At 40.2% G+C, this 1,095,551-nt stretch overlaps 11 protein-coding genes and 4 long non-coding RNA genes across 42 annotated transcripts in view; 6 read left to right on the top strand and 9 right to left on the bottom strand.

The window, feature by feature from the left end:
* The window catches only part of ARB2A (ARB2 cotranscriptional regulator A), a 270,189-nt gene extending 153,146 nt beyond the window's left edge, over nt 1-117,043 (bottom strand). Inside the window, exons 1-6 of one of the 2 annotated variants that reach the window (XM_080372365.1) lie at nt 116,898-117,043; nt 95,930-96,053; nt 93,040-93,141; nt 90,293-90,393; nt 63,666-63,731; nt 55,699-55,890 (exon numbers count right to left, since the gene is read on the bottom strand). In XM_080372365.1, coding sequence (XP_080228491.1) covers nt 55,699-55,890; nt 63,666-63,731; nt 90,293-90,393; nt 93,040-93,141; nt 95,930-96,035 — 567 coding nt within the window. In that variant the 5' untranslated portion in view covers nt 96,036-96,053; nt 116,898-117,043. Of the gene's footprint in view, nt 1-55,698; nt 55,891-63,665; nt 63,732-90,292; nt 90,394-93,039; nt 93,142-95,927; nt 96,057-116,897 lie in introns of those variants that run through there. The other variant, XM_080372366.1, reaches the window with a different exon arrangement.
* A 5,588-nt stretch (nt 117,044-122,631) lies between these two features.
* KIAA0825 lies at nt 122,632-378,072 on the bottom strand. 3 transcript variants are annotated; one of them, XM_080372342.1, is made up of 22 exons: nt 377,991-378,072; nt 366,965-367,058; nt 356,495-356,603; nt 343,336-343,475; nt 332,610-332,778; nt 326,831-327,500; nt 304,830-305,000; nt 294,148-294,242; nt 292,189-292,416; nt 290,909-291,174; nt 289,525-289,675; nt 284,230-284,420; nt 281,865-282,047; nt 275,163-275,273; nt 269,874-270,013; nt 259,699-259,887; nt 257,945-258,178; nt 255,799-256,207; nt 251,721-251,877; nt 247,325-247,480; nt 243,298-243,392; nt 122,632-131,719 (listed from the first exon to the last, which is right to left on the bottom strand). In XM_080372342.1, exons 4-22 carry the CDS (start codon nt 343,464-343,466, stop codon nt 131,605-131,607), a joined length of 3,861 nt encoding a protein of 1,286 aa, XP_080228468.1. In that variant the 5' UTR covers nt 343,467-343,475; nt 356,495-356,603; nt 366,965-367,058; nt 377,991-378,072; the 3' UTR covers nt 122,632-131,604. The 3 variants fall into 3 exon arrangements, with proteins under 3 accessions (XP_080228468.1, XP_080228467.1, XP_080228466.1); XM_080372341.1 differs by lacking the exon at nt 356,495-356,603 and adding an exon at nt 352,414-352,461; XM_080372340.1 differs by lacking the exon at nt 356,495-356,603.
* On the top strand, nt 367,082-417,389 carry SLF1 (SMC5-SMC6 complex localization factor 1). 8 transcript variants are annotated; one of them, XM_080372344.1, is made up of 18 exons: nt 367,082-377,949; nt 378,652-378,780; nt 378,924-378,999; nt 381,345-381,588; nt 384,322-384,484; nt 389,207-389,338; nt 390,807-390,860; nt 394,610-394,768; nt 395,320-395,486; nt 396,845-396,982; nt 397,644-397,809; nt 404,589-404,736; nt 406,871-407,016; nt 408,977-409,152; nt 409,643-409,776; nt 411,761-411,853; nt 412,242-412,424; nt 414,844-417,389. In XM_080372344.1, exons 2-18 carry the CDS (start codon nt 378,652-378,654, stop codon nt 415,323-415,325), a joined length of 2,790 nt encoding a protein of 929 aa, XP_080228470.1. In that variant the 5' UTR covers nt 367,082-377,949; the 3' UTR covers nt 415,326-417,389. The 8 variants fall into 8 exon arrangements, with proteins under 8 accessions (XP_080228470.1, XP_080228473.1, XP_080228469.1 ...); XM_080372347.1 differs by lacking the exon at nt 367,082-377,949 and adding an exon at nt 378,077-378,183 and having other exon boundaries at nt 378,652-378,765; XM_080372343.1 differs by lacking the exon at nt 367,082-377,949 and adding an exon at nt 378,077-378,183.
* Nucleotides 417,390-431,082: 13,693 nt separating this feature from the next.
* On the bottom strand, nt 431,083-709,066 carry MCTP1 (multiple C2 and transmembrane domain containing 1). 5 transcript variants are annotated; one of them, XM_080372354.1, is made up of 22 exons: nt 620,760-636,056; nt 604,675-604,789; nt 586,114-586,256; nt 582,789-582,868; nt 582,068-582,173; nt 575,318-575,356; nt 561,325-561,495; nt 559,610-559,740; nt 547,574-547,760; nt 542,493-542,586; nt 530,348-530,450; nt 528,128-528,230; nt 527,644-527,745; nt 527,220-527,294; nt 525,298-525,417; nt 485,079-485,198; nt 472,016-472,117; nt 470,003-470,056; nt 441,184-441,293; nt 437,935-438,044; nt 434,299-434,396; nt 431,083-433,170 (listed from the first exon to the last, which is right to left on the bottom strand). In XM_080372354.1, the coding sequence occupies exons 2-22, from the start codon at nt 604,733-604,735 to the stop codon at nt 433,099-433,101; spliced, it is 2,181 nt and encodes a 726-aa protein (XP_080228480.1). In that variant the 5' UTR covers nt 604,736-604,789; nt 620,760-636,056; the 3' UTR covers nt 431,083-433,098. The 5 variants fall into 5 exon arrangements, with proteins under 5 accessions (XP_080228480.1, XP_080228478.1, XP_080228477.1 ...); XM_080372352.1 differs by having other exon boundaries at nt 620,910-636,056; XM_080372351.1 differs by lacking the exons at nt 472,016-472,117; nt 620,760-636,056 and adding an exon at nt 708,108-709,066.
* Nucleotides 709,067-741,686: 32,620 nt separating this feature from the next.
* On the top strand, nt 741,687-775,566 carry FAM81B (family with sequence similarity 81 member B). Its single transcript, XM_080371074.1, has 6 exons — nt 741,687-753,211; nt 756,905-757,023; nt 762,417-762,546; nt 766,109-766,215; nt 772,345-772,562; nt 774,976-775,566. Exons 1-6 carry the CDS (start codon nt 752,756-752,758, stop codon nt 775,080-775,082), a joined length of 1,137 nt encoding a protein of 378 aa, XP_080227200.1. The 5' UTR covers nt 741,687-752,755; the 3' UTR covers nt 775,083-775,566.
* A 5,426-nt stretch (nt 775,567-780,992) lies between these two features.
* On the bottom strand, nt 780,993-832,197 carry SKIC3 (SKI3 subunit of superkiller complex). 3 transcript variants are annotated; one of them, XM_080372337.1, is made up of 42 exons: nt 832,064-832,197; nt 831,771-831,866; nt 831,226-831,323; nt 830,602-830,745; nt 829,477-829,568; nt 828,746-828,821; nt 826,578-826,718; nt 823,415-823,513; nt 823,210-823,318; nt 821,300-821,440; nt 819,502-819,603; nt 816,474-816,607; nt 815,716-815,802; nt 815,526-815,629; nt 815,297-815,417; nt 813,963-814,142; nt 813,048-813,172; nt 812,339-812,592; nt 809,234-809,336; nt 808,264-808,440; nt 807,182-807,326; nt 806,948-807,026; nt 806,770-806,831; nt 806,595-806,651; nt 805,389-805,457; nt 804,350-804,424; nt 803,611-803,752; nt 802,372-802,465; nt 801,740-801,817; nt 799,732-799,856; nt 798,746-798,869; nt 796,310-796,531; nt 795,391-795,463; nt 794,603-794,656; nt 794,381-794,492; nt 792,974-793,102; nt 792,222-792,343; nt 790,245-790,403; nt 787,583-787,735; nt 785,676-785,806; nt 783,872-783,995; nt 780,993-782,297 (listed from the first exon to the last, which is right to left on the bottom strand). In XM_080372337.1, the coding sequence occupies exons 3-42, from the start codon at nt 831,313-831,315 to the stop codon at nt 782,220-782,222; spliced, it is 4,686 nt and encodes a 1,561-aa protein (XP_080228463.1). In that variant the 5' UTR covers nt 831,316-831,323; nt 831,771-831,866; nt 832,064-832,197; the 3' UTR covers nt 780,993-782,219. The 3 variants fall into 3 exon arrangements, with proteins under 3 accessions (XP_080228463.1, XP_080228465.1, XP_080228464.1); XM_080372339.1 differs by having other exon boundaries at nt 796,310-796,528; XM_080372338.1 differs by having other exon boundaries at nt 831,226-831,320.
* ARSK (arylsulfatase family member K) lies at nt 832,177-857,727 on the top strand. 7 transcript variants are annotated; one of them, XM_080372361.1, is made up of 10 exons: nt 832,365-832,449; nt 834,324-834,420; nt 834,886-835,020; nt 838,366-838,495; nt 840,505-840,664; nt 846,954-847,236; nt 850,695-850,866; nt 852,296-852,520; nt 855,493-855,717; nt 855,804-857,727. In XM_080372361.1, the coding sequence occupies exons 4-10, from the start codon at nt 838,417-838,419 to the stop codon at nt 856,076-856,078; spliced, it is 1,419 nt and encodes a 472-aa protein (XP_080228487.1). In that variant the 5' UTR covers nt 832,365-832,449; nt 834,324-834,420; nt 834,886-835,020; nt 838,366-838,416; the 3' UTR covers nt 856,079-857,727. The 7 variants fall into 7 exon arrangements, with proteins under 7 accessions (XP_080228490.1, XP_080228487.1, XP_080228486.1 ...); XM_080372359.1 differs by lacking the exon at nt 832,365-832,449 and adding an exon at nt 832,507-833,550; XM_080372360.1 differs by lacking the exon at nt 834,886-835,020.
* Nucleotides 835,027-866,683, bottom strand: GPR150 (G protein-coupled receptor 150). 5 transcript variants are annotated; one of them, XR_013924903.1, is made up of 3 exons: nt 862,058-866,639; nt 860,023-860,073; nt 857,868-858,685 (listed from the first exon to the last, which is right to left on the bottom strand). XR_013924903.1 is itself a non-coding variant. In XM_080372367.1 (2 exons), exon 2 carries the CDS (start codon nt 863,440-863,442, stop codon nt 862,393-862,395), a length of 1,050 nt encoding a protein of 349 aa, XP_080228493.1. In that variant the 5' UTR covers nt 863,443-866,469; nt 866,555-866,683; the 3' UTR covers nt 857,868-862,392. The 5 variants fall into 5 exon arrangements, 1 of the variants encoding a protein (XP_080228493.1); XR_013924900.1 differs by adding an exon at nt 835,027-837,981 and having other exon boundaries at nt 858,528-866,639; XR_013924901.1 differs by having other exon boundaries at nt 860,023-866,639.
* A 109-nt stretch (nt 866,684-866,792) lies between these two features.
* Nucleotides 866,793-869,554, top strand: RFESD (Rieske Fe-S domain containing). The gene is made up of 4 exons (XM_080372368.1): nt 866,793-867,022; nt 867,905-868,085; nt 868,176-868,210; nt 868,552-869,554. Exons 1-4 carry the CDS (start codon nt 866,945-866,947, stop codon nt 868,843-868,845), a joined length of 588 nt encoding a protein of 195 aa, XP_080228494.1. The 5' UTR covers nt 866,793-866,944; the 3' UTR covers nt 868,846-869,554.
* Nucleotides 869,555-871,241: 1,687 nt separating this feature from the next.
* On the bottom strand, nt 871,242-885,403 carry LOC308056654. Its single transcript, XR_013924906.1, has 2 exons — nt 885,287-885,403; nt 871,242-883,231 (listed from the first exon to the last, which is right to left on the bottom strand). It is a non-coding gene; the product is annotated as an uncharacterized lncRNA (long non-coding RNA).
* Nucleotides 885,404-886,106: 703 nt separating this feature from the next.
* On the top strand, nt 886,107-919,626 carry RHOBTB3 (Rho related BTB domain containing 3). Of its 2 annotated transcripts, none has more exons than XM_080372356.1 (12): nt 886,107-886,258; nt 890,417-890,633; nt 899,400-899,592; nt 901,946-902,097; nt 903,980-904,091; nt 904,898-905,266; nt 907,458-907,570; nt 909,128-909,239; nt 912,473-912,646; nt 913,828-913,994; nt 914,828-914,924; nt 917,776-919,626. In XM_080372356.1, the coding sequence occupies exons 1-12, from the start codon at nt 886,113-886,115 to the stop codon at nt 917,889-917,891; spliced, it is 1,968 nt and encodes a 655-aa protein (XP_080228482.1). In that variant the 5' UTR covers nt 886,107-886,112; the 3' UTR covers nt 917,892-919,626. The 2 variants fall into 2 exon arrangements, with proteins under 2 accessions (XP_080228482.1, XP_080228483.1); XM_080372357.1 differs by lacking the exon at nt 886,107-886,258 and adding an exon at nt 889,964-890,206.
* A 5,134-nt stretch (nt 919,627-924,760) lies between these two features.
* Nucleotides 924,761-930,104, top strand: LOC308056653. The gene is made up of 3 exons (XR_013924905.1): nt 924,761-925,019; nt 928,453-928,567; nt 929,865-930,104. It is a non-coding gene; the product is annotated as an uncharacterized lncRNA (long non-coding RNA).
* A 4,898-nt stretch (nt 930,105-935,002) lies between these two features.
* LOC308056652 lies at nt 935,003-940,106 on the bottom strand. The gene is made up of 3 exons (XR_013924904.1): nt 939,849-940,106; nt 936,540-936,654; nt 935,003-935,242 (listed from the first exon to the last, which is right to left on the bottom strand). It is a non-coding gene; the product is annotated as an uncharacterized lncRNA (long non-coding RNA).
* Nucleotides 940,107-964,260: 24,154 nt separating this feature from the next.
* ELL2 (elongation factor for RNA polymerase II 2) lies at nt 964,261-1,019,503 on the bottom strand. The gene is made up of 10 exons (XM_080371073.1): nt 1,014,159-1,019,503; nt 1,006,455-1,006,502; nt 994,557-994,678; nt 992,288-992,530; nt 990,368-990,692; nt 987,489-987,613; nt 987,257-987,350; nt 977,083-977,679; nt 971,116-971,409; nt 964,261-970,298 (listed from the first exon to the last, which is right to left on the bottom strand). Exons 1-10 carry the CDS (start codon nt 1,014,285-1,014,287, stop codon nt 969,873-969,875), a joined length of 2,403 nt encoding a protein of 800 aa, XP_080227199.1. The 5' UTR covers nt 1,014,288-1,019,503; the 3' UTR covers nt 964,261-969,872.
* Nucleotides 1,019,504-1,074,858: 55,355 nt separating this feature from the next.
* Nucleotides 1,074,859-1,093,277, bottom strand: LOC308056655. Its single transcript, XR_013924907.1, has 2 exons — nt 1,081,890-1,093,277; nt 1,074,859-1,081,282 (listed from the first exon to the last, which is right to left on the bottom strand). It is a non-coding gene; the product is annotated as an uncharacterized lncRNA (long non-coding RNA).
* Nucleotides 1,093,278-1,095,551: the final 2,274 nt, after the last annotated feature.

Genomic DNA, 1,095,551 nt, shown 5'->3' with positions numbered 1-1,095,551 from the left:
AAATTATGTGAAAGAAAGTTGCCTATCAAAACCAAAAAGATGCTAAATGGCAATCTGCATGAAACGTGAGCGACGATGTGTTTTGGGATGGATGGCACAGACCGAAGCCTTTCCTTTTTCACCCTGAACCCTCTGCTGCACCCATTTACAAAATTCATGTCGACAAAGTTGTTGTTGTTTTTTTAATCAGAGGATTCCACAATTTAAATATGACTAAACTCTTTCTAAAAATTCTAAAAATACATGTGTGCATGCACCATGGCAAAATTCTGCAGAGCTGCCATTCTAAACAACACATTCAATTAGCTAGATTTTATTTTTATATGATATTTTAACACGGAGCCCTATACAGGGTTGAAACGCACCTTTTAACTATAGGTCTTGTGCTAGCGTGCTTCTCTCCGTTTAGATGTCATTAATCTCTATGAATACAATTACAAACACAATTTACTAATTTATCTCTATAATTACATTTATAATTAGAACACAATAGATGTGGAAGTATTTACATAAAGAACAGAGTTAGAAACAGTGAAAATGTAAACAGTTTGGGGTTTCCTTTTAGTTTTATATTTAATTAAACTTATGCCTTATCCTGATGCCATTTCTTTGTTTTTCCCTTAAAAAACCCAACAAAAAACCCAACAAAAAAAACCAACAGAAAAGTGCCCAAACATTTCTGGTCTTCCAGTAATGCATTAAAATGTGTCTCAGCTCCTCTGTACACAGTGAAATGCTTGCTGAATGCAAAGTGAGGGAGGGCGAATTTCTCCAGGTTCTGTATGTCTGATCTCTCAAAATCTTCAAAATCTATCCTTGATCTCAGCAAACACAGCAGAGCACAATGTTATTTATGCATTCATTTATCTTTTCATCAAGGGCGGCTTATGTGGTCTTTACTGACTTTGGTTTCTCATCATCATCGCAGATCAGCATCTGCATTGTGTGCACTTGTAACAGGGATAATGGATCTCACTTACAATACCTACAAACTCAGCTGAGAGCCGTGCAAAGCAAATGGCCATAAATGCACCCATCCTGGCCCAAGTCCTGATGAATAAAAATGAAGATCTTGTCAAATAATAAAGTGACAGGTTAATTTACAGCATGGAATAGTGTGAACGGGGAAAGCGCCGCTTTCCCAATCTGTATGAACGGTGCCACCTATCTGCAGATTAGCAGAAAGCCTCAGATACACTAATTCAGAAATCGGGATAAACACATGTGATGTTGCTTAGTTTTGTAAATATCAGAGGAATGGAATTGATGATAAAGGAAAATGTGAGATTAGACACACACAGTTGCTTTCGAACCTAAAAAAACAAGATTTCCAACAAAGGACTGCTGTATCAAACAGTAATAAAGAGCCTCAAGCAGTTGTCTGTGCTCATGCCAGTTTTCATGCTTTAATTCTGCTGCCCTGTGGTTCTTAGCTTTGACATTGAGATCTGCACGGCCACCAGAGATAATTATTTCAACCTTCAGGCCATCAGGCGCTCATTTTTGATCATGGATATGTAAGAGATTTTTTTTTCTTTTTTTTTTCCCCCCCTTCCCAGGCTTGCCAAGTGGATATCAATAGGAGGGTAAAATAAGCAAAAATGGTAAGCATTTTAAGAGAAATTAAGATGCTGGGCTGTATGCTAGCTTTTCTACCATTTTTTTAGGCCTTACTATTGTTTAACATTATTCAGTACAAACTGAAAATACCAACAGAAATATTTGAACTGGTTTGAATTTTCCATTGCGGCATTGTTACAAACAGAAATTAAAAAATTAGCTTCGACTTCATAATGCTGCTGTCAGTAGCGCTATTCCAATACCCTCTAATCCCCTAACACAATTTGCACACCATGAATCCACATTTGATACACATTTTTATGGTAACTCATCAAAATTACAGTAATTTTTCTCATCCACACTTAACACACGTAAGTTAGAACACATGATTTGTGTTGTGACTGCTCTATGGTAAAGTAATTTTTGAAGAATACTGATTTCAAGAGTTGCGTTATTAAAACCCACTCTGCATTGCCACCCATATAAATTATCAATTATAAATCAAATCTGTCCGATTGGAATTTGGGGATTGGCATGTATCAGATGTTAAACATATCCCCAGAGTACAAAGCTGGCATGCTATTTAAATAAGACACACAACCAATGATATTTGCCACTAATGTTACCTCTGCCTAACATTTTAATACATGACATTTATTTTAGATCAATGTAGTTTCCAGTTACAGGTTAAGAGATCTCTGCATTTCTAAATTAACAGCATCAGATACTAATACATCATCTCATTTTACATACACTGCTTAATTACATGTTTTATCATTTGAGTCACTTATGTCCTGCTACACCCATTTTACAGATGTACAAAGCAAAAATGGTGTGCTTAAATGATCAACCATAACAAACCAATAGATAGATCTGAAATATTTTTTGGTATGCTGCATTACTCCTCTCATATGCAATGTTGAAAGAAAAAAACCAAAACCCCCAAACCAAGCAATAGTATGTTAAATCTATCAAACTTTTCTCTGAAACAGATTTGCAGCTAGGAATATCTTTCCTGAGTTTTGCAGTGCTCCAAATTAAGTCTGAGACTAAAAATCTAAACGCATGCATATTCTAAATGACACTATTTTGCAGTGTGGGAAACTGATAAACTGAAGTGGTTGTGCAACAAAAAGCCACTGGAGATGTTCCTGCCAAAAAGACAGTGGGTATTTTCGCCTGAAATATATTTGACTTGGTCTTGCAATTACAGCTGCACAGACAGGCCACAGGTGCAAGAGACACCAAACAGAATGTTGTTCACTTTTGAAGAAACAGTTTTACATGAAAATACTGGATTGTAGGAGCTTGTTTTTTTTTTTTTTTTTCCTTTTTTTTTTTTTTTTTTTTTGTGTGTGTGTGTTTTGTTTTGTTTCCCAAGAAAGCAAACGAAATATAATAACTGTACAAAAGAGATATATGAAATGGTCTACCTTGGACATATTCCAAAGGTACAAATAAAATGTATTGTCTGTGCTAGTTTAATTGTATGTATGTTTACAGAAAAATTTGGAAAGAAAAAATACATTTAGAACGTTTGTCCTTGACATTTTTTAAATTAAAATTTTTAAAGTAAAATTTCTCATATTGTTTCAAGAAACATATTTAAGAAAATGAGCTAGCTTTCGGAGATATCATGTTTAATGGTTTCTGCCACAGCTCTAATCTACATTCATTTTCCTTTATGAAACAGCAGGAGTCAAAGTTAATGCCATCCCTGGGCAAAGTAAACTTTCATACCTTCAGTTTTGCAAAACATTAATTTAATAAAAATACAAATTCCTCATACCCGAGCATAAGCCACTTCTCAACTCCAAACCCCGTTAACGCTTCTGCTCTCCTTGGATTTCTCACTGCCTTAGAGGTACTTCAGCAAACCGAATTCAGAGATTTTAGAGGTGTCACTGGCTTTTGTCAAGAATAGGTACGTTTTTTGAGAAACTGCTATTTTTAAAAGTCTGGAGTACCAGTGAGCATTAAAGCAGTTCACTCCAGGGTGGGAATGGGCATTACCTACAGAACTCACAAGGAACTTGCAGGGATATCTAGTAATGGAAGGAGAAGTAAGAAAGGTTGAGATTCCCAAATGCCTACACTGCAGCAGGAAAACACCAAGCCACAGTTAGCACTATGTAATAAAGTAATAAACTAAAAAAAGATGTATTTGGTGCCACTTGGGGTCCTTTCTGTTAACAGCTGTACCAAAAGGCAGGTCTTCAGGTTAGCGGCTGTGACTAGGCAGGGCAGCCAGATACCGCAGCTTTCCAGAGGGCAAGGCAAGCATCTTGGGTCTAGATGCAACCCTGCCTGTCCCAACAGCTTCCCCTGATCTGCTTCTCTCTGCCGCTCTCCTCGGCAGCACAGCCCGCGCAGCCCCACGTTTTCTGCTAGCCCAATATGGCACACTCAGCAGTTGCTGCTTTTCGCTCCTTTCCAAGTGGGCACTATCCCGAGAAGCACGGATAGTGCTGAAGACAGTTTCCACGTCCTCAGCGTTGGCTCCCGGGGATGATGAGCAGTCAGTGTGGAAAATTCTTCACAGACCTTTGCAAGCAGAGCGTTTCAGTAGAGCTGCGAGTATGATGGGAACAGAGAAACTTTTGAATGTTCTGCCCACCACAAGACAGCTGGCACACAATTATCATTCCTCCTATTCTACAGATGGAAAAAATGAAGCTCAGAGAATTGCCTAAACTCTTACAAGAATTGTGTGACAGAGGTCTGAACACAATCCAGATCTCCCAACCCTACTCTTTAAGTAACTATTTGGAGAATATGAACAACAAGACAAGTAGGGAGGTCTAATTGGATTTCACTGTCAATAACTCCGCGAACCACCCACCAATAGGCAGACTGGGTAAAATGTTTATGGTATGAAAAAGAGCCAATGGTACTGAGAAAGAATATGGCTTGAATAATCTATTCTACTATTTTATTTTTTTCTTCCCCTGCACCCCCCACCCTGTAGAAATTCTGAAGCTCGGTATGGAATGAAAAGAAAGGGGTAACTCTGATCATGCTGTGACACTTGGGAAGCATGGGCAGAAAACTCACAAGAGTTAATGCAGTCACATTTGACTTAAAACTTTTTGATATTGAGATATTCAGGCAAGCAGCATAGGAATAATGAGATAAGAGAACGCAAGGGTGTGAGTGCTATGGAAATATACATGTTAGTATGCAGTATGAAAGAGCACCCTCTGTTGTTTTTGGTTAACAGAAGCAAGTCTCCCGATACCTCAAAATAATATTTCAGTTCCAGAAAAGATTGAGATAAATCATCGCTACCGACATACAGATATCTGCAAACACTTCCCAGGGAGTTCAGGCACTGCGGTTTGTTTGGGAAGCAGGGTTATGCATGCTGAGAGTTACTGTATTATGGAAGGAAGAATATGCTGTGCCCTAGCAAACTCTAGTTGCCTAGACCAGAAGCTTTTTTATAATATAATATTGATTTGTTTATGCAAAATTAGCAAAAATTTAAATCTTATTAAGATCCTAAATCTGATATCCTGGGTGATTTTTATTTATGATTTTTACAGGGCATTAAGAGTTTTAGTTAAGGGTACACATCATCATTAAATAAAGGAGTCGCCAATACTAATTAAACCAAAGCACAAAATGTCTGATGACAGATTAGACATTCCAATCAGTTAAAAAGATGTGAGATGTGGCTGCATGCTAATGGAAGATGTTAAATATATCAATGACAACAGCGGAACTCTTAAGATGCAATTTCTGCAACCAAGACTGTGTTTTCCTTATTTAGAGCTAAAAATCTCACAGAAATTGAAAGTTTTCATTAATCTATTTCCTGCTACCAGAAATTACTGATTCTCTTAAGAACCTAGAACTTACAGAGATGGATGATGATCCACATGATTCAATACCAATGATATACCAGTGATGATGTAACAGAATGAAAATAAATTGTGATGTTACAGGAATAAAGTTGGATGCATCAGGTGCCTTCCACGGGTTCTGCTCAAAGTAAAGAGTTTAGATATGAAAAGATTTTAAAAATGTACTTTCCATCCGGGTCTGTACATAAGTGACTTTCAAAATTATACCATTAGTTAAGAGACCAAATTGAGAACCTTAGAAATAGCCAATAAAGTTTAGGTAAGATTATAAGAAATATTATATTGCAAGGTTGTAAATAATGGTTTGTAAAAAGGTATGTGTTTTGTTTGACAAGAGTTCTCACTGAAAAAACGTGCTATTGAGAGTTTGTAAGAAAATTAAGTCACAATTTGATTGAGTATTGAGGTAGTGAAAAATCCTCCATGGTGTATTTTACACACACAGTTTCCATGAAAAAATGTGAAATTTTGTAAATATGGAAAACCACATTGCATATGTATTCAGAACTATGCAGCTTAACAGTCAACACTTTCATGATTAAGCTTTGCTTTACATAATGTACAGGGAATGAGAGAAAAGTAAAATTTCAAAGAAAAAGGTTCCTTCCTGCAGATTTCAAAGATGCTGAAGCAAAGAGCTCCTCTAATGCATCTCCTGTCTGTCGAGTAAGATTTTTTTCACTGGAGGTAGTATGAATATGTCAATTACAGAATCATTTAACAGTCCTACCTTGAAAGAAGCTGCTTGCCACAAGACCTGACAACATACAATCTCTTTTTTCTGCTTGTACAGATTCCTGAATATTGAGGGCCAATCTTGAAAGGGACACCCAAGAGTTACTATAGTAATAACAGCTTTTCCTTTTACTAGTTCAGTTTTTCCAGCCAAACAGAAAAATCTGTCCCCAAAAGTATTAAAGATATATTTTGCACAGTAGCTGCTAAAGAAACCCAAAATAAAAATCAGGAAGTGGCAATATCTGAATTATGGTAGCAACCTTCACATGGCCCCCATCGGGCAATATACTGTAATGATCGATTACAACAGTGTGTATGGCAAGTTCCTGTAAGAGTTCCCAAACAAGAGTGGAAAATGCAACGTTTCCTAAGCAACTTCTGAATGATTCTATGCGTGTCAGAGAAGGGTCCATCAAAGTACAGCATATAAGAAATAAAACTATTGATTAGTGCTTAAACAGGAACTGATGGTTCTACATTTTTATCCATCATCTTATAACTAACATCCAATGTCATTAAAATTGCAAGAGACTGGAGAAAAACATTCCCACCCTGCATTTTTCTAACAGGTTTTCTCTGTGTTTTAGACACCATTCTGTGCTGTGTATCATCTGTTTCTCTGACTTCCTTCGTAAATACTCAGGTTCCAACGTAACAGGTATGTAGGCAAATGCATAACTTTATACACAAAACTTATATATGCAGAGAAACCACGCAGCATTCGAGTGTTTGCATGATCAGATTCCCTCTATAGATTCACTGAGATTTTGAAGAAATGAGGAAAAAACCATATTCATTAGAAAACATGACTACAGAGCCACTAAAATTGGCAAGCACAGTGTGCTGTGTTTTCTATAAGTATCTAAACATTTTTTGTAAGTTGACTATAGTCCAAGCTGGCAGTCTCCCTTTAAATAAAACAAGAGCAAAAATTACATTAGCCACCTAAGTTTGCAGCTTCATTAACTTCATAGCTACCTTAGTTACCTGTCCCCTTCCCCAAATCACACCTAAGAAACACAGCACTGCACATCCATGCAGTTAAATTAGCTTCAGAATCAGCTACTGCATCTTCCAAAATGCCCTAAAGGAATATTGTTCTAGCTGGAAAAAAATGCCTGCATACTGCATGTTCCCAATCCCTCTGCTGAAATCATCCCACTTTTTTACCATCAGCAACATAAATTACATAGTTATGAGACACAAATTCCTTTTAATTATTTGCCTGTTTTTTCGCCTGACGCTTCACACGCTTGTTCTTCTCTCACCCCTCCTGCAGCACCGTTAAAACCCACCTATTTTACTCGGGCAGAGCTGCAAGAGGCAATTCTGTGTATAAAGTCTTCATGTGCTATGTTTCTTATGCTAGTTTAGGTACTGGCTCGGAAATAGGTGTAAACATGACATACTTTTTTTCTGCCTACAGCGAACAATTATCGCAGCTGTGGCACAGCCTCAGAGGCTTCAAGCACACTGCACCGAGCGAGGACCCCAGCCTGAGCCCTGGCGTGCTGCTGGACCCCCTGCCCCATTGCCAGCCCACGCTCCCTGAACAGGGCACAGGCGTTCACTCGTAGCAGGATCTCAGGCCATTCCCAGCCTCCCTTTGTTTCGGAGAAGTGCAGAGAGAGGGAGAAGTTTACCTGCATGTATGAGACTTATGCCATTTGCCCTCAGGGTCAGGGAGCGGACTGAACTGGCTGTGTTTAGTTTCAGAGTACATGTCAAAGTACACTGTGCCCAGGGAAAGCAGGGAGGGAGGGATGCATGGGGAGAACACTCCGTAAAACAGAGACAGACTGGTCCTGCCCCATGCATGCTGCCGCAGGAGGGACACCTGGGACCTGTGTCGGGGTGCTAAAGCATCAGATATCTCAGGTGAGGTCTCTCCCCCTGCCCCTGCATCTCGCCTGCGAGCACAGGAAAGCAGCGAGGCCAGTCCGATGTGGACTCGTACGAGTGTTGGGTGGACGACACAGGCTTCCCCTGAAACTTGACTTTTGACACAGCAGTCAGAAAAACAGAGGCTGAGCTGTGGCCAGCTGATGGGCTGACTACTCTTGGCCTCGGTGTTTCCTCAAGCATACAGAAGACTGGCACATCCTGCTCCTTCTTAGGTAAAAAGGTCACTGCTTTTAAGCCAGGTGTTGTTAAAATCTGGTTTGGAGTTTTGTTAACAGTAAGTGCAAGCTCACGGCAATGCTGACATGAGCCTAGCAAGCAGAATGTATCGGGCCACGTGAAAGAGATGAGTAGTTCTCCCCAGAAGCGATAACAGACAAAAAACTTAAGAGTGGAGAAATATTTAAATACTGTGCTTCCACTCTGAGAGCTGCCAATATTTGCTACTTAAAATTTAAACACTTTCCTTGAATCCCTTCAGGAAAGCTGCTGCATTCTCTGCTGTGTGAAACATTCATGCCTCTATGTCACCAATGAAGACTTTCAGTACTTTCAATAATGCATTCATTATGTGGCTTTACGCTACTGGCTTGCAATAGAAAAGTAAATTGAAAAGGAAAAATGAGATGGGAGAGAAGGTATAAAATACAGCATATGTTGTTCTTAGGTATGTGTAGAAGTTTAATACAATATTAATCTACACTGCAATTTTAACCATTATGAAGAAATACAAATTTTGTTAAGAAGTAACTAGCACAATGGTAACTGCGCTCAGAATGTACTGTTTTTTGTGCGTTTCTTAAAGACACTGCAATCGCAGTTATTCTGAATATGAACTTTAGCTCAATATGAATGGTAACTTTCTTGGATTTGCTACACAACTGCTTCAATGATTTCCTGTTTTGCAACCTTACAGTGTATTCCATACCACTAAGAATAGGAGAGATTACCTGTTTTTTTCCGTTTTCTATCACCGACTTCTTTTACTGGTAAATCTAACATTTTCAAGATAACGTTCCTCCAAAGCCTGCTCTGGCATTTACAGAAACCTGTGTTTATTTTACCACAGCTATGCCTGCCTCCTGCCAGGTGCAATTCAATGAAGTCAACAAAGAAACCAGGGACAATGCTGACCCACCCCAGAACTAGCCATGTGAAGAGGGCTCCCATTAGCAGGTTGGCATTAGCCACTAGCGCAGCCCAATGGCAGGGGCTTGGAGAGCAGAACTGCTGATGCTGAGGATCTAGCATCCACCACGCCACCCAAGTTTGAGTGAACTGCACCTTCTGACTTGGTTTCATGTGCAACAAATCCAGTTTGCCTGCTCTCAGATGGCTCTGGGATGACAGTGGAAGCACGGTGAGGACAATGGGAAGATACACTACAGAAGCACGCTACTGAACCAAGCTAAATCACTCATCAGATGCACTCATCAGCTCCCCTTCTCCAGCTGTAGCTCAGGTCCCAAAGAACTCATGTCCTGAACAGATTTTCACAAACTGATGAGAACCATCAGAATAAAGGAAAACGATGAAGATGATTTCTCAGCCTCACCATCAAAGTCACGGATGCTGTATGCCCTGTGCACACCCAGTGCTCTGCAGTGAAGAAAGGAGATGAATAGGAAAGCAAAAATCACCCCAAGCTGAACAATTTGGAAAAGCAGAAGAGGAAAATGGGAGGGCATAGAGTTACCGTAAAGGATGGAGGCAAGGAGTAACAGAGACAGTGAACACCTGCGGAATTAAAAAAGGAGAGAAACAAACAAGAGAAACACTGCAGAACATGTTCTTGAAGATCCGGGAATAAAATAAACATACTTCTGAGTTTCACATACTGATTTGTAACCGATTTTTGTTGTTGTTTTTGAAGAAACACCCAGCTCAGGACAGTCTGGATTTGATTCTCTTTAAATCTATGAAGAAAACAATCCCAAACTACTCTAAAAGGATTTGTGAACACACTACACCTCTCAAAACCAGACCCAGCATACCAAATTCAGGATTCACAAACATGTAAGTCCCCTCGAATCAACAGTGACTTTGATAAAATACCAGCTTTATGTGTGTGTCACAGGTCAAAGCCTCTAAAAGCCAAGGTAATATTTTACTACACAATAAAAGAATAGCTTGAATAAGTGTACTGAAACCTGCAAATGGTAGCTGTGATATATACTTTGGCACAGAGTACAGTCAGCAGGTTAGCAGTAAAAGCAATAATAATTATTTATGCACAATGGCATTGTAGCAGAATGCCAACAGGTCACTGCATTCTGTTTTCAACCTCAGAGAAGACAACAGTCAGCTAAACGCTGCACCTCGAGGCTTTAAGTTCAAAACATTAACTAACTTATGCTTTTTACCGAAATCCTGCCCTGCTGCCCTTCAATCAACAGACAGAACAAACCCAAATAATTTACTCAGTAAACCCACAAAATTGCAATCATGTTGTTGATGTTTCAGCACTAAAGACAATCATTCCAGCTTACAGAACTGACAAACTTGGAGCTAAATTTTAAGTTAAAAAACCTGAAGTAACTCCTGTCTGAATTAATTTTACAAACCGACATGTATTACAAAATTCAAGCATGCAGGGAAACGTTTTTCCTAATGGTACTTGAACTTCTCCATACCTTCTTTTAAAAGATTTGCCTCTTTCCTTTCCACTATTCTGAATTGAGTTAGGCAGCAGAAAGAGATATATAATACTAATTAAATGGTCATGAAAATGTGGATTATCACCTGATTTGAATTTCTCACTAATCATATATAAAAATATCGAAGAACACTTTAGATGCAAGAATGTACAACACTTTACTCTCTGAGAATGGACAGACACCAAGGATCAGTGACGTGAAAAGATGCCAGGGACCTTATTTTAATGTAGGTATACTTCATTTTAGAGATCTTTAACTGCTGGCAAGTATTTGCTGGAAGATAACCCTTTGTGAAGGATAGACTCTACTTGCCTGGGAATTGGTGTTCTGGGATGGAGACTGAGCTATAAGAAAATGAGGTCTCATTTAGAAAAGCTCCATTCCTGACTCAGTTCAGGGCATCTCGGCACCACGAGGTACCATATGACTCATAAATCTGTGGTGAACCATTTTCAACATGACCCTGGCAGCCTCAAACAAGGGGATAAGTCCATGGGATACTAGAATCACAAATAAAATGTGAGGTAGATTTATGAAAAATAATAAACAAATGAATCAATACAAAAAACCCACAGGAGAAACAACTCAGCTGAATTTCAATAAAGACATCTTATGATACCATACTGTTAAAAATAAATTTGTCAACAAAGTAATGTCTTAATGTTGTTACAACTGCAAGAGGATAATGACTACATTAACAGGATCAAAGATGGAAAATCCTGAACTGGCCATAGATGTAAATACCAAAGAGAACAGACAAATAACACAAAAGAACCTACAGGGCTTTCAGATTCAGATCTCTATACAGAAAAATATAAAAAAATGAGATTAGGATCAAAAAAATAACACTGAATAAACCAGGGAAAATAGCTCAAAGACCATACGTGTAATGAAAGAAATAAATTCAAAAGGCAGTAAGTGACCTTGGGATTATATCCGCTGCTAAACTTATATTAAGTCTGCAGAATACTACGGTAGGTTTGCAGAATAACAAGGGTAGAATTGAGGAAGAAAAAGAAAAAAAGGTTGGGAAATCTCAGGTAATAGACCTCTTTTATATTCAGTTCTGTAATCTCCCTATCAGTTTCAATATCAGGATACTGAAGTAAGAGGTCATTAAGAGAAAAACACACACACAAAAATATTAAATGCTGAATCACCAGTAAATTGTTACATTTAGCTGAGAGGTAGCTACGAGGAACACTTGAAATGTTGAAGTATATGGTAAGAAAGACAAATATTGGAGCGACGGAAATATAACTAGGAATAGTCAGATTAAATAAATAAAAAAAAAAACACAAAAAAGAAAAAAGAGGGGAAAAAAAAAGGAAAAATGCATGCTACATATCAGGAAAATCTTCCTGATGGCGAAATCGTGGAATAATTTCGCAACAAACTAGAAGAAACACTCAGTGGCATAATGAAGGGAACAATGCTGAACTAGCAGGGGGGCAGACCAAAAGATTTAAAAAGTATTTTCTCCATCTAATTCTAACGGACTATTAAAGGAGACAATCAATAGTCAGGGAGGTAAGTTATTTTGATAAGCTCCATGGTTTTCATTCTTTCAGAGGTTGAAGTTGGGAGAAGAAAAAAAGAGGAAACACCAAGCTGTGTGCTTTCTTACAGTTACTGTTTCCCATTGTGGATGTTACCATTACCTTTACATATGAAGAGAGATTGAAATAATCTAGAGAGGTCCCCCACACTACAACACTGAGATAAAGAAGAACTTAAAAGAAACACCACATGGTCTGGCATCAAATTAAATGGGGAAGAACAGAGTCATGTTTCCTGGGGGAAAGAGACTGAATATTATGAGGTTAGTCACACTATTAGTGGGGCCAATAATGTCACTTAGAAGAAAAATAAGTGTGATCTATAACTAAATTTTTCACATCGTTTTCCGTTTGGCAGAGAGACATACTGCTGTACTGAAGTTAAAGAGTAACGACACAATTCTATCAGGTAGACGCAGTGAGACAGGAATACCAGCCATTTGGGCAGCTTTTTTCAATAATTCAGCAAAACAGCTGAACAATAGGTGAAATTAGAGACTAAGAGGTGGCTCTTGTCATTAAAAAATATAAGCAAACCCAGTATTTTATACTTATTTTAAAGTATAATACGATGCCAGAATATACTTATATTTGAATATTGTATTCACATTATATTCAACACATTTTTACCCACAGCCAGAGCACTAACAATTTAGACTGAATGGCTCAGAAAACAGCAGGTTTTCTTTATTACAGATGCTCTTAGTGCACTTAATGTAATCAGCTGCTTCAGGAACAGTGTTAAACGCATGAGCTAGAGGAAAGCAGTTTAGAAATAGACTGGTTAAAAATACTGCTTACCAAAAGATGCAGGAATACAAGCATGGTCAAATGGCTTATGCACAGAACTACAAACAAGCAAACTCTTAAATTGTAAACTAGCTGTGTTACTTTTAGTCAAGTCACAAGCCTGTTGTGTCTCAGTATCTGTAGCTGTGAAAGGAGTATAAATAATATCTAACTTTCACTTCATGAAGCTTTGGCTGGAAACCCTTTGGGGCAGGTAACAGGGGTCTCAACCTACTCTTCTAAAGACCGAGCAAGTGACAGACCCCCAAAAAACCTATTCAGGATGCTGCAAGAGGAAAAATTATTTGAGCAATACATTAAACAAAGTTCTAGATACGTGTCAAGCATCTAGCACTAGTACACTGTGTTGTACTTGATACCAGTCTTTTCTATTGGTTTTGTTCCATGTGACCAGTCCAGAAATTAATGAAAGAACATACCCACTTCCTGAACTTTTCTAAATGCTTTGTAATGGTTAAGTACTTTGTAGACTAATAAAGGGCAGTAATTTCAGGACACTGATTATTAAACGAGCCAACAGCCTCAGGAAAGTAACTTCTCAAAAACCAGTGATGAGATGAGTTTGGGGGGACAGGAAGGACAGCACAGTTTTCAGTGAATCCACAGAAGTGGGACACGAAAAACAGGGGGGAAAAAAGGAAGGACAAGTTCCTATGTGAACTGCGAAGCTGTTTCACCACGGCCTTCCAAACCACCTCAGCCAGGACGGATTCTGCTGTATGTCTGCATGTACAGCAGGTCCAGCACCCTTTGAAAGTATCCCTGCTCACAGACACTGTAGACCTCCTTGTGTCCTCCCCTGTGATGGTAGGGAAGGAAAGATCCCTGTGCCAGCTCCTTCCTAGTTCAATGGCAGTTTTGGGAAGGCAAAGAAGGGTTGGTTTGGGGGCTTACCATCCCTACAATACTTTGAAGAGCTGCAGTTGCAGCATGCCACCTTTCCACTTTGTGCATACACCAGTATGCTTGCCTCTGTAATGGGCAAGTGCCTCCAGGCAACACCTGTACTGTTCAGACAATTACTTGCTAGCCTGAACTTGGCATCAAAACCAGTCCTCCTATCACAGGCTAAACATTTTATAAAAGTATGCAGCTTGCTTTTCTTCATGCTTCACAGACTTCACATTCTGGCATGTTTCTGAAGCAAGCAAAAGACAATGCATATTGGAGTATGCCTGGATGTTTGGATGGAAAGGTTCACCTTCTAACTGATAACAGATGGGAGACACAATGCATAACCCACTACATGATTCATTTAAAGACTCTCTCTCTCTCTCACTAGGCAACTTAGCTTTTCAATAATCAAACTACACTCTCAGGGAGCTGGGAAGGGTATAAAGGGTTGGCTCCTTCTGAGATAACAATGCCAGACTCTGCAAACAAGGTCAGCAATGAAAGTGGCTTTGGAAAGAATACCAGTAAGTTAATTAATGGATTCAGATAAAACTCTGAGCTCATCTTAGAGATGAACTTATGCTGCCAAGTGTCAAGAAGGGAATGCTTTCATATGTTTTCTGTGTTTAGCTACCTACCATTCCCAAAAACTCACAAGACCTATCACTGTTTTGACGGAATGCTTGGATGAAGAGGACAGAAGGCATCAGCTATCAAGCCACACACAAAGTTTGACAAATGATGTCACATACACGCACAACACTTACCTAGCAGCTGCAGACACATATACACCACTGATATTGGGTTCAAGCCCTTGTCAATAACTGAAGGTAGCAAAGCCTGTTTTTTGGCAGGCATGAGTTGATCAAAGTTCCTATGAGCACTCTCATCTGAAATGCTGTTAGAGATTATTCCTTTGCTCACAAGGAATTCCAGCTGAGAGGAAAAGATAGTCCACACACAGAGGGACCGATGCATACTCTACACGCTACCGTCAGTATCCTCAATTTTGCAAATATTCCCAGTGATGTGACAGTGCTGAAGGGTGGTAGCCTGTATGAGCAGGGCACTACCACAACTCTCAGATACTTCATGTGGGTTAGAAATATTGAGAAGTTAAGTCAAAACCAAAGAAATAGCTGTGGATATGGGATGGTGCAGGCAAACGTGGTAATCTCTATGGGTTGAAATATTTGTTGAGTTCAGGTATAGGATACAATGAAGACTTGCATTTTTTCTTTGGAAAACTTCTTCCCCTGAATTATGATGGCAACTCGTCTAAAGAGTCTAAACAAAGCAACAAGGCCACTTCTCTTGTAAAAGGCTCTCATGAGAAGTGTCCTTCAAGAGGAATGTGGAAGAGAGGTGGATTAGGGGTAAAAAGTGGATTTACATAGTGCAACAATAGATAATGAACGTTATACTACATCAGATAAATGGGGCAAGGTGCCTTTGAAGGCTGTGCCTTTTTCACATCAAATCCCTTGATGAAGCATATGCGCGGTAGGCGTTGCTGAGGAGGAAGAAAGCTGGTAACTTTTGTTGTACTTTGGCTTTTCTGAAGCAATTTACCTGGAGAGACAATATCTACTTCAGCTGAGGGCAGCTGAGTTCTTACTTTTCAAGCAAGTATCTGTAGGTACTCTTTAATTTATATCAGGAACGAGCCTTTGTAATCCCTGGTCCTCAAAGCCTGACTATGGCATCCACTTCCCTGGAGATGTCATTATGTTGAGCACATGATCACCCAGACACCACTCATCTGAAAGTGGTGAAAACAGTAACCCTTGCCACTTCTACAACCATTTTTGCTACCAACTGTCCTTCTTTATTTCCTAGAGTTTCTCCTTGATGCTACAAAAAAACCCCAAAACCAACAGCATAAGTACCACTTAGCCTCAGACTAAAAAGAAAATTTGGCACAGAAATTGCCTTAGAAAAGGAAAGGAATACAACCATTTCTGAAAATATGTCCAGCTCTGTATCGGTTTTGCAGTTGAGATACTGCCGAGTGTTTTCTCCCCCTCCCTTCTCTTCTATCCAACCTTCAGCCTGATGCCGAGTTAGAAAACTGATCTTGATACTTGTGAAAAATCATAGCTTCAACAACAGAATATAAATTCTAACATGCACATATAGATATATCTGTACTACGCACACAGAAAAACTATGTGGCTGGATTTATTCACTTTACTGTATTATTGTCTCTTTTTTACACAATGTATACATTCTCAGTTATGAATTTGAGCTTTACAGGCCTACATCTTCATAAAAATAGACATGTTTCAAATTCTACTAATAAACTTTAAGGAAAATCCCTATAACTACATTATTATTGTAGTTTGAGATAAACCTTAATGTGCAGTTAAGAAGAAGTGACATAAGATAAAAACTGTTGTACCAGCTGCTTGTCTAGTCAGAAATCCCACCATCTTTATCTCTTAAGAAAGATATATTTTTCATGTAAAAAGAAACATATCTCTTTAATAAAGCAAAGATGTTATTAAAAGTAAGCCCATGTCAGCAAAGCTTATCGACTATGTGATATAAACCTTAAATGCAATCGTAACTATTTCAGAAAGAATACAAAAGCCACATCAAAATGATACAAGACTAAGACTCACAAATGTAAGGAAATTATTTCCAACTGGCCATAGAATATGGAATTATCTTTTTCTGCAACTCACCGCATTTTACCTAGGTAATGTGGCTCACATGGCAAAGTACAGTTCTAAAATAATTCGTTGTTCAGAGACCCTTATCAGCTGCAAAGCCAAAGCTGGAGCAGGGCCATATCAGCTGCAGAGCCAACACATAACAGAGTGAAGAGTGGAAAGGACAGATTGCAGTGTCTCCCCATTCTACTGCTGCTATTGCAAAATACAAACCTCCGAATTTCCATCCCGTTTGTTACATGAATGTCAGTTTATTATTCAAATGGAACTATGGCATATTAGTATGAAAAAGAGTGAATCAGAAGACAAATTTAGAGATTCTGCTACAAAAAGCCTTTTTGTCCTTTTAGAAAGGTTCATTTTTGAACAGTTCAAGGTTCACCTTGCACAGTAAGATTTCTAATATTATACAAAGATAAAAGAGCACGAGTAGTCTCAGTACCATTTGTTTTTTTTTAAAAAATAAAATAAAATCCCAGAAGGACATGGCATAAATCCTTAACTTGCATTTAGAGCCTGAACAAAACAAGCATGCACACCAAACAAGAAAGCGGATGGCCCCAAACCCCAATTCCCACCTCAATGTCAATCAAAACTCAGCATCTGTAATGTGTGTTTTGATTTTTTTTTAAATGAGGAAGGAATGATGCAAATGGTAACATCTAGACTTGTCAGCTGTACACCAAAGCTCCCATTCAGCTGAACATATGCTGAAATTGAAGCATATTGAAACAAAGCCCATGTCAGCCAAACTGAATTCAAAGTGGCTGAGATACTAAGGCCACACTTCTGCAAGACATACATGCGTATGATAGAACTGAAGCACAATCTTAATCTTCCATTAGTACAAAAACATGTACGACAGCATCACCTTCATAGTAATACCTGTTATAACCGTTGTTTTCATTACTAAGACCTCAACACAATTTTACAAGGAAAAATGCTAGCTATCCTTCCGTAACAGGGAGGTGCTGGGGTCTGCCCCAATCACCCAATCACCAATCTGCCCGTGCCCTCTGAATGTCGTTCAGACCACACTGCGATGGCGTGGGATGCCTTTTAACACAGACGGCGCTACTCTGCTGAACCCAGCTCCAAGTACTGCAATCAGAGTTACAAAGGAAAAGCTGACGCTGCAAAGGAATGCTGTATGGAGACAGTTTGGTTCTAGAAACTGCTTACAAATGATAAATGCAGGGGCTAATGTACCTGTGTGAAAAGAACAAGCAGACTCCCCCTAGAGCGGGGATCACCCCAGGCATCCCATGCAAGGGTAAACCTGACTCTGGGTGGACCCTGCACCAGTTCAGCCATGCAGGATCAGGCCACGCTTGCAGAAGTTAGGTGAAGATACACAACACCAGCAGACGAGACTCTGCAGAGTGTGGCAGCCGCTTTCTCAGGAACGTAATGTGAACTTTCAAACGAACACAGTGCCTTCTATTTATAGGTAGATGCAAGATTTGGCTCAACTAAGTAATAAGATTTTAAAGTGCAATTTAACAGTAGCAACTTATTTAGATAGCGCCTGTATGCAACAGCATTTTCCTTTCTGTTAAACACTATGTAATTTTCTTATTAGCTATGAGAAACGCATACTACTAGACTGAAAATACAAACTGCACCTGACATTCCCAATCCATCTGCCTAATACATGATGCCTGTATATATTTTCAGATATGCACACAGAAATGACTTTCCTGTAAAAGAGATCTTTACTATCTGCCGCTCTTTTTGGAAGTTGGTGAGATCTCACAGTGTAATCATAATGAAGTAATGTATTTTCATTTAGATAGCTTAATATGGGTTTGGCATCTATGTTTACCACATGTGTCTGAAAACGCTGATCTAATCGCATACAACAGAGCATAAACCTTTGCTAAAAAACCCCGGACTAGGTATAGTCTTTATTTATTTCAGTCATTTAAATTATAATTCAAGCTGTGTATCACAAAAAGCACACATATGCATGATTGGCAACCCCCCTCTGTATTTATAACTACTTAAAAAGATTACATATATAATTTATAACTAATTCTAGAAATACAATAACTACTTTAAAAGTAGAAGATAGAATAATAAAACCACTGAAAATCACTAATTGCTTTAGATGTTCAGTGTGTCTGAGCTGCACATTTTAAGAAGCACTCACGCCAAACAGCAGCTACAACCCCGCTACAAAATGAGGGACCTCTGAAAACACTGGCAAACTCCTGGCAAAAGCAGGGCTATGAAGTCACATTAAAGTGACCTGTCTCCTCTCCTTTGGGATCCATCTGTCCTTCCCCAGCACCGCTGCCAACCAGGGCTGCCCTCTGCCGACCACCCTCCTTGCTAGGTCCCCAACTGCAGCAAAAATTCATTAGCACAGGGGGTGGCAGATGGATTAGATACTCTGAAGACAACCAGTTTGGAAACAAGGTGTAAGGTTCCTCTTCAAAGATGCAAACTCTTCTAGCGTGTTTATGTGGAAAAGAAAATTAAGAATTTTAATCTGTTGGAAGGCATCACACCTGATTAATGGCTCTACAGTCACTGAGCAGGTATCACCAGTTTATCTGTAGCTGACCGTAAGATATAAACCTAATTTATGGAGGAAATTTGTGTATGAAGAAAATGAAAACAGCATGAAAATAATTTAGAATTATTAAAATAATCCATAAATTAAAATATCCAGTAAATGAGCACTCGAAAGATAAAAGGTGTTACTTTATTATTTTACCAAAATAATGTTAACCTGCATTAAAAAATCCCTGTTCTATTACCATGTAGAAATGGTAATAGTACATTTTAGCCTCATATTTAGAAATAATGCATACAAGAATTCACAAATAAAATTTAAAATATACGTTATCAATGTGGTATAATTCACAAAGGTAAATCCAAATAAACATTATGAAAATAAATTATTGAAGCATATTCTGAAATATATACATGCTCCCTACCTTCAAGTTACTCTTTATTACTCACTCTCTGGTAACAGTACATTTCCCACAGGGATCGATTATGTAAATCTATACATATCAAAAAATGTATGAAGCACATTTGAAACAAAAGACCAGACTGAGACTCAACTTTAATGTATCTGAAAGTAAGTTATACCAACTACCATTTTCCCTGCTAACTTCCTTCACTCTCTAATTATATGACAACAGCAAAACCTATGAATATAATTTGTGAAACTGTCTACACTTTAAGACTCTTAATAGAACTGTAAATTGAAAGAGCAAACAAAAATTCTCCCACAATGTGTCATACTTTGCAGTAATATTTTAGAAAGAAATATTACATGGTAACAGATATAGGTTCTGATATTCTCTTTGGAGCCAAATTCATCACATACATTTGAATATTCAATATGCTGACAAACAGTTATGACAACATCCTTGTTCCTACCACAAACAATTTTTGAAGATGGTGGTCTTACCATTCAACTAAGAAAGTAAAATTAACAACACGGCATCTTGCAGTCTGTGTTCTTACCAAAAGTCTCTGTAGTTTTACGCCTGAGGAAATACACATCAAGTATTCCTGAAGTGTGTTTCCATCTTTCACGCATCTAGAACTTGGTAAACCTGTTAACGTTGATCTGCACCGTGAATACACACATTCACAAAGACCCCATCAATAGTTAATATATTTATTATTTGATTATTGTCTGCACGCTGCAGTGTGTCAATTTTCAACCCTTTAACATCATTTGGGTTCTTCTTTACAGACTGAATATTATTTTTATATATGGGAAGGAAGTGGTGAATCACTGCCAGCAGTGATACAAAGCACAAAAAATGAGTTCTTTCACTTGAAAGATTTTTATCTCCTCCCTACTGCCTTCAGAGGCAAGAACTTATTCAACAAGTACTATCAGTGCTTCTTATGTTGGAAGTAAGGTTGCTTAAAATATTAATCTGATGAGGAGTTAAAACCGTAAGCTTACACACAAAATGCAGGAGCCAGGCTACTTTTCTTTTGTACCTCAAATAAAAAGCAACCTGTGTTTATCTTGAGAGATTTGAGAGATTTTCTTATCTGGAATTTCTACTGTCTACCTTATGTGTTTTGATATATAATCCGGTATAAAAATACTTCCCAGCATCCATCTGATCTCAAATGGAAGTAACCTTAGTCCGTATACGAACCAATGTTTTTAACTTCTCATCAGATTAATATATAGTCATTTTAGGGAAGACCTCTCATGGTTTCAACATGTATTATACACCTGGAGGTGGATTACGCAAAGAAAGAAAGAAAGAGATATGAGTGCACTGGCTACCCTAATGCACACGGAATCTGCTGCAATTTTCCTTTCCATTGTACGAATTACAAGCGAAGAGATCTGACAAATTATTGTCTCATTTTCTGCTGCTGAGAATTTGTTACCATCTACACAAAGCCACGTGCCTCAGCCTCACAGTCTACCAATGTGGCTGCAGAACCAGCATTGCCCCCATCAAGACAGTTCCCATACTCCCATTTCTGAGTTTAGTTTATTTTACATTGCTCTTCCCTCCCTTTGATCCTGCCTGGTACGCAGCTGGCTCTGAGCTACCCTGGGTGGTCTCCCGTCAGATCCCAGCGATCAGTGTCTCTCTCCACCGGTTGCCTTCTGGGGGGACTCCTATCAGCTGTGCTCTTACACGCATCTGACAACTTTATTAGCTGGCTCCGATAGCACTTCAGAACATCTACACGGCACGCACACCCTTCCTCAAACAATCCCACCTTTGTAGTTGACTTAGAACAAATAATTCTATGAACACTTCAGCTTTTATACTCAATAACAAGGTTGAAATGAAGAGAAATTTCACATTATGTGCAAGCCGGGGGTTGGTTTTCATGTTTGGGCTCAAAAAATCAATCCTGGATTGATTTTTGTGTATATATCGTTATTGTCAGAGGATTAATTGATGAATTTTTCATTTGATGAGTCAGGTGGAATAGGCTCCAAGGCACACAGTGAGGAGAATTTTAATTTACTCTGCTTCTCGGTGCTAAGCAGCAAAATTATCAATTGCGATACTTAACCCTGTTACGATATTCCTTGCTCAAAAACAATGTCTAGAGTACGTCTGAGTGCAGAGCTGAATTCCTGAGTGTATGCACATCCCACATTAAAACTGGCTGAAATTAGAAGTTTCTGAACAGATTTTAATTTTGGTTTTTTGAAAATACCCTTTACTTTTAAATCTTCTTTGCAGATTTTCACACTTACTATCATTAAAACATACTTGGAATTCGGACTTTGGAAAAAAACAAGCCCAGATTAACACATGAGTTCTCAATTCAACAGAAGGTATAACCTCAGAAGTTTCACTTGCACTGTACCAGAATATTTTTTACCATGGCTTTCAAATAAAAAAACCCCACATTTTAAGATTACCTTTCTGTTTTAAACTCCACAGCAGAAGTCGATCTTTTCACCTATGACGTGCCGGAGCGCTTCAGTATAAAACCGCACAACTCATGAAGTTCCTAAAGCTCAGAAAAAAAAGCCCTTCTTGCTCACCTGCTGAACACAAAGGGTCAGAACCTTTGTGTACAGGTACGGAACACACAGCACCTATTTGTGAGCTGGTGCAAAGGTGTCACAACACATTAGACTCCCCCAATCCAGCTTGGCTCCATAAGAAATACTGTTTTTGAAGCAGCAGAAGGGTACACTGCTTGGTCTGGTTTCCAGGCCAGCCTGCAAGGCTTTATTCAATACCTTGGCGCCTCTGGGGTACAGGAAGTGCAACTGTGTGTTCCCAGGCTAGGGAAGGAGGCAAAAAAGTGGCACGTGAAGTACCCTTGTATACTCCAGCATGGAACCTCTTGCAAAGTTTAGGCATGTTTGCTTGAGCGTTAGAAAACTGCACAGCCTGCAATCATGGCCGAACACCAGCGAGATAAGGGTGTTCAATTACTGTGGATGAAAGGATAAACAGAAGCAAGGATCATCTTATAGCTCAGACAGAGAGCACATGAACGTACAGATCTTTCCCAAACTCTGCCACCAGTTTTCCTGGAGTGTGTTCTTCCTGCACTCATCTATAGAATGCCACACACACTGTAGAGACAGCAAACTGCTCTTCTTAATTGGTATTTAATACGGCCATTTCAGCAACACTCAGGAAGCCGCACCAGAATCAATGCTGCTCCATATGCAGTGCTGTAGAAGCACACCAGAAGTCTTTTCTCCTAGAAAACCAACATCTGAATTTGTGCTGCAAAATCCACAGAGGAAGTATCATTAAACAAGGCAAAATGAGAATGACCAAGGCAAACAAAAGAAATGGAAGAAAAAGGCATAAAAGACAAATGCAATCATGCTCTAGGGCAGGGGTCCTCAAACTTTTTAAACAGGGGGGCGGTGCGCGGATGAAGTGGCAGGAGGTCATCTGTGGCTGCTTGGTTTCCCCCTCCAAAGCCCCGGCGGGGGGTGGGGTGGGGTGGGCAGGGGGGTTCTGTAAATACCGGGGGCCGGATTGAGGACCCTGGGGGGCCGTATCCGGCTGAGGACCCCTGCTCTAGAAGTATGACCAGAGTTCAAAGATCAAGCCAAGAACCGGTCTGCAAGTTAGCATGGAGGGAAAGCCATTAATGGGGATGACAAAAAGACCAAAGTACTTAGTGCCTTCTTTTACAGAAAACTGTCAACACTTTTTCCACAGCATTTCACCTCTGCAACATGTTTAAATAACCACTCATCTCCCTCCAACCAAAATGTCCTATTGGCTCATCTCAGTCCTGCTGTTACTTCTCAGACATGTTGAATATGGAACTGATTCTAGTCTTCAATCTCTTTTTCTGAGTGCTCTTTTTGATCATTTTACTATCTGGCTTCTATTCCTCCACTGAAACTGTTCTCACTCAAGATACTCAAACAACATATTGCCATGCCAAATCCCAGGCCTTGTCTGTACTTCTGCTGTGCATGACAAATTAAATCAGACACTACTCTCACGGCTCTCCTTTCACTTCCCTAGCAGCCCCCTTCATGTCCCCTTTTTGGGTTATACTCCTCTCTTTTGCAGTGTCTCACTATTCCATTAAGTCTACCTGCACCATCCTCTCCCACCAACGTCCAGCCTCATTCACCCCCACATTATTATCCCACTCATAATGACACCCAACTCTGCATTCCTTGACTTCAGCCTCACACGATACAGGTACTTGTGACTACTCTATTAAAAACTCTGTGCATCTACCAAAGGTCCACGTGACAGCACCTAAATTGAATAACCTAAGCTCTTCACAGAATCAAAAGGAATTTCCAGAGACAAGTTTAAACCCAAACTTCTTAAGTTACACAGTGAAAAAAACTTGCTCTCTCTCTCCTAATTCACACTCAAATGATTTCTTGTCCAGATGCTAGCAATAAAGCCTAGCTTATGAAATAATGTCTACCTTAGTTTTGGCTTCATCCACAGATTGGTTTCAGCATCATCATGACCAGTTTATTTACAGTAGTTAATGCACTCTTAAAGAACAAACAAAGACAAAGTTATGGTCATTAAATCCACAACCATCATGACAATGTGTTCACTCCTTTTATCCATCCTCTCAAAGACTTCGACTCTTTTTGCTTTGCCTACCTACAACCTGCTGGTTTTGGCCATCCCATCAATCCAAAATACCATTTTTCTAGCTCTCTGATTGCCACAGAAATCAACCCCAGCCAGAACACTCCTGCCTCTGAGATTTCGCTTGATTAACAGTTTTCTGTCTTCTGACCTCTTTCTTCCATATTCCCCTGCAGCACCATCCACATTCTGCTCCCCTTGAAGCCTCCCCTCACTGTGCTCTGACAGCCAGGTCATTTTGCTTTTTTTCATGTACCTCCTGACAATGTCAACGCTCACCTAAGTAAGAAAATCACTTTGGGTAACGACATCATGCAATCACACACTGCACGTATTAAGTAATCAGATCTACGTAGGCAGCCAACACACAGTCTTCTGATCCTTTACATTATTACCCTCCAATTCATGTGTGTACCGTCCTCTCTGTTTTAACCTGGCCTGTCACATGTTGACTCAACCGTGTGTCTCAAAATGCACAAGGTAGTAATGGTGTGGGTGATTTCCCAATGAGAAACAGATATGTATACAAGTTATTAACATGGCTGAACAGGCCTTGGCATCTTAGGATGTAAATTCTTTTGCAAACTGGACACCCATTTTCTGAACAGGGATAGACTTAATGTATGTCTAGTTCTTTATAGTTATTTTTAGTTTTCTAGTAGTTATTACAACATGTCTATAATAATTACATAGTGCCTAGTAAAAAAAAAAAAAAAAAAAGAGAGAGGAAATGTACAAAGAAGAAATGCAGATGCGCAAGATGGATCCCAAGTACGAGGAAGTTTTTACTCCATGAGATGTGTGCTGATGGGAGACTGAAAACCTCTCATCTTAACAACACCTACAGTCCGGAAAAGAGCTGCGCAAGACTTTTTACTTTTTTTTTTAGGTCTGGAATGACCACACACAGGCATAATTAAGACAATTCATTCTTCACAATCATTCAATCCTTTGTAATAAAACTGCTACCAAGAGTGGTATCTGGGGAAGCCCAGCGCGCTGTTCCCATTATAGTTGATGAAGGGAGAAGTGAATCTCTGGAAGGTGATTCAGAGCACCCGATATTGGGTTGCTGCTCTGAAGCGCTTTTGAAAGAGACTCTCTCTAACCACAGGGAAGATTAGCCTCCACCACAGGGGCCGTCCAGAGGCCAAAACCGACACAACTTCTGGCCACCACGGTCCCAGGCCACCTTCCCTATTCCTGGGCACGCTCTCGTGTCCCCTTCTTTGTGCTGGCTTTAGCATCCATCACTAATGTACAAAGTTATCCGGTACAGTGCAAACCTGAGAGAGAGGAAGGTACTGCCAGAGAGTGGGGAGAAGAGCTGCTATCTGCATGGGTAACATCACAAATACTAGAAACAAAATCGATGGTGGTTCAGTTCCTAAAACTAGTAGCTATAAAATATTCATAAGAATCCCTTCATAAATATTACAAGTATTTAAAAAGCAGGTTTTGCCCCTTGTAAGCATCTCTGGAATTTCATTTTCCACAACAGATATTTTGTAATTATTTTTCACTATTAAATGAATACTAAGAAGTACCCAAAAGTAGGACAAATATTATGGTACTTCTCACAAAAGAGAACTGAAGCAATTGAAAATACTCTGTCAAAAATGTCATTGAACTTTTATACATAATACAAATACCAGTAGTGAAGGTGCAACCTGATAAAACTGCGATTTTAATGAAAGTACTACTCTGGTACTTATAATTCAAAAGAGAGTGACTTCGTGAAGTTAAGCTGCTTGTTATATAAAATTGCATCAGATCAGCATGGGATTTCATGCAGAATTTTCTGGAGCCTAGCTGTAGAACTTTAAAATCCACTACAAAATTTTAACTATGGAAATTAACTAGTATTAATGACCTGATTAAATTTCAAGAGGCTGTTTGGGGTTCAAGCTTTCAGACCTGTAATCCAATTTTGAGGCCAGGCATTTGTCCCAGATGTCACCTCTGCGGAACAGGACACTTGGAGACAAGCTCCTGTCTTTGCACCCTTTTCAGCTGAGGGATCCATTTGAGTTTTAACCCAGGCTGCTTATTTTCCTCCATGAGCACAATTGACCAATCCATTTGAACTGGGTCTAAAGGGATGGAAACTTCAGGGTGGGAGGAGAGGGGAAAAGAAAGGAGAAGAGGTGCCTCTTGGATAATATCTAGGTAAAAAGAATTGCCACCTGGGAGAAAAGTATTATTTAACAGCCTTAACTTAAATGTCAAATGCCATAAACCATTTTTTAATGTATTCCCACAAAGAAATCCCAGTTGCCCCTTTCAGACATACAGATGTCCTGTGGCTGTGGATCTTCACTGACTGTGAGGGCAAAACCAGTGACTTCGTCATTACTGACAGCGAATAGGAAAATGGTGAAAGAAATGTGCCATTTTATGAACTGAAGCACAGTTTGAGCTTCAGTGCCTTATCCTTCATCCTCTAAAAGCTACACTTCCTAAGAGACCCCCAGACTCAAATCTACACTTAATGCAAAGATATAAAGGAAAGTAATTAATATAACTCATTACATGTCTCAACAGAACAAAGAAATGACCATCATAAACAATAACTATGAGAAGATAACAGGCTTGACACGAATAATGCCTAAATAATCCCTAAACCTGAACAGCAGGACCGGGAGATAGAGTACCAGTGTTCTCACCTCCTTTAAAAAAAAAAAAAAAAAGAAGAAGATATAAATTGACACTAAATGCTGGCACTTGAAAGAATAAAAACATCTGTATTTCCTTCACAACACCACTACTTCTAATGACATTATTAAAGTCATCCTTTGTAACCCTGTTCTCGGAAAACTCCTTCCCAAATCCCCTGTCTGGCGCCAGGGCTGCATGTGCAACCTACCTTCTCAAATTGAGCCACGGATCTCTCTCCCGCACCAGGTGAGGGCAAAAACATCAAGCTGAGAGACAATAAGAGACAGAAACTAGGTGAGGGGAAATACTAAAGCCAACAGGTAATGAAAGACTGGGGAAAAAGCTTTCAGGTAAAATAAGCTTTACAGGGGTTTGAAGAATATATGGTTTTAATGATAAAATTAGGAACTTTTTTCTTGGGGAGCTGTGTGTGTAATCTTTTTAAAGTTTGTTACCTCCAATGGCTCAAATTTCTTAAATACCACAATTCTTAATTTTTGTAGAATGATAAAATTGCTATTAAAAAAAGCGCATAACTTGGAAATGATATTATTTCTGTAACTGTAAATGAAAACCATTTATCTTTTGTATTTGTTATCTGACATGTGTGTTAAACTATCCATTAGTAATTATGACATCACTGTATTATCAGTAAAAAGTTTTGCAGTCACTGGATTATACTACACAAACTCAGCACTTCAGAAGAAAAATGCAATTTCCAATCATTAGCATTACCCATTACCCATTAACTTTTATAATTTAATTAAGAGGAAAATCCCCTGGTATTTCCAAATAATGAAACCACTGTTCCACAATCTCACAAAATAACCTGTGCTGATTTTAACAATCATGTTTCAACCTGCAAAAAAAAGGGATTCTTTTCCAGAAGCATCAATAACTGCTCTCACTCTTCCATTGCACAATCTGTTGTGAGGCAGACATCCAAAGTCATCTCAAAACACCGCATGAGTGTTGATTTAAAGGTTAACTAGTCATCTTTTTTTTTTTCCTTTTTTCCCCCCTGCTTTTCCCATGTCTTCTGGTGGAGTTGCTCAATTAACTTCCAAATATCATCTGATATGCAGACTCAGAGTCAACTTAGAGCATAAAATATGCAACCGCTCCCATGGTAGCATCGACTTTGATTCCCTGGCCCCTGAACCCAACCTCTGGTAGAATGCAACCGCAGACTGGGTTACTCTGAAAAGGACACCTCAAAAGGCACATCTGCAGATAGTCCAAACGGTACTATCCGGACCAACCTAGTTGGACGCTCTGGAAGCCGTTCAACTCCATTAGCCCAAGCCCCGAATTTGCACGCCACCAGCTCCGACCATGGGCAGAGGAGCATCCATCTGCACCTGTCAATCTACAGACCACTTCATTCTGGTCTTCAAATTCCTTGGCAGGTCTATATTTTCTCTCCCACACTAAACTTTCTGTACCATTTGCATCTAGCCGTATACACCAGTCATGTTCTGGACCTGTGCCTAAAATCCCATCTCCAGAGTGTTCCTGTTGCATGGTACATTCCCACCAAATACAGAAAGAAGACACTGGCCGGATCCAGGATTTAGTTAAAATATTCACTGATAACAACGTGTTACTTTTTTCCTCTGGGTACCTTATTTCCTTAAGTTTTTTTCTGGTCCTTCACAACAGAATCTCTGCTTATCACCTATCTTCTTTTTTATTCACTTACTGCCTATCAAATCAGGTGAAAAAAGGTATGATTCCAACTGGCTATAGATGCATCTTCTTGATCGCAGGGTTTCCTTAAAACACTGTCAAGATTTGGTTTGCAACTGTATTTGTAGAGTCATACCCATAGAATCATAAATTTAGGTCGGGAAAAGACCTTTAAGATTTTCGAGTCCAACTGTTTACCCAGCACCGCCATGCTCACCACAAAGCCATGTCCCTAAGCACCGCAGCTACGTGTCTCTTAATCCCTCCAGGGATGGTGACTCCAGCACCTCCCTGGGCAGCCTGTGCCAACGCTTGGCAACGCTTTCGGTGAAGACATTTTTCCTAATATCCAACCTAAACCTCCCCTGGTGCAACTTGGGGCTGTTTCCTCTTGTCCTATTGCTAGTTATCTGGTGGAAGAGATGGACCTCCACCTCTGAACAGCGCTAGAGAGTGAGAAGGTCCCCCTGAGCTTCCTCCCCTCCAGGCTAAACATCCCCAGCGCCCTCGGCTGCTCCTGTCCCCCACGGCCCTTCGAGCCCCCTGGCCCAGGCCTGCAGCACTGCCTGGGGCTGATGTGACCCATGGGCAGGGCCTGGCACTCGGCCTCCTACCAGTGGCCTCAGCCCCTGGGCCCAGAGGTGAATTTACTCCTTCATTTGTGCTCTAACAGAAAAGCTCATTTCTCCTGCCTCTTTCTTCTCCTTGGAATGGGCAATGACAAATACTTTGCAGATTGCTGCTGGTGTTTTTCCATTCCTTGCTATTCAGCACACTTTGCTTTAAACAGAGGGATTTTAACCTACTAGTGAGAAGCTACTTCTCTTTTTTCCTTCCATAGGCTTCTGGATAAAGATATTTAAATATGATGTGTGATTATAATGTCGTTGCTCACGTATTGGATCATACTAATATTCAATATTTAACCTGAAGCCCAAGCATATGCAATTCTGAACATGCTATGCTAAGTAGTTAAAACTTCAGCTTACGTCCTGGAGTAAGCTTTCTTCTGTTTTCCTCTAACTTGCATCCACCGCTTCTCTCCAAAACTGAAAACACTGAGAACATTCGTGACCATCTGAGCAGAAATGTACTGCCAAACTATTTGTTTTCATTTCCCACACAATCACTTGGGAATTATTTAGGCCATCGCCCCAGTGTAAAGTTTATGCAGGTAGTCTTCTCCTAAGATTTCCATAATAATTTTCAAAATTTCTAGCATCTACCTCTTTTTGTCTTTCTCATCCACTGCCTCTCCAACTCAAAACATTTTTACATACATTCAGTATTAGTTTTATTATGTAATTAACCAACCAGTAAATACCTGAGGAAGAGCAGAGAGGAGAACAACGGAGGAATATCAGTACTGGGTTTTGGGCTTTCCTTTATTTCTGCTCTGTGCCTTACCCAACCACTTACAAAACCACAGCAGCAGATCTGGGCTTTTCATGTTCTTGAACAAGGCGCACCAAACCATTTTTTAAATTCAGTTTGGCATTTATCATATATAGCTACAGCAAAAGAAAACCGACTTTTTAAGCCTTAAGAATAAAGCTTCTAATAATTCAGTATATTTACTAGTCTTTGTTTACATGGGACTTTGAACAAAACAACTTTTTTTATTCACAGTGAGCAGAATTTTTCTATGAAAATGGCTGCTGATTACAGCATTTCTCTAACAACATTTGGCTTGAGGTTTGGAGATTTTTGCAGTTCAGCATAACTAAACTCTGGCTTTGGGCAGCCACCTTCTACGATTCAGGATTTCTGTATCCAAGAGGTGAACCATTTTTGCACAGTAAATTGGCTGTAAAATCAGCAATTGGTGTCCGGGAACAGAATAGAGCAGCAATTTTTGCAGTAATTTTTAAGCCATGGAAGCATACAGCACCGAGTGAGTGAAATGCAAAGGACGGCAACTGCTGATCTAGCTTGTCATCTATACAGAATACAAAAATTGAATGACAAAGTCCTGTACTAAACAGAACTTAAAGCAATACAGTACATTTTATTTCAATAATCCCCTTAGTCTGGCTGTGGATTTTTAAAAGCGATAGCTACAGTCCGAATTATTTTAAGTTATTAGCTCTAAAAATATTCCTAGGTGTTCATAGGGATTACAAACCTATATTCCCCCTACTGTTTTTAAACCCAATCTTTTATTATTACTACAAATAATCGCAGCTCAAAAAAATGCAAAGAACTTGATGGGAAGGAAATGTAAAACACATAGTCCAAGGGACCCCCCCCCCCCAAAAAAAAAAAAAAAGACAATCAACATCTATATTTTTAATGAATGTTTTAGGTTAGAGCCATAACAAAATAAAAATGTTAAAATAAACTCTTCCTGAATTTTGCTGAAGATAGAAGACAATTTGGACTACGTGTAGTTTCTAACTTCATAGTTTAAAAAGCGAAATGCTGACTTGAATGCAATACAGAATGTTAAAAAGGGAAGATTACGGATGTTAAAGGTGAGGCTGTCCTCTGAACTGTAACCAGATGCAAATGGAGGCTTTGTGTAAATCGCCTTTTGTCTGTTTGACTTTCCAACATTTCTGACAAATTTAACAAACTTTTCAGCTGTTTTGGCTCTGCTGAAAGTAGGATCAAGCAAGCCAATTCCATTCTACTTCATATACAGAATCCATAATTCTCTATAAAAAATTTTAGTTACTAAGTGCAACCTTATATAAAAAAGATAAAGTGACTGCCAGCCAACTATTAAAGAATGGAATTTAACAAACAATCGTCCAGCCTTGCTGAAAGAACCACTTTGAATGGTGACAGTGAGCAGTGCAGGGTAGTAAAAAAAGTTGTACCTCTATGTTTTGCATGAGTAGTAGCCAGCAAAGAGAGTTAATTATAACTTGATTGTACCTGAATCAACAATCATTCAGGCAGCCAATATATAGCCTCTCAATGAAACTTGCTTTTTCAAAATAAGTCAGAATTTTGTAAAATCCTATTATTTTCAGAGTAACCTTTTCACTGATCAAACATGTACCTGTATGTGTATCACCATCACATAATTTCGAAGTATCTACCTGAAAAGTTACCCATATATAGGCTTTAATTAATTTCTATTTTAAATTGTAAATTTCTGATTTGACTGTTTTCAAATAGATGATATATTCTTGAAAGCTCTCCTAATAAAATATGTTCTATTCACCTGAATGGAACCTGCATTTTCTGAGATCTAATAAAGACTCGCCCCACATTTTCTAATATTTTGCTGATACTTGATTCTCAAAAACACTAGCTGGCAATCAGGAGACTGATGTCAAAGGCTATTCCTCATATAACCAAGAAGAACACACACCAGACCAGAAGTCCTATAAAAGAATGGATATATGTCCTGTCTTCTTTCCATAACGAGACTTTTCTAGACATTTCAGAGGGATTAACACCTATCACGCAAAGGTTGGCCTGCCATTCTTTTGTCAAGAAAAGCCTACTGATACTAAAACGTGTCTTGCATAGAATGCTGTAATAAACCACTTTTTAATTAAATATATTAAACTCAAGTGAAAAACAAAGGTAGTCTTTCCAACACTTGCTGAAGAAATGCCAAAGACATTTGCAGTGCAAGCTAAAATTCATTTTACAGAAGTTACCTATTCTGCTAAGAAAATATACTCATAAAATCAGTCTTGCAACACTGCTGAGCTAAAAGTTGGTTCCTTCACTTGTTAATAGGATGAATATTCTAAAATATATTTACTTAGCTTAAACATACAGAAACATACAAGTAGTTGCACTGCAGAGGTGTGCTAATATTTGGCAGATAATTACATATAAATTTCCACCTTGCCAACAAGGATGAAATTTTTAAAAGAATGAACACTTAACAGTTCACAGTGAAAATGGAAAAGCACAATATTATGATTAAGTTTGTACAATGAATTGCAGATATGCAATACAAGTTATAATAACTGGAAACACCACCACCAGTATGCAAAATCTGGGGCTGTATAAGCAATTACCTACATTTATGATGAAGCATCATTGTCATCCTCACAGTCAAGTCAGCCACACCGAGACCTCCATGAATTCAGAGCACACTAAGAGCATTACTCCTACTACTGTTGAGAAGAGTTTTCAAAGTTCCCTCTCAAGCTTTTTCACAGCGCTGAGTGCTCTGTTTGAGCTACGGGTTGGAAGGGGGAAGCTGCGGAAAAGGCAGTGCCCACAGGATATCTCCAGTTTCCTCCATAAATTCTACCTCGCAACAGTGAAAGTTTTAAGATGGAAAGGAAGATAAAGAATCAAAACAAAGTTGTAAAGCGCTAATGTAAGAATTAGAACAATAAATAATATGATTTTAACACTCATCTGATAAGGTTTATAATTCCTTAGACTGCAACAAAATTATTTTGGTACGGAAAGAATCTGAGCAATGCATACACTCTTCCTCACCCTTTTTACTGCTAGTACTGCTTCTGGTTATTTTTGCTGGTACATTTACACAAAGAAAAATTACCCATATCCATTTTAATACTAAAATGCTGCTGCTGCTTTAATTTTTTAAGCGTCAAAAACCAACACTGATAAAAAAAACCACAAAAATTACCCACAGTTGGGCTTATGTGTTTATACAAATAAACAAACAAAAAAAGCAGTGGCACAAAGCATTTGGGAACCCTTACGGGACAAAAGCTGCCTTTGTAGTTGGACCGCAGCAGCCCCACAAGTCTTCAAGGTGACACAGTTGCAGAGGGAAGGGGAAAGGACCGCATCAGCGGCAGGTGCAGAATGTTTAATCTAGCGTTGAAAGGCCACCATTCCCAACACATGGCAATTGGGCTAACAGGATTGACATCGGGGGACTCGCTCAGCAAGTACACCAACCTCTGAATGGTGGGGGCTTCTCCCAGCAGCTGCCTGGACGTCAATCAGCTGAAGGGGAATGTTACAGGGGTCACAGTTTGGGGCTGGTTCTCTATGCCTGACATTTCTATCCATTAGTCAGAAAGACAATGAGAGAGCCACAAAGCCCAAGCATTACCATAGTCCCATTCAACGGCACAACAAAATTGAGGGGAGTGGGAAAGGCCTCCAAACACAAAATGATCAACAGGAGAACAACTCAACCTACGCTCCTCAAGGGAAAGATCAGGAGAGCACCACAGCACAGAGCAGTCCCAGGCTACAGAGACACCGACAGCTCCGCCAGGGAAGGTTAATCCCACACAAAGACATCATTTTTCAGTTCAACACTGAAGTTTAGTAAAGCTTATTTCTAAGCAAAACTGAACGTCCACGTTTGACCTTGTGGGTAATGCCCTTTCAATGTGAACAGTCCAGGTTTTTAGGAAACTCTGGAAGGTGATTACAAGTCATAGGAACAGTTGTAGAACGTTATAAATGAAGAGATTCACAATTTTCTTGTACAAAATAATTAACATTATAGATTAGATCATCCACTAACCTGTAAATGCACAGCAAGATGAGACAAGCTTATCTAGGAGATAAACTCTCATATCCAGGGAATAACTCTCCAACGAAACTTCAGCTAAAGCAGCCTTGTCTATAATGTAGGTTGACAGTCTTCACCTTTCTACAGAAGGCAAGTTAAAAACAATGAAGGATGGCAAACAAAATTTGCAAGATACCAGCATGCAGATGGGGAGCTGGGTTTAAGTAACCTAAATGCAGCAAAATTATTTGAAATCTGTTTTCGGCTTTGAAGTTTCTCCAGCGTTAAACAAATTGCTTAACTTACTTTGGATCTACATTTTGCCTTGAAGAAAGTATTTGTAACTCTTACTAAAATATACATACATACAAAAGGATGGAGGGTCACGCATGGTGCAAGTGGTAGCCTAAACCCCACGGTTAATACAGGTATATAGTTTAAGAATAACTGCATAAAAAAATTGAGTACAAACTGACATCAAAAGTTTAATTACCTACGGAGACAGAAGATCAGGATCTAAAAATAATGAGGAGATACTTGTGAGGAGACCAGAGAAACTGAACGGTGGCAACACAGTTTGTCAGGAGTTGGAACTCCAATTACACTGGAACCGTACGTGCAGAAGAATATCGTGACGTGAAAGCACAGCTCCAGCCCTTCACTTAAAGGAAGGGAGGACCACACAGGTCAGTGCCACTCAGGAATAGCACTGACCAGTCTATCAGCACGTCCTCATCCATAAAGAAAATAAAATCTAAAGAATTGTGCTTTCACTTGAAAGCACTGAGTCCCTACATCCACATCTCCTTGAAAAAAATGAATACAGCATATCCTTGTGCATAATGGTTTGTTTCTGTGTCTGGGCTTCTAGGTTTTGTTCAACATCGTCCCTCATTTGTGATGATTTTTACCCTTCAGCCTCTCCTTTGCAGTAAGAAAAGGGCACTGAAACTCATGGTACCCAAGCAGATTTTCCCTTAATTCAGAAGCTGAATTAAGCAAAAATGTTCATAAACGAAAGTCACGAGACATTACATGCTGGAGTGTGAACGTTTTGTGGGAACATTTCTCACACAAACTAAAATTGGAATTCCTAACCTTTTAACCTAAAATTCAGACAAATAACTTACAATTCAAATAGGTGAAAGAAAAATCTCCTCTCTAAATATACACTGACACAAACTCACAAAAATATCAAATTCTGACTAAAAGAACATGTGAGAAAACCAGAGCAGCTCATTTACTGCAGATTTGTTCCTCTCTGTAAGATTTTACTGCATATTCCTTTTCTGCCTGTGCAGTGGCAAATAAAGCTTTAAAGGTCTGAAAGCATGGCAGAAGTGATGTGCTGTAAAAGCAGTGTCTTCACAGGGTTCGAAAGGTGGAGGTTTCTGCTTGCCTGCACAGTCAGATTTTTTTTCAGGAAACAATATTCTGCCAGTCTTTCAAGAAATGTAGGGAGGGCAGAGGCTTGCACACCCCCATAAGTCAGGGTTATGGACTTTGCAGGTCAAAAAAATATCCTCATAACTTGTAACAAAAAAATGGAAAGCCGGTAGGAATACTTTGGATTAGCATCTATTACAGATAAACACTACGGTAAGTTTTATACACAAATGAAGTTGTTAGAAGGTATTTTTTCATCTGTTATGGGTGACACAGGATGAGCCAAGTTAAAGAATTAAAACAAGACCCTGAAGTGATGGAAATCAAAAGAAAGGCTATATTGCAGCTATTGGTGTACCATACATTTACAAGGATACATACAAGATCCACGTGTGTACTCTTATGACCTCTAACCATTTATGATTTAAAGACATGTTTAAAACAAAGAGAGGGAAAGATCCACTTGTATTACAATGAATCTCACATACAGAAGAAATTAGGTCAGTATCCTTCATCTTCTCACTACTAATAAATATAAAAGATTAAGCTCCTATCTTTCAAAAATGCCACAAAATAGCTCTCAAGCATATTAATTTGTTTAGGTTTTCTTTTGCCTTAATCATACTATCTTATAATCTTTTATCGTATTTTTCAGTTAACTCCTCTCTGAAAGACTGTTTTCAAACTACGTAAAAGTATTTTTCAATAAAGTTGCTGTAAATGACAAATTCTTTGAGCCTAAGAGAATAAATTATTATATTTGAATGCTATAAATGTTACTCGGAACAGTTACATTAGGTGAGATTAATACCTAGCATTCACAAAGTAGTACTAGGAAATGTCAAGGAATAACTTAAAAGCAATCCAGGTCAAACAGCAATGCAAAAGTGAGCATTATAAATGAGTACCTTCATACTGCATAAAGTGAATAGTCTGTAGCTGGATATGAAAGAAAGCTGGACTAGACTCTTCTGCACAGTTCATTTTTTACAGCTGACCTTCAGTTTGCTCAAATATATAACATCACCATAGTCTATTCATTTCCCTGTAAAAGCAGATTTCTCAAGTATAAGATATTATGTGTCTGCAAAAAGTAAATCTTCTTTAGTTAAGCACCAGGCAACGGAAGAAAATTATTTAAGAGATCACTCATAAAGGATGAAATCAAAGCATGAAAAATGACTGGCTACAAGCTAAAGCAAACCTATATCCAGTAACTTCTCACATGAAAATATATTGAGAAAAATAGAACTTCAGCCCTCGTCTTTGGTAACTTTTGAACACTATTACTGTTTCCTTCACTGCACACTCTTCTGCAGAACTGGGCATTACAAATCTTGAAACCATTTCAGAGCCACCCTGTTTCACTAAAATGGCAGAGCGCTACCTGGAAACAAACTGGTCACCTTTCAAAGCTGACCCATTTCAGTGTCTTGGATGTTTAGGGTTACCTAGGCAAAAAGATGATGTTGTCCTTTGAGGCTGGAAAGCAGTTTCACAGTCTTATCCTAAGAAACTCAAAAAAGCATATTATCACTTTTAAATGATCCTGTTCCCCATTAATATTAAGACAAATCTTGCATGAACACATGTTCTTCCACAGAAGTTCACCGGAAAAAAATATTTTTTTCTGATTCTGGACAATGAAGAATTTATTTTCATAAAGCAGTCAGAAGACTCTAGAAACTTCAGCTGCTGCTTTAATAAGAGCAGTAGGTATAAAAAACCCCAAACAACTATGGACCTTTTCAAATATCATTAGTACTCAGTGTTCTTTTCCACAAGACAGAGCAAACTGTGTAACACTACAGATGGGTGAATTACAGTATCTCGAGGGGAAAATGTAAAAAACAACAAAAAGTCATGTTTCCCTATCAACACCCACAGTTTTTGTTTAACTAAACTGGTATCTTGAAAAGAGTATCAACATTGAGACACTGGCCAGGGTGTCAGGAGAAAGAAGTGTCATTTCCAGGCTTGCCACAGATTTTCTGCATAGCTGGTGTAAGAGGCTTAATTTCACGGCACCTGTTACTGCACCTCGGTTACCACTGCATGTAAAATGTGTTTAATTCCTTTTTTCTCCCCCTTGAAAGTCTTCTCAGAAGTGGGGCTATATGAACCCATTGCATTAAGCACAGCGACTTTTCCTGCCTTGGCTGTAATCGCTCTACCAGTGTAACACAGGACAAGTAAAATACTAAAAAATGTACTTCGAAATAAAATGATTCAGTTTCAGATTCACAATCACTAGATCAAAATGGTTTAAGCACCATCATTTTGCAGAGCTGGTCAGAAAGACAGAACCTAGCTAACCACAGAACATTTCTTTTTCACTCAGCATTTCCAAAGATTTTTCTTCAGTCAAAAAAATTTAACCAGGCCTGACAAAAGTCAAACTATTTTGAATCAGAAACGTTGACAGTAGGAAGGGCATGTTATCTCTTCATGGTGGCATCTTCTGACAACAGTAGACTTTCTCTTTAAAGACTATGACCTCTGCTAGTTCAAATAGGCGCTTCAGCACGTACAGTTTGGATGTCATCCACAAAAGACAGTACCAAGTACAGCAAAGGCTTCTAAACGTAACCCTCCCCGGGTCAGCGGGGGACTGCAGGGCTTGTTTGCATCACCAGCCAACTGGACACAGCTCTCTCACATCCCTTTTTCTCTCTCCAGAGCTCTGCCTTTCTTCCTGCTCCTTCCAAAAAGCAATGCCGGCAATACTTTCCTCTTTCAGGCAGCAACATCCGGTCACCCGAGAAGGTAGAACAGATCTCAGTGCCGACTATTCTTGGTCGGTCAAGGACCACACTTTATAACTCCATTTCTTCTTGCACTGATAGACAAAGCATTGCTCTCTCCCATCAAATTTTCCTCTGCATCTGGGCAGGTTGCATTACATTCTTCAAAAATCAGGATTACCTGGCCTCCTCCAGTGACTTGTCCCTAGGCTCTGCTGTTCTATTACTTTCCATCACCATGTCCTCATTCTTCTGGCTTCATACTACAATCACACAACAAAGTGCAGTTCCTATCTTTTCCTCATGTACAAAGGGTAGTGGCCATGCCCATCCATGCACTCTTTCATGAGTGAAAAATACACTCTTGGTTCCCAACTTCTTTAACTTGCCCTTCATTTGAGCAATCTGATTTTTACAATCTCTGGAGAAGCAACTTTATTCAAAAACTGATTCTTCAGGTCTCTTCCTACCACAAGGTAGCTATGAGGTATTACACAAGCCCGCCTGCCTTTCTACTAATCTTTATTAGAATGTCCTCACCATCCGTCTCTGTGAGTACCCATTCAGCACATTGCATATGATAGCTGGTGGAGTTTGTAAATCCCATAATTATACTTGAGAGGTTCAGTGGCATGTACTGCCTTCCCATTAGCACACCATAATCATTTAATGTAACAGCTTTAGGCTTAATTGCCCCTCAAATAAGAGAAGTCCTCTTCTGGGAACTGTGGTTAGATAGGTCAGCACTGAACTATTTTGGGATAAGACTGGAAGTGCCTAGGAGCTGTGAGTCAGAACTGAACCTGAACGCCTTGCTTTCCATGATTCCAGCTGAGATTAACCAAGAACCGGACACCAATCAAGTTGTGGCAGCACTGCATGATTTTATGTGATCAAATGGCAAGCCACAACGTAAGAGGAACTGCACAGCTGAAGGACAAGCGACCCTTAGTGACTCATGCTCAATAATCCACATACTTCAGTGATCATCTCCTAATGCATGTTTTAATGCTTAGTCTCTATCCTCAGACCACTGGATGTTCCAGCAATTCTCAGTCTATGAAATATCAAGGTATATGCACATTTGGGAAAAAAAAAATATCAGAAGAGGATACAACCCAAATTTCCAGAACCTGCTCAACAGGAGATGTCACAAAGCTTCTCCTTCTCACAAAGTAGCTCCACCGTGTTACTCAGAAATTGACATAACCTTCTAACAAAAAATCAAATGATACGAATGAATGTGTCAGTCTAACTCATCAGATTAATAGTGAACAGCTCCCCAACACAGAACTTTCATAGTTCAAGGCAGAAGAATTTCTTCCTGCTGGTCTCTGACTTAATGATTAAGGATTAATGATGATAAAGTTGTACTGCAATGAGGGATGGCTGGAAATCAATTAATTGGCCAATCATTAAGGCTGACAAAATTTTGAATACTTCCTTCCTACTTATTTAGAACTTTACCAAAATTTACCTATACTTTATAGCAGGTTTTGCCTCAGACTGAGCTGTGTCGAAAATTTCACAGCAAACAGTTCATCTATATCCAAATGAAAGTCAAAATACGAATGCATTAGTTCGCCGACTTTATGAAAACCTAGAAAACTTTGCTATGAAACACTCTAGTGCTCCTGGCTTTTTGAATCAGGGATTAGAATTGGCTGGGATTTACTCCTCCCATCCCCATTAAATTCTACTCCAAACTGGCCAACTTACAAGCTTCTGAAAGTTTACACATTCTCAATATATGCTTCTTATATTTTAGCAACTGAAGTGTACAGAGACTTAATGAAGCTAGTGCTTGCTATGCAGATGAAGGTTTGCACTTGTTAAGTTCAGGTCTGGACACATGAATGAAAAATACGGAGACTGTGCTGCTGTGTAATCAATGCGTCCCCTGTGCACCAAAAAATACATGGCAGAAGAAAGCTATTCAATATAAATTCAAGAGGAAAGGAAAGAAGAGAGTAGGAGCGAAGGCAGGCAATCATTTGGATGTGGGTATTAGAACACAAAGCAAAGGTCTGGAAATTTGTGGAAGGGAATGGAAGACAGAAACAGCTTGGGGGATTTACATCTAAACCAGTATCAAACTGTCCAGAAACAAAAGTATGAGAGACTATACCTCCATAAACTGCACAGAGTCACGCTTTCTGGCAAGAATTGTGATGCTCCAACTTCACCCTCAATCCAAAATGCTCATTTTATAGATAATTCACCACACATCCCTTACACAATTTTCAAAGAAAAGTGGAACTGAGACTACTTTCCAAATTATCACCTTCTACTGCAAGCAATGAACCTGTCTATGCACTTCAGAAACTGGCTGGGAAAATGCCTACAATGGGAGGTGTTCAAAATAATCGTAATTCACTTTGTAAGAAAAACAGCCAGCAGTACTGCAAACCTTAACATCCTTAAATCAAAATATCTGAGCTGAAATAAATCAGCCTCTTTCTTTGTATATTTGTGACTATATTAATAAACTTTTGTTTTCCTAAATAGGTCAGTGTATGATGCAAATGGTACAATTGTATTTATTGACAACATGTAAGAGGAGCACTGCAACTTTTTTTAGCTGTTACCTGTTATCCCCCAAATTTATGTCAGAATATCAATATCGAGAATTTGATTTCAAGATATGAATACAATTTCATTAGCAGCTCAGAACATGGATCAACACTGTACTAGTCACTCTGCAAAGGTAAGGACCTTCCCTGCTCTGGGAAGAAGTAGTCCATATCTTTCAAAGCACATTCATAGTGTTTTCACCGTACACAAAACTAGTCAGGAAGCTGAAAGAGCACCATACTTTATAATTTCAGTAAAGGGATGCACACAAAATAGTAAGGTAGAGTATTCTAAAAGAGATGCAAAATCTGATTACGTATCATTCCTCCCAATTCTCAATGCTTTATTTTGCTACCTGAACATTTATTAAACTGATTATATTCAGCATAATTTTAACTTATTTTAAAAAATGAGATACATTTAACATGTATCAGTAAGAGTTATTTTTAAGCAACACAACACCACAACTTGTACAAAACACACATAAGGACTGATCCAAAGTCTGCATCAGAACCTTATCAGCTTCCATCATGTACTGATTCCTAGGGGCATGTGCCTTCCCACCCCTAAAACCATGATCATAATTACAGTAAGACATCATCAGGGTGAGGGGCAGAAGCAGTAAGTCTGTTCCAACACTTAAAAAACACCCCAAACCCCACTCCACCATCTAAACATCTTCTCTTTGTGTCAGAATTTTTATACAGCTAACCTACTGGAGCCTCCTTTTTATTCCTTCCCCAAAGGCTTGAAGACTTCTCTTCTTAGTACAAAAATTAAGAACAGTGAGGAAAATTTCCCATTAAATCTGTTGCCAGAATGGATTTAAATACTACCTTCCTTCAGACTTGCGTTACTCCAGAAGGAAACAGTGGAAGATAAAGGTGAGGAATATACACTGTCTGGTTTAAAAAAGGGTAAAGAAACCCTTCCTGGTAGGATGGTAGAGATGAGGTCTGGAGTCCTATAAATGCCAGGAGCCAGGGGGATACAGGGACAGAGCAGACAGCCTTGTAATACGATTTTACTTGTCTTGACAAGCAAAAGTTTACAAGCCAGACCTAAATGACTCACTCAAACTTAGTTTGGACTTAACTTATACGGGAGAAGGACAACTGTGCAAAGCTTGCATAAAGCTGCTTTACTGCAATTTCTAGAAAAAACAATCAACCCAACAGCAAGCCTCACCTCATGGTTGCTAGCAGTCTCACCGCAGAGAAGAAGGACTGAAAGCCTTCCAGAGTCCCCCCTTACCTCCACAGCTGGTCCCTGCAGAACAAGGCTGGGGAAAGCTGGCAGGAGATGCTGCCCGGGGGTGCTGCTGGGAGCCTGGGCTGCCCTTGCCTCTGTGTACCATTTCACAAGCATCTACTCCCCAGGGCTGGTAGTCTGCACACCTTTCAGAAGCACAAAGTTCTTTTTAAAAGCGGATTAAAAATAGCTCTACTGCCAAACCCAGCATTTACAGCTGTGCCTTAACACCAAATTCATAAAAAAATCAAAAGTAAGTATGTTTCAATGTCACTATTAGCATAAATGTCTTATGACCATATCTCAGAACATTAAAAGAAAGTCAAGACATTTGCAAAATTGATAATTGCTGTCTTCTCTTTAAATTTTCGTTTTTTATGTGGACATACTGCATTAAAAACCCCCAGACTTATGAGTACTAGCTCAACAAATATAGATGCTGAATGTCACCACAGTAAATACCTCAACCATTTTGACACTGATCCAGTACTCTGCTATATAGGAGAAGTAGACAGATTTCATTTAACTGAGCACATGGTGCAGCAAACATATTTCTCCAGGTTCTATATAGTTTTTATAAGACTATGTCAACTGTCATTCTTATTAATCTTCTGGTTTTAGAAAATTATTATCTATCCCTAACGAGTTGCTTACTTAAAGTCTTTCAATAAGGATGTCCAGAGGAAATAAATCACACAACAGCTACATCAAATTAAATCACAATGCAAGTCAACCTGTATGACATCTGAAATACTACTGAGGAATAGTCAGTACAACTTATTTCTAGTATGTTGTAAATTACTGGGTTCAAAGAGAACACTAACCTGAAACAGTATTTTTTCAGTGCTGTAGAATACAATAAGCATTTCCAAAAAAAGAAAACTCACGCGCAGCTTCCAAACCCAAAAGATGTAAGAAATAAACTACAATTTTCCCTAAATGCCACGCATTTTAACATCTATACAACTGAAAATAACAAGCAACTAGACAATTAAGGTGCATCACTCTTTCTCTACATACACACGTATATACTTCCATACATGCACACAGAGGCACTTCAGAAAGCAACTGTTTTAATTTAAAAAATGTAAAGTAGAGGGAAGAAAGAATGAAAAATAAGTATTTGGCTAGCTGTAACTGTAAAATGATCACACCATAAAACTACTACTACGAGAAAGTAGAAAAAGGTAAAAAACTAGGCTAAGTTCTTAATTAACCTCTTGAAGAGGAACACAAGGACTTGAGAGAGCAGAATAATGTTTTCAAAATATTAATTACATGCAATTGGTAACAAGTCAAAGTAACAAATACTTATTCTGATTGTCTTTGGTGCTAAAGGATTATTTTATATTTGAGCTCTTGTGAAATCCTACATAACCTCCCCTCCCAAATTCGATACAAGGCTAGAAGTGAGACCTCCATTTCCAGCAGAAAAACACTAAAATGTTTCTTTTTATCTGAGAAGGGAGCTATTCCAGCAGTTCAGTCACACTTTTACACATACTTCTTATTTAAAACTTCCTCTACTCTCCTTTCTGCACACCTGCATGAAACTACATTTAGAAAAATAAATTAAACGTACAGAAAACCTCACATGACACCACAGGTAGAGAAAGTGAAGACAGGGTATGGAGTGCAGGAGGGGCAAATTAATCTGAATGAAAAACAGCTGAACATTGTTATTTTAAGAAAGAGTCTGTTTCAAAATAAGGCAAAAAGATGAAAATACTGATCTAACACAGTGAATACAAATACAAAGTACGAAGAATGTCAACATCAATAAAAAAGATCAAATTAATGACACTCTTGACACTGCTTACATAATAAAAGCCAGTAAATGGTTGATTCAACAAGAGGTATGAATTAATAAATGGTATTTTGACCAGCTGTTAGTAATAACTGCTTTCAGTATTTGACAATAACAACACTGTATCATTAAAATGAAATTCCAGAATCACTTATTTTTAACATCAGCAGGTATCAGCTGAATATCAGCACTCAAGGCAGTTCCACATTCAATATAAATATCATTGTTCATGAACCAGGGCTGTCAAGTCTCGAAAATCCTGTATCTGATCTCAACCGTGCGTGATGTGGAAGGTGCATATTCCACATGAGTAGCTTCTGTATTTCATGGAAAAGCCTCTTGTTATCAGCATTCAGGAACTCATTCCAGAAGACTCAATCATATTACTCCCGATGCTGGAGGAAGAGTTGGGATTCAAAACACAGGCTCAGTTACCGAGGGTCAGCACAAACTCAATCACCTGTGCACTGAAGCACCATGAACATTTTCTGCCTATATTTTTCAAATTTAATAGAGCAAAAAGAAAATTTATTTATCGGCTAAGTATATGTGCTCTTAACAAAAACTTAAAATGGCAGTTAGTAATGTCTAGGAAACAAACTTTAAAATAAATGATAATATTTAATACCTTCACATTTCTAAGGATTCCTATTCATCAGAAGCAAGCAACAGTGTAAGACCATAGCACTATTAAGTACAACTCTCTTTCACAGCTAAAAGAGCAATTAAAATTAATCACTAAAAAAAAAACCACACCAAAACAACAAAATTAAGTTGTTTTCCCTCATGTATCAGCAATTATTTACACCCAAGCTTCATTATCTGTTCTACCCTCCAAAGCAGTCTGAAGTCTCACTGCCTTTGGCATAATAAGAGATGGAGGCTGCACGTAGCACACAATAAAGCAGGTTAAGCTATCTGTGCCTATCTCCCTCTTTCCTAGGAGGATTAGCGCTGCAATATGGTATAACAAATGGTTGTGAATAAGCAAGATGGTACACCTGGACTTCCCCAAAAATAATCATCTGACTGAATAGCCTCAGAACAGGTCTACTCTTTAAATGTTGCCAAGGTGAAAGGAACGTAAATTCATTAATGTTCAGAATAAAAAAAAAATAAAATTCACCTATGTTATGGCATGTTAAAAAAATTCTTAATATTTTCTAAGTTTAAAAAAAAGTTAACATATATTCTCACTGTTCTGTTTTTCTCTAAAGAAATCACTGAAAACGGAACAATTCAATTTTCCTCACTATCAGTATCACCCTATTGCATGTACTTTCACTGTTTAATTCTGCATAGAAGCAATTTCTTTTTTTTAATAAACACACCCTATGCAAGTCTTCTCCAAAGGGAACACAAAGCGAATTGCCTGGGATGGGTGACAATAAAAAAAGCAACACCATTTATTAATTTTGTATAAGTTATCTGCCACCCTAGAGATTCCTTGGAGGGGAAGAACATGTCTGAATTTCACCATACAGTGCCACAGGCACAAAGTGAGAGAAACTAAGCAAGCACATCCTGAAGGGAGAGAAAATGCCTGCAGCAGCAAATGACCTACTACATACCTCACACTCAGATTTTTTGATGTTATAATTTGTTAATTTCAGGGAAAAAAAAGAAAATTACCCACAGTTTTAGTTTGTTCTAGCAGAATTATTAAACTTTTTAAAGTTTTTGATCAAAAGCAACATACATCGTTCAAAAGATCCGTGTATTTTCAAAAGATTACAATCCTGAGTAGATCTGTATGACAAAGTCTTTGCTGTATCCATTTCCTTGTTACCTGAAGCAGCAATGTGCATTATTAGAACAGTACTAAACTATTTAAGGATGAAGCGTATCAATTTTTTATTTGAATTCCTATGCATTAAAGTTAATATTTTCTGGCTAAATGCACAGTAAGCAAAGGATAATTTTATGCAAATATGCATTTCATGGTATGAATAAGGAAGTGTTCATCTCCCCATTGAATTGTTAAGTCTTTTAAGTAATGATTCATTTGAAAAATCAACAGGGTACTGGCAATTTAGTGTAATATTAAATATATACACATACCATACCTATACTGACACACATGTAATATTGTTTCTATTTATATTTATCATAAAGAATACCATTTACACATTATAATGCATTAAGATAAGTTAGGTGACAGTTTAACCATCTGGACATATAATAAATAAGACAAAAGAGAATTTTAGATAAGCATTACATATTTTTCAGTGTGTTACCTTCTTTAAAGGATACAAAAAAACATGTATGCATATTTCTTGCTCCTGAATTAATACGCTCCTGAATGATTAGAACAAAAGTGTTGCCTACTGATTTTCTTTTCGTAAAGCAGAATGAAACTAATGACTTAAGATTAATATGTCAACTAATGAACAATTAGCAGGTCACTCCAACCCATATGAAAGCAATATAATAAGTTAAGATTATCCTTTGAAAATTAATTTTTTTGAGGAATTAAAAAAAAAAAAAAAAGGTTTGTGTGCATAGTGCTGGAGCGTGTCCAGGGACGGGCAGGGGGCTGGGGCAGGGGCTGGGGCACCGGGCCTGGGGGGGCGGCTGGGGGGCTGGGGGGGGCAGCCTGGGCAGGAGGGGGCTCAGGGGGGACCTGGTCGCTCCCTACAGCTGCCTGGCAGGGGCTGCGGGCAGCGGGGGTCGGGCTCTGCTCCCAGAGAACAAGGGACAGGGCCAGAGGAAACAGCCTCAGGTTGTGCCAGGCAAGGTTTAGGTCGGGTACCAGGAAAATTTCTTCACGGAAAGGGTGGTCAGGCATCAGCACAGGCTGCCCGGGGAGGGGCTGGAGTCACCGTCCCTGGCGGTGTTTAAAAGACCTGTAGATGTGGCACTTAGGGACATGGTTTAGTGGTGGGCTTGGCAGTGCTGGGTTAATGGTTGAAGATCTTAAAGGTCTTTTCCAACCTAAACAGTTCTAAGATTCTACTTAGCATGGTACCACTCTCAAAAATCTGTATTGATATAAACATTGCGAAGATCACCCCAACAGAAAAAGTCACCCCAAAACCTATGAAATTATTTTAACACCTTTGCTCCATGATCATACTTACAAGTATATTTATGATGCACTTACAAGATAAGCATATAGTTAATTAACACACACACACAAAACCCAATCAGCAAAGTTTCCATCCTAAATTGTATCATCCTGTGAAAGCACGGGGGTGTTGTGTGAGCTGAGATGCTGCCCTACTGCAACTTTACTGGACCATCCCACCTTGAAATCTGAGATACAACTGCTCTACACCTGAAATATAGTTACACCTATGCACTGCTCTCAAATAAGTAACAACAAAGCTAGCGTACTTCCACAAACCCAAATTCTCTGAATCAAACCAATACTGGATTACAACTTTATTTTCTCCTAAACAGGATTCTTACAGAGTGGCCTGTACAGAGTAACATCCAAGCCACAAGTAACTACTGTATTTACCCATTTCTCTTAAAATGCTATGTGTATCACAAATTTAAAATAAACAATATATTGAAGACCCATACCACAACAGAAAGAGCCTCATCACAATTTCTGAGCAATTAAAAAGGTCACAGTTCCACAGCCAACCTGCCACCGGCAGATCCTCAAAACTTCTTCATACAGTAATAGTAGTACGTTGCTGAATTGAGACTAGTCAATATTTTCTTGCTGTATGTTTTGTGAAAACTCTGCATGTGGAATATTCCCTACCAAATAAACTCATCTGTTCCGGTGGTACAGATCTCACTTCAATATACCTATTAGAAAACAGAATAGAATGCTGTACTTCTGATAAACATTGATTTAGCAAATTACGTATTTGTTAAAGTCTTCTTCAGTTACTGTCCAGAGTGCTGTCAGTGATTTTACTTTCCTTTAAGAAAAATGAAAAGTGCAAATAAGTAAATAATTAAGGAAGGGTAACGAATCTTTAACTCCAAAGCCATTCATGCATTATTTATCAATATATTGTATGGTGTGAATATACTACATTGTGTATTGAAAGCACTATTTTTAGTCAGGTTTTGCCTTTCAAAACAGCTGCTTTAACAAAAAATGATGATACAAAAACAGTCAGGAATTTTTTTTCTCATGAAACCTGAAATTCTGAAACATAATTAATGTAAAGTGAGATGAATTTAATTTCATAGTAAAACTGTTCATCTCTATAGAAATCAATGACCCTATGTACTGGATGTTCATTTAATCCTATTTAAATCTGATTTTTTAAATGAGTTAACATATATTATGTTTTAAGCTTATTTAGTAAGGTTCAAAGTTGCAGATGTTTTCTGTTAGCTAAAATGACTGTTTGCAGAATAAGTGTATGGGTAGGAAAAGAGAAAGCCAGCAAATCTAAAGTTACTTTTTTATGTAGAGTTTAATCTCAGTTCTCACAACCATCAGACTACTCAGACAGTAACACACTACAGAATTCATGCACTGCCTTAAGTAGATGACACTATTTCTGAAGCAGACTGATTCTGTAATACTGCACACATTTAAACAAAAGCTCACAGTTTAAAAAACAAAAGGGATGGAAAATACAATAGAAGTGCAAACCTGACCTATCTCTAATCTTTTCTTTTCAATCCTAGGCTACTCAAGAATCTTCAACTAATTATTCCATTTTATTGATGGCGTTTTTCCCAAGGGAAGTTATTTAAAAAGTTTAACCCCTGAGCAAGTCATGGCTTCTCCTGCCTTTGAAAGTGTCAAGTGCATTGATTATAACTGCAGGAAGTGTTACCTTCTACCCAGAGAATCTCACCCTGCACAATCTTAAACACTGTCTCTCTCCCAAAACGGCTTTGATTCAGCAATTCAGACCGCTTCAGCTGATATTAAAGGCAGAAGCACCACAGAAAAGGGATCAGCAGTTAAAACGAAATACAAAGAGGAAAAAAAACCAGATCTTGGATATAGTACCACAAAGCTTGAGAGAAAAGCAGATTTGAAAAAGACATCAGAGTGACTAAAAAAAGAACAACATGACAGAAATTAAACAAGATTTTTATGTTCGCCTTCTATGCATTTAAACTCATCTCAACCTCTATTGAAATTCCGATCATACCCAAACCCCAAGGCTTTTGACATACTTTCAAAAATCCACACCCCCTCTTACTCTTTTCTAAGTCTCCAGAGTCACTGTTAGGTATCCAACAAGTTGAGCAGGGGGGTGGGGGTGGGGGGCGGAAGGAAAATCCTTATATGCATATGATAAAAAGGCCATTTATACTCATATTAAACTTTGCTTCTTAAATGATCGTGATTATTTTAAATATTCAGTGTGTGTTCTTAACCCCGTACTGAGCCAGTGAAAACAATGCTCAAACGGTTTGGGAGGAAAAAAAAGAGATTTCCAAGCCACATCTACCCAAATATCTTGAACAGTGATTTTCTTAGGTCGGTGACAAAGAGTAAACTAACCCAGGGTGCTACAGGGTTCTAAAATATCACGACCGACAGAATAAAGGAAGACAAAGCAATCTGTAAATATCTCTACATTATCAAATCAACGTGGCACAGAAAACCCTAAGAAAGTAATGCACGCAATTAATACAAAAGCGGTAACACGTCTCTTGGAAAGGATGCACTAAATTCCAAAGGGTAATTGGATTTTCAGAACTGCAAGTGGGTTTTTTTCCAGTTCAGTCATGACAGGGCCAGAAGGTAATGATACATCTGCCATGATGCAACAAGCAGACCTGTCTTCTGTCAAGAGTTGAAATCATAAAGGAATAAGCTGTCGTTAGCAACCTCTCTCCAAACAGTAGAGCTGTCATCTCATTGTTTTCCTTTGCTGGCATGGGGGCTGGTGTGGGCTTATATACCCTGTCAGTTCAACATTACTCTGAGCTTTTAACCTTTCCTTGAATTTCTGACTTAGTAATTATTAACTCCTATACAGGTTACTATGTATTATTATTATTATGCATTCTGTGATCAATTCATATTGCCCTCAACAAACTGTGTGACTTTTCCTTCTATTTGCCTGGTGATCAGTATTTGAGAGATTATCAATTCCCCATGAAATGTTTTAGAAGGAATTAAATGAATTGGTTTTTAAATTTATTACTACTACTCTTCAGAGTATGGTGTATTTTATGCCAATAATATGTGAAAAATTCTTTAGTAATACATTTTAATTTGTGTTTATATTTTTAGAAAGATCTGAAAAGATCATCCAATCAGCTATGCAACCTAAGTTTGCTTAATATTGTCCCCACAAAAGTAGACTTCTAAATACAAGTTTTCTCCACTAAGAAGTAGTTTATAAGCAATGTTTGATCTAACAGAATGAGTAAAACAAATACATATACTGAAGTCAGAAAATTAATATTTGAAAGAAAACAACATAGCACCCCACTGTCCATTTTAGTGAAATTTTACTTTGAGTAATACATTAGAATGCCCAAATAAGACTATGATTACTCTGTCCCTAAAACTGACCGTTAATAAATAAATGAAGCATTTTAGCAACTTTCTGCAGTAATATACTTAGGAGACATAAAAGATACATAAATACTAGTATTCTGCAGAGGAACTGTAACTGCAGTCCGTGTCAGCTCTGGTTGGGTTTTTTGTTTGTTTGTTTGTTTGTTTTCCAGAAAGTGTCAGTTGCTCATCTTACCGAAATTATGTTAAGCAATCATAAACTGTAAGACAAAATTTTAAATCTTAGGTTCCAACAATATGACCACTAGAATGAAAAGGATGCTGTCTAAAAAGATATTCTATGCTAAACAGCGAGATAGAAAGTTTTTCAGCAAGGATTCTTGTTAGTGTAGCTTAAACAAAGCATATCTTCTTGACAAAAATGTGTAAATAATGACCTTTGAAACTGGCTGGTTTTACAAAATGGAGAGATTGAAATGTGTTATCATACCAGTTACTAACCAGTAAAGTTGCTAAATCACATAAAATCTATGTCAAGTATGTTTACTACTGTTACACTGAATGACCCCGTTCCATTCAACTGAGTCACAAAACTAACGATATCTTACTGCATGCTGAAGTAAGCGCCCTCAGCAATTCTCAGTAAATACTGCCAACCTGATCAGTATGAGTGAATAAACCCAATATTCTGACCAAAAATTATTCTTAAAAACAGGAATTGTTAAGAAAATGCAGTAAGAAGAGTAGAATAAACACAAGAAAAAACTGAAGCTGAAAATCATGTTTTATAAGCCACTAAAGAAAGATTTCCGCAGCTGATGACCATCTCATACAAAACTTTTTTTCATTTGTTCATGGAAACGTCAGATTTTTGGGTGCTGCTGCATTTCTTCTGAAAAACTCATCCAGGTTCTTTGAAGAAGCTGTTTCTCTGCTGCTATTAACCCTATGTCAAGTACTAATACTCCTTTAAGTAACAATAAAAATATCTAAGCTATCTTAGAGTGCGCTGAATTAGAAACCAGGCAATGAGTCTTGGATGGTTTTAAAAAAATTAATAATAGTTTTTAAATAAAAATCAAAAATTTTTTTAGCATCCTCGGGACCACAGCTATCTTAGGTAACAAATGTGCTGAATTCCTAAAGATGCAGAAAACAACAATTTCGTTGTGCTTGTGCTGATGTCCTCTTCACTCCTGGGAGGAAAGGTATCAAAGAGAAGAGCGCTCCAAAATTCTTCTCCATGTCCAAACGTGGGTAAGCTGAGGTCCCATTTCCCCAGGAACAAACTACCTCCGTAAGAAGACCACTTTCCACTTCTCCTTGCCTAACACTCAGGAGACTTTTAAGCCCTGAATCTGCTTCTCCAACCCCTACAGAAGGAACGCTATTGCAGGAAGCAGTCGCCAACTTTTGCACCCCTCCATGCCTGTTCCTCCATATCACTGGTATCATGAAGACACGTCCCAACCCAACCTTTTGGTGACCATCCACACTGTAACCACTCGGCAATGTACCAGGGAAGCATACCTCCTCAAAACCTCCTCCTCCTAAGGAGCCCAGTGACCAAGGTCACCATAGGGAACACGGGAGCCCCTGAAGTACCTAAATCAAACCAGGAATGAAAATCCTTAACTCTTGATGCCCCAAGTAAATGCCCTCACCACAGAATTAAAGAATTTACCTCTGTCTTTGACCATCTCCTCCTGGAGCTGCTTCCATCACTGCATCTGTGACTAATTAACTGATCTGAGAGGAGCCTGACTCTATGGACAGTCAATGAGGAATTTACACAAAATGCAGAAGAGATGAGATCAAAATTCCTCTTCTAATTTACATGCATGTATTTATAAAAATGTGGAATAGCTTCTGTGTGGGATTATCATTATAAACGGAAAAGTCCCTTATTCCCAGGGGAGGGACTTGAACTTCAGTCTCTCACATGTCTGATGACTGCTGCTGTCAAAAATCACTATTTCCCACTGCAGAAAGTTTCAGTAGAGAACTCCAGCATCAACAAAACAACAAACCTATGCAGTATTTATTTCATACCACATTTATAGGAAACTGCCACCTCCTTTTGTTTTAAATATCTTTATAATATGTATTTATTTTATTGTAATTAAGCTTTTGATACAGTCTTACTGCTTTATATGATCACATTTGCCTTTTTCATACTTGTTTTTCTAAAGTAGGTCTTTTCCTACCGTGTTTTAACGTATTTACACATATCTGTCTCTCACATTGTACACACTTTTCTCCCTCCTCCTTTTCCTACAATCTGTTCTCTATCTAGTTGCTTGTTTGTTCTCCCCTTTTTATATTTCAAAATCTCTTTTACACTATCAAGTTTGAATTTCTGAACTAACATAATCTTACCTCCTCATATTGTAACTAGTCCAAATACCTATTATGCAAAAGATTGAATCTACACAACAGAGGTTGATACAGAAGATGGAAGGAGCAGCATTACCCACAGGAACCACCCAGATGAAAAGAAAAAACACATTTCTAGCTGCTCAAATTCCCACCAAGATATTTCTCCTTGGATCTTTTCTTTCCAATGTGTGTCAGCCCCAAGCCACTAGAAGCATAACAAATTTTAAGCCTTTACGTTGTTTTCTTATTCCACACATGCTTAAAGAGAAAAGTTTTATTTTTTTTCCCTTGAAAGTATTGTACCAGAGAGAAACACTTTCCTTTTTCCCCTTAACTTCCTGGTTAGGAGAGCGGTATCTGTTCACCCTGCTCAATCCACTGCCCACTGGTAACTCCCGTTCTGCACTCCTGTTTTCAGTTTTTCCAAGAAATGAACTGAAACTTGCTTGTGGTAATCTCATCAATCTTCACAGAGGAAAGCAGTGCAGAAGAAGATGCAGTTTTGACCGATCTAGAGGGTTTTGCTTCTCTGTCTGTTTGGTTTTGTTTTAAGGAAAGCAGAGGTAATATTTCTGAACTAGTTTCTGCACAAAAGACATTTAAGAACTACTTTTGCAATTTTTTTTTTTTTTTTAAATGAAAACCTTGTCTCCGGCAAATGTTTTAAGCTGCCTGCATATGTTTCACACCCACAACAGATCAGTGGAATTTTCAAATCCTAGAGACTACTATCCAGCTCAAATTGACATAGTCTATCAGAAAAAAAAAATTCCATGTTCTCCTGTCATCAGCACTGTAATCTTGTACTTTGATAAGGTCTGCTGGTTTCATTCAAGACCTCTTCTTAGAAGAAACACTGGAAGACCAAGGCAAATAATTCCTTACTTCAAGCTGGCAATGTTGCATGAGGAGTTATCACAATTTTCATTCAGGCCATTTACTGTCTAGGCCAGTTACTTTCATTTCATAAGAGACAGAAGTGCGTAAATCTGCTAGAGGACTGAACACCAGAAAAGGATGCATAATAATAATAATAATAATAATAATTATTATTATTATTATTATTATTACTATTACCATAATCATCATCATTATTATTATTTAAAATTGGAGTCCTTATACTCACTCTACCAAAAACTCACCCTACCATAATTTCCTGCATTTGGAAGAGTAATTTATACAATCTGTGGGTGAAGTAGGCATGGAACCAGCATGTAACTATCTGTATTCTCCTTTTAGTCATAACATAATGATTCCAAATACCTTCAGTGGGGTTTGCCTTCCATAAAATATTGCTTTATCTAGCCAGATATACACCCAATTCCCCCTACAGTGAGTACAGGATACAAAAAATAGCAACATATTTAATATAATACAATTGAATATGATCTAATCTTCATTTTGCATGAAAAAAACCATTGCAAATAGTATGTGTTCTAAACACGTAGTGCATTTACCAGAATTTCAAGATGCACAACAATGGAAAGGGCATTTTACTCTGGCTGAAATTACTCAACTAAAGTGAACTTTTGAATTTAAAAACCATGATAAGAAAGAAGGAAGTCAAAAGATAAGAGCACAAAGTCTGATGTCCCAATGTGATGGAATGATTACATTCTTAAAAAAATATATTCTCTTATCAAATGCTTTGGTTTTTTTCCCATGTTTTTTTAAAGCAGCATTCAAAATGCAGAAATACATAACCTGTTTTTAAGCATAATGACCATTTGAGGGAACAGAGGTCTGGTCTCTGTCAAGCTGGCACAATGATTGCGTAATTAAACAAAAATAACAAAACAGGAGAAAGATCTGTAACTCTACTAAAAATAGTCTCTTAAAGATTATCTCTTAATTTAGGGATAGCACCCCAGCTTTCAGTACTCAGCCTCTCATGTCAGCCAAGACAGTAGCATCTCTAGGAAAGAACAAAAATGCAGGCATGTAAGCACTGCTATGAAAATTTAAGTAGCTACAGCTCTTTGGGTTTCTTCGGAAAGGTTTTGGAACTTGAGCTCTAGAAATTAACCTCCTATGCTGAACCCACCATACACATATATTACATCCAAAAGTCGTAAAGCACTTCTTGTTCTATCTCTGAGTCTTGATTTAAAATGAACAACAACTTCATGTTAGAAGGCAAGCATCACTTTTCTCAAGACTAGGTTTCTTCTTCCACACAAAGAGTAGTCTGGTGCTTTCTCAGTGAATTATACAAAACAAAGTAACTTAATAGCCTAACATTTTAATATGTTTTCCTTCTCTGCTTTACTAAAAAAAAAACAAAAATGTTTGAACAGAACCATTTTCTATACTGAATACTTCACAGCCAACTGCAAAAAATGAAACTTCTTTTAGCAGATCATGTAACAATCACAGTGACAACACTGATATTCAGAGTAGAACATTAGCTGAACTTGGTAAATATAATAGAAATGGTGAGTCTTAAATAGGCTTTTCTAATGTTTACTACAGGAAGCAGTTAGGTAAGCAGAAAGCAAGAGATGAATTACACCTACAAAGTTCCAACGTTAAAAACATTACACAAATTGTGCATTGTCTCTCACATAGATGTAAATGTAACAAAATAGTGTCCATAAAATGTAAATGTTTTTTACTGCCAAGTATTGATAGGTGAATCAGAATGAATCAGTATTCAGTGCAAAACTGAAAAAGACTGTGCCTCTAATAAATTCAGTACAAGCCTAGCAAAAAAGCCTGCTGTTACTATGAAAGCTCATGTTATCATGAGATTACAACAGACGTTGAGTGAGAATACGTACAAATTTAATGAAATGTAAAAGAAAACACTTCAAATCATAACAAATTTCTGTAGTGCCTTCTATTGCATCTCATCGCCTGCTAAGGGCTCTTGTCACGTTAGCTGCCATATTAAACTACATGGCAGTGCTGCCACAACAACATGACATAAAACTAATTTTTTTTTTTACTATAAGGAAGAAACTTGGTTCCATTAGAAAAAAGTTTGGGGGTGGGGTGGGGTGTGCGCGGAAAGCAAGTATTCCCACCATAAATAAAATACAGGGAAATACTGAAGGGTGAATAACAAATTAAAACATCGCAGATTCACAGCTCTTCATACACTAGCGCACACACACACATGCATACGCACACACAGCCACACATATATGCACTGTCACTTACCTCAATAGCTCTCTTTATATATGGTATCTGCGTGCCGCTGTCCAGATCTTCGTTAATTATAAGTCTCCTAGCCCACTGACCTGCTCTGACAACACCATTGCCATGAATTAGGACCAACAACTTGTTGGGATTTGTTAATGCATCTTCACTCATAAAGATAAAGCTCTTTGGTTCACTCTCAGTTGCATCAACCTGCAATTACAGACAACATGCACATGTATGCATCCATAAATTTTTTTAAAAGAACATCTGTAGTTATAAAGTTAGCCACCATATTGATATAAACACTTTCACCATTTAACAACTATTTGTATGAACGTTGTAAGGACTAATATGTGCCCAGTACTAAATAAATGTAAAACTTAAGCTGGTATCTGTGCAATGTAATACTGAAATGTAAAAACACACCACAGTTTAAAACAGTAAACCAAGGGATTTTTAAATTAAAAAAAAGGGTTAAAAGTATGCTAAAGCTTTGAAACATCAGCTGTTTACAGAAATTTACTGGCAAACAAGAAAGTCTATAAAAGAACAATGTGGGGCAAGCGGAGAATCAAGTAATTTGTCACCTCTGATATGCCTGAAGCAACAATAAAATCCTTACGTAATATGAAAAAAATCCTGGAGAGTTCCATCTCAGCCACTTCAACATAAATACCCAATAAGCCATGTAGGAACCAGCATTGTAAATTTCTCTATTATAAATTTAATAGGATAGGTCTAATAAAAATATAGAAACCCAATTTGGGTCTAAATAATAGGTTCATTAAGAGTCCTGCATCTGGGTCAACGCTAAGCTACTCTGCTGTAGGAACAGACCCACAACCAGCTTTGATACCCAGTAAACCATAGGCTAATTCCATGTTCTGTCCCTGCTCTAGAGAGCAAAGCGGCACTTTTTGTTCCATAAAAACATATGTTCTATGAAAGAGGTCTACGCTTGGTTTAGCAAGCCTGGCTCAAGGTAAAAGAACTGTGCTGGTGTAAACACCATGAGAGCAGAAAAAAAGGTCATGCCTACTCATTCTTTCCTTTCTACCATACAGATACATAGAAAAGGACAAACAGAGCAAGCACATCTCCCCGTCCTATGGTACTCCACACCCCATGACCTTCAGGAAAAATCAGTTCAGCATGGATCTCCCTATTTTTTTTAATGCAAATCCTACCAAATATTTTTTTTATGAAGTCAATGAGGCTGCTTGAACAAAAGGAATTGCTGACTGGAAAAACAGCCACATCTCTCTTCAGCATCTGCCATAGCACTTAAGACTTTATTCCATGCTCCAAACTGATGTAACATCTCATGTGCCATAGCTTGCACTTTCTGCATTGGGAAACATACTTATATTCTTCCACACTCTGTGCAAAAATAGGAAACATGGTAAAAAAAAAAAAAAGTTGAGAAGAGTTTGGAATGTAAGTACAACAGGCACCATTCTGGGGCTGCGGTCAGATCGTGTCGCTGCTTCTGAAGCGGCACACCTTAACATGTAACATGGCTTAGGTAAAAAGCCATACAACACAACTTCAGACAGTACTTGGCAAGATGCAATTGACTTTTGCAAGTAAACTGAATACTTATGATACTGTAATTAAGGAAAAAAATTTGTGAATTTGTATTTCAGACAAAGACATAACTTACCTGTATGTTTTACTATTTATAACTAATTTTTTGTTTAGTATTTAGGAAATACTGGCACTTAATCATATGTTCTACATGTACTATAAGATATAAGCAGTTCACACCTCTGGAAGTAAATTAATTGAAAAAAGTTAAAATCATCTACCAAGATCATGAAAAATAACTCTTGATTCTCTTCTTCAAATTTATCACATTTAGAAACTTTCCTTCTCGCTAATTCATCTTCAGACAGTAGTAATTCATTAGATCAAGCTTTCACTAAAGAATGCACATAAAGGTCACTCTGCACAACCTTACTTTATTGACAAATCAGCGCAGAATAACATTTAATGCTAGACACACTGAGTCTGCATAAAATAATTTGTATTTATTAGCCACCTTCTCTTTTGGACCTACTCATAAACACTTACTTCTGATCCTTTATTTAAACAGAAATTGAATAAATACAGTAACATCCTGAACTTCAATTAGTTCAATTTAAAAATTCAACATTGTTATTCAGAGGCAATAACAAATCTTCCAATAATCTGCAGCTAGGAATGTTGAAAGAATCTAAATTCTGATGATAACTTGCACTTTAAAAGTACTGTTTGAAGCTTAATTTTCCTTTCCTCAGATTTATTTTTCCAACACACAACTATACCTTAAGTTTTATGAATGTATGCAGTTACGGTGAATTCTCTGACTTAAGCACTCTACATATATTATGATGTTTTTAAGGTTTTCAAACAGTGAATTACTTTTTCCGTATGTGTTCTGTCTCAAATGAGCTATCACCTCATACAGTAGTACCAGTCTATAGAGTATTTCAGCAGCATACTAGTCTGTGTTTTGCACAGCTGCTACCGATATATAGGGTAAGATCAAACTATACTTGAAATCTAATCTTACTGACATTCATGCCACCACACTGACATTGACCTAATTTTCATTTCGCAGCCATTACCAACCCAAGATGCACGAGACCTGAGTAGGCTCTAGGGGTCTTTTATTTTGTACACTGGAAGTTTTTAACATTGAATATTAAATTTTTAGAGGGAAAAAAAAACCCCACTATTTTTCTTATTCCAGTTAAGAAACACAATAAAAATTATGAGCCTAGAGCCTACTAACAAGTGAACAGGTGTAATTTGTTTGGGACTGGAGGAAAGAACATGGCAAATAAATGGAATTGAAACTGAAAAGACTCGAAAAGACTGTGAGAATTGTGAGCAGCTGGTGGAGAGAGAAAACTGCTCATTTGCTTCGCAAGATAAGAATGTCTTCTGTTACGTGGTTCTGCATAAAGCTTGCTAACTCCCTTATGTTACAGTCTTCACAATATTGAATATCCTGATTTATAATTTTTCACTCAAAATTGCAAAAAATCAAAACTGATGATCAATATTACAGGCAGCTAATTAGCATTTGGTCATTACCACAACTAACTTAAACATAAAATCGGTGGTATTTTTACAAAATGAATATTGACTGGTCTTAGGTAATAAAATAGCCAAAAGGAACACGCAGTGGAGCTAACAGACTGTTGTTTCTCAAAGAAAAATAGTTCTTGGCTGTCTAGTAGATCAAGAGAACTACTGAGTGAGGTTTTACCTATTGAACTGAAAGAGCAAAGCATTGGTAAGTTAGAAGATTTTGCAAAGTGAGACCTTTCAATGCCATTGTCAATAAAACATTTTAGTAATTATTTAAACTTCCATCTCAAGCCTTCCCAGAAGCCGTTAAAGATGCACTTAATTCAGAAGCACCCTCTATTTGTCCTCAACAGCTAAAGAACAGCAAAGATCAATCACTGATTATGCCATTAAAACTAGAGAAATACAAAGACTTCATCTGGATAAAAAAAATTGCAGTCTTCTTTATATTCATAATATAACCTTCAATGGAGCACAAAATGAGAAATCTAAAAGAAATAATTGAACGGCTTCTCCCTGAATATGGATCTCTTAATTTAAATTTTCAAGTCCAGTAGTGTATGCTGAACACTAAGACAGCTACAGTACTTTACAGTACCATTAATGCAGGATGCACCTCAGCCTCCCTGCGTAGGAAAAAATGTTTAGATTTATGTGTTGTCAGAGATGCTGACATGACAAAATAATAGGCAAGCTTTCCTGATTTCCAGACTGCTCTTATTTTCATATCTGAAAAGGGATTTACAAACAATCGTGTCCAAAACTGAAGCTGCCACCTGAGAAAGCAAAATAAAGACAGCGAGTTGGACTTTGCGCACGAGGTTGAAATTAAGAACAGTGAGAGAACATGAAATGCTGTCATCCTAAACCTCTGAAGCATAGCATTTCTGTAACTACTAAAATTATGCTGGGGCAGGGAAGAAAACAAAAAAAGTACTCCATTTAAGACAGTCCTGAAACACATTTCATATATTCAAACATCATTACACCACCTACTTCATTATCAGCTGACAGAGAAAGGAAGGTGAATACACCAACTTTCTCATCGTCTGTGACAAAGTACAGAAAAACCATGTTTTCGTATGCACCTCAAAAATGTTCATATGATAACGCCATATTTGTAAGGGCCATCTTGGTCCAATCAAGGTCCAGCACCTTGTTTCTGACAGCTGGCAAGCTGCTTCGGGGAGCAGCATGAGACCAGCGTGCTTATGGAGTGACTCTTCCCTGGGTTGGGCAAACAGTAACTCTGGACAATCCCGAGCCAGTGTTGATAAGTGGACAAGCAGGTACCATAGTTCGATGCACCTATCCCACCTGCGTATTGTCAAACGGGGTTTTTTGAATGCATTTATACCTCTCTCCTTGATAGTATTCTGCAGCAATGAGTTCCACAATATAATTGGGACGTATATGAAATAGTACTGCCTCTTTCAGTAGAGATCTCCTGCCTGATAATTTAAACTTGATGCCCCTTAGCTTCTCTGTTATGAAAAAAAGTGAAAAACCATTCCCTATTCATCTTCTCTACACCTTTCATGATTTTATAGATTTGTCGTATTCCTTCCTCAGTCATCTATTTTCCAAGCTGAAGAATCTTTGTCTAATCTTTCTTTGTCTGAAAAGCATTTCGTGCCTCTGATCATCCTTGTAACCCTCCTCTGTATTTTTTTTTAATTCTTCATATCCTTTTTGATATGGTGTCCAGACTCCATGCAGTGTTCAAGATGAAGGCCCACATAATGAGTGGAACGATGATGTTTTTCTGTTTTGTTCTCAACACCTCATAATTCCTAACATCCTATTTGCTTTGAGGGTTTTTGACTGCCATTGAGCACTAACTGATGTTCTCAGAGAACTATTCACAATCACTCCAAGCTCTTTCCTGAGTTGTAACAGCTCATTTAGAGGCCACCATTGTGTTTACAGAGTGAGTTATTTTCCCCATAATTTCACATTTACCATAATTGAATCTCATGTCATTTTATCATCCAATCATTCAGGATTATGAAATAATTCCCTGACTCATCGCAATCAGCTTCAGATTTAATATTCTGAATAACTTAGAGAAAACAGCAAAGTTTGTTCGTTTCTGTTAATTCCTTTTTTCCTTTTATTTACAGCTATGTCAGTGCAGGCCTCAGTAACACTGCACCAGTAACAAATGATTTCATCTGTAAAATACGAACACCTTTTTTACCTTTTAACCAATTCTTAACTTATAAGAGGACTCCCTTATAAGTTATAAGGGAGTTATAAATCCTATGCTTTACAAAAATATTTGGTACACCTCTTGGCAGCTTGTTGGAAAGCCATGTACTTTTCCTGACCAGATCTTTCTTTTTCATGTGATCTCTGACTCCTTCAACGCCTTCTGACAGGTTTTTAAAAAAGAAACCTGTACTGACTTTCCCCCCAGTACATCATTCCCTCCTGATACAGAGGAATCACGACAAATCACTCCTGGAGGCCTTTCAAAGACCATCACATTTACTCTTTTCCCATTTCTCTAATGAAAATAGCTGATTCCAGCAGTAAGTTACATACTAGTTGGTTGTTCTGCAGCTTCGTATTTGACTACTTACAGAACTTAAAAACCATCTCATCCTGGAATTTGATTATTGTAAGATACATCAGTTTGTCCTAAGATCTCCTCTACTAATAAAGTGAAATTACAGACAGTTCTTCAGAATTATAACCTGCTTAAAAAGAATAAATTAATACTAATCAAGTGTGGAAGCTGGACAAATAATATTCGAAATAATTATGTGAGATTTTCTTATTGGAGCTGAGCATTCCTTCTGCGTGCAGTTCATCTATCAGCCTCATCAGCTCTATTACTATTAGCCTCTACAACTGTAACAAGATCCTCAATTTCACTTTTTGGTCATCTTACAGTATTTTTATACATGACTTGCCAGCATTTATACTCTTTCCTACCTTTCCCATTTGCACAGGAAAGTGAACTTTTGCTACAAACTTATTACTTCTTTCAGTTTCCTTTACTAGTTTAAACGAGGTTTTTCTGTGTTGTTACTCTGGAGTCTGTCAGTGGTGATTCCATCTTCAGACAGCTTTAATTTTTCAGCTTCCGCATGCATTGTTTCATTTTTCTCATTTCTGTAGGCCTCTTCATAACCTATTTCTGACTGTGGTGAGGGCTTCCTACGCATAATACTCATTACTAAAGGATGGCGCTCATACCTTGTGCCAAATTTTCCACACTGCTCACAATTAAACAGCTGCATAGATTTTGCGAGTACTTACTTTGTTCCACAAGTGCAATTAAATTATGACACTTTGCAGAAGCTGGAAATAATACACTTGAGAATAGCCTAAATGTACTACTGACAAACTGTATCAGTACATCGGTGGTTACTACATAATTTATAAATCAGAGTAAACACAGATTAATGCAACAGTGGGAGCTAGACAGAGCCATTTTTCTCCCAGGCCAGACACCCAAATCTCACAGCCGTGCAGATGAGTCCCCACTTGTGTGACAGAGGTGATGGAGGTATTGTGATACTTACTCCAAGTTCATTCATCTCCAGTTTTGAAGCTCACAGATCAGCATTACTATCACACTAATTACATGCATATTCCTTTCTGCAAAGAACCTTCAAAGAAAGTTCCGTAGCCTCAAAATTCAGGCAGTTGAGAGTTTATAAATGACAGCTTCCTGCCTTCAGAGGGAGGGTGACATGGCTTGAGGAGGTCTTTCAACACATCACCCATTGGAAGTACTCCCTGGACCAAAACTTCCTCAACAAAGAAAACTAGTTGTGTACAGAAGTTAGAATCACAGCTTGTACTGCACTGGGGCAGACTGCCACGGTGAACCTGATCGTCTCTGTCTACACAGAGAAGTCTGAAGTGGTAGATGCTTTCTCAAGCGGTCTCGGGTCTGGGGGCATTGGTGCAGCCCACATGGCTCAGCAGGCTGGGAGAGTGGTGGAGGGCTGCTGGTCGCCCTTCGGCTGCTCCTCAGAGCTCCTAGCGCAGCTCCTTCTGGCCTGGCCCAGAGACACTTAGGAAAGCCTGGCTGGGGAACCTTCAGTAGTTTGGGCATGTTACCAAAACATTCCCTAAATAACATTCAAGGAATGGAGACAGGAACTGTGAAACGTTACAGAACTGTGAAAGCAAAGGACTTTTTCCTTCCTTAGCCCAAACGGGTTTTCCTCAGCTGAATAAGAAGGACTGGCTGAGAACAACAGTAATGCAAAAGCTTCTCAAAATTCACAAGAATCCTTTATGATATGATGGACATCCTCCACAGCCCTGGCACACTACAGTCTCCCCTACACGTTCCAGTATAGAGTACAAAAATAGCTACACATCATCACAGTATTGCAAGTATTCACAAACACTCATATGTGTTCTTTGGGGAATGCTTCATCACTTCCAAGGCTTGATCAAATATTTTCTCTAAACAAATAAGATGCTGCAGCAGCACCTTATATTACATACATGTTACAAGTTACTGAAAAAGTGTGTTTTCAGAAAAAGACTTGGAGTAGTTTACTGAAAATCAATTTAAGTTTATTCCTCTGCCTGTAAAAGCATGTTTATTCTCTACATTCAGCTGCAGAGGTCTCAAAACATTCACAAATACTCCTCAGAAAGCTTATGGTTCCTCTATCAAAAACTACCACATTTTGAAAATTCTGCAATCTGGTAAGGCAAAGAAGGCTCAGCTGGAGAAATCAAACATGCGAGAAGTGAGGTGGAACACCGTCTCCAGATGCAGGCATATGCTGCATGCAAAGGCAGCGTCCTGAGAGAATGCCCTGCACAGAGCCTTGGCACACCTTGCTTTTATCTGAACCCTCGACTGCAGGCTATGTTTCTTGCAGATGAAAAAAAAAAATACAATACCCAGGAAAAAATAAAATATTACTTACTGGGAGAGTTACTTTCTTCAAGTGGCATTCCTTCTGCAGTAGTTCATAAATGTATTTAGTAATGATCTGGAAGAAAACAAAAGAAATGCAAATAGATATTAAACCACTTACAGTAATGACATATCCAGGCAGACAACTTAAAGGCTAGCTGGTGAAACTTCTAAGCACTTGTATATGTTCTGCCACTTATCTGAATCCTTTACTATACAACTAATTATAGAACTTGGAGCTTTACACAAAAAAGTCCTTGCTGTCCCTCAGAAAAGGCTGCTTGCCAGTACAAAGAAATTGTAACTGTACCTGTGAATCCATCACGTGCTGCTGTGTGAATAATTATGTGCCTCAAAACTAAGGATTATAACCAATTAATATATACTCAGGGGTACAAGAAAGGCTCTCTTTTGCACAGAAATACTTTAAAAGCATTTTTTCCATAAGCGGGACTCCTGAAACCCTCTCCCCTGCAGGTTCACTTCATGAGCTACATGGAGAGCAGATCTGTAGTCACCCTCAGCACAAGTTGCCTTGCCATTTCTATTCACTGAACAGGGGAGGGATGGGTCAAAGGTTTCTAAATAGAAGAAAAACCCTGACTGATTCCCCACTATGGGGGAGTTTAAGTCTCTTGTCTCCATGTAGAAATAAAATTGAAATTTTAGACCTGAAACAAAAGGAATTATTTCAAAGAGAAGCCCCCCCCCCCGAAAAAAAAAAAACAAAACCAAAAAATCAACCTAGTCACAACGAAACACTTTCCCTCTCAAATGTAACAAAGTTGTTCACACTTCAAAGGCTTGACTAATATCTGGGGAAAGTTTTTTCACCTTAATATATTCTAAGAAAAATGGAGATGCAGATGTAAAAACTTTCTAACTATTATTAATTTGGGAATTAAGCCGAGGAACAAACTAAAGTGCTTTGTCCACATGGGGCTGTAAAAATGGTTTGGAAGTAACTGCCTGGATTTCTCTGGCTACAGGAGTTTAAAAAAAAAAAAAAAAAAAAAAAAGGAAAATTAAAGAGGAAAAAAAGTGCTCATTAAGAGCCTCAAATGGTGCTTGCCTTCCCTTTAAAGCTCGGGGAACTATGTTTAAATTCCAGACAGGACAAGATCTAAGTCCCGAAATATTAATCCAAGAATATCTGGGTACAAAACCCAGCTGGTATTCTTTAGTCCAACCCCTCAAGGCCACAATTACAGCCATCTGAACCCACAGCATATTAAGCCAGAACAGAAACGTCGCTGTAACAAAGCTTGCAAGTGATGGCATCTTAACAACACGCTATGAACTGAGCAAGTAGGAGCCAGGGTATCATAAACTTCAATTTTAATTTTCCAAATGCACAATTACCAAATAAAGTTTCAATGAAGTCCAAAAGTTTTCATTATGTACATGTGAGCAAACATAATACGCAAATGTTTGGAACACATTTGAACAAATTAGAGGTACTGATGAAAGCTAATTAAAAATGTTGGCGCGTGCCCCTGCCTTCCTTTCACAAAACCCCAAAATCTTTATTAGGATTATGTGAATTCCTTGCTACCCTGCTCAAATATGTTTATTGATAGAATTATGTTCAAAAAACTTTATGGTTTAAAGAAAATCAGTCTTACTGAACATTACTATCTGCAGCGAAACTGCATTTGGAGAAGGAATTTAGCTGTGAGCGATGAGTTGATTTAAGACATGTTTATCCCCAAAGCAGTATGTTAGGAACATGCATACAGTGTAATTTTACCTTCAGGGCCAAACTTTTTATGGTTCACCGAAATCAACTTCAGTGTAATGCCAACAAGTAAAGCAGTTAAGTTCCTGCAGTCTCAGATGCTGATGTTGTACAGACATTAAAATGAGTATAATGATAATATGGCCTCAAACATAGAAATTTTATTTTTCACTCTAAATCCAGGCATCTACTAACCATCAAAGAACACTTGGAAGAGAAAAAAATTGCTATGAAGGAAACAGATTTTAGACACCACTTGCAAAAACCTACCCTGTTTTGCAGCTATGTGTATCTATTTCTTCTATTCTCTCTCATCTATTTAGGCTGTGTTGTCTTTAGGGCAGAAGCAAACCTTCACTCATTTTTTCCGCAGCCCGGCTCAATGGGGCTCTGATCCTAACTGGCTCTTTATGCGCTTCTCTAATATAATGAATAGTTGTATCAGCCTTAAAAATGGGACTGTTAAATCAGCAAAGCGCTCTGGTACAGCAGACTTAACCTAATGAATGCTTTTAATAAGAGTAAACATAGAGAAAGATACAGGAGGTTGGAGGCTCAGATGCAAAGTGTCAGATTGTGATCCTCAGGCAGCTCAGCTCCTGGATGGTCTCCACAGCACAGACAGACTTGAGGGAAAACTGCCGTGAACTGCCCAAGTATATATGACCACAAGAGGTATTTTTTTGGCAGCAGAACACCAAGAAGTTCAGGGATACCCTAGCAATGGCTGGTACACGGTCAGCTTTAAAGGATGGATGGTGATACACAAGATTTGTGCATTTGAAGCAGCACAAAAAAAGCCCCAAACTTCCCAATTTGAAATCATCATCATAACGGCCAGGTTTCCTGCATTTAGCATGGAGGTGCCTGAAAAATCTAGCAAAATACTCTCCTACCCAAGAACACAGCTGCATGTTCTGAAAATGCTGCTGATCCAATGTTACTTTTGGAATTTTATGCTTTTAGTTACATCTCGTGATTTTATGGCTGTTCTGTAATTTTGAAAAATTAACTGTTAGAATATCTTTTCTATAGGCATGAAAAAGAGAAGGGAACTGTGCTACATTATTTATATAACACTAGTTAGGCTTACTAATACAAATCTATACCGTTTAAATAGCCCCCACTTCTTAAGTAGTAGCTTGTGCATGCTGGTATCTTATCTGTAAGATGTGAAAACCGTTGTAGGATGTTGAAAACTGTCTTGTGATGTCTTGTGATGAGAAGGTGAGTATGGTTACACTCTATGAACTCTTTTAGACTAATCATCGGTCATATGGTTGCTCATGACCACAGGTATTTAGTGACAAAGGCTGTTCAGTCCAGTCTGGTGCTAACAACTCATCTGGAACTACCAAGCAACAAACTGTCCACTGCAAGCCATTCTCAAGGCAAGCTGCAACACTTGCTAGAGCCCTACTCGTGTTACTCACACTAACTTGAGATATTTATGCTTTTCCTAAGGCTCTTGCAACAAATAAGGTGTGCCAGCACACTAAGCAGTATGCTGGACTGTAACCGAAGGCAATAAGGTGTCTGGTGAGCGGGCAGCACCACGTCTGAGATGGGAAAGGAGAAAGAAGCTTGCCCAAAGTGTGTGATATTTATTGCCTGATGAATGGAGGAAAAAATGGTAGTTCCGTACTTCTTGCATGAGACACTGGAAACTTAACCCCACTTTACGGTTATCTCTGCTCTTCATTCACTTCTAATTGCAGTCCACAAGGAAAACACATCCCAAAATATTGGAAATAGGGTAAATATTGGAAACAAGCACTATCAAGGCATTCTTCTTGCCTGCTCTGAGAACTGGGGGGAAAAAATCAGACACAACCCCAAAATACTTCCATGCCTCTCATCACTTAACTCTGATAGCAAGGGAGAAATCCTTTCCAACCACAAAAAAGTACTTAGCCTAACACTTCCACCCCTCAAAAAAGCTCTATTCAAACTGTGGGATAGGAGAAACTTTCTTCCCAGCACAAAGTGGCCCTCCTCTTTGGAAGGAAAGTAAATGGCTTACACTTCAACTTGCTGTCAGTGAGCTGAGAAGCCAATGTCCTGCTTTCTGCAAGCCTGAGGATCTTCCACCCTAAATGAAGTCACAGCTTTTCTTATTTTTGTTGGACTAGAAAAACTCCCAGAATGAAGGGGTGCTGATGACAGCAGAGACCACAGCTGAGTGGATCACGTCCTGAACAGTAAAAACAGTGGATTACCCTGGGCATTTAAAAACACGAGTACCTAATCTCTGCTGCCATTTCCTCATTACAGTTTGCCTTCATCTACTATGGACAAGGCTGAGAGTAGGAATACATACGGTTCAGGACAGGAACCAAACTTCAGTGCTCACAAGTGCCCTTCTGAGGAGCTTAAAACAGTTGGCCTTCTGGCTAATGTTGGATGTAACAGTGTGAATACCTCCAGAAGAACGTTTTCAACGTGCTAGTGGCCACAAATACGACATCGGTGAAGTTCAATAGTCTTATGGGTAACTGGGGGATAGACCTATGTCATGAACAGTCATCCTTCACATGTATCCAGAACATAACCTCTTTTAATTACAGAGACATCAAAATGGATGTCCAAAAAAATGGATGGACAGCAAAAAGGACAGATAGAGAAGACCACACAGAGAAAAGAGAAGCATGTTGTCTTATGACAGAGCTGAGATATTGCCCATGAGTTGCTAAATGCTCTGCACAATGGTGGCCGAGACTATAGCGCTGCATGCAGTCTGCAGAGCAAAACTGAACCTCCAGGCAGAAAGACGGTTCTGCTACACATAACTGCAGTACACATTAATTGGTACAGTTCTAGCTTCATATGGCTTCTGTTCTTTTAAAATTACATTGTTCATACAGAGGACTTTCTACAGAACTGTTTTCAACTACCAAAAAACACTGAAAAGTTCTGTTAGCAGCACGATTTGCGGAATCTTTGCAATACACCATCCTGAAGCTATGTGATCAAAAGATCAGCACCTGCATACAACTATGTGAAAAGAGAAATTAAAGATGAAGAGCCACTAAGACCAACAAGCCTAAATTTACAAAGATCCTGAAGGTACTGAAGCCTAAATGTGATAAGTGGAGACAAATACCAAAGAGACTCTTTGGTGCGCTACATACAGGAGGTCTTTCAACCACAAAAGTCTGGAAAAGAGGACAGACAAAAGCATGCCCAAAGAGCAAGAAGGCAACTCTAAAGCTACTCAGTTTAAAATAATATGCCTCCATTTTGTCTGTGAGGAACTGAAAGAAGCCTTTTAAACTGTATTAAAAACATCAAGAACCAGCCTGGCACACATGAGGAAGAACAGAACCGCAGCTGACCCACCGGTGAACCTTCCCATAACAGAGATAGCCAGGTACACAGCCAACAGATCACAACTCAACGACTTGTTTCATAACACCTACATCCTAATCCAGAGGAGCTGCGTCAGTACATACCACATCAAAAACCATGCTGGGACGCAGTGAAGTGCACTGAGCCTTGCTCGTCGAGCCCCTGCCCCCCTGCTGTGCTTTACAACCCAAGTCCTCTGAATTGTCTTTCCGCTCCCCCCGCCCCCGAGCGTGCTCCCACTTTCAAAACCAGCCATGGGTAACTCTACCCACCATCAGACTACGTGTATGAACAGAACAGCAAACCCACTGCAGAGGGAAGAAATGAAAAAAAAACAAAGTAAGCTACTCGAGCTTGCAAAATGTTTTCTAGGGAGTGAATTGTCTGCTGAAAACATATTAAAAGAAAAGGCACAGGCCCGCCTGATTTGCAGCCGTTCACTTCTAAACCGGCACCTACCAGTAGGCACTGGAAATCATTATCACACGACGACTGTTCATGGATTCACGACAGATGTGAGGAACCCTTTGGTTAGTGCAAACCACAAAGTCCCTTTGAAGACAAATGAAATGCCACATGTCCCTCTTTTCTCCCATATGTGCATCCCTCACGACCAGGACGCCAACAACCCTGTTGAATGGCTGGTGTATGAGTAACGCATGATAAAGAATAAAGCACATGTGACATGGCAAAAGGATAAAGCGCATGCGGGCAGTTGATATTATGACCACTCACATGACAGAGGACGGATTGCAAAACCTTGGAGAAAGGATAAGGGAGTGCAAGCTGTTAACCCAAGTTGTCCAGACCATTGCCTGCTCCTACACACCTCTAGCAGACTTCTGGGAAAAAAGGAAATGGAGCAAATTACTGGTTACATATATTTTTCTGGTGGACCAGACCCAGCTGGGTGGATCTGAGATTTCCCATGTCATGTTCCTCATTTACAGCTATTCCAAACACAAACGGAACCCCATCACCACTACTCCTCCTCCTCTTGTTACCACTTCCCACTACTCTAAGGACTAAATGCGGATGGACACAGAACCGCTCTCTCAGAGTTAACGGAGGGTACTTCCCATCAAGAAAGACGTGTTGGCAAGGATGTGCTTACTCAGCAGATAGGAGGCTTCTGCCTCCAAAAACGTCAACTTGTGAAACAACACTCCTTAAACACCTTATTAGATCACTTGTTTTCATTAATTTTTAAAGACAGTTCTCAAAGTACATTAAAGTGCAGACAGTAAAAGAATCTAATAGCAATAATTTTGCTTGAAAGTTTTTATTAGTGGCCATTATTCTATTACTTTAGAATAACATAGATATTACATTTAAAATCAAGGAGATTGTATCTAATAAAACATAGGTGCAATGGCACTTTTCTTGCTTGACTTCCTGGTTTTTCATTAAGTACTATCATAAAAAGGGTTAGTACATTATTAGTGTCATTAGTTGTTCATTATTTCTTTATTAATCTTACCTTATGAGCTAACTATACTTTAACCTCAGTTTAATCCCCCACATAAACATATATTACAGAAAAAAAGAGAAAAAAAGAAGGGAAAAAATTTCAATTAAAAATATTATGCTCAGAAACCACTGAAGTCTGACCACCTCTGTGTTCCACAATAACTCACTCAGATATAATTTGCTGTGCTTTGAGCTGAAGTAGAGAAAAATGGAAAGGTTTTTATTTTTCTTTAGAGAATGCAGAAATATTTCAACCTTAGGTTCACTTGTCAATTCCCACCCTGTCACAGAACTGCACTTAAAATGTGTAACAGCTGAATGTTATGAGTTTACCTGACAAATCCACACACAGGCCAAAATCAACCTCATTTGCCTTTCTGTTCTTTTTTACTAAAGTGATATGTTTGACCTGACTTCGCATGGTACAGCAAGAGATCCATCAGCTCCCCAGACCTCCAAAACACTTTTAACTATCAATTTAGGCCTGACATATCAAGTTACAATCTCTTGAAGCTAACATTCTCAAAAAAAAATGGATCTTTCATGGGCATAGAACGGATACTATTTTCAAATAATCTAAATTCAGCCTCAGAGATTTAGCCACTCAGCACTAGTATTTCCTAAGAACTTCAAGGCAGTGTACACAGGTTGGAGGTTTTCTCACTAATCTTAAAAATAAACAAGCATAAACCACTAGAAGCGATGCCATTACGAGTAATGGATTTTCTTGTTTTATAAGGTTTGCCTCTACATTGGTAATAAGCACTTTAATGCCAAAAGAGAAAATGAGCACAAGAAGGAAACGATCCTTGTAACATACAGTAGCCTACCCACAACTTTTTCATCTTTGTAGTGTAAGAGCAGTAACGTTCAGTGAAACAAATGCAAAATTAATTCCAACTGACTGCCCTGCGGCAAATCTCAAGTGGTGGGACTGACCCTAGGCTTGCTACTGTGGCTGCCATAGCTTTGGTTGAATGAGCTTTATTTTGACCCTCAAGTGACAAACCTGCCAATAAGTAACAATGAGAGATGCAAAGGAACTTTCTGACATACTGCTCTTGGACACAGACTTACCTAGGAACTCGGACAAACAACCAACCAAAAAACCAATCCACCATCACCACACAGAACAAAAAATCCTAAAACCTGAATGGGCTTTCTAAAGTCTCTGTTCACTGCAAGCTTAAAAAAAAAAAAAAAAATCAATAGCATTTTAAAAATCCACAAAAGACCTCACTTGGATTATAGTGTGGGAGAGCAATTCATTAAGATGGAATTGACATTACCTCTAAGGGATTTCTTGAGTTTTCTACTGAAAGCAATTCAATTCAATCCTAACACATGGGTGTGATATTCTGGATTTGGAGTTGACTGATCACAACTAGGACCTCAAGATCTTTTGAGAGAATTAAATGAAAAACAACAGGGATTTGTCATGAATGCAGCACATACTGTTGATGTAATTTGACCCAATGTTTTGTTACATGGTCTTTGCTGACACCTGTTGGTTTATTTTTTGTTTCTCTTCTTTCTTTCCTTTCCTTTTTAAGAAAAAGCATCTCTGATTTTAGAAACGGCTTGACAATTACTTGGCTTCAGAAATGGCTTAATTACATATGCCATCATATGAAAATTCTCTGTTCTTTTGAAGTATGCATACACACACGTATATATGTATTAGTACCAAGCAGAGGCTTCAATCAAGCACCTTGCACTAGAAGCAATTGAACACCAGCAGAAGGCATGACCTCTATCCCCAAGCTAAGTAAAGAAATAAAGGATGAAAAGGTTGCAAAACAAAGAAGGAAACTACGAAATGCCCAAAGGAATAACACAGGAACAAATATAAGTAAGCCTTTTAAAACACATTTTAATATACCAATTCAAGAACTAAAACTTAGGATTATTATTTCTAAATTTTGTATTAGATACAAGTTATGAAAAGGGATCTGGAACAAAGAGCAAGAGCATTTTGATTATTCTGACTATTAATGAAAAAAATTTAGTTTAGGTGGAAGGTGGTGCTATGCAGTTTTGAAAGGTTAAAAACACGACATATCAGATTTACATAGTTAAAGCATACCAGCTTTTGTAGTTACAGACAAAAAAGTCAGTGATGTGTCAAGCATCTCATTTTGCCACCTTTGATTCCTCAGCAGAAATGACCAGATAAATATTCACAGATGGACCCAAGGCTTAACGTTATGTAAATCCAGAGCAGAACTTAAATTAACACCTTCTTTTCACATAAAGATGTCTTAACCATTTTGCCACCGTGCTCCAGCATAGTAGTGGGTCAACACAAATTGGATTTACATAAATTCAGCTGAAAAGGACCATGGCGCTAAATGTTAGCAGCATTTCTTTTTTCTTTTCCTGGCACAAACAGCAGTTGATATTCTCAAGAACACAAATCACAGAAATGTTTATAGTTTCACTATTAAATAATACTTGCACCTCTTTTTACTAGGTCAAGTAAACCAAATGGATCATGCTGGGGTCATTAACTCATTGCATTCTTAGGCGGCAAACTCAGTACCCTCACTTGCTTTGAGTAACAGACAAAAGCTAGCAGTTAACTTCTGAGAGAAATGGCTAGCTTGCCTTCTGCTTTTCTAGTCCACGGTTATGGTACCTAGCACTCTGAAAGAAACTTCCCCTTAAGGAGAGAAAAACTTGCCCTGAAGGCACTGCGTCTTCTGGGGGTATCAAGCTGAAGGCTAAGAAAACACCCTGGATGTTGATGAACCTTTTTCCAGCCTTTTTCATCCCTTTTTCAAGACAAGATTTCCTTTTCCTGTTCAACATGGCTGAGCCCACCTAACTTAGCCTTGTGTTCTGCTGGCAGGCAAACTCAGCGAGGGAGCAAACTACAAAAAACTCGAGGTATGGCAAAAACCAGGAGAACTTTCGACCAAGAGGTAAGGCTGATCCTTCATATGTGACACTTTTGCTCTTGTATAAAATACAAGAAAAAAATTAATTTAACAATGAATTGTTATTTAAAATGTCTTTATTAGATCAAATTTGGAAAGGTTAACATATGCTTTTTCTACTTTATTTTTAAAACTATCCTTCCAGGAAGAAATGTTCTTGGTAATGGAGATTTATAACATAAACTTCATAGCCCATACTACTTATAACAGAGTACACAAATATAATAGAGCCCATACATACATAAAAAGAGGAGAGTATGAAAGGATATTGTTAGTTGCCATGACTATTTATGTTGATGTTGTCCAAAATTCACAGCAGATCCTTTCTTCCTATGAAATTATGGCTGAAAAACTAATCATGCAGTGCACACATGTCCAAAGACAGCCCATCAGTGTAGTACTTCTCATTACGCTACGTGGGCACAAGTATTGGCAGAAGAGGAAAAACAGCAAATAGTGAAGCTCTGTACACTACAAATTACTGTGTTTTAATGAATTTTACCTGTATACTTCATTTGGGAAGCAATCGCTTATTTCCCAACCCAACCACCAAGATACAGGCCAATTACATATAAAACACGACAGTGACTAAGAAAGATCACAACAATTAATGATTTTATGCAAACCTCAACTATAGGCTTGTGTCTTCAACCTTCTACTGAATACAAATACTGTGAGAAGAAAAGTTTTGGGGTTCTTTTGTGTCAAATGGGTGATGCCACAAGCTCTGATGGAAATTTTGCATTAAAACAGTAAAATGCTTAGCACGTCCGACTTAATAAGCAATTATTTCTAAAAAGTCTGTGAAGCTACGAAACAGACGGAGTCAGGAAATACTGTGTAAAAGCCCGTACCAATGTCCATTTATAAACCATGTGACAAGGACTGGGGCACATGTTCATGTTGGCGTCTGGCAGTTTTCCAACAGAAGTTTGCGTGATGGGATCCTCTGCTCTTTTGGAGGGCTGGGGCATGCAGACATACAGCTATGTTTGATTAGACAAGTGGTTCAATTACAGTAGTTACCAGTACAAAAATGTATCAAGTAGGAAGCAATGACAATTCCCACTGAACAATGATATCAAAATACTGTCTGAAAAGGAAACTTCTTCCTAACATCCGGTTTATGTAGTTTTCGTAATATTTCATAGAAACATTAAGTAGGCGATTTTATCACCCAGATACACGTAAAGAAAATGGACATCCACAACAGTCAGCAGCAAGCTCGTGTGCAACTTATAATTATACCACAGCCGCTAGCCTGCAGAGTTCTGTGCAGAGTTCTATGTTCGGTGAAAGGGTATTATAAAACAGAAAGACACATGAAAGACCTTTAAAATTCATCATGTATCAGATAAAATAAAGTGACCCCAAATAACAGTCAAAAGAATACAATGAAAAGGTGAGATTAGGAATCAGACAGATCTTTTGCCTGAAAGCAACTTGCTCTATGACAAGAGAATCTGTCACAATTATCTGTATGCCATGAGAACAAAGCAGAGAACCTGCACAGAGGATGACCTGTCCTCTACCAACCACCAAACCATATTTATTGTTCTACATGACACACGGTGCTGTGACCACATACCGACTAAGCGTCTTCGTTGCCACTGCTATCTTCTGTCAATAATGTGGGCAAAGGGCACAGAGGCTGATGGATGCTCCCCCTTTGCTCTGCTCAAGGCCTAATCCTGACAGAAGAGGCAGGAGACCAGCACGTCACCGCAGAGCACGGCAGCAAGTAGGCTGGCAAGTGACAAGTCATCGCATTACCATCTACCACTTGTCTATAGCCTTGTTTTACATCTGCTGCTTTTCCAGTTTCCTCTTCTGCAAACTGAGACCAAGCTGTAAACTTCAGAAGGCTGTGAACCTCTAGTCTGGTTGAGTTCCTGGGCATGTCATCACACACAATGGCAGGTCACTGTGCTCGTGACTCAGGCTTGGGAAGTGGCTTTTGCCGACTGCTCCGGCATCCAGGAGAAGCAGAACCTGCAGAGGGCCAGCAGCTACCATAGAGGCACTGGCAGCTCCTGGCGGCACCCGCAGCGATTCACGGGCAACGGCATGGCGCAGGCAGACAGTAACCTACAGCTTGCCATCAGAATCCCATTTTTGTCCCCTAATTGATGGCAGAGCCCAAGACTTTTCTTAAGTTAATGAAATGGAAGCTTTGGGTTTTTCAAACAGTAAAATGCCTCCACTGATACTGGAAACAATTACTGCTGCTCCTTTTGATACTCAGCCAAATAATCTGTTTTTGGCTGGGTTGAGGGGAAATGAATATTGTGGCTTCTCCTGCTATTTGGGCTGCTGGCTAATGTGCCTTATTTTCACAACACAATATTCCTAAAATTATGAGTTGTAATGAAAGAGCAAGAACATATGCACTCCTGAATATTGGAAATCAGCCCCAAATTACGTTACTACACATCTGAGTTAGGACCCCTTCTGTTACTGAATGTACCCTGTCCAAAAAAAAAATCTTTATGAAACAGTACTAAAAATGTGCATCAACCTTCACTTCCCACTTGCATTCATCTTATGATTTACTTTCCTTTTCACTTCACCCATACTATCTCCAGGGTTACAGGCTATTTTTATGTCAAAAATTATTAGTAGGTCATGTAATACTGCAGCCAAATGAATTCTGCTTTCTAATGCATCTGACACTATCCTCAGTTGGTTTCCCGTGCAGGTAGAAAGGTAAGCCCAAGAAACCGACAAATACAAAAATCTAGTGAGCATTTTACCAAAGATTTTAACTTTCTAAAAGGCAGTGGAAGAAAAGATATTTTTAAATTCTTAGGCAGACTGTGAACTGAAGTCAGATTTGTCTTACAGACAGATCAACGAACACCATCTTATGGATTTACTTCGGAATTATCCAATCGTACTGTGTCTGTATAAACAAAAATTTGTTCCAGAAGGAACTATTAATGATGCTGTTTATTACTTCGCAGTTTTAGCGTACTGATGTAGAACTGATCAAACTTGAAGCCATATACTTGCAACTCAATATGCACCTTGATCATTTCCACAAGCTGATTTCAACATACCTGCTCCGAAAATTATTTGAATTTTATCTACCTGCAACTATACACATCTGGAAATATTTTTGCATACTAGGCATCACCGTGATGAAGAGCCTTGAATTATGCTGACATATGCAAGAACTGATCAGACCTCTCACTTCCAGATTAATCCCTGCAAAGTCCCTAGCAAAGCAGCACCCAGTGCTCTCTTGACACTCCCAAAAATACTTCAGTGAGAAGAGGTGTGACACTATAAACTGAACAGTAGATCGAAACCCAGCACAAATGAGAGCTCTGTTCCTGGCTGACTGCGATGGATACAAGCTCACGTTATCAAACAAGCTGTTCTCTTTTCTATTATAAATTGATCTCAAGGCACACACTCTCTTAAAGTGCACTTTTGCCAAACACAATGGAGTTGAGCAGGGGTATATACGCTATCAGGGAATAGTTTTTCAAGTGTATCATGACACGTGTCTTGAGCATCAGTTGGTGGAAGGCAATGTATGCTCTCAAACCGAAACCTCGAATAACAGAGGAACCTGGGAGCAGGTGGCAGGATCCATACCAAAAGCAGCACTTGACAGAACCATCGCTTTGATACAAAAAGAAGCAAACAAAAGAAGTTTGAAAGCAATTCTTTCTTCCCTGAGTCCATGTCATACACTGGCTGTAACAGTCTGACACTCAGGACCCTTTCTGAACAACCACTTAACAGTTGTGTGCAGTTTGTGACGCTCCTTCTGAAGTTTTCCTACTGTACTTCATGAAACCTCAGTGAATTGTCACAACTGACCACCTTACAAAACTCAGAAACCAGCACGTTTTTCCCTTTAGAAGTCAGCTTCACAGCAGGATGAGCCTACTCCCATCCACCATGGTCATTCCTCTCACACCTCTGTCCTGCTTTCGGCAGGGGTAGAGTTAATTTTCCTCTTAGTACCTGGTGCAGTGCTGTGTTTTGGATTTGGTGTGAGAATAAGGCTGCTAACAGGTGTTTTTAGCTGTTGCTAGGTAAGTTGGGATACTTTTCAGTTTCTGGGGCCCTGCCAGTGAGAGGGCCGGGGGGCACAGGGAGCTGGGAGGGGACACAGCCAGGACAGCTGATGCCAGCTGGCCAGAGGGACAGTCCATACCATGGGGCATCCTGCTCAGTATAGAATGGGGGGGTTGGCCGGGGCCAGCCGATTGCTGCTGGGAGGCTGGCTGGGCACCACTCTGCGGGGGGGCAGCAGCTGGATGTGCATCACCTGGGTTTTCTGCCTTCCCTTCGGATTTCATTCCTCTCGTCTTCTCCTTCTTTTGCATTATAATTGTAATTTATTATTAATGTTTTTAATTTATTTCAATTACTAAATTGTTCTTATCTCAAACCTTGAGTTTTACCTTCCTTCCTGATTCTTCTCCCCATCCATCAGGGCAAGGGAGAGAGCAAGTGGCTGCACAGTACCTAGCCACCAGCTGGGGTGAAACCACGACAGCCTCACAGGAGACAGTTTCATCTAGGGTCTCCTGTCTCCCAGGAAGTTCCACCACCAGAGTATGCAGACAGAACCCTGTAGAAACCAATTACAGTTAGGGTCAACTACAGTCTGCCATTTTTAAACTCATCAGCCTGATGTAATTTTGAAGCTGCCTATGCTTTGAGTTGACTGGAAGTCGGTTGACTGCAGAATGCCCAGAGATGTAACAAAAATCATCCCGTGATTCTAAGACAAAAATCAGTAGCACCATTAGGACAGGAGAAGGCTGCGCTGCCCTTCAGTCAGACCGGGGCAGGCTGGACGGTTGGGTGTGGAGGAACCTCATGAAGTTCAACCAGGGCAAGTGTAAGGTCCCACAGCTGGGGAGGAACAGCCCCACGCACCAGCACAGGCTGGGGCTGATGGGCTGGGTGGCAGCTCTGTGGAGAGGGACCTGGGAGTGCTGGTGGGCAGCAAGATGCCCATGGGCCAGCAGAGTGTCCATGTGGCCAAGAAGGACAGTGGGATCTTCGGGGGCATGAGGAGGAGCGTGGCTGGCAGGCAGAGGGAGGTGATCCTCCTGCTCTGCTCTGCCCTGCTGAGGGGACTGGGGCACCTCCTTGAGTCAGCAAGCTGCTGTGTGGTGCTTGGCTGCTGGCTGGGGTTAAACCATGACAGTCCTTTTTGGCACCCAATATGGGGTTCAAAGTGTTTTGAGGTAACAGATTTGATTGGAATGTGCTAGATCAAATGTACAGCTGTTATTGCTGTTTAGCTATTAAGAGGCAGGTTTCTGTGCTTGCCATGGGGCTGCTTGCCTTACTGTACATCACAGTTCAGTGCTCATTTAGTGGCTGCTTCTTGCTTTCACTGCTTGCTGTACTACTTATCATCTACTATGCTGTGCCCAGGGACATTTTGACAGTCCCCTCCCCATTTTGTGTGCCCCTACAGCCCTCTCACTGGCATGGCCCCAGAAACTGAAAAGTTTCTGACTTTGTATAGGCATTACCTAGCAACAGCTAAAAACATCTGTTATCAGCCTTAGTCTCACACCAAATCCAAAGCACAGCCCTGCACCAGCTACTAAGAGGAAAATTAACTCTATCCCAGCTGAAACCAGGACAAGGGGACACAGCCAGGACAGCTGACCTCAACTGACCGAGGGGATATCCCATACCATATGACATCATGCTCAGCATATAAAACTGGGGGAAGGCAAAGGAAGGGGGGATGTTCAGAGTCATCTTCCAGTAAGACACTTGCCTTCCCCAAGTCACTGTGTGTATGACGGAGCCCTGCTTTTCTGGAGATGGCTGAACACCCACCTGCAGGTATAAAGGCATACAAGACTTCAACACAAATGTGCTGAACTCTAGATGCATAATTTTTGACTGCCTGGGTATGTGTGCCTCTCCTCTAAAGATGAGCCACACAGGTTTCTTCATCCCTCGCAAAGACCTCTCCCACTGAGACATCAAGAGTTAAATGGAAAAAAAAGACATCACACCTTTTCACATTAATAGGTTTAGCCACAAGGTAAATTCTTGTAGCCCTTTGCTGGAGACAGTGTTACGCCCACATGGATACCCAGAACAGAAAAAATATGGTCCTTGGCCATTACCATAATATTGCATGAGCTTCACAAGCACAAGCCTGTATGGATTACAGTGACTGATCTTGCCCCATACACTTTATACGTATGACAGAGAGACTTGCTTCCCTCCTCCTGCACTTGACTCGGGTAGATAGCACATGTGATATTTACTGTATCAGTATTTCAGGAATGTGTATGACAGTTATCAGTCATTTGGCTGGCAGAAACCCCCAAAAGGTGCACTCACTACACAGGCAGCTGTAATCCTCGACTTATCAAACATAACAACAAACCACTGTAATACTGGAAAAGGATTCATGAGTTCCAATATATCTTGGTCACTTATTTAAACGATATTCTGGCCATTCACATCTTTTACACATGCTGACTTTCAGGGTAGTTGCTTTCAGAGACATAGCAACATTTGTACACATACATATATGGGTGTACACACTGAAGGAGCTCAGCTAGTATCTCTTGAGTGCTGGGTACGCTGGGTACACTGTTTTCCAGTCAACACTTCGACCTCTGTGAAAAGCATACCCTCTCTGCAAAAAAAATGACAAATCTTTCCCTCAATTAAAGATCTATGAAGTTTTAAGGTGAAGAAAAACCACAAAGAACTTGTGCAACTATCAGCATTGTGTCCTGACATCTTTGACACTTCATTCTGCCTCAACAAAAGCAATTTCTACCCTAGAGTTTCATCATTTCTATTTTGCTGACAGCTATTTTAGCATTATTCTCCACCTCCACTGCTACCTGCAGTTTCATACAGGTTTTTAACTAGTACACACAATATTTGTTTTAAAACTTAGAAGCTAAAAGCCTCTGTAAGTCAGCAGTACCGGAAATGTTCACTTCAAAAATTCAATTTGCACTGCCACAGTATCAAGTAAAGCAGGATTAAAAAGTTGTTTCAATAAAAAGGTAGGGTGGTTTGGCCCTGGCTGAATGCCAGGTGCCCACCAAAGCTGCCCTGTCACTCCCCTCCTCAACTAAGCAGGGGAGAGAACATACAAGGGAAGGCTCAAGGGTCGAGATAAGGACAGGGAGATGGCTCACCAATTACCATCACAGGCAAAACAGACTTGGCTTGGGGAAAATTAGTTTAATTTATTACCATTCAAATCAGAAAAACACCTTCCCCCCACCGCTCCCTTCCGCCTGGGCACAGCTTCACCCCCAGTTTCTCTCCCCGCTCCCCGCCGGCGGCGCAGGGGACAGGGCATGGGGCTGGGGTCAGTCCCTCAGCTGTCCCTGCCGCTCCATCCTCCTCACACCCTGCGCAGCCCCAGCCCGGGGTCCCCCGCAGGGCGCAGCCCCCCAGGCCCGGTCGGCCCCAGGAGGGTCCCCCTTGCCATGGAAACCCACGACAAAATGCTAAGAAAACACAAATATGTATTATTTTTTTTTTTTACAAGATTTGAGATCAGCTGCAACAATCAATCTTGATACATTTAATGGCATAGAAGAAACTGAGTATCAAACTCCAGATGATCAGGCAGTAAGAATGCTTACACTTTGCAACTATCATTTAAAAATTTCTTCTGGTTACCTGTCCTAAATCATTTCTTTTGCTTGAACCTTCTGCCTTCTTATAATCTTAATAAACTATGAGTAAATTCCTTCTTTCATTTATGTCGTTACCTGAGATGGCAAAACCAACTATAGCAACACTCCCTTTCTTATGCTTGTTTTATCAATATTACGTGAAAATAAAATACTTAGTCTCCGTTTTAAGTTTATATTTTTTGTATAACCAACTTCACAGAGTCAAAAGTACTTACAATATCCAAAAACGTACCTCACCTAGAACTGCAGCTTACAGTGGACAAACATCCCCTTTTCTTACATTTAGTATTTTCCCATCTTGCTTAAACATCAGCTTTAAGGTCTATTGCACCAAAATCCTTTTATCAGCATATGACAAAGACACATGACTAATGCACAAAAATTAATTATGTCTAAAACCAAGTTCAGGTTATAGAACTTAACAAAATCACTTTCAGATATATTTTACACACTTATTTATACTTTTATGTGAAACTATCACATGCATTCTGACTGGGACAGACACATGTCAAGTTTCAGGTTAAAAAATACACTTAACAGAGCCATATATAGTGGAAATGAGGACAGAGGCTTAATTCATTCTTCTAGAAATCAAAAATATTTTAATGTAATTTTTCCAGAATGTGTTATGTGGTGTCAGATCTGCATGGAACTAAGAGAAAGTTACTGTAACATCTATATAATTTACACTGCTGGAAATAAGGCAAAAACATATGTACACACCCCCCACTTGCAGTTAAATCTGTGAATAGAGGCAAATTCTTGGTTTTTCTCCTTAAAGATCTTTCTTATCTTATTACCAACAATATACTCAGAGGAACTCAAGGATTTGGCATATATACAGGAAAGAGTTAAGATGTGCAATTACCCAAAACACACAACAAGCAAATGTGGAAATGGACACTATTTGTAGAGGAGCACGATGCTTTCCTGGATCATTATGGACAGGAAAGTGCATGAGTTAAGATAAACAGCTATGTATCGAGCCTTTCAAAACCCTAAGTAACCGACCTACTGAACTGATCTTCCTTTATAGTCCTAACTGTATCTAACAGCTTCAGGCATGCTAACTGGGTATTTCTGCTCCAGCGATGAACAGAAGATAACAGATACCAAAATTCAGTTGTGATTGAGTTAATGAATTGAGCAGCTGGAGCATCTTAAAGTAATTTTAGGTTGTTTGCACATACAGAAATACAACGCTCTATTGATTTATAATTGAATTTTTTTCCTTTCAAATTATTCCTATTAAGGACTGACACAGCTGATACAGCTTTATTAAAAAATACCACTAGTCTGCTGAATTTTAATAAAAATATTCCCAGAAAAATGAATTATATAGGTCTCTGGTTGAAAACACAGAAAGTGTTAAGTTCTTCATCTTGGAAAGGCTGAAAATCCTGTGAAAGAGAAGTAACTCTTCTAGAGTTCTGCAACTGAGGTAAAATAAACATATTTTAAAAGGGCTGCTTGATGAAGGCAGTAATCTACATATCTCTGGTTTTCAAAAAACTCCTGCTGAAACAGTGGAAAAACACTTTGCCTTTCATAGAAACTTTTAATATCACTAATTGAAACAAGAATGGAACATTCACAAGACAAGTATGAACCAAATGGTTTCATCACATAGGCTGATCTGTATTCTGCCAAAGCACTACTTAAATATATACTTTTCTAGTCATCTAGTTGGCAAACCCCAGTTTTTTTTCACCACTCCTTTAACAAAAAAATAAGCCAACTATACCCCATCTCACTCCCTTGCTGCAAACTCTGCTGATTTTGGAGTTCACTGTTCATTGTTTTTAGGTGGGAATGATTAATAAGACCAATGATAATCCAATTTTGTTCTGCTGTGCAATAAATCTTGTTTTTTTTCCTAACAAGAAAAAAAGACAAATAAAGGAATGGATACGTTTAGATAAAAGGTGGGTTAATTGTGTTTTTGATTTCAGCTACATGAAAATGGTTGGTACAAAAGTTTATTAAGAACTGAGAGTCTAAACTTCTGCATATAAACTCAGGATGGCAAGAATGGTTCTAATTGAACTAAAGCTGCTGAAGGTTTTATTTTTAAAAAGCTCATGATTAACTCATTGAAACACTCCCCCTACTCCAATTTTTGTCTTCTTTTTAACAATTAGTACCATTCTTTGAATTGCAGCAACTTGCAAGTGCTTTATAAACAACCATCTGCCTTATTGTATCTTCTCTGCTTTTCACTGTTTATCAATTTAAAAATGTAAAACACATTTATCAACACATTTATCAACAATGTAACAAATTCCCATCTGGGTTTATGAGATGCTCATCATTTCTTTCAAGAATCATGCTAACAATAATTACGAAACTATCTCTGAACCTTTCGAGTACTGTCATGTTACTGTGATAAACCAACCTACTGCCAATTGCTGCCTACAAACTAGAAGAGTTCACTGAAGCACATCTGACATAATCATTCCAGTAAAAAGTCTTCACAAACAGCAGATTTTGAATGCAGATTTAGCATATGCAAATGAATATACTGCATGCAAAAAAGATTCATATTTAAATTTAAATTTCCTTAGGTACTATTAAGTAGTCTTCAATCCTTGCTGTCTGTCCATCTACTTCACTCACCTAAATGAAATGCTGAAGATAAATAGATTGTTAAAAGCCGAAATCTTTCTAAAATTCTAAAGACAATACACATACATGATTTAGATTATTTTTTTTTGTGCTGCCCCTACCAGCATTTTCTCTATCTAAGGCATTGGTTAAACATGAATGAAGTAAAAGGACTGGAACCTTAAGAAATGTATTACTTAGGGCTTAGGAACTACCATTACAGAGAAACTCAGTATTCTGCCCCAATATTAGGTGCTTTATCCAGTTGGCGTGAAGTTTTCTGACATCTTTGTTTCACACTTGCTTATCAGAAACTGAAAAAAATCAAGTTAGCATAAAAATAACCTGTAATCAATAAGCCATAGACTCCTAAAGAACCGCATTTCTAATAGACTTTGGTGTCCAAAAAGTGATTGGTGTCATTTAGGCTCTTCCTGCAACTGGTATATTCAAAAGTATTCCATGTGGATTCTTCTCTGTCTAATAAGAAATGAGATCACACTTCATTGCAAAGATCCTGCTCAATCTTTTTCTTCTGCTCAACTGTCTATTTTTGTCCAAACAGTATGACTCTAAATATTTTTCCAACATTTATTCCATGGTAAAGTTTTGCTAAAGCAAAAAACCTTCTGCAACATTCATTAGTAGATGGGGCATGACTTGCACAGAAATAGCACTATCAAATTGCTTCCAAAGACCACCTAAAATGGGATTTAACCACTTTAAGTGTGGTGGAAATATTTTAGTTAGGTGCTTTCACTCTATCTTTGAAACAGCACATAAATTTAGGAAGAGTTTGTTAGGTTTTCAGTGAGGATTTTTACTATCCCCATGAAAGTTTACCCTTGACTGTAATACAAGACACTGAAAATCTTCAATTCACACACACACACTTAACAGACACCTGTTAACTATTTGGCATCTAATCTCTTTGAACAGAACAACCTCTTCCATGGCCCTAGCCAAGCAAGCATCCCAGGAAAGAAAATGTCCGTGAACCTGTCAGTAGATGACATCTCTATCTATTTATTTTGTCCTGTTAGTAAGACAAAATTTTCCAACCACTAAATAACTAACAGCAAATACATAATAGTAAGTCAAGGTACACAAAGGTAATTTTGCTTAATACATGGTGTGCAGCACATACTTTAATATATTAAAGTCTCACTAGCCAGAGAAAATCTGGAATGTTTAATGATAAACTGTCTGTGCAAAGAAACTGAAACTAGAGTGTAAGGATTTCTACTAATCATCTGCAAATTTTATTTGGAACTTGATCCTGCAGCCCTTATTCACAAGATCAGACCTATTGAGTTTATTCACATGAGCTTCGGCTGCAAGATTGGACCTTAAGTACTATCAGGTGCACGTGCAGCCTATCATCAGATTTTGGGTTATTCATGTAAGAAGCTATCCTTTCAAATGCAGACTACTTAATGCTTCCTTCTTCATTAACTTACATGTCCTCTTCTGCTGCTCTATGCTTTCATTTGTGCTATGTAAATAGCTTCTTTCTCTCAGTCATCCAAACAAATAATGCTCTTTGCAACCAAGGAGGAAATTAGTAGCAGGTGAACGCTTATTTTTTAAATTATGTTGAGACCAAGCTGTTCTTTAACTTAAAGGAGATCTGGAAAAAAAAAAAAAAAGTATCTCATTTTACTACTTAGCAATCTTAATTATGGGTTGTCATTGTCAAAATTCTACATACTCATTTTTTTCCCCCCACACAAACATTAACCTTGATGGCTAATCTACTTTATGATGAGTTGGACCTAACATTGTGCGCATCCATTAAAGCCGTTTATTTAGTGGGACGAGACTTCTCTGATTATGTAAAATTAACTGTATCTTGTCATACACAAAACATGCAAGATATTTCTGACTTAGGTGTTCTATTTCATTACTTTCCGTATCTGTTCAACATGAATATAAGGTGTTTTCTTGTGCTACAGTGTGGTAACTGTAAAAAATAACCACAATTCTTCTGCCACCTGCTTATACGCTTCTGTAGGTCAGACAGCCTGCAATTACAAGAGATGGCATACACTAGTGCTTGAACAGGACCACAGCAGAGGCATTTACATCACAGTCCACATTATAATCCACATATTTACAAATTCTGTTTGACTGACTTAAAGACATGAGTAGGCGAGCTGTCAAGTACAGGTAAGTCTCTTCAACAGTGATGGCATTCACAAAAACCTCTGCAAATTAAATGGCCTCCAAGAAATCACCAAATTATAATTACCCAGTGCTAGAACTGTAAGAGACATGCAGAGGGACAGACAGTAACTGCCTACTGATGCTAGGGATACTCTGCTTACTGTACAACTATGGAAGGAGAATGTCAACGTAATTTTTTCATATGAAATCTTGTTATCAACACAAACGGCATGACTGGCAAAATGCAAGGTAAAATCCCAATAGCAGATTTTACTTTTACAGTTACAGCTAATTTCAGTGTCATGATGAAGCAGAGGCTGAAGCTGACTGTTGGCAATTTCAGTAGCTCTATATCAATTGAAAGCACGGTACAAACAATGAACATAGACATGTACTTAAAATGCAAGGAGACATATACATCATGTGAGTCTAGTCTGGAGTTTAACCTAGAATCCAAATCTCTAACTCCTGGCCAGGGGAAAAAAAACCCCAAAAAACAACAATCAACCTTGAATGGGAATGGTATGTCTGCAACAACTGAACTGTTGTCACAAAATTGTTCTCAATCGTACTTCAAACTTGCCACATGGAATAATCGGCAGTTAGAAGCAGCTGCAACACCATGTTCTGTGCACTTCTGTTGCCATTTTAATTTTTAAAAAGCAAATGGAGAGGCTCTCCACGAAATTCAATGCCGCAATAGCAATGACTGAACCAGAATCACAAAATTATGAACAGTTCACTAAATTGTCTATTAGGAGCACATATCAAGAGGCTGCAGAACAAATTGTATGCCTGAAAATAACAGATCAATGAATGAAGAATAAAGAGATGTAAGAAGTGGAGACGTTGACGAACCATTGTAATTTGTGAAGAATCAATTTCCATACAGCCAGAGTAATGGCAGAACATCACAGATAGCGTATTCATGACTTTTAACAGCAAAAAATCATGGATTACCAAATGGAAATTTATTAATGCTCCAAGGAAGAGAGAATGATGCTGTAACAAGGTCAGGAAGTACACCCACTCCTTAAAATTAGCAAAACACAGTAAAAGCAGACCACAATATATATGTACAGTGAAAAAAAAAAAAAAAGATGCCTTGGGCGGGATGGCTATATCCTTTAAAAATTAGAAAACCAGCATACAATGCCTGAGCTAACAATAGAAACACTGAATACATCAAACACTTTTGTCTGATGATACAAGTCGAGCTACTTTATCATCTCACTGTATGTCCACCTACATATATTTCAGCAACAAATACATATCAGACAACTCCTAAAGCCAAAGAATGACGTTTCAAAGCAAAGGCCTAAGGCCAGATTTTACTACACCACCTTACAAATTACAGGAGCTGCTGCTTCTTACACTGTTACAGTTTGCTAAATGCATCCTACCCTAGACTACAAAATCAGAGGGCAATATACTGTTTCTGTACTATTCAACATTTGCATCAGTGATCCACCAATCTATGGCGGAAAAGAAGGCTTTATCTATGTGAACAAATGCCAATGGTCTTGCTGGTCAGCGTCGCCTGTGTTCTATATGAACAACCATAGTGCCAAAAACAGACAATGGAGCATTTATAAATTTGTAGCTTGTTGGAAGAACTGTGTAGTATCAAGCACCTTACAAACAACAGACAAACACAGATGTGTTTCTTTTTTCTCTAAACCCACAAAACAAACAACTGAAAACAATTCACCCTGTCAGATTCCTGACCTCAAACCTTCCTTCCTTTTTACCTACCAATAGAAATTAATTGCACTTTCAGAGATCACTCAAACCTGGACTTGGAGAATGATAAGGCAAAATGCACAAAGATCACAGATGTAAGGCACCCACTTCATGAACACATCCACCTCCGGGTTAACCGAAGATCACAAAAAGTCATTCGTTGACGCAGAAGGCTCAGACACAACTTATACAATCAATGTGATCAAGTTAGTGCCACTTTATTAAGGGATACACAGCAATTTATACTCTACAGGTGCTATTAATAGACCCACACCAATTTATACCCCCAGCTAAAAATACACACGCTACGCAGGCTTTGCTATGTAAAAGGTGAGAGGTTAAAACCACTCGTTCACACGCTTCCACCTCCCCCATGATCGGTCCCGGCGTGGTGCCCACATGCTGCTCCCTCCTTGTGCAGGCATCCTGGTTTTTCTCATCTTTCTGTCCAACTCTCTTACCTCTCCGCGAATACACGGTTTCTCTGTCTCCCTTGGCCTTGCATATGTCCTTCACAACACCGGCAGCCTGTTACAGCTTCGGCCTGCTATTACAACAAAGTTACTTGGTCTGGATTGCTCATAATATGTCCGTTGTCTTCCAGCCACTCCAGTCATTCATACTACTATGGGTGGAAGCTGTGGCACTCACTACTCATATGCACAGAACGAGAAATTTTACGATGTTGCCAAACACATACAAGAAGGTGCGGTCGCACAGGAACCCGTACAGAGACATACTAATCCTTACAGGGGTCTCCTGTCCAACTCATTTATTTGGAAAATGGGGATACTGGAACAATATAGGCACACACAAAGCTCTGCACACGCTGGCTGTGCAACAGGTGCCAGTCTGCTTCCTGCTAGAAGAAACCTGTATCAAGTAACTTAGACAATGCAACAGATTGGGTGATAGCACATCCCCTGTTTTGGAAAAACATATAGCTGAGGTGAGAAGTAGCAGTCCCCATCATCCCCTTCCCCGCCACAGTCCTTACAGGAACAAGGAGGAGGAGGTAAAAAGCAGGGTTCTTCAATCCATGGCAACAAAGCTCTAACAGGACAAAGCGGTGCTGAACAGCTGAGCAGCTCCAGCACAGAGCCCAGGCTGATCCCTGAATGAAACAGAGGGGCTCAGTGAGCACAGAGCACCAGATCACCACCCCATGGAGGTTAAGGACAGATGGCATGCTATTCCTGTTAATCAAGACAGGCAGAGACTTCTGCTGTGCACTCTTTTCTTGAGCCTGCATGCTCAGTGCCTACAGAAGTTCCCAGAGCCTATCCTGCTATACTTGGAAAAGGCCATGTAATTAGATATTTCTTCAGCTTTAACAAATGCACTCTTGGCAGCATGAGAAACTATATGAAACTGTTTGGTGATAAATTTAAGTATATACTTATTTATCCATCCAAGAAACTCAATCAAGATACTTTACACTGTTTACTTCGCAATAGCGTAGGACTGGCTGTCATTTCAGACATTTTAGTCTTTTTACTCCAGTACAGAAGTGTATTGACTGGGAGTGCACAAGAACCTGGGAGGGGGGCACAACTGAGACAGCTGACCCCAACTGACCAAAGGGATATTCCATGCCATGTAATGTCATGCTGAGCAATAAAAGCTGAGGGAAATGCGAAGGAAAGGGGGACATTTGGAGTTATCTTCCAATAAGGTATTTGTCTTCCCAAGTCACCATTACACATGAAGAAGCCCAGCTTTCCTGGAGTTGGCTAAACATCTGCCTGCTGATGGGAAACAGTGAATTAATTCCTTGTCTTGCTTTGTTAAATGCATAGCTTTTGCTTTACCTATTAAACTGTACCTCAGCCGATGGATTTTCTCACTTTTACCCTTCTGACTCTCTCCCCCCTCCCACGGTGGGGAGCAAGCAGGAGGCTGTCAGGGGGGCTGAACTGCCCTTGGGGTTAAACCATGACAAAAAGAAAGTTTAAAAGACAAAATGTCTAACCATGTGCAAACAAACATATCTCCAAGTATCTGAATTACTGTGACAGGTATAAGTGGGGAATAAAGTGTTTAATCCTTACTAAAACAATAATACTAATGAAAGTGGACAAGCAATGGGGCAAAGGCAGTTCTGAATGACATGCCATGATGATTCCAACAGAAACCGCCAGGCAATATCATGTAGTCTGTAAGAAAAAAAATCCCTACTTTATGCACAGAACTGCGCATCCCCTTTCTCCAACAGCCACTCTGATGTGAACAGCATTACTTCCTGGAAGTCAGCGTGCTGAGGCTGTTCTTTCTGTTGGGTAGGGGAGGTTGTGACAGTGCAAGGAAGACCTCAGTACACACTGGTCTGCATTCACTGACATCAGCTGCCTTTCTTCTCCAGTCAGTGCTTTGACTCTTAACGCATTACAAAAAGCATGGCACCGAAGCTGAAGTAAATTCACATAGAAAAGGAACTGTGGTCAGTCACTTTTACACCTACTACACTCAAAACATGCCTACAAAAAGCCTAGGGAGTACCAGTAGCACCTAAATATTTAATACACCAACAAATATTCAATCATCAGATCTCTACTTAACCAATCTAGTGACTCCTGGTATCTCCTGGTAACATAAGAAAACCAGCCAATGCATTTATTTTCATCTAGAAAGTAAAATGCTACAGTTTTACACCCAGTGCTTAACCCTGAGGAGAAGAAAGTTAAAGAAAATACTGCACTGTAGAGTATTTGCTGATTTGTATAATCTAGATGATATTCTATTTTGAACATATACTGAAGTCTGAATCACATCTCAAACTATACAGCAAATAATGGAAATTACTACTACAGCATTAACACACAACAAATCATGAAATACCTTTTATTAAATGACTGCAGCCTCACTAGTATCTACAAGTATCACTCCTACAGAGAAACACAACAAAAAGCACAACACACTGATACATATATGCATGCATACACGCACACAATTTATATACCTCTCCAAGAGCTTCATAGCGCTTCTGGTTCCACCTATGCAAATCTTCACGATAATTAAAAACAAATGGCTCTCCAGTTTTTATGTGTCTTAACTGCCCTTCTGTAAAAAAACCAAAATAATTACATTTTGATATACTTCTTCATTAAAAGACACATTTAATTACTGGAAAATTAAATGTGAACTTTGCATCTAAAAATTGGGCTATTACGAATTTCTTCTCATTTTTGGTTATATTTCTGAAGGAAAACAACTGTAGCTTAACAACAAAATTCATTCCCCTTGAATAGTATATATTACTAGATAAAACTAAAAGACAAGTGATGACTGTGAAATTACATGCAGGTATCAAATGCCAAACTGCTCTGCAAGAAATACTTCTGTCTCAACTGCTTTGGATTAACAGTGAAATGTAAACGTTAGCAGTTAATATTTTATCTGCAGTTGTCAATTAAGCGATCAAATCATAGCTACAAATCCCCTACTTCAAAACCAACAGCATTTATGAAGAAAAGTAAGTACAAAATCGGCTGGAGGCTGGAAGGAAAGGAAAAATTTATTTTCAAGATTAATAACACTTTAAGTTAATCAGCAGAAACCTCTTCCAGAGTTAAGGTCAGTATCTTAACTCACAGGCATGCTGCTATCAAGAGCTCTGAGATTCAGGGTACAATGAGATTACAACAGTAGAATAACGCGGAATGCTTGATCAGAGCAAAACCACATGCTATTCTTAGATTCCAGTGTAACTTTTTGTAGTTGGCCCTGTTTACAGCAAAAGTCTAGTAGCGTACCCAACCACAGATAAAGATATGGACTGAGTTAAAATAACAGTAGTAATAAAATGGAAACAAGCAGGAAGCAAACTGCAGAAAATAGGTATCTTACCCGTAAAGTTTCAGCTTATTAAACAAACACAGGTTATGAACTTAGAGCATCACAAAATTGCAGTAAATCAGAGAAACATTAAAAACAGGCGTAAGAACAAGTATCTCCTTAAAAAGTTGAAATGTCTGCATGATGGAAGTAAAGTTTCTCAGCAAAATGTTTCCTCTTGAACAGCAGGAAATTGCTAACTTAGTTCACACCTTTTCAGGATCTCTACAGTTTGATTCTTGATGTATTGAGTAAAATATATTTAAGATATGGTATCGCTAATAGTTATACTTACCTGCTTATTTGACTTTTTTTTCCAGAGCTGTCTTACCTCATGTACTAGACACCAGGGAAATGTTTCTCCCCAACTTCATATCTCTGCCTCCGGTCCAAATACCCTTCCTCTCATATTTTCATCATAAGTCTACCTTCAGCTGTTCCTTCTCAGCTAGTTATTCTTCAACTATGCCATTCAATAGTACATAAAGCTGCTCCCTCCCCAAGTAGAGTGAAGCAAATATTTGGTATATTTTTTCTCTTGCTTTCTGGAACCCTTGCCTTCTTCAGAGTCTTTGAATCTGATAAAAATCTTCCTTACTATTCCATCATAAAAAGAAGCATGATTTGACATAAGAGTACATGACTGAACATCTGCATTAAATGTACAAAAGCAAAATGGAGACCTTTTTTGCTTTGCTGACCAGTAGCATACTTAATAGGTTTTGCTGCATTCCATGGAAATCACTCAGGCTGTGAGGTTAGTGATGGAATATTCAATAACATCATTCTAAAACATCATTCCCCAAAATTGAGATTTCAGCCCTTTTTATCAACCACATATGAACCATTAACTCTGAAGTCAGTAAGGAAGACAGTAGACACTGTGCAGATCTAAAAATAAGGAGCTGAAAAGTGACAGAGCTGAACCCCTCCCATCAAAGAAAGAGCATCACTTTCATGACACTTTTAGTCTCTAAGTACCTTCCTGTGAAAGCCATCAGGGTATTAAAAAGCTAAGTGTTGCATAAATGACTATCATTTAAAGGAAAGCTCTTTTTTTTTTTTTTCTTTAAAAGTGGAAGATGTTAGACAGGCAGATTTAGAAACTAAAGTTCTTCTGTTCACAGAACAGTCACTGCAAAGAAGTAGAATGTAAACATCCCCATTTGTCCTACAGGTTTCAAACAATCTTGAAAGAGCCATTTCCTGGAGTCTGGTATTACTTCAGCTCAGAGGCTTATTTTTCAGCTGGATTTTAAAATGTATGCACTGGAAATCATAAATACTACTAACTCATTTAACACACAGATTCAGCTAGCTGGAAGTCCTTGTCATCAAACACTTAGCTGTAATGCAAAACTATGACCCACACCAGAAGAGTAAGAGACAGTCTATCACACTGCTCATCCTTCCATCAATATAAATAGGTGTTTTCCTATTGGTATTAATGAAATAGCTTGGATAAATTATTACCTGAAGTGATACCTTCTTTTGTATCCATAAAAATGAATCACTAAATAAAACTTTTCTTAAACGAGTGACCACTTTGATTTTGCTTTTTAATGCTAACGTTACAGAAATTTCTTTCAGAATTTTTGTATCAACAATTCTGTATTAGAAAACATGGAGCCATAAAGTAATCACAGTACAAACCTACAGTATTGTATAAAAATGAGGGATTTTTGTGACAATTTTATGAAATAAAAAAAATCACTTAGCTAGATTTACATGTCTGTTAACAATAAGGCTTAAAATTTTATTCTTAACAGCAAAGTGTGAAATTCTAATAGGGATTTGTAAGATATAATAAAAGTTCTGATAACCTCTCAACATTATTCTAAGTATAGCCTTTAGAAAGCATATACGACTTACTTTCATTAAAAACATACTCAAATCCTTCCAGAGTATCAGGAAATTCAAGTGGTGGTTCATCTTTTTTCATTAGTTCATCCAAGTCTATTCTAGACAATAAATCTAAAAAAGGAAAAGAAAAATTATATAATGCATGCTATGTCTTTTTTTATTTCACTATATGACTGACAAAATTTGTTTGTTCAGATTTGTAGGACTTAAGGGCAGAAGGGCAACCTATATAATAGTAAACACAGGACTTTGTTATTCCAGATTCAAAAGCCGGACCTCATTGTCAGTACATCTTCTTACTTATTTACCTGTCTTCTCTAATGTTGATCAAAAAATGTCCAGGGACAGACAGGCCACCAAAGACATAGTGATTTGTTTCACTTACTAATTACCCTCAATGTGAGAAAAGTATCTTTGGTATGCATCACGGTTTTAACATGAACTTACCTAGCTTCAATATCAAGTCACCGATACATTCTTGTTTGCTTTCCTGAAGACCTCAGATTACCAAATGCACATCATCTCACACGCATTTACCAGCTGTGTGATTACAACACTCCCTAACCTTCCCTTTGATACCCAAATATCTCTGTATCTCTTTATACTCTTTATTTAGAGTTATCTGAATCCTCCTCTCAACCATCCTCTCTTAAAAACATTCAAGGTAGAGAAATCTGCCATGTGTTTTATAGCAAGCCATGACATACATTCCTCTTTCAGATTAGGATGGTGTAACCTAGTACAGCCTGCATTCACTAAGGCAAGTACACTAAAGTAAGAGTAGTCTGCATTCTTTACGCTACATTTAAGGGTTTACATTTAACCAGAGGCAAGCATACAGCAGTATCTTTTGCTTACATATAAATACTAAACAATTAAATAGTGCACAATCGTCTCTCCTCTCATTGCTCATCACCCACACAACCCTGCACTAGCGTTCTAACATATTCTGTGATTATTCGTTAAAAAACATCAAGAACTTAATCAGCAGGGTTCCACTGATATTCTCCTACCTCCTCACAGATGAATTTGAAGACCACACAAACATTCAGTTCAATGCTGAGTCTTGAATTATTGCTGTTTCATAAATTAAGATATGATGTATTACCAAGGAAACACATTACGTATTCTAAGTACATTGGTTTATTACCTTTACCATCCAAAGTTGTAGCTCAAAGGAAAGAAAACAGTTTGAAAAGTCATTTTCTTTAAACTTGCTTTGTTTGACATTAACTACATTTCCATCTTTCAGTTACTTAGAAACATTACTTGAATAGGTTTTGTACCACTATTTTTGCTTAGTCTTGTTGCCGATGACAAGCCTCTAGGTTACCCATGTTACCAAAGCTTAGTACCGGTGCATTAATCCTGTGAAATTTCTAGCGTTCAAAATCTACTGAAGACTAGCTTCATCATTCTTGAGAATTCCTTGGCCTGCTCTTTTATAGCTCTTCAGTTTCACATGACATTCACTCAAGCATCCGCAAGATTGTCTCCAGCTCCTCCTTCTCTAAGTGATTTCAGTGAAACGAAATGAGTGATTTCATGAAGTGAATGTCAATTGCAGCAGACTGCAATTGGTCTGTGCTCCAACCACCTACACAGCCACTTTCTTCCTGTGCAATTTTTCAAGTTAAAATTAGCTAAAGTATTCTTGTAATTTTGAGATTCGTTCAAGATCTGATCCAGTATTCTCACCTAAGACCTTGGACTCTCCAACTCAATTTGGAACTAGCTCAATAGAGGCCAAAACTGAGCAATACACAGGGGTCCTTCTATAACTCAATGGGAGTTCACTACATTGCATGAAGAAAACAATCACCTCAGAGGAAGTTTTCATTATGTGGAATATTTCTTGGACACTAAACCTTCATGAAGATCAAACAAATGTTAAATATAAAATGGGAGTTCTGCTTTTCCAAAAATGTAGTATAATTTCCTCAAAATATACTAATTTGACAGAATTAGTCCAAGGTTTGAAAAAAGCACCACAGCTTTTCACCAATCATGTCACAAAAACCACAGTTGTAACTGAAGAACCACCATCTACCATCACGGTATAACAGAACATATAGTTCTAATAATACTTCAGTAAAAATCAGGTTTTTGCACTAGAGTTGCAAAGCACGTAATTTTTTCTCTTTTGAATTTAGAGAGTAAATGTGTGATGCAAGCACTTCAAATCCAGTCCTTGATCAGCTTACTTGTAGGTCTAACCAACTTTCAAAATTGAATAACACTGTCCAAAAAAGATGTTTTATTACACATAGAAGTATACCTTTTTTAATAAACTATAATCAGTTGGCATTTCACACAAGTCACATAACACATTTTCATCATTTTTGTATTTATCAGATGAGTACAACAAAGGAGCAAAATGTCAGCTTCAGTAAAGTCTACAGAATTATTTGTTTTTTCCCTCAAGAAAGTTACTCTAAGTCACTTAGGTCCATTTATGTCTTTACGCAATACAAAGAAAACTTCATAAAATCAACATGGAAATAAATCAATGGCCTGAAAATGTTTTCCCTGCTAACATTCCAGTCAAAGAGATTTTAAAAAGCTGTAATATGGTTGCATAATTATAAAACATAAGTAGCATACAAATTAAATGATAACTCCCAGAAACCAAGAACACAAAAGCACCAGTCAACTTTTTCAAAGGATAATTATGAAAATTTAAAAAAAAAATAATGGATGCCTTATTCTGTTACTCCTTACCACAGATTTTTTATCATATGAAAATACTGAAAACGGACACACCATTAGACAAAAAGCATTAGCACAGATGGACCAATAGTCTCTTCCAGTACTGCAATTCCCCGACTCTAACCCACAGTTAACTCACATTGTTTCTGAAATGTCAATATATGTAAAAAGAAAGCAAAAAGACTCACACCCTTTAATGCAGTAGTCTTCTCTTTTTCATCTGGGCCTCCTTGCTGAAGCTGAGCCATCACTACACAAATTGTCAACAGAATGGAAATACTGAGGAAAACATACATTAATCTTCAACGAACAATCTGAAAAATCAACAAAAGTTGGAAATTAAGTTCAGCAGATCTCATTCGCTACTGTTTTTTTTGTTTAAGCAGAACTTGTTCCAAAAGCAAAACTTCTCTGAGTATTATAATGCCCTATGATATGTAAGGTAATATTAAAATCAACTTCTTCCTCTTCTTCAAACTTATATTGGACAGTCTGAAGTCCCAACACACTATCCTGGATTAAGATGTTTTACAACAAAGTATGACACACAGTCCACTATCAAGTTTGGTCAAAGAATCAAGTTCACAAAAATGCGCACTAACCTCTCCCTAATCCTAAAAGGACATCTGTCTAATTGACACATTTTTTTGGTGATTCTAACACAACATCTGTAAATGGTAAGTCTTTTAGCAAAGCACCACACCTGTAAGTCCGAAGTAGAAGATAAAAGAAAACACAAACCATAATCAACAGAACTTCCAGAATCTTTGAGGACTTTCTTCATCAATTAACCCGACTTATCCTGTTCTTACTGTACTATAGAATTTTGTTTTAATAAAACTAAACCGAGCACACAGCTTTAAACCACTGCGATTTCTACAGTAACACATTATCAGCATTGAAACGTATAAAGTAAATGTCCAGCTAGAACAAACCTTAATATATTCATGGTGAGAATTTACATGCAAAATGTATTTCTAGATTTCTCCTCTCGGACAGAAGACAACGCAAACATTCAAAACTGCAATCTCTTTCATCTTGAATGTGACACCAAGGGAGCAAACTACCACGTCACAATCAGTGCTTCTTCGTTCTCCATAAAAAGACTTCTGTACAATGAAATCTTTTTCCCTTAATCTTTTTTGGTTCTTTGTTTTATCTGTCAGTCATTACCAGTTTGTTTTATTCTTCTTCCTAATATACTTAATCATAGATGAGTTTGCACGAACTGTATCCCTGTAGCGATTTGTAACTTTCAAACAAGGAGTAACAGGAGTCACCAAATGTACTACTGGCTTCCTAATAACTTACACTTGTAAGAAAGAACCCCTCTATGGTTTATTTTATGCAACAGTAGTTCGTGTAAAAGCAACAGGGGAAAAAAAAAAAGTAAAGCATAATAAAGACTATTTTTCTATTGTCTTTAGAGAAAACCTGTTATGTCTAACATCATCTTTTACATTAAGGATAAATACAGCAATTTAAGGGGGTGACAGTTATAAACTAAGAAGAGGGTTTGAGGTGGTGGAGGTTGTTTGCTTGTCATTTTAAGCTGGGGTTCCAGAAAGCCTGATAATTCATTCCACAAGTTGGACGGGAGTCTATGGGAGACTATGACACCTTCCTTTGCAGAAGGCTGTTCAGATTAAGCTGATGTGAAATAACAGTACACTGCCAAAAGTCTTTTTAAAAGACAACTCCACCAGGAAAGCTCTGCTTAGATTATGTACTTTCTAAATTAAGACACAACAAGACATGATTCAGTTAAAATGTGCACCTTTTGGCTAACGCTTCAATCACATTAGCACTAATAACACAAGCGATCAACAAAATTAACAGCAAAACCACAGAGACTTCTTTTGCATTTTCTAGCATATAACGTAGTCAATGTAAATATTACGACTCAAATGTCACACTTTTAGATGGTATTAAAGATTTTCCTCATCAGATGCTTCCAAATAGTCCACTGATAGAAGGTAACTAAGCACAACTCTCATCTGTCATCAGTTTGTACCATGTACATTCTAGGAAATCACTTAGAAACTAACCCGTTCCAGTTAAAATTATTAGCAGTGCTAGAAAACGACAGGATAGTGTTCTGTGACAACCCAGATGAAAATTATTGTAGTCATACAAATTGAGTAGTCCTCCCTACACAACATTTGAAAATTCGTAATTGGGTATAGGTAAGTTAATGCAGTTACAAAATACATACAGGTGCTCGAAGACTTGTTATTACCCAAGGGGAGAAACATAAAATTTACCTTAACGGATTTACCTTGTTAAATTAACCCCCATTCCCTAATCAGATAAATAAATGCTGAGACCAAGAACTGCTGGCATCCTTGTCTCTACAACAGCTACCCTGCTTCTTACTAAGACCCTGCTGCTGAGGACACAGCAGGTAACAGGATCACTTGCCAAGCTAGAAGCACCAAAATAAATAAACAAATAAATAAATCTGAATTTAGCTTTGAGAGAGAGAGAATTTCCAGTTCTTTTTGACAAAGCAAAAAACTGTTACAGCAGCCACTGGAGGGAGGACTTGATATTAGAATGAGGATGAAAGCACAGAGTATTTTATACATTGTTTGTGTGAACACAGCATTTTGTTGACTCCCTCACTGATATTTGTTTAAATGACAAATAGAAGAAATTAGATGAGAAGGTTGGAATCCCTTTCCTTGACAGACAGATGTCGAATCAACTATAGCCTGATGATGCAGAAATGAATAGCGGGAAAATTATAAAGCTCTCTCTGAATGGTTGCTTATAGGCAAATGCAGGAATTGCAGTTTATTCTAGGCATCAGTTTCAAGCCCCAGTGATCTTCTACTGCATACACTGACCTGTCCACATAATTCCAAAATACCATTATTTTCTCATCATAATTACAGATTATTTACAATGTGTTATTCTACACAATTTCTTAGATTATTCTTTTGAAAACATCTTTTCTGTGATTGTTTTTTACATTAGCTACAGCAAGCATAATTCCTAAAAAACAAGTTACTATTTCACATGAAGAAATACAGGATATAAGTTTATTGCCAAGAGAACGTATATTTATTTGTATGTATGCTTTCTCAAACAAACTTCAGTATTCTATCACAAGATGTCTTATGCATACGCTTTGCCTCTTCAACTCAATACCCAGCAATACATAAAATAATCTGACAGCAGAAATATTCTGGTTTCATGGTTTCACCTGAGACAACAAGGCTGCATTTTATCATACCCCTATTAATGCAACTACAGAACTGGTGGATTTGCAAACATTAAATTAAAAACAAACAAACAAACAAAACAAAACACCCTCCCCGCAAAAACGACCAAACCCAACAGACTTTTGCTCACTTAAGGGTATACATATTCCATGGTCTTGTCTATGAAGTGGTATGAGAAGTGTGGACCACCAAGCTTGTGATCGTGCAACAGTGCTAGTCTTCAGATCAGACTAGACACGTATCATATATTCTGACTCTGAAACAAGTGCACACATACACAGATTTCTACAGACTTCAATTATTCTTCTTTGTGTAAACGCAGCTAGAAATGTGGCAAAAAATGCAGTATATGATTTTGCTCTAAATTAGCAATACCTGAAGTTGTCATTGCTACAAATGTTCCAAATAAAGACTACAAACAATTGTAGTGCTAACCCACCACAAGTGCAACATAAGAAAACACACAAGCATTTTCAAACAGCACAAATCCATCAAATTTATCTGGACATAATCCAAACTGGTTTGTATTGCACCACTTTATTACAATACAGGTAAACTAAGAGTTTTGTTCTTTATAAACTAACATCCCAAGTAAGCTAGGGACAAATATGGGTTAGATTTGTGCAATGTGGCTGATGACTAAGACCCAGTTTTTCAAGAGACGGCTGTGACAGTTTGGCTCTAGTCCCTTCTCTGTACTGGCTCACCAAAGAAAAAAATACATACCTTTAATCTGAGTACTATTTCCTGCCTAATTAGATTTTTATCTATTCCTGCTTTTAGGGTGCTACAGATGACATCAGTAACAAATATGTCAATTAAGGTTGTACTTCACCTTCTTTAACTTATAAGACCCTATTTTCAACTGCTTATAGGTTTGCCAAACTTCAGGTCTGAAAGCCAATTATTTCCAGTCTGCTTTAGAGTAAATGGTTTTGAAAAAGTTCAACTAAAAAGTCTACCTCTTGTATAAGAAGGTTCAGAGACAGTATCTTCTGCTTAGTTCTGCTGTTAATGAGCAGCTACAGCAACTCCATGTTGCAGAGATCAGAAATTTAGCCAGAGGATCAGCTTAGCAGTGTGTGCCTCTTGCCATTACGCTTAAAGCTTGCCCAGATACGCTCAAGTTAAAATTGCTTTTTGCACACACTTAATATAGACTTATTAAGACTTATCAGGATTTCCAGAAAATTTACCTATTTGCCCAGAGCATGCTCCATACAGCTGCTAAAAGCCAGAGGGAACATGCACAGAAGGGGAGTAATAAATGCCAGAAGAGCAGGATCTTTAACCACTACAATACAAAGAAACTGGCAAGAATTCCAAAGTCCCTGAATCTCAGTACATCTTCACATTCTAGCAAATGGTGGTGGAACTTGCTGATAAAAGTATGTGACTGCAACCGACATTAAAGGTTGATTTATTTGCACAGCAGCTACCTTCCAGAGTTATTTACCCCATAAGCTCAAAAAGCAGAGGACTATGAGCTATATGCATTAGCATCCCAACCATGTCAGCAACTCAGTTGTTTACACAAGGCACAGTCAACATGATTCCACACACTGAAATTGTAATTATTTCAGTTTAACTTTCTTGAAATGCTGGAAATGACCTTCATAAAAATATGCATGTAAACATGATCAAATAAACATGTCAGAATAATACAAAAAGAGGCAACACAACCTCAACACAGCCTCTGGGAGGTTTATAACATGATGGTATTATCACCCAAACATGAGGTTCAAAATGATCAGCAACAAGAAGAAAGCTGGGAGGGACATTTGGAGCTGTGGTGTTTGTCTTCCCAAGTCACTGTTAGGCACAATGGAGCCCTGCTTTCCTTGGGATGGCTAAACACCTGCAACTCCTTGTTTTTGCTTTGCTTGCATGCATGGCTTTTGCTTTCCCTATTAAACTGTCTTTATGCCAACCTACCAGTTTTCTCACTTTCACTCTTCTAATTCTCTCCCCATCCCACCAGAGGGAGAGCGCGTGAGCAACTTGTGGGGAGCTTGGCTGCTCACAAGGGCAAAACCACAACACATAATGCAACACTCTCTTAAATATGCAGAATATCAATAATTAAAGCACATGGAGAACACTACCTCTATTAAGGCAGACAGATAACTATCTAACGAATCAGGCAAGCAACTCTGGGTATAGAAAAAGTGATCCTGCAGTGAAAGCAGGAGAACGCCACCTGGAGAACTGTGTTCACAGGAGGAATTCACAGGTGTTCTTATGGAATATTGCTTAACTCTTGAAAATCAACATGTTTTCAGATAACCTCTTTTTGTGTATTTCCCATATCCTGGGCGTTCAGCCTTAATTATTTGCTTCGATGCTCAGAACTATGGACTGTAGGATTCCTGCTTTTTAAGAGCTTTGAAGAACCTTCCCTAGCTTTCCCAACCTCAGCACCCAAGATGAATGTACATGGATAAGTAGGACATCAATTTCAAGATGCCCTTCATCACCGCCTTCCTCTAGAAGGCCAGCAAGTATCCTCCACAAACAGCAGTTGCTAGGGTAAATTCAAGGAATTAAAATTTATGAAGAACTAACACCCTGCAATTGAAGCCTCAGAAAAAGCCCATGTAACATGTAATAATGCTATATTCAGTGCAAGATTTGTATTGTGTTGTTCCATTCGTGCATGGGGCTACATCTCAGCTGATGAGGACAAAAAGAAATGTTGAAGCTGTACAATTATTTGGAAACCAGTTCTGTGACATGCTCTTTAATTACAGAATCAGATCTTCCTGTCACTGTACATCGCAAGGATAATTCACAAGGACTTGGCACAGTATTACTCCATAATATACCTGAAATTGCCCTGTGATAGTTTATAAAAAAACCTGCTTGGATGAGATTTTAAGATTATTGTACTAGTCTGTTTGTTTTAATGGGATTCTGGCTTGAAACATGGGGTGGAGTAGACCGAATCTCAATAGCCTCATCTCTGTATGTAGCAAATTACAGGACAAAGTCAGAATTTTTAGTCTTTTTTTAATGTCATCCTCTCTCAAGAAATCCCATGGGTCTGCTGGGAAAGAAAAAGATCTGAACACAGAAAAACTCAATGACTTATCAAAAGAGCCTTCTCTTAGGAGACACACAAAAATCATTTGCAGGACAGCCGCAGAAGAGGGAAGGTGAGAAACTGTCCGGATCCTCATATACAGCAAGGTATTTCTAATTCTACTCCAGACTCCGTGCTGAAGACGTGCACAAGGAGAGACTACGGAAAGGTAAGAGGTGCACCTGTTGATGCAGAAGGCTCAGACACAACTTATACAATCAATGTGATCAAGTTAGTGCCACTTTATTAAGGGATACACAGCAATTTATACTCTACAGGTGCTATTAATAGACCCACACCAATTTATACCCCCAGCTAAAAATACACACGCTACGCAGGCTTTGCTATGTAAAAGGTGAGAGGTTAAAACCACTCGTTCACACGCTTCCACCTCCCCCATGATCGGTCCCGGCGTGGTGCCCACATGCTGCTCCCTCCTTGTGCAGGCATCCTGGTTTTTCTCATCTTTCTGTCCAACTCTCTTACCTCTCCGCGAATACACGGTTTCTCTGTCTCCCTTGGCCTTGCATATGTCCTTCACAACAGCTGCAGCTTGTTACAGCTTCGGCCTGCTATTACAACAAAGTTACTTGGTCTGGATTGCTCATAATATGTCCGTTGTCTTCCAGCCACTCCACATGCACCCAGCTTTCTGTGACATACCTGTTTCCTCCAACACCTTCCAGAATGTGCACATGCAAAGAATAATTACCACCATCCCACCTGACTACTCTGTATATAACGCTGATGACACAGAAATACCCAAAACGGATGGATGCTATGTGGAATCAAATCACGAACAACTCAAATGAGCATGTAGGGCTACTGAAGACATCACTTCACCATTAAGATACCTTATTTCAGAATCAGACTAAAATACCCCAAATTCCCATAATCTACACACCACCTCTTTGCAGCAGCCTCAAGAAATCCGCCTTACAGCTCTGCCTACAGCTTTTCCTGCTGTAGGACATCTGTTTCTTCGATTTTATCATTTTTCCCAGCTTACTAATATAGAATCTCAAATGTCTTTGCTCTGCCCTCTACCTGAGATAGCACATGCTATTTGGCCAGCCGAACCAAGTAGTATCGCTTCATTTCAACTATCTGGAGGACAAAGCAAATAGCCCTGTGAAACACATGCAGTCCACAGATTTGCTTCTGCTGGATTGTCATAAAGCAGCACTATATTGCAATATATATATGTATAAACAATGTGAATAATGTAAACACATTAGCCTTTTAGCTTGATAATTATATGAACTCAATCTTAAAATTCCGACTGCATCACACTTGTATTTTTAATTTTACTTCAGTAGATCTTTTTACTTTCTATTACAAAATAATAAAAAGAACAAAGATTAAAAAGCAAGACAAGTAAATTTAATTTTCATTACTGGTTCAGCTTTAAAAATTGAAAAATTTAAAATTTACATTAAAAATATTCCATTAATTGCCTAAGTCAGTAACTGTGACCAGACTTCTTTAGACAGCTCTGCTACTGCCTCATCTACAACCTTGCTATCTCTGCCCAGAGGCAAGACTGCCAAACAGCTCTAACCCACACCATCACAGAGCAGTCTATGTTGGAAAAGACCTCTGGAAATGCTCTGGTCACCAGCCTTCTCCTAGACAGTACTTCATTAGGCCTCACATCAGGTAAGCTGGGGATCTGCCAAGGTAAGCCTTTAATATTTCCAGTTAGGGAGATTCTGTCATGCCTCTGAGGAACTTACACCAATGATTAACATTCCTAAAAGATTTTCTTACACCCAGATTAAATTTCTCCTCTCATCCATGTAAGTAGAGAACAACTTCTTCACAACTACCTTCTAGGTATCATGTAACTGATAAAATCTTCCCAAGCCTTCTCTCCTCTACAAACTTCCTTGAACCTTCCCCAAAATTTTGAGTTCTCCAACATGCTAATCATCCTTCTAACACAGTAATCATCCTGGTGGCCACCTACTGGTCCTTCTCTAATATTTCAGTGTCTCTCTTGAAATCAGAGGACAAAACCAGACACAGCACCCAATACAATGGAGGACCCCGTTTGCCTTCATTGCCACAAGGGCACAGGGCTGGCATTGCCATCCAACAGCATCTCCTTCCAGCTCCTTTTAAGCAAAGCTAAATCCCAGCCAGACATCCCCTTGACTGCACTGCTGTTATAAAACAAAATGGCACTAGTAACAATTCAACATTGTTTCTCAAGTTCACTCCTAAGCAGTATTTACAGGAAACTACCACTCCTAAAAAGTGCTACTTAAAACTTTTCTAGAAGCACATTAGTGCCTCATGACAGGGCTATTTTACCGATACTAAACAGTCTTGAAGCTTGAATGAAATTTATCTTGAAGTACTCCCTTTACAAAATATTTACAATCTAATATTTTCTGGATTGAACCACTCTCTTCTACCAAGTACAGACACACCATCAGCACTTCTCTCATCTTCTAAGATTTCCTTTATCATTCGAAGGACTTCCTTTAACACCTCTTTTATTGTTCTTTGCGTTAACTTTAATAAATAATCACTCTCAGGAAAGACAACGACTAACCATTAAGTTATGGGAAGTAGTGGACTCTTTGGACTCTTCATAACTCTTTCAGACTGCGATTAGGTACCTTTTTAGAAGGAATGCTGCTGTTAAACACAACTTAATGGTTTGAATAGTGTGGTAATGGAAAAATGTAACAGCTACAACAGTGTTTATTGATAAAAGAACACTAATTACAGGACAATGGTAAACAACCTATTGTGTTATTTCAACTTCATGTCACCTTATGATCAGATTAATAATGTCTAACCCTAAAAAGCCATGTAAACAGAACACATCTACTAAAGTCTAGCCATGTTAAAGTTCTTATTTTCATGTCAACATGTATAGCAGTTGATTGTATTGCTTCCCAATACTACACAAAAATTAACACAAGCAAAGCAGAGACACATTATACAGTTGTGTCACATGGAAAAAATACGAACAAGCATCAACCTCCCAAGTGTGACAAGACTCGTGAAAAGCCCACTGTAAGCAATACAAACATTTTCTCATGGCACCAAGTCTAGCAGAGTTCAAGGAGTATCTGGACAATGCTTAGCCACATAATTTAGTTTTAAGTACTTTCTGAGGAGCAGGGAGTTGGACTCGATGATCCTTATGGGTCCCTTCCAACTTGACATATTCCATGATTTTGTAACTGTCAATTTTCAATGAAATCTGCACTGAAATAGCACCACCTTGAAGTATCCTTATGTAAACAAGAATATTTTTGTAATTAAATGAAAGCTGTGCTGAGCCTTTGAAGGTCACATGAACAGTATAAACACAGGACAAAGTGAATTTGCAAAGAGAATTATCACATCAACTACCAAAACCAATTACAGCACAGCAAAAATTATTAAAAGAAATGGATATGCAAAAAATGTGTGTACATGTATGTATTTATACATAAGTTGGTCACTTCCCACAATAGCAACAAACAGCTTATAGCAACGGCTGTGAGAATCATCATGAGCAGCATGTGGTTGAGCAAGAATTAAGAGCTCATGGTCTCAGCAGTTTGTTTCGTGTTGTTAGGAATTTCTTTCTGATTCTTCAATTTGTGTGAAACAGCCAAAATTTATCATCATAAAACTGTCAAAACCATCAGGGCCACAGTCATGACAAATTTGTGAAAGCTGACAACACTGGATATTACTCATTCTATTGGTAACTATTCTTTTAAGTGCATTAAACACCTTCAAGCTGGTTAAAATCACCCTGCAGATGAATAAAACCTTAAAAAGTGTCCATACCCTATTTCCACAGATAATAGCATACGCTTAATATATGTGCCTTCATCACCCACAGACACTACCAAAAGACTGTCAAGCCTACAGGTATCAGGAAATATCAAAATTAAGGTTGCCTGCACAAACTCAGTTCAGCGCCCATGCAGTCTTACACAAAAAGAGCAATGTGGAGAAAATAAAAACAAAGAGGAAGTCACCTCATTCTCTCCTACTTCTCTAACTTAGCGTCATCTCTATCTAAGTTTCTGTCCAGTGTGGTCTTGCCTAACTTCTTTTAAATATTCACAATGAACACTCCCCAACCTCCTCATGTTGTTAGGCTAAGTTCATGCTTGAACCTCATTTTGTGCCCGCCCCAATGGGCATCCGAACCGCCAGACCTCCTGCCTTTTGCTCTGCTTGCCCCAGCCATGGTTGACAGCCCTGAGGAAGGGAAGACAAGGGGAAACCTCTGACACCAAAGCTGAAGTTCTCCTCTCCATGCAAGGTGGGTGGTTGTGCAGAGGCTCCAGCAGCTACAGGGAAACCACATCCCCCAGCATTAGTGACAACTAAACTAAACATCTGACTCAGTAGGAGTATTTTGGCTGTAAACAGAAATCTATTCCAACATTAAACTACTCTTTTCAGGAGAATATTTTTCCTAACTTTTGCCACAGCATTTTACTTCTTGACACTTAGAAAGTTTATACCCTTTCTCTTCGTAGCATCCCTTCCTGTACCTGCAAACTGTTTTCATATCTCCCTCAGTCTCCTCTAGTCTGAGCAAACTACTCTTTCTACCTTTCCACATTGCACTTTTTTTCCCCCTAGACTTCTGAAGATTCTTGTAGCTTTCCCCTAGCCGAAATCAGCTCAAACCATTTCTTAAATGTGATACCCAAAACTGATGAAGCCCAAGCAATGTGGAGTAGAATGAAATCACCATGTGACATGTTTAAATATGTCCCTTCTAACTATACATCCGAGAAGAATGATTACCCTTATTGCAACAGCAGCGTGCTACTGACGCATGTTCAGACTATGATTCACCTAAAAATCTGGGATTCTTTTTTGTAGAATAACTGCTATTTTGTATTTATGTAGGAAACTATCTAATATAAGCACAGCACTTAGCATTTGCCCTGTTAAAAGGCATTATTTCTTTTCCATTGTTTCTCTAATTTTTCTAAGCCATTTAAAATTCTAAATTTATTCTTCAGAGAACTTGAATCCCCTCCCAGCCTGGTATTCTCTGTAAAATCAATAAATGTACTCTCTACGTCATTTACAAAATGAAAGCATGTGGGGTTGATTCTGGCTGGAGGCCAGGTGCCCCCCAAATCCACTCCATCACTCCCCTCCTCAGCTGGGCAGGAGAGAGAAAGTCCAACAAAACGGCTGGAGGGTTGAGGTAACGACAGGGGGATCACCCACCAATTCCTGTCATCCGGAAGACAGACTCGGCTTGGGAAAATTAGCTGAATTTACCACCAATCAAATCGGAGTAGAAAATAAGAAATAACGTCAAACCTTAAAGGCACCTTCCCCCCACCGCTCCCTTCCGCCTGGGCACAGCTTCACCCCCAGTTTCTCTCCCCGCTCCCCGCCGGCGGCGCAGGGGACAGGGCATGGGGCTGGGGTCAGTCCCTCAGCTGTCCCTGCCGCTCTGTCCTCCTCACACCCTGCGCAGCCCCAGCCCGGGGTCCCCCCGCGGGACACGTTTCTCCAGGAGCTTCTCCAGCGCCAGCCCTTCCCGGGGGCCGCAGCTCCTCACCGCCGCCCCAGCCCGGGGCCCCCGCGGGGCGCAGCCCCCCAGGCCCGGCCGGGCCCAGCGCGGTCCCTGGGGGCCGCAGGGCCGCGGCTCTCACACGGTGCTGCTGGAAGGGCAGCCCCGGCTGCACGGGGCGGGTTTTCCCCCTTCTTAAAGCCGTTACCCCGGAGGCGCTGCCACCGCCACCGACGGGCCCGGCCTGGGCCAGCGGCAGGGCCATCCCGGAGCCGGCTGGTGTCGCCTCCGTCGGCCATGGGGGAAGCTTCTGGCAGCTTCTCACAGAAGCCACCCCTGCAGCCCCTCACTGCCAAAACCTTGCCAGTGTTTTGTACAAACCCTGTACAGATGCCATAATCACATTTAATTTTTTTCGTTGCACTTCTGCATCTGTCAATGCGTAGAATACAGGCACTCACTTGATAAGGAACTATTCAATTTTTTGTCTGACCTTCCTCTCTTGAGCCTTCAGTATGACCTTACAGTTTCTCCCATCCTCAGTTCCTCATCCCCTGTATTTAAGTGCTTCTCAATCATCTTCTATGACCTCTCTCACAAGCTCCTAGTCCCACTTGGCCTCATTGTACTCTGAGAGCTCCTAGTGCCACTCCAACCCTCTCCCCAAGCTGTCTTCACTCGTACTTTCAAGTGCTTCCACAAAGACACTGCCAGCTCAACTCCTCATTCCAAACTTCCCCTAGTCTACTCCGCTTCAGTCCCCAGGTTTCATTCATCTGGTCATTACAGAACAAGCATGGCAATAACAAAGCCACTGAACGTTCTCCTCAGACCAAATTCCCTGCTGTCCACTTCCAACTGTCACCCTCACCACAGCCCAGTAGCAGAACAAGCACACTCTGTTGTTCTATGGCACTGGTAGATATGTCCAACCAACCAAAAGGGCACAGTATGTCTTGTACAGGTAGAACCACTGGAGATTTTTACATACTAAACCTGAAGTTGATACCAGACACAAACGTAGACCTTGCCAAGTGCCATGGTTTAACCCCAGCTGGTAATAAAGCACCACACAGCCACTCCGCTCACTCCCCTCTCACCCAGAAGGATGGGGAGGAGACTTGGAAAGGAATGTAAAACTCAGGGGTTGAGATAAGAACAATTTAATAGTTGAAATAGAATAAAAATGTAAGAACAATAACAATGATGACAATAACAGTTATAATGGAAAGGGGGAGGGAAAGAATAACATCCGGAGGGAAAGGCGGAAAGGAACATGCGGTGCACAGCACAACTGCTCACCGCCTGCTGACCGATGCCCAGCCAGTGCCCGAGAATGCCCTGCCTGCCCCGGCCAGCCCCCCGGGTACATATACCAGGCATGATGTCCCACGGTACGGAATCCCTCTCTGGCTAGTTGAGGTCAGCTGTCCTGGCTGTGTCCCCTCCCAACCCCTTGTGCCCCTCCAGCCTCCTTGCTAGCAAGGCCTGAGGAACTGAGCAGTCTCACACCAAAGCCAAAGCACAGCACTGCAGCAGCTCCTGAGAAGATAATTAACTCCATCCCAGCTGAAACTAGGACACCAATTATTATGTTTCTTACCCAAAAGAAATAAAAGACACAAAGGTACTGCACCACAGCATCACGCATACTGGAATGGACCTTTGGTGGCCAATTTGCCTAACCTCCTGAAAAAGCTAGTCTTACCAGAACAGGTCACTCAGGCACTTGCCCAGTCAAGTTCCAAACATGTGCAACTACGGTGATTCCACAATTTCTGAGCCTCATTCCCTTGTTTGACCACCCCCACGGTAAATTTTTTTGAGGGGTGTATCTACCAGCATTTCCCATAATATAAAACATTAGAATTTATTTATCTACTATCCTATGCTGCTACAGAGAACAGAAGGTAAATGCAATTTAGTACTAGCAAAACAAAGAAAAAATGCTAGATTATCTACATCATGCTCCTTTTCTGGAAAGCTAGAGTTTACTACCACATGTGTAAAGTTTCCTTATATTCCTGCTGGCAGTACTCTCCAAAGATTGTCGTTCTCAGGAATTTTCTAAATAATGTTCTTTTAAATGTTTCCTCTGGATATCTCTGGGTAGGCAAAATCTGAGCTTCTCAAAGGAATGTGCTACTAGCTTTGAAAAATTCAATTTCTATCTGATACAAATGAAGTAACAGCTTTCTCCCTCATCTGAAGAAAATGCAGGTATGGGTTGGTATCAATAAGGAACTGGACATTCCATCTCAGTGTATTTCTATTCCTTGCCTTATGCCTCAACCTACTACCTCACACATGCAAGAATTCAAACTGCTGGTTATTTTGGTGTGGTCCTTTCACATTTACTCCTTAGGGAGTTACCCTAATTTTTATGACTACTTAAATATTCACCAGAAAGAAAGACAAGGAGAATAGAACTAGCAAAATAAAGAATTAAAAGGCAATTAAAAAAAAAAAATCTTTTAATTACCCACAGAATGACGTTGGGAAGATATTAACAAAAACTTAGAGCATTCCTGCAGGAACATACATTCAACTTATCTGATATTAGTGAAGTTGGTGGGATGATTCACAAGAATGTAATGCTAGAATCAAGAGATAAAACCTATTTAGGAAGGGCAACAATGGAGAACAAATGGCACTGTGTGCCAAAAATGTCATTGTACGTTTCTGAGTCACTGACAACAGAAAACCATGTCTTAAGAAATAAAGTACTAGTCAGGATACTAGCTGGGGTTTGCTACAGATATGAAATCTCCCATAGCATGGTGGTTAAGCATCTATTGCAACTTGTTGGAAATAAAAGTTCCATTATCACAGTGGACATAACACTGAGTGAGATAACCTGGAGCTTTCATGCTGCCATTATCAGAACAAGCTTGAAATTTCTAAAAATTGAAGACAATTTCTTATGCTGAGAAATGTTAAATCCAACCCAAGGGAAAGCTGTGTTCAACTTCATCCGGACAGATAACAAGTACCCCACTGTGTCTTAGAGAACAAATACAGAACAAAGACCGTTCCTGCCCCCAGGTCTTAGAATCAAAGGACATATTCCCAAACACATCTTTGCAAAATGACTTAAGCGGTCCCACCCCCTACCCACGCTACCCCCTCAGCTGCACTGACAGAACTGTATGTAGCAATGCATAGTGAACCAGTACAGAGAATCAGATCTGAGTTACACCAGAACAGGAACCTGATCTGAGTTAAAACTATCTTCCTTTCTTTCCCTCCTCTTTTTTTTTTTTTTATTTTTTTTTAAGAGTATATTTTTAACTTATCAGTTCTCAGATTTTGTTCATTACCTGGTGCAACCAAGGTGACAGAACAAGGCTGGAACATACAGCTGCCACCTGAAAACTCTTAGCCTGATTTGCCAACATGGGCAAGAAAGATATACAGACAAAGCAAAAGAAGGACTCAATAAATGATTATTGTGATAGGCAACAGTTTACTCTTCCAAATTTCAAACTCTGCTGTTCCAAAACACAAACATTTAAAATAAAGTATCAAGAAACCTCCACTAATTTTTGACTTATTGACTACCATGTATCAAATAAGAGCTTAAATTTATAATTGCTTTACTGATTTTGATGGCTGTGCCTGCCCTGAAATCTTTCCCCTTGGCTTGGGTGGTGGGCCGCTATGTTAACACAGTCTTGCATCTCGAGAGTTATCAATATACAGATTCAGATTTTATTCACAGAATTTAATCATATGCTTCAGTGGGGAGCTACTCTTTCAGTACAGGGACTATTATTCTTCAAGAGAGATACAGATTGTGTGCATGAGCACACCTATTTATCCCTCATTTCACCATCTTTCCATAATGCCTTTATATAATGGCTCTCTCACTACCAAGTCTTCTGTTAACATATTTTTCCTCTGAAAATACTTTTGGTTGCATTTTTACTGTGGTGCCTGTTTTTACTTAAATCTAGTGCACTTACTCAACATCTTATTTCTTGAGATGGGTTTATAGTACACATGTTCTGCAAGAGGAATTACATGCTCATTTGTTTAAAAAAAAAAGCTAGGTGGTTTCAGTGTTGCTTGGCTATACTCTAGCGCTTTGGATATGAAGGAATAAAGCAAAGCAAGAATATGGTTTAGCACAGTCTTCAGTTAAACAAGAAGACTCAGATTTGTATTGTTATACGCTAAAGGTGCTACGCACAAATATGACATTCACTTAAACGTGCATTTCAAGGCTTTGTAAAGCCTGGTTTGCAGAACTTCAAAACAAACTATAACCACTACCTTATGTGTTGGGTTTGGTGTTCAATGGAATGTTCAAGACAACCTGGAGAGTACTACTTGGCAGATTAACAACATGATCAATCAGAATCGCCTTGTCCATCTTCTCAGACAAGCAGTTATTACTCTAAAAACCATGATAGTTTTCCTTCAAGCACAGAGGTACAATGGCTGCAAAATGCAACAGACCTGCTAGCTCCCAGCATGCAGCAGAAATAAAACAAGAATGTGGTCCGTTATGCCTGTTCCTAAGCCAAAATACACCTCAGTTAAGGGATGATGAGAAACAGAAGAACCCATTTTTCCTGTGACCTACCAGAGGCTTTTGTCATGCACACCACATAAAGCTGACACAGTGAAGAAAGCTCAGTAGGCCAGCAGAGTATGTACCTTGCAGCTGAAATGTCCAGAGAATTCAAAACAAATATTTTAAAAGATTTAATTGCAAATGGAAAATGGCAACTTTATGAAGCTTATAATTCAGACAAATCCAGACTAGCTGTCTTGGGAAATAGTTTGCAATTTCCAAAGCTATCTTCCTATTAAATTTCATATTTCTTATCTACATCTTGGAGATGCCTAGGGGTACTTAAGAGTAATCAAGAATATTTTCATACAGTTGAAAGCATTTTTCAGTATGTCCCTCTCAAAAAACCCAAATACTTAGCTTAAACTTTTACTTGAAATTGGCAGTAGACAGAAAATCTTTCTTATAAACAACTGATAATGAAAAAACTACACCCACCACCACCAAAAGTAGAAACTTGAGCGATGTAACCTGATGGGCCTGACTTTAAATGCATAAGCATCAAGAAACACAAACACTAACATTCAGTACCACTGCTGCTTCAGGCATGGACCTATTGCCAGTCAACAGTGGAACTGGTTAATCTGCAGTCCAACTGACGATGTGTACCACTAATTCTTATTTTAACCATCATCTCTGCTTCCAGAGAGATGATAAAGGTGATAAAAATTTTCTTTCGTTTACCTGAGAAAAAAACCCTATTTGCTCACAGATGAGTATCCTAAATTTACCACCATACTAAATATATTGATTCAGCTAATACTGCAGTTGCTAAGACAACACTTATTTCAGATAAGTATTAAAAATGACTACTTCCAAGCCTCAAACGTCTGTATTAGCAGGCTTAGCACAGGCTGGTCCCCTTCAACTTCTGCTGGGCAACAGGAAGTCAGGATACAGAAACTACAATAACTGTAAAGCAGAAACACCTAAAATTAACCTGATAAACTCTACACAGTTCATCTTTCCTCCTTGGATACCCACTCAACAGAATACAAACTGCAGTACCAGAGAGGCTCCATCAAGCTGGAAGCTGAGACTATCCAGGAGAATGAAACCAGAATACAAGTGGTTGCATGAAGACTGCACTACGCCACAGAGCGGGGTACCATCCTCAGCAGCAGTATCATTAATAATTAATTAATAGGAGCAGGCTGCTCAGGAAGCTGGTAGAGGGGCTTTCCGCACGGTAAGTTCAAGTGCAAGGCAACACAGGCTGCAGATTCACGATCCACGTCCCTACAATACAACACTTTCAGCCCTTCTTCCAGTCTCTCCACTCCCTACTACAGTCTCACATTGTTTCTTATGACGGCACTTGTACTAGTGAGCAAGCTGCTGCAATGAGAAAGGAGCTTTTTATATATCTCTAGTTTTGTATCAGCTGGATCAGCTTCCTTACCCAGCTCACTATGCAGCCAGCTGATCTCTCCTACATCCAGGAGGGATGGGGCAGGAAGAAGAGAGGCATGCTGCCCCTTCCAGCAGTGGAGATGTAATGTAAACGGGCTGTGAAACTGCACCCTGGGCACTCTGTCAACAGAGCAGGTCCTGAGCAGGACGGAAACAACTTGTGGGTCCCAGTCTAATTCCTAGAAGCAGCCATAAAACAAAAATCACTCCAAAACTAGCATTAGTAAGTACATGATGGTGAGCTGAGCAGAAAGGCAAAGATTATACAAAATTGAACACTCTACCTTTTCACCTTCCAGTAAGACTCAGTCACATTATGAGAACAGCGTAAGAAACACTGTGAGTAGTTAAACAGTAAGTTCACAGAGTCATCACTCCAGAGCCTTCCTCTCAAAAAATGAAAAGGTGTGTGCATGTATACACATATAACACATACCATAGCCACAGCACTTAAAACACAACATCCATGAAAAAACCCCACATTTTAAACCCATTAAATTATAGTTCAGGAATTCCACCCAGTGCAAACCTATGAAACTGATCTACAGGCTAAGTAGATATATGTATGATCACACTTAGAAAGAGAAAAAAAAAAAAGTCCCTTCCAAAGCACAAAAAACCACCCTCATAGGGCAGCATTAAATTCCATAAGCACATGTTTTCATGCCCACTGTTAACCAATCTGTTTCAGTAAGCGAGTGGAAAAAAATAAAAAGAGATATCAATTCATTCTTTGTATGTATGCTTTACTTCAAAGAATTCCAGGAATCTATTGTAAATCTAAAAAACTCCTCAGTCACCACAGCACATTGTTCCCCAAAGGAACAGTGGGTCAAATTCAAAGTACCAGCAACAGAGTTGCATTCAGAACTTTTTCTATAGAGCCTGGAATGGACAAAACCTCTAAAGTCAGCATTGAGTCTTCGGGGCGGGGGGGGGGGAAGGAAAGAAAAAGTTGTGAACTTAAAAGAACAGAGACCAACAGATAAATCCCCACTGAGTAATTATAAGGAGAAGCTCTTCCAAACATTAGCTAACCAGTACATAAAATGCAATTCAGTAAAAAACATGGTCAAGTCAACTAGCAGATTAACATATAGTCATAATTGGCTACCATCACTGAAAAAGCAATCCAAAGAAAACAGACAAAATCCAGGCAGCGGTGAGAAAACTCAAATAATTAAAGGTATTTCAGTAAAGCAGACAGCACTCCGAGTGTGCACGATGCCTCTGAAATGATGATGCCCTTGTCCGCCTCCAGCTGCTCAGTACTGCTGGCCTGCTGGAAGTTTTCATTTCATTCCTATGCCTACCAGCATCTGCTAACCTATTTCAGACAAAAAGAGTCAGGTCAACTTAACACTATAAATATTACACCTGTCTTAACCCACCGTGTTTTGACTGAGGTGGGCAGGGGAGTGCCCAGCCCAACACCAAGGGTGGCACACCAGACCTCCAGCAGACAGGCACGCAGTAACTTCAGCCATCACCTGGGGCTTCTGTCTACAGCTATCCTGTGAAGACCAGTACTCTCGCGAGCATATAATGATTATTACTTTTTTGGAAAGACACTGAAGATCTGAAGCACTCAGAATACCAGAACTGTTCACTTCTAAATGCAGAGGAGCATATAAAGACACGCTTTCTGTATTTTACATTGCTATCACTGTGATACCCTTTACACTGTTCAGTACCTTCAGTTGCTAATACTGTAGCCTTCCCTACAAGAGAGCATTTTTTCTTTTTCCTACATAATTACAAATAGTCTAATGTTAACATCCTACAGGCATTCTCTAACCAACAAGCTATCATCAGGCAGCTTTACCATGGGCAGCACAACAGGCTGCCACCCTCCTTCACTCACAGTCTCATTAACAATTCCAAGAAAATATTAGCAGTTACTAAAAGGACCCCATCTTTTTTGCTGTACAAGTGGTGCTTATGCTTCTTCAAAGGCAAATATTGCCACCACCCTACTCTTCAAGGCATCACCAAATCACCACGCAGTTAAACCCAAATACATCCAGTTAGCTCTGTAATTACTATTCATGTTTATTATTCATGTAAGTTACTATTCATGTAACATCTCTTTGGCCAATGATGGTGTGTCCTCACCAAGGTCTGTTACCTGCTTATTCAAACTTAATACCTTAGCCAAAAACTTCACATAGAAATAGTGCAAACCAGATGCTACATTTTGTGAAGACTCATTAAACTGGCTTGCAGGAGACCTAGCAGCTTGGCTCAGGTAATGCCACAGAAGTTAACTATCTGGAAGGAAAGCGGTACATTCTCCATCAAAAGTGTCAGTAATTAAGCTTTAAAAGAAAAAAAGAAGCCAACACTTCTTTAAAAAGCAAAACACTTGTTTTTTTAAAAGGTACTAGAGATGTGTAACATCCGATGGTTTAGAGTAACAAATTTTGAGTTACTGTCAAGCCAAAACCAAGTAACAGCAACAGTTTAAACTGAAAAATTATCTCCCTACATTTACACCTGGATAACTCAAATTACAAACGTTTCATGGAGGCTTCTAAGCTGCCAGACCAACTAGGAGAAACTCCACTCCAGAAAGAAGTTTTCAGTCACGTATATCCAGGAAAGCAAAAGCAGGAATGAAAAATTACCACTCATGCCCACCTGTATATTACCAAGTCAGGAGAATTATGCTCACACAATAACTTTTTGTCATTTATGACCGCACGGAAAGCTTGTTAGGTAACAGGGAAAACTGACAAGTCCTGTTTTGTGGAAGCAGCTGACAGCACCAGAGGGCTGCAGCAATGACTGTGAGCGAGCATTTTGGGGACGGGAAAAAAAAAAAGAAGCTTCAAGTTATTTGGAAAATTGGAAATTATAGTTGCTTTCTGGTTCGTCTGCCCCTCTGGTACCGAAGCGCGGCGTAGAAGGTGCAAACACGTGGAGCTGCTGCGGACAGAGCGCGGGCCGGTCCCGGGGAAGGTGACACGGTGGCGGTCCCCCGCCGGCGTTCGCACGGGGTCTGTCGTGGCGGGGGGGCTCGGGGCACCACGCTGCCGCCAAACCCGCCCCCCAGCGCCGGGACGGGGCCGGCGCGGACAGCCCGGGACCCGACCGCAGGCGGCCGCCGCCCCCCTCCAGCCCCGCCGCCGCTGCGGGCCTGCCGCCGCCAAGAGGCCAGGCCCCACGGGCCCGGCGCCTTCCGCCGGGGCAGGGGCTGCGAGGGAAGGCTGGGCGCCGCCGCCCCCACCCGCTCGCCGCGGCACCGCCGGCAGGGAGAAGGCCGGCCGCCCCCCTCCCGCCCCGGCCCCGCCGCGCCCCTTGGTCCCGGCGGGAGGTGGCGGGCCGGGCCCGGGGCCGGGCCGCAGCACGTACCTGGCGCCCGTCGCCGACGGGGCGGGGCGGGGCGGGCGCGGCGCCGTTACCGGGGAACGCCTCGCCGTCTTGGGGTCCTGGCGCCGCGCGCGGCGCCGCCCGCCCCCCTCCGGCTCCACTTCCGGGGTCCGCGCGCGGTGACGTCAGCGCCCGGGGGCGCGGCGGGGAACCCGGAAGTGGAGCGGGAAGGGCGGCGGAGGCGCCTCACCCCGTCGTCCCCTCACCCCCTCGTACCCCATCCCCTCATTCCCTCAGTCCCGCACCCCTTTATTCTCGCGTCCCCCCGCCCTCTCATCCCTGTATCCCCTCACCCCCACGCCCCGCATCCCCGTGCCCCCATCGCCCCCGGCGCCCTGTCCCGCAGTCCCCTCAGCCGCCTCCAGCCTGGGCCCCGGTGTCGGGCGAGGGGCAGCGGGGCTGAAAGACGCGTTCGGTGCCGGCGCGGCGGCAGGCCGCAGCCTCACGGGGAGGCAACGGCCACCGCGGCACTGCCCCGAGGCCGCGGCTGCTCCCGGGAAGGGGGCTTGGGGGAGGGCGGTGGGAATGAAGCCAGCGTCGCGCTGTCCCCGCGGGGCAGGCGGCGACAGAGGAGGGGCACCGAGCAGGCAGGCATCGAGAGCTGGGGCTGACGCTTGGGGTGTGCCTTGGGCTGGCAGATCCCACTGGGAAGGTCGTGTTTCCACTCCAGGTTTCCATTTTGATAGCTTAGGAATTTGTAAAGCGAAAAGATTTGGGATAAAAGTTTCCACAGCAGGTGTTGTGGGTGGCTTCAGGAATTCATGAGGACTGACTGTTGCGTTGGCCTATATTAGAACACCGACTGCCATGAGCCTTCACAGCACCCTCACTCTGGCATAGCAAGAGGAAGCACATTGAGTTTCATTTCAGGGGTGTGTTGTCTTGCTCCCCTGAAAAGCTTTCCAGATTTGACTGCTGCTAACATGCATCACACAGATGCTCGGTGGAGGTTTCCACCTCTCATAGCTCTGTCTGCACGGGACAGTTGCGAGCTGTGTCTGTCCCAAGGACAAGCGAGATTGGCTGTATACCATGCATGCGACTGAAATGTTCCACCGTCCCTTAGCTCTCGGTCATGCCTGATGGCCAAATCGAGCGAATGAGAGCCATGGATGGCTCTGGCTCTGTGGGAGAAGAGAAACTGCTTCTCATCCAGGTTGCTCCCAGCTGCTCTCTCTGTTATGACCGAAAACAGCAAACTTGTGTGTTTTGATCTCAAGAGCTTTCAGCAACACCCAAGGAAGGAATGAGTGAAATTTTTCCTTCTCCAATGCAGAAGATATTGTAACACCTTGAACAACATTTCTGTTTACATTTTACAAATTATGTTTGGTATTTTGAGCTTCTCATATTGAGACAGTATTTTCCCTGTATTTTCTGTGTTAGGAAAAAGTGGTGCTTGGATGTCGGCCTGTTGATGCCACACATTTGGGATGCCCTACAACAGTGCTGTGATCAAGGTCTAGACTACCAGCTTTGACTTGTAGCAGAACAGAAGTCAGGGTTGGGACTCATTTAATGAATGTTTTTGGGTAACATGTAAGCAACCCTGTCCTCTCACTCAAAGTTCATGCCCTCTCTTTTCACAAGTATTGCCAAGTTGCAAAGTGAACCTGGTTCAGACTGACTTAAGTGTTTTTTGTTGGGAGTCTTAAACTGGTCTGTCATCATTCTCTGTTTCCTGAAGTTCCCACAAAAAAACCTCAAAAACCAACCCACACCAAAAACCAAACCCAAAAACCAAACCCCCAAAAGCCAAACAACCAAAACATTGAACGTGCAGAATGTAGGAGACAGGAACCGGTTTCAGGGGTGGCATGCCTGAGCAGTACAGCTAAAAAAGTGCCTTGCCCATGATCTTGATACAGCCCTTTACAATTGCAGGTCCAGGGAAGTATCGAAGAAGGAAAAGTTTATCAAAACAAGGGGCAGAGGGTTGGTGGTTTTGGAGATGCTTGACCAGAAAAGAACTATTAACCATAGATTTGAAGCTCTTCATATTACAGAGAGGCAGCAGGTTCAAAGGGGAGGTCTCCAAGTCTAACTGACTTGGACTGGGAGGGAAGGGCTGACTGGGATGACTGACCCCAAAATTCCAAATATCAGCAGTGAAGAGGAAACAGGTAGTGTGCGTTAAATAGTTATTGGCTGACTTTTATCTTCTGTCTGCGTGTAGGACTGTAGACTTCTGGTGTCCTTATAGACTTCTGTGTTCTACAGTAATACCAGGAATACGAGCAAAAATACTTATCTGCATGCTTACTGTTGTACCTAAACTGAGTGTTTTGATTCTTTTTCAAAATCTGTGTCTTGTTTTCTTCTTTAGTCTTCTATTCCTCCTAATGCTAGAGCATTCATAGGTGGCTATGGATATGTTAATTAAGTTCAGTGGTTTAGACCTGTTTATTTATTGCCTGTTGAATGTCCAGTAAGGTTCTTGCATTCAGTTTTCAGAAATAGGGAGTGTGAATAGTTACATCTGAAATAGATGGAAGCTGCAATTTGCCTACACAAATTCTACAGGGTGCTGTAGAATGCCTGATGTGTTAAAAGTTCTGTCTGCATTATTTTCAGTTAAACATCCAAGATTATTAAAACTGTTTTGTCTTAATTTCAGTTCCCAATTTAAGCAAAACTGTCATTTGCTTGTGTGGATTATGTAAAGGTAAGCTAAATATTCAAACACTCAGATGCTGTAGAAATGGGTTCCATAAAATATCTTCAAAAACTAGGATTTCATCCATGTCTGGTAAATGGAGCTGCATTTCAAAGAACATAGAGAAAACAAGGTATTGAACTGCTGGTTATGACATGAGTACTATTCATCCCATGTGGCACCTGAAACAACAGTCCCCTGAAAAAAGAATACATGGTTGTGTAATTAAAACTATCTTGGGCTGCATGTTGTTAATGACTGCCAGTGTGTCTTGAGTCTGTAGGGGGTTACAGACCTAGTTAAAGCAGATGGGTGGATTGAACATCTGTTATGTTGTCCTTCAAAGCTAGGTAGCCTCCGTGACTGTAAGGGAAGCGTAGGGAACATGAAGAGGTTAAAACTGTATAGAAAAAAAATCCTTTTGGTATAAATTCTTTCCAAGTAAGCCGGATTGCACCAACTCATACCCAGCTGGGATGACTACCCTTAAACTGCACGGTTACTCAATACTATGCAAAGTTAGTTTTTGACGTAGTTGTGAACATAAATACAAATAGAAAGTGTGGTAAACTGCGGAGTGGTGCTACCCAGAACAGATCGTGTTGTTCCAGTATGACTGCAATCTCTTACACAAGAGTAAATCAACACCCTGGTGTATCTAAACTGAAGTAAGCGAACTGATTCCCTATGGGGGATATTACTGGAGATGGGGACGATGGTAATTCAGACCAGAATTACCTGGTAGGGTGGATGTGGAGTGGCCAAGGCGGAGACTGCAGAAGCCTGAACTGAGAGGCAGTTATCAGGTTAGACAGAAATGAACAGGAGCACTCTTTGGGCATGGTGATTAGTTTTTGGACATAGTATCTGCAATGTAGTCATTAATGAGGCAGAGGTAAGAATTTGATGTGCAACCATGAAATTTGCAGATGACGCTAAGTTGAAACATAAGTAATGACTAGAGTGAGAGAAATGTGATGAAATCTAAGAGCATGAAGTTCAAAATCAGGCACTGAAAGAACAGAAAACTTTTCCTATGAATTTATCAGTCAGGGTAAATGAGGAGGAAAGAGGTCTTTTTTAGGGACATTAGGATTTCTTGAAGACCTTGTGAGACCTTGTTTTCTGTGTCTTGCTGTGATGGTTAAGCCAGTAGTCGGATGGTCATGGATCTGCAGGAGAGACGCATTTCTCTTTTTTCTAGTACGAACTAGACATCTATCATGTGTCTGCCTGAACTTCATCCCTAAAGGAGTTCTTTCTGTTACGAGGCCTTTGTTTCTTCCTTCGCAAAATATAAATAATAAAACAAAGGCCAGAGACTCTGTTCCTTTCCCATGAAACAATTAGGAAATTGAATTTGAAAGAGAGGGAGTTTCAAAGAGAAAAATTGTCAACTGCTAGTCATGTGAAATAGCAGTGACACTGCACTGACAACAGCACGGGGGGTGGGGATCAAACTTGGAAACAAGACCCAGAGACTTTCAAGAAAGCCACTATACTAATAATACATTGGAAGGAAGGGCCCTGGGATACGCTGGGAACATGAGATAAGCAGGCCAACTGACGCAAGGGAGGCACCGACCTCTGCAAGTGGCTCTGTGAGTGTCTGTCTGCGGCACGGAGGTCAGAAACGCTGTTCTCACCGAGGGCTGCAGTCTGCATGACACAGCATGAAAATTTCAGGGCTGTCAGTATGAAAATACATTGTTTTTTTTTTTTTTTTTTAAATTTAGAGGCAAAAAAAGTAATTCAAAAGAACTGTATTGAAGACAGGATAAGTTATTTTAAGACTTCATCATCATATCTAAAGAGCACACCAAGGGAACCAAATATTTGTCGCGTCTATGACAAGTGATCATGGTCTGAAGACAGTTCTTATTACAGTAACATAAATACTGCTTTAACAAGGCTTATTTCAAATGGCTGAAAAAAATGTCAAGTCTTATCAACTCAAAATACTGAACAGGAAAGCTGAATGAAAATATTATGAATGAAACCATTCTGAACCCCAAAACACGAGCTTCTGATGTTTAATACTGTAGCTTAGTGGAAACGGGGAAGAAGCTTTTAATGTCATAATTACAAATGCAGAATAAACAGGCAGAAAGGTAATTTGGTAATGGGTACCAAGTAAACTAGGAGTTATTTGAAACTTAGGTGAGAAAAGAGTCAAAGCATATAAGGGAAAAAGCTGCAATACACAGTATTTTTTATTCCCATTCTCTGCAATGCATTCTTCATGGTGTGCTCTTTGTTGTCCTAGATATTATTTGTTTCTATTGATTTTATTTATATTTTTTGTCTTTTTAAAAGCTGCCTGCAAAACTTCAACTGGCACAAACCCACTGAAACAGCAAGCAAGATAGGACAAGGAATTTGGAATGACAGAAGGCGCCTTTCTTTTTTTTCTATTTTTTTTATACCACCCGCTCACAATTAAAACTTTATCTCCTCCAGATGACACACAGAAGGTGGGCAGGATTTTAGACGCAGCTGATAGATGATTGTAGCAAGTAGGATGTCTGATTTTAATAGCTATCCTGCAATGCAACTTTCATAAGCAGTTGTTAAATCCTCCTGTGGTTCAGTGCTGTTAGAACATCACAGCCCTTTCTTCAGAAGTACCTACGTTCCTGCTTTCAGCACCTGGCAATGTGAAGTATTAACATCTTTAGTTCTCAGTCGGATTACTGCTGGTTGAGAGCATGCTAAGCCTCACAAACGCACGTTCGCAACAGGGGTACCCAAGTATGCTGAGACTGATCACTTTTATTGTACATAGGTTGCATTTACATTTGCAATAAATGTAGTCTGTTTATTCCACTTGAGCTTTTCACTGAGCCCTGAAACTGAAGGATGCGATCCAGTTTAGGAATCCTTTGCTGTGACAAAACGATGGAAAGGGTATCAGGGCAGAGAAAAATTCCATGAAAAAATGCATTATAGTTTTTTGCTTTGTCCTATTGACCATCTCATGTCACCTACTTTACAAAAATTGTGAGTATTTATTTAATGCTGAGCACTGTCGCGACGGAGGGAAGACACAGTCACTCAATATGAGTGATCAGCAGACTTCGTTTATTGTCCCTTACAGTTGCCTTTTATGCCTTGTTATAATTAGCTCATACATATTACAAAAGTTAAGCTCATTATTGGTTAGTTGCCTAAATACCAAGTCCGCCCCTAGTTTCTCTTCTGTAGTTTTCTGTTCCCACCTGCAACATTCTTTTCCCACCGAAATCTTCCTGTTATTGTGTAACAAAAACAGCCAAAGACAGTGTATTTTGCTTTACTTCAGATAAGCTGAGAGCGATGTGCATTTTTGTCCAGCCAGCTGGACTATGTCTATGAACTTTTTCAGCTAGCCAGTTATCCACAGAGCACTGTGTTTGCACAAGAGAGACTCCACTGTGGAGCAACTTCAACCCAGCTGTTGTCAGACACAGATCTGGGAAACATATCAATTTTTTTCAATCTTAAACATTTTTTGGGCAATGACAGCTGCTATTTCCACAGGTTAAAAAGATAAATAAAAAAAGGCATAGCCTTCTCATCTAGCAGTTGCATTTAAGAATAGCAACCTTTAGGGTGTGTGATTCTGGGGAAAACTTTTTCGTGTGTCTTTTGGGACACAAAAATTCCTACTGAGACTAAGACCAAATGAAAAGATAGTGGGAGAAAAAAAAATTATCTTTAGAATTCCCTTTGTAGTTTAATTTATTCTTTTGGCTTGACATCGATGGAATAGGCTTTTTGTGTACCATGTATAGTGCATAAATACAGAGAGTGTGTTTCATGAAAAATAAAAATGTTAGCTTTCCTGACAAAGATGATGTGTTACCTTCTGAGAAACACTTTTCACAAGAATTAAATTAGAAACTTTAGGGGGAAAAAAGTGAAATACTGAAAACTCATGAAAAAGCAACAATGTTCTTGAGTGCTCTGCAAGGCTGAAAAAACTCCTTTTCTTTTGGCTTGAAAAGTTTGCTTTAATTCAAAATTCTTATTCAGCTTGTTGTTTACACCCTGAATCTGTTTCTTATGTCTTATTCCTGGATAATTTATTTTGGTTGCTGCTATTGTGCCAGAAGTATGATACACAAATATTCTCAAATTTGTCTTCAGCAGTTTTTGCTGAAACTGGAACATACATAAATCTGTCGTGACATTCACTCTTATGCTTCATTATATGTTCTCAAGAGTTTTTACAGTCTGTTATGTCTTTGTTTTTCACTTACTGCTTTTGCATTTGTTGTAAAGATTAAATATACATGATCTATATTTCAAGTTACCACTCCTAATTCTTTGGTCCTGTGTATAGTTATAGTTGTTCAAAAAAATGCCAGACTGATATGAAAAGTTTTGGTGGAATGAAACAAAGAAAGATTGAAAGCAATGCTATTGACAGAACTTTATGGTCTGTGTTCTACTATTTACTCTGTAGATATATGGGTTTATGATGTAAACCTTGCAAAGTCATTTCACTGCTGTTACATGTGCAAACAATTTAATTGTACTTTGAATTTTGAAATATTTGATCTCAATATATGATTACATGATTTATTTTTGCAAGAGCATACTTAGCATACCTATAATTTTTCTGTTCCAAACTATCAATCCCTCAACTCCATGAATGATTTTTGAATAAATTATGCATGTTAGAGCAGATGACTGCTCCAGGGTATTATATAACTTTTTAAAAAATTGTACAACTGTCATCTAAACAATTTGTGTACACATAAAATGGAAAAGCAAATACATGTACCTTTTCCGTTACATAGTTTAAGTGCACCTTTTGGAACTTGAGTTGGAAAAATGACATCCCTCAAAAGGCACAGCATGTAAGATACCAGCATTTTTCTGTTCAACCCATTTCTAACCGCAGAAGGAATACTGTGGTTATCAGGGAGAGACCTGACAAAGCTGAACTAAGAAATCATGTTAATGATAGACCATTTTAGTACAGAGATTTAGGTTGATTTAATTCCTATAGTGCCTGTTGGCATGACAGACACTTTTTACAAAGACTATGCTCACAAATTACTTCTGCTACTGGCAGTTACCATGACTTTATCAATGCCCAAACTACTTAAGCAGATTGCAACCATCAGGTATTAACCAGTCATCCATCCACATGGAAAGAAACCAAAACAGTAACAAACCCAGTAGAATTAACATAACAATATAAAGATAATAATAAACTAGCAATCGCTTCCCTTTCCTCTCCTCTCAACAAAACCAACACCAAGCCACCAGGCTCCTACAAAACAAGCGGGCATGTCTCACCTTGGAGCTTGTCAGATTGGAGATATGCCCAAAGACTGTAGGGTTAAAATGCAAAAGCTTTAACTACCAAGTGTCTCACTACTGGGCCTGGAAACTCAGTAGTACGTATTTACTGGATGCTCTTTGAGACAGCTAATCGCTTTGTATGTATTTTGTACCCTGCTGCGTAAGATGGGGCCATAGCCTCATCTGGAAGCAGCGGGAATGACCATAAAACTGACAGCTCAGCCAAAACTGGGGAAGGGTGAGAGGGGGAGGGAGTGGAAATGAAAGGTGCAGGACTGGTCGGTTTTGGTTCACAAATCCAAGAACCACACCAGGCATATACAGCACCTTTAAACATGAAAAATTCAACCTCATTATCCAATTTATCAGTGTGGAGGGCTCTGTGGTTTGATACCAAAGTCTGGCAGAGGTACGGTCTTGCTCAGTAACATTGATCAAGACCGTGCATAGTTGTCGGAAATAAAGAACAGCCTACCATGTTCTGGTTAATTATTTGTCTGGAGAGAAGAGGAGGCCAGATGATTAACATTACACATTTGTGTTGTATTAATGCAATGGCCTCCATCGATCTGTCCATTCATGAAGTAGATGGGCATGAGTGAAATTTGGGAGCCTGCAATAGAAACTGTTGCTATTTGAAGAGATATAATCCCTTTGCCTCCGAAGAAAGTCTCCATAGCACATGTTCAGCTGTCAATTTCCTGAAGTTAATACATACCTGCAGGTAGGATTCCTGCCAAGATAATTTCATTCCCAAGGCCACATCTGGCTTACTGTAGAAAGTAATCTGTTTGCTAGTCCATACGCCAGAACAAAAAACACCTGTCATTTCAACCTTTTACCTTCTGAATGTTTGTTCCATTCTCCAAAGGGAATGTGTAATCTTAATTTACATAATAAACCCCATTTAAGACATGTTTATTATATAGAATAGAAGATACCCATAAACTGCCCAGAACATAAGCAAACAACTCCTTAAATCTGTTATTTCTAGAATATACAGAGAGGTGAAAATCCAAGTGAAAATGACTACTGCGTTTCTTGAATGATAACCTTGCAGGTGGTTGGTTTGAATTTTACATTTAATACATTCTTGGTTGCCTAAGACTCTGTATTAGGTTTGAGAAGGCATAGGCTTTGCTGATAAGTATTTAGGTGCTTGTGGATTATGAAAACAGATGTGCTATGTATTTCCAAGTGTAAATTAAAAGTTCAGAGAACCTAAAGAAAATAAAACCTGGGGCAAAATACATCAGTTTAAGTAAAAACCATAAATAGCTCACAAACAGGAATGCATAAAGATATCTCCAACTATCCTGGCTAACACAGGTAGCTTAGAACAATGGAAAAACAAAGATATTTCAAAATGCATATGGGACATGAGGAGCAGAAGTCTTCAGACAACCCTAAACCTGAAATTATTAGCCATGACTTCACCGCTTTAAGTCTGTATGACATTAAGTCTAGAAAATGAATTATCTACCCATGTATAACTGAGTGGCAGCAGTACCCACATTCTAAATTGTAACAAACATTAACCAGTACATTTTTCCAGGATGCCTGAAAGTCAATATTGAGGTAGAAAACAAAACAGAGTCAAGATGACACATGAAAAGCTATGTGAAACTATTTCTTTATGGACAGCAAATGTCAAAAGTTAGTAGACTCTTTACATAGAAAACACAGATTATGGGACAAAAAAAAAAAAGAAAAAAGAAAAAAGAAAGTAGTTGGATATTAGGTAATTACAAATTTACCAAAGTTGCTTGTGTTTCAGCCCTCTAGCAAATTCATCTAGGGACAAAATTTATATGATCATGTCATTAACATTTAGCTTATGGAACACACTGGGTGCATCGGTAACTATTCATTAGGTGTATCCTAATGACTGAGTGCTTGTTCTATAAGAGGAATTTTAATCAATGTCTTTATGGGGAGAGCTGAAAAGATTTTTCTAAAAATCTGTCCTGAAAAGAACAGTTATGTGCTGTTGCAGCAAACCTCCAGCATGAGCTAGATTTGAAACCTGAGTTGGTCATGGCAGACACGGCATGCTCTTTGAGCTGGTGGCTGGAGAGGATCACACCTGCTGAGTGTGATCACCATTACCCAGCTCTTTGCCTCGTTTCTAGGTAGAGAATGGATGTGACTCAAGGCTGTGCAGACACTGAGACTGTTGTCTGTTGGAGCTTGGATCAATTTACTGCAGAAACTGGATAGCTCATAGCTATTTTAATGTTAACACTTTCTTCAGTAGGAGGTATTATAAAGTATCTCCTCAGAGATGGCTGCAACCTAACAGCTTAAGTTGTCATGGATCTAAAGGGCTTGATCTGGTAGTCATCAGATTTGCACTAGCCATGACCTGAGTGGCTCCTTGTCAGCTTAGGGGTAGTTGTCTACTAAACTGACACACAATCTTAATTTGGGTGATCACTTTATGTTATTAGTGGTTGGTAATCACTAGTTCTTCCTGAGGCACTTGTTATAGAACCACTTTTTCAGGAAAAATAAAAGAGGGTTGGGATTTTTTTTTTCTTGTTTGCATGATTCCTTGCTTTTTTTGGAGTGTTTCTTGCCAGCTCTGTATCATTATTTTACTTGCTGCTGTAATAGCTAACAGTCTATTCTCAGGTGCTGTTGCCAGAGAGGAATAGTCTGACTCCTCCACAATTTTACTGATGGGTCTTACAAGGTCCTCAGCAATACCCAACCTGCTCAAGACCTTGCATGCTTTTCTGGTACTGCCTGCCAGACAATGTCAGTCGGTTTAGTCTGCTTCCCAAGTGTTGGAGTCCACAGGCAGAGGGAAAAGCCAGCTCACCCTTGCCCGTTTCCTAGGCCTTACACTAAAAACAGTTTTAGAGCTTCTGCTCCCACTCATACCACTGTTTACAACATGGACAGTTACTACAGAGGAGCGGCTTTGCAGCAGCCAGGACCTCCTCAAGACCCATATGCTTGCTTAGAAATCTCCCTGTTGCTGTCAAGTTACTCTCCCGTTTCATGCCTAATTAGGCCAATAGGTCTAATTCCTTAGTCTTTCGACTGTTGCCTTGAAAGTTTGGATATTGTCTGTCACTGAAAATGACTGCACATATTTTAAGGAGTTTCATAAAATAGTTTTATATCAGCACATAATTGGTATCTTCCTGTAGGTAAGACTCAGTATATTTTGTGAAGACCTCTCAGCTGAGAGGGAAATGGAGTATTTCTGTCAGAGGAAGCTAACTGGAAGAAGGCAGCCTCACGCCTACCTTGCACTGCTGCGAGGACGTAGAGATGAATGGGAGAACATCCATTTGCCCTCGTGCATATTTCCAGAACAAAGAGCTTTGTTACCTGTGGTCTCTACAAAAGCCCTCTCCTGGAATGAAGCATGATCTATGGGAGACTGTTTGTCAGGAGAGCAGTCACTAAAAGGCAGGGCTACGTCTTTGTGCCTGTCTTTTCCCAAATTTCTCTCTCTCTCCTGTCTTTCTGAGTTTCAGTGCTATTAATGCTATCTCAGTTTTGCCCCGCTTCTAATTTTATTAACTACCTTTCAAAAGTAGCAAGATGTTAAGATATGGCTGGATACTAAACTGATACAATTAGAGATATTCCATGCCATGAAGTCTCCCATGTAAACCTGTTTCGTAAAAAGGCCTAAGCATATTAAAATGTTAAATAAGAATTAGGTGTAAGCATTAATGATAATGCATAGTTACCTAGTTTGTTCTATCTGATCAAATTAATTTCTTTAAATATAAAAATTTCCGTTTACACTAACTCAGCTGAGCCAACAAGGCCCACTTTTGCCTGTTCAGAGGGAAAGGTCCATTGTACACAACAGACTTTAGTCCTTATTTTTGACTACCTTTCCAGGAGCAATTAAGATAGTCAGATTGCAGTGGTCGTGCAGCACAGGTCCCACACTGCAGCCAGCAAATCTGGCTCCTGTTGCCTTCATTTATTGAGGATAAACATAAATGTGAGACGTTCTTGGATCACCAAGTCGTGACAAAGAGCCACAACATAAAATACGAAAGCAAAACATTGCAGCTTTATGAACCCATCGCTCTCCAAAATGAAATGACTCTTAAGTCAATTTTAGCATCAGCAGAACTTTTTTAAGAATACAGAACTATTGTTTTATTAAGAAAAGCCAAAGAAAGCAGCAATCAGTTATACAAGTACTAACTTTACACACCTTACAAAGTAAAAATGATCAGCTCTTTGAAGTGTCAGTTAAGGGTTTAAGTTTAAAGTAAGCAGTCTTGATAAATTAATGGTATGTGATTTAGCAATCTTAGTTATACAGCCCTTACTATTACTGTAATTTTTTTGAACAAATGTTGATGTTGCAAAAGTATCTATTCAGCATAAGTGATGTTGCCAAGATGATGTTTCTTTCATACCCTGAAGGTCAGTTAATAAGATCACTACATTGCCAACAAATTGTGCCCTGCTGTTTCTCAGTAAGGACTGAGGGACAAGTTCAATTTCAAACACACATTAGCTTGCATTCAGATGCTCTAAAAGACATATATATAGAGATAAGAAATAAGAGATAGAGATGGATAAGAAAAACATCCAAATAAAATATTGTGCAAAGGTTCAGCTTTTTTTCAGGCTAGTTATTCTGTCTTGTCAGCTCCACATTACTAAAGATTATAAATATACTCTTTCTAAGAAAGACAGAATTGTCCTGATGCTACCCAGTGGATTCCTGCTGAATTAATTTGGCAGGGAGGGAAGGGAAGAAGGGGCATAACGATTTTTTTTTCTTTTTTTTTTAACATGACTGTTATTATTCTAGAACCAGATGTGTTGTGAATTTAAAGGATATTAACCAATTTGGCATAACTCCCCATATGGACATCCCCATTTCAGACCAAGTGAGGGCTTTTATTCTGGGTTAGCTTTTTCCACTTGCAAAGTTTATCCTATTCAGAATAAGCGTTTCCCAGAAGGGGAGCTTTTTCCACAAAAAACTATTTCAGTCAGTTTCACCACATAGAGAGAAATCCACTTTATGTGACTATACAAAAAGTTAATTATGTACAATATATTTCAATAAAATAGGAAAGAATATTCTAAACTCCCATCTTCCATGTGCACTAACACATTATTAATATGGCTTGGAGCCTGTGTGCCTCATTTGTCAGAATACCATACCTGCCATCATAGGTAACCCCTGTAGCCACGTTTTAAGCCTCAAGATCACAATTAATCTTCAAAGGTGAAATACAAAGCGAAGACAAATTGTTTTTACACTTCATCACTTCTTTATGATCTGAAATGACTGTATCAGCAGCACAGGAAAAAGTCTGGTTTATTCTTTAAATAATATTTTTAGCATTTTTGGAGCATCAGTGCCTCACAGCCTGTTTGTTGATGCAGTGTTGTAGCAAGATCTTTGGAGATTTGTAAGATGCAGTGGTCCCCATTTTCATTTTAAATGGATTGATATCTTTTATGAATGATACCAAAAAAAAAAAAAAAAAAAGAAGTAATTAAGCAGGAAAAACTGCATTTCAGATTAGACCCTACAGCAGCACTAGCATTACAGTCACCCATGCTGCTACTGAAGTTTTTAGGAAAAAAATGTGCCTTCCTCCTATGCAAGTGGTCTGAGTTACGTCCCTAATAGCATCTGTGAGATGTGGTGGGAACAGGAATAGCTGCAGCTCAGATTGCAGCCGTAACAAGATCTTGCCAGAGCCCTTCATTAGGCAGGGGAAATAGTTGCCTTGGACTTCCAATGCAAGGAACAAATAGAAAAATGATGGATTATTTCCATAGAGCTAAGGAAATATTAACCAACCTTCTGTATGAAAAATATTGTCAAAACACCCATGTGCCTAACTCAGCTATTTTTAGTCTTTGAGGAAGAACTTTTACTGAAAAGAAAAACATATAATATTTGGAAAACCTGAACATCAGACAGGGCTTACTTTGAAAATGAAATGTTATTGTATTTATCAGAAATAAACATTGAATTTTTTATAATTTTCTCTTCTCAGTTCACTATTAGGACATTTCTTTGAGCACTGCCAGTGAATAATTCTTTTAAATAAAAAGATGCCACTCAAATCTTTAAAAGCTGCTAACAGTTTCTCTATCATGTGCCTTTTAAGCCATATGACACGCTGGTTGTTAAGTTAGGATTTGCGAGGGCAATAAAGCTGGTGCGGTTTTGTTTGGGAATAACAGCCAAGCATACTCATCCTGGAGCAACTCACAGAGGACTGCAGACCTACGGCCTATATCTGTCCTTTCTCGTAAACTCTGGGTGATTTCATGGCAGGACTAACTAGAACACAAGCACCAAAGGAGAGAAAGGTCCTTGAGCAACACGAGCCGGGGGCAGGCTGGCTCCACAATGGTCGATGGAAGCATAGCACGGGTGTTTGCCTCGCACGTGTCCCAGATTGCATTATTTTCAGAGCAAGTTTTATACTTTTAAAACAGTTCTCGGTTTGTCATTCAGGTTTATGCCTCCGCAGCACTGAGATACACCCTCCTTGTTTTGTGACATTGACATTTTCATATATTGTTGCTCGCCTTATGCATGTGTGAACAATTGCTGCCTGGATGGGGTGACTAGACAATAACAGGGGAACATTCTTTAGTTTAAAACTCCTACACAAGATATATATTCCTGAGCTTTCTAGTCCTGTCAGTTATAACTAAGCCATTAAGTTAATCATACTGAATTCAGAAAAAGGTGCTACCCGAAACCTGTCAAGGTAATTATCCTTCTTTATCCTCTGAGGTAGGAGTGCTCTGTGTCAAATAAACATTTTTTAAGCGTTCCACCATAACTTTCTCCTCATCTTCAAGATATGCACCTTCTTTCATCTCCCACCTGAAAGAAAAAGAACTTTTTATTAATTTTTTAATGTGTTTTAAACCAGTCCTTAGAACAAGCAAGTCAATACAAAACTCGTTACTACCAATTAATTGCCTGCCCTGCACCCCCCCCCCCCCCCCCCCCCCCGGGGTGGGGTACACCAGTTGAGAATACTGCGTCACACAAAATACAGAAGAATCTTGCCCCAAGAATCTTGCCCCACACAACCGGCATGACAAATTGTAAAACCTACCAAAAAATCTTGCTTATATTTATTGTGGTAATACTCTCTTTTTCTGTTTTGTATCACACACGTTGGTAGAAGTGGAAACCTTGTAAAACTAGCAGAAAAAAAGTGGAAGATTGAACAGGTGTTTTGGAAGTTAAGCCACTGCTCCTGAGGCTCTGTAAGTCTGCAGTGAAAACTCAAACATCACACGATGTCCAGCTCAAATAGTTAATCCGAATGGCCATCATTCTCTTGCAGTGATAATACTATATTAAGAAATACCACAAAACTGACTGGCTGTTTGTTTCTTTAACCAGCAGGCATACCTATCACACCAGGAAATAAACATACCGTATTCTCCCCTTTCTCTATGTGAATACTCAATTCTAGTTTAGGATGAAGATTAAAACTGAAAAATGAAAAAGTAAACGAATATGAAGATGATTTTGCTTTTGTTTGGTAGTTAATTAAATATAAAACCTTAAAGGTCATGCAGTATTCCCTTGCAGAAAATCAGGATAATAAATGCAGAAATAGTGCTAATACATAGTCAGCTAAACTTTGCATCACTCTAATTATGCCTACATAATACTCAGTAATGTGGGTCTATCTCTTTTACAAATTCTAGGGATATTTAAGGGTTTGATATCCCTTTAATATTCATCTCTTTCTGTTCTAAGTAGATAATAAAGTGTAGGCTCCCAGTTCAGACCAGCTGAAGACAAAAGGTAAAGCATGAATACAGAAATCAGATTTTCAAGTATTAAATCCAGTAGATTATAAATGAGCCATAGGATGATCCTGTAAAGTAGGAGACATGTAGAGAAGCAGCAGAACAAAGACTGCTTTTAGGAAACTAATGTCAAGAGCAATGCTTTAATCCTGTCCCCACACTTCTTAGGTCCTCAATCAGACTGCAAAAACCAGAAGCCATATACAAGTTTAGATTGGTGAATAAATCAAATATAATACAGAATGGTGGGAAGAGAACGTTGCATTCATCATATTTTCAAAAAGAGGACAGTTGTTATTGGCAATAGAGCATGGCGTGCACTTTTTGTAACTGTATTTAAAAGCTTACTAAAACCAGAATAAGAACAAATGCTCTGTAGTACAATCCGATCGTTAAAATACAGTTAGGAAAAATATATTCAATGACCATGCATAAATTAGCATATCTCTATCATACCTTTACTTTTAAAAATGAATCTGACAACACACATTACTGCCTGAAGTGAAGAAGTTATCAGAAGAAGCAAAGTGTACTATGAGTAAAGTTGTAAATGCTGCATGTCCATGATCAAATTTTTGCAATAATTAACCTCCTATTACCCCACTCATACATGACTACAATGATACTTAACCTTACCTGAATATCAACATTAGGTACAATTAATTGCTGTTATGTCTGCCTGCTTCATTCTTTGGTTTATGGTATGTTTGTAAAATCTGGCTATACGAGCCCTCAGCACAATTAACTTTCGCAAGCATCCCAGCTGAACACTGTTAAATAGGGTGACTGTTTTCCCTTTTTCCTTTTGCTAACGTACCACGCACCTCTTCAAACCCAGGAAGGAGTCATGCAAGCCTTAATTTGAATTTATGGTCCTCAGAGTCATTCTGAAACAGCACTTTACCAGTTCAATTGATTCATTTTAATTAATTTGATTTGTTGCATATTTTTAAGTAGAGGAGCTGTTTGCTTAGAAGGACGACAACTAAAAATGCTAAATGGAATATGTTCAAAACAGTTATTGCTGGAGGTATAACACAGAAGTCTAGCAGTCTTGGCTAATGGAAGCTTAAAAATAAATCAGCAGATTCCTTTTAAAGACAGTGACTTCATACTTGTCAGCACATTTCATTGAACCTTAAACATTAGTGTTGGTAAAAATCTTCAATGTCATCCAGTTTGGACATTCTTTAGTGTTCACTTTATAACAAGTTATTACTAATACATTACATTATCATTTTATCAAAAAGCAGTCTATTTTTAAAGCATTTAAGCAGGTCCAATGAGGATAAGAATGTCTTCTATGCATTTGCTTAACAGTATCCATGAATTAAAGATCTATGAAATGAACTTGACAAACACCTGGTCCCTCATCTAATTTAGACATTTTTCCACTCTTATGCTTAAAAGTCTAGGGATAATGCTGTTTTTTGAAAGACTACTGGACTGTAAGCAAGGAGGCCACAGCACGTCTTTGCTGTTCTGCATGAGATGAGAAACCAGGTGTTCGTGTTCAAGTGGAAAAAGAGTCAACATTTACTATTCAAAAATTTGTCCAAAATAGAACATGTTTTTACTAGCATATCTAAAATGTGTGACAATTGTTTTGGCAATAGTAATTGGTACAAATCCAACTAGCCAGTTCAAGTAATGTGAATGTGAATGAAATTACCATCACAAATTACTTTCAAAATGCAATCTTCATCAGCTGAACAGCCAGCCTGCACACCTCTGTTGTTCCAAATCATTAGTAACATAGCTCCTAGAGAAAATTTCCAAATACATAGGCGGTGTATATTTTATTTTAGTCTGGCTACATTGCTGTATCTTGGAAGATAAAATAAAATCAGCTTTTCAAAACGGTACTGGAATTATTTGAACCAATCCATCATATCACCATCTACATTTTGCTTAGAGTTCATATAACCATAATGAGTCCCAGTGTCCAGAAAGACCAACTTTCAGTATATTCTTTATATTTAAAAGAAAGCATATGTTTAAAATAAACTGCCATCACCTTTGTAACCTTTAGGGTGGCAATGCAAGTTTTCAGGCCAATACTACTTGTGCACTTACAGAATTAAATATTTGAAATATGTTTTCAAAATATGCTGAAGTATCAAATAATGTAGATGACATATTCAGTGCACCAGAGATGAACTGCCTAAAAACTTTTCTCCCTGTGTTGTTCCTTTACTATGTTGCACATGGCTAATCACAGGGAAAAAAACCTTGGCAGTATATTTTTTCAGGCAGATACAGCAAAAGACGTCAGCACAGATAAATAGAGGAATCACTGAAGTTTTCTGCTGGTCATCCTAGACCTTAGATCATGAGGTCAAAGAGGATACCTAGCACTGGGAAGGCTTCTGTTTCTCTGCATAAATAAGGGGCAAGAGAGGAAAAAGTCTTGGCTTGCACATCCACAAGCTAACAAAGTGCAAGGGGCGAAGTATTCCATGCTCCCGGCATATCCAGTGATTCCAGCTTGTTTCCTTGGCAGTGTATCCATGTGCTAGCCTTGCTTATAATTAGCATCATTACATCTTTTCATATAAACAGGTATACAGGACTATGTTTTGTGATACTTTTTTCTCCCCGCTATACTGAATTACCAAAAGTAAATTTGTTTGCAAAGATGCAGAGAAAAATCTTCTGTTAAAAGGCATGCTAGACATTTTGGCAGGGCTGGATTTAATAGGTGGTGATATATTTGCTGCTTTGATTCCTGTTGCAAAATTGCATATATTTTGTAAATCGTAGATATATTCCTATGAAGCCACTTTTTAGAAACCATAATAGGGACTATATATTACATTTAGGTGCTTGTTACAGACCAAGAGGAAGTTGATATCAAAGGAGTAGTATATTAAATCAGAAATACAACATGGTTTACATATAGTAGTATGCATATAGGAATTATGAAAAGTGACATAGATTTTACCTGTAGCAGATTATCACATTTTAAGAAGTTTACTTTAGTAGGTACTCTTTGATTAGTTACTAAGTTTGTTCATTACAGTTCATTAGTTATAACAAGTCTGTAAAGATCGGAGGGAAAAATTTATGTGAAAAATTAACAGCAAGAAAAAATGAAGAAAACTGAACTAAAATGTAAGAATACTTTTCAAGATGTATTATGAACTTTGAAAAATCTCCTTATTTGTATTGTCAGAGAGACTAACCATGCCGTTTTCTAAAGCTTATACAAAACAACATCTAAAAAGTGGACAGTTTACAGAAAGGGTCACACAAACATAATTTTTTTAGTGGTATTCTATGTTTTGCTGAGAATGCTTATGTAATATTTTGATATCTGTTGTGTTTCTTAATGTCCTGAAAAATGTTACATCCCATGTAATTCTACGGATGGAAGGGGGGGGGGGGGGGGAAGTATTTCCTATGGAAAAAGTAGGGGGAAGTATTTCCTATGGAAAAAGTAATATCTCAGGTCCCCTTGTAGGGAAGTGTTGGCAAATGATGAAACATTAACTGTACAGTTGTACATTAGATAGCTGAAAATATGCATTTTCATATTGAATAATAGCTATACTTAATAGTTGATGAGTATAAAAAAAAGCAATGTATTTGATACTGAGCTAAGAAGATGACATAATTCACATCTAATCTAAATCAGACACAGCCAGTGCCATTCAAACATCCTAACATGGGTAAACATTCAGACTTCAAGCACTGCAAGGTCTTAAGCTTATCTATTTTTAATGTGGTGAATTACCACTGCAAAGCTTTACAGACACACTATTTTCAAGGGGAATTTTGATAAAAAAAGTGAGCACAAGTTGAGAAGGTCTTCTTTTGCCAAGTGTTAGGTAAGAAGGCAAGAGTGGGAAAAGAACACAAAAAAGGTGCTTAACTTACATTCCCTTTTACCTTTATGTGACTTGAGAGTCATTTCACGTAACGTATGTGAAAATATTTTTCCAGATATTCGCTTTTGGTTTCTTCAATAAACTGCTTTGATGTAATTTTCAAACTTCTCTCTAAATGCATTTATTCATAAGTAACGCTATAAACTGAAGGAGGCAAAAGCAAGCAACAGTGTGTGCATCAACAACTTGTCGATGCAATTTTGTGAAATTGAGATTAAATTCATGCCATTGTTTAAGAGGTGCAGGGTTTGTTGGTTTTTTTTGCAAGGGACTTAACCCTAATAATGTGCACTGCCAGCTGTGGCATGTTCTCTTACATTGTGACCTTGCAGCTGCGGCACCCTCCCAGTTCAGCTGGTCCGGGGGTCCCTTGCTGTTTAAAGAGTATTTTTCATTTGCATGTACTTCCTGTAGCCTTTTAAACTTGAGCAGATGTGAAACCATTAATTGTATTTTCTCCAAAAGAAGTCTTTATACTTGTCCTTATGCTTGCTCCTCGTACAATATAATTATGATAAATATTATTAGCGGCTGAATGAAGATGAGACTGACCATTTGTTTGCCAGCCGTTGACAAAGGAAGAGGAAAGTGACAAAGCAGGCATGAAGTCAAGACAGGTAATTTGGTGTTTTGTTTTTGCCTTTTGCAGCCTCCACACTAGTTACAAGCCACCATCACACAACCTATTCTCACAGCTGTGCAGGGCCTTTAACTGAACTCAAACGCCTTTGGTTGAAACAACCATTATCCCTTTGTACTGGATTATACTGGCATATTTATACTCAAGATGGAAAATACATGGAGTTTAGTTTTTTTGTACAGTTCTTGATATTTTGTATGATAAATCATAAATTTAAAATGTGCATGTAAATATTTATTTTAATCTAAAATAAACATATACGTTTAAATGTGTCAGAACACTGCCAATAAAGTCAGTAGGGTTCTCTACACTGAGCTGGAATGGGTAGAGAAATCATGCAGTTAAATAACATACCATGTCTTGCTACCAGCTCATGGAGCATTTTAATGAATTACCTTTTTGCTTCCTGAAGTTCACGAGAGACAGAGCTGTGGATTAAGCTCTTGCAGGCAGAGAAACTATTGTTTGTTATCGATGTCTAGCATGCTATACTTCACCTCGACACAAGAAATCTCAGCAGCTGGTACCTTGTTTGCCATTTTTAAGTAATAAAAGAATATACATCTCTGTAAGTTTCATTTCGTATTTCAGTTGCAAATGCACTTTTTCTAACAGGAGAAATCACAAACCATGAAATGCATTTTACATCAATGTTAGGCAGCCAGCTCAAGCCCAATGTTTATCCATAACCTCAAGTCCTGAAAAGTCTTTCAGTTTCTACTTGAGGCAATGCTTTATTTTTCTAATGGTACTATTAAATTAAAAGGGAAGCGTCTAGCAGTTTAACAAGATTGCATTTGGTTAAAATAATTTATTTAATACTGTGACTAATATTTTAACTCCTTAAATATCAACTGTTCAAAAAATGTCTCTTTTGTTCCAGTCATTTGTGTAGTAATCTCAGATCTTTTAATCACTCTGAAATCTACTAACCACTCTCCCCTGAAAGACATGAAAAAAAGAGGGAGGTGAGGAGCTATGAAATATACAACTACTGCGCTACTGAACAAGACCCAGGTGAACAATGTGATGCCTGTAAAGTTTCTGGTAGCGATATTCACCCTGAAATCACGGCAACAGGGACAACATCTCCAGGTCTACCTAATGCAAAACAATTCACTGTTTTTCTTCACCCAAAATAAACAATATCTCCTCATAATGGACAGATACATTGCTGTGAGGACAATCTATGTGAAAATCAGTATCTTTCATCACATTCAGATATAAATTAAACCTCAACATTTCAATACAATTTTGCCAAATTCCTGCCTCTCAAAAGTACACAAACACCATGAAAAATGCCCTCCTGGAATTTTCCCAGTCAATAAAATAAATTCATTTATTTCCTAGAGGATATGGAGGAATGCGCCATGAGAATTATTATTTATGGTTTTAATTATCTGTATGCCACAAGAATGGCAGCAAGGGAAAAAATATTTAAGAAAGACACCGCTATAAGAGATCAACAGAGTTATGCTCCTGCTTCCAAAGAGCAGACCCAAAGAAGAGACAGTATTTTGATGTACTGAAAAAATAAGCACATGGGGAACATTGTAGAAAGTATGTCATGAGAAGAGAGGAGAATAGAGCTCTGACTCATAGGTTAACCTGTCCCAGCTATGAAGTTAAGACATTAGAAGGATATTTAAGAAGTTTTGAACTGAAATAGAAACTTCACAAGTGTTGGAATAAAATGATGAAAGACCCTTTTCCAGGGCAAGAACACAGCTACAAAGGATGTTGTCAAGGGCAGCGGAAGGCACACAGCAAAAATTTCAGAAGCTTTCCTGCTGCAATAAGAAAGGAGAGGTAGCATTTACGCAGCCCCCTGTTATTGGTGTTTGCTGTCCCACATCTTTGAAAAATGGTGACTCAAGCTTCACAGACACCAAGCCATGCGTCGCAGACAGTGGGAACAACAGGATGAAGCTTTCTCCTAGGTCTTTTTAATTTGACTTTTTTCATTTGCAATTCTAACACAGTACAAAATGGGCAAGATCTAGATCCTCAACATTTCAGCTGGTTCTTTTTTTTAAAAAATGATTGTTAAATTTCCATTTTTCAGTGCATTCTTATCATTCTTTCTTAAATGTGTAGCTTTAAATAACAGACATTTGAAAGAATGAGGCTCACACTGACCCAGCTTTGTTGAAGTTGTCACCATACTGTGTTCTGAAGATAGTCCACTTTGTTAGGTCGCTGCAGCAGCAGGATGTCCCTTTAACCTTATTTTCAGTTTTCTGAGATTTCTTGGTTTATACACAACTTGTATACCGGTCCTTTAGTCCAACACCATTTACATGGCAATAATGTTGATGTCATAGTGTGCCAAAAAATGGAAAGATGTGCTTAATAAAGGTTTGGTAAGTGTTTTCAACTTGGATAGAAAACATTTATATGTGTATACATATATGTATGTATTTGACACTTCTAACTAATTAATGATAACAATACAAACTGATAGAGAAAAGGGAATGTACTAAATAATTAACATAAGTCTAATTGCACCCTTCTGAGATTGACAAGCTGTCAGGAGATGAACACAACTAGAGTGAAATGAAACCAGAAATTTCAGATACCTAGATATTTACTCCCAAGAGTAACTTGGGATTTTAGTTTGCATAAATCCCAAAGTCAGAAAGGGATGCAGAAAAGAGAAATCACAAATCTCTTAATTTTTCTTCCATGCTGATTTAATCCACTAATATTCCTCTTGGATGGAAGCAACTAAATTCCCACAAGGCTTCTTGAGTCCCAGACCCCATCCTGCTGGCTTTCCACCACTTCGCTGTCAGTCATGGAGCACATGTCTTCTCAGACGGGGACTTGTTATTGCATCTAAGTGGATTCTGCAGTGAATTACATGCTGGAATGCATAAAGAATAAAAGGCCTATAGAAATACACACATATTAGCAGGATCCGAGACCTACAGTGCTTTTGTGAGATGAAGTCGGCAGGTATAGGGAAAGTGCCTGTGACTCTCTCCTTTGCATATTAAAAAATATGGTTTTTTGTCCTAATTGGTGAAAAATTTTGGTTGAAAATCTTGAATAACAGGGCAGATTTTAAAAGATCTGTTCATTGTCAAGTAATTTTAATTAAGGTGAGCCTTATAAATGTAAATGCAATGTGAAAACATTTGGTCTCAATGTTTTTAAAGTAAATTACCTGAGTTTTAATTAAAAATAGTATTTCATTATGGAATGCTATTTTTTGTCTTAATGTCACAATTTTTTTTTTTTTTTAACCCAAACTGATATTCTCAGCTTTTAAGGAAACCAAATACATGTAAAGTATTTTATGTAAAGCATTTTGATTTTTTGCTGTTGCTTTTTAAATAAGTTACAACAAAAATATCCCAAACCCTAATAAAAATAATTCATACAGCTTCAGCTTCAGTTTGCTGAACAGCTTAGAAACTTAAGCAAAGTTTATTCATAAAGGATAATTTCTTTTAATGGCATTCACAGAAATAATTGTGCTAAGATCACGTGTGCTTATTGCCTGCAGATTGTATCTTGTCCCCATTCTTTTATTTCTCCTTTAACTATCCCAAAAACCTCTACTGTATGCATGCAGTTGCTTATCTGACTCTGAATTACGAACACTGTATGCTTGATTGTGCAAACACATATAGTATTTCAAATATATATGCATACAGCATATCTATATTTACCTACATATATACATACTTACCTACACATCCTCATGCAAGTAACAGACTAATGATGCGGGCATTCAAGATTTTATGGAAGAACGGGTTCAGTAACACTGTGTTTGAGCAAAGTGCTTGGAGGTGAATATTCAAATGATTTAATATTTTCACCAATTTTAAATAACTTGGTAATCATCACATAAAATTAATTTAATTATTTTAAACATCAATTTAATTTTTCAAGAAAATCAAGAGACCCAAATTCACAAAATGAAGTTATCTTAGATTACAGTGCTGGCAATATTTCCATTCAGTAAATGTAAGCTATACGTGCATATGATTATATGGTAGAGCTTAGGAACCAAAAATGTATCTACTAAAAGTATCCTGCTCTTCAGATCATGCACTACCTGTTCCTTCTCTTCACCCCTCCCTTTTTTATTTCAATTTACAAAGGCTTTCCATAATGAATGCTGAAAACCCAATGTAAATACTTTAAAGGATTAAGCTTTCAAATGTGGTTACTGTGGCATATGTATATGTTCTGTAAATACAAACACAAGATAGATCTGCTGAGAAATTATATTTGATAATTTGACAGCTTTGTGGCTTAGGAATATAAAAAATTCATATTTTGTCAACAAGAAACTTCCTCCATTTGTTAAGAAGGGGCTACTATGGTAGTATAGAAAGATGAATATTTTGAAAACACAGATTATTATGAGAGTAATATAATCCCCTACTTTTCTTAATGCATTGGATTTTTAACAAATATTCATTTACATTGTATTTCTTTTAGAAGAACTCCACTCAGTTCAAGCCTTGCAGAAAAAAATGTGCAATCTAAGGAGAACATTTAGGGGGGCCGGAAAGCTGACTTTTATTGGTACTAAAAGGTTTTATTCAAATTTAAGCAAATGGTGAGCTGCTGAAATAACTTTATGTTCACACCAAAGAAAAAAACACTCCCTCCTGGCCTGCGGCCAAAATCCCCCAGTCTCTCGTGAGGACCTGGCATGCCCATCCTGTGGTATCATAGGCACCTGAAGCTGGTGTCCACCTAAGGCAGGGCCACCTGGAGCAGGCTGCTCAAGGCTATATCCTGTTGACTGTCTCCAAGAACAGAGACTCTTATTGCTTACTTGGGCAACCTGGTCCAGGGTTTGACCACCCTTGGATTAAAAAAAAGGGTTTTTTCTAATATTTAGACAGAATTTCCTGCATTCCTCTTGCACCCATGGTCCTGTCACTGGGCATCACCGGGAAAAGGCCATCATCTTTTCTCCCTCCGTCAGGTGTCCATACGCGGATAAGGTCCCTCTGAGCCTTCTCCAGGCTGAGCAGCCCCAGCTCCTCAGCCTCTCCTCGTTTCATCATATTTCACTGTACCATGTGGAGCTACCCCAGATGGCACACAAATGCCATGTCTCCTTCACACCTATAGCAATCCTAGCAGGCAGCCTCACCAACGGAAACATTAGCCTCATCATTAGCGCTGTCCCATATGGCATAGTTGTCCCTCCTCATGCATGCTGCAGCTGCATCTAGCTCTGACGACTACGCGTTCGGGTAACTAAAGATGGTATCATAGGATATTTCTACACGGCACGGCAGAGTGCTGTAGATAAATGCCAGCAACAGCGCTCGGCGAGCTGCTCGCTGTTCTGCAAGCTGCACAGTTGGGTTCGCATTGTATGGGCTCAAGTGAAGGGGGCCATACCTGCACTGGTGAGGGGAGGCTGTAAATTGCTCAGGTGGCCTCAATTTTGGCATCTTACACTAATCCAAACCTGCAGCTTGCCATGCAAATAATCTTTGAAGATCGTACATTTATACTATCTTAAACGTAGAGAGCACCTTATGGAAAATGCCAACAACAATCCAACACAGAATATCACAAGATGGTACACAATCAAAACTGCATTACGTGAAATATAATCCCAATGCTACAGACAAATAAAATAATTTTCCTTTGTTGGTATTAAAGGCACACCTACGTATGTTTCAATATAATCCAACTGCCGCCAGAATGTACCGGTTTCACTCCTGGCAGGTCTATTTCTTGGCATGACTGTGTGTTTTCCAGTAGGACTCCCTGGGAAGGTGTAGTTTCTGAGGGAACTGTCCCAGACTTAGTGGTGTGGGAGATGGGGTTCCTTGGGTGTCCTGGCCTCCTGCCCAGCTCATGGATTTGGTAGGGGAAAATCCCCTCATTCAGACGTCAGTAGTTGCGGTTCTTCTGCCATGTGTCAAATGCTCCTACTAGTGAATGAAGTCCCTCAACTTCCCAGGCTATGGATGAGCCTGTAGGCACAACATCTAACCACTTCACTGAATTATTTACTTTAAAAAAAGAAAAAGAGAGGGGGAAAATATATAAATATCTGTAGTGAAAAACAAGACAGAATATGAAAAACTGATGATGTTCGTTAAACCCTTACAAACAGTTAATAGAATGTGGCCTTGGGAGAAGGAACCGACCATAAATATGCCAAATGGTTAATGAGACTAAAGAAAAAATTATTTGAACTATGTGTGAACTATCCTAATTATCACACTAAAAGATTGACCCTCGAGCAAAGAGAGACTCCTGCTAACAAACCCCACAGAACATGTTCTGTGGAAAGAAAGGATGCTGCACCTTTCAATGGAGATGAGGCTTGCAAGAACCAAGGAGAGTTAAGGGTGACCAAGTGTCACTGTGAGCAGTTGTTCAAAGCGCACAAAGTGTTCTACCGTGTGGGGAGAGGTGTGCTAGCTGCGTGGGTTCAGCGCCCAGCACCCATCTCTGCACAGACATGCGATAACCCAGCATCGTGACTCGCTGTGTGATTGTTCTGGCATACCGGGTGAAGAACCCAGGTTTGGGGTAACAGCTTGTACCCTGAGAAAAGGAAGGATGTTGCCTTTACATCCATTATCTGTGCAAACTTGTCCCTGTGTAGAAAAATCAAAGTGATTGTAACTTGTAATAGCTGAAATACTGAAGTCAATTGGCCAAATTCAGACATCAGTACTGTATATCAGTACTTCATTTCCCTTTCTGATGCTCACAGGGTCAGTATGGTCCCTCCAATAAAGAACAGCGTGTGAGTAGTGCTGTATGTTCTTTCCTATAGAAAACAGATGTCTAGTATAATAAAATCTACAACCATTTTTTTAGCTCTGAAGTACACGTCTGAAAGGCTACTCTGTGGCAACTGTGCACTAAACGGCATGACCATTAATGGCTAATACTGAGTCAGGATGAATGCTTTAATGGCAGAGCCTGGGAAAGAATATGCCAAAAGTGAAACAAAAAAAGAGATGGAAAGGTCAGGATAAATTGTCTGGTTTCCATTGTTAGATTAAAAAAAAAAAAAAAAGAAAAGAAAAAAAAAAAGAATTCAATGAGCCTGGAAGCCTGGAAGATACTTTCATTTTCAAAACTTAGTAACTGGTTGTATAACCCTGCCTCACTCTCCCTGAGGATTACCAGCACCAAACTGAAAATGCAACAACCAATTGAGGCAGAGATACCATCTCAAATAAGAATAAAATAATCTGTAGATAAAAATCTACGTAGCCTAACAAATCAATTTCAGACTAGCATACAGGTGAATAAACAAATACAGAAATGGAGATGAAGATATATAAACAGGATCTCTGTCCACAGTATGCTTCATTGTTAGTCATTTAGGTATTTCACTGCTGTATATCAATCCTTTACAGAAAGGTTCATGTAAAATAAATAAATAAATAAATAGAGTATTTGTTTATGTTTGGAACTGAAAAACTAGTAATTTTCCCCAGTTCACTGAATGCAAGATAATGTTGCCAACACCAGTGTAACTAATATTTACATCCAGAAATGCGAAAGCCACAAATGCTGAGAAGAGAAAGGTAAGTGAAAAGAGGACTGAAAATATTGGAAATCAGTCATGCAGACCAAAATCTTGCAACCAAGGTAAAGGAGAGAGCTGGAAGAAATTGCCCAAGAGCTCCCCTGAATAAATTGGCAAAGGGCATTGCTTTTTCTGCTTAGCTCAGGTCCACCCCTTAAACTTGTTAACTGGAAAAAGATGAATAAACAAAAGCAAACTTCATCTGGTTTTCACCCATAACAAAGACAGGTGAGTCTAAAGAACAGTGTGCTGGGCTCTGGTACATAAAACTGATCTCAAGGAAACCATCTATAAAAAACATCATAAATCTGTGTATTAAATACATTTTAAAATCATGTTGATGAATTAGCTTACTCACCATGCATACACATGGAAATTCTTTAACTGTAAATAGTGTTTACCATATTTCAAGATACATATTTAGAATAGTTGCTAAACAGGGGGTTGATTAAACAGAAATACTACATGATGAAATGTCTTAATATACCTCATATTTACTGTAGTTTTTTTCCACTCCTCCATTCTTTGGGAAGTTAAATACTATTGTGCAAATATTGTTTTAAAGATTATAAGGCTCTGGTTTTCAAATTCATCCAGTAGAATAATTTAAATTATAATATTGGCTTTACTAATGCAAGCAGTGATTGATGAATTTTCCTCTACGCAATATAAATACTAAAGGAATTGGCCTATTAACGTTATTTTTCATTAATCTGTTAGTGTTGCAATAGCCAAAACCTAGTTGAAGAAGAAGAAGAAAAAAGAGAACATAATATGATAAACCTTAAATGATCTGAGCACAATATATTGAACCTCAATTTTGTATGCCCTCCAGTGAAGATTTCATTAATTGCCTAACAGGCTAGTGAGAATAACATTTGGCAAATTAATTGCCAAACTTTCTGCTGGCATTATTTTGTAGGGTACATAAGCTAAGGACGGCATTATTCAACAGTTAAAGCAAAAAGGCAGTTTCACAGCTTGTGTAAGACATATATGATGTCAGGAGTTGAAGTCATTAAGCAGGGAGGAGATGCATGAAAAAAAGACACATAAGAAAACAGTAATACCATGCAAATACTTGGTTGAGACACGTAGATTCAGTTGAACTGCACAGGTTTGTTGTTGCTATCATCTAAATGATATTTATTCCCACTGGTTGTTGGAACTGGGAACTTGCTTGGGATTACGTGCATATATCCGCAACCAGGAAACTCATAAAGACATATGTTCACAACTTTTACTGACATAGAAAATACCAATTTGGTGAACATTTTTTATGGATGTATACCCACTTTGACATTATCTTCAAAGGGAAACACATTTCAAAGCTAGAAATCAAGAAAATACCTTCAGACAGTTTAACAGGTTGGCCTTTGCCAGCCAGGAACAAGGGTCACATCCCTACTCTGCTGCCTTGGTCAAGGAGGTGGGGAGAACAAGGGAGGACGTGCAGCACTCCACCAGGCTGCATTGCAGTGCTTCAGGGAGGATTTTATTAATTCCTTAACACAGGAGAAAGAAAGAGTCGCTGTGGGACGGTCTGTATCTTTCTAATTCAGATTACTCACAGGAGACGTGCAAGAGTGACAGGGGAAGGGTCTCCCATGCACCGGTGAAATCCCCACCTGCCAGGCTCCCGGCTTTGTGTCTCTGCATGATGAACTTTAAAAGGTTTGGATTTCATCTTGATGCAGGATGGGAACGTTTTCTAAATCTCAGAAATCTTCTCATGACAGGAATATAATTTCCTCTCCTTTACCTGCCAAGTATACTGAAATCAAGTCGATGAAATCTATATATCATCCAGATATCACATATAAAGATTTGGAAGATGCCCCAAAAGGCAGATACAGGTGGAGACTACAGTAACTGGCAAAATGCCTATCAATTAATGTCATTATCAGCATTTGAAACAGGAATTTGTAGCCTATTAACTTCTCTGCAGCTGCTTACACATTTCAGAAAATATGACGCTAAGCAACAGCATTTGATCAAGCCTGATTAGGATAGAACTGAGGTAGTAAAGAGTTAAAAAATGTAATAATTCATTGCCATATTTGAACTCCCGGTAATGCGCTTTTTATTTTTAAAAACCAGAAATCAGAACAAAGTTCAGTGCTTTCAGAAAAAGAATAATTCCTGCATAAAGAGCTGCCAAAGAAATAAAGAAATGATGGATATTACAATAAATGAGACCATGAAGCCAAAGTTAGTGCAATGTATCTCTCTTTTTTGAAATTCTAATTTTCTCTATATTTCTGCTCAAGGCAAACAGCATTCTTACTACATATTTGTGGAGCATCATGTGAACTGTATTGTAGGATAAAATATTAAAAGAATAAATTGTTGAAAATGTATTGAGATGGTTTTAATTATTCAGTATTTTTAATAAGAATGATAGATTTAGAAATTACAAAGAGCCTTAAGATCATAAAACTTAGAGCGTCTGCTGCAGCTGGCACTTGCGATGTCTATTTCATCCAAAGCAGCAGTTCTTCTGTTCCTGTGGTATCTGAGGCAGCCAGAGATAGGGCTGAAACCTCGAAAACAGAAGTGGGCACCACCTAAAACTATGCTTTTTCTGTCGACTTACTACTTTTTTACGGACAGTCACTTTGGAGGAGGAGACAATGCTTGTAATGGCTACATTATGACTTTTATGAGTGTAAGAACATTTGAGAGGACAAGCACAAAATTACTATAGGCCTGGCTCATTTTTACGCTATGCTCATAAAAACTGTACTTAAATAAACGCCACACCTACTTCTTCTACCTCACACAGCCACTCACCACCGATCTTTTAACATCCCAGTTGTGCTTCTTGGATGCATACCCACTGGAGCATCAGTGCTTAAAACCCAGCCGGTTTGTCTGCAGGAAACAGACAAACATCTCCTCCTGTCAAAAAGACTCTGACTTCTTGCTTGTAAAAGATGGACAAAAAGGACAAGCATATTTGTGTAGAATTTCATTCCCTCCCTTGAAATTTCTTTTCACTGTAAAGCTGCACACCCTAAAATCAACATAGGAAGTCTACTAGGAGATTGAGAGATATGGGTGTCACGGAAGAGATTAAAACTGGGCAAGTATCTGTAGAAAAAAAGTACAGTGGAGCCTGTGTAAAAAGCCTTTAAATAGTTTCTTAAATTTGACATCAAGCCAGAATAGAAGAGGAAAGGCTTTCGTATATTGCGCTACATAATTTTTGCCCATGTTTGTGCCAACCACAAATAAGCTCCTAGCCCCTCTCGTCCTCAGACCCATGGCTACTGCTGCAAATTCTGATTTGGGCTGGCAGCCGTGAGAAGCCAACATGGAAGGGACAGCATCAGTGACAATGCAAAATGGGAAGGAGGAAAAGCTAGAAAAGTGGAAACAGGCACACTTGAGCAGTCCCCTTCTTTTTGGCCAAGCTGCTAGACCTGCAAGCAAAGCTATCTTGAAAAATGTATAAACTAGGAATATTTACACTTGGCAAGAAACAAGGTGCAGCTACTCCCTGCACAATATAGCACCACCAGTGAAGGAAAAGGGGATTTCCTTGTGGAATCCATTCAGCAGGCAGATCTCCCGAGACTGGGCTACTGCTGGGATAAGTAGGTGCTTAGTTAAGTAATTTGCTATTTAAAAAGTTGGACACTGGTTTAAAGGTCAATGTAATATCTGAAGATAAAGGGTTAATAAATAAAAGAATCACAAACAGGTAAACCTTAGAACAGAGATATTGAAGAATATTTATCTTGGAAGGATGTTTTAAATAGGTGGGAAGGTAAGTAAATGGAAAAAGTAAATTATGCAGTTATTTCAAGGATGAAGATACTCCTGAGAGCATTTTACAACCTCATGGCATTGGTGGAAATCATAAAAAAAGGTGGCTTGAAGATAAAAAGAACAAGACCTATGGACACAAAAAGCCGAATGAAACAAAAACGTAAGAAGAGTAAAGGAGTTACCAGAAAAGTTTAAGAAGCTGTTCATGCTGTTTAAAAGCTTGTTTTCAGAAAAAAAAAAAAAAAAAAATTGTTAAAACATGTGAAAGAAAATAAAGGAAGAAATCATTAGATACTTACATTTTGATCTTAAATATGTTCACGGAAGCTTTATAATAATGATATAAATCAGCACAGATGTATTTGTTTAAGCCAGAAAAAAAATTATGTGATAGTTCTGGATTACTATTCTCAATATCCAAAAATGGTATTGCAGATCATAAAGCTGTTGAGCATGTAAAAATCAGTGTTCACTAGACAGACATGTCAACTGTGGAAATGACAGGTCATAGGCTACAATTTGATTTAAACTCATAACAATTTTTCACAAAACAAATATTATTTTAAGTCCAAGGGAGCCACAACTAAATGGGTCCATGGAAAAATGCTATTAAAAATCCACACATTAAAGTGTGCTTTAATGTGAAAAAAGGAGAAGAAGTTGTAGTAACACATCCAGAACTATATTTGGTACTACTAAATTACACAGCAGTGCATGGCAAAATAGAATTAGCACCTGCTGGAAAGTTGTGTAGAAGTCTGAGAACTAGACTTGTTGGCTATGTAATAAATTAATTTCAAAACAAAATGTTTAAATACTCGTAAGAAAAGTCCAACAGACATCTCCCATGACAGAAATTAAAGATCTTAAGTCTTCCCAAATGACAGCACGTACATGAGATACGAAGATGACAGTACATATACGACGTTACACAAGTATCCACTTGCAAAGCGTAAGTGCAAGTGAAGTTTCTCCTTACACTTAAAAGATGGACAAGAATGAACAACAGTCACTTAACAGAGGAGAGTACGTTTTCATATTCTTTCGCAAGAGGAGGAGGAAAATTTCTGAACCTAGCGTTGCTGACAGAAAACAATTTGTCTTATCTGCTGGCTAACGCTGCAAGATTGAAAACCCCACGCAGATCCATTTAAAGCCGGGAACTATCAGCTCAGATTGCTGGATGTGGGCAAATATGTCGAACATCATTACATGTTTACCCTTCTTTTACAGCCTTTTTCGGGGTAAGACACTAAGGTTTTGCGCTGATCAGGCGTGGCTACCTCATGGTCAGCGATCTACAAGCTAAAGGAGATCAAATTGGGGAATGTGAATTGCGGAATGTGTGTTACATTATAGTCATGTATTTTTTCCCTGAGGTACTAATTCAGTAAGTAAATATAAAGATCTGAGGACTGTGCGGAAATGTGACCCTTCTGGAGCACTCCAGCAGAAGATATTTGGCTGATTTTGATGATCTTAGAGGTCTTTTCCAGCCACAAAGATTCTATGATTCTGTGATTTGCAGAGAGGCATTACAGTCCTGAGAAACAGTATGTAAAATTCTTGTTCACTGCTTTCTTTAGGCTGGTTGTGCTAATATTAGCTTATCTGTTCTGTATTAAGGAGTCGACTTACTATGAGGCTCAGTTTTCATTAATAAAAATATATCCAAACACAAACACACACAACAAAGCAATGTATCAACAATTTATTAGACATGCAGGAGCTAACGTGTACTGCTTCTGAACAATGAATTGTAAGGCTCAGCATATGACAGTGGTCTTCATGTAGGTTGTGTGATAAAGTACATGATGCATTAAAAAGCCCATTTTTTTTTTTCCCTTTCAACTGCTAGTTCCATATCCTCCTTATTTTCCTAAATTTGCTGAGCCTCTCTTTCTTTATTTTGTGGTAGTGAAGCAGATTGCTGATAGCACAATACCTTGTGCAACATGTCTTCTGTGGCAATTTTGCAGGTAATTTCCTCAAACACAAAAGAGACAAGACATATAGGACAGAGCTAGTCTGTAATTTACTTCTGGATAACAAATTATCAATTTAGTCACTTCCCTAACAAAACCAAAATAATTTTCCTCTCAGATTGATTTTTAACTATGCTATTACAATATTATCCAATACTAGTAGTATCATGCATATTTAATTTTATTTCAGAGATAAAACATTTTGTGGAAGGAAGAGGAGGATAAACTGACAGAAAATGAAACAATTCTTCATGTTAAAAATAACTGGCATGAAAACACAGTTGCGAGGAAGGTAAATTATAAAGTATGCATTTATCCAATCATTTTAAATACCATAATTACACTGACTGCTCATCAAAAGACTTTTAAGACTCATTAAAATTATAAAACATTTCTAATTAAATCCATATTTAAATGAAGTTTCTATAACGAATCTACATGGTACTTTAAATTAGACAAAAAAGTTCTGGTGAAAAATCCAATTAATTGAAGTTTTTCTGAGAATTACAGCTTAATGATGGGGGCACAGCAGCTGCCTTTTAGTTACAACTGAAGATTACTGGGTTATATCCATCTTTAGCTCAAACTTGTCCATAAAATAATCAATCCACATGAAATTTCACATGCCGAATATTATTCTCGCATACAATACATTCTTTTCCCCCTGGAAAAAGTAACTTTCCAATTTAACAATTGATGCCAGTGGCTCTTCAGGTTAACACTACCGTATATCTGATTCAAATGATGCTATTAGAGGGGGAAGAGAACCTGTGTTTTTGTTAATCAAAACCAGTCTGAAGCACCAGCTCACACACGCTCCTTATCACTTCACCAGTTTCAGACACGGGTCCCCGTCTGCCAGCCAAGGCACCGGGCAACTGGGCTTCTGTCCAGTGCATTGGGATGGTACATCAATACTCATGTAGGGACTGCCCCAAAGTACTCTTTCAGATTGCTTCAGTCTTTTAGGATTTACAGTAGGCTGCTTCTTCAGATCTCACATGGCTTTACGGTTTCTCAGTTTTATCAACTGCGTCGCTCTTTCTCTTTCTTACTAATGGCGTTGCACCTTTTATTTTTCCTAGTGGTGTCACTCTGGTGTGAGATTAATTGTCTGCTAAAGCTCTTTATTGTCTTTTGCTTAGGACTGACAAGACACCTGTCTTCAGCTAGGTTCAATCTTCTAAAACTGCTCAATACCACAGGCAAACAATCTCCATCGGAGTCAGAACACATTCATTGCTATTCACCATCGAAGTTGGAAGAGACCTCTAGAGGTCACCAAGTTCCAACCCCCAACTCGGACCAGGTGTAACTACATCAGGTTGCTCAGTGTCCAGTGAAGTCTTGAACCCCTCCAAGAATGGAGAGTCCACAGCATCTTTGGGCTTGTGTCAAATCAGTGTTTGACCACCCTCAAATCCAGCATAAATATGTGCAGCTGTCCCCACCTATTTACAGTCTTTGCTGAACTGCATATAATGACTTCTGAACAAATTTCTTTTTTAGTTGTAGATCCAGTTCTACCAAACTAGACAATACACAGCTGTGGAATAACTTTCTATAAGTAAAAAAGAGAGATGTGGCAAAGTCTGAGTTTTTCTCCACGTATTTCAAGTGAACACCAGCAATTCAAGCTGTAGTTTTACGGATGCAGAAATCCAGTGTGGAAGCCCTCACTGGCATTTGGTGATGCTCAGGAACATGAAGGCTCCCTCCCACGATCTGATGAAACAATGGAAACTGCAGGGAGTAAAGTGTAAACAAGAAGCAGCTTGTTGCTACTCTCCCCTATGGAAACATCACCTGCAGGAGAGGTGAGGACATCCTTTTGCAAAAAGAAGAACCTATTCAAAAGAGGCTGAAATTCAGAGAGCTCCAGAGTTATGGGAGGAAATCACGTAGATATGGCAAAGGAAGAGTGACGAGCTAACATGAAAAAGGAAGCGGATTCATACACAGGTGAAGGCAAAGCTACACTGATCTGTGAAAACAGGAAAGAAAAACATACGTTCTTGAGGAGCTCAGAGGAAGGGGATCCAGATGAGGGACTAAAAACTGCTTCCTTACAAAGAGCATTGGAAACGCATTGGAAACGCAGTTCTTCATCCTTCTGTATGGAGATTTCCAGTAGCACAAGAAACCCATCCAGCTGAATTTTTTTTTAATATATTCTTCTCAGAACAGCCACACTGAGAAATTTATCTCTATTTAACAGACTGTGAAAACAAGGCACAGAAAGATTACAGTGGCCCAGAGTACAGTCTTCTAAAAAGTGCACTATTGTTTTCACAGAAGAAGTAAAGGAAGGTGGTAATCCTTCAGTTCCATTTTTTTCTATGCATTCTACTTACTCTCTTTGCCGCAGATGATGAACGAGACATTACATGCCTTAGGATCAGTCTGGGCAGTTTTAATCTGTTAGGATCGTGATAAAGATATGCTTCCTCTGGCTTCCCCATCCCTCCTCGTCACGGTGCCAGGTAAGCTTCTCTAAAACTGAACCATACTTCAGCAGGGGGGAAGCTGGCCTGGCACAGACTCATTTCCAAACCTTGACTTCAAAAGAAGGATTTTTAATAAAGAATCTCAGTACACGGATATTGGAAAAGGTCAGAAGTTTTCTCCAGCTTTCCTGGCTTTTGAGTGCCTGTACTCCAGCAGCAAGAGCTCTGCCCAGCCTGAGTGAGAAGGACACCACCTAACAGATCTTCCCAAATGGTCCTATTTACCAGATTCTGACATTTTAGACAAAGTAAGGTAACAGAGAGAAGAGTAAATGATATCTTGAATTATTTTGCAGGATTTTCACTCTACATTGTTTGCAAACCCTATGATTGTTGCTTTCATATGGGATATTTATTTTATCATTCCCCTCCCTGCCCTCAGTATGTCCATGTTTGAAATTGCCGTCCTTGATATTCATCTTTTTCCTTTTCCTTTTCTTTTTCACCAGTCTTTTTTCCGGATGCTCCAGGGGCAAACAGGCAACAAGTTAAACATCTCCCTCTGTACACACCTTCTCATGTTTGTGTTTACAAACAGGATGATAAGAATGGTACAGTTTAGCACAAAAAGAACCACAGATCTGAAGAAACAAAAATGAGCTGCAGTTTTAGCAATCAACACTTGTAATAGTCTACATAAATTCTACTGTACACAGAAATAACAAGACCTTCGTGAACCCTCCCAGTGATTAATTAGAAAGCCTGTCTTACAGATTTTTCTCTCAGGTGTAGTAACCTTGTAGACCTTACCATTAAGAACTAATAAATAAATGCTTGGTTAAGCACAAACTGGTTGATAGGCAGTGAAAAAGAGTGATGATCCTGGTTTTTATGCAAGACAGTTATCCTGTCATGTTACCTTAGAGGACAAAATAATACCAAACAGAAATAAAATTTTCAAGTGCCTGGTATAATGAATTATTTAGAAAAATTCATTACTGTATTTCCAATATTAATGCAACATGCAGGAAGTGCAGAGCTGAAGTTTCATACAGGGTACACTGTCTTCCTACTATTTTTAGATTAGCTGCGCTAAAAATATGAAAGACATGCAGGAAACCTACAGAAATTATTAACTAAATAAACCACATGTATTTTATGTCATAATATGTCTGTACATTGAAAGATAATGTTATTTTTTTACCATTATATCACTGTATTTAACACGTGCTCCTAAGGATTGGTGTGATATAATTACCTTAAAGGAGGAAAGCATATCGAGATGTCCCTTTAAAGGAAGCTTGACAGTATATAAAATACACTGACATAATTAACTCTTCTCACAAATTACCTGGCACATTAAATGTTACGTATTTGCCTTTGTATTGCACGTGTTATGATAATAAAGCATCATTGCGCTTCACCTCTTTTTACACAAGCCTCCTGATGTAACATACAAATAGGAAATTCAGGATTACCTAAAAGATGTAACAACTCTAGTTCTGCCCCCTTTGTTTTGCGTTTTCTTAAATAAGTTATAATTTAAGATGATTAGAAGGGAAAGAAATGCAATTCCTCAATTCCTAGACATTTAGATTGCCAAGTGACTATTTGCTCATTAAATTTGGGATCACTTAATTGGTATTACCAGATACAAGAGCTTAAGACTCGTTCTGAGTAAATAAAAAAAATAATGTCTTAATAAGTGAAATAATAGAACGATTTCTTAGAGGTGCGACACAGGAAAGCCTTAATTCTGTCATCACATATCCTGTCATACACAGTCCTTACTTGCAGAAGCACAAATTATTTTTTGCATGTTTGGCAGGGCTTGAAGATGGAATTTGCAGTGCCATGGCAGAGATGCCCGCCTGAGCAGCAGTCCGCGCCTGCCAGAGCAGCAGGCTGCTGTCGCCTGTGGGCTGCTCACCCCCAGCCCCCAGGTGAGGAAGGTGTGTGTGGCGAGCGGTTCCTACCCGGCAGCCCTTTAGGGATGCGGGAGCTGGGGATGCCCACTGTGACAGCCATCGGGAAGTGGGTGATGCAGAGGAGTGTGGTATTTGTGGTAACACTGAGACAACTCCCGCTCATTTACTGATTTCTGAAGCACTTCAGAGATATTAGCGGTTTCCCCCTCAAGTATTCTCCACTTTTCCAAGTTAACAATGGAGGGAGACACAGGAGGCAAAGGAGGGGGCTACTGTGGGAGATTTTGTTCCAGCGCATTCCAGACAGGAAAGATGTCTACTTTACAGTTTTTGTGAAGATAAAAAGAACTTTGCCCTTTTGGTTGTCTCTTCCCTCTTTTCTCCCTCCAGGGCAATGGACAATACAAGAAGAAAGTGCAAAGCCCTGCAACATCTGAAGCAATGCTTAGCTGGTCAGGTCTGGATGCTTCCATCCAGAGGATTCAAGGATCACTGCTTAAGAGGTTATCTGACTTTAAATGCAGACAGCAAAATCATATTAAAAAAAAAAAAAAAAAAAAAAAGTAGAGAGTCAAATGAATGCAAAACCCTTAGAGTCAGAGCTAAATATTTTTTTTTTCTACAAAATAAAATATAGAGTTGGTAAAATAAACGGGGCAGGCTTTTCATATCCTGCAAAATAAAATATCCGTCTGCATTCTGAAACAGCATGAGATGTCAGATGCTAAGCACATCAGTGGGCCTTGGCAAAAGTAAATTTAAATAAGATATGAACTGTGTTATGCACTGGTAGGAAGCACATAAATTATTTTGACCTGTCAGCTGAAAGTTGAAGGGGGTGTGCCCAAGCTTAAATAAATCCGCATGCTGCTTCTACTAATTAACATCTGCAGAAATCTACCCTTACTGAAAGCACCCTTGATATTTCCTTAATTCTTCTTCCAAGCTCTTTTCTGTACCTGGAGTTATGTGATGGAAATTATATTCCTGAATTTCTGACGTGGCTGCGTTTTAATCCTTCTTGTGTTTCTTAATTTTGAAACCCACGTTTTGACAGCTCACCACCCCCTGCTTGATTAATGCCTTGTAGGAACCCCTGCATGCCTGGACTGTAAGTGATCTAATTTTGTGCGGGAATGCCTGGGCTGGTATGTTGAACCATTCACCACCCAGGTGGCTACATTTGGACTAAATGAGCTGTGAAGAGCTTCATCTAGGGCCATCGCAGTCTTTCTTCATGTAGCCCCACAGTATGCAGCCACTGCTCCAAACGTGATTTGTCACAACCCATCAATAGAAAATAAATTATTGCCATTCTTGCTTGTCAATGGGCTTGTCTTCACTTCGGCTGGCCTAATGATTGGAAGCTCAAAGGGAACATTTCCAGCCTTTGTGGAGCATGATTATGACTGAGCACACTACTCCCCTATGCATCCTGGCCAGTAAAAACATGTAGGGAAAGCAAATTATTTCAGTGTTTTGCACCGATGATTAGAGCATTACCATGAATGCTGGAGAAGCTTATACTTGACAGTCAAGACTTGTTCCGTTCTGACACTTATTTGCTCATTTTAATGCCACTAGTGAGCACAAGGTTGCAGCATACATGTATGTGCAAAGAACATATTGTAATGCCTGAGCGCAAAAATATGAGTGAGGACAACAACTTTGGGAAGATTACAAACCTTTACGTTAGAAAGCTAATTTAAATTTGTTTTCACAGTTGCAATTTTCTCAGACATCCAAACACATCTGAATAAATATGGCTGCAAAATGTTGAAGTAGAAGCTTACTTCTTAGAATTTTTCTGCTGAATTTAACAACAATATGGAACTAACCTCTTTGAATGAACACTGTAATGCTACATCGGCTTTTAAAAATCACTGTCTTCCTGAGGCCACAGAAGAGAGAATGAAATGGCTCAAACAGATGGCATCAATTTGGATTTTGAAATTCAAAGGTAGTGTAGGTCAGAAGGTAACTGCTGTAACCATGTAGGCAAAAGAATGGATAGGATGTTCTCCATTATGGATACATCTGGATCACAGTTGAAAGATGCCCCAAATTATCTGTTCTTATCTGCAGTGTATAAATATTGTGCCTTGAGACCATACCCACTATTATTTTACAGTTGAAATATTTTGTATAAGAGGTTGACTAGTAGCAGTATTGAGAAAAGAGGGAGAAATGTCTCCGGTTCATCTTTCTAAAAAAGGCACTCAGCTGCATTCACTAAAGATGCATAAGACAAAACGGGATATTTCCTTAAACAATTTTCAACAATGGCCACCTAAACTGTAGTTTAAAAAAAGGTGGATATTCAAAACCCCAACTAAGGTGTCAAGTTTTGGTAACTGAGCACTTGGAATTATTACGGAAGAAATCACTGTGTAAATGACGTACTTAATCAATGGTTACTTGGGATATTTCATAGAAATGCAGGCTGCTTTGGGGTTTTTTGTTTGTTTCTTCTACAGGCAGCAATTCAGGCAAATGTTATGCCTTTACACTACAGCCACAAAATATTTACTATTTTTGTTAAAGCGGTGGCAGCCTATAACCTGTCAGCCATTGTACGCCACAGAAGTAGCACACCGAATGGACGCTAGATGTGTCAAAGGGCTCGGTACGTGGTAAGGTATATATATGCCTGGCCCTAGGGACACCTAATGTATAGTGGATCAGTGGCATGACTCTCACCTACAATGTACCACTTGTACTGTTCTGGCAGAGAAAGTGAGCACTGCTCACAGAATTCTGCTCCTTGGAGCGGTAAGGCTGCGTAACACAACCATAATCTCATACTGTGCAGAAAGCGGCTGAACGTGTGCAGGCTAAAGACTCAGCAATAAGAAGACAAGTTAAAAGAAACTAAAATGAGTTATTCCTTTAAATCTCAATATACTCAACTGCTGCTTCGGACTGCAAGTGCTTTAGATGCTAAACAAATACATAAAATGGGAATATAGAAGGTCTTTATTTTGTGTATCTGTAAGGCTGTACAGATACATAGCCTGTTGCGGAATTGGAGACAAAACCAGCTAGAAATTATATTAAAGAGCCAGATAAAGATTACAGAGATAGATGTTACCTTATACATACCAACTATTTCAGTAACCTGAGGTTGTTGAAAACAAGGTATGCAACACAAAGAGAGAAACAGCTAGACAGAAGTTACATTAAACAGAAAATAAATCATTCTCCTGTTCTATAGACACTTTCTGAACAGCCTGTCCAGTATTCAGGGTCCTGGTTTTGAGTCATCCTACAAAATGGTAACTCATTTAGAAGTGCTTCCCCCCCCCCCTACTCAATAGGGCTACAGTATAATCAGATGTGTACAAATTCTCTCACAGATACAAAAAAATTGTTAAAAGGTTTAAACCCAGGTACAGAGAAAGTTGGAAAATGCTGCAATTGAGGTTAACTATGAACTTCAATGATTTTCATACATTGTTTTTCTACTGACCTCTGTCTCTTTGGGGCACAGAACAGCGACAAATCTTTTACTGTGTAATATTCAGTACTGTATTTTCTACTAAGCATTCGATGGATATATTCGATGGACCTTGTATCTAATTTACCACGCACTTCAAAGCTTGTATTATTATCATTATTATTAATTTTCTCTTGGGCTTTTCTGTTGCAGGCATCACTCTCTGAATGCTTCACAAACAATACAGAAAATATTTATACAACATACTTTGAGATGAACAGATGCTACCCTATTTGACGTATTGCCAAACCGGGACAGAGATTAAAACCAAATTTCAGCTCCGAGTTTGAGAAACTGCTAACACACTCTTGCAGAATACTGAGTACCGCGCAGCGCTTTCCTTTCTGAAAGAACATCTTCCAGTGATTTAGTCTACAGCTGTGAATGCTCATGTCTGCTCCAAGCGACATGTCACATTCTCCACTTCAAGCAACCTGCTCTGCACCCTGCATGAACTCTTTCCAAGAGGCAACGGTGAAAGAATTCGGCGCATCAACCAAGCGCTTGCACCCTCTCTCTTTCTGCAGCAGCCTGCCCAGTGACACGTTCCAACACTGGTGGTTATTCGTACAGTAGCTGTGTTCGCTGTACAACCACGGTCCGGCACCAGCACAGCCCATGCTCGTCACAGAGCAAAGCCGTACTTGCATGAAAAGCAGGAAAAAGCATTGAATCCTGTAATTAAAGGTCTCCCGCACTGTAAGCAGGAAACACTTATGTGTCCTGGTAACAGCTTTGCAATACTCATCACAGATGTATGTATCTGAGGATAATGAGATTTTTCTTAAGAATATACCAGGGATATACCAAATATCTAGTTGTATATTTGGGTGAGCATTTAACTTTAGATGGTAATCAGATGAAGCTGAATTTATAGCTTAATATAGCAAAATTTTGTACAAATTATCCAATAACAATAGTTACTCTGTCTCTTGACATAACAAAACAAAATGTTAGATATTACTGTTCCTATTAAATTTTCTTAATACTCTGCTATTGTCATTAAAAGCATAATAGAAGAAGACTTCACTGCATACATTATTTTCTTTTGATTAAACAGGTGCAATGGAATTTCAATCATTTTAGATCATAATTAAATGCCCCGCTTTTTTCATTGCTTTTTTTTTTTTTCTAAACACATTTTGGCAATTAAATTCTGAAAGGAGATTTTTTTTTTCCCCTCCTCCTTTTAAAAAGTTATATTTCTAAAGAATTAGAATAGACAGATTATTCAGTCTGGAAAGGTGGCAGACCTTACCTAGAGTGATCTGATTGTACTATTCATAAAGAGAATTACTCTTCCACATCATCCTTAGTTTTACTTTACAACTTCACAATAGTTTTAAGTTGCTTAAAGTTGCTCATCATTTACAGGCTCCTAGTTCAAATAAGAATGAAAGTCTAACGTACTGAGGTGAAATGACAACACATTAATATCCACATTATGAGGAAAGTTTGTTTATCAGAACAACCTAGGTAAAGCACGGCTAAATATTATTTGGGTAAGAAGCTGCTGCAGTAGAATATGATATATTTAAATGAATCTAATCTGAGAAAAACCCAACAGCCTATATGTTCAGAAATTACTATGGAATTTAGAAATTCCAAGTGATATTGCAGAACGTCTGCATTCTGTGCTAGATGCTCAACAACATTTTCTCACAGGCTCAAAGTCAAGCCTTTTAAAAGCATTTAGAAGGTAACACAACAAAAATTCAACAGGGTATTATTCGCATTTAAAAGGATGGGCCATCATGACAGCAATCTAAGCACAAAAAAAAAATGGGAGCACTCTCACATTTTGTATTAAGATGACATGCAGTGGCTCTGGAATGAGTTAATGCAACCGATGTTCAGACACCATGCTCATAAGGATACAGAGTTTAAACACTTGAATAGTCTCTGGTTGGCTTATTTTTAGTGCCCTGATGTGTATTATAAAAAGGTAAAGAAGGAAAAAAATGAAATAGCTACCACTGAAGGGGTGCATGTGATAATACCTGTTTCAGTTAATGAAGAATACCTTACATTTTTATCACAAAAAACGTGTTCCACCCCCAGCAAAAAATAAATTTTGGCTTTAAGCTTTGGAAGGAGGCCATCATCTTACCTTCTCTAACAGCAAAGGTTATTATGTCTGTGTGTTTGGCTATACATGTGGCAAGTTTCATTCACCTGCCTTTGGGTACCAAGCCACTTTTACATTTTTCTAAGGTGCACTATTTAGGACAAGAAATGAAAGTGAAGATTAAACTGGAATAAATAAATAAATTACTATTGGCATCAAAACAAAACATCACTGGGTTTTGTAGAAGTGGCATGGTAAATCTAATAAGGATAAATAGTCAAGAAAACTTTTGCTTCCATATCCAGACTTCAGTAACACACTATAGGCTAATAGTGTGCATAAGCATATGATAAACACACGGCGGTAAAATTCACTGGAGAGGATGCACTGCTGCTAGCATAGTGGTCTAGAAAACCTCAGGCTTAGCTATCCCTGTTGCTCAGACAGAAATGAACTGGTTAATCTTTCACTGTGTTAAAAAGGTCATCTTGATGCTTAAGATTTTAAGAAGTAACACAAAGGAACTACAGCAGGTTATTTACAAGCATGCAGTAATCACACTGAGAATGGCATTTACAGAGCCACCAAAAAACATCCCTTCACTGTAACATTTAAGGCTTCTACTTCAAATTTCAAGTTGCGAAAGGTGTAAGTATGTGTTTATACAATAAAAACCTAGTCCTGAATAAGTAGCTAAAAAAATTACATTACAAAGATTTCTTCTTGCAGTGTTCAGGTGGTTTTCAAAGAAACAAAAGAGTCCTTGAAGAACAGAATGCAATATTCAGCCTATGGGTGTTTTCCTGAGTAGATTTTATAAGGAAACTATTAAATTATTCTTCTCAATGTAATGAAATGTAATGGTGCATGGATGCTAAATATCTTACACCTGAAAACTGAAGACGACCATGTTGTTGATATAGATCTCTCTATATATGTAATACAAACATATATTTTAAATAGTCATTATATAACATTCACTTGTAAAAATACCTTGGGTTTAAGCAAGATCAACCTTTTTATGATTTGAAGAGGTACCTACAGTATTCTCAGTAGTTCTGAGCAAGAGCTGAGATATTAAGACAAGAGTTAATCACAACTCTCTTTTAAAGGATAAAACTACCTTCTTTAATTATTACACTGAGGATTTTGTAATTCAACAATATAGTCCTACTAATAATTCTGTCTAGAAGAAATTTGCATGTTTTAAATTGGAGACATTTTAAAATACCATAGTTAAATCCTGACTGTAAGAGAAAGTTCTTTTTTGGATTTATTTCAGCTTCTATTCAGGTGGCATTATTTTTCCAATAGTCACCAACTCCATACATCTCATTTGAAGCAGCTATGTCCAACCTATAATTATTTTCTTCTAATTAGAGTAATTCATGGTTAATTATTCAAAACGATTCTTCTTCAAAATCAAACCCATTTCTTGCCATGGCACTTTTAAAATGCAAGATACAAATAAAGTATGCCTCAATGCAAATTTTTGCAATAAAAGAATGTCTATATTGCTTTCTTAAAATAGCATTAAAATCTTTGTATAGAAGTAAGGACTCTGATAATACCAAAACCATAGACAAAATTATTTGCTGCTGTACAAGACCATATCTTTGCATGCATACAGTGTCCTGCATATGATCAGTGTCTTTAAACTGTAGTGACTGGCTAGAGCATTTTTCTGCATGTAAGAAAATGCCCCAACAGCGGCAAGGAATATCCTGAGACCTCAAAAACACTGCAAGAACCCAGACTTTCCTACAGTCTTGTGCAAGAGCTGATCAAATCTCACTTAACTGTGGCTTTGCTTATTCATAGCTGCGGTAAACTTAATTTGATGTAATACAGTCACACTGTACATGTTTAAAGCTCCAGAGAGACATTATAGTGGCCTTTCGTTATGTAAAGGGGGCTTAAAAGAATGATGGAGTGAGACTTTTTACCAAGGCTTTTAGTGACAGGGCAAGGGGAAATGGTTTTAAACTGAAAGAGGGCAGACTTAGATTCGATATCAGGAAGAAATACTCTCCTGTGAGAAAAACCACAGAGCAGCTGTGGGTGCCCCATCCCTGGCAGGGCTCAAGGCCAGGCTGGACGGGGCTGGGAGCAGCCTGCGCTGGGGGGAGGGGGCCCTGCCCGTGGACTAGATAATCTTTAAGGTCCCTTCCAACCCAAACCATTCTGTGATTCTATACTGATGTGTGTCCCTCATCATGATAAGTCCGAATAGTTACTTTCTCCAGAGGGATGCTCTTGTGACAACCTGTAAGAATGAACTGAAATTATTCCTTCAATCGGCTAGCCCTGCTGGTGAGTGCTGCCCATCCTCTCCTGATGTGCAACCTAAATACTCCTGGTTTCCATGGCTAAGTCCATCAGACAAAATTGAGTAAAACCAGTCAAGAGTTTCCAGAGCTCAGTCTTGCAGGTTTTAGTAATTAAAATGACTGGTTGAAATTTTTTACTGTACTCCAGTGCACAGTCATCTCTAAATTTCCAAGGATCTCACCACTTACATCAAGAGATAAAATTAAGCACTGATTTAAAAACTTTGTTTTGACAATCAAGCACATGTTACATTCCCACAAGGTATTTTTGGACTGTATGTTGCAAAACAGCGTAATTTGCATGACCAAGGCTAAACCTGTTGAAAACAGTTTAAAAAATGGGTACATGAAGCAGAAGATAAAACCTGCAAAACCGTATCATGTTGCATTTAGTAAAGTAACTTTTCTGACTGATTTTTTAACAGATTGAATATTTTATCACATCAGTTCCAAAATTCAGAAGCAGCATGCTCCGAGGCACTTTTGATACTGTATTTCTGCTTGTTTTACATTTCATTTCACCTATATCTCTCAAAGGAGATCAGATTAGTCATGAAGATCCAAATTTCAGTAACATATGGAACAGCATTATTACATGGATGAACTTCTAGAGGAACTCGGTGACTTCTGTAGAATGTAAGATGATTTCTTTTTTTTCAGCCAATTTTTTCTCTGTAAAGATGATGTTATAGGAAAACTACTTGTAGTAACTTGTTAGTTCAGTGCCATGACAACTGAATTCAAGGAGCCATGGCTCTGTTTTCTGAAAGTGTTAATGGTGTTCACAGTCTCATTGACCAAATCTAATGCAAGCACATAAAAATCCACATTCATAAGCACACACAACAAACCAAAGTACTGCATTAACAAAAGCTATGAAGAAAAAGAGTCTGTATTATTATCTAGTCAGAAAGCTCCTGCATTGTCTGTTTATTTATGGCTGCACAATAAAACACAGTGATAAGGCAGTCCTACACATTTTCAAGATAGGTAATATATTAAGAAAACCAGTCAATCTCTTGTCCCAGACCTCAGGTAAATATGTGCTGGGTTTTATTCAATGTAGCTACATGTATCTGAGTTATCTAGCAAATAAAAATATTACTAAGTCCTGTAAGTACATGCTGCAGAACAGAATTCACCACATCTTTTTGCTGGAGCAAACAGAACTTTTAATGCTTTTCTTGTGGCAGAAATACTGTTCATTTTGAGAGACAAGGCACATCCCCCTGATTTTAAACCTCAACTTCATATTACGAAGACCCAAGAAGGTATTTCTTGGCCCACACCAGAACCTACCCAAACCCAGTAACCAAAATATAATAAAAGCTACCTTCAGAATTCACCACAGTAGTATCAGTATAACATTTTCCTCACAACTGTGAAGCACAGATAAAAGCCAGGGCTTGTAAGGCCCATATATTGGGATTATTTCTCCATAATTATGCACATGCAAATAATGTATATGTCCACCTTCAAATCTGGCCTTAAATCCCTAGAAAAATCTAGTACATTTTTAGCAGTCTGTAGTGTAGCACTTTATGGTAGCCAAATAAGAGGACTTGCTAGTTATCTGCTCCTTCTTTCTGTGAGTGTGGGGCCTCAGTTTCCCTCCAGCCCCCAAAATGCTTGTCTGAGGCTTTTTCCAGTGAAAGATTCCCAGTAACATAGCTTTCCCACAAGATGCCTTACACAAGCAGCATGTTTTAAACAAAGTTGTTTGGCTCCTTTTTATTACTGGAGTTCAACTACTGCAGGAAAAGGAAAAAAAAACCAACTTTGTAGAGTTTGTTTGCTTTAACATTATGTCCCATTCTCACCTATTTAGCACCTGAAACTCTTCCATTACTGTGCTATTTATGTCATTGCCTCACATTTAGCCTCTCTTACACCCGTGCTCCCCACCCTGCTGGCTGCACCCTGTCAGAGGCTCTGGGCTTGACCATCCTGTAGAATTGCCTATGTTCCTTACCAGAATCACACACTATGAAAACAAAATGAATAAAACGGCCTCTGTCACTAATGAATCAAAACAAAGAAGCGACACCAGATGTTTCCAAGGACAAGGCTCCAAGAGAAAACCTCCCTGAACTGCTGCTGTCAGCTCTTATTAGATCCTGCCTGGAAAGAAAGCTCTGCAACCGAACACCTGGCCACAGTCAGTGCTGCTGGAGAACACGCCATCATCTTGACTAGTGGGTTAATAACGGCCAGGTAAACAACAGCTGGCTGCTCTCCGCTGTTCACCACGGCACAGGCTGAAGTAGCATTTCTGTTTAATGTTACCTTCTTGGCCCTTACTCCCACCTGCCCACCCAAAGTTCTGTCCTAATTGATCTTCCTCCAGCCTGGAATCTTCTGGTCCTGTAGCATGTATGTCCAGGAATCTTTTGCCTTACACCAGCCTCTGATAAAAGTTTTCTACCTTATCTTTCTGTCTGATACACTGTTTGGCTTCTCCAGCTTCCTCACTCCTGACTTCCATATTGCTTGGACCCTTGAATCATGAGGAAACTTTGGTTTTTTTTGTTGGTAGTCACAAGATTAGAAGGGTTTCTCTCAAAATCAGATCCATCTCCCTGTGCGTAAAGAAGAAAATCACTCAAAAATCCCTAAGGAACATAAAACACCAAAAGTCTTTGCATTGGTTCCTTTCTACTCCCTGAAAAAGGCTGCCAGCAGCTAAAAAAAATAGCATGCTTATTGTCCAGAATACAGCAATCTAGACTCAAGGAGAGAGAAACTTATGGAGGAGCTCTTAAGATTTTTTTCATGCAGAAACTGTCTATTTAACAGCATGTGCTGTACCGTAGTGTCTCTCACTGTTTGGGACATGAAGTCTAACAGTGATAAAGAAAAATCCTGATATTTCTCTGTGGCTTGTTCAGTTTTCTGTTCTGTTTTCCATTTGGCTTGTTGTCTGTTTGTTTTTTGCAAGGAGGTTAACCCAGGACAGCTTCTGGAGGAAGTCTCACATCACTGACATGCACCAACACAACAGTGTGAGAAGCACGGATTTGGGAAGGGGCAGAACCCCCAAGTGGTGGTCCCCTTAGTGAAAGAAATGTCAATGGAATCGCAGGTTTGGAACAGCAGGAAATCATTGCAGGTGATTTGCAGTATCCACGGTAAATAAGCCTCACAAGAGTTCTCTCAGCCCTGCTTTCTGCTGCTGATTGTCAAAAGTGCTGATTTACAGGTTCAGTGGTTGATGGTGGTCAGGGAGACAACGCAGACAACTTCCCAACCAGCCTTTCTTCGCTATCAGATAACCACTGCTTCTCACACTCTCTGTCACAGTCACAGGTAGAAATGATACTGCTAATTTTCGGCTACCTGAAAATATCCCTCCAGAGACCTTTTTTAAGGCTTGACTAGTCATTTGACAACTTGCAAAGAGGCAAATGCATACTGATTTGAGAGCTGGGTGTTGTCCAACGGTAAATGAGTTTGGCAGGGAAACAGAAAAATCATGGCAAAAGGTTTCGGTTACAACCCAAGAACAAGCAAAGATGCTTGGAAGAGAGCAGGCACAGGCTTGTCCCTTTCAAAACATAACAAGCCACACTACAAGAGCAGTGTTTTAAAGAGAACTGCGGCTTAAAACTGCACCTCCAACATTTTAAATATAAAACAAGTGACAGATTAAAATAGTGGGTTTTGACTTAAGGCAGATATAAGTATACAATAAAACATATGTTTTGTAAATATATACCCACACACACACACACACACAATGTTTTCTACAACCTCCTTTCATTAGAATTTAAGATTATTTTGCTGGACATAAAATTTCATTCCTGCTCAAACCACCACCACTTTGCATGTGTCACAGTGATCTTGGATGGCATGCACAAATTTTGTGACCAGTTCACAAGATTCATATCTAAACCTACCAAACCGATTAGCTGTTGGCTGCTAGCAGTCAGGGGCAGTAAGTTTCCAGCTAGAAAAGCTGACCGATAAGGAAGTCCCACACTGACTTCATGACACAGCAGCTCCTGGGAAATAACTCCACATGCTTCAGCAAAGTGGTCTCCAACCAGCCCGGATTCCATTGGCACCCGTGCTTGTTCTCACTTAGCTCAGTCAACCCAGAAGCTGTGGTTCATCAAGTAAATTTACTTCACATTTTTTCCCCCGCTCTCACTTAGCCATCAAGGCGATGGAAACACAGAGCCAGACCCATGTACTTGTCTGCTATCCTAAGGCACATCCATGGCTGTTGCATTCATCAATGAGACCAATAATGCTTTGCAGAACATCTGTAGGTTTTGGTAAGTATCTTGCAATACACCATAGGAAAAGTCACAGGGACTACTGTTACGGAAAGGCACATTGCAGCATGAGTTAACTGCTCACCATAGCAAATAGTTAATAATGCAAGAGCTCGCCTGATGGATTCAATGATTAACTGATCCAATGATCAGTTTTGTTAGCACAATGGAATGGAAACAGTTCTCTTTGATACAGTTAAAATGCTGCATTTGAAAGAAAAACACCCCAACAGATGAATGGTAACTGATCTCAGTTTCATGTGGGTGGATGCATGGTGGTCTCTCATTGAGACTTTCTCCAGTAATACTCCTAAACCAGAACTTTACACAGTCCAGAAAGACCAACAGGAATCAATGAAATCTGCATAAAATTCTGAGTACTGTATTTTCACTGGCTATTTACCCAAATTGATGGACTATGACTTTTAGTAGTATTTGAGAACCTTGTGTTACTAAACTGTGTTTTCTGTCATAGCCAAGTTAGATGGTATATAACAAGTCTGGATCAAACAAAAGTTTGAGTCAAAACCAAGATGCCACTCAGTTCTCACAGCAACTGGTAATGCTATACTGTGGTCATTAGAAGGAGAGAGGCTGTGCAGTCTCCATCTGTAGGGGTTTTCAAGACCAGACTAGATAAAGCCCTGAACAACCTAGCTGGACCTTGTAGTTGACCTCCAGAGGTCCCTTCCTTCCAACCTGAAATATCCTAGTCAGTCTACAAGTACTTCAAGTACTTCACATATTATTGGTGGTTTAGGCTACACACACACACACACACACACACACACACGTACATATATATGTATGTATATATACATATATATAGTTTGGTACATGATATTACTTATTTTTCCACAAGTCTGTTATTTAACTCATTCTTGCCTTACTAAGTACTGTGCCAAACAGAAGGCACATCTTTCTATGTTAGCAACATTCATTCTCAAGTACTTACAATGATCTTTACATTTCTTCTATGCTAATTAGCCCACGTAATCCAGATACTGATTCCAAGTGGTGGGTGTGGGAGATAAGGGAGTTGCCATCATTTATCAAAGGTTAAGACTACATTCTGAGATAATTTGGCTTGCTCCTTTTAGAAGAAAGTTACTGCACAACTAAAAATTGTTAGTGGTTTGTAAGACATGGAAATAAGGAATAAATAATGTACTCTCCAGTTTGAACTTTAGGCTAGTAATAAATTATTGAAGAAAGCTGTATTCAGCAGGGTGCAGTATCCAAAATGTTCTTGCTTTTTCATGTCATGAACCATTTACAATTATTGCCTACTGGAAATTGATTATTTCAGACAATAGGTGATTCTAGAGATTCTCCCTGTTTTGCAGAATTCATATGCACCTTTTTAACCTCTCTGCTAAAACGGACAGCCAGTCTATGTGTCCCTCTAGTTTCTCTCAAAACCAATGTGTACCAATGAGGTGCCTCTTTGCTATCTGCTGCAATTTTAATTTATATTTAAATATAATTAAAGAATCAACAAGCTGTATTATGAATTACTTTTAAAGCACCATTCTAGCTCTTCCAGCAACACTAGAATAAGGTTCTCAAGCTTTTAAGATACGCTATTTTAATTTGCTTTTTAACCATTATGGCCAAAATGACTATTCATATATCAAATACAGTTCCAAATGCTGCAAAATTTTAGAAAGCTACTGCAATTTCTGTTTCTTTACTGAATCACTCTGTATAAATTAACCTCACCATATTTGGCATTTTGGTTTAGAGAGACAAAACAAAGGAGGTAGAACACCCCCCACCCCCCCCCCCCCCGCCATTTTTACAAAAGAAATATAGTAATACAGACAACTGTTACAATTTCTATGACTTTTTCATCCATAGAATTTGTGTACCTGTTTCTTAAGGATAGTATCACTTAAATTGTTCTTTATATTTACTACTACTGAAATACTATACTTTGTTAAAAATAAAGGTCATTAAAATAATCTTGATGCTTGATTTAGATTACAGAACTAACCTGCAAGTTGTAAAACCTTTAACTATGTTCCATTTAATGCATTTCATAGATGTAAAAGCTCACAAGTGATGATATAAAGGATAATTTACGCTTGCAATGCATTTTTGTCCAATTAATAGATTGCCTGTGTGTTGCATATTTTGCATGACAAAAGAGCAGAATATTAAACTGCCATTCATAATGAAAATGCACTTTGCAAATTAAAAGTGCCGAAACAGAAATTTTTCACCCTGTTTAGGAAATAAACAGTCCTTAACCAATTAAACTGCATTGTAATAATTCTATGATTTATTGCAAGTTGTTTAACTTTCAAAACTCGGCTAACCCATATTAAGGTCACAATCCATCATGTCTTGCTTGGAAAGCCAGCAAATAATGGCTGTTGTATTAGCTGCTTTTGATGATAGTATGAAAGAAGTATTAGCACTTGTCAACAAAACTGCTTACAACATAACATTAGCATGCATGGGCTGCTGTACCTATTTATTATTCTGGCAGCTTCACACATATTGTTACAAGCTTATAAAACATTTTGTCGGGTGGAAACCGAATGTACACTGTTTGGTTTTCTGATAGACTGGCAGCATAAATGTCTGGGCTGACTTAGTTTAGTTTAAGTGTAAATAGAGACACAAATTCTTCAACCTGTTCTCTTATTGATACTGAAAAGTGCTGAATTATTCAGCATCCAACTCTTCTGTTTGTGTCTATCACAGTTATCAATTACCCATCAGTCTTCTTGTCAAAACAGAATGGATTAATCTGGCTGAAAACAAGACAAATAAGTGGATACTATAACAGGGGTGCAGGGTTGCCAAACTGTCAAAGGGAAATCCAGGCAGTGACATTTACCGTCAAAAGTCAGATATCTGGCTTAAGTGAGCAAATGATTTCCCTTTATGAGCCAAGAATGCACTTAGCTTACCATGAGTAAATTAATCTGCCTACTTTGCCTACTAATGCATTATCAACGGTGATAGTCACAGCAATTTTGTACTTGCTGCTCGTGTGCCTTTATGGCCCAGTGCTTTGTCTGCAAGTTGATACTTAAATATGAATATACACAAAATATTGGTTTATTTTATAGATTAAAAGACAATTACTTGAATACGTGAACTTCTTAGTGTGGCTGCTTGTGTTAGTTTGATCCATTGTACACACCAGTTGATAAGAGATGAAGTAAATCTTTGAACAGTGGGTTTGTGGAATATACCCAACTTCTGTTAAGTCTAATCTTTCATTTTTCTACTGAGCTTTAAACTCTGAAATCTTGCTTGGGAAACTCTAGGTCCACCTATTACTCTGGAAAAAGCATACAGATGCACGGGATTTAATTTATGCTTTTAAGATCAAATATTAGTAAAATGGCACCCAATTTGGGACAGAAGTTTGGCACCCATTGACTCACGTCCTGGATTCCTATCAGAGGTTTCTGGTTTGATTGCCACCCGCTCCCCCCCCCCCCCCCCTCGCCCCCCCCCCCCCCCCCCCCCCCCCAGTAGTAGTATCAGAAATGACTCTTCTAAACTATTTCAGGTAATCATCACTCATGCCTGGAGCCTTGCACCCATGGCAGCAGACATCAAGAGCTTGCTGTAGCCAAACTCTTCCATTATATACTGCAGTAAAAGCTTTTGTATTTTATGTATCTTGCACTTATTTTGGAAACCTGTCGCGACGGAGGGAAGACACAGTCACTCAATATAGTGATCAGCAGACTTCGTTTATTGTCCCTTACAGTTGCCTTTTATGCCTTGTTATAATTAGCTCATACATATTACAAAAGTTAAGCTCATTATTGGTTAGTTGCCTAAATACCAAGTCCACCCCTAGTTTCTCTTCTGTAGTTATCTGTTCCCACCTGCAACATTCTTTTCCCACCGAAATCTTCCTGTTATTGTGTAACAAAAACAGCCAAAGACAGTGTATTTTGCTTTACTTCAGATAAGCTGAGAGCGATGTGCATTTTTGTCCAGCCAGCTGGACTATGTCTATGAACTTTTTCAGCTAGCCAGTTATCCACAGAAACCTATCTGCTACCCCATTTAAATTCCTACATAGACATGTATCTTTAAGTATCACATTCTGGACTTTAAGATTCAGGGTAAAAGTTGCCAGTATTTTCAGGTATGTACGAAATAATATCAAGAAATTAGAGTATTCACAGACTCTTGGACAAAACTTGCACTGTCTGTTAAACCGTTTGATAGATGAAAAAGGTTATATCCACGCATTCCTATGTCAATTATCGGAATTCCCAAAAAGTCAAAATATGGGCAGGAGTACTATAAGGTTAATGAAATAATTTCTGTTCCTTCTACTGCTAAGTCTCCATTTTCAAAAAAGAGTCAGAAATTAGTAAGGGCGTTTTACAATCATTTCTCCAACATGCCTGATCCACTGCTGATCTCTTTGAATATTCACTAAAAATACAATGAAACCCACTGTACGTCACATAGTTTCAGTAAAGGAGCGAAATTTACCTGCTATACGTTAATTTCCAATTTTTTCGTTTCTATTAAGCATGAACAGTACACAGCTGGCTCGGTTAACCACTTCATATTAAGCATCAGGATTTACTGACAGACATTTAACAGTCAAGAAAAGATTGCACTGGATCTGCTAGTTATAAAAAGTTATTCAGACTGTATAATTCAGCATTGCTAGACATCTGCTCAGTTCTTTGACTTTTAATAACTCTAAGACTGCACTGTCAGAATTGATAAAGAATATATATATTCTAATATTTCTTGTTCTTCTTTCTGAGATACGCTCATTGTGATCTGTGAATTTTTTTGTGAAATTAGTGTCAGGTCCGTGTCTGATTTAACTCTCTTGATCAGCTCTAAGTGAAACAGTGTGAAGAGATCTCAGACATCTTTCAGAAAGACCTTACCAGTTCCAACCAGGAAACAATATAAACCTACCCATTACTTAATTCTTGACAAAACCATTCTGTTCTCTAGCAAATTAAGGAATAATTTTTTCCCCGTGATTGGTGAGAGCAACTATTATTATTATAAAAGATACAAAATAATTTAAACAGAAGAAATGGGTTGCTTCATGTCAAAGGTTTTAAAAAATAGTGACAGAAATCAATCATTACAATGGGAAGAAAATTGCAGCAGAAACACTGCTTCTCCATTTTGGATATGTCAGAGAATAATTTTCATTTTAATATGTGCTTCTCTGTTTTGATTTTAAGATCCAGCGTATTTATTTGTTTGCCTATAAGTTTATTAATTATGACTACCAGACCTATCTTGATGCTTGAAAGGTGCCTAATTTTTTCACTCAATGTCCAATGGATTTCCAGCAAAAAGAAAACAAATGTTCCATTCCTGTCTGTCATATGAGAAAATTAGGAGAATAATAATGATATTATCAATCTATTGAAACACCAGCCAAGATTTAACATTCTTTTAAGGTAAAATTGCACTTGTCACCATCACTCCTATAACGTCCTAAGATAGTTTCCTATGGTAAACGTCTTTCAGTTCTAACCTCACTGTTCTTCCCCAAAGAAAGGTATGTACCTGGCTTGGCTAAGGGGGTGAATTTTTTCTTCTAATACGTCATCATGATAAAGATTGCTGCTTTTGAAGCATTGTCTAGATGTGAATATCAAGCAACAAAATGCCTACACCTGTTCATCTTTTTTTCTGCAATTCAGAAAAAAGAGTTAAAAGCTGAACTGAGGGATGAATGCGAGTCTGTCACTGCTGTGCTTCTGCTATGGAAGCCGAAAACGTGGCATCAAGAGGTGCCTTCAGTGGAAGGAGTGTCCTGTGTGGTGGTCAGTAATGGGCCTTTGCATCCAAGATAGGGATGATGAGACCTAACAAAGCTGCAGAACACTGTGATCTGACCAAGTGCCTTCACAAAAACACAGGAGAGTTAAATAAGTATCAGGGCAGTTGATGGTAGGTGGACATGCAATATAGCACACCTTGCTTGATGGTTTCTTCCACGGATTTCCAAAATGTCTAAGTTAAAGCACATTACTTACTAGCCACAAAATTAAAAAGAACTACTGATGCATATCATCAAGCAGCATTTGAGATCATCAAGCTTTCTATTTAGATACTGCAAAATCATATTTTGACTTGCGGAGTAAGACTATGCAAAAATACGGAAGAGCATTTGTGCTGTTTATCATGAGGTTTCAGAGGAATTTTCTGAACCGGGAAGATAAAACAGAAAGCCGAGGTAATCCCAAAGGCTGGGATGCTGCTAGAAGAACATTTTCAGAATTCTCAGGTACTTTTATTATCCCATTTTCAAATCTAAGCAAAATTAAATTGTATTACCTTTCCATAGCTTTAAGTTTAGTTAAGAGCTAGCCTCTCCAAAGAATTAAATTAATTATGCATGAAGTAGGGGTGTCAATGTTAAAAAAAAATTCTAAAATGCTGACAGTTCCTAAAGTGAAAGATGTTACTGTGTACAGACTTTATAGTATTGCTTGATATTAGAACTGTTTTCATTACAAACCTACCAGGTTAAGACAGTGTTTGATTTACTTTGGATTTACTCAGCTGCCCAGAATACCTGGTCCTGTTATTTCAGTTTCTTGAACTGCTTGTTTCAGTATGGTAGAATCTGTCTTATTTAAAGCATTACGCCAAGCAGAGTGAGTATCAACTAGTTAGTGTTTGAAAAGATTTGTGGACTCACAAGGCCAGAAGACATTTTAATTTTTTTTTTCTTCGTATTTTACAGTGGTCTAATGTGTTACTGCAAGTTAATTCTATGCATTTACTGGGGGAAAAAACCCCCAGCAAGTTAAAGAAAACAGAAAATAAACTACCATGAAGTAGTACAGTTGAATGGTGCTTTATAATAATTTAGTCAGTGTACTTCTGCCAGATCTTCAGACAGGTGATTTCCTTTCTGAATCATCCATAAAATGATGGGGACTCCCTCAATGATCAGGGCTTATTCTGGTTTTTATCCTAAAAATATTCATCTCTTACTCCTCAAAGCTTGCATGAAAAGAAAACCATGACCCCTTCTCAGACCTTCAGCATGTTATAAAAGATAAAAACAAGACGCTGGCTAATTGCTGTAACAATGAGATACATGACCTCAAAATTACTTTTAAAAAGTCAAACTGATCACCTGATCGAAGCACTTTAATCTGCAAGTCAAGGGATCCTTTAGGGAAATGGTGGTAAGCAAAGTTTCTCTTTCAATCCAGAAGAAAGTCTACTTAAAGAAAGGAGACAAAACAACTTCCTGGTGGGAATTGGAACTTCTGGGTTCTTTTCATCAGGATCCTGCATAGCTATTAATACTGCTGGTTTCATTGAGTCAGAGTCACAAGTCTCTGGAACCACATCGTCGTCAAACTCAATAGGAAGGTCTGTTTTCTCCTACTCATGCTTTTGACTTTAAATGTTTTATTTTGAGCTATTTTCTTGGCCAAGAGGGGAAACAAATACCAGCCTTTCTAATTAGCACTAACTTTTTGAGAATGAAGTGTCTGAGATAACATCATCGTTATGAGTAACTTGCTTTCAGAACACACCTACGGGTATTCAGTAGTACAAGATCTGTCTACTTTTGATAACACTGTTACACTTATAATCATGGAAACATTCCAAATTTCTCTCAAAATGTCACAAAGAGCTACTTAGAAAAATATCATTGAAATGAACAGCAAGTTAAAAATTACAATCGTTGATCAAAATGAAAAACACTGATAACATTAACCATCATTAATGAGCAGAGCTGACATGGAACTTCACAGTTTCTATTGAAAATGTATCTTGATGGAAAATGTTGTTTAAGGAAAAGTTATGCCCTTCACAGGAAACTTTTTTTTTCCCCCACTGCAATTTCTTACTTTTAAAGTGAAGAACAGAGCTAAAAAAAATAATCCCATTTCTGTCCATTATTTTGATTAAACCCAACTGTTTCATCTTATGTCAGTTCAGCGATAATGTAAGCTTATTTGAGCTGCTCCCTACACTTTAGATGGACTGTGAATTGAATGCCTCATATCTCTCATTATTTCTTATGGGAAAGGTTTTTATGCTGAACGTGAATCTTTGGGTTAGTGAACAGGAGAGTGAAGTGCAACATTGCTAAAATGAACCAAATTAAACATTTCCATTTAAGTCAAAATAGAGCAGGAGCCATGCAAAGATCAGCTCTGAGACGCCCTACACTGAACTGTGCTTGAAAATGCTTCAAAAACTTCTGCTTTGGAAAATGAACAATTTATTTCTCAGTGTTGATAAAAAAATGTCTAAATAAAGATTATCACAGATCAGAAAGACTAAGCATTAGAATAGTTTTATGTGTGAGAATGGACCTACATTTCATTTCTCAGCAGTTCTGATTTTAATAAACCTCCTGTTTGGAAACTGATTCTGACAGGACCCTTCAATTTATTCTTGCTCAAAACCAATCCAAACCCTTATCCCTGGGAAGCATCATATTGTAGTGAAAATAAAACCCAGTCCATACAGACTTTACAGGCTTCTATGGTTCTTTTGGATCTGTACAGGTTATGCTAAGTTTTATGTAGTATGATACTCAAAGCTGAGAAAAGTTCCAAATACATCACTGAAATCTGACAGTGTCTTCATTTTTTCACCATTGCCACCTCACAGTCATTCTTAGAAAGCAGGCACATAAACAAATATACAAAACCTCAAAATCCTTAACCCTATGTGGACTGAACTTTTTTCTCAATGGCTCATAAGCTGACAAAAAGCAGTCACACTGAATTTAGTAATATTACATTTATAACTATTTAAACTTTTAAAGTATATTACAGGTAGCTGATTATTTGCTCTATCTACCTAGCACTGATCAATTTTTTTCTTATCTTAAATTTGTCCTTATCAACGAGAGTCCAGCAGACAAGAGCTAAACCCCATTTTTCTTTATCCAAAAGCTAGGCTTGTTTTAAGCTGAAGTCAAGAGGTATGATGATAGATTGCATAGTCATAGGCGAGCTAGATTTCAAATAGATAGCACAAGTATCAAAAAAGCACAATCATACTGGAACTTAGCAAGACGTAAAAAAACCTATGGGAGAACCTCAGCAAGGACAGCAACCCTCATTTCTGCCACCGAGGCAACGCCACTGTCAGTGACCACTGAAAGGAGTCTAGAATGGCTTAGAATATGGATGATATGCAAAAATATTCTTACTTTGGGAGTAGAAATATAAACTAGCAAAATTATATGTATGAAATAGATACAATATTCTGCACAAACTGCAAACGGTTCACAGTTTTGGAGAGGAGCAGAAAATACATAGCAGGGGGTACAGAGAGGGCAGTGGGCTAGCCAGCCACAGAAGACAGGCATGGTGCAAAGCTCTACACTGCATGAACATGCTTTAGAGAATGAGTATCTTTTGCAAAAATTTTCTCAGAAACATTTTAAAACAGAGAATCTGGAAGGAAGCGCATGAAACCAAATGTAGGGTGCTAACATTCTTTCCCACAAAATACTTCTTTCAATCGTAGCTACTTAGAGAGCAGTGAAAGGCTGCTTTTCAAACTTAACCACTTCTACCTTCCTTATCACTACCTATTAAAACACATGGTTCTGAAGAAAAAAAACTTTCTCTCCTTCCAAGACTTAACTTGCTTACTAAAACTACTGTGTGATGAATACCTTCAGGCTAGTTTTGTGCTGCACAAAAACTTACTTTATACCAGTTAGGAATTTGCTGTGTTTCCATTTCCCTTGTGTTCTCTTCCAATTGTGAGAACAGAAACTCTGAGTATAACCTTCATACATTAGTTACACAGATATCTGACAAAATACTGTTTTCAGGTACAATACAAACTTTCCAACCTTGCACCACTCTTTCTGAGCTCTCCGTAGTCTCCACATCCATCATAAGAAGGGTATCCACCACGGGAAATAACATTCAAAGTGAGACAGAGCTTCTTTAATGATATTTCTGCATTATTCTCTAGCCTATTCTTCTTACATACTCTAATTTCTTTTTGACAGCAACCTCACTTTTAACAGAAATTTCCATTCTTCTTCTAAATTAATATTGCTAATACAGAATGAATTGAGGAAAGTATATGAATGCTTCACATTTTTCTCCTCCTTTACTTTGCACTTCATCTGACACTGTACCTGCTATTCATTTAACTTGGTCATGACTCTCCTCTGGACTCAACCAACACAAAAAAAAAAAAATGGAAACAAGACCAGATCCCCACAAACAAAACAAGAGCAAATCCAAGCTCATGAACATCAGGTAAGTTTAAAACCTATCATCCAAGAGCTGAATAAAAGTTTTATTTGAAATTGTCAGCAAAAGCATTTTGTAATCAATAGATCTTCTACATTTGGAGATCCACAGCATAAAAACCAGCTGTTAATACCTGGCTCAGGAGTAAACTGCAGTATTGTATTACTTTTGTGATGACTGCAGTGGTATGTAACTCACACACAGATGCCATAGGACTAATCCTGCCCTCACGGTAGCATCACTGGAACTGGGCCAGGCCCACCATCGATGTAAAGCCACCATGCAGGATCTTAGAACAGCTGATAAAATTTCAAGGTACGATTTAAACAAAAATCCCTTTGGATTATCTCTTTCCCAGGTTCCCTTCTCAACACGGAGCACGCTCTATTTAATATGACATGAAAGCCTGAACCTCATTCTATTGAAATTAAAAACAAGACCTTCTTCTTTATTCCTAAAGGCAGTACATATCAACACGTATATTTTTAAAAGCAACAGTATCTAGTGCCAAGACCACTTATCAACTTGATACTGGCACTAGGCATCTTTAAAAACTCAATTAAAAAATAATGAAAAAGCACATAGCTGGATATTTCCTGCCATTATTTCAAAAAGTATAATTCAAGTTATAATCTTCCTCACTGGACTAGAATGAACAATACTGCAGAGCCTGATTAATCTGAGCTGTTGCTTTTTAGAAATCATGAAGTTTAACTTAAAAAAAAAAAAATTGCAAGTTTTATTTGAGAATAGACAGTTGCTTTCATACAGTAATAATTTGCTGAAAGTGTACAGTCACACATTATACGCTGACGCATAATCTAAATGCTTTATCTAATTAAATAACACGAAATTGAAATAAACATATAATTACATAAAAGGTAAGAGACCTGCTTCCTCATTGCCACTAAAAAGATAATTGTGTTTAATTGTGAATTAACTCATAGCCCATTTCAACAGATAAAATCCTTCTCAATTTAAAAAAGATCAGTTGAAGAAAATAAACATTTCCCTTCCAGTTCTTTCAGACGCTTATATTCTGACTGTTTCAGTACTCTGTTTGTACTAACTGTATGCCTGTGAGTTCCCAGGTCCACTTAACAACTAGAATTAACAAAATAAACACTTAACTGCCTGAATAAATTCAAGATATCGAATGTGATATTCTGCACGAACTAAACTGGAATGTATTTGCAATCATAATGAAAATGTAAAGTAGTAGTTCTGCTTTATTCAGTATGGCAGGTTAGGGATCCCTGTGAAGCTACATTGAAGCAAAGAGTAGATTAATAATTTAATTTGGTTCAGAACTGTGCAAGTGGGGCACCGTGAGCTTTTATTCTGTAACCAGCTGCTGACCCTAATATGGATCAACCAATTAGACATCTCTATTTAATTGTTGGGTGACCCTTCTAAAACTCACTAGGAATTTTCATTATAAACAAAACTCAGTGGCCTAAAAGAATCCCAGTTATCCCCCTGGTGGAGACAGTTGGTTTGATAGAGGCACACAAAGGAGCTCAGCAAATGAAAAAATTGCAAGATCATTTTAGGCTGTGTTCTATGAAAGAACACCTTAATATAATGAGCCTTTTTTCGATATCCCTTGGCGAAGCATCAGCCCTCTCAGATAACCCCACACAAAGCAAATACCATTCGTCTGAAGTTACATTTGCTCCTTGTTATCACAACTTATGCCACTTAATTCATTATTCAACGAATTCACTTTCTTGTTTATTAGATGCAAGGTAGCCGCTCATCCCTAAAGGCCACGTATGCAAAAGACTGCTTGTAATCCTGTCACTTCAAACCTCTCCAGGCTTTTACATTGCTTCAGGAATTAGGAAGAAAGAAGCAAACAATTTAGATTTATTCATGCTGATATTAAATCTGTATATGATAAAGGAAACGAGAGAAATGTTACATAGCTAACTTAATATCTAATGATACAGATCAACAGAATATGTTATCCCCTGTATTTCTGAGAGCTAGTACATTCACTTCTGTAGCATAAAAAAACCCCATATACTGTATCTTATGTCTTTAAAAGATCTGATTAAAAAATAAGAAAAAAAGTATTTGTTTCTCACATTCCTTCCTCCCACTGAAAGGTATCTCGGTGTCTTTCTTCAAGTGCATTTGATATATTCAGTCTACCATCACTACCAGAATTATCTGCTCAAGTGCTGAATGCTTGTAGTGAACATACTGAAATCAGTCATCAAATGCCACAGATATCAAATTCCAAAATGTTTTAAGTATCCTTTGTTATACCATGGGCTTTAAGATGTATTGCAGCTGATTCTGGCAACTCATTGAATGTGTGCTCTCCAATGTTCCTAAATCTGAATTTTGCTAATGATATATTTAATAGATTTAAGAGCAGAAAATAAGAGCTTCAACTCTTTTCACACTGCAGTAACAGTCAAGGAGATGTTTCAATTTTACTCTGTAACCTTATGCTGTTAGGATCATTAAAATGCAAATGAATTACTGAATTAAACAGACTTTCAGTACACTCTTAGCACAATTAATATTGTATAAAATTATCTGCATAATTATACACACTAACGTTTATATATGGCATTGTAAAAAGCCACAAATCAGAAACTGGATGTAAAACTGGTAAGCACTGGAGAACAGGCTTCTACATATGAAAATGTAATTGGTAGTTTACTGTTAGTACTCTATGTGACTGCAAATAGACTCGTACATTTCACGTTTCAGCTATTAAAATATTTAAAACCCGTTATTTTTCTTAGTGTTAGTACATAAATGTAATGCTGCACGCACTACTCGGAAAAGTTTATAGCAATTATTTTCTTGATATTAACTGTAATTTAAAAATTATAATTAGTGACCTGGCATTACATAAACAGTAAAAGCAACAAGAAAAACCTCAACTTAAAACCCCTTGCAGGTATGCATCTCAGAACGTGGTTGAATGACTCAAAATAAAACAGCATTTTAAATACAGTAATTCATGGTTAAAATTACCAGGAAAAAAATTGCTCTTGAAAAAACTGTTTTATACTTTTCTAAGCATGTGTTATATGGATTGCCACTTTAAAAATAACACGTGTGTTTCTCGGTAATCCTGCTCCTATTACAGAGTACATGCACTATGACCGTCACAATTCAGGAACTGATTCACCTGAATAATTAACCTTTTACTCTAGCAGTATGCAAGTACAAGATGTATGCCTTTCATTCAATTTAAAATAAGGCAAGTATAGAAATCATCTTCATAAAATGCAATGCAAAAGCCAATTGTTTTCTCCACATCACACAATAGTGTCAGTAGCTGGACTGTGTAGGAATCCGTATTCACACTCAACTGACATTCTGTAATAATTCTGAAAAATTAGTACTGAATAATAATGAATGGAAACTTTTCTGTTAATATACAGAGAGTCCTAACTTTATCCTTTATTGTGCAATGTTTGCATTTTTGCACGTGGGAGATTTTAAAAGTCACCCAGTGATTTTTATAGTGCAACCGTATGCTAGATAAAGATATTTAAGCTGTCAGTATAAACTGCTTCTGTTTTCATTTTGCATTTAATTTCAATGCCAGACTCAAGGCATAAATTTTTCATCACCTGCAATGCTATGAATAAAAGATTAAAAAAAGAACTGAGAAGAAATTCTAACACATGCGGTGCATGCAGCACATTGTGCAGACACACTGTGCATAACTAGATGTTTAATTTCCATCACTTTTTCCTACGTCAGGAACACTATTATTTGGGTTCATACATCATGCAGCTAATTTCCAACATTTCAGCTCTGTGGAATTTAAATTTATCTAGCTCTGGACAATAATCCATTCAACACTCTTGAAATCTGGAGTTTATACACATATTGGTAAATTCACATAGTACTTTCTTAAAATTAAATAGAATATGTCTCTTGCCATCTAGTGTTGGCAAGTTAAGTACTATTAAAATATTTCAACAGCACATATTCTTGCCTTACTTCTTGAACTAGCAAATGAATTACTCTTTTCCTAAGTTCAAAGAAGTAAGAATTACTAAAAATTTCCAAGCTAATTTCAATTCCTCATTAATGCTCACTTCCTATTTTAAGCCGAAGGATGTGATCAATCCCAAGAGGTGAAGTTATGGGCTCACTCTGACAGAATTTTTTATTTAGCACTTAAGAGTGTTTTTAGTAGCACTATGCATCTTTGGTTTTACTTTATTAACACTCAGAGGGCCTTGGATGAAATTCTGTTTATCTCTCCAACAGCCTCTGCTGGATAAAAAATATGCTGTGGAATACACCTTTTTTAGCATCAATGGTAGTGTTTGATTTATCAGAAAATATTTGAGATTCATAGTTTGACTTTTCTCTAGCAGCAAAATCTAAGGTACACCATATATTCAGTCCAGTCAAAAGTAAAAATATTTTTTAGTTTTGTGCCATCTCTGAAAACATACATCTGTAACTAATCTCCACACATTGAGATTAATCTAAGGGAGAAAAAAATGACACCACACAAAACATAATTTGAATTTAATAATTTGTCAAAAATGTGCAAAAACATTTGGAAAATCACTTCAGACAATGGTTGGTAGTGGTTTAGCATCAAGGAGCGCTGAAACACCTGTGTAAAGGCAGTATTGTACTATTCCAGTTCCTGGTGTTTTCAGACTGGGGTGAGCATTTTCATTCAGAAAGATACACTTGATGGATGGTAGCTGGCTTAATGTGATTTACGGCTGCCAGGACAGTGGGGAGGAAAATACCACATTTTTCTAGTTGCTTCTTTGACTTGTGGCAAAGCTGGTGCAAGTCACCACTACTGAAGAACTTTCAGAAGGACTGCGTATGCTAAGTTGTAAACCATTTCTAATGCTTCTACTAAGAGTTTAAGCAGATAAATATGGTAGAATATGAATATTGAACTATTTTTACATCCATTGAAGAGCTGTAGATTTCTAACAGACCACGTAGTACTGGTGGAGCTGTGTGACACCTGCACTCATGGCACGCATTTGCACTCATTCTGTACTTCCTCTGAACAAACAGAGTTACTTTCAGCATTTCAAGCTGGCAAGGCACAAAAGCAAAATTAAGTATTTATTTTTAATGCAGCAGCACCAATGGCAGCAATGTAGTTATCAGCAACTTGCTTCTCAGTTTCTGGCACCAGCTTTGCAAGGTGCCAAGTACTTCAGCCTTGATCCAGCAGAGACGTTTACTTTAGTTTCTTAGCTTTACTTCACACGAGATGAGAAGGCATCACCTTTGAGGATCTAAGCTCTCTTTTAATCAAATTAAATAGTCTGCAGTGACTGTACCACATCAGTCAGCAGGCGATGGTCAAATGTGAAAATGTGGTCACTGGCATAACCATTTAAATTTGTAGAGTTCCACACATTTTGCCTTTTTTGACTTAATTTGTGAAGATGACAAGAGATGTAGCTATGTTACAATCTCATTTCATAACTCTGTTAAAGTATGTAAGTAACCTGGGCATGGTAACTTCGAGCTTTTATATATATATATATATATATATATTTATGTATGTACTTACATGTGTGTATATATATATGTGTGTGTGTAAACAGAAATACAAAAGTGCAGACACAAAAGTGTTTTACTTTAAACACCCTTAAGAATGTAGGATTTGAGGAATTAACAGTAGAAGTATCAGGAAGTAAGAAAATCTATCCTGTAAAAAGTATCTAAAATCATCTCTAGTTCTTTACACTGCTATTTTAAATCAACAGGGGTTTGAAAACTAATTGACAGAAGCTAACATGCTTTTTGCCACACCACATCCTTACAGAAGCAACTTCAACATATACTTTTGGATCTTAAGAACATAGGCTCTTTCCTAAATTCACAGAAAATACTAGAATTCAGAAATAGGAGGGAGAAGAAGAAGGCATTGTAAAACATTTAGGAAGAGGGATGTGAGCAGTTGAAGAAGACCATTAGACTCAAGGCACTTTCTCTTTCGAATCATTTCTCCATCACCCGGACATTTTTTCCCCCCAAAACAGGTAAGCACAGTGTGACTATCATAGCTGTATCAATGGATGAAGTCACAATGGGTAGTGCTGTACACAGTGTGACCACCCTCAAACTGAATGTATGGCCAACTGAATATACACGGGCAACATGTTCCTCCCTCAGATTCAGCTATCAACACCACATTCAGAATATGAAACCCACACAGTTTAAAACAAAAAGTAATGAGCTACTGATGATTTCCCACCATATGCGGTGTGCAGTTTGTCTTCTTTGCAAAGGATGTTGAGAAAATGAAACTGTGCCACATGTCCCTGTGATGACGGCTACCATGCACCTTCCACTTTCTCTTCATTGCTTTAAGGTGTTACTTAGAACTCACACATGTGAAGTATATACAGACACCCGCCACCTTTTATAAGAGTGATGTAAAAGTTTGCATTATTCTCTTGTTTGTCTGAGGAGGTTATTTTAAAGTTGCTTAAACATCATTCAGTTCTGAATTTTCTAAATATGATATTGGGAAAGTTGGAAATTTTATCCATCTTCTGAATGCTGATGTGTAAGGATTTGTTTTAGATGAAGATGTTACAGATTTATCTGTTTATAACTTTAGAATTACATTAAGTATTGGTACGCAAATAATTACACATTATCATTTAATTACAGCATAAGCACTTAATTCTAGAACTGCACAATATAATAAATCTACAGACAGTGCTTTACTGTATTCATACACATATTACATCAGCTGGGTACTCATTTTAAAACAACGGCTGAAGGTCTGCCTTAGAGTTTCTGGGCTAAGCAGGATGAATTTAGGAGCTAACCTGTGATCTCATTATGAAGTAGAGCCACAGAGCTTCATGGCTTCTGTTGTTTTGAAACAAAGCTTACAGTGCACTCCTTTAGTTTACAATGCTTTTTAGTTTTTACTTCTTCTTTGCAGAAGTTCAGCAAAGTTCCAAGCTTTGATTAGCAATTTCAGCAAAACAATGATTCCTTTTCTGAAGCTCCACCTTATGTCATTGCTAAGTTTTACTTAAAACCACTATACACTGAGTTTGTCATACATTCTAATATGTAATTAATACTAATTTAAATTGATAATCTAAAACTGCAACATGAAGTGCTAAGAAGTTGAGAAAATTCATTTTTCGGTGTTCTGAATCTGCTTGCCTACCTATAACTCAAAGATTTTCTTTCTTTCATAATACACTATAATATGGTTACAAGTGCATTGAAATTCATCTTGTTAGAATGGTAGTAATATATCCCACCAGGACTACTGTTCCTAGTAGCAATTTAAAATAATTATTGTGAGACTTGATGCTAGACATCAGGTTTGCAATAGAATTACAATGAGGGAAGTGTATTAGAGACAAAACATTGCTGGAAGAAAACTTCATAATGGCGCAATTTGGAACTAAGCCTCAATTTTACAGTAATAGATTCTCTTTATGATGGCACAAAGGAGTAAATGCACTTAGCAAATTTAAATCTATTATTAATCACACTTTGTGGATTGCAGTGCAGAAAGGAGAAAAGAAATTAGCTTTTTAGGTATGTTTCTTATATAAAACAAGTTCTACTATAAAGAACATCTTACAAAAATCTCCTTGTTATAGCTTAGAAATACAGAAAGTCTTCATAACTGCAGAGAGTTAGAGAGGTTCAGAATCTTTCTAAAATAGTTTGGCATGTCTTCATTTCAGATTAGAAGTTACTCAAGACGGTGTACTCTGTATCATCAAAACACCTTCACTTCTAGAAACAAAACATCCAAAAGTGAAGTGAAAAGTGAAGAAAAGTGACATAAATTCAATAATTCATGCTTGCTTACTCTAATCACTCTTCTTAAATAGAAGGAGATACTGGCACTGTCCTTGCTTTTACTACATCACAGTTATAGCAAAGCAAAGTATACACATTTAAGTATCTATAGACTGGTTCACATTTTCACAAATAACTGGATGCTCTCAAAAAGATATTTCAAAGAAAATTATGGGAAGTGACCCAGTATGGATTTTAGGGAGTTGTCATACAGCAGTGGAAAATAATATTTCTTATGCCATCACTGTGTAAAACTAGTTTTTATAGCCTACGTTGTAATTTTACATCTAACAATACATTCAGTGCCTCTTTTATTTCATGAATCAAATTTTTAATAAAAATTGATACATCAATATATTAAGCTGGCAGATGCAGGGTTGCTTGTTGTTTTGTTTTTTTTTTTTCTATCACTGATCCTTTCAATAAACAGAAGTCAGGCATAGACAATTCAGATGAAAATAAAACTTATAACTTCAGCACAAAGCAATGTGATATAGATATCTACCAAAACAGCAGCACATGAAAACAGTCATTGTAAATGTTTGTTTTAAGCAGTACATTTAGAGTTAATTGGACATTTATATTACGGTTAATAAATAAAAACCTCAAAATAAGCATTTATTATGTTTAATAAATATATATCTGTTATCTTTGAGAGGGAGATTACGTTTATATTCAGCTGCGTTTTACTTTGACCATTTAAACTGTGTCTAAAATTACCAATACGCAGAGTATCTTCCGATCCTTAACTATTTCAGTTCCACGCATGCCCCAGCCATCGCCAGACAGTAAATGCAAGCCCACATGGCAGCTTGCAAAGAACAGAGTTTCCAAAGCTATTTTTAGATTAACTAACTTGGATACCAAAAGCACTCTACTCTCAGCAGCATAGGCTTCAGGTGGGCTAATTGACTCTGCTTCAGCAAGGAAAATTAGCCCGTGAGCAGCTTCAGACTACTTAATTTTCTGGTACCTAAGGTACCCGATTTATCATATCCTTATACTATTTTTGCTGTCTTGCAGTCTGTAGACTAGACATGGCTGAAGACACTCAATGGGTCTATGAGACAAAAACCACAAAATGGTTCTGTGTCAGTGGCTTAACATGAATGAACACACATTACTCCATACTTCCCCCACCATCTTCCTGGAGATGCTGCACATTTATTGAATGTGCACAGATGATCACAATAAGACCTGTAGCATATTACATGCTACATTATGAACGAAAGGTTCAATTAGTCAAAATGGCTTTCTAAAAGAGAAGAGCTGAAGAGAAGCAAGTCTACTATTTTTTCCACTTTCATCTGCAGAAGATATCACTTAAAGGAAATAGGGGACAGATGGAACCACCTGTTCTCTACCCATCACCTAGAAGAGTGGTATCGCCTTACTTGCTTCAACAATTATTTGTCAAGTCCTGAGATTCTACCAAAGGGAAGAAAAATTATTTTCATTTTATTTAAAATTTTAAACTAACAGGAAAATGTGACTCATGCACATCTGCAGACTTAAAAGCAATCACACAAACAAAAGAAAAAATAATCATAAATTAACATTATCTTTAGATAAATTCAGTCCTTTGTGGGGTCTGATTCAAACTGTGAATGTTGTTATTGTCCTTATGCCTTTTCAGAGTCCATCTTAGTTTAAAACAAACTACACAGCTGAAATTCTATTGGGATGTTAGAAATTCCAAAAGTTATCTCTTGCTATCTTTTCCTTTTTTTGTGCCAGGATGTCAATGTCAAATGATCATTTTGTTAACACAAACAAACACTTCCTATGCATATCCATTTAGCATTCCTAAAAAACTAACTGAAGATTTTGTAAAACTTCACAAATGGCCAGAAATACACACACTGATTCCTCATGATGGTGAGATAACGTGTAGCTGACACAAGTTCTTAAAAAAGACTCGTAGTACTGTGTGAGTCAGTAGAAGCAGTTTCGTGCTTCTATTCTCAGGGATTCCAATGAGAATACTGCTGTCGTGCTGTTTATTGTCTTTGCCCAGTCTATACACAGTCATTAGTACAGTTTATGGCACAGGCAATGATAATGCATCTGTGCAATTATAAAGCCACGCCTTATAGCTACTGGATAGCCTGTTAGAAGGTCTGCAGTCTTGCAATAGTCTTTACATTGTTAAAAAGTCCAGCACCAAAGCGCCCTTAAAAAATGCAGAGCTGACCACAGCTGGTGCACAATGTTTTAAAGTCAGCCTGTAGTCAAGGATTACACCCATGCTGTGTGTCACACTGACTCCATGAAGCATCTCTTCATCAAAAGCATCAAAGAACAGCATTTCTCACAGACTTTCATTCTCTTTTCCTCTGAAATATTCTGCCTAATGATCAGAGGTCACCAAACCAAAATACTTACTAGAGAGAAAACAAAAGCCCATCAGTTTCTCAGGGTAATTTATGAATTACATAATGTTATGCTAAAGAACAACAAAACCAGAAAATAAAATATATTGCAGTGGCAGTTCTCAAGATTGCTGAAAACAATTCTGATAGTATGCAACTTTAAAGCCCAAAAGTGCAATCTTCAATAATACAGCAGAAAAACATTCCCATAGTGTTCACCTGACAAAATCTGTTATAACAAGAGCATATCCTTAGAAGACCATCTTATGCAAATTCAAGACTAACAGTGCAATCATATAGTTTCAGGACGTTGCTCTGAAATTCCATCTTTTGTCTTTTGACCTGTATTATTTTCAAAACAAGCAAAGCAGAATTATTTCCATTTATACAATAGCTATTCCAGGATAGGAATAGTTGCTCTGATTGTATCTTCTGGACTAGACACATGGCCATCCACAATGTAGAAAAGGAAAAAAAATAAGTTAAAACTGGTTTAATAATTTATGTAAGCTTAGCATATGTTGGTTCCACTTGAAATCTCCAACACTGGTTCAATGACAGCACAAATTTCTTTTTCATAATTAAATAATCTTGGGGCAAGTCCAAATTATGTGAAGCAGAGAACCTCACAGAGTAATTTCTGCTGCAAATGTCAGAGGTATTAGACTCTATATCACTTAGACAAAGGGGTGTGATACATGCAGATTATTAATTTCTAATTGGACTAAGAGCAGGAAACTTTTTGCCTCACATTATCATAGTTTCCAATTTTTAATGTAGAAGTGGATCTGCATACTTCCCACAGCACCATGAACCAGCGTATAAGGCAGGACAAGGAAGCTTTGTCACACTGAGTGATGCTCCTATATATCTATGAAAGTTGTAAACATCTAGAGCAGACACCAAAATTAGTTTGGCTTTCAGGTGAAACAGAGTGCAAAACTTCTTTAAACAGGTTTCATATTTGCGAGTTCGCAATGCGGAAAGTTGAGAGATTAGCTTTGCCCCCAAATGAACAAGGCTGAAGAACTGGAGAATTACTGGCTACCTATTCAATATTAGCAGACGACTTCAAGAAATACGCAGACTGCAAAGTAAGTCATCCAAAACTGCAAGCCTGTGATACAGTAACAGTTGTAAGTGCAAATTAATTTACCATCCTGAATACAAGAATGAAAAGGCACACAACGGCTTCAACTGGCTTTCAGTTTAAAACTCTAAAAGGAAAATAACTAAGCAGTCACCATGAAGCTCAAGACCATAAGATAACTGACACTAATAGATTAGTAAAATTTTAAAACAATAGATACTGCATAAATAAAACAGCAATTGAAAAAACAAAGTGTAAAAACTAACTATTCTACACAGGACTACTGTGCTGTGGGTTTCAATGAACCACTGTCTTCACACCCAGAACGATGCTTCCCCTATAATCAGATTGTCCTTCAATGTCTCCATGGTAAAAACACACATCATATTGGCTTTGCTGAACCTAGGCTCTTTGCCATAGTGGATCACTAACCTCTTCCCTTCTGACAGTTAAAAAAATTTCTAAAATATTCCTGTTATGTGTTCTTGCATCTCTTAAGCTATACAAATTGTACATAACACTCCTAAATATATCCACTGTATTCCTCCTACTCCCATCTCTAGCACCATGATCTGCTTATTCTTCTCCAGCGTCCTTTCCACCTTTGCTGCCATGACTATCTTGTCACAAGCCTTTCCACTAATGAATGCTCTTCTCCGTTAACTTTAGCCTGTATCTGTAACATCTTGTCTCTTCATGCCTTCCTCTTCTTTCTTTCATAGTTGTGTTTCTAATTTAAAACTTCATCACTCTGAGCATCATTCCTCTGCTCCCCCTCTCATTCCTAGCACTCAGTTTTGACCACTGCCTCAAAAAAAACCCCCTTGCCTATTTTCTTTTGTGCCTTCTCTGAAATTGTCCCTTTGCTATACCTTGTCCTGAATGTCATGTTATTATCTTGGAATTCAGGTTAAAAAAAAAAAATCCTTCTATTCCCTACAAGAAATCTCTCTCCTTTTCAAAACCACCATTCTGTCAGCTGGATAACTAGCCAGCTTTATTACCCCAGCATCCTCTAAATAATTCTTGGTGTTTCACTGTTTCTCATCCAGACTGTTACCTGTTCCTGATACACAGCACTTGTATCATCACCAAATCTTTCTCTTCCATGTCCACGACTGAAACAAAGTACAAATTTTAGCACACATCTCACTGTAGGAGGGCTGTCTCATGCAGTGATGTGCCCACTGGTCACAGTGCCACTTCCTTGCATAGACAGCGATGACTTTTTCACTCCAGTGGCCCCTTCCAAATTACTGTGTTCCTGGTTCTCCTAACCCTCAGGGTAAACTCTTTTTACTGCTCCACTCTTCCTTAGCTTTGAGTCCACAAAATGGTGCCTCCTTCCATCCAGTTACACTTCTTTCATCCTAATTCATTGCTATTAAGATGCATATCAACATTTTAATAGCATCAGTAGTGTTTTAACCCCTTGGCTAATCCCATTCTTACCATCTGAATAAGAAAGCCACATGTAAGCACTTGTAATGCTTTTAAAAACTTAATTATTTGTAGGGCATTTTCTGAATTTGACTGTAAGTGCCAAGATGGGGATGGTATTTCAGAAGCATTCTCTGTTCTTGTCTGTGAAGTGCCATGTTCTTGTTTGTTAGTCTATAAATGAGCAGGAACAGCAAAAGTCAAGCTTCAGGTGCTGGTGGTTACAACCAAGAAGAGGATAGGATAAAGCTTCAGAATACATCTACTTTTATGGATACCGCAGTTAGAGAGTTTTGGAGGGATGCTGAAAATTCAGGTTAGCTGGGATATTGACTCAGACTACTTAGAGAAACCAAACACATTTGGTCTTGACTGCAGCTGTCTGAAGAAAGACAGATCCTCTAATGATTGAAATTCAAGACCTAAATGGGAAAAACTTAGTATTGGAATGATGTTGCTGACTGCCTGACCAGCACTGGTGACACTGCCTGTGATACGCCAAGGGACAGCAGACAGCGAGGATGCTGTAGTAATGGGAGACTCAGGCTACTCTCTCATGCTGTGGATTGGAAAAAATACCACATTGTGACCTGGTGATATGACTAAATTTGTAGACATGGTCAGCAATTGATCGATGGAGCAGTCTGTTTAGCGGCCCATAAAAGAAGCCTTGGTTTTGAGCAGAACAACAGGCTTGATTTGAAATGTTATTAAATCGACTCTGTAACAGCAGCCACAATGCACGGGAATTAGGCCTTCTTGGGCAAAGCCCCAAAATACCACGCAACCATGCCTCACCTCAAAAAGCTGTGCTCAACAGCAGCAACACTGTGACTCTGCTGTGTATGAAGACTGAAAGTGCTATATACCTGAGAGAGGCAGTGGAGAGATCTAAATCCCTGTAGGCACTGCAAAGACATGGGGCATCTTGTTGGAGGCAGAAAGTGAATGGTCACTTCAGAGAACAGAGATGGCATAAAGCACTTAAAATAGTCAGACAGGAGGGAAAAGCAAGACGAGATCATTGCAAAATTTCAAAACAATATCATAAACTGTGGTAGGTTAGTTACAAAACCACAGTGAGACAGTCCAGAAAAGAGTTTCAGTAACAACACACACAAGCCGTTAAAATCTTACAATAAAATAATTTTCAAATACATCAGTAGGAATTCTGCTTGAATGTTCACACAGCTAGAAGACCATCAGTGTGCCAGTGTCACAGGTTTTTTGCTGTTGTTCTGGGGTTTTTTATTGCTTCTGAATAAACTGTGGAAACCTTGAGAAGGTTCCTACACTTTAAGCTTTCTTAATAAAGGTCTCAGCAGAAAATCTATCTCAAATTGAATGTCAGTAGAAAACATTATGTGACAAATAGAGGGGGGAAAAAAAAAAGATTAGCAAATTGCCAGGACCAAACACTATTCACGTTATCATTTCAAAGGAACTCAGGAATGTAATAGCTGAACCACTAATTGTAGTGTGCAACCTACCACTTAAAACCACTTAATTAAGGACTGGAATGTGGTAAATGTGCCACCCATTTTTGAAATGTGTTCCAGGGAGTATCTGCAAACAGGTAAACTTCAAGAGTGCACCAGGCCAGTCAGTGGATACTGTGATAAAGAGCAGAACTTGTGTACAGCTAGATAAATTGCTATACCAGGTAAGAGTCAGCCCACCCCTGTTAAAGGGAAGTAATGTGTGACAAAGGCATTGACAACCCAGTTTGTAAAGGAGATCTGTCCAACATAATCTCCTTGGGTTTTCAAAAGCTTCTGACAGTCTTTCACCAAAGCCTTGTAAAGAAATTAAGCGGTCACACTGGAAAAGAAAGAGTCATGACATGGATAAATAGGGATAAAACACAGGAGACAGGTAAGGATGGATGGTCAGTTTGCATGGCGCATGCCCGAGAAACTCCACAAGGACCCACACCGTTGAACTAATTCATAAATGATGAGGAGAGGGTGAGTGAACTGTGAGATGACAAAGTCTGCTGATGATACAACACACTTACAAGTGGTAAAGTCAAGAACTGATGGTGCAAACGTTAAGAAATGACTCTGAAGTACGGGGCGTTAGGGTCACAGATGAAATTCAGCAAAGACAAATGTGAAGTGATGTACCAGGAAATCTCATTCCTAACATTACAGGTAAAGTGATGGGCTCTGAGTTGGGTATTACCGACCATGCATAAAATCTTGAGGCCAGAAATAGTTCTGGCAAAATGTAAGTTCAGTGATGAGCAGAAAGGGGGGTGGGGGTGAGGAGTAACCTTGGGATTCAAGCATTTAGATTTAGTGGAAAATAAATAGGAGTATTGCATGATGCCATGGATATAAACCCACGGCTTGCTCACATGTTGAATACAATTATGCATTTCTGACTCCACCATCCCTCCATCCTAAGATAATGGCTACAGTATAACTGAATAAGGGACAAAAATAGGTGACATTGGTTCAGGCTGGAAAAGTGGTGGCAGAGCAGGATATAAAGCAAGTCCACAAAACCTTGAGCAGCATGGAATTAGAGACAAGGAATCTACTGCACCATCTGTGGGCCTCAAGCAGAGGGAACAGCAGCAAAACCAGAGGGTTTTCTTCATGCAATGTGCAGTGAAACTATGCATTGCTGCAGATGCTTAAAGCTCATGTGGATTCAAGTGAAGAATGGTCAAGTTCATGGAAGAGGAATGCTTCATTACATATTAAATATAAAGACACTTTATAATGTCTGTTTAAAGAAAGCCTTGAGTCAAAGCTCTTGGAAACCTGGTGAATATCCTGGAATATTTCCATATTTCAAGTGGCTTTCAAAAAGCATGCCACACCTGAACATTTTTCATTGTAGTAATGAAGGATGAAGTTGAAAAAAACAGACTCAGTTTTGAAATAGTCTGCTCATTCAGTAAACTATACATGGGAGACTTTATGTCCTCAGTTTTCACAGTAGAAATGTGTCACTAAGTTTATTGTGCAATATTCCGGACGGCGTCTTATTATTATCTTCATTTTAATATACGGAGAGGTATTAGTGGCATCTACTTTGGCTGCTTTAGGCATCTAATTTAGATTGAGTCAGAATACCTAAAATTAGTGCTACCTACATATAAAGGAGCACAAGTAAGGGTTTCCAGATGGACTTAAATTAAATGCATAAAGAGAGAATCCATAAATATTCCCTCCAGTGTTACTTCTATTTTACCTAGTACTTGCTTCCTATTAATGTGGTCAGAGAGAATAAAAAAAATAAATCTGAATGCTCTCCACATATACACCTACTCAATTATTAAGAAAAAAAATTCTTACAGTCGAGTATTGGCATTTTTTAATGCCTTCTGTTGACATTTCCATTACAGATCTATCTCAAGGCTAAACTGATCCTGACAATGCCATTTTATGAGAGAAATAAATTGCACTTTTGTAATACTTTGACTTCCAATATATTTCCTCATAAGCTAACTAAATTAACAGAGTACTTAAAACATCAGTTTAAACAAAATCTTTACCTCAAAAAATATAAACCAAACCCCAGCTTTCATACAGTCTTTTCTTTTTCCGTAACTTCTCAAATAGAATAATCTGCACCCCTCAGGTTGTTGTGAGGCACATCAACAGCATCATTTACATGACATATATAACTTGAAATTATAGAAATGATGCTCCACTTGGCATCTGCTACAATTTTAGCTTAAAACAAAGTGCAGCTTCTCCCACATAGCATCCTGATTAAACAAATTAACTATGGCGCTGACTGCAAATGTACACACCAGAGTGTAAAAAATGAACAGATACAATGGCCAAGTCTGTATTTAATTTTAATTAAATTTCATTCTGTAGCTCAATTAATCCACAACTCCAAATGTCAGCAGGACTTAGGCAAATGGAATGACATCTGCTGCACTGCACACTGACTATAAAACCCTCACTGCATGCTAGAGCTCTGGAAATGTACCAGAAAGTAAATAATGAAATGTTCCTATTAAATACGTATCAACGTATAGAAGTCTAATTTCAACAGAACATGGGAAAGATACTTGAAAGAAAACTTGGGAAAGTGTCTTTATTTCACAACTCTTGCTAATACTATCTAAAACTGAATACAGTGGCGTACATGGAAAATGACTTATTTATAATGGAGCTGTGTTATTTTTAAGTGATCTACTAAGAGAGATCTTGTAGCATACTGTGTGACTAAAAAAAACACATACTGTAACACACTACGTTATTATTACAGCTACGTATCTGCATAGAAGTATTACCCAGAAGCTTCTGCTCATGCTTGAGTGCCGTAGGAAGACATTATTTCTGTCACAGAGGAACTGATGCACACTTTTAACGGCATTAAGGTACTTCAATGGTAATCTGACATCTAAATATGTTTACAGTGCCAGCCACATGACAGGTGGATTAGAGGAGGAGCTGAAGAATTTGAGGAAGGGAACATAAAGGACACCAACAATGAGAGTAAGTTCACAGACTTTGAGTCACACCACCACACTGATATCCATGTTACTCTTTAATTATTTTTTTTTTCCTTTTTTCTCTTTCATTCTAAAAGAATGGCCTCGTTTTAGACATCAGTTTTGATTGACTTTTATTACAAATGACAGACAAAGCAGGTACGGATGAGGGAGCTGGGGACAAGGCCTGCGCATCTCAGATTAGGGAGACGTTTCTGCAATAACAGACACGAGCTAAACAACTGATTTTTAATAAAACATTAATACCCATTTCAATGTACCTTATTTAAAATACACAACCAAGGCAAAAAGGAAAAATGAAGGGAAAAGCCTGCATGCATTTTGCACTACCTTATGCATGTATTAAGAGGTCTCAATTTTCAAAATACTGTCCGCAGTTTAATTCAAAAATATAAAATAATGTTGAACTTCATGATAACAGCTGCTTTGCCGTAAGACCTTGGTTCTGTAAATGCTTGAGTCAGTTAGATACTGTGTTTACAGGACCAGAGGCTGCCACCTATTTTTCAACTTAATGATCTCTATAATTGTTTCCTCCCCCTATTGATAACCAAGCCATTGAACATGCTAAAAATGAAATAAACCCCCATGTTTCTCCTAAAAAACAAAACAAACCAAAAAACAAACAAAAAAATAATCATTCCAAGTCCTTTCAGCATTATTAACTGTCTTTTGTGCAGCTCTTGCATATTTTGGATGGTTGTAAAATTATCAGTTGAAGCAAGGAATGTACAAAATCATGTATTGAAAATTGAACTTTATTCCTCACACACGTATTTTTATTCAGGTGAGTAGATTAAACGACTTTAACCAAAGGGCTTACCTATAACGTAAAAATAAAAAAAGAATATACAGACATTTTCCAGGACTACAGTCCTATCAAAGAATTGATTATTTGTATTCCTTTTCCCACCATGAATTCTAAGCTTATCTTAAGCCAAATACATCCAAGAGATATATTTAAATTTTAATCACTGCACTAAACAAATCTAAATGTGATTATACTAAATTATGATGATTACAATTATATAATTAGCTAAAGTACTCTCTAAAGTTCCTTAATTCATTTTTTCTTTCCTTTAACATTGCTTTCTCAAAGACTGCTCTCATGCCTAAAGAAGACATTTCTCCAAAATATGAACGTGCTTTAGAGGCAGCTGTTTCTGTTGATATTGTTCAACTTTTCAACTGCAACTTCAGGATCTCCATCTAACAGAACAGTTGAAAATGGCCTAAAATTTCCAAACAACAGCTTCACAGTACTGTATACATATATTGACAACAAAAGACTGTATTTTTATGACTGTATGCATGGGTAGTATCTCCAAACATCGTAAAGAAATACCTTTTAAATAAAATATTAACATATACTTAAATATAAACAATATATTCTTAAAACTGGAGATCCATATAGAGTATTTAACTACAAGGATTTTACCCTTAAGGTTACATAAAGATGTTACATCAGTTCAGAGTTTTCTCTATGCAGTTCAAAAGAATCCCAACAGTGTCGAAGTCAATGGCAAAATAGCTATTCATGTAAATTATGTTAAGATTTGACCCCAGATGCCGTAAGTTTAACTTTCAGATCTGTCTCAGTGCAGTTCTAGCCTGTAAATCTACCCCCTCATATCCACCAACAATATGACAGACGATAGTGCTTTGATTATTGAACTAAACATGCTGATTATTTTTTTTTTTAGAAGGAAATCAACATGCTTTCATGTAATTATCATATGGCACACCTCTGAGACTGAGAAAGTATCAGCTTTTGCGTAGAGCCCAAGAAAGGATCTCACTGACACTGATTTGGCAAGTGATGATACACACTTTGCTGTGTGATTGTTTATTCTGTAATTTTTCTTCCACTGTGGTTTTGCTGTCATACTCCAGTCAATTTTATTCTTGGTATTAAATTTCTTCTACAGTCTTTTCTGATTTTTTTTTAGAGTATTGTCTTCCTGTCTTTCTCTTTTTAGGGTTTTCTTTTAATCTTTTGACTTCTTGTTTCTAATAATATCTGCAACTACCTCTTTTCAAAGTTCAATTTCAGAATTGACTTAGTCACTTTGGAAGCATTTTGTTAGTGCTATCAAACAAATTTTCCATTGTTAGGAATTCAGGGAAAATTTCATCTGAAAATTTGTAAGATCTGAAATTTCATAGAGGTCCTGTTCAGAACTCAGAACTAGAAAAACTTAGTGAAAACAGAAGAAAACAAGCATAAATAAATGTATCTATCTCCCACTTTCTTCCCAAGGATGTCCAGGTGCCTACTACTCGTTCCACTGAATATCCAGAAATTCCCCAGCTTGAGCACCTTGGTGTCACTGCGCATTTGCATCCAACTGGATCCACCCCTCCCCACCCCCCACCCCCTTATAGATCTCATTATATTCACCCACATTAAAAACTGCCTTCTGTAAGAATATAAAGCTTAGAAGTACTTATTTTATGGACCTTAGTGTGTTTCCCAAACTGAAAATCAATATACATGGCACAAAGTAAGTTGCATTACTGGAACAGCAGCTATGGTAGGGAACAAAATACTTTCATTTTTACCTTGTGCCACTACGCTGCACTATACATAAATAAACATGTTCCGTTATTCAGCCTCATCTATGACAGTCAGCAAGATTGCTGATTAGTACCACGCACCAAGCATACACTTCAGATGTGTGCCTAGTTGTTCTCTTACCTAGGAACGAAAATTGCAAGCTGAGTGACAGAAAAACCTGGATGATATCCATCCACGTTGCTCCAGCCATCAGCAGTCACGAGGAAGAACCTATTAAATGCTACAAGATCTGCAGTGTCTATTCAAGCGAATACTCCCAGAGCTTATACTTTTGATATCCAAAAAGCTGCTCCACTACATCCCCTGCTGTTGGTGTCACTGTAAAATTTCAGGTAATGAGGTAAGGGGCACACATGGGTTCTTCATATGCCAAGATGAGGAAAATTAATTTTAATGCTAAAAAGATGGGAGTACTGGTACAGACGGCCACTAAACACTTCCAGCTGCTCTACAGTACTAGAATCTGGAAGGGCAATCCTGTTACAAACACAAGTACAGAACAGTCCCTTACATCCCATTAGTGCAAAAGGGGCATGGAGTATGGGAGGAAGAGGGGTATAGGGAAAATAAAATATGCACGAAAGCAAGGTATGTCTCTATGATAGCTGCAACAAATATAAATTCTCAGGGGGAAAAAAAAAAGTTGAAATAAAAATGTTTTTGGAAAGAACTGTGGTAGAAGTTCATCATCATCATCATCATCAAGGTCAACCCCCAAAAGAGTTTTCTGTTCTTACAGTACAGTTCTACTTCCTACTTCATAGCTGATCAGAGAAGATTTAATCTGTCAACAAATACTAATGCTTAATTGTTATTTTTGTTTATTCATTGACTGATATGTGTGGACAATGGAGCTCACTTAAAACTGGACAATAAAAACTTTTGAATTAAATGTACTCCTATTCTTGGTCTTTTCTCAATTTTTTTTTTTTTTTTTATGACAGAAGAGAAATATAGAGATCATGGATCTGGGTGGTTATTTTTCCTTTGCAAATATTCTTCCTTGATGCTTTATATTCTGATTGTACTTTTTCAACAGAAAAATGTTCTCTATGGTTACTCTGAATGTAAAATGTTTTATTTTCAAACTTGGAAGCGCGTGATTTTGGGAAAGCTACAGCTTGCTATTAGTTATATATCTACCACATCGTTATTTTTATTGATAGGATGGAATATTTTCCTTCTAGCCCCTATCATTCAATAATGACTCCAAAACCACTGCATCCCTTAAAAAACTTCAGAAAGACTGTGATATATACCAATGAACTCAAGTTTTAAAAATTAAAATAACAAAAATGCAAAGATCTTTTCAGAACTTTGCTGCTACCAAGTTTTATAATGTTGGAAGGAAAATATTAAAACAAAGGTCTTATAAAATATCAGACTTCTCTTAAATTTTTTCATATAAAAAACAACTGATCTGTAAAAACAACAGTAAACCAAATATATTTCTCAATTACTAATAGTAACATTGTGGACTAGCTAAAAGTTACCACATTTAGAATCCAAAAAATACATACTAAAAAGATGTAATCTGCCTTTTGTCCAATTTCACCATTATTAGCAGTAATATTAATAATACATTTGTAGCAGCTAAAGTTTAGTAGAAAGGAAAGAAGTTTTTACAGAGTATGTAAAAAGCCAGGTATAAATTTCAAGCCATGAAAGTAACCTAAACTACATTTACAAGCACATTTGTACAGTCTTCTCTGGTTAAAATGTCACTTTTCTGCATTTCTACTCTTTAATTCTCCTTTTTCCTCCAAAATTTAAGGTACAGAGGAGTGGTTTTGATTTTACTCTTTGAGTCATGTTCTAAATCAACAAGCTGTGCGTATTTCTAGGCAGAAAACAGTGCTGCTACTAATCTGCCTGCCACGGACTGTCAAACTTCTGCCACTCTCAGTGTGAAACTTGCAAGGAATATCACAAAGTGATGAGCAGACAGGTAAAATTAACACCTGATTTTTCAGTTTCAAACTCACCACCTAACCACCATTATTTGTCTTGTCAAAAAGACTTTTACACTAAATGTATGTTAAAAAAAAAAAAAAAAAGGAAATACTGCAATGCATTATGCGAAAACTATGCAAGCTATTCATGATAGCTCAAAAATGTGAAAGTCTCATTTTGACTCCACAGGCCAACTCTTAAATTGGGATACTGTCCTGTTTCTACTGTAAGACCTCTAAAAGGGAAAAAAAAGCAGAAAGGAAGAAGAATGAAGTTGTATTCTACTATCTGTTCTTTTCCTAGGAACCGAACCCAAATAAGCACATGTGAAAATCACTGAATTGCGGTATCGTTTTCATGAAATGACGGTTCCCGTTTGACTAGCAAAAGCCTCACAAGTCTGCCCAACAACTCAGCTGGCTTTTTCTTGGACGTGCCAAATTTGTGAAGTCCCATTCTGGACTCCAAGCCCTGGTGGGCCACAGTGCCCCCAGATACTTCTGATCCTATAAGCCTGTTTTCCAAAGAAAGATTCTGCACTCTGACTGCAAAATGATCATCCCTTTGAGAACGTGATGGCCACAGAGGCCACACAGGGCCACGTCTACCCAAAAGCCCAAACCCACACATATGAAATTTGCAAGCTAAGACAGTTGTTGGGGTGGGGGGGAACCTGGGTGGAGACTGAATGCTTCACATCACACAGGACATGAGAAGAGCCCGAAGCAGAGCACACTGAGGGAGATCTCGACCAGAAACCATCGATGTAACAGCAAAGATACAGCAGGTTTTACCAGCAGACATTTCAAACTGACATTTCACTCGGAAGTTTAAAAAACATAAATTTTCCATAAATGTGATCAAATTATATTGATGTTACATTACCTTGAGTTTATTTGTGACTAGGTTTTGTTACTATCACAGCTTAATGGAAGTTACTTTCTTCCTCGCCCACTGGTAAGCAGTGGTTTTGAAAAGTTTCTCAGCTCTGTAGAGCCAAAAGTTTATTGCTGTTTTAAGGCCAAATTGCATTCTTCATGCGCCCAATCCCTGTATGTTGCAGACACTGCTAATATTACTCTTTTCTCCTCATCCAGGAATTATCTTGCTTTTTTATTTGCAAGAAGAGTATCAGATTCAAGTGAATTTTCACAGTGGACATCATGTAAAGAGATACAGTTCAACAGCAACACATTTAGTCATTGGATAACAGATAACTTACGACAGCTGTCTTCTTTAAATATATATGTATGCGTGTATATATGCGTGTATGCATGCATATATAGTTCAAAGGCAGCAGGAAGCTATTCAAGAGTCATATACAATGTCTTAAAATAGTAGTAAAATGAGACTGTAAAGCTGCACAGTAAAAGAGTCAGAAGGATCATCAGCACGAAAGGAAATTGAAGGAACAGTAGTACATGGGGCAGAGCTAACTGATGCCAAAAAAACGCTTTACATTCTGGTTGCCCCTGTGACTTCTATGTTTCTCAGCTTTTATTTCCGCTGTACACTTTGAGCCTTCTGCTCTGTTTTGAAGCAAGCTTCTTATCATCACATCTCCTGTATTTCATAGCCTTGACCTCCTACGTGTGCTGGAACAGCTACCCATTTGTACTCGTAGTAGACCATTATTCAGGCTATCCCAGTTAAGTGAATGTGAAGATGTTAAATGTTCTTGCACCATAGTGTTTTATTCACAAGAAATTAGTTATTCATACTTAGCATAACGACACTAATGGATGCAGGATCTACAGACTGCTAGGAGGAAGTTGTACAGAGCTGGAACAGAGGTGAAAACATGAGGTGAACTTAAAACACTGTAAAAGTGAGGAATAAAAAAAATACAGCCTGGTCACACTAGCATTTTGATCTGATGTTGCAGACTTTTTAAGTAAAATACTTCCTTCAACATGTTAGAGCCGTGGCCTGTACAAAGAAGCTGCCATATTAAGACCTCTGGTCCATTTGTAGGAAAGGTTTTTTCAAAGAAGGCCACAATGTGAAAGAATTTATGCAATAACCCATTTTTTATGCACAGGTTCTGAGGACAAAGACCTTCTAAAACCTCTGTGACCCCAATCCTGCTATCAAAGTGATGCAGGCAGACCTGTCCCATCCCCACATGGAATCTGTTGGGTTATGAGGATGCCCTACATGAAGGTATTGGTCACTGTGAGTCTGGCTAACAGGTAAAAGTCCTCTCTCCAGTACAAAAGTTCATATGCTGGCCTATTATGCCCATTTTTTCTCTTTCTTCTGAAGAGCTGAGAGGAAAAGTGTTAATAACATTTATTCTAAGCTTGAAACTCATGGCCTAAGAGATTGTAAAATGCTCATTACGCTTCTGTGTACCTACAGTGGCCTAAAAAGAAAATGTTTTATACAGAACAAGTAGCTTGCATTACAGAAGCTATCACTTGTCCACATCCATAGCTGTAACGACAAAAAAATTGTTCTGTCTCCAGAGATGAATTGTCTGAAGAATGTTTCTAGCCACACCGGATCCTAGCAAAACGTTGGATACAATTAAATTCACAAGTAAGTCTGCAATATGCTCCTCGAGTTCTGCTGGACATGCTACAGGGTATTCACATGCTCTTTTACATCTGAAAGTGAGACCTGTGGCAAGAGTCAAGTTCTTATTAAAACTACCACAAATTTTTCCTAAATAATCACTACTGAATGTTGATTATGTATCATGCACTATATATATGCCAACTTCTTGCTGGGCAATAACTGAAAAAAAAATTACTTTTCTTAAAATTATGGTTTTTTCCTACACTAAAAGCAAATTATACACAAATACAGACTCCCTGAGGACTCTTTCAGTAATAAAATTGTTTACAGCATTACAGATAAGGACATCATCAAAACAAATTCCCCTCAAAACTAACAAATATCTTTAAAAGTATAATCTCAGCCGATAAAGATGAACCTTGAATTCAAGAAGAAAAATACAATATTATAACAAAAATGATGTAAGGAAAAACTGGTTCTGTTACAATTGTATGTTCAATGTGACAAAGGATGTCTCAACTGTAAATGCGTAGGTTTCATTAAAATAACAAAGTAAAATTAAGTAAATTTTAAAGTATTTTCAAATCTTGTTTATATCATTAATAGTACTGTGAAACTAATGCTATTAAACATCATATTTCATAAAACACATTTAAATGTCTGAGGTTTAAAGGTTATTACTCATTTATACCTTATTAGATGCTTCCCTTTCTTCCGTAACACTGTTCATCTGGCTTACACTTCATGCTCAAGTCATGCAGATTGGAGCTGACTCTCAATTACACAAAGTCTTTCTCCAAAGATGACAGTCCAAATACAGTAGAGATAAAATACATCAAGGTTTAAAATAGGTCCGTTCAGCCCCACTGCCGCTTCATCATGAAATGATATAATTCACTGATGCCTCTGCCTAGCCTAACATATGTTCTATTCACAGCCTGCGTCACTCTTCATTTGTAATTATTTCCCTTTTTTTCCCCCCATCTTGTAATACTTTGCTTGGTTGAAGACAAATACTGAAAGGAAAAAAGAGTATTATCATATGATGACCTGTTCCAGGGTGTTAAGTCCCTGTCAAGGTTTGATTTTAACATGGGGTATTGATGACAGTACATCAATTCAGGCATCATGTCCAGAATTAGACTATATTAATTATCACTTGAGTGCAGTATGCATGAAAGTGCTGTTTCATTGACTAAAAGGATTTGACTGAATAAAAATCCATTTCTCATCTGGTTGCTTATGGATAAAGACATTTTTTCTCTTTGCTGTGGATTGTTCTTTATTAAATATGATATTTATAAGATTGAATAGACTGTCTCATTCAACAACAGAGATGAATATTTTTAAACAAAGAATATTAAATCCATTATTTTGTTGACAACTGCTTAACAATTTATCAAAGTTTACAGTTTAGACATTACATAGCAAAACACAAAGAGTATACATAATGTATATGTAATATGTATATGTATGGGATCAAAATGTTATTTTAAACCAAACAGGATTAAGAAAAAATTAAATTTTATAATGATACATGGTTGAAAAAAAATCCTGTAATTTCATTTCCACTTAGTAAAAAAGTATGTTTTAATGTGGAGAATTGCTCCTGATTTTTCATTTAATAAAAAACTGAGGTTCAAGATCATGGATAAAAAAGCAACCTAGTTACTCAGAAAAATTCTACTTTATAGTCCTTACTATGTGAACTATGAGTTAGCTGCAGAGTAACAAGAAGGAGATCTGAACTTTCAAGTGTAAGTAGCCACAGAGATAGGTAAACCAGCATATGGTAATATAGTAACACTCAAAATTTAACCTGTGTATTTTTTTTCCAATTTATCATTTTCAGTCATCATCCAGAAAAATTAGTTTCCAGTCCTCACTTTATATTAGGTGTTATCTGCTTTGTATATGTGCGCTGCCATAGTGAAGTGCCATAAAGCATCACTACATTAAGTCCATTGCACAGATGTTGCTCATGGTATCTAAACTTCCTCGAGCACACCAGGGATTCTTCCACTTTTTTCTCCCAGTATCATCTCCCAGCACAGCTGGATGGTGAAAAAGAGTTGTATTTACTGCACAGCCTTGTACTTAACTGTTAACACAAGCTGTTGATATAGAATATAATTAGATTTATGAATATTTTTATTAATTACATTAATTTGTTATGCCATTTGTATCTATCTATTGATCTGCCTATATCTGTATTTAGAGTTTTCCTTAGGAACACCAAACAGAAGAGAGCCATATCATGCTGTTCATTTTTTAAACCCATGTTACACAGCTAGAGATCTATGGAAATGGAAGAAACTAATTCTTAAATTAGTCGGTATGAGTAAAGTTTGGGTAGACCCTCCAATTAACAGCATAAACAATCATATCGAAATTAAGAAGGATACATTCCCGACAGTTTTGTAGTCCTTTATCACAGTGCTCAACTACATTCAATCAGTTTTAGCTAGTTTTAAAGAATCACAAGGATTAAAAATCATAGCCAATCAGAGAGGTACACTAAATTATACCTTATCTGATGTTTCAATACACAATGAGTTTCAGTAACGGTAACTTTCACTTAAGGGGTAAGCTAGAAGATGATGCTGATCATTGAGAAGGCATCAGGAAAGGCATTCACAATTCCCAAAGATCTTCCCATCAGCTAGGAGATAGTATCTTGCATTGCCACAGGAAATGACACAGAGATTTGTTTCGCTTATAAATCAGGTAAATTTTACGGAGAATATTGAACTTCAAACAACAGACCCTGTGGGATCAACAGTCAGTACTCTTCTGTGTATGGTAGGAAAGGGGAAAGGATCATCCCATTTTACACTTGCCCTTCCTACTACTTGACTCCCCTTCCCTCTCCAGGCCACCAACAGCAGCATGCAGGAACTCTTTCTTGCTCTTCTCTGAACGGGTCATGATCACTCCCTCTGTTCCCAGCAGCCTCTCCCTTCTCTCACTCTTACTGTCTTTCCCTGAGGATCTCACTCTGCATTCCCCTAAGGGATTTCCAGGTTGTGACTGAACCTGAGCTACGTGAGCATGTCTAGGTGTGGTAACAGCTGCAGCAAGGGTGACGGTATCCAAGAACTTGAAAAATTACCAGAGGTTAAAACTTAAAATCTTGGCTTCTTCCAGAAGAAATAAAAAAATGAAAGATGTAAATGTGTAGGGCAATGTTTTCCTAACTTCTGAATACTGAAAGACAAAAAAGTCAAGATTGCTGTCCTCTACAGAGGAGCATGGCACGACAAAGTGGCAGATCCATATGATTATGCTTGCTCTGCCTTCTGTGTTGCATGCTCCCTGGTGAAAACTTCATTGCTTCTAGCTGATGGGCCTGTAGTAGCAGAGGTGAAATTAACAAGTCCCCTCCCTTCTTCTCCTCCACCTCTCATCTGGTTTGCATGCATCCCAAATTCCTTAACTCCAATGCCTTACACTCGTGCACACCAAAAGCCAACTGCTCAGTCCTCACTTCGGAATGCTATCTGCAGGAAAGTAAGATGTGAATGAATGGCACCATTCATTCAAGTCAAAAGAGAGCCGGCGAGTTTACTGTACAAAAATGAGGTTGATTGACAACGGAACGCTGCATAGGTAATGAAAAACCAGGGAGGCTCCAACGTGGGAATGAATGAACAGGAGCTGAGTGCTGAATGGGTGACTCACCACACCTACACCCTGCGGCGAGGCACTTGCACGTATCTGAGGAACAGCCTCAGTAAAACATCATTATGCCAATGGTTAAACTCCATCAAACCCTAGGAAACTACAGAGATTATTTTAATACTTTAAAGTGTTATTATGGGCATTATTTTAAAATACTTTTCCTGATTAAATAGCAACTGCAATCTGCTACCTCAGAAAAACTGCCAATAGAGCTGCATGCTTATTTGGATGACTCAGTGATCAAATTAAATCACATTATCTTTGATCTTTTGGTTACGGTGATGTAATCAAAAAACTTTTGATCTGGGGGTAACATCTTTTAGCTTGCAGCTGTCTTCTATGAATATTTGCTACATAGCCATCTTTGTATGTATAATACAGTCATCGCTTCCTGATGAGAACTAACACTTTTTCCTATCTTTCATGAAGCGAAAGGGGCACGATACTCAACCAACAGTTCTACAGAAGCTGAGGGAAGAAGACAACATGGTTTGGGGTAAGAGACAAGAGTAAACACCCATAACAGACAGGCTACAGGAAAACATATTCTGACTGCTTCAAAACGTTGGAACCCTGCACCATTACAGTTCTAGACACATTGGATTAAGAAAAGATCAAAACAGGAATAAACAAGACCGCTCACAACTTGTTCTCATGGGACCCTGCACTAGAAATTAATCTGAACTTGAGATCTAAATACACCAGAACTTTGGGGTCATGTACAAAATCGTGCACTTGAGAAGTTAATAATCCAGACTGCACTAAATATATTAATATTGTTATTAATATCACTACTAAACACACATTATAAAACTGAAGAACTGTTCAGATATATAATAGAAGGGAAAATGTGCCACCAGTGTCCCACCTGCAGCACAGATCACTGACTACTCCGACTAGCAAGGAAAAGTGGAGCTGAAACAGCCCACATAGTTAACTTTTTTTCTGACTTGTTCTCCTTGATCCCAAAGACATCGCTGCTTACCTTCCAACATTTTGCACTACAGGTGACCACTTGAAATCAAGGAATATACAACTGTGTAGAATTGTTTGTGGGAGGGTCAACAGAGAAGAAATTAAGACACTGAGTACCCCACTCACACAAAAACTGCTGGCACATACACAGGTCTTTTGTCCACCGTATCCTATACATTTTACTTTGCATGATACAGAAATGGTATGTTTTTATGGAATTCAGCTTCACGGCAAGTTTCCTTTCTCATGCTAACATTATAGTTATTTAAAGTTGCTGTTTGCTGTAGAGGCTGTTTGTAACTTTTTATTATGATTCAAGGCAGCCTCATTCATCCCAAAATATTTCTGTACTGTGCGGGCAGTTTGCAGACACCTGTTCCTCTGTCATTTCTGACTTCACTGGTATGGTCTAAAAATATAAAACTTGAAGAACAATTACATTATCTGAAAACTGTAAATTTTCTTATATTCTTATAAAGGCTTCTTTACTGGCTAATGACAGGAAGATGGGGATGATTTTTAAAAAAGAACATTAAAAGAATATTATCTCTGGACCTGACATACTTGAATCTCTAGTGAACAGGCAACATCGCAAGTTGTAACAGAAACCTGAACAAGTATAAAGCCTACATTAGGGACATTTTGAACTCCAAAACATAAGCTGAAGCTTATTAAAAGTTTGGGTTAACCATTTCGCAACCCAAATGAAAATATTTGGCCTGTTTTAAATTTCTGTCATAAAACTATTTGCAAGCTGATACTATTACTCAAATTTTTCCCTAAGTAGTTCTAAAAAAATGCACTATTTTACTGCTTTGCAGTGAAAGGAGAAACTTCAATTTTTTTTTCAACTAAAGTGAAACAAATGGTTAAGGCCATGACAATTCTTCCATAGTTATGAATAGCAGAACAATCACATAGGAAAAGAAGGAACAGAAATTGAGCTGGTTATTCAAGAACTTATTGCATACCTTTGCATGACTAGGAAAGACTTATGACCTCACACAGAGGTAACCAAGGTAAAATTGCTGTAGCAAGATCAGGTTGAGACACTGCATATTTTTACCTAAACTATTCCTACAAAGGTTTTGGGAAAAAAACAAAAAAATCCCCCCAAAAACCCAACATCAGAAGAATTTCCATCATCTTCTACACAGTTCAAATACTTCAAGACTTTGTTCTTTGTATGAAAGCAAGCATCCTTTATATTCAGATCCTTAATATTAAATCATTGATCAAATCATACATAACTTTAGCCATGAGAGTTCTATACCACTGAGAATACCAGTGCTAAGGAGCTGCCTGGTTTTGCAAACAAACAGTTCTTCTCAAGAAGTTTATGTATCTGCATTCTTACTTGCTTGCTTGGCATCTTATGACTTTATAAACTAACTTCTGAGTCAAAGCAAGCAGGCAGCTGAACTCTAGATCAAATCCTGATTGTAGAGATCATGATTCAGGACATTAGAATCCAGCCACTTTTTTAAACAGATTATTTCCATACTACAATAGTGGTCAAAGATTGTCCTCCTCCAAGATGAGAAAATCAATTACTGAATCTGGCTTGACCAGAAATCCCCAATTCCAATACATCCTGTTGACTGCTACAGATAAACAGCGTTAAGCCCTTAAACTAAGGACCACGGACCTACTGAATAAAGTAACTCTTGTACACTGGCCTCAACCAACACTCTATTAACCACTTTGTATGTATTTCGCGGCATTTCATAAGCAGATAGTTTTTAATTACTGATCTTCAGCATCGAAGAGAAAATGTGACAAATTTGTGCACAAACAGCAGAACATAAAAGCAAAGATGCAGTCATTTTCTCAAAGGCTGTGTTGAAGACCAAGATTATTTTTTATCAGTCTCATTTCATCTGGCAATGTCTACATCAAGGAGTTAGACCCAAACATCCACCATTATGTGAAACTATTACTTTACTCTAGAGTAGAACAGTAAAAGAGTATTGAGGAAGACTTCCGAAAAAATTGTTTTTCTGTGAGCTAGTGTTTTTCTAATTCTTAACATTCACTCTTCGGGTAGTATTGTGCAACAAAAGGATTTCGGTCCAATATTTGTCAACCTCACTAGTCTCTTTCTGCTTTACATCTGAGTAATAAATATAAATTGTCAGTACTGAAATACCATCAGTACTGGAGTAGTGAACATACTTCGTCAGGAAAAAAGCTTCTCTTTCTCTTCCAAAAATGAAGGAATGCCAGAATGAAAGTTTGGCAAAAATGGAACAAGATTATAGCAATTCATGTTAACGGTTGCTCACCATTAACCTTCCCTTTCTCAAACAAACTGTTGGAAAGCTTACTGAAAAGCCAAAAGAAGTGGATTTACTGCATAATGTTACAGGCTCAGTACAAATGGGACTGGTTATGGAGCTGATAGTGGCACTGCTGGGTAATTTTCTCTACCAGTGGATGGGGATTGACATTCATTTTAATCTTGGGATGTCTCCACAGCATTAATGCTATTGCCATAAGTCATAATAGTATTGACTATAAATAATGGCTATCCCTCTTAGGAGGGATGCATGAATTCCCAGTTAACTTACTAAAATGAAGTAAGTCATTCCTCAGCGTGCCTCCTTCTATTACCAGACAATATACTGAGTCCCAGTTTTCTGTTCCTTTTCATTTCTGCATGCACCCATTGAATGATCTGGAAGAAATATCACAGAAGGAAGGACCAGCAGTATATTGATGATGCTACAGTGCTACCTATCCATCACCACCTACAGCTATATCAATATAACCTACCAGCCAGTCAATGGTTGAAATCAGATCAGAAATAAAGAGAGCGAGGTGTGTGAAGGGGAATGAAGAGCATGACAGATGAGGAAAGAAAAAGCATTTCAAAGGATTCACAATGAACGTGCAGTTTCCTTTGCTTTAAGGAAGACATACGTAGTATTTGTCAATTCAATTAATAGATTAGAAGTACTCTTGGATTTTTCCCTGACACTAAGTTTCATCCATTACTAATGCCTTCAATTTCTTGTTGCTAGGAAACTTCTTCCAATCCTGGTGGACAATCATAAGATCATAGGAAAATTCAGGTTGGAAGGGACTTTAGGAGGTCTTTAGTTCAACCTCCTGCTCATATCAGGGTCAGCCATGAGGTCAGACCAGGTTATGCATAAAATGGCTGAATGAACGATGTCCTAGTCTCATTATGTCTACATGGCTGCAATATATGCAACTATTGGACAAATTTCCATTCTAAAAACTTGCTAGTATAGTGCGTTTTTCCTTAACAATATGTGCATTCTTAGCATTAGGGTTCTTAGCTGGTGTGTTCTTAACTCTGAACATCATCTCTACTTGCCACGGTGGCTTCCCCTAGAGTTTAAGTGATGTTCAAAGTCTGTTCAAATATTAAAAAGATGTCAGCAGCTTACCTGAAAGACTGACTAAAGCTAGACAGTAGCCTATGACCTAAAGAAACTCTCACAAAAGGGAAAAAAGCTTTCTTGGGGTTAGTCTGAGACTGTGAAATGCCTTCCCACAGGAGCTACAGATTATCAGAAATCCCACCACTCCAAGTATAAAGTTCACTTTTGCGATGCCACATTGTTATAATTAATATGTACACCTATATATATATTTTTCTATATGTAACAAATGCTATCTGTATTTCTTGGTACATATCTCTTGCTTCATAAATTCACAGAGCCTATTACATTTTTAAACAAAAAGACCCCAAGAACATTGTAAGTATTTAGCTATTCCAGTGAACACACGTTTCCATTTGTAAAAGAATGAGAGAAGAAACACACTTAATAGCTTCACAGACTGATACAGTACTAAAATGTTCTACTTTGGGTTTCAAAGCCATGATCTTCAGCATATAAATAAACGTGTATACATATATATAACGTGACTCTTATTTACTTTCAGATAAAAGCCCCCATTTATTAGGAAATAAAGATTTCACAACTGCAACTTAGAAAAAATGTGGCAGAAATGAGGCAAATTTCCAAAGAGAAGCATCAAATAATGAGGATATTTAGAAAAAGCATATCTGGAACAGAAATGCACAGAAAAATATCAGCTTTTTCTACAGTGGAATCACTCAGAGAAAGAAGACGACTTTCTATGAAGACCTAAAATATATAACTTTGTATCCTAAAATGTACTGTTTTAACTTCTTCTTTACATATTTTGGTTTTGCAGTCATGATGTTCTAGATAAGGAGTAAAACACTGTGAAAAAATGAGGAACTCCTCAAGTATTCTTCAAGTGAAATTCAGGGCCAGATTAAGGTAAATTCTACCTGTACAAGTGATTTATTCACATACTGAATAAAACTACCACTGTAATGTCTTCAGCATTTTTGATAAATCTGATGTAATTAGCTGGCATGAATGATAATGACAATGCATACTTTATTTCTTCATATTTTTATGTGTCGTTAATAATGATAGATCTTTTGCAAAAATAACCATGTAGGTTGCCACACAGACTGGTTAATAATTAAATCAATTTCCGCCATTATTGAATATTTTTGTTACCCCTTCCTTATGAGTTTCTTCATTGAGCAAAAAATCTAGTTTATTTCAACATCTGCCATTTATTACTAGAGTTTCTCTCATCTTAAATTCATAGACTAGCTCCATTCTGTTTTAAGGGACCTATTGTCTACTCACATCAACATTTTTACTTCCAATTATGACAATTACTCACTGAGGAGAACATAATTTAAATTGTGTATTATAAAGACCGGAAATAACTCAAATATTGGCTAAGGTTTTTCATGTTAGTATGAAGGGAGAACTCGGAGTAGCTAAAAATGGATTTGATGTCATCCACAGCTTTTTGATGTGCTATGCATCATAAAATGACAAGTACCATAAGAAACACATCCCTTTAAGTTTTCATTTCTCCTCATTATCACAAAAACCCCAAACTGATATTTATCTATGAGATTCTCGTTATTTCTTGCTGTGATGCAGTAAGTCCCATTTATAAAGACATGATAGGTATCTCAGAAGTGTCCTTAATATGGCAGATCATATTGTCATGGAATATGAAGATTCTGTATGCTGTCTTTTAATTTTTTTTAAAAGGCTACAAGAACTAGACTCCAGTCTATTTTCCAATATTGTGGGTATACTGTTGATTCTTCCACTTTTCTAATTTTTACTAATTGTGTATATCTGTTGTCTCTTCCAAGTAAGAATACAGATTGACAGCATGTCTAGAATACAGTTTATTTAACTGTGTTACTTGTCACAGATTTCATTTTGGTTTTAGGTATGACTCAGTGATCTCAATTTGTTCACAGTTTTAAAGAAATTACAGAATAAAAATTTTACAACTGGTTTACTTAAATTCATACATTGAGATATTGTATTTTTACAGATCTTATGTAATCTCACCTTCTGAACTCATTCTTTCATGGTTTTTTGTTTTGTTTGTTGGTTGGTTCAAGTCAAGTAAAAAAAAATAAAAAAAAGTCATTCTCAATAGTCTAGGACTCTTCTGAAGAAACAGTTTGAACTGTGAACACTTTCACTGGGCCATTACTTCGTTTTGGCAAGGAAATGGACTGGACTGCTTTAATTGGCATCTGGGAAGCCTGACTCGCTCATGCTGGCATGCTGCCAGAATATTAAAAAAAAGTCCTTGTTTGGGGAACTGGTGGGAAGGAGTGCATTCCTGTTTCTCAGTCAGTGACAAATTCTCCTCCCATCTTCCACCTCTTCATTATCTGTTCAGTTGATGCTGCTGGAAAGGCATCTTCTACTAATTGATGATGATAATATTACATAACATTTACAGGCCTCTTTCAGAATTGTGACTTTATTGTTCCATCCCAACAGGATAAATTCATGGTAAAATTTTACCTTGTTAGTGCAACGGTGTTTACAATATTTTACACTAGCACATCAGCTACAAATCAGGACCAATTTTATCCTCCAGAAGAAAAGAGTAACTGTGAACTACGGTGAGTTAGCATAAAGCAGAAAAAAATGACATTTTACTTATACTGCTTGTATGCTGACAGTTACAGGTTATGGTATTACAAGTCTTAAATAAAGTCATTTTACTACATGCTTGAGCTACTGACAGCTCCAGGTTTCTTCTACTTCTAGCTCCTGGCTAAGCATATTGAGGGGGGCTGACCACACGTTTTTCCTGAGCTACTTCAGACTGTTCTGTCCTTGTCATTCTGTCCAGCAGTGATGGTTTTTTCTCCTGGATGTTGGTGGCTCCAGGATTGCAGGTATGTACGTGGGACTTGAAGCTCACTTGTGAGGAAGCATTCAGATTTGCTGCTAAGGGCAATGGTGGAGTCACCATCCTTGAAGGTACTCTGAAAGACGTGTAGATGTGGCACTTAGGGACACGGCTTAGTGGTTACTCTAAAAGACATGTAGATGTGGCACTTAGGTACATGGCTTCGTAGTGGGCTTGGCAGTGTTATGTTTATGGTTGGACTCGATGATCTTAAGGTCTTTTCCAACCTAAATGACGGCTGTGATTCTAATACACAAGCCGGGTCTTTAGAGTTTAGCACTTGCTACCCTGTAAATACCACCATTAACAAAGTAGTAAAACACTACCTGAATTTGAGCATTTTGATGATAAACACAATTCAAACTTTCAAATAATTGTTCCAGAAAGTCCAAGATATAGTATGATATATGAGAAACTGCATTTTGGCAACTGATGTAAGAAGTACAGTTTGAAATACATAGCGGAGGGCAATGAGTAACAGGGAGACCAACACTGCCAGAATAATCACCCAGTGTATGAGGAAATAACCCTTTAGGTTCTGCAATCCTACGTAGATTTTTAGGCAGAATGGTTTAAAGTAATGGGTTTAACTGTTGCAAAGGAAGAGCAAATCAATACTTTGGGACTACTTTGATCCCTTGGCCTTTACTTTTCTATGTGGCCTTCCAAGTGAAGGTGACTAGTTAAGACCCCATCTAGGATTCATCCAGCATTATGGAAAAGCACAAAAGTGGGATATTCAGCTCCTACACACCCCTTCACACAGACTATTGCAGAGTGGAAGCATCATGTGGAGCAGCATGAAAAGTCTGGATGACAGGTGTTGAGTGATTAAATATCTCCAGCTGGAAAGTCCACAGGATCCAGAGCTAACATGTGCTAGGAAAGACAAATGACTGCCTTTATTGTAGATTAATTTATAAGACATGCTTTGTTTACACTAGAAGTTCTTTGTGGGCAGCTATTTTTTCAAATTTGGATTGCAGTCAAGAGAGTACTAACTGGTGGTGCTGGTAGAATGCTAGTTTTCTGCTCTTCCTGATGGGTTTTGATGCGAGAAAGGAGTAGGCAATATTTTGTTCTTGGCTAGCCCACCCAGAGACTCAGAAGAAGTCTATAACCTGCTCTCTCTGAGCCTTAAAACCCTTGACAGGAATGGTGCTACACAGCACTCATAGCAGCTATCACATTATAGACATTGGGGAAGCTGCTAAATTGCTAGGGTAGGAAACAGCTAATTCTTTTGACTGCATCCAACCAGTTTAGAGGAATGTAAGGCAACTGTGTCCTTACTTCCTAACAAACAAAGAAAAACCTAGATGATTCTGTTTAAAAATCACGAGATTTTCCAGTAAATTTGCAATACATTTGCAATTGATCTTTCATTATGGCAAACTTTCCCTGCCCCCACCCCCAACCCCCACCCCCCACAATATTTCCAAGTATGAAAAAGATCTTGGAGAGCCACAGATGGCTCCCTGAAAATTACTCCTGCTCATGAGCTCAGGCCAGTAAGCTTCAAAACCTGGGTTATAATCTTGAATGTCACAATATTTAAATCAGTTATTTTTTTAGAATATCTATCACAGCTTCCTCTGAAGTCACTGGAATCAGAAACTGTTAGAGATGAGATACTGGTGCCATGCACACGAGCTGTGATTCAGCAAAGCACCTCCTATGTGGTACGGCCAGGCAGGCTTTCCCATGTTGTACTACGTACTTTCAGCTAACAGGTCACACAGCCAGACGCTGAGGAATCTGACTTGGTCTTAACCTGAGCTTGTGAGTTTCACTCTCCAAAGCAAAAAACGCTTGCCACAAAACACCAAAGAATTTTGCAAAGTTTTGTGGGGCTTTGTCCATGAGTATTTGTTAAGTGTTGTATCTCCTCTATTGGAAGGCACTACACAACGTTTTAGTAGCAAATATTTGTATTAGATTTGTTAGACATGAGTAAGCTGGACTTTCCATCATTTTAGATTTTTCTGTGAGTGATAAGCTTGTCTCTCATATGATGGAAAAAGAGACTATTTTGCTTTAATTATTTTTTTTTTGTTCAACTCATAAAATGTAGGTTCACAGTTTAAGACATTGCTTTGTTTGTAAGCTGGAGAACACACCATTTGCATGCTGATCTATCAGAAGTATTTCTGACATGGAAAAGACTGAAAATATAAGGCCATTGATTTAATTTTAAACTTCTCCTTTGAGACTCCTATGGCTATCGTGGACAGGCTTTCTGAAGACCTTTCAGCTCTGTTCTTATGCTAATCAACGGTAAAATTTGCACGTTGCTCATCAACTGAATAAAACATTTAATTGTACCTATCTTAGGACGTAACAGTTATTTTGATGGCAACTTAATACTTCTATACAGCTATGGTTGGGTCCTCATGGTAATCTAGCAAAGTAATGGCAATTTAGCTAGATGTCCTAGAACCAGCTTTAAACTCGCTTTCCTGGACAGTGATATAAGCAATTGCCAGTAGCAGAGGTTTCAATGCAGGGCACAGAACCCTCATGGGACTTTAAATAAACACACACCCCAAAATGTTTTTCCAAAAGGGCTATACCTGTATTGTATACTGCTTAACCAATTAAAGAGTTAACAGAATCCCAAATATATACTTGCTTTGTTGCTTGAAGTATTTTAAAAAGCTTACTGTACATATTAAAAGATATACAGGCTGCTTTTTTTTTTTAAAAAAAAAAAAAAAAACAAAACATAAAAAAATTTGGAGTAGCAAGGGTGACCTCCAGTGTGCAATAAGTTTATGTCATTACATCTTATATATAACAAAACACTTCCTTGGTCTACTATTAATTTTGATCTTCCTACAAAACCAAATATTTACTTTATTTCTTGTACACAACACAGAAATTCAAAACATTGCCTTCTGCTTTGAACTGTGATTTGCAGATAACATTCTAAGCTTCTCTGTATTATAGGGAACTATATAAAAAATAACTGGCTAAACAGAAAAATTACAAAATTTGTTTCTTCCTCCTCTCTAAATGCAGGTGATCATAGTCTGAATTTTTCTTCTAGAATAGGAGTCATATAAATTAGTAAATGTATTACAGAAGCTTTTGTATTTTTAAGAATACAAGAGCATTACTGATTAATAGTACAACTACTGTGTACAAATTACCTCAGCTCACAGTTCAACTCTCATGTATTTCATTGCAAACCTGTGCAAATTTGAGAATATTCAGGAATTCAAAGAAGCCAAAACTATCAGAAGAACTTATGCAAAAGATATGCACATGTATCTTAGTAAGCTAACCATTTGGTACAGCATCTAATAAACTCCACAAAAGCCTATACTAAGTATCATCTATTCAAGAAAAAAAGTAAAGCCCATGTTCCAAAAGGTAAATTCATTATATTGATGAGTTGTGTCAGATGGATATCTTTGAATGAAACCTTTAGTCAATGGGGTGTCTTTAAACAAAAACCTAATGGACGTCATCATAATGAATGCAAAACTAAGAACATTATTTTTACATTCCTTTTTATTTTCATCGTCAGTACACAACTTACCTTTTGATGATTAATTTTGAAATAGTTTTTTCTAATAAACCAGGGAGCATTTTTTAGCTAACTGCAAGCACACAAAAGATCTAATTATGGGTGCCTAGTGGTGCTACTGTCTGTCAACGTAAGTGTCATTCAGGGTCTGTCAGTGTTCCCATTATACATCCCTACTTTCAGAGGGTTATAATGTGAATGTTAAAATTTGCTTCAGGCTGATTCCTGGCATATTGTGCACGGTATCAGGCTGGGACTGTTTTTTTCTTTTTCCTTTTTAAATAATTTTTTAAAATTATCAAGTTTAGACATTTTAACCCATACCTACAGAAAAGGAAAGAGCTAGTGGGAGCATATGCTTTTCCAAATGACAGTAATATAAAAGCAGCTTATTGTTTTAGAAACTTGAATGCTGCATACTGATTATCCAAACGTAGAAGAAAGACCACCATTGCAGCATTTAAGTCAAATCATTTCATTTGCCTTCCTTACTAAACTAATCACACTACAGACAAAGAACCCAATTTCATGATTAAGGACAGAGGGAGTTGGCCTTATGTTTTCATTGATCAGCAGATTAAGTATTTGTACATAGTCTTGGAAATACTCTACTTTCTAATTCTTCCTTTGGACTTCTTTCATACTCTTGTATAAAGTATCTTCCCACATCACCAGAGGTATGTAAATACTCTATACGATTATACTGTAAACCCTGCACTTTACAATGTTTATAAAGTGGATTACCATAAAAATCACAAACTTTGACTGTCTCTACACTAGAAAGCAGTGCGTCATAAACTCAAGACATTGGTAAAAGCACATAAACCGTTCCACACTTGCATCAAATATGCACATTATCCACAGCGCATACTAAACGCTAGATGGCTAAAGCAAAAAGCAAACTGGTCACACAAGGAGCTAGTGCAGGTTGGCTGGTGCTCCGTGAAATCCTCTCTGAGTTTACTGCACGAGAACATGTAGAAAGACCTTCAGTCTCAGCAAAAGTAAAAGGAATGTTGATTCAACATATTATGTCAATTGTAACATTGTAATCAATCGTAATAATATTGTGAATGACAGCACATGAACAAACCTTTTCTTTCTCTCAAAGAGAGATCTATTGGCATTTTCACTATGGAATTATAAACTCATGATTTTTTGTTAAAAGTATGGTTTCCTGAGCCCAAATAAAGTGAAAAGCTATTAAAATAACTAAGAATGTCTCTAAAGGAGTGTAGTTCTCGTGCATATTTCTTATAATAATACCTATTTATAACAGGGATCATCATGTCTTTGAGGCTGGGAACCTGATTTTTATCTTTCACAGAACTGGGACTTGAACTTGATGGAGGCCTCAGTATTTCTACATGTAAAATAAAAATGCAAGTACTTGTACTTACATTTTGGTTTTGACACCTGAGTGTTATTTATTTAGACGGTAACGAGGGTAGAGAATGCAAGAAAACACATTTTTTCTGGTGTCTTTAAAAGCTAGATATCATTGCTTAGTCTACAGTTTCTTGAAGTGTTTTGACACCACAGAAACACTATAAACCAATGGCACAGAAATGTAATAGCCTATAGTGAACTTGGATACTGGTTGCTTTATTTTTATTTTACTAGTTTCTTTAGTGGACATAGATCTACATACATCCACAACATCAAACAAAAAAGCACGGAATTCAGTATGTCACAGGCCTTAGATAAAACCAAGGCCCAGTTCAAGCCATGATGAGTGGCCATACAGTAACAGTTGTAAGATTAGGGAGTTCTAATTTCATGACACTGTAGACTGCAATTTCTTGTTGCATCACAATTAATACCTCTACAAATAAATGAAAATAAAAGGTTGCTCAAAAACATAGCTGAAGTAGCAGCAAAAGATGTCCTATCAACAAATTTAAAGTACTGTGTTAAATTTAGTCACATTATGTACTCAGGCGTACCAGTATATAAATACCTACAACAGTTTTTGTGCATCTGTTTTTCAGAGAAGAAAAATTCCTGAAGTAAGTTTATGTCTACCCATTGACTTTAATGCTGGGCTTTTGCAACCTGCAGGTTTGTTAAGTGAAGACCTCCCCCCTGCCCTCTCTCTGTGTATCAGGAGACCATTTTAATTCACTCGCCAAGAAATCTCAAAGGGGCCGGTATATGTGGTAACATAGGAGCCAATATTGCAGCTATCAGTTTTCATACAGCCTGGCTGGACCTTTACATTACTGCTGCCCCACATTTATTGTTCTTTCATTGCAGCTGTCAGCATTGCCTGACAGCGTATTATGGAGTACACGGCTACAAAGTCAGTATCAATCAGGCCACGATCATGCAGATAAAAGTAGCAGACGATTGATAATAGGCCTTAAATCAGATCATCATGACTTAAGTATAAGATTCTTAAAAGCCAGCAGCCTTGCGGGACTTCCCTCTCACTTCCATCTGCTATAAAACAAACTAACTTGCATAACGCCCACAAACTTTACAGGAGCGTGCAACGAGCCACACCAAAACCTGGTAACAAAGCCCTACCATGCTCTGTGAGTCAAGGTGGGAATTAGCAGAGGTTTCCGCTAACTGTCTTCCAAGTTACGTGCGCAGAAGGAGTACACAATACCTGCCATTAAACCAATGCTCTTTGCTCTTCCCCCCCTGCCCCCCCTCCCCTCCACGGGTAACAGCAGTTTTGTTGTGCTTTGAAACTCTCTCACTTCAAAAGCACTTCAACTTGATATGGCCATTTAACTAGAAAAACGGGAGAATGCGTAGAGTTTAGCGGCATACTTCACCAAACTGAAAGCGCCACGTTAAAAACAAAACGATCTAATTTGTCCTAGACATAAATAATAAAACAAAACAAGAGTCGCATGCAAATTTAGTAACATAAAATTTTAGGTGATAAACAGAATGGAGCCCGGCTTCTTGTTTAGTATTCCTTAGTTATCACCATAATTGCTGCATGTCTGTCATCACCAGGAAAAGAAAAAAGTGTCTCTCTCAGCTGCTCCCCTGCTTGTTTTGTTCACTGTATTCTTGTAAAGTGGGAGAAAATAAGTGTCATTTAATGAATAGTGCTATTCTTTGTCTGACAGCTTCATATCTGTTAGGTGTAGGAGGCCTAGTACTTTCCTTTTCTGATAATGTTTTTGACAGTGTGCTAAATTCCTCCCCCAAAAGGCCGGCGTATATATTCTGCTAAAAGAGGCTTCATCTATCCTGAATGGATGCCCTCTTTTAACCCCCTTCAGCTTCTGTTCTTACATTAATTGAGCTGATCAGATTGAGCATATGAATTTGTCTTTGATGTATTCGTATGTTTAGTTGACGCTGCTCGCGCTCCCATTGGCAGCGGGCAGAGCTCTCAGACAAATAGGGCTGTTGCCATAGTAACAAGCGATAGCTAGGGATCTCTTGAAAAATATTTTTATTTCAAAATTCAAACTGGAAAATTCTCACTGGATATGGTTCTCGGTTCTAAACGTGTCATATCTAATGATGAATGCAATTAGGAATCCCACCAGTGTTTTAAATAATAAATTAGGCTAATTTTCTAGGCCTGGCATGATGACATACAAATACTAAAAAGGAATCTCTCTTTTTTTTATCCGTGACAAAAGACTTATTAATGACTTTTGTTCTTAGGATTTCAAAATTAATTGAATGGTGGAATACTGATATAGCCGCCTATGTGCCGAAGAAGAGAAGCCTAAAGGTAAACTTTTTTTTTTTAAAGTACTTCAAGCTGCTCCGATATTTGGTTGTTCCATGTAAAAGCAGGTGAAGAAATCATTCTACAAATGCTATAGCAGTTGGTAAATCTCAAAGGATGAAAAATGCCCATAGCCATTTTTAATTACTGAGCATGAAAAAAGGAGAGATGTTGAACATAAGTTTTGTAGGCCCTTACAATCTGAGAATGCCAGGATTTCAGCTCCTACTAAAATCCTATTTGAAATACAAGGAAACAATAAAAATACCTAACAGTTAAAAAAGAAAGAAAGAAACAAAGGAAGAAAGAAAGAAAAAGGAAAGAAAGAAAAAGAAAAACAAAAAGAAAAAAGAAAAAGAGAAAAAGAGAAAGAAAAAGGGCTTCTGATGATTAGGCTATGATGGTTTGTAATTAAAATACATATTTTGTATTAATCTGTCTACTACTATTTTCCCTGGAAATTAGCTTCCTGACTTTGGCTTTTAAGATACTGCCTGTCAATGTGCAGTAATAGAGTTTCAGGGTTCTGCTTCAACATATAATTATGCTACACTGAAATCCATTGATATTATCATCTTTTATGCTACTTCCAATTAGATTTGTTCTATCTTGAGGGGTCAATCCCTTGTATCTCAGCATTCAGGAAAATTCAGTTAAATGTTAAAATTTGACAATTCCCTGAGAAATGAGGTTATATTTTAAGTACTTCACTTGAAATCTACAGTATATCTGTGGTTGTCGTAAGAGGAAGACAGTTTTAAGAAGTCTCAGGGTTCTGCTCACACAGAACGAGTTACAATGTGGTGAGGAAAAAAGAAACTTAAAACCCCTTTTTCACTATACTAATTCTGTGAGTCTTATGTATGGATTTATGTTCTCAAGATGGTGCTTACTGGGAAGAGAAAGCAAGCAAAAAAAATACTTCCTATATTTGCTGAATTGTCACTATTCCCTTCTCTGCTTATTTTACACCTAAGGAATTTTATATATTCTAAATGTGTACTAGAGTTTCAAAGAAAATTTTTACAATGCTTCAAATGCTAAAAGGAGAAAAGAAAAAAATTAATAATACTTTATCGCCTGAGAGGAAATCATGGCCTTACTGAAATTTTGTCATTGTCTTCATTAGAGTCACACTTTCAGTCTGGGAATGCCTCTTATTAAATCAAGGGAAAACAAAGTCCCAGGGCACTGTGAAAGTCCATTTAAGAGCAAAGCATTCTGCTTTAACAGTCTGTTGTCTTCTAATGGTGAGATTACAAAATTAGGCTCTGGATTTGCTTCAGATAATGCATTTTCAGTTCTTAAGGCAGATTCCTAACATAGCTATTTTTTATTTTATTGCCTTAAAAAGAGACATATATGACATTATAAATCACTTTGTTTCAATTTAATAAAGTGGTGCTTGTTTTAGAAATTTCTAGCATTACACTTTCAACCATGGTCAATTTAAATTTTTTACTTCTATACATAGAAATACCTAGTCCATCGATAGCTGTGAATTATAGATTCTGTAATTTTAATAAAATAGGGGTTGCTTTATCTCAGCAAAAAAATATTTTGCACAACATGCAGTGTGAGGCAATAGCTGACCTGGCTATCGTTCCAAGCATCACTTATCAGACAGAACACAGTAAGACACCTGATTTCTGGTCAATGTAAACATTAATAATAGTTAACAACGTGGACAAGAAAATGTAATTTATTTTATCTTCATTAGTAGCGTTCATCAAATTGCACGCTATAGCCATCTGACTGGATAATGATCATTAGGCTGGAGGCAGCCTCAATGTTGACCAGAGAGTTTTGCGGGCTCGTGTGTCACAGGACTGGGGCACACATCCTGCCAGGTAGCGCAAAGGGGTCCGCATCCCCTCAAGCCTCATTAGGAACACACTGTTACAGCCCTTATCAATCTGATTCTGAAATCAGGCAAATTTATCTTGTCATGGTACAAAATCCATCAGTAACATTATAAGCACATGAGACTGGAACTGAAAAGGTATCTGAAGCCATAATTTATTTCATGAACATAGGACTGCATATGTATTTTGTAAGTCTGAATCAGATACTCCTCCTCCACAAGAAAATGAATCTCTCAGTAGGGGAAGAAATACCTTACGGCAGTCAAAAGAAGTGTTCAAAAATACATTATGCTAACTATTAACAGCAATAGTTCATTATACTTGAAAGGTATTTCAAATAGGATGGAAGATTAAGGACTGATTCTGTATCAATGAAATCAATGTGTAACCTGCAAAAAATATGTACATGCTTAATTAATTAAGGCTATTCATAAACCAAAAATATTTGTTTTAATTCAGCAGACATGAAAATATTTAAATCATTGCAAAAGTAAAAATAAAACGAGCATATATATAACACAGGAATGGATGCTTTGGAAAAAATGCAAAGCACCGGATTGATGGAGAAATTTAGATTTATAGATAGTAAAAGATTATAAGACATGTGGTGATGATTCTGTTTTCTGGACTTAATTTCTCTAATTTTATATTGCTATTTTGTTTTAAATCAGTTCCATCTTGAATTCTCCCACTGAAGAAATTCCGTAACTATTAAAAATAGTAGAAGATATTACTGTAATAGGAACTGTGAACTATTCGTCCCAGAATACAACTACATAATTAAGATAAAAGCACTGCAATTTACTTCTTTCCAAAAAGATTTTGTAGAAGATTAGAATGTGTTTTAGAAGTTGCTATAACTTCTGCCTTAAGCATGACCTTGTACTAAGACTACACAGCCTATCCTATTTTCAGAAAAATCATCTAATCCAAAGATTAATGGATTTAGTGAGACAGACTTTGGACAAGAGCTGGGGTGATGATCTTGTTACAATGGAATAAAAGATCCATTCACTATTAAAATGAATCCCAATCAATATTCAGTACTATAATAAAAACAAATGGAAAGAATTTCCCCTTACAAAGAGTAATCAGTGGAGAATTTAAATCCATAACTGAATTAATTTCACCTAAAGAACTTTACGGAATTCACACAGTCAGGAAAGAAACTAAATGACACTAAGTGCAGAATGCTTACAAGACAGTCCTGCTTACGGCCCTTTTAAACAGGACAGGTTTTAAAAAGCAAAAATAAAGTTCACTGGGTAAGACAGCGTATTGTGCAAGGCTGAAGTTACTCCAACGAGCCACCGATTTCTACTGATGCATACTGAAGATAAGTAAATTAATTAATGAATTCTTTGACATCACGTTAAAAAGATACTGGGTTGCAGTATTTATTAGAAGAGCACAGAACTGCAGGAGACACCATCCTTAGACGATGAGCCTGTTAACTGCTAATCTGGGTAGAACTGCAGTGTTTTTTTTCCAGGACACATTTACATTCAGTTATAATGTTTCAAAACAGGAAAAAAAAGACCTCAGAAGTGCATTCCAAGGCTGCTTCACTGACATTTGAACTTGGATGTTGCTGCTCATTCCAAGAATAGTTAAAAGTATGCTGAAGTGATGAAACAGAAGGGATGGGCACTGCAGAAAATTCTTGAAATTAGAAGTGCATTTCATCGTATGGTATTTTCAGTTCAGTGCAATTATATCATCCTACAATTTGCCTAAAATTTATTCGACCTTTTTATGATTACCTTTCCAATTTTCTTAGGGTAAAAAATAGGTGTAAGCCAGTCGGTTAGCTCCAAATACTTCTCTTAAACCCTGAAACAGGCTCGAGATCCTCAATTCAGCAACACATTTTTTCCATGTGATTAAATGCAAACGCACTAAAGTTACATGCCTGAACTTTAATCCAGAAAATATATTAACTTGGTATCAACATAATTAAATACGTGTGTTAGGTTAACCATCTGCTTAACAGCTTTCTGGAACTATTGTCTTATAGAAACCCTCAGCAGGGGGGTAAAGTTATTCCTTAATATTTCTCAAACTTTTTTCCATTTTATAATGTGAATTCATATAGATTGCAATGTAACGTATTAAAATCTTAGTCTATAAATAGGTCAAGATCTACACAGTATTTTTAAAATATACTGTGTAACAATTATAAGTTTTTATCTTTACATCAAACACTTACTTCCTGGAAAGTATTTAAAGCCAATGGGAATTTTCATTCTGGTAGACTATGCAACAACCTCTATAGTATATAGGCACACTTTGCACTCCAGCTGTAGCAGTAAAATTACTGAAACTGTAATTCTCTTAATATTTAAATAATATATTAAAATTTAATTTTCAGCACCTGGAAGAATCTGTTTGTGTGCCAGCAAATGAGGTAGTTGGGCCTGGAGCTCCTATACATATGGGACTCAAAAACAACCTATCACAAATAATTACTAAGCTAGAGCAGCTGTACTCGCTGTACTCACCACACTAGTCATTTAAAAATCAGGTCAAAGTTGCCTCAATTCTTTTCCCATTTTCAAGGATTTCTGCAGATCAATTCTCTAGTTTTCATATTTTTGCTTTTTTTACATATTGGAGTTATTTTTATTGTTAATTATTACAAGGGAAATACCAGATAGTTTTAGCTTTCCCGATATTCCTGACATTAAATAGATGTAGGTTTTATCAGAAATTGTAAAAACATGCAATGTTCATTTTCCAGGCCATCTTCCAAAATCCTAATAGGACTATGAGCCAATACTGCAATATGAAAATGCATTTACTGATAGAGTACATACATGCATTACATGCATATATGCACGTGGTTCCACAGCAGAGTTCACCACACACACACACACACACACACACACACAGAAACTATATATACATATATGTATCTGTATCTACATGTGCATCTTTTAAAAAAACTAAATACGCCTTCTGGGTCACAAAAAACCATGTACTGTAGGCTTTCATTTATTTTTATGTTGGCAGTTTTCACGTGGAAAGTAAGTATTTCTTTTAAAAGCATTTTCCAAATTATGTGCTTTCAGACACTTTATTTTCGACTGATTTCAAGAAGTTGCTTTCTAGCAACCACTACGAACTTCATGATCATTTGTGAAGAAAAGGCCTATGTGCCATCTTTTTTTATCTCCTACCTTTTCAGAATGTATTTAGAATAACATAATCTGAGATCACATTTTTCACCACTTATATAGAATTTATAATGTTTGCACTGGATCTGAAAATTTTAAGAAGATTTAGCTAGAAATCTTTCTATTCATAGTTTTAAAATATTCTAACCTGCATTCCTATACATGAAAAGACCCATAATGAAAACCATATATTTTATAATGACATACATAGAAATAAAACACATTCAACTTCAGGGGGAGAGACCCAAGCATTTATACACTATTACCTTCAATCACTTGAATGCAAGTCATTCATACCACCACTATTGCTAACAAGGCATCCAATTTACTAAACAATGAATATTGAAATTACGTTTAAAAGGTACAAATGACTGTCCAAAGAATGACACTGAAAAATATTAAGTAACAGCTCTACCTCAAGATAAGCCTCACAATTAAAGAGTTTTAATGAAGAGAGCCTTCAAAGGCTAAATCAGGAGGCATTGATTAGATTGCCTCTAACTTTGTGTTTTGACACCTTCATCTTTCATGGCATTATATTGTCTCTGTGCATCTTACAAAGGAAGCATTTTACTAAGCCCACACATGAACAGGAGAGAGCAGTGCTTATAAAAGAGACTGTCAAGGGTGTGAGCCAAAATGGGTCTCATTTGGATTTCAAGTGAAGAAAACTCCTAATGCATTTCATTACAATGTATGTGAACCTCTGAAAAGAACGATGGATTGGGATTCTCATCCCTATTAATTTATTGAAATGGATTCAGTTTTTTTCTTGTGTATCAAGAGGGACCATGTGTTTCAAGCAAGGTAACAATATTATAGTACCAAATAAAAAAATATGCTACGATGCAGTATACTCTTCTGCGAGATAAAGAGGATGCAATTTTCTTGATAATTGGGATTTGAGTTCAGAAATAAATCCTACAATAGCTTGGCAACAAATAAATATTCTTTGTTACTATCAGGTTTAAAGATATGATCAGGAAGCTATGCAACACAGGGATGGATTCAGTCTTTGTTACCATAGCAGGTTTTTACCATTTGAAATCCTGTGCCCCCCGCCCCCCCGCCCCCCCCTCCCCCAATGTCATTCAAGTATTGACTTTTTATTTCATTGAGGAATTGTGTGTATGATGTAATTAGGATAACACCTATATAAGTCATATTTTATTAAAAGATAGCAGAACAGGATGGAGAAAAGTAAAAACATTTCAAAAAACTGTAATACATTCCAGATCAACTTAGCTCTAGAAAGATGCCATAGCCACCATATCACCAATTATCTTATTCATAGTAAAAAAGTTTATATAAATACTTATTTGTCTTTTTTCCGTCTTCAACTTTGACAATAAAACCTGTAATCTGCTACTCAAAACCTGTAAATCCTGATTTAACACAAAGAACAGGATACAATTTCCTTATCTATGCTAAATAATTTTACTAATATAACAGTATTAAAAATAAGACATATGTTCTCATTGTTTTTAACACCATTAACCTTTAGAAATGATTGATTGTGCTACACCAGTAACATTCAGTGAGTTCAAAGCTCATCTATTTTTTATGGAAATCTTACAACCTGCTAGTTAAATTAAAGGTTAAATATACATAAAGTCTTAGAACAAAACACAAAGTATTCCATATGTATGTAGCTCATAACCAGAGTACACAAACACACACATATATAAATCCACCTCCATTTAAAAACCCATGACCAAAAAACACCCCCCCCTCAATTGTCAAGCAAAGACTTCAAAGGTAGAGGTAAAGAATTTTATATCCGTGGAATATTACGCAACTATGTCTATTAAGTCAGGAACTGCCAATTAAGTTAAGAAGTCCACCGACATCATAATTATAAAAGACAAATGTTATCAAAATCCTAATCAGAGATAAAGACGTGCTTGCTTCCACAGATCAGCTCTCAACAAGCATTTTACTTGAAGTTAGGGGAAAGTCCAGGGCCTATTTAATTTGTTTAACAACAATTATGTATATGCATAACTAGATCATGAATTTATTTTCTTTATGTATATGATGGGGAAGAAGAAACTTATGTTAAGTATACATACGAGCATTCACTATAATTTTAATTGACATTTTGAACATCTTCAATATTTGAATAAACATAATTTATGTATTTATATGTTGTGTGTTTAATTGGTGTACATACATATACCAGAGCAACAGAGAAATTAGCAAGAATCATACACAACAAATTTAAATCCGGTCTTAGCAATAAAGATTGCCTATTTCCATGTACAACACAAACACACACGGACACATACTTATTTTATTTTTTAACAATAATCATAATTGAATTAGAATGATGCATGTTACATATTTTATCTTGATAGGTTCTGTATACTCAGGCAGAGCCCATTAAACGCAAGCGTACAGCAGGTTACTTGTTGAATAATGTATTTCAAGTACTTAAAATTACTAGGGATTTGACTAAGATCTGCACATGAATACATATTTTGGACTTAATTTTCTGCGCTGGCATTTCTTCAGCTGAATATACTTTAAATTCCACAATGAACTCAGTTAATATTAGGCTTTTCCAGGACATAACAAAGGTAATAACACTTTCTTTACAATATAAACTTTATGTCATTATGAATAAAACTGACAAGTGTAAAATTTGATCCATAAACTGATATACTTATGTTAATTTACTTTTTAAAAGATATTATGTGTTGCTCAGTTTTTTTGACAGGGCTTCCATTCATACTGAAGACATGTTGAAAAACACTATATTTTCTCTCAATAAGGAAAATCACTTTATCCACTATCATTCTCATTCTGTCTCAATAAAAAATCAATCATCAAATACTTGTTTCCAAGTTCTACTTGTTAAACTGCCAGTTTATGCATACTGTTCAACTCAGTTCACATTATTTCAAGACGACTTGTTATTCTTTTTAATGTTTTTTATAGTAACCAACTTTTAAAAGACCAAGGAGAAAATAAAACTATATACATATTACAATAATTTTACATTTAGAATTTTGTGTTCTGATGATGTTCAAAACCTTCAGTTTTATAAGAGAAAAACAAAACTAAATCTTTTATGTGGTTTTCAAAGTAATAAAGGTCTGATTGATCCCACTGACTAAGGCAATTGCATCGGTTGTCTAAATGGTAGTAACGTCAACGTCAGATATGTGGTTATCTTTTCATCTTGGCCTATTCTCAAATGTAAAAATCAAACGTTTGAAGGACATTTCACTGACCTGTTATGGCCTTTGCAACTCTCAAACACAATACTAGTATTCCTCATATAAGTGCCACATTTTGGATAAAAAACCACTTCATCAATGATGCCTTTGCGACATCTGGCGGTCCTTATTATACATAAACTTCAGGTTTGTTTCTTTGTTGGGTGCTTTCAGTTGCTGTTGGGTACTTTTAGTATATTATTTTTATGCCATTTATTTATTTATTTGCAAACCTACCAATATGTAAAACTTTAGTCCAAAAGGCTTTGATACCCCCTAGCGGGGGGACAAAAGCAACCTAGCCTGCAAAAACACAACGAGGTCTACCATGAATCCATATGGAGCAAAAGGTCACAAATCTTGAGATGCAGTGACATCATGACAATAAGACACTTTTGAGACAGAAGGTGGCTCATTTTGAATATAAAAAGGACACTGATCAAATTCTCCCACGCATTTAAAACTATAGGGAAAAATAAGCATGCAAAGACCTTGATATAGATGCTTAACAGAGGACAGTTAAAGCATACCTTTAGTTTTCACAATTATAACATGCCACTGAGAACTTGACAAGTCTGCCTAAGAAGACACAGAACCTTTATTTTTATGTTATTATCCAATGTTCAGAAAATACCATTAAAGAAAAAAAAAAAAAAACAGTTTACAGAGTACTTGTTCCCTGTAACACCCCAGCTCTTTTAGAATTAATTCATTTATACCAAAGCTTGTTCTACATGTTTCAGTCTTATTATTTATCGTTCCAATAAACTATGAGAAAAGTATTTTAAACAACAGAAAAATTATCTTCCTTTCTTCATCCATCTTTCTAAGCTATTTCAGGGCAGTAGGAAAAACCAATTCTAATTTCTTTATTGCATTAACCACAGGAATATTTGACATCAACTCTGTGAAACCATGACTTTGCTAATTCATAGCCCAGCGGGAGGAACGAGTATGATCTTTAAACTCTGTTTTTAACTTGTTCTGTGCAATTAGCATTAAAAACAATAGATGATACAATAACCAAAGATTAAATTTGTATTAATAGATGGGGTTTTTTTTTCAAAAGTAAACAGAATATTTTCTTCAGATTAAAATAAAGCACTTCTATATATATTTCTTGAGATGCAGAGCACCACCTCCTTAAGTTGTTTTGCTCATGGTAAACATTCACTTAAATACTTTACTGTTCTGAAAATAGTAACACAGTACCTTGTACAGACACAGGTTTGTCCTCATATGAACAGACATGTAGTGTGTGCTACTGACATTCAGGAATACTTTCTAATAAATCATAACTGAATAAAATTAAAAAAACCCGCATCTCTCAAAACTGCTCTTGGGACTGACTAGATTTAATGGATAGTCTAATGGTATAGTTCACTATTGTCTGGTTTTACAGAGCAAAAGAGAACTGCACCCTCAGAATACCTAGCAGGTCCTCATAAAAGCTATAATTCAACTTTAAATTAAAGTTTATATAGCCTGTATTTTCAGGGTACTTATATGGACCAGACACAGACCATGTGTGGGGCAGGCAAACGGCTGTTTGCAGACCACAGATATGCAAACACAAGACAAACAGATGACCAAAGAAACACTGATAATTCCAAGTAGTCTCCTTCTCAAGCCCCAGAACTGCGAACATGCAAGCTAGTCTGACATGATGAATTCCAGTTATTGTATTGAAATCACAGAGACAACTCACAAGATTAAGGATATGAATAAGTGTCTTCAGGATTATATTTTAGCATGGAATAAAAAGATTAATCACTCATAAATTCCCATATGGGTAGGAAAATTCTGCATGTGACAGCAAAGATTAAAATCAGAAAACTAAATTTGACAAAGTTAAGAAAACACAGTAGAAAATGTCATGAAAAGGCCATCATGAAAGAGTTTTCTCCTAATGGCTGCAAATAAGACTGTTAACGCGAAAAGAAGAAAAATACATTTAGGATTGGTAGGAGCTGTAAAGTCAGCAATGTAAAATTCAGGAGTCACATAAAAATAGAACCGAAAAATAAAGCAGTCATGTCTCTATAGTCAATGAACTTCTATACTCAGAGAAGAAAAGGGAGACACTCCACCTTACCACCTCTCCCGATATAAAACGTACTACAGAATCATAATGGAATGGTTCATTTTTTTTGAAGACTGAATATTCACTATAAACTACATAGAATAGACTGATTATGTTGAAAAGGTGAACATATGGTGATAAATCTAACAGATTTCACAAATGGAAAACCATTCTAGTTAAGACTATATGGACAGATCTCTAGAATACACATTTCTAGAGCTATCATATCAAATCCAGATTTACCAACAAGGATACTGGTGACCCACAAGAATCAGACTAAGATGACAGAGTTAATGAGAATGCTTGTTAGAACGATTTTAGGTATTTTCATATTAAATGGTTCAATAATATAGTGGTAAATAGTTTGGAAATACAACTTCAAAACTTTCAGGGATTGTTTTGTGGAAGAATTGATGGCACAGCAAATAAAAGGGAAAGTTGTGAATATAATTAAACACAAGAAGCTGAAATAAAAATTAAAAAAGCTAAGAACTAAGAAATGTGGATTGTATTATAATGCAATTCTATATTCTACAGGAGGAAAAAATACATCACTCAGTTTCAGTAGATGATATACTATCAAAAGACTGAAGGTCAGAAGATCTTAAAATGAAAACCTGAAAAGGTAGCAATTTATCAAGGCCAGAGCGAACATGCATGAGTTTCTGAGAATTGTAAGGACAAAATAATCCTTAAGAGGAATAAAAAGTAGTAAGATTGATTTCTTTTGAAATGCAAAAGCTTTGGGGTTTTTTTTGTTGTTTTTTAAATATGACTGGAAAACTACTTGCAAAAACAAAATAAATGGATAAAAGAACTAAAAGATCATGGTATTAGAAGCATAGTTTCTGCAAAGGAAACTCAGTCCTCACTGATCTGAGCATCAACAAGTAAGCAACATATTGACATTTATACTTCTAAATGCATTAGAGCAACTCCTTCATGTTGCTACGAAATAAACTGAAGCATGGTCTCAAGACCTCAGAATCTGTTAATTTTCTACCAGATATGTTTACCAATAATGAGGACACTATGAAAATTCTGAAAGTCTCATCACACAAACTTTGTTCTAGGCTCACTACCTTTCCTGGTAGAAAAATAGAGAAAAGTAGCACCCTTTGCCAGCTGACCATCACTGAATCTTTCTTGCTCAGAAAGTTATAGCCTGAAGCTGGTTAATTCGGACCAATTAGCATCAAATCATTCGGTTTGGGGCATGATGTCGGAGAATGACTTTTGAACCTAGCTTCAGAATATCTGAATGTCACAGTTCACCTTGAGCTACGACAATTCTGGGTTGTAGTTTAGATAGACAGAGGTCAATGATCTCTTTATGACACGCAGAGAACAAGTGTCCAGAGAACTGCTTCTGTATCTGCCACCTACATTCACTCCTGAAGACACTGTTAGGCTGTTTGCAGATACTGGCAAAAGTGAATAGAACTGTTCTCTGTAAGTGTAATACATCCAGTTTTCAGAGTCCGTTTAATTTTTCAGTGTCTGATAGTAACTGTAATTACTTCTTTTCCTGGAGAAGCCTCACATTTGGAATCCCATAAAATGCCATTTTGTTATTGCTAATCTTCAAGGCACACATGGAAATTTTTAGGAGGTTATTAGAAAGAGGAGAGAGAGATATCTTTGCTGTTGGCACTGGCTACATATATTTGAAAGACATATGATCATGTGTCTTTCACTTGTCTTTGCTTAATATAGGTTGATGCTTCAAGTAATGTTGAGTAGAGTTGGGGCTGGATCTAAAAAAATGAGCCTGGCCTTAGCCTGAGTCGTACGTATGATTTATTCTGAACAGGGAGCTTCTGCTTGCTTCTCTGAGCCAGTGTTCGGTGGTTGTGGAAGGGAATAGCTGGCGAACATGTTTCAGCTTGTGGCTATAATACTGAACAACTAGAAAAATGACACTTGCAGCAAGCATCAATTCACTTAATGAACAGAGTATAAGCTTATCACATGTTCTGCGATCACCATGAAAGCCCCTTGGTCTGAGGATGAGTTTAAGGTGCTGACTATGACCTAATGAAAGTAATAAATAAAGTGTGCTGGAGGAGCACCTTTCCCTCTGAGAACTGCAGTTGCTTCAGTGCAGCAGAGACATGCCAGAGAAGAATCTCTTAAAAAACAAACTAACAAACAAAACCCACAAGAAAAAAAACAAACCAAAAAAGGAAAAAAGGAATTAAGGAACATCTACCAGATTAGATTGATTTCTGTACATGGGACAACCACAGCACCTGATGACCAGCATGCAAAGGGTCAACACGGTATCAAAGACCTGTAATACCGTATTACCATGTTACTGGAAAGTAAGCCCACATTTGAGAATGTGGCTTACTTATTTTGAGACAGAATGCTTGTAAGATCACTGTCTCACATATCTTCCCCAAATTCACGTATTTACTATTCAAATACTATTCTTTTTTTATTGCTAAAATTCTGAAAATATTGTATCAAAATTTCTTACGCAACAACCATTTTTCCACTGAGCTATGCAAGAGCACACTCAATTGTCTATGCATTCACTTTGAGACTGGTAATACATTAAATGCTATTTCTATAGCATGACCTGACAGTCACTCCATACGAAACAATAAATAACACAATGCTGAAAATACGAGAGAAATGAAAGATAAATCTACTTTTTAAGAGGAGCTACTACTTAACATTTTTAAAGACTTCTTTTGTACTTGAAAGACAATAAGAAAGCCTTTGATTTTATACATACCATTTACAGAGGTTTAACTATATATCACATAAATGCTTTCAGTTTTTATCCAAATGTGCTGTTAAATTACCCATGTAATTATCCCAAGAGAAATCATTATACTTTTTTATTGATAATTTCATTAACACTTTAGAGGGAAGAATTTGGTTGTATTTAAATTCAGCTGTCACAGTCTTTATTAATACAATTAAAGGGATCATTTCTGTATTATACTGGAGGGTGGGTTTTTTTGCAGAAGTGTTTAATTACTGAGTTAAAGCAGCAACAGAAAGTTAATGAGCAAGGATATAGGCAATAATCTACGGTCAAACTTGAAACAAAATACACTTCTCCCTGATCCCAATAGTAAAACCTGTTTTAAAATACACTGCCATTAAAATGAAATTACAACAGTTCTTTCTAAAATGGGTGACATGACATGACAGCTGTATATACTTTAACAAGCCCTCCAATAACAAGCAGTAGCACTACATTGAGTAATCAGATAAAATCTGTTAGAGATATATCTTAAAGACAGGTATATTCAAATATCTGCTTACAGAGCCTTGTAAAGGCAAACCAGATATCACTTTTGATATACCACTATTATAATATCTTATTACTTCAATAAATGCAGCACCATTGCTTCCTTGCCTTTTGCATGCATTACAGTGTTGCTGAGCCAGCAGGCATTATATTTATATACAGTTCCATTGATTCAAATTGAGTAGGACCAAAATAAATTTGCAACTGGCAACCCAGGCATAAAAAAGTGGGGAATATGGACTGCAAATTAAAATTAATTTCTAGATATGAAGTTCAAAACTAAGACAGATGTGCTAAAGAAGGAAACATAAGATCAGAGTACTGTAAAGAAATTCCTCATCCCAGGTGAAGATGGGACTGTTCTCATCTGCTTCAGATATTAAAGAAGAATTTTTATTATCTTGAGCATCCATACTTGGAAAAAGATAGGAATTAGGGAGATCAAGAATTAGCAAATATAAAAATCCAAGCAAATTCATATTTACTGCTTTTTGACAGAGTAAATTAATTTTTATCTACAGGGAGTTTATCAATTTAAGGACAATCTGGGGGGAAAAAAATTAATGGGGAGGTGTAAGACCTCTGACTAGACTCTTCTTCATTCCAGGAGATCCACACAGTTTAAGGAAGAATGATGTGGAAAAATTGTATGGAGACTTCATTCTTTGGCTTCTTATCATGGTTTTTTCCCATCAGTGCAGGTGAAAAGTCCAGTGCAGGTTGATTAAATAATAAAACCTTCACTTTTAACACTTTACGACTGTCTAAATTGCAGCACTACATCATAACTGATTCCTTGCTCCAGATAATTTTTGTACTAGAGGACAGGACTGGAAAATCATGAATGGCCCATTCATTTATACGCAGAAAGTCCCTGTATTCATTTCTTCTATTACAGCTTTGTGCACATTTTATGTGTACAAAAAATTGTAATATTCAAACTATTTACAATTATCATTGTAATCAAATCTGTGTGTCCATTTAAATGAACTCCTTATTGTATTAAAATGAGCATAAGATGAAAACAGCATCAGATTTTTGGTTTGCTTCCTAAACTGAACAGTATTCACTGGAAAACAAGTAAGTATTTTTGTTTAAAAAAAGTTAAATCAAGAATGGAAACATGCCAGGGTTTTGTTTTTCAACTCAAACAGAAAGACAAAAGTTTAAGAATGTTTATAGTTGTGTCTAGTTTAACAGTTTCATGTGTTGGATGTGACTTTCACAGTCTGTTGGCAGTTTGCAGAAAAGCCATCACACCTGTGACTTGGTTGTTGATTAATGAGTCTTTCAATCCATCGCTACCATCTGAAGAAGGGCCGTGGCCTTTCTAAGCTTCACTGGTTTATTCGCCTTCAACTGTAGTCCTACCAAGGTATCTTCCATAAAGAAAATCACACCTGGTTAAGGCTAATGAAAACCTCAATATGTCATTTTCTAGACAAGTCAAAAAGCATGTAAAACTAGACAAAAGATGTATTCAAGCAACATGAATGCAGTTTTGTCATAACCTGTCAATCTAAAGACTAACATAAAAAAAAGCTTTCTTCAATGACATTTTCCAGTGTCAACTATTAGAATGACAATTCTGAATTCCCTCTTTGCTACATGATGCAGGATGCATAATGGTTTCCCACTCTTAAGAAACAGTAAATTTTCTTGTTAGATCCCAGAAAAAAGTTTACAGGGGAAAAAAACCCACACCAAAACCCAAACAACAAATAAACAGTTTTTCTGGGCCAGATGATCAGTCAGCATCAGACACCCCCAAATCACAGTACCTATGCAGATTTTAAACTGACTACTCACATCACAGTACCTTTTAAAAGCACATGTGGAACTGCCTGGCTCTGCTGTATCTTCAAAACTGTATCATGACTGTAAAACTTTCAAGCCCAGTTTGACTTTGACAACTGGGCCTGGGAAAGAGGCAGTAAGATCTTTGGGACTTGTCACCCCTTATGAAGCAATTAGCTGTTGAACCACGGTAAGCCAGGCAGGACAGAGGAAGTTCATCCAGGAAAACCACGTGACAAAGCCAATAACCTGTGGGGACACCATCGCTCTGAGACTACAATGGTCTGCCAGCACCGCAACAGCCACCAGCCTTTACTACTTCCTCTGTGCTAGCAAGAGCAAACATTTCAAGTCAAGAGAAAGCATTCTGTTGTTACGTATCTCCTTCAGAAGAAAATTATGGCCTTACCAGTTCCTAAGAAGACTGTAAGGTAATTCAAATTAGCTAAGCAATTAAATGGAACTAAAGCTGAGCCCCTCCCCTCTGTTGACACCTAGGACTGCGCACATCAACAGTTCCCACAGATCAGCTACTATAAGGCATCTTAAAATTTAGACAAAAAAGCTAAGTTCTGCTCTTGGCTTTGCTACAGACTAATTTTGCAGTGTAGAAGAAACCTTAAAGATGACTTCCAGGACCAGATTTTCCATCTGTTCAACTTTGATATTAATACTTCCTCCACTACCTTACAGGGGATTTGAGTGTTTCAACTCATTACAGCTTGCAAAGAAACTGAGATCCCTGTATGGAAATTGAATTACCATGGATTACTAGCACTTTGCTTGAAAATACCTTATCTAAAAGAAGCAGAAGGAAGAAACAACGGGTTGGTGGGCATAACGGACTTCTAGCTTGTTGGCTTGTGTCTTGTAGCCTCTTCCTTTGTAGGCGTAGCAAGAAAGCCTATAGATGAGATGAGTAGCTAAGCCAGTGTGTACAGTTAGGGCAGTCAGTACTCTGCAGGCATTAATACACACTCAGAACTTCTGTACACACTTACAATCACTTTTTATCCATTAAGAATAAAAACTTGGATCAGAAAGGTTCAGAAGAGGAAGAAGAGAAGATAAGAAAAGAAACATGATTATCTCCACTTAATCCTTAGTGAGCAACAGGATGCAAGACAGAGTTGAAAGGAAGCCAAATTATTTGCAGATGAAAGGAAGTATCTATTTTAAAGGAAAGCCAGCCAGGTCATGGGATGCCAATCACCAGGTTAATTAGATAGTGACATAAAATGTTGAAGTGTCACACTTCCAAGTAATGATTTGTGGTTGCAGTATACAAAAATATCTAGTTATGTAGAAAAGATATATACTTTTAAAGAAACCAGTGAAAAGTGAATCCTAACAATAAATGCATATATGCATTATTAATACTAATACATTGCATTTACTTAGCATTTTTTCCATCAAAACATTAGCAAAGGATATAAAAATGTGGATAAATGTTACCTAATTATAAATGGGGAAATCACGGTACAGTGAGACATCATTAGAAGAATGGGCTTTAGCTCACAAGCCTATGCTCTAGCCAATAAGCTGTGCTTAATATGCTTTTGAATGCAAAACATGTATCACCAATACTTTTTTTTTTTTTTTACTTTTTCTAGAGGCCAGGTTTGAGCAAAGGAAATAGCATCAAATTAAAATGAAACCTTATTAAAGTAAAGTTACAGTTGTTACTTCAAAGAGAGCTGATCAGCACATACTTCCATATCCTAGGTAGGCAAAGGCCTCATCGTAAAGGACTTAAGTATTAAAAAGGAGCTCACATTAACTAAGGTTAACTGGGATATGGCAGTCCATTCCTTTTTAGCATCTTTTGTTGGAGGCTGTTGTTGGAGAATATTGTTTTATTCATAGGATTCATCAACATGTCTGCAGGAGAGAGAGACTGCTAACAACCAGAAAAGTCTAAAGTATACTGCATATGGGAAGTCTCACCTTTAGCCTCACTTACTTGTGAAATTCCTGCTACAGCTGTATACATAATAGTGGCTGCAGTGGCAGTCAAACATGTATGTAATACAGGGTATACCGTCTTCCCTCTCACTTACTGATCTACATTCTGCCATCAATGCTTTAAAACTGCCAGGCAGGGAACTAAGCCTACCTCTGACAGATCCTTTAAGGTCAGAGTACAGTTTCATTAGCTATGTCAGAAGAGGATAAGCAGATGGAGGATAATCCTCATGTTGACGGATGTGACATACACCTTGCTATTGACCAACTCATTTATGGAAAAGGGTCCTTGCTTGACCAGAAAGGTCAAAATCAGGTTTTCCTCAAAATCCCAGTGGCTTTTTTTTTGGTACATCCAGCACTAGGGTTTAAACCTGACTCTGTGACCAACCAAGAGCAGCGCAATAATGGATTAGTACCTTTCACCTGCTTCTTTTGATACAGGAACAATGGGATACTGGGATACTGCCTTTTATAGCCTCCCATGCATTTTAGAAAGCCTGTTCTCACATGCATTGTAAGGGCATCCGTTATAATCTCACCCGAGCAGGTGGTGATTACTACAGTATTAATGGGATCCCAGTTCTTCACCAACAACATCATTAATAGTTGACTTGTAGCTGTAACAACAACATGGGTTTCCAGTACCCAGCAATTTGGATACAAAAGGTCTAGGAGCATTGCAGTTTAGAAGAAGGACTGACTAACACATCCAAAAGTACATTAGATGTAACAGTGGCATCCTCTGCCACGCAGATATGGTCTCTGTCCCGCCTGGCATCATGCCAGTAACTGCTCTTCCACCATTTGTTTCGTCTACGAAGAAAGTTGTTAGAGAACTTCCTACCTTTTAATATCCTAGGTATTTTCACTCATTTCTCAGACTCAGGCTTTTGTGGAGTTAAATAAAAAAATCCTTTCACAGACAACAAAGCACACACAGTTTGCTGACATTCTTTTCAATTTCAAAACTACATAATACATTTTTCCATGTGTTGATAAACTAGATTTTAAAGGAGCACTTTCTGGATATCTAGATAATCAACAACACAATGAATATAAACATTTTCTATAAATAGTTCACCATATGGCTACCATTCTCAACAGATGGTGTCTGTGTATCCACTAGAATATACAAGAGCTATGCAGATTTTGCCCTGCAATCATTCAAAATTCTAAACAAGAATTTTTTACTTAATTTCAGTTTTATTAAGCTTAATCAATGGCAAAATTTTATCACGTAACTCCAGTATGGGGAACAAATGCCACAACTACATTAACAAATCTATTTGCAAAAGGCAAGTAGGCAGCCCTCACCCAACACAGTCAAAAGCATTTACAAAAAAGAGAGACTAGGTACAAGATCAGCTTCCAAGATCAATTTCCACAGTATAGAAGGACCTTCTTAATCTTAGGGCAGCATCCTCCTGCCAAGGACAGTCTTTACCTTCCTAAAAAGCAGTTTCACCTGCAAACAGCCCAGTAGTTTTTCAGGTAGAATGCAGTCTGGGCTATTCTGAGAAAATCTTTTGGCATCTGAAGGACTTGAGAGCTTGTGTGTATTCTGCAGTAAATACTACTAGAAAGCCTACATATTTTCCCTAGTTTTAGTAGAAAACAAACTTATTAATTTTTTATCGTTTCCTTAAAGCCAGCTTATAAACAGTTCCAGGTTTTCTACTCTGCTTTGAGAAGCAGCTGGGCAGTTAGGAATATTTGTCAAAGGCATACGTGACTGGAAGTAACCCACTTGGTCAATCCTGTTTCAGGTTAAAACTACTTAAGCTCGTATCACTGTGCAAAGACTTTCTGGAAAAGTCTTCTGAGCTACACTGCTTGATCTGTTGGAAATCATCTTCTAATTTCCAGTCTACATGCTTTTTGTGGCAATTCTTAAACACCTGAACAAATATTGGTTTTGATTTATTTAATTTTTCTAATTAAACAAATTTTAATATTTTACTGTTCCTCACCTGGTCTGTTTATGTAAACCAACATAATCCCCTCTCAGTTACTAATCTGTTACACCTCCTAGTCTTAAGATATTGTACCTCACTGTCACTGGCTTTGCCAGTCATGAATTCCTCTCTGTCTGTTCCTGCAGCTCCCAGCACGCTCCTGCTCGCACGCACACCACCACATTGTTCCAAGCAAATCACTACTTACTGCCCTGGGCTGGCACCTGTGCTCCATGAAAACTCCCTAAGCACAGCGGAGGGAACCCTAGCCGCTCCTCCTCTGAAAAGCATATTACTGAAATATTGTAGAATGGCTTCACATGTTCCAAAAATGAGTTGTTTCTCATGATTATAGTGAGTGGTATATAGGTATTCTCTATAGTAATGTGTCCAATGCACCTGAAAGTCCTGTAGAACTGCAGAAGGAAGGTCACATCTCAAAACCCAGAAAAATATTAATATCTTATAACTATGTACAAGATATATTTAACTTACATATCAGTATAAAGGAGAGTACACAAAAGAGAAGGGCAACGTACGGTACTGTGCTTTAGGTTTGTGCCTCAGTGTCAACAGCACACCAGCTTTTTGGCTACTGCTTGCACAGCACCAAGGCCTTTTTCCCACAAAAAGTGGGCTGGGGGCATGCAAGAAGCTGGGAAAGCTGACCCAAAATGACCAAAGGGATATTCCTTGGCATATAAACATCAAGCTCAGCAATAAAAGCTGGGGGAATGAGGAAGAAAGGGGAATGTTCAGTTAAAATGTCTGCCTTGCCAAGTAACCGCTATGCCTGATGAATCCCTGCCTTCCAGGAAGCAGCTGGACATCCGCCTGCTGATGGGAAATAGTCAATGAATTCCTTATTTTGCTTTGCTTCACTTATTAAACTGCCTTTACTTGAACCTATGAATTTTCTCACTTTTTCTGTTCCAGTTCTCTGCCCCATGCCATTGTGGGGCAGTGGGTGACCAGCTATATGGACATGGAGCGGCTGGCCGGGATCAACTCACCACAGTCACTAATGTATTTCCAAATGTGATAATATGCACAAAGACAGTGGCCAGACAGTTAAAAGGAACAGATTATAGTTGATACATTAAACTGCAGAAACAGTTTCCACATGCTGATTTAGCCAAACAATAACAATTTTTCCTTTATGAGCAGGACAGTGATTAAAATTTGAGATACATGTGAATTAAAGAATAACTAAAAGCACATGGTCTTCTTGTTTTAACGCAGGTGTTAGAGGTAAGAAACTCCCATTTGGTACTGAAATATCTAAGGATGTACAAGTGAGTGCCAAGATTTGAAAAAGCAGCCTGTATTCATGTATGTATGCAGGACATTTTTTAAAACTTGAGTAAATCTAAATTAGCTGAATGTTAATGGGCTTATTGCTAAAAGATGTTATTTCAAATATAATTGAAATCTAGGTTTTAATTTCTATTCTTCCAGCTCAAACTAAATGGAAAAAAAAAAAAAAAAAAAAAGAAGTAAAACTGGAAAGGAAAAGGAAGGAATCCATCTATATGGATCCTTTTTCCTCCTGTAAGGAAAACTTTGCAGTTTCTAAAGGTATGAACTGTAAATAGGGATGAACATTAAGTCTTCTATGTTACTGCTTACTGTTCAACTTCAACAGGCTTTTCCTGATAGCATTCTATATTTGATAACCTTGAAATAAAACAGCATCATTAACTATCCACATCTTTCATTTGCAAAGTTTCCTAAGTGCTTTTACTTTGAGGATCATAGGAGTGTGTGGATTAGATTCACATGCCCACTTGGAGCCAACAATGAGTAGTACACAGCAATTCATTCGCTTTTTAACCAGTCCTAAAAGCCTTTTACTTTCCTAAAAGCCTTTTACTTTCCCCTAACCACCAACCAATTAATTTGCCTACCGCTTGCTGGCTCTGGGACAATGCTCCCATAACCCCCTCCCACCTACTTCAGTCATTAACTAGGTTAGGGGAGCATTTCCCTTGTAAATGAATCCCCTAAGCATTTTTACTTTTTTTCAACCAAAGAGAGAGCACAGCACACTTACTTTACTTAGTATGTAACAGACACTATATCTTTTTAAGACTAAAAAAAGGAAATAGACCCCAATATCACCATGAACAGGTAAAGATATTTTTGCCTGCACAGAAGTAGTCGACAAGGGAAAGCTTTAGCATCTGATAAGGAAAAGAGTAATTAACATATTATGGCACTCCACTTTATGAACTGGATAGTTCTGACTCTTTACTGCCCTTAGTTTTGTTTGACTCTTCTCAGGAGGCAAACAGTAGAAACAGAATGGGTCCACCATACACAGGAGGTCAAAATAATAACAGATGCATTCAGCTTCAGCCCTAACTCCTGAGCACAAGTAAGCCAGAGGTTTATGCAGCCTTAAGAAGGAGTGTGAAGAGTCACCTAAAGACAGGGCTCACTCAAGTCACTGCAAAGCTTGCTAGAGTAGCCATGAGACCAGTGAGAATTGGCCTAGCCAGCTGGAAAACACGAGCAGACATTCTTTAGCTATGCTAAAAATTCAGTCACGTAAAGACAAGCTGTGTTGGAGATGTTGGTCGCTATGGCAGACACTGGATTAGCAAACCTACTTAATGATCACAACGTGTTTAAACAATCTGTTGGTCTGTAGAGAAGAGTGGTTTAAATAATAAAGCCATAAGCTAATCATTAATGGCTTGCATAATGTCACTTCTAGAAGAGAATTTCCCTATCATGTAGAAGGGCAATGAATGGAGACATTTTCAAATTAGGAAGGATGAGAACAATTAGGGCACTTAATAATAAAAAAAAGAAAGATGCAACAACAGATGATATGACAAAGGCATTAAATACAGAGAAGGACAGTGAAGGCATATAACACGATTTCTTTCTAAACTCTATGAAGAGATCAAAAGAAAAATGAAATGCGTTTCAAGATATCAGAGAAGATGAAATGTCCACAGAAAATGTTCCCTCTGAAATCACAGCAGTCCTCTCTGCTCCCTTTGGCTCATATTGATGACATCAACATGAAGGGAAGTTCAAGACCCAGCTTGAGTCTAGGGCTTCCTGGGAGAATCACTTTTAAAAGAGGAAACGACTTCATTTTTAATGAAGGACAAGTGTTAGCAATCAGCAGGAGAACTATCAAAGAAAAAAAAAATTAGTACTGAATTGTCTCTGCCATTTAACATAAAAATGACTTGACTGGTACAGACCAAAAAGTCCGTGGGTCCCATATACTGACTGGTAGTGGGTAGAAGAAGGCATCAAGAGGGGAACAGAATGGCAGATTTGCATCAGCTTTATTTTTTGTGCAATTGCATTAAAAATTGGAAAATAACAGTTTGGGTGGGGAAAGAATTAATAATAGCAAAATTAAGAGAGAAAACTAGAAATAGACTGTATATTTTATATGAAATGAAGGAAGAATTAAATGTTTAATACTAACTGCTAGCAATAAATTGAGAAAAAGGTATAAAACCCCACAAAAACATTTTTGACATGCAAGTTCACACACTTTTGAAACTGTAACTCTAAGTTTTTAAATACAGAAACAGTTCAGTTTAAAAGATGAATTATATGACCATATAAGATATCATCAGGAGGATTCAGAATTAAGAAGGGAATGTCAAACTTCTTAGTTTGCAACATGTAAGTTCTATAGTTTTCACAAGGATATGTAGCAAGTATTTTAGAAAAAAATACTTATCTTTTCCACCCATAATTTTACAAATTTTAGAAACTGCTATTTCTGAATTTAACAAGTATCAGTATTGCACTAAATACATGTACTTATCAATAAAGCACTTAAATTTTACAAGTAAAAAAGTGTGAAAATATTAAAATAAGTTCCATTAGTTAAAAACTATTAAGAAAATGCTTTCTATTTCTAGCTACGCTTCTCATGCCCCCAACTGAATTTAAGATTCATTGCAACTTGAGTAAACATCCCCTAAGTTCTGTGCTATACAGCTGAAATTTCCCTGAGCAGTACAGATTTGCAAAAGTTACTGATCTCTTTTTAAAGCACTATTTAAAGTCAACATCAACATATATTCAGGTCTGACACAGAAAGAATGTCTTAGATTCCTCAGAACAGGAATTGAAAACCATCTCTGTATGGATCAAATACATTAGACAATAATATCTCCATTTAAAAAATGCCTATTTAAAAATAAATGTATGATTTATTTTATAAATTTCACCAGTAAAACCTTTGTGTATTGACTATCATAAAGTAAAAAAGACAACAGGGAAGTTCAATTATTTGCCAAAATCCCATTACCTGTGTGTCAGCAGCACCCTGAAGGTCATCTGATTCAGTCCCAAATAACTTGGCAGCAAGTTTGACCAATCCCAGTTCCATTCAGTAATGGTTGACTGTTGATACATGGCAAGAAGCTATTGTTAGTTATTAATCAGTGTTAATATGATCAGTAAATTAAAGCTCCAGCTGTGATATACTAACCAAGAAGGAGGGGGGTCTAGAACAAGGACTTAGACAGATGATATCAATCATGTCCACAGAAGAAGGTTTTTATTCCAATAAGACAGCAATTAATTTATAAATCCATTTGGGGATGTAGCCATTATTTATAAAAAGATAAATCAATTTTTTGAACCGTTATTCTTCCAACTGTTAATGGCATTCTGCCCAACTACTTTGTCTGAGAGCTTGACTCTTTGTTTGAAAAGCAAAATAATTGGCAACTTTTTATGTAACAGCAATTTACATTTTCTGCTGTCAGCAAAAAGTTTGTCATGAAAAACTTGGTGTAGCTGGAATTCAAGATGTAACCTGTATCATAATTAGAGCAATGGTTTACTTCTCTATTGTTTTGTAAGGCATTCCAGTCACCAGATGGTTATTATAAACAGCATTAAGTCTAGACAATATGAACAAATATAACACCATATTGCTTATTAGATAAATAAAAGCAATCCACAATAATGGTGGGCAGACAAAAGACCACACATAACATTCTTATGTTTACGAACCAGTAACTCCTGTTGCACAATACCAATTTTCATTGTCAGTAATGGTCAAGTAGTGACTACAATTCAACATTCTTGGGAGGATATAATTCAAAAATTATTGCTGTAACACTAAACCAGACTTTAGCAGTTTTAAAAAAAGATGAACCAAGTCAAAACAATGGAAATAAACCTAAGTAAGAAGAGTAAAGTATGTCCTGCAGTGCATCTTTTTCTTCTCACAGACAACACTTGGTTCTTCTTGGAGAACAGAATCAGTGCAATCCCTCCCCTTCCTTCCATCGTTATTTTTTATCTCTTCCTTCTTTTAATGTAATTTTCTCCCTAACCATCATCTTTGGCATGCACTTAAGCATAATGTAGAAAAACAAACGTGAAACACAGAGTGAGGAAGGAAGACAAGGACTAGCTAAAGAAAGAATAATATAGTTTGAAAGTGGAAAGGGAACAAACAAGTAACACTGAACATCTGATGAACTGAGAGAACAGTGGGAGAACACCACCACAGGGGAGAAAACAGGCAACTGTTCTATACACTACACTGAATTAAAAATAGATAAATAAATATGGAGGAAGCACTTGTAAAATCAGGAGGGATAAAACCGAGAAGCTAAACAGCCAGTAGCAACAGTAAGTATACCAGATAGAACAGATAGTGATCAGTTCTGTGAAAAGATAAAGGATCAGTTTGAAAAAAAAAGTCACTCCAGGAAAGGAAAATAATTTCTTTTTAGCATTTTTCTTCACTGATACTGTTGAAGAGTTGCATAGCCTAGACTTAATCTTATTAGACAATAGTGGAGCAGCAGCACTGGCAGAGATTAAGGTGTCAGGACAAATTGATAAAATCAAGTGCAACAAGTTACTAGGACCAGATGGTGATTATTCAAGATTTTTTACAGGAATGTAATAATGAAGTGGCTGAATTGTTAACAGAAATGACACACTTCCTAGAATCAGCTACTGAACTAGAGGGTTGGAAGGTAAGAAATTTACATATCATTAATAAAAATGCTAGAGTTGATCTCAGAATAGTGGTTCAGTGGCCTTTGTTTCAGGAGCAGTAAAATTTGTAGAAATGACGATTAAGTATTTTGCTAAATCTGATATGATAGGGACAAATTAGCAAAACTTCAGAAGAGTAAACCACCCTAATGTCCTGCAATTTTTACATACACCAACAAACAATACATGGAATGTTTACTACAAATTATCATTCAGTAAGCTTTTGAAACAATTTATTTTAAGAAATCCTTTACTGAGGAAGCTAAGAGTATATCTATACTGTGTAGCACAGACATGTTCTTACATTGTTATATATTATGGGTTTTTATATTATAAAATGTTTTATAGTGTAGTGTAACGCAAACATTCTCTGTTTGGAGCTGAACCAGCTCTCTGGGCTCACAAGCAGTATTGCCATGCCCATTCCAATTGGCCCTTCTGAAAGAGAAGTTTTTAAAAGCAATATGCAATTAACTCACTGACAAAATACATTGTGAAACCAGTTTCTTGGGACTTAGAATTTATAAAAAGAATAAAATGTTAGCCAATGCATTAAATACACATCTAGTTACAATAGGTTTAAAGAAAATCAAGAAATTAATCATGGATTATGTACTCCTAAGCTTCATGGCAGTTGCCAAACAGTAAGAAATAGGTTTAAGAAGAAATATATCCTTTGAGAAGAATAACTGTTCCCTGCCAGCGCTCTGGCATCTTCTTCAGGCACTGGTAATAGTCTTCACAGGAGACCAGACACTGAGCTATGCTGACCACTATTTTATAAACAGACAGTCCTACACCACTAAATAAATGTACAATTGTATGGTAAAGGGAACTAAATTATTTAATATTATTAAGCTCAGGAAATAAGTCTGTCATTATCAACAACAGGGTTGGCACATGGTACTTTAAGGTCCATGATCTGCTCTTTTTTTCTTTTAAGATACTTTTCCATATTCAAGTAATAGACCTTATGCCAAAAGTTTACAAAATCCAAAGCAATTTAATATGAACTATCCCTTGTCATCTGTTGATTAATAGAGCACTGCAAGCCTGTCATGTAGCAGAAGAATTCTGCCCTGAGTTGTCAGTACTTGAAGGTCTTATTCTATCTCACTATTAATGAATCGAGAATTGATGCATGGTAAACTATCTTCTGCATTTCAAATTGGAGTAAGTGATTCTTTAGCCCCCTAAATTATATCAGTTTAAGATACACATAAGGGAACTAGTGGAAGAAAACAAAGACACTTTTAAGTATGTTCCTTTGGATTGAGAAGCCTTGTGATATTGCAGTAATCTCCTTTTTTCGAGATATTAACACCTTTACTGCAACAGGATAATGATTAAGTATTCATTAAACAAGTAAGGAAAAAAAACCACAACCCAAACCAGATATATTTACAGCAATACAACTGATGAAACAGCCCCAAATCCTCGAAACTGGGAAAGAAGATTACACTATTTAAAAGCAGGGCTGTGCTGGAAAAGGATGTCTTTCTACCACAAGTCTGTAAAGTGAATTTCATACCCACTGTAATACCATAGTTCCATTGTTTTTTAAAACATTTGCGATTGAGGGGTAGAATCAAAACTGTAGATAATGGATTAGGGAAGACTTGAGAAACAATGATGTAAGATTTTTGTAAAGTGTTTAAGCAGTATTAGAAACTACACACCATTTTGTGTAATGAATTGGTCACATGGCACTCTGGCAGACATTTAGGCAAGAAGATCTGTTTTCTTTAACCGTTACATTATCACAAAACTACTTTCTATAAGTAAATTATAACCCTTTACATATCACTAATATAGCTTAATGAAAAACAGAAATGGATGCTTGCTTTTTTTGTTGTTGTTTCTTTCACTGTTCTTCTAAATCTCTGTGTTTCCAAAGCAGCCTTTCCTTTACTGTTCAACTTTTCTGTAAAAGACTCATCAGAAAGATTCTAAATGTGCACTTGGAGTTTCACCGTGACTTTTCAAAGGACTATGACTATCCCTATGTACCATTACACAGATGTAATAAATGTCCTTGCTACTAATGGGCTTTCCTTCTAAGTAAAGGCAAATTGCTCTTACATGCAATAATTCTTATAAAAGAACAGGACAATAACGGCTTTTTGAAGACATGTTATTGTAGAGGGTGCCGTCATTAGATTCCTGAGTAACAATATTCCTTTACATTTCATCGAATGCAAACACACACATAATTAATTCCATTTTCATTATTTCAGTCTCTGTCATTATCATGATCACAAGATTGACAAGTAAAAATTACACTGTAACCAACATTTCAGATTTTCACGAACCTGATTGAACACTTTTGCACAAGATTGTCTGTACACCTGGAAAGGGTTGAACACAGGCTGTTCTTCTCTGCCCTTCAGTGTCAAAGGCAGGTACTGACTGGAGGCAACAGTATCTTCAGAGGAATTCTCACAAGACAGCTGCTCTTTCAAATATTCCTTTTAGAAGAAAAAACAACGACAAAACAGTATATGTCACTTAGTTTTGTAAGTAATATTTACCTAGATTTCAAACATGACTTTACAGTGTGCTTCATAGAAGTTCCTTACATTAAAGGAGGTAATAAATAAGTAATCTTTTACAAAACAGAAACCGTTTTAAGAGTAACACCATTTTACAACAAACAATAAATAATGTCCATGAACATCCGTCCAACTGAAGTAAATCAGAACAATCTAAGTTTTGAAATTGTCATCAAATTATGTGTATCAGATCTCATTATATCTATACATATGTTAGGCATCTGTGGAAGTGAAAAATAAATATTTTCTATGAGTTGTGCTAATGTAGAGATGGCTGTTACATGATTTATTTTACATGATAAACTCTATGCGAATATTTAAAGTTATTTTTTGGACAGACTGAATATATTTTTTGGACAGACGGCTATGAATTGTTTGATGAACGTGTTCAAACCAGTTATTTAAACACAGGAAATAAATACTCTCCCACTCTTGAAAGACATTTTTAATTCTTTAAGCATTCAAAGACTAGAAGTCATTTATGATTTACATGGCAATTTTAGAAACTATACTGTAACAGATGCATGATTATTTTGGCCACAATCTTCTCTGTTTTCACTTCTTAAACTACTATGTAAATAAATCATCATTGCATGCCAATAAAGTGTTTTGATTAAATAGAACCATTTTACCAAGAGCTAGATAATGAAACACTTACAGATCTATTTGCTGAAAGGACTACTGTGATTAAATGCTTTATTGTTATTAAAACAAAGTCCATAAAGATAGGATTGCCATAACATTGAGCAAGTACTCAAGGTGAGTCTTCATAAGATGGGAGGGTGCAAATGTTCCTCTTTGCAGTACTACTGAGATGATAAAAAAATTCAGCTGCAGGTGAAGGAACAGGTAAACTACCTGCCAAGGCACCCTGTGCTTCTCCCTGGGTCTCTCTAAAACAATAGTTTCACCATCAGTTTTAACTGATCCAGCTGCGGTCTCTGGCCTGAAAGGCGCAAGTTTCCTCCCAGTGCACATAGACTGTCTCTGTTTCTCCCTTGTGGTGGCACCAGCATATGTTGTGAAATCAGCCAGAAAAAAGCAAAGGTTTCAGCCAGATAAACAAGCTGCATGACTTCTAGTACTAATGCAAAGGGGGACCTAGGAGTAGGACAGCACAAGGGCAAGGGACAGAGCAGAACTGTCTCTCTCTGCTGGTCGCAGCCAGTTGTCAGGGCTCCCTAAGAAAATCACAAAAACATCTAAGTGAATTTAAAAAATAAAATAAAATAAAACTCACGAGCTTTTTTGGTTTAAGACAACATCATAACCCAGCTGTGAAAACACGCCCCAAGTCTCTTACCTATATATTCTCAGCCTACAAAAATGTTTGGGTTTTTTTCCCATTCATTCATGACTTCATGCCATAACAAAGATTTTCAAGTCATGGTGAAGGGGGTTATTTAAAAACTATTTCTATACATTTACCAATTTTTCATAAATGTACGTACTGCCTTCCATGCATGCATTTCCATATAAATCCGTAGGCAGCTCTGAAGTAACCCAGCCCCTGGGTGTCACAAAGCCAGCAGAAGCAGGTTCTGTTCATATTTTTAGTAGAGATACTGGCAATCGCTGTCCGTGCTGGCCAGGGTTTGAACATTTCGAATGGTACCAGCTCACCTCCCAGCACAGGTGTTTTTCTGTCTTTGGAATACCGTGGATTTATGTTTTGACAAAGACATTTATTCAACAATGGTAAACGCATTACTTTAAGAACTCCTTTGGTACAGTACATATTGCAGACCCTGGAAGGGTCATGTTTCAAAAATGTGAAATAGAAACAAAATCAGATTTGTAAATACATGAGCTATGTCCTCACTGTAATTGACAGGCATGAAACCAAGCAGACCGAACACTATTGAGCTGGACAGCTCAGGACAGCTGGTTTCTCTTTGGTAGCCATTAGTCAAAAATGCTTTTTAAAATAATTATTCTTTTTGATAAATACATGAAGGACTGTAGTCTGTTTGGAGTACTACGGTACCTCTTACAGACCTTCATAACATCATAGCTCCATTTCCAAATACAGTGTCTAACAATCTATATCCCCTTTCATCTGCTTTTCTAAGGAAAAGTATTGAGAACCACAACTTTCCATCTCATCATCTTGTTCTCTACTCACGCAAAATTATTAAGCGGTGTAGCATAAAGATCTCCAAACTAATTTTAAGAACGCAATCCCTTGATAGTCCAAGGAACCTCCAAACAGAAGGATGGACCTTTGAGCAGACAATAAAGTCTGTTTCTTGGTAGCCAAGCACATTAAACATAATATAACTTCTGAAAAATAATATTGAAAGGTGCAGTATCATAATGCCATGCTAAGCATTGAAATGTTTTGTAACGGTTTCAAAGGCAATTTGAAGTAACACGATTTGAAGTCCTTCTTCAAGTCAAGCCAGTCAGGATTTTTTTTCTTCTTTTTTTTTTTAAAAAAAACAAGACAGTTTTTTCCACTGAGAAATGTTCTATATTTAACAAAGCTTTTACTAGCTGCAGAAAGTCAAGGAGAGACACCTGGGATGTGGAAAGTCAGGCTAAAGTCCCTCTTCCACCTAATTCTCCCAGCCTCTCACCTCCTATTGGAGCTGCTCCACTTTGTATAAATAACCAAATACTCACAGGAGCCCTATCTTGGATCAGGGTCTCCAGAACCCAATCTGGGCATTCTACCCCTTCAGCTAGAGTATGATTCTATTTTTGACCCTAGAAGTTACAGAATGGATTTTTACAGCAATTTCTACAAGGCGAAACAACTCCACCAGGGGAAAAGGACAGAGTTCCATGCTGGTAGCTAATGGTCTAGCGGTTTAGGGAGTTAGTTCAGATGTGGGAGATGCAGATTCAATTCCCTGGTCTGAACCAGGCAGAATAAAGATTCGAGCCTGCATATCCTGTCCCCTAGGTGACTGCCCTAACTACTGGATTCTGTGCTATTTTTGGAGATCTTGCTCATCATCTTTTCCTCACTCCGTTGTACATAGAGAGTAATCTTGAATGTGCTCCAGGTGAAAAGGTTTTGTTTGACTGTATTACAGTAATAATTTCCACATCACTTCCTGAGCCATTTAATTGTTTGAGGTAAAACTTGAACAGATTCTGTACTTTATTAATATTAGGTTGCCATCTTTATGTATATGCTTACATTGCTTCTAAAGCTTCCAGATGAAGATGCATAAAGGTTGCTTTTAAGCCTATACTTAGGAACTAAACAGTTCATCTGATTTTCAGTGTCAGTACTGAGCTGTTCCCTATTGCTTTCGTACAGACATAGCTGCCTCATTGGGGTTTTTTTTTGCTATCTTTTTTTTTTTTTTTAAGAAAAACCTTGGCTATGCCTATATTTGCATTATTTTGCATTTTATTATAAACACTTCTGTATGCTTGCAATGATCTTAACAGCACCTGCTTATGCATTCAAGGAATAGTAATTTAGTAATTAAAGCTAATAAACAGAACTTTCTTAATTAAGCTGTGTAGATCTGTGTTACCATACAATTTAAACAAACCTGTGTTTATTTCAGTGTATAAAATCTGAATGCTTTTGGTAACTTGGGGCAATTTAGTACAGCCTTAGAAATAATGAGATAATTCTTTTACATTGCCCAAATTCCATGTGCAACAAACAAAACTGAATTTGTTTACTGTAATTTCAAAAGCATTCTAACTGAACAGAGTTATCTGGATTAAGTAAGGTTTTCATGTGGCTGCACTTACTACCTCAGTACAGCCATAGCGTTTGTTTGTGGTTGTTTTTTGTTTTTTTTTTAAATCAAGAGAATTGATTTACCACATTTAATTTTACTTCCTGTAACACTCAATTTTTCAATTGCTGATTTTTTATAATTTTTTTTTTTACTGCACTCAAACTCCTAAAATGTATCTATCGTCTACAATATGAATCTGAAGGAGGTTTATGAGCCATAGTACTGTTTAAGTACATAAATAAAATCCACATTGTTTCCCATAAAGTAATCTTTTCTGTACAAATGCAGAAAAGCCTATACTGAATGGATTCTATTACAATACAATATAGGATTTCATATTGACTTTAAGAAGCATTATCACCTCCTTGACTAACCCTTAGCTGCCAGCAGATGCTGCCTCAGGCCAGTACACACCTAATTGCTCGGTAAAAAGGCCGTTTCCCTACCTCATTGAGCCGGATGATGTGATAAATTTGCCTCAGGTACTCACTGCCACCTGGTTTGTGGCAGATATCCAGGACCATCATGTTTATTTTCTGCTCAGTGAATCCAAGTGCAATACCTCCTTCCGCTAACGTTGCACCTTCTACTGTGACTGAGGCACTAGAATACAGAAAAGATGCAAATATTCTTAAGTTAAATTTCTAAAAATCAAAGTATTAACACAAATTCAGCTAAAACTACACGTTACAAAATCTTACAAAGATTTGGCTTGCACAAAAGAAATGTTTCCGTAGATGTATCTCATAAGCCTTTACAGAAATATATGATAAATGATAAGCAAAATTTTTTTATTATACACATTTTAATTGTTTTAAACTGAAAGATGAAAACATAAAACATTCTTTACTCTAAGGACATACAAGCAGCATGCATTTTTAAAAATTTTCTTTTCCACTAGAAAAGTACCTTTGCTACTAGAAATGACATTTGCATTTGATATTTTTACATTTTCCTTTGCCTGTGGCTGCACATATTAAAGCCTAATTAACATGTCAGAAAGGTAGCCATTTCTCTAAGTATAGGTTAGAAGTTTTAAACTGAAGTCTTTTTCTTCCCACTGGTATGGTGGTAACCATTTCAAAGGTACCTATTTGCCACTTGTTGCGCCTTTTGCCCTGTACTGTTCCTTGTTTTTCTTCTTAAAAGCATTTGTGTGAAATTGCTAAAAAAAATATCTGAAGGTGACTGCCCCAAACGCCTTGAAAAACATGCACTGAGAACTCTGAACATTGTCAGACTGTTCTCTCTGCATACCAACGGAAGTCACCGGTTTAGTATTGCACGTTGACAAAGCCTTAAAAAAAGAAGTGCTACAATGAATTATTTTCCTCAGATATTAGAGCTGCAGAGATATATGCTGGCACCTTGACACACAGATGTGTCAAGAACTCGAGAGACCAACAAGAACATGCTTTCTCTATTCTACAGTCATTACTGGATTGATTTAAAATCTCTCAAAGAAGCATGCTGAATTATTAAAAACAAATAAATAAAATTAATTTTTTAGAAGTAAAATAAAAAAACTCCCAAAATACTTTGGTATAGTCGGCTGTAAGTTGCAGTTTACTGTTGAAAGTGTGCCATGATTACAAAGTTAGTTCTGCTGAAAGTTGCTGTTTGACCTGCAGGCTCACTTAAATGCTACACAGCTGCTGGACATTAAAGCCGATACTGCTTCCACATGCAGCTTCAGAACGTCCCACAGAGCAAATAGCTTCAAAATATAAACTATAATTTTGTTCTTTGCTGAATGGAAGTAAGTGATACTCTGTTATTATGGTGTATTTTACAGAAAAGCCTCAAAGAAATTGATCTTTAAAATCAAAGCACACTTAAGGCCGATTGTTCCATGCCACATATAGATACAACCTGAATTTCTTGTCAAACTTCTTAGCGACTGACATTGAAAAAGTTGAGGACCTCTGACAAAGGAGTTTATCAGTGTCAGTGCCCAAATTGTATCCTTTCCTGTCCGTCACTGTGCAGGTGAAGCAGATGATTGGATTCAGTCAGTGCAATGATTAATGAGTTCCTCTCTGGATCCGGGACTGCCTATCAATCATGTCATTAGGAAGAATGTGCCCTGAAAGAGGCAGACCTCAGCCAAGGAATAACTGCATTCATCTTAATCTGGATATGCACCCAGCCAGCCAAGTCAGGGTCACCATGATGAAAAACAATAATCTTCAACTCAACAAATTACTTTGCAAAGACAGATGTTTCTTTTCTTCTCAGGATGCGTGTTCTTCAGAATCCAACGCAACTGTTTACAGCTCTGGTGCTACCACAAAGTGAAGGTTATTTTAATAAATAGCAATGCTTTCAGGCAGTACATGAGACTGGCAATGCCTACAACTGTCACTTCCTGAACCTTTCACTGAAGATTTTTTTTTTTTAATTTTCCTAAAAACTAAGTTGAATTTCTGTGCCACAATGGAAGAACCTATGTAGCTAGCAGTCCTGATAACAATAATGTGACACTAAATCAAGCATGACTTTTGCTTATGAAAATCCAGTGCACTTCAAAGATGTTTCCACAACTGGGTAGGTGAATCCCAAACAAATTTTTGAGATTTATGGTTTTTATTTTCTTCTGCATATTGTATCTATTAAAAGTCTATAAACATTTATGAATATGAATATATATATATAAACGCACGTGCATACAGTTACCCACAGAAATCCTTTAATTATGAAAAGGTTTTTAATTATGAAAAGGTTATGAAAACAAAATTTTACACTAACTCAGATTTTCAAGTATAATCATTCCTATTTCAAACAAATCACGTAAACATCACAAGTCTCCTCTTGAAAGATCTGCTTTTAGTTTAGTGATTATGTGACCGCTACTCAACTGATATCTGAATTTCACCTTTAATTTATTAGTCTTATAATTTGCATTTGTAGTATTTTATCTCTACATTGAGTATGTCAGCTATTTATTAACTAGCTCGTTTTTCCACCCAGAAACTGACTCATGATATTTGAATATAAAATGGAAAAATAACATCTATGCTAGACTTTTGTTGCAGAAATCCTATTGAAGTCAGGGGACTTCGCTTGATAACTGCATCATATAGGTACTCCCTTGGAGACCAGGTAATGCATTCTTCAGTTTCTTAAGCTTAAAATTAGGGGCCCTAGTTGCAAACCAGTCCTCACTTCGGTTGACACTGTACACGTACAGAAAACATTTTCCCACATTCATTTCCTGCAGTCTGATACCTGATGGATAATACAGCATTTTTGTGGTATGCTAGAAAGAATAAAGAGTAGCATATTATTCTAAAATTCGCAGCTTTGGAAGTGCAAATACTGAACTTTTAGTTTTTAGAGGTTATCCACAATACTGTCTCACCTTGCAGTTCTATTTTTTTAAGAAATACCTAGTCTCTCAGTGACATTAGAAATTGTATTATGGAACCATTATATTAAGTATCAATTTACACATTATCATTATGGGGTTTTTATTCTATGACTCTTTCAGTCACTGGCATCTGGCTTCAATCTTTTAATCACTGGATTAGAGCTTGTAAATTAGTATTAAATGGAAATGTAAAGATTACAAAGGTCAATGTCAATGAGCATTTGTGTGACACTATTACTGCTTAGCGCTGATCATGGTAACTGACTACTCGCAGAAACAGGATACTGTCCCTTAAAGCACTGCATGAGATCATGTTCACTGGTATCAGTGACTTCGACCTACAACCACTATATCCTTTGTTTATATGGACAGTTACTGTCAGGATAGCAACGACTGCAACCTTCAAGAATAATCATTAAAAAAAAAAAAAAAGAAGCAATCTTACTCAATAAATTTGTTGACTGCTGAAAGTAAATCATGTAACTCCAATAAATCTAATATTGGAAAGCCAATGAATAGTATTTTTACAGAACAGTACACGACTTCAGCATTACAACAGACTGGACTAGGAACGCACTGACACGTATACAACTCCTTAAAAAATCATTATAAGGACTTAAAACACTTGGACCTTAATGTCAGATCTGCAGGGAAGGTTGGTATTTCCTCAGAAAGGCACAGCAGGGTACTCTCCCTGTCCTGTTTTGATACATCCTACTTGCCTTCAGGGTTGTTATGATTTAAAACAAAGTATGCTTACTTTTTAATCACAGATGAACACTGAAAGCTTTTCATAGTCCCTCCTAATTTAATCACCATAGCAAAATTAATTTGTAAATATATTGTGGTCCCTTCTAGCCAGTGTATCAGTTCACACTCTGAAAGATACACCAGCTAAATTGTCCACATTTTTGGACGATCATGAAAATATCTAAGTACCATGAAGACACTGTTCCAATGAAAAAATCATGTTTCAGCAATACAATTAAGTTGCAAAAACAGGCTATAAAGCCATCAATACTAAAGAACTAATACATTTCACATAAGATCACTGTTCACTCATTTTTAAAAAATTGAACAATAGCCATAAACGTGCCAATAATCCAGTAAAATAAAGAACAAACAACAGCATCTGAAAACTACCACATTCTTACCAGTCTGTGCTCAATTTTCTTGCCTTCAGCAATTGGCTTTCAATCCAGTTTGGTCTTTGCTGTTCTATGCTTTGTATAACCTTCTGGGTTACTTGCTTAGGACCACTTTTCTGTTTTCCCATAATACTTTCTAAGCACACACGAACTAAACTGAGTTTTTCTTTGCTCCATCTGTCAAGTGTTGCACCTGTTAAAAGTTCTGCAGTATTTCCATCCTCAAATATCCGACATATAATTACAATCAAGTTCCAGACAAGCAGACCAGCTTTCTTCAATTCAGCAAAGTTTCTTGACATTTTTCTCTCAGCCAGAAAAAAGAAGTACTTAATTGGGGGAGGCAAACATGCAATCACTGTAGGTAACTTGCTGATTACAATAGATACTGCCTGAGCTGCAAGCCTTGTGAAGCCTTAAAAAAAGAAAGAAAAGAAGATATGATTAACATTAACATTCTCGTTCTATCACAGCATGCTTCTGAATGTTGTATGATAATTTCTAACTTTCTTTTGTACTGAAAATGGGTAAAAAGCTCAAGTACTCAACACTGTAGCTTGACTTCTATTGTGCTTCCTCCACATAAATCCCACAAAATCTAAACAATAACATGAATTAAAAACAGAGAACCTAGAAAATTTAGAATTCAGACTGTGATTCTCTTAACAATTAGTCCTGCTGTGCACAGTTATTACAGGCTAAATGAAAAAGGCAACTTAATGGCTAAAAAGTTTTCTACAAAATTTTAGGGTAATATTTTTTCAACTTCATGAGTGGAACATTGCACCAAGTGTCTCAGGATATTAGATACCTTCATAATTTTTAATTTTGTATCAATCCCTTTTTATGTTCAAACCTGCAAAACTTCAGTTTATCAACTTTCATATAAGTACACATGCTATATAACACTGTATTTTAAGCATTCCAGATCTTAAAAGTAGCTAGAGTAGTAACTACAGAAAATATCCTGCTCAAAGCCCAAGACATATCTAAGATGGAAAAATATATGAAAAGGTGATCCTGGAGCAGAGTCAAGATCTAAAAAAACCCCACTGAAACAAAACCCAAACAAACCAAGAAAACCCCTGACTCATTGCAGGGGTATTCTCAACTTGTTTGGAAGAAAAAATAAAATAAAAAGCAAGCCAGGTCTCTTCTAGGTGTCACACAGCCAATTTCATTTGTCACTAAATCTGAGCCTTACCTCTCAGCTTGCACATCAGTTCAGGCTTAGCAATAGCCTAAAAAAGCCACACAAGTGCTAGATTACAGTGAGATTGCAGCGAGACTGCAGTGAGCACACTGCTGCATAAATGTGCCTCAACATGCAGAAGAGAAGATACATGGCAAGAATGGATTCATGCCATGGCTTGCCCACAATCCACCTATTCAAAACTTCATGCCAGAATATACTACAGTGATACTACTGTATTGAAAATAATCAGGTAATACTTTGTGGCAATAAATTTATGGTGAAATGTTTCCACAAGTTAGCCTTTTGAAATTACAGATGCTTTAGACACTGTAGGCTATGAATGTATATACCAGAAATTAACTTTACATGTAACCACCTTCAAAACATACCCTATTATGTATGTTATTTCTCTTTATTCAACAACAAAGCAGTAGCATATTTCACAACACTTTCAGTGCTATTCAAACATCAGTTGTTGGGATATAAAGTTGGGATGAATAAATTGTAATCATTTCAGTCAGAATTGCGCATCTAAGTCTAAACAGTCCTGACTAAAAAGATGACTAAGGAAGAACTGGTTACAGCCATTAAGACAAGACCATAGGCACCATGCTCTGCTCTGCCTTTAATCCCACCTTAATACTGCCAGATGCTAAAGATATATTCAGTAATACTACTAGTATTAGCATCAGTACTATTACTAGCATCAGTACTAGAATGCTGATTATTTTGAAAAGTTTACGTATTCATGGGCATAAGTCTCAAGAAAGAATAACTGAATTTTAACGCCAAGTACTTAACACACCCCCCCCCCCCCCCCCCAATGTTTGGAAATTGATCTGTTCGTGGTCAAACTGCAACACTCACAAACCGTAACTGCTCAATTCTGTTATGTACTCATTAAAGTCGTAATGACCTCTTGTGACAAATTTATAAAACAGAATAAATTTCACCCACATTTCCCAGATTCTTTTCTCTTCATTTCCCGAGGAGTGTAATTCCATTCCTTTGGAACTGTTTTCAGTAAACTTTCAGGAACTATTTGCTTGTGCTGGTATGTTCCATAGTTTTCTGTTGCCTCCCATGAATGCATCAAAGAAATTATCTGCTTCACTATACCCTTGACTGAATTAATCAAAGTCAACTTCAAGCATCTGATAACCTCTGGCTCCGGCTCACCACAACTGGAAACTTCAGAAGGAAGAGTTATTAAATATTCAGTACGTGTAGTAATTTGTGTAAATCTGTTTCAGAAAGAAGTGTTTCAGAATTCTTATGGAAAGAAAAGTAACGATGTTATGATTCATAATAACATAGACTTATTACTCTGTTACAAATTAAAGAAAGGCATATAAAGCAAAACAATGTAGCATCTTGTGCCATCTTAATATAGTACTGACAAAAATACAATGTAATTTATTTCTTTCATCCTCATTTCTCCATTAATATGTTTCTAAAAATTTAATTTAAGCTGATTGATGTCTTCCTTTTTATATGGAATACATTAAATTACTTGTTAGACATCAATGAAGCAAACAGATATACCTATTTTTTTCTACTTCCTTCCTTGTATTGATAGTACTAATGAACTTCCATTTGTTAGATACCCCAACCTTTACGCTAGAGCACAGCAGAGAAAGAAAAGCTATTTTGGAAGCAAAAATGCATAGAAATTATAGTCATCAACAGGGAGACAGCTTGTTACCAGAGATTGCATGTTGAAAATGGACCATCCTGAATACAGTTATTGACATTACAAAAAGTATCAATCTTCTCCGCATTCTTAATACCACAGAGAATTGCAGTTTCTCCATCACCACAGAGTAGCAGTTCTCAGGCAGAGTGATGCAGGACTCATCCAAGATGTCTTTTGACATGTTAGGTCCTTTGCTCATAGTTTTGCTTGTCTGTACTTTCTGCCGATCTAAGTTTTAGTCTTCTCTGCATGGCCTTTCTGGACGTTTCCATGCAACATTTCTGTATTTTTCTTCCTCTCAGACTTTACTTTTTGCAATCCCATTTTTCCCTGAGGAATACCTGAGAACTTTTACCACCAGTGTTTTCAACTTCATGATGTTCATAATTCTGTTTCCCCTCTTACATATCCCATTTTCTTCTTTTTCTTTTGAGCTTTCCTGCATTTCAGCCGTCATTTGCAAGATCACCCTTCTAAACTCACCTCTCTTTTCTGGTTGAATACTGCTTTTCCCTGGGGGCAGAGTTAGTTGGTCTAATTGTGAGGGCAGCTCTCCCTCCGCTTGGAAAATCAGGAGCCCGTCTGCCTGTTGACAGCAGAGCCTATATGCCCATCAGACTATATCTCCCTCAACAGGAGTCCTTCCTTTTCTTTTACCACTCTCCTTTAATTGTTTCTTAGTTTTCAATTGTGGCAAAGGTCTGGATCTATTACGTGCACAGAAACAAAGAACCTGTATTGGTAGAGAGCTACAGAAACCATCTGCTGCCAGCCTGCTGGTAAGACAGATGCTTAAGGAAAGCAGACTCTTGGTTGACCACACTGCTCCATAACCTCTGCTTTCTTCTAAATTTTCACCAGTCCTGCCATGAACTTGCTCAAAACACTTCGATCACATATAATTTTAAAGTAAGCTACCATCATTTCATCTGATTTAAAACTGATATGCTCTACGTGTCTGAAAACTGACAATGTTTAACATCAGATTTTAAATACTTATTAATAAATTAAATACCTGTCATATTGTATAAGCACTTCCACAACTGCTCTTTTTCCATGTATGACTCAAAAGCAATGCCAAGAGATTTGGGTGATAAAGTGCAGTAAGACAGTACCATGAAGATTGTTTCGATCAGAGTAGGCTCTTTGTTATTTATTTGCTCTAAGAGAGAACTTTGTTCATCACGACTCAGTACTTCATTTCCTTCAAAATAAACAAAAAAAAGGTTACAATAATTTCCAAGTAATTCAAGTTCACAGTAATAAACAGTATTAATCAAACTGCAAACTGTATCTGAGTAATATTTCAAACAACAGGAATACAGATACTGAAATCTGATTTTCATTTGCATAATGACATTTCACTGTCCTCCTGAATTATATGTAGCCGTTAAAAAAAAAGACTCATACATGTTTACAAACTATGGAATATGCCTACTTAATTAAAAATGCACACAATATATAATGGGCATTTGATTATTTACTAAATAGTGATCTGAAGTAAATTGTACCACTTCTGTAGAATCACAGTCAAAAAGTTATTACTGCTTAACTCCTCTTACCAATGTATTAGTCACGTGAAATAACAGAACTCTAGTTATATAAAATAAAGCAAAGTAGCAGCTGCATACTGCCCAAAATGCGTTTGCTTCGTTTTTCAGAAGATGAAATGAAGAAATCAGTTCTGCAAAACAAAACCTCAACCCTGCTAAGACACAGATAATTGTGTCTTTACAGACAACTAGTGAATTTCATAGAGTTGTGAGGTAACAGCTTACCTAACATGTATTTCTAAATGTTTTTCATAACCATTAAAAAACATTCTCCCAGCCAAAAGATAGTGATGTGGCTAAACCTCTTTGAACCAATGCAACTCAGTGGCTTTGACTTGTGCTAACGTCAAAGACCACAGTTTCCTACCTAGCTGTGGAATATGGTTTTGATGTGAACAGCCATAACATATGACCACAGCCAGAGCCAATTAAACACCTCTAATTTAAATTTCTAGTTTGCAAAACAGAAAGTTTCTATACAACCGATACAGATAAAATTATGCTTGAAAATGTCCCTGTTTTATGTCAGTCTGGCTGCCCTTATCTTCACAATCTGTGCAGGAGAAACATAGGAGAGACTAAATTTCTAGGGTGCCTTTTTTGAGTGGTTCAAACAGTCTCCAAAATCCACCACAGTGGAAAACTGCTGTTTTCTACCCAGCTCTGAATGACTTCAGAATGTTGTAAAACTAAAAAATATCATTTTACTCTCCTCTGAAATGCTAAAATCAATTCCACACATTCTTGTAAACCACTCAGTCTGGGCAGCCCATAGGATGTAGAAAGCTGAAAAACAAGACCAGTGATTTCACAACCAACAAGCTCTGCGTTTTTCTCCCAAAGGAAGAATGCAGATCAACAAATCACAGCATAGTGGGGGTCGGAGGGGACCTCTGGAGACCACCTAGGCCAAGCCTCTGCTCAGGCAGGCTCTCCTAGAGCAGGTCACACAGAATTGCCTCCAGGTGTGTTTCAAGTGTCTCCAGAGAAGGAGACGCCACAGCCCCTCTGGGCAGCATCTTCCACTGCTCGGTCACCCTCAAAGGAAAGAAGTCCTTCTCAAAGGAAAGAAGTCCTTCCACGGATTCAGATGGACTTTCCCGTGATGCAGTTTGTGCCCGTTGCCCTTCGTCCTGCCGCTGGGCACTACTGAAAGGGGCCTGGCCCCCTCCTCTTGACACTTGCCCTCAAGCGATTTGCAGACGTTGACAAGATGCCCTCCCAGCCTTCTCCTCTCCAGGCTAAACCAGCCCAGCTCTCCCAGCCTTTCCTCAGCAGGTGGGTGCTCCAGCCCCCTCATCGCCTCTGCAGCCCTCCACTGGGCCCTCTCCAGTGGCTCCCTGTCCCCCTTGAACTGGGAAGCCCAGCACGGACACAGCACTCCAGATGCAGCCTCAGCAGGGCAGAGCAGAGCAGAGCAGGAGGATCACCCTGCAACCACAGCCCTACAACCACACACAGACCTCTAAATCTTCCTCTTTATTCCCCACGCTGCATGTGTTGGTGTACAGGCATTTCAGACATGTAATGGAGCATGCAGGTTTCCCAGGGGAGCAAAAGGATCCACCATAGCCACACGCACCCCTGAAGTGGCTGGCTGCCTGGTACTCATCTTGGGAGGTGGCTGAGGAACACACATCGCTGCTTTGGTTGACCTGTCTTATTCCTCAGTTGTATGCGATAGCGTGAGCATTGCCACACTGGACCACTTCCCCTGAGTCCTTCGGTTTAAATCCCACCTCACCAAGCTGGCCAGCCTGCAGTCAAAGAGTCCCTTGCCTCTTCTAGACAAGTGGATCCCATCCCTCCCTAACAGGCTATAGTCAAAGAACATCCCATTGTCACAAAAGGCAAACTCCTCATGATGGCACTGGCCACAATGGCAGAAGTTGATGTGCATTATATGTCTACTTCTGTTTGCATCCCTTCCTCTTACTTGTAAAATGGAAGACAAAATAACTTGGGCACCAAAATGTTTCACTTGCACCACCAGGGTTTTATAGTCTTCCTTGCTTGATTCTGCCCAGGTTCTGGCTTGTGGCATCATTCGTGCCCATATGAAAGATCAGAAGAGGATAATGTCCATGCTTTTGACGAGGTGCAGCAGCCTCTCAGCAATACCTTGGATCTCAGCTCCTGGAAGGCAGCATACCTCACGTGCTTCCCTGTCAGGCTGGCAGATGGGTGCCTCAGTGCCCCCATAACAGAGAGTCACCCACTGCAAGCACCTGGCATTTCTTTTTGCGATAACCAAGGTGAGCTTATCAGCAATAAGAATTTTTTTTAGTCAGTCAGCTATGAGCTGCCATATTTTGCTGAGACACCTTCCAATGTCAAATGCTTCTCAGCAAAGAATCAAATGAATTCTGCTAATTCTCTCAAACCCGTGATACGTTGTCTAATATGGATATGACAAAGAAAGAACCAAGAAAGCACAAAAAGCAGTTCCAGAAGGAAAACTCAGAGGTATTCAAATTGTGAGATGAAAATCTGAATTGAACTTTGGTTGTATTACTATAAGGTGGGTTTTTTAAAAAAATTACTTTAATCAAATTCTAGGGAGGAGGGTTTACTGATATTTTAAATACTATGTAAACTTTCTTTGCAGAATATGATGGGAAATTGCTTTGTTTAAAGGGGCTTTATGACTTGAAATTAAGCCTAAATTTGCTTTATGATCTTGCCACTTGGAAAGTTTCAGTCACAACTTATAAATAACTTTTCTCATCAACTTAGTGCTACCGATAAATGTAGATAAATGGAAAGAAGTATAAAGGAATTCCGTAGGGGGTTACATATATATCTTCTTATAACTAGTGTATCATACAAGCCCTGTGCTTTTAAGCAGAGATCTTCAGGAATCCACTGGGAAACCATTCTGAGGCTAAACGTAACAAGATATGTAAGCTTTCATCAGCTTTTTCTTGTTCTACCCTGAAGCAAATGTTGCCCTTGTTGTAAGAATATCTGACCCTTCAAAGCTCAGGTTGAAACGAGTTTTCTGACTGATGAACTGGCATGGATCATAGAATCATAGAATATTTTGGGTTGGAAGGGACCTTAAAGGATAATGTCAGTTGGTTGAAAGGTTTAGCCAGTTGATCAGTATAGCTAGCTAAATATTATGAATTAGCAGTCTACACAAAGATAAGTAGATTTCTCTTGCCTTAGAATTTTTCTTCAACATTTATTAGCTCACCTGTCATAACATTAAATATTCATCTTACTTTGAACTCTAATGCAGCCTTCTTGTTAATCCTCACATAAGAACAGTATTTATGATAGGCATCATACTCATTGCCCACCGATGCTTCCCTATATACATATACATATACATATACATATACATATACATATACATATACATATACATATACATATACATCTTCCCTCCACTCACTGCATTTGTGTATCAAAAGCTAATCTGTGAAGGGAATCTAAAACTCCTATAGGTAGCTCAAAGGAGATGCTTCTTTCTCATTTTAGCAGGACTTGCATCATACATAAATATGGCTATATACTTATCTTAGGTACCTGTTAAAGAGAATCTGCTATTTGTTATTTCCATATAGCATAATGTTCCATATTCATGGAGGATGACAAAATAGATAGAAAATGTTAATATTATTAAATAATATCTTTATAAGAAAAGTATACATCTAGCAAATAACAGCTATGCCCTAACCAGTCACAATGAATCATTCTTCCTATGACAAAATAATGCACTTAACCTCCTGGGATAGTACCATGTATTTTAAAAACATATTTTCAGAGAGGCAGACTTACAAGTGTAATTTATCCGTATTTCTTTCTTACTGATAGAAATACCTCCCAGTAGCTTGCTGACATTATCACACTCATCCAGCTCTTATCTGCCACTGGTTTAGCCATGAAATGAATCTTACTGAATTTAGAAAATCTTCTGTTATTGACTCTAGACTTCTCTTTCCCTAGTGAATCCTTACAAGACAGACAAGCTATAAATAGTTATGCTGTCTTTTTTGACCAAAAGAGGTAGTCAAAATTCAAATTTATACATGCTGTTTCATTTAGGAAGAGAAAGTGAAGATGGAACCAGTTATTTCCAATATGGTACTTTTACTTCCAAAGAGCATAAAACCTCTGCTTTCTTTATAGTTTAAATCACAGCAGCTGATGAAGAAATAAAGAATGCAAAAAAGATATACTTTATTTGTTTATGGAACCAAACCTTCCGGCAGGCACTCTGCACTACTTGCTTCTTTGCTCTATATTCTCAGTGCTTCTTCTGTCACTGGCTTCTTTCCTATTCTTTTTCTGACTGTGTTCTGGTAGATCATTTTACTTGTCTCTCATAGAGTTGCTCCTCTCCAATGCAATCATCATTTCCAATCAGTCTCGACAGCTAAAATCTATTGTAAATTTTGAATATGGCTTCATTTTGGCAGAAAGTCTATTATTTTAGTTTTTAATTCCAGAAAGAAATTTTAGATCATATTACTTCTATACTGAACAAAATGCAGACCTTAACCCTACGTAGTCCAATTTAGTAAAACCCAGACAATAATATCCCCTGTATTAGCTGCCACCTGTGAATCCAGTGACAACTAAAAAGCTCAACACAAGACAAAAAGACTGCCCATAAATTATTAACATACAAGCAAACTACTTCTGTGCCTATATATTTATACATCACCAATCTTGTAGTATTTTACTCTCATTCAACTCCCTTTAGAACTTTTTCTCCATAAGCATTTTATTTTCAACTATCTGAGAAGATACTTCGATGAATGAATCTCTGGGTTAATGGCTTCTGTGAAATCTATCTTACTTTTGTCAAACAGAAAAAATCATTACTACCAGAATACCTCCAGCATTGATTTTATGGGATAGTACGTTGAAATTGTGACATTTTGATAGCCAAAATTTGAGGAGGCAATATTAAATTTAGTCCTATGGCCACATTACCTCCTTTATATTACTCCATGTATTGGGATCGATACTGGAACAGGTTACCCTCTTAAAATGTATTCAGCGTAGAGCTCTACTGTAGCAAGAACTTCCTACCAGCAATGACTAGGTCTTTGACAAGCTACCCATATGACCATATATTACAGTCACAGAGATACACAGATATATCACAAAGACTATCTTCACACTTTGTCAAGAGGAAGAATATAATTATCAGCAGGGCTCTGTAACAGTCCAAATGGAAATTACTATTCAATATTTCAGAAACTCCATAAAATCTGTTTACTGTTTTCTTTAGCTTATCACTGGAAAGTCATCGAAAGGAATAGGGTACCTGATTAAGGTTGCTTTTCTATCAATCTTCCAGTGAGATTTACATTGTGCCAGTAAACCCTTCTACCATTTCACCACATTGGTTATGCAGGTAGAGTATCTAATAAGTTTATTGGTCTGATGAGTATTTTGAGGAGACACCACTTTTAAAATAAGGTTCTGACCTTTTGTTGTTAGGCTACCATGATACAATTTGCTGTCATGAAGAAGCTAAGAGAAGTTTCAGGTGTTCTGGAGTCTGTACTCACACACCTCATCCTGAATGATCCGCAAATATCTGGAGGACAGAGCTATCTCTGCACAAGCATATAAATTCCTCTAAGAGACTTACCTGTGCTCTCCTAATGAAGACAGTGTTGCAGATCAATCCCCAAGCTGGTTTGATTTTTGGGATAAAACTATATTTCCCCAAAACTGTGTGTGCTTGAACCGCAGGACCAGCTCAGTTGCTAGTATTTCCAGTTGCCTGGTAGATTGTGTCTCAGGATTATTAAATCCATGGAGTTTTTACAAGGAAGTACAAAATTAATGACATTCAAGTACTTGAAACAAAAGATTTAAATTGCTATACAGTTTAGCTAATGCCAGGATTTTAATGGAGATGGTGATTTATTTAAGGAATGTACATTTTCTTTCATAATAACTCACTGCTGTCACTAAAGGTTTAGTCTAATTCCTAAGTGAGATCAGTTGGTAAAGTCTGACTGTTCTTTTAGGGTAACTTACAAAAAACCTGTGCTATTTACCTTTAAATTACTAAAATTTAATTAATTTAATGAAATATAATTACAGTTTAATTAGTGCCTAAAATTTACTTTAAAATGCCACATCACACATTGTGGCAGTTAAAGAGCTCTTCACAAGGAGCAAAGAACTGGAGTGAGGAAAAAAAATAATCTTTCCATTCTATGATATATTTTCAAGTAATTTCTCTTGCCAGGAATTGGTTTATAAAAGCACAGTCTTAGAAAAATCTTTCTATCTATTAATGTGTAGGGAGTTGGCTGTACTGCGCCACAGAGTTTTACCCTCTCAGTAGGAAAACCTCCCTTCCCCACCCTGCTTATGTGTGCACAATAAATTATCCCTTTTTGAAGCAACTCACATTTCTTTGGGTCAATTTTCAGATTTGCAGCTTTAAACTTATCACAGAACATTTGCAAATGCTACTATCAGTTCTTATTTCAAAGTTTTAGTGGGGACCAGGATATCGTCCAGGTTTAATTGTACAGGTGACACAATACCGTCTTCATTAGTCCCTCAAATCTGCATCGCGTAAGCCAAAAGTATTAGGTGAAAGTGCCAATGGCCTTGTCCTGCTGTGAAAGCAGTTTTCTTCTAGTTTATCTCCACATGCCAGTATTCACTTTAAAGTTGTGTGTAGAAAATGAAATTAAATCTCTGTAACAACTGGAGCCTCACTTACTTATTGTAATGAATATGATTTTTTTTAAAAAAGGAATACATTGCTTTTTTTATTGTACAACATTAACTTGGTGCTGCCATTTCTACTCCTTAAACGAAGTACCTATGAGGCCCAAGGACCAATGGAAGGCCTTGGATGTGTGCTTCTGACAATCTCCCAGAGACCTCTTTCTTATCTGCTGTTGGTAAATTGTGAGGTGTCTGTTGACTGCTGAGGTTGCCTTTGGTGTTAACCCTCTGTTGGGCCAGTGTAATCGAATAAAGCTATTGCTTTTTATTTTATTATGCAAAGAACTCCTGGTTCCTGGAAATAAAGGCTCTCAAATGAAAAGTCACAGACTGTTCTGCTGGTATGTCATGCATTTAGAGCAAGTTTAGCAGAATTTCTCAGAGTTCACTTTCACCCTTCCTGTTTTCTTATTAGCATCTGCTGGATTCAATGACTCACATTATGCAAGCACCACTTTCTTTATTCCTCTATTATTTGTTGCTTGTCAAAATAATCCATTTCTGTTTCATATCCATGGGTGATAAAGCAATTCTGGTAAAAAATTCTGCCAAGAAAACTGCAAAACTGTTTTTTCAGAAAACTAACACAGTACCAGCTACCCTTCATTATTTCTCACTGCAAAGGCACACCCTTCACTCACTCAAGAACATGTGTTTTAAGAAATTTTCTGAATGCTGGACCTACAGAAAACAACTTTAGGACTATATTACACTGTAATTAACTGTAATTCTATTGAATAACACCTTGGTTATTTAGACTCGTAGTTTAAGTTATAGAGGTCCAATATGCAAATCTGATTTTTCGACTGTTTTTTTCAGTTGCCTTTATGCAGCAGCCATACACAATGGAGACAAATCAGCAGTTCAGTCTTGCGTATCCTGATTTATTGCCTTTAGTATTTTTGATGCGGTAACTTCATATGTGAGGAGCATTTTAGTTTTTACGTACATTATATATATACCACATCATTCAAAAAAAATACAAAAATCCAAATCCTGCCACCTCACTGTTCAGACAGCTTATATAGAATTTCAAGAGCTTCAACAAATATGGTAACCTTCTAGTAATATTTAACAACAGTAAACCATGCATACATGCATTCCCCCCAAATACTCCTCCTGATGAGAAAACTTTGCCAATCCCAACAGTAGTCCCTACTATGACAGGGAATATATGGTATTTCTGACCCTCACCAAGCGACAACCATATGAGAACAATGGGATTGGCAAGTAAATTAAACGTGCTTGTGTGATGCCTACTGTAAGTATCCCAAAGTATTGCTACAATAAAAAAAAAAAGTTAGCGTTATCTAAAATCATCTACATGTAAGCACCTATTTAAAGAAAAATCTTGCCTTCCGGCCTGCTTTTCAAAGAAAAATGGAACAACTGAATGTAAAAGAAAGTAAAATGTGAGAAGGCTTTTCCTATTCAAAAAATTCTTATCATCTAGTTAAATACCAGGGAGTTTTGTTATCACTAGGGCAAATCACTCAAAAACTATGGTATACTTAGCTTTTTATCTGTTTTCATGCATAATACTTCACATTGCAAAATTTTGCTGTTGATGAGCACGTAATTCTTTAAGCCTTTTATCCTACTGAACAGAAGAATCCAAAACTGTCATTGCCAGTAGTATGGTGTAGCTTATTAGCCCAACTTCCCTTGTACTAATACATAACAGCTCATGTGCTAAAAAAAAATAATTAGATTATATAGCATCAGAAAGCTGCTGTATAGGAGAATGAATACAGAATACAATAATTTTATCACTAGGTAATTAACCCTATTGAAATTAATTTAGAAGATATGGATCATCACAGGTTTTAACTTTCTCTAAAATGGAAGTTTATTCATACCAATATTGTAATTACATTAATGAAGTCTGTACAAATAGCACATTTTCTAATTCAAGGTAGCATATATTTCCCCGAAACTCAAGAGGTTGGTCAGTCAATAGATTAATACATTCTGTCACTTAATACCTGTGATAATTTCAGCAGCTAGTGAAATTCAATACTGGATAACACTAGGGTAGGAACATGATCCTGATAAAACATTTGTCAGTCTTTGTAAAAGATGACAGGTATTTGAATAGGCAAGTGGATGTAGTGCAGCTTTTAGTAAGCTGACAGAAGTGGAAGCAATGTTGTACCCCTGACAAATGTTAGACCACTTTAAAATGACAGAATCAGAATTGTGGTATACCTAATATTATGTAGACCTAAGAGTTTTTCTGCGAAGTAGGGAGAATTCCTTTGCTAAAGAAAGATAGAAACTGAGACCCTCATTCGCTATTACTGCAAAATTACATCAAACAGGTGATTATACTATTAGATTTTCAAAAAAACTGATCATTGGATCCAAAAGCTATTAAAAGGAAAGATGTGATAAAGTTTGCTGCTTCAAACACAGTATTAGCAGAATGACAAGAAACCATGTAGAGCCATTCTTTTATTTGTTCTACTTTCATAACGGCATTAACGAGAGTATTAACAACAGGAAGAACACAAATGTACTTCTAGAATGCCTACAATGATAAACATGCAGTTTCCTAAAGAAAACCTCTAGAAGCTTTCCACTGTTGACCCATAATTTTGAAAGTGATCTTTCAGACAACTAATCCACACTTTTAAAAACCTGAGTAAAGCAGTTGTGGTATCAGAGCTCTGTTAAATTCAAATTCACTTTGACACCTCTGCATGTACTAAAGCAGCCTATTTTATCAAATTGTAGTCCGCTCTGAAACTATGAATACTCAGATTGACTGCAAAATGTTCTCATTAAAAGTGTTGTACTGATAACTGAATGGCCACTGATACACCCAAAAAGTGGCTGACAGCCTTCCTTCACTATTTAAATAGTTAAAAATGAATTTGCGTTTCTCACTGATGTAAGGATTGAAAGTATAAATACTTACTTGAACTTCTCAGTAAAATTTTCACTAAGAGACAATCATGATGTAGCAATGTTTCCAAAAGCAAGTTCCAATTACAGTATGGCTGGGATAAGAGCAGTTTCAGCTGACCCTGGGCTGCCATTGCTCTGGCTGATGGAGTCCTTTCAAAATATAAGATAAAGACAGAATAATGTAGTTAATTTATCTATGAAATTAATATCCTTAAAGTGCAGATGTAATGCTAACTCCCTTAAATGTCAATTCCTCCCAGATTACTCTGAAAATACTTTCATGCTTGCTTACTTTAAGGCAGCTCAGGGTAGGAATTACATTTAATCTCAACTAGCTAAAAGCAAATTAACATTTGGTAGTCTGCCAAATTTATAACTGATACAAAGCAACCTCCCTTATCTCTTTCATGGAACCATGTTTGCCTTGTTCTACCACGCAAAAAGGATTTTTTTTGTGCACTTGAATAAATTCAAGGCTATTATTCTTTAGTTCACTATTACACTAATTTTTTAGTAACAGCTCTGAAGTGTCCTTGATGAAGTATATGAAGCTCTCAATTAAAAAACAGAGAGAATGCTCAAAGGGGCTGCAAGATTCCACATCAGGTTGACCAATTCTTACATGTCCTGAAAAATCCACCTGACATATTAGACCAGTTGGATAACTGCTTTGACAGCAGGGAGAAGTGAGAAAGCATAGCAGTACAAATTCATTAGCTTTTAAGGAAATTGCAGTTTGTTTTCTGTTTGCGGTTTCCGTTTCCATAAAAGTTTAGGTTTCCCAACAAAAATATTCCACGGCTTCTTCTGAACTCAGCCAGTGACCCAACACCAAATGCTGAACTCACATTGGAGCAATTAAATAAAAATTAAAAAATAATGCTAAAAAAATAAACCTTGTCCTGCAAGATATTTATCACTTATTGTATTTATTATTTTCTCCTTCTTGTAATGTTTTTAAAAAAGAAGTTTTCAAAATCAGGTTTTGGATAATCTTTTTCTTTGAAAGCTTAATTTTTCATTATTTTGAAGGCTTTACTAAATTTCAACTGCTTAGCCATTGTATTTATTCCATTTTGGCTTCAAGTTTATACAATAGTTGCTAATGCTGAAATTTTATGCACCGCATACGTAAACTTTTATGCACATAAATTTTACATGCACCAGTGTAAAAACTACATATGCACTGATGCGTTAACTATGCAGGCATAGACATCTGCCAGTACACACACTATACCTTCAGCATCAGTTGAAGTCTTCTTCATCAGGAGCTACATTTTCCTGTCAGACTAGAGAAGGATTTATATGCCCCTGCACATATACTTCATGTGCCATTTACACACAGCTACTGGGACAGAGCTAAAATGGATTCATGCATCTGTTCTAATGGAGGGGAACTTCTCTGTTATGTTGCACACTTCTGTGACCATCTGACTCAGCCAAGTGTGCCATCACCCAGCCTGGCTTGCATCACACATGAAAAAAACCAGAGATGACTACACAAAAATGCTGCTCTTCAGCCAAGGTTGACATACAGACAATACACCTAATACAAACCTACAATGCCTGGAAATGAAAATGCCAGCTGATGTACTCCTCTAGTTTAGTCTCTCACATATGGATGTTTACATTACCCGAAAAGCAGTATGCCACATAACTTGCAGGACAACCTTGAAGTAACCTAAGGAAACCAAGCTTCCATAATCCCATTTCCCAGCAGGACCTTCACATCGTGCATTTATGTCAAAACTTCACAGTTAATACTCTAATAGCCGTTTTCGTAAAGAAGGATTGTACACATCACAGCTTTAGGGGTTTTATCAGTAAAGCAAATACCTATGAGTTAATAGCAATGTACATGCCATGAAATCCTACGTACAGCTTTTGTGATTTACACATGATGACGTAACACTGGCTTAGCAATTACATTTTTCCATTTAAGTGCATACTAGATTCTGATATTATTTATCAAAAATATATACATGTGTACATTTAGATCCTGACAAAACTTGCAGCCAAAATAAAGTTTCCATATTTAAAACACATCTTGCATTCAAACTTTCAACATTAAGGCTCTGAGTTCTTCATAGTATTATCTTCATTTCTGTGTGTTCAAGATTAGCTACAGATTATATAAACTCTAACGCATGTTAAGAGTAGCTAATTAATGTTTAAATTAAAACAATTACTGTATTCACACTAGAATTAGTGCTGTGGCTGAAGGCAAACTCAACACTTTGCTAATTCAGCTAAAATACATGGGCCAGTTTCATTTTCTTTCTCCCTTGAATGCCACATTATCATATCTAATAAGGTCATTCATTGTCTTCAAAATGTAGGAAAAGGGACAAGTTTGGTCAATTAGATTTATGAAGGACAATATTTTAAATTACTTTAGAAATAAATGCCATTTTTAGAATATTTGAGTTGAAATAAAACTTGTCTGTCATTGACCAGATGGGAAGTTATCATGTTGTAATATACACCAGTTCTTGGCTCTTTAAGCCTCTTGCAAATTGAAATGTACAATGGTGTGACTCACTTGGAGGAAAAATAAAATATAGCAGACATTCCCTACAGCCATGAAGCTAGCACCAATAAATGCACTGAGAAGTTTTGTAACGTGCATATGGAGAGGCATATGTTCTCCCATCCTCATAGCTCAGTACTAGTGAAAATAAGACTAGCCTCATAAAAAGTGACAAAAGGTGAAGTACATATAAATATCACACATATAAATGTTCAGTTTTGTACAGTGAAGGAAAAAAACCCCAGAACTCTGATTTGCAAATGGTATGATTATAAACCCAAATAAAGCAACAAATGAATCGTAATTACCACTAAAAGGAACTGTAATATAAATTATCAGCAATTATTTAATTTAATAACCAGCTATGTTATTTTGGTTGGTATCCCAGACAGAAAAAAAGAAAACTTCAAATGGTAAGTTCAAGACTTTATAAGGCAAATAAACATTAACTTAAGTTCTTGTTAACCACATTGACAAAGATGTTGAAGTCAAATAGATATAAGAAAATAGACAGTAGACATTTTTAGGTATGAAAAATAACGTAGTAAATCTGCTTAAATAGTAAAATTGTAAACAAAATAATTTCAGGAACTAACAAAATTTTGTCTTGAAATACCATGCTTAGGAAAAGCAAATACCTAACATGCATATTTATGCCAGGTTAGAGTCTTCTGTTAGAAATTAGGCGGGAGGTGTATAATGGCCTGTGCTTCCAAGTTTGTTACGGACAGTGAACACACATTTTTATTAGATGCAAGAAGTAAAACTATAAAACTATTCAGGAAGAATTAGGATGCTCTAAAAATAGACTTTTGCAATACCTTAACATAATGTGTCTTGCTAATACTGCAAATACATTATTTCAAGAAAGAAAAGCTTCCATGACATAAATATACAGTGCAAAACCAATAAAAACACATGAACACCTCAGAATATGTCCCTCAAACTACTTCATTACATACAGGATCTTTAATTGTTTTTTCTGAGCAGCTGAACGATGTGTTGTTAAAAGAAAACATAAAGTACTTTATTCACATAATTTACTCATTATCACCAGGACAGGATACATAGCTTTATATACCTGGAACATCCTCACACAGGTACACTAACCGTATCTTAGAGATATGCTTTCTTTTGGACTCCTCACTTTCCCATTTGGTGATCAAGAAGATGTATATTATCTCACCTTTCACAATGGCAAAATATGTAAATGCTGGATAGCTCTGGAATAGTTTTATGCTACTTATTCAAGACAAATCTGTCCTAAATAGCATCTGTAAAATCCTAATTCCACTTCGAAAAAGAGAATCGTGTCAGACTGAAATAGCACCAGCATTTCCTTTACGTATTTTTTACACAGCAGAGAGTACTCACTTGTGAAGCCATTTCCTACAACTCATAATTCGCAGCATAATTTAAATTTTGAGTACTGGCCTTGGATTAGGGCATCAAAAAGCTTATAGTCTTTTCTACAGTAAGTCCTTAATGAAGCATAAATGTTCCCAGAAATAGAGTAGATCCCTTTTTAATTGATCATGCAGTCATTCCCTCTCCTATAGCCCCCCTCCTCCTCTCCCTTCTCTCCACCCATGCATAACTTACAAAGCCACTGGCAAATTTCCCTCAGGCTCAACTGAGAGGTAAAAACACATGATCTTTCAAGCTTCAGAAAAACTGAAATTACTATTTCAAGCAGGGAAAAGGACATTCTGAATTCAACAGTTACCCACTCTGTTTGGCACTTTGGTTAGCCAACCACACAACTTTGATTCAGTCACAGCGTTATTGCCTCTGGTTTGGCAGTTATCAGAGGCACCAGGGAAGAGATAACAGTGCTACTGGACATGTAGTCAGGAGTGAAGGCTATGGAGAGAAATCAGCATGTTTTGTGTAGCATGGGGCAAAATCAGAGGGAAGATATTGTGAAGTACAAGGTACAACATACTGTGCGTACAAGATAAGGGGTAATAAATCCACAGTACATTGGTCATCAATAGGTCACCACTCCTATGACAATGTATTCCTCCAAAATATAAACATTCTTTCTCAGAAAACAAAATAGTGACTCACAAAAGCAGGTCTTCATGAAAATGGAGAGTGAAAATCTCCCAGGAAATAACTGTTGAAGAGGAGGAGGAGGTGAAGGGGTTAGGAGAGGATCTACACTGGTGTGGGAGTGCTTCAGGTTCAAAATTAGAAAGGGAATGACAGCACAGCTGGTAACATATATCTCATATGAAACTTGTCATTATATGCAGTGATACAGAAAAAGAAATTAAGCTTTTGCCTCTAATCATGCAATGATCTCCTAAAAAATCAACTACGATCAAGCAGGATATTTTTCAATGAGTTATTTATATATCAAACGGGGTTTTTTTGACTAGCAATCATAAACAGAGAGGCATACGTTCATTATCCTCTCTTTAATTACAAGTCTTTCAAAACAGCAACTGTGCTGAAACACATTATTGTCAAGAGCTATATACCCTTATAACTAAAGAAAGAAAACCTTACAGATTATTCAAATATCAAACAGAAAGAATAGATTAGGTAAAAGCTACACAGTAGACTGCTTTCAGCATGACCTTTCTCTGAGAATCTTAAAGTTTAAAGAAATCTGCAATGAATTTAGAAAATGTTTCTGTTTTTTTAATCAGAATATTAATTAGATATTTATTCAGATACACTCTTCTCAAAATGTTGTAACAGTATTTGATTAATATTGACCATCTGCTGATACTTTAAAAACCATCGATTTCTGATACTCACTTCAGTAAGGAAGAACATGATGACTGTATGAAAAATAACCAGTGTAATGGATGGTAAAAGACTTCTGAAAAATCTTGAGGAAGATGTTCATCAGAATTGTTCAGGAATGTCCTGAAAAAAACCAAACACTTCTAAATTACATGGAAGACTGAAAATCTCTTTGGATCACTAGTACTAAATATATATATTTATGTATGTAACTAGAAGACAAAAAATATCTTTAAGATAAATAGTATTAATACATGTATGAGCGCAAGTAATTTCAAATTTATTTATCTTATGTACTGTTAAAATTTTCATTCTGTATCTTATTTGCTTTCACTCTTTGAACCTTGGTATCTAGCACTGATAGCACCGTTAAAGCAGTATGCTTCATATTTTTATTCCTATATAGTGCGTTTTCAAACTATGTTTGAAAATGCATGGAATAAGCAATTTCCTTTGCTTTCAGTCATTCATTTCTATAGCTCTTTTCTTTCTGCATAATACACGCATCATATTATCAACACTTTTATCATAAGTAAAATATCTTTCAAAATTATAATGGTTCTCATTTGAATAACATACAAGGATGTATATACTTTGGATTAAACTGACAAAAATGTGAACCAGAAGCTTTGGACCTTCACTGGCTTGTGAGAAATAGAATACTGCCTGAAAAAAATGCTGTCTTCAAGTATAAAGACTGGCAAAGAATTAGATAAACTAGTTTTATGTCACTTCTGCATTACTTCTCTTACCTAAATGATGGGAGAGGCAAAAATCAGGTATGTCCAATCCACTGGTACTAAAAATTAACTATTTTTGTTAACTAATGATATTATATGTTTATAAATACCTATAATTATACAAACAGGATTATAGAATTTAATATTTTACTTTAATTATTATATATTTATATAAAAAATAAATGTATCAGTATCTGTACAATTCTGTAGCCACTACACAGCTGCAATAATGTGTGATAGGAACGGATGCTCCTTGGCCTCTTCCCTTTTTACTCTCACTTGCAGTGAATACAATTCCAGCTGAGAGGACACAAGTCTGTTATAGCCATCCCCCACAAGCCATAATCAATTATCACTTCTTTTGCACCTTACTTTTCAGCTTACTTGGCTGTGAATTTTTCATCTTAATAACTTTCCTTCTCTGAAGCTTGTTTCTTTATGTATCACGGCTGGGATTTTCTAAGTTAGATAAAGACGATAACTACCTTTAAAGATGCCACTTCTACAGAACTCATTTATGGTATATTTGCTTTACTTTCTGGAGTGATTCAATGTCATTCCCACTTTTGAGTCAATACTCTTTCTATTGCAGTAAGAGTAGAAGGACATTTAGAAATACCTCAGGAAAAGACTTAAGGACTTTTGCAGGACAAGAGAATCTTTGTACAAGATATGAAAAAAGCCACTGCCAAACATGGAAACAGTGAAAGTGGACCTAAACAGAAGTGGAGACGTAACAGAAACCCATTCGAATATAGCCTTCAGGAGCCTCTAACCTAAAAAGTAAAATCTCCTCCTTCTTACAGGATGCTTTGTCACTATGGCATTAATAGCACGTGTGTTCTGCTATTTAATTATTTAACACTACTTTTTAACTCTTTTTCACAGCTGCATACAAGCAATTTACAAGTGTAGCTACGTGTCTGTGAGGCAACTGTCTGCCTGTAAGACCCCATATGAAAGAAGAGAGAGAATTACATTTTTTCAACAACAAAGGCAGGTGTATAGCTTCTGAGCTTCTTCAAAAGATAGGGTGATTTATTTGGAAATTAATTTTACTATTAAACCAAAATCATAGGAAGAATTTACTACAGACTTCAAAATTATCTTAGAGTAAGCAATATCTGAGCAGAAGGATTAGCACATAGTGAACTTGTGCTCTTTGTGAATTCATGTAAACTTGAAGATTAAAAATAAAGCTGAGATTGTAATATCGAAAAAGGAGAACTTAAGCTAGAAAAATATTTCAGCAGATGAGAGATAGTAAGATTTTTTTTTCTCTAATTTTCTCACAGTGTTTGAATGGCCGTCTTTAAAATAATTATTTTCTAACTTAAGTTCTCCTTTTTGGGTAGTAATGTAATACAAAAAGGCAGCATCTTGTCTACTGATAGGGTATGAACTGTTTGAGGGACTTCAGGGCTAAAGCAGCTTGTTAAGCATGGTTTCTTAGCTGTCTCCTAAGGACAAGCACAGGGCAGACTTTTGGACTCTAAGGCTTATAACAAAACCTCTACAAGAATTTTTAAACTGAGATGGAGATAATCTGAGTGCTTATTGCTTAAATATTAGAGTAACTTCTAATACTGTGAAAAAAATAATCAAGTGTCAAAGGATAATACAATAAATCTGGTGCCAGAATTTCTCAGTGTCCACTGCTGGCTATGTAATTCTTGCCAGGGAACCCCAACTCTGTTCCAGAGAGTTTTTCAACTATTCTTCTGAGAGAAGTATAATAATAGCTAGTAGGAAATTTATTTTGACTACAAGTTATGTTAAAGCAGCTGCCTATAGTCTCAAAGCAGTGGATAGAATCTGTGAAAGTATTTAATACTCCAGCAAAAGTCCAAAGTTATAGTAGTTTTATTCTTCAGTAGAGTGTGACAAGGTGAGAACTCATCTTGTAAGCCTCAGTGCAGGTGTGAAAAAATGAGATGCCAACAAGATACATCCTAATGATATTTCCTTGTAGACTTTGAAGGATTTAGCTCTGAATACGGAATAAACATCACTACAAAGCAACTTCATGAATTACAACCCTTACATATGAAAATCAAGAGAAACACTTTCAGTTTTTAAAATTGAATGACAGGTATTTTTACCCAATAGACAGCAATTTTACCAATAGAATCTTTACATTCTTCTTTCAGCATTTAAGTCATTCACCTGATTTCTTGTTAGGAAAGTAAGATACAATAATTCATAGTATAAAACCACAAAAAGTTGCATCCACCTTACTCATTATGATCTTCCCTAGCAGAAAGTTTGTCATCTCCTACACAGGACAAAAGATTAAAGGATATAGAGAAAAGCACAAGAATGGATCTGCTCCAACTTGAGCAACCTTCAACCTCGTGCAGAAGACAGTGTCTACTCTGAAGTCATAAATGGTTCTGTTGTACTGCACATTGACAGCCTGCTTCTCCTGGCTTTCATTCTGTAAAAAAACATAAATGAAGAACAGCACTGGATTCTCCTACAAAATCCACAAGCAGCATTGAAACTGTTAGATCCACTGCACAAAATCCCAGTTACTGGAACTGCATAACTGACAACAGCCTTGCCAGTAAGACTATGATGACTGGAATTCTGAGAGATGAAAATCCTCTTTTTTCAGAGGTTTGGGTCAGCAGCAAGAAAATAGCAACATCTGGTAGTTTTGGGGAGACTGCTGCTCAACAACAGCAAGGCAGACAGAACACACATTAAGGACATCTGCAGGTAACACTGTAGTGGGGGAAGTGGGCACAGTAGGTAAAACAAACAGTAGAGTGCCAAGTCACGGATGACTGGGCCAACAGAAACTCACAAAGTTCACTGAGATAAAGTATAACTTTTTGCCCCATCCACAGAATTATATTAAGGTAGGCTGCGGACTGACTGACTGAGTACCAACCCTACCCAACCCCAAGCCTGGGGTTTATGGCCAGAAGGGCGTTGAATACAAGGCAAGAGGGTATTGTCACTAGAATCCATGAGTATGGCAAGCAAATTAAAGACGCTGACTTGCTTCATCAACTTGGCAACAGCTAGTCCTTACCTAGAATATTCTGTTGCAGTGTTTGGCATACAGCCCAAGAAGGATGTGAGGAAACTGGAAAAGACGAGACTGCATCACCTATGACAAGAAGTTGAGGGACCTAGGCTCCCTCACTCTGGTGAAGAGGTGGCTAGAGAGTGGAGTCATGTCATGGCAGCCTACAACTACCCAAAGGGTAATTACAAAGACAACAGTGACAAACCTTTCTCAGTGGGGGCTGGCACGATGCAGCAAGCCACAGCCAGCAGCTTTGAAGGTTCACACCAGGTATCAGGCAATACCTTGCACTAAGGCAGTACAGCTGTGATGCAACTTTCCCCACAGAGACTGTAAAAGCTTGGTTCCTGGAGGTTTATGTGGGTGAGCTAACACAGTCATGTCTGACTACTCTTGGTGATTGACCTCCTTTGAGCAGAAGGTTGGGCTAGGTGACCTCAAGCTGTCCTTTCCAACCAGCATTTCTGTAACACTGAAGCTACTTCAGGAAGGCCAGAGAAAGGTGGAGGAGAATGAAGCACAGAACAATGGGTGAGTAGTAAAACCTGATAACCCAAGATTCATAGATGAACTTAGGACAGGGTCTAAGCAGCCTTGTCACACAGACAAGAAACTCTTGAGTGACAGCAGAATGCCCAACATTTGATCACAGAATTAGGAAGGAGAAAGCATATGACAAATTCACCCTATTTGAAGTATAAGAATATTATTAATTTTTCAGTACCCCTACTATTTTGTTGCATTTCAACAACATAATAAAGAGTTTTGAATAATTGTAACTCGCTGGAAGCAATAGTTAATATAGCATCTCTAGTAAGCTGGAAATGAGCCAGTCCTATTATTAGAGAACTCCTGGAAAACAATGTTCTGTCATCACTGCTTTTATGATTACACAAAACCTTCCTGAGCCATCTAAGGATTAATTTAAACCTAGCCCCTGCAGGGAAATCTTCTAGTACCAGAAGAGAGCATGATAGATTTAAAAGAAAAATCTTTATTTCACTTCCAGTTAATTGTACCAAAGTTTTGAAAGATACAGAGCCAAGCTAACAGATGGAGATTTTGATTATACAGCTGTAATTGTAAAGAGAACTGATGAAGGATTAGTATTCCTTTGAAATCAGGCATAACTTCTGAATTTGTTATTGATAGATTCCTAACGTGATGAACTATGCACAATTCAGTAAATAACAGAGCTTGGAATTCAACATAAAATTCCATACATGAGAGTGTTTCCAATTGGACACAGTCGTTCAAGAAGCTAATTTGGTAAATCTGTTTTTTCTTTGTATTCTGGACACTGAGTTAGGTTACCTGACAAATTCTGGCTGTAATGAAACACACAATATGAAAGAACTACTTTGATAACAGAGTCTCACAGGTTTTGAAAACAGAAGTTCTGGATACACATTCATAAAGAATATCCCTTTTTATTTACACAAAACCAAGCATCACCTCTCTAACAATTTTTTTTTGGGGGGGTGTGTGAATATTATTTTTGTAACTATATAACAAAGTACAACATTTTCATATTCTTCTTAAACAAAGATGCCAGATTTTGGTTATGATTTGCAGAGTACTTTGTATTAAATTAAATGAGCTGCTACCTCCTGCACATGTCAAGTTTTTGATTTCTAGAAAAGCAAATTAGCATACTGAAATTTATATCCCTAAATATGAAACCTATATGACAAATTTGTTAATCTGTAGCACTTTACATAACACACAAAATATGCTGCCTCACTCTTTCCACTGGCACTTTGTTCTGAGACTCAGCCAGTTCTCAAATTAACACAATTTTTTTATGATTCCAGGTACAGATAAATCGGTAAACAGTATGGATTAATGGAGGAAACTAGAATAGCTAAAAGGAACAGACTACGCTATGTATTTATTTTAGTCCATCATTATATAGTCTTTCCTACAGAAAAGATGAAATGTCAAAATTGACAGCAGAAGCAGTTACAGTTCCACAGTGTCCATTCCACAGCAGGACTACCTAATCTGTTCATAAGTCACCTCCTTAATTGCTATTTTTTCATAAGCCTGCATTATATAAGATCAAACATCCAGTACAATCCACTTTCGCATGTTCCTCAGAGCCCACAAACACCAAAATGAGCCCACGTGACAAAAAATATTTAGTTAAAGAAGCTTAAATGCAGGAGGTCACCACCCTCCTAATTGTACCATTAGCATTACCCAGAATGCTCTTATTTAGAGTAATAAAATAAAAGCCAGTTTAATAGGATTTGGCTCTCTTAGGTGGTTTTTTTTTTGGCGGGGGTGTTTGTTTTTTTTTTTATTTCAATTTGAGATCTCACTTTGTGTTGTCTCTTACCCCAAACTCCAGCAAAACTTTTAGCATGAAAAAGCAATGAAAGTCTCGGGCCCAACTGCAGTGCAAGTAACATCCTTTTGTTTACAGCTGTGACTCGTGAAGACATAATTTTATAAAGACAGGCATTTTATACCCTTTCTGTTTTAAACTGTGTTTAATATGTGTTGAAGCACACTGGTCATGTAACCAGATGGTAATTTCAGACTGGTAAGAATGTGTTTCCAACAAAATGTGTCCTAACTGAACAGCGAATCACAAATTTGGGACAGTAATTATTAATGAAATTCTATTGCTTGTGTTACAGAAGACATCGAACCAGACATTCATTATGGTCTGCATTATCACCAGACTAAAAGATGTGCAGCACAGGAGTTTGATCCAAAGCTATTAAAAGCCCAGCAGATATAACTGAGCTTCAGGTAAGACCAAGGAAGTTCACGACCATATCAAGAAATGGCCAAAGGTAATGAAACTGTGTCAACTATGTCAACTATAGATTGTATTTGTATTTCAACGCAGTTAGTCACCTTTTAGATCTATCCATGTAAGCTCAATAACCAATTTTATCTCAAGTTGAATGTTTCTTTCATACTCACACATACAAATTCTTCAGTGGTGAAGTTAAAATAGCCAGCACAGAGAGCAGACTATTGCAGTGGTTATGTATTTTATAGATCTTGAGATCTCTGTCTTCACGTGGGTTCAGAAACTCCTCTACAGAGCTGCAGACTGACCAAAGCATATCTTCAGTGGACATCAAAATGGCTGCAATATCAATTCTGTAATGGGTGATGGAGGGCAAGTGAAAACATTACTTAGGACATTAGGATTGTGGTATATTGCAGTGAAACACAGCTTTCCTCTGACAATATAAAATACTTAAATCATAGCATGGACTTCAAATTTCATCCTCCACCAGTGGTGTAGGATTTCTAAATCCATTACGCTTTGAAAAATTCAGTGTTTCCACAGAGAAGTTGTTACTGAAACTAGTCAAAAGAAGACTTAAGAAATACGGAGATTTCCTCTTCCAAAGGACAATGCCACTAGGCAGGAACAACTTACATTCTAAACTACAACTAAATAAAAATAAATGTAGCTTGCTTTACGATAAAGTATAATTAGAATATACATATCTATTTTCAAACCCAGGTGGAGCAACATAGTAACGACAAGTGAACTAAATCTTCCATTTGCAAAACTTTTAACTGACAGGCAACATATTAGATACAGAACGTGCCTGAGCCAGTAATCTGTTGTCTGTTGATACTGGTTGGCAGAGCACCACGAGCCATTGGCCTAAACGATAGCAAGAACCTGAACTACAGTGACATAATCTCACAGGACTGTGCTGACACAGAACATGCAGGAAACAGATGGATAACACAAAATATATGGTGAGCATGAAGTCGGACTGAAAAAAAAAACTTAGTATTTAAAAGCCAATGGATGCATATGCTATTGTCTGCATTTTTAAGGATCATCTTGTTTGTGGAACATCTAGGCAAACACACATGAAGAGACGTTTGTCTATATTACAGATCAGATCTCTAACATTCCAAGAACCGCTGGGGGAAAAGAGACTCCCTACCGCAAAGTAGTACTATAAAAAAAAAACCAAAACATAAAACCTCTGTGATAAAAAATACTGATTGTTATTGATTAAAAATTGTTTTTTTCAGTGGTGCATGACTGGATTGTTCTATTCACTTAGTGACAAAGAATCGCTTTACTAAATAAAACAGCTTCTCTACAAAATGACAGTGTAAAAAGTTTTCTCTTGGTCAGTATTTTGAAGCAAATTATTACAGAATTGACTAATACTATGTTTAAGAAATACTGTATCAATAAATATTCATATATCAGGGCATTTTTTTCCCAAGAAACTTCCAGAAAAGTCTGCAGGACACCTCTCTATACTGAAGTACAGAAGGGCCTAATCATGGTCAATTAGTTCAGGAATAGACCATACAAACAGGTATTTTTACACACAGAATAAAACTTTGGGGTTTTTCCCAATTATTCCAAGACTGTGAACTTCTGCAAATTACTTAAGCTTCCATGACACTGCTTCTTTTCATAATAAAACTTAGGTTGACAGCACATAACTCCTAGCTCACAGAGACCATATCTCTGCTGAGGGTCTGTCATCCCCTAAAAGTGAAAAGCGGTTAAGTTTTTAACTTGCATTGCCACCACAGACTACATCAATTTCAAAATCTAAAAAGAGGAACATAATCATGTAAAGAAAGATACATAGCAAAGGGACAGGATGAGAAATATACTGATTTCTTCAGTAAAACAAGACAATGGATAGAAAGAGAAAGGATGGTGGTAGGGTAAGCTTCCACCTTGAGGCACCTGCTTCAGTATTCCTTAATGAGACCCTCCACTCTGGCAAAACACAAGAATCCCAACAAGAACGTCCAGCTTTGTATTTCCTAAAATGACAGCAGAAGGAATGGTCTTTTCCTCCTCTCTCCTTCTGCACCACTGGCTTAATTCTGGCAAAACTTCTGATGCGACCTCACAGCTCTTTGATTTGAAAAGCCCTATGAAAAGAAAACTCACATTCCATTGGAACACATGGAGTTTTCCTTGTGAATCAAGGGCTTGACTTCTAACCTTGATGCTGCCAAATCTGCCCACATTTTTTGTTGCACCACCACTTCTCAGGGCACTGTTCATGAGGCTTTCAAACTAATCAAGCAGTTTATGGAACAATTTCACCAAGAGTTCGAAAGAGGTCTTTGATTCTGCGTGGTTTAGTATATGACTACCAAATACACTTAAATATACAAAATATATTGAATTAAAATGAACATCAAAATACATAAATTGTGCCTACCCCTTCTGCTGTGTTCATTAACATCTAAATCTGAATCAATACAGTGTGTAACAGAAAACCAAGATTTACTTATTTTATCCATTAAAAGTATGCATTAAATATATAATCATTACCTGATTTGTGGTGTTCTCTTGTAACTGGGGCAGGCCTGACAATATCTGGAGGACAGCATCGCCAAAGATTGCTCTAGTACATCTGTAAGAATCTCCTGGGCTGTCTTGGGAGGTAGAATAGTCCACAGATCATGATGAAGAGCACAGCAGAAGTAATGCCACATCTGGACAGAGAATGAGCATCTTTCCCCCTGGCAAAACCACCACACATTAAATAATAAAAACACACCTTCCAAAATGTCAATTTAATTCCTGTAAATCTAATTAATGAAATCTGAAAAGAAACAGCTGAAGTTTCAGGTACACGATGACCAAAAGATGGTCCTTGACAAGATATGAAACATCTTTATTAGTCAGGAAACATGTGTTCCATTTCAGTTACAAAACTAGGGTTATGCCACAAAACCAAACCACAGCATTTGACCTCTTAAATCCTTAATTAACCTGTTCTCAAAACTCATAGTCTTACAAGTGTAGTTTGAAAACATATACGGTATTCTGTACTCACTATAAGAGTCAGATGAATTTAATATAACAGTTTCTGTGTCCTTGAAAGAAAATAATTATGTAACCACTTAAGCATGTTTTCCCCCAGATTCACCAATGCCACACATAACCATGATTACGAAACTTTGGTTATATATCATCGATAGGCAACAGGAATAGAAAAAAATAACAACTGAACAATTAAACTGGTAATAAGAGATACTGAGATTTTTTTAGTTGGGTATTTTTTTCATCTCATAATGGTAACTCACTGAAATTAAATATTTCCAGCGAAGGAATCTGGATTGGTATTAATATTTCATTGTCTATACAGAATCACCTCTATAAGACACAGAGATAAATCCAAAGGAGTCAAAATCACAGTGATTAATCTGTAGTATCTGTAAGTACACAGTTCAACTCACCTTTAAATATTTAAACTAATACCTATTCTGAAGATAGCCTTGTGATGAAGCTGTATCAGAACAAAGACTTGAATCTTCACTTCCCACATTCCAATGGAGTTGAGGAATACTTTAAGAATTTGCTGACATTTTATAATTATGAGAAATATAAAACCACCCCGTGATTTTTAAAACACTCTAAGAGTTTGATAGCCATTCTCTAATAATTATAGAACAAAGTAATCTGGCTTCTGTTTAAACAAACCGCATTAGCAGATTATTAGAAATTGTCATTATTTAGTATTTCTCTGCCATAATATTTGAAGTGTATTTTATACTAAAAAGTGGTTAAATTATGACAGAGAACAAAAGTACCAAAGTACCAAACTTGTGACCACTGCTCTAGGCATTAAATTTATGATTGGCATAGGAATCTCTGAAATCTCATGTAGGAAAAAAACCCAAACAAATCACTAAGTTGTCAAACTTTCCACGTTTCACTAATGCAAAGGAGAAAAACGTAACACAGATAAGTTGCGAAAGAAAACTATATGCCTGATTTTCCTTGTACATACAACCATGGACGTCTTATAACTGTTTTAAGCATATTTCTTTCAACTGACAAACTGCAAACAATAACTCTGGTATTCTGAACAATCAAGTACTTGACAAGTGTTTCGACAGAGGTAAACTAGGATTATTTTATATTGACCAAAAATGGACCTAATAAAATTATGGACATATTAAAAAAATACGCTATTTTTCTTATATGAAATAAAATTACAGTATTATTGCATGAAATATTGAAACATCATCATAAGCAAGTACAAGTTTACTTCATAACTAACTCATAACTTCATAACTTCGCATAACTCAAGTGCTAAAACAATTCTCTAAATCTGGTTTTGTTATATAATATTACCATGACTAGTCTTGAGGTACATTGCAGTAGAACTTAGCCAGAAATAAAAGTCTAACTCTACCTTACAAACATCTTACTAATATTTCTCTTTCTTTGCAAAAATATTTCAACTGTTACAGAAGCAACTTACCAGGTAAAAAATAAATTACTTTGAATGCCTACTGTGAGCTAATTTATTTTGGTTGTATCTTTAATTTATAAAAAAAACTTCATTTTTTTCAAAAACTTAATCAGAAATACAATTCTAAACTGACTTTGTAACGTAGGCTATTTATTTTTTTAAGTAACTGCACATTGGTGAGTTTTACTGTTTAACTATGTAACTACAAACACAAATGGCTTGATTTTCTCCACTTTGTTTAATTTAAAGCACTAAATTGAGTAATACACCTTTTCTAACATCATACCTCCAGTGCAGAAGCAACAGTTTTGCTGAAGATTTAGATGAGATCGACTCCCCTTTTCTGACCTGTTTTTCTATTTGTTGCCGTTTCTAGACAATTCTATGGGTAAACATCTGCTATTTTTGCAGGCTCCGTATAATACAAACAGATGTGAGCTTTTATTTAGCTTTTATATCAGGAAACAAGCAGCTGCGCTTTATTACATAAGCCACTCAATATTATCTTTGAACAGACAATTCTTTATTCTTTGACTATTAGAAAACAGAAGTTCCCAAAGCCTAGCAGATGTCTGCTACACTAAAAGCTCAGTTTGAAAATGTAATCTGGAGAACTTGCCCCGTGGCACAGTGGGTGTTCAGTGCACTCTACCAGTGAGATCCTGAACCCAGGGAGTTTCACTCTCTGGCAGCTCAGACTCTGCTGAACAAGAACTGCACTTACAGCTCTGCTCAGACCCCACATTACCACAGATTTACTCCTTGCACCTCACAAAATCTCTGCTTAACTTTCCTGAAAGACATGCAAAACTTTCTGTGATCTCACAGTGATTATAATCTCTGTGTTTACCCTCTAATCGTAATTGGTCTTTTGGTTTTTCTTCTAATTGAGGTTACCACTGTTGGTTTAGGGGCACTTCAGAGGGCAGACGGGTGAGCAGGTACTGAAATCGGTTATGGAAATCCAAACATATTTTAAAATACATTATTCTTATTTTAACAGTGTAGAAAATTCTTTTACAGAATGTAACAACCATTTGCTAACAATCTTGTTCTCCTTAGATGTTACCACTGTACAAATAAATGAATATGGAAACTGCAGCTCTGTGTAATCAAACACAGACACTGTCCTCTGCCCCTTCCTCCTTTTCCCTTTGTCTTTCAGTCGTTTTGTCTTCCCTCTGGATGACTTACACATCAAGTAAGTCAAGCAGTTTTATCAGTCAATATCACTAGTTGGGAATGGAAAGGAAGGCTATCACATATTCTTTCTAATACCACATGAATGTCCTGTATTACTGGGGAAAAAGAAGACAGCAACTTCACGTGACCCCTGACGTCTAGGATTGCCATTTAGTTTGTAATTAAGTGTACAATACAAGAATGAGGAAAGAAGGGTTTCTTCTTCTTCCTTCTGCCCTGCTCATGCACACAAACCCAAAGGACAGGCAAGGTTTTGCTTGTTTTGTGGCAGTACATGGGATTGAATATATTTTCCCTTTATGAAACTGCATTCAGGAGTTACAGATGAGGACTGAATCTTGTACAGTTGCATATAATACTCAAATCTGGCCGGTGAAGGGGCAAGAGTAGCGAGGGTCCTGACCTAAACCAGGTTTGAGAGCGAGACTGCCCAGGAGACAAGCAGAAGCAGAACGCCAAGTGCAGCTTCCCCTTAAAGAAGCAAGGTCATGATGCTTTTGACTATGAGCCTCTGACTTGCACAAGTGCGAGAGTGCTCCCACTGAGAGAGGGGGAGCTCATACCAGCGCCTGCTCTTGATGACTGGCAAGGTCTGCTGGCACCTGGCTCCAAGCTACTCTTGTTTTCTAAGCTCAGCAACTACTGCAAGACTTTAGAGGCAGAGCCCACAGCTGCCGCTGAGCTGAGGTCTTGGAAGGAGCCACCTCTCACTGCTGGCAATTTCAGCAGATGTTGCCTCTGTAACAAGAAATAGGTCTTAAGCCAACCTCTTCCACTTGGGATGCCTAGAAGAGTGCCATGGATGTAGCAGCTGCTCAGCATCATATCTCCTGAAGGCACTGAGCAAATCACAGTCTGTCCTTGGGCCATGGCCCAGCAAAACCAGTACAGTCAAGACGTAAAATTGCATACCTTCCACCTTGAGTCCTGCAAGTGTATGGAGCTGAGATACCAGCTTTCTTCATCCCTTCCTACACACAGCAGTTCTGATCAGTTTATGATAAAATTGTTTAGTTAATCCATATTCTTCTTGAGGCAGCTATTTCTGACAGGTTTCCTCGATGGTGAATAAGTTACTGGGTCACTAACAAACAGGACTGCAGACACTGAAGTTCATACCATGATTTATCAGTTTCCAAGAGCCACTAAATTTCTTACTTTCTTACCAACTCAGGACACCTGGGCTCACATTCAAAAAAAAGTAAAACACTTATTTACTTGTCTTTTAGGGGTGGGCATTTTGATAGAGTACTCATATTAAGGTCTGCATCACCTGTCCAGTATGGATGTTTATCACTGACTCAGCAGCTTCTGACACTACATCTGTAGAATACACATATCACACAGTTTTCTTTCATGTAAGAATTCTCGAAAATGCTTAACAAAACCACTCTAATTCTCTCATACCGCAAATGAGATAAGGAAGGGCAGGACTTCAGGGGATCTCAGTTACTATTGATAAAAATCATACGATACTTTTCACTTATTAAGTAAAAATAATTTTAAACAGTATATGTCAGTCTATGTCTGCATTAACTGAGATGAAGAAAAATCTCCAATAAATGATAACAATTTACTTGATCCTTAGGGGTTTTTTTTCATAGAATCATTAGGATCACAGTTTAAAAGCAGACCTGTGACTTCAAAATGCATGTGAAATGACACTAGTTATTTCAGAAATACATTGTTGAATGCCTAAGGGGAGTATTGTCCACCTAACTTTGTTACATCCTTTACTCACAAAAGCTAAAAAGGGGAACCAATTGAAAGTAAAAATCAAAGAATCAGATTAAAAATCTCCAGGAGAAAAATAGCTGTCTTTCATTTTTGTATGTCACACTTTCTATAAGAAGAGTTCAACTGACAGTGTCTTCTTTACCGAGTTCTATATAAATGTCTTGAACCCATCACACAATATTTTATTAAGCAATTGACACAAACACTACATGGTAATGATTTATCTAATCTTTAAATAACTACGCTTTCCTACACCACTTCTACAGAGACATTTGCCTGCAATAACAGATATTTCAAAATAGCAAATTCCAATAATCTTTATGTAAAAATAATGCTGATCTTATGCTTCTAATTAGTCAGAGAGCTGGCAAACAGTAAAACACATTTTGTAAAAGGGAGGCACAGTAAACTTAACCTCACACCTCATAAAAAGCTTTGTAGTCATCCCAGTGGTGGCTCTCAGCATCCTGTAAAATGCTTGTAGCACAAACTCTGACGCAGTAGTTCGTAACTTGAAACTGGAGAACGTTGATGAATTCCTGATATTGTTGGACAGGCACTAGGAACAGGGGTCTGTTCAGAGAGAATGATCAAAGAGGCAAAGATTGAAAGGCTGTGCACTAGGAGGTAACAATCCCCAGCACTGCAAATGGTTTTGATTATTAGGTATCAATCATTCATTTCCTCTTGGTCCTGCAGCCTGAACCTAGCATTCACTTTCGAAAAAATATCTGGTCTTTGTTTCACAAGTTCTTTAAATATATGCTCACCTATATCCTTTAACCAAGTCACTGAGAAATATATCACTTCATCCTATTTTCTGAGATAAAAGTACATTTGTCATTCGGTTATTGGGACACTCTGGGTTGAAGTGTAATTGCATCAGCACTTAGTGTGATAAAGAAAACATAAACACAGAGCCCTGGGAATATTTTTGTCAGGTATGTGAAAACTCCTTCATAATAGACTTAAGTAGAATTTTTGAACAGTAGTTTGGCCCAGACTTCCCATTCACAAAGATGAGCTTCATGCAGGAGAGAGTAAAATGTCAGAGGGAAAGTATCTCAACAATGCATACAACCGCTTACAAATCATACATTCTGTGAAAATTGCTATAGTTCAGGTGTCCCTCCCAGAACGCCCAGTATCTACTCTTGAATTAGATATGGCCAGAAACACAAGGGCCAATAAAGAGATATCTTACGTCAAAATCTCCTAAAAGCACAGCAAGTGTAGTTATTGTCCCCCCAGGCCAAACACTGCCTTAGACATTACACTACTACTTCGTATCTTCTCTTAAGTTTTATTCTGCATGCAGTGAAAAATAAATTCTAAAACTGCATTGGATGTATTTTTTCACATTTCTGAATACAGATTGTGTAAGGAAAAACTGCAGGAATGTACGTTTATACTGTCCTCTAAGACTGCTATGTGCTAAATCAAATTTTATGAAAATCCAGCTATCGCAAAGGTCAGAAAAGGAAATTAAGGCCTTGGCCCCTTATTTATATGAAAGCAAAGTACGTTCAGTTCACTGGACAATCCTATTTACTGAAGCTTAATAAATAAAAAATATTGATCTGCAAATCAAACGCAGATCTTAAACATAAATAATTTGTTTTGTAATGGCTGCTTTAGATTATCAATAGCTTTGATTCAGGTCTTTCCATAAATAGTACATGCAGTGCATGTGCTAAAAAATATGATGCAATTTGGAAAAATACCACCGCACTGTATCACCAAAATGGAATGAGGTCCTGTATTATTTATATTTGAATTAAACCATTATAAGTAAGCGGGACTCACTTTTTGCTTGTTTCTCTCATTAAATTGCTATACATTGTAAAATGCTGAAAGATGTATATTGCTGTGGAAAGGGCAGCATACAAGTCTTGCAGGGGAGCCTTGGAGGGGACGTCTTTGCTTTTCTCCTCTAGTCTTGCCAGGACAGCTGTTGCCACTTTGCTGCAGGCCTCTACAAAGTTTGCTCTAATTTCCTGAAGAGAATCATCTCTGCATGCCAGAGCCAGTGGAAGCAATGTGTCAAGTTCTTCCATGATGTCAGAACAAAACTGAGAGAAATAAATGTGCCATCAAGTTATTTGTATTCTGGCAGCGCTGTTTAATTTACACACGCTAGGGCCAGATTCTTGAATAATGAAACTGGCATAAAACATAAATACATTAGATCAGCTTTACAAACATTTCATTCTGTTATATAGGGAAGAAACGTTTATCTACAGTAAATGAATTATTATTTCTTTCCTTGCTTTAAAGCTGCATAATACATATTGGGGAGAAAAAACCCAAAACCATCTTAAGCTAGTAATGCCTTAATTTTGTTTATGACTTCATTAGATGTGCATACAAAGGATAAGGTTAATTCTCTGTAAACAAAGATAATTTTCTAAACTAATCTATTTTGAAAAATATACAAACACATTTCTTAATACTGAATTTAATACTGAAAAAACAAACTTGTCATCTCTTAGTAAATTCATACATTGATCTTTCTAAAATTATCTCCCAAAAGCTTACGTGTTATTTTAAGCAAACATTTATTAAGAGCATTCCAAATTTGCCAGAACAGTTGCAAAGCTTACTTAATAAAATAACTTTCCAACACACATTCCCTTAGAAAACCAATTTAATTAGTTGTCATAAATGACCTTTCAGCCAAATCAAAGAACTATAATTTGGCCGTATTATTGGTTATGCTGATTAGTTAAATGGCATGTCTAAGGATATGAATACAGGAAATCCCTTTATAGCTATGCTTCAAAGCTTTCAGCATTTTCCCATCGAGACACTTGGTAACAGAGCAGATACAAATCAGAATGTTTTAGAACTTTTTGGATGAAAAAGAGAATGCCAGCGAAGTTTAAAAGTTAATTCTTTCAAGTATAGACTATGGGCCATTGTATAAAGCTCTGTTCAGTCTCATATTGTAATGCCTCTCACTTTCTTCTTAATTCCATTTATATAAGAAATAGAATATTAATGGTACTGTAAGTACTTCAAAGTGTAGATGGCGAACAGCCCTGGCATTCTGTCTCCCCTCAAACTTCAGATCTTTTGATACCTGCCTTAGCAATTCGTTTTGGTTGCTCCTCCTGTTGGACTGCTCCGCATGACTCCCTCATTTGCTGGTTGTTTACAAGACTCATTGCATAGCCTGCAGCTGAAAACTCTTCTTTCTGCTCATGTTGAAGAATTTTAGTTGAAAAATCCTCAATTGCTATTGTTACACAGTGCGCCACAGAAGAACACAGGTCTTTAAATGCATTTCTCCAGCCAAAATTCAGTAAGATAGGCTGAAATACATATTTATGTTAAATCAACCCAAATTCATTATTCAGTGTTATTATTGTCTGAAACATATGCAAACTTATGTAATTAAACGACACCACCACCTTTTGAAATTAATTTTAATAACTTAAAATATACTCTGCTTGCCTTGAAATCATATTAAAAGCAGTATATACACTCAACAAAAATGAACACACGTAACTATTAAATTTGTCATCAAATTTTTAAGAAATAAATTTACAAAACCCCCTGTTTAAACAAGACTGCTTTTTAAAAGCCATGCTTCAACTTCATGTTATTTTTAATCTTTAACAGAATCTATTTAACAAAGGAAAATACATTTACAACTATTTTCAATATTTTAACAAATAATCCAGCAATTGATACCCTGTAATAATTTTCACAGTAAGGTAACAACTGGAAGTTACTAACCATGAATATTAATGGAAAACATGTAGGGAAGCTGGTTTTAACACAGCCAAACTGGATTTCACTTCTCAAGAGCTCGTTTTAGCAAATATTAAAATGTTTAAATAGAGATTTCTTGCTTTTAGCCAATGCTGGCTTTCACTACGGTTTACATCAGCTCCCAGCCTTCTATAAACAGAGACTTCTGAAGTTATCTGAAGCATAACAGTTGTGAGAAGAAGACACAGTAGGACATCATTACTTTTCCACTAATCTTACTTTGCATTGCTCACATGACATACAGCAGACAAACCTTACCAGAAGTGGCCAACTGAGAATTGCACCAAGAGGAATACTTTAACAGCATAAGATGTATAGTAAAGATCCCCACCATGAGGGCATAGCAGGAGAAAAGAAAAGAAGGATTCCTAGGAAGCTGCAGTTACAATAATAACTTGGAAGACAAAGAAGGGCTACGAAGTTAATCCCTTCCAGGTTACTTCAGTCTAGAAGATGCCTCCTCCTTCCTTTCCTTTTCCCCACTCCCAGCACCCAACCCCAGTGAGCACAGAGACAGCGCCCACAGGCACCCATTCTTGCACTCTCTCCTTTTTTAAAATTTTTTGACCTTGGGTCAAGTAAAGCTCAATCTTCTCAAAATATTGTTCTTTGTAAACTATAAAATATAGGAATATTCATTTCACAAACTGATTCAAAGCACATTTTAAAAAGTCATTTCAGCATTACAGTTGAGCTATTAGGAAATTAAATTCCACTATCACAAAATAGCAGACTCGTTACACAGCATTTAGGTCCCATAAATTCAACAATAAAAATCTGCTTAGTAGTAAATGGGACCCAGACTAAAACTTAAATCTTATACATACATTCTACAAAGCATAGTGCTTACTACACAGTAGTTTGTTGGCATCAAAGAAACTGGACATTGTGTGAGTACTTATCCCTATAGGAAGCATCATTATGATCAAATGTTAAGAACCTGACAGATTTTTTAAGATTCTGCTGTACTTGAGAATATATTTAACACTGAAGAAAACTATCATATTTTAGCATTTTTACTGTTTTGTTCTGAGATATCTTATACTTCTGATGTTAAATCCATCTTGTTATTAAAACTTAAATAACAACCACTTCTTCATGAATACTGTAAGATTTTATTCCATCTTACCTGCTCCAAAAATTAATTGCAGTAGCTAAATAATGAAACTATGGCAATAGGTGTTTATAATGAACATGGTGAAAGACTACACTGGAGACACAGACAAAAGAAAATCCCCTACAAAGTGTAAGACTCTTTTCATACTCACCTCTTCTACCTGAAGTAACTGTTCAGGAAGCACACTGGTTTCATTTGCTCCAGTTTCTCCTATTAAAAGCTCCCCACTAGCTTTCTTCAGAACTCCTGCACAGTATGATAAAAGGGATCAAAGTTAAGATTAATTCTGTAGAAAAGTCAGCAGCCTAAAACACCTTCTGATATATCAATATGAAGCATAAAAAAACCCTCAACAACATGTAGGGGAATACTAATGTTATGGTAAAGTCAAATTCAGGTTATACACAGCTCCTTTTATATAACATGATGAAATCCACATCCCATTGTATTCATATTTTATACAAACGCACATGTAATGTGTAAAATATAGTTTCTTTTGTCATTAATTCATTTCTATACTGATTGTGCAGTCACCTGTTCCTAGGGAGAACAGATAACGTTAGAACAGCTGTGTAGAAATTAATTTCTATTCTTTGTTCAATAAATTATATGAATTGCACACTAATGTATTTTTATAGTTTTTACTTATTTGGAAACGCCAGTATGATAAGAATAAAAAGACAGTTAATTAGTACAGTTATTATAAGCAAAACAATGGTGACGGGAACAAGAACAAGTGAAGCTCCTTAAGAAGGGCTGGTAGAAAGCTCACTCATAAATCTTGGGAGTAATGGGAATATTGCCCCAGTTTTGACAAGGACAAACCACTATCTGGGGTAGATATCACTTCCATCAGTGTTTCAAGCAACCCAGGAGGTGCTGGGTATGCATTAATGGTACCTTCCTCCTCCAAGTGTCAGAGGAGCCAACAAGGATAGGTGCTTTGCTGGATCTCATACTCACCAAGAAGAAGGGGATCAATGGAGATGTAAGGATCAAAGCCAGCCTTGGCTGCAATAACCATGAGATGGGGGATTTCAGGATCCAAAGGGCAGGAAGGAGGGTGGAAAGCAAGCTCACAACCCTGGCCTTCAGAAAAGCCTATATTAGCCTCTTCAAAGGTCTGATTGGAAAAGTTCCATGGGATAAAGCCATTGATGGAAATGGAGTCCAAGAAAGCTCGTAAATATTCCAGGATCACCTCCTCCAAGCTCAAGGGAGTTGGAAAAAAAAATGCCAGGAGGTCTGCACGGATGAACAAGGAGCTCCTAGCTAACCTCAAACACATATGAATACAGAGGGTGGAAGCAAGGGTGGGCAACCTGAAAGGAAAACTGAAACAATACCTGAACATCCAAAGATGAAGTTAGGAAGATAAAGTCTAAATGCAACTAAATCTGGCCAGGGATGCAAAAGACAACAGGAAGGGTTTCTGTAAGTACACAGGTGACAAATGGAAGACCAAGGAAAATGTGGACCCATTGCTCAATGAGATTGGGAACCGGGTTACACAGACATGAAAAAGGCTGAGGTACCAGATGCCTTGTTTGCCTTAGTCTTTACTAGCAAGACTCGCCTTTGGGAAATCCCATTTCCCAGAGACTGGGGCTAAGGCTGGAGCAAGGAAGATGCGCCCTTGGTGGAAGAGGATTTGGTCTGGGAATACTTCAGCAAACTGGACATATGTAAGTCCATGGGCCCTGATGGGATGCACCCGTAAGTGCTGAGGGAGCTGGCAGATGTCATTGCAAGGACACTCCCAATAAACTTTGATCAATCATGGCAACTGGGAGAATAGTCCAAAGACTGGAAGAAAGCAAATGTCACTCCTGTCTTCAAGAAGAACAGGAAGAAGGAACCAAGGCATCTCAGACCTAAGTCAACCTCACCTCAATCCCTGGGAAGGTGACAGAGCAGCTAATTCTGAAAACCACTTCCAGGCACATTATGGACAAAAGAATAATCAGGAGTACTCGGCATGGTTTCATCAAGGGGAAGTCATGCTTGGCCAACTTGATAAGCTACTACAAGAAATGACTGGCCTGGTAGATGAGGGGAGAGCAGTGGATGTTGTCTACCTGGACTTCAGTAATGCCTTGAACACTGTCTCCCCTAAGATCTTGTTATGGGACAAGCCACAGGCGAGCTCTTGATGTATGGGCTGGATAAGCAGACAGTGAGGTGAGTTGAGAACTGGCTGAATAGCCAGGCTTGAGCATGGTGATCATCGGTGGCAGAAAGTCAAATTGGAGATCAGTAACTAGTGGTCTATCTCAGGTCCAGTCCTGTTTAACATTTTCATTAATGATCTGGATGAGAGGGCAAAGTGTACCCTCAGCAGGTCTGCAGCAGACACCAAACTGTGAGGAGTGGCTGATACTCTTCTTGAGGGTCACATTGCCATCCAGAGGGACCTCAACAGGCTCAAGAAATCGGCACACAAAAACCTCATCAAGTTCAACATGGAGAAGTGCAAAGTTCTGCACCTGGGGAGAAACAAACCCAGGCACCCATATATGCTGGGGGCCACCCAGCTGGAAAGCAGCTTTGCATAAAAAGGACCTGAGGATCCAGTTGGACACCCAGTTGAACATGAGCCAGCAAAGAAGGCTAATGGTATCCTGGGCTGCATCAGACAAAACATTGCCAGCAGGTCAAGGGAGGTGATCCTTCCTCTCGATGCAGCGCTGGGGAGTGCTGTGTCCAGTTCTGGGCTACTCAGTACAAGAGAGACACGGACATACTGGAGAGCATCTAACGAAGGGTGATGAAGATGATTAAGGGAGCAGAGTACCTCTCCTATGAGGAAAGACTGAGAGTACTGGGACTGTTTAGCTTGGAGAATGGAAGGCTCAGGCAGGGATGTCAGTAATGTATACAAGTACCTGAGGGAGGGTGCAAAAACGACAGATCCAGGCTTTACACAGTGGTGCCCAGTGACAGGACAAGAGGCAACAGGCACAGATGGAAACACAGCAAGTTCCCTCTGAATATCAGGAAACACTTTTTTTACTGTGAGGGTGACTGAGCACTAGAACATGTTGTTCAGAGAGGCTGTGGAGTCTCCATCCTTGGAGATACTCAAAAGCTGTTCGGAGATGATCCTGGGCAACTGGCTGTGCATGGCCCTGCCTGAGCAGGGGTTGTTGGACCAGATTACCTACAAAGGTCCCTTCAAACTCAACCATTCTGTGAGTCTGTGAGTCTGTGCTTCAAAAGGAAAATGAGAATAGAACCAAACAATATGGTACTTCTAATATCTGCCTCCTAGCATAGAGCTGGTAAACAGCACAGCTGCAGACAGTCCTTATTTAATGCATCTTGTGAAATTAAAAGCAGTAAATTTTAAATGATTAGGTGCCTTCAAGCATTGTTAAAGATTATCTTCTAAGCATAAATTTATAGGTCTTCAGTCACCTGAACCTACTGATAGTACACATGGCAAAGGTTTAAAGAGGTTTTCTCTTTCTATGAAATACCCAGCATTTGCATATACATAGGATTTCATATGCCCAAACTGGATTTTACCTTTCCCCTAAACAATTCACCCTCCGAAAATGAACAGTCCAGTTTTCATACATCTATACAGCATTCTAAAGCTTCAAGGGGTTTGGTTGTTTGGTTTTTTGGGGTTTTTTTCCTCTAGTGCTGTTTTTGTTTACATTTTCAAAATATGTTAGGGGAAAAACAGATTTGAGCTGGAAAAGACTAAAAATAAAATGGTAGACTATAGAACAGGAAAGACTAAGCAGGTCATCTAGGTCCCTGATCAGCATTCATTACAGACAGCATCATAAACTTACTGCTTTTTTCAATATGTTTTGATGTATTTTATGATAAGCTTACCTGCAGTTTTCTTCAGAAATTACTGAAGAATTTAAAAAGAAACCCTAAATGACTGGGTATTTTCCCTTTTCTCTATTCTGTGCTTTTAACCTCAAATTTCCCTCATTTCTCCTTTTTTGTAGATAAAACATCTGATTCTAACTATAAGAACAACTGAATATCTATATATTCACATCCTCTTGCTGTCACTACTTAGATCAGCTATTGTAATTTTTTATATCAAGACTTTAAAGAAAATCTTTAACATTTAAACTAAAATCCTTCTGTATTTGTGTAATTGCTGCGTTACCTGTTAAGAACTCATATGTGAGATAAACAGGTATCGAGCTGATGGTAGATTTCTGCCTCCAGGACCAGAGGCAAAAGAGCCACATGCTGATTCCGCCAGCATCAGCCATTTTAAATTTTCCTCCATTTTTAAATTAACAGGTTCTACTAGATCTCCCCACTTCCTTTTCTAACTAACTGCCAGGGCACTCTTGCCCTATATCTATGCGCATGCAGGCTCACACATATATAAAACCCTTTCTGGTCTTCCCAAAGAAGCCTTAGGGTCAAGTCTCCTATCTTTTACTGAGTTCCTTTGGTTTTGCAAGTTTTTACTCTTCCCAAATTCCATGTAGGTAAAATTGGCCTCAATCTTCTCCAGTTTAACCTCCAGCTAGCAAGGGCTCCCTTCACACTCTTCATTGATCATTGCATGCTGGACACAGCCCCCGCAAAGCCTCTGCACTTCAAATGACACCACAGCCTTCCTCTCAAACATTACTTCCACGGAGACACATATCAGACTGCCCTCCTCCTGTCCTGCTAATTCTTCATGGGTCTTCTGGCAGTCTTGCCCTAATCAGCAAACTCCCATGGGAAATAACAAGTGCAGCTTTATTAGGAGACTGGTACAGCTGCTGTAGTGAAGCTACTCAGCCCAAATTAGTTTGCCATTGCAGACAGGAAGGCAGACAATGGGATGGAGGAAGCATCACTACCAAGACAGACATAGTTTGCTGCACTAATTCTTTGATTCCTCTCTTCTCCCAAACTCCAAACCTCAGATTCCATTTGCACAAACAGAAATGTATGCGATCCTTCTTATATGGCTGCTTAGAGGAGAGAATTTCCAGAAAGGGCGCAGAAAGAAGCAAATGTCATGACAGGAGAAGATGGAGAATGAAGGAAAAGTCTGTTTTTCATACTTGCTCCCCTTTCCAGAGTACATTCTACACTTGCAACCTTCTTGGTTATTAAGGAAGACTGGATTAATCACAAGTCCTTGCTGTATGTTCCACAAACTTGATAAACTGCTCATATTTTGTGTACTTCCTTCAGTTTACTAGCCAGGCAGCTTGAATCATTGTCAGTAAATATTCAAAACCAAATTAAATCAAGTGCTTCACTAACAATCAAAACTCTTCAGCCAACCCTCCTTATGTGTATTAAAATTTCTCTGGGATTATTCTGTTTAAAGCTAATATTTTTGCATATATCCCCTTTGTCTTCAATGTAATTTATTCTTTCTCCAATTCAGTATTTTTCTGGTTTTGTAATAATGATGACAGTGAGACCTCTTGTATTGTTAACATAATTCTTTTTCTTCCTTATAAGAAGTTCTATTAAATTATTTTTTTTCTACAGAATTCCACACCTTTCCTGTTCTTTTTGTAGTATTTAGGGTCATAAGAACAGTCATTGTGACATCATCTTGCGTGCAGCACAGTATAGCAAAGCATCAAGGAAATGTTTTGTATGACAGCTCACTAACTGTGAATAAGGTAACAGCACAATCAAAGCTGCTTACTAGTTGGATTCAGCCAGCTCAGCCAGAACTTTTATTGAAACTCTACTGGAAATATTATGTCTTGCAGAAATGGGAAATAACACTCCACCACAAATATAAATAAGCAGAAGAAACAAAAATATTTTATTATCTGTAGATTAAAAACCCTTCTGCTTTCTTTCTTCAATAATGGACTTTTTATTTGTTGTACTATACTGAGCAAACTGCATAACACACATACAGAAAACGTACATCCGAAATCAAACTCTCTCCTAGTGTAAATTCCATCTTCAGTTTGGATTGATCTCTTCAACCTACATATTTCTTAAAGAAGCTACCTGAACATTTTTCTTTGAGACCAAAGCAAAAATCACACCGTCCTTTCTTGATTTGTTACAACTTCAAAAGTCCATTAAGAAGATGCACCCCATAAATTTGACTCCATGTTCCTTTCATTTCACTTTCCAAAAATGGATATAGAGTAAAGGATTTCTTCTTATGCTGCGAAGGAAAGACCTTTGCAAATCTTCCCAGTCCTCTGAGACAAAGCTTGTAAACCTAAGGGCGTGACAATTTTGCCCACAGTGTTTTCAAAGAGCTCCACTGGAAAAAGCTTTTCTTGGTACTCATTATCTGATCTGTCCAAAGTTCACCTTTCTCACTGGAATGCGGAAAAAAAAAAAAAAAAGTGAGAGACAGATGAAAGTACGTTAGAAGTTTTTGATTTTTTTAAAGTCTCAACAAGAGGCTTCTGAAAAGCCAGAGGGAAGAGAAATCTACCTTAAAGATGGGAAGAGAATGCAATTTGGCAGAATCCTAACCCAAAAACTCTTACTTAACCCCCGACTGCAGCTGAATGTTCCAGATTCCTTCAAAGAGAGTAACTCCTGTGATGCTGCATGTACTAGGTATGTCAGAACATTTCAGGAATTTCAACTGAATGTAAATAGTGAAGTAGACTATCTCATCACAGTAGGCATGACAAGATAGAGTCTTGTTTAACCCTGCAGAAGAAAGGGTTAAACATCTGGTCAAGAAAAAACAGAAGGTGGTTACTTCTTCAATTTTCTGAAACCTATTGCTTGTAGTGGAACAAAGTGGGGTTATGCAACACTGAGAATAAGTGTTCTGTAAATGTTTGTAGAAATATGGATATCTTTCTTCAGAAAGGTAGAGTAGCAGTCTTGTCCAGATGCCACACTAAAGTTCAGAGATGCAATGAAATCACATCATCATTTATTTGTTGGAAAACTTCTTCATTATTTTCTCCTTTTATTTAAGAGAAAACTTGAACACTACACTGGCACTAGATAAAATGTGTATTTATACCACATTTATTTTTTTTTTTAGATTGTGCTTAGGTAATGCTAATGTAACTCGCAATGAAGCACAAAACTTGGCATGTACGTACTGCTCACTAAGGAATACATGCTAAGTTAGGTCTGGTAAGGGAAAGCCAAAAAATAAAACCAGGAAGAACTGGATGGAGAATAGTGAAAAGAAGTTAGAGTGGAAAATGCAATTCATAGAAATTTTTTTCAATCTGTGCAAAACAACTCAGGAAAATGATGATCCTGATTATATTCCAGAAGATGCTGGATACAGAACTCTCAAACTGAACTCGGAGAACTATCCGTATCACCTAAAAAAACTCTCTACATCCATCTCCCTACAGAGTTCACTCTGGTTCACTGTTTCCTTTGGTGCTATTGTCTGCCATGGGGTTACCATCAGAGAACACTGGTAGGCAGTACTTCCCTCTAACATCTATTTTCAACCGCCTAAATTGGTCTTCATAGGATTCCATTGTGCACACTGCAAAGAAACTTGTCTTGTTGCCAGCTAGAACTGTGAACTACATGTCTTTCTTTTCTTCACTGTTCTTTTTTTGGTTCACAAGCAACCTCCTACCAAAAGCAGAATCCGCAGAAGAGACTACATCCAAGCAATAATGCAATGAAAAAGTATGAAGAGAAGCCCAGGTGGCCACCTTGCAAATTTCCAATGTGGAAGCCTTCGACCTCTCCGCCCAAGAAGCAGCTATAGTCCTAGTGTAATGAGCTTTACAAACCCTGGGAGCCTCTTTACCCTTAACTACATACGCCTCCCTAATACAATCCCTTAACCATCTAGCTAAGGAACTCTTAGAAGCCGTTTGACCCCTCTTAAGACCCCCTAAGAGTACAAACAATCTGTCAGAAGATATGAAATCTTTGATTCTTCTGTGATAAACCCTAAGTGTTCTTCTTACATCCAATTTATGCAGCCATTGCTCTTTGTCATCGCTGGGTTTAGGGAAAAATGAGGGCCAAGAAACCGTCTGGTTTAGATAAAACTCAGATGCCATCTTTGGGACAAAAAAAAAAAAATTAAAAGAGGAACCATCCAAAGAACTACTTTGTTTCTGATGGAACTTTACACATGTTCTATATATCAAGATCGAAGTACTAGGGAATATGCTGAACAAAAATCAACTCAAACTGCCATTGAAACAGCTATACACATAAACGCAACACTTGACACAAGCACATGAAAAAACATTATTTTTGTTGCATCTCTGCATGAGTTACATAGATAAAAAGGCTCCCATGAATACTAAAAGCAACCAAAAAGAAAAGGAAGCAAGTGCAAAGTTCCAGTCTATGTGATGCCTAGGGAAACTTTCGCTCACTTGGATATTAGCCTACCTTTTATGAATTGGCCAGCTTCCCTTAATTTGTCACAGTACTACTCTCACAGCACTGATACTTGGGATATGCCTACACTGCAGTGACAGTTTGGGTACACCCAACCTAGCTTTAAACCAGTGAGAGAGAGTACAGGTAACTGTCTAGCAACAGCCGCACATGGTTCAGTCTGGGCTAATTTGCTCTGCTGCTTAGGTTGGTTCCGCAGCCTGCACTGCATTGTAAACCTGCTACTGGTACCCTAGTTAATTTAAAGCTGCTTTGGACAGATCTGCACTCTAGATTCTGTTAAATTAAACAAGATTTCTAGGAAGAAGGTTTCTAAATAAGTACAGAGGAGAGCCGTTACATTTTCCAGTCACATATTATAATGCATTTTGATGAAAATAAAGCAAGGATTCTAATCAATCCTTCTTATGAAAACTTAGTCTTCATCAGTGAAAAAAATAAGATTATCAGCCCAATAAAGGACATTAACAGAGAAAATCTTAAATCCCTTTTGGTAATTAACAGAACCTGGAACTACTGGGAACATTGCTCACATTCTCCCATATCAAATCATCTTTCACTTCATCACTAGATTTGAGATTTCTGACAATATGAAGTGAAAGTAACAAAAATAACACAAATAAACCCTTCTTCTAGTCAGACATTTATTTTTTTTTTAAATTTCTCTGGCCGTACCTCGTCTTCATATATTATCCAGAAACCAATATAACTGAGCAAAGTTTTGTGAGTATAACCACCTGATCAGAATAGCAACACTGAAAACAAAGGTATGTTTGAGGACCTCAATAACATCCACTTGTAAAAGTTTTACCTTCAACTATGATTCAGTGTAAAAGCAATTTTATGTTTTCTTTAGAACAGGCCTTCTACCCAGAAGACTGACTCCTACAACAAGATATAGTAATACTTCCCATTCAAATTTAAGTAGAGGTACCATTGAAGAACTGACTTGCTTTAGACATGATTAGCTAGCTAAAAGAATATTCCTCGAAGAAGGCTTAACACACTTCTGAGAAACAGTTCTGAAAGTAATTAAGCTTGGAGAAATGCCTGTAGGATAAAGTGCTATATACACTCCTGGAAAGCAAAATCTTTCTTCTTAGCATTGAAATCATTAAGTTATCTGAATTATTGGAGATCACATGTCTTATAGTTAGTTAAAATATGTCAAAGAAATTTCCCATTCAAGAGTTCTTCAATTTTTTACATTTTATCACAGAATATACAAATAAAAAGAATGCTTAAAATTACCCTTAATGAATGTATGCCCTATCCTCCACACTACCCCTATAGGAAGTTTACTGCAACACCTCTATGTAGTATCAATGCCACAAAACATAAAACATAGTGTATAATAGGTTAACATTTCTTGAGAATTAGTAGAACTGAGAGATTGGAGGCAGAAATACATTGAAACCAATAGCAAAAATGGAACTTGAATGCAAATTTTATTTGAGCTTTGATGTATATTCTAAAAATACATAGGTTAACCTGTATTTCTTTATTTCAGAGTGTCAGTATTTCAGATGAAGAATCCACCAACAAAATGTGTGCCTTACAAATTTTATTTAATCTTTTAATTATTATTATTTTTTATCAATTTAGCATTCTGAGACTACATTCCCAAAACACCTTCTCAGCCTGCAGCTTGACTACAGAGATACCAAGTATTTGACTCCACCTATCCCCTCTCCCTGAGCAGCCTGGCCTCATTTCTGGTCTGATCGTTTCCTGCAATACAATCAAAGCTCTTGAAATCACTTGCTCTCTGGTGACCTGGAGTCTCTCTACTGGCAGAAGTAGCAGAGCAGAAGAACATTTATGAACATACTGTGACCTGGAAGGTATTATTCACCTGAATTTTCAGGACTTTGTGTTCTTGTCATATGACATGAATGCAATTAAATGAAAAAGTAAGTGAGCTTGGAATCTAAAGCAAATGCAGACCTGAGGCTTGATTGTGATGCAGTTTACTTTATTATGTAGAGCCTACTTCTACAAAATACTCACTGAAGCCAGTGGGATAAGCACAATAGTAAAGACAGTACATATTAGTGAGAGCTGTGTGTTAAAGCAGGGCAGTGTACTAAAACATTTAGTTGCATATGTATGTTCAAGTCAGTGTTCTCCCTCGAAAAAGGCAGCTTTCAAGGCCAAGTTCAGAAACAGTCACAGTTTCAAGGAATTTAGGCTCCATGCATTGTTTTGTCCTACACAAAACACAGGATTTTATAGATAATTCAATATCAGAAATTATGTTACAGTGTTTGATAATTTTTCATTATAATTCTCTAACAGTAGCTACCATACATCACAACTTTACACAACACTATCAGTTCTTTTCCACAGGTCATTGTGCTCAAATGTAAATCTGCATATTTCAAAAAGTTTTTCAGTGGATATGGCAATACACTTGTTTACAAAAGATGATGACATAACGTAGGTAATGTTGAAAATCATTTAAAATTATCCTTTTGCATAAAGTAGAATCAATAAATAAGGAAAAGCTTTCATTACCTTGAACATTCTTACTCCTCTCCATAAATGAAGGCACCAATAGAATTTCCACAGAGAGCTCTTCAATTTTTTCTTCCATTAATAAAAAGAGTTTGATAAGTTGAGAAAGACATTTGAGTTGATACAATGTTAAGCAGAAGTTCCTTCCTTTTTTGTGGTATTCTTGGGAGGCTGTTTAAGTAAAATCATAAAATACTTTTTACTATACCTTAAAAAAATTATCCTGCAAAACTGATTATGTAAGAAACTAAAATACATCACAATATCATGCTGTAGCAAAAATGAAACTATCTTTTTCTCATTACAAAATACAGTTACATTAGTTCTTCCTAAGTCTTTGGCATTTCTCAACTATCTGGGAAGTTGCAACTGAATTCCATGTTTTGTTATTCATTAACTAGGATTTTCTCCAAGCAACAGATCTACTCAGAAACCTTCTCACCTGTGTTTTACAGAAAAACCACTGCATTGCAAAAACTCATTGAACAAAAGGAAAAAAACACGTCATTACTGTATTTTAATGGTTTGGGACATCACATCACTACACTGTCACTCTGCAAGTCACCTTGTCTGTTTAACAATCTGCTAGCACAATACAGTTGATGAATATGACATTTGAGTGAAAAGAAACATCAATCTAACACTCCACAACTTTAAATATGTGAGGTTTGAAAACAAGCGAGACTGTCAGTGAACAAATATCAGCAAGTATTATACCTATAAGCATTTGGTATTTAAAAGAAGAAACTGAACATTTTATTTTGAAAGGTTAACACTTGTAATCATAACATATAATCATGTCACATCAACGAGGGAACTCTGATTTGAGCACAGTCAAGACTATAAAAGACTGTGAGCTGCTTCCAATTCACTATTACCAAAACCACATGGTTTTAAGTATTTTAATTTTATAACTTCTTTAAATGTAAAAAATTTGCACTTCTATGCAAATTGCAGTGAGTTGATACCATGTTCCTATGCAGTTCTGTTGCAGATGTAACATCAGCAGAACAGTTTATGTAGAAAGTGTCAGAGTGAGAGCCAGAGTAGTTTGAAAGGGAAGCTCTAAAAGACGAAAACAAATAGAAATTGATTGAAATGTACTTTTATGTGTCAAATCTCTCTTACCTTTGCAATTTTGAAGTACTCAGTACCTCCCTTTTTCCTCAAAGTTCCTAGATATTTTTTTTAGGCATTCACAAATCACTTTTAAATAGACATAGATCTAAGTAGCAGAGCTGAGCTCTGAATACAAATTCCCTAATTTGCTATTCCAGTTTTGCAGCCTTAGAGATTGAACTGTGAGTTTTGCATCCACATCTGAATTTTCTCAAAGTTCCAAACAGATGTATTCATGCCAGCCCCTTGAATTTCTAAGAATGGCAAAAGAAAGTGTTATGCATAATTGCCTCTGTTAGTGACTTTCCTCTCTGAATAACAAGTAAATAATATCTGTATCACTGGGTTTCCAATGTTAAGTCTTAAACTTCCAAAAAAAAAAAAAAAAAAAAAAAAAAAGACTTTCTGCTATTCGGGGAATTTTTCTCCTTTCCTGAAAACTAAAAAACATAAACTGAGTTTAACTGACATGAAATGACTGCCCGAGTCTGCAGCAAGCCAGAAATGACAGATCCAAGATGTAAGAACCAAAAATGACATCACAAAAATTGATGGAATGTTAGCTCTGTCTCCTATAATGTGAAACTCTACCCCCTCTCTTGAGGAACAAAGAAAGCTTACAATTATTTGATTGCCCCAAGCAATACTGTCCTCATTAGATCAAAAGGAAGTGGACATAGAAGCCAAAGGTATACCACAGTAATATTACTTTTAGAACACATTACCAAACTCAGAAAAAAGTCAAAATTTACATTTTTAATTTCAGTGACCATTCAAAATATATTTCAGCTGGAAGCTAAAGATATTAAGTTCAAAGATCCCTCTTTATTCATGTCATTAAGAAGTTGAGAGAACACTTTAATATATGACAAAGCATATCACACTCTATGCAAATGAACACTTACATAATCATCAGAGCAAAGGCTTACTGGTTAATACTACATATGTTCTACAAATGTCTAGAAAAGCCCTTCAGAATTTTAGGTTGTAAAGTATACACAAATTTCTAGATGCTTGAAGGTAGTGGAAAATACTGGGTTAATTTCATGGCTGACATAAATCTCTGATATAAAATTAAGGAAAAAAATGGAGGCAAGCATACAGTAAGTTCTGTCTTTGATTAAAAAGCACAAACATATGCACCATGACAAGCAGTCAACCCTCAGACAAAAGGAAGGAGGTAAAAGAACAGTGGTTTAATTGCACTTATCAAAGCCTGAAGAATGAAGTTGAAACCCCTTGAATCAGTCATATTTGGAACTCATCAGAAACATACAGACATTTAGAACATGTGATGTGACCAGGTGATGGTCAATATAAAGGCATTAGAAAACAGGAAGGAAAGATGAGACCACCATGTAATTTCCTCCTAGAGTGGCAGACACTAGGGGAAGAAGGCTAAACAATCGTCTTTCACTACAGCTGTAAGGCACAGAACCCTTAAGATAGGATGCATTGCACAATCCAGATCCTAAGACTTCTCTGGAAGTAGAAAACCAAGCAAGCAAGCAACCAACCAACCACCTCTATAGGATTTATAGAAAGTTCCATATACTATGGGTAACACATTCTTAAATTTTCTTTTGTCCTTTGTTAGGCTTTTTTGTGGTAAAGAAAATGTAACGTGATTAAATTTGACATGAAAATATACAAAAGATCCAGATATGACAAAAATTCATGCATCATTTACACAAGCTTTTTCTTACAACACTATGGATGGGTAAAGCCATACTCTCATATCAGCACAAATCATGGTGGTGTATCACTGAACCTGGCTATCAACCAAAATTGATGGTAATAATGCAACAGGTATTTGAAACAAGTGCTGGTCCGGTAACACCTCTCAACTGCTGACCCACACAGCTTACATAAAGTTGTGTATCATTCTGCACAGCTCACAATTTTTGAGGCTCTTGGCTCAGGGCAGTCACCTTTAAACTACTCAGCTGAGCTACCCAGAACTATCACCGCAAGGCACTGTTACATCTCATTTTACTCATCCAATAACCACGGGTTTTACTAAAGAGTGCAGTCTCTACAGCTGCAGAAGCATGCCAGGAACACAGACACAGACTAGTTTTTACATAAGACTGGTGCTATTTCTTGTGGGCTTGGATAACAAAAGCATGTTATTGGACAGTCCAACTTTTGGAAGAAGTTAGCTTGAACTTCACATGTGCTTAGTTCATCCACAGCCGTTTGGAAGAACTGGACAGGGGGAACCACCAGAAGTGAATTTCCTTTCACATATGGTTATTTCTATATTCACAGCTTTATTGTCTCTCAGAAATGACAACTCATTTATTCAGTCCCTGATGACCAAATGGTATGCACACATCTGAGTATCCAAAGCTTGATTGAGAGATATCATATATATCCCACAGTTAGGTTTCAAAATACTGATGGCAGCATTCAGCTTTGAAGACCACTGACCAGGCTGCTTGAATAAGCACATCACTGTCCATTTTTCAGCAGAGGGATATGAAAAGGCATTTCTCCTCAGACATTGATCTGACTGGACAACCACAGGACAGAAACATTTCAAAGCTGTGTAACAGCAAACAGTTTAGCAGCCAATGTGGTGACCTACAGTAAATGTGGAAACACGTTTGCAAGTCCTGTAGAATGCTGTCATGAAGAGTACAGGCCTCTAAGTGAACAGATGTGAAACAGACATGATGACTGTTCCTGGCCATGGCAGGCAGGTTGGAAATAGATGATCTTTAAAGCCCCATCCAACCCAAACCATTCTGTGATTCTACAATTCACTGTGATACATGTTCCACCAAATCTTAGTGTCACGAAGCTGTCTGGAGGAAAATCGGTCTACTCACAGGGTAGTGTATGATTGCTCTGAAGAAGTTACTGAATGGATCATGACTTACGATACTAGGCCAGAGAACTAACATAACTCATTTACACAGGTGACAGCAAGAGAGACACTCCTCTGTGATGAAATGGTCTAAAGGTGCTGCCAGCACCCTACGCAATCCACAGAGGACCATGCACAGGATGACTGGAAGCATGTGAAGCTGATCTCAGCTAGCCACAAGTCAGAGGTAGCAATGGCATTCCAGCCTCACTGCAGAATAGAAGGAAGCATGCAGCAAGTTACATGATGCAAACAACTTCTTTCCTGAGCCGCTTGCAGTTTGCGACTATCATACTTCTAAACCTGATCTTTTCTGCACGTCCGAGTTCCATTCATGTAGTCCCTGTACGAGGAAACAGCTGCAGCAGAATCTTTAGCTCCCGGCATACATCAACAGGACCTCCATAGTGTGTCCCAAAAATATGACATGTTGACCTCTGTTAAAGCACTACCTTTTGAGACAAATTTCTGAGAAGGTACAGAAAAGACTGGCACAGAGGCTACAGAGAGCCAAAGTGGACCATACAGCCATTGTCAATGTCCTAATGAGCCAATGCTGCACATACTGCTCTAAAGAGAGGTGAGGTCAGAAGCTAAACAGACACAGAGGAGTAAGAAAAGGTTCTGAGCTCCTGAACATACACTCAGGCTTCTTTCTGTGCAGCAGAATCACGAAAACACCACTGTACAAAATCATTGCCTATACTGACGATTTCTGAACTGCTATGCAGGCCGGAACTGCCACCAGAAAAATCCTAAGCCAGTATGATGAGCTATCTTTAGGCACAACAAAAAAGATCCCAACCAAGCACAGTGTCAGGGATCACCAAAGGGTGGCTGCTCCCTGAGGGGCAGAGAGCCAAGCACAATGATATGGCCATCCCCACAGTCCCTAAGTAAGGCAAGCAAGGCAGACCCAGAGGTGATAGTCAGATTTCAACCAAGAGTCCAGATCATCAGCTAAGTTCATGGTGATCACATAAATCTTAGGTCAAGCCAGGAAGATGATTCACAGCTTTGGAGTCAGGATCAGGTCTGGTGAAGGTAACCATGAGTCAGGCACCGTTCCGTGATCATTAGGTAAGACCAAGGTGATAAGGCAGGTGCAAACTCAAACTAGAATGTCTGAATCAATGGGGTCCACAGCCAGTCAATGACATGGCTCTGGTGGAGACAGACATTAGGACACCTGGGATATAGCTCAGGCAGGGACCGAAGACCCAGGCCTTGGCTGAGAGGTCTCTTGGGTAGGCCACATGGAGGACCCAGAAGAGGCTGGTCAGGGCCATTAAGGTCCACTAGTGCACCCAGGGTTTTGCTGCACAGCCCTTAAGGACCTTCAGTTTTCAGAAGCTGTCCTTCTGTCCTGCTTCACCAAGGACCCGCATAACTCTTTTACTAAAAGGAAAGAAGAGAAAGTACTTCAGGCCTCTTCTATCTAGACTGGTCCTTTCTGGGAGGCCTAGAGGGGAGAAGAGGTGGAAAAGACAAAAAATTTACTTGAATTAACTTGAACCTGCACTGCATTTATTTGTAGCAAGTAGATAAATCTGGATGGTTCATTACACAAAACTGGAAGGAAGTAAAGGAAAAAGCTCAAAACTCTCATCAATTTAGCATCTCTACATTTAGAAAATCTATACTCCTGATTTCCTGTCACACAGAGGCAAAGGGGGCATGAAGAGTACTTCATGTCCTCTGGCATGCTGATTTACCACCCCAGCCATCAAATGATACGCAGTAGTAGTCTGCCATCCCAAACAAGGTGATTCTCCAAGAGCTTTCCTGATAGAAAAAGAAGCCCCAGGTAAAATTAATATGGAATATATATCAAACTGTGCAAGGTTTGCCACACTATGCTGGTACCAAGGCAGCCAATGCAGTCATACAGCATCAGAGAACTGGGAGTACTTATTTTCAAGTTTGGCCTTTCACTTTTAGCAGAATGGACTTGAAGCTGAAGAAATTTTCCTAAGATCTGAAAGACATGCTATCCTGTTTGAAAAATGAAGCAGTTCATCTTACCAGAGAACATCTGGCTGGTTCTATCTGGACAAAAGTGTACTAATTAGTCTTCAGGAGGTAGGAATGAGCACTCTGACCTAGCTGATCAACAAATCCACTAAACTAGGGGTTAGAGACAGACTACGTTGGATCTCAGGTTTCTCTTCAGATCTCATCCATGCCTCATGGCATAAAACACATAATCCTTTCCAGAGCAGAAGGAAAGCCTCAAATGCTGGCAAATCTAAGGATAAAATATGCTCATTGTAAATATTAAATAGTATTATATACCTGAAAAGAGGCCCTGAGTGAAGGCATCAATGCCACAAATATAAGCAATAAAATCTATTGATGAAGGGGGTGGGGTGGAAACCTGGTAGTAAAAAGTGTAAAAATACACAAAACAAGCAGAATACTCCAGGTCCCACATCCTCCAACTAAAGACAATGTTATGACAAACATACATCAATCATAAACCACAGATCGAGTTGGATCTACTTTTTTATACACCTTTCAAAACAATCTAGGCTTCTGTTCCATCCTTGTCTATTATGCAAACTAAATACTAATTTATTTCTCAAAATCCTCACAAAGGTGTTTTAACATCTTAACATAAAAAACATGGGTCTTGCATTAACATGCAATTGATCCCGGCTCTTAGGTAAATTCAAGACAAAACAGTTCTACCATCCATATGGAATAACTCTTCAGTTGCACTTTCAAACGCTCTAAACCCAAATGAGCTTAGTCAGCTACTATGCAACTTAGAACACAAGATCCACCATAACCTAGGTTATGGGTCTACTTCACCTATGCTGACTTGCTGAATCTCTCAAAACCTGAAATTCTTGCAATGGTCACCCCACAATTTCTGGCTTTTCTCCCTCCTTCCTCACACTGGAACATTCTCCTGCAATTGGAAGAGCTATACAGAAAAGATTATGAAAGAACCTACATAGAAAGAGCATAGATAACACCCAGAATCAAATTTCTGCTGAAACAGTTAAGGATCAGTACCTTAGGGTTTTGCTTTTTCATTGCATAAATTGTGAGTGACATTTGGTTAACACTAAATATTTAGGTTCAGGTGCTGATAATTTGATATGAGCATGTAGTGCAAACACACCTTTACAAAATGTAAGCACTCATCATGATTTTCAACAATCAGGCTTAATGATACAGTTACAAAAATGATTAACTAGAAAACAGCAAAAATGGCATTTGTTTTCTGCAGATGAAGTTACACATGCACACTAAATTCAAACAACTATTTACTTAGACTTTTGATAGCATTCTAAGGCTTCAGAACTTCTAAACGGCAGATGAGCATGCTGCCTTAAATTATTTTTATTATTATATCTTAGGCTTGAAATGTTAGATTGAAAACAATTTATCTTAACTAGCTGGCAAAACACTCCTTTTACCAATAAACAATAAAAATGCATGACAACACTTTTCTTGAAGTATGAAAAACACAACACTCCAAACAAGTAAATGGTAACTTTACTGAAGTTTTTATTATAAAATTCTGAGACTAGAGAGTAATTAAAGACGGTTTTCACTTAAACTTATAAAAACTTATAAAAAATATTAATGCAGAATACATCTAATTTGAAAAATTACAAGCACCTCAAACAGGGGTGCTAAGAACTGAGTGTCTATATCATAAACATAAGAACATAAAATTGTAAGAGTAGCTATATTGGGTTCAGCTACAGCCTTTTATCCCAGTATCCTGGGCTTGGACTGTGACTGAAATAAGATTAAATAAAAATGTAACAAGGAAATCATATACACGATGTTTTTCTCAAAGTGTACCTAGTTCTTGACCACTTGCAGTTGGGCAGCTTCCACATATGTGACATGCATTAATAATCTGTAGTGGGTTTCTATTTCACCAGCTTATCCAGTTACCCTTTCACCCCACCTGAATTTTCATCATCCATAACATTTTGTGGAAAAAAGCTCCACACTCTACTTACACACTGGGTTAACACATGTATCATTTTGTTTGCTTGAATATTTCACCTTCTGGCTTTGTCTGACGCCAACTAGTTTTAAGAAGCAGTCAGCTACTGATGCCTCTTCATTTTTATAATGCCTCCCCTCATTTTATAGACATCTATTGTATTCTGCCATCTTAATTTTGTTTTCAAACTGAAGAGTTGTGGCTTGCTTATATCTCCTTATATGGAAACTGTTCTATGGTTTTTTATCACCTTGTTGCCCTCCTTTTAAGTCTTTTCTGCTTTTTCTTCTATATACAACTGAATTATATGCACATATAGGATATAGTTTAGTGAAATAGTATCAATACTATAAAAAGAGACACATAGGGATTACTAGTGAAATCAGGGACAAGTTTGCAATACTTACAGTTAAATTAATATCCCATCTTCTAATGACACAAATACATTGTAGAGCTATTTCTATTCAAAATTAATTGTAACAAAAAAATCAGCATGTCATTCAAACGTCAAGGTTAAATTCAGTGTTGATGCAGTATGTCTTGAACACTGAATCTCATTCTTCTCTTATGCATTTGTATACAAAGCTATTTTCTGCAAAATAACGTGACCACTTGGGAACTCTTAGGAACAAAAAAAAGGCGGTATTAGAGAATTTCACTTTACCAGTGATGAACCTGAGAAGTGCCCATATGAATTCTAAGCCAGCTAGTACGTTAATTAAAGCATTTTTCAAGCAACGTAGAGCAAAAGACACACGTTCAATAAAGCACTTGATCATAGCACCTGAGTTTCTCCTAAATACTTAAATTCAGTAGCAATGTACCTGCCTTTATCTTACTGCTTAAAAAGATTTGCCTTCATCTCTAAAAATGAAGCAGCATGAGAAATAAGGCTGTGCTAGATATCAATGACCTGTGTATACCCGCTAACTTGTGGTTTTATAGCAAGTTTCAACCGTGGTACTTTCCTCAAAGCTGTAGCTCTTGAAACCATTAAATACAGTGTTTCCAATTTCCCTGGTTATAGCCTGGAAGGATTTAAAATCTCAGAAGGCATAAGAAAATATGTATATGAATGAATCCCACAACTTTTAACATAATTTTTGTGAATTCTTTTAAAAAAAAAATTGAGAGTGACATCTTACATTTTTTTAATAGTTTGGCATTCACCACATCTCAAAAAATTGAATGGCTAATTCTGATCATTTCAACCCACCCAGGGATGTGACACAGTAAAGTGTGGTGCAGAAATCCCTGCATCATAGGTGAGCTGGCTGTGGATGTTCAAGAATAGCTACATTACGACAGTGTTGCTCTCAGATTAATTAGCCTCACTACTCATTGTACAGAGCCACATGGCTAAACTGCTTCTGAGACTCATGATGGAATCCTTGGAAAGCAACCTGATGACTGTCGTCTTCAGTGATTACAGTGGGGATTTCTCCCTCAGCAGGAACCAAGGGTTTAAAACCCTTTTAATCAATTTTACTATAAAATACCTTCCCAATACATTAAATATCATTCCCTTGCCCCTATTTATAAGGCTTAATTTCATATAGGAGAGATCTACAATATCATTTTACAAGGGACACAAGAAAGTGATGTCAGGGATTTCATCCAATAAAGCTATATGAGGAAGAAAATCAAAAAAAGTGTAATATTAAACTTAAAATCAAACTACAACCTGCATACGAACAATAAAACCTTTTCATAAATGGAACTAACATTTTGTTAAAAACTGAAAAGAAATAGCCTAATAAAGCAACAGAAACTCAGCTGCTGATAGTCACTGTGTGTAGGGATATTTCAAGGTATAAATTTTCAAAGCAGTGCACAGGGAGTTACATACATAAATTCCATTAACAATAATGCGTTCCTCAGCTCTCAGCAATATTAACTTTTAAGTGATGCTATAACTATTATAACAATCTTGCATTTATGACAGCGTTCATCTGCACACTATCTCCTAAACAGTGCTTGTATATAAACTATATTATTCCTTCACTTGTATTTAGTAATGATATATTCAATTTTTATGGACATCTGCTCACAGTTTTCTCAAACTGCATGTTGGTGTATGTTTTTTAATGTAACTGCTAGGTTTAAATAATTAGTATCACTGGATATAATCACTAATTTCCTCATACTGTAAGAGGCAACTTAGTATTTCTGCATAGCAGATGTAATACACAATATTACACAGAACTAAATTATTACAAACAGTGCCAGCAGTTTTCTATACACAGTACTTAAGATAATTATAAAAAATCATCTTCATTACTGCATGCTAGCATTTTTTTAAGAGTTTAATTTGGATAGGTTACAAGATACATTCAAATCACACAGATACAATTACTGCAAACCCAAGAAGCTATAAAACGTTCCCAACCAAATCCCTTTAACCCTGTTAATGTCTGTTTCTTGTTAATCTAAGGCAAACACTGTTTGTAGCGTGCATTTGTTATGGAATATGAAAAAAAAGAAAGGAAATCCCTTAACAGTTGTTATTGATTCCAGCATTTACTGACTGAAAGTTAAGTGCTGTTTACAAAACAGAACAGATGCAGATGCTGACAAAAAGGTAAACAATTGTTGCATGGCTTACTGCCAGATTCTAAGCCAATATATTAAACTCCAAGTGAAGCACATTTCCCCTATAGATTGCACTTATTGCCACTTCATTTCCTATGTGCTCTGTCTCTCTATTGCTGTGCCCGGCACTAAGCTATTTTCAGTTCTTTGGTGACCCCTGAGGCCTAGTGCTACCTCACATAGCCATTAGTGAAGGGAATTGCATGTGTCTGACATGGCCTGAAACCAATTATTTGATATTTTCTTCAGAATGATGCCCAACTCTGTTGGGAATGAGCAATCATGAAATAATTTACCTCCTGATTTAATTTTTTCCTCCACAAATTAGTTGTAGCCTGAGCTAGCTATACACAGCTGCCTGTGACATATCTCTGTCTTATCAAGATTCTACTTGAAATGATGAAAAAGGGAAGGGGGGGAGGAGAGTTAAATAGAATAGGTTGAGGAATCCTGCTTTAAAAAGGCGTTGACAAGTTTATCAGATATACTGATCACATGTGCTCTCTGCTGATTGAAACTGACAGACCCATAAAGAACTATCAGTGTAGCAGAGGAAACCACATGGACGCAAACTGTTATCCCAGTGTTTAAGGTTTTTTAAACACCTGTCTTGCTCTGCAGCTCACTGTTAGTTCCAGTGAAACCCAGGAGTGCCAGGAGAATCTGATAAAGCAGCTTATGCAGACAGACTACATGTTGGCTTATTTTTGTCCCTTTTTTAAAAAAAAATTGGTCACAGATCTAAAGATAGCAACCTTTTTTTTTAATTACACATCACCATTAACTTGTGGCTTTGGTAAGTGCTTATATACTATACATCCATACTGTGCACGTGTCAAAAAACCACAGTGAAGTAAGGGATCTCAACTTATGTATAAACATGGTAAGCATGTATAAATTTGCATATATTTAATCAAGAGAATGTGTCTGTCATAGAAAGAGATATGTCACTGCCAGCTATTAAACCACCCCAGTGAAGGATACGCTAACCTTCTGAAAGAGATTCGCTATATGCGAGATTTTAATCAAATCTGCTCCCTAATGTCTTCCCACTTCAATGAGATCAGTTTTCATCCCATTGTGAAGGTTGATTCCATATCAGGTTGCTAAATGTTTGCCTCCAAATGCCTAAGTTGTTTGTTAACACTGAGTGCATAGGCCTGTCAAAATTAAATCTTTACTTGAAATCATGTTCACTGACCAACTGATGAAAGGTTAGACCAGTGCTGGAAACACAGGTTGGAGAGCAGGAACATCTGATCATGTACTGACACCAAACTCAACGTAGTAGTCTCGAGCAAATCATCTCACCAATCTAACTGCTTGACAGCACACAGCTACTTGACAACTCTGTTGAAGAAATTCCAGACACCCCTTCATGTGCTTTGAGGACCAAGTGCCCTGTAATAATGTTTAATAAAACTACTTTATACATAGATACCTATCTTAGCTTGCTCTTAAACCAGAGACTCAACTTGCTCCTTAATTTTCAAAAACACAGATCCGCTAAGAAATTACAGGATATTCTGATTATACACTGTGACTTCTGGTAGACAATGACATTTTAAAGAATTCAAATGTAAACAAATTAACCAGTCTCTGAATTAAAACTAATTAATGATGGGTCCATTTAAGGAATTTAGCAGCTGGTATCCAATCATTTTCTGATAATTATCATAATAATGAAAAAACAGACATTCTTTAAATTCCCCTTTAATTAAAATGGTCATAAAAGTTGTAGATATACTGTATTTGCAGTTGTTTATAGCATTTGGGGGGAGTAGGGGTTAGGTGTTATTCTAGAAATGACCATTTGTTCTGAAGTAGTGACTATAAGCAGAGTCCTCCTCAGAAAACTGCAAGAATTACCCTATGACAAAATGCTATGCTTTGTAATATTTCTCAGTAGACCTGAAAGCATATTCTGGGCCTCGCCAATGGCAGAAACTGGTTCCACACACATTTTTTGAATTTTATGGCCTAAACTGCGGGCTGAGGAAGTCACTGCATTCCCTGAAGTCTTCACACACATGGCACAGAAAACACCAAAGCCCAGTGTTTGAAGAAAGTGTAAAAACTGAGGCAGCCTGTAGCAAACTGGAGATTGCACCTATTCTGAAACACAGGAGTCCTTGAAGAACTCCAAGTTGATTACCTTCTTCAGTCTTTGCTGAAAGAGAAATGAAGTACCGCCAGGTCTGTCAAACTTTCTCATGAATTCTAACTTCAATAGGACTTGCATCTTTCCCTGTAGACCATTTAAAACACTTGGATGATAAAAGACAATTGTAATTTCTATTTGAAAACAGTAATCAATGTGTTTATTATAATCTGATTTCAATTCCTTTAATGTCTGCAAACATAAAAATGTCTGCTAGCTTTGTTTCTATCCTCTGCATTTACACACTTACAGTGGAATGGTTGGTGTCTCCACAGATCAGTTCATTACATCAGACCCATTCCATTAAAATTAGATTGTTAGGAACTTTCAACCAATCAGGAATTTCTATCAAGTGTTCATCATTCCTTTGTGTAGTCTACGCATGATATTATGTATTTCCTTAAATAATAGATTAAAGTGCCTCTGTCACTTTTGCTTCTCCTACTCCTTGGAATTCCCAAGATAGAGGCAGATAGTGACAGCTTTTGTTCTAATAAGAGAAAACACTCAAAAAATTACATATAAAGCTGGAGTCAATACTTATATTTCTGCTTCCTACCTCTTTATATTTCAAAACCCCAGCTACGCAAAGTCACCACAAAGTTCTCATGATTACTTTTACGAGGAATATAAAAATCAGAACTAAGTCTAGGTGTACAGAAAAAAGGCAGACACTGCCCTTTAAAAACTTCTAGAGAAATTAGTTTGGAAATCCATAACCTTTCAACAAATATTTTGGAGAAAGGCTAGAATACAAATGAAGGATTAATCATACGTCAGCATGGATATACATATATCTATAGGTTCCTACTCACTGAGCTGAGACAACACTCTTAAAACACCTCTTTATAGCTGAGCTGATAGTAGTGTATGTAACAGAATATCTAATTTGTGCATTACAGAAATTTATGGACTTTACTAGCACATGAACAGCAAATCAGTATGCCACCCATTATACTTAAATACAAGGATTTGGATCTCAGCCAGAGGATGATCAGTGCATGATGCTACTGAGGAAAAGGAAGCTCTTCTTGAAAGCATGAGAGCAGTAACAGATCCAATTCCAGAGAGCCTGCAATGTTTAGTGGTACTAAAAACCTCCAGAGCGCTAACTGCTAAATTTCAAACTAGAAAGTTAGACTGTGTTATAACCACCCTTAATCCCTCTAGATCAGACAGCAATATCTCCATTGTCCTGCTATATTCCGTGAATGTAGTGAACAGCACTATAAAATGACTGACAGCTTTGTTTTTCAAAACCTCTGTGGGTACAGCAGCCCCTTGATTGAAGACAGAGGGTTTTAAAAAATTTCTAAGCCTAAGGCACAATAGAAAGGGGATTCATGTTCTAACATAGCATGTAACATCCATCTTGTGGATGTGACACACCCTCAATTTAAACACATATAATTTTTCACCAAAATGACCTATTGTGACTAAAATAATTTTGCCTTTTAAAAATTAGATTTCCTTTCTGGATACACATTTTGTGACAGAAGAGGTTCCCTGTCCTGACAAAAATCACAGCCAGGACCATCTAATTAACTTGTGACTATATGACAGTAGATGCATATACTGAAAAGACTCCTACAAGAACTTTCCAATCAATACTGCGGGAGCCTCTCTAAAAGAGATTTTTGAAGTCTTGTCTTAACTGCCATAGTTCTACATACTTTTCTCCACACAGGTCTTTACTCTGAAGTAAAAGAGAGCCTAGCTTACTAATTCTTTCTCAGATTTTCACATTTTTTATTACTAAACAGAATACTACAGTATATAAAACTCAAATTGACCTCTGACCACTCACAAGCTATCAGACTGGAAAGTAGATCACTTCCACCTTTTAAACTTGGGAGAAGAATGCATTAATTAGAGGGCACAGTGAATTAAATGCTCTCTTCATGCTGAGGAAAAAGACGCAGGTGTGCTGAGAGAGCAAAAGTAAGAAAGTAAGTTGTTGTTTGCTAATTGTGGACATTTTGAAAGCAAATAAAATACCAATAATGGAAACTTTTCAACCTCTACAGAATTCAGAAAACTGATTCAAGTTCCTATTGGAAAAGATGAAGCGGAAGAACTTCTTCAGGGCACAACAGTCTAAAAAAAATGTAACCCAAGAAAGCAGCAAGAATTTGATGTTTCAAAATATACAAATAATTTGAAAAGCAAACTTAGTGATTACTTATCTTATTAAATAAACAACATGGTAATAAAATTTCAGAATGGGCACCTTTTCAGTATGACAAAAAGTCAAGAACAAGATTTTACTGCCCGTCTTCATGTTATGGTCTTAGTAAGTAATTTCAAGCAACTGCTCTAAAAAGAAGGAATGTATTCAGGCATGCTAACAGCTTTGAAATTCTGTCAGTTCAACTGACATTTCAGTAACTTAGATACTGTTATCTTACCCCCTGCTATAAGCCTAAGAAGTAACAAGCTTAATGCTTTTGTAATCTTTATAAAAATGGCATTCTCCCACTAGAAAAACATTTGTGGTCCTAGGGTATTACGCTCATATGGCCTTTAAAAAAGTACCTCTTTTTTATTAAAACTCCAGCTCTGTATGTTCAAACAGATGGTTTTATTTTCTCCTCAGTACTACTCATATTTCCATTTAATATAATTGTGCAGTAGAAATCAAATACAATACTTGCAAGGATAAGAAATAAGTAATACGTGACAAAGAGGCTATGAAACACATTATTTCCTATATTAAAGGCAAAGACATTTATTTTGTTTCCCCTGAGTAATAGGATCTTGTCTTGGCTGTCAACATTTTATAGGCTTCTCAAGGAACAAAGACAACTGCAGAAATCTGCATCATATCTGTATGTCCACAGGTTTTCAATTTTAACTTTCTATTATAAATTCCCACCAACACTATTTGCTCCATTATTTTAAATAGGTGAGAATTAAACCTATTGAATAACTCAATACCGATTGGCTCATAATACAAAATCAGGCATCTTTGGTATTTATAAAGTAAAAAAACCCTAATGATTTTTACTCAATCCGTAGGTAGTATCCATGCCATTTTTGCTGATGTCCTCATGTTCTCTGTGAAGGTTATTATATGCGTAAAAGAGAAGTGCTATAGTTTCACTTGATCTGCTACTTCCCCATCTTTCATGGATGGAAACTAGAATTTTACACTCCAGCTGTGTAAGACATGGGGAAGACTGTGCCATGCATCACCACATAGGGTGCAGCTCAAGGATTCAGTGGTTGCAAAGCCTGTTTGCATACAAGTACCATTCTTTCCAGCAGCTGCTCCATACCTTGCTTTACACAGGCCCCTAAAGCCCTGTTCCTATGAAAGCTGTATTACCAGGCACTCTGCAGTGATAGAGGAGAAATGGAAGAGAGAAGGAGATGCCAAGCAGGCAGAAATATAATAGAAACACATCAGCTACAGCCATCAAGTAGAAACAGAAACAGCACCTCCCATCGATCAGAAGGGTTGCGTGGCTGTTGTAGGCTGGCCTGGTGGAGTAAAAAAAGAGAAAGACATGCAAGGAAGCAAGTAGGGTGAAGTTCCAGTTTCTGTTATCATTCCTCTATTTTTGTATTTATAATGTCTGAAAGTCACTAAAACAGGTATGTAGGTCTTGAAATATTTTAAAGCTTAAATTAATAAAAATACACCCTTGAAATAAACCCCCATAATTAAGTTTTAAAATTTTATATTTCTAAAACGTTTGGCCCTTAACAACACATTATAGATATAACTGAAAACTTGCTTGTATTAATGCCAGGATCTGAGCAATATAATGAACTTGAACTGCTGAGGCAAGATGTGATACTGGATATTATAATCTGTAATCCATGTGGTCCACTTTACATCAGAATGTCCTACCGGCACTTCAGAAAGACACAATAGGATTTTGTAGGCCAGAACAGTAGTAAACCAACTGACAGAGAAACTTCCCCTCTTCCTCCTAATACTTCTAAAAGCATAAGGGACAACAGATAAGAAAACATGATGGAAAAGCGATCGTAACTACAACATAAATATTGTAAATTATCAGCTATAGTTCTTTACCTGGACAGAAATCTCAAAAAAGGTGTAAAGATATAAATATTAATTAAATGAAAACATGTCTGGAATTAACTTTAATTTCCAGATATAAATTAAATTATACTAAAGAAGTTGAGTCCTAATTATGCCCAGACACGAAAACCTGTTTTTTCATCATTCTAAAATTTGAGTCACTAGACCAGGAGGTATCAATACTATTTTAGCTGTATTTTTGATAGATCAGATGAAGATCATAGACGATTTCTTGTAGGCAATAATTGCAGCTCAAGAGATCACAAACTGACTGAATTAAAATTAAATGGGAGGATAAAAGCAACCCTGAAACCTAAGGTTCTTTATTTCAAGGGGCAGAAATTATAAACTAGGGGAAACAGCCATGTGCACATGAATGCAGAAGAGAAAACAAATTTAAGTCAAATGTGCAAAACCCAAAACTCACGTTTCAAGTGAGCTGGACAGCACACTGCTGGAAATACATAAGGATAAGTGACTTCAAAATAAGATTTACCTTACCAAGTACTTTCATTTAAGGTCCCAAACTTACTTTCATTCAAACAAATTACTGCAAGGCCTGTTTCTCTTCTCATTTTCAACTCTACTGCACAAATGCAGCTCCTCTAAACAATATTAAGTCCTTCTGTTCAAGTTTAGATATATGCCACATTGAAATTAGGTGTGCCATGAACACAATATATTCTTGGGAACTCATGAATATTTAAAGATAATGAATTTAAAATATCATAATTAAAATCACAGTTTGCATTTGAATATATCTTTAGAATAGAATGGAAGTTGGTCATATTCTGGAGAAACAAAAGACAAAGGAAGCCTGCTGAACACATAATTAAGAGGATGGTATACTGGGGTAAAAGTACAAAATATGAGTATTAAAATAGATCAGTGAAGGTGACTTAATTAGTAGCTAAAAATATACTTAGTCAAATATGCATCACTTCAGTTTAACTGCACTTTGCAGTAATACTTTCTTAAAAACAATAAACTATTGATTTTGAAGAACTACATATTGCCTAAAAGTTTAAAAACAAATTTCACTGAAGATTGTAAAAGTTATTAATTATATAATAAAAGTATATTTCATTAGCAAATGCCATTAGATTTGAGAGTCTATTTAAGGGTCTCTGGCAAGTTTGTGATTAAATGAAAATATTAAGTCAATGAATTTGAATGTCACAAAAAATAAAATTCAGAGCTCTAATCTCATTTTAGTTTTAACCACAGGAAATTAAAAAATAGGCTAATTAGTCTACACATGTATTCACACTCTCTCTCTCTCTCTGTATATATATGTAATTATATAAATAAAACCAAAGAAAACCTTCCACTAATATATAAAATGTGTATAATTTCATGGGGTTTAAGGTTTTTATTGGCTAATGTCTTACCACTTTTAGACGAAGAAACAGCTACTCTTATAAGAGATGAAGGATTAAGATAGGTTAGTAATGCCTGATTAAACTAGATTAACATTTTTGTAAATAAAGGAACACAAAAAAGGTTCAAAAGGTAAAAGTACAATCCACATTTAATAGACTTACCGCAAATAATTTCTGAGAAATATGACACTGGAAATTGAAGCAAAAAATCATAAGATATAAGCTGAAAAACAGCTGTCTGCATGATTCTTTCCATGCTAAATATGTTAACAGATATATATATAAAGTACGTTTTAAAATGCTTTAACATTTAAATAAACTTTCGCAAGACACATATGATTAATATGATACAAAGGCTGAAACATCTTACAACATTCCATCAAAAAAGTATTTGGGGGGCAGGGGAAACATTCTCCAAATATTGTTTTAGCAGGTTGGAAACATAGGTGATGTGCTGAGAGTACACAGAAAAATTATGATCACTGTAGATAAAAACCTACTACAATAACGTAGCCCAAACACTAATGGCTGAATCCTGCACTGTTAATTGTAAGGAGTCACAGATTTAACTGGACACAGGATCATGTTACAACATAAACCCACCTCCCTCCACTAGAGCTGGCAACCAAAGAAGCCAAGTTCCAAAGAATTTGCCTCTTTTCACATACCATTTTGTCAGCTTCCCTCTCAAACCATGCTCATCCTCAATCCTGATAAGCAGATACAATTTCATTACAGTACTTGACAAATAACTGTTCTAATACAGTGTGAAAACAAAAATGTTAATTCCTTACTTCACAAATAGAATGTTGTCTATGAAATATTTTAAAGACTTATAACTCTGTTAAAGCTTGTTATAGACAACCTATATTTTCCTGACAGAAGTAGGTCATCTATATAATGTTTTCTGAGGTTCTAGCATTATTTCATTATTTTCTTTCATTTTTTTCCTCTCCTATATAGTAGGATCAATTAGAGCAGCTCTTACGAAAAAAGACACAAAACCCAACAAACCAAAAACCATATTTCCCCGAGGGTGGACAAAGTAAACAGGAAAACTTTTTTCACCTCTGGGATAAGAGTCCCAATTGAACGCCCTAGATTAAATTACTTTGCTGTTCTGAAATGTGCTGGTTCCCAGAGGGCAGAGGGAACGTGCATCAAAAAATAAGAAGCACATAGGTGTTAACTGCCTTACAGCCAAGAAAAAAAGTTTCTTTCCCTTTCTCCCCTTCCCTCCATACTCCAGTATGCTTCTTTGGTTTTTTTTAATACTCAGCAAACCAGGTATTACTGTCAAGGCAACCTACTAAAGCCATCTTTTAACCTAACGTATGTATAAATACAGATTTCCACTCTCAATTATGGGAGGGCAGCAAAGGTATCAGAATTTAATAGGAATTCCATGCAGGAAAAGTCACTTGACACTAGGAATTTGGCTACCATTATAAATATCCCAAAACGGTTATTCTGTAGGGCTTTTTTCCCAGAATAGTTATTTCAGTGTGAACTGCCTTGTGAACACTTTAATTCCAATGGAAAAGTGCCTTTTTCTGACTTTGTGTGGTATAAAACCAGTATATGCAAGTGTTTAGAAGAGAATAATCTCTTCGAAGAAAATTTTTTCATGTATAAGCTCACATACAATAAACTATTCAGTTATGATTGTTTTGGTGTAAATTTTGCTTGTACTGATGAATAAAACCAAAGAACAGGCTATGACACGTCAACAAAATGAAAAAAATAATCCTACGTAACTTCACAGCTCTGACACCCCGTTTTGCTCTAGCCTGCTGACTTCACTGTTGTTGCTTTATCCTTTGCCTGCCTGCAGTCTGTAACCACAGACTGTCTAGAACAGTCTGATATGCCGAAAACTAGTAAGAGAGACTGAAGGTGAATCAATGCTTGCCTCCCATACCAACCCTTTTGACGTAAAATAATATGAAGTATTATACAGTGATGAAGATATGAAGAGGTCTGCCTGTATGAAGGAAGTAATTTTAAGTATTACATAATATTAACAAACATGGCTTCTAAACACATTTTCTGGGTGCTAAGGGGACAGCTGCTGCACATGCAAATCTGATCTTTAATACATTTTGAATCAAAAATCTTCCGCGGGATTTATGAAATACAGACATTTTTAGTTTTCTAAAACTAACTGCAGCAACTGTTTTAAAAGTTGCAAGCAAGTCCCAAGATTTATGTTGTATACCTTAATCTTCCTCTGTTCTTCTGAATAGACAACAGAACTGTGCACTGAAAATCTGTCTGGATAGATGCGCTGGCACAAAAACATGTAAAGACATATCCTGTGGCAAAGAAAATTTAGGCAGAGGAATTGCTGTCTTAATGAATTGAAGGACTGTTTTCCTTCTTGTAAAGCAAGCAGTTAATGCGTGGGTTTTTTAGACAAGCCACCCTTACAGTCACTTTAATTTCTAGGTCTTAGATGGCAAATGGAAGTAACAACTTTCCCACCTTTGTGAGCTGTTTGGAGACTGAAAGAAAAATTAAGTTACAAACTTCCAGTTCCCTACCAGTCATTTTTTTGTCAATGAATCCTTTCACTGATTCCCATCTCACCATGTAATTCAAAGATACATTTCTTGTCATTTACTTCACAACTCAACATCACTCTGTCATGACTTCTCCTTGTTTCCTACCAACATTCCACCCCACTAATACATCAGCTTTACATTGAACTTCTCATCCTTTCAAATTATTTGTCTGCATGCCTTTTCCCTTACCTTACCTTTCATGTGTTCTACATATTCCTCCGTATTTCAGCTCCTGTTGAAAAATTCTTTCTGCATTTCTTCCAGTGGAATTTCTAGTTGACTTATATTAACATGTATATTGATTTTAAAACTCACCAGAGTATAATTTTCTTCTGCACAGACCTGGCAAATCACCTCACTACCTCATCCTTTGTGTATGTTGTACAGCCCAAAGATCTACTTTCTGTTTCTGTATTTTTCACGTGATTCTAAACTTTTAGTATTTTCTGTCTGCAAACTACTTCACCTTTATGGAAGGCTATGTTTTAAACAAACAGCTCTTGCATAGAGGAGCTGTGTTCAAAACTCTGCTTTGAAAAAGCAATTACATACAATCATGCAATTATGTTATGAAAGTTTCCATTTTGTGCAATTTTTTTCTAAAGCTCTGCTTCTTCGCTTTGGAAATCAGCATGTCAGACTCACCAAATGTAAAAAGAAAGTACAGAAAATACCCCATTTCCTTGGAACAAGAAGAAACGGCTAGGTAGCATTAACTCTAACTCACCAACCATACTTTCACAGTCCTAGAAAACGTTTCTTTTTTTTTTTTTTTTTTTTTTTTTTTTTTAATTAGAATCTGAATAGTGATCTTTTGGTTCAGCTCTGATGTATGAATCTGTGTCTATTTCATGGCCACATTATTGTACAGACCTTCCTATACTCTCCATTAAACTTCTGACAATTCAAAAACAGTGGAGGTAGAAGACTGAAGAGTTTGTGGTATTTTTAAAATCTGGATTAAACAGTTCTTATTCTATTATGTATTTCAGCAGTTGGAACAAGTTAGACTAAAAAAACCCCAACTAAGACACGACACTGTTATCCACTGAATTAAAATGGGGTTTCTACATACATAAGCGTAAGATACTCTCCCTTAGTTTAAACCTTTTTAATCACAATTCTGAGACAGTCTATAATTTAACTGCAGTAATATGGCTAAAACATAAAGCTGTAATTAATAATCTCAGGCCTCTCTCTTCACAGGAAATAATCAAGCATATTGGAAAAAAAGCAGTATAACTCAAATAATATCTAACTACAATAACATAAAATAAGGCTACTAACCCACAGCATGAACTGTTCCTCTATGCTTCTTTGAAATCTTGTTTGCCTTAACTATATGTAGAGCATTTTCTTTGAACTGCAGCTCACAAAGTCTTTCAAGGAGAACTGTCATTTCTTCGGTGATGGTATCCAGATAAGTTTCATTAATAAACTTCAATGATGAAGAAAGATCAATAGTTCCACTTAGTATATACAAATCCTCTTTTATCATTGTGCACAACGTGGGTATAGAACTTTGGTAACCATGAACAACCTTATCAAAATTTGTTTCACCACAACTAGACAAAATACAGTTCTGTAGAAGATCACTAACCAGTTTATTCTGCATATTTTGATACTTTACTAAGACTTCCGATTCAGGATAAAGAAACAAAAGTTGCTGTATGCACTGAGTTTTAAACTCCATTTGTTGTTGTAAAGCATTAGGATTTGTTTCTTCTTGACTTTGCAGCCTATTTACTAGAAATCGTCGAAGATGCAATCTCACATCATCCCAGAGAGATTTCACATCCATAGCTGAATCATCCTCAATAGCATGAAGGGAAGATGTTAAATCAAAAGACGTCCCACTTGGAGTACAGGGAAATGAGACACCACATTGACTAGAGAGATCCAGCAGGAAGTGAAGTATCATTTCTTCTTGATTTTGCTCATTCTTCAGCAAGCTTTGCTAACAAAGGTAAATCAGACAGTATTTTAGAAAGGTTTTGTTAATTCTGGTTCATAAAATGAACAGCTTCATGCTACGGTACCAACTTTTTCCAATGCTAGTTATCTTACCAGCAAGTAAGAGACTTAGACAAATTGCTACATAAACAGAAATAACAAAGCCTGTTTTCCCAAGGATTTATGCTCCAATCCATCTCCTTGTCTACCTGCTCCAGTAATTCACATTCCTCTTCCCATCTTTCCCACATCCTCAACCTCTTTCCTCAGTTCTAATCCACAATTCAAAGGAAAGGTTTGGAAAGCTCGTTAGGTAAGCCTTTGCAGCCTGATTGTTGTGGTCCACACACCTCTTTTAAAGAAAATGGTATGAAAAATTACTGAAGAATTACAGATAATGGCAGGTTCTGCTCATAGAACCAAGACAGGAATTTATAAAATGAAACATTGTTGCTTTCAATGTTGTGGCTCAGCAGGCAACCAACAAAAAGACCATTCCAAGGATGAAATAACCTCCCCAGGACCCCCTTAAAGAACTAAAATGGAAAACTTGGTAAGAATTGAACAGGCTTAGATCACACAGGGCAGAAGAATAAGCAGCTGCGTGCCCTGTCAAACCAAGATGCAGACTGATACATGTATAGCGACCTCTAAATACATCTCAGCTATGTGAGCTGAAGCAGAAGGCGGCAGGCAGTTAACAAAGCAGGTGAAACCACACAGATGCATGCGCTCTTCCTACTTCATCTGAGCCTAAAGAGCTCTCTCTTGGTCCAGGGCCAAGATCTCTGACCTTAGAGCTGCTTCAAGTTCAAGAGGCCACACAGCAGATAGCAGGTCCTTTTGTCACAGCTCAATGCTCTCTACTTGGCCCGAATGACACAAATCTAAACAGCACTCTGCACTTTCCTTAATATGTATGAGATGAATCATTTGCATGAACAAGGCATGTCCAATATATGAGTAGAAGACAAGTCCCATGGTCACTGGACACCAAAATCTCCTTCTCTCAGACAAAAAAAATCTTGTCTGTTATAAACCCATTTCCCAAATCCTCAACATTTTCCCTTCTGCAGGCTGGCTTTGGCCACAGTCCTAGGCCCATCAACTTTTTATTTATAAAGACCTGCTCTTGATCTTCCAGCTACAAACAGCTGGCTACAGATTCCCTCCCCCTCCCCAGTCACAGGAAAACTGAGTGAAGCTGGTGGTACTCTTCTTTTTCTGGGTTTCAGGAACCAAGCAGGCAAGCTTTATGTGAATCAGGATTTAGAAGCCCACTCAATTGGTCCCCCGCCTCCTGTCACTTCTCTCCAACAGAGGAAAGCGTTGTGGCAAATGACAAAAGGGTAGTTCTTTTCACTTACGTGCTTTATCTGGGTCTCCTAGCTACACCCCATCCTACAAAGCAAGGCTGGTAAAGACACTGTTGGCAACTTTTTGCCTTCAGAAGTACCAATTTATTAAACCTACAGTATCAGAGGAAACAATTTTATTTCTTTTCCCATTTTGAAAGAGAGAAATAAATTAAATTTGAATATGGTATTGCATAAATATAATAATTTCCAAATATAAAGTTCAATTTTTCAACTGTAACAAGCTTTAATCAATAAATAATTTATAAAACTATAAAAAAGATCAAATTTAAAACAAAAACTTCAGTGGGTTGTTTCCCCCCCCTCCATTCTTTTAAGTCACAAAAATATTCAGCATCAGAACTCCTTTTTTCTGGGTGACTCAAAACTTTTGCATTCTTATGAGAGAAAACAAGAGTTTAATCTTCCTGTTGCCCTCTACTCTGGAGTGCTTCCTGATGAAAATTAAAAAATTAAATGCTTGCACCACAGTAGCCAATTCTAAACAAAAGACAGAGAGCATCACTGCCTGCCATAAAGGAAAGTCTTAAAAATAACAGACTTACTATTTTTCTTCCAGTTTACATCTTTATTTCAGAATGTTTCCTATGAATCTTTTTACTTACAAGCAGGAAATACATGTGGAAGACAGAATAATAAGGGGAATTATCAGCCAAATATCATCCTATAAAAGCATGTGCATGTGATAGAAATACCTGTAACTACTTCAAATTTTAAATCATACATATCAATATGCATATACATAAGGCAGATTTTATTTTCTTTTATTATCTGCTGAGTATTCTATAATGTTTTGTGGCCACAAAAAGAATGTGTTTCAGTGTGTAAACTGAAACCCTATTCACTAACTGATGTGTTGCAGAGCTGAGTCTCCATAGGTAGACTCCTGAAATTTAAAGGTTACTTTTTTTTATGAATCACGCTCAAATACTAAATTCTGAAATTAACAGAGCAAGAGAAGCTGTCAAAACAGTGAATGTAACTGATGCCTTTAGATGATGAACCCGAACTGCCTTCCAAGCAATTTCCTCTGCTATTTTTTAAGGTTAAGCAGAAACATTTTTATTCATGAAAGCCGGTAAGAATCCCAAGTATTGTTTCAAGCCCTTTGCAACTTAAACTAAAGCATTAAAAATAGGGAGCTTGCAGATGCCATCTTAGACTTAGTGTTACTCAGAAAAAGAGCCCCTGAAGTGAACTTTGAAGCTCTGAAAACAGTGTCATCAAGTCTCTTTGAACACTGCCTCTATTGACATAGGCTTTTCTATTTAAAAATTAACCTGTAAAAACACTTCAAAAGATGATGCCAAAACTATTCAAGAGAAAAAGATCCAAATTAGTATCCAAAGGTTTTAGAGAAGCATGGAAAGTTCTCTTATAAGCATAGAAATTTAGTGACAATAATATACAGGAAAACATCTGCAGTCTATCAACTGGACTACTACCTACTAGAGCCTACTACATATTAAATAAATTAATAAATGCAGCAAGATTAAGATTTTGTGGGGAAAAAAGATTTTGTCATTAGTTTAGCAGGGACAGAATTTAATGAAGATGTGTTCATGTATATATTCAGCTTTTAGATATTCATAATTACAAAACAGTACACATAATGATGGCATTTCACATAACGAACATTTCAGGCTTCATGAAGAACCTCTCAGTATTCCCATGAGAGTTCAGAAGTGCAGAAGAACAGCACGCTAACAACAAACCTAAATACAGCACCGCAGCCAAAGCACATACAGAACTTTGCACTATTTTTTAGATTGTTCCAGCAGCTTAAAAGATAAAAAAAATCCCTAACAATATAAACACCCATAATAAGGGACAACAATGAACAGGGATATTGTTCTGAAGTAGATGAAGTAGAATTACTGTTACTGAAGATGTATTATATGATATTTAACTAAAAACTTGCAGGTGAGAAATTAAGCCAACTGAGTAGTTAGATCAATGGACAGAGATACACATTTAAGAAAGGTCACATCATAGTCTCATTAATGGTGAATATTATTGAAAATATTTTACTGCAGACCTGTTTATGGTGCTAAAGATTATCTACTGTGAGTGTAACTTTTTCCAGATGGATTTTCTATGCTAATATATATACACTTTTCATTTGTAGTCTCATCTACACAGCAGGCTGGATTATCTAAGAAGCCATGAGCCTGGAAACAGTGATGTCCAAGTTCCTGAGCTCCACAGACGTTTTCCTGATAAACTGTGCAGAACTGAGACTTTAAGGCTTCTCACACTTTGCGATCTGTTTAGCAGCCTGCCAGAGCCATTCTCAAGGCTTAACTTGACTCTACAGCCCACAGCCAGACTGTCATGCAGTCAGTAACCTCCTGGGAAGCCAAAGAGCTAGAAAGCACATTTTTGCAAGATACAGCCAAAGTATTCCAGAGATGGGGACATTTTGGTGTTTCCCAAACAAATGCCGCCACCTGGTGTTCAGGTATATGGTCTGAATAGATCCTGAAGGAAGAAAGCAGGGAATGGACACAAGTCATCATTGCCGTGCTCTCTTCTGAGCGGGTATAAGTAAGGCTCTAACTGGACTAAAAATAGTAACAAAAAACTTCCTAAGACAGCATTTGTGGGATTCTCATTTGGTCTAGATCAAGTAGCATGCAGCAGTCTCTGACACCCTTGAGTGTGATGATTAATAGCAACATTCATACTGATCACCTGTATTAGAAGGGGACAAAAAAATCACTTCTTCACCACATGAACATGAAAGACCTGGTGTTTCTAGAGGTGACTTCCTCATTTGACACAGCTTAATCCAGTGGATTCAAGGGTGATGAAGATCAACAACCAGTTTTAAGAGTTAAAAAACAGAAGAGTTTTGATGAACCTTGATCTCTAGGCAGGAGATAGTCCCGAAGGAGAAAATACTCCATTTCTCCACAGCAGTTTTCCTCTATTGATCCAGTCAATCTTAGCTTAAAGCTGTTCATGGCGTATGATTAAACCATGACATGGAAGTGACAAAGAACAACCCACTGGATACTGTTTATTTGTTTCGACACTCATATATGTGTACAACATATAAACACACACATACATAATTTATATACAAACTTGCAGGTTGTCATTTATTGAGGTATCATCCTTCACACAGTTCAATTTTCCAGACTTCCATTTCCACAGAAACATTCTAGGGATAACCTTTAATATCAATTTGGGATAAAAATGCCTTCTAAAATGATGGAATTTCTCATTGAAGTGAAATTTGATTTTTGGCTATGTCTAACTGTACAACTTGCTAGGACAATGGATGTAGCTCCCACATTTCTAGTTAGAAAAAGTAGATAGCAAGTTAATGACTAAATAATGCATAAAGGACAATAATCTGTATTAGATGAGTTAAACTCACACTGAAACAACGAAGAACAAGCAGTAACAGTAACAGCCTGGGTATAGACAGTAACTGCAGATGGTTTTTACCAACGTATTTCTAAAACAGCCCTAGCAGTACTGAGCATGCGGTAATATCAGTGAAAAGACATGGTCCCAAGTTTGTCTATTTAAGGCATGATCAAAAGGAACATAACTCCCCGCTGTGGACATCAAAACAGTACTAAGCCTTATAAATAAAATTTCTGAACTATCCTCACCACACTGAAGACTGAAATGAGAAAACTAATTAACCTCAAAACACAACCCAAGCCCCCCCAGCATATAACCAACTTCCTCAAACATTAAAGTCTTTAGTAAACAATTTTTACCAGGGTCCTAAGGAACTCCATCAGCTCTCCGTGGTGTGTAGAAGAAGGCCTGAGAGAACTAAAATTGCAGTTGTTTAGCCACTGAAGGCAGTCAGTTGTGCTCTGTAGTATTTCATCGGTACATATTTCATTTACTTCTGATTGCAGGTCTTTAAGACACTGTTCTATGCTAAAAAACAAACAAACCAACAACAACAAAAAAATCATAGGGTCGTTTTTTTATGACTTGGAAACAGAAAGCATTTCATATATTTCATATTTCAAAAAGAAAAACTACTTCAAATTAATGTAACACTAGTCCTTCTTCACGGATTAAATTACTCTCACAAAATAAGGCCTGAATTTGCAGGATTAGCATTTAAATACAGTGGAGCTAGGGCTAAAATAAATTTCCTTTAGGCCAGACTGCCATCCTCAGTAAAAGTAAGTACTGCCCTGCTTCTCAAACAACCTTGTACTTTTTTAATAAAGTAGTTAGTGAATAACATCATCCAGCCTAAGGTCTGGCCCTTGGTGCTTAATTAGCTAAAGCAGAGAATATAAACTGAATCAACTACCATATTCAAAGGTGAATGTGTCATTTTGCTCCTTTAGCAATCAGCAGTTGTTTTATAATACATAACATATATTAATGACTCCATAAAGACCCACTGACATCACAGAAAATGCTGAAAAGAATTTTAAGAGTCAGTTATGCTGAGAGAGTGGATCTTTTCTTTTTGTTTTTGTTATTAGAATATGTGAAAGAAAACAGGAGTTTGCTTCCAGTGAGCTGATCCACTCCTTAACGTTCATCTAGAAGCATAATCCTGTTCATGAAATCAAATGTGACTGGTATGGTTATTACAGGGATTTCAGTTGCAAATAGCACAAGAACAACTGGATATCCTAAATTATTTTATTTCTATTTGTGTGGACAATTATGTGGAAAAAAAAAGAAAAAAAGAAAAATCCACAATCTAATTCTCTATCTTTTCCTACAAAAACACCTTTTCAGTATTTCAGAACTATATTTTTTTTAAAAAAAAGTAATGCTTAATATTTTATATAGTTTCAGTTAGAAAAACAGTATTGACTAGATGTAGGCAGATCTAGGTTTAATACAAACAGAACCAACGATAAGACTGATGCCAGCTTTGGTTTATTGAAGTGCAAAGTGATTCTCGCTACTATCTGAATTATATTTTGGAGTATATTAGTTATTCCATTTATATTCTTAAAGCTGATAAGGGATGCAAGGTTTAGCACAAATTAAAACTTAGTTCTTTCTATCTCTGCAGAGTTACAGGATTAGATGACACTCAGCTCTTTACAGGTACTTCCAGTGTCACATACTTTTGATCTTTGATATTACTTTCTGTTTTCACGACATCAACCAAACAACAAACTTGCCTATTAAACTGCCACTTGTCTCTATTTTATAGAGAGCAAGTATGGCTGTTTTTCTTTAACTGCTCTCTAACATTTTCAAACTTGACTAGCTTTGTCAAAAGAAGACAAAAGAAGATGAGAAAAGAGGTCAGGAAGAGAAGAAAAGGAGAACGAGAGGAGAGGGAAAAAAAGAAACTGGAAAACAAATTAAATCCTTACATATATTACAAGCCATGACAAAACCAGCAAATTAAAGACCTCCAGTTTTCAAATCAAAAAGGAAAGAAAAAAATTGGGGTTTTTTTTCTGCGTAACTTCTCTGTGTAAAATGATTCATTTTCCAAGAAATGTCATCTTTTTCGAGGAAAATATTTTTCTTAAAATACAATCTACTTTGAACATTTTTTTTTAAAAAAAGCTTAAACACTACCCCATATCAATTTGTAACAACAAATCAGAGATGAAAGGCCACTTTGCATATCACCCATTGACTACACTTCATCATTTAATTCTGCCCGCAGTACTGTTCTCAGGATGTGGAAGTTTTTATTTGATTTTCTACTGGGTTTTCTCCTTTATTGAGTGATTTGCATTTTATTCTTTTACAGATGTTATGCAATGTACCCTGAATTCCTATTAGCTGCCTCATTCTAATCAACAGCAATAAAGTAAATCAGTGTCATCCATACCTTTGGGAACTGAGTCTGTTAGTTTGAATTGACTTTTTTTAAAAAGTGGGAAAAAATAAGCTAACGGTCACACTAAATTAAGTTCAGAGATAAACAGTAGTCTGCATTTTATTTTAGTTATGCAACAAGCACAAAAGGGAAGCCTATTTTTTCTGAGAATGCTGTCAAGACTTATGATCTGTGATAGGTTCAATTTGTACCTTTTGTTTCTTTAAAATACAGTATTAAATAATAACAAGCTGAATATGAAAACCACATCAACTACAATTATAGAATGCAAGGACAATCGTAAGAATGCAAGTGCAGAAGTGTAGCATTTTGAATGTCAGAAAAACAACTCCATAAATGGTTTCCAAAACTATGACTATAAACTTCTAAAAAAAATTTCATCAAAATAAGTACATCATTTTGAACAGCTTATTTTCCCCTATTTAATTGTATTCATGATATGGGTATATTTGTTTTATACTTAAAAGACATAAGGTAAACCATTTAAAGTCTATCTACTCTATCAAAATGAAGTCACCACATTTTACAGCTGCATTATATTCAGAAACCCAATTCAGTAGCTACAATTAATGCTAAAATACGTAAAAACTTTTAAAACTTAGGAATACACAGGTGGCCTATAAAACACTTCCATAAAATTGGTGCTGAAGACTTTCCTGGGCATGACTGAGTTCAAAATGAGTGCACTGAAACAAGTATCTTTCCATCATCAAAGAACCTTATCAGGAGCACAAAGCACCTCCACAAAAAACAATCACTCTCAGCCTGTGGCCCACTTAGGTTCCAGATGGGATAGCCCAGCCATGAATACCAATTCTAAACCCGACAAAAGATTGGCATGGATATTTTTAACTTGTGAAACCTGCTCTCAGGACTATGAAACTAATGCCTTGTTCATACACCTTGACTCCTGGGACACTATCAAAGGATTTTATTGTGGTGTGCTGATGTGTCTCATTCAAACATACCCAATAAATTACAGCATTGTGCATTGTAAAAGGGACTACTGTTGTTACTCTGTGCCGATCTGCTTCAATTACAAACCAGTTTTTACACTCATCTTTGATATATGAATCTGTGTAGCCAATAGGCTACAAACTAAATAGGCTACAGCCTTCTCAAGGCCAGATATTTTGGTAATTTGTCCCAACACTGATAAGAGGATTAGGTGGATAAATTTCAGTTGTACCTCCCTGTAGGTATAAATCATGATAGGTCTGTTCATTTTATTTAATCCTTTTATCTCAATAAAATAAACACTGAATTAGGACTAAAACTGGTTTTGATTGAATAAAAATATTTCCATCCTGTTTTCTTACAGTATACTGTAGGTAATCATGGTCTCAAAACCACTGTTATTTCTTTTAAGATTTTTGTCAACACTTAATATTACAAGAATGCGGTTAATTATAGGTACTTAATCCTTTACATTAGTTACTTCATCAAATTAAATATTCAGGAACTTGGTTACCTCTGAAAAAACCCCAACATTTTAATGTGTATTATCTGGGTTTAGAAAGCAATTGTTTTAAATAAAATACTTCTGCCAAATAGGATTAAAATTATTCTCACCATGTAGGTTAGTATTTACAACTTTATAATTTCTTATCAGTGTAGGGAGAACAAGATTCTGATTCCCTTTTTTAGAAACAAAATTTGCTGCAGCTTTAAAAACCATAAACAAAACATGATTTTGATGTGAAAACTGTGCTTAATGTATTGAATGAGTTTGATTCTTAAAAGTATAATTACAAAGAGCCATATAAAGCGCTACATTCCCTTTTTCCCCAAAAAATAAACCTTTTTTGATTAACTGCAAATATATTTTATTAAGTTCAGTGCAGTAAATAAGCTCCTTTTTTTGAACAAATTGAGGCATCAACCCAGATGATGTCAACTGACAGTACACATGTATGATGGAGTGTAAATTGTCTTAAAATCATGTGCAGTCAATGGAAAAATACAACCGTGAGTGTGCGCCACCCTCTCTAAATCAGGAATACAAGATCTGGAGTACAACGAGGAAATCAGACATAGCTCAGTACTTGATGCTTTTTCCCTGTTTACTATTTTTAATTGGTTCTGTGCTCCATGTGTATGCTGTTGGGTTTTTTTTAAAACATCCTCTGAAACACTAAACCTTAATGATAAGGTCAGGCAAACAATTCATGTTTTAGGGGCTCAAGTACCAATGCTGAGACATTGCTGAACCTAACCAGCATGTGCTGAATTCTTCTGTTGGAAATTAGCTTATTTGAACTATATTAGAAGAGTCGTTCCTGGTCAGATGGAAGGTCTCCAGGTCTCTGACAGTGGTCATTAGGAGATGCTAAGGAATAATAATAATTATAAAAATAAAATAAAATAAAAAAAATTAAACAGTTAAGATTTCTCAGAAGATACTGTCTCTAGCAGTTTGTGACACAAGAATTTCAACCAGTGTTGTACTATTTAACAGCCCTCAATTAATTTTTCTTCCACAGATGATTTTACTTTTCTTTGAACCTCTGGAACTGTTCAGGCGTAAACAGAAAAAAAATAGTCACCAAACTACTAAACAAGGAGTGGAATGTAAAAGCTCAAAGAAAAAATTAACCTTCCTCTGGAGCAAAGAAACCTGATAGTTATGCTCCTAACGATTTTTGTAAAATTGACTGATTTTTCAAGAAAAAATCTTTAGTCCCACACAAGGAGTATCTTGAGCCTTTGTGGGCACATAAATGCTTGCAGTTAGTACTACTGGTATACCATTATGCCCGTGAAAATGTTTTCACTGAAACAGCTTCCCCTTTTTACAGGTGAGGTATTTGTTGGGGTTTTTTACAAACAAAGCAAAGTTCTTTTATGTTATCTGTGTCCACAATGGAGTTTTTCTGGAATAGCATGTTGATACCATTTGGTAAGTATTCCCACTGTAGACAGTCTCAATTTGAGAACTCCTAGGTGCTCTTATTTATGAAGTTAATGACAGTTTTTAGGAATAACCTAATCATGTGGAGAGACTGCTTTTTATGGGGCTGCATCAATGGACAAACAGTTACAAACCATGATGTATAATGGAACTGATAGTGTAAGCACTGTCATACTGATACACCATTATTTTGAAAAGCACAGTATCAAAATGAGGGTTGCTGTCTCTATATATCATTTTCCATTGCCTAAGATTACTATGAGTAAGCTGAAGGATGATCTTCTAACTCCTTTCAATTTCTAACAAGCACTGTTTCAATTTATTTCATATAGCATATGGAGCAGCCATAAAATGACAATGAGATTGGTTAAATTAAACTACTAAGCTATAAAGTGAAATTATCTTTAAACCTCATGTTACTTATGCTTAAGATCATCATACTCATGGAGATCTGCTTTTAGAATCAGTTTACATGTCTTTTATTAATAACAGACAGTTTGTTTTAAAATTAATAGTTGTTTCCACTGTTTTTTTGAAGATAGCAGCACTAACATAATACTGCTTTGTTATTATCAAGTTTATTCATTAAAAAGCTTGACTGCTAAGGGGCATTTTGCATAAAATCAGTCATATAATTTGGAAATGTGTCTGTCAGAGGACCTGCTGTACACTTCCATAGTAAAAAAATTCTGAGAAAGACCTTTACTGTATTATTCCCACAGGAATTTTCATTGTTACATTTTTGCCCATGCTGAAAACTTTTCTTTTTTCATGAAAGCTGACCTGTCAAAAAGGAAATATTAAGAAAATTTCCCATGATCTGCAGAAAATTTCATCAAGTCACTGCTGATGTCTCAGCACTACTGTGTTAATAAACTAATTTAACCAAAATATAAATAACTTACTTCCTAGTAACTTTTAAACTGCTTTTTTTAGATACAATCTAAATGAAAAAAAAACCCAAACAAACACATATATAGATTCATGCAAAGAATATTTTGATAAACTTATCTTGAACAGAAAAGGTTTGACTAAAAGCGGCTATTTATGAACTTGCATGTTACTGCAATGCTTATCATAACCTATGTAACAGTCATGGTACAATGTACCTCTTAGGTTTCCTAAAAATGCTGAAAAGAAAAAAAAAGAAAAAAAAAAAGAGAGAGATTACTCTAGTTCTATAATGAGATTATTCTAGCCTATAATGGTTATGCTGTTCTATTCTAGGCTACCTGACCATAAGCTTATTCTTTCTGGCATGTCCCTGTTCTTATTCTCATTAACCCAACTCCATAAACTCCTTTTCATATTTTATGTTCTTTGCAGTGGTGATCTCAACAGCACAGGAGAAAGCCAGAAAGTAAAGCTGCTAGTGCTAATAATACAGGTTTTATAATCACCTCATATTTGTGTGTATGTTAACATTTCTCTTCTAGCTTGACTATATTACTCTCTTACTCATATTTTGTACCAAAGTTCCATTGAAAATATAACCAATAAGAGTGAAGTTAAATATTATTTTGTAAGCAGCAATAAAAAGCTGATGGAAAGACTGAGTATAGTCAACCTCTTTACAAAAATACTGCTAAGACAAATATGTGTTGATACTTGTTTTTAAAACCAGCAATTCCTTAAAATATGAGACTGAAAGTTACAGGATTATAAAGGTAAAAGCTGTGAAAAAATTAACTTTCTCAAATTCTTCTTACAGCACCTACCTCAAAGACTTCGCAAACTACTTCATATCTCTAATTTATTTACTTACAGAACATACTCACTGGAACTGCAAAGTAACAATACCACTGAAACCATAAAGACATAGAATGGTGGTGATGACTGCTGTACCTCAGCAAGAGAAACTTACTCAGCAGCTTAACCATATGAGAATGATCAGTTTAACTGAACCACCGCCTACCTTTAATTTCCAATCTTGTTTTAAAGACTTGAAATATTTCAGTCCATAACATGTAAGTTTTGCCTTGGTAAGTTATTTCAGAATACTGGCAGTAAAACATAAATCCATTGACCAAAACATTATAGTGACAAATAATGGCTAAAAAACCCACTATCTCAAGTATTCTTATATGAAATGAATTGGGATATTCTGCAGAGCAGTCAAAGATCTGATCACAGGTTTCTGTGTATGTACATGACAACTACATACCTACCCAAGATACAGACACAATTATAATCACCATATATTGGAGTAAAGAAACTGCGTGTCTGTTAAAATAGCCACCCTCTGAGAAACTCCGTGTTGTCCAGCTAGCGCAGTGGTAAGAAACAACTATACCAAACTCAGTGGTCATGAACAGACAGCACAGGATGAATAGGAATAAAATTACATTCCTTCCTAAGTTTTATTACTTATTCCTAACAAACAGTGCAGGGCAGTGAGTAGAGAGATACTATTTTGACAGAGATTTTAGTTACATTATACTAATATCTTTATAGTTACTAAATTGTCAAATAAATACTACACTAATTCACTTGTACTGCAAGCAGGACACATTCACAGAGAAAAGTCAAACTCTTTTTTTAGGTCTGAACAAAACTGAAAAAAATGATCAATTTTATTCCTCTACTATTAGCCCTGGTTTAAAATTCTCCCAAATACTCAACTATTACTGGAATTTTGGATGGAGATGCCAAGATTTTACTAATTCCTTTGAATAACAGGAAAGTGAAGTGTAGCTGCTTCCTGAAAATTCCAGAGAAGACAAAATTTTCTTCAAAACAAAATATAAAGATAACTCTTGCAGCACATTTCACTTTAAAAACACGAGTCCTTGCACACTCCAATTCCAATACAGGAAAATGGATTGAGACAGCAGTGCTCAATACCCTGGTTGAAACTCATCCATCCCTTTGCTGTGAGGTATTGATAATGGGGAGTATTGCTAATCAAATCAGCAAAGTTATGATGAACAACTGGAAAATGCCATACTAACATCCTTATTGAGGTATGTTCCAAGTTAAGGATCTTGTTAGTTACTCAAATAAAGATTACAATTTATATTGAATAGTTGTGGGACAAGATGCAATACTACAAGCACTTACTAGTATTGACCATGCTGCAGCCTTCAAAAAAGACCTTCATCAAAATCCCAGGTGACTAAATTACTACTAATTAGACAGAGGGTCCAGTTGAAGTTTATCAGACTGAAGTCAGATTAAGCCTTTGTGAAGGGCCTCACAAAGATACAGTCTCCAGTGTATTGTGGAGCTATCATTAGTAAATAATTCTGTTGAATTCTGAGTAATTGCTCTGCTGAAGAAGACCTAGAATACCTCACATTGTCCTATAGTCTCATAGAATCTATCACCACTAAAAGGCAGCCAATCACTCACTGAAGAAAGAAGTGAATACACACAAAAAAATCAACTGAAGAGATTTCATGTTTAAAATCACTTTCAAGTTATGCACTACAAGCTTGGTTTCAAGCTCTGTACCTTATTTTCTGCTTAGAAGTATTAAGTATCAGCTGAAAGTTTAGTTCTGTGGATTCCTCACAAAATAACTAATTCTTAATCCTCCAATTAGGAAAAAACAATAAAAGTCAAAGCAAATATGAGGGCAAAGACTGAAGACAAATGGCTGTCCTGATGAAATCATGAATGAAACCACACTTCAGAATAACCTGAGACTATCACTGCACATAAAACTGGCCAGCAGTGACAATAATTATGAGAGTTCATACTCACTTACTTCTATAAACTGCTGTAAAAATAAAGTTAACGTTCAAGTGTGGCAAAAGCTGTTATATAACAGTGAATGAATGAAACTTACTCCCTTAAAACTTACAAATTAAACAATTTTACACAGATGGCCTTTTTTTTTTTGGTTACAGCATCAAATAGAATTGGTACAAAACAAAAATACTGAAGTTAATGCAACTGCTGGAAAGCATATCTGATTTGTCGTGTCACAAAATTTTATAAAAGCTATTCAGTTGGAAGGCAATAAATGAGCATTCAAGTGATTTATGCACTTGTGGCTCATAATTTTTTTACACAATGTTTTATTTAAAAATATATATATATATGCTGTATACTATTATGTTTATTCTCTGTGGTATAATAAAATCATAAATCTATCTGATGAAAAATGGATTGTATTCCAATTGTATCACCGTAGCGCATAGAGCTGCTCTTATCATACCACTTACAAAGATCAATGGTAACTTGAAAATGATTTCATTCCATGCTACCTCTAATGTATTAGCAATAAAAGGACTCTTTTTAATTCAAAAGTCACATCAGCTGCTGTCCATCTTTTAAACTCCTCTCCATTTCTGAAACTGACATATTACAGGAACAAAATATCCCTGGTAACTACAGGGCTGCTTTCTGATTTTCCTTGTGAAAATTAGTTTAAAAACTAGCTTAAGTGTCAATTCAGCAGAAATACAAAGCTTTTCCTGACACGTGCTGCTGTGTACCACACCTTAATCCACCTTCCTTCTTTCCTTGGATAAAATCCCATTTGGATCCTACAAAACTTACAGTGAAAGGCCCTTCTAATTTGCAGGGCTCTGTATCTAAGACAGTGACAATCAGCCTTCTTAAAAATGTACAGTTTCACTGTGATGTTAATGTAAAATGTAACATAAAATGTTAACTGATAAAAAATAATATAAAAAGGAACAAACTGCTGGCCTGCTTTCTCACAGCCAAAAGTTTTCTCAACCAGCAGCATACCTTTTACACACATTAAAAGCAAAAATAGCAGTAAAGCATGCATTCCAAAGACTGATCTTTATGAGAACATTTCTAACTCTCAGGCTGGCTCTTTATAATGATGACAAAATCACTTTTATTTGGTAACTGAAGAGGTGACAACATATCTGCCAGAAATGCTGGTGCTGTTTTTTTCCCCAGATATACAAGACCATAGCAACTCAAACTTAAGTACCTGTAGTTATGTTATGACATCAACTAAATCTAAGTATCTACATTTCACTAATGTCAACAGCTGGAAAATTGTAATATGAAACTGCACTATGCAGTGGTCCGCAATAGTATATTTCCCAGATTTTCAAAGTATTTCAAAGGTACTAAAGAGTTTAGCCACAACACACTGCCACCACTTCTCAAATAAGGTACAAAACTTTGAGTTGATTTTTTTGTACTCATGCAAAAAATCCACATCAACAAATAATTCTTTTAGTACTCCACTGTTTCTATAGTACTGATTTTTGGAAACCAGTACACTACAAAGAAGTGAACAATAAAGTATATTACAAAACAAATTCCAGTTAGAAACATCTATTGCAGCATAACAGTTTTAACTGAAATAGGTAAAATAATGGCTTATATAAGAAAGATTATATATATCAACTTACTTGCTTTCTCTACTTCCATTAGAAATGCTTAAAAAACATATCAAGTTCAAATTTTGATTTTCTGTAAAATTCTGTACTCTTTTAGTGAATAAAAATTCTATCTCATAGCTGTAAGAAATATAGCTGTCATGGGAGTACACAATTTCTTCATTCACTAACACACCTACTGCAACGATTCCTGAGATTAAGATGATTCAACTGTTAAAAATATCAGAGAGAGACTATAACACAAAAATTAAATAGCATTTAAGAATTTGTTAAATGCTCAAGAGGTTAAGGTAAAATGTCTACTGAAATAATTATCAGAATTTTACCCTACAACTAGAAAAGAAAGAAAAATTATATTTTTTCCTAAATGTAATGACTTTCACTGGTATTTCAGATAATAGATTACTCTTTACCTAGAAGAGTTCTTCTTAATTTTTTCATCAAGATCATTAAGAATTTGTTGAAACTCCAATTCTCCAGGAAGGATATTTAACAAACAGTCTAAATTGGAAGAATCAAGAGAATACTCTCCTCCCCATTCCATTTTCAGAATCTGTAAAATACACAGAGAAAAGTCGTTAAATATTGAAAAAATTCAGACTATAATGAAAAATTTCAGACTACAAGTACCAAAATATACAATATTTTGTTCTTTGGAAGTACTTTGCTTAATAAGGATAGCATTTATGTAGGGAATTACAAAACCAGTGTTGAATAGTAAACCTTGTCCATGCTTCTGAGCACAGTGCTACAGAGAGGAACACCTGTAAAATAAAAACAGAGATAAATTTTGTATCTTGCGTATTCCTGATTTAAAAGAATCAGTTCCTTTACCTTAATCAGATTAGTAGCTTTCTTCAGGTTTTGGTGGGTTTTTTCTAAGATTTAGAAAGAAAATTCTCACTATTATAATTGGAAAAAGAGATACATAGAGGGCAAATTTATTTTTTCTGTGCTTATAATTTCTGTCCAAGGAGGAATTGCTTTTTGAAATTAAGCAATCACTGCAAATAACTAGAACATAAAAATCCTGACCAAACCACTACAAACTACCAGCAAACAAGTGTCATCTTGCTTTGTACACATTTTACTCAACAAAAACTGTGCCAAAACACAGGTTAAATCCACTGGTGTACTCAAACTAGGCCACTAAATCCAAGGAGTTTTTATATCAGAAGCAAAGCATTAACAGAATTATTTTTTCTCTTTTTCTGTATTCTCTCTTTTTGAGAAATAATGACATTGATTTTACAACAAGTGATGACTTACTACTGAGGTAAAAGAAAAAAATACATAAAAAGTGGTTAACTTTTTAATAACCAGTGTATTTCATGTCTACTATATAGTATTTAGTAATACTATTCATATTGCAGTAACAGCATGAGGAACAAACATAACTATTCAGATGCACACTATGTCTGGGCAACAAAATATAACAAATAAATACACTATTTTTCTTAAAACCAATATTCTTTTATGAAGCAATTACAGTTGGAAATTTACTTAGAGGCAACTAATAGAGAAACAGATCGAGAGTTTTTCTAAGTCAACAGTCTACAAGACACATGCTCCCAAAGAACATCAGATTAAGATGCATGGTCAAGATGACTGTTTTTGGTCAAATACAAGTATAAACCTAGAAGCAGCAGAACTGTACATTTCTTCAATAGAAATGACACTGGTGATTCTGGTTGTGCTCTTTCAAAAAAAAGTCAGAACTAACACAAAAGTCCTTTGAAGCCTACTATCTCACACATCTGAATTAACAGCACAATACTACAAAATATTTCACGGATATAGTGTTTTCTTAAATTCTCAGAAGCCACAGAATACTCCTGTGCAAATAACAACTCAAAGGCTTTCAACATTTCAAATGTAGCTGAAACTCAAGTCACTGTTCTGGTTAAGAAGTCTGGATGTAAACCAAATATGTCATGTAATACAATGAGGGAAGATCAGTCTTTGAATATAGACTCAAAGTACCTTAACAGATGCTACTGCAATTAAAGACACTGTAATTAGAAGTTAAATGGAAAACATTAACTAGTGCTTTACAGAATAAAAGGAATACTGAAAATACAGTTGTTCACTCATGTATGATACTACTTGTATTCAGACACGGTCACACAAAATTTCTCTTCAGGAATATCTGAGCTTATACAGATTGTGTTGCTAACTTCATTCAACACCTGTACCTCAAACCCATCTTTTATTCAACTATACTTGTAGAACAGTCAATGATTGGTGTAAAATGTACTGTAGAATAGATACATGTAATGCAAATATAACAACAGCTTGGAATGATTCTGAGTTTTCATAAAATAGCTGCACAATCAAAACTTTATTTTAATATTTATTCCTACCTCTTTTCCTTACCAGATAGCCAAAAGAAGATTGTGCTCCTCAGAAAAATATCGGTATAGTTTACAGACCACTTACTGTTTGAAAAATTCATCATATGAAAAAAATCACCTTGTAAACATGACAGCCTAGTTTTCATGTATGCATTCCTGTAAGACTTCTGTGTCAAAATTCTTCAGTTCACTTGTCAAAACAAGGTAATTACTCCTTTCAGTCTTGGTTTATGGGGGAAAAAGTAAGACCTGATTGTTCAGTTTTCAAATATTGGTTTAGATGGTCAACGGGAATTTGTTCTTACGAAAATCTAAGAATTTCTCTAATACAAGACTATCACATGAACAAGCAAAATACAAAAAAAAACGTTTCAGAAGGAAAACATCAGTACAGCAAGATACAGATTAATACAGATTGCACAGAAACTCTATTGTTATTTAGTGTAGCCAGTGTCAGGGCCCTGGGTACACTAATCAGATTTAACTGCCTGATGATCTGGACTCTCAGTGGAACTACTGTCACTTCAGTGCCTGCCCCACTTGCCTTTCCTGGGGGCATTAGGATGGGCATCAGGTGGCAAGGCCTCTCCCCTGCCCTTTGGGTTATTCCCCTTCTCTCAAGGCCCTCAAAGAGCAGCCAGTCATTGCTGCTCCCTGATAGCCTGTATCCCACAGCCCTCCTCTGACAGTAAAAAAAATAAAATTGTTGTTAAGATATAAATCCATATCTTGCAGTTCTTATTATTTGTAATAATACAGCAGAAGAACTCTTTGTTTTGAAGCTCCAAACTATTTTGAAGTATTTTGGACAGTAATAACCCATTTCTTCTGCAAAGGAGATTAATTCAGCACTTCTTATGCTGTATAAAAGGTATCATTCCATCACCTTTCTTTTTACTATTACGGTGAGATACTGTTATGTTTTGAGACAAATAGTCTTAGAGAACCTGCTTCAGATGCAACTCTGTGTGTCCCTATCTGTAACAGGTATAGTTTTTTTCAAAAGATATTAAAGGACTATTCCTCACCATTAAAATTATGTAGCTGTCAATCTTTTTGGTAGCTACTCAAGAAACTGAACCTCTGTACAGCGTACCTAAGAAAGAAATATTTTTCAGTCTCTTAACTCACAGTATCAATGCAATTTAACTTCACTGTAAGAATTTGCCACTTCTAAGCAGCCTAGAGTTAAGAACCAATTTTTATCAAAAACAATTACATGTATCTGAAAAAACATGGAACATTCAAGTTGATAACACAGATATTTCTTGGGTTTTCAGTTCATATACTGTTTACCGCTGAAGAGCACTTTTTCTTTTTTCTTTTTTTTCAAGGCTTTCTTCTTCAATGTTAGTCAAAAGGAAGCAATCTTCTTATAGAGGTCCTATATAAAATGATACCTAGTTCAAATTGGATACATTCTGATACAAAGACCCAATAAACATCACTGTGAAAACCTTCCACTAAAAACACACATGGGAAATTCCACAGCATTTCCAAGATTAATCTGTAATGTTTATATTTACTATAATAAGCATTTTGTTCTCAGACATACAGTTTGTAAAAGTTCTGTGGACCTAAAACTTGCATAGATTTTTGTATGAGCACTTTTGTTGAATTTACACATGTACAATAGACCTACATTATGTAATAAATCACAATATTTAACTATAGATTCATACTCTAACATACTGTAAATATGCAGTTAACAGACATCCCACACTTTTAGGCACAAACACTATTATTTTTAAATTTAAATTAAGAGTCCTTCATTACACTGGGTAAAACATTATTAGGTAGTGTTTATGGCATACAAATCCATTCTAGCATTTTTAGAATATTTTTAAATGTTAACAGATTTACTTATCGGTAAATACTCAGTACTGTTACTCCTTTATTTCCCTATGGCACTTCAGTCAGTTAACATTCTTGTTTTGACTTCAGTGGGTTTCAGATATCAAAGCACAGCATCAACCATGGAAAGTATCAGGCAAATTTTGTGTTACACTTACACAGAACACCTGGGGGGGGGGGCACAAAAAAATCTAAATACAGTTTCAAACTTTAGTTTTCCTGAAGTTCTTGCTGAATCAATTGTCTAAGTCTAATGGAAAATTAATCAGCTGGGCTGTTAGGCCCTTTGAAAAAAAAGATTATAGTACATACATATTCAAGATCCAAGAAAATCATTACACAACTAAACCAGTAAGTAGAAAGTTAGACATGGTTTCTCAAAATTATTGATTGTACTTTGTTAAACTTCCAGTTGAACTTTAAACTTTCAGGGGTTTTCAAATACCCTGTATACATTTATGCCTAAGAAGCTTTAGGCAGGATACCACTTCATACAATGCAAATCCGAAGAGATCAGTCTTTGAGCACTATAGCCCCTACTTGAGCAAATTACACAGTAGGTTTTCAGAAAAAAAAGAAAAAAACAAACCATTAAGGTTTCAATAAAATTCAGAGGTAGGCTTTTATACAGACAGTACTGTGTATGAAATAATCTAAAGAAGTTATCTAAACCTAAACAGAATCTCCTGCTTAAGCACTGGCAGATATTTAATGGAACCAACAGTTTATGGGGTGTCACATTAAGTAAATGATATATACCTGGGTACAAGGTCTTAATTCCCAGTATTTCTAACCTGCTTGTTAAGGCCAGAATATGAGGCAATATATAACAGATTTATTCCATGAGACTGAAAACAAACAATTTAAAAAATCAAATGAACCCCAGTTAATTTGAACATAAATGATTGGACACAGAGAATTAAATACCAAGTTTGTGCCTAATAGCTGAAGAATGAAAAAAAACCAAAAAACAACCAACCAAACCTCTTCGATTTTGTTATGCTAATTTATATTCCTGACTTATTACAGCAAAAATTTTTGGTAGTATCATAACTTCTGCTGTTCACCACAACCAGCATACATATGTAAACAAACCTCTTTAGTGGGTAAAAAAACCCAGCACATTGATATTTTGTTCACTGATTTCTAAATCAAGATTTGTATAAACCAAATCTCATTATTTTACAACACCACAATTCAGTCTTTAAAAAGTCATTCAAGATTTAAGAACTCATGACCTGTCATTAATTTCATTCAGCTAATGCCAACGTACTTCAGTTCTTATATGAGACAATTATTTCCAAATCCTTCAAATACTACCTTTGGTATATTTCAAGATAACTTAAATAACTACTTACATTTTGAATTTAAGCAATAACTTGCACATATAAAATATTTAGACACTATTACCTAATATATTTATTAATTTAACAACATTTTCCCCACATACAATATTCCACACTTCAGCAAAACATGCTTTGTCTAAGTGCAATCCAAGCACCATGGCAATCAAATTTTCTGGACTGTTACTTTAGAGCCTATCTAAATACTGAAAATTTACTTTAACATTATATGAGTTTTACCCTTAGAGCTCTCATTCCACCCACACCCAGGACAATAAAAGAAGATTGTTACCATCAGCACTATTTTAAAAAGAGGATGTCAATGTACCCATGATTTGAAAACGGGGATATTTCAAACTGCAGCAGTGTATGCACTGAGGGCTAGCCAAATCATTGAAGTTTTTTTTTCTGATGCTGCTTTTTATCTTACAGGAGATATCTTTATTGTCCTAGCATCCTTGCAAAACTAAAAGGGGATGAGAGAATTGACAAGATTTTTCATCACTCAGCTTACACTTTCAAACCATCATCTTAACAATGATTTCCTTTATCTATCTTTAGTTGCACAACTGTTCCCAGCCGCTTTACAGCACAGAAGATGTCATCTGCAACTGCACAGCAGGCAGTAACTGTGATGGCAATGGCCTGAGATAATACCATTCAATGTGAAATTCCTACTGTTCTGGACTCCACATTGTCTGAATATTTAAAGTTTTTTTGGAAACCACATAGAGCTTACACAAGATATACATTTAAAAATCATAATTTCTTGAGCTCTGCTCTGACACAGTAAAAGCTTCTTACCCAATTTTCTGTGGTAAAAATCCTTTTCAAAACTGTATCACTGTTTAAAATAAAGACTAGTAAAAGAAAAGGAAGAAATTAAAAATTCTTTCTATAAAAGAACACAACTTATTTTTGGTTCTGCTAATAGGCAGGTATTGAAGATCTCTATTTAAATTTTCCAATTAACCTTTCAGATTCACCGATTTCCCACACTTCGCTGAAACGTGCACAGTATAATACAGAAAAAGAATATCGTAACATTCCAGTAAAAAAACCCCAACATTTAATGTATACAAAAAATAGTCTTCATGAGGGTTGTACTTACAAAGTATTCGGAATACCACAAATAACTCTGAAAAAAAGTTTTATTAAAAACGTCTTATAATGTTCCCCCTTCAGACTTTCCACGTTTGCTGTTGTCATGAACTTGCATTTAAATGCTACTTTTATATTTATCAGCTATTATTCACCACACACAACACATTTTCCTTTATATCTTTCACACAGAGATTCTAAGTATCCATAATTAAATATGTAACTGTACTGAACACAGGTTTTCTCCCAGATTCTGCCACTCTTAAGAGACAGCAAATAAGAGAGCGGGAATAAGATACAATCCACAGTGGGACTGAAGAAACATAGTCCTCACTGTGGATGAAATAGAAAGCTGTGCCTTCTACCTAAAGTTGCAATATCATAATGCAGTGCTCTGATCTATGGCAGCTGTATCAGCCACTGAATCATCAATACTGCCTAAAGCCTTGAAAAAGGACTGTAAAAATGCAATTTCTGACAAATAGCATATGCTATTATTTTTAATATCTGTGGGTTTTTCAAATTATGTTGCTTAATCCTGTTTTCTAGACATATGTACATACAATAATTTAACCCTAAGATCCATGAGTTCTTCCTATTTCCTCTCCCCCATTCTTTCAGCCACAGAGAGTGAAATGTTATGAATATAAAGCAAAAGAATCAGCACTGCTTTTTCAGATTTCCTGCTACTTGGGACTGGTAAGAGACATTCAAAGACAAGGAGAGAATTCTCATTTACATAAACTTAATCAAACACTACTGGTCAAAGGCAACGACTTCAAACGAGGAAGATGCCATCTGGAGTTGCAAGGAAACTCCTGAGGAGTTATGTCAGAAGAAAGGAATAAAGCCTAACATGATTTCATAACCTTCAGAAGAGAAGAAATGGCTATTTTCTGAGTAGCTCTTGAAAGAAACAGTCCTATATCATCTTTGTCTCTCAGCTAGTTATCCCATTGCTGGAATCCCACAGTGTACAACATCCAAGATTCAACATTTATAAATAAGCCATTCCTAAATAAGAAGTCTACAAACATTAAGCATCCTACTTACGAAAACTCAGTTGCTTCTCCTACCATATTAGTCTTTACAGTTACTAAAACCACAAGTGCAACAACTCTTTGTATACAAGTGTGCCTTTTTTCCCTTTTTTTCTACACCCCTCCCCACCCACCCACCCCCACCCCCGGTTTCCTTTAGTAGAGATAAAAGAAGGATTCAAGATCCTTATTCTCAAATAATCTTTTTTTGTGTGTATTTGTAGTTCCGTTACATTTGATAAGGTAAAAAAATGGATAAACCTGGTACAATGTTGTCTTCTTTGGATATGGTTTAAGGCCTTACCAAAAAAAATTCTGTAACTAACTTTTCTGCCATTGCCACATAAACACAAACACAGCATAAAATCCTCTTCTGCCATTTTCCCCAATGAAGACTACATCAATCAATCTCATTGTCAAAAGGATATGCTTTATGAATGATGGATGTTTTAAAAATACTTTTCAATTACAAAAACAATTACCAATCAGTAAAGTAATCACTAATGCATAGACAAGAGATTCTTCGAAGCCTGGTTAGAAATACCTACTCTGTTTTCTTATCATCCTGGGTTTATTTGCCAAGAAAATATACAGTAACTAGAATAATTTCAAAATGCATATAGTATCTAATTTATTTTCTACAGCTACAGCTGAGGATTGTAAGTATTCAGTAAATTTCGAATACTGGTATGAGAAAATGTCCAAGATCAATAATTACTTTCCCCATATATAGACTGCACGGCATTGTGTTTTTTCCCGAAGGACAAGAATACAAGTGCAAGACTAACAGTGCATCTACCGCAGAATTGTCTTTCCAATTGTGGCAATAAGAGATGCTATTTAGGGATAATATGCAAGTTTTCTCATATGAAACTCATGTGAAACTTACAAACTCAGAAAAAAGAGGCAATACTTTATAAACCCCCAAATCCCTCTCAGAACGACGCTCTCAAAGACACCTGCTACAGCCTTCCCATCTTGCTTGTCACTAATGTCTAAAACTGCACAGATTTATAAGGACTGTACTGAAGGAACTGATCTTTTAACACACTGGTAAAGAACCTAACATATACCATTTTCAACCAAAAAAACTTACAAATACATACTAGCTACCTCTATACTAGACGATAAAAGCCTTTTCTCTTCTTGTTTATTGCAAAAATCCTCCATCCTGACACAATACGCTTTGACGACAATGGTATTTAAAGGAAAGATATTTCAAGACCTTTGAGGTCTTGTAGTTCAGTAGATCAGATACAGAGTTGTTAGAATTTTAACAGGAAATAGCCTTCCAATGAAACTATTATATTTTAAAAGAATTACAAAAGAAGTCTGTGACCACAGCTTTTAAAAGGTAGGCTACATTTCAGTCCCTTCACTCCCACACATTCTATTTTCTTCCATTACTTCTCAATTTAAAGCTGTGAGCTCGAAAAATGCCAATTTTATAAAAATGAAATACAGAAATTCTCCATAGAGATGTCTCTTAAGTGTGTCCAAGTTTATAGTCACGCTCTTAAAGGCTTGTTCAGTAGTATAAATGTCATGGATTTTTTTCTTCTCCAAATACTATTATTAAAGCTTCTTACTAAATTCTATACAGGGTCATATGAAACATTTTACTGACAACTGCAAATGTCCAGCAGATTTTATTTTTTTTTTTTAATCTTTCACTTCTTAAATAAAAAGTTTAAATTAGTTCTTGCTGGCACATCTCAACTTGTAAAGTTTCATGCCATACATGCCCACTACATCACTAAGATACCAGAGGGTAATGCAGTCACATACTACTTATTCACCTACGATTTTCAACTTCAAAAGCTCCCTTCAACTCCTGTTTCTTTCTCCTTCAAAAAAAAAATACCACAAGTAAAGTAATGACACTCTACTTCCTTTCACCATTTACGCTGGCATATATATACTGGAGTACACACAATCTAGAACAAGTGAGGTATTTTCAAGCTTGCAAGACAAGGTGTTTGAATAAAAAGCATCTGCTTGCTTCCCCCGTACTCCACATCCAGGAGTGTGCAATGGAAACATCAAGCTTCTCAGTCTCTCACCCCAACCTTCAAAGCAGCCGATAGATGAAATCAGACTTATCTTAAGGATGCAATTTCCATCTTTGAACTCCTAAGAAAACTTCACTGCTGTCCCAGGTGCATGCTCCTCTCCATTTCAGCCAAGTTTTGCAGAGGGGTAGCAGACTAAGGGATAATTAAGTTATATAGTAAGATTCAGGGAAATAGTTGCACAAATGGAAAAGAAATCCCTGTAACTGACTGCTGAACATGCCCAGAATTTGTAATCCAATATGAGAAAATGCCTTAAAACATTAGGTATTGCTAATTAAAGATGCAGTCATGCTGTGATGCTAGAAACATGGAAAGTGATGACCCTAGATCCTTAAATGTCAGGGACTGGATGAAGTTGGTACTTCAGAAGTATGTATGGCAAACAACAGCCTTCCTGGAGGGGTCACACAGCTGTGTCTTGATTTCAGCATTCAGTGATTACAGCTAGCACTTTCTGTGTAGGTAATCTTCATTCTGATTTGTGCTATCTGGAGATCTTGGAAAGCAGGGAAAAAGTCATGTCTCCAAAGACTTCCTGCAGAAAGGAACTTGATGAAAATGTGAGTGAGAAATGAGCACAAAGTGACATGGCAAAAGCATCTACCAGCTAGGGACTGCTGAGACATCTAGAAAAGGCACTTGGAGAGAACACCTTACCAAATATGAGGACACATCTCTAAAAGTATTGTTTAACTGAAGAAAAATTAATTGATTATAGGATGCTTGCTGTTTGGCAGATGAATCACACCTTCCAAGTGTTTTAAACAGGAAATATCTCATCTCCAATTGGCAGAAGCAGAATAAGCAACCTGATAGAGACTCTGAGACACTTCACCAGCATTTACACTAAATATATTCAAAGTGGGTTTAAGTACTGAGGACTAACCTCTGTCACATCCAGGAGCATCTGCTTGACTCTTCTCCTCCTTGTACCAAAGAAAACTACGACAGGCTACCTGTGGTCCTTCAGCTCACTCAGATGCAAGTGTTGACAAACCATACTCAAAAAACAACCAGTGAGGCTGGGGAGACCTCAGCTTTAAAACAATCATCAAAGGTATTTCCTCACATCAAACCTCTTTGAAAATGTCAGCTACTGCACTCAGAATGGTCTGATGAAAGTAAGGACGTGGACATTGCCAGAGCAATGTCCCAAGGCAGAGTTTCAGGACACAAGTTATGATAAAATCCAGAGGTCCAGCTTCATCAAGCAGTTTTGAAACCTCACTCAGAATGAGAACCTAACTGAGCAGCATACAATATACTAGTTGGAAAGATGTTTCTCCATTGAATCTCAGAACTGTGTAACTTCTATGTCTGCCTTTCTGAGTAAGTTTTCAAAGCATTTATTTGCATACTGCTGCCTCATGTTGCATAAGAAGTTATTCAGAAACATAGGGGCAAAGGAAGGAAAATAAACAACAAAAAAGTCAATACAACAATATTGACGTTGATATATGTGGATTCCTCTTGAAAATAATGAAACAATAATTAGGCACCAAAACTGCAGAAGATGAGACACTCATGACTATGATGTGTTTGAGAACAGCACTGTTCCACGTAACAGAGGAACTGAAACAATGTGCACAGTAGCCTAAACATGAATACTAGAAGTGTGAGAAAGGAGAGAGTGTAACTGCAAGGGATATTGCTTTTCACAACACCATTTGCAAACTATTGCCCTCCAGGTCTCTCCCACAAGAATTCTACCTCTTTCAGCTGACAATCAAAAAAAATATTCAGGTTCCTTAACAAAAAACATTGACTCAAGGAGTTCTACCTTAGTCATCACTGAAGTTGGAAAATACGTGATAAATAGCACAATGATCTGGTCAAGGCCTATATGTTCTTCCTCACAGAAATTCCTGTGCCAAATTAGATAAATTATCAAAATCAAAATGTCATTCTGTGACAAAGGTTGTTACTCATTTTCTAGGTGTTTGAAATGAAACATATTCATGTTACATTTCTAAAAATTTCCAGATGACTCGCTAATACTTGGCATACAAATAGGATCTTAAGAAGTATATAAAAGGTATTTTTGGATTTACTATTCATTAGTTTAATTAATGAATAGACAGTTTCAGTCACCAAAACAGAACAATATTTCTTTCATTTTTACTTTGAAAGATGGCTATTAAAGACATTGTTTACAACTTCACTTACATATATTCTTCAAAGTAAGTTTTCCAAGATCTTTGTAATTAAGCGGTACACAAAATGGGGAAGGGAGGAAAAGGGAAAGGGAGTTGTATATCCTGATTTGTTCCTGTTGCTTTCTTCTTTATTCCCCCTTTTAGTTAACAGAATTCTTAAAGCCTACTTAAAAATCATACTAGAAAGGTTGTATCTTGTCACCTTCAATTATATCGAATACATTATTGATTTTATTGTGAATGTTTTATCTAATGCTTTCCACATAAAATTATTTAAATAGTCAACTTTTTGTTCTCTTAAGAAACAACATCTGACTACCAATTTTTCAGTTTTCACTTTTTTTCCCCCAAAAAAAGTTGAAAGTGAGGCACTGAGAGTAATTCTTTAGATAAGGCATTTTTTCTTTAAAACTCCTGTATTACAGAAGAAATAGTGCACTTGTCATCACATTCTCTCTTCATAAGCAAATGCTGCCACACTGACAGAACTATCCAATTACACCCAGTTCTTGGTGTTCCCCAGGACTATGGAGTCTTTTAAAATACACCATGTTTTTCACCGCCTGTGTTCCCCACATCCAGCTGCAACTCTATTGAATACAGCAGGCTGGGCAAGCAAATCCTCAAAACCCCAGTTTTCTTGCTTACTGTTTCATTCTCACCTACCACAAAACGCTATTGCCTAGACTGAGATATTAGACAAGGTACAGGTAAGTAGGACAACAGACTACAGTTGCCGTGCCACGAACAATACAAAGTGCTAAGGTCAGATGTTCCTGTGTTGGGCTTCTGCATACTGAAAGTCCTTTCAGACATAATCTGGGTACAATACTTACTAGGGAAGGTGTAAGAACAAAGAAGAACCAGATAAATTATAACTTCAAAGAACAATTACATAGGTTTTAGAAAAATGACTATACATTAATAGTTCGCAAATACACACTTTTTTAAACTTACACAACTAAACACATATTTTCTTACACTTGTACATTTACACTTTCTTAAACTGTTTAAGTTAAAGAGCTGAAGAAATAAATTTTTGCAGCATTGATTTTTTTTAAGATTATTTCATAAAGGCATCTGTGTTATGTTCATGTTCCAGTCAGATCACTTCAAATAGCTGACTAGAAAAAAAAAACAAAAACCAACAGGAGAGGGAGTTCTTAATAAACTTGTGAATTCCATTCAAGCCACTAATGTAGTTTTATATAGACATCTGAAGTAAAAAAATACAGAAATTATAGTATTTCCAAACCTAAGTTCACAAACTTCCTTGTTCTTATTTTCAGATATATTTATGACAAGTCTATTTCTGTTTGAGGACATATACACAATAAAAGTAATTCTCCTGGCTTTGCTGAAGTAGCACAACAAAGGCAGAAAGAACACAACTATTATGAATCTCCTAGCTTGGGAAAAAATAGCTAATAACTATCAAAAAGGAGGAGGCCAAAAAAGATACATAAGTGGTTCTGAAAAGGTATTTGTTAGGTCTCAAAACATCCAGACAGAATTTCTACCTTGGAATAGCTGCTGTATGACTGAATCTCAAGATTTTTCATAAACAATCATATACTCTTGTACTTAAATCAACCATAACTGGAATCACTTTAAAGAAGGAAGGCTCTATGATTCCACATGTAATTTACCTTGGCTTCCTAGATAACAAAGCAGTCTTCAGCCCATTGTTTTTCAATCTGCGGGCCTATTTCAGCTTCAGAAAGCAGTGCAGAAGGTCACTGTCTACAACTGAATGCCCTCAAGGACATGGAAAAAGATGGAAAAGTAAGATAAACAGAAGCAGAAAAGACAGGTCTTGACAAACTTTACTAATACTTACGTTACTTATGTGGAAACTCAAGCTCCTTGTCCATTTAAACTTAATCTTCCAGCCCCAAATATTAATTCAACACAGATTACAGTATTTTTTGTGTTAGGCTTAAATTCTATTATTTAAAGTTCAGCTTTTAGCTGTCATCAGCATAAAATATACAGAAAGTATCTGTAGATAAACAGAAAGTATTTGTAGATAAAACAATTCAGTTATTTTCCAAAATATACCATGGTGTGGTAAGAACTGTACACGGAAAAGAAGAAAATCGAGGCCTTTCTCTGTTATAGTCCAAAGGACTTCTTCCTTTGAAGTTTAGTCCATTTACTGACAATAAATTCTACCTTCATTTGAAGCAACTTTATTTCTTTATACCATATATTCATTGTCAACTTTGTTACAAATTTTACTGTTGATTTTGATTCAGTTTTTAGACATTTATTTCTCAGCTCTAACTTAAATTACCCACAGTTTCAGGCTCCTACTCCTGATCCCTTCTTAATACGCAAGTTAGTCATCATGCTTGCATTGTTGTAACGGACACCAGAATAGGTGCCAGAAAATGCCTTGTGTAACTGGTCAAAAAGATGTGATTAGTGAATTTGAATGTTATTCATACTACTGAAGATGAACATAATTTAGTAAGCCAACACAGGAATCCCTTCTTTCAGATATTTATTTTTAGAGCTACTCAGTGTTTCAAAAAAATCTCAGTTCAAAACTATTGAATAGGTCTCGCATTTTCTCAAAATCCTTGTGACAGATATAGGAGTCCCTGCTGTATAAATAAGAAGCAGATCCTGTATGGTATGAAAATAATTATGATGGGACAGTAAAATTTAGTACAGAAAAATAAAAAATGCTGATATTTTTCATGTACTTTTTACTCAAACTTCATTTAAGTGAAATTTCATTTATGTGACTTCTGAAATGTTGAAATTTCTTTCACTTTGACAGCCTACCAACATGTTTTAAAAATACTGAAAAGGCTTATTTAGTATAACACCATTGCTTTAAAAAAACTTTGCTGCTCATATTACTTTTCTATTTCAACAACCTTCTAACAGCTGGTATCACAAACAGGCAGGAAATTAACATGTTACTTTTCCAAAAATACAGCATTCGTTTCTAGCTCCAGTGGTACTGGTATCAACTGCCACCACATACTATCAAAGTAAACGAGTCCTTTACATAAAACTCTGACAGAAGAGTAAAGGGGAGATTATCCCTTAGAAATCAAAAAGAAGTGTTTAATCACTGTGTGCACTAGATTCTGCTGACCATGCCCACCAAAAGCCTTTGGTGACCTGTATCTTCATCTCTTAGGAGATGTCTTTAGGAAAAGATTCCAGGCCCCTTCCCTTAAATTTCACTGAATAAACCTTTGTGGGGAGGAGGGGGTGGAAAGTGAACTTCTGCTAATCACAAGACTGGCACTACATTATGATTGTGTCTTTAAAAAAAATAAATTAAAAAAAGACACACCTTTGCCAGAACTGAAAGCCCAGCACTAAAAATCAATTATACAAGGAAAGGTGTCTCAGCTGATAACTGAGCTATACATTTCAGTAGGAACTGAAATGTTAAATTACATCTTCATAGACTAACCTATGCCAAAATGTAAACACATGTATTACACTTGCAGTAAAAAAACTATGTTGTATAAATTGTGAAATGTATTTGTGTTGTTTATATTAAGAATAAAAGTCAGTACAACCATTACGCACTAACATGAACAAGCAATGAGGAATCTGAAATTAACCATGGAACTATGCAAAATAATTCATATTCACTTTTGCCAGGAGCGTCTACTCTGATCCACTGTGTGCTGAATCTCTAAACAAATATCTTACCTTTTGTATTTGAAAACACTGTAAATACTGAAATGCTAGGGTTTGTGTTTTTCTCTCGCCTTCCTCTTCAGACTAATTCCACAGACAGCCATTAGAAGATGTAGCCTGATACAACTAACCTCCCCTTTGATAAGTACCACACAGCAGGAGACAGAGGTGGATTCTAACAGGTTTAGGATATTTTCAAAATTATAAGCGTTTTGCTGAATGCTACGGTAAAATCTGCACATTCAGGAAGGGCAGGTGTACCAACCCTAACTGCACGTGGAAGTAGTTGTGCACATAATGCATTTAAAGAATACCACCACTGAATGATGACACAGAGATACAGAAGTAAATATAAAGATGTATAGTTGACATTTATCACTGTTTGCCCCCAAATGAAATGCATTTGGGGGGGGTGGGGGCGAGGGGGGGTGTCTTCAAATTTCTTTCAAAGGGACTGTCTTTCAGGCACACACTTTTATACCACAATTCATAGTTAACAATAGGCTACATAATACACAGGTATAAGAGTATAAGATAATGCTGTTTACAATGAATTACCAGTTATCAGTACCTACCCTCCTATCAGTAGCTGAAGGAGGTAACAGAGTATGTGTATCTCTAAGAACCAATCAATGCTTCATCATGAATGGCAGATAGCTTGCTTCTTCCTCTCTCTGGGTACTCTACTTCTTCATTATTGCTTTTTGTCAGGTGATAAACTACTATGGCTCAAGTGTACTCTGTCACCTCCCATTCAGTATTAACATCAGAATGCCATCTCACAGCTCCAATTGACTGCTGAACCCATGCTTCTAGGCACAGCAAATCCATATCCACCATTTTAAGTACGACATAATTAATATTCCCTTGCACTGAAAAAAGGACACAAGGTCACTAAAACAGCATAACTGCTGAAAGTGCATAAGCATCCTATATCACCATAATAACTACTAACAACATAACCTGTGAAAATGTGTAAGCATTTTGTAATTCAGCTAAACAGAAGCAGGAACAAAAAACCCTTATGGTACAGTTGCACAAAATGGGCTCAAGAAAACATGGGCAGACAGGAACACATGCAAGACTGGAGAACAATATACAAATAAAGCAGGAAATATGTCTATTGGGACCAGAAGAATCCTGCAGAATAAACAGAAAAGATGCTTGGCAAAGCCAGAACAAGTCCTGATCTGAAAAAATGAAATCAGTTGCATTGAGGACAAATGAGATCCTCCCTATCTTTTTGAGAAGAAGCATAAATTACAAACAAAAAAACCTGGGAGGAAGTTGCTTATTGGGTTTATTCTCTCACTAAGAGCTTGAGGCTGGCTACTTCAGTAACTAAGATCATCAACTAAGAATCATCAGATTCGGTAACTAAGGACCCAAGCCATCAGTGGTAGTTATGCTGCATCAGCATTGCGGTACTGTATACTAGCAGTTTAGGAAAGCTTGTTAAGGACTAACTTTTAATCTCGTGTGGTAATGACTGATAACAATTAGTAAAGTATTGCTTTGAAGTGTGAAACTGGCCTGATTTATCTGCCTGCTACACATGACCAACACAGCAGTGGCCAGCTCCCTACAGGACACATACTCAGTTGCAAGTGTCACACCCTTGTGAGTAGAATTTGATTCCTAGTTCTACTAAACACTACTAATTCCACTATAGAACAGGAGTTGGGTAAATCACCTACCCCTATTAAAACAGGAATACTATCTCATTCCTCACTTTTCCTTATCCTAAGGACTGCATTTTACTACGTGAAGTATCAACCACAGCTGAGACAGCACCTCAGGCTGGTAGGTACTATTTTCATCAAAACAGAAAACTCTAACGTTAATCTAACTTTTTGATAGTACAAATATGTGCTTCTGCAACTACAGAACTATATATTTCATTTCTTACATAGGAGTAGCTCATGGCTGTGTCTTTTACCTCCCTCTAAGATTGTCCTGTAAAGACATTTTCAAACCACTCTTATTTCAGGGTGGTGGTCTGTGTTTCACATTGTCCCTTCCAGCTCACATCAGCATTTGGCACCCTCTTCTCACAACATGAGTTTTATGTGCTCTGTTACTGGAGTACCTCCTTTACCAGTGTCCCCACCATGTTTTCAACACCACCCTCTTCTCTCATGACAGTCCTTATTTTGCAAGTGTGTGAACAATTCTGTATAACCTCTTTTCCCTCAGTCATTCTGCTCCCTTATCTCTTTTGTTCTGGGAGATAAATCACTCTGGATGCTAATACGCTTCACTCTACTGCACAGATAGGTGAAGATGAGAGACAGGACTTGCTATACTGGCATGGCTTAACTGTTCAAACGTTGCATGACGTTTGAAAGGTATGAAGCTATGGCTATGCTAAATAACAGCAAAGACTTTCATGTGTCACCTGTTTTCCTTTCAGTTCTCTAATTTCATATAAAATCGTAAGACTCTACAAGGAAAATTGCCCCAAAATAGAATTTTTCACAACAGTCCTGTACTGGAGAACAAAAAAGGAAACCACACAGAAATGAAAGCAACCTTCAAACTTGACTAATCACATGTCTTACTTATGCACTAAGTTCAGATGCCTATTCAAAAACTGAAAGTTTACCTATACAACCAGGAGATAAAACAAAGGATTAAGATTAAATAATATATTGTATATTCACTAGACACCAAAAGATGCAGTGTACAGCTAATATATTTTCAGCAATTAAAAATTCAGCTATATGAATATTGCAATAATTTAATTTTTAAATTATTTATCTCAAAGTGGCAGAAAAGATCACTATTTAAAAATAACATGCAAGATGCAAGTCATGAAAAATTGATGCGAAACAGCACTCTTTAAGACTTGAGCTCACTCTATGCAAAACTGTTAATGCTAAAAAATTCCTAGCAAAACTCAAGTAATTGGAAAAAGATATTTTATGACCTGTTCCATTACTTCTTAATCCTAAGTTATATTGCTGCTGTAAGTATACTAGCAAGCTTTATGAACTCAAAGAAAGGATAAAGAGTTGTTGAACTGAATCACAAAGGAGAAAAATTCTTTCTGAACCACTCCCTTTTTCTTTCTATTTGCCCCTCTGGTCTTTCATTTTCTGCTACACTCCCTCTCTCAGGTTTCCCAAGGAAAATAAATGCTGGATGGCTTTGCATTAAGTCAGAAAAATCATCTATAACTGCATTTTACTGTATGTGCTGCTTAACATATCCCAACAGTGAACTTAACATTTAGAATCTATCATATCAACATAGTCATCATGATCCAAGCTGCAAATAATAGAGAGTGTCACTGTCAATTTTGCTTTCTCACACTTCCTTCCCTTCACTTCATCTGATTTTAATAATTCCTGTCAAACCACAAACAGTCCAAATTACCTTCTTGACACAGAAGCTTTCAAGGAAGAGACAGAATCTCAACTTTCATTTAGCAACTACAAAAGCAAGCTGTCCGACTGGACAAATATTATTTCCACTCTTGACAACCTCTACAGTAAAGCATGCTTTTTAATTTTCACTGAAGCTGCCAAGGATTTGAGATAAGCTTCTTGTTTAGTGCAGACTGACTCACAGGATTAGCAAAGCAACAACTGTAATTGTGTGTAAAGAAGCCGGCACTTTCAAGTTGAAGAAAAAATTGCTTGCAAAAGGTGACAATTGCATGTCATAAGCTAACTGAATTAAGAAAAAGATTATACAAATAATTTCAATTTAGTAGATCTCATAAGATGTTTCAAGATCATTTTACATTTCTAAGATTGACCAAATGGTTGCTGCTAACATGTAATATAAATCAGAATTTCAAGGAGGGCAACTTTATATTCAACTACATCAGCAACCGTCTGAGAAAGGTTACCGTTTGACAACAGGAAATAGGTTCAAGGCAAATAAGCTTCCACAAAAGGATGTGATCTGTAATCATTTTCCTCTCTGTTGGCTTGTCTTCAAAGTAAGCTTGATAACATAACTCCCTGCTTCACATATATCAGTTTAAAAGTAATTGATTTCTCTGATGAGGCACAGTATTGTATAATTAGCATTCTATTTGAAGTTTATGTGGATTAATCAAAGCATAATACATTTTTATGTAAAATACTTTCTCCACATAGACACACCAGTTTCTATAATCAGCTGAAAGACTACTGCTTCTTAGTATTTTGACTTATTTAAAGTTACAGTCAGGTACTGAAATATTACTTGCTCTGAAAAAAGAAAACAAAATAACCAAGATGCTTTGCATCAGAAGCCTCATGTTAAGTATTTGTTTTAAATACCTCAGATTGCTTGTCCCATGTACAGGCCTAATTTAAGACTAATCAAGTAGTTTTAAAAGATTCTTTGGTAACTACTCAGAATACACCAAAACAATAAAAGCCTGTCTTTAAGGAATCCATAAAATCACTATGAAATGCAGAGGTATATGTCTAGATGGTGGTCCGAGTTCCACAGCAAGAGAATTACACTTTCTACTAATATAGCAGTGGTTTAGTGTTCTTTTAACAGTTTGGGCTGGCAACTGTCTCTCCATGATCACTCATCTTCGTGGCCAGATATCCTCCTGCTTGCCTTTTTATTTTGGTTTCCTTGAAGAGTAAGGGTTTTAACATTTCACTGTATTTCTCTCTTTTAGCACTGCTGCCAAAGCACAATTTCGATACTCAGCAGTATATTGATTCTACCACAGCTCTGCATCAGATTGGACCTGTATGTTCTTTTATTCCAAAAAAAGGATCTGATCAAAAGATCACTTAAAGGAGGGAAAAAAATTGTATGAGTAACACAGACACCGATGGTATTCCCAGTTTTAATTAAAAGAACATTGGTTTAAGCCTACTTAAGTGAAGTACTTAGTCTTGACTATGTCTTGACTGCCACTAGCTAGCTGCATGCATTCAAAAAACACAGATTATGTATCATTTAGGGTTTAAGCACTAGCAAACACAATGGAAGTAGTAGATAGGAAAGACATCTGTAGATCAGTACAAATATACTGACTGAAATGAAAGTATGACTACACCATGTCTACTTAATAGTAATCAAAATAGTACAAAATTAAACCTTGTGTCTCACTGGTTTGCAGTTCTGTAACTATCAGGGAAGCTAAAATTTTAATATTTGTATTTTTTTTAAGACAGGAGCTTCTTCCTAATTCATTAGCCATATATAAATTACTTTTTTGACTAGTAGCCCAGAGAAGGCCTTTATCTTCCCAGAGCATCCTCTCTCTATTTTGATCCAGCTTTGTCTCACTTGATAACTTACATTATCAGATGTTACATCTTTATTTCTTGGCAGGAAGTGCAAGTCATCAGAACTATAATGTTACAAAAGCAAAAAAAAAAAAAGCAAAACCAAGTGGCACTTCTAAAGAATATTTATCCACAATAATTTTCCATTGCTGCTGAAGAAGAAAGAAAGGAAAATAAAGGAATAGTTATAGTGAAAGGAACTTCCTTCTTCCCAAGGACCTTTTAACCTATACTCTCACTCCAGCCTGAAGCTCCATATCAGAAGGCAACGAAGAGACCTGCAGTTGTCAGCTCAGGAAAGAAACACCTCACACTTCATGGTGCAGTTCGTTTACCTCTATACTGTTTAAATCATATATAGATACACACACATATATGTATATGCCATGGAAATGCCACGTCAGTATGACTCATGAATACTCAGGGAGAGCCCAAATACATTCTACCATTGCTTCTGAGAAGATACTGTGTGAAGGATACTATTTCAATGATAGAGGCAACAGTGTAAAAAGGTGGGAGAGGGAATCATAACTAAATGCACTCACACAGGCAAAAATAAATGCCTCTTTGGAACCAGACCAGGTCATAAATTACTGTGTAAAAAGGAAAGACAATCAGCTGATTTGTGATGCAGAAAGGGGTCCTCCTCCCTATCATCTTAAACTACTGTAAAGATATATTAAATTCTCTAGTGCAGAAAGCACTTAGCCTTTGGTTTCATGATTAAGAGGGCAAATGTTTATAAATATCTTAAAAGTGAACACCATGCACTGTGTTATTCCTTACATAATTACAAGGCTCAAATGAATTGTGCAACCAGCCAAGAAGTGGAACTACAGTGTAAACAATGTGCATTACTTGCCTATCATATGAAATAAATCTTTTGCTTCAGAACAAAACTGGACTGAAAATTAAAGATTTAAGGGGTTTCTGTGTTTTTTTTCCCCCAAACAAAGGCTACATTTCAAGTTTCTCAAGAGAAAGAGAGAGGAACATCACAGACAAAAAAAAAAAAAAAAAAAAAAAAAAAAGTAAAAACTTTTTTCCTAGGGTGTCCTAATTTCAGCTGGGATACAGTTAAGTTTCTTAGTAGCTGGTGCAGTGACATGTTTTGGATTTGGTGTGAAAACAATGCTGAGAGCACACTGATGTTTTCCAGTTGTTGCCAAGTAATGTTTACAATATGTTAAGGACTTTTCAGTTTCTGCAGCCCTGCCAGCAAGAGAGGGCTGGAGGGGCACAGGGAGTTGGAAGGAGGCACAGCCAGGACATCTGACCCAACCTAGCCAACAGGATATTCCGTATCACAGGACATCATGCCAAGTGGTGGAAGAAGGAAGTGGGGTCTGATGGCATTTGTCCTCCCGAGTAACTGTCACATGTGATGGAGCTGCCTTCCTGGAGATGGCTGAACATCTGTCTGCTGATGGGAACTGGTGAATTAATTCCTTGGTTTGCTTTGCTTGCATGCACAGTTTTTGTTTTACCTATTGAACTGTCTTTATCTCAGCACACAAGTTTTCTCACTTCCACCCTTCTGCTTCTTTCTCCCATTTCACCAGGGTGGGGAGTGAGCGAGTGGCTGTGTGGTGCATAGTCACCACCCAGGGTTAAACCACAACATGGGGTCACATTAGCATTTTAGCATACTTCTTTTTTCTTATGTTACTCTTATAACATTTTACAGCTTTTTAAAGTTAAAAAGTAGTAAGCCATATAAGAGTCAAGCTGGAAACGTACACTGCAATCAGCTTTTAAGGTTCAATCTATATATTTTTTAACTTAACTGCCTAAAACTGAATTAGCAGAATACCCTTCAGAAGCATGAGTGATCAAATCTATTTTTATATAAGAGTTCTACCCTGAACCTTTGAGTTCCAACTCTTTTCTACTGATCTGCAAATTACGCTTGCTGGGACCACCTGTTTTTGGCTGGGTCACAGCACAAGCTTCCATTCACTGGTACACCAACAGGAAACACTATGGAGAATGCTACAAGCACAAACAAAACATCCAATGAGAAAAGTAGTTAATGTTATGTATTCTGAATAATGATGAAAGAGTTCAGGGATAGAAAAGGGAGGGAGCATATATTGAAATGATATTTTTTCCCTAGTTTATCTACTGGTAATAAATGTCATTACAATATCCTGCCTCAGTTGGAGCTGAACTTTATTCAGAAACTTTAAGTTTGTTCCAAGTTAGTCTATTACTTTGCAAGTGTGTGCCATGGAATGGGATTAAACAAATAATATGATTTTTAATATCAAGGCATACCAGAATGATTTTTCCTTTTTTTTTTTTTTCCATCACAGTGAGCACCAGAGATAGGTGTATCAGAGGAAAAGAAGTAACTGAGCTGTATTGCTTACCATCCCCTGTATCTGCATTACCTGATACAACTCATGTGCTTCCAGTCAAATTGCATGGTAAGAATCAAAACAATGTAGAGCCTACTATTCATATTTCAAATAATCCACTGTACCACTAAACCACTCAGTCCTTCTTGGAATGATTACAACTTTTTATTCAAGTTAGATTTTTGTACTACTATGCCCTAATGACAAGGCAATAAAAAGAGTGGAGAGAAACTGACTGATTATACAGATAAAAGAGATTCAGGCAACTTGATAGATAGGCCACATTTTCTGACCCCCTCTTCACAGGGTCGAGAGGTTATTAGGGGTTTATGTATATTACAGAACAGACTGTATTCTGCTCCAAATGTAATAAATATTAGGAACTGTTGCACCTAAGCAAATGCTACAAAGTACAATATGCATTTCAAAAACAGTGACCTCAACTAGCTTCCACAATAGCCGTGTAAGTCCTTACTACAACAACATACTTTACTCAAACTTCTTACAAAACTATACTAATCCAAAGTTCATACCTTTCCATTTCTTAATAATTAAGAGCTAGCCATTTTTATAGCTGTCATAAAGAAATAAGGATTTATAAAACAGTCAATTTAAGCAAAGTTTGCTTAGAACTTCTTACTCTTCAACTTAAATGTAGCATACGCTAGATTTTCTTCAATCAATAAAAATTCACATATATTCTTGATTAGTACCAATAAGCATGTTCTATGAACTTCACAGGTCTCATTAACCACCCCGTTAGAACTTTTTAAGCATTTATAGTTCATAGAAAGTCAATTTCAGAACATAACAATGTACAATTTACATAAATACATACCTTCAGTCAATATGTTTTCTCTGTAACTGGTATCTTCCTGTTTTCAGTTGTAAGAAACCATGCATAAGATTCAGTCAATAGTTCATCAGTGGTCCTATGTAAAAAGAAGGTATTAAAATTACTGATAGGGAGTATTTGAGGAACTAACACTTTCATGGATAAAAATCATAATTGCTTAAGTATTATATAAATTGCTCACACAGTAGGACAGTATGCTTCTTAATTCCAACTGGTAAATAACAGTCCAAGTTCAAAATGTTAAAAAAAAAATTAACTTTAGAACCTCCATTTCTGTTCATACTTATACCAACAATGGTGCTACATAACACTTCATTTCATTGTTCCAAAGGTATGAAAGCAATGGAGAGAAGATATGCAGAGAATGGGATATAAGAAGGCCACAGAATCACCCAAAATAGCATATGGCAGCTCTAAGCAATGCTTAGGGAAGATCCACATAGCTCAGTAGTGTCACTAAGAATAATGTATGTTGTTGTCACACACTTGCAGAACAAGCATCTTACAAAAAAGAAGAGGTGGAAGATCCAGATTAACATTTCATATTGAAACAGAGCAAGGTCTTAAAAAGATTGGTCAGGATGACTTTGGTACAATGTTCTGGGTGATGCTCTGTGTTGAGAAAGGAGTGTACTCTGAATAATTAGAAAAGGTTCCATTGTCGATGTTAAAGGAATGTACTCTGAATAATAAGAAAAGTACTCTGAAAAAGAAAAGATTCCACTGCCAATGTTAAAGGAATGTACCACTTAAGATGTTAAAGTAAAGGAATGTACTCTGAATAATTAGGAAAGATAAGGTGGGCACCTGAAGGAGATAAGGAGACCTTGAGTCAAGAAATCTTTGAACAAAGGTTTACTCCACCCAGATCCCACCTATTATGAATAGAATGATTAGATGTCAAAATCAAATTAATATGTACGTAAAGATGTTGCAACCTCTCACACAACCTGTGTAAGTTACCTGACTTTCCACTGAAAACTTTGGAGCTAGTTTGTCTGGTGTGAATCAGCTAGCTCCACAATGTTGCTCGAAATAAATACCTTTGCTGCTTAAAGACGAAATTTGTCTCTGAGCAGTTAGCCTGTGCCATTTTGGCATCAATATACAAAGGGAGCTTATAAGAAAGATGGAGAGACACTTTTTACCAGAGTCTGTAGGAACAGGGCAAGAGGTAAGGGTTTTAAGCTGAAAGAGGGTAGATTTAAATTGGACATAAGGAAGAAATTCTTTACCACGAAGGTGGTGAGGCACCGGAACAGGTTGCCCAGCAGCTGTGGATGCTCCATCCCAGGAAGTGTTCAAGGTCAGGTTGGATGAGGTTTTGAGCAACCTGATCCAAGGCAAGATGCCCCTGCCTATGGCAAGGTGTTGGACGAGGTGACCTTTAAAGGTCTATTCCAACCCAAACCATCCTGTGATTGCATAATTCTATGACTGTTACAAAAGAACTAAAGATTGACTGCTGCATCCAGTAGCAGTGAATCAAAACAGGCAGCCAAGAAGTAGTTTGCCAAAAATGTCCTACCAAACCTATGTACCAGCCACATACCCTGTGCAAGCCCATTTATCGCCATTTACCAGGCAGCTGTCCAAGCACTGATGGTAGCACAGGGTAGGCGAGTGCAGTGAGTGGCTGGTGCAGGCCTGCCCACTTGGCAGCAGTGCCAGTTTATGGTAGATTAAGTTGACAAACTATGATGAAAATAAGATAGTCTGCATTAGACTTTAAGACCTTGAGAATTGTCTCTACAGAGTAATTGAAAGGACTGCTTTGACACATGCATGCTAACATACCTGAATAGAAAGTTCCATTATGTTTAACAGCAAGAAAATGGGAAAGTGTATGTAAGAAGTAACAAGAAGTATCTCACTCACCTGCTTTTGTTTCACAATATTTTAAGTAATTAAAAATATTTTTACAAGGCTTTCTACATTTATGAAACTCCTGTTTTGTTCAGTACTGTTTATTAAAAAGAAAGTGGTTCTTTAAGTGGAAAAGAATTGGGAACTCTCAGAACTTTCCAGGGTTTAGCTGAAGTACCCCAGGACTAAAGTCCCTGTAACTCGGAAGTTCTGTACAAGAATCAACAAAGACAAGAGAAAAGGAAGTTTAAAAGAACTGCATGTATGTTTGACAACAGACTAGCCCCTGTTCTTTGACCAATACTTTCACATTTGTGTTTTAAATTAAGAACAAAGCCAAGAAAGCCAGTACTTTTTCCACTGCTTTCATTATTCTTCTGAAAACAGAGCCTATGCAAAAAACTATATAAAAAATGACAGTAAGGTTGTAACTCCAGCCCACAAAAGCCAAGAAATTTAAAGTTAGTCTGACATTCAATCCTTAAATCATGCAATTGTGCTTCTTTTTTAAAAAGCAACAATGCCAGTTAATGACAAGTTGTCAGCCCTAACTTTGAATTGCCTGAAGTTTGTCATTTGGTGTTTGTGTCACAACCTTAATGTTATTTAAATGTAGTTTTTAGTATCTATTATTTAAAAAGGTCTACTTTACGACAGCAAAAAGCTTTGATGGAATAAACCTCAAAGTACACTGTAGAGCTGGTATGCCACTTCATTAGAAGTAGTGCATAAAACATATGCTGTTGACAAATCTAATTCATTAAAGGTGAGGTAGATGCACTTTAAAACAACTGGATGGCATCATTATCTACAGTTCCTTTTATAAATTATTCCTCTTCTCCCTTTTGACTGAACTTGTCAGTGTTCCCTTTTCAGACTGTGACTGTTTTTGCCTTAAAATTCAATACCTTCAACATGTTTGGACAAGTTAAATAAGTAGCGCATTTGCTAGAACTGAAATTGTAAGCAGAAACATTCACACTGATTATTGCACCTATATTAACGAACAAGAAATAAAATTAAGCAACAATATATAAGAGTTTCAGCTTTATCAAACGTAAAATTTAAAAATTAAGAGAAGAGGAAATTACAAAGTACAACAGAGTAACATTCTGGCAGCGTTTTGTATTGCTATTCAGATGACTTGGATTTGATATTGAGTTGGATTCTGCAAGAGAGAAGATCAGGCACATCACAGAGCTGACAGCTAGCTGACATACTTAGTTATAAAAGGAAGAATTGCTAACTATATTATTCAGACTTTTAGGTAAAGACCAATGTTGGTATAGGAACTAAAGGCTATAGAAGGGTCCATAAATAAAGTTAAGCTGATATTTGAAGCACGGTCCAACAGAGTGGTGAATCTCTTGCACAGCTTTCCAACAGATAAAACACATAAAACTAGACAAAAACTGATCAAAATCCATCTTAGAATACTGTTGCCTGTGAGAACATGTAAATTTTTCTCCTCAGCCCAGAAAGAATAAAGTCCTTCACTGTGGTCTTTAAAACCTGAATCACAGTGCAGGAGCTTCATTGAATCAATTAAAAAATAAAGTGAAAAAATGTATTTGAGGACTAAATGTAACACAAGTTATGGTTAAATTCCACAAATCACATATTCAGCAAAATTCTAAACTATGCTCTATGCTATAAAGAGGGGGGGAAATATCAAAGATTTGTAATCAAGGATTCTTTCTGTAACAAAATTTCCCTTTTAATTCCTTATAGTGTCCTAATTATCTGTTTTAAAAAAAAACTGAATTTTTTGCATAGAATGCATAATCATACTTTAATTTATTAATATTCTGTAAAAATATTTTGTAATGAATTAGCTGGATTAGGAAAGAAACATGTTTTGTTCAAGAAAAGCCCATGTGTAGCACATAGTACCACCCTATATATTTCTATACAGACACATGTACACATATGCATTAACCAGATGCAATGTCTCTGATTAATTCTATATTGTCTTTTGCAGCAACAAGCTCATTCCAGTATAACACTTACTCTAAAAATTTCAGAGGTGGATGTTTTGCTTAGAAAAATATGGTGTATGGGTAACTTAAATATGGAAACACCTCCAAATATAATTCACTGAGGCCTAATTTATGCCTCCACGGATTGCAGCAAATCAGTTTCTGCAAGCAACTCTAAATGTTTAAACTAAAAACTGCCAGATTAATTTACCACATTTCAAACAGCATCTACCATTTACCTCAGAAGATTTACATCATATATATGTCCAATATGCTACACATGCAACTCTCCTAATTAGTGTCCCCATTAATCCTCATCCTGCTCTTTTTTCAGTTTAGTTCCCTCTCCAGCCATATTGTCTTTACAATCCTGCAAGTGGAACAGCCATTCCTTCACTGAACTGGTGGCCAGGCACTGGAACAGGCTGCCCAAGGACATGGTGGAATCACCACCACTGGAAGTGTTTAAAAAGCACGTAGATATGGTCCTTAGGGACATGGTTTAGCAGTGGACTTGGCAGTGCTGGGTTGGACTTAATGATTTTAAGTCTTTTCCAACCTAAATGATTCTGTGATTTTATGATTTGTTTAAGCCTTCTGCCACCAAAACATGGAAAGAGTTAGCTGCAGATGGACAAGAATATAGTGATATCTCCACTCCAGGAGACAGATCTCAAAGGCCACCTGCGCCCAGAATCTCTAGTGAACCAAATTAAAAATCATTCCTACAACATTCTTATTACTGAAATGATCCATATCCTATTGACCACTGGTACTTGCAGCTCCTCTTGTAAAGTCATTTCTTCTTATGTTTACTTCTAAACAACATGGAAGTACGGCTTTGGGTACTTAAATTCTACTCTGGTCTGCCTAATAAACCCCTGAGGATGCTGCTGGGAACGGGGAGACAAGAAAAGGGAGAAACAGTGCTGGCATCTTTAGAGAGTTTAAGCTTATACAGAAGATATCCATAATGCCTTCCCAAAGGAAGCACTCATGCTCCCTAGCATTTTGTGAAAAGATACTCTGTTCCCAGTCAGGATTTCAGTCCTGCTCTTACTTTAGCCCTTACTGATGAACTTTATGAGCAATAATGTTGCTAACCACACAGCCCTTCTGTCAACACTGGCACTCCAGATGGGAGAAACCGCTGACAGCAAAAACCTTCTACACTAATAAATGTCATTGCTTCATTGGGAAAGTGAAAGAAAAGAGGGAGAGGCCTTATCTATGTCATTGCTTCAAAGGAAGTCTTTTATTCTTCGGTGCATAAGGGACTGCCAAAGTGCCCCTTCTGTAAAAAGTCTAGCTACTTTTTCTGCAATCCTCAGAATGTTTTTAAGAAGCTATTTGGAGGACTTCACCAATTCTCAAAAAGCTCCTCAGATCACAAAATGGCACTGCTGTCTCTTTACACTATTTAGAGCGCATTTCCCTCATAGCATATAGCAGCATCTCTGGATGCAAGAACACTTGATTGTCCTATATCTGGGTGTGCCAAAGCCAAGTAGAGAATCACACAGTAATGTTTTCCATAACAGAACTCCACTTCTCTTAACTTCCAAGTCCACAAATGTGACGGGAAACAATCAGTTGCTAAGCAAAATTTGTTTCTCTAAATGAATTCTTCATAAGACTTAGAGAAAAATAAAAATTATGGATGTTAAGCTTATTTTGCACTGAAACAGCCTCAAAGCCTATCTGAAAAGAAACCCGTTTTGCCATGGCAATAGCTTACTACATTAATACAATCGATTTTTTGCTATTACTCTGACAGTTAATTTGTATTTATTATTTGGTAAATGCTCTTTGCTTTTTGAGTCCAGTAGAAAATTATTTCTGATAAAATAAACACACCAATGAACACATTATTTTAGTACTGAATGCTTCTACTAAAATATCCACGAGACACTAAGAGACACTGATATCCCAAAGCAACAACCTGGAACTCTTAGGGAGGGCTCACAAACAAAGTTGTAAAACCACGAAAATTACTTGCCAGATCTGCTGGTAACAGGGGTTAAGCTACCTTAACTTAAGGTACAACTAAACAGTTACAAGGAATTGCTACAATCCTCTGTTAACTCACCTTAAGTAGCAAAGCTATGTCTGATACCTGGATGTCACAATTTTATACAATCATCCAGCTGTATACTTGTAAAATGCATAGTATTTTATAGAACTGCATACTTGTATTATAGTATTTTATAGAACTGTAACATACTGTCAGGTATTTTGATACTAGTTTACTCTTGTTGCTACTTTCATTATCTGCCCTATTATAATTTATGCCATACTTTCTCCTAACTTCTTTCTAGTACTTTTCTTTTCTCCTTCCATTCACAATCATCTACACCTTTTGCCTACCCTCTGTACTAACCTCAAGTACAGCCAACAGCATAAAAAGTAAAAGGCGTACACGCAACATGTTAACCTACTGGTTACATCATGCCTGACTTGGTTTTCTGAGGTCCTGTGAGCCAGGGTTCATGTTTTATCTGCATTGCGGGGCATCAATCATGCAGTTTGCAATTGCCTAATAAGAAATCAACACTGGGCAGAGATAAGGGTTGTTGCAGAGAAGATATTATTGAACATTCTGAGTATATACATTGCTATTTAACATACAATCAAGAAAAACTTATGATTTCTGCTAACGTTACACTCATTCCCCATTCTGACTGCAGTCACTTAAGAAAGAAGAATATATGAAAGACAAAGAAATATATTTTAGAACACACACACACACAATTAAAATTCAACAAACAAAATCTGAATGAGCTTATGTGGATTCTCAAAAAAAAAAAGGTGAAAGGACTTTGATGAAGGAAAATTTGCTGATCATATCAGAATGGAACTCGTATGTAGGAGAAAATATTCGAGGTCAGTGGGGGAGTTAGGTCAATTAAGTATTCCAGGCAGGTATAGCAGATTTAGGTCAGGGCAGGAGAACAGTAATATGATTAAGAAAGAAGGTCCAAGCAGCCAGGGACTAACTCATGTCAGGCAAAGACAAGAAATGAACTTTACGTGGTAGGGAAGGTTAAGTATTAAAGGCAAAATAAAACCATTCCACTACCTATATTTTAAAAGAAAAAAGAAACAAAACCTTATTGCAAGTCATGAGTGACTGGAAGTACACTAATGAAGTGCAGTTCGCTAATTCATTACTTGACACACAAGGTATATAGCTTGGCATCACTTACACAACAGTTACTGAACCAGCTGCTGAACACTGTTCTGTGCTCTCCCTAACATTTGTCCCTCAATACTGATTCACTGACACACATTAATGGAATGTGAGTCAGCAGAAGGGCAGAAGAATGCAAGGACATAAGGATATAGGCTGAGCTTAGAAAAATCAGAAAAATGTTCTTCATAAGAAAAATGGTTAGACAAAAGAAACATAAACAACACCTCCAAAAAAGACCATAAAGAAGTTTTAAAATATAAATACAAAGTCATGACAACTGAGAGTTTACACAATCATCAAGGCTTGAAGAAAAGCAAAAATTTTAATACTTGTTCTGCCATTCGTTTATTCATGAGCTCATGAAAGAAACCACAGGTATGTTTATAGCAGACCAATTATCATTAAGAAGATATTCTAGTTTCTGTGGATTTATATTATGTTGGTACTGTTTCTAACTCTTATAATCCTTTATCACTATAGAAGAAAATTAAAATTCCTTCACTGTTTTCAACAAAGCCAGAGTCATTTCGAGCTTTGTACTACGAGAGACTTATAAAACCGACTTAAAACAGGGCAAAAAGTTAGATTTTTCTCCACATGAAGGCAGTGTGGAGACATTTCATACTGTTTTAGCTTTTACAACTGACTTTTCAGTGTAGCTTCATGGGTTTTTTTACAGACCTGTGATTTCTAAATGTTTGACCAAAATTTGGCTATGCATTGTGATTTCAATTTTGCCAAATGATACTGCTTAAACAAGCATACACATTTATGTTGAGACAACAGAAGAGCTCTAATGAGTAATTTTTAAACTCTGAAATTGTTAATCAGTCCACTGACAAACTTCTCTGCATGATGGCAAGTCTTTTAATAACATACGGCAAAGTATCTTCCACTAAATAAAAAAATCTGTAAGATCACAACAGAATAGAAGTTAATGATGGATTGTGTCACTGCCACAATTACCGCAAGGAATTACATAAAATTTTCAACACAGGAAGTCAAAAGGCTAATGAGGGACAAAAAACATGGAAAAAAAAATTCCCCAAATCCTAAGTTGCAAAGTTAAGGATAAAGAGGAGAAGGCTTGCAGAAAGATGTTGTGAGATTTAGGGACAAGGTTCAACCGTGATCACATTGATCGTGGCAACAGAAGTGAGGCCTGGAGAAACACAACCCACACATATTACATAAAGTATAATAGCTGTCCACAGGAAAATGTAAGAAGTGAATTTTCAAGGCAAAAGACATCGTGGTAATACATTTATGTGTAGAACATAAAGGAAACAAAAAGTATAAGGTAGAATGCTAGATCAGTGGGTTGAAAATGAAATACCTTTTTTTTTTTGTCTCTCTAGGAAATAAAATTAAGAAAGCAGCAGTCACTGAAATCTGCAAGAGACAGGCACCTGAAACACTGCAAGTGAACTCTTCCTTGTGAAAGAGTAAAAGAAATACTTATTCCTCTGATCTTGATTTGTTGAAGTGCTGAGGACATCAGAGCTATACAGCCATCCTTGATAGTCCTTAAAACTAATCAGAAATTTTATAAGTGAAATTCCATTTGTGTAGCACTGAAAATCACTTGTGAATTTTTATAAAGATGTTACATGTACTGTAAAAGAGAAAGTGTAAAAGTGGTTATCCATCTAAAACACAAACAGCTTAAATATAATTTATAATACTGAGCAGCTGAACCATATTTTTGACAAACACATAAATAGAACAAATAAAACCCAGAGATACTGAAAAGTACGCCAGTTAAAGAGACTGCTCCCTAGACCTGAGACCTAATATTAACTCTTGTACATAAGAGAAAAAATAATGAATTGAGAGACATTTAGCTACTATAATGAGATCACAAGGATGGAAAAAAAGAAAATAGTTTTTTATGACAAAAAATGTAATCAATCTTTTTGAAAAAATAACGAAAAGGGTAAGTGAAATCCAAACTTAACAGACATGCCTAAAATTAAGGTCAAAAGCTGTTCTTAATTTCTTAAAGCTACACTTAATGTATTTTAAAGCAAAAATAAATGTACAATGTTGGAGGTCTGTTATTTTGATTCCATGTATTATGTGTCAGACACAAGAAAAAAGAAATAAAAACTAGAAAATATGTGTGCTTGTATGCTGAAGACTTCTCCAGCCTGTTAAAAGCCCTGTGGCATAAAACTATTAGTTACCAGTTAAGTAATGGTTAGTAGCTAATAGTAGTTAATAAGAATTAAACTATTTACAAAAAAGCCCAAGTTTACAAAAATTAAAATAACTACTTTACAGTGCTGACAACTCCACAGTGAAGGTATACATGTGCAACAGGTATTAATAGAAAATGCAACTTATGTTCATTGTCCATCTAGAAATGCAAGTGATAAATACAGCCATTTAACTCTGAATACTCAAGTAGATATTTAAAGATTTTTCAGTGCCACTATCAAAACCTAGTGATAGAGGTTGCTGATGGTTACTTCTTCATGCTTGCATTGAAAAAGACGCAGAAAACTTCAGTATGCATTAAAGGTACCAAAACAAACAGCAACACATGACCGATCTGAGGCCCAGCAGAATTATTTTTCCAGTTTTATTTTTAGGAAACTCAGATTTAAAACCAAGCATCCAACAGGCTGCCGAACTTTAGATGTCTGAAGCTAGGGGTGGTTTTGGTTTTCTTTCCACAGGAATACCTATGTTTTGTAGCACTGCTGAGTTCAAAGCATTGCTTCTATTGATCTAAGCTACAGTGACAAACACTCAGCACTTGTGAGTTTTGCTGTACACATCTCAGTTTACAGGTCTTACATATGAAACAGCTACCTCAATGAGTACAAAGTGAGTTGTCCACTTTTGCATAAGAATTTTATGGAAGGGGAGAAAGTAGCATTAAGTTTTCTAAGGAAGCAATTCTGTCATGTCTTTTTTTTTTGTTTTTTCTTGAATCAGGACATGTGTCTTCTACTTTCCAACTGCATAAAAAAGGAATTGAAGTGTTCCACAAAGCTAGTTTTATTCATTATGAATCACTAACAGACTTCTTGTGTACTATCCATTCAGTGCGTTACATGACGCAGTAATGACAAGTCAAATACATGAGGGGCCAAAATAATATTTTGCAAAGAACCATCATCTTGGTATTCCTACATTTCTAAATTCTAAACCGAGTGCTTGAAGTACGAGCTGAGTATTGTTTTGACCTTTTGATGTTGCTTTGTAATCTAAAGAAAAAAATCAAACCCTGATTTCCGTAGTAAGAGTGAGTACCAACTCGATCAGCGGGGCAGGAATCCCCTCACCAAAACATGTGGCTTGACTATTTGGCTGCAGCAGTACCTGGCCATCTTCCCTGAGGATCAGCCATCATGTGGCACAAGACACTCTGAAAGTTTCTCTGAGGCACAGAGAAAAGGGCACCGAGGATCAGCAATCCCTGGTCCTTTCCCTGACTGCCACAGACAGCCCGTTCCAGAGGGGAGACGCTCCAGCCTGCGCCGCCCGGCCCCTCTGCCTGGCTCCTCCGCCCAGGGAGCTCTCTTCCGTCCCCCAGCACAGCCCCTTGCCAGGCGGCTTCTAACTCAGCCAAGCAACAGAAACGGTGCTTTTCCAGAGACTCTGGGGAGGGGCCAGCGCGTTTCCCAGCCTCCCCCCGCCTCACGCCAGCCCGAGGGACCCCGTCCCCTCGGCCTGAGGGAAGACCCCCGCTTCCCGCCCCGCTCCGAGGCGCCAAGCCGGGCCCGCCACGCCGCTCCAGCGGGGCCGCCTCAGAGGAGCGCCGGCACCGCCCTCCCCGCCGCGGGGGGGGGCGCCCACAGCCCCTCGCCGCCGCTCAGGGAAGCCTCGGCGCTGCGCAACGCTGGGCTGCGCCGCGGGGCAGAGCGGCGCGGCCGCGGGGAGCCCAGGGCCGCAGCGGGCCCCCTCGCTCGGCGCGCACGGTAAGGGGAGGGGAACGGCGGCCCTGCCGGGGGCCACTTACCCAGCCCGGGCTCCCCCCGCGGCTCCGCGCCCAAAGCCCCGGCGACCGCGGAGCGTCAGTGACAACGTCCCGGAACGGCCGCGCCGCCACATCCGGGGGCGGGGCGGGGGGGAAGGCGGGAACGCGCCGAGGGGCGAGCGTGGGTCGTCCGGCCCGGCTGGGGAGCGAGGAGGTGCCCACCAGCATGGCCTGTGTACGTGAGTGCACCGGGCTGCCCCCGCCGCAGAGCGGGAGGCGGTTCGCTCCCACCCGGGGCCGCCGGCCAGCCCGCCGCGCCCCGGGGCACTGCCCCACGGGGCCTCCCTGAGGACGGGAAGCCCTCCCGCCGGCGGGGCGCGCTCGGTCGCGGAGCGGGGGCCTGAGGGGCGCAGCGTCGCGCCCGCGGGCCCGGGGGCTGGGCTGCGCTCCCGGCGGGGGGCGCGGGCCGGTGCGGGGGCTCTGGCCGCGGTGCGGGGGCTCTGGCCGGTGCTGCCTGGCAGGTGGCCGGGCTGTGGCAGGCCGCGGCGGCTCCGCGTGTGTCGTGCCCCCCCCTCGGGTAGCGTTGATTTCCTCGCGCTCTGTTTTCCCTTTTTATCGGAAAACCGGTAGGAGTTGCTAGCAAGATCATGGAAGCAGCTTTTGGTGATGCCTGTTCTGTGTGTTTATGCTTTTCTTTTAACAGATGGCAGGTGGCGGCCAGAAACGGATAATCCAATTAACCAGATTTAATAAACAAGAGAAAAGGGCACTACGCAAATGGCTTTTGAAACTGGACTGTGTTTTTTTAGATAGTAAGGTATTGTTCACTAAGGTACCTGATGCTTAGAGCGGAAAGTAAAAATGCAAGCCTTAAAAGAAAGGACTATGCAGTAGTTTAGAGTAATGTGTAAATAGCTAGGGAAGTTAAACTGTTTCTAGTCACACAAGTGTGTTGTTTTGTCTTTGTTTTATTAGGAGTACAGAAATTGTACACATCTTATAGCAAAAAAGCTGTGCAGGAGTGAAAAGTTCTTAGCTGCCTGTGCTGCTGGTGAGTAAAAGCTTCACTGTAAAATGTCATTGGATCATGACATATGACTGGAAATGACCCTTAAAAGATTTCTGGTTACCTGTTTTCATTTTGTGAACCTTCTTACTAACCCTCATTCTCCTTGTTCCATTAACCTTGATTTTTACCGCAGTGTTATATTCAAATTCTGATTTACTACTTTTTGGTTTGGATTTTTTTTTCTAAATGATACTCCTGCCATCTTCCTTTATGTGATCTGCATCTGTTCCCAGACAGAAAGCTTTGTTATATGTTAGTTAGATCATGAAGTCATACCCATAAGATTGGGACACTTAAAAATGGATCGCTTGAGAAGGTGACAGAGGGACTATGGACACCGGTAATCAGCATGGATTTTTGACACCAAATTTGCACGCAACATTCACTGGTAAAGGTCACTGTCTGTAAGTTGTGGTTTATGCAGCAAGAGAAAACTCCAGGCTTTTGCCATTCTGACACAAGCCTCTGGCTTTCCTCTTGCTTTGCTTTTACCTAGGGCCTGATGCTGAAATCCCATACATAAGCAACTAAATGCTTTTAGAATGAGAATTCTGTATTTTAAGATTTTTTTTATGGACAGATTATGTGGAAGGATTTTATGGTGAGTTTAGAAAATCTTGTGGAGTTACAAGACTTCACAATACCAATCTATTAACTGGTTAAATGTGATCTTTATTTTCCCTATATTGTATTATACCAAAGCATTAAAGCAATTTTTATGAGGGATAATCTTAAATTTAAGAAGTAAGAGACAGAAATAACTAAACCTAGATCTGTGTTTAAAGATACATGTGTATTTCTTGATTCTGTATTTATACTTACATACTATATTAGTAGACATTTTCAATTATCTATTGCTCTGTATATGTGTGTGTGTATATATATATATGATTTCTTGTACTAATGTAAAATTCTGATCACATTCTAATAAAAAAGGAAACAGATCAAAAGTTTCCATGGGGGAAGCCACTGAAACGCAGATAGATTTGTGGCATAGCGCTTTGCTTTAACTATTATAAACTTTTGAGTTAATGTTTTCTTAGTTTGGGGGATTTAAAACATCTGGAGATGCTTTCTTGAACTGAGTAGAAATGATAAATTACTGTCCCCATGGTAATGCAAAACTCTGCCGTGTTTCTGTACTTTCAAATCTTCCCCCACATCATGTAGTAGTTCTTAATCCTGGGAGAGATGCTGTTTTTACATTATCATTGCTCTTGCCCTTGATGGCGGAGAGTGTGCTCATTCCTACTGCAGTTTTTTCCTGAGTAAGTGTAAAAAATCACATTTAAACCCATTTAGAACGCCTTAGAGGTAAACAGAAATAATAACAAGGATGCCAGTCTTCATGGACTTCCTAGTTGACAGAAGTTTTGAGATGGAAACTTTGAATGAAAGTGATTTTAACATACAGGTTGTGCACAGCATACCTTTTCCAGTCCTAAGTCTACTGGTACCTATGCTAGGTTATGTAGAAGTACCATCTGTGCTCCTGCACTGAGACATTTTGCCAGTCAACCCTGCTGTTCTGTGAAACCAATTAGGTTCACACAATTCAAGTCAATTTCTCTCGCAGTGTCTTCTGTAGGTACTGTTTCTATACAGGAGCAGGGTACTAACCACGGCTCTTGACCTGAACCTGTAAGAAGAGAGAGACAGAGAAAAAGGGGAAGATCATTACATACAGTATCAAAAGCATACATGCAGAAGATGAAAGAGGAGAGGCGGAGGAGGTGGAGCCAAAGGATGAGAGAAAAGGATGTGAAAAGAAGAAAGGGGAAAGACAAAAGTCTAAACCCATATCCCCCTAATATTGGTATTCACTACACTTGCAGTGCAAGTAATACTAAATATATAAAAGAAATGGCTTGGATGCTAAAACCTTGCTTCCTCTTTAATCATTGGTGGTAAAATATTTCTTCATTTTACTACATTTCCGTACATTTGTAAAAGTGTCAAATTATATTAAAAATAAAGGGTTAAACAAGGTTCTGTGGAAGTGACAAGAACAAAATCTGGGAAGCTGAAAAATTCCATTTGCAAATTTTTGAGGAGATAGACAAGTATTTTGTCTGGGAAGGGTGAAAAAGTACTTCATCGCTAAAAGAAAACAAAACGATCATTTTCAGTGGTATTGTGAGACTTCTGCTTCTAAAGTGTGAAGAGGAGAACTCTTGTAGGAGGAAGAAGTTTTTCAAATGGTACTTACAATTGCAGCTTTTATTTGCACAAGAAAGGTTGAAGTTAATTTTGTATTAGATCTTCAGTTGATTGCCATTTGTCTGCACAAAAAATCTTTTGTGGTTGACAGTTCATTTGCTTTTTAGGAAAGTGGATACTAACTAAGGAGTATGTAATTAATAGTGCCGAAAGTGGCAGATGGCTTGATGAAACAACGTACGAATGGGGATATGAAATTGAAAAAGACAGCCATTATTCACCTCAAATGCAATCTGCACCTAAAAGATGGCGCAAAGAACTGACACGCTGTGGTGCTCCAGGGGCCTTCCACAGATGGAAAGTTGTCCTCTCTGTTAAGAAAGGTGATAAACGAATGGCATCTATTACAAGGTAGGAGGATATGTCTTGGACCTCAAATAATGAAAAATGGAACTCTTATTGAGTGGTTGAACACATTTTTGTTCTTCCATCTTAGCTAATTTTGTCCGTAATAACCTCCAGCTCTTCAAACTCTTGAGTTGTTTCCATTAATATACTTCGATACTTTTTATAATAAAATTGCTTTAAATCTTTAGCCTACTGCTTTTCTTGCTTTCTTTTAGTGTAGTCTCAAAAATAACACACATTTGCTTACATTTGTGTCCTGGTTTCAGCTGGGATAGAGTTAAGTTTCTCAGTAGCTGGTGCAGTGGCATGTTTTGGATTTGGTGTGAGAGCAATGCTGAGAGCACACTGATGTTTTTAGTTGTTGCCAAGTAATGTTTTACAGTCACTCAAGAAATTTTCCGTTTCTGCAGCCCTGCCAGGAAAGGGCTGTAGGGGGGCACTGGCAATTGGGAGGGGATACAGCCATGGTAGCTGACCCGAACTGGTCAAAGGGATATTCCGTACCATAGAACATCATGCTGAGTATGTGAGCTGGGGGAAGAAGAAGGAAGTGCGGGATGTTCAGAGTGATGGCATTTGTTCTCCCAAGTAATTGTTGCATGTGATGGAGCCCTGCTTTCCTGGAGATGGCTGAACATCTGCCTGCTGAGGGAAAGCACTGAATGAATTCCTTGTTTTGCTTTGCTTGCTTGTGTGGCTTTTACTTACCTATTAAACTTTGTCTCAGCCCTTGAGTTTTCTCACTTCTACCTTTCTGATCCTCTCCCCTGTCCCACTGTGGGGGGAGTGAGCAAGTGGCTGTGTGGTGCTTAGTAGCTCTCCAGGGTTAAACCACGACAGTTTGCATCTGAAGTAAACTGCTTACAGAAACTTTGTTCATGAGGCAAGGCACACAGGCTTACACTTTTTATGAGTAATCATATATTTTATGTGGATGTTACATTTGAATAGTAGCTGGAACAGGATGCGTTATTTTGCTTGGGTGGGTAACCTGAGCCAGCTGTGAATGCTGTTACAGACCTGGGCCACACTGTGAGTGACCTTATGGGTTTTTGCATCACATCTATGTAATAGCTTCTTGTAGTTCTAAAGACCTAAATCTTTACTGTAGTACATGTTTCTGATAAGATGTAAATACAGGTAGCTCGGAGGGGAAAGGAAAAGCAGGGAAGAGGAAACAATGGAAGTGCAAGAATTGTGGGACAGCAAATTTTTTTCCCCATACTCTTCCTACACATTTGTTTTCCATAGTTTAAATACTACATTCAACTGCAAACAAAGCATATTAATAACATTTGCTTCTGGTACGCTAAAAGCAAACATCCCCTGATGCTGTTGTAGTTTCACTGCAGGAGCAGATACTGTCCTACTCTGTTGAAATCCCAGTTAGGAGTACTCAGGTCAGGCACAGATGCATAGGCAAGAACAGAAGTGCTGTACAGGGATGCATGCTGCATCACAGAATACCTGTCTGTCTGTAGTTCATAAAGACAATGCGAGGTATATCTGAAGTTACCATGTTCTGATTTTCCCAACTGAAGACATTGTAAGTATGCTGTTTTCTTGGCTGAGCAGGAAAGTTTACTATGTGCTGTCTTGCAGAAAGGCGCACCCATCCTGCTACACTTGTGAAAAAATGCTGTTTCTTTTTCTGTAAAAATTGCTTATGCAGATCTTCATGATAACATGATTAAAATGATGTCTTGCACAACTCCCTTTGCAATGGAAGTAACCTTTAACAGGAACTACATCAGCAAGACAGGGGAACAGGCAGTTTTGTGCAAAGAATCTTTTTTTTCCAGACTGTTACCCATACACCGATATAGGTATCCTTTTACTCGGTCAGAAAACACTGAAAGGTAGATAGTTTTTGTCTCCAGCAAGCGCTGTTTTCAGTCATGAAGGCCACTGTAGCTTTGGGGAAAGACGGATTATTGGTTTTTTCCCCTCTAATCTTTAAAAACACTGTGCCTTTTTTCCCCTTCTGTGCTCTTCCTACCTTTAGTGCCTAGCTGTTGGATGGGTAAGGATGAGAGATCAACATAATTTTATTTTTACATACCTGGATTATGAAAAATAAAACATATATCCAGCATGTCAAAAGACCTTATTTTTTCCACCATTTTTTTTTTTGTCTGGCATCTCTTCTAAAAGATGGGAATTGTTGCAGCAGTACAACTCTCAAAATTGTCCCAGGGAAAAATTAACGTGTAATGGTGTCCCAAAGACAAACAAATCTGTTTTCTGTGTGATATTGGACAGCACCAAACACTATAAATGACTCCAAAATCAAGTTAAAAAGTGTATTTGTGTTATGAAAATACCATGTTATGGTTCAGAAAAGCAGGTTCCAGTTCTGGTAAACCACTAAATTTATTGCAAAACTTACTTGAAAGACCATCATGATTGTGGGCGACATAAAAATTGTAGCTGCTGTCACCAGATTTGATCTCTGAAAAACTGCACAGGTAAAGCTTTGTGTCACATATGTAAGAGGTACATGTAGATTTTAATTATTAGTGATAAATTGTGAAGAGAAGAATTTCTTGTGTCACTTCCTTTTCTGAAGGATTTGAAGTGCCCTTTTATCCTCCAAACGAAGTTTGAGCAGTGCCATACATCTAGAAAACCCTTATTCACTTGCACTTGCATGCTTGTAATTTGTGAATGATAATGTAGTTTTCAACAGTAATACTACAATGCAGTAAATACATCTTTCCTGATATGTTTATTTAGAGTTCTTGAAGCTGGAAAGGCAACCATATGTTCATCTGAAAATGCAGAGCACAATGTAACTCATATATTGAGCAGTCTACAAACTTTCCCTATGCAAAAGAGAAAATGCCTCTCTGAAGTTCAATATTACCCTTTGCAATATCTAGGAGATTACCTTTTTGAGGTAAGTAAATTAAGAAAAAGAATCTAACATTAATCTTTCATTGTTAGCAATTTTTGTCAGGTTTACTGGTTACAGTAAATGATGCAGCATTAATAATAGGGATTATGATCAGCCTGAGTGTTTTGTAATTTAGTTAAAGGCAATACAACTTCCTGATTCAGGGACTGCTTATCCAAGGGAAGAGAAAGGTTCTTGAATATATATAAATACCTGAAGGGAGGGTGCAAAGAAAACAGCCAGGCTGTTGTCAGTGGTGCCCTTGACAGGACAAGAGGCAGTGAGTACAAACCGAAGCACAGGAAGTTGTATCTGAAGGTCAGGAAACAGGTTTTGTTTTGTGGGTTTTTTTTTTTTTTTTTTAATGTGAGGGTGATGAAGCATAGGAGCATGTTGCCTGAAGAGGCTGAGAAGTCCCCATCCTTGCTGATACTCGAAAGCTGTGTAGGCATGATCCTAGGCAACTGGCTTTAGGTGGCCCTCCTTGGGCTGGGGCTTTGGACCTGATGATCTCCACAGATCCATTCCAACTTCAACCATCCTGTGAGCCTGTAATAGAAAAAATGTCTTTCCAAAAACAGTGTTTTGGTTTAGACTTTTAGACCAGAAGAGATAGCAGCAAGGAAACATACATTATTTCTTCCTCTTCGTGTTCTTCCTTGGCTCTTGCTTTGTGCTACTAAGAAGAGGTCCCAGTGTAGATAACCATCAGCTAAATAGTTATTCACAAAATACCAAGAAAAAAGGTACTATTTTTCACTTATATTCTCTTCATTTTGGTAGGGCTTTCAAATGTGTATATGTATGTATGTATCTGTCTACCTATGTATGTGAAGGTACATATTTTTTTACTGAGTTTGGCTATATTGTATCTTCATGATTCAAGATCAATGAAATTACTTTCTTCTCAACTAACCTCAATTCTACCTTTTTTTCTTACCATTATAGATAAACTATTGTAAAAAAGTCTGTAGATTGTTAAAATTCAGATTCTGAACTCAAATCAGTTTGCTCGCCATCCTTCATGGCTGGGAAGAACTGGAGGTTGCAGTGTGAATTTTGTGAGGGAATGGTATACTAGGCAGAGAAAATTCACTTACACTATTTCTATGGTAGGAATCTAACGTAAGCTCATCACCTGTATTCCCTTTTCAGCGCACTGAGCTTGATACTGCAAGAATTGTAATTTCTTAAAATAATTGTAAGAACCGTTACCTGAGCATACCTTTAACTCTCCGTTACTGTAGAAAGATCAGTCCATATTTGTAAACAGTTAAAATGAATTTAAACTGAAGAATTCTATAAGCAACCATATGTTTATAGGTATGGTTATGATGCTCAACTCCATGTGAATATATTAGCATGCAAAGAGGACTTGGTAAAAATGGCTTATATACCAACAGCTTATATACTGTAATGCTTCGCTATTTGCAGAACTGTCATGTGTGGAGTCAGAAGAGACATAATTGTCTGTATTTCAGAAAATGTTAATGAGTCCTTATAACTCAAATCACATGACGCTTACATGTGCAAAGACAAGATTCAGCTTTGTCTCTTTCCATACTAGAAAACCTGTTGCCATCCATGACAAAACTTAATTTCTCTTTTACTAGTCAAAAGTGTTAAATTCTGGAGATTGCAAGCTCAGTGTTTCTTGGTTGGTAGAAGAGGACTCTCCAAAGTCCCTGTAACAGCTTTCTTCTGTATACCTAAACTAGAACATGAGACAGTACATCATCAGATCCACTAAGGCATGAGGACCTGGATGGACCTATATGAAGAGAGAAACCACAGTAAAGGTCATCATTCTAGGGAGACAGAGATTTTTGCTGGAATGGCTAAGCCAGATGAAGCATTCAGTGCAATATCAAATGGTTTGGAGTGTTAGGTTTACCATTCAGCTCCAAAATTGAATCAGGAGTTAAATCCACAGTGATGCAAAACATTAGGCAAAGCAAGAAAAGCAACTTGCTTCTCTTTCATCTTTCCATCTGAACTATGAGGGGACTTGTCACAGTTTGTGAATTTTCTTTTATGTGTGGAATTCACTAGAATTAGAATTTTTTACTGTTTCGCTTGAGAGAGATGCCTCATGATTCATAGCTGTTTGCTTATCAGATGCACTATTCAGAACTTCCTAGCATTTTGACCTTTTGACCTTGAACTACTCAAAGGCCTCAGAAGATGCTTTTAGTCTGGTAGTTTCTTGTACTGTGGGGCAATTATAGTCAACTGCTAATTGAAAATACTACCTTTGCAAGCAAATACGAGCCAAAACTGTGTTACTAGGAATAACCTACTTCATTTGAAAATCCTTTGGATTCTTCAGATCAAAGCATATACCTGACTATTCCTGTTTTAACAAGCAATAAAGCTGTTATGGAAGGGTGAGGAGAGGGTTGAAGGATCTTAACATTTACAGCCTGAATAAAACACACATTAACATGGGATCTTAGTTTAGTGTTTACTCTCTTAATTAAATATGTTCAGAGAAACTGTTCTCTACTACACCTCTCAGCTAAGATAGACATTTATGTTTAATAGAGGAGTGGTTGTCAAGTTTTTGTGGCTACCTTAACTTTTCTTGATTTCTATGAGAAAAATGTGGTTCTTGCTATGCACCCTGAATTCCTCCCAGGTGTAAAAACGGGTTTCCAGCTTAACCAGTCCATTAGCTTGCACATATCTTTTTTTTTTTTTTTTTAGACTTCATTAAAGTAACTCACCTCAGAGGCCAAGAGAGCATTACCTTTCTATTTAAATGCATCTAAAGAACCTCAGAAAACTGCCAAGACTCCTAGTCTTGTAAAAGTGAAAGTATAAAACATAGGCAATCAAATCACAGCACTTGTCCAAATGTATTAGGCTTTATCAAAGAATGTTACAGACATGCTCTTGTCTCTCCCTCCCAGAAGTGCTTGGCACATAATTCATTAGAACACTTTAACTTTGCAAATTGGTAGTCCTGCTATTTGACTGCTACTTCTGGCAAAAATAAATACCCTCCTTCCTCCCCTAAACACCTACATATATGTCCAGTTGCTGAATTCAGCAAAACAGTATTATATTCTCTTCAGTCGACCTGCAGTGACATTCAGACTATTCTTGCTATGATATTTTTTTTTTTTGAACCGAGTCTTTGCTTCATCTTTGTATTTTATATCTGTTCTTATAACCTCAACCTCATAACTCCAGTGTTAAAATACTCTGACGGATTGTCATTAATGATTTGATCCTACAAGGCATCAAATCATACAGATTTATTCGTTCAAGATACTAAAACATGCATGATTTTAGGGACCTAATCTCACACTTAAATTTAAATGGACGCCTTAAATACTTTGTTGGATGCATGCTGGAATTAATAAAATTTTGCCAAGATGGTACTATAAATTGTTTAAATACAAGTATTTTTACAGGCATGTTGAAAATAATGTGCAGAAAGTACCACAAGAAGTAAAGACTCATGAATGCATCAGAATTCAGTTATCCTTGGCTCATCAAAAGCTATTGAGAGCTCTTTTGAAGTTACTAAATTAACTCTCTTCTGTAACATGCAACAAACTCAGTATTCGTTGAGAAATATCGTTATACACATACCAAATACTTTTGATTTTAATTATACATTTAAGGGAAAATCTGAAAACAGTATGAAACATGTTCAGTGTTGGAGACTTTACTTTGAAAACCTAAAAGTATAAACTGTTCATGGCTTGCGTCTTATCAATGCATTCACTGTGGGTTTTTGCCTGCTGTTATTTCCCTAATTTCCTATACTTGATTCACCCATCAGATTCAGGTGTTTCAATTAGGCCAGCTGCCCCAAGCCTTCCAAACCTGCTCCGAATAAAATATGGTCATCAGTACCTTTCCTAACTCCTCACACTGCAGGAGTAGGCTGCTTTTGTAATTAGTTATACATGTATTTGCCTAAAACAAAGATGGTGTTTTATCTGTGTATCTTTGATCAAAAGCATACATTGAGGCTTAATTGTTCTCATCCTGAAATAACTTTTAGATATTTTTTTTAGTTGTATTTTACTAACAAAAGTTATCTTGTGTCTTTGCTGAGAGACTTTTCAGAATGAGTTGGAAACCAGTTTGATAAATATTTGCTTATTCCTTATGCTTGAAAAATAGCTGGAAATGATAGATGGACTTAGAGAATAAATTACTTTAAACAAACAAACAAACAAACAAACCAAAAACAACAACTAAAGAACTTACAAATTTAAAATTACTAGTTCAGACTTACAGGCAAAAACTAGAAAAGATTTCATTGTAGTGGCCTTTATAAAATGAATGCATGGTCATAGCCAAATTGATGAACAAACGTCTTTAGATATCTTTACTACATTTTTTACTAATTGAAAAGGTGTGGACTTTGTTTTTGGTGTTTTGAAAATGCCTGAGAGAGAATCCATTGTGGAAATACAGCTCTTGTTTCAGCCACAGGGATTGGGTCAGACTTAAAGCCAGTTATGAAGAATAATTATGGGGAAGCTTACATTGACAATTTCTATGCTATAGGTTCCTACAACATCAGTGTTTTGTTTCCAAACCACCAGCTGTTTATCTGGCACATAATGTAGACACTTGAACAATTACAAAAGCATGTATATGCACGCAAGGGTTTACAATAGAATATGTAGAAAGACTCAGCATGTAAAAGCTGGGTTAGAGCATTAGCTTTGAAACTAAGAAGTATTTTTTTGCTTTGCACAGAATGAAATACGAAATACTGAAGATACCAAAATGAACAGTTTCCTGACAGCACAAGAAACAGACCAAATCGTGTCTAACATGCAGCTTGCTGAAATGAAAAATGCTGTTGTAAAACATATATATTTTGCTGCGGTAAGTAACAATCAATTAATGCTTTCTTAGTATAAAATCTGAAGTTTATATTATTAAATTTATTTTTCATTATAGTACTGAGCTAATAAAGTAGATATTTTAACATCTTTTGAAATAGTAATAATGCCTTTTAACCTGCAGTGTTTAATAATCCCGTATTTACTACATCTACCATTAATCAAAATCTAATTTAGTTATCGTAATTGGTAGGCATGGGTGTGTGGAAGACATGGTGGACTACTTGAAATCTCGGTGTAATATATGAGATAAGTAGTAGCTAATGTTGTTCAACAAAATGTCTTTGGATTACAGGCCTTCTATGACTTTCCTGTTATCTAGCTGAATTACACTAACACATTTTTAAAACTAACCATACCCTAGAGCAAGCATTTTGTTGATTCATATAAGTGTTTTTTATTACAAGTAAAACATAGAGATAAATGCACTCTTTTGTTTTAATGTTGTCACATGTCTAATCCTGATAAACATGCTACATTAGGAATTAAAACCACTGTTTCATATCTTTAAAAAAAACAGTTAATTACTTTGAATTAGGATATATTATCTCTCTAAGTTACAGTGGTGCAGATGATAGTGTGTAATTATTTTTGTAGGAGCTGGGTTACATAAAGCACTGTATGATTTTTTTAACTGCAAACTCAGGTCCTCTATGTGTATTAGTGTAAGTTCTTAGTAGCAGAAGATTTAGAATATTTTAAGTACTCAATGTACACAATGTTTAACCAAAAGATTAACAAATAGAAGTCTCCTGTTGTTTAAATCTATGTACCTTCAAATGTTGCATCTTCTGTGAGTGACATTTTATCAAGACTAGACCTGCCAGACTTTTAAAAAATAAATGTGTTGTTGACTTTTCATGTATGCTACAAACAACAAGTGCTCTTATCCCATTATCTTTCTCTCAAACTATTGTGTACTTACGTGCAGATAGAATAATCATAATCCTGAAGACAATCTCTCCTAAAAGACTTTTTTGGTAACATATATTAGTTAGATGGTAACACTAAGCTGTAACTAGATATAGCAATAATAGTAATACCTTTTTCCACGTACTGCCATATCTGTACATTATAGGTGAATTGCAAGAGGAGTCCAAAGTTTTCATTTTGCCATAGAAAAAATGAAATGCTTAATATTTTTTACTGTGGTTAAGTGGACCCATTCTAGTAAAACTGTCCTTACATACCAACCACATAAACAAGCACAGAGAGTGACAGGAAAAATGGGGAGAAAAATTGCCCATATTATATTTTCCTTTTAGGTCACTAATACTGTATTTCATAATTTTGCCATCCCAATATTAAAAAGATAAATAAGAATAGATAGCCATGTTTGAATGTTTTGCTTGAACTGTATTTAATGGAAGTTGTCATTTTGGGAGTTCTATACAGTATTGAATATATTTATTGGTATCCAGTGTGCACGTTGACTTTATCCTGTTTTACAGGCTGTTAAGCACAAGTTTGCTCAAAAGCACCGCCTGAACAAATGCACTCCAGAGGTAAGGATTCTCACAAAGAGGGCACGGTGCATATATGGAATTTTATTATGAAGTTAGGCAAACATACTTTCATTGTGAAATTAGCTATCAAATAAACTTTTTAAAATATTTATGTTGTCCAAAACTCTGATAAAGTTTATTGAAGAGTGAAAGAGCATCATTAGAATGCTGTTGAATGTTGCTCATTCTTACGACACTTTCACTACTGTTCCCTTTATTACAAAGAAAGTCTTTAATCCTGCTAGTTAAAAGAACCTGACTGGTTATTGTTAGAAGAAGAGGTAAAGATTGCCCTAACGTGATTTAGAGCATCCTAAATTATTCAAGCACTTACTTTATTGCTACTGCATAAATAATAGCTAACTTTTTGCAGTACTCACCAGTTTTTGCTATAGAGACAGACTTTAGCTGAAGATTTTCTCACTGTAGAAACAGTACTTTTTCTTACAGCATAAGCCTTAACATCATCACTCAGGTTTCAGATTCTATAGAAGCACAGACTGCTAGTAGAATACATTATGTTTTCCAGTCCTGTTTTCATAATACTTTGAGTTTATTTATTTTTTTGTACTATTAGTTAATTTCTCTTTTTTCTTCCCACTAAGCCATGTATATGCCATTGATCAGGTACAGGTCAGCAACAGGTTTTATTAAGTCTTCGTTATTTCTTAAGTAAATAAATACTTTCAAATTTTTCCCTTTTCTATCTATAATACTAAGAATAAATCTTTAGTCATTGAAACATTGCCTGTTAGTACTTAAAAAGCATTATATACATAGTAGCTATGACCTACTTTATATGATAACTTGTGTTATTTAAAAATTAAAATGGGAAACAATGTAAGATCTGTTAGCTTCCTGTATTTCTCAGGAGCTGAAGTTGTGGTATCTTCATGAAATGTACTACATAAGTAGTTACTTAGTATATAAATGAAGTCTCAGTCTGTCAAAATGAGCTTTCAGACTTCACAGAATCTTTTTTTTTTTCAAATTTGATTTCTTTCCATTGACACAGTAAGGAGGGGAGGAGAAAAATGTTTTTAAAACATGAGCGCTGAAATGCCTTTGTCATTGTCCAACACTACCATTAATGGGCAAAATGCTACATGCATTTCTGTTACTGGACAGACTTGCAATAAAATGTAATGTTAATGTTTAGTATATTGAATTTGTGGAAAAAAACTTTAGCTTTCTTAACACATGTAAGCTGAAATTGTTGTTCTGTTATTTATTTATCTATTTATTTTAAGCCTAATTATGATACTTTTCTTATGCGTGACATGCCACTTCCTTTAGCTTCGTGGAATATCCATTGTTAGCCTTTGCATCTGATATGGGACTTTTATAGGCAGTATATTTACGGCTTTTAAACAGTACACATTTGCAGTAATACTAGTGAAGTAAAATAAAACCTAGAAACTAAATTAACAGATTAGAACCTACATATTATATATTCAGTCATCTCAGTTTGCATCTGCTAGGAAGGCTTAACTCAGTTAAGTGTTCTGTTATCTATCATCTTCCCTGAAATTTTTATTTCTCTTGCATCAGCTCTGCTTCCACATTGTGCTATATAAAACACAGCTTGTTGTCTGTGTACCTTCATTTTTCATTTGTTTCTGCTTAAAGTTCTGATGGTTGTACCAGTAACACTTAAGAAACTGCTAGTCTCTCATCAGCCAGAGTACGAGCCAGTGCAGATCTGTACCGTTTGTTGAATATTAAGCCCTTGCAACAGGTGTCTGCTGATACTGGAAAAAGTCCATCCCCTCAGTTTTCTATCATCCTTCCTTACCCCTTACAAATAAACTGAAAACCAGTTCTCCAGTTCCTACTTATCTTGCATGTACCATCCAAATAATGCATCAATGTTACTGTTTCTTCTAGGACCAGAATTTTCAAGAGACAGAAACATATAGGTTTAATTTCATAAAAAGATGGATGCTGGTATTGATCCTCAGATGAGGGCCAGTAGTAACGTGCTCGTACATGCACAATATATGGAGTTATCTTCACACATCTTAACTCCAGATGACAGAGAAGTTGTTCTTTGACTGCCATTAAACAGTTTATGATTGCTCTTTAGATCTGCTGTTTGCATATAATGTGAGGATTTTAATAGTGCATATATGAATGAGAAAACTGAAAAAAAAATGAGTTGCAAATGCCAGATGCACAAAGACTTGGTTAAAAGAAAATTGTCTAGATGGGCAGCTTTATTTATTGTTAACAATAATGTTATTAACAACTGTAACAACAGCATATGTTGGGAATCTGAGGAATGAAACATTTGCAGACAAACTGGGTGTCTGATGCTAAGGTGGAGCTCATTCAGTGAGACTTTAGCTGTGATTTAACTGTGATCATTTCTTTCAGAAGTTTTTTCAGGTTTGACCTGAGCCTCTGATGTTTTTAGTTTATTACTGAAACCTTTTTTGAAACTACCGCACATCATGATAGCAGTGCACTCTGTAGACCTCAAAACCACAGTTGGACTGAAAGTCTGTGTTAATTTAAATTTGAAACTAGTTTTAAAACAATCAGTAGGATGTCTTGAATAGCTTTCTGTAATGTATATTAGGAGCCAAGTTTTTAGGCAGAGATCATAAAGTCTACGATTTGTCAGGGACTAAAGCAATAATAAATTTATGTAACTGTTCAATTCCCAGCAGTCCAATCAATGATCTTCCTGACTCTGCTTCTCTCAATTGTGACTCCCTGTCCCAGTTTCATTGAAATTACCAAAGCCTCAGGCTGTGTGATCCAACAAAATAGCTGGATTTCAAAACAGAAGTTATCAGGCAAAGGGAAGCTGTGCTTCAATTAGCGATATAGCTGCAACTGGTTTGTGTATCTTAGCTTTGGCTTGAACCTGGACTAGCGGAAAGGTATAAATGGCAATGTAGCTGATATCTTCAATAGCTCCTCTTTCATATCATTAATCTGTGGAAATTAAAGTTTGGAAAGCTGAGAGTACAGACAATAACAGGGAAATTGCAGAGCAGGTACAGTGTTTCATGAAAGCCATTAGGTCCTTCTGGGTACTCTGAAAGCTTGCTAAGTTAAGTGTTTTGCTGTCATGAGTGGCAGAGAATAAGAAGGAAGCCCTGTGCCATTAAGTATATCTTCAGAGCTTTGACATCCACTGGGATCAATACCTGTGCTTATCTGTAGCATTAGCTGCTTCTCTGACATGCTATATGGGAATAGGGGAACTAGGGAGATAAAACAGTTCCATGGTTTATGCTTTTATAATGTGTACTCGTAAATGATGTATTTCATGATCTTACATTTTTTTCTGATTTTTTTTTAGCTGTTCAATGGTACTTATTATCTTACTGCTCCAGCCATATACTGTGGGATTTACTCTGTACTTTTGGAAATATTAACGCTTCTTTGCATACCTTTCCAGAATAAATTATAGATATGTTATTGAGTGTGTGAATCGTAATTTGTTTTTTAAAAGTGTAAATGTATTCATATCTTCTAAGAAGAGAAGCACATTCTGAAACCTACTATCTTTTCAATGAAAGCCCAGTTCAGTGAAGTGAACTCAGTGAAGGTCTTTCTAGATGACAACAGTTTATAAGATCTGGCAATAAGTAATATTTCTGGTTTAGTTTCTCATCTTCTCCCTGTATTATTATATTACCAACATTTTACTTAGAGATTTCTTGTTAGTTCTTGAAAGTTGTCTTTGTCTTTTTTATTAAGCTGTTCTTTTACTTACAAAGATTTTTCATTCCTAGGTTAAAAGTACTGTCCCATCCAGAGGCACATGGTATATACTTGAAGGATTAGTGGAAGCGTATTTATTTTCTGATGTAGTCACAGAACTTGCTGCTTGTCAGAAGTACTCTATGCCTCCCATGCAACTTCTTCATTCTCTTCTAGAATATGTCCTATTGGTGAGAGATGACGACTAGACGTGTTATAAATATAAAAGCAAGAAATGGAAATAGTATGACTTTTGCTTCTGCCATTGTAGGTTTTTTTTAGTGATGTATTCAGTCTTCACTTTGTTCGTCAATGTATTTGTGTTAGTAAGGGAAGAATTTAATACTTCAGGATTTTTTTTAATTATTACTTATTTACAAGCCATATGAATATAGTGCTCTAAATATTGTGGAAGAATTGGCCCAGAATTTTTTTGTTGCTTTTGGAAACAGCACTTGTGACTTTTGTTTTTTAACCTAGTAAGCCACAGATAGTTCGATTGAGAAAAAGGTTTGTTCTAAGCAATGTTGCATTCAGCTGGAATATCATACTCCTTGTTTCCTTCCTTTTTTCTTTAAACTCTGAATTTTGCAACTTGTAATTATGCATCAAATTGCATGTTAGTTCACTGATTAAATTTGGTCATTTGGGATTGTAAGGAATAAAGAAAACATCTAAACATCTAGTAATTGTGGATCTTTGGCCAGTATGGAACCAATGTTGTTTTGTCATTGTGTTACAGGGAAATACAGATGCAATATTTTCTGCTAAACTTAATCACATTTTGTACCTTGTTCTCCAACATGATCCTCCTTGGAAGTCCCCATATATGTTAAATTATTATTTGAATCTTCTTCAGTGTCCTGTCTGTAAGAAAGGCACTTGGTCCTTCATAGAGATGCTTGTAAGGTAAGAAAGTTTAAGGAGTTGTTGGATGCAATAGTTGTTACATTAGTCCAGACTCGAGGACTGGAGGGTAGAGTTGGATTCTGTTGCACCAAAGTCACATTCTCACCAGAACAAATTAACTGTATTTGAAGATCTAAAATTGTAACTGAGGTTTGGGCCTTTCACTTTATGTTTCAGGAAGTGTTAGTTCACAGGCAGGAGCGGAGGGGTTGGAAAGGAAAAATATACATTTTCTTGTCCTCCTTCCTTTTCTAAAAAAGGGTTATTTTATTTTTTAAGCTTTCCACAAATTATAATAATGTAAGTATTATTGCTATTTTGTTGTATATGTGTATATATACACACATAAATATATCTGTAGTTACAAAGCAAATTCCAGTCTTAACAAACACGTAGCTTTATGTTGTATTTTGATTTTCATCATAAACTTCAGCATCTTGTTAAGGATGTCTGACTACATCTGCAAGACTCAGTACATTGGAGCTTTTTGGGTAGTTCATGCTTTAGCTTGAACTTTTTGTGATTTGCATCAATAGAAATTCTGTTCATTTGGAAGAGAAACTGTCCTTTTATTACAGTCATAAAATCTTAATAACATTTAAATAACTTGGTACAACCATGGTTACAGATAAATGAATGTGCATGATTGTAAGCATGTCTATAGCCTTGAAGGGCATTGAATCACTGTACTTGAATCACTGTAACTGGACATTTAGTAATTTTTAATAGGAATATGTCACATGGAATGGAAGAGAATTTATATTTTAGATAAAGTAATTTATCTTTTAGTACTTAGTGGCAGAATGTCAGTACCCAGGAGTTGTATACCTGGTGGTTCCAGGACTCAAATTGCTAGCCAAAAAAATATGTTTGCACTTTACTTCAAAATTATCTCCATCATGTTAGACAATTGTTAAGACTTGATCACAAACTGTAGTCCTGTCAAATAATATGTGTGAACTGTTAACCGGAACTAAGGTATGTAAGATCTTACAAGGTCTCTAAAATATTACAAGACTCCCTTGTAATTAAATAATTTTAAAGAAGTTCTGTTAAATTCAGTAATTGTACAGTACCTCAAGTAGAGACAGAAAAAATAAATACAGTTAAATTATTTCATTCGCACTGTAATACAAAATCTAGCACAAAGCCCTAGTCACAAGCATTGATTTTTTTTAATTGTTACTGTTTTTTGAAAATACAGCTTTAAAACCAAAAAGGCTTTAAAATGATGAACGTTGCTGGGGAGCAATGTATTTCTATGTCAAAATTGTCAAAAGTCAAAGCTGACTTTTTTGCCAATAGATCAGACTATGATTTCTGTCATATAAATGGATTTTTTGATGTGTGTTTTTCAGGTCTTGCGTTTATTACAAAACCATTTGTCATGCAGTCTTAGATTCAGGGAGAGAAGATGAACAGAGGATAGTTCACAAAACATTATTGAAGTTTTTCTTTGATTTAGTAAAAGCTGAAGTAGAGTTTCTGACAGAAAGGTGGGTTCTATAGGATACTACTTTCTTATTACTTTTTCACAATTTAACATGCATTTCTGTGTACAGCAGGTTGTACTCTTTTTTTTCTATGGCCCTAAGAAATTGCGGTTCTACAGACATGGCAGTTTATCCAATTCTTAGTTTGTTTATTACAATTTATATAGGTTTTTTTCTAGCTGTGTTTTAAGGCCTCTAACTTTTCCCAACCTGTTATTTCACTATATGATAAGTATTTCACTATATGACAAGCAAGCATTTAATTTTGCTCATAAAGTTGTATTTTTAGCTTTGCAGTGCCTTCATATTCATTCTTAAAGTAGACAAGCAGCACTTTGAACATACTGATTTATTTTAATTTTTTTAATTCAGTTAGCTGGTATCTTTTGCTAGGCCGACAATTATCTTTCCTTAGTTTATCGAGTATAAAAAGAGTCTTGTGTTTACTTTATGTGATATTAGCACAATATTAGAATTCCTTTGCTCTGACTGTAATAGTCATCATTATTTTACTACTTATTCATCAGAAATTGTGTCTGATCTTTCCATACTTAAAACTTGCCAAACCTGTGTGTGTTTTGACAGAAGACAAGGTTTCTGTCTGGTAACTATAGTAATCAAAGTGGCATAAAGATTTAGGGGTTTTCGCTTCCTTTTTTTACAGTTTGGTTGAAGGGACCCATTCACAGCATCAGCCAGTCATGCCACAGACAGTTCTTCTGAAGACCTTTTGGCTGGGAAGCGAAACCTCAGTGCTTTTTACCAAACACATAAATATTCTAGCAGGTTGGGTCGTATTTTCCCATAGAGAATCAAACAGAAGAAATGATGTGAGTATGAATTTTATACTTTAAAATAATGAAGACTGACATATTTTTTAAAGGTGTTCCTTTGTTCGTTCCTTTGTGAGGAATTATATGTAAGTATCACAGCTGCTTGTTATAGCTGCCTTTTGTTGTGAAGCATGCTGGTTTTTGCTCCACTAAAGGAAATGAATTGATCCATAAGATTCTCATATTGATCTGTAGAGAAGAAACGAGTCATGAGTAGCTTGTTGGCTACATTCAGATGTTCACATGCCCTTACCAGCAGGTATTACTGTAGTCATTAGGGACACCAGCTTAACACATCCTGTCAGACAATAAGGTGTAAGGAAAGAAATTATTATCTTGCTTTACAGTGATTGTATTCAGGAAATGTTGGAAGGAGAAAGCTAACAAAACTAACAGTTTTTTTCTGTTTTCTACAGATATGCATTATTTTATTTTAATAAATGCCCCGTTCTTTTCCCCCCAAGTTCTTTAGTTTCATTTGGTATCTTCCCTCGGTCTTTTCATAGAAATGGAATTGGAGGAAACTTAATTGCTGTTCTGTGACCTGCTGACCAGCAGGACATTGACCTGAAATATACTGAGTGTCCTCTATACCACCTCTTTCTTTTCAGAAGCTAGAGGCCTTGTAAAACATCTTTGACTTCTAGATTCTCACATAAAATACAAACTTACTGCTGTCTCTGCGTTCTCTTTTAAATTATTGTGAAAGCACAGGATAAATAGTACTTCATTCACTTTTTCAATACAATAACAGAACAACAATAGAAAATCAAGTATTCCAGAGAAAAAAGCACTTTCAATATAATACCTAGTAGTTCTTCATTATGTTAAGAAAGCAGAAAGATTAAACATAATGAGAGCTTCACTCATCTCACCTAGCCAGACCTCCTACCTTTTTTGAGGGCTATCAAAGCGAGACATTCTGAAACAGTGCTACCTTTTATCTTTGGTCAAGATATTTAAAAAGTGCCTAAAATTAGGCTTCTATAACCATATTTATATTTAAACAACCTACCTTTTCAAAGGTACTGAGCACCAAGCAGGCTTGCATTCAGTTGGTGTCAGTGGCCATTCTGTTTCTTTGGAAAATGAGACTGCTTTCATATGCTTCCTGGTGTTGAATCTGCAGTTTAAGTCTAGGCATCACTTTCTTTTTTCCACTATGCCTTCTTTTGACAAGTTCCAGCATTGTAAGCCATACCTTTTTCATAAACTGTTCTTTGCATAAGCAGAATAATCACTTGTGTCAGATAGAGTGTAGTACATATATGAAAAATAAACTTAAAAGAAAGAATAAAACATAACATGAAACATAAAGACCTGGCTCTTGTTTAGATTCTATTTTCTTTATATACATACATATAAGAATTGTACTTTCAGCACAAAACCCAGATGCCTATTGCTTTCCCACTTTGATCTTCTGCACTCCAATGTACAATATCCCTGCAGATACGAATTCTAGCCTTAAAAAGCAGCTTGTTGCCTCATAATATCTGTAGTGTTGTATGTTCTTTCTTACAGCCTTATTCTTTAACTTCATATTTATGTATTGTGTTTTCTTTCTCCTTTGCCTTTTTTGGGGCAAAAATACACTCTAAACCAAAATATCATATTTTTACATTCAAAACTTGTCATTATCCCTTTCTGCACTCCCAATTTTGTTATGCTAAAACTTGATATAGTGATTTTTCAATATATTCAGAGACTCCATTTAACATTCCATATCATAGCTGAAAAGGTAATTCAGAAAGCCAAAGGAGCAGATCCACCCCACCTATGTGGGCAGAACTGTGTTTTCTTTTCTCCTTCTTTTTTGTTATTTTAGAGGTGCATAAATAAACCCACAGTATTTCCATATCATACTGGGTACAAAATTTTCCTTCCTGTCTTCAGTCCAAGGGTGTGAGTCGTTACCGGTTTTGTTTTTTAAAAGCTGTTAGCTTAAGAGGCAACACATTTGCAAGAAACACATAAGGCCATTCAGAAACCTGAATGAAAGGAAGGACTTTGGGTATTCTTGCTGTCTGCATGGGCACAGAAGTTAAGTGTTTTACAGTACAGTGTAAAGGGTGACCATGTTTCCCAGCTTACACAAGCGTGTTAGCTCATGGGAAGAAACAAACATGCCAACTGCGATATACCAAACTTCCACGCAGTTCTCCAGTGAGAATATCTGTAAATAAAAAGAGAGAAATAATTTAATTACATTATTTCGGGGGACATATCTAACACATTATTTTCTAAGTGGTAAAAATGGGCAATTTTTTTTTTTCTTTTTAGAATCAGACTATCTTCTTTTTGTGATTCAGATAGATTGCAACAGATCAGCACAAGAATGGGGCAAAAATACCTGTATATCTTTCTTCCCTTTGAGTGCCGACTTGTTGCAAAAATACGGGTTTTATATATGTGTTTAAACCTATATGCATGTAAAAAGAGCCCAGAAACGGTTATAGTATTCTAAGAGAATAAAGCCATGTTGAAATTCTGAGCTGCTAGTTTCCTTGGCTTACATACTCTGAAGGTATTTCACTTTTCAGGCCTGTTATAACCTACATCAGAAAAAAAAAAGAATGAAGGGCTGTAAAGACTTAAGTTACATATATGTGTGCATTTCCTTTCTGATGTTAAGTACAATTTACCTCATCTTAAAAATACCAGAATAAAATTAGTGGCAGGAAATTGGAAGCCCTCGCTCATCACTGTGTCAGTCTTCTGGGACAGTTTGGTGGAATAAAACTGATACCCTATCCTGGCAGTTAAAAATGCACTGCCAAAGAACATAGAATTTCTTCCATCACTTGAGATCTTTTGAATCAATATTCATATAATTTTAATATAAATAACATTTATTATTTATAATATTATTTAAATAGGTTTGCTTCAGGAACTCCTGGTCAAGGTTCCTTGAAATCAAAGCTGTTAATACAGTTTTAGAATTTACAAAGGAATGTGCATATTGCTTATAACATTTTGAGTAGCACTGAGCTGTTGCATGGCTTTTCAAGTGTCACAAATGGTATCAGAAATGCTTTTCATCCCTGATACTGCTGGTGTTTTTTTTAAAAAAAGCTGTCTTACATAGCCTGACAAGGGAGTGAAAAAGGCATTAATTCCATTTTTTAGTTGCATAATCTTGCAGATTTCTAATTTGTTTTCTTCCATGTTTCAGATATCATTACCTGGTGTAAATTTGTAGAACTAAACATCTTCCTGGTCTATCTGTCACTTCCAGTGGCTTTCTTGGAAGTATGTTTTAGGCACTTTTGGAGTGTCTAACTGCATAACCCTAAAAAATCTACACCACATGAAAAAAAACTCTAAAGAACAGCTCTAAAATAACTGTAATTCAAAGTAAAAAAGTTAAAATGAATTTTCCTATGACTTAAAAGCTTGCCTATAAGAACTTTTATGTGTACTAAAACACACTGTGAAACTTCTGTCACTGTAGCACTGTACTTGACTTGGCAAAGCATTAAATGGAACAGCAATGTAGGAATTACATTTGTTAAGCTGGCAGACATCAGTTGTACTGATGTGACCTTTGTATGCTAACACAGTCAACAGCCTCTTCCCACTTCAATGCTTTTCTCAGTGAGATAGCTTTTATGCTTAACAATAAGAACAAGGAAGAGAGTTTTGAAAAAAGGTTTAACTGGGTCTTACTTAATTTGCTGTCCATGGTGTGGTGGGTTGACCCTGGCTGGCAGGTAAGTCCCCACCCAGCCGCTCGCTCACCCACCCCGCAGTGGGACAAGGGAGAGAATCGGAAGGGCAAAAACTAGAAAATTCATGGGTTGAGATAAAGACAGTTCAGTAAGTGAAGTGAAGCTGTGTGCACAAGCAAAGCAAAACAAGGAATTCATTCAGTGTTTCCCATCGGCAGGCAGATGTCCAGCCGCTTCCTGGAAAGTAGGGCTTCATCAGGCATAGCGGTTAGTTACTTGGCAGGCCAAATGCCACAGTCCCAAACAACCCCCCTTCCTCCTCCTTTCCCCAGCATTTATTGCTGAGCCCAACGTTTATTTGGCATGGAATATCCCTTTGGGCATTTTGGGTCAGCTGTCCTGGCTGTGCCCCTTCCCAGCTTCTTGCATGCCCCCAACCCACTTGCCGTGGGGACAGAGTGGGGAAAATAAAAAGGCCTTGGTGCTGTCATACAGGGTAGCAACTCCCATGTTTAATGGAAATGTTTGCTGCTTTTTCCTTTTTAATACTGCATATATTTTCATTACTATGTTTGTGTTGTTTTGTGGTTGAAAATTAAAATATTTTTGAGATGTTAATATTTAAATATTTTCAGAACAGACGATACTTTCAGTAAATTAGAGGATTTCCCCTTCATTTGGAGCATTAATCCATTTATTTCAAAATATTAAGGAGAAGCTCTTCTTTTGTACTACCATTGTTTTACCAAAATGACAAGCTAGCCTGCAGCAATTGGCAGTTTCTTATTTGTCTTTGTCAGTGTACAGAGATACTGCAGTGAGCAAATTGTAGTTGCAACAAGTGTATCGGCCTTGTGTAATATGCAGCTATATGTCTGACTGTGAAACATTATTAATACTTGCAGTATTAATAGTCATTATTTCAATATGCTGCCTCAAGGTCAACTTTCTCTCCTTGCCCCTTTCCTTGAAAATATTTCATAGATGAAGTAATACAAGCTTGTTATTTAGAAACAAGAAAAATAATGTCAATACTTGTGCTTTACATCTGCATCTACCTCAGATTCCATCTATATGTCTTTGATCCTGTCACTTACTTTTGTTAAAATTTTGCTGATTTGTTGCAGTTGTGTAATTTATTTCCTGCAAAGAACTATTGATCAAATTAAATTATTCACCCAATATTTTGCTTTGGGGTCCAATGATAAAAGTGGTATGCATACTTAAGGGAAATTTAAATGCATTTCAGATGTTTTAAATTAGTTCTTCAGTTTCTACTGCTGAATCCTCAGAAGATAGGTTGTAATGTAGCTTTTAAAATATTTAAATTTTAGTTGGAAAAAAAAAATTTTCACATTGTTGACATGCTGTATCAATGTTCTCAGGGTTTTTTTCATTATAGGATCACACAGTTTGCGTACAATGAAGTATTGTGATACAGTAAAGCAAAGGGCAAACCAAATCAAGTAACGCTTAACAGAGGAAGTAGGGCTGGAAGCAGTCTCAGAGATTATACTGCCTGCCCACACAGTGTTTATTTGTAGTGTTTATTCCTTTCCTTTTGAATGACAAGTAAGTCTGTTAACTTTAGGGACAGTATTTATGTAGGTCTTGGGCAAATTATTTTGTAATCTTTTTATTATAAATCTCATCTGTGTCACAGTCTCTATTGCTCACATATGTCTGTCTGATTTATTGATGGAGCTCAAACTGTTTCAGTCTTTGGTGCTTTCCAGCTTTTGAGGGAATCTTATTAAATTATTTTAAACCAACCTTGAATGTATTTGTTCTCAAAAGAGTATCAGACAAACCATTGACTTTGGCATGGGACCACAACAAAAGACAAGAGTTTTGTTTCCTTTAAGTAATTCTATACAATCTAAAGCTGACAAACAAGACAATACATCTTCAGTTCAATTTCCCTCATCCAGAGTTGTCCGGTTTTGAAGTAATCATGCTCTTTTGCTACAATGCCATATATTTGCTGGTGCTATACTGTAACAGTCGTGATTCTTTGGTACAGCCTTATGTAGGTGGCTCTGGGCAAGTGCATTTCATGCGTTCTTACTACGGTGCATGTATTCTTCCAGTCTGCAGTTTCAAACCTGACATACAAATACTGAATTTTCTGTGGTTGTACATGCGGTCAGAGGAATAACTTATTTCAGAATCATCACAGAATATACTTCTACAAGGCACAGAATGGTGTTGAGTAGACAGAACTGATTTGACTTTGCACAGACTAAATCAGATGCTAGAAGTGCAATCAGCCAATACTGATGAAGTGAAATGCTGACATGGGTGACCAAATTATGTTCGTCTACCTCATGGTACTTTTTGGGTAGCACATTAAAGTGCTGTATATTGTGTCGATGCCTCCTGGAGAAGATAGTGCTTTGGCTTTTTTATCTACACATCACCGTTCTGTGCAGGTTCAGGGAAGAAAATGGTAAGGCTAGTACCCCCAAGTATCTCGCTAAATTTGCAGCTGCTAGTCTCTTTGGAATTTTTGGTAGCAGAAAATTTCATGATCCCACAAACTGTCTGCCAAGGTTTTTTCTGTGCAGGAAACCAATACCTTGCATCTCTTTCTGTTTTGGCACAGATATGCACAATCACAAAAGAAGCTTTAATGTCATAACGAAATCTTCAGGAAACGAGAATCCTAATAGAAAAGGGAGAATAAGAACCCTGTAACTGTGAAATTAAACACAAGGTTAACTGGCATAAATGCAATACCTGAAATCTTATGCTTAAACAAAAGCTAACTCATAAAGGAATCTCACTCTGTGCTTGTAAGCTTTGATCCCATTTTGCACATGTTGTTTTAGACAGGTTGTTTTCAAATAACTGGTGTTTCTCCAGTGCCAAATCTTAATTTGTATGGCATCAATAGCATATAAATTTTGTTGACCTGGCTGCAACAGTTAGCTTTTGAGCAGAAAAAGAAAAGCCGGTGAAGAACTGATATGGCAACAGAGTGGGATTTTACCTAAAGAAGTTGTCTAGTATTATTACTGGTACATTATCAGTGTGAATTTGTTACACAGTACAGGTCTATAGCTACTCTTTTTTTAATATTTTTCCCCACCCCCCTTCTTCCTTTAGGCTTTCAGAAGCGAAATAGCTGGTATATTAAATGGAATTCTTGGAACTGTAGTGGAATATTGGGTCATATCAAGCTTGCTTACAGACAGAAATGTCTTTCATGAAATAGCTGACGATTTGACACAGTACCTTGTCATTTCATGTGATGGTAAGTATCTGAAAGGCCTCTCAAAGTCTTTTGATCCGGTACACTAAAGTCCTAACTAAAATCCTTGTTTTACTTTTAAGTTGTATTTTGCCTTCTGTTTCAGCTGTGGACTCACATGGTGTGATGCGTACATATGCAGGAAACTGTTTTATTGTGGGTATGTGTCTGTTTGGCTGGCTGTCCAAGCAAAGACCAAACAGAACAGGCTTTCTTATTAAAACCTTTCTAAATAAGTCTCAGTAGGTGTTAATGGGAATGCAAGACCATACAATGTGAAGAAGAAAAAAAATATTTGGAGCTCTCTTGTCAGGTTAGGAAGACCTTTGAGCATATCATGGTAAACCATAACTTCAGAGAGGCAATTGGAGGTGCCTTAGCTCAGACCAATTCTCAGGTGAAATTTTTCATTCCACAAACTTGATTTTGTTTGCTGAAGACACTTCATCCCTAAGCCCAAAAGCTATGCTGAACTCTTTGACCCACAGAGGCTTCAAAGGAAACATTTCAGCGTCTCATTCCAAATTCTTACACTTAATGGATTTTATTAGAGGGGTGGAGGAAAATTCCAGCTAGTCCCATGAATCACTATTGTTCCTCTTTATTAAATATGCTAGACCAAGAGAAAAGTCCTGACTCAAATGAATCATTATCATTTAACATGGAATGTCAGTTGAGGCATCTGTCCTTTTAGCAACTAGGGGGTGAGAAACTCAAAAGACCAAAATAATAATTTCAAGAATATGGAATTTTTTTATTTTCCTTTTCATAATTCCCACTGAAGCCCTGCCCTACCACCATCCCCTCCAATTAGGAAATAGTGGAAAACTGTAACTCAGCTGTTACACATGTATGGAAATCCTGGTTTCAGTCGTCATTTTCTCTAGAGAGAGGTGTGCATAGGCTTCATTTAAAGTGTATCTGCCTTCTCCTACCTGGACACTTGAGAAGAACTATCCTGAAAAAATTAAACTAGAATCTTAGTCTCTAGACAAATAGTTCCATTCTAGTCTTACGGAAGGCAAATCATCAGAACTGTTATAGTCTGCCTTAGATCTTGGAAAGCTGTATCAGCTGGAACTTTATAGTATTTAAATCAATGGAGCTTTTAGTATCTACTACTGTTGCCACCTCTCCAACTGCTTTTCCAACTTTCATATAATAGGGAGAAACTTGGATATATGTTTCTGCAAGACTTTCTTATTTTCCTGTATACAAATGAAAAATTTGTATACAAAAACTATTCATCTCTCATTGAGAACATTCACAAGGACAACATTCACAGTCCAGTTATAAAGAGTAAAGATTCTTTGACCTATTGATGACTCCTGCCACTTGGTTCAGTCCACAGCACTTGAAGCCCCAAAAAACTGTTCCAGAGTTCTGAATTGTGTCACTCTTAAGAGTAGAAAATGTCTATACTCTCAAAACTTGTGTGTCTGTTATGATTGAGTCTACAGATCAGTTAATACATAAGAAGCACTTTGTAGCAGAAGAGAATATTTCCTCAATACAGTAATGACTTTCTTCCTCATGGCAGACCTTGCATTCCACCTGTTCTAGTTGCTGTTTTGACAAAATTATTTTGCTAGAATCAAAATACAAATACCAACCTAAGAAAAACCAGTCATTCTGTCTCCTTTTCCAAAAAGAAGAGAGGTAAGCCAGACATATGCCTGATATATATTGAAACAGGTATAGATATATATTCCTCTTCCACTGTCTGTTTCGGGTTTTTTTAAGACAGTATGAACTATTTGGTACATCTGAATGGGGTTGAAACTTGCCTATGGTCACTTTTCATGTAGATTTTATTGGTCACCCTGCATTACTTGCAGATTTCTTTGTTAGTGTCTCATACCTTTTTTGTGAGTCAGGTTTGTATTGTGTCACAGATTTTAAAGGTGATCACTTGCATAACTTCCCAAATAAATAATTTCATTCTCAAAGTCAAGTTGTAACTTTTATAAGATTATATTTAAAGTGTTTTTTAAAATGTTGCACATAAAAAGTGGTGCTTTGCTTTGTCTTTCAAAAATCTGTTGACCATTCTCTTAAAAGCTGGTCTTATTATCAGATCACGGATAAAATCTTTTTTGAGTATTTTAGTAATTCTTTTGTAATTTCTTTTGTGCAGTTTTTTCAGTGCATGAATTAAAAGGGTTCATTTGTTCCATACCATCCCGCTGGCTTCAAATGTATGTTGCAGAAGCAGTTTTTAAAAGAATGTGTTTAGAGAGGAATATAACTGTTTCTACAGATCCTCTTTCTCTTCAGAAAATAGTAAGTAATTCTTCTACTCCATAATAACTTATCACACTTAAGTATTTTACAAGTAATTGAATTTATGAAAATCTTGGAAAATATCTTTCTTTTGTGGTCTAAGGTCATGCTCCTTGTATGCATTGTTTTCTACCCATACGTAGGCTCTACTGCATTTAAATTTCTCTTTGCCCAAAATCTGGGTTCAGAACCATGGTAAGATTTTTCTTGCCAGAGAATTTGTAACACCTGATTAATCTGTTTACATGCAGTTAATATGAAAAGTCACAATGAAAGCTTTTTAAAATAATGTCTGATGTAAATAAATTATTGCAATATTACATTTGTAATTAAGGAAAATGCCAAATACAGTGTGATTTTTCCTGGGTTGTCTTTTCCTGTAGTTTTTTTGAAGAGGTGACAGTCTGTTATTCTACTGGGTCCAAACACTGGTTACACGATTTTATGTATTTGAACCACAGTGTATTCCTGTGAATTTCTCTTTAAAACTTTCTCCTACTTGCAAACTTTTGCCTGCCTTCAAATCACAATTTGTGATAGTTGATGAGGAAACACATGATGAAAACTTTGCAAGAAATTCTCAAAACCATGACTGCTGGCAGGATACAGGCAAATTGAGGAGATCACGCAATAATTACATGCCCTAACTTAGAGCCTCATTTCAGTAATTTTAATACTAATAACCAAACAGGATATGTAATCCATAGCTGTTGCTTTATATTCCAAAATTCTATAGGTAGAGTTGAAAAACAAATTTACCTTTATACATTTTTTAAATGTAAGCTTTCCTGAATTTTATGGTTTATTGTGAGCAGAGAATATTGTTTATTAATATGTTGTGTTTAAACAGAGCTCAAACAAAAGACTGTCAGAATTTTAAAAATATACCAACTATATATCTAATATTTAACGTATGTTGCCAACACATATGCAGTAGCATTTGCTGTTTTTAGTATTGCCATGACTACTGATCACTCTCTGCAGCTACTTAAATGTAAATTTTTGTAGTGCTTGAAACAAGTTGCGGCTTCCCTTACTGTGCCTTCTTTCTCATTCCATACAATAAATATTGACTATTGTACAATTTGGACAGCTGTTCTCATACAGCATCTTATCATCTAGGCTTTTCTCTGGGTTCAAATAGTGACCTCCTGCTCTCTGTGGTAAATGTACAGTGAAGGTGCACCTAAGGTGCCCCTCACCCCTCGCAGGTTGCCTGCAGAATCTACAGTAATCTGCTAGATTGTCAAACCCTTTTTAATATCTTTTTTCATATATAATAATTGTGTAATCATTGAATGAGTCCCCTTGCTGGACTTTGTCCTATGCTTTTGCAGAACTGCAGAAACTTACAGCTTTTTCAGATGAGCTGTATAGGTGGGATGGAAGCTCTGTATTACTGGAAAGAAGAAAATATTTGCAATATCCAAAGCTGTCTAGTAATAAGAGAGCACCTGAGAGGTAACTAGCTTACTGCCTTTGCAATGCTCAAAGGCTTCATCCAACCCCTCACCTTAGGAGAGATGAAGGAGGGGTGTGAGTATTTCTTTACCAAATTTTTTCCCTGGGTTTTGCTCCTTGGGTTGGGAGCAGGAAGCTTGTAAATACTTTCATTAAGTACCTGAGAATCCGTTAGCTTTACTTCAGTCTTATGTCCAGCTAAAGTGATGAACATTTTGTTAGCTACCAAAAACTTGAGAGGTGTCTAGAATTTCCCACTTTCTGGCTCAGAAACAACCCACTCACCACTGAGGCCAGCATAAGGAGTGAATTGCAAGAACACAACAAAAGATTGCAGAAGACAACCTTGAACAATCTATATATGCAGCCATTTAGGGATCATATTTTTTAAAATTTAGAGTGTGGTGGATGACTGCTTTGCATCAAGCACAACAGAAGAAGATGACTGCATTTTAATATTCTGTATACAAAGTGATCGAAAATGTTACTTTTGCAACAGGTCTGTTCCTATTCATCTGCTTTGCGAGAGGTAGGGATGCATGCGACAAAGAATGTACATGAAGTAAAGAAAAAGAAAAGGAAAATAAGGCAACGGCCATGCCCCAAGTCTCAAAGGGCATTACAGATGCTAAATGGCGATAAGCAGAACCAAGTCAAAATGCTGCCTGATCTACCGTAAGTAATACCTATAACATCACCAGTTTTATTCTGCTTTGGGGGACAGCTTCTGACCTGACACGTTTCTTGAACTTTACGTGACCTGTTTTGTTGTCTACAAATTACTGCAACTGACAGAAAGCGCCATTGTAAACCTGTAACACCTCTGGGCTGGGGTTCCCCCTTTCTCCGCATCCTCCATCTCAGTGGAGGTGGATGTGGTTGTATTCTCCCAACATTAAATTTAAAGGGTAAATAGAGGTTGAACCGCTCATAGAACTGCCTTTAAAGAAAGTTTAATTGTGGGTAATTTAATTTTATTACTGTTTAAAATACAGTTCTAATTAAATGACATAGAAATTATGTAATTAAGACATTTCAGAAATAACTCTGAAATGGATAGATCTGAGTGTGCTGTATATACACATCTAAAAGCATTAAGTACGTATACATTATCTTAAAATATGAAACAGTCATTTTAGACATGTCCCCTTTGCTTTCTTTTCAGTGACTTAAATAAGTCCCTTCCATTGAAACAAAGGCTTAGAGCAAAAGCAAAAGTTAAAGTTGAGACTGCAGGCGCCGTAGAGAATTGCTACCTTTTGACTAAAGAGGTACATTTTTGCAAGAGGAATATTAAAGGTATTCTAGATATCTAATTTATGTTAAGAACTTTATATGATTAGAATAGACAGTTTCAGATTTAAAAATCTTGTCCTGATGAGTGCTGAACTGAAGTGATGGCTTAAGCCCAAGAATTATTTTCTTATGGTTCGTGTTTCTTTTTTCTGATGTCTATTTAAAAGGAGGAATTGTATATATGGTGGAATAAAGCTGCCTTCTTCATTCCCCTCCCCCTCCCAGATATTAAATACAGTGTACAGCTTGTGTGAGCTCATTCCAGTCTTGCCTGCCTTACTTTGCTAATCCACCTCAACCTGTGCTTGGTAGGATCAACGTCTTCTGATTTGAAAGTATAATTCAGTCTTCATCTCTTTCAGTCCTAGACATTTTGTGAACAAAGACTGAGGAGTATGCTATGTTACATAGCTGTGTTAAGCATATGGACTGTTTTCTTCCAGGCATTCAGCCCAGACTATGAAAGGCATTTGGCTTTTGTCTTAACTATACTGGAACCCAAGTACCTAAGGAATAAAACAGCATTGCAGTAATTCATTTGCTTCCTACTTATTACACAAATTTCATAAATTGTACTTTGTGTGAGCCTTTACCTGAACAGAATTACTTGCTGGAACTACTTTTTCTCATCTTCATCATCAGAAATTTACCTGTGTCACTTAAAACACAACTATATTGACACCCAAGAGAAGGCTTAGAAAAAAAACTAGCAAAAGCAAGCTGAGATTGTTCAAAAAATTAAAAACAGAATTGTATCATAAACACTGAAGGACAAAAAAACCTCACCCTCTTTTGGGATTTAAGAGACTTTCAGTAACAGAGCCAGACCATGCATTTTTAAAATTAGTTCTCTTTCTCTTTATTGCTTTTGCAAGTAAAATTGATGTGAATTATTACATGCTGACTTCTACAAAGAAAAGTAAGCTGAAGGACTAGGGCAAAAAAACCCAAGAACAACAAAACCCCTGCCTTTTTTTTTTTTTTTTTTATTCTTCCCCTGCCAAAATTGTAAGTAGTGTCTTCTGTTGAAAGAATGAGTATGGAGCTGACAGATTTACATAGTGAAAGTATTAATATACGAAATATACCATGTAAATCTTATCACAAAGGCAAAGGGACTTAGCCTGAGATATTTTTCATTTCTTAGATGTTTGTTGCATCATCTTTCACCTGGCATCAAGACTTTCCTCTGGCTCTTGTTCAAACCTAATCATTTAGTGAAAGCAAAACAGCATTTAGAATGAGTCTGAAGTTTTTATCATGCAGAAACTAATGGTGTCTATACATATAACCAGCAGTTCTCAGTTGCTTGCTGCTCAGTTTTTCACACTTCCTTCAGCTTTACATGGTACTAAGACTTGGGATTTTTTTTTCAGAGGATTTTCTTTTTATTATTATTATTAGGAACCGTTCATTTATTTCTCTCTCTTTTCCCCCCTCCCTCGCTACTGTAGCCAAGTCAGACAGCCTATTGAGAAACAGCAAACCATCTGTTAACGGATTTGAAGTTCTGAATTATACTTGAGTGTGTAGAGGCACTCGTGCTTAGCCAGAAACATTCATTTGAATTAAGCTATAAATGCTGTGTAAAAAGAACCATACATTTTAACGTAGGTTCATGAATAAATTTAAGGGAGGGCAACTGCACTCTAAAGTTTTATTGCTTCAAAACCCAGTATTTTTGGTGTTCTGTGATCACTTGGTGCTTTTATATTGTGATTGAAGCTTTAAACCTTGAACTGGGGGGAGATAATTCCCATGTTTAACCATTTGCAATACAATTTCATTGCTGGATCTCTGGTGGAACAGAAGCTCTGTGGGTTTTTTTGAATTTTCTTAAGAGATGGTTAAACAGGATAAAGGAAAATCTTACTCATTATTGAATTTTCTGGCATGTAGCCAGGTCTCCTAGTTCCAGGCACTTTGATTATTTTCTTTAGTTGCTATCTTGCCTAGTCTAGTGTAATCTATTAATTTTTTATGGTAGGAGAGACAGCCCTGCATAACGCTTGCATAAGTAACAAAGTGGAGAGATTGATTCAGCTTCTCTCTTCCCCTGGAACAGACATTAATGTTCAAGGTAAGTTATTCACTTTCTCTACAGAACTAAAAAAATAAGTCAGATAAAGAACTGCTTATTAATACCTGTTTGGTAATAATATTTATACTATTAAAACTGACTTTATTGTTTTAAACAACACAAAATAAGGGCTTTATAGCAAACACTGAGGAATGGTTAATTTATACCTGAAGTATGTTTTAACATCACATCTTCTATTGATTTTCAAAAGTGCTATTTAATTTTTTTCAGATTTTTTCAAAAGAATTTCTTGTTTTGAAATCACAAGCTGCTGCTGCAGCCATGATGAATACCAAAAAGTAAAGTGTTTTGCTGTCTAATGAATTACATTATTAACATTTTAGTACTACTTCTGCTGTTTTAAAACTTCCCTTGATTTATAATTCAGACTATGCTGGCTGGACGCCTTTGCATGAAGCCAGTTACCATGGCAGCACAGTGTGTGTCCGTGAAATTTTGCAACGTTGTCCAGAGGTAGACCTGCTCAGTCAAGTGGACGGGGTGACTCCTTTGCATGAGGCACTGTCAAATGGACATGTAGAAATTGGCAAGCTGCTACTTCAGCATGGGGGTGAGTGCATTTATGCTAAACTGGTTTAGGGAAATTATCCACTATTTTAAGTCCATATGAAGTTCATGGTGGTTTTCTTAATAGTTGCTTAAAATACAATGTTATTATGAAATATTTATTTTAAAACATTTTTAAGCCAAGCTGTTTTGGTCACAATAAAAATAATACTGTTTTCACACTTATCTTGATCAGCTGAATATGAAATTAACCAGGATTTTCACATTTTTTTCCAATATGGTAATGTTTTTATTATGCATTTTACACCATATGCATTGTAACAATATTCTCCAAACTCATTAATGAAGATAAAGATTACCTAGTCACCAAGCAAAGCTAAGGATTTTCTTTTGTTTTGATCTATTTTTACCATGATGCAAAAATAGATCAGTAAATCTCTATATAATCATGTATTTCAACATAAATTTGTTCAGCATTTATGAAAATTAATGTGATGGTCTTTGAAGAACACAATTAGCTTGGTAATTAGTTTAAGAAAGGAATCTATATTGTAATCGTGATAACTGCTGTTTAGGGATAATAGTGGGAGGGATGCCTTAGTTTCTAAAAAAAGATACATTGCCCCTTAGGCAGACACATGATAAATGTTTTGAACAATATTTTTTGTTCAGTGACAGGGAGCTTGTATCTTGTCTTGAAATATACTGTATCAATATAATTAGTGTATTTTTTAAAAAAAAACAACACTGTGAAGAATGGCGTTGGATATCAACTCTTCCTTCTTTTAATTCATTTGCTAAAACGAGTATTTGCGATATCCTTACCATTGACCTCTTTTGTCAGTTGAATCTTTGTGTATTATATACTGAGCCCAAATTTTTTCAATAAAAATCATTCTGCGTATAGCCATGAGGCAGAAGAATGCACTGTATTTAGATGGCTTATTACTTAATTAAGGCAGAGAAACAAAATTTCATTTCATTCTTGGCGTAAGACCCTCTTTATTTACAGTCTTCTCCTGCCCCCTAAAGGCTATTTCTGTGTCTGTTGTGCAAGCACTGGGTCATAATCAATACATTCCTCTGCAGTTCTGCCTCTGTGTTTGCTGAGCTTTGGTTCTCTGGCTCCCAGGTGTTTTATATATCTACTGAACCATGTATCTGATGTGCCAAGCCAATACCTGGGCTCAGTTCCATCGGTCTAAGTGATGCAGTAGCCAATATTATAGTAAACCCAGCTCCTCAACTGGAAATGGCATTGTACTGACAGATGTGCATTTTTCCTAGGCGATTGTGAAGAATAGGTAGTGGATGATCCTGTTCTCCTAGGGGAAGAGCTCTACTTGCACTTGCATTCATCAAGGTTTTCTGGCAACTCTAATGCTGCGTATACCCTTATCTTTGCCTTTGTCACACTCGGGGGTTTGGCCTGTCAAATAACTGACAAAACTATGGTAGGAAGCATGTTACCCATTCAGTGTGGATTTACTCAGCTCAATAATTCAGAGCACATCTCTGCAAAAACTTTTTCTGGTTCCTGTCTAAAAACCTTCAGCTTGCAAAGGTTTTTACATAATCAGTGATAGGGTAAAACAATACAGCTTTGGTCACAACAATGTTAAAACTTCTAGTATGGATATGTAATGCAGTGAATTACCTTTTGTAATTAAAATATATTTCTGAAAATGTATTAAGGTTAAAATTACATCATTACTTTAGCATAGTAATTCAAATTTACCTAAGAAGATTCCTGATGTGTTCATCTTTGAAAAACACCACCTGTAGTGCATTAACAGCCTTCATTTTTTTTCTTAATGATGTGGCCTTTCCTAAACTTATCAAGACATCTGTAACCGGTTTAAATATTTAAATATTAATAGCTCCACTGTACTAATAAACAGGAAATACCTAAAGAATGTAGTATAATTTGAACAAGTAAAACATGTCCCACTTTAAATCTACTTAGTAATTACTTCTTGCATTTCAGAAGTCTGTTAAGAGGAAATTTTGTAATGCAGTTGTTGAGGAGCATTTGGGGGAGACTATGATTCCTACCTCAGTAGTTGTACAATAGTTGTACGTTGATGCACAGCTTAGGACAAGGTTGGCCACACCATCCAGGAAAGTAAAACAAAGACCATCATGGTAATGTGTCTTTAATTTGGAGTCAATGTCAGCAAATAACCTGGTCCGCAAAATACTAGAACTTTACAACAGCAATAACATTACATTTTTACATACTTTGTGTAAGTTAAGACAATATCATGAAGAAACTGTTACAAAGGGTCTCTCTGCATGTTCTAGATTGTATTGCAAATGTGTAACACATCAGTTACTTCGACATAACAGTACAAAAAGGAATTTAAATAGACATCTAGCTTCTGGCTGAAGACAAACCAAGATCTTTTTCAGCTGCCAAATCAAATGTGCTGTTATTATTAATGTTTATATTTTCCCTGCAGGACCTGTCCTTCTACAGCAGAGGGACTCCAATGGAAATTTGCCACTGGATTATGTTGAGTCCGTACCAGTAAAGCAAGAACTTTTGAACGTTGTGCATCCAGGAGAGAGCACTGAAAGCTTCTATGAATGCACACAAGATTTTTGCAGTCAGCAGAAAGAACTGTGGTTGATTTTATTTAGTAAGATGCTGCTGAATTTTTGTTCCATTTATAATCTGTCCTCACCCTTTACTTCGACTCTTAGAGAGGTAGCTTGTTCAAATGTACTTCCAGCAATGGCTCGTGATATCTGTAAGATGAAAAATACATTTTCTGGGGATTGGTTAGTAGACACATATTTTAGAGAGCTAGAAACTTTTGAAAAACTACCACAGTTTCTTCAAGAAATATCGGAAAACATGCTTTTCTTCCCTGGAGAACAGAAGAAGACTTTATTAGCAGCTCTGGAAAACATGGCAGAGGAGTATCAGTTATTTACTTAAAACTTTCTAACAGTTAGCTTCCAAACAAGCCACATTAGTCAAATCTGGACTGTTAACCCTTGGTATTGGGCTAATTATCTTTTTTCCAGCAACCAAAGAAGTACAAATTTCACAGCCCTACATGAGCCGTACATGTTTAGCTCTCATGTTGTTAATACTTTCCTCTAGCAGAACCTGGAAGTCAGGTGCATTGATTCAGTGCATTGTTTAAATAACATTTCCCAGTACCACTGACTTACAGTGGTCAGACAGATCTGCGTGCCTGTGACCATCGCAAGAGGGTGCTGTATTAATTGCACTAAGTTAAACTTTGTATTTTATGTCCTGGAAATCTTTGTTACCAATCTCACACCATAATTCTCTTTGGTTTCCATAGGTAGTGACCCTAAAGTTAAAACATTACAGGTAACACTTTTTCCTTGAGGAAGGCTTGTGCCTATATATTGTAATATCCTTTAATAAAACTGACGTATCTGTCACTAAACAAAAGCATATGGAGAAGATATTCTTTCTATCCATTTTTGTTTTATTTATCCCTGTCCTGTAAAAATTCAAATTAAGTTACATCTTGTGAAATACAAAAAAGAAGGTAGTATGTCATTTACAGAATCAGTGTGCTGGCATTTTGCATGTCTGTGTTAGTTTGATAGAAATGGTCACACAAGGGCATGTGGAAAATCTTCTTCTCCCTCATCAGCACCATGGCGCTCATAGTCACGTTCACTTGTGCAGCGACTGACTTGAGGCCCAGATACTCGGGTGATTTGCAAAACTGCAGTAAGTACCACTGACTGCAGCTTTAAAACGATCAAGTCATCTTGCTCCTTTCCAGGACAGTGATGCTGTGAAGCGCCAAATCCGTCAGCATAACTTACTGTGTCCTTGGCTTTGCTCTAACTTGTGTTGGCTTGCAGTGGTTTGATAAATCCATTACACTGGCAGTGTATAAAATGATCTTGTAACACTCCTGGGATTCCCTCAACTAAAGATGCCGGTGGAAGCAGGGGCACAAATCTAGTTATGCTGGCAGGTGAATTTACAAAGGATTAGACAAGACAGTTTATGTACTGGGCATCAGATTCTGACACTAAGTATGGATCTCCTTAAAAATTACACCCCCTTTAATGTGAGAATTTTGTTCTCCATTCTGTGAATACATGCAAACTACACATGATAAATCCTCTAAACTAATCCTCTAACCTAATTTAGGATAGTGTGCTACATATTCTATCAGATGGTCCTTTTAATTAATTAAGAAAAAGAAAATCCTGTTCTGTTCTTTAAAGGTATCAAGGCTCATGTGGCAGCAACTACACAATTGTGCTGCATAGGGTTGGGGATGTGGAAGAGTTACGTGTTTTGGAGAGCCCTTATTGCACATTTATACAGCAACAACTATTCTTCCTGCCTTTCATCTGTAGAGATCCAGTGCCAAACTCGTTTCAGAGGAGGGTCTGGGAAAGGAGAACCTTCTAAGAGAAGTTTATCTCTTCCAAGAGAGAGGAAAGCGCTGCTTTAGAATGAGGGTACCTGACTTTCTCCTAACATTCAGTAATAGATCAGGAGTAATTTACAATCTTAGCCTTCACAGGGAAGGTACTAATTAGCAACATTTCCAATTCCAATTCTTCTATAATAGCAATTTATAATATTTCAAAAAGAACCCTAAAAGAAAGGGTGTGGATAATAGCTGCTTCTGAAATTGATGTTACTTGACTAGAGGGAGTAAGTTACATTGATGCAGCTGGCTTGCAGCACATCAAAACTTCCATTTAGCCTTTCTGCAGCTGATATATACGATCTCATAGCAATCCTCTGAAGATGCTTAGACTGAGCTGGTCTTGGAACCAGACCTTCATTACAAATGTTCAGTGTTTATTAATGACTGATTATTATTTTTATACATGCATGCAGAACAGCCTGTTCTAATAGAATAAATGGTCAGTGCATATTGGATTTGTTTCTATTTGTGCAATTTTTATTTTTCTTTAGTAAGAAAGCAGCACCGAAAAAAACTGTGTCATATACGAGATGGATTCATAAATGTCAGAATTCTTTGTTGCAGGATGTGATGAAAGAAATGCTATGTCCATACTTTCTAAAGAAATGCATGTTTTGCATTAAGTTGGCAATAGCAACATTTCTTTAGTCATGAGTTTGGTAGGTAATTGGGAATTTAAAGTAATTGGGACTCAGAGAACCACAGAAAAAGAATTCTAGTGGATCTGGAAAAGCAGATGTTTTAGAATATTCAGATGTAGTTACTGAAATGAAAACAGGAAAAGCATTTTTTGGTCTGATGACGATTCTGCTTACATATCCAAGATATTCCCACAATTACTTGGTATTATCTATTATGTCAATTAGATGGGGACGGGGCAGGGGTTGGAGGGGGGGAAAGCACATCAGTCATTTGTAAGTCCTACTTACCTATTTAAACTAATTTCAAGTACATCTCTCCAAGATTCTGTAAAGAAAAGCAGATAACATGCAAAGTGAACATTATTAACATTGCAAAATGAAACATTCAAAAGTTAGGAAATGTCTGAATTAATATTCCACATGTAGCCCCAACTTAAATATTGTCTGTGTGCATCATCAGTCTTTAATTATATGGTGACACAATTTTGTTCTCTCTAATGTCCTTCCAGTTTAAGGATCATATACTTAAAATTTTCCTGTTATTTCCCAGTTATGCTCTTAACAGAATTCAGATGCTCTTAACAGAATTAAGTCTAATACATATTCAATTTTATACATACTCAAGTTTGCAAACTCCATATCCTTAAAAATTCTTAAGTATATCATCTCAGTCGTATTTAACATAAAATTATGTGCTTCATCTGATTTGTTAGAGAGTGCCTGTTCTCTTTCAGAATAGCAAAACTTTCCTGTTAAATCATGATTGCAATAAAGTGAGATCTATTAAGTGATTAAACTGTCTGCTTTTTAAAATCCCATTTGGTTTGTAGGGTATTTCCCACTTCCTGGCTTAGTTAAAAGAACAAACAAAGTCAGCCAGCCCCCCTCCTCTTTTTCTCTCTATGCCCATGTTTCACATGCTGGCATGCTTTGCAAGCATGAAGGTACATCTTCATCCTCAATCAACCCTATTTTTCCCAGGGCTTTAAAGAGTTCTTCATTATTCTTCACCTTCAACAAGCACATGTAGAATATTATTTTTGCACATGTAACAGATGCTGCCCAGACAGGTGAGTAGCCATGGTCAGCAGCACGGGATCTGGTAGCAGCAAGATAGGAGGTAGAGCGAACTGGGATATAAAGTCAGGAGTTATAATTGCATGCAAAGGTGTTCTTCAGGCTTCAAAAGTTGCCAAAAAAGTTGTATTAAATCAAATTTCAGTGTTGTATTTTCTGACACATATTCTTTGTTTCACATCACTGCCATTACTAGATAGGAAGCACATCAGTCCATGTGCAAAAATCTTGATGATATTTGTAAGACTTTTTGCACAGTGTTTCTTTATTTCAAAATGATCTCACTTGTTGGCAAATAAGTCACTACTGCCAGCATGCTAGGAGCCTGTGCTCAGGCATTTTGCTGTTGATTTGTTTTATTTTTGTTTAGGAGTAAAGGTTAGTGTATAAAATTCAAATATTCCTGTGGCTTCAATAACCATTTCAAATTTGTTATGGCAGAGAGGGTGTTCAAACCTCAGAGCTTGAGCTCCCTTTAAACTATCTAAATAGCCCTGAAGCTCTTTCCTGCACCATCTACCATCCTGACCGATGTTACATGGCTGCATTGCACAAGGGCAGCATCACAAATGCCCTGTGCAGAGTCGGTATCTGACCCCTGCCTCATCCCCCTGCGCGGGGCACTGGTGCGGCCGCCCCTCGGGCCCTGGGCTCAGGGCTGGGCCCCTCGCTGCAGGAGGGACGCGGAGGGGCTGGAGCGTGTCCAGGGACGGGCAGGGGGCTGGGGCAGGGGCTGGGGCACCGGGCCTGGGGGGGCGGCTGGGGGGCTGGGGGGGGCAGCCTGGGCAGGAGGGGGCTCAGGGGGGACCTGGTCGCTCCCTACAGCTGCCTGGCAGGGGCTGCGGGCAGCGGGGGTCGGGCTCTGCTCCCAGAGAACAAGGGACAGGGCCAGAGGAAACAGCCTCAGGTTGTGCCAGGCAAGGTTTAGGTCGGGTACCAGGAAAAATTCTTCACGGAAAGGGTGGTCAGGCATCAGCACAGGCTGCCCGGGGAGGGGCTGGAGTCACCGTCCCTGGCGGTGTTTAAAAGACGAGTAGACATGGCGCTGAGGGACATGGTTTATGGCGGGCTTGGCAGTGCTGGGTTAATGGTTGGGCCTAATGATCTTAAAGGTCTTTTCCAACCTAAACGATACTATGGTTGTACGACAGACTGCCCCTTCGCCTATACATTGAAGGACCACACTGAGCCTTTTTGCCTTAGCGCCATGCCATGCTCCCAGTGTCCAGTAAATCCAGAGTAATCCATCTCTAGTTTATTGTCAGGTTAAGTACAACCTTCATGTGGTCTTACATTTAACTTGCACTAGCTGCATTAAGACACTTTTTTTCTTTTTTCTAAACAGGATCCAATTTAGTGGCTATATAGGCCAATATATACAAGCGGTTATTTCATCACCTCCTCTGCCATGTACAAATGTACACACAAATGACTGTGTATTTACTCTGTGGGTGAAACGTGCCAGGCTGAGTGCCAATCCCAGAGGAACACCCTGAGAAACATTTCATGCTCAGTGATTACTCCCGAATGCATGCTGTTTAAAATATGTCAGATGGTAACTCCTTTTTTTAATCTGTTAAATGCACATTAAATTATTACAATCATCAAGCTGTAATATATAAAGATCCTTAAAAGTTCATAAATTTATCATCATATTTACCAGGATATGAAACGATGTTTCTTCAGGAAAAGAGCTTTAAAAATTTCACTTTGCAAAATATTCGTCTCTGCTTTCATATTCAGATAAAGATAGTGAAAATGCAACGCATTTATCAACCAAACTTGTAATCTCTGGGAAAGAAAAATGGCTTCTGGTTTGTCTGAGAAGTTACTTTGAGCCACGATATCAATAGATACTATTACAGAAGCACATTTTAGGCAACTGAGTAAATGCAACATGCCTTCTTTTAAAAAAGGATGAGATGAGGACCATGCAGCAGGCTGTCCTGCAGGCAGGCAGGGAACCCCGTGCAGAAGAGATGAAAGAGTCAAGCTGCAGAGCTCCAGTATTGCAATCTGCACAGGCATCTGTGAACCAGGTGTTTGGAGACCATGATTAAATTGCTCCAAAAATAATTAGAAATATTAAGAAACAATACTTCTATCTGCCTAGAGCTGACGATAATATACCTAAAAAAAGGATTATGAGACTATTTTGCTGGTTTTTAACAACGTTAGGAATTTCTGTTACCACCCACATTCAAAAAGACTGCTGGCTGGAGAAGGAAGGAAGGAAAGAAAAAAGAGTGGTGCAAAAATACTGTGCTTAAGTCCAGTTAAGAAACTGAGATCCTGCTTCAGGGTTCTTTCAATGCAAGTTTCATTAATCTTTCAGAAGACCTATCTTATTCATGCTGGAATTTTGTCATTAATCTTGAATGTAGAAGAAGTGAAAATAAAACAGTGGAAGAGTGAACAGTCAGCTTATACAAAATGTTAAGAGTGCTGACACAGGGAAGTTTACCTGTTGTGGCTTGTCACTTGCACACAGCTGAAGTATAATTAATCTAAACCTTGTCTAACCTAACAATGAGCTTGTATACATTTGCTAAATGTCGCAGTTTTTCGGAAAAGCCATGTAAAGAAGGTCTCATTCTTGTTTAACTCCCAGTGCACCTAAATCACCTTGCTCTTCTACTTGAAAGCAGTGGATGTTTTGCCAAGGTATGTAACTATCTATATACCAGCTCATCTGTAACAAACAGTGCTTTGGAATATTTAAGGAAGCCAAAGCTAAGTAACAAATACAAAACCAAAAACAAATCAAACTAATCTACAGAGATTTGTATTTAAAAAAATATCACGGAACTGCAGTGTCAAAAATTCGGCTTGTTATTTGCCTTACTTAACCAATCAAGTCTTAACATTTGACATTTTCTACCTCTCACTAATGCTCCAGCTCTGATTTTCTTTAACGATGTTATGCTATCTACCCCAATATATACATGCACGCCTGCTGGAATTTTGCTCTGAGAGCAAATACGATTGGCAGTTCGAGGTGGTCAACAGTCACCACTTTCAGCTGTTCAAAGCACACTCTCTCTGCGCAGGGGATGTGCTATCTGTAATGGCTCTTGAACTACTGAAGATTAAACTTCATGTGGATACCATGTGGACTGATGATAACGTATCTTCTCTGTCAACCCCTTCTGATTTCAAGAGTGTTCACAGAACATGAGGAATTACCTGTTCCCTGATGGGCCTTTGCAAACTCCACACAAAAAAAGCGGGGAGGGAAACGGTAAGATTAAATGATGGGTACAGTTATCAAAGGCTCTAGCATGGATATATTTATAGGGACTTCACCACCGTTATTAAACTAAGTTTTAGGATGGGGATTTTTTTGGTTTGGTTTTGTTTGCTTCCACAAATCCAGAAAAACCTTTTCAAATGCATATTGCGCCACAGCAGCACCAGGTTTAAGGTTTAAAAAGCTCTGATATGGTATTTTCTTGTTTGCCTATGGTGACTGCTAGCCATCAGTGAAATGATGCTCGGCTTGGGCTGCTGGAGGGGGCCATCGTGGGCTGCCCATAGGAAAGAAGGAAAATTCCTGCTTCACATGACAGACTGCAATTAGGCAAGCAGGCTGCCATTTCAAATATTTCCCTTTTATTAATTCAAGCACAAATTTTGCTTTTCTTACCCTGTGCAGCATCCTGAAGTAAAGGCCTGCAAATAACAGATGAGTAATGCATCAAGTTCCTAGCAAGTACCAAATCCAAGGGAGAAATTTCGGGTCCCCCCTAGGCTTCTGTGCAGTGGCACAGGGGGAGAGGGGTCCCAACAAAACAGAATGAGGATTATGCTTATCTTTCAAAACTGTACCCTCCTCCAGGAACCTCTACAGGCCAGAGCATCTTCTGAAGGGGAGGAGATATTTCCTTTCTTTTCTTCTGCAGGGGAGCACATGCGCACTCTTGTTTCTGCAAAATCCACATAGAAATTGCAGAAATATTTACCGGTTTTATTTTCAGGTTTTCTGTGAAGCATCACCCTCAAGGCTACAGGCCATCTCCTGCCTCTGCTGCCTCTGGTACAGCCAGTCCTGGATCCTCCCTCCTCTGCACCAAGCTGCAGCTGCAGAAGGATCAATGCTGCAATTAATTGGATCCCCTCTCCCCGCAGCCTGAATAGCCTTATGGCTACTCCACCATCCTCTTAGAAAATAAGGAGCATGGATCTGAGGGCACTCCGGCTAAACAGAAAGTAAAGCTGGTCTCCCTGCCACCCTGGGCAAGTGCCATGCCCTCTGCACAGAGGTTAGTGTCCTGCACAGAGGGGCAGCTTCGTGCTGTGGTTGTCACTGACTGTACCTGCCTGCCAGTAGCCTTGCTGAAGCCAGCCTCTGCGTGCCGCAGGTAGAGGTCAACTCTTGCAGTGTTCAGGGCCTTAGCAAACATCTCCCTCAGCTGTTGCCTCCTGCCTCTGTGAGCAGAGCCAGACTTTTTTCTGATGTGGAAAGATGACCCCATAACACTTTTACAGTGTTTCATAAACAGAAGGTATTTTATCAGTCCATCTGGTAACATTGTCTTCATTTCAGAAGAGCTGCTATGTAAGATCACCTTTCCCATCCACGTTTCCTTTGATGCGTGGAAAGTATGGAAGCTTTGATGTCACCTGCTCTTCTGCCTGACCCCTTGTTAGTATTTGAGCTGTGGGGTTGGGTGGTAGGATGCTTTCAGATCTGCTCTGAACTTAAACCTTAGATGTTTTAAGTGTTCTTCTTCCATCAGTCAAAATACACTTGTTTTGAAGACCAGGTATGCTTTCTACAAAAGTCTTGCAATGCCACTTGCTCTGCATCTACCTGCTAAATCCGAGTTATTCACATTTTTAACTGTCATCCAGGAAAGAGGCTGCCTCTGCCAGCTGTTGCCAGAGCAGTCATAGCATCGCAGACTGGTTTGAGTTGGAAGGGACCTCAAAGACCATCTAGTTCCACTCGCCCTGCCGGGGGCTGGGACCCCTCCCCCCCAGCCTAGGCTGCTCCCAGCCCCGTCCAGCCTGGCCTTGAGCCCTGCCAGGGATGGGGCACCCACAGCTGCTCTGGGCAGCCTGGGCCAGCGCCTCGCCGCCCTCACAGGGGAGAATTTCTTCCTTGTGTACAATCTAAATTTAGTTTCTTTTAGTTTAAAATCTTGTCCTTTGTCCTGTAACTACAAACCCTGGTAAATGTCTGTCCCTTTAGCTTCCAAAGGCCACTCTAAGGTCTCCCTGGAGGCTTCTCTTCTCCAGGCTGAGCAAGCCCAGCTCCCTTAGCCTGTCTCCACAGAGGAGGTGTTCCAGCCCTCTGAGCATCTCCACGGCCTCCTCTGGACACGCTCCGACAGGTCCATGTCTTTCCTGTGCTGAGGACCCCAGAGCTGGATGCAGCGCTGCAGCGGGGGTCTCACCAGAGCAGAGTAGAGCAGCAGAACCCCCTTCCTTGACCTGCCAGTCTTGCTGCTGGTGATGCAGCCCAGGACACGGTTGGCTTTCTGGGCTGCGAGCGCACGTTGCCGGCTCATGTCCAGCTGTTCATCCCCAGCACCCCCAAGTCCTTCTGGGCAGGGCTGCTCTCAACCCCTTCATGACCCCCATGCAGGACCTTGCACTTGGCATTGTTGAACGTCGTGAGGTTCACGTTGGCCCACTTCTCCAGCCTGCCAAGCTCCCTCTGGACTGCATCCCATCCCTCCAGCAAATCAACTGCAGCACTCAGCTTGGTGTCATCTGCAAATTTCCTGAGAGTAAACTTGATCTCACTACTGTCATTGATGAAGATACCAAATAGCATTGGTCCTGGGGTGGAGTCCTGAAGAACACCACTTGTTACTGATCTCTATTTGGACATGGAGCTGTTGACTGTAACTCTTTGGATACAGCCATCCAACCAATTCACTATCCATCAAATAGTCCATCCATCAAACCCGTAACTCTCCAATTTAGCACAAGGATTGTGTGGGACCATGCCACAGGCCTTACAATGCTACTTGTCCAGATCTTCAGTGTGTCTGCATCATCTGGCTTAAGTAGACTGATTCTGGGTTAAGACTGAATTTTTTTTATCTTGTTCCTCAAGTACTGTGTTCAGCTGTGGGACCCCCACCATAAGAAGGACATGGACGTGTTGGAGCAGGTCCAGAGGAGGCCACAAAAATGAGCTGGGGGATGGAGCACCTCTCCTATGAAGACAGGCTGAGGGAGTTGAGTTGTTACTCAGCCTGGAGAAGAGAAGGCTCTGGGGAGACCTTATAATGGCCTTCTGGTAGCTAAAGAGGCACAAGAAATCTGGAGAAGGGCTTTCTACAAGGGCATGTAGCGATAGGACAAGGGGTAATGGTTTTAAGCTGAAAGAGGGGATATTTAGACTAGATGTCAGGAAGATATTCTTCACTGTGAGGGTGGTGAGATGCTGGCACAGGTTGCCCAGAGAAGCCATGGCTGCCCCATCCCTGGCAGTGTTCCAGGCCAGGTTGGATGGGGCTGGATGGAGCAACCTGGTCTAGCAGAAGGTGTCCCTATCCATGGCAGGGGGTTGGAACTAGATGACCTGTGAAGTCTCTTCCAACCCAACCCATCCTGTGGTTCTATGATTAAATAGCAGAGTCTATTGTATGGAGTCCACGCATGATGGCTATAGTTCTTCATTCCATCGTTAAACATCTGCCTCCTGTTGCAGGCTGAACAGGGCTGAAATTAAGAGACAAGCTGTCAACTGCATTTCACCAATGAATGTAGGGATAGAGAAATTTTTAAAACACGTTCTTTAGAATGCATGGCCTTTCCTTGTTGTATGGACGTGTGATGTAAGGAGAATGGCTACTCTTCAGCATCAGGATGGATGTCCACTCTGTCAAGGTGTGTGCAAATGAAGTATCAGTATAGGAACTGGTGTTTCTACAAGCTCAGACCTTCTCAAATAGTTGCGGTTTTGGGTTTTTTTTTAATACCAGTGAAGGAAGGTCACATTTCCTTCACTGTGTTTTAAAATTAGGAACAGAGTTTAACATTCAGGTTAGGATAGAGAAAACCCAAGAAACTCAAAATTAATGATGAACTAATGTACCCACGTGAGACAGGACAGCAGGGTAACAGTGCATCTCATGCCTCCTCTGTTACAACCCTGATCGTCTCTCAACTTCGTTACTTCCATCCATGCACAGTGTCTGCGGCTCTGGCACAGCACAGGTGAAGCGCACAACTGTCTGTATCCTCTATAATACATGACGGCAATTTCCTACTGCTGACAAGCAGATGCAGACCCACCACTTGATGCTAGATCTTCCCTTTGCTTTTTCACGACTTAAATCAAAAGGTAAACAGAAACCCTGACTTTAAACTTGCTGGCATTTGACAGCTTTGACATCAAGTTGTAAGTGTCAACTACTTCAAGAATTCATTCCTTCCAAAAAATGCCACTATTTGTTCTGAAAATGTCTGGTCAAAGTGCAGCCTCCACATTACCCTGTAGAGAAGGAAGCCAAACTGCAAAAATCATAGCACTGTATGTAATTATGATTCCTAGGACTTAACGAAGAACAGCAAATTGCACATTGAAAACCCATTTTCCTTGATGGAGAGTTCGTTAGAGAAATCCTCCTCCACCCCAAACAACCCATACGTGCTGCAATTGCCAAATTTAAACACAACCCTCCTTCATTAACTACAAATTTTCTGCTTGGGTATGGCTTTATGTTAATTTTTTTTTTCCCCCAATAAAATGCCCATTATAATTTGATGCAAGTCATACAGAGGTCAAAATCCTTGAACTGTACAGAGCAAAACTCTTAAGCTCAGATATTTCAGAGGCAAGGAACAAACAGCAAGATGCATGTACATTGCAGAAACAGTTATACAACTTCCAAAAGAGATCTCCTTCCTTTAAATTTGGATTTTACTTTCCTGTACTCTTGTTTTCTGTGCTTACTTTCATGGGGAACAACTTCAAAACATGTCACAACCAGGGAGTGGGGGATCAACAAAGTCTAGAGGTAGAGTACCAAGAGGAGGGTGGTCCAGATGGGAGTCACCGCAGGACCAAGAGAAGCAGCACTGATAAAAGACAGGAATGACTCTGGTGAACGCAGCCATGAGAAACCAAACTAACACTGAACTCCAGAGGAAGGAGGTACGTAAGGAAAACCAGAAGTGCTGACACAAAACCAGCAGCTAAAGCTGTGTGATCATATTGCCAAAGAGTTAGGTTCTGTAAGAAGAGGATTAAACCCAAGAGAAATTGGTGGATGAGGAAGAGAAGCCCACCAAAAAACACAAACAGGGAGAAAGAAGCAGGTGAGCATCACAAGGCAAACAGTGACAATTCCCAATAAGTTTAATTGCCAGTATCAGTGGTGACCAGGAAATGAGGAAGAGATACAGTGCAGTAGACTTGTGTTTGGAGAAGCGGGACCCTTCATGCTGGCAGGTGCAGGACCAGCTCCATGGTGTGTCACCAGCAACGTCTGAAGTTGAGGAGGGATGGGAAATGGGGCAGTAGCTGGGAAGGGAGGTGTGGATCTAACTGTGGTTTTCAGTGGTGGATCTCGGTAAGGATGCCAGGGGGAGGCATGTGTCTGTATTGTGAAGGGAAAATTCAAATGGGCTGGTTCCAGCCTCATAACCCACCGTTATTCTTCCCCAGCACTTTTCCAAGATGCCACCCAGACTTCCCAAAATTGTACACTGCCTCTGCCAACTGAGGCAACTGAACTTGCTTCTAAGCAAGTAAGATATTTACTTCTGGAAACACAGTGCAAAAAGACTGTTGTCCTTTAACATAAATAAAGGATGTCCTTTTAAATAAATCCCAGTCTTTAAAAAAAAAAAAAAAATCTGCCAAGAATTGATGTTATATTTGATAGCTTTCCAATTTATGAGTAATTTTTTTATTTAAACAAGCCAGACCCTTCCCCACGCCTCCTCCCCCTTCCCCAGTAGATGCATTCAGGGATGCTCAGCCTGAGGAACAGAAATGCAGCTGGGGGAAGGAACTGCTTTAGTCTCCGGGCCCATTTCTTCTGATCAAGCCATTATTTTGTGCCCGTGAGCAACAGCTCCTCCCGACATGAGTGTGACTGCTTGTCAAGCTTGTTATGTGTCCCAGGGCTAGCAACCCTGTGGGGAAGGAAAACATTTTTTGCCTTTGTTACCGTATTTGTTCAGGAGGCAGGAAAAAAGTCTTTCTCTATTTGTAACCCAAGGATAGACATGCACTGAGCAGGTTGGCTGCTAAGATGTAAATTTTTACAAGTGAGAGGAATGGTCATCACGCCTCACCATGAACTAATGAGTCCTGTAAGTGGTAAAAAAAAAAAACTACTGGAAAAGAGATTTCCCAGTTCAACAAAGAGCCAAACCCTTTTCTGTGGCCGTTGGGTGAGGCAGCAGAGCAAAGTGGGTCAGTGCCAGCTGAGGAGCTCCAGAAAGCCTTCCAGCTGCTTCAGACCACCGCGGGTATCGGTCAGCCAGACTGCTTCCCTCCTCCCTTTCAGTAATATCTAGGCATGCTGTGACATTTGTTTGATATTTCAGATTTCTGGTACTTGTGGCAATTGCACTGGCATGCACTAAGAAAAGATGGGAAGATCCTGAGCTGAAGCTCTCGTTCTCTTCCCTGCAACCGCCCAGTGCTTAACACTCCCTACAAATCTGACCATGGTCTTGCATAGCTGGTCAATGTGTTTGACTCTTCTTTACTGCTTCTGACTGGGGATTTTTCTTCATCGGTTGTGGATCTAAAAGGCTTTTTGTGACATACCTGAAAAAAGAAGAGCACGCGTAACTATGCAAGAAGTAAACTTTCAGGAATGTGCCTTCATGTCAGGGCAAAGCAGGTCAGGCAAATTGACTTCTTAAATTATTCCAGAAAATATTAATCAGCACTCTGTAATCAAAATATATATTTAAAAAATCAACATTTTAGATTTTCCTTTAATCACTCGCTGTAATTTCAGTAAAAGTTGAGTGAGACAAGCAGTTTTGAGTTTCTTTTGATTATATTAAAATGGAAAAAAATTATTGCTGTGTGACTCATAACTAGGGGTTTCGGGCTTCTATATTGTGCAACCTGAACCATAAAAAATTTTTTAACATTTAAATTTCATTCAGTACTAAGGCTGATGACGAGACAAATGTTGTAACACTCTTTTTGGCCCCTTTGGCCAAATAACTCTATTTCAGACTTGGGAAATTTAAGTTGGACATTCAAGATTCATTGACAGGGAATTTGTTTGGATTTTGCATTGACATTCATTGACAGGGTGTTTGAAGTAGGCTAAAATTGACTTTGAGCACTGAAATCCTACATAGAATAGAAGAAATTATCCAGAAGTGCAACATCCTGTGGAATGGATAGTTAAGATTTATTTCATATTTTGAATTACGATAGCTTACAGATTTTTTTTTAGTTAAGATCTGAAGTTCTTTGTTCATGAGAAATACGCCTTCTCTTGACTACTATGACACAAAAGAAGCAGAAGACTTCTAATGCCTCTTGCAGCAAGGAGTATCTGGCTCCTGATCTGATGACCTGACCTACACTTGCTCATATCTTCTGCAGCTGGCAGCAGCGGCACTGCACAACTGCTATTTGACTTCTCCTGAGACAGAGAGGCTGCTTTTAAGGAAAGGGATGTGGTGTTCACAACAAGAGCCAACTGAAGCAGCTCACCATATCTGCAATGTGGAGAAATATGGAGAGATGAAGGTGGTTTAGGACAGCTACACTAGTCTTCTGGTAAGAAGGATCTTCTCTTTCTCCACCAAGTGCGGAGGGAAAGCACCGCCAGAAGGTGAACATCTCTGGGTCTACACGCCCTTCTTGGGCTGCTCCTCACCCTCATTCCTTCTGCTTCGCCCATATCTGGTTCACCAACTGCATGAGCCTTTCGACCAGCAGCACTTCACCCACTCCCCTGAGCGAGAGAGAACAGTATGCTTTGTTAAAGCCTTCAGGTTTTTCTAGGCTGATGTCTAAAGTTTGTGTTTTATCTGGGAGTCGCTGAATTTCCCCTTTGAGAGTCAGAAGCAATGTGCCTTTTATCCTACTTTAATTAGGCAGAAAGCAATGGAAATCCAGTGTTCCACACTGGAAAATGGCTATAATTGCAATTGTGTTTGATGTAAAAAGTTTTGGTTCTTCACTTACGCAAGATTTCAGAAAAATTCTGGAGGAGGAGGAGGTATTTATTGAAAATTTGCAATACTGGTTTTGTTTGGGGGGTGGCGGGTGGGGGGAGATGAGTTGGCTTTCACAGAAGCAGCTGCACAGCAACCTGGAAATTAGCCCAGCTGGGAGGGAAAAGTTTGCCCTCGAAAGAGAAGCAGGTTCAGAAATGGAAAGCAGTTTGTGTCTGGCTGTCAGCAACACTTTGCTGCCAAGCAGGGGCAGGAGGTGCCCCTCTCCCACGGGTCAGCAATCTCTGGCTGCTGAGCAGACAGCAGCAAAGGCTTCACTACATTTTGTGTGGCCAGTACGTGATCTAGCGCTGATGAGAGAAATAATTTTCCTTTCTCTCCTTTGCTTTGTGCTCTTGGGCTAGCCTAGAATGAAATACTTCACCATGTAGCACATTTGCTGGCAGGTCCAGCAGCTCTTCCCCTTGTTGGTGCAGCTCATGCCCTGAGGGCCCACATTAGCAGATATACTGTATGCAGCCTGCTTAATTACTTTCTCATTATTCCACTGTTGTTTTAAGTGCAACAGAAAAAAAACCTTGGGCTTTATTCCACTCGGATTTAAAACGCTAAGTTACAGCACAGTAGCTCTTTAAGTTAAATCTCAGTGCTATTATGAAAAACACTTAGTTATTCCTTACTACAAAGAGAAACAGCTGTAAAAACAGGGTAAGCAAGCTCTGTGCTGTGACTTATCAGCAGAAACGTTAACTAGAACCTCTCAGATGATTAGCTTTGATGGATCCTGAGCGCTCCGACACCTACCTTAATGGTGGACCCCAATTAAGTTGCTCATTTTCACTGGACCCAAATAAAGTTGTTAAATTTTATTTTCCAGGAACAGAAGGAGTTTTGTGATCATGACAGGCATTATTCTTTTGTGATTGTTTGCAAATGGACAAGGTGCTTAGGAATGCAACCCGGCAACTTCATTCAGACTTTAGAACCAACCCGGACATGGAAGATACGCTGAAATATTTATGGCATAAGGCAGGACTGATTCTCTGCAGAGGCCTGCCACACAAAGCAGAGCAGACAAACTGCAACTAGTGAAAAGGGGTTCACCGACATGATTTCAAAATGTCCTGTTGCAGCGGGAGAACTGTATTTAACCAACATACACTCTTAGTCTTGCTTCTGTGGATCGTATTTTCAGACAGATCAGTCCTGAGTGTTTGAGGCATTAGAATAGTTCACCAATTTTCAACAAAGAGATGTTTTTCTCCCACAGCCCCCTCCACTTACATGTTTGGGGGCTTAAAACACTGAAAATCCTGCACACAGGAATATGATATTTTCATTCGCTTGCCCTTCACACCACTCTTGGGAAAATGACAGCATAGAACTTCAAAGAAAGACACTTCCTACAACCTAGTAGAGAGATACTTAAACTGTGTTTAATGCAGTAAATATGTATAACTAACTAACTTGGACATTACCACCAAAATAGACAGTTGAAATTGAGTACAGAAAAAAAAAACCCGCAACAGGGAATCTCACGCAGACCGATGGGCAACATTAAGAAGGGACAAGGCTTGCAGTGTTTATCAAAGAACTCTGCAAAACTGAAAACTGGCAACAAACATTCGCACATTGTCAAGTTGGAAGTTTGGCTTTTTTTTAAACAAAATAGGCTCATCAGTGATTCTGGCTTCATCAATAGTATGCTGCTCTCTGGGCAGCACCCAGTGGAAAAGTGGTTACACAAGCTTCGCGAATAAATTTTTTTAAAGTCATGGTGTAACAAGATCGTATTTAGGTCTGAGACTTTCTGCAGAACAATCGTTTGACTGGCGTTCTTTCAAACATAAAAACAGAGAGATCAAAATAACTGCCACACCAGGAACCGGCTATCAACGTGTCTTACTGCAAAATAAACAAATCCAGGATGATCTTTCATGAGCAATGCAGCTAACATACAACTCTTTAGACAAATGTATATAGATTTGCTTGCAAAGTATTTCTAAATAGTCTTTTCAAAAAGTATTGTTAGAGTAGTGCAATATAACTTTATCAGCAATTGCAACCAATGAGAGGTAACCCACAGAGGACCGCAGGAAGAGCTTCCCTTGAGGATGTCATCCCTCAGCTCTCCCCCGGGCAAAAATCCCCTTTAACGTCAACGGGAGCTACGACTAAGAGCTGTGCACAGGTAGTCCCTCAGGAATGAAGTCTCTGCTCACTACGCGGGGAGCTGAGCGTGGAAGTCTACATGCAGCTATCAGAATATATCCCCAAGTACTCGTTATGCAGTGGCCACTAAGACATTTGAAAATGTAAACGATTCTCGTCTATGTCCCATGTAATTTATAAAATAATGCTGTTTCCATGCAGTAGGGCACAACTGTATCAGAAGAACTGACTACATTATTAGCTAAGGAAATAAAACCAGTATATCAGTTTTACCACAACTGCAATTTTTTTCCTCTACACTATATTTCACATTGGTAACAGTTAATGTGTTACATCATACAGCGTATTAACATGATCTTGTGATCTGAAAGCAAAAACACCTTCTGCAAGACTTCCATATTAAAATAGTTATGTGCACAAAAGGTGTTCATAGCATGACACCCAAAGCAATATGGAGTTAGTCCGATAGTATTTCTGTTACAGCAGAACTATGAACTTCATTCACTAAACTGTGTAGTACAAATGAAGATTACTGGTACATATAGAAAAATCAGATAGGCAATCAGTTACAAACCTGGCAGTATTTTGAGAGAGACAGAGATTTTTAGGTCTTACAATGGAATGATAAAAATGGCAGGAACTTCTTTTGGGAGCTCCAAAAGAGATTTGCACTTGGTGTTTCTCATTATCTTATGAGCAGCCCCACTGCACAATAAAATGTTGCACCAGGAGTTAACATCAGGGTCTGGAGTTCAAGAAAATCTGCTTAAACTTAAGTGCAGTAGGTTCCACTATATTGTACTTCTCTTGAAATGTATAAAACATAGAAAATCGTAATGGTGACTTACTGGATAAAAATATTAACGCTCACAAATAAACTCTGACTAAATTTTTGAGTCAGATTTAGATTTACACCTTTTGTAGATTTAGTCGGTATGGTTTGAGCATTTCAGGTATCTTTGACCACCAAGTAGCAGTGCATATTTACTGTTTTAGATTGGTTCCTCTAATGTGCTATGCTGCTTCCAGCAAGGCTTTCCAATGGCAAAACCCTACTTGAAACCTTCAACAAACGTCTTTACAGTGCGAAATATATCTTCAACGAGAAATGCCTTTTTACAATATTTACAAAATCTCCCCATTAGGTAAAAAGGCAAAATAAATAAAAAGCTTAGAGAAAAGAAACGCTGCTTGGGTCGTCGTTTTTTTCTTTTATCTTCCCCCTGCAGATGCTAGTCTCCTCAAAACATGAAGCTGGCTAGACGGGGTTGTTTTTCTTCCTCTTGCTTGGGCTGTGACTGGGATCTTGTTTCAGTTCATGGTATTGCACCTGTTTAAACACAATGTTCAGAAAGAAACCGGTCAGGTGGTGCTGGCTAGGAAAAGAAAGATTTCTGTTTTTTCCCGGGGGGGGGGGGGGGGGGGGGAAGAAAAAAGAAAGAAAAAGAGAACTATTCCCCTGCAAACTATACAGGATCTGCAGCTGTGATTCAACAATGACAGACTGGATAGATCCAGAGGGAGAAGGAAAAACAGTATTAGGAAAATCCTGCTGGGAAGTAACACTGTGCTGACGTCAGCTTTAAGAAAGCTTTTTTTTTTTGTTTTCTCCATGGGCTGTAATGGAGAATAAACAGTGTCCTCTTCAATGAATTTGATTAATATTCTCTGTAATATTTCTTAAAAGCTTGCTTATTTTCAAAGGCCTGCCACAGAGGGGATTGGACTCAGAGTGGGTACGTGCACCCACGTCTCCTCTTTGAACCAGCTCTGAACCAAAACCGTTAACCAAGGAATATGGAAAGTATACAATCTTTGTGATATTGGAGGTGATTTATGTGCCTGACATTATCTTAATGCTTGCACCCTCTCAAGAGATTGCGTGCTGCATTACAAAAGCTTGTAATTCACAACCAGCTTATTTTTAAAGGAGTTTATAAGCATGGTTGAACTATGGCCACAGCAAACACTTTCACCCCAGGAAAGGAGAGGCTGAAGTGCTCTCAGAGGGCTGCCACAAGACACTGGGCAAAGCTGCCCGCTGCTGACTCCATCTCCTTTCATCATTTGACCTCCCTGTTCCCTTGCTGCACGCCCTGACAGCCTCAGCTCCAGCGTGCCCTACGCAGTGCCTTATCCCAGTCGGATTCACATAGTGCTGGAGCATGCTTAACACAAACTCCACCACCTTCCAAACATTCGCCCTTTTACTGACTGCTCCTAAGCATCTTCAAAGGCACAACCAAAGTAGCAGCTATTTTCTCACTGGAAAAAGGTCTAGTAGCCTCCTTAAAGTTCATGGGCTACCTGCAGCTCAAGTTTGCTATTTCTTCATCGTGCTGAAGAGTACAATATTGAATCAAAATAACTGCTTTAAAATTTGTTTACAAAACCCTGAAAGTCATGGTGCCACACATCAAATTAACTACTGTAAGGACAAATTAAAAAATATACACACCATTTGCACATCTGAAGGAACTCTGGATAGAAAGTCAAGTAGCTCATTGTTATCGATTGCATACGGACTTCGAAGCCTCTTTGTAAATTTATTGATGCCTGCGAAAGTGAAAGCTCAAATGTTACTATCATCATTTTTCAAAAAATTAAATATCTATTTTTGGCAAAGTTCTAAAAAAGATTTTATCATCCATTTGAAAGCCTGAAATTAGCACTGAATTAATGAATAAATGAATTGTGAACTTGGGCTCTAAAAGCTGGAATCTGCTGCTGTAGTCCCCTCTGCTTCAAACTGCAAAAGTTCTAGGCACATTTTCAAATCCCTCCAATACTTTTTCCTGAAAGTAATAGAAACTGTAGTTATTATGCAGAGGTTGCAAAAAGGACAGGAATCAAGCATACTCCATTTCTGTAGCTAAGAGGATGAGCAGTAATGAGCTTAATTGCAGGACAGAAGGTTCAGGCTAGACACAAGGAAAATCTTCCTAATGCTAAGGACGGTGAAGCAGACGGGAAGCAGTGAAGTCTGGATCATGTGAAGGCTTTAGGATGAGTTTACACAAACCTCTGTCCGGGAATGACATATAGATGAGCTGATGGCAATGCAGAGAAGGGATGCAAGGTCTCCCTTAGATGTCATGGTCTTACAATGCCTATTGACAATTAATGGTCAGAAGCACCAAGAAAATCCTCCTCAAACTAAAGAGAAAGCAGGGTTTTAAATTAGTCTCATCTTCTTATCGTTACATACCAGGTGAGATTCACACACTTTTCACGTGAGAATCTTGCTCGTGGGCTCTGGGAACACAGGTCTGACAGGCAGGCACAGCACACACTGCACAAACCCTCACATGAGTGGGAGAAAGCCAGGACAGCGTTAATAATGTGCCAGTCTGTGTCATTTATCCAGGCCGTATCAGAGATAAGATAATACAGTTTATCTTCCATGATGTCTTTGGCACCCAGGCCTTTCAGAAAGCTTTAGCAAGGACATAAAGCTTCAGGACAGAGTGCACAAGCTGCAGTCTTGACAACACCCACGGCCTCCCCCTGCATGAATTCTCAGTCCTGTGGTGCAGAGAGGGGATGCTGCCATCCCTGACCTGGTGATTGAGCAGTGGGTGTTGAGAGAGAGTATGTGAGATCCAGACACCTTCGTTTAAGAAGACCCTTTGCATCAGCAAGTGACTGAGAAATTCAGGGTCTACCCCACTGTTCGCTGCACATGGCCACTGGACCACCCGCGGGTGAATCCAGGAGCTGATAAGGTCTCACCTTGTCAGCCTCTGAAAGTAAACACATGAATAAATCATGGTCAAGGCTCAAGAAAATAAAAGTGCTGAAGAGATGAGATGGGACAGCTCAGGAGAAGATAAAACAAGAGGACTAGGTCTATTCCAAAAGCTTGAACATTTTCTGATTAAAATAATTGTCTTCATACTCTTTTCCACAAAAACAGCTGTAGCTATCACCAGGACTCTGCACTGTAGTGAACGCATGAGAGCGCAGCGGTGGTTCCTGCTCTACCACAGCTGACACACCACATGTTCAAGGACCAGCAGTCTCCACGGGGAGAAACACGGCCAGGAGGGAAGGAAATGAGAATTTCTTCCCAGGGCAGGCTGAAAAATGCAGTCCCTATGGATGCACAGAAGAAAGACAGCTATGCATAAGACCAGCCGTAACATGGAGGAATTTTCATTTAACAACACTTGCCTTCCCAAAGAACAAAATGGGCAGATGCTGCTACAGACCAGCTCAAACTTCCTATGGACGTAAGTCAGATGACAGAGGTCATTTGCGTCCAACTGCAGGATGGACAAACAGGATGAAGAGACATGTAACACAGGGGAGGCCAGACACACACGGCAATGGAGAACACACAGGCGTGTGTTTGGAATACTGCATTTTATTGAAGGGAGAGCTGCTCAACATGGCTCTGTGCGGATGCACTGTTGCCCAAGGAGGTCGGGACTGCCGGAGCTGCAGCTGTGCAGGACCTGTCTGGTCACCCAGCACGATGCAGAGGAACAGGTCCCCGCAGAGGGGAACCCCATACATGGGCTGAGTAAGAAGCCACCTAAACTGAAATGCAGGATTAAAACGTGGAGCTGAAACCTCTAGTGAACAAAGGTGTGTGAAGTTGTATCTAGATAAGAGTGGACGACTTGCGGGCAGGGCGGGAGGAGGTGGTGGGAAAGAGAGCAAGGTGCATTCACAGCCACTTGTGCTTATGCTGCCCATCCGTGGTTTGGGAGGGGTGCACTCCGGTTTGGGAGTGGAGGCTCTGCCTCACCTGAAACAGAGACACTTCTGGGGAAGTGTGAACCCACACCCCCAGTATCGCAGGGGTACGTGTCAGGAGATTTTCGAACGACAGTGCTGACTCTATACACTTTTATGGGTCTTGGAGGGGTATTATAATCTCAGGTCCTTGCCTGAAATCAAGGGGATGCATGAAAGCAAGTGTACAAAGACGCCAGATCTGTATGAAAAACGACAGAAAAAGGACACAGACCAAGGACTTCAGACCTGGGTAACAAGAGGCTTACCACCATGTGTGTGTGGTAGGCAGAATGAGGTTTTGGGGAACAAACTAGGAGTCCGGGTTGCACCCAAGCAGGGTGATACAGGGGATGTGGGGAATAAGTGAAATTCCACAACAGGGTAAAACAGAAAGCCCGCACGCTTGCTTTTTTTAGTCACATGGAAATATTTTGTCCAAATCCTCCCTAATGGCTCTTCTCCATTTTGTGTACTCTGCTGCAACTATCTGTGAAGACTCTGTAAGAGTATTACCAATACTGACTGATACATAAATATATATATTCTTTGGTGTCAGTTCCATGACTTTAGGTTGTCTCCGGAACTCAGGACTTTTTGATCAAGGCATGACTGTTATTTTTTCCTCCAGGAAGAAAATCTAGCCACAGATTGAACTGAGGCCGTGCTCTTCACAAGTCTGCACTACTGAATAAGGGTACAGCTGCTGGTGGTATGTATAAAAGACGTATAAAAAATGTGCAAATGAAAACTTGGAGTATTATTTACAACAGATGTGGTAACGGTAGCTGTTTAAAATCAGTATAAAGAATAAATATAAGGACAAGTAGTGAAAGCTTGGATCAATCATGATTCCACCCCCCACCCCCTCACCACCCAGTTTCTGTTCATTACCAACCAGCCAAATACCACATATACCTTTCTGTTCAACTAAAGGTGACCCTTTAAACAGGTTTCTTGTTGCTATGTTTACATACACTTTCACAAGATAAAGTACTGCAGTAAAAAAGGCATATTGTCCTAAATGCACTATATAGATTGAAATGCCTCTGTTTGTGTATAAGTGGTGAAAATAAATCATAGTAATATCTAGACAAAGCTACACTTTGATATATGAAGAATCCTCATGGCTACATGTTTATAGTATGATGAAGCCTAGAATGCCAGCCAAGAAAAATGCATTTTGCAGGTGGGCCTAAATCTTTACACAGTTGTGATTTTTAACTAACCTGTCTGTTTCCATCATGGAGCACCTTCATGGCCATAAATACAGGAAAGTACTGACAATGTAAGTCATCTCTTAAAAAACAGGTTTTTCTAAGTGGCACACACAGTTTAAAAAGGCTTTACTTACCCCAGACAAGGACAATGTATCTCAGTGGAATGAAATACAGGATGATGGTGAACACGGAGAGGGCAACAATCGCCAGCCAGCTCAGGAATGGGACAGTCCAATTGAAAGTGCTGGAAGAAAAATTAACAAAAGTCAGAATTGTGGTCACCTGACAGAGCCAAACGATGAACAAAAATTGGGCTGGACAGGGGAAGACGTGCCAGCTCCCATCAACAAACTGAAGCTACAAATGAATGCATGGATGCTGGGCATCAGGGCCAGCGAGGGCTTGGACCCATCCCCAGTGGAAATGAGAGGAGGTCCCAGCTTCACCCGCAGAATGGGACCTCTCCCAGCCCAGCCGTGCACACAGCATCCACTGCTCCGCCTTTTGGAAATGACCGTGGCCACCCCCAGTGGAAGGTGGAACACACACAGTTCCTTACTCCTCAAACACACTCGCACTGGCAAACCGGAGTCCCTTTTTCAATACCAGTGTGGAGGAAGGATGTAATAGCTGGAAGAGTACTGCTAAGGCTTTCTGCTTGCTCTCCTCCCCATTCTGCCGTAAGGACAGTGCAAGGCGTTAAAGGCTGAGCAGGGACCTTCCCCTCTGACATATGGGTGCATTCCCTGGCTAGGTGCCCTTCTTGCTTGGGGGGCACAGTCAGGAAAAGGCGAGCGTGTGGGTGTGCAAAGCTGGAAACTCATACATGCACCTATAAAGGAGAGGGTCAGGGAAAAGGAGGGGGCAGAACAGTCAGTGTTGAAGACGGGGATAATGCAACAGCACTGGATGAAGGAAGGCAATAAAAACATTTTGAGTGGTGAAAAAAACCAAAACCAAACAACCAAAAAATCCCAAAAGGAGAAAAAAGATGGAAGAAGCAAAAAGGAGGGAGTGGTGTAGGACAAAGTACATTGCAGGAAAGGCAAAGATAAACGTTAACTTCCAGATAAAATAAAATATATTTCTTTATGGATAAAGGGAGAGAACTTCTGAGATCCCATCAGAGTTTCAGTACATTGCCTTTCCAAAAAAGCCCCAGATTAAAACATCCTCGTTAAGGGTCCCAAACCCTATGCTGCGATAAAAAACTGCTGGACACCTCATTTTGCAGCAGTTGAGGTGTGAGCCGAGAGGAAGCAAAAGCTAACGAGTCTTGCAACAGCCGTGCTGTGGCTCTCCAACCTCTGTGTGCAGGGAAGAGAGAAAGGCCAGATGGCCAATTTATAGATACGTCCCATGGGAACGCTGGTTAAAGGGAGCTTGGCTCAATGGGATTGTTCCATGAAGGCACCACCATGTCAAAAGCGTTTCATGACATTTAACCAGAAGGAAAATGTGGCTTTGACTCTAAATAGCCTGATGATACTCTTTAAAGTATTACTACTAGCTACATCCCCAATCAGTGTGATTACAGTATTTTGGCTTCTCTGGCTGAATAATTGCAATTATCTGAATTGCTAGCCATATTTTTCATAATGAGCTCTGGCTTCCTGTGTTTATTTGTCTTCTTTTCTCTCTGGCAATTTTGACATGTCTCCAGAGTGAACATTATGTTAGTGTCACTTGGTGTAGGATCACTCCCTTTCTCCTCAGGGGACACCTGCTCTTTTCCCCTCTTCTGCATGCATTTGGGATGAACAGAAGGTTGAGGGTCTGCTCATGTTCCTGTGACTCAGCTTTGTGCAATGGATCACAGACACGCCATGTGTGGGAACACTGGCTCCTCACTTAGCAAACCTCCTTATGTGCTGTGTTAGCACAGCATTCAGTACAGGTTTCCCATTATAGTTTCAGGAACAAATTACAAAGATTTATAGGAAGATTCGGTCTCACTAGGTTCAGAAAATTCTGTTGCTCTCATCTGGTATGTAACAGAACAAACCCTACTTCCAAAATGCACAATTAGAAAAACTTAATCAAGACAACTTCCACGAGCAGCCTTTTGATAAAAGACTTCCTTCAGAGACAGGCTCGTTTGGTTTGTCTGGAAAACTCGTGCAATATAATGTGCTTGCGCCTGGCTCTGCCGCTGTGAACACGGCCCGCCTGGAAGTGTCCCCACGGGAATGTTTCCCAGGCTTTCCGGCTAGGGACTTTGCTCTTAAATATGGAAATGGCAACCTCCTCTCCATCCCGAATCTGGTATGCTTGCCATTGCTGATATTCGAAAAACAAACCAAAACAATAAGTAAAAGGCAGAACAGCATGAGAGACGATCCCCGTGTTTCCTGCAGGCTGACCTTCACCCAACACACCCTCTTCCCAGAACTTGCTTCCCCCAGTCCGATTTATTCTGGGACCCACTTCTCTCTCAGGCCGCGGTCCCGTCGGTGCGGAGCACCGGTGCCCTGCAGACGCCACCTGCAGCAGGTGCTGCCAGGGCGAGGGGACACGTGGCCCCACCTTGCCTGGAGAGGGTGCACCACCAAGCCTCTCGTGAAGGTTTCGTAAGCCGCTGCAGCTGCTGGGCCCCCCTCCAGCCGCCCTCTGCCCTCAGCAGAACGGTGGTGGTGCTGCTCCCAGCTTCTCACCCGACCAGGATGAGGTGCCCTTGGCTTTCGAGGGGCTGAAACCCAAGTCAACCCTGTCCCTGCTTCGTGGCCAGTGGCTGGGGAACCCATCTGATCTCAAATAGTACATCTTACACCGCTGTTCACTGACCGTGCCAAAGCCACAGTGAAGTTCCTGTGGTGGATTGCAGAACCTCTCCTGCTTAAGGCCCAAATATATTGGTAATTCTTATATATCATGTATTAGGTGTTACAAATTACAAATACTCCAGAAGGAAAAGTCTTTGCTAACTCGCATAAATACAACACTTCCAGCAACCAAACATATGTACATCCTTAAAATCTGAAACCCCCGTTCAGCTCTGCTTATTTCCTTTATCAAAGCTGCATTTTTTATTATTAGTTTTAAATAACTTATGTTAGGTGTCACAACAAGATTCTCTTTCTGTTTTACTTCAAAGCCCAGGTTCTGATTTCCTTCCCCAATTAATACATTTCTAAATTCCAAAATGAATATGACTAGATTTTCATTCACTGAGGGCCTCCACAAAACAAAGTAAATACAGATGAGTTTCAACAATGCATCAGCCAAAGCTGGAGTCGTCCCCTGCCCACCACTCCCACCCCCCACCCCCCCAAAAAAAAGGTCTAATAAAAAATCTAGTAAGTCTAATAAAGCTCTTTGTACCTCAGCTTTGAAAAAATATGAACAGTATTGGAAAGCAATCCAGCACCTGTGTCAGCACTTACTTCTTGATCCTTTCTCCAAAGGAAGCTACTTCACCAAGGATATTCTGGACACTGACACACACCTCCTGGATGGCGTAAAGTCTATTCATAAATCCTTTCTTTTCACTGTCCTAAAGAAAAGAATAGGAGTAGTTGAAAAAAAGAATTTCTGACTGTAGGAAAAGGACCATGTATCTATCAGTTAAGTTTCAAAAGTTACACACACATCTAACAGCAACTGGTAAAACCTGGCAACTGGGAACCGTTTCCTTGTCCTTTAAGCAGTGCCTATTGACAATATGTATGTTTTAGTACACATGCTGAGCACCACACAATTTTGTTTGCTGCTACATTAGTTTCTTAATGTATGTTTCAATACACCAGGTCTCTGATTTATAAATATGTTGAAGGTGCCAACCTCCTACGTTGTGTGCTCCTTCAAGTAGGAAGAGTCCAAAGATGGAATAAGGGCAGTTTGCTGAAACGCTGGGTCTCGCGCTGGTGTAGGCATCGGGAAGATAAACTTTCCATGTGGGAGGCTTGGAGTAAGAACCAGAACACCTCAGCTCCTATCTCTGGCTCCGACATGGGTTTAAATTGTTGGATGTACCTGTGCCCCCCACCATCATCTATTCCACCTTTCTGCTTGGCCAGTGCACGCTCTCTCTCCCACCCCCTACTAACATTCAAGTGTCACTACGCATGAAATATACGGGAGATGTAACTCCCAACTGCCTTTACAATATGATTAGTGCAGCTCGCAGCTCCAAAAGAATATAAAATGTCAGCCATGGGCAAAATGAAAGACGCAGGGAAGGTGTCACTGTAGGAAGTAATTTTAATTACCTCCTTTCTTACTCAGGTTTCTATATGCTATTGGACTTGTGCTCACAAAGCCATCAATTTATGTAATATAAAATCTAACCATAATTTAGTTTCAGTTACATTTATCAAAATTCTTTGTGCCCCTAAAAATGGGGGCATTTTTAAAAACCAGAGTGATCATTTGTCCCTCAAAAGCAGGAACCACCCTCACTAAGACATTTTCTGGGGTCTTTGATAGATTTGCATCAGCAAATGTTGTCTTCCTTTCTGCCAAGTCGAGCAGAATTTGCCTCCCAGAAGAATTCAACAAGGTGCTGCTCAGGCACATCAAGGCCCTCCATGGACTATTCCTTAACTGGGCCTCCTCCTGCTCTGATGACCTGTTCTTTCTTCCTCAAAAAGCTTTCTAACTCTAAACCCAGAAAGCCTGCAGCATCAAATCCACACAAAGCCAACAGCACTCAAAAAAACCCAAACCAAAAACCCACCCCCCCCGCAAAAAAAAAAAAAAAAAAGCTGTTACATGGGATTAAAATGAAGCATCACCATAAAAAAAAAAGACTGATTATCTTCATTTTTTCCAGACTACACGTAAGTCAAAAGGTTATGTTCCACGTTTCCAATGGACTGATGCCATATTATCTTATCTAGTTTGAATGCAATTAGTGTTTTCTCAAAATAGGAAATGGAAAGAAAAATATTTCAAGAGTAGCAAAATATATGATAAAAACGTTGTTCAACATTTTGCCATCACAAACAACACAATACAACAGCCTCTGTAATTGACTCCAAAGTCCGGCATCTAAGAAATTAGCACATGTTGCATTTCATGTTTCTTTTCTCCTCCTGATGCTTAATTAGCAGACGGTATATTGGTTCACTTGTTTTGTTGTCCCTTTTGCTATCTCGATAAATCAGATTGGATGAGGAAAACAACGTTTAACATTTAATCATCTGAAGTTCCTTCAGCAACACTCTTCTGCAACTATATTGTCAAGATTTCTTGTGAAGGCTCGAAAGTACATAGCTGCAGAACACAGACTGTCTAAAAATAGTCAGGAGACAGACAGACAGATACAGCAAAACTACTTCCAGTGATGCAGTGTAATTTAAAAAACCCAAACACTTCAGAGACAGCAAACCCACCAGTTTCTCAGACAATGTAAAGAGCTTACGGTCTCAGTTAAGGTTAATAATCATTCATATCATAAAGGAGTATTTCTGGTTTTTGAGGATGACCATAACTGCAGCTGCTGGTATCAACTACACCAAGCACTGCACAGCAAGACTGAGTAATTTGTGAAGTTATTTCCTTAATATTTATTACATTCTTGAAGCCTTGGCAATGACAGCATTATTGTCCTCAGGTACACAGCTTCTGAGGAGGTGCCGCATATATTCAGCATGTTTCATTTGCCATCGGGAAAGACATACCTGCTTTATTCCTTCATGTAAAACACAAACTTCCAGTACTGCAGGAGAAACATGAAAATTATCTGTTCCTTTGTACAGCAGAAATGAACAATAAGACATACAGAAATCACGGGTATATTTTTGCTTTCCAAATCCGTATACACATTGCTTCTCCAGTTTCATTTAACAGATTCTGCCCTCTCCGTAAAGTTATCTTGATTTACAATTAACTTGTAGGAGAAAAGAATTATGTCACTGTAATAAAAACAGCACTTCTCGTGACATCTCCAGAACTCAACAGGCATTACGTTCAGAAGTCCTGAGGCTGTTTTTCTTTACAAATATTTCTCAAGACAAACGTGTATCTTTTTTGAAAATACATCTGTTTTAAATCATTCTCCTCAAAACCCCCACAAAACCCCCAAAGACAGAAAGAGACAGAGAAAGAATCACTATTTCCACCCCCCTGCACCTTCTGAGCTTAAAGAAAATTTGTTGACATACTCCGAGGCAGGAATAGACAAAACAGCACAGGAAAGAGGAGGCGGTCAGAAGGATCAGGGTTCGGCTTTGCTTAAACTAATTCCACATGCTTCACAACTATTAGCTGTTTTTTATTTCCTGCTCCAAAGATTTGTGGAGAAAATAATCTGGGCTAGGGAAAAGCTGCACTTATTTTCTTCCAGCAAGATGCTGTGTTAGCAAATACAACATATGAGCCACCTTGAGCAAACCAAGGTTCTTAATAATCCATTTCTCAAACACTACTGGTATTTCCTTTCCGAAGAAAGATGGGCTGTGACTGGAATCAATTTCATCATTTGTATGGCTACAATTGCCAAGTTTCTGGAAATAATTGCCATTTAAATAGTAGATAAAATCTATTATACAAAGGTAAAACCAGCCTTACTACTATTTTACTTCCATGATTTGTTTGTTTGCAGGAGGCTTAAGGTATCTGCAAAGCAAGATGTTTGCTAGGGGATGGCTTTAAGCATGAACTGTGAAAGCAGAGATGTCAACAGTCTGACTTGAATTTACAAAGGGGAATGAACTCGAGGCAAAGCCTGGGACCACGTCCTCCTCCTCCTCCTTCAAAGGAAACTGTAGGTTACAGATTGATACATTGCTTGGCCAATAATAATAATACTTAACTCTTGTATACTGATTTTCTGCCATAACTGTATTTTACTGTATGTGGTGAAGCCAAAGCAAAACAAAGTAAATGACTTTCCCTAAACTGCATGGAGCTAATTCACATGAACTCTCAATACAACACGTGTTGTGAGAGCCTCTCTATTCGTGGACTATGCTTCCAATCCCATGATAAAATAGGGTGATTTAGGAAAGGATTGTATCTTTAACCCCAAAAATCTCTCTTCTCCCAAGTTGAAGTGCATTTACAAAACAAACATTTCAAAAGACTGGGAAAGCAGGAGAAATAAATAAGGCAGACTCAAACATAAACTTTGATAAAGTTAATGGAATTAAGCCGATGGGGAAAAAAAAAAGAGCTTTAAGTAAAAGGAGACATTTTTAGTACAGAGAATAAACCGGAACATTTTATGGTGGATAACAGTCCTATTAATAACTACTAAACTGGAAAGAAAGGCACACATCATAAAAACAAAGTAATAGGAGAGTTTCAAGAACAGAAGTAAATTTTGAAATTTTTAGGAGATGCTATCTGGGAAAGACAGAGGCTCCTGATGGATCTTCCAAAAAAGCACCCCTTGTTGCCCAGATTGGTATGATAGTGCACCTCTGCACAAACCGAAGCAACTGAGACAAAGCCAGACTAACCTGTGATATGTATGGGGAGAGGATATGAAACCACCACCGAGAGCAACAGTGTTCCCCTGGTATGCTGTGAGAGCTATATGGTCCCATCACCTAGCCAACAGAAGACGCATGTACTCTGCTTGTGTCACGCTGGACTACCTGTGGCCACAAAAGCATAGCCCCACAGTTATTGCTGGAGGAACCCCTCTAATCAAACCTGTAAATCTCTATTACCTGAATATGAGAACACTACTTCTGCGCAGATTATTTCAACTAAGAGTTTGTCTCCAAAGCACAGTCCATCCATAGGCGCCAGCATCATCCCCTGGCATGAATCCTGGCCACGTGCCGGGCTGTGACACCCTGGTAGACCTCCACTTGGAGACTGACAAAGTAGATCCAGAAGTGTCTGTAGGCAATGCATTGGTCTTTTACTGGCAGGATGCATTCATACCTTGCAGGGGGGGCATGGAGACACCAACTACTGAATGCTGTCCCATGGTCTAGCCGTAGCTCAAAAGCCATAGCCATAGCCACTGCTGAAAAACCCGTCACTGGGGATTAATGGCCTCAGGAATTACCTCCCAAATGCTAACCTCTGCTTTCTCGGAAAGTCACAAAGAAGGAAATAGTGAACCAAAACTATTCCAGCTCTGAAGGCATTTTGATCTCCTCCAAGTCTTCTGAACCCCTATCAAAAGGCTTCAGATCTGGTGATGGTAAGCCATTATGTTATCATTTTCTCAGGGAAATGGAAAGAGGTCAGACAACCATGGTGATATTGTTACCTTAAAGCTGACTGTGGAAATGTAATCATGAGGTAAAGCTGAATGATCTATGGGACCTGGAAAGGTGCACGGGTTGACCTGAAACTGGTCTCCTCCATGATGTCAATAATGAACTGGAGAGGGTCAGGTTGTTTTAATCACTTTTCCCTCTTGAAGGCTGAGACTTACAGAGTACCATCACCATCTGGTCTTGACCCTTCTTAAACTGGAAAAGTAGGGGAAAAGTCCTGGAGACATTAACACCTTTCAGTGAGACCTTAATGACTTAGAAGTTTCCACCCTTCCAGTAAGCCAGCTTGTAACTCTTCAAACTTCCTGTTATTTTAAATAGTGACTGACGGCACGCCAGGCAGACAGGTACCAGCGTGTGCTCTCCCCTTGCCACCAACAGAAGAGAAGGTCTGGTTGATACTCGCACCATCCTGAAAAGGAACAGTGGGAGGCAGCTTCCTCAGTGTCGGCACCATTCCACATCGGACATTGGATCCCAGGACTACGTAGATAATCAGAACGGAGCTTTTGAACTGTGGGCTTCCCTTTTGCCCATATTACCTGGCACCACATCTTCAGTGGCCACATTTTTAAGACACTACCGGTTGTTTACAAATGCTCAACGTGTCATCTCTGAAGTCTACCTGCCAACACGTGCATGAAAACAGGCCTGAAAATAACTGCTCATGCCGAAACAGAAACCAGGCCGAGGAGTTTAAAATATGGAGGAAACCACATAATTTTTAAGATAGAAGGGTTTTAGAGAGAGAAATGGTATTTGTGGTCATGATTATTAAAGAAAGAAGCAATAAAAAGTTATTGCCTAGTAAGCATTCCATATTTAAAACAGCAGAAATAGGTACAATAGAAACCATATAAACATGCGGACGAAAACACTGAAGATTCACTGTTTATGAAGACACCATGCCTGTGAGCATGAATATTACAACAATCTGTTCTTCCTCAAACATATACTGAGAGTTGATAAAAATCATTTTGAACCTTCTGTGACTTTTTGGCACTACCACCTATATAACGAATTAAGACTTCTTCATGTGTAATGAACTGCTGCATTGCTAGAACATAAATATAAAATCAGAGAAAAAAAAATTGAGCTACAGTAATAATTCTAGGGAAAGATTTCTACAAGCAAGCTTTCTACAATGTAGCAGAATGACACTTTTATGGCAATTCTTATGTAAATTCTTATTACATGGAGATTTTTTTGCTAGTGCTTTTTATTTTGTTTCTCCCTACTATATTCCACAGTACTGCCCAATGCTGTTTAAATCTGTTCCTTCCTAATCTCTCCTTCACTGCACATTTTAATACAGAAAAGATAACATTCCAAATAAAACACAGAAACATGAACACAACAGAGACAGTTAACAGACTGCCATGCCATTTCACTGAAGGGCCACCTAGTGTGGGGAAACAAAAACTTAAATTTTCCTTGCATGGTACCTTTTTGGCTAATGCTAAACCTTTATGAGGTATTAAGTTTCCTAAATACTCTAAGCAAACATATTACTCGACAAGGACCTTGTTTGTTCATGGTGATGCATTCAGGGGCAAAAAGTCAACAATGCCAAATAATGCTGTGCCTTTCTTATTTTGGAAGGAAACTTAAAGAATTAAAGCAAGGTGGGGTTAAGCATTGGGGTGACAAGAATGCATCAGATGCATTTGCTTTATGTTTATATTTGAAAAAAACCTTTTTTTTTTTTTCTTGGCTGCCTCTTTTTCTCCCCTTCACCCTGTTCTACCATACTTAAGCAAGGAAAGGAGTTTCTTACTTTATGCAAGACAGAACTACACTGGAGCTTGACAGTGATCTCATTAATGTTCCTCTTGTATCCAGGCACCTCGATGCCATCCAGCAGAGGCTTAACACAGAAATCTTGGTGTATTGTCCAGCAGTTGTTTGCAAGAGCTGATTTAGTTATAATATGGTCCTGAAATTCTACTAATGAACAAACTTTGGCCACGATTTTATAGCTGGGTTTACAGATTCCAGTGGTTCTAACAGTGTTTACCCTCTACCCATGCTGAATGCCAAACTGCAATTAACAACGTGTTCATTAATGCAACTCTTCAAATTCCATGACACAAATGCGAGGGATGACAAATTTAGAAGTTAAATCTCAGAGCTGTAATGATCTTTAAAAGGTAAGGAAAGAGCCTGTGAGGTATATCAGACTGAGTTATTTTAAATAAGAACAGTCCTGCTGTGCAAGAGCCTGTAGAGATGGGGTGAAAACACATCATACCAGCTAGTATAAAAATTCTGCATTTAGGGTGGGGGTGAGAAAAATAGACAGAGAAACCAGAAAATGAATGCTGAAAGACTGCGGTTAGGAAAACACCTGAATTTGTGAGATGCTTATCTAAATCATACCCATGCACTTTTGTTGTCCACTCATTACCAACAAGAGCCTCATCAAAATAAGATAATGCTCTGTTTTGAACGTTTAAAGTAGCCTCAAAATTTATCTTTAAATAAATGCCTATACAGCTGTCACTGATTGATAAAAAAGGAAGATTATGGAGTTCTGCTGGATTAACAGCAATTTACAATTTCAGCTGCTGTTCTGAAATACGTTGGCTTGAATGTAGCAGACATAAAAGTTAATTTGATGTTTTAGTGTATGTAGAACATAATTTTCATTTCCTTCTTTTAAGGATTATGATAATGATTAACATGCTTTTGGGCAGAGGATAAAGACTGACTATTCAAGATCACCTCTATACCGGGCTAGGATGCTATCTCTGCATCAAAGTTTACATTTAGATTTACTTTACTGTTTCTGGAAGCTTCCCAATCCCGTGTTGCTGGGATATTATGATCTCATAATTCTTATGTAAGTTGTTCACCTAAACAAACAGAGATAATAATTTTACACTAACTTATCAGCCCAGCTTGGCAAGCCTAAGAGACAGCAGCTGTAACTGCTTCTGCTGCCAAAAGACCCGCACCTCCAATGTGGGGCTACAGAGGGCAACCTCAGAGTTGTCCCCACCACGGTATGAACTGCCACCACAAAAGCCAGCAAAAGGAGTCCAGTACTGATTTAGAAGGTGATTCAGCACTCCAGCCTTAGATTTCTATTTCAGAGTTAATATGAACTATTCTCTAGACATGTTCCCCACAGTAGGCGGAATGTGGTCCTCTTCTAGTCTCCTCCAGGATTGCTACCCTGGGTTAGGCTCCTAAAATTCAGATCACTAAAGATTGGTGACAGCAGCCTTACTCCTTCCCTCCTTTGGTTATCAGGCTAAAATACACTGAACCTTTTTAAGCAAGGCTATTGCTCTGACGTTTCTCTCACACTCACTGCTATTAACGATTTGCTTAGATCAAACACATACAAAAGTAATTTTGCATTTCAAAATTCACACGATTGTGTCTTGGTCTGCTGATGGTTTTGGCTCACAGAAATCAAAAGGCATTCCTTCCCCTGAAACTTCCTTACCCGAACTGGCACAGACAGTTTTAGTACTAAATTACATGGGTCTGGTCAAGCAGAGGAGTATAGGAATGTCTTTACCACTGGTACTTGCTGCCCAGACAGTGCTCTTTTGGAACGATTAATCCAAATCTTTCGGCTGCTTTGGGTTCCAGTGATTTAACTCAACGGCAAGTTGCTATGAAAAAAGGCAAACAAAACCATTTTCTTGGGGATGCTGTTTGTAAAGAGCAGCTGTTCACAGAGACTTGAAAACAACAGGTGAGATGCTCAGAGTGGCTGCATGTTGCTATCACATCCTAAGGTCACCAAAGCCCAGGTGAAGAACACCAGTTGAAGACCAAGCCCTAAAATCCGATTGCTCAACGATTGCTCAAAGAAATTAAAGTGCTCAATGATTAGGCAAAACTCCTCTTAAGGAACATGATCTGGAAAAGAAAAACATTAAGCCTTATGCTCAGTTAATCCAGCAAGTCTAGGTTATCTGAAATACTTCATTCCAAATATGAACTTATTGCAATGCAGATGAAAATAGCAATATGTGAGATCTGGGTGATGTTCTTTGTATATGCTGAATGTTTAAAGAGAATAATCTTGGAAGCAGTTTGAATTCCAAACTGATTTAACAAGAAGATGGTCAGAAGAACCATAAACACTCAAAACGAAAATGTACAATACCATGATCATGTCACTAGCTCTGCTACGCCAACTCAGAAGAAATCCTACGGTGTCTAGAGCAGAAAAGACTAAGCAAGATTCGAAAGACAAAGCATATATAAACACACATTGCAAACAGCAGTTACAATTATTCAAGGAATCTATCAAATATTAATAAACTGAAGAAAGAAAGCAAGAAGCCCCTCAAAACCACCCCTTTTTTTACATAATTCCCCTGGATAAATGTTTAAGCTGTGCTTTTGGAAAATTACATAGTGTAAAAAAATAGTTTGACATTCAAGGCTAAACAATACAAAAAGGAAGAGAACAGCAGTGCCTAGAAAATATCCTTGCAGATACTCTGGGGGTACAGTGGACAAGGAGTGATGAGTGAAGCAAGAATTCTAGGGTCCCTTTGGAGAAAATCCAGAGAAAAGCTTGAAAAGGCTCCACTGCTGATTTTGTCTGTATGCTTATTTCACTGAAATGGGGTGGGGGAACGATGGACAGACCCCTCTTCGTTTATTAGGAAGTACTGAAATTTTGGAAAAGATCTAAAGCTGAACCTGAAGGTGTGGTGGGACTCTGAATATACAAAATCACAATGAAGGGTAATTTGCAACAACATTATTTTAATGTCTAACCACTACAATAGTCTATTCTACATTCATTTTAAATATGCTTCAGCAAGCACATGTCTCAGAAGGAAAAAAGCACATATTTGTGCTTTAAACGATTTAATTTTATTTATTTATTTATTTATTTAAAGGATAAATGTTTTATCATTTACCACAGTAAATGCTATTTCGGCTGAAGAGTTTGTAAGAGGTGCTCAAATTCCAGTAATGTACTGTAGTCTACAATACCAGAAAGAAAAAAAGAGTAGCTCAAAGGCGAATATTTACACATCTGTTTGCTTGTTGGTTTATTTTTCACAAAAAAAAAAAAAAAATGTAGCTAAAGCAAAAGCTTGGGCTGTGTAGTGTATGCATACATCTGTTACTTTACAATAAAAGACTTTGTAGAAAAAGCTACCAGCTTGTTCTTGGTCACCTAAGGTGAATTTAGTTTACTTTTGAGAAATTAATGAGACCTGCTTAGTTGAACTGGTAATGAATAGAGATGCTTTAGAAGGAAAGTGCTGTAAAAATTAAATACAAAATCCAGGTTATTACTGTAATGTTGGAATGGCAGCTGAAAAAATAAATGGCAGGAAAAATAAAAATTTGTTGTTCTTCCAGCAATACTATTTTGATCACTGAGCACTCATGACACAGGAAATACACCGGATCACAGTTGATACTATTTGTACTAAATCCTGCAACCAAAGCAGAAAAAAACCAGCTAAGACACCTAATTTTCTGAGGATGAAAAATAGGCATTCAGTGGAACTTATCTGCTTTCCTAAAGAAACAAATAAACAATGGGTTGGTTGGTTTTTTTTTTTTGGGGGGGGGGGTTCCACAATTTTTTCACAAATTAACCGGTGACCACGTGAGATGCATTTTCCCACTTTACTTTTTTCCTCATAATCTCCTAACTTGCACACTGCCTCTTTAAAAACTTCATAAAGTACCAAGATCCACAGATACACAAATGCCAGAGGAAGAGCACTGGGAGCCCGCAGGAAATAACAAGCTCCACAGCAAACACACTGCTGCTCTTCAGCAGCTCAGCATGGACGTTGGGCATTAAGCAAAGGAATGACTGAGACTGATGAGAATAAGCAAAAGGGGCACCCAACAGAGTTGGCACCCAACACATGATGTGCCCCTGAAGGAACTGGAGCCTTTTGAAATGGCACTATTTGCAGGAGAGAAAATAAAATCATAAAGAGAATTGAATACCACCTCTCCCTTCCTAAATCCCCAGTCCTTTCCTGACGTTTTCACAAACACCAGAGACTCGTGTTGGATGACACTGGCTTCAAAATTTTGCCAGCACCAGCTGTCCACAGGTGCACTGTGCAACCTACACTTTCTCCAACTCTCCCACTGCCGTCTGAGGCTGCTGTATAGTGCATGATGTCTAACGAGGTGCAGTCTGTTTAGAATAACCTATTTTATTCTCATAGGCCTTTTCCTTTTCTGCAGAGAAGACAAATTAAGGCTTCATAAAAAAAAAAAAAAAGCAGCTTATTTCTTCTAAAACTTTAAACTCATTGCTTCTTTTAGTGACATTCAGAAAAGCAAGAAGCACCAACCACAGTGCAAGAATTCAATGACAATTCTTCAACTTTCAGCAAAGAGTCTTTGTATTATTTACTGTCTAGTAAATAAAGTTTAAATGCTTTTCAGCCCTGGTTGCAAACTCAGTACCCATCTGCAGCCCTACAACAGCAGGGAATAAAGCTGCCATTGTAAAATATCTTTTTTTCTCCTGCGTGCCTGCTTTCCATAGATTTCATTATTTCTCCTGGATCTGCACACATTGTCGTATCTAGGGCACAGCACTGCTAAGTAAACAGGGAGAAGGGCTGTGAAATTTTTATCATCATTGAAACAACTGGCTGGGAGGTGATACTGTATTCAACCTTTTTTTTTTTCCAAAGGAAACACAGAAAGGAGCAGGTGCCATTCCTCTGGAAGTAGAGCTGTGCTACTTGAGCCTGACAGTTTGAGATTAAGCACACAAACACTTGAGGTATTTAGGCTTTGCAGCACAATCACAAAAAGGCTGCAATAAGCAACTGTACTGGATTAAAGCAGGGTTTTTTTTTTGCAAAGGGACAGATTGGTGTGATATTTAGAAATAGCCAGACTGTACCACAGTTCTTTCTATTAAACACGTGGAAGGACGGCTTGTGCAAGGCACAGGATGGACGTATGCCTGTACAGAAACAGAGTGGTCAAGAGCAGGCACCCACAGGAATGAGCCAGTTGAGGTCAACCAGGTATTTCAACTTCCCAGAATATTTCTCAAGCTTTCAGAGAACAGTGCTTCAGGAGTTTCCACAGCTGTTTGTTCTGAGTAACTCTCCATGGCTTTTTCTTCCATGAGTTCACCCGCTCTCACATTGGACCTCTGGAAGCTTCCAGCACCCGCACCACTGTTAGTGGCTCCGCTATTTCCCCCCCAGCTTGCTTCAGGCAAACACCATCCAGCCCTGATAATTTGTTATTGTTCATTTTATTGATTTCTCCTACAGCTTCTTTCACCAACGTTTGATTTGAAGCAGATCCTCTCGCACAACCCCTGCAGAAACATCCCCAAGCTTTTCCACAATGAGTACACATGCAAGAAATTAGGAGTAGGGCTCACATCCAAGGCCCTCAGGTAGCTTGTTTTCTTAAGTTCCTAGTACCATACTTTCAAAATTATTTATGACAAGTTTCTTGAAGCTTTTTAGAAATTATAACCAGTCGAATTGATACTGGGAAAGCAAATGATAATCTACATTTTGCTTAAAATAAATCTTTTAGACTGTTCCTGAAAGAAAAAGATATTAAAATAACTATGTGAGGAGAAAGAGGTAAAAGAGCTCAAAAGATTAATGATAAACTATCACAAAATTTGATACTAGAGCTGATGTTTAATCATTTATTAACCCAGGTCAAAAAGAAGGAAGGTTGAGATGCCAAGTTTAGAGGTGACAGGATTACTTCAGGAGGTGATGTCAAATTTCTGAGGAATATAACAAAGTTAGATGAATTACTAACACTAGTTGCTTAACTTTTCCTAGCACAATTATACAATCTGAAGAGATAATTTCAGCTGAAGTACTGAATTCAAGTTAAAAAATAAAAACAAAAAAGCTGATTCAGAAGAAAGGCAGGCATGAACTACAGAAATAATGAAAATTGTGCAAGGGAAAATAAGACAATGAACAACAGAAAGTATATAGGACATTTTAATTTACACAGAAGACGAATGAACATAATAAAGATATTAAAAATAATGAATGGTTTACAGAAAGTAAATCGGGACTCTTAGTTACTCTTGTAAGGCAGTAGGGAAAAATGTTCCACAAACTCGAAAGGCAGCAGAAGTAGAACTGATAAAATTAAATTCTTTTTTCTGTACAATGCAAAACCCACCAGTCAAACTGGCTACCAAAACAGCATTCCTATGAAGAGCTCAACAAAACTAATAGCAGAATTAAGCACATACACAATAATTTTCCTGTGAAATTATCAAAGCAGTGGGTAGAACAATCATCCATCATTTCAGGGAAAATCATGACAGTTAAAATCTCTTGTGGAAGTCAAACAAGTGTTTGAGTCAGAACAGAGAACAGAAGTTACTGTGATAATTAAGCATATACAGTATACACATGAGCTGAAACCTTTCCTGTTTATTATTTGAGATACTTGCATGTTTGTTAGAAAGTGTCAAAGAAGCAGTAGGAGAACAAGAATTCAATAGACAGAATCATGGAACTGCTGATATAGAAAAAAGGTACTGAGAAGTACGGTCTACTGCTTGCTAAAAAGGATTGCACAGATATGCATAAAAAAAAATAATCTTTTCACCTCAGTCATACAGTGCAAACAGACTTGCAATAAACCTTCTGAACAGGGTCACAGAAGTGTTTTCCAGCCATGATTCCTTCTGGGGGGGGGAAAATGGCTAATTAATTCTACTTTTGGTAATCGTTCCCATCCCAAATGAATAAATGGTTCATTTTACTGAGTTTTTTCTGTTTATGGAGACCAGGGCTAAGAGAATGTGTGGCATGCCCACGGCTGTAACACTAGTCATTTACACCAGTACTTACATCCCAACAGCTATTTTGTGTTTCCTTCTGTGGAGCTCTGCCAATCCGTGCTTTGAAATAGATTCATTTTTATTACACGGTTATACAATAGCATGTACAAAAACAAACATGTAAGAAGATCTCCAGTGTTCTCAGGGAGGAGGAGAAATCTGAATACCTTCAACCCGACCTCCAACTGAAAACCACCTGAGAACCTCTACTTTACATATGAACACACAACAGCGTTTTTCTTTCAGTTTGCTTACTTTTTCTTTATATGATAGAAGAGCTTAGAAATCAGCTACTACTACCAGTCAGCCTCTCAAAACACGGCAGGAATTTCTCCCTCCTCCTGAGGCACCAAACTTCACTCTCAGACAGATGCCGAGCTTTGGAGAACGCACAGCCTCCGCAGCGCAGCATCCTACTGCACTGCCCGTGCCCCGAGATCGCATTGCCTTTGTATTGACTGTAGCGCTTTTGATTCCTGTGCAGTTGAAAATATTAATGTATGCAGTGGAAAATATTAACATGGTGCTACAGGGGAGAGAAAGGGAGGGAAATCACTAACAAAGCTCACTCAAAAACAGGGGAGCGCAGAAGTGTGTAGCATGCAAAGCATTTCCCTCCCGTAGGTGGAAGCACCTGGGAGACACCCCTGTTGAGTTATGGAAAAGCAAAGGGAATGCAAAGAAGATCCCGTGGCAACTGGAGATGGCACCGCCTGGCTGGGCACCCTTCCAGGGCTGTGTTTGAGATTGCTCCCTGCTGCAGGGAAATGGCTCAAGCTCTTTATTAGTAGCTGTATTAACATTAACAAGTGATAATATTATTAATATTAATAATTACAGGCATTAATTATTAAGACTTTTTTTGTTGTTTGCCCTAGGAAGGGGAGCAGGGACCTCTCAGAGCAGAGCCTGGGGGGTCCCAGCATCCCCAGAGGATGGGTTTACCTTGAAGCAGGGGCAGAAGAACAACTAGCTGCACCACAGAAGGTGGTGGAGGAAGTAAAAAAGCATTAAATAGTAAGTTATCAATTACCTCTGAGTACGCAGGGTAACAAAGCAAGCCCAGTTAAATCAAAATAAAATGGGCACCGCTTCTCAGAAAAGTAGTATAAAAAGACAGCCCATCTTCTTCACAGCTGGTCATCATCATTATTTTTCATATTTCATGCACAAGCTCTGCTTAGCCCCTCAGCTGTTGCCATGTTGTGTCCCCAGCTGTATTCTGTGAGTGCTGAAAAGACCCTTTCGAGTATGAAGGCACCACTATGTACAGCACTGTCATTGAACGCAGTCCCAGCGTCACAAGGGTTGAGATTGCTCAGCGGCAAGAGGCTATTACTTGTTTCACCCTTCCGTGTGGTCATTTGTTTCTAATTTCTTTATATTCCATTTATGTGGCATAAATCCTTTGGCTGATTCCAGTGACAGAGCTGAACTGAGCTCTCCCCTCTCCACCTTGTCTAATAATATGGAGCAAACCAGAAGTACCCTCGTTAGAATGGATGTATATTACTAAAAGATCCAAACTATTCACCTGAAGTACTACTAAGAAGCAATATATTTTAATCTCATCCACCCCACATTCAATTTTCCTTACTGTTACTACAAACATTACTTTCAATAAACATTTTTAAAACCTCAGTCACCGTTAACGTGTTTTAAATAGGCATCTAAACCTGTAAAACAACAGCAACAACTGAATGGCGCTGATTTTGTGTAGTTTGTGGTGGAGATCATTTTGTGTATCTAATCACAGTTCCAATTTTCTCCTAGAGTGTAAGAGTAGGAAGAACTATACATGGAAATGAGGAGGGAGAGGGAAGAATATAAAGGATTCCTAAGCAGAAAACCTTTTCAAAGTCCTAATAGCAGGTAACCAATCTAGTATTTTATACTTTAGAAACTCAGGCCGGGGCTCTGGCCATGCTTCTGCCCTCTGTCCTTACATGCTTTGCTAGGATACAACTCTGAGTAAGGATATTGATGGTGCCCAGAAGAAATGTATACTGTCTGGATGGTATCGACATCTCTGAAGGGGAAGAACACTACTATGCGTGTCAGGCAGTGCAGCAGTTTTGGAGTGCTCCCTGTCCTTGATTTTTTAGATAAATGATGGCGAAAGCAAAGCAGGATATTACTAGAGCATAATTGTAACAATTATTTCTGCTGTTTAGTTTCATCCTTATGGAAATATATCCTTTTTGACTCCCTGGAAGCTATTACAAGACCTTGTCCTTGTAAATGACCTCATTCAAAAGAAAAAAAAAGGAAAAAAAAAAAAAAGGAGTAAGAACAGCAGACCTTCCTTTTATTTTTTAGTGTCTTCTCAGAAGCTAACATTATATTTTATGAATGTTTTTCATGCTCAGATTGTGTAAAGTGATTTCTCCAACCCTCCTCACCTTCCTGGGAAGCGGACAGCAGGTACAGAAACCATCTTGGGTGTCCCAAGTCCTGATACTGATTTGGGGGATCATTTTGATCAAAAATAATCATCACAGACTTTGAAATAGAAGCATAGATTTATATCATAATTCTAATAGCAATGACTGGGATTGTAAATATGTGCAACCAAACTCATGTTCTGCAAAGTTTGAGGCTTTTACATAGAAAAGTGCATTTTATGACAGGCAGCACACACAGAATATGTGGCACTCACTGATGTCAGTGGTCACAGGAGTTCGTCAGGAAGTTCTCTGAGTTCCTGTGTCCAGATATGGGAATAAACCCACGTTTGGCCACTTCTTCTTCAAGGCTGTTCTTTCATTTACAGAGAACAACAGATTAAAACAACAGTAATTGTCAGGATCGATCCCCTCTGCAGTTTTAAAAACAGAAGTATAACACACTCCTGCCTTTCAGCACTCCTGTATTTTGCCACGACTTTTGAATAATAAATGTCAGTAGAGCAGTAAGATTATTAGAAAATTTCTTTAATAAGTCAAAGCATCACTTCCAAGTATTCCCCCAAAATAGTCTTTAGAAATGTAGCATGTTTTCTTTACAGCTGGCATTTCTTTCCTGCATTCTGTTGCTGAAAACTTTTTTAAAGAAATCCAAAATCAGGTAGTTTTTAAACAATTTTATTCCCCTCTTCATTCAGGAAGGATACATTGTTTTCTTGTCGGTTTTGGGTTTGGGTTTTTTTTTTCCATTGTTAAAGCAGAAATCTCTTCCCCTTATGTCTTTCAGCTGATGGATTTGTCCCCTTTTTGTGATCCTTACCTCTTTCCCTAAGAAGTCTTAATTGACTTTGTAGTCCAGTTTGGTCAAATTCTTTTTAGCTATTTTCAATACAATTTTGTTTTAAGCTTGGATCTTCAAGCAATCTGTTGTGAAACTACAAAGACTAGATGCTTCTGGCTACTATTTCCACCCAACGGATTTGTTAACACAGGTAAGTTAGGGTTTCTGAAATTCAATGAATTTTGTGGGGCAAAGCCCAAAACCCCTTGTGTACTGAATGGTATTAACTTGGCCACAAGTTCCAAGTTGCTGTGTGCTTATCATCTTAGAGACGTAATCCACACAAATGATATCTATACATGGGAAATGCTCTACAAACACAGAGCTTTGCAGACAATGTCCTCGCAAATTCTTCATCAATCGTCCCCACCTACCCCAGTGAAACACAAATACAGCCATTTTCTTTCTTTTCTCCCCTCTGCTTTCCCCACACCTTTTCCCCTGACTCTCTGTCCCTGTATTTGCTCAAAGAGTTACTCCTCTGTGCTGCTCCTTATCAAACAGGAATTTGCCAGAAGTATTAATGCTTGTGACAAATGACACCATTCACGGACTCAGACCCCCAGGGCTTTGGCACTGTGCTTAGCCAATGCGGAGGAAACAGACAAGAGAAGACATATTTGAAGGAATGAGAAAAAACCTTTCTTTCTCCACTCTAGTTCGGGACACACGGGTAGACTGCTGAATCTCAATAATCTGCATTCAAACATCTCAGTGTTAAAATGAGAATAAGGAAGAAACATCTGTAAAATGTTCCTGCGTGCTTGAGGTACTTCCAGTAATACTTGTGAATGACCTGGAAGTACAACATCAAAACTGTTTCTTTTCCCCCAGAAAACCTGAAGAAAATAGATATTCCAAAGTCCTACTTAAGGATCTCGGCAGCTGGCATCGAAACATGAACTGCAGAGCAAAAATTTGAGGATGTGGGGACTGGTGGGCAGTCAATGACCTGATCCCCAATCCAAATAAAAGAAAAAAAAGCATCAGCAAAGGATATTTCCTCCACTGTTCTGACAACAAAAAATGAACAGTGTATTGGCAGAGACAATAACCTTAAATCCCAATATATTTGATCCAAAAAACTCTCTAGGTTCAATAATTACATTTTAAATTTTATAACTACTGTGCTTTGGTCATCTGGAAAAAGGATCTGGCTCTGTTCTGCTTATTTCCATCTAATCTTGTACTACTTTTCTTCGCATTTTAATGCTGACCTGCTTTTAAAAGGCAGCTCCATTTAAAAGAATGGTATTTCTTCAAACTCAATAGATTACGTCCATCTGTGGTGACATCTGAGGTCTGAATCAAAACAGCAATTTAGAGATATAAAACATTTTGAACTTTCCCCATATTACTCTTCCAGCAGACTCCCAAGAAGGGGTTGTGCTGTTCTTTGACTCGACCAATAGATGCAACATCAAACAGGAAAACCTACTAGGAAAGGAGCTTCTCACCAAACTTTTGGGGGGAGCTTCAAGAGTGTGGAGTGCTGCTCTTGAATCTGCTGGCTTTTGCTTGGGGCTTTTTGGGGCTATGGCCCATGAATGAGCAGCCCCTGAAGTCTGGTTGGCATCGAAGGAAAACACACTCTGGTCCAACACCCAAACTGTTGTGTTTTCCTTTCAAAGTCTGAAGAACAAGGAGTCTCCAGTGGTCTCTGTGCACAGGGGTTCAGGAGTTCCAGCCTCCAAAAGACAAGCATTTCACACCTTAAGGTGGCCTTTGCTTGGTGGGTTGTGCTGCAGCATAATGTTCATTACATTCTTGGTTAGATTATCCTGAAAAGCACCTTTAGCCTTTGTCTGAAAACACCTTTCACTGAGCCATTGCAGTTCCTCTCCTTAGTTTGCAGGCACTGATTTACAGAAGCAAACCAAGAAAGGGTCTATATGTCATCTGAACACTTTTAGTCCATTACCAAATAAACAGACAACATTTCACTGGGGAAAAAAAAAATCTTCAGCGCTTTCAGGAAATGACATTTCCATATTTATGCATTAAGAACTCAAAATTCAGCCTAAAACTTTTTTTTATTGTTATTTTTTCTTAAATATCATGGTGTTAGAACACCGTGATATTTTCTTTTGAATCAATAAATATCCTGAGGAAGCTGGGTGAAAAAAATTACACAACGTAAGAGATGTTTCAAAAAAATTATTTAGTAACAAACTGGCTCTTGGCCTGTAACACTATATAATGTAATTTCTGATAATGCAGCTTCAAGCGTTCCCTGAACACACTATAAAATCTTAATTTTTAATAGACAGTCGAGAAACCACAACTATTACTATGCAACCCATTCCTCTATCAAAATGCAGGGGTGTGTATTATGCTTCAGAAAAATAGCTGAGTAAACTGTTTCTTGATCTTCACTATATGCTATGTATTGATCTAAAATATTCAGGCAGCATTTGTTCTTTTAGAGTGGAAAGGAAAGCAGCCCTGGGACTTTGCAGAATAGACTAGAAGATGCTTTGGTACATGGAAACACCCACACAAATTCTAAATTCCCACCCAAACATAAAAAAGAAATCTTTTAAAACAAACCCAACCATAGATTAGCCTCCTCCTCTGCAGCAGCAGAGAGGGTATTCTAAAGGATTGCTATCTATTCTTTCCCTATTGGTATTTAAAATTTCAATCAAACAGTAATCTAAGGCCAAAAAACATCTTTTCCATACTTAATTTTAAATTATAGCTAATACCACACATTAAAGGCATAACAACACATTGCCGTATGTTAAAGGTAGGAGGAATCATGCTACTCTTTTCTGTAAAATACTAAAAGGAACATCTGTTGAGCAATCAGTCTTAAATTACTATTTCTGATTGCAAGAAAGCTTCAGATTTAGCAATGGTGTTCTGACTCTTTTACACTGTTAAAAGAAAAACAGAAAGCAATACCTTATCGATACAGCGCTTTTCTCCCAGAGCTCTGTGTTACCTAGATGCCATCAGGTATCTGTGACATTACATACATGAGGGGTGTCCATTTTGTTTTTGTAAACTTGTTAGCCTTCAGAACAAAAAGGGTTTGCTAACATAAAGTTTGTTTCTCCCACCCTGGACTTTGTTTCTTTAGCGCTTGAGCAGGCCAAGAAAAGATAAAAGGGGAAAGGAAACAGGAAAAAGAGAAAGAAGAGAGAAACCATACTTAAAATATTTATTAGCCATTTTTCACAGACATTTTTTGGAATGTATGAAAATAATCCATATACATTCCTCAGCTCAGTTACTTACAAATAAATTATCTGTAGAATCAAGTAAATCTGTCAGTTGTGCAAGTTTATTTTTCCATGTGCTATCTTGAGATAAGCAGGTCTGTAATATTAGATTTCCACTGACATAATTGTGCATGAATTCTCATCTGATTTAGTATTACATGGTGCAAAAGGTGACACATTTCCTTTAATATAGCCCATTAGAAAAGGAACAGAATTGCCAGCGTATGAAATCTGAGGAGTTTGATTGAAAGACTCTGGGACTTTGAGGTCAACTCAGTGGAAAAGTAACTTGCTCAACTACCCCAGGCACTAAGCACTGTGACAAGCAAACCTAATACCCGGCGCAGTTACTCAGTTAGGCAATCAATAAAAACACTGCATTATCAGACTGCTACAGCTGTATGTTAACCTATCGTATTACCTCATCTGCTCCCAAACCAGTCAAACATACATTTGCTGATGATGCAGATAACGCAGACACCACCCCGGTCCTTAAGTCACATTTAATACTAAGCTAGAGTGCTAAAACAACTGTTTATTGCTTTTCCATATGCCATAAATTCTAATTTTCGAGTGTATCTCAATTGTACATCGAAGACTACATTCAAAGCACTACCAAGATGGCAAAGCCAATTGCTCCCAAATTAAGGTACGTGAGATTTAAGGTAAGCTCTGCACATTCCTGTATAGATGCTCAACCCACACGTGTTCCCCCAGCACACCTCCACCCAGGGCTTGGTGGCCTCTCCCTGCCTCTTCGCCTTCTCCTGACACAGATCTCAGCATCCTTTCCCACATCCCTGTCTGCCCAACGCCCGGCCACCCTGGTTCCCTAAGTTGTCTCCACAAGTTGTTTTTTTTTTTCTTTCTTTATGTCTTTTCTGGCATCTCTCTCTGTTTCAGCTCTTGTTCCCACAGGATCCTCAACTCAGAGCTGCTCCCACAAGGATCATGGGTGGGCATCTGTACCCTTGGCACGCAACTCAACAGAAAAGTCACTAAACCCACAAAAAACCCACTGCCCTCCCCAGCACTTTGTTCCAGTGCTTGACCTTTTGTGAGCCCACACCAGGCAGCAGCAGCCATGGCAGGTACCTGTCCTGCTGGAAGGATGCTCTGTGAGGATACAGGCGGGAGTTCACAAATCAGCTACTTCCGCAAATTTCTGCTGGAGGTTGGCAGACTGCTGCCTCTTGCCCTGGCAAGACCCACCACTAAGCCGCATAAACTGCCCAAACAGAAACAAGAGCTTCAAAGGAATTAGGAAAACCTCATCCTTCACAAAGCAGTCACCTGTGTCTTTGGTTATCTTCCAGTCCCCGCTACAGCAGGAGGCTAGATACCTACAAAAATATATACTTTTCCCCCACAGAAAACCGATGCATTCTTCCCTGCACTTATGCTTTCAAATCTACAGAACTCTTTTAATGGAAGGTTCCCATGATTAAAGAATTGTCTCCATGTCTGGATTGCGAGTACTGGAAAATAAGCACATTTCATATGTGGTGCACACCTGATCCCAACAGGCACCAAAACCAAGAAGCTATGAAAACTCAGCAGCAAAGGACTGCTTTAACCTCTATCTCAACAGAAAGTGGGAAGAGATACTGCAGGATGGAGGACTGGGCAAACCCTTTTTTTGGCAGAGGTGACATCATCTGAGCTATCAGCATTCTAACATGTAATTTCCCCCCCCCAGAAAGGCATGTATAGTCCAGAGCAGTGGAGGAGAAGGTGCCTGGTAACAAAACTCCTGTTGGAAAGCCTCTAAGCACCTACAGTTATCCACTAGTTAGGAGCTGTATCTCCACCAACTTCTGGGATGGGTGGAACCACTTGCCTTTTCTGAATGGAAGTGTATTTACAGCTTGCTGAAGCAGGTGACCACATTAATTCATTTAGAGGACAAACTTCCCTAGTAAACTGCCACCCCTTTGGAGCTTTTCTAGTAGTTATTGCTAAATGCAACTCCCCCCCCCCATCTACAGAACAAAAAGGAAGCAGATTGAAGCTAGCTATATGCACGATTTGTCCACAACCTTTATTTATGCCAAATTTACCTCTTGGTCTGCCAGCTGCTGAAAGCCAAGCAGCAGCACACTCTGCTCCCTACCATGCCACTCTGTGTCCTTGTGGACACTGCTGCACAAAGCCAGCATTGTAATTCCATACCACACGCAGCTAGGAGAAGCTTTGCACTTAAAATTCTTTGGGGCAGGGGTACCTCTTCCATTTTGTCAGGATCGTATTTGGCCTGGATGTATTTGTCCAGCAACACCGTCACTGATCCACACCTCAACATCAAGTAAACAATATAAAATCTTCTACTGACACAGAGATACTTCAAACTGCACACAAAACGCATGCATGTTATTTGCAAAACCCTGCAATTCATTTCTCCACGTTCCCATGTTTTCTTCCATAAAGCACAGCAATGCCTGATCAACTGTCATGGCAAATTTTTGTAGTTGAGACTGCAATTTTTCTGACAAGCATTTCAGCGAAGTCAAAGGCACACACCTAGCTCAAAAAGGAGATTTACAGTTGTGCTGTGCTGTGAGCCTCAGCATCAAACCTCAGCTGAAAACCCAAACCACAACATGCTACCCATTTTGCAGACAGCCACATTGCTGGACATGGTCTTCTCCCACAGCATCATCTCCACTGGTCCTCCACTCCCATTCACGCACACTGTGCCAGCCACATATCTGCCACCAGGGACCAGGTCCGTGCAGCACCCATCCTCATGCTAGCCCATCTCAACCATCACTTCTCTTCTACTAGGCTTCTGAAGTTCTGTCTTACACGTTACCATCTCTGCTTTCTGTGGGACTTAGATGCAGACTTGTTCTGTATTATGGGCAGTACGCTTTGCTGTAGAACAAGTTCAAAAGGCATCTCTCTAAAACAGGTGTTTGGGGCTGGTCTCCAGAAGGCTAAAATGGGGAGCTATGATAAAACCTAAAGAAATATTCAGGCAACTGGCAAATACTTATGCAGCTACACAGCTTGCTTAGAGTGGCAAGTGGTGCATGGCAGTGGCCAAAACAGAACCCAGATGTCATGATTCTGCATGAAACTATGTTAAAAAATTCTGCTAAGATAATAAGGAATGGTCCATTCTCACCACTTTTAAAACCACATAACAGATGGACGTCTTTGGAGATAAGAAGTAAACCGACCTGCACGTGTAGGAAGATTTTTTCAAAGAGAACCCAGCAGTACAAGCTTTTGGCCACTTCCTTCAACACTCATGATTTCTCTCCGCTGAGTCACAGAGAAGACACTCTGTTTTATGAAGTTACTTTTTGAGGAGCTCGGTGAAAACAAACCTTTGCTTGGTCTCAAAGAATTTCAACCTGCTTAGTTATATTAAGAAATAATATTAAGGGTAGATGAAAAATGTAGTGCAAAATTATGTCACATTCTGAAACTGCTAACATAATTAAGACATATCCTTCATTTGATTTAATAATTTATTGAATTATACTTGGATTACTTAATAAATGAGGAATATTACCCACACTGTATTAGTCACAGGTGAAAAAAACCACGTACATGGATGAGTGCAATTCATTCAACAGTTTATAGACACATGGTCCCCCAGGGACTCTCTCTCACACACACACGCCTCCTCTGGTGCCAAACTCCAGATAGAAACCGCAGATTCTGATCTCACTGGTACTCATTTTACTCCAGTAATCCTGACCGCATTTCAGGGCTGTGCTGCGATGAAGAAGCCTGATCTCATTAAAACTAAACCTCTCAGAAAGCTGTCCAAGTTACCTGTTTCCAAAGGTGTGCCCTTTGATCACGAAGCCCACCCAATGCCCCAGTACCGGGCAGGATGGGAACCACTCTTTGTGGAAGCTCCTGTGCAAAGGCTCCATGTGATCCAAGGTACATGCCAGCAAAAGTAACTCCACAGCTGTGACTCTGGGACGATCCAATGATCAGAAACAGCATCAGCTGATACTGTGGTGTATGGCTTGAAGCAGTCTACACCATCATCCCTTCTACTATGTACAAGTTTGATAAAACCCACACACACGCCTCTTATCGCCACCTCTGTAGGAACAACTAAAGGGAGCTGAAACCAAACTGCACTGAGAAGTTTGACTTCTGCAGCTACGTACTGTAGATTGCCCTGTAGTAGGTTTGTCTGGTAAGTACACACAGTCTGGCAAAGCTTTCAGGGGACGGGAATTTCCTGTGAAGCTACAGTTTTCACTGGAAGCTGTTATTTTTTTATTTACAGTTAGTATTTAGGGGCTATGTTCACGGAGAATTCAATGGTAGAATCAAACTACAGGTGAACCTATGGATTTATTCGGTCTGGAATTTTCTCTTCACTCCACTGACTCTCTATTTCTTTATTGTTTTTCCCCCATTTACTTTATAGGAAATAACTGCCACTACAATAGATTACAATCTTCTCCTTTATAGAATATAAAAATACAGGCTACATCAGAGCTATCTTTCCTCCCCCTCATGATCTACTTTTGGTAAAAATGCAGGGTATGCTTCTGAGATGGGTTACAAAGGTGTCTTGGCTTGAAAACAAAGTTGGTACCTCTCAGCAGGGATGATTAAAAGCTTTAAAACATACTTTAATTTGCCTCAACTATCATTCATTATAAAAGCTTCTAGTTATCTTGAAACATAATAACATTGACTGAGAACTGCAAGATATTCTTCAAAGAATGAAAACCTAGAGAGAGAGTAGCCAAAGGTGCAAATGATTTGAATATTCTGTATTAATAAAATACTGTTACTGTTAATAAAAAGGTAAAATAAAATAGTGCTCATACTGTGCATCTTCCTCCACTTAAATCTGCAACGGTAGCATTGCTCACTGGCCTTATTCTGTGGCATGCTGAGGGCTTCCCACAAAATGCTGAGCTGAAATTCTTTGTGATTATCTGAAATCTTATCTGCAGCTTTTCAAAGAATAAAGCCATGTGAAAAGCACACCTGAACTTCTTAAATGACAAACCAAAATCTTATATACATAGATTATGCATATTGACCGCTACATTATTATAACACAACTGTGTAAAAATCCTTTTGATAGCTCGTTGGTAATTTGACTTCATGTAATTTAACTGACCCTTATTTGCCAAGATACAGTGTAAGCCAGTGTTTGGAAGGGAGCCAAAAAAAAAAAAAAAAGAGAGAGAGAGAGAGAGAGAGAGGGAGGGAGGAAACAGAAATCAGATTATCAACCACAGTAAATCTGTGGTTGGCATAGGCTTAGCAAGCAGTATGGAACATATGGAATGCAGAATCCAGTGCTATTTCTTGGAAAAACTAGTATTAAACTAAGGAAAAATGCCTGAGCCAAACAAACTACAACTTTTTCAGTGCCTAACTATGTAACATGACAAAGAAACAAAATTAGGGAAAAAAGCGTTCCACTGCTAAGCATCGGTTTGTAACTGATATAACAAGAACTATACTTGCCATTTTAGTTTATTAGCCATATTGCAACTCAAGAGGAAAGTTAACATTCTCCAGTAAAAAAAAAAAAAAAAAAAATCCTACGACTTTAAATTGACAGTCCTGTGTACCTTATTGCAGCAGAGGGTGAAAATAAGGTTACTAAAATTCAGAACATTGGAATGAGACTAAGTACTGCGGCAAGTGCAAGCTACCTTGTCAAACTCCTGTCAGTATTACACCATGCTATTAATAAAATGCATTACTTTAACTAATTACATACATCTAAGCATTGACCATCCTCAGCTTATGACTTCAGTAACTCTTCAGTTTCAGGATGGGGAGCAACGTCCCTCTGTCACACGTCCCATAACCTACATCAGTGCCTGCCCACACGGACCTCATCAAGTAGCCAAAGAGTTGCCCTTTCACTGTGAGCAAGTGACTAATATCTAAGCTGGCTCTAAAGAAAGACACTTTTCATAATCACCCAACAATCTGCTAAGTGAAAACATACGGACAGGCTTAGGTAAAGCCTGCCAGGGGTCTTTACTGAATGGAAAACAGGTGCTCCAGTTCTGTGCCATGTAATACCCCATTTACCGTTAAGTCCAAAGGTTACAGGACTAATAGCTGCCTTGTGGTAATCAGGGAAAGCAAAGACACTGGCCGTGGTCAAACATCTGGGACATATTTCACATACTTGCAACATATGCTTCAGTTTCAATTAAAGTGAGGCTTTGGCACATTTATTAATCTTTTCACTTTTATCGCATAAGAAGACCCATTTACCTGACTTTTCTATGATACCGTATGAAAAAAAACCCAGAGGAATAATAAAAGCCAGAGGCCGCTACCAGGTGGCGTTACAAAACATGTATTTGTTTTCTCAGAAAATTTGGTCTTGCACATAGCTTTAAGAAAACACATCTATGAATCTCAATAGTGCAAAAATGCACCCTTCTATTTTGACAAAAAGATGTAAGAGGAACAGCAGCAGTTACCAGAGTACGTCTAGTGCACCAGAAAGAAAAAAACACCCTACCAGCTTCTAATGACAAGCAACTTGGTCCTAACCATGTGCTTACATTTTACAGTTTAGTTCAGTGCAAAATAATGCCCACTGTGAAGAGTACTGAATATACCTGGTAGTCCATAAATGCTTGTTTTAGAAAGTGTAATTTCCTTTTCCATTCAAACAGCATATTCAATCATGAGAATTCAAAATGTTTGCAATAACGAAGGCAGCTTTGAATTTATAAAATTCAGCCTAAACATCTTCTGTATAGAAAGACAGCTCTTAAATATTCAATAAAAGGGCTTCACTGAATGCACACAGTAATGTCAGCACTCACTTTTATTCAACCTTGGTAACTAGGTCTAGAAAAATGTTTGAACTCTGGTGTCAGTTTGAGAAAGCTGAATATTAGATCACAACATTGAAACCCAGTGCGGTATTTCTAATTGGCTATATTTTGCCCGGCATCAGCTAATCGCCAGAGAATTGGGGGGGTGGGGGGCTGACCCCCGCCCTCCTCCTCCCTTGCACAGGAGTTTGTTTTGCACTTTCCAAAAACCACTAAGTGGTAACTACATAGGCTGGCTTAAATGACAAGCAGTCAAGCACTATTCTTTGTGAACTAATCACAGTGATTAAAATATCCAGGAACACACACGCTACCAGGATGATACTTTTGCACCAGCTCTAATAATAAAGCAGAATGAAACAGGAGAAAATGCCCTCAAATGGATGGCAGATCAGTGTTTATCAGAAAAGAAATGATGATTCAAAGCCAGCATGTTGAGTTAAAATACAAGCTCTCCACAGCTACATGACTGACCTTTGCAATAAATCATATATTTTATTGCCAGAAGTGTATGCTCATATCATTTAGTGCTAAAAACCATCACATACATGTTTTGTAAAAGAAGGTTTTGTTACTACAGTGTTTGTCGATTCTGAAATGATGTAGCTAACAATTTAAGTGATGTATAGAAGAATTTCACATAATAACCTTCTGTCAACTGTAAAATGTTTGAGCTGGCAACGGAATGAGGAGAATACCCGTTTTTTTTTTTAGCATCTCTCAGGTCTTAGGTGTTAGCTAACAGAAAAATAATCATTCAGGGGATTAACTAATCACAGTGAATTTTCTGACATTTCAAATGCTGCTGCCAGCATATGAATTCTTACAGTGGTGTATAACTGTACATCTCAACTAGAAACAAAGGTCAAGGGCATAAATTAACGTACACTGGTTTTCTCCTCTTGGAAAAAAAAAAAAAAAAACCAACACAAAACCAATCAACCCTCCTTGCTTTACCACAACAGAAGTGGGGGAACATCTGTGAAGGTCGAAATCATCTGTATTTTAATGTGGAGTTCTTGTAAAATTATCTATTTTTCCCCCCTTTTCTTTCTTTCCACAAATATCACCTTCCTGGTATGAAAATACCAGCAACGACGGGGCTGTCTTCACTGCACTCGTCTCACCAGAAAGCTCTCCCGCCAGCGCTAGCCATTGCTTCAGTGGTGCAAGGTCATTCTAATTTCTTTTCTCTGGTTTTTCCCTCTCCCTGGGGGACAACCAATCCAAGCAGTCCCATAGCTTGGCTCAATAAGATGTGGAAATGAGCTGTTATTTACTGTGGCTGCAATCCTCAGCCCAACCAGCAGCCTCAAAACCAAACCGCATTTGCTCAGATAGCTGAGCGATCTGCAACAGTGACCTGGCTTGCTGGGCCACAATGCCAACTTCAAATCAAGCAGATGCCTACGAGAATTGTGATTATTTAAATGTCATACAGAGTGCAAAGCATTTCAGCCATTCCAAGTAATTTTTTGAGAATTATAGATGTCAATATCCCAACTTTAGATAGTATGGAGTTGCTATTTCTACACCATTTTTTCCCTAAAATGCAGCCCTATTTGTAATACTCAAGACAGGACAAATTTTTGTCCTTCAAAAACAGTTGTCACTGCAGTTATCTTCACAAGAGCTATCAAGTTCCAGACAGGCTGAATTATTTTTGTTCCTGGCAGAAAAAATATTTGACCCAGCTCTGGACCAAGGGAAAAAAAAAAAAAAAGAAAGAAAGAAAAAAAAAAAAAAGACCGCAGGATTTATAGTCCTCTATCCTTTCCTGCAACACACTGTAGCATTGTTAGGATGATAAACAGCTCTGTCCAATTTTCTGGACTAAAACACTTCAGCTCCTTTTTTAACTGTCTGTAAAAACAGTGTCATGTCTAAATTCTCCCATCCCCAGATACCCAAGTGCTAGGAAAGATAATTACCTTGTCATCTCTGTCATCCTCTTCTTCCTCGTCCTCTAGCATGTCCTCCACTACCTGCAGACAGAAACAGTAGTAGTTGTCATGATTTAAAAAGGAAGAGTTTTGTTCTGTCAATTCTAAAGCTTTTGTAGATGAAAACTTTATTAACATTTGAAATAAATGCACAGAAGGAAAATGTACAACTAGGAAAAAACACTTGATCTAGAGATTCAAATTTAGGAAAGTGTTACAGCTTTAATTGACCTACATCAGGGAATTATATACTGAAAACCCTTCCTGTACAAAATGCTTGCTTGACAATTTAAGTATTTAAAAGGTAGTTCAAAATTCAATATATGATTATTTTAACTAAAGGAATCCTTTGTCAGCTCCACTGGTGCCTATGCAGCACACACAAATGCTTGCTTGAAATTTACTGCTACCTACAGAAACATGCAACATTTTTAATAGAATTTACAGCATTCACCAAGAGATTTGAAGAATACAAAGCTAGGAATAAATTCATACTAGCTTATCTCCTTATAATCTACAACAAAGATATATACCATATGCTCTGTCAGCATTAGCACTGTGTTTCTTAATAGTCATTTCATATAATCTGTAGGCACACTCATTGCTAGCTGCAGTTGCCACATGTCTGCATCCATGTATTTTTCTGTTTAAACAGCCTTTTCAGTCCAACACCAAAATATACACATACACTCCATTCTACAAATACTAATAATTACTAATCACACCATAAGCACGAAATGAGCCACTATTAAATCTAGTTTACAGAGATATTAAATGACTTTCTGAAGATGATCAGCTGCAGATGCAGGCTTAGAACTCACAAATCCCTCTCTCACAACACTGTGACTGCCCCTTCTGCCTACACCACAGGGAAAATTCTCTGTTTGTAGAACTGTAATACAGTTGTACCTCCTTATAACCAGAAAATAATGTGGCTCTTTATATCATTATTTATCTGTGAGTACTTACAAGGCTGTAAGAACATCCATAATGAAGGTCAGCAAAGATCGACTATCCCAGTGTCATATTACAGATGCAAAAAGTGTGTACTATGTATTATAAAATATGCATTAAAAGGACAAGAGAAGGAAGAACTCGTTCATATGAAACATTAATACTTTGGCCTATTTTACAGACCTGCTACCAACTAAAAAGATAGTTTGCTTTGTTATGTAGGTAAAGCTACAAACGATTTTAGTGCACGTGTCATTTAAGATGACACATTAAAATTACGACTCTATAATCACGCCCCCAAACACAGCTGCAAGTACAATCTCATCGTGTCCAAATCCACGTCCAAGAACTAAAGGGACTTTAACACTACCCAACAGCCAAATTCAGGAAAGAGAAGAACTTAAAAATGAAGAGTGAGTGTATCAGATGCCTTTCTCCAAATTATCTCCACCACCAAGAAGATCCCAGTTAACCCTGTTACATGAGCACATGCAAAATGTAAACTCCACGTAGACTGATTTAATACGCATGTCTAGTGCACACAGGTCAGCTGCATGGTTCCAAACATCGGCAGTTTCAGCTGCTCATCCTTGTCTGAACCCAGTCTCTGAACACCTCTAACAACAAGCCTGGGACACTTCGGAAGAGAAGGAGCCTCCAATTCGGTCTACTGGCTGCTCTGTCCCTGAGCTTAGAACCCAAAGGAAAACCCAAAGGAACAGCAAAAGAAGGAGCACATTCAAAAGGACAAGGAAGAAGCATGACCTGAGCAATGAAGGAACAACTACTCTTGAATTGCCTCCTGCCCAGAAAGACAATTTCAGCAGGAGGAGCCTGACCAGCCGAACCTTCTGCAGCCTCTGACCTGATGCCAGCCAGCCAGAGGCATTTGTGTCCCCTTGGGCTGAAGAAGGAAACAAGGCTGTGCTCTAGCCACTATCCATGAAGAAGACACCTCCCTCAACAGTTTCCCCTTCTGGCCAGCTCTGCGCCATTTCCTAAAGAAAAGGAATCAGAGACAGTGCACAGAGTCTGGGATGGTCACACCTCAGCGTTGAGAGGGGAAATGCTTGTCAGTTCCTGCTGAAGCTCGGTACACTGTTTTAGCCATCCTGTTTGGAGCAGTCTGAGGGTCCTGTCTTCACCAACCTGTGTGTGGAAGCAAAGGCATGTTCAGTTTCCCATGAACCTGCATCACCCCCCTGCTCCTCTCCTCTCCTGGTAGCTCACTGTCATCTTCCCTGGGCTGTTCCAAGTCTGTGGGGAAGCTGAGCTGTAAACTACAACACTGGGCTGAGTTCTTCCAAAAACCACCCACCCTGAAACTTTCAACACGGATGGTTTTGGTGATCCAGTTCACCATGCAGCTCCAGAAACACTAGCATCAGCTCTACCAAGAAAACAGTGAACTGAGGAGAGAGGATGAAAAGAAGCTGTCAAGGGCTGCAACGGGACGGAAACCCTCTTAAATCAGTTTTGCCACGTGCAAAAAAAATATCTGCAATTACATCATTAGGTGACTAAAGCCCAAGGTATAAACCTGAATCTGTTGACTCAGATACTGCCTACACCTGGAGCTGACTAAACTCACTACGTCTCCTACTATTCAACATTACGATTCCCCAGACACTTAAAGATCTCTTATGTACTTCCAGAAATCCCTTGTCTTGACAGGATTGAACAGCAGAATGCCTATCTCACATCAGTGCTAAAGTTAGCATGGAGACAATTAGCTGAATTGGAAACCTCTCAAATTGTTGCAAATGATGGCACCTCACTGAAATCGCTTGCATGACAATACCCATTCTAAATTATCCAGATAATAATACTTCAGAGTCACATTTTCTTTTCTTCCCCATTTAATGATCTCAAACTACTTTACAAGCTTCTATACAGTGGCAAAATGCTAGCTTGCTCAAAGGACACAAAAAGTCCTTTGAAATCACTTGAAGCCCAGAACTGAGCCCAGATTTCCAGCTCCTCCATTCCATTTTTTACTTCAAAAGCTACTGCAAGTCTACGCTCTTGTTCCAGGTTAGTCATATCATCAATTACACTGAGCCTCGGAGTACCGAATTGTCTGGAAAGGAAAACAGAATTTGATTATCGTACCAAAATAAAATACAGTAAAAGTGCTCCTGTGCCCAAGATGCCTAAATGATTCTTTGAAGTACATAAAACATAGCCCATGCTTTCACTTGTCTTGAAATGCAAAAGGAAGAGTTAAAAGAAATAAAATTTTAAAAAAGAGCGTTCAGACAATAAGGACACAATAATACAATTTATCAAACCACTAAAACAAGTGTTTTCAGAACTTAGACACAAAATAAAACAGGGACAGTAGATTCTTCATAATTGTATTATCTGTGCAGAATCAGTACGCTGAAGCCTTACAAAAGCCATATCCTGAAGTACAACCTATTTCTGCAGAACAAAGCAAGGCTGTTCCAAGAGTGGTACAGTAGATCTGAGCAACAGATTTCAGTTCAACATTGTAGTAAGAATAATGCAGAAAAAACCATACACAATGGCATTTCTTTTTCTCCTTTGATTCTGCCTCGTTGCTATTCAAATAAAGTGCACGTGCGCTGCTTTGGTTTGAAGGAATATGGTAGTTATTCGGATCTCTATGTCAAGCATTGTACCTGGGGGAGGTATGATGGGGGGAGGGAGGAAACAGGGAAGGAGGGAGAGGAGAGGGAGATGGAGGGCAGGAAAAAGCATCTGAAGATAGAATGAAACATTAGAGTTATTTTATTAAAAGTTCTATGGCAAAAATCTTAGATTGCCCATAGAATACTTCTTCTAAAGTATGCCTTCCTATACCTTGCTTGAAATCAAGTAGTATTAATCAAACAAAGGAAGGGCACTGGGGAAATCAGAAAGATCTAATGCAAGCAGTTAAAAGTGACATGACCTTCTGTAATGTCACTTGTCACAGACTTACACGCCGCACACTGGTAGAAGGTCTTGAAAGAACCTGTTTCTTGGTACTGTCCCTTGAACGCAATAGGAATACAGATGACATTTTAGAAAACACACGTCAATGACCTCAAGTACGGCACGTCAGCTGCTTCACAGCCAAACAGTAAGCAGGTGATGCTTAAACAACGTAAGATCCTCCCTGTGCAAAGCAGTCCTAACAAAAGCCTATTAATTGGCAGGAGCATGCAGGCTAATTCCGACGTGCTGCCATTGCTCCTGGTCCATTCCCACCCTCTCTGAGCAGCTCGGTCTGTAAATGCCATACGATCTGCAGAGGTCATAGAGGTGTCTGTTCTGGCGTGGCAGCAGCGTTGCACCAGGCTACAGGAGGCAGCGTGGCTGCCTCAGCACGGCGGCGAAGACCCCGGCCTCGGCGGGCTGCAGCGCAGTCTTGGGAGGAAGCTGACACTGACTTACAACTTGCATTTATTCCAAAGATGACCTGTCAACTAGCAAACAGGATACGATTTCTGAGAAATTAATTCACTTTGACTTCTAACCTCAACACCTGCAAAGTATGGTTGGAGTCTAGTTATTTACAAGGAGGCTGAATCAGAACCCCGCGGCTGCATGGAACTTTAAAATACCTCCTGAACCTGAAGACTCCATGGAAATATGACACAATGAAACTTAACACCACTTTTAATGAAAGGTCCATCTCTTTTACTATCAGCTTGCTGTTTCTCACACAAAACGTGCAAACCACAAGTCACTCGGTGAATTATCTTCCGTTCTAAGTTCCTCAACCGATCCAAAAGAAACACCTGCACAGGAGATACTTTGATGTCTTTACATGTTAACAATACCAGGTATCTGCTCTCCACTAATATGCAAAATAAAGAAAAAAAAATAAAAGGAGAGGCACTACCTCTGGAGATAACCCTGATGACTGTTAACTTCATACTTTTCTTTAAAGTGAAGCAATGCCCCGCCTCCACTAGCACTTCTCTAGACTGAGTTGTGTCTTGATGTGGTCCTTCAAACGTAGCTGGTTTCAAATGAAAAACCAAAGAAAACTGTTTTTATGCTAGGTCACATGTTGCAGTGTCAAAATCTCTGCAGACGTTTGTATTTTCACATGTAGGTATTCACATCCGTAAGACAAAATAAAAGAGAGAACGAGATTCGATTCCAAATTAGATGCATTCCAGATGTGCAATGAATGTTGTCTGAACTGTACTGTTCAGGACGTTTGGATTTCATGATTCATTCGTACCGTGCCAGCATAAACTGTACTGTATGCATGTGTGCCACCCAGTTCAGTGTCCGTGTGTAAACGTAATATAAAATTGTGCGATGTGCACAGATTCAGAAGGATGCGTAAAACACTTGGCCTCTCTCAGGGCATTTCCAAGTACTTTCAGTTCAAGTGAAGATGCCCACTGCCAGTAAGCCTGCTTCAGCAGCAGTTTTCTGCTCATGTTCACAACATGACATCCGCTTCTTTCACGGAATTGCTGAGGAGAAACTTTACAGGCGATACAGCTTAATTAAAATGTCCACCTTTTATATACCACAGTTATAAGGAAAATAAAAATCAAATTAACAGATTCTGATTTAAGAGTGTAGTATATATGGAATACAAGCGATCCTGATTAATACTACTAATGTTTTGACCTTGGGGTATTTCATCCGCAGCAATCATCAAGGTAACCGAACCACTAGATGTAATAATAATTACTGTGATAAGCTTGCCAGTAAGGTTGAATATACTGCAGTACAGAAGACAGCAGGCTAAACCAAAAAGCATTAGTACTTTACTGCTAAAATACTTCCTGATTTTTACAGAGACACTCAAATACAATTATTTCTTCTTACAGAATGCATTTGGTTAGCTTATTCTGGGAAGTGCTCATATTGTAATTTAGTCTGATCCTTAATAGGAAATGAGACTTTAATATGGCTATCAGATGCCTTTTGATGCATGCTAGTGATTATGTGTAGTTCTGTAATGTCAACAACAGAATTTTTATTTACAGTATAATAAATTGCTTGGCAACAGGCATAGGCTGTAAATACAGTTTATTACAGAGGAGCACGTTACCTTTTTCCTGTTGTCAGGTTTATATGCCCTCAATATTCAGTTGCCAATGTAGGTAAGACTAAGTCATTTTTAACATAAAAATGGCACACGTAGTAGGCCTTTTTCTCTGTATTTCTTTCAATATTTGGTTCTCGTTTATCTTAGCTCTTTCTTGTATTTACACAATGCACTATGAACTGAATATTAGGTGTTTATTTGAAGTATGTCTCCATCTAAAGGCTTCAACATGTACTGTGCACTTGAAATGTCAGATCTCGCTCAGAATGCCTCATTTTTAGTTCAGCAGAACGAAAAAACCCACTGTTCTTTGGCTGGCTAAATATCAATGGCAAGTTCGCTGTGCAGGACTATCAAAAATAACAGTTTCACACAATGTTGTGAGCTAGAAATCTTGGGCAAAACCTCATGATAAACTCTCTTATTAATGACACAATGGCTTGATATAGGTTTTCACCATTATTATTACTTCTCTTCAAACAGTTTTCAGATTCTAGCAGGACCAGACACACTTCTCTTTTAAAACAGCATTTATCCAAATAATTTTAAGCTCATGGGTGTGACACAGTCTATCACTATTATTATTAAAATTTGGAGCTGACAAGCTTTCCAGTAGAAAAAAGCTGTGTTATATATTTTAGGTGACAATGTATCTAATACACATATTATTGTGATTTCCGTTAATTTTTTCTCCCCCCCACCCCCCACCCCCCACCTCAGCTGATACATTTAGCTAAATACATTAAAACTGCAGCACAATCCCCAAGTTCTTAAACTCTAGGCTAAACTAAAATGTGTTGAAGTAAAAGAAAACCAGACCAAAGATGAATAAAAAACTAACAATACTATGGGAATTTTTATTAGAAACTAAACTGATGTTAGGCTATATAATATTGATTATTTATAATGGCCACTACAGCCTGTCAAGTGAATCTTGTTGCAATGTAAATCTTGATGCAAATGCAAAAAAATTTACAAAAATCATTAAAACAGTCTCATAGAAAAAAATGCCTCTATGTGCAGTAAACTTCAATTTTAGGTGCCCACAATATTGGAAGTCTATATTTGAAAAAAAGGCAAAATCCAATTAAAAAATCGATTGGTTTATGACAGAAAAAAAGCCTTTTCTTTTTTTAAATGCTGGAGATACCTAGGGTGGGGGTTTAGTTTTTTTCTTCAGGTGACCAAAACCAGCTGAAATATTTTAGTTCTGCACTGCCTTTGTCTTCTGTAACTCCTACTAGGATAAGAAGAGCCATGTAAAGTTTTAGCAAGGGGTTACTACATACTCTGATTTGTACGTAAACCTCTGATGCAGGGTTTATAATTGCAGCATGGAGCACGGATAGTCTTTTAACTGCAGCCCAGATAGCCACTTGCAGTATTACATTCTATTATGGTTTCTGCCCAACTTATATCTTTATATAGTGTACTGTGTGACTGTTAAATTAGTGCATAATGCATTTAAAATATTTATAGTACCAACATTTAGTTAAATAACCTTTATGTAAGATTTATGTTGATTTGTTCATTTCTCATTTAATGGCAAATTATGAAGAGCATGTTTCATAAAGATAATTCTCCATTTAAATTCAGCAGGCCATTAAATATTAAAATTATGTTTCTGATGCAATCTAGAGCAAATTTGTCCAGCTTCAGCGATTATTTGCACTCATAAAAATTAGACTTGATTAATAAAATTTAAACGCTTGATTAAGCTGACATTTTCATGTTTCTTTTCTGATTTATTAAAAAAAAAAAAATCCCTGTCCCATACTGGGGCACTATGGTGTATTTTTCCTTCCTGACTATATGGGTCAGATAGCAAGAGCAAACAGCTGCACGAAGGCAGCAACGGTTCTCAGCAGGCTACTTAACATTCAGGCACATGTTGCCGGTGGTCTCCGTGCTCGGGGAGCACCCACACCAAATGCACAGGCAGGGGATGACAGGTCTGCACAAGCCTTGCTAACTCACCTCACTGGCGGTAACAAACGGAGAGCAAGTTTGCGATTCTGAATAATTTGGCACAAGTAAGGTGGGCTACATGTCTTTAAGAAAAGATCGTGGACTTTGCTGCAGCATTCAGAGGGACGTGCCGCACGATTGCCACTGGGCTGAAGCAGAAACAGCGAGAGACACTTTCTATTCTGAGGTGCGGAGCACAACGTAAGTTGACTTTAGTGGTTAGCAAATACAAGGCAAAATCCTTTCCGCCTAACGTCGAAAATCATGCTATAGAAACAACTGTATCTTCCTTACTTTTAGAGGCCTCATAAATCAGACTAGTTTTACACATGTAATACTGTTCCGTGCCTAGCTGTGTATTCTCCCACCACCTTTGATTTTGTGGCTGCTGCTGTGGCTATCATACCAGAGGCAAAACCAGAGAGAAGTACAGTCAAAACGAAGTCAAGATGCAATTGCCAACCTGACAACACCCTTTTGTATCATCTTGTGCAAATGACACATTCCAGACACTGTCTAGCTGCAATACAGACAAGGATACCTATTTTCACCATAAATCCATAGCAAGAATGTAGTCCTCAGCTAGAAATCACTGCTGACTCCCTGGCAGAAGAGGATTTCTGGGCTTCCAGCACAAGCCCCCTCAGTACTGCACAGGCAACAGATCTGAAGCACTTGGTGCTTGCCCTTGTATCCATCTGCAGATGACACCCTTTGAAACTAAGAGCTTTTTAAGTACTCATGTTTCCACGCTTTAAGACCATAACGTGAAGAAACACAGAAAACCCAAGTTACTACCTTGGTTTTTCGCTTGATAACTCAGTTTTCAGTTTGCAGGAGAACAGGTGGTTCATCAGGCACTTTCCAGGTGGGGTTGCTTTCTCTAGGGAATGTACAGCAAAGCGGTGCTCTGCCCCAAGCAGGAGCAGCGACACATTCACCAAAAGCTCCGATGGACACCGTTTCCTTGCTCCCAGAAGAAAGTGGTCAGGCTCTAACCAGAAAAGTTCTTCCAGCTGCAGCTGGGCTGGGGTTGCACAACCAACTCAAGCCCATCACACTTACTGCACTTTCTTGAGGAAACGAAGCATTCAGTGCGATGGGTATATTCGTAAGGATCCTTCCTCCCATCCCCCCTTTTGTTTCTCTTCATGTGGCAGTTTCCAGAAGACACGTAAAGTTAAATAAAAAAACTAAGCATACATATCATATTGGAGGCCTGTATAAAAGGTGCTCACAGAAACTGGTTAAAATCTCAAAATGAAAGGTTGCCTTTAACAAAAGTTATTTTTTGTCTATCATCAAAATGTCATCCCAAATGTGTCCAACTCTAACTTTTAATAGAAACATATGCTCTAGAAACATAAGTCATGACAGCCCATTTCACAAAAATTCTTCAATGAAATTAAAAGATGCATTGTGCCATTTTGTATCACTCGTACAAGACCAATAATATGTGTACATACTCTATTATACAGATTCATAAGAAATTGTGTACAGCACATTAACTCCCAGCTGCTCACCCTCATTTTCTACGCAATGACATGTGCAACTTGAAACTTCAAGAGGAAATTAGCTATTTAATATTTCCTTAAAGGCTCTAAGTATTAACTATAAATGCAAGATGTGAACTGAAGTGATTAAACCTCTTCTCCATAGGGGTATATATGGCAGAAGAACATTCATAGGTAACTCCAGGCATATGCATTGTTCTTCTATTAAATTTTAAATTGCTTGGGAAAAAAAACCCCAAGCCTAACAAATAATAGACCAAAAAGAGCAAAAGATTAGTATCTTCAGTCAGAGAATCACAGAGCGGCAGATGTTGGCAGCATCTTCAGATCAATCCCTCTGCTCAAGCAGCTATCATCAGAGCCAATCCCCCTACGCAAGCAAGGTCACCTCTGAGCAGGTTGCCCATGGCCATGTCCAGTAAGGTCTTGAATATCTTCACGGATGGAGACTCCACAACCTCTCTGGGGACCCTTGTCCTTAGTGTGACCACACCACAGTAAAAGTGCTTTCTTGTGTTCTTAACATCTACTAGTTCCTGTGTTGTGCACACTAATGTACAAGACACTACAGGGAGAGATCCCCTGGCATGCTGGGTTCTCAGAAGGGAGTGAGAGCCTCTTCCAGAGTGGCATCTCCTGATTTGTGTACCTACACCTGGGGCGGGCACCCTCTGTGCCCTGTTTGGTTGGTTTTGAGGTCTCTTCTCTCTACTTCACCCTGTGCCCTTTGCTTGCCAACTCAGACCACCACTTCCTCACTTGATTGTGGGTCATCATCACCTCCCTCCCTCACCATTTCTACTTTAATGCTCCCCTCATCAGGTTGGCCAGCCTTCTGGAAAAGAAGATTTTGCCCCATTTGGTGAGGTGGATCTTGCTTCTTCCTAGCAGTCCTCAGTCCTCAAGGAGGATCCCATGGTTGTACAAACCGAGTCCCTGTTGTCAATAAAAGCTATGCAACTGGTTGTTGACCTGCCAGATCTGTCCACTCCTCTTCCAGCCTTTCCTCCTCAGTGGCAGGATCAAGAAGACAACCCGGGCTCCCTGTCTGCTACCTCTTTACTCGAGGAAGAACCAGAACTTGCAGTGCCACCAGAGGAGATCCAATGTGCCTGTTACAGCAGTTGGCTCAACAGCTGGCAGAGCTAACCATGGTAGTCAGGCTCACATACACAGGGGATGAAAAAAAAATATTGATAACCGTGCAAACCAGGTTTCATTCTCAATATGGCACACTCCAGCCACACAATCAACTGTTTCATCTCAGGGAAGGAGACAAGAGCAGTTGGAGAGTGGGAACATTTTCAATCACTGTGAGGGACTACCTGACCATTCCTCATTAGGCAGCGCCCACAGGCAGTCAGAAGACAGCCTGAAGTAGAAAAGCAGGGGGATATTTTTTTTTTTTTTTTAACTAACATCATGCACTCCTAATAACTGTGACTTTTGCTTAGAGACAGAAGGGACAAAAAAGACACCAGACAGCAGTGTTGCTGTTTTCTCCAGTCTATAAAGGTGAGGAGTTTTTGTACAACACATCTGAAACTATGGAAATATTAAGTAGTTTCTTAAAAAGATGGAAAGAAGCTTTAAACCCCAGCATACTTTGTTAGTTTGTGGTCTGCCACCATGCCATGCTCCACTACCCTGAACCCGCCCCAGGCACTGGGCTGGCACTGCACAGGGGCAGCGATTCCGTGCTGCTCCCACCGCACAGACCGAGCGCAGGTGACAAGGAGCAGTGGGGACAGAGAATCGGTAGCGGTTGATACCTCTCCCTCAAAGGATGTGAAGAAGATGCTGGAAAAAAGTCAAGAAAAAGAATAAAAGCGGTATGATCCACTCAGTTCAAGTCTTGTGTGTTTAGGTGGTGATGGTTTAAGATGAGAAGGACAATTGTGCTAAGCAGAAATTATTTAGTGGGGTCAGATATTTAGAGGTACGATTCTAAGGAAGCGCAAGGATCCTTGAAGAGAAGTAGCTAGGTAAGCTTCAGGCAAAAATGTTACTACAAAATTCAGAGAAAGACATTAAGAATGCCATTTTAGCAATTCCCCCCCCGCTTAATACTGGAAGGAAATATTTATTCTGTGATTTTTTCATCCCTGCCACGTGACTCAATGGCAGACGTTCATTCATTTTAGATCAGTCTGAATTCTCACAGATTCATTTAGGAAACTGTCCACTAAATCTACGTCTATCTTCATCTGCTTAGACCAATATTTAATGCAAAAGTTCGGATTTCGTGAAATCGTATCCTTCAGAAACACAACTCGTCTTCACCTAAATGTATAAAAGATAGGGAATCCAATGCTTCTCCTTGAAGTTTGTGCCACTGTTCGACTAAAACCACAATCTACAAAGAGAGTCCAGCAGAATCCATGAAAGCGGCAACGCCTAGTACACTGCTTCACATCTCTGTCGGACTTTCCAACAGACTCATCTCCTGTTAGCAAATACACTTGGGGCTCCCCCTTGCCCCAGTCTCGTTGCACTTTTCAGTCAAGAAAGGACTTCCACATACAGCTTACTACATTACTACATTACATACACATTACAAGCAAATGGCAAAATAATCATACTCTCATTCAAACGAGCAGCACAGGCTCATGTTACGATGGAGTAACCCAGATCATTTGGTAGATGAATTATTCCACAAGAAAATAAGTTCCAAACCACTTCAAAGACACTGGTGCCCGAGCAGACGTAGCAAATGATACCTTGTCTACAGAGACAGCGAAACAAGGATGAGTTAGGGCTGGCCCTTCTGCTGTATCCGGACAGAAACTCAGGGATCACTGTTCCATTGACCTGCAGAAGAGTGCAGTCCCTAATGCCTGAATTGATGAGATAATTGCTAATTGCTTTCTTGTAGGGATATTACAATGCAAACTAACTCTTCCGAGCTACTTTTGAAGGCCTCAAATTCAAGTACTTTCCATAGACGTTAAACGCATTAGAAGTGCATACAATTTTTAACTATGCTTGTCCAGTGTTTATTAAGAAAAGTTAACCAATATATATTTTTGTCTTATCATTAGCTTGACAATTTCAAAATAATGTCTAAACCAGAAAATATTCCTAAGATAAGTAGTCAGTGATTTCACTGAGGCACATGAGGAATCTCTGGGGATTTGGGAACAGAAGCCAGTTCATGTGAATCCTGAAGCATTCTCTAGCCACTAGGAAACACTGATTAATTAATTTAGTTAATATTTACACTCTGAATAGGAAAACAGAAATATTTAAATGACTCCTAATCTAACGATACTGAGCTAATGACCTGAGCTAAGGACTTGTGATATTACTGAAGATATGTGAGCTAATTAGAAAGGCATCCAGTAAGTCTGCAGATAACTTCATAGAAGACAGATGCTCACCATGATGATAACAAAGCTCAAACCACAAAAATTAGGTCCCAACTTGTGATAAACCTAAACAAAAAAAGAATAACTAACAGCACTGATATCAAATATTTGCGATGAATATGACTGGTTGATAAAAAACTGTGTAGCTTGGTCTGAAGCAATCTTAGTAAGAGGAAGAATTTCAGAGCCGCATTTGGTGTCTTCAACAGAGAGCCCATCAATAGCTTCACTATTTTGTTAGAAAAGTTACATGACCCAATTAATCTTCACAGGCAGGTGGTATTTCAGAGGGAAATTAAGTGTATTGCAGCTCACAAGTGAAATCTCTCCTTTCACAAGGGATTTCACCTACTCATAAAATCTTCAGGTTGAGAAGCTTGGAGCATTTCATGCAGCAGGAGACTAAGGGTTGTGATTTAAGTAATGCGTCTTTTAAACCTTGATGATCAGGGAATACCTCTATCATCCCTTAATTTTAGATGACCCTTGGAAGCACAACAGGCTTAGTGATGTAGATGGGTGACAGATCAGGCAGAGCCAGCCATGAGCTCAGATCAGGTTGCTCAGAGCTTTATCCAGCCAGGTCCTGAAAACTTTCAACAGCAACTTGACAACTTTCTTGGGCAGCGTCTTCCACTACTTAATAATTCTTATGGCAGAAAAAGGGTTCTCCAGTATGAAACTTCTGTTTCAAATTACGCCTGTCATCTCTTTCAACACACATCACTGTGAAGGGTCTAGCTCCATCTTATTGATAACCTACTTACAGGCAGCGGAGGGCGGCTGTTCAGGTCACCCAAAGCCTTCTCTTCTCCAGGCTTTTTCAAGCCCAGCTCCCTCAGCCTCTCCGCATGGGGCAGGTACTCCAGCCCCCTCGCCATCTCGGTAGCCCTCCACTGAACTCACTCAAGTTCATCAATGTCTTTTGTGAACTGGGGTGCCCAAAACTGGGCTCTACTCTAAATGCAGTCTAACAAGCGCTGAGCAGAGGGGGAGCATGGCTTCCCTCGGAGCTCCTGTGCATGGAGCCCAGGATGTGAGAGGCACACTGCTGCCTCATATTTACCTTGCTGTCTCTTCCAAGACACCCAGGCCCAAACTGGACAGCTGCTTCCCAGTCAACCAATTCTCAGCCTGTATCATTCCAAGGGGTTTACTGCTCCTCAAGAGCAAAACTTGACATTTTTCCTTCTTGAATTTCATGAGGTTCGTATTGGCTCCTATCTCCAGCCCAGTCAGGTCTCTGACTGGCAGATGCAGGATAACAACTGGTCCCATACACCTGGCACCATCCAAAAAACTTGCTGGCAGCATGCTCTGTCACCTCCTACAGGTCATCGAGATGTTATACAGGACAATCCTTGTGCACTGTGGTGCTCCACTTGTTACCAACCTCCATTAACCACTATCCCCTGAGACCAATTATCTAAGCAGTTTGGGTTTTCTTCCACTCATCCAGTTATCCATCCAGATCGTAATGTCCTAGACAGCACACTGCTTCTGACATATGAATACCAATACATATACCTAATTCATAAGGTTCAGCAATAAAATACATACAACATCCTTAAGCTGCCTCGATACTAGAAAATTTGCACAGCATAGAATAAACCATCAACTTTTGATATGTACTTCTGAAAATCTGAACCATGCTTTTATTATTAATAAATGTCAGTTATTAGTAAATGTTTGCTACTTTATATCCCAACTACATGCACTTAATTAAATGATGGTATTAGATGAGAAGAAAATAAGAAAAGGCTTATATTAAGCTCAGTGAATGGTAGCATGTTAATGATAAACTGTGAAATACAATAAAATGTGATACATTCTGCAACTTAGCAAACTGGAACCATTTTAACCTTTTAACTTCAATATGTGAAATAAAAAATGCAACATAATATGTGAAATAAAAAATAAGGCCTTAGCCACACAAAACCATTTTCAAAGAACTTGCTTTCTCCTGACCAATAAGCCTTTCATCTCTGCTCCTGCACAAACCAGATTTTGAGGATAGTACATGCTTTACTGTATTTTACATGAAATTTTCAACAAAACGAGACACACTTATTGGACAGCCAGAGACAAATTAAATTGCAGGTGCGAAAATTGTCCGCGGAGCATTGTGAACCGAGACACTTTCAAAAAGGTATCATATTTAAACTCAGTTACAAAATTTTATCTAGTTAAAAAAAGAAAAGGACATGTATGCGCTTGAAGTAGAGAAGACTTACCGTATCATGTTGCCTGTTATCTTTCCCTGATACGATCAAGAAGTAGTTCCATGCCAGCAGCAACAACAAAGCCAGTGGTATCATGTAGAGCTCAAAGTTCCAGACCACAAAAAGAAAAAGCTAGACGACAGAGCAGGAAAAAAAGTGATTCAAAACAGCATTACATTAAACTCTTGTGCACAGTTAAGACCAATAAATTAAAACAATTCTGAAGAAACCCACCTCTCCTGAGGCAGGGAAGTTGTTTAACCACTTTGCTGACTAGCCACTTACCTGCATGAAACAACTGCACCACTTTCCATTGCTTCATACCTTAGTTCTTGCAAAAGGAAAATTGATATAGCGTAGTCTAAGAGGAATATTAGTCGTTCTCTTATGGATAAAATAATGCAAAACAGCATAAAAGTAAGATCCCAGTTCAAGAAAGAAAAGGTTAATTATTTCCATGGTTAAAAATAAATTTGCTGTTGAGAAGAACGAACTTGGTCATTTCATAGTAAAGTCACACAAACAAGCAGAAGTAGTAAAACAACACATCTGAAAAAAGAATTTTGCATAGAAAACTAGCAAAGAAACTACAACTATATTAATGAAAGCATAGTGAAACAGTACTGAGCATAGACATGTCAAAAATGGGATTAAAAGGAATGCTGAGAAGCTGCCTCCATCCACCCCTTCAAAACCTTTGATTTATTGATGCGTTTCCTCAAACCACCACGAGTGCTCCATGGCTGGAGGCTGGCAGAAGCATGGCCAGGTTACGTCTCCCAGAGATGCATGCCTTGATAACTGGGGCCACACAGAGATGGCACTCCAGGAGAAACCCATTGCCTTGCCGGCTCCGTCACACCACAGCTTTCTGCCACGGAGCTCTGACAAGCTTCACACACTGGACTTCAGCCTCAGCTCGGTCAGATCCAACAAGCAGTAGAGAACTGACTGTTTTGAAGCCTGGAAGCCCTAAGCATCTGTCAGAGCCTGTAGCTGTACGGCAGAGATGCACCCAGCTAGATACATTTCCCTGCTGGTGCTGGTACAAAAATATTCGTTTGCAGGAAAGAACTAGAAGTATGTGGACTTAGATGGGGTCAAACGAAAGCCATTTTTATATCCAGTTTGCCCTAAGAACAAAACCCTCTTTATTTTAGCCAGCCCTAGCCATAACTTGGGTTTGTTTTCTTCTAATATAAAAAAACCCCAAAACGTGAGAGTATTATAGCAAACCATACTACGTACCACAGCTGCATATACACACAGAAATCTTGCTAAGCCTCTTTCATCCAAATACTTAAGCTTTTGAATATCTGTATCTTTATTTCCTACTAAAATGAATGAAGCTGTTATGCCACAGAACTAGCAAATCTAAAGTAATACCAATACCTAAGTAATCTAAAAAGGGGCTCCTTTGCCCAAATCAGTCACCAAGATGTATACAACAGCGATTAAGAAAAAAATGGGGATTTTAACAGTCTTCTGCTAGATTTTTGTTTAGAGTTCCAAAAAATGCTCTTACCATGTACCAGCTCCCACATAAAAGAAAAAAAATCTGTATGTTAAGAAATCTCCTCTCCCAAGATCAGCTAACTTACCTCAGCCCCCTATGTTCTACCACCAAATGCTATGTACAGGTGAGTCCTCTGAGACTGCACGACAAACATGATAAATACAGAAAGATCAGAAAAAGCAGGGTGTGCCACACATAAGAGGACACTGGCACTTCTAACAACTTTCCATTTGAAAGAAAACTGCCTTTTTTAGGTTGTTTAGTTTAAAAGTCAACCTGTCAGAAATGGTACTAAGATGCAAAAAACAGCTCAGGAACTTGAGACTTCTTCTATGAGCTTGCCAACTACCCTTCTGAGAGCAACATCTACTGGGATTTGATGTGGTAGATTTGATATAGCCAACTTAAAACAGAATTCGCGCTTCAAAAGAAAGCCAAAAAATCCTTGTAGCCCCTTAACCCCAGAAACACCCTGAGTCAATGGACACAGGCTGAAGGGAGCTCTGGCAGTCAGCAAACAGCATCCAAGTACCAGAAAAGTAAATACTAGAGATTATCTTTGAGAAATGGCAATGCGTACAGCTATTCTTGTGCTCCCATCTGAATTTTGGTTAGAAAGATAGAAAGAAAATCCAAGTAATATCCAGACAATCCCTGGCTCCAGAGGAAAGAAGCCAGGAGATGCAGACCGGACCAGTGACTGAGGAACACAGTCATCATGTACCCTTTACTCCAAAACATCAATGAATTCTTATCCAAATGCTCCTCACTTGAAGTTTCTAAATGCCAAATGTCCTTAAGGGCATTAATTCCAGACAGTGCTGTACTCTGTAGGCCAGTAAAATATTATATTAAGCTATTACCTCTTTACAACTTGTATGGACATACCTTTCAAAAATACGGATATTATACCTGCCATCTCCTGTAGATGATTTTGCTGACCTGCCACCTTAATTTCCATCTAGTCTGGCTGAATTTTAAGTAGTTCCTCCTTTCAGGCACCTGTCTCAGCCAGGCACTAGGAAAACAGGGACTCTATATTTGCAACACAAATGAGATGTGTGCTGTGTGAGACTAGCACAGTGATGGCACAGCAAGTGAAATGGCCTCACTACCTTCCCCAGAAGAGAAATGCACTCACGAAATGTACATAGGAAAGAAAAAAAAGCAGGTTCCCAGTATTGGATAAAACTCTTAAGTAAACAAGAGCAAACCCAAAATCTTGTGCAGGATCTCAAGAAAATGCAAGGACTCAGTTCTGAGGAGTAAAGGGCCTGGGAGGTGGGGGGAGAAAGGAAGTGGTAGGCAGAAACCTTAACTTCACATATAAAGGGGAGGAAAACTTATGTATCCACCCATTAAACAAGTACAAGGGCAGAAAAAAAAAATCCAGAAAAGCTAAGGAACAAGTATAAAAGGGCAGTTCTGGGACTTGCCCATGCCTACAACGCATCCAGTGGAACGCTGGCTGTATCTGGTATGATCTCTTCCAAGGAAATAATGGCTCTAACTGTCTAAAAAAAGGATCCTCATCACTACTGAAACAAGCCAACTATTTTAAGGGAGGAGTGGGAGTCTCAAAGGTTACAGTTTAATATAGCTGCCATTTCCTACACAGAAGAATATAAGGGAGGACTTTTTTCTTCTCCCCCATGAGATCAAGATTTTCAGTCACAGGCATGAACTGGCCATTTACAACATCACATCAGTTGATACTCTTAGTGAGAGACACATGCATTAAATGATCATTCAGGGAGACACATGACACTATCCCTGGTGTACAACACTTCAAAAAATAATTTAAGTTAGAATATTGAATATCCTATTCTTTTGCAAACTACAGTATATTTTAAAAAGAAATCTCATCCAAAATGATTAACACTTCCTACTGTTCAGAAAAAAAGCCTGCCCTTTCAGACTAGCAGCTGTGGATCATTAGCTTTCCAGTGATGAGATGTGTTTGATGAGTATTTTTCTTTCTAATTAAGAGATGAGATTCTCTATTTGACTCTCTCTTCAGACAGAAGTGAAGAGAAAGATTTCTGCCTATGTGGAAAGGCCATATTCTACAGAACAATTATTTCAGATTTCTTTTTATCTACCTCCACCCAATTTCATTTCATTTTTTAACAGAACCCTGTTTGCACCCACAGACTTCACATCATTAACCCCTGCCTTTCCCAGCTCTTTCTATTTTTCCTTTTGCTAGTGTTTTGACTGCCAGTGGAGAGCAGCAGGTTAAAAAAGGAGCCTCCCACAGAGGGGACCCTGACCCACATCCTCAGGTGCTGGAGGGAGCAGAGCCCATGAGGAGGACGGGCTGTGAGCACCGCTGTTTTGGCAACTACCTGACAAAAACTAGAAACCCCTCATGCTGCGGAAATGCCCAAGTTCAGTGACAGCCACGGGACCGAGCGCAGGACGGTTCCAGCTGACACCCAGGGAGCCTTGCAGCAGCCTTGAGAGGCAGACCACCTCCCCGCAGAAACAAGGGGGCTGGACAGCACGCCAGCCTTCTGCATCAGCGGGCTTCTCCTGGCGGTGATGGGAAGGGGAGGTCTCCACAAGCAAGCCACCCAGCCGGCTGGCACAGGAGCCCTGTTGATGTGCATTGGCAATGCGCTGGGCACCCAGGGCATGCCACTTGCCTCAGCCTCCTCTTCCAGCCGTGGCTTCCCCTGATCGTTTGCAAAGAAGGTCCTTACAGCCTCATGTACTGTTTTTTATTTCATCACCTATATATACATTTACATCACCTACATCCCTGCGCTATTTGCATCGCCCAACTCCCAATCACCCTGGAAGGGCTCAAGCTGGCTGCTTGAGAGGGCCGATGTCTGCAGCTCCCAATGCTGCTGTGCTCTGCAGTCACAAGACCATTCATTTACCCTTTAAGCTTAAAAGGACAATTGTATTTCCTGAGGCTTTGTTCCTTGGATGTATTCTCAGAAGACTAGGAAGAATGAAAGATAACCCACATATCTGCATGGTACAGGCTGTCTGCTAAGGACTGCAGTCTTTAAGGCTCCAGTCAAACCCTGCACGGTGTTTATACTGCGAAACACTTGAAAACACTGTTTGCTGTACCTCGGAGAGTCAGTAGCTTCTCCCATTACAAAAGTAGTCACTTAGCTCTGGCGATCACGGCTCCTCTCATCTTGTATGACACTTCCATTAAAAAAATGAAAAAGGAAGTATTTCTTTTAGCAAACATCAGAACTCAAACACACCAGCATTAATGTAAACACTTATGGGAATCTATTTCAAATGCAGTGCCCTCATTCAGGTAAGTCTGGAAGAAATGTGCCTTTTGAACATACTCTAAAGCATCCTCCAACAGCATTTTTCATCAGTCTTGCAATTTCAGTTCCAATTACCTGAGTGCCAGGAAAAGGTGCAGCCTGAAAGACTTCAGTCTAAAACACACTGTCTGTTACTCTGTTTGTTTAAATAGGCAAAAGCCAACTGGAAAACACCAAAAGCATGGAATGTATAAAAAAAAAAAAAAAAACAGAAAAAAATTTAATGTCATTCCCACCTGCATTATTTTGACAGATTTTCAGTGCAACCTTGGATTAGTGTTGGTTTTCTTTCAAATGCCTGGGGTCTTGGTAATCTGAGAAATACTGAATCATAAGTATTTTTGATCCTTTAAGAACTCTTCCTTTAACTCGGAAACAAACTTACAGGATTTCCTGCATCTTCTCTGTTTTCACTGGAATTAGAGCAACCCAGTCCACTGCAATTCAGATTTTTACTCTCACTTTTTCTATTTATTTAATGTAGAGAAACAAAATGGAGATACTTCCATGATAAATAACTGTAAGATCTTAACAAACTTTATGAAGTATTACTTTAAACCCAGTCTCAATAAGGCTTTTGGTGTACTAAAAAGACCTATGGTAGCTCTCGTTAGAGCACTTGGGTCCCATATCTAGAATAACACTCAGGGGGGAAAAATAATCCATTTTTTACTGGGTAGGTAATTTCTGATCACGTTTTTTCCATGTTGATAACTTGTACAGCAAACTCTCTGTTCTATTTCATCTCACTGTTTTCATCTAAGCATGGTATATCACTTAGTTATTGAAGAAACAAGCCTAACAAACTGGCGTGACTCACTTGACGTGCTTCAACCCACCTGGCTTGTTTTAAAAACACAGCTAACAGCTCAACAGTTATTTCATCTGAACAACTTTCACAATGATGCTGTTGTCCAATCATATCACAATGTAAGCTGCCTGAGTCTTTATAAGATTGCCAGCACCAATAAAACATTCCAGTTAAAGCCTGAAATCTTCATTTAATTATCCTTTACTTTTTGCACTACAGGTTTTAACTGACGTTTCACATCATTTTCCAGCAGTGCTATGACTTGGCAGTCCTGGCTTAACGGTTGGACCTGATGATCTTAAAGGTCTTTTCCAGCCTAAATGATCCTGTGACTAGCTTTAAGGATGCCGACAATTCCAAGAATGCAAACCTCAGAGCATGAACACAGCACCATTTTAAACCACCTTAACTCAGGTATAAAACCCATATTCCTGTAACCAGATTCACACAGCAAAAGTGAGGTGGAAATAAAAATGGCACACACACCCTGCTCTCCGTAAATACTTACAAAAATGTGGAATCTCTTGGTCACTTTTTTGTCATCACGAGTTTCTCAGCTGCATTATTACAGCTGCATAATTAGTATCCTGGTTAAAATTAGAAGGGCAGAATATGGTTCACTGAGGTCATCGCCACACACACAGCATCATGGCATTCTCAGGGCACCTCAACACAGATTTGTCCTCTCGGACTACGAAAATGCACACTGACTAAGAGAAACTGATACTGTTTTCCCTATGAGCAGTAACACCTGGAATCCAGTAACAAACGCTCAACTAGGATACATTAGATCAAAGGTAAGTCTGAGAACGGGGCTATTAGGTTCATTGAACCTCTGCCCCATTGTAATACTGCATTTTCTGAACAATATCCAACTGTTTACTGAATGACCCATGTCTTTGTTTTAGTGACATTACCTAAAAGACTGTTCTATGCATTAATTATCTTCCAAATGAAAAAGTGCCAGCTCCCAGATTGATTTTGCTTTGCTTTAATATATAACTCTTAGGTTGACCTATTATTTCTAGCACAGTTCTGCTGAGAGGGGTAGTCACCAGCTCTAAGAGTCAAGCCATCCTGGACTTCAAAATGTCCCAATTTTACTCTGTTTTTTTTCAAAAGATGCACTTCGGACCTCTCCTTATTGCACATACCTCTTCCCATCCTAGAAATCAATGCCATCTTTTCCAATCTTAAAATTCATTTAAAATTGGCTAACATCCCCATAACTGCACAGGCCATTTCTGTTGCAAGTGTCACACTACCAAAGATACTCCTAAAAAGCGTGTTTCACGTCGTTATTTTCCTCTTCTCGCACACACAGATCTGTCACAAATCTGTGTTTGTGTTCCCTTCATGCAGGAATTTGGAATCTGGCAGATTTCTCCTGTTACAATTGCACTGCTCTGAGAGTGGGACTGCTGAAAGTGTAAATGTATGTGTCACTTCAGAAGAAAAATCTAAAGTCCTGACTTCATGAGAAGTGTAAAATCACAACACGGCTCATGCTAGATAACTACAGCTATTTATGTGTAATGGATTGCCCCCTTCCTTTCTTATAGCTTGAGATACAGAGCAGGGGCTGACAGGCCTTAAACCTGCCTCCTGTTCCTCCCAAATTTCTGAAGATTGTAAAATTAAATAGTCTGTCAAAAGCTATTAAGCTGGGGGGGGGGGGGGGGGGGGGGGGGAAGTACTGGGTATCTTTACCTTACTGAGACTGCCTTTGCTGCACAACCACTGGCGTCCACACAACAGATACAGCCCCCAGACATCTGTATGGAAGTTGTCCCAAATGCTGTGTTTTCTTTTAATTTGCCCCCCTCATCCTCTGTCCATTTCTTCAGATGAAGGAAAATCATTCCGCATTTTAAGAAAACACTATTAAAAGTTTAATAGGGTAGAAATAGCCACCATTACCCAAATTATGGAAAATGGAAGACTTGCAGACTTACTTTTTCCCAAAGAAAAGTAGGTCAGTGACTTCAAAAAGGTGGACGCAAACTACTTAAACCTCACAGATGTTTAAAATCTGCTCATCTTTATTAGTACTACAGAAATAGTAAACAACCCCTCTTCACTATCCATTCACAAACAACCACCATCAAAATAAATGGACCATCAGGATATTAGGAAGTCTAGCCATTGGAAAAGTAAGTCCTTTGATTGTAGGTAAAACCTCCACTTTGCCAACTGTCTGTCAGAAGTGAAAGGCATAGCAATAAAATTTAAATTGTATGAATAGAAGACTAAAATCATGTAGTTAAAGGCATATGGCCGGTCTGTGATTGCCAGTGATACAATGCAAAATCACTGATGTTTGGTTTGATAACCACTCATATGTTTGGAACAAACATAAATATTGGCTTCCATAGAAGAGCAGAGACACTTCCACCAGCTGTTCTTAAGGCTCATTTCTCACAGACTGGAACTGCATTGCCCTTACTATTTTTAAAGTACTCTGGCTCAAACTTTTGACATGGAGCTAAATCCTGTAATTTTGTTTTCACAACTATCTGGAGACAGCTTCATCAAGACACTGGTTTCTCTGATGCCTTGGGGATATCTCAGAAATCCCTTGCTGAGTCTGTCCCTTCACTTGGAGCTGAGGTTAAGGTTGAATCAAGCAATCTTTCTGCTTCTTCTGGTTTTTATTTTCTCTGTTCTTAAAAATATTCTGATAAGTTTTGGGGTTTGGTTTTTTTTCTTCTTTCTGGAAGGAAAGATAGAAGCATCAAGGAATAGGATGACAGAAGAATCACCAAAAGGCAGAGCTGCTGCTCTTCGAAACGATGAGAACATCCATTCATTAGAGCAATAATATACATAGACATTCAAATTTCCCTAGTGTTTTCTTTAAAATGTTTTTTACATACTAGGAACAATTTTAGGATGTGCCACTTGCCATCAACTATCAGTTGGTATCAACTAACTGGGCCTAATATTGGTTTATTTTAATTTTTCAACACCATCAGACAACCTTAGTGGGCTCTCCAGGATGATTTTCGTACTTGTGATTGATGACCTGTTTAATTTTGTTGTTCTGTGATGTCTGGAGTATTGCTTGGGTACAACCATAAAATAATAAATAAATAAATAAAAGCCTAGGATTTGTTTGTCTTCACTGACTAGCCTTCCTTAAGCACATATGGCCTAAACTGGAAGTTGTTCACATAAAATGCCTCTGTACCTTCCAGTGTGCTTCTTCGTAAATAAATTTTAATAAATAATAAAGTGTTTCAGCTACCTTGCCGCTCTTTGTAACTTCATCTCCCACTGTCTTATAATTTTCTAATTTTCTCCTTCAGTGACCTCAAGACTTTCCCCCCAAACTCTGGTTCTGAAAACTTGCAGTTACATGCAGCGTCTCTAGCAATGTGTGCCTGTTTCTATTTGCAACTCTAATTTTAACACAGGGCTAGTATTACCAAGTTCTTGCTTCTTTACAGTGCTTTACTCTTTCCCAATGGGCATCATGTAGTATTTCCCACTTCTGCCCAGAATGAACTGCTTAAAGTTATTTAGATGCCAGAGGTATCTATATGCTGGCATTTCTTCAGTATTTACCAAGCCTCTAAACTTTCTTGTGCAAAGCAAGACTGCATGTTGTAGAAACGAGAAGTCAGCAGAGAATACTGGTTCAGACAGCAGAGCAAGGCAGCTCCAGGTGTTTGAACAACCTGAATTCTGTAGCTATAAGACTGCCCCTGGGCTGAGGCCACTGAGACAAATGAGTATTTTTAGTTCCCTGGTAGGATAGCTATAATTATATTTGGAAATGCTTTCTTTAAACAAAATAAAACTCTGCAAGCTCATTTTTACCTGGTCGTTTTCTCTAGTAGACTACAGTAGATCCCAAGAAAGCTGTTCACATCCTTCAGGTAGAAGTTAAAAAATTGCACTAGGAGTAAAACAATATTCGCATAAACAGTACAAACCCAAAATATTTCAGTGGCAGACATTAGAATACAGTTCGTGTATTCTGTACATTTTGAATTTGACTCCTTTTACTGTAAAATGCAGCACAGGTGAGTGGAAAGGTGGCTATTAACAAACCCTTTACAATTTGGTAGAATCCATCATGAACAAATAAATAAGAAAAATTAAAACCAAAACCAAGATAGGTACTACTGTATCAACACTCAGTCTTTGGCAACATTTACTTCTTCATGCCTTTGCTAAACTTCCCTGGTCTGCAAAGCTCCACTCAGGTGCATTTGAGGAGTGCCACCACATTCACACAGTAATTATTGCCAGAGCATCACCCTGAGCTGCCGGGAGTTATACAAGAAATGGAGTCAGATACCTGGTTAAGAAATAGGCTCATCACACCTAACGATGGCTCATGCACTTCCAGTCTTGTGAGAAGTTTCTCTCAATACTCACACAACTGCCCTGCTTTACGAGGGCAAGCACAAAACTGACATCTCAGAGAAACCAGAGGTGCTTCAAGAAGAAAAAGAATGCCAAAGGTAGGCTTGCAAAGCAAACCTGAATCCTTTTTTGTTATGAAACTACAGGAGAAAACCCCTTACATTCTGGCTAGAGTTAAGTAATCATTCATGTAAGGTGCTGGAAAAACAGAAGTGAGGTGAAGGCTGAAAGAGAGGTAAAGGTGGAGAGCACTCAGAAGTTCATAGCAGGAACAGCAAGCTGTATGTACACCAGTAGGCTAGACAGGGCATAACCTGCCCAAAACAAAGAAAAAGCACACCACGCAATTAAAGTGCCTACAAATTTTTTTGAGATTTTTAATCTTTTTTTATGGTTCACTGTTGCCAGATATATTGAAAAATGCAATTTTTAATCTATAATCTGTAATGTGATTTGTCAAGACAAACAAAATTTAACAAAACAAGATTTTCTTTCTCATGGTCCTAAGTGGAAAACTGTTTCCTGCTGCTTTTGTTGAGGTAATGCTTCTGCAGAGAAAAGTATATTTTCATGCTATTAAAAAACAAGCATGCTGTTCCAATTGTTGCTCTGTAATAAATTTAATTATTTTTGTATTTCCACAAACTACATTAAATGACATTTAGCACAGAGAGGTGTGCCCTGGCAACTTTCCTATTGTTTTTATAGTTACTTTTTCCAGCCACCAAATGCAACCCAAGCTGTCTCCCTTTTTACAACCATCTCTCCCCATGCTGTAGTAGCTTGCAGGAAGTGCGGTTGTGTACTGCAAATATATGGTGTTTCAGAGAACCTACCTCACCTTTCAGTAGTTCATTGTTTCAGCAACGTTACACTTCATTTATTTAGACGTCTGCCACTCCAACATGTTTAGCTGCACTTTAACATAGAATTGTTCCACAGCTCTAAAAAAAACATTTATTGAGCCAGCAGCATCATCAATAACATTTACTAACCAGTGAGAAACGGTACATTTTATAGATGTTCATTTCAAAGCACATCCTCAAAAGGTGAATAGGGGAATGCAGAGTATTTTATTGCTATCCACAGAACAGTGTATCATCATTCTTAATAGCCATTGCCACATTCCCAACTGTTTTTTTGCAAAATCACGTAGCAATGAGAGCACTGGTGTCAAAACAAGGACAGATTGTGCGTGTGTGTTTAAATGTGCTACACACACGAGGGAGAGAAGTAGTCTCCCTGAAAAGACCAAACTCTGGAATTAAACATTGCACAAAATAAAGTGAGCAGAACTCAAGACTTGGAATTATAAACACATGGTTTCTCTACCTTAACAGCCTATTCAAGTCTCAGAATCTTTGAGTCAAACCACAGCAGCTGCATATGATATTACTGAAGCTCTCACTATTGAGCTGCCTAGCATTTCCCATTCTAAAAGATTTTTTGCAACTTTACACAAGTTCTAATGCATTTATTAATCATAAATGGTCTTTGAAACACAACAAGAAGTTGTCCTTAGGGCAAAGGAAGTACATTTTTCTTTCCCAAACACAAAATCACGTATGCATAGCTGATTTACACACTTGTGAAAAATCTCACTTCCCTACTCACTTTTGCATTGCTAGCAAGCCAGAACAATAATGACCTTGAAAACCCAGGATGGAGACTTGACCTTGTGATTCTCACACTTCAAGCAATGGTAATTACTGCCCTTGTATTTTCAATAATATACAGGAAAGCAGACTCAAGGTTTGAGTAGATCTCCCTTCCGATGTCACTCCTCCTTCCCCAGCTCCCCAGTAGCTGACTTCCACCTAAGCTTCTGCTGACGTTGGGGACAGGGGTAGTTTCAGCTGGGATTTCATAACTCCTGTAAGGTCCTGTGGCATTGACTTGTCACACTGAAGTAGACTGATGTGAGCGGGTCTAGGCTCTTCAGATCTGCAGCTTAGTGTTTACCACTTGAGGTAAGGCTCCGCACAATGCCAGTGCTTGGCTCCTGTCTTCACAGCAGTGTCTGGAAGTGGGCTAAAAGTTTCGGTGATGCACATCAAAGCTATCTGCAAGACTCAGGAATTCAATGACTTGTTCTCTAGGGAAGTGTGTTCTGGCAGGTACAGACCTCTCTACCCTTCTACTGCTCACTCTCACCAGACCCCTGACCAGCTCTGACATCCTAATTTTCTATTTATTCCTTATTTACTTAACTCCGGCAGGAAGGAAATCGGCTCACCCTCCACTGCTGGATTTCACCTAACTGCACTCCCCTCCTTTCCTCTGTTCTAACCCCTCTTCCTATATTCTCACGATGCTCAGCAGAAGCTTGTCCTCATTCCCATCCTTTCTACAACAGGATGCCTTCCTATTCCCTTCTTCCTTTTCTCTCCCCAAAATTCCTAGTTTCAAATCAGGATCCCTATTTCTTTTCCTCACCTGGAAAGGAGAAAGAAAACACAGGGGATTTTCTAGTTCTCGATCCCTGCACATTGCCTTCCCCAACACTGGCTCTGGAGGACCAACCATTTGCAGCCCTGGTTGCTCCAGGATGGAGCACCGAGGCTGCTAGTACGGGAAAGAAGTGTAAGGAGATGGTAGCCAGGTGGGTGTATCTAACACATCTCTCACAACTCGCAGGCAGGGAGTCTTCTAGAGCTGGCCAGTATGTGTCGGTATGCAGGTGGAAAACGACAAGCAAAACACAGACATCAGAATTTGGTCCCATTTTAGGAAGTCCTGGTAAGTTTAAAGATGTGGGAATACATCCTGAAAGTGGTTGCAAATATTCTAAGTGAGCATATAATTTCTGTACATCAAAAACAAATGAGCTACATTACTGTGTTGGCCCTATGAAAAGTTTCAACCCCAGAATGTGAAGACTGACAAAGTCAAAGGCAAGCCAGGAGATTACAGAAAGTTCTTAACCGCAGACAGCAGTGCTGAAATAACCCATAATAAATATCAGGCAGAAAGAAGGAATTTGGGTGTATAACCAGAACAGGATCTGAGTTATTGGGAAAAGTCTCTACGGAGATCTGAGATAATCACAAAAGCTGCCTTCCTCATTAAGGGTTTCACAGCTGCACGGTTCATCCAAAATAGAACTAACTATCAAGAGTCCCTTCTCACAATCTCTCTTCACATTTTAAAAGCATGAAACTTCTTGGGTCTTTGAAAACCCTTTGTGGAATTTAACTACTAAAGATGTGTTGGTGTCTGATACGACATTTCTCCCTTTTTTGCCTTTTTGGTTTTTGTTTGTTTGTTTTTTAAATACTGGTGAGGTGGAAATATAGGTGGAAGATGCCTGTCGTGGCACCATAAATAACACTATGCCACCCTGAAACAGAGATGAATGAGCTCCAGATAAAAGAGATAAATATCCATCATGTGCACACATAACAGCATTTGTACGCACACACAGACGCAACTATGTATTTACATAGCACAGCAATCTTTCCTCCACATCTTTTTGTTTAATTTTTACACATCTCACATAGGTCCTTTGGGACACATATATCATTTAGTGATATCATTGTTGGGATGAGGTTTCATTGCTCAGTACCTCACTTGATCATTTACATCTTTGCACAGTTAAGAAATGAGACAAAAGAAAAGCTGTCTACTACTTTGTACTTGTTCTGCCTGGGTGAAAATGATACGTAACACTTACTGAAAGTAAAACAACTCTAATTTTACAGACAGGGCTGGAAAATTTTCTTTTGGTCTTACTCCCTTTGGTTTATTAGAGTATCCTTTTTTTTTCCCTACCTAATTTCAGAGCACGTAAGACAGTATTAAAAATTAATGGGTTTTTTGCTGTGACGCTGCATCTCCAGTTAACTAGTCTGTAATTTTGAGACCTTTTATGAAAAAATCAAGAAAAAGACTTTACAGGTGTATGTAAACACAGATAAAATTCCAAATTCAGTGACAAACAATCGACATTTTACCATCTTCCCTGAACATCACAGGCTTTTTATCATGCTAGAGGCAACAAACCTCAGTGAAAATCTGGCTGGATGCCCTTCCATCCTGCAGTGCTTAAGTAAAACGATCCATAAACTACCTGAGCTCCTTAAGCCTCTATTTAATTACTGTCCAAAACACTTCAACTTCATTCTTTAAATATTTATATATCTCATCCAATGTTATACCTAGGCCCATTGCAACGAAGCTTTCTACATTGAAGGGATGTGAATAATTTAATGCTAAAGAGTTGTCAGCAAGGTATAGAAACAATGTAGAAAGCATTTTTTTAATAAAACACAAATCTTGTGAAAGCATCACAGAATGTTTCATATCCTTGCAGGCTTGCTCATACAGCTTTTCTACCTGAAATTTCCCACCAGTGCTTCTCCCATGTATTTTTTATGGGCTGTACAACTTCCAGGAGACGAACCACCATGACGTGTGCTGATCACTGCACAGGTGGGAAAAGATTACATAACATGGTAGCCTAAGTCCCATCATCGCAGACTCTAAAATCCTTAATCTGCAGCAACAGCAAAGGAACGCTTGCACGAGATGTGCCGTAGGAGTTACTGCAATGTTCTCCAAGGCTTCCACCCCACCCACCCCGAGAAGTGTGGATAACTTCTTTCATTTCTGCATTACAAGGGTAAAGACGTGTTCTGGCTGCGAAGCAAGCTATGTCAGGATGAGACAGCACCCCGTGAGTGAGTTATCTGCCTTACCTTCACACCATTCCAGACAGGGCTGTACCTCCATGAGTCTGTGCTGGCGCTCAGGCTTTTGAAATGATAGGACATTCCAAGTTATCACATTTTCTTCCAGTCTACCAGACATCCTTATAATCAAACTTTTAAATACATGCTGTTTAATATGGATTTATAACTGGGAAGCACTCGCTATGGAAAGCGATGACAAATCACAGCCTGAGAACTAGTGGTGTAGCAAGTTACTATATTATATAGCGCAATAAAGGATAAAGAAAGCAACAGAAGAAATACAATCTGAAACAAAGGAGGGCATAATTATGAAGTAAAAAAGAGAAGTAACACCAGTAAGTATAAAACCAGGCCAAAGCAACAGACGTTTTGGGAAGTTGTATGTATTCCTTATGTTTTAAAACTAATCAACCCGAACAGCTACAAAAATAAAGGTAGTGTCAAAACCCCACCAGATAATTCTATCGCTTCTTTCATTCCTGTCACTTTATTACATACTATTTAGTGCTACTACATAGTATTCATTATTTGTGAAATAACATTAAAATTGATGAAGCATAAAATGTTACTTTGAATGAACCTCAGTTAAGAGATACTTTAATTTTCCTTAATACAGTTTCAGACCAGGTAGTATCAGAAGGTAAAGAAAACCACATTTTTACATATATACTTGGCAACTACATCTACGCATAGGTTTAGCCTTATCTCTCCATATGAATAACTATTTTGTTTCTAAGAATAAAGAGAGATACAATCGTTTAAATTACTTCTACAGTGTATTTTTATACTTGAATATATTACTATTAGTTCTACAGAACTTCTTGAGCTGTGATGGCAATCTTTGAATACTTCAGCAGGTGGGTGTTTTTTGTTGTTTTCCTTTTGCGCACCACCACCACGAAATTGTCATTACCACCTCAAGCAGAAAAAAAAAAAAAAAAAAAAAAAAAAGCAGAACAAGTTTTCTAATAGTACACTACAGTAAAAAATGCTATACCAATAATGATAGCTCTTTAAGCCCCAAAATGCAATATGAATGATGACTAATAATAATAAGAAGGAAAGATTGATTGAAACACAACTTTGGCCTACAGGTAGAACAGGAATTTCACAGGAAAAAAAAATCTCATCAGAAGAAAAAATACTATTTACGGTCTGTATGAATTCCCTGTCTTGAAAACCTCTTTAAAACCTCTCCCCATATTTCTGGAATCTGTTTTGATGTTCTTCTGAAGAGTAACTTCTGCGCCACCTAAATTTAAACATATAAACCAGAGTAACCGAACATCAGTTTCACAGAGTCTGAGGAACAGGTCCGTGCCCCATCTCCAGTTTGGGACAAGGACACAATCCTTTCCTCCTGTAATTCCTTTCAGAAAGAGGCACGGATATGCACACAAAAGCATGCACAGAGGAAGAGGAAAGGGACCACGGGTACGCTGTGCTGCACCCCTGCCAGCCCGGTAATTTTTTATTCCAGCAGCTGTATACGAACGCTGGTGTCTGAGTGTTCACATTGCGGTTACTGCCTTTAAAAAGCAGGAAAATATTAAGTTAGTAGCTCTCCAGCTACTCCCAGCTCTTCCAAAACCTGTAGCACCAGTGAGAATTCATTTCAGTCACAAAGATTGTGACATATCTGGAGAAAGCTCTATTTGCAGTTGCTGGAATATCATTTGCTCTGACTGTGCCCGCTTCAAACATCAGAAAACAAAAGCTTATTTCCTATGCTCTTGCTTCTCGCTGCCATATGAAGGCATGAAACCCCCAAATGCTGTAGAATTATTTTCAGTGTCAATTTCTTGTTTATCACATTTTCCACCCTATCTATTTTTTAGTATCTGATAAGTCTCCCCGGGATCTAGCTACATGGCTGATAAAGAGCTGTTTGACGATTGCATTCTTGACACAAGTGATCTCACATACATTTTATCTATATGTAAATACACAAAAAGCGCGTAAAACATATTTACAAGTATAGGTGTTCCTGATATCATATTCAAACATGTACACAAAGTAATTGCATGTATGTGCTTATATACATACAGTAATACAATGGGATTTCCATGGGGAAATGTGAAAGTTATTGTTAAAATGTCTGTCATCCATGTAAGAGAAACAGAAATGAGCTGGGCATTAAATTTGCATACAGCCCCAAGCACAGAGGTTCCTGCATGTGTAGTGTTCTCCTGTTCTTGATGATGGGCATATCTGGCAGGGAGAGTCTGTCAGGATTAGCTCAGGAAAAAACACCCCTAAGGAGATAATTTGAAGACACACTGAGAATTTGCCTCAGTACATGAAAATAAACATGAAATCCACTGCAAACTATGCACACTAAAAGTTACCACAAACACTATGCCACACACCAGGGGATAATCTATTTCAGCTAATTAACACACAGCCACACACAACACTGTGAGAAGTGGTTGCCACTTACGATTGATTTAGGTCTTGCATTGCTTAGACAGACTTGGAAAGAAAAGGTCTTTCTAAATGTTTGGGGCGGGGGGGGTGGGGGGGGGTGGGTGGGGGAAGAGGGGGAAGGTAAAACTAAAGCAGCTGTGAAATAAACAGGCGCACAGTCACTTGATGGCTTAGCTTTCTAGTGAATAACAAGACAACGTAAAGGCACTACTACGTCTTTTATAATGAATATCAAAAAGATACAGTCCCCTTCTAGCTTCTATCGCTGCTTTTAACAAAGTTAATACCAACACCCTCTGCTCCAAGTTACACTCAAGATTTTTTTTTTTACTTTATAGGTAAAAACCTCTGTTAGCAGAGTGAATCTTTCACCAACAACGCCAGCTACCAAGATGAAATTACTCTGCCTTAAAATTCAGGTAGAAACCAGGTAAATATTACACTACATGTGATTTTATTTAAAAAAAAAATTATCATCAATATGTGAAAACAACTTGGCCTGAAACCATCTGGTGTAGCAAAAGGAAGTATTTCTCTTCCTTTCCCTTCTCATTTTCCCCAACCCAACCCTCTTTTCCCTTCACTTTTTCTTGTTATGACAGAAAGTATGATGACATCTCGTAACTTCTACTTCCTTAACAGACGCACACACACAAAGTAACCCCTCATATCAAAAGTAGATGTGCAAGCACATCTCTAAATGTTCACAGCTGCACATCTTATTAAGCATCTTTACTACTCTCAAATAATAACTGGAATTATTCCAAAGATCTTGTGCACTTCTGCACTGGCCTGCTAGCTTAACACTACTTATTTTGTGAACAGTTCACTGATACTACTGAAGAGTAATAAAATAGATATGACTGGAAAAAAAACCACCACAAAACCAAAACACGCAAAACAGCTAAAGATTGCTCACCCAGCCGCAAAAATTTTGAGGCAAGAATGTAAACCCAGGAAATGAGGAGGGGTCACAGAAGTATCCAAGCAAGACAGAGGTGGCTCAGGGTGGCTCAGAGGCTCAGGGAAGTAAGGCTACAGAGGCACGGCTACAGTTGGAGCCAGTGACAGCCACATCCCTGGGCATCTCTGTCTGGCTCAGCAACACTGCACTCGGGATCTGATACCGAGAATGCTGCCTTGCCGACAGCAGGGACGACCAGTCTGGGCTTGACTTTGTGCTGGGGACCCCAGCAAACGTGAGAGTACCGTGTGCATCTGTGGTAAAGATAAGAGAGGACCAAGACTACCTACTGTATGAGAATGTGAAACAAATCTAAATACTGCCAATCCTCCTTAACTAAAAAGGGTATCTTCCAACGTGGACACGCAACTCTGAAATAGAAAACTAATTCCCTACGTCCAAAATGTCAGATCTCATAGTTCAGTAAGATGAAGCGTTAAAATGTACAACCGGAGCTGTAACTTGTGGAAAGCACTGGATAAATTATGAGATCTCTATCACAATTAACCAGCAAGAGCTGTGAAGCTCTGCCCCTCAGCACCAGGCACCACGCAGGGCGCAGGGCCTTAGCGATGCCACTTCTGCTTTGGAAAAGGGATCATCTCCAGACAGCCGCGAACAAGCAGCACCCTTCTAGAACCCGGCTGAGGTAAGGGAGTTTGTGCGTGGGTAATGCCTGAGCAATGCACGTTCCCTACGGCACTGGCCCTGTGTTCCAAAATGGACACCAGCAAGCAGGTGCCTTTTACGACAGCAAGGTGACTGTTGCGTTTTGCTTGCTGAGCACCTCTCAAGGTCTAACAGCAACCAGCAGGAAGCCTGGCTCATCGTTACGCTTTAGTCTGGCAAATCCAGTCCATCAGAATTTGAGCCAGAGCTGACTGTCCAAGGCAAGGCAGGGACCAAACGTCAATCTCCTGTTCTCATATTTGGGACCATCACTTAGACAGCCACTCAGTTTCACTACCAGCTGTATCTCACTTCACCTCCTTCTTTATGTAGTTCCTAACAACTATTGACATCTTCCTTTGTCAGAAAAGCTGTTCCTTCATCATCAACTGTCTGAGAAAAGAATATAGGCAACAGAATGAATGATGCTTTGCCATTTGGTCGGTTACAGCTAACAACATGGGGAGAAAAGAAAGTTCTGTTACAGGTAAGCGGGATGAAGGGGAGCTGTTAGTTTTCATCCCAGTAGGAGGGAAAAACTTTAGTTTTTACTGGAAGGTCCATTTGATCTTCCCAGTAAAAGAGAAGTAACAGGAGGATGTTTCACATAAGATATATATATATAAAGGGAAATGAGGTTTAGAGCTATAAAAAGCAGTTTTGGAAAGGCTGTTCTGCCAATTACAGTATCATTAACCACATTTATCCCGAAGTTACCTAAACAGTGGGGATATTTCCATGTCTGCAGGTAGATGTTTTACTGGCACAAATGGAAAAGTCGGGTAGCAGACTCATCGGTGGCAGAAATTAATACACTTCATTTCAGAGTAAAATGATTGCCCTGGTCTGTAAGCAGGACAAGTTATGATACAGTAGTACTTACTGTTGCTTGATTTTCTCTTGAAGACTTCAGGTTAGTAAATAGTTTGGTAAGTAACTGGCAAAAGATTTTAAAAACAGGGACACAAGGTTTATCGACTCATTTGTGAAGAATTCACTCAACAAAAATAATATAATTTTAAGATTTCTTTGGTGGAACTGCACCTTGGCACTCCAAGATGGCTGGTAACCTCTGCACGAACACCATGGATCAAGGAGAAATTGGATAAAAGTGATGTAAGAAAGGTTTTTCACAGACCAGCTTGTAGTAACGCTTAAGAACTGTGAAGTTTCCAGACAACCCTGTTTGTTCTTTTTTAAATAGCTGAACATTTTACAGTAGGGGCTCTTAGTTAATAGATTTCTTGATGCAGACGGGTGAAAGAAAACCCCGCCTGGTGACCTTCCTTTTATGACCTGAAAGGGTCCAGCTATTTCAGAAAGCAGAAAGCCAAAAACAAAGCAGCATTTACATCCCACTTTAAAATACCACCACATGAAGATCAAAGACTTCAGATCACAAAGAACTGGCTGCAAGTCTCTTCAGTTCTCTTTTCTTGGATCTTTATTCCACTACGCCACAACTTCAGGCAAGAGCATCCTCACACTAGCAAATGAAAACTCCTTTCCCAGCCAGGACACTACCATGCAAAGGACAGAGAGGCACACGGCAGTGGAGACTCGATGGAAGAAATCCAGAGAGCAGTGACTCGTGGATCCCATCAGCACCGACCTCAACTGAATGAAAGTGCCATTGCTAAAACACGTCACACTTTCTCCCCTGAAAGAATGACTTCTCCATCAGTCTGCCCCAGAAAACCAGTCTTAGCAAAATATCTGAAACTTGATTAAAAAAACAAAGGCTGTAAGCAAGTGGAGACTCTTAATACAGCTACAATCCAAATATAAATGTAGCCTGATGAGAACAGAATCTGGCCACACATTTTACACATCATACAACAAAGTAATACCAGTAATCCCTTAAAACAGTACTTCAATAATGTTTATCCGTGTCAGATTTCAAAACGAAAAATACATTAAAAGTGGGACCACAATACTCTGTGTCTGCTTCATGAAAGCTTGTGATTGCATTCCAGTTTTTCCCTTTGAAAATTTGATCTTGTGCCTTGACAGTGACAAATAGCTGGTTCTTTGCTCAGTAGACCTCCCTGATAATAGGAGATATTCCTCCCCAAGAGAAGGAATATTTCAGGTAAACACATTCACATGGACTGAGCCTGCCCTTTACTGAAAAAGAGTTTGATCTAATTGCTTGAATGTCATCATAGGACAGAACATCTTAAAATAGATTACCAGGCAAATTTTAAATGACTTCGAACATTAAAAATGCCTATTTTTCCTTAAGATACTGTTCATGATTATCTGTAAATGCAAGTTTTACACAACTGTAATACCCCTTGCACAATGAGAGCTACATAGCATTTATATTCTGACTAATTCTTAAAAACCAACCAGTTCACTTAGAAAAAGCAGAAAGAGAAAACAGCGCAGAAAAAAACAAAATTGCACTACAGCAGTTTTAGCACAAGTTTATCATGAGGTATTGTTTTATACCATCGCTTTAGATTTTTCTTTTAAGTTTAGAGGAATCTACCATAGAGGCATGTAAGCCTATTTTCTGTAATCTTTCTGCCACAGACCCTAAAAGATTTCTACCTACTGCTATCTAACTACGAAAAGTTAAGAAAGATAACTTATAGCATACCCTCCAGACAAGCAGTTAAATGGTTTCCTGTCATGTTTTGTGTAGCCTTATTTTTCCCACGCACTGAGAACAGAAATATTGAGAATGCAGTACACAGAAAAAAAACCCTACCGGGCATGCCTGTACATGGTTAGTTTTTCCTTGCTGCACAAATAGATACCTTTGTATGACCTGCATATAAAATATCTGACATGAAGATGTGCATTGCTGTGAGGATGTAACAGGAGATTTTAAAAAATATAATGTTATTAAAACAAGTTTGTGTGTTTGTTTGTTGGGGTTTTTTTTAATGTATAGATGGAGAAACCTCCTTCCCTCACAGTAATTTTTTTTCCTTCTCTTGTCTATACAGTCTGACAGAAGTCAGTCATGACGGGGTCTGCCTCCTGGGCGTCCCACTTCCCTCAGGGACCCCTGCACTAGAAAATGACTCCCTTGTCTAATGAGTTATGATATGAGCATTTGCCACGAACAGCAGATGCCTTTCTAACTTGGCCACCGACAGGAAAAATTGAAGCAGGCGTTCAAAAACAAGCCAGCTTTACTTGTTAACCATACGGCACTTGCCCAGGTAAAACAACCAATAAAAAAATACTCTCTTCTTAGTTGTTTTTTTTAATGCTGGGGTTCCTGTAACAATTTGATTGATGAGGAGGTTTGCATTTTACAAAAAAAACCCCAAACAACAACCAAAAAAAGCCCACAACAACAACAACAAAAACCCCAACCCAGACAAAGAGTGGCTCGGTGTGTGTGGGAACTCAGTCTGTGCCTCTCTCCTCCACGACAAAAATGCCTTCTATTCTAGCAAGAAAGGGAAAGGCTGGAAACTCCCATGCTGATAGTCCTGATCTTTTTCTCCTGCTACAGTGAGTCAAAGGTTAGTTCCCTCCCACCTGCATCGCACTTTGCTTCTTCTAATACACAACCAAGCATTCAGACAATACGATTAAAATCCAGTTTGTTCACGGGAGGCTCTCTCAGACATTCAGCGTTCCCTTCTCAAATATCCCTGTCCAGCCCACAGACAAAATCATTAACGTGTACATTAACAAGAGCTTTGCACAGTTTTTTTGTTAAATCCTGCTTACTGACTCTCAGTAAAATTAAATACATTCTTAGTAAAACAGGGTAAATGTCAAAAGTTTTATCTGGCATACCGTGATCATGGGTAAAGGGTGATAACCAGATCTTTGGTACGACCTCTTCGGGAAAAAAAAAACAATAAACCTAGAGACAGTCTGCATTAAGTGACATAAGAGCAACTCCAAAGGAAAATAAATTGTCATTTTAAGAGATGGTATGCTATTGCTGGGTTCTGGAAATGGAAGCAGTGATATTATGACGCATACTGGGTGGGGGGGTGGGGGGTGGGGGGAAGGAAAGAAGAGAAAAGTTAAACTCTAAAGATAATTTGGAGAACAATTTTCTATCTGAACAGCCCTGGATTTAAAAATAATGCCTATATTACATTTTTGCTATTGCATATTTTACAAATATTTTGCAAATATGCAATATTTACAAAAGCAAGTAATAGCAGGTTTGGTAACGGGTCACCCCCCTGGTACTGACAGCAGGGTGGACACTCTCCAGGGATGGACTGACCCTACAGCAAAGTGGTTTTGGTGAAACTCGGTCACCACCAAGTCAGTAGCCAGCAACTCTAGGGACAGTTTCTCACTCAAGTAAATGATGGATCAAGCCCACGGTGAGGGGGATGAGGACAGTTTGTTTACAGTAGTAGAGTTTACCTTACCCAGCAGCTAAAAGAGACCATGACTGTGACATGTTTTGCAGAACAAAAGAAAATTCGAGACAGAGATGTAGAATTATGCTCAGGTATTAACACCTGGCGGACAGCGTGTTAAAACAAATAATATGAGAGAACATTGTACTTCCAAGGTTCCTCACGAAAGTGGAAAAAAAGGATATGTCTTAAAGAAAGAAGTGAGTCACGAGGCCAAACAACTTAATGCGTAATATTTAGGCTACTGTTTTAAGATCACAGATTGTCATCAAAGTCTGGAAATTATGCAAATAGTACCAGCTACATTTAGAGGGCTGCAGAAGGAAAGGCTTCCCGACCTGAATAGCAGTGGTGCCTGGGAAGGCAGGGTGCGTGTGCGGTGCAAGGGCGCCCCCTACAGCCCCGAGCGGGGAACGGCACCCGGGGAGAGGAGGGGAAGAGATTCCATTCTTAAAAGGAAACAGGACAGAACTAGCGTTATCACTAAACTAAATCCCTCTTAATTTCAGGCTAAAAAACATACGTTTTACCTAACTTTTTTAAAATCCGTAACCCCAAAGGTTTTCGGTTAATCCTAAATCTTACAGTGGTGCTTATTTTCCTGTTTGTCTTCATTTGAATAATTTCCAACATCGTGAAAAATGGGCTTTCTTTTTTTAAGCATCAAACCTTAAATAGCATCTTCTGACACATGCATTTCAGACATGCTTTTGTTGACAAGTAATTTTGGCCATAACTATTGACAGATCACATTCAAAGATCACAACTGGTGCTTGGTCTTGTACACACGCTAAGGTGCCGCAGGCAGGAAGAATTTGTACCGTGTTAAATATTTTTCTGTCCTGTACCTCTTTTATGATCAATGCTTCATTCAATACAGTGCAACCATATTGAAGATTGCTTACAACAGCACAATATTATGTCCAACTTGTCTGAGACAATGCAGAGATGCTTGGAAAGGTCCATTAACCTAAGTGCACACTTCTTCTTCCCTGTGTCTTTTACACATTCGCCGCTTCCCCAAGCAGGTCAGATATGGCAAATACTTATGCATACGTGTAAATTTACTCCTGGGGACAGCCCCGTTGATTTGAATTGAACTTAATGATATGAATTTAATAGCATAGGCTCAGTTTGTTAACTTTTCAGAACAAGGGTCCCTACGGTGAGCCCACTACCCTGCAGACACCACTGCAGTACACAACCAGCCGGTAATAATAACCGTAGGAGTAGCAGCAGTAGCAGCACTGTCCTCTTGCATATATGATCGGCTAAGATTCAGGCAAGACATGCAATTCAAAAGTAGCATACTTTGGCTTTCAAAAAAATTCTGACATCTCTTTTTTTCTTTCTTTTATTTTTTTTTAGGGGGGGAACAGTTTCACAAGTACTACAAAAACAGAAGGAAAAAAAATTATTAAATGCATTTTATATTACATAACAGAGTAATAACAGCGTATTTTTTCTTCCAGATACAGAATTCAGCACTTTCATATTTAAAGGCTGCAGGTTTATATTCATAGTGAAGAAAGGACATTACCCTGTCACAAGTACAATTAGGTACATTTTAAAATCACTGCAAAGCTATAAAAGAGGGAATTTTAATACGGGTCTTTTTTGTGTCCATTTGTCAAGACCCTGAATACCTTTTAGGGAGTAAATGCCAAGGTACATTTTTATTTGTATCAAATAATTATTGCATTCAAAATTAGTAACATGATGAGCTGAAAAAATGCTTTATTTTTCAGTCTCAGCTGAACAGAGCATCTAGATTTATGCACTTTTCTGAAATAGTTAGGATACATTACTAACTGATACCAGCTTGGCTGGAAACATTATTGGGGGAAAAAAATTAAAAAGCCAACATAAGCTTTGGTTTAAAAAGAAAAATATCTTAGAGAAGAAACAGCTTTACTGCTGAACACTATGGAACAAAATAATAAAAACTATTCAGCAAAGATACTTAACTCTTGCTTGGTTCTTAGGTAACTAAAATATCCCTTAAGGACAAAATATATTGGTCCTACTAATATTGTTAATGACTTGAGATTCAAATAATTTTGCAAAATATTGAATTATTCATGATTTTCAGATGAAATTTCAAGAATAGTTTTAGCAAAATCTATCAGCTATTCTTTTTCTTATATTTAGAAATTAGAAAAAAAATGTTTACATTATTTTAATGACATTCTACATGTAATAATATAATTACATCACAATTAAATGATCTCAATTCTATTTTAATTAAGAAGATACTCCTGAATCATTTTTTTTAATAGAAATGTCTCACTATAATTAAACTGTTCAGAGGACATTTAAATGAATGTGGAAGAGAGAACCACACAAGCTGTAACAGTATATTCATAACAACTTTGCTCTGAAATTAATATTTAATTAATTTTAAAATACTTTATGCCTCCTATATAGTTGTCTGTAATTTAAGTTGCCTTTTCCCACTGATTGCACTTATTCATATTTTATTCAGTTCTCCCAATTTTTAATTGCATCAGAGAGCTCTGTGAGCAGTCAGTGGTAATGTTCATGGGTTGCAAGAGAAACATTGGCAAGTTCCTACCAGCTTTCTCATTAGGCTAACTAAATTTTACATCATACGCCCACCTTTTTTTATTAATTACTTGCCTGTGCCAAACTAATGTATCAATGTATAACTTCATTTTTGTGTCTTCTAATACATTAGAGGCAGAAATAGGGTTTTTTTCTGTGTTAAGATTTTCTTAATCTGTAACAGGTATTAAATTCTTCCAAAAAGTAGTGATGGCACATGCCTACAACTGCACACACACACACCCCTAGTTTCATGGTAGAAGGAAAACAATGGCTTGTTGATCACTTTAGAAATATTTCTGATAAGGAAAAAAATCAAAATGTACCAGTCACATGCAAATATTCTTAATTTAGCTGCATGCATATGCAACACATGCATTTCCAACTTCTTAAAAGTTAACCACTATTACATAAATCATAATTGACCTCTAATGTAAAATAGTTCTAGTTAAACATTTTTGCCCTGCTATAGTGCCTCATATGTGTCCTAATGTTAATTTCTTCTTTGAATTGCTGTGAGAGTATGCTGCATGAAGTTCCTACCAGCAAAACTGCTATCATTTTCTTTGTACTTTTCCCTGAAATGTTCACAAAGTTCTTTAAAACACCAATCAAAACTTAAAAAATAAAATAAAAAACATTTCCTTTATGAAAGCTCAATGACCTTTGACATCATTCACTATTTAGAAACCCATAAAAGAACAGATAACAAATATATGACTCACAAATTATCAATTATGAAAAATAATCTGGGGTAGAATGCTACACTAATACAAAAAGATGGATTACTTGTCATAAACCAATAAAGCTTTTGTTTGTGAATCCAATATCTCATTTCTTTCCTTCGTGTTGGGAAACTTAAAATTATTTTTAAACTGCATTAACTTAAAAAAATGCAACCATCATGAAGGTGAACGCTGAAAACGCCCCCAGAAATAATCTGTCATTTTTTAACCAATTTATATTCGACTAGTAGTTCTAAAAATCAAAAGACAGCAGGGACTAGATCCATCATAGAGCAAGCAGATACTCCTGCATTTCAGAGGTACGTGGGGGTGTCGGTTCGATGGTCCAGATCTTAAAGTGGCCTCAAAGAAGTGCCATATTTGTCATTGCAAGGCAGACAACAGAATGTAATTAGTCTATAACCACATTTTACAGCACAGACAGCCTGTTCAAAAGCACTCCTCCTGCATTAGAATTCTTCAGGTTTAGGGGTTTACTTTGCTGTCTGTAACATGGGGGAGGGGAATATTTCAGTTTTTATTAGAAGAAATGTGAGAAAGGGTGGATGCCTGCAGAAAACAAAATAAATACCAGCCTCAGAGGACCGGGGTGCAGTGCCATCAGCTGTCGGGAGTTACCTACGAAAAATCCTGGCCGATGATGCAGCAGAGAATGCATCACACTCGCTGACTGGCAAGTGACAGGACTGCTCAAATCCCGAGATAAACTGAGATGAGCTTTATTTCCATCAGAAATCACAAGCTCCCTGGCTCAGCCTTTTGCCTCCGCTGCAAGCTCTGGACCCAGCGCTTGTGGCACAATGTCGAGAGAAACATACCGGCAGGAATGCTACTGATGTGCATCACTGCGATGGCCCCCCGTCCCAGTTAAATTTGTGACTGCGTCTTCACACACACCTTCTGCTCTGCCAGCGCCAGAACCCACGCTCATCCTCAGCTCACCAACATTGCTCCGATCAAGTGGAAACACCTGATTTAAAACACTGCCAGCTACAGCCCTTAACTATCCCGCACTGTGAGAAACCGTTGAATGATTTAATTAAAATAATCTAATTTAAATTAGGCGTATTAGACATTGTAAGTAAAGGAGCAGAAGGGTGAGCGCAGTGATCTGGAGGCAATGAAGCGTACTAACCAGAGATTCCCAGGTTCAGATCCCGGGGTCAGATACGCACTCCCTGCTCCCAGCTTCAGCTGGGAGTGTGCCTGGAGGTGGCTGCCTCTGCGCTGGGGAGAATGGAGGAGCAGGGCTGTGTGTCGGGGGGGATTAACTACATTGTCACTCACTAATGACAGCTGCCAGATGATTAGAAACCACATTAAGTTCTTAACTTTAACTTTGCTAATCAGCGAGATCAAACTCCTACAACCGGATTGGATTTTTTTTCTATTAAATAAGAAGAGAAAGAATATGAAGAAAGTAGTTTGCACGTTTACTGCCTAATCAGGATGTAAGGCAGCGAACAGGCACACAGCTGTAAAAATGAACTTTTACAGAATAAAATACTCAACTGATTTGGACCAGTTTCTGCTGCACCATTTGCAAGGGCTTAGTTTTCCTATGCATACAGGACAAAGGTTTTAAGCAATTAATATTATTTCTTCCTACCAAATGCTGACAATTAATCAAGAATCAACCAATGAAAGGGAAATTTTAGTTAAGCATTTTGATATATTCTTCAGAAAAAGTGGAACTTGGGAAGAGCAAAGCTCTGCCACATTTACTGGGAGAATGGAAAAAAAACAGGACTTTCAGAAAAAGATCTGAGCAGCCTTTACTGTAACCCTTCACTGGGAGGCTGTTGGTCAAGTCAAAAGGTGTGCCTTCACTTTAGGGAAACTTGTAATTTTGCCATATTCTCCATATAGACAGAAAGCTTACTTCTTCAGTACTGCTTTTGAAGCAAATTAAAAACAGAGTTAACAGCAAGGCCATCACGACTTTTTTTCCCACCCCCAACCCCAAAAAACTACGGCTCCGATAAAGCTGCTTTCGGAAACAAATGGTCACCCAACCCTTTTATGGCTTTAACAAACCCTCAATTCTGCCTCCTGTTCCACACAATGTAGACTCTATTTGCACCCGTGCAGTACTAAATTACAGATAAAGTTACAGCAAATTTGTTTTCCCAAAAAAGCAGTGAGGCCTAATATCCCTTGAGTCATAACAGCCTTGCCTTTCATTCAGAAGTAGAACTGGAATAACTTTCCCCCCCAGAAACAAACGCTTCTTCCCGCGACAATGGGGCCGTTCTTGCCACGCTGAATGGGATGCGGCTCAGCTTGCAGGTACCCAGGTGGGGAGGCAGGGGGGCAGCTGACCCAGGTGGGCAGCCCCTGCTGCGGCGGGTAGCTCCAGTGCACTCCACCATCCATTAGACAGGCTGACCCGGGAGCTCTCCACCCCCAATAAGCCAAGAAGTATGCCCAAGCAAATCAATAACTTATAGAGATGTATCTTGTTCATACTGATGGAATCAAGGTAGCTAATCAAAATCTGAAGCAGCCTTGGAACAAGGAAAAAAATCTCTTAAAAGGTTAAAAAACCGCAACACGCACCTGAAGTGATCCTTGTATGTGAAAGGAATACTGACATAATAATGACCTACAAGCACACTCAAGTTATTTTCCAAATGCTCTAGCTAACAGACTGTGATGAATAAATAACTTTTTAATGTGTTTCACTGGACTTGTGCTAGGGAAGCTTAACATCCAGTCTTAAAAACGCTATTCAGATTCATGTGAAGCTGTAACACTACGAAGATAGTGACAGAACGCCAAAACAAAGCTCAAACGAGAGACTTCATTATTTACCTCTTTTTCAAAATAAAACACTCCAAAATGTTTCCATGTTTACTTGCTACATTATTTAGATACTATTCCTAAAAGGTGACAGTAAAGCACATTTAGAGAATGAGCATTAAGTGTTGTTAATGCGGCCTTACGCTGTTAATCATTATCTTGGGAAAATTATATTGTGTTTTATACACTAGTACTATGACATTTTTATTAACTCATAATCCCTCTGCTAACAGTGGTGCTTTAAGCAAGTAATAATTAAGATGGCAGCAAATACTAAAAATACCTACTTTTAAATTTTTCAGCGATGTTAAAGGGATACAGTATCTGTTGGTTACTAGAGGTACTTGAGGGAAAACAGCAAAAAGGATATTGTATACCACATGAAAAATACCGATTTTGTCTTTATTAAGGAAAACAGGGTTAAATAATCATTAACAATATAAATAAATCATTAACAGTATCTTTTACAGTACTGACCACCTATCTTCAAAGGAATTAGCTGAATTTCATTATTAAAAATATACTTTTCTTGGAAATGGAAGAATTTGTCATTAGAAAATAAAGAGTTTCAGATAGGCACACCTGTGCCTCCTGGTCTGAGATATGGAAGAGATTTTTCCTCTCCCTTATAAATAAGCTCCAGAAAAAGACAGAGCAAGAACAGAAATATCATACAAGCTGACTTTATTAGGATGAGAACAGTCTGGAAAGGTGCATCTCAAGCCAGAGAGACTCCATGCACTCGTGCACTTAAAGACTGAGGAGGAATACAAGGAAACAGCAAAAACTCATACATTAGTCGTGCAATGGCTATTATTAAAGTAGAGATTTACCTTCAGCTTAATGTGTTTATCCCTCCAGTTATTATTTAAAGGGGATGTACCGAGTGCAGAGAATCACATACACACGTTAATATTGGCTTGATTTTTTATTTAACCATAGCTTTCTCAAGTATACAGTGCCACTTTCTGTGGCACTGAATGCAAAATACGTATTCAGTATATCAAAACAGAATTAATTTTATTCATTTTTGAGCACATTTCTCCGCTACCTTTTTTATTTTTTTAATGGGTTAGGAAGTGTCTGTCTGTGTTCATTAATGAGCAGTGTCTACTTATTGAGGCCAGTCAATTAGAACTGGAATACAGGCACGTCTAATCACAGCTACTATACAACTGTGGAAAGAAAATCATGTCTCCCATTCAGCCAGTGCTGCACGCTAATTGCCCAAGAAGTTCCAATTGCATAATACCGGTTTTAACAGGTAACTTTGCAGTGCTAATAATAGCTGTGAGAGCAGTGTCAATCTCGAATAAACAAGACTAAATTATGCCAATTTTCAGCTTTTGCAGATCAGTGGGTTCTTCTTAGAGTACTTGTATCTCTGGAAAGCAGTTGGTATCTCGTAACTTCAGAGTTACAGTAATTGTGTGGATGTTATTCATGGAAACGTACGAACTCCAAAGATCTGCCGTGCAAGTCTATTCAGTATCAGCTGCAGCCATTTGGCTTACAGTTATTCATTTATTATTTTTCTCTTCAGTAACAATTCTGGTCACAACATTAAGTTATCTCTACTGGGTAAGTGTTAATACTTACCTAGAATAAATAAAATCTACCAATGAAACCAAAATAAATCATGCTTTAAAATTATGTCTCCTTGCTTATTGAAAAGTAATGAACAGATTTGGGGATATAAACACCCATTAGTTTTCTTTTGAAAAATAAACTGGGAAAAAAAACCCAACCCAACAAACCAATGCTGTTTCTATCAAACAAGTGGCTACGAGGTTTACAGGCTCTTTATTTCAAGGTCAGCTGAAATTCTCCTTTCCTGCAGATCACTTAAGCATGACACTCGGTAAAAACTTAACATTCTACCCACACTCTGTTTCATGTCTTAACAAACTATCTAGAAAACATTGTTTCTTGCCTTAATAGTTAACTAAAAGGGTCTTCAAGGCAGTTTTTGCTCCTCTTTATATTGCCATGACCCCTGCAGAAGGTTACTGTGCAAGGAACAGCCATCACAAGCACCCAACATTTACCAATAACATGGCTAAGGCTATGTAAGGATTTTCTTCACCACTTTGCAACCACTAGTTTGGCCCCAATTAAGGTATTTAAGCAAATATTCTGCCTAGACAGTCATCTGCTCAATGCAGGCTTGTCACTGAGATCTGCAGCTGCTGCCTTGGGCCAACACCCAGGAGGGGAAGGGGGAAAAGCATGTGGAAAGGTGTTTCAGGGAAGCATCATTTTTCTGAAAGAACAGATTTAATCTTAATTCTTCGGGTATGGAAACACCCTGGGTGGAAACACTGTTTACCCTGACTAAACTATACAATAAAGATTATGTTAATAATGTGCTGTGTAAATCATGCCTAATGTAGAAGGAAAGAAAAATAATCCACCACTTGTAAACTTAAGTGTTCTGTAACACTGTACTTCAGTGGTTTGTTTCCTTGAAATTAAGACGGTCTACTCAGTGCACAAAGAGACACATTATCCCAAGCAACAGACAACTTCTAGTGCTACTTCTTTTTCACACCCTGTCACAAGCAGGTTTCCCTAACCAGGAAAATAAGCAGCTTTCCTAGTTTAGTTGTAAATGCCCTGCTCCTTCACAGGACTCTCCTACATAAATCTTAATGGAGTTCAGTTGAAAATAAAGTTTCTTGCATGGACAGCCCACCTCATGCCAAGGAGGAAGGCAGAGGGGCCAGAAGAAAGGGGACAGCAGAATGACAGAGCCATTTTTCACTTCAATTTCCTACTGTATGGAGGGGAACAGACTAATCCTTCACTCTCCCTGCCAGTTCTGCCAGTTTTGGACATCATCATCACAAGCGGCATCGCCACCTGCCAGTTATTTCGAAGTGGGAAGCAAGCTTTCAAACTCTCCCTGGTCCAAACTAGCCATTTTTGGAATGGGAAGCGTGCAGCATCTCTCTTTTGCCAAAAATGTAGGATAAAGCTGTGTGTGGCAGACAGTCCTTTTTTTTAGGAAAAAGGGACTAAACTTCCCATGTAACTTTTGCAATGGTTACTTAGGGGTGTTTTCCTTCTAAGAAAAATCTTACTTACAACACCAATAAAGCCAATGTTAGTCATACAGCATGCGTGGTGCTAGCAGAAACAAAATATTTTCTAAGCCCTTTTTTTATATTAACAGCCTGGATTTCATGTTCTGCAATCAAAACTGAAAATATGAACTTGCATGTTAAACAATATAAGCAGGACAAGTATTTTCATGGTGCATATCTGAAACATTACGAAGTTATCCTAAGTGTTTTCACTCCAGTAAAGTCCAGCACATTGAAAATTGGTTGTTTTTTTCTTAATTCGTCCACCAAGGTACAGATCCTTACAACATCGGCTAACAGCTACGTTCCTAATAAGCAAGTGACTACTCTATGGGGAGGGATAAGCACATTGAAGATTCCTTAAGGACCATTAGGAAGAAACTGGTAGCTTAATTTCTGAACAGGCTGTCCTTTCTAAGTCTTTTTCACATCAAATTTTCAAAGGCTACGAAACATTGCTTCTCTGCTTGATCTTCCTTACTTGGGCTGCCCTCACCAGCACATGACATAGTTGGTTATTGCTTCTGTCTTTACTACACTGAAACTTCCTGCAAAATATTGCATTATATTATTTTAACTATTGACTTTTTTAACTATTATGGTCCAGTAAAACCAGTGTGTCCCATAGTTCTTCCACTTCAAAGCATACCATTATCAATACCTACCGCTGCTAAATAAAAAGGAAGTAAACACTCTTTGTAACATGATTTTATAATGTTTTAGTTCTCATATGAGTCACAACTAAAAGACGATGAAAAAGTAAGATATTTTATAATCCACCCATGTGCTCTATTTAAGTAATGAAAGTCTAAATGGCCAAGATTTCCTGCGACGACTGTGAAATAGAAGCTCAGGGAACCCGATGATGACAGGGTACACAACTACTTACTCCTTAGAACACCGTTACTGAATAATTATCCAAATCTAATATCCATGCTATCTGAAATCTTTCAAGTGCAAGGTTTTGTATTCAAGAGAGTTTTGTGCACTCGAGAGGAAAGCACAAGTAAGAAGAATACATGATGCAAAGCTGCTCCTCCCTGGACACACTGCCAGGCTGGTTCCAGTGCAAGCACCCTGCAACCTTCCAAACACAGAAAGCAAGAGGGGCCACAGCCAACACCAGGCAGCTGGGGATGGCCTTGTACATAATTAACGTTATGGGAAAACTACTCCAGAGCAAAACTGCAACTCACATAAACTGGCTGCCTAGATTTCTAGTCACACCACTGCCTTAGGAAGAAATCTAAGCTTTTAGAACTTTTTAGGCAACACTGAATGCTGAACAGTAACTGTTTTTGTTAATTTCTATAATTGTTGATCAACCACGCTTCTGTGTGTCAGGCTTGTTGGTGTATAAAGCTATAATAGCATTCTACAAGCTTTGATAATCAAATACTTTCACTGCAAAGCTGTCAGTTTTCCAAATAGGAACAAAAGGAAAACAGGTGAGAAAAACGGTCTGGTAGTGAAGGGAAAAGTCCAACACGTAGGATACCAATGCTCTACTCTGCTGTGTATTTCCTGTTTGAGAAATCAAAATAAGGGGAGTATTTCCACACACTGCATAGGTGGTTTTGAGACTGAACACATTAAGATTATGGTAAGTACCTAAAATAGATACGCAGGCAAAATAAACAGCTAATGGAGCAATTACAGTGCCTAAAGGGAGAGCTGGTGGCATTTCAGACAGCCTGCAGTGGGTACCCCAGGCACTTGGATGGTGAGGGCAGAGGTGACACAGAGATGATGCACACCCTCAGACAGACACATGCCCTCCTGGAACAGCAGCTGGGCAGCACACCAGATGCTTTAAGGTAAACAAAATCTGCACCAAGTCTGCACTTAGGCAATGAATCACACTGATAAACTGATGTAGCAAGTAGGCACTCACCCTGTAAAGGAAGTAAAATGAAAGCGATTTTTAAAAAACAAAATAAATAGGAATTTTAATGTATATAAATATTGCCCACTCTTTCCTTGTATCAGATGTGCAATGTGTCAAACACAAGATGTGGCTTGACGACACCAGGTATTTCCACACCAGCATCATTCCTTAAGTGTTATAGCTAAGTACAGAGGGTTTTTTGAATTGCTGGTGCTGCTGGTATGTTCTTTAGGTATGAATGGTTAATGGATTTTAATGCTTATATACCCCAGGATCCGCTACATATTTTTTTCTTTCCTATTCCACTTTCTAAAATCTGGCACACAGTATAGCAGTGTTGCAGAAAGCACAAATCCCACTGCGTTTTTGCAGCAGTCTCACATTAGTTCTGCTAGTCTACATAAAAACGAGGAAAGAGGAAACAGGATTTATATGACTTTTCTTCTTGTCTGCTTTACTTCTGAAAAAACAAAAGTGCAGCAGTCTGATCTACTTCATTCTTTTTCATTCTGGTGAAGATACAGCTGACAAAGAGCTGAAAAGACTCTTGCACATGTGTGCAACCTCCATCAGATATTAATCTTGTACCTGGCCTTGCCATTGCCATGTCACTTTACCTCTGCAAATCTCTCTTTTGAGAACAGGAAGTTTTGACAGCAACAGGCATTTTTGGAAAGGCTTTTTTAGGATGTAAGAAGTTTTTGCAACTACCTTAGCAGCAATTCTTCCAATTTCAAATTCTAGACAACAGGTGGCAAAAGACAATCTGATGGTCCACTTCACCCAGGTTTAGTAAAAAGCAATTTGAAGGTGTTTATGTCCTCAGTTATGGTATCAACAGTGGCAAAATTTACAAGCTTTGAAATACATCTGCACAATTCTGATTCTCCTACAATTAGTGTGGAAAACAAGGAAAATATTTAATAACTAACACAAGTGCATCCCCACTCCTGACAGTACCATATTAAATCTCCCCTAAAACGTAATCTCTGTCAGCTTTGGGTGAAAGTTGCTTCTGAAATACACAGCAGTTATAATTTCCCTTTTTAACAGGGAAAAATAGGAAAAAAACAAAATTAATGTCTCATTTCCTGCAAGGGACCAACTCTTTTTTCTGCTGTTTCCTTCTCAGTTTCAATTAATTAGCATGACACCACCACAACTAAATGATGTACGTGCAAGAGAACTAACACTTAATCAAAGGCTAGGGACACTGTTATGTCATTTTCACACATGAATTGTGTAATGTTAGAAGATAAAGTGAAGGTGAGTTAGACATGACAAGTGACTTGCATGCAGGGAGAGTCATTTTATCAATATTTCAAAGCCTAAGAAAGAGAAGCATTTTCTATGTGCATGCATACACACATATAGAAGGTTTCAGAGGAACAGGAACAGGAATAGGACAACATGTTCACAGAAAGCTGTAATTCGAGGACACACTGAGAAGTACATGTTATTGGGTGAACTCTGCTTCCAAATGAGAAAGGAAACAAGTTTATTTTACGAGTAACAGTTAAATGTTCAACCAGGCAATTAAAGTGCTTTACTGAGGCCATTTTGGGATACCAAACACTTTGAAGATTATATATTCCTTCATATTTCATGTTCAATGTTCCTCTAAGTAAAATATGTCGTTCCCTTTAGTTACTCAGTTATGAATTGTACTTTAAAGGCAAGGGGACATTTTTGATAATGCACATCTTAAACTTTTCATTAAACTACCAAATTTAAATTCTACCTTTTTGTGCACTCTGACATTTTTGTCTGGCATTTTCATTAATTTTGCGACATACATAAATGTAGCTGAAATGTTAACTGATCAATACTTTGTCTCTCTCATGTAGCACTAGAGCGAAGCTCCCCAAGGACCATGCAGCAGTACAGAAATTAAATGTGTAAAATATCAAATGTTAATGTTAAACACAGCAGCACTTACTGTATAACGACTGAAAAGGCTAAAAGAATTCCAAATGGACAGATGGTAGCACAAATTATCTACAATCACATTTAAAGATTAAAGTTTGTCCCGTAAAATAATTCATTGACTCACGTTGAAGTGTGTCCTTTTACTGATAGCTCAGTTGTCCAATTATTTTTGTGCTCATTACAGTGAGAAATGGCAGTATTGGAAAAAAAGAGTGAACACTTTTTTTCCCCCTACGTTGCACCCACTGACATCTGCAAGAACACAAATGTCTGGTCAAGAAGCTAATGGAAATTAGGCCCAATTTAGTAGACATTTCAGTGCCCACAGTAGATTAATCGAAAGAAAAAACATCCACTTTTGCATACTCTAATAAAAGTTCTTCTAACTGAAACATACCATATTAATCACTGAATTTAAAAATACATAAAAATTAACTGCTAAATAATCCAATGGTCTGTTTTAAATAGAGAAAATCATGTGAATTTACAGCAAAGGTGGTCTCTATGTATCCTATTCTTTTCTTTTGCATTAGGTGCTTAACAAGCATAAACACAAGCACGTAACAAATTCTTGATCAGCCTCAATATTACAGAGCTATATGTGATATAATAAAGCTGTTCTGGAACTGAAACATTAATTTAACATTGTTGCTATACACTTCCTTTATTTGACAGGGAAAAAATATGAAAAAAGGAGGAGAGAATATCAAATCTTCTGATGGTTCCACTCCGAAGTCATATTCTAGGCAGATCCACCTATGCCTCATGAGCTATTTACAAAGATCTTTGGATATCTGAAAAGTAACAGCTAATAATATGTCATAGTTATATTACCAAGAAAATACAAAAAATTATGTCTGGGTAGCAATCATTCTTCTGCTGTAAAGTACTGAGGCACAGAAAACAAAAGAGGGGGTCAAAAATTTAAGTCATTGAGACAAAAGCCCCAGTGAAGGCAGTGAGCTTATGAAGTTCAACAGAAACAGGCAAAATGTTGTTTAGTTGAGGAATGACACAATGTAGGTCCCTGAAAACTTCCAGGTTTATGTACCTCTAGGCACAGCATGGGCAGCATTGGTTACTGAGCTGGTGCCTTTGGCCAGATTTGAGACAGAACCATCCCAAACCTTTGATAAAGCATTTCCTTTCCTAAAATGTCCCAAATAACGTACAGGTTTGAGACATCTAAGTCCCGGAGCATAAATAATCAGCAAGCCCCTCCAGTGAACACTTGTAGTCCCGATGACCAACACTGTGATTCTCAAAGGAGAATGACTTTAAAAAGAGCTGCAGTAAACACTTCAGTGTGCCAAGAGCATAAAGGAACTGCAGCTTATTACAGACCACCACATTAATCCAGGCTTTCTGTGAGCTTCCAAAGACTAGCCCTCCTTTCCCGATATTTCTTATTAATTACAACTGTATTTCCAAAAACTGAGCTAGTCTCCCAGAACTTCTTCACCTGTGGTCTTCTGTAACAGCAGTCCCATCAGCAAGTGAAGACAGGGGTGTGGTACGAGACAAGGGTCCCTGTAACAGTAATGCCAAGAACCCCGGGCAATGGGACATCTGCCAAATCAACCCTCGCACATGCAACTCCCGTGAAATGGCTGTAAATCTGTGTCAGGAAGTTATCCATCAAAACAGAGCTTCCAATCCAACAGGAAGGAAGGAACGGTTAGTTTAAAAGTTTACTTCTCGTACATTATTTATTAGCCTGCATGCAGAGCTGGAAACATCCAGAATGGCCCATTTCTCATCTCCCTTCTGGCACTGACATTTCACTGTGACATTCTCTAACCTCTGGGAGACAACTTCAAGAGGAGATACGATTTGTACAATAGTGAAGAGATGAAAATGATACATATAAGTACAGCTTTTTTTTATAGCCTCTATTAAATTCAAGCGTAACCTTCGTGCAAGCATAATTCAGCATTACACGTGCAAGTGGACCGCTCTCAAGATTTTTCAAGGGCCTATGATCACTATGAAACTCCAGAAACCACCTAAATCCAAAGCTTACAACCATGATAGAAGTTACTGTAGGTTCGCCTTGGCTAGCAAAAACTTATCAATTTTTTTTTTTGCCCAGAGGGATGATGTGATCCTTGGAGAGAATAACATCAAGTTGAAAAGTGCAGGATGCACTGCAGATGCAGAGCATGAACACATCTGTGAAGTCACAGCACTGATGAAGATGTAATATATCCACAGCTACCACAACCACCACATACCAAGACAAGTACTAAAAGGAAACTAAGAAAAGGAGGCTTTTGAGATAAATACACATATAAAAAAAGAATATATATATATATATATATATAAAAAATCAGGAGCATGTTTCTACTGCAATACATTATAACCACAATAATGATGTATACTGCCTATAGACCTCTCTGCTCAAGTTCCGTGTTTTACGTATTTCCAATTAATTATGAAACTGAATTTCTTCTACAATAAGAAACAATAACAAATTAATGGCAGCACAACTTCCACCACAGCCACAGCAGTGCACCGTGAGAAGGAAAGAATTTAATTTGCCCCAAAGATTAGGATGTTTTTTCATTTCCCTTTCTTCCAGCAGTAATGAGTGTTCCATATCCACGTTAAAATTAGACTTAAGACAGACAAGTACTTTCTAGTACCTGGAGCAGTAATAGCAACATGAACATCTGAGTTTTATGTACAAGCCTGCATATTCCTATGAAATGTTGATCATTTGATACTGAAACGATAGATCATCTCTCTACAGTGAACAGTAGCAAGTATATTTAGATTTTTGCATGGTGTGGTTGCTGCAGACATCAGTAGTAGTATAAAACCCCGGAGTGTTTGACCAGCACACTATCTCCTGTACTCCTGATAAACACTGCAACCAAGGATGGAAAGCGTGCTGCCATCCTTTGACAGGCCATGCAGGGGCATTATAGTCAGTCACATAGCATGAACAAAGCCCAGCTGGAAGTTCGTTCCTGAAAAACAGCATGATCTAGTGACACACCAAAGCACCCCATTTACCACTCTAGTGCAGCCAGCTCCAATGCCTGGTTTGATTTTTCCAAATTTGGGGCACCTGAGCTTCAGGCACCCAAGGCAGGAACACTGTCACCAGACTCCCTCTGTAATTTATTCAAAGAAAGAAGAAAACCATTCCCTGTTCAAATTCATGGCAGAGAAGTCATAACTTCAGTATTTCAGCCAATAAATTTAGGTACTCCAGGCAGTGTGTCCATGCACACATTTTTACTCCTGGTTGGACTCCCTCAGGCAAAAAACAAACAGGAACTCTGGTCTTGTTTGTATCTCGTAAGATTTTGAAAATAAAAAGGTAATCACCTGGGTAGCACATTATAATCTACAATTATGCTTGGAATTTTCAAAACTTAACAGGAAAGTAAAGGTTAATATTAATGAAGGTAATGTTTTATGGAGCAATAGCAGCTTCATTTAAATCACTAAAATTGAATTGTCTAAAAACTGAACAGTGACCAGAACTTGATGCCTAAAAGGTACTAGTTTCTTTGCACTAATGATTTTTAAATTGTTTGGCTTTTGTTTTGTTTGGTTGGTTGTGTTTGTTTTGGTTTTTTAACTAAGAATACTAAATCTGAGTAAGGAAGAAACTATTTGGGTCCAGAGTTTTGTACTTCTAAAAAAAGTTATAGGCGTAACACATTGATATGTGGAGGACAAAATACCCCCCATTTTACATTCATGATATGTAAAAGAACTCATGAAATAGTCACAACAAGTTTTAGAGTAAATATGCAACATACAAAGGGGCCAAACAAAATTTAACGGAAGTAATGTGTGGCAAGCTCAAAATATATCATCCATAGTTTCCTGACTGTATTTTGAGTTGTATCACTTGCTTATGTTATTTGTACAACTATAAATAAAACCCCACAACTTTCTGTCTTGTTTGTGTGATATTTTAAACTTAATTACTTTTTTTAAAAGCATGAGTGAACCTGATTTACGTTTATCTTCATAATGCAATGTTCTACATAAATTAAAAAAGAACACCCCCCACATCAACACTGTGTTATCCCTCAGTCTGGAACACAAACACACCAGGATGATCAACAACAACATAAAGTAGATCATACCAAAAAAGCAGCAAGACTTCTTGGGGGAGAATCCCAGTCAAAGCAACTGCTAATGTAGTAGGCGGCATTTATGAGCACCATGATACAACGCTTCATCCGGGCAAAGTTTCTTAACAGTAGCTGTTAAAAAGATGAAAGAATGAAAATGTTTCAGACCCCTCAAAAGCTTCAGAAGAGTCTCATGCTTACAATATTGTCATCCTAATTTGGGTGAAGATTGAGAAAATAACATGTTAAGATCTCTAGCTCACAGAGGAAAGATAGTTCATAATTCAAGAGACTTGGAAAACAGAATTTGTTAGTTGTGTCAATTGATATTTGTTGAATTTAACTCTAAATAGTACACAAATTGTTGTTCAGTTCTAAAAAAAACAGCCACTTGCAAATTTTCATGAACGATTTTGTTACTAAGATTTCAGAGTTTTATTAAGTAAGCAAGATTTTCCCCATTCTTAGAAAATTTTGGCCTTCCTTAAAAAGATGCTGCAGGACACACCTGAAATCATGCAAAATTACTATGGCATTCCAATTAAGATAACCTGCACCCTTTATATCAAACTTTTCCTTTATCTGTAACAAATTTGTCTCTTGCAATGTATTTTGACCACATGCTTTTAAGTATTTATTGAAGTGACTTCAACCGCGTACATTCAATCTATATAGAAATAAGACATAACTGTGCTGTGTTTTGATGCAGGAGAACACCCTCGAAGCAAAAAAAGTTAACAAAGCAGTGAATGGTTTAATTTGTGTAATGAGTAGCACAGAAAACACTAGGTAGGTAAGATGTGGATGTTTTAAAATGCAACCACATCACTCATACATAAAGATTCCTTTTTTCTCCACCCTAAGGTTTATGGGGGGTGGGGGTGGATGGGGCGGTGTTTATGCCATGCAAGCTAATCTAAAAAATCTAAAAAAAATGCCACCAACAACCCAAGGTGGGTATTTAAAATTTACTCCTCCTGCCATCTGCAAAAGTCACAGTGCCATTTTCTGTTACAGAAGTGGGTAGAAGAACAAATCTTGAATAAAAGGCCTTGGCGCTTCTTTGCTGGAATAGTGGTGCAAAATGCAGCTTTAGTAACAGCATTACTCACAACAGTTAGAAAGAAGCATTTCACCTCTTGAAATCTTCCTTAATGAAATACATTATCCAACTGATACAAAATTCATTCAGCAGGTAATTTAAATTAAGCTCGAGTCTATAAGCTTGCAGCAAAATAAAAAACAGGTTTGAGACCTTTGCCTTTTCGCTGCAAACAAAATTCTTGTTCCCATAGTCCAAGCAAAAGCACAGTTCTCTCCATATAAAATACATTATTCGTGGAACATGAAAAACTGAATGAAAAGTAGTTCAAGTGGGGAAAAAGGTAAGATGTGTGTTCAAGTATTTTTTACCAAAAGATTAAAACTGTGTGTAGCAATAAAATCCAGAGAAAAAAGAAAAAGGGTCCAGCTATCTCCTACCCACAGGACTCCCCGAAGTAATAAAAGAGTTTTAGCTTGCTTTCACCTTTGATTCAAACCTTACTCAACTGACTTATTTAAAATTTGGCTAAAAGAATGCTGAAAGACTCTTTACCCTGCAACAAACAGAGATCTTTTGGGTCAAGGTTAACAGCAAAAATTTATGCAAGACTTGGTTTACATGCACCTGCGCTATAATCTGATATGGGTGGAACCTGATGGTTTCAACTGTGTTCTTATTCACGTATTTCATGGAAATTAAGCTGCAGTTTATAGAGGAGACATAATAAACCCATGTATTTTGTTTCTGCCTTTTCCAACCTATCATATTCTTTTGTAAACAGGTAATGAAAATGTTATTCTTTACCCTCTGCAGTACGATACCAGATATTTGGATATGCACACTTGATATTAAGGCTTTTGGAAAGGATTAGTGTTTCCTTACTCTTTACCTGTTTAGACAGTCTGTTTTCCTCTTCAATGTACTTCTGTTCTTTGGGCATTAAGGTTCGTATGCTGGCTTTCACCTATGCATTAAAATGTATGTCAGTATTTCAAGCTTACTCGCTCCTTACCCAGTAGTAACACATGCTTCAATTTGCAAAAATTACGAAGTTCCAAAGTCATGGCTGCCAAGCCCGTGACACACAAACGTACACAGAGGCATGAGTTGCCGCTCTTTACATTAGCAGCAAGAGCAGCAGCAGCAGCAACAAAAAGAGTGGGTGTGCCAGGCAGTGGCAGAAGAGTATTCTGTAGTATACATCAAGGTTTAGAGAAAATGAGGAATGACAGAAATGCTCTACAAATCAGGAACAAAAGCTTTCATGAAACTGAACTCTTTAGCAGTACAAAAAAGCCAAAGTTAAGACTTACAGCATTAAAAATCACATCTATTTCAAGATAGATGACCCCCTTTGTTGGCCCTGTCAGCTGCTTGTTTTTCAAGACGTAGGCTTTCTGTTCACCATTTTGAATCTGCAGGAAAAGGACATGACAGCCGTCTGTCTCGCGGTCTCCGCTGAATACACCCCCCCGGTGACCCCTGACCCCCAGCTGCTGAAACTGACAGAGAACCCAAAACAACTGTGGCAAGTCTGACAAGTACCTGTTCATTACCAGGACCGAGTCTGTCAGGAAAAATTAACTATCATGGGATTCAACATGGCCGTGAATTGAGTATGTTAAAATTTTAGTGTTCTTATTACAGATCTTGGTTGAGAAATGACAGACACAGAGCTGCAAATCTTCCCCCCCACCCCCCCCACCCACCCCCTTTCTTTCTTACACACACACACATGCCCCCCCGCAGCTTCAGCAGGAAAAATTCAGAGCGGTATGTCAGGTGAATGAAACTTACAGACAGCAATGGTATAGCGACTTTGCCTAGAAAGTCAGCGGTCCGATCGCGGTCTTCGTCATAAACTGTCACTTCAAGCACCGAGTGGATGTCTTTAATATTGCTACAAAGGGAGAAGCAACGAGAAGAAGTCATCTACACCAGGGCACCAAGGACAAAAGCGTGAAAGGTTAGCAAAACCAGATACCCGTCTATTTTCCCAAGCCATGGCAGAGAACAGAACTTAAGTAAATGGGGCATCACCCCTCCATATAACCAAAAGGCTTTCTAAGGGCTGCCGCGATCGCTCACGCTCTCTGCAAGCCCTTCCCAGCAGAACTTTTCCAAAGAATGTTGCTTTAAATCTGCTACCTGGGGTTTGCGCCACAGGAGCTGCGAGGAGAGCCAGCACACAGCAGCACAGGGGGATTTACAGCCGCCAGCAGCAGGACGGAGAGCCTTTAAAGACTATGCCTTAAACACCGCTACCGTCACAGCAATTCCTACTGCAACTACTGTGCAATCTGTAGGTTTGTCAACGAAAATAATTACGAGCTACACGAGCCTGCCCCTGCACTGAGAACAAGCTCTTTAATTCTGAAATCCTTGCTTAATTGCAAATATACAAATCGTCACAACAAATTAGGAACAAGCAAGACAAAATGATGCCTTTTTCAGCTACTACTGTTTTTTGCCTGCCAGCTATTAAACACTCCACCACCATGCACAAACAAATGTCACTGTACATTGTAAACTCTCAAGTGAAAAATCCACATTCCTTATTCAAAGGAAAAAAACCCAACAGAATTGTTTGAGAGAACTCATTTTTGATCAAACAGCTGATCAGGAAATACAAACTCAAGCAATTTAACTTTGGTAAAATATACAGCTCCAGATGAAACTGGACTGCTAGCCCAAAATTAATTAACAAATCTGAAGATAAACAAAAGTCAATGATAACATACACAGAAGAGAGGTGAAAACTCTCCTTAAAGGCCTTTTGAATTTTTCTGTTTGATTCCTTGTTAGTCTTTTGTCCTCTACAAAGCCAGGCAATTTCTTATGCAGAGAACACTGTCGAGCAGTAAAGGTTGATTAGCTACTGGCTTCATTAGTATGTAATTAACAATAAATTAATGAAGAATTTTGTGTGGGTTTGTAGATACATACATGAGAACTACATTAATAAGCTATAAGAAGTACAACTGTTGTAAGATTTGTTCTTTTGTTCTGAGTTCATTCCTGAATGCTCACTGCCCGGCTACAGATGCCAAATAAATGAATGATGAATTTGGGGGGATGGGGCGAGGCTGGGGGGGTGGGGGGGTGGGGGTGCGGAATTAAAATCAGACCGAGTTTTGAGATCAAGGGCAAAATACAGCATTTTCATTAATGATAAAGTGAAGCCAGTGTACACAAAGCTAAAGCTTCTACTGGTTTTGCAGTGAATTGTTAGCTTATTTCAGCAGCAGAGAAACCCGCAACTGATCCGTTTTCTACTCGGCGGTGTCACATTGCAGTCAGACACAGAGAAACAGGGAGAAAAAGAAGCAAGACAAATAACAGGAACATTTTGTTTGTGGATGACTTTTCTATTTTGACAGCTTTTTGCCGTCTTCAAGATAACAGAACGATAAAAAAAAAAACCCGACCGCATCACTTCCCAATAAACTAAATGTTTCAGACTGCATTTTACCCAATAGCCACATTGTACTGGTACAATACTGGATGATATTGTGAGAGGTGCAGTTGGTAAATGGAAAGAACAAGTGGAAAGTATCTGATCGTAATTCAGAGAAGTATAAATCCATTCAAAATTCCTTCCTTTAAACAGTTACCTAATGTTTACTGACATTAACAACCACATTTTAATTAAGGTCATAATCATAATATCCCTTTTTCCACCCAAAACTTCAGGCTGGGTTTGGCCCTTGACACTCTCACTGGAGCTGGCAGGAGTCTGGGGCGCTCAGCAGTACTCATACCTGGTTCCCAAGAAACAGACCTTGCTTTTTTACCTTATTAAAATGGCACCTCCTCTCTAATTTTTTTCTCATGTTTTTAATCCTCAAAAAAGTATTACACTGCTTGGTTTAGAAATACTGGTGTGTGATCACTATCTTTCTTCAGAAACAACAGCAGGTATCTTCAATTCACACGTACATCCCTTCCACACCCTCCACTCTCAAAGAAAACCCACAGCCTAACCGCAACCCCCCAACACGAGATCCAGACACCTACAATGTGAAGATTTTGTTCCATTCCGGATTGAGGTTCTTGTAGATGGTGTGTGTCAGCAGTCTGTCATTGTTCAATTCAACTACACAAAACGGATCACTTTTACCTATAAGAGAAAATTTTGAACAAAATTTATGAACCAAGAAAGCACACCATGAGCAAGGTTTAAATAAAAATTAGTTTTGGTGGCTTTTTTTTATTATTATTATTTCTGTAAAGCTGCATTGTAATTCTCTCAGGAATTAATTCTGGGAAGTCCTATGGCCTGCATTACATTCAAGATGATTGTAACAGGCTGTTCATCTCTGTAATCTATTAACATTCTTCACTGAAAGAACATCTTTTTTGTCTTTAAAAAGAGAAATTAAAAGAAAAAAATCACCATACAGTCTTTTCTGATGAAAAAACAGCATGCTCCTAAAAGGTGCCAAGCACCCTTCTGAGACAGCTAAGAGAACTTTACTTTAATGGTGCCAATCCTACATCGACTGTAATAATAACATAATTAGAACATTTTGATTTATAGGAAATGTATTATTCCATATTATTTGTAATAACATAGCACCTATGACACTTATCCAAAGACTACATGCTTCATGCTGTAAAAATCCTCTCCCCAAAGTCAAAAAGCCTTAAAGGCAGTCTCAGATAAAAGCCTAACACCAGAGAAAGTGGGCAAGTACAATTAAACCATAAGACGGTATCAGTTGGAATGATGGGCTGTAGTTTCAGCACAGCAGAAGCTCAAACGTGGTTGAGGTTTTCGTATACATTAAAGCACAATGAAGTAGCTTTGCATATATTTACAAGAAGGTCCCTCAGCATGAAAGCCACCACAGGATAAAGTATGAAGATGCTGCTTTGAAAATGCAGCATATAGATAATGGAAGCAGTATCCTAGACTGGATATAGAAGTTGATTTGGGTTTTTTTTGTCTGTTTGTTTTTTGGTTTTTTGGGTTTGTTTTTGGTGGTGTTTTTTTTTTGTCTAAAGAAAAAGAACAGGGAAAGCAAGTGTATATGTGGGGGTACACCTGAATGCGAAATAAGCTGCTTAAAGCCAATGACTCAGGTGCTTAGGTATCAGGCAAACAGCAAGGAAAATAATCCCGACTGGAATTTTAGGGTGAAGATGGGAAACTTTTATTAAGCTTTTCCTCAGTTACCCACACGGTCAAGGTTTGTATTTGCAAAGAAGAGGAAGGAAAGTATACACCTGAATCTCATGCTTAACTACAGCTTGGCTGTGTAAAAAAAGAGCTTTCCAAAGAGGGAAGAAGCCAAAGAAGGGAAGATTGGTACCTCCAGGGTTTTGGGCCAACCCTGAAATTTCCTGGAAGGGTAAGAAGGTGTGAGGAAGATCTGAGGGACAGCTATGATGGAAGAAGCAGTAACGAAAACATGAGGAGCATGGTGAGAAGACAGTTGCAATAAAAAGGCAATAAACTGAATAAATCACAGTGTGGAGTAAATTATTTAACTCATATTTCAAGTTGTGACAGTAATGACAAACACTATAAATGCTAGCCAAGACAGAGATGCTCTCCCTCCCACCTATTTTTATTTCCTCCACTAATTGAAGAGAACAACCTTTGCCTTTGGCACAGAATACAAGTGTATGCATTATTTTCATGTGAGGCTACAAATATATAAGTAGAAAGCTGTAGAATAAATTGTTCCCAGAACCCAAGGAAACCTTGTCTGATGGAAATTAACAACCAAGTTGCATGCTACAGCATGGCTCATTCCCATCTCTGGACTTCCTTTGGACACCCAAGTGTTTGGAAGTTAGTGTTGGCATCGGCCTTCCACAATCAAATCTAGCACACTAAGCAACTGTGTTCCACAATTACTCCAATAACTCTGTAATGCTTTGTCACGCATTATAAGAAGGAATAAATCGGATAGTTCAATGGGGCTACATTAATGATATTAGGGAGGCATGTAATTTGTTTCATACCTTATACAAATGACAATTAAATCGATATTTAGACAAAGCTGTCCAGGGGTCGTATCTCCCAAACTGCAGTATTGATTCAGACTACATCAGAGGTTAATGTGCATATTATTAACTTTAATGATAAAGAGTAATTGTTTTAAACACATTGTGAATTACAGTTAGGGCTGATGTTTATCTTCTCTGGTAAACAATATACTGCTGAATCTTTCCCATAAAACTTGAGAAATGATTAATTCATTAGCCAGCAGAGATGGATATATCACGCATCTCCATGTTCTCCTACTTCACAAGCCTAAAAGGTGGTAGGCAACTTAAACAATTCATATTTACTTCAGTTCTTTAGGTTCCAGTATTTGAAAACAAAACACACAAGAAGACAGAATAGCAAGGCAGAACAGGTGAGCTAGGTAGGATTACTGATTTCATTTTTTAAACCACCATCAATCATATTTGCATATGATGGTACAATGCAATTTGTGCTTATTAATTGTACACAAATGCAGGAAAATGGACTGCAGTGTCTAAAGGCCATCTTCTGTAAACAAAGATAAGGTATTTACTACATTCATTTATTTTCTAAATTTGTTGACATGTACTTTTTCAATGACTCCTTACAGATTTATATGGACATCAATCCACTTAAGAAAGCTAAATAACATGTAACATTAATCACAGAGGTCCTTGATCAAATCAAAGACAAACTGTTTTCAGAACTAAAAAATATCCCCCCCCTCCCCCCGCCCCCCTCAACATTTCCTGTCTCCTCCCTCCTACAACTTGAAAACTGTTCGAGACCAAATTTGACAAAAGGAAAGATTGTGAAATGGTACAAGGGAAGGCCCAAATATCATGGTTGACAAGTGGAAGTTTCACGGCATTGAATACCTCTACTAAGGTATACTGGTTTTTACCGTATGAGGAGGCTATGAAGTTCCCATATGCAAAGCCCTTCACCATTGCCTATGGGCACTTCTTCCATATGCTAAAACACTCATAACCAAGCTGGGTATCTGAAAGGCAACACTCTTCGCTGACGTGCTAAACATATGGTATGTGCAAACGATATTTGGATACCAACCCAAATAAGTGAACATGATCCAGCAAGACAAAGCCAGAGCAATGTACAAGTACTTGGTGAAACTCATATCCATCTGTCATCTTTCAAGTTCTCATTATTAGAAGGAATAACTGCAATCTTAACTGTTGCTGACAGCCACGGCAACCTGCTGCATGGCAACAGTGTTCAAAATAATGGGATCATTCCCAATGAAAGCCTTAAGAGAGCACTAAAATACTAAAAGACGTTGTCCTTTGGTCTCCATGGTCTCTAGGAGGACCAAGGAAATCTAGGAACTTACAATGCATATTCACCAGTGTATTACTCAAAACCAATACCTTAAGCACAACACATACTCTAACCAAGGCAGCCTCAGACAACTTTTGTCTAGTTAATTCAACTAGCAATTTCCAACAAGACACAGATAAATGGTTTTCCTCATTTTTATGTGAAAGAACCATGTGTTCTGAAAAGCATGTGCTGTCCATCTAGCAGCTCTAAAACTATACTTAAAAACCTTCAATTAGTCTTGTGTCGCCTAAGCTCAGTTACATCATTGCAAATTATGTTGTCATCACAAGTATGCCTTTCACTACAGAGTAAATCACAACTGTCATATACCACCTGTCATACGTCAAGATATTCTACTCAAAATCCTCTGTCTACTGAGGATGTTCCAACTAGCTCTCTGCTCTCTGCCTTCCGCAGGCCTCCAGCTACTGTTCCAGTGGCTTTAGAGGTACTAAATGCTGTTGATCAGGAGGGCAGCCACAAACTTCTGAATACAGCCCAAAATATGTGCTCAGTTCTATCCAAGTGTAAGAGACCACCACATGCTTAAGGCACTCACACATTAAAAGCACGCTCCCAGCACAGCCGTAAACAGCACTTAACGATTTTGAGCAATCCCATGACTTCAATGGGACTAAACACTGTTTGAAGGAATTAATGATGCAAGTAGGTAACAAAAAACAGTGAAAGGTACCCTCCAACTTATTGAAATCACACCTGCAGTAAAAGCTCAATAAGAAGCAAACTGAATCTTATTAATCCATTCTGGTGCTGTAATGTCTCATGCTTTTTGGACTCTACCTGTACAGTCCTAAGGGCTCCTGAAATGACAGAAATAAAGTGCTAATTTACAAAATACATGTAATAATCTGGAAGGGATAGCAGCTTGTCTTTCAACAGATCTCCCTCACCTTTGTTCCCCCCTCTACAGACCTGGACTACCTAAGAATGTCCCCTAGAAGGAATTCTACTTTTTAATGTAAGCTACCCCTGAAAAAAATTAAAAAACACTTATCTTTTGAAGCTTCCCATTTTATTCAGCATGCTGCCCATTGCATCTGCTTTGACAGATATCCTTGTTTGCGCTGCACTGTATTGAATTTAAACTTTAAACAGGCGTCAAGACAGGAGCGCAAACTGAACTATTTTACTTGGATCTCAGTATTTTACTTCAATCAGCATCGCGTCCCTCATGTTGCACACCATACACACCTTAATTAAAAATTAAGTCTTTTGCTTGTCACCTTACTTCTCAGAAATAATGCGTGCGCCTGGATGAATGGTACACCCACGAGCTGAAACCAGCCCAACTCCGCAAGAGTGGTTAAGTTGCAAGAGAGGCTACCCAGGAACTAGAGAGGTCTCATTTGTTATTTGCTTCACAACCCAAAGTCTCCCACAGCCCAGGAAGTCCCTCACAACAGAAATAAAGTCAGTTCAGAGCTGGGATCCATTACCCGGACCTCAGGAGGCTGGCCACTGGAACAAAATTTTTCTGCTGCAGTTATCTAAAATACACTTTTTTATCATAGAAAAGAGACTTCCATAGTGACAATTTTTAACTGCTTCTCAAAATATTTAGAAAATCAAAACAACAAAACCTCAACCTCTGCACAATTTTAGGTTCTGAATTTTCTTCTCAAGTTGCCACAGCACCACATCGCCTAACAGTTTTGCAGTGTTTTCTGCTTGGAAAAGTTTGGGAAAGGCCCTTTCCACCAGTTCAAAGGCCACAGGACCTCCACATTTGTAGGTCAGCTGGCTCGCTTTGCTGGAACTGATCAGTGAGCACCAATGATGTGAAGTGGCTTGTGAACCCTTGCGAACTGATGTTCTAGGGCTGCAGAACAGGTCTCAGACATATGCCACTGCAGCCTGCCTTCCAGGCTGGAGGTGAGCTGGGCACTGTCCAGTCTAGTGGGCAAGTAAAACAACAAAATGTTGGGCATCGTCTCAAATTCAACTCCAAAAGCACTGCTTTTTTTTCGCAAGAGATCATATGACATGTGACCGATTCAGATGCAAGTATCTTTTGTTTGTATAAATATGAACTTTACCTGAATATTAGAGCTGTCAAACTGCAATACAATATAATTAATACTTCTGGGTAAGTTAAACAGATATGTCCTTCAGTGGTTCCTGAGGGGGAAGTTGTCTAATAAAAATTTTTGATTCTTGGTAGATTGTTTTCCCAGCAAAAATTCATTTTGGGGCACAGCAATGCTTCCAAACAGGGACTTCAATTCAATGTAATTGCACTTCTGCATGCACTTTCTAGCTCCACTTGTACACAAAGCAGAATCTTCCTTGATGAAAAGCTATCAAAGCTTAAATCTACATTTCTTGCTTGCCATGTTTTGTACAAGTTGAACTGTGATGTCCTTTATTGGAAAACTCTATTAAGTACATGCTTTTGTCTCCAGAAAACTGCATGTTGTCTGCATATTGCTCGTTTAGTATCATAAAAAAAGGAGACTTTAGTTAACAAACATATGGAAACATCCAAATTTCATACAGTAAGATGATTCCCCGTTTTAGAGAGAAAAAAGACACCTGTGTACAGTCATAAACATAATGCTTTTCTGTTTTCATTCTTTGAAAAAACAGCCTGCAGGAAAGAAAATAATCAGAAAGACCATCAGTCACTGCAGAATGACTTTTTCTTTCTTAATCAGGGCTGCCGTGGACTCTTAGAAGGAACTCCCATCGATGCAATTGCTTTTCAGAGTAGATGCAAAGCGAGAAGTGTGCGGCAGACCCACCTGAAACACTTATTTCACTTCGTAAGGATTAACTTGCAAAGGACAGCAGACAGCATGGGGCTAGCTCCCTGTGAGCCCTGCGGAGATATTTCTACCACAGCTATAGAAAGCACGCATTGCTTCAGTGTATGTCCAGAGACACAAATAATTTTCTAGTTTTGTTTCTTCAGTAGTTTTCTCAACAAAAGCAACCATGTGGCAGGCTAAATATAGATTGACGTTTAGCATTTACCTGCCACTGATCAGTCTGTAAAGCCATATAAACTGACAGGTCAACTCTAGCATTGGCTAGACCATGAAACTGATTTCAAGCAAATAACTAACTTTGTTTTGAACTGTTACACAATTTTTTGCATTGTTCACATTACATTATCAAAACCAAACTGCAATCACCAAGACAACTGAAAACATTTTGGACAGTTTAAAAAATTAATGAAGACACTTCAATTCCACTTCTACTATTTTTAAAAGTCAAGCTCACAAACCCTGACTTCACAAAGTTCAACCAAGTTTAATGTGGTTATGAAAGCTGAAATATTGCTTGAATATTTCATAGGCTATTATGGTTCTCCCCTACCGCTGGCCATGCCTGTCCATTACGGATCTAAGTCCCCACAGCCAAAAAAGGCCTTTATTTTTTGGGAAGACAAGACAGACAGTTCATGACTCTTGGGGGGCAGTGCCACTCATGCAGACGCTAATGTCACTAATGTTGTTCCAAGCTCCCTGCCAGCCAGCTGCTTGCAACAGAGCAGTTGGTCTGACCTTTGGCCAGGAGCAGGAATGGCTCAATAGCATGAGAAGCTGCCTTATCTAATGGATTAAGTACAGGACCCAAGCCAAATGCCAGCTTTGACAAGGACTTGCTCTGTCGGCCTTAGCTGAGTCAGTTAACCTTTCTTAGTTTCCCATCTTTAAAATGGCAATGATAATTCCTCTTTACCAGCACTGCTGCAAACGTGTTGCAACGGACTGGTATCTCGAATGCATGAGATACCTTTACCAGGTGATTCTGTGTAGTGCTACAATCATTTTAAACTCATTTCCACACAATATTTACAGAAAAAAAAATAATAATAATCACAAGTCATCCTTTCACTGTATATTTAATTCTAAATCCTATGGCTAACGAAAAATGTCTTTTAAATCCTAATTTTGCCAGGATTAGTAGCCTAACACTGCCACTTTCTTAAAAAAAAAGTAGCTTTGCAGTAAACGATATCAGACTGATGTCTTCAGTCGACCTGTACGATAGGACCAGGTGAAATTTTATCTGCCATAGAAGATGGCCCATCTAGTAGATTTCCGTACTTTGTGAAGATAATTCAAGTGTATATTGAAATCTGGTTGCACTAATTGACAGAGAAAATTACTTTTAGAACCATATTTCCAAAGGGCCTCTGAATTTATTCCTTCAATTTTCCATGCATGGGCTTCCATACCTTTGTGAATTTAACGTTTGTGTACATCACTCTGACATTTCCTAGCATTTGAAGAACAATTTCAAAGACTATTTTTGCACATGTGGTATTAGGACATTTTAGTAGAACAGATTTTAGAAAACTAATTTACATTCTGCGTATTTAGCCGTCTTGGTATCTTGATCCTACTTTCAAGTGCTTTAATCAAAATTTTAACATGGAATTTTCTTAGAAGAGAGGCTGAATTCCAGACATAAAACTGAAAAAGAGTAAGGAAAAAAAAAATAATAAATCTGCCTCATTTTTTATGCTTAGTTTCTGTTCTTCAGAGGATGAGATGCCTGAAAAGCTTTTGGCTCTAAACCTAAATGCTACTGAGCTCTTTTAGTAAAATCTGCACGACATACCAGGTTCTGAAATCACAGCACCCAAAAAAGCTGCAGACAATTGATTAATAATGAGGTCAGAAATACAAATAAATTTACTTCTAATGAAGACTGGAGACACAGTAATCAAAGTGTTAAAAATTCATTTCATGCACATCTCATTTGCCTCTTAGCTGATATTTATCACATAATTCTGTGAGAAAGTAGAGGCCTAAGATGCTCCAGATAAATGTCTCAATTAATTGTACAGAGGTAGCCCTCTTTGAGCTGAACCAGAGCTGTGAGCTCTTTATTAAAAGCACTATTCTGTAGCCTGTAACCTTGTTCCTTGACTCCTCTCTAGTTTCCAATTTAAACAAGTCCCCATGCGGCCCGCTCTAAAGGGCTTTGTCTCCCTGTCATTGTTAAGAGAGCCGAGGCATCCTGGAAGTGTGAAATCAGACCTCATGAGCTGAACGGTTCCCCAGGGAACGCCGGACTGCGCAGAAGGTCAAAGTCATGGGCTGGACCATCTGAAAGCGTCTGATCGCCGGTCTGTGACACAGCGAGTGGGGTGGGGGCAGGGGGAGAGGGGAGCCGGGGGGCTGGAATGAAACACATCTTAATTAAAGCCCAAAGACAGCAAAACAAACTGTTTTCGAGGCAGGCTGTCACAAGGAGCTTGGGTTTTGCTCTGCTAATGAATCCGAGTTGCTAACTATTATTCCTTAAAACAACAGCACTTTCGCCAAAGCCAACCAGACCTGTGGCACATCTTCTTTTCCCACTCTGTTTGCCTCTTATCAGTGATAAGGCAGAGGTTTTGAGTTTTATTTCCTGGTACCAGGAAAAGGAGGGTTGCATCTTTGCCGTGGTTATAGGAGGTGCAGCCGCTGCCTGCAAAGCCGGCGGCAGCCTCCCACCACGACCCACCTACACTTGACATGGCTGCACAGGGAACATGCCGACACCCCTATGGCCTGAATTGGCATGGTGCCTGTGGCACTGCATTGGGTCTGTTGCCTTCCAAACCTCATACAAATTAGGTGAACACAATATGGATTAATTTCAGAGTCCAACTGGCAAGATGAGCCCATTATAATTTGCGTTTTACTGCACCATCAGTATATTCCTTCCCGTAGAAGGAGGCCACTGTAGGCACAGGAGCTGCTACGCCAGGACCCCACCAGCAGCCCGGCCCTCGCGAAGGCCCACCGGCCTCCCAGAGGAGCCGCAAGTGAGCCAAGACTGGGGGCAAGGGGGAAAGATACCTTCTTTGGCTGAGGATTTAGGGGGAAAAGAGCCCTGCAACAAGTCACTAAAACACAATGGAAGATTTGATTTAAATGAAACTTTCCTCTCAGGGAGAAAAGGAAAAAGTGACCACCACAAGCAAACATCTTTCCATTTGTTAGATTAGTTTCAAAAAAACATATTAAAAATATGTATTTTCCAGGAAGGGGTACTTGCTATGACTGCAGTTTCCAATAGAACCTAATTTTGCATTGGCGGAAGCCCTAAAATTTTGTCTGGGCCACGGAAAGATGCTGTTTTTCTGGAGCAAACATCCTCATAGCCCCTGCCATTCTCCCTAAGGCCCTGGTCCTGGAAGACATCCTTTCTTTCAGCTCTCCCCAAAAGCACTGTGAACCTTCAAGCACCGTCGGGGAATCTGCCAGTCGCTCAGTGGCCCTCCCTCTCCTAGACCTCCCTTGCAAGCAGGCTGAGTGAGGAGAAGTCTCACGTTGTCCTTTTCTGGGGTATTTTGAAAACCCAGTTGTGGCACATTCTAGTGCCCCATTTTCAAACTGGTGGTGCCCACTTCCTCCCCTGCTCACGTCAACCAAAACTTCAGCCCTGCCTGGCATCTTGTTCAACGCATGTATGTTGGGGGTGTGTGCTGTAAACAGCACATCCTGAACCACCAACCTAAATCTCCCTCTTAAAAAACCCACATGACAAACACCACCCCATCGCACCCCGTACTAACCTTAAAAATTTGAAGTGCACTGTCCGACACTGGGCTATTGAGACTGGAGAAAAAACTACCCACAACTATCAACAGTTTATTAGGGGCTTTACTGAAGTGACCTACTGTAGTAGCATTCAGCTGAACAAGGCTATGGGCTTTCTGTGGAAGGGAGAAGAATTGAGGGTTTCATTAAAAAGTAATTTGTGCTTTTTACTCATTCATTCAACGGGAGTCTCAATTGCTCTTTATTCACACAGAGTTAATACAGTATTACAATGCTGCTCAATGAATGTATGGTAACAAAAGAAAAATTTCACATTTTGAAAGGGAAAAAAAAAAGTCCTTTGCAACTGTAGTAAGATTGATGACTACTTAAAAGATTACAGAAATCTTTTTCTGTCTGTGCTTATGCTTAATGATGGAATATTAAGGATTTTTAAAATCCATTCAGCCCAAACTAATAAATTTTGATTTATTGCTTCACATGAAAAGATTGCTGAAAGGAAATGGGATATCTTCAGCAGACAGGAAACGGAGCAAACCACACAGGTACCATACAGGTGTGTCAGCTACTTTTCAGACTCAGGGGAGGGCAAAAGATTAACTCTGCAAAAATGATACAGTAAGAAGAGCAAACTACTCCATAGCTTTTACTCATACAAGCAATCCTTAGTCGTGTAAGCCGTACCACTGATGACAGTGCTCTCCACACTGACTAATAAGTATTGCTCAGTCAAAGAAAGGTGGAGGGTCAAGTTTTACACAATTTTGCAAACATGATTTATTGACAATCACCAAATAGCTACTTAGAGTTATTTCTAAATATTAGTATTCAAAGTTTAATCTGAAATGGACGAGCTGTATATACCCACAAGTTGCTAAAAATAGCTATAAATTACTGCAGCATTTAATAAAAGCCCTTTGTCCTCTTTTCAAAAGACCAGGTGATTTTGTCCAAAATATACAATGATTTCTGTAATGTCTGGAATGCACAGCCATTTCACAAACCATATCTGCTGTTTAAATGTTTTTTTTCTTGCTAATAAACAAAACATGTGGGAGACAGGAAGGTACTGAATGTTTTTCCCCTGTCTTCCTGACCATCACTTTAAATGCAATATCGGAAAATTTTTGGTAGCCCTGTACATCTTTAATTGAATCAAATGTATTTCCAAAAAATTTGTTCAACCAGCACAAATGACATGTTGATCTGGAAAAGTCGAAGACTGAACGAGGTCAGGGACTGAATTATCCCATTTGCCCCTGAATAACTTAATCTCTCTCTCTGTTCAGACCACATTGGATTATAAGGTCAAAGCAGAGAGGAATCTTTAGAAGCGTTTCTCCAACCTCCCTGAAAATAGAATCTGTTATTTTGCGTGCCACAAACTGGATGATCAGTTTCAACAATAAAATGTCTGCTCTGTTACATTCTCTGAGAAAAAAAAAAAAATACCGGTACTCAAGCTAATTTTTTAAAAAAACAACTGCTCCTATTAACAAAACTTTAAGTCCAAATTGTAGTTAAAGCAGCTAGATTAATATAGTTTCTTTTTGTTTGTTTGTTTTTTTGTTGTTTTCGTTGTTTTTTTTTTAAAGCAGAGATGGCTATTTTCTGAAGCAGTTCATTTTGCTCCATTCAACTTGTGCAGCGTGAAGGTGATTGTACTTCCAGGAGGTAACTTGGACATTTCTGGAGAAATATAGTCAGTATGGCTGAAATACTTTTTTTTTGTTATTTTGAAAAGCAAAAGGTTATATTATCCATTCAGCTATTTTATCACATAAAATAGAAAACAAAAAAAAGATTTTATTTCCCTTCTTAAACAGATAAGCAATAGTTATAGGAAACTGCATTTATTCTAAATGTCTGAAACCAACAGCAGCCTTGCTAACTATCTGGCAGATAGCAAGTGGTTCTTTTGGCAACAACTTTAAAGTAGTATGTAAGTCTAGCACCTTTTGCCTTGTCCTCTGGAATTCAGCTTTATTTCAGCTAATTTTTTATATTTTAATCTACTAGAAAAAGAAGTCTTTCCTATGTATCTTTTCCAGGACCTCTGATCAAGAACGTGTATTTCACCCTTCTGAGAAATAATAACCTTTTTGGGCTCTGCTGGCATTAGAATGACCTGTTGCCTTGCTTACAAAACTTTTGTTTGTTCATCTGCAGGTTTTTTCCTCAATGAGCAGAAGGTGAGACTGTATAAACAGACAATATTATTTGGATAAACTTATGTTTTAAACATTTATTTTTCCCTTTGAAAAAGGCCCAGTCTTAATATGGTATTTAGTGTCACAGAAACTAAATGAATACTTGCCTGTGACGTCCGCTGCCATCAATGCTTCTGCCCTGATGACCTTCACCTGAAGAAATCCCACATCCTTCATGTTATGGAACATCGTCATTGGACTCTAAAAAAATTATAAAAAGAAAAATAATTCTGGATGGCAAAAGAGACAAACCAAAATCAATATCAATAGCCTCCTCCCTAGCCCACATACAAGTTAGCATAAATCTAACTTACTCATATTCTAAATATCATTTTCTGAAGAATGTATAGTTGTCAGAGTTTCTTTCAGTATTTTGTAACTTTAACTTAACAATTAAAAAAATTAAAGGAAAATATCAGAATATAAATTATTAAGTATACACTAATTCTACTGAATTAATCCCCTAACAGTACATGAGCAACTGTCCATCAAAATTTTAAATGACAGAAGTGTATTAACAAAATTAACATAAAAAATAAAATACTTCCTTTCCCCAAATACTTCTGTGAGATCAGTGTTCACATTTGCCCTTTGATGGCCCCAATAATATTATAAACAGTGACTTCAGGCCAGTGTTGCTTTTGTTGTAGTGGAGCATCATATGCAAGCTTGCATATAGCTTGCAAATAATGTGAGCAAAAACAATCCAAAGAGGATTATGACAACTTAATAATAATCACATGCAAAAAAGATCCAAAAAATGAAAAAGATACTCCAATTCCATTGTAGGAAGCTTTTACTATAAAAAATTGTTTTAACATAAATTTCTGCAGTAGCTAAACATATTAAAAAGAGGAAGAAAAATTAAAAGAGTAGACTAATACTCGCATTTATTCATCCAAATTAGTTTTAGAAAGCTGCTTGGAAAATGTGTTCTGTTGCTGCTCTTTTTTCAAATAACTAAAAGTAACAAACTGGGAGTATTGCACCAGTTAGGTGTGATATGCTAAAATTCTCAGGCTCTAACTTTGAATATAATTTAAAAGTTGCAGATTTTCAAATTATAGAACATCGAATGCAACTCTGAATCTGCAATCAGTTAATAACAAAACCGGTATTACCGTTCAATTTTTAGATAACCTAGGGGAGGAACTCAAAAAGAGAAGACTAAAACTAGATTTTCAAATCCATTTTAAATCCTCTCTGTGTGTGTGTGTATATATATGTGGCCTAATTTTTTGTTGCTTTTGCAGGTTTTGTTCATAAATACTAGCACATACCTTTATTTTGAAGTATTTTAAAATCTGAACTAATGCATTTAAATGCTGTGGCCTTTTATAAACTTTTAATACAGTGCAAGTGAAATGTTTTCCATTGCTTATGATAACGACCAGATTTCTAGAAAACGCAAACATCAGGTAAAGCACCAATTTAACAATTCTTTAATTTCTTATGAAGGCAAAATCAACTGTTATGGAAAAACCAGAATAAATAACATCACTGATGAAAACCACAGGTGCTCCTTAAGTGAAATATTAAATGTCAGCTTGCAAAAACTGCAGTAGGTTTATGCACAGACAACCTATCCATTAAAATGTTAGACACACAATATGCATCCCTGTCTTTTTATTAATGAGACAACTCCAACAGTTAAATCACACTGATATTAATTTCACAAGCCCCAACTTGACCATTTACTGCTTATAGTGAAGGTTTGACCTTAGTACATCCAACTGCGGAATACAGTTAAGTGTAGTATCCCACATGCTACGTATGTACGAATACACAGATGCACGTTATCATGGTGCAATGATTCCTATTTTTTTATCATTTTTAATATGTTAATCATCAGAAATGCAGCTTATAAATTTCAATGGCCAACTTTAATCAGCATAGTCTCAAGGCCTTGCTTACGTGCTTACAAGCTGAGGGTGGCAGAGACGGTGCTACAGATAGCACGGTGATAATTCAGAAGCATGTTGGCACCGTCCCTCATTTATTACAATAACAATCAAGGTTTGGAAGCTTCTTATCAGAATTGGTACCACAACAGAGGTAATGCGGTTTTAATACCATGATGAAAGTGAAAGGATTTACAAAAATGTTTCCACATTTTACCCAAGTTTCCCCATGACTAAAACACCAAGCCACGGAAGGGAAACAAAGCAAAAACCAAATACAGAAGAAGGAAGCCAAGCCGTACAGCCCCCTTTTTCCAAATTTCACCCTGGTAAGCACATCTTGCAAAGGTGCCAGCACTGTATTTCACTTTTCTACCTTTGTTAGCATCCCACAGAATAATTATTTTTGAACTTTTTAGTTCCAGCAAGTCAGATGGCTCAGATTCATTTGCTGCACATCATGACTGTGGAGGCTGCTGAAAATGTATACAATGCCACAGCAGAGGCTCTGGGAGAAGCAAATGACTTTAATACATTACTTTAAATACGTAACTTTAAGTAATGATTTATCAGATGATATTCTGTCTTCTTCTTTATGATTATTGTTGAAGGCCTCAAAACCTGCACGGTTTCTGAAGCCTGAAATTTCCATAGCAGTGGAATCCGTGATTTGCTGTGAATCTTTTCAACCCTCAATAGATGGGAAAAGATTGAAATGCTCTGGAGATGAGTCCTCTTTATTTTTTTAATGAAAGGCTGTATAATATATTTTCTGTATGGCTGCAGCAGCTGTCAGGGAGAGCATCTCAGTTCAGCTCTATTATGGGAGAAGCAATACCCCATCCTATGGCATCGAGATACACTGAGGGGCCAGTACTGATTGACAGCTTGTCACCATGACGTCTTATTCCATCTCTGTTATGGAGAAAATTAATGTCACACCACCAGCCTTATGACTCGCTGTCATCTTAGAACTGCTCACCTTTTATCAATGCTCTAAATAACATTTCAAGCCCATCGTCTCACGGTGGACAATCTGGTCAAGGGACATTAAATCGGATGACTGTGAAATGTCATAATAAAAATGGAATGCTAACAACTTCTTCTCTAAACTAGCTCCTCTGGTTTTTAAACTGTGACAAGGGGGACCACGGGTTCAGCACACCCGTTCTGAAAAGGTCACACAATCTCTCTTGGTCTGTACCCATTAATGCGCCCCCCTCCTCACCCCAAAAGGAATTAATCTTTTCAGACAATTGTGGTAAAATAATGGTTCAAACAGTAATGCCTGTTTAATTTGTAAGGCTCTGATGTTCAGCTACAAATGGTTAAATGACAGTAATAGAGTCATTTTCCAAGGCTATTTGATCTGATAGCAAGGTCAGCTCATTAACTGCTTTTGGCTGCAGAAAGGGTGCAAAATACATTTCTCAAATGGAAGCCAGATTTTTTAAGAGGACAAAAAATAAACCCCAAAATGAAGCCACTCAATGGGGAACAATGCATCCTACTAATTGCACCGCCTTTCTTTGTATCAGTTCTGAGGTAGAGATATAAATACCAAAGACAAACTAAACACAGTGAAAATAAACTATCTGAATTTCGTTAATCCTTGTCATTTCTTTCGTCTGCTGTCCACTGGTCATTTTAATGAAAACAACGAAATTTATCAAAAAGGTATATTGATGCTACAGTTTTCAAAAACACATAATGAGAAATTCATGCCTATGCAATATGAATACCTTCCAAAAATATAAAGGTTTCCAAATGCATACAGTAACGTAAATATGAGAAAAGACATGTATCCATGAATATGTAAGAAACTGAAATAAACAGATCAATCTTAGGCCACATAATTATGCTTTACATAGGGGATGAAAAATTGGGAATTTAGGAAAAACCATTAACAACATACAGTCATAATATGTTTCTACGTTGATACTAAATTATCAAAACCATCAGTATCACTTGACTGCCATATCATCACACACAATAATCCACAGGAATACAGTATTGTTGCACCTGGTAGAAAGAAGCATATCACCTCGAAAACGTACCTGTCAGAAATTTATTATTTTTGTAAAGATCTATCCTGACAACCACAAACTGTCTTGGTGGATTCCAAAATGTGCAGTAACTCTCTTAATTGTAATTATTTTTCAGAGACGGTGCACAATACCTTAGCTCTCAGTTGGTTTAGGAATATTATGTTTAGCCTCACTAAGTCACCTCTATTAAACTGTGTTTACGATAACACTATTGGTGTATGAGTTGTACAAGCATTAGCAGACAGCTGATTCAGTGGAGATAGCCAGAATAAATTTGCTGAAGCGCACATCCTGCTAATCTGTTTGAAGAATATTGTACAGCATTAGTACTAGCACTTCATGTTATCTGCACAGCCTGATAAGGTACATCTTTATTAAATTCAGTTATTGAAAGGATGTCAGTCATGGAATAGGAATATTTTAAAATCTAAAAAAAAAAAAAAAAAAAAAAAAAAGCAGCTCTTTGTTAGTCAGAGCTTGGTTTAATGGCTGAGTGTCTAGAGAAGCCTTTCTAAACACCTGGCAGCATTGTACAATAACAGCTTTGTAATTTTAAGTGGAAATAGCTTTTTTTTTTTCTCCTCCTTCTTTCTCCATGTGTAGTGAGACAGTTACTTTTAGTGATTTAGGTATTAGCAAATGCTGGAGTAAGAGCTCCCCTCTCTGTTGCTTTGGTAAAACTACACAGATTCCGTGTAGTGTGAGGATGCTGGGAAATGAAAATAATTTGCTTCAGAATATTTAAAAATGTAAATACTGTTTAAAACAGTTATTTTGATGGTGCAAAATACTGCTCCAGCCTCTAATGTCCAGACAAAAAACCCAAGTTTTCTTGCCTTCTAGTAGATGCTCAAAAAAAAAAAAAAAATCTGAAAACTTGGAACCTCAAACCACTTGGCATAAATACTCATTCAAAACTTTACTGTCACTGAGTGACCCCTTATTTATTTTGTCCTTGGCTAAAATTATCTGCAGGACAGTAAAATTAACTTCCTTACGTTACATAATGGTATCAGATAGCTGAGTTACTATGTAAAAATACATCATAGTATAAAAAGGATTTGTAGCCTTCTTGATGTTACCTGCAGCAGCTGTGATATCAGTAACTGGTTTAAATGACTGTCATTGCTGAGTGTGATAAGGATATAAGGGGATATATTTAGATTTTCCCCCACGATAGTTATTATTTATATAAGCAAACATTTTGCAAACGAAAGACAAAAGAGAAGAACTCCATACATATCTCTTCAGTATCTCCTCTCGCTCCTTCTGGTCCTCCAGGGAGCTGATGGAGAGGTCAGAGATAGTGACTGCAGCTGAGGCTGTGAGAGTGACCAGCAACACCAGGCGTCCCTCTCCGTCCTCCAGCGGCACCTCCAACTTGTGGGTTTGTTCTTTACTCAGGGTCGAAAGATCAATCTGGCACCTAGAAACAAACATTCTCCATCAGCATATGGTTTTCTTCACATCAAGCAAGAGCACACTGGCTTACTGGCATTCAGCTGGACAAAATACCAAGTATGTAGAAATTGCTTCCCAGCTTCTGGAAGGATTTCTCTTCAGCTTCAATCCATGCTGCTTGCTTGACTTTTTTTTTCTTTTTTTTTTTTTTTCTTTTTTTTCTTTAAGCTACAACCTGCCATGCATGTGAACAATATTAAAAGAATGTACAGACACTAGAAACAAGGTTAGCTAATATGCCTTACTCGAAGCCAAAGAGAATTTTAAAAATCCAGCTCCAGATGGAAATTACACTTTTTAATTACGCCCCTTGTATAAACACAGAATGTAAGTTTTGATGTGAATATTTGTGATGCTATTCATCTAAGGACAGTAAAAATCCTCTCTTGAAAAAAAAATCTGTGTGGACTTAATTGTGATGAAGTTAACATGACTGAGCATAGAAAAACACGACTTGAGCACCACCCAAAAGGCTCAGCTCTCTCGCAGTAAGCTGTGTGTGGCTCAGAGTCAAAGCTTCATGCAGGCATCCGGGATAAAATTTGATGCCACAACCCCCTATATAATAAGATGTCTCATGTTGTAATGAGCAGGGACTGCTTATAACTGTGCAGAGTGGCTGAAGCCAATCCACCCTGCTTGATCCCCTTCTGAATAACCCTGGCTGTACCACACATCGAGCTAATGAAGAATGGCTCCACACATGCCAGCCAGCAGAAATATCTCTGCACCATCTTTAAAAATAAAAGGTTGCGCATGGAAGGCAAACCAGTATCCACTGCTAACAAAGAGCTGACCATAAGCTTTTAATCAAAACAATAGCACCTTAGGGTTACTAATTAGTCTGTGCACACCTCAGAAGTGTAATATTTTAATTTGTATAATTCACAAATTTCAGCTTTCCTAGATTGCAGCCCTGAGCATATCCAGAAATTCAACACCCATGTTAAATGTAATGCCAGCTTGCACGGCACAGGAATTTCTCTGAAAAAGCACAGTTTGGAATACTTCTACTTATACCATCTCCCAGTAACGTTTTGCCAATTCATTACTCTAAATAAAAACAGTAACAATATTGAAATGAAGTAAATGAATATATTCGATATACAGTTAAGTGGCTGAATACTCTACTTTCAATAGCGATTATTTAATGTGACAAGCACATGTTCTATATGCCACTCTCACTAAACTAAACATCTAGCAAACTCTTTTCATAAAATGTCAATTGATTTTGAAGAGAAAGATAATGTGGTGACCGCAGGGCCAATAAACTGAGAAAAAGGTGGCAGACATGAATAAATAGGCATTTAAGGATAGGAAATAGCCAATTATGAGAATAAATCCAGCCTCATAAAATGAGCACTGTGCTATCACAGGCAGATTAGATTTGCTACAGGAAAAATTCCTTTTTTTTTTTAAACATCTACTGCACTGTTGTGCAGCTGTCAAAATTAAAACTGCTGGAAAACTCATGCAGTAACAAGTTTATTAAGTTCTATTAGTTTACAATGAAAAAATTTCTAACTGATACAGCATTCTGAGCTTAATGTTTACTTTTTATTTTGAACTCTGGTTTATAAGGCTTGAGAAATGAAATTAGCAACAGCAAGGGAAAGACTAAAGATGTTGCTGTCAGTGCAGGCTGATGGTCAATGCAAGTTTTGTACACATACGTAGGCTGTGTACGTTATTTTTATTTAAGGTGCAGTGATTTATCTCAAGCCCTCCTTAAGACAGCAAATGTTGTAATCAAGCATTCAAAGCTGGCATGGGTTAGAATGTCCCTGGTGTTAACTATTCTTTGAATGTTTATTTCAAAACAGATACCCCTCAAAAATACATCTGTGCAATAATACTGTGACTTTAACCAATAATCACTGAAAGAACCAGTCTAATCTCTCTTAAAGTCCATAAAAGAATCAGAAAGTCATCATGACACAAGTAAGGCAGAAATAATCCACCCCCTCACTCAAAAACAGGCAACAAAAGCAACCAAGCAACCCTCACTAGAATAAAAAAAAAAAACCTCCGTAAGTCAGAAAACTGCAATGACTGTAAAATTACAGGGTTTATATCAGAGCTACAAGCTCCAAGTTCACCAATTCCTAAAGTTACAGCAGTTTTGCAACATTAGCAGTCCATGCTATTTTTTATTTAGGCTAAAAGAAGCAACTGACAATTCGATTTTACCCGTGCACCTTTCCTACAGCTATAATATGTTCCTAATAGCACCACATCTAGAACAGATTACCTGAGAAATATGTCTCTATTTAGTCTGCTTGATAGATCTCCATGAACAGCCCATCACCAGCTTGTTATTTCCTAAAATCATACAAAAAGTAGGGAGTGATCTGGAAGCTTTTTCCAGCAAAAGTCTTAAACATTTCACAGGAAAAATACTCTCTGAAGGGCCCTTGGGTAATGTGATAAAAAACTAGGGTTATTCCATCAAGGAGAGTCACCATCGCACTTTATGGAAATTTAGGTTACGAGTGTCTCTGCATACACAGCCAGGTGAAGGCACGTTGCTCATTCTGTGCCAGGTCCCCTCCCCTGGCCCTGCAGGAGATGCCGCTTGCACGTGTCAAACTCAAAGATGCCAAGGCTCAAGGAGCATTCAGTGTGAGGCGAGTGTGCCTGTAGCATGTGCACTTCAGGCAGAAGATGAGACTTTCAGACACTATAGGGAAAACCACCATTTTTTTCCATTAACAATTGAGTTTTTCATGGGGAAAAAAAAATAAAGTTATTTGCTCTCACATCAAATTTTCCGGGGGGGAGTGGGGAATCTAACTATTTTTTGTTAGATCTACTTTGCCCTCACCAGATCTTTGCATGGGACCAAAACAGTGAAGGAAGCCTGGTTTTATTAAGGCATCACCTAAGCGCTAACTCTATCCTAGAATAACCTTTACAGGCATCACTAGGAAACCCACAAAACTCCTTTTGGGATCAGATTTCCTTACAAGCACTGAAGTTACCAAAATACTTCAAAAGGTACACAGCTTTGGAAAGTTGAGACTGACAATGCCCCTTTACTTTCTACTGAGGGTATCTACAAGTATTCCAAGCTTTAAAGCTTCAGCAACGCTCACTTTTACATCAGTTAAGATGTTCTCTTAAAAGGCATTTGTCAACTACAACTGTTACCATGGAGAACAAAGATGCTTTGAGGATGAAGGTGAACTTGAATGTTACCAGAAAGTGGTGCAGAAAGGAGCATTATGGTGTTAGAAATTTTTGTCTTGCGTTTTCAAATTCAGGGCCATGAAAAATTACAGCCATTGCAAGACAGCCGTAAGTTGTGTATGACTGGCAGCTGCCACACTGAAAGCAGGAGATAAACAGTAAGTTTGGGTAATTCAGTTTCTGATGGAATTACTATTTACGAACTGACACTGAAAGAAAAAGTTCACTGCATAAAAAGAATTACAGCCACAAATAGCTGTTAACTCCATGGACAGGTTTTCAAGCATGGCTGCAAATCCTGTGTCAGGGAATATTCATTTTTTTAGGGTAGCTGGAGTATTTTGCATCACTCTGCTGCTCCAGGCTGCACGGTCCCCCCAGCGCAGCCCTGCGCCAGCACCGGCCGTGGCGGGCAGGGGCACCAGTGCCATCCCACTGGCTGGCTGACCCCTCTGCGAGCAGCTCGGAGGCACGTCCCCCCAGATCAGCTCCGCACATGAACATTATCAGGCGCTGGGCGGATCTGGATTTTCCGGCCTTGAGAGATCAGAAGGGAGAAAAACCACGCTCGTGTCTCAAGCTCATGTGCCAAAGTATCACAGATAAGTCGCCACAGAAAGAGGGTACGGCTCCCATGGAGGAAGATTTGAAGATTCAAGGGGAATTCACCACTTCTCTGAAACTGTGTTCAGTGTGTTAATCGCCCAAACTGTTAGAAATACATTTCTGATTTATTTTTAATTTGAATATATCTGGCCTTTGGTTCTTTTTATGCCTTTCTTTACTCGGTTGAAAAAGCCTTTAGTGCTCCGTATTTTCTCCTACTGAAGGTACTCACATACCATAATCATATCTCTTCTTGATCTTCCTTTTGATATGCTAAACACCTTCAGCTCCCTATACATTTCCTTGTAACACGTCTCCTACAGCCCTCAAATGACTTTTTGTAACTTTTCTGATTCAGTGAAATTCTCCTGCATCCTTTTTAAAGCGTGGAAGCCAGAACTGTATGTAGTATTTTATTATCAGCATGTCTAAGAGGTAAAAATCACCTCCCCTCTCTAGTTCTAACAGAACCTGGAATGTAGCACCGCGTTGGCACCCTGGTGAAATATCCTTGCTAATGAATGAATTACAAAGGTAGCGACATGACATAGAAGGCCTCTTAAAAGCCAGGTGGCCAGGCAAGGGAGAGACAGCAGATAGCGAGATCATTTTCTCACATGACAAAATAAAGCATAAAAGAGGAATTGGCACAATCCTAAGTGATAGGGACAGAAAAGCACCACTTGGCTACAACCCAGGCAACTTAATTATCATCATGACTTGTTCAGGAAGACAGCCTTTTAACTCCACTGTGATCCAGGTCTATGCTGCTCCAAAGGATGCCAAGGAGAGGAAACTGTGCGATTCTGCAATTAGAACTGAGCTGGACACACATCAGAAGCAGCGAGGCATGAACTGCTACAATTTGTGAGACTCCGTGTCTTTTATGAGCAGAGTAAAACCAAGAAACAAATGCAGAGAGGAAATTCTGCAAAGCGCCGACTGAGAATGACACCGCTCAGAAAGACAGGACTGCAGTAACGTGAAGTTCTTGGAAGAACCAGAGTGAGGCATTTTTAAGTGTAAAGATAATGAGAAAGAAATAAAATTACAGACCCCGCGTGATGCTTGTGACGGATAGAGGTGATAGACAGGAAACCAGGAAAGCTCCCAAAGGAGCTGGAGACTGCAGCTTGGCTAAGTAGGACAGTGACTGAGGAGTGTGGTGGCAAGCGTGGGGAGCTGGAGAGGATCCCCAGGAAGCCGGGAGCGCTCTGTCTCACTGCAGAGTTCAGCGGGGCCGGGGAAATGGTGCGGCCAGGTTCCACGCAGACACACATGGGGAGCAGGAAAGAGCCTTGCCGTTTGGGGTAAGTCGGTCTTGGTAACGGAATTACAGAGCTACATTAAATACAGATGATCTCACCAGTCATCGAGCCATACCCAAATATGGACAAGTGTTTATTGCTTGCTAAAAGAGGTACGGTCCATGCCATGAAATCCTGTTGATGGATTTTGAAACCACCAATTAACATTTTCCTAAGCATAGCTCTTCACAATAAAACTACAGATTTACTTTTGAAGCTGCAGAGACAGGAAAAAGTACTTGCAGATGTTTTACAACATGGTTTTCCCTACGCTGTCCCCACGGCACAGCTGCACACTGCAGACACGCGCTGTTAGTGCTGCCACCCATGCAGCTTCTTTCAGCCAAATTAACGCTTCCCTCTGCTACACCAGCCTATTGCTTTGAAGAACATTATGTCTTCCTATACATTCCTGTACGGTTCTAGTTGGTTAGAGCAGCTTTGCAAGAGCTTTCACACTGCTCCCATACAAACCCTTACCTACACCCCTGAACACCTTCTACACTGACTGTCATGCTCCGCATACCTAGGCAGCCATTTCCCTTTTCCTTCCCCCTTCCCCTTATTTTGCCGCTCTTACTTCATGCAGTGCATGCATTTCCAACTTGCAGGAGACAGGGTCGGAAGAAGGATCCATAAGCATAATCCAGTTTGTCTGCTGCACTCTTGTGTTTCAGAATACATTGGGGAATACTATCAATTTTGCAACAGTACATGACAATAACAGCTGTCACTAAGAGTTGCAATATTAAAATACCTGATAAGAGAAAGTTACTGAGGATTTCTGGGCCAAACCTTTTTGCACCTTTTTGGGCTCTCTAGCAGAACAGCAGTGCCTCTGCATTAACAGAAGAAGTTAGAAGGTGCAGACATAACAATAACTAAAGTGTGGAATATCTGAAGGCCAAATTTTGAGATGCCACATTTACATCTGACTCCTTTTGACAACAATCAGAAAAGGAGAGAGCTCCGCACATCTCAGGATTTGGCAAGGGCCCACCAGCTGCATTTTCAGGTTTTAATGCTTTGGGCAAAATCTTCATTTTAAGTAGAGAAATGCATCTGCAATAATTTAACTGTAGTCATCACAATCAACAAGCTATTATACACACAGGCTGTTGGTTGTGTGGCTGTCTGAGTTTGCACAGAATTGCTGTGTAATTCACATGCACACACCGTTCGAAACTCAAATTACAATAGCATGTTGACCATTTGTGTTTACATTTTGAAAATAATATATCTTTCCAACGTTACCTCAACATGCAGAAATCTTCAGACCACCACGTGAAAAATATAGTTGAAAGACCAGCATAATAAAGTACTATTTAGAATTCCAGGGGGACCCATTTTGTCTCTGTACAGGATTCATGTCTCTAAACTTCAGGATTCGTCAATTTCAACATTAACACAGGCTTTCACATCTACTATTCAAAACCTCTTTCTTGGGTAACAATATTTAAAAAAGAAAATTGCTGGTATCTTAATGTAAGTCGCAGTCTTGAAAATCACATCTCTAGAAAAAATCTGGGAAGAAACACTAGCAGTAGCATATTTAGTGTCCTTCACTCAACTTTATATGCACACTGGAGTACCCATACACAGCTTCACAGCACCACTCAGTCCTGCCTGGTAATGTTCAGCCTCCCACGATGAAATTACATAAATTTAAGTGGAAAAAAATAAAAATGAAGATGGCATAAATATTTTATATAAAAGTCCCACTTTAGCTTCGAACTTTGAGCAGTGCATTCCTGTGCTTCCAGATTAATAATGCAGCAGCACAGGTCACATATTGCTTGTATTTATGTGCACCCAAAACCCCTCTGAAAAAACTAAACAGCCAAGACAGAGCAGATTAGGTTTTGAAAACCTGAATACTTAATTTTCAATATCTTAACTTTTGTATTTTGTAAGATCAATTATATGGTGTGTACCCATACACACATGCACACAAAATCAACCTGAATTTTCATGACAATACTCAGGGAAACTATGGGAAGTTTCAGTTCGTGACAGATAAAATTAATACATAGCTTTAATGAGTATACTATACACAAGGTCTTGTGTTCTTAATTTGCATCAGATGGGGGAAAAAGATAGTAGCATCTATAAATACTGATGAAAATAGATATAGATGAAGTCAACAGTAATATTCTGGCACAAAATATGAGCAGAAGTCAATGTCATTTTAAAGATAAACACGCATTTTTCATAGCAATAAATAATGCTATAAATCCTACCATAGTGGATTGCAAATAACTTCAGCTGAATAAAACTGCATGACATGGGATTTACTTATCCTGTATGTTCACAGAAACAACTTGTTCTCTGACAGCACTCATTCTTGGCAATTTATTGCAGCTGTCAGCAGCCAATTTGTTCAGATTACTGCTATGCATAAAGGTGTAACAATCATGAGGATTTATTAGCTGATTATCGTAAAGGTGACAGTCAGGATCGCCTTCAAAAACGCAGATGATAAGGAAGTTAAATAATTACATGAAGATTAAAATAATTTCACCTTCATTTTGATCTTCGTATTACCTACATAAACTTACTGCAGTATGTGTTTTTAATCACAGGAGTATACTTGCTCAATATGGAAGAGAAATGATTTGCTCATAGCAAAAATGTGAACATTAAATGCACTTAGACTCAACAATATACATACACATACATATGTATTTTTACTTAAAACAACACATACATACATACTTCTGCTTACCAGATGGAGCAATGACTAATACTGCTCATGCAAGTCCACATGCCTATTTGAATGCAAGAAGGCTGCCCCTGTGGCTGCTGGTGCTTTCAGGGGGGAAAAAAAAAGGAAAAAAAAAGGGAACTCCTAGACCTCATGCCTTTGGTCCTGGAATGTCGTTTGTTTTTTAGAAAAATGATATTCAGAAGAATGCCAGAATTTAACCTCCTGTATGATGAAGTTCAGTTCTGGCCAAGCCCAGTGTTTCCTCATAGAGAACAGCATATGATCGGAAACATATTTTCCTCAAAGCTTTTGTTTGATGCCTTTTTCCAGCTTTTAAAACCCCAAAATAAACACTGAAATGGTTCTAGAATTTAATTTTTTTAGAGTATTCTAAGATGGAAGTTCACAAGGTGCTACATTCTTTAAATTCTCATAGAGAATGCACACCACAAACTCAAATGAATTTTACAACCATATGATGCTCAAAGGTGAGAATGGAAATCAATCAGTCAGCATCTCATTTCAGGAACCACCATGCTGAATGCGCCTGGGCACCAAGACGAAGACAGAGCTTTACACTAGCTCTGTGACAGATGTATCTTCCTCCTTCTCTGCACTAGGATGCCATGCACTAGGATGCCATGCTGTTGCTCTCACCCTCTTAATACCTTCCTCCCTCTCACAAGCCACCCCTTCCACTTCCATCTTCCTCCTGTCATGCCACCCCACAGCGAGAATCTCACTTCCATGCCTTCAGCCTTCTTGAACACCTTTCCTTCATCTCCCTGCCCTCAGAAAAGCATCGCAAGCCCAAGCCCTTGCAGTCTAAGCACACATGCCGTTGCCTCCTTGACATCCCCAGCTTCATCCTGGCCCCTACCATGCTCCAGCCTCATGGGTATGATTGATACACGTAGGGCCCACACAGGTCTACGTTCCTGACTTCCCACTTCTTTTATTTCACTGAAGTGCAGCTGAGACAGTGTATCATTCCAGAAGAAGTTATGACATCCTGGTTTGGAATATGGCAAGTTACAGAGCTTAGCACAGCAAGATCATTTCAGCCCAAGACAGCTTCCCGTGCTGCTTTCCAGGAGGAACCTGGAGATTGCCCCTTCAGCCTGGCACCCAGCAGCACTGTTCTCCCACAGCCAGCCCGGTCTGGAACCGCTGAACCAGTTTTAGGGATGGCACTCTTCAAAGAGGTCCCCTGGCAAAGCAGCTTGGCAATGCCTGTGTTGCACGGGAAGTTCTGTTGACTTTCATGTGTGGTCTGCAACCAGGATATGGAGGGCACAAAAACCCAACACTGTGGATGAGAGGTGAGAACTGCTCCTTGAACAAGCTTTTTCTTCTGTTTTCTCATTTTGGTCTGCTGTTTCCCTCAATGAGTAGGATCTCTCCAATCGAGCATGGCTTCTCCCTAACCATACTTCAGCCAGGCAGAACATTTCCAAGAAATAACTGTTTTTATTTGCATTTAGTAAAAATATTCCTATATAATATCTCAACTGCTGCTTGCACATTATTCAAGAAAGTGGGAAGATCAGAGTAAGATCAAAGGGATTACCCTCCCATTATCGAGCAATGCTAGAATACTACAAGGAAGTCTTTTGTTTCCCTTCCATAGCCTCACTATCACTCTCCCTGGAACCTGAATCAAAATATTCAATTTATTATGTGTGCCTTCAGAGCCACAGAACCTTAGTCATGGAGCACAATTCATTCCTGCTTTACAAAATTAATATATATTTAGCGTAACACACACACACACACACACACACACACAGAGGGCAAATCTGTGGTGTCTGTACCAACGTATTTACAGCTTTTAGAGGCAGCCTCGAAAGGAGAAACTGGGAGAGTGAGGTCAATGTAAAGTGAAGCTGTCAGGTGTTGGTGATTTTTATCCACAGTGACTGGAAAAGGGTATCAGGGAGGGGGAATATTAAGACCTATTTTTGTATTCAGATTGAGCTTGACAAATGACAGTTTTTCATGGAAATCTTCGTGAAGAGGAACTTGTTTGCAGGTTGCATTATCCAGAGATAAGGTACGAACAGAAGGTGAAATGAGAGAGTGTCTGAAAGGACAAACTGAAGAGGGATTATACATACACTGACAGCAGAGAGGTCACAAAAATCAAGAGCAGTAAAATTTCAGGAAGAGTACCACTGATTTTGTTAAAATCAGCTGTATACTGCAGAAGCACTACAGATTAGCTTTGTCCAAGGAGCATCTTTTTTGCTATATAAAAGAACTACATCTATTTAGGAAAATGACAGAAAACAGAACAAGTTTCTCCCACTGAAAAATGGTAAAGGCTTCAAGCATTCTTCTTAGAGAGATTTCTAATGCTATCAAACTTTTTGCACTTAAATACAACGTAGAAATCATGTTACTTGCATAATAGCACGTAGTTACTACGAAGAAATAGATTAACACTTAAGACGTACAAATTTTTCAGGTATCTGAAAAGTTACCTAAGCCACTCACGTTGAAGTTACAGACTCTTCTTCCTCTAATTTCTCTTCCTTTAATATCTCTATCACATTCTTATTTTGGTTTGAAGTGTACTGGAGCAAAAATGGTGTCTTTTGTTTTATGCAAAAAAGACTTTATCATTACTGTTAACAGTAACAACGTAAGTACTGTTTTGATGACAGTGTTCTGGAAAATCACACATGAAAACTCAGTGTCACCATCTTTTGGATAGGAAGGTTAAAGTTAAGCAGAAAACAGGAACAATTTACCAAAGTAATCACATGTTGACATAGGACTAAATGATGATGCTACTTCGGAAAAATAGTTACTGTTACCATATGCGCCAACTGGAATCAAGCAAAGGAAAAAATACAGTACAAACTTCAAATATGAACATGGCACCCCACCCCTAGGGTTTCATCATATAAAATAAAATCCTACTGTGTATACTTCTGAAAAGTGGTTTTGTCAATATTAAAGCTGTTTGCTTGCCACATACTCTGTATGGTTTCTGAGTTCCCACAATTTATGGTAGGAAATAAACACAGAATATTACCCAACTGATCTAATTTGATAAAGCCAGCCATTACCCTAAATGGAACAAGGGGGAGGAAAAGGTCAGTGGAAACATAACCACGCTGACAACAAAAGTATATGCTTGGTCTGCAGGATTTTCATTTGTGATCTTAACTACCAAAACCCCTAATTCTACAAGTTAATAGCATCAGTGTCCTAGTGAAAACACCTATGACCAATATTCTAACGAACAATCAAAATATGTCAGATTAATAATAATAACTATGACTATATGGGTATCAATTAAATTATGTGTAAACAAATATCTGAGCTTTCCAAATACCACCTACTTTGTCGTATCTATAAGCACAAGACAGTTTTTTTCCCCCTACTAGCTAACAGTTAATGCCATTGTTATAAAAGCATCTTTCTTCCTCTTCCTACACCAAAATGCAGAACAATTGCACAAATTTATACCATTTCTCGAACTCTTAAGACAGATCCCAAAGATTCACTTTCCCTGAAAGTGAATGAGGTGAATGATCTTACTTCTTTGTTCCAAAAGTTGAGTGTAGTCCTTCAACACTGTCATTTCAGTTACCAAATGGATTAGAAAGCAAGTACATAATTTTGGTCTTATGTGCCTATTACAAGTCACAAACGTTATTTCTCCTCCAAGCAGGATGTTGCCATATGGAACCTCCTGCATCTTGATTATTGCTTTAAATGTGGGATTTTTATTTTGGAAAACCTAAGCCTATCAATTGGTAAAAGCTGCCACCTACTGGTCAACAGAAATTATTTTACACCATCAAAGTAAAGAATTGCATCAAAGCAGCAAACTGTACTGATATTTTCTAAAAAATCCTCCCTCACCTTTAAAAAAAAAAAAAACACCACCAGAACCCAAGAAAAAATGGTCATAAGAAACAGTTTCAATGGCAAGGCTCATTTTAATCATCTGCTCTCATCCCAAGGGAACAAGGCGGCTATAATTGCACAAACCTGCCAATAAAATCATCCTTTTTGCCAACATCTTTGTCCCACACGGTAATATAAATAATTCCACCTCGTTCTTCATAGAGATGAAAGTCAAACTGCTCCCTCCACTGAGGATTCAAAGTTTTTGGCACAATCTGAAAAGGGAGCATAGAGAAAGTCATATTGCATTGTGCAGGCATATGCTTTCTTGAATTGTAAATTTGATCTTTAGAGTCTCCTCAGAAAGTCTTTTTTTCTATTTGCAGTATGACTATCTTAAGCTGTGAGAATTAAAGAACAGTAACTAGAAAAGACTACTGGCCATTCCTCTCATGCCTCTCCCATACAACGGCAACCTCCAAAATCCTGCAACCTGTCACCTTCAAAAGCCTCCTGAACAAAGGATTTACCCTGGGAATGGATCCATTTTTCTGTAGAATAATTATGCCCTCTCCTAAGTGACAGTTAGCTGTAAAGTTATGTGCCTGAGCCTAAGGGAAAACAAAGCACCTGCAATGACAAGTAGATGCTGACTGTAAGTATTTAAACAGAAACAATTATATCATGTCCTTTTTCCTCAGCTGCAATAACACTGGGAGAAAGATGGTACTATGGTTTACTTTCTATGGAATAATACTTCTTTCCCCCCAAAAAAAACCCCTCACTTTGTTTTACTTCCTTCCCTCTGCAACTCAGATGAAAGTAGCTTTCTCAATCATTTTCAGTCCAGTTACTTCTGACAAAAGAAGTAACCTCAATGGATTTCAGCTCATGTATTTCTGACCATGTTCTGCAGAACAGAAAGCTTGCAGATTTTTCCACCATAATGCAAAAGCAGTATTCACAGTAGTCACCTCTATCCTGAGCAAGACTGGGAACTGCCTAGCACCTTCTTGCTACTTTCTACATCCACCAGTTCCACTGGCTTGAAAAAATAAAACACATCAGGGAAGATGAAAACACAGAAAAGTTTTTCAGTCACAAAAGCATGAAATTGGATTTCTTCTAATTTCAGATTAAGGGACCCTGAGGCAAGCAGCTAACTGCTCCTGGCCTCCTCCTCGCTTTGCCCTTTGTCTGGCCGTGTAAACCAAATGGGCTGTCATGGCCACTGAGAGAGGAAAGGTCACATGTGTCGTCGGCAGATCCAGCATCTTCCCCAAGCAGCAATTTTCAAACCAGTAGGGATCAGGGAAATAATAAAAAAAAAAAATAGCAAGGAAGCCAAGCTAGTCTCCATGATCATTCTCTCCCTGATCAATCCTCTCTACGTGTTCAGCTCATACTTACACCAAACTTTAACGAAACTTGCTGTGGGGAAAGTGAGATAAAAGCATGACATGGTTTGAGGATAAGGCCATGCATCCAAGAGGCATCCAGCATCAAGACAGAAAGGCACAAAGGTAGTATCTACTTGTCAGAATCACTCCACATCTCTCCCCTGCCACGAATGACCCACCATGGGAAATGAAAGTTAGCCCAATCTGCATGGAAAATCAGGTGTGCCTCCCTGCCACCCCGCCTTTTTAAGTGCGACATTTTTCCCTATCTTATATTATTTTCTTATTATAGTGAAATAAAAAAGAAACATTTCAACAAAACGACAGGTGCTCCGACAGCTAATTAACACAACAATACATCTCCACCACTATAGTAGTCACACAAACCAAAAAACTGCAGACAGGAACAAAACACTTCCAACACAACCAATGCGCATTTTAGGTCGCAGCTAAAATTACCTTGCTCTTGTACTTCTGATGCCCCAACCGGAATTTCACATAAGGATCACTTCGTCCATTTGCATCCATTGCCTTAAGTTCACGGCCTTCTATTAAGGTAACACTAACTATCCCTCTCCATAGCTGAGATTTTCTGTGCAGGTCTGAAAGTCGTAAGCTCTGGGTCTGAAACTTTAGGGAAATAAAAATATAGATTTAGTTAAAACAATTCCAAAAATTTCCCCTCCATTTTAATGTTCAATTTCATATAACTATGAATATAGAACAACCATCTTAAGCCACTTTAAAGTTATTTGACAGTGCATACATAAAGTACACTACAAAGAATTACTTGGAGAGAAACAAAACTGACAAAAACGCAGGTAATGTCATATGCAGCTTCGGCAGAAGCAAGCAGAACAAATACTACTTAAGGAAATGTTCAGGAAAAAAAAAGTGTTTTCTCTTGCTTCACTTCTCCCTCTGCGGGTTGAAATAACAACATTACAAATAAATGTTACAAAGACCCTTCTATTAGTAGCATATGATTGAATGAACTTGAACAAACACAAAAAACTGTGAGGAAAATGAGATTTCCATTAAAATAATATAAACCTATCATGAGAAGCACGGACCAAGGAAAAATAAGTCAATAAACCCCTGTGCACATGACAGCTATCTCAGCCTCTAAAATTATGTGGTATTCTCAGACACAGCAAGGAAAACTGAATTAAATACCAATGCATTAGTTCAAGAGTTTCAAAAGAAAGACGTTGTAGAGACTCTGATCAGAACTGTGAGGAACCTTTTGGGCTGTGAACACTCAGCCACCAACCGGGGGGGGGTAAAAGAAAATTCACCCACACAAAAGAGATGGCCACAGCTATTTCATCAAGGAACTCCACTGGGGGTGGGAGAGCTGGGGGTTACAAGCCTGAGTAACTGAAGACCAGCGCCAGCTTGCTCTGAGCTACAAGGTACCAGAAGTGGGAAATCACCCTGGCACTCCTGAGGCTGGCAAACACACCTCCGATGCATCTGAGGAGAACGGTTGCCAAAGGATCTCCCTTCCATTCTGAAATTCCACTTGCCCAAGGTTACCTGATCTAAAATCAGAACACTAGAGAGCTAAACAATATTTAAACTTCACAAATTATTCAAATTATTCTATGAATTAATAATAAAAAAAGGCAAGTCTGCATTGTATACTCAACTGTAAATACATAAAATACACACATTTTCTTTATTATGCAACATAGGTTGAGCAACCGAGGCTTAATGGGCAGAGCATCCCTCCAGTACATGAAGGGTTGCGTGGTTGTCTTCATCGCTTGCATACCCCCAGTGTCTCTGTAAGAGGCTGTCAGTGCAAATTCAACTTGAGTCTTTCAAAGGGTAGACACCGCCATGCGAGTGCCCAGGGCAGGAATTTTACTTTATTACCCGGAGAAGATTATAGAAAGTATGCTGGAGTATAATCACTGGATTATCATCTGCACTTACCAGACTGCAGAGAGAAGCGTTACACATGAGGACTGGGACCACTGGTGTTGGAACAAATCTGACTAATGAGCTTTCAGATACCACATTGGCATGTATTTCTGTTTTCTAATGACTGTTCATTCCAAACAGTATAGCTACTCCCACAATATTTCACTGTATTTAATAAACATATCTCTTCCCGAAGTGAAGGATTTGACCGTGGAGAAACCTCTCATAAACTACTGTTTCTCCAAAGGCAAATATGTAACAGTGGAATAACCTTTAACCTAATCTATGACATGAAGCGACAGGGGGACACCAGGAAAGAGAAACTCTACAAAAATGAGGGTATAAGGTGGGAACTCAGGTGCCAGAAGAGACTTCACTTGCAACATTGGAACATTATTAAACTTCATAAATGTCTTCTCAGCACAAATATCCCTTCATTGGGGGTCTACAGTCAACACTGCCAAAGACTCGCCTTGTGAAGAAGTGGTAGGTTTTTTTTTTTCTCCTTGTTCCAGCTTCTTAGAAGGCTTAGAGCAAAAGAAAGACTGACTAGTAAATAATCAAAACTGACTCTGCCCTGCACATAAGATGATGAGAGAGATGAAAGAAGAGACAAAGCACATTTAGGAAGATAGGATGGGACAGAAGCAGTGGTTATTTGAGACTTATTTTGGCAAAGAATACACCCAAACAACAGGGGGCAGGTTTAAGAGTGAGAATCCAAATGATTTCCAGGGTATTATTATGGAAAATAAGCCCAAGTTCACATTTGCAACTCTTTTAAGCTTAAGCACAACTGCATAGATCTCAACTTCACTAATCACAAATGAGACAGTGAATCATTTAGAGAGTACACTTGATAAAAATTCCAAATTTTTTAAGGCTCTTAAAACAATTTGCAGCATTAGAGCAACTGCCACCATATGAAACATGCTGAGTTTTTATGACGACCAGTAGGGAGTTTCATCAACGGGCGTTAATTCACATATGAGGTGGCAAGGCAAGACCCTAAATGAGCAAGCAGAGAGCATAAAATGACAGATGGGTCAGTTGGGAGTTTGCAAGAGCCAGGCAGAAACCCTGAGAACAAGCGCTCGCGTGTTGCAGCAGAAAGCCCTGCTGGGTCAGCGCCAAACCTCTCCAGCCTACGGTGCGCATACAGCTCGCAGGGCCCGGTGGCGCGCAGCCAGCAGCGCAGCAGCAGGGTCCGCATCTCAGTCTGCGAAAGAAAAGCAGCCGCCCGCTAAAAGCAAAGTGGTGTGGGCTGGTTGTGGCCGTTTCTTCCTTGAGGTGGGGAATCAGGACCACAGCGGTGCCCTTTTCTCCCCGTCTTGATCAGTAACGCACAGATCCGTAGAACAGCAAAGGGGAGACATACTGAAAGACCCGGGGTACAGCTCAGTGGAGGTAAAGCTATCCAGATTTCCTCAACACGAAAAGCACAGGCTACGTGGCCTTCTCCAGGAACAATAACTTCCAGCTGCCATTTTTCTCGTTTCCAACGAGACTGAACAGATCTCAGCAGACACCTAAAACACCTTCCTTCCAGTCAAAGCCATCCTTACCCTCACAAATTACAGACACTGACAATTTCATGCAGTGTTTCTTATAGGAAGTAAACTAAATAAAATACAAATTTAGGATTTCAAGCCAAATTTGACAAAAAGCTAATAGGTAAAAAAAAAAAAAAATAATGGGAAAGTAAAATTAATTTCACATTTTAGAGTTCTTACCTTACGTACTTAATTTCACAGTGTGAGACAGGTACATGATGTCTAGGCACATTTCCAGGTATCTAAGCAACCTTCTGTAATCCAGCCCACAGTGAGTTTAGTTACGAAGTCAGAAAGGAAACAGAGTAAAATGAAGACGCGAGCACAGATCTTTCCAAACTTCTCCTGTGAAGGAGTATCTCAAGACTAATTCTCAGATAACCTACTCCCCTCAGAAAGCAGGTAATGCGTACTGCACCCTGCTTCTGCCACAAACCGAAAAAAAACATGGAGACACATGCACATATTTTCATTTCTCTGGGAATAGGTGGGAAGTTACGTATTTCATAACATTCCCATCTGAAACTGCCTGTACAGTCTATATCATGCTAGAATTTGGAAAGAAGGAAGGTCAAGATCTCAGGCCACAACCAACTGTCATTAACATGGGAATATTATTTGCATTCTTGTGCATTTATATGCAGGCATGGAGACTCCCACCTGACATATTGTAAACAAACAAAAAAAAAGGGGTGAGGGGCGGCGGTTGCAGCCTGCGTACTTTCTTTTCCCAAAAAGAAATTAAAATTAAGAGTTCTGCAAAGGAGTCTTTCATGTCAAAGGATACTTAAATCTGCCTGCGAAAGAAAAGCTCACATCTTTTCATATCCATACACTGTTTTAATGTTTCTACTATAGACAGCATGCAAACCCAACATTTTCTCACATGACAAAACCAGCTTTTATTTGTGTTCCACCTATTCTGTCTAAATGAGGGGTAGTGAGAGGTCTAGGGATGCCAACAGCAGAAAATCTTCTGACACAGAACTGTATCCTCTGTTAGATATGATCAATATAGTTAGCCAAATACGATGTCAAAGCTAAAAGATGATCTTATAACATGGCTTGATGTTCTGTACATGGTCACGTATTACCGGGTGGGAAACCAACTAGGTATAGCCAGAATCCATGCACTGTTCCCAGGTTCATCAAGACCATCTTCTTGATGGGCGTATTAACTGCCACGACTTCATCGCTACTTTCTTCAAAAGAAGAGTTACCTTTAGTAAGTACTTTTGAAAATCCCATAGTAATTAAGTTTAAGTTTGGTAACTTTGGGTATCTAAGTGACCTTTGAAATTCTAGCCCACAATGAGTTGCGGAAACCTCACAATCTGCCCTCTCCCCGCCTGGACTCACCTCTTCATTGATCAGCCTTCGCGCCCTGCAAAGCACCGCCTCTCTCACTTGCATGCAAACAGGCTCAGCTTTTACTACATCTCCTCATTATACACACCACTAGGAAACACTCCTCCTCTCCTGTGTCCTCAAACACAAAATCTATTGTTCAAGAATAGTTGAGCAACACACAGAAATAGAACAGTGTGCCTACCACAAACTTATTTAAAAAAAAAAAAAAAAAGTTTTAAAAAGCAAATAAGTAATGCAGCTATATGTCCTGCAGAGGAATGTTTGCCCAAAGAACTACTGTGGCTTAGAACATTTAAATAAAATAACAATTCAGAAAGCAATGAAAGAATGTAGGAAAGGATGATATTCCTTTCCATTGCTGTACAGAGGATGGATGTACAAATGCAGCAGTTGCAGAGTGAATCAAAGCCTGCATTGTAAATGACTGCTGCAAACCTAAGAGAATTCTTCTGCCCCAGTTTCTAGAAAACTTGCACAACTTGGATAAAACATGTAAAATAAAGATGAGAATGTCAATAGACACAGCTGCTAGTTCTATGCACCTTGTCCACATGATGGAAAAAAAATCAAGGGACAGTCACATGCATTCACAATGCTTTTCCTCTACCAAAAACTGCACGAAGGACAACACCTTGCAGAAGTAATCAACATGTAGACACTGAGCTACAATAACACCTTCAATGGGATCATGACAACTCCTGCTTAATGTTTGCTTGTGGCAGCTACGCAAGTTTTGTAAGCGGACTACTACTGATAATTACTGCAATATGAAAGAATATTTACCTTAACTTTTTCTGTAAGCTGTATCTTACATTTTAGCATACTTTCATTCTAGGTGAAGCTAATCTAAATTTCTCTAGTTGAGAAATCTACACTGCCCTATGCCCTATGTGTTTTCAGTGTGACTGCCACGTTAAATCTTTAGGATGTTTGCTCTAACAACTCAATATTGTCACTGTAGTTGCAATTCTGTGGTGCCACTATAGTATTTGTAACAAAAGCTGATACTTTTGCAGCATTTCACACATTTTTGTGGTTTGCTAAATCCAATGATTGTGCATTCCACTTAAGTGCACTTGCTGGTAGCGTGTGATGTGATGAAGGCTGTGCCTCTGTTAGGCACTCACTAGGACTAGCATTTTCTGGAAAAGGGTGGAAATATTCATACAAGGCAATGGTGTGTGGGCAGGAGTTGTCAGAGAGGCTGTGGCAGCATAATCCTAACACTCTCCCTTGTCCTCCTTCCAGCAACTCCTCTTGGAAGATTGGTCGTAACATGTGAAAGACAACAGGTCTCCTGATGATCTTCCCATTGCTCAGGATGACCAGCATCACCACCGCCCTCACACTGATGTGAATGTGACACACAGAAGGACAGTGGCCACTGAGACTGAATGGAAACTCCCTGTGCTTCATGGAATTGTGGGCACGAACCCAGAAAACCCACACCGAAATACCACTCTGCTGTTCTGATTGCAAAACAGTATCAAAACATTGTTCTCACTCAAATGCAAGTAATGCAAACACAAGCCTCACCAAATATTTGCATAACTTTTACGACCAGATGTCTAACAGACAGGTGTATTTACTCTGACGTTTAGTGCTTCTATTCTATTATTTAGCAGCTTTCCATCAGGCACTATTTACAGCTGATGAACTGACATCTAGAACCTCATGGCTTACAAAAGCAAGTACTTTCTCAATTTTAGAAGATTCTTCTTAAAACCCCAAGCCAAATTAATTCTACCTTCTATTTTGAAATTCCACAGAGTTTTGGTTGAAAGATTCTGGTTGAAAGATTGAACTGATTGTAAATTCCTTCAGTTAAGAAGTACCACACAACTCCCTGCTGCTGCTTGTCTTTGCAGTCCTTAGGCCATGATTTTGCTATTTCCACTTCTACCCCTAGTCTAGAAGCACCTCATTGCAGTGGAAAAGCATTCATATCGATTTTAAAACATAAAAAAATGCTTCATAAGGCATCTGATATTAGGAAAAGGCAAATCAGGAGTCACATAAACTAAGTATTTTAAGTTGGACATAAAAGCGTCAGCTAATAAGGCCATAGCTTTTGACACTTCAGTTTGTTCAATGAGAACACACATATTTTTAGAATAGCTTCTAAAATAAATTGAAAAAACCATCAGCAGTTAGGAGCTGAAAGCCTTACATCTCGCAATTATTTTTTGTTTAAAATGTTCATAAATCATATTTTTCCTTTCAAAAGTATATGCAAATTTCTAAAGCTGAATTAAAGCAAAAATAGTTATCTAAATGCATATTAAAAATCAATTTCTTTAGGCAGTAAATACACTCTTTTATCACCATTTGTAATTAATCAGAAGTAGCTTCTCATGACTTTGGGATGACAATGAAATAACCTGTTGCAACCCAGACTAATTCATCTTCATTTCTGGGAAGAATGGACTTTTGGTTCCAGTTTACCAAAGTCACATTGAAACAGCTGATCACACACTAACAGTGTAAATTAAGAGTATTACTAAATTTTAGTGCATTCTAGTATTCCCAGTTCTAAACTCATCATTGATACTACAGAACAGAAGAGGAGGTATAAAAGAAGAGAAGGTGACATCTCTTCCTCCAGATTTTTCTGGAATACTGTGACTTGACAGGGCACAGCAGATGGTTATTAAATATCTTTTCCCCTACTATGTTTGGCTAAAGATGCCAAACCACTTGTTTCTCTTTGCCCTTGAATTAAAGCACACAAAGGTTTTTGTGATGTTTTCTTATTGTGCCATTAATGTAGCAGGTTTAACACAGCGTCTGATCATGTTTGAACTCAATGTAATGGCAATTCTCCCACAGATGTAAAAAGGCCAAGAGCAGACCCTTATTCAGATGAAAATTATTTTCAGTGAAATGAACACTTTTGGCAGAGCTCTCTCTCAGTACGCTTTGGCTAAAAGTTACCATTTTCATAAAAACAGCTTTTCTTAGGTATAGTTACATAGGAAAACATGAGTTAATCTTATTTCTTTGTATACAAATTGTGAATAGAGGCAGTGAGTACATTATTTAGTTCTCTAGGAGTGTAGGATTTGTTGAAATAAACTGTTTAAATGGAATAGCACCTTACTCATAATCTACCTAAGCTGGTCAAAATTTTTCCCTTTACAGATCAGGAAATGCTGTTCAGAGAAAATCAAACTTCGATGTGGGAGCATGCCAATTTCATTAGAACTTAAAAAAACCCTCGAGGAATATAAACAGCTCGGTCAGCCAGTATTAAGGCTTTTGGTCACCCGTCTTCCCTAGGAGTATCTATCAATTTCATATAGGGTCACTAACTCATCAGTACACGGTCTAGTGTACACAGGAGGTACATCAGGGTTCACAACCAGGGAGGACGACTGTTGCCTATGAGGCAAAAATTAGACTGATACCTTTGCATCTTCAGCTTTGAAGACCTAAACTAGTATTGAGACAGAGCTCAACCACTCTCGTAGTCCTGTCTCATAAATTAAGCAGAAAGGGAAGACGTGTTGACGCAAATCAACTTTAATACCCAAATGTTTTCCACCCTGAAAGTTTAGGACAAGGAGGCTCAGGTGCTGCACTTTCCACTCAATTATTGTGTTAAAAATTGGGTATTTTTCTTACTTGAGTAGCACACTGTGTGTGCCCTATAGAACTGACCAGACCCTTTCAGCAGGTATCAGACCATGGTGCTCTCATCTTAGATGGTGTACTTCGTTGTCCTACAGGACTAGGAACACAATGAAGCTTATCAAGGTTCTCAGATGAAAGCGAAACACAATCTGTCACATTCCTCTGGGAATGGCCAGTAAATCTGCATTGTGTCAAGCCCCTCTATGTTACAGCTGAAGTGGGGAGACATAGGAAGTATCTGTAACTGCTAGTGCAGTCCCTGCCCTTACAAAGAGGCTTCCTCCACGCTCTACAACCATCCGTAAGTGAACATCCAGCAGTGGCTGATAGCAAGCCAGCCTGACCACCTACCTAGCTTCACCTGACCCTGTAATGGGTTTGGCGGGGACGGGGCTCACTTTCCCCCAGTGGTCCATGGCTCTCCTGGTGCTCTGCACTGGTGGCTGAGCCTGTGTTGGTAACACAGCAATGTTTCGGCTACTGCTGATCGGTGCTTGCACAGCATCAAGGCTTTGTGCTGGCTGGGCTCAACCCACCAGGATCGTCAGTTTCTCCCATCTTCTCACCATTCATTCTGACCTATTTTCTGCTCACAGCAAAGCTTCATTCCAAATGGATGTGAGCACCTGAAACTTTCCTCTGAATTAAGTATATATACTCACACACACATTTCAAAGGATCACTTTTTTCAGACTCTAAGATACGTATATAAATTGTGCCCAAATTACTGTGACAAAACATAACCATCTGTGTTGTGGGAAGAGATGAGCTTAATTTGCACCATGGGAGATACTGCTAGACACTAGGGAAAAAAAAAAAACCTTTAATGGAAATGACAGTTAAGCACTGGAACCGGCTCTCTGGGGAAGTTGTAGAATATCCATCACTGCAGATTTTTAAGGACAGATTAAACAAACACCTGCCAAATACAGTTTAGCTGTCATTGTTCCCACTTTAGGGTAGGAAGACAAGTTTCCAGGCTGTTAATCCTATCTTCTTCACACCCACCCTGCACACAGGTAGAATTTTAAACATCCCAGACACCTGCAGTTCTGGCAAGTGATGTTCGGTCTGTCCACTGATACTACCTGCCCTGCCACTGGCCTCGTCCTTCCACAGACATTTCTGTTATCTTCCCAGTTCCTTGTTTTGTAATTTTTTTGCCTCCATTTCTCTCACTCAGCGCAGCAAGGATAAAACTTCCAAAGCAAGATCTGTGTGCTTTACCCTGTAAGTGAACAGTACCACCTGAAGCCACTGTCCCTTACCGTTTTCTGAATTAACCTCCTGTAACCATACAGCAAATTGTACAGCGGCAGAGGGGAACACATGATTTTTCCTAAAATATTTACCGGTATCTTCAGATTCAGCCTGCTCTATATAAAATGAAATGCTCTTTGTCAAAGAGCATCCAAAGAAAGACTTCTGCTTAAGTTAATGCAATCAATTAATTGTCAAAGGCAGGTAGAATTGTTTGACAGCTCTAAAAGCATGTTGGCTCTTCCCCTTCCCCATTTCCACGTATAATCAAGGGAAAGTTTTGATTGTGGCTGGAAAATACATTTGTCAGTGCTGAATTATAAATGCAGCTTCATCGACACCAAGTTTAGTATTTATGCTTTTGATTTTAATACCACTTCACATTAAAAAGTGCAAAAAGCAGTAAGATTTTGTCTTTTTAAAACACTGGCAGTAAAGGCATGGCAAAAGTAATGAAATTTCACCATTAGAAGCTAAGAGAGGAATGAAGAGCAAGTACTTAGTTAAAGAGAACATAATTTTTAAACGAGAAAAAAAGAGTGCATTTAAACAGTCTCTTCTATCTTCTTTTATCAGCTTTAGGCCTAGTAATGGTAAAGAAAAAATTAAGCTTTTTTTTTTACTACTGTTTTTGACAGCATTTCACTGTAGACTACCAGAATGACGAGGAGACTAATTTCTAACTCAATTTTATGTTGTCAACATTTTAATAGGCTCCCTTCCCATATCCTTTCCTCAGCTATTGATAAAGTCTCTGTGCTGCAGAGAATTAGTAAATAAGAAGTCAGAATCGATTTTTTTTCTTGTTTTCTTAACCAGAATAAAAAGGAGAAAACAACTCTTCTCAATTAGTCTGCACTGGCTCCTGCTGGTAATAGCGGTATTTTATTTCTCATCACAGTGATAGCTTGCACCTCAAGGATTCTGTAATGGAAATCACTTCAGCAATTAGCACCATTCATCTCACTGTCAGAGGTGGTGTTGACTATTAGTAATAAATTACCTTGCTTGCAAGCTTGGGCTTTTCTGTGCTCCTTTTACACCCAGACTGCAACATCTGCTTTAACAAATTAGATCTGGTACCCAGACAGTTTAGAAAGCAGGAGGGAGGCAGGATGTTTCTCTCCCTCACCCCAAAGAACGAGAGCCATCAGGGAAGCCTGCACCTTCAGCAGAGGAATTAAGGCAAGAAGGAAAACCCACCCTAAGGGAACACTGTGGTGGACAGGGAGAATCACGGACGCAGAAGAGGTCAGATCCATGCAGAGAGAGGAAAGCCATTTTGCAGAGGTCAAAGTTCTTCCAATAGCTTTTCAAAAAGAAAAAATGAAGCTAAGTAATCCTCTGCTTGGTTTAAACGAATGGCTTACTATGCAGATCCTACAAGCACTGTCTCTTTGCTGTGGCACTTGTCTGCTAGCTCACACAATACCTAGCAAACTGAACCCCACCCCCCAGGAACTGAGGCATGAGCACATCGAGGTTATGGAGCAAACACCTGGCTCACAAAAAAGTGCATGAAACATTGAATAATCCACTTCCACCTTTACTTGATGTGTAAGGGATCTTCGTACAGATGCTGCAGTAGAAATGGAGCTGCTTCCCCTCCCGGACCAGGTGGCAAACAGCTCACCTGCAAAGTTGTAATCGCAGGCCACCAATTTGCTGTAATGCAACACCAAGCTCATGGTGGATGAAATAGAACAATCCATTCAAAACGGGATGCAAATTCTAACTTTCAGCAGAAGTTTGGGGGGTTTGTTTTTATTTTTAATAAACAAACAGCTTTGTTTGTGTTTGGTTTTTTTGTTTTGTTTTGGTTTGGTTTTTTTTGTTTTTAAATAGCCCACGGGGAATCTCCTGTCATGGAAGACAGAAATTTTGAGTTTCCTTGCCACAGAGCAAGGACATAGACACTCTAACTTCAAAATCATTTGGATTTAATTTTTGCTAGATTCAGTGAAAGATGAGTATTCCCTCTGACCTAGACAGTACAGTGAAAGATGAGTATTCCCTCTGACCTAGACAGTACTGTGAGTAAGCTAGCTCCCATTAATTTTGATGAAGAGTATGTCTGGTATAAAGCAAATGTGACAGGGAAAAGTAAACAAACAAACAAAAAACACACCAAACCACCAAAAAACACAAGCAACATAAGAAAAAAAAACCCTAACCACAAAAGCAAAAGTGGTGTTGCACTTTTGTAACACCACGTTTGCAACACTACTAACAAACATTTACAAACACAAGTTTACACACAAAGTAACTGAAACGCACAGTGGCATTGACCTGCGTATCTCATGAGACCTTAACTTTGTCTTTAGGGTGCCATAGTGGGAGCAGTATTTGAAGTGGAGACTTGGAATTTGGCCAAAATAATTACTGCAAGTGAATATCCAATGCTGTCATAGCGAAGGTTCGTTACCGTTCTTTTCACAGCTACTACACGTGCCCAAGGAGCTACGTGCCAGGAAGGCAGCTCATGAATAGAAGCAGCGCCGTCATGGTCTGCACTGCTACATCCTAGCTTCAAGCTACATATGCTACAGAAAAGGTACGCTTCCAGTACATAAATTGTAGAGAGTAAAATATACTGCCATAATCTGTAACATCAAATTCGTTTACTAGAAGTGCCATTTTAAAGACTCCACAGAGCTAAAAATGCAAGTTTAGGGAACGTTGTATCTCTGAAACATGTTAATGTTATGTTTCTTCTCAGCTCTCAGGAGTGTAAGACAAACACTTCATGATCTCCAATAGGGCACTGTATTATCTAATAGCATTAAGCACCTATTTCTAGACTTTTTTTTTTAAATCTGCAAATTATGTCATATTTAATATTGATCATCCTGCGCACCAGAGAACAGCATTTTTTTTTTGAAGGATTTTTTTGTAAATAAAAAATATTTTAATTTGTTTTCCTGACAGCAGAGCAAACATTTGGAACTCTGGAATAGCCCCACAAGGCAAATGAGCTCCTGTGGTTTAACTGAGACATTTCTGTATATAAACCACACAGAGCACATGCAAGATGTTGTACATGCATTACATCTCTTGGTAGAAGTATTACTTCAGCTGAGATGAACGTAGAAAAATGCAATATTTAAGTTCATACATACGACATTTGCCAAATCTTTTTATAAGCCCCTTTGCAGAAAATGACAGCTACTGAATGAAATGTTATCGAATGTAACGAAGGAGAGCTCAGATAAATAATTCACTTAAACACCTCTGAAAAATTCCCAACTACCACATTGTGCCATTCACTCAGGATTATTGAAGCTCACGATTCCATCAGTTTGAAGTATAGGAAAGTTCTTAATAAACTAGATTTACAAACAATCATCCAACACATCTGGCACATCAGTAGTTAAAGCATCACTTTCATGATGCAAAACAGCTCTGCCCTTCACCGCCCTCACAGCTTTTCATAAACTCTTCAGAAGTTTGAGCATCTTAAGATATTTCAGGAAAAGTTACATGAACCACATGAGAGTCAAAATACTATGCAACATCACCAAGTATCTTTGCTTCACTGATTTCAAAAAGAAAACAGAGATCAAGCACAGTCCTGCATCACAGAAGTAGACTGTGTGAAAATCCCATCCATAACCCCAGAACTGTGAACCATGCTCTTTTTTTTTTTTCCTAAAGGTTACAAATAGTGTGCAAATATTTGTCAGTGAGCACTACATACAACACTGTTTATTAATAACCTTCTATTAAAATCGTTGCATCAATGTACTAGAAAAGTAGAACACTTTACAAAATAAGTGAAAACACCCCACATAGCTATTTCATTTTTCTCATGTTAACACCTATACATGAGATCAAAAAACCCACATCTACCACACCAACCAAAGACTGTCAGAAATCTTAATTCTATTTTTATTTATACAGATGTAATAAGAAGGCTTAAACCTTGAAAGTAGCAGGGCAGCATTAGGTAAGAGTGGCCAGAAAACTACTGAGAAACTACACGTATCTTTTTGGAGAAACGTACAGTAAAAAGGCAAAAAGGGATTGTATTTCACTACAGACAAACTGCCAGTCTTTCCCTAGTGAAAAAGAGCATACTCGGCTCCTTTTTCATCACTCCCGTGACTCCTTACAGGAGAAAAGCCACACGCTGAATTTGCCTGAAGAGGCACCTGAAGAGCTGTATGAAGCGGAGAGCAAGGATGGCTTCTCAGGCACTCGAAAGCCTGGCTATCATCGTCATCTGTGCACGTCCAGCAGTCAGGGAAGTTTGTCTTTGAGAAGCACCAGTGTGAAGACTCTCACACAAAAAACCTCTGATCAGTATGAGGAGTAAGTAATAGGAAAATGAAAGTTACCCATTGGCATGAATTCTGTTAACATTAACACGTAAGCTTTAAAGAAATTTTGTATATGTGAGAAATAAAAGGGTTTAGAAAAAGAACCAGGAAATGTTTGCAACTTATATGAAGATACTAGATGATTTCAAGATAGGCTAAAATGCTGTAACAAAGTTGAGAGGTTTAATGATTACATTAAAAGCTCAACAGTTTCATGATTTTGATTTGATGAAACACAACACAATGTCATGAAAAAAATTTGAAGGAGAATAAATCCTGTATCACCAGCTGGCAGTCCTAGATGGCTGGTTTGGTAAAATATCATTGTTCTTCTTAAAAAAAACAACAACAATAAAACAAGCCAGAAGACCACATGCTAAAAGTTACCTTACTTGATCTTTTCCAACTCTTCCTCATTAGCATTGTCTGAAAATAAAATAGAGCATTTTAATTACCTTTTTCTCTGCAATACAGAAAAGGAGGCCAACTGTCTCCAATGGGACAATCCACATTTAACCACCACTACAACTGAAGCAGCAACACGTACACTCCAGCGACAACTACACAAGACTAAAATAAATCCAGACATCTAGCAGCACTGTGCGCACCCAGGCACACTTTTCTAGGTGGTGTAAATGTCTCATTTCCCAAGACAATGCATTATGTGAAATTGAAAAGAAAAAAAAAAACAAAAGAAGAAGAAGAAGAAAGAAAGAAAGAAAAAATTAGATAAGCAAATGAAAAAAATGAATGTGCTCTTTCTGACAGTGACTTCAATTTTGACTGATACTTGAATGGCAGTTTTTTAATATTAATGTACTCAAATTTTTTGGAGCACTGCTGTTTAGCTCACAGATGTAGCCACGTAAGAGAAATCCTGTATAAGGCTCCTTGGACAACATCCATTTATTACAAACTCCTTCAGGTTATCACTGCTAATTGATTTCACAGCAGTAAAAATAGCTCTTTGGTTTGGTAATTACCGAATTTTTTTTTTGGTAATACCAAAAAACCCAAACCAGAACAAAAAAACCATACCTTGACTCTTTCCAAAACCCAAACTGCAGTAGCCCTATCCCGTTACCTAAATAACCTGTAAAACCTTGGCACTGCTAGAGACAGTGCTCTGACATGGCAAAGTGTCCAGAGACACAGATTCTTATTCACTAAATAAAAGACACATATGGTCAAGACGGATGTAGACAATTTATCTGTGAACACAACTGTTGCTTAAAGCAGTTCTGTGGAAACAGAGAAACTAATTTATAAGATTTAGTAACATTTAGCAGCCTGTTGCTGAGACTGAGCAAGGATACACCAAAGGCCATTAATTTATACGGAGACTTTTTAATGAAAAACAAACATGATTTTTATTCTTTATTAACTACTGCAAAAACACCTTCTTCTGCAGTTAATGGAAATAAATTTTGAAATGCAAACGTTTTCCTTACTAGAAAATAAAAGAATTACACGGGGAAAAAATTAAAATGGGAGAAAATGCTTAGGTTTTATATTTTTGAAATATCCAGAAATTCTTAAAATAGACACTTTTTTTTAGAGAAGAAGAACAAGCAGCTGCTGAGGAAAATTTTGAAGTTGCTATGGACCATTAAAGCCTAAAGGCTCTGCCGTTAAGTTGATGAGATGATTGTAGCACTGTGACTTTGGAAAACATAGACACTAAATGTTTTATAAAGCTGGAGAAAGCCACATAACTCATTTTTCCACGGGAGGCACACAAGAATTAAGCAGCTTGAGGCCCACAGCAGACCCTGGAGAAACCCCTTAAGTTCCTGGGTCCCATCCAGCATAGCACAGCTCCTCCCTTCCTCACCACTGCCGAACCCTATTAAGCTACAACTCGGAGAACAAACTCAGCTTCACCGGGCTTCGGACCAGGCGGTGAGCAAGGAGGAGAATATCGCCCACTGCTGAATTAACCACATATCAAATATTATTTGAACTCTGAGAAGTTCAGTTTAAGTACAGAAGCGTATGACCATACTTGTTGAGTGCATCAGCATCATCGCCAGCTGCAGCAGGATAAGCTGAAGCCATCATAACGATCCTTAAAAGCCAATAGAACAAATACATAGCAGATTAGGATGGATGATCTACATGGAACTTTTTCATCTGAAAATATTCCATACACTGACTCCATTTCTGTCATCCTTTTTTTCTACATTATTATTCCTCTGGCAAAGAAAAAAAAAAATGTTCCATTATTTTCATATGAAGCAAAAAAATATTACATGTTAATTTGGGATAAACTATTTCAAGAAAAAACAACGCCATGAATTTTATTCTCATTACAACATCCAAGTAGCACTCATGGGTTTATTTTAATTTTCTACACTACTCAGGCCTTGAGCAGTGGTGGAACAGTAGCCCCCAGCCCCTGCTGGCCCCAAGGCAACAGCTCTCATCAAGCCACCAACTTTTCCATTTCCCACAGCCGAGAGCTGCCCCTAAGGCCAAGGCTGGGAAGCACTGCCGCGGAGGGGAGGGGGGAGACATGCAGCTCCGATGAACTCACAGTCACTCTGCAAGTTCCCCAGTGACGACATCTGCGCACTGAACTCTGCTGGAGAAAAGAGCCAGAAAAACTCACATGCACTGCAGCACCATCATCGCAACAGCAAACACCGAGTCTGCAGACATCACGGACACATTTTTAACCGGCATGCATGCAGCTACAAATGACACAAACATGCACAGCACTACATGTATCCAAAGGGAAATATTAATAGAATTGTTAGAATTAAAGAACAGAACAAGCTTCAGTGGAGCAGGTGTAAGAAAAAATAATTAAGTCATTACTAGCTCTGACTTCTTTCAAACTGGTCATCAAAAGGAGAAATTAGCAAAAAGGAAAGTCTATCATGAACACATTATTTAAAAAAAAGTTTAAAATAATAAGAATTTTTTAGAGCTCACAGGTTTTAACATCTTTATATACATATACTTTTCCCATACTTCTTTCACATCACCTTAGTTTCCACTAGTTATTTAACCTATCTCTCCTCTCAAAGCAAAATAGTTAAAGATACTGCATTAACATGCAGTATTGCTAACAGCACAGAGCAAATGCAAATGAATTATCAGAACTAGTGCTACTGCAACTTAATTGTGTCAGGCTGGGAATAGATTACACTTTTCACGGATACTAAAGGCATTTTTATTTTTACAGTTGTGCAAGAATAATTCATTCATCAGTTCTGACTCACAGTTTAAGATTGTTCAAAATCACAACAAATCAGATTGCCTTCATCTGTCAAAAGGATAGGACTTCTATTCACGTACACAGTTTGCATGAGATATTACAAGATCATTACTTTAAAAGTTCCCATTTTTATGCCTTTAAAACAAGCACTAGGTCACAAAAGGCAAAGATACTTCATACAAGACTTGCTATAAGTTTTGGTTTGTTCACCTGCCCATACTCTTACATTACTATTCCATGATAACTCCAGGCTACTTCTGCATCTTTTTCCAATAAAACACACCAGAAAAACCAAATAATGTGTTATTTATGAAACCAGTAAACTATATCACTTTTAATTGAAACCACATCCAGTAATTTTCTACTGAAAAACACAAATTGTAAACGGCTTAAGCACTGTTTTCCACAATCCACCAGGACTCCAAGGTAAATACTCCTCTATCCTAGCCTGCAATGCAATTTTACATACAGTTGCACAAATATATGCATACATTAGTATTCTGAACCGATACCTGAATCCAAAGATGTAAACTGTTCTTGATCCTAGGAAACAGGACCTTCTAGCTATAGATTCTAAAGAGCATCTCATTGGTCAGCATACAGAAAATCTGCATTTCATCAGAATTTCTTCCAGAAAGATAAGGAAGAGAACGCTCCCCTGTAGACCAATCTCCCTCTCATCTCTGCACACCTCAAGGCTTCGCAAAAAGATAGTTCCACCCCAAACAAAATAAACTATTACTCCGTCAAACTGACTGCTGATTTTCCAAATCATTTGTAATTACACCTCTCTCACAGGCAGGTGGCAATATGCAACAAGGCACCCGATTTTGTACCATTTCACTTCAAACTGCTAACTGGGTATCCTATCCTCCAGCAGTGTCAGTATTTCTCATGCAGTGTGACAGGTTGCATCTTCCTGTAACACAGAGTACGTTATTTTGATGTGCCACGCCAATAAAACGCGCTGCTACGAGACCTGTTCCTTAGCTACACAATAGCATCGTCAGAAGATGCACTTCCCTTTATCAGCACATCAGTGCGTGACCTCCAAAACGCTCTCAGCAGCTCCAGCTCAGGCAGTGAAGAGAGCTCCCTGGAAAGTCTAATCTGCATCAAAAAGTTACCGAAATGCAACATCACAAACAGCAAGTCTTGTTCAACAGGGCTGGGTTTGGATTATGGCTATAGAGCTACCCAAAATACAGGATCAGGCACAATGCTGCTGCTACAGCTACGTCTGAAAGCTGGCATGTCTTTTGTTGAAGCTATTCCCTTTTTCATTTCCCCAATGGTCTTAATAAACTCTCTTATTTTAAATATATGGAATTAAAGTAACTGAAGTTTTAGTAGTAGTTAATTTCTGAATTCTTCAGCTTGACTTAACCATTTTATACCATTCACATGTGACAACATGTGCAAGCAATTTAGAGTTACCACCTGAACAAATTAAAACTTATTCAGAAGAAAACTGATTTGTAAAATGTAGGCTATATAGAGTTATCAAACCAACAGGATTTAAATACATTTGCAACAACTTAGGGGGAAAATGCACATCACATGAAGAGGCTGTGCTTCTGTGCAGCAGCTATCACAGCATATTTAAAGGTGCTCACAGATTTTTATCCATATACTTCAACTACGCTATTTGAATTATTACCTATATGGAGATATCCAAGTAGAAGGGAAGCAGTACCCATTCAAACAGCATGCTACACAGATTGGGAAGGTAGGAGTTGCTTTAATTACTACTTTATATGGTGCACATTTCCAGAGTGGATAAGAAGTAGCCTCGATCCTCTAACGTAAGATTTGAAAATTTATTGATCTCAACCATATTAAATTCCATTAAAATTATCCTTATTATTACAAGACCTTTAAAAATAACCAAGGACAACAGTTTAATTGGAGCAATATATTTTATAATATCTACTCCTTAGACAGTAAATAAAACCTAATAAATAAATAAATAAGTGTATGGTAACTGAACAAAAGATAATTGTGCCTTGAATTATTAAAGCCCTAACAAATTCATATATAGCAATTCCGTACTGATTTTGTAAGTCATCTTTCCTGCATTGACACGAATTCTTTGATTTTATTGCAGCTTTGTTAGAAGCGCTCTGAAATCCTTATCTTGGGAAAGACTGGTTTCTAATAACTACGGATCTTCAGATTACAAATCAGAAGTTTAATCTGAATCTTGGGCATTTTCAGAATGAAGTTCCATAGAACAGTTGGATGGGAAGAAAAACTGGACTCTTGAGCTGAACTACAGGTCTTAGCTTAATAAGCAGAAAGCTAATGAAATGTGTAACAGCACAAACCCAGCTCCTCCTCTATTACAACCAGCCAGATGGGTATGAAAAAAGTTGCTAGCCAGCAAGTCTATGGCGCTCCCATTACGTTTGACGTTCAGTTGTGAATTCACCAAGTAAATACCCATATGAAAGCCAATGTTACACTGCAGTGTCTTAATTTCACTTTCTCACTAGTGATTTTCTTGAGCATTTTTTGTATAGCAGTTGAAAACACTGTGTCATTTCAGTGGCACAGTAGCTATCCTACCTGTATGATAAAAAAACCCCACAACTAACGTGCTGTCCACATAATGGTTTCCCACATAAAAATATACCATTCCTGTGCTGCGTGGTTTGGGATTATGGCAGGATAGTGCCAAAGCCACTTGGAAAAACAGGGCTATTACCAGCTGACCCTGAAATGCTGGTCTTACCCAAATACACACACACACAAAACACAAGCCTGGAACGAAATACATTTTTCAATTTAAGTGATAAACACTTTTGTGGTGCAAATTTGCAGTATAGTATTCTGAGTTGTCAGGACAAACATATTGCTAAAAGGAAGACAAATACACTATATGCTGTTCAAATAAACTTCTGCACGTTACTGCCATATTTCATTATTTTTGTTAATTTCTAACAGAAGGCCATGAAGAAAATTAATAGATAAGAAACCTAGTTTCAGAACTGTACATCTTTGTCATACCAAATACCAAACACCTACTAGGCTATTTAATAATAGCTAGGAGAAAAGTTGAAGAACATTACAACCTGCCAGTACTCCTTCAGTATGTAATAGGATTATGTGTCACATTGCAGCACACAGAAACATCTATATTCTTACAAAAGCCATATAGTTGACCACATCCATGGAAAATTTCATCAGATTAATACTTTTTTCTTGGCCTCCCTGAAGCCAAAGGAATCCGTATTATTTGACAGCCTCTGAGTGAGATGCCATTTCTTGTATTTCTGTCACAGTTGTACTATTGCTCGTCAAACATCAACTGACAAAAAGCTGTAACATACATCCAACTAGAGAATTTCACAACTAACAAGACCCATAAAATGGAAAGCATTTTCACTTACAACTAAACAGCTCAGAAAACTAAGATTAATGAAGGAATTACAACGAACCTAGGAACCCACACAATTTTGTAATTGAGGTCTAGTCATGAAATTGGAACACATCAAAGAATACATCATCATTAGATGTCAAAAAGCAGAAATACTACCTTTATTCCAGTTTGTTTATTTTCAGTGTGGAGTAGGATTAAAATGTTCTCACCTAGAGATGGCAGCACTAGGTCCAAAATTCTTCACTAGTGGTTTTTTGGTATTTTTACTTATTAATGAGCAACATTCACCTGCGACTAACTTTATCTGAAACTGCTGAACATTTATGTTCCATCTGGATCCCTCAGTACTGTCTCAGGGAGGATCCAGTTCAGATGAAGTATGCTGTACTATACCAGAAACACTGTTCGTCGTTATTTTAAGAACTGGAAAAATCAAATCAATCTCAGAATATGTGGTTTACTCTTATGCATTATGTCATACGATCATAAAACAATCACAAGAGTGATGACACATTAAAATATTTAAAATTACCACTTCTCGCTGTTCTCTAGGAGCCAACAGAACTGATAACAATATACTTCCCAGATCATGGTGAGGGTAACGAGGATCCTTCAGACTCAAGGTAACATCTGTTTGCCTAGGAGACAAAACCACATTTTTGTAAATGTACTAACTAAACAAATAAATAAAATAAACAAAATGCATTTATTTTGATTTCAGGCTCTCAGATATTAAAATTTTCTAATCATGAGAATTAAAGGCATCTGCATTTATAGGTAACTGCTTACAAATGATGTCACAAATACATCCTCTTTCTACTTTTAAGTACTGCAGTCTAAACACTCATAAATAAATACTAAATACTGCTACTCAGTGTTAGGTAATTATACATACTGAAGTGATTAAAACTGAACTGCAATATTAATGGATTTAAAAAACGGAAAAAAGTTGAACAGTAGGTGGTAATGCTGTGAATTAAGATAATACAAAAACAATACTAAAGCGGTTATAAAACCAGTGTCTCTCCGTAGACACCGTAAAAAAATGTTCAGTTAATGTATTATTAACATTCCTATTACAGTAATTCCCTATTACAGTAATTCCCTAAACATAAGTGGGTCCGCTCAGCTAGTTATATGTGGTGTAGGTTTACATAATTATTTTCCAGCATAATATTCTATTTGCAATTCCACAGACATAATATTAGCAGATAACCATAAAGTATTACTCTGTAGGCTTGTTTGTGCCATACCTGTTTAATTCCAATGAAGTGAGATCCAAAAATGCGGAACCAATAAAGTCATCTTGAAATCCAAAGTCATAGTCAAAGACCTAAGACGCAAGGAGATAAAAGCACTTTTCACTGTTAGAAATCTTTCCTCATTATTTTCTGGTGTTATGACTGGTGCTTGAAACTCCTGTTCCAGAGTTACAGCTCCACGTTCTTCACCTGTTAAACCAGGACTATCTAAAATTAACATGAAACTTTCTGGCCACAAAATCAAGTCTGAACTTGCTTATGTAAAAGTCAGAAAGTATCATGTATAGACACAAGGGTATGCTACTACCAGGCTGCATATGAACAACATCCGTTTTCTAAGAACAACAGAAGTGTTTTTATAAACATAGGCACTAAAAGAAGGAAGATCAAAAGAATAGCTAAAGTTAATGAGAATCACTGATTTGCTACACATTGATACCTTCGTCAGTTTTGCAAAATACAGGCAAGAAAGTGGGATATAGTTGTGGAAATTGGGTTACTACAGCATTGGCATCAGTATTAGGAATAATAAAATTGTACATTTTGAAGGCTGTGTAATTTTCTAGGGTTAAGAAATATTACAATCTAAGATGAAAACTTAAAGGATGTGTGTAAGGAAATAGTGACATTCATTACTCTACTACGAGGACCCTGACCTGGCTACCTAAAAGAGACATCATCTGGACAAATTCACTGGCATCCAAACTGGAACCTGTGGCTAGTACGTGAAATGGTATTGCTGATTTGAGATAGATTATGCCTTCTCCAATCAGAAGAAAAAATAACAAATAAACTGGGGATGGCTTTTGCAGGGAAATCAACAAAAAAGGTGGACTGCAATAAAAAAAAAAGTTGTGACACAAAATTACCAAAAAAAAAGGGGGGGGGGGGGGCAGGAAAAGTCAATCAGTGAAATGAAATTTCTAGGTAAGTTAAATTTTCTTGGCAAACACTGTCGTGAGAATTTCTGGGGGCCAAACTATACCTTCAGGTCTTCCTTAAGAGTGACACTTGTGAACAGCTAGTAATGAGAACATTTAACTGAGACATGACACGTTCAAGGTCTTCAATTTTTATGTAAATACCTCAGCGGTCATGTAACAGAAGCTCTTTTCCAGGAGGCAGTTACAGCTCTTCATCTTCTACAAACAGTCTGACATGGTTGGGGTTAGCGGAGCAGTGACAGCAATGCGCAGCCCCAGGGCTGCGGACCCACAGGGCTGAAGGAGGCATTGGAACACGAGTCTCTCGTATGCACTGATCTACCTGAGCATGTACCCTCGTTATTTTCTCCAGCTAATACTCATTGAAATGGGGAAAGAAAACGAACGATGCAATCTCAGTTTATGTTGCCAAGTAGAATTGCTTTCTGCCCTGACAAATTATCGAGACAAAAATACCAAATAAACATTTGCAGCTGACAGTACAATTTAATCATTTCTTAAAATACCTGAACAAGCTATAAAAACCGAAATACACGGTGTGTTCAGAGCACAAATATAGATAGACATTATAGAAAACTAAAAAGTAAATACACACCCCTCTTCCCCTGTGACCCTGTTGGGGGGCTGGTGTCTGGTCCTGCCAGTGAGAGGGCCGGGGGGCACAGGGAGCTGGGAGGGGACACAGCCAGGACAGCTGACGCCAGCTGGCCAGAGGGACAGTCCATACCATTGGGCATCCTGCTCAGTATAGAAATGGGGGGGTTGGCCGGGGCCAGCCGATTGCTGCTGAGAGGCTGGCTGGGCACCACTCTGCGGGGGGGCAGCAGCTGGATGTGCATCACCTGGGTTTTCTGCCTTCCCTTCGGTTTTCATTCCTCTCGTCTTCTCTCTCCTTTACATTGTAATTGTTGTCGTTATTACTATCATTATGGGTTTCATTTTACTTCAATTATTAAATTGTTCTTATCTCAACCCTCAGGTTTCACACTCCTTCCCAGTTCTCCTCCCCAACGCTCTGTGGATGTGAGCAGTGACCTCGGCGGTGAGCGAGCGGCTGCCTGGTACTTGGTTACCAGCTGGGGTAAAACCACAATAAGCATAAATAAACTGAAACAGGTAGCTATGTTCTAAGTGTCTTCTTTGAATCTACTTCTTTCTTTCACAATGCTGGGAAAGCCTTCACTCCTTATGAGTCACTAAATTTAATAAGGGCAGAAAAATCTCAATTGAGAACTAGAATTAACTTTACGCTTTTCTAATAATGATGTACTTAATCTGAGCAGAACACATGCAACTTAGTACAGATCGACACTCAAAAGCTGTTTAAGCAGCATTCATCTACTAAAAAAATCTACAATTTGATGTTTCAGTTAAAATTGTCATGTATTTCAGATTAAGACTGATACTGATTTGTAGCATTGTATCCTTTCAGAGCAGTTAAAAGGATTATGTAGTGAAGACAGAAGTTTCCTTACTTTCTCAAAGTATTTTTGACCTACATATGTTCTCATTAGAACCTTAAGACTACAGTTTCTCTGACATCACTTTTAGAAAATTTTGATCTATTTTGTTTTACACAATTAATCACTTTTGGATACAGAACACCGTAAACTACAGGGATCAGAAAAGGGCCTTTCCATGCCACATCTATAAAACAATGGTCACAGGTTTTCTAGTTTCCAGTCCGATATGGATAGCTAAGAAGCACTAGTGCCACTGCTGCTAATTACTGCGGGCATTGTTTGCCTCTCTTTCGTTTAAGCTCAAGCTATCTGCTATTTTTGAGTAAGTCTCTGTTACGACAAAACCATCCTCACTTGTGATATAATAAGGAGAGTTACAATGTGAAAAAAGAGCATAAAGCATTATGAAACACATAAGCAAACCCAGTGTGTTCAGGTACAAACAGAAGGAAACCCCAAACCCAAGGAACCAGGCACACATCCTGATAAATTCTCAAATTAACCCCAGCAAAGGATTGCTTTTAATGGGACAGATTATGTTTCATGTCAGAATCCTGCAGTGTTATTTCCATTAAAAAAAGGGATGTCATCATCATGAAACACAGTTTACTTTCTCCATTCTTCTCCTAAGATCACACACTATAGCATACTACTATACTAAAGTAGTATAAAACAATTATGGCCTGCAATAAACAAAAGTGCCTATATTTACCTTTTTTGGAGGGGCAAGGGAGAACATTGACATGATCATTCTACAGATGTGATTTCAGTAATTTTCACCTCAAAGTAGTCTTTAGTAAGGCGCTATTGCATAACAATTTTTTTCAGTATACAAACATTACAAATTCCATGTTCTTTCAGTAACTTCTCTATTGTAATTTGACAAACGTATGTAAGATAGTGTCTCACCTTTATATACAACGGTTCTCTTAGGCTATCTATAAGAATCCAAGCTTTTTCTTCCCACACAGGATTGAGGTTCTTGTGTATTGTTTTACTTCTAAACACTTCCTTTCCTCCAATTTTGAACTTGACATATGGGTCACTGGTTCCTGTGAAAGGCAAATATATACTCTTAATTATGTTCTAATACATTAAGGGAATGGACACTACATTACCTTAAACAGAACTAAATTAAATTCCTACTGATAATCAAATGGAAAACAGCAGCTGTGGAAAGAATTGTTTTATTGTTACAATTTATTATTTTCCACAGTCATTACTCACATAATTCACCGTGTTAACATCAAATGGGTGCTTGCATCACTTTGTTGTTTGCAATCCATACTCAAAGTCATACACGAAATACTGGCTTTGGCAGCGTAGTTTTTAGTTAGCAGAATTATGTCCTTATTAGGACTAGGATTTTATGTTAACACAATCACAAAAATTAGATTATAAAGTTAAAATTATTTCTGTAAAATATTAACCTAATTATCTTTTGCTTTTGAAAAGGCATAGGCTCCACTGCACACCACTAGTGTAACTCTTCACAGACTTTACAGCGCGCGGGCTTCCCTCTTCCATGCAGACACACTTCCTACAACACTCACCAAGAGCAAATCAACTTCAAAGTCAGTCCACAAAGTTCCTGTGCTTCCCACAGCAGCCACCCACCCGCAGGAGAGCACGGGTCTATGCCCCCTGATACAGCCAACAATGATCAGCTGTGACCAGAAAGGCAACCCTGATGGGAATAATGGAAAGAGGAACGTTAAACGTGGCATGAATGGAGAACAGACGGGATGTGGCTGTGGAAGTGTCAGAAGAAACGAGGTGGTGGGAGGGGGACTCTTGAGGTGGCATGCGCTGGCGGCTACCCAGAAGCACATCTGTGTCCCCTCCTCGAGACGCCCATGTGGGGAAGCAAAAGGATGGCCAGCAAACACTTGATGGCACACACAGAGGGATGGCAAGCCTGAGAGAAATCTCCGCCAGCTACCAGAAGGTACAAAATGGCACATCCAACACCACCACGGACATGCCCACATGACCAGCAGGAGCCCTGGGGACGTTATAGGAGGACCCATCAGCTCACGTCCTTCTCGTCCCTATCAGGCATGACCCAGACAGTTCATCTGTGCTTGTGAATGTGGGTATGTGGGTGTGAGAGCGCAAAAGCAAATAACCCAAATCAGGTTTGGTTTCAAATAAAACCACTTTCCCCTGCCACAAGGTTTCACACTGAGACTTAGGTTGCCGTTACCACGCCACAATGCAACTTCCCACAGCCTGACCTCAACTCCGTGCTCTGCTGACAGCCACACGTGGGAAACAGAGGGAACCCAGTGGAAGGACAGGGGCAGAAGGGGCCAAATGCCTCTTCCACTTGTGTCCAGCAGTCCCACCATGGAGAGCAGTGGCTGAGCATCACGAGGGTGCCCTTGGTGAATGCTGCTGGTAGGAGCACCTGCCACGCTCGCTGCTGCCCCGCTGCTGCCCCCTCCCCTCTGCCAGCAACAACATTTCAGGAACCGGCCAGCAAATGGATTTGGGAACTGGTCCACCTTAGAAAGACAGTCATTTTGCAGCTGGATGGACTGCGGGGCACAGCTGCAAGGCACAGAAGTTGTGCCTGCAATGGTCCTCATGAAACCACTGCCCCCATGGTGGACTGGAGAAAGACTATTCATCTTTTCCTGCGTATTTTGATTACAAAAAATACAGTTAAGTCTTTAAACAAAAGAAAAAAGCTGGATAGAGGATTCAAACTAACACTTCCCCTAAAGTGCCAATTGGTAAGGTTTCATTGTTATGCAAGTGAAATAGATTTTAATGAAAAATATTGGATGGGATTAATATTTCTATTTCTCTCTCAGCCATCTCTAAGCCTTAATAGTATTTGAGTCTAACTGATCCAATTAAAATAAACAATAATTCAATATTTGAGTCTAATCGATCCAAGACTATCTTAAGATAAACAATAATGTAGCACGAATAATAATTACACCTTCATGAGCAACAGTAAAATTATAAGGCAGACTTCTTTCATAATCACTTTTACTGCTTTTCATGAGACCTGCATATCCTAAAGGTTTGTGTTTACATCCAGTGGGAAATGCAGTCATTAGCTTTTTTTAAAATTGCGACATGCTCTTCTAAATATAAAGGCTGGTGTGACCAGCTCTCTTTGCACTATTTGATGAGGCCACAAGATGACAGTACTCTTTAGCTAAAAATATATATTACTTTCAAAGAAGCTGCAGGGGCAAACTGTGATCTCACAGGCAACAGGGCTACGGTCATTCTCTTCAGTAATTACTGGGGCAGAACTGCAGTGGCATAAAACTGTTTAGCACAATTAACATGTTCTTTCATTATTCAAGTAGTGGCCGTGCTTTTTAAGGCAAAGATCAGACACTTGAATTAATTTTGTGAAAAACAAGGAATACTTGGAACATGGACACCAACAGCAATTTCAGGCATCGCTCCTCTGCAAGCCATCATTCTCCCATCGATTTTCCTCACTGTTGCCTTGAAAGACAGACATCAGAAATGTCAAAAACGGTTCTGAAATTTGAAATCAATGTAAAATGCTGTTGTGAGATACATACTCAACGCATAGTTTAGGATCCAGATGTCAAATAATTTAATATTAATTCATTTTCACCTGTAAATGTAGTAGTACGGTGGGTCAAATGTTGGTTCCATCCACAATACACTGCAAAACTTAGTGTTTGTACCTCCACGCTACGAATGCTGAGAACCACTAAGAACTTTGCTTCAACACATCCCTACTTTAAAGCTGAGAACTCACTAGGTCAACTTAGTTAAAAGCTCCATGCCCTTCCAGATCTTTTCCATTCCTTGTAGAGACTTAAGAGTATATGTATAAAGAAAGGCAAGATTTAAAAAAAAAATAATCTAATCTTCCACCATGCAATCATTCAGTAAAACAAAACTTTTACCTAATGGGAGGGCACACGGAGTAGAACAGAAACCAAAACTTTGCCTCTTTCAGTTCTGCTGAAATGCATCGTCACCTCCAGCACTGCTCTGTGTCACAGGGTCCCAATTTGAAGGTGTATGATATTTCACATGTAATTTTAATACATTAATTATGAATTCATATTAATGTTACACTATTAAAAGCACATCAAGTATATTTTTATCTATTTTTAAAATACATTGCATAATAACATACTGATACCTAATTTTAATCAACATCAACAATCCAATTCATATTATTTCTGCTCTTTTAAAAAAAGAAATAAATTCAGTTTACTTGGGACCTTCCTGTGAACAGTGGTTACAAGGTCACTGCACAAAACCAGAAAAATCGAAGACCCCTCAGACTGAGCCTGTGAGAACCTGACATCCATCACAGATTCTTGTTAGTCTTAGACTTCTCCTTGGTCTCCTGCTTACCAAACCATTCAAAACGTGACATGCTAAAGCCTAACTGCACAAACGTATGCCTTTTCTGTGGCAGTTAGGAGCATCACCAGGAGCCTTCACGCATGAGCTTAAAACCTTCCCCTGAAAAACAAATCGCGCCCACCACCCTCTTGCTGAAGCACCACCACTGCCTACGTAAAGGCAATGAGGACTCTTGGCACAGGGTGGCAGCCTCTCTTTTCCTAGGAAACGCTGGCCTAACCCGACACCTAAATGTGCTGCCGAAGTCCAGGAGAGAAGCCACCCATCAGTGCCGCTGTGGGGTGACCCTGCAGAGCACGCACTCCTCCAGCCCCCCAGCTCCGGCCACCCCTAGCGCTGGCACCTCTCGCTCTCCGCACAGGCATCTCCTAACATGGATTTTGCTTTGCAAGTTTGGGACATAGATTAGATCTCGCAAACAGGCATAAAAGAAAATTAAAAAAAAATATTTTGCTACAGAAATATTCAAGATGTTTGTTCGAAGGCATACTAAACTGCTTTTCAGAACGGCCAGAGCTGGGTAACAGAGTGGAAATACAGCCAGTTTGGCCAGAATAACCAAGCTGTACAATATAAAGAACATGCACTCCCCAATAAATTGTGCAGGTTTGCTTAATTGGTTCCCGAGGCTTCATAACAAGCGTTTCAACATTACTAGGCCATTTGTCAAACTGACTTTTTTCTTTAGTGAAACCCTGTTTAACATAATATGATAAACTGCTAGCTGAACAAAATTCAGCAGTGAACACAGGGGTGGCTGTAACCATGAGACCAAGTAATGAGCTTGAGACTGCTCCCCCATAACTGGGGCTAACGAGACAGAAAGATTGATACCCCTCTACAGTATTTTTGCACTTCACCCTATGTGAACAAAGTCAAGCTTCAGCATGTCTAAAAAACCTCAGCTGAAAATCTACCTATAACATATATGGTACAGGTACCATATTTCATATACCTAAAATCCTTAAGGCAAATTTTAAAACTTACACTAAAAAGAGGGAATACAGACTATAAAAAAACCAATATAATCTAGATGAGCAACACTGAAAAAGAGCACTTTCAGCTGTTGCTTCAGGTAGAGATTTTTTACCCTTCAAATAACAAGAAGAAAGAAATTACGTTATAGAAAAATGGTGAGTTAGCAAGTACATTCATCACACAATCAGTTAGTTAACTGATTTCATTAAAACTGTTTAACTATTGCAGTTTAAACGCATCCATTCTTCCACCACTGCTATTTACTCACAGAAAGCCATACGCAAGCCCATTCTGAAAAACAAGAATGAATGTGCCATAAAAGCTTTTGCATAGTTTAGATGCTCATCACTGTGCAATCCAAATTCTAGTTTACTTTTTTTAAAAAAAAGGTTAAAAAACTAACTTTCCCCTGGGGAACACTTGGTTTTCAGCCTGTTGAGAGTAAGATTTCAGAAAAAAAAACCTAGAGCAAATCAGAGAAACTATCTTCCTCTTTTCTCCCTATGGTGTTAGTTATAGGGAAAAAAGCAAACAAATCAATTTTTTAAGGTCTTCCCTGTAGGTAGTTATCATTGCTGCAAAGTGGACCACTTGGACTCATGATCTTATTTTTTTTTACCTACAGAGGTGCTAAAGCTATGCAGTAACATTACACAGGTTGCATCCCATCAAGTTCCTAATGTACATCATTGAGTGTCCTTCTGATTCACCACACACACACAATAAATAACACACTTAGGCCAATTTCAGCCTAGTGGTTTGAAAAAATAGAAGCTTTGAAAGTAATAACTGGAAATCACAGTAATTAAACAGGATTTGCTGTTGTACAGAACAACAGCAGGAATACCACAAGAATAAGTGCAATGTAAAAAGCAGCAAATACCTGCTAAATACGGGAGAACAGAATTTTTCATTACTGCAAATAATCAGGCAAGGTACACATTTCTAGAAGCAAAAATAAGGTAAAAGCATGTTCTTGAATCACACTTAGAATGGTAACTAAACCTCTGTCATTGCTTTCTGTCATTCTTCCTTTTTATTTTCAGTCTTGGAATGACTTCATTTAATCTACAATTATTTGAAAAGAAAGCAAACCACAAGAGATGCCCAGAGATGCACAGTAACTTTAATGTCATAATTCCTGAGAAGCTTAATTATTAATACAAACATTTTTTCTGGATTCATTGCATGAAAAGCTCTTTCACTGACATCCAGCTCTTTCCCCTTCTGACTTCATCCACAGCCATTCTCCTCTTAATAAATCTCACGTCTCCAGTTATTTTCTTTGTTACAACCAAGGTAGAAGAAAAAGCGTGGGGAGAGTAAAAGTGGGGACAGTTCTCAGGTAAGTGGCAGCTGACTATGCCAAGCAAAACATGTACCAGTTCATAGCATTTCACGTCTGCTCTGTCCAACCATTTATTTGGAAAAGTAGGGAATTACTTCCCACAAATTATTTTATATTATCTTGACAAATAGGAATAGTAATTGTCTTGTACAAGAGCTGCCAAGCCAATCTTCTCATTGGTCTTCAGCAACCCCCTAAAGTCAACTAAACACTACAACTGCAACACTAAAAACTACAGCTTTTCCCATAAATAATCCTACTTTCTGTCCTTCTAGCCACCTAGCAAAGAATTATCCACCCAATTCAGCTAGAAAGGATACTAATTAGTCTAAATGATACAAAGCACTTCTGAAAAACTACTATCCTAAGAATGAACATGCCAATTACAAATTCATAGTGAGCACACGGATGCTACAGGATGCAGAGTTCTACTCAAAAGTCAACAGGGAATACAAAATGTTAATTATTCAGTACCCATTAAAAATATTGGCTATAACAATCACAGCTTTTAATCTTTCTTTTGAAGACTCATTCCTGCCACTAAAAAGGCAGCTTTGGTACTATATTTCCACGTAGCCCATGAGAAGTATCTTTACTGGGTTTAGTGAATACTCATTTAAGCAAATACCAACTATGCTTGTGAAGTAGAAAGAAGGAAAAAAAATCACCACACTGGCATAGGACAGAACAGCAAAAAGCAAATGTGCAACTGTCAGACTAACTTCAACAAAACATTTATATTTCATTTTAGGCATGGCTGAACTCAAGATGCATTTAAAGAGGATTTAAGCATGCTACAGAAACGTTCCCCTGGCAGCTCAAATTTTTATTCTAGTTAATATACTTTAATATAAACAGAATTATATCCCTTAATCACAGGAAACACTGTTTGCTCTGCCCCTAAAACCTCAGGACTGAAATGATAATCTTCCTGCAATTGTTCAAAGCATGACCACTTGTTTTCCAAGATAGCCTGCTTTTGCAATATCAGTCAGAGGTTTCACCCCTTCTGGAACAGAGGGCTCCAATTTGCTTTGTCTAAAAAGCACAGTTCAGTGTTGGTCTTACGTATTACACCTTCCAGTTCTATAGAAATAACCTTTTTGATATGAACTTGGCACTTGACAAACACCTGAGTTGCCCTTGTCAATGTGACAATGCGGTCAACAATATTTCTCTCCAGTAAAACGTTTTTCTCCCTTCCCCAGGGATAAGGATTTACTACTACACGGTAAATGCAAACTGAAATAAAAGCTGAACCTTAAAGTGTAAATAAAAATGCCAGGTAAAGCAAGAACAGAAGCCCTACAGCATGCAGCGCCCATATGTTTGGCACAACAAAAAAAGGTATAATTATATTTAATACCTTGCTTGAATCTGATACTCATTGCATATGCAATCCCAGTTAAAGACATGAAGAAAAACCTACACTATGGAGAAACGTTCACAGAAACATATGATGTGAATCTTGCCTTAAGACAGTATTTTAATTTACTAGCTAGAAAATCTTAACATTGGTATTTCCTTATTTGCAATATAGTCATGTGAAGAAAAAAGACATAGAATTACACTAACAAAGCAGGACTTTCTATTCTCTTTTAACAATCAGACACAAAAGTGTTTGATGTCTTCTAATGACTTCGAATTAACAGGCCAGGTTCCTCCATCTGAACCACCTGCAGACAATCGTCTGGAAGTCCCAAGCCCAGCTGCTGCTACCAGTGCTCTGTTGATTTATCAGCATTACCAACAGAAGTCTTGACAGGGATTTGGGCTACTGGCATAGCAGAGACCACTGAAGTGCTATGCTGCCTTCCCTGGCCAGTATGTCACTCTTTCTTGCCTTGCCATGAAGTCCCTCTGCAACAGTCTGCTCGGGAGCACCACGCATCCTTTGACACAGGTACCTGCCCTTGCCGTAGCAGCGCAGGGCCACTACAGGTAACTTGGCAGCCTACTAAAATTTCTTTTATGACCTTATTTTTAGCACTGGCAATATCCTCTTGCTTTATCTCCATTCTTTATAGCTAGAGGAATAAGATGGTTCAAAGCTTCAGTAAGGCATTTGTAACTTAGGAAGACTTAGGGATCACCTACATTCATGAAACGATCCAGAGGTGTAACCAGGAACACACAGGCTTTTTCCCCTCTTAGGAATATTCGTATCTTCTTTGAGAACAAAAGCTATTAAAAGGGAATGAAAGCTTAAATACCAGCTGTAAACAAGCACATTTTTTTAACTTGCGGTTTTTAGCACTATACTCCACACGTCTGGCAAAGAAAAAATCCATTCAATTACACAACACATTGTCATGTGAAATTAAAGTGAATGATAAGCGCGTGTTCCTACAACATTTAAAGAATCACAGCAATGAAACTGAAGGAAAGGGAAATAATCTGAGATTCGTTATGAAATAAATGTATTTGCTTAATAAGCAATTCCCTGGTGCATTTATCATGGAAGTAAAAAAGATGAAACATGCTATGTTTTCAGTACTGATCTTAAACCAGAAGTAGTCATTCCTATGCGATGGTAAAAAGCACCAAAGACTAAAAAGCTACAGCCAACAAAGTCCAATTGCTAGAATTATTACCAGAATCTTTAAACAAATTCTGATTCTTATTTTTTTCCTTTTTGGAACTAATAGAAATGGAATCACAATTACAGTTTTATAGTTTGAGAGAAAAAAGGGTCCAAAGCACACCACTAGTCTATGGCCGTTTACAAGGGAGAACGTGAACCCATGTCATTTGTGCTTTGGACAATGTGTACTGGTCCATCAGCAGGCAATTAGCATGACTCCCCCGGCAACAAGCCCTCAGGGATTGGAATAACAGCAACTAACAGGAAAACCCACCTTGCATCCTGTGACTATCTCCCGCTGCTCCCACTGAACTAGCAGGAAACTTTTTGACCTCCAACAGCAATCTGTGCTTATCTATACTAGACAGTCCTTGCTTAAGCCCATCTCTTCCTTCCCACTCTCATGCCACGTAGCTCACAGCAAAGTCTCCACATCATGCTACTGCTATGGAAAGCGGGGCTCCTCCGTGGGTGGAATGAAGTTCCGTGGGCTTCTGCATCTGTCCACACCTGCCTTTCACCCATATGCCCATGATTCACTTTCTTGTCTGGGACACAGCAACAAATAAATAATAAATGTAAGCCTCCCGCAAGCTTTATATCGTTTCAGAAAAAAATACAAGTGCTTTTCATAAATCTGAGCTTCTGTGCCATCCAGTTAGGGCTGTATTACAGAGAAACACAGCAGCCTAGTTCTCCCGGTTTGAAGTCAAATTCTGAACACAGTCCAGTCATTTTTAGACAGAGAATAACCGGCTCTGAATTTTCACAGTCAGAAGATCTCACAGAAGATGACACAGCAGTCTTAACGACAGACTTATACTGTTCTTAGCCAGGAGGTTCATTTCCCGTGATTGCTGTCTTTTGCATTACAGCTTAACTTACACAGTGACATTTGTTCACCAGACTCTGTATAGGAAACTAACAGCATCTATGACAGGCAGCAATCAGAAAAGGAGTTTACAGTAGAGCCATTACCCTCTCCGACTGGCAAACCCCTCATTTCTTATTATAGCGAGAGCTACCAAGAACACGACTGCAGGAAGTTAGCTAGGAATCAATACAGAAGGCAAACACCATCAGAAGTGAAGTGAAAATCAGCTGATTTCTTACTCCTGATGAGTTAATGCTCCTACTACAAACTGATTTTTGCATAAAAACGAAAATTAACTACCCTGCTTATCATTTTGCTTTGTTTTATTTCCTAAATATTCGTCAAGGGTATCAATGGAAAAATCAGTCCAAAAAGACTGCAGAAGCTGGGATTAATGGACTGTGTTCTTTTATTTTAAAAATGTCTTCTTGAACATAAAGAAAAGGGAAGGAATGTTTTATAATTAGAAATGCTATTCATGACAGTGTAGGTAATAAGAATTGTGACTAGGTGACAGACTGAGATAATACAAGACCTTTACTCTGTATGACTCCCTTGATCTCCAGTGAAATGACACACACTATAGTTCAAAACACTGCTTTAGATAGTATTAAAGTGTTAAAACAGCAACACAGGTAGGAAAAAGTACAGAAGGAAAGTAGGATTAGGTTATGGGAGAGAAAGATTTTTGTCTCGTTCACCTGTCTGCAATGCATAATTCCGACAATTCCCATTTTTGCCTTTAATTGCAACGGTATTTGCTAAGCAATCCGCCAAGACCAGAAGGGCTCTGTTCTAAAACCTGCTCTTACCATTTCTCTGTACTGACCTGCTAATCCAAAAGCATCTGCCTGTAATCCACAAGAGTGGCCACGATGTGATCGCAGCGGTGTCAGGTAATGGTACACTGTTAGAAATGTTTTACAAACAAATCTGAACACTCATTTTACTCTTTCCCATACTACTGCATCATAAGATCAGCTGAATGGGCACACAAAACCAATGATGCCTTAAGATAGCAGGGAAAAAAATCCCTGAGGTCTTACCCCGAAGAAAACATTTTTGGACAGCTGGACTCTTGTGAAAGTTTCGAGTTATATTGTACTTGAAGTTGTATCACAGAATCACAGACTGGTTTGGGTTGGAAGGGACCTTTAAAGGCCACCTAGTCCACACCCCTTGCAATGAGCAGGGACACACACACACACACACACCCCCAGCCCAGGCTGCTCCCAGCCCCATCCAGCCTGGCCTTGGGCACTTCCAGGAATGGGCCATGTGCCACCTCTCTGGGCAGCCTGCGCCAGGGTCTCACCGGTGTTTCATCATCTCAAGGCATACCACTGTCCCTATGTGCATCGTTCCTTACTGACAGTTTATCTTACACTCTGGATGAGTACTCCAACTTTCATCAGAATTCCCTCCTATTCTTCTAAATTGACCTGTAACCATAACACAAAAAAGATGACCCAAAGACCACCTCTGAACAGCTATTTGTGAGTGCTCACTGGAGAGCTCCTCTAGTTTCTATTTTTAATTGTAAAACTCAACTCCTCAAATGGCCTTTTCTGGAAAACATGAGAAACCTATATTGACAGCATTTCTCCCAAGAAGGTAAGGATTATTTTATCATTTTGTTTCTATTGTGTTTTTATGAGATTCTACTATATCGTACATACTATTTTATACATGTGACTGTTACAGGAGAGGAAATTCTGGTCCACACAAATGGATAGAGATTCTACTATCAGCTTCAATGGATCAGAGATTAATTAATCATAAAATCTAGATGTTATGTCAAATACTCAGGAAGCCTGCTGTTTTATATGGGTTGTGATTGCTGAACCTAAACATATTTATCCCACAGTCCACCTCAATACAACTGTCACCTTTGCTGCGTATAATTTCCCCAGTGTGCTACAAACTGACAGTCTCAATTCCGAGTCCCAAAAAGCAACTCATCAAAAAATGTTTGAAAAAAATAGAAAGTTATTTTTATATTTGGTAATTACATTTTTTTTTTATATCCACTCAGTTGTATCAATAAACCTTTCGGCATAGTCTCCACAGTTCTCAGAAATAAATCTCCATTTGGGGAATTATTGTTGTTGGGGGGGCTTATTAATTTTTTAATTAATTTTTTTATTACATTTTTCATTAAATTAAATAGATTGCTATCCACAGATTTACATTCTGGCTGAAAGTATCCTGCAGCTCCAAAAAACCCCTATCTTCTATTTGGATGCCTAAATAGTAGGGCTGTGAGCCCGCTGACAGCAGTGTCTGGAAGATGCCCATACTCAACAGTTTCTGCTGGGGGTGGCACCGAGCCAGCGCCCGCAGGCAGCTCCTGCCAGACCGTGCCACAGGGAAATTCACAGCAACTGTTGCTGTCTCCAGAGGTATCAGGACTGAGTTTATTTTGGAATTCCTGTAGAAATTTTCATTGCAAAATGCCAGGGAATGTCTGTGAAGCCATGTTCTGGAATTATTTAATATTCTTCCAACTTACTCAAGACAGCCCATCTTCGCAGGGGAGCAGACTCCCTTCTGAAGGCTTAGGAAAGGGCATTCAGCCACCCTCTCGGAAGGCTGCCAAGCAGCTTCCACAGGTGCTTCCCTCCTCTTGTGATGGAGGAAATGAGAAAAACCAAGAGCCACAGTGTATTAGAAGGAACATGATGGGTCAGATGCTTACCGAAATACGAGGGAGAACAAGAGATCAGTGGGGTGCAAATGAAAGACTGACTTTTTGTCAGCTTCCCTAGAGGAGAAGCTGTTTCCCCTGAAGTTTTCAAGGGGACAGTAGAGTAACCACCAACAGGTGAGGACTTCCTAGAGTGCGTAAGAATTGCCAGCTATGGTAGAAACAAAGCCACATCAGAAGAAAAATGCTGCACACAGACCCGGTTTGCTGGATGGAGAAGTGCCAGCGCAGTGAGAGCAGGCACCACGTCAACCTGACAGCAGAAAGAACCAAAGCAACACATTGAGCCTGTCCTCCAGTGGACTTTGGCACCTTCTGCAAAGGGGCTTGCTCGGGTGGGCAAAGCTGCTGTAGCACGCTAGAAGACTGCACAACCCCATTTCTCACTCTTCCTCTCTGCTCTCACCTCCCTGCTTTTCTGTATCACAGAAGGACACTGCTCCCCATCACCATCAGGGATGAGTCACTGCCGCCAGGACCCTGCGTGAGATCTCGCTGCCTTTAGGTGAGCAGGAGATACCGCCACTGTCCTCTGGAGCTGCCATGGCGGAAGGCCAGGCTGCACGAGGGAGAGAAGGCACTGGGCTGCTCAGAGAGCGAAACAGTGGCAGCAAGGCTACGGCAGAGCATAAGGGGAAACTGGGAAGTATTTTCCCCATCCACACTTCACACACTGGGCTATGCTGATCCATACCTGTTGAGAATTTGAATGAAATCCAGAGCTGCAATTCTCTTCAACCAAAGCTAACCTCTCTCTGCGAGGAGGGGAGAGAGACGCAGAACTCCAGCAGTCTGAATCTTGGGCATCTTTACTCACACACAGACAAAAAGCAGTGCCTACCTAAGCAGCCTGCACCTTTAAATGAAATATCCTTTAAATCAAACATCCTTTAAATGTTTTTACACACTATGAATACTGGCACACTTCTCTACATGTATTTACATGAATTTTAGAGTAACAAGCATGCCAAGCTGCCATTTCTTGTTTCAGCATCTTATCCTTGCTATCTCTGTAACAAGGAAACCGAGCATTTAAAAATTAGTTCTTCCAGAAATTCACATCCCCAGGAGTTTTAGAAAACTGTTGTGTATTTTCCAATCAGATAAAACTTACTACAACCCTTCTGAAACGCCTTCATATAAGCTAACATTCTTGCCCACTCTGACTCAAAGTAAATACAAACCCTTTGATGCACACCCAAAAGTTTTCCTTTGTTTGAAAGAGCAATCTAATTCCACCCCTGATAAACATGTTAAAATAAAAATATAATTAAAGAGCTACTTTGATGAATGTTCACAATTAGCAGCATGCAAATACTAATCTGAAAGGCTTTTTAAAAATAATTTGGCATCTGGGTACCTGTTATAGCATAAATACTCTTCTCTTTGGTCACTGCCTTATGACCGTTTGCCACATTCTGAAGGTGGTGCGAGCACTATACTGTTGATTTATGCCAATAATCATCTCACCTCACCTCTCCAGGAAACAGACTGGGGCATGTTCCTATCGTCCTCAACTGTGTTACAAAGTTAGCAATATTTCACAATAAGGAAAATGTATTCCATAATCCCGGCCTAACTGAATCCTAAGGCTGAAGCGTTCCCCAATCTACAAAGCTACACTGTATACACTGTACTTTAATCAGGTTAAGGACTGATTTTCAGTATCCTACATCAATGAAACCCACAGTTCAGCCATAAATAACATGTTCTGAAGTTAGGCTTAAAAGTCTTCTCAACAATTTTAAATGCATTGCCTTATACATAGATGTGCTTCAATACTGTGTCATCACACAAAACTAGAAGTATCTTAAAGGGTCACTTAATCATCTTGCTTATTATCCCACTGACACTGACTTTTCTTCCAGATCCTGAAAATGTAGATGCAGACAAAGTAATTCACCTGACAAAATGCAAAGTCTAGGTGCATGTTCTTCCCCTGTTACAGTTCTTCAGATTCTCCTGGTTTTGACAGTCAACTCTCCCAATTATTCTCAATTTAAGCAGCTAGTCTTTTACTGATATAAATATTCCCTATCAGAAATGCTAAGTCTATCAAATTGAAATGCAGTCTTTGCACTGCACAGGGGCACTAACTGCACACTGTTTCTGGCTTACTTGTTGAAGCCATCTTTGGGTGCAGGTTTCAGTACCAGCATCGGCCACTTAAGGATCAACCCCTCAACTCATTCTACAAAGACAGATTCTCTAGTCTCAGGAAGCACTGCTGAACTGTCTCCTGCACAAAGAGACACAGAGATCTGGTGACACCATCTATCTAGAGGTTAAGACCTTAGATGACAATAAACATCTGTTTTCAGGAACACTTTCCAGGAGGTTTCACACAGAAAATACACTACTTCTGATCATTGCGAAAAAGAAAATTAATGGTTCACTTAATGCTCAAAAAAGTGTTTTCCTTGTGCTATTTTGCAAGATCAGGTCAATCTCAATGCATTTTGTAAAAAATAAAATAAAATAAAATAATAAATTTTAAAGCCAGAAAGGATAAAATTATCAAATTCATCATGTACCTAGCCTGTTCTTTGACACGACACAAATTGTGTCAATTGGGATTAACCTGGGTGACACGTCCCGACTCTGTCTAAAGTGGAGCAGCAAACTGGCATTGTACATTTCTCAAAATGCACAAAAGGGAGTGGATTCCAGGCTCCAGAGAAGTAAGAAAACACTGTGAGGAAAACATACTTAAAACACCTAAAAGAATAATTTTGTTATCTTTCTTTTGACTGAAGAGAATTTTAGAAAACCAATGACTACGATACAATTTTCCTTTTCACCAAATGTGCTATAATATCTCAGTTTGTATCTCAAAATGAGTCTGTTTTAAAGCAAAAATGTACCAACCACAAGGGGTTTTGTTTGTTTGTTTAAAAACGGTATTTAAGATATTGCAAAACATCTATAAAGGCATTCTACCAGTAAGAAGCAGCCATATAAACTCCACATGCAAGAAGTCAGAGACCAGCAACAAAAAAAAGGGGTCTCTTTAACCTAAGAATTTTACTTCCATAAAAGAACTCTTACAAATATTACACACACACTGTATATGTACAAAAAGCAAATGAGAAATCACAACGGAAAACACAAAGATGTAGGTAATAAGGCTAACTTGTTAACCTTACCAACTTACCAGGTCCCACACTACACAGTCTTTCCCAATGTTACAGGAAAAAGTCTTGGAAAATGAATTCTTAAATGTAACTTCATGTATGGTTTACTTTAGCATGGCCTTAAATAAAGCATATGTTACAAACCACATTTGTGGTTGCTATAGCATTTTGCCACAAGCAAGATTGTAAACTGCCTTATCACCCACCTGAGATGAAGTTGTGGCACCACAGCTTTGCAGTAGCTGGAAGGAAAGCTGGATCAGCCTGAAGACAGGATTTCTTACAGAGGTGAAGACTTAAAATGCATAGTTACATTTCTTTCTGTCATATGGCACACAACAGAGTATAAATATTGCGTGTTACGATGAAGGATTATTTTCAGTCATCTCAGAAGACAGCAGCAAGATGTTGGTCCTCTTATGAGAAATGTTCTGTTCCCCTTTTGCTGTGCCTATCAATGGTGCTATTTATCAACAGCCATGATTAATGCTGGCATTGCTAGCCACATAAATACAGCTTTAATCTTTTCCCTTTCTTTTGAGAATGTTGTGGTGTCTCTTTTCATAAATTTGGGGAAGACAAAGTGTGCAGAACATGTGTAACATGAGAATTCAACTTTGAGTTCCAAGACTGCAATATGTTCAGCAGCAGGTTTCTAAAAAGATGTGAAACTGCAGTTCAAAAATTAAAGAACAAAAAGCTAAAATTAAAACAAAATCCTCTCCTACCATGCAGTTCAAGTATTCTTTTAGAGTGCAATTCACAGTACTTGGAGAAAATTTAATTGTCAGGCTTTAAGCGGAGGACCTGGAAAAAGTTTTGGAGGAACGGAGCGTTACACGCTGTTACAGACTTCGAGTGTGAGACTCCTCTGAGACAGTCCTGGGATAAAACTTCCAAGCTCTGGTTTTAGTATCTAACACACTTTCATTAGTAGCTCCGTTTAGCACTTGGATACCTATCGTTGCACAGTGCCTCACAGGGACTGTCCTGTCCTCACCTTCTGGCTCATAACCCCAACACAAGCAGTGCTGCAGCGTGCAGGCAATGCACCAGGAGCACCGGTTACTGGCTGAGAGCTCCATGCTCTCTCTCCTTCGGGGCTATAAGCAGATGCAAAAAGAGAAACAAGAGGGCACGCACATGTATTATTTTCCGCCAGCATCTTCCTAGGCATTTTGCAGCAAAGATCTTGAAGTGATAGGTGTGTTTTCTGTGCATTTCAGTGCACGTTTTGGATTTTCTTCCACAAACTCACCACATCTCCTCTTGCACCCACATAAACCTCCAGTAAGAATTCAGTTTTACATGCCCAGATTCTTAGTGAAAAGCCACTAGGAGTACCATAGGGATATTTTAAACAATAAATAAAGTAAGAGCAACTACTACACTCAAGAGAGGATTTAGACAAAACCAAGTCCCCAAATCCAGCCCCTCTGTGTGTACTTCCCATTCAGCAGCCACCTAAATCCACTAAGCACCTGCCTAATGCCAATGAAGTCTCTCCAATTCAAATTCTACATGTGCTCCTAAAATCTCACTGTAGCTCCAAGAGAAAGGGCAAACAAGTAGGAGCACAGTGGACAGCAGCCAGGACATTCAGCCATGAGCGGACGAGTGCTGTTTCTGTATTTTCCCCATAAGAAACAAAGGCTCAGAGCTGGAAGCCCAAACGCAGTTCAGATCTGAAACGTGGTCACTGTGGGAGGGAGCATGTCTGTAGCTCCCCACCTGGGTCTGAAGGATCTTCTACACTTCACTAAGATGTAATGCCCGTTCCTCTTCCTGATGAGCTTGCACTGACTTGGTAAACATGCCGCCCAGTTGCTCAGGACGGGAGGGCTGAGCTTCTTCAGGAACAGGAAGGAATTCAGAAAGGGAGCAAAAAGCAACCCAGGCATCTTTGCTTTCTTTGTAAGATTTCAGGCTATAAGACTATGCTGGGAAACTAGAGCCCAACAACTACCTTCTTCCACAGCATCTTTTAGAAAGAAAAACCAGTAACTTGCTCAGCCTTTTTAAAGGTTATAGGTGTGTACCATCCAAACTGAATCACAGGCTCCACAGCAGGGTGGGCAACAACTGTGCACTGCAGCCCCAGTGTCTGGGCTCTAGGACTAGGAAGTACTGAGGAAACACCACTCTTGTCCTGATGCTGCCCTGGCAGCTTGAGGAGGCTTCCTTGCTGCTCAAGCAGCAGCTTTCCAAGGTGACTATTTAAAGCACCTGACATTTTATACATGACCTAGTATCCATTTCAGACCCTGGGATGCCACCTCAGGAGATGGATCTTCTATGTGTACATTATCCTCTGTGTACTCTAGACCTAGATTCCTGTATTACGGGGATAAAAAAACTACAGATGTTGTCCTTCACACAAATAATCACATTTACAATCACATTTTTGTTAATTTATCAATAGTACAAATTATGGATATGACTGAATTACAATACATTGTTCAGAAACTGGGCAAGCCTTTCTAGCTCACAAAACAAAAATATTTGAGTATATCTTCTTAATGAATGTCAGGCAAAGCTTGATAGAATATCAGTGTATCTAGAGGAAGAATATAAATAAAAGTTTATTCTTGCAATAGTGAGTATACTGAAATTTTCGTTTCAGTGACATATATATCAGTGGAGTAATTTCCTACCAATGTAAACAGACTTCTGCTGTCATACTTGAGATCTGAAATCAGTGAGGTAACTTCATCAGGTAAGCAGAGAAATGTCCTGTGCAGTACTATTTTTGCAGTTAAATTGCTACTATGGCTTTTTTCTCTCTCAAGGAATACATTACATCAAATCCAAAACAGGCTGTTGGTCAGACGTATCACGCTCACATTGCTGTTCAGGAAGTGGATTACTGACTTGTCTGATTTTAAATAGAAGCTGCAGTCGCATGTACGGAGTCGCTTAGCCAGCCTGCTGTGTTTCTGTGGGTCAGAATACCCTTTAGGAATCCTTTCTATGTCTGAACTATGTGTGGGGTACGTGTCCCAGAGCAGACTGTAAAATGCCGACACGAGACCACCAGAGGGGCCAGCAGGTAAAGCCTGGACACAGCTGGTTTTGCCTTTACACACAGCTCCAGTATTTATCAGTTATGCAGACAAGGAACAAGGTAAGCAGCAAGACAGCACTTGCATGAGCAAGACGGCACAAATCTGCATGGCTAAAGCACATCTATCACACTTCTCTTAGTCTGAAACATCCCAAAAAGAAAATCAGCAAGCAGAAGAATTAAACCAGTATTAGCTAAATCTTTCTCCTTCTGTGTGTGTTTAGCTGGCCCTAGTTCCTTCATGCTTTTGAGTCAAATAACCTCCACATAGTTTTAAGCAGAGTTTAACTAGCACGCTTACAATTCAAACCTTAATTTTAACTTTTAATACCGTCATATAAACTTACCCAACGGACATGCAACTTCCTAAACATTAAGGCAGCGTTTACTACCACACTTACCTCCACGGTCCCGTGCTGCTAGATTCTGTCCTCTTCTTAGAGTAATGTCCAACTGGTACATTCCGGGATCCCCAGAGGGAAAATCTGCATTACTTGTTCCTACCGAATTTGTTCCCTGGAAGGGAAAAAGAACCAAAAATTAACAAAATGAAATACTAATGTTACTAAAAATTCCATGTAAAGTATGTTTTTGTCTTGTATCATCATGCCGTTGAAGTAAGACAAAGCCCTGTCCTATTCCCCCACCTCAGAGCTAACACCCCAGCAGCAAGGAATCCACTCCTCATGAGTATGTCAGCATCCTGAGTATTCCTGAGAGTATATCCTATGAGAGTACTCCTGAGCATCCTTTTTAAACAAAAAACCCCAAATGATTGACACCTCACAGGTTAATTTTATTATTTTTAAAAGGAGGTTGAAAAATCATTCTTTGACATCTGTATTCATTATGGCAACCTCCATTTTTATTTACATTCACGTACAGTCCTGGCGCACTAAAGCAGAATAAGTAAGAAATAACAGAGCTGGACCTTACAGCACTGTTTGGAGTAGTCATTACCAGTACCTTCAAATCCTCTATTTATTCAACAGCAATAATAAAGGCATTGAATAAACATACATGAGTTATGGTCAGCTACTGCAATACTTTGAAAGACACATGCGTTTTTTTCCACAGTTATGGGGGAAACTGGTGCAGGCAGAAAAATCATAAGAAGACTAAATGCAGCAATAGCTCTTCATTTGTAATACATGCCTTATTAGTTTGCCCATATGACACAGCAAAGATAGCATTCTTAGAGTAGTTATTTGTATAAACAGTATCATAATTTTTTTAAAAAAATTATAAGAAACAAAGTCAAAATGCAAGGAACTCTGTGGACTGCACGAATAGTAACTGCATTTCAGTCCCAAATGACAAAGGAGAGAAATTGTATTTCTTAGTATGAGTAAGCTTTTGCAAAATAGTTTTTAACACATCTCTCTGTAAGTAGCATCTAATTGCACCGCATGCTTGGAACACCACATTTAATTTTCAGACTGGAATGACTGTATCTCATATATTCACAGTACAAAGAGGAGCTTCATATATTACACAGACTGAGCACCACAGTCACATATTTTCATGCTAGGAGCTAAATCTTTTAAGACTAGTGCTATTAATATTTTATTATGTGATTATGGGTCCAACGCAAGGAAAAACAATAAGCAGCACAACAGAAACATCTCAGAGACCACGTGTGTACTAAGGGCTGTACCACTTCAACAAGGCACTTTTGTTTCTCTTCCTACTACATCCCCCCTCCCCTTTTCTTTTTAAGGTAATAATAAATCTAAAGCACAAGGTAAGCCACAAAACAAAGGGCATTTTAACATATGGCTTATTATTGTTATTCCAGAGTCACAACTCTAAGCCCTAGCGTACTGACTACTGCTGCAACACATACAATGCTGGCCAAAGCACACACTGACATGCTTCCACAGCAATGAGATTGATCAAACCTAGTACACTTCAGAGAAAATGGTCAGATGGGCTTTGATTTGGCAGGGGGTGGTGTTCTTGAAACCTCTCAACATCTATCTTCTAATTTTGCCTTTGTAAAGTAACTGCTGAGGTATGCTTGGAACTCTTAGGCACCCACCACCTTCTTTTAAATGACTAACACCTCACATGCCATCTCTTTGGTTTTTTTTAACGCACTGACTGCGGAAGGATACAGAGGAGTGACAACACTGAATCTCCACCCCATCCCTGCCACACTTCGTATCTAGTCGAGCCAGAAATATGGAAAAAAACCTGCATACTGGCCTGATCCTCAGCCTTGTCCTAGACCCCAACATTCACCAAGGTATTGTGCAAGAAGAAACTTGTGTTCTGAAGTAAACAATAAACTTCAAAACTTTCCTCCTCCTTTCTTGCCCTTCTACAAGAGCTTGCAGACACAAAAGAAACATGATGTCTCCCAACATTTAGAACCTTCTTCCTGATTTTCCCTCTTCCTTCCCCGCCGAAGTATGACACAAGCTCTACATGGAAATTCCTTGGTTTGAACAGTGCCGTGTCGCTCCCTTCTTTCCCCTTTCTCACCTCCTTTTCAATGCTTTCCCTTCTTTTTTTCCTGCAATGGAACTTCACTTTCTTTTCAACATTCACATTAATTAGTTTTTCAGAGAGCTGCTCAAGGAGGCTAGAAACACCTGGGTGAGCAATGTAATACACCTACAGGGTATGCACAGTTACACAAGTGAAATAAAATGCAAATAGATCTTAACTATCCCTAAGCATCAGAAAGTCAAATCAATATTTCTGCATCAGAACAACAGCATTTGAAGTATGCAGTTAAAACTGGTGGTTGCCATAGTGAATGCAACGATCAATAAATAATTTTTCAATCATCTTTTGTAAATTAACAAATTCAAAAGTCAAAATGGCAACTAGTGAAAACCAAAGAACTACTTTTGTATGGTCTCTAGTAATGGAATAAAGGTAGAAATTTAGACAAGAAATTTGAGAGCATTCATGAAAGCCTACAACTGCCCTAACCATAGAACAGTTTCAAAACCAAGTTTTCTGAACTTCTAGATTCCAACTAGTAACATCAAGAAAACAGGTACTCTGTAGCTGGGGAGGGGGGGCAATAATCATCACAGTTAGAAGCTGTTATGAGCCACAAGGCTGTTTGTTACTGACTGCTGCAGGATGACACCAAGCCTGACAAACCAAGGGCATGCCTTCACTTTCAGCATCCAAAATGAAGAGAAGGTCTTGAAATTACTTTTATCAAATCTTTAACAAAAATGTTGAGATTCCAGACAAAGACCATAAAGGCAATTTACCTTATTTTCACATATGCGAAATCACCTGTGGGAAGGTCATGCTTGAATTAACTCCTTTGAATTAATTTTTAGTAGTGGTCTATCATTATTTTACTTTAGAATATATTATTTCAGCTAAACTATGACTAAATTCTGGACTCTGCAATTTCCCATTAAATCAAAATCAATGTGTTCTAAGGAAAATTTATTATTTGGCACAAACACTGAAGCCTTGTATACAGTGAATTTTGGTAGAGGGGTTAAAGAACACCAACAGCCTTGAAAACAGGCCATGTGCAAAGGTCAGGACAGAGGTTGTGATGACTGTACCTGTCCTCAGTTGCACTCCGATTTTTTAATGAATAGCAAACCCTCCTGGGCTGTTCTCTCACCCAACCCAACAGCAACAAAAGCAACACAAGCCATTTCACTTTCAGTGAGACATCCAGGAGGAGCTCCTCAATAGAGTGCACATAAATGAACCTGCAGCTGCAAATCACCTCTGACTCATGGCATGCCAAGTGATGCTCAAACATGTCCAGAAAACACACTGTTTCGTTGAGCCAAACCAAACACAGAGCTCACTCTGCCCATGCTTTTGATGTCCCCAACAAGTGGCACTCCTTGTTCAAGCATCTGTTTTACCAAGAACTATCTCCATATCATAAATCTGAAATCTGAAAGACTGTGATTTCCATTAAAGCCAGGCAGCAGAAAGAAAACAGTTTTTCATTTCGGATCCAACTTAGCCCAACAACCGTTATCGGCTGGGTTATTTATTAGCTGAACCCTTTTACGCTGGAGGCATACACAAGGCAAGCCCATGATGGACATGGGATGCCCTATTAGAACAACTACCAACCAACAGCAGAATGGATAACTTCTAAATGGAAAACACTCAGTACTGTATTTTAAGAACAAAACTCAAAGCCAGCATTACTACATGAGTATGTATTAAGCACACTGACGGAGCTAAGCTGTTAGTCTAACAATGTGAAATAGTGTTTGCTCACTTTTGCAGAAGCTCTGGGGTTTAGATGTTTACTGAGATGCCAGCCATTCTGGAAACGTAGGCGTGTGGGAGGAGCTGAGGAGGAACATGCCTTTGCCCAGGTCTCATGCCATTGTCACATCATGGGCCACACAAAAGCCCATGTAAGGACTCTGTGCACCTTAGCACCAAAAAAACCCACCAGTTTTCTGATGCCTGTTACTAGTATCCATGGGGAGTTCCTGCTACCCAAGCTGACACAAAGCCCAAACTATTGTTGAGAGGGTAATTCAAAGTCTTGATTTATTTTTTTTTTAAACTCCCACTTCAGTGGCATATAAAGAAAAAAAATTAATTGAATTTTCTCAAAAAAAAATTTCTTAGAGCAGCTGGAAGCTATGGCTACAGCTACGCCATGATGTTGTTCACTGCTAAACCCCCTCTGATTGACTGATGTGAAAAGTTAGGCAAGTACCTCCACCTCTGTTGTTCACAGCATGAGAGACACTTCACTGTCTTCCAGATTTAGCAGCTTAACAACTAAATGAAAAAAATATTTTTCACAGCTGAACAAATGTTGAGCATGTAAAAGGGCTGCAAGCTAGCTGGTGGGTAGGTACATGCGAGTAGCTGCACACCAGCAATAAAGGAAAATGCTCTCCCTGGTTTTGTACATCTCACGTTCCCACCATATGAAGCGTTCACTGGTCGGAACCCAGTTCCACCTCAGCATTCAAGAAAAATTGCAATGCTTTGGAACTGACAGGATAAAAGGCTAAAATCACCACCATTCCCACATCCTATCATTTTTCACAGTTTGTTAAAAAGGTGCTATAAAACAAAAAAACAGTGGATCTGATTCTGGTCATTAGTCACTACCAAAGTCGGGGTAAATCTGTTGAAGTCAGACCAGCAATTTATGGCTAAAAGATGAGAATCAGTAACATCATCTGTGTGGTCCTCTTACAAACCGCATCACAAAGTTACAGCTAACTCATTAACTTCTCCAGACTGAAAGCCTGAAGATTATTACCATCTTTTGCCATCGAAAACTATCTATTACCTTTTTATATCACCATACATACCAAAATTTTCCTTCAAAGCTCTTAATATTTCTAACAATTAATCAGCTAAACCAATCCAAGAAATTGGGGCTTTGTTGCTACCCTACAATTCACGTACCATACACTAGCCTAACTTTGTGCCAGCAGTTAAAGGGATATAAGAGGCTTAAGGAACTCCCTGCTGCTGCTGCTGCTGCTGCTGCAAAAAAATACCACTTCACAGGAACAGATCAAAAAAATACATTCATATAGTTTGCTCAATGCCAAAACTGAATATTCAGCTTTATGAAATTTAAAAAAACTGATGTACACCTGTAACACACTCCCCCTTCCAAAAAGGAAAAAAAACCAAAACCTTTAGCAATACAGAAAAACAAACAAAAAACCCACCAACAACCCAAAACAAAACAAAAAAAAAACCCCTCTAACATATTCCTATGCTTAAAAGGATATTTTGGAAATGCATATGAACGAGATTGAAGAAACATTCTTATCTGAGTCATTTAGGCAACAGGTTACAGCTCTGTTGATTTCAATATTCTGCCCGAACATGCTGATAGAAGGTAGGCAAAAAGCACTTCCCACCCTGCTCAGCATAAAACAAAGGCATCAGCATCAACACTTCCTTTGGTAGATTACGGAAAAGGGAAATATAACGGGAGTTGTATAAAAGAAGTGACACGGGAAGCTGCAGATGTGGCTACAGCGACTGTCCCCAAGGTGGGTCACTCTCAGGACACCAGGCAGTGAATACCCCAGCATTCCCTTCAGAGCTGCATACAATAGATGAAATTAAACCAAAGTGTCCTGCAAGGAGGCAGCAGCAGAACATCAACAGTAAAGTGTTCACAGCATGGCATGAAATATTACCAATTTTGAAACAGAAAAAAAAAATATCAAAAAGTCTGAAGTTAATGCAACTTTGCCTTCAATATTGCATAAGCAGAATTTTCCACTCCAATTACCGCCTGACTCAAACTGATTTCTTCAGAGTATTTTCATTTGTCAAAGCTTGATGCTTTAGAAAAACACCTGCCTGCAAGAAATTCAGAAATTCTGAATATCCAAGTGGCTGTCAACTCCTTGTCAGTGCAACTAATGGGAACTGACTGTGCTTCAAAGTTAGGACAATAAACCCAAGTGACAAGCAATTTTTAATTTCACTGAAAGCGTTGCCTTTATCTAACTTAAGAGTTAACGATGATCATGTCCTAAACAACACTTTCTGTGCTATTGTTCTCACTGATGGCAGCTCAGGAAGAGCTGAGGAACTTCTGAGTAAAAACAGTTACACAGCTCACTTCACCTCATTCATTCTTGGTTTTCCTTGTTTCCAAAATAAAAAGGCAGGTGTATCATGTGAATCCCTTTCAACAGCAATATAAACTAATATTCTGGGATTTAAAAAATTATTGGAGATGTGCAGAAATATTAGTAGCATTTTATACGCACTAATAATGTGCTTTTTGATTAACTGAGTATGTGCTTCAGGTAGGACTGGCTAGTTTGTTAAAGCCTGTCAAACAGCAGATGTTTCCCCTAGACAAGAGATGAGTATTTTAACAAACATGAAAAGCCTCAACTGTTGTTGTGAAGATTCTGAAGTGGATAAAATGTGCTGATGAACTGTAAAAGTCAGATTTCACGTATGTGCTCTGTATTGTGTGATGGCAACACTGCATACATGCTAGTCTGGAATGTCTCAATTATGAAGAACTATGAACGCAAGACTATTTCTGCAGAAAAAAACCCCACTTTTCATGTTAGCATTAAGTACATACATAACAAACACACACTTCTATGTATGTTGCTGTGCTCTGAATGCGACCATCTAGTTTATGTTCTCAGGAAATACACTGTGGCTTAGTAAGAGTCATGAGTACATGAAAAATTAAGCCTCTTTCCTGAGCTTTTTGGCTATGGATGAAAGAACTATTTAATCCCCTTATTAAAGAAAACCCTTAAGAATCAAACAGCAAGACTGACCATTTGTGTCTGCAGAATAATGGGAGTATTTTTGGTGACATCTGTACTAATTATTATTCTTCGATTTTATTTGAAAGCTACCAAAAGCAAATGCTTATTTTCAGTATCAAGACTATTACTGTCAACAGCCTGCTGCATTTCCTTCTGAAAATATAATTAATACATTAGAAGTAATAATAAAAGGTGTGAGCATGTTAACGTTTTGAAAGTTTTGGTATTCAGAAGCACACTCCACTTTTTTTCAGTTGAAGCACTAACCCTGTCTGGCAGCAAAGAAAACCAAACATATATCAATACTAGCAAAGCAATCAGAGGTGATTCCACCAGGTTGTTCCTCCCCCCATCCGACTCCATATCCTGGTCTGGGGATAGAAAACTCAGTTTGCTGCCACTTACTCATTCAAATCTACTACAAAATTTTAGTTCTGCAGCACCACTTACAGAGAACTAAGACAGTAAAGCGAACCGAAAACAAAAACAAATAATCCCTTCTCCACCAAGCTTATACATTTATTCTTGAACAAAGCAACCACAGCTTCCTTCCCAGCTTTGCTGCACTCCACCCTGGCCTCCCGTTTCTCCCCTCTTGTTGTTATCACAAATTAAAAGCTCTTGTCTCTTCTGTGAAAAGTAACCACTGCAATCAAGCCAAATCCTTCTGGGATGTCCACTGTTTTCTTACAGACACAATGGCTCACCTACATACAACAAATTATAAGCGTGGGGATTTAGACCGTAAGCTTTACAGGGACTGAAGCAAGTCTTCGTTTTCACATATAAGTAAGGGCAGATAATTCTTTGCTGTGTTTTCAAACTCTTATTCCTCTTTTCATCCTTAAATGTATATTGCCTCAACCTCTTTGTAATGGGTTGTGTAACGGGTCTTTTGAAAGTCCAAATACATTTTACCACTTTGTTTCTCCTTGTCTGGTACTGCTTTGATAAATCCAAAACTTTTTAACCTACTATTGATAAGCAATTCCTTTGTAGAAGACGTAAGTTTAAAACTACTATATTTGCAGTTTCAACTATTGAATTGTGAATTTGTAACTGGATTTCGATCAAGATTATAAGTACAGAAATATTGGTATCAGTGTTCAAAAGTACCTATTTTTGCCCAGCACTCCAGCATAGCTACTACTTTTAGCTAGACATGGTTTTACTAAACCAGCTGGTTTGACACTCAGATTTTACTCTCTGAACAAAGTGATTTGTTACAACTTACTGGTTTGCTCTGGAACCGTTCCCTTTAGCACCTTTTTTCTTGCTGACAATGCTTCCTCATTAAACCAGTAAATAGCACATCCACAGCAGGTTCTTCAACAGATTTCATGGTGGAGGCTGATGTGGAGAAACCCCTGCAACCTCCTCGACAGCTGAGGCTTTGCAGTAAGACAGATGCTTCCCTAACCACTGCAAGAGCCTGTTCAGGAGAAGCTGGCTCCTGAAGGTGAAGGGAGGGATGGGTTGTGTATAATTCCCTTCTGAATAACATTACAGAGGAGATCAAGAATAAATTAAGCAGGTATACTAGATAAATCAATGCACTTCTGATTTGACATAGCTAATCAAAACTGTAGATCAGCACAATGTGTGAGGTATTCCTATTGTTTTCTCTTCAAAAAAGTCCTTTTGCAATGCAGAATAAGGAGATGTTCTACTTTGTTTAAAATGAAACAGAACTGTTTTCTACAAAATAGCTTTTCTAAGTCATGCCTTTGGCTGTTCAGCAGCAAACTACACAAAGCATTCAACAAAAGCAGCCCTAACCCTGCAAATGGGTATACAAACGTACACGTATCTGAATACAACCAAGTACACGTGACTACTAACCCTCTATCCCTCCACAGCATCGAGCTCTTCTTACGTATTGGTTTCTGCAAAAATTGATACTGTGAAGTACCATTTCAGAAACTGAACAACAACAACAATTTATACCAGCTGGTCACAGAAGGGCTTCCTACCAACAACACCTGACGTGGTATGGCCAGAAAGAATTAAAACAAAATCTAGTAGAAGTAGTGCAACAAATAATGGCAAAGAAAAATCTGCTAGAAAACACCAAACTTGCAATGTGGACAGTCAAATGCTAACCATGCAAGTTTTGGTCTTCACTAGGAAAGCCTGTAAAAATAGAAGAGATGGGTATTAGTTCTGATATGTTTATGCACACTTTTTTTCTCTAAAAAATCTCAACATGCTTACAGCTATTACATTGTTTATGCAAGTTCCTTAATTCAAGAGGGACATCTACTGCACAATCTTCGATACAAGAATGAGATGGAAGTAATGACCACACGTGCCTTTTCTGCAGCCATCTGTCCAACACATACCCAAATGACCCATCTTAGAGGATCAACATATCAGTCCGCCCTGCAAGATGCCAATTAAGGAGTAATGCAAGGTTTCAAATTATGAACATGAAAAAACATCTTTCCATATTGAGAAGGTGTGTAATATTACTAGGCTTAACATTCTGAAAAAAGCCATTATCGAAGTCACTGGGTTTTCTTCCTGTCTATGACAAAGCCTACACTCATTGCACGATACTTTTAGATACTATCCACTTGACTGACACAAGGAATGTTTAAGTACAGAGAAAAAAAAAGGATGTTTTCCAGAGATAGAAGCTGCAACAGCCAGGCGTGTCACAGCTAATTTTTGTGTGACTGGCAATGCTGAACTCCACACTAAGAATGACCAGTACTGAAATATGAGACTATGGTCCCATGAACAGAAGATTGCAGCTCTTCACCAAGGTGAACATTTTAACAATTGCAGGCATGGATTTACTGTTCAGCCCTTTCAAGAACTTCATGGAGGTCCCAGTGATGGCAGCCAGCGATGTTCTCATCCTGTGGTCCCGGAAAAGTAGTTGGGGATGGCAGAAACTGCAAGTTCCACAATGGGTGCAAAAGTGAGGAGATGAGAAAAAGTTGTGACCAGCTCAGAAGTGCTACCATAAGTCCACTGCTCCTTAACCCAATCCTGACATATACACAGAAAATCACTCCTATCCTTCAGAGACAACAAACTGCTCACATTTTAGTTCCATCACCGACTGATGCAAGATGAAAAAAGGGAGAAAGTAGTCTGCTCAGAATTTCTCAGAAAAGTCCTGAAATCCTGTGAAAATGGGGACTGGACTGTATCAACCCCCTCAAGAACCCACCTGAATCTTAGATTGATCTATTACAGATCAGAGGGGGAGAAATAATTCCACAAACTGAACAGACAAACCTCACCCAGGGAGCCACACTGATTTCCTAGGTACAAACGAACCCTTTGTGAGCAGTGGTACCCACTGCAAGGCACAGGTTTCCAGTAGTGCAGCTGATATCACCAGATAAATGCCAGATAAAACAGGGAAGTGCTTTCCTGTGGGCATTACTCAGTACATCATCTCTGGCAAGTACCCGAGAGTGACAACTCCCAGCTCCATAACAAACCCCTACCATCATAAATAACTCATCAAGGGCCAGAGAAATAAAACAAAATGTGTGCAGATTTCCAACAGAATGCCCGTCTGCTGACCGGTAAAGCAATGATGAAGCTGTCCAGGTGAGATAGCAGCAAATGTAAAGCATTTTCCCACAAAAGTTTTACTGCTTCTTCTCTTCTATTAATTTTTGGTGATAGGTTCTTTTTGTAGAAAAGATGGAAAATGTTTATTAAGCTGTATATTACAACGCTCAAGTTTCCAGCAGTAACCAATGCCTAGCCTCTGATAAATCTTGGAGACCCATTAACCCGAGGCTGTGTACCAGCCCTCTCCAGTGCAAGTGGCTGCTGTTTTTTCCAGAGTCTGTACGGAACAGCGCCGGTAACTGCCCCCTCTGGGGCTGCCTGACCAGCTGCCTCTTGTTCAGGGGGATGCAAGCTCTCTTCCAGTCCTCCAGTTTTCCAGTAAAACAAAATCTAAGAGAACTTTGTCTGCTGAAAAATGTGGCCAGCCCACAGCCTCAGAGCAAAGAGTCTCTTAGCAGGTGTACAAGGCAGTGTCACTGTTCTCTACCTGTTACTGAAGTCTTAAAATATTGTCAGTTAGACAGTATGGTCTGTTCCCACAGCTTTTTCACCGAAAGGCAGATGAGGAACACTGAGTTATCAGCTGGTTGAGCCCTTGTGTTTTTATGGGCGCATAACTCATACTTCAAGAACTGACTCTTCAGAAAGATGTTTCCCTTCTCAACTTATAAAAAGATAGAGCTCTGAGTCATTAATAATTTGTAAATACAGTCTATTCTCACAATGATGCCCAAGAAGACTCAAAATTTAGCAAGTGCTGGAAACTGTTACTAAATGACACTGGTAATAATGAAGCATATATGAACCATTATTGTATTTCTCTAAGCTGAATTTAAGAAACTCTTCCTAGAATGAGGGTAAGAAAAACAGCTGACAATCATCTTTCAGCACGCAACTGGTCACCTTCTCTCATGAATTTACACTATGAAAAAATTTCTTATCCCTTCCTTAATGCAAATAGTGCCATTATCACAAGAATCATCACACACAACTCTCAAAAGATTTATTTTTTTTAGCATCTTTGAGTAAAATAAGAGTATCGGCACAGCAATTGAGAAATTTCTGGAAGCAAAATTATCTATGAGCACCTGCAAAGCCAGCATCATTACAACTGGAGAATCTAAATGTGGACGGACAATACCAGAAAACAAGCTGAAAACTCATGTACAGCCAGCACCATTGGCATAAACATTCCCATCACTTCAGGTCTTGCGACAAAGCCACAACCTAGCACCAACAGGCCAGTTCTGCTAAAGTGGATTCAAACAAGTGACAAGACCCCCAACAAGGCGTCCTGTCTACTTGGCTCTGGAGAACCAGTATCAGCAGTGGTGACAGGTGAGTATGTCCTTCCTTTCAGTGTCTGCTGTTCACATCCCCTGCACCTTCCCCATCTTCGTGAACCCATCAACGCTGTGAGATCATTCATCCTCCCTGGAAGAATGCGTGAACATCAGAGGGCTCCATCTTCCAGCTGTACTAGCACAGCCCCTGTCCAGCCACTACCGGCACCAGGGGAGCAGAAGACAACATCTGCTGAAGAGCCCAGGAGAAACTGAAATGACATCTCTTCTCCGCACCCCAGGCACCTGCCATAAATTTGATCAGACTGTTGACGAGTAGGTTCTGCTGAAGCCTTCATCCCTGGGCTGAGCTGCAGGCAGCAGACCTGCTGTCCCACCACAGGCACACCAATGTCCCATCGGACAGAGAACTCGACATCTGGTGTTTCTGTCACTGAGCCTCACAATGAATCCCACGACGTGGGACATAATGCCAACTGCACAAAGTAAAATGGAAAATCAAGAAACGAGGAGATTAACTGACTGTGAACTACCAGTTTTAAAGGACAAGTGAGGTCAGGCCTTTGGAGAAATTAAGTGCTCTGGCTCATGCTGCAGCTGGAGAAGGAATCAGCTTACCCCAGGAGTTACTCCTCCTCCTGAAGCATCAGTGTTGGATGTGGTAGCTCCAGGTTTGCCTCATTCATCACTGCTGACTAGGAAGTTCTTCAGTCCCAGTGGACTGGCACAAGCCCAAACGTAGCAGAGTAAGGAGAAAAATTAATTTTCTTCCACAAGCAGACAGCTTGGTAGAAATCCCATGTATATTCCCCGATAATTAGAGCTGTCTCAAATGTAAGTGGGCTCGCAGAGGAGATGCTTTCTTTGCACCACCATACTTCATTTTCCCTAGCTATGTGTGTCTCAGTGGTTTCTCCACCTGGGATAATCCCTTCAAGGAGGACTGTTAAACAGAATGGAAATTACTTTGAAATTCAAGGTAATTTGGTCAAATCTGCTGAAAAGTGTTGCAGCACCCTCCTCACTAATCACCTGTTCCCTTCATTTTTATTTCAGAGGGAAACTGAGCAAAGATTGCCTGTAAGGAAAACCTAGAGTCACAGAGGGAGAAAGGTCTACTCTTAGTTCTGGAGATAATACTAGAAAGGAGGATACTATTCTTCATTAACTGCTAAATAACGAACAGTATGCAAAATACCTCCAGAGCAAATTTTATCATCAGATTATTCATCTTTCTTATGAAAAAAGTTACCAACAGGCTACCTTATCTCATGGGAACATGACGCTGATTACTGGTCCCAGTCTTTACTTACAGAATTTCCCACAACTGCTTACAGAATTATTACCACTAACTGAAAGGTAATTTAAAAAATATACTAAAAGTGTAAAGGGCCTTGATGAATTCGATTAGCAAGTAACACTTTAAAATCTATTTCAAGTGTAAAATAAAACCCTAGAAAACATTAATTAAAGGGCGTTTTTCATGACCCCTCATCCGTTTTTCAACCGCTTATTTTCAGTTTTAGGAGGTTGCCCAACGCTGCTTCCATCTACTCAGCACTGGTGAGGCCACAGCTGGAGTGCTGAGGATGCCCAGCACCAGAGGGATGGAGACGTACTGCAGCAAGCCCAGCAATGTGCCACAAAGATGATGAAGGAAGGGATCAGAGCATCAGTTGTCTGAGGACAGGCTGAGGGAGCTGGGACCGCTCTGCCTGGCGGAGTTCCCTGTGCCAAGAGGGGAGTCCCACCTGTCTGTGCAATACCAGTCAGGCTCTTAGTGGTGCCCCATGACAGAAGAGGCATAGAGGATATTTCACTTTAAACATGAGGAAAAAATATGTTTTCCTGTGTGAGGGTAGTCAAACACTGGAGCAGGTTGCCCACAGAGTATCTCTGAAGATACTAAAAACCTGCTAGAGATGACAGCTCAGAGCAAGAGGTTCAACTGAGCTATCTCCAGAGGTCCCTGCAAACCTATCAGCTATTCTGTGATTCCCTGTTGCTTTGAAATATCATAATAAATAACGTACGTGCTGACCTGAGCTACCTTTCATCCAAGGGTTGTTTTGCTTTCCAATTCTGGTTGCACTGGTTTGGCAGTGCTCACAACTACCATCCCCTCCATCCATTAAGAGCAGATCAGGTCCAAGATACCAAGATGTGCACAAAACTCTGAATGCTTCAAAACAAACCCATATATATGCCTTGCATTTATCCTGCAGTGCTCACATATGTTGTAACTTAAACCCTTCCCCTGCACATTACAGTCTTTTTCTGCAAAGAAAACCATTATTTTCAAGGGTACACAAAGACATACTGTGTATGGCTATATAAACATGAAATTGCTTCCTGTATGCACTTAAAAGTGCATTTACCTGCACTCTGCAAAATCCCAAGAGTATAATATTTTCCAAAAATTAAAAAAAATAATCACTTATTTAAGCACAGTAAGTTAAAATCACCGTGAAACTAATTAGATCTGACTTTCATCTGTGCAGAATTGTTCAGTTCTCAGGCCAAGCAGAAAGAATGAGCACTCCTGTGCCATTTTGGTCTTAAGAAAATTATTGTAAGTTACATGGGCTGTCTGAATACATTTGTGCAAGTACACACGCACTTGCACTTACGAACATGTGATGCACGCACAAAGTAAATGGGAAAGCAGTCTGTAAGGGGATGAAAACACACTGAAAATACAAAACCACGTATTTTTTTTCTGTCCAACATAAACCTTAAATCCCTCAAACTATCATATTTTGAAGCATTAAAATCATGTCTGCATTTTTCCAAAGACTAAGTCTCAGGCAGATCACAGATTCACAGGATAGTTTGGGTTGGAAGGGACCTCAAAGACCACCCAGTCCCACCCCCCTTCCCCCAGCCCAGGCTGCTCCCAGCCCCGTCCAGCCTGGCCTTGAGCCCTGCCAGGGATGGGGCACCCACAGCTGCTCTGGGCAGCCTGGGCCAGCACCTCGCCGCCCTCACAGGGGAGAATTTCTGCTTAACATCTCATCTAAATCTCCTCTCTGTCAACGTAAAGCCGTTCCCGTTGTCCTATCCTCCATGCCCGTGTAAAACGTCCCTCTCACCTTTCTTGTCAGCGCCTCCAGGTACTGGAAGGTGCTCTAAGGTCTCCCCGGAGCCTTCTCTCCTCCAGGCTTAACAGCCCCATGATGCAGCGCTGTTAAAAGATCTGACAGCTAGCACTTCTCTCATCTCTAGAGAAATCTGCAATATCACGCACGAAAATCCTCTAACTTGCCTGAAGAGTGCAGAATTACACTGCAAGTTATGTCAAACATGGCACATGAAGGATAACTCACTTGGGAACTAGAGACAGGTGTCACATACATATCAAAGATGATCTGTGAACAATTAGCTGTCTCCATTTCAAAATGAGATAAATACCTGAAGTCAACATATATGCCATATACATCATTCCCCTGAACAAAAATAATCTCCAGTCAGTGTATTTAAAAGTACGCTGCCCACATTTTCATGAGACCCATACTAAAATACTCCTAACTCAATTTTCCCCATTAATAACCATAATTATTAACCATAATAACAATAATAAGTATATACACAAATATGTACACACTTTATATAACCTAGATTTTTCAGAAGTTGTTTTAGATTCAAATGATACAACAAAGTTGTATTTTACATTTTGGGAAATATAACTATCAGAACAATGCATCTGAATTATTTCAATTCAATTTTAAAGCAAATACAACGATAGTGTCGCTACCAGTAAAACAACACTAACCTGCTTCTAAGAGGAACTTCCTTAGTGCTTGCTGTACTCAGGGTTCAAAAGACCAATGCTATAGGATAAGAGTGGTCTGTACATACAAATGGCAAAAATATTTTAAAACTACGATTCCAGTCAAAGCTAGATTTAACTTGACCATGTGCTGCCTAGATATTTAGATATGTTCAGTTGCCACTAAGGAACGGCAGCATGTTAATGCCACAAAACCCATAAAAACCTACAAGCCACTCAGCAGAAGACGGGTATCCGAGAGCAATTTAAAAGGAAGAATGATGGACTTCAAACTACCAATCCCACAAGTAATTAAGTACAGATTCTTCTGTTAATACGAGAAAATAGCGAAAGACTGAGAGCAGTGAGCTTCCAGAAAATCTTATGTATTCTCAACTACTGCAGATATCAATCTACCTGCGAGCAATCCTGTGTGACTTCATGCACCCTAAACTGAAGAAACAGTTTTCCTCTTTCTGTATTACTCACTTCGGGCATGCAGTTTCCATCAAAACCAAACATTTATTTATTTCCAAAACAGAGTTATAAATTACCTACATTTTAAAGCAGGGTGCATATAATGCTACATCAGAGCATGTCAGACCTTATAAAAAAACCTGAATTCCTACCTTACCAGGTCCAAATTTAGAAGTTCCTCCAGCTTGCACCTATCTCAAATAGTATTACAGGAGTGAGTTAAACATCTTTTGCTTCATACAGGTACCTGCAAATCTTGAATTAGCCTTTCTAGCTGGCAACTGCTTAGGAACACTGCTCACCTCCAGCTGGTAGCAACAGCTCTGTGCAAGTATCATTTGACTGCTGCTGTGAACTGCAGCTATTCAGAACGAAAGTAAGATAAGTCTTGATACGTGAATGTTTCAACACATATTCAGAGGAAATGACTCAACTATCTCCACATCTTTAAACACTGAAAGCTGCTTCCTTCCCCCTCCTCCACTGCCGAAGATGGTGTAAACTGAAGGGTTCAGTAGTTTATTTATTAAATACTGGTATGAAAAAAATATTAAAGCTCAACTGGTGAACTAAGTCATAGATCATCCCTATACTGACTTTTTTTTCCAAGTAATATACCTTGAGTGGAGAAATACTAAACTTAAATATTTGTTTTAATAAATGCACGTGTAAGTGTTCCATGAAAATAAAAGAGAAAACATACTTTCTATCCTAGTGTATTAATTGTGAAGATATTTTGAGAAAATGTACTTTCTATCCTAGCCTATAAATTCTGAAGATATTTTGAGATTTAAAAGCAGTATTCAGACACCACCTGATTAATCGTATAAAATTTCAGAAAAATTCCCTCTTGGCCATTACAGAAAAATCAGAACCTGATCAAGGAGGAATTGAGATAAGAAAGAAGTGATAAATATGCAGATTTTATCCAACTGAATTTCAACATGCATTCAGTTATAACTGAACTGGTTTTCCAAAACTGGGTATGCATTGTTACTTATCTGGCATTAAAGCCTGTCCAGTCTTATATACCTTCGGTATGACACTTGGTTTCTTTCTTTAATCTCTACCCTCTGAAGAAAATGTTGTTTTAATTTAGCTTGAACCTTGAATGCAGAAAGAGAAACAGCTCTCCTTAAAATCTCTACACGTCTTTTGCGTATTTGCGGTAATTTCTCTCCCTTTAACATCCTTCTGGATCAGACTGCTTCAGACCTATGTGTTCTCAGTCTTCTGGGGTTTGGTTTCTCTGCACTAAATCTAATATTCCACAGTAGATGAGAAACAAGCACCATTTGGAAACGTGGATACTCTCTTCCCATTCCTCTCCATTCCACAAGGACACCCCTGGATGCTTGGGACCCCCTCTCAGATTGGTGCAGTTCACCTGGAAATATGCAAGCTTAAATGTAAATCCAAGGGGTGTGATTTGAAATACTGATTTTAAACCTTACGGATAATCAGAAAGCACACAGCAGACTGCAGCCAAGTGGGCAAACCACTTTTCTCCGGGAGTCATATTTTAAACATTGAAATAACTGATTTAATATATATCATTAACAGCTGTAATGGAACACTGTTAAGAAATCCAGATTCTTCCCGCAACAGCACCTTGCTGCAAAGCAGAAGAGTTTGGTGGAATTCGTTATATCACACCGTAGACAACTTGCGCACCAGACTTGCCCAGAATGTTCCACTTTGGTCTTAATTTTAGCTTAGTTTATCACTTCATGATGGTGGAGTTAAATATGCTTTTGACATTCACTTCAGAACAAAAGCATAAAAATCATTCCTAAAGAAAAAAACAGCGCGTATCAGAATCACTTGCCTAAGGAAGGAGACTGTGACTACAGGTTCTGATAGACCCGGATGAGATGTGATACACTGAAATAATAGAAATCATAGGGAATGGGCCCAGAAGAAACCTCAGCAAGTCATCGCTCCCATGGCATGAAGAAAGATGGTATGTGTGACATATATATGACACACGTGTGACCGCATGTATGACACTACCAAAATCTGCATGCCAACAGATAAAGACAACTTACATTTTGGCAGACTCCTCCTCATCACCAGCACCCATGAGGAACTTAGAACAGATTAATAAGGAGTAAAGCATCTCCTTTCCTTACTACAAGAGAGATTTTGCAGCAAAGTTTTATTTTAAAAAATGATAGTGAGTGATGTTTTGTTATTAAGGATCTATGTAGCTTTTGTGGCTTCAGATACACACACCTGCCCTTGCCCATATCATTTAATGCCTCATTTTCTACCACTGGAAGCAGCATAATAAATCTCCCTTACTTTGCAGATGAACAGCAGAGCTCTCTGGTATTGCAGTGAGAAGGTCACGAAAGGAATAGTAACATTTGTTATCTCCCTGACTGCAGCTCTGGAGAACAATGAATTCATTTTTAAGTAGCACGTATGTTGCTGTTCTCATTTAACAGTAATTTCCAAAGTACCTCACGTATTTCCCATAGAGGAAAAACAAGCAATGGAGGACAAAACACTACAGAAAGAAGAAATTTCAAGGCACATGTTTTTTAAAGTAACGCCATCTATCACTGCTGTCTGCCTTCAAAGCTGTAAACCCCAACTGCTCCAAACTAATAAATACTGTAAGACAGGTTAATACATATGTTCAAAACCCATCTGGGAAGAGCTCCTTGCAGAAGTAGCTTGAAAGATTGTAAAACAGCCATCACTTTGCATAATGGTAAGAGAGAGCGTACTTTGCTACTCTAGACCACAACAACATGCTGAAACAGGGATGCTGCTGATGGGGACCCATCCCCACAAGCCCCTTAGACTTGTGGATAAAACAGGGAGATGGACATCACTAAATTTCCCATCAGGTGCACTCTTGGGAAAGTATCCTCTGTTTGACTGATGCCTTCTGAACCCACCATTATCTGGCCAGTCCCAACAGCAGCTCTCCCGAGTCCTCACGCTGAGGGCTTCCCCCAAAGCCACTGATGACTTCTCTTCCATGCCAGCAAAGGGACAAAGGAAATTAGTATGGACTGAGAAACGCTGCCCACAGTGCTCAAGCGGATGCTGGGATTAACAGGTATGATACCGAGTACATCTCACTACAGCATACACACAACAGAGTGCACGCATCTCCCACAGTGGTGGGAGAAATTCTTTTTTTGGTCTCCTTTTTTGCATTTTCAAAATGTGCCTCCCTCCTTAGTTTCTAAGGCACATGATGATGTATTGTTACACTAACAAATGTTTTGCAAATTAGTTTTTTTAAACCCTTTTACAGCAGATGAGAAATCAGTAATTTGGAAGGTAAAACAGGTCTCGCAGCTCTCTGCTATGAGAAATTAAACAGCAGACAGCGGACCCATGACACTGAGTAAAGTGCTTTTAAACTGCATTTTCTGCTGAAGCTCACATGCCAATAAACACACACAACAGAAACACTTCCTACAGAATCTATGTGCACATTCCAGTTAGATGACTTTGCTTTTGAAACCATCATCCAAAAAAGTTCTTTAGTCATGTTAAGAAATAATGAACTCTGATTAACTACACCCTAATCACACATGGGAGTAAAGCACTGTACATCCACCTGAAAGAGTGGAACAATGTATTTCAGCTGTTACACTCAGGTGACAGCAGCGCTGTTTTTCTTCAGAAAACTCAACAGCCAGACCAGTGCTCCTTCCTTCCATCAGTCTGTGGGGCCTTAATTTCATCACCGAGAGACAGAGCAGCAACCATAACCATTGGTGACAGCAGTTAACTACAAATAATGGTACCAAAACTATGACACAGCTAGTGTCAATAATTCAGGTGAGTTAAATCTACTAATGCCAATTTTCCTGCACCTTGATTAATGCCTCTGTTTTTCTCTGCCTACTGACAGCACACTTCAGACAAATTTCTTATTAATTACTCTGCCCACATGAATTATTTCTGCTGATGGAATAAAATACTTAACTAGGATCTTGAGATTCCTACCGAAACATGAAAAAAATAAATAACAATTTCACTGGTATGTGGGCTTTTAGAGGCCTCCAGCCTTACTCTACAGACCAGTGGAGAGTCAGCTGCTGCCAGATGGAAAGAAAATGGAAGCCAGCTACTCCTGGAACGTGTTGAAGCCTTCACAATGACTACTCTAGTCCTGCCCACAGTGAGCACACTTCTCCAAAAAGCAGCAAGAGAGCGCATCCTCCAGGACAAGACCAGGCTTTTCATGCCTCTCTGCCTGTTTTACAAAAGACAGGTGACAAGGATGAAGATGTACTTGATACAAATCAGGACAAAAGTTTCAAACACAAGGACCACAACTGTCTTTCCAAGAACGTCTCCACAGACCCTCGTAGGGGAGGTTTCTCTAGAGACAGAGAGCAGCAAGTCTGGAAGAGACTTGGAAAAGATCTCTGAATTTCCCAAGGAAGACACTATCTACCAAATAGCCTGCTAGAATTGAGTCATCTGCTGTCCATCCCATCCCTTACGCTTTCATTCTATTAGCCAACAGAGACTAAAAACATTTCTTGCAATATGTTGTTCATAAAAGAATAGCCTGAGGTGGGGATATTGGAGAGGCTGTTAAATCAATATTTGAGAGAGGAAAACACAAATACACGATATTTAGACCAGCAAGAGTTCTAGAAGGCCTGGATCAGCTGCTGCCGATGGGCACTCACTCTGGCACCCTGTCCTGTGCCACCACATTAGGCAGAAAGCGTGGCTTCCCTCGAGTTCTGCAGCAAGCCCACTCACCTGTAGAACCAGCAGCCTACACAACAGCCAGCTGACAATAAATCTTTAAAAATCAGGAAGATTATATGGTCATATGCTTGTATAGAGACACGTGGAAGAATTAAAAATACAAAGCAGAAAACCAGATGGGGGTGGGGTGATTTATTTTTCTGCAATTTACATTAATAGCGCAGTTTATGCCAGTTATTCAATCCTCTGTGTTACATAAACACTGAAAAGTTTGGGGAATTCCACAGGAATACAGCAGTTCTGCTCACCTGCTATTGGTACCTAGCGGCATCTACTCTTACTTCGCGCATCTGAAAAAAAAGTCTATTTGCATGCCAGACACACCAAAGCTGGTAAGTGCTAAATGAGACCATCGAAGTCAAGCTGATAGTGTGCCACAATGAGAAGACTGGCTCGCTGCGTGAACGGAGGGAGCAGCTGCTGTCCATCTCCACACCAACAAGGCTTTTGGTGCCATCTCCTATAATATCCTCATCAATGGGCTGGCAAAGCACCAATGGTTTCAGTGGACAAAATGGTAGGATGAAGATGGGCTATACCACCACGCTTAGAGTGGTGCGACCAGCAGCACAAGGTCCAGCTGGAGGCCAGTCACTAGCGGCGTACCCTGAGGAGCAATACTGGGGCCACTACGCTTAGCATCGCTTTTAGTCACCTGAAAGGTGGGGCACAGTGTGCCCTCATCATACACCGGTGATGCAAACTCAGGAGGAGCAGCCAACACACCAGACAGTCACACTGCCATCCAGAGGGACCTAGACAGGCTGGAGAAATGAGGAAGTGCCATGTCCTGCCCCAGGAAGGAGCTCCATCATACACCAGTAAACAATAAACACTGGGGGCTGACCAGCTGGAAAGTGGCTCTGCAGCGAAGGTCCTGGTGGAAACCAAGCTGACCATGAGGCAGCAACCCGTCCTTGCAGCAAAGCAGACCAACAGCCTCCCGGGCTGCAGGAGGCAAAGCACTGTTGAAGGAGGTGATCCATCCCCTCTGCTCAGCACTGCTAAGGCCACATCTGCAGTGCTGTGTTACGGGCTCCCCAGTACATTAAAAAAACCCATGACATGGAGTTACTGTATTAAGTCCAGCAAGAGACTAGAAAGATGATCAATGGATTGGAGTGTTTGTCATACAAGAGAGGCTGAGAGCTGGAACTGCTCCACCTGGAGAAGAAAAGGCTTGGGGAATCTCATGCATGGGTATAAATACCAGATGAGGCGAGTAAGGAAGATGGAGTCAGGCTCTTCTCGACAGAACCCACTCTCAAGACAAGGGGCAACATGCACAAACTGGAATACAGAAAACTCTATTTGAACACAAGGAAAAATTTTTTTTGCTGTGAGGGTGGTCAAACACTGGACCAGGTTGCCCAGAGAGGTTATGAAGTCTCCATCCTTGCAGACACTCAAAACCCAACTGGACATAGTCATGGGCAACCAGCTCTAGCTGACCCTGCTTTGAGAAGGTTGGACAAAATGATCTCAAGGGATCCCTGCCAACCTCAGCCACTTGGTGCTTCTGTGAAAACCTTTGCTTTTTATATGATAACATAAAAAGCAAAGAACTGTTTGGGGATGCACTGATTACAATGCCATTTTTCAAGACATGTCAAGCTAACAGCCCTCCTACATTTGCTGATGAAGTAATTATTGGCACTAAATTTTAACTTAAAGAACCATATAATAAAGGTCATTTCAAAAAATCCCCAACACTAGGTCCAGGGAAAATGCATATTAAGAAAAAAATAACAAATGTCTATTACTATTTTATTACAAGCTACTCAAATATCGGTTTGTTTTCCTATTCTCTAAGGTGTATAGAGACGGTTTTGCATACAGATGGGTACAGTAACACAAACAGTATGTACAAAAATGTAACAAACTAGATGATTACTTAACACATTAGTTTTCCAAGCACTTTAAGCATTTAGCAACCGCTTTGAGAAAAATGACAAGATAATGCATTTTCTTGCTGTGTAAGGTATTCTATGAAATTTCTCATTTCAGCTGAACAGATGAAATGCCCATCGGTATCATTAACATACACGTTGTTCTATCACTAATCACAACGCTCATATTCAGAGCTCAAAGGCTTGTTCACAAACCATGCGCAGTGGAGGCCATGCATGCCACTAGCCTCTGCTGTGAATCTGCACAATGATTTAGAAATTTGCTTATTTGCTTTGTTTTACTTGCGATTGTGTTTCTGAAGCAGCTTGTTCACTTTAAAGATATAAATGATCAAATGATAGGTGGGTTTAAGGAAAAGGGCAGGTTCTGGATTTCGTAATCTGAAAAAAATTACACCTGCTACAGTGTAAGGTTAGCCCATCATAGTCTGTTATAAATAGTTTTAATGCAAAACCTGACCTTGGTTTCTCAAGAAAAATGACCATTTTTATTATTGGCCTATTTGCTATTTGACTTAGACTGTATTCTGGTTTAGACCTCACCATTATTTATCATATAGTGTGCCTTAAGTGTTTGAGGAGAACTGATAAGTACGATTTCATAAATTAGAAAGTTTTGTCCTTGGAACACCAAATTACATGTGATATTGTATTTTTTTTTAATTTAGCAAAAGGATAGCATCTATGACAAATCAATATGGTCGAACACTGTCAAAAATAACTTATTAAACTGAAATCACCATGCCCTCTTTTTAATCCTCAGCAGTTATTATTGTAGATTTCTCAATTTCCTTTATCTGATTAGCGTACATATGCTAACCTCTGAAAAGTCACCCTGGGATGACATCTGCCTTTTGCCACACTATGAGAAAGTCAAGCTAACAGCAACTGTATGCTTCCACTGCTTACAGAAAGGGAAGCAAATAAGTAGAACCTATAGAGAAAGCTGTCTCCACAGTAGACTTGTGCGTAGAATCAGATAGAAATGTAATTTCTCTCCTTCCCACCAGACCTAACCTTTTGTTAATTTCAGGTAACTGAACATGTATGCAGTTGACAGAAGAGATAAGGGGATAAAGCAACTGCATGTTCCTCCTGAAGTGCAAAATTGTATTTTGCTTGAACTAGAAAATACATTAAATGAACTAGAAAACCTACACCAACATAAACACTTTACAGGCAGATGCACTCTAGAAAGTCACCATGTCCCAAGCTACCCAAAACCAGTGTGCTGAAACACCTCCGTTTCCTTCAAAAAGAGAGCACTTCTTCCTTTGAAGCACTGCTGAACCATGCAAATGCAATATGCGTTTTGATGTATTTAAAAAGGGAATGGTAAGAGCTGATGGAGTTCTGCTTATTTATGTACCTTTTTAAGAGCACATTTACTTTCTCTCAATTAGGAATTTATTCTCATGGCTCATGCATAATGGAAGATCATGTCTATAGCATTTATACCAACTCCTGGAAACACTTCTCCAGGCCTTTCTAGATTACATATATTGAAACCCATTCTAGAACTTCATTAAAAAAATCACCTTTAATTCATGTCTGTGAGAAAATTGAATACAACTTCAGGTGACCCTGGTCACACCATTGCCTTGCTGTATAAACCAGACAAACTGCTCAGGTATGCCTACACACAGTGCAACACCACACAAAAATCCCTAGCCAGCCATGAACAACCTGGCTCCAAAATAAGGAGCTCAGAGTTGGGCGCTCATGAGGAACAGGATGCTAACACACACATAAATGCCCCAGGGACCCTAAAATGTTATTTTTCTGCATTGCTCTGATGATCTGTGAAGCTCTACAGTGACATGTAAACGGGAGGAGGTAATTCAGGACAATCCTTACGCTTTTTATATTTGCCCGCAAACACACTCTTAAGCCTCTGTCACAGTCCCCAGGCAAACCAGGTTAATACCTCTTTTCACATCTTCACACAAATGGGATAAGGCAATTCTTATCAGCTGAAAGATCTGGCAGCACTGCTGGTAGAATTCACTTCCTTTTTTTTTTTTTTCCTGCCCTCTGGCTTGGAACACTTTTATCATGACATACTTGATATGTTTCTTGTAACTTCCTTTGGATAGATCTCATCTGTGTATTTCTTTTGCCTATCCTAACATCTTTCAAATCATGAGAATTCTTGGGGGAAGAAAATCTATTTTGATAGCAGCATGGCAGCCAAATTTACCATAGATCTTAACAGTTGTTTCAGTTATTGAATGGAAATTAGATCTTTCACCCCCTAATTCAAGGGCTGTCTAACTTTTTGCAGGTTGATTTGACAGTCAGAGCCACAGGTTTTCATCTGATAGCACAAGCCACAGGATTTTGCCCTGAAGAACTCAAAAAGTCAGTTTGCCCTTAGTAAACTAAGTGGAAACAGCTAACAAGGAACAACACAAACTCAGATTAAATCCTTACTCTCTCCATTTAAGAAGTACATACTTCATTTGAAATTTCTGGTACAGCTCCTGTCACCTGTAAAATGCATGTCTCAGCTCAGTAGAGTAAAAAACTACCCAGTGATTACACAATAAAGAGTTGTTGAAACGCTTATGTAAAAGGAACTCCCAGTAAAGAAAAACCCTACTGCAAGCACTCATTTAAGTTTATTAATGTCGTTATATTTCCCCAAATGAGAGATGAACATCTCTTAGTAAAAATTCTAGGTCTATAAACACAATCCTGATTCACTGTTTTAAAAATCACAATTTTTAAATGCATCAAAACTTTGTAACCCAACTGGAACTTTCAGTATCTGATGCATGAAGGTAGGGTTCACATCTGTGTAGAGAACCTCACGATGCAAAATGTTTAAAATGTACACACACAGGCTTGCAACTCTGCTGGTATTCCTTCTAATAGACAAAGGCTTTGTTAACGAAGCATGGGACACCGGAGTTGTTGGTGATGGTTACGGAAGTTACAGTGAGCCAGCAGGGAGCAGCTGGGTCTGACTCAGTGACATGCTCATCTCACAAAGCAGAAGTCTCAAATCAACTGAATGACACCCAGGGTGGGCGGGGTTCTCACAGCCCGGTGTTGCTTCAGTAAAAGCCAGAAAGACCTCTGTATACCTCTATAAAGTCCCTCACTCCATGCTGAACCGTCAGGTCCCACTGGCCTTCCAGAACGGACAATCCTTGCCAAGAGCCAACTGGCACACAAGTGACTTAGTCCCACCTTGCTGTGACTATAAATCCAACATTTAGAATCTTCCATTCTGAGGATGAGAACTCCAGCTACCAGACGGGCAGATGGACCTGGACCTCCCTCCTCCCCAGGCAGGGATGGCTCTTTGGTTAAGACTCGCATCTCTGACTATATCGGATGTTACCCAGCTAAGTGTTGTTAATAAAAAGTGCTGAACACTTAAGCTTGATTTTTGCAGAAAGTGCATTTATCAATGGCAATTGCAAATTCGTTGTATCTGTTGCCTTCATAAATTATTTATCTTTTCAACTTTGCAGAACTGCTCCAGCAAAAGCCCTTGAGAGGGCTCTGACAGGCAAACATTGACTCTGATGAGTGGCTGTGTACATATAATCCTTTAGACCTAAACTTTTGACCAAGTCTGAGAGTAGGACTGGATCTAGCCACACTGGACTTCTCTCTGAGAAAGAGTTTAGAAAGCAGTGGGACCCTTTCTGAACCTCCTGACTCAATGGGAGAGCTTTTCACCGCTGGCCACAAATCAGACTCATACCTACAACGTGGTGGTAAATTGGGTCTATGGACAGGATTGCCATGGATAAAGTGCTACAAAAAATATAAGCATGCACCATCCCAAGTGGGAACAAAATGGCCCCAAAAATATTGGAAAGATGAGGACAAAGTGGCAGAGTGAATAGAACAATGTAGAAGTCAACAAAAGATTAAAAAAGGTAAAGGCAAAGGTATTGTTTGTCCAGTGCTGGGGGCTTGCTTATCTTGTTCACAAAAGGAAATTAAAAAGTCCCCTCCACCCAAATGAGAAAAGCAGCAAATGTAGAATATGCTGCTTTGAAGTCAGAAAAGGGAGTATTAAAGGCATCATTGATCTCTGAAAGAAACCACGAAAAGCTGGGGATATAAGTAGATACCGTCATGACTGAAAACCAAAACTTAAAACCTGAAAATAGGGAACTTAAAATGCTATTAGCCTCAGCTGAAAGGTGAGGGGAAAAAAAGCTTCAGAAAAAGTTTAACCTGTTATTAAATGAAATGCTGTCCTCAGTCTTCACTAAACAAATCCAGAAATTAATACACTGTGCAGATTCTGAGACATGGGATGGAGACATCTGGTATGATGATGATAACGATGAACCGCTGGAAAGTTCTCATTACAATCCTACCCCAGAACCCATGTCTATACAACTGTTGACCAAAACTTACACCACAAGCGAGGGAGATGACAAGGTCTGTACCACTGTACGTACCATCCTGCAGCCTGCTGCTGAATTAACAAAGTTACAGGAAAAGTATTCCAGGCATCCAGAGGAATCCAAGGCAGAATATGTGTGGCAGGTCTCCCTTATGGGGGGAGCCCAAATCTTATTAAGGAAGCAGGAAACTATTGGGCCCCTGGAATATTTTTAACCACCACACCTGGTGATCACAACAATTCATCGACCACAGGAGTTGACACACACATTGACCCACAAGAGCAAGGCGACCTTCTTGTTTACCAAGACGTCCGAGTTCTCCGATTTGGCCGTGTCTGTGCAAAAGGCAGCCTGCAGATGAGCAACGTATGAAAGAAATGTGTTAAGGAAACCCTTAGTACTAGCTCCTATTGATCCAGCAAGACTAACTCCTCTTATTTGTGGTCTCCCAGATAGTTTGAAAACTTATGTAGCCAATGCTCAGGATCGTATGCACACCAGCCACATTATGAAGGCTGCTGCACAGACCCCATGGGAGCAGACCCATGTAACCACCTGGAGCTTGTGTAAGAGACAGTGAATTATGGGCGCTGCATGGGCTGGGTTGGCCCCAACACTGGGAAACCACCAGAACCCCCGCAACGGATTTGCCAGGTCCACACCACTAAGCCTAAACCAGAGATCAAACCAAACACTGATAAAGAAACTAAAAGCCTTTGGCGCAGATCACTGGCAACGGGAGTGCCACAAGAGTTACCATATGGCATATCCACCGCAGACCTCTGAGCTCTGATAACCATTGCTAAACCACAGAATCAATCCAGCAGGGAGGGTCAGTCAGCAGGAAGTTGATTCCTGGTAAACCCATGCCCTCAGCCCCTCAACAGAATTTAATTGATTTAATAGATAGCCCAACAAAGAACTCGCATGCCTGGGGAGAACAGTGACCCACCCTAACTAGCTGGTGTTAACCACACAATGGCCCTTTGATAAGCATGATGAACCTGTAACCGCTATTCCAACAGGACCAAAATGAATTTTTGTAAATTTTCTTATTGAATGAGGGGCACAGATGTCAGTAATTATGGAAGAAATGGCAGAGGATGTAACTATAAAACCCAGTCACCGTAGAATGAAACATACAGGAATTGATGGAGTTACACAAGAACGCCCCACAACAAAAAACACCTGATGGCTCCGCGGTGAATGGAACTAACCCACGCTGAAGTATTGGTTGGTGCTGCTAATACCAATATTTTAGGCTTTGATTTGTTGTATGGCAGAATATGGAAACTCCTTGATGGATTAGTCTGGAGTTTCGCTGGAGGAAGTAATGCCAAAATAGCATGGCTTAAAAAAGATGAGCCTAAAACTAAACTTATTTGAAATGCCTGTATCTTTAATCCTGTCAAAAATTACTGATGTAAGGCAGCACCCCCTGCCAGCAGCTGCATATTCGGGCATTGATGGGGTGGTATCGGACTTAGAAAAACAAAGGTATTATCAGTCAGGTGCACTTGCCCTGTAATTCTCCTATCTGGCCAGTTAAAAAAGCCAACTAGACATTCAGACATACCTAAATGCAACACTAAGTACCCATTAAAGATAATATGGAAAAGAATCTTGTAAAGGTCTTGCATTTTACCTAATTTGAAAAAAACATTAAGGGTTTTCAAATAAGTAGTTATTCATGTAAATGAGAGACTACCCACTTACAGTTACATATTTACATGCTAAGGGAGCTACCATCTTACTAAATGCTAATGACTAATTTAGGAAAATGCTCCATGAAGAACAGAACCACTTCAGTTTAGCTTTGCCGACCCAGTGCAATGTCACCGCTGAAGATAGGAACTTGGTACAAGCAGAGTCCAGAGAACCAAGACCGGCTCACCACATCTCTGCTCCAGCCACCTTCACAGGCACAACGGGCTGCGTCTCTGTCTGTGCAGCAATTCTTTCCCACTTCTTTTAACAAATATTATGGCTGAGGCTATGGTTCAGATGTCAACTGACACCAGGGGTGTTATGACAGATCTTTAGCTATAACAGAATCCCAAATTAAAAGAGAAGGAAGAAGGCTCAGAGAGTGGCATGACCGGGGACACTTCTGCTACAAAAAAAGCCATGGCAGGGCAGAGAAAGAAAAAAAAAAAAAAGAAAAAAAAAAAGAGGTCTGTGCTGAACTAAAATAGCCTGAAGTCATGCTAAAGTGAGTAAGGGTTTTTGAGTAGTTTTATAGACTTGCATTGATTACCTTGTAGAATACACTATGTCCACCACTTATACTGCTTATAAACTTAAGACAACTGTTTCCAGACTTGATTAAACAACCACCCCAGACACCATAAAAACCTCATTCACCTAAGATGCCTCTTTGCATCCCTTGACTTTATAAAGGGGTTATGCTTTGCCCTTTACTATAAAGCAGCCTTCTTCAATACATCAAAGCCATGACTACCATGAAAGTGTTCCAGTTAACCTTCAGGACATTCCTTTTATAATAACCACAGTAAAGAGGATGAAAGCTGGGATGCAGGCACTGAACAGAAAGGGATATAAAAACTGTTAGAAGTAATGCAAAATTCATAAAGATATTTCCTCCAAATCAATCTGGCACCAGATTTTAACTTTTCTATTAAAGTGCAATTTCATTTGTAATTTTGCATGCAATTCTGACTAAGGAAGGCTGTTATAAATAGCACCATGTTGTGTAGAGGTAAGGAAGGAGAGCTGAGACTCTTCCTCTGGATGTGGTTATTTGTGTCTTCTTCAAAGTCAGAGCAGAGATGCCCACTTTCAGAAGCAGTGCTGGTCTGTGAATTCCAAGGTCACCTCTCTGACATTCAGCTCTTCAGCTTGAGGAGGTGCAGGATGTTAAGTTTCTTGTCAAGAAAATACTAATAATGAGATGTTAATACTAACTAACAGGTTAGTACTAGGTGCCTTGCTGTAGCCACCTGTGTTGTATAGGGACCCTACATGTGCAACTCAGGAATGTCCTTTCTGTTATCAAGCCAAGTACTTCTGGAATTTGCTGTAAGTATTCTCAGAAACCTTCAAGTGCGTCAGTGACTTTTGAAACCTATGTGTACCGTTTAATTCTTGTTACAAAGCTCCAGTATCAGAATGCTTAATCTTCTTTCCATTATTACCTTTCAAAGAATTTTTAGATAATTCCTCTTGCACAGTATGAACAACATACATGCAAAAATATATAACTAATCCACCATAAAAGTCTACTTTTCCATGCTAAATCTTATTCTTGAAGAAGGGAATGGGCATTTTCTCATTTTAGAATCTTGCATACTTTTTGTTTTCAAATAGTTTCTCTATGCTTGCCTGTATGGCTTTTTCTTCATTTCCATAATGATTTCTTCCAAACAATCGGGAGCAGAATTTATCATGAGCTCTGGGGAGAGACTGGACTCAAGAGGGTTCAGTAATTGAACAGACCGAGCAAAGGTTTGATTTGCTACGACAGCCATTTCCCAGTCTGGAAACCTGAAGAGCAGCTCCTTTTTCTACTCATATAAAAATGCATTTCTGACACTTCCCCAGGCTTCCTCCCAAATACCTACTGGATTCACAACACCTTTGTAAATACAAATATTGAAGATGGGCTGCTGGAGACACCATTACATCAAATGATTGCATCAATGTTTTTCAAAGCACAGTTACTGCACATTACTGCATGTTTTCTCCAGTGGAACACCGCAGACTTTCCTGGAAGAGAACAGAGTGCGCAAAACCTCTTCATCTCTAGTTAAGTAAGACACTTTGGAAAAGCATCATTTTAACAGGCTGCATTTTAGGACTGCATTTTAACTTGTTCTTTGTAGGTAGGAAGGCATACAATTTCTACAAATATTTGATCTTGGGAAGAAATGCAGACATGGCTTTTTGCTTAAATGCATCCAAAGCTTATCACGTTAGAAATAATTTACAAAAAGTCTTCTGAAAATGTAAGTGCATATATTTATGTCTTTTCTTCAACAGAACTTAAGATTTTATTTAGAAAGAAAACATTCCTACCTCATGCCCAGCTTTCATCTGTCCTCATGCTCTAATTAGCCAACTAATTTAACAAAGACTTAGAATATACCAGAGGGCCAACACAGGCAGTTTGTTTTGTGGTCACATGGCAAGCTTATATTTTCACTCGCAAATGCAAGATTTTGTTTAAGAAACAGACCACACACAGCAGGATGCTTGCTAAGAGCAGCAGGTAGTACCAGATCAAAATAAGAGTAGGCCCTAGGAATTTCCTGCAGCATGTAGGCTGAATTCAGACCTTGCGGACCTTGTTGTGCAATGCAACCCCACAGACCATCCAAATCCTCTACATCTGCCATCTGACCTGGAGGGTACCTGCTCTCATTTGCTACCTACTGCTGTTCTTCTGAAGTTCAGATCTTCTCACCTGTCTTGGACACTTGATGCCTATGTCCCACTGCTGCAAGCCAAACCGAGCTACTCCCCTGGCCAACTGACACGGCACTGTCAGAACTCAGTTGAGTCTCGGGCTTTCACCGAGTCATCTGCAAAGTGCAGGAGGTGGCTGCAGTGGCAGGGACTGCCTTTTGTAGCACCATCACCCAGGAGGAGAGAGACCCTGGCTGACCCACCGGCCCACACAAGGGATGCCAGTCCCGCAGCTCCACCCCACAGGTACTGTCCCCAGGGACCAGCCAAGAGGACCAAGGGTCCCAGACCCTTCTGCTGAAGCTGTGCAGGGGGGGCAGAACAGTCGCCTACAGCCCGCCCCTTCCTCTCTGTTTTTATCTGTCTCCTCCAGCTTACTTTAAATTTCCATCCTGGGAGAGGAGACTGGAAGTCAGGATTACCTTCTGGAAGGCATGCCAATCCATCAATGAATAATGGGATCATGCTTTCTCTCTTGCGCTATTTTTCTCCTGCTGACTTTAAGCCTGATCTGTACAGAACAAGATTGATTCCATTTAACTTGGCACAACGGGAAGGAGGGAGAATTATGAGTAACGCAATGTGACCAAGGGTAGGTAATTCAAGATTGTGACTGAATTAGGTATTTCATAATTGCATTTGGCATTCTCACAGAAATCACTTGCCCCCACATGAAGCCTGACACTGTTGAGAGATATGAGAGAACAGCAGTTTTTTTAACAAAGAACAGGGAACTCGAACTGTGTAAGAAACCATGGGGTGCCAGAAACACTTTAAAGAAGTGTGACCTCTTCAGCCAAAGCCACTAATTTGCACTGTTGTGTTCCATTAAATAAAGAGAATGGGTTTCTTAAGTGATGACTTTTGCTAGATTTCTCAGTAAATAAATCTTGCAGTAACCATACGGCAACTACCAATACTGCATACAAGCTACGATCACTCTGAGTAATAGTCAGTTATTAATGCTTCACTAACGTTAACTAGACCAAACCCAGAACACTACTTTCTCTATTCCTTATGGCATAAAAGAGGTATGTTGGACTTCCTAGCATTTTTCTATAATTTAAAAATCAAACTAATTTTCCCTGTCTTCTTCTTATTCACACAGAAAGCCACTGCTGTAAACAGTTAGTCCAAATATCTGAACATAAAACATAAAGGTACTTCTCCCATTATTATACAAATGTGAAACTTACAGTATTTTCAGCAGCCCAAGGTGATGAAGTAATGCAAGGCAACCACAGGTAGGGTGCTGACACATCACACTCAACTCTTTGTTTCAACTAGAGCTCATACTGGTCAGTCATGCAAAAACCACCTTGGCTCAGTGTGACCAGTAACTACTGAGATACACAAGAAAAAGCACACTAACAGTCTTGAGCTTCTATTAATTATATCTAGGTAAAACCACGGTGACAGTACACGTAAGGTATTCCAATTTAGAAAAAAAAATCCAAAACACAGTTAAAGGATTTGCCATCTTTGCACATTCTTCTTGCTGTACAAATTTGTTTGGAAAAAAAAAATCATGACAGTAGTGCAGCAGTAAATCACCACTGAAAGGCAGTTTGCATACTCCCTGCTCAATGCACATGCTGTCACATCTCTGAGTATTTTGTCACTTAAGCCTCATGTCAGAAGGATACCTTATCGAAGAAAATAAAAAACCTTACAAAACCTATCAATTCAAAACACAAAAGTGAGTCATCTACAGTCTGCTTTATAGCTTTCAACCATGAGCGATGGATTCAAAACCAATATATGTACCTTGCAGACAACATAAGCAGCACTTCATAAAATAGGCAACAGCTGTCTAAATGCTTCCTAAATAATACACAATCCTAGGCATCTCGATACAGCCATTAGTGAGAGCGAGAGGAACAACTGAGGAGATGGATTGTCTGTATTCCAAATAACACTGAGTATTTTCTTGGATGGGAAGGCTGAGTTTATTCCAAAGTTGTGGTGATAGGCAGGAAAGAGAAGACAGAGTCTTGATGGATCGATGACAACAATAAGTGATCTTCATGACTAATTTCAACCTTTCATTATGGTAAAATGAAGCAATTAAAAGGTTGAGCAATGGATCCAAATTAATCTAAGAACCTGGTAGTCCAGATTTTTTAGATTTCACAGGACAGTTTGGCACAGACCTGCAGTAAGGCTGAAATGAGACACAGTTAGCTTCCTGCCTAGGAAAAACCCTTCTTACAATTCCACAGTCTGCAAGACACAAACTTTCTAGGAGAAACCCAGCTTCATTCTGCAGAACAAAACCAGTTCTGCATCCAACACCTGTGCAAAAAAGGAGTTTCATCTATGCTGAATAAATTATATTCTCTGAGGCAATTGAGAACACAGATAAAATCAGTGAAAAGTCAAAGAAAGAGAAAAGGCAAAGATACAATCTTAACCCGTATAATGCAGGAAGGGAGATCAGAAAAACCCTGCAGTAGTCAAGCCTGAGTAGTTCAGAACTTGCCCATGAGCAATGGACAAAGGATATAAAGGCAACCCCCTGTGACAGGCACTTGTTTCTAATGCCACAACAGCAAACCACAGTTTTCAAACACCCCTTGCCACGACCTTTTTGATACGTTCATGTGACCTCCTATAAGGTCAGACACTGAACAACTAAGTAACGCTTTACTGGGAGACCTCTTGATGTGCTTATGTAACCCATTCAGTTTCCCAGTAAAGCATCACCTGGTTGAGCAGTGTCTGACCTTACAGGAGGCGTTTTGCCCCTATCTTATGATTACACACTAATGTAATGGATTATCCAGTTCTTAAGGTACAGAATAAAATAATAAGCTGCAAGCACATGGTACTAATACAGCAGTAGTCATGATGGCAGCCTTGTGAATAAAATGGGATGTCTTCTGTTCTAGAGCTTCCCATCCCTGTTAGGGAGCAGAAGAGGTTGACTGAACTGCAGCCTCCGCTATGAGACAAAAGTCTGCAGATGAACCTGATCAGGAGCAGCAATACATCAATAAGGAGAAGAAAAAAGAAAAAAAAAGGGGGGGTGGGGGGGGCGGGGAACACCACCACTCTCCTCTCCTTTCCCTGCCCACTGTTTTCTCAAGCATCACTGACTCTATGCCTGTAAGTTTCAATACTGTTACACTTGGTAGTGCCATGATACTGTTTGTTGTTTGCTCCTTCCAGGAGCTGCCTCTCCTCCAGATTCAGGGCTGCCACTGCTGGGGACCATAGCCACCACCTGAACTGCAGGGTGGAGTTCAGTGTGGCTCCTCCTCTACAGGCAAAATCAGCTGTTCTCAGATCTGTTCATCTCCTCTCAAAGGTCAAGTTCCCTCAGCTTTGACTAACAAGACCTTCAGCAAGAAGGTTTCAGTATTGCATACACTCAGAATGCACCTCAAGACACGACATGCCCATGACCAAATAGCACACGGTGACCTTTGCCCATCCATTCAACAATCTGAACCCAAACAATGCAGCTTATCCTTCTCTTCCATGTATGTTCAGCAAGTACCTGGTAAATCACATCTCACATTTCCTACTGCCTATCATCACCTATCATGTGCCAATTATTTATTAACTGGTTAATTGCTGTATTCAAACGCAATACATTGGCCTTAGCCTGTATTTTTGGTAACCATACCACGAAAAACCAACTGTACTGACTCATACTTGCTGTCTCAGAAAGATGAGGGAAACCGCATGCAATCTTGCTGGAGATACAGCTTTCTCCTTCTCCAAGGAAAGGGTAACAAGAATGGAATAAGAAGGGTTGACAAAACTAAACTTCTCCCAGGGTTTCATCAGAAATAAAGCACTGATCAACTTATCTAGCAAGGTTCCAAAAGGAGCAAACAGCAAAAGGGCACTGTCAATCTCTTCACCACAGACAGAACATCATCTCTATAAACCCATAAACCCAAAGCTATTGTGTTTGATATCAAAGTTTCCACAAGACACAAATAAGAAATTTGGCATTGATACTTTATGGAATGTCTGACACAATTCCTCATTTTCTGGCACTTCAACAGCTAATACTCAGTTGGGTGATAGCCAAGACAAAGAGAGACCAAAAAAACCCCAACCAAACAACCTGCTACTGCAAGTGCATGTCTTCTGGCAAATGAAGGAATATAGATCAGAAAAAACTCCGCAAGCAGCAAACATCTTTTAGTCATTTTCCAATGACAACAACACATCTCTTTCAGGATGTCCTTTGTCTGAAGGAAATGAGATGTTACACCGACAATCCATCATTCCTGACTTCTTCCTTGGTGACTAACTTTCAGAGTCACCAACCTTTACCAAGGAAAGCTTTCAAAGTCACTTGGATGTTCTACCTAATGCCTGACTCCTCAGCCTCAGCTCTTTTCCTCATTTGCTTCTGTTACACCTTCAACTTTCTTCCAGTAACTACTGCTCCACTTCTAACCTTTCAGTCTTACATCTAGTCACCCACCAGCCTTACACTTTGTAGCATCAAACTGGGTTAAAGAGGAAAAAAACTTAATCCATACCATCCATTATCACTTACTTTGGAAAAAAACCAACTATTTTATATATTTGTATTTTATATGTTTGCAAAATGCCTATGAACACTTCACAGAACCTTCAAAGTTACTGTATAAATGCAGAATAGTTATAAACTTCTGAACTATTTTTTAAATCTGAACATCTAGAAATTAGTGCCCTTTCATACTAGCAAACTGAAATTCTGTGCTATACATCAAAACTTTTAATATGTGTTTCAAAAGTTTTTTCACGAACTGCCATACTTTTCATTGAAGTGATAAGACTTTTATATCCTAAGTGACTAAGCAGAGAAAGACTGTATATATAATACTCTTCAGAAATACAATTTAAGAGATGCATCTGTTCCCAGTGACAATCAACCAATAGGTTTGCATCACTCCCTGATGAAAATAGTTCTCAAAGGCGAACAAGCCTCCCAGAAGCAATCTGAGTTGTCTGTATTAAGGCCACTTAAAGTACGGGAGAGGCAGGGCACAAAAGGTACTGCCAAAATGAGGATTTACAGGTATCTGTTATACAGAACAGCAGTCTTACATTGCAGTGGTAACAGGCAAGACATACTAGTTCCCTGCATGCCACTCAAATTGCTTTTCTTGCCTATTCTTTTGTCTGGAAAATAATGATCAATAATAGGGGACTTTAAAGTGAAACAGTTTCAACTTGTACCATGCTCACAGCATACAGACTCACTTAAAAAAAAGTAAGTTAGCATCTGTGTTATTCGGTCTATCTGCCAAGTATTGAATTCGGAGCTCATCTTCAAATCCAAATATTGAAATAGTATCATGCACAGAAAAACAAAAGCACCAGGTATTTCTTTGTAAGAATTACTTATACTATGCACTTTTATTTTAACAGTAATACTTTCTTAAGGTTTATCACTTCAAACACATGCTTATGTACACACGGGCTTACATGTGTTGCATTTCCAAAGCTGATCTATTTCTCCTATTTTATATATATATATATATATATATATATATTCTAAACAGCACAGCTTTGGGCCTAAAAGATTAAATCCATGTTTTCTTGTTTCTACCTGTGTTTTCTTATTTCATTTGGATTTAAAAGACAGTAAGATTTCTAAGCAGAGAAATAGGTAATTTGGAAAACTAATCACTGTCCCTTAGATTTACATTAACAGAAGCTTAACACGGATTTGACAGTTTGTCTCACAGATGGAGACAGTACACACAGTAGACAAATAAAGCACACTGAACTACTCCACAGCTCCATTTTGTATGGATGAAAGCAGCTAACACATTAATAGAGATTAAGTTGTTTCATAAAACGTTGAGGTTATGCAGCTACAGACATCTTAGTCCAGAGCAGACACTGCTATGCCCTTTAAGCAAATGCCCAATTCTGCAGAAAGTTACACATAAGCAGATGCCACAGCATATGGAGGAAAGGGTCCACTTGACTAAATCTTATAGGAGATGAGAGATCATAGCCCAGAAATATTCTGTACCGATTTCTGCAGTGCTGAGAAACAACAGCCATCTCAGCAATTAGATGTGAACAACCCTCACTGCCGTTACACATTAGTGAAATCTTAATTTATTAGATTGCACTGACTTCCTCTTAGGGAATAGAAGTCATTACCAAAGCTATCACTGAGACGGCTGTTTTGGAGTGCTATCCAAGAGTCTCAGATGTCTGGCAAGAAAATATGTCATATATTACAACCACCTAAACTTTTATGACACTTTTCATACTTATGATAAAATGTGCTACAGAGTTTGGGAAATACTGTATCGATTTTTGCTTTCACATTTTTAATACTTATTTTCATTCCCAGCTTTAAGAAGTCTAGTCCCTTTCTCCTATGTATCAGGAAATGCAGAATAATTTATCTGAAAACAGACATCTGAGGTTAAAACGAAAGAAGTCAGATGTATTGGAGGAGGACTGCCTTCTACTAGGCCTCTAAATCTCATTCCTAAAGTAAAAATGTATCTATAAAAAGCAAAGTGAATCACTGAAATGCTACTGCCATATAACTTTTAAATCACCGAATGTTTTGTCAGTCAAACAATACTCAAATATATTTTGAAGTCTGGAGCTTAAAAAAGGATGCACGATGGCTGGTGAACTTTGTAAGCTGTTATTCAGGGGCCTTTGCCTCATGTGCAACCAAAATTAAGAGTGAGAAAGCTGAATGCCAGAAATACCTAATTGCACAAGATTTCACAAGATCATTGTACTAGAACAAGTAAGAACATGCACATAAAACCATAAACTTACAAAACAAAAATTTAAAACAGCTGTCTTAAAAAAATCTCTTCCAAGACAAACCAAAGTGTAAATTTAACTTAGGCATATGAATTTATAAGTGCATCTACACATATACAGACAAATCACCTGATATTATACTCATTAAGTGGTACCAAACAGTTCTTGACCCTGCTGCCCCACAAATCAACTGCTTTATTACTGCAGTGGATCTGCTCACGTCTTCCATTAAATCTTGCCTAAACCAAGAGATTGTTCAGGAAGCTACGTGCCAAGTGTTCCAATTCTACCTCCAAATGGTGGAATCAGACATAATGGGGAGACTGTATTTCCGTGCTCTGCTAACATTTTTCCCCTGTCAATGTTAATGTACTTGTATCTCATTAGTCTCTCATGCTAAATCACTTGTATCTCTGTCTCACTCTCAGCTCTGTAATCAGCTCATAAGCCTCTCTAAGCATCTGGAGCCTTATCTTCACTATGCTTGGTTCAGAACATTCTTAAGTATCTCAGATCTTGGCCAACAGTCTTCTAGCCAATTTTCTAGCTGTAAGAAAGAATTAAGATGAGCAGCAACAGTCTTAGTATTTCAGCTGCTCAGTTCTATCATGCTCCTTTCCTGCTTTCTATCAACAAAAACGCTTCCCTGAATTTTAGAGAAGTTTACAGAATCAGACCGAAGAAAAAGTGTTCTTTTGCAGAGCATTCTTGATTTCAGCCAGGAGGTAAAAAAAAGGAATCAATTATTTCAGCCAGCAGGTAAAAAAAAAAAAAAAAAAAAAAAAAAAAAGAATCAATTATAAGAGAATGGTACTGATTTTCATAATTGCTTTAAATACTCATTTTTCCTATATGATATGAGTCTGAAAGCATTCTTAAATACAGAAAAAAATAATTCAAGCAGAGTTTGTCTTTACATCTCATCAGTCCATTATTTTAAAGGAGTAGCTAAGTGTCATAAATGACCAAGCAGTGTCTTACACTCAGAACGTTCCATAAAACAAAAAAACCCAATGGGTTCTGTTTCCAATAGCTTTCCGTAAATTCCACTAATTTCCTCCATTATTTTCCTATATACCTATGATACGACACCATGATTAAAATCTCAGTGAAACAAATTACGGGAGTTTCTTCTACCGGATAGCAAACGCTAACTCATACGTGCCTGTCAATACCCACTACAGAGAATGCTCTTCAAACGTGCTAAACAGGAGAAAAATCTTCTCATGAAGCAACTATTAAGTCATTACTATGCTTCTTTTTCTACCCACACTGCATTTAATGCAGTTATTTTAAGTATCTATGAAAAACCATGAGGAAAGATCATCAGAATTCACAATTACTGCTTTGCTTCACCCACACATTGTACCTACACTGTCCTTCCTCCACTCATCCGAGGACTGACTTTGGAGTCAACATCCTGATCTTAGATGTTCCAGCAAAGGCTAAGCACTGAGCTATTGGCCAAGACACCTAGAGCGCTCAAATGTTATTTGCAGCTTAAGTGTAGCGTCAGTTCAACAAATAATGTCAAAAGATATACACAGATGATCTAACGTATCACATAATTCCAGTTGCTGTGGTTCTCTACTAGGAAAACTGTGTGCACATCAAGTCCAAAAAAAATCAAAAGACCATGCCATAAGAAGCCAGGCCAGATGTTCTGCAAGGATGTTAATTCTGCAGTTTAATATATAAAGCAGAAGCCATGCACAGAAGCAAAGCAAACCAAGGAATTAACTCACTGCTTCCCATGGGCAGGCAGCTGCTCAGCCATCCCCAGGAAAGCAGGGCTGCATCACGCCCAGCGGTGACTTGGGAAGGCAAATGCCATCACTCCAAACCTCCCCCTTTCATTCTTCCCCCACCTTTATCTGCTGAGCATGATACCTTATGGTATGGAATATCCCTTTGGTCAGTTGGGGTCAGCTGTCCCAGCTGTGTCCCCTTACAGCTTCTTGTGCCCCCCCCAGCCTACTCGCTGGTGGGGTGAGGTGAGGAGCAGGAAAGGCCTTAGTGCTCTGTAAGCCCTGCTCAGCAATAACTGAAACATCCCTCAATTACTGACACTGTTTCCAGCACAAATCCAAAATACAGCCCATGCTAGCTGCTGTGAAGAAAACCAACTCCACCTCAGCCGAAACCAGTATATTCCCTGAAACACAACACTTTGCTACTTCACAGAAGTCTGTAACAACTTTCAAACTACAGTGACAGCCTGTTTATCACGGCTACCAAAATGACCAGCTGCCACAGGCCCTGGGCAAGTGACACACGCTATTAAACGCACTTCTTCACCCTCCAAACGGGAAGGTTCATCCTGGAGAGAGGAAGAGAGAGAATTTTCCCTTGCCACACCAAAAACCTCAATAGCTGCTTTGGTGTCTGAGGCCACTTACTAAGTATAATGCAAAAGCACGCTGTAAATTACAAAATAGTAGTATTATTCACATGTAACTCTGTAAGCAGCTGGCACACTGCTTCCAGCCTGCCACACCTTCATCTCAGAAGAAGAAAGAACTTCATAGCGCTTTGATTTTGCTACCAAGTATGGAAAGGGCTGTGACTAACGTTGACACGGAATGCCTCAAAGCCTCTCCTGCCAAAATTGTTTTTAAATGCTCCAATACAGTACTGTTCTTATTAGCCACAGATGTCTACAGAAACTCTGTAAAGTACCCTCCAGTACAAAGTACCTGAACACTTTATCAAAGTGTTTTGTAGCAATTATCTTTAAAGTGTTCAAGTTATTGCCACTCGGTTACATTTATGGACTCAATCGTAGAATCATGTAGGTTGGAAAAGACCTTTAAGATCATTGAGTCCGACTGTACACACTTTGAAAGTGCCAGAGTTTCCAGGTGAATGTGGTTTATGGGATGTTTTACCTGATTTCTCTCTACAAGGCCATCTTCTGAGCACATGCGTTTATACAGCTTTTACCGTGATTCATTGAAACTCAACTACTTTCAGTCCTACAATGTTACTAAATCCTCTGAAGCACAGGTTTTCCTCAACAATCTACTCTTTCCCAGTCATCACAGTTTCTCTTATAAAAAAATAATTTCACACAGCATTTCAAAATCTTTATGATTAATTCTAGGCAGCAGAAAAATAAATATTCAATGCTTAAAACCTGCATTCTGCAAAAGGAGACTTTGTAAAAGAAACTGTGCCTGAAAACATAAAAGTACGTGAATTACCCGTGCAATAGCAGGAAGCAAGCAGAACACACTGATGCAAGCCAATACACACTGAATGAAATAAAGTAGTAGTGTTTTAAGTCCTGAAGAGCTGTTTGCTTCAAAACTGTACCTTAATAGCTTATCTATTAGAAAGTGCTACACAAAAGCTAAACAGTAGTGAATTTCTTCTGAATTATTCTTTTATGTATGTACTTACTAAACTACAGAAACATGTTCAAATGTTTTATTATTCTAATCATATTAAACTGCAAAATTATCTCAGAAATTGTACAAGCTTTACAAATAGGACAACTGATGCACAATGCATAAATAGATGGCCAAAAGGGGATCTTTTGCAGATCTGGCAGATGTCAAAAATAGTTTCTTTACCTCTGCCTCTTGCTGCACAAAGCAAAGGGTAAGGTCACAGTCCCACAGTAACTTTCCAGTTAGATCTTAACATCTGACACTACCAAATCCTTATGTTCTTGTCCTATCTGCTCTGCAGTGCTCCAGCAGTGCAAAGCAACAGGAAACCCAGCAGACCTGCCAGGCGAAGATTCCCCCACCAACAGTAATCCCTGGTGGCAGAAAGCCAGCCCTATGGGCATCAGGACTCCCGGGATGAGGGGAATGGGGACCCAAGCCCCAACGAAGAGCTGGAGATCAGCTGTGCTGCTGACAAAAGCCAGTCCAAAAATACACACATGAGTTCCTTGGTGCCCATGGTGTCACCACCAGCAGCAGCTAACGCAGCAGCACACGGCTCTTCACGGCTGAGCAGCCCTCGTCTCCAGGGACAGCCACACTTCTGCTGAAAGCCACAAATTACTCTTTTTATAAGCCAAATTTAAAATAACTTAAGTATCAAGAGGACATAATTACTCACTGAAGCATCAAGGCTCAGCTCTTCACATCTCTTAATTAGCTGCTACTAAAAATATAAGTTCCTCATGTCTGCATGACATTCAATAGCCCTTAATTCAAGACATTAAAGGAGGCCCAATTACAACAAAAAAATCAGATCACTGAACTAAAGGCACCGCTATTGACAATGGCAACATATGTTCTCTAGCACGTAATCTTGGTACTACAAGTAACAGTGATCCTAAAATTTGAATTAGGCACAATAAATTCATTTTACAAAAAGTTAAATCAGTGAGATGAAAAACCATCGCGGGAGCCTCGGTCAAGAGCACGAACCAAGAACTAGAATATTCATACATCAAAAATTAAAATAATGACATTGCTAATTTCAGAATGCGGTATTATTTTATTTTTTTGTGGACTAACTTTACAGCTCAGTTAAATGATGCTGAGATTACAGCACTATTTAAAACAAAAAAGGAACCTTTCAAGTGTATGGCTCTTAATTGTTTTAGCCTAATGCAACTTTTGATTGAGAGAACACTGCAGGACAGAGAGCTTTTTGCCTTTGGAAAGATACAGGTGGCTAAGGAAACCTCAGAAATGGGCAATTAGATTTTAGCCTTTATTTGAAGTACTAATGGAAAAGGACAGTGAGTAATTTTCTATAACATCTATTTCTTCCCTGTCTTCACTGCTCATACCTTTCCAGCCAATTTCAGTAATTACTAAATCAGCAATTAAACATAAAAAGGTCATAGTGGCATGTTAAAAGAAGAAAAAAATTAAAAAGTTTTATAAAACATGTTTTCTTGTTTTATTTTCCTAATAAGAATTCTGATTTTATTAGGCTGTAAAAAGAGAAGCAGTTAAGTATAGAAGGCAGAAAGCATTATTTAAGACAGACTGTCAGAAAAATCTCTTACATTCACTGATTATTCCAAAAGTACAAATTGAATTACAGTTGTAATGAAAACATGAAGTCTCCATAGCTCATTTATTCTGTATAGAAACCTGTATCATTTCTTCAGAAATAAGCTTACCTTGTAAATTATACTGCTAATCCATCAAATTCACATGGTAGAGTAGGTACAGTTTTATATTCATTAGGGATTCACTTATAAAACTGACAATCTGGCACAGTTTGTACTCAGCATAACAGGACAAGTTAGAATAGGAATTGAATCATAAAGACAAGTTCAAGTCGGTGAAGATAAAGAATACTGACAGCACAGCAATAAAAGGACACTCAATTTTTTCAGTATCTGGCTTTTAATTCACCAAAATCATCTCCTTTGTTCCAGCACTGGGATCTTCAGGATTAGACACTAAAATGAAACTTAAAATGTTTCTTCCATAAATATTTAAATGGCTATGGTCACAATTCTCGAGTGCTTGGATTCAAGTAGAAATTTCAGCATTCCTAGACAGAGTCCCTGGGTACCTTGTTTCAAGACTCACCAAAGTACAAAAGTAAGGCCAAAAGGAAAGTTGTTCGGTTATAGGCATAGAGCAGGGCAGAAAACAGAAGCAATACTGCAATGTTGGATACATGGATGCTTTTGGAAATGTAACTGACAGCCCAGAACTGAACTTCTTTTTCAGCCGAACACCTCAGCAAACAGACTAGTTTGCCTGGACAGGAAATTCTCCCTCAGCCAGCAGAGATGAGGCTGTGGAGATGGATTTTGTGTGCTGTTCACAGGAGAAAGTTTCAAAATGTTGTTTGGGCCTGAACTGTTTTTTGAGCCCCTATGTACAGTATTACCTGTCTGTTCAAAAAGATCACATGGGAAGGTCCTGCATTACCTTTATGGATTCAGCTACACCTTCCACCTTATGTGTTTGACAGTTGTTTTGTCCTCTTTTTTTTTCAAAAAAAAAAAAAGCAAAAAGCCTGACTTCAGGAAGTGTAAGCTACCTTTCAAACAGAAAGTGATGTGTAAGGGAACCCTAATTCATTTCTCCCTCATTCCCTCACTCTCTCCAAAATTTAGTACGTTTAACGTCTCTACAAACTCAACACAGATTCACCACCTGGAAAGAGAACATAAAACCAACAAGAACAATATTGTGGACAGGAAGAAAACACAGCACTATTACATCTGTGAAATAATCATAACTAATGAACTATGTGCATCTTCAATATTCTGTAAGTAAGTAATCTCACACGCCTGAGGAAGATGTATTTGCTCAGAAAAGCCTTCCTCCTATTGTCAGCTTTCTCCTATTAACTCAAAAACTTCATTTGCGATGTTTGAATATATTCATTCTTCCACTGATGTGATGCAAAACACTCAAAAGTTCAATGAACCACACTACACAGGAGACATATTCGGGACCGTTTATTCAACTGAAACATGAGCTAAAGCTTCCTTCACAAGATCACTGACCAAGGAAAACTAAGAAAACGAGTACTCTCAAACACATGCACAAACAAACCAAAACAAAAAGCACTAATTTAGAGGATATTTGTATCTGCTGCCATCCCCCAGAAGTAAGCATCGGCTTGTCATTTCCTTGGTTCCTTGTTAGTAGTTCAGGAACTGCTTAGAGAGAAGAGATTTTTGAGCTGTTCCTAAGAAAAGAAAGCTCCTCAAAATTATTTATTTATCAAGGTCTCAGTCTCAAAGGGACACAGAATACATTAACCCCTGTGGTGGCTGCAATTGCTTTTATTCCTCTCTTGGTCAAGGTTTTCACCATGGCACATCATCTGAATTCCTCATCACCTTTTTGGACCTCCATACTCCCCAAGACAGTCTAGAAGCTTTCCTGCTTTATTTTTCTGGCTTCATTTTTCCACCAGAAAACAGACACATCCAACCACACAAAACACAGCCTCAACTATAAGAATATTCAAACCTGAGTATCAGCTGCTCAGCTGATTCTTTTCCTCTTAAGTAAACATAGGCAATTGCTTATACTTATACTTGAACTCCCTCCATCTTAATTATGTACTCTTCCTATCATCTGGTTCTGATTAAACTGAAAATCTTGCTAAGATTTTCAAGACTGACCTATAAAGGCAGAGTGAAATAGTCACACTTATACACAGACCTCAGGAAACTGCTCTGATTTTCAAATATTTCTTTCCCACTGTATTTCCAGAGATGCCTTAAAGGTGTTCCTCCCTAGGACCATCTACCTAATAGTCTTCCTCAACAGCAGCCACACAACACAATTGTTTAATAACTTTTTTGTTATTTTGTTATTAAAATAAATATTTTTATTATTTTGTTATTAAAATTTTAAAAATGAAATTAAAAAATACCCTTTATTGCATTAAACCATTTCTTTCATTAACATTAAGTGAAAGAGCTCAGAAAAGCCACTGGCTTTCAGTATGGATGCTCTGCCTGGCATTATTCATTACTGTCAACTTAGCTTTAGCACAAGACACTTAACCTTGAACAGTGCTGTACAAAACATGCATAAAAATACACCTAATATAGAGATGGATAACTAACTCAAGACCAAATTCTCAAACTCATCATATTGAGGTCCTGAAATTTTTTCTCATTTATTTCTCACATATGAAGAAGGCTGATGTAGCAAATACGTTAATCCTCAGATGCACAGATATGAAAACAAGCAGAACCCTGTGTGATACAGTAAAAAAAATACTTCTCTGAAAAAGTGATCGAGTGGTTTATATGAACATTATGGAAGATGATTTGAGGAGCAGTATAATGTACTGTGGCAGGAATCGTGACCTCAACAATGCACTTCAAGTGTATCTTCCAGTAGGGAAAACAAGAACCCAGTTCGCTCTTCCCTCTTTCCAAACTGGCAACATGAGGAAAAGGAGAGACATGTAGTGGTGCAGTACACCTGGTAAAGCAGCAGGACACATGATGCATGACCAGCCTTCCACCCCCACACCAAAAAAAAACCTGGCTCAGGAGCATACTTGCATCCTAAGCTTTTTCAGAAAAATCACAGAGAAGTCATGACAGCTATTTTTAGTAATTGGGAGCAAAATGAAATTTGGAGTAAAATTTGTAGTAAAAATAAATAGAAAGGTGAGGAAATTAAATAGGAGCATGATTTTATTTTAAGAAAATAAGAAAGGTTCCCCGACAGGACATCTTTCTAAAATGTTTTCTAATAAACCACTCATGGCAAATGAAAGTATTTAGAAAATAGTTTCCATTATATCTTTGAGTGTAGCTTTTCAGACAGCTTCTCCAGAATAGATTCCTATAAGAAACATGTAAATAGCTGTAAAGTTTTTTAACCATTTAGAAGGCATAAAAGAGATTAGACAGGAGACTAATCTCCATCAGCAGAGGAGCCAAATCCATGTAGTAATGTATGCTCTGCTGCTTCACTGTGCTGCTCTGCAGCACTTCCACCACAACTTGGCAGAGAAAGAATATTCCCTAAATTACACAATATCTAAAAGCAACAATATAATAAAAGCAGAAAAACAGCTTTTGCAGAAGTATATGTATTAATATTGTTCCATCCCTTAGCATGACCTGGAAAATTTGATGGAAGACCTGCAACTGTAAGAGGAAGGGTCACTGGCCTCAAAGCAGCATGATGTTTTAGCAAAAGAGAATAACAGCTCAAGGGACAACTACAGACAGATGCCTTCTTATCCCTATATTCCCACTGTTTAACCGTTCAGACCTTGCAGAAGTATCCTCTGGATAGCTTCTGGATTCAAAAGTATATTCTGGATGGATGCTCTGTCCTAGAAAAGGGATTAACAGCACATTTATTTTCCAGGTAGCTATGAATAAATCCTACACAACCGTGTTCTGCCATGTTTCGTACTTTGTAATGGCATGTCTGACTCGTGAATCTCACTTATTCTATTTATTTCTAATTTATTCTACTCTAAATTAATTTCATAGCTGATGTGAAAGATGATGTTACTAGAAGAAAACAAATAATAATAATAATACAGTCATTTCAGATTAATACAGATCGACAAAGGCTCGGTCTGACCAACTGGGTCAGAGGAGGAGAGGTAGTCACCCAAAACCACCCGCTGAAGTTCCTGGGTGAACAAAAGCAGAAAGCAGTCCTCCCAGGCTGCCAGCTGTGCCAAAGGTGTTGCATGGCAGGGCAGCACACGCCCCACAGTCTGATCATCACCAGGGAAGCAGGTGGCCCTGAACACCATCAAAAGACTGATCAAGTTTTCAGTACTGCCAGACACCCCCCCCAAAATACATACCTTCATCTCACTTTATAGTTTTCATATGTGATGACTACTTTTGCCAAAATAAATTAATCTGTTCCCCCATCCCCTTAATATTTCTTGCAAAATACCACACCTTTTATTCAATCACTCAGAAACAAGTTGCTTGTTTTGATGTTGAATTCTTTCATGTCTTTTTGAAAAGATGCTAGAACTTCAAAGTGCTAATTTCCTATTTAAGTTTTGGAGGCTCCATATGCTTCCATGTACAACCAAGTAATTCATCTGCAGCTGTTTAAGCAGCAAATTTGTCAGTGACTAAACACTGAGACCAGTTTATATCGTATACAACTTTCCTTTTTATAATCCAATATGTTCAATTACCATCCAGACCAATTTAGGGCCCACATTTATGTTCCACAGAAACTATTCACTTGAATACTCTCCTTGATATTAGACATAGAAACCAGCAGATTCAATCCCCTCTCCTTTTTTTTTTTTATAGTAAACATTTTGCCTACATTTGGTAATTTTCTTAAGATAAAAGGACAGACATACACTCTGGTTTGATACTGCAAACATCACTCCAAGCAAATGAATAATTTTAGTTAAAGAAGCACTCTCCTTAGCACTTCAAGATGCAACACTGTGCTTTAACACACAAGAAAATGCAAACACTAGCAAAATTGCAACACTCTGGTCTCTTTCTAAGCAGTTCTGGAGACAACTAAAATCTTTTGGAAAATAAAAAAAGAATCCCAGGAATTAAGGAAGACAAGCACATAAAGCACTGTCTGAATTGTTACAGGTTTGACGAGAAGATGGATGTAACAGCTAAATATATTTATGCTTCAAGAAGCAAGCTATAACTTAACGAAAATAATACTTCAAATTCATATAATAGCTAAATTATTAATGTAAACCATAATCTAATACTCACAATCTAAATTATGCAGAGAAACACAGAACTTAGAAAACAGAGAAAAAAAGAGTCTCTTTCTAAGGAACCTAGACATCTAATGTTACAGAACAGGAGAATAATGCAGGAAAGACTTTGTCAGTTACAGTAATTCAGAGTTGTAACAGGGAATTTGGCATTTTGCCTGGGAAAACAAGTAAAGCGTTGAGCTGAACAGCACTCAAGTAGTCAACCAACTTAGGAGACTACTGGGTCCTTTTGATAAAGTAGAATGCACAGTTCAAATCTCCTAGGATCACACTATAAATTACCACCATGGATCTATGTAACAGTCCTGAAACATGACTATCTAAACCAGATTTCTGCAGTTGCCTTTATGAGTTTCTGGACCACTTCATTTACTTGTGACATTCTTTAATCATAGCAAAGCATCTTCTAATATCATGGAGCTTTAACAGATAAAATGCAACACAACTGAGACGCGAACATCTTCCTTAATTTGCAGTGAAAGCAAGCCCTCCTATTTTAAAGGAATAAGCCTTCGAATTGGTAATAAAAACTTTTTCCATTCATGCCACTGGATGTACTAGTAAGAAGATGCCATTTATTTATCTTTACTTGCAATAAAACAATAGTTTAGCATTACCAAGAGCATGAAAAAATTACATCATTCATTGTATAATACTAACAGATTAAATAAAGAATTTGGCAGGAAAGTTACCTGAAGGCATTATGCTAGAAAAAGACAGCAGCAGGTAAATGTATATTGATAGATATTCCTGTCAAAATTATGGAGTTCCTAAGAACACTGGTATGGTAACTTAATCTCTCAAAAGCAACGAATAGCCAAAACAAAATGCTTGTTCAAATTTATGCTTTAAATTTACCTCCTGATGAGTATTATCCAACAGGCACTCAGTAACTAATTTCTTACTACCTTATTTTATTGTCACAGAAATCCTGTGAGGAGTTAAGGTATCCATGTTTTAGATGGACTTTGTCTGTAACAATGAACCCAGTGGCACTGGTGCAAATCAAAGTCCAGGCATTCCAAGTTCAGCACATGGAAAAAACGTGGAACACCTTCTAAGAACACTGCAAGAAAGTAATTCTCCATGTCAGCATTTAACTACTTTGACCTTGTCCATTGCTGTCTTCTTGACCTCCTTTTCTCATTTGCTTCCCTATCTCCATATTTTTTCAACAGATAAAGGAAAGGATTTACAGAAAATCATCAATCATAGCACCCCCTTCTCATTTCAGACTACTTAGTGTGTCTTTAGTTGTGTGGCATGATATCACAAGAAGCAAAAAATAAAAAGCATATGATGTTGTATCTAAAGATAGTATAACTCATCTTTGAATGCTTGACTGAAATTATTAATGTGGTTTAGTTTTTTAAATATTACAAAAACTAACCGTACAGTTGCATAACATGCCATATTTTATCACATTGTCATCTTCAAGCACAATTACTAACTAACAAAATATTTCTGATATATGTAATTAAGTATTTTATTAGATGTATATATAAAACATAAGTAAAAAATAAAAAAAAAGATGGACTTACTAAAATTGATACTTCTAATATGTGGTCATAAATGTTTTATTTTCAACAAGTAGGTTTTCAACTTCACAGATAATACTTGATGCTTATAGGGTAATCCATTCCAACTACCACACAAAATAACTAATTAATTCGGACAGTAATGGTGAGACAGGAAGAATGCCAGTAACACTGCAGAATCTCATTGTTACAATGTAATTTTTGACAGCTCTTAGAATATGCTGCAAAACCTGTGCTATCAAAAGTCATGTTCAAAGCACAGCACTCTGTTACTTTGCTTTCTACAAATGAGGCCACTCCTGACATAAATCGTGCTTATATTTGATCTGTGTCGAGAGAATCAGGAGTCTTCAGCCATGCCCCTCTCAGCATGACTCCAAAAGGGCTACAAGATAGAAAAGTGATAGTCAACAAACAACAACAGGTGAATACTTTTCCAGAAAGTACTTAATAAATACATAAGTAAACAAAGAGTATATGACAGACGATACTATTTGCTCAAGCAAATCTGTGTAGGGTGCTCAGCTGCTCAGCTTAAGCTGAACACCTGCCATGTCTTGGGGTTTTGAGCATATGGATTCTGGTAGGCTGAATCATTCAAGCAGCCTATTGAATGCTGAAACAACTGCCCCATTCCTGGAGAGACAAGAGAAAAGCATTATGTAGCAGGGAAGCTCTGATAAGAAGTTGTAAGTGCGACGGCCTTCAAAACTCACTGCTCAACAACTGCAATCACTCTCGTACAAAAGCCTCAGCTGCCACAGCTTTAATTTCCCATTTTGTAAGTAAGCTAGCCAACTTTCTCCTTCCCAAATAAACTGGTCTGAATCTTGAATCAATTTTTTATATTTTAACCACATCACAAAGGCTGCTCAGAATGAAAAATGGTTGTGAATGTCTCTCCAGGGATGAATATTTTCCTGTGAAGTGGTGTCTCTGTTTATGGGCTGGAAGGAAGACGGTAGCTCACCCAGTGGACTAACACGTAATAGGTGCTGTTGGGGAAAAAAATGTCCAAAGCCACATTCAGTCTTCCTTCATCACTTAAGAGGTTTCAGAGGCTGCTTAAACATGACAGGGAGGGAGAAAGAAGGCTTGACATTTTGTTTGTTGTAAAGGGAGGTTTGGGATAGTCCCTACTTTCCCTAAAGGTGACTGATGATTTACTACTACCACACCATGATCTCAAAACAGAGTAACTGCTCTCCTACAGGTTTAACACTTTTCTTCCTGTTCCTCCATCCATGCCCTCAGCGTTTCCACCATTTTTTATCTCATGTGCTGATAACCTCCTTCAGACTCTATTTCTACTTTCTTATATAAAATGCTAAATCACAGCCTTTGGTTACTCTTAATACTTTCTAGAGGAACACTGCAGAAAGACTGGGTCTTCCAGTCTTGCACAAGTATGTAGGAACATTAAAAAGCTCTGTTGTCTTAACCTTCTTCCTGGTGGGAAATAGTGCATTTCATGTTAATGTTCCTCTCTCAGATCTGAGTTGAGAGTCTGGCAGCAGATTCTGAAAAAGGGTGGATGACCCATCATCCAGATACACAACAAAAATGGAGACACACACCTCTACAAAAATCCAGAAAAAAAAAAAAAGGGGGGAGGGGGACGACACACGACACGGACAGACGGACAAAGGAATCAAACAAAAACCCAGGTAGAGTTTATGAACTACACCTGTCTACAGCAGCTCAAGAAACTGGGCACCAAGCTTCACTTCACGGCTCAGCAGTCTGTCTCTCTCGCTTGGTTTGTACTACCTGAAAGTTGGAGCAGAGATTTTTCCAGGCATGTTTCTGTCAATACTCATGCAGTTTTTTCCAATAGGAAGTATGTTCTGCAATATTTTCCCCTCCTCCTTCCCTCTGTCCCCACCCCCTGGACTTTTTCAGTCCTCAGTAGCATGGACAAGAGCTACAACCAAGTTTTTCATTTCTGTAGATTGCTGTAGACCCCAAGGCAGCTACTGACTTACTAATTTACTGCTGAAGCAAAATTTGTTTTGGAAAGAAAAGATTTGGGCACATAAAGTTCAATGCTTCTAGACAAAAGACTTCAAAATATTGGCAACAAGAAAAAATGCGAACGAAACAAACTTTTGCCAGGCTTTTTTTCACAACATGAAATTTCATTTCCTGAACTGGTCTGGGGTCCCCTCTGTACTTAGGGCCCAAGATTCATCTTAAGTAAGTAAGTGTGCTTTTTCCACCTCTGTTCTAGGTTTAACACAAGCCCCATTCCTGCTCAGGAAATTCCTAAGTTCTATGAGAATCTCTTGATGACATATGCACACTGGTACCAGAAACACCTATAGTAACTGATAATTGAAAAAACACAGGTATGTGCACAGAACTTAAGTAGGCTGAAGCAAACCTCAAATAATGCATGTTTTATTTACACACTTCTAGCAGTATGGTCAATTGCTCTCTTCAGTTATTTTCTTTAATGACAGCTGAGCTTCTTGGATAACAACTCGATCTCAGTTGAAGGTGAGCTAAATAATAAAACTTAGTAGTAGAGAAGATAGCAGATTTTGGACAGTTAAAAAAATAAATTATTTGTTAAATGTTACTTTAAATCACCACCCTCTCAAAAACCACAGATTGTTACACTTTTCATATTCTGAACAAGCTTTGTTTTTTCTTACCAAACCTCAGCTCCTTACTAGTTCTCAGTAAATTCAAGAAGCTTCTTTCATGGAATGTGCCAATTTTGTAACCTCTGTGTTAAGTAAAATGTCAACCAGCACCTGAAAAGGAGACCGTCATATTTCTTTCTTTTCCCCCTGTATCTTGGACTAGACCTAGGTAGCTACTAAGTCCTTACACTGAGTACGCAGTGAGAGAACCAAGCACTGCAGGAAGTGCATTGCAATTTTCAACACAAGAGCAAATTGTTTACTGAACCTAAAATTTATCTGTTAATCCAGTTCTTGACCTCCCTCAGAACGAGCTCTTTTCAGAAACCAGTTCTGTATTTCCAACCACACACTGTTAGCTTCCTTATAGGAGCTCTTTAACCAATCTCAGGCAAAACTGCTGCCTCACTGGCTCACCAGAAAAACGGTTTGCTCCTCATTTATATCATACTGCTGCAGCCGAGTGCACACACCCTGCAGCCACTGCTCCTGCTGGCAGGAATACACACACGTTGGTAGTCTGGGGACAACTGAATACCAGTGATGCATTACGCTGGATGCTCTCCCTACATGGCATTAGGAATAATTTAGCAAACGTAATACATTTCTTCCAAGTACTGCAACTGAATGCCATTCCACACCGAATGGAAGTTTCCTTACAAGGTAAGCTCCTGTATGCATACAGAAGAACTTTCAGTTAATTCACCTTCAGATCTTCTTCAAGTACTTTGCCTACATCGATACACAAAAATTCAAAAAAAGCAGTAACATTCATTCAATCTTGATTCCTCTTTGAACAATGAGTTTAATACTTAATGAAAGAATACAGTATCTGAAAATAAAAACTTTCTATACATTTATACACTCTAGTTCATCTATAAAATGTCTTAATTCCTAGGGCACTAGTAAAGCCCATTAGCAAAACTAGTGATAATATTCTGTGAAAAACAGTAAGATAAAACTAAAAATCTACAAGCTCTTCATATTGCATAAAAGCAACATCACCACAATTAAAACACAGCCTCCACAGTGCGTTACATTAGCTGTTTGCTGAAGTGACTGGAATGTTTTCTGCATTTCAATTACAAAACACTGCATAAAGGCCAGCAATGCTACCTAAACTTCCCCAGTACCAGATGCAAACCACTGTGCTTCAAGCAATGCACATAGCAGTCAGCCCTGCTGAAATGCATGCATTATTTTGAGGTAAGGACACAGCAAGCCAAGAAGCATGCAGAATCTCTCTGCAGCGAAGATGATTACAGCCAGATTTAGACACTCTAGGGCAGCAGACAGGGACTTCTGTTCTGACAGATTGGAGCCTTCCGTGCACAGGAACAACAGCTGGAGAGTCACCTTCGTCCCACAGCTCACACTGCAGCAAGGCTCTGCTCCTAAGAGGCTCACAGATTTCTCTCGCTCTAATTATTCATTCCCAAAGACCGAGTGGAAGCAGACTGAGTGTGAGTTGTCTATGCTGAGTTTAGGACCTTAGATCCACCAAGTGCATACCCTCCAGTATGCCTTTTATGTCCCCCAAAGAAACTGTCACAAATCTTTTTTGTGCTTCCAAGCAGGAAAGCCAGCACATGAACATAAACAGAATCCACAATCATTAAAAAGACAAGAATGGCTATTGGAAAGAAGTAACTGAGTGAACAGGGAGGAGAATCTGCATGAAAGCAATTGTAAAAGAAGAAAACAAAATTAATTTTGATTCACTACAGCAATTTTTATTGTTCTCTAGCAGTCTGTGGAATGTGCAGCCCCAAACCAGTTCATGTCTAATTTCCACAATATAAGGTGAAATGTAAGCACCTCTGACTGAGATTTCACATAAACTGACAGCTAAGTGAGAATCTGTCTTGTAGTCCATGCTAGTGAGGGAGGGCAACTGCTTACCCCTTTCTCATGGATTTAAGCAGCTCATCCTGCGGTTCATGAAAGCACCTGTCAAGATCCAGGATCCATGGCTCTAGAAATCTCTCCACATGGATGCGCCTGGCTCCCTGCAGCTGAAGGGAAAGGGGCCTCTCTTTCTCCCTGCAGCACCTTCTCAGATGAAGTTACTCGCCTGAGCAGCCACAGATTCTGACTTAAACGATTTCTATCTTTGAGAAAACTGAAGCTATAATTTCCATCTCAAAGGGAGCTACAAACCATCAGTCTAATAAGCAAGTTAATTAGAAACACCAGATTTACATGTTTGGACCAAGCACAGCAAAGGCAGAATCACAAAAACATGTTTAAGTTTGAAAAGACCTTTAAGATCAAGTCCAACTGTTAACCCAGGACTGCCAAGCCCGCCACTAAACCATGTCCCTCAGTGCCACATCTACAGGTGACTCCAGCCCCTCCCCGGGCAGCCTGTGCTGATGCCTGACCACCCTTTCCGTGAAGAATTTTTCCTGGTACCCGACCTAAACCTTGCCTGGCACAACCTGAGGCTGTTTCCTCTGGCCCTGTCCCTTGTTCTCTGGGAGCAGAGCCCGACCCCCGCTGCCCGCAGCCCCTGCCAGGCAGCTGTAGGGAGCGACCAGGTCCCCCCTGAGCCCCCTCCTGCCCAGGCTGCCCCCCCCAGCCCCCCAGCCGCCCCCCCAGGCCCGGTGCCCCAGCCCCTGCCCCAGCCCCCTGCCCGTCCCTGGACACGCTCCAGCCCCTCCGCGTCCCTCCTGCAGCGAGGGGCCCAGCCCTGAGCCCAGGGCCCGAGGGGCGGCCGCACCAGTGCCCCGCGCAGGGGGACGGGCACTGCCTGGCCCTGCTGGCCACGCTGCTGCTGACACCGGCCAGGGCGCTGCTGGCCGCCTCGGCCCCCTGGGCACGCCGGGGGCTCACGCCCAGCCCCCCCAGGCTGCTGCCCAGCCCCCCCAGGCCCTTTTCCCCCGGCCCAGGCCTGCAGCGCTGCCTGGGGCTGGTGTGACCCGCGGGCGGGGCCCGGCACTCGGCCTCCTCGGGCCTCCTCCCGGTGGCCTCGGCCCCTGGGCCCGGCCTGCCCAGCCCCCCCCGCGGAGCCCCCTGCCCCCCGCAGGGCAGCACTGCCCCCCAACTTGAATTTGTAGAAATAATGTAGGCAACTGTACCATTTTTTCTTCTCCCGACCCCCCACCCATTAGCTTCTTCATTTGAGAAAACTCTTGCTTTCCTAGGCAAGAGGTAACCAACAATTGATGATGAATGTGCAGCATTCTCATTTTAAACTCGTGACTGAGAAGTCTCAGATGCTGAAAATTTTTCCTCAATTACAGCAAACGGCAACTGATAGAAATGAAAACAGAAACTGCTTCCTTAAAGAACCAAAACCGTCAAATAAATCTTGGTCCTAACTAGCTTATTTCAAAATTTTAATATAGCAAAACACAGTCAATTAATGACTTTGCTGTATTCTAACGTTACAATATTTTTGAGCTAATAAGTAATACTGTATCTCAGGAAACAAGGTCAGTTGAAATTCTCAAGTTAGCTTTTACAAAAATCAAGACATTTATTTTATTAATAATTGTAACTTAAAAACATGCTTCCACAATTATTTGGCACCTCTTAGAATAAAACATTTGAGAGCAATAATTCACAGTGGTGTAAAAATCATGCAGTCTAAAGAAAATATAAGAAATCAGTGTGAAGTTTTGCCTAATGAAGTAAAAACAGAGCTCAAAAACATAATTCTTGACTGTGTCCTTTGGTGATGAAGACACACAACAGATACACTGAGGAATTACCCATCTCATAGCTTTGAATTTCTAGTAACCCTAGAACTAACACATTAAACCCTGAAACATCTTATTTTGGTGGTCCCTAGAAGCCGGTGTATATTTTTAACATTCATAATGTGCCTTCCTGGTTCTCCTATTCTCAGGGCTTTAATGGAGGTCTGCTGTCAGTAATTGCTGCTCTCCTGCCTCTCAGCTAATTACATTCTTACACCCAAGCAGCATTTGGAAAGGTGTGATCTCCTACAACACAACTTTGTTGCCAAGTAGAAAACATACCTTTGAAATAACTTTTTTGGTGCTGGTTGATGGAACAACCCCTTTAATCAGGCTGATTTCTACTCTTTCAGGACTTATGAAGGTTCCCCTTTAGTATGCCCTGCTCTCTGCACCTGTTACATGGTGTATTAACTTTGTTTTCTGCAAACTCCTGACCAGAAAAAAAGCCTAAAACAGCACTGGGAATTTCTGAACAAAACACTCAAATTTAAAAAATCATACTCCGTGGGAGTACCAACAGCTTCAGGAACTTACTCCTGCATGCCTCAACCAGCTGACGATACTTCTGTTGTAATAATACAAATATTACAGCACATAATAATCTGAGTTTGTTGGAAATTCAATTGTTGGAAAATTGCTGGAAATTGTTGGAAAAGCAGCTTGATAACCAACCATTCATTCCCACATTTTTAAGGACAGGTGTAGATTAGCTAGCATGGAAAATCTCTAATCAAGCCAGAAGAACACATCAGAGCACCAAGCAATACTTGTGGAACCAAAAGAGATTATTGAGAGGTGTTTGCATTTGGACCCACCAACCATTAGGTACAAAACAGATGCAACAGCTAAAGCAGCTTTTGTCAGCTGCGCAAAAAGGACAGAGCTAGCAACAGGGAGCGGGTCACTTCAGTCCAAAGGTACACAGAAGTGACTGCACACAAGATGTTTAGACAAAATACAAGTGTGTACAGAGATACAAGGTTTTTCTATGTGTTTTTCTGTGGTCAAGCACTAAGTTCCAATCTACATACATTTTTAACAGTGGGATCAGTGGATGATGAGTCAACACAGTTATTTGGTGGAGTTACACAAGTACATATAGCTCCTTTTTTTAATCTACTGAGAACACTTGAATGCTAATGTGTAATATTCTAATAGAAACTGTGCACATTTTTGCTGACCATATTAATAGAGCTACATTCATGCTATACTCCCAATGATTCACCAGGTGAACAGCCCAAGGAATTATTAATTTTCCAGCCTTCACAAATGTAAGTTTTCTAATAAGGTGTCTTGAGGGTTGACCACTGTAATGATTCAGGAACTCTGGAAACCAGTGTCCTGTCCTAGGTACCCTTCATCATCTCCATCTTACAACATCCAAGCTCCTTCCCACAGCACATCAGAGCACTGTTACCAACACTCATCTGCAGCTTCTCTGCGCTCCAAATAACTGGGAAAGGTACAAGCGGTGGACGATTACTGTGGGTAGGCAGACTTTTCTTGGGAGGTCACTACTAACCTGCTAGCTAGCTTGCAGTCACTGATATTAAAACACAAGTGACACTCACACCTAAGCAAGCCAAAATATAACATCTAGAAAAGACTAAAAATGTAGGACAACCAAATACATTCTCAGACTTACATCGCAATGGACATGTCACAAAAATTCTTTACCGTGCTGCCCAAAACATTTGCGTTTACAATTACAGTCATGCCTTCCTATTGATGAAATATATACAGATGTATTGATACAACAAAAGGGCAGGAAGTAAATCTGTTAATCTTTAAAGCATTTCCAGGAATACAGAAATCCACAAGAACACCTAAGAAACTTTTCGTATGAAAGATGAAAAAACATAGCAAAACATTAAATCTGGCAAGGGATTATTCCCAAGCACAGAGCAAGAACAAAATTTATTTGACACAAATGCCAAAATACAGTAAGCAAGATGCATCAGACAGTACGCTATCGAGCTGAATTCTGAAACCATTCAAGCTTACTAACACTCATTTCTATACAGAGGGAGAAAAACTGTCCCACATCAGCTCTCCTTCACAATTTTTTATTTCTCAAACACTGAATTATATCAGGCATTTCAGGGTCTTCATTTATGAAGCCTTCTAAGTCTTCACTTTCATGTATATAAAATTATAACATTAAAAATTAACGCACTTGCTCTTACAAGCTAGACTTCCAGTCTGCATTGCCTCTGAAAGGAGCTGGAGAGGAACAAGAGTCTGCCATATGAGTTTGGGGAGTCCTTATCAAATATTCAGTTAACCTAATTCCTGAGAGAATGTGAATTTTTAAATATAATTTTAAACATACAGGAGTGCATTACCTCTCTGCTAAAATTTTTATGAAGCACTCATTTTGAATATGTACATGATGCATTTGTTTATGAATAGATAGTTTCAAAGTACATTACATATATACACATTTTAAAGATAATTTAACGTGAGCTTGACACACATACTAAAAGTGATTTAAAAACAGTTACTATGACTGTTACTATAACAGGGAAGGGGTTGGGTTTGCTATTTTCAATTCAGTTGCTCCAGAGATACAAATTTATTTATAGCAATATATCAAAATAGCTACTGCCCAGTAAATGCAAAAAACCTTACCATAACACAGAGGTAGACTACACAGAGAACTGTAATTAGGCATTTAAATAACAGATGCATCTCCGATGCTTGGAATTTGGGGTATAATTTAATCTACAATGCCTATGATGGGCCAAACAACAAAAAGGTCATTAGATATGCTTACATTTCAGCAGGAAGGACAAAAAAGAAAACAACAGATCAGTTTTGGAATTACGGTGCTTCAAAAAAAAATCAGGCAATTAGAATTTTGACATGTATGGAACTGTGATGGCGTAAACCGAGAGCTGAAATGTGCTGTACTACTGCTCTCTTCTCTTACCAAGCAGAAAGAAAGTGCAGGGCAGACTGCAAAAAAGCTTTTTGTCTAAGATACTGAAAAAGACCTCTGTGGAACAAATCAATGGAAAATATTCCGATTGCCTTACCTATGCAGAAGCAATCATGCCAATGCCATCAAGATCCTCCAATACTCAGAGTATCACAGGAACTAAAACAAGTAGATCAAAGTTTACAGACACTGGAGGAGATCTGACAATGGCCGGTCAAGAAACAGATTATAAACTGGTTCCTGCTACATTCTATATATGTAGATCTGCTGCTGAATAAAGCCACTCCTGAAAGAAGATGAACATATATGAAGTCCTTTAGTTTCTATTCATGGATGGGGCATATACCTCTCCAATAAAAGGTATTTTTAACGGTATTACATTATGCATAATGAACTCATTTGTGCTGATGAATTCCCAATCACCTGCAAAAGGTGCTATAGCGTGTCCAGAGACAAGCAACAGAGCTGGGGAAAGGGCTGGGGCACAAGTCCTATGAGGAGTGGCTGAGGGAACTGGGGGCGTTTAGTCTGGAGAGGAGGAGATTCAGGGTGAACCTTACTGCTCTCTACAGCTGCCTGACAGGGGGCTGCAGGCAGCCAGGGGTCGGTCTCTTCTGCCAGGTAACAAGCGATAGGACAAGAAGAAACCGCCTCAAGTTTTGCCACGGGAGGTTTAGGTCGGGTACTAGGAAAAGTTTCTTCATGGAAAGGGTGGTCAGGCATCAGCACAGGCTGCCCGGGGAGGTGCTGGAGTCACCGTCCCTGACGGTGTTTAAAAGACCTGTAGATGTGGCACTTAGGGACATGGTTTAGTGGTGGGCTTAGCAGTCCTGGGTTAACAGTTGGACTTGATGATCTTAAAGGTCTTTTCCAACCTAAATGATTTTTATAATTCTATGATTTTATAAAAGCATTACTTCTGCAAGCCGAAAGAAATTCCAACACTTACAAAAATGCCAAGTCTAATTGGGACAACATAAGTACAGAGAAAGACAACCTTTCGAGACTGAAGATTGAGCTTTCTGGCATATCTTTATTTTGCCTTTATTTGTTCCTATTACTGACTGTTTATCTTCCAACAAGTACCTAACCTTATTTGAATGTTCTATGGCCTAGCAACTCTCACTACAGATCCTCTTAAATGCATCTAGCCATTAGACATAAGCTGGGCATAAATGCCTGCATTCAACTCAAGTAATCTGCATAAGGTACAATATACGCAGTAAAACTCATTATATGATCTAACAGATCAGGGATGAGTATATTAAATTAAACCCACTGCATCTCCAACGACTGAAGTAAAGGCTTTAGCAAGTAAGATCTTTGCAGATACTTTTTATAAATAATGGCTGTATACACCTTTTCTGGGTGATGGTTACAGTAAGTAGTAATAGTAGAGAATGGCCTTGCTTACTATTTACTGTTCAGTAAATAGATGTTTACAATTTAAAAGGACTGTTTATCCAAACTCAACATGCTTCTCAGCTCTAATTTGCTGATTCATTTCAACCTAAGGGGTTGAACTGGAAAATAAAATGAGAAGTGGTAGGAACTGCTGGCACAATTACACCCTTTGCCTCAAGGAGCACCAAGTGGGAATTAGACATTCATGGTGTTTTCATGCTCCAGCCATCACCCAAACACCAGGGTGGTACTGACTGGCGCTCAGAATCTATGAGCACCTGGTACAGCTCCTTAGCTATAGCCAGCCTTTTCTTTTTAATTAATCACATAAAATCTTAGAAAACTTCAATAATGCCAACAGATGGATTAAAAGAGAAACAATGCTGTTACACAGGCAGAGAGGGAACCAGAGGGAACTTTGCAGAGCCCAGCAATATGCAACTGCTGCTCCTAAGCATTATGCAGATACAAGGAAATAATGTAGCATGGACAACCTGTAATAAGCTATCCAATAGCAAAACATTTCTTTATCTTTGGAGGGAGGGTGCTTAAAAAAAACCAAAACAATCAAAACTCAGCCATACTATGGTGACCTGTGTACAGATCATGCAGACAAAGAGTAGCTCTTTAAGTAAGGTATAACACTGCTAATGACCATGAACAGATCTGGGCTGGAAAACTGAAGAAAGCGACCCGCTACCCAAGGAGTACAGTTCTAGGACAAGAGCAGAAACAGGAAAGCATACCTTGTCTCCCAGGTAGTCTCTTAGTTTTCATATGTGATAAGATGACACTGTTATAAACCATATTCAAAGGACTACATCCAGGAGGTCCCCCCTAGTCCTTGATTTCAGTGTTTCTGCCCTACTTCCTCTACTAATCTCAGGTGTGCTCTATGTCAATTAGTTACATTTCCTAGAGCTTCTCTTCAGCATTGCATGTGCAGTTTCAAATTACCTGATTTCCTTCACTCCTTTATTTTGCAGATAATGCTTTAACCCCAGTATCATTAGTAATTAAGTCCTGACTGAGATTTGTTTTCCCCCCAGTTCAGCATGTCTCTGTAATAGGAATTTATGACCACAAATTGTAAAGAAACTCATTTATGTACATGGGAAATCCATCCTTTCAGAGTTCAATTCAGACAGGTTTTCAATGCAGGCAGAAACCTGCAGCACCCCACTAGTGTCACAGTCCCTGTGGGAGCTCAGCGCTTCTGAATAAGCCCTCAGCAACTCACAAAAGGAAAAAAAAAAAAAAGAGGAATGTATTTCATAATCCAATCTTTTAAATATACGAATACAGAATGACTTACCATTGCTGTAAACAACTATTCTGTTTACAGTGCAGAGAGAGTTCTTGTGCTTTGAAGTTCTTCTGACTAGGGTATATAAATTGCAGGATTAAATGCTATCACCTCATGTAAGTGAAGTACAAATCTGTCGAACATGCCACACTGACAATGGTGCAAAGAGCAATGCAAGTATATCCCTGCTACATACAAGTTCTTTTTAGAAATGTCAGGAAAAATACAACATAAAAATAATGCAGCTTTTTTAAAAGACTGCTCAAACCTTTTTAGGGATATCCTATGCTTTCTGTAGAAGAATGCCCTTTAGACTCTTATCAGGTTTAACATACAACACAATACACACATCATGAAAAAGACAACAAGCAAGCATGCTCTGAATCAGTAAGTTCCATGGCATAACATTTAGAAAAGAAAAAAGATCAGAAAAACCTGTACAAGTTTCCATTGACCCACCAATTTCAGAATTTAAGACTTCACAGGACTATGAAATCACAGACACTGACTGTTACACAGCACACTGAAACACAGTGGCCTGTCACTGTGCCATCACGTTGCTTGGACAAAACAGATCCTGGAGGTGCAAAGAGATACAGCAAGTCTGTTATACACCTTGATAGGCTGCCCTCAGAGCTAATCATCCTAACAAAACCAAGTTAGATATGCCTTTTTATATAACAAGAACCAAAGGCACTTGATTGATGTGCCTACATTTATGTAATGTTGCAGAAGGCAAGCAAGATACTGTCTCCCTTTCCCCTACTCTCACTGCTAGTAATCTTGCAGAGAAAAATCTACTGAAGAGACTTCTGCTCTACTTAGTTACTCCTGGATTGTAATCATTCTGCACTTTCTTTTAGGTAAACTGAGTCTATTGAACTCTAAGGTTTTCTCTGTTCAGGATTTTCTTCAGCCTGCGAATTTTATTTACGTCAACCCAAGACTATTTCTCAACATCTTCCTAAAAAAGCAGACACTATGTGCAATACTGTAGCGTCCTTCTCAGCTGCTCCTTACTCACAGGTGAAATGAACTCTCCCAAGTCAGGATTTTCAATTTTATCAGTCTTAAGGTCACTACAGATCATTTTGCTGTAATGTTATGCTAAATTCTAATATGCTGAATTGCTTGCTAACTATGATCCTAGATCTTTCCTATAAATTCTCCTTTCCAAGATACTGTTCCCCTCTTCCAGAGATAAGATTCGCATTTCTCATCATTTGGTATATAGGCAAATAACAATTTTGACTGTATTCAAAACTGTTCTTTGTTTAAATGAGGCTAATTTATAAAGTCACTCAAACTGCCATCTATGCCGTTCTGCAATGTGTCGCCTGCCAGTTTTGCTAACAGCAAATGTATTTACTTCTAGATCATAAAATAAAGTGTTGGAAAGCACTGGATGGAATGCCCTGAAAAACCTTAGTAGAAATATTTCTGTTCAGTAATGCTAGAAAAGGACTATTTTTTTTGTGCATGACTACTTTTAGTATGAGTTTTAGTGATACTATGCAGCAAAAATTATTAGATATAATTGTACAGTATTAGATTAGCTCCCTGTAATGCTGTCACTGGCATGAAAGGAAAAGGCTATGCCTCGAATCTCCCACTCCTGCTCTCAGCACAAGCTCACAAACACCTGAAGAAAGGTAACAGAGTGTTCCCATGCACCTCCTCCTCCCCGCCTAACTGCTATGGGCCTCCTGCACACACCATTCCACCAAGCTGGTTGAGTTCACTATGCCAGTTCACCATCCACAGTCAGGTGCAGCAGGTGGCATTGCAAGGTATGTCCTGACACCTCAGATGTACAATGAGAGAACTGCATCTCACAGTCACAGAATCACAGAATGGTTTGGGTCGGAAGGGACCTTAAAGATCACCTTGTGCCAGCTCCCCTGCCATGGGCAGAGACACCTTCCACTAGACCAAGCTGCTCAAAGCCGTATCCAACCTGGCCTTTCTTGCATTTTGCAGTTACACTTTTCAAATGCATTTTCAATAGATGTCCCTGGCACAAGCACTATTGATCCCATTCCTCATATTCTTCAACAATACCACTAGTTATATACCCACAGGAGCATCAGTTACGGACTTCTGTTTAGTGTGCAACCATATACTGTACTTAAATATACCAGATTTATAACACAAAGCCACTAAGTTTCCTTCATTCTTATTTGAAGAATACACACAAAGATAACTGTGGGTCAACATTTTGCTTTCGTGAACATTATTTCTCATATGGATTTTTCTTTCAAACGATGTTTCTAAGTGTTTCAGCAGTCACTTGAACATATGTAATTAAGACAAATTTCTGCTCCTGGACAAAGATAAGATTGTAATAAGCTACATTGCCTTACAAACGCTGTATTAATTATATATTTATATATATAAAAATTAATATTAATTATATATAGAGATATAATAATCTCTAAGGAGAATATATTCTTACAGCAGTGTACAGAAAACGTTACAGGCCATCAATATTAAATTATTAATTCCAACATAATATGTTGAGCAGATTTTGGCACATTCGAAGACAAAGCTACTGCAATTCTTTATAGACAATTGCCCTGTCAAAGGGTTTGGTTTTTTCTTTTTTTTTTTTTCATAATTCATCCATGACATCCATAACAAAGACTTATCAAGACCTCACAATGAAGCCACTGACTGTGAATGACTCAGTTTATAGCTCTCTCTGCAAAGCCAAAGGTGAGAAAGACCTGGTCAGTAGCCTGCAACTACCCAAAGGGGTCGCATCTGCTCTGCATGAAATGCGAACGGATTACCACATGCAAACATTTGGATTACCTATACATGCATAAAAACCACATTTTTAAAATATTACTACTAATAAAATGCCCCTCCCCTAGAAATATGCTGGAGAAGAAAAAAGAAGAAGCCAGAAACGCTAGACTGAGATTGAAACACTGACAAATCTCAGTCTCCCACAAGAAAAGATGAGGTTGAACCTAAACAAACATGCACCTCCAGAACATCTTGTAAAAATCCACAGCTGTGAAAACCTGGAAGTTTCAAGATTAACTCCGTTTCACCTTGGCTCCAGCCACACCGTTTTCAAAGACGTTCAATAAACTGTGATAATTGCAGTGTAAATGTAGGAGTGCATGTTGGAAAACTGGTATCGGTATAGGGCAGCATGGCAAAACTCCATGGCCGCACGTGAAAGAAGACAGGAGAAAATGTGAGATTGAGAGGAAGTCCTTTCATCTAACAACAAGAAGCTGACTAGATGCTACCAATACAAATCTTGCTCAGAAAATACAGTATAGAGTCACAGGGCCATCCACATGAGACCACTGACATCACAGTAAAACACTAAACATAATCCACCAGAAAAGGAATGTGAAGACTAAAAGAGCTGACCAAAATAATCAGAGTCTGCAGCAATGAAACACACAGCAAGTGTTTAGAATGGTTCACATGCGCTACCTAGTAATTGTGGTTAATGATGAATTTCCTACAGAAACATCAGGCAAAGCACAGCATCTATAGGAATACAGACTGTCAGTTAGTGCCTCAAATCGTTGCTTAATTGTGGCTGCCAGCAAAACATACAACAAAAGCAAGCAATCTGCTTGCTCTGCTAGAATCCATGCAAACAAAGGATGATTAAACATAAAAGAAAAAAAAATCTGCAAGCAAATATTAAAGATTAACTTATTTTTATATATTCACCCCTCAGGTACTTTCAAATGGTTCAAAAGACCCTTCCCTACATTTTGATGAACAGTATGAATTTATCTAGTACTCTACTCAGACTTTAATACTTTGAGAATCACTTTGCAGACAGGTTTCTATCTTATTTCAGACATTCTTATAGCCATTTCAATTTTTAAAAATTATTAAGGAACAAAGAAGAAAAAGTCAACAATTATGTCAGCGGAACTTGAAATCCCATGACTACAGTTCTGTTTTTAACTTCACAGGGGGCATCAAACAGCTTATCTTCATAGAAGAAACCGGGTATCACATCCGGCTATCTAGTGCTGGCTGTTAAGGCGCACACAGCCCTGCAGTCACTTAAGATTTCAGTAGGCACTTAGGGAACAATTTCAGTCATCTGCTCACTGTTGGCACTGAAAGACACAGATGTTTACAACATGAAGAATTAATTAAAGTACAGCTACAGTATGACAATTCTGAAACCATGAATGTTACCAGTAAAACCACTGTCGTTAACTTATAAATTGCCACTGAAACCACCATAAAAGGAATAAAAAAAACCCAAACATACAACAAAAAAATCCCAAGTGTTCAGTTCCTAGAAACAGAGGATGGCGGTAACAAAAGAGAGGTCAATTTAAATTCCAGGTCGGCATACTCCTCTGAAGGATTAACAGCTGTGGTTCAGTAATATTAGTATTGCATTTCTCTTCAGTCACAAGGAATAGTCTGCTGGTTTATGCCTCTATGGTTACCAGAAAACTACATTCCAGATATTTTCGTGAAATATAGCTATAAACCATTTTTTTTTTCCGTTTGGAAATTAAGTAGTACTTCATTTTAGCAATGCTACTCTTCAACTGACAGGTAATATAAAAGAGCTATTTGTAATCACTCTTAGAGAACTATTTTCTCTCTGAGACTTCTAGTAATTTTAATTAAACAGATAATTAGGATGAAGCATAACTTACATAACAGGTTAGAGTTTCTTTCAGAACAATTATATAATAATACAGTTAAGTACAATTGAAACAATGACACAAATACAATGAAACAAAGAGTTTATTCATGTGTATCACCACTCCAACAGATCTCCATCTCCCTCAAACACGCCTTCTGCACTACAAGACAGGAAAGTAAAGCAGTGGCTGAAAAACTCCATCACAACAGCTATTGTCTCTTGCCCACAGAAGTGAGAGATACTTGCTAACAGGGAAAATACATGGCATCTACCTCAGAGAGTTTCCTTACTAGATTAGAAATGCTGAAAGAGTTTTAATTCCTTGACTATAACTAAAGCCCTGGTTTAAAACCTGTCTACTTAACATCGTTTCTCCCCATCAGAACCATTTTCTGAGAGGCAGCAAGGTAGACTCCTTTTCCCTGTCCCCTGTTCAATTTAAGGAGGCTGCTGCTAGAGTCCTCTACCTTCACATACAGGACCAGTTGCTCAGGGGTACGTGAAAGAATCAACCTTCTACTTTCATGGCCAGTTATCCACAGCATTAGGTGTGTCACTGTCCACAGAGCCTCTGGATCCAGGAAATCTTGGAGTCATGTCACTTCTCCCTCACCTAGAAAGGCAGCAACGTAATCAGTTTCTCCATTTGCATGGTGAGGCGCTATTTTACCACTAAAATGCAACCCAACTGTATGTATTTAGCATATTGGTTTATATTTCAGACAACAGGCTGCTTGCATCTCCTCTACTGCACTTCAGATACATTAGAATGCTACTGATGAACACAGCACTTAACAGAAGTGTTTGCTAGAGGTCTGTCCCAGTTCTTTAAGGTAATCCCCCTTACAGTACCATGACTAAATAAACACAGCACACTCCTGAAACACAGCACACTTGTGAAACACAGCTGTCTAAATTATATAACAGCCTCAGCAAACTCCTCTGGGTAAGGCAGAGAAGACTGGTGGGATGTCTCACTGCTTTCCTGGCTTCACACATGGCATGCACTCTTCCTCCTCAGTTTATTTCTACTGCTGACTGCACAAAAGAAATTCAGACCCAGAGTTTAACAATGGCATGGAACATAACTAATAAAAACAGGAAATCACCACTGAGAAGAGACAAAGATTTAGAGTAGACTCTTTCCAATGACATGGAACTGAAGCGCAGAGAAACCTCAATTTTCTTCTGTTGTAGTACTAACTTACACAAAGATACTTCATGTATATGCATACCCCTGCATGTAAACAAATAAACATACATGTGCACTTGTTTAACTGTTTCCAAAAACCCCACCTCTGGAAGGGCCAGAAATCTCTCAATGGAATCAATCTAAACTTGGGCATATTAAGTTACCTAGCTGCCAAGTTCATTTGGTACAGAAGTACTCAGACTTCCCAAAGGAAATGCTCCACGCACAGACATTTCCTTCTATTGCCCTCTGGCAGCTCAATTGTTAAAGAAAATGTGTGCATCCCCTGTGCATACTGATCTCTCCACATTAGTTGTAACACTGGAGACAACTGTCCCCAAAGTTCACCCCCTTCACTGCAACACTTAAGACTTAAAGAACACTTCTTAATAAACCAGTCCAAGCAGAAGGTAATGGGACTGGAGCACCTCCCTACAAGCAAGGGGGTACTGCAGTCACCACACTGTCACCGATCAACAGAATATCTGGGAGACAGGGAGTGGCTTCATTTAGTGATAGTGGTAACCGCTAACTTGTGCAGAACATCTCCAAGGGATTGAACTATGAGAGAGACAGAAAATGTAGAAACACTGTCAGCAAAGTCTAACAGACTTTTTTGCCTTATTCTTAGAACTCTGACAAACGCTTGCTCTACATGTTCCACACTGTTTGACAGAATTCTCAAATTTTTATGATAGTGTAAATATGGTCAGGTGAAATAGCCAATATAGCATATAAGCAATTTTTCACCTCAGCTAAAGAATATACCTGAAAAGTGAAAGAACATGTTGACTATAAATTTTGCATGCTACAAGATCAATATAAACATAAATTAACAACCAGGATCTGTAATAGATGTGCTTTCAGGAACTGTGTGATACATGAGATTATCTAGAAATCAGTAATGCAAACATGCATGTATACATTTTTGTTATATTCTTGCATTGTAAGAGATTATATACCTCTTCCTTCCTGGAACTGAACGCTAGAGACCTTTCAGGGAATTCCTTTCAATGTTAACTTCTGTTGGAAGAATTATTTTAAAGGCATTCATCACCCTGCTGCATTACTCTTAAAAGAAATAGAAATGTCCTAGCTGTTACACATAAAGCTGGAAATGTCTCAGTTGTTACACATAAACCTGAAAATATGTGCTACACATTTGAACACGTGCACTTTTGAAAAGCTAACTAGACATTATTTTTAGTATTAACTACTTTGAAATTAACTTTAAAAATACAGAATCAAAATATTTCTGAAGCAACACTAACAGAAAAAATGTTTGCTTTCAGAGAATGACCACAACAGAATTAATGTAATTCAGTGAAATTCACTAATGTCATTACTTCTTTATGCAACAGGAGTTCAGAATACACTTACTGGGTTTGAGTAAAAAAATCAGCAGAATCAAAAATACTTCTCAGAGAGAAGAAACAATGAGGGCCTGCTGTTGTTCGGCACTGGAATACAAATCCATGCAACTTTTACCTTATATGCCTAAAATTAATGTTAAAGTATTTTACTAGGCTGAGGTCAAAGTCATAAATTAAACTTCTACAATGGAGGATTTGCCTCACTTAAGGAAAGATGATTATTTTGAGACTGTTCCACCTAATGGAGTGAAATTGTACTGGACTTCAATTTGGATGACATTACACTGCAAAGTTTGGCATTTATTATTTAACTAGTAAGCTACACAGTTTCCAAAAGCAGAATCAAGTCTCCTAATCCTGGCCAAAATGCTGTCAGTTTTAAGTGTGATGCACCTTGCAGTGGCTGCAGCTGGCTGAGATTCCACTCGAGCTAGCTAGGTAGCTCAGCTACAGAGCCAGATTTAGCCCCAGCCGAATGAACGGCCAAGAGAATCTGCAGCAATACTCGTGCTGGTTAACCGAAGCAGAAATCCTTACTGTTGAAGCTACAGTACTTGATAGAGAAGTTGGTAGTTAATAATTAACTCATCTTTACCACTATGACATTGAAGAGTAAGGCATACTATTATCATACAAACAGAAGCAGAAAGTCAGAACTTGGTGAAAGGATTTCAAAGAGTGGCAGCATCCCCCTTTCCCAGTACACAGATTAGCTCCCTTCCCACTGCAACCCATTACCTGTTAACAGAAGAGCCTTAACACTACTGGAAACTACACAAACAAAATAGGATTATAACAACACAGGAAAAGTGTAAGAGAAAAAGATTTAAAAAAAAAATATATCCCTAAACACCAGAGAAGCAAGTATTAAATTATCGAGTTAGTTCCTATGAACAAGAGTATTCTGGCAGAAAAGTTTACACAGGCTCTCATCAGAAACAGATCATGCAATTATTTCAGTTTACGGGTTTAAATCACTTACTGTATTTAGCAAGGCCTTCTTAATACATGCCTGTAAAAGCTCGAGAACACTTCTGGCAGCGCACCTGTCTATGTAGCTGTTCGCAACACAGCTCCTTTTTGAGGCGCTGCTTCCTTCCTCGTTTAGCTCTGTAGCCAGGGTAAATACTTCCACGTATAAGCAAGAAAAACAAAGATTAGCTTGAGCCTGTGGAATTAAAATTTACAAAAATACTCCCAGTGCTGTTTGACTGGTGTTTGTCTTTAGAGCAAAGCAGGTAGAAGCTCAGCCATTCCTACTCTTTGCAGCAATCTGACTTCTTGTTATGGTCCGGCTGCCCAACAGCAGCTGTGACCTTCAAATACACAAAATTTGGCAAGCAAGCAAAAGAGCCCACCTAGGAGATGGAGTTTAGTACACCGTGCAGTCTAGTCACATGATGAGTGAAAAACTCCCTATGCAACTTCTATCCTGCAGTCTTTGTTTTTTTCTGAAAACATACTTAAAAAAAATATTTTAAAAAGATCCTAACACAGAAACTAGGCCCCTGAAAAAGTTGCTGGTAAACAAGCCGACACACTTCTTCCATCTGGCAAAAAAGCAAATCATAACTGCAGTGCTGGGGTGATGCAATTTTTTTTATTTCTAGACCAGTTCACTCAAATGCAAAAGTGCAGACAATAAACTCTGCCAAATATGTTTCTGGTTTCCTGACAAAGAATCCCACCTTGCCATGTGCTCTATCAGCCAATCTGCACACAGGGACACTAGCAGGTGAAAAGTTTCAGACCATTATATCTTGCAGAAAAAGACAATATTGAGCTCTACACTGAACATCACTAAAGCACTTTTACATATGCTTTGATGTTAAATAGTTTGCTGAACTGGGATCTATTGCCAGCTCTTCTGAACAAGGTGTTCAGGAGGAATTGTAAAAATAATACATATTCTGGCCTCAGAAGCAGGGAACATAGACATTTTTCAACACTTAACTGACACAAAAAATGCACAAATAAAAGAGGGACTCAGCTCACACAGACCTGCACTGATACAAAGGGGAATTCAGGCAGATAAAAGCAGTGCTGGAAATTTAACAAATATTCCCAATCTGAAGAATGTCTGTTTATATTACTCAGGTTAATGACCCAGTTTTCAGGGTCCCAAACGCTTTACTAAAGTCTAAATACCAGGAGATTTTAAATCCTCCTTTTATCAAGTCGGGGTGGGGGTGTGGGGGTGTGTTGTGTGGTTAGTTGGTTTGCGGGGGCTTGGGGGGGGTAGTGATGTCTTTTTTAAGGATTAATGGAAGAATTCAGAGAAAAATCCCTGTCCATTGGTTTTAAAGCTTGGTTATTCTCCTTTCTGTTGTTTTTCTGCATGTTGGCCTTCAAAACCAAAGCAAACAAACAAAAAGCAAAGAGCATGAAAGGTGTTTGAGTTCACCCTTCCAATGAAGGGTCACTAGTAAGTAGTAAATTATTAGTACTAAAACTATATTTTGCATATCAAAATTCTGAAGTATTTAAAATTTTATTTTTTTTAATAAAAAAGTGTAGTCATGTTTGGAATCGTTTCCTTTGCCCTTATGTATCTGTAAAAAAATGTGCAAAATATATCTTCTCTCTTCTAACATGTTTTATGTTTTATTAATACCAGGTTAAATGAACTGAAGCTGGGAGAGAGCACGTTCAGAAATGTTTCTTAAAACAGCTCAGTGAAGTTTAGGGCAGGCACTTTTTTCCCTGTGTCTATCATCTCTGGCTTCTTGGTTTTAATGTGTTCCAGTCTAAGGGTTGGGGTTTTTTTTAATTGCAGTTCTTCTTTTATATTTCATTATATCAAAACAACTTAAGTTCTAAGAATAAATGCATTTGTTTCTGTTTCCAAATCTAAATAATTCAGGAAGATGAAGTAGTAAAAAGTTTTGATTCTTAACACGTAAGAAAATGCTTGAAGGAAAAACAAAACCAAAAACAAAACACAAGAAAAAAAAACATACGCTCACTATGCTTTTTTTCTTCTTGGGCTCACAAGAGATTAGCATACCACATACTTATTTTAGGCATTTATTTTCAAGTACGTTGAGTTCTTCTTTTTTCTGTTTCTTCCAGAAATTTAATAATGTATAGTACTGGAAGGTATGACTGAATTTTCTGATCTTCAATTTTATCAATTTTCAAGAACTAAAGGACACAACTTGCTGTTGAAAGAGACACTCTTCCTGATATGACATCAATAAAAAAAACCCATTCTTTCACTTTTTTATAAATTCCTTCATTTATTTCTTGCACCTAGGTTTTGAATAGACTGTGGTACACGGGAAGTCAGTCTCCTGTCTTTACACAGGTATGCCACACCACAAAAAACCCTGCAGTGCCAGATCAGCCATCTCATTCATTGGTCAAGTAAATCCTGTGGATTTCTGCTTCTTGCTCAAGCATATGACAGGTGAAAGTAAAGCTATAGAATTGTTTCAATTCTTACTGCTTTCATTTGGAATTTTTCTTCTTTTTTAGCTATCTCCTTCAGGACAACTAGCAGGAGCTCTCCTAATCCTAAATGTACATCAATCAGTGCCTCAACATCACCAAGGTTTGTATCAATACTTCCCTGCTCTCCTTTCTTTGCACTTTGTCAGAAATCTCACCCTCGCTTACTGCCAGGTTTTCCTCTGTAGTTTATTGCTGTTGCTTACTAAATCTTGTCTGCTTAAAACTTAAAACTTAAAAAAAAAAGGATAAAAAGAATTCATAGTGTTGCATTAGCATATCAAAACAAAGTGACTCAATTTGAACACAACCCCTCTGCAGTTCAGAAATTTCTGACTTCAAGGTTAGTGGAGACTGGTAGGATTTATGAGAATGAATTGTAGTTATTTATTAAAGATCAAAGCTCTTCATTTTTGTTGGCTTTGTCTTGCTAAATGATCTCATGAAAACATTATGGGGAGTCGAGTTTGGACCATGAAAACCAAAAGAGCTATTCCTGGATTCATTGCCTAAAAGGTCAGAAGCAGGTACCAAGACATCACTCACAAGAACAGCTTCCAAGAACCCCTCCAGCATCTTCCCACCACAGACAGCATATTCACCTGTTCAGTGATTGGCCATACATAGCATAGATGACCCACAGTAAACTCAAGATAAAATATTCTATTGGTTTAATCTAACACTTGCATGAAAACCGAGTTCCAGTTTTACCTTTATTTAACTTGAACATACATGCCAAAAATTTTATCAAAATAATTTTCCCAAAATTTTATTACAAATGCCATTTTTCTTCCTTTTACTTGATACATTCTAATCCTGCCAAATCAATACATCATAGGATTTCTTATCGTAATTTAAAAAATCTCTTCAAGTTTTCCATATAGCTATCTTATATTCATCATATTCTAAGTCACTAGAATTCATTTTCCCTTTGCATTTTGAAAGCCAAATGCTTCATGCATTTTAACAGAATTAAAACACTTCATAGCAAGCAGTTTCAATTTAAGATTTTACAATATTATTCAATTTGATTTAGATGAATCTTCAGTCTGAACTGCCCCAGTAGTTCTTACTTTACTAAGTCTAATACAGTTTGTACTTTGTCATCACGAGATGACACATACCAAATTTTTCCCAGATTTTTGTATATAAACCCATATATGAGTTTAAAGTAATGGCACTTAAACCAATTAAATATCATTATTTTAATCACTATTGTTCTGAGATCTTGCATTTAGTTGCTGGTTTTGCCACATTTTTATTTTATGCCACTTCAAAAATGTTATAGTTCAAATCAATACAGGGAATTAGTACAAGAAAGCAAGGGGGGGAGGGGGTAGTGTTAATGTCATCCCGTAAATTATAGGGTAATATTCTTCAATACTGAAATTTTGCAACTTCTCCCTCCAAGACAGTAATTGAGAGCAACTGTTGCAAATTAGCCAGGGCTCAGGACTTCATAGCTGAACATGACAACTCCCATACTCATGACAAGGAAATAATTCTTACCCTGGCCAACAAATTTCTATTTTTTACTCACTTTTGGAAGAGATACTGTTTTAGGGTTTTTTAATGTCAAAAACTGGAATTCTACTCCCTTACCCCAAGTTCAGAAGAGAGAGAGTTACACGAACATCTCTTGGCTCTGCTGGCAGACCTTACAAGCTCCCTCCGTGGAGCCCCTTTGAGCCCATCCAGCTCCTGTAAAGCTTTTGCCAGCAGTAACTGCAGCTCCTATCTTGGATCCTGTACCTCAGACTAGCAGCCTTCTCTCGGCAACCACTACAGCATCCACCAGAATACAAACATAAACTTCACTTGTTCTTCACTGGCAAAGGGAAGGGGAACATTCTTCACAATTCAAGTAACACCTCATGCTTTCCTTGGAACACAGCAAGGCTGTGCATAGCACATTAGTCCAAGGTCAGGCTGCACAATCACTCAACCTTGAGTCTCTCTGGCATTAAGACCATCAACTGAGCTAAATCATACTAAAGTTTCCAGACATAAAGAAAACAAACATCATTAACAGTAAAGGTAGAGTCTTCACTGTCCAGGTGAAGACAGTAGGCAAACACTTACATGTACCCATGCTGACTGTGGAAATTTCTAAACTGCAGTTACAAAGTGTATCTATCACTCAGTTTATCCACACACTGACATGCTGTGTGACAGAAGGATTAAAATCCTTCCCCTAGGAGAGAGGACACAAAGCAGTAACACCCCTTAGATCAAGTCCCAGCTGACATGAACTAACTAGTCTTCTGAACTAATTATCTCAACGCAGAGCTCTGTAAACATTACTTTTTGTCATCTGCCCAAAGACAGAACATGCATACAGAGGTAAGACATAAAACCAACTAACTGGCTGAGGATTCGGTTGCTCCAGGAATATAGAAGCAGAGAAAATCCCATCCATGTCTGCCAGAGAAGCAGCTAACAGGCCCAGCACAGGAAAAAGTTTTTCTTCAACACTCTTCAGCAGCTCAAGAACACAACGTGCTGTATTCCACTTGACTAATAAGCATTGGCTTGTTCTGAAAAGGTCACCGTGTGCTGCTGTAAAATTTCTGCTCTCCACATACATCCCAACAAGGCTGTCTTGCACAGGAGTTCAAGCTCTTTTGCTAGAGGAATGGTGAGATAAAACCAAGCAGCTGAAAACAACATCCCAGCCTGTCATTACAGAGGGGAGGGGGGCGGAAGGGGGAATAGGCAAGGCTACAAACATTCCCAGAGAGACAGTATGAAGACCACAAACACTGTGACACCCTCACAAACACCTAGAAGGATCGCATTACTCAGCAAATAGAAAAGGGAATAGTTTACACTGCTACCCTCTATTCGTCCTGGTGCTTCATGCTACCAGAAACCCCTGCCTTTTCACCTTTTTCCTATTCTTCCTTCACTTCTTTACTCCTAGAAGGATCTTTATTGAACAAAAAGTATATGACAACATCCCAGAACCTATAAACATCAATTCAGGCCAATTTGGTTTCCAAAGCTTTTAAGAAAACTAGTATCTAGGATAGCTATTCTGAGAATTCACTAAAATCCCCACTAATGCTTAAGTGAGAGCTTTAAAAGATAAAGTTTGCAATTGTTAAAAATCTCAGCCTCTCAAAAGCTTTATGTGGAACTTGAAAATACAATCAACAGAAGTTGGTATGGTGGCTTCTTTTCTTCTTTCACATCATTTTTGCATAATCCTTCCACTGATACATTCTTTACAACATTAATTAAGCTGCCTGCCCTTTAATAATGCCTTGATAAAGTTTGTCCATCTTTATCTTATATTTTATGAGACAGAAGTTCAGAAGACCTGACCTAACACCAGAACGTGAGCATCTAATGCACATACCTTGCCTCACGTAAAAAGCACCAAGTTCACCGAGTTAGATATTATCACAGTGGCAAGCCAAGTGTCCTGTCCCACATGATGCTAAAACTCAGCATTTGACAAGTAGCATCTTTTAATGGATACCAAGCAAATACTTTTCTAAACACAGCTTCATGTTTGAAGGGAAAAGCAACAGTATCATTGCAAAAGAAAAAAAGCAAAGTCCTTCTCCAGTTCCAATGCTGCTCACTGACACTTTGTCACTGCTCTCCATACCATTACCCTGTGTGTGACCCACAGGGTATGAAGACATACTACAGAAGTCTAGAAGCCAGCAAGGGATGGCTCCATCTGTGCTCCCCTCTTGTCTACTGGGGAAATGGACAGACTAAAATAATTTTTGCTTTGTAGCTATCTTTCTGCCTTGATTTTTTAAGTAGTATCTGAAGCTTTCTTATGCTGATTCATTCTTACAATGGCAGTGCGGTTTTCGATTTTGTGGTTGAGGAAGTTGCTTCTTTCTCGTTTGTGCCATACAGAGCTGTTTCTGACTTTTCTTAATAGCCTCAGGCAGCTGGTTTTTTTTAAATAAAAAATAAAAAAATATAACCACAACTACTTTTGTCACCTCACTTGGTTCATATGTATGTACCTAAAAAATATCATTGCCATAACTTCACAATTGGTGTAATGAAAAGAACAGAAAGAATTCACCTACAACCAGAAATGCCTGAATTAGCTGAAATTCCAGACAACAGAGGTTTGCCATGCTACGCCTACTACAAACAGGTGGGATGACTTCAAACTGTAGTTTGTTAAAGCCACGAGAATTCACAAGGGTATTTTCTGTAAGTTTTAACAAAGCTCTCCCTGGAAAGTTTTCCAGTCTAGGCAGGCGAGGATAATAAACAACAAAACTTTGGTGACATCTCTAAAACCTAGAATTTAACAAGTCCAGTGCAGTCTGAGAAGAAATGCTATTTAAAATAGAAGTCTGCAGTTTTCAGAAACAAAATGCTTGGCTTACAAGTCCACCCTGAAAAAAAAATTTTATTGTCAACTTCAACTCACACTCACTTTTATAGCTTCTGTTATGCTGCCCACATTTGACAACTGCGTCCACCTTTTTCCAAGGGTAAACAAAGTGAACATCGCTAACACCTGCTTGCCATTGAAGTTAAGCTTCTTAATTGGAAGAATTATTTGTAATGCAATGCTTATTTGTAATCATAGAATCATAGAATTACTTAAGTAGGAAAAGACCTTTAAGATAAGAGTCCTACTGTAAACCTAATGCTGTGCGTTACAAAAGCACACTAATTTACATTAGTAAATGCAAACACTTTTTGCTTGATTATCATCTAACCTACATAACATATTTTAGTAGAAGTATGTGCTGACCTGTGACAGGCAATTTACAGTTTACTGACCGTGCTCACTTGTACAATAAATTCTGAGCATGTTTCTCGTACATTATACTTCCGTTCCTTTCTGCTGGGCAGACATGTCAAAGTAGCATCAAGATAAGGGATACCTGAGTCTAGGTCTGGAGCGCTTCTCTGGGAGTGGCCATCACTGGTGCAGGAGATGCTGAGGAGGTGGCAGTGCTACGCACCACGGATCCGTAAACATCTCCCCAGCACCTTGATCCACAGTGCAGCCAGCAGAGTTGCATTAACTCAGAAACCCTCTTCTTAAGCAACTAGCTAGAACTTCGGAGAGTAGGGGCAAATTCTGCGTTTTACCACTCTCAGCTGCCACCCAGAAATACAGTCTGCATTTGGAAAGCACAGAAGGACAGTGAGGAACAACAAAACTAGTACCTTAAACAAAGAAGCCTTTGTCAGGGATTAAAAAACTAAGTTAAATGACATTCTATGAAAGTAGCTTGAAAGCTAATTTTTCTACTTTGATGGAAAACAAAGATTTCTGGTAGTCTGGCTGTAGCACACAACCTGTTCCTTTTCTCTGGTTCCTGCTAAAAGTCAGTTCTCAGAAGCCTCACCGAGAGTCCCGTGGCTAGTCATTCATGGAACAGTTCTCTAAATTTCACCCTTCTTACTGACCTGCCTACTTCAGAAGGATCCATATTGCCTTACTGCTCAACTGACCCATTCCTCCACTTGCACAGATAAAAGGCAATTTTTTCATTTCTCCTTTATCCAAAGAACCACAGAACTTAAGATTCTGATCAAACTAATGAAGAAGGTCTGCATTTATGACTTAAAACTATCTTCCAGTTTCTCCTTTCTTAGGACATGCCCATACCTTCCTCAGGATGTGCAGAGCCTAGTGTAGGGATCTGAACTACTTTGGCAGGACTACAACAACTCCAGAATAGGAAACAGTATAGCCATGTCCAAAGATTGCCATGAACAAGTTCATTATTCTTTTTCAAGGCAAGACTTTCCATCCAAACATGAGTACGTATCAGAGTAGGATGGATGTTTCCACTCTGTAATGAGACTGGGGGTCTCTTTCCTGTGCCTCACTGTACAGGAGAACATTATGGCCCTACTTATCTTACCATACCACAACAGCCCCTGGGCTTCATCTGCAAAAACTGCATGATATATATCTAGGTCATAATATCCTGCAGAATCATATCTCACCGTTTCATGCTTTGCTGCTTCAAATACCCAGCTTCAGTTTTAATACAGAAAACATTTTTGACCAATTACCACCTTACTATGTCTACAGTTAAAGCGTAGTGCAACACAACAATTTACCTCACCAGTCCTTTTCCTAGACAGACAGACTGAAGCAAGTTAACCCCTTGAATTTATACCACCCACAACATCAGAATAGTTAGGCAAATGAGTCATATTCATGGATACAATACCAATGTCTTCCATGCTCTCCACATCAGTATATAGCAGCCAGTCAACTGTCACCTTGGACAGCATCACAATTATTTTTTTTTACTGCCTAAAACAGTGCAGCAGCATTTACAGCTGGTCCTATGGCAGTCTGTGTTACTCTGCACACATAAGCAAGGTATACATGAAAAAAGATTTATAAACACACATCCTATAAAGGAACTGGAAAAAAATACCCCCTTGCTGTGTATCTACTGATCCCGAAGTGAAAATACCCCAGAATTTACAAATCAGATAATGTTGCTCAGAACCCCTAGGAAAAACACAGCCATGTTGTGCTGAACAAACAGCTCAAACCCAGAAAGAGCAGCATGACCTAATCTGCTCCTCCAGCTGACCTGGCTCATTGAGATATCTATTTTGCTAGTTTCAGTAACAATACACACCAAAAACTGCTCATGGCCAGCTGGTATCAACAAAAAATAAGAAACATGGTATTATTTTCCTTTTTCCACCATGTGGGAAAATCTGTTATTATCTAAAGGTGTGCAAAAATATCTTAACCTTGAAAGGAACAAAATAAGGCAAACATTAACTCAATAGATAAACGAGGTCCACTATCTGATGCTAGAGACAGTTACAGCAATTTTACATTGTTACATCTGATTAAAAATTTCAAGTTTTATTTATATTTTTTAAAGAGTAACATTCCTTGCCTGTAACCTCTTTGTTGTTCAAAATGCATCTGCACAAAAAAATGCAAAAAAAAAAAGTATCACAGGCACAAAAGAGCCTGGGAAGAAGATTAAACCATTAATCCTTTTCCCAGATCACCTGAGAACATACTGGGTGAAATATGCCTCTAAAGCATCAGAAGATAATGTTCAAAAGCTAGGGAAAAGAGACCAGAAGTAGGTAGAAAAATTTGGAGGTTTTGTTCTACTGCTTTGATTTCAGTGTCTATGTAATGCACTCAAATCTTTTCCGAATTCTTCCTGTATTCAGGAAGAAGTAAAAATAAAGCTGACAAAAATCAAATGAAGGCTCCTAGTATCTGAAAATAGAATGATAGGGGCAGCCAACCTCGAAAAACCCTGACAACAGCAACCTTACCACCCTGAAATCTTAAGGCATCCTAAAAATCTTCAGCTCCACAGCTGATCAATACAACCAACAAGATTTCTTTCATTTGGTCCTTGGCCTAAACATGCACCATAATCTATGGAATGATTTATGAAGTTTTTAAAACCTAAAATAATCAGCTACTGCCACTGTGTGAAGTTTCTCAGTAATGGTCAGGAGTGGGAAGAAAGAAAGGAAAAGAACCAGGTTAAGAGGACACTGAAAAGGAGTTTGTATCAGTCACTAACCTGAGCAGCTCCCTTTCCTTTATGCCTGACTTACTCTCAGAGCTTGATTTCTCTGTTAAAGCAAGTTAATCTCTGGTCCCTCTAGTCTCATAACACCTGTGTCTACAAAAGTGATACTTATACGGACATCGGTAACAACAAATGAACAGAACAAGCATTTTGCTAGGGTGTCACTTCAGATACAGTCCATCCCCTGTTTCCACCATTCCTGATAACCAGGAAAGAACATTATGCAAGCTTCACTGAAAGCAAGGGGAAATGAGTGCACACCAGAGCTTCTGGTCCTTCTCCTATTTCATGTTTTCGGCTGCCTCATCAGCAATCCTTTCACTTTCCTCAGACTGCATAAGCAAAGCTGTCTTGCTTAGCAGTTCCTCCTTCTCTCTCTTCTCATGAACGTACATACAAGTCACTTAAATAACTTTGACTTCCTGTGGTTTAATAAGTGGCTGTTAGCTGACCTATATTAACTGACCCACGAAAATATCCTCATCCCACTGCAAATGTGAAATAAAATATGCTCTAGTAAACTTAGTGGCTGCAGCTGGCTGTACTCATTCCCCAGTTTTGCAACAACATAACTATGATTTTTCCAAATGTTGAGGTATTTCCTTTTTCGAGTGTTCCCTGCACTTGCAAGCACATGGCACTCTCATGCTGCATGATGCAAGGCAGGGGTCCTCAAACTTTTTAACCAGGGGGCCGGCGCGCAGAAGAAGTGGCAGGAGGTCATCTGCTGCTGCTTGGTTTCCCCCCCTAACCACCGGGGGGGGCTGGGGGGGTGTGGGGGTGCATGGTGGCGCGGTGGGGTCTGTAATTACCGGGGGCCGGATTGAGGACCCTGGGGGGCCGTATCTGGCCCACGGGCCATAGTTTGATGACCCCTGACGAAAGGTCTCAACAAGGCATGTGGCTGCCGGCGATCCTTGAGCAGCCACAAGCCTTGGTGAGGCTGAAAATGCAACCGCAGCATTCAGTGTAGTTAAATGAAAGTTTGGTATTTATTAGCCAAAACTGCAAATACGATCCTAGGGACTCTTGACAAATGGCACATGACTAGGCTGAATACAAACGGAGAAGCTAGGAACAGATTTGGATGCAGCTGTATGTGCGTATGGCAGAACCAATCACAGAAACAGAAAGACAAGGTGATGGCCCATATAGATTTGGGAAGAGTAATGGCTGAAATTATAAGTAAGGAGGTTGTCTTCCTTTTTTTCCCCCCCCTTACTTCATCCAGCAGAATGGAGCAGCAGAAGAGACTGTTGTACATTCTTTATAAACTACCTGGATCTTACCCAAGAAATATTTGGCTCATGAGTTTTCCTACTAACATCCCACAAGGCTGCAAGCAATGCATAGCCATTCAGGTCTAAAGAAGGGTAGAATTTGCATTGTATCAGGTTTTTTTAAAACTAAAAAAAAAAATAATTCTAAAGCTGAAAACAAGCTTAGATCAGAAATTTGGACTCTTATCTCTGTGATGCTCATCAGCACCCATTAAGTGCCTTCCATTTACAGCAGACCATATACAAATGGCATGAAGCATCATACATGGTATGTATATGTAGCTACATATTCACTTGTATTATTTGCACAGCTCTGTAAGTGTGCAGAGAACCCAGCAAGCACACAGATAAAATATAGGCCATGTGATAAACAGCAGTATAATTTATTTTTTTTTAAATTCCATGCCTGCATATATAAATTTATTCCTCCGTGGCTTCATGACTCCTTGCAGCTCTCATTATTGTTATGTATGGCTGCACTGTGATCTCTGCATTATTTATAAGTTTTATTGAACAAGTGTTTCATTTTTCCCCATAAACCTTTTGATAAATCACTTCAGCCCAAATAGTTCTTACTTGGTTTCCTTCCTGTCCCCTTCTTAACAAAGGCATTTCATGCTTTAAGATAAATCAACCAAGATGAACTGACCAACAGCTAACACCTGGTTAAGAAAAAAAAACCACCCAACACAATAAACCAGAAACCTCAAGAACGAAAAAAAATTGAGAACCTAACTGGCTTTACCCATGCTTTTAACATGATCACATGCAATAGTTTAATACTACTGTACAAACTTGCAAATAATTAATGTTAATTTAGTTAATGATTACAAATATTTAACTTAAGCAGTTATATGCAGCATCTGTAGCTTGTAGCTTTGTGTTCAGACATCACCTAAGAGACAGAAAAAGTGTCTGTTAACCTTTGACCTTGGACATATTGACACCATCAGTTTGAAGCGTTAAATCAACTTCAAGCCAGCATTCTTAACTGGACCTTAAATAAAGCGCTTAAGTGCTTAAGGAAGTAAGGACTCTGTGCAGACAGAAAATTTGGAAACCACTTAGAAATACTTTTGAGATTTCCTATAAACAGGGTTTCTAGCAGAGATCCCTCACCTTTTCTCTCCTCTCCTGCTTAGCTGAGGAAATCCTCCACTACATCTGTGTTTTTAAAACATTTTTTTTTCCTCCCTTCAAAATTCCTTTATGTTCCCCTCCACTGCCCAAGGATCAGCGTGTGAGAGTGGAGCCCTGGCAGTGCCTTCAATTCTGACTTGCAAATGAATCAAGGATCTGGGCTGCCTGGACTGCTGCAAGCACATGGTGCAGCGGGAGCCATATGGCCAGCCAGGAACACAGAACTCCCCTACAGAGGAAGGTACGTTAGCTGGCGGCACAGAAAACCTCAGCAGCTGCATAAGGATTTTGTACCTGCGTCCTTGGGACATGATTGTTTTTATGAACAAAGACACAGCTGAGGTAGCTCCAATTTAAAGTTTATATCAGATAAGAAGAGCTCTAGCATGAAAAGCCACAAAAATGCATCAGAAAGTTCACCCCCATCTGTATTTTGTTTTCATTCCACTAAATGCTTTCTACTTGCACACCAGCTTCACCTCACTTGTAAGGTTTTCATGAGTATCTTCGGAGAAGATATTAAAACACCTTCCAGCTGTCTACTTGCATTTACTCACAGAGTTTACTGTGGAATTTCATCTATTGTACCACATGGGATCATATGCACCACGAGTTTGTTCAGTGTTAGATGCCTCTATTTTTATCACAGATCTCATGATATTCTGAGGTTTTCTTCAGAGCTCCTAGAATCATCACAGTAAAACATTAAACCTTAGGTAAAAGAACATCTTTTCAGTATATTTTTTTTTTTTTTTTTTGTTAATAACCATTGCGCTTTTGAGTCTGAAGATTCAGGACAAATGAAAGTTTCCTGAAAGTCAAAAGGAAGCCTCAGAATGCATTCAAAATAAGTTTCACTCTCCCCATTTCTAAGCTTGTAACTCTAAGAAGCATGAGTCATTCTTGAACACTTAAGGACAGCAGTACAATACAGTGCTTCACATTCTATGTATCATTATCTTGCTCCCCTGCCCGCCCCATTACTTCCTAGAGCATTCATGGTGCCTGCAGTGCTTACTGTAAGTCAAAAGCTATCTCATGACAGGATAGCACTTTTGATCCATGTGTTTCTAGGTAATTTTCTTGCCTTTCCCCGCAACTTGTTTGGTCTTCATAGCGGTAAGAAAACTGGTAATTCTTAGCACCACTGACACAGTGAAAGTGCTCCACATTACACCTTTAACAATTATCTTGCACACATCCACAAAGCTACTAGTCCACAAGCTAGTAACCTCCCACATAAACCTCATAAGTTTATGGCGGGGTTTAATGGGGGGCAGGCAGCAGGGGCAGCAGTGGTGAGAACAACTTTTAAATAGACAGTGGATTTTAATGCCAGATTCTCCCGAACAGTGAGCTGAATGTGCTACAGGATCTGTCAAAGGAAATGCAGCTCAGTATAACTTTATACTACTCTGGCTGGAGGCTAGCCACACCAGCCACACCGCTGCTCCAAGCAGTCTTCTGATCAAGTTGCACCCTGATTTCTAAGACAAAAGAAAGGAAAATAGACATTTGGGAAAGCAGGAGCTGCCAGAATACACCGCTGGCCGTGCACCTTTTTTCCCCTCTGCAAAGAGCTCTTGTGCTACAGACTTAATGACGGACTGTGCCTTGGGCCTTCAGTACCCAGGGATTCCTCATGTGCAAGGAGTTCGCCACAAACTGGCACGGATCATCCTGGCAGCTTGATAGCATTACAGTAACGTAAAACAGCAGGACTTGAATTTTAAAGGCAAAGTAACTGAGAGTCACAGCCAGAAGTCTGGATTAACAGAGGTACTTTTTTAAAATCGATATGGATTCCTCAAAAATGAGATCATGACAACATAATTACATAGAAGTGTAATAAGTAGGTTATAAGAATAACTTTTTCTTTCCATTTTTACTTATTTGGAGATGGTTACTAAAGCCATGTAAAAATCTATCTTGCTTTCACACACATGAAATCTAAAAATCAATTTCTGGTCACATATGGAGCAGCTCAGGCGTGGGTAGGTGTCCCAGGGAAAGGGAGAATAGCTGAGAACAGACCTACAGGTCTAGAGGGAAGAAACACACAAGTAATTCCTTTTGGCTTTTTCTTCCACTGCCCTTTCCTCTTCTGCACTCAGACACCCTCTACTTCTGCATAGGAACTTTTTCCGGAATTCCCCGTGTAATGTTAGAGCTGGTCCAGACAGGCCCATCCCGTGTTAGGGCTGTCCGTGCTCCAAGGCACGGCTGACCGGCGACCGGGACGATCCCTCCGGCCCCCCTGTGGCAGAAGAAAGAAAATGCTGGAAAAGCATGTCAAGCCTTGGAAGAGCCACACAAGACTGTGCAAGCACGGACTCAGAGGCTGTAAACAGTGCTTTTCTTTTTAAATTATGAAACGGTCCTCCGGCCCGCTCCACACGCCGACACGGGCAGGCACGTGCCTACTCTCTGGCCTCATCCTGCACCGGCCCCTTCCCAGCTGTGCTGCCACTGGCTCCCTGAGCATGATGAGCCACACTGCCTTCTCCATCCCAAACACACACGGCCCCATCCTGACCCCAAGACCAGCACCCCGAGGCGGGAGCACCCACCCTCCGCACCCCACACCAGGGCGCTCCTTCCCAGGCAGCTGCCACCAGCCAGGAGCTTCCCTCACTAGCCCCTGCAAAATCCATCCCTCGCCAGCCCCCACAAGAGAGACACCCTCTGGGACCTGCCCCGTCACCCAGCTTGGTCTGTCCTGGGCAGGAGACATGCCGTTCTGGATCTGGAGGTCTGCCCTGCTGAGGAACACGGGAGATCACACAGTGAGAGGAGGAACATCTGCCCAGCACGCTGGCCTGACTGCACGCACACACAGTGTACCAAGGCTTGCAGCTAGCCTTCCTCCCCTTCCACCCCACACCAGCTCAGGGTCAACTGTGCACTCTTCACAGAGGTCTTGGAGAAGCAAGGAGAGGAAGAGAGCACAGGACAGACAGAGGAGTACAGGGGGAAAGGGAAAAGGCCAGGCGGATTTTTCTCACACCTCTCTGCCCTAAGCCCCGGCTGGATCCTGCTGATCACTCACACGGGAGCACAGAGATCTCGCCCAGCCAGAATTCAAAGGGAAGGTATAGCAAGAGGAGGAAACAGCTTGGGATGCACTGACTGGGGAAAAGGAGACCCAGCCCTCCCCTTGCTTCTACAGCATTAAACACTTTTGATTCTTTCAGCAGCTGAAGGATACTTTTAGAAAAAAATAAACAGAAAGTGTAAGTCAGTACCACTGCAGCAGTGAAATGCAGTTCCACTGAAGTCCATCTATGAAAGTGAAAATGAAAGCTGACATCAAGGAGTATCTACCCCTGGCCTCCTTTTTTCAGACCAGTGTGACAGCCCCAAGACGATGTCAGACCAGGCAGCTCCACCAGAGCCCATCGTCTCTGTGCATGACATTTCGTGTCCATGGTGACACTGTCCAGCAGATTGCCGTACCTCCAGGAGCCCGGGGAGCCCACCGGTGCGTCCTCAGCAGCACAGTAAGCGTGCCCAGTCAGTGGCAGCCACCTTGCACCTGCAATGACACCACCGACATGGCCTTGTCTTTAACAGCATAGCAGCAGGTTCTCCTGGCAGCATCCTTTTAGTTTGATAACAGAAATGATGAATTTTCTTTCAAGAAAGTTCTTTAAGGGCTCAAAAGACCATAATGTCACATAGTTTTTCCCCAGACAGGATCCCACCCTGATGGCAGGCCCATCCAGTGCAACACAACTCAGGGTTCCCTGCACCTGAAGGGATGCAAAATTACCTATATTACCCTTTTTCCTAAGAGTGCTGGCTCCAGTAAAGTGACACCTTATAGCGTGCCATTGTTACAGGGCTGATAACAAACCAGCAGCACCAGGTGCAAAATAATGTCATGAATGTGATGCTGGAAACCATTATATTCTGCATGCCACTCTCCCGCCACGCGCTTTTGCCTTCTTATTCTATGCTGCAGTTTTAACACATTAATTGGAGCAGCTGCTCCAAAGGTAATTTTTCCTCATAACAAAATCTTCCTTCAAATACAGGACACAAATGTAGCTAGCAACTGAATAACACTTATGATTATGTGGTTTTTGAACAAATTCCTGAGGTAATTCCTCATTTTTCCATCCGTTACTGCTTTGCCTTTTCACTAAGTTTGTTAATTGCATTAAAAGAAGAAGAAGGGGAAAAAAAATACATATCTCTGGGCAACCCCTGCTAGCACCAAGGGCTGCAATTTTATTTTCTGGTTAAAATTCCAAGGCAGGAAAAAAAACTCACTTTGAATCAGCTACAGAATTTTCTAAGAATACTTTTCTTTTTAAACAGAAGTACTGCTTAACAATGAGTACAAATTATACACAAGTTCTGGTGTTTTTCAAATGAATGCCTAAGTCAGACATGTCTATATTTCAGAGCTTAAATAAGCAGCTCAATTTTTGAAATTCAGAGCCCTCATCAGCTCCACTTGTGATACAAGTTGCTGAACACATCTCAAAATCAAGTCTCCTCCTGAAACATTAAAACATGGACACAATAACATAAACAAACCACCCCTGTTTAGAAAGAACTACATATCTAAACAGGTATCACAGTGTCACTGAGAATAAAGAGAACTTTTGATGTATCCCATTTGTGGCTTATGGTACACATACATTCTCGGTCCAAGGTAAAAACAGTTAACTGGCTTCACAGTCAGTACTGAAAAGGAGCCACTGTCTGCAAGGGTGAATGGGGTAAGCAGTCTGAAAATACTTCCCATGGAGAAATAAAAACTTCTATAAAAAGTTTGCAATTATTTTTCATTTTGTCTGCTGCAATCCGTTACCACTGCATTTGCCATGTCATGTTTTCTTAAAAGGATGTGTAAAAACTCCATGATACTTAGTATTTATTATTTGCAACATTCACCTGATGCTGTTAGGTATCTTACCATGCATCACTGAAAAATAACACACCCAAACTCTACATTCTGATACGTAACCATATTCATTAATTAGTATCATAACAACATAGAATGCAAACAAGAAAATGTATCAAATACATACATAATTAAGGAGGTTACTATGCTTACTTAGGTAGTTATCCACCAGATACCAAATGACATTTTAAGTTAAACAAAAAAAAAAAAAAGGTGTGGGTGTCCAGTGGCTGGTATTTTTTTTAAATAGACTGTTTAAGTCGTAAATAAAATGGGGAAGAGAAGAAATCATTCACCACACCACCAGACTTCAGCAACAGCAATGAGAACTAGCTAAAGAACCCATGCACGTTTGGATGAAAAACCATTCACGCAAGGGCAAGTGGAGTACTTTCAAAACACGAGACTGAAATTCTAAGGAACAAAAGAACATTGTAACTGGTGGTACAATAAAGCTACATGAAATTCATGATGCATAAATAACTATGAAATTGGTGGAAAAAAAAATAGATGACTGCTATCTAGTGCAAGTTATCTACAAGAGATTGAACTGTTTCTCTGATATTTTTAGTTCAGCTCTTCCTTACAAGCCAAAGCCTTTTTCCTAAAGCTTCATAATGAACATTCACAAAGGAATAAATTAGGGAGATTAATCTAACTCTGCAGTTCAGCTCTGACCTAAAAATGCAATGATTTTGAATTTCTTGAGCTGAAACACACAGCCTTCAGAACAAATCCTCATAGGCCATTGGATTTTTTTTTTTTTTTTAAAAAAAGTCTTAATTCTATGTACCTTCTGTTTCTCAATATATAGAAGCTTTGGTCCTGTCCCTATTTATCACTCTTCCATATTCTTAAAATTCTCACTCAAATGTACTCCAAGTCAAAACCACAAACATTAGCTTTATTCCAAATTTCCAGGGCTATCTACCACCACATCTGCAGGCAAAAATTCCTCTTCAAAATTAAGTTCTGTACATTTTTTCTAAAAAAATTGAAAAGTGGAATTGTTTATTGTTCTTCCATGTTTTTCCATACCATATGCTTGCAGTTCCCCCACAATCCTATAAAAAAAACTTCAGACCAAAATTAAGTTTGGCTCTGTCTACTGCGTTATTTATTACCAGCAATAAAAATTGTTAGCAAGAACAGAATGATCTTTTTGCCCCATTAAAATTAAATAGTAACAACCAACATAAGGGGTACTTCTTCAGGCCAAAATCTGGCTGCCAAGGATGCAGAAATGCCACTAGTGAAATCTGCAGGCAGATGGAGATCTCCTCAAACAAATTTTCTCCTCCAGCTTTGGCTCCCCAGATGAGTACACCACCAGACATGCTGAAGCAGAACTTCAGCACCAGTGGGATCGATTCACAGGCAAGGATGGAGGCACACGAGATGGTTTCTTGCACTCACACTGGAAAAAGTGTCACAGAAAAACAGGCACGTGCACCTCTACAAACACTAACACCAGGGAAAGGCATTTGCTCCAGGGTCCGAAGTGGAAACAGACACTGGAAGTCACTGAGCAGTTTGAACGCTAACGGCAGCAGCCAGCACAGCCTGCTTCTCTCAGCTGCTACCATGGTGCAAGGGCAGATTTACTGAGTTATTCTACATTGCTGTTCTTTTTTAATCAGGACTTGGTATTTACTAATTATATTGAAAAGTAAGTATGCCCAGAACATCTGACATAGCTACACAAAGAGCAGGTTTTGGGGCAGGTAGAAGCTGCCTGAACAGGCCACCCCAGAGCAGAGGCATATCAAGCTGCTCAGTGCTACTCCAGCATTTTCAGAACGGTGCAAAGCACCACAAACAATGTGAAAACCTGTATCTGGGCTGCATCAATCACCTAAGTGGACACTTCATCAGTACGTAAAAGGGTCATGAAAGGCTAGGAATAGTAATAATCCCACAGATGAAAAGAAAGGTGACTCTCTCCAAGTTTCTCCAGAAGGTGGAAGAGACTGACTCTAAAAATAAATGAGTGCAATTCAGAAATCTTTTACAGTTTGTCAGTCAGCAGCTGGCTTGTCACATATTGCTGGGGGGGTGGGGAGTGTGTTGGAGATTTTTTTTCTTTTCCCTAGTTTCCACTGCTAAATCATATTAAAAGAATGGTAAATGTTAATGTTACTAATACTGTCTTTTATATGCAAGCAACTGGAATTGCCGTAAGGCTGTTAATCATGACACTGGTAAGAGAGGCAATCTGATAGTCTGAACAAGGAGAGAGCAATATGTTCTCTCCAACAAAATAGAATATAAAAATACATAAAAATTTGAGAAGCTAGATACTAAAAGGAAAATAAAAAGCCTCAACCAAATGGGTAGCTCTCCACACAGAAGTGGAGGATTAAAAAAAGAAATGTTTATTGCAGACATCCACCTTTTACAAACACCAAGCTGAAACACATTAAAATGACAAACAAGCTGCCTTCAGCAAAATATTCTGGAAAAGAAAACTACTCATCCATGACAGGACAAGCTTCATTTGATGGCAAAGATTATTAAATTGTATAGAGTAAATTGTACAGGGGGTTGCTACTGTAATTGTCTACTTTTAGATAACATGCACACACAGGAAAAAGTATTCAACTATCACAGGTATCACATCCTAATCAAATATGTAAGAACAATTATCAAGAATTACCTATACTTACATGGTAAAAAGTTAAATTAGTCCTCACTTCTCATTACTTTGTTATAACAGAGATAATGACAACACTGAAAGTTGGATGTATCTCATTTTTTTCTTCTGAATTTAATTTCTGAATACTTTAATTTTGAGTAAATGAAGTGGGCAAGTCTCTAGCATTAACACAGGAATAAACACATATGGAAAAAGCTCTTAAGTAGCTGACAGCTTTGCTATGCATGCATCTGATGTCATATGCATACACCAATTCCTAACAGAGCACTTCAGTGATATCATAAATTAAACAAAAATCTATTTTTAACATACAGAACTTAAAGTACAAAAAAACCCAAAGATTATTTCACCTGTCTTGTAAACTGGTATTGGAATGGTAAAACAGCTGTTTCCTGCAACCAAGCCTTTCCTTCAGCAGAGTCTTTGTTTTCTTTCCTGCAGGCCACTAAAAATCTCAGTATCATCTTGCACAAAAAGGTAAACCAAGTTCTCTTCCCTAAGCCAATTCTTGCTTCACTTCACATTAAACATTCTTTATGGAAAAGAAGAAACAAAACCAAGATGCCCAAAACAACCTCACCCCCCCAAAAAAACCAGAAACAATAAAGTAAATATCAGCATTTACATTCTTAGTTCCTAGGCAATAGATTCATGATTACTTATGTGCCTTGTGCAACTACTGCATCTTTGGTTTTTTTACTTTATAGTAGCTCACCTTTAACAAAAAGCACATAAAATGACTATCTAGAAAAGATTCTAGCTGGACGGGAGGCAGGCAATGAGAGTTTCAATATTTTCTGTATTGGAAGGTACTGAACCAAGGTCTCCCAGCTCCTAGATGACCTATTTTACCTCTTAAAACATGATGGGCTGGGAGGCAGACACAACTGCATTCTTTTCCACCACATGATGTAAAAAACATCTTCTCCCAAGTTTCTTTTAGGGATCCCAGTCTCACTGCTGGACAGTGCCTAACAGTCTATAAAAACAAGTCTTTGGGGCACTTAAACACAGACCCACCTGGTTTTTTTAGGCCCCTCGTTCAGATGTAAAGTTTGCAGGGGGCTGCTCAGGCTGCAGCACTTCTAAACAAGCTCAAGTGCCACCTTCCTCTGGAGAACTCTGAAGTCAGAGCTGCATTTAATGGGTTGAATGCCTGCTACAAGGAGACTCCTCCAACAGCCGTTCCTGGATGCCAGAACTAAATGCCTTACCCTTGCTTACGGTACCTGTATCCCTAGAGCGTGACTTAATTGTACCAAAGCCAGACCAAATCCTGAGCAGGTATAAACTGATCCTCTGCCTTTTGTATCACGGAAGTACACCCATTAACATCAGCTGAGGATCTAACCTTAGACAAAAATTAATTCCAAGTAATAGAAACAGTCTACACTAAGAATAGTAATTAATGTAATCAGGTCAGGAGTAGAAGGGAGTTCTTCAACCCATAGTGAATAAGCAGAAGCCATTTAAAATTCAAAACAATTAAAATGCTAATTAGCTTTTCTTCCATTGCCTTCTAAAATGATACTGCACCATTTCATGTATGTTTCTTCTCTGCCTAGATCAGCCACATGAAGAAGGGAAAAGAGAAAAAAGAAAAAAGCATTCAGACAGAACTCAATGAAAATCAAGTCAGTCTGCAGCTGTAGACCAGGGGGAGCCACCTGCAGAAAATCTGCAAGCACAAAGCAGCATCACAGGACAGGACCACTCTGAAATATGAAGACCTCAATTTCCACGTTTAGTCCAGGACCATAAGAGGCTGAGTATTTTGCTGCTAATGCATCTTTTTACTTCTACTGTGGGAAAAGGTAAAAATACAAATCGTGTCTATTAAGCAAGTATCATCTCAAATATAAACGTACATTTAAACCACTCACCATATTTTCATTCAGATAACCCACACCTGAAGTAATAAAACTCAGAAAGTAAAGCAAACTAAGATGAATCTCACACATGGCAAACCAAACTTAAGATGGGTGGGTGGGAAGGAGGGGCAAGAGAAGAGAATCACTGAGACTGAATAGAACATTAGAGCTCAGGAAATACAAGTGATCCAAGTACTGACATTTCAGATTAGATGACTGGAAAACTTTCTAAAGCTGAGGAACCCATTTTCAGCATTATGAAAACAAACCTTTCTAAGTCACTTACATCTAACATATCATCTGGAATCCTAGACCCAACATGCTATATGCCCAAACACTGATATAGCATCATACACAGTGTATCTTCCCCACACAGAGTCACAAAGCCATCCAACCATATGTTTCTAGTCTGAAAGCTAGGCAAAGTACCCGACTGCTTTAACAGGTGAGGGAGGAGGAAAAACAACAAAAAAAAAAAAAAAAAAAAAAAAAAAAAAAAAAAAAAAAAAAAAAAAAAATCAAAAAACAAACAAAAACCCAAAACACCCACACACCCCAAACTGTGTAGATACAACTTTAACAGGAAAATCCCTTCATTCTGTAGATCATTTCAGAAATGCAGATCTCCAACGTCAAGATGATCAGACTATTATTTCTACCATTATTCTGCACCAGCTTACAAAAAACACTGTAACATAAATCTTAGCACATAAATTGCATGAGAAATAAGTTACACTGAATATTGAACTACATTGATTAACTGAATCTTAGATATAAATCTTATGTTAAAGATTAAATTTACTAATTCTTGTAACTCAGAGAGGGATTTTTATGTATCACACAAGGGTTACATCATGAATATGCATTTATTCCTTCACACTTCCTGGACTCCAGCTGATTCCCACATGGTATTACTGCTATTTTCATAAAAACATAGTCGAAAACCAAACTGCAAAAGCTGGTTCTTGTGGCATAAACAGTTTTTATATTAATACTATACTACTGCAGCAGTGCAGAACATCAGAACACCCAACTAATGTCAACAATGCTCAGAATTTTAAAATGGAATTATTAAAACTGTAACAGTATAAAAAGTCTGTGCCAAAGAGGGAAATAAGCCTTCAATTGTAAAGAGCAAGACTGTCTTTAAAGGTGAAAGGTCCATTTCTTAAATTAACAGAGTTCAGTAACTCTTTCTACATTTTACCAAGCCTGCTAGAACTTGAGACTTTGTCTCTGCTGTGCATACAGCTTCATTTGATAATCATTCCTCACCTAGGAAAGGCAACAGTAAGAAGACAGCATTTGCTTCCTCCTGCTGTAAAAAGTCTTGTGCCCCATCCCCAAGAATTTAGAGCCATTTGCCAGATAGAGTCAGCTGGATTTTTTTGAGCCAGAGCCAATGCTTCCCCCCCCCCCCCTTCTTTTTGCCAATGCAATTCCAATAGAAAGAATTTTCTAGCTTTGGGAATTAGAAAGAGAATCTAAGGGTTCCTGGAAGGTAGTTACATTTTCGGGACAGAGCACGGGAGCTTTGCGACAGCTGAAAATGAAGTCCTGTCCAAATTGGACAAGAATTAGTTTCTGGAAAAGTCTCAGCTTCTTTTCTACACTGGGTCTGCCAGCATATAGAAAGCCAGCTCAGGCTGAAACTACATTTCAGCCAGTGACCTCTGCTGTGTGCTTTGTGCTGGGCTCCAGAACTGGGTAGAAGGGGCTTGGAGGGAGAACCTGGCTCAGTTACCCACAAAAGCATTACCTATAGGTCAGCTTCTAATTATATGAACTACAGCATAAGCCACCTTAACCAAACACAGGCAACAGAAATGTCTGGGTTCTCTCCCCTCTGGCATTACACTGAAGATTTTGGTATTTGTCTAAAAATCTCCATAAAATATTTATTATTAGCTACAGGGCAGTCTAGCTACTGATTTAATAACACACATCAGAAGCAGCAAGTAAGTGTCTTGCTGGTATGCACATCTCTTACATTAAAGAAACAGAACCGCTTGCACAAGGTGAGAAACCCATATGGATACTCATTAACCGCAAGGTACTGAATAGCTTAGTTGGATATACTGCACGAAGAATTAATGTGCCTCACAGATTCTATCTTGTTTATCAAATGTTTGCAAGCCTTCAAAGGATCATTCATCATGATCACCTGATCACATGCACAGTAGAGACTGTAAACTGAATGCCACCAGATCACATACATCAAAACCAAACGGCATCCTACCCGTAGCATGCCTGGCGTTCAGACTAAAGCTAACTTCCTTATGTAAATAGCGCTCAGCCTTTCTCAAAAAAAATAAAAAAATATCTGCCTGAAACCACATTTCATGACTCATTCTTCAATATGATTTTCTTGAGAAACAGTTGCAGAACTTCCCCAGAATAGGACAGAATAAGGAGAGCAAAAGTTTGAACACTGCAGCATTTCAAAAACTGTTTTGATACCGAGTTTTACAGAGCATCTTAACAGTGCCCGTGGATAAGAGTAGTTAAACAACCGACTAACTCGGCTTTGTTCTCCTGGAAAGAAATTTACTTCCTCCCTCCCCTTTCAAATGAGCAGAAGGAAGCTAGAGAAAAGTTATGAAGCTATAAAGAATTATATGTACATCTGCTTGGGCAGTTTCAAATACAATATTTCATTCAGAAATATGTACTGTTGTTGCCTTTGGATTTTTTGCAGCAACGGGTGATCTTGGTACAAAGAAAGTAACACAGAAGTGGGAAACATAGGAAAGGTTTGATCTAAAAAACCGAAGATCTAAAAGAATGAACAGCCAAAAATGACAGAGAATACAGGCTGAAGAAAGGAAGGAATAAATTCTGCTCAGTGGTTCATACTTCCCAATATTGAAATGAAGAGACAGTTCAGAAAAAGTGCTGCAGATACTTCAACATTTTGACAGCTCACCAAGAGCTGAAGCTCCCTTCCTCTGAGAGGAAAAGCTCTAGATGTGTTTCTGCTATGCCATTACCTGCCCTCAACACAGTCCAACATTCATGGTACATTTCACCTGTGACAAGACACATTATCAGAACCGCATGTCTGTAATTCAACACAGATTTTTGCTCTGCTACGTTTCTGGGTGGAGGGAAAAAGAAAAAATGAAATCAAAAGCAACAGTCCTGAAGATATGAACTACTTATCTACATAAGGTCAAGTAAGAAAATAACATTTATCTCAGTAATGCAGGAGTTGGGGTGGAAGCAGCAGAAGGGTAAGCTGGTCAAAATCCTTTTGAGAAGAGGTTGTTAAAAACACCAGTCATCTATTTCAGAATTTCTCTGCTTAATGGGAAACAAAAAAATGTTCAGCCTTGCAACTGCATAATCCCAAGTCAAGAATTCCATCTTTTATCCCCCATCTTGTGACCACCAAATGCACTATTCCTGACAGGGCTTGCATTGCACTTAAGAGTTCCCAGAGAAAACCATCTGCCAACATGCTCTTTTAACCTGCTTCTTCAGGTTAGAAAAACTTCACTAGGGACCTGAAATATTGGGAGAGGATCCTTCTGTGGTAGTGCTTACACACCACCTCCAACTTTCCTGCAGTGTTAGGCTATACATTCTGGGGTACGAGATACAGGTGGACAAGGAATAATTAATTATTTGATGAAGAATTCAGCAGGCGTTGCTTGGTACCTAGTTAACAGCACCAAGTTGCTACCCAGCTTAACAGTTAAAAGTCTTTCCCTGCTGAAATAAGCTTGAACATGGAAAACACAAACATCACATCATATCCAACAGCCAAAAGTTTTATTTTAAGCATCAATGATGCTGAGTCTCAAATGCATCAGAGCAACAACTGGGTTTAACGGGGAGAAGTATGCTCTGAACATAAAGTCTCATTTGTAAGGATAAAATGTCAAGTAATTACCTGACTGCTATCAGTGCTAATGACTGGAAACTCCAGTATGACCAGCCACAGAAAATTTTGGTGAGATAGCACCACAAATAGATCACCAAATCATTAGTCCACTTTAACACAAACATTACACATATTTAGTCTTTTATTTGAAAACAAGTTGAAAAACCACATTGCTGTATAAGCAACAGGATTTGATGGATAATGCATGAAAGTATTGATGCAATGCCCAAAGGTGGTACAGTACACATAGCGCTAATGCCTCTCCCATTGTCTCATTGAGGTGCAGAACTAAACCTAACCATCTGAACCAACAAGGCTGCAAGTATCTCACAGCCCTTCCCATGACATGCTCTATTGATGGGCCATAACTAAATTCCAAGACAAATCACTGCATTTTCCCACCTGGAAAATCAACTGAGGTTTTTTGGAGGGAGATGCTTTGTTAATGACTTATTGCTGAATCTCTTGTCAGACAAATGCAAAATTACATCAACTCCACTAGCTACAGAAAAGCACAAACAAGGCAGAGCTGGGTGCACTGGTACAGAGACAAAAATGATCTGTTTACCTTACTGTTATCCTGTAGTCATAGCCATAGCCCACAAAAAGAAATATGGAAGGAAATACAAAAAAATAACAAGAAAATGACTCTTTTCAACATTACTTTGCTACATATGTTTCAGCATGCTGTTAAATGCTACCCTTCAAAAAAAATTGTATCCTATATTGCACTGTTCTGTGTTACTCACTGTTAATAGTTCTGTTTGGAACAAGCAAAGGAATCTATTTTAGGGCTTTTATATACACTTACTGTCCCGCAGTCACTTACATACTTAATTCCTTCTCTGTAAGGAAGGAATTAAGCACTTCGGAACTTTTAAGAATTTGAAACTATAATTTTCATTTGGTCAATTACCTGAAGTGATAACTTTTATTTGGTCAAACGACTACATGGGAAAGCATATTGGCAACATCCAAGCAGAGTACAAAGGAGCAGAAGGCTGCTTACCACTCTTACCAATCACTTGATTTGCTGAGACACAGTCTTCCCCTTTGCCAAAATATCATTCACATGAAGCACATGTAACAGGGCAGCTTTACTGACAAACATCCCATAGCTTTATCCCCAGGTCCCACTTCTCACACCCAGAGTTTGAAACTTTCAAAACTAGGTTTTTTGATAGTGCAGGTCTATCATAGCTCTAATTGAAACAGGAAACCTTTGGCTTGGAGGCAAGGTATGGAATCAGCCACCCCCCAAGACTTCAATACTTACAAGTCCAGAGGGATCATTTTTCTGTGCGCTTGCTATGGTTTGTCATCAGCTCACCATTACACAAATACATGGAATATACACTGCTATTTCCCTAAGCAGAACACAAATGCTACATAACTCCATACTGAACTGAAGATGATCTAATTTGCAGTTTTGATAAATTAAGTCTACCACAGATAAGGTTTGAGGGATTTATGCCTTCTTTTACAATGGAAGAAGAAAAAGCATTTCTTTTTAATCTCAACAGTGTCAGGGCTTACATTATAGTTACCTTCCTAAAATTCTCTAGAAGATAGCACTCAGAATACCTGAGATCTAGGATGGATAGTAAGATTAGAGAGGAAAAGCCAAGTTCAGTCTTCAGATCAATGCAGAGTTCTCAGTTGTCTTGCCAAAGACTGGCAATTCATCCAAGAGGAAAAAAAAGATGACATTTGGGCCTATTAATATATTAGCACCACATCACAGGACAGAACAGTTAAATTAGAACTACCTATAGAGCTCAGTGCTGAATGACATACAGGCAGCTTAAAAACTGTTCTGTTCATATTTTTTAAAAAGCTAAAACATACTTCTCTTTCCCACAATATGGTAACTGATGGTAAGTCTTACTCATATGCCAAATAATTTTCTGCATCCAACATTTCAATAAGAGGGAAGAAACATTTTTCAGCATTTCTTCTAGAAAAGTTTAATGCTAGAACCATGTTTAGGTGTTTGTCTTTTCACATTTAAAATGCTCGATGCAATTCAGTAGGTTATGAAATACACACATTAAGTACACCAAAGTAACAGAGTTTTGACACAGTCACTTGAAATCCAGCTAGAATCTTAACACTGGAAGTTAACCACTTCACAGCAGACTCACTTCATAGAAAATAGGCAATTTTTTGTTGGTGGTGCCTCAACGCAAGAACTGTTGCAATTCCCATCGACCAACCATCTATCATTCTCAGTACAATTATACTACTACGAACACCTTCACATATCAGCAAAGGCAGGTAAAGAAAAAGAAAAGATAAATTAGAGATTAAATGAGGTCACACACAAATAGTAAAACAACTGGTGTTACTAGTTCACCTTAAGATACCTCAGTATTTCACACAAGTATAAATGCAAACTGACCAATTCTGAAAAATTACGCAGTTCACTTAGAAAACTCTGGAGACATTCTTTAGTTAATTAAGCAGAGGTTATTCAAGATATAATTAAATACAATTCTGTTATGCCATCTCTTGATTTTCATGTCAGTAATATACACACACTGTGTGAGTTGACAGACTGGTCAGAGGTTGACAGAGCATAAGAAAGATTAATGCATCTCAAGCTGCAGAAAGATAAGCCTTTTATCAGAAATTAATACAATGACAAAACAGGGCAATGCAAAACATCCCTTGATAAAATCAGATGTCTAACTCTTGAGGAAACAAACAGCCTTGAGAGACTGCAACAGCTTTCTTAAAAAGAAACAAGTATTAGCAACAACTTTTTACTCCTGCTTGCTATTTCTACTTCTGTGTAATTTCCATTATCAAGCTTCAGGTTCTTCTGACCCAGACAAAACATTTACTCATCTACTTTTGTAGACGAGTAAATCTCTCCCTACGTGTCAGCGGCCAGAGCCCCAAAAGCAAGCTTTCTTCCGTTTTCTAAAAATTTGCCCTCTTATTCTCAGAACTGCTGCCCTCAAACCATGCCCCAAATTAGCTCTCTCTGACTCTTCCTGTTTTGTATTGGCATTACCTCAGGAAAAGGTAACCCTTGACAGTCAGATGTGTTCAGTTTTCCTCACCACCTTCACCTTTCCCAGTTTTAGAAATCTGAAGCAGCAATTAAGATTCTCTTGGGTAACATTATCTGTGAAGCTTTTCACTGACAATTTTCTGCCTTTTCTACTCTCCTTATTTTGTTCTTTTGCTTTTGTTGGCTGGATCAATTACTCAAATGTGGCCTGTGACATATGCCAATTAGAACAAACATGCCAAATTTTTCCCTTGTGTAACTTCACTGACTCCAGTGGCTCTAAGCCAGATATAGATTTGTTTTGGTATAGGCAGAAAAATGTGAACGGTATGCCAGTCAGGTTTTCATCGGCTCTGTACCCCCCCTCCACAGCAAATGCAAACTCCTCCTCACCTCTCTTCAGGCCTCCTCACAGCTCTGCCTCTGCTCCTATTTCATCACTATTCTTACCTTTCTCCTTCCCAGACATCTCAGTACAACGTCATGCTCACTGCCCTGAAAGCACAACCTCTCTTCATAGAAGCCAGCTCACTAAACGACTCTTTTTCTGCAAACCCCTCTCAAGAGCCACACAGGTCACTCTTACAGCAACTGTATTGGGCCATACCTATGTATTACTGAAAGAATGCGAGAGACCCTATATCTGGATACCTATCTCCAGTTTTTGTCATCTCGTTTTTCTCTTGCATCATGCTGTGTTATACAGCCTAGACCACCGTTATGCAGTCTCTGGCCATGAAGACCCACAAAGGTAGGCCTGAAGGGTGTTTATTAATTAAGCAAACAGCACTTGTGCTGCAAAACGTACGAAGCTGCGCCTCCTATGGCTATGTATCTGCAGCTTGAGCTGCAGCCCTAGCCTTCCCTTCCTCCTCCCCCTGCAATAACCCCAGAGCCCTCCCACATAACCACAAAACTGGAGACAGGGAGGGAGGGAAGTGGTTGAGAACCTGTTCAGTCTTCCACTTTAATGGATCAGCCCGGACATACTCAAAAAAGTCACAAATTTCATTGCTACCAAATCATTATATCGCAACAAACTCCACCAGGGCAATGGGCCCACAACAGTTCTCACTGTGGCAGCCAAGACACCCCCTCAGCCAGAAGCCCTCTCCCTAAAGTGCTCTTCATGTCCACTGTTGATTCAAGATGACACAGGCCCACCCCCATGTTCTCCAATGAATATGATAAAACACTTGTAGGTTCTTTTTCATGGCATATCTTAAGAAACAACGGTATTTCCACCCTCCTGGTTTTCACTACACAACTATGACAAAGCACAAGTAGAGTAAAGCTTTCCATGCAAAGCTGCATCTCACACCCAGGAGAAAGGCCATGCTGGCACAAGCACTGCTGAATAAATCCAAGCTCCTGCTGGCAAGGAGACGCAAATTATAAGGGGCAAATGGAAAAAAAAACTTGCCACACTGCCTTGGGGCAACAGCAGCTCACTCAGCCACTGGAATGAACAGCAGCAGAATCCCTGGAGGGCTGCTGACATCTCCAGCCCATGGAACACTCCAAGAAGCTTCCATGACCCTCGGCTTGCTCCCTCAAGAGTGCAGCACATGTCCTGCAGCTCTCAGCTGTATGAAGGTGACCGGATGCTATGCCCAGGAAAGCCATGGTGACAAGATGCCATGCCATGCAGGAAAGGTCTGGCCAAATAAACCTGCCATATAGCCTTTGGAAGCTGAAAGAAGGATGATGTGTAATTCTGTACATGTGTAGTTCTTTGTGCTATTAAGTCATATTTACACTTTGGCTTCCCTGTAAAAGGAACCTAAGTTTCCTGCCAACAGACACGGTAGTTATGATGCCCTTCACTCTCTCCAAAACTACTCGAGGACAGCTTTCAGAAGTATTCAGTCTTCAATGGAGAACTAGAACAGTATTTTGTGCTCAAACGTAATGGTTACTCTTTGTGTAAGACTCCGCTCTTACGTGTGCACCTTTACTCAAACCGGGATACTAATCTCGTTCCTTGCAACAGAAGCTTTATTCAAGGCTGAGAAAACCAAGCCTCTGCGAGACTGTCCACATCCAATGCAGCATCACTATACCACATTTTAATTAGTTCAAATTATTTTAAAATGCTCTGACTACGCCAAAAAGTACATTCCAAGATTAAATCCACACAGAGTACAGCAACTTACATTCTAAGTCTTCCCATCCACCATGCTAACTTGTGCTCCTTTTCACTGATTACCACTGTTATCATTTCATCTTAAAAGCACAAGAAATAGGACTTCTGGTTGGATTTTATTTTCCCCCACCATCTCCCTTAAAATATCTGGTAGGTCTTTTTGTGTACAGATCTGCAAAAAAAATTCAACAGTCTTATCCAAAAGAGAATTTGCTTGCCTCTGTACTTTAATCAAATTTTAAATACATTTTAAAGCAAGTTGTAATTCTAGTATTGCTTTACTTTTAGGTGATTTAATCTCATTTTAAAGATTCTATTAGTTACTGGAATTTTTTATTTTTTTAATCTTTGGACACATAAGGCTGCTGGGCAATAAAATTCCAGACACCTCTGAAAGTCTGTGCTGCTGTAAGTAAAACTTGGGATTTGAAAAACATAAATTATTCCAAACTCACGTTACCAGATCCTAATCCCAAATCCTCAGAGGAGTGTAAATGCCATGACTGAAGTTAGGCAGGGACCTTACTGCCCTGGGGGTGCAGCATGTAAGCGTGCAAGGCTTGACTCCTGAAATACACCAAACTGGAAACTCCAGCTGCACACGGGGTCTGTGTGACAGACCACTGAAGAGTACCACACACCACTGGAGACGCCCCCCGCCCAGCACTTTGTAGTCTGAGTCTCATTTCCTCAACTGGCCTATAAGCTCAATGGAGCTGGAGAATTAAATCAGGTTTAATAATCTGAGTGAAATTATATCTCTACAAATGAGATGAGCAGAGGATGTACTGAGTACAGAAGAATTGCTGTTTCAAATCATCCCTCTGTAACAACCCTGATCGGCAGCTCTGAAAACTCCACCAACACGGAAGGGACATAACAAGCTTTATTTGGTATCAAGCCAGCAGGTTTGCTATACAGGCATAGCCCAAGTTAATACCAGAAACTGCTTGGAGGAATTGGCCATAATCCTGCTAATTAAAGACAAGTGTTAAAAAGCTTGGGTACCACTTTGTTTTGATTAGCAGTATTCTTTCCAAATGTTATGACTGTACCTTGTTCAAAAGAAGAGTAATGCCCTCACAGCTAAATAACAATTGACGTGTTTTGCAAATAAACATGCTATTTCCTTACTCAACCCAACAGCAAAACAGCACTGAAAAAACCCACACCCTACACTTCATTATTATTAATTGCTAGATGCAGCAGTCTTTCCTGTAGTCCTGAACAGTAATACTTAAAGCGTGTGATGCATTTTTGTAAGCCAAGGGTGGGTGGAGAAAGGAGATGACCACTGAACGGAAATACTCACTTCATAAACACCGATCAAAAGAATCCCACTTCAGGGCGCAATGGCCTAAAACACCGACAAGCAAGGAGCAGCCACAACAGCTCCCAGTCCAGTGGGTGCCCTTCCCAGCGCAGCCCCACAGGTCAACGACACGCAGCCAGGAACGGGGCCCTGCCGGTGCCACCGGGGCCCATAAGCAGCCAGGCACAGGGCCCTGCCAGGGCCCACACGCAGCCAGGCACGGGGCCACACTGGTGCCACCGGGGCTGGCCTCTGCAGAGACGAAGGTCCCGCTGGCCGGACAGGACACCAGCAGCACCACCGCTCTCGCGGCCCCAGCGTCTGTAGCCCTGACAAAGACCGAATACATTCCTGAAGCTTCTTTTTGACACAAAACGCCCCCGAAGCGTGCCTTTACTTCAGTTACTTCACCCTAACTATGACAGAGGACAATATACAATAACGCACACTGGCCAACCGTTCCTGTGGGAACCGGAGGCCTTCTTAGGATTACCCAAACTTCAGAATGACTCGCATGTTTCGCGCTTTTCTAGCAGGACATGTATTAGGTGGCTCAGCTCCCCACGGCTCAGCTCCCCGCCAGTGCGGCCTCACCACCGGTGCGGCCCGGTACCCCCGGCTCCTAACCACCCGCCCTCGGCCCGCGTTTGAGCCAGTGCCCGTCGTTCGGGTGCCGCGCAGGAGTTCAATAATCCCCATGTGGATAACCAGGCACGGGGAAAAAAAAGCAGAGGCGACCTGAGCCGAAGCCGGTGCTGGACGCGTCAAGGACAGCGACCAACAGCGCGGGGCTCTCGGTGGCCGCCGGGGCAGCAGCGCTGCGGGCACGGAACGCCGGGTGCCGCCTGCGGGACGGCTCCTGCGGGCGGCTGGAGCAAGGCGGGCCGGGTGAGGCCGCTCCCGCTACGGAGCGCCGGCGGCCCGCAGCTCCGCCACGCTGCCGGTCCCACCAGCCCAGCCGCGGGCGGGGACCGGGGCGCTGCCGCAGGGCGGCCCCGGGGCCGTCCCCCCCGAGGGCGGCGGGCCCCAAGAAGGGGCAGAGCCCGCGCCGGCCACCCCCCGCCGCCCGTCCCCGGCGGCCGCCCCCCGCCCGCCCGGGCCGCCGGCGCTGCCCGCTAGCGCGGCTCCGCGGGGGGCGGCCGGCACTCACCGCGCCGCCGTCGCCGTCCTCCGCCCGCGGCTCCTTCCTCCTGCCGGCCGTGGGCGAGCCCTGCAGCAGCTGCTCCAGGCAGGCGGTGCTGGGCAGCGAGGAGCTCTTCTGGTGGGACAGGTGCGCCCCGGGCCGGCGGCCCTCCTTGCCGCCCTTGGGCCCCTCATGGGCCGGCGGCCCCTTGCCCTGGGGCAGCAGGTGCTCCCGCAGGCGGCGCAGGGCGGAGCCGGGCTCGCCGGCCGGCTCCAGCGGCTCGGCGGCCGAGCAGCAGAGGTTGGGCTGGGAGGACGAGAAGACACGGTCCAGCACTTGCCGCCGCCGCTTGAAGCCGCTCCACTTCGCGCCGGGCGGCAGGTCCCCCTTGCTGCCGGCCGGTGCCGGCGGGGCGGGGGGCTCCGCAGTGCGGCGCTCGGCTGCCGCCCGCCCGCCGCCGCTCCGGCCCTTGCCCCCCAGCTGCAGGTTCTTCCACAGCCGGGCCTGGAAGGACACGGCCGGCTCGGGCTCGCCGGGCTTCTCCCCCGCGGCCGCCCGGGGCTCCTTGCCCGGCTCCATCCTCCTCCTGCTGCGGCGGCGGCGGCGGCTGCGGGAGCAACAGCAGCAGAGCCCGCCGGAGCCCGGCGCCTGCAGTCCCGTGCGGGGCGGGCCGGAGCGGCGCCCGCCGCCGGGGACGAGCGCGGGGCTCCGCCGCGCCGCCCCCCGCTCGGCGCGGCACGGCCCAGGCAGCCCGGGGCTCCGCCGCGCCGCGGGAGTGCGGGGAAGGACGAACTCCCCCGGGCGGAAAGTTCGCCGCCGGGAGCCCCCCCGTGGGCGGCGGGCGGTGGCCGCGGCGGGGGCGGGCGGCGCGGGGCTGGGCTGCGTGGGGCGCGGAGCCCGGCGGAAAAGTTCGCGGAGGGGCGCGGGGTGGCTGCCCGGCGCGCCCTTATATGCGTGCGGCACTGCGAGGGCACACCGAGAGGGGGCTTATCGTGCCCCCATTCCCACCCCCCCCCCCCCCCCCCCATCTTTTTTTTCCCCTTCTCTTTTTTCCCTTTCTTTTTTCCCCCTTCTTTATTTCCCCCCCCCTTTTTTTTTTCTTTTTTTTTTTTTTCTTTTTTTTTTCGCTCGGCCCTGGGTGACCTTGTGGAAGGAAGGTGCGGCCGGGCTTGGCCGCGCACCGACAGCCAGGGCTGCAGGGAGCACCCAAACCTGCCCTTTGGCAGCTGTGGATGCAGAATGAGTGGCCCGGTCAGGCACGTGCCTCCAGGCGGGGGGGCGGGGGGGACACAACACCCAGCTCCTCTGTCACACTCACAGTTTTTTCTAAAAAACGAAAAAAGATACTTACAAATAATTAGACATTTTTCTCATCATGGCACGCCGTACTACTGGCCCCATTGCTGCATTTTTGGATGCATAACACTATCTCAGCTTTCTTTTTCAATTAAAATGATAGCAGCAAGATACTTTCAGAGCAGGTTTATACATTCATGAAACAAAGTGAAGCAGAAGGAATCTTTCTTGCATACACCTTTACCCGATGTACTTCTGGGTTTCATTTCAAAAGTTGCTTCTTTACATAATTGAGGGTTTGGCCACCCATATGCTGATTCAGCTTTCCCAAAAAAGTTTGCAACCAGGCATTTGACAATACAGCTTTTGCTGAACAGAACAAGAAGAATACAGATTAAAAGTCCTGTGATAAAATGGATTCTTTCAAATCACCAAGGCCTTGGGAATTCAATCTACAATATTTGAGAAAATAGCCAAAATAACCTTTGAACCTCAGGAGATTATTTGTGAGAAGCCCTGTCAGATAAGTGACATTTCAGGACCAAAAAAAGCCAAACATAATCATAGTAAAAAAAAAAAAAAAAAAAAAGCTTCAACAAAAACCTGAAGATAGAACATCACAGAGAAGTCAGCCTACTTTGATCCCTGGAAGTGAATACAAATAATCAGCTTCTAACCACCTATAAGCAAAAGCATCAGATAGCAAAGCTCAAATGGATCAAGGCCTGGAGGAAGCTCATGTGTCTCAATATCTGAGATGATATCTTTAAATCAAAGAAGAAAAGTGCTGAAATGGAAGCTTTTTAAAAGGTCTGCTTTCCTGTAAATAGCGGATTTTCTCAATGAGCAGGAACCAATAGACTAAAAGAAAAGATGAATTTGGTTCTTCATCAGTACTGGGGAGAGTGACAAGGGCAATCTAAAAAAACATTTCAATGTAAGTATCTGCCTTGTGTTTTACTTTTTTTATTTTCACATTGCAGTTGAAATGGCTCTAAAATAAGCAGCTTTTCAGTTAAAGAGTAATTTCTATTAAAGTTATGGAAAGTCAATATCCTTTCCACAAAGCCAATAGGTGTAGGAAGAATGCAATGTTGCATTCGGAAGAACTGCTTATTTGACAACATACTGAACTACTTTTGTATCTTTAGACATTTGTTTTCAACAGTGATCACACTTCCCTATGAAAAAAAGACCCTAATTTTGTTATTTGTATAGATGTATTCACTACAGCAACTAATCTCCTAAGTTGTGATGCTGCGTGGAAGTTCATCGTCTGGGACGAGCATGCACAAGATGCAGTGCTGCAGACCAGTGTTTTCAGTCTGGCTTGTGCTGCATTTTTACGACCCCTGCATTGAGTGGTCCCAAATAACCTACTGGCAGGCCTCCAGATTCTTTTTCCACAAAAGGCAGCATAAGCTTTCCTTTACATTAAAATCATGTCATTACATCATCATTTCCAAATCCATCTAATTTATGTCCATTTTATCTGACCAGAAAGTAGATTTGCTTATACAAGAGAAAGGTCAGGGTAGCTTAGGCTGTTTAGTTGCAGAAACACTCATTGTCCTCAGGGCGAAACAGATCTGGGGCCAAAAGGCAATGTATGGCTGCACTGTAACAGGCAGAGTAGGATTATTCTAGAATTAATTCAAATCAATTCACCATAAACAGTTTTATAATAAAATGAGTCATTCTGCACATTGAATTCTCCGAGCTGTAATCGTTTATTAAAGTTGAAGCTGAACCTGGCAGAAAGATCACAGCAACACTTCAAGCAACATTCAAATGGAAATCTCAACATTTAACAAAGATATAGATGTTACACCTGTACAGGTGGGAGTGACTTTGCAAAATGTACGAACAAGCCTTTATTGGCCTTAGAAATAAAAAATATGGTATCTGAAAACATTTACTTACACATTTCATAAGCTAAAACAAAACAGAACATAAAACCAAAAAAAAAAATATTGGTGCTTCAAACATGAAACCAAGGAGATCCATAGTAGAGAATGTGTTTTTATTTCCAACATATCAATTATACATGTCAAAAAGGAAGAACATTTTCTGTGGAAAGCAACTATCATTCTCCTCAGAACTGTATCTGATCTATCTATATATGTCATTTCTCTAATTAGTTTAATTTAAGCTGATAAAACAAATGTATCACTCAATGCTAAGCACTCTGCTTTAAAAAAAAACTAGTTTCTCACACCCTTTCAGACTAACCCAAGGCCCCAGATTTCTCCACAGTAATTTGCATCAAATAAAATATCTCTTTGGTTTTGGTTATTTCTTGGGGGTGGGAGGGGTGTGGGTGGGGAAGTTTACTTTGTAGCTTCTGATATTTAGTCCATTATCTATACATATTTATGTTTGGAAATATACTTCGTTTTTTCAGTTATGTCTTCCTCTTCAAGCACTCTCCCATCTCCCATGATCCAGAATCTAAAATACAGCAAAGATAGTAACAGTTTGAAATGCATACCAGGCAACTACAGAGGCAGTATTTGTTGGAAGATGGCCTTGGGCTCAAAAGCAGAACATGATTTTGGTCTTCTCACCCTGAAACCACATTTGAACATCACTTGCACATGTTCACTGCTGTCATTTTGTCTTACTCTTTCTCAATGTCTCTTCAGTCTGAACTAGTATGAATTTCTGTGTCCTTTTTTTCATCTGAGTTATGTATCAAATGTCACAGTTCATGTCTATAATGCAGTTTTTAAGTACAGCCTTGAATGTTGTTTTTTGCTTGGGTTTTCACCTGCAGTGACAACGGGACATAGGCAACACAGTGATGAATTTTAGCTCTTGGCATGGTAAGTGGTATCTCAGGCAATTTCTGCCCGACTTGTAAGAAGTTTCGTGTTATGCAGAGAACCACAAGTTCTTTAACTCTTCTTGTCCATGGCTAAAGTATTTTTATCTGAAACTTTCAAATAGGGATTCAGCACAAGACACAAATCCAGTGTAGAGCATTGTGGCCAGACTAGCTAAGAGCCTTGACATTTTAGAAGTATTGAACCATGTCATACAATTTTAAGCTTCAGGCAGCCTATAGGTACTAGAAGTCCTGTCTTCACGCACAAGTACACAGTAATGAGTACATTTCTTCTTGGATTTTGTACAGATAATTATGCTCCTACCACATATGGCTCTTCTAATTTGACAAAACATAGCATCTCACAAAGCCAATCACAACTTAGTTCTGCAAAATGCTTCATCGTCTTGGTGCACTTTTGAGTATTTTTAACGAGCTATTGGGTTTTGGTTTTGGTTGTTTTTTTTTTTTTTGTAGCAACGACAATACAGATTCAGCCATTAATCTAGGGTAGTGCAAGCTTCAAAATGTTCTCCTGAGGTGAGATAACCCCCTTTATACATTAGCAAAATACCATGAAGCTTATAGGGTGCACCGTTATGAGAACCTGAGTCGATTTACTGGAGACTGATTTCCCTTCCTTTCATGTACATCTTTGTCTCTAATATTTTAACCGTATTTCTAGCCTTCTGCTAGTGTTTAATAGCTAGTTGTTTATCACTGGTGCTCATGGCTGACATGGTTCCGCTAACAACATGTGCGGGAAGGTCTAATGCAACTCTTGGGACTAAAGGGAAGGAAAATCAGAGTCGCAGGTCAGTGCAAAGTCGCAGCATCGGCATCTCATAACCCACATGCAGCATGCCAAACTGTGTAGTGCCCCAATGGTGGGGAGCACAGCAGGACATTCTCACAACTGAGAAGAAGCAGGCTACCCCTACTAGAGGACTGAGCATCAAGACATGCACTCCTTCTGATGTTAGCAGGTGGTTTTCCCTTCAGATCTGCACCTTTGAATAGACAGCTCTTCTTTAAGTGAGTTCCAGCTCACTTTTTCATCATTAACATTAGTGCTAAATTGTAATACTAATTTAGAAATTGTATAAAGCTTCAGTTTTATTCTAAACTTGCCTGACTATCATGGTTTAACCCCAGCTGGTAATAAAGCCACTCCGCTCACTCCCCTCTCACCCAGAAGGATGGGGAGGAGACTTGGAAAGGAATGTAAAACTCAGGGGTTGAGATAAGAACAATTTAATAGTTGAAATAGAATAAAAATGTAAGAACAATAACAATGATGACAATAACAGTTATAATGGAAAGGGGGAGGGAAAGAATAACATCCGGAGGGAAAGGCGGAAAGGAACATGCGGTGCACAGCACAACTGCTCACCGCCTGCTGACCGATGCCCAGCCAGTGCCCGAGAATGCCCTGCCTGCCCCGGCCAGCCCCCCGGGTACATATACCAGGCATGATGTCCCACGGTACGGAATCCCTCTCTGGCTAGTTGGGGTCAGCTGTCCTGGCTGTGTCCCCTCCCAACCCCTTGTGCCCCTCCAGCCTCCTTGCTAGCAAGGCCTGAGGAACTGAGCAGTCTCACACCAAAGCCAAAACACAGCACTGCAGCAGCTCCTGAGAAGATAATTAACTCCATCCCAGCTGAAACCAGGACACTGACATCTTCAGTGTTTCCGTAGTTAATAGGGATAAACATTGACAAGCAAGTCTATAATTGACACAAAGTTTCAAACTACCCTCTGCCTACTTTATATTGTATCTCTGTTGGTTTTGTAATATGAATAAATATCAGTAAAAAAAGAATTTATATTTCTAAATGCTTATAGGGTCCTCAGGAATGAGTAGTATTAACTATTTTGGCTTCTCCTACTAGTCTAATCTTTATTTGCTAGCACAAGTATTTTTGCACAACAAAATATGTCCATCAATTGTTCTTTTCTGTTCTGTGTTTCAACTCAACTTCAGCCTTATGGTTTTTTATTCCTGTGTTGTAAAACCCATCAGTGCTTATGATTCACTACTAATAGTCATTTTGACTTTTGAAGTTACCTTTGCTGACTGACCCAAGTAACTTTTATATCATTACAAAGTTCCAAGTTCACAACCTGTCTGATCAATGTGCAAACCTTGAAATGCTTCCACTGCTCCTCAGTGTTGTCCTTAGGACAGGTTTTGGTGTTTCCTTCACAGTCTGCTGTGTTACTGGGCCAGCTGTAGCTCCTTCCCCTTTCGGTCCCTCCAAAAGCTCTTTTAAGGGGTTTTGGGCCTTAGCATAGCTTTCAGGGAAATTTCATTAATATCTCTTAGGCTGGGACCTGTGTCTCCGTAACTCCTCTGTCTCTCCAGGTATGAAGCTTAGGATTCTTTATTTCCTTCCTTTACACATACAGTAGCCATGGAGTTAAGAGTTGACTTAGAATCAGAATGTCATTTATTTTAGCATTAGAAACAAAAATAAATAAGTAAGTTTTAAAACTGCAGATACATACTCATCTTATTATAGCATCTGGTGTTGCTAAGCATCTCATTCTTCAGATCCTGCCTGGTTTCTTAGCCACTTTAACACAGTGCCTCTTAAATCTTCTTGACAGTTTTATCCTTTGTCACTGTCCTGTATTTTAACCCTTTGGTCAAAAAAGCATCTCCATAGGTTCCTCTGGATGTTAAGCATCTCAGATGTTCAGGGTGAATCTTTCCGGCAGTAGTTCTTGACGGCTTTCATGTCTCTGTCGAAGCAGCACCAGGTGAGCCCTTTTTTCCATTCCTGCTTTTTCTCTCAGGTGTCTCCTCTCGACCCTGTACAGTAATATGGGGAACTGACTATGTGCTTCATAAATGACAGTTCCAAATATTGCAATACCAAGAACATGTACTGATCTTTACAGTCAATATACTTCACCTATTTCAACTCCCACTTAACAAATTTAGAAAGACAAATGATTTTTTTCCTCTTTTACTTACTCGCGAGTCAACTCTGCTTAAAATCATCTCCCCTCCCAACAGCCTTCTTGGTTTGTGAGCTCTCAGTATCCCAAGAGGATAAAAGCATTATAATTTTTTTCACATTAACGTTGCTTATATTTAGAACTGCCCCCTGATTCCACAAATGGCACCAGCGTCCTGCGACACAATCAGCCGTTTCAATTCCAGTTGAAATGAGAGACTGTGGAGGACTCATGCTGTGTCATCCATTTCCTTCTCCATCCTAGCACTGGCATTAGGAGCGGGAAAGAAAAAAGCTGATTGGAGAATCATGTGGAGCTTATAGATAAATATATATATATATATATATATATATATATATATACTGAATCATACTGCCTTTTTCTGTTATTTCAATCACCAACATGTCAAGCTCCTTTAATTATACTTTCTCATACAAATAGCTTCTTTTGTTCCCTTCTATTTTGGAAGTATTAATAATAAAGGAAACAATCTATATAAACTCATATTACCACTCTTTCTGGTTTTGAACACAGTACTTACATCTGTGTATTGTACAGACTTTCTTTTCCCAAATAAATTCTTCCTGTGATTTCAGACACAGAATATAGATATTTCATTTGTCAGTCTTTGGAGCTTTTTCCTTGATCTTACATATAAGACCAGTCAAGTAATGCATTTGCTGACTTGAAAAATAAGCAATATTTCCTGGCTTTTGGACTTCTGGAGTATTGAGCTACAATTGTGTCAATCCTAAACCAACATCTTGTCTTACATTATTTTAATGAGTTCAGTACCATGCCTGTTTGTCCATATTGTTTGACATCAAATACTCGCTCTATTGCACTTCGGTCTGAACATACTATGATCTGACAGTACACTAGCCCTGGACCTTCCTTGTTTATCTACCCATCTGCTCTGCATTTCTCAAAATACTTAATTGCTGCTTTTCTTCTAAAACACTTTACTATTTCCTTGGGGCTACCCAGGGTTTCCTAACACAGTGATTAGTGTTCTACACAACTTTTTTCCCCTTCCTTTGCAAAATTTTTTTTCTAGGAAAACTGTTGTCTGCATTTCTTCTGCTGTTGTCACATTCTGAATTTCCTGGAGAAGGGGTGAGTTCAATAGCTGTGTTACACTACTTAGACAAACTATAAATCTTGTTGTATATAACTGCCTGATTTTTACTCTGGATCATATTTTTTAAGCTGTTTTTGTGTCTAAGGAGGTAGAAAACTATCTGGTATGAAGTTAAGAAATGCCTTGGTTCTTAATTTTGACAAAGTTTTAGTGCCGTGCCTTGGTTAACCATAAATTCCGCCTTTTTCTTACAACTGCTTATCAAGTTACCCACATAAAAGAGTACTCGGCTGTCTCTGTGCTTTTTTTTTTTATTTTTAGTTTGGCTGTGTCCATACTTACTTTTTTCAATTTTCTTGCAGCACTGAGAATCCAAAGAGATATCAGTAACTGTATAACTGTGCTCTAATTCAGTGTGCTCTAATAAAGATTTTGCTCTGATGTATCCTTTCAACTGCAGTTCTATTTGACTGCCACCTTCCAGGCTTTGTGAACATACATTTCAAGCTGCAGTGTGGACAATTTGCTCTTGGCCCCTTGTAGCAGTCCCAGAGTAAAAATATTTTCATCACAGCTCTGAAGTTCCAGTATTTCTCTCTGACATTCCAAAGCTGTTATTATCTCTATAGATTATCTTTTATCTCTAAAGTCCTCCTCAGTGAAGGACCCATCCTTGTAGCTGTCATTTTTAGTTTATTCAACTAAGTATTCACTACTGTGAGTTTCTCTTTTTTTCATTCTTTTTTCTTTTTAATTTTTTAATTTATATTTTATTCTATTTTATTTTATATTTTTTTTATTTTTATTTTGTTCTGCCTCCCAAAAAACCTACCACCTTCTCAGAAGTTACTGATGCTACTCGCGCATAGCCCATCCCCACCGCTACAGAGCCTATGCTCAAGCACCATTTCCTGGGCTTACCTTTCTCCTTTTCTGCTCTCCCCATTCTTAGCATCTTTCTAAGCAGCTGATCACCTGCACGCTGGATAAACAACAAGGCCATCTGCTGCTGCTCTTTGTTCTGCACCCATTGTCCACCTCCCTTGTGACTGCGATAATCCAAACTTAAAGCACATGTGGGAAAGGAGGCGGGACAGAAAGAACTATTGCTGCCAACTAAGTCTTTATGACTGTCATGTTCACTGGTGCCCTGTGATCTCAGTGGTCCCCTCTGTTACCACAGAACCCATGAATTTGCAAGGATAAAGGGAGCAATAGCTCCAAGCCCATCTTCTGCCCTAGAGACTAGGGAAAGATAACTTTATTCCGTTCCTCAGTGCTCAAAGAGTAACAGGAACGCTGTCCCCCTCAGCTACGCGAACTCTGTGCTGGATGGGCAGCTGGCAGAGCCCTTACCCCTGAGCCTTTGACCAGTCCTGAAGTAAGGCAGTGTCCTCTGCCAGTGGGAGAAGCTGTGTGGTGCTGCTGCTGGTTTCACCAGGAGAAACACCCGTGACTGCATGCCAGAGGTGCACGCTGCACAGCACAAATGGCACAGGTGTGAGTAGTTTCTCCATCCAGATGTGTCCCACCTTGCACACCTGCCTGCTCATATGCACAGGTGACAATGAGCCTCTCAGTCACTGCTCTGCTCTCTTTTCCACACAGCAGGGAGGCCTTGCCTTCCACAGGCACGTTATCACCTCATTGTCCTTCTTGCATGGGTGAGGGAGTTGGAGGCTGGTGGAAGAGGAGAAGCTCTTCTCTTTGTGTACTCCAGTACTGAGGGAGCTCAGCCTCTTCTTTGCTTCTCAGTGAACACAGCTTGTAGGTCAAGGTGGAGAATTTCCAAGCAGGTCCACTCCCCTCTCCTGGCATGATCTCTTGTTGTTGGGTTCCCCAAATGCAGCAAGGGCATCGCTGGGAACATGCCATGATATGAAGCACATTTGGAGGTCAATGAAGCTGCTTCCTCTGCTGCTACAGGACATTCAGAGGTGAACTAACTTCAGTGCAGAACACATCTGAGTGAGAGCCAGCACCAAGAAGCACCAGCGGCGTACAGCAGGAAAACCAGATGGTGCTCCTTCTCCTGCCTGATCAGATCACACCCGCTGTGCATTGTCTGCACCCACTCCAACACATCTGATGCAGTTGCCTTCAGAGAATCCAGTATTGACTCACTATGGCTTACCGTTAGGTGCTTCTTGCAGTTGTACTTTGGAGAAGGTAAGATGGATATAAAATTGTGAGTAAGCATCCACATGCTTTTCATGTATTAATGGAACTGCAATTAAATGTGAATACACAGTCCAATGTCAGCCCGGGGAAGCTCAAGTATTTAGTAAAACTGCAATGTTGGTTTTAAGATCATAAGTAGTAACTTTAAGAGCTAACAATTCATTTGTTTCATGAGAAGTCATTGGTACACAACTGCTTTATAATTTGAGTTGCTTTAAAGTGACTACAGTATGATTTTTAAAAAATTTATCTGCTGTGGACCTTGATCATTCTGTTGGTGGTTTGGGTATTTTCTCTTTGTCTTCTGGCATTTGAGTAAGCTTTTTAATGTTAAGCTTCTTATTCTGCAGTTTCCCCATAATTTATGTTTCTCTGTCTCCATGTCAATGGCATTTGATCTGAGAAAGGAGAACATTTCCTGACTGAGGCTGGAAATGAACGCTTTCATCATGTTTCCTTAATGCATTTTTGTGTAAGCCTTAACTATATTCTGTTTTAATAAAACAGTAACACATATAAAGCTTAAAAAGGACTCCTACTTGTCTGAAACATTGCAACATTGTGCTGCTCTTCACAGAGTAGAAGAAAAATACTTTATTTTTTTCACTTGAGATGGGATAGCAGATAAACATAGCTATTTCACTTATGATTTCTTTATCAGACTTCTCACAAAAATCTGATATATCCCCATTTAGGAATTACCAGCAATTGCAAAGATGAACACAATGTTCAGGGCAATGTACATGGTCAACTCCACATCTGTATTGTACGCTTAGGTGAGTATTAGAGCTTTCTGAAAGAAATAACTTGATGAATTTAATTACTGGGGAATTATGGGTGTGATACACGATGTCACGATTTTCAATATGTCAAAGCTAGCCAACACAAATCAATAATAAAAGAACGATTATCATCTAAAGGGGTTTTTACCACTGTTTGAAGCAAGCTTGGAGACAGCCCAGTCTTGCCACAAGAAAGACCAAACCAAATGGCTTTATTCAGCATCAGCTGTTCCTTCCAAAGTGTCTTTGGATATTGCTCCCTCGGGAGCATTTTACAGATGCAAAACAAAACACAATTTCTGAATTAGCCTTGGGATGACAGACAATCATCTCGTGGTTTTGGTGGTTTGTTTGATAAAAGATCTTCCCAAAAAATCCTACTACAACATGCAAGCAAATTAGGCAAATTATTTTGCCTAAATTTGAGGTTCAGACAGGTGGGATTCAAAACTGCAGCTCAGATTCAGATGTCATTGGTCTGCCATGATTCCAGATGAGGAAGAAAAAGTGAAACAAGAAACAGAAAATTCAGTGTCGTCGAGGCCAAATCCAATGAAAAGGAGCAGTACGACTAGAAAGTAACACAAAAAATTGTGGTAGGGTGTTAATAAGAAGTTAAAAAGGATGGGGAAAGAAGGAAGATATTAAGTAATTTGCTGGGGGAATTTCTAGGAAAAGGTAATAATAAATTAATATGTGTCTAAAGGTCTAAACCTATAGGAAGAAAAACTGTAGTCACAGATAACTAACACTGGCATTGCTTTCGTCTGGCATGCCACAACATCTCTGGGAACAGCAGTGTATTACAGGCAGACAGAGCAACTTCTAACTGCTAATTGTCCCTTACGTCTGGGTGGGAGAAGAGACACAAGCACATCTTACACACACAGGGGCCATATTACACACTTGGGAATACATGTATTCATACATTGGATCCATAGCTTTATGGACTAGACTGGCGGTCCTTTACTGTAAATACAATGGGCTTGCTTTGTGCCTTACACAGGCTCAAGCTTAGATTTGAGCATCTTTAAAAAGCTGTTGCTTGTATCTACAAGAAAGAGGATGCAAAAAAACTTATTTCTGTCACATGTGAAATGTGTTTCTGGATCTATTTAGCACTGTATTTCACAGGCTTGGCCATTCCTGAATGATAGGTAGTTAATCTGATAAAATTAACCTGATTTTGTTGGACTAAGCTTACATCTACAGCAGTCACTGAGGACACGCAGCAGCAAACAAAAGTAAAGCTTCTAATGTAAATGTAAATGCCATGGGGAGAATTTTAAAAATACAGTTCCAAATGCATTCTGCTTTGATTGATTAAAGATCCAGATTATCCTGACAGAATGCACATGTGCAAATGGGTAATTAAATACATAGCTACTAGTGCCCGCATCTGTAGCTGACATAAAATAGCCAGTGTGAAATGCAGGTGTCATTTCTAATAGAAAAACTGCAATAGGCAACAACAAGATGGAAGTGGTTCCCAGCGATTACCTAGATTCCTGGAGAGCGAAGACTTTACAGTCCACTGGACCAGCTCTATTTTCCAGCTACATTGATAGATTTTCCCTCAGGTGATGTCTATATTCCCTATCTCTAATTTAGAACAAATACTTTAATAAAACAGCTCACTACACTTTCAGTAGACTTTCAGCGGGAAAAGACACTTAAAAATAATAGTTATTTCCCTATATAATAGTCTAATACAATTCTGACCCGGTTTTCATTTTTTTCATTAATAAAGTCAATATGAAGCTCATAACAAATACAACGTTTATGGGTTTGGTTTGTTCAGTTGCTTTTACCATGTATCTTCTGATGTCAGCTTTTCTGAAGTTCATAAATGCCTTTAATTTAAAGTTGCATGACAGAGAGAAAGGAACTCCTGCATATCAAGAGGAAGTAACAAACTTCAAAGATAAGCTAGAGTTACCTTACATGACAGACATTTTTACTATTTTTACTAATTTTACTATTTTTACTTTTTTTTTTTTACTATTTTTACTATTACATTGATAACATACTTAGTAATTTGTGGCCAGCTACTTAAGAGCCAAGTTCAACGAAAGAGCCATCTGGTGCACAGGATCCTGCACAAGCCCAAACAAAACCGATTTTTGAGGGTTCGCAAAGACATCTACAGTGCAGAAGCCAGATGGCAAATTTAATGTTCATCCACAGACAGATTTTCAGAACTGTGACTGCAATGTCACATTCTCTGTGTACTCTTTTATGCACTTGGACATTTTAAATGAAAGACGCAAGCAGTAGTAACCAGTTATCTAATTACCTGCTTGCACATGCAAACTTCAAAAGAGATGTATGGAACATACACATTTTATTGTTTTTTTATATATTTTGAGTTGACCATTGAAAATAGGCTGTTGTCTACCACATCACATTTGCACACACTGTAACTGCACATGCAAATATTTGCAGTTGTAAATGCCCAAACTGCTAACCACATTGAGAACTGAACCCAAAACGTAGTCTGAGAGCTCTGAGCAATGAGGCCATTGTTGAGCAACGCAATGGCAACAGTTTGGGCAACGGGAAGATCACCTTTCTTTGAGGCCCCATCCATTCGAGGAGGACTTCTCACAGGAAATGGGAGACTTTGTAGCCCGTTATTAATCCTATTAGCTATCTGTTTATCAGCTGGAGATTGATTACGTATACAATTCACCTGAAATTTATTTAGTAAGTATTTAAAACCTCTGAATGATAAAATTATTTTTTATTTAGTATCTTTTCTACATTGTATATATTGGAAAGAATGAGTGTCCTTATGAGAAGGGAAATAATTTTTTCAGCAGCATGAAACTAACACTAGTCCTTTCAATCTGTGGCAATCTCATACCAAAAAGAAATTAATTTCTCTTGCTCACACAATAAATTGTAATCTGAATATATTATTCTCAAACTCTTATTACTCACTCACTGAGATTAGGCATGACTCTTTGGATTTTCCCACCAAGCAAAATTTTTCAGAAAGATCATCAGTGTCATGGAAGTGGCCTACAAGCAGTTGAGATCACACCTTTGTGAAATCCAAGTAGTCTAATGCGCAAAATGTGCGATTCATTTTGCGTGTGGAGCGCTGGGTATGTACATTTCCATATGAGCTTGTTTTGTAACATGTAGGCAACTGCAAGCAAATACTATCTAACACACAATTGTTAACCTAGAACTTTGTCTTTGGCAATTAAGAATAGGTGTATCTACTAATATTCAGCACCTGTATTCCTTGATGTGCTATTAGAACTACAGCTTGCCCATCTTTGTATTCATTACTGATCACAGATGGCTTATTGTCAGACAGGGTAACTTCTTGTCTTGTACAAGAATGCACCAGCAAAAGACTAAACCAAAGTAATTGTCTTCATGATTAAGCGACTGCTGTAATTACTATAGGTTTGTTACATATGCAATTAAGACAGCAGGATTTTTGCATCTGTGAATAGGTGTGAAAGACTGTGTCTGAAAATTAAGCTGAAAAACTTTTGAACTTCTGTCTGAACAATTTTGTACATAAGGGAATACCACAAAGCCTCAGAAAGCAGTACTGAAAGCATCACTGGAAGTTTGTGGCCTATTCACATCTGTTGAATTGTGAAGCATCGTGGAGCTGGGCTGATGCATCGCAGGAGTATCACTGGGACATGTCACAGTGACTCATGGTTACTTTAGGGAAAGTGATTTGATGTTGTTTGCAAGGTGCTAGAATTAACAGAGGTAGTAGTGTCTGATACTTTCTGTATTGATTTTAAGTATTTAAACAACAAGCACACACGAATACAAAACTATTTCCTACTTCAAAACTTCAGCATTTCAGAATTGATGCTGCCTTTGGAGACAATGTGGTATCTCTGTATACCTCTGTTTATCTCTGTATCTCTGTGTATCTCTCTATAGCTGATACATTTCAAATGAAAAAAAAAAATATCTGATTTTCCCCCATATTTTGTTATAATCTGTTTTCAGGAAAAGTAGACAAGATGCAAAAGAAAAAACCCTCTCATACTGCTGAGGTTTCTGCTGCATGAAATGCAGCCAGGTAGTACTGCAATGAGCCATAACATGGTTTTCAGATTTATAGAATGTTCATTAGAAGGTCATAAGGAGATGCCAGAGCATTTTAGTTATTTACCTGTTCCTGGGGAGACAATACCTAAGTCAGGGTAATCAAAGAAAAGAAGAGGAGCTGTCCTTCTAATCTGGCAGCAGCCTTATAATTCAATTCAGGTAAAGTCATTTTTTCCAGAGCATAAAGGTAATTTTACTTGTGAAGCTGTTCAAAGAAAATTTACCAGTTATTCAGCAGCAGACTGAGTATTCCCAACCTTTGTCTGCTGCTTTGCAGAACAGCATTCTTATTTTGATCAAATAACTTCAAGAAATCGCTTTTGCCTGGAAAGTTATGATTGAAGAACTTCAGTTGGGAAAGCAGAAATTTAGAAAAAGTAGAGTAGCCGAAAACAAGGAGTTAAAAAGAAAACCTGTATCTGTGCAAGATTATCTGCTTGGCATAGCAGTCTGAACTGATGCCATCTATAATGGGACTATTCTCAAGTGAAAAAAAATAACCTTTGCTTTGAAGCAAAGAACTACCTCTTGAATATGCATATTATTTGTCTGTAATTTATATAAAGGCATATTTTTTTCCAGCAAGTTGATGGAATTATACCCATGTAAGTGTGTATATTTATGTGTACACAGAGGAAACCCAGAGCTCAGCAGAGATCGCCTGTTTCCCCCACTTTGTGCCATGTTATCTGCTGAATCAGAACCAGTTCTGAAGAGAACTGAGGAGCAGAACCATTGTCTGATGGCTATGCCACATGAGAAATCAGTCCCACATTTCTCCCTGGGAAGGGCCACCCCTAACTCTGCAGGCTACTTGTGGCAGGACTTTACAATTACATCAAAAGCCAAAGTAGCTGGCATTTAGAAAACAAGCACGGATACTCCCTTCTAGGACCAACTGGATTTGGTCAGCGCCCATTCTTTTGTGGGCTTCATCAGGAAACAAGGAATCACTGTTTTACTTGAGAGGTTTTCCACACGTTATGGTTTGCACAGGAATAATTTGGTCTTTCAAGGTCAATACAGTGCTGCCCCTCTGCTTTTACAGGTCAAGTACTTGCAGGATGATAAAATCCCCCAAGGGTTTTGTTCCTTCTGCTGATCCCTGTGGAACAGCATGGTAAGCATGTGTTTCCCTTCCTTCGGGCCATCATGGGCAGATGTGGGGTGTAACAAGCATTCAAGGGTGCATACTAGTGCTGAGCTACAGCTCTACCTTACAGCATGATGTGTTCTTCCAACACCATCCCAAAATACAGGAGCTGAGCAAGCTGCCTTCATCCTCTGGTACCCAAATTCCTCTTGAAATGATACATTCTTATCCACATTGTAAGTGCTCTCACTGCCCACGTACCTTTTCCGTCATTTCACTCCCACTAATCCTTTCAAGCACTGCGATTACTCTCTGCCTTTTTCTGTTTATTCCTTTATGGGTGTTAATTTCATCTCTCTCATTCACTCTTCTTTTGACTTGTTTGCTTTTTCAGAGTTGTCTTTGCCTTTTCATTTTCAGTGAGATCAGAAATCCTGTCGGATTCAGTCCTACAGTCTGTCATACCACATTTTAACTCTGAGTGGCAGATTTAAGAAGTTTAAAGTGTCAGAACACTTTAGGGAATATTATGATGAAAAGTAAAAAAGTAAAAGTAATCTAAGCAACACTTGCATATTTCCCTGCTTGCTTACACTACATAGATATTTGAAGAGATATTTTTTTCATGAGATATTGTATTTGTTTCTTACTTGTGACAGATGTGCTTTTTATCTTGATTATTTTTTCTTCATCTTTGGAAGTATTAATGAGAAACCTAGTTATTGATGGGAAATTAGGAATTAGGTTTATTGATTTCTCTTTCATAATGAGCTCTTTTTCTCAAAGAACCAGTGGCAACAGCTGGTCAAAGAGTTAATTATGCATAGAAAAAATAATTTTTGTCTAATTAAATTAATTTGAGCATTTTCAAATAAATCAAAAGGGCTACGGATGGCTGAATTATTCCTGGAAATCATTTGATACATAATGTATTCCTGAAATGGAGACTACAGACTACAAAATAAAGTGATTAAAAAATATTCAATCATATTTAAAATACATGTACAAATAACTACAAGCAAGGATCACAGGCAACTACTGCCATGTTCATCTTTGTAGACTTTGCACTCTTGGAGGGTGGATGGTGTGCACTGTTTACATAATGATGTGCAGAGCTATACCATGATATGAATGCTTGATCATTTGACCTTAAGGCATCCAACCATACACTGGCACATACAGAAAACTCATCCAGAAGAATTTTAGAAAAAATATAAATGAATTTACAGCCACGAGCCCAAGCTGCAGAGCTCTCCAATGAGCTGCAGCTCCCAGGGTTTATGAGCACATCTAAAATCTTGGAAGCCTTGCATGTCTGTGGGAGTCCCAGTTCAGAGGTGGCTTCCCAGCAGCATGGATTGTCCCCAGGTCCCTGCCCCAGGATGCTGTGGGAAGCTGGCATTGCCTGCAACCTGGGAAGTGCGAACAAGGGCACCCCAGTTGAATCTCACCTGCATTTCCACACGCCTTCGTCAGACCAAGGTATTCCTGCTTCCAAAGGTCTCATGCAGGCTTATGTAATGGTACCTTGCAGATACACTGCTGTACAGGACACTACCTCCCTCGTCAGCTTTCACGGAAGAGCAATTACACTTCTAAATTCAGTGTTTGCGAAGAAAACCTTGTACATATGCCCAAAAAATGCCTCATTTATTGAGCAGTCACAGTGTCTTCAGTAAGCCCCAAAATAACTACAGGAGACAGGAACAGTCCTTTTTGTTTTCTTTTGTATTCCTTGTGCTGCAATGGGGGCTAGATGCATATTCTTATTAACACTACTTTAAAGGGCTTTGAGGATATCGCATCTTTAATTTCTGGTGTTTTGTGTTAGTAGTAATACTACCTGGGGGGTTATACTACTGAACCAAAACATCTGAGATGGAAGATGCTATAGACTGGCATCTTTCCTTTCTGAAAAAATCTCTTGGTAGTTTGTTCAGCTGGCCTGAAAACTGTTTAGGAAAGAATGCAATATGAATAAATAAAGATAATGGTTTTTATCACTGATCACAAAGAGTGGGGTGACAAATTATGCCTAGTCTGTCATGACCCTCATCTGCTAGCCTCCAAAGGGAATTACTCCACCTGTTTTCTGAGACCATCATGATTTTAAACACAAAAGAATAAAACAACATCTTGTAAAACTCATGCTCTCTGTCACATGCATAATTTTTATTTTTAAATTAGGATAGACTGGCCTATTAGTTTCCCCAAAAAGAACCCTAGATGGATATAAAAGTTCATATTCGTCCCTTTTATTCAGAGGTTTACAGTAGGTCTTTCTATCTTGCTCTTTCCAGTGTCTTGTCATTGGTATGGATTTCCAATGGAAAATGACAGTGTGGAATAGAGCCCATAAAAAAACATTTATCTGCCTTTCACTTCGAGCACTTTAATAAGCTGGTGTGCAGATCTATTTCTGATTTGGCTTCGTTAATGTTCAGAAAGCTGACCTGTATTTTGTTTCTGTTACAATATGAGTTCTTAGATGTGCAGTAGGCTTTCTGGGGCCATGCATGTTTTAATTAATGTAACACTTACTTCATTGGGATGTTGAGAAGCTTAATTAATTCAGTCTTTCACAGTCAGGTGGAAAACAATGAGTAATCACAAAATACTGCCAACATTTATTTTGCCCAAAACTTGATGGCTGTCTCTATTGGAAAAATAACTACATTTTATCAGAAATATAATGTGAGTACATGATACCGTAAGAGCAAACCATTCTATATATTAGTAACTCCACTGCTGCTGAATTAATCCTGCAACAGGACAGGAATCCACACCTTCCCCACCTGAAACAGCCCTGCAACACTTGACTGAGATCAGCAATAATATGTGTGGTCGAGGCTGCAGGTTTTGCTTTTTTAATAAAAGTGGAGTGTCACATGCTGAGGAAGCCCGCTGTTCACATCCGTCATTACCACCGCTTTGCAGCTCCTGTAATTAGAATTCACTGGGGATTGTTTACAAATGCTGCTTCTTTGCACAGACCTACATAACCTGCCATCCACACAGATCCCCAGACTGCACAGCATGCCTGGATGTGGGCAGCAGGCGGGATGATGCCTATTTGGGCTAAGTCAAAATGACATTTCTTTTAGCTGAATTCAGGTCAACCTGCACTTCGGGGTTAAGCCAAGCTGGAGGACAATAAAAGTAGCAATAATCTGCAGGAATTTCTAGTGAGTTTTTCTGTGCTCCTCTTGTGTTGCAGCTGATGAAACCGTCCTAGACATCTTCAAGCGTTCATCTGAACTAAGAATATGATAAACAACATTTTAATGCAGTACCTATTTTCTTCAGTGAATATGGATGGAAGTGCCCACTGACTTGTTACGTATAGGAAGATAACTGTACCCAGTGTCTGCATAAATGTGTGGACCACCACCTGACACCAAATGGTTTGGGACAGCACAGAGGAGCCATAAAAAAGACAAATCCAGTCCTTTACAAATTCCCTACACAGACCATTGACGAACCGATTAAGAGGTGTCAAAACAATAAAAGAGTCTATGCGTTGTTTTGTGCCTGGAATACATCAATGTTCAATTTTTTTTAAAGTAGTTCTCCACCTTTACTATCATTGTATCCTTGGGAAGTCAGTCAGGTAGTAAAAAATAACGTATCCCTCTCTGTTGTACTTTGCACCAGGAATTAAGGTTACCACAGCTGTCCTAGCACTGCTTAAGGATGGGAATGGGAATATGTAAGTTCCTTCTAAAAGGCAGAGGAAGCTACTGACTGCCTTTTGTTACACCCTGTGCAACCTTCTGAAACCAACAGATGGAAAGGCCACCAGATCAGTGGCCTCCACAAGTCTGGAGGAATCAACCATCCATTTCTTTAGGAATGATAATTTCACTGGAAAGTTGTTTGACATGAGGTAAGTAGATTAAATATCCTGCGTTTTAGGGAAAATGTGTTGGTGACATGTTTACTTAGCAATGCTTAGCAAAACACGAGAGAGGATTAGTAACAAACACCTTCATCTGAATTGGCTACATAATACCTACATCTTTCTGATCTTCATGAGCTGATGATCTGTCATTGTCAGGGACTTAAATGTTCAAAACAATGTAATAGAAATGTCATGTCATCAGAAGAGCTAAATAACAGTATCTTCATTGCATGGTGTATTAAATAGACACCAGTATACTTTTTTGTACGATAAAAATATTGATTTATATTTACAGCATTTACATTTATTTACATATATTTCATCAATTTCAACAAAAATCAATTAAAAAGTTAGGATCCTCTGAAGCAGTATTTATAAGTGCAACAAAACTTTATATGATTTTCATAGCAGCTTTTTCTTTCTCTGGATAATATTGCATAATTCTTGTTAGGCATCACTGTGTTCAGCCAGAAAAATCTGAACTATAAATGGAAGAACAATGTGAAATCAATACACTCAGAAGTATCTCCTAAGAGACGCCAACAGTCATTTTTCAGTTGTGAGGAAGGCTGATATTTTTGATACCCATGTCTAACTCTGGTATCTTATATTTCTGGAGCCGGAACAGGATTTGAGAGCTCTTCTTTCTTCTGCTTTCATCCAACACGATGGCAATGGGCAAGATCCCCTTTTCTTTGGCAGCTTTCGCTACTTCATGTTGGCGGTGTCTAGGCAACACTCCCAGGCTCCCCTGCATTTATCTTTCTTTGCGCTTTTTTTCATCCCGGACTCTGTTCCAGTTTCCATCAGATTCAGTTTTACTCTATTGGTAGGCAAACATTCTATATTTTACTTGTAAAATACTTGAACCAAATATATTTGATTTCTACCATCAACTTTAAGTCATGTTGCTTCGTTCAAGTACATTACAAGATACAATTCTCTCATCCAACTCCTACTTCCTCCACTAACCAAAAAGGGCTTATTCGTGCTGACCTTTTTGGTAAGTCTCATGTATGTCAGAGTAAAGATGCCTACAGGTTTGCCTTCTCTCTGCAGATGATTTCAAATTTGCATTAAACCAAACTTTAAACTACATTAATTGTTCTTCTCCATGGCTATCAAGACAGTCATTCTGCATTATAGTTTATTAATAGTGTTTCATGCTTTCACTGAATCACAAAAATAACTAAATAACTGAATCACAACATAACGAGGGTCGGAGGGGACCTCTGGAGACCACCTAGGCCAAGCCTCTGCTCAGGCAGGCTCTCCTAGAGCAGGTCACACAGAATTGCCTCCAGGTGTGTTTCAAGTGTCTCCAGAGAAGGAGACGCCACAGCCCCTCTGGGCAGCATCTTCCACTGCTCGGTCACCCTCAAAGGAAAGAAGTCCTTCTCAAAGGAAAGAAGTCCTTCCACGGATTCAGATGGACTTTCCCGTGATGCAGTTTGTGCCCGTTGCCCTTCGTCCTGCCGCTGGGCACTACTGAAAGGGGCCTGGCCCCCTCCTCTTGACACTTGCCCTCAAGCGATTTGCAGACGTTGACAAGATGCCCTCCCAGCCTTCTCCTCTCCAGGCTAAACCAGCCCAGCTCTCCCAGCCTTTCCTCAGCAGGCGGGTGCTCCAGCCCCCTCATCGCCTCTGCAGCCCTCCACTGGGCCCTCTCCAGTGGCTCCCTGTCCCCCTTGAACTGGGAAGCCCAGCACGGACACAGCACTCCAGATGCAGCCTCAGCAGGGCAGAGCAGAGCAGGAGGATCACCTCCCTCTGCCTGCCGGCCACGCTCCTCCTCATGCCCCCGAAGATCCCACTGGCCTTCTTGGCCACATGGACACTCTGCTGGCCCATGGGCATCTTGCTGCCCACCAGCACTCCCAGGTCCCTCTCCACAGAGCTGCCACCCAGCCCATCAGCCTCAGCCTGTTCTGGTGCGTGGGGCTGTTCCTCCCCAGCTGTGGGACCTTACACTTGACCTGGTTGAACTTCATGAGGTTCCTCCACACCCAACCGTCCAGCCTGCCCCGGTCTGACTGAAGGGCAGTGCAAACATCTGGTGTATCAGCTGCTTCTCCCCATTCTGTATCTTCAGCAAACTTGCTGGGGGTGCGCTCGGTGCCTTCATCCATGTTGCTGATGAAGAGGTTGAACAGGACTGGACCCAGCACTGACCCCTAGGGAACACCTCTAATTATAGGTCTCCAACCAGACTCTGTGCCGCTGGACACAGCCCTCTGAATGCTGTCATTCAGCCAGTTCTCAATCCACCTCACTGTCCGCTCATCTAGTCCACAGTCCCTGAGTTTATGGATGAAGATGTTATGTGTCAAAAGCCTTGCTGAGGTCAAGGCAGACATCTGTCGCTCTCCCATTGTCTACCTAGGCAGCCATTCCATCAGAGAAGGCTATCAGGTTGGTCAGGCATGACTTCCCCTTCGTGAATCCATGCTGACTCTTCCTGATGACCTCCCTTTTTTCTTCCTTCTTTTTTTCCCTCCACATGCTTCGAGATGACCAGAAGGATGAGCTGTTCCATCACCTTCCCAGGGACGCAGGACAGGCTGACCAGCTTGTAGTACCCCAAGCCCTCCTTCTTGCCATTTCTGAAGACTGGAGTGATGCTGGTTTTCCTCTAGTCCTTCAGGCATCTCTCCTGTCCTCCTTGATGTCACGGTCCACTCAGTGGAATCGTGATGGTTCCTGTGAGACTCCAGATTGCCAAACATGTATCAACAGTCTGAAATACATCCTGTCCATGATGCCAATTTTATGTCACTGTCCACTCAGCGAACTCATGATGGTTCGTTTACTGTGATCTCGAAGTGCAAAAAAATCAAGGCAACCATGCCAAGGGGTTATGCTTTGATCAAACAGCACAGCTTTACTGTTTGCCCATAAAGCAGCGTGCGATAGATAGAGTAACAGGAAGGCAAGGAAAGGTAAAGTAAAAAGAAAAGGAAAGAGGATTATAGCTACCACCATGGGTCCGAGGTGTCCCTATGGACCCAGGTCCAGGCAGTGTCCCGCTGGTCCTTCTGATCATCATGATCCTTGCTGGGGAATGCCAAGCAACACACACTGCTCCTCCTCTGGCTCATGAATTGTTGCCAGTCTCCTTGTTGCCTTCTCGAGCAAGGTTACCAGCATGTCCAAAGAGGAGTGCCTAAGGCATGGTTTGCCTTAGAGGTGGGTAGCTTCAGACCAGGAGGTGTGTTTTTGTATTATAATGATATTATAATACATTATAATGATATTGTAATGAAGAAAGTTCATCTGAAGTTCAAGTTTTCTGGTTCATTGCTACGACAGTGGTTATCCATCTTCTGTACAGTGGTTATGCAGCCTTATTGTAATTGTTCCTTTCAATCCCAGGTAGCAGGGAATGGCATAGTACTCCTCGTACCATGCAGTTCTTTTTCCCAGGGTCTTGGTGTCTTGGTGTCCATGAGGACCACATTCCATCTCCAGGTCTCTGTTGGCAATGTTGAGACAATATCGTTCTCTTTGGACTGACTCTTACACATGACCTTTCACAGATGATGCGGAGTGGCTTGGCAGTAACACCTGCCAGCTCCCTCAGCACTTGGGGGTGCATCCCATTGGGGCCCATGGAATTGTGACAGTCAAGTTTGTTTAAGTGATCTGTAACATGATCCTCCTCAACCAAGGGAGACTCTTCCTTTCTCCAGACTTTTTCTCTTGCCTCCAGGGTTTGGGACAGTGAAGGGTTGGACTTGGCAGTGAAGACTGAAGCAAATAAAGCATTCAGTAACACCGCCTTCATCTCCAGGGCACCCAGCTCTTTCAGCCACAGGCCCTCATTTTCCATTGTCATCCTTTTCTTGCTGCTGAACTTAAATAATCTCTTCTTGTTGTCCTTGCCCTTCCTTGTAAAATATAATTTCAAATGAACCTTAGCCTTCTTTGTCACCTCCCTGCCTGTTCTGACCACAGCCCTATATTCCTCCCAAGTGGCCTGTCCCTTTCTCCACATCCTGTACACTTCCTTCTAAAATATAATTTCAAATGAACCTTAGCCTTCTTTGTCACCTCCCTGCCTGTTCTGACCACAGCCCTATATTCCTCCCAAGTGGCCTGTCCCTTTCTCCACATCCTGTACACTTCCTTCTTCTGTCTGAGGTTTGCCAGAAGCTCCTTGCTCATCCATGCAGGCTTCCTGCCCGCTTTGCTTGATTTCTTACTTGTGGGGATGCACCGATCTTGAGCTTGGAGGAAGCGATGCTTGAATGCTAGCCAGCTCCCTTGGAACCCCCTACCTCCCAGAGCCCTAACCTGTGGCATTCCTCCAAGTAGGTCCTTGAAGAGGCCAAAGTTAGCTCTCCCAAAGGCCAGGGTTACAGTCCTGCTTCCTCTGCACAGGATCCTGAACTCCACCATCCTGTGGTCATATGATACTGAAATACAAGTTTATTGTGGACAAATGGAGGGGATCACACTGAAACCGACCCTGAATCAACCACTGCAAGCACTGCAATTTGTACAATAATTGTGACACCACTCTTACAAGAAATACTAGGGTTAAAAACCATTAGTTGCCTAAGTAAGGAGCAGCATATTTGAGTTAAAGCACACAGACAACATCTCTATGGAGAGACATCCTCATAGACATGTGAGCAGTTTTTTTAGTCAGAGCTGCTTGTTAATGGCCATGGCCAGTGATGACCCATCTGGTCCGATACTGCTTTCTCCTACAGCTGCCTGCTGTGAGGACCAGAAGGGTTGAAAGGGTGATAAATAAATTGTTTTTTGAAAGGGACTTAAACTCCCTGCGCTGAGCTTCATTACATAAAGCGTTTTCCACTCCTAAGCATCGACTGGAACAACAAATTATTTTGATCAAGATCAGAGATTATGGGAAGGGTGGCCTATTTTAGAGCTGCTCAGCCATTCCTGTTACATGTCTTGGTTACCTGGCCCAGACTTTACAGTTGTGGGTTGATATGTCCAGTGTTAATAGCATACTCATTCAAACAGAGATGGATAAATCATTGATGAAAATATACCATGGAATCAATTACACAAGACTAGCAACTACAAAACAGCATGTTCAATTACTTCTTGTATTTAAAACAATCTGTTAAACAACATTACTATGCCACTAATGTGAAATTACACTTTTACTCCACGTTACTTGCAGAGCTCATATATCCATGACAGAGCACTTTTGCTGATAATATGGGGATTAGTCTATCATGTGGCTTTTTACAGCATTGTACCAAACATGCCCTCCCCACTGCATATATGTAATCCCAGTAATAGCTGCAATAGTTGTTCTCCTTTTAGGATTAACTAAGGCTGGCAGCCCCATTTTTTTCTATTTCATCAGTGTTAGAGCTGCTAATATTAAGCAGCTTTCATCAGAGAGAGAGAGAGAGAGAGAGAGAGAGAGAGAGAGAGAGAGAGAGATATGAAGCTAGGGAAGTGCACTCATTTCTGTACTAAAGCCAGAAACAGTAGTCTATGCTGCTGAAAGAGCACACTTAAGACAGAATCCAAGTTAAAGCAAAATGAGAAATAATAATTAGGAGCACATTTATTTTTCTTTCTATAAAATCAGATTTTTTTTCTTAATCTCTTTGTCTTGGATGATGCTCAGCAGAGATTTTACTTCTGAGAGCGCATACCGGAGAAATTATTTTCCTGTCCATGTACTGCAGAGTCAATGCTATTGATCAGAGGGTAATAAAAGGCTGTGGGTGCTCAAACAACTTGACACCTGCCCCTAAATATCTTTGCTCTTTCTCTCGATTAATCCTTAAAATTGTTATGTGTATTACTCGGTATTATGTCTTTTGTTATTAGAATAAAAATGTTAAAAATAGGTAGAGACTTAACTACTTAGGAATTCATATTTCTACAAAAATTTAAAAATTTGCAGTCACTCTCTATCAAGAAGTAAGTCTTCCTCATGTTTCTTACTTTCAAGGAGAATTTACAAGACCTTCATAGTGACAGAAAGTTAAGGGAAGAATAAACATACTCAGAGAAACAGAGAAGGCTGTATAGTGATATCTGCAAAAGACAACAGTCCCACAGAAATTCTGTGCTATGCATGTTTATCTCTGTATTAATGTAAATATATAACATTATTTTCCAACAGCAACATGTAATTGATCTCAAGCATGTATCCCCTTCAGAAGAGTCAGGTGACAATAAAAAATTTATGAAGTTAAGTTCCTTAATTTGCTTACAAAGTGCATCTTATTCCTACCAAATAAAAAAAGCATTAGCAAATTTGAATTGCTCATTACAATATCCTGTTCATAGCTATACTTGCACTTACTACTTTTCATGCACAATATAGGCCTGTACTAAATTTAATCATGGGATAAAACAATTAAGTTCTTGCAAGATTCTTTTATGGTGGCATTTATTTAGTTATTGTGCTGTGTTAGGTAGCTAGTGTATTTAATTTGATTCACTGAATTTAATAAATACTTCTGTTGTGCTCATCATTGAAAAATGTTACGACCATTATGTCCAGCTAAGATAACTTCCTACTTATGTGGAGCTAATACCTTTCAGACAGGAAGCCGTAAAATCTAATTGCAATAAGTGTCTAGTCATTCAGTAAATAAAAATCTATAGAACAGCATACTACACTAGACTAGTACGGTGATGCAGGGGAGCAGCCGTATTGCCATGCTGCCTTTGCCTTCTAGATGATTGTACAGGGTTTGTGTGGCAAGGTTTTGGCAGTGAGGGGCTGCAGGGGTGGCTTCTGTGAGAAGCTGCCAGAAGCTTCCCCCATGGCCGACGGAGGCGACACCAGCCGGCTCCGGGATGGCCCTGCCGCTGGCCCAGGCCGGGCCCGTCGGTGGCGGTGGCAGCGCCTCCGGGGTAACGGCTTTAAGAAGGGGGAAAACCCGCCCCGTGCAGCCGGGGCTGCCCTTCCAGCAGCACCGTGTGAGAGCCGCGGCCCTGCGGCCCCCAGGGACCGCGCTGGGCCCGGCCGGGCCTGGGGGGCTGCGCCCCGCGGGGGCCCCGGGCTGGGGCGGCGGTGAGGAGCTGCGGCCCCCGGGAAGGGCTGGCGCTGGAGAAGCTCCTGGAGAAACGTGTCCCGCGGGGGGACCCCGGGCTGGGGCTGCGCAGGGTGTGAGGAGGACAGAGCGGCAGGGACAGCTGAGGGACTGACCCCAGCCCCATGCCCTGTCCCCTGCGCCGCCGGCGGGGAGCGGGGAGAGAAACTGGGGGTGAAGCTGTGCCCAGGCGGAAGGGAGCGGTGGGGGGAAGGTGCCTTTAAGGTTTGACGTTATTTCTTATTTTCTACTCCGATTTGATTGGTGGTAAATTCAGCTAATTTTCCCAAGCCGAGTCTGTCTTCCGGATGACAGGAATTGGTGGGTGATCCCCCTGTCGTTACCTCAACCCTCCAGCCGTTTTGTTGGACTTTCTCTCTCCTGCCCAGCTGAGGAGGGGAGTGATGGAGTGGATTTGGGGGGCACCTGGCCTCCAGCCACACTTGAGCCACCACAATATTTTAACATGCAGTGACCTGGCTTGTCAAGTACTTAACGCTCAAAACTATTGCATTTTACACTGTTTAAGTTGTATATGTGCATACGCAATTTGCTGCAGTATCATTTTTGCTTCCACTGACACTGTTTTGCATTGTGGCTACATATATCCTTTTAGATTGGCATGTTCAGTTATAAAACGGTGTCATAATTCTTGCTTACAGAAGCAAGAATTACTAGATTTTACATTGAAATAAAACCAGCAATAATTTTAATTGCATTCCAAATGTGAAAAAACCAACAACCATCAAGTCCGAGTTCACAGAGCATGTCTGCACTAACAGGCTGCTCCCAGCTGAAGCCAAGTAACATCTTCCCTTGGAGCAGTTGAAAGCCTGGTGCTATTCAGAGCTAAATCCATCTGATTCCAAAAAAAAGAAAGTAGGGGGAAAAAAAGTAAGTATCTGCAAGCTTTTTAGTTCCCCCTCCAATCTCTTACGTGATTACAGGCTGCATGTTAGTGATTCCCATGAGTGATTCTGTCTGATCTTTCCTCCAGAGTCCCTTTCCTGAGCCTGGTGGTACTGGTGGGCTCTTGCTGGCTTTGGGGAGCTTGGGACTGAAGGAGCTCGTGGTCCCCACAGTGGTGCCCAGCCACATGATTCCCTTCAACAGCACCTCACCTTGTAGAGGAATGCAGGCAGTGGATTGATCAGCATTGGAAACATGCAGCTGTGGCCTTGCATTAGAGGCAGTGGGTTGATTGACATGGATGATGTGCACCTGTAGCTTGTTCCTGCTAAGTGGTTAAATAGCCCTGAGGAGGGTGGGAGATGTAGTGTGGGTTGATCTCTGGAGGAAGGAGAAACAGCATGGACAGTAAAATCTGACTGATGGTAAAAGCCTTGTTGCAGCTTACTAGTTTGTTCTGCAGCATCACCTCTTGCTCTGCTCCTGCCTGCCAGCCACCTCCTTCTGTGCACAGCTGTATTAAATGTGAGATTGAACCAGCCATCAAGTTTCATTATCTTTTGTGACTTTTTCCCTTGCACAATGTTCTCTGGTTTATGTCACAGTTTGCACAAAACTGGGGTCCACCTATGAGAAATGCTGTATGTATTTATGTGTTTTAATTACAGTGTGCTTTTCTGAACTTTGGATTTCTTTTACAGACATGGCAGTCTGCTCCTTATTTTGCTTCTCAAATATTTCAACTTTATAAATAAAAAGCTGTCTTAAAGTAACATGGGAAGGATTTAGCTGATAAATTTATATAGGTCACTACTGAAATGTGTATTAAAAATTTGTATTTTTGTTTTTGCTTTTACTTAGTTTGTGGCTTATTGAGCTATCAACAGTGAAAGAATTGTACTAATCTGCATAGATAAAAATGCTGAAGAATAAAATGCCAAAAGAAGTCCAACTAACTGGAAAGAGTAGAAACCAAAGGATAAGCACTGGATGCCAGCCACAAAAACAGACAGCACTGTTGATGCAGAACACAATGACATAAGAAAAGTTGCAGTAAACTGAAAACTTCTGAGAAACCTGATTTTGGAGCAGCCTACCGTCCTGTTAGAAGTGCACTGTCAATGAAAACCCAGCATGGGAAAAGCCAAGCAGCTCTTCCATGAGAATCCTCCCTGTCTCCATTTAATCTCTGTCTAGATGAGATATGCATTATTTTCACACTGAGGGAATCCAGCCTGCACACGCACTGTGTGAACAGTCCATCTGTTCATCCCCACGCTAAACATAGCACACGGGAGCCTGCCGTGCAGGGGCTGCCTTCAGAAACACATGGTTATCCAGCAGCTCTGCCAGGTCCCCAGAGAGTTTTCTGAGGTACAAGATACATGGGAGCCCATCTGTCTGAAAATACAACTTGTCACAGGCACTGTGAACACCAATCTTCATCTCACTGTCATGTGGGGAAAACGCAGCAGAGGGTCTCGTTGGGCAGTGCTGGATCCCAGGAGCCCATTGCTTGTGCCCTCCCTGGAGCAACAACAAACCCAAACCCACACCACACCCTTACAAACTCATCCTCTGGCTTCAGTGTTGCGTAAAACTGCTGAACTCTTCTACTAGTAGTGTTTTAGTAGTAGCAGCCTATTTCTACATGTCCTTCTACTCTTCCCCACTGACCAAAAAGGCATGAGCAGAAATGCCTTGAGATGCAATGAAGGGTTGGGGCAAGATCTTCAGAAGACTTTGAAGGTGCCAGTGGAGAAGGACTGCAATGCAACCTGCTTTACCACACCAGACCTGGAGATGCTGGCCCTTGCTGGGCAAAGGGGGACCTCTTGTTATGTCTTTTAAAGGTCAGCACTAGTGGCTGGTCTGCAGGGAACATGGGGACCTGCCCACCCAGTCCAGCAGCTTCGGTGTCGCAACACCACTCCACCAACCAGATGCCTAAAAAACAAGTCTTTCAGTCACTAACTTAAGAAAATAGGGACTCTACCTGGTTGCCTCCTATCCTACCTGTTTTGGGATAAGCAGTTCTATCTTGTTACTCTAGTATCCAGATGTTGACAGATGATGCTACAGTATTGAAATATTTCCCAGTACAAATGAATTTAAAGTACATTCATAGCAAAATCCATAGCAAAAAAAGTACATTCCTTCTACTCTTGGGAGGGGCTATGGAAAAAATACCCCCTTATCCAATGCTGTATGACTCTGGATTTTTCCTCTTTTTTTAAAAGACAGTGTATCAATAACAAAATATTTTAATAAATAACAAAAATTATGTCTTTAAAGTCTTACTACAGTTGCTTAGGAGTAACTTAAGAAAGATAATCCTTTATATTGGAAAATACAAGGAAAATGCAGCTTAAGGCTTTTCAGTTTAATATCTGTGTGATTAATTTTTTCTTACTCTTCTGTTTGGGAAAAGGAATTTCCATCATTCAATTTGAGCAATAAACGTTTTTGACATGAGAGACCAGCTCTGTAAATAAGACAATTTACTCTTCTAAGTATTTACTTCAACCTTTTCTTATGCTGAGGCAGTCAGGATTTCCCAATTATTGCTTCTCTGTTTTGTTGCAAACATTATCCAAAACCAGTGGGTTCTATTAAGAGACCAACAAGTTGAAGACATATCCAGTAAAGTTCAAATGCCTGTGTTTCACCTAGTACTTCTCAAGGTCATTCCCTGATTAAAATTCAGAATACAATAGCTACTGCCATGGTTTATAACAAGTTTTGCATGTACTCTGTCTTCTCTGTGTATTCCCCTCAACAATAAGGAAATTATTGGCTTATGGCTAGATTGCAGGTTCTCTGTTCAACACTTTTTTATTGGGTTCTATTTGCCACCAAAATATAGTTCTATGGGGCTGGGAACACAGCTCAGGTTTAATCCATGCGTTAAAAAACAGGAACAAAAAAGAAAGAAAAAAATTCCTCATTTTCCAAGAGGCAAAGAAAGAAATTAAGTATGCGCATCTGACTACCCCAAAAAAACCTGCTCTGACTTCATTTTTAAGATGATTGCTCTCAGGGCCTTACTTGTCTCAACCTTGTCATCCCACTACTGGCCATTACATTTTATGCCTCTGCAGGGCATTATTACTGTGAGAGAAACATATATATACATATATATACACATTATTTATATATATAAATAAAAAAGCATAAAGGAATATTTTTTTCTATCTAGGGAGCATATATACCTATCTCTGTATCTACCTTCTGTCTGAGAAGCAGGTTAAACTTATAAGCTGCAGAGGTGCACAGAGGGTCTTGAAGTAAGTCTCAGAAAACGTATGTAAATAATTTTAGCTCCTTATTTAAAATCTGACATATCTTTTTTTATATATATATACCAGTGATTAATTCAGTTTTTTGATTTTCTCTTTACTATTCACAGCTTTTCCTAGCATGCTTTGGTACTCAATGGATCTCAGTTTCTAATAACAGCTAACTTTCCCTTTTGTTGTTGCATTAGGCAATATTCTCACTTGTAGGATGTTCCTTTCCGTATCAGCAAAAAGTGTGTATGGAGTTCTCCTGGTCATCCTAGAAGGTTATATTTTGGAGGGAGGAAAGGAAATCTTTGGGGATCAAGGTAAGGCACAGAGATAAATCTGAAGCAGTTAGTTGCGGTGGATTTTGGACTTGGCTCCCCTCTATCCAAATTAATGTCAAAATGCCACCTGTCTTCTGAAAAGAGACAAGTGCTGTGATATTGCCAGGGGTTGTGTCACCCCTGGAGGAGTCACAAGGCAGATTTATTTCAGCCAGGAGGCTGATTTTCCCAAAATGGGTCCTTTGAGACAGGACTCACCTCTTCCAGAATTCAGCACTGCTGAACTTACAAATGCCACTTTCAGATGGTTTCACAGGTTGTTTTCACTGCAGCAGGGCTGAGCAGGGGTACCAGATATTTGGCTGTGGATGTTTTGGCTGCCCAAAATGTGGAGCCATCCAGCTGTCAGTATATGACGCTTCATCTCTGCAGTGCCACAGAAGGATTTAAATTGATTTGCAGGCCATTTTCTCAAGCTCAAATATTACCTGTGTTCAGCTATATTCCCTTAAGGGCCTTTTAGCTTTCTTCTGTATTCAGCTCTTGCTTTTGACATATGTTTGTAGAAAATCACAGTCATTTTCTGTTTGCAGAAGCATCAACCAAAAGGAATGGACTGTCGTTTTGCATTTTGCATCTTGACGTGATCACTCTGTGTCATCCCCTGCACATCCACACTGTGTAACACAAGCAAAACACAGAAAGATTTCACGGCACAGAGAGGGCTGTCCAGTGTGATTCTCTGATCATTTATGCAGTGATCTGTTTGTGTTTGATTCCTCTCTGTACCTCCAGATGCTGCTGCTGACACACACCACATTTGTGCAGCCCTGCCCTTATATCTTCCCACGGGCTGCTCTGCATGCAAGACCTCACGTGGAAACAGCAGCATTTGCCATTTCTTGGACATCCTTCTTGTCTATGACAGCTACGACTTTACATTCTTCCAGCCCACCTGGAAATGAACAACATTGGGTGTTTCTGCCAAACCAGCCCTTGAGCCCTTGGATGCTCGCTTTGACACTGTGACTACCAGGCGAACTGTAATGACAACAGTCTTCAGAAGAGGTTCCTGTGAGGTCTTGTGCAACTCATCTTGGGGAAATTACCTGCAAACGTGCCAACCCACTCCCTGAATCACCTGCAATTTATTCACCTGTGATCACATATTTCACTTGAAGGGCAACCCACTGTTCCTAGGTTTTCCTGGGCTGATGTTGAACATGGAGCTGAAGGGGTCTTCTCAGGTGGAGGGACCCACAGGACTCCAGGGATGGGGCCAAGCCCCCAACACAGGGCAGTCAGTGTGGTGCTGCTGGGGGGGTGCATCACCCCCAGTGCTCTACATGGGTCCTCTCCTGTCAGCCTGGGAAAGCAGCAGCTCTTCAGCCCTGCCATCCGATTTCCTGGATAAGGAGGACAGATGGTGGCTGAAGCATGGCAGTTTAGATTGGGTACACAAAAGAAAAACAGCTACTAATCCTCAGCACACCTCCTCCTCGGAGCCGGCACGGGGGTATCCTGGAGACAGGAGCAAACACAAACCTCTTGGCAGCAGCAGCGCCCATTGACCAGGGACGCGGTGGCCCCTCTGCCCAGCGCCTTCTGCTGCAGCATGCTAAGGAGGCAAGTTCTGTGCCCCTTTCCGATCGCACAGGGTTTTGCCCGCCCCCAGGGAACTGGATTTTTGGCACCCTGCGGGCTGCCCGCCGGTCCGCGGCGCTGCCCCCAGACCTGCTGAGCGACCGGGGCCGGCGGGGACCGGGGCCGGCGGGGACCGGGGCCTGACCTGCTGTGCCGTGGCGGGCGCTCCTGGAGCTGCGGCTGTCGGGGGCTGGGATTACTTGAAGTTTCAAAGACGGGGGCGGGGGGGGGGGGGCGGGCGGGGAGTGGAAACGACCCGTTTCAGGGTACAGCTGGAGCCCGTGGCTTTCCTGAGGCTTTCGGCTGCTCCTGTCGGAGGGGACAGTGCAGTGCTGCTGTGGCACTAGGGTGGTATTTCCGCGAGAAGCACCCGTCTGCAGCTCTGTTCTTCTCTATACTTTTTAAAACGTGGGTTTTTTTAAGAAGCTTATATATGAAACTGCAGCTGCCTAAGCAGGTATTACACATGTAGACATTTAACTTAGACATTTGAATTCCAGAAACCCTTTACCATTGCTTTCCTTACAGAATCATAACCGTGTGTATTATCAAACTTAATTTATGCATTCGTAATTCATGATGCAGTGCAAGCAGTGCCATACAGAAAGACAGAAGTATGTTACGGTTATTTACTCAGGTATCTTATTAGCAATGCTAGGAAAATGTTTATTTTCCAGAATAACTGTTATTAAACATCTGTATAAGTTTTTACAGTATTGAAGTCACAGTAGACATTTATGGGCCAAAAGTGTTTTTGAAAGCACTGATGCAAACATACTGGTTTTGAGAAAGTTGTTTCTGAACCACTGAAAGCAGAATTTCTGCCTGGTGTATGTGATTTTAAGCCATGATTATTTGCCAGCTGTACCAGTCTGGATATTCTCTCTGATGTGCCTTCTCCAATGCCAGCCAACACGTTCTGCCGTGTTTATGCTTTCTAATAAAGCCTTTCACTGCTGGTCTTTGAAGATTAATGCTTCTGCAGAGTTTGAAGCCCTAGGAACCAAGGGCATCGCTGGTTATTTGCACAACAGGTACAGCCTGGAAAGCTGCACCTCTTCAACAGAGCGTGGCCACCCCCATCGGCATCCTCCAGGTGGAGAGGACTCTGCTAAACAAAAGCAAAGGTCATTCCTCCTGGATCTGAAATCAGACTTTCCCCTGGGAAATCAGCCCCAGTTCCCCAGTCTGCTGGGGATGCCAGTGTTCATGAAGGTGTAGGAGAGAAAGTCCAGGCTGATATAGGTGGTGTCATTCTCTCAGAAATGTCTAAAATACCTTGTGGGTGTGCTGAAAGCCCACCTAAAACCATTAAACCCGTTGTTTGCGTCCCAGCCTTCTGCAGCATGGGGCTAAGGATGGGCTTTGTGTTCCATTACATGTAAGGAAGAAATTCTCCCCTGTGAGGGCGGCGAGGCGCTGGCCCAGGCTGCCCAGAGCAGCTGTGGGTGCCCCAACCCTGGCAGGGCTCAAGGCCAGGCTGGACGGGGCTGGGAGCAGCCTGGGCTACTGGAAGGTGTACCCAAGGGGGTACAACTAGATGGTCATTAAGGTCCCTTGCAACTCAAACCCTGACATGCGGAATTGGACTCTGTAACTCGGGATAAGTTACAAAGCAGTTATGTTTGTTACGGCGCTGGGTGCAAGGGGGATCATTCCTCCTAACCTGCACACCTAGTTGTACTCACAATACATATTTATACAGTGAAGTGGGTTAGTTCTATCAAAGTCTACACCTACTAACTAGTTATTGGTTAGTTGCTTTCTCACTTCAATTTAAAGGTACAGCTCATTTTAAATTTACTGTGCATGCTCCCCGAGTGGGGATTCACTGTCTTTGGGGGGGGGCATTTGAGTAGGAGGTCCTGATCTCCCACTACCACAATCATTTTATCCTAGTGTCCTTGAGTCTTATCACTTCAGTAGTTTTTCTTTTAGCAGTTAGCAGGTCCTTGTCAGAAGGCTCCTTATTTACATTTCTTGTGAAGCTCATCTACATCTGTACTAACTCCCTTCTTGAAGTGCTGAGTGGGACAAGCTCCAGAACTTCTCTCGCAGACACTGAGGCTCCTGCCTGCTGTTGATGGTTCCTGTTATCTATGCAGCTCCTGCGTGCAGCAGAGCTTTAGGTTTTTCACTATATTTTCTTGCATCAACCCTTCTATGATTCTATGATTCCAGCCAGCACTGGGCAAAGGTATAGAGGAGCTGGTACCCCAGGTCCATGGTACAAACATCTCTTGGTGCTCCCCATCCATACACTAAATGCACAAAAACACAGAACTCCTCTAAGACTTTCCTTTGCCTTTTAGGTAATCCTTATTTCCAGCCTCATTTTGAGAGACTTTTCAAAGGTCTGATGACTCCTCTGACCACATCTGTATCTTCTGAGTCTGCCCACAGCCGGAATGAGGAAGACTGCCTCCAGAGCATCTCAAAAGATGCTGCTCAAAAAAAGGAGGAAAGCTCTGGAAGGGCCAGGGTGGAGGGCTCAAGACAGACCTTTTTGCAAGTGTTTTTCATTCAGCACAAAACTGTCACAGACAGGTGATGGGGTGATGTTTAGCAAATGCCATTAAGTGACACAGCAAAATAAGGCCTGCAGTTGGATTTCTTAGAACAGATGAGTTAAAACATTTGCAACCAGCATCCTCCTTGAGCTCAGAGATGTGCAGCCTCAGACTAGCAGACCCAGCTAGTTAAAGTGCTTGCAAGCACTAATTATTTTTCTACCTTTGCCCTTGTAAACAGGGACCAAAACAGGTCAAGGGAAAATGCCTGCAATTACACAGCTTTGCACTATGAATCCATTGAATCTAAGCTCTGCACGACATTGCAGACTGATTTCTCTCAAGACTTTCTATTTTAAAATGTTCTGCATGCATTTGGTATCTCTGCTTTTAGACAATTATAGGCATATGTGACACCAGTTTGCTGCGGCGATAAAAATGTGAGGGGAACTATACTATTGTTAAAATTTTATATGCAGTGGATAGGCAATAAAATGACAGGTTTTGGCTCCAGTTCTGGAGATTTGATCCTATGTCAAAATGTCAGCCAAGGTCAATTGCTGAAGGTCGTCTCCTGCATTTAGCCACCACAAGATCACTTGATGAAATATGTTCTATGGGAAGTCCAGATCCAGACAATCATGACAGTCCTCATGGTTTTAAAGCCCAGAAGAGCTGAAGTAAGCAAGTGAAGGAATGAACCAAGAGTGCTACCAAGAAGAAAAAGCAAATCCTCCCAGCCTGAAGCCCAAGTTCAGGCCGCAACTATAGTGTTTGTGCTGCCTGCCTGGGTGGTACTGGAGCTGTAAGAGCTCCGTGGGCTTTTTTCAGTTTGCCTGTTTGCAGCCCCATGGAGGCAGCTGTGGGAAGGGCTTCAACCACCCACCAAGCAGGTGGCCCTGGAGCACAGCTTTTGGTTAATGGCAGAGACCACCAGTAGCTCTCTAGATCTAGTCCATTTTCCCAGAAAGTTCTTGCTGATGCTAGTTTTTCCTGCTGTTTCCTGTCTACTCAATGGTACTCGGTGTACTCGCTATACTCAGTATACTCAACAACTCTAAACCCAGCTCTGCAAGGCATCCCAGCTTGTCTGGGTTTTATTTGGTATGGGAAGAGACAGCTCATGTTTCAGCCTGGTTTAAATAAAAATTCAGGAGACAGATCTGAGCACAGCAGAAGGCTGAGGAAGCTATTTGCTGAACTCCTTAGATCATTATCATTGCTTAGAAACCTCCTGTTCAACAGATGTTATCAAGGAATTGCTAACAAGCACCAGGATTATTTAATTCATGACAGAAGCAATTAGGCAACTTGGACAGATCGGTGTTGTGGGTTGCTCCAAAACATTTGTTATTGGTTTTAGCAAGGAACATGCCTGGAGTTAAACTCATCAAATAATTTCTTCTCACCTCTGCTCAGGGTCACCCGTCCTTTGCCTGCAGTTTTTTTTCTCCTGTGTCCCAGACTGTGCTTCACTGCTTCTTGAGAAACAACACAGAAAAACAGCTGAACGACCCCAAAATCCCCACCCTCATTACTCCAGGATGGCCAGAAGCCCCCAGGAGTGTGGTAGTATGAGGGTGGGATGGAGGAGCTCAGAGCTTCGCTTTGCTGCTGGTCCAGCCCATCTATCAGCGTTAGAGCCCCACGAGATAAAAAGACATCAGTACTGCTGGGTGCACTGTTGAAATTGTCTGCATTGTGCTGCACTTGCAGTACTGCATTTCATGTTACTTTGCTGTACTTTTTATATTACGAGGAATGGTATGTATCTTTATTGTGTGTTGCTTATTTAAGAGAATGCTTATTTGACTGCTGTGTACTTTTGTGCCTATTTTATAGTCGTTTCTCTTCATGCAGAAGCTTTCATAATCATTTATTTAATTAGCAGTAGAAACAAGGTAAGTGCTTTGTAATACATAAAATAAAAATGAGCTAATAATTAATCATATTTTTAGATATTAAAAATATATCAAAGATATATTGGTACTAAATATATTAAACATAAAGTACTTGATTAATTTTTCCTTGGCTTCTTCATAGCTACAACAGATAATAACTTCAGAAAAGGGACCTTAAGTTCAGTATTCTCAGACATACATCGTTATTTATATCCATATTTATCTAGATACCAAGAGGTGAGCAACATCACCAATCATTTCATTCAGGAAGTTACTTTGAAACAACATGAATAAATTCAACTCACTACCTCCTACTGTTTATTGATTCCTAAGCTACATCCCTTCCCAGGGTAACCTCCATTATCACACCACCGTTGGTTATGAAATGCACTGCTCCGTGTAGAAAAGCATTGGTGTCAGCAAGTGGATTTCTGTGGCATCCTTTCTACAACAGGGATGAAGACTGTTGTTAAAAGCTGATGAAGAGTGCTGTTAAAAGCTGACTGATAGATGCTGAAGTGTTATGAACCTCTGCAGTCCTGTAATGTACTTTCTCAGGACCTCTGAGGCTCCCCTGGAGCTCCACATGGTGGTCTACGTGGCAGCAGCTGTCCTGCACCATTGCTGTTCCCTCACTCCATAAAACTGGTTTCAGTCCCTGTGATGAACTGGTGCCTGCACTGCCCTTTCCAAATGTCCCATCCTGGTGTGCCTCAAGTTCTGCTCTGCTCACTGCTGGAACCAGCTGGAGGCATTTGTCTGATGTAAAGTCTCCATCATTTCCGTGGCCTGTGCCTCTGGGCAAGGAATGGCTTCCCATGCTGTTTGGAGAGCTGTGAGAGATATGAAGCTCCTGGTTTCTTCTCCTGCCACTCACCAACCACCTGCCACTGGACCAGGAGTGTTTCACAGGCAGTCAATGAATATCTTGAACTTTCTGAATTTTGAGCTCCCAGGTGGTCTTGTGGCTCTGCACACCCCTACGCATGTTCCTGTTAGAGTTGCCAGAGCCATCTGCACAGTCGCTGACACAGCACTTTGCTTCTCCATCCCCCTTCTCATGGGTCACTCATGTCCACATTTGCACATCTACAGCAGAGACGCTGCACTTGCATGTCTTCTAGGAGCATCGCAATGACCAAAGCACGTGAAATCACATCACTGATTTCACACTGGAGTTAGCAGAAGCATGAGTCCGGGCTGTCTTGGCATGTGACATTATAGACTCACAAGCCCATGCTTTGCTTGGCATCATGTGGCTTCTGCTTGAGAAAGAATACAGTCTCAAGCCCATATCTCAAATATGTGACCTGCTAATTTCATTAGCTGGGAGAATAAGCTAATAAGAACTCTTCTGAAAGTGCTGACACTTCTATTTGCTCACTTTATTGGCTGAAGTGTGACATTTTAAGCTATTGGGTTCAGTGACTCTTCAAGGTCAGCTGTCTCAAAGCAGTCAAGCCTCCTCACAGCTCACTGGGCTCCTTCCCTGTGAGCTGTGTCGGGGGCTGCTGCAAGCATGGAAGGTGCTGTGGATAGTTGCTGCGAGTAGGGGAAAATAGTTATGAGATAATACAGGGTCAACGTTGAACTTTTTTGTACCAACATCTTTTTACACGCTGAAGTATGGGAAATGTTTGTAGTAACTGAGCTAGGAGGTAAATTGTGATGACTATATTGCAACAGCAGCTGCACATAATTTATATGGTTAAGCAGTACATTTCTGCAAGGTTTGGAAGGCTTTTTCAAGATCTATCTTAAAATCGCTCTGGCGAAACCATTCTATGTGGCCAGATTTACTGTGTGTTTCAGGCAGTTCTTAAACCTGGCCTAGGTAATTTTTAACAGAGCTTCTGCACAGCAGGTACAGTCCCTGTTCTCAGGGGAGAAGGAAAAAAACAACAGCTGAGTTATAATGGGGAAGAAGGGGCAACTGTGACACTGCAGGAAGGGCAGAGCGACCTACATCAAAAGTACAAACTACTCTGCCCCCCCAGCAGGTGACAATTTTCAGGACTCGAAGTCACTGGCAAACTGCCCATCAGTGGTTACGAAAATTCTTCCTTGGATATGGATTTCCAAAAGCCAAACAAAAATAGATTATTTATGCAATATATGAATTACCACGGTCGTGTAACAACTCATGTTGGACAGGGCCTGTTTTGCAGCTCTGAGGAACATCTCTACTTCCTCAGCTCTGCCCTTCACTCAGTGAGCATCATGCAGGGCAGGACTCATTTTGGACATTAACACCTTGCAGGGATGGGGAGGTCAGGGAGAGACACGTTGGTGAGAAAGTCCCTGTGTCAGGAATGGTGGCAGCAGCCTGGAACAAGGCACCAAAAATGTATTCTGTGCTTAGGTCTTAAATGTATTTTCTCCTACACCCCTATCAGCAGCTTGAGCAGAAAAAGTCCAGATTCTCCTTAAGCTGCATCCTTGCCTGCACTCTGCTGAATAAGCAGAGAAATGAGGATGGATTTGCATCTACCAAGAACATCCAAGGCTCATGTGAGTTGAAGGTGCATGTAGATTACTCACAACCATGAAATGCCATCATGTTAGATTACTCTTTTTTTATCTTTTTCATAGAACTGAGGGAACATAATGGCATATTGATTAACTGCCCTTGATGTCACATTTATAAATGTTCCTCCTCTGAATTTTCTTGATATTTTCTTGTGGTTTCTTTAACCCTGCAGGCCACTGACTTAAATTTGGTTTCCCAAAGTTGGAACTGCAGCTGTGCCAGCAGAGAATTCTCTTAGGAAATGCTCATTGTCTGCTTGGCAGAACAGTGAAGTTGTTTGCTAGCAGCCAAATGGTCGTCTTTTTTTTTTTTTTTTTTTTTTTTTTTTTTTCACCTCCTGTCTAAAGCACTCTCAGTAATAAAAATAAACAAAGAAAATCCAGGAAATACAACATACAGAATATTTGCCCCATTTGAATCTTTTTTCTCCCTATGTGCAAGTGTCCCTGCATTGCTGTTAGCCTTCTCTTCCAGGAAAGTGAAGTCGCTCTGCTTTTAACAATTTTTTAATTCCTTGGGCATTTCAAACAGATTTGATGGAAGCATAGCACTCAAAGCTTTGAATGTCCTTCAGGTTTAGAGAGAATCAGTAGCCATGTAGAGCTGCAGAGAAGTGTCACTGCCGATCTTCAGTGTGAAGCGAGGGTCATTTATTTAATTTAATTTCATTTAGTTTGGTCTTCTGACCAGCCCCACACATAGAAGTGCAAACACAGCTTGCAGCTGCCCCAGGCGCGCTGCCGCCGGGCTGGTGGAGCAGGTTTGCAGGGTGCTGCTGGTGTCAGGGAGGGAAGGTCTCAGAGGCAGCGCTGGGAACTGAAGGCATCCAGGTTGGAGGGTGGGAAGGGTCATGGGAGACGCGAGAGGGAAGAGGGATTGTTTAGTGAGGGGCAGTAAAACTGCAGACTCTGGGAGCTGCAGTTGGTTCACAGAACCATGCTTTGAACGGGGCTGTGCTTAGTCCAAGAAGTTAGTGTGGTCTCCAGCAGCCTGTGGCAAGCTCTGGTTTTGTCTGTCCTGGAGACATTTCCAGAACAGGGATGTGAATATGCCAGTCAGGTGCACTGGGGTACCTCCGGGTGCCTCTGCACCTCTCCAGTGACACTTGTCAAGGCTAGGAGAGAGGCTGGGGCTATCACACAGAGGCACTTCCATTTTTCTCCTACTTGGCAAAATGAAAGCAGCATGACCTGTATTGCCTTCGCCTACCCCTTAGCTCTCCTCTTCCCATCTCCACACAGCTCCTGTCACCTCTGCTAGCCACAGCCTCCAGACCCAGCCTGCAGATCTAATCCAACTAATCCTGCTTCCCCACTTTGTCTTCCTCTTTCAATTGCTTGGTATGCTTTCTCTTGGACATCCCATGAGCACCTGAGCTCAGGCTTTGGGATGTCTTCCAATACAGCCAGTTCCTCCCGTCTCTCTAAACCTCAGCCTCGTGGGAGCAGCTCATCTAGGACCAGGGAGCTTTTTTTCGGTCAGCCTCCTTCATTTTCTGGCAGTATCTCTGCTTGCAATGCCTGTGTACTCAAGGCCAGTAGTGCATATGCTTTAGCACCTCAACAGCTGGAGAGTAGAGCGTTTCCTCTGCTTGGTCCTGAGCCACAGGAGGTGGCTCTGCTTGCAGAAAGCATCCTGGTGTGTGAGGAGCAACTGGTATAAAGTACTTCTAGCCTATGAAGCCCCTGGCATCTGAAAACCTTCTTGGCTTCTCTACTTAGTGGTTAATTATGACTGATAATAATAATTGATGTATTTAGAGCAGCAGACTGCAGGGTTAGCTTATTGCACACACTCAGCTCTTTTCAAGGAGGTCATTAATAAATCAAAGTGGCTTGGACCCCCTAAATCCATGTTAGTTCTACTAAAGCCAAACAAAGTCATACCTCAAATTTGCATTAGATTAGAAGGCCACTGAGGTTTGTAGCAGAAGTTAATTTCTGCAAATGACAGATCTGCATTTTGGTAAATCTCCCAGTACCGACAGAGGGTTGAGAGTGTTTTATCACTCTGATTATGCATACAACCCTTCAAACTGACACAAGGTGACAGAGGGTAGAGGGTGATGACAGAGCCAGTGTCATAATGAGGAAGAAGGTATTTATGGAAGCTGATGCAAGGTAGGTATCTCCTGTGCTCCTGGGTGTTTGTGTTTAGAGATGCACTAGGAGCTGGTGCAGGTCCAGCCGGCTGGCAGGGGCTTCCAGGCCAGTGATATGAAAAGGCTTGGAAGCCCCCCAGGTTTGGGTGCTGGCTCTGACAGGCATCCTGCAGGCTTCATCACTTCATGAGGGGCTTGAGACAGTAATCATGACAGCAAAACTTCTCGTTAGCCTGATCAGTAACTGCTGGTTTCAGGGTTTTTTGTGGTTGGTTTTTTTTTTTTCCTTTTGCTGTCTCCTCAGCCCTCTCTCCATGGCATCCCCCCAACCCCCGACTGCTGATCTTGATGCAAAAATGGAACTAAGTGGCTGGAGGCAGAAAAAGGGAGCAGAGGAAAGAGCAGGAGAGAGGGATGGGAGAGCAAACTGAGCAATGACCCATCTCTTCTGGTCACCAGAGTCACTGGACCAGCTCAGCAACTCATGAGGGTCCAAGGGGAATTCAGGAGGAAACTGTCTGCAAGGCGGGTGAAAAGGCAGAAAGGGTAAGGGGAATAAAGCTTCAGAGATCACGCATTTAAGTCCTTTGCACCTCCTCAGCAGGGCTCTGGCTCAGATCGAGCCATTGCTCTTGCATTGCCGTACGCCAGCGGAGCCGTGGTGCATGCAGCTGGCTGCATGCATGAAAATGCAGCGTAGTAAGACTTCTTTCTGACTTACCTAAGAGTGCTTTGAGGTAAGGTGTCCTGTTCGACATGTACTATGGTCTACGGTCATGGTCATAGACGAGTGAGGTAAGACTGTGTAACTTCTCAAGCTGCTGTAACCAGACCTTGAGCCTAAGTCTTGAGACTGACTGTGGAGGGGTAAGCTGTACACCAGTGGACTTCACTGAACTTACATTCCCATGCAACCATTTTCCTCTAAAATAGTGTCTTTTTTTTTTTTTTTTTTTTTTTTTTAAATGAAGTTTTGTAAGAAACGAGATGCTTGTGAAAACTGAAGGGGGAAAAATAGATTGTGGAGGCACTTAATTTTCAACTAGTGACTTCTGGCTGTCACAAGTAGAAAAGAGCTCACACAGCCTCAACTGGTCATTTTGATATTTGTTTTTTACCAAGAAGAGATTGAAATTAAGCATTGAGATCTTGTGGGTACTTCATGGCTGCCGAAGGTTATGTTTATTTTAAAACCTTAATTGCACAGACAAATGTAAAGTAGCTCCTGGTGCACACAGACATAAGCCAGTTGCAGAACATCATTACAGCCCATATGGCTGTAAAATTTGCTGCAGAGCATCCTTCGGCGCACTTCAGTCATTAAACTGTCATCTTTGCATTTTGTGTATTGATCGAGTGGGGTAGCTGAACTCTCTTCTCTTCGCCTTTCTTTTTTAAAAAATTATTTTTACATCAGAACCTTTATTTATAGCAGTCTAAAAGCAGAGAGCAAGAGAAAATGTGTATGACTTCTTTCCCGAATGACTAACTGTGTATTTTTCTTCATCATTAAGCTACAGGGTTTAGCTAAACTGAGTGATGAAAGGGTACTTCATATAGCATTGAGAGCATAAAAAATATGCCATTCAGGTTAAACTAAGATATAAAACAAACTTCATTTTCTGAATAACTTGCAAACCTAAAGTTCTGCAGTAACTAAATCTCTCTCACAAAAAAAGTAATCACTGACTAGTTTCCCTCAAGCTCCAGATTGTGCCTGTCTAAATTGAGCTTCATTCTGTACCTGCCACTTTCAAATCCTTGCAACATCTTTCCTCTCTTCTATATTTATAAGCAGTTCCACTGAGCGTATTTGAGCCCCTGGCTCAGTCCTCTGGGTTTCAGCAGGCAAGTGGGGAGGGGGGGTATCTGTAAGAAAACTATTAGGCTATCAGGCGTCTTTCCAATGGGTAGGTGTAAATAATACAAAGGAAAACCAAACTCTAGCACTGCTGTACTTGGCATCAGCTGTCCTTTCGCCCTCTTGGCCGGGGGGTGTTCCTGGGGACGCTCTGCACGAGCATTGCCACATCCATGGAGGTGTTTTTGGAGGTGGCCGCTGGATGTATTAATTTTTGCCTTTATTTGAAATTACATAGGAAGAGCGTAAAATAAGGATTTCAACGGTGACATATTATCCAAGTACCTCAAAGCCTCTGAAAATAAGCCCAGGCCCTTAAGCTGTATGTGTTTTGCTTAACAGCTGCAAAAAAGTCATTTACATCTCCATAACTGTTAGTGGGACCAATGACCAAATGTTAGCCATGTGTGGAGAGGTTGTTATTAATAATGGTATTGCAGAGATGTGTAAGCAAAGCATGGGAGCATCAAAGCCCCTGGTAGGAAAGACAGTCTGGACAACTGGGGCTGAGACTGGTCTCACTGTGGACAGGAGACTGCCAACACTCTCATCCCTCAGCTTGCTTGCCATGACTGGTGTGACACCTGGGTTTTTTGGTGTTCACAGGAAAGACCCTTCCCCTCCTCCTTGCCCTGGAGACAGGGCTTGCCAGCTGGAAGAGCGGTTATCCAGCCAGGAGAGGACCACAGCTTTCCTTCTCCATCAGACTTTCCGAATCAAAGACAACATCGTCTCCTGCCTCCAGGGAAGCAAAGGTTATCAGCATGGGGAGACTGCTGCCCGGCAGCTGCTGGAAAATCACGTCCAGACCATTACGAGCATTGTTAAAAAGCTCAGCCAGGACATTGAGGTAATACGTGCTGAGGAGCGTTTCCCTGCCTTAGTGATGCAGCTCTAGCCCGTGGTCCATTCAGCACTAATATTGGCTTCAGGAGCAGAAAAATACTCAACCTGACCACTATCTTTTAGTCAAATTCTGGTTTTTTCTGGTATAGTGGCACTTGCAGTTACTTGTTGAAAACAGAAGGGAGGGGTCTAAGGGAAAGTAAAGAGGAAAAAAAAAAAAAGGAAGGCAAAATGAATTTAAAAGCAGATTAAGAGTTTTGGTCATGTTTTGACTCAAAGTTTCAGATTCTATTTGCTCTCAGTTTTGTTCGAGTGCAGGAGATTGAGTTTGAGGGAAATAAGAAGCATGCTGTATATTCATCTCATGTGTAATATCAAGGCTCGGTTTTGGGTTTATCCCTTAGTTTTGCCAGTGCAGATGTTCTACTACTTTGTATAAACTTCTGCATGCAGACATCATCCAATATTCCTGAAGCTTTTCACAAAGCTCAGTGCAGACTAGAATGAAGGTTCAGGTTCATGTTTTATTTTGAGTTTACTGATGGTTCTGTGCTGGAAATGCATGGGATGCCCTTGTTCTGGCTAAATACCTTTGATTATTTGCTCTTTTTTGTCAAATTTATATGTGAAATTTACCAACACCTTCTTTGGGCAGAGATGTAAAGTACAAAAATATCCTGAAATAGACTTCTCCAGGAATTTGTTTTGTTCTCTGAAGTGTTAAATGTCTTACAAATACCACCAAATTCACAATATGTTTTGTTTTTCATGTACTTGGAGAAGTATTTGATCTTCTGCACCTTTATCTTAAGAAATAGGTGGTCGTGGCTCACCTGAAATTAATCTGAATACAAACTAGGGTCTGCATTCATTTCATGCTGATTTTATTTTCAATTTTATTTTCAAGATTTTGATACTACGGTGATACATGCTATAAACCCACTTATTTTAGATCATCCAATTCCTCTAACCCTGCTCAGATCAAGTCTGTACAAGACTGTTTTGCTAGAAAAATGCCTAAGATGCTATTAGCACCTAATTCTGGACTTTTCCCTTGGTTGGAAATGACTCTTCTTTAGGTCCTAATCTCAGGTGCGTGTTTTCTTTGCGTACTTTGGTGGTGAGGATTTGATAAAGGTAGAGCAGCGACAGCACAGAAAACAGCACTGTGGGACATGTCAATCAAAGCCACTACAGAATTCATGGAGGTTTGGGGAATCGCTCCTGGCACGCAGCAAATGAGGCCGGTTGGGCAATGTCGATTTCTCAAGCATTTTAAAAAAAACAAAAAAAACAGATCCACCAGGAAACATGACTCACTCGTACTCCAAATCTTCCCCAAAGCAGGAAGAACATCCTTAAAAAAAGCCTGCTCTGGGGAAGAGGCTGGCATGCTGTTGCCATCAGGAATGAAGCCAAGCCCCAGTACACACATGCTTCTGCCAGAGCCAGAAAAATGCCCCCGCTGCCCCCACATCAGGGATGTCAAATCAACCAGTGCCAGGTGCACAATGACCAGTCCCTTGACAAAGACATCCTTCACCATCCCAGGACAGGATTGCAAACTGCACGAGAAAAACATCGATACTAAAAACCTCAGGGCAGAGGGGAGGCGTGCCTGGCATCACCTCTGGTAACAGCTGTGAGCAGCCATGCCTCAGCCCAGGGCTTGCACACAGGCCAAGGGGTGACCACCAGCTGCAAGGATGGCATGGTGCACATGGCTCTCCTTTGCCTGGGGCGGGGGGGTGTGTGTGTGAACTGTGGGGTGGGAGCACTGTCAGGAGCCTGGGGAGCTAGCTGGAGTAGAAGAATATCGATTTCCCTCAATAAACAGGAGGCTGCTGCTTTCCATCCTAAGGAACAAGTGTCTCACGCTGCTTTTGCCAGTGAGGGAGCGGTGGTCCCATGCAGTGCCTCTGTCTTTGCAGACTTGTGGCATCAGACTTGCATTGCCATGTACACTGCCAAAAGCACACTTGAGTCGTGCAGTGTATTCAACCCTTTGAGAAAATTATTTTCTGACGCAGAGCAGAAATAGTGATGTCCAGTGTGCTCAGTATTTCAGTTATCCACACTCCGCGTGCAGGGAGGCCAGGATTATTCAGGAATAACTGCATAAATGACAGACTTGAATTATGTTTTAGTTCAGAGTTATTACAGCTTTCTGCACTCACCTGTGCCCCACTTTTGATGGATGCCAAAGAGCCTCACTTTTGCTGGGGAAGTGGGATGGTGGTGCTGCACGGGGACTCAGCAGGAGGGGTATTTGCACATGCTACCGCACCTCCCCTGCATGCAGCAGCCTGGGAGATGTTTGCCCAGACTCCGATTGCAGGGGCACGTCTGCAGGGGAACAGGCTCAGACACCACATCCAGACACACGAACTTGGGGCACCAGCACAAACCTGCTGAAACCCAGCCAGACTGCCCCTGTGCCCTCCCACAGCCCCGGTACTGGGACGAGCCTGTGTGACCCACAGGGCGGGCAAACCCATCTGCAACAACTTTGCCAAACTTCAAGCATTTTGTGGTTTTAATTTCCCCTGATATTTATCCTTTCCTATATCATTAAAAAACACACACAAAAAAACCCCAACTCGGGAAAATTTCAAACAAAAAGCCAATAAAAGCCACTCTTTTAGCACAAATAGGGTATTTGCCTAAAAAGGTTACAGCAGTGCTTAGACCAGGTGAAGTGCTGTGTAGTGCTGAATTACACTGAAGTATCAGCCCCAGGCCTCTTCTTTCAGCCTGGGAAGTAAAATTGGGAGGTTTTAGCAATCATTCCCCTGTTCCGCTCTGTATCTGTAAAAGGTCACAGAAGCTGCACAAGGGCTTGCTAAAATTAATGCTTGTGACACATTCAGATACCATCAGGATGAGCCACTTCAGAAAAGCCTACAGGGCAATTACTCCTTCTATCTTTAGATCAGACTTTTAATTCTGTGCAATAAATCAGATATCAGGCCACATACCGAGCAACAAGGGTAAAACAAGACATTAAAGAGCTGCTTATACTGACACACACATCCTTGCTCAGGGCTGGGTGGGTACATCTGTAATGCGCTTTACCAGCAGGGTCCGTGCCTTCACTGGAGCCAAAACCTGCCCTGCACAGGCCTATGTGCATTAAAAACATCTTTTTACTTTGCCAGGTGAGGTGCATTAGCTTGGACTAAGCATTCGTGCGTTTGCAGCGTGGGCAGCCTCTGCTCGGGGCAGAGATTCTGCAGCCATCTCTGCTCTGCCTTGCCCACCCTGCAAAGCCTTGCTGTGATGCCCTCAGGTTGCTGCAAAACACTCGGCTTAGCTATTGACTCTCTCCTTGAAACACTTGGTATCCTCTGTTGAAAAAAGAGACTGACTTTAAAAAACCAGTATGTTATTTATTAAGGGCTGTGCTGTACTGCAGACGTTTGAGGGGGAGAATAAAATTGATTTCCCCATGTTTGCATTTCCTACTTCTTGTGTGCTAGACTTTTCAACATAGAGCAGATTTTTAAAGGCAAAAATGGACATATTATTTATGCAGATACAGGTTTTTGAGAAAAATACACTGTTACTTTCTCCAAGAAAGAAAAAGAAGCTTTCAGACCTGCTGCTGTAAGTGGTGCTTTCAAACCCAATTTTTAAATGGAAAAAAAAAAATCCAAAGCAGAAAACCAAAAGTGCATTAATGGTCTTGAATTTACAGGTTTTGGAGAGGCAAATAAGAACAAGGGATGGTGTCGCAGTAGAAACTAATTTTGCGGTTCAGAGTCTGGACTATAAATACATCCAAGGTCTTGGAGACCTGCGAGGAAGAGTGGCAAGGTAAGGGATGCATCACGGCCCTCATTTTCATCTCTGCTAGTCAATTTGTGCAGAGCAGATTCAGAGTGGGCATAAATGTACTTCACACTCATTTTATGTCTCCATTTTAGTGCCAGATCTGTGCTTTCACGCTCTCCATGTTAGAAAATTATCAAGCCAGGGAAAATTAACTATATTTTCCTGTTTCATTCTTCATCACACACTTAACATTTTGGGGATTTTTTTCTTCTCCAGTCTGGCTAGACTCCAGTGGTTGTTTCCTCCTACTTAAACTCTCCTGTTGTTTCAGTAAAATCTTTTCTTCCTCTCTTGGAAAGTAGGTCTCGTTGAGCAAACAATTTCCTTTGGTGAGATTATGAGTTTTTATTGGTACAAGTAATTGCATGTATGTAACAGGTGGAGTTCCATGGGGCACTTCGAAACACAAAATATTATGATTAAAGAAAGACGAAATGAAACTCTGCTATGTAGTATCAAGAGAGCACATGGATTAGGAACTGTCTGAACTGATATATTCAAAAATGTAATCATTATGGCATGTTCCTAGTGCATTTTTTTCCTCCAGAGGCCAGTCATATGCTTCTTATTATAAAACACTGATGCTGACATTTGTGGATAACACAAAAATTGGTCAAGTGAGGACAAGGTGGTCATAGAGAATAACTAGGAATATTAGCAATGTGGGCTGGTTGAGAAAAAAGTACTTCATAAACCCAGTGAGAGACTGTTTCACAAGTGAGAAGTTTGGGGAATACAGCAGGTAAATAACTCACCGTGAGCTCTTACAACAATGCGGCATCAGAAATGCCAGGAGTGTGGTCTCGGGCAAAAGAAGCAGGGGACCAATAAACAGGGGGTGTATTTTAGCTCTACACGTCGCACAGAGATTGAAACCAGAATACTGTGCTGAGCCCAGAGTCCCCTTTATGAAGTTAAAAACGTGTTATGGTGTAAAGGAGAGCCAGGAATGTGATGGTAGAACGAGGAAAGATTCTGCCTGACAGAAGTATACATCTATGTATAGTTTATAGAAAAAAATAAATCCAGAGATGTATTCATTCCCATGTATAACTACCAGGAGAGAAAGGAAAACAATCATAGGATACTGAAGGACTCCAGACTATTGCAGACACCCAAAAATCCAAAACGAGATGCTGAAGCCAACACATTCAAAGTTGGCAGGAAAAAGATGGATTTTTTTTTTAATCCTGTGGCTGATTAGCATTGGCACAAAATGATCCTTCCTGCAAGTCTCCTGATGTTTTCAAATTCAGGTTGGCAGGCTCTCTGGATGATATGCTTTTAGCAAACCTGTAACATTTGATGGGTGAAGTGTATTGCTTCACTTTTCCTGGTGTTTTCCTAGGTGAGATTCTTCCCTTCATCAGCTGCACGGGGGCTTGCTCCCAGCTACTGTGCTTCAGCGATTGCCTGCAGCAGAGAAAAGCAAAAGCACTTGGGGAAATCAGGAAAACAGGGTAACCGTGGGGGAAAAAAATGACCAGTCCACTTCTGCTTGCATAAAGAAAAAAAAACAAAAACAAACAAACCAAGAAACTGGAGGTCAAGTGCTCGTGGAGGTCCACAACACTTTTTACGGGGTCCCTCTTTCTCTTCCTTTCTTGCCCATTTTTCAGGTGCACTGGCTGGCCTTTTCCGCAGGTAGAAGGAAGGGTCCCAAAACACATATTGCACATAAAAACCTATTCTGAGGGCACCAAAGTAATTATCTTAGCATGCTGGAAACTAAGTCCTTAGACCTTATTTATTTTTAAGGTGAGAAGAAGGGAAAATGACAGGTTTTCAAGCTTCGTCAAAACCTGCTGGTATTGCAGAGCCAGATCTGGTGTTTTAGCAGCATTTCAACAGCAATAATATAATGCAGTTTTATGCAAATGATTGCCGTTAAGCTAAAGCATAGTATAGTTTTATGTGATTCATGAATCATCAGCACTTTCATGTTTTTCTTTCTGTGGAAGTTCCCCTCTGGAAATACCAGTCCTCAACTGGGTGCCTGCCCCCAGGGTCGTGGCTGAGGGGTGAGCCAAAATTGACATAACAGAGGACGGCCATTACAGTGATGATTAATATTGTGATTTTTCACGTTTCTTTGCTCTTGAGTTTCAGGATTTAAAATTGCTATGTGTGTTAAGTAGAGCCCAGGCTTGCTGGAGACAAATGCATGTGTTCATATCGTTTACGTTTATTGAATTAATAGAAATCTTCCAAATGCAAACTTACGATGACACTTTTCCTCTTGATTTGTACCCTAACCTTAATCCAAGAGTATTTGGGATGAAATTAACCTTAAATGGAGCCACTGCTCTTTCTCACAGCCAATGATTCATCCTCCTGTATTCTGCCATGTGTAAAGGATTAATACGATTAGCTCTTCTAATTCAAGTTGTGTCTATTCTTTTACTCTATCTTTCCCTGAAAAAATGGATGGAGAGCTTTTGCCAGCCACTGAGGTGGTTGTCCATTAATGCTTGGACCTTTTGACTACATTTCTACACCATGTAAACATTTATGTGTCAAGTAGGAGTGATCTTTGAAAAAACACAACCGCCAGCATCTCCTGTATAGTGGCATTCCCATTAAATTAACTGTATATTTTATTTATATCTTACTCTTAACAAGAATTCCTTTGGGCATGGGAATATGTATTATAGCAATAAGAATTAGGTAATCAACTGTAAAATAAACTACACTTCTGATAAATATTAATTCATTCTCTTCAGCCTCACCAACAAAAGAATAAATGAATGCACAAATGAATAAATAATGAACTTTTCACAGATGGTTATATTATACTTATTTTTCTTGTGAGCATTTTGTTGCTTGGAGGGTAAGTCCAACATAGCACTAGACAATCAAAAGCCCTGGTGCATGCCCATGAAGTTACTTGACCCTTCATAAAATGCAGTAATTTGGCAAGTACAGCAGCCCAATACATACTGCTCCTTCCATGAATCTGGAGGATAAAGCTCCTTGAACATATACCAGGTAGCTATATTCCTGTCTCTAATTAAAGCCTTTGATACAACCATCAGAGGCTTTTATTTCTTTTAATTTTTAATTTATATGCAAATCTCGTAGGAGCACACTTTCTGTACTGTTCCCAGTCCATCCGCATGGCTGCTTGTGCACTCTCCAGCCTCTGTTTTGTACAGCTGGAAAGCCATGATCTCACTGCAAGCTGCAGAATGTCTCCTACATGAAATACCAAATTAGAGCAAGATTTAAGCAAGTTCCAAGTATCCCCACTCTTTTCGGGACTCAATCTGCCTAACTGCAATAATGCATTTAACTACTTTGCATGTAATAATGATATTATGTGCAGGGAAAGTGAGATCTGAGCAGACCTGGAGACATAAGGCACATCAGTGTTGCTGGGGGTCTTTGCAAAGCTTGCCACATCTGCTGGTCCCCAGGCAGGGCTCTCACCCCTCAGGCTATGCAGTAATGCAGGTGTAGTTGCATTAACCCCATGCTGCAAGCCTAGTTTTCAAGCTTTTTGGATCCCGTCGTCAAATCCTCTGTTTTAAAGTATTCTCTGTACAGAACATTCAGGTTTCTTTTCTTGTTACTGAAGTTATGTCTTCTTACTGCTACAGATCCATTAACCGTCATCTTTCTCACACTCTGCAACCCCTTGCAAAGCCTTGCAGTTGTTGCCTTGGGGTGGGATTTTCCTAAGGGAGTGATAAGCCATGATCTCTCCGATCTCTGTTGAAAGAGCTGGTCTACTTGTGGGTGCAGTCAGTCAGCAACCTTGCACCTCAACAGCGGCCTTGTGTCATTTGTGCTCGTGTGCCTCCGCATTCACAACCAGCACAAGAAGCCCCCAGCCCACCGCAGCGCTGCTTGTCCCCTGTCCTGATGGGGACCTTCCAACCCCCAGGACCATGGTCCTCCACCACCCTCCCTCACTGGCTCCTAGCTTCTTTTCTAGCTTTGCAGGGGGAGAAGCTGTGGTGGCAGTCAGCTCTGGAGCAGCATCCTCCCTTTCCATGTTCACACATCCATGTTCACCTTTGCAGCTATTTTGTACTTGTTTTCCAAATCAATGGTTTCTTTGATCGAAGTTCTGCCTTTGTACAAAGCCTCTATTACCTGAAGTAACTTTAAAAAAAAAAAAAATGTCCTTGATCTACAAGCTCTGTAGGTGTATCACAATATCTAAGCATCATCAGGAGATGACGAAAAACTGGTCTATTTAAACTGTCAAAATTTCTCTTTAGATCCTTTACCTGTCAACAGCACCAGCTGTATTCAGTGGTGGTGCTTTGGAGGATAATTTCTCTGGCATTTAAAACTTACCTGTTTTCTTCAGTCAACTTTTATTCTGTTATTTATAAGAAATTGTGCACTGCTTTGTGCCTGTAAGGTATTTTTTCCCCCACTCTTGTTCTAAGTACTACCAGCACTGGGGCAGGCAGTCACTTCTGGGGCAACAGCGTGAAGGTGGGGTGCAGGAGGGGAAGCCTGTGTCTCTTTGCTCACGTCAAGTATCTATATAATGTTATATGTGTATTTACATAGACACAGAAGAAAATCTTCTTGATAAAATTAAAAAAATATATTTTTAATATATATTTACCTCTATACTGATACTATACATACACGATGTGTGTGTGTGGAAATGGAGAGAGATTTATAGATTTATAGATATATACACACACGTGAAAAACAGGGGCTGAAACAGCCATTCCTTCCACCTGGCGAGAGTAGCTGGTTGAGTGTTATTCAGTGCCTGTGCTGCTCAGTTCATGCTGTCGCCCTCAAATCATTTATTTGTTCATTTTAAATGTGACAAGATATTTTGGGGAACGCAACTGCAAGCATTTAAATAGCAAATGACAAATGCTTCTTACAAAACAGCAAGTTTTTTTGCTGTAAAAGTGATCTTCCCCAACACCTGGGTCCAGCCAGCAGAGGCTGCAGGCTGGGTTGGGGCAGCAGGATGCCATCTCTCCTGGTAAGCATCCAAAAGTTGGGGGTGCTCAGAGTTCAGACTGGACTCCTCATTTATGCGTCAGATTTGATTTATTGAGATCGCGGAGTGGAATTTAGGGGGGACCCAGTCTGGCAGGGTGAGCTGTGGATGGGTCCTGCAGACCCCCTGGAGCCCATGGGCATCACTGCTGCAGCGGAGGGCATCCCTCCAGCTTCCTCACCGTAGTTCCAGCAGCATTGTAACGGGCAGTAATGTCTGGGAGCAGACGGGGGTCAGGGTTGTTGCAGTGGGGTGTCTCTGCCTATTTTGCCACTTGCCAGGGTGGTCCTGGGGCGAGGGATTTGAGCTGGCAGCAGCGCGTGGAGACCGGCACCTGCATTCAGCCTCTCTCCAGTCCCCCCTGCACAGGCTTTCGTCTCTGGTTTGACCACAGGTGTGAGGCAAGCATTGCGAAGCTGTCAGAAGACATCAGAATCATCAGGTGTGAGGCCCAGAAGACTGATAAAGAGATTTATGGCCTTCACTCTGCCCTCAAAACTTGTGTTGGCGATTTTGAGAAGAAGGTGAGTAGAGAAGCCTCCAGTGCAATATCTGGTGAGTGGTGACTATGCACACATAGATACAGCTTCTTTTCCTAATTGCTGACCAATATTGAAGACTGATATAGTATTTATTTAATATGCCGGGATTTTTAATAAAAAAATAAGTTTTCCATGATACTATAGAATCATAGAATACTTTGGGTTGGAGGGAACCTTTGAAGGTCATGTAGTCCAACCCCACTGCAATGGGCAGGGACACCTTCCACTAGATCAGGCTGCTCTGAGCCCCGTCCAACCTGACCTTGAATGTTTCCAGGGACAGGGCATCCACAGCTGCTCTGGGCAACCTGTGCCAGCGACTCACCACCCTGTTTATATCTAGTCTGAATCTACATTCTTTTAGTTTAAAACCATTAACCCTTGTCCTGTCACTACATGTCCTTCTAAAATGTCCCTCTCCAGCTTTCTTGTAGGCTCCCTTTAGGTACTGAAAGGCCACTATAAGGTCTTCCCTGAGCCTTCTCTTTTCTAGGCTGAACAATCCCAGCTCCCTCAGCCTGTCTCCACAGAGGAGGTGTTCCAGCCCTCTGAGCATCTCCACGGCCTCCTCTGGACACGCTCCAACAGGTCCATGTCTTTCCTGTGCTGAGGACCCCAGAGCTGGATGCAGCGCTGCAGCGGGGGTCTCACCAGAGCAGAGTAGAGCAGCAGAACCCCCTTCCTTGACCTGCCAGTCTTGCTGCTGGTGATGCAGCCCAGGACACGGTTGGCTTTCTGGGCTGCGAGCGCACGTTGCCGGCTCATGTCCAGCTGTTCATCCCCAGCACCCCCAAGTCCTTCTGGGCAGGGCTGCCCTCAACCCCTTCACCCTCAGCTTGTACTGGTACTGGGGGCTGCCTGACCGTGGGGCAGGACCTTGCACTTGGCCCTGTTGAACCTCATGAAGTTCACATGTACCCACTTCTCCAGCTTGTCCAGGTCCCTCAGGCATGCCAACCGCACGACTCCGCTTGGTGTCATCTGCAAACTTGCCGAGGGTGGTGTGCTCCATCCCACTATGTCACTGATGAAGGCTTAAAACAGTCCCAGTCCCTTGAGGGACACTACTCATCACTGGTGTCCACCTGATAGTGGTGTTTATAATAGATGTAAGTTAATAACAGATAATAAAAATATTCTAAGATATAGGGATCCTCAGATCATAAATGGCCCATTCTCAGTATTATTTATATTTGAGGGTGTCTGAAAATTTCAGTTGCAGACACTTTGGCACTAAAAAGATCATCTAAATTCACTCTTTTTTTCTTTAATTTCTAGGGTGGTGGCAGGGAGGCATCTAATAGCGTATATCTAATTCCATATTAATTTTGGTAGTGCTTCAAAGGCTTTTGAAACTGTAACACTGAAAAAGTTTTGGAAAATGGTGTTTTTTTCTGTGTGGTGGGGTTTTTTTCTCCATGGAGTGCATAAGCCAACAGTGGATGTAGGTGGCCTTTGCATGTGAGAGGTTCGCTATGCTCAGTAGTGGTTTTGAAGCCTCTAGCAGGATCGGGAGCATTAACAGTAATATTTTACAATCCAGGTGTACCAGAAAATTCAGTTTTCTAAACCTGCAGCATGACGGCTTTCTGCTCCTGCTCCAAACTAGACTTCACCTGTGCCTGCCAGGATTGAGCAGATGTGGGACATGCAATTTCTCATGCACTCTGTTATTGCATATAATCTCATTACCATATTTTGAATGCATCTTCTGCTGCACAGGGCACAATGCCAGTTGTCATGTACCTTGCCTACCCAAGGTCCTCTTCTCCAAGGAAAAATCACTCATGACAGAACTTAAACAAAGATATTTATCTGGAATTCTGTTAAAAGGCACTGTTTGGACATCTGTCCACTTGAATACCTATGAAAAATGTTCTTCTGTACCTGGAAGCAGGGAAGGGAGCAAGTGTCTGTGTTAGTTGCATGAAACAGTACACAAATTCATGTGAAAATAAGTCAGGGTAGACATGGAGCAGGATGCAGAAGAAACTGCCTCAGCTGAAAAGGGAAAGAATTGCTCTCAAGTGACTGTAGGAGACAAGAAAGGAAAGAATTTCTGAAAAGAAAATTTTCTTCTGTTGCTGTAAAGGAAGGAGGTGCCAACACATTATGAGTTTTCAGTGGCACCTTTTTGACGTCGATGTGCCACGGTTACCAAGCATGTGGTGGCATCTACTTGCCAGGATTTTTTTGGTACTCATTTGGTATAAAAACTTCTGGGATTTTATATAAAATTTTATAAAATCTGCTGGGATTTCACATCTGCTTTAATTCATCAAATAACCAGGGGTAGGCAGGCTGAATCCGTCATCCCTTGCATCAGACAGCTCTTCAAGATCAAGTGTCTACCTGCAGCAGCAGGTAACGTAACCCAGGCTGCACAGGGAAAAGCCTTGGATGGTGAGGGGTCACACGAGAAATGGGTTTCTGGTGGCTGCCAGTCTCCTGAGTCACTCACATGCCATCTTCCAGAGGCCATACATGGACTTCTAGCTTCTCTTGAAATAGTGGATGCAGTTGCTGGAGCATCCACGGTGTTTCCAAACCACTCCAGTGTGCTGTATCACCAATGTGTCGGGAGCCCTGGGCATCACATTTTCACACCAACTGTGATGTGCAGAGCCAGGTGTCTGCAGGTGATGGGCAGGCAGCTCAGGGCCCTGGCTTGCCAGGCCCTCCAAAGACTGAAATTGCAACTCTTAGATGGGGTATTTCCACCTTTTCCTGCCCATAGACCCCAACGTGGTCAGGCCACTGCTGCCAAGGCCACGAGCACTTGCATGTCCATTCCTGCAGGACACGGGGTGCTTGGCTTCACCTCGCAGGTCCACCTTGTTCTCTGCATCCCAACTGAGGGCTCTCAGCCTGCTGGTTGTGTTGGTGAAGCAATCTATTTTCCGCTCACCCCAACAATGAATGATCCTGTGAAAGGGGCGTCTCCAACCAAAAGAAGTCTGAGAGAGCATTAGGTACCTGGGAAGTCCCACAGCCTAGAGAGCCTGGGGCTGTGCAGAGCTGGGGCTGTGCACCCCAACACAGATGCCGCAGTGGGGGCAGACACTTTGAACAGGGTCCCCCAGGTACCATCTGGGTGCTGCAGCCACCAAATCATCTGTTAGTGCTGGAGAGTTTCTCTTTGCTCTTCTTGGGATGCCATTAGGTGTTGGGCAGCCAACACTTTGCAACATGCATGTGCTTTCATGGATTTACCCCTCAGTTTCTGCCACTGCTGGGGAGATCTGAGTGGTGCCCGATGCTCTGTTCAAACCACGTGAGTGTTGCTTACCCCTGCATCTAATTGTGAAGCCTGCATCTAAAAAGACATTTGACTTCAGAATGTCTTACAGCCTTGGTGACTCTGAGCTCAAGTCTTCAGTCTTTACTGAATACTGAATGAAATTACTTGTGAGAAAGGTTCATTTTTGTGTAGTTGTACCTTGATGTTAGTTGGTTTTTTCCATGCTTGCAATCATAATGCATATTTAAATGTAAGTGCTCGTAGTCTGGCTCATAAAGGCTTTCTCTGCTGAATTCTCATTAGGTAATGCAGCTATTAGGCAAGATAGAGACTTCCAACTCTGATCAAAGCTCGAATTTAAAGACAGTCCAGGGAGAACAACATCACAAATTGCAACTTCTGGATTTCAAGTAGGTGATGGAGAGTTTTTCATTATGATAATTCATCTTGAGTGCTTTAGTGTGATGAACAGGTTGCCATGAAAGAGCAAAACAAACCCATTAATTAACATCCATTCAAAACACTAAGAGACAGTTAATGAGGATCTATGCCATAAAATAATGAAAATACATAACAAAAGTATATTGTCTTGCAAGCTAATTGTTAAAATGGGGCACTAAATGCCATCCTGTAAGAAGAAAGGTATGAAACCAATTAACTATCCATACTGAAAAAGAAGGCACCAAATACAAAGACACCATTTACCATTATAAACTGGGGCTAATTTGTGACTTGCCTGATGTGCGGAACAAGACACCTGCTTTAGGCACTTGCAGACTGTCAGCTCATTTCAAAGACAGGCACCCAGGGCAAGGGTGCTGGTGACAAAGAAAGGTGGGCAGAAGGCTGAAGTAGCTGCACAGCCACATGTGCTCACAGATTTGTGACTTGTTCCTTACTTACCTAGTACATTTTTCCTATTCTGGCTGCAGAAGTATTTTTAGAGTGTCATTTTAATCTTGGTGAGTCCTAGAGAGGAGGGAGCTCCAGGGAACGATGCAATGAACAAAAGCATCTGGCATCCATATCAAGAACAATGCAAAACAGCCCAGCAATGAATAGCAGAGCCAGCACAAATAATTTAAAATCTAATTATAATAATCCTGCAATAATGATATTTCAAAGGCAATAGTTCCACTCCTTAAAATGGTGAAGTATTGAATAAAGATTTATTTTAATTAAGATTTTATCTGAATTGTATTCAGAAGTAAAAATTGGCTTGAACTTTAAACAGAAGAAAGTTCTCATCAAGAGAACAGGAAAAAGAATTGGTGTGAATGGGGAAATAATAGCAATTAATTAAAACCGGAAAAAGGGAAGAAGGAATAGGGAGGCAGAGAGCAGTGAATGATGGAGATCAAGATGATATGAAAGGGACAAGAAATGAAAACAAAATAAGAGGGATGAAGGAACGGTACAACACCAGAAAAGAAAGAAATTGGAAAACTGAAGTAAATGCTGAGTTTCTCAAAAGTTAATGAAACCTTACTGCCACTGTCAGCAGAAACAGGAAGCTTGAAAAAAGTTGACTTTCCAAACACTGAGAAGTGCTGGCTTTGTGTATTTAACATAAAATAAAAAATACGCATTTACTAAACATTGAGATTTTATTCTAGTTAATATAAAATTTAATTAAAATGGCATGCCCTTTTGGGGAATGTCTGTCTCCTTTTATATTTCTCCTTTAGAAGTCTACCAGATTTATGTATTCTTTTTATAGAGCTGAAATAAAATTTAACTTCTGGAACAGACTGGAGCTTCCGCATAAATCTTGGCATGTTTAAATCATCTTTAAAGCCCAGAGTTACCTTGTCAGTTGACATGCAGCTGTCTGGGACCTAGTCATCTTTGACTGCAGTCTGGCAGTTGTACTGTAAATGTACAAACTGATAATGTTACCAGAAAAAAAATTTTAAAAAAGATTAATTTTAAGCGTATTTCATGGGAGTTGTGCCTTGCTCAGAAATATAGCCCTTCGCAGGGAAGCGATGCTTATCTCTCAGGGTTGGTTAAGTTGGAGTAGCTGCATTCTACCGCAGAAAGTCAATTCAGTCGGCAAAAGATCAGTTTTCACATGTGAAGATTTGTTGTAGCTCTCCTGGAGTATGTTTTTATTAATTATCCAAAAGCATCCCCTTATTAATATTTCAGGGCTTTGCTGGGCCAAAGACTATGGCAAATCATCTACCCCTGGAGCCTCGCTGCTGCTAGATGTATTTTTGTAAGCTACATGTATGAGGGATGCTAATCGAAGGAAGTTTAAAATAAAATAAAACATGTTGGTGTTTTATTATTAATAAGAAGTCATTAATGTTAAATCACCATCATCATCATCTCGCCATTGTCAAGTGTGTCCCTTGAGATGGGCCCCAGCCGCCTTTGTCCTCCTCAGCAGAGCCACGTGCTGGCTGTGGTTCACAGGATTTGCATCCCAGAAAGACTTGTGAACATTTGGTCTGGACCACACAGGCAGTGTAACCTCACGGTACTGCTAGTGTGGTTCACAGCAGTCATTTTCAGTATTTTTTAAATAATTTTAAATAAAATTAATTATTTCTGCAGTTCTCCCCCTTCCCCCCGAGGCAAGCCAAATCTTATTCTGTTGTCTAAACGCAGTTTCAAGTAATTAATTTTTAGATTTAAGTATTTCCTTCTTCCTCCTTTTCCAGCATCAGGGAAACTGAAGCAATGTCAAATGCCACTTGCCAGCTACGCAAAATTTAAGTTGGAGCCCTTGAACAAACCTGATCATCAATTCTGTCACTCGTCATTAATTCATATTCACCCATTAAATGATATTGCCCAAAGCTGTTCAGTAATCCTAACACAAACAATGGCAAGAGACCTTGGGTTTATGCCTGATGGATTGAAATATCCTGATTACACATATAGATATGAAAGTGTAGTCATCATTGGTGGTCTCTATCATCAGCACGCTCTCACAGTATGCTTTTATTTCCTTGTGAACAAAGATGAGTGCTTCAGGAAGCAAACTCTGTGTGCGTGTTCAGAGTAGGACTACAAATGACAAACTCTATATGAAAACGACATGTTTGTCTCATGAAAAGTCAAATCGTAGAACTACTAAAATGAGTGATAGTGATAAAGTGACCTAACAGGCTGCTTATGTAGAAGATCTTGAAATTACACGGTCTGTAGCAAACGGCAGTAACATACCACTTAGAGAGATTTTGCTATCATTAGTGTTTTTTATCACATTTACAGTAACTGTTGATGGTAATTATCACTTCATTAGACTGATACAGAGCTGTTATCAATCACCCTGTATAAAAAAATACTTTAACTCAAACATCCTTTTGAAAAGGGATACTAAATATTAGAAGTGCTGTAAGCATTAGGTCTAGTTATAAAATTCTGCTCCTTACCTGTTGGTTTGTATCCTACGTGAGGCCCAAACAAATTTTAAGCAATCATTGTTTGCATTCAAGTATGTGTTAGAAATGAATACAATTACATTAATTTTTTTCATGACAGTCCTACAATCGGGTCATATGCACAAGCATGAAAATTTGTATATATGACTACAGCTTGGACCTAAGTTCATCTCTTGTCATGGTTCATGCTGTAAATTACATGTTTCAGCATAAGAAAATCAAAATCGAAACCATACAGCTCCCTCTAACTTGACATTTTTCAGATTTGACCCAAGCAGCATGTTTTTTCAGCACTCTTGCCTGTGGTTCCCTGTCTTCTCCGGGTGCTGCTTGCTCTGTCCTGGGTGGGCTTTCACATTTCTATCCACCTACTGCCTCAAAGACAACTCTGTGTTCTCTTTTTGGGTTAGTTATACACTTTTTTTTTATCATTATGAACTTCATTTTCAGACCGCAAATGGCTGCGCTGCTCTCCCTGATGCCCAGCGGTGCAGCTGACGTTCAGTGGGATAGTGCAGTTTCTTCATCTGCTTCAGAGTTAATTCAAATGGGAAATTAACATTTTTCAGCCCTCAGATATTTTCCTAAAGTAGACCACAATACATAAATCACATTTTGGCACGTAGGTACAACCTCCAAGGTAAGGATTAATAAAATAATTGAGCTTAGGGCTTGTTAGGAAGAAAACTATTGAGGAGATTTGGAGTAATTTAAGCAATTTACTCAAGTGACTCAGGACTCCTCCATAACACTGACTAAGCCTCAGTCTTGTTACTAAAAAAAATACTCATAATTTTAGGTTGACAAGTATTGTAAGTGACTTCAGGGATCAGATACAGACTCATCAGAAGTGGACAGAGGCGCAGCAGGCACGGTCTGAAGAAGATCAAGCACAGCACAGGCATCAGCTGCTTAACTTGGTGAAGGAGAGACTGGTAAGAAACTGGCAGTGGAGGCACTGGGGTGGCCCACATCCCTGCCAGCAGTGGGAGCAAGAAGCACTGGTCCCATCACCTTCATCCCGGCAGGCACCAAATAACGCACACAAAGCCCGAGGTCTAGCACAGAACCAGCTGCCTTGGGATGCAGCCAGCAAAGCAATGAGTTACAGAAATCAGGTGATCACAGGTTAATTTATTTTGGAAGGGATAGCTGGAAATTCATAAGGCTCAACATCTCGCTCAAACCGGGCCAACAACAAAGTCACAGCTTGAGCTTCATCCAAGTGATTCTTGTTTCTGAGGATGGAATGCTCTGGGCATCCCGGGAAATAAACTCTTCCCTGATTAAGGCACAATTTCACATCTGTGTGACCCTGATATACCTGACCATGGCATTTTCCTGCCCCAAGGTGAGCATCGGTGCCACCACTGACCAGCCAGTTTCACTCACTGACAAGGTCAGAAAAGGAAGGGAGGGTCTGTGCCAATCCTGCCCGGCTTTAAATATAGACAAACCCTCACCATCCTGCGGTCGGTACATTAAAACGCAGCTTTTTTCGGTTCCACAGCAGCAGTTAGCGCTTGGCACGGGACCAATGCCTTTTAATTAATTCCTTCACAGCTTTTAAAGCTTATCCTCCTTTGCTGTGTGCAGTTCCTTGCACTTCAGAGTTCAAAAGTGATCAAAACACGATCGTAATGTCTTAGAGCCAGGATGAAGGCTGCTGATCAAAGACCAGAATCAGAAGTTGCTTGGAACTAAAATGCTCTTTACTGAACTTTAGTCTCCATTTATTCTGCCTGATGATGGTCTCTTCTACTCAATGCAACCAACACTTAGTGCAGCTAGGAAGATAATAAAAATATTTCCATCTTGTCAGCCTCTATCTTGAAGCTACTCTTTGAGTTCCCTCCCTCCACTAACAGCATTTGTGATTATTTTTGCATAAACCACACCAAAGTCTGCAGTTACTCTCCCTTAAGTGAGACTGCTGTGCCAAAAAAGACAGTGTTAACAGGAGTCGGAGCTTTCAAAGCCACTCTTGAATAGGTTGAATAAGGAATGCATTTGTTTTTCCCTGTATGCACAGACATGCACAGGGGCTTGCATGGCACTCCTCTGGAAGCACATCTCAGTCCTCGGGAGCTAAGGAAACCTCAGCACAAATACTGGAGAAAAGCAGCTGGGGATGAGCTTCCACCCGTGCCAGGAGGGCCCTTGTCCCAGCTCAGCCGTGGGCCCTGCGGTGCAGGCAGCTGCCCTCGGCAGCGTCCTCGTCTGCGCTCTTCGGCTGGGCTGGGGGGATGCGCCTCCAGCACAGCCGGGGCTGGGGGCTGGTGGACCTGGCAGGCTGTGTGCTGGTGATGGAGCCATTCTGGGTGTGCAGAGCAGCAGCTCGGTTGTTCCTGGAGCTGACTCACTCCAGCAGCCACCTGCACTGCACAGCAATGTTTGTACACTCAGAGCATGTTCCACCGCCACGCTAAAACTCTGTTTGGGTTCAGACGGCTCTGCTGGGTGTGCAAACACCTTCCGTGGGAGGTAGAGCCATTGCCTTGGCCCCAGGACTCCCTTGGGCCTCAAGGGCTAAAGAAGGTTGGAGGATTTTGACCATACTGACCAGATTTGGAGTTGACCACTGGCCTCAGTGCAACTTGGAGACCAAGGAAGGGGTGGGCAGCCACACAGCTCAGGTTCGAGCATGCCTCGAGGAGGGGGAATTGTCTCCAAGAGCTGTGCTGTGCTCAGCAGTGGGAGAGAGCTGCTTGCCATCCCTCAGGCAGCTCTTACATGGCTCAGCCTCCTTATTTACACCAGCAGCTGAGCTGGGTTTACACCAGTGTTGCACCCCTTAGGTTGGAAAGCTTGGGCTTGAGATGGGTGCATGAAAGCAACCTGAAATAGGTGGTTTGAGTTCCCAGTCTCCCATTGCAAAATCTAACAACAAACCAGTGGACTTAAATGAATGAATAAATAAAATAATAATTTTAAAAGCACCTTTGCCCTGGCCCAGCCTCAGTTTCCCAGTTTATTTGGTTTGTTGGGGAAGAGAGGATTGATGCATCCTCCAGGGTACCAAATCTCACCTGCATTTATTGATTATTCATGTGCTGTCACGCATGGAATTAGGAAGCAAGACCGATTAAATGCATGGTTTGGCAGGAGGCAGGTTAATGTGGGCATGTGTTTATATGTACTATAAACCTGTGTTATGTATTTAAAGGAAAGAGCAGAAAAAAGAGTAGAAGAAAAGCTCCTACTTCTGTCATTAAAGCTAGAACAAACATATAAGCCACAGAAATATGAAAAGCAGTTGAACCAGATGAGAACTGATGAAAAAAACCTGCATGCAAGAATCACCAGGTTTGAAAGACAGATCTGGAAGGAGCTTGAGGAAATCCAGAATGAATACAGATCAGGTGAGGATGGGCTTCCATGCAATTTATTTTAAGAATAAATTTATACAGTAACTTGCTGTTTCAGAAAATACTTTCCAGTAAAGACAGAGAGACATTAAAATTACTATTTCTGTCTCCCAATCTGCAAAGACGGAGGTGTATGGGTTAGCACACTTGTCTTTGCAAACAGCATGACATTTGCACAGAGGTTACTTTCTCTTCCTAAGAATCTCAGGGTAAGACCTTTTAAAAGGCAATTTCACAACCTGTTTTCCAGATTTTTTAAGAGCACCTATTTCTCCTGTTAGCCCCTAACCCTTGCTGGGAGGCACAAGTCATTCCGTTTTGCACAGATCCTGCTGCTGAGGGCGCGTTTGATGGTTTTCTACCATTTCCATCCTTTACTCTTGTTCTCAACTGACAGTAGCTGGAGAAAGAGGCATCTGGATGAGTCACAGCTTCCCGACACAGACCATACGTTGTGCTAGTGGAGAGGGAAGCAGTTAGATAACGCTGCTGAATGCACGGCAGCTGCTTCCTGGGGCAGTCACAGCAATGCTCCCACAGAGCATGAACTGCTTTACCAATCTGAGATGATTCTGGCCGTTCAACTTTCAGCAGCAATTAGGAAGGCTTTCAGCTGGCACTAAGCACGCGGCCTTCCCAAAGCAGGTTTCACCTACTGTAACCTGCCCTATGTCACTCAGACGTAGCTGTTGTGGTACCCTCCACTTGCAGCTGATTGTGGAAACACAGCGGACACATCAGTTTCCCCCAAAAAATCACTCAGCCCTCTCTTCATGGGAACAGATGGCTGAAAATCATCACACAAGGGCTTCACATCTTACATGTTCTCACTTGAAACTCAAGCGTCTGGCTCTCATCTTCCAAGCTGTCTGTGATTGAGGGCCCCAGCTCTTCAGCTCCAGTTCCTTCATCCTCTGCAACCACCTACAAGCTCTGCTCCAAGGCTGTAGCAAACCAAGCTCTAAATTAGTTAAAGTCTTTGCGCAGCTTGACACAGGAAGGCCTGGTTGTCTACGAGACCATCTGGGCGAGCACAGGATGGCATCTTAAAGAAAGCTGTGGCTAAGAAATGTCAGTATAGAAAATGCCGGTGCTGAGAGGAGGGAGTCCTTAATTTCAAATTCCTGCCTGCAGAAATTAACAACAGAGTAAATCTGTTTATACCAAACTTTGGCCATGCTTGTGTTCAAATTCAAGTCCAAGGATTGCTCTTCCCCGTGGCATTCCTCCGGCAGGGGCTGACCCCAAAAGGGGGGAAAGAGGCCACTGAAGAGGTGCAGAGCAGCTTGAAGGGCACAGAGGCAGCCTCTAGACTGTCTCAGCAGCTGTTTGTGCTTCAGCACAGATTGGCATCTTGGAAATCAGAGACATGTCTGGAATTTATAAAATTCTATGCAGCAATTTGGTTGAACACTATCTAGACTGTAGCAGTAACAAAATTAAACCATATTAAACAACCACTGCAAAAAGAAAAACATGTCATCAGCTGCCATGTCACAATTAGCAGTTTAAGAAAAAAAAATAAAAAGAGGAAGAGAATTAATTTTACTCCACTGTTAGGCTGCTTGCTTGCTGATAAGTTAACACGTGACATGCTTGGACAAATATGAAGAACTACTACTTCATAATTTGAAAGTTATTGCAATCTGGAAACAGCTAGGTAACAGCAGCTTACAATTCTACTTTTCCAGTCTATATTTAATAATATTTGACTGTACAGTGGTGCTACAAAGATGTATCAGGTGCTTTGTATTTCTGTTTTGGAAAAAAGCGTGTCTGCACATTGCCATCTCTCTCTTTTTATACACCTGTGTACAGATGCACAAGCACATAGCCAGTGATGCTGAGCTCCTGTTCTCCCAGAATTGCATAAAAACCCAGCATCTGATTCAGATTAAGGGTAACTCTTACAGCTGCTACAACTCCGGGATACCCATGGCACCAACCTTGCTATCTGGTAGGCGGACTGCAGCAGTGTCAGTATCCCATAGGAATACAGAGTCTTTGATTCAAAATAAGGACTGCAGACTTAAAAACACACCAGACCAGAAAAAACAAACCCAATGCTCAATGGGAAAAAAAAAATGCTTTAAAAGCTAACAATACCCTTGGTTTTAAAGACAGTATTTTCTTTCCTTCACACCACAAATCTGATGTCAATTGCAATTTACTGCTATGCATAATCACGCTTGGTATTGTTCAATGTATTGGAAGATACAAGTCCTATAGCAAGGAGCTTGCAACCCAAGCTGCTCAGGCATGCCTATAGTATTCAATAAAATGCTGAAATAGATTTGATGTGCTCTGTATTAAATGTGGGTCAGAAACCTTTGCAAAGAAAAAGAAAGCTCTTTTAATGTGTTGAAAGCGACCACTATTTGATGAATTCTTTCTATTCTTCTACCAGGATTTCAATCCATTCGCGAGTCTCTGGAGTTGCTCAAGCAGATACAGAACACAAAGCTGAAACTTGAAAAAAAGAAAATTCAGAAAGACATGAAAAAGAGACAATGAAAGTGACCTCCCAGAAGACTTAACACCAAGAGCAAGCCTTGTCAACCCTTGCAGGTGCTCTCTCCAGTGGGAAGCAGCACTGGGTTAAAGACGTAGCCCTTAGACACACCTGATTTTGTTCTCCCCTGTCCCTGAAGGATCTGACTGCTACTTAGGATACTGTGCAGCCAGAAAAACAACAGCTCTGGAACACTGTAAGAGGCTGCGCCGGTGAGACCCACCATCGCCACAGCAGATGTGTTGTCTCAACATTGCTATGGCAGGAAACTCACGCCACCACCACAGCAAATGATTTATTTATCTATACGTTGTTAAGGCAGGAAGGTAACACCACTGCCACAGCAGAGATTTATGTCTGCATTGTTAAAGGAGCAAACCGACTGACACCATGGAGCAATGGGGGAGGCTGATCCTGCAAAACTCAACCAAACCCCTGTGCATGTGCCCAGCCCTGGAGTCAGGGGGAACAAGGTGCCTGGGGGCCTCTGAGCACCACCTGATGGTGTTAGGCATACACCATTGTCGGGTGGAAGGTGTGGTTAAGCAGAACTGCTTGTAACAGCTCTAAAAAACCGGAACCAACCAACATTGAACAGAATGTTCCCCTGCCAGACTTGGAAACGAATCGAGCTATCGGGATGCCGCAGCTCTGGGGTGGTAGCTACTGCTGTGAACTCTTTCATTCTTTCCTCTTTCTTTCCTTCCTTTCTCTCTTTATCTCTCACTCTCTCTCCCTTTGCATCCACAGATTTCTTGTTGGGCAAATAAAGTTCCTTGGTTCTTGACTCCGTTTTGAGTCTTAATTCTGTTCCCGAGAATACAAAGAGAACCACGCTCCGGTCTCGGACCGGCATGTGACAAAGACCAACAGACATTTCCACAACAATTTTAGAACATACTACTTTGCTGTAGAAGAAAAGTTTAACTTTAAGGATTTACTTAAAATTTTACAAGCAGATTTCACACAAAAGTATTCATATCATTTAGAGGACTTTAAGAAGACAAGTATTCAGTAACTAAGCATCGTTAGCCCAGTCATGCCATAAGCAACATCAGGTTTTGATTGGTGTAAACATTGGAATCAGGCCTAGTAAATTCCTCCAGCTCCAAACAGCATCATGAAAGCTGGTATGAAAAAATCTACTGATGCGTGATTTGGACCTGTTATAACAAACTATAGATCATTAAAAGTAACTGATAAATTGGGTACAGGTGAGAAAATGCAACTTAATTATTAGCAGTTTTAAGAAGGTTTATTTCTCATCTTCTCTGAGTAAAAGTGGTAATTTGCAGTAGAACACTCAAAAATGTAACTGACAGTGTGGGTTTTGTTTGGCTTCAAAAAACAAGAAAAACAGTCTTGAAGTAAGGAGGAAAACTGGGAGCAGGGCAAAAGAAGCATGTCTATAATTTCCCAACAGAAGCTCATAGGAGCTATTTAGCAGGGAGGCCAGAAAACATGGTCACAGTGCTGTTCCAACAGATTCAATTTCTATGGCACATTTGTTTCCAGAGAGCCCAATACTGTCCGTTGCCCAGAGAAGAAAATTCAAGGACTCAGATAATCCTCCTCCAATAATCTATATCCAGGTCTCTTGTGCTCCTTGCTCTACAGAAAAACAGGTTTCTGAAGCCATGGACTACAGGTGGCTTGTCTGAGAAGCCAGACCTGCACAGCAAGGTGGCTGAACCCGAATCGATGCAGTCGGTAGGGAACGCCACTTCAGCAATCAATCTCATTGCTCCTGCAGGTGGAAACTTGGGTACATTTAAACTTTTCCGAGTCAGTAAGAAGTCCTAGAAACCACTCACATCTGGTCAAAAGCAAAGAACAGCCACCTAAGTGGCAGATTTCTGCATGTTGTTTGTGGCCAGGCTCTACAGAGACGAACAGCGCGGGAAAGGCCCACAGCCCCGCGCCTGCTGCCGCGTCGGGTGCGCGTTGGGCACGTTGCCTACAAGCAGCAGGAAGCCACAGTGCTGAAATCCCCACACACAGCAGTGTCTGAGCTATTCTGGATCCGTATTTTGGTCTCTGTATGTTCTGCCCATTACAGGGAGCTCTGCTTTCACTGTAGACCTGAAGTCCATTACTGCAGTCACAGCAGGACACCTGGGGCTGAGGCAGCCTCCCAAACTGCCTTTCTTTAGCTTCTTGCAGGCACTGTCATCCTTTTCTTGCCCTGTGTGCTTGGCTGCTGGTGAAACAGCTGTTAGTCCAGCTTGGTGGACCTGCCTCCCCACCAAGTACCCTGGGTGCTCTGGTTCCTGGTGTACCGAGGGACAGCAAAAAGGTGAAATACAAGGTTATGGATGAATGTGTTTCTAAAAGCACATGGTGTAAAAAGAAAAAAGAAAAAAAGAAAAAAAGAAAAAAAGAAAAAAAGAAAAAAGAAAAAAGAAAAAAGAAAAAAGAAAAAAAAAAGAGAAAAAGAAAAAGAAAAAAAGAAAAAGAAAAAGAAGAAAAAGAAAAAAAGAAAGAGAAAGAGAAAAACCAGGACAACCTTCAAAGTCTAACCCTGGAACCGAGAAAAGGATAGAAATACTGCTGCACATTTCTTGTCTGTCTATCAATCTGTCTTTCTAATCTATCAGTCTATCCATCTATGTCTAGCTATATGTCTATGTCTATCTATCCGTCTATGTCTATCTATCCATCAGTCTATCAGTGTATCGCCCTATCATCTATCCATCAGTCTATGTCTGTCTGTCTATGTCTACCTATCCATCAGTCCATCTGTCTAGCTACCTGTCTGTCCGTCTATCAGTCTGTCTACCTGTCCTCTCACATGGCAATACAGCACAACCAAGTGTTGCTTTATCTAACCACTGATTTCTACGATTATAACAGAAGGGTTTGAGGGCCTAATTATAAATTCAGATCACATGTGAATATATATTTGGAACATCGCTATTGTTTGAAGACTTCACTGCATAAAAGAGTTATCTCAGTATTTATCACTCCACACTGTGACCCAACTCAGAATGATCCCTCTCTCCCGTGAGAACACTAACTAAATGTAGAAGTTATTTAACTGTCAGCTGTTCAGTTAAATCGGTAGAAAGCAAATTAATGGGGGGAGAAGGAAAGCTGAAATCTAGACATCCAGGATGATACTCAACTGGGCTGCAGGGTTAGGGATGTACTTTTCCTTGCAAGGGTGCATTTGTGTAGCATGAAAAAACAGTTTTCAAGGGGTTTATATCTATAAATCTTAAATTATTATTATTTTTTAAATATAAAAGGTTTCAAACAGAAATATTGGGGAGAGAAGTATACACCTGTGGTTTTGTTACACACTAATAATGCAATTGCCCACTGTACTTCATGATACCATCTTAAGAGAAGCTCAAAAGTTGAGCTGAAACCCAATCCAGCAATTCTTGGGAAACAGAGAATGAGATGAACATGCAAGACCCAAATAAATAAAATACTCAGAAGCAAGCCATCGTCTCATGTTCATGTGAAAGGAAATGTAACCAGCATATAAAACCCTTCATATCTGAAGCAGTGAAAAGTTCCACCTTGAAATTCCTTAGGCCTCATTCCATTCTGCCTTCAGCACAAGCCATGATAGAACAAATTACAGTTGGGGAGTGTTTATTTTTTCCCTCTTTACACTAGTAGCAGCTGAACCGTCTTCCCAGGCAATGAAATCCATGAACAACTCTCTGTTCCCCAACGCAGCGATGCTTGTGTGCCTTCCTACAGCACTTTGCATTCTAAAGCTGACCTCTGCCACAGTATAAAACACAGGGCTGTCTCAACCTGCATGAACTTACAAAGTTTTTTTCAGTGTTTCAGCAGACCTTCTACAAAGTCTTGATTTTGTAGACCCTGTACACTGTTAAAAAAAAAAAAAAAAGAGGAGAGCAAGATTTTTCCCTCATACTGTTGGGTTTTACAGAAGCTAAAATTTAAACTCCTGTTCCCTGAGCACTTTTCAGTGAGTAGGTGGTAGACAGATGTGGGGGCTTTTTTCCTACGGGGCATGTAATATAGCTTTGGGCTGTATAATTATGGTGTTCACGGAGTTCATCACCGGTCACAGTAAAAGTAACTTCATGGTCTTCTGAAGGGAAAAAAGCTCTACTATTGTTAATTTTTTTCCTAATACGGAATACTCACTGTTGACAGCTATTTCGCTGGTTTCTCTGGCCAGTTGTTACTTGTCTGTCCTCCTGGGTGTTGGAAAGTACTTAAGGTTTAGTGCCGAAGAAAGTACAGGCTAATGCTCGTGGAGCAGGATCTCTGCCCGAGGCACCAAGGAGGGCAGGCAGCCACCGACTGCGCTGTCATAGAGCTGGCAATGATGGCTCTCCCACCACTAGAGCAGGAGGCACAAACACAGAGACCATACACCAGGGATGCAAACTATACGCTGCAAGAACTTTTCCCGGTTTTTAATAGCAGCAAGCTAAAAAAAGCTATAGCTAGTCTTGAGAGTCACGAGTCTGGCTTTTACAACGTTCCCTTTTAGTATCTGCAGTTACTGATAGTTCAAGACTATGTGACAGCAGGCTGTGAAGGGAACCACAATGGATCTAAATTTACTGGGAAAAAGCTTTTTACAGAAGGTCTTTGGCATGGAGATGGGTGGGAGGAAAAAAGTGTGGGAGACAGAGGGATTCTTGCCATTCAGGGAAGTTTCTACTCACCTCCACAGAGCAGAACCCCAGCCTACTGAGCTTAGTTTTCCAATTTAAGCTGACAGTGGCACACGTGCAGCTCTCGCCCGCTTTCCAGAGACCACCATGCACAGCCGGCTGCAGCGATGCATGCCCCACGCACCCCGGCTCGGCACCCTGCTTTCTTTAAGCCCAATACAAATGGCTCTGAAACCACCCTGTGCCCAAGGCACCCCCACTGCGGTCCTTGGGAAGTGCCCTTTTGTCTCTGTGACACGGGACTGCATGAGCCGTCATAAACCTTCGGTGAACAGACAGTAGCTTTAAGAAACTTTAAACCAGGAAATGGAGAGCTATCGTGACTCCTGTCAACAGCTTGAAAATCTCAATGGCGACATTAACAGATTAGTCATTGATTTATTATTTATTTTCATGTACTGAAAGGCAAAATAACATCACGTCTTAAGAGCCACTGTCGTGACTCATCCAACTACACAGTCCGCAGCAGAATTATCTAGACATAAATAGAGCCTGTTATACACATTTATAAATATGACCCTGTCCCTGATGATCACAAGCTTTTCTTGATGGGAATGTTCACTGAAGCCTGCAGTCAAGAGGATACACTGCTGTAGTTAAAACTAGCTTAAAAAAAATATATAATTTAACAAGGTATAAACTGACACCACATGGAAGTTCCAAGTGAATTTGGGTCTCAACTGCAAAATAAAGTATATCAGAATAATACAGGCATTTTAAATCTCTCATTGTTTTACAGTATCTGGGAGAGAAGTTAGCTGCTACTTAGCTAGTAAATTCTATGCCAACAAAACCTTGCATCACTGCCAATGCCGTTAATATTGTACTTCTGTGTGTGGCCAAGGGGGAAATACAGACAAGTACTCTCCATTGTGAATAGTGCTGAAGTTTCAGTGAGGAGGAAAACAAAAGCAAAATTCAGGGTTTTCCTTTCAGATAAAGTATAGGATCATCAGAGGGCTGGAGCACCTTTCCTGTGAAGACAGACTGATTTGGGTTTGGTCATCCTGGAGAAGAAAAGGCTCTGGGGAAACCTTTTAGCGAGCTTCCAGTACCTAAACCGGCAGACAAGAAAGCTGGTGTGGGTGGTTTGATCCTGGCAAAATGCCAGGTGCCCACCAAAACCACTCTTATCTCTCCCCTCCTCAACCAGACAGGGAAAAGAAAATACAATGAAAGGCTTGTGGGTCAAGATAAGGACAGGGAGATCACTCAATCAATTACCATCACAGGCAAAACAGATTCAACTTGAGGAAAATTAGTTTAATTTATTACCATTCAAATCAGAAAAACACCTTTGCTCCTGCTCCCTTCTTCCTGGACTTAATTCCTGATTTCTCTCATTCTTCCTCCTACGTAGCACAGGGGGATAGGGCTGCAGTCAGTCCATCACATGCTGTCTCGGCCACTCCTTCCTCCTCACACTTCCCCTGCTCCAGCGTGGGTCTCTCCTATGGGATGTTGTCCTTCAGGAACAGCCTGCTCCAGCGTGGGTCCCCCACAGGGTCACAAGTCCTGCCAGCAAACCTGCTCCAGTGCAGGCTGCCCATGGGTCAATAGCCTCCTTCAGGCACCCTCTTGCCCTGATGTGGGGTCCTCTACAGGCTGTGGGTGGGGATCTGCTCCATCGTTAACCTCCATGGGTGGATGGCGGCAGCCTGCCTCACCACAGTCTCCACCACAGGCTGCCGGGGGATCTCTGCTCTTCTCCTGCCCTCCTTCTGCACTGACCTGGGTGTCTGCAGAGTTGTCGCTCGCTCCTCTCTCTTGCTGGCACAGATTTTTATCTTGTTTTTCCTTCTTCATGTGCTATCCCAGAGGCACTACCACCATCACCAATGGGCTCGCAGCATCAGGTCCATCCTGGAGCCAGCAGGTGTCACCTCTATGTCACCTCACATGGAGGAAGCTTCTGGCAGCTTCTCACAAAAGCCACCCATGTAGTCCTCCCACTACCACCCAAAACCTTGCTATGCAAACCAAATTACAGCTGGAGAGGGACATTTTACACAGGAATGTAGGATAGGACAATGGGAATGGCTTTACGCTGAAAGAGGGCAGATTTAGGCTCGATATAAGGAAGAAATTCTCCCCGTGAGGGCGGCGAGGCGCTGGCCCAGGCTGCCCAGAGCAGCTGTGGGTGCCCCATCCCTGGCAGGGCTCAAGGCCAGGCTGGACGGGGCTGGGAGCAGCCTCCGCTGGGGGGAGGGTGGGTGTGTGTGTCCCTGCCCGGGGCAGGGGTGTGGAACTGGATGGTCTTTGAGGTCCCTTCCAACCCAAACCAGTCTGTGATGCCATGACTCAACAAGAATAACCTACTGTAGTTCTACTTTTTCTTGAACAAAAGACAAAGTTGCAGACAAAATCAAAACCAGACACAAACAAGTAAAGCCCAGACCACATATTCTCCTGGAAGACGGACAGATGAAGTTGGATGAATGGAAGACTTGTTGCTTGAGACAGTCCATACTAGGCACTTGCTGACAATTTTTCATTTAGTTCCAGAGCTCTAACATCTCCATTAGCTTTGGCATTTTCTATAAGCATCTGCAGAGAACAACAAACAATGAAAACCCGAGAATTCAACGTTTTACTGGTAATTTCAAGTGCATTTTAATTTATGCTATGCAGTTTCCCTAAAAGATGACATAACCCATAAACCCAGTTAGGTAATACTCAACATTACGCATCAGCTTGCTTAAAACATCAGGCCTTCAAAAAACTCCGCCCTGTAGTGACCTGCTACACCAGCAGTCATTTGCAATGCCATACGACTGCTTCCTCCGTTCTGGAGGCTGAGACTAAGTTTGACAAGTAAAGTTACCTTCTGTCAATGAAACAAGCAGAGCTAGGTGAGACCTATCTCCCTGCTGACACACACTTGCCTCCTCCTAGTACATCTGTATAAATCTCAATTTGCCAAACAGGAGCATTCTCTGCAGCTACTTAAACAAGGCTGCCAAGGTATCCTTCTGCTGCCCCCATTTAAATTTACCCTTCTTTGATTTATTTTCCACACCTCCTATGTGCAGCTTTTCTACTACTAAAAAAGCTCCCATGGCAGCCTAATGTTCCAGATGTTCACAAACTTCCAGCACTTGTAATCCAATCACATTATACTACTATATATATTGTAGTGTATATATATGTATATACATATACATATATATATGTGCAACATCCATATATTACAACGGAAAACCATTAAGGAGAGTCAAGAAAATCTTTAGCTGTTATTGTTATTATACCCATTGGTAGGAAGTACAGGTGACTTTGAGGAAGCGAGTGCAACGAGATTGTACCACAATCATCTGAACTCATTAATTCTAGCTTTTTCTGTGAACCTGTGTGTCTGTGTATGAATTTTTGTCAATGCTGAGCCTACTTGATGTGTCGTGCCTCCAAATGCATTTTGTTATGGATTCAAAGTTTCACCAGGGCATAGTTGTTAATCTGGGCAAAAAAGCTCATTGTGCCAATGGAGGCAGCAAGGAGATTATTAGGAGAGTGTATTCGGAGTCTGAGTAGCTCAATGATTCCAATTACAACCAAAATGAAGCACCCCTCTCTGCATCACATGAAAGAGCTGTGTGGATTTGTGAGTTTGAGCAAATCCATTTGTGAAGTACTGTCAACAGAAACTAATGTACCATTTACTATATACTGAAAATAATGTACCATTACAGATGTAATGAAAGTCTTAAGTACAGAAAGTACAGCACTCTACTGTTCAGATCTATTGGGTCAAGGATACCGCACTGTTCCAGACAGGCTTGAGGGAATTAACATTTTCAGTGCTTTAGTATGTTCTTGTAAAATTCTAACAAAATGGTCCTCATGTCTACTGAAGAGTCACTAGTAGAATTCTTGCCAGTTTGCATCAGAGAGGTATTACTGCTTGGTTTTTTATTAGCGTTGCATGGAGGAATGGAAGACTTTCAAACAAACTTGATGCAATTTCAAAAACTGAGGTAATTTCATCAGTGTAGAATCCTTTAACCTTGCAACCTTAGAGCAGGCAAGCCAGCACCTCCCCAGCCTCCCTCCACCCCACTTCCAAGTTGCAGGCACAATATTCAATATAAATTGACAGAATTTCTGTGTAAAGTGGACTGTCTTACATCTATTAATTCGTAATCATCTTTGGCATACAGATGTTGCAGCAGGTACCAGCGTGCCACTGACACTATGGTTTCTGGATTCCCCGGTTGATAAACCACTCTTTCCAACATTCGACGAGTCTCCCTAGAAGCATAATCAAAACATAATCAAAATCAAATGCAACTGAATAGGTGGCATGTAACATACCAGTGTTCCAGAGCAAGCCACAATGGTCAGGAATAATATAAGGGAAAATCCTTAATTACATACCACCCAAGAAAGTGAGGGAGCAGAGCTGTACACTCCTTTGTTTCCTACATCGTTGCACCTAGAATGCTGAGGAATACTGCTACTGTTGTCATGCTTGGTATATTACACTCAAGTTACTGCTTTAACTAGCAAGTAACCCAAATTACACTGACAGAGCAGAGTTTATGACTGCTACAATAACATGATAAACATAATCTATCTGTGAACTCTTGGTCTCAGTTCAGTACCTGCTGAACAAGTATAGCAGGTATTATCCTGTTTAAAAGCTATGAAATACATCTTTTGGAAGACTGAGAGAAGCAGGTGTCACGATAAATTGTAAAAATCCCAGAATTTAATATTATACACAAATATACTTAATCCAGGCACTCAGAAAAGGTGTTGCAGTTCCTGCAAACGCAGAGGCAAAACACAAAATTGCAGAAAAGATGGAAATTGGAAAAAAGAGTGCTACACAAAGTCTAAAATTCCACTTGGCTGATACCTTCCAACACCGCTAGTTTATACCTATCCAAGACATTTTCAAATTCACTGTGTCATTAGAAATCTGGTAAAAACTGGCAATTAAGTTTACAGATGTCGTATTCATTCACTGGTGCTCCATCAGCTTTGGCTCTTGTTTCAAGAATTCTGTCTTTTATAACCAATGCGACTTTCCAGTACATTGTGATTTTAAAGGCTGTGAGAGGTTACATCTGTTTTTTGTTTGTTCTTTGTACTTAAGATTAATTTCTTGTTTCAGGATTTTGAAACACCTAGGCAGGTGAGGTGTTTCTGTTTCTTACTGTTCACACAAATTAGTATCTGAAATTGCAGTAAGACTGATTTTAATTGATTAAGTAAGTTTTCGGCCCAGTTTTGTTAAAATTGACAACCATCACAACCACATTTGACTGCCTGCCACCTTCCTAAAAGCCCACAGAGAAACTAAGCCGGTTTTTTAGCATTATCTATAAAACCAGGTGAAATTATTGAACAAAGCCATCAAGACATTCCAATTTTCCATAGCTTAAGCAAAAATACTGCAAAAGACAAACTAGATTTAATAACCAAACCCACAAAGCAGGAGGTTTCCAAGCCCTGCTCCTTCCCCAAATCTTCTTCTCTTTCCACAATGAGCACCTAGTTGTCTGGGCATGAACAGGAACTTTGAATGTGAGCTCAATTTAGGATCAAAATGAAACCCAGCAGTAGACAAGAGTATGATACCTGTTTCCACTGTGCTATTTAACAAGATCTTTGAGAATGTACAGTTTTCCCACTTAATTTCTTTAGTTAACATGCTATTAAAACAGAAGTTGTCTTAACGGCTCTTTTTCTCTTGGTATGAAGGTCATAAACATATTTTTTTTTCAGAAAAGGAGGCACATTCTGCTGCCTCCTGCTCCCCACACTACTAACTGCTTCCCCACCTCTCCATTTTAACTGCCATACTACTTCAAGAATTATTTCCTGTTTGTGATTTTCTTTTACTTCTTGGAGTTACATCTGAGGGTAATGACTGCTTGTTCTTTACACAGAGTGTTCAATTTAAAATTAAAAGATCATGCATACCTTGCTCCCATTTTACGGTTACACTGTAGCAATGCTTGTAGGAGAGCTGCCAGGGGGCTAGAAGAAAGTTTCAAAGCCTCAGTTGTTGCCTCCTGAACCAAGGATGGCCAGTGCTCATTTGAGACATCAGCCTATGATAAAGGGGGGGCAGGGGGGACAAAAATAGAAAAATAAAGAAAAACGAAAGGGCTTTATTGTAGTGTCTAGCGTAAATCAGGTTTTGTTTGCAGCTCTCTACAGAGAGAGAGCTTAATTGAAGCTGTTGTGATTATTTGGCAATTTATAAAGAAGTTTCTTCAAAAAACCTCAACAAACAGTGGTTAGAAGAGCCTGGAAAAGTCACATTCAGTATCCTAGGACCAGCCTTGCCAGCATTCCACTTGCTCATTTATGCAAAGAATCTCTGGTTTTTCCATGCATGTTTTAGTAATGCTTGTTTTAATCAAAACACTTATTTGCTCTTCAGCTTGTAAATCTTCATCCCATGTACAAGACTACTCTAGAATGTAGAATTTATCCCCAGAAGTGGCATCATATTTTACCAGAAGTAAAAACCAACTTCAAGACAGTAGTTACCTAACAGAGCAACTGCTGAGCAAATATCTATGGATCTGGCTTACGAAAAACCTTATTATCTCCATTGTGTCTGGATAGCATTCAAATTGCTGTATTTGAAGGGGTGCCCAAATTTTCATTTGGACAGGTAATTGGGAGACAAGCAATTTTCAAACACAAGTTTTCTTGGGTGTGAGCAAGGTTTTCAGGAGGCTTTTTGCACATTTCATTAAGCCAGCACAGATTAGAGAGGCTGAAAAGAAATCCACTCATCAGCTGCTTTGCTCATGCAAATAGTAGACGTAAGACAGTAAAATTTATACTAATCATATTTTAAAACAAAGTCTTGTATATTCTCAGGTAATTCAGGCCAGCACTTGAAGATGTAGTATTAATTAACTTGGCAAGTATCTTGCAACCTGTGGAGACATTTAGGAGCTACAGGAAACAGGGAGCAGACCACTAGAAAACAGACAGAAGAACCATGGGAGGAAAAATCCTGTCACTTAACAAATTCTGTCTTTTGAAGCATATGGTTTGTGAGAAAGAAACTTGTCTACACTGAGGGGGATTCTCTTTTCACACCAGGAGCAACAGCTTTACAGCTTTATCCTTGGTAAAAGTGACTGGCTTTTCTTATATAAGCGGTCAGGATATATGGGGTTCCTTTGCCTGATTTTGATTATGGCTCTTACCTTGATCATCTGTTAAAATACACAAAAAAGCTTTAGCCAGGATCACAGCAGTATCTATGTTTTACACCAGGCTTTAAAGAAGTGTGGTAGTGCACGTCAGGCTTCTAGAGACAATGCTTAAAGGGAACAGACACTCGCCAAGAATTTGAGTTATGTTCACCTTGGTGCAGGGAGTAGAATGATTTTCATTATACCACAAGGTACACTGCCCTTACATTGTTTTTATACTTCAAGGCAAGGCGCCATATCTAGAAATGACCATACAGCATAAAATTACTTGAAACTTGACGGAAGTGTCCATGCACCTGTGCATGAAAAACATTTATTTAGGCAGTTGTCTGAACAAGAGGACAAAGACTTGAAGGGTATGTCAATTTGGATGATCGATCTGAATCTGTTATTAGAGAAACAAGCCTTACTGAACAACTTAGCTTCTTTATGTACACAGGGCTTCTTTGTGATTATTTCACAGCAACCTCTCTTACAAAGAGACATTCCACAAACAGTCCGCTGCCCCTCACAGTCTGATTTTGTAGTTGTCATTCACAAAATGCTAAGTCATTTGAACAGGGGCTTCATTTAAAGACTGCGGAAGTCCTACATCCCATGAACTCCTGTTGAATCATGCAGTTATATATATAATTTTGATTATCCTACCATGCAGATCTCCAGCGCGAGCATAGCTAGGCAGAACAGACTGGATAACTTCCCATTCCAGCTGCCCTGCTGTGATGCCAACTGTAGACTCTTTCTGTAACACATCTCTGCTCCAACCATCATTCTTTGAGACTGATACACTTTTGCCAGCCACTGAAAATAAACATTGAACAAAATCAGTTATGGAGGCACTGAAACACACATGCATTAGGTAGTATCTTTTAGTTAAATTTGTAAGAGTACCGCAGCATACTATGAGCTAAAACACCACCATACATCCAGCCCTCATTCCAAGAACATACTGCCCACTGCCCTGCAGGAAAATGCAGTCTGTTGCAGAGCTGGCAGTACACCTCACTACAGCAAATTATTCCGGAGTTCCCTAGACCACTCATGGAAAACTGTTTGATAGGTTTGCCCAGCCCATCTAAGTAATGCCAGGAACATGACAGACATGACAATGCGAGCGAGCCTGAGCTCATTATCTACACATTTTCTGACCCAGCAGAGCCATGCTGGAGGAGCCTGCATGGGGCAAAGGAAGTAAGGCACTGGGATCTGTGCAGTTTCATGCTCCTGCTGCCTGCTCCTTCAGCACAGGATATCCTGGATTTGCTCGTGAAAAGAAAGAAAAGGATTCTAATTCTTCCCTCTTTAAATCTGCAGTCATGGCACATGTTTTGAAGCAGACATAGCCACAAGTTTTCAAATTCCTGACATGTACATGATATGCATCAAGATGCACTAAGCCACATTTAGAAATATTCTTTGTTGGATTGCCAAGCAAACAAGCAATTTCTTAATAAAAACCAAAATTCACTTGCTTTTAAGCAAAGGTCCTTAGCCTTTTCCTAGCTGAAGACTGCCTGGTGTTAGAAGGGGCAAAATTCTATGCATCAGTAAGGGTTAAGAAGTTATCTACCATTAAGAAGAGACACACTAGGAGGTATTTACTAACACTAGTGAGATTGTGCATCCTTGACACCAATCTGCAGGACTGCTTTGTAAAGTAAAACATCCATTCATGTGCAATAAAAAACCCCTCCAGCTTTCCTCAGCCTCAGCTCTTTGCAGCTGAAGATAACCTAGCATTCAAAATCTGAAGGAGAAAAGAACCTTCATGTAAAGGCACAATGGCAGCTCTGCCAGATCAGTTTTTCTTTATTTTCCTGGTAATCCACAGCACAAAAAGTAGAACAGCCATCAGAACAGCAGAACTCCTAAATCCTGCAAAACTACCATTTAGACAAAAGGCAAAACCTTAAGCAAAAAGGAAATTTAATGGCCTCCCTACCTTTAGTGTAACTGTAAGGCATCACAATAGATGCTTCCGAGTAAGACAAAACATTTATCAAACTCTTCGGAAGTCTAGAGCCAGAAAACATTAAAGCATAGATCTATCCATTAGGAACAGATACAGCAGCCAGACTTTTTCAGAATGACATCCAAGCCCCGAGAAGTACCTCCTTTAATTGAAGACTGAAAAGATCTTCCTCAGAGGTGTCTTACCTGAGGCCTGTATTAAAACAAACAAAACAACTCTTCCCTCCCCACAAATCACATACACTTTTCAGTTCACTTACTCCCCCTGCTTGTAAGCAAGATGACACTTGGCTATGCAAGTGATGCGTGAAGAATGTGCAAACCCTACTCCCATTTTCAAAATATATTACTAAATTAGAGGCTACAATCATGTCTTGCGTGCCCCCATATTTTGCAAATCCATCTGAATGAGTTCTGCAGTTCAGAAAGATGAAGACTCACAAACAAAAGAAAAATGTGTCAAAAAAACACTGTTCCACAAATGATACTCATACAGGAAGAGGATTTGTAGCCCTATAACAAGCAGCCTTGCACTGATCTTCTATGACTGAAATCAGCTTCAGTAAATCTTACCACAAACAGAGTTTTATTTGTTCAACAGGCAGAGGAAACATCACAAAACCTGCAACTACATAAAGGACTCTTAAAATTCATGGAATTTTTCTAAACAACATGCTGCTAACATTGGTAAAGGAAGATAGTAACTGTAACTAACAGCAACAGTTAGGAAATAAATAAATAAATATGCTGGATCACCAGAAAGATCTCTTGGCATGTGTGAGACAGACTTCTCAGACTGTCTCACAGAAAAAAGCATATGAAGTGAGTTATAGCACCTTCATATTAACTAAAAATTATCCCATGGGAGGGAGGGAGTGAACACTCTTACTGGGACTGATTTCTCTTCCCTGCAGGCTCAACTTAGCCAAAACAACAGTGACAACTCATGTCAGGATATCATTATGGAAAAAGACTTACACAGGTTTCCTGACCCTGAATAAACAATTGTATATTACCACATGAAAATACTTGCTGGTTTATGTCCACATGCCAAGTCACATGTTCCTAAAGACACAGGTGCCAGGGGTTTACCTCAAGTTTTTAATGCTCCTGCCTCCATGTCTGCTTGCTCTAACTAACGGTCCTCATTATTTCAACTATTAAAGAAAGTTAACATGTTACAACCTTAAAGTGAACTGAATATAAGCTGGTTTTTTTCTGCCACTGGCTCTTGGCAGACAAATAAAACCGAACAGCGAAACAGACTCGCACCCACCTACAGTGGTGCATGCTCTGCTGAGAGCCACACACCAAAGTCAGGGAGAGGATCCACACTTACCTGCCAGGCTGCAACTGAAGTTGAAGTGGTCATGACTGTCTTGCGAAGCTCCTCCAGGACATTTTCTGGAAGTTCTTTATGAGACTGCAACAGCTGCTTACACTGAACTTGTCTCAAAAGCAAAAACAGAGCCGGGTGCTCAGGGCAACTTTTTAAACCCTAAACCCAAAACAATGCGATATCAGAATTATCATTTCCAACTAACAGAAGATACTTTGATTTTTCCATTTTGGTCTTTACAGAAAACAGCATTGGAAGCATTCTCTGGATGCTCGCAACATGGCATTTTCCTCCTACTCTGCACAAAGGAGTGTTCCAGGAATTGACACATGAAAACAGATACTGTTTTTTTCTGTCCTCAAAATACATTTGAAGTCTATCCTAAATTTTGTACATGTCCTACCCTTTCAGAGGTTTCTGAAAGACAGGTAAATGGCAGTCCTCTCATTCTCCTTTGGCTTCACAATTATTACAACTTTTTGGCTAACGGAGGCAAAAACCTCTCTTGTGGCTGTAAGTAACCTTGAGATTGTTCCAAGCAATTTCAGTTCTTCCAGCTAAGGTGCTTTACTCTCACTGGAACAGAAGCACTTTACTAAACATCTCCTGTTCAGTAACAGCAGACACCTACAGAGTACTTTTTAGGACAAATTCATGCAAAAAAGGAGACAGAAAACTAGCCATCTGTTGCTTCATCCTTCCCAGGCGAAGCATGTGAAGCTTCTGCAAGTCACATTACAAGTTTTTTTAACTTTTCAAATCAATCACAATACTTCCAAGAATTGTAACTCAAACCAGATCCTCTCTAAGAAATAACACTGGTACTTTTCAGCCTTTTTTTTAAAAAAAAAAAAATGTTGTCTGAGAGTCCTTAAAAAGCTGCTGCTTTGCAAAGAATGCACAAACATCCAGAGGCTTTCTGAAACACAAAAGAAGCTGCTAATATTTGCTGCAATTTTCCACCATTAACAAGTGTGGAATCACGTTGCCTGTGTCAAATTGAAAGACTGCAGTGCCTGACTCATCATCTCCAGTTACACTGCGTTCTGAGAATCCTGGAGTCCAAAACCATCAATGAGAGTCTGAGTACCAGAGAACGTAACTCTTGTTTCTTTACAAATTGCAGGCACCAACTATCTTCTCCCCAAGCAATTTAACTAACAAAAAACAAACAAACCCCACCATAACCTTCCCCCATGGCCAGATACCACCTTGTATGTCTAGAAGTCTTTGATCCTTGCTAATGGTAAGACATGATGGCCAGAAAGGAAAACACCTCCTCATCAAGCAAAGAGACAAGAAAGCACTTTCCCTAGAAAACCAGCATGTTCAGTGACTTTTTGTTTTGGTGTTTTGTTATTTTTAAACTCTCTTCCCTGTTAATACAGAAATGCCATAAGCAAGGATCACATTTGCATGAGATTAGTCACTTTCCTTAATGAAAGTCAGGGATGTGTGCTGCTGAGTCCAATTGTTTTTTTTGCTTATCTTTTGTCAAGTCTTCTGTTCTTGAACACATGAAACACACACTTGAGGCTTGTTAACACCCTAGTCCACACTCCCAACTGTGTTGCCTCAAGACTTTTCTAATAAACTTGTAGCATCCACTTGCGGCTCCAAAATGGAGTACCAACACAACAGAGTAGAAGACACTTAAGCCCCCTGCAAGTCTCCTACCTGGACTTCTTGTCTTGAATTTCCATCATGTTTTGCTTAACACTAGGTTAATGAATAAAAGCAGGAAGGGCAGACTTAGCTTTGTCTCATCATACACTGCTTAGTTCAACTATTAACACAGTTTTCATGCTGCAAACAGAGCAAGTATCTTGGGGAGAGGAGAAAATGCTAACTACTATTGCATCTTGTAGCTCTGATGGAGCAGACAGTTGCTAATTTGAAGATTATGTTTTTGTAAATGCACACTACCATGATTTCTGTACAATTGCACCACAATCTGCCAGCATGACGCCATCATACCTTGGTACAAAGAGCTTCAGCTTTTGAGAGTTTACCAGTCTCCTCTAGACTGGTAATAGCTTGACACAGACACCAGTCCTCAAGAGTCTGGATATAATTACGTGGAAGGTTACTTTCTCCAGCTGCAAAACAAGATAAAACACTTAACCAGACTACTGTATATGCTGTAGTGCCATACAATGTCACATGCTCTAGATCTGGTAAACAAGAACGAGGAGTATAAACCTGAAATGGCTTCCTTCATTAGCGGGAATGTTAAGAGACTATAAACTTAAAAGCAAGAAGGGGGGAAAAAAGAATACACCATTTGATTTAACGGTTTGAAAAAAATAAAATCAAACATGGGATTTTAATTCCAGTTTTCAAAACACTACAGACACTAAGCAAGACTGAGGCTAAAGATACCCCTCTACAGGAAAAGTTACAGAATTCACGAGTACTTTAGCCTTTCCTTGTAAGCAGTGCTCCTGTACTGTAAAACATCCATCCATGCATTTAGGCAGAGTTGAGAACTGCTATTTTAAAAAAGTATTTGAGGCTTTGGAGGGGAAAGCAACCTGTGTTTAAATAATTAACTGTAGCTGTACATTAAGATTTAGCATTTTTATGTGATAAAGTACAGTTGCAGCTCAAACCACTACTGGGAAATTCTCAGCTTATTTGCAAGTTTCTGAAATTCAGAAGAGTATTGCAAGCTTAGAAGATTTCATTTTTATTTTACTTTTTTCAATTAGAAATCTAGTATAGCTTACTTTTGGCTGAAACTGTAGATAAAAGGGTCATCTCCAGATCTATTCGCTTTGGCTGAGAGCTGTTCAGACAGGCAACAGTGTTTTCAGCATGACAGGCTGCCATTATCACTGCCCAGGCAGCAGGATTATCTAGAAAAGGATTGTTAAAGGCAACTCGTGACCATTCTAAATATGCTGGTCATTCATTTAGAAAGGTCTTTACCAGATTAGGCATAAAAACATAGCCATCAATGAAACCACACACTGTAAATAACAGCAAGAGCAAGGCAAGTAATTCAATCAGACCCTTGCATCAGCTCAGCCCAAGGCAGCTGAGAGCTACTCGCCTCTAAGTAGTAAGGTTCTTCAAACTGTAAGACAAAGATGCTGTTTCTAAAGCCAACTAATACATTCTTCACATAACCACTGGTGCGCTAACCTGAAGATGCCAGTTTGTTTCTCAGTACACAGATTAAACCTGACTACCACTTAGTGCTGCATAACAGTGGCAGCAGAAATCTCAAGATGCCATCCACAGCTTTCAGTCACAAAGACTCAGTCTTGCCTCACCACTGGCATAAAAGTTATGGTAGTAAGTGCTCACCTCTAGTGTCAGCTAATTCCAGCATCAGCTTTACCCTGACCTAGCCCCATGAGGAGCAACTACGACTGGAAGAGTAGCCTCTGTCCTGAAGTGGACCAAGCTCCGCTAAAGATTTCACCCATGCAAATTTTCATCCCAAAGATAATAAATTTGCCAGCAAAATGAAACAACGCTTGAAGATCTAACAAAGTAAAAGGTAAAGCATACAGCTTTTGAATAGTGGTCATACTCTTGTATGTACCTATAGGAAAGTAACTGAAACTTTAAACTTGCAGCCACACTAATGCATCAGAACAAAATTACTGCAGAAGAAACAAAGTTTTGGTATCTCACTAGCAAGTGCAAATTAGCACTTAAAAAAGCTACTAGATTTGCAGTTCATACATTTAATGAAGGTCTCCTTTATAGCTCTTAACCAGCATATTGTAGCAGAATATTTCCATTCCAAATTCACAAGCTCGATGGATAAATCTATTCTGCTTGCTGTAGCATACTGACTCTGAGGGAACATGTGCACTTTTTTTTTCCTTTTTTGTCTACTATACTACATAATACCTTTCTCCTGCTGAGGGATTAAGAAATTACCCATGTTTTCAGAACCAGCCTTAAAACTCAGTGATTTTTTCTCTTCTGGTCTGGTTTAATTCCCCGTGTCTAAACATGGAATAACTTAAAATTTCACCAATAAGGATTCTCTCCAAAACATACATCAATAATGCAAAACAATAAAACGACGCAAGAAAAACAGATTATTTTTGTTAGCACAAAAGTTTTGTTTCTGATGGGTAAACAAAATCACTAGTGTGTTTGAGAACAAGAGTAACCTGGACAGAGGTGGATTGCCTTCTGAATATTTTTCAGAGGGTTGTTTTTCTCATCTTCTAACATGTGACATCCTGCTGCCAACTGATTAACCGCAATATTCATCAGGACTTCCTATAAAACAGAACATAAAAGTGACTTAACACTATAATATAAGTGATCAGATGGAATTAATTTAAGGCTTGTTTATGGAATTACAAAGTTGAAATCTTAGAAAGCCAAACCTTTTCGAAGTTTACATCAAGTACACATGCGACCTTTCCTGCAACAGCTCCCCCCTGCAAGATTAAAAAAATTAATTTAATTACGTGACTGATTAGTTATAAGATTCTAAACAAAATGTAATGCCAAGATCTTTCTATCTTTGTTAATCAGAAATAAAGTGTTTGCACAATGAGATCTTTTCCTTGCCTACAGTATAATGTTTTATTAAAGAATTAGGAAAACACATTCAGGATTAGAACTTATCCACACATCGTGTTTCTAATTTTAACGCCACACAGGAAGCGGTTTGTTTTCAGGTGCTATTTCTGTTTACAAAATTGACATAAATTAAGACAAAGCATATTTATTTGGAGAAGAGCTAATAATGAGCATAAAAGCATCAAGGAAATAAGTGGCTACTGCAAAAAGTGAAATGGACTAGATTAACCAAATTGAACGTATGTAAATCCTAATAGATCTTTATATACACACACATGTATAAAACTAAACAAAAAAAAATATACACAGTACAGCATTTTCTTGTTGGAATAATTCTAGCATATTTTTCCTGTTTATTTCAAGAAAATAAAGAAGTGCTACCCCATGAAAGAGGCAAATAACTGGAGACATAACTTCAATATGTACCCGTGCATTGCCCTGTATGTGCTTGCGTACGTAAGCCTTAAATTCTTGTATTAACCAGTGAATGTCCATGTACTGAAGGGTGGGATTTTTTTTTTAGTTAAAAAAAACCTCACTGACTACTCAGGATGTGAACAGCCCACATGTATTACAGCAATGCACTTACTTTTGCCTTTTGTGGTGCATACAGTGGAACTAGTCCAGACAGAAGAGACCAGAGGGCAGGATTATTAGGATTACTGGGAAAAGAACAAGGATATTAGGCTTTCTGGTTTAGATATGAACCTGGTCTTCCACTACTCAGCTGGCAGTTGCTATAAATCCCAAATCAATCTTTCTTCTACTGAGAAAACACCACAGCGTGGTTGAAAATAGACATTGGTAGTAATTTTAAACAAACAACAAAACATTTAAGTTACATTGCTGGCTAAAGAAATAAAATGTACAATAAGCATATCAATATTCATGGAAAGAAAACAAATAAACTTTAGGACTACAGGTCTTGTCCTCATAGTGTGAGGACACAAATAGAGCAAAAAATTCTAATTGCAGCTGGAGAAAAACAATTTGCATAAAGAATAGTTTCCAAAAGCACTTGGAGAGACAGTGAGGTGTGCCTAGCTTAAAGGCACTGATTGAAGTTCCCCCTTTTGAGAATGCTAAGGCTAATCAAAACACACTTAAACACAGACATTTATTTAGCTGATGGAATGAACAGCTTCATGGCTTCATGGCTGTTAAAACGTTAAATAAAAGCCCAAGAGATTTTTCTAAGTTGAAAGTTCTGCTACATATGATGAAAAATGCTTGCACAGAACAGTGAACTGATACAGCTACCAAAGAACCCACCAAAACAAAACCAGAAAACCCCAAACTAGCCATGAAGCTTCTGCCATTTGATCCCATAAATCAGAAAGCAAGCTTCTGTCAGCTAATGCTAAAACCTCAAGTGAGGAAGTCATATTTGAAAAACAATTTATTTTTTTTTTAGAAGAATGCTGCAAGTGAACAGAGGTTTGCTTACTATTCAATGTAATCAAAGCAATATATTTACAAGGCAATCTAAAGAAAAACAAAATACGTACTGGTGTATTGCTCTGCAGACTTCTCTCTGGACCTCCACATTTTTACCTTGCAATGCATAAACAGCAGATGCAATCAGGCACGTCTCATAAATCCCATCATCCCTTTTTTCATGCTTCAGTAATTCTTTTAGGGCTGCAGTTGCAAGTGTAGCATCCTGTTTTACCAGTCCCAGTGTGCACAAAGCCTTCAGACTTTCCATAGTAGGCTCCTTTAATGAGCTGCTGAATCAGAGGGAGTGAAGGAAACACTATTTTTCAGCACAAATTTACATACTGTTAACATTAGAAGTACTTGTTACTTCTGGGTCCTCTCGGCCCTGTGCATCATGTATGGTACACAGAATTAACAGCCTCTCACTGTGGGACAGTGGATTAAGCTAGGTCAGTACCCTTGAGGTCTCAGGATACAGGAAACAGCAGTGGTTACGTGCCATTTCAGCACTCAGGTTTACAAGGAATAACTACTTGGCAAGACTCCAACACATTAATTGCCCTTCAGCAGCAGCCATAAAATGAATGGCAAGAGACTATGTGTAACACAACTATTTTCTTTTCTTGAAGACATCTGTACTTCGAACTAGTATCAAACCTGAGCTGTAGTGTGCCTATTTACAGCTTTACAACAGAAATCCAGGAAGGAAAAAGCTAGGAATAAGCCTGCTGCATAAAACTGCTCTTTCTGAGAACAGGGATGTTTATGCCTTATTTTCATGAAGCCTGGTTCCAATGTAAGGTCGTTTGAGCATGCTTTCCACCATCTATTAGTTTTAGTATCACTATCTGCTGCACTGTTCCATTCATTTCACTATGAGAGGCAGTTTAACCTCATATCAATAGTATTCCAAGCTTTATTTGAGACATACTAGATAGAGTTACTTTTTTTCCCCCAGCAAATTATTCTGGTGAAAACAGTAAGCTCAGTATAACCAACAAAAATCAACCACCTTAACTGATGTACTAGCTGAAGGGGTTCTTACAACAAGGACAACTCAATAAACTGCAGTACTGAACAGAGGCAAGTATCAAAACAGAGCATAGCAACACCAATTTGGAGTTACTTCACTGTAATGTCCTACATGTAACTACAGAACGAAGTGCTACTTACTTTCACTTATCAGGCTCCTCATCAAGCTTCTGATGACTACTTTTGCCTTCAAAAAGACAAGAATGTAAACTTCCCATCTATGTTTTGTTTTCAGTCCATAGCAAGAAAAACTTCTAAGAGCTGTTAAAGCTGATAAACTTGAATCGACAGCACCATGTATGTTATCTGGTGCAAAAGGGATGCCCTTCAACAAGTGAGAAGCGGGATTCTATCATATTAGCTATAAAGACACCTGCTTAAAATCTCTGTGCCAAGCTGGCTGTGAGAAAAGAAGAAAGGCAGCTTCTTATTCAAAGTCCTACCGGGCTCTTCATGTCATCTAGCATCAATTCCATTCAATAAAGACATCTGTCTATTGGACTAGAATACACCATTTTTGTTCTTATTACTGAAATCTACCACATACCTTTGAAGCACTGTGCTTCCCATTCAGATCTAGCCATATACACTGCCCTGTTACTTTCCTAAACGATTTATTTTTTTTTTCTTTAAACACAAACAACTGTAATCTAGAAAATTCTCATTGTTGATGTTTATGACAAAAATAGAAGTCGGCAGTGATTAATGGGATGTAGGTAATACCAAGTTCCTAGCTAGCTAATGATCAGTTACTCAGGATTTAGTGTACTATGACATGGACCTTCACTAATTCAGTAACTTCAGGAGTCTGCTGGCAAAATGGAGACTGCATAGCCATCACTGGAGTTCTCTACTGACAGACAGTTAGTTGATCCTGAGAGGCTGAAATGTTAGCTCTTAATCCATAGCTACCGGGAGACTAACAACAATGCATGGGCTTTTAGCCTCCACAGCTCTTAAAAACAATAAAATCAAACAACTTTCACGACTTAAGAGAACAACTGATACAGATCTATTTCTTTTCATGGGGAAGCTATAAGACTGTCTTTGTCCATGGCGCTTGGAACGCAACTGTTCTGGACATTTCTGACTATTTAAACTGAAGTTGTTTTCATTAGTCATCTAGATTTCTTACAGCTAAAGAGCAAAAATATTGCCTAGCGCTTTGGACAACGACAGGTATCTTAGAAGATAAACCTATTAAAAATGCCATTCAAAGATATTAGACATCTAAACTGCCCAGCCCACTAACCCTTCCATTCCATACTGCTTTACAAATATGCAAGATCAGACAGGCCACAAACCAAAACAGATCTATCACATAAAGAAGCTCAGAAAAACATGGCATTCACTCCCACTTTTGTTCTGCAACACAAAAAGAAAACATCCACTTGAGATACCCAAAGAAGTAGATTTCAGGATTCAGCATTACAATGAAATACCATATACTGATTATTATTCCCTCCACTCACCATTTAAACAGCAGTGTCTTTGCAGCATCCACTTTGTTCTGTTTATACTCTATTATTGCCAAGGCAGTCAGGATATGTGCTTTACTTTGTTCAGACTCAGCAACAGACAAGGCTTTTTCATAGGCTGGTAAAAATTTAATAGTCAAAATTGAAATAGGAGAAAAAAACGTTTATAAAGCCTTTACAAAGGCATGATATTAGAACACATGCCGGCGGGGGGGGGGGCGGGCGGCTTTGGTTTCAGGTTCACTGTATTTTCACACCTCAAACCATAGGCAGAAGACGAAAAAGTTGACTAAGACTTTGGAAGTAACTGTGGGCTAGGAAACATCAAATTTACAGGGCTGTTTAGGGCCCGGGAGTTGTTCAGTATGTAGCAAGTGGAACCAAAACTGAAAAGCAGTATTGTAATATCCAGAAAAAGCCTGAAAGAACACACATGTATAAATACTCCCCTATGACAGTTTATTTATGAAATAGTGCTTTAGATGGGCACACATCACTCCAATTAAAAACTAAGGGTTATTTAAAATGCTAAGCTGGCTGTTTGTTTGTGAGTGCTTATGCTTCCACACTGACAATTCAGTATAGCCTTTTGTGGAGTCTCACATCTTAGCAGTGCAGAACACAACAATACAGCACTTATATTTATCACTAAAGCTAAAGGGCTTTGAACAACACATTAATGTCCTACCCAGAACTGATTTTTCCAGGAAAGCCACTCAATTTGAGAACAAGGGAAGCTAAGAGCCTAACAGCTTAATGGACAAGAATTAAACACTTGATGAAATGTAGCTTCCTTTTGTACATTTGAATAGTTCAGCACCCTGCTAAACAGCCTGATCAAAATAGTTGTGGAATTTGTACTTATGCATTAGGACCGAAACAGTGAAATAAACTTAACTGCAGCTAGGCTGGTCAGACAAATTTTGTCAAGATTAATCTCAAGAGGTGCCCCATAATGTGTTAATTAGGCAGATGCTTACCTTTGATACTTTCTTCTAAGAGTCCTTTCTTGAAGTAGGCTAACGCTATCCCTACGATGCTATCAAAGTCAGTTAGGGGTGTTGACATGTAAACCTCAATGGCCTTCTCACACTGACCCAGGGCACTGTAAAAACAAAAGTCACAGGTATGAAGGATGTAGCAATAGCTGCTACAATTCAGAGGACCTGTCCCTACAGACCAGTATCTTCTTTTCCTTAGCAATTGTAAGCAGACACCTGGAAAAGAACAAGATTAGGTCTCCACCCTCCTTCTGTTAGTTACAGCAGTTACTCTCTCCAACTACCTGTTGCATGAAGAATAATAGATACGAAAAAGTTCTCCCTACTGCATGAAAGCTGTAAGAATGTCACTTAATGATCAGCACAGTGGAGTGGGCAAAACGGCAAAGAAGAAACATGAAAAAAGCAAATCAAAGTATGCACACACACTGGCAATTGGATATACAGACAGAAATACAGCATTCTTGTTCTAAGACCACTATGGCAGAAATTATACAGAACTGTGTTTATGAGAAGTAGTTATTAGTTACTGGAGCTTTGTTCTTGTAGAAATTGCATATAGGAATCACCACACATAAAGCCTGGATATGAGACTACAGAATACTGAAGAGTTATTTCTAAAATCCTCCTTGCAGTTAAATAATGAATTATCACATCATCACAGCCTAGAAATTCCAGTGTCATATACAGAAACTTAACAATATATGAAGTTTCCCTAGAGAGCTGACCAATATCTAACTAGCAGAGCTTGAGCTATCTCCTATCAAAGAGAAGCTTGAAAGTCTTCATCCATTCAGACTTGTGTCCTGCTGTGCTGGTTTCGGCTGAGGTGGAGTTGGTTTTCTTCACAGCAGCTAGCATGGGCTGTATTTTGGATTTGTGCTGGAAACAGTGTCAGTAATTGAGGGATGTTTCAGTTATTGCTGAGCAGGGCTTACAGAGCACTAAGGCCTTTCCTGCTCCTCACCTCACCCCACCAGCGAGTAGGCTGGGGGGGGCACAAGAAGCTGTAAGGGGACACAGCTGGGACAGCTGACCCCAACTGACCAAAGGGATATTCCATACCATAAGGTATCATGCTCAGCAGATAAAGGTGGGGGAAGAATGAAAGAGGGAGGTTTGGAGTGATGGCATTTGCCTTCCCAAGTCACCGCTGGGCGTGATGCAGCCCTGCTTTCCTGGGGATGGCTGAGCAGCTGCCTGCCCATGGGAAGCAGTGAGTTAATTCCTTGGTTTGCTTTGCTTCTGTGCATGGCTTCTGCTTTACTTAGTTTGTCTTTATATCATTTTCTCACTTCTACTCTTCCAGTTCTCTCCCCTATCCCAATGGGGGAGAGTGAGCGAGCTGCTGTGTGATGCTTAGTTGCTGGCTGGGGTTAAACCATGACACCTGCGTTCCCTCAGAACCAGAAGTGAAGGGAACATGGAATTGTGAGTAGGACTGCAGAAGACAGGATTATCAGAAGAAAGATTACATACATGTATACAACACCCCAACCCCACATGCTTCAGGTTGTACAAGTCAATAGATATTCAAAGGGCAGGTAGAAGGGGTTTCTAATAAACCTGAAGCAGCTATTTTTTCTGGACTAAGCCTACTACATATCTCAAGTGTGGAGACTGTAGAAGAACCAATTCATTCTGGAGACCATAAAAAGCTACACTGTGTAGATTATGTTAAGGCAGGTAAGTACATCAAGCTAAGGGTAAGGGAATCACTTAAATGTGAAGATATATCTACATATGTGACACTGTGAACATACCACAATTCCTTGGTTTTGGTTTTTTTTTTTTTTTTAATACAGTAACCATTTCTGGAGCACATACAAAATTCAGTCAAAATTGTCTACAGTTAAGAATGACATTTAATAGATTATTTTTAGCAACCACCTTTCACCATTTAGCTTCATCTGTGTTTTGCACCACTGCATTCACTACATCCAAAGCTGAAGTTAGGGGCTGGGAAGGTATGTCAACAAACACTTACCACAATGATCTGCCATAGTTTTGCATTGCTGTATTGTATTTCTCAGTATCTTCGGAGTTTTTCAGCAATGAAGCTGCCCTGAAAATAACCACAATTAAGATAACTACCATCTGACTGTAACACGCATATTTTGACAATAGTTCTCAAAGCAGAATGGACAAATGTTTTATGCAGAAGCTTTCCTATGTAATTAAGCACAAACAGGCTATTTTAACATTTTAATGCATCAGCAAACATGTTCACTGCCTCCCCTTACCATGTGAAGGGAGGTTAAAAAAACAAAGACCAACGACCTCCATTAATTAGAATGGAGTAGAGAACAAAAGTAAAACCAAGTTACCAACCCCCAAAACATCACTTAAATCCCATAGAGTGCATTAGCTATATGTCCTAGTAAGACACCAAAGCCTTGGAACGCCTTTGTACCTCCAGTTCTGTGTTCTGCATTTCCAAGTTTGATGTAAGAACATCCCCACACCTCCCCTTACAGTATGCTTAGTTGAAATATACTATTGAATTGAAAAGTAAGGTTTACTAAAGGAAAAGAAAAACCCTTAAGTTTTTCAGCTGGTGTATGGAAAAAGATGTCAAAGAGCTCCTATCAGTAAACTTTCCAAGGGTGTACAGTTTACCTCTCATAAGCATCTGCTGCCTGCCTTTTTAGATGCAGATACTCATTCAAATAACCAAGCATTATGAAAGCCGATGCATCGTCTGGATTTCTTTCTAGAAAATCAGAATTGACAATATAGGAGAACATGATCAGAAAGAGCTGTGAAAAAGCATTACAAAAACATTGCTACATTGATGCTACAGTGTATGTATATATACAAAACACTTTGCCAAGTGCTTCTGTTAGTTGCTCACTGGAATAATTTTGACAGGCTGCAGGCAAATACAGAAGAGATATGAAGACTCACAATATGACATGAGGTTAGCTCAAAAACGTTTACAACTAAATTAAATTAAAGTCTTTAGCATATTTTAAGTTTTTCAGCATGCAGTGGTTTGAGGTTTTTGTAATGAAATAGGAAACTATTCAACTTATATCGACTCCAGTAAAATACTATCGGAACCTTCTAGTTTTTGAACACTACAACCTTGAAATGCTTATTAATAGCTACGGCATAGATTTGTCAGCTGTCATCTCATCTCAGACTTCTAACCTTTTTTCCCAGACTAGGAAGGATCATGTAGGTCCCTCCTGCAGTCTATATAAGAACAGGGATTACACAAAGGAAGTCTCACATTTGTCTCGTTTTAAGTGCTTGCACTTTTATTTTGTAGCTCTCAAAAAACAGAAAGAGGTTACTAAAAGATGTATTTACAGTAACATATGCAGATTAAAGAGAATCTGCATTTGCTCAATCTACCTTCCAGGTTAGACATACACAAGGTAGTCCAACAGGGAAGCCACGTTGGCTTGGAACCATGCCCATGATCTGTTTTCTGTTGAAGGTTGAGATAATCATATGCTTGAGGTGACGAGAGTTACACAGCATCAAGAAGGCTTCTGCCAGACATGATGGCACAAGGGAAGAGAAGCTAGCATCTATCTGTGCCTATGCATACAGACACACCCAAAGGAAGTCTGATAGTGAACGTGGTAACAAGCATAACAAGGCTCTGGCCCCTATTTTGATCAGATTTCTGGAAAAAAAAATAATCTGCTGGAATGAGTAGGTAGACAGAACTCACAGCAATTTCATCTTTGTGCGATAATAAAAATCAGTGCCCCGCTTACCCTGTTTTGGTTACTTCCTTTACAGCTCAAAAGCCTCTCCCCAACCCCGCCAGATCACTCATTGACAGAACTAGTACAGGTGTATCAGTTAGGCTTAACAGGTTATTGAAGTATTTAAACTACCTACCTGTATATTTGCTCAAGACCACCTGGGCTGCTGGAATAGCATTCATTTCAACAATGTTGTATGTATAGAGTTCAGTGTTTCTGTTGCTTTTATCCTGCAGTGTTGAACATACCCAGTGGGCATAGCCTTTTGCTCCCTCAGTCTCAAGAAAAAAACAAAAAAAGTAACATGTTCAAGCAACAGCAAAATAATTAAAGATTATAATAATTCTGTGTTTTAAGGCAGAGTCTTGGCTAAAAATCTGCATTGGTGTTAGCAGAACAAAACACCAAACTGAATTCCTCCACACACAGTTTTCACTTCTCCTTTGGGCAAAGAGAATTCTCACATTAACATATCACTTGCTGAATCACTGGAGGGATGACAGACAAAAAAAGCTATAAGAGAATGTAAAGTCCCATGCTTTCTTATTACTCAAGGTACTGGCAATATCCTTGATCCCTCCTGGAATAGTCGTGCCTTTGATCTCTGTCCAATTCTGTGGAGCACCAAGAATGTTTTTCGACTTACGGAGCTGATTTCTTGGACCATTTGGACTACAGCACTGAATAAAATAACTACCTGCTATTCAGTGCCAGCATAAGCCAGGAACACCACCACAGAAGTCAGACAATATCATCTGGAACATGACCATAACTGTTTCACCACTCAAGACTTGCCTGTTTTTTTAAAAATAAACCACCTAAGTAGAGAGATTAGATATGCAGAAACTTCTGGACAATACAACTGTTACACTTACATGCATACTGAGTTCAGTTGTGTGCCTGAAGAGATCCATAGTATCATAGCTGCCTACTGACTCTGCAATAAGAGCCTACAAAGAAGCAAAAGTTGCTGTGGTCAAGTACTTCAAAAATTATGATACTGACAAAAATCTCAGCACACATTAACGTCAGGGGCATCTTAAGCATTTAACATGAAGCTTTCTTTCCCTCACACTGTCCAGGAAACATTGGTTTTAGCAATAAAATGAACACAATTAAAGGGAGCACAAGCAATTATCAGTGTGTCAATACCTGAAACTTAAGAAGTCTTCTGCTGCTACTTTGCATTCTTCAGGACAAAAACTTTGTGTGTGCTAGCACGACTTACGATAACATTTGTCAGGAGCTTAATTTCAAAACATTATGGTTCTAGCTCTTCCCTAGAATCCAGTTTCAATTAGAAATCATTAGCAAGTACACAGCATTGGATTTTGAAGTGATCCTTAAAGTATGAGTCACAAGATTTCTACTGTTCACGGATGGCCTAGATACTAGTGGGAGCATATCCAACCTTCTGGTAGGGTCAGGAAGGGACTTCCCGGGAAGTAAGAACTGTTTTTGGCCCAGGTACATTAGAGACTTGCTCTTTCCAACAGTGGTATTAGAGCAGGGTCTGAGAAGACAGTTATGCAGTGCCATGTTACGAGCTAGTGGTACAGCTGAAGCTGAAATAACTAGCACCTCTGAAGACTGTGCTTTGTTGACAATGCTCAATAAAAGCTTCAGAGTACAAACAATGACTGGTCTTTTAATAGCTAGTTTCTTAGAGAACTCACAATATCAACCAGAAAAACATTATATAGAAATATCTGATGAATGTAGCTTTCATAGTATTACCACTATGGAAACAAAGGGTCCCATCCGCCCTGAAGGGAAGCAGAAGCTCCCTTTACTTAAAATATTTAATTCTCAGGAACATGATTAAGTGCCAATTATCAGGATGGAGCCCAAGTTCTCTCTTCGACTAACAACTGCTTTTGGTGCCCAGTTTTATCATTTTTTTTGACATCTTACCTGCCCAATCCAACACAGTAAATAAGAAGGCTCCAGAGACTGGGCTATCTTGAAGGCTTCATGAGCTTGCTGCAGAACCAAAGATAACAGTGCTATTGAACTGTCTCGCATGGTAACAAAGCACTTTTGAGTATACACCAGTATTGACATGCAGTAGTATTGGAAGAGATTTCATGGAGAAAATTAGGTCGCTACTAAAAAAAAATATTACTGTACCACATAGAACAATGCATTGTCCAGAGAAATAAATCAGTTTAGTCTTATTTACAAAAAAACCCTAAAACAAACAAATAAACACACACACATCCCCCAATCTTTACAAGATTGAAGTTTCCCTCCTTTCCAAATATACGTCCTTCTCATAATAATAAAAGAGTTCAGCAGCTAGATTAATGCTTGGAACAATCACTATTTTAAAATCGAGAGTCTTGGAGGATCCAGTTTTGGAAATCTGCTTTTCCTTCATGTAAACAGTTAAACAAACACCTTTTCAAAATGAGAAAACTGATTACCAGCCACAAGTCATCTTCCCCTAATGGACTGCATTATGTTTAGATTTCCTCCCTCAGTGTGGCACAATGTGAACAAAGTCTAAGCAGCAAGCAGTCTGTAATACCAAGTTATTTTTATTAAAAGTAATTCTGACCATCACATTTCAAATTAAACAAAATTTCTGTAATTCTGACCAGCAAATAGGACACGATGCAGTTTTAGCTGCATGAATACTCTGGACTTAAGTACACTTAAGATGTACTCTAATTTTTCTCCAGACATTCTGAAGGTTACACAGAATTACAGCAAATCATAAATCTGCTGATAAGCAGGAAGTAGCTATCTATGGGAAACTCAAAAACCAGAAGTTCAGTTTATGAACCTCCAAATAAAAAGTTCTTGGTCAAACCTGCTGTGCACTGGTTTGACTAACCACTTCTCAGTCTTTCCAATTTTCATTCCATCTAGTTGCCTGGAAAGCAACCTTGCTGATTCAGCAGAACTTCACATATACTTATTCCCTCTAGAACAAGTATTTAACTTATTTGCATGTCTCAGGCAAGGTACAGGTGCCAATTTAATTTCTTTCAAAGGAAGTAAATTTCTTGAATCTAAGAGGGACAATCTTCACTGGGTGCCCACACTTCCACCCCTGTATACTCACTTGAAAACAACAAATGGAAAACTGTATCTGAGGATGGGAAAGAGAGTTACCTCAATGTTTCCAGTTGCCAGATACAATACCCCCAGGTTGGTCCAGGCAACAACATTCTAGACAGAACAAATAAAGTTAAAATGAATGTATCATTACTATACTCCAAAATAACACTGCATCGGGGTAGTTTTAAATGCCCACTTGAAACAGATGGCAGCTGCCTACAGCACTTACAATTTGCTCAGCTTGAACAGATTTGATGAACGAATGTTGAGCAAGAGCATAATTCCCAATAGCTGAGGGGGGAAAGAAAAGAGAAAAGCTAAAGCTAACTGAATTTCATAACCACCATTACTCAAGTTGCCTTCTAATTTAGCGTATTACAGAACTAGGGATTTTGCTGAAGACTTACCGCTACAGGAAGCAACGACACCAAGTGCATTCCAATAAAGATGATTTTTGCTGTCAAGCCTCACAGCTTTTTTGAGACACTGGAAGAAAATCAAATGTGAATTATAATCACTAGAAGAACAAAAATTAGGACTTTATACATTTACTTACTTAGATATTGAGGACAGAGCATATGCATACAAGCCCTAACACCAATTTAAATTTTAAAGAATGTAACAGGAAAAACCACCAATACCTGTAAAGACTTCTCTAGCAGTTCACTGATCTCATTCATATCAGTGCCCACTGCTGTGAGGTGCTCTGCTTGTCGATAAAAATTTATTCCAAGATCACACCATATGCTAGGCAAAGGCATCAATTTTAAAGCTCTGCCGTAACACCTACAGAAACATGAATCACAGAAGCGTTATCCCAGGCCTCTCTGCGTGAAGAGCACAACGCTGAAAAAACATTCAAAAGAGGGCTTAAAAACCTAAACCAAGCAAACATGCACAACTACAAAAAGAAACGGACAAGAGAAGAGGGCAAATTAAAGCAATTAACACATTTTCATTCAGACAGTTATATTGACAGAATCTATCCTGGTCTAAAGGCAGTCCACAGTGCCCATCACTTGTGAAGCCGCAGATTATGCATTAAATCAAAGCTCTGTCTGTTGCAATACACACGCTTTTACTTAGAACAAGTATCAGTCATTTTTACAGTTAATCAGACCTCCCCTAGGCAGTATTTGACTTCACCTATCGTGGTTGAGATTTACTAAGCAGCTGCATTTCCTGCCTTCCACATCCAACTGCACAGAGACAGTCACAGAAGAAGCTACAGAAATACTACAAATGTATTCCCCCATCACAAGCTTCCAGGGCCAGAAACAAGGGATTTCCTCTTCCAACATACTCTAGACCCCATACCTAGGGCAAGAATTGGTAACATTTTCGTAAGGAAGTAGTGCAGACAGAAAGCTTAAAGTACTTTAGTAGTCCTGAAAGAATTAGAAACTATCGCAACCACTTCATTCAAAGAGGCACAATTTGTTGAGCGACAGGCAGGATGTAGCCATGCTCTGCAGACAGAAACAAAGAGCAGGTGCTAGAAGAGTGTTCACAGCCACTGTGGCAATCCAGGAAACACCCCAAAAGGAGTAGTGCAATTTGGAAGAAGCATGAGTCTATTTACCACCTTGCTAATCTTTGCTTGATAGGCAGGTGTTGACAGACCAGCTTGTCTTTCATTTTCTGGAAATGAAATAGTCTAGAATACTTGAGAATCTATAATCTTGAGCTGCACACAAGCTCTTGATAAAAAAAAAAATATTACCTTCCTCCCAATCTGAGCAGCTTAATTTTCTTCAGAATCTGTTTGCCTGCATTTTGACCCAGAAGGTATCCTGGAACTTGAACATTCACTTTGGTTGGTGAAATAACATGCACGCTAGTACAGGTATCTCCCAGCAGTTTCCAAAGGCAAGATACATCAGGACGGTACTTTGTTGCTCTGTAATTAATGGCATAGAAAACATGCACAACACCCATTCAGACACTTCAGTATCTTGCCCTAAAAGAAAGTTCACCACTTTGAACAAACAAGCTGTGGATTTTTGTGGGTTTTTTTGTTGTTTTCCTCCTGTTCAAGATAGAGGTCTAAAAGGTCAAAAATAACCAACAAAAGAGAAACTACAAAACATCAATGTATCCTAACTTTGTTGGGACTAAGAGCTAGTTCTGAAAATCTGCTATTATCAACATATCAGCTGATGACACCCACTCTTGCATTTCAGAGCATTAACATGTTATATTAACAAGACATGACTCATTTGCAGAAACCTGATGGACCTTAGCCTGTAACAGCAGCTATCCCAAGGTTTAATTTAGGACACTAAAGCATTCTCTATGAAATGCAAAAAAAAAAAGATTGAGAGAGGGATCCACCATTTTTGATAGAAACCCCCTCCTCCCAGCCCCATATATACAGTACTACTGGAGGTAATTGTGTGTCATTTCACACTTGGTTAAAAGGAAATGCCTTTGCATCTTCGAACAGAAACTGCAGAGCTCTGTAACTACTGCTCATTTAAGCAGCCCAAGTCCAGAATGTATTATCCAAACCATTTTCAATAAGTTTGAAATTACTTCTAGATTAGAAGTAAGTAATTTCATTACTTCTACATTAGAAGCCTGGTCCATTTGATTTGGTTTAACTGAAAATCCTCAAACACTTAACTCTTAAACTTCCACCTGTCAACCTACAATTCCAGTAGAAATGAAGTAACTGAGTATTTGGTACTAACCTTGTAAAAAATTCAAGAGCCTGGTCTATGTAATCCACAGCCTTCCTGTCAAGATAGTCATCAAGGGCTGATCTTGCCAGCATGAGATAGCACTCACCAAGTCCTGAGAATAAGAGAAAATATTCTATATGAAAAGAGATGCTGTTATGAAATGCTTGATAAAGGAGGTGTGGTGGTAGGGCAGAAGCCTGCTCAGTATTCTGCATGATACAAAGATTTATACGCTGCACAGGTTATGCCAAAATCAAAAAGACCCACAGTGCTCACAACAGAGACTTTGCTTTTAACCTATTCTATAAAGCATCAACTCTAGAATAATTTGTATATTAAATTAAACATAATTAATTATAAAAAACACAGTATTTAAGCTTCGGGTTTCTCCTCAAGTATTAAGTAAAGCCCTCATGAGAAATCTGCTCTGCATTGTTAAGTTTTTGACAAATATACTACCTTCCAGTTCACATGAGTCAAAAATCATTGCCATAACACCAAAAGAAGAACGTCAAGGTAGGCAAAAAGGGAACCCTTCTTTGAAGAAGACTTGAAATCAACATTAATCCTATTTATGTAAGGATTTACTTCATATAGTGTAGTGCGTCTGTCTTGGAGGGAGTTACTTCTCCCTGTAGCAGCTCTCCTAGTGCTGTGCTTTGTAGTGGTAGCTAGAAAGGTGTGGGAACACACCAGTGTTTTGGCATCTGCCAAGCAGTGCTCACACAGCATGAAAGATGTCCCTCCAACATCCTCTCTCACCAGTAGGTTGGGAGCTGGCACGATCTCGGGTGGGGACACAGCCAGGACAGCTGACTGAAGCTGACCAAAGGGATATTCTGTACATGTGACATTTGCTCAGCAATAAACGCTAAGAGAAAGGAGGCAGCGGGGCCAGGGGGGACATTCATTATTACGATGTTCACCTACTGGAGCAACTGCTAAGGGTACTGCAACCCTACTTCCTGGGAAGTGTTTGGACATCGCCTGCCGATGGGAAGTAGGGAATACATCTTTTATTTTCCTTTGCTTCTGCACACGGCCTTTACTTTTGCCTTACTAAACTTCCTCTATCTTGACCTATGAGTTTATTCCATCTTATTTTCTCCCTCACCCCAATTCTGCTGAGGAGGGGAGTGCTAGAGTGGCTTGGTGGGCATCTGGCATCCAGCCAAGGTCAACTCAACACATACACAAATAAACCTAACTGTTAAAAATGAACTGAATCTAACATCATGATTTCCAGCATTTTGGAACCAATAAAATAACTGCTTGTTTTATACTCTTTGCTGGAATAGTAGTGATTCTGTCTGGCGTTAAGTCACTGGCCGTGAGTACTATTAATTCTCAGTACTACTTTCACAGTTGTGAAGCTACCTTCCTCATGCTATCTTACCCTGTACCTATTCCAAACTACTAATCACAGTAGTCATGTTTTGCAAGCATCTTTATCTTGCCCCCACCAGAAGTCCCAAGATCATGAGCTTCTCAGATGCCAAGAAGCTCTGTAATCTAAAAACATTGATTTTATTCCCCAAAATTATGTATTAAAAGATATGTTGGAGCAGAGGCAGAAAAAAATCATAACATTTAGTAACACAGAAACAACAAAAAAATCAAAAAGATGTATTCAAGTCACATCACTATAGTTATTCTCTCACCTACCAGGAGACTATGCTTCCAGCAACTCCATGCAGGAACCATCTAAACTAACCAGAACAGCACCAAAAGAACACTGATTAATCTTTCAGAGTTCTTTATTTTCAAAATTATTTTTTCAGACTTTCAGGTCCACAAAAGACACCATATGAGACTAAACATTAAGGTCACTAAGAAGATGAAGACTGTTTTCAGCCTCAAAGTAGGATCTGGAGCTAACAAAATGGAGATTAGGATGTCAGAGATTATGACAGAAGGTTTAGGAGACTTTAAGAAAAGAGTAAGTATAGAGGCAAGTGCAAGGGGGGAAACCTTGATACCATGTGTGTATGTCCCCTCTGAGCATATTATTCTAAGCAATGCTGTCAATTGTCAGCTACAGACACTGAAAAAGCCATATACACATGCACACTTCTATACAACACCTTTACAAACTGCTGCTGCAGTCAGCTGTTGCCTTCTTGCCCCACAACTACTAAAACTGCCTATGTGCAATACTCTCCAACTCCACCACAGAGCTTTTGCCATGTCACTTCAGTCTGGCAAACTGCAAGTGACAAAATTATGAGAAGGTGGAGGGACAGCCACCCTGTAGCCCTTTCAGATGAAATTCTTACTGTTGCAATTATAACCCAACAGTTCTGACTTAAAATAATTGCTTACGTTTACTCGAAAAAATCTAAAGACTTTACACACAACAAAAGAACACTCCATAACTTAAATTCATACCAGTACCAAGCAGTAAACAGCATCTATTTCAGATAGATGTATGAGGTGAGAATGACTGAAGACTAAGTGGCACAGAGAATGTGAACCAAATGGTTTGGTTCTACCAGAATGTTACAGGCTCCCAATATTATACCTCTTGAGAATCGCAGTTCTATCACCAGAAAGGAGTCTCAGTTCTCCCATTTCTCTCTGCTCCCAGCTGTATACTTGCCACCTCTAACACCTGTGAGACTTCTTGGGGTACTTCCCTGCTATTTTTCATCACTTGAGAAAGCTCAGAGGGGTCTGAATCACTAAGGCTAATATATAAAGCAAGAATACACGATCAGGAGCAGCAGACAATTAGTACAGCCCATCTCTTTGAAATGGTAGCCTGGCTCCATTGCCTGCTGAGCCAGTGTTTGGCTGCTTAGGTGAAACTGTGGCACTGTTAGCTTGCTTCCTCTATCTATCTTTGATTCTTCTACCCATTTGGCTTGGTAGCTACACAGGAGTAACTACTTTTCATACCTACTTGAAAGAGAAATAATCACTTCCATGCATGATGATTTAAGAGCTTGCCAGATATTCACAGGCTACTACATACTAACTTTCATGCAGGGGATCACAGTGCTCTACATACCTGAAATCCAACCCTATCCTTCCACGCAGGAAAATCACAATACACCAAGAACTGCTCCACAAGACTGAAGCACTACAACGTGCAGAGGGAGAAATTAAAATTACCTTTCAGTGCAGGCACATAGTCTTCTGTCTTCTTTAAGATCTGCTGATAGGTAGCTATAGCATTCTCGTATTTGCCTAGAATCTGTTCAACGGCTGCAGCTTTGTAAACACTGTACACAAGCGTTGGGTTCAGCTCACTTGCCTTCCTGAAGGATTTCAGAGCTGTTGCATAGCTACCTCTGCTCAAGTAAGCCTCCCCTAGAGACTCCCAGCAGTTGGCATCCTTTGGATCAGCTCTCAGAGCTGCCTGCAAACTGCAAGTATCAAGATATAAATTTATCTAAATAAAAGGTGATATAAGTAAGTTAACATAAACAGATTATTCCCTTGCATTAAATGTTCTCAGGACACAATTATACAGAACTTTAAAAATTGTATAGTAGCATCCTCATCTTCAGAGCACATTATACAAATTAGATGTTGTACCCAGTCTTGGCTCATTATTCAGTGCTGTACAGTGCTTGTCTATGCCTGTCACCAGGCTTGTCAGTATGGAACACTGCTATGCTGAAAAGACTACATTGTGCTAATTCTGGAACTGAACACAGGACACAGCTTGCTCAGACTCATTTCCCATTGTTTAGTTCAAGCCATTCCATAATCAGCTAACTTATTTTCAAAACTTGCTAAGATCAAAGGCCACTTTACTGGGGTTTAGAGAAATTGATAGAAATTTATAGAAAATTACTTAAAACACCAGTTCACTTACTCAGCCACTGCTTGTGATGGCTGACCAGTTCTCAAGTAGTAAAGTCCACGATGAAGCCAGGCCCATTTTGCTGTACCAGGACTCGCTTTTTCAGTTACCTCATTCAGGATTGACAGAGTGGTGTCCTAACAAGGCACCAATGCCAGGTTAGTAAACATACATATGTGCAAAGATTAAGTTCTTGTTACAGAATACTCTTGATCCAGCAAATTGTTAAACTGTCCAACCTGTTAATTACTGCAATGAAACAATGTTACAGGGGCTTTTTAAAGCTGGCAGATTAGAGGAAGAAATTATCATATCCAAACACATGATTATTTCTTATGCACCTGTCTTTGCAAAGAGACAGTAGCTTCCGGAAGTTTTGTAGAGAATTTTTTTTTTTTACACTAAAGAAGGGTACAAATATTTGCCGCAAATAGACAGACTGACTTTCCAGATGTTCAAATGCTGTCTGTCAAAGTATGGATTGCCTTCTTGCTCTGTAATATCACAGGCTAAGAACTTTTTATACAATGCTATATAAGAAATATTTTTTAAATGTTCTGATGACCTTGGATGCTTTTCCTGAAAGCAGCAAGGTGGAGGATGGAGAGAAGTGGCCCGAGTTAAACATGAAAAGAAAACCAACTTTCTCTTCATGGTCCCTACGGAAAAAAATCCTTCATCTGACTCACATATGTGATGACTGCAATGTTATGCTTGGTTCCCCTATCCTTCTCCCCAGGTAGATTTAAAATGGAATTGAAGCATAAAACTGAAGCAGGTCCAACTGCGAAAGCAGCTAAGCAATGACAGAACATTTGTTTTCAGATCTTATACTCAAATACAGCGGAAACCTGAAGTGATTCCTAAAAGAGCAGGATTAACAGAAAAACAAAACAGCAGTAATCCAAAGCCCTGAATGTACAATACCGTGTCTCCAAGTTCCACACTTAAGTCTACAGCTGCTATTCCAGATTCTTCATCAGTTCCATCCAGCTCAAAAGCCCTTTTATAGCAACCACGAGCTCTACTTTTGTCTCCAGCAATATCTCTGTAGTAGTTACCTAAATAATGAAAGGCACTTCCCAAGTATCTGTCCAATTTTGCAGCCTATAAGAAAATATGAACACAATATGAGACAGCATTTTAAAGGACTATACTGACAGACAGGTCCAGTGATAACTACTTGTTCAATCTCTGCTTATCAACTTATTTAAGCTTCTTCAGTGATACATCTGAGTAGTCAAACCTTAAGATGTCAGAGGTTACTGGAGCTTTAAATATTTGCAAATCTGTTACAAAACTCATGACACAAAGTATTTTGTACATGAAATACTAAAAAGCTAGTTGAGCTTGCTACATGCCATCATTTTCACATTCTATGCCATTTCGATCATTATGCTCATACTCTTACAGCATTATATCGCAATTAACTCGAGCATTTTCTAAAGTTCCTTTTTAGATACACTTGGCAGATTTGTTTATACTTAAGAAACCCACAGCCCCCTCACAGCAAACAGCTTTGATAATAATCAAAAAACCTCACATAAAACAGTTTAGAACCAAAAGTATTGTTCACTTCAACTACATTCTCCAGTATACTCTGCTGTTACCAAAGTGCAAACTGCAGGCAATGGTTTGAGTTGCCAACACTTATCATGAAGTTATACGGTGAGTTTACAATGTCTACAGCCTTATTTTGCATATTTCCAAGTCCCCAATAAAGATATCAGACCAAATCTTTTGGATTCATATTCTTACCTATGTTCAGAGAAAAAGCCACAACCACCAAGAACCCAAAGATGAGGAAAAGCATGTGAATTGCAGGGTTTTGCAGACTTACTCCCTTGGACAGGCATTGAGACTCTTAACACCATTCTCATAATTTCTTCCTCACTTTTTTCGAATTTGAATTCTGCCTTCCCCATTTCAAAATGTCTTCAAAGATCTACACTGGTCATCTAGAAGCCTCAACTTTAAAAATCTCAAGGACAGAAGATTCAGAGAATCACCACTACATTTGGCTAAATCAAAGGCCTCAAGAATTAGGTGGAAGAGTAGAACAGAAGCAGAGAGCGCCCAGGTAACTGCACAGCTCCCTGCAATGCCTTTCTGCACAACTGAACTTGGTTTACAGGCTCTGGAGGCTTATAAATGGTAACAAGCAGAATATTCAACTCTGTCACTCCAGTCAGTGTATTTTCCATATTTGTTTCTGATATGTAAAACACTAATCCCACACAAACAGTTAAAGCAGCTTTTACCTTCAAGAACTGAGTAAGCGCTTTTCCTTTTTTTGTCTCATCACTCATGAACCAGTATGTGAGCCCCAGGTACTGATGATACTCCGCAATTTCGGCCTTTCTTTCAATAGCGTTTAGAAAACTAAATAAAAAGAACAGAGGTCAGATCAGACAAATTCTCAGAAGTTGCAAAACACTGATTCTATTCTCCCGACATTTCCCTGTTGGAGGAAGGAATAAATAAATCTACCTGCTTTCTGCCTGTTCATAGTTCTTTTGGGAGTAATGGATGAAACCCTGTAGAGCATGGGACTCAGCCAGATCAGGGTGGGACAACAGAAGCTCTTGTGAAACCTGCAAAAGGATGTCATTCTTCTCTAGTTACTTCCATGAAACCAAAAATTCTATTTTGCTTACAGGAATGACAATACAGCACTAACCTTTGAAGCCTGATCCAGTAAACCTTTGTTTAGATAAGCCTGACCTCTGACAGCCAAAACCACTGGATCGCTGCTTGCATCCACAATCTAGAAAACCAGGTAATAGACACAACGAAGTTATTCTCTCCCCAGATTATGAAATCAAAGGTGTCAAAGTAGGCAGACTGTATGAAGATACAAGACAAGAAATCATGTAGATAGAATACCCTTCCGAAGCCTTAGACAGAATAGTTTTGATGGAGAACAGGTAGAAGATTGTAGAGAGCAAGGACAAGAGTACAGAAGTCTGAATAGTGAAGAAACTGTGAGACAAAAAAAAAAAAAAAAGAGGGAAAGCAATTTCTGCTTAAAGCTTAATCATTCAATCTTAAAGGTAATATGCTCTTGTTCTTTACTAATGACAAATGAATGAAAAACATCGCGAACAGGATTGTAACAATAACTCAAATTAAGATGAATAAAATCCATAGAACCAGCAAGAACCCAGCAGCACTGAGCAAGACCAGACAAGGTCAAAAGTGACAGCTTCCAAAATTAGTGTTGTGAGTGAAAAAAAGAGTTGTAGCAAAGACTAAAAAAAACCCAAAAAACAAACAGAGAAGGATGGAGTGCTTGGATTACTCCATAGTTGGTTGTTGTCTAAACTACACAATGTAAACAGATGGCAAGGGGAGAAATACACACCTTGAGTTTTTAGAACAGAAAGATGAGAGCACTTTTTAAAATAAGAATATATACCTTTTAGTCTATGAAAATACCTGCTCAAGTGCTCTAATGGCTTCTTCTGCAGCATCAGCATCAGCTATTTTAATCAAAGCCTCTGCTTTCAACTGAAGGATAAGGTTCTTCCACCGAAGACTAGGGCCCTCAGGAGTTTGAAAAGCCTCAAGAGCTGTTGACAACAGAAAAGTTACATCAAGTAAAGACAGGAAAAGGAACTACAAACAGCACCATGTTTCCACCTTTTTTTAAATCTTGTTAATCACACTTTTTCAGTCTAGTAGAGCACCACTTAATAGAACTTTTTTTTTTGACTGCTATCCCCCACGCTGAAGAAATTGTTCTGTAAAATTTCTATCCGTTCAAGTTTAAAGGTTAAAACAATTCTAGAAAGTTCCTTTCAGACACATGGAGAGACTGATTGCTTTCTAGCTGCTGGCCTTACAAAGGCAATGCTAAATTTTTCTGATACACGTTCTGAGAAAACAATGACCTTTCAATAAACAAGTTGTTTTACACTTCAGTGTTTAAATAAGTATTATTGAAACCATGGATTTAACTCTCTGCCTGTGCAAAGGTAACTTTTGTACCTTTCTATGCAGCATTGATTACTTCTCTAACAGAGTACCTCAGAAAATGAGTGCATCTCTGTTCAGCTTCAGCATTCTCCAAAGGCAAGATCTTTCAGAGTAACTCAATTAACTCTATTTATTTGCACATATGATTAACTTCTGTCTGACTTGATACAGCCGGTAAGACAGGCCAAGCATAAAACAATGCTTCTCCAGGATTCTCTTCAACTTTACACATGTTCTTTAGACTCAATGAAACTTTCTGCATCAATAGCATCTTTTAGCAAGGCACAATAGCTTAGCTTAAATCTTGCACTGAGAAACAAAACTTAATTCATTTTTTCTGAGCCTGCCAGCTTTTAGTTTCATTTGGTACTAACTAGACCTCACACAGGAAAACAAAACACCTATCTTTACCTATCTTCCACACCACTTCCAACTTCACAGATTTCAAAATCATCTCTTCTCCAGGCCAGAAAAGGATTTTACAGGCTATTTACTTGTTCTCATACGCTGCATTTTCCATACATTTGATCATCCTTATTACTAGGCTATTAACTTCTACTATTACTTTCTTTTTGAGAAGAGGGGGATGGATACCAAAACCACACACAGATTTCAACAGGCTGCTGAAGTTCCTAAAGCAGCTGCAGTTGGTGCTCTGCTTCACTAACCATTCCCTTCTCTTTGTAATTCCTAACATTTAACTTGGTGTAAAGAATAGAAGGGGAAAGAAACAGTCATATTTTTTCATACAAAATGAGGACCTTTCTGCTCTCTACTTCAACAAGACTGCAGGATAGTTTTGCGGGAACATTTCTTCCCACAATTGCATGATTTTGTATTTAAGACAATGGAATTTTTTTCATTATTTTAACACCTAGTTACCCTCTCTGGTAATCACGTCTTGGTTTTGCAGTCTGCTTTGAATAGTAGCAAACTTTGTAACCTTATTACTCAACAACCATGAATGACTAGAAAAGAGAACGAACAACACAAATATCAGTGAAAACATCAAGGACACCTCCTTCCAGCCTGAAAACAAGCATTATTACTATATGGTGCTTTAGCTTTTAACTTATGTAAAACTGACAAAACTCACTCAATGCTACAACTTTACTTCTTAACCCAATACGGCTTATTTTCCTTAACAGTCTTGTAAAAAATCTTATCAATTACCACGTAGAAATCAGGGAAGTCTGATCACATCTCCCTTGCCTATGTGCTCGTAAACTCCTTCAAAGAGTTCTACAAAACCAATTTTACTTTACAAAAGCTATGTTGTCTAACCTCCAGAACAATTCTTCTACATAAACTCTCTAACTCTGTTCTTTCAGCTTTAACTAATTCAACCACTAAACATACCAGACATGTCGGTGGTTTCCCTGATCTTTCCTAGAACCCTTTTTAAAAGTTAGGATCATGTTACCTACCTCCAAGTATCTGGGTGCCAAGACAGTTTAAGCAATCAATTACATAAACCCCTTAGTACTTCAGCAATTTCATCTTTCTGTTCCTCTGTCAATTCCTAGGTCAGGATCCTACAGTTCCTTAATGCTAATTTTTCTTGTCTTGTTTTGTAGCACCTTCTAGTAATGTTATAATCACAGACAAGTTGTTCAATGAATCCCCTGAAAAGTAGGGTCATGGTGTAGAAATCACCCTGAGCTGTTCCGCACTGAACACAAATGGGAAAAGCATCACCTCACTCACAATCACCTCACAAATTTCTTTTTACCTACTTTTTCCTGTTTTCACATTTTCTCCAACCAAATGTACAGGCTTTTTGAATCTCGCTCACTGGCAAGTACTTCCCTTTGCTTTTTATAATTTCCCATGACTGTTTAGCCAGGTCTGCATACATTTACCTCATCAAGTCTTTCTTGTGGAGTTTTTTATCACGTTTGTCCCTGTCAGAAAAAAGTCCACGTTGGCTGCCCCTTCATTTATAACCATCAGATAATGGTTCTATTCAGGTCAGACAGACACCACTAGATTGTAGTAAGTGCCTTCATTCCCCATTAGCATGGATGAAGATTTACATTCAAGTGAGGCTTCTTAAGCTGTACTATGCAACATTTCTGCATTTTACATTAACTTGATTAAAATCTTAGGTATAAATATGAAGTCTATCAGACTAAAAATTTGACACCTATCCTTGTGGTTTCAGGCAATTACCTGCTGTTTGGCTGAGTTGGTCAACCACCAGCTGAGTAAGTACTTCAGAACATGCAAACCTTTTAAATATTAACCATCAGGCAGCTTTCTGGTTCTGCTTAGCCAAGTATTTTCTCTTTTCCTAAGACCAAGCAGCCCAAGGTGCTCTTCAGCTGTCCTAAACCAAGAGAAGCAGGGGACACCAGCACAAGTCATGACACTGCAAAAAGCAAAGGACTATGCTGCACACTCATATCTACAATGCAAAGGCCACACTGGCTGAACTACATAAAGTGGTGTACCCCTGCAGTTGCTCTTTTGATTAGCAGGCAGTTACCTTGATTGCAGGACAGGACAGCATCCCTGTGTTTGTGAATTTTCATCTGTGCTTCTGCCAAATAATGCCATGCTGCTGGACACTCACTAGTCTTCTGCAAACCTAACAGAAGAAGAGTTTTAAAAGGCCCAAAGAAAAGTTGCTTAGGGCTGCAAAGACATTGTAGCTGGTGTAGATGCTGTATGAACATACAATGCCATCAGAAACACATTACCAATCAGATAGTAACACTTGCAGTTATTTTTTTCTTTGAGCCTTATTTTGAACTGGTTTAGACATACAGATCTCAATGCAGTAAGGCAAAGACTAAGAAGCACATAAGCTTTTCTTAGGCTTAAATTTGCATATAATATTAAGTATACAGAAAATAAAAAGGGGAAGAAGTGAGGAAATACACAACACTAGCTTAGGGTGAGTTTTTGTTTCAAAAAGAAAAAAGTCCTTCACTTTGATGAGACATTAACATCAGCAGCCCGTAGACCGCTTAGTTTTTTCTCAGGAACCAGAGAAAATCCTATAGGATTTCAAGACAGCAAAAAAATGGCAAGACTGTTTCACTGGAACTTCTTGATAAAGTTGCTTTAATTAAAGATTCAATAACAAAGCTGAATCTGAGTCTTCTAATAGCAATATATATATATGTATTGCTATTAAATAAATGCCTTGAAGGTTCAATGCCTAAGATGCAAACGTATGGCTTACTGAAGAAGACATTACTTCCAAGCTTTACACATTTACACATTTTATCAAGAGCCTTGAACTTTGCATTGGCCCCTTCATGAGCAGAGTATTACATGTAAAAATAAAACCAAAAAAGCTATTTGGGAGATGTATCTTTTGTCAAACCAGGATGTGTGTTTTGTTAAAGCATCTAGCAGTCATTTAAGCCAGAAGAATTTGCTTTCCATGGAAGACCTTTTCCTCTTAAGCACCTGACATTTTTTATTTCATATTTTGGGCAAGACACGTTATTTCACTGTCAGTAAGATACTGTAGAATATTCCAAAATCCAATTTCAGAAACCGTCTGATTCTAAACCTGGGTGAAAGTAAGCAAGGTATCCCAGCCTGACTGACTCATGGTTGCTTAGATCCCAAATGTTTATTTAACCAGCTTTCTCAGTAAGTTGTTTTGAATTTCCCATGGCCAGAACAGTGAGAGTGGATAGTCTTATTTTCCCGCAAGTATACTTATGAATAATTTTCAAAGAGCTTTGCTATTTCAATATAAGCAAGATAATTACAGGTCAGCATGACAATTCTTCAGTGAATCTGGCTACTGTAAAAAAAAAATAATCCTCTGGTATTTCTCTTTAGATACCCAATAAAAATGTTTACCCAATGTAAGTGTTAAAAAGGTCTTAAAATGATGTAACTTCAAAGCAAAGTCACTTTTTTTCAGGTATAGAAATGCAGTGACTAGACTTGAGAAGCTGTATGGTATTTTACTTTGTAAATTCCACATTCCCTCATTAACTGCTATTGCTGTATTTACTGCTTCACCTAGGTATTTCCCCAGTAATGGTCACATTAAGAAAAAGGTTGATGCTGATCACACCAAAACACTACAGAGCTGACTATAACAGTAATGATAGACTTCAAAGGCATTATATTAAAGCTGTATTTTTAAAAAAAAATAAATGTCCAATCACAGAAAGTGTTGAGTATTCTTTTAAAATCCAGCTGTCTTAGAACTGGCAAAGTATTATGCAAGTATAAGATTCCCAAAATACCCAGCATAAACTATCTGGTGTTCAAGTTACCTTAAATTACTTATATACCTCATATTACACATTTACCTTCAGTAAGACTCTTAACAGCCTCTTTGTATTTCTTTTCTTGGATGCATTTTATACCAAAACCAATGATGCCTGGACCACTACTTGCATCCATCTCCAAAAGCCTGGAGAAACAATGCAGGGCCTCTTCTGACAAAATACCTGGTTTCAGAAAAAGAAGTATTTTTATAAAGTTTTAAATTTTTTAAAAAATGCAAAATACCTTATCTACATAAATATGACTCCTATCCTTTGCTCAAAGTAATTAATATATTAACTAAGCTTTTTTCCAAAGGTACTACATGCTTACCACCCTCTACCTTGAAAACAAACACAAAACCTAAGCAGTTACCTAAATACCCAGTAGCATCAAACAAAACAGTCCAAAACCTGAATTTTTAACCAGTTGTGTTAAATTACTACAGGTGTAGTTCCTTTATTAATAAAAACTAATTCCTTCACATGGTTCTCATGTAAGTCCAGCTGAATACCCACATGTTAAAATCTGCCATAATTAAATCAAAATAATTTCCTTCCAGAGCAGCCTTGTGTACCTACAAATTTGTTGTGATGAGCTTGCTGCAGCAGTCTTGCTGTGAAACCACATAATGTCTTGGCTTAATTTTAACTGATGCCATGAACTTTTAACACTTGTGTTGAGCTGTGATTGTATACCTGGCAGTCATGGCTTAAAGCAACTGTTGTGACTTGAGCAGTCTCTGAACTACTATTTTCTTTAAAAAATGATGGACTCATTTGACTTAAAGGTTGCCTTTGATCTGCATTTGGTAAAGGTGACTAATAATGCAGCCAAGTTACAAGCCCGCAAGTTTGGGCTATGAGTATTACAACACAGTTGCAGGGACTCAAATACAAACAAAACAGCCTTATTAAAACCTAAGCATCATCCTCCCCACCCTGAGATGGCTGTGGGATGATGAGATGTTGTCAGAGTATTGGTGTATAAGAGCTATGCCAATCAGATGCTCCTCTTCCTTTAGAAATTAGTTTCTACATGTTTCTCTGAACTGTAAAGCATTCTCATGTGGAGATGTGTCTGGGACTCATTTGTCTTCATTTGTTCCAATCAAAGTGAAAAATTCTCTCTTGTTTTATGTCGTTACATTATTTCATGAAGCCTACCTTCAAAAAATAGAAAAGGCCTTCTATTCTCTACGCTGGAAGAATTATTTTTCTTTATCTAAACCAGAGAGGGATTTTTCCTGATTTTCTTTCCTTGTTTCAAAAAGAAATGAAATCAACTTCTGATGTCTTAAACAGTAAAATAAAAGACCAAAACTCAGCAGCTACCTTTGAAAATGCTGAGAAAGTGTCCAACACTACTGTAGTGTTGTTTAGTGAACTACTGAAAATAGCAATTTTATACTTTCAGATCCCTGCACTACTGAACACACTATGGTATTTTTTTTCCTTAGAGGTTCTCCTGTACTACTTAGAACAAGTATCTAAACAGATCTCTTTATTACCTATTCGCCAGACATCCTTTTGAAGAGTTTCACAAACATTTGGATTTTTTGCCAAGAGACATTTTCTGTGTCAAGAATAACCTGTATCTAGCCTGTCCTCAGCCTTAGAGCACTGGCTAGCATTCTCCGTTTCCTCTTCTAAGCTTAAGCAGCTAACCGTATCTGGAGAGGCTGCTTTCAAGTTTTGTAAGGCATTCTTTCTTTGTGACTTTGTACATTGTCAATGTTGGACTTAACTCACAGTGCCACTTTACAGTTACCACACAGTTACAGAGCTAGAAACAGCAAATCATAGGACCTAACACTTTGCATTTCCAGACAGGCAGAAACAGAACACAGAAGTAAATAGTGCACTTGTATTGGGTTGTGTTAAAAAGATAGTCACAAAACTAACTATAAAAGAAATAATTTAAGTCCCAAAATGTCTAAATCCAGCCTACTCACCTGACTGAATAAAGTGCAAGCAAAGTACTTCTAAAGGATAACTCACAGTAGGATACAAAGCCATCATATCATTACAGGCCTTTGCCAACCTAGGTGTTTCATGAGGAAACTTGAACAGAAAAAAGATAAATAGTTATTTGTATGAATTAACACATGTGGACTATTACATCTATTCACTGATGAAGACAGATTAACATAACCTTACTTTTGACAAGCACTGAATAAAGTCCTTGTAAAGATTTTGGTGGTCTTCACCAGGAATGGGGTCAGCAGAATTCATCGCATGTTCAAACGCAGTCAAAAACTGCAATAAGAAATAATTAGCACTGCAACAAACAATGACCCTAGGAAAATGTTATCATCATAGAATAGGATATTTCAGTTGCAAGGGCCATACAAGGATCATCTGGTCCACCTGCCTGACCACTTCAGGGCTGCCCAAAAGTTGAAGCATGCTGTTAAGGGCACTGATCAAAACCTCTTAAACACTGCTAGGCTTGAGGCATTGACTGCCTCTCCAGGAAGCCTGTCCCAGTGTTTGACCACACTCTCAGTAAAGAAATGCTTCCTATTGTCCAGTCTAAACTTCCCCTGACACACCTTCCAGCCATTCCCACGTGTCTTGTTACTGGATCCCAGGGAAAAGACCTCAGCACCCCCCTCTCTGCTTCTCTTCCTCAGGAAGCCGCAGAGAGCAGTGAGGTTGCCCACCAGCCTCCTCCTCTCCAAACTAGACAAACCCAGAGCCCTCAGCTGCTACTCACAGGATGTGCCTTCCAGTTTTCTATAGCTATGTGGATAAATACATGTTGTTACCTGGATCCTACTAGTTAAGTTTATACTAGTACTGTGAACAGAGAAGCAAGTTCCTTATCACAAAGTAGCACTCAGATAGCAGCCAAAGCATGTGAATTCTCTAGTACAAGACTGTGGATAACTGGCTAGCTGAAAAGGGTCACATAGACATAGTCCAGCTGGCTGGACAAAAATGCACATCGCTCTCAGCTTACCTGAAGTAAAGCAAAAATACACTATCCTTGGCTGTTCTTGTTACACAGTAACAGGAAGATCGCGGTGGGAAAAGAATGTTGCAGGTGGGAACAGATAACTACAGAAGAGAAACTAGGGGCGGGCTTGGTATTTAGGCAACTAACCAATAATGAGCTTAACTTTCGTAGTATGTATGAGCTAATTATAACAAGGCATAAAAGGTGACTGTAAGGTACAATAAACGAAGTCTGCTGATCACTATATTGAGTGACTGTGTCTTCCCTCCGTCACGACACAAGACGAAGCAGTAATACGTTGTTTCGTAACACAGGGTGGGTACAAGTAAGGTAAAATTTCTAAAAATGTGAGATTCTTCTCCACACCTAATCTCAATTCAAAGGACTCAGTACCACAAAAACTAGGTTACTATTCTCTACGGTTAGCTGTTAGCCCTCCCCTCTGCTCTAGTCTAGAAGTCTAGTTTTGTATTTCTTGAATCCATATATATTGGAGGACACAGGCACCAGAGAGCACAGGCTACAAACAAGCACGCTGAACAAGAAGTTGCCCACAGTTTGTCACAGGTGAAATACGATGCTGCCTTCAATGCCACATCCTTCCAGGTTCAGGTGCTTTAACCAAAACTGCAGTAACATGAACTGTAGATCTGCATGTGAAATTTATGCAACTGGTATTTAATGCAACTTTTTTTTGTAAACTTCTTGTTACCAAAAAGAAAGCAGTGCTGCCTGCAGCACCTTTTTCTATAATAGCTTGCAGAGTTAAAAGCATTCGCCTTCTCAAATAGCAGAGATCATGATTCAGTTTTCTGCTATCTGAAATTATTTCAATTTATATTTGCTACCTTTCTGGAGCACTGCTACTAGCCAGAATGGAAATGAGAAATTTCCACCCTTCCTTCTGAAGGAGGTTCATCTTGCAAGAACAGATAATCAGACAAAATTAACTTTGGCCATAGAAAACACAGGATCAGTATAATTCATGATCCTTTTTTTTTTGCCCTATTTAGCTTTGACATATCCTAAAAAGTGAGAGCTTAAAATCTACAGAAGAAAACCTGAACAAAAGCATTACTATCTAGAATAAGCACTAGGTACGAAGAAACAGGAAAACAGCACAAAGCTACTTCCTCAAGCTCAGAAGAAAGGTGAGGGAGTTTGTTTTGGGGAACTCCTGTTCGGGGTTTGTGTGGCAGGTTTCTGTAGCAGTGTGTGTGTGTGGTCTACTACAGGGGTGGCTCCCGTGAGAAGCTACTAGAAGCTTCCCCCATGTCCAATGGAGCCGATGCCAGCCAGCTCCAAGATGGACCCGTCGCTGGACAAGGCCAAGCCCATCACCAACAGTGCTCACGCCTCTGGGATGAAATATTTAAGAAGGGGGGGAAAATGCACAACTGCAACCAGAGAGGAGTGAGAACACATGAGAGGAACAATTTTGCAGACACCACGGTCTGCTGGAACAGTCTGTTCCTGAAGAGTCCCACAGAAGGAACCCATGCTGGAGCAGTTTGTGAAGAACCGCAGCCTGTGGGAATGACTCATGTTACAGAAGTTTGTGCAGGACTGTATCCCATGGGAGGGACACCACACTGGCACAGGAGAAGAGCATGAGGAGTCCCTCCTCTGAGGAAGGAGTGGCAGAAACAATGTGTGATGAACTGACCGCAGTCTCCATTCCCTGTTTCCCTGTGCTGCTGGCAGAGAGGAGGGAGAGAAAATCAGGAGTGAAGTTGAGCCCAGGAAGGAGGGAGGGATGGAAGAAAGGTGTTTTTAAGATTTGATTTTATTTCTTGTTGCCCTGCTCTGACTTCTAATTAGCAATAAATTAATTTCTCCAAGTTGAGTCCATTTTGCCCATTATGGTAATTAGTGAGCAATCTCTCCCTTTCCTTATCTTGACCCATGACCCTCTCATCATTATTTTCTCTCTCAGGTCCAGTCAGGAGGGGAGGGATAGAGTGGCTTGGTGGGCGCCTGGCATCCAGACAGGGCCAACTCACAACCCTGTCAAAACCGATGAGTGATGATTCTTATAACATGCAGAGACAGAACAATGCATCACTGTGCTACAGTGCAAACCTAGACTCCTGCAAAACTTGGGAGGCATTTAATGAAGGAATTCCAGGACAACTGCTTGGATTTAGGTACCTGATTGCACCTAATACCCACCGCAGCTGCTGCACCCTCACAGTTTTTGTCAGAAGTAAAACTACCCACCTTTTCCTGAGAAGTTTAGTACCATTGAACATTAACGAGACTAATAGTCACAAGATTTGCATGGTTTTTAAGGCTTCATTAGAAATCTAGCTGCAGTGTACACATATATGTATCTAGATGAGTAGCAGTGAGAAACATTACCAGCTGTTCAGTCTTATTATCTTGGTTCTGTGTACTGTCTTTCAGTAACTGGATCATCTTCTTCCAAAGCTGATGAAGCTCTGCCTTTTCTGCACCTTCCTCCTGCTTCATTTTTATTAGTTTGTGCCATGTTTCAGCCACCTGTCAAGAGGAACATATGAACCAGGCTGTCACTCTTACACAAGCTTTCCAATTACTGTCAACTCTACTATAGTAGGGTAGAAAATAGAGTAGCATTTAAAGTAACGACCCAGACTTACCTGCTTCCTGATTAAAGCAGTACCAAGTCCCAAAATCATAACAAGTCTCAAAACCATAACAAGTCCCAAAGGGACCTGTCCACCTTCCAAGGTACAGTAAATAAGGAAGGCAACATCCAGAGTATGAATCCTGACTCCAGTTCTTGAAGGAAATCAACAGTAAAAATAAACCTAAACAGTTCTCCGATAAACTCTGAAGAAAAAATTAAGTGTTGTTGGATCTACAGCACTATGAACACAGAGAGAACAGCAGTAGTCCGTGTTGACATTCCAGTGTGGATATTGTGGTTTAACCCCAGCCCAAAACTAAGTAACCTGCATTTGCTCACTCACTACCTGCCCTCTGCCAAGGGATGGGGAAGAGAATTGGAAAGGAATGTAAAATTCAAGAGTTGAGAGTAACAATTTAATAATTAAAATAAAATAGGAGAAAAAACCCAAACCAAAAAATAGTAGTAACAATTATAATGCAAAGGATGCAGAAGGAGAGAGGAATAAAATCCAAAGGGAAGTGAGAACAAAAAGGTGATGCACAATACAACTGCTTGCTACCCACTGAGCAACACCCAGCCAGCACCTGACCAGTGATCAGCCAGCTCCAGCCAACCCCCACCCCCACATCCCCTCAGTTTACATACTGAGCATGACATTCTACAGTATGGAATATCCCTTTGGCCAGTTTGGGCTGCCCAGATTGGCTGCGTCCCCTCCCAATTTCTTGTGACCCTCCAGGCCTCTTCCTGGCAGGGACTGAGAAACTGGAAAGTCCTTGCCTTACTATAAACATTACCTAGCAAGAACTAAAAAAAAACCTCTATGTGTTATCAAAATTGTTCTTACACCACAGCCAAAACACAGCACAGCACAAGCTACTAATACAAAAATTAATTCTATCCCAGCTGAAACCAGGACAGTGGAAAAGTCAACGTAACTGAAAAAAAAAAAAAAAAAAAAAGACAACAGCACCTTGAAGTCTAACTTGCAGTTTCCCGTTGTGCATACAGCCTTCATACGCTGAACTATCAGCACTGAATTACATTTCAGAATCTGGTATACAAAGAGGCTTTGGAGCCAATTAATAGTTTTGAGCCTGATGTTAAGTAATAACGTAAAGGTTTTAATTTTCCATTGTTGGAGAAAAGGGGAAAACATGACAAGGAGTGAGACCACACACCACCCTGTAAGAAAGCAACCTTATTAAAGAGTAAAGGAAGAGTGAACAGCGTAACTGCAAAAACATGTGTCCTGTAATATTACTGCAAGGACTATAGGCAAGGTTACTGTTGAACCATTCAGGCATTTAACAGCTCCACCTTGTGGTAAACTGACAAGGGCCACGTCTGCTTCTGCAATGGTGACGCTGACACGGATTTCAGGAGTGCTACGCAGGCTGAAGCTTGGGTTTCCCCGGAGCAGCTTTAGTGTCCTTATTGTGCATGCAGTGCAGTATGTAAGCATGAGTTCAGGTTGACTACAAATTCCACCTTACCCTCTGGCATGCAGTATCAGGGACAGTCTAGGGATCTAGGGATCATCTCCCAGGTGAAGAGCTAATCATAATACGTAGAAGCGGCCAAGCTAAGGCAGAGGACATCCGACTCCCACATACTACATGTAAATGTGCATTTGGGATTGTCGCTGACTTCTAGAAATAAAACAGGATGGGCCACCCTTTCAGCCTGTATACTAACATTCCTTTTCAGGTTTTGTCAGTTTAATATACTGCATCCAAGTCTTACACAGTGAAAAAAAACTGACTTAAAAATCAGTCCTTCTTGGTTGTGGCCCACAAGGAGATCTTAAGTGGTCTGTGACCCAAAAAACTGGGGATTCCGTGATGAAAAGTGGTTAGTTCTGATCAAATGGAAATTCCTTGTTAGAAGACAGAAAGTAAAGTACTCAACCTACCTCTAAATACTTCTTTTCTTGATGATATAGTTCCACAAGCTTGTTACATACATCATACCATTTCTGCTTGTCACCACTAGAAAGAAGAAAATCCCACACAAACAGATGAAGTTTGTTTTCCATAAAACCCTATGTTTTTCAAATTTTGACAATAGTTACTAGATTCAGTTGCCAAAAAAACATTTATAATAAATACTACAGATCTCCCTAGTTGTTTTACTCATTGCTTCTGTAACTGAGTAAAAAAATTAAAATTACTTTAAGGGATTGTATTTTTATACAATTTTCAAATTAAGGAAACAAATGGAACACTCCAGTCACCTACAGTGACAGCTGAGAGTTAATGTGTTTAGATCTATAGCTGTATGAATCAAGATGACATACATTCTGTGACCTTAAAGAAGAGATAAATAGACCGACTTATTAATGCAGACAGTGAACTATCAAAGCTAAATGCTTCAAGACAGCAAGTTTAGAGACAGGACGACACAGAATTCTCTAAATTACTAGCCTCAAGTAAAATTATTCCAAGAGCTTTTCCCTATCAAAAGGGGCAGGATCAAGAAACCTTAACACACATACAGCAAACATTAGTAATGAGTACTGACCCACTGGTGTAACAAGGCTTTCAAAAAAAAAAAAAAAAAAAAAGCAGCCTATCCTGTGTATCAGCAATGGCATTCACTGAACTAGAAATCTTACACTAAATTCTACTATTCAAAACTCTTTACCTTTCATAGAGTTCCAAGAGCTTGTGGTAAACGTTTGCTAAGTCTCCTTTGACATCTGTTTGGTTGGACTTCTCATAGAAATTTGCTAATCCCTTTAAAAAGAAAAAAAAAAAAACAAGCTAATATTTGACATCAACAGTATCTGTTACTGCTGCCTACAAAAATTATTCCATTGCCTTCAATGGGGCCAAGTATTAATGCAGTAATCTCTGAGCACAATCTAAATTGATACTTCTGTACAGCCTCCTGAATCTACTTATTTTAAGTTAAAAGCTTCCCTCACTTTCTTAGCTAATACCAACAATATTTGAAACTTTTATATATTACATAATCTTGTCTGCATAATACACAGTATACAAAGCACACTAAGTCATATGATAGAAGACCTACAACCAAATATCATACCATCTTGTAGATTAACAGCCAGAATTTGACTGCAAAGCTGAGGAAATTTCAATATATCTCAATATACTGAAATCAGGCACCAACAGTTATATTTTAAAAAGGTATTTATATTGAAAATACTAAGAACCTTACTAACTTAGAAAAAATACCGATTGTTACTATCAGAAACAGATTTAATATGCAACCTTACCTTTCACAAGTCTCCAAATAACACAACTATAAACTGTTACAGGTTATCATGCACACATCATCCATCACACAGTGATTTAAAATGTGTACTATTGTTTATAAGTAACAACAAAACTCAGTAACAATCCACTACACATTAGAAAAGTAAGTTACTAATAGAACATGTTCTCTCCTATGAGAGCCGTTGTCAAATGTTTCATGAGCTACAAGTACCGAAACTCCTAGGCATGGATCAATTTCCAGTATGTTTCAGTTCATGTTCTCTTACACATTTCACTGCTACCTAGTCTACAAAAGAAATAAGAACTTAAAAATACTGAAACGAAAGTTCACCCTGCTATACATATGCAGCCACCCACAGCTTTACTTTGGATGCACAAATAATACGAACCTCTGCTACTCTGAAGCTTCAGTAGAACTAAGGGCCCAATGAGAACACAATGTAAGTCTCAAACTCTGCTTTGTTCCTATATTTAACTCCATTGTGACACTTTTCAGCAAAATAAAAAGTGACTCTGTACTTTCACCTACCTGCCATGCCAGTAACTGGTTTGGTTCAAGTTCGATAGCCTTCTTATATGCTCCTTTGGCCTGATCAGGCTGCTCCAACTCAGCTGCTGCCACGCCAATAAATACCCAAGCATTGTAGTTATTTTTTTCTTGCTTCAAGACTGCCTAGAAATGCACAATTTTAAGAGAAACTGATAAACGACATGCATCTTACAGATCCATGTGTTAATTAAGTTTTATTGTTACAGTTTGGTGAATTATTCTATATGGTAATACTAGAAATTATGTAACTTTTAGGAAGAGACTAAGAATGCTTCCTATCTGAACTATTCAGCCAACAACCGTATCTGCAGCTCAGCAATTAAAGCACTCCTGTCAACGTCTGGGTTAGAAACACATTTTTATTTCCGTCATTCCAGACTTAATATTCTTATTGCCACACATAAGCAAACGTAAAAGGAAGGGGAACAGAAGTTTGTGCATGGGCAACTAATATGAATGACTGATGCAGTAAAAACTGAGAATCAACCTCACCTATTACATCAGTAAGGTCTCCACATCTGCATTACTATACAGCTGCAGGGGTATGGGAACAGCAAATAACATGTGCTAAAATATTAGCCTCCAAGTAAAAAAATCAATTACCTTGCAATGTTTCAAAGCTTCCTTATATTCTTTATTTCGTATTGCATCTCTAGCACTCTTTAACGCTGCCTTCACCTCTTTATTTGACATTGTGGCTACTAAGTAAAAAGGACATATGATCAGTTCTTACAAAATGGCATACTGAAACCAAAACATCGTTTATATCCTACTGCAATTGCACGGAGAGTTATTTTAAACACAGAAATATAGTACAATATGCCAAAACGCATACAGCACAAAAAGATTGCTGGGACATCATTGAAATTACTTACACTTAGCTTCAAGGCAGGATTAAGTCAATATTCCAAATAGTTAAATGGTAAGTAGCTATCCCAGAAGGAAATTTTTTATTAAGGTTTAAGAGGAATTTAAACAGGAGGAAAGATGTTATATGACGGTCACCTTCAGACTCTGAAGACACCTGGACATAGATTCTTTCAAGAGGAATTGCTAAGAAGCAGCAGCCCCTGCTTAAGAGGCATACTGCGCTGGACACGCGTGCAAGGGGTTCCCCAGCGTTGCAGTTTTTCTTGTGTGCTGCCTACCGTAGTGCGACGGCCAGCTTCTCCTTCACGTTCGGGTTCGTTCCACGCTACTCCTCCTGCGCTCACCCTCGCGGCAGGCCCCGCTCCGGACCGCAGCTGCAAAGCCAGAAAGAACCGGCGTGAAGGCCACGGCACCGAAAGGCCGGGCCGCGGGGTCCACCTGCGGAGGCGGCCCCTCTCCGCCAGCTCATCCGGGCGCGGCCGCAGGTCGGGCCGCCAGCCCTCACGGCGGGGAAGGCCGGGCCGGGCCGGCACCATCACCCCTCGCAACCGCCCCGCCGCTTCAGCCTCACCTCCACCCGCCGCCGTCACGGCCACGACAGGCCGCGCCGCTGTGCCTGCGCGCCCGACGTCAGGGAAGCGACTGGGCCGTGCCCGCCGCCATCTTGCCTCGCGCACTGCGAAGTGTAGTTCCCGCTTCCCGCCGCCCCGCGGCACGCTGGGCGCCGTAGTCCACGGCGCTGAGGGAAGCGACCGGGGCCCCACCGGCAGAATCGGCTATAGGGGCTGTCGCTGCCCTTTCTCCGGAGAGGCGGGTCACAGCGCGGGCACCATGCGAGGCGGCGGGCCGCTAGGGCTGGCGCTGCTCCTTATGGGCGCCGCGCCCTGGGTAGGGTCGAGGCCGCGGCCCGCCGCCCAGCCCCGGCCCAACGTGGTGCTGGTGGCCTGCGACTCCCTGGTGAGTACGGGCGCGGGGCCGGGTCGCCGCGTGGGTGAGGGGGGGTGAGGGGGGGCGGGCGGCGGGGACTGCCTCGGTGGGGACGTCGCGCAGGCCCTGGCGTGGCCGGCACCTCCGAGTATGTGGCTGCGAGGAGTTTCCGTGGCTTTACCCAGGCTACACCCACTGGCCTGGGAAAACAGAGGTGGCTTTTATTCTCCATTACCTCCACGGGGTGGAGGCCTTGCTTGGGACAATGACTGCAGGTCTCCCGTGTCGCTGAGACGCAAGTAACTCTTGTATTCCAAATAAAACTGGGCTGTGCTCACCGGAGCGTGCTACATGTTTTCATCAGGTGCGTTATGATAGGCAGTACTTCTGCATAGGTGGTTCCCGCAGCCAGCTGGGTACATAGGGCCTGGCAACAGCACTATGAGGCAGGGCAGCAATTCATGCAACAGACCTGGCGTGTAAAATGAATACTTTTCTCTTGGTTTGAAAACCAAAAAGGAAAGGACGGTCACTAAGCCCTATTATTCTAGCCATTGTAAATCCTAAATTAGGTCTCTGCAACAGATGGGATGGAGAATTCCTGTCAACACAGATGGAATGAACGAGTTAAGCTGTTGGGCATCATATATTGACTTGCTCAGACTTTTATGAGGTATAACAAATGTTACAATAAACTTGTCGGATGAGTGTCTAGCTAAGCGGATAAAAGAGACAGTAAGTACATTGTTATAAATTTCTAATGGCTTTATTACATGGTTTACTGACATACTTGTTTTAACTCCCAGACAGGTAGAAAATATTTTATTTCATTCACAAATCCTAAGTGTATTTCCTTGCTTACAGCTAAAGACAGCACATTTTTCACCCTTTCCTCACCATGCTCCTATCTGCCCACCCAGCATACTGGTAGTGCTTTTATGAGGGGTTTACTCAGAGGAAATGGAAGGCCTTGGTTTCTCCACCTTGTCTAATCTCTCCTTCCTGGTAAATCAGACAGAAGCTCCACGGTATTACTTTCAGGGACTTTCACATCTCATCACTTCTCATTCACTGTTGAGAAATCAACAGTTGACTCCCAGTCATCTCAGAATTCCATCCTTGACTGTACAGGTAAGTGCAGCACTTGACCTCTTGCCTGCTGCCTGCTATTCTTGAGATGAATTCTTCCTAAGTACTTGGTAAACATCAGTTACCCTTCTTCAGACCCTTTCTTAAAATATGTTTGCTGTGATTTCAAAGATAAAGCAGTAGTTACTTATTTACTTTTCTTTCTCTGACTGTATTCTTTGTTTATTTTTATTTTATTTGGAGGATATAATCTTATCATCTCTCTTAATGTTCCAAAGTGATAGGTGGTTTTTAGATGAGAATTTTTCTCCACATTTTCAGCTTTTATTAAAACTATTATTTACCAATAAAATGCCGAATTTTTAATAATTTAGGTCCTGAGAGTTCATCAATGGGCAGTTTGTCTCCAGATGCTAGCAGCAGCAGACAAATGTTAGTAAAGCTTCTGTATGTTGTCCTGTAACCAGGAAGATTCTTCTATCTTACAGGGATTAGTGAGGTAGCCCTTACAAAAATGAAAGACAACATCACAGACATCTGGGTGTTTCTTACAAAAACAATTAGGAACAAGGTGCTGTTTCTGAAAAGTATTTATAGAATCATAGAATCATTTAGGTTGGAAGACCTTTAAGATCATCAAGTCCAACCATTAACTCAGGACTGCCAGGTCTGCCACTAAACCATGTCCCTGAATGCCACATCTAAACGTCTTTTAAACACCCCCAGGGATGGTGACTCCACCACCTCACCAGACAGCCTGTTCCAATGCTTGATAACCCTTTCAGCAATGAAATTTTTCCTAATATCCAATCTAGACCTCCCCTGGCATGACTTGAAGCCGTTTCCTCTTGTCCTGTTGCTCATTATCTGGGAGAAGAGACTGACTGCCATCTTACTGCAACCTCCCTTCAGGTAGGTGTAGAGAGCGATCAAGTCCCCCCTGAGCCGCCTCCTCTCCAGACTAAACACCCTCAGTTCCCCCAGCCACTCCCCATGGGGCTTGTGCCCCAGCCTCTTCCCCAGCCCTGCTGCCCCTCTCTGGACATGATTCAGCCCCTCAATGTCCCTCTTGCAGTGAGGAGCCCAAAACTCAACACAGGATTCGAGGTGCAGCCTCACCAGTGCCGAGTACAGGGGGATGATCACTTCCCTTTTCTTGCTAGCCACACTGTTTCTGACACAAGCCAGGATGCTGTTGGCCTTCTTGGCCACCTGGGCACACTGCTGGCTCATGTTCAGCTGGCTGTCAACTAACACCTCCAGGTCCTTTTCCACTAGGCAGCTTTCCAGCTACTCCTACATAAGCCTGTAGTGTTTGTGTAGTGCATTTGAAGAAGACTATGTTAAAAGAATCATTGTGTTGTGTATGTTTTTTAGGAGACGGATTTGAAGGCAGAAATAGATTAACCATTTTGATCACATCACTAGTAGAGAACAAGAAGAGTTGGGTACTGTTGACACTAACAGTTTTTCTGGGGAAAAAAAGCTTAAGGTCCTGCAGGCTGTTAGAAGGTATGGGCTTTCATTTCAAAGTGTGCCTGCCTTTGTTGTGGGTGATGCTGTCTGTGAAAGACTCGCACCTCTTCCATCAAGCATGACAAAAATTTTCTTCTCAGTGATGCTGGTCTGTGTTTGGCCTCCAGAGCAGTGACCTCTTGCTCAAACAGTCAGCTTTCTGCTGTTGGGTCACATCAAGCACTGTGAGGCTCATAGGGCTTGCTGGTAGAATGTGCTGCTGCTTTTTTTTTCTCCTAATGTGCTACTTGAAGTTAACTGAGTGAAGATAGGCTTTGCTTGCAGTGCAGCTCAAGTTCCTGGGTGAAATGTGCTTGCATGTGTTACTCAGAATAATTGTATTGCCTCGGATATTTCAATATCCGCAAATGCTACCCAGTTCTCAGAGAGCAGATTTCCAGAAACAGTTGTAGAGTTTCACCTTCTCATCCTGTTAAAGAAGCTTACTTCATTCACTGAATAGACATGTCACCTGTCTGTCAGCAGTCAAAAGAATGAATTCTTGCCTCCAGTTGTTCAAACAAATAGTGTCTTTGCTGGGAAAACTAGTAAATACGTTGTTGACAGGATGACACATCAGTCACTTTCTAAAGAGCACTTTCAGCCCGAAGTTCTTTTCAAGATCATACTGTAGATTAGATTACAGGTTTATATCCAGTTTGTCCTACTGAACGCCTGTTCCAGTTTCCATTTGCAGCAGTGTACAAAATCAGGTAGTCGTTTTTGTGTTATGTTCTGATCTCCAGTGGCCTGGTTTACTGCATAGTTGTCCACTGCAATGCAGTGCAGGGATGCCACAGTTAGCTCTGCTGGTGCCAAATGAAGTGCTTCTCTCTACAACGCCATGTTATCCAATAGAATTTTTGTGCCAGAAACCAAATGGAATTATTTCCTTCTGCATGCATTCCCTGGGTTGAACTCTAAACAGTGAAAAATATGTTAGTCTCAGACTGTGGACTTGGTACACGAACGATGGATAGGTGGCTAGTGAGGTAATGAGGTGCTCGTGCTGTAAAGTTAAAATATTTTAGACAATGACAGAATAATTGTAATCTTAAAATATTTCAGTAATACTAATTCCAGCTGTGGAGCACAATTATGCTGTGCTTAACTCTGTTTTCTGGGTTCTTTCTGAAACCTTGCAAAATCTGATTATGTAGAGTATTCTTTTTAAATTCTCACTTGAATGATTAGTGCCTACCCCGGGCATGTGTAACAGAAGCACTAAGGTTTTCCCTCACTTATTTTTGGTGTTGGTTTGTTTTGGTTTGGTTTTTTTTGGTCTTCTCACAAATTATTCTGGAAAATTCAACTAGTAAAACTAAAGTGAAAATTCGAAACATCTGCTGATGTGCAGAAACGGCATAGTATGAAATTGACATGAAGTTTTACATTGTCTGATCTGCATTCTTGAAAAACTGAAGACAGAAAGAACCAATTGTCCTTTCTATGTAAGTTTGTGTAATGTTTCATAGGGGAGAGCACTGTGTTTCAAACAGTTATTTTCAAAACAAGTACAGTCTTTTACAAAAATGCATTTGCTTACATGAAAACTGTAAAGGCTAGTAGTTCTCAAAACTCATGCATTGATCTACCTGCTTTTTGTTCTAAGCTGATAGCATTTTCTGTTATCCTTTGGAGTTTACACTGTGACTTCAAGATGCCTGAGAAGCGTTTGTACCTGTTTCAAATGTACTGCTATTTAAAGGTGAAATTTCACAGAAGGTAGTAAGGCCTTGGTCCTGCATCCCTTGAGACTGTACATGTTCTTTACATTTTGAAGTTGATGGTCCAAGGTCTCCATCTGAAGCGAGCATGGAGTTTTTATCAGTTGACTAAAACTACCTATTCAGTGTTAAGAGAAGGTAACTCCCATGATTCAGCGTTGGTTGTATCTGCTGGTTTTTGGTTATGATTCAGCAGGAGCAAAGCGGTCATTCAGTTGAGTATTTTCTGTTGAAGACATAAGATCTCAGTAAATAATTGTTTTCAAGATTTCTCACCAAAAAATTACAGTAAAAGCCACAGTGCATTTGTTCTTGATGTCATGTAATAATGAGTGTTGGCCTCAGTAGACACCAAGAACCCATTGTGACAAATTAGGCTTGTGCATTGTGTGGCATGGAAAGCAGTTTTTGTAGGCTGCTGATGGTGGTAGTCTGCGTGGGGATACAAAGTTACTGCAGGGTTACAAGCCCAATCACATAGCGGCTGTTTTGCTGTGTTTTCTCATATAGGAACTATTTTCACTTAATGAAAATAATTTAAAGTAACTTCGTAGGATGGTCTGTTGCCCATATATGGACTAGAGGTAAGCATTTGCATGCTGGTATTTATTATGCAGATTTTGATGTTGTAGTTTATACATTGTCTCTTGAACAAATGAGCGAGAAGCTGGTGAATTTGTAACCAGTGTTTGATGCATTGTCCTGGCCTTCCTAACTTGCAAACTAAATGCTGTGCAAAACACAACTTCTAAGCTACCCATGCTTTAAGGTGTTTGTGCTTCTGTCACAGATCTCAAGCAGGGTTAGTCAGATGCCTGCATCTGAGTAATGTCTCTAATTGGGAGTTCTATTTAAACCGTGCAGATTCACTGTCACCAAAGAGCCAACCTGTAAGGCTGGAGCTAAGCCAAGGCGTCTTACTGGACCAAGGAAATGCATACAGGAAACAGGAAAAGACAGTGACCTGAAACAGGGCAGTCTACATGAAACCTGGTTTCACATCATCATAATTTTGTACACTGAACGTACCAATTCAAAATTTTGGATCTTTTTCAAGTTACTGGTTAAAAACTTAAGCTAAAGAAACAGGTAAAATGAAGGATCAATAAAACATCAAAAGGGAACGATGGCAGATGGCATTTCAGTGGGAGAACAGCCTTCCTTCAGCTTGCAGATCACTTTTCCAGTCTGTAGTTATAAATAAGTTCACAGAGATGTGGTATGGATAAACCTTTAAAAAGAGGAAAAGAATGAGGGTGAGGGATTGGTTGTGGTTTCATAGAAATACATACCAGTGCACACAACTGCATCAAGATTCAGACTGACTCCTTTTCATCTTTTACCATACCTAGCCCTGTTGGATGCATCATGGGAAGCTTAGTATAGCAATAGAAAGGAAGTAGTTTTACTATGAAGAAGCCCAGTTGTCCTTTACATTCCTCTTTTTCATAAGTAATCCGTTTTTTATTGATCTAATTAAATATTCTCAATGCTTCTGTTTTCCATACCCGAGTAGAATTGGCTATATCGGAATAGTACAAATTCAAGGTAACGTGTCTATGCAGCCAATAGTTTGGGTTAATGCTGTTTATGTGTTGTTTTTCTCTGATTGCAGGATGGACGCTTGACATTTTATCCAGGAAATCTGACTGTGGATTTGCCTTTCATGAATTTTATGAAGAGATATGGCACTGTCTTTCTCAATGCCTATACCAATTCTCCAATTTGTTGTCCTTCCCGTGCAGGTAGGACCAAGCAAAACATCAGATAAATACTTGCATGTGTCAATTTAAGTGTGTGGTAATGATGGGAAATGTCAAAGGATTTAATTTCAGTATATTTGTTATGTTTTTCAGTAAATTTTTTAGTTTGTGTGTATTTACATAGTATTCACATGTTTGATCTGTTTCACTTGTTTCTCATGTTTCCTCCCTTTTTTTATTTTGTTCTTTTTCCAGCTGTGTGCAGTCTTAAAGCTGTTTGTAGACTCCACTAAAGATTCGGTATTTTTTTAAATCTTCAGCATTTGTAGAGATATCATCAGTTTGTTTGCTACAGTGCTGAAGCTGCGCTACTCTCCCTTCCCAATACAAAGTTAACAAATCTCTTTCCTGTTCTTGGGGAAAAGTATTAAATAATAGCAGCTGAATAGATTGGTGGCTGCTAGCACTGCCTGCCAGTGATGTTTATTCCGCTCTGTTAAATATGTAATTTATCCTTCAGTAACTTTAATTGAATACTTCAGTATTTTTCTTTACTTTGCTGCAATCACTGCCCTGTGTTCAATTTCACATTTGCAGAATTTGCTAGGAAGTTAGAAGGAAGCTATATTCTTGAATCAAAGGTTGCATCTTAAAACTTTTCTAGCCCTGTTAGTTGTTGCGAAGACCCTCCAGAGCTGATGTAAATGGATTTCATCTACATCTGAAAGGCAGATCCCCCTTCCCCTCAAGCACAAACTGGAAGAAGTGACCTGTCCTGACTGCAGCAGGAACAGGCTGTCAAATTTAGTGTTAGTGTTTAGTATTCCATTTATTGATAACTTAGTCCCCTTTTCTGTTTCTCAGGGTCACATTTTGAGTGAGTGAGATTACATGAACATGCTATCAGTCTTATTTTATCTTGATTTTTGAGTCTTTCAGCCAGTCTTGTCGAGAACAATAACTTTGTGTTATGTTATTTAATTTTTTGGAAGTTTTGTGAGAAAGGCATCTAGTTTTCCCAGTGAGGAAAAGACTGCATGATGAATTCAACAATTCATCAGCTCTACTGAGCAATGTAGGTGGCCCATCAACATCATCATGACCACTGGTCAGTCATCACAAGTGTAGCTCCAAACCAGTGGGACATCTCTTGTTTAACCAGTAGCTTGGAGACCTGCAAGAACTGAAGGTACATCTATTGTGGAGGTGTCGGGGATGATACTAGAAGAGATGGTGGGAAGGAGGACTTTGAGGTGGGAAAGGTAGGAGTATTCACATGGCATAGGTGTTAGGATTGACATATTGTTTGTGCTTACAGGATATTTCCACTACTTATAGAACAGCTTAGTCTCAGCTTAGGACTCCTTTAGACTCTAAATTAGCATTGGGAAGAGTGAACAATTCTCAACAAGCTGCAAAGAAACACAGGTATTCACTAATAAAAACTTGCCATTTAGTTCCTTTGCAACTCTTCCCTTCATTTCATTTCTTCTTGGCCTTTTCTTTAATAATCTCACTTTGTTTCTGCAGCTGGTAGTGAAACAGATTATCTGAAACTGAGGGTAAAACTGAGGGCATATAGTATTTATGAAAATAATATACTGTAATTCCCTCCAAAACATACCTAATTTTAAATTTTAATCTAACCAGAATAAGGGAAGATAATACTCTGGAACACATGTAAATATATGACTGTTTCAGCAGGATCTGTACTACCATGCTATTTTCTTTCTGCAATCAGTAAGATTATTTCCTGATCTACAGAAAACCCTGATTTAATGATTGCATAGTGCCTGGAGAGATGGGACCTTCTTCTGCAGTTCTGGGGGTTATTTTAGTAAATATTGTTACTCATATTGATGATGAAAATAACATTTGGAAGAGTAATACCTTGTATTCCCTGCTCTATTGAATCACAATGAGGACCTTTTACCTCTAAAATAACAAGAGGATTGATCTCATCTCAAGAATATTCAGCTTACATTTAGATAGGAAGTACCAATTACTTGTCAAAAAAATGTATTTTTTTTTCTTTCTTTTTCTTCCCACAGCTATGTGGAGTGGTCTTTTCACTCATTTAACAGAATCTTGGAATAACTTCAAAGGTCTAGATCCAGATTATGTAACGTGGATGGATCTCATGGGGAAGCATGGCTACCGCACACAGAAGTATGGGAAGTTGGACTATACTTCTGGACACCATTCAGTAAGGTAATCAGATAAGATTCTCCTGCTATGGAATAGACAGGAGTCAATAAACTATGTAACAGTCTGGCAAGTGATTTCTGTCTCTGATCGGAATGGTATTAGCTTTACTGTAAAAGAAATTGTCTTAGGAACCTAGCAGGGGTCTGTCTTGCAAGTTTTTGCAGAAGCAAGCATATCCCATACAGATGCACTTTGTCTTTTACCTGTAGCTGGAAGGTGGATATCAAGACTGTGTTTTTGCCCAACATGAATTAAAGTTATTTTTGATTGTTGGTCTTGCTCGCTAAGTGAAATTCATAAACCATTTTTGCCTTGCCTTGAGACTTTGTGGCTTGATTATACTAGCAGTGTAGGAAAAGCAGAACAAGGAAAAATTTGATAATACTCAAATATTAAATCTACCATCACAGAGCATGATGTGGGCTTTTTGTTTTCTTTTGAAGGCCTTTGCTGTTTTTATAGATTTGTGCTGTTGTGGTGGGTTGACCCTGTCTGGATGCCAGGCGCCCACCAAGCCACTCTATCCCTCCCCTCCTAACTGCACATGAGAGAGAAAATATGATGAGAGGGTCATGGGTCGAGATAAGGACAGGGAGAGATTACCCACCAATTACCATAATGGGCAAAATGGACTCAACTTGGAGAAATTAATTTATTGCTAATTAGAAGTCAGAGCAGGGCAACAAGAAATAAAATCAAATCTTAAAAACACCTTTCTTCCATCCCTCCCTCCTTCCTGGGCTCAACTTCACTCCTGATTTTCTCTCCCTCCTCTCTGCCAGCAGCACAGGGAAACAGGGAATGGAGACTGCGGTCAGTTCATCACACATTGTTTCTGCCACTCCTTCCTCAGAGGAGGGACTCCTCATGCTCTTCTCCTGTGCCAGTGTGGTGTCCCTCCCATGGGATACAGTCCTGCACAAACTTCTGTAACATGAGTCATTCCCACAGGCTGCGGTTCTTCACAAACTGCTCCAGCATGGGTTCCTTCTGTGGGACTCTTCAGGAACAGACTGTTCCAGCAGACCGTGGTGTCTGCAAAATTGTTCCTCTCATGTGTTCTCACTCCTCTCTGGTTGCAGTTGTGCATTTTCCCCCCCTTCTTAAATATTTCATCCCAGAGGCGCGAGCACTGTTGGTGATGGGCTTGGCCTTGTCCAGCGACGGGTCCATCTTGGAGCTGGCTGGCATCAGCTCCATTGGACATGGGGGAAGCTTCTGACACCTCTTCACAGAAGCCACCCCTGTAGTCCCCGCCCCGCTACCAAAACCTTGCCACACAAATCCAGTATGACTACTTCCTATGCTGTAAAGCTTTCTTTTTTAAAAAAATACTTAAATTACAGCAATTTAGAGTTTAGAGTATAACTGCATTATATTCAAAAAGTAACAAGCATAATGTGTCTGGACAGTTGGGACAAAATACGCTGTCTTACTTCTGTGTGGTTTTTATGAAGGTGCACGGTCTCCCTGATTAATAATGATGTCCTTGGTTGATATTATAATAAAGAGCAGTTTTTTCTTTGATACTAAACAGGTCAGAGTTACTTAAAATTTCCTTGCTTCCCTCACTAAAATGATCATCAGAAGCTGAAAGGTCACATTAATAGTTAATAGTGTGTTGCACACATACACACTGCTTTTCATCTACAAAATACTTTATAAATAGTATCCACTTCAGAATCTGGCCAAAGTAATAATCAGTTTAAGACTGACAAAAATAAGAAAGCTTTTTTCACTTTCTCTATACCAGTTCTATGTCGGAAGTAAAAGATTATTCAAATGCAGACTTACAGCAAAAACTTCATGTTTACTTACTTTACCAGACAGTGTACATATTTATGTATGTACTACTGACGTTTCTCTCTTGTGTGTGTCTGCAGCTCTTCTTAGTAACTTGGCATTTAGCTATAAACAGATGGGTGTTTGACCTCTAGTCTTTTGGTTTGATTTTTTTTTCTGAAGACTGCATTATTCTTAAGACTTTTTGGGTTTTTCCTGTCAGAAACAGTACTTACACAATGTACTAAAAAGTCATCTGCTATAGTATTACCGTGATTCTTTGTGCTTGCTTATATGAATGCTGGGAAAACTTCCTCTCTGGCAAGACAACTGAATATTAAGGTGAATGCTTAGAGATGGTGGTGGTGTTGTAATGTAGAGATGTTACATTGTGACTGCCTCAGGCATTCATGCTTTTCAAAAGAGCTGAGTCTTAACAGCATCCTGTGAAGTGCCAGTAACAGACCATTCTTTGAGAAAGCAAAAGGTCACATTTTGTGCTATGTAATGAAGCAAGACATGAATAATTCTGTGAGTGCATCATTCTGAAGCATTTCTAGAATAGATTTTCAGCAAATTACTCTGAAAAATGTAAATTGTCTGCAGTATTATTCAGACTCTTACACTTTTCTTCTGAATCACTTTTGTGCAGGGAAAATTTTGGGTTATCTAAATGGTATGTAGTATGCACTCGCCCTGCCCTTTAACTGAGATGGAAGAAATGTTTTATAACATTGCAATCTGTTTATCTCTAATCCAGTGTCACTCTAGGTTTAAAGAAGAGCAGCTCTAAGTAATTCCAGAAGTTCCTTGCTGTTCATATGATAAGTGGAACACCAAGTTGGCGCTAAAGAAAAGGTTGGTTGCATATAAATGTCTGGATTGCAGAAGCCTTGCTTTCATTTGCCTGAGCTGAAGGCCATTGGTGAATCCTGGCTTCAGTACAAAGGCCTTCACATGGGGAGAGCAAAGCTGAACAGATAGTCTGTAGCTCTCGAATTTTAGTGCAGGAATGAATGCAAAATAAACCTTAATGTAAGACTGTATAGAACAGGAATGTAATTTTTATGTTACTTAACTTTCTAAGTTGGTAAACTCTTTCAACTTACAAATACTAGGATTTGTAACAGGATTGCTGGCATGTGGTAGGGTAAGGGATGTCATTTGATGAGGTTTTTCCTAGTTTTCTGTTGATTGGCAATGATGAAATGTTATTTTGCATAGGTATTTTACACTCTTTAGGAGTGAAAAGTTACTATGGTGTGATGCTCTGCCTTGAAATCTTGCTTACTTCAGTCTTCAGAAACATTAGGCAAATAGCCTTTTTGTTTCCGTATTGTAGCTATCTTACTGTATTCTGGTTTTCCGTTGGAGAGGAACGGCACACAGTGTGCAATGACCTGGTTGCCTTCCTGCTATGAGGATGCTACTGACAAGTCATCTGTATGGTGATCTGAGCACTGAGAGCCCCTTCTCCCGTACTGACCTGTTCGATGTTATCATTCACATTCTTGCCTATGGATGCACACCACTGCTTTCACCTTGCTCTCATAGTTACTTTGTCTGGTACTCTCATATTTCAGTGGTTCTGTCGATACCATTGTAAGTATTTTTGTAACATCTCCACAGATGAGAAGTAAATAATCAATTCAGTGTTTTGCAAAACTGTAGCAGCACCAGTATCAGTGCAGTTAAAATTGTATACTCTGATCTTTCTTGTTCTGCCATGTGTAGATTCAACTACTTTAATGTGAGGCTGAATTCTTAGGCACTTCAAAGGTAACAGAAAAGTACTGGGGTGTTGCAGTTTTTAATTATCTTTTTTCCTAGGCCTTTTTCCTACATTTCCACCTGGTGCAAATCTTTTATACCATTTTTCCCTTCAGTGAGAATTTTAGATCTGTACTTAACAGGATCAAGCCCTTATTGTTAAGTTGAATAAATGCGGGTAGTATTTGAGAATAAACAAAAATAAAACGCGGTTAGTCAGCCTTTCTATACCTGCACAAGAAGAATTTGGAAACAGCAGTTTACACTGTTTTTAATTCAAAAAATGGAAATGCCAAGTAGAGCTCCTCAGTCAAAGAAAAATTTACATCTCGTTCCTAGCATGGCATCTGTGTAGTCATTTAAAAACCCTAAAAAGCCACTTAATCTAAAAATAGTGAAGAACAGTTATGACAAAGGTTCCTGTTTATTGTGGTGATAATTAAAATGTCCTGCTGATTTAATTTCTTGTTAAAAAGGAGCATAGCAAAGGGACATACAAGAGTTCAATTAGCACAAGATTCAGCAGGCAGTATTACCTCTTTAGAAACTTTTTTTCCACCTATGTTGTCTTTAAATGACAAAACCACCACTGCTCCCTGATCCCGTATTTACCTAATAAAAGAGTAATTGTTAGGTTTTCTCCTGCAACATGTTTGACATAAATGGATTGTTTTGTCCTAACCTATTGCAAATGGCACATTGCTAACTCACATAATCTCTGTAACTAGAGAAGTTCACATATCTTAAATATACAGATACGTAGTGAAATATACTAGGTATCCATTTGAATGTGACTTACTCATTAGATAATTATTCATAGCTGTGAATTAATGAGATGTGAGGTAGAGGGCTCCTAGGAAGTGCATACAAAGCATACTAACAGAAAGAGCTGGATCTTCACCCTCTGGACTGTTGAGTACACAAAGCCCCTGCTTACTGTCAGAAAAACTCCATGTGTGCTTTTGAATGTTGGTGGCTGTCCTCACTTAAAATTTAAAATAGATGTAGTTATTGACTCCCATGTAATTATTTTCACTTGGGTTAATAATGGTGGTAGTTCATCTTCAGTGTTGCATTGTTATATTCCCGTCCTTTACTTAGTGGCTTTTTTTCCATTGTATGCTTGTTAGAATCACTGGAGTACTGTCCACTACCAAAGGAGATGGAAACCCCCTTCATTTCCATTGAAAGTGTTGGAAATTGAATTTAATTTCTAAAGCTTTTGAATAAATATCTGTCAGGTCTTTGCTCTTTTAACAAAGATTTGAATCTTTATTGCCCCCTTTTTCAACTTTCTGCCTGGCTTTTTGAAGATTCATATTTTGGCATATCTTTTTCTCCTCTTCTGCCTGACATTTAGTTTTCCTCATGGATGTGTCAAAACACCTCCTTTATTGCTCTGGAATGTGAAAGGGTCTGAAGCAGATATTTTGGGGTTGGGAGGGGTTGAGTTTTGGGGATTTTAGTTTAGTTTATTTTACTTGATCCTAACCTCGTTGTGATTGGATAGAGTGGTCTGTGGCTTACATGACAACTTCTGTATATGTCAGTATTATGATATTAGATGCAATTTGATGCACCGACACCCCCACACACACCCTCCTTTACCATAATTTCATATTAATATTTATGATACGTGGTTTCTTTATAGGCCATCTACCTACCTTAACCTGTTCTAAGTAAATTGTGTAAGCTTGTTTACCTTGAAAGTGTGAGCCTAAACCAGGAGTTAAAACAATTAAAAAAATTGTTGTTACAGATAATTCAGAAGAGTTCTTCTGGAGGTTAAAAGCAGACTGGTAAAATTCCTGTGATGACAAAACTGGTTAGATGCTCTTTAAACAATAGAAATGATGCATTTTGATGAAAGTACATAATCAAACCTTGAACAGTTTCGTATTTTCTTTTATTATTTCTTTGATTATATTGGAATTGCCATGAACAAAAGGGAGATTAGTCAAGGTCTTAAATGAGCTGTTTCTCCCCAACACTTGTTTACGGCAGCAGTTGTGGTGTCATTCACTCTGGCAAAGAAACAAGGACATCTGCAGCTCAGATTTCTCAGTGTTTTGGAGAGGCAACAGTTGCCATGATAATAGAAAATCTGTTCCAAAAATATTTTATCATTAAAGTGTTGCCTTTTTTTTTTCCCTCTTCTTGCTTTTTCTATACCCTTCTATATTATTCCCTTTTCTTTATAGCATTTATCCATTGTATCAACAGCAATTGCACAGGATAAATCATTCTTACAGATTTTTGTCATAAGTGATAGTGTTTAAAAATGTTGTAATAGTACAATCCAAGAAAATATGTTGCCTCTAAAGGAGCCTCTCCAGGCAAGTTACTTCTCATGGGACTTTTTCAAGTAACAAAAATCTAAGGCCCTCTTTACCAGATAAATAGGGTTGAACCCATGCCAGAATAGGGAGCCGGCTCAACGAGATGGAGTGCTATTTCTAAATATTATTTTGTAGATGTGAGGAGAACCATTCTGGCATGAGGTTATAATTAATATGAAAGAAGATTCAGAAGCAGAAAAAAATGGCTCAAGGTCAGAGTATAAAGTAGATGCACAATAGATATTGATCAATTGAATAACAACTCTTTATGTAGGAATTACAAATAGATTGCAGCTACAAGTATAGAGGAAGTTCTTCAGGAATTCTTAACTCTTTTGACTTGGAGGAAAACTGAAGGAAACTTTTTCCACTGATTATGTATCTTATGTATGTATTTTCAGTAACCGTGTGGAAGCTTGGACTAGAGATGTTGACTTCCTGCTGCGGCAAGAAGGGAGACCCATGGTAAAGCTTACTGGTGACAGGAAGCATGTGAGAGTGATGGAAGCAGATTGGCAGAATACTGATAAAGCAGTGAAATGGATAAAGGAAGAGGCCATTAACTTTACTCAACCATTTGTTCTTTACTTGGGACTAAATTTGCCACACCCATATCCATCACCCTATGCAGGAGAAAATTTTGGATCCTCTACATTTTTAACATCTCCCTATTGGCTTGAAAAGGTATGTGAAAATGAAATTTAAATATACATTTATTTATAACAGTACTTACTATGAACAGTATTTTATTCCTTACATGATTTTTCAAGTCAGACTCAGTTTTGATATTTCGGTACACAGTAAAAAAGTACTTGGATGGGATGGTAGATTTCTGATTTAAGGGTAAGCAAACAGAAATGAAGAATTTCTCCTTGTTATAGGAAAGGACTTGTTAGCAGTAGTCACTGAGTCAATAAAGAAATTTGAAGTTTAATGGCTAGAAATACGTTAAACGGAGGATGAAATTGTTGCTATACTTAGCTGTAATTTTTTTTCAGCAGTGGTCTGAAGTTCATTGGTCACAACATTCTGTATTCTGCTTGTTATAAATTATGCTATATGTAATAATTCTGTCTGAGTTATTTTCTTTTGTAATAGGTATGTATGTATTGTAATAAGTATGAAATTGACATGAGGCAACATAAGTCTCTTTTCTGCTAACTTCTTTCCATGCTGCTGTAGCTTTTCAGTGTTTTTAGAGTGCAGTAAAATTCCATTAAAATAGAGTGCATAAAATCCCATCCTATTCCAGTATGTGGAAAGTTGACAGATAGCACTCCATTCCAGAGAAGAAGAAAATATTTTTTTGCTGTCTTGTGTGGTCTCCAGGTGCCATTATCTTATTTTATATTTATATATATAAAAATATAAATGGGTTACAATAGCTTTCCCTGCATAAAAGCATTAAAAGTCTCTGCAGCTGAAGAACTGAGAATTAGGTTTGAAAAGACTTTATGCTTTCTTCAGGAAAAACATACACAATTTATATAACTCATGGCCTTTTCTGATGGGGAACTGCAAAATCTCTTTATCTAGGTGCAATAAAAATGGAACGACTTAGAAAAAAGGATATACAAATGAAGTTTGAGACATCTGAGTTTCTTTGTAATAGTGAGGGTTGTGGGTTCTAGAAATGGTGAGAAGTTTGTGGGGAGAGGAAGAGCATGAGGGAAAAACCCTTCATTTGTAAAAAGCAAGTTCTAGCTTGGGTTTTCAGGAAAACTTGCTAGGTGCTAATAGCTGGGTTAGACATGTCTTGGGAAGTGGGGATACCTTCCATCAAGTCACAGACAAAGTTATAACATCTCTGACAAAATTGTTGTCATCCTTAATGCAGTTATTGCTGAGGTCCTTTCACCACTACATATACATACATACTCAGTTGTGTGACCCCCATATTACCATTTATTGACCATTGGCTGATTCTTCTGGGTTGTATCTGTGTTTTGGCCATGGAAGGAGCAGTCTTTGAAAATGCCAGAGCTCAATCTCATGAAGAAGTTTGAGTGCAAAGATGAACTTGACTTAAATTGTGTTTACTAGGGAGCTCATACAGAACGGAGTATCAACTTGGTATGTTTATGAAACCCTGTGTTGCTAAACTAAGCAGATGGTCCCCTGTATTTTGCACAAACTAGCACTTTTTCAGGACGTGTGGCTTCTTTCCTAGCTATGAAATACAACAGACAGACAAAGGCATTATGACTTCGTGAATCCTTCAAACTAGCTTGTAGTCCTATAGAATAGAGTTCAGTCTTCTGACGAACGATGGATGGAGAGAGACACTCTTTGCTCCCGTTATATCTTAAGCAACTAATAAATACCCTTTGAGGAGTCTAAAATGTGAGTTTATTTAGCCAAGGACCTTCAGCAATCAGGAGATGACTGAAGCAGTTGTCTGCTATTATTTTGTTTTCCATTATTTCTTCTTGCAGCCTATTTTCTATAGGGCCTAAAAGAAATTTATGTTTTGGTATGTCTGTCTGTCTATTACAAAGCCAGGTTTCATCCCTGTGGGCACTTACAACTCTTGGTGTCTTAACAGCTGTTTAGATGTTGGTCTCTCTGAAGTAACAGGTGATAGGAGAGGAAACAGCCTGAACTTGCACCAGGGGAGGTTTAGACTGGATATTAAGAAAAAACGTCTTCACTGAAAGGGTTGTCAGGCAGTGGAACAGGCTGGCCAGGGAGGTGGTGGAGTCACCATCCCTGGAGGTATTTGAAAGACATGTAGATGTGGCGTTTGGGGACATGGCTTAGCAGTCAGCTTGGCAGTGCTGGGTTAATGGTTGGATTTGGTGATCTTAAAGGTCTTTTCCAACCTAAATGATTCTATGACTTAATACGTGTGCTAGGTAAGAAAGAGTATTGACTGTCATGGGAAGCGGAACTTTATGGGTACTAGAACACATGGCTATAACAGCTCTGGTGGTCAACATGATGTTAGCATGTGCTCAAGAGACAGACACTATGCTAGTAGCTCCCTAGACAGCTCTGTCATCCATGCCACACATGGGGCAAAACCAAATGGGGTTCAGCAGGGTTTGACACTTAAATTGCTACACCAATAAACAGGGATGTAATGCTTCCAGGGGCAGCTTTGGCCTGATTGCTTTTGTGCCGCGTGGAGGCCCTTGGACAGTATTTCATCTTGGGTATTTTATCAGGAGCCAGCACTACACGTTTGGGGCCAGCTCAGGTGTGGAGCTGTGGCTGCAGCCATGGGAAGGTGCTGGACAGGCACCAGAGTTCCTGTGCCATAATGTAGGCCTCACCTCTGTTTGTTAGAGAAGATTTTCAGAGGTGTGGTTTTATTATTTAGTAAACTGAAGTTGTCCATACTGAGATTACATCTTCTCTGCTTTGTGATAATTTGTGCTTTAAGTCCACAATATAGGAGTAATTAACTCTGTTAAACGCAGCATGCACTTACAAGTATGACTGCCTAGGCTAAATGTATGTCAGACTTTGAGGCTCTAAAGCTGGTACTGCAGCACACAATGTCTGTGACTGCGCAGTTTGAATATAGAAATCCAGCATTATTTGTAATTGTTTGGTTCCCACTTTTTAGTTTCAAACTGATCTTACACTGCATTATAACTAAATGGATTAACATCTGTAGAAACAAATAAAAAAGTATTAGAAAATTGGACTAATGTACTGAATTATTTTTATCAAGATATCAAGACTTGTCATCCACTGTCCTGCAGACCTTCCCAAATTTAAGTGATTTTCCATGTTGTTCTGTAAGTTCACTTAAACTCCCATTATTTTTTGTACATATGCTGTGTAGTTATCCTGCTTTGATGAGACACTATGCCAGTATTTCTGTATTTTCTCTAGAGTACAGTTCTAGAAGATTGTTCTGCAGTGTCTGTCTTAAAGAAAGACATCGGCTGGTACCCCCAACCTTAGTTTCTAGCAGAATTCAAAGCTTTCTTTTAAAATCACTTGATACCTGGGGAAGCAGAGGGGAAGTATTGAGGAGGTAGCAGCACCGTGTAACATATAAGCAGCTGGTGTTTCCTGGACAACAAATTGATTGCTCTGAATTTATGCTAAAAAGTTTTAAATTAAATCCGTTCTTTTAAAAATTGTTTAATTCAGTTGCTGAAGTAATGTAAATTTCCTCTTATTTTTAGGTAACTTATGAAGCTATTAAAATACCCAGATGGTCTTCTTTTTCAGAGATGCATCCAGTAGACTATTACTCGTCTTACACCAAGAATTGCACAGGAGAGTTTACAAAGCAAGAAGTGACAAATATTAGAGCATTTTATTATGCTATGTGTGCAGAGACAGATGCCATGCTGGGTAGGTAATGTTTCATTATACGGTGGGTTTTCTTGTGCTGAATTTTTTACAAAAATGCTTATAGGGGCTTTCTTGGTGGTGGCGGGGCGGGGGGGGGGGCAGTGTAGCAGGGCAGGGGGGGAACCACAATTCAGATCTGGGACTAAGTCACATGACTGTTGCTTACCAGTCTATATGATAAATAATTGGATAGCTTTTAAGGCTGTTGCAAGGAGACAGAGCACTCTGAAAAGTAATCACAACCACCAGTCAGAGGCCCTGTAAAAGCCCAGTAAAACATTACTTGGCTCATATACAAAAGAAGCAGAATACTCTTTGATTAAGTTCTAACTAAAATAATGGAAACAGTTGTGAAGGGGACAGACCAGCAAGGCAGAGCTGGAAGGAAAGATAAATTTCAGGGCATAAGCAGTTTCCTTGGAGATTTTTTCAAATGCATAGACTGGACGACAGCTATTACACATAGACTAAACAATAAGGTTACCTTTGACGTCACCTTTAGCAGCACATTATCAAAAGTTGGAAGAAAAAAGAATTAATTAGGCATTCAGAATTCTTCCTAGTTTGCAGTAAGGTCTACATATATAAAAGTTACAATGCAAATCGGTCTTCATTTACAGTATTTTATTTCTTAATTTGAAAAGTGACCATGAAAGAACAAGAATTTCCTTGTATTCTAATACAAAATTAATGAATAAATAAGCTAATATTTTAGCAACATTAGAAGTAATTTAAAAGACACACATCTTCTCTTCCACATTTTATGAAAGAAAAGAGATCAACACGAGCCTGACAGTTTTAGGATATTAAGGTATTCCCAGGTAGCTGCACTGCAGTTTAATTTGGTAATGTATTTTAAGTTTTTAATGTCTGTTTAAGCAAGAACCATCTTAGTGTTTTAATGTTAAAGATGTGTAAGTGCTTTGCCTAATTACCAACTTCATTGATCTTGGCCCTGTCTGTGTTGCACAAATGCGTATGCAAAGGGCTTCTGTGGGTATGTTGGCACAGGAAGGAGAAACTTCCACTGGTTATATATAAGGTGGATACGTCAAGAGTGCTTCACCCTAAATGTCAGAACTTCTCATGACCTATTTTACTGCTGTTTTAATAACTATTACTAGTTATGCTAGAAATTAACCAAAAGTGACAATAGCAGAAATGGAGCTTGTCCTGTGGTGCATCCTTGCTTTTTGAAATTTTTGTGGTTGTTACCCTCCACACTTCCTTGGGAGCCAGACCCTTGCAACTCATTGACAACTGTATGTTACTCTGGGCCTGAACACTTTGGGCTTTGCCCTCTGTGGCAGAGAGAGGAGCTTCCAACCCTCTGACTAGGATTTCTCAGTGTTTCATGCTGCTTTGCAGGTACTGAAGTTGAAAGGATTATTTTGAACATATCCTTTTCAATATCTTTTTCTTGTTGCAGGTGAGATTATTTCAGCTCTGGGAGATACTGGGCTACTTAAAGAAACAGTTGTTATATTCACTGCAGATCATGGAGAACTTGCCATGGAACACCGGCAGTTCTATAAAATGAGCATGTATGAAGGAAGTTCGCATGTTCCTCTTCTAGTTATGGGGCCAGGCATAAAAGAACAGCAGCAAATACCAAATGTGGTATCTCTTGTGGATATATATCCTACTATGCTTGGTGAGTCAAGTCATTTCATGTGATTTCCCCCCCTCCCCAGTTACTATTATTACCATGCATTTGTATTATAATCAGAATTGTATCTCCTTTTTGTGAGGCAATGTAGCAACACAAAAGGAGATAATTTATCTGTGGAGCATACATATGGACAAAATGCAAAAATATGATGTCAAAATTAAATAAAGGAGCTGATGATGTTCCTTACTACTGTTACTGTCATCAACACAATTACAGTGAATGATTATTTATAGGATTATTTTTGTTTTATCACCTTTTTTTTTTGTAACAGTCACTTCTGCTTTAGATATTAATAATCCCTGCTAGTCTTTATACCTGATGGTTTACTGTAGAAATTACAGTGTAAATGCATCCAGAGATGAGATTAAACCTGAAAGGATACCATGTTCATTATCTTATCAAAGGAATGTCCTTTATGAAGGGTCATGTGGAAAAATGTGATAAAAGCTTTGTATAGAAAGGGCAAGTGTAATAGTTTATGATAATGGATATCCATTCTTACTTTCTTGGATATGGAAATATTTGTTATGGGGCAGAAAAATCAAATAAAAAGAATTGACAATGAATTACTTACAGATGGAAATTACTTTTAAGAGTGAATTTTGGAACAGTTACTTGTGATAAATCACGCAAGATATGAATCTCACTAGATCTAAACATTAGGTGAATTCACTATTTGAGGCTTTATCTGGGATCTTTTAGGCTAGAAAAATGTTCTTTTCAAGGCAGTCTGCAAAGCTTGCCCTTCAAGAAGTGTCATGTGTATACTGCAGTTGCCTGAGAGATCGTGGGGCAGTAGATAAAATGGTACTTCTAGCAGTAAAAGCCAATGAAAAATCATTTTCTGTACTGTTTTAAGTTGATTTTCTACACAAACGATACTTATCTGCCTCTCTCCTCTCAAAACTTCTGAACCAGTTATCCAGTTGAAAACAGGCTATAAACTGAGTATCTTTCTCTTCCAAATTCTGATATCAAATCTTTTATATATGTAGTCATCTGTGTTAGATGTGGTTCTTCAGTAAGTTCTGGTATCATATATAAAGAGTTAAAAATATCTTTTTTTCTTCTTTGTGCCTTTTCCCCAAGTAATATAATTGGTCAGATGGTTTAACATCCTTCCTTCTCGTTCTTTTCCTCCTTCTTTTTTTCTTCCCAGAACTTTTAAGTCCTTTCCTTCTGTTCTGGCAGTTCCCCTCTCCTGTAATCTGAATGTCAAAAAAGGCACTTAGCTCAAGATGAATGTGAAAACATGAAGAATCATCTCTGTCAACTATTATCTCTTCAGGCTGCATGCTGCTGCTGACTAGTGAGGAAATAGATATCAAGTCTTTTTTTGTGATAAATTTAATCCCTTTGCTTTCAGTTGTCTCAGGGCAATAATCTCTTTTAAGGCGCCGTCTAAATGTTTTGCTCAATACTTCCTCCTTTATTGACTTCAGCATTCAGTGCACCCTATAGTGAGTGTGGTACAGAAGTTTTGATTCCAGCAGAATCTGGGTGATACAGGTAATTCAGCCAGGAGTGCAACAGCTCTTCGATTTTTTGACAGGTTGTAGCATAACCTTTCCTCCAGCACTAGCTTTGTTGGTCTGTACGGATGTACCTTTGGATCTCTGTTGGAAAAGCAGGAACTACTGAAGGTGCCAGCCAGCCTGGAGCATTCTTCACATGTAAATGCAGTTACTGCAATGAATAGCATTACTGGTTTAGGATGACAGAAGAGGAAGGCCTACATCCCTTTTTCATTTGTTCAAATATCATATGTATTTTTTCAAGTTTTTAGCCCACATGCCAGAAGCTACTGGGTTTACATGTTACAGGTCTTCCTAGTGCTTAGTCAAATGCTGGGCTTTTTATTTACTAGAGGAAGAACTACAGATTATTGACAGGTATATATGCTATAGAAGCAGAGGAGAAAAAGGAAGGTATGTGCTGATGAAGGGAAAAGTCACCTGTGGGCAGTTTATATATCTGAGTATCACCACTTGGCATAGCACAGAAGATAAAATACTACCACGGTGCTCTGTGAAATGGAAAGTGTTGAATTTAGATGACTACATGCTATGTTCAGTAGGGTGATTAAAAACATCATTACTGTCATACCCCATTTTCCAGACACAACAGAGTTTAGCTAACATGCTTGGGATTCTCATCCGTGTTTTTCAGAATGTCTCTGAGAGTCTTTGCAGCTTCTTAATACTGATCTGATCTTTGGAAGCCAGAGATGTTTTTAAGTTGATATGAAGGAAGCTTATTCAAGTTACAGCATCTTCTAGGGGCCATCTAGCAAGCTATAGAGTCATCCAGTTTTTCCATACGTGCACTGTATTGATACCACCTCTGATACCATCTTTATCTCCAGCCCTGCCAGAGAAGCAAGTGGCCACGTGTTCCTCGGTTTCCCCACCAGTTATAGGTGATAACTTTTAAAGGCCACCTTTCGTAAAGTATTTTGTAACTCACTGATAAAGGATGCTAGACAGGCGCTTAGCACCATTATTACCAAAGAAATGAATGGTTAGGCTATGTTGGATATGGAGCTTTTAGGGTCCTTTCATGGTATGACATCTCTTTCTCCTGCCTGATATGGTCAGAGCAGGAGGGAAGGGTATAAAATGATTAAAAATAACAAAAAAGCACCACCTATCACTGGAGGCTATTATGATCAGTTAATAATTGTTAAAAAGTTAAAAACATCTGTTAAAGATTGGCTTAGACATAGCTGATAGTGCTTTTGATCAAGATAGTGAGTAGATCACTTTGGAAAGTTCCTTAAGTTTTTTATTAATATTTACGTATGTTTGGTTCCTGTGTTCTACAAGAAGAATAATTACAAATGTTTGTTTTATTAATGAAATAGAATTTATGTTCAGACGTCTGTAGCATTACGTTAGGGTTTTTTAATCACAGTTAACTGCAGTAGCGTTTTGACTTTGTATATCTTTGCTCAGATGTAGCAAGAATTCCTGTGCCACAGAACCTCAGTGGATATTCGCTTACACCGCTCCTACGTGGAAAGGCTGAAAATGAAGCATCAGCCAGAGGGCTTCGTCCCTCATGGGTGCTGAGCGAGTACCACGGATGCAATGTCAATTCTTCCATGTACATGCTTCGAACTGGCAAATGGAAATATATCGCGTACTCAGATGGCCATTCAGTACTTCCACAACTGTTTGGTATGTTACAACCTCTATGTTCTAACTGACTGAATTGATTTACTTAAATGCAAATTGGCTTTTAACTGACTTTTTCTTTGTTCCAGACCTTACTGCTGATCCAGATGAGCTAACAAATGTTGCCGTAAAATTCCCAATAATTGTACATTCCTTGGACAAACTACTTCGCTCAATAGTAAACTATCCAAATGTTTCTTCTTCTGTTAAGGAGTATAACAAAAGACAGTTTATCAGTTGGAAACAAAGTTTGGGCCAGAATTACTCAAATGTTATTGCCAACCTTAGGTGGCATCAAGACTGGTTAAAGGAACCAAAAAAATATGAGAATGCAATTGACAAGTGGCTTAGTCAAAGTAAATAAAAACCACCTAGATTTTATATAACTAATGATATGAAAACATTCTGCATTTGTAATATTATGCTATATTTCAAGTATTACAGTTATTCTTATATAAGCTATTGACAGCAAAGATGCCCAAACAATTACTGCTTTGTGTGAGAAAGCCAAAAGCATTTTATGTAACTAGCCAGCGCAACAAATCTAGATTTTTAGATACTACAGTTCTGTAACACTTAAGTGTATGTAGGAAGGATAGTACTTAAGTACTAATTGCATGTATGGAATATTTACCTGGTTGCAAAAATGCAGAGTATTAAGCATTAGAACTCACCACAAATTTTCATTTCTAAGGACAGACTAAAGCAAGGATTATAAAATTTAGTGGAGTCGATACCAATTACAGTGGAATGTGCTGGAGCCAAATTTCCATCAAGGCAGATTTTAAGTCTACAATGAATACACATTCATCCACCTTCGAGAAGCTATAGTGGTTAAAATATAATCAGAAAGTTAACAGCTAGTACTGGTCTGAATAGGGATGCAGTTTATTCGAGTATTTACTGTGTCAGCATTCCTGTTTCGTATGTGGTTGACTCCATCTTTTCAAGATTGGCTTTCTATCTCTTGCTTTTGGATCTGGTACTTATCACTCCTTGCTGTTCAAATAAATTCCATAATATGCATAGGCTACTAGTTGAACATATGTGCAGGTGAAGAGGAATCTGGTCACTGTCAGAAATTAAAAAAAAACACAAAACAAACAAACCCCTCTGATGATAAGTAATAGTCTGATTCGCATAGCATAAGATGAAAGCTTCTTGAATAAATCTCCATTATGCAGTGAGATTCTGCAGGCATATGTTTTAATGTGCATCAGTGCGTGGAGAACTGGAACCTGAAATGTACACAGAGGAGACAAAACTGAAGCTTGGAGAAAAAGTTAACATAAAAATACTATTTGACATTTTTTGAGGGATGTGACCAGAAAAAAAAAAAAAAAAGCAGTTTTGGAAGGAAGATTTAGCTGGTAACTCTTCTGCTTAAGAAAAACCTAATTGTAGCAGCACTTAGGTTTACTTATTCTTGATCAGTTGTTGCTGCTATAATAACAACTCAGGATGACATTATACTTCCTGCATGAATGCTTTCTAGAATCTGTAATGAAGTGCTCACCAGTAGCAGTAAGCTAGTAAAAATAAACTTGAAAAATACTTGTGTTTTCTGACAGCTAAGCACTCCACATGCATTTCATAAATTACTTCCCACACTAGAATTAGAACGTTTTAGCTATTTTCTACATCTGTGTTCATAGGACATTAAGCCTAACCGTACACTACTTACTGCTATGGTAGCATGTTTTCCAGGTTATTTGGGGTTTTTTGTGGGCAAGGAACAAATTATTAGTTTTTAAAAACCCTTCAGACACTGTATAACATGTCATTATAGTTCTTGCTAAAATGAGTTCAGATAGCAATGAAATTATTTAAAAAAACCCCATGTCTTAGTGGTGTAATGTAAAGCAGCTGCATAAGTAGAGAAAATAAACATATTCCTATGAAAGCTTCTTCAGGAGGGAAAAGAACAAATAAACTTCACTTGTCAGAGATCTGGTCTCTGAATGCAGAGTACATTGTACAGAATGTATTAAAATAAAATTATGGTGAACTGGATGTGTTTTGTGTGTGCTTTTTTAACGACTGAATGTTTAAAGAATTACTAGGGAAAATTGTATTCTGTCAGTTCTGCAGACAGTGGTTTCTGTAAAGACACGAGCTTGTAAGATGCATTTCTTTATAAGTATTAAGCTTACAAAAGTGCAGTTTGTGATACTCTGTGAAATGGAAAAAAAACCTGGAAAAACAAACTTCTTACCAGAATTCCTTGCAAAAACTTATTTTATCACAGACTGTCCAAAGAAGCCCAGTGCATGGCAACAAGTTTCCAGAAAACGCAGGAAAGCCCAGGAATGCACCAGCTCGCAAGTAGAGCTACCGCATCAGGAGGTAGGGATACCCCCTCGCAAGGCAATTCTATGGCATGTGAGCCAACCAGCAGTGGATTGTGATCGGATCCTAAGTCAGTATGTCTAGTACTTGTTTTTATACCTGGTCATCTTAAAATGCTTATTTAAAGAGAAGATAGTGACTTGTTTGTTAAAAGCAAGCTTTGAGTTTTGCAAGTTATTTATTACTTGCGTGTGAACCTTTGTTCTGAAGAGTTAGGAGAGAAGGCAAAAGCCCCCTAATGCCTTCCAACCTCTGTTTGCAATAAACAATCTACCTGTGTCAGTGCAGAATTGAGCTAATTTTCAGTCCAAAACAGACGCATTTATCATACTCGGTTACTCTGCCTTACAGTGCTAATGCATCTGCATTATTGTAACACAAACCAAGTGAGGTTTGCAATCTGCAAGGCTGGCCAGCTAACGAAGGGCAAACCCCCGTTTTTTCAAACGTGCTAAACAACTTACGTAGTATTAACATTGAAGAGACACAGTGCAGTGAAAGGGAGAAGGGGGCAGGCTGGAATGCCAGCAGGTCCAGATGTATTTATTAGATGTAGCCAGGTCAATTCAGCCTCTTCAGATTTACCTCTGACTACCAAGGGCTTCTGAACCTTCCTTTTTACCTGCAAGTGTTCACAAAGGCAGGAGAGGTGCTACTGACCAGATGAACAAAAAAGGGAATTACTTTTGCAAATGCAAGTTCCTAGATGTCACCAGATAGGTACAAGACTGCCACTGTGAATTTGCCAACAAATCACATGAGAATAACCTGCTGCCTTTGTCAGGATAATTAGCCGAGTCGGTAAGAAATAAATCAGAGGGGAAATCCAAACTTTGAATGCACTTGGGCAATGGTCTACCTGATCTTATTTTAAGCAAGGAATGGCAACAGAGTAGATAAAATTACTGTAAGTTAGCTTCACAACTGGCTAAAATAAAGCTCAGTAGCAGGTACCAAAAATTAAAGAGAGAAGGCTGATCAAATAAGGTCTGCAAGAACGTGGTGTAGTACTGTTGGTACTTTTTTAGTTAGTAATTTGAATGCAGGATTCGGCACTTCTATTAAATGTGAGAAAATGCACCCTGGGAGAACTGTCAGCACTTCTGAGGACAGGCTAAAACTAAAGTAGTCTCGATTAGCTGGAAAAATAATTTGCAATCAGTCAGGTGAAGTTTGTCATGGATTAGTCGTGGTCAAAATGAAGGGAAAATATTTAAAATGGTGAACAACAAACTTTCTAGGCTGCAGTTTTGCAGCAAAAAAACAAACAAGCAAACAAACAAAAAAAAAACCAGAACACATGCCTGGAGATTTTTGAGAACCAGGAGAGGAGTATGAATCAACAGCGTGATGTGGCGACAAAGGAAGACGGTGACGTTTGAGGATCATTCAATGAAAAGACACAAGAGGCAATTACTTTATTATCACTAGTGAATCTCCTAAAAAAAGGGTATTGTCTCCACTTTGTGGCTTTGTCTCTTAAGGCCATAAAGAGATGAGAGGATTTGTAAGAAAATACTATAAATAATGGACCTGTGAATCATATTAGGTGTGTTTCATCCATCAGACAAACTTGACAAGTCCTCAACTATGACTAAGGCTCATACAGGAGCACCACAAGCACTGCCACTGAGAGCGGAAAAAGTATCTTTGTTTTTCTGGTAGGGCTGTTCTGATGAGCTGTCTGGAGAGAAAGAAATTACTTTTAAGTGCTTAGACATGTAAACAGCCTGTCAAGCTATCTAAACTCTGTCACTGGAATTTAATAAAAAATGTTGAAATTATTTGTCAAGAATGGCCAAGGTATGTGTGATCCTGCACTAGATCAGGGAGCCAGAACAAATGCCTGCAGGATGCTCTTCACAGCCCCTTTCTGCGTGATTTCAGCTTCACCACTATTTATTTATTTCTGAATGAAGTTCAGTCCCGTTTACACAGCCCAGTTTCACCTCTACTCACCTTTGTAATGACCCTTTGTCAGCAGCAGTAATTATGAGCAGACACCAATTACTGTAAAGATAAATAAAAACATCACATGAGGTCACTGGTTTTGGAGTCATGTTTTCTTCTAAGGAAATTGGTCACCTTCAGCCTTCCTCAAGAGGAAGCTCGTTGAGCTTGAGATGCTACAGGTACCTGTCAGCATCTGATACCTTGATATGTAACTGCAGTACAACAGGAGCTATGACAGTGTCCTCGCACCTCAACCTGACCTTTATTTCCGTAACCCTGCTCACATGATAACTACCGTTGGCAGCTATATATTACATTACATCTATGATGCATCTGGCTGTGATGGCTGCCTCCAACTCGAAAAGGATTCTGGGGAGACAGGTAACCCCACAACAGCCAAGGGCTAAAACAATGCACGCACCCAACCACAACACTGGTAGAGGTCTGACTCAAGCCAGGTATGAAGGAAACCAACTTCTGTAGTCAGTATGAAAATGTAAGTCAATCATCTTAACCCATAAATAAAGGGCAGCCCAGGGCCCGCTGAACCCTCATGCATGGCAGGGTATCCCCATGAGCAGGGACACCCCTCAGGCATACTCTTTGAGGCTGAGAGATTCGTCGCCCCAACAGATTCTTGGTAAGTGACTAAGTGCACGCTAAACTTTGAAATCCTGGCTAAGTGGTACAAAGGACTGGCAGTGCACATATAATCCGGCAGCTAGAAACCATTGACCAACTCTGGGACTAAGTTTGGATCTATCCACACCACAACTCCCCTCTGAGAAGGATTCCGGAATGCAAGGGTGTCCTTTCTGAACCTCATGACTCAACGGGAGGGTCCCCCAACAGTCTTCTCTGGCTCTGTCCTCTGTGCAGTAAATAATCAAGTGTACCTTGCCATCGAATCTTGTCAAACCGCCCACATTTACTATCAAACTTGGTTCAATTGCTGGTTTATACCGATAAAACATATTGCTGCTTCCCTCTTAGGAGTGAAGTGCATCTCTCCACCCGTGACACCAGCACACAGCAAGACACAGTTCTGAGACAAGACGTGATACCCACAGGAAAGAGGAAAGTGTAAAGAAATTTTTGGATATGTTGGTGAGAGCCAGACAGCAAGAATGTGATTAGCCTCAGGTCCTCTGTCGCTGAGCCAGTGCTGATTTATCACCTAAGCAAGGAAAAGCCCTGCTAAAGAGCCTGCACAAGTAGAAGCCTTGCCCTGAACCGACTGTCCTTGCCCCCCTTGTGAGCATCATTGGTGAGAGCCTAAATGCACACAGATCACTGCTAGATAATTAGAACTAAAAAGCCTCACTTGGCAGCTTCCCCATGGAAAGAAACATTGCTGTTCAAAAAGCTGTGCAGCTCCTGAGACCTGCCCAGGTGGCTGTGCTGTTCCCTGTACCAGCAGCAGCCGTGCAGGAGCTACAGCTGGGGTCTTTGGGTGAGAAACAGCTTCATGCAATCACAGCGTAAACACGCTGCAGTTTGTCTGCAGGTACAGAGCTCTCGCTCCGGCATATTCATACATGTGAGCTGTCGTCAACATATTGAGAGTATTGATATGCATATGCTACCGGCTATAAACATTGCACATCCTTCGTGCCCAGTCCTACAGAAACAGAGCTCTTGAATCACAGAAAAATGTAGGCTTGGCTTAACTGGTAGTGTCAACATGAACATTATGAACGAATGTCAACACATTCAGCTGGTGAAGTGGGTGTAATGGAAATCTAACAAATAAAACCAGAGCTAAACGAGGATATAGTCTCAGAGCAGTACGGCTTCATTGTTCTGCCTTCACACATGCCACGCAGGAATAAACACCACGTTTTAGAAGACTTTTGCCACAAGCAGGGGTGTGTTTTATACAGCTACACACCACTGCAGCCCCCTGCTCAGCCTGTACAGCTATTTAACCGGCCCAAGAACTGCACCAGCCCACCCGAAAGCTAACGGTCGCATCCACGCTTTCCTAGCGGACTACAACAACGGCAACAACAACAAAAAAGAGTAAATTTCTTGTACTGACCGATTTTATTTCCGAATGAGGTACCAAGAAATCCACACAGTACGACCGAAATACGCGTAAGGCTCTGTAGGGACCAGTCAGTCGGGCTGCGGATGGGACCAGCGCTCGGGCAGTTCGCACAGCATCAGCCTCCCTGCCGGCTCTGCCCTCTCCGGGCCTGACACGGAAACATGCCAGACAGGTAATAGCCAGCCCGCGACACCCCCGGCTCCGCCACCGCCGAGGTGAAGGTCCGGGGGCAGCGCCCCGCGGCTGCCCACACGCCCCGCAGCGCGCAGCCCCGTCCCGTCCCCTCGCCGGGGCCACCGCTCCCCCGGGGCGAGGCCCCGCCGCCGCTAGCGCCGCACCGCCGGCTCGGGCACGGGGGCTGCCGAGGCGCGGGGGCTCCCGCGGGGCCCCGGGGAGCCGGGGGCGCGGCGGCGCAGCGGGCGGCGGAGCGTGGCCCCCCGCGGCCCCTGGCCGTCGAGGCCGGGGCAGCAGCAGGCGGCGGCGGGCGCCGTGCAGCTCCCGCAGGGGCCCCGCCGCAGGCGGCGCGGCCGGTGCCGGCGGCCGTGGAGGAGCAGGCAGGCGTAGGGGTTGAGGGCGCTGCTGGCCGCCGCCACGATGCCCAGCGCCGGCGGCGCCTCCCGCCGCCCGGCCGAGGCCAGCCCCAGCTCGGCGGCGCAGCGGGGCAGGCGGCAGAGCGCGAAGAGCGCGGCCAGCAGCAGCAGCAGCCGCAGCGTCCGCGCCCGGCCCCGGGGCCGCCCCTCGCCGCCCCCCGCCCCGCGCCCCCGCCGCCGTCGGGCGGCGTCCAGGCTGCGGGCGCAGGCCCAGCCCAGCAGCCCGGCGGGCGCCAGGAAGCCGGTGGCCGCCCCGTAGGCGGCGAAGGCCAGGCCGTGCCAGCGCGGCAGCTCCTCGAAGATGCTGCGGCAGCGGGGCCCGCCGGGGCGCGGGGCCGGGCGGAAGGCGAAGGCCTGGGGCAGGGCGAGGAGCGGGGCCAGCAGCCAGCCCAGGGCGCACAGGCAGCGGGCGGGCAGCGCCGGGCGGTGCCGCTCCAGCGCCAGCAGCACCAGCCCGTGGGCCGAGGCCAGCGGCCCGCAGCGCTGCAGCAGCGGCAGCAGGCGGCAGGCGGCGGCGCCCGGGGGCCCGGCGGCGCCGGGGAGGTCGGCGGCCAGCGGCGGGAGCAGCGCCAGCCCGCAGCCCGCCAGGTCGGCCAGGGCCAGGTGCCCCACCAGCAGGTCCCGCCGCCGGCGCGGCCCCCCGCACACTCGCCGCAGCACCAGCCCGTTGCCCACCAGCGCCAGCAGCAGCACGGCGCCCGCGCAGGCCGCCCGCGGGACGTGGCGGGAGGGGGGGGCGCCGGGGGCGGAGAGGTTCAGGCCGTGGGGGAAGGGGTCTTCCGCCATCCGGGCAGCCGCCGCTCGGGCCGCCGACCTTCCCCGGCGGCAGCGCACCGCTCCCCGGAGGCATATATAGGGGGCTCGCCGTCATACGGCACCGGGGGTGGGCTGCGCGCACGGCGGATCGCACGCCCCCCGCCTCCGGCACCCGCGGGCATCTTTCGCCGGCGAGCATCGTCCCCTGCCCGGCACCGGCGGCGTCTTTCCCCCGCGGTCCTCAGCCCTGACGCGGCCCGGGGCCAGCAGTCCTCATCCCCGGCACGGCCCGGGACCGGCAGGCATCATACCCTGACAGCTCTCATCCCTGACGCGGCCCGGGACCGCCGGGCATCTTCCCCTTTAGCGACCCGGGACCAGCCGGTATCTTCCCCCAGCACCGGCCGGGACTGGTGGGCATCATCCCGCTGGTGTCCTCATCCCTGGCACAGCCTGGGGCTGGCAGGGTCCTTCCCCACAGCTCAGTAACCTCCTGCCTGACCCCGCTGCCTGCCCTGACACCCCCAGTGAGCATCCCCTCCAGAGGACAGCTGGGGTGAGCGGCAGAGCGTGGGGGGAGCAGGGGTCATGTCTCTGTTTGCTGTGGTCTCCACATGAGAGGTGTTGGGACCCAGGCCAGCCCCTGATGGCTGCCCATACTGACACCCACGCTCCTGGGGCACGTGGGGCCCACACCCCCTCCCAACGAGGGAAAAAAGTGTTAGAGCAGGGTGCAGCAGTGAATAACTACGACTCACAAACCCAGCTGTATTTCTAGCTGGAAAACCAATCCTTTTGCTGCTCACAAATCCCTTTCCCACCAGATGGCCCTTGGCTGCAGGGACGCCTCCGTCCAGCATGGTGTGTGGTGACTCAGAAATCCTCAAAACAGCCAAACTCTTAAGAAAACATTAGGAAAAATCTAGTTGAAAATCATCTTGAAGTGTGTTTGCGGGGGGGGTGGGTGGGTGGGAAATAACCATTTCTCTTTTTGATTGAAGTGTTTTTACTTCCATTGCCAGGTTCTGCTCTGGTACCTGTTGGTAGCCCAAGACACTGTCATGGGACCTGGGGGGGGGGGGGGGGGGTGTGTGTTATGGGCCATCGTACTTCTTGTCTTGTTTGAATAGATGATTGTAACATGGTCATCAGCCTGGAAAAAACAGGAAAAAGCCAAACTGATTATTATTTCACCTTAAAGTCTAATGGAGAGTGCACTTTGCAAGGGGCTGTGAGAGGACAGACAGGCAAATTGCCATTTTAATGTGCTTTTGATAGGCAAGTGATGCTCACCAGCTTAGCTCTCTTCCAGAACCATGCTTTGTGCCCATGGCTTTGCTGTTTAAAGAAAGGGAGGAAAAAACAGGTCTTTGTTGGTCTGTGTGCAGCTGTGGAGGCTGTGTTCTCCCAATGGCACCAAGCTGGGAGCTGAGATGGAAGAAGTAAAGGTGACATTGACTGAAAACCACTTTGGAGGTCTGTTGCCCTTCCCTTATGCTGGGTCCTGTCCCTGACTGATGACTCCTCTCGGTGAGAAACTGCAAAGCCTCCTGTGGGGTCTCACTGCCTCTTGGCGTGCTCTAGGTTGAAACTTCTCATGTTCCATTCGTTCCTTTGCAGGTAAACGTCCACATCATGGATGAGAAAGTGGCCAATAGTCGGCCTGCAGTGAAGGGGTCTAGTTACAGGTCTTCTGTGAAGGGGAGTCCGTAACCATGCTCCTTTTCTAAGGGAAGGAAGTCTTTTGCCACCATGCATTTAACAAACTCAGTAGCATGTTAACAAGTGTACGTTGTCTCAGAGTCTGTCTTTTGGAGGACCACCTATGTGCCAGGGCACCTCTTAACCTGCAGTTGGCTGTAGATAAGCATGCAAGTCTTATGCAATGTAAAATGAAGCTGTTGGCTATTGATTGCTTGCACCACTTGGGGCCATGTGGGGTCTACAACGTGCTGACAGGCTGGGTTGCCAGCACCCTAGCCCGGTGGGAGGTGTCCCTGCCCATGGCAGGGGGGTGGAACTAGAAGGTCTTTAAGGTCTCTTCCAACCCAGACCATTCTATGATGCTCTGGTAATTTACGTATACAAAATCCAGGTTAACAGTATAAATATCATTACTAAATGAGCTGGAGGTTTGGTGCCAGGTGTTATTTTCATACTGGTTTGGACATACATATGTCCAAATATGTTGAAATATGAGACCCCATCTACAGTACTGTGTCCAGCTCTGGGGCCCCCACCATAAGAAGGACATGGACTTGTTGGAGCAAGCCCAGAGAAGGACACAAAGATGCCCAGAGGGCTGGAGCACCTCTCCTGTGAGGACAGGCTGAGAGTTGGAGTTGTTCCATCAGGAGAAGAGAAGGCTCTGGGGACATCTTAAAGCAGCCTGCCAGCACTTATAGGCAAAGGGGGCTTATAAGAAAGATGGGGAGAGACTTTTTAGCAGGGCCTATAGCAATAGGACAAGGAGGAATGGTGTTAAACTGAAAGAGTGTAGATTTAGATGAGATATCAGGAAGAAATTCTCCCCGTGAGGGCAGCGAGGCGCTGGCCCAGGCTGCCCAGAGCAGCTGTGGGTGCCCCATCCCTGGCAGGGCTCAAGGCCAGGCTGGATGGGGCTGGGAGCAGCCTGGGCTGGGGGGAGGGGGGTGGGACTGGGTGGTCTTTAAGGTCACTTCCAGTCCAGACAACTCTATGATTCTATGATACATGTATACGTGTGTGTGTGTTGAGGCATGTAGATATGTGTGTGTGCGCGTGTCTATTTTTATGTGTGTATGTGTAGAGACATACAATTTTTTTAGTGGTGCCTTGTTCCTAACTACAGGCTTTTGCATTTTAAGATTGTGACCAGTTTGGAATGTTTATAGACAAAGTCAGCCAAAAGGTAATAGTAAAATTTAGGGATTTCCTGCTCCTGTTCTTGTGGCTAGTTTGCTGTGTGCTATGCTTGTTTTCTTAAGAAAACAGGCGTGAATGCTTTGTTGGATCGTCCCATGAGTCTGACAGTGACGTTTCACTTTCTAGGTAAGACTGGGTGGAAGTTCCTGTAAACTGGAAAGCAGAGAATTGGTCCTTATGGTTGATCATGTGTAAATCAGATAAAAACTGGCCCTGAAAACCCCACACCATTACTTACACCAGCGTTCCTGCTGTAACAGTTTATTAGGAAACACGCAGCTGCTGATCCTGAGCAAACACATAAGGCAGTGTGCGGCTCTGAGCAGGGTTTTGGTCCAGCGTGTCCCACGTGGAGGAGGCGGTGGTGGCATGGGCTCACGGGGAGGATGGTGGCAGGGGGAACCCAGAGCTCTCATCTTCTTATCAGGCCAGCCCCAGCGTGTCCCTGGTCCTTATCAGCCCTGGCAGAGCTGGTTCAGCCGTGCTGAGCCTCCATACATCCTGCCTCTGGAGCTACAGGGGCTGGCCCTGCTGCCTCCTATGTGCACATAAAGAGGGGTAGTGAGGCAAGCTGTTGCGTATGTGAACAAGGCAGGACAGCTGCAATAGGCACAGCTGAAGAAAGGCAATGCTGGATCTCATTATTCTGAGCCTCCATTTCTTCATCTGCTTTCTCATCTCCTTTGCAATCTGGCGTGGACCTAAGGTACCGTGTGGCTCTTCGTGGTTCTACACACCCTGCAGCAGGATTCCCCCCGTGCGTGGTTCCCCTTTGGCCTCAGCACATGAAAAGACCTTTTTTGGCCTGATGTTCTGAAGGAGCAGGGTGGCGTGGTTGATCTGGGAATCGGGGGATCTGGAACACAGTAGCTAATTATCAGAAAATTTTATAGGAAGGCAGTTTTGTGAGCATGTCCTCTGCTGGGAGAGGGAGAAGCTATCAGACATTTGAAATACATATGAGGAGGGAGGGAAGTACATAAAGATTTGCTGAAAAGGCCAGCTTGAATATGACTTCTTAATAAATCATTTTTCCCCCTTTTGCAGGTGAAACTTTTTAGCAAGGTGTACCAATTTGTGTTTCTAGCCATGTTATTTAGAACACTATTGAACTTCTGTGTAAATGCTACCCACCACATAGCTAAACTGTATGGTACTTCATATTTGCATTTGTGTCCCTATGTATTTGTTTATATAAATTTGTGTCCTTGTGTATTTGTTTATATAAATTTATATCCTTGTATTTGTTTGCATATAAGTTTTGAGGGGAGGTGGCAATTAAAGTGCAGAGTAAGTGAATAGTGATTGAGAATTTATCTTGCCTCAGCCTCAGGTATCAGGTTTGCAACAGCTGGTTCTCCTAGTCCCTGTTCTGTTAGGGAACACGTTGGCCGAGCATTATCACCGAGCTCCTGTGCTTTGCTTCGTGTGCATGGTGATAGTCTTTTACAAAAAATTCTGCTCTTTTTGCCTCACGTGTTAAGTGGATAGGGGTTTTCTCTGGGACTGAGATATCCATTGTATGTATAGAAGTCCAAATGTGAACTGCTCTGTAAGTGGATTTTTGATATTTTTTTTCTGTTTTGAGGATGTGGATTTGCACAGCTCAAGCACAGGAACAGCTGAAATGGAGCCAGATGGTCTTATATTAATTGGCAAAGAAGATGATATAAAGAAGTCCCAAAGAACAACAGCCAAAGTCAATGGCAGAGAAGTTGTTGTTTTCTACCATGAAGGGAAATTTCATGCTATGGACTCCCGCTGCTACCGTAAGATATTTGCACGTGTGATCTCAATGTTGCAACTATTAAGCATAAAATCTGCTGCATAAATTAATACTGTCCTCTACCACGTTTCAGATGAAGGAGGCCCTTTATGTCTTGGAGAAATAGAGGTACGTAAGCAAAATAAAAATAATATAGTGGCATACAGTCATGTGGAAACTCAAATGCATTTTTTTGGAATACTTTCATCTGAACATGACATCAAAAGAAGTGGTTACATATGTAAAATTACAGACAGCCATGCAGCCAGATCACCAAGCATGTCTTTTGCCCTAGAGATTCTTCCAGAAGAAGAAGCAGAAGCTGATGACTTGCAGGCAGTTCTTCTTCTTCTTCTTCTTCCTTCTTCTTCTTCTTCTTCTTCTTCTTCTTCTTCTTCTTCTTCTTCATCTTCTTCTTCTTCTTCTTCTTCTTCTTCTTCTTCTTCATCTTCTTCTTCTTCTCCTCACAGGATATCAATGGTCAAGCATGTATTGTTTGTCCTTGGCACAAGTATAAAATTACTTTGGAAACAGGAGAAGGATTATATGAAGGAATAAACCCTTTGGATCCATCACCAACACCACAATGGCAGTCAAAAGGAGTCAAACAAAGGATTCATAAAGTCACAATAGACAATGGAAACGTTTATGTAAGTCCTCCTGATTTGTCTGTAAGCTTTGACTCTGATTATTTTGCTGACAAGTACAAAAATGGTGGTGATTTAGCTATGGAAAAACAAAGCAGCTCACAAGCAGCAGAGTAACTTGTGGCCAGAAAGCAGAATCTGGGTGAATGCACCGATGAAGAACCATTGTAATGAAATAAAAATGTACTGTGGCCGTGAAGATTGTCTCCAGATTACATTCTAGTGTTAATGTTATGTTAAAGCATTGAAACATGTAGAATTAAGATAAGAAGCTCTGCATTGTCAGAAATGTGACTGATCTTGTGCCAATGATTTTTTTTTTTTTGCACTTGCATTTCAAAAGGACTATTTACAGCAGAGTGCTTCATGATATTTGATATTTTAGAAATCCTATTTTGCTAGATTATTTTTTTTTTAATTTTTAGGAGGGAATGTAGTATATCACTGCTTATAAAACATATTACATAATTAAAGATATATAGTCAGGTGTAAAGGTTATATTTATGTACTTAACAGTTTATAATGACAATGTCTTTGGTATAAATAACATGGAAATTTTAAACTTTTTAGATATGTGAGCAATCCTGAATGTTTATTAAGTACCACAAAGGGAAGTACAAAACCTAAGCATATTTTAGTGATCTTTTTTTTATGCCTATTTGGGTGTTACTACCATGAGTCTGTGGAAATATTTCTTTTCCTTCTCAATTGAACTCCTTTTGGTAGTTCGTCAAATGATGTGAAAAGTATTTGTCAGGTATAGTTTATTCTTCCTGAGTCTGTTGGATAAGGAAGAAGCTGTTTGGTATAAAAACCTGATACATAATGTAGTGGCTCTTGTTTGATTTTATTTGTTGTAAATACAGTTTTATGCATTTGAAAAATGTTACGTTTATGTTTAGAGTCAAAAGTTAGGTTTCTGTGTGTGCATTCACTGTATAATGTCAAACCCGCGTCGATAACCCCTCCAAGAAAGTTTCCTTCCGAGCTGTGCTGGGTTGAGGGGAGGGCTGGGCTCTGGGACACAGTGGGGTCTGGAGTGCAGCGTTGCCATGTGAAGCTCAGCAGCCTCTCGCATGGCTGCAGTTCTTTGGGGTGTGTTTTTCTGTGATTTGTGGGCTGTTTACAAAGTTTGGTCATAATCAGTTTCAGTTTGAAGTTTACCAGTCTTAAGTTTCTCTTGTGCATCTGGTGGCTTGTATTGTTTTTAATGTATGTGGAGATCTTTTTAAATTTAATTTAATGTAATGTAATTTAATCTATTTTTTATTTATATTTTTTATTTTATTTTTTAATTATAATGTATGTTGGTCTGTGACAAAGCCATTGTTCATATAAATGTGTTTTAAAGTACTGAGGCATAGGGAGATATCAGAGGAAAACATCTGTGTCCCACTGAAAAAAACAAAGAAAATGCAATTTATTTCACCACATTTAAATTTAGATGTCCACCTCTGATCATGCCTCCTTACGTTGTTTTCATGGTCAGTAGAGAGAAGTGATGCCTTCAAAGTGCTGTTGAGCTGACCTGCTTCAGTTTTGTGTTTTATAGTACTACAGCAAAAAATGCTTGCTTCCTTCTCCTCCTCCTCCTCTTCTCGCTGACCACTCAACCAGCCAGTGCTGATGAGACCAGATGTGAACATGTCTGCCTCCCATCAGACGAGTCACGTCTTAGTCATCTGCTAGAACATACTGTTGTGTACTGGCCAGTTCTGTGGTGGTTTTTGTTTGTTTTTTAAAGGAATACATAAACTTCTCCTCTTGCAGCCACAGGGTAGATGGCAGGAAGGTGAGGCAGGTGGGGAGGTGATGGAGCTGATCGTCCAAGAGGCTTGGAACATGCATCCCTTTGGGTGGTGCAGAGTGGGATGGAGAATCACTTCCCTTCCCTTCCTCCTCACCCAGCTACCTGCACCTGCAATGGAACTTAACCGTGGATGTCTTGTCCTATTGAAAGGCATAGATCATATAAAAGGAAAGTGTTGTAAGAATCTTCGGATATACCTGCATCAGCTTCCTGTTTAAATTAATAAAGATGCAGTTCAGTTTAAGAAAGTGCCAATTATCAGTGAATATGCTGCTGCCTGTATGACATTTAGCAGATTGTTAGTAATAGGAAGTTTTACTTGAAACTTTCATGAACACGTTCATATTGGCAGAAGAGTGCTCAGGCTTTTGCAGAATTGAATTTTCTGGCTAAAATCCAGCAAAGTGTTTAGTCATATGTTTACTGTTAATTATAACAAATCAGTGGAACTGCGTGTCCAGGCTTAGGTAAGTCCCTTTTCTTCAGTACTTCTCAAGCATAATAACTGTTTGCAAGCTTTTAAGGTGTTTTTGCTTGTACTTTAAACATGTTCTGAGGGAGATCACGATTTAGCATCTGAAGTTGATCCATTAGTTTGCTTTCCCCTCAATTTTCTTGTTGATGATCCGGAACAGAGAAGGAACAGAGAACTATTAACTCAGGTGGTTGTGAACAAAGGAAGGAGACTTGGCTGGCTGTTAGATTTTTATTTTTTCTTTTTTGACAGCAAAGAACAAAACCTATGGCTTGCTAAAGTTGCTACCTTTAAAATAATATATACGCTATTCCATTTTATTCGCCTGAGTTTTGAAGTGCTAGAATATGCACCTAATTTGAAAATACCGTGAACGTTTAATGTCCTGGGGTTGGGTATTTCTGAGTCTCTTGTCCTGCCAGCCCTTTCTGAGTCTCTAGTTATACTGATCTATCCTGTGAAGACGTGGAAAACATGGAAACCCGGGGGTTGTCCTGAAACGGAGACAGTCAGGGGACTGGTAGGGAAGCATAGACAGGCAGTGTGGGGGGTTCTTGGATGTGATAGGAGAGCAGTGGGAAGTGAGGAGTGTCCAGATGGGTGAGAAGAGGAGGGAAGGAGGCTTCAGTGGGGAAAACCAGAAAAGGCAGCAAAGAGCACTTTTGGGAGCAAGGAGACTAAAGCAGGGTGGGGGACCAAGAGCTGCCCAGGGAGCTGCTGGTGGGGGCAGAGGAAGGCTGGCATGTAGCTGTTTGCAATCAGAGAGCAACAGCAGGACAAGGAGGAAGACAGGAGTGGTTAAGGTGGTGAGGCTGAGGCGGCATTTAAAAGACAATGAAGAGGCAGAGGGAAGTCGTTGTGGGCAAGAGACGGAAGAGTCACTGGCTGTGTAATTAGAGCTTCCTGGAAAGATGTGTTAATGAGAGTGATGTTCAAATCAACCTTGCAAATCATTCAGGAGTGGTTTGTTGGTGATAGTTTTGGGGGTTCAGTTTAATTTGACAAATGAGCAAAACCCATCTGTTTTCCTATCATTAATCAGCCAAACAGAGAAATATATTTTGTGCTTTGGACTGAAAATTTTCATGATGACTCTGCAAGACATTCAGGCTCTGTAAGCTGCTTTCACAAACAGCTTGAACAGAATAAACAAGTTATATTTATCCTATCATGGAGCCATGTTTTAATGTAAGACAGGTGAAAACTATGACTGTAGTGGTTTGAACAGCAGCTTGAGTCTTACCCTGATGTAGCTGCACCGCAAACTTTAATTAGACAATATTGTCTCAAAGGCTGATGGTGTGCATTTACCTTCTGCCTTGTTTTGCACATCCTTGACTTCATTTAGTGCTGCACATGAAATAAAGGACAACTTCAATGTAAAAAGCGTTATGAAGTCAGGATTGAGAAGTTCATGAACATACCCTATATGGAGCACATACATCAGTGAGAGCAGTCTTTACAGGGTAGGAGATCACTCCAGGCTGATAAAAATGTCAGGTGCCTAGGAAAACAACTTTTAAAACCCACCTTTCACTGTTGAAGCCCTTTTCAATAGATTTGTACGGTTCCTAAATTCATGCTTAATTTTGGAATGAGATCAGGTCTGAAATTTGCACCTGTGCTTTCTGATATGATTAGGAAAAATAACTCACATTTATTCCTGCTGATCGCACAAACATGGTCTGCGGGAGTCAGCGCTCACCAATTCCCAAGTGTCCCATCGCTCTGCCCACTTGGCTTGGCACCTGCTTTCGAAGGTTACTGGAGGAAGCAGGGGGTGGACAATGGATAAAATATTGCTGGAGAGGTACTTGAGCTGCTGGCTGTGTGTGGGGAGAGGGGACGCGCGTGGGGAGACTGCCCTGTGCTGGCAGTGCTGTGGGAGAGCCGGTCCCACACTGGATCTGACCCGTGGGGTCTCCCCCGCCCCAGCTGCACCTGAGGCGCCCGGGGTAAGTGGCTTTCTGCCGCGCCAGCACATCCAGCCAGCTCTGCCAAGTGGGTATGCTGGCACCGTGCCGAGGGCGTTGGGATGCAGGAGGAGTAGGTGAGGCTTAAAAGGGTGCAGTGGTTTTGGTTCTTTCTTTGAATGCTACCCAGAAAATGTTTTTTTAATGTGGTGTTAATTCAGGCAGACTTACTGATTTTGTTAAGTGGAATTTTTCACTGGAATGGAAGAGTTAAACACAGTTTTCATCGTCTGACTTCTGTAATTTTACTGAATTAGGCTACAAGCGAAAGTGTTGTTTGATAGGAGACACTACCTCTGCTCACAGATCTCCTGCCTTGATTTCAATTAATCCCCATTCAAGTAAAACCTTTCTTTTTTATTACAGTGTATACTGAACATCCTGAAAAAAATGCATGCTTATTTGGCACAGACAGCTCCAGGAAAAACTGCATAATTCTGTAGCTGTATTTTGGCCCAGGAAAGAGTGGTGCGGTGATGGCCTTGCCCTGTATTGGTTATATGGCCTTGCAGTGCTCCTGACACCATACTGGCCTGACACCCAAGAAACACCAGCACTGTCGTCTGAATTTGAAAAGCAATAGATGTTCAGGACAAATAGCATCTCCCAGGAGGCTGTGTCACCTTGCAGTGCTCATGGTATTTTTCATGATGCTCAGCACTAAAGAAAACTTGAAGCTCACCATCAGTCTGGAGATGCAGGTGTTCACATGAGGTTTTGTTATCACTTTGCAGAAGTTATCACAAGCAGAAAGGAGGCTTAGTATTAACTACATTCATGTGCGAGGCCAAGTGCAAGGTCCTGCCCCACGGTCAGGCAGCCCCCAGTACCAGTACAAGCTGAGGGTGAAGGGGTTGAGGGCAGCCCTGCCCAGAAGGACTTGGGGGTGCCGGGGATGAACAGCTGGACATGAGCCGGCAACATGCGCTCGCAGCCCAGAAAGCCAACCGTGTCCTGGGCTGCATCACCAGCAGCAAGACTGGCAGGTCAAGGAAGGGGGTTCTGCTGCTCTACTCTGCTCTGGTGAGACCCCCGCTGCAGCGCTGCATCCAGCTCTGGGGTCCTCAGCACAGGAAAGACATGGACCTGTTGGAGCGTGTCCAGAGGAGGCCGTGGAGATGCTCAGAGGGCTGGAGCACCTCCCCTATGGAGACAGGCTGAGGGAGCTGGGCTTGCTCAGCCTAGACAGGAGAAGGCTCTGTATATTGTGGCCTTTCACTATATAAAATAAAGGGGGCTTGTAAGAAAGATGGGGAGAGACTTTTTACCAGGGCCTGTAGTGACAGGACAAGGTGCAGCAGTTCTAAACTGAAAGAGGGTTTATTCAGGCTAGATATTAGGAAGAAATTCTTTCCTGTGAGGCTGATGAGTCGCTGGCACGGGTTGCCCAGAGCAGCTGTGGATGCCCCATCCCTGGAAACATTCAAGGTCACGTTGGATGGGGCTCGGAACAACTTGGTCTAATGAAAGATGTCCCTGCCTGTGGCAAGTTGTTGTACTAGGTGGTCTGTAAAGGTCCCTTCCAACCCAAACCCTTTTGTGATTCTGTGATTTTATGTAATGTTGTATTCCTGGTTATTTTTTCCATTGCTTTTGTAATAGCTGATAACTGATTAACTTTAACTATATAGACAAAACATACTGGCATTTAAAAAGATGGGCTGCTGCTGCACTGCTCTCTTATCCCAATGTGCTTTCCTTCTGTAATTTGGACTATGCAAGCTTTAACAGAGATTATCTGTTAATTGCTATGGACAACTTTTGCAAAATTTTTCTTTGCTGTGCAGAATGGAAGAGTCCTTTCTGAGGACATTCACTGCAGTAAAATACAGTAAGTCAATAATATTGCCTCATATAGCCTGCATTTTCAAATTTTATCAGTCAGCTCCTTGGTAAGATTAATCACACTTCATGGCTGTGAAACTGAAGCAGAACTTAGTTTGGTATAGGTGAGTATTCCTCTAGAAAAAAAGTGTAAGTACTAAAAATGAAACAAAAGTAATACTAAATGTGTTTCTGGCATTTACCCGAACACTCTCCCTGTATCTCCCTATTGAAAAATGGAAACAAGGAGGAATCCAAAAGTTCCTTCAGGCTAAACCAAATAAACCTTGTCTTTTCAAGTTCAAAAGCAACAAAAACAGAGCTGTTCCAGATCCCCTTCCTGAGATTTCAGATAAGCGACATGGCTTATAGAGGCTGCCCCTTGCTAAGGCAGCAGTTATGCTCTTTAACAGTCATTGCGGGCTTTTCAGTGACTGAAGCATTTGAGCCACTTCTAACACGTATGAGGCTGCTTCCCACACCCTCCCTGTGCCTGGCTCTGCAGAGCTCGCCAGGAGCAGCGGTCAGGACCTGAGGGGATGGTGTACTGCTTCACAGCCCCTCACTGACTTCTAAAGGAATCTGTGCACCTGTGAGGAATGGTGGTTCCTGCCGTGGCCGCAGTGGTTCAGGTGGTTGACAGCAAACGCTAGACATGCACGTGGAGGGCCTGTGCCCGTTCCTCAGGTGACTTTGCTCAGGGTATTTTGCAAAGGGCTGTGTGGCAAGGCTGGGGTCCTGTGGTGCTGTTTGTGGACCTGCTGCAGGGTAGCTGGACGTCCATCACCAGGTCTGGTACAGAGGATGGGGTTCCTGTGGAACCCTCCAAGTCCCTTTATAAAGGAGCTGAGGGTGGAAAGAGTGACAGTGAGAATATCAGTTTATTTGGCCAAAGTTTTTCCAGGTCAAATGAAAGGTGCAACTTCACCTTGAGACCCCTGACAAACTTGCGGTGTTTAACATAAAACAGGCTGCTGCAGGGTCATCCCTATACGTCGGCAGCAACATATAAACATTAGTAAAGAGTGAACGCCACTAACGAAATCACTGTCATGGTCTTCCACATATCACCCCATCTCCAAGTTTCCTTGCAGCTAGGGAAACAGAACAATGGAGGGCAAGGTGCCTGACAGCCGTCAGACTTCAGGTGTTTATTTCAAAAGGAAACTGAGTTTCCAAAAAGGAACTGAGTTTCCTAAACAAGCAACCCTCACTGTTCGCAAGATCTTTTTTTTAGCCCAGCGGTGCGTCTGGGAGCTGACTGTAGCTGCGTCCTGTCCTGCTGAACGTGGGCTGTGAGTGATGCTTGCTCTGCTGAGACTGGACCTCAGCATAACGCTCCGTGGTACCTGGGAATGGTACCTGGTCACAGGTTTCTTTTAATTTGGATTAAGAGGGGCTAAGGTACATGGTTATGCATACACAGGCAGATTATACAAACTTTCTCTGTAAATAAAGCTCTAGCTGCTAGGCTATAGAACATGGTGGATGGCAAATGGGGTAGCTGCTAGATCATTTCTTCATTCAGATGTTCATCCTTCTCAGAGTTTGATAATCCAGGTTCCAATGGACAAACATAAACCTTGTAATTTAGGGGTACTGTAGCAGCTAAAAATCAGCGTTTTTCTATGAGTGCATGACTTAGCAACACTTTTTAAAATAGTGCCTTCATTTGGCTGTGAAGCACAACCTCAGCTGCGTTAGAACCCCACTGTATTAACATGCACAGTTCATCCTTTGCTGGTAAATGCAAACGCAAAACCATGACAGCCTTCAAGTTCGGGGCAAGATTTCTGGAGCAATAAAAAGACTAGGAGGTTTTTAGAGAAAGTTTATACTCCAAGGTATAGGAATCTCATACATTTCCCTAATTAGTGCTCACCAATGTAAAGGCAAGTTCAGCAAAACTCATTAGGTGAATAAAGACACAGTTGCACATACTGTTTTGCAGATTAAAGACCTAATGTCCAGTGGTTTGGCTCTTGTGTTAAATATTCTCTGACTGCAAGCTTTGTTTTACCTTAATTGCTCTGTGTATGTCTCAAACTGTACCACTGTAATGTCAAAGTTTTCAATGAAAAACTTAGCACAATTTTCTAGCAAGATCAAAGGATAACGATCCCCATTATTCCTGATAAATGAGGCAAAAATTAATATAAATGGTGCTTGTTAACTTCAGGTCCAGTCCCATATCTCTGAAGTGAGATACTGTAAACCTGTTTGGTTTGGTTTGTGGGTTTTTTTTGTTTTTTTCCTGAGTACATAATAACTCAGCTCTTTTCTGTGAAACAACAGCTTTCTTCAGAGGTGTTTTCAGGTAAGCACTCTGTACCTAAATGAATCATAGCATGAAGTGTCAAGAAAACAAGAAATGTACGGTTAGTCATTGCCCTTTAAAATTTGTTTCAAGTTACTGGCCTGAATTTATTTAAGAAATCTAGCAAGGAAAGAATTTTTTAAGAGTAACTAGAATTTTTACTTTGATAATGAGCTCATTCACTCAAGCTGTAAGTGACAGCATACTGCAGATTTTTGAGACAAGAACGTTTTTGATGCTATCGTCGCCACAGTCGCTATCCCAACCCCATGCTGTTACCTTGGTAGTGGGTTTGAGACCCTGCATCCTCAATTCCTCTTAATCTGGGATGTAACGAGAGAGTTGAAATGCTACAGAGAAGAACAGAAGGTGGAAGGTGAATGTTTGTGGAGTCCCAGGCTGCCTAATGGGGGCTGCAGCACCAAGTGGTGACCCAGGTGCCTTCTGATCTCTGAGCATCCCCAAGCCACGAGCAGTGGCGGTTTCTTGGGACAGCATGGGTTCAGCGTGACACCAGCCCTGCAGTCCTCTGGTGCCAGTGCCACAGGCATGTGGATGAAAATCCAGCTGGAGGTTTGGGGGTGAGAGAGAGACTGTGTCCGGGGGTCGCAGGCACAGCTTGGTGTTGGTGGAGAGGCTGCCTGCCCAGGGTGCCTGGGGCTGCTGTCTCCTGGCTGGAAACCCAACACACCTTAATCAAGGTGTATGTTGAACGATTAGTTTACCGTCAATGACAATACAGTATATAGCCTCTAAAGAAATGGAATTCCATCAGAAAAATATCTTAAATGTGCTCAAGTAATTCAGCTTTCCTTTTGAAAACTTACTTGAAAATGTGCAGCTGTGGAGGTACAGGGTAGTGTGGGCAAAAGAAAAAAAAAAAAAAAGGACAGTGAGAACAGAGGAAAGAACATAGTTGATTCTAGTGGAACAGAAAAAAAGGACAGTGAGAACAGAGGAAAGAACGTAGTTAATTCTAGTGGAACAGAAAGTTTGGAAGAAATCTGCAAAGTGTTTATTTATTTATATCCCAATTAGTATTGCAAACATATGCACAAGAAATAACAACACAAGATCTATTTAAAACACAAATAGAATTTTAACATCACGCTGCTGTTTCCCTTTCTTATAATTGACTTTTGCACCTGCATTTCCTAAGAATAGTGTTAATTACTGTGTTTTTAATGCTGGTTTTTGCTGTTATGCTTAATAATCAGAAATTAGTTTTTAAAAAGAATATTGCTGCCATTTGTGGTTTTACGTAGGAGGCCCTCCTTCCAAAACATCAAAAGGGTCATTTAAGCTATACTGAAAGACATCTCTGAAAATCCTGTTGTTCCTCTAGCTGGTTGCATTACATCCTAACCAGGTGTCTGACACATGATTTCCTGTTCCAAACCCTCTGATACCACTGGCCCAAATCCACCAAGATTAGCTGTAGCAGCTCACTAATACTTATGATCTATTTCCTGGTAGATGGCAGCAAGAAAGAAATCAGGCATAGATTCATCTCTGGACAATGTAAGATGTTTCAGTGCTAATAAATGGCAATCAGATCCATTACCTAAAAATAAACAATGCAGAACTCATTTGAAGGTCTGAGAATTTGTATTTCATTGATTATGATGCAGCATTGTTCAGAGATTTTCTTTAAGCTTGTAAGAAGCAAATACTGAGGCTAAAATAGCTAGGTGTGCTATTTCCTTTCAGTATGCTAAATTAATAAAATAGTTTATTAATTTTGAGCATCCTTAGTACTTGTAATGAGATCACTCATGTTAGTGATCTCACATCCTTCAGGCGGCAAGGCTTTTTAGCTGCCACAACAGCAGGTACTTGTTCAACAACAGATATGTGTCATTTATTTAGGTGACTAATTTATACATCCAGTTCCAAAAGTCCAGGTTACATGGTGGGACCATGAATTTATGGGATCCTTCCCTTTGGCAGTTTCCCTGGCATGAAGTCTTTTCTTCCTCCTCTCCATACGAAGGTCACAGATGGAAACAAACTGATTTTTCAGGCCAAACTTTTGGTCTGATGTTCTGAAAAGATGCAAGCTTACAGACACACACAAGTATTTTATTTTTCTGCCATGTCGGGATCTGGCTAGGAGAGCCAAATAAACTGTTCTGCAGGATCTCCTTCTGGGAGCTATGGTGTGTGGTAAGAACTGCTTTGTAAAACAACAGTGTTTTTCCAAATGGATCACTGCCTTGGCATGACTTTATTCCAGACCAGCACTTACCTGAGATGCTTCTGGGGAACTCCAGTTATTTAGTAGCCTGTGAGTATCTGCTGCAGTTAATTTCACAATAAGGGTAGCTCATCACCCAAAGGAAGACAAAGGAAGGGAAACTTCTGCTGATTGCTATCAGAAAAAATAAATGTGATGACCTGGTTTTTTATTTCAACACAATAAAGCTAGTATTTAATTGCTTTTAAAGTCACAGAAGCAAAGATGGATTGGTTTGCCTCCCCGCCTTTTAATGTTCTAGTAAGAAATAACATTGAATTTCTTTTAATTCTCTCAACACTTTATGCCAGTGTTTATACGTTTTAAATTGATATTTTTGAGGTTTCTTACGATCTTGCCATTCTTTGCTGTACTCCTTTTGATTTTTTGCTCATGCATCACTGCTGCTCTGCTGTAAAGGTGGAGCATGATATGGTGTGTGCAAGCAGAACCGACCTCAGCCCTAAACTTCACATAACATTGTAGAAAGAGACCCTAAAAGGGTGATTCATAGAGAAGCAGATGCTGTTCCTCTGTTTCTTTGAGTATCTCAAACTGTTAAATAATGAGTCCAAATTCTGCGGGCTAGGGGGCAGAATTTCTTTTACTGGAAACAAAAATTGTGGTCTTACTATCAGAGCGCATGTGGCAACTGAGACCAAGGATAATCAAAAGAGTCAGCAATAGGAATGACAGGAATTCTTCATTAGCCTTCAAATTCTGCCTGATATCAGGTTAAAGATAAATACAAATGAGAAGTCTTTGGGTTTAAGCTCCTAGCTTGTTGTGTTAATGCATACTATATATATATATATATATATATATATATATATATATATATATATATGTAACTCCATAGCAACAATTCTGATATTTGCTAGGGAATAAGGGCCAGCCTTCTGATGTGCCTTCAGCAGAATCCACCCTCCATACAAGCCCATTTCAAAATTTCCCTACAGACCATAAGGCAGCAGCAAGGCACAACGCCCAGTATTAAAATGCCTCCTGCAGCTCACCCAGAGCAGCGAGGACTGAGGTCTGGCTACCCCCTTCCCCTTGCAACGCATCTTGGGAGGGTTTCCAACACCTCGAGAATTAGGGGACGTTGATAAAATTTCTAAGATTAATGGGCATGGAGGTAACCTAAGGCACATTCCACTTGTAGTGGAATAGCTGGATCCCTGGTGCTGTTTCTATAAACTTCATGTATAGAATGGAGGACTGGAACACCATCTTCCTGAGAGCTCAAAGTTTACTTGTGCATGACCATCAGCTGCAATAATCAGGCTAGAAAATTTACAATGCCAAACAAGTCAAGCAATTTCCACAAAGAGAACAGTGAAGAGCTCATCCTCATCCTTGCAACAAGTACTATTTAATCACAGGCAAAATATTGCACTACCCATTTTCTTTTAAGGTTGGTTTTTTGTTTGTTTTTTTTTTTTCATTACCTGCTTAAAAACAGTGTTTAACTGTTGACAAGCTATTCCTGTCTTCAGTGGTCAAGTATGAAATGGCAAGTTCCGGACAACAATCTGTGTACTATGAATTGTGAGCCACAGTTTCAAAAGAATACTGTTGGCAGAATCCAAAACATCAAAACCATAAAAAGTTAATTTCTCCTCATGAACAGATGTCTTTATCATGAACAGTTTGTTTAGTTTAGAAGTTCTGGAGCTTTTGAGATTTTTATACTGAGACGTATCTAATGGATAGGCATTTACCATATATGCTCCATACCACGACTCAGGGGTTGGAAGAAAATGGGGTAAGAGTTTTGAAAAGCCTACTCTCACTCCATTTTGAGGTGTCTGTGGAATATATCTGGATCGAGCTAATTATTTTTCAGAGAGTTCAGAAATTCTGTGGGTGATACTACCAGATTTGTTGCTCTTACTGACTGTTTTTTTCAAGCTTCTCTTGGTCAGTTGGTCAGGGACAAACCTCATAAAAGGACTGGATTTTAAAGCAACAGGCTCTCTAGCAGAGAAGTACATATTAAACCATGGATGTGAAACAAAATAACATTTAAACTGAATCAATTAAATCCCATTTAGCGATCTGTAGAAATGTGTCACACAAAATATTTCTATATACTAACTCATTACTTTGCTGACAGCTCAATTTTAAATTAGTGCAAATGTTTTGACTGGTAGAGAATGGAAAATACTCCTAAAGACTGAAGCTTTTCAATTGAGTTCCATTTATGTTTTTTCCTTTCAATTTTCTTGTTTTCATGTAATGGATAGGAAATAAGAGGTAACTCCACTCCTGTACTTTAAGTATGAGTTATTTTTGGTTTAGTCATGATGTTGTATACTTTTTTGTTTTGAACTTACTTTAAAATAATTTTGTCAAAAAGTGCAAGCTGCGTAAATCATTGCACACACACTACTGAGCATTGGCTTTCAGAGGGGGGAACTAAGTGTAAAACCAGAATATTTTGTCCCAGTAGAATACATCTTTGTCAAAAATGAACCAGAGAAGAGAATAAACTGTCTTGTAGAGATGTTGCTGAATAAACTACTGTTTGTGAAATCCATGGGGAAGTCAATAAACCTAGCAGCTTACAGAAAACGCCTATTGCTATCAAGGAGAAAACACAATTGATTTTGTTCTTTGTAACTTGTTTTCCACTTTGTTTTACCTTGCTCCCAAACGTTTTGCCCTGCTCGGTCTTTTCCGAACATCATGCCCCTACTTTTCTGTTTTTGTCAGATGAAAAAGCATTGTTAGGCAACGCTGGCAAGATTACTGGAGATAGGAATCTACATTCAAGACTATAGCTGAAGTTGCTGCCAAATTAGTAACTGAAAACCACGATGAAACTTAAGCCTCTTCACTGTAGAAAAGCGATGATTCAAACAGAAGAAGAAAACCCCCAAAATAAACCAAAAACTGCCAAATCTTTTCCTGCAGAAAAAGCCAGATTTTTTAAAAATGTTTTCAGAGAAAAAAAGAAAAGTCAAATGTGTGCCTAAAACGTTACCTTTTAGTAGTATTTACTCTTTATACTTACATTGTAAACATGTCAGAGCACCTTAATTATTGGGTGTAAGGCAGAACCAGAGCCTTTGCTGTAGTAAAATTCACGCTGTTTGTCATATGCTGTTTCTATCTTCACTTTTAAACTGGGATGTGAGATCTCATACTCAGCAGGCTCTGAACACGATTTACGAAAGCAATACCAATTTTGTTCTTTCTCATGATTCAGCAGAGAAAAAGTTGGCTTTAAGAAAGGAAGAAAAAATATTTATGAAATTCAAAGTTGCATTATTTCATATTAACAAAGCATGATGTTTTACTGTGAGGTTCATAGACGAGAAGCAGGTGGAAATTTATAATGCATCCTCTACCCTTGGAAGAGCAGCACACCTGCCATGACAAAGAAAACACAAGAAATGAAAAAGGAAGTTGAGACCATTTACTGGCTGCATGTTTGCTAGACCTTCGTAGACCTTTGCTAGACCTGTAGGTTTGCTAGACCACACTGAGTGGTCTGGTATCTGTGCTCCTTCCATCCAGCTGAACCAACTCTCTTTGCAATTGCTTGCCAGCTCCTTCTTCAAACTGTTTGGCAATTCTTTTAGTTTTTCTGCAGTATCAAGAATTGTGTATTTTTATAATACAGGAAAATTCCTCTTCTTACTTTTTTCTGCAAGTGTTCTTTTTTTGCAAGATGACAGATTTAGGCCCTTGCTGGTAACCTAGTTTGATCATTTCCCAGCAGACCATCTTTCACACTGACCGGTCTGGCCTTTTGTCCATGTTTATCTTGCAACTACAATACTATTAATAAAGCAATAGACAATAAATCTACTTACCAGAAAGTATCTGGTGCTAACCAGGCAGTTCATATCTGTGCAGCCTCCAGACCAACACCAAATACAAAATAATTTGTGGTTACTTTTATTTACCTCAACTTAAGAGTAAGTAAAGCACAAAAGTACAGTACCGATTTATGGATTATACCAGGGTTTCTGTTTTCATTTGGAGAGCTGGTGTTTAGAAAAAGCAGCTTTTTATTGAAAACTTGTTGTGTGAAAACTTAGCAAATTTGTCCTAGTCCTCCTCAGTATTTTCAGAGGTGGGATATTTAGTGCAGATGTGCACCTCAAATTAAAAAAAAAACAACAGCCAAACCAAAAACCCCCACAAAACCACAAAACAACAAAAATTCCAAGAAACTACTGTGAAATAAAAAATGACACAGTGCTATGAATTTTCATCTTCTTCCTCTTCAGAGGAAGCAATTTCCAGCCTGATTTCCAGCAGAATCAATGCTTAGAGAGTCATACCACCCATTGGTATGTGTGTATGTGTGTGTTTATATGTATATATATACATATATATATACACACACACACCATAGAATATCCACACCATTCGCCTGTCAGCTCTTACTAGTAAACTTTGACCATAGTGGACTGATGGTGCAAAAGCATTAAAAATCCTAAATTCCTATTAGTTTTGTAAAAATAGGCTGTTCAGTGCTGAGACCTCGATTAACAGTCCTTCGGAGACAACAGCCAAGATCAGAACTCTTTTGTGACTATACATTATACTCCCAGGATCTGAGGCAGGAATATAGTGGTCTACTGGCTTCTGTTCTTAAAAATAATCCATTTATAAAGATGCTTTTATTTATGGCTTTTATCACATGCCATTTCTCACATCACGTGCACAGGTATCACCCAGCAAATGCCCCTGAGCACCCAAGTACCTCCCGAGAGTGGGCTGCCGTTCTGGAGTAAGTAATACAAGGGTGCAGGAGAATGTGAGAGGCTGAGACTAAAGCTGAGTTTCTGTATAGTGAAAGCAGTACAGACAACATTCAAATCCATGAAACACATTCCGTTACCACACACAAATCATCCTCTCTTGCTGCCTTGATACATGCCTGTGCACTTGGAGGTGTGTGGAGGGCAGAGGAGGCTGAGAACTAGAAGGGGTATTAAATAGCAGTGAAATCATAACAGCAGGGAAAATAAGAAAGCAGAAATCAGGAAAATAAATACATGATAAAAATGAAAAAGCTGGTTTAAAGTCTAGCTCTGAACTGGATCTTTGGATTTTTTGACACCAAAATTATTTTTTAAAATATGAAATGTCCATCCAATGACTGCTTGGAACATGTTTAACATATATATATAAAGAAAGCTAATTAACAATGTTTTGCTCTGTCTTTTAATTCTGGAGAAGTGCAGTTGTATGAAAAGGGTTAGAAGGTAACTTTAAACAGGAAACTCACTCCTGATGAAGATTTATTTATGACTTGTGGAGAACTTGCAACTTCAAGAGGTGAAAAACTGTTTTTTGTCATTCATATACTATATGGTAGATATTTGTATATCTAGGTATAATCTTTCTTCTTCACTTTTCTCTTCTTGAAGCACACACCAACCCTAGCTGACATTATTAGATCATTAGATTCATTTAGCTGACATTATTAGATCAGTAACATTTACCTGATGCAATGAATGCTGCCTGCACTCCCGCGATATGTTTTCAGTAAGAAAGCCTAGAAACTTTATACATTACTGAACAAAACTGTGGGCAGGCAAAGGGCAGGTCTTCTGCAGAAGCACGTTAAGTACTTTGAGTCATTTCTCCCTGTAGAATGCAAGTGCTGGGTCACTCAGTCTTAAGCGCTTATCCAGGGGATCATAAAGTGGATTAAAATATCCCAGAACTTTCAAAACATGCTGAGCATATGCCATCCCTTTCCTGCCCCCAAAGAACAGCAGTATCTCCTGCCAAGGTGGTCGCGTGCCTCTCCCAGAACCCTGTGGAAAGGGGCACCCAGGAAGCAGAGACCTACAGAGCAGTTTGATCAGTACAACGGCCCGGGCTGTTCCAGAAGAGACCTTTCCCATCGCTCTGGTGGGGATCACCTGCCCATTCCCCTCCGTTCCATGCTCACCTCTCCCTGCAGCTTGGCCTCAGCCTGGGAGAACCAGGGTGGGCTGGAGTGAGGATGGTGCCCTTCTGCATGATGTGATGGTCCATATCCACCTCAGAGCATGGGCCATTGTTTCTGAAACACCAGAAAAAACATACAAACTACCTTTTTTTGATCCCTTGACCTGACTTCTAATGCAATTGGCAGCACTGTTAAACAGTGACACCAGAATCCCATGGAGCAGATGCATACCTGCAGCTGGGGATCCTCACCACTGTGAAGGGGGTATCTTCTGCAGCACGTAGTGTTTTCAGCCCTTCACCTCTGCAGCAAGCTGGGGCATGTAGGCACCAGATGGGTTTCCTCCTCATGATACAGGACCTTGTTGCCTTCACAGCCAAAGTCCTTGCACTGGACTTCTGCAGCAGCCGAGCTGGCTTCTGGTAATCCATGGCTCACCCTCACAGCGTTAGCAGCTTTCCACAGCTCAGCAGTCGCTTTCACAGCTCTGCTCTGCTACAAACTGGATCTGTTTTAAATTTTAAAAAGTGTTATTTTTCTTTCTCATTCTCCTCCCATCAGATCATTTTCCACCCCCTTCATACTTTTGGTTCAATATGGGGCTGATATTACATTACTTCATCTGATACAGTAATACTAGGAAAAAATAGTTAAAGTAGACATTAATAAGTGGTCAGGAGTAGGTAACATTTATGAAAGCATCTTTCAGAAACTTAGATAAGAAACCACAGAGCAGGGTCTGGGTCTGTGTGTCATTGGAAGTGCCATCAGAGGATGCCAGTATGCTGAAAAACTGCTTTAACAGGGTCTGGGACATGCCAAAGCAATGGAGCCGGCTGCTGTTCCTGGTGAGATGACACAGTCTACGGTAGAGGATGAGACTAAGGGACAGGTGGATCAACACAGTCTGTTGCAAAGGTGTTGGAGAGAGTCCAGTGAAGTCCAGCATCACTGGCATTTGGAGGAAGGGTGGTAAGTATGCCGATAACAGGGGTCGTGTGGGCATAATAACCCTCTTGCATTTTCGAAAAGCCTTTGAGAAGCTTTTTGCAAAGCTTATTACACTTTGTAAATAAACTAAGTTGCCACAAGATTGGATGAGAGGTTGGTTTTTGGTCTGAAAGCTGGTGTAAGAAGAGGAAGTGAAGGACAGGGCTTAGTGGTCACTCTCCAGGAGGGAGGGGATTCATGGAGTCAGGGAATAATTCAGGTCAGAAGGGACCTCTGGAGGTCATCTAACCCAGCCTCCACTTCAAGCATGTCTAATGAGCTCAGATTGTGCAAGGACTTTTCCAGTGAAACCTTGAATGCCTCCAAGGATGGTGGCTTCACAACTTGGTACAAAAGCCTTGGGATTTGTGCTGTTTTTTTCTTGATGTCTCCACCGGTAACCTCTAGAAAGCAGTCAACAGTGAGATCTGTCCAGCTGGAGGGACAGCAACCTCTGGCCAAGAGTGCCTGTGCTGTCTCTGAATTGGCTTGTGTATTCAGGGTGAGTAGGGGGGAATGTGCTTCCAAGCCCATTCAACCTTACGCCATTTTCCTGGCATTGTTGTAATGAAAAATATTAGCTGTCCTTAACACTGTCCTGCCGTTCATTCCTTGCTTTCCCACACACAGGCAGCTTTTGTTGGTTTGGATGTGGCAGATGAGCTACAACAACAGAAAAACTCCTTTTGTTTGCTGGTGCTTTGTGCGTGCAGGAGGTCTCAGCTGGCAGATCTTGCAGCAGCTTTCTCTGGTGTGGACAGGCACCAATAAAGTCAAGCTTATCACAAGGTATCTTTAGCACCATTAGGAGGGAATACCTTTATTCAGCTAAGTACATTACTGTTATCTGGAGTCATCTTCTACCTTTGGGAAAAAAAAAAAAAAACCAACCCCCCAAACTGGAATGTTACATCTGCTAGAGGAACTCATTTCTCGTGCACCTAGAGCTGCTTGTACCAGCAGCAGCAGCAGCTTGGTGCAGCATGCGGGCTCAGCTAGCAAGTGGGCTTGGCAACAACTTTGAATCCAAGTGCATTAAATCCCCTCACTGTCCTGAAAGTATGGGCCAGTTAGCCATACGTGGATCAGCGCAAGCAAGCCTACAGCTTCCACAAGGGAAAAAAATCCTCCTCCTTGACTTGGCTGCAGTTACCTCCTTGCCGTAGAAAATATCATTACCCTTCTGTCAGCCAAAACCGTGTATTTGTTTTCATTGCTTTGTCTGAGAAACTCGCTGGAAAGCTTCAACAGGAATAATTTGAAGCAAAAATGATCACGTTCCAGCGTAAAACACACAAGACCAAATAAGCCATTGTTTTCTGAACCCTGTCAAAGACTCCCTTCTCTGCAGTTTTGCTTTTGTATGTTAGCAGCAAAGGCAAACGCCTGCTGGCTGCAACGTTTGCTGATCATAGGATATTCAACTTACAGATTGCCAGACAGGGAACAGTCAAGCAATCCTCTATCATCCTCTCTGTTAAACCATCTTTTATGGCTTACCCTTGCAATGCCCACACAGCTCACAGAATGCATCTGAGGTAGGGGTGCCAAGCAACTGCTCCTTTTGTGATGTTTATTACCCTGCAAAAGTGAACTAATTTCCTTTTCTGTTTTTTTTTTTGTTTGAAACGTATTACGCAGTCCCTCAGCAATGCAGGAAAAAACGGGGTTACGGACCTACTTTCACAGAAGAACAGACAGCATTTTCATCCAGTTTTAGTGCTTGCTCTTTAAATGTTGTTTTAAATCTTCTGACTGCTGAAGTGTTACTAAAACAGTACAATATTGTAGTCTGTAGGCTTTAAGTGGTGTTCATCAAGCAAGACAGATCCCATATCCACCATCTGCATAATTTGCCAGAATTGATAGCTCTGACAGTCCTAATTAGTTTCCCAGGTTGTTCAAGGAAGGACTGAGAGTAAAAGCAGTGTTTTCTGTGACCTTCCATCTCTGTTGGTACCCTTGCCCATCACATCCTTAGCCAGGGCTAGCACTGCAGCAGTGCTAAGCTATGCTAATTGGAGTTTGGTTAATTGGGTCACTTCTGACTAGGGCTGCCTTATTCACCAGCCCAGTTTTTCTTGGTGTTACAACTCTCTATGTGCGTGCATGCTTTTGTGTGCATATATACATATTTGTGTCTGTATGTGTGTGTGCATATTTATTTAGCCACACGAGTAGTGCTCACTGGTGGTATAAAGAGATTTTCTCTCAATGTTTTCCTTATTTATAGCAGCTAGACCACTGCAAGTTCAAATGTAAGCATTCCAAGGGTATTCAGTGCCCTTTAAGAAGTATGCTAATAGACAAGGTTGCAATAGTGTGAAGGCACTGAGTATGTTGACTCTCACAAAACAAACTTCTTACACCCAGCATTTGGACACTGCTGAGGACTTGGATCTGGAAGGTGATACATCACAGCTGAAGGATCATCTGGAGGAAGAAAAAGTGGCTTCCTTTGCCTGTGTTTTTTAACTCAGCTAAAAAACATGGGTTCAAGCTTTTTTCTTTTTTTTTCTTTCTTTTTTTTTTTTTTTTTGGGGGGGGGGTGGGCAAACAAAACCAAAACTTCCACCTGTCATTTTTCTTTTAGTTTTATAAGTAAAGCTAGACTGAAAAGCAGAAGAAGCTCAAATGTGATAAAATGTGGAGAAACAAAAATGTTGGTCAATTATATCTTCTTGTTCTGGTTTATTTTTTTTTTCAGTAGGCCTTGTAAGAACTGCTAATAAAAATATAAATAATATTTGACTTCATTAGCATACAACAGTATTAATGCTTATGATTTGTAAAAGTGGCCTGGCCAGCAAATACAATACTGTATAAAACTTCGGCAGTGACATCAGTTGTCATCTCCCACATTTGCCAGTAGTGGAATAGTACCTTTCTCAGAGTATAGGGTGTTGCAGGCCAAGGTCTGTTAATTATTCTGTTGATAATCGTATCAAGACCTGTGTTGAATGAGCTCCTGCCTGTGGGATTAACAGCAGCATGTGTTCACGTATAAAGAGTGTTTATTTATCATTTAGTGTGCCTAAAATATTTTTACTCTGTTTTTTTTACCCTAATGTGTGTAGCGGTATCTGACAGAGAACATGACATTCTAGAATGAATTTGTTTCCAGAAATTTGTGTTCATTTTATTATAATTAGTGATTGTCCTTTTTGAAAACAGTGTTTTAAATGTCGCACAAATGCTAAAAGATCTACATGGCATCTAAGAAATTATCAGCCTGATATCGAAAAGACAGATTGATTAAAAAAAACCCCAAACAACCAAGAAACAAAAAGGGGCTGGAATACTTGAGCGGAGGATCTGCACATCGCGCTCTCCTTCAGCAGCGTCGGTCCCCGGGGGCTGGTTTCCCCGGGTGCCGCCGGGCTGTGCCGGTCCCCGCTCCGCAGGGCGGCGGCGGCAGCGTGTCCCGGCCGCTCCGCTCCGCTCCGCTCCGCCGCCCCTGCCCGGGCTGCGCTCCCGGCCCCGCCGCAACGTCAGCGCGCGCTGCCCGCCGCGCTCCGCTCGTGCCGGGTGACGTCAGGATGCGATGGCCGTGACCCCCCGGCCCGGCACCCGCCGCGCGCCCGGCCTCACCTGCCGCCGCTGAGGAGCGCAGCCGCCACTGCGTGGGCTGCTGCCACTGCTGCCACTGCCGCCGCTGCGTGGGCTGCTGCCGCTGCGTGGGCTGCTGCCGCTGCCGCCGCCGCCGCCGCCCCGGTGCGCGGCCGCAGCCCATCGCCCGGCGCCGCCGGCACCAAGCCTGCCAGCCCGGCTGCGGGCGAGGGGATGTGCCCAGAGCCCCGGGGGTCTCCGCGGCGACGCTGAGTGGGCACCAGCAAACACAGAGCCCAGCCAAGGGGGGTTGTCATGCAAGCAGCGTGCTCAGGTTTCTCTCCTGCTTTGCTCTCATCCTGCTGCTGCATTTGAGATCATGTATGTGTTCTGCTGTTGGTTACCGGGGGGTGGTGGTGGTGTTAAAATCTGGGGTGGGAACAGTATTTGGAAGGATTAATATGTTAGTTTTGATTTAAGGGGATTGCTGTGTTCTTTGTGTTTTGTTGGGTTTTTTTCTTCCTCTTATGCCACTTATCCCAGCCCTTCATCTTTGCTAACACAGCTTTATCTTTATTATTTTTATTTTAGGTCGGTTAATATTGTAGCCTTTGGGAATGAAAGAGATGGGTTTTCTGAGGACAGTCAGCAGCTGAGCCTGATCTGGAGCTATCTGGTGAGAAGCGCTCTCATTTCCCAGATCGACAGCAGCTTGTCTGCGAGCCACATCGGGAGCCCAGTTTGTACTGAGTACCAAGCCTGCGTGTTTGGAAATGTCAGACTGGTGGTACACGACTGTCCTGTCTGGGTAAGAGATCAGTCACAATCTTTTTAACCACACATAACAGTGTAAGCTGCTTTAATAAAATGAAAATATATAGTAATTTAAAATTATTTTCATTATTATGGGGTTTTACTTATATTTTCATTATTGCTAATATTAAAAGCATACAAAATGTAACCAGGCAAATGCTGCAAAATCTCCAAGGTGCTATGGAAAGTTTCTTATGAACAAGCTGCTGCCCACCTGCTCTGTAGGAAGGTGGTATTTTCAACTGTTTAGTGAAAATCTTACTGAAGATAGCCCAAACGTAAACAAGAATACCTTTTCTGTGACACTGCATCATAAACACTCTCTCCAAATATTAATCAACAGTAAACCAAGTTGTATGTATCTTTTCTGTAAAAATGAAAAGGGAGTCAGTTTTCCAGCTTTGAAAAAATGACAGATTATAAGATTTTGTACCTTGCAGAATACAGTATATGGAGTAATTTCTAGAGCTGTTGTAATGAATAATCACATCAAACCATTATTTCCTTTATCTGAAGGTAAATACAAAGGGGTTTGGCACTGTTCCAAGTTGTCAGCACTTTTGTTAGTAAGTGAGATAACTTAGTTATGAGTACGAGCAGATCAATGATTATGTAAGAAGTGATGCTAATAATCTAAATTAAAACATAATTAATGACTACTTAGTAGCCTTAAAAAAAATTAAGCTTAGCAGCTTTTAGAAATTAAAACAATAATCAGTTTCAGCTCCATAATTCTATCCTTAGGTTGATTTTGCAGTCCTGCAAGGGAAACTTTTTGGGGGATCTGCAGGAATCCTAACAGTTCCAGAAATACATGATCAGAAGTTTGCAGTCTTGAAACCACCAAGTGTTCCAGTTTAGGTGTCCTTCTGTTCTCTTATTTCTCATGCTTTTTTTGTCAGGGACGCTTACAGACACCAGTCCAGGTGGATGGGGGGATCCTGTTCTTACTCTTTGAAGCTGCATGTAACCTGCACATGCATTTTTCTGGAGTCATTGGAGCACAGCAATGAGTAAAAGCTCCTGAATATAAATCAAGGCTGTAGGACTTCAAAGGGTATTTCAGAGAACTGGAGGTTGGTAGGGCAGGTGGGAAGGCAAGCAAGGATAGCTGGGGAAGGGTGAAGAAAGGACCTGGATGGGAGGTGCAGTTCATGCGGTTTTAGGTTGTTTTATTTGCATTTGCTTTTCTACAAAACAAGGTTCTTCAGCTCTGGAGACCTTATAATGTTTGCCCTTGAAAAACTGGCTTGCTATTGTCTGGGACATTACATTTCGGAGGCCTCTTGTTTCTTCCTTTCTCAGCTAAAGGAGGCAGGAGATTTATTGCTGGGAATGATGAGGAACAATTGGCGTTTTTCACTTAGTACTCTTTGGACTCTGCAAGGGGTTATTTGTTCTGAGTGAAGCTACTTCCTTGTTAGGGTGAGGCAGAACAGGAGTTTTCCCATAGTCTGGATGCTTGAAGTTTGCTGCATCACAGTGATCCTTTCAGGACTATTCCTGTGGTAGCCTGGGGAAATGGTACAGGACAATTCAACACATTGACTGACACTGCAGGTCATATTCTCCATGGAAAAGGGTTCTTGTTGCACGTAACTGAAACATAGAGAGGGTGGTATGGTGGGCCTTGTGTTATTTCCACCTCTGTCATCTGAGCATAATATAAAGGCAGATCTGCATTTTACCTGTGATTTGTATCTTATCTAGATTAAATCTGTATGATTAAGGCAGGCCAGTCCTAGACATAAACTTGGCAACTGAGTATACTGATAGCTGTGAGTCTCCAAACTCAAGGGTGCCCAAGTGCTTTTTGCCTTCTGCAGCTGTCTGCCTGGAAAAGCAACGTGGATACAGGTTCTGCCAAGCAGAACACGGCGGGGATCCTTCTGTGAGGTAGATTGTGGCACAGGGTGAGTTTGCTGGTGTGCTGCTGCACCTGTCTGTTAGCCTAAGATGCTGCTCAACTTTTTGAGTTCTGCAGGAAGGGTCAACAGCTCAAGTGTCTTTGGTTGAACTCTTCACGGTGATGGCACCCTTCCTGATGATATTATGATACAAGGCACCTTACTGTGTATTGCGTCTGTCTTTGAAAGGGCTACAGCAAGGTTTTACAGCAGCTGCCAAAGTGCTCATGCACTGGTGGGTTGGAGAAACATGAAAGGTCTGGACCATGCGGTGAACACTACCATGGTGGCATTGGCCTGGTGGGCACTGTGCTGCTGTGAGGGAGTTCTGTTTTATAAGCTGAAGGTGACCAAAGGCCAGACTGCAGAGCTAGGTAGGAAAGCTTCTTGGTCACAATCACCCAAGGCAATGCCCATCAGATGTTACAGACAGACATGGGGGAATGGTGTTTCCAACCTGCATTAGGACTGCTGTTTTCACGCAGCAGCTCTGTAAATCTTTTAATCTCCAGTGCAGGTACTATACTCTTTGATGTTGTATGGCTTAAAAAATTGCAAGGATAAATTCATGTTTGCCAACACGTAGAACAGCGGCACTGTGTTGTGAGAAGCTCTCTTTACCGTGGCAGTTGCAGGATGCAGGGTGGAAGTGCCAGCTTTGGGAGGGGTGTTATCATTCATGCAGATGACATGGGGTTGTAGAGATAGTGGTGGACCATTCTTTTCAAAATCTGGGGTCAAAATGTCACTGTTTCCAAAACCATGTTGATCTCCATGTGTCAATCACTGGGGATATCACTATGGCCCACTGTGTCCTGTGCTGCTTTTGCAAAGCTGCATGCTGGTATCTCCCATGTGCAGGGGACAGATACCAAAGTGGACCAACATCCTTGTGATTCATGTGGCTGGAAAATGTTTTGACAAAAAATTAAGACCTAGGATGAGAGGAGATATAAAGAACTGGGGAAAACATACCTGTGTGCTAACATCCGTACTGAATACTGTGATTTTAATAGGTGATCAGCTGATGATGCATGCTCGAGTTGTGCGCTCATAAAGCATGTTGAACTAGCATGTCCCAGTTTTTTCTAATTTTTTTCAGGGTAAACCTCAGTATGGGAGCTGGTAACTTACCAGAAGAAATTTGCAAGATGAATTTTAAGATTCAGTTTGGAAAAGGTTGCTTTATTTAGCACTCTATATCAATTTTGACAGTCTTTGGGACTAAGTTGTCATTTTATCGGCTTCTGTATAGTTTTCAGCTTCAGCTACTTTACACTGAATTTTGTTATGCTTTTGCATATGTACAAGTAAAAACTGCAGAAAAAGTGCAGGCAAAATTTATAGTACCTGATGGCAAGTGAGTCATCCTCAGCTTCAGAATGAAGCATAGCATGGGAGCTATAATGCATAGTTTGATTAATTTGATTATAATGCTGGAAAATAGATGGCAGAATGAAAACTTCACTTTGAGTGTCCCCTAGCTGCATTACCTGTTGTGTTCTTTCCTCCCTTGGAGCAGTACGATAAGGATGTGAGAGTGTTTTGGTCCTGAGCTGGGGGTCTTGCTGTCCTTTTTTAATTTTTTTGCTCTGTGAGCCACCTGGTTTGGTGTGGGTTGTTTTTTTTTTTCTGTTGTTATTTGGTTGGGGGTTTTGTGCGCGTGTGTGTGTGTGTATTTTTTTGTTTGTTTGGGTTGGGTTTTGTGTGCTCGTGTGTGCTTTGGGTGGGTTTTTCTTTGTTTGTTTGGTTTGGTTTTTTTGTATTTTTTTCCCCCAGGGAACCATCCCTCCAGAAGTTTTGTGCTGTCCCCTAGTTTATAAAAACTGCCCATTTTATCTAGAGGTGCACTGACATCAGTGTCCTTGTGCTCCTTATCCTAGCTAGGCTCGCCTTCCCTTAACATGTCTGAAGGTAAAGGGATCTGATCCATTTTTTACTTTTATTTATTATTTTTAGAAATCAAATCAAATTACTGCTTCAGTATAAAACCACAGCTGGCAGCTTTTCCTTCTTTACTTATTTCTAAGCTTGGCTGTCTGAAGATGGCAGTTTACTACAGATGATTGTAACCTGGTAAATTATTTTCTCTGCTATGATCTTTATTTTTGCTTTTTAATTACTAAATTACTTTATGAGAGGACAACACAGGACAATGCTAGAATTTTTAATTTTTTTTTTTAATTTTTTTTTTTTGGGGGGTGTTGGGGCATCAGTGCAAGCAGTTAAAGCTTTTTTGGAAAGCCTGGAGTGAAAAACAAAAGTGGCATTCCAGGGTTGTGGTCTGCATTCCCTTACTTTCTGAGGAAAATACTTCCTTCTGTGCTGCAGGTTACTATGCTAAGTTCAGGGGACTAGTAAGTTTTGAAGAGTACACCCAGAAAATTTGTCTGCAGTGGACCTGCAGAAATTGCAGAGAAACCCTGAAAAAACAGGGAAGGGTCTGGTACGTGGTCTGGAAAGCATCACTGCAAAGAAGGATCTGCTGATGGAGAACGGGTCTGTAAATGGGTCCTGAACTTTCCAATATTCCCAATGCAGCTCTCTTGGATCCTGGGGAAATCCCGGGGGAGCGGTCCTCAGGGGTGGCCAGGCGCCCTCGTCCCCCCAAAGCATGTTTACTGTCGCTGCTGCCCCAGATCAAGGGCTGGGCTAGGTGGGCATGGGGACATTTACGGGCAGCTTTTAGAGAGAGTGTGGGCATTGCAAGGGCACTTGTGCAAGGGATTTCACTGCCGTTCCATAAAGGCATTCATAAATTATTTTTAACAAAGCAAGTATTGTCCTTGTGAGGGGTCATGTGATTTTGTAGGAAAATCGCGTCTTCATTGCCGCTGAAGGCTTTTTTCTCAATGTTAACGCTTGAGAAGTATGATTTAGTCATGGCAAGAATATATTATCAGACTTACATAATGGAGACAAGCAAGGAAAGAATGAAGCTTTTTTTCTAATGAGTCCTGAGAGGGATAGCAACAGAAGTATAATTATAATTAATAAGGTCGTAGTATAATAACCTTAGCTGTGCAGTTACTTTTTCCTGTTGTCAACGGCTGTCTTGGGAAATGGACTGTGTCAGCAGCAGGAAGCATGGCGAGAGGAGTAGCTGCTGCATCGGTTTCATAGATGGAGTCTGGAATTAGGTTTATTCCTGAATCTGAACTGTTATTCGTCATCTGAAGAAATTCCCGCTGTCGTTTTTGCATGAAAGCTTTCGTAAAAGTGATGACCAAGGAGGCTCCCAGCGCTGTCTCAGCGATGCCTTGGGCCGGTAACCCTTTGTTGTCAGAGTATTTTTGGAGGATTTTCCCAGCAGAGGGCACCAATCCCGGCACTCTGTGCTACGCTTGACGCGAATGGAAAGTAACTGTAACAAGACCTCTGGAAACACACTTTTCTCCTCTGTGTTTTTAAACATAACATCCATCTTCCGGAATGGGCTTTCAGGCTTGTTAAATATGTGAGGGCATAGGGAACCGGCACGACAGTAACAGAGCTGGCCGCAGTGAGATGCTGGGTTGGCATATTCTGCATTTTCCACTTTTGATGTACCCAGGGCTGGCCCTTACCCTGTGAAAGTAGGGTCCATCCCCACCAGAACGTCATTAACTTTAGTAAAAATCCTTCCTGATAGGATTAATAGAGACACGCGGCGGTGACACGGGGCAGTGGCAGAAGGCACAGACCTCCCCAGACCTGCTGCAATGTGCAGCCACATGCAACCTGGGAAGCTGTGACAGCCTGCACCACATTTCCATAGTGTTTCTTCCCCCTGATAGTTAAAGAGGTGTGTTCGCACACCTCTGCATCTGTTCTCAGTAAGGATTTTGCCAGTGTGCCTCACACCTGCTGCGACGGAAATAACAGCAAGTTGTGCTAAGTACAAGAAGAGTAGGGGAATCCTACGAGGTGATGGCCACATTTTCTTTTCGTTGGTGTTTTGTTTTCCAAAATGTAATTGATTTTTTTATTAGTATTATTTTCACTGGGGAAAAAAAAGAAACCACCTACAGGGTTTTTTTGCTATATGATATTGACCTCTTAAGCCACTGTTTTGTTAAATGCATAAGCAGGCGCATGCAGACAAACACAAGCCTGCTTCAGCATACTCTGTTGGGAGTCCCAGCAGCAAGAAGAGCACTAGAGCTGCCACTGCTTGAGGTTAGTGCATGGAAGGTCTTCCAGCTGGCATTCTACTGGATGATGCTCTCCTTGGAGAGCCAAGATGAGAGCTGGGGCCAGAGGAGAGTGCGTGTCTGAGTGTGTGTCAGATACCTGGTGTCCTGTCCTCTGCGGCTGGTGGACCTGGTGTCAGGACATTGATATGTAGAAGACCTGTCATCTGCTGTAGGTCAGGACTAGGTTTATGCTGAAGCTAAGCATGAGAGTCAGAGCTAGTCCTTGGGCATGGCTGTGTTCATACTGACCAAAAACTTAGAAATGTCAAAACAGAAATAACGTGAAATGTTGTCATAATGTACTGGAGACTTAGCTCCATAAACAAACACATCACTACCTGTAAAAAATATGTTACATTCCATAAGAAGTTTCCATAAACGTTATTTATCCTTAACACTCCAAGCTGTGGCAGATTTCTTGTATATTTCTGCACCTGTGCTCTAACCTCGCTGGTGATACTGCTGTTTGTCACCCAGCTCATGGAGATGTGCCTGTGCAAACCTGGGCTGAGCTTGAAGACAGGCAGATAGAAGGAGACTCCAAGGGAACAGGCATGCGTTCTGGCTGCCAGCAGCATAGAACAGCTAAATATTCTATATTATTTTTTGGGTTGTATTATATTTTTCCCTTAAAGCTTTGTCATGTTAAATATATACAAGCCTACTAAAAATTCTCTGTTGAGATCTTCATCAGCTAAAACAGTAAAGCTGTCCCTTGAAAATTCTCGGGTTTTGCCTGCCTGTGTGATCAGGCTCTGCAAATGCCCAGCTGGCTGGATGTCTCAAAGCACTGTAGCTGGTAGTCTTACTGCTAGAGGTGCTAAACATGTGTTTATGTGTTAACTTGATATTCTTAACACAGCCTAGATGATTCTGTTAAATGCTGGTGGAGATTTTCCTTAGCCTGGGGTTATAACAGCCTATAACAGAGTTGACTGAAAAAACATACCAAGAGCAGTGCTTTTAAAACTCTTTGTCAACATGGTGAATCAAAGAATAGCTTTCTTGATAATTTCTTAATTGTCTCTGGTTTTCTTATTCTAGAACAAGAAGAGCTATTAAAGGAATTAATGGGAATGCCTGTTATGCTCTTTAGATTATTTTCTGACTTATTTCTTTGTAAAGACAAGACCTAAATTGGGTGTGTTGTGCACTGAGAGTCCAGACAAATATTTGTGGACTGATGCACTTCTGTCAAGTTCATGCTACCTCCTGTACTGAAGAGCATTGCAGGTACCTCACCCCAGATTTCAAATAATGACTATTTTGAAGTGGTCAAAAATAATTACATCGACAGTGCAATCCAGTTCACTTGTTGATACTAAAAATCTTTTATATATTACTCTGGCTGCCATCTGTAATGCTTTTATTTTTGTGATCTGTTCTTCAAAAATCACATTGGTCCTCCCCAACCCAAACTTTGAGTTCTGCCCTTTTATCACTTCTGTGTTCATTTACTCCTCTTTTCTACATCTTTATTTCATCATTGCTAATTTCCTTTTTTTTTTTTCTCAAGATCCCAAGTTCTTCTAGCTTTACCTTGTGCTGTACAGGACTATTATGGAATCTAGAATGACAGGATGTTTGGGGCTGGAAGGGACCTCAAAGACCACCCACAGGCAGGGACACCCCTCACCAGCCCAGGCTGCTCCCAGCCCTGTCCAGCCTGGCCTTGAGCCCTGCCAGGGATGGGGCACCCACAGCTGCTCTGGGCAGCCTGGGCCAGCGCCTCGCCGCCCTCATCATAAAAAATGCTTCCTTAAGTCCAACCAAAATCTGCCCTCTTTTAGTTTAGAACTGTTGCCCCTTGTCCCATCACTACAGGTCCTGGTAAAAAGGTGTCTCTGTTCCAAGAGGTCATACTATTTAGTTTTTTGAGTTGATTTCCAGTTCTTTGGACCAGTTCCAGATTTCTGTCGGGAGTTTTCAGTTAAGCACATGTACAAAGCCATAGCTTTCGTTGGTATTTGTGAGCTACCTTTAGGTAAAGCAGAAATTGTGAAATTATATACATTATATACACAATATACATTATATTCTGAAATAATGACTGTATATTACATGTAGATACAGCAGAGTTGTAAATTAACAGGATACCAAATAATTTTACAGTGGAAGTTTTACACTTACGGCACAGAACAGTGACAAAAAGAGTGTGAAGTCGGAAAAGTTAAGTTTAGGTATGTGATGAAAGTTCTTAGCCTAAAGACATTAACACTTGCGAAAGCTACATGGAAGCTCTTGAGAAGCAGATAAAAATTGTACTCAAGTGACGAAACTTGTATTTAAAGGTTCATAGGCACATAACAGTTCTGTGTAACCCTTCCCCCAAAATGTTGTGATAAATAAAGGTTTTGTATGAATTGCTGCAAACCTCTACTGCTGCAGCTGCTTTTTTTTTCTTAATGAAAACACCTGGAAGTAATTAAATCAGTAATGTTTCTTCCTAAAAAGTATATTCCTAGGTGAACCCTGCTTTTTCCTCTTCCTGAAGAATTTCTGAATTCATAAAATAAATATATTTATTATAACAAATGACTTGTTCTCCAAAGAAGGCAATTACAAAGCATGAATTTTGCTCTTTATTGCTCAACTGTACGGTTTTGCTTTAAGAGTATTGAACAGTTCACCTTTTCCTTTATAGACGGGAAATTTTTGATCAGTGTTTTTTCTGTTTAGGATATATTTGACAGTGACTGGTACACCTCACGCAGCCTCATTGGAGGAGCTGATATTATTGTGATTAAATACTCTGTCAATGACAAGACTTCATTTCAAGAACTAAAGGACAGTTATGTCCCAATGATAAAAAAAGCATTGAACCACTGCTCAGTTCCAGTAATAATTTCTGCTATTGGTGCAAGAAAAAACGGTATGTATCCAGTCGCCTGTAGTAATAATTATAATCTCACTTGGGAGTTAGATATGCTGTAATTTCAGCAGAAGCTCATTGTTTTTCCAAGTTGCTAACAGAAACAATTAGTCTGTCAGGATGACAGTAATATGTGCATGTATTATGGTTCTGTAGACTGGTGTATTGGCAAGAATATTATGCTTAATTAACTAACGCTCGTGATGAAAGGCATCCTATCCTGCTTTGACCTCTGCAATGAGTCTTCTTGTGGAGCCATCACACATGGGGATTAGATGTAGTGCTTTGGATTAAGCAGCGTACATCTGAGTGTATGAAACGAACCCTGTGGTTATGAGTTCTCTCTGGTCATGTCTCAGGTGTAAAATACCTCTAGTGTATGAGACTAAAACTGAGCCGGTCAGCTTGCAGCCACTGGAGGGTGGGTGGAAAAGCCTTGAAATTCTCTGGGATGTCTTTGGATGAACAGACATACCAGCTCTTCAGGTACCACAAAGTGCCACATCCTACTGCATCAACAAAGTTGACCGGTCATGGCAAGAGTAGCTATGGTATAGATATGGTATAGCGTATGTGCCCACGCAGTGCCCTGTTAGGCTGCTCAGTAGTCTGCTGTAAGAACAATGCAAATTGATGTTACACTGAATATTTAAAGTTCTTGTTGTTGTTGCTGTTTAATTGATATGAAAATCACTGTTGCACAACTGAGTAAGAACCGAGTGGATGGAAGTGCCCGGCAGCCGACCAGGGCAGCACTGCTGAGACACATTCACGGTTTGGGTACACGTTGGTAACTACTCTCTGTTTATATCAGGGAAATAAAGTTCAGAAAGAATACCACAGGTAACAGTATAACAAACATACAAAATTCACTTTGTGTTTCCAAATGTTTTGCGTTGTGCTTTTGTTGATTTTCCTATGGTCTTTTTAGTTGTGAGGCCTGATTTTTTTTCAGTAAAGCAATGAATGCAAAATTTGAGCCTGTAAGTTATCTTTTACTTCATGAGTTTGGCTAAGGGAAGTGTTCCTGAGTACCGCTCCTGCTGTGAGTAAGGGATGTGATGGGTGCAGATGTAGACATTTATTTTATAATGTACCAAGAAATATTCAGCTATATGAAGTGTGTCTTCTGTGGATGTAATGTTCAGTTTTGCCAGCTTATCTATCTTTCTGCTCCGTGATTAAAAAGGACTGTTGAAGAACTCTATAGCAATTAAATCTTTATTTTCTTCCCTTTAGTAATTCACTGATAATGATCAAGTGTTTTTATGCTATGATTTACAGGGGCAAGAAATGTGCCATTCTGAAGGCACAGTCTTGCTAAAGTAATGTTTGTCTTCCCAGTGCCTTTTCTTAATTTTTTTATTTAAGCAGAGGATACCGCCAATCCGAGTGACTCCACTACTGACATTTTTCTTTTCCTTTTTTTTTTTTTTTTTTTTCTTTCTGTCTTTCTCCCTGGACCGTGGGAGAAGTCTGGCTCTCCAGCTGCGGTTTCGCTTTGGGACCTGCTGGAGCAAACTGCTGTGCACACACAGAACCCTTTTGTTTCTAGGAGGTATTTGTGAACACAGCAGTTTGCTCATAGAAATTGCTAATATCTTAATCCTCTGTAGTAGCAAACGGTGCTGCCAAAAGAAATAATAAAAAAAAGGGTGTTATTACATGTTATCCATAGGTCTGAACAGAGGAAATTAATGTAGTGCATGCATGGCACATTTGAAAGCACATCCATAGCCGGCAGGTTCTTACTGGCATTAAGCAAAGTTGAGGGTGGCTAAGAGATTTTTGTCAGTTAACTGGCATAGTCATAAAAATACCTATTTTGGCTGAAAAAAAATCATGTAAAATATGTGTAATTGAATCATAATTCTGAGGCATGTACATGCTCATAACAGCCGGGACTACAGTGGAGTTTTTTCCCTTGTGTTAGTTACTGTGCATGCTTCCTGCATGGATAGGCCACAAGAATTAAATCTTTAAGGGTGACATTAATGAATGGTAACACCTGCAGGCTAGCACAACGCCTGTGCATACAAGGATACCGAGGCCCCAAGCCAAACCTGGCTTCTGGAAGTCCTGCTTGACTTTCCCACCTTAGGACTACCAAATGTAAAATGACGCTGATGTCATATATGCTGAGCTTTGTATAGTAGCTAATACTTTGAATTCATTACTAAGAAGTTGGGAGGTTTTTTGCAGTAATTATAGAGATATCTTAATAGAAAATTGCTATGTTTCCATTTCCCTCTTAGTACTTTTCTAAATAATGCATGTTTAGAATTATTTCAGAAGCTAATCTTTCTGGATTATTTGACGGAAATGGCCTTTTTTGCATCACTTTTTATCCCAGGAGTACCTTGCACCTGCCCCCTGTGCACGTTGGACAGGAGGAGCTGTGTCACCACCTCCGAGGGAGTTCAGCTTGCCAAGGAACTGGGAGCCACTTACCTCGAGCTGCACACCCTTAATGACTTCTACATACAGAAGTACTTTGGAGGAGTGGTGAGTGAGAAACCACTGGGCTGAAAGCAGGGGGGCACGCACGGGAGGTGCACAACTGATGTCAGGGCTTTGGAGAGTGAGTGGAGGCACATCACGAACCCTCCCACCGAGGGCAAAATCCCACCGATGCGAAACTTAGGTTAGATACAAGGAAGAAATTATTTCCAATGAGGGCGGCGAGGCGCTGGCCCAGGCTGCCCAGAGCAGCTGTGGGTGCCCCATCCCTGGCAGGGCTCAAGGCCAGGCTGGACAGGGCTGGGAGCAGCCTGGGCTGGGGGGAGGGGGCCCTGCCCAGGGCAGGGGGTGGGAACTAGATGGTCTTTGAGGCCCCTTCCAACCCAAACCAGTCTGTGATTCCATGATTCCATGATGCTAGCTGAATTGGCAGTACCAAGGTTGCTCTGGTTTTAACCAGTGTAGGAAAGCCATACTACACACTGCAATAATTTTGCCCCTCCTGTTCCTGTCCTTCTATCTTGCTAGGGTAGGGTAATCAAAACCCAGTTGGACAAGGCATTCGGCAGCCCCATCCCACTTTGAAGGCAAGTCCTGTTTTGAGGAGGTGCCCTGAGTGGGTGACCTACACGTGCCCCTTCCAACCTGAATTATTCCATAATATGGTGGTATTTTAAATCCTAATTGCTCAAACACTCACAACTGCTCTACTTGTAAAGTGAGACAGTTGAATTGCCTTATTTTTTTAGCATAGTTATGTGGTTGTTCAGTACACAGTCATGACACAGTGTGCAATCGTGAGCTGAGCCTGGGGTCAGCAGCAGTGAAGCTGAACAAGGCAGAAGCTAAGAGTCTTGTTAAAATATCCCACTGCTAATGAGCTTGCTCTTTTCCCACTCCTCTGAAGAGAAGGAAGTACACTGAGCAGTTTCGCCATACAGTCTTCCAGATTTATTTGTCTTCCCCACAAAATTGTTTCACAGGGTTATTTAATTTTCAGTTTTATAAGGTATTTTAAGCTCAGACTATTTTTTTTTTTTTTTTTGAAACTTACGGTTACTTTCCCAGTGGCATTTGGGTTTGAACAAAAAAATGCAGTTCTTTTGGCACAATAGTTTCACACGGTCTTTACAGCAGTAAAGACCAGACAGTATAGTGGTGTATCCATATGCTGTATTTTCCGTGGGAATTGGTAGTAACTTGGAATCTCTGGCACAACAGTTAGCCTGTTTTTATCAGATCCTTTCATTCTCAATGAAAAGCAAGGAACCAACTCAACACGTGGTCTAGCCAGAGTGTTTTTCTAGTTTTTAGCAAGCACTATACGTGCTACATTAACTCGGGTGATAAAAGCGTTTAAAGACACGCATGAACTGAAACTGAACCATCCTTTATGCCTCTTTGTTCCTGTAAAAGAGGTCATTTCCCCTCAGAGACTTTTTTTGTTGCAGTGATGATCCTTGTAGTCTGTCCCGGTGAAGCAAACCTTGCCCACAAAGGTCACATGGCAATGTGGCTTTTTCAGGGGACAAGGCAGCACTGCATGATGGTGGCGGTTAGCTGCAAGCTGAACAGCTGGTATAAGGCTTTGTTATTTCCATCACCTGCACCTGATCATTATCCATTAAGCCTTATTCTACTCTGTAATTTGTAATTAGCATCTATGGAAATTGTAGATTGAATGTCATTTCTTGGAAGATTAAATAGATGGAGAATTAATTACCATCTTTTGAATAAATAGTCTTTTAAATTGTATTAATTCCACCGAAATGTGGTACCTTCTCCTGGTAAAGGAGCGCTGGGTCTCTCTTGTTCACAGTGGCAGTAGCTTCGGTCCTATTTGCAGTACCCATCCATTCTCCTTCGTCTGATGTCTAGGTTGTTCTTAAATAACTAGGATTTTTAAAAAATGCATTTCCTATTTTAGCTGGAATATTTTATGATCCAAAGTTTGAATCAGAAGTCGTCTGCAAAAATGAAGAAAAGGAAAAAGGCGCAGAAGTGCCAGCGAGTTCAACCACCTCAGCTTGAACAGCCAGGTGCTTGCTGATGTCCGGTTTCTAGTATCGTTCATTATGTGTGTCATGTTGTTTGCACAATTAACATTTTGTGATCATTACTGTGAGCTGTGCCAGCTATCATCAGCTATTCTGGTTGTGTTGCTTTAGTTGCGTTGCCTTTTAATGATGGTTTAATTAATTTGGGGAGAAATGTATAGTAATATGTAACATTGCAATGGACTTTTAATTTATTTTAGGCAAAAATAGTAGGAGTGGGTTTCTGATGCACTTGATAAAATAATGCAAATGTGAATTAATAAAAGCTTTACGGAAAATCTTTACAGACAAATTATAAAAGAAAGTAATTACATTATGCTTTATTATTCTGCAATATCATCAAGCAATATTTTTGTTTGCAGTGACATACATGGGAGACATGTATGCCCCTGCACATGATTTCTGAGCATCTGATGCATTCAGTCAGAGAAATAATTATTGACAAGTAACTGCCTCTCAATATGTAGCTGTCTCTTCTCACGTGTTTTAGAAATTCACCCAGATCCCTCAGGTTTGGGAATCACAGACAAGGTTTCTTTCAAACATAATGCCTAATGAGGTCTACCCTAGAAGGGTAGACACTCTTTACTCAACTAAGCATTTCTTATATTTCTTATTTCACAGTACTAAGTATTTCCATTTTTAGCATATCTTGCTTAACATATTCAAATGGCATACAAGAAATTTTCTTTTCAAGTCCTTTCAAAAATTGTCCTTCTGGGGATAGAGTTGTCCAGTGGTTAACACTCGCTTCAACTTTACAGTTATTTACTCACTGTCTTTTGCAGAAAAAATGCCAATCTTAAAGGGCGAAGCCTCGCACTACGACACAGACCTGCACAACCTGCTGTGCTGCTGCCAGTGCGCAGACGTGGCGTTTTACCCTGAGGACCTCAGCACGGTGGTGGAGGCTCACAAGATCATCCTCTGCTCCGTCAGCCACCTCTTCATGCTGCTTTTCGAGGTGAAAACCCCCGCCGACATCTGCGACGCCTCCATCGTGCGGATGGCACAGAGCCTCTTCGCGGTGGAGGCGGGGGCTGCCCCCCCCCCAGCCCCCCATGGTGTCCCACCCTGCGTCCCACCCGTCAGGGTGGTGGTGAAGGACCCTGTCTTCTGCTCGTGTCTCCCAGACGTCCTCCACTTCATTTATTCAGGTACCCGCCGGGAATGGGTCTGGCTACTCATTTCTCGTGCTGCTGATGTCTCATGAAGGAGTACATGCATCACCCTAAGGACTGTGCCTTTGCTGCTGGGAGATGACATTCTGCCATGTCCCTATGTGTATTTTACCCCTTGTCATTAATTACAAACAAATATGAAGAAAGCCCTTCGCCTAGATTTAGTAAAAATTAAACTAGTTGTCATTCCAGATCTAATAAACATGAATTAATCCCAATGTTTTACTGAACAAAGCCAGTAAGCTAACATCAGTAACATTCAAAATCTTTGCCAAAAAAACCCTAGAGTTTGAGACAGTTTCAGATACCAGGCTTTTAAAATATTTAAAACAGTTCTAAACACATTGATGAGCGTGCAGGGTTACTTAAGAAAGCTCGGGTGATTCCTCTTCTGGGTATGGTGCTGCTGAAGAGAAAACAGCGGTACCTGGTTGGAGTGCAGGGGGCTCTGATATGCTGCATGAGTTTTGCTGTCAGTTCAGTGCAGGCAGGGACCTCACCCACCTAACGACAGTTGTCTATTAAAATGGCACTTTTATTTCTCCAACTTTTCAAATGCTGCTTAGGAATCCTCAGGTGAAAGAGATTTTTTTTTTTTCTTGAACTGGTATCAGGTGATACCCATTTGTTCTTTATAAAATACTTTGCAAGCTCACAGTACGTAAGAATATGTATTTTTTTATTTGTTGAAATAATTAGTAGGGTTTTAATGATGTATTCTGATTTTCACTGTAATAAATTAAAAAGCCCCAAATCATTATAATGTTAGAGCTACATCTATAAAGAAGCTTAGTCAATGTCTGTATACTGATACCTGCCTGATATGTGAAAAAGGATTTCTGCCTCAGTAGCTGAGACATGAACACTGGCTTGTGAAGACACAAGGGACACTCTTTCAGCTTTTAGAGTCTGTGCATTGAAAACAATCCTTCCTGTTCTTTCCAAACCAGTGTCAAGCACAAAGAACAGATGCAGAAGTTTTTCAGTGTGAATGTTTTGTTTTTTTTTTTTCCAATTGGTGACATGAATAGGGGATTGAACCTGGAGTGTCAGCAGGTGATAGGTAAGTGCAGTATCTTCATCTGTTACCAATTACAGCTTTGGTCAGCTGCCTTTTGTGCACTGATTTTACTTTTTACTTTTGTTTATGTCAGCCGAAGAGGTGGTGTACAGTTGTGGGCAAAACCCTGCAGTAAGTCACAGCTCCCGACACGGAGGGCACTGCAAAAACCCATTGCAGCGTTTGGTGCCTTTCAGAGGTGACCAGGTCTTTCAGACACTTGAGGCATGGGCTGAGAAGCGAGCGGATTGTGATTGTCATTGTGTTCAGCTTTTCAGCACCATGACATCATGCCCATGAGAAAATAAACATGTACAGCCTATATGATATCTATACAGGAGTTGATAAAGCTAAAGATGCTTTAGCTTTAGGTTTCTGAAAAGGCAGAGTGCCTCCAGTGCCATGCTGACTTGTGCTTTACCCTGAGCTTTATCCGTCTCTGCCTCTCCTGTGCTGCGTGGCCATGGGGATCGGAGCTGGAAATTACCAAAAAGCCCCATGTTGTCTTTGAGACTTACTCCAGCAAAATGTATAAAGATAAACTGTCTTTTTGTTTTAACACCAGTCAACATTTTTCATTTTTCCAAGGGAGTTATTGAGAGACCTGTGAGAATATCATGTATTTCACTCTGAAAACAAGAAAAAAAAGAAAACCCACTGCAAACTTTCTGATTTTTTTAGCTACCAATACTCAGAATGTAACTGTCTGTGAACCTTTTCTGGTTCAGACAGCTACGAAACAAGCCAACCAGCAATGTGAGCAGAAGCTAAACTACTCCCATAAATATTGAAACAGGATTATTTTTTTTTTCTGAATCTTCAGTTGCAATATGTAGTGATTGAACCGGGAGGAACTCAGAAATTGGTGTTGAAAGCAAGGGAGACGCCCTAGTTTTTCTGTACTTGATTGCCATCTTGTGAAACTACCATGTGCGTTTTACTCTGGAAGAATTGCACTTTGCCCTTCTGAAGCACAAAGTTCTGCATGATATATGTGAAAAAAATAGTTTCTTCAGGACCTCTTTGCCATGGATGTCATCTTTTCTCTGCTTGCTAAGGCCTGTGGCTTGTGGGTTTGTAATCTGACTTTACCTGGTCTCATGACAGGTGCTTTCCAGTGGGACCGATTGGAAGAGGATATAAAAAAGAAGCTGAAGGATCTGGAAAAAACTGAACATGTGCTTGAGAAAGTTAAATGTATCCTGAAAATTCCAGGGAAGGTACATCTAACTCTTTTGGGGTAACTGTTAGTGTTAGTTACTTGAGTTCTTGGGAAATGGTTTTGTAGGCGAAGTTTCCCTGTCAGTCTTTGATTTAAACTTTAATGTAACTCACCTTGGCTTACACAGCTTTTACTGCTTTATCGGTGGGTTGTTCACAGGTGTGTACAAGTGCTGATTCCTCTGCAGAATTAATGTAACCGGTAAAAAGCTACATGAGTAGATACCCTAAAAGGATTACTCCACAGCGTTTCACGTTGCATTAGCAATATGATTACATGTTGCTAAATCTCATGTAATAGAGGCTTCCTGGGAAAGCTTTGATTTCCTCAAGGTGTGCCAAAAGTTATGCTTCTGCAGTAGATGAGGAGAGGTGGTTTCTGTCATAAAAGCCATACTGTGGAGAGCTGTCTATAATTTAATGTATTTAATTCAGCCAATGCCTTTGCAGTAAAATGTCACATTATGTTGTTAATAAAAATGTATGTCACATTATTATGTTAATAAAAAGTTACAATATAGAATTAGTTTTAACAGCCATTTGGAGGTAGGGCTTATACATTCCCTGATGCTATAGAACTTGCACAAAGTATCTATGTCAGTTTAAATGGAAATCATCTCAGGCTGTCTTGAGATAACATAATATAAATTAAAAAAAAGTTGCTTAGCTATTTTAAGCTTCTGATCATTTGATTGCAGGTTTGCCAGCCCTAAGGGTCCACAGCTAAAACATTCATAAGGTTGGACTTAGAAAGTCCTGAAAACTTTTAAGATAATAAGCCTCAATTGTTGTTGCTGTTGTTGCTTTTAGGTTTGTTTTATGCCTTTGTGGTACTCTCACATTTAAAATTTTTTCTTTATAGGCATAAAAATTAATTGTGATTTTTCATGATAAAATTAAGGCTTAATTAATGGCTTAGGTAAGATTTTAAACCATAAATTCAACTGCATCTGAATTTCATGTAGCACAATCTAGTGATGTGATTTTGATGTTTTTCCTTTTGGTAGCTTTAGATTACATTTCTTAAGTAAGAAAAACAAAATTGAAAACTAGGTGGAAGTACAATGTGTCCAGATTATTGTAAAAGAAGTCTGTGCTTCAGCCTGTGAGCTTCCTCTGCCTCTGTGGAGGCAATATCAGGCGCAATATCAAGAAACATGTAAATTTTAACTCCCTCTGTGCAGTGTTGCACCGGCAGGTGGATGTGTGTCCCATCAGTGCTCCTCCCAGGGCCCTCAGACCTTGTGTTACTGCAGCCTTGGGTCTGAGCAGAGCACCTATGAAGAAGTTTGGAATCCAGAAAATTTGTGATGCAGTCAAACCTACCAAGAGGTTCTGGATGGGGGAACTTTGTCACAGGGCAGAGGGTACAAGAGGGTACAGAGGCAAGAGCTGGGGTCTGACTGTAGGAGGCAGGCTGAACAGCATTAGCAGAAGGACATAATGCAGAAAGCAAAAGGCTGTTGTTTAGTTTCCCCATATAAATGATATCTTGTCATCTTTTATTCTGTGGGCAGCTCTATGTGACAGTGTTTTATTAATAATTTATTTTGCAGCTAAACACTGTAAAGGACTGCAGATCTCAACAGATAAAACGGCTGTATAATACTTCTCTCAGGCTGTTCTTTAACACGCCTGTCCTAGCTGATGTAATCTTCAAAATACAAGGTATGGTGCCTCTGCTGCTGTTGACATGGGCACTGCTGCACCTCCAGCATTTATCCTCTCTGCAGGAGAGTGGGAAATGGAGGTGACTGTGTTTCTGTTGCATCAATGCTAAGAAAACACATATATGCTTTGCTATCACTATGGAAAGCAGTTTTTGCTTAGAACTGACCTTTGTCCCTATGGATGCTTTACAGCAAGTGTCCACTCTCAACGTGGTTTGTCAGGGCTGAGCCTGTGTGAATCCCCCTCCCCTGTCAGGGCAGGCTTTGTGCCTCTCTGATTTACACGCACCCCTCGGAGGCTTAGCAAAATGAGGGATGGGCTGCTGGAAAGGCTTCTGCAATGGCATAGCACCAAGGTAGCAATGCTAAACCAGGGATTGCATCACAGGGGACAGTTACTGTATTTTAAAACTAATCTATCTCGCTTACGTTCCCACTTGCACAAGCATCAGGACGTACCAGAGGGCTCTGCCCAGCATCAAACCTTGGCGAGGCATGGACTGCAGTGACCACGTTTATACTCATTGCCCTCAGTGAAAGCTCAAGAGATACTGGTTACTGACACCTGACCACCTCCCCTTGGTCCCTCTCAGGCTGATGCTGGCCGTGGATGTGCCTTTCTTTACCCTCCAGAAGCTGACAGGGATTTATGTCCCACTCTTGTGCCTCCTTAGGCTTTATTCACTGCCCTTCTTCCCCCAGTGTGGGCACCCCTAGAAATGCACGTGGGTGTGCTGGGGTTCTGATGACTTGCTAGTCTAGGTGCCACCACCACCAGCTGTGTGCCACCGCCCTTCCAGATGCTCCTTCTTCAGGTTCCTGTATCGCAGGTCTCTGCGACTTCGGTATGATAGGTGACTCCTTACAAAAGCAACCTCCAGCCTTGCAGGTGCCTAGCGTGGACCTGCCTGTTCTCACCCTATGAGGGTGAGAAGGAACACTTAAAAGAAAAGCCTCTTGAGATGGTGGCAGTTACCTAGTCCTCTTTGTGGCCAGGATTAAGAAGTTGTTTGGGAGCAGAGACTGGCTGTCTGTGCTGAGTTGTCTGTAGCAGGATGTGGAGGTAGGAGGGCGGTTGGTGGCATTGCACAGGTCTGCTCGCAGAGGTGCCTCAGCAAAGGTGTGGGCAGGAGCCGCGCCGCTCAAACCATCTTCTGGTCCCATTTTGTCTGCAAAGAATATGCTTGGGTGCACCGATATGCTGCAGCATCATGATTGATTTTTTCTGGAAATTAAAGGCATTTGCCCTTAAAAATAAAGGGGGGGGGGGGGGGGGGGGGGAATGTTGCGTGCTTTTGTGAGAATAAGAATGAGATTGTTTTTAAATGCTAATGATTTTCTTGATTTGTTCACTCCCACTCTTCATGCAGAAATGGTCTTTTAGGATTAGACAATTGTTTAATTATTTTCAGCTTTAAATCTCAGAGCCAAATATGAAGGATTACTCCCTCAAACATAAGCACACGAGGACAAGCAGATTCTTTCTAGATGTTCTGTTTAATATGCAGAAAAAAAACAAAAAGACCTTTGAAAATGAGAGTAAAATACTGATGTTGAGTTTAGTGACATGAACAATTCGTCTCAGTGTGCCACCCCTGAGAGAGGCTTTTTGGGAAGCTGGTGAAACTACACCACCACTATATAATTTACAGAAAAAAAAATACTGCCCAATGGGTTGACAAGTACTTTTTAAAAGTGTGCTTATTCAGTACTAAAATGTGAACTGTTTTTCCTAACACTTTAATGCTTGGTAAATCTTCCAAGCCTTTTTCTCTAATTCATGGACCAGAATAATTTATTAAAATTGATTAATTACTAAAAGAAACGGAAGGCTTTAGTCTTGATCAGGCAAATGCGTTTTTAAGTCTTCAACTAATCCCTTGAATATTAGGGTTTGCTTGAGCTTTCTAGCTTACAAAAGTACTTGGGAGCCATTGAAATTGGGACCCCATTATGCATGTGTAAAGGCTCATAACGTGACTGAGCCTCCTAATTTGCTGGTAAATATCCAATTGCATGTGTGTACAAAACCACATGCGTATCTTACATATGTCTGCGTACTGTATTGCTCATGTTGCATGCATGAATATTAATACCGTTGTCACGTGTTCTCCTTACACAGAAATATACACATTTTGCATGTAGCTTTGTCATTTTGCAAGTGGAAGCACAGGTGCATAGAAATAGAACAAAAATGAAAGAGTGCCAGACGCCTTCAAGGAATTAGCTAGGTGGCAGGGCTTGTGGTTAAGGAGGAAATTAACAGTTCAGGATCGCAGTGACTTCTGTGTAGGTATTTCCAGTGTATTTATCTGGCATGTGTTGTTGATCTGTTTATTATACTTTTCATTAAAACATTTGCACCTGACTGTAACCTCTTATTCTGGTTTTGGTGGCTGTCCTGCCCGGCACTGGTTTGGCACTTTCTCGCCCGCAGGACTGTCGAGTTCAGCTGGGTTTTGCAGCTGTCTGGGTGTCATGGCTGGCAGCTCAGGCTGCCAACATTTTTGTTAAGAGACCATAAGACCTCTACCACCCTGGCTCTTAACCTTTGTAGGTCTTCCAAATGCTGTAGTAAAGTAACTTCACTTGTAAATATTACAGAATGGGAATTTTTTTTGAAAAATTTGTCGGCATTTTTTTTTTTTTGTAAGACAACCATCAGGAAATTCACTTGGGCAAAATACTTAATCTGGTTAAATTCGTACTTAATGGATTTAATGGCATTTCATCCGGGATAATTTGCCTTTCTCTGCTTTGTGTGGTTATGTGAAAATTTGACTTCTAGAACACACATTCATTACCGATGGGATTACTGATGAACACAGATTTCTCACTTGCTTAATAATTCACAGCACTGCATGTTTGTGTGATGTCCAGAGGTTCAGTTAGTGTAAATGGTGTAACCAGTGGTGTCAGATTTTTTGCTCATTGAAAGCCTGTTTCTGACAGATAAAGGTTTGCCCGATTTGCAGCACCTGGTATTGGGATCAGGCTGTCATAATAAATTTGGGTTTTTTTTCTATTTGCTGCTGGCTGCTAGGCAGATGCAAACATCTGGACAGGTATAAAGTGAGTGTGTTATTAGTCCTCTATACGATATTGTTAATTTTAAACACTTTAATGTTCACTTTAAGTGAAGTGAAGGCCTTCTAAGAAAATGTGAGCTTTAAAATCAAGATCTTTCTGTCTATATACAATCATCACAGATTTTTATCTCTCATTCTGCAGGTGCAACTGTACCAGCCCACAGAGCAGTTCTGGTAGCTCGCTGTGAGGTAATGGCAGCTATGTTTAATGGTAATTATCTAGAAGCAAATAGTGTTCTTGTTCCAGTGTATGGAGTTTCCAAAGACACTTTCCTCTCCTTTCTGGAGTATCTTTATACTGACTCCTGCTGCCCAGGTAAGAAAATGTTAAAAAACATGTATATATGTATATCTCTTCCTTGTTTTTTTTGCAGTGGTGCAGCAGAATTCATTTTTGGAAAAATGCCAATTTTGCAGTGTATAATGTCTCAAGAAAGAGAACTTGTTCATATTGTGCAATAAAAAAAAATCACTCTTATTCAATTAAAATCAACTGCATACAGAACAAATGTCACCAATAAAATGCTGTATTTTTTTTTCATACCTATACAGCAAGACTCAAAAAAATGAAATTTTATTTCTGGTCCTTTACAATATTTGGAGTTATCTTTATACATCACAGTAATATGCCTTTCTAATCTTAATTCTGGGTTTTATTTCAAAATTGTCATTTTTTTTGGCATATATTTTGTTAAGTTTCATATAAACAAGGTTAAATTGTGAGGATATTATATTTATACACAAGGATATCTTATTTATATGTAAAACCAGGAAAAAAGTCTGGACATCAGAGCATTTGTCAAGAAAAATTGAGCTAAAGTGTTCTTTGTGTCTTAACCTTTGTCTTTTTTAATGAGAAGAAAACCTACATACTAAATATGAAATACAATTTACATAGAGGCAATTTTCCTTGATATAATAAATGAATTAAGTGATATGCATTTTTGCTTTTGTTTTCTTTTCAAATAATTCTACCTTATTCCTAGATTTTCTGCATGTTTCTCTTTTCAGTCCATCTAATATTTCCTTGTCCATCAGTTTAAATATGCAACCACCGTACTACGTTTTTTTAAACATACAGTTGCTCTGTTTTGTTTTTGGCCTTTTAACTGTATTTTCTTGTACATGTATCACAGAAGTTCTTTTTTGAAGGAGAAGTTAGAAAGCTAAATCCTCTTATTAATCATCACTTACTCTAAATAGACCAGCAGCACTTGACTCAGCGTCTTCAGGATACAGGATGTTGACAACAGTTCATTACATCTACCTTCTAGAAAGTACTAACTACCCTTTTCCTGCTAATTAAATACTTTATCTGGAAAAAGAGAGTGATACAGCAAACATATTAATAATAATGAAAAATAAAAGAAGGTGATCAACAGCTGTTTGATTTTGTGCTCATTGTTGGGTGTGTAAAAGAAGACTTGGTGAAAAGTGGCTTTGATCATCTTGTCAAAAAGGTAAAATACATGTAACTTATGTTTTCTTGCTTTTCAGCCAGCATTCTCCAAGCAATGTCTCTCCTGATCTGTGCAGAGATGTACCAAGTGGTGAGACTCCAGCACATCTGTGAGCTTTACATTATCACACAGCTTCAGAGCATGCCTAGCAGGGAACTGGCATCCACGAGTCTCAGTATTGTCAGCTTGCTCAAAAAAGCTAAGGTATGTGTTGTGCATATCAAAGAATATACGTGTTGACTTTAGTTAGTGGTGGTTGTTTAATTGTTAAGATTTGTAAGATCTCCAGATCTGTTGGATAGCTGGTGGAACAAGGCTGGCCAAAAAAAGGCCTTCAGCCTTTTATTGCAGAATGTGCAGTTGTACCATATTCTATACCATTTCCTTCGTTGAAGACACATTGCAGTAATTCAGCTTAACTGCAGCTTCAACCAGAAAAGATGTGTTTGGGGCAAGTGAAGGTACATTACTTCCTCTTTTAATCAGAAAGAGACCTGCATGATAAGCAAGTCGCAAAGGCGATCTAACCTGATGGAATGTTGAGTGAAATGCATGAAAAGCATAAAAAGAGAAGTGTAGGGGCTAAAGAAAGAGAGACAGTAAAGGCTGATTTGGAAAAACAGAAGAGAAGAATAAAACCTGAATTTTTACAAGTCTCAGGCAGGATATTGTCTTAAACAAACAGGATTTTGTGGAGAAAGAGGAGACCACAAAACCAACATGATGCACTCCCTGCCTTCCTTTTTCTGAAGTTCTGTTTCTGTGCAGAAGACAAAAATTTCCAAGATTCATGAACAAAGGAGTTAGGGGTCAGGTCACACCTCTGGGGGAGGGAGCTGTACCATTCGTTACTGGGTCTCCATCTGTTTGCTTATTTCCATCAATGACTCTTCCTTTGTTATCTCCTACAGTCAAAACTTAATTTATTAAACTGTTGTGTTGACAGTGGAAATCTGACATATTTTGACAAGCGAAGCATGGTTGTGTTTTAGACATTGTGGCATTAAGTGTTGCTTGTGTTTCCTTTCTTCTTGCAGTTTCACAATTCTGATTGCCTTTCAACTTGGCTTCTTCATTTTATTGCCACTAACTACCTCATCTTCAGTCAGAAGCCTGAATTTCAAGATCTCTCAGGTAATTTATCAATTAATTTTAAAACAAGAGATGTTTTCCAGTTTTGCTTAGATCAGAAGCAATGTACGGGACAAAAGTACTTCAACATGAGAAGGTGATTAGGACTTTTAGGCGATGCAGTCTGGTCCAGTTGGGAGTCTGTTGGAGCTGGATGGCTCACCGCTCTGCCGTGGGACCCTGCGACACGTGAAGAGCAGCACAGCCAGCAACCACATCCCACTGTCTTTTGGTTTCTGAACTGATGTCCAGGTTCCCACTGATAACTGCATCAACTGGGACTGGTCATCATATGTCAACCCCTCTACCTTATGTACGTAATTTTGTGTAGTTCGTACATTTGAATCAAAGTGATAAGTCACTTTCAATACCTGCATGTTAAGGGTTGGGATTTTCTTTGAAGAAAATAGGATTCTTACAGTTATCTCCAGGAGGTCTCATGAAATCAAGTAACTAATGTCCACTCAAATAAATAAAACCAGGTTCTTCCAGGGAACTGGTATTTGGTTTCCTGATATGTAACCCTAAAAAGTTTTGCTCATTGCCTACAGGATTTTTCATCACCCTGATGAAGGTGCCTCTGCTCCAGCAGTGCTCAAGGCCAGGCTGGATGGGGCTTGGAGCGACCTGGGCTAGCGGAAGGTGTCCCTGCCCATGGCAGGGGGGTGGGAACTAGGTGCTCTTTAAGGTTCCTTCCAACCCAAACCATCCTGTGATTCTGTGGTTCTGTGATATGATCTTGGTGGGTGCATCTCTTTGACCTGTATTTGTATTCAGATCATTGGTATGGGGCCAGTGTATTCCAGAAGGGCATTTTTCTCATCAGTGAGATGTTTGGTCCAAAGCACATTAAACGACTGCTTTCCTCATTTGCAAGGTGCCTGTATGGATGTGTGATGGTGGAAGACTTTGTAATCATTATGAACAAAGGAAGGAGAGCTAGGTCGTCCCGGCTTTGTTGGGACCTGGAATTTGTCTTCCAGTGGCGCATCTGTGCATCTTCTGAATGTCCATGTTGTATAGCCAGACCTGCTATGCATATCTGTACTGACAGGTGTCACCCACTGGTGGGTTTGGTCCACAGTGGGCTTGCTTGGCTTCCCTTCCTGCTGGTTCAGGTGACAGGGCGTGGTGTCTTCCTCACTACAGGGCTTCAGTTTTAACCACCCTGAACCTGAAGGAATCAGGTTGTCCTCTGTGTTGGGTGATGCAGAAGAGCACAGGGACCCTTCTGACTTAGGGTCACTGCAGGGCTCAATCTAGGCACATTTACTTACCCATTTTCCAGTTCGCTGGTGGGATATCAATTTGCCAATATCGCTTATTAATATCTTCTTTTCTGCTGCGGAACGTACCAGTGATAGCGCTTCTGTCCTCATGTTGCAGTTATCCTGATGGATATCAGGCTGTGTATGAGCCTGTTGTGAAACTTACGCAGTGATGCTTCTGGTAAGCATCACCTGGTGAAGGTGATGCTTCTAATAAGCATCACTCATCAGCCACTGTTAGCATGTGCTCTGCCAGAGCCCGAGTACCTCAGGGATGAGCTGTACAGTGTCACCACACCAAATGTTTGCTCTGCCATCACCTGGGCTTTTCCTGCATGCTTCCACCTTTCGTGGAGCAGCCAGGGCTGATGCAGAGCAATACTGTTGTTGGCTGTGGGATGAGATTTCTGAAGTCTCCAGTGGGTGGCTGATACCGGGCAGGACGTTTTGAAGCCAGGCAGATGTGGGTTGACTCAGAGGAAAAGGGTACTATGCCAATGGAGTGGTAGCCTTTGAGATTTGGTGTCCACACGCACAGCAGCCTGTCCTTTGCTTTTCTCCTTCCTCTGAGTCCCTCCCACAAGGTTCACAGAGGGGTTGACGTGCTCTGCTGCATCAAACTTGCACAGAGACAGCTGGAGGAAAGAAACAGGAGTGCATAAGTAATTACGGGCGGATGGGGTGCAGGCATTCTGGGCACGTGCGGATGGGATGACACTTCCCAGACAGCAGCAGTTACCTGTAGTTGAAACTATTTACTCAGGACACCATGTCACAGCATCACCTCCAGGCTCAGGGAGAACCATGCAGTGGGAAGCAGAGGCAGCCTAGGCTTTCCAACAGCTGAAATCTTCAGAAGCAGCCCTGTGTTTTGCACAGGGCAAGGAGAAAGGCACTGCCTGCTGCCCACCATTAATGCAATCGCCCTGACCTCAGCTGTCCCCACGCTGCCGGTCTCTCTGCTGTGCATTGGTCTCTGGCTTGGATGAGCCCTAAAGGGCAATCACTGCTGCAGGCTGCCCTGGGAAAATCTGGGGGAGGGGATTGAAAATGCATATTTCTGCAAAGGCAGTGGGAATTCATCTGAATAATACGGCAGAAAACCCCTGTTACGTGATTTTGGCAGTGACAAAACCCAAATACAATAAAAGATAAAATCTTGCTGATTTCTTAGTTGCTTTCCTTACCTTGCTTTTTATAATGATCTTGAACAAACTATTGGCATAGGGATAGAGATACCCTCCTTCATAGTGTTGCAGCATAGAAAAATCCTCATGGCTGATTACCACATCTGGTTATCTTCTAAGGATAAAGAATATTCATCTTTAGGTAATCTCTCTGTTCTCTTTAGTGACTATTTATTTTATTATGTAACTTACTGCTAATGTAATAGCCTGGGAGCGTCGTGGTAATTTATGTCTGTGTTGTAATAAGATCTAGGCAAAACGGACAGTACTTGTCTTCATTTTACTAGTTGTGTTTATATCTTTAATGTTTCTTAACCTATCCTAAAAGAGGTTTTGCAAGCTGTGCACTTGTGCTCTATGTTTGGATATTACATCTAATTCCTTTGCTGCTTTTTTTAGTGGAGGAACGCAATTTTGTAGAGATGCACAGATGGCCTTCCAATTTGTACCTGAAGCAGCTTGCTGATTATAGGAACTATGTCCACTCTCAGAAATGCCATTGCACAGTAATGTGAGAAGACTGGACATACACAAAGCGCATCTCGACTGCGAAGTCTCAGACTGGGAATTACACAGAGTATAAAAATCATGTCAAGAGCAAAAACAGACACTGATCTCTGGAACACTGTATGCCATACTGTAGTGCACTTAGTCATGTTCCTTGCTTTAATAATAAATGACTCTGCTTTTTTCCTTAAAGCATTGAGAAATATATAATGAAGATTTATTTCAAGCACAAGGACTTCACACTGATGGGGATTAAATGTAGTACAGGACAGTGTCATGACTGTCATCTGTTCCTGCTTCTGATTTCTTTATTGGTTATTTTATTGCTTTTCACGGTTATTTTTGGCTGTTAAAACGGCATCTGTTGAAAACAGATTTTTTTTGTAGATCTGTGTACAATAGGAGCACAGTGGCAGTACAGGGAAGCTGAGAAGCCAACCTGTAAGTTCTTTAAATAGTTTAGAATGCAGACGTTCACTGCAGCATCTGTTGGTTTGCAAAATAAAGGGTAGGCTTACTAAGGATTTTAGTTACTATTCATTTTCCACTTTAAGGTGGGTCTGTAGTTCCTTTTATTGAGACTCTTAGAGTCATATGAGTAGATACTCTAATTCCAGAGGAATGCCTGTGCATCACTGTATTCTCTAGTGCCTACCAAATATTTAAAAATTGAAATAATTTTTCCTCCCAGTATATATAGGAGATGAAAGTCTGTTTTAATAATCTGTAGAACACCTTTGCTAGTGTGATCATATTGAATTTTTCCCCATGAGAAAAAATGTCAGGGAGAGCTAAGCCCACTGGAAGCATATCCATATGGTACTACTAGGGGCTGGAAGGAAAGGGAAGAGGGCTGACAGCTTTTCATCAGTTTTGTGGGAGAAAGGTGGCTGGCACTAGTGACTTTTCTGTGAAAAGTGGGTTTTGTAATCCTGGGTCTCCACTGGTAGCTGACATGTTAGATGTGCTGGTTGTGTGTGGGGGTGACCCTTGAGCCAGCCATATGACAAATGGCAGGTTTTGTGGCAGGCCTCTGAGCTCGACCCTCCCCGGTGGGGACTCGGTTTAAACTCAGTTATCATCATGTGCTCATAACCTACACCATGTGAGACAAACCTGATCATCTCTCCTGGCTGTGTGGGTTATTTCCCAGATATAACAGAGAAATCCCAAATACTATGACTAGGATGACCCTTGCAGATGCTATTGAGAATTTTCTTGACCTAAATCACTCATCTTGATTTATGAATTTACATGTATGTAGTAACATTAATGACAAAATGAACCCAACCTTTACGTAAGGATATCTGTCTGAGCACAGGTACTTTTCTGCAAGTGGTATCTTGTCAAGGAACTAAATGCTTCATTATCATTCTTGTACTTTCGATTGTGCTTTGCCACCTGCCTTTAATTATTGTACGTAGTCTGAGCCTAAAAGGACAAAGAAAAGACAGTGAAAAAAATGTAGTGTTTCCCCAGTCTCCACAGCAGACCATCTCAAATGTACCTGGAAACTGCAGCTGTGAGATCAAGGTGGAACAGCAAATTGCTGGAGCAGAATAGTTTTTTGCTTAGAATAATGGCTTTTATATTTCAGTACAGCTTTATAGGCAAATTGCTATTTTCAAATTCAATACTAGAGTCAGAGGGATTTTTATTTTTTTTTCTGGTGGTATTTTGCAGAGGTTGAGAGTGTATTTCCTTTCCTGTTTTTGGACAGGGACACACACACACACACACACACACACACAAAACAACCAAAAAACCACAGCAACCAAACCAGCGTATGACTCAGCTGGCTGCTGCAGGCTCAAAATTTTGAAGGTTTGTTTTATGTGAGAATGATGATTCTTTTTTTTTTTTTTTACTTTTCACCTGAAGATCCGAAAGTTCATTAAAAGATGAGATATACTTACCTGCATCTCGTATATAAGGAGTCTGACATATAGAATATTATGTTGCTTTTTCAAGATCACTAAAGAAAACTGAAAATGTTAAAGAAAAAAATGAATAGGAAAGTAATGTGTATGGAAATTAAAGGTGAAAAAAAGTAATTTCCTGTCTTTATAGTAGAAATTAAAAATTTTAACTATAAGTTAACTGGTTAGATACAAATAAATCTTACAGTTTTTTGAGGCATAAAGTCATGAACAAAAATGAGCATACAGCTGAAGTACAGCTTGCCTGGACATCTGACAGCATCCTCGGTCGCAGCATGTGCTTCTACCAGCAGCCAGCTCAGTTATCAAAAGTATGAATTACAAACTTGTGTGAATGTTTGTCGGCATTGCATGTAGTCCTGAAATTTTAAAACTTTGAAAGCTTTCTCAGTTTTTTTGCTAGAATTTAGTCTGTTGCCAATAATTAAAGTATAGATAACCAATAACAAAATGCTATTTTTAACTTTCTGCAGGTCTTTTATAGGCATTTAAAAATAGGCTTAATGAAAATAGAAACACTTTGTATCCAACTAAGAGAAATATTTTGCTATTACGTATTTTAGTTAGTGGTAACCACAGGTTTTATACCGAGAAGCCAGGCAGTGTAAAAACATTGATTGTTTGTCCACAGATTAATCCATACTACTATTCAGACATTAAAGCATCTTTCCATTTCACTGAGTATCCCCATAGTGCTGCCTGGATCAGGTGCAGATGTGCTGTCCTTGCAGACAAAGACCATCTGATAAATTCAAATTCTTTGAAGAATCCTTATTATAAATTCTTATTTTTATTTTGTATGATGATTTTCTGTAGAAATGTCTTTATCTTAAAGCTATTTTTAAAAATGATACTTCAGCATTCAGAAACATGAATGAAAGTAGGTCACGATGCTTGGTGGGTTGCTTTTGGTAATGTTTTTTAGTGGAGGCTTTGGGATCATATCCATCATGGATAGTCAAGAATTTGGGCAGTACTGAGTTTGGTATTCATGAATATCTTTGTGTGGTATAAAGTAAAATTTCTATGCTATGCCACCCACCCCCACCCCACCCCACCCACTGCTGAACTTTATACTGTGGTATAAAGTTGAAATCAAGAACCAGCTGGAGAAAAAAAAGTTATTTAAGCAAGAGATTTTGAGAAAAGTAAAATGTCTGAGGAGGAAGGCTTACACTGGTCCCAGCATCTCCTGATCTCCCAAGGCATCAGCAGCATTGAGATCAAAGAAGGAAGCTGGTGGTGAATTTGAGTGCCCTTAGTCAGGTCAGTGCCTTTTGGGATTTCAGTTTCAGACCTTGGTTTAAGTGGGGTTTTGACTCCCAAGTGCTTCATTAGAGCTAACTCTCAAAATCCACTTTTAGTAGACAATTATATGAATAATGGATTGCACTGTATAATTCTGTCTGTACTGATATATGTGTATGCTTCTCCCAAGCTAGAACCAACTATTATGTAGAGACTAATAAAGAAAGCTTTCTGGACTAATAATGCTTTCCATACCATAGTTAAAAAAAATCTGCTATCATCCTTTAGGTCTTGAGTATTTGATTTTAAAGGAAAATCTTAGAAGGAAGAAAAGTGATTTTACTAGGCATGTGCTGAACCTCCTGTGTATTTTTCTTTAATACACCCTGAATAAATCTATAACTTTTTGTGATTGAACATGTAAAATTTTGTTACAAAATAAAAAATTTTCTCTAGTCACTCATGTGATTATTTACGTATGGGCATTAGAGGACTGGAGAATCAGGCTGAAATTATTTCTGGCGATTTATTAGAATTATAAAATCATATTTTTAGTTGGAAGAGAGCTTTATAAAGGTCATCTTGGTGATCCCATTCACATCCCAGGTTGCTCCTTGCACATCCCAGGTGCCCACCAGGCGCACTGCCCAGCTGCTGGGGGGAGCACCCCATGCCCAAGCCCCCTGAGGCTCAGCCGGAGCTGCCGGAGCACCCCCAGACCCTTTCTCCGCACCAGCTGCCAATAAACACCTTGTACGATTCTTCCCACGGCCCCTGCGGCTGCAGCCCTCTGGGAAGCGTTGGTCACCCAGTGACGCCTTCCCCAGCCCCGACCCGCCGTGCCACCTCTGAGCTCTGCCAGGTGCTGCGGGGGGCTGGGGCCGTCCCTGCGGGGCTCGGGGAGCTGCAGAGCCCCACAGCTGAGCGTCCGTGGGACCAGGCAGAGGTGCTGAGAACTGCAAGCAGCATCCCGGCAGCACAAGGGTTTGCCCGGCAGTGGGGGGATTTGGGAGGGAGGGAGGGGGCGGCCAGCTTTGTCAGTGCAGCAGCACAGGGAAAGCAAAACCGCGTTTCCCAGCAGGAGGGAACTGGTTGGATTAGTGGGAAGGGAAAGTGGAAGCCCATGTCTAGGCTGAAGAGGAGCGGCGTGAGGTTTGCCAGCGAGAGAGGTCAGTTAGGGAGAGGAGAAGGCAATTCCCAGCACTGGAGGGATGGAAGAGGGCATGACTGTTTACTTTTGGGTTTTATTTTTAAATTTCCGTCTGCACTTTTCCCCTTCTGGCACCATTTGCTGTACTGTTGCAGGGTCTGAACCTGCCATTGCAGAGAGAGGAATTCAGTCAATGCCCAATGGGGGAAGTGAAAGAAAGGGCTAGACATGTGGAAAGGAAGCTTCCTAGCAGGAAAACACCCATTGGTCAGGGCTGTGGGGCAGGAGGAGGTCAAAAGGCCAGAGAAAGGGCTACATGGAGAAGGGCTTGGCCAGAAATGTGCATGTCCTGTGCCAAGGGACTCTGACAACAGCGGTGGCTACCAGGTGGCCGGCAGCACATCCCACCCAGCAGCACATCCCACTCGGTGGCATATCCACCCAGCAAAGCATCCCACCCAGCAGCACATCCCACCCAGCAGCGCATCCCACCCAGCAGCACATCCCACCCAGCAGCACATCCCACCCAGCAGCACATCCCACTCGGTAGCATATCCACCCAGCAAAGCATCCCGCCCAGCAGCGCATCCCACCCAGCAGCACGTCCCACCCAGCAAAGCATCCCACCCATCAGCACATCCCACCCAGCAGCACATCCCACCCAGCAAAGCATCCCACCCAGCAGCACATCCCAGCCAGCAGCATATCCCACCCATCAGCACATCCCACCCAGCAGCGCATCCCACCCAGCAGCACATCCCACCCAGCAGCACATCCCACCCAGCAGCACATCCCACCCAGCAGCGCATCCCACCCAGCAGCACATCCCACCCAGCAGCACATCCCACCCAGCAGCACATCCCACTCGGTAGCATATCCACCCAGCAAAGCATCCCGCCCAGCAGCGCATCCCACCCAGCAGCACGTCCCACCCAGCAAAGCATCCCACCCATCAGCACATCCCACCCAGCAGCACATCCCACCCAGCAAAGCATCCCACCCAGCAGCACATCCCAGCCAGCAGCATATCCCACCCATCAGCACATCCCACCCAGCAGCACATCCCACCCAGCAGCACATCCCACCCAGCAGCACATCCCACCCGGCAGCGTATCCCACCCGGCAGCACATCCCACCAGCAGCCCCACGTGCCTGGGGGGTGCTCTGGAGGACGGTGGGACTCCTCGGCACTTGCAGAACCTGCCGTGGGCACAGGCACAGCCAGTACCCGCCGCAGGTCTCGGCGCTCGGGGCTGCTCGCTCGCTGCTCTGGGATTGTGTGTTTGGAGCACACCCTGCGCTCTCCTGGAGCGAGGATTTTTCCTCCTGCAGCTCTCTCAGGTGCACGTGTCCCCCCACCCTGCCTTCCTAGCAGCAGATCTTCAGGCAGACGGGGCGCTGGGGGTGAGAAGAGGAGCGTGCAAGTCGCGGTCCCCCCGGTGCAAAGCCTGCTCGCCGCACAAGCCCCCTGCCCCCCCTTTGCCTCCAGCGCCCCAGCCCCGCTGATCAGCTCTGCCAGGGCCCTCACGTGTTCCTCGCGAGACTCTCTGTTGGGGTACATTAACCCAAATTAGTTCAAAAGAATGTGGAGCAGGGCTGAGCGGTTTAGCAAAAGCTGAGCAAATATTAGAGTGCACCTGCCCAGCGGTGCACGATGTGCTGCGCAGGGCTCTACCACCCCTGTCCTCAAGCAGTGCTGTGACCAAGCCCTGCAGGGCTGGCTACCCATCTGTGTCTTGTACAGCTGTAAACCTATAAAGGACCACAGTCTTAAGGTTTTTCCCTCTGCCACGTTGACAAAATTGTACTTCGTTGCCTCATACAATATGTGTGTTGGATCTTCTTGATTCCATTAATGTTTTCCCTAAACAGATTTTCAGCAGAGGTCTGATAAAGTGACAGGTCTGGACTTGTTTTCAGTAGCAGAACTGGTTCTTTGAACGCTTTTAGTTCCTTGTTCATGTCTGGGGTAAAACACAGACCGTTTGGGAACCGAAGCAGGGCTGACAAGCCCTGTAGGCACTTTTGGAGCCTGTAGGCAGGGAATCCCACCCATTACAGAAGGTCTGCAGGTAGCAATACGTACACACAAACCAGTATTTTTTCCCCCTCACTTCTCGGATGGGAAAACTGTACGGTGAAAGGATGGATGCAGGTTTCCTGATGTCTGTGCTGTCCTCCCCAAGCGGGTTTAGCATCCTGCAGCAGGTGAGGTGAGCGGCAGAGCAGGCATAACCAAACCTGCGTGAGGGGGGAGAGGCAGCGGCAGGAATTCAGCCTCAACCAGAGCATCAGGTCACGAGCAGCTCCCGCAGCCCTTGTACCACAGCGTGTGCATTGAAATAACACCCAACAGCTGCGTGTCCTCCGGCTGTTCTACTGTTCAGCAGTTGGGATTTTCTGTGAAAACGGGCAGAAAGTGGAAGTATTGCTGCTTTAAAAAGCTGGGATGGGTGAAGAGATTACATCGTCCTGGGGAGGAGTTTCCAGGGAGGAAGGCACTGTGCAGCTCATAAACGGCTTGGACTGGGATTGCCGCTGTCCCATGTGCCTGTGACCTCACTGGGGAGGGGCAGCACTCCTGCTCGTCTTGAAACAACGCCATGGATAGGTTTGTGAACAGCAGACTCAAGGATAACAGTGTGACTCTGTTCACCAAGGCAGGCTGCCCTTACTGCAGAAATGCCATTGAGATGTTGAAGAAGTACAACATCGCTCCTGGAGGCCTGCAAGAGTTCGATATCACTGGGTTGACAGATGTCCAGGACTACTTGCAGAAAATAACGGGACAAAGAAACGTAAGTTCTCGCAGTTGTGTTTCAGGATGTGCCGATCCGTTGTCCCAGCTGCCCCATAACCTGGTCAGCCGCTGCAGCGGCCAAAGCGAGGTCTCTTTCCCTGCTACTTTCTGTGCCAGGTCTCTGGGAGAAGCACACCCCTTTCTCATTTGTAAAAACTCTCCTTGTTTTGGTGACTCCGCTTTTCCCATGGCCGCAGCCACCACAGGGACCTGGCTGCGCCCTGAGGCATGCAGGCTGCTTCCCATCGTGGGGACGTGGGGAACAGAGCTTGGCTCACTGCCAGCTGCTCCTGGGGCTGCAGCACTTCCCGGGACACGGTACATCTCCTCCCAGCCCCTCTGGGGTTGTAGTGCATGGCAGCATGGGAGAAGCCCGATGCTAAGGCTTGCCTGTGGTCCTGGAGGTGAAAGAAGGGCTGGTGGAGAGGGGTACTTGCGTGTTGCCAGGTGTCTGCTCTGAGGGTCCTTCAAAGATCTTGCTGTGACGCTGCCTGAGGCAGCATGGATTTGCAGAGGACCATGAACACAGAGCTGTGAGTTGCCTGAATTTGGACTTTGCCCTCTGGCACGAGGCAGAAAAAGCATTTCAAACTGCATCCTGGCAGCCAGCTGTAAAGCAGGTGCCACACTTACAAAATCTAGCAGCTGTTCCTTTTGAATCTTAATGAAATAATTTGGTCTGTCTTGGGGAGGGAGGTTTTGTGCCTGACCTTCAGGAGGTAACTTCTTTGGCAGGCAGCTCACCCTTCAGCCCTCCTTACAGGTAAGGAATGTGCTTTTTGTTTTCCCTCCCCGCTCTACCTTCATGATACCAAAGTCCAGCTCCAGCAGGTTCCCTGCAGGGAAGCGGAGGGCAGGCGCAGAGGACCCGCTCTTCTTGCCACCCGGGTTTCGGGGGCATTTCTCCTGTGCTGGCTGCACGCTCAGATGTGTTGCTCGACTCGGCCCAGGGAAAATCCAGGCAGTTGCTTCTGCTTTCAGCACAGCAGGGGGCTGCTGCCTGGCCCTGATAGACGGTGTCCCTGTGCTTGGCCCGTGCAGGTGGTGGCAAAGTGATGCTGCCGCATGCATCTTCTCTAAAGCCCTTGCTCTGAGCGCCAAGCACTTGCCTGGCTGGTGTCTGACCCTGCTGGCTCCATTTCAGCCTCCGAGGGTGGCAGCGAGGACCTTATTCCCCTCTGTGTGGGAACACGGGGAGGGCAGCACCTGGCATGATGGATCCATCCCCGCTGCGAAGAGACAGCCCAGAACAGATGCTGCACGGCCAGAGGGGAGGCAACGAGGAGCCTTTGCTGGTCCACCATGGGCCAGGCCCTCTGAAGGGGGCTGCACCCAGCCCCACAGCCCAGTTGTGGCTGGTGCAGGGGAGGTGAGCAAGGTCATGACGGCTTCTGGCGTGGTGACTACAGGATCACCAGATGGTCTGGGTTCCCGCGGCTGACCAGCTTGACCCCCTGCACTGAGCAGGGGCACCTGAGCAAGGTCAGGTTGCTTAGACACCCATCCAGCCTGAACTCGGTGATCCCATTCACATCCCAGGCTGCTCCTCACACACCCCACGTGCCACCAGAGAGAGGGGGAGGGTAACGCAAGTGCTGCTGGTGTGCCCTGGGCTGCCATCGCCAGCCCGCCCGCGGGCAGGGTACGTGTCGTGCCAGTGACAGGAGCTCCTGACGGGCACTGCTGCGCGCTCGCAGGGCTCCAGGGAGGGCAGTGGGCAGCTCCTGGGGCAGGGGTCCCTACTCAGGTCTGGCTGCCGTGCTCCCAAAGCCCGACCTGACCGTGGCTGCGCAGGAGCAGGGCAGAGGGCTGGCCCAGCTGCCGTCTTCACGCTGCTCGCTTTTCCCCTTAGTGTTTTAGGCCTGTTCTTCCCACGGCCTCAGCCTTAACTCCTCGAGCTGAAACCATCTCAGTAATTTCACTTCTGCCTCTGCTGCATTCATTTTATCTTCCCTGGGTTTAGCTTGGGCTGCTTGTTCCCAGCTCGACAGTGATTCTCACTTCCCCCTGCGGAGAGTGGCACAGGCCTGCCTTGAGGAAGCCTCAGATGCTGAGGGTCAGAAGTTGCTCCTGGTCTTTGGGAGAGGGGTTTTCTCCTGTGTTTTGGCGTTTTTTAAATGGCTCTCAGCACTGATTGCCGCTTATCTTGCACCCAGGCGATGATGTGAGATGGGCAGGAAAAGGGACCATCGTAGGCAGGAAAACACAGGTCAGTCAGGGCTGTGGAGCAGGAGGGAGACAGAAGGCCAGAGAAGGGGCTACGTGGAGAAAAGCTTGTGCTGGAAAGGCACATGTGCTGTGCCCACTGACTTTGACAGCAATGGTGGACATCAGACAGCCAGCAGCAAATCTACCCAGCAGCACATCCCACTCAGTAGTGCATCCCACCCAGCAGCACATCCCACCCAGCAGCACATCCCACCCAGCAGCGCATCCCACCCAGCAGTGCATCCCACCCAGCAGCACGTCCCACCCAGCAAAGCATCCCACCCAGCAGCGCGTCCCACCCAGCAGCGCATCCCACCCAGCAGCACATCCCACCCAGCAGCACATCCCACCCAGCAGCGCATCCCACCCAGCAGCACATCCCACCCAGCAGCGCGTCCCACCCAGCAGCGCATCCCACCCAGCAGCGCATCCCACCCAGCAGCACGTCCCACCCAGCAAAGCATCCCACCCAGCAGCGCATCCCACCCAGCAGCGCATCCCACCCAGCAGCGCATCCCACCCAGCAGCACGTCCCACCCAGCAAAGCATCCCACCCAGCAGCGCGTCCCACCCAGCAGCGCATCCCACCCAGCAGCACATCCCACCCAGCAGCACATCCCACCCAGCAGCGCGTCCCACCCAGCAGCGCATCCCACCCAGCAGCGCGTCCCACCCAGCAGCGCATCCCACCCAGCAGCACATCCCACCCGGCAGCGCATCCCACCCAGCAGCACATCCCACCCAGCAGCGCGTCCCACCCAGCAGCGCATCCCACCCGGCAGCACCATCCCACCCGGCAGCGCATCCCACCCGGCAGCACATCCCACCAGCAGCCCCACGTGCCTGGGGGATGCTCTGGAGGACGGTGGGACTCCTCGGCACTTGCAGAACCTGCCGTGGGCACAGGCACGGCCAGTACCCGCCGCAGGTCTCGGCGCTCAGGGCTGCTCGCTCGCTGCTCTGGGATTGTGTGTTTGGAGTACACCCTGCGCTCTCCTGGAGCGAGGATTTTTCCTCCTGCAGCTCTCTCAGGTGCACGTGTCCCCCCACCCTGCCTTCCTAGCAGCAGATCTTCAGGCAGACGGGGCGCTGGGGGTGAGAAGAGGAGCGTGCAAGTCGCGGTCCCCCCGGTGCAAAGCCTGCTCGCCGCACAAGCCCCCTGCCCCCCCTTTGCCTCCAGCGCCCCAGCCCCGCTGATCAGCCCGCGGCTTGTTCTCTGCCAGGGCCCTCACGTGTTCCTCGGGAGACACTGCCTCGGAGGGCTGAGTGACCTGCAGAACATGGAGTGCCAGCTCCCCACCGCGCTGCAGCAGATGGGCATCCTGATGTAGCTGGAGGGTAAGTCCGGGGAGGTCTCTGGCCAGCAGCAATGATTTTTCACTCCTATAGAGAACCTGGAGTATTTCTAAGAGTGAAGCATGACTCGACGGAGGGGTGTTGTGTGCCATTAGGAGTAATTTGCAAACTTGTCATGAAAAAATTCATTGTGAAGCCATTCCGGCCGTTGACTAATGGCTCAAGCGAGCCCAGACAGACACACGTGACCTTGGCTCTGTGAGCTCCTGCCGGTGAGGGGAGGAGTCCTCGCACCATCTGCACCACACGATATCCAGAAGTGCCGGTGTCTCGTCACAGGTCTGCTCCTTTCACGTGTTTGACAGGCATTGCGCAGCATGAGGACCCCTAAGAGTTTAATCTGAAATCTCTCCTCGCCCTGTACCAGAAAGCCCCAGGATTGAGCTTGCCAGGCCCAAAGCAGAGGTCTGCCCTCTTGCCTGGCAGAAGAAGGGCAACAAGCCTCGGGCACATCGTGGCACCACCATAGTGAGCCCTGCAGAAAGGAGGTGGACGGTGGGTCCTAATACAGCCAGTGGTTTAGGGACACTCAGCTGTTTGTGATGCGTGCCATCGCTGTGCTTGTGCGGGGCACGGGTGGGAGTGGGCTGCCAGTGAGCTTTTAGGAACACGGCAAAGGAAACGGCTCGTGCTCAGGGTGACAGCCAAGTACCTGTAAATGCGCAGGCTGCGTTACTCCCTGTGCAAGAAGAGAATTCCCGGCTGCTCCTCTACAGCACGCAGAGAGAGACAGATACACACTGGGGTCCCTTGCTTTCACTCACCAAATGTGCCTTCAGCAGCCCACTGTAGCACGGAGAATATTGCTGTAAGCTTATATTCCACTTCCTCAGAAGCTCAGGTGCAGCTAAGCGTACACACAGACACGGGTGTGTTCGTGGCTGTGAGCACGCAGAGGGAACCGCTGTGGGTGCTACGCAGTAAGGAACTTGGAACTGAGAGAGCAGCTCGAGTCAAACACACAAGCACTCAGGTGCCTCAATATGTTTTCCACACTGCATCAAACTTACCAGTTTGGTAAGACGATGTTAGCAAAGATGGCTGGACTTACAGGGTGTGTAATATATGTAGTGTGTGTGTACATGAACAAAACCTGCGTGCATGTGTACAGGCACACATGGCTATCTGCATGCAGGTGGAACATAGAAGTATGGATACCGATGGTAAAGCACCATTTAAAAGGTCTCCCAAGCCTCTTCTGGAATGGTATGGTATTAATTGAATAGTTCCTATGAGCACTGGTCTCTCTACTCTTCACGTCTGCTGTTCTTGCTTCCAGGAGAAAGAGAGCCACGAGCTGTGGCCTCCTCATGTCAACACGCACGCCTCTCGCTGCAAATTCTTGCCAACTTCCTTCTGCGGGACCAAATGCACCTCTCTGGTGAACGCAGCTCCATTTCCTTTCATCAGTCAGTGCTTCAGCACGTTAAAATCCCTTCAACCTTTCTGTAGCTCTGGAACATAGTCGAGAACATGATCCGATTCAGCCCAATAAAATAGGCTTGCTCTAAGCGACTGCGCTCACTGTTGTGTTTCTTTTTCGTACAGCCCCATTCATGCACTCATCCTGAATGTCTCTTTTCTCCCCATGGTCTTTTTCCTCACTGTCTCTCCCAAGTGACCATCTGAAAGTTCTTGATGTTTTCCATGTCCTGTAACTAACGTCATTCCGATGGTCTGAGTCTGTGGCACGCACAGACTGCTGTAACGCCAGTCTGCCGCAGTGCAGCTCCCGCAGCCCGTGCACGCGTCCGCTGCTCTCATGACCCACAAGCTTTTGGCTGATGTCTCATGGCCAGGTCATGATGCTTTGCCCTGGCAGCACTTTTTCAGTAAAGATTTCATTACAAGGCAGCTGCTGCCAGGAAACAATACAGGTTTTTCATTTTCCCCTGTAATCACGCTGAGGGAAGAGCTGTTGGGGACAGAAAATGCTGGAGCCAAGCAGCCAGCTGAAGAGGTTGCTGGCTGCAGAACCCCTCCGAGGCAGCACAGGCAGGGTTCAGGCCTGAAGTAAATAGTGCTGTGTCAGGAAATGGATTTACGGGAAAGGCACAGCACAGCTGCTCCCAAGGCAAACGGGGTGAAGAGCTGCTCTAAATACTTGACAGTAAAATAACACTAAAAACGTTTAAAGACTGTGTCAACTGGATGAGAAAGCAAAAAAACCCAAGGATAACCACTACCACACACACCCACACACACACACACAGTATTATTCTTACTTCTAGTTCTCTCAAACTTTATTTCCCCCCATTTTTTTTAACAGAAAAATATTCTTTCCCTTTCTTTCTTGGGTTTCTGTTTTTCTGGTTGTTGGTTTTTTTTTTTTATTTTGGTGGTTCTTTTTTTTTTAAGTTCAATTACAACCTGATTCCACAGGTTGTTGTTTTTTTAAAGCCTGAAACTTCTTTGATTTTTACTAAACCATTTAACATGTAGGATTTGCTGGGCAGACAAAGCCTAAGGGGAAGAGCCCAGCCCAGCTTTGGGGTTACCATGCCGGCACAGCCCCTTGACACCCCATCTTTGACAAAACCACCCTCGAGCAGGGTCCCCCTCTCCCACAGTACAGCTGGGGTGAGCAGCACCAGCTGCCCCACCACCACCAGCCTGGAAAGGAGCTGTGCAACCTCCTCCTGCCATACAACTCCCCAGTGACGCAGTGACGCTGGCTGGGGTTGCTGGTCCCCCTTACCCTCATCAGGAGGGAAAGAGAGCAAGCACAGGCTTTCTCCCATGCTTGGAAAGGAATGGGAAAGCTAAAAGCTTACTTCATGGCACATTTAAAGTGCCATGAATATATATATAATATAATATATATAATACAATATATATAATGTGTGTGTACATGAACAAAACTTGCGTGCATGTGTACAGGCACACATTTGCCAGCCTCACCTGCTACTCAAACCATCAACTCACTGGGAAAACAGCAGTCAATGAGATGAACAGAAGAGGGATGCCAACTTCCAGAAGCTGTACTGTTAGTCAGAAAGATGCGCAGCAATGTACCCCAACATGGCAGGTTAACCTAAACATAGATCTGCACTTGCCATGATCTTCACCTTCTTTCCAGGAAGATGAAAAATTAATTATAACATTTGCTAGGTCTTGAAATTCATTTTGTGATGTGGGTTTTGTGCTTGGATTAGATGGCATTTGGACATACTCATATTTAACAACTTCTTGCTTTAATTTTTAGGCAAAACTAATATAAGAAAGAAAGTAGAGAAGGAAAGCTGTATGGTGACTTTGAAAGAAATTCTTAAAACACTGAGGAGTTTGCAGTCAACACACAGGGCTGAAACACCACTTCAAATCACAAATATAAGTGGAGAATGTAGCCCATGGAAGGAGACTATCATGATATGAACTATAGAAGTGTGGATAATCTTGTGTTCACCCTATTGAAGGGGCATGTTCAAACACACTGTTCTTGGAACTAGCCAGTCTTTCACATTTGCCAGGCTAATTAATGTTGACTTTAAAACAAACTATACAAAGTTAATTACGGTTAATCTTGTTGCAGGGCAAAGGAAGCTGTATGAAGATTACAGAGGGATTTTTTGCCATTTCCCCTTCAGGATTCACCACCCAGAGCATCGTGTTCTGTGACACTAATACCAAACTGCAGCTACCAGAAGCAATGGTTTCTGGGCAAATTCAGCACTGTACACACCTTGCAATTTAATATTGAATAAAAAGATGAGATGAAGTATCAGTAAAATGACTCTTCTTGCTTTTCTTAATTTGAGGGACAGAAATGCTGTGCGATAACTACACTCAGCAGGCACTCTGGGATGTGTTCTGTTTTTTTCCATAACACTAAATCAAAACCTGTCCACCTAAAGGAAGAGAATGCATTTTCTATCTCTTTACCTCTAGCTGAACTTCCCTGAAATTGCCCTTCCTACCACTAAAACTTCAGATCAGAGACACATGAGTCTCTGTTGCCTCTCATTCCCTGCTCTGCTTCTTTGCCCTCTCCTTCAGCCCTTATAGACACCAAACACTATATGCCATTCCTTCCTTTTTCTCAGTCTGCTGGAGGCTTTTTGCATTCTTCCTCTATTTTTCCTTCTGTATTTTCTCTCCATGCTGCCTCTTTTTTTCTGGTGAGCCACATCAATTCCCAGTTTCCTTTCAAACCTCTCTTCTAGCAGCAGAGGGTAACACTCAGTAAATACACCCCACTCACCTTTTCACCTTGCTTCTCATTTCATTTGGCATCTGTCCATGTCCAGCCCTGTCACCAACACCCTTTTGTCCATCACCAAAGGGCGCCCCTGCCCCACTGCCCAGCCTGCAGAGAACAGCCCCTGGACCTGCCCTCAAACCTCCCCAGCAGCCTGGCTGGCCCCGGCTGCGGGAGCACCAGTCACTGCCGAGGGAGCTAAGGGTGATGCAGCAAGGTAAGCCTGAGAGAATTTGGGTTATTTTAAATTAAGTGCTGCAGGTGAAAGTAATTGCTCTAGAAGTTGCACACTGTACACATCCGGTCTAGGGAGTTTTCCTGCCACAAGCTTCCAAATATTCGGATTTTTCTGGAGTTACTTTCAGCGTGATGCACATCTCCCTCCTACATCACCCAGAGCTAAATTCCCAGGCTTTTTTACGGACCTAAAGTAGCGAGGGCCCCCTGCTACTTCTCCAAAGGCATTGGGCATAGCAGCCCTGTGTAATCGCTCAGGCTCAACTCACCTTGTTCTTGCTGAGCAGTAAGGACTATCAGGAGCTGAGGGGACACAGATTAGCTGCTCTTTGCTGCTTCACTAACAACAGAAGTTATGCAAAGCACCTACCTAAGAAAATTCCAACAGCAGCCTGACCTATCATTTATTCTGGAGAGTAATACGTTTAATCTTTGTGATTAGGTTTTATACTCTTCACCCAGTGGCAATTTCAGTTTCATAAATGCACTGGAAGCAATGAGTTCTGCTTGAGAACAGCTACAAAACAGTGTGCCGTGCAATCTAGCAAATGTCTGCGTTGAACTTCTCGTATTTACGTACTTCTCTTTGCCTGGGAGAGGACTAATAGATGCTGTAAAAACAGGAATCTGCAGAAATTTGTGCAAGTCAGCTGAAGATATCTTGGACTTGCTGAAATACAAGATTGCTGTTCTGCCAAGAGGGATAGGACTTTAAATGTGCCATGAAGTAAGCTTTTAGCTTTCCCATTCCTTTCCAAGCATGGGAGAAAGCCTGTGCTTGCTCTCTTTCCCTCCTGATGAGGGTAAGGGGGACCAGCAACCCCAGCCAGCGTCACTGCGTCACTGGGGAGTTGTATGGCAGGAGGAGGTTGCACAGCTCCTTTCCAGGCTGGTGGTGGTGGGGCAGCTGGTGCTGCTCACCCCAGCTGTACTGTGGGAGAGGGGGACCCTGCTCGAGGGTGGTTTTGTCAAAGATGGGGTGTCAAGGGGCTGTGCCGGCATGGTAACCCCAAAGCTGGGCTGGGCTCTTCCCCTTAGGCTTTGTCTGCCCAGCAAATCCTACATGTTAAATGGTTTAGTAAAAATCAAAGAAGTTTCAGGCTTTAAAAAAACAACAACCTGTGGAATCAGGTTGTAATTGAACTTAAAAAAAAAAGAACCACCAAAATAAAAAAAAAAAACCAACAACCAGAAAAACAGAAACCCAAGAAAGAAAGGGAAAGAATATTTTTCTGTTAAAAAAAATGGGGGGAAATAAAGTTTGAGAGAACTAGAAGTAAGAATAATACTGTGTGTGTGTGTGTGGGTGTGTGTGGTAGTGGTTATCCTTGGGTTTTTTTGCTTTCTCATCCAGTTGACACAGTCTTTAAACGTTTTTAGTGTTATTTTACTGTCAAGTATTTAGAGCAGCTCTTCACCCCGTTTGCCTTGGGAGCAGCTGTGCTGTGCCTTTCCCGTAAATCCATTTCCTGACACAGCACTATTTACTTCAGGCCTGAACCCTGCCTGTGCTGCCTCGGAGGGGTTCTGCAGCCAGCAACCTCTTCAGCTGGCTGCTTGGCTCCAGCATTTTCTGTCCCCAACAGCTCTTCCCTCAGCGTGATTACAGGGGAAAATGAAAAACCTGTATTGTTTCCTGGCAGCAGCTGCCTTGTAATGAAATCTTTACTGAAAAAGTGCTGCCAGGGCAAAGCATCATGACCTGGCCATGAGACATCAGCCAAAAGCTTGTGGGTCATGAGAGCAGCGGACGCGTGCACGGGCTGCGGGAGCTGCACTGCGGCAGACTGGCGTTACAGCAGTCTGTGCGTGCCACAGACTCAGACCATCGGAATGACGTTAGTTACAGGACATGGAAAACATCAAGAACTTTCAGATGGTCACTTGGGAGAGACAGTGAGGAAAAAGACCATGGGGAGAAAAGAGACATTCAGGATGAGTGCATGAATGGGGCTGTACGAAAAAGAAACACAACAGTGAGCGCAGTCGCTTAGAGCAAGCCTATTTTATTGGGCTGAATCGGATCATGTTCTCGACTATGTTCCAGAGCTACAGAAAGGTTGAAGGGATTTTAACGTGCTGAAGCACTGACTGATGAAAGGAAATGGAGCTGCGTTCACCAGAGAGGTGCATTTGGTCCCGCAGAAGGAAGTTGGCAAGAATTTGCAGCGAGAGGCGTGCGTGTTGACATGAGGAGGCCACAGCTCGTGGCTCTCTTTCTCCTGGAAGCAAGAACAGCAGACGTGAAGAGTAGAGAGACCAGTGCTCATAGGAACTATTCAATTAATACCATACCATTCCAGAAGAGGCTTGGGAGACCTTTTAAATGGTGCTTTACCATCGGTATCCATACTTCTATGTTCCACCTGCATGCAGATAGCCATGTGTGCCTGTACACATGCACGCAGGTTTTGTTCATGTACACACACACTACATATATTACACACCCTGTAAGTCCAGCCATCTTTGCTAACATCGTCTTACCAAACTGGTAAGTTTGATGCAGTGTGGAAAACATATTGAGGCACCTGAGTGCTTGTGTGTTTGACTCGAGCTGCTCTCTCAGTTCCAAGTTCCTTACTGCGTAGCACCCACAGCGGTTCCCTCTGCGTGCTCACAGCCACGAACACACCCGTGTCTGTGTGTACGCTTAGCTGCACCTGAGCTTCTGAGGAAGTGGAATATAAGCTTACAGCAATATTCTCCGTGCTACAGTGGGCTGCTGAAGGCACATTTGGTGAGTGAAAGCAAGGGACCCCAGTGTGTATCTGTCTCTCTCTGCGTGCTGTAGAGGAGCAGCCGGGAATTCTCTTCTTGCACAGGGAGTAACGCAGCCTGCGCATTTACAGGTACTTGGCTGTCACCCTGAGCACGAGCCGTTTCCTTTGCCGTGTTCCTAAAAGCTCACTGGCAGCCCACTCCCACCCGTGCCCCGCACAAGCACAGCGATGGCACGCATCACAAACAGCTGAGTGTCCCTAAACCACTGGCTGTATTAGGACCCACCGTCCACCTCCTTTCTGCAGGGCTCACTATGGTGGTGCCACGATGTGCCCGAGGCTTGTTGCCCTTCTTCTGCCAGGCAAGAGGGCAGACCTCTGCTTTGGGCCTGGCAAGCTCAATCCTGGGGCTTTCTGGTACAGGGCGAGGAGAGATTTCAGATTAAACTCTTAGGGGTCCTCATGCTGCGCAATGCCTGTCAAACACGTGAAAGGAGCAGACCTGTGACGAGACACCGGCACTTCTGGATATCGTGTGGTGCAGATGGTGCGAGGACTCCTCCCCTCACCGGCAGGAGCTCACAGAGCCAAGGTCACGTGTGTCTGTCTGGGCTCGCTTGAGCCATTAGTCAACGGCCGGAATGGCTTCACAATGAATTTTTTCATGACAAGTTTGCAAATTACTCCTAATGGCACACAACACCCCTCCGTCGAGTCATGCTTCACTCTTAGAAATACTCCAGGTTCTCTATAGGAGTGAAAAATCATTGCTGCTGGCCAGAGACCTCCCCGGACTTACCCTCCAGCTACATCAGGATGCCCATCTGCTGCAGCGCGGTGGGGAGCTGGCACTCCATGTTCTGCAGGTCGCTCAGCCCTCCGAGGCAGTGTCTCCCGAGGAACACGTGAGGGCCCTGGCAGAGAACAAGCCGCGGGCTGATCAGCGGGGCTGGGGCGCTGGAGGCAAAGGGGGGGCAGGGGGCTTGTGCGGCGAGCAGGCTTTGCACCGGGGGGACCGCGACTTGCACGCTCCTCTTCTCACCCCCAGCGCCCCGTCTGCCTGAAGATCTGCTGCTAGGAAGGCAGGGTGGGGGGACACGTGCACCTGAGAGAGCTGCAGGAGGAAAAATCCTCGCTCCAGGAGAGCGCAGGGTGTGCTCCAAACACACAATCCCAGAGCAGCGAGCGAGCAGCCCCGAGCGCCGAGACCTGCGGCGGGTACTGGCTGTGCCTGTGCCCACGGCAGGTTCTGCAAGTGCCGAGGAGTCCCACCGTCCTCCAGAGCATCCCCCAGGCACGTGGGGCTGCTGGTGGGATGTGCTGCCGGGTGGGATGCGCTGCTGGGTGGGATGTGCTGCCGGGTGGGATGTGCTGCTGGGTGGGACGCGCTGCTGGGTGGGATGTGCTGCTGGGTGGGATGCGCTGCCGGGTGGGATGTGCTGCTGGGTGGGATGCGCTGCTGGGTGGGACGCGCTGCTCGGTGGGATGCTTTGCTGGGTGGGACGTGCTGCTGGGTGGGATGCGCTGCTGGGTGGGATGCGCTGCTGGGTGGGATGTGCTGCTGGGTGGGATGTGCTGCTGGGTGGGATGCGCTGCTGGGTGGGACGCGCTGCTGGGTGGGATGCTTTGCTGGGTGGGACGTGCTGCTGGGTGGGATGCACTGCTGGGTGGGATGCGCTGCTGGGTGGGATGTGCTGCTGGGTGGGATGTGCTGCTGGGTGGGATGCACTACTGAGTGGGATGTGCTGCTGGGTAGATTTGCTGCTGGCTGTCTGATGTCCACCATTGCTGTCAAAGTCAGTGGGCACAGCACATGTGCCTTTCCAGCACAAGCTTTTCTCCACGTAGCCCCTTCTCTGGCCTTCTGTCTCCCTCCTGCTCCACAGCCCTGACTGACCTGTGTTTTCCTGCCTACGATGGTCCCTTTTCCTGCCCATCTCACATCATCGCCTGGGTGCAAGATAAGCGGCAATCAGTGCTGAGAGCCATTTAAAAAACGCCAAAACACAGGAGAAAACCCCTCTCCCAAAGACCAGGAGCAACTTCTGACCCTCAGCATCTGAGGCTTCCTCAAGGCAGGCCTGTGCCACTCTCCGCAGGGGGAAGTGAGAATCACTGTCGAGCTGGGAACAAGCAGCCCAAGCTAAACCCAGGGAAGATAAAATGAATGCAGCAGAGGCAGAAGTGAAATTACTGAGATGGTTTCAGCTCGAGGAGTTAAGGCTGAGGCCGTGGGAAGAACAGGCCTAAAACACTAAGGGGAAAAGCGAGCAGCGTGAAGACGGCAGCTGGGCCAGCCCTCTGCCCTGCTCCTGCGCAGCCACGGTCAGGTCGGGCTTTGGGAGCACGGCAGCCAGACCTGAGTAGGGACCCCTGCCCCAGGAGCTGCCCACTGCCCTCCCTGGAGCCCTGCGAGCGCGCAGCAGTGCCCGTCAGGAGCTCCTGTCACTGGCACGACACGTACCCTGCCCGCGGGCGGGCTGGCGATGGCAGCCCAGGGCACACCAGCAGCACTTGCGTTACCCTCCCCCTCTCTCTGGTGGCACGTGGGGTGTGTGAGGAGCAGCCTGGGATGTGAATGGGATCACCGAGTTCAGGCTGGATGGGTGTCTAAGCAACCTGACCTTGCTCAGGTGCCCCTGCTCAGTGCAGGGGGTCAAGCTGGTCAGCCGCGGGAACCCAGACCATCTGGTGATCCTGTAGTCACCACGCCAGAAGCCGTCATGACCTTGCTCACCTCCCCTGCACCAGCCACAACTGGGCTGTGGGGCTGGGTGCAGCCCCCTTCAGAGGGCCTGGCCCATGGTGGACCAGCAAAGGCTCCTCGTTGCCTCCCCTCTGGCCGTGCAGCATCTGTTCTGGGCTGTCTCTTCGCAGCGGGGATGGATCCATCATGCCAGGTGCTGCCCTCCCCGTGTTCCCACACAGAGGGGAATAAGGTCCTCGCTGCCACCCTCGGAGGCTGAAATGGAGCCAGCAGGGTCAGACACCAGCCAGGCAAGTGCTTGGCGCTCAGAGCAAGGGCTTTAGAGAAGATGCATGCGGCAGCATCACTTTGCCACCACCTGCACGGGCCAAGCACAGGGACACCGTCTATCAGGGCCAGGCAGCAGCCCCCTGCTGTGCTGAAAGCAGAAGCAACTGCCTGGATTTTCCCTGGGCCGAGTCGAGCAACACATCTGAGCGTGCAGCCAGCACAGGAGAAATGCCCCCGAAACCCGGGTGGCAAGAAGAGCGGGTCCTCTGCGCCTGCCCTCCGCTTCCCTGCAGGGAACCTGCTGGAGCTGGACTTTGGTATCATGAAGGTAGAGCGGGGAGGGAAAACAAAAAGCACATTCCTTACCTGTAAGGAGGGCTGAAGGGTGAGCTGCCTGCCAAAGAAGTTACCTCCTGAAGGTCAGGCACAAAACCTCCCTCCCCAAGACAGACCAAATTATTTCATTAAGATTCAAAAGGAACAGCTGCTAGATTTTGTAAGTGTGGCACCTGCTTTACAGCTGGCTGCCAGGATGCAGTTTGAAATGCTTTTTCTGCCTCGTGCCAGAGGGCAAAGTCCAAATTCAGGCAACTCACAGCTCTGTGTTCATGGTCCTCTGCAAATCCATGCTGCCTCAGGCAGCGTCACAGCAAGATCTTTGAAGGACCCTCAGAGCAGACACCTGGCAACACGCAAGTACCCCTCTCCACCAGCCCTTCTTTCACCTCCAGGACCACAGGCAAGCCTTAGCATCGGGCTTCTCCCATGCTGCCATGCACTACAACCCCAGAGGGGCTGGGAGGAGATGTACCGTGTCCCGGGAAGTGCTGCAGCCCCAGGAGCAGCTGGCAGTGAGCCAAGCTCTGTTCCCCACGTCCCCACGATGGGAAGCAGCCTGCATGCCTCAGGGCGCAGCCAGGTCCCTGTGGTGGCTGCGGCCATGGGAAAAGCGGAGTCACCAAAACAAGGAGAGTTTTTACAAATGAGAAAGGGGTGTGCTTCTCCCAGAGACCTGGCACAGAAAGTAGCAGGGAAAGAGACCTCGCTTTGGCCGCTGCAGCGGCTGACCAGGTTATGGGGCAGCTGGGACAACGGATCGGCACATCCTGAAACACAACTGCGAGAACTTACGTTTCTTTGTCCCGTTATTTTCTGCAAGTAGTCCTGGACATCTGTCAACCCAGTGATATCGAACTCTTGCAGGCCTCCAGGAGCGATGTTGTACTTCTTCAACATCTCAATGGCATTTCTGCAGTAAGGGCAGCCTGCCTTGGTGAACAGAGTCACACTGTTATCCTTGAGTCTGCTGTTCACAAACCTATCCATGGCGTTGTTTCAAGACGAGCAGGAGTGCTGCCCCTCCCCAGTGAGGTCACAGGCACATGGGACAGCGGCAATCCCAGTCCAAGCCGTTTATGAGCTGCACAGTGCCTTCCTCCCTGGAAACTCCTCCCCAGGACGATGTAATCTCTTCACCCATCCCAGCTTTTTAAAGCAGCAATACTTCCACTTTCTGCCCGTTTTCACAGAAAATCCCAACTGCTGAACAGTAGAACAGCCGGAGGACACGCAGCTGTTGGGTGTTATTTCAATGCACACGCTGTGGTACAAGGGCTGCGGGAGCTGCTCGTGACCTGATGCTCTGGTTGAGGCTGAATTCCTGCCGCTGCCTCTCCCCCCTCACGCAGGTTTGGTTATGCCTGCTCTGCCGCTCACCTCACCTGCTGCAGGATGCTAAACCCGCTTGGGGAGGACAGCACAGACATCAGGAAACCTGCATCCATCCTTTCACCGTACAGTTTTCCCATCCGAGAAGTGAGGGGGAAAAAATACTGGTTTGTGTGTACGTATTGCTACCTGCAGACCTTCTGTAATGGGTGGGATTCCCTGCCTACAGGCTCCAAAAGTGCCTACAGGGCTTGTCAGCCCTGCTTCGGTTCCCAAACGGTCTGTGTTTTACCCCAGACATGAACAAGGAACTAAAAGCGTTCAAAGAACCAGTTCTGCTACTGAAAACAAGTCCAGACCTGTCACTTTATCAGACCTCTGCTGAAAATCTGTTTAGGGAAAACATTAATGGAATCAAGAAGATCCAACACACATATTGTATGAGGCAACGAAGTACAATTTTGTCAACGTGGCAGAGGGAAAAACCTTAAGACTGTGGTCCTTTATAGGTTTACAGCTGTACAAGACACAGATGGGTAGCCAGCCCTGCAGGGCTTGGTCACAGCACTGCTTGAGGACAGGGGTGGTAGAGCCCTGCGCAGCACATCGTGCACCGCTGGGCAGGTGCACTCTAATATTTGCTCAGCTTTTGCTAAACCGCTCAGCCCTGCTCCACATTCTTTTGAACTAATTTGGGTTAATGTACCCCAACAGAGAGTCTCGCGAGGAACACGTGAGGGCCCTGGCAGAGCTGATCAGCGGGGCTGGGGCGCTGGAGGCAAAGGGGGGGCAGGGGGCTTGTGCGGCGAGCAGGCTTTGCACCGGGGGGACCGCGACTTGCACGCTCCTCTTCTCACCCCCAGCGCCCCGTCTGCCTGAAGATCTGCTGCTAGGAAGGCAGGGTGGGGGGACACGTGCACCTGAGAGAGCTGCAGGAGGAAAAATCCTCGCTCCAGGAGAGCGCAGGGTGTGCTCCAAACACACAATCCCAGAGCAGCGAGCGAGCAGCCCCGAGCGCCGAGACCTGCGGCGGGTACTGGCCGTGCCTGTGCCCACGGCAGGTTCTGCAAGTGCCGAGGAGTCCCACCGTCCTCCAGAGCACCCCCCAGGCACGTGGGGCTGCTGGTGGGATGTGCTGCCGGGTGGGATGTGCTGCTGGGTGGGATGTGCTGCTGGGTGGGATGTGCTGCTGGGTGGGATGCGCTGCTGGGTGGGATGTGCTGATGGGTGGGATATGCTGCTGGCTGGGATGTGCTGCTGGGTGGGATGCTTTGCTGGGTGGGATGTGCTGCTGGGTGGGATGTGCTGATGGGTGGGATGCACTGATGGGTGGGATATGCTGCTGGGTGGGATGCGCTGCTGGGCGGGATGCTTTGCTGGGTGGATATGCTACCGAGTGGGATGTGCTGCTGGGTGGGATGTGCTGCCGGCCACCTGGTAGCCACCGCTGTTGTCAGAGTCCCTTGGCACAGGACATGCACATTTCTGGCCAAGCCCTTCTCCATGTAGCCCTTTCTCTGGCCTTTTGACCTCCTCCTGCCCCACAGCCCTGACCAATGGGTGTTTTCCTGCTAGGAAGCTTCCTTTCCACATGTCTAGCCCTTTCTTTCACTTCCCCCATTGGGCATTGACTGAATTCCTCTCTCTGCAATGGCAGGTTCAGACCCTGCAACAGTACAGCAAATGGTGCCAGAAGGGGAAAAGTGCAGACGGAAATTTAAAAATAAAACCCAAAAGTAAACAGTCATGCCCTCTTCCATCCCTCCAGTGCTGGGAATTGCCTTCTCCTCTCCCTAACTGACCTCTCTCGCTGGCAAACCTCACGCCGCTCCTCTTCAGCCTAGACATGGGCTTCCACTTTCCCTTCCCACTAATCCAACCAGTTCCCTCCTGCTGGGAAACGCGGTTTTGCTTTCCCTGTGCTGCTGCACTGACAAAGCTGGCCGCCCCCTCCCTCCCTCCCAAATCCCCCCACTGCCGGGCAAACCCTTGTGCTGCCGGGATGCTGCTTGCAGTTCTCAGCACCTCTGCCTGGTCCCACGGACGCTCAGCTGTGGGGCTCTGCAGCTCCCCGAGCCCCGCAGGGACGGCCCCAGCCCCCCGCAGCACCTGGCAGAGCTCAGAGGTGGCACGGCGGGTCGGGGCTGGGGAAGGCGTCACTGGGTGACCAACGCTTCCCAGAGGGCTGCAGCCGCAGGGGCCGTGGGAAGAATCGTACAAGGTGTTTATTGGCAGCTGGTGCGGAGAAAGGGTCTGGGGGTGCTCCGGCAGCTCCGGCTGAGCCTCAGGGGGCTTGGGCATGGGGTGCTCCCCCCAGCAGCTGGGCAGTGCGCCTGGTGGGCACCTGGGATGTGAATGTGATGTTTTTTTCCTTATGTTTAGACAGAGCCTCCTGCGATTCCATTTCTGCCCATTTCCTCTGGTCCTGGCCCCAGGCACCACTGGGAAGCCCTTGGCTCTGCCATCTTCATTCCTCCACCAGGTGCTCATGCACAGGGGCAAAACCTACCCACCAAGCATCCTCTTTTCTAGGTGGAGCCCCCAGCTCACTTATTCTCCCCTCACATAACAGATGCTCCCATCCCTTCATAGTCTTCGTGGCCCTCTGCTGGCATCACTCTGCTGTGTCCACATCTCCCTCCTGCTGGGAGGCCAGGACTGGGCTGCACAGGTGAGAAATCTCCGCAAGTGTCTTGGGCCACTTGCCAAAGCTGCACTACCCACTCATATTTTAGCTATTTAAAATAACAAGGATTAACACAGAAGGTGAATAAAGACATTCAGCTTGTTATTGCCATCAGTCTGGAAGGGGAAAACCAGCACAAGACCCCGCGCTAACTTTTTGTTTCAGTTAATTGGCACTGCATATGACAGGCAGGCAATGGCTCTGCCCTACCCCAGGCAGGGCTTTCCAAATTCTGTTTTCTGCAGCATTAGCATTACAGAAGGAAACTGGCTCCATTAGGCACAATAAAGTGTGCATTTTGGGCTTAATCCACTCCTTTTCAGTCCTCAGAAATTAAAATTTCAGTGGTGGGGTTAGTCAGCTCTTTGTGCATCACCAGCCTGCAGCTGCTTGCCGGGTCCGGCCAAGAGCTTGCTGCACCACGGAAAGTCCTGGGCAGTGTAACTTCTCCTCACTTTCAACTTTCAGTATTACTTTGCGTCCTCTGGTTTCTAGGAAATAGAAGAGTCCAGTCACCAGATACTTTTCCCAGGTAAATTTCTCTGCTAGTCTGTTTCAGCTGGGGTGTGTTGACCTGCAGAATAGGTGTCATCTAGTTGAAGTACCCAAGTTCCCACCAAGAAACCACAGCAAAGATTGTGCACTGCCCGAGGGTGCCTTTGCAGTCTGAGTACGTCAAATTAACAGATTTAAAAGGTGACTGCTTTGGTGAAAGCACAGTGGGTGAAGTTCACTAAGTAATCCTGCATGCAATGATAAGAACGTTGAAGGATTATCCCATAGAACCATAGACTCATTTGGCTTGGAAAAGACCTTTGAGATCATAGAGTCCAATGGTTAACACAGCGCTGCCAAGCCCATCACTAAGCCATGTCACCAAGGTGTTTTTTAAACACCTCCAAGGATGGTGACTCCCTGGGCAGCCTGTTCCAATGCCTGACCACCCTTTTGGGGAAGAAATTGTTCCTAATGTCCAATCTAAACCTGCCCTGATGCAACTTGGGGCCATTTCTTCTTGTCCCTTATTTCCTGTAATTTGTCCAGTTTTGGGTAGAAGCATTTCTTTTCCTGGAGTAAAACAGTTGTCAGCTTTTGTTTTTAATCACCCTTTTAAAACATCCTGAAAGAAAAGCCAGCAAAAGCTGAAAGCTTGGCTGGGCTGCCCAGATGTTCTGTGCTGCCCATTGCTGCCAGTGCCTTTGGGGCACAGCCCCTGTCTGCATCCCCTGGTGTAGGTGTATGGGCAGAGAAATTCTAGAACCCCTTTTCTTGGAGAGGTGGAAAGGAGCAGGATGGGAGTGGGAGCTGGTAGAGATACTTAGATTTGCAGGCTTTTTTTTTTGTCTGGGTTCCATACTGAATTTATTAGTATTGCATTGTTTGCTTAACTTTCTTACATAATAAAAGCACATGGATCCTGCTGGACACTTGACAATGTCTGGTGAAAATTAGTCGAAGAAGAGGGATGCTACTAAGTCTCAGTGAGCAACATGGCATGGTCTGTAGAACCAGCTCTTGGCATGGAGTTCACTGGAGCTCTAACCACGTTAGATACGTTTAAATACGTTTAAATCCACGTATAAATGCTGCTATGACTTAAGATGGGAAAATAAGAATTATACTCCAGTGGTGAATTTGTTCTTGCTGCAGTGTTGGAGCCCGCACGCATATTGAAATTGCAGGGTGTGTTTTCAGAGGGCAGGCTGGCAGCCTGCTGTCTGTGGAGAGCCTCAGAAGGCTTTACTCACAGCTGCTCATGCAAGATGGGCCAGTGGTCAGGTCAGGCATCATCAGGGTTAAACAGCCCTCCCCCTCCACCCATCCACCCCTGACCAAATAGTCTGCCGACCTATGCCTGCTGTGATGACAGGCAGAGAGCATCAGCTGGGCATGGAGGTGGGGAGCCCTGACTGGGCTATTAGTAGGCAATGATCTGGCACCTACCCTGCAGAAGGGAGGGAGTCTGGGATGCTGCTCACCAGATACTTACATCTAGAGCCTGCAGGCACAGTGGAGAAGGTCAGGGTGCAGGTGAGCTCCCCCTACATGAGGCAATGGCTGTGACACTCTAAATGTGTGGTGCGAGTCTGCAAGGGTGCAGCTTCCTGCGTGCTCCATGGGACGGCTGCACACTGTAACTGAGAAAGAAATAGGGCTTTTGGTTTAAAATGCTCCAGTGGCATTACCATGGGGGTAAGCCATCCCACTGGGCTTGCAGGGCCAAGTATTTGGTAACTGGTGCCCTAGAGTTACTCGATCTATGACAAGCACAGGCTTTATCTGTATGCATCTCAAGGGTCTCTAAGCGATGGGGTTGCGCAAGGCTCATCCCTCACCTCTCCAGTGATGCCCCAACTCTACATTAGTTACTTTTCCTGGCTGTAATTGCCACGAAGGAACTGACCTTTTGTGAAATCCTACCAGGGCTGCCGATACTACTTTTAGATATTTCCCGGGCATGCTAGACCTCTTGCAACAGTGGGAAGGTGTACACCCCCAGGGGAAACCACTGCTACGAGAATGACTTAAAATGCATCATTGATTTAAGGAAAAAGGGAACAAGAAGTATAGTGCTATCTCTGTGCTAAAATGCGTATAAAAACATCGGCAGTGTTTAGTATCTATGTGTACAGGGTTTGATCTTATACAAGCATGAAAAGTGTGCGTGATGTTATTGGAGTCCTTAGTGAAGAAGCATCTTTGCAACCCAAGGATTGCCTGTAGCACAATGGTTAAATACTTTCCCAAAAGCCCAAAGGATGCAGATTTAAGAGAGAGGATTGAATCTGCACCCCCATCCTGGTGAACACTCTCAGCCCTGCAGGACCATTTCAAAACCCACCCTTGGCAACCCCGGCATCTCACTGGTGAAACAGCTCAGCAGGCTGGTTTCAAATACATTCTTTACGTTTACTGATTTCAGCCCTAGAAATTTCATCAAAATGTTAATTTGATTTTTTTTTTCCTGAAGGGATGGTAAAGTCTCGATTCCTCTACTTTTCCCAGTTTTAAAGACTGTATTTCAGGGGGAGGCAGTGTCAGCTGAAGTGCTGAGACTGGCAGAAGGAATGATCCCAGTCACCAGAAATAGAGTGAAACCGTGAAAGATTTGGCTTATTTGGTGTAAGAAAACCCCACTGACAACTGAGGGAAGATGAGACAAGCTCCCAAGAGCACTGAAATGGGTGCGAAACAGCACAATAAAGACAGGGCCCGTGCCTGGCTGTAACAGCCCTGGCAGCAAGAGGCGGATGGCCTTGTACAGCCCTGTTACCTGTGACTTTACGACACACACGCTTTTAAACTGCTCTGGGGGTTGCACTGCCTTAAGCATGCTAGGCTGGCTAAACTCCTGAGAGCCAGGAATGTATGTACAAAATAAATGGCTTGGAAGAACAAACCCACAGACGTTGAACTTGAATGAACTTTTCCTCCTGAATCAGGCAAGCCTTTTTGCCAACCATTTGTAAATGAAGTATGCCCAAGTTTTCTGCAGATGTGGAACATCTGAATTGCATATGTGCATGCTAAATTTAGACACGTGAAACTAACTCTGGAAACCTAACAGCTAAATACTTCTGTCAGGTTTTGTAAAAGCCTCCTCCAACATCTGTGTTTACACAAATGCTTAATCTTTAACTTCTTTGAATGATCATTTCAATGAAATGGATGATATTTTGGCTCTTTTGAAGCCAAGTGTGAGGGTTAGCAGCCAGAGCCTTACACGACACAAAGAAAACTGTGAGTAAAAATAAATGTTGTCTTACATGCTGTTAATATAAGGAAAATAAAAATGAAGGCAAGTCATCAGAACCTGAATTGTATGCTTTATTTGCCCTAACTCAGAAAAACAAGAGAGTTTTCTTGAATATTGTTGAACATTCCAGGGATTTCTTTTTGCTCTGTGTGTGGCTTCGTTAGAGATGATGCCGAGTCTAGCTGGTAGTGCTTTCTGTACATCAAGCATTTTTAAACTTTGAGTAATGCCTGACTTGGAAAGCATGCATGCATGTACACTTGCCCATCCATTACCAAACACCATCTCAAGCCATGCTAGTCCTCCAGTACAACTAGACAGACAGCCACACTTACTTCCACGTAAACAGCCTCGAAACAGGAATAGAAATGGGGTCCAGTGACTGTCTAATGGCAGGCTGCAAGGTCCATAAGGTACCTTGTGAATCCTGCGGTGCTGACCTGGTGTGACTCCAGTCTAGATCTCGGGTTGCTCCCAAAAAATGTGTCCAGGTGGCTCCAACTTGCACTGTGAAGAAATGCAAGGCCCTAATACCTTGAAAAATCTGATCTGAGAGCGTAGCTTTCTAAGCCCTGTCTGCCCATGGGAAGGCACAGAACTCATGATAAGAGTAAACTATTGTTTTCTTTCGTTTTCTTCCCAGCAAAAGCAGAGTCGCAGTCCAGAGCTGGGCAAAAATGGTGGAGAAATAGCTGAGAGCAAATTTAGGTTTTTTGAAGTCAGCAAAACTCATCCAACTCCAACACATGATCCAGCCACATGCACAACTGAAGCTACTTGTAGCAGTTGATTAGGGTTCAATGAAAATCCTGTTGAAAAAACAGTAACACTGCCATGGTTTTGCAATTGTTTCCCATAATTTTGGCTTTGCACCATGGAGGAGAGAATGCTTGGGATGCCAGCTGAAAACAGGCCTTGAAGGTAGGAATTCTTTAAGGGTGATGTGCAGTCATCAGGATTGGTTTATGAGCTTAGGAGAAGATGCAACTCCTTGTTATGCTGAATCATTTTATTTTCAGAATAAAAGGTTGTGCTTCCCAGGATTTTGAGTGAGATGCGGCTTGTGATTGGCAGTAGATGGGTGTCAAGCACCTGAGAAGTCCTGTCTAGTTCAGTGAAGCATTTAGAAAGCCAGCCAGGCTCTGTGCTTTGAAGCTTCCCTCCCTGTGCTTTAATAAGCAGGAAAATTAACACTCTTTTGGACATCCCAGTGATACGGCAGGAGTACCTCGTAGTGTATGTCAGTGAAAACATTTCTTTCAGATGGGAATGTAGCATTACTGCCAGATTACACACAGGTAGTGTGGACCAGCCATGTTCTCATGCGCTCTCTCTTCCTATAATCACAACCAGGCTTTTAAAAAATTATTTTTCCAGACATATAGTGTGGCAATTGTCTGGACTTGGGAAATAACCAGTAATTTCTGCGTTTTTACCAGGATTAGGCAGGCTTTCTGCTTGCCCTCTTGTGTGGTCAGTGGTACTGTTAGGCCACTGTGGCAGGGGTGACCAAGGGAAAAGGGCATGGGGACCTCAGGGAGGCCACGGGCTTCTCACCGCACTTGTTGACCATCTTGCCCTTTGTGCCATTCTTCATACCTGTTCATCATGAGTATTAGCGATCACCTGGTCAGGATGGCTGGCTTAACTCCTGCTGGTAGAGATGAATGTGGATACAGCCTGGCGCAGGTGATGGAGGACGGGACGCTGCGGGGTGGGGTGGTAACCGAGCCTGCAACCGCCAGGGGCTGTGCGCTGGACGGGGCGGCGGGGCTCGGCGGGGCTAGGCGGGGCGGCGGGGTGGCGGGAGCGGTGGGAGCTGCGGGGCTGCGGGGCTCGGCGGGGCGGCGGGGCTGCGGGGCTCGGTGGGGCTGCGGGGCTGCGGGGCTGCGGGGCTCGGCGGGGCATGGCGAGGCTGCGGGGCTGCGGGGCTCGGCGGGGCACGGCGAGGCTGCGGGGCTGCGGGGCACGGCGGGGCGGCGGGGTGGCGGGAGCGGTGGGAGCGGCGGGGCTGCGGAGCTCGGCGGGGCACGGCGGGGCGGCGGGGCTGCGGGGCTCGGTGGGGCTGCGGGGCTCGGTGGGGCTGCGGGGCTGCGGGGCTCGGCGGGGCACAGCGGGGCTGCGGGGCTCGGCGGGGCACAGCGGGGCTGCGGAGCTCGGCGGAGCTGCGGGGCTGCGGGGCACGGCGGGGCTGCGGGGCTCGGCGGGGCACGGCGGGGCTGCGGGGCTCGGCGGGGCTGCGGGGCGGCGGGGCTGCGGGGCTCGGCGGGGCTGCGGGGCTGCGGGGCACGGCGGGGCTGCGGGGCTCGGCGGGGCACGGCGGGGCTGCGGAGCTCGGCGGGGCACGGCGGGGCTGCGGGGCTCGGCGGGGCTGCGGGGCTGCGGGGCACGGCGGGGCACGGCGGAGCACGGCGGGGCGGCGGGGCTGCGGGGCTCGGTGGGGCTGCGGGGCGGCGGGGCACGGCGGGGCACGGCGGGGCTGCGGGGCTCGGCGGGGCTGCGGGGCTGCGGGGCTGCGGGGCACGGCGGGGCTGCGGGGCTGCGGGGCTCGGCGGGGCTGCGGGGCGGCGGGGCTGCGGGGCACGGCGGGGCTGCGGGACGGCGGCGAAGGAAACCTCTCGCTCAGGATGGTGCAGCGCCCTCTCCTGTCCCCGTGTCCCTCCGAGCAGCCAGAGCCGAGGCAAAGCCTGCACGACTTTTTCCCTGCTTCTTCTTTTCAAATACATGCGTGTCCCGCCGCTTAGGTCTCTGTCAGTGCCACTCGCACGGTGACCCGGGTACCACAGCCCCTGCTCCTCCGCCTCAGCCTGCGACAAAACGTCACCCGCCGCCTTCTCCTCCAAAACGGCTGGACAGCGCGGGGGGGGGGGAGGGGGGGAGGGACCGGGGGGGGGGGGGACGTAGGGGGGAGGAGGAGGGCTCCGGCTGCTGCGCGGCGCTAAACCTCCGCAGGGCGGCAGCACCACCCCGGGCACCGCCCTGTGCATCGCTCCGGGCACCATCGCCCCACGCACCGCCCTGCGCATCACCGTCCGCATCGCCCCACGCACCGCCCTGCGCATCACCCCCTGCTCCCCCTCCCTGCAGCCACGGGGTGAATGGTTCCGGTGGCCAGAACCACGCATGGTCGCCGTTTCTGGGTTATAAAGGGACAGACGGTCTGGATTGGGTGCAGGGGGGAAACTAGAGTTTCCTGAAATGCCCATCGCTGTGGTGGGGGCACAACCCAGTGCTGATGCAGAGGATGGCATGTCACCACCAGCCTCTGTCTTGTGCCCTTCAATATGTGGAAAAAAATGTGTTTGCTCTTTTCATCAGCCTCACTGACAGCAGAAAGCTGTTTTTGAACATTACAGTTTTAGAGAAGAGGGAAGGTAAAGCTACTGAGGTTGTGGGAGGACAGAGCATCTTGGTGCAGACTGTGGGAAAATACTAGAATAAAGAAGGCTGATAAAAAGCAGGTGCGACGGCTGGAGTCTTTGTGGAGGCAGACTTGGGTGGAAAGAGACTGGTTCGTGGCAGCCGGTGCAGGGAGAGGTCAAGGCTTACCCATGTCTCATGGTTTGCAGTGAACTCACCTGGGCAAGCTGGCTGCAAATTGGCCTTTTTCTAACCAATATGTTTGCAGCCATAATTCACCATGTGTGGCCTTGAGAAGAACTTGTACTCTGTACTATACTTTTCTAAAGAACAAAAGGTAAAAAAAAAAATCCCTTGGAAACTCTTTTCTGCTTTAATTTTCCCTGTCTGGCACACCTTGAGTCAAGTGTTTTCATGGGTTGACTTGAGCAGGTTTCACACAGGCATAGGACACACCACCTGAAAAATGGGTTTTCATCAGCTGGTCATTTCAGATGCCACACAAGCTAAAGTCTGGTTTGTTGGAGGACATAATTTATGCTCTGGCACTGTTTTGAAGCCTTGTTTTATTAACTTTGAGGTAATTAAAACCATTTATATTCTCTGAGTCTCCTGCAGGATATGTCAAACGAACTAGGAATTAAAGAACTAGGTGAAAACAAACAAGACTGTGAAAAAAGTAAGCCAAAAAGGGCACAAGCCCAACTTGTTCTTATTCTCCTGTGTAGCAGCTATTAAGTGCTGAGTAGCATGGCTGGTACGTGAGGCAAAAGACATACTGGTTTCATCCTGTCTTTTTGAAGAATTATCTGAAGGAATTCAACAAACCCGGGTTTAGGGTGTTTAAAACTTCTCCTTTTTAAAGAAACAAGGTCTTTTTAGTAATAATAGCATACATATTCAACAGTCTTAAGTCTATTAGTTATGAACACTAAATCCCGGGGCACTGGTCTAATTTAGGCACTACGTTTTTGTAGATTTATTTTGTAGCACTAGGAACAGTTTTGTTACTCTGTTTTAGAAAACCCTAAACTGAGATGCAGAGAGGTTGAGGGAGTTTACTACATGTGACACAAGAAATCAGCTGGAGACCCTCAGAGCCTACCCTCCTGACACTGTGCTAACACCAGTCTCAATCCTTCCTTCCAGTGAACATAATCTTTTGCTATTTTTTTTCACACAGTAGTTTCAAAATTTGTGTGAAGCCAGCTCCATGTTTGCTCAACAGAACAAATGATCCTCACATTTGTTTTACACATGTAAAAAACCCTTCACCTTTCTTGTGTTTGCTCGCTGGGAAAACGCCAGTGTTTTTATGTGGCCGCGCTGGGCACACCCGTTAAAAAATTAACCTTTTGTGTCTCTACATGGATTTTGGTGCAGGGGTGTGGGGAACCACTTCGGTCGGGCATCTCCCCCTTGGCCTGGCTTCTTCGGTTAGTGATTTCCTGTCCTCTGTTCCCGGTCTGTGTTTGCTTGTGGAGTAGGTTTCCTGTCTTTCTGTTTCCCTAAGTGTAATAATGTTCACTGGGTGACGGAGTATTTGTTTAATTGAAAAATATTGCAGCTGAGAGGTGCTTGGAGTCATTTATCGCACTGGACTGCTGGAGGGCTGGAATTCTGTATATTTCCTCTTGCTTTGGTAATTCTATAGAAATGTCAAAGCAATTTCTGCGTGACAATGCTGCTGCTAAGCAGTGTGTTGGGAGCGTGTGTGAGCCTCTGTCGCTACATTATCTTGCAGGCTTTTTGCATTCACAGTTTTTCCTTTCACTCCTGTGATACACATCAGACATGAATTCAGACAGGCTGTTACGGTGTAAAAGAAGAACTGGGACCATAAGAGTTATAATAGGTAAACTAAACCGAGCACAGTGAGAGGAAGGAAATTGTTGTGAGAAAAATAAACAACACATATATCAAACTAGTATTTCTTTTGACTTCTGTGCAAATAAATCTTTGTATTTATGTGTATTTCTGAGGGCAGCAATAATTGTACATAATACTGTTACAAAGTGTACATTTCTGAGAATTATTGTAATTTTTTTTTTTTTCTGTTATGAGAAGCTGTGTTGCCCTGGTGTTAACACAGACATCATTCTGCAGAGAAACAAGGTGTCACAGGCCTCTGAACCTTTGCTTTGGAGCATAGAAGAGTTATTTGCAGAGCGGGGAGATAGAAGTTAAATATAATCCTTACTTTCAAATGCACTCTCACTTACGTTACCCAAGTAGAGAAGACTTGAAAATCCTCACAGAGCACACCTGAAACGTTTGCAAGATCACCTTCAGTGTTTGTAAATTGATCTGGTGTTGGGGCATTCTATTGATGTACCCCCAAATCTGTGCCTATCTTTTCAACTGGAAAAAAAGTGGATACAAATTAGTAGGAAAAAGGTTTGCATGTGTCAGATCTGACTGTCTGGGCTTTGAATAATGCTTGCTTCCAAACTTCATCCCACTGGTGCTAGCCTGTTAAAAGCAGACCCAGTTTTACCAAGGACTTGCTTTCCGGCTAATACTAGGCATCGCACCACCAGCTGCATGCATCTCAGCAAGTGCTGGCTCACTCAAACGTTTCCAAAGGACCTCCTTTCTGCAGTCGGGTCCCTTTGCGGTGTGAGGAAAGGCCAAATCCAGACCCGAGGTAGTGCAGTGTGGTGCCTGCTGCAGAAGAGGGTGCAGGCAGACGGCAGAAGCAGCCCTGCCCAGGGCAGGTAAGGAGCAGCAGCCCAGCAGCTGCTGTGAAGTACCTCCCATTGGATGACAGAGCTGGATGTTTGCTCTGCATGGTGGCTGTGGGATGTGCATTTCCCAGGCAGGTGTCCAGGTAATACTGCTGTCACTGTTGCTGGGGCAGGGACATCAATGAGTAGGTGCTTACAGAATATGCAAGGAATTTGCAAACTGCTTTAAAAGCTTTTGAAACAAGAAAGCAGTTGCGGATTTTTTTCCTCCCCCCTATTGAATTTTTAGGCAGGCTCCACTCTTGTCAGGTACATCCATGAATCCCAGGCAGTGCCAAGGATGTGTTAGAAAGCCTCCCAGCCTCAGGCTCTGCTGGCAGTGTAATGCCACCATGCTTTTGTTGCCAGCCTGACCAAATTTCTAAAAAAGAGGTAGAAGTAAAACCCAGCATCAAATAACTGGATATGAAATACCATTTCCCTTACTGCATTTATTGGGTCGGGGGAGTTGTTGGTCCTTAATTACTGAATGACCTGCAGAATGATTTAATAGAGTCCACCTCCTGGATGCTAAAGCATCCAAGCAGAAGGTGGTGATGCAGAGGGGCACTTGCAGCTGTTTCAGGTGCTTTGTTGGGATGTAAAACAGGACATTTGCCTGTGAAGTGACTACTCCTTCTTTCTGAAAGGGAATGAGGAGGCTGAGTAACATCCTTGAAAACTCAGTGGGTATAGATGCCGATTTCCTCATAACATACTCATGTCCTCAGATAGTTTGAGCTTTTGCAGGATTTTAATGCACTGCCCTGTCTACAGTGAGAAAACTGTAGCCATGTCCTGAGGTTACTGCTCCCAGACCATTCTGATGGGTGGCCAGACAAAGAAGAGCCCAGTGTCTTGTGGTGCAGCACCCCTCAGGTATCATTGGCTCCCAGCTATGCTGAATCTGTGCTTGCCCCTTGCTTTGATCATTCCCTCTGTTTTCCACTGCTGTGTATCTTGAAGGAAGCGCAGAGCTCAGTGGGGCATCAGGAAAATAGCTGAGACTAGCAAAATCTGCCTGATGTGTTAGAGAAATCCCATTGCATTGTTGCCGTGTGGCTCACAACAGGCTGTCTGTATGCATAAGAGGTGGGGTTTTTTGTTTGGTGTTTTGTTTTTTGTTTTTTGTTTTTTAATTTAGTCTGGGTAATGACCTGTGCCTGAGACTTTATTAGTGGTAAGAGAAGGAAGCAAACCAGGGTTTTGGGGAAGGTGCCCACGGAGAGGCAACCTGCCATTGTGCAGCAGGGACTTCCACCCACTCCTGCTGCAAAGCCTTCACTAGTCAGAGCCCAGCTCAGCCCTTCCTGCCTCCATTGGCTTGTTTTGGCCCTTGGAAGCAAAAATTCCCCAAACTGGCTTCAGAGGTGGAGTTTCCTAAAAGTAAGCAAAACTGAAGACTTCAGGTTGCTTTCATTCTCCTGTTGATGTTAGCGTGTGATGTTTGTGCAAGGCACTCCAGCATCCTCACAAATGCATCCTGCTCCCCTTGGTCCCTGCCAGGTTCCTTTGCCCCAGCACACGATGGGTGTGCAGTCCTCCGGAATGCCTGAAGAGAGTTGCAGAGCCTGCAGAGAAGCAGTTGGTCCACCTGTGGTCACACCTAGGAAACATTTTCTTCTGTGGTCAGATACAGTTCTGCTTTTTGACCTTCGAGCAACACAGAGGCTTTTGGCTGTCTCTGCTTTCAGGCACAATAATCCTTCCCAGAGCTGAGGCAAAGGGTGGCCCTGAAAGCTGTTTTAAAGTGATAAAGCATTGTCAAAAGGAAATAAGAAGCCATGCTATATCTGTTCTAGAGAGACGATGTTCACACTGAGGATTTAATTCAGCTCCTTTTTTTTAGTATTATAGATATTTTTTTAATTACAGCTGATTTAGTGTTACTGAGAAAATTACTTATTTTTAAGTATTTCTGAATGAAAAGGCAAGTTGTGCCTTGCCAAGGTCATAAGCACTTTGTACGTACAGAAATTAGAAGCAATTCAGAGTGTGCTGTTGCTTAAAGCCTGGAATTTCTGTAGAGAGAGATGGTGTGTCACTCAACACCGCAGTGATAAACATCTTTAACGTGGAGATAATTAAGGGGTACAAGCAGTGGCTGTGTCTACCTTTCACTTTTAGCTGGAATCAGCAGGAAGAAATATGCTTGGCACAGTATGTGGCCAAGGTTGGAAGGGTTTAATTACATTTCTCTTTGCTTCTTTATCATGACTTGTCTCCATGACCTGTCACGATAGAGGATATCCCTCCAGCAGCCCATGTGCAGCACTTCAGGCTGGCCTCAACTTTGTATAGCAGATGTTTATGTAAATAGTGAGATCTAGATGTCAAACTCGATCTGCAATTACTCTTGAACAACAGGGTACCTGCCGATGCACAAGAGATAGTGCAAGCAGTAACCCAGCAATTAATTACCGATGGGCTTTCCAAACTCCCATGCTCTCTCCCATGATGTTTCCCGGTTTGCAGGTGTCCCGGGGCCGGGCACTGCTGGCAGTTGTCACAGCTTGCATTGACATTTACTTCCTCAATTCCTGCTGGGAATCCTCAATCATGAAGAAAGCAAGCTGCAGTGCAAGACAATTTCAATGATTTCAGACTTCCTTTTGGCTGGGAAGCTGAGCCACTGCTCCTGCTAGAGCTGTGACACTGACATCCCACCAGCATCCTTGCTTTTCCCAGTCCTCTGTGCTTCTGTATCTCGCTGCCTTGGGGTCATGCCCCCATGCTGTATGCAACCAGCCAGGCACAGTCTCAGCACAGCTAGCAGTGGCATGGCATCGCTGCCTGAAGCCTTTGGTGCCAGCAGCTACTACGGACCTGGCAGGTGCAGTGACTCAGCAGGCAACACAGTTCCCTCTGAGCCAGCCCCCAAACTGTGATTTAGTTCTGGAGTATTAGGAAGCTGGAAGAATGAGGCACAGCTCAGAGATCCTGCCTTGCTCTTTGTGAGAGGCAAAAGCAGTAAATTCCTGGTTTATTTCTGATTCTCAGAATAAACTTCTGCCTAAAATTGCCATGGAAATTCTGCAGGAATCTTTAAAGTTACTTTTCCTACAAGTTTATACTCTCCTACAGGTGCCCAATATGATTTTTTTCTGGACACACAAAATCAGGGCTGAGGTCTGAGGCAAAGAGAAGCTAAGGGTTGAGCACTATGTATTTTGTAAAAGCTGAAGGAAAAGAACACCAAGCTGCAGCATTAATTTAAGGTACAGCATGGCAGACGGCTCAGAAAGGAGAGCACACTGCCTCTGAAGTTCCACTTTTATGCTACATAATGCAGTGGCTACTCTGAGTTTTATACCCTGGGTGCCATGAGAGGCGATATACTCCTTATCAAAGTTTGCTTCCTATTTCAAGCCATGCCAAGCCACTGAGAAGCAGAAGTTGTTTTGATTTTAACCATGCAGTATTTCTGCAAGGCTCATTATCTATAAAGAAAAAAGGCAAAGCTGTTGCTCTTGGGAGTGTACAGAGTACCTTGGTCATTTGATATTTTTCTCAGGCAGTGTGCATGCTGTAAGTATACAAAGAGCACAACATTAGGGCAAAAGTGCTTGTGTGAATTCTATTAGCACTGCATCATTAGGGCTGAAGTACCCCAGGTGAGGGTGGCATGTGATGCTGCAGCAATCTGAAGTGTTTCTGTTACCAACAGCATAGCTGTCTGATGTGTCCATGCATAAACAAAAAAGGTTTTTGATCAGAAGAACCAAGCACAATTAATAAATTAGGTGGTTCAGATCTTCCCTGCTGTCCACTATAGAGCTACACCATGTCATAAAGTGCTGTAGGTCATGATGCAGCTAAGGCAGGGCAAGGCGTGACAGCCCAGGAATGGTCCTTTTTCTGCCCACCCCTCTCCAGCCATCTCCATGTGGTGGGCTGACCTCCTTCCATGTTGTGCACCACAATATGTGGGTTTTTTTCCCCCAAGATTTTCTAAGGCCCAAGATTTACATGCAAGAAAGCTGTAGTTGCTATTCCTGAGGAGACAGCAGTTTAACTCTCTGTACACACAGTTGCCTTGTCAGTTCCAGCATTTACAACAGGACCTTTGATGTAAAGGGCTTTTATGTAGCCCAGCTGCCGTTAAACTGGATGTCAATGGGCAACTGCAGATCTGTGTGTTATGGGTGCAAGCAGCCATTCAGCTTTGAAACCTGAGCACAGGGAGTTCAGGGAGATACAGTGAGATGCAGCCTGACCTCTACTCAACAAACCATGCTGTGCTTCTCCAAAAGAGTCTGACCTATTTTCTTTTTATATTACGGCTTTTTGATAAGCTCTGGCAGACCTTTTTTGCAGGCACTGGGTCAGTGATTCAAACATTGTTGGTCTTAGAGGAAAGTTTCTATGGGTAAGATGTTAGGCATCTTTTACAGAAACATTGAGATCCTGATGCTCTGGATACAACACTGTTTTGAACTGGAGATATTTTGCCCCAGCTATGGAAAAAGGCAGACCCAGCCTCACTAAATAGCTGCAGACTCCTGCTCTCTCTGCCCAAAGCAATCAGGGGCTGTGCAAAAGTAACTGCCCCCTAAGAAATAACAGAGTATTGTCCAGAAAAAAGGTGCAGGCTGATAAGCATCACTCCCAGTACATGTGCACGCTATTACTGTGCCAGACACAACAGGAGTAAGGGTGAGGGCACTGACTTGGCTATGCAATGTAATGAGGTGTTTTTCTAAGACTTGGAAAACATGCCAAATTTTGCAGTGCAGATGTTCTCACACACATTGGTGCTTTGGGGGTCCGGCAGAGATCAAAGCTGACTTTGTAACACTCCTGGCTCAGCTGCAGACTGAACCTCCTGCAAGGTCTTTCCACAAAACTGATCTCGCCAGAAGATCTTCGGGTAGGAACAGGCTGAACTTTGGGACACCTGGGGAAAATTGAGCCTTCTGATAATCAACGCTCAACTAATTCCTGATGAAGAGCAATGATAAATGCTGTTACAGCAGCTTGCCACCCTGCCCTGGAAAAACATGCAAGCCTGCACATGGCTACCCTGAAAAACTCACAAAAAGGCTGGATTCTAGCGGGGAGTATGTCAGTTCTTTGTGGAGACATTCAGGCAAACAAGCTACACTAGTGTCACTCATGGAAAGCAGGGGGATTACTGCTGTGCATCTTTCTTGAACTCTTCTTGTGACTATCTTAATTTCATTGCTCCAGTTTCCTTTTTCCTCTGGTGTTTTTGCTTCTTGCTATGCACTTCTCAAAGCAAAGTGAATTGGACATCTAGTTGAATGGTACAATGAGCGGGGGGGGGGGGGGGGGGGGGGGGGGTTACAGGAGAGAGGGGACCCTTGCAGTGGCATGAGCCCCTTGATAGAGCTTGTCTCCTCTGCACCCTCCTGCATGCTGTACGTGGATGCCTAGGTGTTCAGTGGTGTGCCACCAAAAGTGCCTCCTGGTAATATTTTTTTAAATTGTTCTTATTTGTCTTCCATAGCTGAAGCAGGAAAGGAATGCTGTCAGCCACTTCTGACATAGGAAGTAATCTGAGTTGCAGAAAGTGAGGTTTGTGAGTATCAGAATTAATGAAATCTGACTTCCCACTGATTTGTCTCGTTGTGGCTCGTTATCATTGGAGCACCTAAGGCATATGAAAGCTCCAATTAAATTTTTCCTGTGGCTAAGGGAAATTATATGGATTTTTCCTCCCAGGTTTTCCCTCTCAAAAGTAGTGGGGAAGTCAGCCCACAGGTGACAGAGGCTCTGTGATTGTCTCTGGTGATCTGTAGGAAGAAAATAATTTCTGAAATGGTTGCCTACAACAGGGGAGGGTGTCCCCATATAAGCAATCACTCTTGTAGGGAAAGCATCGGCCTGAAAACAAGGGGAAGAAAAGAGATCTGGAAGAGTCTTCCTGCATAAAGGTGCTTGGAAGGTCTATGGATTATTGCCCCTTCTCCCCCTCTCAAAAAACAGCAGAAGAAAGGGAGATACCACTGTAAATGTTGTTAAAATATGTTAACTTTTTACAAAAATTAAAGCATTAAAACCACTCAAAAGGCACAGTTACAGTGCAGGATCAGCTCTGGGCGGGGGGACACAGAAGGTGCTGCAGGCACATATTCAGGGAGGTGGGCATCAGTTTGCATGAAAGAGGGGCCCCTTGCATGCAGCAGTGTTGGAGCCATTCTGGGACAGCCTGAAATGAAGAGATGACAAAGCTCGTCTTTGGAAAGGGGTTTTACTGCTCATCAGCTTGCACACCACTCTTGCAGGGGCAAAGATACTGGGGAGAGGTGAGATTATTACTCTGCTTCTAGTCAAGGCATTGGCCTCTGCTGTGTTGGTGTTTGTTTTGCATCAATGAACCTCCATGGTGGTCAATATTTGCTTATCAAACGCTTCCACTTTCTGTTATTTCAGAGTGATCCCTTCCTTCCCTTGGTTATGCACTCACACAAGGTCCCTGCTCTAATACAGCTAAAACTTCATTGATAACTCTTTGCTCTTCACACTGTGGCAGGGATTGACAGAACTAATCAAGAAGTCCTATCAGAAAAAAGCCTGAAAGATATGGAGAGGTTCTTTTTAGGAAGCAAACCCATTTCGCATTTTCATAACTAGTTGGGGGTTGAGGGGAATTAAATTTAAATAAAATCATTTCCCTACTGAGTTCTGACTCTTTACCATTATATACTACCCCATTTGCTTTCCATGGAATGTAAACATTTGTGACTCTTGCAGCTGTTCATGAGGCTATTTCTCATAGCAATGTCCTGTATACGACCAGGAGGGAATTACAGCAATGGCCACTATTGGAAAAGGTGTGAATATAACCTGCTCAAGTACTTCACTGAACTGCCAAATTCATGAGGATGGCAGAAAAAACTAACGTCTGCATTTGCTTAGAAAAACTTAACACCAAGACAGATGCTGGGTGTCAGGTGCAACCTGAAGCCCCTCTGAGAGTATAATAACAATGTAGATTATAATAATAATAATAAATAATAATAATAATAGAAAACCCAAATAGACTTTCTTCAGCCTACAGGCACAAAGATCCATGTCTGGAGAAGGGGACCACCACAGTGCAAAGTCACCACTTCTAGCTGGTATTTGCAGCTCAGCCAGGTAGGGTCAGGTCTTAGCATCCTCCATGACAGGCCCCGTGTGACGATAGGCTTTTAGCTTTTATTAGCTAATTTAGTTAACATGTATTTTTATGTTGGGACATGATTGTTCCAGCTATCTCTTAATTCTAACCATGTGCATTTCCACAAGGCAAACAGCCTTGAGAAATTTCAGAAGGCTGATCAAAAAGGGCAGGCAGTTTTGGTTTGCTTTTCCTTCCTGAGTGTTTTATCTCAAAATTCCACAATAGCAGAAACACTCAGAAACTGAGGTCTGCTGTCTTGTCAGTCAAACATGCTGGGTGAGAACATGGCTCTGTGTGCTTCATCGTCACCATAGCTTTTAACTCAAGCCCTCAGCTAAATCTCTTAATTAGTGTGGTCACAAAGAAATCACAAGTTGCTGGTGGCAGCAAAGGACAATGAACATAGGCCCTCTCTGAATTATATAATTATATAAAATTTTAGTATTTGTTATGGTAATCATTATCCTGCTATTTTAACATTTCTCTTAGCAACATCTGGACTAAAACAAAAGGCAAGGACATGGTATTTCCTTTTTTTTTTTTTTTTTAATGTTGCTAGCATAATTTGTGGATTTGCAATGGGACTAGGATGGAAGGAAAAAAGAGGGGGAAATACCACTAACCAGCAAAAAAGCTAGTAACAAAAATATGGACTGTAAATGTACCTTGGGTGACAGGTCGCTGATGTAGGAAGGGGTTGAGCAGAGCATCAGAACAGAGGTACAGTGTAGATTCTGTTATTCATAGCAAAAGTTGGTTATTTAAAATGTGAACTGGTACAATGAGATGTGAGTGAAAACTGCTTTTCAGGAACAGTAATTGGCAGAAACTGGAGATAAAATGAAAGGCACTGCCAATATCCCGCTCATAGGTAGCTAGTGCATGGAAATCTCCAGCCCTGGGTAATGTCTGTACCGACGGGCTGGGCGAGGGGACCGAGCGCCCCCCGGTCAGTGTGCGGGTGGCACCGGGCTGGGGGCGGTGCTGCCCTGCGGGGGGCAGGGGGCTCCGCGGGGGGGGCTGGGCAGGCCGGGCCCAGGGGCCGAGGCCACCGGGAGGAGGCCCGAGGAGGCCGAGTGCCGGGCCCCGCCCGCGGGTCACACCAGCCCCAGGCAGCGCTGCAGGCCTGGGCCGGGGGAAAAGGGCCTGGGGGGGCTGGGCAGCAGCCTGGGGGGGCTGGGCGTGAGCCCCCGGCGTGCCCAGGGGGCCGAGGCGGCCAGCAGCGCCCTGGCCGGTGTCAGCAGCAGCGTGGCCAGCAGGGCCAGGCAGTGCCCGTCCCCCTGCGCGGGGCACTGGTGCGGCCGCCCCTCGGGCCCTGGGCTCAGGGCTGGGCCCCTCGCTGCAGGAGGGACGCGGAGGGGCTGGAGCGTGTCCAGGGACGGGCAGGGGGCTGGGGCAGGGGCTGGGGCACCGGGCCTGGGGGGGCGGCTGGGGGGCTGGGGGGGGCAGCCTGGGCAGGAGGGGGCTCAGGGGGGACCTGGTCGCTCCCTACAGCTGCCTGGCAGGGGCTGCGGGCAGCGGGGGTCGGGCTCTGCTCCCAGATAGCTAGAGGAAGGGGATAACCCATCCTCTGTCCTCCAGCAGCCCACAGCTGGAATCATCTGTGGTGCAAAACAGAACTGAGCATCACAGCTCACAGTGCTGGTGGTGATGCTGCTCCTGTGAGCAGGAGGGTCCCTACCTGCTGCCGTGGGTGACCGGCAGCCTCACAGCCAACCACTGCTGTAACAGCTCTTGCTCCCCTTGCCAGGGAGGTGGGACTGAGCACAGCTGCTGAAGAAGGTCAGCAAAGAGAAGCACTCTGGAGTTCCTCGAATAACATGCTGGCCTCTTCTCTGGAGTTCCTCGAATAACATGCTGGCCTCTTACTTGTTCCAGGTTGGTTTTGGAGCCACAGGCAGGTTGCAGGACCCTTCTCAGCTTTACCATGGGGTTGCTGTCTGATCGTGTGTAGTTGCACACACGGCTGGCAGTAAAACAGTGGGGTTTTGGGCAGGTTGATAAAACACAGCCTCTGCCAGCTCTAGTTCTGCTCTGACTGCCTCAGCTTACTGCTCAAAAAATAATTACCATGTCATGGAAACAGCTAGATGGCAAGACACTGACAAGAAGTTTTATGTAGGAAAAATAAGATAGCAGCACATTTGCCAATAAAAAGATAACATGTTCTTTAGAAATTTCTCGTGTGTGAACTGGAACTTCTCTGTCTTTCACAGATGATGGTGCTGTTGTGGTCCAGGCTTGTCCAGCTATTAGTTGATGTTAACAGAGCAAGGCCAGACCTTTAAAAGAATTTCTGTAGCTGTTGATTGTGCACTTACTGCCCATAGCAACCCCCCGAGACTTTATTCTGAGCAAAGAACAGTGAGAACTTCATGTGTTCATCTTCATCTTGGAGCTCCCAGGTAAATTTCCAGATCACATGAAAAATCTTTTTAGGTTACGGAACATTCAGCTTTCTCCCTGCCAGCCACAGAAGTCAGAATCAGGGCTGCCTTTCCTCCAGCCTCATGTACCTCCACAGGGACTCAGCCAGCAGCCTGCAGAAGATGAAGATGGATGGAGGGATGCCTGTGTTAGGTTCAGCCATCATTTTTAGCTCTGCTGGTCGGGTGTCTTGCAGACCACAGCTCCACTGCTCCCCCTCCCTGTTGAAGGCTCTGTCCATCTCCAAGCATCCTTGTGAGTACACAGCTTCAGCTTTGAGTAGAGAAGAAAAGCATCAAAACTCACTTGCACGTAACACACTTCCTCAGCCTGTGCAGAGATGGAGACGTGCAATCCTGCAAGCTGTCTGCTGTGCTGGTCTGACAAAGATGACTGAAAATGCTCCACCTCAGACAAGCAGTTACTCTCTGTAGAAAACTGCATGCCATGCTTGGTCCCAGCCCTGGCTGATGCTCTGGGTGCACCCAGCTCTCAGCGTTCCAGGTGCTCAGCAGGGATGGGGTGAGATAAACAGACCCTCTCCACTCTCCTTGGGTAGCTGTGCTTGGACAAGCAGCTGGGAGCAGAGCAGAACTGGGGAAAGCGAAGGGTCTCAGTACTGGAGGATGATTTTTTTTCCCTCTCCATCACTAAGCCTGAACCTCCTCCTTCTTTCTGAGTATGACAGCCATATGGACACACTGTGAACAGCTTTGAGACCCAACAAAATCCGTGCCTTCAAAATAGCTATTTTTCTAGTAATAACATGGAATACTAAACACACACAGTAAAAAACTCTACAAGGACATTTCTTCACTGGAAAGCCAAAAATACTGACCTGGAGAGGAGGAATAACTGCAAGCCTTTTAAAAAGAAAGCCTGAACCAGAACTCAGCCTGCCACCCCAGACAACCCACTGTACTTGGGTCAAATGTCACTGCCTTAGGGGTTTGTCTTCCCTGTCTTGCAGTCAGAGGCTTATGGAACAGATCAGGACTGGTTGATCTGTCTGCCTTCATGCTGACACCACTTTCTGCAGCATTTTCTAAAAGAGACTGCAGTCTTCTAGATAAGACTGCTAAGGACAACAACTACTCTTTTACTTGCTGGCCACTAGTGGAGCTTTGCTTGCTGCTGCTGCTGTAGTGAAATGGGCACAAACTACCACCAGGTAACCCTTGATGGCTGAATACCATGTCACAACAACAGAAACAAGGTGCCAGCTGTTGTCACTGTGATCTGCAGCAAACCTAATGCCAATCCACTGCGCTTTCTAACCATCCATCCATCCATCCATCCACCCATCCATCCATCCATCCATCCATCCATCCATCCATCCATCCATCCACCCATCCATCCATCTATCCATCCATCCCTTCCCACAGTAAATTGCATGCAGTTGCACATTTTTATCACAGCATAGCCAAAATTTCACCAGACAAACTTTTAGGAAAAAAGAAGATTAGCAGGTTCTCACACGTTTACAGCAGTGGCAGTGAAGACAAACCAGTCTTAACAGTGTCCTTGGCTGAAAGGCCTTTGCTTCCAGAGGCAATGAAAAAGGCTGATAATGGAAAAAGCTGAGAAGGCTGATGTTCATAAAGCTCCTCCAGCCCCAGGCCAGTGCCAGGAGAACCAGCACCGGATGAGAAGGGCAGAACAGGGAACTGGAAACTAGTGATGATTTTGCAGACCAGGAGTGAAAGGACAAAGCAAATGCTTCAGGAGAAGCAGAAGGAAGGTGGGCCCTATGATGTAAGTGCTGTATGCTGTATGCAGCCCTATGCAGTGCTGTAAGGAGCAAAAGCAAATAAGGCAGACAATTGTGGAGCAATACACACAAAGTTGTCCTTTCTGGCATCTTCCAGAGATGACTGACAGCCAAAACAATGATCTGAGGTGTGGGAACAATGGTCATGTTTCAGAGCAGGCTTGCTGTGTGCTTTCTTAGTGAAAGCATCTTCCTAGCTATGTAGCAGAAAAGGATCATAACTTGCATCTGGAAGTGTCTTTCTTCACACAGTTTTGCTGGCATCCCAGATCAGCATCATGGTACAGCCGAGATGGTCTGTTGCCCATGTCTCACACTTACAAATGCAATGCCAGCGCATTCAGCCAAGGAGCACTTTACTGCAGACATCTGCTCTCATTGTACATGACCTGCTCATTTGCTCATAGTAGTAACTTAGCTGTGGCCATAGCCACACTCCTGTTGGAGTTACAAAATTCTTTAAAGTTTGCAAAAACAGAAGGATGAGGCCACATATCATGCAGTCACAGGTCACCCAAAAGGATGTTCAGCATCCTTCCAGAGACCAGACCTGAAGGACTGTGGGAATTTTAATGGTACAAAAATAAAGGAGACACGTGAGTTATTGATAAGAGAAACATAAAATTGTAGAAGCCTTCTGGTGATGCCAGCGGGGCTGCCAGCCCGCCATCACCGCCAGGGACACCATGCCCTGCCCCAGTCCCAAGGATCTCCAGCAGCCTCCTGGCCCTCAGGGATGTTCCTGGTTTGTTCCCCTGCTACTACCATGCATCAGCAGAGTCTGAGAGTTTGAAAGGTTAAGTCATTAAAAAAATCCCACTAAACTCTTGATCACAGTTGTATCTTGCAGCATGATTCCCAGAGAATAATTTCACATTTCCTTAACATCATATTTTCAACCAGGCTTTAGAGGAAGTACTCATGGAAATGCCTTTGGCACTGTAGGAGCTGATGCAAGCCCACCCATGCATCTCATTGGAAGCGCCCAGCTGGCCATCAAGTCAGTGAAAAACCTGAGGCAGGGATCTCTGCTCCAGAATATATGACCAGCACGGAGCTGGGTGGCCAGACGGCCAAGGTACAACACTCATAGTGCTCCCAGCCCTCTGCTTTCTGCTGGGATGCTAATCTTTCTGGATACAGTTTGTCTAAATGAAAACAGGAATATTTCTGTATCAGTTCAATATCAAACTTTTGCATATAGCTTTCAGGAAAATGTAAACTTGCTCCAGGATTAGGGCTGAAATAGAAAACTGTATACAGGAGTACCTGGAGTTCAGACTCTGGAAGAGTTAGGTACAAGCCATTCTGAGCCTACTGAGATTATAGAATTATTTTTAACAGGGATGCACAGCAGCTTTCCACCCTTCAGGCAACCCTGAACTTGCTGGATTCATGACTTCTTCACTGAAAAATTTGGAAGAGTTTTCTGGTTTAGGGTTTTAAAGAGTGGTGATTTTTGTTTTCCCTGTTTGGGGTGGGTGGGTGTTGTTTTCTTTCTGGTTTGTGTTTTGGGGATCTGGATCGAAATGACAGCCAGAAACACACAGGCATATTAAGTGTGTGGGAACCACATATCCTAAGGGCAGTTTACAGGCATGGTGAAACATGAAGCAGAGTAAGGATATCTGCTTGTTAAACCTTCATCCATCCATCAGTTTCATATTTATAACTAACAATTAACTGCTGAGAGTGATGCAACCATCTCGAACCAACACCCAGTGAGCAACAGATCAGTGATTTCTGTTGAAGAGAAAGCCCTGGAGATTCAGACAACAGCCTGACCCAAGATCGCACTGCTTGCTTCCTTCCCTGCATGGTGCCGTTCGTGTTGGCAGGGGAAAAAAAACCCCTGGCCTGCAAATTTCCCAGATGCTTGAATTTGATGGATATAGAAGTGTTTTGCCAGGTCTACGTCCTGTGCTTTGTGGTGCAAGAAGCACAGACAGGAGCCTGAAAGTTGGAAAAGAGGAAAAATAAGAAATGCCATTTTAGCATGTGAACATTTTTCTTTTAGGTTAGAAATTGGTCCCAGCATCAGACAATAAGGAACAGGGCTCATCTGCCAGCATAGGAAAGGGAAGTGGAAGAGACAGGATATTAAACTTGAAGCCCAAAGAAAGCAAGCAGTAAGAAACAGAGGACAAACCTGCAGGAAAACACCTACACACATTTGCTCTCGGCTCTAACCGAAGCCGCACACTCGCTCAAACGGGCCAGAGCCCATCATCTGCTGTTCACCAGCAGTATTGCAATGCACATCTTTTTCGTTTCTCTATATATACTTGGTAGCAGCACCCCTGCAGGCTTCAAAAGCTAGTGGCAGGATGCACGGCCCCTCACTGCATCAGCAGGATTTTCCCTGCAGCCCCACGGTAAAGGCAGCATTTATGTCACTGCTTGGTTGCGGAGATGCAGAAGGACACCCTCAGCCCCAGACAAGGAAAGACCAAAGTCTCAGGATTGCAAACTTAACATTTTATTGCACTTAAATTTATGTAGAACAGAAAGGCAACAATGGCTCAAGTGTTCATTAAGAAAATGCCTTAGGACGTTTCACATACAGTCTTAATACAGTTTGAAAAGAAACAATTTTAAAAAGATGTAAAATACTCTCAAAGTCAGAAAGGGGGATTCACAGCCCCATTTTAATCTTTCATGTTCACAAATATTGTCTTTTCTCAATCTGTTCCATATCCTTCCCCAAAAGGTGGTTATGGAACTGCTGGCCACGTCCCTCCCCCATCAGCTACAGAAACAAATGATAGTCAATTTATGAAAAGAACTATACTTCAAAGGAGCCATAGGTCTTCGCATGAATCAACATTTATGCATCTAGAAAGACTGGTTGTCACATTACTATTTAAAAAAAGGCTAACAAGTGAGCAGAGTTACAATTATCAACACTGTAAGCCAATTTCTGTTTAAAATCTGTTGAAGAAAAGCTACATCAAAACTTCTCTACATGTTCTACAAAACACTTCCAAAAGATTTGAAGATTACTGTTGGTTTTTTTGTTGTGTGTTTTGTTTTTGTTTTTTTTTTTAATATAACTGACAAGGTGAACTGAAAACTTAAAAGCAGGCAAGTCAGCTGTTTCAAGCGACAGTTTAGAGAATATCTACAATTACAAAAAATAATTTACTTAGGCTGCAGTTTTTCTTCCTCAAACATCCCCAAGTTTTTCCAGCCAACTGGGAAGGGCTATCACCTCCCTTTCAATCAAGTGCTTTGATTTTATTTTTATAAACTGTAGTGACATTCACAATTTCCACGAAGGAAACGTGCAGTTGCCCCTTCTCTACATCAATCATTTGCTTCAGATCTGTAGTAGTATAACCCCAGCCCAAATGCCACCACAGGCAATGTTTGTTTCTCTGAGTGAGCAGGCCAGTTTTACAGGAAAGGCAAACACACAGTCAGAGGCCTTACTTCAACTTCAGCATTTGCTGAACAGGAATGTCAACGCCAAGGAAACAAGAGAAGTGTAGATTTACTGCACGATTTTGCAAGACACAGGCTGTCAGGTATACTTGCAAGGCTTCAGAAATGCTCAAGGCAAATGGGCAAAACTTTCAATTAAGGCCTTTACAGTAGCTTGCCAGGTCTGATGATGATATGCAGTGCTGGACCTCTAAACTAACATCCAGCTGCAACACATACACAGCCTGTAAGCCAGATGATGCATGCAAATACAGGCCAATGGTAAAAGGTGTAAAGGTAAAAAAAGAAAAGTCAATTAACTGCGCCGAGTCTCAGTTATTGCAACGCATTGAGACAGCCGTAGCAGCACTGTGTGTCCCATGATGGCAGTTGATGTCAGATCCAGGCACAGAGTTCAGATAAAGAGCACAGAACTGCCAAAATGGGTCCCAATAATGGGGAACTTCACACTGGTTTAATCTGAACAGCCACTTTATTTCTGGGTTGAAGGCTAACAACCCAGCGCAGCTGCATCCAGACCTGCAACGATTTGAATGCCCCCATGCTGACACCTGGGCACTACTGTGGGTGTACGCTCAGCACTGAATTCCAGCATTCAACCCAGATGAATGCAGAATGGGAAGCAAGAAACCTTCTCTTCATATTGCTGTTTGAAATGTGGAGTTGAAAACAACTGTGCTAATTTGAGAGACCCAAAGCCAACCTGGTCTCAAGGAGGTAACACAAGTATTGGACATGTAACAGAAAGGGAGGCACCTTGCTTGTCGTTCCATCATCATGAATGTGATGTCTTTGAATCAAGAAATTTAAGGCAAATACTCCATTGCTCCCGTTTACCTGAATGCATGTTTTCTGGCAGTTGCACATTTTCTGGTTTACAGTGATACACAACATTTTTTGGATGCTGGATATAAAACGTCTTAGCAATGCTACCAAAATTTTGGCAAAACCTCCAGATTTGTAAACATAATGCTTCCCTTTTCAATTGGCAGCATTTTGAAAAGAGAAACACATTAAGACACACAAAGGTTTTGCTCAGTTTTGACCAAATAACCTGTGTTTTCATGTGATAAAGTAAGCAGTGGTTTACATCAAAATAAACCTAAAAACTGCATGAAATGGAAGTTTGTGCTGTTTGGTGATCACAGTATTTTAAAGTTAAATACATCTGTTCTTTGTTATATTCCTGGTATCCAGGACAAAAATCTTTAAATATACATCTTTCATGTAGACAGTAGCTTCTTTGCATATCTCTCTTCAAAAAATACTTTGTAGTAGTATATAAATAGGTAACCTACATGTTTAATTTTATAATCTTGCCCCAAAACTATATTTTATTTTAATAATCTCCCCAATATTATTAAAGCTGACAAACTATTGAAATGAAATGCTCTCATCTTCCACAATAGAAGGAGCATTTTTATAGGAAAAACCTATAGCAACACTGATCAGTTGTTTTAACCTAAGCGCCTACCTAAAGTAGCAGCTTTTTTTGTGTGTTTCTTTTATTTTCCCCATCACACATGCTCACACCCACACATTCTTACACACACACAGTAAAAGCACACACTTCCAGACACTGGTAGGCCACACAGTGCTTCCCAGGTGCAAAGTGGGAAGCAGTGTAGCTGATAATTTAATGCATTAAATACACACAAACAAACACCTTAAGGCAACCACTGCAATGGATGGTTGAAGCTGCAGTGGTGAGTTTCTGTTGTAACAAAATGGGCTGTATACAGCACATACATATACGCGCCTCTTTAACCCTCCAAAAAAAAGTGTTTTTTTTTATTTTGTGCAAATTTCTAAAGTTTCTACCATTTAAGGCAAAGAGTTTGCATTAACAAGGAAGGCCAGAAAACAGGCTTATACCTACCCAAACACATTTCAGTTTGAGACAATATTTTCTTAAAGTGTCACAATTTCATAGTAAAGGCACTGGGTCCCCAGCATCTACTGACAGAATTACTTCAATGGACAAACGTAACTCTTGAAGAAAAGAGACCAGAAAAAGCAGCTTCAAATATGAAAAAAAAACCCCAAAAAACAAACAAACAATAAAACACCACCAATACCACAAGTAGTTAACTTAAGTCTACTAATACTGAAATTTATGTAATGCAGAGGTTTGATACTAACTTGGAGAATCTTTGAGCGACTAAGTTTTAAATAAACAGGCTTCATTCAACTGTGCTGGCCAAATAAGGCGTAGTGCCACATCTCTGCCTGCTGTCTGTCGAATTCCACTACCATTCTCTTGATGTGAGACAGCTTCTTGTGGAGGTACTCACATCTGTGTTTCTCTTCATAATAGCTGGGATAAGACTGTAAAGATGAGGTAAAAAGAAAATCTGGGCATGAAAACATTTCTGCAGAGTTTAGTATTTCATCTTCTTTGCTTAAAAATAGCCTTGAGCCAGTCTTGGTGACTGCTACCTTCCACAAATCTGGTGTTACACATACCTCTTTTACCTTTTGATACTCTTCTAAGACTTCCTCACAAAAGACCTTCAAGGAAAAAAAAGTACATGAAGACAATATGAGGAACATTTCACCACTGTCAGAAAATGCAAATTTATGTAAAATGCTAAAAATATACTCAGTTTTCCTCTAGATATTTCGCTATCCATGAGCCACCACTCTCCTGGCACTGCAAAAATAAACCCTCAACTCCCCATATCACGCAAAATCTGCAATTAAACCTGTAAATAGACAACAAAGGGAGCATGTGTTTGAAGATTCCCTTTGAGCAGTCACTTATGCTGCTGTGCATTCACAGACAGCTCAAATAGGTAGAGTTTCAGGGCTGAACAACTTTTTGCAGGGTTTCCTCAAACTTCAAAAATCAGAGCTAGCCCACGCAGGGCCCGAGCATGGTCTGGGTCTGAGCAGGGTCTGCAAGACTTCCCTTTGTCTGATCGAGCAGTACCAGGGATTTTAAAATACTCCCTCTGCTCACAAATACATCTGCAATCTGGCCAAAAACGCAATAAAAGCCAACCCAAAATCCTCAGTGTGCACAGAGAATTAAAGAACCCTAATACCAAATATCTGGAATTTGTATGTCCAACACAGAGAAGTCCAGGTTGGAAAACCAGAATATCAGGTGTTTAACTCTCTTCTCTGTGAAAATTGTAGCTAGGATCAGCCACCTGGGAGATGAGTAAGTTGTGGCAGTAGGTTTAGTTAAGTGTATAAAATCATGGGAAACAGAGGGGCAGGAAAGCTTTGGGATTATGGACGCTGGTTTCCATGTGCTTCCAATCCTCTCCCTACTCTGTGTAACAGCAACCACCTTGGAAGGATGCTAAGGCAGTCAGCAAAGTCTGAGCCACTCTGGTAATTCCAGCTACGTGACCTATTACTCAGTCTCAGACATTGAACCTGACAAGTCTTTTAAAATGATATTAATCTAATTTAATAGATTAATATACTGAAGAGTCTGCCCGTGCTGAAAATGTGGGCTTTTGGAAGGGCTAAGAGAGCGATGAAACACAATCTTCACAGTTTTATCCTTCTTTACCTCATATTCTTTGGACCCTGGAGAAAGACTCTTCCGCAGTTCATCAAGCTGCGTGAATCTCTTGATGACACTGTCTATTCGAGCATGCAAAGTCCTGTATTCATCAAACTCCGCATTGAAGTCATCCTTGTAACTCTGGCATTGATTGTATGAGCCTATAGCTGTGTATTTTCTAATAGAAAAATAAGTACATGTGAAATTTTACATCACGGTCAGTGAATATCAAGTGTAGATACCCAAGCATTAAGTCAGTTAACTATGCGACTGACTGCTTCCACACATAAGCACATGTGCTCCAAGAGAACATATTTATGTAATTACAGAAATCTACCGTATTTTTATGACAGTTGCCAATATTGTACTTTTTAGAGTTTTTATTCAGAAGCTGACAAAAAAAAATATATGTGGCATACTTAGAAAACATTAGCAATCATACAAATATAGAAGGACCAATAAACACATCAGCTTCACTGAGGGAGAGAAACTGCTAGATTATAAACTCCATGAAAGGACAGGTTAGTTAAGTAACATTTACTTTTGAAAATTCATTTTCATTATATTTTTTAAGTGACTCCAATTATGGAGTTGGATGCAGCTAGGTTTTTGGCTACATTAGTGCCTAACAGCAAAGCCTAGTTAAGGATAAAATCTAATTATTTTCATGAAAACCAGTTCCACTGCTGTCCACTCAACTAAGGCATTTGCAAAACAGCAACAGAAACAAACTGCAGACAAGTTGGGAACAAAAGAAAAAAAATCGCATCACCTCACCTCCTAAGGAGGGCAAATCCCATGACTGATGTGATTGAAACTTGCTTCGTTCCCCTCTCCCTCAGGTCAACATGAGTGAATTTAACAAGCTCATTAGACAAATCCAGCACAAAGTGGCAACGTGAGTAACAGATACCACTTTGCACCGCCATCACACCAATACTTCTGGTTCCCCTAGCCAGAAGACCTGGTTCTCTTTGGATGACACAGGCACCTCCACACAGGGACGAATCCTTCAAATGACCCTTAGGTTGATTTTCATAAGCAATAAAAAATTAACAAGTTGAAAGTCTGTACCAATGCAGACAACGGTTTTTGTCCGTGATGCGTCCCAGGTCAGATGAACCTGATTAGAGCACTAGAGGGTTTTTAAAGGAAAACTGCAGGTGCCCTTTAACATTTTGGGAGGTACCTGTAAAGTGACAGGCGGACTACTGGCTACAGCCCACAGCAAGAGTCCTAGCACAGGGCAAGAGCCCAGCAAAGCACTTGCAATCGAAGTGTGTGGAGAGGGAAGAAATGAGTAGAAATGGAAAGAAACAGGAATCCATTTTTGTTTTCTACTTTTTGCTTAAACTTTGCTTAGAAAGCTTGAGTTCCTTTACTCTCATAATCTTTATATTAAGATGGAAAGTACCTTCACTCATGAATTATGCAGCATTTAAGAGACAGGAAGAGAAGCTGGAATAAACTACCAAAGTCCTTTAAACTGGATCAAATTGCAAGTCAGCTGCTCTCAGGTTTCAATCTTTCTGTAGTGATCAGGCAGATGTCTGAAACAGCGCGACCTCATTTTTTTCCAGGACACTACGGCCAGCTGATTATCTCTGAGATTGCTCCAGATGTTGCCCCTTTCACAGGGATTCTTCATTAAAGCTTTTAATCCCAATTAGAACTAAACCAGCTTCATGAAAACTTGCATGAAGGCTTTTTTCTTTTGTTTTTTTTTTTTTTTTTTTTTTTTTAAGCTTGTAGCAATGGTTATTGACATGCAACTTTAATAGTAGATTACCAAAAACCACATACCTTACTACTCAGTGTCACCGCCCTCAGCTGACTGAGAAGCGGACAGCAAAGAGCTGAATCTGCTCATTTTCACCCAGCAGAGGCTGGGAATTAAACACAGGTTTGAGTTCTTAGCTAATGCATGAAGGACTAGACTGCTTCCCTGCACGACCAGACTAACTTTCAGTCTTTCCACAAAGCATCACTCACGGCATTAAATATGACGCAGGGTGCTACCACCCCATCTGCTCTAATGCAGATGGAAGATGCACCCAGGCGCTATGGGGAGGTCTGACCACCCTTGCTGACATTACTCCTTGGGCAGAAGCTGGGGAACCTGGCAATGTGTAGCATTTTAACAGATAGACACGCTTCTCCCTCCACTCCTTCACTGCAAATACAACGAGGGGACTCAACAACGCTGCTTCTGCAGCTGGTGCCACACAACTGCACTGCTCGCAAGCATCAGGCTCATCCTGGCTTTACCTATCATGGTGCTCATTTCAGCTCTGAGCACTGAAGGCCCTTCAAAACCTTCTCAAACCCATACTTCCAGCAGAGGAAAGAGGTGAGATTGCTCCCCACTGTGCCTATCCTCCCACTAGAAGAGCATTTTACTAGAAATTCAGGTTGCACTGACCAAGTTATTCCAGTTATTCTACTGCAGCCTCTTTCAACGTTCACATTTTCAAAAAAGCCCACTGATAAAACAGTGAGGGAAAAGCCCAGACACTGGGCATTTGCGGAAGCTATTTCTTTTTTTACAACACTAATGAAAATTCTTCCTGGTAGAAAAGTTTAAATATTCTAAAAAAGGATTTAGGCAACCAAATGATTCTGTTATTAGAGCTATTTAATTTTAAAGTTCTTTAATACTTGATATAGATTAAAAACTTTTTTATATAGAAGGAAAAATTTATCTTTTGGGAATTTTAATCTAATGTGTGCCAGCTTGTTAAGGAGTTAAAATTAAACTCACCAGGAAGCCCTTCTGTAATTCCATAGGCTGCAAAATGCCAGTCATTGTAGATATGTAACATTTGATGTGCAAGTCAAATAATGCATTTTTATCTTGCTTTGTAGTCAAAACTAAGCAGCTAAAATTTAAAATCTGAATTGAGATTTTTGTTTGCTCTAGCTCTTCAGTCTGCAATTCTATGGTGAAATTGGACAATTTTGCTGTAACTTCAGTTACAAGTTAGTCAGTGGCCATTTTACACCAAATTTTTAGAAATAACTTTGATAGTTAACTCCTGTTAGCTCATATAAAGGCTCTGTAATGCTGGACTTCAATGTCTGCCATCTTCCCTCCCCAGCTTTCCAGCTTAGAAACACTAAGCAGTGAAAACACAGGAAAGATGTTCAAGTTTACATATTCAGTATTTTGCATTCAGCTTTCCTCCTGTATTGCCTGACCTCTACAAAGAGAAACAGCACAGGTTCGTTGCTTTTTTTAATTGTGTTCTTGAAGAAGAATGTAATCAAGCATTTCAAATCTTCTACAGTATATCAAAAATTCTTTTTCACACTTCTTTTCCCCTGCAATAATTAAGGGACAATCTCAGTGTTTAAAACTCACCAGTACTTGAATAAGGCAGCTGAGTGACTTAAAGAAACTTGTCATTATTCTAAAATTACATGTCATTCTTCTAAATTTACATTTTGGTAAATTTTTGATTTTGCAGCTAAATGAGAGTTTTTATATGTGATTTTTCAACTACTTCCATCAGTGGCCAGAGAGTTTTCATCATTTTACTCACAGGATGTAGTCTGGTTGTTCAGATGTTGAGGAAGGAGATTCTACAGAGGCAGTGCAAGTTTCTCTAAGTCCTACAGAAAAACAGAATTTTGATACTTGTGATAAAACAGGTTTTTAATATAGCTGAACAACACTAACCTGACAGGCTTGAAAACATAATCCTTTAGAATTTTATTCTCACAGTAAATTACTCTGAATAAGCACTGTAAGTTAATAATAGGGCTCACACGACCTTCTCCACAGTAGGCAGTCCCAGGGTTTAGAAAGAGGGCACGGCTACTTTATTCTACAGGTTCTGTGCTACCACAGTATTCATCCAAGGTCAGTTTTTCTTATTTGAAGACATGATGTGGCATCTGCACAGCAATTCAAATTATGCAGCAACAAATGTAGCTGCACAAAAGACAACAGCTTGACACAGAGATAGACAGATATGTATCTATTCCAACATGCGAGCTCCAGTGAGAAATAGAGTAGAAAGCTGAAGTTCTTTTCATGCCATGTTTTTTATTCCTCCTTCCTTGCCAATTACAGATATCCAAAGTTAGATTTAACTTCAGCACTCTTCGAAGTGGGAAAGTCAATAGTATTGTATATGGGTTACTGGCCCTCAGGCTTCAATAACCTGCAACAAAGACTTGCTCCTCATTAACATGGCAATACTGGGTTTGAAAGTTATTTGCACTTGTAAATAGCTCTTTAGCTCTTTTAAATGGCATTTAGAAAGCACAGTATGCTTAATCTCTAATCCCTGTTTTTAAAGGAATATTTCAGGAGCCTCCTATCTTTCCGATAAATAAGAACATTAGCTGCTGTAAGAAAAAGTTAGCTGGGACAAGGAGGAACACTCAAGTGTCCTGGTAATCTCTGCTTTTCATTTGGGGTTTTGCGGCAAGCTTAAAAAACACACAATCCTTTATATTCATTATTAACTTACATGGTCACTGTGTAAACACAGTATTTCTGCTAACACTCAACATTCTTGCCAATCTCTAAGCTATCTCAGCTTTAAGCCATGGGGGGAGAAAAGAGCTATCACGTGATGTTCTACTCAATTTTTCTGCTTTTAATATTACAATTATTACATGGCACAGCAGAGTATAAAGAGAAGTGCAGAAGTGGGAACAAAATTTGAGAAAAAAGCAAACAGTAATATTAATAGTCACAGTATGTACAACCAACTTATGTGAACAGTTTTCCTGCGAGCATTTGATTTCCAAAAATTCAAGTTCATTCTGGCTTGGACCATTTGAAACCTTCAGGGTAAGCACTAACTTGAAACGCTGTGCAGATTTTTTCCTTCCCTAGCTGTTCAAAATTTTGTTACCAGCTTCTGGAGAAAGACGGGTCAGATGTTTACGAATTCAAAGCAATCCCAAACCATGCAGGCACTTGAGGTATGTCCAGGCTAATGTGAAAAGACCATCCCAAAGCACACCACCAGTTCAAAGAGGCACCTTGCATACTCTAAAGATGCCTCCCAAGCTGTGACAGCAGAGAGCTAAACCTACACTTCTAACCTGCGAGTCAAACCACTGGAATTAGTTAACATGCAGATTTAACACAGGAGCTGAACTCTGCCCAGTTTTGTGTGTGTGTGCGCATGTTAAGAAATCAAGTACTCTGTGCACTTCTGTTAAGCTTTTCAATGCCATTTTAAGCATGTACCATTTCTACATCTTTTGAAGTAATAAATTCTGCAGCTAAGATGGAGAGGAGCCCACAGCCCAGTTCAAATCAGAACTCTAGTAAACCACATCAGTTTATGTAGGTTTTAGACTCTGAGAGTTGATGAACCTTGTGTTGTGATACACGATGAAATACATTTACATCTGTGTGTTTAAGTAAACTAGTATGCTATAAATATGCATCACAGGTTTTTATTTTCAGCATACAGACTTTACAATTTGCTGATGGGAAAAAGTGGATTAAGCTTCAGTAAACTGTCAGTTTACTGGAAATCAAGCAAAACAAAACAAAAAAAATCCATTCCTTGTGTTGTTCTAGCACCTAGCTCTTCCTCTTCACCAGTTTCTGCCCAACAGCAATCTATTTAATGTTTCTAATGATTTTTGTACTACACAGTGAGAATTCTTTAAAATGAACCTAAATTTAGATGAAGTTCCAGGAGGACAGCTTCTGGGTTTTGTTGTGGTTTTTGTTGTTTGGTTTTTTTTCCTTCTTTTTTTCAAACTAACATTTACAAGGTAATGCAAAGGCAAAAACAAAAAAATGATTCTTCATGACCATAAAGTAGGGATAACGGCAAAGCACTTAACATACAGCAAATGAAAAAACAGACCATTTTCTTGGCAGTCCCTTTTCACCAGGATTACCCATACAGCAGTTAGGAAAAGCAGTGTGTTAATACCATCACCTGAATCCAGATCGGAGGATTTTTTCCAGTTGGTAGTTTCTTCTTCACTAGCGTTTTTCTCCTCCTCACTTGCCCTAACATCCTGCATATTGCTTTTGTTCTTCTTCTCATGCTCTTTCACATTACAGGACTTTTTGTGCAACACCACAGGCTTCTTGCCGGCAGACATAGGATGCTTCACCTGCATGGCGGAAGCCACTGGGATTCTACAAGGAGTCAGAGAGGTATGTTTTTCCTGCTGCACTTCACAGGCGATACTTCCATTTTGACTGAAGGTGGCCACCGGCAGCTTTTGTGACCCCTGCCCCTTAGGGGTGCTGGGGGATTTGTACAAGGCAACTTGAGGAGTGCTGGAAATGAGGCGTGTGGAAGGTAGCAACGCAGAAGAGGGAGTCGAGATGGTTGTGGTGGTGGTGGACAGCAGAGGGGCAGTGGTGGCTTTTGCACTGAGGGCTGGCAGGTGGCTGCTGAGCAAGGGGTACGTTCGATTGCTCAGATGAGCTATCCTCTGCTTTTTGCCCATGTGACGGACAGAAATGGGACTCGAATGCCGCTTCTGTAATAATTAAAAAAACACCAACAAACCAACCAAAAAAACACGATCAGAATTAAGTTTTGCTGCCGTTCTGCAAAAGGAGCATTTCTTAACAGGCAATTGTTGAAAACACACCTTCCCTAACAAGAGCTGTCAAACAAAGAAGTACTACAGCTAAATACATGGTGTATTACACCCCAGGTTTCTAATCTTATGACTTTGCAAGTTGCTCTTCAAATCTACAGATAAAAGTCTTTGGGAGAAAGATGCTCTCTACAGCAGCTCTACCAAAGGCGTCACCGAAATGAGGTCAGGTGGTTATCGCTCTTGACCTGGTGTTTCCAATCCCTGTTTGGAAACACCAGGTCAAGAGCCAGCCTTTGCTGTCACACAGCCACACAGCTGACTACAGCAGCCCCAAGAAGCATACGGCAGTGCGCTTACCAGGGTGTGTGAAGTGCAAAGCTGGTAAGAACACGTAAAGCCCCCGGTTCCCCTAAGCTGTCATCCCAGCTGTTCTCCAGCTGCAACGCTGGCTCACATCACCTTGCCTAGCAAACATATGCTGCTCAGGTTGATATATAAGCGGCAGCTTGGACCAGGAGTGCCAGACACAGCTCTGTGCCACCCTGCTGAAATAAATCCAGACTCTGTGTGTACAGAGGCAAGTGCACAGAGGTCGCTGGGACCTGTAGCATTTCATGCTCTGACTGGAAGAAAATCAGGGGGAAAAAACAGAGGTGTGCCCTCCCTCCTCCATTTAAATGTGGTTATCTCGGTGATAAAGGACTTTCTGTACCTCCCAGTTTATCCCTGTACACTGTGTGCACTGAAGTGTGCAGTTTTAGTCATAGAAGGTATCAAATTTCTCCTTAAAGTGATGCCTTTTAAGCAAAATCTTCCAAACTTCTTCTAAAAGCGTTTGCCTCATCCTCTTGTATTGATAGGAAAACAGGACATGTGCATTTTAAGTCTGAAAAGGCTGTGGGGAGGCAGATGTACCTGCTGATTCAGATCTGCCTTTTCATACCTGGGCTACCCTGAATCAAAACAGGTGCTTAAATGATGCCTATATGGAAAAATAATTAAAAACATATTCCTCCAAGTGGATCACCACTGTAATTTGTCTTTATTCTAGACCTTCCTAAGCTTTAAACAGTAGCACAAGGATGTTTGTGCATATTTTGTGTATTATTAACTACCATACCACAAAGAACCTTGAACACATACAGCCACGTAACAAAAACATACACGTCTTGTCTTTAGAAGACCTTCAGGCACATCAAGATAAACAAGTTATGTGGCAATACAAAACAGTTTTAAGTATTTAACCATAGTACAGGGTTGTGTAACAGTAACGGTAACCAAGAAGTTCAGCAGGTGAGTCGAATCTCTACAAGGCTTCTGCAAGGTCAACGTGCGATGCATGGTCGGTTGTGATTTAGGCCAAGGTGTTGGCTGTTCAAACATGACAGGGCTCATCTTGTTGTCAATTTGTTAAAGAGTTGAGATCAATTGATTTTATTGGATTGATTATCTGATTTTATAGAGTTATTTTATAGAATAGAAATATAGGAAGATAAAAATATATGTTGAAGAAAGTTATGATTATTTAGTAAAAGTAGTTGTGAGACCCTTTGTACATTTTGTACTAAGGCCAGAAGAATGGGTTGGAATCATTGTTGAAGCTTAAGTAATAATTTAGGGTTTGAAAGGTTTCTTTGTATCTAACTAGTCTTCTGTATATAGAAAGTATATTGAGATGTCAGAATGTAGGATTAATGGGAACTGGGGAGAGTCGACTGGAACAGCTTGTAGGTGCCTGCCAAGAAACTGTGAACTTTAGTAAAAGGTAATTCCGGCAGGGGGAGATCGCGACCACCGACTCATATACCACCTACCCAAATCGTACCCCAGACCCATTTCTGGACCTTTCTAAGCTTTATTGCGCAGAATCGGATATGGGAGGAGAATATGTTAATGATTATGGGGAAATGTTATGATTATGCATGAATAATTAATGAATATGTATGAATAAGTTCTATATATGGAATCTGTTTTTGGGACCTGGTGTGCGTTGATCGCGAGAGGACTCGCTCACGCACCCGGCCGTCAATAAAGAAGTGTCTGCTTATCTACATCACATTGGTGTCAATAAGTTCTTCATTCCGAGATTTCGGTAACAGTTTTGGCGACCCAGGTGGAACCTCGCTGAAGGAGACCGGAGGAGTCGGGGACCTGATCGGTTCCAGCCGGCACCGAGGATTTCTTGGGGATACCCATCGATCCCCGATCCGTAAGGCTCTTCGCGACGTTCCCTGGATATTTGGTAAGACACTTCTTTTTGTAATTGTAGTAAGTGGGTTGGAGTCCCACTAAAGTAAGTAAGTAAGTGCACTAGAGAAAGTGGGGGGGAGTCCCACTATAATAAGTGTATGGTAAGGAGTGGGTTAGAGTCCCACCAGTGGGTTGGAGTCCCACTGAGTAAGTCTACCTGTCAGACGTGGTGAAAGAGCTGCACAGGGTAAGACTAGGAGTCTGCCTGTCAGACGCGGCGAAAGCTGCGCAGGGTTGGACTAAAAGGATCCTTGTGGAAGTGGAAGCCTAGGCGTCTGCCCGTAAGACAAAAGTGAAAGCTATTGCAGGGTTGGACAAAAGTGTAGACAAGAGAAACTATATGCTATAGTGTTCTCTAAGGTAGTGCCTCTAACAAGAAGTTAGAAGAAGTTTTTGTGTTTGTGGTTTTGTGTTTGTGTATTAAGAAGAAAATTAAGAGGTATAATATTGTGTTATATGTTTGTTTAAAGTAACTGTTGGAAAGTGTGAGTGTGGCTGTAAGGGTGAGACGTGCAATTGAGCACGAAAGTGAGTGTGGAGTGTGGATCCGCGGATTGGAGTGACAGAGTTGAATAATTGTGTATTGTACGGTGAGAGATTATATCATGGCATCGAAGTTAACTCGGTTGTTTAAAAGTAAAAGCATGGGTAATCTTGCTGTAAATGACAAAATCCCGAAAAATTCTTTGTTGGGATGTTTATTGGCACATTGGGGAAATTTACAGGATGATCTGCAAAAGAGTCAGATTATTGAGTATTGTAATAATTTGAGTATTGTAAAAATTGGTGGCCTTTGTATATATTGGATGATCAGGAAAAGTGGCCCACGAATGGGACACTGAATTATAACACTATTTTGTAGTTAATGCTGTATTGTGAAAGAGAAGGGAAATGGAATAAAATGTCAGATGTGGATTTGTTTTTTTTATTTAAGACAAAGAAAGGATTGGCAGGATGAATGTAAGCTAACTATTAGAGATAATTTGGTAATGGCTATAACTTTTGATAATAAGAAAGTGGAAAAAAAATGTTTACATTGTGAGGTTGGGAGTGGATATAGGAGCAACATTTTTTTATTATATACCTGTAAAGGAAAAACTGGAACAAAAACAGGCCATTCCTGCAACCCCTAGATTTGAAATTTGGAAATAAGATAATTACACATGAATTTTTGTATGTATCAGAATGTCTGATATCCTTATTAGGAAGAGATTTGTTGTCTAAATTAAATGTAGATTGTTTTTGACGAAGGAGAACTTTTCTTGCAAATACCTGAGTCAAAAACGGGAGAAATCTTGATGATACAAGAAAAGGTAAAGGAACAAGAAATTCCACCGGAGGTGGATTTGGCAGTGATCCCTACTGTATGTGAGACAGATATTCCTGGCAAATCGAAACTAGCAGAACCAGTTAAAATAGATTTGAAGGAAGGTGCAGGTACAGTGAGAATTAAACAATATCCAATTAAACTGGAAGTGAGACAGGAATTGAAGAAATTGATTGATAAATTTTTGGAGTATAAAATTTTGGCAGGATGTGAATCTGAGTATAATATTCTTATTTTACCAGTCAGAAAACCTTCGGGTGAATATAGACTGGTGCAAGACTTGAGAGCAGTAAATCAAATAGTTAAGGACATTTATCCTGTAGTAGCAAACCCTTATACACTGTTAACAGCGTTAAGGGAGACTTATCAATGGTTTACAGTGCTTGATCTAAAAGATGCTTTCTTTTGTATACCTTTGGAAAAAGAAAGCAGAAAACTTTTTGCTTTTGAATGGGAAAATCCTCAAACCGGGCGAAAGATGCAGGTGACATGGACTAGATTACCCCAAGGATTTAAAAACAGTCCAACTATTTTTGGAAATCAATTAGCTAAAGAACTTGAAATCTGGAAACAGGATAAATCAAGACCTGGGCATTTACTATTACAATATGTGGATGACATATTGATTGCTGCAGAAGAAAGACTTAGCTGTATACAGGTGACTATTGACCTCTTGAATTTCCTGGGACTAAATGGGTACAAGGTATCCAGGAAGAAAGCCCAGATAGCCTGCCAGACTGTGATCTATCTCGGCTTTGAGATTTCAAAAGGACAACGACAATTAGGAAAAGATCGCAAAGAAGCTATTTGTGGTATACCTGAGCCGAGAAATATTCATGAACTCAGAGCATTTTTGGGAATGACTGGGTGGTGTCGCCTTTGGATCATGAACTATGGGCTAATAGCTAAACCGCTGTACGAGGCCCAAAAGAACTCTCCCTTTGTCTGGGACCCACCACAGCAAAAGGCTTTTGTAGAATTGAAACGTGCCTTAATGTCTGCACCTGCTTTGGGACTGCTGGATCTAACCAAAGATTTCCAGCTGTTTGTTCATGAAAGGCAACACCTGGCACTGAGAGTACTAACCCAGAAGATGGGAAGCTGGAAACGACCAGTCGGATACTTCTGTAAACAACTGGATGCAGTGAGTAAAGGGTGGCCAAACTGCCTTCGAGCAGTGGCAGCAACAGTGATGCTCATACAAGAAGCTCGGAAATTGATTTTGGGAAGAACAATAACAGTCTATGTCCCACACATGGTGATAACTGTTTTAGAACAGAAGGGGGGGCATTGGCTGTCCCCCAGCCGAATGATGAAGTACCAGGTGGTATTGACTGAACAGGATGATGTGATTCTAAAGACAACTAACCTGGTAAATCCTGCAGTGTTTTCAAGTTCCATACAGGAAGAAGGACAACTGGAACATGACTGCTTGGCTACCATCGAGTATGTTTATTCCAGTCGTGAGGATTTGAAAGACGTACCATTGGAGCAACCAGACTGGGAACTGTATACTGATGGAAGCAGCTTTATGGAACAAGGAGTCCGATACGCCGGATATGCGGTAACAACAGAGACTACAGTTATAGAAGCAGGAGCATTGGCGAGTACCACATCAGCACAAAAAGCAGAACTCATTGCTTTAATCCGGGCCTTAGAGATAAGCAAAGACAAAAAAGTAAATATCTGGACTGATTCAAAATATGCCTTTGGGTAGTGCATGTCCATGGAGCCTTGTGGAAAGAGAGGGGGTTGTTGTCCTCTCAAGGATCAAACATTAAGCATCAAACAGAAATTTTATAATTATTGCAAGCAGTTCAAAAACCAGATCAAGTAGCAATCATGCACTGTAAAGCACATCAGATTGGAAATATAAAAATAATAATTGGAAATAATTTAGCTGATAAAACAGCAAAGAAGTTAGCAAAGAGACAAACATCACAAATGGCAATAATTCCTTCTAAAACAGTAACCCTTCCTAGGGAAAAACAGAGATATTCAGAGGAAGATGACAAATTGGGTCAGTTATTAAATGCTAAGAAAAACTTAGCTGGATGGTGGATAATTCCTAATGGACAGGTAGTAATTCCCCCTCTTTTAATGAGAGAGCTAATTCAAGCAAAGCACCAAGAATGTCATTGGGGGGGCAGAAGCTTTAGTAACATCTTTACGAAAACAAGTGGTATCAGTTAAGATGTTGGGAATAGCTAAAATGATAACTGCAAAGTGTGAGGTATGTTTGAAAAATAATCCAATGATTAAGAAAAAGGTTCCAATGGGTAGACTGAAATCTGGTGTAGAACCTGGAGATTATTGGCAAGTAGATTTTTCAGAATTACCCAGACAAAATGGGTACCGGTACATTCTGGTAGGGGTTGATATTTTTACAGGATGGCCAGAAGCCCTTCCCTGTCGCACCACACAAGCAAAAAGAGGTTGTGAAGTGGTTATTACAAGAAATAATTTTGAGATTTGGAGTTCCTATTGGAATTTTTTCTGACAGAGGTCCACACTTTGTTGCTGAAGTAGTCCAAAGTGTTAGCAAAGTGTTGGGTATTAATTGGGATTTGTATGCGTCTTGGAGACCACAATTTAGTGGAAAAGTGGAGAGGATGAATCAAACTTTGAAATGACAAATAAGTAAAATTTGTCAAGAAACCAGTCTAAAGTGGCCTCAGGCACTTCCATTGGCATTATTATGAATCAGGGTACAGCCAAAGAGTGGAACCTCAGTCAGTCCTTACGAATTGTTATATGGAAAACCATATGAATCTCCAGAACCAAATCCAAATATACATGTAAAAAGAAAGCAGGATGTATATAACTATTTGCTTTCTCTAGGAAAAACTTTGGCTGCAATTCGGCGAGCAGTAATTTGGAATAGACCTTTATCCCTGGAAAATTCAGTGCATGATTTTCAACCAAGAGATTATGTCTATGTGAAGACCTGGACCTCTGAACCTTTGTAGGAACGTTGGAAAGGACCTTTCCAGATACTGTTAACCACTTTTACAGCTATCAAAATAGCAGAGTCGGAGGCTTGGATCCATTATACTCGAGTGAAGAAAGCACCTATTCCATGGAAGATTATCAACCGTGACCCAGAGACTTAAAAATTGACTTTGAAACATGTCTAGTTTTTTTATATCAGGTTATGATTGGTTTTTAGATTTTTTTGGTTGGTAATATTGGTGGGATCATGGGATGGCTTGGTGGACAGGAACAAAAGACAAATAGAAACAGAACAAGTGATTGACATTCCCAAACAAATGGCTGAGAAAAATTTGATGGTAGGATTGATTAAAGAATTTGCCAATTTATAAAACATCACGCAGATCACTGCTTGTTTGCCAATACCGAGGGCAGTAGGTGAATCTATTCCATGGGGAATCTTAACCATGAATTTGACCAAATTGGAATACAGAAATGAGACTGTGGATTGTAAACAAGAACCTAGAGAAACTTGGGAATTGCAAAAGGTTAAAGTTGGAGAAGAATCACCAGTATATTCAACTATGTGGGAATGTAAAGGACGATTTGTAGCTAAACCAGGATTAGAGGGAGATGTAGGGAACAAAGGATGGTGTTATTATCCTAAAATGGCTACAACAAACACCAGTGTATGGGTAACTGAGACAAAATGTGAGAAAAAGAACCGAACCCTACAGGAAAAGGAAATAGTTTGGGATTCAGTTTGGTCTATGACCTTATATTCCCATTTTCAGTATATGGCAGAAACTCTTTGGTGTTTTACATGGGAAGGAAAAGTTTTTTCAATATTACCCTGGGTCAACGATAGGTCAACTTCATTAGGAGAGAAGGAAGATAAAATAGTGCCATGGTGGAAATGTGAAAAAGTGTATGATTGCAGTAATGCAGACTTAGTAATCCAAAGAATTCCTCCGCTGGCCGCTGCTTTGAAATATGGTTGTTTTTGTTGAGGTCTTAAGAATACTCTCAATTTAACCAGTACTTTTACAGTCAGAAGAGGAACTTTGTTTAGTTGTAGAAAATCTACTATTCGAAGTCCTGGACATTTAATTTGGGCATTGAGTGATGGAACCTGGACAACTCATCTACCATTAGATGGTAAAGTGAAACAAATTACCTTAGGCATGCCAACATTGTGTCCAATTTGGAAGAAATCACCATTTAGAGGATCCCTAGAAAATTTAGAACTAAAACGAACAAAGAGATCCGAGACAAATGATGATAATTGGAATGAACCCTCTACAGGAGTGAAAATTGGTTGGGCACTTGCATCACTTTTAAATCCTATAGCATCATATAGGAACAGAGCATGGCTTTATAAGTTAACTGGTCAAGTGGAAAAATTAGCAAACGTTACTAAAAAGGGGTTTAAGGAATTGAACATGAAATTACAAGCGACTTCCAGAATGACTTTACAAAATAGAATGGCACTAGATTTGCTCCTACTTAAAGAACATGGAGTGTGTGGATATCTCAAGGATAAACTGGACCACTGTTGTATCCACATTCCAAATGTCACTCAGGATGTGGAACATGATCTGGACCTATTGGGAAAAATTGAAAAAGAAACTGAAAATATTCAAAAGGGTATGTCAGAAGATTGGCTTGGAAAAATTTTTAATAAATTAGGATGGAACTTGAGCTCTTGGATACAATCCATAATCAAAACTTTGTTTTTGTTATTGATTGTCTTTTTGATGATCATGTTAGTATATGCATGTTTGAAAAAACAGTTTATCAATAGGATTGCTGTCAATCGTATGATTATGAGAGAAGTGCCTACTAGTCCACCAAGATACAGCCCACCACCACCCAAATATGTTGAAACAAATGACATGTAAATAGTGTGAAAGTATTGAAATAATGATTTTCAACACTTTCAAAGGGGGGAAATGTTGTCGATTTGTTAAAGAGTTGAGATCAATTGATTTTATTGGTTTGATTATCTGATTTTATAGAGTTATTTTATAGAATAGAAATATAGGAAGATAAAAATATATGTTGAAGAAAGTTATGATTATTTAGTAAAAGTAGTTGTGAGACCCTTTGTACATTTTGTACTAAGGCCAGAAGAATGGGTTGGAATCATTGTTGAAGCTTAAGTAATAATTTAGGGTTTGAAAGGTTTCTTTGTATCTAACTAGTCTTCTGTATATAGAAAGTATATTGAGATGTCAGAATGTAGGATTAATGGGAGAGTCGACTGGAACAGCTTGTAGTTACCTGCCAAGAAACCGTGAACTTTAGTAAAAGGTAATTCCGGCAGGGGGAGATCGCGACCACCGACTCATATACCACCTACCCAAATCGTACCCCAGACCCATTTCTGGACCTTTCTAAGCTTTATTGCGCAGAATCGGATATGGGAGGAGAATATGTTAATGATTATGGGGAAATGTTATGATTATGCATGAATAATTAATGAATATGTATGAATAAGTTCTATATATGGAATCTGTTTTTGGGACCTGGTGTGCGTTGATCGCGAGAGGACTCGCTCACGCACCCGGCCGTCAATAAAGAAGTGTCTGCTTATCTACATCACATTGGTGTCGATAAGTTCTTCATTCCGAGATTTCGGTAACAATCTTTGTCAGAGATCTAAGTGTGTTTACAAAATACTGTGTAGAGAGCAATTGTTTATTTTCCCAAATATTTTAATAAACATTCTGAAATACAGAATGATAAATATAGCAGCCCTTAAGCTACGTGACTGTAAGGGCTTTGACATTTTGTCAAATCTCTCTGACAGTTCAAACCTCCCTCTATAAAAAAAATAAACCAATTAGAAATAAAAGTTTCAGTTTTTCATGTGTTAAAAACTGTTAGTGCTTCACAACTTTATATAGTGTTCTATAAAGTGTGATGAATCTTTATATAAAGTGTGCTAAATCTTAATACATTGTAAATAAAGTTAAACACACACACACCCCAAAACCATACCTGAGCAGTTGATTTATCATTGTTCTTAGAAGTTGCAGCAGAGACCGAATCGCTGCTGGTAGTGGTGGCGGTACTCTGAGGTGGATTTAACTTCCTGTAAGGATGACCCAACATCAGGTTACAAGCAGAAATGTCTATGTCATAGTTATTTCATTATAGGGAAGACAGACATTCATCTCCCAGAGAAAGTTTTTTAGAAGGCTATTTTCCTTCCCCTGGAAACTGAGCTTACTTCGAAAGTATTAACTCCAATGACTGTCTTTCTTCTTCAGTGTATCCAGGCCAATCTTTCTGAATGTCTTTAAATAAGTAATCCCTCAGAACGTAGCAGTTATCCTTTGGATTCAAGCTGGCTACCTACAGGCAGACATTTAAGAAAATAAACACTCATTATACCTAAATGCGAACTACAGAAATAAGACTGGTACTGCAAAGCTAAATCAAAGCTGAAAAGGCAATCATACACCAGTTTTCCAGGTTTGTCAGATGTGAAGATCAAAAGTGGCTCTCACGTAATGAGCACCAATTTAAAAAAAATGCAGCCCATTTGAGAGGTAGGAATTTGGATGTAAGAAAATCCCACACTGCTGCTGTATGAAACATACTCCATGAAAACCTCTCTCCTCACCATATTGTCTTTAATACAGCCAATACTATGCCAAAACTTTACATTAAGAGGCCTAGTTGTTTATTTATGTTTCTTTTTTTAACAACTGAAGAATGCTATCTCCACATACAAATTCAGATTTGTTCAACTGCAGGAGGAAACCTGCTGTTCTTTCGTTTTACACAGCTATACTGGGATGGCAGAGCAGACTATCCATGGAACAATGCATTTTTTCCATCATCCAATTAATGACCACAGTATGTCGTCATTTGGCTTGAGAAAGAAAAGCAATTCTGTTTAAAAGCCACACAAAAGCTTTCTACTGCACAGTGTTCTGCGATAACCCAACTAGCCCTGAACTACTTCAAGTACAAAGATTAATTATTTAATCTATGCCATTAGTTTTAAGCCATATCAAAGTTTTGCCAATTGGGGAAAAAAAGTAACTCTACTCATATCTAGCAAGTTACTTTTTGAAAACAAGGTTTAGTGCTAAAACATTTAAGGAGTGCTAAAAAAATTAAGGAGAAGCACTCTTAATTTTGCCGACACAGGATTCATTACAGCAAAGTATTGTCGCGAGAAGGCTGCGTGCATGCCTTGCTGTACACTTTTGAAAATAAAATGGGTTTATATCTTCCTCATAATCAAAAAGTTAAAATGAGTTAGTAAAACCCTGAGACTGCTGACCCCTAAAGTGGTGGTTTAGACTTCATCACTTGACACCTGTTCAGAGTTTCAGAGAAAACCTCAAAGAAAAGCTCTCCATTAATACAAAATGCCGAATAACTCGCCTTTTCACAGCTTTGCCTATTTTTTTCCTCCAAAACATGAAAAGTGATAAATACTAATTCATGTCTGTCTGTGTGTCTGTCTGTTCCCAGCTTAAAACTAACAAACAAACCAACCCAAAGTAACCAAGATACCCTGAAACAGTAATTCACTCATTAAAAAGAGAACGAAGGCTAGATTCTAAGAGAAGCAAATCTGTGTGTATTAGATCTTACCAAGTTCTGGCTGCTGCTTTTAGATCTGTATAAAAAAAACACACACACTCCTTCCCCCCCCCGCCTCCCTCCCCCCCCCCCCCCCCCCCCCCAAAAAAAAAAAAAAAAGCCCCAAACCCCCTAAACCCCCTTATTACGAAGCTGGAAAAAAGAGTCAGCAAGGCTTTTCAGGGTTTAGTGCTGCTAACACAACCATTTCTGAGTGCAAACCAACAGCCTGGGGTAGTCTACTCCACATAAAGGGAACAGACTCCAAGAAAGTGTCCTTAAATGTTGCCAAGAGAAACAGGACACAAAGTTTTTGCACCTTTTACCCTCTTGAGAACTGATCTTTTGGAATTTTATAATTGACTTAATAAATTGACTGCTTCAATCTGTATGTAAGAACACGGATCTCATTCAATTGTGTATGTCTTCAGGGTAAAAAAACCACTATTGCACCGTGTAAACAAAGCAACAACACTTGACATATTCAAGGAATGAGTTTTTAAAGTTCAGTGTAGGATCAAAGCTGCATAAATGTAGAATTTTACTCACTTTAATAGGTTCTAAAACACTTCTTTCCCTTGATAAATGAGAAATATTCCTTCTTTATATATTAATTCATGCACAGTTCAGCCACAGTCTACTGATACAGCAAATATTTAAAAAGTAAGGGAGAAGTCACTGCCATCTTATACATCAAAAAGCCTTTTCTGAACGGTTGTTGTAGAAAATTACTAAGTGATGCTCTCAAACACACAGCTTAAAACTTTCACCTGTACCACATTATAGGCTTACCAATACAACACTATAAGCTTACCAATAATTTTGATGGATGTGATAAAGAAATACAAGTGGAACTTAATGGAGCACTGGAAAAGTCACTGAATATAAAAAAAGGTTTAAAGTAAGATAAAGACAAAATCCACATGACACCAAAGAAAGGCTATGCTCAAAATCGGACCATCACCACCCATTTCATTTATGATTTGGCTGTAACACCCTTCCCTGCATCACAATTCTAACAGATCCCAAGAGAAGCCAAGTACCTTTACAGGTCACCAGCTACATTCAATTGAAATTCTAACCTATGCAATTACCAAACTTCTCTCCTCATAAACTTGTCACAAGAAATGTTAAATACTATGACAAACTACTTCACAGAATTGAGAGTACATGTGGTCAGTTTCTCTCAATTGAGCAGCTGAACAGTCCAAGTAAGAGCGAGGAAAAACTAAGACGTCAGGACGAACAGAGCTAGAAATAGTTAATTGTTGCCTGCCATTCTAGCAAAACAAAACCACTCCACAATTTTTTTAATTTGCCCTTCCCCTCATCATGCTGACTTGCAGTCTGGGGCATCTGTGTAAAGGTTACTGAAAAACTTAAAAACAGGGACCATTACCCAAGTTGTTTATTATTTTCTAATTTAAACACTGGAGTAACACAGCTCAAAACTACAATTAAAAGAATAGCAGGAGGGAAAAACTGCTGGCACAAACTCTGTGACCTCACCTGCTGGAGGATAATTCCAAGGGAATTCCTGTCCTTTTGGTTGACACCATCTCGCTGCAAGCGAGCAAGTAGCTCTGGTTTCTTGTAATTCTTCAGTGCCAGTAAGTGAACCACCCTGTCCCTGTATGGTCTGTGGGAAACACTACTGTGTTTTTGAGACCTCCGTGATGTTTTGCCGCAGTTTGTGGATGTCACTTTATTCCGCACTAGCACAGGACTTGAACCACACCGTATTAGTTTTTTGATCGGTACTCTTCTACCTAAAGTAAGGGTTAAGGAAAAAAAAAAAAAAAAAGTAAGAAAAAAACAGGGTGACATGGGAGGTTAGGAGAAGACAAGAAAGTTGATTTAAAAGAATTTACCAAACTAGATAAACTCTAAAAACTATTTAGATAGCATTTCAAGATCTATAAGAATACAGGTAGTAAAGATACATCAAGATAGACATTAACAAATACCCAATATTAAAAAATGCTAGTAAACGAGGGATACTAGTAAGAAGACTTTATTGATTAATTATATAGATGGTGCTGTTACTATTTTTCCAGTTTATAAGCTCAAGCACTGATACCGAAAATTTGGCATTTTTTTAGAAGTGCACTGTAAAGTGTGATGCAAAAGTCTTCCATATCATTAAAAGATTCCCCACTGATGTCTAGGGAGACCAAGTCTAAACCTTTAGCTGCATCACTGCTTAAAGAAACTACCAACACTTGGTGTTAATCACTTGACTTACCATAAGTTACCCCACATTTTAAGCTGAAATATTCCCCATTTAATTAATAAGCCCAGGTTTGTCAGAAACAATACACCAAAAATTCAACAGTTCTTGGGAGCCAGGCCAGAGAAGTTTTAAAACACAGCCTGCACAGCACTTTGGATCATACTCTACAAAAAATACACAACCCATCTTTCTCAGCTGGAGGAACAATGCAAGTGTTTGCCAGTGATGCGTTCAGAATTTTACAGTAATTCCACCCAACCTGAATCTCGGTTTTCCAGTGTTTTTAAACTGGAAACTTTTGTTTTCAACTCCCTTGTTTTTAAACTCCTCTGTATTTTTAGTCAGCATTTGCTGTTGGACAGAAAAAAAAAAAATCAGAATACTACAGAACATTATTCTAGTAAATACTGTTAGCAGTCCAGCAGAGGATGTGACAGAAACCAGGCATTTTTCTGAAATCAACAGCTCATGTTTGGTACATGAGGGAGCCTTAATGAGTACTGATGACACAATCTGGAGCTTGCTTTCTTCTATCAGAAACACAGAGACTGAGCTGTGCTTACGTACTGCTTGTCCTCTGGAATAGCAAAAATTTGTTTCCATCTTGCAGTGGAGGCCAAATCTTTCCCACCTCAACTGCTCCCCCAGAGTCTGTCCTTCTGGGTTCCAAGAACAAATCCAATCATGCAAACACACACAAAATTTTTTTACAACAGTACGAACTTGCCAGTCTATTAAACACATTACAAACTTTCTGACAAGGTAAATTCAATGTAGATACACACCCCTCCTCCACAGATGATACTGTAAGCATTTAAATCAGCATTAGCAAGTGTGAAAAGCAAAGTCTTTCACATTAAGCTTATGAATTTGCATATAAGACCTTCTCAATGTTAAATTTTTTAGATTACAAATTAAGGTTAATAGTTTAGCACAGTATTCAGGGACTCAAAACTGCTGTTACACAAAGAAAGCATTAGCTAGTAAACCAGAGAATTTAGGTGCGTGGGGTGGTAAAACCCCTTAGCTCAATGGCCAAAATTTCAAACAGTCAAGCAATATGGAACAAGGAAGGACTGGCAGGTTTCTGGGAGTGAAAAATAGTGTCTGAACGCAGCAACAGGAGATGCAAACCTGTCACATGAGAGGCAAGCTACGTACAACCAAGACCTTACCCAAGGTAACAACCACTTTACCCAAGAATATGCTCAAAAGACAAACTACTGCATTTAAAAATCTTACAGACATCTAGTAGAAAATGAAATACAACCATACCTAGAAATGGTCCACCAGCTTTAATGACCTTTAGATTTCTGTTGCATGACTCCTCTTCTACCTGGGTTAAGCGTGCTTTAGTCGTCTGATAGGAATCACTAGTTGCACGCATGGTGATTTTATTCTGTGTAACTCCCAGGCTAGTGAGTTTTGAGTCTCCGGAACTATAAAAACATTGAAAAAGGTTAAGCCCAAGCACTAGTTCAGGTTTATAAATATGGTTGTATCAGGAACTTTAAAACCTGTCTTTATAGGTGAAGAAAAACATTTTCAGGTTCTGACAGCTAGCTAGGGCACACATATATTTCAAATTGTCTCTACACGTCCAAATTGCATCAGTTTTGCCAGCAGTGCACCCCAACTAACAGCAGCTTTGTTTAAGCTCTCCTAACTATCATCACTCTTAACAAGTACCCTGCATGGCACCCGCCATGGCAACAGCTCCACCAAAGAAAGGACACTGGCTTCAGCTAACCCGAAATGCTCTAAAACTCCCCATCAACGCTCCAAAAAGGGTCAAGAATCCCACATTCCCAATTTATTGCATTGTTTCCGAAGTCAAAGCTGGACCAAGCCACTGACCAAATACTGCAGGATGATACAGCTACAGTTTTGCCCATAGCCTAGAGCTACATATTGATTCCTTGTTCCGAAATCACCACATTTACAACAGGACAAAAAGGTCCTTACTGCCATCTAAAGCACAGCTTTTACCCATTGCCCATTTTCTTGAACATCACTGCCTTTATGTGTTTTGTCACCATGAGAAGAGCCAAGGACTGACTGAAACACTGTTATCCCATCCTCTGGCTAGGCATTTTCAAAATCCGAGCCAGTTTTGAAGACAGACCTGCCATAAGCACAAAATTACAGGTAGAGGCTCTGAGGAGGTCCTTTCTGGTGCTGTTTTTTGTTTTTTGGTTATTTTTTTAATTAACTGTCTGTAACATGTCACAAATTTTGCATTAACTTTGCCAGTGCTTAGCACAAAGAAAGCTGGCTAGCTAGTCTGGATCAGATTTTGAAGAAAGTTGGTAAAATCACATTAAAACTACCTAGGCATGTTATTTGGAATTATTCACAGTTAAAGCTGCATAAATTTAATCTTACTTTAAAAATACTGTTTAATTCAACTGAAGGTGCTCCTTACCGAATAGAAGAGTTCTTAGAGGTGCTTGGGAGAGACAAGCCAGGAGCGGAGGCAGAACCTCTTACCCCAGCTTGCACTCCTGTCGCTTGCTTTCTGCCAGCCATGGCAGCTGCCCGGCCCCTTTCAGACATATTTTAGTAATAATAAAAAAAAAAAAAAAAAAAAAAGACCAAACAAAACCAAGAAAACCCCAAAGCCACACTGCCTCAGGCTCCCCCAGGAGGGAGAAAGCGGAGGATGAGGACGATGAGAGATCTCCTGTTAGGCAAAAAGCTATTATATTAGCAGTTTTCTTATTGCTCCAAAAGCCCGCTATCTAGACACATCTCTGTTTTGAAATTGAGAGCAGCAGCTCTCCTGTAACCTAGAACCTGAGCAGCGCCTTTTGGAGACGTCTGTTGGCGTGCCTGCCCACTACCACAAGCTCTGCCTGTGACGTCATAGTAACAGCGCAGTTACCCAGCACCACGGTTACTATGCAGAAGGAAGAGTCTAGAACCTGAAGCAAACAATGCAAAACACAGAACCTTCCCAACTTCCACAGACATTAACACTGTCCACTGACTTAAAGGACCAGAACAAGGTGCTGCTGTATTACTTCTGGGTTCTGAAACAGCACAGTCATGCAATTATGAATAAGGTCATTGATTTATGTGGCTCTTGAAGTAAGACAAATCCACCATGACCAGCATGCTTGCATGCTGCAAGCCATAACCATATTTACATATTGTTGCAGAATGGATCTGGTCTAGCTCAGGTGATGCTGAGCTCAAAATGCTTTTAAAAATAGCACCAAGAGGTAAGAAAGTACTCAAAAGGTTACTCTTTAAAGAGCAAAACCCAAAAGAATTCTATGTAAAAGTCAGTATTTACAATTAGCAAGAAACCACACTGTTGCTAGAAATTTTCTACTGCAACTCATCACTAGGAGCACGCTTCTGTTACAAGTTTTTGCTATATGCTCAAAGCCACAGACTCTACTAAAATTTGCCATTTTAAAGATTTTTAAGATTTTAAAGAAAATGTCAAGCAAAACTTACCTTGAGTTCATTTGCTGGACACAGTCAAAGCTTCCCTGAGGATTATCTTTGCCAACATTTGACAAGCTGAAGCTAAATGTCTTCACTTCATTTGAGGAATCAACTTTGGGAATTTTAACATGCTAAAAGGAAAGAAAAAGTTTACATAAAAACTTCAATCTACATTCTTTTGCTTGCAATTAACTAGGTCCAAGATGTTAAATGAGAAACTATTTTCACAAGTTTTGATATGATTTCAGTCATATCACAAAAAAAAGGCTCCTTTGGCACAATTCTCCTGCTGAAAGCAGCTCTGGCTACATGTCTGCCACAGCAGTACCTGCACTGGAAAAGCTACAGTCCCTCAGCCTCCAATTCAGCAAAGCATTCAAGTAGCAAGTAATCTCGTCCCATTTAGTGGAATCAGCATACATCTGCTTGACTTCAAATGCAAGCACCTGAGTACAATAAAAAGGACCAAAGCTCATCTAACAAAACAGATGATAGCATTTCACACAGACCACAGTAGACACGGCCCCAAATTTTGTCATTTATTTGGTCCTAAGGAAGCACATACAGGAGTCGGCTCCAAGAAGGAAAAAACCAGCAACCCCTAAATTACAAGAGTAAAACTTCCTAAACTGTAAAAGATTAATTTCAACTCCAGCAGGCACTAAAAGCCTTCATCTTTTACTCAGCTCTAGATGTGACTATTTGCATAAATGTGAAATGTAAATAGTTACATCTGATTAAACTTAAAAAAAACAAAACTTGATTTCCTTGGCCGAACTAATAGTTTAGTACAGAACGTGCTGCATTCTGCTAGAGCTTAAAAATGTAAATATGAGAAATCATTCCAATGTGTATTGGCACAAGGACATATTTCAGTGTGCTGCTACACAAAACGATACTGAAGCACAGCAAAACTACTGCCAGCCAACTACTTTATTCCGAAGGTGAAACTAGCTTGCAGTAAATCTAAAAAGCTATTCTTCTGAGATTTGCTTGAATTTTTAATGGAGTATTAAACACAACTGACAAAGATATGTAAAAGCAATATCCAACTGCCTCTTAGAAATCTTTCTCTCAATATTTCGCTTGTGAGATTGGCCAGTCTTCATAAATCCCAATGTCATTTGCATGAAGTGATACTACAACACCATTGCATTACAATTTATATTTTAATCATCAGTACCTGGCAGAGCTTCCCAGCAGCTTGGGACAGTGGCTTGTCTGTCTGAAGGAGAAAGACAAGTCATCTTAACACCATATTCTTTTACTTACTTTAAGCCACTAGTATGCTTAAAAGAGCAATCTGTGCATTCTGTATAAGAATGGAAATAAATTGTTTAAGTTACCAAACACATGAACTTGGATTATATACTCACCTTTTAATTATTATGAAGGTTACTACAGAGAAGCCATCAACCTACAAAGACCATAGGGGCCCAAATGACACTAAAATTCATCTACACTCCGTAACAAATTAAGTACCACTGACTGAATGTTTCAGCATACTGATTTTACTGTAAATACAGCAGGTGTGTATGTATTTGACAATTTGAATTCAACTCACTGTAGAAGAGGTAATGCTTTTCAGCCTGACAGACTTTTTGGAAAGCCAACAAATATACACTATGATCAATCTAAGGCTGGCTCTCAAGAAATAACAGCAGAGCAGAGGGAAGCAGGTGACTGTTGCTTCATTCTCTAGGCTTATTTTGAGAAAGTCTTCATTTTCCATTAATCAGTCTACAGAATGTACGTGCATAAAGTCACCTTAAACATCAGGAATTTCTATAACCTAATATTTATAATTCAAATTCTGGTAGAATTGCTGTGGTTATTAAACCATGGAGTGGCTCAATGCATTTTCACACAGTAACATGAAGGCAGAAGCTGGCCTCAGAGCACATTTAAAAATATGTTTGTTGCTGTTCCACTCTCATCAACAAGGTCCCACTTACCACAAATATTGAAAAAGACACTGATGAAAGTATGGGGAAAGACAAGACTGCCTCCACAGGCAAATGCCTGTGAAGTTTAGTATCAACAATGATTTCCAAGGATCAGACTCAAATGGAAAAAACAAAAATGTTTTACAGCTCCATTCCTCCACCCAACAAACTTGGCAAGAAAGAGACCTGAGGTCTAGAAACGTACTTGCATTCTCAAATTTTTTAATGGAAATTTTCAGGTACATTTTTCACACACTTCAGAAGAACTAGGTGACTGTTCCTTGGGTATTCATTAATTTAGATTAAGAGAATGCAGGAATGGTGGGGGAATATTGCTCTGCTAGTCAAAAGTGGCAGTGCAACTAACCTGAGGATAGAATTTAACTCTTTCATCCCTGGTTCCAAAGTTTTATTATGCAATTTGTAATGCAGCAGACACAAGCCTTTGATTTTTGTCAACTTTTTGGGGGGACCCATTCAGAGTATCCACACAACCAAAAGCTGTGTCCCTCGAACAAGCAACTTGTCTGTAGTAATTCAGATAATCCAGTCTAAAAAACTTGGGACAAGGTCCAACGGAAAAAACCAAGTCTTTTAAAGTTGTATCAAATGTAATTATATCAGATAAGCCTATTTCCCATATTATGGATCAAAACTGAAAGCCTAAACACTTATGAAATGGAATGGAGTACAATTATTGAATCTGTGGGTAATACGAAGCTGTCAGGGACAAAATGCATGAGGATGGAGTAAAATTCACAGCAGCCTTGACAAACTGGAATGGAGTCTGGAAACAGGTATATAATAGCCTTTGACAGAGGCTTTGCAAGGTACCTTATCTGAAGTAAACCCAACATGGGGCAGCAGGTGTACAGAAAATTACCTGCGGATTACAGTCAAATGTCCCACCAACACAAGTGTACCATATCATGCTTTTGCAGTACTGGCATGCACCAAGGTGACTACAGCAACAAGAAAGAGCAGGTTAAACAGCAGGATGATAATGATGCGAGACTTGCAACTGGGAGCTGCCACTCTTGATCCACTTGCCAGCTCACCAGAGGTTTCCACCACGTTTGCCCCCTCCCACTACTGCTCCAGAGAAGGACAATGCTTCAGCAGCCTGCCATGCAGAGCAAACCCCACCCTGGTGCACTGTCCTCTACCAAATGCTACCCACCAGCTTCGGCCTGAAGAGATTTCAAGGCTTCCTCCCTGCTTCTTTGCAAAAATGATCTCATCCCTTTATAAATCAAGTAAACATCTTACAGGCGCACACTTGTACAGCACAGGGTTTTTGCTAGGCAATACGCAGTGTAGAAACTGTTTCTCAGATGTTAATACATTTCCAGTAACCTAGAGAAAGCAGTACTTCATCTGGATAAACGTGCTGACAATACCTACGTTTGCAAAAGGCTATTGTCACCCCCTACCCTTAAGAACAAGTTTTACTGCTGTTGACATATCTGCCATTTCTTTCTTTACCTTGAAAGAAAAAATAACACTTTGAAGTAGTTTACAGACTCAGCAACTTCTGAAAATAAGCCTTCTGTTTTGAATAAACAGTCCTGGTTTTACACTGTATACTTATATTGCACAGTTCTGAAAAGCTCAATAGGCAGTTCAAGAATTTTTGACTTACTTAATCAACGGAATTAAGATACTGCATTCAGTTTGAGACAAGCATAGTGACAAAAAGTTTGGTTTTCCTATTTGAGTGATACTTGGAGAAGGTCGAGGGAGCCCTTACTAAGAATACACATTGCAACTACATTAATCTATAATAGAAAATAAACTTCTGCTTGCATCAGAAAGTAGCACTGTGAGGCCATTGTGAGCATGTTCATTTCGGATAAGCTGCTTTTGATCTGTATTCAACCTTCTAAACATAAAGAGCATCTTGGCTGGTACATAGCATGTAATACACTGACAAGAAATTTGTTATGTTCTTTTACAGCAAAAAGGGGGATTTCTCAACAGCAAACTGACCATCGTTTGTAGCTGATACACATGGTTCTTCCAGAAACAGCAAGGTCCTTGCCATAATCCTTTGTTAGATCTACCAGATCCTTACCAGCAGCCAACCAAATCAGGCAATGAGAGAGCCCTGAAGAGAAGCTCCACGTTTGCACATCTTACCTGAAGAGCTGCCCCAGTCGTGTTCAGACAAGGGAAGATGCCACCTTGAAAATGGATGTATACGAACACAACACCTTTCACAACAACCTTTCCCCCTGTTCTAGGCACCATCCTTATACAATGAACCCTGCAGCCTTCCCCTAACACTGCCTGACTTCAAACACCTTAACTAAGGGGTCTGAGTTGGCAAGTCCACTGCCTATATACTTCCCAGAAGAGGTACTAGCATAGAAAGGCAAGGCATCATTTTTCTTCTCACATGCCCAAGCACATTTATCCTTGCACATGCTTCCTTCCCCACTTAAGCAAGAAGGCTGTCACATGAAAGACTCTCCCTGAAGCCAGAAGATGCAACCATGCAAGCAGCTGCACTACGCCTTGTGCCAGCCCTCCTGTACATCCCACCCAACGTGCACAGCCCTCACTGCTCTTCCCACTGCTTGGCAGCCTTCAAGCAAGCGACCCAGTTTCAGCTAACACCCAGGTCAGCCCTTAATACCCCTCTTAGCCACTAGCTTCTAGCTAAGCCCACAACTGATAAACACCTGAAGAATATCACCAGTCTGTTTCATATGATAACCCAATTAGTTTGCGATGGATGAGGATTTACAAAGCAGTAAACTACATCCATTCATGCTTAAAAGCCTTAGCATCCCTGGGATGCTATCAGTACCACCAGCAGGTGTTTCTCCTGCTCACGACAATGCAGGCACTGAAGTGTGGAAAAAAAGACACAAGCCAAGATGCACCTAAGGCACAGACAGGTAAACACTCTGTTTTCCCCACCAGGTTTGACCACATTTTCTGCTCTGTAGTGACCAGCTGTTTGTTTCAATCCCTTCCCTTCTGCATTCCCTCTCTGCTTTACTTCACAGCTGCCTTCTCACACCACTTTACCATCTGTGCCATCATCCTTCTTCTTTTTTAAAAAAAAAATATATTAAAAAAAACCCTCTATCTTTGATGAATCCACTGATTAATACTTTGTCAAAGGTGACATGAAAAAGGTAGTGTCAGAAGCCACTTCAGGAGAGTTATTTTCCCGTTCTGGAAATTGAGTAATTGCTTGTTTAGGCTACAGAATTTGCGTTATTTTAACAGAAGCATGCAGGAATTCTTGCCATTAATGTCAAAAGCTTCCCCCTAGGCTAATGGAGATGCAGAAAACCTATATTCTAGATCCACTCTGAAAAGACAGGAGTGGCTGATCATCCTTAATTGACAGCAGCTGCAGGAAATTTGCTCCTACTGCCTCTGCTCTAAGGTTCCATAAAGAAAACAACTTTGTCTATGTTTGCATACAATTCAAAGAAAAATTTAATCAACCCTCAGAATTTTCCCTCACTGGCACATTTTTTGCCTGAATTATGTAGTGGATGATGGGATAACAGACGTCCTGCTTTCAAGCATCCAAATCTCCAGTACTGAGGTGACTTTAGGACACAAATATTAGCAGAGACTTTAACAATGCTAGTGTTGGTTTCATGTGACGTGGCGTGGTCTTAAAACACAGCGAAGCCAACCTAACAGGCAGCCGCCACCAAGAAGTCTGGCTCCATGAGCATGCTCCTACTGCTTTCCCCAGGCCAGCCAGGGCATTTGACTGTGTCAGTCCCACAGGGGTGCAGAGAGCTATCCTTGCAGAAAACTACATAAGAAATTTAAAAAAATAAAAAAAGTTTTCTTCTAGGCCATCTTCATGAACATCACTGCTGCAGCAAATGCACAGTGACAGCATTCACAGCAGGGTCCTCCTTTCCTAGAGCATCACTACCTAAAACACAAACCGACAACCGCTTTGTTGCAGTTAGATTGAGCACCAGAGGGCAGAGAGTGTTGGTAAGTATAGCAGTGCACAGGACAGTAAGGACACCAAATCTGTTTATCTATAGGTAAACACAGTGAAATTTGTAAAGATGCCAGCTTGTATATGCTAAAGGAAATCTCAGGAAGGAAGGACTGAGTTGGTACAGGGTCCTCTTCAATTAAAAATAACAAGTCTTAGCACAGGATATAGAAAACAAAAGTGGAAGAACAGATGTTCTGCAGAGATTGAGTCTTCTAATTTTTATGCTTTTGAAATTTGAGACTTTAGGATAAAATTGTAAAGTTTTCTTACGCAAGCTGCCTGGAAACAAAAGAATGCAGAGAAGACTTCAAATCTTCTCAAATGAAAACAAGCTTCTACTTTTAACTGAAAAGAAGGGGGAAAAAAAAGGAAGAAAAAAACCTTCAAGACTTAAAACAAACTCAGATGAACTCTGGCAAGCTCCAGTCAAGCATGTGTGCAACCTGGGGAGAGCCAGGAGGTGAGGGTACCAACAGAAGTGTACTTTGTGGCACAAAGGAGTACCGTGTTCCTGCCTTTCACTCCTTTACTGGGGGAGGTTCCCCAGCAAAGCCCACAGCTGCAGACCCTTATGCATGCACCAGCACGCTGGACCAACACATACACAGAGCGGGGTTCTGTGCTTTGACCTGGCCCCAGTGTTGCTACTGCCCCAGCTGGAGCACTTCAGGACAAGTATGAAGTGCTCTTGACCCTCTGCAGCCTCCTTCAAAATCACAGAATCACAGAATAGTTTGCACTGGGGGGGGATGAAAAAGACCACCCAGTCCCACCCCCTGCCCTGGGCAGGGCCCCCTCCCCCCAGCCCAGGCTGCTCCCAGCCCTGTCCAGCCTGGCCTTGAGCCCTGCCAGGGATGGGGCACCCACAGCTGCTCTGGGCAGCCTGGGCCAGCGCCTCACTGCCCTCACGGGGAGAATTTCTTCCTAATTTTAATTTAAATTCTACACCCTCAAACTGGCTTGCCATTTCTTACTAAAGCACTTAGTAATAGAGAATGCACACTAGAACAACTCAGACTCTTGACTTTAATCCCTTCCTCTTGGTGACTGATTTCCGGATCCATCATTACCCTCTCTCACTCTGACATATCATCCTCACTGCCTCTCCAACACAGAAGTAGTTCTCATAATTTTCTCCTGAAGCTCCTGTGTGGACTCACTGCAATTTTTCTGGCTTGTAGTTTTTGTCACTTCTATCCTCCTCTTTTCCATCATTCTCACTGATACTGTGTGCTGTTAAGAATACCCCTCAATTCAGGCTTGACGTATTTCGCTCTCCAAGTCCGAGTCACTTAATCTCTTCTCTTTCTAAACACATCTACCCACTCCTCTTGTTCTTCCACTGTACAGCATCACATCATCAGGCTAATATGAGCACTGGTTTCTTAGGTGCCTGCTCAGCAGCTGTGTTAAACCCTCTTTCTCCTTTGCCTCTTCTCAGAATCATTTCAATCTTGCCATCACACAAGTGGTTTTCCCCCACAGCCTTTCCTTTAAGGATAAGATGTGGTTGCTCCCAAGCCTGAGCTGGAATCTGCTTCCAGCCCTATATGGGCAGCCATGCCAGCACCCAGCTCACGCCACAAGCCTCTAAAACAGGACTAAAGGATTTTTTAAAAATAAAATTTGCAGGGCCCTCCAAGTCAGGCTCCGACTACCTTTTTGAGAGACATTTCCAATTAATCCATTTCTAAGCTGAAGTTTGTTCACAGTTTCTTTGGAGCAATGCCAAAAGGCAAACCCCTGCTACTGGAGAAAGGCACTCTTCTGCTCAGCCCGGACACTCTGCCATGTTTCATCTAACTTCCACTTTTACAAATCCCAAAAGGAACGATTTTTGCCATAGCATCGTTTGGATCTTTGCTGCAGTGTCTTCTGCCCAGTTAAGCTTGCTCCTGACCCTAAATTTTGCTCCTCTGCGTTACAGCAGAAGGGTCCAGCCTGCACCTTCAAGGAGACAAAAGTGCTCCAGAAACTTATTTGACCAATTTGAAACTTTGAAAAACTGCTCTTAAACATGAGAAAAATCTCAGTGCTGATTTCTTGTGTGTTCATTTCAATAAGTGACAATCTTTTTGCAAAATGCTGTTTCCTTCAAGTACTAAACATCCTCCTCCTCTGTTAAATCCGCACTACAGGACATAAACAGCCAATATCCCTTTCAAAAAGGAAATAAAGATGCCTTTCTACAGAAAAAATGTGACTACACATGGCTGCCTTGCAAAAAGAAATATTTTGCTACATAAAAAACATTGCAATTGTATATGTTTTACCTATTATGCTGACCTGTAGACAAATGGACAACCTTCAGGGAGAAGGACTTTCTTTTAGTTTCAGTTCTTCTGCCTCTCTCCTTCGTATTTTTTTGCTGGCCTTTTTCCCCAAGAAATTAACATTTGCTCCCCCAAATCCATGCAGTTCGCCTTTATGCATCAGTTCACCAGTGTGAACCCATGCGCTGGCCACCGTGGTGGTTTCATTGCCAACCAGCAGGAATCTGTCACCACCCTGCTGCAGAAAAGCGGGGGCTGCAACAGCTATCGCTGACACCCATGCTGCTGCACCCTCCTCCAGGGCAGGGACCAAAGGTTTGCAACAACTGTCCCTAAACTGGAGCTGGAGGATTCAGCAGGCTGCTGAACTTCCCTAACTGGGCGACTGTGTTTGTACACTCACTGTTGGAAGGAGAGATCGTGGCGGCTGCCCCACAGCAGCCTGGATACCTGTACATTGCAGGAGCAGATCGAGGATGTTCCCAGCTGTGAGTATGGTACATGCTTCACAAAGCTTGTCTCTATATCAGAAATGTATTTTCAATCTGCAGGACATGGCAAAGTTAAAAATACAGGTCACAAGCCATAGCAGGGAAGGTGCAGTTGTTTGAAGTATCACTGCAGAAGTACACTGGAGTATAAGCAGACTTTTTTTTTTCTTTTTCTTTTCTGTACATATATGCCTACTGCATGACAATTCAATTGCTAATATTCAGGTTCCTCAGGGCTATTGTATCTAGCAACACAGCTGCTATGTTCTGCAGGATGCCTAGATGTACTCCAAAATGTTTAATTTCAAGGTATTTCTTAAAAATTAATCTGTATCACCGTAACGGTCCATTTCTTGCAGTCCCTCGGTATCCTCCAGCTATCCTGGCTATCTGCAGACATTACTGTGCATACAGTTTGGGAGTAAGATGTTCCAGGAGGAAAAGTTCTCCTTCTCAGAGTCTGACTTGTGCTCTGGTGCAAATGTTTTTTTCAACAATCACAGATATTTTATGAATACACAAATCACGGAGTTCTTAGCCATGCTTTGTGCAAACTGTTCCAGCACAGTTTAAGTGGTTCTGGTATTGAAGATCATCTAAAGGTTAACTATGCAGCACACAGAGATAATTTATTATCATACCAAATGCAAACCATCTTACCACCACATTCGATTTGCTATTGTGCCTCCTGAGACCATCTATATACTTCCAACACTTTTCAGATCTCTTCAGGACAGCATTACTGTACAACAGAAATAAATTTGGCTTGCCTTTTTTTTTTTTTTTTTTGTGCAAAGTGACTGTTGAACCCCTTTGACACCAATCTCAGCTTCTTGTTAAACACACACATGAAATAAAAGCTCCTCCCTTGCCTCTGCTAGTGGTAAGGCTCTTTTCTCAATTCCCACATCTAACACAAAACTCTAGACCACTCCAAGCCAGAAAACTGGAAAGCTACCTCTATTTCTCCACTCCAGCTCTTCCCATCATCCACAGACGACTGCGACTAGAATGTGTAGAGATGGGATATCTTTTTTTTAAAAAAAAAGCAGCCTACCCCCCCCGCTACTGTTTTATCCTCACCTGGGAGTTAGATAGCTGCCTGAATTGCAGAGGAAGTACTCTCAAGAGACAAATAAAATCACTATTTGTTTTCAGCAGCGTTTAAGGAAATGTCTTGCAGTCAGAGGTAACCTGCAAAGCCTTGGCACTGACAAACACACATTGAAAGCTCTTCACTCTGGAAAGCACCAAATGGAAACCAGTCCAGAAGAGGAAGGAAGGCCTTTCAAAGGGCCAGGTCAGTCCTCCACCATGCAGTTTGTGTACTATGGGAATACTCAGAACATGGTGCACAATATACAGAAATAACAAGTTAACCATTTCCCTCCTGCTCTATGTACAGTAGTACGTGCCCTGTTTTAATTTAACATCTATGTTAATGACCTTAAATTCCTCTCCCTATTGCAGAGACTTAGGATGTAGGAATCTCCTGCAATAAATTCCTTGGTTTGCATTTCCTTAATTATGGACAGACTGGAAAAGTACCGTAAGAGGTTATTGCTTCTGCAGCAAGCAGCAAAGTCCCTGCAGATGTTTCCATCTTATAGAGCATGGGAACAGATTTTACTGTTGAGTTTCATCGTGAAAAAGCACAGACCTGAATTAACTGTTTAACAAAAACAAGGGCGACACCATTGTGAGTTAACATTTGGCTCTTCAGCAGTCTTGTGACCCCCAGATTCTGACACCTTTTGTTAAAATCCCGACTTTTTAAATCAGAAAAAGAAGGTCTCTCCCAGCCTAGTAACACCTCAAGCATCATACACCACTGCTTTAAAGCTGCTACTAGAGACACGGGGGAAAGCAGCACATGAATTTTTGCAGAGAGAGGGTTCAGAGTAGATAAAGTATGCTGGTAATTATTCTTTCACAGCATACTACTTGCAGAACTTCACATTAACAGCTAGGTTAATTACTTATACTCCCAGAGCTTACTTTGGAGTGGGCTCCGGATCCCTCCCTTGCAGTGCTCGCACACCTGCTCCCATGGCTGGTGGGTCAGGAAGCTGGCCAGCAGGGCTGCACAGGCCATTTTACTGGACCACTTCCCAGCCAAATTGGCAAGTATGACTTCCCTCTTGATGGCAGCAGGGATTCAAACCTATCTGTGCTCCCAGCCACTCTTTTCTCATACAGCTATTTTGGCTGACTCTCTTAGCTAAGATGGTTATTCATTCTAGCAAGGAAATCCTTTTGCCCCTATAGTTGAAATATTTGCCAGTATAGTTTAAACTATGAATAAGCTATAAGGAGAAAGGTTTTTCTAACAAGTGCAGTGTTAAAGAGACTTTTGTCTACACAAGTAGCTTTGTTATAGATATGACTCTCCCAGCATCTGAGCACCCTTCAGCCAAACTGGATGCTGGACCAGGGCTGTAGTTTCACACCTGTGGGCAGGAGTACCTCCTCACACCAGCATAGGGAATTTACCTATCCCATCCATTCCTGGCCATCTCTACACAATCACCATGCAGCTGCATGGAAAACTGGATTGGTTAATGGATCTGAATTAAGCACAAAAGGCACAATCCATACCTTAGCGTTTAAAAATGAGTCTTTAGCCATCTTTTAAAATCCAAATATTAAACCCAAAATCATTTGATTTATAGAGACCCCACAGCCTGTATCAAATTTTACCTTCAGCTTTAGTTCTGCAGTTTGCACTCCTGATTGCTTAACAGGACCTGTGGCCTTTAGGAAGCCACATTTCCTTATATTTTCCTTCAATAGGCTTGAAATATTCTGTTCTATTAGAGTTTCAGAAAAGGGTCAAGAACCATCAGTAGTCTGTGGTATACAAAACCCTGCCCCACCAGAACTGCAGTCCTACCTCATACCTTGAAACCAACCACCTGAAGTCCATTTTAAAATATTAAATCTGCACGGCTCAGTTGATGACTTACAAGTTATTCCCACAGCTTTCACATTTAAGCTAAATGATGACAAAAGATAACAAAGCATACCTAAAGCATGACTCTCTTCAACTTTCAGCTACAGCTCTTAAGTAAATATAGACCAAAACATATCCAGCATTAAGCAGATCTTAAGAACATCTGTAGGATTTTTTTAAATAGGATTATTTTTCTTAAAGAAGTGGTTAATCTACACTGCATTTATTTTCCTATATAAGACTACAAAATACTCACTCCTTGAGATCCTTGGAAACAAACTGAAGGTTGAGAAGAAGTACGGTCCTACGAAAGAAAGAAAATAAGTAAAATGACAAACCTCTGCACTTGTGCAGAAGTTTTTTGGCTGCAGAAAGAGAAGGTGATGTGCCCACAGCAAGTCGGAGGGCTCCTCCCAGTTGTACCATGGTGCAGACCCATCAGGTCAGGGCTCCTCGCAGCACCTGTGATTTCTTCTCTTCTAGGTGAGAAGCCCAAGAGCCTGTGTTTTATCCTGGCCAGCAAGGACACTGGGGGACCATGGGAGTCTGAGAAAATGCCACAGAGTGCACAGTATCTGCTGGCACTGAAAGGAAAAACAACCCCTTCTCTGCCCAAAGTATCACTGAAACATGGGAGTCCCAAGCAGCTGCTTCCCCCACCTGCCCTCTTGTCTCAGTTACGGATTGGGGTTGGCTTTGTTTCTGGAGACACAACTCAGGAACGAATTAAGTGATTAACACAGGCAACCAGCCTACTTGAAAGGTCTTGATAACAATGGCTTTCGTCATTAGGACAATGCTCAGGCCTCCATTGCTTCCCACTCTCTCAGATGACTGCTCTCTGCCTGGCCCCCCATGCACGCACCAGTCCTGCCAGTGGAAACCAGGCTTCCCACCACAGCACCACTGTGTGCTCCCCGCAGCGTCAACAGCCCTGCTGACCTCAGGAAGGCAGGGGATAACACCCCTCTTCTTCTCCTACACTCTTAAGCTAATTAACCTCAGCTACTAAGCGTCTTACTGGTGAAAAAGAGATTCAGTACAATCAAACTGGCCCTAAAAAACTTCAGATCTCACCCAAACAATCCTCACCTCTTCAGCTACTTACCTGCCACGGGAAGCACAGCTGAAAATAATGAAAGCCACCTGCACCCTGTCTCTATAATTGCACAGCACCAAGTGCAGCCTGTTCCTGACCTGCAAGGCTGGAAGTGACCTGCACTGCTTCTGTGCTGACACCACAGCCCATGAAGACATAAAAAGTAAAAATCAAGGAGCTTGCCAGTTGGAAACTACTTTTCTCTCTCACAAGCTGGCTCCTGGTCACATCTGCTCCTTGGCACAGCCCAAACAGCAACACCACCAGTGCCAGCAGGAGCTCACTGATAAGAATATCCCATTTTAGCAGCAATGCTGACTTTGCTCAGCTTTACTGAATCCTGAAATTATGCTGCTGGACACAAAAACGTAGGGCAGCTATGCTGACTAGCTCAATTTGCGCGGCTTTGTCCACAGAGTGTTACAGGGAGTTTGCCAACCCACTGCAAACACTTACACTAAACAAGCTGCACCAAAAGATTAAATCCTAATGAATGCAGACTTTATTCCAGCAAAAGAAGTGCTTATGGATTAACATTTAGGTGCTATTCAGGACTCGGCATCACTGGAAAGGTGAGCTAGATCCAGCCCCTGTTGTCCCCTCCCTCCAGCCACAGGTTCCTACTCCTTGACTTGCACTTGCCTCGCCCTTTTGCAGCAATACCTCTCACTCGTCCAGCAGAAAACTGCCCCCGCTGGGCTGCGCGACAAGTTGATGCCGCTCACACGGGTGCCAGCAAGCGCTGGAGCCTGCAGAGAGGGGGCAGCAGGAGCGCACAACGAAGTGGAGCCTCGCCGGTGCTCCATGTCACCTGCGAGCATCACCCAACGCTGCAAAACCCCAGAGCGGGGCTCAGGCAGAAATAATACCACTGGAGAGCTGCCGTCCCCACACGAGTTGGCAGTGGGGTCTTCACAAATCCCTGTGCATGACTTGCAGTGATTGGAGGCTTACACGCTATCTCAAGCTATGCGGCAGCTGATAACACAGGCAACCTTAAGCCCTGAAACGGCTTGCTGCAAATTTGTCTGCTCCGCAATACCTCCTGACTTAAAGCCAGGAAGTTTTAGAAGTGAGCAGAATTTGACCTGTCTGCCTAACGAGCACATACAAGTAAACTCCCTTTACAAATGCCATGGGTTACACGTGCAAAGTCTGGCACACAGTTACGAGTCCTAAACATTGTCTGAGGTTTTCCAGAACAAAGTTTAATGTTCCACACAGAAATGAACATATGAAGACACTTCACAAAACACTGAGGCAGACAGGTGATGCAGCGGTTGCACAGGACCACACAGCAGCCATCACCTTCTCACAGCAGCTCACAGAATTTGACACAAGCTGGTTTTTGACCTGGAGAAACTGTGCTGGTGTAACCAGCTGGCTCCCCTGCTTCAGTGTGAGAAAATGCCTTTTAAAAAAAAAATCTGAATTTAGCAGGGCATCAGGCAGAAAGGTCTCACCTACCCGCTGGCAGGTAAGCAGAAAACAGCTCTCTTCCCTTGCATCCCTCACAAACCAGGACTGTACAGGGGACTCAAAACATGGGGGCCCAAGAGCTTTACACAGCACCAAAGCGACCCTCTCCACCACTCAGCACCCTCCCAGATGGTGCCTGGCTCTCTGCTAGCTTTTCTGGCTAGTGATGCACACCGAACAAACAACTTCCAAGGACTGGAAACAGCAACTCCAGGATCTCTCAGCCTGTAATTGCAACTGCCCATTCCAAGTTTCATGTTATACAGAGCTTATTTTTCCCCTGCATGTTACTTTACCTATGGTGAAAACCATATGCCAACTTTTTTGCCAGTGATCCAGATTGGCAAGGTCTTTCTGGAGCTCCTCAGTATCACTTTCGGATCACCTGAAAAATCCAAGTATCACCTCCAAGCTGTGACATCTCAGTACCTTCTCCAAGCCACACCTGAAACTTTAGGTGAAACTGGCTCCAGAACTGACTCAACCGGGGAAATCAGAGGTGGGCTCACTTCCACCACTGCTAAGCCAGACCCCTTTCTGCACATCATTCCTCTCACCTAACATGTCAGCTGACACCTTTTCCCAGTCCACTCTCACCAGTTTGGCCAGGTGAGCCCAACACTTCTGAAACACTGCGAACTTGAAAACCCTGTGATCCCACACCTGGGGCATAAACTCCAGAGTCCCACCCAGTTAGCCCAAGGAAGTGATCATGGAAAAAACTGTTAGCCCCCTTAACAGCTGGAGCAACATCCACATTGCAGGGCTAAGGAGTAGCAACAATCAGGTATTGACTCAGCTGAAAACCAAGTTACAAACAGCTCCAGGCACACTTCACTTAAGTAACTACACTTTATTTGCCTCTGAAGATTTTATTTAAGATAACAAATGTTCTCCTACACAAGACTGGTTAAAAAAAAAAAAAAATTACAAGAGGAGCTGCGACAGTCAGGTCTTGAATCTCAAATTGTGGAGGGCAAGAACTCAAGACCTAGCCAGCTTTCTTATCCAAATCCACTATTTTGCTTAATAGTCTTTGGGCAGGGACTGCATCTGCTCACAAGACTCATGATCTGCACGCACACACCGCACACGGCAAATAACTTCAATATTTGTAAGGCATCACTCTTGCATATAAAGCTTACTATATGCTGCTTTTCAGGCATGCTGACTCCGAATGAGCAGAAGACGCCTTCATATCAGCACATTAGACACTGTGATGTATAATAAAATTTTTCATATGCTTCGATAATTTTTAAAGAGCTATGTATTACATAGGAGGAGGTGAGAACAAGGTACTGGTGCTCCCTGGCAATGCCATCCTAAGGATTTTCCTGCTCCCCTCCTCCTCTTTTCGGCCTCGGCGTTTACAGCCACCCTCTGAGCCCAAAAAAGTTATCTGTCAGTTTGGAGCACTGTTGTGTCAACGAGCGCAACTTATGCTGAGGAACTCCTCACAAGCAGAAGAAAAAATAGGGAAGAAAGACTACCTGCAGTGAAAAAGTCCACTGAATTACTACAGACGGTGTTATCACTGCCACAGAGGATCCCTCCTTACGTAAACACTGCAGCGAGCACATCGGTCACATCAGGCCTGCCAACAGCTGCAAGGACCAAGGAGCCAAAGCAGCCAGCAAGGCTGCACTTAATGAAGTTCAGATCACCAGCTCTGACCTCCAAATGCATAGAATATTGAAACAACCATGCTGTGGGGTGGCACTGTCATTCTGATACATGGATATGGATATGTAATGGGAATTTAGCCTGCTTTGGTGGCTCTTGATTAGTTTTGATTCATCTCCTTAGGTGGCTCCTAATCCTCCCAATTAGTTTTGGAGTTTTGTTTTGTTGGTGTGTTTTTTGTTGTGTAGGTTTTTGGGTGTTTTTTTAATACACCATGTCTTCATACAATCTAGACAGTATTAAGTGAGCAGGAAAACCCAAAACACTGTAAAAAACTTAGCACACGGCTGTGCAACTTGGTTATTGTATAAACCCTAGAAACACAGCGCTCATCGTTACACAGACAGCGCTTCACAAATACCAGTGCATTTATCCTCTATTCACCATAAGCAGGCATTACGATCATCTAACAAGCAGTAAAAGAGAGACAGGATTATGATCTGCGGTACCTGCCAGTTTTGGGGTCAGCTGTGAAAAGTCAAAAGTTCTGATCTTCACTGAGACTCACTGGCACTTGATATTCTCACCTGTAGCTCCTGGTTCCCTTCACTTTACCCACAACCAGTGCGCAGCAGCAGCAGTTTGCATGAGGGATGCTGCCAAAGGGAGCACTCGACCACCTGGTGCCAAAATCAGACTGCCAGCACCAGCAGCAGCACCAGGTAACCAGAAGCAGCGTGCAGATGCAGAGGGGAACGGGACTCCCTGGTGCACCTCATCAGTTCACCCCATCTCCTGGAGCCACAGCTCTGAGGTTGCAGCCCTGGGGCTCAACAGGTGCAGCCTTGGGAGAGGGAAATTGGTTGGAGATGCTGGCTCAGAAGGCAGGATCGCCTCTCGTAGGGAAGCTGACAAATAGATTTACTTAGCTGTATTGGATAACAAAGTTGTACTCTTGTCACATGGCCATCAGCTGCTAAACAGCTCACGTGTCTGAAAAAGGAAGGTCAAGCTCCTTTCTCTACCCATTTCCTCCAGCACTTGTGTGTCTCTTCCGGACCCTCATTCAGCTTGCTAACCTAGAAGATGATGTTCCCCAAAAAATAGTTAAATGGGTAGTTTGCTCCAGTGGAAAGAAGTGGAATAGGACTTTCCCCTTTCAGGAGTCAGGAAACCTCAAACCTGTCCAAGCCATCTCAAAATCCCACCCTGGACTTTCACAGCTCAGTTGTGTCTCTGCTGATCACCTGTGCATGGTGCAGGTGAAGCACTATGATCAGGCCATCATATTTGCTATGACAGAATTTAGCTGCCCTAAGTTTTTCCTGCAGTCTGGTGTCTTGTTAGCCATGACCCCCTGACATCTGAAACAGGATACACATCTTAGTCACTTCATACCAGACCTCTGACTTGTCCAGGGCAGTCCTGTGCCCTACAGGAGGCTGGAATTCCGCAGGAAGGTAATGCAGTTGCCTGCTCACTCATTCTCTCTCCCAGTCTTCTCCATCACTCTCAGTTAACCCCAGTCTGCTCTTCTCTTTCCCTAGGGCTTATCTTCCCATCTTCTCAAGCCAAGTTTCACATCATGAACTGCCCAGCTGCCCATCATCACCCCACCACAGGTGCCAAAGCCCATACTTGTATACCTTAATCAAAATTAATAGTGCCACAGACGATGCTCTGGGATCTTGAAGCATGCTGGTCACTATGGTTGAAGGAAATCTAGTCAAGAATGTCCTGTCACCTGAATGTGGTCGACCCCAGACCAAGATGATGGAGCACATAAAATGAGCAGGAAATCAGGGTTTGTTCTCACCTACACTAAGCTGCAGAGATCAGGTCTGCCAAAGAGATAAAATTTCTATCCTGTGTTTCTGAAGGTGGAGGTGAACTTAGATGTTTTCAATGTAAGAATTTAATTGCTTCTCAAGTTTTAACTGACACACAAGCCAAGAAAATTCTTAGCAGAGTTAACAACAAGGAGCAAGCACTTAGTTTTTTATGTAGACTGTTTAAATTTGAGCCTTAAGTGATTAAGTATACAGACCCTGATTACATGCTCCCTAGGTTCTACAGGTTATGGGGTAAGCAGGTCATCAGAGGGTTATCCTGACACACTTTGCGATATTACTTGTGTTACACAGATAAGATCACCCGGCACAGAACAGAGGCAGCAGTGGAGCTGTATGTTACCTTCCTTGCATTCCCTTCACTGCGTCCACCATTATCACTAATTGCTGATTTTAAGTCTTCATTGCAAATTTTTCAGTTGCACCATCAGAATTGAAATGGGTCTGCAAGGTAGCTGAACATTAAGGTAGTGAGAGGGAAGGTATCACCAGATACGGACCATCAATCCTGTCCTCCTCTGGCATCTGGCACCGCACAAACATGGTGAGCTAGCAGATCACACCCAGACCTACCTAAAATGGAGACAACAGAAAGAGACAATTTCTTCTCCTTCCTCCCCCTCATGCCAACGTTCTCGTCAACTATTAATAAAACAAACCAAAAAAGCATCTGCAACGAGGTGACTGAGGATCACATCCTGAATAGTTCTGCGGGAGGTTTTTCTGTCAGTGCAAAAGTTAGCAATGTGTGATTTGGTTGAAGAGTTTAAAAGACGACCCTTTCTAAACCCAGAAATTCCAGAAGCTAGAGTAAGAAAGCTCGAAGTTTTTATGTCCCATTATTCTTCCACTTGTTGCTGCTCAAATGGCACATTCAAACTCCAGCAGGGCGAGATTACGGAAAGCAGAACTGCAGGAAGAATCACAGCGTCATTGACTGTCAGGGAGATGAAGAAATAGTCAAATAGGGAAAAGAATTTCAGTTGTTTTCTTTTATCTTAATGACCACCAATAGCTCTTTATTTAGTTTGCAATATCCTGATGATTAGGCATGTATTGCTCATTTTTCATGCAAAATTACACTAACTTGGAAATTTATCCTGGTTTGGAAAGAGAAAAACACAGGTAAATAATTGTTTCATAAATCAGAAATAATTAAACCTCTTCCGAGACGCATATACCTGCAAGTAAATACTTTTACTACAGGCAGCACAATTTCCAACTCGTCAAGTGCTGAAAGGCGCAGAAGTGTTGGGACGTCAAACCGCAGCCTCGCGTGTGGCACCTGCTCTCCGCTCCCACCGGCGGAGCGCGAGGGATGCGCTCCGGTCCCGGGCGCGCCCGTCGCACCTGCACCCCGCTGCCGGCGGGAGAGCATCCCCTCCCGGGAGCACGGAGCTCGCCTGTCCTAGTGACTTCCAGGCTCTCTGCGCGGACGCCGGCACCACGAGCAAACGCCAAATCGCCCGAGTCACTTCCGAAGGACGGCACCTGGCGCACGCGGCTCCAGGGCGGAGCAGCCCAACGGGCACCCGTCCCCGCCGTGGGGATGCTGCACTCGCCGGGACAGCCCCGCGGCGCGGGGACGCGGGCTCGGGTCCGTCAGGTATAACGACAAAGCAGCTGATGCTCGCCGGGCGGCACGCCAAAGGGCTGCGGAAAGTTTACCAAGTGTCACGCAGCGCGGAGAAGGTGCGACGACCTCCAACTTCCACCGGGCGCTCCGCACCCGTTCCCCGCCGGCGGCGGCTGCGTCCCGCGGCGCCCACGGAGCACGACGCGCGGGGACCGGTCCCCACGGCACCTGCCCGCCGCCACCGCCGGCGGGAGGCAGGAGCGCCGGGATGCGCACCGAGCACGGGCGGCGTAACGACGCGAACCCGCGGGGCTCGGCAGCCGCCGCGCTCACCTTGCCACCCGGGTAGCTCTCCAGCGCTCGCTGGGCCGTCTCGGTCAGCTTGACGTGCAGCACCTTGACATTCGGTTTCCCCGTCCCGCAGGACACGCCGTGCCTCGCCCCGTCCCTCAGTCCCGCCATCTTTCACGCCCCTCAACCGCCGCCGACCGCTCCGGCCGCTCGCGCGCTACAGCCATGCCCGCGCAGCCGCGCCGCGCCCATTGGCCGGGCCGGGCGGAGCCCCCCGCTGAGGGGCGGGGCGGGGCGGGGCCGCGGGGCCCGCTCGCGCTGCGCGTCAGTCTCGGTAAACGGCCGTTGGGCCGGGCCGCGCCGGGCCGTCGTTTCATCGCTGAGAGCGCGGCGAGGGCCCGGCTGGCCGCGTCCCGCCGAGGCTGCGCCTCCCGCCGGGCCTGAGGGTGAGCACGGGGAGCCCCGCCGCGCCCTGTGCCGGGAGGAGCCGGCCTCGGGCGGGGAAAGTGAGGCGGCGCAGGTGCGGACACCGGGAGGCACGGTGCCCTGCGCGCTCCGGAGGCGTCACCGCGCGCCGGGCGGTGCTGGTCCCGCAGGCCGGTTGGCCGGTTCACCTGCCGCACCGCCACCGCTAAGTAGTGTTTTTTTAAAAAAGCAAAAAAGGAGCGCGCTGGCCGTTGGAGCTGCGGAAGCAGCGCTGCAGCGCGAACCGGGGGCCACCGGGTGCTGCCGCAGACAGCTGCCCGCCTTCGCTGCCTCACCGGTGACGGAGCAGCTGCAACGCCGGGCGCGGCCGCGGCGCGCTGCCCCTGGCACGGCTGGCCCGGCGCCGGGCGTTCAGCCCGCAAGGGTGCTGCGGGGCCGCGGCTGTGCGGGTCCTGTCTGAGGAGCCCCCGGGCCTTCCGGCACCCCACGGCTCCCTAAAAAGATCGAGCCGACAGCATCCAGGGGCTCCCGTGTGCTCCGCGCTGACGTGCAAAGGTGATCAGTTTTGCGCTGGCCAAAATTACAGGCTGATAGCTCTGCTGACTGCAGGTTGCCATTTAAATTACTTACATGCGTGCGAAATACTTTATAGGCAGCTTAAAATCGTTCTTTCATTTTCCCCGTACCCAATCTTACTCCTGGCTCCACAATTCATATCAGTCAGCCGGCACACAAAAACCCCCATGACCCAAAACCTTGTCCATTCTTTACCGAGCGAGGGTTTAAAAGCAAACTAGTTAAAATGCATTGACTGTTATCTTCCAAAGCACATTCTTAATGTCACAAATTAAAATCTTGTCTTTACCTTCAGGAGCATGTCCGTATCTGCCCTGATCTGGTCTTCTGACTGCCATGCTGAGATTGTAATTTGCTGTTTTGGTTTTCTTCTCCACCAATATTGTTCTTTTCTTCCACTAGTAGTTGCTCTTTCTTCTGTACTGCCCTGGACCAAAACAACTTTCTGATATATGTATATACACACATATATATATATACACACCCCTATATGCATGTATATGTATATATACACACATATATACATGCATATACAAATAGATGTACACACACATACCCTCATACAACCCCCTTTCTTCAGGTCGTTTCTTACCTGTTTGGCTTCACCTTTTTATGGTTGTTATTTCCTGGCCAAACTAAGTAAACAAAATGCGTAATAATAAGAGAACTAAATGGTAATCTCTTGACCATATAATGCATAATTCTATCTATATTGTATCATCTCGTGTTTAGGGAAGGCTTAATTAAGTCCTATAACTGTAATAGGTGTGTCTATGCAGTGTTCTGTTGCAATCAAGGTTGCCTGTATAAGTTTCTTTGCAAGACTGGTTCTCTGGAATGTGAATCTTTCTTAACACAACTACTTTATTATATAAATAATAACATCTCAGGGACCAGTAGGGTATGGAGAGTAGACATCAGCGATTTCTTCAAAATGTCCTGAAGTTCTCACCAGGTCATAATATGTACAGCAAAGTCGTAACACAGAGTCTGTACAAAAACAAAGTAGAAGGCAAAATGTTTGTGTGAGCACCTTGAAGAGAGCTCATGGTATTAGTGAGGCAGTACCTTCATTCTCATCCTCCTCTGAGCTTGCAGTTCCTGTAATATGTTCTGCCATTGCTCAGCCCTTTAGAGAGTTTTCTGCTTTTTGCTTTCCTTCTGTTTGGTTGGTTGGTGTTTTTTTGTTTGGGGTGTGTGTGTGAGGTGTATAATAATTTTCTCTGTATTTCTAGATACCAGGTGAATTAAAAACTGAGAATAGAGCTGTCTGCTTCAGCTCCTGACTTTGAGACTTTCCCATCCATTTCCCCTATATTAAGCTCCCAAACATCACTGCAGGAAGAAGGTAGCAGATCTTCCCCCTGCCAACAGCCCCAGGAAAAGCAGAGAGAACCTCAGCTGTAAGACACACAGCCAGGAGCTTTAGTAAAGCAAGCCAAAGCTTTACAGTGGAAAAAATAAACACCTTTCAGCAACTGCAGAAACAAAGCTTAATTTATGCTCATTTTGCCTGCTTGCAGATTTTCTTTCTGCTGTTAGTTTTCATGTGTTACAATATGGAGAATGTAAATAATCTTTGGTAGGAAATGAAACATTTCTGGTTATTCAGTTAATTTAGGATCTAGTCCAGCTCCTGTTATCAGGATCGAAGTGAACAAGGATACAATACGAGACTCGCAAAAAAATAATGGACAGCTTACCAGGTTGATAATGGTGCCGCAGCTCACTCTTTGGTTTCACAAAATGATTTCACAGGCCCTGCTCCTGAAAACAGCCCCCAGAAGAAAACCCTGCGTGCATCCCACAGGAGTCAGAAACCTTGCATTCCCCACACTGCAGTATTTTTTGCTCTTTAGGGCTTGCCTGTGTAGGGAAAAACCTGTGGTCTTGCCAATGTATGGAGCTGAACCTTTTTAATTAAAGGTGTGATTGCATGCTGAGCTACTTAAACCAGTGCAGCTTTGTAAGTGGACACCTTTGGGCTAATGACAGAGGCTTCTTTCACAGTGAATCGTTTTAAGCTTATCTTGCAGAAGTGAATTAAGAAATGTTGACACAACCTGCTTTGGTGGCAAGTAACAAGTGATATAATTTCTTCCACCAGCGCAGGTAGATATGGAAGAAGGCTTTTTTTCTTTCTCTTCCTTGTTTTAAATGCAAATTCCATGCATGGATGAGCTTTAATATTTGTGCAGTTTCTAGATCTTCTGATGATTAGATTTTTTTTCATACAGCATTCTGCAATTGTCAAGGTGAGAAATACAATTTCATCTTAAAATGCTGAAACTATTGCTTCTTCCTGATAGCGGCTTTCTATAGGCAGAGGCTAGTACATGTATGTGAAGTTTGGGAGGTATTTTTGTTACTGTTTGAACTGGAGAGTGTGTGAAGGAGAGGAGCTGACTATACTGGTAGTTTTGTATGCTGTTTCCTCTTCCATAGTCTGCTTTGCCGTAGAAGAGCTGCTTGGAGAAAGGAGCTGTAAAATAAGAAGCTTGGTAGCTGGGCAACAGTGTCATTCATCCCTTGCCTAGTGAGGTGTGACAGAGCAGCGTATGTGCCGAAAGGAGTCAGGGTTGCATATGGAAAAAAACTGATGTGATTCAGAGGTGCACCATTATGCTTATAGAAAACACAACAACCAAAGGGAAGTGACAGATAAAAGCAGACCATTTTCTTTCCTTCTACTGCTTTGCCTGCATTTCATTCCATACTGAAATGAGCACAAATGCTTTGCGGTTTCTTAGTGCTGCAGTGCAGTTACATGCGTGCACACATGCACAAAATTGAAGAACACTCATTACCAATGTTTTTAAGGTATATGGTGCGTTAGCTTGCACGCTACTGTGACACATGGTTTAGCTGACCAGTAGTAGGAATTGGGCTGTTGCTCCTGTGATGCTGTTGCTGAAAATCAGCAGTGCTTTGCTCTCTGTTCAGGAAGGGAGGAAGGAGATAGCGATGCTTTGGAAACCCTTCCATTTCTGGCAAGGGTTCCTCCGGACCCCTGTGCGGATGAGCAGACGGTGGCTCAGCACACCTGAAGTGCCACTGTGGAGCACTAGGCAGGGCAGGCTGCTTGGAGCCTGATGAAGGCAACTAACTGCAAAGGACTTTCACAACTACAAGTTTTTGACATGAGCTTCCTCTCGCTAATGTCACTGGTAGGACATCCCCATGCTCCTGTTCAGTAAGACTGGGTCTCCCAGGTGATTGCCATGACCCAGCTTGTGGGTTTTTGGGGTTTTCTTTGTTTATGCTTGGTAACTGATGTTACTATAACCAGAGTTTAGATGGCTTCGGTCCTGCACACTCCTGCTGTAAAATTGAACCTACTGAAACACGTGGCTCACTTGGATAAACAGGACTCCTCAAGGTCTTAACATGTAGCACTTCCTCTAACAATTGTACTTAAAAACACATAAAGTAGCCAGCATTTGGGGAAAAACATCCAATTACTGCTGCGAAGCGGCCGTTCGCGTTATTTGTTCCTTCTTTAATGTGTAGTGAGCTCTTTGTAGTTTATGGGGCAATGGAGGCTACAGTGGCACTTGATGCTGCTGGAAGAGAGGTGAATGTTTTAGGCCCATTTTGTGGTCTGCCAAGAAAAATCACCATTTCCTCATTATGAAGGCTAAAAATATACTTCCAGAGATAGTGGGAACAAAATCTTTAAGTGTACCTGAGAAATGGTTGTATTTAGTTTTCAGTAGTCTTCAACAGTAAATTAGTTACAAGAACGTCAAAAGGTTGCTTTCAGATTCAGTGCAGTGTTGAGTTATTAATCTGCTCAACCACTTAAGTGGTTCTTTCCCTACATTCATAAAACATTAGTGTCAATTAGTGAAATACTGTCTGTCATACAGGCTATGTCAAATTACATGTTATATATGTATGTGTGTATAAAAACATGCACGTTTTTATAGCTGTATCCCTTACCCCTGTTCTACACAGGATCACTGTGTCAAAAAGTGAAACCTCATCCCTTCCCATGAACCCCACAACAGGTATCATATAGGGTCCAGTGCATAATTCCTGTGCAATCCTAGTCCTTTGTACAGCAGCCTTCTGCATCTGCCTAGTGCCGAGGTTGAGTTTGCAAAATTTTTATTTTTTTTTACTACTTATTTTTACTATTACTCACTGCCTGTGTGAGACTGAGAGGTGTGCCATTTTCAAATTGCCCAAACAAATTATTTAGGTATATTATTGGTCTATATGAGGCACAGGAAAGATCAGGAAGTGTTTAGAAAGTAGAATTATTTTGTGTAACCTTTATGCAGTCTTAAGCTAATGGCTGTTTTCTGTTGGTCCTAAAGCTATGCTTTTGCCTGTGTGTATGTGTGCATATATATATGTATGTATGTATGTATGTATGTATGTATGTATGTATGTATGTATATGTGTATGTATGTACGTATAATCATAGAATGGTTTGGGTTGAAAACAACCTTAAAGACCACCCGGTCCCACCGCCTTGCTATGGGCAGGGACACTTTCCACTACCTCAGGTCACTCCCAGCCCCGTCCAGCCTGGCCTTGAGCCCTGCCAGGGTTGGGGCACCCACAGCTGCTCTGGGCAGCCTGGGCCAGCGCCTCGCCGCCCTCACAGTAAAAAAAAAAAAAAAAAAAAAAAAAAGTATTAAATATATATATACACACACACACATATACATACACACACATGTATGGTCTTTATTTTATATATGCATGTAAATATATATATGGTATTTATTTCTGTGGCATATGTATCAAAGCATAGGCAAGATTTCTGTTTTCAAAATGCTGTTGAAAATATAGAAGCATGTAAAAATGTTTTGTGATAACTTAAATCTACTAATCATCACTGTTACTTTTCCCCCTGAAATTCAGCAGAATTGTGAAACAGAGATATACCTGCACAATGTATGCTGTAGTTATTCTTGACTCCTGCAGTCTTCCCTGCCTGTAAACACAATCCTTTCTTTATCCTGCTTAAAGAAAAAAACATGTTGTAGGCAAAGAACTAGTTGGATAGACACTGTCCATGTATTGGCAACATGCCATGCAGGGATGGAAGCACCCACCGCATACAGCACAGCATGCTACCTTTGTTTTATCAGAAGTTGCATGGCTGTGATGTATTTTAAATTCCCCTGGATAACGTGAAGTTGCTAAGGTAACTGAGATTTGGATGAAGACGTAGGAGAACTAGTCAGTAATTTATTTGGCTGAAGGACATTATCCACTTCTGTAATCAATTATACAGAAATGTAATCATGTCATGACAGTCTGACATTTCTGAAGCAAATGCTGTACTTCTGTTAAGGCATAGCTTCAGATGCAAAAGGATAAATGTGTATGCTTCTCTGAAATTTTCTAGTGGTTTTAAACCAAATTACTGCTTATTATGAGATAGAAGGGATGACGCTAGGATAATTATTCTGTATACAGCCAAGATAGGAAGAAACTATGATTTGACTTAATATCAATATTAAAAAAATTGACTTTGCAACTTTGTTGACTTTATGATTAATGTTTGAAGGAGGTGAATAGAGTGACAGAGTAGTACACAGAAAGGTCTGCAAGATTTTTTGTTGTTGTTGCTGCTCTGTTTTATATATGTTTGTGTGTTTTAGTCCGTGACTCCAAAAGACCATTTCTGCTGATAGTTCAATATGCATGTAAGGGTTTGTGGGAGGAAAGGCAAACCAAAGTCATGTATGTCTAAAGCAGAATCACTATCAAGTGCTTGCTCTCTGCTGTGAAAACTTAGTTTAATTAGTCCGGCGTTGGTAATGTTAACATGCTGTTTCCAAATCTCATTCATTTTCTTGGTCAGTCATCAAGGCATGAAATCTGTTTCCCTGGCTGGTTAAGGTGTTTTTACTGGGTAAAATGATACATGCACGGGCTTTTTTCATAGTCAACAAAATGGTCCAAAGCCATGGTGGATGCTTTGAATGGCAAATGCTTTGGATGGCAGATGCTTTGGGTGCCATCAGAGGGATCCTCTGCTCTTCAGGCTGTTGTCTGAGTGTCTCGTCCCTGTGCAGGGCCCACGTGGGAGCCCCAGCCTCAGCTCCCAGTCCTGAAGCGGGCAGGCATTGTGGGGGGACCTGCCTGTGACACGAGGGGCTCTGCGCACCACGTCAGCACCCGAAACTGAAGCTGATAACAGGTGGTTTTCCCACACCTGAACTCTGCCTGCCTCATTCACTGTTGCAAAGGGTTAAAATGCAAAAACAAAAAGCGCCATCCAAAGTCCCTCCAACATTGTGGGGCTTGTCTGGCTACCTGTCTCTTTCCTGCTCCCTTCCCTCTTTCCTTCTTTGAACAAAATCTGGCAGTAGGGACAGTTATTGATGTGTTTGCCCAAAATTAAGTTTTTTTAATGGTTCTGCCTGGACTGAGGTCATTTTCCTGTTTCTCAAAGAGAAGGAGGTTGGGTGTCCCTCCCTGCTTTCCGGGCACGGTGCTGTTGGAGGAGCATCACTTCAGAGCAGCCAGCCATCTAGGAGGTGGCTCTCCCTCTGTGCAGCTGCAATAGGAAGAAGAGCTCATGTGCCACACTCTGTGGTTTAGAAACCTTGTGCATTTGCAATGAAAATTCATCTCATTTGGTACATTAATTGCTGTCGAAATAAATATAATTAAAACAAGCATGTCCCAGTCCTAGAGGTTTACAGCAGTTCAGCTGAATTACTCCATGGCTCTGTGCAATACTACATCCACTGGACCAAAACCACTTTGCCTCCCTGGTGAAATACACTAAACCCAAACATTAAATCACTGTGATGATTTGAGGGAAATAAAATCTGGAAACAATGTAGGAAAGAGGTGTTTTCTTTCTGTAGGACAGCCAGCTGGGGAGTCCAGCAGCCAGCTCAGAGCCAGTGCCAGCACAGCGCGGTGTCTGCTGGCTGTGTGTCCGTATGGTGGTGCCAGCACCCTGGCACTTGCATGGAGAGGAAAAGTGAACAATACAAACTGCTGAATACAAGCTGGCCTGTGCTCTGAAATTACCTAGTGATTTTTAACTAAGTTATTGCTTAATATTAGATAGAAGGGATAGCGCTGGGACAGCATTGCTCCAGGCTGAGCAGTGAGACTACTACAAACATTCCTTTTTGTGTTTTCTTGGCTATACTTCTGCTTAACCCAGACCAAGCTTAAAGGGTCAGCTTGTCCACGAATGCACCAGTGTGACTACATGGGAGTGAAGAAGCACGGGCCATGCTACCTGCTGCAGATTTTCCCACTGAGTGGAAGAGAGCTCACCTTAAGAGTCTCTTCACATCCTCAGTCCTTCAAACAGCTCTGATCATCTTCCCAGCATCCCTGGATCCTGTCTAGTATTTCCAGACTTAAAAATAAGCATAAAATTAAATCAGAAGCTGTCTTGTTGATTCATGAAAAGCAGTAGAAAGAATGGACCTAAACTTTGGTTTCCATTCCCTTTAAAAGTGTGAGTAATAATCTGTAATATGCTTGGTTTCTTTCATGAATGAACTCTTGGTGATTATACTTTCTGTAAATAGCTAAGTACAAGGCAAATGTTCTTAGAAGAAAATAAACACAACTTTTGCTTTCTCTACTTGCTTTTGTCTTTAGAGATGAAAAGAGACTGTAATTGTGTACTTTTCCCAAAATGGGGAAAACAGGACTGAGAAAGCGAACTGTAAGAAGTAAAACTTTATTACTCATGAGAAGGACACCTGCTTTCCAAATTTTCCTCTTTATTTTGAGGTTATAAAACAATAAAAAGCTTTCAGATTTCATGAAATTTCTTTTTATGTCATTTTTTATCATACTTCATATCAGGTATCTTTTGTTTCATTGCTTGAGTAAAATATAGAGAATTATGAATGTGAAGGATTTTTTACTCTGCACTACTTTTGCATAGTTTGACAGACACCAGCCTTGATGTGCTTTCTTATGGAAGAGTTCAGCTGCTGAACTCCTTATTAAAACATATGATTGAGCCCTTATTGTAGTTTTAGCCCTTATTGTAATTTTATTCTATAAATAGAAATACAGCCTCTTTCCAATATAATACATGTCTTATATGCCTCTGTTATGACAGAGAATCATTAAACCAATTAGAGCCATGTTTTTGCTGACTGTAATTTCTTTGAGACTTGCAACCATAAATTTATATGTAACATAGTATGTAGCAAGATGTTTAGGGGTTTTTTTTACCTTCTTTATCACTGCACCATTCTTAAAAGTAAAATTGTCCCGGATGTTTAGATACAGCTCTTGGAATAGGTACATGCACGCAGCACTGGCTTTCTTTACAAATAGCACTGTTAAATGCTGTAGTAATAAGATTTGTTTACCCTATTTGCTAGAAATAGTCACAGTCACCATTCAGACACCTTCAGCTCTGTCAAAATACCACAGTTACTGTAATTTTGACAATTAGCGTTGTGCATCCCACTTTGCTATTGTTTATACTATCAAGTAATTGTTAGCTAGTCACCCCTTCCAATTTTACATTGCACAGTTTAAAATGTTTTTTTCCTTTCTCGTATTTTAAACTCGGCCCCCCTCCCCCCCCCCTTTTTTTGTTTGGTTTGGTTTGGGTTTTTTTTTTTTTTTTTGCCTTTTAATTGCAAGCTTGGAGTTTTTTCTACTTCATTGAAGAGAAGTTTAAATTTAGATGTAGGCTGGAACTGCTGGAAGCAGCTTATTTATGTTCAGTTAGTTTTGTTTTACATTTGCTCTGTAAAGCTTATTCATTCATTCAGAACAGTTAAGTATGACTTGGAATGTTTGCCTTCCACATTAGTTTCCAGTCTTTAAATTTCTGTCATGCATTTGAAATGAAGACATGAGTTTTGGTGGAGAAATCAGGTACTCCATGTGATCCACTGCATTAGACAGTGGATTACATTATACTGTATAAATAAAAAATAAATTAATGTCCACACTCAAAAACAAGAAAGGAAGGGGAAAAGTGCCACATACCAGTATCGCTATTATTTGCTGTTGGCTGGAATTAATGATTCCACTTAAACTGTTGTGAAAGCTGCTGTTGACTGCGTAGGAACAGATATCACCCTAGGGACCATAAGGACATCGCAAAAGAAAACAAAACCAGCTCACTTCACTGTGATCTTTTTTCCTGCCACCCCCTGACCCCCTGAAAAAATGCTTTTTGGCTCAGACTGAAGCAGAGGCAAAGGCAATTCAGTTTCATGGCAAAAAGAAACAAAATGCCAAATTTGGGACTAGGGGTTCAGTGATGTTCAGTGTGAGGGAAAACTGGCTTATGACTAGGAGCTGGTAGATGCTACAATTATACAAGTATATAATAGCAAAAAGATTGGGGCTTTGTTCCTGCTCCTGGCAGTAACTTGAAAGAAACATAATTTTTTGGCACGTAATACTGATTTAGCTACCTTTGCAGTGTCTTGAATTCCTATAATGGAAGTTACTCTGTAAATGCAAAAATGCAACTACTATACAATGTCTCTCTTACTATGAAGCAAAACTGGAGAACAAGAAGTTAGGATTAACAGTATTCTTGTGCCTGGCAATAATTAATTTAGCCTTAATCCTGAAAACTTTTTCACACATGATTTATCTTTTCTGGGAGTAGTTTTCTTGCTGGAAAGCCACCAAATTGAAGACCGCACTGGGATTAATTAGTAATTATTTCTCCAGACAGTGTGAGATGATCATGAAGAAATGACCAGTCCTCAGAAGGGGAATTTCTCGCAATGATATTGTTCATGAGTGATGCGTGTTGCCCAGGTGGTGTGTATGCTGGGGCAGAGGGAGGGCTGTTTCACCGGGAAAGACTGAAATGTTCACAAGTGGCCTGAGGTTTTATTTTGCAAATAATTCCAAGAAAGAAAAATGCACAAGCCCTTTCCTATTATAAGACATCCCTTTTAGGCCACTCCGCAGCTTACACTGCTGGATGTCATTGCTACAGCGCTGCAGGAACTAAAAAGCAGCTTCTTGGGGAGCTTCAAAAATGAATAGAGTAGAAAAATTAATAAGCGGCTGCCACTAAGTCATCCTGTCAGCTAGCGCTTCTTTAGTATCCTGAGGCAAATTCTCCATCAGACTATTAGACTGGTACAGTCCCCAGAAGTCTGTTGGACCGCTTCCTTGGATATATCTATGTATAGAAATATCAAGCGTGCAGGCTGCCATTTAAAAGCCAACACACACATGCACGCACACATGCACACATATATGCTGTCTATTTCCTGGACAACCCAGAAATAAATCTCACAGCTGTGGTTGCATAGTAGGTCCCGGTGGCGTCTCATTAGCATCTTTCTGAGTCACTTTCTGTCATCAAAACCCTTAATGACTTTGCTCAGGATTTCATTAAGTTAGGAGCAAATCTAATTAGCTCCTTGGTGTTAACCAGAAGGGCTGTGTAGCTCTTTCTCTGGACCAAAGACTTCACTGACAAGGTAAAATTAATGTCCTCACCTTTCAAGGGCACCTGGCATGCGGGGGATGCAAATGCTGCCAGGCACTGCTCTGAAGGGATCCTTGCAGGGAGCCCCAATTCCTAGCGGGATCCTCCCATCGCTCTCAATGCCTGTTCCAGGCACACATGGCCTGATTTCTCAGTCTGAAGCTTTTCTGTGTGGAGCAGAGTCTCCAGTCCCTTTAAGGGTCGCTCAGCCATCCCACCCATGTGAGCAGGCATGCAACAAATCTCCCAGCTCATTCCTCAGAGGAAGCAGGGGTTCAAACGCCAGAAAGGGTTCCTTTTTTAAAGTTTGGGGTGGTTTGGTGGCATTTTCTTTTTCTTTCTGAGCAGTATTTTATTGTTCCTAGCACTACATAAGGCTTAGGGGGCACCTTCTCATTCTCTTTGACTACCTGACAGGAGCTGTAGGCAGCTGGGGGTTGGTCTCTTCTCCCAAGTAACAAGCAACAAGACAAGAGGAAATGGCCTCAAGTTGCTCCAGGGGAGGTTTAGGTTGGGTATTAGGAAAAAATTCTTCATGGAAAGGGTGGTCAGGCTTCAGCACAGGCTGCCTGGGGTGGTGATGGAGTCACCATCCCTGGGGGAGTTTAAAAAAAATGCATAGACGTGCTTAGGGACAGGGTTTAGTGATGGACTTGGGAGTGCTGGGTTAACAGTTGGACTTACAAGTCTTTACCAACCTAAATGATTCTATAACCTTCTTATAATAAAAGTTTTCTTTCTGGATACTGTTCAGCTACTCCTAGAAAAGCTGCCATGGGGCCAGCCCTGCTAGGATGTGCAGCTGCCAGGATTTGTCCTGACTTGGACTGTTATGAAACAGTTTGGTGATGCCCACATTGTCAGAGAAAAGTCACCTGTTGTTGACTGAATGCTATGACCTCTTGCCAGCACCTGAGATTTGATTTTTGCATGGTGGTAGGATGCAACAACAGCTGCTGCAATGGCACAGGCATGCTTGCAATGATCCGTGCCTAGCCGTGCATTTCTGCTGGGTGCACAGCAGATGCACAAACACTGTTGTGACTTTCCATGTGAGTCTGGGTGTTGCAGAGCATGGCGGTGTGAGCCAATGTTCATGTATTCTCCTAGGAGAGATGCATTTTTCCTGTCCTGATTCTGATGGTTGCTAGCATTGGCTCTGCCACCTGCCCAGCCAGAGCGATGGAGTATGTGAAGCTGCAAAGTACAACCTCATGTTAGTGATGCTGTATATGACAAGAACAGATATAGATATAGATATATACACACACACACATATACAGACACCTAATTAACTTTTACCTGAAAAACGTGGAGGAAACATGAATTACTAGTCACCAGCTGTTCTCTAGCCACTTAAATCTGGTGCCTCCAAGGGAAATGCAAACACATGTTCTCAGGGTTGGTTTAGACACATTGATCCTCCTCCACTCCTTTGAACAGCACATTGCTTGTGCCTCAGTAATGGTGTGACTGCGTGATTATCCAGATCAGTTCACCAACCCCACTGAAAACTTGCCTTTCCAAAAGTTCTAGTTTCCACCTCAGTCAGGAAGCTGAGCTGTGTCACTGTGACAGTAAATGATTGCTAATGCAATACCAGGCAAAAGAGTTGCAATTTACAGCTGGAGATTGAGCAGAAAAATGCATCCAGACCTTTTCTAAAAGTCCTTATTTGGTTTAGGTTGAGGTAGTAGACAAACCTCAGCCACAAGAAGAGGTAGAAATGTTAACTACAACACTTAACGTGAAAGTAGGTCTCAAGTAAATGAGATTGAGCTTTTGTACTTTCTCCCATGATGTCACTTCACTTTCTCTTCCTTGTGTTGCTACTCTATATAAAAAATGAGCTTCCAGGCTTACAAAAGAGCTTTTGCAGAGCCCTTCTGGATCTTTTTATATGAAAGAACTAAGGTGAATGTCTGTGGGAGAATAATAAGTCTAAGTTATAGAGTGGTGTGAGTAGACACACAAATTTTTGGGGAGTCACGGCCAGAGAATTGGTAGAGATAAAGTGTAAGTCCTACATTGCTTGTAGTGAGTGCCAAGTCTGGGTGCAATGTGCGTGCCAAACCAGAGTGGTTTGTGAGCCAAAGTTTTTTCTGATGCTCTGGCAAGCTTGCATCTAGCTAATCACTGACAATTGCATCAATAGGGACTAGGTTAAGAGAACATCTCAAAAATGACTATTGCTGCCCAGAAATATGTATTTGGCAGAGAGCTGGTAAGACACTTGTTATCTTTTCAGCTGATTACTTGTGCAAGACCCCCTGTAAAACATCTGGTGCAACCAGTTTTGGAGGTTGTATGAGATACTCTGGCAGGTGGCTTGCTATAGTCAGAGTGACCATTGCTTTGGAATGGCATCCTTAAGGGTTTCCTAGGGTCTTTGCATAGGGTTGAGATCACAAGGTGCATAAGAGCCACTTCGGGAACAGCTCAGAAGGAGACAAAATTGGTTCCTACTCCATGGTGGGAAGGGACTATGCTGGCTGTGCTCCTGGGTAAGCTGTTGATGCTGAAAGGAGCTTCCTCCCCGAGCTGGGGTGTGCTGTATCCAAGTGTCCCCACTGATCTCATGCCATGACCCCATCTGAACTACTAATGAGCTCCATAAAGCTCAGAAACCTGCCAGTGCACCAAACTGTATATTTTTATGTATATATTATATAAAGTCTCTAGGTCAGCATCTAAGTTCCTAGACAAACTCCTCTGCACTTTTTCCAGAGAATACCAACCTGAATGCAGTTATGGTGACAATAAAGTCAGAGTCTTGCTAGTCCACCACCATTTGATTAATTGCAATAGTTTCGGGTGTTTGCAGCTGTAGGCGATGTCTGTCTTTTGGCTTAGGCTTTGTAAGATTAATTGCAGTGAAATTCTGTCAGGAGAGGGCTGATGTGTCAGAGTAATTCAGCAAAACTTGGCAATATTTTTAATAAGGACAGTGTTCTTTCTCTAGAAAATTCAGTCACCTGGATGCTCAGACACTCACAACTGCCAGCTATGTATTAGCATTTTTAACAACCAAGTCCTTTTTGTGTTAGGAAGCCTTCCTTCCATTAGCTATAGAGAGCATTCTACACATTGTGATTGCATGATAATAATAAATACCAGTTTAAAAAGATGGCCATTGTTTGCAAGTACAGAAAATACATGATTATGAACCTTTCAGCTATAATGTCTCATTTTGGGATCTGGTGCATAACCATAGCTGAGTGATGTCAAAATAGCTGTTGCTTGGAAATCCGCGCTAGGTTCCACGTTCCTTTGTGGATGCTCCTCAGTGGAACTTGCAGTAGCTTTATTGCAATCAAATTCCTGCATGACAGTTTGTAGGCTGAGTCTTTGGCCGAGTATGAAAACATCTTGAGTGTTAGACCAAATCTGTCTTCTAATTTTGGCCTCGAGATTACAGGTCACTTTGACAGCAAATTATAAACCAGTTAATGATGTTCCAGTTAGTAGGCTGAAAGTTAAGGCATCAATTTCTTGATGTTTCAAATAAACTTGAATAACCCATCAGGTAACAGAGGTGGAATTGGACAGTGCAGCAAATTGACAAGTGAGACACCTCTGAAAAAATGCACATGTCTTAGGGAGTGTTGTATCTCCTTACATGAGTTAGAGCACAGCTCCTCTGCTCATTTGCTCTGAGCAGGAGAAGAGGAACCTCCCCTGCCCTGCTAACCCACATGTGCACAAGCCCACCACCTCCCACGATGCCCACATGTCTTGAATCCTGAATCCTCCAATCTCTGTGCAGGGGTGAGTAGCATATACCTCAGTTTATGACCTTTCATCTTTGTTTTCCCTGTGACCTGTACTAAAATCCACATATTGGTACCTTTTCAAATGAAAGGACCACCACAACTGATTTAGGTGTCTCCAGCCCTAACAAATGCACACTGGTTCTGGAACAGAGTTGAGCTGTGAAACAGTTAACGTTATTGCCAATTAAGCTGTCATGATTAGACTTCAGAGCTGAGATCCCGCGTATGGGAGCAATCCACACGATTTGCTGCTGTTGTTTCAGTTGGCTGGATTGCCAGATGAATCACTGCTTCAATTTGCATTGCCATCGGGGACCGGCTCTGGTGCTGGAGGCAAAGGGCTTCCAGAGGGAAGTTGCCCAAATATCTGTGGCGGAGCTGCCAGATAAAGGCCGTTTTCCCAGCAGCTGGTCCAGTAATGTGTCACATTATTACGGCTTGGTTTGAGGTATGGGAGAATTTTTATGACTTGCCACTGGGGATTGCTGAGGGCTATTGTATTAGCAGCTCTGTGCTGAAGGATTATTGAACTAGCACTGTGCGAACAGGTAATGGACCATAGCCCATGGTTTTTGTGCTCTAAACACAAGACACAATGAGTTATTATTATTATTATTATTAATGATAATATTAATATTATTAATATTAATGTTAGTATTAATAATATTATTAATATTAATATTGTTTTTTTAGTGGGAGGGATGGTGGATTATTTTGCAGACGTGCTGCTACCTCTCCCATGAAGTAAGCTCTGGTTAGAAAATAGTAAGTTCTTCACCTCTTTACCCAGCCATGGGCTGCTCCCCAGCCAGCTCCCCGCAGCCCTCCCCAGATTTCTCATGCAGGATGGCATCATGGGACCCAGTCCAGGGGTGTAACTTCACTCCGTACACACATCTCTTTCTTTCTGTGCTGAGTGACAGAGATCAGTGTGACTGAGGGTTGTTTTGGTCATGTGTAAAGGTGACGCCTTGCCAGCTAACTGGCGATTCAAAACTGTTACGGATATCAAGTAAGCAAATCTGTTGTTTATAACAGAAAAAGTAGTTACTTTTTAAATTAGCCAGCAGCATAACCATATAGGAATAAATTCTAAGCACCCTGTCTGTCTCCCAAGGGTTACTATTATACTGCTATTGTATTATTACTCTTTATTAATCTTGGAAACATTTCCATGTTGACAATCTGCACATTGCCAGAGTGTCTGTTGCTGTCCCTCATTCTGGGATACTTGCCACTCTGCAGTTAGATTGTGCCTATGGCGAAAAATCCCCCATCCAAGAGTGAAGGGCTTTTTGCAGATGGGGAGGATGCCGTTGGTGTGGACATCTCCCCAGCCCCAGTGCTGCAGCTTTGGGGCACTTGGAGGCACAGGAGGGCTGCGGGGGGATGGGCACAGGGCTGTCCGCATGGCCCTCCCTGGTTCATGGTGCAGGGTAGGTATCAGAGAAGCATCTGTCTTGGCAAGGAAAGGCAGTGGAAGAGTGGCTGGTGGATGCCCAGCAGCCCAGGCAGGTGACTGTCAGCAGGAGCAACCCTGGAGTGGGCATGGGGATGTGCTGTGGACCACTGCTCCTGGCAAGTGGGTGGGATGCAGGGTAGAACATCCCCAACTCCCTGCTGCTCCCCTGCCCTCGTTGGGCACGTGCCTCCTCACATGCTCATAACTTTGGTAAAAACCTCCATGTTTTTCCACCGCCATTCCCTCCCACTTGCTTGAAATACCAAGGCAAGTGGCTGGGTGTACTGTACGTAAGTACATACACACGTCAAGTCCCATAACTTCACTGATTGACAAGTCGGTTTCTAAGCTGTGTGTACCAGCTGCAATTCCTTTGCACATCACAAACTGTGAGTTGTGCAAGGAGTGGGGTCTGTATCAGCACATGCAGGACAAACTAGCCAGCTAAGAGTAGATGCAGTATGTGGAAGAGCAGGTAGCATGGGAAAAGAGTAAAAGTTTAACTGACATATTTTGGGGTATAGAAGAGTTACAGATACATGAAAACTGTATGTCAGAGCTAAACAGAGCACATTAGAGCTCATCTATCAGCTATATCTGTTTAGAATGGATTTTTAAAACAAAAATTGAAAAATAACAAAGAAAATGTATGCAAAAAATTTGCTAAACAACTTCATTGGCTTAATCTAGAACAGTAAAGGAACCAGAGTTAAAATTAACTCATTTTGTTTGGGCTGGAGATTTCAGTAGTCTCCAAACAGCAGGACATCTCACATACCACGTACTTCATGCTGCAGCAATTAGAGACACAGAGCTAAGGATGGAATTTCAGCCTCTTATTGAAAAACAGAAAGAAAAAAGGAAAAAAGAATAAAGAAAAAACTGACTTCTCTGCTGGTTATGCTTTTAATGATGTACTGTGGCTTTTTCAAGTATTGACATTGTGCTGATATGGTCCCTGATGATAGATATGATTTACGGTTCATTAGGAAGAAGTGTAAAATATTAATTTAGGTAGCCACCTTGCTATGTTAAAGTTTTGATTAGCTTTTTAAAGGCTCCTGTTGCTTTAAACCGTTTCACACATCATCTTTTAAAAATATTCTGTGTAAAGTAATTTATTCCAGCTGCTCATGAGGGTTTGGCTTGCAGTATGTGTAGCAGCTTCAGAAATCCTCATTCAGTTTGTGTCACAACATGCACAGGAAAAAAGTAGCAGCTGTACTGCAGTCTAGTGAAAAACTGGACAGCAGCACACTGGAAAAAATAATTGCTAAATATAAGATTAAGCAATATTATTTGTATTTTTATTCCTTTCAGCAGGAAAAGTGGTGATGGGTTTGCTGGAAAGATGTTTGTATTATGTTAGCTTTTGCCAGGACCTTTACACACCTAAGCAGTGATTTGTGACTGGGCTGCTTCTCTGAAAATGATCCTTCATGTCGAAAACAGGGGGTAGGCATGGCCACAGTGGTCCCGCTCCCCCCGGGCTGGGGAGAGCAAACAGGATGAGGCAGAGCAAAGCAAAGACTCACAGAGAGCTCTGCCTGGTGCTGCCATTCTTTACATCTCTTTTGAAAGCTTTTAAGAGTTGCAAGACTTTTCATTTTGCATTGGAAGAATGCATCCCATTCCATCCTTCCACGGTCTTGTTTGTGAGGGTAGAGGAGCAGCTCTGGGGAAAAGTGATGGAATGAAAGCAGTAATTGTCAATAATGATGTGCATCTGAGAAGAGAAAGAAATAGCAATCAGAAAGAGAAAAAAAAAAGTTGCTATGCTACATACTCTATGCAAATGAACTAACCTGTTTATATGTAAATTATATTAATTTACACCCCATTTTATTTTTTCACAGCATTGCTGAAACTGGCAGAAGTTGCTAGGAGAATTCATGTTTACTTTCCAAATACAAAGTAAGGTATTCAAGGAGAATTTTGATTTTTCAGACAAATTGTGCTGTTAGGCTGTATCCCATTGTCCAGCAGAACAACGCACCATGAAGACCAAAGCCAGGCTTCCCGCTGATTGTGTCAAGTGGAATGTGGGACTCATCTTGAACCAGTGACAGTTCTCTGTGCTGGCTTGCCAGCTGAAAAAATATAGCAGATAGATGCTGTTTGATCACTGCCAAATACCAGCCTGAGAATTTACAGCAGCCAGGATCAAGGATTAACAAGCAGCACTCAGCCTGCTTACCTGTCTGTGGCACTGTTGATGCGGTGATGGAGGTGGAATTCCCCACTAACGTCAGTGGATTACCAGAACCTTACAGGACATTCTAAATAAAGGATTAGGGACAGTTTGTGCGGTAGAAGTAAACGGGAAGGCATTACTAGTGCGTAGGACTTCAATTAGCACATTTTCATCTGGCTAATTGAAAGGTCATATGTTTGGTTCATATTTAATATTCATCCAGTTGTTGCTTTGTTGTCATGTGATCATTTGTCTTGAGCCAACTTGCATGGATCACCGTCCAGCGACGTTGCTGCCTTCATAATTCCCTGTATTCAGACAAGAAACCAAATAAAGCAGTATTATTTTTCTTTTTGCTTTATACTGAAAAATACAAATACTTTTTCCACTTCCCCCCCCCCCCCCCCCCCCCGACACTCACAGGTGGGGGCACCTTCCTTTAAGGTAACTTAAGTGGCTCCCACTCGGTTGCTGGGGAGTTGGTTTAGCAGCTTTGTATTTTTGTTTTTTTTATGTTTTTTAATCCTTGAGTCAGAATTTTTCCTAAATCACCAGCCCTGAAGGATGCCACAGACTTCAAAATGAACCTCTTGCTGTTGTTAAGATCCTTTTAAACTAGAAATTTAGGGTGTTGTCAAGAATAGTTTTAAAAATTTAATACCGTATATTTTGCTTCAAAAACATTTCAGCATTCAGCAGCAGAGAGCAGCCCCTGAGCTGCTGTAGTTTTCAGATTAATGTGTTAATTGTTTTTAGGGTGGGCTGTAATTTGCATGACTTCAGTAGCTGCAGGTGTCTCATCCCCATAGGAGGAGCAGAGACAGGGAGATGTTGGGAAGAGGGTCGACAATACAGTAAACGTGGACTGTAGAAGCAGAGCCATGAGAGTCTGTGCCCTCTTCCCATCCACGCAGAACGGGAGGGGGGAGCCCGACAAACTGAGATGGCTCTGTAGCTTAATCTAGAAGGTTTTAGCTTATTTTTTTTTGTTGATTTATTGTGTCCTTTATGCTTCTTAGCAGAACACAAATATAAACACTTATGCTGAATCTTTTGAAAGATTGTGTATTTATTTTATGCGTGACCATGCCAGGAGAAGGATAGCCAGTGGAGTGGTACTGATAGTTCCAGAGCCTGAGAGGCGTCCTGTGAGATTATAGCTTTATAAATACAGAAACATAACAAACAACATAATAAATGTTATTACATTTTTGATAATAAAAGTAGTGTTGTCAGCCATCAAGAAAAGCTTAAAAGTAAATAAAAATAGAAATAAAAATTTAAAAAAATAAAGTACAAATTGCTGGCTACACAGAAGAGTTTGTTCTCTATTACCAAGATTTGCATTTGAATGTGTCTTCTTATCCTGGTGGTGTTTTCTATGGAATTAGACTGCCTGTGTCAGCTGAAGAAGGGCTGAGGTTACACCAAAAGCTCACCACCGTCCTACTGATGTTGTACCACCTTTGGGGAACAGCAAGAGGATGAAGCTTTTCCCGTAACATCCTCTGGCTCTGCTTCTGCCTGGGCTGCAGACCAGGCAGGCGGTGACACTGGGTCTTCTGTTGTTACCAGTAGCCCCTTACCATTGCTCTGCTCCATGCAGCCTCTTCCCACTCCTCTGCCAGGGAAAATGTGGTTTGGGACAACAGAGGAAGCTGTGGGCATCATCACAGAGGAGACAACAGCAGCTGGGGCAGTCAAACCTGTACATGCGAAAAGAGAGAGGTAGGGTTTGCAAGTATAGTACAGGGCATCCTGGGATGGGCAGCAACCCTAACCCTGGTTCCTGTGTGGGGTTGCAGCAGGACTGAGGGTGGCTCTTCTTAAAGGCAGGCTGAGGAGTCCTCAGCCCCAGGGCATATGAGAGTGAGTGGTGAAGCCTCCTTATCTCAGTGCTGAAACCTGCCAGCTCAGGGAGGGTGACCAAAGGAACACTGTATTCTTTCACTTTGGGAGACCTTGGGCAGTTTCTGGAGACATTATCTGTTGCCTGTGCCAGTGCCTTAAACTGTGCAGCTTTCTCCCAGAACAGACCAGATCTGGAAGGCTGGTCTGCCAAAATTTGCTTTTTCCAGGTGTTTTGCTGCTGTACAAATCAGAATTTTGTCTTCCAAAAGTGGCTTGTGAGTGAAAGGGTTAAAACCACTTGTCTTTATGCTCCTCTTTTTAGTGTAACATACGTCTTTGAAAGACTTCTGGTAGGCTTATTTGTCATCTAAAATCTCTGAAGAAAGATCACCAGTGTTAGTCCTACCTGCCATAGCTGAAGGACCTGGGTCTGGAGGGCAGAGGAATGTCTGAGACCTGGCCCGGGGGACTTCTACTCCCCCACGCAGGGACCATGGTGTCTTTGAAGAAAATATAATTATCTGGGGTTTCCTCCTCATCTTTCTCTCTTGCTTTTTCTCCAAGTAATTCATTAGGCCCTGGGGTTTAATATGTATAGAAAGAAAGGGCAAGATTAGAACAGCAGCTGAAAGTCTTCCTTTAACTAATCAACTTCTATGAACCACCTCTGGGGATGTTCTGCAGGTTCGGCCCTGTCCTGTCGTTTCTAAGATGACTAACATGTATACAGTTGGTGAGCTAAACATGGTGAAAAAGCTGGTCATCTTGTAAAGATTTTATTTATTTGTTTGTTTGTTTAGTTATTTATTTCCAGCTAGCCCTTTCACAGTGTAAAACTGAAATGTTGCTTCAAACAGTTGCATTTTTTTGACTGGTTATTAAGGGTGCTTAGAAGTCTGGTCTACAGGAAGCACATCTTCCTGTCTTAGGTTATACACCTGAAAAAATAAGTGACCACCACAGACGCAGAGGCAGCATGTGCTTGCACACTCAGCCTTGCCAGCCAGCTTTTTATTTCTAAGGTTTAACAGGCAAAGTGGGGTCCAAAACATGTAATTTTTTTGGACACGTGAGGTGCCTGCTGCCTTACTCAAATTCCTTAGCCAAAAATGATCCGGATGCTCACCTGCCTTCACTGCATCAGAAACCCAGGCATCCTTGATTTAGAGTGCCCTTGTTCAGGGCAAAACTTTCTACCCATCAAATCTGGCAGAGGGTTTTCAAGAGCTGTATGTCCTTCCTGTGCAAGCAGGCTGTGCTGCGCCTTGCAGACAGCGAGGCAGAAGGACAAGTTTATAAAGCTGGGTGGCAAAATTTTGGCAGCAATTAGCAAGTGCTTTTTTGTAACAGAAACTCTTATCCGTTCATTTGAGCATATTGATGTACCTTGGTTGTACATCCTGCCCAGGGAAAAATGATCTGTACAAGCCAAGTAGTCACATACAGCCAGGTCATAGCCTTAGCTCTGTTCTACTTCTGTTACAGCTAGGTTGTATATAGTGCACAAATTTGGATTATTAAGCATTTGATTTTTCTTTTACAGTGTTGGTTCATTCTTAATATGACACAGCTGGATTCATTTTAGCACAATGCTTTATTAAGCCCTCAGATGAGGCTGGTTTCCTGGAAGAAGGACACCTAGTACAGGTGTGGAGAGTTCAATAAAGCTTGAACACACTATTTAATTAATTGCTGTGTCACATATTGCATATTTTTATGGTCTAATAAACCCAGTGATCTGTCAACCAGGACGCTCTGATGTTTTTTTTCAGCTTTCTAAAAACTTACTGCTCTTTCCCCTGTGTTTTATTCCTTAGTGTTTTAATGTCAGGCATACCTAGCTGACTTAACTGGGAAATGGGTTTGCATCTCTCTGTGCGATTATAGAGCCTGAAGGATATTACTGTGAAGTGAAAGCCCTGAAGCCAATGCTTTGACCTGTCCATCTTCCTCTGGGAATGATGGAAGGATGAGAATGTGGTTCCTTGTGGACTTTCTGCAAACCAAGCTGATCTGGGTCTTTTACAAGTGCATTACTAGAAAAGCCTGAATAAATCAAATTTAAGCCCCCCAAATTTATAAAAAAGACCTATTTTCAAATAATGTGTCTATTTAGGAGGAAGGGGAAGGACCCTCAAGCAGGTGAATGTGTGCTAGAAGAGAAAAAGCACAATTGCAAAAGCTGAAATTCTTGGAAACCACTGCTTTCTAGTGCCTAGAAGATGTGTTCCTTCAGCAGTGTTATTCCTGCCTGGGAGACTTGTTTGTCCTTGACATTTGTTTGCACAATATCCACTAAGATGGGGTCAAGATTGCTGTGTGCCTGTGGCTTGCTGTTTTCAGTAGTTTTGTCTTTTCTCGGTGTGAAGGAGACAGGAAAGGTTTTCTGAACCTTGTTAGGGCTATGCAGGATTTTTGAGTCCTGCAAACTATGTTCTTCAGCTGGGGCATTAGGTTTTTTTTAGTTGGAATTTAGAATTAGATGTCTTAAAAGAAATTTTATTCTCAGGAGAGGTTTATGGAAAGTGTTCCATCAGAACAGTTTTCTCCAGAGAAAACACTGATTTTTCAACAAAGTTAGGAGAAAAAAGTACTGACTAGCCCTCAAAATATTTTGATTTGGCATAAAAAATCAGATAACGTCATACCTCTGTGTTTCAGTAAGCCAGCTGCCCTGATCTACTAAGCTAAGACCTTCCAGATTTCTTGCAGCGAGGTCACAGCCTGTTATGGGTGATATGAGGCATTAGGGAATCTGGCCTGGAGATAGCAGGATCAAGAGATCCTGTGCTTCTGGTGAGTCATGATTTCAAAATCAGCTCCTTTGGTTTCAAATTGAAATGTTTTGCTTTTCACCGCAAAGGAAAACTGTTCATTGGAAAGCATTCTACTTGTCAAGTGATTCTTTCGCCTGAGATCCTTTCCTAAAAATGCTGCTGAAGAAATCAAGGCTTGCATAGGCATATGCTAAGGTTTGTAGCAATGCCTCCTCGATGTTAACCAGTTTTGTGTATTTTTCCTGAATGTTGATTGGCATGATGAATGCTGACCTCTGTGTTAGTAATCATCATCTCACACTACATTTGCAAAGAACAGTTTCTAGGATTATTGCCCAGCTGTCTAGTAATTTAAGGAGCCTTGAAAAATGTTTCCTGAACCTGAGATGATTCCAGTTTGGGAATAGTTAGATAGGAGATTTCTGTCTGGAACTGTTTCTAGACTTAAGATGCTCAACTAACTGTGTACAAAACATTTGTTGCTCAAAAAAGTGAGATTAAAAAAAGGATGGAGGAGCCTTGTAGTGTCACAGTAAAACACAGGCAGTATGGTTGTTTCATAGTGGTATCTGATGATGTCTTTTGTGGTGTCAGCTGGTATCATTTACAAAGCATAGCTCGTTTTCAGTGGGATTGGACACTGTCTAAGATGTTTGGTTCCCACTGATTATGCAAAGTCAATAAACATGAAGGTAACAAGAAAAAGAACAGCTAAACCTTGTACTTTTCTTTTTGCTAAGAATACATGAAAATATCTGTGAATTTAACTCCTTCGTTTAAATTCTTAGCTAGAGGCTCAAGCCTTAGAGAAGGATAAGGCTTGTGATCTTGTACATACCCGGGAAGTAAATGAACATCCCCATGATGAGACTGAAAGTTAAAGATTACAATATTTGCAGACCCTGGAGTCACACTGCTTTGCCTCCTAGGACAGTGAAGGATTTTTAGCATGTGAAACTGCAGGACCCGTGATGCTGAGACAGGTGTGAAATGAGGAGCGATGCTTTGTGGCTGCAGAAACTGTCTGTCAGTTTATCAAAGCAACCACTGGCACACAGTGCTGATAGTACGCTGGAGCTAGAAAACAAGTAGCAAGGCATGGAATTACATAAAAAAACTATGCAAGTGGCATGGTTTTACTGTATGATCGATTATGCCAAGCTTACCTGACAGCCTTCCCTGATAGAAATGTTCATGTTTTATGTAAAAGATAGGCAGTTGATCTAACCTGTTCGGGCTTAGATAAAATGCTGGCTATCATAATACATTGAACATCAGACATAATAAATACACAACAAACTGGTCAGTGCAAAGATTAGTAGAAAAAGCTGTAAATTGGGAAAGAGATAGGTTAAAAAAGACATGACAATGCTTTGCACTGAAGGAACTATTGAGCTGAAGATTTGCCACTGGCAAAGCTGCACAGACATTGGTTTTTGGAAGCAGTGTTATTTAATACTTTCATTAGTGACCTTGACACAAAAAAAAAAAGGAAGAATGGAATGAAGAAATTTGGTGATCGTGATACTGCAAAATTAGAAGTTACTGTCATTTTAGAGAGCATTGCTGCAAGTATCATGCAAGTGAGGTGAGTGGGTTTGAAGGACTGGAGCGACAGGTACAGAAAAATGCCCTGAACAACCTGGTTGCCCATGATAAGAGGATGCAAATGTCACATCAGGATAGATGCGTGGAAAGGTTCAGTGTGGAATGAAAATTACTTCTGTGAATCACAGTGGTTGCCTTGTGAAAGAAATTGCTTGCTTAGCTGAACACAGTGCAAGGGGATCATGCCCTATAAATTCATCAGTGCCGATGTCCAGGAGGAAAAAAAGCTGTTTAAATGAATGGGCATTGTTGGCAAAAGAACAAATGGTGTTAAATTAGCAGTGATAAATTTCATTTGGAAACACTGAGAAAGCAAAAACCCATTTATATTTTATTTTGGGTCAACTTGAACTGTAAACATGCAGAAAAGGTTTTTCTAGTGACCTTGGATATTAAAAAAAACCCTGAGGCTCAGCTGTTCATGCAGCATGTTGTATTCTTATTACTCTTATGGTTCCCTGAAGCAGCTCCAATAATTGCAGGAGTGGAGTCCAGCATCCCCAGTGCAAACAATAAATGCTCTACTAAAAACAATACCTTTGTTAATACTTACAGATTCACAGAATCATAGAATCGTTTAGGTTGGAAAATTCCTGAAATGAAAACTTTAAGATCACGTACTGGTTGGCTTTGGTCAGTATGTTTTGTAGAAGTTGTGAAACATACCTTGGCTAAAAAAAAAACATCCAAAAAGTCTCTGTGAGAAGCTCATATACATTTTGGGTTAGGTTGCCCAAGGAGCTTGGCAGTAGGGTAGTGGCAGCCTCAGCTGGTGGGTTTAACTCCATTCAAAACCAGCTGCAGGAGCACCAGTGAGCTCCACAGAGAACTCAGGGGAGTGAACATGGGGCTGTGTTAGCTGCCTTTGGTGGTTCAGGAGAACATGCTGGGATTTTGTCTGTGTGGGGTAAACTGCCTGGACAAGTCCCATAATTTAGCTGGACCTGCTTGGGAGCAGGAGGTTGGACCATATGACTTACAAGGATCCCTCCCAGCCTCAATTGTTCAGTGATTTTAAATAATGGATTGGTTTTTGCAGGTGGCAACTGTACTTTTTTCCTGTGCTGATGCCTTTTCCCCCAAGGACAGATTTACACTGGTTTGAATATTTCCACATGCCAAGCAAGGTGGTGTGCTAATATAAGTATTGCAGCTTAAAAATGAAATCATTCTGTTGTCCTAAATAATTGTGTTTGTACAAATGCCATGCGCCTGAGTTGTTCCTCATGCTATCTGAGGGCTCTTTGCAAATTCCAGCCTTAAGCTGCTCCTTTTCTTTCTCCAGTCTGCACTGAACTTGCTGACACCATGAAGATGTTCCCCAGCAGCAGCACAGTTACAGAGTGGACATCATTAGCAAAGACTGAGCAAAAACTGAAATGTAACTTGTGTTGTGACTGGGGACAAATCTTTGCAATTAATTGCTTTGATTATGGAGAATTACAGTCAATAAGCATTGTTTCTGAAGCCAAAGGCTTGTTATTCAAACCCCTATATGTCTACTAACACTACTTCTGATTTTCTGGTGCTTATTTTTGGTCAGTTGCTTCAAGATAACTCCCAAAGCCAGCCCAGTTAATGTTAAGTGATTTTTTTGAAGTCGTCCAGAAGTGATCTGTGGAATGACACATTTTGCTTTTCAGTGCTGCCTCCATCTCCTCTCAGAATGGTATTTCATGGTGCAAGGACACAAGTAGGTATGTGGTAGAAATCAGACACTGTTGTGATAAGATATATATGCTTTGCAGAAGTAAGCTAGAGTTGTGGCCGTGATGCTGTTGCAGTTTTTTTACTAACTTATTAACCAAGCTGTGAAATTAAGAAGTAAGCAGAGGCCGCATGTCTCCCACAGGCTCATAAACCGAAAGATTGGGAAGTTTATGTGTTAATTAGGCAGCCTGCAGTATGTTTATCTATTTTTTAAACTGTCCTTCAAAACTTGAAGATGTTTATGGCCATTTACTGCCTCTGATTGAAAATGTGTCTGTGAACCTACTGAGTGTTGTAAAATTCAACTGAATTAGGAAAAGAGGCTAAATCTCAGTTAGAGTAGTAAGGGATGGTTTTTCTTCAGTGTAGAAGTCAAAAACGTTTATCCCAAGCTTAAATGATTGTGGCTAATTCTGATGGAGATAGGCACAGAATAAAACACTGACCCACACAGCATCTGTTTTCTGCTGTCAAGCTCCTGGTGCCTTTTCTGCGGCCAGATCCTGCGGCATGAGACCTGCACTGTTGCTTTGCGGCACCTCTGAGCCCATGCCTGCCTCCACTCAGGAGGGAACCAGGCTTCATCCTCTGCCCGGCTGGGGCTGGGATGCCAGATGGGTTTTGTAATCTGCCTTTGGCCAGGCCGACCATCTCTGATGGCAGGATGATGAGCATGAGATTATGGCAAGAAAGGGCAACCCTGACGGCTTGCAAGAGGGCAGGTTGCTTGCTGTCGTCGGTGGCAACTGCAAGGGTGCAATGCAAAGCCAGACTCCAGAGGCAACAAAAAAGGCCCCAAAAGAGGGGACATGAAGGAGTCTGGGTGCAGAGGTGAGGGAAAGTTCCCTGCAAGTACCCATACCCACAGTGTCATTGGCAGAGTGCAGTGCATCCCTGTGCGCATCCCCATGCTGGCATGAACCAGCATATTTTTAGTGACTGCTGCCCCAGCAGTCTGCCCTGCCCCACTTTTTTAGGGGTCCAAGCGTGACCAGAGTGCATGCATGTGAACTATCATCTACCCAAATCCACATGGCACTGCTGTGGGTTGGTGGGTAGCAAAGCTAAGTCCACCAGCAATTTAATACTCCCCTTCACAGGGTGTTTTTTTCCAGTGAAATTAGAAATGGTATTTTAAAATCTATTAAATCACTGAGAGGAGAGGTGCCCCTTCTGTTTTGAGCATGCTGCAATGAGGATGGTTGGCGATAGGGACCATGAACTGCTGTGACTTAAAGTCAAGTGGATGTTTGCCAAGTGCACATGAAACAAATCTGTAAGGTGTGATGCTGTTTGAACTAGGTGCTAATTAATGCCCAAAGCCATGACTCAGATGGAGTTAAATCCCTGGCTGAAGTCACATCAACAGATAGCGATCATGCACTTTACTAATTAGCAGGCTGTGAATAAACTGCTGCAGGTAGAATTTAGCCAAGATCAGCTACATAGTGATGGAATAACTTGACCATTTCGTCTCTGAATGGCAGGTTCACAATTGAAAGTGGATTAATTTCCAGCTCCTAAGGGAGGTATTTTTTCTGGTTAAAGGGAGTCCCTACATCAAAAAGGATTAACCGACCCCAGCAGTCTCATTACTTATCATAAACATTTGCTCCCACCTTTAGTTTTTACTTTCAGGCTGTTTGGTCTGTTAACACATCTGTGCTAATGTGGGCCATATCTTGAGCAGTGACTATTGGAAGTTGTAGAAAGAGCCACTCTTTGGCCCAAAATTCTAAGAAATGTAATGATCTATTCCCAAGATATCCACAAAGTAATTGCAGTGAGCTCTGTTCGCATCACCTTTTACGCTGAAAGTGCAGCAGCACAGAACATGATGTTCTTACCAGGGAGAAGCTATGCTAAAAATGCGCATCTTTCTGTAATGGCAGGTTTCTTATCTGTGATTAAGTCATTGTGAGGCTTGTGTTCAAACTCTGACTTCTTGATGATTAATTGCTCTTAATCAGCACACAGTCTGGATATGAACAATGTCATCTGTGCTTGCTACTGGGAGGTGATGTAAACAGTATTTGTGGACAAAACTTTGCACTGCTTCTCAGTGGAATTGTTATATATGGCTGAACAGCAATTAAGATATGATTTGAAGTAGCTAAAAGGTGTCTGTTTAGCAATCTGCTTAAATAAGGTTGAGATGAGAGCTTCACCATCAGAGAAAACAAAAACTCTCTTGAATTTCAAGTGTAACCACTGTTGCGTCCACGTTTATGGCTTATGTCTGTCTCAAGTCCCAGCAGTGAATTAACTTTGTCACTGTCTCATTCACTCACATCAGTGAAGAGTACAGCTTTGTGGGGCTGAATCAGTTCTCACTTTCCTTTTCCTCACGTACAGCTAGGAGGTGGATCCCATTCATCTGCCTGCTGCCCCCTTCTGAATGGCAACTTCACAGTGTGCTCACCGGTTGTAAAACAGCGGCACCTCCTGAAGCTTAGGTGATTTCACGCACACAAAAAGAATTTTGTGTAGCAATTCAGAGAAATTACAGTTTTAGACTCCTGGTTTGGGGAAAAAATGCCTTGTCTGAAACTAACTGCCCTCATGCGTTTTTCAGTGAGCAGCACCACTTGCCATTTTTCAGGGGCGGAGAGGGGACCGGGGCAGCAGTCAGATGCAGCTATTTTACTTTCTTTTCATAGACTGCTGTATGTCAAGGCAGCTTTCATGTGCAGAGACATCTGTAGGCTCTGCTGCCTGCTGCTCAGAGAGGATACTGGCACGTGGGTGGGTTACTAGTACAAAAGTTAACAGCTTGGGTTCTAGCAAACAAGCTGCTCCAAGAACCACCTCTGGCATTCTCCAACTGTGGTTATTTACAGGGTAGCTTATCCCTCTTTTAGGTAGGAGTGTGTTACCATGTGCTGCCATGGAAGGGCATCTGCAGGGGAAGCTGCAGCAGTGCAGCTTTGGTCCGGAGCATCCATCCCCGGTTCACCTGATGATAACCCGCGCTGTGCTCCTAATCCCAGTGATCGTGGTGCTGGGACCCTCTTCAGTCATAGATCAACCCTTGCTGGAAAACAGCACGTTACAGATCTGGACACCCACTGTCATGGAAAGTGTGATGCACACACAGAAGCTGTAACATCATTCGTGCCTGTCCCTGGGGGAGGGCAAAAAGGACCACATCAAAACTGCTGTGTTTTGTGTTCAGCCTATTAATGGATGAACATTCTGCAGGGAGATGGAATTAAAAGAGTCTCTCCTCCTTCATCTTTCTCCTTTTGGTTGTTCCCGTCCCATGTGAGTGGCTCAGTTTTGCTGTTACATTTGCTTATGGGCTGCACAAGGTCAGGCCCTGTTCACTGGCAAAACCAGTTATTTTTTACCTAAATCAGCTGCTTGTGTAGTCAAACAAATGGCTGCTTAAGGAGGCAGCAGCTCCATAAGAGACATGTTAGATTTCACTAATGCTTTGTCTTGAGCGAAGTATCCTCGGAAAGCAGAAAATGGAAGAGAACCAGATCCTCCATGGTGTGTCTGAGCTACCAGCAGTGGCATTGCTGTCCCATAGTTTGCTGCCCAGTGCACAGCACCAATTCACACACTGAGTTGAAGCATTCCTTATTTCTTCTAGTTTGTGCAAAGAAGGGAACAAGGTGGTAACCCACAAATGCCTAGCTCTCTGACTGTCAAAACTTTACACTGTTTTTACCGTTTAGCACACAAAGGCATCACCCCTCGTTTGTTACAGGTTACCCAACTCCTTCATTCCTTAGTACTGTTTCCCATTTGTTAAATAATTCTATCACTTCTTGTGTTAATTAGTTCACATGCTCAGTCTCAGCTTCTTTGGGGTCTGGGGGATTCCTGGAGTTGGTGGTCAATGAGTCTCAGTGGTCAATGGGTCGATGGTTACCATCTCCCCCTGCCAGAATTACCTTTCCCCTAGTTGTGCTGAGCTCATTGCCCATGATGAATTTCCAATCAGCCTGTCTATCCAGTGGAGGTGCTTCCCTTGTAAAGTTCCTTTTCTGAACAAAAGGATTTGTGCTAAGCAGAACTTGCAAAGTGCTTGTTACCTGAATTAACTCTTAACAACTTGTTCCCTCCAACTGTCTCAAAGTCACCAACACATTCAATTCCGTCAGCCACCTGATATCAGCATGCACAACCCAACAACAGCATGCAGGCAGATGGGAAGATACTTTACGCTGGTGAATGTTTATCAAAACTCCCACGGAGTTCTTTCCCTGACTGTAAGCCAGACAGTTTAAAAATAGGTGGAAAAGGAGGCTGAAGGCCTGAAGGGTTGTGAGGCTTCCAAAGGATGCTGGGAGCACGCAATACCTACTTGAGCTATCAATAATAGACACTCTCAGGCAGGATAGAAGCTGGTAACAGTGGTTTTCCTAAGAAAATAAGTAAAAAGCAGGGTATGCAAAAGTTTCTCTTATTTAAGGAAATGAAATCACGGCTGTTAAAAACTTAGTATGTACTAGCCTGTACCAGAGTGGTTGCAAAAGACCTGCACAGGAGTGCTGTGCTGCTGCAGCAGCAGCAGAGATTTTTTTTCTTGGCAGAGTTTCATACCTGTGACCTTGTGCCTGTGGCTTGCTCCTGGGCCAGCCCCAGGCAGGCAGTAGAAAGGGAGCTGGGGCATCACTGAAGATGTACAGCAGGGAGAAATGGGCAGAAAAATAAGGCAAAACCAGTGAAGGGAACACATAGCTGTACAGGCTTGTTACTACACCAGCCCAGATACATGGTTGAGTCTTTTTACATGTGCAGTGCAAGACTCAAATATCCTTTCTAGCCATCTACAGAGTACCGGGAGAAGTTCTGGCATTGCTCATTTTCCTTTTCACACCTCCCCAAAGGACTGCCTGCCTGTGAGGTCTCTGATGGAGATTCCTCACCAAGCCTGGGGTTTGTGCCATGGTGGTTCTGTCCAAGATAAGTAGTTATCACACATGCCCGGCGGGTCCCCTTGTCCTGTCTAACAGCAGATACCAGCCCAGCAGAGCCACAACTGGCCCATCACAGCAGGGACTGTGCGAAAACCGGACCCTGTTCCTCAGCTGCTGCCCAACCGATGGGTACCGCTGCGCAATAAGGTCACTGCCCTTGTTTTGCACTAATTGTCCCCAAAACCCTCCAAAATTTCAAGGCTGTTAAATATTTTTTCTTTGACATTTTGGTGTGGGGACACAGGGTACTCCAGCCCTCACCCCCAGCACAGTGTATGCTACAGCCATCTTTGCATGGCCCCGCACCAGCCTTATCTGCCCCTTCCCAAAAGCACCACTGGCCACAGGCTATGCAAGGGATGACCCCAATGATGGTTTATTTAATCTGGATAACACAGGTTTAGTAAGGTTATGCTTTCTTCTAAAGAAGTCTTTCAAACTTTCTGCTGCATTCACCAATTACACTATTTCAAATGTTTCTTTTTTGTGTGTGTTTTGGTGTTTATGTTTTGGGGTTTTTTTTACTGGACCTGGATGACGGTACATTTCAAATAGTATTTGCTTTGGATGTTGAGCTGTATGACTCAGTGCAGCTGAAACCCTTCCTATATGAAAAGACGCCTGTGATCTGCTTATGTCACACAGGCCTGCAGCAGCTTACAGATGGGGTTTCACTGCTTGTTAGCAGGTGTGCAGCTGAAGCAAAAGCAAAGATGCAAAGGAAAATCTACAGCTGCAGCAAGTTAAAATGTGCCCAAAAATTTACCCACCTCTTCCAGGAGCTCTCATTCACTGGCAGCAAGAAGTGAAGTGTGTACGCTTTACATTTGTAACTGCAAAACCTTCTTGCTGCAAGAGATCCTTTGCCTGAAAGGGATTAGGTTCCATTACAGCAGTGCTCAGAGATGCAAACCCACATCAGAACCTCTTTGTGGTGGGTGCTGCCATAACCCCTGTGAAGGCATGTGTCCAGGCGCTGATAATAAATATGTTTCATAAGCCCCATTCTGCAACTTTTTGGTGAATGGTATAGAAATAGTGTTAGTGTCCCCAAAACTGGATTTTCACATTGAAAACCTGCTGATAGTGGAAAAAGATAAACCCCTCAAATATAAATTTGAGAGCTAGTTTTAATACCGTCAAAACAGGCTGGGTCATCAGGGTGTCAGACAAGAGATACAAGGGTCCCGACACGAGAGGACACTTAATTTTTTTATAAAGCAGCTGTTCTGGCTGAAGTGGATTGTGAGCGGTCCCTGCATTTTTGGTTCCTATTCTGAACCTGGGATTTTAGGCTCAGTTATGCACTTTGTCCAGAAGCATGTCTCAGCAACCCTTCTCTATTCCTGGGTGACTTAGGAGCCCATCTGGGGCTACAGGACTGCTTTCACTGTTTGTCTTCTGTGAAGATTCTCATGGAATTAATCTTAAAAATTGTTTGAGAGCAAAACTGTTGTATGATGGATTTGGGACTGGTCATTCTTCCTTTGCTTACTCCTTTTGCTGGGAACCCACAGATTTTCATCTCCATACTGCTGTAATATTTTGCAAACTGCAGGCTTTAGGAGTTGCAGTGCATGTTACAGTTTGTGTGCAGCTTTCCATTCCCACTGCAGTATGACAGGTTCATAATAACTTGCTCTTTAGGTATTTTCTTTTTTTAGTGTTACCTAATCTATCTTATTTTTTTTAAAATGTTTTATTTTTAAGACATCTCTGTGGTGGTACATTTCCCCCTGCTTCACTGGGCTGCTCTACAACCTGCAGGAATCCCTGTTAAGCTCTGGGCTCTGTGTAATAAGCCGGGTGGTTAAACACCCCACGCTCACACAGCAGTTGTGGGGAACGGCACGGACTGTACTGGGAACTGCTGCTGCCTGGCCAAGGTGGGAATGAGAGTGGGGATAATCAGTCATCCCCTGACAGCCTTGGAACATGCCTTACCTGAGTCATAGCCTGAGTGGAACGCTACCATTGTTATTGGAATTTTGAAAAATTACCGATCCAGATTGTGGCCAGAATTGAAATTTCCAGATGACTAAACCAAATCATTTTGCAACCCTATAAACAGCAGTGGCAAAGTGGGACCCTCTGAGTGCCTTTGGACCACAGTGGGCAACAACCAGTATCTCTCTCTGAGTGGGACTCCTCTCAGAGCTCCTTAGCTCCGTTCACCTGTGTGTGTGTGAACTGATTTAGACACCCCAAAGCAAGCGTACTGTAAGTTACCATCTCAGATCCATAATTAAATCACTGTTGTGATTGCAGTCAATCCTATTGATCTAACGTAGTCAATGCAAAATTAGCCAATGCCTAACTACTGCTAAAATGTGATCATTCTTAGAACTGTGAATAAACCTTTGATATCCTTTAGCTAGAAACCATTGACCAAGTCTGAGACTAAGAGTGGATCTAATGGCACCTAAGCTCCATCAGGCGTTTAGGAAGCAAGGGGGTCCACTGAGCCTTGTGACACAATGGGAGAGTCCCCCTTACCCTTTTGCATCTCCCGTCTTTGTGTAAATCATTCTGTCTCAGTTTTCCTTTGCACATTTCATCCACGTAGGAAGTAATAGAGTGAATATTGCCATCAAACACTTAAGTCACACTCCCACAAATTCCTATTCAACCTACTTTTGCTAATACATTTGATGGTGATTCTTACAGCCACCTGAATGACTCAGTCACAACAATCTTAGAAAGAAGTGGAATCCAAATTTGCCTGTGGAATTTCCACAGAAAGTCACACTGCCTTGAAATAGTAAAAAAAGGGCTTGTGTTCTCTCTTTCTGCCAAACTAGTAGGTTCTGTTGAAATGTACTTGTGCCTCAAGAAGGAATAAAAAAATTAAAAAGGAATAAAAATGGGGGGAAAAGGTAAGACAGGATCAATTTTTAAATGGTTAAATGGTTTTGGAGGGAGGACAGAACTTTCTCTATCAGGCATTACCTGTTCACATGCAGCTTTGAACCTTTTCTGATGTACATATGTCAGGAACAATCATGCAATTGTTTACATAGACTTTAAGGCAGCAGAAACTTCTGCTGCTGCTCTTTAATCAGTTTTTTCCTTTACACTGCTTCAGTTTCTCCTGGACTGCTGTTCACAATAGAACTCAATTGGTGATAACAACTTGTTCTTCCTATCTCAAAGCACTACTTTATAGCCTCCAGAGTTTTCCTCTGCAAATGTGCCATAGCAAGAACACCAATTCCACCTTCACACTGGCTACACCGCAGGCACCAGGCAGAGTGAGGAGGGCTTGATCATCACTCGGTACATTCCTTTAATTACCTGTAATCCTGGAGCCAGCAAGGCTGGTGCAGCAGGGCTACTGAAATGCAAGGGGGATAAGGGTGCTGGCAACCATCTCCCCTCTCTCTCCCTGGCTCCCATCAGGGCTGTCACCTTTCTGTCTGTTAAACACAAGATGGTCCCTCAAATCCTCTCTCTGACACTGTGCTAGCTGCTGTGAGAGATACCTGGTTTATACTTTCTTTTTTTTTAAAGTTGCTGTGGTTCAAAAAGAAATACCTATTTTCTGCTCTGTCCCTCTGCACCTGGGAGAGGGGAGAAATGCAATATTTGCTAGGACAGTTGTTTCTTACTGAAAATGTGAATGCAGTGCAAGTATGGCAGGTTCTTCCTGGCTAGCCTCAGAGGCACTTTCGTGTCCTTAGTGTCCTTTAACTGAGCATGAGAATTAATAGGAAAGCAGCTGAGTGGTACGTTTATTCTTTGTCATCTTCCAGAAATCCAACCATTGGCTTAGGGTTTTCTCAAAAAATAAAGCTCAGCTCCTTAGTAACTCTGTGCCATGCTGTGCATTTTTCCTGTAAGACTCCAGTGTTGTGTGCTCATATCCTGTCATTCTCCACCACTTCTCATCTTTAGACTGTTGCCAAAAGAGAAATCAAACAATTCCCATAAAAATGCCATTAAGATGGAAGGGGCACATTAAGATATGTGGCAGAAAATGTGGCAGAGAGGACAGCACATGTTTTAGTATTTTGCAGCTGGCCTTGAATACTTGCCAAAGCCCAAACTGGCAGATTGTGTCATTTAATGCCACCAAAGTAAAACACTTTGGGCTGACTTCCAGGGAGTAGAATAAACAAGCGTTTTATCAGCACTCCACTAAAGCTCATTTGCTTCTAAGAGGCTACTGATGTGAGCACCTACCTTCCAAACAATACTGCTTTTGAAATAACTATTCTGAACTTAATTATGGCATGTGCATTGCCTTGGTCGGTCCTCCCTCAGGACCACAAATGTCCCCAGAGAAGAAACATCCTCCAGACTAAATCCCTTACTCTGCTGACCTGTCAAATTTAGGAAGAGCAGTCAACAAGTACCAGCAATTTCTCTGCTGTTCCTTTACATTTTTTGGGAGTGATAGCCAGTTTATAATATGGGCACAGACTCTGCAAAACATTACTGAGAGTAGTCCAAAGTTTGTGGCATTTTGCTACTCTTTTTTTTTTAAGAGAATGCATTACTTCATGACTCTTGACATTTCCCCCCTTTAAAAATTGTTTGTCTGCTGCCAGAGAGAAGCTCTGTGTGTCCAGATCTTGTCCTTTCATTGAATTTTCAATAGGAAAGCCCTTATTCCTGACTTTTTGTGAAATGCTGCATCGGATTTAAAGCAGTGTGATCAGCAAACATGTCCTTCAGAAAGCTGCAGTGCAAGGAGCCGGGTCCTGCTTGGGCCATGCACTAATGTTCATCTTGAGTCCAAAAATGTTGCTTTTTCCTGTAAAGTAACTGCACATCCTGGGTGGTCTGAAGCTTCTGGGGAAGACGGGAGAACAGGTCACCTCTGAGTCCCTTCCAGCTAACTCCCAGAAGAGAGATAAACCTCTGTAATCACAAAGGGGATGTGGTCATGGATGCTCTGAAGGGAGCATGCAGCTCTGTGTAGGGCCAGGGGAAGGTGGCCTGTGTGACATTTGTTACGACTTTTCTGAACTTCACAGCCTTTGCTTCTTGTCTTCTGCTTAGGAGCAGGTATTTCCCAACAGCTCCCTGCAGCCTTTGAAGGTGTCCCAAGGGCTGGCCAATTTGGCTGTTCTCTTCAACAAAGTTATTTTTCAATTTTATTTTGTTTGTTTAAAAAAATTTGTTTAAAAAGGTACTCATATGAAAGTCTAAAGACTTACAAGCAGGTAGCAATGATGATGATTTCAAAGACAGGCTCTCGAGTCATGGGTTAGTACACGCCAAAATGTAGCTGATATCTACTGGGGCTATTAATAGCCAATTCTGATAAAGCCTGGAGCTGGTGGGATGGCCCCACCTCTGTCTTGTACAGCAGCAGTAGTTTTCTCTGTCTAGTGAGCAATAACATAAAATAAAATCTCTGGTAAATTTATACAATGGGATACAAGCACAATCAATTGTCTTTGTGTAGCATAGCAGCATTTTTTTTAGAGGTACCCACTTCAGAGTGCTGGGTAGGAGGCATTGCTGCAGCAAAATACTGCTGTGTTGGTTGAATATCACACAGCTTTGGGCAAGGTGGGAAGCTGTCATGACCCCGACCCAGAGCCAGGAGACCAGCTGCCCCCAATGCCATAAAACATCACAAATGCATAAAGAATCGAAAACAGGGAAGATGTAGCCTAGATGCATAGCTTTAACAAGAGCTAGTGGCATAGAGCATCCTCATGAGTGAGGTTTTAGCTGGAAACATACCAGAACAAAGAACAGCATAATGTTTGGCACAAGGTTCATCTTTTCTCACTTGTTTCTGGCAAGTTAATATTTGCATACGGCTGACACTTCTTTGAGAGCAGCTACTGAAGTGTAAAGGAAAAAAAACCAGCCCACTGTTTCAAACTTCTTGGCATCATGTTTCATGCTCTGCTTGACAGCTGTGAAATGCTGTTGAGCTGGAAATGACACACGGAGCAATCAAACAGCCCTGTGGTTTTACAGCTGCTCAGGAACAGCAAGATGTGAGGTGCAGATGTGTGAGCACAGCGCGTCCGTGGACGGCTCTGGTTGCTCTGGGCTTGGGATTGCCGGCATCGCTACAGCTGCAGGAGTCCTCTGCAAAGCATGGGACTTGCGTGGCACGTGCCAAAACCATCCTGCTGTTGGGCTGCCCCAGGCAGGAGAACCTGCAAGGAGCAGTGTCCCATGCATCTTGCTGCTTCTGGAAGGCCACCTACAGCCTCAAGTGAGCATGTTCAAGCAGGTAGCAACAACCTTCCTCTCCCTCAGGAGATGTGAGGAGTTGGTAGATACTGGCTGTTGTAATCTCAGTCCTACATTTGAGCTGCTCAAGATTACTACTGATTACAGTTGTGGTCTGAGAAGCATCGCTGGGTTAGGCATAAAGCAACACTTCTCGATGAAATGCATCCTTGCACCCCCACGTTTGCCCATGGGCTTTCCTTGGTTGTTTTTCTTAGCATCCTGTACAAAAGAACCATTGGGAGAGCAAGGACTGACTAGCTGGTGAAGCATCTGTAGGCAGCAGCAACACTTAGAGAAAACAGAATGTGCTTACTAGATTGGGTAAAATACACAGGAAAAAAAAAAAAAAGCTAAAGAAGACAGGCTGAGCTGCACATTAGTATTCACCTGGCAAGAACGAACTGCTTGGAAATCACCCTGCAGTCTGCTTTGTCCTTTTTTTTACTTATTACTACAGCTATTCTGACCATTGCGATTGTTGTTGCTGTGAAATAAGGATCTGCGACTCTTGGATAATACAATTTCTTCCCTTCTCAGAGAGCTTAAATCAGGATTTAAATGGTGGTTGCCGAACTCTTGCATGAATATGGACTCGGTGATGGACTGAAAAAACTTGGAAGTGCTTTTTATCCAACAATATAAATACAGGCATTTTTGTCTTCCTAGGAAGGACAGATACCACTGACTGCTCCTACTTTTCTTGGGTGAGTATTCTGGTCAAAATATGTTTTAATTAACTTTATGACCTGTTTTTTTAGAATTGTATCTGTGTTAGTAGTATAGCTGGCACAATGTCTTGTCTGTAGCACCAGTTTTTTAAGCTGACATTAATGTCCAAACAGACCGCTAATGAAGGCTGATGTCCTGAAAGTGTTACAATGCTTAAAATAAAAATCCTGGCATTCACTTTCCAGTTTCTTCTGTCATCTTCTCTCGCTTGTCTGCACAGGTTGATAGCAGAAGAACAAGGGCTGTAACCAAGTTTAACAAGAGCATGAAGGGGCCATTTCTGTGCTTACCAGGACACATCTCACACAGTGTGACAGTCTTTAATCATCATCATCATCCTAGGCATGATAAACTGGAAAATAACGGGGGGCAGGGAGAGGAGATGAAAGGTGGTGTGTCTGGGTCAGGGCTGCTGTAAGTATGCAGCAGCATTTCAGGACCTTGTTCTCCTAACAGGGAACTACAGGACAACTCCTCCACCCCACCGTCCTCCTCCTCTTCCTCCTCCTCCTCCTCCTCCTTCTCCTTCTCCTCCTCCTCTTTCCTCCCTTAGTTTAGGGAGCTACACACACACACAGACACAGAGACACACAGACACAGAGACACAGGCACACAGACGCACACACAGACACACAGACACACACAGACACGCATGCGTATTTCCCTTTGCCCAAGCCCACTGTCTCATCTCTGCACTTAACCTTTGTTTGCATTTTCTTTCTTGCCTTTTCAGTGACTAGTGGCGGCAGCTGATGTTGAAGCCAAATGCTAATAAGGCTATGTTAAGTACAGCTCCAGGCATCTGTTGTACTGGTAAGAGCCAGCACAGACTTTACTGGCTGGAGCACTGGTGAGGTTGCTGAGATACCCTTGGAGATTGGAGTGGCAGCAGTCAGGGTCGGTTAATGAACCGCCTTGCATGGCTGAACGCTTACAACAAACTGCATGAACTGAATTTTGTCTGACACGTCTACAAATTGTCTGTGGAGAAGCAGAGGAACTACCAGGATGGGTGAAGCAATAATGTGTTAAATTCAGCCTCCTGTCCTGGATTATGGGCTCATGTCAGCTGCTTCTGAGGAAGGCAGAAGTAGCAAGGGGCTGGAGGATTGAGATGATGACCTGCTTGTGAGCCAGTGCTGGGCTGAACTGGGGCTAGCTTGTCAGTAAGGACCTGAGGGGCAGGAAAATGCAGAATTTTCAGACAGAAATGTCAGACTTGCTTGAAAGCCAGGCAAGAACTTTCATTACCTTCTTATTCTTCTGTGTTACAGAACAGAGCTGAGAAATTTCCAGAGAAGAGAAGAACCAAGAAATGTTTCTGCCTTCTTTCTTATCATTTTAAACATAAGGTGTTTCTCTTCCTCTTTTAGCCCTACCAAACTCTCACTGAGGTCACTGGAAAGGGTGGGAAGACTTCTGCAGAGGTACCTGGACCAGCTTCTACCTCTGCTTTGGACAGGTTACACATGCTTTGCTTCCAGTGGCAGAGAGGGGCATTTGGTATCGTTTTTCTCCACTGCTTATATCCGAGTATGCATTTATAATCAGCAGCATTTCTAAAGACTGTGGTCTGCTGTGATCAGCCAACAGAAGATTTGCAGAGCTGCAGGCACCTGCATTGCACTCCGTGGAAAGAGCCCTCCTGTCCTCACATCATGCAAGGGAGGAGACATGAGAGCAGACTGGGTAGCTCGAGCACCAGTTTGGATGCAGCAAACTGGCATGCCTCTCCATGCTTGACTCCAGCCCTAAGCCTGAACAAACATCTTGATCTCATGTATTTTACGGGTGCTGTTCTGCTGATTAAAGTAATGAGTGGTTTAAGGCAAGGGCACATGGGCAGGTACAGCCCCTAGCGCAATGTATTCCTGACCTCTGCTTCATGAACTACAACACTGTGCACACCAGCAGTTATGCAGAGCAAAAGCTGTCAGAGCGTGACTTAGGCTGCAGCTGCGTGTTTTACCCATTTTCTCAATGGATTTTTTAAAGTCAAGTCTAGGTCTTTAGCAGGTTTTGTGTTTTGATTGTATTTCGTATTCCGATTGTATTTTGGTTATCGATGGTTATTCTTTGTTGTAGACTTTTCTTTACCATGGGGGAACCCCCCCCCCCCCCCCCCCTTTCTGCTTTAAATAGCTGTCCAAGAGCAGGCACCTGGGGATGCTCTCTGATGAGGCGAGCTGCCGTAGCCACACGCTCACCAGCTCGGTCCTTCCCCACGCTCCCCACGCCTGCCTGTGCTGTTGGGCCGATCTCACCGGCGCCAGTGCCGGCTCGCATCCCTGCAGAAGGGAAATGTCTTTCAGCAGGATGCTCTCTGAAAGGAGCAGGTCTGTGTGCAGGTGTCTGGCAAAATACTCTGCAGGTTTTGCTTTTTCCCGGCATGCATTTCACCCCTCCAACAGCACTGAGGGTCAGACCTCTTCATCAAAGGGTACCGTGATCCCACCAGAGACTGGCTCTGCAGGGCATCCCTGCCTGTTGGCATGGTTGTTGCTCCTGGGCTTTATTTTTATTCCTACCTTTCTGAGTTTTAGAGAATTTGATGTCAGGGTAACACTAGCATTTTGCACATCTGGCTGGGAATAACAACTGAAGAGATTGTTTTGGGGAGTTCCTCTCAGACTGCACCTTGACAATCACAGCTGTGCATCCCACAGTCAGCCTCCCCACTGTGAGGCTGTGCTGGGGGTCCGACCTTGCCAGACCTGTGTGTCTCCAGCAGTGTTTTCTTCATGTTCCTCAGTCAACACATTACAAGACATGAGGGCAGGGTGGGTTTTGCCCAGGTCCATGCACTGGGAGTGAGTGTGTGGTGCTGTGACAGATACAAACCAGTAGTTTTGACCACAAGCCCTGTCAAATCATTGCTAAAATACGCTTTACTTCATGGGCATCCTGACGTGTCTGGAGCAGGCAGCTGCTGGAAATTTGTTGAAGAACTTGTTCTCACAGGTTTTTTTAAACTGCTGTTTATTTTTATCTAAGTGGTGATGCTAAATTTGGACATGTTATTGATAAGCATCTCCATTGGTAGATTTATCTGATCTGGACCTTTGAACCTGCTGAGGGGTAGCACCTCTACTGAGTTTTCATTGTAAAAATGAAATAAATCAGCAAGTTTCTAGCCATAAAAAGAGGCAGTACATTGTGTTACTGCCAGTTTGCAGAGAAAGTTTTTGCTGTTCTTTTCAGAATGAAACAGTGAGGAGACATTGCTTCATTTTTTCCCCTTAACCCAATTAGATGATTAGTGTATACTATCGGGTGTGTTTTTCCCCATGAATTCTTGTCATAGATGCTATAGACAGTTTGTATTTTAATGGAAATTAATGGCTTTTGTGATAGCCGACCAGGACACCTCAACAGAAGGGGAAGCCAGGAGAGTTTACATGTTCTGCCTAGGAAAAGGCAGACTGGGAGGATGTCTGCTTGCTTTCTCTAAATATACATGGTTATATGCCAGGAAGGTAAAAGCTTAAAGGGACATGGTTTAGTGGTGGGCATGGCAGCACTGGGTTAATGGTTGGACTCGATGACTTGATCTTAAAGGTTTTTTCCAACCTAAACGCTTCTATGATTCTGTAATTCTATGACATGTAGAAACAGTGGAATGCCTTTGGGCTGGGAGCCAGAAGCGGTTCCCAAGCATCTGCCCATCATGGCTCTGAGGCTGTGTGGCAGTTGGGATGCTGCATAATAACCTCAGAGAGCATCCAGAGGATGTGAATGGTCCAAGGTGGTGTCTGCCAGGGAGGGAAGAAACCTCTGCTGTCTCCAATCTTTTTTTTTTTTTTTTTTTTTATGTTATAATCCTCCTTACCACTGCTGCCAAATGCTGGTGGGAAAAGCTTGCTCAAAGAGCTGTGAGCTGGAGACAGGTAAAGCCGCCTCCAGGTTTTACTTAGAAATTAAAGGAATAAATCTTACACCAGAGTGGTAGACAGCTCAAGTGAAATATAGGCAGGGCTTGGCAATTACTTGGTATTTCTTCCCTCTCAGGCAGAAATCTGTAGAAATTTTCATTCTTTAATGAGTTTAACCGATCTCTCAGAGTAAATTATGCAGCTAACACTTGATTATGCACCTCCTCAGCACTTCATTTGAGTAGGACAAAAAAAAAAAAAAAAGAATGTTTGGAAGTGAAGCTGGTGACATGAGACTTAACCTCCAGCACCTGAAAATACTGCAAATACAGAGCTGCCTGACTCACTAAACCCACAACAACAACATTCAAAAACAACAAAAAAACCCAAACCACCAAAGGCATGATTAATGGGGGGAAAAATAGGAAAAAGAAAAAAAAGTGTGTCATCATTCAGAGGAAATAACAAAGTATCTAATTTTAATTCTCATTCATAAAACAATGCTTCTGAGACTGTAAAGGTTCTAAGTCATATTAGTCATCATTTGTAATCCTAGAAGCCTCCTGAGGGATTAATAAATTATGTTTTGAGCACAGCTGAGTCTCTTCCTTCCCCAAAAGAGCAGCAGCTCTGGGCATGTGGGCTATCCCACTCGTCTGTGCTCCATAGTGACTTGCTTGTCAAAACAACAAGTGGAGGGGAGTGAGGTGAGGTGGGGGAGTCCCTGGCCAGGGATGTGGGAACCTCATACTCTGGACATGCGGCTGAGCCTGCATCAGATGTATTCGTGGCTTCAGCTTGTGCTGCACAGATGTGCAGCTCCTGAACACCGGCGGTTCAGCATCCCTGGGTTTCTGGTTAAATTTGGAGTTGTAAATTGCAGCTCATCATTGTCAGAAGCTGGGGCTGGGGGTTCAGCCAGGCAGGTCTGCATCAAAACTGGCTGTGCTAAGGGCTTGTTCCGCCTAGGCTCTGCCTATCTGCTCCTTGTGAAAACTATGCTACAGTTCACCAGCCGGCGTGGCGCTGGAGATGTTGTACAGCTGTACACCTTCTCTGAGGACCTTCTGCAAAATCACTTTTCCCACACACTGTGTGTGGTTTTATAAGCGTTTGCTTCACAATTTCTATTAAAAGCAAAAGAGGAAAGATGGTGCTGGAGGTTGTGAGCTGCAGACTGGGTGACCCAAGTCCTTGCTCCACAGAAGACATCTTCACAAGTAGAGGCACGTTATTTAGACCACAGGAGAATGACAGTGCCACTTTTTTGACAGGGATGGATAGGGTCCCTTCAGACCAAATTCCCTGTCTGTGGACAGTGAAATTAGGCTCCAGGTGTAGCTGGCAGTACCTTACGAATTGATGGGACCCTCCTTGCCCCAGGACTGCAGACCTTTTACCACACCTCCACGTAGCCCTGGACAAGGTGTCCATGATGCAGCCATGAGTGCCATGAGCTGCTGTCCCTGCAGTCACTTTTAGGTCTGCTGTTAAACACAGTGGTTTTTATTCTTCACCTGCAAAGTGCAGACATAAGGACATCCATTTTTCTTGACCTGCAGCAAGGAAAAAGTGGAAGCGATTAACTACTGGGCTAAGGTGACTTTAGCAAGCCACATGGAGTTCTGGGGTGGTGACGTGGAGCTGGTCATGCTGTATTGCATCTGTTCCCTGTCTAGGTAGTGGGCAACTGTGCTAGTGTGGCTGTGTGAGTCTTTCAGGCTTGATAAACATGGTTACCCACCCAGCATTCAGTAACACAAACTCACAAATAGTACCTCACAGCCATTATTTCCATTTTTCACTCTCCTGTGCATTTTTCATGGATTGTACAGACTCTTTACCCAGATTATGCTCTGCAAATCCTAGTTGTAAACATTTTTAGAAACTGAGTGATGCTCTGTGTGGGAACAACAGTGGCCATGGTACCCACAAGAGGTGTGGGGGCTGCTGGTCTCTCTGCCAACAGCCAGCACAACTGGAAGGCAGAAAAGTGCATGCTGCATGCCCCAGATTTTCCTGAAAATGTCCTGGATGGATTCTCTTTGACTGACCACTAAATAGTCATCCTTTCCTTATCATTAAATCAGGGTGTACTGGGTTTTCAACACTGTAAGCAAGTACAAAATCAGTTAAACAAAGCAGAAAGTTCTCGGATCCATGATACCTTAACATCTCTGTTAAAGTATCTTTTGATACTAAACTATGTTCTAAATAGCCATGGCTTACATTTTGACTATTTCAGTGAAAATATTTGCAAAGCTGTGTCACAGCAGGGATCGACTTTCTGTTAGTAGCACTCTGTTCTCTGCCTCCAAGTGAACCATGTGCGTGTGCTTGAACAGCAAGTATGGAGATGAGAAGAGATCCTCAGAAAAAAACATTTGTCATACTGTAGTGATGAAATCTTGTTTTCAGCCTATCTTGGCCTATGATAGATGTAAGCATCTAGCAAATCTTTATGGTCCCCTGAAGTTTTACATCTGTTTTGTTTCATAAGATTTGGTACTGGCAGTGTTTCATTTTTCTGTTACTTTTCTGTGCTGTCCTATATGCAGAGAACTGGAATTGCAATAACATTTCCTTCTGAATGCAGCAAAGATTTTTCATAAGAGAACAAGACAGTTTTGTTACCTGACAGAAACGTTTAAGGGAATATTAATTAAAGCTGCCTGGAACTTAATTAATGTACTCAGAGTTGCCCTCCCAGCATCCTTTCATTTACTGTGGGCTGAGTCTCAAGTCCTCTAAATGTAGTGCAGATGAGATGCGCTAAAGGAGCTGGAGAGAAGTTCCTGTTGTTGGACCAAACCATACTTTCCCACCACATATGAGGGCAAAGTCAACATTTGACCCTTAGTGCAGGAAAGCAGGGAAACAGAGGAATTGGGGAAGCTGTGATGCTTCGTCGTTCAGTTCCAATAAGGGCCTGAAGTTAAAACTGTAAGCGTTGAGAAAGCTCATGTTTAACAAATTAACTGAATTAACTTTTGCATTATTTCTGAAACACAAAAGCTCTCCTGTACATGCCTGAAATAAACTAAATAAGCACCATACCAGGATTTGAAACCCTTTCTAAAAAGACACTAAAATTCTTCAGAGGGACAGAATTTTTTCTCTTGGGCTGATTTGAGGTGATAATTAAACAGTGCATGAAACACAAACTGTTCTGCTCTTCTGTTTTGGGGGCTGATTGGGAGCTGGTTTTGGCTCATCTTTTATTGTCTTTGCAGTTCTTAAGATCCCAACAAATTCTCACAAGCATGAAATGAAGTCTGTCTCTTAAATTTATGATAGGGAGGGCTGCAAGGAAGCGAATGAGTATACACATTTGGAACCCAAACAGTTCCAGTACAACGCATATCCACCCAACTCAAAACTGAAAAATGAACACAATTCTTATTTAATCTCTTGACTGCTTGACGGAAGAGACATCCCGTTCAGAAAATAACACCTTGCTTTCACTCTGCATTAGCACTGTGTTATATTCCAGATCCACAGTTTCTAACCTTTGGGAACAGTCTCGGCTGGCTTTCAAGTATTTGTGTCTGTGCAAGTGGAGGAGACAAGAAGCAGGACAAATTGAATTACATTTCTTCTCTGATCCAGACACCTCTGCAAAGGAGGGGGGTGGGTGGGTGGGGTGAATGAAGCATCCAGGCATTCTGGACAAGGAAGACAAGAGGTTACGTCTTTGGTGATCGGATTAAACTGGGTCAAAACATTGTTTTGGGAGGACAGAGGATGCAAACCAGCTGTCAGTGGGGAGCAGTGTGTTTCACACCTTGGAGCTGAACACCTGTAATACAACCCTCCTTGTGTTTGGGGCTAGTAAAGCAGAGGAGCCAGGTTTTTCAAATGTCAGAGACAGCTTACACCTTAAAGATGTGAAAACATTTGGTGATGCTTCCTGTTGCATACCTCAGCCTTACAGGAGCCCACAGCAGCTGGAGCTGCTGATGGGATTTTTTTACATTGGACTGCCCAGCAGGACACAAAAGGCTTCCCTATGGACCAGGCAGGAGCAGGCTCCTTTCCAGGACACACCTGGCTTGGCCTGTGCATGCATCTGCTTTTCTCAGCTGACAGTGCAGGGAATCACACATGTCTGGCATCAGAGAGTTTGCTCAGAACAGCTGCACTTCACCTCCGTGGCACAGTGGTGGCATTTCAGAGCAGTTGGGGACAAAAAAAAAGATTTCCTGGGGAAAACAATCTGCAGAGGTCAGGGAGCACAGGTCTATGTTTATGGGTTGCATGAAGCAACCTAAGATCCAGAAGACACCGAACATGAACAGGAGGACTGAGGTTGGCCTTGCAGTGGGGCAGCTGCCTTCAGCAGCATCCTAGGACCCAAGAAGGAGAGCACAGCAAAAGGAACTGCTCCCACCTGGCATCTATACGGGCTCCTACACCTCTGCAGAGAAATCTGAGTCTCTGTTTGCCTCTGTCCTGCCCTGCAGGTGGTCTCACTGACTCACTGGTGTATCACCAGAGGGACTGAAGTGTGAGTTGGGAAGAAGTGGTGGAGTGTTTGGCTGTCCCATCTCAGGTGGACTCACGCGCATCCCTGGGAATCAGGAAGGAGCACATGAGAAAAGTCATCCATTGCTTTCTGAGCCAGCAACCATGTACCAAATGGCATTCTGCAAACATAATAAAACAGAGAATTTGCAGAAGTTAACTTTTTTCCTAAAGCAGGACTTGTTCAGTGCCTGGTCAGCAGTCTCCTGGGACCGATGGACTACCTTTAATGGATTTATGAAATACAACTAAGTAAGAAAGGCTGTCACCAGTAGATTTAACTTGCTGTGCAAGGTTCCATAGCACCAGCAGAAGATTTTTAAGGATCTTCAGACTGAAAAAGGCTGAAACCCATGATCCTAAGGTAGTAGTGGCCAGAGCCTGCAGGGGCTCACTGTGACACTTGCCACGCTGTCTGCACTGTACAGGACGGCTGCTGGTGGCTGGCATCTGCAAGCAGCAGCAACCGAGAGCCTTTGTGAATCTTTGCCAGGACAAAACCTGCAGCAGCAATCACTGAAGAAAGCATAGCATCACCTGAACAGAAACAAATCAATATCATTAGCAGATTCATTGTAATAACCCATTCATGCTAGATAATAGAATATATAGAGTATGTTTGTGTATAAACATCAGTGTGTATGAGTATTACCTTCTTAATTTAAGGATAGCACTGGTTTTGTCTGTGAATATGTAGAAAACTGCCAAATGTGTAGCTGACATTCCCTAAGGACATATTGCAGGTCGCCCAGTGCAGCGGTTTAGTGCCCACCAGAGGGAATACAGGAATGCGCTGTGCCGCTGCTCAGCTGGAGAGGGGTCTGGAGCACCCAGCAATTGTGCTGTGTTGGGAGGTGCAGGAGCTCTCCGGTGCATGGGAGATGAAGTGGCAGTGATTATCGCAGGTTTGCAGTGTATTTATCAGGATATATGAGTCCTCTTAATGTCATACTTCTCAACAGGCCTTTTGTTAATTTCCCTCTCAAATGCAAACCACAGAAAAAAAGAAAAAAAATCAAGTGCTTGTGGCACTTCCAGCATACTCTATTGTAAATATTTTTAACCTCTTCCTTTGATCAAGGTTTTTTTCTTCCATTTTCTCTGTCTTTTAGGGGATCTCAGTGAAGGGCTTATTGTAAAAAAAATTTTAGTAGTGGCATGGAAGTAAACGTGCTGGCACAGATTTTACCGTTGGACAGTAATGTCATGTTCTTGATAGAAGGGCAAGGATCCACTAACATCCCTTATGGCTGTAATATCATTGCCATAGCCTTAGTCCTGCAGTGATGGCAGACTATGAAGATCCTAACCTCTGCTCCATGCTGACTTCTGGTGTTGTGGTGGTGGTTTGTTTTTTTTTTTAATTTATTTAGTACCCTGAGGGGTGGTTATTTAATTCGACTCCAGTGCCTAGGTCTCAAAAGGCTGACTTGGATGTGGAAGCATTGCAATGTAATGTTTTCAGCAAAATCATGCATACATCCAGACTTTGCTAATATTCTTTAAGTAACCGGTAACTACTTATAAAAAGATACCTAGTAGTAAGGCTGATTACAGTCTTTTAAATTAATTCAGGCTATGCAAAAAAGGCAATATTAAAACAGGCTCAGAGTGATGGGAAGCCACCACTGCTAACATGAAAGGCAGTGGTTTCTGTGCTCTCCATAAAGCATTGACGTTTTCGTAGTAAATAGCTTTTTACTGGGGATAGAGGGAGCAATAGCACTTCCTATGGAGCCGAGCGTCGGCTGGCATAGGTCTTCGTAGATACTCTCAAAGGCTGGCAATGGCTTACCTTAGCTGATGGCTTAGCTTTATTAGTGTCTTTAGCCATGTGCCTTCCTGAAACAGCACTATGCAAAAAGCAAGCCCAGAGAAGACAGGCAACCCTGCGGAACCCTGGCAGAGAATCAGGCTCAGATCTTTCTCTCCATTCTCACCTATTGTTGCAAACAATGAGTGCATTTCCAATGGATGTTACAGAAGACCTGGGGCTTAAGAAGATTAAGCAATTTCTTAATGAACTGAGGTTGAGAACGTTCTCTAGACAGATGAAGGTACCAGCAGTTTACTTGCAAGTGTAGCTTCAGTAAAATTATATCACCTTACCGATTATGATTTATCTCACATTTGTATAACATACATGCAGACTCCATCATCCCACAAAAGAATACTCAGAAGCTGTCAGTAAAACACAGTGCGTCATGCAGGTATTTTGCTGTGCGCGCAGTTTGCCCATTACTTACTGACAATTATTTCATATGATGTGCAAACAATGTAAAACATTTTGCCTAAGCATAGTATGCAGTCAGTAGAGCATACTTCTGACAGAAGACTTCATGGGAGACAAGAGTATCATTATCACAGGAGGGGGGTACTTTCTGGTCCCTATGCAGAAATTCATGCAGATAAAAGATCGGTGCAAAATAGACCCCTTCTCGACAGATGAACTTTACTAATCAGTGCCACTCCTACCTTCCTGCACACGTGTACCTATATACAAGCAAAATTACATGCCCTTTAGAAATGCCTTGCTTAACCATGATATAATCACACCTCAGGCACTTTGAAATATGTCTGAAGAAAAACGTTTGGGTATGTAAGTGAAGGGAGGAAATTTCTTATTCTCTGTTACTTATATAAACACAAGCCAAGGCTCCTTCATTTTTCAGGTGATATAATAGACACACAAAGGCAGGTGAAAGGAATCATTGTCTAATTCACTGACGGGGTGCAGGAGCAGATGAGCTGAGGCAGACTCAGCTGGGCTGTGTGTCAGGGCTGCGCCCAATGGAATGAGCTCGATGGATGCACAGGGTGGGTAAGGAAGGGGATCGTCACTCAGCTGGCTGGAATGGCAGTGCCTCTGATCTCAGTGTCTGACTCACAGCTCAGGCTGGGAAAGAAGAGCAAGGAAGGGCAAAGGCAGAAATCCCTTCCTGCCTTCCAGCATCTTCTGCCTGCACTTCTGCAAGTTCTATATGAACATGCCATATGGAAGTCAGTCGTGGGGAGCTCCAGGTCCATCACCTTGTCCAAATCCCTTGGTACCCATCTTCCTCAGAAATGGGGCAACGTTTGAAATAGGTTGGAAGGAGTCACATGGACTAATGCTATGTTAAGCATAACTTGTGCTCCGTATAGATAGGAGTGATGGGAACACTGGGAGAGATGTTACATGTCTACATGTCCTAACTTCAGACACTCTGCTTCAGGTTGAGATATCTGCTCTGTAGTTGGTAAGCAGGGAAAGGCAGCCTTCCAAATGAACTATTTTGAATCCCTTTACAGAGAGTCTACAGGTGTCTAGCCTCCAAGTTCAGATACTTCATGTAGGTCATGTAGGTGGCTAAGGCAATGGTCACACATGTCCATTCATCATCTGATCACACAATTTTTGGGTTTTTTTTAGAGTGGTACCTTGTAGCAGGAGATACTTAGAGCAATTTCCCTATCTCCACTGGCTGAGAATAAGTCAGATCAAGTACACTGTTCAGAACAGTTGAGCCAGTGCACCAGAAATTCACATATCGTGGACTCAGCAGCCAAGTGAAGGACATGCAGGGCCACCACATTGGGTCTCTGGACTAGACCAGGAGGTTCAGTGATCAGCTGGATGCTGTCAACTTCCCCATTCACTTCACTGGACTTCTGTAAGGAGGTATGGGGTTTTTTTCTCAGATGGCTGAACAACAGATCTCAATTTTTGGAGTGGGCAGGTGTCATGTCTCCTTCACAGGAAGTCATGAATGCACAGACAGAGGGTCACAGAGACTTGCCAAGTGTCTTTAATCAACCCTTCTTGCAGATGGCATGATGTTACCCAAAGGCACAAGCATCAGGGGTCTGCAATATGATATCTTGCTGTGAGCACTACCTGTCCAACACGAGGTGCAATTTTACTATTTTAGAAAGTACTCTTCTCTACTGGCAGCAGGTCAGTTAAGGTTCCACAAAATAATGTCTACGAGTAGCAACAAGTAATGCAAAACTCCTTGTGTACTTCTCCAGCATGACAAAAAATGCTATATGAAATAAGATTACAAGAAACAGGAGAAATACAACTTGACCCCAGTTCTTCAATAGGAGATACTACATCCTTGTTTTCATCTAAGGGAACAATGGTTGTCCCTACAATTGGCCTTGGCAAGATCACAACTTGTGGCCTAAATGAGGCAACAATAACTCACTCATCATCACTAAGTTGCTCAGGAGCAATGAATGGGATAGGCAAAGAAGTCAAAAGCCCATTCATGAGCCTCCACAATCTCATCCCAGTTGTCTTTATTTAACTCTGCATGCACTTCTACCTTTCTTTAGTCTATCTCCAATAATGCTTTTGCTCTACATGTGTCAAAAGGTGTACCTCTGCTCATCAAGGTGGGATGTTTTTTACTAGGTTGACAGGATAGCCAGGGTACATATAAACAAAACTAATGGAAATTTTTTATTGGGTCAAGTAAAATAAATGGTTACGTTGCTGTGACAGCTCTGGTTTTGCTTGATAAGCATTATAACTGCAAGAGTGGTGTAAAATTAGCCAAGTTTTCTTGCCTTTTGACAAAACAGCGGTTAAAATCTGGTGAAGCCAACCTGGTGAGTGCAAGTCATGTTCTTTGATGTGACACAGCCTTCTGTGTCCCCAGCCTGCAACAAGGACAGATACCAAAGGGACATTCCACATCAGCAGGTCTGATCTCCCCCCTTACCAGATTCGGGGAGCAGATGCTCAGTTCGGATGGTGACTGCTACCAAACAGCCCTGGTCACTTGGTGACATGTACTAACTGGGATCATCACAACTTCTCTTGAGGACAATCTGCTGATCTTCAGAGGAAGACAAAGAAATCTTTACAGAGAGGGAGAAACTATTTTCTGGCAGCAGGCATGAAAATCTGTTGGGGAAAAAAACACAATGATCATGTTTTCAGCACATCTCCAACAAACTCTCTGTGCTTGACAAAAGATGCATTGAATGGATTCAGAGGCAGACTCAGGACTGCTCTTGAAATGCAGCACAAAAGGACTGGATGCAAAGAAGATCCTCAGCTCATGTCTCTTGACTTGTAAACTCCTACATGTGCACAGTATAGATGGGTGTTTGTTATCAAAAGACAGCTTCTGACTGAATTCTACACCCTTCTTCTTTTTTTTTTTTTTTTTTTTTACTTTAGATCTGAACACTGTGTTAAAATAGGGACTGCACTGCTGCATTGCACATTGTAGTTTCTTAGTTTCCTAGTTTCTGGAAAAAAATATGTTCAGCTAAAGTAAAATATAAGAAAAAAATCAGGGGGTTTATTTACAAATATATATATATACACACACACACACATATATATATATAGCGTATCTGGTTTGTTTGGTCGGTAAGAGTAGAAATATATTCCTATTTGTTTTGTTGAAATTGTTCCATATTTTGGGATTTTTTTCATCAAATGACTGAGCTTCTTTCTAAATGGTGTGCCCCTTCATGTCAGTGGTAATTAATTTTCCTCATGAGAACCCCCAGTTTTCTTTTAAACAGGGAGAAGTCAGTGGCTGTAGTTAAGTTTATGTGTTGAACGTAGCTAGTGCTCACATAAAAGACATGTTCTGTGTCACATGCTCCTCAGGAATGATATAAAAGGTTTATAAAAGCAACAGGAGCTGATGGATGCTGTCACAGATAAGACTTTACATCTAGTTTGAAATACAGATACATAGCTCAATAGACAAGATTTTTAGAATTCACTTTAAAACGCAAGTGTTTGGAAATGAGGTTGATACCATAAAGCATTTGTGCAAAAAGAAATATCTCCAGTCTGTTAGTAATGTATATGACATTATACGCACATAGTGTTTGTCTTCTAGGCAACCTACTTGATTTTTATTTGCTATTAGTAAATTGGTAAATCCCATTATTGGTAAATCCCATTGCCAATTTTTTCAGGAGCATGACAAAGATGCATTGTATTATGATAGAAACTTTCACTGCATATTTTTCTAGTACATGGGTTTTTTACTTGACTCTCATGCTTAAATTTTTGGAGGTCATCCTTCAGAGGATAACAGAAAAGTCTAGGAAAGATGCTTATTATTTATGTCTGTTTGGACACCCAGAAGATGGCAAACACACACTTAACATCTTGTAAAGTGTTTGGTGTCTCTACCTTACCTGGAATCACAAAGAAAATTTCGTCTTAATTTAAGACAGCAGCCACTCAGACCTGGTCTCCCTACAGCACACGTGAATGCCCCTTTAAGAAGTTACTGGTAACTTCAGGGAGCCCTTTTTCTCTCCCTTGCCTCCCCAGATGTTCTTCTTATTATTGAATAACCTCTCCCAGAACAGGTCTTGCTGAAGTTGTTGTATTTCTGCATATTTTTTTTTTTAAAAGAATCTGCACTTCCTTATGGGATGAAAAATTCCCACCAGCCTAATTCTCAAGTTTCTTAGGAAAGTTAAGTAAAATTCTCAGAGGGTGAAGCACATATATATAGTGTGAATTAATAGTCATGGTGATGCAGATGGGAAAACAGCAGTGTGCTATTTTCTTGCTTAAACTATGTCAGTTATTAAATAATACAGCAGAAGCAACACAGTATATTGAATAGCCTACACTGAAGAAGCGGAAAATGCTTAAAATAACAGCTTGTAAATAGCCCAGAAATAGAAAAAATTTTGCCCAAATTATTTCATTAAATCCTATGACCAATGAATGTATGAGGTGAGATTGCAGCACTTTCCTGAACAATTCAAAGTTTTAGAAGAATAATGGCTAATGGTACCAGATCTGTTTGTCTCTGGCTTTCATCTGCACTTCTTTCAAATTAAAAGAAAAGCAAACAGAAGATTTTTTGCACTCCTGTATTTACATCTGGCAGAGAGGAAACCATTAAAAAGTCAAGTGCCTGCTCTTCTACTTTCCTCGTCATTCTACCTTCTTGCACCACAACCCTGGAAAACCCAATCCACAGCAAATTTTTAGTCAGTCCATCAGCAGCACAGATTTTGAGTTTCCAAGGATTCCAGCTGACATCTGTGTTGATGAAATCAACTCCTCTCAAACTTGGAGACAGACTGGTGTCTACAGCGCAACCAGGCAAGCAGAGCAATGATCTTCAGGCATTCAGGGTTTGCCACTGAAAATTCTCAGTGCTGATTTTTACCGAGAAACCTGTCTCCATTCAGCTGCAAAATGTAGGAGGCCTTCTCCTCAATGCACATCTGATGATAAGCATCTCATTTTAAACCCACTTAAAAATAATAATAATAATCGGAACTGGACCCAGCTGCTTGTTTATCATACTGAAACACGGAAATTTCCATGTGGATTTCAGGCAGCAGCTAGTTTTGGCCCTGCCTTGTCATGTATTTAGACTTGATAACACACAGGTACAAAACAAATCAGTAAATGCAGCAACCTCCTCCTAAACCAGCCATGAAACCTCATCTGCACAGGACAATACCTTCAACCTTATCTTAATGGTTTTAGATGTAATCCATCTTGCATCATCAGCACACAAATGACCTGCTCTCCCACACTTCTCCTTGCCTTGTTGAAGTTAATCTGCTTTGGAAGGGACATTACTCTGTTTGAAACAAGCTATGACTCTGTGAGTTCAGTATGGGCTTTGACGAACTGCACCGTTTCTGGTGATCAATCCCAATGCCTTGTGTTGGCCTGTGTAGTTGCCTCAGGGCTTTCCCTTCATGTGTAATATCTCCTCTCATTTGAAAGACAGGGAAGAACCAAGGCTTGGTTTCCCTGTGGCTGTGAAGGACCTGGCCCTGGCACCTTGCCCCTTGTCTTTTCATTCTAGCATGGACATACCAGGAAGCCAGGGTTCCCTGATGCTAGCAGGAGAGGTGTATGCTCCGTCTCCTCTTCCCAAAAGTCACTGGAATATATTATTAAATGTGTGTAGCTACCAGGAGCTACACACAGAAGAGATGACATCCAACAGAAGCGTTTCTTGTCGCAGAGGCCTGACTTGATGCTAGGTGCTTAGCTGCCCCATCAGAGGAGGTGATCTCTTCTGGAAGTCTTTGTGTCACCTGGTTGTTCCCTACTCTCAAAAGTGATGTGAGGAAATGGAATATGCTCCTTCCCTAAACAGGGCAAGGAGGTCTTGGATCTCCTGACATGACCATGCAGAAACACAGTTCAGTAACAGACTTGGTGCTTGTGACATGGGTATGCTGTTACTCAAACGGATGGGCTTGTTAAAAAACATCTTCAGCACTCTAATTTGAAATGGCTAGCACTGGAAAGAAAGACTGTATGTCTTGAAGTTGTAAAAGTTGAAGTGGCTTAAAAGTGAACTAAGTTAGTCAAAACAAGCAACGTTTCAGTTCCTTGTGCCTTAGCAGGATTAAGGATGAAATAAGAAATTATGAACAAGTATATTTGTACATTATTCAAGTTGATGCAAAATATCAAAATAGCAAGACAGAAGCGACTTTCATCTCAGTGCCACTGGCAACCTCTTACATCCCACTTTAGCTAGCTACTTAGACTAATCTTGCCAAGGTCAAAGGAACCATGTGTTTTAGACAGAAAAAAATATTTTTTTTTTGCTTTTCACTTCTTTTTGAGTGGAAGGATAACTCTTTATCTTTACAGCTAATAAGTAATGAGGTTTACTGTTCTAGCACAGAGAAAGCTTCAGCAAGTGCGAAGATGATCCAGCTTTGGCCCACACAATGCTTTCCTAGATTCCCGTAAAGTTTTAATGCGAGTGCTTTGTTAAGTGTCATAGGAAACAGCCTCACTCACAGAACTGTCTTAAGCTGTGTTTGCATGGCAAATGGTGATGAAATTCCAGCAGTGAAATGCAGAGGAATGTTGTTATCAATGTGGAGCAACAAGCAACGTGTCAGCCTGGGATGTGCACGCCAGCTATTTCTGCACTGCTTTCATTGCTGCTATTTCCTATGCTGTCAACATTAGAGTTGACTTGGGTACACTCACCTGTATGTTCATCACAGCTACATTTGGCGGAGCTCCTGAAAAATGTAATCACACGTGTAAGATAATTTAAACTTTGATCATACATCAGGGAAAGTTATGGAAAGGTGGGTTTAAGATTTTTATCTGTGAAATATCTGTGCAGATCTTTGGGTATTTCTAAGAGATGCACAGAAGCTGAGTAGGTGAAGTTGAGCTAGAAAATAGTATAAAGATAACAGAGGCCATTTAGCAACTTAAATATGCAAAATTGAACACTGGCATTGCGTAAGATTCAGTAGCCCCCAGTGACAGAGACTGATCCAGTCCCACATTCTGTTGAGAACACTTGGTAATGAAGACATCCGAAACTAGTAAACACAAAATAGAAAGACCCTAACTTTACATCCCCTGTCTAGCGATAGGCCTTTGGGTCCCCTTGGACACACTCAGAAATAAACCACCTCACACTGCTCTAGTAAATCTGTAAGGCCAAGTAGCTTTTTCTTAGGAATAATGACTGCAGTTTGTAGCATTACAGAATACATGTAATTTTTATCTTTTGTTGTTAAAATGTGGACTTAGATTTTATTTTACACCGCAGAAACTATTCCCTTGTCTGAAAAATAGACATTCCTAAGGACATCTTTCTCAGCTGCCACATTGTAGTTGCATAACAGTAAACACAGAACTTACTTCTGGAAAACAGAACATTTCTGGGAAAAGTTCTGGTGTCATGCAGAAACAAGTATGTGATATAAGAGGCTAGGTTATTATTAAGTATGTGCGCACAATGAGAACTTGTTGTTCCAATAACCTGTTTTACCAACATCCAGATTTCAAAACAGATTATTCACTTGAATTCTTTCATGATGTCTGCATCTGGCAAACAAATTGTTTTGCTATTTATTCTGTTTCTGTTGTTGTTGCCACTAGGTGCATGGAGGATTTCAACGTCTCCTTATTCTGATAATGAGCCAACTTCTCTGCCAAATATGTAAACAACAGCTTTGGGGTACAGGACAGATGATGGGAGGAGAGGGAGGAGAAAGAAGCCCTTGGGTCACCCAGTTCCAGCATTTCGTCTTAAATCTCCACATTGTTCTCCTTTAGAGGGGACAAGTATCACCAACTTACTTCTCAGATGCCAAAATGCCTTTTCCCCTGCCAGACAGATGTAGAAGAGATTTTACATGGGGATATGGACATACAGAGCTCCAGACCAATTGCCCACCCTCCATTTTGGGTGAACTCCATTCACAACCCATCACCCACGAACTCATCAGAACGGTTTCTCTGCCTTTCTGTCAGTTTATGTGACATGAACAAAATACCTTTTCCTTTAATGGTGGTTTGGGTGTCCACATGCTGCCCTCTTTGCTTCAGACTGTGCAAACATTTTTCTGTGATTTAGAGCCCACCCTCCATGCCCCACCCCCCCTTTAAAACAACAGTTCCTAGCTTTGACTTTTCATAGCCAAATTAATCATTATGCAACCTGGTAATTAACCCTGAAGAAGAACCATGTACAAGTAGCAAGGGGCTGCAGGAGCAGACCTCTTTCATCCTCATGTGAAGGTTATCTGGAAGACCACCTATACCTTGATGGCTTAAAGGCTCCTCAAAAGTCACTTCTAAAGGGCATCAAAGTCTAACACAGCATTCATGTGGTGAGTGAAACATGGCAAGAGGAGAATATTGCAGGAACTACTGCTTAGGAAAGCATTGCTGAGTTTGAGTTACTCTGAGCTTGTGGGAAAAAACATTTTTTGCATATGCCAGGAATGTTTCCTAAGAATATACTAGACAGGTTTGAAATGTTTACACTCTCCCTCCAATGAATGAATGTCTAGCTTCAGTTTTTACAGATTCAGTAATCTGAATTTAATTGTGAAATTTAACCACCCGAAGAGTTTGTTGAACACCTGGAATTAATTGACAAACTGACAAATACTAGGGGAGATACTAGTAAAATTATTTTTTCTCTGCAATCATCTGCTTTGCACAGTCTTCCAGATGCAAACCAAATACAAGCACCATTTTCTTTATTGTTTTCCATTGCAATTCTGGCAATTTTTTTTGCAGATCTGGAGCAAAAGTTACTGAAAATAATACTGAAAATTGAAAAAATCTTATTAAAATTGAGAGAAAACCCTAGCATTGATTGTAGCCAAGAGCGCAGCTGTGGGCATGCTCAGACTCCCAGTGAAAGCAGCTGGCTGAGGCCAGGACATCAGCTGCTGAGCCCACTCCTCACCTCAAGCCCATCCTTCACCATGGGCTGGAGAACTTCAGGCCTTCTGGAAACACCTGGCAGCTCACCCATGGCGGATGCTCCCTGGCCTAAATCAACTAGTTTGAAACCTCTTTGGGTGTTTAGGTGAATTGCAGGTTGCTCCAGAGGTCTGCTGACCCAAGTCCTTCTCTTCACTCCAAAAAGTCATAAACTCCAGCAGGTGATTTTACAGTTAAGTTAGCCTATACAGTTTGCAAAATAACATTTACCCCTTGTCTATTTCCTAGAAGTAATTCTCTGCGGCAGAGGTGCTGTAGCAACACAACCTCTGCAGCATCTGCAGGAGAAGAGAACTTTATTTCTGAAAGCTCAGATGTGAAATTATTTTTATTATTTCACTCCTGGCATACATGAATCAAACCATTCAGAATGAAAGAGAGATGTCTTCAAATAGAGCTGAAAAAGAGTACGTTCTTTCCACTTCTTTTAGAAATAATGCTTGTATTAATATGGGGGCTTTGACTCTTATTTTTGTGGAGCAAGGTTTGAAAGTATCATGGTATCACTAGAAAATTCACTGTAAGGTTCCATGCATTCGTACTGTCGCAGAAATAGTACTTAATATCACACACTATTAGTAAGGTAGATAAAGCAACACTCCTATCAAATTCTGCTAAATTGCTTTCAGGAATACGTGGCCTGAGTGGTGATGCATGCCTAAGTCCAGTCTACAGCTCATCTCCAGAACTGTTCTGCCAAGTTACAGGAAACTGCAAACTTCAGCAGTGGGGCTATGCTGAGATCAAAATGTTCTCCTTGACTTCGGTGAGACTTGAATGGGGCCGTATCTCTGGCTTTTTCAGTCCTGTGATCTGAAGTTAGCATTGAATAGAGTAACTTTACCCATAAGCAAGCAAACTCATTACTTTTAACCATGCTGAATGACTATCACTGAAAAAATTTGCAGTTACAATGTACATACATGTTTTGCCCTGTTTGTGACATTTTGTGATCACATCCAGAATTCTGCTTACAGGTGGTATAAAAATCTGCTTGAGAGAGAAAATGAAATTAAATATTTTGCCTCTAGATTTTTCGCTCTCTTTTTGTATATGCTGACATGCTCCCATTTTATTTTCCTGTGCCATCACAATCCCCCACACCTTTATGGTTAAGGAGGTTGTTGGCACCTGTGGTTCTTATTGGCATAATGCACCTTTACAATATTTGCAGTCTCTTTTAAACTTCAAGAAGGGGGGTTAAAAGAAATTCTCACTGTTGCAAAAAGCCACTCACCTAATGGTAAATGCATTATAATTTGATACTGTGGTGGATTAACCAGATCAAGTTGGGCATAGAGGACTGACGGAGGGAAAGCTGCAGCCCATGGGGAGAGCGTGGATGCCCTGGAGAACTAAGTGAGTCTGAGAGGGACTGTGTCCTGCACCCCGATCCTGCCATCCGCTGTGCAGGGTTTGTGCAAAGACAGTTACAGAATAAATTCTCCCTTGAATGGAGCTTCATCCCTGTGCTGTTTAATGGCTATTTTGTGATGTGAGGCATCATTCACTTTTGTGCATTATAACTATGGATGGAGTGCACTCCTTTTACAGATTACTTGAAAGCACTTTGCAGCGCCATGTGTTTTGGCATGTAATTGTACATACTCCTACTGTACACATATACCAACATCACTGCTGATGCACCGGCAAACATCCACTTCTCTTTATCGCCTTGAGGCAAGAGCAGGCTGGCCCAGAAGGCTTTCTTTTCCGGAGAGAAAAGCGTTATTCTCTGAGCCCTAACAATCTGTAACATGCCATTTTTTTTCTTCCTTTTGAAGCCCGTGAATAACAATCATCCCACTTCTCCTTAAAGAGGGCTGGATGTTCCCTGAGGAGTTTGAAACAAGATTAGCGATGAATGATAGGGGGTGACCTGACAAATGCATTTCATACCCGTAGCTGGGCTGAGAATCAGAGAAAAGGTCTGGGATTGTTTCTGGGATGGATCAAGCTACTTGGACTCTGTTGGAATAAATTCCCTATTCCCTCCCAAACAAGAATACAAAATACTGACACAGTACACAGAATTCAAAATGTCTTCTTCATAATCAGCATTTTAATAACCACATTGCACTGTCATAATTGTGTAAAGTCAGGCACCAGTCTTTAGCATAGTTTTAGGTACAAAAGTACCTAAGCAATGAAAAGTACTTATGCACAGTTTTTCTTTTCAGATGAGTTTTCACAAGTTCATTAAGTCAGGTGTATGCTCAAAAGGTGGTTTACAAAATGTTAATACATGAGAATTTATATGTGCAAATTCAAGTATATGAAGTTAAATCCCTGGTAGGTGTATGAGTTTCTTACGAATGTGCATTCACCTCAATATTTTTTTTAACTACATGGGATAACAGCAACGTGCACATTATTTTTCACAATATACTGATCTAAGTTCCTTTTTCTTTTTTTTTTTCTTCCTTTTTTTATTTTTTCCCATGTGTAACATATGGCAGAAAATTCTTTGCCCTGATTTCTGAAGTACACCTGCACCCACTTACATTGGTAGTCAAGCTGTTGTTAGAATATTTTTCTTCTCCAGGTATGCCTGCTTGGCATTTATCTACCTAGATTGCTGGCTGATAGAAAGGGAATACAATGGGGCTTCTTTGGTTTTCTGCTTTTTTTTTTTTTTTTTTTTTTTGTTGCTTGTCACTTGGGAGAAGGAAAGAGTGCTTAGGCTGGAGGGGACCCACGGGTCCAGCTTTCCCCTGGCTGGTGGGAGCAGCAAAACAACTCGGTCCTCTCTGACCTACTGTTGAAGAGGTTTCACTGCATGTCTTGCCCGTAGAAAGCTTTTCTTAATGTTTGACCTGAATCTCCTTGACCCTAAATCCAATGTTTTTTATCCTGCCCACCACAGAGAGAGAAGTCTCATTGCTGTCTTCTTCTTTGTAACAGGCTTGGAGGGTTTAGAAGTTTCTAACCATTTCTCCTTTCTCTTTCCTCCAGGCTAGACAGTCCTATTTCTTCCAGTCTTTCCTTCTAAGTCGTGTTTCCCATATTTCTGACTATGCTTGCAGTGAGACTTCTTCAGCTGGCTTGTGATACGCTTGAGATGCAGAACATAAAACTACAGAGGGTTCTCCAGGGGAGGAAGGATCACTCCAGGTACCTTGTAGATTATGTCCCAATCTTTAGAGTTCGATAAGGACAGCCATGGTTTTTCATACTCAGTCAGGCAGCAGTCTTCAAATGGCCTGGTAGCCACCATATCCACCTCCAAATAAGCTTGTTCCTGCCAGGACAGAAGAACCCCTGCTGCCAGCTCTCCTGGGACTCACTAGCTGTAAAAAAACCCTAAATATATGTGGTAGGCATCACCCTGGCTTACCCAGTGCTGTCATCACTGACAGCCTTAGGGTCAGCCCCAGTCAGGTTGGGGCATCTCCATTCTTGGAGATGTCCAAACCTTGATGGACACATCCCTGAGCAACCTGCTGGAGGTGGCCCTGCCCTGAGTGCTGGCCATCTCCAGTGATCCCTGCCGAAATAAGCACTATATAGTCCAGGATCTCAACAGGCAGCATCTCATCCTGGTGAGCTGACAGGGAGACAGCTGCCTTGCTTGGGTGACATGTGAAATCACAGCCCTTTTGCTTATCTGAAGATGCTGGAGAAGACCAAAAAAAAAAAAAAGAAACAAACAAAAAAGTACCTTCACTCAGGCAACATGCAGCATGTGCCACACTTCTCCGAACAACTGCAAAACACATTCTTGCAGATCTGGCATGATGCTTCAGGTTTAAGAATCACAGAATGGTTTGGGTTGGAAGGGACTTTGTAGACTGTTTAGTTCCAACCCCCACTGTCATGGGCAGGGACACCTCCCACCAGCCCAGGTTGCTCCAAGCCTCATCCAGCCTGGCTCTGAGCACTGCCAGGGATGGGGCACCCACAGCTTCTCCAGGCAACCTGTGCCAGTGGCTAACCACCCTCACAGGGGAGAATTCCTTCCTTACACCTGATCTCAGTCTCCCCTCTTTCAGCGTAAAGCCATTCCCCTTGTCCTATCCCTACATGCCCTTGTAAAATGTCCCTCTCCAGCTTTGTTTTTGGCCCCTTTAGCTACTAGAAGGCCACTATAAGGTCTCCTCAGAGCCTTCTCTTCTCCAGGCTGATCAACCCCAACTCTCTCAGCCTGTCTTCATAGGAGAGGTGCTCCAGCCTCTGATCATCTTCATGGCCTCCTCTGGACTTCCCCCAACAGGTCCATGTCCTTCTTATGGTGTGGGCCCCAGAGCTGGATGCAGCACTGCATGTGGAGTCTCACCAGAGCAGAGGGGCAGAAAGCCCCTCCCTTGACCTGCTGGCCATGCTGCTGGTGATGCAGCCTAGGGTATGGCTGGCTTTCTGGGTTGCAAGCACACATTGCTGAGTCGTGTTGAGCTTCTTGCCAACCAACACCCTCAAGTCTTTCTCCTCAGGGTTCATTCCATTCTCCTCTCAGACTGTATTTGTGCTTGGGATTGCCTTGATCTCCATGCATGTCCCTGCACTTGGCCTTGTTGACCTTCATGAGGTTTGCACAGGCTCACCTTTCAAGCCTTCAGTTTAGAGACAAGGATGTCATGCAGGACAGTGGCACATGCTTTGCACAAGTCCAGGTAGATGACTTCAGTTGCTCTTCCCTTACCCACCAATGCTGTAACCCTGTTATAGAAGACCACCAGATTGTCAGGCAAATTTGCCCTTCGTGAAGCCATGTTGGCTGTCACCAATCACCTCCTTATTTTCCATGTGCCTTAGCATAGTTTCCAGGAGGATCTGCTCAATGATCTTGCTGGGCACAGAGGTGAGACTGGCCGGCCTATAGTTCCCCAGGTCTTCCTTCCTTTTCTCCCTTTTTTAAAAGGGGGGTTATATTTCCCCTGTTCCAGTCTGTGGGAACTTCACTGGACTGCCACAGTTTCTCAAATATGATGGATATTAGCCACTTCATCTGCCATTTCCCTCAGGACCCATGGATGCATCTCATTAGGTCCCATGGACCTGTGCACCTTCAGGTTCCTTAGACGGTCTCAAATCTCATCTTCTCCTACAGTGCACAGTTCTTCATTCTCCCAGTCCCAGTCCTTGCTTTCTGTGCCTTGGGTGGCACGGTTAAAGCACTTGCCAGAGAAGACTGAGGCAAAAATGTTGTTGAGTATCTCAGCTTTCATGTCCCATGTAACCAAGTTTGCTGCTTCCTACTGGAGAGGGCCCCACATTTTCCTTTTGCCTTACTTTTATCACTGACATACCTATAGAAGCTTTTCTTGTTGTCCCTGATGTCCCTGGCCTGATTTAATTCTGTCAGGGCTTTTGCTTTCCTAACCTGATCCCTGGAGACTTGGACAATGTCTCTGTATTCCTCCCAGGCTACTTGTCCTTGCTTCCACCCTCTGTAGGCTTCCTTTCCACGTCTGAGTTTGTCCAGGAGCTCCTTGTTCACCCATGCAGCCTTCTGGTGCTTTTGCCCTTCCTCTTTGTTGGGACGCATCACTCCTGAGCTTGGAGGAGGTGATCCTTGAATATCAACAAGATGCCCTGGGCCCTTCAGCTCTCCAGGGCTTTACCTCATGGGACTCTACCAAGCAGATCCCTGAAGAGGCCAAACTCTGCTCTCCTGACGACCAGGGCAGGGACCTTGCTGTGTGCCCTCTTCGCTGTCCTTAAGCATCTTGAACTCCACTATTTCATGGCTACTGCAGCCAAGGCTGCCCTTGAACTTCACATCCCCCACCAGCCCCTCCTCACTGGTAAGAATAAGGTCCAACATGACACCTCTCTTCATTGGCTCCTCTAAGGAGAAGGAAGCTATTGTCAACACATTTCAAGAACCTTTTAGATTGCTATGCCCTGCTATGTTGCCCCTCCAACAGATACCGGGGTGGCTGAAGTCCCCCATGAGGACCAGGGCTTGTGAACGTGAGGCTGCTCCTGTCTGTCTATAGAGGGCTTCATCTGCTCAGTTTTCCTGATCAGGTAGATCTTCCCTGGCTGGGAAGATAAAGCATAGGATCAGGAGGAGGCCACACCAAGAAATGCTTGCAAGAATTTTTAAATTTTCTTTTTTTGCTATTGTGTGGAAAAACAGATGTATAGGCATGGAGGATCTGAGCCAGTGCTGGCTACATAAAAACATTATCTTTATTTTTCTGCTAGCACACTAGTTAAGATGTTAGATATGACACCTCTATACATTTCTACACAGCAGGAGCTTTTGCCTGACTTCTCTTGTGCATGATGTTAAACTTGTGCATATTTGTAGATTCTGTACTTTATCTTGTAAATTGCTCTGACATACACTGAAGGACACAAGATGAAAGTTGCAATGCATTATTCATATAAGCAAAATAAACTTGATCTGCAGTTACAAAGATGGAACCCAAAAGATGGAAAACTTTTCATTAGACAGTTCAGTGCAAGAGTATGGAATGATCCATGTAAGCTCTGTGCCAGCCTTCACTGAGTGAATGATTTATCAACAAACCACTTAAAAATCTAGTTCACATGACAGCTTTTAAAGATAAAGCAACCACACTGGAAAAATAAATATTTAAATATTCAAAACCAGCATTTCTATACTCAAGAAGTTTTACTTTAAGAATTTTTTGTAACATATTCTAAATAAACTACCTAATTTTCAAAGCTTTACCTAACCAGTGTTTGCTAACACCACTGCTTACTGTCATTTTGTGATCATATTTGAGTCAGATTTTTAGAAGAATCATACCTTACTATTTTGGGGGGTACATTTTATTCCTTTTATTTTCAGAATATGTAGAAGTGTCTAAGACTGATACTAACATCAAGGGGCTGCAACTGAACATAACTGAAACGAAGGCGCAGCTCACAATTTCTTGATATATGCAAAATGACAAAGGCTTGCTAAAGTTACTGTGCACTTGTAGAGAATGTTTGTGAAACATTTCTGATAGGAATATGTAAGGTAGGAATATGTAAGGCCTTATATAATTGGTTTGAAAATCTTGCTTTTTGTTTGTTTTTTTGTACTTTGCGCTAAAAAATTCTAAATGGGCCTAATTCTGACATCCCTGTTGCAGCCAAAACTGTGCTAAAAATCTTTGTAAGAAAATTTGCCCAGATGTATAATGGCTGCAATTCAGATTGGCTCACCCATTTTGCAAGGCATCTTTGTTCCTGACAGAAAAAGCAATCCATGATTTGAGCACCAGGGTAGAAACCCAGCAGCAGAAGGGTAGGCTTGGGCAAATCCGATCTTCTGCCTTGAATCTTCAAGATTCATATAATCTGCCTGTTTTCATCCTAGTATAAATGCTAATATACTACTATATACATAATAATTTCCTCCTTCTTGCAGGTTTTTTCTTGATTGATATCTTGTGGTAATTAACTTCATAGTTTATTTGTTGATTGCTTTAAAAGATGTTTACTTCTTTACTGTAAAGCATCTTTTCCTTTGCGATTTATTTGAAAATCTCTAGGTTTTGAAATACAAGAAAATATAAAATGAGCTATCTGATATGCTTTTTCTTTGACATTCCTTATATTTTTCTGTCTCCTATCCTGTCTGCTCAGTTTTTAATCACCTGTTTCTCAACGAAAACCTTTTGGAGTAATTTCCACACTGAAATATCTGGCATATTATGTGCTGGGTAGGTCTAAGGACAAAGACCAAAGGCAGTCCTGCTTCCGCATTTACTGAATAAAGATTTGTCTTCCCTGTGGCTTACTCCAGCTTTGTAATTTTTTTCATTCTAAGTATGTCTACCACTTTTTTTCCAATTACTTACTATAAAAATGAAGGTGGAGAAGCCTGCAAGATCTGTTGTCTTGGAAACTTATACTCCATTTTGTAGAAATGCTTGTACTTTCTTTTCTTCCTGTGCCTGCAGCATTGTCACATATAAGCATTACACCTAATTAAAACAGAGCAGTTCAGGAAAAGGTTGGAAACATGTTTAGCATGACACAAGAGAGTGTTAATTTCACACTTCGGAATTAAGCCTGGTGAGAGGTTGTTCCTGTGAGAGTGAAGGGTTCATGCCCCTTGTGCACCATGCATGTTATTTCCATAAGCAGCTTTTTTCACTACATTTCCCATGGCTGAACCTGTGATCCTTCCAGAAATTCCCAGGTTTCTCCTGGCTGTTGGATCTCTCACAACACACTTTGCTGAAGTAGCTTTTGCTGTAGAAGGTAGGATATGGTAACTGCGGACAACATGCATTGTCAACTCCTAAATAGGTGATTTCAAATGATACTCAAATGCTATTGCTGCTGAGGCGTTCTTGAATATTGATAGAAAAAGATGATGTGAGATATATGGGAATGAGTTGTGCCTTGATAGTGGAATGCATGGACGGATGCGTTTTCTGTAGCATATGAAGAGATTATTTGATCTCATTGGAGCTCAAGCACTGTATTTTGGGCAGCAAATGCAAGAAGGATATGGACCATAAGAAGAGACTTCTCACAACGCCAATGAGGACGGTCAGAGGTTCGCAAAACACGGACCTTTCCTGTGCTTATCTTCAGAGCACCATGTCTACAGCAGCCCCTGTGGGAGAGGCATCCTGCTGGGAAGCCAGGTTTGGGAGACCTCTCGAGGTTTTCCCTAACTGTATTCACTAGTATTTCTCTCCTACAAGTGATATTTCAATGAAAAGATAAATTCATTTATTTAAATGTTAAGACAGATATATCATTGTATAATTCATTACCTTCACTGTTTGTATAAACAAAGTGTGTTGAAGATAAACTCTGACACTGAATTTTAAGTCTGGGTGCCATGAAGGATCAGTCCTTGAATTGCAGCAGCCCCCAGGAATCAAATGGTTTTTGTTACGGTTGGTATAGCGTTAAAATCATAGTAAAGCACCCTTGGCCTGCCATGTACTAATCTTATATGGAGGTTGTGAGAGAGATAGGGTAGAGTTTAACAATTGTAATAGTCTGTTTAGCTGTTTAGGGTAAAAGTTGTAAAATTTAAGCTGTTTGCCAAATCTTACACGGTTTGCTTGGGTACTGTGATAAGGTGTACGGGAGTAAAGGGCTTCATGACCATATAAGTCCAGCTTTATGACCATATAAGTCCAAAGAAAGATTACAACCTTGCAAGAACAAGCCAAAGCTGGTTCTGCGGTTTGGACAAAGAGCAGGACGTTACTGAGCCTGCGCCAGATGTGGGGGTCACGAGGAAGACTCACCTGCCTTCATCCTCAGGACCCCTGACGACCACCACCAGGGGACACTGCGCAAACTCAGTCAGGAGAGAGATATGGAAATGACTTGCAGAACTAATTTTAATACAAAGCGGGGATAGGTAATGCATATGTATAGGCGCATTACATCATATTATGAATATGTAATGAGTTGTCTTATAAAAACAGAGCAAGTTTTCGTGTCAGGCGCGCACGGTTTTGGCGAGACTACTCCCCCGTGCTGCCCAGCGCTGAATAAACATACCTACTTTACAATCTTACAGATCGTGGAGTCTGCTTTCCGCACGTCAGTTGTATGCTAAGAACATATAAAAATCTTAAAGTTTTTTTCAAAGAGTGTTAGAAGGTGGCAAAGATATATTTTTAAGAGTCTCATCATTCCCAAATAATACATGCTTTTGTGCACTAAAATATTTTTTCTCCCAAAGTTTTCTATTTCTTCCAATGTGGTTGTAGTTTTGGGCTAAATCCAAGTGAGACATGGAATTTCTGCCCCCAAATACAGAGAGAAATGTCAGATTAAATTCACAACCCCAATGCCTTTTTTCCCTCTTTATCAGGAATTTCATGCTGGTTGCAGACCACATACTTCAGGGAGTGATCCCAGTATGTTTTCACAATTAAGCAAATTATTTTTCCTGGGCAAATTGTGAGTTAATCTTTCACAGGCAGAAGATACTCTCTGCTGCATGGAGAACTGCATTCAGCCCTGCACACCTCCAGCTTTGCGGACCCCTTGCACTTGGGTAACATCTTGTAGGCAGGCATCTGTACTACAGGTTACCTCCTATGTGATCACAGGTAATGAAAAAAACACCCCAGGGACCTAAGTCATCCAATTAATATAGAGGGAATAAAAATTAACTATTAAATCATTACGACAGGTTGTCATTTTCATTCCTTGTTATTGACTTGAATTGCCTGAGACTGCAGCCTAAATTCCAAATAGATCTTTTGGGTATTTATTGGAGAGAAAAAAACCCAGATTATTAAACATGTTCTGAAACGAACACTTTAAAATGTCATCCAGTCCTGAGGTGTTAATGCCTAAGTAAGTATAGTGTTAATAATAGGTAAACAACTCAATTGGAAAAGTAAATTTTGTCACAAAATCATTATTAAATAGACAAGCCATATTATTTTAAATGAAGGTACACAGGTATTATTGCAAACTTGCCTCTCAGGGACTTTTCTTCAGCCTATAGACACTGATCTTTGAAGATTATGACACAGATAACATGTATCATCAGAAAACACAGACTTGGGGAAAGAACTGCATTTTATCTTGTTCCAGAATGCCATTTAACATTTGTAGGGAGCAAAGGAGCATTGCACTACAAGGTGCATGTACATTGTACAAGGTTATACACATGTGCCTCGCACCTGGGTGTCAGTTCATGCTGCTGTCAAGTTAAATGTGGGGTTTTTTTTAAATGAGTGAAGCATAGAATTGCTGTTTCCAAAAAGGACAGCTGTCGGAGACTGGTAGAGGTTGGTGTGCAGTAGAATTTGCATTGATGGCAACGCAGAGCTTCTCATACCGTTTGCATTTTGTAGCTTTGTGGGTCTACAGATCTCTTCTAATATTTGTGTTGGCTTCAGGCCACATTAATTATGTTAAATACCATCATTTATTTATTCATTCCTGAAGCAAAATTGACCTCGAAGTTGCTTAAAATTCTTGTCAGTACTTAAAGACACAGAAATTCTGCTGCAAAGGGGCAGCTTGGGTAGCTGGACCAGGAAGCAGGAGGTGTGCTCTCAGAAGCGATGGCTGCAGTGGCGGGTGGCAGGCAGTCCATCCCATGGGAGGTGTGCCAACACCGAGCTCAGCAGTGGTGCCGCATCACAATGCTAGGGCAGCCAGAGACCCTGCTTTGGTAGATGAGTTGTGGAGCACAAGATACTGTCCCAGACTTACAGAAACGCTTTCAGCATCAGTTCCTCGTGGATTTTCACTAGGTTCAGTATGCAGCAGTTGCCCTTCCTAAACCTGGGACTTACGAACTTTTTTCCTTCCCATTGATTCATGCCTTTGCATTGAAATGCATCACCCAAAGCTGCTGTGGTGTGACTCGGTGCAAGCAGCCACAAGCAGTATTGATGCTTTTTCCTTTTAGCTGCCCATGACAAAGTGGCAGCTCGGAGGAAGCCCAGGGTGTCCCGATGGAGAAGAGGAAAGGGGACAGTCAGTGCCCATGGTGTGGTGGCCAGATGGGTCCTTTGAGCTGGCGTGGCGGCCACCTTCATGCCACTCCACGTGAGCTGCATGGCAGCATCTCCAGGGGTGAGATACCGTCATCGGAGCAGAGGATTTGCAGCACACATATAGCTGTTTTGTGCCATCCCTCACAGGCTACCCAAGGAACAGATGACAATTTACACAAAAGTGTAGCCAAAACATCATCTCCCTCCAACACCAGCACTAAAGGAGAAAAGGAGGACAGGTTCACTAGCAGATGTGTGCTTCCTAATACGGCTCTGGTAGCACAAGCCATGAGCAACCCGCTGAGGCATCTTGCAGGAAAAGCAGATTAATGCCTGACCTCCCACAATGCCCGGGAAGGATGCAGCAGTCAGCCACTGCCAAGCTGCATCCAGAGGGGATGGCAAGGACTGTGGGTGGTATGGCATATCTCCACACATTCAGGCAGCCATGCCTCCCTGCATGAGTAGAAGGAGGTTACCCACCTACCTTGAGGAATATTTTCTAATATCACATTCAATCTGACCACTTCTGATTGAGCACATCAGTTACCACTCAGAAGTCACGGTACCAAGATCTGGCACAGGTTAATTCCAACAGCCTCTACGATCAGCTCACATCCTCTGGTGGGGTTTCCCTAGCCCTTCCAGTTGTCTATCACTAAATAAAGATGTCACCATCCCACACAGAATATGTGGCTACCTGGCTCATGCCGAGATCAACAGGGTGATTCATTTGTGTGATATATATTGCAAGTATTTGTCAATATCCATCTCTCTCTTTTGGGAGAATTTGGTGCAAAAGGTAAATACTGAAGGTGACCAGAGTGGCTAGAAACCAGCTGTGAAACATGAGAAAGCCAAGCTGCAGACCCAGCGTCCTGTACAGGACTTTCTGATATACTGAATTTTCTGTTATGTTTTGTTTCAGGTTTTTTTTTGAAGATGCAGTGCATCTACAGCTGGCTAGCATGAAGCAGGAGAGGCTCTAGGAGTATTTGCACCTGCTCAGAAGTTACAGCACCCGCAGAGTGCAAAGCCTGCCATTCACAAAGCCAAGTCTGTAGACTGGACGGGAAAGGGTGGTAAAGGAGATGCCTCCTGGTGTGCCTGGCAAAGGACTGGCCCTTTATAGCTTCATATGTTCTGTGCATAAGGTGTCAGTATCTCTGTTCAGCTGGGAGTTTGCTTCAAGGTTTCTTGTGTTGCTGTTTTATCTTCATTACGCCTACAATGACACTATGTCTATGCCATGGTAAGCCGGTATTTTAAAAATTACTTGTTTCCACTATACTCCCTACCTTGGACATAGAGAGGAGATATATAGCAGCTCAGGACTCTTAACTCCTAGATCCATAAGAGCAGTGTTGGTTTAGCACACAGGGAATAAATTGTATGCATACTCAGAGATATCAGTGTTTGCTTTACATGTAATGTAATGTACTGGATAAAAACAGGCTGCTAAAGAATGGGTGCTCCAACAGCTGATGTTTCATCTCAGGGTGAGGACAAACCTCTTCACACATAGCTCAGCTGGGGAGAGGTTAGCATGGTCCGTTTGGCTAATGAAAGTCCTAAGAAAGGCAAAAATGTGCAGAAGTGTATCATTCTTGAACAAAAAACATGTGATGCTTAATATTGATTTGAATTTAGTGAAACTGATTCTTGCTTAGGGACTGTAGCACTAACTGGCATTAACTGAGCCAACTGCTTTAAAAACTCTTGGCTATGTAGTAAATTGGTTTGGGTTTAACATGATGGCAATTTAATTTTTCTGGTCCTTGTGGCTGAGGCATTTAGTAGAGAAGATGTTGCCTTTCAGAAGTCTATTGTCAGACTGCATTATATGCTGCATAGCTGAGGAAGTTTTCATGTACAAATGTTCAATAACAGTAATTAGCTGGAGACTACCTGCCATGTGTGGTTTATGAAAGCAGACAGCAACACAAAAAGTAATAGAATAAATGCTCTTTGCCAACCTCATCTGCTAGCAAACATACATTGTTTTTCGCAGAGGAAAACATATCCAAAGAGAAAGCTCTTGAGCAGAGAACAAAGTTAAATCCTTGGCAGCTTTTACTTTAAGAATGTTTACTTTAATAATTAAGCAATTAGTCTGATTTAATAGTGACCTGCTATCTATAGCAAACCACCAAAGCTGTAGTTGTTAACAGAGAAGCTGAGGGACATGGAGCCGTGTTAATGGTAGCTTTGATCTGCCGACAAAAATGCAAAGTCCAGGGCTGGTGCGGAAATGAAATACTGGCTCCTTCAAACATGTACAAGTGTATATGAATGATAGGCTGTATTTCACCATTTGGGTTCTACTTTCCTGCCATGAAGGACAGGTCTGATTCCAACAGGTTTTGTGTGTCCTTGCATCGAGAGTCAGCAGGGGAAGCCTCAGGTGCAGAGCATCTAGGCAAAGACTCAAAAAGGACAAGTTGTGTCTCTGTTTGCTAAAGGCAAGTGCTTTTTTTCCCTTGGAAAATAAATCTGCCTGTAAGCATTTATTTCTGGGAGATACTCTATAAGAATCATACACGCAACTCCCTGCCAGCAACAGGATTGTCTAGCATGACCTGATGCCTTTCTCTCCCCATTGCCTGTTGTTATTCCAATGCACTGGCATGACCTGACAGCCACTGATGGAGCAGTTGATGAAAACCCATTGTCTCGAAGAGATGGGAATGAAAAGGCTGCACTGCAGAGGTACACACCATTGACAACATGGGAAGCTGGAATAAAAGTCAAACAAGTGTCTTTATGGAGCCACTGTGTGAATTATGATTCTGAAGTGGGGGAAAAATGAGGCTGGTTGTGGTTTTCAGAGGAGAAAGCACCTCTTATCTTGGGTCAGCTGTTCTACATTTGATAAAGATGTATTATGGGTGGGGTTATGGTCTGCAAGTAGGCAAGTTTTGGTTACTGCTTTAATTTTTTATGTTTTTGCTGAAACTATCTATCAGATCAGAGAAGCAGAGGATTTTAGATACAGGACAGACAAAAGACCATTTCCAAAAAGCTGGCATTACCAGCAAGTGTTTAAAAACACCTGCCTGGCAAGTAGTACAAAAAGTAGCAAATGAAGCAGACCTGAGGACAGCATTCATACTTACACAATAAAACCATGCAGGTTGGTTTCCAGACCGTGATACTGGATGGAGCAGAGCAGCTGTCCCCATTGTTCCTGTGCTGGGAACGGGCCAGCCAGGATGCTTTGACCTGCCAGGGGCAGCTGTTTGCCACAGGCAGCCCCAACTCAAGCAGCTTCACAGCATCTGCCACAGAGCTCTGACATGTGGAAATATTCCTCAAGACTCTTCATTTGGCAGGTGCAATCACAGCTCAACTGTCAGAGATGTGGTGGGGGACCAGGCAGTGGGGTCCATGTCCCCATCCACAGGGTGTCCGTCAGATGGGGCTGGCTCTCAACATACACCAGCTTGCAGGAGGCACAAGGAACGCTCAGCCTCTCCTGGTTTTATCTGCAGCCCAGGGGTCTCCAGCTGCAATGTCACATACGCTCATATTTTGCATAAGCTAGCAGTGCTGCATGAAGAAATCCTGCTGCTGGGTCCCGCATCTTGTACCTCTGATGCTGACACCAGGATTGTTGTGAACACTGAGCAAATCACTCAAAGAAGCGGTACAGGTTCAGATGGACCCTTTTGCTTGTTTGTTTTCCGCTTGATCAGTCTCTTTGCCGGGTTGACTGCACGACAAGGGCCTTCAGGGCAGGCAGGAGTGCATCTTTTGATAGAAATGCTGGCACATGTTGGTTTCAAGTGTGCAGATAATGAGAGTCAGAATGACCTGAATCACAGAGCAAGCTTTGCTGAGCTACCGTGGAAGTGGGGAGAACCAGGAACTCTCTATTTATATTTTTTTTTCTTTTCTGCACAGTTCCAGCCTCGTAAGACACATCCAAGATCTCTCAGGGTTGTTGCAGTAGACACCATCCTGCAATTCAGAGGAGAGTTTGGCCCTAAATTTCCCCCTTCACCTCCTTTGCTATTCTGTTGTATCAGTTTAATATGAACACACCTGGCAGACATAGAAAAGCACTCCTTATCCTCAGCTCCTCCAGCTGCAGTCTTCTTTTGTTTGCCATCAGTTCATGTTTCAACTTTGAACTTGTTTCCTGGTGCTGGTTACTTACCTCCTGCAAACCACCACTGAAGAATTCAAGCATCATGGGATAGCCAGAGGACTCTTTCCCAAAAGACTTTTGAAAATGGACTAGGCTCATAAATATTGATACCTGAGGGATCAGCACAGCTTAGATAGGTTTGGTCCAGGTTGGCTCCAGGGACTAACAGCTGGATGCAAGTGCCTGTCATGTGCAGGTTACCACCTTAGAAATGAGTGTCTGTCTTCAAAACTGAATCAGACAATGCACATTTACTCACAAATATTAAGTACATTTGATTGTTACAGCCATGCAATCACTAAAACCATGAAACAATGTTTTGTGCGCTGGACTAGTGTTTCAAAGCTTGCACAGTTAAACTTCAGCTTGCCTGCTGTATTGAAACAGAAGGGCAGTCAGCTTCAGCTGCCTCCAGACACGATCAGTATGCACTTTTTATTAAGAGAAGGACCTCTGGGAATTTAAGGTCACTGTTGTGGATGGATTATATGCTTTGCTGCAGTGCTGCATTTGCCAAGGTGAATCCAATCACTGAAAACTGTCCCTGGCTCCAACACTGCCAGTGCCTGATGGAGATGCAGAAGGGTGCAGCCCTCTTCAGAGCAGCCCTCACGCTTGCTTGGTGCTGCAGGAGAGGGGAGACCATATCCGATTCTGTGGTGCAGTAACTCTGACCATGGATGGCCAGTGATAGGGAACTTGTTTGCTTTTGTGAAGTGTCAAGATGGAAACCAGCTATGTATTAAGCAGTTTAATTCCTTTCTTTAAAGTTACCCTCACTAACGAAGAGGAGTGAGCCCCAGTGCCTCTTCACTGACCTCGTGCTGTGGTGTACTCCATGTTCGCTGAGTATTTCAAATGCACAGCATGACACAAGAGCCAGTTCTTTCCTTTGGCAATTTTCTGCAGCTGATTCTTTAGCAAACAACGCACAGGGAAAATGCAATGGGGCCATGTGATGAAGGTGCAATGTTCACTATTTCGCTACCAGAAGATTGCTAGACTTTGGAGTAAAAGGCCGGGGGGGGGGGGGGGGGGGCGGGGGCGTGGGGAGGGGAAGTGGGGACCGAGCCCTGTGTAGTTAAATTGCTGGGGCACAGCAGGAAGAAGCCCTGTGTAAACCATGATGCAGCAAACCCTCCCACGGTGGAGCATGACTCAGCAACCCCCACTCAGGCAGTCAGGCGCAGACCCATGGTGGGTTCGCCCCACAGATAATCACTGTCTTCATTTCCCAACCCCAGCCTCAGCAAATGTCTGAAGTCCCACTTGTGGTCACCAGCCTTTGTAGCTGATACAGTTGTGCCTGCCACGGCAGCCGATTTATTTCCCTGTTCCCCCATTTCAGCTCTCTTGTATTTTTTGGTGCTGATGTCATGAGGCTGCTTTCTGCCGATGCTTTGTGCCACCTCCACTTGATAGTGGGAAAGCAGACCCAAGCACTCAGAAACCATCGCTGGGTAGATATGCCTTGCCAAGTCAAATAAATAATCTTTTTTCTTGTTGTTTGCTCATCCTTTCTTCCAAAGGCAAGGAGAAGAGCTCTGTGCAAGAACAGCATCTCAATGTGTCTTAGAAAAGTTGCCCACCACTGCAACAAGAACTCCAGAAATAGGAAGCTGATGACATTTATCACTTTGCAGAGTCGGGGGAAGAAAAACACATAAGCAAAGCTCAGGGAGGCAGCTAGCCTCTTCTCTTTCCTAAATAAAAACCAAAGGTCTCTTTGATGAGGGATCATGTAGTGATCTGCTTGTGGTACAGCGGGAAGGCAGAGGCCTGAGTGTCTGCATATTTGGCTTCTTTTTCTACCTTGTTGAGCTGCTAAGAGACTTCAGGAAAGTCACTTTTCATCTTTATGTTATTTCCCTGGAAATAATATTTGGAGCAGGGTCTCTCTTAATGCAGTTGTGGTTTGCTCTCTATCAGGATGAAGGAACCATAATGGCAGTGACGTTATAAAATGAAGACTGTCATCAACTCTGCTGGTTTTATATCTGGTTCATAATATTCTTTTTTTTTTTCTTGGAGGTATATGATTAATTTAAAAAGAAATCTAACTTGAATTTATTTATTTTTTTGACCTCATAGTTACGAACAAGTAGGCTGCAACAAGTCATGTCAGGAGATAGTAGAACTCCTGCTTTCAAAGAAGGGGAGAAAAGCAGAGAGGGAGAAATACTTTTCATGCAGCATTTTCATGGTGGCATCTGGCTCTCTTTGCTTCTGAGAACTTGGGGATGATGACGCTTTGTGCAGGAGCTGGGTGAGCAGACAGCCCTTCTTCCCTGGGCTCGCCGGCGCTGCTGCAGAGCCGTGGCTGGAGCTGCCGGGGCCGGGAGCCCAGCCAGAGAACTTGCAGGAGTAGGTACGTGAGGCTTCCCTTTCTGAGCTGCCAGAGACCAAGGTCTGAACACCAGGGACAACAGCCTCCCTTGAAGTGCTCCAGCAGATTGCTTCTGGCTGGAGCTCAGCATCATAAACAGACATGAAGGAAAAAAAAAAAAAAGTGGTGGTGGTGGGAAATTAGCCAGATTATCCCAAGCCTTAAAAGTTTGATCTTTGGTTGAGCTTGCGTGTGAAGACGGAAGGGAAGGGGACTTGTTATTTGTCCAGAGCACTTTTCCCATTGCTTTGTGACCAGGTGTGCCAAGTCATGTGGCTTGTCACTGCCTCATGCAATGCCCGACTGCCAGGATTAGATAATCTCCCATGGCCAGGATGGGGATGGGGACTGGGAGACCAGCAGGGAATGGGATGAGCCCACAGCAGCAATTGCATCAGCTGGCGGGAGCACCTGGGATGGAAAGGTCTGGCTGCTGTTCCCTGGTTTTGTCCAGAGGCAGTTGTTGCTGTCTGGGGCTTTCATCCCAGGCTCTGTCGTCAGCTCTTGGTGGTGGACCTCTGAACTTGGCAGACGTGAGTGTTCACAAGCTCTGAGAGGCATCCAGGTGAGATGGTGACACTGGTCACATCCTGCTGCAGTCTGGGACAGCACAAAGGACCACTGTTGATAGGTTCTAGTCATCTATAAATTTCCATTCTGGCCACAATCCTAGTAAATAATTTTTCAAAATTCCAATGACAATGGTACCATTTCACTCAGGTAAGGCATGTTCCAAGGCTGTCAGGGGATGACTGATTATCCCCACTCTCATTCCCACCTTGGCCAGGCAACAGGAGTTCCTGGTACGGTCCGTGCCACTCCCCACCTCAGCTGTGCAAGAGTTGCTTGTATATTAAGGGATGCTTAAACGCCCAGCTCATTACATAGAGTTTAACAGGGATTCCTGTGGTCCTAGAGCAGCTCAGGGAAGTGGGGGAAAATGCATCACCACACACACACACACAACTTTGGTAAAATAATTGGGAACCACTGCCTCCCCACACTGAGAAGCTTGACAAACCCATTCTGACAAGGCAGAACATGGGACAACCACTTCTCAGTGCACTACGCTGCATGGCGCAGCTCCAGCCCCCAAATATTCCCTCACTGGTGGCTGCATAACCTGTCCTTACAAACCGCGTTTGGGCACCTTCTAAGAGCACAAACCCCCTAACCTGGTTTTTTGCAAACTTCATGGACAGGCACCATGTGCAGTTATAGCATCATGCTTGATCTGGGTTCAGGGAAGTGTCCATCTACACTTAAATCTCACCCTGTGCAGAGGAACACTTCAGCATCACTGTGTAATCCCGAACTCGGTTGTTTTCCTAACTCAGTGCCAAGAGATTCATATATTCATTCATTCATTTATTGCTGGGTTAAAGGAGTGAAAGCATGGAGAAACTAGTTTTTTAATCAAAGTGTCAAAATGTCGATTTTATTTTTTATTTTATTATTCTGTTATGGTATTTTGTGCATTTTTTCTCCTGGTTTTAGTGATCTCTTCTGGTAGTATATTTTGATTTCTGCACCATATTCAATTCAGATTCACAGTGTTTTTATTTTGTTCTTTTTAGAAGTACCTTCCACATGATAGTATGCAGGTGTTCTTTAGAAGAGTACTAAAGAGATATGCAATTTCAAAACCTTTAGAAGGATGGAGAAAAGCATACTGAATCGACTTTAATAACTCTAATTTCAAAATGTTTAACAGAATGGAGAAAGCAGGACTGAATCTGCCTTAATACCTCATTGAATGCATTGAACTATAATTATACAATCATTTTGGGAACAGTTTGGCACGTACAGTTCTTGTGTGTCTCTGCTCCCATACAGGCTGATACTGCTTTCATGCTCTAGTGGAAAGTCTCCAGGTTGGGGCACACTTGCCTGTTCCTGGTAGCAGAATCAGGCTTGGTAAATATTGTCCTTTTCTATCCCTCATCCGTTTGTTTCTGCCTTGCTTGTCTTCTCCCCCAACCCCTTTCTATTATTTTAGGTGGCAGCTGGCTGAATAACAGCGTAGCCATAAGAAAAGTAATTTTAAATGTTGTTTTTTGGACCAAGAAAGCTCCATGTGCAGCTCTGTTCTTGTTTAAATTGCTTTGGGAATAACCTTAGTTGTCTTCGTATCAAAGTGGATTATTGAAACTGTTCCCACAGTTGTGTGTGGCACCCTCCCAAGCTGTTGAGACATAATTTCCACACCACTCATGCTTCACCTGTGAGTGTTGTGGCTTGGGAAGTCAAAACAAAAGCTACTCCAGCAGGAGTACTACCAGTGTTGCCTGCATGTGTAACAACCAGTTTCTTCTGTAGACTTCGTTGTGGCAAGCCAGGAAGATCCAGAAGCGGGTGGAGATTCTGCATTTTGGATAGTTAGAGTGCAAGGCTCCCATCCGCTCCGTTTTCTGCTGGCAGCAACTCAAAACTGCTTTGGTGGAGGCGGGGGGAAAGGATAATTGGGGTAACTGGGCTAGTGCAGTTCTCTTTCTAAAGGGAATCTGTCTGGTTTCTTTTTTACATTAGAAATACAGGCTCTTCTAGGATACAATTCCCTGTATTACCTACAACAGCACTGCAACCTGATGGTGCAAGGGATGAGAGTCAAGAGGGAACAACATAGAAGGGAAAGGATTTTTAGTTACCAGTTCAGCTTTGTATCTGATTTCTTTTCCTGAAATATCTGTTCAAACTGTACGCTGTCAAGTGGTGTTACATAAAGGATTTCTTTTTTCAGAGATACAATTCTGCTATCTCTTGCTGAAGTGCTAATAATAATTACCCAGTGTTGCTGCAGCTAAGGGAGGTCCAGGCTTCAAGTTTTTAGTACTTTTGTGTTGAAAAGAGAAAAAACAAACAACGAAACAACTCCAGCCATATAATTAGTCTTTTCCTTTAAACAAATTAGGGGCGGGGGTGGGGTGGGTGGGTGGAAAGTAAGGAGGAAAGCCTTACTTAAATTTAACATTTTAACATGTGCCTTAACCATAGGTTTCCTTAAAAAGGCGTAATTGTATTAACAACCCAATTCCTCAGCAAGGAATCTTGCAAGGAAATGAATATGTTTCTATGCAGTTTCATTTCCTGTACTTGCAGTACACGTTCTGAAGCTGTGTGTATGGGAAAGACATCATTAGAGTCCAGAGTTTTTCAAGTTGCATGAATGGTTTTAGTATTCCAGAAATGGTACTTTTCCAGATCATTTCCACCTGAAATGATTAAATTGTCAGCAGCGGCAGTGCAAGACATTCATCTAGCCATAAGGTCAGGCCTGAATTAATTCTAAGATCTCACTTGTCCATTTACAGCGGTCTCCCCTATAGGCAACACATGCTCGTGTGAAAATGACACATGCTGCACCAAAGCATCTTCTGACCTTTTAATTTCACAGGTTAAAGGCAGGTTATGCTAATCTACCACCTTCCTTAATCCCCTCCTAATCTTGTTGACTCATTGTTGGACTAAAAGGTCTTAAATGTTTTTTCTGACCTAAAGGATTCTATCATTCCGTGATTGATTCTACCTGGAGCTGTGTTGGCACTCCTAGCAATGAACAGCTCCCTGTGATAAGGCATGTTCCCACAAGCCACAGACCAGTTCATTTCTGAAGCAGATGTTGCAGCCTGGAGAACATTCTCAGCTTTGTTTTTTGAGGAACCAGATCACTACATTTGAAAAGAAATTGCAAGAAATAATTCATGAGATAATAGAAGCAATTGATAACTGTTCTGGGACCATTAAACCCTTTTCATTTACTACACTATAGGCAAGATTTTAACTTCTTTTTAGATGTTCAAAGCCTATTCACTGACACACTGAGTCACTAATTGCCCTTAAAAATTCATTAAAAACAGATGCCCTGCTAAAGAGCAAATATTAGTCACACTCCCATAAAGGTGCAGCTAGACATTTTGAGCAAGATATGATAGCACAGCTAACGATGTAGGAAAACAGCTGCTAATGCTGGGATTGCATTCTCCTCTGTGCGGTTACAATTAATATTGATAAACGTAAAGTGCCTCGTGGAAATGCATCCTCTTGGCTGGGTAATCAGAATACTAATGAGGAGGAAAGGAAGGATGGATCCAAACATGAACCCTTGCCTTTGAGCTGGTTTTCTTCTTTCCTGCTTCTAATATGCATCTGCCATTCATGCATGCACGCTATTTAAGATTTGCAAACTATTTTAGGTTAGGCAATATCCTACACAAACTGATAGTGATAAGTAGCAGGATGGAAGACCTGGCATAATCAAAGGATTCTGTTGTTACCTTGTGTGTTTTGCTTTATCGAACTGAGTTTGTGCAATTAAGTACTTCAAGCAATACATTTCCAGCAGTGTAATTGCTTCCACTGGACACAGGCAAGTTTTAAGATTTTAAGCAAGAACGCTTATGTAGCCTTTGCCCATTTGTCACAGCCTGATTTCAAATCAGTATTTTCTGGTGCAGCTAGTTAATTCATGTGGTAATGACAAGTTACATGCAGATGAGAAGAGCATCACATCAGATACCACAGAGAATGAGCAAGGTACCTGTCCTCAGGAGGCCAGAGACAGGGTCCAGGGAACCTTGGGGCAGGTGAGGTCTATGTGTTTTGAAAAGAGACATAGCCACTATTCCAGGATAATTTCTTCTTAATCTTCTGCCCTTTTCCCATTTTATTCAATCTTCTTTGCAATGAACTTCTTTTAAGATGAACTGGAATAACACAAAGTCAAAGCAAACTAATCTTTGATGGGTAGTGTAAAATGTAACTTCCCAGGATATCAGCTACCCTGCAGTAACTACCTGTGTTCTTTGCTAAGGGAAATATCAGGAGCTTTCTTCACTATATTCCATTTACCGAGTACTAAAAGTGTGTGCACAGCTGATTTTGGAGAAGGGGAGGTTTGCTGGTAGGTGTTGCTCCAGTTTATCCTAGGACAGCTTGTGTGCGGGCATATCTGAAGTAAACTTGCGACCAGAATAATTCAGGAGTGATTCATGCACAGGCAGTGTAGACAAGCTGCTAAAGACCATGCGAACATAAGCCTTTTCTCTGTCCCCACAATCATTTAATTTCGCTTTTTTCAGATAGTATAGAGAATAACCTGTTGTTTGTAAATGATGGCTTGACAAACCGTTTTCTGGGAGGCAGATGCTACAAACTGGCCGTTTTGATGGAGAAATTTATCCAGTTTTGCCCTTAGCTTTATCTTT

This window comes from Falco punctatus (assembly GCF_963210335.1).
Source record: "Falco punctatus genome assembly, chromosome: Z".
NCBI classification, from domain to species: Eukaryota; Metazoa; Chordata; class Aves; order Falconiformes; family Falconidae; genus Falco; species Falco punctatus.
This window is presented reverse-complemented; position numbering and strand designations above follow the sequence as displayed.

What these genes read in the sequence shown, in the direction of transcription:
- SKIC3 (XM_080372337.1), bottom strand. Translation starts at nt 831,315, where the DNA reads ATGTCAAATAAAGAGGTGAAGGCAGCGTTAAAGAGTGCTAGAGATGCA. An exon ending in TGTCGTTGCTTCCTGTAGCG is followed by an intron (nt 806,832 to 806,947) that starts GTAAGTCTTCAG and finishes TTCCCCCCTCAG; the next exon opens with CTATTGGGAATTATGCTCTT. An exon ending in AACCGTAAAATGGGAGCAAG is followed by an intron (nt 783,996 to 785,675) that starts GTATGCATGATC and finishes TTATGCTTCTAG; the next exon opens with GGAGACTCGTCGAATGTTGG.
- ARSK (XM_080372364.1), top strand. Translation starts at nt 832,324, where the DNA reads ATGCGAGGCGGCGGGCCGCTAGGGCTGGCGCTGCTCCTTATGGGCGCC. An exon ending in TGGTGGCCTGCGACTCCCTG is followed by an intron (nt 832,450 to 838,365) that starts GTGAGTACGGGC and finishes CTCTGATTGCAG; the next exon opens with GATGGACGCTTGACATTTTA. An exon ending in TATATATCCTACTATGCTTG is followed by an intron (nt 852,521 to 855,492) that starts GTGAGTCAAGTC and finishes ATCTTTGCTCAG; the next exon opens with ATGTAGCAAGAATTCCTGTG.
- KIAA0825 (XM_080372342.1), bottom strand. Translation starts at nt 343,466, where the DNA reads ATGGAATGGGGAGGAGAGTATTCTCTTGATTCTTCCAATTTAGACTGT. An exon ending in ATTAAGAAGAACTCTTCTAG is followed by an intron (nt 332,779 to 343,335) that starts GTAAAGAGTAAT and finishes TTTGTTTTTTAG; the next exon opens with CATAGAACAGTGTCTTAAAG. An exon ending in GAGGAGTAAGAATGTTCAAG is followed by an intron (nt 294,243 to 304,829) that starts GTAATGAAAGCT and finishes CATACTGTGCAG; the next exon opens with GAGTTCTGAAGAAAGCTAGT.
- RHOBTB3 (XM_080372356.1), top strand. Translation starts at nt 886,113, where the DNA reads ATGGAGCCGGCTGCTGTTCCTGGTGAGATGACACAGTCTACGGTAGAG. An exon ending in AGAAGTACTTTGGAGGAGTG is followed by an intron (nt 902,098 to 903,979) that starts GTGAGTGAGAAA and finishes TTCCTATTTTAG; the next exon opens with CTGGAATATTTTATGATCCA. An exon ending in TCCTGAAAATTCCAGGGAAG is followed by an intron (nt 907,571 to 909,127) that starts GTACATCTAACT and finishes TTTATTTTGCAG; the next exon opens with CTAAACACTGTAAAGGACTG.
- SLF1 (XM_080372343.1), top strand. An exon ending in TGAACAAATGCACTCCAGAG is followed by an intron (nt 390,861 to 394,609) that starts GTAAGGATTCTC and finishes TTTCATTCCTAG; the next exon opens with GTTAAAAGTACTGTCCCATC. An exon ending in CCTTGTCATTTCATGTGATG is followed by an intron (nt 404,737 to 406,870) that starts GTAAGTATCTGA and finishes TCTTTTGTGCAG; the next exon opens with TTTTTTCAGTGCATGAATTA.
- RFESD (XM_080372368.1), top strand. Translation starts at nt 866,945, where the DNA reads ATGCTGGATCTCATTATTCTGAGCCTCCATTTCTTCATCTGCTTTCTC. An exon ending in TATGGACTCCCGCTGCTACC is followed by an intron (nt 868,086 to 868,175) that starts GTAAGATATTTG and finishes ACCACGTTTCAG; the next exon opens with ATGAAGGAGGCCCTTTATGT. An exon ending in TATGTCTTGGAGAAATAGAG is followed by an intron (nt 868,211 to 868,551) that starts GTACGTAAGCAA and finishes TTCTCCTCACAG; the next exon opens with GATATCAATGGTCAAGCATG.
- MCTP1 (XM_080372351.1), bottom strand. Translation starts at nt 708,659, where the DNA reads ATGGAGCCGGGCAAGGAGCCCCGGGCGGCCGCGGGGGAGAAGCCCGGC. An exon ending in ATCAGAAGTACAAGAGCAAG is followed by an intron (nt 559,741 to 561,324) that starts GTAATTTTAGCT and finishes CTCCCTTTTCAG; the next exon opens with ATTGTGCCAAAAACTTTGAA. An exon ending in AGGAGATACTGAAGAGATAT is followed by an intron (nt 542,587 to 547,573) that starts GTATGGAGTTCT and finishes TAATTTTTTTAG; the next exon opens with AGTCCAATGACGATGTTCCA.
- ELL2 (XM_080371073.1), bottom strand. Translation starts at nt 1,014,287, where the DNA reads ATGGCGGGACTGAGGGACGGGGCGAGGCACGGCGTGTCCTGCGGGACG. An exon ending in ATGATAAATCAACTGCTCAG is followed by an intron (nt 977,680 to 987,256) that starts GTATGGTTTTGG and finishes TAATTATTACAG; the next exon opens with AAGCGGCATTCGAGTCCCAT. An exon ending in GGCAGACTCTTCAGTATATT is followed by an intron (nt 970,299 to 971,115) that starts AATCTATTAAAT and finishes CGAAATATCTAG; the next exon opens with AGGAAAACTGAGTATATTTT.
- GPR150 (XM_080372367.1), bottom strand. Translation starts at nt 863,442, where the DNA reads ATGGCGGAAGACCCCTTCCCCCACGGCCTGAACCTCTCCGCCCCCGGC.
- FAM81B (XM_080371074.1), top strand. Translation starts at nt 752,756, where the DNA reads ATGTTAGCCATGTGTGGAGAGGTTGTTATTAATAATGGTATTGCAGAG. An exon ending in TTGCAACTTCTGGATTTCAA is followed by an intron (nt 766,216 to 772,344) that starts GTAGGTGATGGA and finishes ATATGTACTATA; the next exon opens with AACCTGTGTTATGTATTTAA. An exon ending in CCAGAATGAATACAGATCAG is followed by an intron (nt 772,563 to 774,975) that starts GTGAGGATGGGC and finishes TTCTTCTACCAG; the next exon opens with GATTTCAATCCATTCGCGAG.